Source organism: Acanthaster planci, linkage group LG07 (genome assembly GCF_054643075.1).
Source record: "Acanthaster planci isolate LZ-2023a linkage group LG07, COTS_SCS, whole genome shotgun sequence".
Classification (NCBI taxonomy): Eukaryota; Metazoa; Echinodermata; class Asteroidea; order Valvatida; family Acanthasteridae; genus Acanthaster; species Acanthaster planci.
Window position 1 is genome coordinate 1,536,027 of NC_141783.1, and position 1,129,883 is coordinate 2,665,909.

Consider the following 1,129,883-nt stretch of genomic DNA (forward strand, 5'->3'; position numbering starts at 1 on the left):
CCAAACAACGCATTGTTTTTTGTTTGAGAGGCCTCACGGACTTCAGTTGCCTGCCATGGGGCTCCAAACTTGGTTGATTTTACACTATTTTCAATGGAGCTTGAATTGGTTCGGTGCACCCCTAGAGGTTGAGGGTTGCCACTTGAAAAATGGCTGCAATCAGACTTCGGGGGGGGGGAATCAATTTGGGGGGGGGTGATTTTGTTTTGTGGGAATAATTAAAAATATAATTGGTTAACCCACAAAAAAAATGAAAAGAAATTGAAAGATTAGTGACCAGACAAGAATGTCATTTGTGTTTCAGAAATCTCAGGGATGTTGGCGTGCATGTTATTAGGTCCTGAATAGTGCTTATTTTACACTGTTTTCAATGGGGCTTGAATTAATGGCTGTACCCGTAAGGGTCCGCGCATTGTACCTCCACAACTGGGCCCCGACTCCAAAACGGGGAGCTCCACGCTGGGGTCCCGCTACTCATGTTAATACCGCGGCTGTACGCGTCGCAAGGTGGCGCTTCTGGCACATACCCATGATTGCGTACGTGTATATCTCGTGATCTCATCAACCATTATTAAATTGTCGGATTGTATTTTGTCATGGGTCACATTCCATTTGAAGTGTATAGAATTTTGCCATGGGTCACTGTCTGTTGGGCAAAATTAAGAGGAGGCCAGGCAGCATACATTTGCGCGTGAAATCCTATTTTCATTCAATTTAATTTTCCCCCCCTCGTTTCATGCTTTGGAAAATGGAAACAACTAGTTTATTTTCGACTAAGATGGAAAGCTTGCGGTAAACACCATGCAATATCTCTTTTTGAGTCTGTGTGGTTCTGATAAGAACCGGAGAGGCTCAACGTTTCGGACAGTGTGCTCTGTCCGAAACGTTGAGCCTCTCCGGTTCTTATCAGAACCACACAGACTCAAAAAGAGATATTGCATGGTGTTTACCGCAAGCTTTCCATCTTAGTCGTCTGTCACCATGAATAGCTTGAAATCCCATCTAGTTTATTTTCGTATTACAGGCACAGAATGGTTATGGTGGCATTATGTTATTCCCATGTTTTTTTTACATATTTACAATTTCTGAGTATCACATTTCCCAAACAGTGTACTTTTTATACTTAACAATTTTTGAGGACTACTTAGTAGCCAATTTAGAGGCAATAAAGTTCAGAGGAAATATAGCCACTGTTAGGACTCAGTTTTTTGGGCTAAGTTTTGAGAGTACTGTTGATTTTTTTTTTCAGAATTCTTTTTTCGAAGAATCTTTAACTTTTGTGATTTGTAGTGAGTGTGAGTAGGGAAGGGGCGTAGTCTCACAAGTCGCTTCTACAACGTCTAAGTCTGGTGGAGTGGAGTACGGCCGCCACCAATTTTGTTTTCTCCGGACTGGCCAGGGCTACGTGAAGGCGTTCTTTTATGGCCAAGAAAATAAGGGAAACCGGTGTGTGCAAGAAAGGTTTAAGGAATAATCGGTTGATTTTTATCCCTTTACTAATGGGGGGGGGAGTGGTTTGGTTCCCCAGGATTATTCCAAACAGATTGCTGCCGTGAATTAGTTTCTTTAAACGAGGAGTGGATGAGATTGGTTATCAGCATCAACAGGGCCACTGCATATTTTTTTCTTACTGTTTGATTCTATTCAGCGTCTTGGCCTTAAAAAAAAGCTTCACGTAGCCTTGAGAAACAGTCCGGAGAAAACAAAATTCAGTGGTGGCTGCCGTACTCCACTCCACTAAACTTGGACGGCACGGTAGTAGCGACTTGTATGGCTACGCCCCTTCCCTATACACACAAGTCGATCACCGTCATGATAATGAGGCGCCCTGAATATTCCCATTTCCAGTTCCACCATTGAAAGAAACTCTTCACTGCACACATGCAGTACTGTCTGCCCACTTAAGTGGCGTAACCGGGGCGGAGGGGGAACGTAACCCCTCCAAACAAATTCCTGGTGCCCCCCCCCCACTAACAAGAATTATGACTGGATATTGAACAAGGTTAACAAAAACTTGTCCCCCCCCAAAAAAAAACCCTCACTGAAAGCTGGTGCCCCCCCATAAGATGCTGGTACCCCCTTTGTGCCCCCCACGAGTAAAATCCGGCGAGCTGCACCACTGCCACTTACGATGGGGATACGTTAGAGTGTTTTGTCTCGTTGCCAAAAAACCGAAAAAGCCAATGAACTGATAAAAAACATGCATGATGGGTACGAATACTGCAAAAGTTGCCACGACGTAAAAAGTGTTGGGACCCATCGCGCCCGCATATTTTTAAAAAAAAAAACTTTTGCAGGCTTCATTGGTTTAAACTCCAAATTGCTTGATATTCGGGGATCTCCCGTTGATGCTAAATGTCCCAACGACATTTATTTGCCGACTTAACTGAATCGTAACACAATTTTTGAACCCATGTGTAGGCCTACATTCACGGACATCGCGGGGGCGTTCCAATCAGTTCCCTCACGGGTGGCATATGTACGGAGGCGTATATAGGACGTCGACATGACTGAAAAAACTTTGTGCCTGCGGGCGAAATACTAATCCGCCCGGGCGGATTAGTATTTCGCCCTATGTCATGTCCTACATACGCTTCCGTAATATGCGCCTTTCGTGAGTAAAAATCACGAAATATTGTATGGAGTAAAGTTTCTTTTTAATCGTTTTAGCACGATGAGAGTAAATGTAGATACACCTGCTGTGAATTATGGTGTACTATTTACGACAAACATTTCTCTCTCTTGCCTCCCTCCAGGCGACACAACTACACGACGCGATGGAACGACGGCTCCCTTGCGTCGAGCCGTTGGGTCGAACCGTCGCCTTCTTGCCATTTCGTTTGTACACACACAACGCGTCGCGTCGTGCGTTGCGTCGTGCCGTCGCCCGTCGCGCCGTGCTGTCTTGGATACTTCCCTTGTTGCTTTTTTTCTGCCTAAACGTCGCCCTTCCGTCGCCCGTCGCGTCGTGCTGTCGTGCGTCGTGTCGTGCATCGCGTCGGCTGAAGCACGACGCGACGCACGACGCCACGCGTCATGTGCTGTCGCCCTTTACTTCATGGTATTTACAGAGGGCGCCTTTACTGTTTTCTTCCTTTCCTTCCCCCTGCCCGTGCTTGCACAGTACATGCCATAGGTACCAGGACTTCACTTTCTGTTGTTCTTTTTCGTGGACTCTTTCTATCTTTGTGTTTTCATTAAATTAAGAGTGAGTTGTTGAGGAAAACTCTATTCCTTTTTTTTATTCAAATGTAATCAGAAAGAGCTTCGCGACTAAACAGCATTGTCTTTAGGAAATATATAACAGTAAAGTCATCCAGAACAATGGTTTAGCTTTCCTGATCTAATTCTGATTTGTCTAATAATTATTGTAAATCCATTCTAAGATACAATACATCACTCATTATTACGTGCTTGCAAAAATGTAACAGGCGGATATGATGAGAAATTAAGCGCGAGGCCAAACAGAGAGGAGGAAAAGACACCGTCACAGTGGTAGTAGGGTCTACAGTGTTTTATTGAGAAACACAGACTAATATCATTGAAAGTGTGGTGCTGATGAAGTTTACGGGGAAGACTAAACTGAAGGAAGGGTGAAAGCTGAATATTCCGAGGGTAATAATATAGTGCAGGCTGGGTGATAACTACCTAAGCCCGTGGTCAAACTTGCGGTCGCACAATTGTAGACAAATTGTCTTGAGGGGTGGGAGAAGTACTTGGAAACTGCTGGCATGGACCACAGAGAAATATTTTTAAGGTTACAAATCTACCACAAATGAGAACTTCATCAACGGTCTTAAAAAGAAATTGGACGGACATTCGAACAAGGATTAGCCGGGTAAATTAAAAAAGTGACGAATTCTGGGCTTACACTTATTATGCGAGAGCACCTACATAAGCGGATTTTCTTCTTGCTCATTTTCATTTTTTTGGATAAAATATGACAAAAATTATTTCAATTTGATGAATGGATGAAACACCCCCCCCCCCCCCAAAAAAAAGAATCAACGCCTGCGGCTCAGGGCATGTATTTTGCAAGCGCGATGGACGGAAATGAGAGAAAACAAAAGAAATCATTGGCTGGGAAATTAAGGAGTGACGAATTCTGAGCTTGCGGTTTCCACTTATTTTGAGAGAGCAGTTCCTACATATTCGGATTTATTTTCTTTTGCTCTTTTATCATTTTTTCAATAAAATATAGACAGAAATTAATCCCAATTAATGAATCGATGAGATAAAAACAATGAAAGATCAACACCAAAGAGCGAATAGCATGCACTTCGCAAGACAGGTGATAGAAAACAGTAAAAGCGCCCTCTATAAACACCATGAAGCAAAGGGCGACAGCACACGACGCGTCGCGTCGTGTCGTGCGTCGCGTCGTGCTTCAGGCGACGTTATAGGCGACATATAGGCGACACGATGCACGACACGACGTACGACGCAACGTACGACGGTGGAACGCAATGGGCGACGGAAGGGGTGACGTTTAGGCGGAAAAAATGCAACATGGAAAGGGCCTTAGGCAGCACAACGCGACAGGCGACGGCACGACGCGACGCACAACGCGACGCGTCGTGTGTGTACAAAAGTAATGGCAAGAAGGCGACGATGCGACCCGACGGCACGACGCAAGGGAGCCGTCGTGCCATCGCGTCGTGTAGTTGCGTCGCCTGGAGGGAGGCTATTGAGAGAGGGAAATGTGTGTCGTAAATAGTACACCATAGTGAATAAACATCACATTTAAAGGATCCAGGAAATGAAATTTTATTAGATGATCTTTTTTGGGGAACCCCGTGTACTCTTCTTCCATGTATGAAGACTGACATCTTTTTTGAGTTACGTGAACTGAGCGCTGCACTTTTTCAAATATTAAAAATTGACCAAGCATGTCTGGACAAGTGAGGGCGCTTTTGCTTTGATGAAAATCCAGGAAGACATGGTTCAGGTTGCATGTTTATGTTCAAATTGTGAACCCCAAATCTGCTATCAGGGGACATTTCTGTGAAAAGGATTTTTGCTGGATTATTGTCTTGAAACCTGCCATGGCAGTTGTAAAAAATATCTAGAGATTTTCAGTGCACAAATCAGTGCAACATTGAGATTCAGCATCTTTGATGAAATCATGGTTCTGCTCATGAATATGCAACTATGCATTAGCATAAAAACCAAAAAAGCATCAAAATATGGGTTAAAACTGCAAAACAAAAATTTAAAATCAGGTTAACTGAAACCCAAAGATGCAATTTCAAGGGTTTTTATTAAATTTATAAAAATATTTCCATTTCCTGGTTCCTTTAAAAGTAAATTTTAAAAAAGCCAATAGGAAACTGCACTGCATGTTTGACTCGACTCGCATCTCAAACGGCTTTTACAAGAGAAACATCTTTTCTTTAGTGGTCGTCCAGCTGATTACGGTCTAAGAGGAGAACAATATGCCCCCTCATTTTAGAAACGGGGGAAGAGATCCAACTATGGGTAGTGATGATTGGTCTCCCTTTAAGGTGTTCATTGTTACGGGAGGGAGGAGATTTTAGTTGGTGCAGTGGGATTGAGGGAGGAGGTTCATGGAGGGTAGTCTAACAGGGGAAGAATTTAGGGTAGAATTAATTTCTTTGAAATTGGACTCCCTAGAGAGGGGATCGTTTTGTTTGAATAGTAATTGTAAGTCGTGCTTAGCGGTTTGAATAAGTTTAGAAATTGAATAAGTGTGTCGAGTTTATTGAGGCAGTGGTACATATTGCAATTGATTTGTCGTTTGTTTTCGTTAATATACATGTACCATGATGTGTTGTTGAAGCATAGACCCAGGTTTTTGTCTGCTGAAATTCTGAGGATAACAGTGTTTTTTGTTTCTAGCGATGTTTTATTTGTTAGGTTGTTTAAAGTAATATTGTGGAGGAGGTTGTGATTGGTTTTAAGGGTGTGTTGAAGGGGGATATTTGTGGCTTCTTCTAATGTAGCATGGACGTAATTGAAGGGGTTTTGGAGAATGTTTGGATTTGAGATTAGTTCAGTGAAACGTTTGATTTTAGATCGATTTGTTAGTTTTAGCTTGGGTATAGGTTAGATCTTTTTTAGGAGAGATTTGGAGGTTAGAAGAATGGAATTACAAAGTTCGGCTTTTAGAGAGGAAGGACTTTCGGTGGGATCTGTGGGTATAAAGAAAGGCCCTTTATTAATGATTTTTTTAATGTGCTGGTGAATTCTTAGATTGGTGAAGTTCTGAAAATTAGATGAATGGTCGTCAGTTTCTTTGGCTAGGGCTAGATCTACATGTATTTCTTTGTTTTTTAAAAGAAATCAGTTTGCAAGTGAAGAATTGTCTTGTAATGACAATCTGCAGTTTATTAGGGATTTGGTGATTTTGTAGTGAAGTGATAATTTGTATTTGGTTCTTTCACAGTTGATGGGTTTGTTGAGAGTGATGTCGTTGATTAGGGTATGGAATTTGGTTGTCCAGTTCAGATATTGTATTTTGGAGGCTGTGTTTAGTGTTGCTGATGAGTTGTCGGAGGTTAGGAATACGTACCGATATGGAGATTGAGGTGGTGTCTGTTATGTTTGTTACTGTGCTCTTGGTTACATGGAATTCTTGGTAGCATTTATTTTCTAGTAAAAGGAGTTGGGGTTGTAGGTTTGTAGAATGGTGTAGTTTTTGTTTATGTCAGTGATATATTGTTTAAAGGAATTGTGTTTAGCTAATTTTTGCCAGGTGTAGATGTTGGAGCAAGTCTGTTTTCGAGAAGTTTTTTATTTAGGTTATGGGGCATTATTAGGTGATGGGGGATTATTAGGTGATGGGGGATTATTAGGTGATGGGGGATTATTAGGTGATGGGGGATTATTAGGTGATGGGGGGTTATAAAGAAGGGCGGGAGATGTAGTTTAGGGTGGGTAGTAAGGGAGGAAGATCATAATCATGGTTTAAATGGGTGGGGAGCATGTCTATGTCAATATGAGGAGGTTTTAGTGAATAGCAACTGAGGGATTAAAAGGAATTTTTTTTTTAAGTATATAAGGTTTTGACTAAATGGAATAAAAGAGAAGCGGGAAATCAAATGCATAAAATTTAATAAATATTTATTATTATGTAAGATTTATAACTAAATGGAATAACGGAAGAAAAGTAAGCATGTGTAATTATGAAATGTAAATAGAAATATAAAGAGTTGACAGTGACGGTAGATGTGACTTGTGCATTATAATTGAATAATTATGTAAACGTACAATTGGTTAAGAATAAAAAATTAATAATATAATTATATCAGTGTTGCATGAATTAGACTTAAATTGAAAGTAATAAGATTTGAGTTATTATTAAAATGGACTGTTAAGGTGTTGCAAAAGTGGGATAAAAGTATATTACGAGGGTTGGACAAACTAATAAACATTAAGTACCATTAAATTGAGTGTAGTATAACCATTATTAACGAAAATGAAGGCGCAGGTAATTGTTGTGATAGGCTGCGGAGGGAATAAAATGGTATTTGGTTACATTAATTATAAACAAAAGGATTTATAATAATTATTAGAAATTAGCATGGGTTGCACCAGAAGCATCTACTTGTGCAGAAGGCGGATCAGTCTAGTAGGCGGTTGAAAGTGGCCTCTTCAACGGAGTTGCAATCAGCCAAATGTTCAGTGAGCTTGCAGATTTCTTGTGGGGAGAGGTGGTAGTTGGGAGGAATTTCAAACATAAGACGAATAAGTGACTCCAGTGGGGTCATTCTTGGATGCAGTAAAGGAATTTGGGAAAAAAGAAATGCTGCTGAGTGAAATTCCCAGGGGAGAAGAGTAAAAAGTATTTTAGTCGTGGACTTTGGAGGAAAGGAAAGGCGAAATGGAACAAACCAAAAACAAGTAGAAAACAGTGTGTAGTCTAGAATCAATGTCTTAAATATTTTATGTCCAATCACCGTTCTCTTCAGATGTGGTCAGTGAGAGACAATTTTTTTAAAAATTGAGGCTTCTTCCTAAGATGACATCACAGTTTGGACATTTACTCACAAATATGGAAATATTCATTATTTCCATAATATATTCATATATCCAAATATTCATTAGCATAAAAACCAAAAAGGCGGTAAAATACCCTTTGAAGTACTGAAGCAAAAGATGAAAATCAGGTTAACTGAGACACAAAGGTGCATTTTGAAGGTCTGCATTTAAAGAAATTAATTGCAGCTTTTCTTTTTTCTTTTACCTGCAATCTACATACTGCACTTGTGTCATGTACGTAGGCAGGGGGCTCTCCTCGACGTAGAATGGCGCCAGCATATTCCTCATAGCTTTGCGGGAGCAGCACATGGCGATGTTGTACTGCTCTATGCAGGCCGTGCACTGTAGGTAGTTAGGCGTCAAGACTGTATAGGAAAATTACACAAAAATTGAAAATGACAAATTAAGATGGGCCTTAGAACAAATCATCTACAAGGGTCACAGGTCACATAAACTCTGAATTTTTTTAACCGTTGCTGGTTGTGAGCGTCAAATCAGAACAAATGTTGAGCATCTGAGCAACTCTATACAGGTGGTCATTGGGGTGGGGTTATTGTTGAGAAAATGTGGCCTTTAGAACAGGTTCATCTACAAGGGTCACTGTCAGATAAAAATCTGATTTCCTTTAACCATTACTGGTTGTGAGCGTCAAGTCAGAACAAACGTTTAGCATCTAAATAACTCTATATGAGTAGTCATTGGGGTGGGATAATTGTTGAAAAACTATGACCGATTTGTAAATTTTTTGCGAACAAAATTGTTTCGAACTGTCGGTGAGCTTTCACATTCTATACTTTAAATGGCCTAGGATTTTTTCATGCTTGGTTTATGATGACCGATTAAACTTCTTCTGAGTGATTTACTGGATGAGATTGATCATTTGTCCTTTTATTAAAGGGAAAGATGCAGGCCCTACATTTTGTGCGGGACGTATACATCTGAACATTCAAACAGGCAATTGTCGCATTTGCATTCATGTAAACTTGCATATTAGGTGCATCTAAACTTCCCTCATACTGGGTTAGACAGAACCACAAATTTGATCTCCCAACTTTTTTTCATGCCTGCTAACAAGGTTTCCTCTCATTTTCTTTCTTTTTTTTTGTTTTGAAAACCTGTCATTTCTTACCCAGGCTGTGATGACCCTAGCACTGTGCATCATGACGTCATCATTTGGCGGCTATGTCCAACTTGTTGGAGTGCAGTTTGTCAGTGATGAGGTCAACGACCTTTGTGTCATGCTGGCTGAAGGACAGGTAGACTTCAAAATCTATGGTGACTCTCTATGGTTTGCAGGGCACCAGGCAAATACACACACAGAACCCAAACAAAAATGTCAAATTAACCTTTTAAAAAAAATATCTGTACACTTCAGATAAACTTATTTCTAAAACTTAAATCTTTGTAAAAACACAACCAGCAAAATGCCAGAAAGTTATCTAACCAAAGAAAAGAGCTTTAAGTACACTGTCAATGATAGCGAGGTTTAAAAACATGCAAACTCTTCAAGACAATCAATGGTTATGAACCTAACAGGCAATTTTTAAGGCTTATGTTCTGCGGTCAGGGACGTATTTTCGCTTAAGTTCGGCATTCTAATAAATGTCGATCAATTTCAACTTTTCAGGGCAGTGACACAATTATTACTTCAAGGAAGGGACAACCAGAAAAGGGGGTGTAATGAATAACAAAGTTCTTTATTGTGGCAAGCTGGTTACTGTAATATATCTATATACATAATTCTCTCTCTCAATTGCTAGGGCAAGAAAAACTCTGATGTACATGTATCCTTAACATAAACAGCTCAATTAAAAACATTTTCATTTATTTATCAAAAGATGCAATTTATATTACATTATTCATGATTAGCCTCTCAAAACTAAAAGATCAAAAAATGGATATTGAAATGTCTGAATTTTTAAAATCTAAACAAAATTTTCAAAATTGATGCCATTTTGTTCACTCCCCTTTTCCCTCACAAAAAAGTAAAGGAAATCCGAGTCCACTTCTAGCGATTTCTCTTCAAAACTTTCATTCAATATTTCCTGTCAATATACACATGCACGCTTCCTTTCTTTTCTTAAAGACAAGTCTAAACCTATAATTAAATATATTCAAAGCTAGAAAACATATATGTATATAATTCAGTTAAGCAGTTCAACAGGCATCTTTTTGATGGAGAAGGCTTACAAATCTGTACTGACTGATTGTTTACTGACATGAATGCCATTTTACAAGCTTCTCTTCCAGGGCTGTAGATGAAAGTATCTTACAAGTCATATTTATATATATGTCAGAGTACAAGCGTTTTATTCAACAGGACTTTGAAAGTCATTGTAGCTTGTTGGAAACTGGTTGACAATTAATATTGGAGCTAAACTGCTCCTTTAAGGCAGCATATGGACTTTCAATTCAAACTTCTCGAGCAACTTCTAATTAGAAATCACTATTATCCTTTCAATCAAAAATTTACTATCCTCCATCCAAACCATGAGCATGCAAAAGAACCATCTCGGAAAATTAAACATTTCTAAAGTAGCTTGATTAAATTTCTCATACATTTCAAAGTTACATGTAGATTTTTTATAGCTAGAACATAGCAATCAAGTGGACCATGTCAGCATACATACAGTAACTACATGTACATGTACATCAAATGAAAGCATGGCTACATTTGCAAAATGGACACTCTTCCAGTTCACTCCAGGTAGGTCTGAATCGTAAAATGTTCAGCTTTATTAGTGGCCGCGGGTTGCAAGTGCAGCCTCTCTGTCAACCGACCGTGTCATGAGGGTTCTTCCACTTTACGATTAAACAGAAAGTTGGATGTTAAGCTCTTAAGAAGGAATCCATTCAAGAGGAAACAAGCCTGCCAGTGCTGCCTCTCTTTCGATCCAACTGTGAAGAAGGCTCTTTTGCTATCTGACCATGGTTGGTTGCTAAGCTCTTATAAAGGAATCATTTGAATGGAAAAAAGGTTGCCAGTTCAGCCTCTCTTTGAACCCCACTATGTAATGAATTAAGGTTCTTTCAGTTTGTTAAGTTACAAATTATGGGGTCAATTGCTGAGCTCTTATGAAGCAAACCATTCAAGTTGGAAAAAAAAGCTTGCCAGTTCAGTCTCTCTTTGAACCTTTCAGTGCAATGAATTAAGGTTCTTTTAGTATGTTAAGTGACAAAATATGGAGTCAGCTGCAAAGTTCATATGAGGGAATCCATTCAAGTTGGAAAAAAAAATTGCCAGTCCAGTCTCTCTTTCATTTCAACCACGCAAACAACCCAAAGTGTTATTGATTGAAGTCTGAATTGGCTTGTTCGGGTATGAGTTGTTCACTGCCCTGTTCCTGTGGACTCTCAGAATCCTGAGAACAAGCAACGTTCTGCTGTACCTTGGGGGTCAAGTCCTTCATCATGTAGCACTCCTTCAGGTCCTCAAAGCTCTTGAAAACTCTGGAATAGTCCCTCTCGGCGGCCTTTGCCATGGCCTCATCGTCCTTGCCTTGGCAGAACAGGACAATCTTCAGCATGCGCAGGGGCAGGCCGGCCTTTATCCAGTTGACAGCAGCCTCCACCATCCCCTTCAACATGACCACCTGGTCAAAGCCCTTCACAACAAAACATCAGAAGTAATTAGATTCAAGCCAAAAGGATTTCTAAAAATTTCTGGTAACAATGCTCCAAAACAAACAGACAGACATAAAAAATTGGAAGTTTTTAAATTAATTTTCAGCTTGCAACAAATTATGCACAAATGTACACGTATGTACATACATACCTTTCAATATCGGTATTTCTATACCCAAATTTTCAATTCATCTACAATTCTTCAGTGCAAAAAATTCCTTACTGAAAATATTGTTTTAAACATGAAACTGGGCAAGAAATTTGGTTGAAATTTATTTGATTTGATCATGATTTCCTGGACTGTTCGTCTTCATGTTGCCAACTTGCCACAGATAACCTTGACCCTAAAATGCCTCTGAAGCTGTTTTGAAGAGGGGAAAACATTGTGTGGACGTGTGCGAGTCCACACTACGCCATTGCACCCTGCATTATGAGGACTTCTTTTGTGCAGAGGTCCACACTATGTATGCCACGCCTGCACACCCATTTCTACACCCCTACACACACACAGTTGACTTTGCCAACCTGGTGCATGCATGTATGACACATCGGCAGTGGACTAGACAGTGGCGGTGAAATAATGCGTTGTGGTTTCAAAGTTTTGGGGGAATTAAATTGTTGAACACACACCAAAAATACATCATCCATTCGAATGACTGAAGCCAATATCCAAAAAGAAAATATTCATCTGTGAAAGCATTCATTGAACGCTTCAAGCCACTGGACATGAGTACTTTGAAAACCAGAGTGTCGGGTGCTCGGAAGCTCTTCATGCCAACGATCAGAGTTAGCGGTTCGCTAACTGAGGGAAAAACGCCGAACAAGCACCCCGCACTAGACCACCACAAGTCACGTCACAAAAGCTCTTGAAAGGCTATAATGCATTCCATGTTAATTTCAAATCTTGAAAATGAGCATTTTACCTGGTTCCCTGTATTGAGAAGGGGTGTGATAACTGTGCCATCCTTGTTGTTGAATAAGGGCACCAGGCAGCGGAACACATCGCTAACCATCTCCTGGGGGCGCCGAGACCCAAATCTGTTGAAACCGAAATGGAAGAGTTTATTAATCGAAAACGATGTTCACTGCTTCTTAGCTGGGCAAAAACTGCTAAAATCCTGAAATTTTGAACAATTAAGAAATTTTGGTTTGATGACAGTGTAATGTCACTCGTTACATGTACATAAAAATCGCATTTACTGTATTCAATATAAAGTTAACCAGAGTCAGTGACTTTCTGTATGGTCATTTTATTTCACTGCATCGACACTGAAGAAAATCCACCAACGTCTTTCCTTCAAAACTCTTGAGGTCAAGACTTAGGGCTCGAAATTAACGGGCGCAGGTAGCTAAAATGCATAAAGACGGGTGCAAGCACTTATGCCCGTTTGATTCCACGTACCTGAACATTTTTACCGTTCGTTTCAACTTTTGTCATGAAAAATACCTGAACTTTTTTACTTCACTTCAGATCAGCCTTGTCACGGAACAATAACACGGTACGAATTTTGTTTACGATGTCACCGAACGCATGCCGCAGTCTCGCATGTGATGCATGTACACACATGAACGTACACACGGGCACACCAGCGGCCAGTGTCACAATTGTATGGAAACTGACCCTCGTGTGTAAATTCAAGCCAAACGAGTGGATTCGGCTTAGACTTCAGTTTCGCTGGTTCCAATCATAGCTTAAACATGTGGTTTTGCACCATGCTCCTAAATAGCTGGAACCAGCGAAACCGAAGTTTCAAAAACGCTGGATTGCTGCAGTTAGCTTCCTTTTACGTCTGCACGCATATGCATGTTAGAAAGGCCCGGAGCCCGACTTTTTGCTTAGCAGCACTAAGCATGTTTGAGATTCCAGCTGGTTGTGTACTATACTCACTACTAGTTGTACGTCGCATGCTAGCCCGTAAAAATAACAACTCGATCAAGGCTTTAAAGCCGTGTAGTTATCAGTGTCATTAATTTAAACAAAAGCAACAGCAAGCAACGTGGTCTTTCCTTTTTTTCTTGAACATGTGTCTTTAATATTGTGTGGGAGCTACTTGTTCCCATGAAGTGACAAATTCAGCTGTCTAGGGATTAAGTACTTGTTCCCGTGACGATTAGCCCAATTTCGAGCCCCGAGACTACCACACCATCTGAAAAGTGCTTTCTTCGATTTGGATGTTCTAGATGAGTGAAACCTGTTGAGCCAATCATGCTAAAAACTGATCCCAGTCACTAAAAACGTATTGTAAATTTCAAATTTAACAAAATTCAGACTGAGGTTTCGGGAATTTTGATTGTCCCAAAGTTTATTTCCTTTTGCCCCTGACGTCAATCTCAGCTGCAGGTACATGTAGCATTGCAAACTCTTGGTGGCGCACTATGGTGAATCGCTCGTATTGAACAACACAACTACCAGAATACTCAGAGACAGTTCCACGACTACACTAGTTAGTTGTACCAATGTGTAAAATTGATAGACATATGAAATCTACAATTCCAGTTTTAGCTGAACTTTTGTAATTTGTAATATTTTTACTCGTATGTTGGAGTGAGAATTTATCATTTCACCAACTGTCCTGAATGAACTGTCTTCAAATTTTTAAAAAAATTTTTTCCCCCAGTTTGGTGAACGTAGATTTATAAGTTAATTTTTCACAATTTTTATTTTTACTTTTTTAATTAAGAATAATTTTCCATACTCTTATTTTATATTCCCTCCTACTGATATGTGATGCCTTTAGATTATTGTAAATAGGGTTTTATCAGCGACCCTGATGTGGCTGACTACCCTGTATATTTCAATTGAATAAACCAGAATAATACTAATAGTCTATTGCCAGTAGAGAAAGTATGCGATCAACGGTTAGAACACTAACATGTTCCAACCACTTCAGGCTGGGACATGTTCCCTGACCCTTATAAGAAGAACTTCCTCACACTTTGGTTTCAAAGCACAGGAGTCTGTTGTAGGGTTTGTCAGCGGGTAAGGGCCGGGACCACCAACAGCTGTAGAGCTTCCGCAAATCCTCCTCTTTGTCTCGCGCCAAAGTCTGCACGTTTATCTCCAGATTTCGCAGTAACGCCCCGATGACGGATGTCGGGGTGGGGGAGTAGTCACCTGAGGATGGGGCGCAACGATGGGCAAACACGGGGTTACACATTTTTGCAAGGGAGGGGGGGCTGGTTCATTCTTCTGCAGAAAAGCGAAGCAAGTTTCACAGCCTCTTCAACATCAACAATGCCAACCTTGCCATCGTTGTGTGGACCTATGAACACTTAGCGAATCCACAGCAGTGGATCCACATAATGCACAATGTGTGAACCTGGTGTGGATTATGCCAGGCCCACACACGATTTTTTTCCTATCTCTATAAAACAAGTTTAGAGGATTTCTGGGTTGAGGTTATTGGTAGCAAAAGGAAGAGGAATCGTCGAGGAAAACGTCAACCAATTTCAAGCTTGAAGGTGTTTGCAGTTCAAGAAAAATAAAACGTTTCACCAAGTTTTTAAAACTTAATTAAGAGAAAAGGAATGTCCACACTAGGAATGAATTCCTACCTGTAGTCTCAGTTATATAAAACTTTTGACCGTTTCATTTCTTTTCATTTGAGAAAAGTTTATTAAATATTTTCAGAATGGAACAAATTGCAACAAGCTAAATCAAAACCAAATTGGTTTGGAAGTTTTGTGGCTAAAATCAAACACAGAATAATCATACATGTATATGGAAGATTCACATTTTGCACTTCCTGAACAGGAAGTACACATTTTGGAACTAAATAGTTGTTGGAATGTCGTTTTTTTTAAAAACTTCCATCCATTCCATACATGTTCCTAATATCATTGCTCCAGGCCAGAGTTACTGATGAAAATTCACAGCTCAGAGCATGAATAAAGACTGGAAAAATCTTACAAAATACAAAAATGTATGTCTTTAGCTAAGCCCTTTTCAACAGTCAAAATAAAACGCACGCAGTTAAATCTGAATTGAAGTTATGCCCCAAAGAGAAAAATGAAAATGATTAGAATTATGATGAACGGCTTTTCACAAAGGCCATCATCTGACTTGGTCTAATACATGTACGTAAAACCTCAGACCGAACATCTGAGGACATAAAGACTAAGTACTGTGAAACACAACTTGACAACCACTGTGGTTAAGTCTGGCCACAGAAAAACCACTCCGAGGACCTTTTAACTGTTTAAAATGGACTCTGGTCAAGTGGTTAAAGTGTGAATTTTGAGAACTGCAATAGTTTACAATTGCAGCCAAGCAAGTCAGTGCATTCATGACTGTAACATATCTATCCCAAACTTCCACATGAAAAATAAAACATCTGACATTATTTCACCAAACTTTTATGCTGACAGCAGTGTGTATTACATCTAAGTATCATTCCCAATCCCTGATGATTATTTCAACTGTGAATCTAGCTATTATGTGAAATATTCTTATTTGTAAGTAGGGCTCAAAATCATGACTATCAGTACCTCAAGGATCACGCCACAATAGAACTCGTCAATTAAAAAAGCTGGCAAGAATCTCACATTTAGATTTTCAAGCAATGCCATCCACAAAATGACTTCTCAACCCTTCAGTTGGATACAAGGAGGACTAGGAATACTTTCAAAGGCTGCAAAGATAGTTTTGGATTGATACACATCTTGTGCAAAGTTTAAACATTGTGTGAAACAAAAATCTAGGTGTCCTATAAAAGTAAAGATTGCCACTATTATGAGTTCACTTATGCACAGAATTCATTAGTGGAATGTCTGCACTCGATTCTCCTGAAAAGAAAATCCTTTTTACCTTGGAAAGCTGATATGAGAATCACATCCACTTTGTCCTTGTGTTTCAGCTTGGTAATGTCGCCAAGACACAGTTGGATGGAGCACTCACCATTCTGCGTCAGCACTGTCAAGGAATCCTTGACCAAGAACCCCTCCATCTAAGTACGCCCGTCAGTTGTCTGTCCGACAATATCCACGGAAAAAAAAGGCAAAATTATTTGGGAGATCCAAAGTACCACTGATAGAGATCACACAAAAATTGCTTCTCGAAAATTACGGTAATGTGACGATGCACTTTCATATTTTTCAATAAAGATCGTTCCTCAGTAGCGATATTTTTGATATATATTTCAATATCGATGTTTAAGAAATTTCAGTATTTTTGATATTTCTCCAGAATCCAATATTTTCGATATACCGATATTACCAAATGAACTAACATCAGCGATATCGATAATATCGATATATCAACGGTGCTTAGTCAACTCGCATCCGAGTTAACTCGTACCCAGGTTGGCACGTACCCAAGTCAACTTATACCCCCCTGGCCCAATCAGCAGAGAATACGCAGAGCATACATAGATTATAATGCTTGCATTTATTGAATGATTTCCTTTTACCGGTCGGAATTTCATAGAAAACTCCCGACCGTGTTTAGGAAGTAGGAAATAATTGGCATCTGACTACCGGGTCTCTGAACACAAATGTTCTAGAAATCACACATTAAGTCCCTCTCCAGGCAGTGTCTTTGTCCATTTTTGGCCAACCCATCTTGAAAAAAGAGACAGATCGGCCTGCTCTTTGTTGATGATTAATATAAAAAACAGATGTTTTCCTTGTCGTTCTTTTTCTTTTCTGACCAATGACGGTGGCCTGGGATGGGATACATTTCTGTAATTTGGTCCCTGCACAATAAAACCAAATTATCTTTTCCTTTTGTTTTCCTGTCAGCCACAGATGAAAGCTGTGCTGTGATTGGTCCACTTTACTTCCATTCTAATGACTAATCACAGCTCAGCTTTCATTTGGATGGCGTCAGGAAAACAAAAGGAAAAGATAGGAGCTGTGTTGCGATTGGTCAAGCTATCACACAGCTGACAGTGATTGAGAGTACATGCTGCTGATAATCTGTTGTATGGATGGGCAAAATGCTCAAGAATTTTCTCTTTTAATGAGGATATAAGGTGAATAAACCTCCCCAGCAGACATTTAACTTCACCAAGAAGGCATGTATGAAATTTGGTTGCACAAGAAGCTGTGATGGCAGAATAAGTTGGAACAAGCTAAACGGCCAAAATGTGTTTATAGAAGTCTGTACATGGCTGTCTACAAGATTTGTGTAATAAACCTTACAGTTCTGGGAGTACACACGACTAACAGTGACTAAGAAATCAAACAAATTATTGTTCAAGTTAATCACAATAACAATAAGCTCGGAGTAATTGCAGCCTACCCCGCCACTCGAAAAAACAACCCCTGGAACGACTTGTTACGTGGGTACAAGGTGAAACTCCCTTGAGAAGAGTGTGACACTTTGACCTGTACCTGGCTATGAGGTTGATCATGTGGGGTGATGGCGGGGTATTCTGAAATGGAGCTATATTAAGCTCTGATTTCAGTGAAGGTACGAGTTGTCCAAGGTGTGACTCGGCAATGAATGGTACAAGTTGGTACAGTTATGTTGAGTTGATAGTACGGGTTGTTCACGGAACGAGTTGTCCAAGGTACAAGTTCAAGTTGACCTGTTCCCTGATGATAAACCATCATTTACCATGGCAGGGGAAAATTAACGATGTCTGTGGGGCCTACATGGAATTCTTTTCATGATCGTGCCAAGAAGGCAATGTGCTGTCATTTTGTCATGGCTGAGCATACCCCCACTGCCCCAGAACGTTGGGGTCCCACGTCCGCCACGTGGGTGGGGCTGAGCATGCAACCATAGCTCATAGTGCAGCAAGTTCGGCTTGCTCGTTCCAAAAAAGTCCAAGTGCAATCATCCCAATCATGATGCAAAGACGATCGCGTCAACACTTAAGAACTGAATCATTGACACTGTAAATTTAAACACACAACCTGTATCAACTGTACATCTTGATTTGCTGACACGATACTTACAAAACGGCCTTTTACTTCCGTCCTCCAGATTAACTCCACTGTTTGTTGTTGCATGCCTGGCGCTGGCGCTAATTAAATTGCAATAATGCAACCTGCGCAGATCAATCAAAGAGCGACCTCTGCACGTAGTGTAGCGCTTGCTTCACCCATTTACGATCACCGACCGCGCCGAGTTGGTCACCGTCATGATAATGAGGCGCCCTCAATAATCTTCCCATATCCAGTTCCACTCTTCAGCTGCACACATGCAGGACCATCTGCCCACTTCAGCGGCGTAGCCACGGGGGGACGTCCCCCCCCCCCACACACACACAAATTCCTGCCCACCCCTAAAAAAATTAATGAATGGATATTGAACAAGGCTAACAAAAACTTGCCCCCCCAAAAAACCCTCACGGAAAGCTGGTGCCCCCCACAAGATGCTGGTACCCCCTTTGTGCCCGGCCCCACTAGTAAAATCCTAGCTACGCCACTGCCACTTACGATAGGGATACGTTAGATAGTTTTTCTCTAGTTTCCAACAAACCGACACAGCCAATGAACTGATAAAGCATGCATGACATGGGTACAAATATTGCAAAAGTTGCCATGACGTAAAAAGTTTAGGGGCCCATCGCGCCCGCATATTTTTATAAACATTTGCGGACTTGATTGGTTTAAACTCCAAATGTTCGGGGATCTCCTGTTGGTGCCAAATGTCCCGACGGCATCTATTTGCAGACTTATTAACTGAGTTGTAATATGTCTAGGCTTACATTCACGGACATCATGGGGCGGGGCTTTCCAATCTTCCTCGGGCTGGCGGCATTTGCGCCATTCGTGAGTAAAACCACGAAAAGTTTTTGTTAAATCGTTTTAGCACAATGAGAGTAAAATAGATACACCTGCTGTGAATAAACATCACATTTAAAAGTAAATTTTAAAAAAAGAATAAGAAACTGCACTGCATGTTTGACTCGACTCGCATCTCAAACGGCTTTTACAAGTGAAACACTTTTTCTGTAGCGGCCGTTCAGCTGTTTACGGTCTCCGACGCGAAATATGCCCCCTCATTCAACCCCCCCCCCACGCCCCGCTCCATCCATCATAACCACCCTTGTACTAAGTCCAGTTTCCAGGAGGCGCCATACACAAATCAAATGTAGCAACACCTCTACCCCTGCCTCCATTGAATACTTTTAAAATAGATATTTTCAACTTAAAGTGGGATGCGTTTGTTCCAAAGAAAACCTCCCCGTCATTTTCCCCACTTATGTTTGTGAACACCGCCGACAAATTTCTAAAACTAAAGAAGAAAAAAGACACTTTGCACAATACTTTAGACAGGTTTAGCATCGCATAGCATATTTCAAAATGATGAGCTAGGTGACCTCTAAGTAAGTCATCTTTAAAATATCTCCTTTAATTTTGTTTGAAAATTGCGTATTTCCTGGATCAAGAGAATGATTAAAATGAAGACTTGAGTTTTCGGGTTCAAATGAATGCATGGATGCGATGAATAGTGCTGCCGCATATTCGCTGGTCCCAGGTATAATTACTCAAATTAGAAATGACCAAGAAGAGTGGGCACCAGCTATCAGGGAAGATGGCAGCGCACTGTTGATCCTGCGACAAATTCAAGCAAAAGCCGGCTGACACAGGACACAGTTTCGCAAAAATGGCGAGCCAAAATGGAGAAATTGTAAGTAAAATACCGTGAGGTTCAGTAGCTTGGTGGGAGTGTTAAGGGTCGACGCTTTCCGGCGTGATTGTGATGTGCATGAATGATGATGACTTTAGACATGTCGATGTCATTCAGAATTTCAGTCTAGGCGTATAATGTGTTGCAACTTTTTATGTGCTGTACCATTCGGCCTTTTGTGCCGTGAACTGCACAATGTGCAATTGTGGATGTTGAGTTTTAAGGAAATACACATCATACATTAAGGACCATTAATGAAATCTAAGATACATCCGTGGAAATGATGTCATTTTTATCAAATCACGTGATAACGATGTCATTTTCCCGCAAGATTTTGGCATAATAACAAGATACATGTATGCATAAAGTAACTTTGGCCAAGCTCTTTTCATCAGTAAAGTTGAACTCGTTTATCCTCTAAATTCAACACTTCCAGTGCAAGATTTAACCAAAAAATCTCCTTGATCAACTCTTAGAGATAGCAAATGAAAGGAAATTTTCATTTAGATGTGGTATAGGATGATTTTTGTAAATTTGATCAATCACAGCAATTTGTGTTGAAGTTTTTGGCCAATAAAGGGATCGATGTCATCTGCAAACCATGATCTAAAAATAGCTTTAAAATTATACCATCATAACACAATCGAGCGGTGTATGCATAGTCCGGCGTTGCCTCTAGATTGTGGTTGGGTCCAAGATCTGATCCAGTGGTAAAAGTTTAACATTTCAGTGCTAAATTTGCCTTTTTAGGAAATTTTGATGGCTAATGGGGCCCAAACAACTGCAAGGGGAAATTAGTTATGTCCGTATGAGGAACTCTTCCCTTCCACTCAATCTGAGAATTTTACATGTACATGACATCTTCCATAAATAGAACCATGGTGGAACTTATACAATAGGTCATGAGTGTAAAACGAAGGCGTTCTCCTGAGCTTCTCGCCTGTCTGGAATATGATTTATTTAACCAAGTGTTCTGTATTGAACTATAAGACTGAACATCTTTATGTTCCATCAGTTCATGCCTATTTGTCCTTGGTTCCTTTTATCCCATCATTTCCTGCCTCCATCTTTGTTTTGAGGCTTTTGGCAGTGTGTCATTGTTTTAAAGCTGTTCAGATTATTTAAGTGTGGTTCAATAATGGGATATCACATTCCTTTTGTTTTGGGAGTCACCGTCTGTCCTAACCACTGTGCTGTCCATAATTCATAAATCATTCTGTAATTTTGACATAGGTACATCATATGATTTTCACAATCGAGCTGTTCTTTCGAGAAGTTGTTAATGATTCTACACCACCTTAAGAAGGATGCATGTTGTTTGGCTTACAGTACTTAGTACTACAAAATACTAAGTAATAGCCTGAGCCTGAAGGACCTAGCTCTACGGATTACTACTTCTGGCTAGGTTACTTCCATTGTTACTCATACAGAGAACAATAAAGCCATGCATTCATAGTGCCACAGCACTGTATGGTACATTGTCTTTTCTAATGTACATTGTACATGTAGTTCATGGCTTCAGAGAACAATACGTTCATGTCCTCTTACAAGTGGCAGCACTGATTACTACATTTTACTGCAATTAGTAATTTGTAGTATTATGTAGGGTTAGGGTTAAAGTAAGAAAGTATTAAACGACTGTATAAACAGCAACAAATGTATTCAGTGTAGCCTTGTTAGGGTTTAGGGAGTCAGGTAAGCACAACGGTACGGGTACTTTCCTTTTGTCCGTCTTTATCCTACTTGTAAAGCTGAACATATCTTCATTGTTTTCTTCCCCAAGGCTGCCCTGGAGAACAGTTTATAGGCTTTACCCTAGTTGAACAAAGATAAACATGTGATAGTGTGAGTAGCTACAAGACGTGTCTGAATACATGTACATATCCACAGGTCCAAGTTACAATGTACATGTACTTGAACTAATTAATATTACCGAAAATGGGTCACTTAGGAGACATTCCCATAGGAACATGCACAAACTTTTTCAAACTTTACCGTCCCATAATTCAATATTCCCTAATCCGATCTTAACCAAACTTTGCATGTTTTCCTTTCAGACCCTAATCTATCATCTCTCAAGATTTGGACGGTAAAAATTTTCCTCCTTTTGGTAGTTGGAGCATTAGGGAGACATTGAAATGTCTCCCTAATGACCGATGTCCCCCTAATGTTGAAAAATTTACCTATTTGGAAATATTAAACAAAGGGTTTGATCACGTGATCACGGTCATGTGGTCCCATCATTCAAATGCCAATACCAAACCAAATATGTCACTTACTATGGTATATGTACTTTCTTGTCTTTGTACGTAAATTCATGTATTTTTCCTGCAAAAGTGTAGCTCAAACTTTCTGCCGTTGAAAAACACTGAAGCAGGAGATCTGAAAGTGTGTTGGAAAATAATGAAATAACTCTGTTAACTTAAGATTTAATATTTGAGATGAATTTAGATTTTATTTATATCTGTTCATCCAACAACGCATTTAGCATCAATTACAGGATGATAATGAAGAAATGTTCAGTGTCAGAAGTGGGAGGAAAACCCCTGATAAATATTGCGGGTAAAACCCACAAACTCCGGTAGGGACTGAAAACCCAATCCACATGAGGACCGAGCCAGATTCGAACCCGGACCACAGAGGTGGAAGGCGAGGAAAGAAACACTACACCAATCTGACTAACCGAGAATGTTAAGGATTAAAAAGTGGTTAACACGCTTTGCAAATCCGACAAGACAGAGGACCTGAAGGTTTGATCCCAGCACAACTTTTTGCAGAGGTAATAAGTTGACCCCTTTTGGCAATTGACAAAGATTGTACTAGGATAGTAATGCCAGGCACTCTGACGTTTTGAACTAAAAAAATACAAGTGTGATCGTGTAAAATTATCATAGAGAAGTGTTGGAAGACATAATAAATTTCTTATCGAACAGAAAAACGAAGTTGACACACAAATTATTAAAGTGGTAAGCAGTTTGTTTGTCTTTAGGTTTAAAATTTAGGCTTCTGGAAAATCGAGCTCCTTGTTCATATGGCAAATGTTTGTCAACATGTTCCAGCTTGTATAAAGAATGAGACCAGATTTCGTGCCAGCCTAGATATCTTATCTCTCACTGGGCGCTCTTGTGAAAAACAATGAGATTGAATTCCTTTCAACAATATGTGGGATGCATTTTAGTTGGCCCCCCCCCAACAAAAATAAATTGACCCACATGTGCGTGTATTTTGTAACGTAGGCTGGCCTGACTGCAGGTGGATGTTTGTGCCATATCAGGCCAGTAATCATATCGGTCAAACTTAGTCAGCTGATTGGTAGGATGACTGTGCACGCTCGGGTAACTGCAGCACGGCAGGGGTTTTGGGTGCGGTCACAACCCGGTGAGGTCAGAAATCAGTGTCTGGTAGAGGGATGTCCACCACACGTAGATCTCTACCCGTATCTTCACGAGTGCATTACGCAATTTGTGACCAAAACATGAAAGACAAGGGGTCTGTGGTACCGGTCAATGTACTTCTGCACTGTCTCGCCAGTTGGTTGGTGACAGTCTTCTGAAGATTTGAAATTTCCCATTTCACGGCACTGTGCACACAATCTGAAGGTTTACAGCCTTCAAGTACATCTGTGGATGTGGTGGTCCTCATCCAGTAAGTCAGCTTCACGTTACTGTACAAATTTTCATGCGGTTTTGTAAACATGCATGATGTACAGGTGATCTTTCTTCTCCAGCCCTGTGCATTCCACAAGCCAAAGGTGTGTTCCTGTCATGTAAATTGTGTACAGACATGTACATGTAGCTTCACTCTCTGATGTTTGAGCGTAAACCCTTTACTTACATGTACAGTACACACATGTACATGTACATGTGTATGTATCCATTGGAAGACCAGATATACAGAACAGTACTAGACACTTTAATACTGTTGTGAAATTACTCAACATGAACTGTTGATTGATTATTAGTTAATGATTATTGGTTATTTCTGGTATTATTACCTGACAGCGCGCTCTGCGATTATTAGTTCGCTTGCATCGCGTCTTCGCCATTTCAGAGTGCATTGACAGTGCACAGCTGATTTATCGCTGCGGCGCGTGCGCGCTATCAGAACTGCATGTAAACAGCGCGTACTTGCTTGCTTGGTCGCGCTAGCGCCCTCTTGCGGTGAGCGTGAGGCACTAATGTTCGCTAAGCGGCACGCTGTTTTGTTCCACCTTACGTGACTTATTAGTAAATGCTATGATGGAATGTTTTGTTCTTAATTCTCTGTAAAAACAAGCCCAACCTGTATAAATAGCCACGTTAGATTGTAGATAGAGAGTTCGTGTTCTGACCTTGGACCGTTCGGATCTGTGCCCGGAATTAAACCAGCTGTGAAGTATAGATCTGTGTGACTGCCCTTTAATTTGCCAGTTTCGACGGCGAACCCGCGACAATACAAATGTACATGTATACGTGTACAGAGATACATACATGTACAGTACATGTACAAATGTATTATGCAGTACTGTGCATTGCAGGGCTAGCATTTGCTGGTTGGATATGAAATGCCCAGAACCTCATCTCTGCCATGTTGCTATGGAAATATTTGAGGATTCATGTTGGCTTGAAAGGTTCGATATGTATGTGAAAGTGTAGGTACACGATGTGACCATACAAGAATGTTCAGTGTACACGTACATCAGTGGTGTTGGGTTGTTTACCGACTGTACTGTGCATGTACATCTGCAATACACATTACCTGGGGCTGTACGGGCTCGGTGCATTGGATGATTTTGTTTTGTCTGTTAATCGCCACCTGTTGATGAGTACCACTTTTTAAATGGAAATTTGCTTCCACGGTCTCAGTGTCAATGGTGCATGTGAAAGGGTGACCGTTGTTTATGTGTATACACATACAATGTACCGTAGAATATCTGTATCATTTGTACCATGTTTGCACATGTATTTGTTATGTACGTGTACATGTGCATGAAGCTTAACTGCCTTTTTTTTTTAGTGTGCTGGTTTTTGTATGCCGACTTCTTGTTTATTCTTTGTCTGGCATTCTTTAGACATGAAGTATATTCCCAGTGCCTCCTGGGAACTGGTGGTGCTGGCAGAAAGGTCAGGTCAGCCAGGCCTGTTGATGAGACAGGGAGCCCTCGTTTGGTGCTACTAAGCCAGTGAATATAAACACAATGTTTATGTGGACAGTATGTAGAGGTACATGTACATGGATGTTTATATACAGGAATCGGTTACTGCACATTGTGGGAACAGTGAATTGGCAGAACTACATGTAACTTATAGGGGTACATTATGTTTTAAAACTTGCATGGATGTGTCTTTAATGCCTTTGGTAGCAATTTTCACAGTTCAGCAGGTTGGATACGTTTTTGTGTACAAATATGTGTACATGAACGTGCAATGTACTGGCACAGCTCAAAATAACAGATTTATTATGAAATTGCTCAGTTATGCACAAAATCCTTACAGTGGCAAAACTGTGAACCCTGAGCTGGACCAAGAGAGAGGTCGCACACCTCCGACCAACGGAGGTTCCAATGGTAGGCACTGCACTTCGTTCGCTGGTTCAGAAAACGACTGCGGTATGAAAAGCGCGTTACGGGCAGGTCGCTACCAACAAAGCGAACACTTCGGACCAACATGGCTCTTTTCAACCGATGATGTTTGGGGGTGGTTCTACTCAAGGGGGATTAAGGGGCAGATACCCATGCCTCTGGTGCTTCCCTGCCCCCTCCCAGGCTAAAGCTTGGAATGAGCAAAAACAAGAATTGCAGTTTATTTGCTTTCCTATCAAAAATACTTGTTCACCTCCCCTTCTTCCTTCTCCCCCCCCTCCCCCGGTGCCCTCTTGAAGTTTCACGTCTGTTACGGCGCACCCCTATGGGCATCTAAAAAGGCAGTTGGGAAAGGACGTGTAAACTTACACTTTACATTAGAGAGGTTTAGTTGCATGTTCTACGTAAACGCGAAAAAAGTGTGGACTCCTGCTGACATCTTTGCTTCGTGCGTATCGTCTCTCACATAGGGGTAGTTTGCAGGGACGTCCAATATGTGAAACATGGGAAATTCATGTTGGATCAAACGTGAGAAACTGCAACTTTTTCGGAAGGTTTAAAATTGTGTGCACATTGAACATTCACTGATATGAAATGGACATCTTTAGAAAGTGCAAAAGGCTATGCAATTGGGATTTTTTCATGCTTGGTTTATGATGACCGATTACACTTCTTTTGAGAGATTTACCAGATGTGTTCTTTTATTCGAGCGTTCATCGGAAGATGTACATTTTGTGCGGAACGCGCATCTGAACATTCAAACAGGCATTTGACGTTCGTGTTCACATTTGCTTAATACCGGTACGTGCATCTAAACCTCCCTGCAGTATAAATGAACATCAAACAGAGCGGGGACATTCTGCTAGTACATACAGTATTCACACATTTGCTGGACTTGACCAAAAACGATTTAAGTGCCATTTCATGTGATGTGTGCACCTGTGGATAAAAAAAGACTGGCTTTTTCTAGTAATTTCCAAATATGGCTAAATGTCCATTTGTACAATATAGGCCTATGTAGGATATTTTTTTCCTGCAACCTCCAATGACTCAGAGGACCCTCAGGGAGGGGTCTGCGTACGATGTATTTGCTGCAACGTACATGGACAATGGTCTAATTCCAGTTCTGCACGCGGTCTGTCCCCACAGACAGACATCAGAGGTTCAGGGAGCGGCCGTCAGCCACCTCCAATGAGAGCCGCTCAGTTACCCCGTCAGTTCCTGGTTTCCAGCTTGCAAATCATAAACATCGTCCAAAGCCTCAGCTTAATATTCGTACTACGCACCAGCATACAAGTTTTTTTCGGACCACCTGTTGAGGATTATACATGTGGCTAATACAGTACCCGGTAGTTCGTGAAATTTAGACAGCACCGACAACCAACTGCTAGAACCCAGAGTACATTGCACATGTTTACATGGAAATTATGTATCATGTTTATATGCATAAACATGTTAGCTGAGCAGCTGATGGCAATGTTGTTGGTCAGCTTGTTGCAAGTACATGTACATGTACACGTTTACATGTATCAAGTAACTGCCATTTTCATAACTACCCCTCCCAATATGTACATACATGTACATGTATAGTACCAACATGTGTTTTTGTCAAATGGTGATGGATAAGTTGACTTAAGAGGAAAAGATTTCAAGGTCAAGAAGTATTTTTTTGATCTGCCATATGCACTTACAGTTTTTGCAGTGTCTGCGTGCTTCCTGTATTAGATGAAGGGAATAAATACATGTATGTGCTTGGCAGGTCTTAAACATGTGTTTAACCACTTGCTGCCGGGGACCCAGTTTAGGGTTGGTTTTTTTTTTAAACCTAATGCCGGGCTGCCCAAAACCGGACGAAAGAGTTGGGCCTTGTAACAAAAGACCGGACTTGGAACAAAAGACCCAGCTGCTGGGAGTTGCCACGCTTTTTTCAGTTGTCAATAGCGGAGGAAATCTGTCATATCATACCACTGTTTGTAGCATTCAGCACAAGCAGATTACAACCGGGGACAAAAGCACTTCAGTGATGAGCAATACAATACCGCTGCACGCTAATCTGGCCCCTATTGAAAAGACGCCAGCAGCACACTGTGCCGGTTCCGGGAACAAAAGAAAATTATGTAACACCGCACAATCTGGGCTCATTTTACAAGGTGGCAGGTCTGGCTGAAATACTCGGGCGTCAATAGATGTCTGTCAGGTTAGAGTAGCCACCAGACAGTCATTGGTGTGGGTGTAAATGTCTAGTAAATGAAGTTATGAATTTTTAACAGAATTTTGAAAACTGAAAATTAGAAAAATCACCCGGCCCAGCAGAATCAAATGGGCCCGGCATGAAGTGGTTAAGACCAGCTGAGGAGAATGGATGCGACTAATGCCCAAGCTGCAGGCGAGGGCATTAGCAGCGTTCAGTCACCTGAGCCGATCTTAAACGTTAGTTTAAGACCAACCAAGCACATTCAGTCTGGAGCATTACCGTATTTGGACGGCCTATACCATCACAAATCTCGCACAATCTGACCAATCATGAGGCTTGTTCTAGCAGCCTAGAATGGATTGTGTGGGTGTTTCAATGTCGGGGGGGGGGCTTTTCTTGAACGTTGTAGCATATGGAACAAAAACACTAACGAAAAATTTCACTTGCAAAAATTTGATTGGCTGTGCAAAGAGCCTGACAACAAACATAAGTTAGAAGTTCTAAAACCCATTTGTACCGACAGGATTTACAAGTCGTCTTTGCCAACTGGAGTATTTAAAGTTGAATTTGGACAAAAATGTGGGGAGAGGTCACTATGCCCATATATGGTAATACTCTAGACTGATATTTATTCCCATTCATTGATACCTTTTAGTCAGAGAGTCAAAAGAAGTCATTATGATGGATTTCCAGCAATTTTGTTCAAGAATTTTACTTTCAGTTTCCCGAACACCCCCATCCATTTTATGGAATATTCCTTTTCCAAATTGTCCACTTGGCGCACGCTTGGCGGGGCCGCACGCACAAAGACTCTTGACCAATCAGAATCGATTAAACTGTCTTGTATCCAGCTGCCAGCGCTTGATTTACGCAGCGGGCATTATCACTTCTCAGCGGGCGTTATCAAATGTTAATACACGGTCAAACTGCACGTTGTTGAAAAGGGAGACCGTCTGAGGTATTTATAAATTTAACCCGAATACCTGAATTATTTGAGTCAATCTCATTCAGTTGGCTTACAGTATCTTTACATGCTATTGTAACGGCCTGTACCATTAAATACCAGGTATTTTTAAATTATAGTGTAACTATATTAATACATTTATTAAATTTTGTAAATGCTGTCGAAAATAATTGGTGCGTTAATGCTACGGATATCGTGGATTAGGTGAGCAGTCTGTATAGATGTTTATTCCATTGGGGATCGTATTTGGAAATGTCCAGGCTCAGTTTCAAGTGGTATTGTTTGTTGGGATAAAATTGGAGGGTTGAGGTGCGCACCACAGCATCAAAATAACGCTCTTAGGTTCCATCCCCTCTGTCCATCACCTGAATGGGTCCCTCTTCTAAAAGTGGTTGGAGGGGGGATATTGTATGACGTTTTCCTGCAGCACAACTGCAAGTGAGAAGTTTCCGAACGTTGTTGTGTGTGTGCGTGCTGGCAAATGTGAAATTACATCTGCCGCTTCGGGGATAGTGTTGCAGCGAATCTTGTTGACGTCCGCCCCTGGAATGGCTTACCCAGCCCCTTGTGCCACAGCCCGGGTTACGTTGTTTGGTTTTGCTTTGTTCTGCTGGCCATGCAGGGTTTCATCATCGAGATTGTTTTTCCTGGCTTGTCAGGGGAATTATTGCGTCATTCACATCGCCCGAGGCAGGTTGTTTACCTGGTCATTAGACCTGGTCATTTCAGTCTGATAGAAATTGGCCAGCTGCACAATTGTTGCTCTCAGATGGGTTTGAAATTTGGTATTTATGAATGCGCCATTGGAAATGACCCGCTTTGTCTTCACAGGAACCACAGTGCGTAAAACATGCACAGGTACATGTACATATTTCATTTGTTCTTGCATGACCAGTTTACATGTGTCCCTGTCACATCTGTCGTATGATTTTTATAAGTTCAGGACACATTTTCTAATTTCCAAGAGTGATACATTAATTAATTAATGCCTTTTACCTGCCAAACAAATAGTAACACTTTTGAAATCAATTCTATTTCCATGTCAAATAACCAAGGTCAGATGTAACAGGGACACGAAAATGTCACACTTCTGGACCCCTAATTTCTGAAATTACCCATGTACATGTACATGTAGGCCCAATTTGGATTGATAGCCACCACTTGAGTGATACAATGTATTCACATCAGTACATACATGTACATGTACATGTATGTAGATTTTGTAGATCAGTACATGCACATACATGTACATGTACATGTACAGTAGGCCAACGTGATACCGTACATTAAAAAAAAACAACCCAGTAATACATGTACATGTAATGAATAATAATGTCCTGTGCATAGGGTACCAGTTTTCCCACAGTTTTCCCACAGTTTTCCCACATGGCACTTACATGCATGCACATGTACACATTTGTTAAGGAATTACAGTTGAACCTCGCTAATAAGAGGTCTTTCGGACTCGGCAAATAACCTCGTTATAACAGGAATCTTGTATTATCAGAAATGAAACCATTGAAAAACAAAGGATTGGGACCTCAAAATGTTCTTGTTATAAGCAGAATCTTGTATTAACAATGCTTGTATTAATGAAGTTTGACCGTGTACCCAGTACATGTACATGGATGTGCACTGCACTGTACATGTTTGTACTAGTCATGGTTCCAAGACATTGCGTTTTATTTGGTTCACAAACCTACATGTACCACCCTGAGAGGGCGTTTCATGCCCAGTGGTACTGCTCACACATACATATACATGTACACCAACTGGCTCTGTGTGTAGAGAGTGTTCCCTTTGGTGAGTCATTGTATAGTGCAATGACCGGCGCGCACCCACTGCTGAAACATCGCCCCACTGAGGACTTATCAGTATCTTACACCCAAGACTGTACATGTACATGGTATGACTGTGTGTGTGAAAGTTTGTGGTTGCAACTCGATCTTGTTTGGTTGTGAATTTTCTGGGCACTGCTTGAGTGAGGCTGACTCATTGTCCCACTGAAGCTCAGTTGAGGGAAAAAACAAAGCTATTCCATTCGGCGGTACTCGGAGAGGATGTGATACTGTAGCGTTACTCAGCGGCACATGTGCTGCCTCGCATGTGTTAACATCATCGGTGTGTTCATGTATTGTTCTGTAATTTAATGGGAAACCTGAAAATACATGTAAAGAGAGGGACTGTACTCAATAAATGCTCTCTGAGTGGTATGCTGTTGCTTGAAGTACATGTACATGTAACCAGAGCTCATCTGTCCGTTGGCCAACAGAATAGAGGGCTTTTTTGCATTCCTTTGTTAATTTGAACAACCAATTTACTGCACCTGATGACGTAATCATATCATCTTGACCATTTGAGTCCAAGGTTTCAACCCAATCAGGTACATGTGTGCGCTTCAGGAAATAACATGCTTTAAAGAGTGCATGTGTAATGTAATGTGACTCCTCATCTATGACCGTCATCACATCAAGTAAATTTTCGTCAAGAACACTTCCTTGTCTTGTTATCTGCAAAGTTTCAAATTGACGGAATGTGTACACTACTTTTGGTGATACAGGGCTTGAAACAATGGACCCTTAATGTCACATGACTTGTCTTCCCATGACATCATCACCACGTGAGTTCAATAATCTTCCGTATCACTACACTTTCTAGTTATCTTCAAATAAATGCCCTGACTATCTACCTACATGTACCTTGTTATAGGTTAAATGGCGTATACGGCAGTCTGGTGCCCTTAATGCCATTACCTAATACGGGAAAGCATAATACGTTAGAGAAGCAAATTAAACTCAGACAGTGGTAACAAGGATGCGTGAGAGCTTGCAGACAACAAAAAGGCAAAAAGACGAGACGACTAGCGACAGAAAAGACAGTAAAAGTGGTCTCGGTCAAGCATGGAGGCAGTAGTGGGAGAAGCGCCAATGATCCCCCAGACATGCAGTGTTGCTGGTGCCCTGCAAGGTCGGACCGTGTTTAAGGGCCCGGGCCCGCCGGGTTCTTTGCAGGTCCGGGATACCTTCATTTGTTTTTAAAGGGTCTGTGAAGTGTGCATGTACAAGTACATGCATGTACCGTAATTCTATATGAAATCCTTGAATATACACAACTGTGTTCCATTCATCCCTATTTTCAATTATCGTTTTGCCATTTGAAGGAGAACTTTCAAGCATTTTTGTTTTATGCTGATTGTATAGATTGGTGTATTCATGAGCAAAAGTATGATGTCATTCCAGGAAGAAATTGCAGTCATTCCAGCACCAAAAGTTTGTTTGCTGCCTTAAATTTTCTTGTCATTGGTGTTTTGTTCTTGAAGTGTGGGATGGTAGGCCAGTAAAACAAAGTGAAATGATTTTCAAAAATATTTTCGGTGTAGCAAATTTTGGGTTCAGGAAACTCCTTGTAATGAACGGTGTCCTGTTGCATTAGCATCTCGGTAGAGAGCCCTCATGCATCAGGAAAAGCCTGGAAATTTTGATATGCATGTGCATATAGCCAACAAGAAATGTCGCTCATTCATGTATGAGTAATTTCTTATAATAGAATAATTTCTTATAATAGAAATCAGAAGGAAGAGTACATTGTAAGTTGCGCAAAATATGGATCCAGACCTCCTCTGAGACCTCTTAATCTGTCAAATGCCATTATTAGTACAAAATATTGATAGCATGCATATTATTGTACACATGTACACACATGTACACACATGTACATGTACTTTACCTATACAGGTTTGTACATGTACAGCTACTGTCCTTGTTCTTGAACCTTAAAAGTAAAAAGCACAAAAGAATTTACCTGGAAAATATTGAACCCGAGCTCAATGTCCATATTTTTCCATGTGATACCCATTATCTCAGCATGTGCCGTACATAACATGTTTTGATTACGGGGCGGCGTGTATTGAGGAGAAATTTCATCATATTTCTTAACCTCACTGGCAAAATAACAGTGCTGTTATGAAAACAGTCACCTGCGCTCCATTATGCAGTAATAGGGACACCTAGGCCCCCCAAGCCTGATGGTGCAGGACCCAGATGTACTCGCACAACATGTACTCGTACACCTCCTGGTTGGTACGTGTACAATGTACAGTATGCCTCTGCATTTTTTTCTCCCAATCGACATTCGATAATCACAGAAACAAAACTGTTGTGAAACAGCCACCCACATGAGAAATCCCAGCACTGAGGTACATCCTTCCCCCCTTCCGGAATAATGGATCTTCCCAATGAGATTGCAGCTCGATTTTGTTGTAAACAAGCCCGCCTCGGCTCACATTCGTAGTGCATGTGGAGCTGACTCAACACTGTATATCATTCGCCGATCAGCTGGAGCCTATTGGAGGTCTGGAACAGAAGGGTGACTGAATTTTTTCTTTTTTTTTTTTCGTCTGGAGGGTGGTACCTATCAAGGGAAAATTGGGAACCCAGTTACAATATTTTTTTCTCTGGGCTGTGATTCATGACTCCATGAGCTCCGTTGACAGCCTGCAAAGAGCCGTTGAGCCTGCCGGCGCCCCGCAAAGCCCCAGCGCCCAGCTGGTCTGCACTGGCTCCCCCAGCTGTTTGTGTGGTCACTCAGAGCTTGCAGCCGTAAACAACGGACTTTGTAGCAGCGCCAACAGCAAGAAGAGTCGACTTGCCGTGTTGAGGTTTGCCAGGATGTTGGCTGTGGCTCTAAGGAGGTGGACCAGTAAAACAAAGAAGGTACTAGATGCATCATGGTGCTTTGTCAGCTGGGTTGTTTGTCTTAACAAATTTACAGACTCCTCGAGTATTTTCCACAGGAGAATTTGCAGCTGTATGAGATTTTCTTCCATGTTTGTCAAGGAAATGAATGAGATTTACATGTACTTTCACAGGCAAGAATTTACAATGGAAATGCCATTTTGTATTTGTTTTTGCAAATGTTGCTATGTAAATTTTTCTTTGTTGGGCATTTGTGCATGTATACAGGGAGATTTTTTTGTTTATTTTTCATTTGGTGCCTGTATGCACATGAACAAGATGCTTCAGAAGAACACACATGTACAGTATGTGAATTCATTAATTGCAGTACTTCACTGTAAACCGTTAGATTCAAAATATGGCCAAAAGTATCTGCGTATACAGTGTCATTGTTTAAATACTGAAGTTCTTTTGTTCTGAATAGCAACGTCCTTACCAGGGTTTCCCCCGGGGTACAAATGTGTGTGAGGTGGTCAGATGAATGTTGCCCAAATTCTAGTGCCTAAAACAAAAGCGAGAGCTTTCAAAAAGGCCTAAAATAAATTGTATATATGTAGTGTAATAGGACATTTATTCCAAATTTCCCCTCTGAAATAAATCGGTCTTTTATTTTGTCTCCCTCTTTTCCCACTCTGAACAATTTCAAATTGATCGGTTTCAAACTATCCAAGTTATTTTGCTTTTTCTTCACATCTTTGTCTATTTTAAGTGCGAGGTGGCTAAGCCCAACTGAAAAGCTTGAGGTGGTCACTTAAATCAGTGAGGTGGGCCCCTCACCCTTTAATAGGCAGGGGAAACCCTGGTTCTTACAAATAGTGTTACCCAACAAAATTTCAATGCCATTTGGAGTTTTGTTTATGACGATAAACATCTGTTGGTCGTTGTTTTTTTCAGAAGTCATTAAAAAAAATGCTTTGGGCTGTCCGATCCTATAAAATGCTGTTTGTTTTGTTTGCTCGGTTGTCTAATTTTCTGCAGATGCTGACCTTGTCTAAATTTGACCGTTCACTGGTACAGTGTAGCAAGTGTGCATGTCTGTGGAGGAAAGAGCTGTACACTTGAATACTCACAAGTGTACTGTACATGTATGCCCTTGGGAAGTCGGGTTGGCAAGGTACCGGTAGTTCTTTCCTCGCCTTCCACCTCTGTGGTCCCGGGTTGGATTCCCGGCCCAGTCCATAAGTGGATTGGGTTTTCAGTCCCTACCTGACTCCATGGGTTTTACACAGTCTGTTCCTCTGGGGTTTTCCTCCCACCTCTAAAAATTGTAACTGCTTCTTACTGTCTCCCCTTTACTGATGTTGGTGAATGTGGGTGGTTTGGCGGCTGCCCGAGGCGCCCTTGTATGCCATCGGCTCAACCATATTTAAATGTATTCATTATTCCACACTTAATGTCTTCATTGTACAGTGCATTTGAACATACTATACGAAATTTGTGCTTTATAAATGAATAAATTGTTATTAATATTGTTAACAGTTCACTTGTTGTACAGTGTTCAGGCAGTGAATCTTAGTCTTGACTGATATCCTGATGGTTTGTAAAATGCTCAAGTTTTTTTTCATTGCAGCCTGATAGGTGCACTGTTCTTGCGCCAACTGTGCGTGCTCAGAGCACGGCACTGGTGCTAAACACATTGGTGCTGTACCCACATACGGCTGGAACTCAACTTTCAAGAGATTTTCTCAGTGTGTGTCTTTAATCCGGGGGAACCTGATGTTTACGCCAAACATTTCGACAGTTGAGTGATCTGGATGTTATTGGAATTACGTGAAATTCTCAGAGGGCATGATTCAATCATTGTAGTTCCGTTTACCACTCTGCCTACCGTGTACACAGGTAGGAGTTGGTATATGACACGCTATTTCAAAACAAGCTACACTCAGGAACTAATGCTGTAAATTGAGCACTACATGTAGCTGTCTGCAAGTTGCCGGGATTGTTAACTTGACTTGTTTTTCTCCTCAGCTCAGTGAAATAGAACACATTGTCGCTATTATTATGCAGGCAAACACACATGGCTAATTGCTGTAAATGTACATGACGGACAATTTGTGTGTAGAAATTGGATGTACATGTAGCTGGTATTTACATAAACATGTTGTCAGCTACTACACCACATTGATGACAAACATGTCCTGTGATTAGCCTTGACAGCTCTCATGTTGTCCTTCACCTGTCTGAGGACTGGGGTCTGTTGTACACTTACCGGGTATTTTTATGCCACAGGGCTCAGGCCAACATGTTTTATTTGTAGGATTACAAACCGCCGAATATTGCAATTTTAGAAAAACAAAGGACAAAATTGACATTAATTTTCCCGCCCTTTTTTTAAGTGTTTTGAAAAAAAAATGGACTGAATTATTTTTTTCTCCTCTGACCCTGGACAAGTTAATTGTTGGGGAAGAATGGAACTTTAGAGTTTTATTTTATTTTATTTTCAGTCCCCTTACCTTCGTGTTCGTAATCCAATGAATAAAAATCTGGGCTTACCAACCTGTGTGCACTTTTAAGTACATGTAGCTACATGTACATGTGTCAATGTAACTGGGCATCATCATTTTCCTGTGTATTTTCTCTGTTGGTGAGGTGGTTGAAAGAAAAGGGTACGTTTTGTAGGCTCATAAAAATGATTGGAAAAGAAACTGGATGATTCCTGTAATGAGAAGGGTGCTAACACAATAAAATCACTCCAGACAACATGAACAATGATGGTGATAAGTGTACCTTTACATATGAATATACACCCCAAATTGCTAAGGTGTAAATCTAAGGAGGTTAGGTAACCTGAAAGGAGGTTAGTTAAGCTGAAAGGACGTTAGTTAAGCTGAAAGGACATTAGTTCACCTGAAAGGACGTCAGTTAACCTGAAAGGAGGTTAGTCAACCTACATTGAACCTGTTAACCTGAATGGAACCTGTTAGTTAACCTTAAAGGAAGTTAGTTAACGTGAAAGCAGGTTTGTTAATCTAAAGGAGGTTAGTTAACCTGCATGGAACCTGTTAAGTTGAATGGAGCCTATTAGTTGACCTGAAAGGAGGTGAGCTAACCAGGTCAAGCAGTTTGTATAGTCTTTTTGGCAATGTACTTGTACCAGTACATGTTACAATTGTATGAGGCTAGCAGTGTGAGCTGGTTGGCATGCACACTCTTGTACATGTACACTGTACATGTCTCACCCCAAAACACCCTTTGAGAAAACAAGCTTAAAACAAACTGCAAGACTAACTTTGTATGAAAAGGACTTTAAACTTGTGGTCAACACAGCTTAGAGAGGTAAATAACATAACCGATTTACTGTCACCTGAAAGATTAATCAAGCCTTATTTAACGGCCCAATCTAATTGTGGCGCGATTCCACGAGGTAGAGGACAGACTAATTAAATTCTGTGGCCGGCGAGCTCTTACACCGAACTCTGTTGTTTACAGCGCTACTCACCAGGTCCTCGGGATGACTGCGGGTAGCACGTCCAGTTAAACGAGGGTAATTACCGTATCTACGGTAGTGTTGGCACCTGCCCACCGTAGATTGGCGCTACAGCAAATTATGATGGACGCGCAGTGTATTTGTACACGTATGCGTGACATGTAGGCCTACATGTTTACTAACTCACTGTTCAGTACACGTATACTTGTACATGTTCTGCTATGGCCCCTGTGGCAAGAATTGCTCATTGTCAATTCAAAACACACGCTTACATCTGCAAATACCACAAATTCTGCTGTTGTGCTGCAATGTTTGATCACAAATATGTACACTGTGTAAGCAGTGCTTTCCCAATGTTTACTTTAATTTGCACGTCCATTTTTGCTTGCAGCAAACTACGGTACATGTAACGGGAAGATGTATACCCGCATTTACAGACTTTGCAGAGCTTTGCTTTGATCGTGCACATGCACAGTTCTGCACTAGACAGGTGCTCGTAGAATGGTAAGCTCGTGCCAAAGGTGCATGTGCACGCCTACACATCTTGTGCATTTGCTCAAAGTTGTATCAAACATAGGTCTGTGTTCCCGCCTCCTCTGTCGAGTAGACTACATGTACATCATGTAGTCAGGTTGACTGTGGGGGCGCAACACAAGACCTACTGTATCGACCAGCTCCTGCCATTCGGTGTTTTTTAATGTAAGCAGCTGTTTTTTGTATCTCGATATACATGTACAATATTCATGTACATGTACATCAGGTAGAGTTGTTTGTCTATTGACAGTACCAAAGTACCCAAATTTGTTTTGCCATATGGGGTTACCCACTCCCCCCTTAGTCCAAGGACAGTACCTGCTGGTGCCAGCGAAATGGTGACCACTCTGTGGAAAACAGGATCAAATTATGGAGAAGTAACAAATTTGCGTCAATTAAGCCCCCGGCCAAATAGCTAACGATCCGTTTCCTTGATTCCAAATACACCTGGTGAAAAACAATGACATCAAAAACTTCCCCCACATCACCAGCGACCCGTGAGGGATGTTTTTTTCGCTGTCAGTTGTGGCCCTCCAGTTGACTACTCAAACTTTTAAGGTTTCACCATCAGAGGCAGTTGCTGGGGAAGGCTTTAAAAAAAAAAAAGGCTGATGGATCTTACCCCTTGGAGCAGGATATTCTTTCTAAGCAATCCCGAAGTAGCTCATGGAATTGGACGAGTCCCTACGGGGAAAGAACATTGTCAATTTTCAAGCGTCCCAGTGGGACTATTATGCTCGCTGCAGCTTCCTAGCAACAGGAAAACTGCTATACTGTGTTCTTGGCAGCGGAACGAAAATCTTTGGCAAATACTCGGCATCAGTAGCACCCGCAAAATGCTGTGGGTCAAATCTTCCATCTGCTCCGTCTATGCCGTTTTTGAAATGATGGAAGCACTATTTCCTTGATAATTGCAGTTTGAATTATGAAACGACAAGGAGTGACCATTAGCCTCAAACTCTCAGAGGCTTTTTCCACTCAAAGAGACCCTACTAGTGAGTACTAAAACATGGATCATATTTCAAGGACTTCAGTTCGTCCTCAAGAATAAACTCTCATGCCACCACAGATTTCCCTGGTCGTGCACTGTGCGATACTAGAAGTGTTTTACCAAGAATTTGTTTGATTTCTTCCAAATCTTTCAGCCTGGGTATTGGACAAATTGTATTTTAGCTTGGGTATCAAGTAAACTCTTGTTCATGTAGTACATGTATGGGGCATACAGGTACTGTATGCTCACATTTCCATGTACATGTACAGTATGTACAGTGTTCACCTATCTAATACCAATGATGTGTGTACGAGGAGATACCTTACATGTCCATTTTGTAGATAGTCCTTTATCAGTCCTCTTGAGTCCTCAAAAACCTGTTGGATTTCATAGGATTAGGGAGGGTTGGGGGAGAATGTTTTATTGCATCTTCTGGTATCTTGCTGTGTTAATTGGAGAGATCCATGCATCCCTGTTTTAGAAACTAGGCCGTATTTTCTCACGCGAGGTTTGTTCCCAAGACAGCCACCAGAGATAATGAAAAAAATGAACTGGAAGTAAAGGTAAATTGATGTTTTGGACAGACACTCAGTGTTGTGGTTCATATTTTGTTTAAATCGCTTCATTAACGGATCACTTCCAGGTATTGTTTTCTTGCAACCCCACTGTCTATTTAATGAATTTTTTCCTCCTTAAGTCTGGACCCCCCCCCCCAAAAAAATCGCCCGAGACAAAAGCTGGAAAACAATCCCTACCCTGCTCTGAGAATTTATTTTTTTTCAATCAGTGGATGATTTAGAGGATCCTTCCCCCTTTGTCGGGATCAAAACACGAGGAAGTTTTTCATCAGTTGGCGTAATGTGGACAGGTTGTGCGCAATTATCTACATGTACACACTTGGAAAAAAAAACTGTTCCCATCTCCCACCCCCCATAAATATACCGTACACAGACTTGAAAACATTTACATGTAGCTCACATGACAACACATGGTTCAGCATTTTCTTGATACCTCCGAGGTCATGCATGTTCTCGGTAGATGGTGGTTAAATTGGGCAGTGCGGTATTCAACTGTTCAGATTCATCATTGTCAATATGTCAGCATGTACGTGTATGTACATGTACCTTACCTACCAACAGTTGTAGTTTGGACTAGTGAACAAAAATGTACACGTGATGCAGGAAGGGAAGACGTTCTGTGGACGTACCCATGTCCACAGGGGCATTGCCCTTTCTCTGAAAAAGAAGTTTGGAGGCGTTCTTGGGTTAGAGTTATTTGAAGTAAAAGAGAAACAGTCAAGGAAACATTTTTACAAAAATCGGGTTGAAAATAGTGTGCCCAGTTCCAGAGAAATGAGTATTTCACCAAGTTTTCTTAACTGCACAAAAACAAATGAATGCTCACTCTAGGTACATGTACATGTGTAAGTATCTTGTGGACGTCTTCAGACTGGACAAATGTAACACGGTCTAGTGTCTTTATTGTTGGCTGCCATGCCACTTGAGTGGTGGCATAACACAGCCGGCATTTCCTCAGTGTCGTCATCGCAACCAAAAACCGGTTTTACTGACAACAAAACCCGCTCGTGTTTCTGACCGTTTCAATAAAAGAAGCGGCAACTGCTCTTATGGAAAGGTGCATGATGCCACACCACCAAAACCTGTGACCCACTCTGTGAAAATGAGTCTTAAGTCGCCAGAGCCACTGTGGGGTACCGGTAAAAAGTCCTTTAGTATAATTTTGCACAGTGCAGATTAATAGGAACCCACAGCATTTTTCACCACGGAGTAACCACTTTCATCAGGATGCCAAACTGAGTGGTACATGTACATCAAAACAAAAACCTCAATTTGTTCTTTCCAATACAAATAAAAACTCCCAAAGTGGCTCTGGCAGCTTAATCATTTTTACAGAGTGGGTCGCATAATAACAATATGTGTGGATGCACGTACATTGTATACATGTACATGTACATGTAGGCACTGTACACACAGAGGGGTCAGGGAACCATTCTTTGCACGAGACACTTTACAGTGTTGTTTACAGTAGTTCTGCAGCGTGGTGCTGGGACAAATCCTATTGGATTAATTGGGGCTCTGTAAAACTACCTCAGTTCTGCACAAAGGCTGCATCTGAATCTCTTGTCTAGAGCTAGGTCTCGGTATTCACTCCATTGGAAATGCATGGAGATGCGCAGACAATGAACCTAGCCGTAGCTCTGGAAGCCCGTTTCTGACACGGCCAAAGTTTCTGAGACCATTTTTCAGCCAATTCAATGACTGTAGGCTAACTACCATAGCAGGGGCATCAACTCACCAGGCAATCTGATCCGTTTTATTTTTACTCGGCTGCGGTTGTTTTTACAAAAAAAAAAAATGTGTGATGGGAACGCAGGTGGACTGTACACTGTAAACTTGTACAGTATCCCTTGTGACTAAGCCATTTGCAAAAGTGACTACATTAGATATACATGTACGTGTACACCTGTATACCTTAACGTTTCACCTGTAATCTTACAATGCAGTAGCTGTTGTGCAGTATTCCCAACTGAATATGGCTCTGAACACAGGGTCTGTGGTTCGCCTCTAACCACATGGCCGTGTCTTCTACAGGGTACATGGAAATTCCTGAAGCCATACCTCCGGAATTAAGTTGTTTAAATTAACAGCTCGCCAAGAGGGTTGATACATGCATGGATTTTGTACTCGTGCATGTACATAATGTGTATTTAGGGCACTTTTTGTCGATATATTCACTCCAATTCCATGTATCTGATTGTGTAACATGAAGTCGATTATTAGGTGAATTTCCTGTAGTTACATGTACATGTAGGCAGGGTCCATTGGCCCATCGTCTCAAGACATTATCTTATTGGTACAGTACAAGTTACATGTACAGTATCTGCTTCCAGGTTCAAGCAGCCATGTGTTTGGCGTTCATGTACATTTAATCACATATATTTTCACTCAGTCTACAATGTACATGTAATTAGCTCAAACATTTCCAGGTGCCTCTTACAATGTTTTTCAAGGTCTAAAGTAACCGCCAGAATTAGATTTACTCGTACATACACTGTACATGTAGTCTTTATACACGCGTGTAATTCTATATCTCCACTGATATCAAATTTGAAAGGCTTAGCGGCTATTTAAAGCCATGAAGAGGTGGTGACAAACTTCAGGTCTGAGAAATAAATATTTGTGTGCTGAGTGGCATCTAGGTCTGTTATTTTCCGCAATTGTGTAATTGACATTTCCATGTGTGTTTTTGGAATTTTCTTGTTTGTGTCATTTCGGGCTGTTTTGCCTGGGCTCCAGGGGAATATTAAGTTCTTTGTATCCTCCGGAGTGTTGTATGGCTGCCTTCGGCCTTCACACTTCTTAACATAATCGCGCAGTGGGCTTGTTTGGTTATGAGTACCGTGCTCGGACTCCAGAGTACTTCTTTTTTTGACAGTCTAAGGAGCAAGCGAGGAAGCCAATGAGAGGTGGCGAGGGCGAGTCACGTGACCAGTCAGCAACCAACGGGCGCTCACAGTCGCAATGCATCAAGCCGCCAGCCAGTCGGACCGTCTCGGCGGGGACCAGTTGCCAGCGAGACTCGGCGTCGCCCTCCTCCTCGCCCGCCGCCGCCACTCCCACCTCGTCCTCCCTCCCTTCCACGAGCTCCGAGTACCTGCAGAGCCGGCCCTCAGCAGGGACGCCCGGGGCCAAAGACATGAACCAGTCAGGGCAGTCGGCCACAACAGCCCCAAGGAAGAAGCAGCGGCAAGATTTCAAGTTTGGCAAGATCTTGGGCGAGGGTTCATACTCAGAGGTGAGGAATCTTTAATCGTCTTTCACATTCTTGTCCTCAATCCATCTAGTTTTTCATTTTGTGCACTTTCTTTCCTTAAAATAATGCACAGGCACACAGATAAATGTTTTTGATGCATCACTCTCTAAAATTGTCCTCGTTGAAAGCTCTTCATTTTCCTGGCAAGCTTGAACCTTACAAGGTTAAACTGTCAACACTGGTGAACAGGAAGATGCGATATCAAATTCCAGGCAACCGATGTTCAAGGTTATAAGCCTGTATTGGTGCATTGAAGATTATCGTTTGGTCTTTTCAATTTATTAATCATCCAGTTGCAGGCTTGGTTAGTTGAATGGCAGACTGTTCTTTCCTTAGGCTATTTTTGACACAAGTTTAAATAAAAAGCAGACAAGCTCTAGTCGTCTGGCTGGAGCTCCTCAGAGGAAGATAGTGTTAGTGTACGTAAAAAGCATAAAAATCACTTTTTCCTGCTTGTATTCTGTGAGATTTCTTGTGGAAGACATTTATATCTATTCCCCGGTCCTTCTCAGTGGAAATCTGTGTTTTCACCAAGTGATTTTCAATTAATCAATGGAGAAAGTGAAATCAAATAATGGTGACATTGACTGGTTCATCAGGCAACAGAAATAGTACTAAAAGCCGTTTTCAGAGCAGGAATGTTTTTGGAAGGAAAAAAGCAGTCTTGATTTGAGGCTTCAAGCAAAAACTTTGAGATTCAAAGCAGAACGACTAAAACTTTGTAATTAAGAAATTAGAGATCTCTCTGTGATAGAGAGGTACATGTAGGCCTACATGTACATGTACGTGTAATGTGTGAAATTTGCCAGGAGAAGAAAAGAGTTTCATGGGTTGGTATCTGCATAAATTAAAATGGAGCAAAACTTTGACACCGTTGATACATTTCAGCTTGAAGCCACCGTGTTGTACAGGTTGGAGTTTAGGTAAGCAGGCATTTTGGCCTGGCCGTGTGCTCAAACCATCCAATGCAACATGTACTGTATGGTACCTCCCGGTATTTAATCCATTGATAAACGAGATCGACAGCTTATCGTGGGTGAAATTAGACTTCCTACAGATGTTATCATGTTTCTAAGAATCTGATGCTTGTTAAATTACATTGTTGGCAGATGTTTTTTCCATGTAAGGTTCTGTAAAAGTTTCAGACGCTGTAAAAACAGGTTTCGCATTTCAAATTTGGGTCATTTGGGCAAAGTTTGTAATTGGATTTTTTTGTTTGTTTAAAATTAAGTGTCATGTGTGTGATTAATTTGTACACCGGTACGGCAGTTTGTTAATGATGTTTTCCCCCCATTGGCTTGCCAATTTTATTGTGATTCCGTCCTGCATTTATCATGTGTCAGGCCCGGTCGTGACTTTGTCTCACAAAACAAGCCCATGCCCCTCAATATTACCTGAGCAATAAAAACGAGACAGCACAACTGCGGTCTTCACATAACGATCATAATTCAGGGCAATCTCGGATCACGAGCGTCCCCATTCTCAGAAACCCGGGCCTCCGGAGTGGGCTTGGCAAAACTCTGCACAACTGATCAATTAAGGCATCATTGAATTCCCGAGGGGCCGGGAAAAACACAACTGAGTAGCGGGCAGTCCTCGCCAGTACCTTGGGCAAAACATATGAGTGGAAGGTTTCTGTCCTTTGTTTGCAGGAATATCAGGTTGGATTGAGTCCCAAAAATATTGAGATTTTTGATTTGGACTTTAGACGTCTCAGGTCACTTGTCCAATGAAAACAAGTAGCCTCAGTTTTGTTTGTTCTTAATAAAATAGAAGTTAGACCCCGTTGAGGTGAAATTACTAAATTGGTCTCGATGAAAACACTAGTCTTAGTGGTTTGGGGAATATTTTTGTAACAATGGATCCAGACCCCCCCAAAAGATGTGGGCTTTTACTGCACTTTCACACTGAACACTTTGGACTCCCTTGTCCCTTGTCGCTTTGAGACACACTGCGTGGGCTTTGTTTGTCTGTTCAAAAATTAGAATTTTAATCCCGTTTGGGTCACACGTAAGATTTGTGCAGTGACAGTTTCCGAATGCTTAAAGTGTATTCAGTGTCTTTTTTCCACCCTGGCCGTGCCCTTGAGATCTGTTTTCTCTGCCTGATTTTGCCTTAAATGTGCGGACGAGTTCATGTAATCTCAGAATTCTAAATAGCAGTCCAGTTTGTCACCTTTGATTCCCCCCCCCACTAATGGCCCAATGTGGAAAATGTCCATTTTTCTTTGAACTTCAAGAGGCACGAATGACGACTACTGTACTGTAATGACGACTACAAGAACGAAACTGAGTAATTCCTGATCCGATATCAAACAAAAGATAAATGAACTAGCTTGGCTGCATGTAATGGACCGTTACTAAAGCAAATGAAATGGCAGGTTTTTTAGGGGGGAGGGGATATTTTTCTTTGCATTTTCTCCCATTTTGTCTTTTTCGGTTTTTCTGGGGGGTTGGAAGGCAATCCCTTTGTTCCCTCCCCCTACCCCCGATGTCCATTCATGGATGGACTACATTGTATTATCTCTATCGGAACAGATCAAGCCTAGTATTCGATTATCCATCTAAATGAAGTAAACTACAAGATATTAATCGAAGCAAATCTTCTGGAAAATGCTTCGGATGTCTATGTGCCAAGTGCATATGTTGTTAACCACAGCTCTTGGCTCATTCTATAAATTTAGGGTCCAAAGGGTGACATTTTTCCACCCCGACACCTCTGACATGTAGATGTATGCCATCTGAGATGTTTGACAAGGGATGTACTGTATTACAGAAATTGATTTCAAACTATTGTTATTTGTTTGGCAGGTCATTTGCTGTACATGTACATGTACTTATTCAATCTTGGAATTGCACAGTGAGTTCTAAACTCTGAAAAATCTCATGCCAGACATAACAGACGGAAAAAAAATGGGACCCCAAATTTATAGAATGACCTTATTACATTACAATGTCTGTGCTGAGAGACATATGCACATTTAATACACAAATATCTGACAGCTGTCTAGTTGTCCTTGGCAACAGGCTGTACATGTGCAGTATGGGTACTTTGGCTGATTATGATAAATATTTGAAAACTAATATTGTGATAGCCGTGGTAGTGTGGGCCACTGGGCTGTTGAAGTAAACAAGTTGATTGCACAATGATTGCTATGCGGAAAATGTTGTTTATCAGTTTGGGGCTTGGCACCAGATCAACAGTACGTTTGCAATAATGTGTGCTTTTTACATTATATGTGTCTAGAACCCTGTAGATATTTGTGTCATTCATGTCTCGTTGAAATTGAATGGGGCATTTTATTTTTTGGAGAAGAATTTATGTTGACATACCCATTTACAAGGCATGACAAATGTTTTTCCGCGTGCTTGAGAAGGCCCAAGTATCTTTTTCCCACAGTGGGAAAAGTTTTTTCACATTTTGAGAAATGAAAACTCATGACTTGAGTTCCCTGGGAAGAAATTCGCGGGTTACCGATAAATTTCAGTTACACTGTTGTGTACAAGTACTGTACCAAGACCTTAAAAGGCCAACTTGTACACGTACGGACGTTGGTACTTTTTATCAATTCACAGTGTTTCAGGTACATGTACACTGTAATAACAACCCGTAGAGTTTGAGTATGAGTACAAGTAATTTTATGCACCAGTGTGAGTACTATAGAGGCTTTGCTTGGTAGCCATCTTGCAGGGCGTTTCTTTTCGTCCACAGGGAAACCTCCTTTGCGCATACCCTGTGGAACAAAAGCACAGCCCTGCAAGATGGTTGCCATGCAAACCCCCTGTAGTCATGAAAATTTCACTGAGAACAATATTACCAAAATGGATGTCCATGAAGTGTTTGAGTCTGCGAATAAGGAGCGGTATTTGTGGACACTTTGATATCAAGTTGAAACCCCTAAGCTCTCGGGACACTTTCACCAGGAGTATTCTGCTCTATACATGAATAAGAGCAGAGAACATGTTGGAAATTGTCCAGCCAAAGCCAGTACTGCGGTCTAGCCCCCGACTCTTTTTTCAGAAACACAGAATACAGACCTCTGGCCCACAGCACCCATACTTTACAAGTACGTGGTGCTGTGGGGTTCATGGTTTTGTTTTTCAGGAATCCACGTATAATGTTGCAGAGCTACATGTACATGTATTCCGGTTATTGCCATTTTAGCGGTAGGCAGGATGAGTACAGTTGACCAAATGCAGAGAGGAACGAAAACCTGTCGGCTGAATTGTTCTTTGAAGAATTTTAATTACGGGTTTGCCCTAGCACCGACGTACATTTGTAACACTTACACATGTATACTCAGTGCGGCCTGTCCGAGAGCTTGCGAAAAAATTCACAAGCTTCCTAAAGAAGGCGTCTGTTCATGCTATTTTTTCCACGGCAAAATCTCAAGTGTCTGTGAAGCTTTCGTAATCTAAGAGCAGAGACGAGCCTCATCCCTGCTGCGTGATATCCCCCACTGCCCTCGCCACCGAGCAAGACAACAGCCGGAGTTAAAGGAAAAGGAACAAAAAAAGATCGCCGGATATTCTGTGCGGACCGAAATGTTGAAACCGATTGTCCTTCCCTGTGAGAGTCTTACCCCGGAGGCGTTGCACTTTGGCAAAAACAACATCGCGCTCTGATGCCTGCCGTGGAGCGGTGATAAACTTGAAGAAGAGAACTGAAATCCCCTTCTCAGCTTCCCCTTCCCCCCCCTCCTCTCTTTTTTTTTTTTCTCTCTTCAATCCACCGGCCATTAACGAACTGAGCACCAGAGTGCACGCTTCATTAATGGCATGCGACACCCCAGAAAGGTTTCCAATCTCACCATCTTGGTTGTTTTTCACTCTGTGGTTTAATGCAGGTTGTCCTTGCTACTGAAATTGCCACGGGCAACAAATATGCAAGTAAGTACACTTCCCGTCTTCTCCTTGTTTCAGCCTCCTTTGAACTGCTTTTTAAAGGCATGGTCCTGCTGTACATGTACATTTGCAGCTGTCCATAAAGTAACTGACAAAGTATTGGTGAAAAGTGCACTCAGTTTACTATTTGAGGCAATGTTGTATTTGAGTCCATCACAAGTCCTTTCACAAGTCCAGTCACAAGTCCCTTCATAAGGCCAGTCATAAGTAACAGGGTGACCAATGACAGAGGAATGCTTCCGTCACAGCTCATTTTAATAGCTTGTGAATTGGCTTAAGACTGAATGACTTGTGATGGACTTACAGGGACTTGCGATGGACTTAAATACAACACTAATTTCAGGGGACATTTATTTATGGCAAAGGAAGTGTTTTGCCTGGAAAGCGAGGGGACTTTTTAGTGCTTTAGCGGCAGCCAGTTTGATGTAAAAAGTAACAGGAAAATTTGAAGTCATTGATAAAACTTATAACAACAGTTCCACAAAGTGGACGTATCCTTTAGTTGTGTTGATTTTATGAGGAGTCATCAGGATTTTCATATTTTTGGGAATTTTCATGAAGGGAATAGATATGTGCTTGGCCGGTCTTAAACATGCGTTGAAGACCGGCTCAGGAGAATGGACACGACTGGGCGAGGGCATTATCAGCATTTGTTCCCCTGAGCAAGGTCTGAAACGTTCGTTTAAGGCTGGCCAAGCACATGCATGTATTTATTCCCGTTCATAGAATATACCTTTTTATTTAGCATGTTCAGACATTCTAAAAAGTCCACATATGACAGATTTCCAACAATTTTGTTCTAAAACTTTACTTTCGTTTTCCCGAACACCCCCGTCCATTTATAGAATGTTCCTTTTATAAGTTGTCCAATAGAATCCCCTGCAGTGAACTTGGTGCACACATGGCACATCGCATGCACACTCCTGACTCCATGACTCCTGACCAATCAGACTCGATTAAACTGTCTCGTATCCACGTGCCAGCGCGTGATTTACACAGCAGGCATTATCACTTCTCAGCGGGCATTATCAAATGTTAATACACAGTCACGTGACGCGTTTTGACCAACAAGAATAGAAAAACTGTCCCTGGTATTTATGAATGTGGTTTTCATTTTGAAAGCATCCCGATACTTTGTGTTCACGTATGCCAGAACTTTGCTGTGAAGTAAAATAGAAACCACAATATGTACAAGTTAGCCGCTCTAATTCACTGCTTAAATATTGCTTTACATACATAAACTGTTGTCTCGTTTGATGTGCTACGTTCAGTCAAAGTCTTAGTGAAGCGGCATATATTCCGGGAGAAGAAGGAGAAGTACGTCATGCGAGAGCGAGAAGTTTTGAGCAAACTTGACCACCCGTTCTTCGTGAAGTTGTACTTTACCTTTCAAGACAAGGAGAAGCTGTGTATCCTTTGGCTGGCTTTAACTGCCTAACTGAACGGCTTTCACGCTGTCCCTGTCCTTTTCACAAAGCACAGAGTGTCCCTTTTTTCTTTTTTTTCACATGAGGAGTTCACTTGAAACTGGGACTCAGCCCGGTTTTTGTGAAATATAACACTCTGGACGTTCTCAGCTGCAGGATGTGAACATTTTATTGCCCTCGCCAGTGACCAAGTTTATGTTTACCCCAATGCGTATGGTGTAAACTTGCCGAACTTCACAGTTTATGTGTTTGCGTCAGACGGCACTTGTGCTCAGAAGATCGTCCTGCACGTTCAGACTGAGCGTCTCTCCTGGTTACGGGCACTTCTTCGTTTTGTCGGCCACAACATAAGACAATAAGTACAGAGGGGTTCCCCATTTCAGATTGTGTAAAGAAATTGTGTGGAACAGGATTGGATGACCCATAATGGCACTCTCAAACTCAGCTCTACAGTTGCTTGTTGGCAGTGTTCCAGTTTTCCACTGTGCATGTATTTCCCAAAAGGGTGCTACTCAAAACTCAACACTCTTAGACAATGTAGAGGATTAGAAACCTGTTTCAGAGAAGCAAAGGATTTTCTGGTTTGGTTTACTGGGGCAGAAAGCAACAGAGATGAGTGATACAATGTGGCTGTATCCAGTTTTAAATGACACTTCCGCATTTTATTTTCTGGCCACTTCTACTAACAGTCCATGAGGGTATTTTTGCGCCAAACCCCAGCCCAGACCATGTTGTATGTACACGGGGCATAGTTTCAAGCGATCCAGAATCGACTGCGGGCAGGATGTTATTTCGCATATCTAGGTCAGGAATGTAGCCGCACATTCCTAGATTTACATTATTTACCTCAGTGTGCGCGCCCCACATGGGGGTTTATGCTCCTCACCACAAAGGCCTGTAGACCGGCCCGTGAAATACGACCTGCGCATGTTGCAAACTCCTGCAACAGTAAATCTCCAGAGGTGTTTTTCTTGGAGGGGGGTGTCAGTGGAAGCCAGAAAAACAACAGGCTCATTAAAAAGCATATCTAGGTTAAGAATGCAACCGGGTCTGGAAGTGCACAGAAGCATGGCTTCCAGCATAGCACCCTGACTGGGACCTAGCGTTTGGTGGATAGCCTCACCTGGTGGTGGGAGGGGGGTGCAGAGAATTGGACCTCAATAAATTCTGGGTTGTTTATAAATGTCCCCTTGTGGCCAGACTGTACCAGGCAGGAAAGGTCACCGGAGGTCAGCCCGAGCCTGTGGTGTCCTTATGCACTAGAGTGTGTTGATGTTATCCGCAGCTGTTTTTGTAGGCCCAGCCCAAGGCCTGTTTACAACATGCCCAGATTCTGCACAGAAGGTCGTCATTTTAATTATGTTGTTTACCTACACATTTTGACAATCCCTTTACTCTGCGTGGATATAATGCACTGAGCATGCCGAAGGGGTTAGCAGATTTCTGGGGCATGAAATCTCTACCCACACCATGGACTTTTGATAATGGACTTGTTTTCAAACAACTCCGAAACTTATTAAAGGGAATACAGAAATCACTGATACATGTTGACTAACCCCTGAAGGATGTAGCATTGGACATGATGGCTTTTCCAAGCCGCACAAAGCTACGTGTTCCTGCAATTGAACATATCGCAAACAATATGCATACTAGCTGTAATAATAGGTATTTCTGCCGCACTTGTAGCAAGGATCAACAGTGTTTTAATTACATGCATGATTACCCCCGCTCATCAGGCCGATCAAGGGTTTCTCAGCCTTCTTCAGTTCCCTCCCCCCCCCCGAAGTACATCTACATTGTACAGAACTTCCCCGTACATGTAGGCCCCCTACTCACTGAAATGTATGCTCGCATTTGCTGTTGCAGTGTACTGCGCTCACTCAAAGAAATTAACATTGGTTCAGCACAGACGAAGAATAAATTCACGAGATTAGATTTTTGCATCAGGTAGTTATAAAAAAACAGGAACAAAAATCTCTCTGATACCCAAAGGCCAACATGCAGTGTATACAGTTGGACTGTGTGAATAAGAGGTCCTTTGGACTTGCCAAATTACCTTGTTTATAACAGGAACCTTGTATTATCAGGGAATGAAAACAATGAAAAAGAAAGGATTGGGACCAAAAATTTCCTTGTTATAAGCAGAATTTTGTATCAACAATGCTCTTATTAACAAGGTTGAACTGTAGATATTATTATGGCCACACATCTCCTTCAAGGGACTGGACTATTGTAACAGGCCAAGCCGATGTGTTTGTTTGTGAAAAAGAGGTCTTGCTCCACACCTACAAATAAAGAATATGTCGGTCTTCAAAAGCAGCAGACTTGAATTTGACCCTTGACACTGGCATCGACAGATTTCGGCCTGAGTCTAGCTCAGCGGGGAGAGTTGCTCCCTTACATACAGAAGCTGGGCTCCTTTGATGAGAACGCGACCAGGTTCTATGCTGCCGAGGTGGTTCTAGCACTGGAATATCTTCACAACATGGGTATCATACACAGGTATTGTTGCTTGGTGCTTAGTCCCAAACTTGCCGTAGTGGGAGTTAGGGAGGGGACAGGAGAAGGATTTTTAGATTCTCAGGATTTTCCGGCCAGTTATGAGACCATCAGGTGTCGGCCATTAACCCTAACCCTCCTCAATCCTTCACCTGTTGGAGGATTGAGGAGGGTTAGGGTTAATGGACTGATCCCTAATCCCCCCTCCATTATAGACATGCAAAAAAGTTGGGGGCGGGGCATATCAAAAAAGTGGGAGACCGCCGGTCCTGGTCATGGAAGAATTAAACAGCCAACATTCGGCGATGAACAATCATGAAAGTTTACCGGCTGTCCACACCGGATTTATTTTTGTTCATTTGACAACAGTCGCTCTAAATTCCCCCCTCCCCCAAAAAAATCCACTGTCAAGACGGCTTTGGTCCTTCAGACAACACCTAACGCATGTGTGTATATCTCCTGTAAAAGATGTACTGCTGTTTATGAACTAATAAGGAAACCTATCCAGGAAGAAGATTGGATTCTCTCTGTATCTCTGGCTAGCTGCAAGATGAGTGATTGATAACTGTGCCCCATCCAGTTAGTTCCTAAACTTCCTTGGACAGCAGATGCTGTTTTCAAATTAAACAGGATAAGATAATCATCATGTTTTTCATGGATATCTTTGTGTTATTTTTTTGGATCTTGAAGGGATTTGAAACCAGAAAACATCCTGCTTAATGAGGACATGCATATACAGATCACGGACTTTGGAACGGTGAAGATTCTGGATGCAAACGCCAAAGAAGGTACGCAGCTGCTTTGCTCTGCATTTTTCCAAGCCTTTCCCCTCCCCTTCTACCAACGTATGTCACCTTAAACTACCTCCCCCCCCTCCCCCAAGGGGACCTTCCAGATTTGCCCCAAATCAGCCGCTGTGTCAAAAAAAACGAACAGCCTAACCTGTGTGCTTTTCATTCTCAAGGGGTGTCCAGTCTCATGTGGTGTAGTGATGGTCGAGCTTCCACCTTTGTCAGTCCTCCAGAAACTTTCCATGAACCACTTCCCGGATTTACAAGATTTTGGAGTGTCTTGGGGAAAATTCAGTCGGACGTCAGTTGGATAAAATCTCCAACTGGCTGTATGTGTGGCCTTGTTGCCTTGGGTGTACATGGACACGTATATGCAGAAGGAGGGTTTTATTGGGAAATGTCCTCAGAGAAAGAATAGTGAAAATCCGTTTGAAAATCCTGATGCACAATTTTTTTCGCACATGGTTGTATTTTCAGTCATCAGTTACATGTACATACCAACTGGAATCAAGACTTTAAGCATTAAATTTTGGCTGTTGGGGAATGATCCATTCCTCCAGAATTGGCTTTCATTGTTTACAGGGCTTTCTTCCTTTCAAATCTAACTCTATCAGTGGCGTTACTATTTTTCCGAAATCCTTCCTGAAGGTAAAAGAAGGAAGAATTTGCTGGCATTTCCTGTTTCCAGGGAAGTCAGTTTCTGCTGTCCGATGATTGAAAACAAGTGGCATCTTCAAAAGATCAATAAATTCGTTTGGGGAAGAAAGAAACACTCAAAACCTTGTGTTTTTGTGTCAGGTTAGTTTCAGGGCATTGGAGTCAACAGTGACTGGAGTGGGGAAGTCCCTTTTTTTTGCAGTTGGAAATTTAGTTTTGCCTTTTCCTTGTTCATGTTTAAAATGATTGCAGGGCCGGACTAGAGACTAAAGTAAGCTTACAATGTAGGCAGGTCACATAGAACAAACATGCGGATGTGCGTACAGTTTGGTCCAAAGGAGTGGAGGGCATTTAGTCTACCATTTAAGAATGTGGAAAAACGTGAATTGGCAGATTTCTTTTTTTATTTTCTGTATTTGCAGTACGGGCAAATTCTTTTGTCGGCACGGCTCAGTATGTCTCACCAGAATTACTAACAGAGAAGTGTGCCATGAAAAGGTGAGATAGGCAGAGAATAGCTAGTGTTGAAGACAGGGTTGTCAGAACATACGTGTATGGACGCAGGAATGCTACATTGTATTGTACTCAGTGGTGTAACTATGGGGGTACTTACTCCCCCCCCCCCAGCTGACGGGTCTGCCCCCTTAATGCCCCTCCCCCCATTTGACATGTTTAAAATGTGCACAACCTACGGTGTGTATACGCCGCATTTCATTTACTTTCAGTGACCCCTCTAAGAAAATGCCCCAAGAATTTTACCCCAGTCACCTTACTGACGGTTCCTTGATTTGGGGAGGGTCTGAATAGGAAGAAATTGGGAAGGGCTTACAAAGTGAGATGAATCCATTTAGAAAAGTGTTAATACCTGCTTTTTAATGCTATCAAAGGCCCACACCTATTGAGGCAATCCAATCAAATATTGTAGGGGCCTGTTTGTTTCTCACGGATCTGGATCTTGATCAGCGATCCTAACACTGGTTCCCACCATCCACGAGGCAAGTATTTGTGTTTGTAAACCAAGGACGGATCACTGATCGTAATCCAGATCTGTGTGAAACAAACACGGACTTCGACTCTTTGGTGAGAATTGGGTAAGAGTTGACATGATAGAGTCAAGAGTACGTAGATTCACAGATTATGGCCTAAAAGTTACCAGTGAAAAGTACATGTAGGTTTGAAAGCACAGCACGGGAACCATCACAAAATAGTCAGGTACCTTCCTTGTAAGCTGTGTAAGTAAGTTGTGTGGATTTGGGAGCATGATCGAGGTGGTCGCCGAAGAAGGCTTTTAGCCTCATGTACAGTTGTCTTAAATGTTACTGGATGCATTCAAACTCACTTTTATCCACAGCATGCTTACAAACTGAACATGAACAAGCTTGTTATGTTGTTAATGGGTGCCAGGCGTGAAATAAGCCATTTGCGAGTTAAATTTGAGTAAAATCTAGCACACTGAGTTATTTAAATTCACATTAACATAAAAAAACAGCTTAAATTCTCCTTACCAAAACCACTGTTGCTACATGTATACCTCGTGATTCGGGGCAAGCTTTTGCTTAGTTACATAAGAGACGCCTTGCACCAATACACTGTTTTCCATGGATAAGAAGGGCACAAAGGAGCCAGTCCATTCCAGAGATGGTGGTCGCTATGCGAAAGCTTGCCCCGAATCACAAGGTATAGAAACAGTGCCTTTAGTCTGGGGAATTTAAATTGTTATGTTTCTGTGCAGTGTACCAGATTTTATTCAAATTTAACTCGCAAGTGGCTTATTGCAGTATACATGTGCTATATACTTGCTTTCTGTCACCATTGGTGCATTATACCGATATTTGTGTTCAGATTAGCCAGTCAGATATCCAGGATCCTTGCATTGACACTGATTTTTATCAATTTCCGCTGTGTTTTTCCATCAGTTCTGACCTGTGGGCCCTCGGTTGTCTCGTTTATCAGCTCCTAGCGGGCTTGCCCCCATTCAGAGCAAGGTGAGAACGTATTTGTTGTTTCATAAGCCACAGTGCATATCTCATCCCCAAAATCTCTACGTTTTGGACTAGAATGTTTCCATTCCAGTACAGCAAATATGCAGAGCAATCAGTGAAATTAGACCTGTTAGCGAACACGTTCCTCATGAAATTGAGGCAAGTATGGATTACCTGAGGCTAGTTTTACTATACCACCCACAGCAGTCAATATTTGTATACTATTTACCATTTGGAGCAGTCAATATTTGTATACTATTTACCATTTGGAGCAGTCAATATTTGTATACTATTTACCATTTGGAGCAGTCAATATTTGTATACTATTTACCATCCGGAGCAGTCAATATTTGTATACTATTTATCATCCGGAGCAGTCAATATTTGTATACTATTTTACTGCCAAGCTCCAAGAGACTATACCAAAACCAAAGTAAAAGTATTGTACAATATCATCAGCAACCAGTAGTCTACGCTGTACATGCGTTTGTTCATACTTACAGCTCATATTTATTAGGAAACAATATATTTAATGGTCCTCTTTACAAGTATGAATTTGCACGTGGGGTTTAATATCCCAATATTGTCATCTTTTTTGATTATTGTATTGCAAAAGATTTTGGCAGATCAAGGAATGCTGAAAACCGTCCATTCATATTTTCCACCTATTGTTTTTTACAAACTTGTACATTAATTAGAGACTGCTGTCATATTAGGGAAGTAAGCACCCTGAAATTATTCCAAAACAGGAAAAATATGCGTTGGCATTAAGTGGCATTGTTTGTCAATAACAAATAGGAACAACTTGCATAGAAATTATTTTTGAAAATTCCAAGACAGAATTGAGCAAGTTTGTGGGGGGGTTTAGAGCAAATGGAAAACAGACAGACAGACACAAAAAAACAAAAAACAAAGAGGAAATGACATATTAATGATGAGAGAAGTCACCAAAGTGGCACAAGCCAGGCCGGAAATTGCATCCAATCTGGTTCAAGAATTGAACAACAGTTCCGTAGAGACCATTTGGCTCAGCCACTGAGGAATTGCATTCAAAGTACTTCCTGAACAAGCCTGCCATTTTTTTCTCCCAAAGGCTTTGCATTAAAGCCCACTCGTAGATCGTTATAAGTATTCGCACCCTCAACATGGCGTTGTTCGACTGGAGGTCATGTTCTTGGGATTACCTGCATTGACAGCAAATATCAGCACTGTCCTTCAGTAACGGAAGCTCATGACGACAATGATCAGGCTGTTTGGGTGTTTCAGGGACACCGGAGACAATCCCGACAAAGAGCCGAAGATGAAGTCTGATGTTCTTACGCCGTCATTTTTCTTCATTTTTTTTTTTCCAGCAATGAATACATGATATTTCAGAAGATCATCAAGCTAGAGTACGAATTTCCAGAGGGATTCCCCGAGAAAGCGAAAGACCTAGTATCAAGACTACTGGTGAGTAAGATGATGGCCGAGTAGGGTTAGGGAAAAATGGTAATTCATGTCCCCTTGTGAAGGATCTCTCTTTTTTCAGTTAAGTGAGCTTTGTCATGGAAATATTGTGTCGGAAAATTGGAAGGTTTTGTCCTTTTTTTTTCCCGTGTGCATAAATATTGACTGAAGTCTCAATTCAAACTGCCCAAATTCTTTGATTTTTAAAACTTCACTGAAATCCAAAACTCAAAATTACGGCTTCAGTTTACAACCTGAGTCTATTGGTCACATAGCACCAGACCCTCCTGGTAAGGAAGAAACAAAAAAAATGAGGTCGGTTTACATGCAAGTTGCAATAAAGGCTGATAACTTGAGGAACACTGGCCAAGAACTAGACATTAGTTGATCATTATTAGTTTATTAAATAACCTTTCACTTACAATTTTAATAATGCTCGAAAACAAAGAAAAGCAACATAGAGCCTGCGTATGAGCAACTGTACTTCTGTGTTAACCTTATGCTGCTGGGGAGCTTTGTACACAAAACCGGGGAGCCCGAAACCAGACAAAAGAGCTGGGCCTTGTAACAAAAGGCTGTACTCGGAATAAAAGACCGAGCTGCCGGGAATGGCCAACATTTTTTCAGTTGTCAATACTGGAGGAAATCTGTCATTATTTTGAGAGATTATACCACTGTGTGTGGAATTCAGCAGGAATGGATTACCACCGTGGACAAAAGTGCTCCAGCACTCCAGTGATGAGCGATACAGTACCGCTGCACGCTAATCTGGCCCCTATTGAAAAGCAGCCAGTGCAGTGTGCCAGTTTCGGGAACAAAAGAAAGTTACATAACACCGCACAAATCTGGGCTCTTTTTACAGGGACGCAAGCCTTGCTAAAATACTTGGGCGTCAGTAGATGTTGTCTGTCAGATTAGAGTAGCCACCAGATAGTCATTTGTGTGGATGTAAACATCCAGTAAATGAAGCTATGATTTTTTGAAGAATTTTGAAAATGGAAAATCTTGAAAATCACCCAGTTTTATGTCATGCAACTTAAAATTACACCCGGCAGCAAGTGGTTAAATGTAGACATGAAGCCATCACGACGGGACCTTGTCTTGGTCTGGTTTCAGGTGTTAGACCCCTTGAAGAGAATAGGGTGCGAAGACTGTGGAGGCTTCCCAGAGCTCAAGGACCACCCATTCTTTGAGGGCGTCAACTGGGACAACCTACCCAACGAGACTCCACCCACCCTCAAGCCGTGTATGGTGGTGGATGGCGAGGAGATTCATAGCGACCTCTATGTGAGTGAAAAATGGGGAACCAGACTCCTACGGCAGTCTTCCGCTGGCCGAATTTGGCAGGGTCCCCTGACTCCCCTTGTGGCATGACTTTGCTGGCCATTCTAATGGTCACTGCGTTGGAACTGTAGAGGGCGCTCTTTTTGCTTACTCGTTAGAGCTGCATTGGGGCACACAGATGCTTGCACAGGTTTCTCGAGCTCGTGCACCTGCAGACAAGTTACCGCCTGTGGGAAATTTTCAACAGATTGTGCACAAATTGGTACTGTATTCTCCCAAATGGGACTCATTGGATCCCAACAGAAATGCACTTCACCCGGGAATTGAACCGACTGGGCCTCAAGAAACAGCTATGTTAGAGCACCTTTACTTGGCCACTGCCTGTCAAGTCTATGAGAAAAGGCTGAATTGGCTAGCTAACAGTTTCCATGGGCACTTTGTGGTTTTATTTCTGGCTGTAATTAAATAATTTGATTAAATTCAGCAAACCAAGAATACCTTATCCACTTGGAGCAGGAACAAAAGAGGGCGTGTTTTGAAATGAAAATGACAGTCATTTGGTGTGCACTCACGGGATAGGCGTGCGTGGTTTATGCGCATTTGAAGCAGCACACTGAATACACGCAATACGCTTAGTCTGGAATACGTGGTCTTCGCATGTACACCAAAGGGTTGTAAGAACCCAGTTTGAAAACTTAGTACCATCTGTCTTTCTTTTGCCAGTGAGGGCGCACTTCAGCTCAGATCAGATAGGTTATTGCTATATCGTTTGCAATAACTGTTGAACGGAACTGAAAATGTTGTGCGTGAGAAAGCAAGGCCTCCCCAAAAAAAGAAACTTATCCCCCATATCTCGAACCAAATTACAGATTGACGAGTTTGACATGTCACCCCTGAGCGAGTTCCTGGGCCAGATCAAGACATACGAGAACAACCGGCAACAGACCAAAGATCGGTCGCAGCGCAAGCCCAAGTACGTTCTGCCCTACACGTCGGAGGAGCGAGCCGCCCTGCTAGAGAAACAGAGGCGAGAATGCAAGTGGCACCGATTTGTGGACGGCAACTTGATCCTGAAGATGGCTCCCATGGACAAGAGGAGGGTAAGTTTTTTGATGGGCGGAGTTTGAACGTTAACAGATTATTTAAAAAGACTTTGAAAGCCAAAACCAAGCCTTGATCTGAAGGGTTTTTTAACTGACCGGCTGGGCAAATTAACTTATTTTTCACCAGCCTACAGTAATTTTCACAATCCCACTAGATGTTGCTTTGCAAAACGTATTTTGACAGGCTTGTTTCAACTTTTATTATTTTCACCAAAAAATTTTATGTCAAATAAAAAAATTAAGAATTAAATTATTTTATTTTTCTACTGTGGCGTCTTGCTGTCAATTTCGAAAACAGTCTAAACGTGGAGGATTAAAATCTGTTGCAATTCATAATAAAGAACACGCACTGTGCAATCAAAATGCACATTGTGACCTAAGTTTTACTCAGACAGGTTGATGTTTCTTGACTAGCCCACCGAACAAATTACGGACTGCATTCTACTTGCCTGTAGAAGTTTTTTACTAGAATTTGAATGCTGATCGAGTGCTAAGGTTGAGGCCTGGCCAAAACACCAAACTGCAGCTTATTAACAACAAAAACCAGATTATTTTTAATGACTTGATAAAATCCTTGAAAGTTTCAAAAGGTGGGCACACTCTTTAGAGCTCCCAAATTGAGCCAAGTTTGCCAGCTTTACCCTCTTAGGTTTTTTTTTCAGGCATGTCCTATGGATTTTTGTTAAGTGCTTTGGTGACAAGCCACCAAAATTCCATTCCAGGAGTTTGTGGTAACAGTAGTGGGAATACTAAACCGCCCTGGACAAAGGAAAGTTCGTCCACTAACACTTGACTTGTTACTTCTTGGTATTAACGTGCCCAAGTCCTGTGATGACTTCTCAGCAAACGTTGTGTTTTTGTCTCCTTTTATTTCGGCAGGGTTTGTTTGCCAGGAGGAGGCAGTTCTTACTCACAGAAGGACCTCACCTGTACTACGTGGATCCTGAGAACATGGTCCTCAAGGGAGAAATTCCATGGTGGGTCAAAAATTCAAAATCTGGAGCCTCTGAAATTTGGGAATGCTCTGGTGGAAACTTGTTGCCGGACCTCTTGTCCAGAAAAAGGCTACACGAAGCAACGTAGCCAAACAATAAAATGATTCACATTGAAAAAACCTGGTATCATTGATGCACTCAAGTGCTAATGGTATAAAGTTAAGGTACTAAATCACATCAATAGCACTTGAGTCCTCTTTTACTGATTTAGACTCAGACCTCAGGTACTAAGCGAGTTTTGTCAAGCATGTGTGATCATTGACTTGGTGTATTCTGGAGATCAGAGTGCATGTGCTACACTGTAGCTAATTTCCCAGCATTTGATGTAACGTTGTGCCGCGAATAAGCTGTAAACCAGGAATTTGAAGTGCTGCAATGTGCTCGCATTAAATAGAATTCACTCTGTTTTTCAGGTCTCCTCATCTCCGCGTGGAGGTCAAGAACTTCAAGACATACTTTGTGCACACGGTGAGTAGACAAACAAAAACAAAAAAGCATGTTTTATGAGGAAGCTGTTGGCCTCGCACCCAAACAGACATTTACATTTTAAATTCAAATGACATCTCTTACCACACTGTGGCCTTTTGAAACTCCAAGAGAGCTTGTCACATGTTGTTTGCCATTTTTGCCATCTTTTCACAAGCAAAAGAATTTATACCCCTAGCAACCACAGTATTCTATCCCTAGCAACCACAGTATTCTACCCCTAGCAACCACAGAACCAGATGCAAAGCCACAATGGCATTGTGTACAAGTGCATACTTATATAGCGCACTGCACATTGCATGCATTAAGAACTGTTAGCACTGCGGAGCTAGGTTCAATCATTCTTTGTGAAGAGTAAGTTTTGAAGAGCCTTGGTAAATGTTCGACAGATTTCTTCATATTCAATCAATTAGCACACCTGCTACTGTATTCAGATCAAATTAATCCGTTTATGGTAAAATCGAGCAGGCTCTGTAGAAGAGATGTTATAAAACAAATATTGACTGCTTTATCACGTGGTGCAGTAAAACTAGCCTGCCTTGGTGATTTGTGGAGCATTCCGTTTTCCCGCAGCTAAACCTCAGGAAAAGTAGGATGTTTCATGGATCACATTTAGTTAGCTAGTTTTTCTATACCACTTGAAGCAGTTAATATTTTTATTCTACGACGTCTTCCATGTAACGACACAGGACATCCTTGTGTATTCAGACATCATCCAGCATGAAGTTTTTGAAAGACTGTCTAGAGCCGGCCAGTCGTGATATTTTTTCCCCCCGTTCTTTCATCCATACAGCCCAACCGGCTCTACTACCTAATCGACCCAGAGGGTCACGCGCTAGAGTGGTGCCGGGCCATCGAAGAGGTATATAGACACACCTACCAGACCAACGAGAAAAAGGACTAAGCGAGGCAGAGTCCGTGGCCAGCCTCCCAAGAAGAGAGACAAAGAAATATCGTCAGGCAGCCGTAACAATCTCTTGATAGTTTTTGCTTTCATGTGTGTGCAGAGGACGCAAGAAGATTACCGCATGCCAGGGTTTGTGCTGGGGGTAGATTGAAGTTTCATGATTCTATTCATCCATTTTTTCTGGTAAAGAATTCACTGGCCCCTACATGTAACAGCGCAGCCGTTACTTGCAAGCAGTTAGAAAATGGTTAACGCTTAGCTAAACAATCAGTAGCATAGAATTTTGGTATTGAAAGATGCTAAGCAGAAAGTTGGAAATTATTTGTATGTAAGCCCCTTTAACTCTTACATCGTACATGTCCAAATGAATTAGTTCCATTCACAACATCACCGTGAGTGTTGGAATCCTTGCAACATCAACAGAACTGAGCCCAGCGATGGTTGGAAGAGATCAGGATTGGTGTGAAATTTTACCGCTGCACCCTGGTCAAAGAGAAAGAAGTTGATGAAAGCACTGTACCCTGTCCCCGTTTGTGAAGTGGACATTTCTGGTTGAACGGGGTGAAAAAAATGAACTGCAAAGAGTCCTATTGGCTTTGCAATGATGCCTCTGTTCACGGTGTCAATTTATCTCGCTGACAGTTTCCATAGACTGAGAAGTCTCGAGTTCTGCATGCACGTATACATTACAGTCCTAGCTCTGGTTTAAACCCATAGATGCATGGTAATTGTCAATGTCTTCAAGATTCAAAATGAATGTACAGACTCCCAGCACAGACTCTTGGTATTGATGGTAGAAAAAGAAAAGTTGACCATGGAATTGTAATTGTAAATCCTAGATGTGATCCGGCCTGAAACCCCCAGAATTGAGTACCTTGATGTGCAGTGTATTAACCCTAACAGTCCCAAATGCTCCAATTTTAATACGAGTTTACATACACCCTAGGGGGTTAGGGATAATGGAACCAGAACTGATGGATACCAAATGACTATGGGACCCTTTTCACAACAACGTTGCACAGCTAAGGTCTTTGGTGAATTCAGGCAGTTGCCAAATCCAGGTAGCTTGGGCAAAAAACCAACCGCAAGAGTTGCTGAATCATTTACAAATGACATCGATTGCCGTTGTGTAGGTTATCCAACAGGAGGTATTTCAAAGCACAGTACGCTGCACTGGTCAGTCTCTAGACATCCAGTTTAGACACTGCATGTGAACAAACTGTCTTTGACCTTTGCTTACAGGCCATGTGAATATTCATAACAAACTGTCTTTGACCTTTGCTTACAGTCCATGTGAATATTCATAACAAACTGTCTTTGACCTTTGCTTACAGTCCATGTGAATATTCATAACAAACTGTCTTTGACCTTTGCTTACAGTCCATGTGAATATTCATAAGTAGTGCTCTGCCAAAAATCTAAAGTCGGTTAGATGTTCGGCCATGTATTTTACTTGTTAAAATTACGGGAATAATTCATAAGATAACTTGCCACGCCTAGATGCGGCACACCTTAAGATGCAGAACTCATCCTTGCTGAAACTCAATTCAGATACCTGGGTTGAATCGCAGTTTTCTGTCCTGTCTTTGACTTTCTTGTCTTACACCCTGTATCGCTTCACTGTGCTTGCCAATAACCACCATTGTGTTTCATATGCCCGATGCAGTCACTGGAAGTCGCGTTAGGTGTACATGTACGTATCTTCCATATTGCAGGATTCACAGGTACTTATCATTAACATAAATCTTGGCCTTGCATGTATCCCACTACCGTACATCTCAACGGAAACTAGCTCCCAAATCCTTTCAAAAACAGTAAGGCACGAAACATCTCAGACTCATGTCACGCTGTAATTTGTACATAATTTGTTTTTTAAGAGAATCGTCATAATTGTATGGTGTGTGTGTGTTGAAGAACATAATAGAATATGCAACTTTGCAATCAAGGAGGTAACAATAGCTGAATAAAATGAACACCGGAAAAGAAATAACTGGAATAAGTAACTTAAGTAGAAGAAAAACAGAGACAAAAAAAAGAAAGAAGAAAGCCATTATGCAAGTGTTTGCATGCTGCCACAGCTTGATAGAACTTTCTCTCATCAAACAGAATTGTTAGGAAATTGTTTAGATGAATCTCGGAGAGAAACCTGTACGTCCTTGTATAGTAATGCAAATCTAAAAAAAAAAACTTCTTAATGATGTAAGTTCTGCTGGAATGAAACCATCAGCCTGTCTGACTTTCTTTTTCAGTTTGGAACTGTATTGCTATTTTTAATTTTTCCAGAATGGTTAGAAAGAAAAAGTCTGATGCCCTTGACTTATTTTTAAAAATCTCCTGACTGTGGTGTACACTGCACAACCAGACCAAGATGGCCACCACACTGGCTTGGGTTCATGTATACTCCTGAACCTAGAACTCCAAGAGTACGGCCCATGGGTAATAAAGAACAAAATGTCAGTCAGACACATAGTATACTGCATCACTTGCTCATTTCAATATGGCCGAGATGTAAACGCTGACCAGTTGCAGGATGTGATCTGAGAGTAACTGCATACACAACACTTTTCCTGCCTCCAGAAGTGCCCGGAGTAGCATGCAAGAGTGGAGCCACTGTCTGGCAGAAACTCTTCATATCTCAAATATTTTATTCATTTCAAACAGTGGCCCACAGGCCAAATTGCTAGAGACGATTCCATGAAGATAGTAAATATCTTGAAGTGGAAGTATCGTGAATTTAAACAAAGTGAATGAGCTACAAGTGTAAGAGAGAGTGAGTAGTTTGTTGAGAGAACTGATCTCTTCCACTTTCTCATTGACGCCTCAATCTTCACTAGCAAGACTTGAGGAAAATCAAAGACAACCCCTTCACAGCACTTGATTTGAAATCATGAAGCATATTTCTTCTCCTGTCAGTTGTAGAACTGATGAAAGACAACCAAGACGACATACTTAGATACGCAGAAAAAGGAACTCACATATTTTTATTTATTATTGGCGGGATGAACCTGGGAGGCGGTCATTAAACTACATTCTTGCTTCTCGAGGTTCATGGCATTGTGGGTAATAGAGGAACTATTTGTCCTGGATGAAGGACGTTGTAGCTTGGAGCATACTGTTAATTAAAGAGGCATAAAAAAAAGCTAAATCCAAGAGCATGAACTCTGTTGGAGGTAAACTAAGACATAAACTATATCCTATGTGTTGTAGATAAAAACCTGAATTGGAGAATTGTATTTGATGTTGATTGAAACTTGTAAGGGTGTTGTAACTTTAAATACATGTACTTGCATATATGCACTGGAGGATTTGTTCATCATGATTACAAGTATATTACTAGCATACGGATAGGCCAACACAAAATTTGTACCCAGAATTTCACCGAGGATGTGATAATGTATTGTAGCCATGACGTAGCATCGTTTAAAGTTTCATTAAGATCTGAATGTGCATCGACATTCTAAATAGCAGACCCTTCCTCACCTATTTTCAATCATTTCTGACTTGTACATAAATCCAGTGGCAGTACTTGTACCTGTGTATGGCGATTGGTGGCCAATATGTAATATTCATCTCCACTGACGGAATTCTCAACACCCTTTCCCAGCGGCAAAATGCCCAATTTTTAGCAGAGAAAGTTGCAGTAATTTTTTTTTTCTATTTCTTTCCTTTTTCAGTTTTGTAAATAAGGAATTACACGTGGACAGGTTGTTACGCACTTATGAGTCTCTTGTAAAAAGAATATATGAATTATTGTGTTCATGTGATTTATATGATTATATATAAATATATAAATATATAATTGTTATTGGAATGTGTGTAGGTATGTTATGGAGAATGGGGGAATCGAGGTATCACTTGTCTATGTATAGGGTAGGAGTCTTCCTATGTGGTAAAACTTGGTGAAATAGAACCAATAAAAATTTTTATAGTGGCCACAGTGTGGATCCAAAACAAAGTTGGCACAAGTTTGGCTATTTTGTCGTCCCATGGATGCTTTTTGTCATGTTGCCGGTTCAACTGTACACCTGTGAAAGGAATTGTATTTTATTTTGTTCCATTTTTTAGTTTTTTTTTTTCTTGGAGAGGAGGGAGTTATATGAAAACTTTGGATACAGAAGTCCGACTCTTATTTTTCAAAACAATCAGAAACTTATTTGCATAATAAATATATTTTTCTGGATATTTCATCTATTCTTTTTAGAAAAATTTTAAAGAATTTCTGACGGGTCTTTTGGAAGTTTCAGACTGCTCAACATGGTGAAATAGAGTCAGAATTTGTGCACAAAATAAATGTCTCTGTCTTTCAGTTAACTTGATCCCGAGGTGAAAAATAGATCAGTTGTATCGCAAATGTTTCCTTGGAAAGAAAGAGTTCTGATCATAACATAACATCTAATTCAGTCTGAAACCTCACATCAGACTCTTAAAACTAGAATTTAAACCCCGCACTTGAGGGTTTCGTGCATCACTAGTAAGTACTCGTGGTGTGATGCCACTTACAATATTAACTGAAAGAGCGTTTGTATCTGGTAAAATTGTCATAAACAAGAGGGCGCTATTTATATTTTATTTAAGCAGGTTGTAGTAAGTAGAGGGCGCTATTCGTCTTACTGATGACGATGCTGTTTCTTTGATCAATAGAGGGCGCTGTTTCTTTGATCAATAGAGGGCGCTGTTTATTTTGTCAATAGAGGGCGCTATTTCTTTGATCAATAGAGGGCGCTGTTCGAAATATCAACAGAGGGCGCTATTCCTTGTTATGGCGCCTAATTGGAAAAGGCTCTGCTGAACTTGGGAAAAGATACAGATCTGATTTTAGCAAGAAACGAATGAATAACCATGGCATGGCTCCACAAATGTACTCTGTTCAGTCCATATTTAGGGCCCTTCTACTACGTTAATGTGTATGTCTTTTATCGGCCGAAAATTGTGAAAATTTCACGATAAAGTTAGGCCTAATCCCCAGTCAGCTTGTCTACGTGGCCGGGGCGACTGTCATGTAAGTAGGGACCTATACTGCTAACTACTACTAACCGTCCTACATCATGTACACATAGCTACATTGCCCCTTGAACTCATGGGACTCGTCGTCCACCCCTGCTGGGATGACAAACCCAAGAGTTCTCGGAGCATAGCTATGTTTGACATGTCTGAACTGGGAAAGAGTTCCACCGCAAGGCTTATTGCCAGTAGTACCACATGAGTGATTTTGCACAATGTTAGAAAGGCATTACGGGAGGGAAAAAGGAGCAAACATTGCCCCCTTTCCATTCCCACAATGCCTTATTACCATTGTGCCAAATCACCAATGCGGTATCAGCAGTACCAGGCTTGTGTTTGGACGTCTGGTCTGCTATAATCTTCCCTAGCCCTTACAGGTATTTAGTAGTCATCATAAAGTGATAACATGTCCTTAAAAGTCGAAATTTGTGGCGAAAATATCGACACAATAGCCTACGTAGAATTTCAGACCAGTCACTCAGGGTTTGTGCATAGGGCATCCAGGGTGTCATTAAATGACGTCCAGCTGGTCAGTTAATTTTTGAAGTGGACTGAAATAGTTAGAGTTATTTGGATGAGTGAGAGACTTTTATATGTTAGTTCCTATTATGCACACTATCGTGTCCTAGATCCACTATCTGGTGGTCAAAATAAAACTGCAGACATTTTGAAAATACAAAAAATATATTTGCAACGAAAATTGAATGATGAACAAGATAAACAAGACTTGGTCACAGAAATCCCACTTCTGGTTCACTTTAATGGATAGAGAGTCAAGCTTCCATTACTGCACATGGAGTGTGATGCTGTTGGGCAGACTGCACTGTTCTGGAATTTGGATTTTCCTGGCAAAATCCCACCGATATAGAGCTTCAGATTCAATGCTGCAGACTTTAGAAAAAAACTTCAACTCCATTTCTTCGTTTTCTTGTTTGACAGCCATTCACATTTGAGAAGACTTCTCAAGGGCCCAATTATCATGCCATGCTGCCAACTAGTCGTCCATAAGACTGCACATGGCAAGCCTTTCTGTCTACCAACCAGCCAGTAATCTTGAACCAAGACATGCTAGAAAAACCAGCAAATAGCCAGTCATCGGCAGGCTTTAAAGGGTGCACTAACCGTGCACTGGACTAGCACAGGTTGGTTCCATACCATAACTTGAAGGCAAAGGATGGTAAAACAGCAAAGTTCCATTTGAAGTTATTGCGCATCGATTGCACATTTTTAAGTTTGCAGTGTAAAGATCACAGGAGTTGCTAAAACCCCAACACGCTGTGGGTTAAGATGAGTCTCTACCTATTTGCTGCAGACTGTTTGGGGTAACATTGTTGACAAATTTGGCTCAAAATCATATCCAATTGTTAACATAGAAAAATGCCCATTGGTTGTTTTCAAATTACTGCTGATTGGTTTGTTAGACAGGTTGACCTTTGACCCCCTGAAGCGGGGCCTACAATTCCAACCTTCCAAGATGCACCTCCTTACAGAAGTTTGGAAGTTGCTTTGACGACTTTGTACATTGCAAGTCATCGGAATATTACCCAGTCAAAACACGTCAGCTCATATCATTTTGTCATGTCCGTTATGGACCTTTTTACACAGAATTTCACACAAGAACTTGGCTGCCCAAAAATTAGTGGGAAAATTGCTCTTTTGCCTGGTGTAGGCCAACTCGCACAATCCTTTAATCTCAGTTCATATATTGTCGTCTGATCTACAATGTTTTGTATTGGAATGGAATGCCAGGACCGGACTGCATGACTAGGGGCAATCAAGACGTTGAGTCTGTCTAATGGTAAACTGCTTCAATTTGAGATTGAGCTTGTACACGATGTTTTCAACAAATGTATCTCAACCAGAAAAGATGGTTAAATCGAGGGAAAACGCTTTGTTGCAGAGAAGATGTTCAAGAAAGAAATCCACATATTGCAGCGTGCCACACGAAGTTTCACTTTTTCAAACACGCTGAGGTGCCAGTAAAAAAGGAGTGGAATTTTCTCTCTGCACGTTGAATTTCTGTGCTGTCCTCTTTCACGGCAAAGGCAACACTAAAAGTACGTTCTCAACGTTTACATGCTAACGAGGTTCTGCGTGGCAGTCATTATTCTGGTAAGAACTCTTGTTCCGCAGCGTTAAAATTCGTCTCCCTCTTCTGTTTAGCAGGTCTCCATTTGACAGACAGTGACGTTCACCATTGCCATGGGAACAGCTCTCTTTCCAGAAATCTGTGGAAGTTCTCAGTCTTCCTCAAATTGTAAAATTAAAGAGTTGTTCATTTTCAATCGAAATATCTTGGTTCAGTCAGTCAGTGCCTTAAGTCTTAAGATTCCATTGGAGGGATCTAGTAAGATTTCTCTGCAGTTTGAATTAGTCTGTCAACTTGTCACTAAACCAGTGTTGGGATGCTCTCACTTTGCCCCTCCCCTGGTGTGGGGATGCTCTCACTTTGCCCCTCCCCTGGTGTGGGGATGCTCTCACTTTGCCCCTCCCCTGGTGTGGGGATGCTCTCACTTTGCCCCTCCCCTGGTGTAGGGATGCTCTCACTTTGCCCCTCCCCTGGTGTGGGGATGCTCTCACTTTGCCCCTCCCCTGGTGTAGGGATGCTCTCACTTTGCCCCTCCCCTGGTGTTGGGATGCTCTCACTTTGCCCCTCCCCTGGTGTAGGGATGCTCTCACTTTGCCCCTCCCCTGGTGTGGGGATGCTCTCACTTTGCCCCTCCCCTGGTGTAGGGATGCTCTCACTTTGCCCCTCCCCTGGTGTGGGGATGCTCTCACTTTGCCCCTCCCCTGGTGTGGGGATGCTCTCACTTTGCCCCTCCCCTGGTGTGGGGATGCTCTCACTTTGCCCCTCCCCTGGTGTGGGGATGCTCTCACTTTGCCCCTCCCCTGGTGTGGGGATGCTCTCACTTTGCCCCTCCCCTGGTGTGGGGATGCTCTCACTTTGCCCCTCCCCTGGTGTTGGGATTCTCTCACTTTGCCCCTCCCCTGGTGTGGGGATGCTCTCACTTTGCCCCTCCCCTGGTGTAGGGATGCTCCCACTTTGCCCCTCCCCTGGTGTGGGGATGCTCTCACTTTGCCCCTCCCCTGGTGTGGGGATGCTCTCACTTTGCCCCTCCCCTGGTGTGGGGATGCTCTCACTTTGCCCCTCCCCTGGTGTGGGGATGCTCTCACTTTGCCCCTCCCCTGGTGTGGGGATGCTCTCACTTCACTTGTCCCTTGTGTGGGGAGGTTCATGCTTTCCCCTCCCCCTGATGTACGCAGGCTGCTGTTGCTAGATATCCATGAAAAAATGCGTCTTTGCACAATTTCGAATGAGATTTGGACGTACATGCCCAAAATTACCAGCATTTTTAGAACAAGCACATGCGTTGCCACAATTGCTATCATCACAAGTTGAAAGTCTTCTTACAAATTCCATTATCAATGCCTTATTTTGCAGATTGTTATCAGCTTTTCTCAAGTTGTCCTTGTACTTTACACTTAGAGGAAACTCCACATAGAATGGTACGTGGAGACGTTCTCTTCTAGCATCTAGCTTTGGAGTTGCAGCTTTTATTAATTCAGGCTTAATATTCATCTGATAATTTCAGTGGATATTTGTCTCAGTACCGCATTTTTCACCTTTTCATACAGAAATAAAGAATAGAGACAGAAGCTCTTCTAAACCCCAGCAACAAGCACTAACAGATTAAGGTCACCAGGCAAGGTAAAATCTAATTTCTGATGAAAACTTCAACAGAAAACATAAAAGAATATTACGCATTGATTATTAACTTTTGACAATTTTATTCACAATTTCACTTCATGATGACAAAAGGAAAGCATCAGCCATTAAAATGTTGTTCACGTGATGTAAGAGTTGCTTTTTGGATGTTAAGATGTTTATCATGGTATAAGTGCATTGCCTGGTACTCCAAGACTTATTTGATCAGCAAAGCTTTGAGCTTGGGCAAAAACTTCATCAGGATGCTCAGGATTCATACCAACTGTTTCATCATTGAAATGCATGTTTGAAAATTGAAATGAATTTTCATCAAAGTTCCATGCGTGGGTGATTCAAACAAGTTGTCAGTGCAGTTAGAATTTAAAAATTTGTCATTAATTTTAAACTGTACTGAATAGCAACCAATAATCGAGGCCCTCTAACTTGTCAGTCTTTGGTGTGATTTTGAAGAGAAAGTTGAGATCTTCAAACAAAACAAAAAAAGTATTTTAGGAAGGATGGTATCCTTTTCTTGAGGTTTTGCCGATTTAAAATTGCTGCATTTCTGTTTTCCCCTTCACTAGGAAGCGTTTTCGGCCGGTTGGTTCGTGTCACTGAGACCTCTACATTGAACACAAGATGTCCCCAGTAGCTACGTCAGTGCCTGTTTGGGCCTTTCTGTTTGACGACAAGAAGCTTTCAGGTCATGCAGACATCTAGGAGGAGGATGGAGCAGGAAAGGACTCGAACTTAACTGCAACTCATTTCTAATTAAACAAAATGAACAAATTAATGTTACATTAGCTGAATCTTTCAATTTCTAATAATATCAGTTAAATAAGTCAAAGGGAATCATGAGACATACTTTTTCTGCACTATGCACAAGTATTGATTTTTCTTTTTAACGGAAAGAATTTAATATTATCAATTGTTGGTTTACATGTCAATCTTAAATCCTGGGAAAGGTAATCCGTGCCTAGCTTTAAATTTGAAAATTTGCTCGGAAAGAATTCCACACTTGCCTCTGTGAACATTTAGCCTCACCAACAATTTTTTTAAACGACGTCTGTTATTTTTAAGGTTTTAGAAGGGACAGGTTTTTTTAAGGTAATGAAACTCAGAAGTTGCAGAGATGGGATACTGGCGTCTTTCCATTTTCTTTAAACTCGAAACCATTTTACTGGCACTTGCAGCTCCATTGAATAAGGAGGGCAAACTCAATTTGAGATTAATTGGCCGAAATCAGAAAGCTTGTCAGGGAATGCCATTTATCTGCAGTAGTATTTCACAGGGGCCAAGTCCAGTGCAATTTTTGCTTCAGCAATAAAATGAGGCAAAGACTCAAAGATATGCAGCCTTCTTCCCTTTTTTGTAGCTTTTTGAGAATGGATGCAGTACACTGATTATTGAATGGGTCGGTCTGTTTGAGTAAACGGTAAATATTAAATTCCACACACGGACGCTGCTTGACACCCTGTACACGAAATTTGGTCAGAAAAATGTCAAATATTTTTAGAGTCAATGCTTCAGTGTTTTCTTTGCTAAATGTGACTTTTCAGGCACTTGTATAGGTCACAGCACATTCAGTGCCCTCTGTACATGGACTTCGTTTTGCAACAAAATCTGATGTACCTTGCAAGCAGCATGTGAATTCCTGGTAGCAGATGACCGAAGGAAACAGGATTTGATTACAGGGGACATTGGGAAGATTAGGGCGTTGGATTACAGGGGAAACAATTAGGCAAATACAAACGGCTGCAAAAGAGACCAGTTCCTTTTGATAGATTCCTTTGTTCTGCTTCCAGCCATGTCGAGGACACCGCTTTCGTCACACTCGAATGAACATTTTGGAGGATATACCAGAAAATGTCGCCTTTAGAAGCACTTTAGCCAAGAAAATAATGCTTTTTGAAGAGAAAATTACATACATCAGGCTATGGCTTCAAAATTCTAACTATAAAAGTTGGCTTCTTTGGAGTGTTTGGTGCAACAAATTTCCACTTTCGAACGAAGGTGGCGCCCTTTACAATGTATGGACTAAAGGGTCTGCAACTTTGGTATAAATGATAGACGGCTATGATCCAAAACGAGGCTCCCGCCTTCACATTGTTGAATAGCGAAGGCGATGGCCTCGTTATGGATTGTAATGTAGGTGGCGCTCTTTATAGTATACGGTCTAGGGGTCGGAAATATAGTATAAACAGTGGACTGTTACGATCCAAAACGAGGCTGCCGCCTTCGCCATTCAACAATGCGAAGGCGGCAGCCTCGTTTTGAATCTTAAAATCCACTGTTTATACCACATTTTCAGACCCCTAGACCGTATTCTTTGAAGAGCGCCGCCAACGTTACACCCCATAACGAGGCTACCACCTTCGCTATTCAACAATTAGAAGGCGGCAGCCTCGTTTTGAATCTTAAAATCCACTGTTTATACCACATTTTCAGACCCCTAGACCGTATTCTTTGAAGAGCGCCGCCAACGTTACACCCCATAACGAGGCTACCACCTTCGCTATTCAACAATGAGAAGGCGGCAGCCTCGTTTTGAATCTTAAAATCCACTGTTTATACCACATTTTCAGACCCCTAGACCGTATTCTTTGAAGAGCGCCGCCAACGTTACAAACCATAACGAGGCTACCACCTTCGCTATTCAACAATGCGAAGGCGGCAGCCTCGTTTTGGATCATGTGAGTCTACCGTTTAGAGCGCCACCTACGTTCGAAGATGGACAGTTTCATCAAAAAACACACTAGTCCAAGAAAGCTATTTTTTTATTCCGTGGAAATTTTCGATTTTTTAAACCATAGCCTGGTTTGTGAGGTAATTTCCTCTGCAAAAAGCATCATTTTGTTGGGTGAAATGCTTGTAAAGGTGAGATTTTCGAGATTTTGTGATATCTACTCCCAAGTGTTCATTCAAGCATAACAAATGCGGCGTCTTCCACATGGCTGGAAGCAGTTCATTGTTCGGGCAAGATTTTAACAAAGGAATCGAACAAAAAGACGTGGTCTCTTTTACAGCCGTCCATCTATGCGGCCCGCTTATACTGCTGGTTATGTTTTTAGGCTCGTCTCCAGCTGAGGAACATGTCCCTGTAGCCCTCAACTGAACTCCACAATACTTGCATTTCAACAAGGTACCGTGGTGTACTCGAACATGGTGATATTAAAGCTTGTGAATTGTCACTTTGTTTTTCTTCCTCAATTCCATTAAAGTGTCTCTTTTGTGCAACACTATTTACTCCAAGGGGATACTGACTTACGTTAGAAATACAGAAGTAATAATCACGAATCAAATAAGTTGGGCACAATTTCGAGCAGCCATTTTGGTCTGAAAGCATAGTTTGAATCATGATCCATTTCGAGTTTTGTTTTGCAGTCCTTAAAAACCATAAGTTCCTGACTCAGGCTAAGTTGACATTTTCAGAGGGCCGGGGTGTCGTTGAAGATGGAAATTGCTATTTTTTTCTCTAAAATTAAAACAAGTCTTCTCCTTCCGAATTTTGAAGTTGTTTCTTCTAAAATAACAAATCTGAAATGCAACCCTTGAACCTAAAAAATGTTCCTGTTACTGTGAAACCCATGACAGCATGAGATAAACCAACTGACGAGACAATGGACGTCAAACAGATCCTTTTTCCTCTTTTTATTTATCAATTATGCACGCTGGCCATATCCATCCGGGAGGAATCATCACTGTGGTTGCAAACTAATGCCACATTCTTAAGCACACCAAGAAATCAAATATCTGGCGGAAATCGAGTGACGACCCTACGCTGGAGCCAATTCTGTTAAGTGTTTAAAGAATGCTAACAAATCCGAGTTCGGATAAATTTTGGTCAAATGGTAATGCAAAAATTGTTTTCTTCCTCTTCGTTCAGCATGAGCTGTGGTTGGCGCCCTTCTAGGCATCGTTCAGTATGAGCTGTGGTTGGCGCCCCTCTTGGCATCGTTCAGCATGAGCTGTGGTTGGCGCCCCTCTAGGCATCGTTCAGCATGAGCTGTGGTTGGCGCCCCTCTAGGCATCGTTCAGCATGAGCTGTGGTTGGCGCCCCTCTAGGCATCGTTCAGCATGAGCTGTGGTTGGCGCCCTTCTAGGCATCGTTCAGCATGAGCTGTGGTTGGCGCCCCTCTTGGCATCGTTCAGCATGAGCTGTGGTTGGCGCCCCTCTAGGCATCGTTCAGCATGAGCTGTGGTTGGCGCCCCTCTAGGCATCGTTCAGCACGAGCTGTGGTTGGCGCCCCTCTAGGCATCGTTCAGCATGAGCTGTGGTTGGCGCCCCTCTAGGCATCGTTCCGCACGAGCTGTGGTTGGTGCCCCTCTGGGAATTGTTCAGCACGAGCTGTGGTTGGCGCCCCTCTAGGCATCGTTCAGCACGAGCTGTGGTTCGCGCCCCTCTAGGAATTGTTCAGCATGAGCTGTGGTTGGCGCCTATCTGGGCATCAGTATAATCTTGGCAACTGCCGTTTGAAGCTGTTGCGTCAACATGGACCACCCAGCTGACGCCGCTAACTGGTGAAGGAAAACCAAATGATGTAATTTAATTATCTTCACTGAATGAACAGGTAATGGACTTTATATCAAAATGTTTTAGTGAATTGTCTTGAATGAAGTGTCTCTCACTGAACGAAAGTAGTTTCGAATCAGCACAGCCTCTTGGATGGCACTATTTACAATTAATTTAAATTAATGTAGCAAAATTGGGTTGTCTGTGGCATTTCAAAAGGATGACCAAAATTATGAACTTTAAACTTAAAGATTCCCTCAAACCTAAGGCAACTGGTAACTGATTGCTATATGACTTGATAAAGAGAAACGTCTGCTCGTGCCCGGTGCAATTGTGGAGTGCCAAATCTTTACTTTAAAACCTACTGCGATTTCTGACCAAAATACATACATTGCTGTCGACTATTCCAAATTCTGACACTCCCTCAGAGGTATGTTTTCATATCTTGTTCTAAATTTCCTTAACTTATTATCATGAATATTGTTTCATGAGGCAGAAAGTCACGAATAAAGCCTGTTTTAATTTCAAACTAGTTCATAATTTATTTTTTGCTTCTACAATTATTAATACTGTACAATTTTTCTCCTGAAGTGATATGTCCAGTGACTCTTTGGGTGTCGTAAAGATGTACAGACTCCTGACCCTAACAATTGTTTTGTCTGAGTGGAATTGACCGATTGCATCCACTAAGTCAGGTGACCTATGGGTGTCAAACATCAACAAATATGGCATCCTCCCATAGCAAAGTGTGTTGTATTGTTCATCAAAATGAAGCTGCTTTTCGGTATAGCACTCAGCACATCAGTAGTCTGCGTATTGAACCGACTGTCAGCATTCTTTTGGGTAAATGACAATTATGACACACTTTGGAAGGACGCCATGTTTGTTGATGTTTGATACCCACTCTAGGTCATGTGACTTAGCAGGCTAAATCGGTCCATTGACACAGGAAGAGTCTTGGGCCTCCATCTGTTAAGCCATTACAACTACGTTGAGAATTTTGCCCATCGATTTTTCTTTAATCCTCAACAAATTTACACCTCAAGTCAGTAAACAGAGACAGAAACTGAAACTGCTGATCAGAAGTTGTGAGAAAATGAGACAGTCCAAAAAGCAGATGGAAAATACTTCATTAATTTCAACCTATCAATATGTGCTTTTGCAAATAATTTCTTGAGCTGCAGAAATTGTTTTGATATTGAAAAATAATTTATTCAGACTTCTTTAAAAGTAACCGGTTGCAAGATGAAGGGAATTATCTTTTACCTGCTGCAACCTTGGCTAGAGAGGAAGCTTCAAAATTCCTTTCTTCTTATAAAATGGTAACCATCAACCAATCTCCTGCGTGAAAGAAAGGAAAAGCATTCATTTGATTGCAAAAACCACCGACATTTGTGGAATGAAAGTCTAAAATTTAGTCACGTATTCTAGTAGTAAGCCTTCAATCTCTGGCTACAATTTCATTCCTAAATGCAGTTTATTAAAATGCTTTAAGGATCCACAATTTTAAGGTCTTGTCTTGGTTCTAAAGTCCCTGGTCAATGGCTACACTGTGAATGCTGAAATGCATCCGGTGACTGATCCCTTGAAGATATCCCTATGACCTTTGTGCTCAGTTAATTTAGACCTTGTATGCATTTCAGTTTTGTGAGGCCACATGCACTTTCAAATGCAACTTCCTAAAACGAAAAAGGAAACCCGGATGTTGGGGTGAAATTCAAACTGAACAAACTTTTTCTTAAAAGTGGATAGTTCCCATTTACCAGTCTCCACAAATTTATTCTAGGGAACACTAGGTCAGATTTGTAATGACTTGAGTCAATGACTTGACTCAAGTCACAATTTTTGTCGACTCGACTCAAGTCCCGATGGGTAAATGACTTGACTCGAGTCTCTGTGACCAAATGGCTCGACTCAACTTGAATCTGTCATGGAGACTTGACTCGAGTACAAGCTTTTAAGACTTGAGTCTCACAAAAATTAAAAGCAAAATTTTAGTTGGCTAGAAACATGTCACCCTGATTCATTTTCTGTAAGTCTATAAAGAAAATAAAAATACCAAAATATGACTGACCTGTAGTTGTGTTTATATTGTATTTTGTTCAAAAATTTTTGACTTAAATTGACTTGAGCTCGGTACTTGACTCAACTTGACTCCACAAATTAGTGACTCAACGTCTTGACTTACTGACTTGACTCGAGTCACAACATTTAAAATGACTCAAGTAACGAAATTCAGTGACTCTTTATAACATTACTTGAGATGAAAAATGATAAATAAGCCAAAATATGCTAACTTTATGCTGTGGGTTGACACTTTCTACCGCGCACGCTTAAGGTGTGTCGCATTCCTTGCTTATTTCATCAGCGACCTTCAAACATTTCAATATATCGAACCTCTTCGATCATTTTGGAATCACATTGTGGAATGAGGGAAGGCTTCAAAGTAACTTTGGACTGGCATGACCATTCGATCAATAAAATCCAGTCTAAAAGAACAAAATCTGACAAAGATTCTTTTTCCCAAAATGTGAACTACAATTGTGATACTTTGATAGTTCTGATGACCGACTTTTAGGTAAACCTAAAAAAAAAAAACCGTTTTCTTTACTTTAGGTTAGAAACTTTAGGAAGACGAGCTAGTTTCCACTGCACAGGCAATGCTGCTGATGGTCACACGCTGGCCTGCAGTGGAACCAAAGAGACAATTTATAAATATCATTCTGTTTCGGTTACTGCCAAATTGTTAGTATATAAATCAATGAATAAAGAAATAGGTTTTATGACCATATCCAGTGAAGAATCCACGTCCTCGCAGTCAGGGGGGTAAGGGTTGTCCCCCCTAAATATTACATCACTTGTTCATAGTTATTTGAAAAATGTTCACTGTTTGAAAAGTAATCCCAAAAGTGTCCGTATTATTACATGTGAAAGAAGTATCGAGTTACAAAACATTGAAATTCACATTTTGGAATCCCACAATCTCTCTGTCCATATGGCCAGTAAAGATGAGAGATTTACACATGTATGAAGGTGACATACCATGAAAAACAACTGAAAAGATGTCAAACCTTCCTTGTAATTTACACTAAATACTTTTTTCATTGGAATTACAAAAGATGTGTTTATGAACAGGTTTAATGGGAACAGGTTCTTCAAGGAGGCCCATCTGCCAAGGTTGGAAATACAATTGCACACACCTCATGAGGGTCAAAGGTGAACCTATCCAACAAAAGAATAAACAATACTAAAGCTATTTTCTTTATTGGACTTTCAGCATCAGAATGGATTAATCAAGTAAGTGGGCATTATATTTGGATGGCGGACCGGAAAGAATTCAGGTGGGCTATGGTAGTTTACGTATAGAAGGTTAGCACTGATGTAAACTTATCCTGTTGTGTTTTGAGCAAAAGAAAATTTCAAAAACACTAATAACAGGTTTTGATATGGCACTTTTAACCAAGATTAAAGTGCTTTCCATTATGATTACCCCTGCTCATTGGGCCTATGAAACATTCCGAATACCATCTCAGCTCCCTGGGGAGTACACAGCTCAGTGCTGCCATTTGGGCATAAAGCGGCTGAATCAATCACAACAACCATGTCTGCCCTCACAGGTACCCAAATACTCCTGGGTGGAGGGAGGCAATGAGTGATAAAGTGCCTTGCCCAAGGGCACACGCACCCTGACCCCAGGCTGGATTCGAACCCGCAACCTGTGGCTTTACCTGCCAACTACGAATCCCATGCTCTTAACCACGAGGCCACAGCATTCCAAAATAATGCTATACCGTTGACTGATCACCTGGTTGGATTTGAGTAAACTTATGCGGTTTTTCCATAATTACACGTACATTCTGGGGGCTAACCATTCTAAAATCAAGTTTGTTGAAAACAGAAATAATGTAATCCATGTAATGTAACAAAGGATTATCTGTTAGCCACTACGGAATTTGGCCTGAGGTCTGCCTGGGTACATCATCTCACATTGGCACAATTTGGCTATTAAAAAACAATAGCAATGAGGAAATGTCTCTGAGTTTGATGAAGGGCAGGCTAAATTCTGTATGCAGAAGTGTTCAAGTGTAACCCACCTCTGCCCTGTTAATCAAAAGCATGATTGGAACAAACTTGCAGTAAGAGGCCTGAAACCGGGCTGGATTTCTCGCATGATTGGCTCAAGATGACTAGCCAGTTGATGAGCAGATCGGTTTATGATCTTTCTGGATGACTAGTTTGCTAGATACGGTAGTCTGAGGCAAGTAAAGTACAAAAAGATAAAAGACAAAACAAGTGAAACCAAGTGCAGCTGATAAAATTGAATGTTCATTCTTAAGTCTACAATGAGTACAGTGGTTAACAAATTTTTATATATTTTTCCACTTCACACACTGCACATGTAAATGACTGTATGACCCAAGGTAACCATTTGTGTCCTTGTTAAATGAACTGACTGATATACAGATATACATATTGATACAATTGTCATCTTGAAGTCAAGTGGTGTCTTCTGAGCTATTAGGAGGGAAATTGCTCATATTATGATAAAAATGATTATCATTTTATGATCACAATCATTTTATGAATCATGTATTTAATTGCTGTCAAGTCTGAGGTAGTTCAAAACCACACATCTGTCAATTATTTTTCTGCCTCAACAGAGCTTATCAAAGCATTTCACCACACTAATGCCAGATGCTGGTAAGCCATAAAGCAGTGAAAACTCAATATTCTAACAATACTTTTTGGCCCTGGCCAACCAGTGATGACAACCCCCACCCCACACCTGCCCCGCAGACCTCCATGTTGACAGCATATGAAACAAGTTGATGGTATGGCACTACAGGAGGTGTCCCATCTGATAGCTTTGACAGATCACAGCCATGTCAGCTGACCTGGCCTGATCGTGAGGTCGGCAGTAAACTAATTACTTTTATTTTTTTTATTTCATTACACTTTTCCACTGGCTATTGTAAAACAAGACAAAAAATTAATACATTAAAAACATATACATAAAACATTTGACATGACACAACAATCAGAAGGGTGCTAAAAATCCAGTGAATGGCAAACTGGAACAGGTGACCAGGACCTCTATAGAGCCATCCTACCACATGACGACCCCCCCCCCAAAGAAGAAATAAGCATTTACTCGCTAGGTTTCACGGAAAGACTTCAATATATGGACAACCTAATCTTCCCTTAAAATGTTTGTAACAGACATCGGAAAGTGACAACATGTCCTAAAAAATGAATATAAATTTAGCTGAGAAAATTCTGAAGCGTTCACAAGTCTCATAACTTTGTGTACCGGGCATTTGTGTTGTCCGTATTTGGAACTCTTTCTGGTTTCACTTGCGTACTGAATTGAAGGACACCCCATGCAGGCACTGCAGGCTTAGCCCCTGGCGGCATGCAGAGAGATCCCAGGTGAGAACTGGTAGGAAGTTGTGAAATAAGTAGCCTAATTGGTACATTATGTCCGTCATGAGGAAAGGCTCCAGGTTGCTGGAACTACCCCCAGAACTGTCCTACGTCCGCCCCGCGCGCTCCATCCGGCCGGGCGGACGGCGGACCCACAGTTCTGGGGTATGCTACAACCACACCTGTCTTGAAGAACAGGGACCTAAATACAAGGACCGATTTGAAAAGTCTTAAATGATGTAAAAGGTCTATGAAAAATTGGCATCAGTTGGGTAAAATGTAAAAAATCTTACCTTAGAGTCAGATTCGGCTAGCGCTCAGACCGGGTCTGTACACTTGTTGACACTCAACCTGGCACCACTTTTAGCTGGAACGATTGGTGGCGCTCTTTGAATGTGCCTCCAGAAAAAAGTCCCAAAGTCGAAATTATTGTCACAAAATGAAAATGACGTGTTCACCTGCTAATATATTTTTACGCATTTATCTGGCAACGACTGATCATTAGTAGGGCTACTGGTGACGGTGAATCAACTTGCTACAACCGGGGGGGGGGCAGGGCAGGTTTTATTTTTACCAGGGAAACAGTTTTACCGTTTACACCGGGCGCTGTGGAGGTGAACTTGGTGCGGGATGCATGGACACTTTTGGGAATTATTTTGTTGGGGTGTTCCTGCAGGAAACAATTTAATACAATACACTTCTGCGTAGATCTATGTATGTAATCTGCCCTTCGAGGGCGCATAACGTCTATTCAACATTCAACATCCCGCTGAACAAACGGCTGGAAAACTTGTAACCAATTAGAGTAAATAAATTACGGAGTGCAATTAACCATGACCAATCAGATTTCAGCGTGCGTTAAAGCGCGTTTATGTACATGAAAGACACTTGATGTCACACTTGGTAATAAAAGAATGTTTATCATGTTTGCAAAGGAAAAAAAACCGGAAATTAATTGGAAAAAAATCCAATGATCGACATTCTGAACCAGTAGCATTAGAGCGTGTTGCTTACTGGTTACTGTTTTGAAGTTCTGTCGTCCTGGCCCAATCACAATTGTGGACGCGTATGCTCACCTGGACCCATACAGTTGAATAAGGCAACCTGCTCCAGAATCCTAGTAAAGTTGTGGACATCGAGACAGCAAATTAAAAACAGGCATGAAACTTGAACTTTGACCAAAATGAGGAAATTCCAGTCATTACAAGACTTTATGTTGTGTTTTGTAAAACGAGGAAAGCCGCTCATCCGAGGAAAAGTTGCATGCCTGTAAAAAAAAGTACTTTGTATTTTCTGTCCGAATGAAAGAAACTCCAGGTCAAAATGAAAAAAAGCAGGAAGTTCTGAAGAAAACAGGATTTCTACCTTAACTGTTGATGACGCCGGTAAGATCAATGCTCCAAATACTCGGCTCCTAAGGTCAAGAATGGAAAGATTTGCGCAATCATATTTCTGGCTAGTTATTGCGTTGCTCGTCTCGCTCCGTTTTTCAATCGTTTCCCCCCCCCAAGTTACTACTGGCTCCCGACTGCTTTTTTTGAATATATTTAAATCGATCAATCTTCACTTACTGGACTAGGACATAATTCTTGATGAAAGTTGATGTGCACAAAGGCTTGGCCTACTTTCACGATTTCTGTTACTGTTCATAAGCAGTTCACTTGCTCTCACAGTGAAATTAATGTTCAGGATAATGCTGCTTATTCCCGGGTAAGACTTGGAGTGGGGTTGTCAAAAACTGTATGCTATGATGTCCTGCAAAACCACCCAGAAGTTGACATGAATTTCTTTTCAGTGGTAACTTTTGATACTGTGTCATGTAGTTTACTTTTGAGTTGCCAAAATGTGGTCTGCAGTTCAAATGTCTTAAACAGTAGCATCATTCCTTTGTTCAAATGAACCGTTACAAAAGCAATCTTTTGTTACAATGTTCTTCTTACTTGAGAGCCAACCTCAACTCCACAAGGAATCCTTGTGTTCATGATCTGCTCCAAAGATGTTCTTCTCAGAACAATTGGGATATTCGTGATTTCTTGGAAATATTTCCTGAATTGTTTTTTTTTTTCACTCCTGATGGCATCATGAGCCTCCTTAATTTTTGCATTTTCAGCTGTCCTTTTCTTTCTGCACGTGGGATGCTAGCTACTCACTGCAGAAGCTGTATGACAATATAACTTCTTTTTGAATATTTGGAATCACGACCGGAGGCAATTTCGTATGAGGGATGAAAGGAGGAAACTTAACTGCACAAAAAATTCCAAACCTCTAAATGGGACTTTAGAAAGGACTGTTGCTAACTCGGCAAGTCAGACACCCAGGTTCTTTTGAAACCATCTTCCTGTTTTAATACATTTAGTTTGTTTTCATATCAAACTCCAAACTCCAATGCTGATTACATATAATTGGTATAAAATAATGAAATGGCACGTGAAATTGCATTACAAAATAAAGACATCGTACTAAAACCTAAATCCAGTTTCTAACTCAATTCTCAACAAGAAAATTATCCTTTTTAACAAAAGTGGGACAATTGAATTTTTCTTAACCTTGTGGGTGAAATTAAAGTTAACTATGCAAGACAATGTTTTGTTTTGGTTGGGGTGGGCACTTTAAAATAGCTGATAGTTATGAAAAATACACTACCACATCCTAAACAAATCATATTTACGCTCTATGCATACTGATGACAAGTTTTGAAAAAGGGCAAATTTGCTAAAGATCATTCTCCAATCGTATATGGCCTAATCGATCCAACCAACCATCCAGCCATCCAAACATGAAAGATACAATTCACACATTTTCCTGTGCAGTTCTTGTAGTTTTAAACTTTACAGTCACAATGTTATTGCCAAATTTTCAAATGATTGCATTCGAACCGTAATCGTAATCTTCACATCCTATGTACCACAGTGATGACAACAAAATCTGAACTGACGGACAACTGTAAAGGCTGGTTCACACCAGAGGTAAATGTGACAGTGAAACATATTTGACATCACGAAAGATTCGTAGCAAAGTTTTGCTCGACATGAAAAGTGTTCAACTTCAGCAAATTAGCAGCGTGAATATTTGATCTTATCACGACTTCACATTTCTGTTTGCTTTCTTACCAAGTATGAAGTGGCCTTAACTACATGTACGAACAGAGCTCTGTTGCCAGTACAAAATACATGTATCAGCGATGATGACATGTCCGTGATGAACACTACAAATGCTCATCTTCGACAAAGTATCACACCAGGGAATCGAATGATGCCCTTGGAAGTCCGAGTACATCTTTGTTTGCATTCCAGAGAGGGAAATGATTGTCCCTAGAAGCCTTGTGCCCGACAACTGAAATTTCAAGAGCTCTTTCCCTTTTCTGAATGCGCACACTGCCCAATTTTAACTGGCAGATGTGGTACATCTTTTCGCATGCTCCACACTAAAATATCAGCCCACTATGAGCACAGTAAACTTTGGTAAATTAAACACCTCAAAATTACACAATGTGGAACTGTCTAGGGGGAACAAATGACTTCTTTCTGGATATCTCTGTTTTCAAATGTCAGAAGGATAAAGAGTTCTGAACTCTCTTGATTCTGAACATTAGGGAGACATTTGTGTGTTTTCTACACATTATGTAGGGAATTAATGTATGGCCTGGCTACAAATTACGCTGTTATGATTGCTGTACATGTAAACTACAACGAGAAAATGAAGGAAAGCACTATACACTGTACAACGATGCAGCTTTTCTAGAAAAAAAAAATCTCAGTGTAGTGCAAAACTTGTTCAACGGACATGGTCGTGAATCAACGGTGCTACTCTACATAAGCTTGCACGCATCCGCTCTTGCCAGCGAGCAAATGCAAAAAGCTTGACGCTGATTGGTTGATAATAAACGTAGAAGCAAAGGGACCGGGGAATTCAAGCCCGCAGACTCAATCGTTACCACGCATTAACTCATGTCTATACCCAAGCAGACAAGGGGGCTTGACTGCAAATGCACAAGTTTTACGACCTTACGAAAAAAACTGGGGGGTGGGGGGAGGGGAGAACTTTGACACAAAAATCAGATTAACCAAGGTTAGAAACCAGTACACAGATGATCCTATACATGGACATTCATGTGTATAGCTTGTACAATAAAAGCACCATAGAGCTATATTAATTACTAGAGCACTAACTTTTCATTCTCGGCGCAGAGAAAATTTGACTCCGTCCTGGGTGCACACATTTTGAATCCGTGTGCCTGCTTATAAAATGTTCAAAATCAAATAGGACGAATATCAAATTATGTACTCTAAATGCAATGCGCATTGGGTACTGCGAAAGTCTGAGTGAAAAAATCACGACAAAATTATCTGCAGCTCACACGTGCATGTTTACGTTGTTTACGCAGAGCAAAATGAAACGTTGAATAACTGATTGTGCATTAGTTTGTTTGCGTAATGGCTTTGTTGATGTATCGTTTCAGAATGCAGATGCAAATATGCAAATAGTTGTACAAAAGCTGTCCAAAACTTGGAGTTTCCATAGGTTTGTGCACAAACATGGACGCACCCAGCAGGCAGCACTTTGTACATGAATCAGTGCTCTAGTTTTTATATTGCTTTACGGTAGGCACACACTCCAAGGAATACACCACCTCAAAGTTAAGAATGTGTGGGACATGCACGTGTATGAAAAGCACAGCATCATCTCTGCAATGCCTTATTTAAGTCACTGGCTTTGATAATGGGGTGTGTGTGTTGAAATGGAAATTATACCTGAACGTGTAACATTAACTTTTACATGAAACATCACTAAATATAAAAATTCTATCTAATAAACTATGTACATTCTGAACTTTTCAAAGGATACATTATAACTTATGGAATAATTGCATGAGTGTTATCAAACTTAAAGTATTTACATTCTGCAGTCTGAGAAGTGGTTTCAAAAATCACAGGGAAAAATCCTGGAATTTTGTTTTAATTACTAAATGCCCATGGCTGGTCCTCTCTGCAAATCCGACTCTCAGTGACTATCATAAAAGTTGCGCTAGAATTTTAAACTTCACTTAATTGCGCATGCACTGAGAATGCTGTTTAACAAAAAGATCTAAAACTTAGTCAGGTAACATTTCCTGTTCCCCGGCAAATGTATCTTCATGTCAAGCAACAAGTTCTTCCCAGTCGAGTCAATCTCTGGAAATACAAAGCTTATACAAACAAGCACTTAAATGTGAAACTTACTGTTGTTTCAAAAGAGAAAACTCAGCCCCGACTAACCTATGATGATGCACTTGAAAGCGAGGAATATTCTGATCTCATTTGTCTCAGGCAACCTGATCAGGCAATAAGACTTCTGGAGCGTTTACATTCAGAATGTCAGAAATTAAACAAAGCACAATAGTTGTGACTATTGGAGGCGAGAAAGAACAGAGCATGATGTGTGATGACGGATCACCTTTGAAAAACAGTGCAGCAAAATTTTATAGGCTCCATATGCAAGCAGCGGCACATGCTGACACGTACACAGAACCCTTGGTAAGATGACACCCCACTCCTTGTAAGTTCCCAGAGCACACAACTCAACAATGCAAGACCCATCATGTCTATCACTTCCAGGCCTCTCCATTCAATGACTTAATGGAAGGACTCAGAACCTGCCTGCATGTTCTTTACTCCTGTTAAGGAAAACAAGTACATGCGCACTGACTCCCACATGTGCACGAAATAGCAGTGCTCTTGGACTGTTTATCCGTAGCACTGTGCCTCTTGACTACAAGTACCAGCATGGAGCCTGCAATGTACAATACGGGCGATTCAAACATTCAAGTATTCTGTGCACAGCACAGTTAGTGAATGACACTTTGTTGACTACATGTATTTATCCCATAATGCACTGTGAAAAGGCCTCTCCATGATAACCTCTTGGTGGCGCACTGCATTGTGAATCACCCGTATTCCGATGCCTTTAAAGTATTTTGAAATTTGTAAACTTAGTCATTTGGCATGGCACTTTTGCGTACAACAATGAACACTACAAACAGACAAATCATAGACAGACCCAATGCTTATTCATCAACTGAAAAGGTAAAATACAAATTATTGGCTGCTTCATATCTAATGAAAAAGAATTTACAAAATGACTTAAAAACTGCCAGAGATAAAGCAAATGAAACCATCAAAACACTCCTTGAGACTTTTAAACAAAGTACATGAAAGTTATCCCAATAGGAAAATCCACATATCCACGTACTACCCTCTAAAAGCAAATTTCTTTCTCTGCTATTGCAAACAAGTACATGCATACTCAGGGAAAAAACACCCCAGCAATGGTGTGGTTGAGCCTTGGCCCTAGCCATAGCTAACAGCAGCTAAGCTGAAGTCTGTATAGTCCAGATCTACATGCAGCATCTGAAGTGCAAAGAACAAGTCAGCTTCAAACGAGCTGGGGCTTCTGGCTTACACTTGACCTGGAACTACAGCATACTTTTCCAAAGTCCAGCCCCTCCAAGATCTTTGAAAATCACCCAAAATTTGGAACATTTCATGTCAAAGCTGCTGGTCCTTAGGCTTAATACCTACTGGCAGTGGAAGTACAAAGAATCTGCCTGTAGCAATATTGTAGTGGAGACCACTTACGACCTTCACCAGACCACACAAAACCAGTACAAGACCAATACAAGACTTCCAGTCTGAATTCAAGCCACAAGCTATTCAAATGAACTGCAACAAAACCATTCCTTTGTCATTGTTCAGACTATAACTTGTGACTGGTCTTGTGACTGGTCTTGTGTATGGTCTTGTGACTGGTCTTGTGTATGGTCTTGTGATGGTTTCGACGACAGCACTGGCCTTTAGTTCCTAGACAGTGGTAAATGTGACCAGCTCTAGAAAAATGGGTAATAAGTCGCCAGATTCAGGTGATGAGTTTTTGATATGGTTGGATGTATCAAAAGCTACAATTGATAATAACCCCTGTAGTGCACTGCATTCCGGAGATATGTAGACATTTGCATATCCACATTTTCGTGGTCAATAAAAGCATGTTTCAAGAAAAAGCTTATAAAGTGTAGCGCTTGGAAACACAATGCTGTGTAGGATTTTTTTTAATGATCAATTTTTCATCTTTATTCATCAGTATCCATGTTTGTAGACACAAATTCTGAAAATATAAATATTATAGAAGCTATTAAAAGGAAAAAACACAAAATCACATTTTCAAAGAAATTTTGCCCTCTTCAAACGGAACAGGCCATTTCGTGTTTTGGCATGGCGCGACTTAGTACCCTTTTTTGCAGAGCGGGTCACAAATGTGCGAATAGAAGGATTAAGAAACACTGCGTAGGAAACCGAAACTCACATCTGTACTCTGCCAGTGTATGGGTCCAAGACCGCATCAACGGTTTAATGAAGTACTAATGAAGTACTTCAGTCTTCATACTCTCCCTTGTTTGTGCCATAACTGGCCCCATAGCTCAGGGGCTAAAATAGCTCTCAAGTCTAGTTTGTGGTATAACTGGGACTCAGATAAGAACGTGGCCGCAACAATGACAACATATTGGAAGAGTCAACCCTCGCAGACTGTTTCTCTTTTGAACCAAAATTTATATATATGTACACTCCCACATTCACTCCTTCTCTATTGACATAAAACAAAGTTTGAAAGAAAATTGCACCACAAATAAACACGTTATATCTTACTTTCTTACAGGTGGAAAAAAAAATATTCTTAAAGTCACAGAGAGGAGTTTTGATAAAAAACTAGAAATAATACAACAAAGTGAAATTTTTAATAGCTGTTGCCATGTTAATGCATGTACATTCGTTTAAAGACAGCTAAGTGATGAAAAAGATTGTCTTATATGCTTTGACAATTCCATCTGTCAAAAGCACCAGAGAATCAAACAGTAAAAAATGTCAAGAGAGAGGGGCGTTTTTCATCTCCGGGCTCTAAGACATTGTTTCTGGCTTCCAAATTCGGTCTTTTGATTGGCACAAAAACACTTGTACTGTACAGTAGAATCCACAGTCGCAATGTGTTGAAATTTTTCAGAAAATAACTTTCATTTTTATTGAGTTTATATACACCAAGTTCCAGTTTGAATATGCACAACTGCTTAACGGTCCTCTCTTCTGATCTTGAACAATTATCAAAACTACATGGACCTGTTGTAAAAACCAACCCCCCGTCCCCCCAAAAAATTTAAACTGGTCTAATACCGTACATGTTGGGGTTGGGGATGGTCGTGCAATGCATCGGCTGACCGAGTCCCCCTAGACAAATTACACGTACACTGAATCTGGCTGCAGTACCACACGGTTCCAAGGGGCTTATCCCCTGTTCAAAAAAAAAAAAAAAGCCATCTATTTCAAGGAACTTGAGTGCCATTTTCTATTACATTTCAGCATTCATTGCTTTCTGGTGCCTGCTACCTTTTTGTGCACATTCAGTTGCACTTCCAAACAGTTGATCCTCAGTACTCTGGCGTTCTTGCAGGTCCTTGACATTTAAATTATGGAAACTGGTATGCACATGTCATCCATGTCAAGCCCTCACTTGGCTGAGGAAATCACATACAAACAGTGCCCTCAAAGAAACTAGAGCAAGGCCCCAATCCACGCAAATTGGACCCAAAGCCTTTCCATACAATACCCACATAAATCCTGTGTCATCAGACTGGTGGATGGTTGATCACATGCCACGGAATTAGTCATTCTATTCCACGGGACCCGTTGAATAGAATTCCATTTCACTTGACTGGTTCCCAGCCCTATTTCATATATTTTCATTCCCAGTAAGAAAGAGGAAAATGCTGTAGGGATGGGAACCAGTCAAACTCTGCTCGGTACCACCAGTGGGTAGTGCTTTGGACTCGAATCTGTTTCACTAAATGGCCAACGTTAATACGTGTGGGTCGTTTTTCTGACAGTAGTGGATTTACGCAGGTATAGTATAAAATTGTTTCACATTCATACAGTGTTAAGAATAATTTTGTGAGGTGACAGATGAAATGAAATTCTAATTTCATCTGTCACCTCATGAAATTAATCTTACCATTGCACTCATAAACCTTCACTATATAATATCCGACTAATGAAAATTAATTTACTGCATGTGTTGAAGGACCAAGTGTGAGTTAGTTGACGCCCGTTCAAGGCAGATACACAGACAACATAATGTAAGTCCACCATACTGGCAAACACATGCACACAAAACACAGTCTTACCCAAAAAAATCTATGATCTACAAAAGTATGGCACAAAATTTGTTTACTGCATAGTAATGAAACAACATCGTTGACGGTAGTGAAGCCTCTCAGAATTCTATCCATTAGTAGCAGTCCAGCTACATTACATCATACGCGGGTCAGGCTGACAGAAGTTACATGTAAAACGACGCAAAGAAATCAAATGTATTTCCTGAACTGGCCAATGTGTCCAACAACCGTGTCCAACAAACATACCATACATTAATTTCAATCATGTTTCCTTTTTCTGTTTGTGCGCGCAGGGGGAAGACAAAACTGATTTCACTTCCCTTTCAATCTTGAGTCCAGTAAGATCACTGTAAGAGTGCCGTCAACAAACTGGAATGTGTGATATGTGTGTGTGTGGAGGTAATGGTGTGACTAGAATTCCAGCATTTTGTGCACGCGTACAGTGTGGTCCCTATGCAGATGATCTAGCTTGCAGCTGCATGGTTGGACAAGAGACTAATTAACGGGACACCCAGCAAGCTCAGTCAAAATATAAGCAATTAAATCTGACGGTGATTTGAGTTAAACTTTCTCTTCCAGGAAAATGAACACAGCTGTGGTATCCGTTACATGCACGTGTTTAGGCTTTTTCCCAATAGTTCCACATGAGGGCAAAAACCTCGTTTTGGAACACGCACTGTGTGACAGACGAGTCAACAATTCAAATAATGGATTTCGGAATAGTCACCTTTTTTTATCTGTGTCTCGCAAAGCTGAATGCAATTTGAGGGTTGCAAATGGATTAGACATTGGGGCAAACATCTGCAAGACTGAAGACTGACAAAACCAGCGCACTCATAGGTACTGTAGCTTGCCATGCACAGGGCAAAGTCTGACTTTGACAAAGTCTGAACAATGTACGAGTACATACATTGCTTTCCAGTTGTAAATGAGCAGGTCTTTTCAAAGAAATTTTCACAGGGTGGGCAAGTGTCATGCTGGCAAATTGTGGCACAGATGTAGTACGCTTCGTGGTACAGGTATCTTTGAATTTAAAGAGGTCAGATTGTACTGGCAAATGGCCTCCCTTGTCAGGAGTGCCCAAATGTTTGCCACGTTGGTTGTGCAGTCTGATAATATTTACTTGAATGTGTAGGCAAAGCCCAAACCCTCCAAGTACCGGTACTTTGCATGTTGAAATGCCTGTATGTACACCAGTGAAAAGAACACTACTAACTTACTTGGTAATCCGAATGATCAACTGAGCAGGGCTGTGTAACTCAATAGGACTTGTCAAATGTCCTGACTGCGTGCACCCAAAAAAAAACCCGGTCAACTTTGAAACTTTGGAGGATTTTTTCCCTTCTACATTTCCAACACCTTAGGCACTTGTTATCGATCCTGGCCAGCCAACTTGCAATGATAGATACAGATCAGCGTCTACAGGTTTCTTTATCGCCACAGACTGAGACAGGAGGCAGGAGAAAGTCCTGAAAAAATACGTGTCTTAGCCAGAAGTAACAGCCGATATGCTTACAGGCATGAGGGAAAGTAGAAGAAAAAGTATGCATGTAAATTTTTTTTTTTTAACTTTTTTGAACTTTTTGGAACTTTATTTGAGACAAGCCACACTTGAAAGAAGCAATTTATTCTGAGGAATACTGCATCCTAGTGAAAGAGGGCAAATGTCAGATGTGTGTTTGGAATTCATAAGACAGGAGCGAGGTTGCTGGTGCAGCACACATGCACATTTTCATTAACCCCAACCCCCAAGTTGGCCTGCAGGACTCTACAAAATGTAGTATTCTGAGCCTGAAGGACTTAGCCCTACAAATTACTACTTCTGGCTAGGGCACTTCCACTATTGCTTGTACAGAGAACAATAAAGTCATGTCCTCTTACAAGTGACAGTGCTGTGTGCTCCGTTCTACTACTAAGTAGTAATCTTAGTATTATGTACATGTTGGGTTAAAGTTCAAGAAATTCATAAACCTGTATATTCAGCAAAACCCAACATTTGGATTTGAAAGGTTTCTGATGACTTTATGGGCCTTGAGCTGGACCGAGAGAGGGTGCTTTTTTCTGAGCAACGGAGGCTCCTTTGGTCAGAACTGAACTTCGCAGGTTCACGAAAACTAGGAAATGCATGCGTTACGGTCTCATCGCTACCAACAATTTGAACACTCCTGACCAACATGGATCTTTTCAGCCAACTGAGGGGGGGCTTCTGCTCAAGGCGGATAGTGGCAGAACACACTACAGCATGTGGACTACATTTGTCACAAAAGCTACGGTTCGCATTCCGTTCCTGCTACAAAAAAGAGCGACCAATCTTATACTTTGTAAATACAATGTATATTTCATTAAAGAAACTAGGGCGAACAGGATTCGTTGGTGCTCCACCAAAAGAGCTCTTCAGCTGTCCACGTACGCATTGGTAAGAGCCCCAAGTTCTAAATATCCCTGGGTCTGAGGCAGTAGAAACAGTACATGCCACGTGGCTAGAAATCACACCCAATGCAGACTTAGGAAAAAGACAAGGCCACTCATAAAGATTTACAAATCTACTTAGCTAGTGAAGAAAAACATGAAGCTATTTGTGTGCTGTCTCCCATCCAAAGGAGAAAGAAAAATGCACGTGGCAAGCCACGTTGGAGTCCCCCAAGACCAAAACCAAAGAAAAAAAAAATGAAGGAGTTGCACATCTTAACTAAGGCTGAGTGAAGCTGACCTCTTGATCCCTGTCTGTTGTTCTATGATCTGTGGTCACGCAACCGGAATGCCCGTTCCTGAAGTATCTGCAAGAGGCAGAAAAAAGAAATCTATAAATGTAGCCACAGAGAAAAAAAGAAGACGGAAGACTTTTAGGAATAAGTCTTGAGTACTTGAGTGTGGATGAAGATGTGCATGCGTTGATATCTGAAGATGTACATGTACAGTACATGTGTTGAAATCGCTCACAGAGTTCAACATCAATGGGAGAACTCTTCCCTAACTGTCAATTAAACATTTAGAAGCAGCAATTACAATTTACATGTAGGCACATCCTGAATAGACAACCCTCGCCCTACAAAATCAGAAAAACGCTCAACCAACCTTTGCTTTGTCCGTGTGTTCTGCCATGTTGACCCCGTCTGTGTTATTTAGCTCCTTGGATACAACACACAGAAACTCGCCCTGGTCTTCGTTGCCATAGTTATAAGATGACCCAATGTTTATCAGCTAAAAATCACAAACGACAAGAATAGGAAACAGAGAGTAAAACATGATGACCATACTGAAACAAAAATGAAAGTGCCCACTCGTGTATATCTGGGTCAATGTAGGTCAGTTTCAGTTTGATCTGGGTTAATTATTCAATATGTCATTATGTGTGGTGCATGTCCTCTACATGTATATGCACATGTGAGGACATATGCACTAGCTTGTGTTGCAGTCAAGCTTGGTTTAGTCCCTTTGACTAATATCGGTCCCCTAAGGATCCTTTGTTTCATTTAGGAGGCACTAAGCCCACTGAGGGACAAAGTCATGCCGGGCAGAAGTTTTCAAACTAAAATATCCCTTGTCATGCACGTCATGTTCCTCTCCATACACACTAGCCAAAACAACCAATGAATGAAAGCACACTCGGACACATGTAAGTATACCACGTATGAGCGATTGAATAATTTACAGTGGACAGCGGTAATCGAGTCTTGTGGGTCAAAATGTGATGTGCTGTCCAACAGAACTCCTTGTTGCCATCCTGATGAGGCTGTCCCACAATCTCATGAGGTAGGCTCCAAACAGAGAAGGCAAAAGCATCTGTCCTACCGCAGGAAGAGCCAGTGACAAGGTCATCTCCTTCCAGAGAGGCTCTTCAAGACATGAGTGCCCATACTCTGGCTTCTCCTGTGGTTGTTAATGCCTGTTTTAGCTCAGCAGGTTGCACAGATTTCAAAAGAGACAGAGGCTAGAGGCAGGTCTATAGAGCCTGTATTCAGATTCTTTACGCCCGTCTTGTCTCTTCTGCCAAACAAAGAACCCATGCTTGGGGTGCTTTCATAAAACCTACAGTTCTCTTCTGGATCAGTAACCTCTCCCCAGCTCTATCGGTGGCAGACATTGAAGCCAAAAGAGAACACTCCCACAGAGTTTCTGCGGAGAGACTTCCACACGGCCACACTACCCCCTGGATCCAGATGGAAGACCACCATCTGAAAGGTACGAGCTCTCCACCCTACTTCCTTTGAGGTGGAGTTCACAAGAGAAGACAGAGGTGGGGTATCTTGAAGGATATCTGAGAGTCCATCGCTTTCTCTCAAGTCAAGCCCCCCCAGACTAAGATCAGGAGGCTGCGTTGGTCTCGTCTTTCTTCCACATGTGATCATCACACTGCACTGGAGTGAAGACTACATTCCATTTGAAGTCCTTGAGGTATTTTTTCACTTTTAGATTAAATTCCAGTATAAGGCAAGTGGCAGATTGATTTATTATTTAGGTCATTACACATATATCAATAGTAGCAGGGGTCGAAAGTAACCTTTTTTCCCTGGTAGCCAGCGGGATCAGTGCTTCCAAATTTTCACTGGTCCTGCTGAAAGTGTGGTGGTGCCACACCAGAACTGAACACGCAGCCGCATTGAGCAATCCTTGTTACGGGGCAGGCTGCGACAAATTGTTTTTTTTTAGTTTGCCCGATTGGGCAGGCCATGCCATAAATTTGTTTGCCCTAAATAGGATCACCACTTGCCCAAGATTTCTCAGAATCCATGATTATTATGATTTTAACTTAGGCCTACTGTAATACATGCAGTCCTTTATTAGGCCCCCGAACAGTTGTGCTTTGCCTCTCAAAAATAGAATCGGTGGGTAAGAATTTTTTTTGTTGGGAGGGCAATATTTGTGCTGATTGAATGGCATCAATGGTGATGATAGCTTCCAAAATTATCTTAAAAACTGATGAACACCTGTCTTAATCTATGTAAAAATTGCTAGAAGCAAAATATGCTAGAAGCAGTGATGACTGAGGCACACTGTACACGTACTGCCTACAGACAGCATATAGCTGGAGAGCACCTTTTCTTGAACTCCTCTACACTGGGATCAAGGTTGAGATAACTTCCCCATCTGCATGAACTCTGAGTTGAATACCAACATGAACATGTATTGCAATGATGCACCTTGAAGGGAAGTCCAGTTGACCTATGTTTCCCACAGTCAAGTACCGGTAATGATATCAAGAGGGCAGAGCTTCAGGAAGGAAATATGGGTTGTTTCTCCATGTATCTGAGGCTCAAAGTGGGCTTTGACACCAGTCAAGAAGTGTGAAAAGGGTGTCGACTATTGCTTTTAACCGTATCGGTTGCCATCTCAAACAGACCTAGTATTCAAAGACTACATGTACATGTAACTTACCCGTACATGTACTAGTACACACAGAGAGGCATACAGGATTTAAACATTCTGTACATTACACCAAATTTGACAACTCATTTTGAGTTTCCTGGAATGGTTGGGTGTTGGGTTTTCCAGATGGCTCTGTGCACCTTCCGCATTCCTATGCAAATGCCCAAGTACACATCTACATGTATGTGCATGCAGTAAATTGGTGGGAAACACTCAAGATTGGAAACTTGTACCAACTACTGTGATTGCAGTGTGAAGTTCTTCAGTAGATGTACGTTACATGTGCATGGAAGCATATGGCATTACTTTTTCCCTCTTCCCCGATGGACCAATACATGCCCATATGGTGCAGAGTGCCTGTTGTTTATGACACTGCAAGAAAGTTTCCTGTTTGATGACCGGGGCACGACAGGAAATTTACAGATTTTTGGGCTCAAACGATATGCCACTCGTGCCATGAAGTGCATAGGAACAGCGCGCAAGCACATGTGGCACACCGCACGCAAACTGTCAGCAACACTGCTACATGCACATTGTGCATGCTCTCCAACTTCCTGGCGGTTAAAAAAATCCTCATGTTAAGGGAAGCACTTCAAGCCAGGGGCACGATGTACATGTATAAGGCATGAAAGGGCTCTGAAGAGGTGGACAGGATGACCAAATGTACTACTTTCTTACTGTCCTAGCAGTACAGTTGTGCACTATACACTTAAGAATATGAACCCTAGTCACTCTGAATGCGTGGTAAATTACTTGAACTGTAGAATAATGATAGTAGGCTATGTTGGTTATTTACATGTAGTTCTGTGTGCCTGGTGCACCAAGAAAGTTAATTCTCGAAAGCACTGAATAAAAAAGGGACACAGTGCCCCCCTCCCAAAAATAAACAAACAACCAAATATCCTCTAAAAGTTCCGAATCAGTCTCTGACTTCAGTAGAACCCGTGTGTGAAACACGGGCAAATCTATCTCTACTTGCGACACTGTTTCCATCAAAAGTGATGAAATAATTTCTGAATTTGGTGGAGAAAAATATTACCATTTGCTCAGGTAATAACGAACAGTTGCCAAAAAATATTTCCAGAAATTCAGGACTGCATTCATATTGTCTGATAAGATCCAAGAGAATAGTCAGAGATAGATCACTTAACGTCTTGGCCGTGAATCATCCGTCCGCAATGATTCACGCTGGCTTCCTTTCAAATTCAAAGCACCTGTTCCCCGATTCTCTTTAGCTCTCAAAATCTGATGATCCAGACTTCTGTCCACCCTTTCAGCAATGCAATTCACACACCGTGCGAATGGTGCCTTTTAACCCTAACCGCCAAACATTTTGTTTGGCTTACACTAAACAGTACTACAAAATACTAAGCAATAGTCTGAGCCTGAAGGACCTAGCGCTACAGATTACTACTTCTGGCTAGGTTACTTCCATTGTTACTTGTACAGAGAACAATAAAGCCATGCATTCATAGTGCCACAGCACTGTATGGTACATTGTCTTTTCTATTTTAACTTATGGCTTCAGAGAACAATAAGGTCATGTCCTCTTACAAGCGACAGGACTGAATACTACATTTTATTACAACTAGTAATTCATAGTACTATGTAGGGTTAGGGTTAAATTGTAGAATGAAAGTCCTACCTGCTCAAACCTCCAGCCGTCAGACATTGTGGAGACCATCTGGGTTATTTCTTCCTCTTGGCATTGTAATACTCTGTACACGTGCTTTAATGAACCCTGTGCGAAGAGAACATTAAGAACAAAGTGACCGATACTTAGGGCTGTGCTGAATATCCGAATATTTGATCGATTGTCGAATATTTGAGTATCATTTTTCAAATTTGAATATTCGAATGCAAAATTCAAGAAAAGAAAAAGTTTTCTTTAGTTTTAAATGAGAAAAATTGCACTGTGGAAGCTTGTGTCAAGAAGATTCAAAGGAAGGTGTCAGAAATCTTATAACAATTTAAAAAGTAAATTATTCAATAACAATTTAAAGGAATAGAAATTTTCAACAGGGCAAGAAGTCTTTTTCATCTCTTAAATCTTGCTAAATCATGGTCGGAGATACTCCTAGATGTGAGAAGCTATTATATTAATCACAATGTACAATTATGCATGATATTGCAACTGATTTTGTATATGGTTTGTTCATCAACAATCTGCCGGTCCGTGTGACCACATATTTGGATATTTGATCAAATTGAAGGTCGAATATTTGAATAGTAAATTATTCAAATTGACTTAGCCCTACCAATACTGCACACGATATGATAGTGGGGGTGGGAGTCCAATGTGAGCTTACCTTACAGACTCCTCCCTAACAATTCCCTACATCAATGTTTATCAATGCACTAAATACATGTATATGTATGTAGACCCCTTCTCTCCTTCATGAATATTCATAAAATTCTAAATCCAGGCTGCTTATGGAGGTGTATGGAGGATTTTGGTGGATTGAGGATGAATGCTGATTTCAACATTGGAAGATTTTGGAGGATTGAGGATGAATGCAGTTTTTGAAGTTGAGCAATTGGAGGATTTTGGAGAATTTGAGGATGTGCCCTAGTAAAAAGGCCCTAGTGGTTTGGGGTTAAAGCAAGTACATGTACATGTGTATGTACATGTAATATCACTACATGTACATGTAGGTTTTGCAATGCATAAGCCATCTACGTGTATTAGGCCTACAAGTCAATGGGTTTTCAGGAACCTGTATCTTAACTCTCTGTACATACGTACAGTACAGTATGTGGATGACCACTGGTTTGATACATTTTGGTGGCAGTGCAAGAGCATTAGGTTAGATGCTGATACGTGTTCATGTATGTTCAATGCTGGTCCATTCACCTGTGCTGTGCGTGTGTCCCTGTCTCTTATTCTCTCCTTGACGGTCTTTATTAATGATGTAATGTTGTAAAATTCAGCTTCTTCTAAGACACCTGTTGAGAAAGAGGAGAAGTCATCGTTATGCATACATGTGCACGTAGCTATTTAATATTCAGAAATATCTCCGACGGTTTGACCGTGTCTTCACATTTGGTAATGCCCGCTGAGAAGTGATAATGCCGCTGCGTAAATCACGCCTTGGCGCCTGGATACGGGCGAGTTTAATTGATTCTAATTGGCCATGAGTCTGTGTGCACGAGGCTTGCCACGCGTCCGCCAAGTTCAAATGAGGAGATTCTTTTGGACAACTGTAAAATAAAATGAACTGGGGCATTCAGGAAGAATGAAAGTAAAATTCTACAACAAATCGTTGGAAATCCGTCAGACATCGACTTCTTTTGACACTCCGACTACACAAGGTACATGTATATTTATGAATGGGAACAAAATTGTACTTGGCCGGTATAAGACCAGCTCAGGAGAACGGACATGACTAATGCCCAAGCTGTAGGCGGGGGCATTATCAGTGTTCAGTCTCCTGAGCCGGTCTTAAACACTCATTTAAGAACGGGCAAGCAAATATTTATTCCCTTAACAGAAAGCTGAAAACGGCTTTTAAAATTCTCCTTAAACACGCGTTAAAAAATCACAAATTTCAAGTCAAAGTATGCACGTACACGTGTGTGCATGTACATAAAAATATCACCTGTGCATTAAGGAATAAAACACATGAAGTGAATCTACCCAGGGAATAACATACAAGCAGTGTGCAGCTGTTCACCATTCCTGGACAATAAGTGCCCTTAATGCAATACGTGCCTCGCGGCACCACAAACTTGCGTCTAATGGAGAACTTGTGAGTTCTTACCTTCCTCAGAGAGGTCTTTATTTAACACCAGCTTGCCGTGTCTCAGGTAGTTTAGGACAGGCCCAAAGTATGTCGGGTCACGGTCTATCAAATAGGCACCAGTGTCATCCTGCAACAAATGCGTGCCGGGAAGTTACTTTACCAATTTGCTCTTAATGTCAGTTTTGCCATTTAAACTTACAAGTAAATATTTCTTTTTTAAAAGTAGAGAGAATTAAGAAAAATTTCAGAGCCTGTGACATACAAGTGAGAGACAGTAATGACAGCAAACGTGATATGACAGAGGTTTGGGGTTTTTGCTTGTTGGGGGCACAGGTCCTGCAGCCACCGGTAGGGTTGGAGCAGGGTAAAGGCAGGGCCAAACAAGAGACGACAGTTGACGAAAAAGAGCACTTGGGCTGCTCTGCACCTTGTTAAAAAACTATAAAAATGAGTACGTTACCATGAACACATTTTCATCCAGCACATTTTCTACTGGACATGCACCGATACGCATGTTTGTATGCCTTATATGTACAGCTGTACAACCAAGACTTTCTAAACCACTTACAATTTCTTTTTTAATCTACGAAAATGAGCTCAAAATGGGTATCTGACACATGCTAAAATTTCTGATGGCACGACACAATATTATATCCTATATTCCAATGCACACCAATGACTGGATTTCTACTCATCTGAAAACCACTCATCCCCACATATTCTTAAATTATCAGAAATTTACTCTTCCGGTGTCTGGACATTTGGGACGCATCCCAGGCTCATCTGGCCGTTTGATTAGTTGTTTTAGACAACAGAAACGCAACAAAAAGAATGCAGCATGCATCGTAATGGAATTTCACACGTGGATTGACCTTCAAAGTCGACCAGCCCACACCATCAGCGCAATAAGTAGCGATTTTCATCAACAAAGCACAGTGTCTGTACATTGGCTTATTGTACTGGCTTCATGTATTTGTTTTCAAGTAACTTAGTCTATTAACAAGCGAGCTCTACACTGGTGTACAGTCTGTTTACATGTACCAGGTTCTGCTCGCACTTAACCTGAGATATTTTTTATCGTGCATGGTGGGGGCCGGGATAGAGAGTATTCATGGATGTTGTCAAGTTTCTAGTTTTTGGCTAAAGGAAGAACCTCTGTCAGTAATTGCTGACTGCCATCCCGCTTTGTACATCAGTATAGGCCTAACTTGTTCTTTGATTTGAAAAAGTGCCTAAAAGAATCATTTCTCTCTTTGCGGAGTCCGTAGCAATAGTGCTGAGGGAACAGTATCGGATATCTGGGAACTTGTTCAGGGACAGCACACAACTTTCTGCACTGTCCTTTGCACCCTTGCCCTTGTTTGTGCTAAGTTATTCAATTTGACTTTAAGTACACAGTATATACATGTATACACTTTTGGTGGGAGGGGGCAAATTTAAAAGCGAATGTGGCTTCAGGTTTATTTGACATGTTTATTTGGGGGAGAAAAAGTATCAATAGCCTTACTCATGGTCCCCAAATCCTAGCCCTTATTTCATGGTATTGTTTTCTCAGGGTTTGGGTACTAATATTTGATACATACATGAATATTCAAATAAAAATTTGATTAATATTAAAATGAAAATAAAACTGAAAAATCCATCGGGGAGAGGGAGGACAAGTTGTCCCCGTCCCCCGCTGGATACACCTCTGCATATGTAGAATGGTACATGTCCCCCGTTGCATAGACACCTACTCAATGTACTCATTAATGTGATGACCCCTTCCCTTCATTCCGTCTTTTCAACCAACTCCAACATTTTATGCATCTAAAGGTCCGTATGTGCATAATGAACAACCAGTTATTTCAAGGGGTCCGATATGATAAATACATGTATATAAAGCGCATTGCAAACAAGAACGTATCTACTTTCGGTCAGAATTTATGATACCTGTGATATTGGGGAGGGTGGTTTACCACTATACACTACGTACATGCTACGTGCATGTACCAATGCAAGTTTAAATCCAAAATATTTACATAAATGCCTCCATGTGGAAATCCGTGTACATGTACACATTTGTGCACATTAGGTACAATTTTGACAACAGTGGAGCAGGCACACACAAAACATGTAGACTGCAACCCGATAAAAATCAAATTGAGGTTGACATTTAAACACTGACTCCACCGTGTCCACCTGTCATGCCTGTCCGTGTGGGTGTACAGGCGGTCTTTGCTGGCGATGCTGAACTGATTGTTCTTACGCTCACGACCCGCAAAGAGACAGAAGCAAGCAGGAGTAAAAAAAGAAAATAAATTGTTGGTCACTATTGCTAAGGGCATGCTTTGACATTCTCTGTAAGCATGCGTCTCCGTGGTCCAAGCTCGAAGGAAAGGAAAACAAGAGAGTGTGTGGTCTTAACAGAGGGCTCAGAAGAAAAACTGTACACGGCACCTTGCATGAGACATGATGTACATGTACACGTGCATATACGACGCAGATTCACTGTGTGCTCTGAGGAAATAAGTACATGTACATGTATGTACATCAGTGGCCTAACTAGGGCTAAATGTCTGAAAGGGGGGGCCCAAAAGTGCACACATTTTTTTCAAGGGGGCACCACAAGAACGTATAGATGAACTCAACAGAGCTTATTCACAGATGTCAAATGGGGGCACCCAGGGGGGCATGAGCCCCCTAGTTAGGCCACTGAAGTGCATACAATACATGCTCATTGAGCATGTGTACATTGTACATATATACACATGGATAATAAGCCATTTGCGAGTTAAGTTTGAATAGAATCTGGTGCACTGTGTTATCTGATTGTACATAAACATAACAATTTGAATTCCCCAGACTAAGACCCTGTTTCTATACCTCGTGATTCGGGGCAGGCTTTCACATAGCGACCACCATCTCTGGAATGGACCGGTTTCATTGAGCCCTTCTTATCGATGGAAAACAGTGTATTGGTGTAAGGCGTCTCTTATGTAACTAAGCAAAAGCTTGCCCCGAATCACGAGGTATAGCAACAGTGGTTTTGGTAAGGAGAATTCAAGTTGTTATGTTCATGTGAATTTAAAGAACTTGGTGTATCAGATTTGGGTCAAAGTTAACTCATAAAAGGCTTATCGGATATTGCCTGATACATGCACTAAGGGCTGTGATCCTGTCATTCAGATCTTCAGTTCGTTTCGAACAGCATCAACATGTGTTCACAAGATCTGACATTGTAGGCGTTTCACAATAGTGCGCCTCCAAGAGTTTGCAATGCGCTGACTGATCACAGTGCGTGAAATCTGTCGACCCAATGCGCATTTGAATCGACAGATTTCACGCACTGTGATTGGTCAGCGCGTTGCAAACTCTTGGAGGCGCACTATCGTGAATCGCCCATATTGGTTGGCCTATTGGTTGTTGAAGACAGTACATGTACAAGTGCATGCCGGTGTACATACAGTAGGGATGTACATGTTCATGTGGATTATAGTACATGTACAATACTGTATGATAAAATCAAGCACAATGTGTTTCAGTGTGTGCACAAATGTGCTTCTGACCATGTTTGTACATTAAATGTACTGTGCACCGGCTAAAAATACATTTGATTTCATTCCAGATCTATGATTCAGCCTTCATGTAGTCACGATTACTGTGCTTTGCACTAGCCACAACGTCCCAACTTTACTTCCCAGGGAAAATGCATGGCACTGGATTTGGCTGAATCAGGATGTTTTGCCCTTGGAGTTGTATTGTGGTTAACCCTAACTTTCCTCAATCCTCCAAAATCCTTCGGGCGGTTTTGGAAGATTTTGGAGGATTAAGGGTGAATGGCAAAAGTGCATGGCTGATTGCGAAAGATGCCATATGTAAAGGTCGTGGATTAGACCTTGTGTTGTTTTGCTTAGTCAAGCACAAACTCAGCCCGATATTTCTTTTGAATCAACCGCACTGCTGAAGAATGCCTTTCGCACTGCCTCAACATAATGGCAGGAATTGCTGGAGGATTTTGAAGGATTGAGGCAGTAGGCACACCTCCAAAACAACATTTTCAAGAAATTTTGGAGGGATTGAGGCTGAATGCAATATGTTTGTGTTTGGAGGATTGAGGATGGTTCCTAGTAAAAAGACTAGGCAAGGAATGCTGGTCAAGAACGGTGCCCTGCTGAAAAGGAATGCTGGTCAAGAACGGTGCCCTGCTGACAAAGAATGCTGGTCAAGAACGGTGCCCTACTGACAAGGAATGCTGGTCAAGAACAGTGCCCTGCTGTTAAGGAATGCTGGTCAAGAACAGTGCCCTGCTGTCAACAAATGCTGGTCAAGAACAGTGCCCTGCTGTTAAGGAATGCTGGTCAAGAACGGTGCCCTGCTGACAAAGAATGCTGGTCAAGAACGGTGCCCTGCTGACAAAGAATGCTGGTCAAGAACAGTGCCCTGCTGTTAAGGAATGCTGGTCAAGAATGGTGCCCTGCCGACAAGGAATGCTGGTCAAGAACGGTGCCCTGCTGTCAACAAATGCTGGTCAAGAATGGTGCCCTGCCGACAAGGAATGCTGGTCAAGAACGGTGTCCTGGTGGCAAGGAATGCTGGTCAAGAACGGTGTCCTGGTGGCAAGGAATGCTGGTCAAGAACGGTGCCCTGCTGATAAGGAATGCTGGTCAAGAACGGTGCCCTGCTGAAAAGGAATGCTGGTCAAGAACAGTGCCCTACTGACAAGGAATGCTGGTCAAGAACAGTGCCCTGCTGTTGAGGAATGCTGGTCAAGAACAGTGCCCTACTGCCAGGGAATGCTGGTCAAGAACGGTTCTCTGCTAACAAGGAATGCTGGTCAAGAACAGGTCTCTGCTGACAAGGAATGCTGGTCAGGAACAGTGCCCTGCTGTTAAGGAATGCTGGTCAAGAACAGTGCCCTACTGACAAGGAATGCTGGTCAAGAACGGTGCCCTGCTGATAAGGAATGCTGGTCAAGAACGGTGCCCTGCTGTCAACAAATGCTGGTCAAGAACGGTTCTCTGCTAACAAGGAATGCTGGTCAAGAACAGGTCTCTGCTGACAAGGAATGCTGGTCAGGAACAGTGCCCTGCTGTTAAGGAATGCTGGTCAAGAACAGTGCCCTACTGACAAGGAATGCTGGTCAAGAACGGTGCCCTGCTGATAAGGAATGCTGGTCAAGAACGGTGCCCTACTGCCAGGGAATGCTGGTCAAGAACGGTGCCCTACTGCCAGGGAATGCTGGTCAAGAACGGTGCCCTACTGCCAGGGAATGCTGGTCAAGAACGGTGCCCTACTGACAAGGAATGCTGGTCAAGAACGGTGCCCTGCTGATAAGGAATGCTGGTCAAGAACGGTGCCCTACAGCCAGGGAATGCTGATCAACTCGTGCACATGCCAACTTGTACACGCCATGACTTGTACGATGACCATCTCGTACGGTGACCAACTTGTACGCCATCTAATGTTCATGCAAAATTGTACCATCACATGTAGTATGTACATGTACAACACCAGCAAGGATGTGCGCCATGGTGTTGCCCTTGCCTTCCATGTTGAATTGTCCCTCTAACTTGATACCAACCCAGTGTAGTAGAATATATCATGTGCTGCTGTATGTTACCAATACTATTTAATGATTCAACTTTCAACGACAAGCCACCATGGTAAAATATGTTGCTATGCCTAGGATTTATGTTTCTTGACTATTTGTATTTGTGAAATTCTAACTATCAACAGACATAAAAATTATGGTACTTTTCTTTGAAAATGGAGAAGTTCGTTTTCTAGAAAGAGACAGAGCAGCGTTTAATTCATCAGGCAAAAAGCACCTTCTTCTGATCTTGGACATCCTTAATGGCCGACTTCCAATTAAAATCTGGCAATGCGTCGAGTTGCAGCACTCAAGTTGGTTTGTGCAAGAGTTCATCAACGTACTGGGGCAAATGTGCAAGTTGGTCAGTATGTGAATGGGTTGATGTACAAGTGGAAAGAAATTCCTAACTCAGAGGCCACTAATTTTTCCCTGGAAAGTCAAACTGAGCAGTAAAAAACTGAGGAATTCGATGGGCTGTCAAGCGGTATCCGTATATTGCTCAAGTTGATCAAAACATGTTTGAGTGGGTCGGCATACAAGTTGGCATGCATGGGTACCAGTTGTCCTGTTCTAACGGGTGTCGGTCACTCGCCCCATTTCCAATTCACCCCAAACCACTTTGCCGTATTGTCACTTCACCCCATCCCCACAGTGCCCCGCCGCCATTCGCCCCATTTCCACTTTGCCCCAGCCATGGTTGATTGTGTACATGTATGGAAAATATGGCACAAACAAGGCACCTTTCTTGTGGCCCGGACCGGCACCACTTGACAATGGATTTCATCAGATTGGAATAATGAAAGAAACGATATCATTCCTTTTAATTTTTATCAAAAGTTTCCCCTGTATACCTAGTCCTCTATGGGTCCCTGCAAGTGTTCTTTTGCCATTACTTTTGTGAATCCATTTCCAAAGTTAACTTTTAACAACAAAAAGGTGGAAATGGGGTGAAGTGACAGTAACTTATTCTAACAAATGACACCTGAAGATTTGATAAACAACAGCATACGGTTAACCTCCCAAATCCCCACTCCTTTAATTTTGTACTGCCACGACTGGAGAAGCATTCCATATGCAGTCACCATGGCAACAATGTTGCCCTGCAATCCCTGCAGTGAGTTACTAGTCCTTCAAAGTCAAATCTAGGAGTGAACTATGGAGATATTCACTAAAAACAAAAGTTTTCAGACCTGTCTCATAGGGTTTGTGCATAGGGAATTCTTTTCTGATCCAGTTAGTGTACATGTAGGAACAGTGGGCAATCGTCGCACGGCCTCAATGCACAATTTACATACAGCCTCGTTTTCAGTTTTGTGCTGCAAGGGGACCCCTCCCCAAATCCATTCAGGTGATATATCATTTCTATTTTTACAAGCATGCAACCTATACGATGACTTAAAGCAGATGTCAGCCATCTTGGAAAAACGTTTCAAAGTTTGGAGAATATCCTGAGGTGCCCCTACAAAAATCACCACTATTTTTGCTGAAGGAAAGTATATTATCCATTTTTACCATAACTGTATCATTATTTGATTATTTGAAAGTTAACTCGTGAACAGTATTTTTTTAGGCCTACCATATTGCATGTCAACTGATGTTTCATGATTTCAATATGGATTGTGCATGTGTGAATGGGAAAATGACGAAAAAATATGATCTGGTTTTTCATCACAAATGATCAGTTTTATTATTTCAAACTGGATTTTACAGCCTAAGTATTATGTCTAGATATCAGAAAATATGATATTTGACGAAGATTGACATTGATATTGTCGATGATTTTGGATTGCTAAATGGTTCAACAGCATTCTAAAAAAGTTGTCTCCTACTTTGTTGCATACGTGACTGTAATGCCCCTTGTGATTGGCTGAAGGGCTGTATTTTGCTCGACAGTTTTTCTGTGACAGTTAAGCCTCGGTTGATTGTTATATTTTGGAAAACTTTAAGTTTGAAATGGAATTCATTAATACATGAAAAGTATAATTATTTAGTAGATAGAGAAATACTTTAAAGTAAATGATTATAAATTATAAATGATTATCAATTCCATACTCATGTACCATTGTTATGAGTATGAAAATACTTATTTTCTCCCTGGGTTCTGCCCAGGATGGTTTTAGTGCCGGCAGGACTATCTAAGTGGAGCGCCACCATCGTTTGGCGCGGAGCGTACCAGAAAATTTTTGGAATCTAAAAGCCCCCAGATGGCCGGAAACAGCACTTTCTGGGTGTTTTCAGCTGTGTATACACAGCCTAGAATTAGGGATCTCATGTCTGAAATTTCTGAAATTTAATAAAAAAATTGAAAATTTGTAATTTTAGTCAACTAGGACGAGGTGATAATTTTAGACGGGCAATTGAATTAGAAAAAAAGAGTAGAAATAAATATTGATTTTATTCTGTAAATCCCTTAAATATTGAATTACATGTAATTTCTATCTCTATGATGCCCATAATTTTTCATTGCTATTCAAATAATTTTTCATTTTTTGTGTGTTGAAAATAAGGCGAAACATGCAAAATCTTGGCGGAATATTTTCCTTATTTTCTTTGTACGAAAGTTCGTACAGTATGCATATGGGATAACGACATTCATAAATGTGTGCAGGGATTTTCTGAACAGTCATTTTAAAGTCTACATGAACATAATGTAGATTGGCCATTTGCTTTTCTGACACATCTGGCCATGTGTCACGTGCATACTGAACGCGTGTATCTTGCCATATGGAACTCGTTTACGGAAAAGGCAAAATCATGCTGTTACTTTTGAATAAAAAAATTGAGGAGTTAATATTTTCACCGTGGGATAAACAACAATTAACGAATGTGGTGCGATCGTTGGTTTAAAAAACGATCGCAGTGATCGTTTTATGCAACATCGAGCAGAAAATACATGCACCGAATGTTGCTAACCGTGGTCGGCGCGGCGAAAAACAGTCACGGTCGATTGTCAGTTTTGCAAGTACATGTAAAATTGTTTTTCTGCCAGATTTTTAAGTGTTTAAACGAAGTGTGAATGAGGTCATTTGCAATTTTGTCTTTCTGAAAGTTAAGCCAAATTTTCTTTTCAAGTTGTGGAACTGGGTAAAATGCGGAACTGGACAAACAACGCTGTACATCATGGAGAGGGGGTTTTCCGATCTTCGCGCACTGAGAGCGTTGCATATGCAAGCCTATGTGTGGCCTTCCAACCGATGGAAAGATTCGTTACCCACTGTACACGTGCATTGCGCGTAACAAAGCCTCCTATTGGTTCATGTTAATATTTGGTCCAAATATGTTGCATATGCACGTACGTGGGTGCGCAGACGATATGCATGGCAGTGCAAAGTGAAATTTACGAAGAAATTTCTTCACGATCTTCATATCTTCACGATCGATCCCTCGACCAAGATGCTATTTTATTTGGATTCTTATCGGGAATACGTGCCGGTCGGAAAAGTTGATTTGGCAGATTGTGGCGGTCGGCAATTCTGCGTGCCGGTCGGGCCCGACCGGCGCCGACCGGCAGCGGCAGATCCCTGTTCTCCATTGTAAGCATCTATCTTTTTATCTTTTAAAAAGGCCTTTGCCCCTAACCTTCCCCAACCACACAGAATTAAACAGTAATAAAGTGTTTAATTCCGTGGGGATAGGTCTGGTAGGGCCCAGACAGCTGCCTTTTGCATTGGGTTTGGCATACCTCAGAAAAACAAAGTCCAACAGCCTCTGCGCACAAAGTTCCATATGGGTGTTGAACTTTGTATGAATGGGGAAGGTTAGGGCTAGCAACCTTGGGGGGCTAGGGTTAACACTCGGGGAGAATATGCCACTATTGCTGTTTTAGTTCAGTTCCGAGGAAAAGTTGGATGCATTTCATTTGTAATCACACCCTACTTTTTTCCTTTTTAGTGTGTGAAAATTCAAATCATTACCATGCTAATTGTTATTGCTGGTCTTTTGGGGAATTTTCTGAGCTTTCCAATGACACCTCATTCATAAAAATTGATCATAAATCCGAAAATTACAAAATGTTTGGCGAGGCCCATTATTAGGTAGTTTTGGTCACAAAGCTGGATCTGTCAGTCTATTGCCTTAGTGTTAAGTCAGGTGAACAGAAATTAAGCCTAGGCTACTAGTTAGGCGTAATGAAAACTACCATAACTTTCATGTTTTTTGGTCCCATGGAGATGATCTTGTATCGGAAATAGCTTTTCGAGTGCTTTTTAGCAGTATCAGTTCGGTTGTTGTTCATTGATTTTTAATTTTTTGCCACATAGACCTCGGCCTAGCCTACCTACTTAAGTTAGGCCGCCGCCTGGAGAAAGGGATACATTTAGTACAATGTATACATGATGTAGGCCCTATGTAGTATGCTCCTGTATGTACAAAAGTAAGGTCTAATTTACTCGGACTACATGATACATGTAAATGGCCAATGGCGTGAAGTCAGGATGCTTCAGACTTTCCGTGATCCGGAACTTGCTGTCAATGTTGCTGTAGGCCTATCGAAATTAGACAAGCCTTGGACAAACGTGACGTACATGACGTAGGCTTGTCACAACAACAGTCATGACAGTGTACTCACCGTGTCTGAACTCAAGTCCGGGTCTTCTTGACACAATCTGCATAGAAAAGACTTGGGATCTCGACATAATGTCGTCCTCGTTGTCAGAAAATACGTCCCTCCAACATTTAACCGAACCCACTTCGCCTCAGCAGTGCTGGATTTCGGCATTTCTTGGACGCCGTTTAGCCGAGTCACTTCTGTTTCCATTTCGTGATTGTTCTCACAGCCTGTCCCTCCGGTAGCCATTTTGTAATTGTACGGGTTTGTTGTGTGCCGCCCTCTATTGTCTCTACGTAATGATGTCTGTGAGCGAGCGTGCATTAGGCCAGGTTCAACAAATATCTTTGGCACTTTGCAGTTGACATGGGAGCGGGGGCGGAATTGGGCTTTTTTGAACTATTATGCAGCTAGATATAACCATTATTATTGTTATTATCTTTGATTTACCAGGGAGACCCATTCACATATAACTGTGGTCTTCCATGATGGGGCCCTGGAAAATAAATTAAGTTGAAATAAATCAAAATAGGATAATTAATGCCACAGATACAATGTAAATAAATAAAATAGATAGAATTCCAAGTACTAGATAGAGTAAATATATACATGTAAACAAGAATAAGGACAAATCACACCTCACAAGGATTAAAATCATAAGGAACAAACTACACGTAGAATTAAATAGAATGTTTAGAAAATGCATTGGGAATAAAAATCAGAATGAAATCATCTTAAAATACTCCAAAGAGGTAAAATTACGAGCTGGAATAGTTGAATTACCAACATATTATACAAATAAAATCTAAACGACAGAAACAAAAATAATTAAAACCCAGAAGTTAAAAGGTTTGTTTTCAAAAGCAATTTAAAAATGTGACAAGGATGGCGCCGAACGATTTGTGGTACTCAAGGTATTCCATATTCTAGTGCATTCAATAATCGGGTTGTGTTTGTAACACTCAGATTTGCAAAGTGACATCGTGAAATTATTGGCTCTTCTAGTGTTGTAGCCATGTACCTCTGAGATTTTAGTTATATTACTGGTTAGGTACGGCGGTGTAAGATCATGAGTAGGCCTATATTTCAACATAAAAACTGCCTTTCAGTAAAAAAAAGGTCTTTAAAAAGTTCGCTTGATGAAGTATCAATACCCTTGGAAAAGATTGAACGTGCTGCATACTTTTGTGACTTGATAAGTTTATCGTTGTGCATTTGATATCTATCCGACCATATTTGTGAGCAATAGCCAAAGTGAGGTCAAACGAAAGCATTGTTTTTAATACATCCGGTGGAACACATGGTTTTGCGTGTCTCAGAATTGCAAGTTTTGACTGAACTATCTTTATAACATGATCGACATGATCAGTCCATTTTAACTCCTCGTCGATTATTTTATTTTATTTATTTTTATTTTATTTATATTTATTTTATTCCTCTTGACCCGTTTAATTAAATTCTGGTTAAAGCGATACTGTAATTTCATTTGAATTATTCAATTTTGCCTTGGTCCCTAAAATCATGAAATTAGTTTTTATCAGAATTCAACACAAGTCTGTTACTCTCTAGCCATCTGCTTATTTGGTCTATCGCAACATTTAAGTTATCAGCAATTATTAAAAATGCAGTTATTTGCATTTTTGCCTCAGACTGTAACAATGGTGTCATCGGCAAACATGTCCGCTATGCCATCAACGACTGCTGACGGCATGGTATTTATATATACGGAGAATAATAGCAGGCCCAGAATTGAGCTTTGTGGCACTCCACTAACAACCTTTAATCGATCAGAGCAAACTTCATTAAAGCACACCCTTCGAATCTGGTTTGACAAATAATTAGAAAACCAGTTCAGCGTGTGATTTGAGCAACCAAGGGAGTTCAGTTTAGAAAAGAGAGTGTTGTGGTCAATTGTATCAAATGCCTTCCTTAGGTCAATAAAAGCCCCTCCATTAAGTAAACCATTTTCAATGTTACTGCTCCACTGGTTAACTAATTTTGCTAAGACAGTTGATGTGGAGTGCAAAGGCCAAGAACCGGAGTGATTAGCACGCATAAGTTCCTTGTCATTAACATTACGCATAGAGCTGATCTTAGACAGATTTTTCCAAAATTTTACTGGTGACTGGGAGGACAGATATTGGTCGGTAATTGCCTACGTCAGACTTATCAACAGTTTCACATACCGGTGTGACCTTTGCACTTTTCATAGTTTGAGGCACTAAACCAGATTGTAATGACCGGTTAACAAGTTTAGTTAGCGACTCGAGAATCGCAGGCAGAGCAATTTTTCGTAGACGGCAACTGACATCGTCGTCCCCGGTGGCCTTGTTTATATCCATGTTTTTATAATCTCAGCAACATAACTTTCAGGGAAAGATTTGATACCCAAAGTGTTTTGAACCTTTTATCATTCTAATATGACGTACACGTCTTGTGATTGTGATTCTCTGGCAACTTCTCGGTCACTTTCTTTGCGCAGTTAATAAAACATTCGTTAACGACATTTGCGATATCGTCAGGCTTACCACATGTTTGACCTTCGTGATGGATCGAATTCGGTAAAGTGTGTTTTTTCCTCGAGATTACCTCATTACTTTCTTGCCATTTCCTCTGTTGGCACAAAGAATACCACGATAATAATCAGATTTTGTTTACGCATTAAACGAGCGATTTGTTTTCTTAGCCAGAGGTATGCACTCCATAATTCGGTATTATTTGATTTTACAGCGACTTCATGCATTTTTATCTCTCTTTCTTTCATCATGGCAACAATATCATGGGATATCCACGGACATGCATTTTTTTCCTCACAATATTTGTCGAAAAGTAACATGGGAATCGACAGTCATGAACATGTCAATCCGTTTTTCACGAGCCAAATCAATGTCTTCAATGGTGTCAAGATTTTCGAATTGTTGACTGGATAAATCATGGATATTCACTGTGAGCATTATTAACGAAGTTTCAATATAGTCGAAATAGGGCAACTTCATAGCCTCGTGCGCACCAGTGGAAAAGTGAATTGACTGACCTGTCTCAAACGAAAATGGGAGATTTGCGGGAACGGTACATCTCTAACTTTCATAACATTGGTGTCAAAATGTTTGTAATTATTACTGAAAAACTCCTGAAGGTTTGGCATGAGAAAAATAATACATCGCAACAATAGTGGAGAAAATGTCAAAGTGGCAAATTCTGCCCTCTGCTCAAATCTTCCAGTTTAAGTTTCTTGTTATAATTTCATCTTTGTATGATGACTTAAATATACTTGGAGGACGTATTCCTTTGCCTTCGGTTAGACCTTGCGCGGTTTAATATCTTTACTGCACAGCGTATGTCACCACTATTGTATGAAATTTGCACTGTTATAATGAATAAATTATCACCATTACAGTACTTCGATATTTAGTACCTTATAAATCTATAATAAATCTATAACAAAACTCTCAGATCACAGAGGGCAGCTTCAACCGCAATCTCAAGCAATTTTAAATTCGTATTAAGAGCTATGGAAATGCTGAACATTTTAAAAAGGAAACTAATGCACATTTTGTTCGTTTCCTCCGCGGGGAGGATAGCGATTTATAGGAAAGTACGCCAATCTGGTGTCATCTCTTTCGAAAATCACAATCCGTTAAACAAAAACAAGGGACCAAAATAAAAAATGGCTTCCTCATAAATAAAGGTCTATCATCCTTCGCGGCCGACTTCAGCAAAGTCATTGTAACTGAATTCCTTTTTTTTATGTGTTGGGGTTGTCCCCGCGCAGGTTCGAATCCTGCCGACTACGCCAAGTGTTACCGAGCGGATCCACTCAGAAAGGATGAAAGAACAGTTGGTTCTAATGTACAAATTTCATAACGGTGTAGTATAAGGGTGTTATATAAAACGAAAGTCCACGGAGATGATAAAGAACAATCTGAAAGATAAAGAAAATAAATAGCCAGTAACTTACATACAATTTTGTTTCCCTATTAATTGTTCCAGGACAGCGGTTCCCTTACTGTAATGTTTACCACATTACCCAAATTAGCAGGAATGGTCCTTGTGTTTATAAAAGAATATTACTTACAATTTGATTATAAATATAAAACACATTACCTACAAAGGAATATTTTACCAGACAATACACTTCTGGTTCTTTTATAAGAGGTATTCGACTGTTACTTTTATTTAAATTAAATTGTTTTTGTAATCTCACGAATTTCAACAAAGAAATGGAGCGGCCTTGGGAAAAATGATCATAGGTCTGGTATTACCCACTCTTGAAAGTCCGTACAATGATAAAAACTAGCCAAGGTAAATATTATGAAGGTTTCATTTCCCACTTTGTTTAATCATTATAGTTGTGACAGATCAGAATATGCTCGGTTGTTCCCTTCAACATTAAAGTTCGCTATAGGGTCAATTGTACATGATTCCTTTCACCATTATTGACATTAAAAATACAAGGTTATGTACACAAATAATCATCCACTGCCGTGACATAATTCTTCACGTTCATACAAGTAATGACATGTAACATGATTGAATGAGAAGCAGATCCCACAAAATTGTGTACCGGCACAGTATTAAAACATCATTTACCAAACAAAGTGTACTGCAAGTACATTATGTTTATTTTTAAAAACTGCAACTCACCATTTGAACTGCTTGCTCATGCCTCCCATAAGCTGCAGGCTGCCAACAACGGAAAGTTATCAGCAGAGCTAGGCTGGCTAAAAGGAAGATGTTAACTCTTGCCTAAGTTAGATCGAAATCAACAGCTCGAGCATTTTTCCTCGACAAGAAAACCCTGAAAATGCCAGAAAGAATGTCCGGTGTGCGAAAAGCACTGCAGCGAGGATGCAACATATTCTAAATCTGCGCGTAAAATCCGGGGCGAAACTGTGAGAACAAAAAACTGTATGGCCGCAAGAGGGCGCTAGTCTAAATTGTTTACGCCTGGTCACGTACAGCACACAATCATGTTCTCTGATACGGCCCAACTATAACATCTACCCCAACTATAGTTGGGCCCGTCCCACGTGAGTGATAGTTGGGCTGGCCCAACTACAACACAGAGGTCCAGTGTGCATGTGTTCAGCATGTGTCAAAGTCATATTCACTGTTTACAGTTTCGTGTCACAGATGAAATTCCAATTTGTTTTTTTTTTAAATTGTGTCAAGTGTAAGATGCATAAACTTCGACAAGGTTGAGAACATTTCTATCGGAAATTGGTCAACAATAATTGGGCCAGCCCAACTGCACCACTACAGTTGAGACTGTAGTTGGGGTGTAACAACTCAAAGGAAAATGAACCAGCGTCAGGTGAGAGTAGTAAGGCGAAAACTCGACCTGGTTACACTTGAGATGGTGGGAGCAAATTGAATTTGCAGTACTGGGTGACTGGTCGCATTCATCTCTGTAAGATAAAAGGGGTGGTGCCTCCGAATGAGGAAGTCTGCAGTTTTTATTCCTGCCCCACTTCCTGTTTAACTTCTGTTACATGTATAAAGGCCGCCGAGTTCGTAAATACGCTCATAAGCCAAGACACTGACTTTGAGACTGGGTATCATCAAGAACCAGCATGTCGTGCGTTACATGGGTATCCGTTTTCACAAAACTGATGGCCATTGCTGTGTTTACTACAGCAACATCAGCCAGCGTGCAGTTGGCTCTCACCGTGCAGGATAACTTCCCGCAGAGATACTCCTCCATCGATCTGACTTGTAGTTGCAACGGCCACTGTCACTTGGGCCAGCAAACACTCGTCTGGACGAAGAATGGGATGGGAGTTGCCGAGTGGACCGAAACCACTGGCTCAGAAACACCAGCCAAATACGAGCTGAGCTACATGTCACTCGGCACCGAAGGATTCTTTGCCTATATGAAAATTAGAATGATGGACACAGAAGACAACGGTGAGTACAGATGTCAGATTCAGCGAGATGGGACAGTCCGTGGTACCTCAAATTCTCAAGACCTGATGGTTGAACAGCCACCTTCACGTGAGTACCCAGAATGTTCGGTACGGCCCGTCCGGGACGGCAGAGCACTCATCTGCGACTCGGAGAAGGGTAGACCACCGGTCAGTCTTCAGTGGTTCAAAGACGGACAACCTCTCGAGCAGTCCACGCCCACTGACGACTTAGGGGACTTTGTCCAGGCGCGCTTACTGGTAGCAGAGGACGACGAGTCCAGTAGAGGAAAGTTTGAGTGCTCCCTGACATTTAGAGGAGAGGTTACCGGCTCTTGCTCCCTGGATCGACCTAACACAACAATTCCCACCATCACGAGCGGACTAAGCACGGGACAGGATTTAGTCGTCGTCTGTGTCACCTCTGGAAATCCCCCAGTGTCCTCCGTTGCCTGGGACTTCACACCTAGTCTCCATTCATCCTTCAGAGAAGACGGACATGTGCTCATGATCTCTAACATCAGCTCCAGCGACAACGGCACTCGGATAATTTGTGAAGGGCATAATGCACTTGGCAGCAATCAGGCAAGTAGAGTGATAACTCTGCGACCACTTGAAGCCACAGCGCAGCCGATAGCAGTTCAACTTGAACAAACCAAAGTGCCAACTTCAGTGGGTGAGTTAGCTGAATTCACATGCACCACAAGACCAACTCGGTCCCCTCTTCCTCCCTGCGCCTGGCACTACAATGGTCACTACGTGGATCCCTTCAATACGTCCGACAGATTTCTTGTAGAGGATCGCTCAGAACACGTGTTGTCGGTTTTATTAGTGTCAACCGCTGACGTAGGCGCCTTGGTTACTTGCCGCATCATGGTCAGTTTCCAGCCCAATGCAGAGACAACCGTCAGGGCGGATTTTCCATTGACCACTGAGGGTATGACGGTACCAATGATCCTCACACCACCCGCCCCGTTCACGCCAAAGCTGGACGACTCGTCAAACTCCTGGAATTTTGACATCAGGTCACGGTTTGGGTACATCATCGGAGGTCTGATGTGCTTGGTTTTGATCGGGATTTGTTGCTGGGTCTCTCTCAAGGCGAAATCTCTCCTATGTGGCAAGCGAGGTACCCAGATCGACAAGGACAATGGGACGGCCAAAGCGTCCTGCATCCGCCTCGAAGACAACAATTTCATGGTAGACCTTGACACGCCTTCTGCGGTGATCATGAACAACGCCCCAACCGTTCCCCCTTCGCGGTTGACCAAGCAGGCCTTACTGGAGCAAGAGTCGCCTTATCAGGATCTGGAGGATGTGTCTCGTCAACGGCAAGAAAACAGCTACCAGCGACTCATCAGTAACGTCTGGTTGCCGCCTCCAGTGTCGTCTTACACTTAGTGTGAACAAACATGTAGCCGGACTGTAGAATGACACTCGGTTACAAACTGCACACTTAGTTCTTGTCACCTAACTGAAATTGACGCTGTAAGAAAAGGCTACAAAAGGGGACCGAATACAAAGCTGAACATTTTGACTTTGGGAATGTCTCGTTACCACCATTGATCCAAATCCCTTTGGAGTTGTTAGGTGTTTGGTGAAAAGAACAGGATAGGGACACTGCTTCTGTTTGCGTCCTCGATAAAAAAAAAACACCAGTCGTATAGAAATATCTCTAAATGATTGGAAATGAAACTCGTAGCTCTATAAATATCGAATTAAAACACTTTCCAAAACGATGGTCTAAAACGTTTATCAGCATACATAATAAGCACGCAAAAGGCGCATGTAAGTTTCGCGTCATGTGTCCTAACAGTTGGCTTGTAATGTGTATCACGGCAAAAATTGCTGTTTATGCTAAGCATGTTAGTATTAATGAATAGTGTTGACTTGAACTTTTCCTTTAAGGAATTGGATGCGTGATGTTTCATGTCTACAATTGCTACAAGTGGATAACAAGATTTGAAGTTGCTAAACACAGTTTTTGTGTGATATTCTTTGAGCAGATGCGTATGTGTTGTTTGGATGTTTACAATGTTGTCATTATGCTTCGGGCTATAGCTTGAATTGGATTTAAGGTTGTACAGTTAAAAAGGAATAAATGAGTGGGTTCCAAAACAAGGTTGAAATGTTTCATCAAAACTTCGTGTACAGCTAGCACTGTCTTAAAACTATAACAATAAACCAAAGGACAAATTGTGGTAAGTCACATTTGATGAAACAGAATCCCCGGCTGATAAACAAGACGTAAAGGCGTAGTTGTTGCATAAACAGTGGCACCAACAAGAAACAAATAACCCTGTTTCCGGATCCAACGATAGGTGGGATTGAAAACATACTTCTGAAATAATCTTCCAGTGTTAAGTTAAAATAACTGTTAAGCTTGTGTTGTATCCAGAATGAAGCAGTCACTGATATATTTGTGGACATTCTTTGCTGGAGAGTTCGCATTGTGTGCATTGGCAAAAATATTTGTATTAGTCGGTATACTTTGATATTTAAAGAGAAAAGGTCAATTTGAAACTGTGTTATGATTAAAATTTGAAAGAGCGGTTTTTAATACGGGCGATTCACAATTGTGCGCCTCCGGGAGTGAGCAACGTGTTGAACAATCACAAGGCGCGAAAGCTGTCGACCCTTTCCAAACGCGCATTGGGTCGACAGATTTAGCGCACTGAGATTGATCAACGCGTTGCAAACTCTTGGAGGCGCACTATTGTGAAACGCCCGTATTGCAGTCTGTGTGGCATTATGTATCTATATCGAACCACGGAAAGTCCATGGTGCTGATATGTTGTAAATAATCTATGTATGTTTATATTAGACCGAACGGGAATACATTGCGAGTGCCGGACGTGGAAGTTTTATTTGACGGTACACATTGAAAGACAAACTTTAAACAAGACAAATATACAAACAAACTGGAAGTCAGACGGTCTTCCCGCCCGACAAATAGTATCTCCCTAGTGCAGACAGTCATTTTTATCTAATTTTATTTATTTTTATTCACTGTCTTATTTTAATAAATTACATACATTGTTAGTACCTGTATTTTTCCATGAGGAGGAAATAAATGTAATGAAATGAAATTGAATTGTAGTTAAGAAAATTCCGTAGTTACGGGCCTGTGAAATGATCGCACTGCACAGACACACGCAATGTAGTTACTGAGACACTCTATAAGGGACTGCACATAAATACAGGAAAGATGAGGACATTAAAAAATCGTGAATAAATGTCAGACTAAAAAAAACGATGATTTCTTTGAACTGATTTATTTGCATCATCGAGGTTTCATTCAACTAGTCCGCAGTACCTTTTCCAGCCGTCTTCTGTTTCAACCAACATTCCCGGACACTTGAGGGGGTGACTTTGTGCCCTGTCTCACCTCCGTCCAATTACTTTTATGACCGGCAGTGACCATGGCTGAATCCAGGCCCAATTTTGTTGGGGGGAGGCAAAACAAGTAGGTAGCGCACCCGCCGCACTTTTGCATTAACTGATTCGCACCAGTCAGAATTAAGCAGCTGCTCAGAATCAATTTCCTGAACAAAATGGCTCTGTCCATACAAAAAACCTCCATTTAAGACAATTAGCATCTTCATTATAATCGATTAAAAGAAATCCTCATGGTTTTTTTTGGGGGGGGGGAGGTGGGGTGGGGCATGGCCCCACTACGGCCCCCCCCCTCCATCACTTGGCGGTGCCGCAATCATGCTATATACTGAACTATTTGCAGTTTTGCCACTTAGCCTTTACGGACCCTCGGCTGTAACATAGTGAAAGTAAATTTCACGTTATTACACTTTATCAATTTTACAGAACTACTATTTCAGAATCATCACATCTGTGAAGAACAGCACCCCTTAAAGGGGGGTCGATATCCCTGGCGGATGCAAAAGTGATGCCAATCTGACGTCATGAATAATTTCAGTATCTATATCATTACTTTTCTTACTTCCTATAACAGAATTGAAAGCCCAAGATAAGCTAGATCGATGCCGGAAAAACAGAAATTCTCTTCAGTTTCGGTTGCAGGACTGCTGACTATATAAGCTGGCAGTGCCTTCTTAAAAGACAGTTTTGAAACACAGAACAGGAGGTACAGTGTCGGTACCTTGCAACATGGCATTCGGGATCGGTATTAATACCGTGCTCCTCAGGCTTGCTTCACTTGCCTTTGTGTTCATGGCAACACTGCACTTAGCAAAGTCATTGGAGCTGGAAGTGGAAGATGACAATCGATATCCAGTTGCTGAATCCGATGTCGTGCTGACATGCTACGGTGCGTATGACGGTATCTTGACCTTCAGCGGAAATCCACAAGGAAAAGTGGTTTGGATGAAGGACGGTCAGCCGATTGCTGAGTGGCCCAAACCAGCTGGAACGGAGACGCCCACTAGATACGATCTATCGGCAGACGCACCTGAGAACGGCGCGGTTTATGCGTATCTTACAATCCGGTCTATGGACACAACAGACAACGGTGCGTACAGATGTCAGCTTTTGAGAGGAGAAACGGTACTTGGCACGTCGTACGAGGTAAGGTTGACAGTCGAACAACGCCCAGCAAGTGAATACCCCAAATGCTCCGTCCTAACCCTCAGCAACGAGCAAGTGTTCCTCTGCGAGTCGGAGAGGGGAAGTCCGCCGGTCAGCCTCCAGTGGTGGAAAGGCGAACAACCTCTCAACAAGACCGATCTTGACGTGGATGGGTTTGTACAGGCTCGCTTTGCAGCTGGAGAAGAGGATGAATCCAACGCGGGAAGGTTCGAGTGCTCCCTGACATTCAGAGAACAACGCACTGGGTCTTGCGTCCTGGACCGACCCAGTGTGGCGATTCCGGCTCCCACCAGTGGACTACTCCTCGGACAAGACTTGATCGTCGTGTGTGTAACGTCTGGCAATCCACCAGTGTCTATCGTTGACTGGGACTTTAAACCTAGCCTTTTTTCGTCCTTCGGAAAAGATGGAAACACATTAACGATTTACAACATCAGTTCGCGTGACAACGGCACACAGATAATCTGTGAAGGGCACAATGCACTTGGCAGCAATCAGGCAAGTAGAGTGATAACTCTACGACCGCTTGAAGCCACAGTGCAGCCGATAACAGTGCAACTTGAACAAACCAAAGTACCAACATCACTCGACGAACAAGCTCAGTTCAAATGCGTTCCGACTCCCCCGCGCTCCCCTCCTCCACCTTGCATATGGCATTACAACGGTGAGTACGTAGACCCCGACAACACCTCGGACAGATTCCTCGTGGAGGACCGTTCAGAACATGTCTTGTCAGTTTCCAGTGTTACAACCATGGACGTAGGAGCCTCAGTAACCTGTCACATCGTGGTCAGTTACCGGCCAAATGCCGAGGTTTTCCTTCGGGCAACCTTCCCACAAACCACCAAGGCGGCACCAGTCCTCACAACCACACGGAGGCCCCCTAAATCTGGACCTTCGTTATCTGATAAGTCGTGGCCATTCAGCACACAGATGGGGTACATTATCGGAGGTCTGATGTGCTTGGTCTTGGTCGGGATTTGTTGCTGGGTCTCTCTCAAGGCAAAATCTCTTCTGTGCTCAAAGCCATCCACCAAGAACGACGAAAAGCCAAGGACGAGGACCAAAGCTTCATGCAACCGCCTCGACAATGATTTCATAGTGGACATTGGTATGCCCCCTGAACTGACCGCCCGTCCTTCGATTGTGACCAAGTTGGCCTTGGCCGAGGAAGAGTCCCCCTACCAGGATTTGGAAGACGTATCCCGTCAGCGGCAGATTAATGAGTACCAGCGTCTGATCAGCAATGACTGGGCCCCACCCGCACCGGAACCGTATTGAAAATGATGTAGAGATGGCGTAAGTGTTGTAGTTTATGAAGTTGAAAAATGAAGAATTGAGAAGGTAATCATCAACCGTAAGTCAGCTTATGGTGTGTTTCTCCAAAACTGGAACGGTTTCATGTCTTTCTGAATATGAGCCGGTTATTTTTTAACAAAGAAGCTATGTCTCTCTTTGTTACTTAAAGCGTACAGATGAACCTTGTGCCACTGGATTGACTCTAGACGAGATGTTTCATGTGGACAAACCATAAATCCTTTCCATTCTGTTACATGCGCTTCATCAGATCTTATGTCTAATTAGGGCCTATGTCAGATACATTCCCCAATTGTATAATGAAGAGCATGGGAATCGTCAGGATCTTTTCCAGGGGGCCAAACCACTTTTTAGGGGTGGGGGTTTTCCGGAGAAAGGCAAAGCAATAATCTGGGTAAAAAATTATAGTTAACTGCTGGAGGGGGTCAATTTTGTTTTTTGTTCAAGCATGTTGGTGATTTTCATCCCCTTTCGTCTGCTTTTTTCGCAATATCTTTCTCTCTTTTCCCTATTTTTTTTTTTTGGGGGGGACACCCCCTTGCCCCCACGATGACCATGTTTAAAGGTGTTGGTGTATCTTATCTGGTATGCAATGCTCTCTACTGATTAAAATTGCACTCACTGTGAAGGTAGTTGTTACACCGAAAACAACGTTCACATACATGTAGTTCTAAATCAAATACCTTAAAATATCGACATGCTGCGCGCTGTCTTCGCCTTTCCCACTTAAAATTGTTACGATATTCTAGGTATATCTCTTCTGGGGATTTATCACGTGACTTTATACTGGCTTTGGCTTAAAGGAATTAAATCCAATGCATTATTCTTGAACGTAAAACAAGCTTTTGTTGCAAGAAGTTTATGCGCCTACAATCGACTCCATGAGACATGCTACAATGTTCCAGCCTCACTGAATTGCTTCCGTACTGACATTTATGGGTGTCTTTCATCCTCTGCAAAATGATTGATTTTTATTGATTCTTGTTCTTTAGCCCTCTGTTTTTACATGATTCGGCAGTGGTAATTTTGATGTGGCATAACAGTGTCTATATTTAATTCTTTCTTTTTTTAATAGATATTTTAAGTTGATAAATGTTCCAATTTTAATGCTTCCACACCGACATTTGCAGGTGTCTTCTGTCCTCTGTAACTGATTGATTTTCATTGGTTCCTGTTAATTTTATCCGCTGTGTTTTTCTACATGATTCAGCAGTGGTAATTTTTATGTGTCATAACAGTGTCTGTATTATTTTTTTCCCAGATACTTCAAGTCATATTTAATATTTCGATTTTAAATTTTCTATAAATGAATCCTGTAAATGGCGGCTAACCGCCGATGGTTTCATTCATTAAATAAAATAAAAAAGAAAATATTCTCGTGGTTTGAAAAAAAAGGCAGAGGGTAATTTTTAATCAATTGTTGAAATTATACCCAATAAGTCATCTTGTCATATTTCTGCTGCATAAATATTACAAGGCATGGTATTGTATGCTGCAAACGATAAGTTTCTTCAACGTTTGCAAAATAGTCACATTTAGTGGTATAGTGTTGGTATCAGACCGTAACTTGCTTGTAAATTAGTTCGTAACCCCAGGGTTTGTTGACCAAAACTGTGTGTTTAATACAGCAGAGCTGAGAGGGAATTATTATAATATCATACTATAAGTATCACAATATTGTAGACTCAGCTCCAGTAATATTATATCGAATACCGCTGGAGGCAAGTCTAGGATGGGATTTCTGAGATACATTCAAACGTAAAACATTTAAAATGAATATCTGCATCACCAGAAAGAAAAATCTGGTGTCTGGTCTGTGGGCACATCACCGTAGACCTTTTCGTCAGCCAAATGGAAAAAAAAAATATATACTTAATGAAACGATGGCCCAAATCTGACTAACTGGCAGGATTGACTGGTTCATGCGCCTGGCCAGAAATCGGAACCTTTTGGGGCGAATGTTTACCTCTTGAGTGTTGCAGAAAATGGAGGCATTCTACACATCATTTTGTAAAATATTATACGTAAATAGCGCTAAATCTTTACTACACTCGTGCTACAATATATGTAAATCATTGTTTATCGTGTTTATCATTTAGAATTGCCGCTAATAATGTGCTTTATCCGAAGTCATGATATCTTAGATAGTTTCATTTTAATTACTGTGTGAAGTTTTATGTGTGAATGTCAGTACTTTTTTCCACCAAACTGAATAATTTTAATTGCTTAATTAAGGACAACTCCCAGTCAGACATGCAAAATGCAATTTGAGTCAAGCATTCGTCAAGTATCAGTTGAACATAGAGTTAACTTTGTGATAATACTTAAGCAGTTTCTTACTGTGCTTGATTATGGTTGGCCTAAAAATGTGGATCATTTCAAGAGGTATATTTTATAAAGAAATTAGGAGATTTCTATATGAAGACTTGAAAGAGATAAGACAGCTTAATAAAACAGATAAACACTTTATAAATTTGGTTATATTTTCTATTTGTGAAAATGTTTTGATGAAAAGAAAATCAAGATTATAGTAAAATGAAGATTTAAAAGTTGAAGAATATGTTTCACAAGAAAGACGAATCCTGAAATGTAATTAAATACGTATGGTGTTCAGGATAATTATGTGTAAATGTGTGTCAATAAATGCTCTACTTTACTGATAAGCATGATGAGGTGAACTGTTGAAAGCTGCAATTGATATTTTCAACGAGGATGCTGGCTGCAATCTTACTTTTAAAACGTTTGGAACCTTTTAAACGCAAGGTCAAACATCAACTCTCATTGGTTCCATTTCCGGATCAAAACGTATAAAACTCAAGTGGAATGAATTTTACTTTTCATCGCCAGAACGTAATTAAACCCCTTTTTTATATCTTCGTACAAACAAAAGTAAATGCGGGTTAAATGATTTTTTTCCCGGGAGAGATCATCGTGATTTGAATAATTCCAGTAGATTTGGTCAAAATAAATTCAGCAAATTGATGGCAGCAGACTACCTGGTTGATTTGGCCAAAAAAGCAGGAAAAACAAAAAAACAATAAACAAAAAAACAAAAAGAAATTTGAAAAACTTGTCTTTGGGACCGAATTTTTCACTTTGTGGAAACAACGACGACCTATTTCGGAGAAAAGACAATAGAACGAAAGTGCACAAGCTTGCATGCATGGTGCCCTGAGGCCTATTCTCGATAGCCAGTGAATTTCCTCCTTGCGGACTAGGCACGAACTTGGGAAATTCCTTCTGGGTTTCGCCACTTCAAAATTCTCAGAACTCGTTTTCGAAAAGGCTTGAATCGTCTTTTGAGTAAGGTCTGGTGTTTTTAAAGACAAAATGGGTTGTATTATAATGATATATTTGATTTCAAAATTTTCAAATTAAATCAAAGCTTTGTGAAAAGTCAATCTCTGGTGTTATGACTTACGTTGTTTTTCAGTGTCTTCCATTGCATCTGCAAGACCCGTTGGCTTTACTTCATCTAACTGACAAAGGATTGATCAGACGTCTACGGGGGTTTTAAAGGGACGTGGTAGGGAAAAAAATATATGTTGTCGGCGAACGCACTTTGTTGAGGGAACAACAAAATGTTGTTGAGGGCACAACGAACTTTGTTCAGCGACGACCGTTTGTTGAGCGTTTCCCGCGCTTTCTGGGTGCAGTCGACTAATTCAATTGAGAATTTCTGGTCAGCTCATTAGCCTACCCCCCCGAGTATCTTTTGAAAAGGGAGATTGTTTGGCCCCCTAGAGTGATGTGATTGTGTAAATTGTTGCCAGGATCAACTCCTTGGGTCTTTGAGCTTGTATATGAGTGCAGAATGGCTAAAAAATACGGTTGAAAATGGTCCTAAGTGCCCGTGAAAGTTGAAGGTTGCCACTTAAAAAATGGCTGCAAGCAGACTTCGGGGAAAAAATCACGGAGTGATTTTGTTTTGTAAGAATAACTACAAATGTTCCCCGTTAACCCACAAAAAATCGAAAAGAAATGGAAAGATTAGGGACCAGACAATCATTTAATTTGTGTTCCCTCAACAACAACGGTTATTCCCTCGACTAAATTGGTTGTTCACTCAACTAAAACTGGTTGTTCCCCCGTCAAAATTTGTTATTCCCTCAACAAAAATGGTTTTTCCTTCAACAAAATTTTGTTCCCTCAACAAAATCAGTTCTTCCCTCAAAAAAATGGTTGCACCCTAAACAAACTTTGTTGTTCCCTCAACAAAGTGCATTAGCCGACAATATATGTTTTTCTTACCACGTCCCTTTAAAACCACCGTAAACATCAATCTCACCGTGCGGGGAAATATGCAGGCGCGCCCATATTTTGGCACTGACTTCATGCTCACACCAGTACTAAAAAATAACTCGCTGTAATCACTGGGCATGACTGCGATGTTTCAGTTCACAGAATGAGGCTTGATTTTTACATTCAAAGACCCAATTTATTCAATGAAAATGCCTGAAGTATTAAGCCATTTCAACCCTTACACGCTTAATCGACCGAGTTTTCTGCTGACAGCATTTCTTTTTTTTAAACTGCTACCTTGCTCAAGAAAATTCCGCATTATTCTGTACAGCGGTTGATACACATTTGCATAACCAATCTAGTTTCATGGAACAAATAAGGCAAACAAAAATATTCTAGAATGGCTTAATCCTCAGCAATATGAATAAATCGGCTGTGGTTTGGTTTGAAAAGTCCGAAATATCAAAGACAAAGAATAAGACTGTATTTCTCCAAATGACTTTACAGTTTCACAATGGTTAGAATTTCGCTGTAGGTGAAACATGAGGCATAGGCAGGGTTAATTTTGGTTTCATAAATAGTGTATATAAGATGGTAGTGTTCACGCAGACCAATCACTTCATCCGAGTTTGAAAGGAAGGCTATCATGGCCATGCAACGGTTTACCGCACTTTGCAAGTTCATTGCAGTCGCTTTTGTTTTAACATCCTCAGCACAGTGGGCAAAGTCGTTGACACTTAACGCTGAAGATGACCGTCGGTACCCAGTGCGAAATTCAAACGTCCTGCTGACATGCCACGGCGTGTATGACGGCATCCTGACCTTCAGCGGAAATCCACGCGGCAGAGTCATCTGGACGAAGGACAACCAGCCAGTGGCCGAGTGGCCCAAACCAGCTGGGACGCAGACGCCCTCTAATTACGACCTATCAGCAGACCCACTCGAGGATTCCACGCTTTTTGCGTATCTCACAATTAAGTCTATGGACACAACAGACAACGGTGCATACAGATGTCAGCTTTTGAGAGGAGAAACGTTGCTCGAGACGTCGAACGAGGTAAGGTTGACTGTCGAACAACGCCCAGCAAGTGAATACCCAGAGTGCTCAGCTCGAACTCTTGGCAACAAGAAAGCGTTCATTTGTGAGTCGGAGAGGGGAAGTCCACCGGTCAGCCTCCAATGGTGGAGAGGCGAAGAGTCTCTCGAACAGTCAATTGTAGAGGTGGGGGGCTTCGTGCAGGCTCACTTGTTGGTAGCAGAAGACGACGAATCTGACGGGGAAAGACTCGAGTGCTCCCTTACATTCAGAGAAGAGCGTACTGGTTCTTGCGTCCTGGACCGGCCCAATGTGACGATTCCGACTCCCACGAGCGGACTAGGCACCGGGCAAGATTTGGTCGTCGTATGCATAACATCTGGCAATCCGCCGGTGTCTACTACTAACTGGGACTTTAAACCTGGCCTCCATTCGTCCTTCAGAAAAGATGGACACATACTAACGATCTATACCATCACCTCTCTTGATAACGGCACACAGATAATTTGTGAAGGGCGCAATGCACTTGGCAGCAATCAGGCAAGTAGAGTGATAACTCTGCGACCGCTTGAAGCCACAGCGCAGCCGATAACAGTGCAACTTGAACAAACCAAAATACCAACATCACTCGACGAACAAGCTCAGTTCAAATGTGTTACGACTCCCCCACGCTCCCCTCCCCCACCTTGCATATGGCATTACAACGGTGAGCACGTAGACCCCGACAACACTTCGGACAGATTCCTCGTAGAGGACCGTTCAGAACATGTCTTGTCAGTTTCCAACGTTTTAACCATAGATGTAGGGGCCTCGGTTGCCTGTCGCATGATGGTCAGTTACCAGCCAAATGCCGAAGTTTTCCTTCAGGCAAACTTCCCACTACCCACTGAGGCAGTAACTGTCTTGCCTAACCCAAGGCGTACTCCCAGATCAGGAACTTCGTCATCTGATAAGTCGTGGCCATTAAGCACACTGATGGTGTACATCGTCGGAGGTCTGATGTGCTTAGTCTTGATCGGGATTTGTTGCTGGGTCTCTCTCAAGGCAAAATCTCTTCTGTGCTCAAAGCCATCCACCGAGCACGACGGAAAGCCCAGGTCAAGGACCAAGGCTACTTGCAACCGCCTCGACGATGATTTCATAGTGGACATTGGGATGCCCCCTGAACTGACCGCCCGTCCTTCAATGGTGACCAAAATGGCTTTGGTTGAGGAGGAGTCCCCCTACCAGGATTTGGAAGACGTATCCCATCAGCGGCAGATAAATGAATACCAGCGTCTAATCAGCAATGACTGGACCCCACCCACACCGGAGTCGTCTGAAAAATGATCTTGATCGTGCAAATGTTCATTTTGTTTGTTTATTTCACGACGTTTATGAGAGGAAGATTCAAGCCATTTTTTAAAAACTGATTAATACATGTAAATGATGGAATAAATATACAGCTCAGGTTAGGGAGTATTACCTCAATCTTGACCAGATTCTAGTCTACTTGAAAAGTACCCAGGTATCATGCAGAAGAGGCTTAAGGTGGTGTTTACGGAATCTTTGATAATATATTAGACTAAGCCTAAACTATTAGCTCTGTTTTTAGAGAAGCTCTTCCTGCGAGTACATGGCAGGTGATCCTTGCCTTCGCTGACATTTTCTCTTTGAGACATTCAGAAATTTTCGGTTGGTAAGGGCAACGCACGCAATTTTATGGCTTTATAAAAGGCAGGGAAACAAACGAATGTGCTGAACAAAAAAGAACAGAGAAAACTAATTGTGAAACTCGATTAAAATCAAATTGATCGGGGTTTTTTGATTACGAATCATGCTAAGCCTGGTCCCAGTTATGCAAAAGAACAAAATATCACCCACTGTGTTCTTAATTAAGACTGCAGATGTAGAGTTCAAGAGGGATCCTTCACCAAATTAAGAAGGAGGAATCTTTTTGGGGGGAGGGCTGGAAGTTTTGGAACTATTTATGTGACCCACAATGGTCTTTCTGAGGATTGGAGATAAATAAATTGCCAAGTTTGTAAATGTGAATGTTGGTTACGGGCGGAATGTGTATAAATCTGCAACATTGTTAACTTTGTTAGCACCTTGTCAATTCCGACCTTTTAAGTTTAGGCTGCGACGAGAGCTTAAATATTTGCAGCATTTAAATCGCACTTTCGATATCTGAATGGTTTTTGCCGTCCCCTTTAATTAAGAAACCTTCATTGGCAAATGTTAAAGCTTTAATAAATAACAGTAACAAATGTCTGAAAAGGTCGTTCAGATGGAGAAAACAATGAAGTTTTACTGCAGCTAAACTATACCCCAACAAATACAACTTTACTCTCCTACAAATGGAAATTATTTGCCGGGGTGTATATCTTGAAAGTTTGAAAGCTTAAATGTGACTGAACATTTTAAAAACATTGCCGTAAATTGCGCAAATTATTATGCATTTACTCTTAACCGCATACATTATACTTGGCCGTTTAGAAGTACGTCATCTCTGTTAATCGCGATGTTTGTCAGTGATAGAGGTTAGAATGGACTGGATTATATTCACAGTTATACACTGCAAGTGTGCTGTTTCTATAAATTCATTAGTACGTTCTTCAGTTGAAGGTAATGTAGTAATGAGGAAATAAATATGTGCTTGGCTGTAGAATGGATGCGACTAATGCCCACGCCGCAGGTGAGGGCATTATCAACGTTCATTCTCCTGAGCCGGTCTTAAACGTTACTGTAGACGTAAGTTTATGAGCGACCAAGCACATATTAATTCCCATTCGTAAATGCCGTTTTAATTTTGGTCAGAGAGTCAAAAGAAGTCAAAATACGATAAATTTCCACGGATTTTGTTCAAGAATTTTACTTTATTTTCCTGAACGCCCCGTCCATTTTTATGGTATATTCCTCGTGCAAGTAGTCTGTAAGAATCTCCTTAGATGGACTTGTCGAGTTGCGCGCACTGTTTCGTATCCAGGTGACAGCGCGTTACGCAGCGAGTATTGTCAAATCGCAGTGGGCATTATCAGATGTTAAGACGAGGTCACGTTGCGCGTTGTTGAATAGGGAAGCTGTCCAATGTGGGCCGATTGACAGTTATTCGTGCAAGTGTGATTCGTGTCTTACTATTTTACTGTGAAAAATAGATTAAAGGTGTTGTATTGTAAAATTTGTGGTTAATATAATAATGTGCGCTTTAAGAACACACAGAGGCTTTATTTTCTCAGGACGTAGTTACATCAGTCATATCGTTTATTGACGGTAAAATAACTTTACGGTGGATTATTGGAAGAAGATCGATCGAATCACAAAAGCTGTCAAGAAAATGATTGGTCTCGAAGTAAAACAGGTGAACGAAATCATGGAAATTATGTTAAAGAATTATGTTAAAGAACATAATCCAAGATGTCAGTTTTCAGATATTTGTAATGAAATTTTACATTTCTTGTGAACATTGGGGAAGGTAAATATCACTTTTAATTGTTTTTAATTGCGCGGAAATAATTGAACTGAATTGGATTGTAGGTGTTGAAGTGCAGAATATATACCCGGGAATCACAGAGGTTACATATTAAAAACAATTAAACACATACAGTTTTATTATTTGTTGAAAGAAAAATTTCCGCTTTCGTTTTTCACTCAGGAAAAAATGGCTTTCCGCTCAATAATGGGGCGAGGGCTTTTTGAAATGATTTTATAACCTATTTCAAGGCTATATAAAAAGATTGATACATGTACACATTTTAAGACTCCTTTAATGCCTACACATGTACAGGTAGTTCTCACAGTATAAAGTTTCAGTTCATACGGGAGACGTTAGATATATTTTGAGATATAATATGCAACTTATGTTAGTTGTTCGTCAAATAAACTTTCTGCTTAATTAATAAACATATTTTTCGATACGCTGTCGACTGTTTTCTATCGTTGCTGTCACTGAACACGTGTTCCTCTCCAGCTTTTGGACATTTCCGTGCAGAACGCGTTGGTCAGGTATAAGTCTCCGCATCTCAGATCCTTCATCCCCGTCAGCACCCATCTGTATTCATGTTGTAGATTCCTGGCGTTTACATAATATTATGAGCACCTAATCGTGACTTTGCAGCAGAATTGCAAACAGTCATAAACAGTGCTGTGTGACTAGATGGCAGAATTCATAACCGTAGCTCAGCGCAATGTGGCATCACTGTACTTTACGAGACGCATTTTCATTCTACTGAAGGCTTTTTGACTTCTGCAAACTTTAAAACTATAGGCTTTAACAATTTCAATCACCCAGTTATTGCGTTACCTAAACTATCCCCTGTTCATCAAACTTTACTCCCTTGCATGTATGATGGCTAATCTGACTTAAGATTGCGCTCGGACACTGGAAAATCGAGCCAACCTCCCTGATTGATTTCGCTTTTTATTCGGGTAATTTGGACTGTGCCTTTCGACTAGAACACTCAGATCTAACTGGGTCAAGTAAAAATACATACAGTACACAATCACTGCCATTCTACCTGAGGAATTTGAATCAGCCATCGTTAAAAGATAATAGGTGAACAGGAAGTCAATCTTGTTCGTGATGGGATTTTAAAAAATGTACAAAAATGAATGAGTGAAGTTTTTACAGCTCTTCAAACGCAATGCGTCTCAGCTTTCCAATGAGTGATTTCAATTTTGTCCCGCTCCACGAAACGAAAAGTAACGCCTACTCTCCCAAGAGAAGGACAGAAACACACACAAAAATACGAACTGTTACACCAATCAGCAATTCATAACCACCAGAATGAAAATATACAGTTTCAAAGACGCTATAAACAATATGCAAGTGACCACGTGTTCAACACGTTAACGTTCGGCAGTGACTAAAATAAACACCTGGTGAAAAAAGTTTCGGTTTGGCTATGAATCCTTTATAAGTGTAGACTTCCAGGTAAAACAATCATTTCAAACGATCTGGGAAATATGGCCACAGGAAGCATTATCTCCCCTGTAATAATCATCACTTTGGCCGTCATTTTTCCATGTTCGGGGCAGACAGCCGAGTCGCTGGCGCTGGACGTGGAAGAAGATGATGGATTCCCTGCTCAAAACTCCTCAGTAGAGCTGACATGCTATGGTCACTATGAAGGCGTACTGACCTTCAACGGAAATCCTGAGACAGGGGGGAGAGTCCTTTGGACGAAGGACAGCCAGCATATTGCAGAGTGGCCCAAACCAGAAGGAGTAGAGACGTCTACTAGATACGAACTATCGGCAGACCCACCCCAGGATTTCACGGTTTTTGCGTACCTTACTATTAAGTCCATGGACAAAACAGACAACGGTGCATACAGATGCAAACTTTTTAGGGGAGGAACGGAACTGAGAAGGTCAAACGTGGTAAGGTTGACTGTCGAACAACGCCCAGCAAGTGAATACCCAAAGTGCTCAGCCCAAACCCTTAGCAACGAGAAAGCGTTCATTTGTGAGTCGGAGAGGGGAAGTCCACCGGTCAGCCTCCAATGGTGGCGAGGCGAAGAGTCTCTCGAGCAGTCAATTGTAGAAGTGGGGGGCTTCGTGCAGGCTCAATTGCTGGTAGCAGAAGACGACGAATCAAGTGGAGGTAGACTCGAGTGCTCCATTACTTTCAGAGAACAGCGTCTCGACTCTTGTGTCCTGGACCGACCCAATGTGACGATTCCGACTCCCACGAGCGGACTAGTCGCCGGACAAGATTTGGTCGTCATCTGCGTTACATCTGACGACCCACTGGTGTCATCCGTCGACTGGAACTTTAAACCTAGGCTCTATTCATCCTACCAAAAAGATGGACAAGTGCTCACGCTCTCTAACATCAGTTCGCGTGACAACGGCACACAGATAATCTGTGAAGGGCACAATGCACTTGGCAGCAATCAGGCAAGTAGAGTGATAACTCTACGACCGCTTGAAGCCACAGTGCAGCCGATAACAGTGCAACTTGAACAAACCAAAGTGCCAACATCACTCGACGAACAAGCTCAGTTCAAATGCGTTACGACTCCCCCGCGCTCCCCTCCTCCACCTTGCATATGGCATTACAACGGTGAGTACGTAGACCCCGACAACACCTCGGACAGATTCCTCGTGGAGGACCGTTCAGAACATGTCTTGTCAGTTTCCAGTGTTACAACCATGGACGTAGGAGCCTCAGTAACCTGTCACATCGTGGTCAGTTACCGGCCAAATGCCGAGGTTTTCCTTCGGGCAACTTTCCCACAAACCACCAAGGCGGGACCAGTCCTGACAACCACACGGAGGTCCCCTAAATCCCCTTCGTTACCTGGTAAGCCGTGGCCAGTCAGCACACTGATGGGGTACATTATCGGAGGTCTGATGTGCTTGGTCTTGGTCGGGATCTGTTGCTGGGTCTCTCTCAAGGCAAAATCTCTTTTGCGCTCAAAACGATACGCCTCGAACGACGGAAAACCAATGACGAGGACCAAAGCTTCATGCAACCGCCTCGACAATGATTTCATAGTGGACATTGGTATGCCCCCTGAACTGACCGCCCGTCCTTCGATGGTGACCAAGATGGCCTTGGCTGAGGAGGAATCCCCCTATCAGGATTTGGAGGATGTATCCCGTCAGCGGCAAACAAATGAGTACCAGCGTCTCATCAGCAATGACTGGACCCCGGATGCACCGGAATCGTCTCAGAAATGAAGTAGGTGATGGTGTCTGTTCATTTCCGAATTTGTTTGTTTGGGGAGTAGATGTTTTAAGCTGACAGAATAATGGAAAAGCGTCATAAATTCTAGTTCAAGTACGGTAGATCTTACTCTATACATACATCTGACCAGTTTAAGGTCGAGCCTCTAGTGGTGTCAGTGGCGAATTCGTTATTTCTGGACATGTTTGAGAGGTACCGGTAGGTTTAAACCATTTCCTTAATTGACCAAGTAAAAGATGATGCAGATAAGCACTAATCATGGGTTTTGGACTACTTCCTAGGAGCCGTTCTCAGAGGAGACTGCCGAATATATACAGTTGAGGGTGGTACTTCAACGTGATAATTGAAATGTAAAATAAAGAACATCTATGTAAACCCCTACCTGGAGAATGATACCTTATCTTGCAAAGTAGAATCCATGCTTGTTTCACTTGCAATGCTGAAAAGACACGTAGTTCCTTGAGAATCCGAGAAGAGCATTACAATATAACTTCATTTGAACACTCAGACCTAGCTTTAAAGCTTGACTTCTGGGCCTTGACCTTAAGGCTTGTGGGCAGAAACTTTGGTCTTAGTCTTGGGCCTAATGATCAGGATCATCGGATTTTTCAGTAAAGACCCTTTATCAAAGCCTAATGATTTTCAAATTTAAAAAATGTTTTTGAACTTTTGGTAATCCGATCTGTTTCATAGCCAACACATCATCAACCTCGAATCCCAGTTGTATTGTATGTATGGGTTGAATGAAAGCAGGCACGATTCAACCCCTTGCTTCTCAGTACAAACTCCAGATCCAACGGGTTAATGCCAGGTCTAGATAAGCATACCAAAGTCATGCTGAACCAAATAGCTCCCAAGACTCGCATTAACAACAGAAAAAGTTCGACGTATAAAACAACTGGTAGCAACTCTCTACCATGGACGTCGGAAAAGCCGCCTATTGCATCACTCCGAATGACTCTGGGACAGCTTGGTTTCATATTCGATATGCCGTTATGTTAAAAGGTTATATTATGTTATGTTCCCCATCGTACGCAACTTAGGTGCTCGATATAGGTTGGAAGAGTCAGCTTTTAACTAATGTACTCTTCCAATAGGTTTGATTTTACTAAAGCGGTTAATTGCTTAGACAGCGTTTAAGATGAGGGCATAATTTGAATGCATTTTCAACCCTTGAGGGATCTAAAAGCTACTTGATAGTCTGGACGGAATTTACTAGGTTCAGCAATGAGTTGGTTGGAATTAACAATCAAGATTTTATATGTTGTTATGGATGAATTTTAATAGCTCTCACAAGCAACTTATTGATGTTGTTAGCTTTCCTTTAAAAGCAACTGAAGGAGGAAACACTTCAAAACACTCTTCAAACTTCTTCAAACATTTCAGAAACACAGTAAAATCTAACAATGGGCAGCAGTCGCCATGTACTAATACATATGTGCACAACATGGTTCTAAGTTCAGATCAACAGTTCCTGTTTAAATACAGGCGATTCGTGATAATTGAACTTAGTCATTTTGGAAAGGGCTTTATGGGCATTGTCAAAGCCGTGAGGGTCAAGCAGTGGCCTTGAGGATCTGATGGCTAAAGCCCTGGCCATAGCCTTAAGTCTAAGTGATTAAGCCTTTTAGCGTTTTCGAAACGAGTGGATTCGGCTTGGACTTCGGTTTCGTTGGTTCCAGTCGGAGCTTGAACATGTAGTTTGGAACGCTGCTTCAAAATGGCTGGAACCAGCGAAACCAAAGTCTGAGCCGAATCCACTCGTTTCAAACTTCAACAATCCTCTGGTAGCAAATCAGTTGCGGGTTTCAATGGCTTAAGTCAAAAAGAGTTGCCTGATGCAACCAACAAGCTGAGATCTTGTTTTGTGCAGGACCAAAATGTAAACATTTATGCCGAACCATTAATAAAATCAGCCATAGCCAACAGTGATCACAACTCCATAGTCTGGTCTCCGACACATACTTATCATCGTTCCAAAAACACAACTAAATTACGCACAACCAGACCATTGCGTGATTCTGACATACGACGTTTTGGAACATGGATTTGTCAGTATGACTGGGATCCTGTCATGCTGGCTGATGATCCTAATGATCAGTGTGATGCTTTCTACAGAGCATTAAACTCGGCAATTGATCACCATTTCCCACAACACATTACTAAACTTCATGTTCGTGACAAACCATGGTTGACTCCAGAGGTCAAGAAACTCATTCAACAGAGACAAGTGGCATTCCACGCAAAGGATCATCGCACTTGAAAACATTTACGATACAAGGTTAAGATGGCCATAAGTAGCGCCAAAAGTAACCATGACAATAAAAGAGTTAGAAGCTTGAAAGCATCGGACCCTGCTGCATGGTGTCGTCAGATCAAACTTCTTACTAATGGTTATCAGGAGGACAAACCAATCAATGTACCAGGAGTTGACAAAGATGACATTGTGGGAATAGCAAATAGCGTTGATAATCATTTTGCTTCTGTAGCTGAAGATCTGCCAATCCTCGATACAGCCCAGTTACCAGCTTATTGTCCCTCCAAATCTCCCCTCTCATATGTCCAACCTTGGGATGTGTATCGTGAACTCAAACACATAAAGTGTGGCAAGTCTGGTGGTCCAGATAATATTCGAGTCCGTATCATTCGAGAATTTGCTTGTGAGTTGACCACCCCCTATCTCATATTTTCAATACTTCACTTCAACTTGGTTTTGTTCCTGATGTTTGGGAACGAGCTTTTATTGTCCCCATCCGCAAAGGCTCTCCTGCAGTGGTTGACAAGTTACGACCAATAGCGTGCACGGACCATTTTGCTAAACTCTTGAGGGTTTTGTTGCTAAATAGACTGAGGAAGACTTGAAACCTTATATGGATGACCAACAGTTCGAAAAAAGAAAAGGTTTATCTACTACATATTGTTTGCTAGATTTATTGAATACTTTGTACAAAAATGCCGAAATCGGGAAAGCAACATCCACTCTGGTTTTGACAGATTATAGTAAGGCATTCGACAGAATCGATCACAGCATTGCCATACAGAAACTGATCAACCTGACTGTGAACCCATCATTAATTAAATGGATTTCAAACTTCCTCACGAACCGCAAACTGTGTGGGCTACAGGGGTCTTACATCTGACCGGGTTACTATGTACGCCAGAGTTATTCAAGGGACAAAATTGGGCCCCACTGTGTTTTCGGCTGTTATCAACGATGCCTGCCAGGATTCCAATGACTGTATCCACCATAGGAAATATGTGGACGATTTAAGCTTGATTGAAACCCGCCACGTCCACGAACAACCTACTTTTCAAGAGGCTGTAAATGATTTCGTTCAGTGGTCACAAAATAGCAATATGTCTCTGAATCCCACAAAAGGCGCCACTATGGAAATTAATTTTATGAAGGAGCCTCTAGCATCAGCTGTAATATGCATCAATGATCAAGTCCTTGAACAATCACAGACTGTTAAATTGTTAGGGGTTCACATCCAGCATGATCTTAAATGGGAAACTCATATTAATACACTACTTCAACGGGCCAATAGCCATTTCATATGGTTCGTGCTTTAAAAGGCCACGGATTCCCAATTCAAGATATAATCACTGTCTATAAAGGGTACCTGTGCCCCCTGCTTGAGTATGCAGTCCCGGTGTGGAATGGTGCAATCTCAAATCGGCAACAAAATCAGTTGGAAAAATTCAAAAACGTGTCCTCAAATTAATTATAGGCACCGATTATAATGGTTACGATGATGCTTTACACTCAGTCAAATTAGAATCTTTGACTGACCTTCGTAGATCACTGTGCCTTAGATTTGCCAAACACTTAATGAATAATGAGCACATGTCGCATCTCATTCCGCAGCCTGAAACTAGTAGAATATTCCGTCGGTCTAAATTAGCATCCGCACCAAGAAACAAAACAAACAGAGTTAGGAACAGTGCAATTCCCTATTTATCTCGATTAATTAACTCTATGAATTGATCCATGTGATTGTGTAGAGGTTCTTTGCATTGTCGAATATGTGTGTATTTTAAATTGTGGTTATATGTATTGTCTCATATACATTTATATATATTTCTGTTGATTCAATTCCCATCCCATCCAACACTATAAACCCTACCCCACCCCACCCAATCCCACCCCAACCCTACTTACCTCGACTCCATCCCCCTCCCCGTATTTCTTACACCACGTCTCACAATACCCCAATATCAACCTTTTCAATCCCACCCTGTTTTGATTCCCTCACATGTATTATTTACCGTTTTTAAACCTTTTTGTGTATTAAACATACGTAATTGATGATTTATTTTTATCAAATATGTATTAATCTAACTTAATTATAATTTTTAGTTTAAGCGTAATTTTGTATCTTATTTTATAAAAGTATTTGTCAAGATTATTTTGTATATCCTTTTTAATCACATGTAATGTACTTTTATTTTTTGTCACAGTCTTACACAATTCCACTTTTGTGGCGAGAAGACTGATACAATAAAAGATTTAATAATAGTAAACAGAATTTCCACAGGTAGGCCTACTTATCTAAATGGTTACATATCTATATACATTTAATGGGTTTGTTTTATGCATTTTAAAGTTTATCATTGTATGTACCTATATACACTAAACATGCCTGTGTGCTTAGTATATAGGTTTCATTTTGATACCGCTGGGTCTCGGATTCGAGGACCCAGGGAGGGATGTTGATTGTTAGACGGTGGCCTTGACTGAATATACTTTCAATTTGAGGGCTTCAACTCAGGCTGCGAATCGACTACAAATTGACATGTATAAATCCCTTCCCATTTGATTTCTTACCACAAGTGAGAAGAAATGCTGTCTTGTGGAACTGTATTTAGTAACTTTGTCGATGTGCATTTTTTATGTGTATGCTCAAGTATGCACTTGTGAAATTTCGAAGGATTTCTTAAATTAATAGCTAGACTATTGTTATATCTGCTTGAGTAAATTGAGTATTTTGTTCACACAAAATGTTCACTCGAAGAGGCGTCTTCCGGTAGAAAAATTCTATCCATGCTAAATATTACTTTGGGAGCTTTTTAACTAAACGAAAGACCTAATAAATCTGTAATACTTAAAAGTTTAAGCCTTAAAAGGATAAAAGTAAAAAGCAAGCGAACAAACAAAAATTGTATAAAATGCTGAGTGGTAGTTGTTTATGCAGTCCATATCAAAACTTTGTTAGACAAAACCCCGAAGAGTTTGGAGTACAAGTAAATCTGTATTTATATGCAGGAACATGAAGCAACAGTGGTGCTGTGCACTTAATTGTTGAGAACGTGAAGGAAACAAAACGTAATGAATCATTTGGAGGTATTCGGGTTGCTGTCATAAGTCGTCACTGAACAACCGGTACATTATACCTCACCTTGGTGGGGGTCAGCTACATTGAATTTCGGGTCTGTATGAAGTGGCGCTACACTCTAAAAACTCCCTGGTCAGATGGACCCAGAATTGGGTCGCATTCGGCGTGACCCTTTTCCAGGTCAAATTATGACCCAGAAAGGGTCAAATACGACTCGAAAGAGGGTCTTTTTTTACCAGAAAGGGGTCAAGCCGAAGGGGACCCAATTCTGGGTCAATCTGACCCGGGAGTTTTGAGAGTGTATAGTGGGTGCCCACTGTATGAAAACAAGCCTAGCCGATAATCTAAAACTTTTTATTTCCACAGAAAACTACAATCCTTTGTTCCTGGGAAATTTGAAAACAAACAAACATTTGGACGCTTTGTGCGAAGCTCCCCCATCGATTCTATACGTTGCCAACTTTGGCAGCGTGCGGCCTGGTTAAAAAAGCGTTTTCCATCTGGTGGATGCTAAATAAATGCACAACTTTTCACGGGGAGCGTGCAAACTTGGGGAGTAGCGATTTAGGTGGACACCCACGACTCCAACGACGGAAAGATTCTGGTTAATATACTGCGACACCCACACGCAGTGCACGCAAAACAAATGTGCCGCCTAGAAACAGGGACAATTACAAAAGGCCACCGTTCCTGTGACAGGGAAAAATGGAATTCCATCCCAGCAACAGTCATCACAGCAACCTTGTGATACCAATTGGAACTAATTATCCGACTGTGCCTATTTTTATTTCCTGGTGTGAAGAGTATTATTAGTGCAACTTTTGTGAGATTTTTGGATCTTGGAGGAGGGCTCATCATACTGAAAATTTTGATGTCGTTTCAAAAGCAGTGGTGGGTGGCGCACCAACAATTCGTTCAGTTTACCGTATTAAAATAGAACCGGTCGTCTCGAAAAAGTACACATTTCTTTTATTAAACAATAATTTAGATTTTTTAAAGGAATTTCGAATTTTTAATTTTAAGAAAGGAGAGTATTTTGTAAGAGTACGGTTGAGTTGGGTAGCACTGTGGAATAGGGAGGGCGAGTGATATCTCGAGGGACTGAAATCCTACCAATATGACGGTCAAGGCTCCGGGAAGGAACTAGAAATCAGCCCCCCTAGGGCGGTTCCAGAATGAAAGTGTTTAGAGGGCAAGGGATATTTTTGGAAACTGGCTATTTTTAAGGATCTCGTTACATACACACCGGAAACATCGCAAATGTTCAATGCACTCTGTGGAGTCGTCTGCGGTTTGCTATCGTGGCGATTCTAGATTCCTTGTTTGTTTACTCTTCATTCTGGCAAGGGCTCGAATAAGTTAACGTGAAGAATAAGAATTATCATGAAAATTTAAGACACATACATGTACAATTACAGTTTGAAAATGCTTGATGTTACACATCATTACCGGTATATCAATTTTAAATGATCAAAATTAGATATGCACAAAATAGATTTACAATACGGGCGATTCACAATAGTGCGCCTCCAAGAGTTTGCAACGGGCTGACCAATCACAAGGCGCGAAATCTGTCGACCCTTTCCAAACACACATATCGCGCGCGCTGTGATTGGTCAACGCGCTGCGAACTCTTGGAAGCGCACTATTGTGAAACGCCCGTATTACATGCACATTATACATTTATAGGGTGCCACCTATAAAATTATTAAATTTTACCTTTTTATGAAAACGTACATTGCAAACACGCGATATACATGCCATGTGGGACAACGGTGCTGGTTTGAAAGGCAATCCAGCTGTTAAAAAGCTTATTATTTGCCTTTTTTCACGGTATCCTTTTCCAGATATCTAGAACAGAAAGCCCGCGCCAGAGGGGGAAATCTGCACAACGTGTGTTTAAAAACGTGCAAGTATTAAAGTGGAATCAAATGCATTCTTTTGTTGGAATTTAACAGAGAGGGGAAGAGTGTTTTTTTTTTTATTTTGTTTGTTTTTCATTAGGACTCTGTCTTAAAGAGCACTACACTTCTAAGGTCCCACGCATCTCTACGCTTGGCAAAGGAAGAGAATCACAGGCCGCCAACAGCCGAGGCTAACACGCACAAGGGGAGAATGTATGAATGTATGGTGTTCAACTCCCAACATCAATCAAACTTTTGGAATCAATCTACAACAATGGCCAAACGTCTATCAATTCCAAGTGACTTTGACAAGTCAGGCAATCTGAAAAACTAATTTGACAAAATAGCTATTAAGGATCTCATTTAGAGTGACCACAGTCAGCACCATTTGAAAAATGAAAACTTCTCTCATTCTAAACATAAGAATAAACTTCAATGAATCAAAAGCAAGAAAGCTTTACACAATTTGACGTAAATCCGACAAGGATTTGCCTTATTATTACAATGTATTACCAGCAAAGAGCATACCAAGGTCACAACCTGTAACAAAATGTTGCCCTCTTGATAGTCACTTAAAAACCCTAGAAGGTGGGAATTTAGTTGGACGGTTTCACGGTTTATATGACAAATTCAAATATTAGTTTCACACAGGAACTAAGAGCAGCAAATCCAAATAATTCCCGACTTGAATATTAACAGGTAAAGGTGAAAAAATCAAAGCCTTTGAAAGCTGGCAAAGTGTGTGTGGGTGGTTACAGGAACCAAGGTGGTTTGATAAAGAAAAGGAAGAAAGAAAACTTTTTTTGGGGGGGGGAATTTGTATACAAGGTATAACACTTCTCTTGACAACATTTTTGCAATACATTTTGCATAAACTTTCAGAAATCTCCCACATCAACTTCTTTAACGAGAAAAGTCAGCAAATTCCTTTGTGTTAATTAACCCATTTGCAAATTAACCAATTCCTGGAATTCAGGGGCATCTATGAAAATCGAGGGTTCAATAACAAAATGGAAGAAGGAAGCAAAAACATAAAAATAACACAAAAAACACGCCCTTTACGGAGAAAGAGCACCAGGACCCAATTCAATGGAGCTGCTTCGCAAAAAAATAAATGCTGCCCAGCAAATTCCTTAACCGCGTGTTTAAATCAGTTGGGAATTTGTTAAATCATGCACAGTTTATCTGTTCCTCTACACAACAGTCAGAAATAATTATGGCACAATCACGTGTTTTCAACAACTACTATGGAATGGTTACTGAGACAGCACACACTAGGCTTTGAGGATTTTTCTATATAACTTTTGAACTTGCAGAGTCAATCTTTTAATTATGGGTCTTTTGCCCCTACACCAACGTATATAAATAAAACCGAGTGTTCAGTTTTGTCCGAGAGCTCGAACAAAAAAAAAAGGGTTTGCATGGCTGCCATCTTGCAGGCCAGTTCTTTTGTTCCACAGGGTATCCACAGGGTGTAAGGACAAAAAAACGCATAATTAAAAATTATCATCTCCCCGACGCAAGTACGTCTTTGGAGACCTGCAGAGCATTTCACTGAAAACAAGTAACACACAAAGTTTTCTCAATGACAGACCGTCTTGTTCTTAATCAAAAGTGAAAAAAAAGAAACTGACCAAGGCAAAAATTCCCATATTCTGGCAAATTCTAAAGCTAAAAGAATCTGTATTCTGAAACGCTAACCTTTTTATCATAAGACACCAAAGATGACCCAAAGCATCCTTAACAGAGCAACATAAAGAATAAAATTAATTGGAACAAATTTTGAACACAAATGTGTTTCCTTGGGTTTGTGAAAAAAACACATATTTAGATATTCCTTGTAAGTTAAAAAAAAACCTCTACAAACGTCAAACGACTGGTTTTGCAGATTCTGACTGAAACACGACAGTTCTGTGCAAAGTCGGATTCAGGCAGATAAAGGTTTTTCATAAACACACCCTAGGTTTATCTATTTCAAATGCCAACTATCCTCTCCAATGCAGCTTTCTCAGGAGACTTATATGCTGCTCAAACAGGCAACTGATGTCAAAATCGCACAGAGGCAATTGCATGGGTGTACAATAAATCTTCCCCTACCATATTGAATCCATCACAAGTCAAGTTGCAAGAAAAACAAAGCAGGGCCCAAGGAATACTTTTACTTTCCTGTTCAATTGGATATCTTGTAATATGACTTGGGGGACTTGTAAAGGACTGTGAGGACTTGCAAGGACTTCTGATGACTTGTGAGGACTTGTGGGGGCTCATAAGCACTTGTGGGCACTTGAACTTGTGGGGACTAGTGACGATTTCTGAGTACTTGTAAAGACTTTTGAGGAGTTGTGGGGCATTGTGAGGACTTGTAAAGATGTGAGGATCTGACAGCATTATTGATTGGAAGTAATTGATAATCTCATAGCCTTGGAACCCAGAGAATGATGTATGGATGTGACCTGTGTTTTGTTCACAGCCTTGGCAACACTCTAAACAATCTTCTTGTGAGACATTTGAGCTGATCAACAAAATCAACACAATCACAATTTATTGTGAGATGAATTTTCAGATAAATAGGGCATTACTGGACACTCAATTCTTTGACAGAAATCGACAAACAGCCATGTTTTGGGGTAGAACTTTATTAATCAATCTCGGTGAGCCAGTGTGGTATTTCAGCAAGGTCAAACCATGCATGAGTGCCAATCGGTATATGGCTGAGAGGGCAGACCTTAGGTGTGCACGTACGAGGTGAATGACCTCGGACGCATGCCTTGTTGGAATACTGAACTGGCTCACTGAAATAGCTAAATATAAAACTCCAACAGGGTGGAATTCTCAAAAATACCTTTGAATGCCAATAACTGAATAAAAAGCTCTCACCTAGTTCAGCAAAATGATTTCTTTACAAGACTTTTCACTGATATTTCAAAGGACAAAATTTCAACATGGAATGAATCAATCTGGTCTTGGCAGTGAAAGTCAATGCATCAATGATGCCAGCAGGGAGGTCTAAAATTATTGGTCACAAGGTTGATGGAGGGTAACATGTAAACCTCAAGTTCAACGGATGTCAAATGCTCATGTGACTGTCTCACTAGGTCCGGCCACCTCAGCTGTCTGCTGTGCAGCTGCAGCAGCCCCTGCGGCTGCTGGCGCGGAGGTTGCCGCAAGCGCTGCGGCAGTGTCTGCCCCGGGGATCTTGACTGTGGACGGCATGACGTCATAGCCAAGCTTCTTCATGTCACGGGTGATGACGTTGAAAGTGACCTTGATGTGGCCCTGTGAGCGTACCCTGGTGACTGTTGGAGTGGATGTGTTGAAAATATAAATATTGAGTCTTAAAGATGATAGCTTTACCGTGATTATCTTCAGGTTAATGTGATAAGCACTGCATGCTCACTGTTTGTGACACTTCCAGGAATTTCACCTAGCTTGATAGACTTGGAAGGGTATCTATGGCTGTTTTCAAATACTCAACTTCGTCTCTGTCTCAGGCTTCATCTTTTTCTTCACCACCTGACTTTGAAGTTGTTAGCTCAATACTACTTCCAATAATGCCACAGAAACATTGTATTCGATGAAAAAGAGCAATATGTATATTACATTGAATGCTTCAGGTACACAATTCGAGATTGATTTTGAAGACGGAGCCTTGGACAGAGATGAAGTTGGATATATTGGAAAATGGACTATGACCCCACACCTTCCCACTTTTAATAATGCAGACATCTTAACACTTCACCACTGAGCTTCCTAGGATCAGTCGTCAGGTCAAAGTATATACAACCAATCACTTTTATATGACCTTAAAAATTTTTTTAATGATTTGTCTAGATGGGAAACTCAGAGGTTCTGGATAAATGCACACTTAACAGTGTTTTTTTTTATGCAAACCTTTGAGTACAGTGAGTAAGGCATTAATACAAGGCTCGAAACCACCAACGAGTTAGTTTATGCAAACGCTCTCAACACAAAGCTCCCACGAGCTGTTTCTTCAAAGCTATTTCAGTCATTTAGGCTTGATTTTTGGCCATTATTCCTGCTACCTGAAATTTAACTCTGGGCCTTGGACCTGGGCCCAATTTCATGGTGCTGCTTACCCTAGAATTCCACGCTTACGATCTCCATTCTGTGCTTACCAGGCTAGCAGAAAAATTCTGTGCTAACCTTTTAAGCACAGAATCCTTAGTTACGGGATGTACGCATGCGTACAAGCCAAACTTCCTCGCTAACCCATGAAAAACGTTGGCCGTAAGCACAGAATTTTCTGTTATGGTAAGCACTGATTTTAAGCTTACGGTAAGCAGCACGGTGAAATTGGGCCCTGCCCACACATGTATTGGAAAAGAAATGGGTTCTTGGCTTCTGATCTTTTTGTACATTCTACTGCCTTAAAAACGTCTAAAAGCTGAGTTGGCATTCGGCAGAAGGCCCGTCCAGAATTCACAGGGTCCTCGGTTGCATCATTCTCCAGACATCTTGTCTAACCGATGAGTCAACTTTTTAAACTTCACTGTTTGCCATTTTCTTTTCTGCTTTAAAAAGGCCTAATTTTACAAATTAAGGCCAAGTGAGGCATCTGTACACTAAAATCGAAACAACTTTTTTTCATCAGAAATATATGTAAAACAAAACAGAAATTGATATGTCATGTCATCCTGGAGGCGTGCCAAAGAGGGATACAATTTTGACTGACCTAGAAAGGAAACAAAATTGTGGCTTTTGAGTTCCTTTTAGGTGCCAATAACCTTTCACTTTGTTTCCAAATTAAAAGAAAATCAACGATACTACTTTCCTTTTCAAGGATATGTAAACCAAAAATTGGCGCTGACATGTATGTGATAACCAGCTATCTGGTATCAGTTTGGGTTCCACTTGCACATACATGTAGCTGAAGAAAGAGCTTAATATTACCTTGTTTGCCAAAAGCCGAAATCTCCACTTGTTTTATTTCAGAGAATCTCAACGTTCACTTCAACAGAGGTAGGAAACCAATTCACTCACAGTTGTTGCAACTTTGTGAGTGGATCTCACAAAATGAGTATTTCGGCTCTATCTTCAGAATTTCTTTTTTGGCTTAAGGACAAACAGCTCTTTGTTTTGGTTTTTTATACATGTACATTTCTCATGTCCTGACTTCTCTCACTGGACTGGATGTCCAGTACAGTTGGGGGGCTCCAAGTGATGGACATAACGCATGATTCTTTGAAAGTGCCTTCAACTCAGTGGTTCTCATCGTGTGAGACTTGTTTCGTTGGAATGCATGGGTCCTATATTTTACATGTACATGCAGATGGCACTTCTTAGGGACCTTTGGTTCATCCATTTCATCATATTTATAATTAACCCTGCCCTGGTAACTCCCAAGAGAACTTTTGCAAAGGACAGTGTATATTGAACATGCATCTCCATAGCACATTTTCTGTCTAAAGGAGTCACAAACATGCGATCTCAGGACCTTTGTGAAAGTGGGCATGTATTCAACTCTGCATGCATATGGTCCAAGACCCTTTGAAGCTATGCCAAGATCTACAGCGAATGCGGCCGTATATTATTGCAGGCTGCCACAGCAATCATACCTTGTGCATGTACATTCACACTCGTACACAGTCTTACCCCTCTTGGAACTTTGCCAAGATGGGCATCCAGTCACCCCAACATATGGATCCAGTGCGAATTCTTATTCTGCCAGGGAGCCCATATTTACAAAACTCATCACTCCCACTTGCAGCTGATGGGCTGACTCAGGAAGGATGCTGTGGCAGGACAGTCCGGCCAAAGGCATGTAAAGGTCACTTATACAGACAGACGACAAAAGCATCTGACCATGGATAACAGCCAGAGATCAAAAGTGTTGATTTTTGCAGTGTGAGGAAAAGCTGGAAAACCACAGAACCCGGAGAAGAAAACCTCAGAGAACAGTATAGAATCACCGAACAACTCTATTCAGATTTGTATATAATATGGCAAAGAGCCAGGAATCAAATCCCTGGCTATAGGTTTGCACAATGTACATTTTGTACCACAGGGCTTTACATGGGCATACAGTGCATGCCAGCAGTAGCCTAATATGACCATTTCAAGCTGAATTTCTACAGCCTCTGACAAAATCCTTGAAACCATGGCCAGTATTTCGCCAAGCGTTGTATGAAAGTTTACACAAGTGACAAATTGAGCAGACACCACATTCAAAAGAAGTTGTTTTTATCAATGGACTTTTGGATGTGATAAAGTCATAACAATTTCCACAGCTTTGCACTGAGTTTGGCTCATACTCGAGCAACATCTAAAAACCAACCCACTCCTGAATTGTTCTGAAGGTCTCCAATTGTCAATCTTTCCCCTGCTGGTAAACCTAGTTGCTCCTAATTGTTTCAGAAATGGAACCTCGTTCAAATCTGGCCTGTCATTCCGATTGGCATGCCTCTGGAATGCTCGTCTGAAACAGGTGTGACTTGACGAGAATTTCTTAAATTGAATAATGTTTTCTTGTTATGTATCTCTGTCAAAGAAATATTCATAAACCATTGAAACGAAAAGTAATGCCAAAGTTCAGTGTATAGATTTCATTAAAAGCGCTTGTCACGCAACTAAACTGAAGCTCCAAACAATGGCTAGGTTACTGGAAAATTCCAAGGTCCTTGTAAGTCTCAATGTCACATAAAAACTGAGCTCCATATTACTAAGTAATTAAGTATAAAGTTTCTCTCAACACAACAGCTTCACAAACCAGGGGGCCCCTGAGTGAGTACGTGCCCCTACGTGCGGAAAATAAAACTGGCAGAGGGGAGACTCTGATTGCTGGAGAAAATGCCCTGGAAAAATCCCAAACCTTTGCTGTCCTTCACAGCCAACTGACCTCATCTGCCAACTCTGCAGATATTGGAGTGCTTCCGAAGGTCCAGCAGGCAAAAAGGAACAGTTCTCAACCCAATTTCTGACACTGGCAGCACCAAGGGGGAGGAAGCGTCCCCTGAGACTTTTCTTGATATGACAGGAAGCTTTTTTTCAAACTATATCATTTCTTTCACTTTCTAAAGCCTGTAAAAAGGAAGCCCTTCAATTCATCCTTGAGCAGAAAGCTTGCAAATGGGACAAACAGAAATCCTCATTTTTTGTAACCTCCCCTACAGAATGGTTGGTCTCCCTCCAAAAAGAAGAAGACGATTCTGAATTTGATGCTGGATTTGGTGCATCTGCTTGGCACACAACACGATCACCAGGGGCCTACAAGGAAGTAACTCTCCAAAAAAAAAAAAAAAAAAACTAAGTAGACACTGATCCTGATAGTTTTTTTTTTAATGACAAGTTATGAGATTGTTTCCTGGTTGGGCCTGGTGGTATGCAACACAACTGGCTATGCATTTGATTTCCAACACAGGCTGTGAATATGAGGCTAAAACTTGGCAAGACCCCCTGGCCTACATTGTACAAATGTAATCAATCCACCAATCGAGGTGAGAAATGGAATCAAGTTAAAGCTGATGAGACTGCAGAGAGAGTGTGCCAGTTTGAAAACAAAAGAATAACAGGACTTGAAACTGCAGGCAGGGCACTCCACAGAAATCCAAGCCTGTACTAAACGTGTGGCACGCCCATCGGTTTTGTTATTAGGAATACAATTACCCTGATTAGTTTCTGTCCTCAATTGTTCTAACCAGAGAAATGAATCTGGAAAACGTACCACCAAACTGTGAACTTTTACAGGCCACAGCACAGCCCAAAGTAACCTCTCATACTTTCCCGTGAATACAAACGTCATGTTTTTCCCTGAGGTATGTAGACAGCTGCGCAAAGAACGTGCAATGTTATTCGACTTGTGTTCAACTTCAAAGTTTGGTCTCCAAGAGTCCTGTACAGTAGCAGTACGGATTTTCAGCAAAACAGTAATACTGTACATGTATTATGGTAGTTAAGTATCAAATTTGTGGATATTTTAAGGCCTTTTCACACTACAGCCTCTCAACCTGGACTGAACTCAGCCCTGGGCAAACCCATGACTGCTCTGGGTTGACATTTTTCAAGTGTGAATCATCGCCAGTTTTCAAACCTGCTTGAACCCTGCGTCAAGCCCGAGATTTTTCCAGTTTGAAAAGGCCTAAATTAGTTTCTACTGCACACTTACATGTACATGTACGGTGTACAATGTATTACACACACTTTCTGTTCTAATCAATTTTGTCTGTGCATTTTTCTGGTATTAAAGGTTCCTGTTCCAAGAAGAGATCGTGCGTGAATAAGACAAGAAATGGGAGCATTTTGAAAACAGCGTTTCCCGCCTGATTGTTGTAGTGCAAGAGAACAAAGTATAGTCTCCACAAGGATACAAAGTCCAGTGTGTGTGCTCTTAAACATGTACAAAGTTTTCTTTTGAACCCGTGGAAGAGCAAAAGAGAAATCTGTACATCAAAAAACTTTCCTGGAAGCGTGCCAAGAGAAACAAAGACTGACCTGGACAGGGAAACAAGTTTGTGACTTTGTAGTTCCTTGTTTGCATTGCTTTCAAACCTTCCACTTCATACTCAAATTAATGAAAACCAGTACAGACGGATATCTACAAGGTAAACCAGCTTGTATATATGGATTACACTTGAAAATGACACTGGCCTCAAATCTAATCGGCTGGTTCCTGTCCATGCACGTGCGCTCAGAGAATTCCTAGAAGTTGGAAAATTACTGTCACTTAATCATGTTTTCAACAAACTTGATGAGTACATCAACAAGAGAACAACATGGTGCAGAGTATAATCATTATGAGCTCCGAGCTGGACCAAGAGAGGGCGCAATTTTCACAGCAACAGAGGCTTGTTTGGTCAGAACTTCACTGTGCTGATTCAGAAATGACTATGGAATGCATGCGTTACGGTCAAATCGCTACCAGCAAAATGAACATGCCCGACCAATATGGCTCCCTTCAACTGATGATGGGCTACTGATGCAAATGCCTCCGTTCGGTTGTAATGACCACTCCAACTAACAGCAAATACCCCCATACTGAGTTATTAGAATTCACAGAATCCTCACGTGGAGATCCAGAGGACAAGTAAGCTGTACCTACCTTCCCTGCCCTCGCTCCTTGCCACCACGTTCACGTCCACGAACTCTGGTCGCCGACTCAAGAGCCAACTGTAGCAATGAAATCAATAAATTCACACTGGTGCAAATAAAATTATCGAGCACAAAATGGTGTCGTGTAAACATCTGTGTGTGAGTGTGTACATTCACATTTTTGGGAGAGGGGCCATTTGGAGCGAAAACTAGAAAATCTTTAAAGGCAATCACTGAGCAACATACAGCGCACTGTACACATGTAGGTTCTTGTGGATACAAGTAATCGGTGATCGCGATCCACTCCAACGTACACATTCAGGATAGTCCTCCCTTGTGCACCAGCTTGGGTACAGGATACCAGGAAGATGCCATCATGGGCAATACAACTGCTCCAAATTCATGAACTATTCTTCTCCATTCACTTTTTGAAACTTTCTCGGTACTTATCAGAGAAAAAAGCCCCTTTGGGTATTTAGTGTTTCCTATTTTTTTTTTGTAATCCTGTGTTTTTCAAGATGTTTGGGGAAGTGTTTATTTGGGTTTTGCATATGTGACCTGTCAAAATGAGCTGTAAGTCAGAGTTTTCAAAAACTGAGATATCGGTATATTTGAATTCAGCAGAAAAAGAGTTTTCCAGTGGTATGTAAATGGAAAAGTAAGGGTAAAAGTACAAGGTGACAGTGTGACATTATTATCGTACATGTACTTTTCTGTCTTTGTTCCCAACATTGTTTCATCATTTCTGACGAGGCACCAATGATGCTGTCATCAAAATTGCTGAGAAAATGACATTTTAAAATATATGACCCTGCAAAATATTTGAAATTAAATAGGAGACAGGTTTCTCTTTCCAAACATTACAAAACCCAAAATTTGCCCTCTACTTCAATATGACTTCGAACCCTCAATATAGGAAAGAGCGGCATACGACTTTCCTCTCCATTTGTCAAGACAGGTCACATATGTACATGTACATGTATTACTTTGTGATTATTTTTTCAACCTGTGAAAATATCTATACTGAAAGTTTTTCATATGGAATGAAAGGAAGGCTTCAAGAATGTTTAGGTTGGGGGAGCAATAATAAGGTGGGGTATGTTTTCTTTGTAAACTTTCAAAACTGTATGGCATTTTCTTTATTAGAGCAGCATCAACGAACGACTCTGTTGTGAACTTTGACCTAAAAGGGCAGGTCCAGGGCAGTGTTGTAGTCGAGACCACTTAAGAGCACACCAGACCAACACAAGACCTCCAGTCTGGATTCAAGTCATAAGCTATTCAAATGAACTGCAACAAAAAGCATTCCTTTGTCGTCGTTCACACTGCTACGTGTGACTGGTCTTATGTCTGGTCTTGTGTTGGTCTCCACTGCAACACTGGTCCAGGGGCTAATCCTCTTGTCTCTGTGGATCACACATTTCTGCTCAGCACAGACAAAAGTTACTGCTTGCGAAAATTTCATGTAATAGTGTGAGGCTCATCCCAGTCAGTGTTACTTGCCAAACGATCGTCAGAGAGCAGACACTTTCTTTTCCTCATCAGTTCCAAGAAAGTGGGGCACAGAGTTACATTGTGTACGTACATTCGCACGTGAACATCTTGGGCCATTGTTCTCAAAAATGAAAACAAAACCTCAGCCCTCAGGGAACTGTTTACGAAAGTTCAACCATTTATGAAAACCAGGAATTGATGAAACTCGATGTGAAACTGCAATACTATAGTGCTGACCAAAAATGCGATAACTGTAAGCCAGTGCGTAATATACATGTACCTTTGAATATACTTCAAAGAATATATATATATTTCAAAGGAATTCAGTGAGCTGATTTCTACGTCTCGTATAAAGCCTTCAGGCTTTTAACATTATTATGGACAAAATTACTTAATAAAATAGCTAATGGTGAGTTAGGTTTTAAAGACGTTGAATTGCAACCCAAACTATCTCTTAATGTATATATATATTTATATATATATATACATTAAGAATATATATATATTTCAAAGGAATTCAGTGAGCTGATTTCTACGTCTCGTATAAAGCCTTCAGACTTTTAACATTATTATGGACAAAATTACTTAATAAAATAGCTAATGGTGAGTTAGGTTTTAAAGACGTTGAATTGCAACCCAAACTATCTCTTAATGTACAGCACTTTTGCTATTGGGCCTTTCAAGAAATCATAGCTGTCAATTTATATTGCCTTTCCTTCCCCCTTTTCCAAATCCAGGAAAAGAATCCGTCTAGACGTTAAACTTGCAAAGGAAACAGGAAGTTTGCCAATTTAAAAAAAATTCATACCATACACCACAGACTTAAACCCAAATCACATGATTCCACAAATAAACGATAAATGAAGGAAAGTATAAAACCTATCCCTAATCTCAGGGGTGAGATTTGAGGAAATGAAAATATTTTAAAAAAAGAAAAGAAAAGCTGCACGGGAAAAGTACCCATAATCTCGGTAAGTTTGACCAAAAAAAGGTCCAGTGCTGACAGGGCTTTTGATGGGTAACCAATCAACATTGACCAACGATCAACAAACATTTCCGTGGGGTTTGATGCGCTCAAATTTGTCAGAAGTACATAACCACTGAGCACAGTGTTGGATTTTTACAGTTTGAGGAAGCTTTCTAGCAAAAGTGTACAGCACAACCAACAAGAGTTTTTGATGTTACAGGCAGAGGTGAGAAAATTTACAAACCTGGTAAATTTCTGGAATCTTGAAGATGACTCGGGGACAAACATTGGCAGGATTCTTTGGTGTCTGGAATTGAAAAAAGAGTTTTCGAAAATGAATACAATATAAACAAGAATTTCTTTTACTGATTTTTAATTGAAACAGGAGTCACAAAATTTGATGTATTCCTGATTCATTTTGAAAGCCCACCTCAAGAATAAAAATGACTAAAATAGGAAGAGGAACCAATTGGGCATGTACAGTGTATTCTGAGGAAAAATAAGACTTTATCAAAATTCAGCTTTGCCTCCGAATCATTTTTGGCCTCGCGTTTTAACAGTTTGTCTAGATAAAAAGACTTTATCTTTGGTTTCATATCGCAAGGTCTGACATCCCAGTAGCAAAAACTGACCAGCACTAAGCCACAAAATGTCTCAAATGAAGGACCTCTAGTGAGGAAGCCCAAAGCTAATGACAGAGCTGTGCAGTCCAAATGGCCATGGATCAGTGTTGCATTCGAGTCCATCACAAGTCCAGTCACAAGTCCAGTCACAACTCCCTTCACAAAGCCAGTAACAACTCCCTAAGTCCAGCCACAAGACCCTTCACAAGGTCTGTTACAACTCCCTAAGTCCAGCCACAAGACCCTTCACAAGGTCAGACACAACTCCCTAAGTCCAGCCACAAGACCCTTCACAAGTCCAGTCATAACTCTCTAAGCCCAGTCACAAGTCCCTTCACAAGGCCAGTCATAAGTAACAGGGTGAACAATGACAAAAGAATGTTTTTGTCACAACTCATTCGAAGAGCTTGTGAATTGGCTAAGACTGAATGACTTGTGATAGATTTGTGATGGACTTGTGATGGACTTGCAGAGGTTTGGAAGGACTTGTGATGGACTCAAATACAACACTTCCATGGATTAATTACAAATCATATGCTGTTAGGCTGTGTCTGAACAACCTGGCTGAGGCTCAAAATTACGCAGCATTCTATGGGAAGTAGTTGTAGCCACAATTACAGACTCACGCACATTTTTAAGCTGCTGCCAAATTATTCAGACTCGGCCATATTTTGTACAAGTTTTGTAGTTTAAAAAGCGCCCTCTTTTGTTCACATATGGAGTCTACTGCCTCAATGCCAACATGTTCCCAACTGGCCATAGTAACGTAAATGCATTTTTTGTAATTGACACTTTTTTTTGAGGGAACACAAAGCAAACATTCACCTGATGGCAGCAACAACGAATGTGTTGCCCCCAAGACATGAGGGACCCTGGTTAAAATAATCCGTAGATTTATACATACAGGTACGTGTAGGGCCCTAAATATATGCACTTGTCGTTTCAATTTTATAAAAAGGCATGGTACCGATGCATGTATGTCAATGCTTGGTTGCTTTTGTAACTTTGTATCTGATTTCTTACTGTGTGTAACATTTCTAAGAAGAAATTTATGAAATAACTTCCTGTGATGGTGTTGTCAGTGTCTTGCCTAACCTCTTGTCCTGCTGAGGACAGGCAAAACAAGTTTGGACAGGCAGCATTAAAAATCGACAAGCCATGATTCTGCACCTACGTGTATTTAAATCTTTAACACTACTGAGGGAGTCTTCACGTTTCCCACCAAGAATATGGCCTCCCATGACACCGAGAAGCAAAAATTTCAGACATTTTCCCCCAGGGTGAGGGCAGGCTGGTACATGTATTTCATTTCAATCTTAGATGAGAAACCTGAGTGGTGTACAGCACGTGCATGGAAAGTTGATATGTCACTTGTGCATCAGGCTTTGAAACTTTTCCGGGATGACCCCAGAGGAAAGCTGCCAAAAAAAACAAACTACGAAGTTGGACTTGAGAGAGTCCAGGCACGTTGTTGCCAGCACGGTTCCAAGGCCTTTCACTCACTGAATCATTCATACCTCAACGAAACACTGGCAGGTCTCAAAGACAATGGCTCCAGGGCACAGAAACGAGAATAGCAAAACGAGCCAACTTTCAAATTAATTTCGGTGTTTGCCCTTATGATCACATTTATGATTTACACTTCCTCCTTTCGGGAGGTGTGAAAGGAATAATCTTGTATGCTTCCCAGGGTAAGTCACAAACGAAAGTTTATGCAGACTAAAATTTACAACCGTTTCCATGTACCTTGTACATGTATTTTGTGACATTTTCAGACCATTATGCACGCCGCGCATCTTTGTAATTTTACTGAGGGCAACGCCAAGGTAAATGGGTAATGTTACACGCTAAGAGTACCAAGACAATGTTGGATTTGTATAAGAAGGTACTCGGTTGCGTGTAACTTGTGATTAAGGACATGCTATTGTTTTCGTTTTGTTTGGATTTAATTTTTTTTTCCTGAAGGGGTCCTGTACATCTAGAATTTGTTAATGATTTTTCTAATCAAGGTTTCTCACCCAATCAGGCATCTATTGTCTGTCCTCTATCTATTGTCTGTCATCTTTCTATTGTCTGTCCCCAATCTATTGTCCGTCCCCAATCTATTGTCTGTCCTCTATCTATTGTCTGTCCTCTATCTATTGTCTGTCCCCAATCTATTGTCTGTCCTCTATCTATTGTCTGTCCCCAATCTATTGTCTGTCCCCAATCTATTGTCTGTCCTCTATCTATTGTCTGTCCTCTATCTATTGTCTGTCCTCTATCTATTGTCTGTCCTCTATCTATTGTCTGTCCTCTATCTATTGTCTGTCCTCTATCTATTGTCTGTCCTCTATCTATTGTCTGTCCTCTATCTATTGTCTGTCCTCTATCTATTGTCTGTCCTCTATCTATTGTCGGTCCTCTATCTATTGGCTGTCCTCTATCTATTGGCTGTCCTCTATCTATTGGCTGTCCTCTATCTATTGTCTGTCCTCTATCTATTGTCTGTCATCTTTCTATTGTCTGTCCTCTATCTATTGTCTGTCCCCAATCTATTGTCTGTCATCTATCTATTGTCTGTCCTCTATCTATTGTCTGTCCTCTATCTATTGTCTGTCCTCTATCTATTGTCTGTCCTCTATCTATTGTCTGTCCCCAATCTATTGTCTGTCCCCAATCTATTGTCTGTCCTCTATCTATTGTCTGTCCTCTATCTATTGTCTGTCCTCTATCTATTGTCTGTCCTCTATTGTCTGTCCTCTATCTATTGTCTGTCCCCAATCTATTGTCCGTCCCCAATCTATTGTCTGTCCTCTATCTATTGTCTGTCCTCTATCTATTGTCTGTCCTCTATCTATTGTCTGTCCCCAATCTATTGTCTGTCCTCTATCTATTGTCTGTCCTCTATCTATTGTCTGTCCTCTATCTATTGTCTGTCCTCTATCTATTGTCTGTCCTCTATCTATTGTCTGTCCTCTATCTATTGTCTGTCCTCTATCTATTGTCTGTCCTCTATCTATTGTCTGTCCTCTATCTATTGTCTGTCCTCTATCTATTGTCTGTCCTCTATCTATTGTCTGTCCCCAATCTATTGTCTGTCCCCAATCTATTGTCTGTCCCCAATCTATTGTCTGTCCTCTATCTATTGTCTGTCCCCAATCTATTGTCCGTCCCCAATCTATTGTCTGTCCCCAATCTATTGTCTGTCCTCTATCTATTGTCTGTCATCTTTCTATTGTCTGTCCTCTATCTATTGTCTGTCCCCAATCTATTGTCTGTCATCTATCTATTGTCTGTCCTCTATCTATTGTCTGTCCTCTATCTATTGTCTGTCCTCTATCTATTGTCTGTCCCCAATCTATTGTCTGTCCTCTATCTATTGTCTGTCATCTTTCTATTGTCTGTCCCCAATCTATTGTCTGTCCCCAATCTATTGTCTGTCCTCTATTGTTTTGAGTCCATGACGGAATGTTCCAAAAATACTGAAACATGTCTATTATTACAGTACATGTACAAGACTGTAACATTAAATACATGTACATGGCCATGTATGTGGTGTAGATTGGTCATTCTAAAAATTCAGGGTCCAAAAGTGTGACATTTTTGTATCCCTGTTACACCTGACCCGTGTCATTTGACATGGAAATATCGCTGAAATTGATTTCAATCTCTTTCAATTTGTGTGGCAGGTAATTTGCATTAATTCATCGCTCTTGGAATTAGAAAATACGTTCTGACCTTACATGTACAAAATCCTATGTCAGGTGCAAGAGGGATATGAAACAAAATTGGACCCCTAATTTACAGAATGACCCAGGGGTTTTTTTCCCACATACTTACAGTTAAAAAACTCAAAGAAAAAAAAAAAATCTTCCCCAACTGTGAATACAATCTGCACTGGATTTTTACGGATGGCTTCCTTGATGTTTCTTCGGTATTTTGCTGAAAAATATTAGACCCTAATAAAAAGAAATCCACCTGAGAGTATAAAATATGGACCTGGCTAGGTCCACACAAGGCTCCGACAACCTGCATTATGTGGGCCCATTTTGTTTTCAAGACCACACAAGATATGCAAAGCCAGCTTCCAGAAACGTCTTAAAATCCCCCAAAGCCCTGTTTTCCACTTAAGACCCTCAAAATGATCAAGTCAGAGTTTGCAGTCTTTGCATTTGATCCGAACAGGGCAATGACACTGGAGCCAGAGATACGGCAGAAGCTAGACATGAAGCCACAATTAAAAAAAAATTGGACTAGGAACATGGACCATATCATCCTTTGCTGTGACCTTAACACAGGGTTAGGTTTAATCCAAGCAGACCTTGTTGAATCTGAAACGAGTTTCAGTCCACAGTCATGCAGGAAATGATGATCAATACGTGACAATTCCAAAATCAGAGGAGGCAAAACTGTTACAGAATGCAGATGGCCTTCCGAAAACAGGAAGAAAAAAAAAACCCCAAAACACGTGCAGACGTTCAAAACGTGAGATTTGTGCCACACGTAGGTAAATATGGTTTCATATTTCAGTATCATAATTGGCATAGCATTTGCATTTCCAAGCACAGAAACAAAATCACTACAGAAAAAAGGAAAAAACAATTCCTTTTCGACACATTTTAAGCACAATTCTAAAACACTTGGCATAGTTGTACAGAAGGTTTCATTTACTTTGAAGCTGCTTTTCTCTTTACCTTCCAGGGCAAATTGGGATGTGTACTGCCCCATATCCTCTAACAACAGCTGTGCCACTGAAGTCCAAGCCATAAACGCTGACTACAATCTGGGGCCCTGCCGGAATGCATCAAAAATCGAAACCGCTACTGAAAGTGATTCATATCAACATCCGATTGAGTTTAAGTGTGGGCACAAAAGACGATCCTGATCATTTAATACAGCAATGCCTTCGATCAACACAGCACCTTGTAACAAGTACGCGATACCATAAATGGTGCAGCCTGGTTTTGATGGGGGGAGGGAGGAGAACGGGAGAATTTTTCTCGAAAGAACAAATTCAACGAGATTGTTTTGCTTTGACATAGTTTTCATTGGCAGGAAGTGTGGGGGGGGGAACTGGAGGGTTGAATTACCTGTGCATTCCACTGAAAAACAGCAGTAAAACCAACCCCTCGATGTACGTAAAATGCACATGCAGACCTGCTAACCTGTCATACCCCTTCCTGAGGTCAGACAATAACACACAATATTTTAAAAGGTCATTAAATGAGCCCTCAGTTCATTTAAAATTCCAATCCATTATGTGGTGATGCCTGACCTCAGGAAGGAGTAAGACATGTTGGCAGGTACGTGTATGCACATGGTGTAAAGTTACCTGTACCTAGTAAAATGTGCAACAAAAGTTCCCATACTGTAATTAACATAGAAACTACATCGACTATTATTCGTAAAACCACCAAATTCAACACTTGTCAAATTCAACAATATACAAACTCAAAACCATTTCCCACTGAATTTTGTCATGATATTTTATTTGTTCTAACGGTAGGAGTCTACTGTTTCAGACATGTCAGAGGGACCAATCCCCGAGCAAGGTCGGGGCTGAAGTTGAAGCAGCAATGATAATTTGTCCACGAGGTTGTTATAAAAGCCCTGTGCAGTAAACCCGTGTGGGACACTTGTTGGCTAGTGCATGAGCTCAACACGACTGTGCCTCAAGCGACTGACTATGGCTCTGATTAACACACACTTCTATGGGATGTGCCTGCAGCCCTAGCCTGGGGCTTTGGGTTTGTGACATTGACAGCTGCAGCAACAACTTTTTGATCCAGCCTGCCTTCCTTGGGTGACAATCACAGCGCCCTCTAGTGTTCTTACCCAGAGCCCACAGATGAGACATGCTCTGAAACAAAGCTTTTGATGTCTTCTGGCCTGGGAGACAGGTTGACATGGTGATTCTTTCCAAAGAGCTTAATGTACATGTAATTATTAAATGGAGCACTAGATTGGAATGCTCTGGTTATTTTGATGTCTGAAACCTTGAAAATGGGGTCGGTTCTGATTGAATCGGAACGGTTAGCAGGTATGCTGAAGTAACAAATAATAACAACGGGTGAAACTGTGAAGTACATGTAGGTTGCTTACAGCCATGGGGATTGGTGCTCTTAAAGGTAACCTCCAACGGGAAATTCCAGACAAACAGCTGTCTCCCATCTTGGCTTTTCTTGCACACCTGAGATATGCCTTCCTCGAGACCCTACAATGACAACGCAGATGAAAACACACACATGGAATATATAGAAAGGAATTCATAAAGATTACAAGTAGCATTCGTTGCCGCGGTATATTTACAAGGTCCCTAATTTTGCCACCTGTTGTGGAGTCTGATTGGTGTTGACATTAAGTGGCAAAATAATGGACCTGGTAACGATCTGCACTGAGCTGAAGTGCACCCTCACTGGTGAAAGAAAGACAGATGGTACTAAGTTTTTCAGCCGGGTTCTAGCATGCGTTCGGTGTGCACCCGAAGACCACATATTCTAGACAAAAGCCGTTCCGCGTACTCAGCGTGCTCCGCGTCAAATGCCCATAAACTTGCGCACCTATGTGGTGCGTGAGTACCAAAAGAATGTTGATTTCATTTAAAAACATGCCCTCTTTTGTTCCTGCTCGGAGCGGATACGGTCACGACGACGTCAGATTTTGGTCAGTCCACAGTCTTGGCACTATTCAATTTGAAATTGAAATTGTTTCATTTAATCACTTAGCCAAACAAAGTTCACCTCCAAGTTCCACGAGAATATAGACAAAAACTGTGACAACTGAAAAACCAGCCACAGGACTCACAGTTGAGACACTTTTCAGAATTAAAATGCATGTAGTTGAATAACGCATTCTTTAAATCTCAATAGCTGTATTCATGACATGATGAAGGTTACTTGTAAAAGCCATAAATGTACCTACATGTAACTGGAATATGTAGCTCGTAAAATCACTGGCAATTAATGGAGAAAAAATTAATACAGAAACTGAATGTGGATGATTTCTGTTTAAGCCTGTTTTTCGTTTGGCTGTAGTGCATCTCAAATGATGGTTGTTGGGATCTACATGTATTTTCCCAAGGGCTCCCTGACAGATTTAGGATATGCAAAAGAGATTTGGTTTTCATACATTGAGCAAAATTAAATGACTAGAGTCCTTACTTCTTGTTCTCCGTGAAGAGAAACTTTGACTCTGTCCTGGGCGCAGACATTTCAAATCCACGTGTGTGCTTGTAGAACATTCGAAATCGGATAGAATGAATATCGAATTATGTACTCTAAATGCAACGCACATCATTTACCGCTAAAACCCGATTTAAAAAGTCACGGCAAAATTATCTGCAACGTATGCATGTACATGCACGCGTGCACAAGTTTGCAGTGTTCATGCAAAATAAAAAGCTCATTTTCTAATTGTGTATTAGGTTTTGTATATTTGTTTTGTGACATATCATTTTAGAATACAGATGCAGATGGAAATTACCGTACAAAAGCCGTACAAAATTTGGAGTTTTCCACAAGTTTGTGTTCAAACATGGATGAGCCCAGTAGGCACCACTTTGTACATGAATTAGCACTTTAGTTTTAATACATACAGCTCTATGGGTTCATACAATTTAAATTACAACAAAGTCACAAATTCGATCTGGCAACTCACCGATGTTATGACCCAATCCGGTCCGAAGACAAAATTGTACTTGACATAAAGATCGTCAAACTCTGGAAACTGGGATGAGAAAAGGGGAAAATGAAGGTATAATTTACAAATCAACTCATAAGACAAGGCTCAAATAGTGTGTTCAACTGCTTCCCTTAAGCTTACCCAGGATATTGTCATCATTTTAGCTGAGCATGCGTACTATGTGGATATCAACGAATGACCTTGGGTTACTCAAGGTACTCAACTCGGTCAAAAGGTCATGCAGATCTTACATTTGTAACATGAACAGGTGAAAACAATGAATATCCACAAAAGTATGTGTACCATATGCCTGACTTTTATTTCATATAATTTGGGGGCTACTTGACAAGGAGTAATTGCAGAATAGCCCATCACTTGAACATACATCCCTGAAATCACTGCTCATGTGCGTAAGAGGTGAAAATCCACATTAAAACAGTGTGACGTTTCAACCTCAAGTGTAGTTAAAATGTACTTTGCTAGGTTGGGCCAGCCAGCCGACCCTAGCAAACTGGGTGGACGAGTGGCTAAAACGTCTGCACTAGTAAGCAGGAGGTCATGGGTTCGAGTCCCACCCGAGCAAGCTTGTGAATTTTTTCGACAAGCACTGAGACAAGCACTGAGTATACAGTGTTTAGAAATGTATATGTCGGGTAAGGGCAAAACCCGTCATTAAAATTTACCTCAAGTGTAGCCAGCACTGAGGCTGATTATGCGGGGTGGCAGGGTATTCTGCAATTGAGCTCTTGACTTGAGGCAATTTGCCCGTATAGTACGATTTTGCTGACCTATTTACGTGGCATCAACTTTGCGTTACATCATTCAACTAAGGTGAAGGACAAATTTCTCTTTTCTTCCCACATGTACACTCAGTTCCTATATTATCATGGCAACTCTCTTATTGTGGTATCGGAAATTTTAAATTTTGCGTTGGCAGTGGTTTCCCTATCAGCAATATTCGCCAAGGTAATCAATAATTTATGACCTGAGGATAAGTTTTATTAACAAGAGAGGAAAAAGTCTGTATGCTTCTGTAAGTTTTTAACCCCTTCGTGGCGGGATTATTTTGAATGCAACAGCTGGGCTATGGTATGCCCTGAATGGACAGTTTTGTCCAGCAGCAGGCCCCATTGAACCAGCAGCTGCATGGTGAATAGACTGTATTTGTGGTATGCACTAATCCTCACACAACGGTGCAGTAGTAGTGGTCATCCATAGCGAAGGAATTAATAAAGGATATAATTTTTCCGAAATTTGTAAATTCTCCTCGACTGTGTTTGTCATTGCTCTCTGAGCCCGGGGCAATTAGGAAATAATTACCTTGGCATTGTTGTTGCAATTTTTTTGCTTTTCTTATACAATTTGAAGAATTGGCAATGGATATTTAAATTTTGAATACAATAGTTCAGGTCTAATGAGATGGTTATAATTCTCAGAGAATTAGAACACAGAAAGAAGACATTTTTAACAATTGTTTCAGACATAGACAAAAGAATGAGTCCACCCAAAAAATGAAATTCGCATTACCCACATTCCTTCGGCAAAACACAAATTTCAGTAATAAGATGAATGTCAAAAGTTATTGCTACATCTAAGATTGGGATAAAAAAGTTCCGGTGAAAAAATGATGTCATTCCTTTCCAGATTAATAAGCGTAAGGTGATGCAGTGCAATTCTTCCCCTCTCATTTCCTTGGTGTTTGGCATCTTTAACCCTAACACAATCCTTCACCTGTTGGATGACTGAGGAGTGTTAGGGTTAAGGAGGAGACTGGAAAGATGGAGTCAATTACAGGTAAAACGGAGCAGTATCACAAAATGAAGTGGTTTTGATTCCTCTGAAAACAAAATCATTCTTTTTATCTTTATTTATTCATAAACAAAGTGCTTTCAAGACCAGTGTTGAAACCATTTCTTGATACCACGATAATACTATAGAGACTCCACCTCCGCTTGCATACGGCGCACACACAGATTTTCTGAGCTATCATAGAGGAAAATAAATTGAACCAAAATAAAATTTTATGCATCAAGTTAAAACGTAAGAGTTAAACAACAGCAAGGATAGGTTAGGCCTAGTTCAGGAAGGTGAGCGAGCCATCTTTATTTCAATCGGGAAATGTGATAACTACCGCGATAATTGAGTGACCCATAATAAGTAGGCCTAGGCCTACATGTATGATGTAAACTTTACCACCATCATTGGAATCTCTGATTGCCACTGAATTCTAAAGTCAATGGGAGCATGAGACAGTTTAAGAACCGTTTTGGAGGTGAATTCTGAGATTTGATTCGGGGTATGACAATGCATGATAGATCCCTATTCCCAATCCCCCAAGGCTAAAATGCTGCATCCTGGCTCCACTTTTCTCATCATACATCATCTCAATAAAAGTCATTCATTACAGAAATGCTGGAAAGACATGAATTCTGGACTGAGAAACATTTACCGATGTTGTTGGGGAATACTTAGAAAATTCTGTTCACTCCCCATAGACTTCGTACACAACTGCTGAAGTGGAGTCAGGATGCAATATTTTTCCCTCCTCCCATTTCAATATGATACACCCTAGGCATGCTGGGGGTTAGGGTTCATGGAAGGGAATGTCAGGTCCGACTAACGTTAGTCTCTTCATTTGACTTTAAGGAAAATAACAAATTACAAAAGTCCTGTCGTTAAATCACAGAAAATAATAAATTTTCTTTAAGAATCTGATGTGTTGACTTACATCGCCGCTTTCAATTTGCCCACTTAACATCAACAAAAACACTGTAGGATTGCTCGCCATTTTCACTTAACTGTAACTACCGGGGAATTTACCGCTACAGTATTCGGGAATAGTGCCCTCAATAGTTTGGCATTTTGTTCTCTCGTTCGCTCGTCCCAAAAGTGGTACCGATTAATATCTGCAAGATCTCATTGGGTAGATATATTAGCATTATCCAACGGTAAACGCCGCATGCGCCAATGTTAAACAAGGCGCCAGTATACTACCCACAATGCCTAACACGTCTCAAAAGTGGCACAAATGAGATTAGCCGGTGCCATTGAAGCGCATGAAAGAGGGTGATCGGTCACGATTTTGGAGACAGGTCGTATACCCAGTGTCTTCCCATGCAAGATGTAGGAGACTTCAATACATGTTAAAGTTCTCCATACATTTGGTAAAAAACGAAAGTAACCATCTCGTCTGCTCGTCTAGTCTGCACGTACTTCCAGAACTGTAACTTATAACTTCTGGAAGTACTCTGCTCGAGGGGTGCCTGTGTTGCGGTGCTTTTGAGAAAAACTGTGCAATGAATTGGAACAGTGCATTCATAACAGGTTTGGAAAGTGAAGAACTGCACTATTTCTGTTTTCATTAGTGTAAATTACTTGGCCAACGACGAATGCAGGTGCATGGCGCGGGGAGCCGGGGGTGGGGAGGGGACTTGTACTTGTAGCGCAGGTAGGCCTACTAACTATCCACGGAAGACACTTGTCTCACATGTCTCAATTCAAGTCAACAGTCGTCTTCTGACACACCCTGCTAACTTGTCACTCAACCATGTCGACTTCTCTTGTTGGAAGAAGCCTCCATCCTGTCCATTCAATTACTAGGCCTAGGCATACATCATGTAATTACAATGTTTGGTTTTAGGCCCTAGGCCTAGGCCTATAGCATTTTAAAATGAATAGGCCTACAGGAACGTTATGACTTTTGGGGTAGGGGTAGGCCTGTCAAGAATTAGAACAATGAAAGCGAAGAATTATGACATTGAAATCAAGACATTGTGCAATGGGCTAGGTTTCATAGGGTTAAATTTCTGCCCATTCTGTCTCATGCAGTGTTAAAAGTCAGAAATCTGGAAACTTCAGTGCATTTCTGCATAGCATTGAATAGCGTGATTGGGCATTTTTCCCTTCGCGCAATAGTGACATCATGTTAACTGTGAAAATGTTCGTGCTATTCTCGCTGTTGAAGGTTGTTAAATTTATTGTGCATGTACATGTAAGTGGGCAAAGCCGAAGGAGCAACTCTCTGTTCACTTTGTACAGAGATTTTCATGTTTCCTCCTTTTTTGCTGCCACAGGATAAAAATAACTGTAAACTTTTCGGTTTAGTGTGGGAGATACAATGTATTCATGGCGTTTAAATAGTGAAATTTTGGGTATATTTGATGTAAAGGCTAAGACTAAGAGTTTAGATAATCAATAATTTAGATTTTCCCCATTGACCACAACACTATTTTTGCCCCTTTGAGTTTTGAGTGTGAAATATGCAGTAGCCACCAATGGCCAATCAGAAGAATCAAAACTCAGTGGTGTCATCCCGACTGTGAGATTCCATTTTGCCACCTCTTTTGATGGGATAGGATTGACTGTCCTCAAGACATACAGGTGGCTGAACAAGATACCAATGCGATTTTCATTTTTGAAGTTAAAAAATAATAATTTATTAACCACTGTTATTTTCACTTGTACTCCCAACTTTGTGTTAGTAAAACTATTTTGGGCAATTTTTGAAAATGGTTTTGATGTTCTTTCAGATAATCTTAGAAAATCGTGTCAATTAAGCTTTTGCAGGGGGCCCCTATATCTGAAAGCAGTGACGGAAGACTCTAGTCTGGACTCAAACTCGAGTTCAATTCTTTGGGACTCGTGACTCAGCTCGGACTCGGGGCATTTTTGACTCGGCTTGGCTCGGACTCGGCTAGTGGCTGACTGGGACTACTTACTGGACTCGAATCAAGTCCATTCAAAAACCTGTTTTTAAAATTCAGAAATTTCATTGGAAAAATGGTCGGCATCTGTTGTCCATAATTGTTTGGTTACGAACCATCATTTTCGGGGTCTAGGATAATGGCAAACGTGTAAAAAGCAGACAACTGATTCAACAGAGTTGCCTGTGCTGTGTAGCACAAAAACATTTCACAGGAAGGACTGACTTGCTCGTAGTTAGTTTTCCTCTTGTGACTTGTGCTCGTCATCATTGCACAACAGATTAAGAGTGACAGTAACACCATAAAACTCCTTGATGCAATTTTAGACATACATGTAGTCTATGCTTCATTAAGATAAATTTTTTTAATCTGTAAATACAGAATGTTTGGATTAAATTCAGGACACAAAAAGTTTGTTCATCATTTTGGAATCACTGGACAGGTAAAAAATTTGGATATGCTAAGACTGGTATAAAGTTTTTATGCGCCTGACTAAATGAAACCGTGTAAAGAAATATGCAAAGTTGACTGGTGTCCTGTCCACCTTTTTATATACAAGTTCACAGGTACATGTACATTACATTCTGCGTACATGCACGATCACGTTTAGTCATTTGCCTTGAGCGTTTTGCCCTCAGTTCATCAAAACATGCTCCTGTCACAGTCACAGATAATCCGTTTGGCTTTACAACAAGCCATCAAGAAGCAGCTGGCCTTCAGAAAGCCAAATGCAAATTCTGTGGCAAGGTGTGCACAGAGAAGTTGGAAACAACTTCGTGTGGCAACTTTGGAGGAATTCTTTTTTTTTTAAAGTAAACATTCACTTCTGACTTGTGGATACTTATTAATGTTAATTGTGCAAAACTTCCCATTGTCTTGGGCTTTGTGAGCCACAATTTTTTCGTGTGTTCTTGTAAAACCCTGGCGAGGTGGTGTGTGCATGTTTGATCCTGTTCTGAGAACTGTCCTCTTGGGTTGTGTTCCTGCTGTTTGAGCATGAGAACAAGAAACCTGTGTCAATAACAGGCTGCCCGAACTCGACCCAAGAGTTTAACTCAAGATTATTTCAGGAAAGGAATTTACCAGGATTTCTATTTCTGTTTAGTTTGGAAAAAGATACAAAATGTACCACATTAGAGGGCATGCCTTATTTAATGTATACACTGGTGGCAGCGTAAAGGGGTCTTCACTGATGGCATTGCATCATTCTATCTGACACCAGCTTTCCACTCTCGTGTAAAATTGTACCGACTCCTGCCACAACCTGTTTTCAAGACTGATGTGAGGACATATTTGTGTTAAGTTTAAAACATGATTCAGGCACGGGCCAAATTTCTGGTTGCTTCATTTATTTTTGCAGTGAGCCTGTGCGGGAGGCTAGCAAGCCAGTGCTTCAAGATCAGGTACGGCTTGGCTTATTGCTGCCTCCGCAGTTGTCAACGTGCCCCAATTGGCCAGAGGTACGCTAGCAGTGGGAAACCAGCTCCAAGGATATGCATTGTGGGTAGTGGCCCAGCGGGCTTCTACACTGCGAATGGGCTGCTGAAGGTGCATTTATGCATATTTTCTGAAAACTTTTCATTGCATTGGGCACGCTGGGGGCGTGATTTCTCATAATCAATTCCATATTTTAAAATGTTGACCTTAATTTGTGGAATCTCAGACTTTAAATCATTCAGGTTCGAATTTCTACCTCTGCACATGTACAAATAACTGAAAGCAGAAGTTACATAATCATGGCATTTTATGAGAGAACTCTGCCCTTATTAAAACCTGTAAATCACGGTATTCTGTGGTTATTGTTCCAGCCCTGATGGCTGGATATTTTTAGGACTTCTTTTCATCGCCCATTTCAAGTTGAGCTGAAAGTTGCATTCCTGTTGGATGTCTTTGGGAAAACTTGCAGAGACTGTTAATTTGACCAATTTAAATCGCACCATGGAAAGCCTCTTTTTTTTTTTTTGCCTTAGCAAGAAGTCAACAAAATGTTGAAATATTGTCCCCCCCCCAGAGAAATCAGCGAACAGTGTTTTTTGGTGCTCTATACACGGTCTCCTTGATTAACATTGTAATGTTGCACAACAAAGTCTGCTTGACTAAACAGAAAAATGTCAGTGCTACTGAAAGAGTTCATTTTGTTATTTAGTATATAAATGTTTGAAATTTACTCATTTGTTGAAGTCTTGACTGGTAAGGACTCCTACATATATGCTGTCCTTTATTTTACTCCTTTTGCAGGGTAATACAGAATGTAAAGTTGACATCTACGATAAGCTTCCTGTACCTTATGGTCTCGTTAGATATGGAGTAGCACCTGATCATCCAGAGGTTAAGGTAACAAATCAATAGAGTGCACGAATAGATTTGATTCACAAAACAACTTGAACCTGTTAGAACCAATATTTGTCTTTCAGTGGACACACAGGCACTTCCCGCTTTAGTCCATAGTGCTGAGTGGTAGGTGTTGCATGGAAAGTTGGCCATTGCCATGTCAAAATATGCAGCTGTCATCGCCAGGGAAACAGCTGTAGTTGGCAACACTGTTTGCTGCCCTCTGTTGTGCAAAGCCACAATTCTGAAGCTGCTAAGTGCACTGTTGTTGTTGAAATCATAACTATGCTGGGATACGTGTACATGTAGAAGTGCCAAAACTGACCTAAAAGTTTAGAAAAACAGGGTTTGGATCACACCAGAGGTTGCGTTTTAACTTTTTTAAATGAAGAAAGAAAACTTTTGCAGTAGGTAATGTTTAGGTTTAATCCTAAACTTTGGACCACTCAATATCATTTTCAAAGTTTAATGTTCTTTGTTCATGCTTTTCAACGATAACTGGAATGACTTTCACCTTGCCACGAATGAAGTTTCCTTGTTGTTTGTGAATTCAATCCTGTATTATGAACATGGTTTTCAGACTGCTATTAAGTTTAATGTTGAGTAACTCATTCTACAATAAACACCAGGTACAGTAGTCTATCATAAAATCGACAAGGATATAACATCAAATCAGTGCTCTGGAATACGTGATTGCCGAGCTTTCGATAACTGAGTACCTTCTTCAGGGCAAGCAGATTCAGTTCTGAATGAACGCAGAAAAATCGACGGTCATTCCCCCTGGATGCAGCGTTCCAAGTTCAAAAATGACGCACTGCTCCAGTTCCTTACGCTGTACATCAGATGACGCTTTCCGCAGGATGCAGACGCTTACGTCACCGAGAGTACATGAATGTGGCGGCGTGCAAAACATGCTGCTCAACAGTGAGACCAGGTGTTTGTTGGCGCACACTGCACAAGTGTTCCGGTGATAGCACCAACAATATCAGCGATGTATCGCCGGTACATTAACGGCTGCACGCCCTGATATTGGGTCACATATTCACATATTCCAGAGCACTGATTTTATATCATATTGTTGTCAATATTTGGATTCTGTCTTCCTCGTCATAAGTAACGTAAATTTATGAAAAGAAATCCTGACAAGTGTTGTATGGATTGTTTTTACTATATGTTAGCTCCTTTTTTTTTGGATAATACATGTTTTACTGTCACTGTATGACGGAATTTAGAGAAAAACTTTGATATTGGGATCCAAGATGTATGCGATGATTGCACAGTGCCTTCTGTGGTACAACAGCCAACTCACTTTGAATTTTAGCCACACAAAATTTTTCTCTCTGTGGCACTGAAGTTTGCCGGCTTTTATTGCTCAGTATGGCACAAATAATGATAAGTTTTGAAATTCAGGCAATGAGCTCCACAGAATCTAAGACCTCGGTGGCTAATTCTGTATCTTTGTTGTTCAAGAACTAGTCACATGGCTTTTGGTATGTTTTGTTTTCTTGCTGTGAGGATTCAAAAGATTTATGAATTATGGAAAATTTCTAGTGAATAGAAGTAAATTCATGATTTGGAGATGTGATTGATTGATTGATTGATAGATTGATTGATTAAAGCTTAAATTGAGCAGAATCTGTGGGAGAGTTCTTTTTCAAACAAATATTGACTGCTGCTTCTCACGGTGCAGTAAAACTAGCCTCCCTTGGTGATTTGTAAAGCATTCTATTTCCCCTTGGCTTCATGGAAAGCTTTGTGGGTCACCTTGGGAGGCTGGGTTCATTACACCGCTCAAATCTGTCAGTGCTTGAATAGCATTTTGGATTTACATGACTGAGCAGTATAACTGCTCAAGCTTAAACGTACATAGCCTTCCATGCAACAGTGGTCTCCAATTTCTGTCTTCCAAGAATCTTCATAAATCGTAAAAGCCCTTGATACTTCTGAGAAATTCTCCACAAATGTTGTCGTTCGCATTCCGTGGTCATGTGAAGACAGGTAGTCAGCTCAGGTCAAACGTTTGCATTTGGAGGATAAATATCTTTGTGAAAATCCCAGATTGGTAGCATTTCCATTTTACTTCTATCTCCATCCCAGCAAGCCCACTCATTCTGTTCCTTTCAATCACTCAATGAAGACACTTTTTTTCTGACTCACCCTCATTATCCCTCTTTCTCTAGTTTACCTCTCCGAGATTTTGCAGGACTTGGTCTACAGTAGTTTATAACATGCAGGATATCTTGTGACATCCTACAGTGCTTTGGCATGTACTAGTACAGTGTACTTATGTGAACATGTACACTGTACATCTTAGGTTTGGGGCTTGTAAATTTGGGGACCCTGTTCCTATAGTAGAAGGGTAAGCTACATTTTAACTCTTGAATTCACCTTGGGAGATGACTGTGACATCATGCTCAATAACTGTAGGGTTAATGTTGTCAAACAAGGGCAGGGCTTTGAGTTTTGAGGGAAGTTATGAGGGGAAACTGTGAGTGTTTTTAATACATGACACGTGGTGGATTCAAATTTGCATGGCTGGTCCATCAGTAAGGAAGAAAGTCACATTTTCTCACAATTTACAATTTGAATAAAGAGAGCGTTGCCTTTGTTTTTTTGGGGGGGACTTACCAGTTTTGCAAGATTAAAATGTCAAAAAACTGGGGGTCCCCAAGTATACAATCCCCTTTAGTTTTGTGTTTGGTTCAGAGCTGAGCCCCCAAACAATACAACTCATTTGGGAAGCAAGTGCAGTTTCTCCCTACACCTGATTAAGTGACAGACGCAGCGACTGCTAGGGATCAGCAATTCATACATGCTATGCAAAGGGGGCATCTGCAGTTCCTAGAATGTAATCATCATTGATTTCTGATATCTTGCATTACCACCGTCGGCATACCATCAGTACCATAAGGAACAGTTGGCACACATCCTGTGCAGGTACATTAACAATCCAGGTGCATCTTCTCTGATTCCAGGGATCTGTGGGGTGTCGGCTAGGATCATCTTTCCATTAATCACTCCCATCCAGCCTGTTCTCACCACACCCAAAGTGCTTAGCTTGCATCCAATTTCCGCGCTGTCCTCTTCTTTGAAAAGTTGTTTACGTTCTCTCATGGAAGTCATAAGATGCAGCTGTTCCCCCATCTCTGCTCGTGACACCGTATCAAAAATAGTTGTAAATAGTTATTTTTTCATTACCAGAAGTATGCAAGTAGGGGAATATATTTTTGTTTTGCTTGGGCCACATTTCTGTCCCGGTGGGTGCAGATGTTCTGTGTTAAGATTTCTGGTTATAAACAAATGATTCTAGCAATAATAACACATGCAAAGAATCCAGCGTGATACAGATCAACTTTTATTTTATGGTTCCGGTACATTCCAGACTTAGAAAAACATTTTTGTATAACTTAATTTTTTTCTGAACTTTACTTTACAGAATGTCATAAACCAGTTTTCAACACTAGCAGAGAATGAACGCTGTGAATACGTTGGCAATGTGGAAGTGGGCAAACACATCTCTGTCACTGAACTGCTTCAAGCTTATGATGTGGTTGTGTTGGTAAGCTGCTTAAATATTAAGGACAGGCTTTGCACTAAGAAAAACATTTGCACATCCCGGAGCAATTGCGAGGGGTTAATTTCTGAACCAAAAATGTCCAGGGAATTTGCATGGGTATTTCTGGAAAGGTAATGACTCAAGAGTATTCAGATTGGCTTGTCTGTGATTTCTTGGAAGTGGGCCACTATACCAGTAAGCAAATAGGTGATGTCACACAAGGAGATGAAAACCAAGGCTAACAATTAGCTATAAAAAACAAACATAAAACCTTGCCCATGGTGACATCGTTTCCTCTGACAAATTGTTTTAGTTACCTGAAGAAAGAACAAAGTGTTTAGTAATACTTCTGGGATATGCAACCTCTAGGATCCAATGACAATATTGAGCCAGTTGTTTGTTGCCTTACGACGAACGGCATCTTTTTACTGCAACAACAGCCTCTCGATCTGGAAAATGTACTTGAAGCACATTTAAGCCAGAAGAGTAGACCAGAATCACTATACACAACAACAAACTTTAATTTTTTCATAAGATTGCCTTTTAATTAGTAAAAGATGCCAAAAAAGTCCTCAGCAGGGGACTTGTGAAGTGATCAGATAAAACAGTGGTTCCAGAAGAGAAAAAAAATATTATTTAAAAAAAATCAAATTACAAAATGAAATTTTATTAAAAATAAGTTGTCTCACAAGGAGGGAAAATAGGCTAAAACACAACACTTTAACACCATTCCCTTTCTGACAATTGAAACAAGCCTCCATAGTGCAGTGTTTCTTATTTAAAACAAAAGAAAATTATCCCTTCCTGTTTATGAATTTTGCATTTGAATGTTCAAATTCGGAAAATAATAGCCCTTTCCTACATGGTACTTACGTCTGATAACCAGGTCATATGAGATACTCCATGCTTAGTAACCACAACATCCTCAGCAAGAATACTACTAACCATGTGAAGTTTACTTGGAGTTGGAGACACAAGTACCACTTCATGAGGAATAATAGTTACAATTAAATTTGATATTATATGTAATTTATAGGGTCAAGTGTAGTCAACATATGCATGATTAAACACTGTGTATTGTCAAGGTGATGCTTCATTCTTGCATGTACAGCATACATACACCTCCCTGATGAAGGTTTCTCTTCTTGACCCAGTAACTGACACCGTACTAAGAACATTGGAAAAGTGGAACAGTGGGATCACGTACCGTCTACTTCAGATCGACTTGTTTTCATGGATCTGTAACACACACATTGTCAATGTTTGCAAATCAGAATGAAAGAAATGCCAGCCAAGGTCAAGTGGATATATACCAGGGAATAGGTTGCACTTGGCACACTTGTGCATACTTTCCTTGGCATGCATCTTGTATGCTGAAAGCCCTCCACTGTCCATATTACCGAATCAATCATAAATTGGATTCCGAATTTGAGACGGCGAGCAAATCCCAGCAGGGGTAACTCAAGATTCATGTGCGGTGGGCTGGGACTGTCTGATTGGATTTACAGTTTCAGTAATACCGTTGTGAAGATTATTTGTGTTGTTTTTTTATCACTTTGACTGGTATGCCAGCTTTTCCACTTGACGAAACTGCTTCTTTTTTTCCAAAGTCTGGCAAAAAAAAGTTGATCCACTATTCCAGATCATAAGTTGGCAAACATCTTGCAAAAACCATATGCGCATATATACCGGTACATGCATGCATTTCAATGGAAAATGAAATCTGCTTCTCAGTCTTGAGTTTTGTACTAGGAATATTTCCATCATTTTTGTAATGTTTCCCAAATTCTTACTGTCAAAGCACAGAATTTTAAAAAGCCACTCAAAAGATCACCCCATTGGTTCTCCTTCCAGGTATCTCTGAATGCATGGTGATGCTCACCTGAGGATATTTAACCCATGCAATATTTGCGTTCACTTCAGATCAAATCCTATTCATGGCTGTTGAATGATTAAGTTCAAACCTGCATAAATTACCTTTGCCAAGTGGGCATTTAAATTGTAAAAGTCTCCTGTGTGAGTGTGGATTCCTCAAAAGGCATGCAGAGGTATGTACGTGTACGACAGTAAAGCTTGTGCTTTAGATACTCCTAAAGGTCACTTTTGAAGAGTTTTGTGAATTTATTGCATTAGGAATCCATCAGTTCTGTCTGTGGAGTTGATGCCTTTGAGTCGTTGCCCTACAAAAATGCACTCAATTTAGGAGAAAAAAAAAGCACCTGCAGGTTTCTTATGTCATGAACCTTTCCGCGTGGATTGAGCATAACCCCAGTTTAGAGAGAACAGCAAAGAATACATGTTTATTCACTGGCAAAAACTAAATGCACTGGCGCGTTGCTGTAATGTACATATACACGTAGGTGGCGTTCTCACATTTTGCAGGGCCAGGAAATTGTTGCTCCCCTCATCATATCGCATAAGTGGTCAACAAATTTGCATTTGGCATGCACATATTGGCTCATGAATATGCACAGGTTGAACTTGCCTAGCATGTTCAGCAATTTGTCTTTGATTTGACATTAGCATTCCACTTTAATATTTTATCCATGCTCTGTTCGGTTCTGTCGAGATCCAGCATGTTTTGAAATCTGCTATTACTTTGCAAGCATTGGTAGTAAAAGCAGACTTCACTCCAAAAAATTTTTCATCAATTTAAAGATGAGTTTGTGAATTAGAAATGTGAACACATTTCATATTTCCCTGTCTACAAGTGTACTGTATCTAACATAAAGATAAAATATGGGGGGGATGTGGCATAGTGGTTAGGGTTTGTAGCTTCCGCTCACAGGGTCAGGGGTTCGAATCCAGCTGGTGGCAGCATGTTGTGATCTTGGGCAGGTCATTTTACCCCTATGTGCCTCTCTCTACCCGGGAGTAAATGGATTCCAGACATAGTAATGTTTAGCCATTTGCACCGAGATGGTAGCATTGGGCTAGTATACTCCTTAGGGAGCTGAGATGGTTTCATGAATGTCCAGATGATGTGAGCCCAATGTGCAGGAATAATGATGATAAGCACATGGAGACATTCCATAATATGCGCTATATCAAAACTGACTAGTATTTTTATTAATATCCAATTGACGAATCTGGCTACCAGACTAATTTTGTATGCAGTGCTGTGGGGGAGGGGGAGGAGTTGCAGACTCTGGGCATTGCTTGCTCTTGACCTGAGAGTTGTTATTCTGGTGACTTTCAAAATAGCACACATCAGCTTGGAGACTACAAAGTCAATCTTCATTAAATGTAAGGTATTTTTGGTTTGAACAAACATCAGTTATCTTAAATAAAGAACAAATCTGACCCTTTGTTCACATCAGAGTGTTCTGTTAAGATAAGCCAGGGTACATTGATGTTAGTTTAACCTGCTTGTAGATGTAGATGTATGTTGTATTTTTGTTTTATGAAATCTTGGTAATGTCAGGATGGAGTAAGAGCTCAATCTTCCCTGATCTTCCCTGATAGATTGTTGTTTATCTTCCATCAGTTCCTTCTCTATGCAAACAGTCTTAAAAGGCAACATCATAGCATCCAATAAACTGCACTAGCTTCTGACTTGTGCCGATTGAAAGACACTGACAAATTGGATGGAAGGAGAGACCACCAATAATGCAGTGGGATATCTAGCTCAGTTGATCAAGTGCCAGTGTATAGTTCTTGAGATTGCAGGCTGAAATCCTGCCACACTCAGTTTTATCGTAGCAATCAAAAAGAGAATCAAACCATGAGCCACTCTATTTTTTTCCTTCGGTCTGTTATCTTTGAATGTTTCTCGACCCCTTTGACTGAATGGCGTGGTCTCGGCATGGTTCCCAATCAGCTACCACATGGTACATGCAGTTGCCAAGTATGTGGATGACTGTACTTTTTAATACAATTTGACTTGCCATATGTGCCTGCATTATAGCGGAAACTGGCTGTGTAATTTTGGAGATTCTTGAAAAATTTATTTTGAGAAGAGCGTATATATATACATTAAAATACAGTGCTGAATGATGAACCAGACTGTACACATACATGTACATGCAGAAGGTAATTGCTGATGATACTAAGTCAAGGCCAGTTGTGATAGTGACAATTATATGAGCCATGCCAGGCAGTGAAAAAATTAACGGCCCTGTGCAAGAAGTCTGTGCTGTTGTAAATAATGAAGCAAGCTGCCAATTGGATGTAATTACATCAGCTCTATTGAAGTGGTCTGATTTATAGCCAATTGACTGGGGACGATTGAAGCTGAACTCACTTGGCATTGATTTATATGTACACCAAGGCAACGGCTACAGCAGTATGAATCAGTGGCCAGACTGGCAGAAAGTATAATGATTATAGGTACACATAAGGGTTTGCACCTCATCAGGTGATTTGAGTAACAACAGATCAAGCATTAGAAGACATCCTAAAATTTGTTATCATTATTTAATACTCAGTATTTATGTAACCGAGTACCCAGTCATGCAGCAGGTGAAAGATGCGTTTCTGTTTCTACATGTACTGTGGAATGAATTCGAACATTTCTTGATATTACATAATATCCCCCTAAAGGAGGGTCATGTTATGTTACACCTTATTGTGATTATCAGAGATGACAGAAAATTATTTTTTAAAGTTAAACAATGTCGGGATTCTGTGCAAGGAGTTTGTAAGTGATGCGATACAGAGTTTTTGTCAGAAATGAAAGGAGTTAGTCACCTTACATTCTAGCTAGACTACTAGTACCAGTATAAATATAAAAAAAAAAATCCCGGGGGAAAATGATCTCTCTGTGAGATGTGGCATAGCACCCCTTCCACTGCGTGGGGACAGTTTTCCAAATGAGTCCAGCAGTGTGAGTCCAGAAAGGGAGGGAGGCAACCCTCATTCACAACGTAAGGGGGAACGATGCCCTAAGTGGAGGTGAGCCCAAACACGAGAGAGGAGACACTTCATTTTCTATAAAGTGATTAGATAACATGTTGAAAGCAAAAGAAAAAGCAGAAAAAGACAAGATTTCCCTCTGAAAAAAAAAATTCGCAAGGGGGCTTGCTTGGTGGGTGCTCTCCTCTGGATCCACCTCTGAGTTTAAAAATGGAATTTCAGAATGTTCTAGCCTCCTTTGTGACCACACCACACAGAATGAGGAAAGTTTAATCAGCAACAATTTATTGACCACGGATCAATTTTACCTGGTGCCTGGTGTATATTTCATGCATAGGTTACCGGTCAAAATTTACTGTCCACCTCAAGCAGAAGGACCCCCAAAAGAGCTGCGTTGGTCGGGAGCTTTCATTTTGTTGGTACATGTAGCAATGTGACCATGATGAGTGCATTTCATATCTGTTTTTGAACCAACAAAATGCAGTTTGTTTCTAAAGGAGCCTCTGTTGCTAAGAAAATAGTGCCCGATCTCTCGGTTCAGCTCGAGGCCCACTGGTTGACTATTCACTTGTCGGTGAACGAAACTTGCCTATAGTTGGCATGAATTTCTTACTGTTTCCCCCCCTGTTTCCAAACAGAGCTATGGTGCTGAAGCAGACAAGTGTCTGAATATACCAGGGGAGGAACTGACTGGTGTTTACTCAGCTCGCTCTTTTGTTGGATGGTACAATGGACTACCACAAGATACTCACGTAAGCCAGTAACTTGACCAGACCTACATGCACACGTTCCTTTTCTTCATGCATTCAGATATTTTGAATGCTGCATTCTGGTTGTGTTTACAACGATATTGACAGCTATAGTTCACATAATCTTGTGTTCGTACGACCAGTTACTCCATTTCAGCTCTGCCTGATGAATCAAGTGAAACAATACAATAGCACCACATAAAGGATTTACAGTATGAACCCCAATCTGTCAAAATCCCACGTCTGAATTTGCATAGTTTTAAAAGGTATGGTTTAATATTAAGCCCAGCCTCACTTGACACAAAGCCTGTGACATTGAGTTCAGCACTCGGCCATAAATTGTTGGCAGATATTTACCAGAAAAACCACTGTTATAATGCTCAGTCAGTTGGAGTGATGTTTTATCACAAATGCTGTAAGAGGAAAGCAGCATGCCGCCGGCAGTGAAAGAATTTCATGCATATTGTCGTGGTTTCTGTCTTTGCACAGCAGTAAATATGACTGTAAAAGCCCTTAGTACTGTAAGAATGAATGTACATCTACACCATAGTGGATGTTTTTCTTAGAAGGAAAGAGTATTTGTTTAAATAGAAGCCAATTACACCCAGCGTGCATGCACTTTTCAGGAGATTACACGACAATGAAAAAAAAAATACTGTCAACATTAATTGATAAAAAAAGAGCACACAGCTTTGTTCCTCTGCCGCTAATTGGCTAATTTCTGTACTGCAGTTCCTGAACCCACACATTAGTGTGTAGTCTTGTTGCATTAGTGGATAATTTATAATGGGAGAGGGCTGGTAGTAAGGAAGTGTCCATGTCCATCTGCATGAGTTGTACGACACGGAAACAGCGCCGCAGTGGAGTGGAGCAGAGTGGAGCTGGCATATGCTTCTAAAGCATCATTGCCTGCAGCAATAAGCTTTGAGGAATGTTCTCCGTAATGTAGTTTTCTAGAGATGAATTGATTTTAGTATTGTCGGCAGTGTTTGTTTAATTTGGGAAATTGACTGCTGGGTCAATATTGAAATTGATGGAGGACAGATCTTGGAGGGCTAACTTGACCCACAAAGGGAATGTGCCCCAGTGGACCTTGTTGGTAACTATTCAGGCAATGGCATGGCATGTATACCCTCCAGCTGCAAAAATGCAAACCCAATGTTCAGGTGTGAGCAGTTTATCACATTTTCAATCTCTGACAAGGGAAACAGGTGACGCTCGCTGTATGGCATATACTTACAATGTAGGAGAGTCACAATGTGAAGGGCTCATTTAGTGCAGGCTTTAGTTTGCAATGTGTACGGCTCATGTGCACAAGCAGTTTTCGCTGAAATGTGCACAAACCTGTGTCGTCTTTTCATCGGTGTTGTGTGCTTTTAGTTGAATACAGTATTGAAATTGTCATTAGCTCGAAACTTTATATCCACGTCACACTTCATTCCAGTCAAGAGAACGTATTAGATGTTTATGAACACATATACTGGTACCTCTGAAAATTGAAAGGCCCGCATAACTCCATTTAATGCAAAGTTTCATTGGCCGATACTAAAGAAACATCTGCCAAAACAATCACAAAACTTTACCATGAGGTAAATAACCCGAACGAGCTTCATCTTTTCAATTTGGGATGCAGGCACATTTGACTAAAAATGATTGGACACAGTCACAATAATCATCCTTAGTCCTCCTGGCCTCTAAGTTACATGTGCGTGTAGTCGGAATGCTACTGCCCACCCATATTGTAGTCTAAACACTGGCTCTTTTATGGAGGCCATATGCTCTTGGCTGCACTGGAAAACCTTTGGTTTTGAGCTATATGCACATGTATGTACTTGGAGTTCAGTTACTGTCACTGACCCAGTTGCTATGTGTACAAGACAGTGCATGCTCAAGCAGAAATAATGTTTTACAGCACACAATTTGACCGGCTTATGGCTACGTGTTTAGAAATAGAGCAAACGAATTATTCTTTTTTTTTTTGATTGAAAAAATACAGCATTAGGGTCAATAAAAAGAGAAGGAAAATTTGTCCATTTTGACCGTCCAGCTGGTCAGGGCAAAAACTGTAAGTGCTCATGTAGATTTGGGAAGTTTGCTCAACTCGGACTTGCAGTAACCCAGATGTTCTTTGTAGGGTGACTACATTTCTACAATCCTTCAAATTGTTCCAGATAAACCCTTTAGCAAACTTTGATGGATCTGGGAGTTCTGCCTGCACTGGATTTGTTCTGATGTCTCCTTACTCCCTTTGGGGGTAACCAAGTCAGCAGTGTGTAATACCAGTGCATTAGGGTTATTAAAGTTGATGTTCAATTCAGTTGCACACCGTGCATTGCTCCGACCTTGATTTTGGCTTGCCTTGGTTCATGTCCAATTACCAGACACATTTACCTGTAATTGTATACTTGTTGGGTAATTAAAACACTTAATACGGTTAGCGCAGTGAGAAGGTCCAAATGTTTCCAAAATAATAGCACTGTTGGTATGTTTTGTTTCAAGCTAAATCCAGATCTCAGTGGAGAGACAGCGGTTGTTATTGGCCACGGGAACGTTGCTCTAGATGTGGCTAGGATTCTCATTACACCAACAAGCATACTAAAGGTTGGTTTTGTACAATTTACATACAGTACATGTATAATAGTTACTGGAACCTTGTTCAGGCTACACGTAAAAAATGGAGTGTTGAATCTTACACTTTAGATAGTAGGTCAGTGATTATCTTTAAAAGGTGATTAGATTGGTTGTTGCATCTCACACCTTGTTGGTGTAAAAACTGACATATTAAACAGTTAATCACCAAGCGCATCAGGTACTGATTCAACACTTTCCAGCTGTATAAATACATTTAGACTGGGGCTGTGGAGAGGAAGATGTGTATACATTGTGTTATGCATCTTCAGGAATCCTGCACAATTAAGTTGAAGTGTGTTCCACATACATGTAAGGGGCCTATTGCATATAGTACCAAGTCTTACCAATTGGAGGAGTACAGTTTTGGTGAAACAAGATTCCTGTGTGATGGGCTCAGGCAGAGTGGGTTAAATTGGGTTAGTTTGGGATTGGCTTGTGAAAAGTCACTGAGGTGCATCTCTACTTTTCTAACATGCACAATTATGGATCATGCAGAGTCTTTCGGTGCCTTCCTTCCAAGAATGTTGGATGCTTTGGAGCATGCAAATTGAAAAGCTGCATGTCTTCACACTCAGTTTTTTTGAGGGGGCAACACTTGTTAGTTACATTTAACGCCTGCGTAGAATCACTGCTGCACTGTCCGTGATACATGTTTTTGTGGCTGCGGCAATCTTTTTGTACGCTTTCTCCTCGGTGCAGCGCACAGTCACCAAAAAGTGTCATTTTTACCAATCTGGATCATTCTATTGGTTAAGTATTGGGCTTGCGCAGAATTGCTGAAATGCGGACAGTAAATAAGCATGTGTCTGGCACGCCCCCATATCTTCGTGTCATAGTTAGTGCGGATTCCTTTCAAATTGCCTCCAAGAAAGTGCAGAGCCAACCTCCACCTACATTGTGTAAATGGGGGACACTGCATTTTCATTTCTGCCTGGAGGCTGGGTACATTCAAACGATGTCAGACCCAACACCAGTTAGTGGACGTTGGACTCCAGTCAGCATTCACTTCAGCACTGTCATAGAGAATCAGTTCCCTTCGCCCTCTCCGATACCTTGTTACCGAATTTGGGCTCTTTGTTTTGGATATTGATTGCCTCCTCTCTGATACCAGGAGTTTTGTTTGCCACTTTGCTGTTCACACACGCAGCAAAAGAAGACTTTCCTACCTGCACAGCATTCTATTGGCAGCTCATTTTCAATACCCTGTATTTACCCTTGCCACAGGGTAACACGCTACTACATTTGCTGTTAAATATCCAATTTGGTGTGGGGCAGAACAGCTGTGTTTGTGTGTTTTACATCACTTTGTTCATTAAAATTGTGTCTTGTAGTTGACACAGCTGAGGGGAAATATTTATAGCCCTTGACATGTTCACCCATTTGTTTTTTTTTTTTGGTCCATCTGAATACAAAGTTACGTGCCATTTAGCAGCCGAAGCGTCTAGAATGTTCATCTTGCCATGAGTTTTTATATTTGGGTAAAATGGCATATGTACTGTGTGTCTTGGCTGTGCAGAAAACGGATATAACTCAACATGCCTTGGACGCTTTGCTTAAGTCTTCATTGAAGAAGGTGTATATAATTGGTAGACGAGGCCCACTTCAGGTGGCTTTCACAATCAAGGAGCTGAGAGAAATGAGTAAGCTTCCAGGTTGCAGGTCAGAACTCAACCCACTGGACTTCGAAGGGCTTCAGGAGAAACTATCAGGTAAGGAAAAGGATCAGTTGTCCAAACATTAACTGTCCTAGATCCTTCACAAATCCTCTAGATGGTTTGGAGATGGAGAAGGATGTACGTGTAATGATGGTATCAGTAATGCATTGGTAACTTCATATTAGGCTTAACCCCCCCCCCCAATTTTTAAAAATTGTCCTGTACTGTTTGGATTTTAGAGATGTTAGGAGAGTTTCTTTCAAAATGCTGAATGAGTTTAGATTTTTGGTTTTAATTTTCAAATATGTTTGTAATATTCAGATTTGCTGTGAACACCTCTAGAAGTAGTTCAAGTTATGATTTGTCACTGTCATCTTTACAGTTATGGAGCTTGCTGGTAACATTTCTGAAGATGAAAGTATTTTACCTTGCCAAAAAATGGTTGTGGCAAGAATACGTGATCAGAAATGAATTCCTTTAAAACTGTGGGTTTTTTTTATTCAAGAAGTCACTGTAATCAATTCATACTTCAGAATACTTGCAGCAAAATTTGGTGGGAAAAACTTACCAAGTGGCATTCTGTGTAGCTTTGGAACTGACTCATGATATGGAGCACGTAATGCATTGAATGCCATATAAATAATTCATGGAGCAAGATATATAGCACACTTACATGTAGAGTAGGTGTGCTTTGGGTGGGAGGTGAATCATGCTTCTACAGTTCCACCGTGCATTATTTCCCCATAGTTTTCAATATTTATTTATTCGGACCAAATCTCTTGAGATCTAGTGCAACATTAATCATCTAGTAACCAAATCTGTCTAGCTACTAAAGCACAGTGGATTTGTTCAAATAGCAAACATGTCACCAGACAAAACGCCACTCACTGCAGATGCCTATTGCTACTGACTTACATGTTTACATACATGTACACGTCTGTTTGCTAAGTACCTACTAATTTCTGTTTGGGAGCTGTGCCGAGAAACTGGGCCAAATTATGCACATCCTACTCACTTCAGCATTTGATTTGCAAGTTGTGCCAACTGGTGTAGACTACAGCATCACTCTGTAATTGCAATATTTATGGGATCTTACACCTCTACTTTTACCATTGAGGCATTTTACACATATAAAAATTAGCCTGTGCATTTCACCAGCATTGCTTGTAGCTGCCGCGTCTACATTTCCTGTTTTTTTGTAATGGTATTTGCCAGGCTACCATTAGCATGCATAGATACACCGCAACAGCGCAGATTAAATTTAGGGATAATATGGAAATGCCTAGGATTCCTAGGCAAATCGATTCCTTGGGGAGAACGAGGCACAGATCAGTTTTCTTGTAGCGAGCAAGTGCGACAAGCAGTTGCTCTAAACTTGTTTCGAAGTCCCGGGCACAGAAATGTGAACCACGGCAAACAGTAGGCAGCTTTCGGGCAGGTAATTGGCACATTATGCAATTACACTGTGGTTGCAAAAGAGTGATCCTGACCTGATTGATTGAAATCTTCCACACAACTACAACCTCCCGGCTGTCAAAAAAAAAGGTAGCACTACAAGTGACAAACACACCGGGATTCACATTCAGAGTGCGTGCGTTATTGTACACGATGAAATCTACGAAATAATGTCAAATTTAACATAACATTTATGGACCAACAGATGTACATGTAGTCTCAATCTCAGTGGTGAGAATGCAAAACATTGCTGTTAGTAATAGACTTTAGAAGGACCCAGGCAATACAATGTTTGAATGTTTTTCTTTTACAGAGTCTTTTGGGTCCCTGTTCGACTTGAATTGCAATTTTTGGTGTATTATTTTAAGGGCATTATTTTACTTTTTTTATCTTATGCTAATGCAGATTTTTATATTTATGAGCAAAAGGGCATTCATCCAAGAAAGACACTTTGGTGTTATAGTTATTTCTGCACTAAAAGGTGCCCACATTTTGCTGAACTGTTGTAAATACACATGCATGATTAGTTTTATCAAATGTAGTCATTTCTACGTGAATTAAGCATAGTTTCACTGTAACGTGTTCATTTAGTGAAAATTGTGTGGAAAACAGTTCCACATAAAACGTTGGTCAAGCTGTACTGTAGTCAATGAGGGTAAAGCACATTGAAATTCTTGAGTGGTGTTTTTTTTTTCATTTCCTTTTATTTCACGTGTTAAAAATGTGAAAGCCACAATACGGGATACAACTAATTGTACTGGGAAGAACTAAATAGTATGGAGGAGTTTAAGCCAAGGCTTGCGCTAGGTCTGGTTCTGTTTCAGTATAGTTCAATTTTTAATTAAGAACTAGAGTAACCTAATATCCAACAGTGAGATAGGGTGAACAGAGAATTGTCACTTTGGAAACTGTCACTTTGCAAATTCTTTGTCTCCACATCTGTTTCTGAGCTGACAGCACAGAAAGATCGATTTCCACTCAGCTCAAGATCCTTGTCCAGTAGCGTTTTCTGCTCCAAAAAGGGCTTATAATTGGCCAACACACTTGATGGCCAGCACTCCATTAGAAGTAATTTATTTGATCAAGGGCCTTGTCAGAATAGATCTTTGGCGGCAGCTTACATTAGCAAGCAATGAGTTCACATTTGTGCATGGATTTTTCTTTTGGCCATGAAAATAGAATAGCAAGGTTTCTCAGCGAATAATGCCATGGGATTGAAGTTTTAGTGGCTGAGAAATAGCTAGCTTTTAAGAGGTGCTGTCGTTATTAATCATGCTAAAACTATCCAGTTTCTTCATCCCGGGCACAGCTATCAGAGTAGATATCTGTCATTTACTGCAGTGTTTGGCATCATGTTATCATCTGCAATTGCATGGAGGTGAACAAATCAGGGTTACACTTTCTTCAAAATCCAGAGGGATCAAGAAAAATACAAATTGATAAATATAGAAGAAATTACATATAAAATCAAGCTTTGAACCCTGACTTCTCGTTAATATGATCCTAATAGGCTTCTGAAATAGAGCATACCACCAAATAAGTGAGGCATTTTTTAATGTGTTAAACACTGCACCTTGTGCTGAAAAACAGTGTCTAAAGTTTGTTATTCCACAGCCAAACCCATGAAACTGTAACAGATCTCAAGTGTGGATGTACATACATGTAGGTGTTCCAGAGCAATAAGTATTTTTTCCGAACTTAAGAAAACAAAAACCTCTGAATACATTCGTGTAGTTCTCACACGCTCTTCGTTGCACGCGCTGCTTAAAAAATGCAACATAGAGTTGGATCTTGCCACAGACAGTCGTAAGTGCAGTGCAAAATTAACAATGGAACAGTCGAGTGCCTGATGTGCATTGTTCTTGTCATAGCATCACATTAAATGCGTGCTTGACATTGGCCTTTTATATTTCGCATAGTGTATGTCCTTTAAGTGAGTAGAGGTTACAAACTTGTACATAAATCTTGTGTTCAGTAAAGTTGTTCAACACCACGAACCCCTTTTTTATTGGTATCTAATTAATTGTACATGTTTGACAGTATTTAAAATAACTGATTAATATTGTTGGTGTAGTTATACCAACTTGTCAATATCATTTCAAAATTGGAAGCAAGACTGATTGTGAAATTATTTAACCCCTGAGCACTACAAGACTGCCCTAGCAGTCCCTAATCCTCAGATTTCAGTGTGATTTTACATACACCCTAGGGGGAATAGGGTTAATGTGTGATGTTGTTTAACATTCATGACTCACTCAAAGAAACAGCACTCAATTTTTGTTCCAAAGAAGTGTAGCAAACGTGGCATGTGCACGCAAGCTCCAACCATTCTTCCACAATGCTGCATTTCTTTAAGGACATTACCTACATACACCTGTGCCTGGGGCTTCCTTGATAGCTTTGCAATGTCCAAATGCAAATGCCCACACATACTAATGTAAACATGTAGACAGAAATCCTGGTCATATCATACAGTACTGGTTTCCGCAGCTCAGTTGTGTTTCTCTCTCAGATCTGCCACGTGCCAGAAAACGCCTGACAGAGCTGATGATTAACACCGCCCAGGAATCCCCATCAATGAGTGCAGACCTCTCCGGCAAGGCATGGGCTTTGAAATTCCTGTGTAGTCCAGTAGAGATTCTACCTTGTGAAAAAGATTCGGGCAGAGTTGGCGGCATTCGCCTGGCAGTCAACAAATTGAAGGTACATACGTGTATGCACATACAATTACTGTAATTAAGGTATAGTAAATGTTCTGGACTGGAAGTGATTCAGTTTCTGAACTTTTATGGATTGCAAGTCATTTTCAAATATTTATTATTTGAGAGTGGCCAATTATTCAATCAATTATAAATGTGTTTCATCTGATTCAACAAGATATTCATATGGTTACCCTGTACATTTTTGCTGGTTTCTGGGAAATTGTGTTGGACTGAAATTCATGCACTGCAGTGTTGAATCTTCTTTGATATTAAGGATTGAACATGTGATTATTAAACTAAATTTTCTATTTTTTATTGAAACATTTATAAAGAAAATAGAATTGCTCAACTTGTTGATAGTAGACTGTTCCTCAGTTTTGTTTGGATTTTTTCCTTTCATTTTTTTTTTTGGTTTTGTTTTGCTTTTGTTTTTTTACATTTTGATTTTTGTTTTTTAGCTGAAAATGTTCACTGCTTTCCGTAACATTAGTTGACATTAAAAGTGAAGGCTAGAATTATATTAATTAAACATACAGGCTTCGACATTTTCCTACTGCGGCTACTTTGTCTTTGTTGACACATTGTATCTATATGATAACTTCTAAATCTGTCAATTGAATTAACGATTTCTCCAAAGCTCTGTACCTGTTGCTTGCACACTGAGAGAAACGTGCGGAAAGAAGATAATAAGTGTTCAGTATGAGAGGAGGGATGAAAAACCTGGACAAATGTTCTGGGGGAAATCTGTGGAATCAGGTTGGGAAAGAAAAACAAATCCATACACCCCCATTGTAAGTAGGATGTGAAGGCAAAGAAAGTACATTGTTCCACTGCACCAACCTGACCCCCATGTGCTGATCCGAGTCGCTGGAAGCCAACCTGAAGACTCCCTTAAATAGAAGCAGTATTTAGCAATTATGGACTGCTGTGATGTGAGACGTGATGTTTTAACACCCAAGGGACTCATGTTGCCCCAAGGCGAATGTGTCCCTAAAGGTGATGAAACATCATGTCCCACTTTACAGCTGTCAATAATTGTTACACCTCTGTCTTGCCTTCTCTTCTAATATTTCCCTCACCTGAAGGTCTTGAATGCAATCAAAGTGACAAGTGCTTCTGTTGCTTCACAGAAAAATGTAGAATGCGCACACAGCTGTAACAGCACCATATCAGTTTGATTGTGTTGGTCACACATTTCTGGCGCGAAAGCAATATTTTCATGTCTTCAGAACCATTTTTTGAGAAAAGTCTGCACGTATCCTTTAGCTCAACAGACATTATGTCAAGGAACTTTCATAAAGAAATGAACTTCAAACAGCGTTCAGCTGTCAACCCCAAATTGCAGTGCTCCAACATCTAATGGTATCGCCAGAGCCAGTTTGCTGCTTTCATCAAAGTTTACCCTCTGTCTGGTGAAAGTAGAAGTGGTACCAATGAATAGTCTAGTTAGCGCTACACACGTTATGTTTGGACTGTGGAGTGCAGACTGTATAGTCCATTATATCACGTTATGGTGCCCGTTGGTGAGGCTGGCATGCATATTTGTCTCCTGGTCATGTGATCATTCTGGACCAATGAAAATACAATTTTCAAAAACAGGTATGAGAAATGGCTTTGCAACACACCATACATAAACGGTCAACTGTTCAATATAAAATTTAAGTATCCGAATGTAATGGAGTTATTCCACCCTGCTGTCATACATAGTTGGATTCTTTGAGTTGCGTACATCCACAGCTTCAATAAGATTACTTGTACCTTATATATTTAACCCGTTTAAAGCATTTGTGTAAAAAAAATTGTGTCACTGAAATCTTGTCATTGCAGGATTTCATGTGATTACATGTAATGGCTTGCCCTCGTTGCTCTTTTGTGTCACCACAAACATGTTTTCCATAAAAATGACTGAAAAGACACGTCAAAAATAGAGGGGTAAAACATGTTTGACCATTTATAACGAAGTGAGAAGAAGAAAAATCAGAAACATTTTGGAACACTGAAACATACATAATGAAAAAATTCCAAAAAATTCAAAAATAAATGAGCAATTCCTAATGTTGGTCCACAAGTTAATAATTCGTAGCTTTTAAATGATTTTTTTCATTTAAGGTTTCATCATTTATAAAAAGAAACAAATAGTAAATATATTGTGCAGACAGTTAGCAGCTCATGCTGTCCACCTGTACCTCTCTTAACCAAGTTGGGCTGTCTGCACGTGCTTACAACAGCCATCTAAAATGTTTCACGTGCGGAATGCTTAAAATTTTGAGTTCAGGATAAAAGCCTTTAATTTCATAAAGTGGTTTGTGATTAATTGAGTTGAAAACGTAACTGGATACATGTGATTGACTATGGATCGATTGATGGAGTAAGTGAATAATACACTGACAAACGTATGCAGGTAAAAGAACCCCAAACCAGTAGATGTTCATGGTGTTTGTGTGTTTGAGGACAGATTGGAGTTCATTGAAAGACAAGAAGAAAATGGACCACGCCAGGCCGTTGTTCCCTGTCTCTGCCTCCCTTTGTATTTCTGTATTTTAACCCACTTGTGTGTGTTAAAATAAAGCACGCTGAGTTTTGACATTAAAGTTTTGATTTTGAGAATGTGACCTTTTCTATCTCAGCATTTGCTGAAACAACCATTGCAGTGGCACTTTATTTTTCCCCTGACTTGTAAATCGTCTCCACTACAGCATTTCTGCATGAAATGACTGCTGCACTTTTGAAAAATCAATTTGATTTTTCGAAGTGCTAGGCACTTAATTTAGTTATGTCTTTGTGCCTTGTGCGGGCAGCGTGGCGTGATAACAACATATGCCCAGGAGTGCATTTTTCTCTGTGGTCAAAAAAGGGTCATTTACAACACAGAAATTCAAAACTTCCCTCTGGAATATTTTTGCCTTAATAAGCAGCTTTGTTCACAAGCCATGATTATGAGCCATTAATGACCAAGATTAATCACCCCTTCCTCATTTCTTGCAATTGTTTGCAAGAAAGTAAAGTGAAAGGTGACAACTGGACAGAATAAAAGTTGCTTTGAGTAGTAACGATACATGGGACAATTTTAAATCAAGTATTTAACTACCTTGCGTAAGACAAATGAGTTCATTTCTTCCTGTATTTTTTCTTAGATTATGATTTCAGAAAAATTAACGCTGGCTGGGCTAGGTTCTATGTATTATGAAGCTTGAGACTATTGGCAATGCTGAATCCTTGCTCAAAGCATAATGCAAGCATTGACATTGGTTTTGATTAGAATATTTATCAGTTGGTAATTAAACGCTACAGTCATTGTCTATACTCGTGTCGTTAAAGTTTTAGAAAATTCAAAATCTCATCCATTATCCAATAAATTTCTTGTATAAGGAGAAACAAATCCTCCTGTGTTGGGACTCCTCTAAATGTTCTACCTGCACTGTGTAAGTTTGCTTTAAGCAAGGAATTGCTTGTCTCCCCTTTTCCCTGGGGCTAGTCTTGAGCAGGTGGGCATTACCCTTCAGAGTTCGTGGGCAGTTATCAGAACCAGCAGTAAGAGATGTAAAGATCTTTAAAGGTATATACAGACGTATAAGTAGTAAGCATACCTTTTGTGCTGTTTTTGTTGATGTATTCTGGTTATAAGGGGGATTACTGCTCACTTTTACGTGAGGCTGGCATCGATGAGAGCGGATTCCCTGCAGGTTAGCTTGGATTTGGGGAAATTCCACCAAGTAAGATTGTACGTGTAATGCAATAGTTCAGAAGTTGGAGTGATGTAGAGAAGTACAGGAAAATCTTAATATGCTCGCAATAGTGCGTAATCCAGCTTAAAAGGCTCTAGGTGTCCATCACCACCTTACCTCCAACCTTTCAGAAAAAGCACTACTGTGGGACTGACATTTCTGCGTAGTTGAGTTCAAAGAAACAGAGCATCAGTATAGCGATCGTTCCATAATTTTTAAAAGGCGGTGCGCACAATTTCAAACATTAAAACCCCAGTATTTCAATGAACAAAGCATCGATGGTGCAAAAAAGCAAATAACTAGTTTGGAGCAGATCTAAAACAACTGCCCAAAAAAGGCACCAAAAAAAAAGCCCCCCAAATGGGGCGAATGCCGGTGGCCTCCCGCCCCCTGATCTGCAACTGTCAGTGCACATGTATCCCCAGGATATTAACATTTTCCCAAAGTTCCATCTGGTTCCAGCCATTGATAATCACAGAATTTTCATAGTTCCTGTTGAAACGTTTCTGTTGGTCACAAAACTCTTTTTGAAGGCAGGGGAAAACCATGATACATAGAATCACTTTTTGCAACTGACAGAAGCTGATGTACTATTTCGCACAGGTGTGAACTCTGTATGGCATCGCTTATGACAGCTATATGTCCATCGCATACACACGAAGGTAATTCTAATCCAAATCAATGCTCGGCGCTGTGCTTTACTCGGAAAAATCACGTAGTCTTGCTTCTGGGGTGTCCTTAAACTCGTGTTGGAAGGAAACCAAGCCGCAGTTGCTACTAAAACCCCGTGATCCAGATTCTCTGGTCTTTTTCATTGACGTTATTGTCAAATACGTACCTGTACACGCACATGGAGTACCCATGAATTTGCACCTCGTATATCTTGAGCTAATCGCTTTTACAAGGGAGACAATATTTGAGCGGCTTTAGTAATTGTTCAATGAGCTCTCATGCGATGGCAAACTGAAGACTTAAACCTAACCCTCCTCAATCCTTCACCTGTTGGAGGACTGAGGAGTGTTAGGGTTAATGCACTTATTACATTAAAAGGAGGGTCAGATGTCTGACTAATAAGCCTGTTTGCTTTAGAAAATGATATATGTCAAAACTGTTGGGAAATGTTATGACCGTTTACAGCACAGCTCATAAAATCGGCTCTTCGGTGTCCCTATCCATGGGCATCGCCAGGATTTCTTCCAAGGGGGAGGGCAAACCATATTTTGACCCACAATGGGAACAAATAAAACAAGCCTGCCGACAGATGAGAATTGATATTTCATGATAAACCCATTAAAGGGTGGAGGGGCGATATTTTTCAACCAAATCTGTGACATCCCATTTCCTCTCTTATTTCTTTTTACTTTTTTAAAACTGTATTTAACGTTTCCCCGTTATTTCAAGGGGGTAGCGCTCCCTCTTGCTCCCCCTCCCCCGCGAAGCCAATGTCCCAATCCCAATACGCACCAAATAAAGGACATGTTTTTTTTAGTACCAGTGAGCTTGGTGAACAATGTTCTTCCTGCAAAGACGTTAAAATTTAATCACAATGTAGATGCACGCGGCACTCTGCGTTGTCACTAATATCCCTCAGCAAAGTCACTCACAAATAATGTTGATGAAGCACCACAGAGCTACCACAGGCTTTATATAAAAATTGTATTCTTTCTGTCAGTATTTGTACGTTTTTGCGTCGTTCAACATAATTATGATGCATAATTCATTTAATTGTTTCCACAGAAATTGTTTGAATTTTCAGAGAAAAAATTCTACTTGGAATATCTGAAAAATACACATTTAAACCTCTGATAAACAACGGACAAAAACATTGTATTTATGTACATGTTGTCTTTGGAGTGAACTTGTAACTGGTACTCTGTGTGGGTATACTGCAGTAATGAATACCAAAACTGTTAAAGTACCTGGTACCATTTTTGCACGTTGCCAAGCAATAGTTTTACCTAAGTTCTTGTGTGCAGGTGGCCCGAAATAGCTTACACTCCGTCATCACACGATAATTGTTCATAAAGTTTAATAAAAGTGAAGAAAATGCGGCATAATTGGGTGACCATGGATATGCAAGTATTCAGTGGAGGCATCTTCCATGAAAAAGAATGAACGGGAAAAGTCATATAGAAAAAATCCACAGGAGTCTTGAGCTCAAATACGAAGGGACGGTTTACCTCCCATACTGTTTTAGTCAGCCTCTGAAGTCCCCTAGTTTAGTATGCTTTGCCTTTTTGTGAAAGTTTCCTTAAGAACTGTTTCTTAATGTGTTCGTTGATAGGTTTCACACACAAGTACGATTATCCTGTTGTTATATTAAAAAAAATGGCACTGGAAATCGTATAAAATTCAAGTGTCTTAAAATAAAGTCCGAAACTCACAAAGGCTTGTCCGGAAATTGGGCAGAAAAATCCAGCGCACTTTTAATTAACAAACCTTAGGAAATCGCCCAAATGATATACAAATACCATTTTAAAGTGGAAAGTATGATAAAAAAAATATTATCCTCATCCATACCCTCAGTTTAGTGATTGTGAAAAAAAGTACCCACCGACATTGTTTTGGAAAGGATGGTTACAGTTCCCCCGAGTACCACTTTCTGTACCTTAGGGAATTATTAATGTCCAAAATGCTGGAGGAAGAAAATAACCTGCCATAGTGGAGGACAGGTATCTTCAACAATTCAGAGTAAACAGTGCAGGGGCTGTTAGTGTTGTGGCACCACACTGGCCTATTTTCTCGAAATTTGAGGCATGTTTGCACTATGGCGAGCCAGTACTCCCAATTGGTCGAAGAGATATCCAACACATGTAGATCCCTTGCCCATGAGTATCGTGCCATTGCGGTAATGGCTTCTAATTCTGTTTCCCCGGATTAGTCTACCTCATGGGAGAGAAAATGGTGCCTCCGGCTTCAGGTATATGTGCACAAACAAATATGATATTCTGCCAAGACTTTTGACACTTTAAAACCCCAATATTAATATTGGTTATGAATATTGGTCATTAGAATAATATCAAAATTGGTTATTAGAATTAATATTAACATTGGTTATTAATATTAATATTGGTTATTAATCTTAAGATTGGTTATTAATGTAAATATTGAGAGGGGTTATTAATATTGGTTATTCAGCATAGGTGCATGTAAAAAAATTGTGGCCTATCAAGTTGATTTAGTTGGTTTAGTCTTTACTGTGCATGTACAAATAGTGCTAATATAGATACGTGTATATAGGCATCCTACATAAAATTAAGCACCTCAGAGAGTAGTCACCGAAACACTATACCAACTCCATCATCTACACATATTTCTTCAGTGTGCTTTGACTGTTTCATTTTCATTTGAATGATTTTTTTTATCTTATTAAATTATAGATCTATTTAAAGTAGGCATTCTAGAGTCACTCTGTATGTTGGAGAAGATGTAACCCACACAGCTTGTAGCTTTCTTACATTTGTTCTAAAAAATCAGAACACTTGAACATTAAAATTCTAGACTGTTTACTTTGGAATACCCTGACAATCTGTAATTTAGTATAAAGGCTAAAAGATTAAGTATTTTGCATACATGATTTGGGATGGCTTTAACTTGTGTGGTTGTGAAAGAAAAATTAGTAAAATCGTTTGATGTAAACAAGGAATCATTTGAAGATCTAAATGGTGAAAGACAGAGCTCCATCCTTTGATACATTGAGTTCCAAGAAAAAGTGTAAATGATGAATGACAGAATTCAGGAATCAGCTACAGTACCATTGAACAGAAGTTTCACAAAATATTCTTGCATTTTATACATCGAACATCTTTTGCTTTTATTTGAAAATTCTAATGGAAAAAAAAACTTGGGAGGAAATTCAGTGGTATCACTATGGGATTTCCTGTTTGCTTCTTGAAAGTGTGTGCAGATTTCATCCGAGTTAAAGTTATCTGGCTTAATTCTAATCATTTTTTGCAAGGATGAGGTCCTATAGCAACATCCAGGTACTTTTTAAATTATTCCCCAGTAGCCATCCCTTTTCCACTCCCATTTCTAATTTCAGTTCCCTAGTGACTGGTCAATTATCCCGAAACAAATTGTGTTTGTACAGTGGATGTCCTCCCACAGGATTTTCTGTGGAATTGGCAATGTTCACGAAGATGATGATGAATGTAAACATGAAAAGCCAAGGAAGATTCAGGATTCTCTTGTTTGTTTTTCCCCAAGTGTGCTTGTTAGCAGGTAATGATTTCATAACATGTGCTTGTTAATTTCCTCTGAGATGGACGAAAAAATCCAACCCATCTTTTCCAATGCATAGTAGGCCTTCTGGTAGTTATGAGCTGCTTTTTACCTGGTGTTCCCTTTAACCATTGATTCAGACATTTGTGATAATACGTTTTTAACTTGTCACATTTGTCCATGATTTGTTTTTGTACAGCAGTTTCGTAAATGTCTGACAAGAAAGTTACCAGAACTCATGTTGGTGTAACTGCCATTACCATGGTTGTATTTGCGAAGAATTTTGCATTTTGACCAAATGCACGATAAGATGGAAGCCATGGTGCAGGTGTGTGGTCGCGTTTGACAGGAGTATAAACAGAGATTCTTCTGATGTGTATACCTGTCAGACAGAGGAACAGACTTGCAAGGTGGCTGCCACAAAAAAGTTCAGTGGGACTTCGTCACTAGTTTGATATTTCAGTGCTAAATGAATGACTTGACCGCTCTGAGTGGTCCACGTGTTTATTTACAGTGCATAGTCCTATGGGTGGATAATTTACTGTATTCACTTACCAGCCACAAAGTGATATTTGATTGACAAGTACACCTTGAAAGAATTGCAGTAAGGATGGTGATAGGTATACAGAATTGAAAAAAATTAGCTGAGTCTTGAAAGAGTAGAGAACACGAGAAATAATATATATTTTTTTTCTCTTTTATCATGTGTAACCAAAGAATGACCCTCCAAAGTGACTACAAGTTATTGCCCAAAGGCACACGTGGAAATACCACATCAAAAATGAAGCACAAAATGCAATTCATTAAAGTGCACATGGTGTTATTCACATCTACATTTACCAAATTCAGCTGTCTTGTTCCCCAAGGCGTATGCATACACGTGCATGGAGACCATCCTAAATTTAATGAAAGGAAGTTGTCCCCGCAGGCTCTGCTAAATCAACATCATTTGTATTGTTGTGCCCAGTTAACTTATTTTTTTGTTCAATGATATTATAAACTTGCTTGCAGCTACAAGTATCAACTGCATTGACACTTGTGTACTAGGAGTCTGCCTCCACAGACACATGTGGCTACCGATTGTTACGTTGATGAAACTGGTCATAACGTGTACCCAGTCATGTAGATTTCTTTTCATGCTTTTGGATCACTCCTAACTTCCTGAGACAACAGTACATGTAGGTTACTCTTCCCTTTTTGACAGGATGTACATAGAAATCATTTACACTGGAAATTCATCAGGCTTGTGGTCACATGTATTTTGATATGTTGGTAAACTAGGGAGGAATTTTTCAACCTGCAACTGCGTAGTTCTGTAGACTAATTTATCAACCACTTGTGGGAGACATTACAAATCAAGGTTATATCTTCGTCAGGTACATGACGCATGCATCCTTTAATTTTAGTTGGCTTGCATGGATTGCTGTCAGTGTGATCAAAGAAGCACTGAGTATGCAACAGGTACTGTACAGTGTGGAACCACATCAGAAGGGTTTCAGTTGTCAGATTAGATAACCAGGTACAGGTTGTTCCATGGTCACACCTTTCATCCTTTGGAGTGGTTATATTTAGATATAGAGCTTGTGCACTCTAGGTAACTGCATATGGACAAAATTAACTTTCTTTTGCATTTGGTGTTTGAAAGACAGTTGTCACCGAGTTCATTACACTCTGTAAAAACTCATCATTACCTGCTCAATCATTCTACATTTTGTAAAATTTGACGTCTGTATTTGAGTATGGTGTGACGAAAAGAAATCAGGGCTTCCATAGTGAATTCTATGGTTCTCATATTTTGTTGACCTTGAGAGAGGGTAAGGCAGTGGAGGAAAAAAACTTATTACTTGCTTGTCCCCACAAACTCTTAAAATTAGAATTTTTCTTTCTCTCTTTGGTAGGAAATTCCAGACAGGCAGGTTGGCAGCCTAAAGAAAGTTTCTTTTCCCCTTGATTGGAGCCACCCTTATTGGAACAATAAACCTTTGTTATGTGATCTGTTGATTGTGTATGTGTGTGAATGGCATGGAGTGAGTAAGACCAACCTTCAGGTGCAGGGAGCTCACTCGAGCTGAGGTATACTTCATGTAGGGTCTCAAAAATGTAATGTCTTCCATTTTCACCCCTTCATCATCAAACACAGTTGCCCACAGAATCCACAAAGTTAAGAGTAAGTTTTTCTGCAAACAGGTGGTGAATGGTAAAGAGGAAGCCGTGCCTACAGGAGAGACAGAAGATATACCCTGTAGTCTGGTGCTGCGGAGTATTGGCTATAAGAGCCTCAGTCTTGATGCTTCAGTGCCATTTGATGAGCACCGTGGGGTAATACGCCACTCAGAGGGGAGGGTCACTGAAGTAAAAGGTTTGTACATGAAGCTGTGCTCAACTGAATGAAACGCGCACATGCTGTGATCTCCGCACATATCCGGGGAAACACCATTCCCATCATCAGTGCATATGGATCCGCTTATGTGAGAGAGCACTAAAAAGAGTTGACCTTACACAATGTGCACATAATTAGTGAACTTGCCATGTATGCATCTGTCCACTCGCTTTTAATCAAAACCCAAATTGCCCTCAGGCCTAATAGTAAGAAGGCAAATAACCAAAGGGTACAATGTAAGTTACCTAGAAACGCAAGCACTTGGGAAAAACACTTGAAATGCAAATGGTGCTCAAGTGAGTGTACGTTCACAAGAGACAGGAGTGTAATACAGCTATAAATGTACATATGTGTAATGCAAAGGCACATTTCCCCCATGGCACATCTATCGCCGTGCAGGATCTTTTGCTGAATCAGAATCATGTGTTTCATGATATACTCTGCAGCCAACTTAGGAAACCGAATGGAAATACAATTCGGAAAAAAATTTCTTGTACCTTAGCTGAAGGACCATCAGGTGCACGGAGTTACGCCTGCACGTGCACCAATTACTTTAGGTTACTGGACCTAAAGTGCAAAGTCTCCCCAGTATGAAAATGAATTTCAGGCCTAAACTTGCAGCCAACATATAGTTCAGGCCTTAATTGTATTCCAAAGCTTAGCACAACAGGTCGGTTTAAACTTCTTCCTTAAATCATACAGTTTTTAATATCCAGTATTTAAAAGTAGTTCTTGCAGTTGACCATTTTGCCATCATGTAAGTTGTCGAAAACCCCTTTATCAGAGTTTCAATTAAAGGATTATTGAGTAGGAAAATAGGATTTTCATACAAAAAGAGATTCCGATGCTCAAGTGACAGGTTTAAATTTATTTGTGGAGAAGTGGGCATACCCAGTATACTGCTGGACCACAGAGTCCACACAATAAAATAGGATTAGTGAATGATACTGCAGGCTGTCCAATGGTGCAATGAGAGTCGACGCCCACTGCCTGTTGCCTGTGGCGGTGGATTACAAAGTTAATCCGGTTGTTTGCGCAGTGTGAGGCAGCCCCTCCTACTGTCTTCCTCATGGAAAGCTACGCCTAAGGCACCGCCAGCTGCGCCACACGTGTACAGACATGTCAGGTAGCATTTGGGAGCCGCTTGCGCCTTTTGTTTTGCAACGCAGCTGCCAGCCGTGACTTGATGACCTAAAGCTGGACTTCCCGGTGCCATCGTCAGTGTACAGCAACCTTAGGATCTATCTGCACATTTAGACTATCTGATATTTAGGTTATTATGTAACATTGATTAGGTATCCGCCTTTTACTCAACACATCTTCATATATTCATTTTATCATGTCTCTCCCTAGTTTTATTGGCACATATACATCAACTGGTACCTTTTTTCCTAGTCTGGTATGTGTGTTACAGTACTTCATTATGCTCTTGTACAAATACATGTACCATTTCATGAATTTTGAATGATTTCAGAAGAAAATGTCCTTATTGCCTTAACCAACTCGCAGTATAAAAAGTGAGCCAGTTCAATATTCTGACAACGCATGCACAAAATAATGCACGTACGTCATGGGTCATTAGGATTTGCAATATAACGGTTTGCGAGGTCGGACACACCATCACGGTTATATGCTTGTCTTTCTGACTGAACACATCAGAGCTGATGTGATGTCAGGTACTTTTTATTTTGAATGTTTTTTCCTCCGTTATATACTTGGGCTGAACTGAATTGGGGCCTAGCAAACAATATTTAGTATTTTACTGGAGATAGAAGAGACAAAAGAAGAGATTACAAGTGTGCTGCCTTGTACTAAGATACAAAAGTCAATGACACTTGCAGAAATACACAGCTTTAATTTATACCATTTGGAATAAGAAGTGTCAAATTGGCAAAAGTATAAGTTCACCGCGACATCAAGAAAAAGTGCACAATATTCATAAATTCTTCTTTTCTCTCTTAATGTCAGAGAGCTTCTAATCCATTGCCAGATACTGTCACTGATAACAGGGCATCGAAAATCAGAAGAGACAGGGATTGTTGATAACACTTTGGTAACTGATCGTGATTACCTGTGTGAGATGTTAACCAGTTAAAAGTCGTCAAGTGCAGAGCAGTGGTATGACACGACCACTTCAGACTGTCAGACCCTCTGCAAACAATCAATCATGACTCAAGGGTGGCAGTTTGTTGGCTCTTCCAATCGGGCAGAGATTTCCACTCGGCCAAATACCTATTCGAGTAGTTTAGACAATCTGTTGTCAAAATGAGCGGCGCTTAATTAACCGTGAAAGTGAAAAAATGCCAGCGCCCTACAGTACAGCAAGGGACTTTAATCAGGCTTGTTGTTTGGGACTTGTTATGAATCTCGGCTGTCTTGTGCGGAATTTGTCAAGCAGCGCGTTCTCACGTCAGGTCATGTGCTCTCACACAAATGGTACATGCCACCTGATGACATACAGAGTGTACTGACAATTTTTGTGATTTTGGTGTGGCAGTTGGTGGTGATTGCTTGGTATGCAATGTATGTATGTACTTGTGGATGAGTGGAGAACTGATCTATTCCACACAGCTGTGTGTGGTGCAACTAGGAATCACCTCTCGTAAAACAGTACCAATGTTCTTCTGTCTATATAAGGGAGTTCAGGACGTTAAAGTCACCATAGCTTTGAACTTCCCAAAGATGACAGAGGGAAAGAACAGGCAAAAGGAAACATCAACATTGCAAAATGGGTGTAGATGTAACTAATGAGTGTAGGGCAAAATCCAGTGTAAAGATTTGTACATGTATACATTCACCTTCCGATCAATGCACTATTCTTGAGTTGTTATCAAAATTCACCAGTGTACAAGATAGTCAAAGCCGTTATTCATTGGCAACTTACAAAACGTCTTCACCTGATGAGTTTCACTCCTCCATATTTATCAGCGCAATATATGTGACTCTCAAGATTGGCCGGAAGTGCATTATACACTTGTGTCATGCATTCTGGCTTTGGAAAACAAATTGTTAGCTCAAAGGAGATTTGGGTGCGGTGGTGGTGCGTCCATGCTCCAGGGGTGAGGGAGTGTGACTGATTGGGCTGTGCATAGTGGCTTAGCTCAATTGCCATTTGAACGATTTAGAGTTCAAGCCCCCTCTGGCATTTCAGGCAATTGTGAGAAAATCAGGTTTTTGCTGTATCCTAGCATCTTCTCTGCTGGACTATCGCCGCGGGTGCAGGAGACAGTTTAGCCCACTTTTAGTAGCTGAATATATTATCTCTTTCCGTCAAGTGAGATTCTATACTGAGAGATTCTTTGAGACACGACAGGCCTACATATTTGTGCGTAAAATAATACACATTTGAAATGTAGTGTTTTTTTGTTGGATTTGTAGTGGAAAGAAGTCATCTTCAGTTGTCTTGCAGGTAAGATCTGTGAAATTTTTGAAATGGTAGCAGCAATTTCAGGAAGGGAAACGCTAGAAGATATGTAAGAGTTAAGGATCTTTTTGACTGTTGTTTGACATTGTGCAAAGGAGGTTCGTTTGTAGTCACTGGTATATCGTCCAAGTGTATCCTGTGGTGGTGCCCGCCTCATTGTCTCAAAATCAGACTGCACTATTTTTGGGATGGCTGTGGTGCAATTGACACTTCAGTTCCACTTTTTGAAAGTGAAAGACCTATAGGCATCGGAGCACAACTTGATACCCAAGGAGAGGCGGGAGAAATTTGGTGCACAAAACCTCAGCACGCGGCATGTTCCAAACATCTGGTTTGTCACAATTCAATGCGATCTGTGGTGGGAATGTTATTGGAAGTCATCCCTCTGCTATGAGAAATTCACTAGCACCACGCCTCCGGTGGGTCTAATTTCATCCTCGGATGAAATAAGGAAAGCGAGTTTGGAAACAATGAGGTGAAATTCAAGCATCCCCGTGGTAGGACTCGCCTGCATCGGTGGGATCAAGTTAATGGCGTCCCAAAGATGCATGAATAGTACCCTGTGTTATCATCTTGAAACGAAAACCTACGGCAAAGTTATTGGAGAAGAGTGTTAAAGCTGCGTCAATAAAGGTGCGGAAGAAACATGGGCTCTTAACAACAAATTGATGAACAATGCGCAGAGTTCTTTTTTATTTCCTTTGAAAAGTTTTGTTCGAAAGTCTGGTATATGCTTCAAAAAGTTTTGTTAGAATTTCTTAGGCTGTGTTGAAGTTCGTTTCCCCGAACCGCATGTATTTGTATTGTATGAGGCAAAAAGTTATTTGTGTTTCAACTTTCCAGGAACTAGTCTTCCAGAGAGGAAAGTTCAAACTTGATACGTGTTTGCTTCTTGCCAAAACTTGCTACAAAGGTTATACCACAAGTCAGTCATGTTACTACAGATCTGTAACTTTTTCGAAAAGTTACTGTTCAGAAGCTGTGTGAGGTGTTAAAACAATGCACCTTTAACTGGGATTCAGTTATGAGTCACTCTGGTGGAATGATATGGAGACACTGGCCAGGAACCTGGTGCATGATGACTGTTAACCCCCAAAAAGAACAGGGATGTGAAATAAGATTATAAAACTCCATTTTGAATTTGGCAGCTCTACTCGGGACTGCTACCAGCATGCTGAAGTGTAATTTTTTTTCAGTTGAGACCTCTCCCACATCATTTACAAATGTGAAAACAAAACCAAGCAGACCATTATTTTCTGCTTTTATCCAGTTTCTAAAGTGACTTCATCACAAAGGGGGACGTGCCACAATATGCAGGCTCCCATTGGACGATGGCTGAAGTTGTGCGTTAAATTCTGGTTCCATGGTACCATGTAAATGGCTATCAATGCATGTAACTCTGTATGCAGTGCAAGTGCAGTAGGTGTGGTTCAAACTGAAGTGACGTCACACTTATGAACTGGATATTGATGTTAAAGAGCTTTTTCTTTTTCAAAAATCCTTTCAAACACACTGCAGTTGTCAGTCCATGAAGTCTCCAAAGATCACATTTGCCCCCATACTATGTCCAGCCTTGCACTGATCAAAGATATTTGCTTCCTAGACACTGCTGTGGGCGATTTTGAGTGTACGGTATACCCGATGTTATCAACATAACATAATTCTTCCCTCCAAGCATCGGACATCCCCACGTAGGTCCAAGGACCTTTTCTGCCCAGGCAAGTACATGCAGGAGTGGGCAGAAAACGCTGTAGTTCTGCTAACCAACGATGCATGAAATGCAAGACTGCCCATAATCTCGGCGGCCAATTACGTATGCTCGTCAAGTGCATCTTTTCCAGCTTCTTATATTTTCACAGCTGAAGGAATGGGCATTCACACATTGTTCAGAGTGCCACCTACGCACATGAGCTCAAATCATCTGCCAAATGGTGGCAAACTTTTGACACCAAACTATGGCACCACCTGTGTTTTGTAGATTTCTTTATGCTGTTTCCACAAGCTCGTTGAAAAGCACATGAATGTTAAAATTAACCACCTGGATTTACAAGTCAAGGTTTAGGCTCAATTGACAAGAATTATTGTCTAAGCATGATTAATGAAAAAAAAACGGTGATATGTGTATGGAGTTTTGAAATAGACATATGGTCCACTGGATGCCTTTGTACATGCTATACTAATAAAATAGAAAGCCTTTTTTCCCAGAGTCTGAATAAGATGGCTGTGAAGGCTTGAGGCATTCGATTTGGGAGGTTTATAAATCAAAATGATATGAAATTGAGCACAAAATTACTCAATATTATCTGTTACAAGGATTCCGTCTTTGCAGAGTGCAACTATTTAAAATAAGAGTAATTTTAGGATTTTCCCAAATGTGGCATTTGCTCTCTGCTCTTACAAATTTAGAAAAAGGGCACTGCTGTTGAAGAGAGAAATAAGAACTACCTGACAGATTTGTGTTATGGTCATGTCAACCATGTACTTGGCTTGTCAGGGCAGCCTGCTAGTCCTTGAAACGGCCATGCTTGTGCATGGCTCCAGAGATGCTCTGGACTACAGTGAAACAAATACCTGAAACTAATCCCCAGTGGAAAGGGTTTTTTTGCTCTCCAAGCACGTAGATTGCCAGTTCAAAGACCACTCACAGAGAAAATAAATATGTTTTCAAGATTTGATTTCTCCTCACAAAGTAAGGTTGAAGTGTAGCCGCAATGGATTTTTCTTAGACAAAATATTTATGCAACTTTTGTACTCTTCCTCAATGTATGAAAACTCTTTACACTCCCATTTGGTTAAATGCACTGAAAAGTGCACTTTTTACACTCCCATTTGGTTAAATGCACTGAAAAGTGCACTTTTTTAAACAAGTGAACTTAGCTATGCTTTCCTGGACAACCGAGGGCGCTGTTGCTATGAAGTCATCTGGGGAAGACATAGTTCATTGCATTGTTTTTCTATTAAAACCGGGAATCCAGAATTTACTTACTGAAAACGTTTTTGAGAAAACCTTTGGTGCTCACTTATTGCTGTGCACATCAGCAACAATGAATCAGCAAAAGAAAAGAAAATTTAGTCCTGCAAAATCTACAAAAATGCATGACCTTTTGTGTACAAATCATTGTAACATTCAGGCTTTCTTCTTGGAATGACATGAAAGTTTTGCTCATGAATATGGAAATCTCATCAGCATAAAACAAAAAAACAGCAGGAGACCCTTTGAAATAGTGAAATAAAAGTCGGAAATAAGGTTAACGAAGGTGCATTTGAATGTAGAAAAAACAAATTGATTGCAGCTCTCCTCTGAGGATGAGCAAGTACATACCGTCCGTTGGTATGCGCTGTCTCCCAATGGAAATTTCACTTACAGACCTCTGAACTGTTCAGTTTTACTGAATATGGGGATGTGGGCCTCTAGCTGTGATGATGGAGAATACAGGTAGATCTGACCTTCATCCTTTACTTACCTATCAGCTGTGGACGGTTACAGATTGTCACAATGACGGTGCTACATGTACTTAAAAACAGATGCCGGTAATGCAAAGCCTAGCTTAATCTTTGTAGTGCAAGGCCCTCAAGGAACAAATCCCTCTTATTTTACTGCTTCCCCATTGATATTCGTATTGCACACTCCTGTCGTGGGCGGTCTAATCTGTGTTTTTCCCTGCATGATGCTATCTATTTGACGTTACTTTCCTGTTTTGCCTTATGGACACCAGTCAACCTGATAGATGCTTCTAAAGCCCACTTGCACTTGCACTTCAAACTGCAATGTACCTCCGTTTTAAAGTGCCCCAATTGAGCTATCCATAGATGCATGTAGTCCTGACAGGCTTGATGGCATCATTAGTCATTCATGCGCAATACCCTACTCTCCATGCCTCTTCACACTGCTCACAAACTTCGTTGTGCAAACAAGTTCCCACATGAGGCAGTGTGAATGTCAGTGCACAGAGCTTTAAAATGTGTAAAGACTCATCAAGTAAAAATCTGTATTAAATCAATATGCACAAAAGTGGATTAAGGGCAACTGAGTTTGTCTTGTTTTTACAGATTTTGGCCACATGCCAAGTGTGAGTAATTACCTACCATTACATAAGTACAATCAGGTTTGAAACTATTCCTTGTGTACACCCTCGTGGCTGTGAGGCATCGTGCGCAGCAAATGAAATTTCATTGAGTACACTCTGGACAAGTTTTGCTTGCTGACACATAGGATGCAGACAGTTTTCTAACTTGCTCATGAGCAATGATTAAAAAAAAGTGGCGTATCAAGTAGGAGGGGAGAGGGACAGGAAGCAACTTGCACCCCCAACGGAAATTTTTGCAAATTATTATTTTTTTTAACAAAGACTGGGCGAGTAGGAAAGAAAGTATTCTGTATATCCATTTATCAAATATTAGCACCAAATCCCTAAGAAAACAACACTATCAATAAAAGCAAGCATGTGGGAACTGTGAGTAAGGTTTTTTTACCTCCACAACATGTTGAAGAGCCCGAAGACCCAACCCGCAGGTTGCGGGTTCGAATCCAGTCTGGGGTCATGGTGTGTGTGCCCTTGGACAAGGCACTTTATCACTCATTGCCTCCCTCCACCCAGGAGTATTTGGGTACCTGTGAGGGCAGACATGGTTTTTGTGATTGATTCAGCCGCTTTACGCCCAAATGGCAGCACTGAGCTGTGTACTCCCCAGGGAGCTGAGATGGTTTTTGGAATGTTTCATAGGCCCAATGAGCAGGGGTAATAATAATGGAAAGCACTTTGATCTATGTTAAAGGGGCTTTATAAATACGATTATTATTGTTATTATTATTATTTGCTTTTGGATCTTCCCCTCAGACACCAAAAGCTGGATACGCCACTGTCAAAAAACATGCAGCAAAAGCTATAATTGGCTTAAAAATACTCACTATGTTGAGACCTTTTTTGCCTTAGGAATGCTATGTCAATATCAAAATATCCCACAGGTAAGTATGTAACCAAATTTTGAAGGCTGTCCATTTGGTTCCAAAATTAAATTATTACTATTATATATTATCAAAATGTGATTTCAGGGCTTCAGCCCAAGCTGAAACTGTTGAGACCAACGTCTGAAAACAGATTAAAACAACAATGTTCAATGGTCCGTTTTCAAAAGGCACCTGATTCTCTCTGCATTTACTTTTGTTTGTTTTCTTTTATAGAAAATTGATCCAAATATGCAGGGTCTGTTGGTGATACCCCTTTTATTTGGTTTGAAAAAACAACTTTTTCTTTTAAGTTCTGGCCCTGTCTGAATTTGCAATGATTACATTTATGCATTGTAGGGACAAACTTTTGCAGTACAAAAGAAAATCATTACTCAATTTCAAGTCATCGACCACATGTACATCCCACCTTAAGAGCACATGGCACAGTTCCAGTCACTTTATAAAAATTATGTAACCTCAGAGCTGGATATTTTTCCATTATGCATAGTCGTTTGGAGTTGTCTCATACTTTGGCTGTGGCAGTGTTATTAATATATTAGAGTCTGGAGTTAATTAGCCTATGAATTTACATTTACAAGAAGTCACAAATATTTACATAAAGAAGAGATTACTACTGATGCACATCTCTGTGAATGCAGTATGAAGTGTGGTATAGTGGCAAACCGTGCATAATTTCCTTGACAAGTGTATAGATTTTAAATATTTCACCATTTTATTGCCTGTGTACAATAAACTGACCATGGTACGTGATGGTAACAGTGCCACATGTTTGTTCAAGATGTGCAGTGCTGTGGAATGTAATCCTATCAGCTTTTTCCTTTTTTCCCCGGCACAAGGTTATTAGAGCATGACTGAATGTGCACCAATGTGGCAGCTCTTCTGCTTGTTTGTGTTTTACCGTCAATGCTAAATAAGAGGTATTAGACAGCCATGTTCAAACTCCCTTGTGGTTCTGTGGGCACAGGCAGAGATTGGCTTGGACTCTCCCAGATACGCACATACCCAGCCCCCTGTGGCGTCAGTAGTACTAGTGCATCGTGGAAAATAACTTTGGAGACCTTTTTTTATGTGCTTGATTTCACTTTCTGCCTAGTTGGCAGGAGGATGATGACTGTTTCTGTAGGCTAACCGAAGCAGGATTTCAAGTTTGCTGTAACTCCGTGGTCTGTCAACTGCAACCTAATTGCTTGTAAATTGACTTTGTCAAGTCCAGTCAGACAGGCATGCATCTCTACTAGATCACGGGGTGGTAGAGCTTGTTTTGACTCATTGCCTCAGTCACTTTCTGTATGACCTCGACCTCAGGGCTCTTTGATTTAAGGTATAAACTTTGAAGCCAGTTGCATCAGTAATTCTATGCGTCCTAACTTTGGTTTACTGTTTCAAATGAATTTTCTGCTTAATTTCATAAAGGCAGAGAGGAGAAGGGTGTATTACCTCTTTTGAGTACAGGCACCTGCACATGTGTGCGAGGTGTTTGCATGATGTCTGACACATACCATCATAGATCGTCATTATCACACTTGGACCAGCACAGTTTTCTTTTAAAGTGGCAGAAGTGATTGCTGTGAGGTGTGTTCATCGTGATATGCAAACACTGCAGTAACTCGAGCAGCTGTGTTGTCATGTGTGGATTCCGTGCACATAGCTTCTTCTTCAGTGCCATTTCTGCTGTGTTGTGGTACAGTGCCCAGACTAAGTGGGTACAGGTGCTGCTGACAAATGTGTGTACTTTATTAACCCAAGGAGAATTTTGTCTCCGGTCAACAAATTGCCCTCAGGTCTCTCATTCATGTATGGAGCCCTTACACTTTTATCAGGGATGCCTATTTTCCATCAGGCAAATGTACAATTGGGCCAGTTTGAGGTTTAGGTAAAGCTAGGTATGCTTAATGGGAACAATGAGCATGGTATTCATAGAACACAATTCAGGATGACATGGCATGCATGAATTGAAAGTTATACAATGTACATGTACTTCAGAGGGTGGCGAATCCGTCAAGGGAATTGAATTGGAATGGCAAGACAAACACCAAAACTGCACTGTGTCAGATTAGGTGTTCTTATTTTCAGGCTCTGGACGGTAACCAGACTAGCATGCCTGATAACTAGCGCACGTACAGAGGGCCCAGTTTGATCAGTTCAATCTCTTTTCTGGCCCAGTAATTGAACTTCAACGTCTGTACAATACAAGGTGACAGTGCAGAGTACAGTTCACAAGTTGTTATACTCTAAGAATTATATGCTTGCAAATGTAGCATGCTGAGTATGTAATAACACACTCTAAGTAATGTTGGTTTTCTCATTACGGACACGCTCATTTTGGAAATTGAAGAAGCTCCTCCTCTAACCTTGGAAATTTCAGATTTGTGTGATTCATGTATTTACAAGTATTATGCATCAAATTGGCCTGTTTATCAGTTGCTAAATCGGTATCAATGGCTGTATTCAATTCCCTGAGATGTCCTTGCGAGGCCAGCAGCAAGGCTCTACACTGATTTAATCACTCCTCCGTGTCTGAAGAGGGGAGAGTGGCTGAAGCTTGCCCTGTGTTTGTCTTCCCTCCAAAAATGATGAACCCACCGATAAGACGGCTCAGACTGTGGCGAAGACAGTCAGCAATTTTCAGACAGTTCACTGAGAATATGAAAAGGTGGGATTTGTGAAACTGGAAACACGTAGAAATTAAAAAGGCCTGGAGCGGTGCGCATCTGCTTTCTTCTTCTCTCTTCTTTTTTTTTAGTCTACGGTTGAGAGGAAACAAACTTGTGGCAATATCAGGTTGCCGTGTCTCAAGGCTGGTCGTTTTCATCAAGTTGTGGTGTCTCAGCCAATTTGACTCTTGACTCAAGTCTAGCGTGATAGGATAAAACAGAAACATAATGACGTTGATATTGGAAAGCCGTGGGCACAGTGTCTGTGATTGTTATTGAGTCCAAGCCTATCAACCTGATCTTCGAGTATAACTGAGAGTTACAGTTCACAATATTTGCATTGCTCAACCAACCCTTTTTCCATAGAAAGATACAGGGCAAATATAGATGGCGCGCCATCCCACATTGTATTGGCAGTCCAGAGTTTGTGTCCAACAGTTTCCAATGGGAAATTTTCACACTTATCGGCAGACCTTTGCGTAATTACATTTAAGACACAATGCCATTTTTACCTCGTCATTCCTGGTGTAGTGCTGTAAGCGTAACACTTTAATAATGTAGAACAATGCTTACCTTGTTGAGTCACAATTCACATTTTGTTTCATTTGCTGTAAAGCCTGGTTTCTACGTGGTCATTTGTAATGCAGACGAATCGCAAAACTTGAAGACGCAGACACGAACTGAACAGATGGTGTATGATGTCATTCCACCCAAAATTGAAAGAGAATGGCATCTGAAACTCCGTGATTTCTTCGGAAAATGTGCTTTTAGATTTACTGTACCGCCTCATGATGCCAAACCTGTACTCTGGTTTCATGCATTTAATTGATGATCAGCTATTCAGTTGATCGTAAGGGTGTTATATTAAAATTAAGGAGATAATGGGCAAAATTCATGGAAATAAGCAAGAGGGACATTGTTGCGCACCGGTCATGCCATCATGCATGTTTGTATGGGGATACCATGGCTACTCAATGCAGACAGTCGGCAAAGTTGAACCTGGCTCAACTGTGCCGATCATCATGGGCTGATTTGTGTTTGTCTGCATTGTCGGCGACACCTCCATTTGACATATGTCCAAGAGACATTTTGCGTCTTGATTGCATTGGTTTCTGCATTTCTTACATTGCTATGGAAAACAGGCTTAACTCGAGAAATGGTCAAGCAATTTCACAAGAACATAGGCTAAAGTTCTAGATAACTCACGATGTGTCAAGTTCCAAAATATGAAGATCACACCTGCCTCATGTCTTGAGATATAGCTGAAGTTAATTTAATACGAAGCAGTGATAAACTGGATGTCATCATGATGTCACACTGGTTCATACATCTGCGAATCAGGGTCAGTGTTTCAAGTGGAAACAATGACAAGTTGTACTCTCTTTGAGAAAAGAGAACTATTGTCATAGAGAACTATTGTCCAAAAAAAAAAAAGAACACATACAAAAGCAATACTGTAGCTGACTTGGGCTTAGTCTGGTTCCCTGCCCAACGGTTCCCTGATAAATCTTGATAAAAAAACTTAGGTCAGGCATCACCCACGGATTTAAATACATTTGATGCAAGGGCAAGGGGTCACAAGTTGAGAGCCTGGGCATTTTCACTTTCATTACAGTGGTACACCCTGTATGTGTATTTGTCAGTCATCGGCCTTATTCTTCCTCTCCTCTAGGGAGATTATACCTAGGACACCTTCAGGGCAGTGATATTTTATTCTCACGGCACTGAAGCTGTTGAAGTCAAATATTGCAGGATCAACAGCTGCCATTAGGTTACGGAAGTTTACGTTCAACAGCTAGCCTTCCTACCCGGCCGAGAATAACCGAATATGCCAAATATAGACTGGACGACTTTGGAATATTTCAGCTATTTCTGGAAAACTGGAGGAATCCCTCCAGTATTGGTCACGTGGACATTGGATGATATCGGACCCTGGATTCGTAGTCAGAATCATCGGGTCTGGTATCCAGACTGATTTGGGCTCATTCTGATCACAAAAAAAAAAATGGAAACAGATTGTTCAGTATCCAGTTGACTTTGAGTATGTACTTCCTTCAACGTCAAGATCTAACACAGATTTGACTCCCCCCCAAGCCAACATTTTGGTTTGGTTTTCAATCCCTACCCAGCTGTTTGGGTTTCCTTTGATTATAGATTTTTTGTGTTTTACTCCCACTTCTGTCGAACAAACATTCCACATTGTCATTTTTGTGAAGGGATTTCCATCAGGCCTCCAAGCTTTAGAGGCTGCACACTTGTGAAAACCCTTGGTTTCCTTGCCATCATCACTTGAAATGAAATATTTACGTGCACATGCACGTTTGGTCCTTTGAAATAGAACCATTCACTGTGGGTTCCACTCACTCACTAATGGGATCTACCCTCTTTTGTCTAGTCGGCTCAACTATTCTCTTTGTCATCGGCAGTGTGGTACTCATAGAGCCCATAACTGGATGCAGAGGATTCTTATTCAAATATTAGCACTAGTGCTGGTCTTTCTTTTTTGGGGGGGGTTCAAATATTCCTGTTTAAACCACTTTAACGGAGCAGTCAACTTCCCTGTAGTCCCCTTAACCTTTAGTTGTGGAGTTCTGCTGACGTGTCTCTTCTGTAGTGTCTCATCGATGGCAGTGTTTAATTCATCTTGATGGTCTTAACATCTCTATCACTGCTGTGGACATTGCCCTCCCATTTTGGTAAATACGCTGCTACCAGTTTTATCACCCTGGAACCCTTGTGAACAAAATAGATGTGTGAAATGCCTTTTTAATAATGTTTACCCGGCCCCTGCGAAAAGAGGTTGACCCCATTTTCCATTGTGCACTAGGCAGCATTCAAGTGTTCCCGGTTTCCCATTCAGTTTTTATACTAGAATTCTTGAACTCCTGCTCCCAAGAAGAAAATGGATCGTCTGTTGTCTTTATAGTTATAATATCCAAGGCCGGGCCTACCTCTTTTGCTGCCTGCATATATTGGTTGTTGACAGTAGTTGCTATGGAGATAGCTGTGGAGATACTCGGCCAAAGAAAGGTCGGCCAATTTAATGGTATCTTAATTGCTTATTGGAATTGGAAAGCCCTTGACTAAACCCCATTCCCCGTATATTGTGCACTTCGTGTCTCCTGCTAGGCAGTTTGTCTGACGTAAAATTTGCAGCTTGTTCAGTGGTAAGCGTAGTGTTCCATACAGTCGCTGTGAGAATACCTGTACATACGTGCATGGCTTCAGTTTTTGTTCTTTGCATCATAGGTTTTCTTGTTGCTGGGGTATGTCTCCCAGACAGCGTGATGTCCAGAACTATGCTCACCGCTCTTGCAACTTTATTTCACCCTGCACACAAGCAAAAACCCCACTAGATATAAGCCCAGATGGACTTAGTCACAGGGACGATCAGGAAGCAACCCGAGAAAAATATTAGTAGGAGTTTACATAGAAAACAGAGAAAAGGACATGTTTGTAGGGGGTCGGGAACTTTAACTGTGAAAGTGCCTGCACTCAGCACTGATGGGAGCCTTTTTTTCCCCCCCTATCATGATACTGAGATAATTTTTTGCGGAGGGTTGAGGGAAAGTGTGAGTGCGTAGGCATTGAGAAAGTGATGATTGGCAGTATACTTTCAGACACAAGTTTGTTGGCAGTATCAAGTAACGTACGGGCCATTGTTACTAAAAGCATCCATTTTCAGAAAGTGGAAACACGGCATATCCCTGCTGGTGGGTATGCACCGTTAGAGACAGGTTTGGGCGTGTGTAACATGCTTAAATGGGTATCAATTTGATGGTGATACACAGGACGTGCATGTCATGCATGTATTGTGGAGAAAGTGGCATTTTGTCGTTGAGTATACAGCACACACTGTATAGCTTCCTGCAAGGTTGTATCATCAGTGCCTGCCGAACACAGTGTGCATTCTACCAGTCCCTACCGCCTCCATTAGCCAAGTTGACATTTCTGAAAATCACAGTATCCGGTGAATGTAATCAACACATGATACTTGTAATGGAGCTTTATGCATGATAGAGAGCCCCCTGGTTGGATACCCTGCTGTCGCAGCATTAACAACATCACTGGTCATTAAACCTCTTCTGTCATATGGTTCACATCAAAGCTGTGCGTGCTTACAGCCATCATACTTTCTTTCCTTGGCACACATGGCGGCGTCGTAGAGTTTATATTTGAATTCCTGTACTGCCAAGCTGCTGAATAAATAGAAGTAAATTAGCGGAATGGTTCTTTTACTTGCTTTTGTGTTCCTGCATGTTTGCCTGTTTGCTCACAAGGCTGTGATATTAGAATGATGATCCGTATTGGATCTGCAAACGTTAATGTAAAATTCTGGGAGTAGCTCATTGATAACATCGGAATGTGAGGAATTGTTTTGAGCTCTTAATGTCTGAAGATGTCTATCTCTGACATCATGCCCGGGACCTCATATCTGGAACCTCTTGGTCCAAGTACAGGACACCTAGTGAACTGTTCATGTTAAAAATCTTATCACTAAGTACTCGGCAAGATGTTCATGCATTTATAGTTGGTGTGCACGAGAACTGGAGCTGTGATGGAGTTCTTTGCCAAATGAATTATTTACTGAAGTAAACGTGGTACTGTAGAAATGAAACTCGAAAAACAATGCAGCACGGTCGGAGTATATTCAAGTTACATGTAGATCTATTTTATTAGGTGAAAGGTATGTACAGATATGAAAGCATTTGCAAACATCCCAATAAGCCTTGTGCAAGTTAAATTTGAATAAAATCTGGTACACTGAGTTCTTTAAATTCATGTGAACATAACAATTTACATTCTCCAGACTGAAAACACTGTTGCTGTACCTCGTGATTTGAGGCAAGCTTTTGCTAAGTTAATGTACATAAGAGATGCCTTACAACAATGCACTGTTCTCAATGGATAAGAAGGGCACAAAGGAACCAGTCCATTCCAGAGATGGCAGCCGCTATGCAAAAGCTTGCCCCAAATCACGCGGTAAAGCAACAGTGTCTTTAGTCTGGGGAATTAAAGTTGTTAGTTTCTGTGCAATCAGATAACTCAGTGTACCAGATTTTATTCAAATTTAACTCAATAATGGCTTATTAGAGCCAATTCGTAAGTAGAGTTTTAACTTGTCTTTGGCAAGCTAATAAGTGGACCCACTCATTTTCCTCAGTTAAAGCTCTCATTCAATGAAGCCTAAGGCACCACCATATTTTTAGGATTACCGGTATTTCGTATCTCACTACTTGACTGCACCTATAATGTAGTTTACTGTCAAGTCCTTGCCATGGTTTCAAGAAGCCAACTTACTATTGGCACAGGGCAAGGAATGTAAAATTTATGAGGTTTTTTGATCGCTAAGCTTTCAAGCACGACTCCAAGCTTCTCTTCAAATTAAGCGAAATTCATAAATGCATATCCAGTTACAGTACATAAATAGCTAATGGATTTTGAAATAAGCTTGCAAATTTGATGAACAAACTCTTGTCCCATTTCTCTGGGCTTGTTGCTGAATGCTTCTATACATGTGCATCTTGGAATAGTTTGCAAAAGGTCAGATGTGAATATTTTATTATATTAGCTACAGAACAGATAGACATGTGCACGTTTGCAATGCCCGATTTGTAGGTTGGTGTGTGTTAAATAAACTTCACTCCAGTCGCATGTTTGTGCCAAGCTGGTCTACCATCAGGAGGGGCAGGTCATTGTGAATATCAGCTCTATGCACCTTGCCCTAATAGGTTAACATTTGCGGTGCGTGTTAAAATACCTTTCTCTACAAACTGAAATTTGGGTTTGCTGATTTGCTTTCAGGAGATACAGACTATTCAGAAATTCCTTGTGCTTAAACAGCCTTAAAACCAATTTAACCACAAGAATATAATATCAAATCAGTGCTCTGAAATATGTGTTTGCCGAGCTTTCGGTAACTGAGTACCTTCCTCAGGGCAAGCAGATTCTTGTCCTGAAGAAGGTACTAAGTTACCGAAAGCTCAGCAATCACATATTTCAGAGCACTGATTTGATATTATATTCTTGTCGTTATTCTGATCACGGTGCTACACAGCCCTTCCATATTTCTCTTAAAACCAATTTCATGTGTGTGCCTTATGTCTACATTTAAATTGTATAATTTTCTATCGTAGATGAACATGGGATATGTTTTTGCTAATCTGCCCTCATTAGGAGATACAAATTATTCAGACCGTAGTTGCCCTTATAAATAAATTGTGTTTTCAAAAAATCTGTTTAATGCATGTTTACAAGGTATCCAAATTTTATTGGTTCATCAGGGATTTCTTGGAAATTGTCAACTTTAATATAAAACAATTCAGTAGATAATATGAATCCATAAAATTTGTAATATAAATAATATAAGTTTAAAGTACCGTGCGTGACCGCCTCAAAATCTTATAATACGTATTAAGATTAAACTGCATATTGTCGTCTAAGTGGTCAAACATACATAAGGAATAACTTGTATTATAAATGTTGAAAGAAAGTTTACTTTCAGAGAAGGAGTTTACTTCTGATGGGATCTGTGATTACTAAATTACCTCGTTCAGAAGCAAAGTTGTCAGCACTTGTTTAGTGAAGAGCTTGAGAGGCACTTTCAAGCTTTGTCAGGTTGGATTCGAGCCCACGGCCGTCTGCTTGCAAAAACAAAGGCCAGCCAATTCAAATTCCACAAGACAGTGTGTGTACTGTAAGTACCTCAGACGGTGACATCTGATCAGATTGTTTCCACATGAGAGCTTCTGTAAAGCTAGGAAATGTACCATGCTTGACAACATTACACGTGCATGAGTGATGAAGGGAAGAACCTCATTATCGTAGATGTACATCGTCCAGAGGCAAACATTTCCATCAAATGTCACATCGACGTTCTTAGTAAACTGTACATGTATAAGAGGGACTTGAAACAGGAAGGCTGACATTGGAAGTCACAGCAAAGGAGAGTTGACTGAAGCATAAAATGTGCTTAGCGAAGTTGTTTTGTTAATCAGCATTCTTCACTTTTAAGGCTTCAGGCTGTGTTTAAAACTCAGATAAAGCAGAATATGCTCACACCGTGTCTTGGACTTTATTCAGTATCATCAACTGCAGTGCAGTTCAGTGTGATGCTTCTTGAAGCATTGACAGTGTGATTTACCAAACTGATTTCAATTGTTCGAACAGTACAAGAACAGTACGAGAGCACCTCAGTCGGTAGTGCTTGTATCCTACTAAAAGTACTCTTCAAGTGACACTAATAATTCTTTCACTCATAGGACGTTATTGGTCATTACAGAGACATTTCAACATCTCCTGAAGGTTTCAAGTCCTGGATTGAGGCAACATTTCTCAGTCGCAAATCAGACAGATCAATACTAGATCATGGTCCAGCACGTGAATATACCGAGTTTCATTAAGATAGGATACATGTACATGTATTGGAATATTGAGTATGGGGTCATCATAGTTGAAAAAGTTTGTGCACAATCCCATGGGAATGTCATTCTAAGGTAACGGTAAGGGCAATTATTATTAGTAGTATTATTTCTGGTTTATTGAAGCCACACCCCCAGCCCCTAGGGTTAAATTAAGTACAATAAATCAGTGGTGAATGATGAAAAATTTATTAAAAAGAAAGAAAAAAATATTTCTCACCCTATGAATTCGTAATGCTACCCATAAATTGATTGAATGATTTTGTTTTTCCAATGCATTTTAATGAGTTTAATAACTCATGACTCAAGGCTGTACAAGTGTGCGAGACCATCTTTTATTGATATTTTCATTTTCGTTTCTGTCCATTCCCTCTGAACAAGACGCCGTGTTCCTAAACTTGACAGAGACTCAAGATGCCAAAATCTTTTCTCCACATCTGTTTCCAGTGCCCGTAAAAATTTGCGGCGCTTAGTGAGCCTAAGACCGACTTGCCGAGCAGAGTGATTTCTTGATATCCCCACGGATCGCCCAATCTAGATTGCAATTTCCAGTGACAAATCCATCAGGAGCCTTTACACCTGTATCTGACGAAAGTAATCGGCCTGTTTACAGTGCTTCTAAAGCCCGTGTGTATGCATAATCAGACCGTCCCACCACAAAGCGAGAGGACTAATTTGCCGTGCAGTTAATTAGCTTCTGAACTAGTGCTTCATAGACGGTATTTTTTTGGTATGCTCCTGATCGTTTCTAACTTTTTATTAACTGAACCCACTAATTGCCCAATTATTTTTAATTGGACTCTCGTTCCAAATGGGGAAGGGTTAGTGCACCCCTGCAACCAATTAGGATCGGTATCTTTTAATGCCTTCAACAGGAAAAAAAAGAATGGTAACAGAAAGTATTTAGGCGCACGCTCTCTCAGGAGGTAACTTTTTGAAATCCCATGTAAGTGTATGTATTTGGATTTCTTAATTTCTTAACATCGGGCTTGAAGGGGGAGGGACCACTCAACTGCCTCGACCAAACCTCAATGGATCTTAACAAACTTGACATATTATGTTCATAAATACATGTCTTTCAGGAGCTTTCCTCAGTTGCCACAGAAACCAAGCATGGGGGAACAGATCCAAGCAAAACTGTTCATATATATGGGTCTCCAAACTTGGCACCTCTTGACTTTTTCAAGGTTGTTGCAACCAAAAATTTCTATTGTTGAACTTGAAACTTACTGCCTTGAATATTTTGGAGTACTGTTTTTAAATAGAACAAAAAACCTAAGATGTTTGATTAAACAAGAATGGTGTCGTGAATTCCAAGCAGTTTATATGCGGTTTTATCTTGATATTAAAAATTCTACAATACTGATCATTTTCCCGTAGTTTTAAGTTTCAAGGCCAGTAGGTAAAAAATACCACTGGCAATCAGTTCCAGGGAGGAGGGTGCAGTGAAACCCTTTACCGCCCCTCAGGCTAGAGCTTCGTAGAAGTCACAGTGAATCAGGTTTCCAACCCTGTCAATGTAGGTTAATTCAAACATGTACGTGACAAATCCAGGTTGGATTTTCATTTGGGGTGTTGTTAGGTCAGAAGGCACATGGGAAAATCACACAAAAATCACATCACACTGCAAAGACCAGAGCTATCAAAGTCATAGCATAGTATACATTTCCTGGGATCAGGTTGACATTGCATTGCTGCAGATTAATGCATTCCAGAGTCTCTTTGTAATTGGAATTTGCTGCAAAGAACACCTGTGCAGGTACACTTTCAAATGAGAAATTTTTCTGAGAAATGCATGCTGTAAGATGATATCAATTAATAACATTTTTGACTCCTTTCAAATTGTTTACTGCCAACACTCAAATCACATTTGTGTGTATAGTGTGAGTTTTGTGCACTTTCAGAAAAAGAAACAGTGAGTCAATGAACCTTCTTAACAGACATTGGCAGAGTTGACGATGACAAAGTCCAGTTGTGTCGGGCACAAAAGAAATACAGCGGAGAGGAAACTTCTGAGCCATTTTCACTTCGCGTGTGTTCATGTGGAAGTAAGATTTGCAAATGGTGCAAAGTGTGGGCGAGCGTTAAACCTTGTGTTGAGTGCACTCAGTGCTGGATCACTGCACATGCCATTGGAGCACTGTCAGTTGGCTCCCCTGAGTAGCGCCCTTGACAGCTCCTGTTGAGTAGGCCAGCCTATTCACTTGTTTGACTTTGTTAACGACATCGTGTTAGCAAAAGCCAGTGCGTGAATGTTTATACCACTCAGGCTACTTACAAGTTCATCTTTCACACTCAGGCTTGTACTGCAGTGGCTGGGTCAAGAGGGGTCCCACAGGTGTCATCTTGTCGTCCTTGAATGATGGCCGGGAGACTGCCAAGACGATCCTGAGAGACCTGTCGGATGGCTCCTTAGACATCAGGGGAGACAAGCAAGGGTGGGACCAAGTAGCACAAGTCTTGATAGATCGAGGTAAGACACTGCCCTGTCTACTTCTTGCAACTTTTCAGTGTTTTTTTTTTCCCCCTCTGGCTTTTCACCTCACTCTGACTTCAAATACTCTGGTGCTTTTTTTTCCTGACTCAAGAGCATCCCCCTTCACTCTGCAGAGTTTTCTCTGTGTAAATTTTGTACAACATGGATACAGGTTTTTTGTAGGAAATAACGTCTGGAGGTTGAGTGTCCTCTGTTAAATGATTTTTGTTTTTAATTTGTCAGTTTTGCCATTCAAATAAGGCATAATTGTCAAAGGATAGTGTTATTCGCAAACTCATACATCAGATTATCTCTTTTTTCAGCAAGTACTATTCATGGACAGTAACTTTAGTGTTGTTTCTGTTTTGTCCTCTCATTTGACACTGCAAGATGTCTTTAGATGTTTTAAACTATTATGAAATGGGTTCAGTTGTCTTCAAACTCTACCTGCTCCATTACCCTCTTGTAGTATACCCTGTGGGGAAGCATACCAGTATATTCTTTGAAAAGATTCAAGAACTTCAGAAATTTCCCTTTGAAAGGTTCCACAGTTTCACGAATGCTGTGTCCTTCAACAGAACCTTGTTTTGAACCTTGATAAGTCTCCCTAACAAACTGTTGACTAATGCACCTTACAAGTTAAGGATGATTTTGAAGAAAAAATTCATTTAGTTGCAAAATAATTTTTCAACATCATACCATTGAAAACTTGTTCCTGAAATTTGCAGCCTAAAGAGACAACTACATGGAACAGGTTTGTTACAGCCTGAAACAATTTCCGAACAAGAAACCTTTGATTTTTATCCAATACTAGAAGGGGCTGGCCTTACGTAGTCATTGTTGCATCATTCAGAAACGATATGGCAGGGGAGAAAAAAGCGAGGTGCCTGTATTATGTTTCAAGGCTTAATCATGAGGATTAATTCCAGGGCACTGTCATTCTTTGGATGCAATCATTTTGCCGTCCTGTGAGCATACAAGGTTACCATCTGATGACTGTTGCCACGAACAGGAACTCTATCATCTCTCTCAATTTTTATGAAGGCAACATAATGAACACCAGGGTTGTGATCGTGGAAATATTACTTTACATGTATGTGTTGACGCGTTTTTAACGACCTGGAGGATGGTTCGCATCGTTTCACATTGCCAAAGTAGAAATTGACAGCGTGGCTGAACAAGTATGCCTAACCAGTGGCATGTGTGAGTTTGGTGTGGGCTTTAGAATTGGTACAGAAGCAGAAACCTTTTTATTTTGCGTGGTACATGTGTGCCAGATTCCTCACAGTTATCCTCAGACATGATGTCGCATTCAAACTCCGTAGTCCTGCAGCAAAAATTCAGAGGTTGAGCAAATCTCACTCAGCTCTAGCAAATTTTGCTGGTTGTGTTTCTGGACATCACGTTCGCTTCCACATTTATTGCATTGTTTGAATAGGAGGCAGCCTTTACACAAGTGCCTTTTTTCAAAGATGAGTTCAACTTTGTAAAGACACATACACAGGACCATTCTCGTTATCCAACCAGCAGGCAGACTTGTATAAAAAAAACCTTTGACATTACTGTGTCTTTACTCTCCAGGTAGAAAATAGCATGCTCAATGGTTCCCAACTTTTGCAGTCGTTTGTTGCCTTAAGGGCAGAGATGTTTGCTCTTAATTAGAGCCCGTTTCTCCGGGTATCAGACAAGTATACTGCAGTGTAGCTGTGTCTTTGACAGTCACTACAGCACAGTATTTTTGGTTCAACAGTTGCCGCGCCGCGCAATGTACTTATTAATTAATTTCCAAACGTTTCTCCTGGTGCACACAGCCAGGTTTCTAATAATGCAGCATTCCCTTTGGGCCAGATTAGTCAGTACCAGTGACATGTCTAGCCATGTACCTCTGCTGTCACCGAATCCCCCATCAATTGTCAACTGTCGGAAGATACAATGCCCCCAATACAATCCACCAGTACCTGAGAGGACTTTCCATCAGATCCAGTACCAAGATATTTCCCCATTTGTAATTTTGTTCTCGGGACTGCGGGTGCCTGTCAAATTGTCAAGTGGGTGAAGACAACATACGCATGCACATGTGCAGCACTTTTATCAAATAGGGTTGTGCGATTTGTTTGAGTATTCAGATTTTCAATCCAGTACCAAGTATTTGAATATTTAATTTGAAAGTGAATATTGGAAGATGAAAAGTAATATAACAATAAAGAGGAAAATTCAATTACTTGGTCACAAAATTGCATTCAGAAAGCTAATTTCACAGTGTTACAAGTACTCTTTAAGGGACATATGCTCAGCAAATATGAAGCAGAAGTATTTTACCTTCAAGTTTTTTCTTTTTGACACATGGTAAAATCATGTTTAAGATTATTTTTCCTTTTTTGTGTGCTTTTTTAGGAATTCAGGGCATCAAATATTCAATCCATTGGACGGTGAAGGATTCAGATGTTCAGTTATTTGAATTGACCTAGCTTTATTTTTCATGGGTGCAAGCCAATTTTCCCCCCCTCATAAAGTACAACTGAAAAAAACTCCACCAATGTTTCCTCTTTCCTGTTTCCACACTTATTTAAACATCAAACCTTGTATGAGTAAAATACAGACACATAGTTTTTCTTTGTATGCATTTCATACCAAGTGTATTTAAGGAATTGGAAATGCAAAATTTATAGACGTCACAGGTAATGTTGAATTTGAGATGATGTGGGGCCTGAGCGGAATTTTTTAATATCGGAAGCCGCACTTAATGGTGCTGATGTGAGTTTTATGGCCACCAGCTTGCCAGCGCAACATTCATGAGTCGAATTCAACATAGCCTTGTCATGTTTTGCTGCCTTAAGCCCAGCATGGCATACATTACATGCAGTCTGTCCAGAGACTTCATAAGGGGCCCATTTCATAACGCAGCTTAAGTAAACAAATAAGTAAAAAAATTGTTTAAGCGTGAAGAAACCTTGCTTGACAAACCAGGTTACCAGCCAAAACCTCTTGTGATGTATATCGTCTTGGAATGGTATTTACCTGTCTTTTGGTTAGCATGACAATCCGTAGAGTTTAAGCTAATAACGTTTGTTTATTAAGCAAGGCTTTTTCATACTTAAGCAAATTCTGTGCTTATGCAGCTCTATGAATGGCCCCAGTTGAGTTACAAAATGTCCTCTCAAAGGAAGGTTTTACTCATTACTGTCATCAATGCATGTTGTCCACTTCAGTGTCTTTACTTGTACATTTGGTAAATCGTTTCTGCTGGGAAATAAGCCAAACAGGATTTCTTGTGGAATATTTCGTATGGCCGGCCTAAATTATTGGACAATCAAGTTGTTACCATGTGCCCAGTAATCAAAGTTGGGATAGAATATTTCTTTGTCTAACAACTCATACTTTTAAATAGATCTTCTGAAATCAGAAACAGGTACACGTTCACATCTTCTCCTGTTGTGTATGTTTGACATCATGGTTTGTAGATGCTACATGCATACTCTGTTAACTGTTTTTGGTTGTGTATATGTGCATTGCATCCCAGCTGTGTATTCACGTTGTACTTGTATTATATTCTTTGTAGTTGCTCTGTCAGTGAATGCGTGCTGTTGAATTTTGATACCAATACTATAATTGAATAAACGAATCCTTTATATATATATTTAAATTATTTCAGTCTACATGGGTGAGGTTATACGCATTCCTAATATCAAACCTGTAAATGAAGGGTTTATTTCCAAAATGAGATGTGTCCATTTGAAAAAACAGGTAATTTTTCCAAAAGAATGAAAGATGAAGAGCTTTAGCAGTGTACAATGTGTCTTTTAGCTTCTTTTTCGCAATTTTGACTCAGTAAAGTTGTGCTTAGCTGTCTTAAATCTGTAGAAACTGACTGCAGACAACTGAGCGAGGGTGGGATTCTGAAAGATTCCAAATGTTACGTATAGAATTTTGGAAATAAACTCTTCAAATGCACCTGCAGTGGCTTTGGGGTACCATGTGATGTTTGGGATTGTCTTCAGCATTGAAGCCACATGCTGTACTCTTGCTTTAATGGAAGGGAAAATGTGGTAATTGATTAAATCGGGTTCATCTTTTCTTAGTGAGGAAACCACCCTGATTGGAAATGCTCTAGATATTGAGTCAATAGTGGTTAATGCACATTATCACTGACCGCATTGTATTAATTGTGATCTATCACCGTGCTTGCTCAGTCTTAATATAATTTACCCCCTTAAATGTCCTATATGTACATGTACATCAAGCATTGGTCGTTTGGATGTACGGGGAAATCATATATTTGACCTACATGTGTCTAAAGATTGTCCAGGAAGACCTGTTATTCATTGCTGGGAGGTGCAACACAGATGCCCATTTAGTTGAATAAGACATCCAGCAGTGGCACATTTAAACTGATGACACACTCTAACTGTCCTGTACTGTGGGAACTCCATCAAAACCCTGCAAGACCAGCCAAAGGGGCTAAATTTATGTGTGTCAGTTAACCTCATAGTGCCTCTGTGTGTACTTTTTTATTTGTCATCAAATTCTACTTCTGGAAAGAAGTCTACATGTACATTATCTTTGCTCCAGTTTGCACCCATTCAAACTAATTCACACAATGGTTACACCAAGTGCATCAGCTCAAGCAAATTTTTATCATGCTAAATCATTATGTATGTACTCCAGTTCAAGCATGTTTCAATTTGTGCAGGCAAGTTTAGTTACACACTTTTTACACCAAGTTCACGCCAGGTATACCTACCAGATCAAGTTATGAGTAATGTTGCCTCAGTTTCAAGCAAGTGTGCGACATGTTTACACCAGTCTGAGGAATTTTATAATATTTGTACACAAATTCAAACAGGTTTAAATAATTATGTTGGTATGATGCCAATAAATGTTATACATGTAGCATCTTTACATTTATACAAATATATTTGTTCTAGTAATGATACAAACACATCAACTGCATCAGTCCCTGTGTGTAGCTTATGTTTAATTTATTTTCAATACTTTTTACGATTGTTGGCTGCATTGTATACAAAAAATAGCTTGAAAAGCCCCAGCACCACATTCTTAAAAGGTATGATGTGTTTGCTGTCTGTGCATGCATGTTTGTTTGAGAATTACCTACAAGGAAAAATTTAAGTCTCACTGAAAATTGATGTCTCTTACTTGTCACAGAGAGCCTGTATGTTGCATTGTGATGATGTAAACAGTGCATATTTCAATCCCCTGTTTATTCAGCCGTAATTTAGCATCAGGAGTATACAGTTTCTCACCAAAGTGTATAGATGCTCGCCTTGTTTCCCATAAATCAGACTTGAAATATCCCTCCTTGTCCCAGCATGGAGCGGCTTGTTTTACACTCATGCCATCTGCTTTCATACCAGATAACTGTAGCCAAGCAAAACATGGTTTTTCCATTTTGGTAATAAAAACTATTATAGTAATGTACATTGCAATGTGAACATTGCTTGTGTCTCATAATGCACAGGTAGGGGATTTTAAAAAGTAGGACACTGATCTACTTGACCTTCTGTGACTTTAGATATCAGGTAAATAATTGATTTAATAATCTATGCTGTGGTTTATGTATGTTTACAGTTTAAATGCATGCAAGGTACATGTCCCGTATTTGTGCGTTAACATGCATGTGGACAGATGCAATGTGGATAAAGTATTGCAGTATTGCAATGCAGTTGCAGCATTTGAAATTTACTGGAAGCAAGGAATTCTGTTTATTGCCAAATGTTGGCCAGCCCTGTTTGCATATGAATGACAACAAGATTATAACCTACGAAGATGTGTTGTTTTTTTTAAATGCTTGCTTTTACACAGTGTGATAGCGTACAGATTTTAATATTCATTGTACTATTTATAAATATGACAGGTCCTCCCTTTTTTTTTTCGTGCGTAAAACAAAATGCACGTCACAACTTGTGCTGGGTAAACGTCATCCATTTTGTTCATGTATGTATACCCCGAGTATATTTCCTCTCCTATTTTTTGTATGTCTTGAGTTTGGGTGAATTATAAAGTATATTAATTTTGAGTTTAGCGTAAAATGATACCTAAATGGGACAATGGTGTTTTTCCACTGACAGTGTAGGAGCCGAAATCCAATCTTGTAACCAAACACTTTTTCCCAAGGCCAGAAACTTACCTACACCATATTTTTGCCACCTTTAACGTCACTGGCTTTTATACCCTCACACATATGTGTGCGTGTTACCCAGGGGCGAAAAAGAGGCAGGAGATAGGGCTGATAAACTTCACAGAGACACATATTCCCTATCGTAGGTCAATTGGAACACTGGAAGACAGGGTACAGTGTACGTGTGGTCAAAATTGTACCAAAGAATTGCTGGTAAATGAAGCCCTAGGAATCATGCATGGGGCCTTCCTCTGGCCATGCCGGTATATTTTGTACATATTTGTCCTGCTGATTGACCTGCTTCCAACAGTGACACTTTCTCCTTTTTGTAAAGTTCACTAATTCGGCTGCAGCATTCTATTTACTTTCATTACACACCTGTCTTGAATATTGTATTTTTATTGACTCAGAATGATCACATGACTTGGCAATAAAACTGCATGTTACTCTCATCATTGGATATCACACATCAGTTATATCACAGCATAATATCATAGACTAGTCCTCACCTCACAGTCCAAACCATAATACAGAGACCACTGACCAGACAGTTCATTGGTACCTCAGCTTCTTTCACCCAGTGGTTGACGTTCATTTGAATGTTTGTTTTACAAATGTGTATATATGTGAGTTCCTAAAATTAATATATCTGTCGAGTTTGAAGACAAATTTAGATATCAAAGAAACAGTTACTTTAGAGTTGTTAAGACGTAAAGATGTCACTTTCAAACAAGACACTTGTGACCAACACATTTACCCACGTGGTGATGCATGGAGTCTGCATACATTGTAATACTTTCTGTGTAGCAACTCATTGTTTTGTTAAATTTGAGATCATCAGGTGAAAAAATATCAGAAATAATGCAAGACAAAGGTAAAACAAAATAAGTGACTTCTGTGATGTGTGAAATGGTGTTTTAACACCACAGGGGGTGCATAGCACCTAAGGCAGGTGTAATTTATGGAAGTGATTCACAAGCTTTAAAATCAATGCAATGCAAATACTTATGAATGCATTCAAATATAGGTCAACATCTGTGATGTGTTAGTGTCAATTAGCATAAACACTGTAAATTATACACTTGACCCGCAAGCTCTCTGTATACTCATCTGTGGATGTAATTGAACTACTAATTGGAAATGGTTCATTTTCCGCTTGGATGCTTTACATAGTATGACAGCTCTTTTCCAGTGAACCTGAAGCCACAATTTTAACCTGTACCAATAGGGTAGCTTATTGGTGAGGGTTTGTTTTTCATGATCAGAGAGTAATAAACTGTGGGGCAATCTATTGTGTTCTCGAGCAAGCTACTTTACACCCTTCTAGCCTCTCTTTGCCAAAGAGTCCACATGGGTTTGGTATCAGCAGTAAAGGTGTCATCACCAGCAATCGATGTGCACGATCCCATAAGGTGGGCAAATATTTTCTGCAAATAGTTTGCAGCACTTTGTAGTTTTACAATTCAGAGAGGTGTAGTGACTCTCAATGTTGAAATACTTTGAGAAAGTAGTGAGCATTCCACTAGTGAGGTAGTTTGAAGTATAAGTGTGTCTGTAGTGTAGTGTGATCAGTATCAATTTCAGGTACAGTGAGTCCTCGAGGTGTTAACTTGAGAAGCCCACTCTGCCTCATCAGTAGCAAAAAGGAAAACAGCCCAGCACTTCGCATCCATGTCTGGCTTCCTGATCAGTTAGATATGTACAATTTCAATTCCTCAGTGGGATTCAACTCCAGAGAGACTCCATAGTTGGCTCCATTCTGTGAACCTTTTCGTATGTCTGTTGAATAATTCCTAGCCATCACGAGCCTTTTTGTCCCCTCGCTGTCAATTGCAGGTTCAGGAATGGTGTGGGAAATGGCCCGAGATCGGGGAAGTGTATGCAGAGTATGGTCCTTTCATATATGATATATATGTACAACTAAAGAATTTTAAGAGGGATGCTTTATTTTGAAAGCCTTGATGGAGCTCTAAAATAAGTACATGTATTACCTGCATTTTTCTCATTATTTCTCCAGCAGAGCTTCTTTACAAGTTAAATCTTTCCTGGGCTAAAGTAATAATGCATTTACATGTACGCATGTGTCCCTGGTAACAATGGGGGGGATGTTGAGTTGAAACTTATTCTTAAAACTGCATTGGAGTGCAGGCTTATAAGGCCTTATCTGGCAGTCATTAATTATTGCGAAGTACTTGAATTGGTCGATTTCAAACATTTCTTTCAGTTGACTGATTAAGCCAAAGAATTAATGGTGCTTTAGATTACGTGCCAGTTTCAAAATAGGTTCAGGCAGAAACATTTTTGCCACCTTTCTTTAATGCTCATTAAATTTTGGTCATCTAAGATTGTTTCACATCCAGTAACGGCATGACTAAACATTTGGGCTTATGAAAACAAAAAGTTTCATGATAAATGGTAGCACTTATATTTATACACTTAGTACTAAAAATGTCTGTGCTCATGGAGGGAGATTACAAAGTACTTGTATTCTGGATATTTGGTACTTGTGGCAAGTGGATGAAAAAGACACAGGTTCAGCTACATGTGCCCTGACAGAAACTGTGACACTGTGTATCAACTTGCCAGGGACCTAGATGCCCCGGAGCAGAGGGGAAGATGTCATCATCAACCATCCTGAGACACGCACACATCTGCATCATGTGGAATTTAGCCGAAGGTCCATGGTTGTTTTAATAAATCACATGGTGTTACGGTTGTCTGAGTAAATGGACTGCGACTTCGGACCAAAAATGCCTTCCACCAATCAGGGAAGTTTTTCCACAGGGTTTTACATTGCAAACATGTATCTTTTTCTTTTTTGTTGTTGTAAAGATCTATTTCTCTTTCAATCACTGAAGTGTAATCCCATTTTTTAACCCATCGGAGTACTTCAATTTGCCATCCTCTCGGCTTCATTATCCTCTTTAAAACAATGAAGGGTAATACAGCAAGTAGTGCTGGTTTGTGTTTTTTTTATACAAAAAGAAAAAAGTCCACACAGCTTGGAGGGCAAAGGAGGCCAATGTCACTTGCAATGATTGCGTTTCTCAGGTTTCCAGTAACAAAAACTCTTGAGGTAGGAATCCTTCAAGGGGAAGTTACGCTTTGGAGGCACATTATTTGATTGGATTTCCCTCTTCGTGTGGTATTTTGATACTTCAGTGCAGCAGACTGACTACTTCCTGGGTTTCACTGTTTTGAAAGGGAGAGGTGGAACCGTGGCAACTCTTGCCTACAGGCCATCACCTAGTACAGTATTCTTGTCAAGAGTGAAAACGTGTTGACCTTCCCCCCCCCCCACTTTTCAAAGAAATGTCATTTGGCTATGAAAAGATCGTTATTTATGAGTGCTTTGTGCAAAGTGATACTTTTGGCATGACAGGGCGAGTTTGTTGCATCCTCAAGACATCTGCCCCGACCATTGGCTGGGAAGGAAAAAGTGTTAACGCTGGCATGTGAGTTTTACCACCTGGATTGCAGCTGGTGGCATCGTGCTTTGTTTGAAGTTTCACCTCATCTGTCTTCTTCTGAGGTGTGAAGAGCAGGGCAGCGTCCTTCATCAAGAATCCCATCATTTTTTACTATTAAGCCTTTCATGATGGCTAGCAGTGGTCTTGGGCCATTTAAAGTTTAAAAATGAAGCCAAACCAGCAATGAAAGCACTCACAGCTGTGGGTTTCAAAGCGCTAATGGTGTACATCCGTGCCACCAATCAATTTTACATTGCCTCCATGAATTGGATGTTTCATCTTGCAGTACCAAGGGACTATTTACCACAGTTTATGTTGCTTTTTGTCCTGGCCGTACGTGTCTGTCCCATTGTCAGTCTTTCTGGGATCATGGATTATGTTTCACTAACTAATCTAGTACATGGCCGGCACCTGAGAAAATATTGTCCAATTTCCCAATGGCAACTAATTTGGCAGCAGTTTTCTGGTTGTGGTTCCATGGCCAGCCTGCTGGGCTGATTACATTATGTCTGATTGCCTTATATTCCTAGATGGAAATTGAAGTTTAAAGAAATTATTTTATTACTAACTTGGGCGCAGGTGGTTCTGGCTGATTGCATATTCCACGCTCATTGTGTCCAATGAGTGAAGGAAGATTTGACAAATTCATCACTGAGGTTAGTGCTTCCTTTATATGTTTACATTGGAAGAAGATTAGTCTGACTTTTCATGTACTTGTGCAATGTGTATCTTGAGGATTGTTTGCAGTTGAAAAAGTCACTACTTCCCTCAACTTCAACATAAAAAGCTTTCTGTGTTCTGCATAGTCTCTGTCCTCGCATGCACTAATTGTATAGATGGGTCTGTCCACACTAACGGATACATTTGCACATAACCAAAATCATCTCTTTCTTTAACAGTGTTGAGAGTCAAGAAATGAACTTTAACAATTTTACTGATATTCGTATAATTGTAGAAATATAGTTTACACAGTTTATTAGGATTTGGTTGTGCATTGTTCATTAGAATAATCAGGATCTTGATGAAAATGTCCAGCTTAACATATTAGGGGTTCTGGTGGGACAGGCACATAACTGTGTCAGCTCATGTTTTTCAGGTAATCTAAAATTCCACTCTTATAGAGAAAAGCAATTCATCTGTTAAAACATGGGTGCTCCAGGTATAACATTTGAGAAATGTGTCAAAGTCTATGGCTTTTTATTTCTTTAAGTTATCTTAAACCGGAATTTAAGGAGTGCTAATTAAGGAATAATGTACATCACAGTGTCTGTCCACAAAGTGACAAACATGAAACAGGCTTATTTTGCCATTCCTTGAGCAGATAACCTGAACAAAAATATGTATATCTTTGTTGTAGTTATATTGAATGTCACGCTAATGTAGCTGTTACGATAAATCTTAAATAAAAAACAAATCAAAACACACTGGGGGGAAGGACTTGCGCAGAAGATCAAATACCTAAACATTGAACAATCATCCAACAGTCTGATTTTTTACTTTAAGTTCCATTGATTAAATGCATGTGTGTATGTCAAAGAAAAGCCTTTGTTAATGATTATTCTCTATCATTCCCTTAAGAATTGTCTGAATGTGGACGGGATGGTAATGCAGGTAGTTGATTTAGTGCACAAGATTAATGGCTTCTTACCAGCTACATACATTTCTAGGTTGGCAGCATTACAGTGTGGAAAGTGCACATGCAGTTAATCTCCCTTTGGAGAGCACCTGTCTGGTCTTGGCTATCAAGTAGACTATGGAACACTTGACAGGCCAGCCGGCCTTAGAAATTGATGTTCCATTTCAGACATGCACTCCCTCAGCTGAAGTTTGCCCAGAATAACGATCTCACCCAGGAACCCACAATGGCTAGTCCACCTGCTGGAAATCACTAGGTATTCATCTGGAGTGTTCCACTGTAAACTGCCACTAATTTTCCTGTCCGCTTCCCTCCTCATCCTTTTGTGGCTTTTGTCACAGTAACTTTTTTTTGCTGCCTACAAACTGACCCTCCCGGAAATTGACGCCAGAGCGATGATGCCTTTCGGGCTCTGCAGTCTAGTAAGGTGACCATGTGCTGGAGTAATTGACACAGAGTGCTGGGGTCTATTAGTCCAGCTGACTGTCTGCTTGATGTAGATAACTGTCTCTTGCTGTGGAAGTGAGGGTTTACCTTAATCTCAAGACTGGCCATTAGAATCCATGCCCGCATAAAAATTTTTCCAATCACCTCAAGATTGTTTTTGAGTAAAGTAGTGTACAAAAAAAACCGAGATGTAAGGCTTAAACTGCCCTGAGGTTGACCTTTCCCCAGACTAATACTGTGATGTAATCTTTACTGCTCTTGTATACAATACTCGTCCAAATTCCTAAAGTGGACTGAGAATTTGGGGGGGGTGGCCAAAAATCAGCTAAATTCCAAATACCAGCTAAATAGAAATATGCTGTTGCAACAGGCTTGGGCTACTGTCAACAGACTGATTGTTCAGGAGAGCCTCCTATTGGGAACTGATTTCACATCCGATCTGGACAGCTTGCTCTTTCAGACTGGAGAGTACCAGAGTTTAGGTTGAATGGCTTCAGTGACAGTGACAGTAGGAGGTGGCATGAATTCTATGTCTTCCCAGGTTGTTTGCTTCGAGGCAAGGACTCTTTGCTAGTGTTTTCCCGATATTAAATTAGGCGCATGAGTAGGCGCATGTATAAGCATCCATCTGAAATCTTTCTGGAAACTTTTAGATGTCTGTGAGGCTTAAATGAAAGGTAACATTGTTGACAACTTACATTTCAGATTCCCGTACGCGTTTTTGTCTCAGTAAGACTTGGCCATGTAGACGTTATACAGTAAGTACTTTGCCACACATCCCTGCTGCTTTTCTTCATTGGATTTCAGCACTTTCGCACTCTGTCAGTACAGTGTCACTTAGCCTACCCTCTTGGCCTTTCAGGGTGTTATATCTTGCAGTGGCTGAGGTGATGTGACCTGCTTGTCACGTTTCAAATGAATGAGAACCGGATCCTGGATCCCATAGCATGTGGTTTTTCTTAGTAGTTTGTGATTTTTTTTTAGGTATGAGTTACCACAACTGCATTACAGCAGCAAGATGGAAAGCTAAATACAGCATTTGCTCCTGAGTGGCATCGCTTTACAGGTCTGTTGGATCAAGCATAAACTACGAATGCTAATTGGTATGTGAACAGGCACAACAAAGTACACTTTAGCCATGTTGTGCAGACTGACGGAATCCAACTTCAGATAGTTTAGTTATTTCTCGAGAGAAAAAAATTTGCACCACATTGCTCAAAATTAATACAAGGCCCCAGCATTACCTGTCACTTAAAAATGTCATCATTTGGTTCCCCTTGACCACAGAAAAAGTTCAAGCATATTGACCCTGATGATGATCGTTGCAACAACATTTTTAGCGCTCTCTGCAAGATCTTTTCATTCCTGCGTAGTTCTTTGATGTTTTTTGAAATTAGGCGCCAGCTTTGGAGAGCCACAAATGCCATTAGGTGTGGTTCATACATTTCATCACCCACCAACTTCAGCCAGGGACCATGGGCCATCATTAGTGTAAGACAAATTATTTGAAGAATTTAATTACATGATCAAGTGGCAAAAACCTCCCTTTCATCCTGAGGGGCAAATTTCATAGAGCTGCTTAAGCACAAAATAGGCTTAAGCGGGAAGAACTTTGCTTAACAAACAAAGGTTACTAGCTCAAACTCTATCTGATTGTCATGCTAACCAGAAAGCAGCTAAATACAATCCCAAAACAGTATACATCACATGGAGTTTTGGCTAGTTACCTGATTTATCAAGTAAGATTTTTTCACGCATAAGCAAATTTTTTGCTTAAGTTCTATGAAATTGGCCCCTGCTTTTTAAAGCTGTCACTTCACAGTTTAATATTCTCTTAACAAGAAACTTTATCATAAGAATGGGGAGAAGCTGTAGAGCTGAGAGTGATGAAAGCCAGAGCAAGTAATGCTTTGAATCTCATTGTGCGCTCGCCCATCATCAGTCCTGTTTGGTATCATTATCCAGACCTTTGGACATGTAGGCGCTAAACCTGTTGTAAGATTTAGCGGCTGTTTAAATGAAGTGGAACTGTAGTTTAGACATGTCAATTGAGCATTTGATAATGCGTTAATGACAAACTGCAGGTTCATGATGAGATGCACACGAGTGTGCAGTATATGCATGCTTTTTTTTTCTCATAGTTCAAGTATAGCCCCGTTGGTACTTGCACCTGTAACTTGTCACTGGCAAAGAGCTGCATGGGATATCCAAGAGTAAAATTCGTAATATTTGAGCAACCCACACTTAATACAGATTGTATTTTGTAGCGATTGAATAGCTTGAAAAATTTTTTTGGTTCTTATATTACGCAATTTGTGTAGTAAGCAAAGGTCTACTCTACAACTATGTATGTTTACACATACACTTGAGTGCTGTAGATATACATGGTAAATGCAAGTAAAATATCTTAAAATATCTAGATAACAAATTTTTGCTGACCCTCAGAAATATTGAGATCAACTATTAGGATATGGCTCTATTGACATAATGAATTTTTTTTACTCTGATTTCCCAGGACATATTGCTAGCCTTTGTCCCCCATTCTTCTTTGCATCAAATCTCATCCGTAGAATCAATTATTCCTGTCAATATTCATACTCTTAAAACGCAAAAGTAAAGCCTGGGAGTACATTACAAAGCCTGGTTGCCACTGGGGGTCACATGTGGCAAGCCTCGTCTCCCTCCTGCATCCATAACTGCTGCTCAGCCGTCACTATCGATCCAGACAAATCAATGATACGATTACAGTATAAAAAAAAAGGAGGGGTGATGTAGGGGGGAAAAACAGCCTGTAGCAGACTCCAGAACTTGTTTGAATGTGCTTTAGGGTGAACAGATTGTGCAAACGGTCGAACTTGCACATGATCTGATATTTGAACTCGTACCTTTTCTTGTCCATGCGTACCACTTACCTGTTTGTCATTTGTCAACAGGCGAAGAGAAGGGTGTATTTCTGTGCCCTGTGCTGGCAGTAATCGGACTGCTTTCTTTTTTTTCCCCTGGTGTTGTGACTGACTTGTTTACTCAGTGTGGTATTTTTGTACTAGCGCCATTGATTGCCGGGCATCATGCTGGGAATAATGATTTACAGTGTAATTGGCTGCCAGTAGACCTTGCATCACAGAAGCGTATCAATACAAAAAGCAGTAGTTCTGCCTGTGTCTGAAGATTTCAAAAGGTTCAAAATTAGTGATATCAAGTTCTTGTGAGCTTTTAGTGATATTGGTTCATGCTGTAAAGATTTTTCTCTCTATCACAGTCGAAGATTTTTGCCAAGATACTGTGCAGAGAATCCATTCTTTGATGCACTAGTAATGTTACCTTGTGGCCCATCCTCGGTAAAAAAAGGACTTTCTCCTGTTTTGTTTCTGTTAGAACACTTTTGTTACCAGTGGTTTGGCCAATGTTTTTTGTCAGTTTGATTTAAGCTGTATATACTCTTGACAACATACATTGTGTTAGAATTTACTCGAATCTCCTGCCCAGGGAGTGCAACCTGAAGGAGTTGCCGGCAAAGTGGTACATGTCCTTTTCGTGTGTTTTACTTCTGTGACCTGGATTCAAATCCTGCCACCCAGTCTAACAAGCAGATTGATTCATAGTTTTTAATCATTAGCAGGGGACGGAGGAGAGACCCCCCACTGGCAAATAGTATCTTAATATATTCAATAAAAGCGGACAGTGACCAGATGGCCACGTGTTCTGAGTTCGAGGAGGATCAATTGTTCAAAGGTTGTTTAAATAACTGGGCTCCATTGAAAGCTTTGGAATAATGATGCACAGCTCGTCTCGGCCACGATGCTAAAACAGAACATGCCACTGCCTGTACGCATTAGTTTGTTCCTCGGTACTATCCCGTCTGCATTTGTTATAACAGACTATATCTGAATCAGTATTCCAGACTCGCTGAATGCAGTAATAGGAGTTGGGACTGATGTCACAGTTGAGTAACATTTGCAATTCCTGGGGAAAATGTAGCCACATCAAAGTCCTGCAGCATGTTGTAATCGAGCTTGCTACATGTGTAGCTGCTTTAGGTCCGCTTTTTGCAGTTAAAAGTAATGTGGGCGCATCGCCGGCAGCAGAATGATTTTCGGGCTTCGCTTCCACCACCAGTGGGGCACATGCTTGCAGGAGTTGTAGCTGTAGCGCAAGAAGCCCGTTTCAGACACGGCTGGATGTACAATTTTTCATGAAATCATGATGGTTTGATTAATGCCAAGCCTGTCGTACCACTACAGAGTAAAACTCTCACCACCAGCCATAAAATACAGTCCCTACGGCATGCTAACATGGTCTTGCATTTTTGCATGCATATGCAGCTGTGTAGTGCGTGTATACTGTACGTATACGTGTATTAAGTAAAACATGAGCGACTTACATGAAGTCTACAAGTACACCGCTTTTGATCAGGCATATCCATACTTTGCCTTTCAGGTGTTTTTGAGGATTGACTTGCATTTTTATACTCATTCTTGCTAAATCGCAGGGATTTCCCTTTACACAACGTACCTTCAAATCAAACATACCTTTATGATCGCTGTCAGTGATCTTTTCACCATAACCCTGTTGTTATTACTAAGAGAATTGAAATGACCAAAATATTTTCTTTCCAGAAGAGGTACCGTATTTCCTCACTGGAAATCATTTTATAAAGATTTGGTGTTCAGTATGAAGACTAATTGAAACAGGTCACTTGGTTATTTATGGAACATGAGCTTTTCTTCCTCGTGCCCAGTATCAGTCTTGTACATTTGGACTCTTTTTTGTAGTTCCTCATTAAGTGTTTACAATTCATCTTCAACACCCTGAATATTCAGTAGCATATACCTGTAGCTTTTGTGCACTCCCCAATATAGGTCAATAAAAAAAGTGTCAGAGCACTTTTGATCATAGGAATACATGAGTACACAGACAGGATCTCGCTGAATTCATTGAAAAAGACAGCTGCATAAGTAAGCAATTCATCAAAGTAAGACCTGTACATATTCTAATCCTCCTCAATTTTTTTTATGACTGACTGGATTTGTAAAATGTGTACACTTTATTAGTGCCATTTTCTGCATGGGATACCACAGAAATCCAGCAGTCTCCAACCTTGATCAGTCATGCTGTTTGTGAATTCAGCCACTACTGCAATGAAATGTTGATTATTGTAAAATTCTCAAAGGGCAGTAGCTGTACTTTCTTCTAATTGCGATATTGATTAGCAATTGCTATGGATAAAAGTGCACAGTACGAAGACAGACTTTTCCCTCACCAAGAGTACAGTGTTGTAACAACAGTGCATGCATGTTTGCATGGACAATTCCTCAGAGAGATAGGTGGATAGGAGTGACTACAAATCCTGATGGATAGGATGTCAAAATGTTGAAATACATAGAAAATGCCATTTTAAATCCACATTCGGAAGGCTGTCAGTTGCATGTCCCCATCCAGTCCCATCCGGTCCCAGGCAGCAACAACAGGGGGTTGCTTCTGATAATCTGTGGGGAACCTCCCCTCTTCCATGCTCAGGGTGCATTTTGTGCAGGACCCACTGAGCATGCATGACCAATTTTAGTTTGAATTCAGGTTGGAATGTACATGTACCGCCTTTACATGTATGTGGGGTGCATGCATGAGCCTGGTTGAAAAACTTCCCTCCATCTGCCATCTCTTTACTTGTCATGATCTGTGCCCTGTATGACATAATCCATCTAAACAACACAATGTTTTTGAAATTTCTGGGGCGGTTTTGGCTAAAAGCAGATTAAATCAATGTTAAAACAATCACACGTTAAAAAAAAAAGGGAAAATGAGATCCTAAAAAGTTACATGTATTTAGTTTAACAATTTATCGTTTGATCTGCCCCCCCCATAAAAAAAAAGAAAATTTGAGTTGCAAACCAAACCTGCTGCAGGAAAGCTGATGCCATCCCTGTAGTAAAGTGTGAAGATAGGTGAACCTTGACACCTTAGGCTTTTGTGTTCTCTCTTTCCTGTCTGACACGCTGGTGCTGTCATCCAACACCTCGCACACTCCATTTTTAGCTTGATATGAATTCTTCAGACTGATTGATAACTCACACACTTGACATTCAAGATAGATTTCCGAAACTGCACCCTTTTTGATGTGAAGGTTCCCTTTAGGAAGAACTTTGGGCAGATGGTTTGGGAGCGTGCAAACGGTGAAATATGTAATGGTTTATTGTGTTAATTTTCTTATCAAGCTTTTGAAAAATTCTTAAGCATCAGGACAATGTATTCATAATATATTCCACAGTTGACAGAAACAGTGCTTGTCGAAACCAGTGTGCCATAATTTCCATCTAAAGATTAGTATTGAAAATTAAGGATAGTCCAGCATCTCTGCCCAATGCTTGGATGTTTGTAAGTACAGTGAGAGAATTTGGTTTAAGGTGGTCTTAAGTGAACTGGGGACTGAGACACTTCCAAATTGTGCCCCTTCATGGACAGGCGGGCATAGCTTCCTTGTGCTTGGACTTGAGAGGGCTGTGTTTTGGGTAAGTATGTATCTGTAGATCTAAGTCTTAAATGCACCTCTTGGCTTGTTGTATATAGTGGTGGCGCAGTCGGAAGACGTGTAGTTTTGAATGGAGAAAAGACTAGAAACTGAGGTAATTCTGAATAAGAAAAACAAGAGTAGGAAAAAGAAGGAGGTCTCGGAAGGACTCTTACTATGGTGGGTCTTTGTTTGGCCTTTATTCAGGAAATCCGATGGCCATTTTCATACTTGTGCGGGGAGCTTGTTTCATTCATTCTGGAAGCAGAAAGGTTATTGATGAGGTTTCCAAGCAGCTGGTGCTCGATAGCCCTAATCAAATGATATTCCTTTTATATGTACTTGAAGTTTGTCTGTTCATATTAACCTTGGCCTCAATTAGGCTCATTTTCAAAATGGCCTTTGTGAGTAACACCAGTATCGATTACTCGAGTGCCACCTGAACAAAGACTAGGGACAGGTTATTTGGGGGATATTATCCTGCCCTTCGTGATACAGTGGCTGTTGTAGAGATGTAACGATGGGCACCATTTATTCATGTACCTTGGTTGAGTTTGCACAGAAAGATGTATCATCCCTTGTCTGCCTATCAGTGAAGTGTGATGATGTTTAGCTGTATAGGACGGATAGGTAAATGTGCAGTATTTGAACAGAGCCATGATATTTTTTAAAGGCACGGCTTGTTGGACTACCTCTGTTTTGAGTGTTATAAGTTTCAGTTGACTCCAGGAATGAGTTGGAAACTTGTGAAGTTGCATGAAAATGGAGGGTTTTTGTGGTTTTTTATTTGGAAGGTTGGAGCCACTTGATGTAAGTGCTGGAAAATTACTCTGTCAATTAACAAATGTTACAAAACATTGTTTATGAACGAGAAAAGGAATTGTTTTTAACTTTTCTGCAGTGAAACTTTGAATAAGCTGTGTTCCTCCATGGAATAAGCATCTCCTTACAGGGTGTGTTTAAACATGCACCCAGTTGGTCTGTATGGTTAATTTATTAGGGGCAAGGTACGTACCTCATACTCTTGTGACCTTACGAGGCCCATAATTCTGTGGACAGGTGTTGTCAGTAAATCATAGGCAATGTGTGATTTTAATTTCCTTGAGTTTTGAAATACAAGTTATTAGTAACTTTATTCCTTCAGTGTTATTGTGCCAGATTTGACAATAGCAGAGTGTTGACAGTGAAACTGTGCAAAAATCACTTTTGATTGACCAAAGCCTCACGTAAGGAACACATGATTTGGGAAGGTGTAGACCAGATGTTTTGGACTGGATGCCCCTGCAAATGAAATTCAAGGAATGCGTGTGTCATTGTGTGTCTCTTCACAAAATGGTTGAGTGGAGGATTTGAGACACTTCTGAACCAAAAACGCCTAGAATAGAGAATTGGAGTTAATGAGGGATTTCTTTGCACGTTTATTTCAAATATAAGGAGACTTTCACTTTTGGGAGTCCGGACTTTGATTCAAACTTTCTTTCCCCCAATTATTCTTTGTCAGGAGACCAGAGTTTGAAGTCAGCGTTGTGAGAATTCATTCAGTATAACAGTGGCTTTTTTGCATTATCTTTCTGCGTCCCCCTTGGTGTCTTTCTTCCAGCTCACCTATTCCGTTCAAGGCCGTAATCTCATTGGATATACAAATAGTGGAATGAGTAAGGGATGTTCAGGCAAGCGTGCACAAGCACCAAACCTTGCCACCATCAAACCATCAAAATCCAGCGCTTTGTATTTCATGATTTGTGATGGATTTAGTACAAGATTGAAATAGGCCACTATTACTCTGTGTAATGATTAAACTGCAGCCCAGTGTTTAGTTACAAAGAATTTGCTGTAGGGTACCTGGAATATGCTATATAGGTTTTGCGAATGAAGGGTCCAAGGAGTATTTCACAGTAAGAAAAAGAAGTCTCTCTTTCAAACGTTCGTGTAAGGATTCAATATGTGTTCAGTACCATTACTTTGTACAAGGTCTGGTGACATATGTTCAGTGTTTGATTTTGCATGTTTTGCATACAGGTACCAGACCAGTGTCCTATGCTGATTGGCTTAAGATTGATGCTGAGGAGAAGGCAAGAGGAGAGAAGAAAGGCAAACCACGGGAGAAGCTGACATCAGTGGAGGAGATGCTTCACTATGCTTTCAGATAGGGAGGAGGGATAGGCAAACTAAACAGGTACATTCATCTCAATAAAGCAGTGTCTATTCTGGTTTGAATGGCCCCAATTTAGCGGTACATTATCACAAGTACCCTGCTAGGTATGTGGATGGAGAGTTGTCTCCAAGTGCCCTGAGAGAGTGTCCAGCGTCAGTAGCTTCTTTGTCATTGCCTCATTAAATGTCTTGACTCAAACGAGACAAGATGGCTAACTAGGCCTTGGCTGCAAACTTTTAACCAGATAACTCAAACGTGAGGTAGATGATTTCCATGAACTGATCAACATTACCATGAACTGATCAACATTACCATGCTACTGGGAAGAGATCTGTACCTTTTTTTTATTCGTTTTAACAGGATTTCACTGTATTCTTATGTCCTGCTTGAAGTTTGTTTACGTTTACAAATGCAGAACTGATGAAGGGATTTTTTTGTTTGAACAAAAAGTTCAAAAACTGCCCTTTTCTGTGGAAATCATATAGATCATTGAAGCCTCACTACTTTATCTGAAGGGCAAAGATACTGAATTATTCAAAGGCCGTGCAAACATTCATACTATAGGCCATATTTCTAAATTTCGTGTGCTTCATTATTAATGCCAATAAACATTTAAAAGCATGTGTCCTCTTGCATGAACAAACAGCTATATCATGTGTGCTGGCATGTAATTTCACTCTGTGTGTATTATGAGGTGAGGTCATATTAGGTTCATAGTTTTTCCTGTGTACCATTTCTGGCAAGGTAGAAACTTACAAAGAACTACATGTATTTATCAACAGACTTTTCTCTTGGGTGTTGTCTGTGAGTTATTCCAAATTATCAAGTATATCTGGAGTATGTTATATTTTCGGTGCAGCTTCTACCGCTGTGTGTAATGTAGGGTTGAATCCTTCCATAGCTCGTTCAATTTAATTATTACAATGCTTGAGCAAACACTGGTTATATACATTACATGCCATGAGGAACATTGTCATTTTAAGATGTTATGAAAGCAGAAAGGAGCAGGTGTACAATAGTTTATTTCTAGTTTTATTTTCACAACTTTGTGTTTCTTTTTAAATTCCATCTGCTTTGAAATTGTTACCGAAAAAACCCTTTAGCATCTACATTATCTTGACAAGGATCATTGTTGTCAATATGAAACATTGTTATGTCTACTGACACTTAATAAAAATGGATGCCTTCCAAAATTGTTTTGGTTCCGTTTGTTCCTTTAATGAAATTGCTGCTGGTGGATGTTTTTGTTCCTGAGAGTAAAATACTACATTTCCTGTTTTTTTGAAAGTCTCAGTCTCAAATTGCAATCCATTTGTCCCTACTTTCAGAATCCAAAGTACAAAATCCTCCTACTCCTACGTAACGTTTCCATCGGAGCTGATCGTGCGCAAGTTTCAAATGTCAGTAACGTAAGTCAATAACTGAATTCCATCCATCTGAAGATTATTTTGATTTGTTCCAAAACTTTGTTCAATGCTTACATTGTTCTTGTTTTGTTTTATAATGAAGTTTAAAGTCAATGATTTATTAGTCAAGTTGTACATTGAGTTTGATGTCAACATTTCTTGTTGCAATCGACAGGATTTTATCAAAACTTGCCTAGCGCGTGAGTTGGGCTTCAAGACTGAAAAATTACAGGTGTGAATTTAATTGCATTCTCACAAATGAACGGCATTCAAATAAAAATAATTACTGTCTCTTACTGCACTTATCCTAACACTTGGAATAAGGGAAGAAAACCCTTATTGTAATGACTGCCTTCATTGGTGTCTTCCTCTGCCCCTCGCAGTAAGGGCTGCATCACTCACATCCCCTTTACACGGGTAAACCAGGCATTTTATAGTGTGTTTACCCTCCGAGAAATTGTTGTCCCAGCTGCCTGAAAGTAAAATGTCAGAGGAAAGGTTTGGTCGCTCGCTTCGGCATTGACAAATTGCCATTTCAAGAGGCTACTTTCCATTTTCGGGGGTTTTGCTTTAGTGGTTTACATATTTATCTGGATTTTCATCAGCGATTGCAACCTTTTCAAACTGAAGTTCAGTGAATGAAAATGAACTCTCTTATTCATATCTCAACTGTTGGTCACACGATATTCCTTGTTTCTCGCGATGTTGGCATTAGATGGGATTCTTGAGTCCGGTGAGCAGTTTTCATTTCTCAGCGGCGTCTAAAACGGCGAAAGTGATTGTGTTTGCTGAGAGACTATTTTTCCCGAATAAATTCTTAATAATAAATTGTTATTAGATCGTTGACTCGTATTTTCAATTCGGTTGTCAACAGGGCAGTGCATAAGCGTGGTGAGCAAAGTTATATTGTATTACTTTCTGCAATTAGTCATGGACTGCTTTTTGGGAGTCGGTGAGAACTATTTTTCAAAACACGATCAAAGCCCCATGTTTTCCTGTGTATTTCCTCAGAGGAATAGAAACATAGAATGGAATGGATTGAGGTACTCACCGTCAGTTTCCCCAGCAGTTCAACTATGTTTCTTTACCTATTTGAACCTGTGGTACTAGTTCCACTAGCTCTTTTCAGGCACTGTGACCACTACCAATTTTCTTGTGTGTCCCTATGCTTGATGCTGTTCTTTTCTTGTAATTACACCTGAAGTTTACCTGATAACCCAGCGAAGCATGGTTTGCTTTCCTGTTCCACTTTGAGCGGCTTAAGTTTGACATTGCCGTTGCAAATGACATTGTGGAGTTTCTGCGGCATATTGTTGGTCATTCAGCCTCCTAAACTACAAGACCAGGTTTTTTTTCCTTTCTGTCTCGCTCATAATCCCAGTGGCTTGAGTGTTTTCCTCTGCAGCATTCCCGCTGGAGGCCTTAAAAGTTTCCGGACCATGGCCGAGGGCTGTAATGTTTTTCAACATGTACAAAAAATTCCTTGAGAAAACAATTCAGGCTACAAAGAGGATAAGGACATTCATTAGGTAGATACGTTGCCGTAGAAGTCACTGTGAACTACATCTGAGTTGGAAAAGCCGATTGTTTGACCTGGTCCGTAATGTTTTTGAGACTTCCAGGCCCATGCAGGGGCTGGCAATTTTAATAAATTCAAGCTCAGAGTCTTATCGGGTAATCAAGGTTGGGTTGTAAAAGAATGTGACTTTTTCATCACTGAAGCGAAAATCTTTCTCACAGGCAAAATATTCTGCCATCGAAACGTCAAGCCTTTAAACATTTTTAATTTGTGTATTTTAGGTAACTGAAGTCAGCAAGCAGTTTGCCGCAGGTTTTGTAGAAGTCAAAGGTCACGATTTAGAATTCAAACAACAAATATTCTTTGACAGTCCTTGATATTGCATACATAAATTGTTTGCCACATCGAACGCCATCTGCGTTGGGTTGAAGTGTTGAAGTCATGGTTGGAGGTGTGTGTTCACATTCAGCCGTCGAACAACCAACCAACATTGATTTTCGTGGATTATATGGCTTTACAAAAACTCAGAAATTTCAGCAACCGGGGGAACGCGATACGTAAGGAAATCTTATCACCCTTCGCTTCCTGACCGTGTCGGGTTTTTTTTTTTTTTTGGAAAGTAAAGGTGATCTTCACTGTCTCCTTGTTGAAGAGTGATAGGCTGTTAAATTGTATGAAGCAATCTGCTGTAGTGGCACGTCATGCGCGGTCGGATTAGCTCTGATCACCGGAATCAAATCATCGTCGAGGAAATGCCCCAGGAGACCATACCACCATCAGTGCTGACACTGTCGCTCAAAAAGTTTCACCTGATTTTTTTTTTCCGAACTCCGACGATGACCTCATAAAGGTTATCTGCTTATAAACTTCTTTCCTCAGAGACTTGCCTGGCAGGTTTGGACAGGGAATGCGATTGAGAGAGGATACATCCCTTGACGAAGAGGCAACGCCTCTCTCTCTCCTCTCATGATTTTAGTGTGATGTAAGACGCCATGATTCAGGTAGGTGGGTGTTAATACTTACTTTAGGTATTGTTCGTGCACGTGCATTTTGTGGCTCTGGGTGAGGTCTAATTTCCAACATTGTTCAGGAATTAAAAGTGAACCTTTATTGCGATTGATTGGTAACTCAAAACACGGTCCCTTGATGGGACTGTATACAAAAGAGCGAACCCAACACTACAGTTTGTTAGTGGCTGTCTTATTATGACTGATGCATCGCTAGTATCACTGAAGTCTTTAGAGATGCGAAATCGATACACTTGACACATACCACGTCATCAGCTTTGGTTAATATTTTTTCTTTGCTTTCTTATATTCCATCTTCCCCATTGCATTGTTCGACATTCCTTTTACGAACAGTGAGTTTAATTTCACGCTTGTTATTTCGGCTCTTTAGCAAGCAGTGATGATGTTAGCTTTCTGGGACGTTTTGTCGTTTGATATGCTTCAAGATATTTTGGCGTTATCAGTTTTCAAGTGGATCAATTATAAAAATATAGTCACTTCTGCGAGATAATGAGTGGAGTATCTTTTAACCCTATGCATCTGTTCCACGGCATAGCAACAACGGAATCAATTCAAAGCAACGAGTATTGGAAAAATGAGCTGGCATTTTGCAGTAACAATTTTACTTGAAGGAGAAACGTGCTTGTCTGGCTTGTGGTCGTTCCGTCTTGTTAAAACTAAAGCTAAGTCAAGAATCAGTCACATTCGAACGAATACTGATAGATCACGTGTTCCTCAAAAATACACCAGCCAGTTGTTGAATGTTCGGTTTTGTGTAAATGAGACTCAGCATCATTTGCATGTTTCGTTAATAAAACCCTAATGTATTCAAAGATGTAATAGCGTTTGGGGATGTTTACTTTTATTTATGGAGTTTTACCCTTATATACATCGGTGTAAAGGCAAAAACTCATAATTAAAAATTAACCTAATGCATTTTTAAATTTGTTATCACGTTAGCATATGGAAGTGAGCTCTGGGGATCAATAAATTCTCCAAAATTAATAAAATGCATCTGTTTATGAAAGACACGATTTCACTTGCTAATATGAAACCAGCAATAATTCTTACAAGCCCATTTTCTTCTTATCCAAGAAAATGCATTTCGTGTCCGTCATTCAAGCTTAGTGCACTCAACATAATCATGTTGGCCAAGACATCCGGCTTGCTCTCTTATGCATGACTGCCGGTATCTCGCCTCAGAATCTATGCTTAAAAAACCGAGTGTGTATTCAGGCCGTGTGCGCAAATGATAAGATCACTTGAAGCGGAGTTGCTTTGTGCAACGAATTGCGGCCTATCAAGATGCGAAATTTGCAGCCAAGGGGTGTAAATGCCCGTCGGCGTAATGTGTCTAGATACAGGAGGTCCGGACTTGATAACACCGTATCTTCAAGCTTCAGTTCTGATATTAAATAGTGGAGATTGCAATCGTGGATACCCTCAGTGCAAACAATTTTAGTGCAGTCTCGACGCAAAGCCGCCACATGAATGAAAGCTGCATAAATTTGCATGCTTTTCCCTCAGGAAACCATGTTCACTGCTTACTTTTTCAAAGTTTTATTTTCTGTACAAGTTATCGGTCTGCTTTTATGCATTCAGTTGAAACGGCACCGATGTTCTGAACCCTCTGTCGTCGACTTCGAAAATGTTAAAAAAGAGGTTGTTTGATGGAAAAAAATATTCTTAATATTGAGAAGAGCATATCCCATTGACCTGCATGTGTGCTGTCGTAGTGTATAAAATCTCCTGCAGTGATACTGTGGCATTTATGCGAATGGGGATGCGTAAATAATGTGGTTTTTTTTTTTTTTAGCTTTGCTCGTATAAAGAGGACAGCAATTTGCGTTCCGTCCAAGGTTGAGAACTCGTACAATAATAATGGCGGAATTGTTGATAAATTAAATATCTTCTCTCAGGGTCTTGTTGCAAAAACATCTTATTCAAGCATTTTCACTCGAATTGTCGTTGGAATTTGTGGATGATATTGTATAGTATGACACTTTTTTATGTTTGCAGACTTGAAACTCGAACCCTATGCCATCCCTCATACAGATTAGTGTAATATAATGCAGTCTATTTGTTTTATTGGAGCATAAACGCATCCAGATCCAGCTGAAAACCCTTAATGAGATTATTTCCTAAGCGAATGACAATTCAGAATTATACCTTTATTTATAACTAGGGCTAGGTTTAGGCCTCCCTACATAATTATTGTTCACTATTTTAACCCCCCCACACCGGAGCTGAATGGGCACACTTTTTCCGTCGTACCCGTGTGTGTTTAATCCTTTTTGCTTGGGCTACAATATGCATTATATTTCTCGTGTGGATCTAAGAAAAAGAGATGTCCACACAATATAAAAACAGGTCTACAGACATTTGAGGGGTAGGGTTATTTACAGCATAAGGAAGACGATCAGGGCAGGAACTATCAACAACAAATGCTGAAAATTGTATTCACAGATCAAACAAATGAGTAGTTTCATGCAGATTTTTTCCAGCCGCACTGAAACAAGTATGAAACCTGTGTGTACATGTTGGTGTGTGCAAGTAATAAGTTTAAAGTTTTCCCGCCCAAACTCAAAAAGGACGGGGCGTGTAAAACTTGGTGTGCGGGTTGAACATGACGTGCTCCACAGGCCTGTTGGTTGGACCAAATCGCCCAAAGACCAAGGTCTTTATGGTTCACGAATCAGAATTTTTCTCAAGGATCGTGGTGATTTGTGAATGGAATTTTGTGTTCACGATCAGAAATTAATCATTGGCTTTTACGCATGACTTTATGATGTTTGCAAAGACATAATTTGTGTTCTTGGTGATGCGAAAACTGTGTGTATTTATTTCCATGAGAGGTTGCAGTAGTGGGTTTGAACGCTAATTAAGAGATTTCAAGTTTGAAGTTGCTGTTTTGACACGACGCATCACCAGCATCCTATTTCATTCGGACAAGAGGCCGCAAGCGTCTCACCTCCATTCCCCGATACAAGTCCCCTTGCCACCGGCCGTTTCTCCAATTACGGGGCGCAGTTCCAGGTTTTGCTGCCTAATTGATGACACGGCACAGGTATAGCCGAACGGTGCAGCTTTATCACACCCGCCGGCCAGATCACAGGGGCAGTGCATACCGGTTGCACCTGTACTGCCGCTGTGTCTCCCCTGTGGTGCTTGTCCCCGTTGCTGGCAAAACTGATATCGGTATCAACCATGGAAACATTGGTTATTATTCAGCTGCGCGTGCAACTTCGTCTTGTTCATGTACCGTTTTTCGTTATGGGGGCCCTGTTTAATACAGAGAATGTCGCTCGTACGTAGATCACCTTAAAGGCCGGTTCATACTTCAGGCAAATGCGAAAGCGACTCGAATTTGACGTCACGGCAACTTTCTGGTGAAAATTTGCTCGAGTTCAAATGTTTTCAACTTTTACGAATTTGCATTGCCGATATTTGATGTGACGTCGCAAATTCGCGTTCGTTTTTGCGCGAAGGATGAACCGGCCTGAGGGCAACAAATATCTGACTCAAACATGTATGGAGACCCATTTAAAGTCTGTCACTCTTGTTGCTGCTTGCTTCTATAGAAGGTTTGCATGGCCGCCATCGTGCAGGTCAATGCTTTTGTGTCACAGGGTACGCACAAAGGAGGTTTCCTTGCGGAACAAAAGAACTGCCCTGCAAGATGGCTACCGTGTAAAGCCTCTATAAGAAACTTGGGTGGACGTTTCTTAGTAGTCCCTTTTGATTTTACGGTCAAAATACGCCCTGCTACACTGGTGCCTTTCAGTTTGTGCGTTCTTGTCTTCTTTCGTTGTTATCCCTTATCTAAAGTGGCCTTGTCACAAGCGATTTTCATGCTTATATATAGGCTGCGTGTATCCCACTTTACTTTCCACAGCTTTCCTTCACTTCGTCCAATTCACATCAGAGGATTGCCCGGCGACTTCACTTGACTGACATTCAAAGACGCATTTAGAGTGCGCTTGGCGGTTTTCAAATTCAACCTCCATTTTGAGTGACAAACGTGTAATTCCGCAACCCCCTTACAATACCCTTCAGTGCTCTTGTAACTTTAAGATTGCTTTTGTGACGCATTTAAAAGATGACATTGGTATAAATCTGGTAGTTGTGCCCCATGAATCTGCAATTGGCACATCTACTCATATTTCATAAAATTTCTTGAAATTAATCCCAAAGTCCAGATCTTTCCAATATGCATTTCTAAAACTGGAAATTATTCCACTGCCGGATGTAAACTGAGAGATAAAAAACCTTAAAGCGAGTTTCCCCGGAGCCATGCCATCACTTGGTTCCCTAGATCTATCATTAAGGCTTGAGAAAGAGAAAAATCGATGTTATCAGTTTCTTTGCCTCCAAGAAATGGAGCTGTGGATGGAGGCGGCTCATACCGCGCTCCACTTAACCACCACAAGACGTGGAGCAGTGTCCTAGAGGGATGTCCGGCCAAATATTGACTACTTATATTGTACTCCTATTAAATCTGCTTTATCAGGCTGCATTAACTGCATGGCGAACCGTAGCATTTCAGATCCAGGGGCCAGCTTTTCTGCACGTGCTATACTGAGTGGGCCTGATCCTAAAAGAGTTGTTTCAAGTTCAAAGTTAGCTTTAATATATACGCGCATTTCGAGGTACCATTTCTGCTACTGAGATTAATGGTCGGAGCTTTTCATGCCCGAAAATGAAAGAATCTGTGAAAAATATACCTATTAATATAGCACTACTAGCCACTCTGCCCGCCAGTCATATGAAACTGTATTACAATATCTACACTCCAATAGGCATTCTCTGAATATATAGCGTGATGTAACAGTTATTCTTCAAGTGATGCATCATGTTTTTTTTTTCATTTTAATAGGTGTTTTGCGCTTGTTTACATTTGAGGGAGACAGTGTGCAATTTTCCGAGTGTACCCAAATATGTTTTAGGTATTATTTTGTCTATCTTCTCTGTTTTAAGATTCTTACAAAACAAAAATTGTTCACTTTTATTCTTTATTGGCAGCTAAAAACAGCCGTACCGTGCTTTATAACTGCATATAGAATAACGTGCTTGACTCGTAACATTACCTCGGTCTTGCTCTATGACAGCCGTGCGTACAGAAAGCCACTTTTAAGGACGCAGTATACGTTCTGTACAAAGCGAATGCATACGATTGAATGTCGAAAGAATGCAAAGAGGTGCCGGTATCCCGACACCGGCAAATTCATGGTACAATCGGCACGTACTGTGGGTAGAGTTTGCGCTGACGAGGTGTTGTTTTTCCACAAAGTAAGACCACTTCAGTAGACACTACCAATCTTCGTACGACTGTATACCGGTACGGAAGAATCGGTTGGCAGTCTGTGAGGTGGATGTGGGTTCTCCATACGTGAAGAAGAGGGAGATCATTACTTTTTTATTTCTGTTGGCAGGCTCTTTGGGCTAAGCGGTACGTCTTTGTCGGAGAGTATTCCAGATTCTGCCATCGGCCATTCCTGAAACCAAACCCACCTGCCGAAATGAAAGTGCGTGCCTTGACATAGAACCATGATTGAACGGATTGCGCCGGACCTGATTTGAGGATTTTCTGACGGTTGTCATAGCACGTAGTTTGATACATCTCAAAGGCCTGTTAGCTCCTTTTTTAAATCGCACTTTTATGATCTGTATCTCGTGTATTTTTTCACTTTGCCCTCGGCTGTTCCACATTGAGCTAAGACCCAGGCATAGCGTCGCCCCAAGCTCAGTGGTCGCAGCGTGCGCTCACTCCCTCTGACACGCATGTCGGTACATGTATAAGATGAAGCCACATGCACTCGAAGACTTGTCAACACGAAGCGCCCTTCCACTCGCGATCCATTTCAAAAACATGTCAGGGAAAGTTTGTATCGGTAGACGGGCACTTATACTGACCTAATAAGTGCTGCATTTAAAAGTGGTGAGTTCGTTTCCTTAGTTTTACTGTTGGTGCATTCATTCTAGTGCACTCTGTGCCATTGAAGTTGTTCTAAAAATAGAAATAACACAGGCTGCCTCTTGGTGCTTTTGTCGCTTAAACCTTAAACCTCGATCTCTAATGGTAATACGGGCGATTCACAATAGACCACCTCCAAGAGTTTGCAACGCGTTGGCCGGTCACAATGCGCGAATCTTGTCGACCCTTTCCAAACGCGCATTTGGTCGACAGATTTCGCGAATTGTGATTGGCCAACGCGTTGCAAACTCTTGGAAGCGGTCTATTGTGAAATGCCCGTATTGCCATAGTAGTCATGAATCTTGGGATAAACTCTTGTTCAAAACAATAAGAAATGAAGAGAAGCTTAATTAATATAGAGATAGCCATGCGTAAGATATGAACTGTCCGACATGTTTTGAATTGACGGCTGATCTTATCCAGGATTATCCAGGTTTCTTTCCCCCAGCGCCGTCATCCGACAGAATCACCAAGCCCTTGTTTGCATGAATTTCACTGTCATTGGGTCATTCTAAACGCTTCTGAGACTATTTAAATAGGACAGAAAGAGTCGTTGTGTGACAGGAAATTTGAAAGGCAGAGCACGAGGTGTATGATAGCTGCGATTGTTTCTTGCTGCTGCCCCTGCATTTTAATTGGTTGTATCAGTGCTGATAATGCTGTGTTTGTGGACATTTGCTTGTACATAATACGGAGTGTAAAGATTTTTGACAAAAATGCCATATCGAGTTCGAGTGTGTTTTGGTTTGGCTCATTGCTTGCATTGGCAGCTTGCTATTCGTTGCTAATGCGTATAGCAGAGATTTTCTCATTCCAGCGGCATCTGGCTGAATTAAAGTTAAAATCGAGCATTACTTCCATAATAAAACTATATGGACTGCTACTTTAAGATAGCTGTAATTATACCTCCTCGTGGAAGTATGAAGTGAGGGTCCGTGTAAGGTTGAACATGTTTTTGCTGATCTTTTTTATGCATGCGTTGGGACTGCTAGAAAACTGTTGACGGACATGCACGGTGCACTGATCGAGGCATGTCTAGGGCAAATAGATCTCGCAATGCATCCAGGTTGGCTTTTTCAAAATTCAGCTCGGAAATACGCAACTCCCCAGGTTAAATTCCTGACTTGATTTTGGTTTAAACCAAATCAACTTCCTCAAGGATTTGGAAGTGTTCCCATGAGTCAGCGAAGCATGTGATGAGCACTTAGCACGTACGGCTATACTGACAAAACCAGAGCCACGGCTATCTTGGCGTGCACTACTTGATTGTGTATTTGTTCTGGCTGTTTTCTTAAGTCGGTTCCAGGGAGAGAGATGTGTTTCCTCGACGCTCGTCCGTCACCGTGAAGCCCTTAATAAGCTCTAACCTTCCTTGTTAAACCAAGGCCTGGGACGTTCATAGACAAGAATATTTTGATTGTAGAAGAACAGTGGGGTACTGTCTGAGCTACTGTGATTATACTGACCAGTGAAGATTTTGGTGACAGTCTAAACTTGCAATTCATAATGACCAGGGAAGGGCGTCCACGGGCCTCGTTGATACTCTTGCTTGATTATCCTCTTTAGATTTAATGAGTCAAAGTATGTCGTGATGTAAGACAACGCATTTCTGTACAGTTTGTAAAAAAAAATACAAGACAGTGTATTTGTGCTGAAAACAGCTCTTTGGAGAATGTTGGCCTGTTCTTCTTGCTTTGTTACTGGTACGTTTCACCTTTAAATAAAAAAAGATTGAGGTTAAATTGCTTCTGATATTGACATTTACAAGGACCAACTCTTTGCCAAACGTGTGGAGCAATTTGTAGAAGGACTGGTCATTTAAGACATTTATGTTTCGAAAACGTTTCCAACATTTATGCAGCGAAACGAACGCGCTCATCCCTAAACTTGAACGCACCTTGGTCATGCACGATTTGCCAAGCCCAACATCCACCACCTCTGAGAATACGGGTAAGCATTACCAGGGAGAACGCTGACTGAATTGCGGGAAGTATTCGTGTACTTTGGTTGTTTTCCCGTATCTTCCCGTTGTTTGTGTTCTTAAACGGTTGTTAAACAAAAGGTAGTTGTTCTGTACGTGTTGTGTGTTTATGGTGATGGAGTGCACGAACTGCTGGCAATATGCGTTTACATCTTCAGTGGCCAAACATATAACACTATAAAGGTCAGTCGTGATACACTTATTTCTTGTACATTAATCTAATAAAGTATTAACCAGTTATTAAAGGCGACTCAATCTTTTTTGCTGTAGCTGTCCAAACCAGCACCGTTCGTGATTAATGAGACGGAAACCTGTAATGTTGCGCTAGCTTGAATTTCTGGGAGATTTAACCATGCGAAGGTCTCACCGATTGATCAGTGTCGGTCCGCAGCGGGGTCAGCCCGCCCAAGCCTCTCCCCCGTGCACGCTGGCAACGCCTTCAGGGCCGGTCATCCGTAGCAGCCGACGAGAGGATGAAACAGCTTTAGGGACCCTGTTCATGAAGTGGCCAGAAGAGAAAAAACAAAAAAAGATGGACTGTAAATGTCTTGTTGAAATTAGACTGATGATTAACAGAAGAGAACCTACGTACCTCGGCCATTCAACGCGTGGTGGTGCAGTTGCCACGTGATGATTATGGGCTACCCCACAATATTGATAATAGGGCAATTTCCCTCACGCACACCTTTGAATATTGGTCTGTCATTTGAGGGAGGTACCCTTCAGCCTACGTGTAGATTTTAATTTTTTTTAAATCAAATTTCGCGTTTTCATCTGTTGGTGTAAATTAGGTCCATTTCAAAATTGATAATTGCATTTGCTGATGTGACAGTGCAAGGTTTTGTAAGTGATTGCTTGAGTCTTTGTTCGATCATGCAGACGTCACAAACTTCCATTTTTGCTTGGGTGTCTGCAGTGTGTCGGTGGATGCCATTATTTTGTTCAGTTGGGGAGAGGGCAGGTACTTGTCATGCCTGGACATCTCTCGCACCCGTCATATCCATTTTTGTGTCTCGAACCGGCACTAACGGCTACGGAATAAAATTACTGTATGCAGGCTTGCTCGTGATGGTGTTATACTTATAGCATACATAAAATGCTTGGAGATTCCTGTTCATGGCTCTCTATGTGCAGCTATAGACGAAAATGTAATTTTCTTCTTCAACTAGGCTATTTCCACCAATATTCGGGCTGTTGTTGAGGACCCTGGGGTGAGGCATTACTGTCGCCAGAACATATCACTTGGCGTGCTTAGGAGTTTGGAGTGTTGATGTACGGTTTGATGTCTTAGAAATGAATGGCATGCTAACAACGTGGCTGACGACACATGATGCCGGCAGACAGTAATATGTTGCACCATGGAGGAACCAGGTAGAGACACCTGCGCACCTTAACCCCTTTGGGATGCTATCTTAAAGATTTTATTTTTTGATATGGATGATAAAGAAGTATTGACTCACACTTTGCCCTTACACTTACCCAGCACCTTGTTAGATAGCCGTAACAGAAGAGGCCTTGCACCTGTCTCGGTCAACAGTGAATACGTTAGGGATGGCAGTTGACAATATTCAGGCTCTGAGATCAGTTGGGTCGGTGAAAAAAATGAGTTGCTGTTATGATCGTGTGACTATTCAGTGCGGAGATTTTCGGTTGACTAAGTAACAATGCAAACATGACGTGCTAAGGCTCGGGGAGAGTGAAGTTTTACACCTGTGGAGATGAAGTTTGATCGGAAAAGCCCCAGTCCACTTCATTTCCATGTGACTTTGTTGAGATTTTCAGCTGTCATTGATGCCTTTTCCCAGGTGAGCATCATTTACAAATATAATCGCCATCGCAGAAGCCATAAAGATTTGCAAGCATATGAAAGTCCTTGAATTAACAACACCCTTGATAACACTCTGTGTGCCCAAAGAAGAGATGATTAGTTTGTGATGTGAATATTTCAATCCATCCATATGTTCATAACTTTTTGGAAGGAGTCCCCGTTCTCGGTCAGATATTATCCCATCTTTGAAGAATACTTCATTAATGCCGCAGATCAGCGCCCCAAAAGCTCGTTCACATAACTACAGTCCGAGCGCTTTTCAGCAGTAGCCTGTAGCGTTCTGATAGCCCCGGGAAAAAAGACATCACGTGGGACGTGGATTGAGAAGAAAATTTGTGGCTTTACTGAAGGAAACAGAATACCAACATGGTGGTGTCTATTTCAGTTACTTTTCAAATCTTGAACTTTTCCTTGATTACTGTTTAGAAACAAAGGTGAAAAAACTAGCACTGGCAAAGCAATTTTGTTCCCTTCGCAAATATGCATGCGATCTTAACATTGGTCTCAAATTTGCTTAGTTAACTCGCCCTCTAAAGTTAACACCACTAAACACGTTATTGCAAATTGGTTTTGTGAACTTTTTTATGTTTAACACGAATTCCTAATTTCAAAGAAAAAAGTGACATCTCAATCCTTTCCCCCAAATCGTTACTTAGCTATTGACATAACCTCAGTCACTATCTGGAACCACAGTCTTCGTGTTGGGTTCCGGCATTTAATAATGATAGAATGCAGCTTTTTCCCATTGAGGTGATTTCTTCAAAAAGCGCATGTTGATTTGTCGCATCGCAAAAGATTGACTCGTTCCTCCAAAAATTCTAGGGCATTCCCTAAACTTGCATTTAGATCGCTTTTGTCAAATCTGTGGAGCGCAGATTGTAGCATTATTGCACGTTGCCCGCTCGGTAAAATGAAATCTGCTCTTTGAAAGAAGCATTGGTAAGAACGTGGTCAAGGCGATGCTTCATTGTGAAGTATTTTTTTTGTGAGATCGATCGAAAGAATAATCGAAACATCAGTGGCAAAACGTCCAGTTTTCGTGCATCTCGTTCATTTGTGTCTGATGGTCCATAACTGGCGAAAAGATTTAGTCTAATAATTGCAGTGTTTAAGAATAGCGATGATGGGTAGCCAGGGAACTAGAAGTCACTTCACTAAGTTTCCCGATTGTTGATCCGTTTATAGGCTGTGCTTCACCTGAAATGAAGCTTTCGCCCCGTTGCTTAATCATCAGTGACGTTGTATCATATTTCCAATTTTCATATTTACATTCATTGTGTAAAAATAGAATATGCACATGGTAATGTGAACCGTTTTGGGTTTATTGATTAATTTTTGATATTAATAATACATGACCGCCAGACGTCAGCCTGCACGATGTAAGCACTAATGTAAAACAGGCTTCTGTGGGCAAAAAAAGTGTAAGGTTTAGACTGCTGGATCTCAGCAAGCATTCCTCCTTGTTTTGGTACAAATATCACATTTCTCTACATCTGTGTATGAGCCCTTGCCTGGGGCTGCAGAATCACCTGTAAGACTTAATGAGGAGAATAGTCGCTTGCGAAAACACCCTCGTTCAGCTCGCACAAAGACCAGGCAATATTAATGAAATCGTTGAGCTTACAAAACAAGTTGGAGACCAAACTGAAATAGTGTTATCTGTTATCTTGCAATGCCCCCATCTATTTAGATTTAGATTTGGATTGATTCAGTTGATTGGTGCTCTGTACATGGTTGAACCGCCTATCACATTGATCAAGCCTTTTCGGCGGTAGCTACGTGGAGATGGGTGTGTGTTGGTGGGGGTACATTGTTTAGAACTTCATTTTCTTTTTTGACTCTATAACAGGTTCTATGGGCTTTGAAGGTGACTGTCCCGCGTCCCTAATCATTTTTATACCACGTGTTGATACATTCGCAGCGTGAACAAGATGATGGGAACGTCTGTACATGCAGCTATGATGTCTCGCACTTTTCCCTTTGTCTCACGTTTCTACCGTCTGCGACACCTTTTTTGGCTGGCAGTGTTGTATTTTGTAATTCAATACAAATCGAGACAAACCAGCGCCTTTTTTGTAATAGGGCATGATTACGTACGTGTGGTCGCGCCTGTGCGCTATAGTATCTCCAATGTAATTGGCTTGGTTCCAGTGAATGCTCATGCTATAGCGATCCTCGCATTTTAAGCACGCTGTTTCCTGTGCATATCTCTCTCCTGCATCATTTTCAGCTTTAATCCAGGAATATGGTCATGTTGCAGAGCCCAAGGCTCTGAATCATTGTATCATCACCGCTAAAAAGTGCGTGAACCCTGTAGTAAGTGTCTGTAGTTCTGGTATCATAATGAAAATACTCCAAGCAGTTCCTTATGCGAACTCAGGTGTCATAGTTTGATATACTTCGAACGAAATTTATTTTGACATGTGGTCTTGTACGAATGACTGCCAGGCATTTCTGTCGAGGGGTGGATCTGTTTTGCTTTTTTTATTACAGAAAAGGGTGTACAGGAGATTGAAAGTACCTTTGGGTATTGTTGTGTTGTGATGCTTGTCATTAAGCCCACTTTCCCATCGGCACGAAATGTCGATTTTAATACGATAAGGTAATGTCACAAAAGCTTCGTCTCACGCTTCATACCTAAACTTGGCTTTCGTCTTCTTATCTGCAATCGTTTATTGCATAAAGGGACGTCTTTGTGATTTATATTTTTGGGAAGGGGTAGTTAGATTAAACGTCCTGTTAAGAAGTGCGCAGACTACTTTTGGAACCTTTCTGAAAGACCAAGTGCAATACTTAATCGTTTATGTTTCATCCGGCCATTCCCATTTTCTGTAATTTATTAACAGTTACTCAAAGCATAACCGGAGGCAGCCTGCGTGAAATGGCGGTCGATTTTAGTCGGCTTCGGCGACATCGAAGAGACGTGGCTTGTTGCACGTCTCGGAGCTACTGCGTTTAAGAATCGACCAAAATTAGTTGATAAATTCTCAGTGAAAATGTAGTTCCTATAGCCGGCCTCCGCATTGCTTTTCTGAAACCGTAGGACGGAGATGGCTCGCAAACTAAGACTCTTAATATCGTTGGTTGGTGCAGTTATTAAGTACCTGATCACAGTAACAAATGTGGCGTCCTCCAACCAATTTTTTGAAGACATGCACCGACAAAAGTTGTCGAGTACACCAGAAATGCCTCTGTACCCCTAGCTGTCATTGGCCTATAATGCCCTGCCTGTGTGCTGCTTGGGCAAAGAAGTTACATGGCTACAGCAAATCACTCTCCCAGGCTAATGGCCCGAAGTGCTGCTGCATTTTTACGCATACCTAATTGCCCTTGCCATCCTTTCTTCGGCTATTTGATGATATTTGGGATGATGCTTTGAGGTCGTTTGAGGGCTGATTTGATATGTCAAATTTGCCTATCTATTCACACCACCAGAGATGTCATAAGGGAACCAAATACGTTTTGATGCCAGTTCTGTGCCCTCAAAGATCTCTAACTCAAGAAGTATAGTTTTACCTAGCCTCTGACAGTCTGCTATTCTTTCATTTGAGATTAGGCTACCCTTTTTTTCGGAAGGTCAAGCCGAAACTTTGCAACATGTACATGTACTTACACTTTTAGGTTGCTAACTATTCCCTCCGTTGAACACACAGAAGGGTTTGAAAGATAATTGTGTTTAAACCATCCAATATCATGCATAGCTACGCTGCTTTTGTTTATATTATGTGATATGCCACCACCTGTACTTCAAGCAGGTAGATTGAAGACTGTTTTGTGAGCACTAAAGTCACATGTAGTGTGTGGCTTATGAGAATGATATCCCTGTCTTGTGAAGTACTATTTACTTCGACGTAGACTGAGGCTCCCAGTAGTCCCAACAGTCCTGCCATTTTTATTCAAATCCCCGTAGCTTAGGGCCTTTATCAACACAGAAAAATCCCAGTTGGTATCCAAAGTAGTGAGAGCATTGCCCACAAACCCTCGAGCTCGAGACTTGCATAGCTGCCATAGCCTGGTGACAACTCCCGATAGGCTGTCCCGCGGTACCGTAATGAATTAAGCCGCCATGAGTTCCCTCCCGTCTTGCCGTTGCTTGCAGCTTATCCTTCGCTCTAATCCCCCGATACGCCCTCATCAACTTGCACTTTGCTTCGTGTCCACTGATACGGCAACTTTGTGTGGAAAACATACGCTTGCCAGAACAGTGGTTTCAGGGAAAAGAGCATGCTGTAGGATGGGATAAAGGCCTGTTTACTTCAAAATTTCATGCTTGTCCCAAGGTGACTTCTTTAAAAAAACTGTATGAGCATGTTCCACCACAACGGCCTTAAAGCAATTCACTTTCCAAAATATATGTGCCTCCAAGTTGTATTTGAGACTCTTTCTTGCTGATTTACTGCGTTTTACGGTGTCACGTGTCTCAGAATCTCTTGCATGTCGGATTTGCAAAGGCATAAAAACAGTGAGTATGCCTACTATAAAAAAATAATCAGTGCGATTGCTTGCTAAAACCAATGAAATAAATCAGTTAAAAAAAATTAATGTACCTCGTGAATACTTCGTCGAAAACCCGCGGTGTGCCTTTCTTCTTCGTGACCAATACTTCTTGTGTAACGAACCCGAGAAAAGAAATTCTTGAATAAGATAATACAAATATTACGCAAAGGTGATTTTAAATGCTTATCACAAGACGACACCTTTACTTGGCAACAGAATCATGAAGTAACTAGACACACAAAAAAGCCGTTGCGTTGCTTTGGATTTTGTTTAAGCTGTGCGAGCATTTGACAGATGGTCATTGAATAGTCCGTGACTTTGCACTAGAGGTGTGTTCAATAACTGGGAAAATAAATTTGTTCAAGAACCCTCTCTCTGAGCAACCTGCCATAAAAAGGTGATCAGAATACGAAGTGTGAAAAGATTTTGTAGCCGTGCACTTGAATGGCAGGAGCCCAAGGTTCGTCCGTTTGTGCTGTATTTACATATGTATATATTTACTTTTGGTTGAAAACAGTTTTGGAATTATTTTACAGTGCTTTGTGCTACTCCATGAAGAACTGTAACTAATATTTCAGTAATCGAGGCAAACAATGTAGCGACTCAGATGGATGGAACTGCGAAGAAGGCGAATTCAAGAGACTGTCGAGAGGCTCCAAAAGTGCATTTTAGAATATTCATGGTGTTGCTCACTTGATATCTAGGGGATACAAGCAGACATCATTTATCCAAACATTTCAGTAGTTCTTGACCTTTGTTGCAACTAAGAACCCGGAATACTGAACTTAAGTTTTATAAGACCTGATGTTGAAATATGTTTTTACTTTTGTTTAATTTTCCAAAGAATAAAACAGTAGAAACACTGTCTGAGCAACCCTGTTCAGGCTGCAGAGTAACAGATTAATGTACCTGATGGTATTGAAACATGGTTTGCAATGTAGGGTTATCTGTTGGCAACTGTGTGTATTTTGGGGCTATACTTTCCTTCGTTGGTTCCTTAATCAGGAAGTTGCGACGCTTGTCGCCGTAATAAAATTAATGAAAGCGGCAAGTTGTGAATTGATTGTCGGTGCCTCGCTGCGGCGGCACCGACCTGACGTACATTGAGAGGGACCCTTCAGTGCGTCTTTGCTCGCAACGCGCGTGCTGATTGCCAACACTGGCTGAATGAGCACGTTCCGACCAATTTGCTCGCCCTATTCAACCACTCTCTCGCCCGCGAAGTCATTAGCGCTATATGGGAACGGAGGACGCCATGCCTGGTGCTTTTGTAGCGCTTTGAGTGGCGACGTACTATATTAGCGGGTGGTGGACTGATTAGGTGAACAATTTGGGCAGCAGGATGGGTGTGGGGGATTGAGCCAAAGGTATTGGCCCTTGAACGCCTAATTTTGCGCCTTATTAGTTCAGAAGAGCATGAATCCTTTTGCACTGATTTTTCTTGTGGTAGTCAAAATGTGAAGGCCACCGTGAAAAATAATCATCAAAACAAAATGTGGAGGATTACCCCCAAGAGTAAGATACAGTCACGGACGGTAAGCTCATTTGCTGACTTGTCCAGGTTTCGAGCTTTTACCAAAGCAACGAAGGCGATTCTAGATTTTTTTTTGCTGCGGGTTTCGAATTTTTTTGGGGGGGGGGGGCGTGGGGGTTCGCTGTATTCGTCGCGTTGTGGAATTTTTATGCCTTTTTTGTCCCCAACCAAACGCATAATAATCCTCCAACAGGATTTGTACTGTGCTGTTTTGGGGCTCGCAACCCTCAGACACAGGCCGGGTAAAAATCTCCTTTCCAGAATGGCCTTTTGATAATTGAATATTTGCATTGTGTATTAAGTTAACCAATCTGCTGTTGTTTTTCCTATGACAGGGGTTCCATTAAATGTGTGCTGTTATAGGGGGATGCCTATCGTTCATTTGCTGACCTTGTCTTCTGATAATGCTGTTTAAATCGCGAACGTAACTAGCCGGTACTTAGTGTTACGGTTCGTCGCAACAGTGAAACTTCATTTTAATTTTTTTCCCTTTGGATTGAAAAAGCAGCCATTTCAGAATTGATGTTTGGTTATCAGCCATAATACGTCACTCCAAACTAGTCACCTCTGCAGTATCCAGAGAGCACTACCAGTCTTTTCTCCGCCATGCAGCCCGCGTTTAATATAGTTTTCAAGAGCCTGTCATTTAATGCCGTATCAAGAGGACACTCCCCTGTACCGTTTGGATGGAACAGCCCACATCTCTGCTGTGACCGTGCGCACTGCACATTGTGCGGTCACGTTGAAAGCGCCGCCTTGTGTCCAGAGCCGCCGTATTGTTCCCGTATGCTTATTTTGTGCGGTTGGGTATGGACAGCCCGGTTTTCATAAATAAGCAGTGAATTAGCGCACCTTGTCAGATTCGGGCCGAGTCTTCTCGACCACATGTGATTTGATCAGTACTGTTGTCTGTGATTTCACAAGAAACGCCCGGCATCAGCCTCTGTGTGCCAAGGGAAATCAACTTAACTATTTTCGCCCCACCTTTCCACAGGTTGATAAGCGACATGGTGAAGGGGTTAATCAAAGGAAACTTCTGAGGTGATATGATCGCGCACGGAAGTGTGTTTCGAACAGTCAACGGCATTGGATTCCGCTGGTTAGTAGGATGAACTTTCAGCTATTATCTCGACCGTGACAATGGACTATTCATGAGTTTCCTACGTAGCTGCAAAGAATTGACTGAAAACAACATCTTGGCACAGGGAAGAACTGTCTCCCCTAACAAGCAAGGCAAGATCCACCGCGACGAGCCGTTTTTGTCAGGGGGCCGATACTTCCGCCGATCTGGCTGCTGGCGGTACGGCCGGCAGATCGGCCTTGATAATGGCCGGGACACGGTGGATTGTCTCCCTGACAGTTCTGTGGATCGTTACAGTCGAAACATTGGGCGTGGGTCCCACTCAAGAGACCGGCTCATCCAGCGATCTCCAAGAAGTACGCGTCGGATTACTAACATCTGCCAAGCCATCAAATGATAACCCGTCCACGTTCCGAGAGGGTCTCGTGGTGAGCGGGGCTGCTCTACTGGCGATAAATGACGTCAACAATAGGGAGGACTTGCTGCCAAATCATCGGTTGGTCCTGTCGCATCAGTATGATACCACCGGTGATGAGTTGGGTAGCATCAGACTGCTCACTTCTCAGTGGTTGGAAGGTGTGGCGGCATTCTTCGGGCCGGACCAAACATGTGCCACTGAAGCCCGTATAGCAACAGCGTGGAACCTCCCCATGATTTCATTCGTGAGTACCTTTTCTTATTAACTTCGTTGTATGAAGAACTTACCTTTATTTTGATATGTTTTGAAATGAAAAGGCAAATGAGTACTTTCTCATATTATCCCTTAATTCAAGAACTAATAAAGCGTTTGTGGCAGTCTCATTTATTTAACTTGCATGACATGTTTGTGTAATATTTAGCGGGACTTCCAATACATGAATCTAGCCCCATCAAAAGCGCACTTGTACTTAAAATGAGATTTGAGCCAAGGTCACCGAGCTGTATGGTGTAAAAAGTACCGCTACTCCCTCTGAAACAGACCGCGTGTCTTACAATTTTCTACTGACGTTAAACTTTTTCATTCATAAACTACGTGTCTTTGGTTGCATGGCATCATTTAAAGTCACATTAAATTGAGATCTTGCATCTGCCAGCATTAACTCTTTGGGATTTCCACTTTGGAAACAATATCGTCATGAATACTGTCTCTTATGCTACAAAAAGACTGAGGAATTCCCTTTGTGACAACTGAAGTCTTTCAGTTGCCATGATTTTTGTAAATCTCTGTGTTTTTGTTGATCGTCATGTCTGCCAGTAAGGGTGAAAATGTTGGATGCTTCGGCATTAATGTAGGTTGCACCATTGGTGAAATTACGAAAATGGGACTGCCGAATAATCCACGAAATTCTTGCATGGAGGAAAGTAAATACATGTAAAAGCCTCGGTCTCTGCCCAGGACGCTGTCGTTTTTTGAGAAAACAGATTTTTTGTTTTCTTTTCCATGATGGTCGACCGACCATCATTTAAACATTCATTTCGTTTTAAATATCATATCCGTTAATAGACACCGATATTTTTTGTGTGGTGTGTCAAATGTTGTAGGACTCATTATAAACGGGTAATACAACAACAGCAAAAGCACAATGGAGGGAATCCACAAAACGCATTGAAAACAGAAACGAGGAGTATAAATGTAAGGTAAAAAGTAAAAGAGTTATCGGATTAGTTCAAAGTTTTATCTGCGAAAAGGGATTAACTTAACGCGAAAATGTTGCGATCTCACTATTACCTTCGAAGCATAATGGTAAAGTCCAAACTGTAATATAGCTTCTATTTCGAGCTCAGTGCACAGCGAGCCGATTTCGTCAAAAAAACCATGTAACTTCCCATGTTTGCAGATATAATTTCCTCAGTGCCTACATTTATTGGTTAGTAATCTTAGAATGGATTTTAGACTTCTATTGACGTGTAATCTGACTCGAAAGCGTGGTCATAAAGTATAATCGCAAAAACTTTATGCATACAGTAAGGAAGCCCTAAAATTATTCTTTTACGTGAAACCTGTAGAAAGAATGAACAGAGTGATTAATTAGCCAAAATTAATTAGGAGGTGTGTGTTTCGCTTCGTGAAAACGAAAATTCACACTTACACCCTTCTGCTCAATGTATTTTTTCCATCAGAGGAAAGGGGCGTGCATGTTCGCGCGCGCATCTGTGAATGTAACAAAGATATTCAATTAAAACCGACATGGGAAAAAATCTTGTCGAAATCTCGGTATCTTTGTGAAAACGATAACGGTGTGTAGGAAGGTCAGATTCTGGATTATAGGCTACACGGTCACGTCCGAACGGGAGTGGAATCAGTATAGTGGCACATTTTCTACCATTTACGGGAACATTGCAAGTTGCTACCTCAAAAGGTCGTGATCTTCAAAAAAATTAGGGTTGCCGTTTTGTATATTGACTCAGTAAACATGTGCGGTGTTATGACCCGAGGTGTTAAAGAACACTGTGTCGCATACATGCTTTATGACACGTTTTGACGTTATACAAACATCAGTTGCCAGGGGACTTTTTATGTCGGTATGTAATGGGATTTGTGTTTTGGTACCTTACCGACCGCAACACCGTGCTGTGAAGCTGACATATAATGAACGAAATTTGGGTTTACGGTGGACAACCGTAAGTAGTTATAAAATATAGAATGCTGTAATTTGTCGTCTCCACGGAAGATGTGCTCACTTGTCTGGTTGATATGGGTAATGGAATGAAAATAAAGTTTACTGTGGGTGGCCAAGCGGTCATTGTACGCCCGTTACGGCTAGCCAGGTGTGCTTCTGAGACCGATATCGTTCAGCCAGTGAACCATCTCGTTTTCTCACGAACATAAAAACGCCAGTTAGCGGAGTAATTGCACTTGCAGATTCACCCAGTAGACTTCAGACTTTGCCTTCTGTAGCAATTCTTAGGGCTGTTGGCTGTTTTGTGTTATTAGAAATCGTTCAATATAAGCTGTTGCTTAATAAAAGCCACTTTACTTCCAGCACCACAAAATGGATTGCGCTGATTTCTTAAACTCAATATTACAATATGATCATGTCAACTAAAGTAATCCATCGGTTAATTAGTCAGAGTGATAACAGGAACTTCATATCAAGCACGTCTTACACTCCCTGAATCTAATTAAATGAGGGACAGAGCTGATCCAGATCAAAGATGAAATGGTAATCAGACCAGAACAAAAGCTTTTGTGGATATAAAACGGACACAGGGTGCATGGTGTTGATTTAATTCCTCTGAAACTGTAGTGTTTATAGTACCCCACTTTTTAAGTTGTCCTAAATATGAACTCAAAACCTTCGACTGAGCGGAAGGTGTTACAAGCATGATGCTTGGCGCAGGCACCTCTTTAACATCCCAAGTCCAAATATCATACACATGTTTGTGTGGAGACGAAAGTGGTGTCAGATTCCTCCTTAGGGGCGTAGCAGTGACACTTAACTTGGGATGCTAGAGTGGCTGGAGATTTCATCAATTTCGTCTTGTCATGCACCATGAAGAGAAAAAACAGTGCTTGGCGTCAGGGGGGCCGGACACTCAGAACACATTTGCAATCAATCCTGCTTTAATCCGACAACGAGGGGGTTTCAGATACCCATCAATGCAGGGGGTTCATGAAGTGCCAAACTCAACGTTCAGTTTATATGGGGGAAACTTAGTGGTTGTAGTTGACAAAAATATAGTGCGGTTTCTCGTTCATCCGAGATCTGCAAAAGCACGCTTGCATGCAATGATTATTTAAGTAATACAGGTGGCGTTGTGTTTCTTATTCACAAGAACATAACATCCTTAAATCGTTGAATAACTCAAACCTAATTTCTGATGTTCTTTTTAAACTTTCATAACAAGCTTTATTAGTTTACATTCCAACGTCCAAGGAGATTTCGCGTCATTTTCAATCATTATATCTTTATATGCCATGGATCTGCGATTGTTAAACAGTGAGTATAAATATCCATATTTTCCAAAAGAATGCACTTCCTTTTTCCGTGAGCATGTCAGTCGGTATAAAACACTGCAGCCTTATACGCAAAAATGACCTCAGTTAAATAATCCATATCAAATGTCATAAAATCATTGAAAGTCTGCCACATTGCCAATCCATTTGTACACTGTTATCCATCATCGACGTTCCTAGTACATAGCCTTCCGACATGAAAATTCCTTGCAGCGTTGCCACGGTGACGGAGGGTGAGGAGACAATTGAAGTTTCTGCTTAAGTGGCCAATTACCCCGATCAATGTTATGTACACGTTGCAAGGCGAGTGTTGTGTCCGAGGTCTGTCGTTCCTCTTCCCAAGGAAAACTGTTCCAGATGTTGCCCTCCTTGTTGTCATGTTGGTCTCGAACTTAAGGAAAGGGGTAGCCGTATAAACATTCATCACATGGGTGTTTTCAGTGCATGAGAAGCTCCCTGTTTGATTTGATAATCATAACTTAGACTCTCCCGTATATGACTTAAATCATGTTTAGTAGCCGTATGTCAGAACATCAATGTTAAGTCTATTGGAGATTAGATCAACCACTGCATAAATTATTCCTACTTATGTTTCTATCAGTTTGGGACGCCTTAAGCATAAACAAATTACGGTGACCGTTCATACATCTTTTATATCAATGGTGGTTACATGCGTGCTCATTTAGACTCCTTGAGTTCATCAAACCGATGAATAATGTAGTCACCGTTGAATAGTAAGAACCTGACATATATTTTATAATTGACATTATTAATGCAACTAACTGCCATATCATTTCGTTTGGACATTTAAAGCTTACGCTCTTCAATGCTAAATACTTCATATCTTGAACTGACTTTCTTTGTGCAAATTGAATGCACGCATCATCCAACAAATCATAATAACCAGTGGCCTGTCTCTCTCAGCATTTTGTGTTATTAGTAATGGACTTTCTAAAGGCAGCCTATTGTGAATCTTTGCTTAACCAAGCTCCGGTAGTGAAAAGCAGAGCTGACATAGAGTGTGTATATTTATTAAAGCAGTAGCGTTTGAGCGCTTCGTTGTTGGCGTTTTGACGTTGGTATCAGTAGTGTTGTAGTGGAATTATTTGAACCCTCTTCACATTAGCGTTAACTCTTGAATAGTTGCACGTCACAAGTTAAGTGCCACTCGTGTGAGTGATACAATAATGTTCGTTGCAAATGCAGCGCAGAGCGGGCTTTGAAACTGTTCGAAACACATTGTTTTGCTCTGGGTGGGTTGCAGTCATTCGTCTCAACTATCTGAGAAAGAAAATTACGCCTGCACGAGTTTCCTCTCTGCGTCTCCACTGGACGCATTATACCTGGAGCATTTGTTCAACGTTCATGTACTGGAACCACGCTCCGATGGTTTATCCCAGTCAGCTTCAGAATGGTAAGTTCGTCTCATCGCAAACTGTTTCCTACTCAGTCTGCCCATTCCGCCACGGTCTGAGATTTTTTTGCCTTGCTAATATTTTCATAATCTAAAGGGTGTTTTGCTTTGGTGGCAAATCTTGCCTCTTATTGATGGATGGATTTCGGGGGCGCCGGTAGATACGAACGGCGGAAATCAATCGGCTTCCTTAGCGCAAGCTGCGATGAGCTGCTTCGTTATATGCTCCAGCTACTTCATTTTTCGGTCCAATTGATGCTAAAATATTGGCGTTTATTTCTCATACAGCCAGGAATTTTGTGCTCGATTAAATTGTTTGCCATGCATGACAATAGCAAGCGTAACACGGTAATTGCATTTCGTAAAACTGACTTCCATGGTAACGTTTACGTAGAGCAGTTTTAGCGTAGGGGGCTGGAATTCGATTGCAGACTGCTGTCAAACTCCACTGACGTTTGCAGTAGTCAGAGTCCTACATTGCTTATTTAACATTTAAAATGCTTGACTTACCTTGGAATACAGGTTTAAGCTATATATGACATATTTCTGCAACTTCGAAAACTCAATGCAAAATCTTTCCCGAAGTTAATATACTTCCATTATCAACAACTATATGCATCAGAAAGTTGAATTTACTGTGTATGGCATTTGTATTAGAAAAGTAATTAAATTTATAAATGGCATTTTGGTGCTAATGCATAAATGACCAAAAGTGTGATGTCATCCAAGGCAGTAACCTAAGTATTACAACTGTTAATCTTTTAACACTAAAGCTTTGTTTACATTGGCGATCCATATTTGTTTCATTTCACAATAGTTTGTCAGCGAGCGAAGTTTTCTCACAAATATTTTCATAGCGCCAAAAATGACAATGTGCACGGAAAACCCCTAAACGGAGGAGTGTCTTCTGTTAATTATGTCACAGCAGCAGCCAAATTGAGCATGGGAATTTTTTAAAGTTTCAAAAGTGCACATTTAAAAAAATATATATTTTAATTTAAAAGAATACCTGGTTAGTTTCAAGAAGTGTATTACTGTTAGCAGGTCTACTCGTATGAAAAGGCCAGACTAATCGCTGCGGAAGGTGACGAAGGACAGATGTGCACATTTCGGGAAAACAACTTTCACATCTAGTGGCGGCTTTGCACTGCTGAGGCAGTGTTGAACAAAGCAGTCTGGCTGCATTCTCTTATTTTGTTCCTTATTTGACTTAACATCATATCAGAGGTGTGGAGGGTGTGGAATTGGTGCTCATACTTCAAACATTTTTCTTGTGATATCCGACCTATAAACTCAGTTTCTTGATTGGCTGACAGCAACATCATAAGGCATTCACAATAACACTTCACTTCTCTGTTGTGAACGCCCTGCAGTCTCCTTCCTGAAAAGTATCACAGGTATGCAACGGAGCAATGGGAGACTTTGAGACACTTGGTGGCGGCAAACATACCGGTCCTTTTTAGCAGTTCTGAGCATGTGTGCGTTGTTCTGAACATGCGTGCCTTGTTGTGAGCACGCGCACTAAAGGAGCGGTATATCTGCTTTCGCCAGCCTCTCAAAGTTTCCAATCTGTCTTTAGAGTAGCTATCATGCTATATATAGCAGTAAAACTCTACGAGGAGACAGGGTCGTTATATAAAAGGCCGAGAGAAGGACGTTCATCGTCCTTAAAACTTTGGAGCTCTTTAAACGTTGTTGCCATTATTACTAACCACCCAGACGTTTTGAATGCGTTATTTGTCAGACGTAGCATTCGACATTTATGGTTGTGAGCACCGTTTTGAGTATACATGTATTGTTAATGATTTTGTTTGAATGGGAAAATGTTTTTACCTGAGAAATCGGATAAATGAAAATCAGATTGAAATGTACGAGTTCAAGAACGCATTTAAGATTACATTTTTGGCCTCGAACTTGATTTTTTTTTAATTTCTTGGTTGGTTTTCTTTCCAAGTTCCAAATACTTGTATTCAAGGTACAAGTTTTAAAAAGTTCAAAGTTAGAAATATATCAGAAGCCTTCACAACGTACATACACACTTTCTGTCCATCTGTTTTAAACAGAGATTCTTCCACTCGAGAGAAGAAAAAATTAATAAAATAAAGTCTTCCAGTTACATATACCCTTGGCGACAGTGCATGTTTGGAAACCGGTCCCTCAAATCAATTTTCTTTTGATAAAAATGTTTGATTTATGAACGGCTGCAGGTTACCATGGGCTAGTGAGTGTTTGCTAATGTAATTTGGAGTAGCCACCCTCCAGCTGTGTTGCATCTGGAATTTGGACTGAGCTGAGAGCAAGATTCAGATTGCATGGGGAAACTGGGAAAATATGTTTACCGTTGCTGTTATATTATCAAGGGAGTTGAGAAAGGGTGCGACTATTCTTTGTATATAGAACTGGCTCCGAAGTGTGATCCATGTTAATCCAGAACCAACTGTCAGTACTTTAATTTCCAAATAAAATTGTTAATATTATGGGAAAACTTCAGATTGAAATCAATGTGTGTGATGTGTTGGGATTTTAAAAAGTGGGAAATGTTAACACCGCAGCGCCATTATGTGTGTCTGTTCCGAAATTGCTGGATATTAAACTTTGAAAATTGTATTTTAATCCGGTTACTCGTGTGAATTCAAAATGTCTGCATAGTTGTTTCTCTTAGTCAATATTTTCAGCGTTACAGTGTCGATTTAAACGTCTTCTTCAGCCATGAATTCTTTGTAATTTGTGGGGCCTATGCAGAATGTTTGTGGGCAATGTCCCTGTGTGTAATTTTCTCACAGTGGCAGCTAAATATCGAATTCAAAACGGATCGATTTCTTCGTTGGTTAAGACACGGTCATCTCGTTATTTTCTTGAGAGCTATGACGGTCAGTTAGTCAATTTAGTGGCTGAAGACCATATTCGCCGAAGAAAGAGAAAAGCTGTCTTTCCAATCGACATGCGTTTTCTGTTATCTTTGTAGGTTCATGAAAATGGAAACGCTTTGATAAAACTCTGCTTCGTTGTATAGTCTACCATTAATTGACCTGCTTTGCCCTGTAGAATCGCATATCCAAAATCGGCTCAGCATTTAATAACGTCGACCAACTCGGACCATGGAGCTATCAGCTTGGACAGGCAACAAGACCGATACGTGACTGATCCCTAATTCGCACTATTCCCGTGCAGTACTGCACCGGGCCCTTTAGGCAGTATAGCCCCGATGAGGCACTTAAGAGGCCACCCAATGTCACCTAGGTTTGCCCTAGAGAAATCGACCCAGTGGTCAAATGCACTCGAGCACCATCCGATGAAATGTCTGTGCCTTCATCAAGTATTGCATATGGTATATTGTACAATGCCGGCGCATTTTGCAGTGAAATGTTCAGCATTGGCGTTCTGTCATAGCTTCTGTTGCTTAGCCCTGCAGCTGGAAGTTCAAACTGATCGGGAGATTGGCATGGCACAGGCGACACTATTTTAGAAGCAAAATATGTGATTAATTTGATTTAATTTTAAAAATTCCACAGAACTACAACGGTTGCAGTTCGTTTCCTTGAGATAATCTCAATATTGTCGCAAGCCCGCACTTTTATATAGTCTCTGTTATAAAGCTAAAACCGCATTCCTTTCCTGTTTCAAAAGCACGGTTACAGTTCTCGACATCGCCTGATTACCTTGTCAGTCGTTGGTCACTTCACAAAATTGAGACTTTTTATATCTATTTCAACTGTCTCAATTAACGAGCCTAATCTTTTTCCTTCCGTATGAACATTTCATTTGTATCAGATTTATGCCGTTTCGTCTTTCGTTTGGTTTCGCTTTGTGTTGCTGCGTAGTGAATTTAGGACATATTTCCGTTTGTGTGTGGATTGCTCGCACGCAGCCTTATTTTCCTCAAATTACATCTTCGAGTCTATCACTTTGCCGTTGTTTTGAATCAGGTTTGGCAGTTCCGTAGTTATTGTATTTATTCTTAAAGTCTGTTCCTTGTAACAAAGTCCTTATAATATAAGGACTTATTTTATAACATTGAAGCTCTTAATTACATTATATAATTATTCCGTCCTCAAATATTATGCCCAGGTTATCTTATTAATTCGAGACAAAAGCCTGTCAATTTTTATTTCTTCTTTGCTCAGCAGAGTTAGCCACAGAAGCTGTTTAAATCTTAACATAATTAACCTATTGTCACCCACAAAATATTCAAGTTCACCGTTGCTTTCAATTTGATCAAAAATGAGCTAATGGTGCAGTATGTCTATAATTATGACAATCAAAGTGTTTTAGCGTACGTGCGGCTAACAAAATTGGCATTGATGCTGTTGTCATTGTTACTGATCAATTTATGAGCAGTAATACATTAACGTTTTTTTTTGTCCTGGTGGGAAATGTTTTGACACAGTTTGATTGCATTTATTAGTCTTTTTATTTTATTTTCTGAATGTGGGAAACACTTGATCAGCATTTCTATGTACGTGCACTGATTGACATCATTAATTCGCCAGGTGTAAGCATCCAAGATGCGCCCTAATCTTAAATCGTTCTGTTTCCGGTGCGGTTCACGCTCCATTATGCGTTTTCAAGCTTGAGGTCCAACGGTCTTTGATATTTCACACCACTGGCGTATCCAGAGGGCAGCGGGGAGCAAGTGACCACCCCTAGACGTGTTTGTTTGTTAATTTTCTCTTTTGGGGAAAAAACTTCCACTTTGCCTGTAGAACCAAGCCAACTTACACCATTGTTCTACATCATTAACGACTTAATCCTATTGTTTTTGGCTTTGCTCTTAGGTCAGATAGCAAATTGCGTAACGACTTCCAAGGGGAATTAGCAGAAAGCGAAAAATAGGCCTAAGCAAAGACATTCTTTCTGACATAGGCCCCCTATGTTTGGAGGCAATATATAGCTCTTTGCTATAAAACTGTCTACCGAGAAGCAGTTGTATTTAGTAACAGAAGATGCTCTCACGATTGATCAGATCGGACCCATATTAAAGCGTATGTTTTGATTTTACAGTATAACCTCTGTACCTTTTGTCCTTTTTCAACCTGAAGCCATACGTTGTCAAGTCCACATCAATTCGAAATCAAATGTCCGTGTAGCCTAGAGACTGCCAGCAATTAGGCCCAATTGTTCCTATCCTTATCGTGCCCATAGGGGACTTCACGTCTTCGAAATTCACTTCCTTTGTCAACTGCTGTATATAGGCCTGAGCGCTCATCGTGTCACAAGAACAAAATATTAATATTAACCCCACCAAAGCGCGCCCAAGATCTGGTGTTTGCTTTCGTGACTTTTTTCTTGTCATGGTTTGATATCAAGATCAATCACTTTTGTATATTCTCAGAATTGGGATAGATGAGTTACATCAGTTAAGAGATTGGCTTTGCGATGCAGAATTATGGGACCTGACTCTAACTGTACATTTCGCACGAGTTCAAAATACACAACGGTTGGGTATTTTTGGAACACTGTTAATTTAGCAAAATATTAAATATTTCATACCAACCAAACTAAGGAATTGTCTGTATTGTCAGTTGGATTTAGAAGCACGAGTGAGATGAGGTCAAGCGAGCTTAATTCATTCACGCACCTGTCATAGCACGGAGACGCTTTGAAAAAGTATTATAATCAACAAGAAATTGAACATCTCCTCTTTCCATTTGTCTGCAGTGCAATAAATAAGTAGCGAAAGAGAAAGAAAAGGAGAGCATATTGTCATTGCACTGTATAAAATGTAGCGCTCCTACCGAATTAATTTTTCACCCAGTAACCGAAATTAATGCGAAGTTCTGGATGGTTGCTTAGTTGTGAGGTAGCGAGTATCTGTTATACATGTATTTATGTTCATTATTCACTGACCCAAGTTATTTGCGTTCAATTCACACCCTCCCGATTAAAAAATAATGAGAACAGATATCAGAGTGGGAACCGTTCACAGACGAACACCGACAACAGTGAATGGAATAACCGCTTCCGCAACGGTTCCATCTTACCTAGAGAATTTGGTGAATAGTTTTTCTGAAAACAAACTCTGCGGCTGTGTTTCTTGACCTGTTTAATGTGAACTGTTTTGTTGATATTAACTTAATTCTAGTTGGTTAGCTTCTTATAGGTTGACAAATACTATCTTTCACGAAGAGCTTCAAAAGTGTGGGTGCATCCCAATGAGGCATATACATGTACATTTAGGTATAATTCAGAGCATGTGCTTACATTTTAAAATGTAAGTTGCTCTTGCCAATATAGTCTCAATTTACTTTAAATTATTTGGCTCAGCCGAATTAGGAAGCAAGTGCATTAATTATTGTGGAGTAATCGAATGAGTGGGCGAATCGGTAGGCTCATACATTGAGGTATATTTGATAATAGGAACTTGCGAGGATGAACCTAAAAAAAATTTGTAAATACATCGTTCTTCTTGACAGCAAATCTGGTCGCAAATACCTTAGGAGTTCGGCGTAAATTAAGTCTGATAGCCGATGTAAATTACTTGACCAATTTTATGCTCTAGATGGTTTCGTGTCCATCTCCATTGATGAACCGCGTGGCACGTTTTGAATGCCCTCTCAAGAGTACAAATCGTTGTTTCATCGACTTCAGGAATGGACTTAATTCCGTGCCAGACATGCTGGGTTGTGCTTGGAAACTGTGATGGATCGGTTTCCGGGAAGTGCCGTTCTCGTCCCGCAAATACTCGTTAAATATTAATTCCAGAATTTTATTATTGAAAATGATCTGTATGAAAGGTATAATCTAATTCTTCTCTAATGAAGAATATGGACGGGGAACATTGAGCAGAAGCCCCTTTTATTGATGTGCAGAGATGAATTAATTTGGCCGCGACATTTCTGCGCGTGATGGAAATGAAAAGCTCTATATTCGTGGGAAGATTTGTGGCTGTCCCCAAAATGCAGTGCGGAATTCAGATCAACTTGTTTCTGTGAGTATTACTATGTGCTACAATGCAAAAAAGATCCGAGTACTTGTTTCAATTGGAAGTGAAAAGGTGGTGGTTTCCCAATTGTTAGAAAACATTTTCATCAACATATGCATGAGTTCGTTATTCTGATGTCATGCAAGGCACTCCTTGTCAAAGGGTCATTGTAACATGTGTATAAAGCTGTGTATTCAAGTTACAAAAATCCTATTACATGCTTCCTTTAAAGTCTATATACCTCCCAACAAGAGTGCTATTGGTCGTCAAATTCTGTCATGTATCCCAGCACCCGTATGTTTGTGTCGCCACTATTGGGTTTTCATGTTTTTATACTCCCTGAAGCGTGACATTTTTCATTAGTTAGGATCAATCGAGTATAAAAAGCCATTAATTTTCCACGCGATTGTGTATCTAGTTCTGCTGTCACGCGGTCCAGGAAACGAAAAGATACAGAGAAATCGAAGGGGGGATATGACCTTTGATTGAGAACATCACTGTACTGGCGACATCTGCTATAATACATAAATATGCCATGCATAGACAAGATTATATGAAATGCATGGTTGGGGAAGTTGCAGTAGACTTTGTGTCTGCCAACAAAATGTCTCCCTGGCGAAGATAATTGTCTCCGCGATCCTCAGTTTCAGCATAGAAGACGCTGGAGTTACTTCATATACAAAAACATGAGTAGATAACCGGGATAAATGGTGGCAAAAATTAATCAAACAGTGTTCACATTTTCATCACGGAATTGTGCTACAGTAATGTTGTACGATAGTGGGAGACAAATTTTAGAAACCTGGATAATTACAACTGCAGGAATGTAAATCATACGGCACATCACGGCACATGATGTTACTTACCGGTATACTGCGTCTCCCATTCTGCTCCGATGATCGCCTGGATAAAATTGAAGGGTAGAAATTAAGAGCTGGGGCACTGATCTGGAGACAAAGTCTCATCTGATCAGTTCTGGGACTGTGCCACCTACAAATCCATGTTTGCGAGTGGGAACGGGGAATTTCACAATGAGGTCTAAGTTAGCTTTTGTGGATCATTTAATGCCAACTTCTTGTGATGAGATCTTTCTGTTTTAAAGGCGACTGTGTCTGTAATGGCGTTGACCGTAGGTCACTTATGGGTTTATGCACTACCCCATACCGAATGCACACACCTTGTGGGTTTGTTTTACACCTTGACACAATAGCTGTGCATTAATGACCAAAGGAAGACGTTTGGGCTTTTCAAAATCATACTGAGCATGCACTTGTTCCAAGATCGCAAATTCCTTACGGGGTGCTAGGCTGGCACTGATTGTGATGGTCGAAGTGCAGGGAACCATTTTTAGCAAACAATTCAGCGGCACTGTTTTGCTGCGTTACGTTGAGTGCAGTATGCTCAAATTTTATAATGTAGTTGAATTCAACACGTCGTATATTCTTTATATTGCTCCTTCAATAATGAATTGGGTGCTTTCCACTTTCTCCTTGGCAGTTATGCGCTGCGGAAGAGGTCAGCGACAAGGAAAAATATGGCACCTTCGCCCGCACCTTCCCCACCAATAAGCAGTTCTCCAAGTCGGTAGTGACTCTTCTTAATCACTTCAGCTGGCGCGTAGTGTCGATTGTAGCCGCTGACCTACCTAAACACCAGAGTGCCAAAGCCAGCCTTGAAGAGACGTTCTTGTTGCACGGCATCAACGTCATGCACAGTTGGGATTTCGAATCGCCATATTTTGGATTTGTGTGGCCTACCATGAAAAGTGCACGACTAGCTGACATCATAGAGCAAACATACAAAACGACTAGAAGTAAGTGATTTGTCTCAAACCAAACCACAAACACAACACAAGCAAATGCATACCTGTTTTACATACAAGGTGTGGAAATTCATTTGTTCTCCTGTGGTTAAGGAAACTTGTAGAAAATGCTCCCTTTTCTCCCACAAGGATAACTCCTTCGAGCTGAACTTTTCATGATTTCTTGGACTGTTCCTCTTCATTTTCCAACAGATAGATAAAAAATAAAAGAATATTCACAGAGCGCATTTATGGCTTTAGTTAACTCCCTACAGCCCCGAACAAGTTAAAAAAATATCTTCTTGTCAACACTCCTATATCCGAGAAATTTTGAAACAAAAATCGAAATTTTATTTTGGAGCCTACTTCTGAAACATGTACCCTCCTTTTTCTCCTTTGTAGTTTATATTTTCCTGGGCGAAGAATATGAACTACAGGCATTCATGGAGGACTTAGACGCCAAAGGTCTGCTCGATGATGGAGAATATCTTGTTGTCACCATATTCGAAGATTCTTTCAAGCCTGAAAAGAAAGATTCATTCTTGACAGGTAAAGACGAAATACGTCAGGTGTATGAATTAAAGTCATGGTTCGTTGGCATGTTTTGTTCGTTGCTTCATGTAGGCCCTAACGCAACTCTTGATGGGAACTTACCACAATCATTATTTCAGAGATCTTGCATCCGTGTGAGCTTTCGTCGTCGTCGTTAACGGGATTTTTGCCTAATGTGCTCCTTTTTTGGTTCATTACCTTAGCCTCTCTTTCCTTTTTTCAATATATAATCCCCGGTGCCTTTCAGGACGTTATCCTATCGGCATGAACTTCATTTGAAGGTTTTTTTTTTATTGGCGTCTGTCAGCACGCGTTGATAACCGAGTTCAAACGCTACCTACCGTTAAGTGCTGCGATGATAGATTTGGTGGCTTTTCTGAGTACATCATGTTCTCTAGTAAAGAGGCGTCGTTCGTTTCTTTTCGAAGACACAGATGTGTGCTTCGCTTTGTTTGAAACGAACACCTGCGGTTGTTTCTTAATGCGTCGATTTTTGAGCGCTTCATTCAACCGAACTTGACACATATGCAGCAAGGTATGAGACAGAGAGAACCCCCCCCCCGCTTTGTGTTGGTCATTGTCTCGCAGGAATCTGGGGAATTCCTTTCAGACATCTTGGGGGATGTGTTGAGTAAAAATAGTCTGGAATGTGTATAGGGATTGGACATGTTGGGGGGTACCCCTCGGTCTCATTTCTTGCTGGGTATAACTTGACGCCGTGTTTCCTCCAAAGGGCGCCATGTTGTCAGCGTTTTCATGGCGAGTTGCAAATAAGCATGGAGGCCTGTTAAACTTTCATTGGGGAGAATTTCAGGGGAAGAAAACATAAAAGTGAATCAGTAAACATCATATAATATTGTATGCTCGTGTGCCTTTTTTCAGCAAAAATGACACGGTTGAACGAGTCTATTACCCTCCCGGAGAGAGTAATATTAGCCAAGCTTTCCTGATATTGCACTTTTACGTTTCGATGCCCGATATGCCTGACCAATTCCAATTAGATAAAATGTGTATTGACCTGTATTGAAGTGAGGGCCGACTTGTCAATCGCACCTCTCCGTTTTCACAGACAAATATCCTATAATAATTGCTATCGGGGCCGAATTGATCTGTAGGTACAGTTGCACTTTAAACGGAGGGCATGCGTTCAGTGAAGTTATTTCAAAATATTCACTCGCATCGGCGTACACATCTCTTTACAAAACGATGACATGTCGAATTTGACGTGGTCTTCTTTTAAGAGAGGTTTGTATTGTCATCGGCGCCTCTGCATTAACAACTCTAATCTAAGCCACGATCTAATACTGCTCCACATTTGAAGTGCATCACATTACGTTAAGGAGAAAAAAGGGTCAGTTATATTGTACCTGTTCGCCTGGATCATGAAAGCACTTTACTCGGGCAAAATTGAGCTGGCTGTACACGCCACAAGACTACAGTTGCGGGTCAGATACGTTTTCGGGAAATGAGCTGTTTACTGTGGGATTGTTAACGGAAACGTGGGGACGGCCCACCCTCGGGAGTTGATGTGTCAGTCATGGAAAGCCAACGCTGAAAAGAGCCCAAGCCGCGTGTGCGCTCTTGAGTCATCGCCGGCTTCAAATTGGCAGGGTGAGGGATGCTGTCCAGAACTTAATGGCTGAGAATGCGTTGATGATATGGGTTGCATTCTCAATGATGCGAAGCTAGCTATTCCCTTTTCTGTGGTTGTGTATACAATAAGTACGTTGCAAGCCATTGACTGTGGGAAAGTGTCAAATTAAGGGCCTGCTGATCCTTAAAGGAAATGGGGAATCACGTTCTGATATGACTTTTGTAAGCCATTGAAACTTCAGAAATCAGTTGCTTAAGGGAGGATTGTTGTCGACGTGTGACATTCACTCAAAGTATGTGCTCAGGTATGGGTGTACATGTACATTCCAGGATAAGGTACGATCAAAATTTGTTGAGTCTGGCCTTTTATAAGGATATGTACCTACGTTCTAGCGACAAATATCGCCAGAAACCTTTGAAAGACAAAGACAGACGTTGACAAGGACGTTTTGGGGAAGCTTGGTGCAGCTAAAGTCGCTGTATTATTTTAATGTGTCATATAAGCTTCGCCATAAGAGAGTCTTACAGTGGGAGTAACTTACCACTCTCGAATCAGCCTGTGATAAGTAAAACTGACACGAAATCGACTGAGCAATAAATTAATTAAAGCATTTAATAAGAGCTGTACAACCGCAACAACAAAACTGGGAGATATTTCAAACCAAAAGGAATAGACGTAATAGGGGGAGAAACGTAGCCATGTTTATTTTGTCTATAAAAATATTCTTTCATTAATAGTCGGTTCATTCAATGTCAGACAGTGTTAATCAACAGTTGCTTTATGCGAATACGGCCGTTTCACGATAGGGCGCCTCCAAGAGTTTGCAACGCTTTGGCCAATCACAACGCTCGAAATTTGTCGACCCTTTCTAAACGCGCATTGGGTCGACAACTTTCGCCCATTGTGATTGGCCAACGTGTTGCAAACTCTTGGTGGCGCACTATTGTAAAACGGTCGTATTGTTTCATCACCATCAACCTTGGAGACACTATTCATACAGTACAAGTATAGAAAAAACTAGGATGCTTAATTAAAAACTTGAAATGTCAGTCTGTCTTATTTCAGGTGGGCTGTTCAACAAAGAAGGTTTCCAGCCGAAACGAGTCAAATACTTTCGGTCGGTGTTGATGCTGTACTACACCTCTGCTATGAACCCAAATTTCGAGAACTTCCAGCAGCAAGTCATGTACTATCAACAGCAGCCGCCTTTTAACATGAATTACTCTCTCCTGGATAATCTGCATTTGAAACCTATAGTAAGTATGGCCTCTCGGTTCAGTTATTTAAGACAAACTCTTCATGGACAAAACGTGGGCCGACATCAAGAAATGTTGGATGCGTTTGAGTGAATTACGTCGTGTTTTGAACTTTTTTATGATGTGTTCTGTGGCAAAAAGGTATGGAATGTTCGTATAGAACGTCAAACGAAGTGAACCATTTCCAGATGTCAAGTGGGCTTTGAAGCCCACTGTCATTTTACCTACAGTCTGTACAGGAAGCCAAATTTTTCAGAAAACTCACCTCTGGTGGCTTGTTTCGTTTTACCCGTAATCTGTTCAAAATGTACATTTGCCCCCTTAAATTTAATCTGAAAAGGGTCGTGTTTAGGTGCGGGATTTCAACACTTCGTGACCTATTCTTTTACGTATGAGCCGTCGCGACGGCCAGCCATTGTTTCTAGCAGCCACCTTTAGGGAAAAACAAGATTGTGTACTCAGATCACGATATGATCTCTACGGAATTCTCTGTTCAACTTTTCACCACCCTTACATGCATGGTCAAATATATTTAACTTCAATGCGTCCATGCAGTGCCAGGTCTGAAAGATTGTTAAGCTAGAAGCTCATTCCCGAAACTCATCTTTGTTTTCAAGATTTGACAAAAGAAATCGCGATCTCATACCCTTTCTTGTATCTCTAATCACCAATCGCGTCTCCAAACAATCTGTCTTAAATGGTCCATGCCTGCTACTAAAGAGTTCCGCGGATAGTGCCGTTAAGGCTGTTTCCGATCATTCACGTTCTGTGTAATGGACTCCTCTCTTTAGACTGCCGGTTATCCCGCATCTTTCACCGCCGGTCTCAAGAGCCTTCATGCGATTGCAGCAGTAGAATACCATTAGGCTACAAGCAAGACACTAACTCAAGACGCAAGAACACAACCCCTCTTTATTTGATTTGATGTGTTAAAAGACGTTGGTGGACGTCTGTCACTTTATTTACGTGCCCTACGGACCCAGCTTGCACCCCCGCATCGTTGAAGAGCTTCTGCACTCTAGGCGGCTCATGAGCCCCAAGTCCATCAAAAGCACCATCACAACTATTCTTACCCTCTCAGTATGTTGATGTCACACGGAGTGTCATCTCACCCTTCCGTTCAAAACATTCTGTGTGTATCGAAACTAAGAACAATGCGTTATTTGAACTTGTCCCCCAAAGTATCTTCTGTCACATGGAAGCAATTTTCCAGCGACAGAATACAAATTACGTAACATTCATCAAGGCCCTGGATAAATAATTTCGCTCTCCCAGATACGACGACTTTAACATTAACCTTTTGGTTGGTTTTGACCGAGAAAATTTTACCTTTAATTAAAATGCTGTAAAATTTAGGACAAAATAAAATTTTATTCCTGAAACCATTCGAGCACTTTGTTGAGTTTGTGATTCTCATTACTTTTAAATTAAAAAGCAGGATCCCACAAGTCGCCCACAAGTATCACTAAAGGGAATTATCCCCGATCCAAATCGGTTGTTCCTTTCGGACTCCTTTAGCTGAACCCGATGGATAAATATATGAAACGAGCATTTCTCCCTTGGGGGACCAGGGTGGGAACCGAGAAAAATTGTCGCTTTTGAACCAACGGGTCCCAGGTTCGATTCCCTGCCTGGAAACTGTTCCCCTTTTTATTTTCGGACTCCTTTAGCTGAACCTGATAGATAAATATATGAAACGAGCGTTTCTCCCTTGGGGGACCAGGGTGGGAACCGAGAAAAATTGTCGCTTTTGAACCAACGGGTCCCAGGTTCGATTCCCTGCCTGGAAACTGTTCCCCTTTTTATTTTCGGACTCCTTTAGCTGAACCCGATAGATAAATATATGAAACGAGCATTTCTCCCTTGGGGGACCAGGGTGGGAACCGAGAAAAATTGTCGCTTTTGAACCAACGGGTCCCAGGTTCGATTCCCTGCCTGGAAACTTGTTCCCCTTTTTATTTTCGGACTCCTTTAGCTGAACCCGATAGATAAATATATGAAACGAGCATTTCTCCCTTGGGGGACCAGGGTGGGAACCGAGAAAAATTGTCGCTTTTGAACCAACGGGTCCCAGGTTCGATTCCCTGCCTGGAAACTGTTCCCCTTTTTATTTTCGGACTCCTTTAGCTGAACCCGATAGATAAATATATGAAACGAGCATTTCTCCCTTGGGGGACCAGGGTGGGAACCAAGAAAAATTGTCGCTTTTGAACCAACGGGTCTCAGGTTCGATTCCCTATCTGGAATTTTTCCCTTTTTTTCCCCTTTTTTTTTCCTCAACACCCCTAGCAAACTACCCGAAATAAAATAGAATTTTACTCTGTCTTTTTTACATTTGTTACTATACGTAAAAAAGAAGTAAAAGACTCGGATGTGGGGTTCGAACCCACGACCTTACGGCTGAGCGCTGCAGTGCCTACCACTGAGCTAACATGCACTCCTTACTGTTTTAACATTCGGAAGATATATAAATATTCGGATTAAAAAAAACGCGAATAACAAAATCTACGCAGGCGACTGGCACACGACTGGCAGGGTTGACGGTAAATTCAGCAGTTTTGGCACTTTCTTACGCATACGTTCTGAAGTGATAGCCAAGTTCGCTTAGTTTTGAGCATTTTATTGCCTACTACCACTGAGCTAACATGCTCTCCCTACTTTTTTGGCATTCGGAAGATATACATAAATATTAGGATTAAAAACACGCGCATAAAAAAATCTACGTAGGCGACTGGCACACGACTGGCAGGGTTGATGGTAAATTCGGCAGTTTTTGCACTTTCTTACGCATACGTTCTGAACTGATAGCCCAAGTTGGATTAGTTTGAGCATTTTATTGCCTACTGCCCTATAACATACGAACATCCAGCATCTTCAGTGAACAACGTGGTTCAATACTGAAACCTGTTGCACCTTACATCTTAATGCATAGGTTATCCTGGATCTTTCAAGACTTTTTCATTAAATTTCACAGATTTGTATCTTCAGTTTTATTTACTTCCCAATCTCTTATTTGGTCACACGTCTTCGGCGAGCACTCGATTTCGTCTCATCTACGTCAGCCGTGTAAAAAGTTTTCCAAAAAAGATATACATGTATTAAAGGAACCAGGAAATAGAAATAGTTTTATAACTTTTACTAAAAACCCTTGAAATTGCATTTTTAGGTTTCAATGAACTTGATTTTAAATTTCTGTTTTGCAATTTCAATCAATATTTTGATGCTTTTTGATTTTTATGCTAATGTATACTTGCATATTTATGAGCAGAACTATGATTTCATCCAAGGCACTGAATCTCCATGTTGCACTGATTTGTGCACAGATAATTTCTAGATTTCTAGGTTTTTTAACCACTGCTATGGCAGATTTTATTTTCTTTGGCAATATAGTGCTGTGTACGTATATGGCAATGTTCCAGCAAAAATCCTTTTCACAGAAACGTTCCCAGATTGCCAATATTGGGTTCACAATTTGAACATGAAAACATGGAGCCTGAACCATGTCTCTCTGGATTTACATCAAAGCAAAAGCGCCCTCACTTGTCCAGAAATGCTTGGCCAATTTTTAATGTTGGAAAAAGTGCACCGTTAAGTTCACGTAATTCAAAAAAGATGTCAAACAGTCAGAAGGGTACAGAGATACACAAAAAGTGATTCTAAGAAAAATTCATTTCCTGGTTCCTTTAAATGTCTTAAAAGTTCATTCCGACATCCACATAAGAAAGTTTTAATTCTTCCCCCTTGGTATTCGGAACTGTACTGATTAACCTTCAAAATGAACCCTCTATTAATAAACGCAAATGTACACACGAAGAAATGGGTCATCGAAAGGGCTTACACATTTTTCTAGTAAGTTTAGTCGTCTCTTGTTTTTTTAAGTTGAAAGAACTTTTGGTTTTGCTTTTGTCTAAAATTGGGTACGTTTGTTCGGCAGCCACTTTTGGTTATTCTCTGAGTTTGATATAAATACTATGACCGACGAAGCTAATGGTGCTTCTATTTAACGACGTAACAGCACTGGCATAAGGAGATCTTGTTTACACTTGTTTTATGCTAAACATCCGTTTTGTGATAATGAAACTTTAGTAAGTACTTCATTTTTGAGTGCCCATGCTCAATGTAGACTTTGAACAGATTTAGCTTGCAGGCGAAGGCTTCAAAATCGTTTTTGATTTTGAGACCAAATTTGCAGAATATGGAATAATTTTCATTGATTAAAAAAAATACCAGTTTCGAGCTAGACCTATCATTGGACTTTCGATGAATCCAGAAGTAGAGGTCACGTGACCTTCACTTTCTATCATGACGGAAACTTCTCTTCAATGAGTTTTTTGTTTAACATGGAATTTTGTGTAAGGCACCTTAGTAGGTCATATAGCTGTTCGTTGCACTGTTCTTACTGCAGTTTCGAAGATAGTTCGTTTGAATATGAACTTGTATTAATATGTGAAATTCGCCACACTAAATTTCCGGTGCTTTGGTCAAAACGGTTGAAACTCGCAACTAAATGGCTCTATAAAAACTAAACTCCAGGAGAGTACTTTTTTAGCTCACCATGTAAGCTTATACCTGATGACGTCATCATGACGTCAGAAAATTGTTTCTAATTCAGGGTGGTTTCATACAAAACGTACGAAATTCGTGTTGATGGGGGAAAGTGAACGTATGGGCGGGATGTGCAAAAATGTCCAGCCTTGCTTGAAGAAATTTCATTCAAAAAACTGCTCTATGTGCACACGTTATACGCAACCACGAAAATGACGTCTGGAGTGTATGTTCTTCTTATGAGGAAACGAGGACTAAAATACGTGCAGTTTAATATGGGCTACTGAAATACCTGTGACGAGAAGAAATGTCCATTTCTGAGCAACATATACCAGTAAAGGTCTTTTCTGAGGATACGCTTCTTCAGTTGAGGCATCTACCCAAGTAGACTTTACTGTAGAGAAGATAAGCCAGTCGAAATTTCCGAAAAACCAAGCTATCCAGTCAGCAGTAGAGGTAGTGTTAGATGAAGTGGCAGTCTAATATCGTGCTTTTCCAACTTCGACGACTGAGGACTATGAAAGTATGATAGAAAGGGGCAAAATGTAGCCAAGTTATAAATGAGAATATATGAAATATAAAACTTGTTAGCAAATAGACTGCGAGCATGTTCGTTCTTGGCCTATGCACAGGATATACTCGAAATGAGGTGGTGTGTAACAAGTTGTCTACATTCAGCACGCACAGACGTTGGAATGTGTTATGCACTGGCTTTACATGCTGCAGTAAACCCGGGGCAAAACGCCTTTCGTCGTGTGCACAATAGGCATTTATGGCTGAAACAAATCGCTTCCATGAGATTTGCTCTATGGCAATAAGGAGCTCAGCAAGGGCGCCGCTGTTGAGCTCCACAAAGTTGTGTTGATTAAAACACGTTCATCCTTGTTTGTCCACATAACTTTACACATACTGGAGAGCTAATATTGTGTTAAGGCTGGAAGTATTATATAATTGAAATAGTATTCAGTTTTCAAGCACTACGTGTTGAAAGTATTCTTTAGATTTGAAACTGTAACTAATGTGCGATATCAAATAAAGTAAACCATCATTAATAAGCCTTTGCGTTTGTAAAAAAAAAAATATTTCATCCCATACACTGGTTACTTTCTTGCTTGTGATCACAGGCGAATAATCTTAAGTGTAGTGTAAACAGATTACAATGTTTCAGGCTATTCTTGCAGCCGTAGCTGCGGTTTTCATTTCAGAAATTAAGTCCCTGATTAATTAACATAAAGCCCTTTCTATCCATACTCCCTGAAGCAGAAGCCAGCGACAAAGTTTTGCTTCTTTCCTTTGTCTTTGTCTGTGTGGTTGGAAATGATGCAGCAGTGTCAAGGTCTTGGAAGGCTCCAACTCGGGCATCCTCGTATGCCAATCGTGTCTACCTGTAAACATGACAATGCGAGGAAGTACCGGTAAAGTACTCGTTGAAGAGTGAATCCTGACAAGAGCTTTAGACTTAACTTTAGATTTAACGTTTACAGCGGTGCTGGGGGATAAGGTATGCACAGTGGTTTCTTAGAACTAAAATACTAATCAATTACCAATCACTGTTTTGTTCGTCAAATAGGTCGTTTAACTAAGTCCCTATCGGCACTAGCCGCTATTTCCTGTTTCAAACTTTAACCAGCTTGTTATCAGAATGGAGATATACGCACAAATTTCTACAACAGACTGTCTACCCAACATTTCTAGCACCCTAAGCTTCAGGACAATTTCAGAATTTTTGTCTTCGTCATTGCTCCATTCGTTAACACAAATATACTACACCCTTATGATTGTGTACGCCCGACTCTACGATGTAGAGTCGGGCTTACGGGACCGATCTTCAAATGCCAAGAACCATGTACCCTTGACATTTCTGATGATGCACCTGCCTCGATACATTGTAGTTTATGAGTGATGGTCAGCGCGCGTATGGTTCGTCTCTTAATTGGACTGTGTTCGTTCAGTGATTTTTGTTTTCCTTTCCTCCAATTTAACTAAGACCTTTTTTGTTCATTTTAGACTTTTTCATTCATTTAGTCATGTAATGTGTCAAAGGCTTAATCTGATCCGCCCAACAAAGAAGGTGCCTTTCAGACGGGTTGAGTAAATCCAAGAATTTACGACTGTCTTATCTTTTTGAGCGATCGAAAATCTTTTGGACGGGATTTACTCTCCCCCGAAAGTACTTCCCTCCCCCCAAAGTATTCTCAAGTAAGTCAGGTCCAAACCATTTTGTTTGAGCTGTGGTTCAAATTATTCCACCATGCAGTGTCTCTGCAGAGAATTCAACCGACATTTCAGTCGAGTTTATTACTGTGTCAATAATTACGTAAAGGAAGACAATATTTTAAAAGGATTTTTACGATAAAAAGAAATCCAGAAATGTTTGTAGCTCGTAGTCAAAGGTCTGTACATCTTCTAACTATTATCGAACCAAACTTCATACACCCTTTCAAAACCTATCTGGTGAACAAAAATAATATTTCCAATGAGCACAATAATTCAAGTTTTACAATTATTTGAAGCTTTACCCTTTTCCCTTTTTTTCAACTTGATACTTTACTAATATGTGAAAGCTTGAAAATTCGTTCAAAATAACTTCATATTACACCAGGAATGTTGAGAGGTCGCTTTTACTTGAAGGTATGGGGGTGAAGGAGGTTGTTTTGTTTTTAACTATAAAGAAAAATCCAAACATAAATTTTTTTCATTAATTTTTCATTTATCTTCTTTTTTTTTTATTCGCAAAGATTGCTGAAAATGCTGCCAACCTGTATGACGCAGTTATGTTGTATGCTCATGCACTGAATAGCACTTTGACCGCTGGAGATGGCATCAGGAATGGCTCTTCGCTGATCAGCCACGTGGTCAGCAGAACGTACCAAAGTATGAATGCATTCCAATCAAGTATCTCGTAGCAGCGTTTTACTAGTTTGATGAATTACTGAAATGTTTCTGTGAGTGTGGAAGACACTCACACTTAATACATTTACGACAACAGTATCAAAATTATATTCAAAGTCACAAAGTGGAGAAAAGAAGAGCTGCTGGGGGACAAACATAACTAACTTCATACATTTATTTTGTTGACTTTCTCTTGTGCAGTTAGATATATTTTGTATACTAAATTTGTTAAATAGTCAACAATAAATAAAATCTTATGAAAATAATAAATGCCTATCTAATGTTCTGTCCAATTCCACAAATTAGCATACGAAAGTTAAACTATCTAAGATCTTTCGTTATCTGTCCATGTCCATGAAATAGGTATAACTGGTCTTGGGAGAACCATTGACGCCAACGGCGACGCCAATGCAAACGTGAGCGTCTTCACGATTCAGAAAGATGAAAACAGCACGTACGGACACATCATTGCTCCCGTGGCCATCTTCCAAGATTATAACGACATGCAGGTAAAGGGAACAACTCCACAAACGCCTATCACCTGAGGGAGATTGACTCCGTAGAAATAAGAGAAATTTACTAATACGGCTAGTAAAAATTGAATCATGGCGCGTGCGGCCTTTAAACATTTTATAATGTTGCAAACGCCTACACCTGAAGTTCCTGTGCCCGCAGATGTACCTGAAACAATTTATAAGGCAAAGCGTGATTTTTCACAAAGTTTGCCTTGCGCTGTCTGCCAAAACAGTTGCTGGAAAATTTATTTTGACAAATTTAAAACCATTAAATGTGTCCCTTTGTCAGACATTTCAAGGATTCATGGTTTTTATAGTGTGCCTGCCACACATCAAGCCATGTGTCAAACAAAAGAGTATTAGTCCTTTTTCAATGACCTCCGCAGGAAACATGGCCTTTTCCCTGGCAAAAGTCTGAGATATTCTAACGATCACAACGGAGAGTGGATGACAGGATATTTTAGTAAAATCTGTTAATGAATGCACTGAGACCACATGAGAGAGAGGGCGCAAACTCCCCTCGGCGGCGAGGTGGGGGAGAATAATATCTCTTACCAAACATTCTCTGGCTCATCCTACAGGTTTATGCATCTCACGCAAAGGCTAAAATAGACTGGGTTGGAGGTAAACCACCCCTTGCCGAGCCCAAATGCGGATTTTTCGGCAAGAAGTGTCCACCCCCAGAGGTCAACCACACTGGCAAGATCGTAGCCGGAGCTTTATCTGGTATTGGATTAATCATCATGGTTATTGTAGCGGTTTCGTACCGGTAAGCGACACACAGTATGGACTTAAAGCCTCTTGTTCACTTTTCCCAAGCACTGCAACATTATTGTGATTGCCATGGGCTTGTCAAAGAGCAACGGCGATCAGAAAACAGTTTAAGAATGATTTTCCGGTTTCACACACAAAAAGATTGAAGTTTTATGACTCCGTAGCGCGACATTTCCCTTACCATCCAATACGTCTGCATGTCTATTCCTTTCGGTGGTGATCTATCACAACAATCACTCGTAAGTTAGCTGGTTACCTATGGGAATCGCCCTCTAGAACTTCGACCAAATGTTTATGGTGTTTACTTAAAATTCACATACCACAAATAAGCAGCCACGTTAGTTTTTTTTTGTCCCTGAATCTTGCAATGGAATTAACCTGGTACAGCCATCTAGTCCCAGGAGCTATAACAATCCTGAAGACATTTTGACGTAAATACTTTCAAACTGGAAGCACAATTAAACGATTACAGCGTCACTTAAAACTAAATTGTCAGTGACGCTTCGCATTAAAAATACTAGTAAAAATACAATAAAAATGAGCAAAACATTACAACTACACGTAATATAGAATGAATAACAGGACCTGTTTTAAAAGGTTGTCCGTGCATTTAAAAAATATTGCGAAAGAAAGCTACGCTGAATGTAAGAGCACTAATGTGCACTTCTAATACAAGCGATTCACAAAAGCGCGCATCCAAAGGTTTGCAACGCGTTAATCAATCACAGTGTGAAATCTGTCTACCCTTTCAAAACGCGCAGTGGGTCGACAGATTTCGCGCACGTATGTTTCCTTCCTCAACTTAGTTTTGCTTATTGTTCACGGTCGTACACTGGAACGCCAATGAGCTTTCGTGATGGAAACTAGCCGTCTGATGAATTATTTTGTCAGTCGATGGTCTTGTGTAATCAAAATGCAGTAGCCTTTTTCGAGCAGTAAAACTTTGTTTATTTCCTCTCTTCCTGTGAAACAAATCAATATATTCTTGTCAACTGGGGTTTTCACAAGATTGTGAAACATACAAATATGAAGCCAGCGTTGAACTAAGGGTCATTAGCTTAGAAAAGTTTTTAAAGCCATATTTACGAAATTAAAATCTGGTTGACAGCGATTTGTTGCGTAACCGAAATTCTGGTTAATATTCGAATAGTGTACAATTCAATAGGGTTTAATAGTGTCGATAACAAAATCAGATGCTGGCTTCTAGGATGTCGCATAAAATTGCTCAATATCACTTTAAAAATTCTACTCTTGGCTTTATCGTGTATCATTACTAACGTCCATTGCAAATATAGCCCTATATTTGGTACCCCAAATATAGGGCTATATTTGCAATGGACGTTAGTAATGATACACGATAAAGCCAAGAGTAGAATTTTCATCTATCTTCAAGAAAACTTCAACAAAAATATTCTCAACGGTTTTATGATGCACTCTATGTCGGCAACAAGCGGTGCGGCGTCTCAATGTGAGACTACGGCATTTACAAGTATGGAACACTGGCTACGTCTCTCCACCGCTGCACCTCTTGATCAAAATTCGATCACGTAGTCGTAGGGGACAGGATGGGATTTTGGCTACCCCTATCATGTGCCGCCCCAAACAATCCCATGTATTAACTATTGACACACAGGCAGTGCTGGGGTGAACGTGCGCTCGGTGTGATTGGTGAATGCGTTGCAAGCTCTTGGAGGCGCACTATTGTGAATCGCCCGTATTAAAATGGCGCTTTCTATACCAGTGAAATTATGTAATTGCATGCATTTACGCCTAAAATAACTTTGATATAAACGGACTGAATGTTGAGCTCAACATGCATTTCAATGTGTATAAAACGTATTCATCCGTTCGGCTGAAAAACCTTATTCAAATGGCAAGAAAACCTTGTGTAGTCGAAACTTTACATTAACATTTAAGTTAAAAAAAATGACCTTTGTATGGTTTTGTCAAGAGGCACAGAGAACAACTCCAAATGATTCATATTTTGTCATCATTGCTAATTTTTGCTGAACCCATTCGCTTGACTTTAGAAATTGGCGCTATGAACAGGAATTGGCGAGTCTCATTTGGAAAATTGATTTTGAGGACATTAACATGCGGAAAAACGACCCATTTGGGAGTAGGGTAAGTAAATGAAGAGCGATTTTAGGCCAGGAATTGAATTTTTAGACATAATGTAGTTACATCACTTCGAGTCTAATTTATTGTCATTTTTATGTGTTTTACGACAACCAATCACCACGTCTGCCCTTTCAAGAGATGCATTTTTTTCTGAGTGTACTTTTCACCTGGGCACCTTCTATGTCGTTGCAACAAGGCGCCCTCTTTAGATCACGCACATAGCCTTTTATAAGAAATCCTAAAGAATGTCATTGACAAGTTCAAGCTACATAACGGTAAACATGCGCAGTGTGTAAGTCTTTTTACATTCTTTGTCAAATGATTAAAAACAGGTGCCCTTGTAAGTTACAAATAGGAAGCTTGAAGTCGGGCTCAAAACTTTGAATAACGCGTAATACACTTAATGTCTCAAGTCCTTAGTCACTATTACCTTGAACAGGCTATAACCATTACTACACCCATCACGTGAATTAGCTCGTTGTGGATTACTGTTTGAAATTTACACGAAGTTGCGATACACAAAAGAAATATAAATTAAATAGTGCGGCTGTTGAGCGCAGGCTGGGTTTCATTTGAGGGTTCGTGTTTGCTGTCCAGAGAACTACACCATTACGGTGACGCGATGCGTGTTCCCTGCGTTTCATTAAATTCTCTGTATAAGTGCAGATGACCAGCTCCAAACCAAAATTAAATTGTGTATCAAATTGTTTGGAACATTCATTCTCGTAATTATGACATGTACTTCAGGTTTTTTGACTGTATTCACTCGTGATCTTCCACGCAACGCTGAAACATAATTATTTTACGGTTTTTCTATTGTTTACGTTTTAATATCCCTGCATTTACAGAACAGTGGACCACCTGTTCACGTCACAATAACGTTACTTTTACAATATTTGGAGGAATGAATAACCACAGACAAGGTCAACGTCTGAATAACTTAGATAATTTGGAAGGATGGCGAAAATTGTTGATCGACTGAGGGCGCCTGACCCATTGCCCGGCTAGGCATTAAGATTATGTTTTTCAATCGGTATTCTTGGGCGGTACCAAATTATATTAGCGATGTACCCGTTGGTTTCCCTTGGAACGAGCAGCAATTGAAAGAAAATTATGACAGTACCTGAGAGTAAGGTCTGTTTACAGCGGGGTGATTTTTCCAATTTGTTAACTGCTGATCAAACGGGCAAATCGTCAGCGTTTTCCTGGATAAATCTCCCAAACAAATTGAGTCGAGAAATTAAGGGTTCGTTATTGGATACATTTTTATATTCCTGATCGTTATTCTTATGCGCATAATCTCCCCCGCAGAATAAAAAGCAGGGCCGAGCCTTGCAAGTGTAGTCTTTCTTTCAGCCCGACCGTGCTGAAGGTAGAGTGAAAAACCTCAGTATCCATCATTCTTATTAACTTGTAATTAGGCAGTTTAAACTGACACATCTGTTTCTTGCTAGAATCTACAGTCGGTCCTCTACGATTATCCTGCTTGAGTTTAGCTCGCATGCCGATTTTTACTGTCACAGCGAATTGTTAATATACGTCTTCCTTTTTCTGTTGTAATTTTCAGTTTAGCTTAGTCACGACAGACAGTCGTGGATCTTTGTTTAAGAGTCAGTTATACACAAAAGTTGGTGTGTACAAGGGCTCGGTTGTTGCCATCAAGACTTTGAATAAGAAGAGCGTTGATATCAACAGAAGTGTGCGCCTGGAACTGAAAATTGTGAGTTTTCAACGATTAATCAAACTTCAGTCATCAAACATTCTTGAAATTCCAAGTGCATTCATGGAGTCCCAGGCAAAAAGTAAACTATTATGAATTCATATTTATATTTGATATATGACTATGCCTATTTTTGGATCAGTTCTCAACACGTTGTAGAGTGATTGTACTGCTAGGATTCTATTGTTTATAATGGCTTGTATCTTTCTGCGGAGAACATGTCTTTGAGAACACGGTTGTAAATCGCGTTTATCACTTTTTCGTTCCAGATGAGGGATCTGTGTCATTCCAATCTCTGCTCTTTCGTTGGTGCATGTGCCGATCCTCCAAATATCTGCATCATTACCGAGTATTGCTCTCGCGGTAGTTTGCAGGTACCTTTGTACATATTCTTTGTGAACGATTCACGTGGTCGTACTATCATTGATCCTGGTTAATCATGAATTCATGGTTGAGTTGAATGGGTGCAAGGTAACAATCTTTTTTCCCTTCTCTCTCTCTCTTCATACCAGGATATTTTAGAGAATGACGATATTAAGCTGGACAACATGTTTATTGCTTCCCTGGTATCCGATATTATAAAGGTAATGTGCAAACATACTACGGTATTCGATGTTCCTACTTTGTGTTTGCTTTGTCTTCCCATTTCTTATTCTTTGTTTCCTGTCCGTTTTTGCAGGGAATGAGTCATCTCCACGTTAGCGTAATACATTCCCACGGTAACTTGAAGTCATCCAACTGTGTTGTGGATAGTCGATGGGTTCTCAAGATAACAGATTTTGGCCTGCATCACTTTAAAGCAGGTCATCAGAGGGACGACATGGGGGAACACGCGTTTTATCAGAGTGAGTCCGTCTTATGTTTTTAATGGATTCTTCAAGAAAAGCTTCGAGAAGTGTTCTCTTTTCAAGATCCTCCTCAGTGAGATCTAAATAAAAGCGCCAGTGAAAGAAACGTACGCAGCCCAGTGCCTAAATACTCTGCGATAAGTCTAGCTTAATTCTGGAAATAAAAAAGCTTAAGGGAGAAGCTACTCATCTTGTGTGTAAAGGTTGAAATACACACTTGCAGTGAATTCTCACAAACTCAGAATCTTAATGTCTTTCTTTGGTATATTCCGCCTTCTTTTGCACTTGCTTATAACCCGTCAAGGAATTGTGGGTACTTATTGACAGTCTCACCCTACTTTAAGTTTAATTATTTGAGCGCACTCCCAGGTTTTGTTCCGAGTTTCTTGGGTCTTGACAGAATTTCGAACAGGACTGTTTGAACATCAGGAACTGTGCTCGGCGCTAAGTGACCACTGATCTCAGCTTTGTGCGTATTACGTACCCCTTGCCCATACGGATTTTTACACCTGATTTTCAGTGTGATGCACAAACCAGTTGTCCTGTTGTGTGGCGTCTCAAATTGCATCGCATTGTAAAAGCTTTTTCGCATGTGCCAGATAATATTTCATAGGGATATTTCTGGATCCGAGTTTTAGTTGGTATTATAAATAAATAATATACATACAGTAACGCAACCATATTCAATTTAAAGTTACTTATAAATATGAAAAATAAATGACCAGTCATTAGAATTCTGCAGAGTATGTGCTGTTTGTCAAAGGATGCATTGAATTACCCTCCCTTCACATACTTTTATTATAACAAGGTTACTACTGAATCTATCAGCTAATTCACGAATATATGAATTGTCATTTGTTTTACAGACCTCTTATGGAAAGCCCCGGAGTTGTTGCGAAATACTCATGCACCACCAGAAGGCACGCAAAAAGGCGACATCTATTCGTTTGCAATTATTCTATACGAGTTAGTGCACAGAAATGGACCATTTGGAAACTGTGCCCTCACCCCAAAAGGTAGCGCAAAGTTCAAAGTCTTTACACAGCCCCGAAAGCAGTGCAAAGGAATCAAGCAATGTTTTTGCAATATTTCTTGACGTGGATGCTCTTCCGTGTTAAAAGAGAAAGCTCATTAACAGAGAAGGTAATTTTGCTTTGAAACTGACAAGTTTTGTCCAACTTCACCCAAAATGGGAAACCTGTGAAGCTTAACTTGTCTTTTTACGCAACGGCGTTACTAACAACCTTTCGTTTTGAACGGAATTTTATTCTATCCAATTTCGTTTGTTTTTATTCGTTTACGGAATTTCTTTCCAGAGTTTGTGTACATTGTCGCCAGAACCAAAGGTGCGTGTTTCTCACCATCAGAATTTCATAGAATCTGAGTTCGTAAATACGTGAAAGCAGATGCTTCTGACGACAGCACACCCGACAGCGTTATCATGTGATCTTGCTCCGTTAACTCAAATGAAATAATCCTTGCTCATAGCCTGAAACCAATGGGTTATCTGAACCGGTAGATAATGAAAGTTTATCAGTCATCTGAGGTTTTTATCTCGCTCCTACTCCCGTAGGGCCTTAACTGATACAGAAATTACGACAGTGGCCTGCAGTTCTATAGTTGCCTTAAAAACAACTTCTTTCTTCCTTATTAAGGGATGAATATTCATTTAACACCATCAACCACCTGCCACATAGTAGTAACTATTCGAATTTGCTCCATGTGCTTCTTCGTGTTTCCTGAATGGAACACTTTATTCTAAGTGAAGATGGTTTGGTACGGTAATCAAACCTTGTCTGTAAATGTCTGACATACGACCATGCTGTGTGACACGTCCCCAACCCGCATTCAACGTTTTATGTCATTTGAAGCCGTTCCCGAAAGCTGGATAAGACGTGCCCAAAGTAAAAAAAAAAACACTTGCAACCCTACAAAATGTTGACACGCACTTATGTCTGCGAAAGGTCGAAGAATTAGACAAGCTTGGCTTAACTTATTCGATTAAACTACATTAAAGTACATTTAAATGTACTCTGAATAGATATGATACAGGTAAACTCTGTCACTCAAAAATCCAAAATACAGGACTAGATATTTTTTCCCCAATCATGATTAAGTTCGCTCAGATTTGTGTCTTCTGCTACCAGCCAAGTCCAATTAATTTTAATAAAAGTTTAATTTCCGGCATTTACAAAATGTAAATGATACGGTATGATATTAGTCACTGGTTTAAGCGGTTAACAATTGCTCAACATGAAGATTACGACTCAAGATCATTCTCGGTTACTGTCCAATATTTTGAGGCTGTCTCGAGTACACGTATGGAATGTTCGAAATCATGTGGCACCATTAGAGTCAAAGAACAAGCGGGTGACATGTGAAACCTAGCTGATCTGTGAAATGAGCTTATATGGTATTCCAATCGTAATATCTCTTTACTATACACTCACAAGTACTGCACTTACTCCATCAGTCTGAAGTGGGCAGAGGCCAAATCGTCCGTCGTCTTCTCGGTGACAGGCTCTTCTTAAATGCAAATCCTCATGTTGACGTGCCTCTAAAGCTCACACCACGAACAGGTGTACCTTTCAGGCCGCTGAAGAAGCCCGTTTGTTTTTGCCCCAGTGTCCAATGGCAGGTACTCCAGTTGTTATTGTCATTTTGCGCGGATTCCTGGGTAGCATTAATCCGGCGCTCGTCCGACTTAATGGGACTCCGTTTTTTATGACTGCAGAGGCGATTGGAAAAGTGAAAGTACTCTGAAGTAAAGTTTAATATTATAAATAGGGTCAAGTTGTCTGGAATCAAAAGTTTAAGGATGAGACAAGTAATAGGTATTTCTACCACGATGCACCTCCGAGCAAAATGGTATAATCTGTCGCACGATCCTGGCCGCTTGCAGTACCATTAACCCCAGGGTTAAAACGGCACTCCGGGACTTTGACAAAGTGCTCCTCAGGTAAAATGTATGACTGATTGTAAGATGTTACACGTTATGGTAAACAATTCTTTCAAAGGAACTGTCTCACATCAGACCAATACTATGCTATCGCGTACCATCAGAGTTAAAACTGGCAAAACTTTACCTCACGTTTGAATGCAGAGATAATCGACAAGGTAACATATCCACTCGACCCGACGATGCCATTCCGACCAAACGTGATGGAGGTTGAGGACTGTCACGAGTGCCTTCTGACCACCATGCAGGAATGCTGGCAAGAGGTACCGGATCAGAGACCAGACTTCAAGACCATCAGAGTGAAACTCAAACCGCTCCACAGTGGCATGTGAGAAGTGTTGATTTTCTGTGAGAAGTTTTACAGTCCTGTGACATTTAGGAATAAATTGCCCTCTTGACTCAAATTCGGCAGTATGCAACAATATTGGCTTCTTGTTATAGAAACATCCCTGTGCTTTTTCGCTGTGGCACTGGGAAAATATTCATATTGAATTTTATTTTCTCGGGCATTTTCAATAAGTGGTATTTTTCTCATGGTGGCACTGCATCAGATCAAACTTAACTTAGGGATATTCTACTGACACAATATAAATTTGTATAATTTTATTACCACCGTTGAAAAATAACAGCAGGGTTTATGTGGATAGCCAAAAGACTACAAAATGTAACAATGTCCGCAGCTGGTGAAATGCATGAAATTGACCTTTAAAGTCATTTTGACCCCCCTGGTCTGCTGGAAGTTCAAAATGATAGAATATTTGTTAAAATGAAGAAGATATACCTTTTTGAGCAAAATTCTGTGCAGATGTCATGTTGTTCAGACTATTTCAACCACGGCGTAGCTTTGATTTGCAAGGTGCGCCCTCTTTTGGTGAAACTGGAAGACCCTTCCACACAGTGGGAGACTCAGGAACGATACTGGAGTTTTCATTCTTTTGACCTTAATTTGGCATTCGGCTCACTGCTTTGAGGCTGTTTGTTCGTTCATTGTTTTTTGCGCTGAAATACTTCACTCATAATTACTACGCACACAGAAATTTTGCTGCACCAACTAACATAATACGTAACCTATTTTCTTCACAAATTGAACGTATGGATATTGAATGTGACTACTTTTCGTGAACAGCGCCCCCAATGACATTCTTACCTCTAAGTGCAGCTGGCCTCTTGTCTTTGACGCGCACGGAATACTTGATAAATTGCCAAAAGAATTTCAATTTAGGCCGAGTTAATGTAGATTTTGTAGCTGACATCCTGGGTTGGTCTGAGCTGAAAGAGAGAGATTAAGCGTGTTGACACGACACACTGATAAATGAGTTTGATATCAAGACCTGTCAGGAAGGTTATCCGAATGGTATTTGGTTTACGTGCAGGAAGTCTGACATCCTAGATAATATGATGGCCATCATGGAGAAATATGCAAACAATCTGGAGGAGATAGTGGAGGACCGGACCCACCAGCTCGTGGAGGAGAAGAAAAAGACAGATAACCTGCTCCACAGGATGCTGCCAAAGTAAGAGACGGTTCAAGCTTTGATTCACAGTAAAGCAAGGCCCAAGATCTATAACTGAGATTTCTATTCAGCCAATTCTAAACTATAAGATTAAGGAAAAGGTAAATTTAGGCGTTCGTTTAATACCGCTCCATATGCATTTTGGAATATTGTTGTGAAACAATAAAAAAGCCGGGGAGATATGGAAAAATTGAATTGAGCAGAGGAAAAGCATGTGAGTGTAGGCCTACAACTAAATAGGATGTTTCAGAGTTAACGCAATATTTAAAAAACTAAATTTATGGTTAATCTAAGCTTGGTAATGGTAGTAAAATGCCAAATGTTTTGTTTTCCGAAGCGCTGGGTGTACAAGATGCCTATTTTAATAAGTTGAGAAGAAATCTTGTTTGATTCGTTTGTTTGCGTTTTTCCATTCAAGGCCGGTTGCTAATCAACTCAAGCGAGGTATGCAAGTTGTTCCGGAGTCTTTCGATAGTGTCACCATATTTTTCAGCGACATTGTCGGATTTACTGATCTCTCATCCAGAAGCTCCCCATTACAGGTAGGATTAACTACATGTATTCATCACCCCATCATTATTTACAGTCACAGTCCCCAATGTTGTTAACCTGTATCACAACAGGCTGAATTTTCATCAGAAAGTTCGTCCAACTTAGTTTTAGGATCATTTTTTCTGGAAGGTTTAACAGTAAGCCTTTGCAAGTTAAATTTGAATAGAATCTGGTACACTGAGGTCTTTAAAATTCACGTGGATATAATTTTAATTCTCTATCTGAAAACACTGTTTCTATACCTCGTGATTCGAGGCAACCTTTGCTTAGTTACGTAAGAAACACCCTGCAACAATACACTCTTCCCATCGATAAGAAGGGCACAAAGGAACCAATCCATTCCAGAGATGGTGGTCGCTATGAAAAGGCTTGCCCCTATTCACGAGGTATAGCAACAGTGTCTTTAGTCCGGGGAATACGAATTGCTACATTTATGTGCAATCTCATAACTCTGTGTACCAGATTTTATTCAAATTTAATTCACAAATGGCATATTTTGCCCCTCAAAGGAGATGGTGCCTTGAGGTATTAAGTCATCTTCCAGACATTCATCTTAAATGCATTTTCTTAAAAGACTTTCTCTTGATATTAGCCGAATGTCGTTTTCCACAAGGAGTCCTCATTGAGGTGCATTTTAATGAAACTGAAGATTACTCTGTGTTAAAAATCCTGTCATTCAATGTGAGGTGTTCCTCCCAATTATGACGATGTCATTATCGGCCTTAATAATATTTTTTCATAAATTGTTGGCATTTACTAAACATTTTGGAAGTTTGTTGGGCTTTTACTCAAAAGTTTTCGCGCTGAAGAGCACTTGTAAATATTCTAGAAGGCAGGATTTCATGCAAAGGACCGGCGGATGTTTTTTGTTCTCAACATTTGCAAGGAAAACTGGTTAAACCTTGAATTTGCAAGACATTATCGGAATTAAACTCGCGAGTGCCCGTGTCAACAATAAAACTGTGCCATTAATCTCTCAGATTTGGTTTTCCATAAAGCTTTCCAAACGTAAGCAAAACCTTAAAGCCATAGAAATAGAGCAATACACTCACCAAGGATTCTGTTAAACTGGGTTCCTCAAAAGTGCCAGACAATGCATTTCTTCAGCCTGACGAAACCTGGGGAGAGAAAGCGATGAGATATATTCAACTTACGACGTGCGAGAAACACACAGAATGCTACCTTAAAGAAAATTCATGTAATCAGACAAGAACCAGAATCCTATTCAGTTTGCTGACTTCATTTTTAGTCTCCTAACCTTGGCTGCAGAAACGATGGGGAAAATCAATTCAACTTTGGCAGGCCGCCATCTATGGCAGTGCCTGCCAATTAGGGGCACAGGACAGCATCCACGAAGCAGACGACAGTATTCCTTTCTCTCCATGAAGATATTCCGCAGTTTTCATGGCCCATGCACGTTGTTGCAGTTGCAAGAGGATTGCGCCCTGGTGTTTTGGCACTTACCTAAGTTTCCCGTGATGTTGCCTATTATTGTCACAGCGCCCCCTTGTGTTTGACCCTTTTATGCTGGACTTGACAATTCTGTCAATTCTAACAGCTGGGACGCTATTTTCCCCCTGCAACATTTTCTCCAATGTTGTCAAAGTGCGTTTTTTCCCGGTCCGAACATTTCAGGAGTGTTTCAAGTAATGTCTTACGGTCATTTTGACAATTTGGTGAAAAGGAGACTTACTGTTATCGCAAAACGCCTTTTCTGATACAGGTCAGCCAAAAAGTCAGCCATGTTGGATTGAATAAGATGTACATGTACTAATCAGGAGTGTCTTTACATGCGTGCCAAGTTTCATAAAGATCGGGTATGTAACAGCCGAGATGTTGGAGGCTGTGGATCCCATCCCCCTTCCTGGCAGTAAGACGGCCCGAAAACGCCAGGTATTTTTAGGGTTAGTAAGCATACTCGATGTAATCTGCAGAAGTGGTAGAAATCTAATAAGCAATATGAAAACGTGCCGAATTAAGATATTCCATTTACAAGACACGGTCAACTATAGAAATAAACGTCTACAACTGCAATTCGGAATACCGAGAGATTTTATCGAAAATTATGCGGAAGGTGAATGGTGCCAGTCGACCCTGTAAGACAAGAATGTAGCAGAAAAAGATTTATACTGATTTATACTCCTTTTATTGATAAAAGACATTTTATTTATAACTAATTTTTAAGTTTTACTTCAAGCTGTCACTGAAAAAGCATAAGTTATAAAGATAAATTGACGATAGATGGCGGTTTTTGTTTTTGTTACACTTCAGTCATAATTCTTCTGACAAATTCACCGATACATCACCTTGTGGAGAGCTGGAAAATTGCCAGATTGCTAAACAAAACATATTTTATTTTTACGTATGACAAAGGCACATGAAAGCCTAGCCTCGGAACTTCCGGTAGTAGCATTTATAAATTTTTATATTACTGTGGTCAAAATAAAAATAACAGTAAATTTGGCCCTTGTCTGGCCATTATTGGTTAGGGAAGAACGAACTTAAATTGGTAGTTTTTGAAGGAATGTCGAGAAGCTCCTATTGCCAGAGAGATTGAAATATCGCCGGTTTATTTTTGCACTTGGTACTTATGTTTTCTTGTTAACATTCGTATCCGAATGAATTTACAGTGGCGCATGCAGCTGTGCCAATTGTTTGAAAATATAATGCTCGGAAAATATTTGATGCATTTTTGGTACGTTGACATTTACCGAGGGGACTTGTCACCACGTGGACAAAAACGACTACATCTGACGACTTATACATTGAAAAGCTTTTAATTGCTTTTAGTAATGTCACTGTCTATTGTGTCCACCTCTTATTCGTGTTATTGTAATACATTTTATCTATTCATACAATTGTTCAATTTGACGTCGTCCATAAGTGAAGTATTGAATACTGCCCACGCACACACTGACCTTATTGTACATAATTCAATGAATGATTACGAAGTGCATAGTCCAGCCACAAAGACGCCAATGTATTCTGCTTCGTTAATACTCGGCTGATTACCTATCCATATCCCCCTTCGATGTATATAAGCTAATTTAACCTATCCAGGTTATTGTAGGATAAATGTTGAAGCCGCCGCTTCAGACAACAAATTGCAACATTTGCATGGCAGGCAATGCAGACTGGATGTGCACGAATGGCCATTGGTGTCAATAAGAATAAATGCAAATTACAATTTGCCATTATTGATTGGAAATGGCATTCAGTCTCACGTGGCAAATTTGTTAAAAAAGACACAATTTGGGGCAACGGGCCATTAGGGCAACACTACAAGCGCTTCTGTCATTGCCTATGAATGAGTAGTAAGATGATTTCCATGGTTTTTTAATTTAAGCATTTCCAGGTTGAATAGAATGAGATAATTCCATTTCAGCACGATTCTGTGTACATTACCCTAGCTTGATTGATGGGTCTTGTATGCAGATTTACTCAATCCATGGAATGCTTTTAACTCGAAGCTGCCTTGGATGCTTTCCAGTCTTGTGCAAACAGAAACAAAGGCCAACTCTTATTTTATGGTAGAGAGGAAAATTAAGTACTTCATAATTGCGAAGCCGGCCAGGATAGCTCTTCATCATGAAACGGCTCGAGAAACACGCCTACACAATCGTCGAGGCAATGTTTAGGCTGTACCGTTGTGAGCTAAACAAAAAACAGAGCCCGGTACGTGTTCAGCTAAGGAGTCATCGACATCGAAGTAGTGTATGCCTGGGATATTTATCACATCAGGTGTGGGAGAAATCATTACCAGTGAAGCTTGATGAACTGGTGCCGCAGATACGGATCTTTACGGCCCCTGATGGGATGTGGTAATGATGGTGTTTACCTTTGAAACGCCGCAGCGATCACTTTTCCATAAGCCCCTCAGCATTTTCCCTCCCATTTTCCCTTTCTAAGCTCCGCTGTTGCATGTTTCGCTTCGCTGCGACGCCCTTGGAGGTGTATTGAAGAGTTATCCCCCTCTATTTCTGAAATAAAAGAATGAGATCAGATCTGTAAGGTTGATCAGCTTGCGAATGAATTTTTCTTCGTGGGTAGTTGGTTGCCATGGCGTTTCCCTAATACAGCAATAATTGGTTCAGAAATGTGTCAGTGCGCCTTTTTGCTTTTGTATCACGTGAACAGTCATTTCCGTAAGGACAACCACATTGGTGCGCACTCCATCTTGGATCAAGATCATGTGGAGATTTTTGTACATACAGTAATTCTACTTTTCATCAGAACTTTCCTGCAGTAAATAACCAAGTCGATAAAAAGCGTTCGAGAACAAATGTTACAAACAGTGCAGCGTAAGAGATTAAAGGTCCAACAAGACTGCATCGATGAAACCTCTTTGGAAACGTTTACCCCGAATGAGTCTGCGGTCGTAAGTCAGTCGCAGAATCTTTTGTACCTTTTGCTCAGTTAAAATTTTTGTTTCATTTTAAAAGTTTTGAAAAAGAATGCCTGTTTTCATATTGTTTCATCTTTAACGACTGTCATGGTTATGCATAAATGTTTCGGGCATAAACTGACGCATTGGCGTGAAAAAAGCCACCTGTCATCTTGTTTATTCTGAATCCCTCTGCCTCAGGGGTCACAAAACTTTTCATTAAACAAATTCATATTTTCCACTGCGTCACTGACAAGAAAAGCCACTTTGAATTAAGAAAAATCCTCCCTGGAACGCATCGGTATACTCACGCAAGGTCGTATTACAGTGATTCATATCAATTTCTTATACGAGACAATCAGGTCATCAATTATTACCCATTCCTCAGAGCACAATGAACGTCCTTTTAGGGGATGTGCAACTGTAATTATTTATGTTAATGGTTTGCAGAAGTTATAAGACATTGACGGAATAAGCGCAATCATGTAATATATAATGAAGAAAATCGATCTAAAAATGCATTGCAGTCGAGCTCAAGTATACTCTTCGCGCCAGTCAGCAAATGTTTTTAAGTGATGTTCTTTACTGCGCAGGCATAGTTTCTGGAATACGAAAAAGCGATTGCCGAATGACAAACATGTGCATCTTGGCGACATGTCAAGCATGGTTGAGCTGTTGTCGCTATTCCGCACAAGACATGTAATTAATAAGACCACTCAAACGTGATACCCACAAATAGCTGGTATACATCTAAGGAAACATTACTCTCTCAATGATAATTATATGAATAATTTAATCGATTTGGAATTACGTTTGCAACATGTTCAGAATATTATGAGAAATTATCCTCAGTCGATTCAATCAAAGTGCACGTTTTAAGCAAGTAATGAATATAATTATTCATTCTTAACAGGTTTAAACTGGGCATTTTGGCTTTCGCCAAGTTATTTACAAATTGCTAAATATTAAACAGATTTTGCATGACAGCTATGTGTTACTTCATATCATTTTCTTGTGAACATATACATTGGTTCACTGTATGGTTCATGTTTTATGAGTTTAATTTCAGATCTCCATCATTCCACATATCCTCCAACGTTAGCCTCGTAGGACCTACTGAGTATTAACCAAAGATACTTGCACGCTCGTAAAAGAAAACCCGCGTATACTGAAAAAGTATACGACTCCATTTGTGAGCCACACACCCGACCATAATACGGTCCTCCATAGTTGAGCGTCATGGGCATTAGGTGCAGACAGAGTGACTGTTACGCCTCTACTGAAAGTGTGCGACTCTTTTATGATCCACAAAAGCGGTTCGTGTTACGCACTACATTACCTGAATTATTTCTTCTCTCATCGCATAATGAGTTTTACTGGCATTCTGTTTGTAAACAAGTGGTGTATTACTCAAGGTACTTATAATATACCAGGCAAGATATGGGACGGAGGGGTACCCCCCTTACCTGTCCAATCCCTATACACACGCTAGACTATTGTTACCTAACACATCCCCCCTAGAAGTCTGTAAAGAATTCCTGAAATTCCGACCAAGCAATGACCAACACAAAGGCGGGGGGGGTTCTCTCCGTCCCATATCTTGCTTCAAATTTCTTATAAGGTTTGAAGTATCCGACGCTAGCTCCCTTTTTATTCAGGCATCGTTATTGTCAATTCCTGGGAAGGTATCATCTCTAGTGAGATAAACATCATTATGTGCCCTCTGTTGATACCTCAGGGACCCTAGATGCTCAGCAAAACTAGTGACGGGAAAGTGGTTTAGACCCAATAAACACCAAATTAAATCTGTTTGATTTGCTTCGTCAGAGTTTTCGATTATTGAGGTATTGCACTCGTTTCCCTGAGGTAATCTTCGCAAAGCTACAAATCAAATGATTTTGATGCAAAGTGCATCAAACCTTTCTGTCCATCATAAATGTCCACATACATGTACCTGATATTTCTTGAACTCTCCGAAGTTGCCGGCTTATTGCGTAAACCACTGATAGTGCTGTGCTTGCTATTTCGGTTGTAATGTGCAGCTGGCTTCGCTGACCTACCATAAGTTAATTTGCAGAGTTGCTACTTCGTCATTGATTGAATGGGGGATGCAGGCTGTTCGTAAGATAGCGAGCCGAGGTTGCTAAACGATTTTACCATGCACAAAAAACAACTGGGATGACATTTTAATCAAAACGAGTAGCAATGTAAGGATAGCGTGAGTCAGCCATGCACTGAAATTCATCTGAAGGTAGAACTTAATTGTTTTACCTTCACAACGCATTAATTTTAAGTAATCACTACCTTTTATGGCGTGAGTACGATAAATTTCACATAACTAAACCAAATTTTTAAGTAAGTGAACAAAGAGCAATGAAAAACTCCATATTACCGATATGTAAAAAAAAAGAAAGAGACAAAACACATCAAACTCGGGCCGACTTAAAGGAGGTACAATGTATTGTCAACGACGTGTGTGTACCGTTTTAGCCATACTGCGTATAGAGATAGCCACTCATGGGCTCTATGGCCAATTAGTGTTGATCTTTAATTCCAAAGGTCATAAGCTCCGTAAATGACAAACAATGTTGTCATTAGGAAAAGTTTACTTGTATTGTTTCAGGGTAAACACTTGCAGTGAGTTCCTGTCTTCTGGATGCGAATAGAACAAAGTGATGTTTATCCAACAGTTTCTCTCAGAACCGATAAACTCTTGAATTTACGGAAAGTCGTCGTCCTGTTAGTTCTTATTTATTACAAGTTTTGAGCGTCTCTCGCTCCTCGTCAGGTAAGACTATCAGTAGGGTCAAGATTATCATAAATATGTCGACCTTTTTCCTACAACTCAAGGAAATAAACTCCCACGCACGCTTTTACAATATTCCGTTCTATCAACAAAACATCTAATAGATGAATTGCACAATTACTGTCTACATGTTATTTAGGTAGTAGACCTGCTGAACGATCTCTACACCTTGTTTGACGCCATCATAAGCTACTATGACGTGTACAAGGTAGAGACTATCGGGGATGCATACATGCTGGTCTCCGGTCTACCTATAAGGAACGGCATCCGACATGCTGGCGAGATCGCTTCTACAGCATTACACCTCTTGGCAGCCGTAAAAGAGTTCCACATTCGACACAAGCCAGATGAAATACTAAAACTCCGCATCGGAATCCATTCAGGTGGAAGATAAATTTTTATTTTTTTTTTGCTTTCAATATATAGACAAGGTCATGATTTTTATATATTTGAATAGAAAGTTACGATTATCAAAGTTCCATGGAACTGTGTAAAACGATTGCAGAGGACACAGTTAAGGAATGGATGGGTCTTGGATGTCAGATGAGGAGCGACCTTGTAATTAGTTGGGAATCCTACAAGACGAACATACCAACATTAATGCATAGGTGACTTACAATAGATCCAGCTCCATATGAAGTCCGTTACGACACTACTGGAAAGTAAATTTAATAACGCAAAACTTCAACTTTGCTATATGATTTACCCGCTCTGTTAAAATTATTGTGTATAAAACAAGTTCCTCATGCGGGAATAACGAAAATGAAGCAATTTCAGCAGTTTTCACCAGTACACTTTAGAACATTTGACCTTGCAGGCCCTGTAGTGGCGGGTGTTGTTGGACTCGCAATGCCTCGGTATTGCCTCTTCGGTGACACTGTAAACACCGCCTCCAGAATGGAATCGAATGGTCAACGTAAGTTAATGCTTTTTGTCTGAGAGTTGATGTCTCACCCAGAACGACCTGATCCATCAGTGTCTGATCGCTGATGCATTGATCTTTGCACAGTGACGTGTTCTCTGTCTGGAATACCAAGCCTGTATTACGTTTCCTATCGACTTCCCATCTTGTGGTTAAGACACCTAAGGTTTCTCACCAAATTTCCTTCCCGTGAAAACATTTCAGATTTTTCTGTAACTAAACAACGTAGAGTGTTCTTTGGTGTGAAACAAAGTTGCATGCACAGAACTTTTCTTCGCAGTTCACAAAGAGCACCAGCAGCATTTTTTTACGAAAGGATTACTTGGAAAGCCAAAAATAACCGTTAGACCTACTAGATCCTAAAATCAGACAAATCGCAGTTTGTGTACAATGTTAGCAGTGCCTTAGTCATTCATATCATCCTTGGAAATTACAATACTTCAATTGATCATGCTAATTCAGTCATAGATTACATCATTTCTTGTGGTCTATTTAACCTGGACAGCCCCATCAGTTATAGAGAACATTTTTCTTTCAATGATCTAGAGGAAATAATCAACATGCACATTTAACTATTTTAACCTTTAACTGGTTGGATTTTCAGCTCTGAGGATCCACTGTAGTGGTCAGTGCCGTGACAACTTAATCCAACTCGAAGGATACGAGCTAGAAGAGCGCGGACTAGTTGCTATGAAAGGCAAAGGAGAGCTTCTTACCTACTGGGTTGTCGGCCAAGACCCATCTTATCAAAGAACTGCTCCCTTGGAGGACCCTTCGGACATTGCTGACAATATAGGAACTCGGCAGTTGCAAAAGAGCCCTGGCCACGGCTCCAACGCCCTGGAGTTGTCCTGTTTCCCACCGTCCACCCCGGATAAACTCAGGTCTCGGAACAATAAGCAGATCTCATGTCCGGGATCTGAAACTTACGGCTCGTCACAGCATGTACTAAGCGTGTCGGACGCCGATTCCGATAAGGAGGGATGCTTCCTTTGTGATGGGTCCCAGAACAACAACCGACGGTCGTCGTTGACAGATACTCTGCAAAGAACAGACCCAGAAGGATTTATTATTGATGGGATGGAGGAAGAATCTGCCCCCAGTGACCCCTTGTTACCGAATATCACCGATAATCCCAAGATTGTGAATGACGCCGCAGGAAGACACGTGGGCTTTCAAAAGAACTCTGTCCTAAGATCAAGTAAAGAGAGGGATAGTGATGCCCTTGAGTTAGGAGAAGTCAACGGGGACCGAGTGAAGAAAACAAGCGTTGCCGATTCCGGAATCGGCAGCCATGGGACAAATTCACGAGATGATGCGTTGCAGCTTGAAGTCTACCTGTAATCAGCAGATTCTGTCCTACATCGAAGGTGAAAATAATGATTTGGTCGTTTTAAACATAAATAAATATCATTAAGCTACAGAATGTTATTTCCAAATTAACCGAAATGTTTCCAAAAGGACAAGAAAAATTAACGCATGGAACAAGATGGAGCCTCTGGTAAAACACCACGTATTTAGGTAGAAATACGTCAAATTAACAAGCTTAACCGCCCAGTTTCAAATAACTTTGGAAGAGGGATGCATCATAGCACGGCAAAGACTGTTTTATATTAGTTTTTGAAACAAATGTTTCAAAGCTCAGGTTGAGGGCATCTACGGATTTACCACCCCTTACTTTTCGGTAATTTAATAATATGCAAGAAAGCTGTCCATGTTTTTCAATCCAGTAAAAATACATACGCCAAAGTGTCCATCATAAATCACATTTGAGAAACGTTACGTATACCGTGATCCTGTCGTGTTGATTTTCCTGTTTTCGCCACTGTGTAGTCCGTACTTGTGGAAAGTTGTCAGGATGTTGTAAAACCTTTGGATGTTTGTCTCCCATCCTCTCACACTATCGGCCCTTTTGTTTGTAAGGACGTAATGACTCGACGTGACGTGACTGAATGAGGAATCGTAATGATTGCAAAGCACCCCGAAATGGCATGATAACGAACTGTTAACAGCACGAAAATGCATTTTTCACGATGCCTGTATATTCGATGCATCAGACCAATCTATTTGTGGCACACTGTAATGCCAACTAATTTCAACAAATAATTCTTAGCGGTAATTGTTGGTCATGACTCATGGTACAGTAAATCTTGGAGGTACTTTCGCGGTGTAATCCTTTTCAACTGAAGATCGCGCACGTTCACATAAAATAAATTTATGTAAGACATGATGTACACATTCCCCATAACCTCAGCGCTACAAAATTCCACCCCACATTGGAGCTGTGGATGACACTGTGTGGGTCATTTTAAGGAGTGCTGCGCAAAGATTCGTGTGCCCTACTGAGGCCGATGAACACAAATCTGTATCTGAGGGTGCAAAGAACTGCAGCAAACTAGTCTGTATATTTAACGCTGAGGACGTGGTGGTTAACGGACACCTTGCAGACGAACGAACAAAACATCGATCGATGACTTGCTGATATACAACTATTACCATATATACCAACCCTATCACGCTAGGACATTTTACAAACGTTTCATGTTTTTATTTGAATTACTTTCTTTTCGCGAACCCAATTGAAGGTCCGATTCTACTGCCATAAAGGTAATAAATCATGTACAACATAATCTTTTGTGGCATGAGAAAAAAAAATGAAAGCACGTTCTGTTTAGTCCACTAATGGTTCAAATCACATCCTACGTTTCCTAGTGAATGTAGGCTTTCGAGTATTATTTGAAGTGAATACCTGAAAATCATAAATTTAGTCATGCAAGATCAGAAAACCTATTTGTGTATTAATAATAAACTACGCATGGAATTGGAATTCTCCCTCTGTTGGGGATGGCAAAATCCTTTGACAAGATGCAAACACAAAACCATGAAGGCTGTGCCACAACAGACATCGGACCCGGTTTATTTTTGAAAACTGACGGACCTATTCGCGAATAGACAGTATACGGTATCTACAGTACGGAAGTGTAAAACGAGTTGGTAAAGCAATGAAAACGGACAGACAAGACCACATCACCGGTACGAACATTATTTTTTCGTGACCAACGAGTGGATGGTACGACTCAGTGTTAGTGGTGTTTGCACTGTTAGTGATAACGCTCCAGATCACGTTTCCGTAACGCCCCCCCAACAATGCATGTTAGTAGTTTAAACGTACATACTTGTACTTTCCTCTCTCCATCGGAATGTTACTTGTCCATCATCAATTTTGACTCGAAAATTGTTGATTTAGCGGGCGCAGAACCTTTTGTTTAAGGCTCTAATGTACATGTAGTTGGAAAACTCGTTCCATTGAATACTGGTCAGTTTTGAATGTTTTAGTTCCCTTTAAAGCAGCAAAATTGACATTTAGAAACTGCTATAATTGTCCTCTTGGGGCTTGATGGTAAAGGCCATTTGTTGGCATTATCAAGCTAAGATGTGGCGGAATTTTTTCAGAACGACTTCATGTCTACGTTATTCAATTAAATAAATTACTTCCAAATATGTTATTTAAGTTTACCCTTTAAACATGACTTTGTCATGAAGGTGCATTACTTTGAATTATTTTAATATACATGTACCTATACCGACTGTCAATCGGACTTGAACATCATGATATGTAATTAATTCCCTACTGGGCAGTGTCCAGTTTTACTGCCTTTTCATTAAAAGACTTGTTTTCATGTTTAATGTGTTTTCCATTATAACATTTTAAGTATAACGTTCTAAATTGTTTAACATAGTGACATCAGTAGCATGTGCTTTATGTACTTCTCAATGTTTTTGTACGCAATGAGCGAGCTTCTAACATTGCTAACAAAATGTTCAAATTCGAAGGATACGTTCAAATGCATTTTAGACAAGTTTCGCATAGTAATATACAAGAAACTGCTCAATATCAAGTTGTATAACTTGCAAGTGATCTAAACAAAATCTAGCGAATGGGGCTTGTAGTCGTTTGTTTTTAAATTTCAGCAACGGCACGTTTGTAAAAGTTTATGTTCATACAATGCGCTCTGCAACTTGAAAATGGAAGAACCAGGTTTTAATCATTTAAAACAGAACCTGTGTTTTGGGGTCTTAGTGTAAAAACAAAATAATCTGATCCTTGTTAATGAAAAAGTTCTCTTGCCGCCTATAATCATGATTTTTGCCAATGGTCATGTCAGGATCACAACTCTCAGTTTTTGGAGAAACAGAAACTTTTGCAACACCGTCCAAAGAACCTGCAATTTCTGGATGGCAGTGTGTGCAGAACTGCTGATTTGGTAGAGAGTCAAACCACGCTGAGAGTCAGAAATGGAAAGCATAAGTGTAATTATGCCGTAATTATGAGGGAAATCTCTAAGAGTGCGAAACGAAGTGGCACCTTCTCCTGAACGCGTTGATGGTCTCAATGTTAGTTCTTTCCCCAGAAGGGATATAAAATGTCAACAGATAGCCGATGCCAATTGAATGAAGACGAGTACTCTATTTTATTGAGGGCATTTTAGAGGTAGCAGGGCAAACATCACCTGCAAATACGACCTGCATTGAGACACGCAATGTTTAGTGGTAGACTTCAATTCTGTTAATGAAGAACCGAATCGAGTGATTGATTACAGTAAAGACAAGTAAAAAAAGCTTTCCAGGTGCTATAGCACTAGCTGCACAGTAACTCTGGGCCTCCGTTCGGTTTGTTAATTACAATGTGTGTGTTCCCTTTTTAATGGATATAATATGGAGATTCCATAGGTAAAGGTTAAGTTCAAGTCGATTTTGTAAAATAGTGTCTAACAGCTATTACAGCGACTTTAGGTGAAATATGAAAACTTTTATCGTCGAAGTATAAAAATAATGACTGTAAATGTATATATCGTGTAATACAACAATATGCTTGTACAATTTGATAACGTAATGAAGGAGCTGTTAACCAATTTCAGTTTCAATAGAAGTACATGACGTCATGTGTATTCCTTTTATGTGAATATTGACACCATACGTTCAAACCATACACCCATTCCTCTTGGTACACGGTAACTGATCAGTAGCAACCAACAATTGAAATCCAGTTTTTAAAAGTTGCTTCTTAAAATAAGATGTTGGAAATAAACGCATTATTAATCACTTGCCTTTTAAAGTGCGTTATTTCCAAGGAATTGGTATCAGGGCTTTATCATACAAAAATATCATAAGGAGAAAGGTTGTGTATTATGTCTGTCATACGTAAAGATATTGTAATCACTTGCGTAAAACTAGACTCATGCACATTTTTATGACTAAGGTTGAATCTGACAAGCAGTGTCACCAAAGCAAAATGATTCTTAATAATGTATAACAAGGTGGAAATAAAACGACGAATGAAATGATATCATACAAAAGGATATAACATCCACTTCACCATTACATTTTGTAGTTAAAGTGCTTCAAAGCCCCTTTTTGGCCGACAGCGAGGGCATGCGCATCTCCAAAAAAAGGAAGTTTCAACTTCATTCTTCAACAAGTACTTTCACACATACATGTAAGGAAACACTAAAACCGACTTCTTACGACTTCCATTACACATGTAAATCGGATTTGTGTACACATTCGTAATGCATCAGTCTATAATATAACTTTCATAAATTATATGTTTTGATGTTGTTGGTAATTTTGTCAAAAGCATTTCTAGCATTTGATTTCGATGGAAAAAGAGAATGACATGATCTAAATAAAACAGATCCGACTTTATCATTTTTTTGTTTTGCTAGAATTATTGAACCATCTCTGTTTATATGTAGACGGAATGTGAAGGCAGCAACACAACCCAGGCCCCAGTTTGTGACATGACTCTATAACAGATTACTCTTCAGAACTCTTCACAGAGATGGCTAAATTGATGTTTTGTAGATTGTTCACCTATAACTGTGTCTATGGAGACGGTCTATCCAAGACATTTTCTCCGTGTAAAGAATTGTTAGCACTTCTTGTTTGCAGTGGCCTAGCAAGGATTTACGAGGGGGCACAAAGGGGGCACCAGTATCTGGGGGGCCACCAGCTTTCAGTGGTACATTTTTTGTTTTGTTTTGTTTTTTGGGGGCCGTTTTTGTTAGCCTTGTTCAATATCCATTCATCCGTTTTTTAATTGGGGGGCCCACCGGGAATGTGTGAGGGGGGCATGTGCCCGCAGGCCCCCCGTGGCTACGCCAGTGCTTGTTTGGACGAACTGAGTTACCTAAATCATTACACAGATTTTTGTCCAGATTTTATCTCTCCAAATCACGGTGCCTTAAATCGGATATAAAACTGACATTGATTTCGGACAGGGCTGAAAAAGACCAAATATTATTGCAAGGTACGTATATATATACACTGAGACCTCTCGAGTGTGTTCCGCGATTGAATATTTAGGTATGATAGTATAGGAATCTTGGTAACTTCACGAAGAGAATCTGAGAATTAGAGCACTTAAAGCTTGCTACGTATTAAAATCAAAGGAAGATGGCCATTGTATCAAGAGCTTCTACTCAGTTCAGACAAGACGGAAATATTGGCCTGAGTTAACCAATCACTGTTGGGCTATTTACAGTTAAGAGGTTAAAAACATAAATATACTTCACCGTAAATCAACAATATGAAACGAAATCATAAAGTGATCTGGGCAAATACGTTACCTTTACACATTGGTAATAATGAAAATACGGTTTGGAATCTCTCTTTAGTCTTTGTTCTGACAAATATCGGTTGAAACTAAAGAAAATGAAAAAGATTGGTCTTTCCTAACCAAGCGCACTAAACAAAACTGGCGATAACAGTTACTGATGAACACTGGAATATCGCGTGCAGTTAATATAGACATTGGGGGAACAAATAAAATGTTTAAACATGGCTGAATTTGTGAAGCATGACAACGATCTCTCCAGGTGCGGCTTTCTCATATGCTTTAACTAGCACTATTCACTTCAAATTCATGCCAACGACTCCAGGCACAGACGAAATTTAACAGCTGAAAGAATATCTAGGAGTTTGACACCGTTTTACCCCTGCATGCCGATGAAGCAGCACAATCCTTGATGAATACTGTTATTACGTCGACAAACAGGGTGAAAATTGGTTACCCGTAGAAAAAGCTTGTCTTCTTTATCAAAAAAATGTGTGTTAAACGGAATCAGCAGCCAAGACTGATATCCCAGAGGTCAAAAGCAATGCAAGTGTGCCTATGCGATGATGCCAATTTTTCAATCTTAATCAATCAAGAATGGGGTCAGATAAACGACACCACATCTCAACTTAATTTTCTTTCGGTGGAACGACATGATCCAGACCTAGTTTAAGTAACAAACCAGCGAAAAGTGGGGCAATATATGATGGAGGCCCCTACGAAAAAACAAGTCTTCGTCTGACTATCCGAAAAAAGTAGTCTCACAAAAGTAAATGTGGGCAAAGTTCATCTTCATCGAAGTTAGGTTTCGTGTCAAGTTAAATGTGCGAAATGAAATATCGCATCGATATATGGTGTCAAATCAATAACCACCCCAGTGCAAAGTTTTCAGTCATCGATGACGACAGGTGAGAATTTTCACGTGCCAGACATTTTTTACGAGGTGTAACGCTATACAAGAGGCTGATGCAACGTTTTTCTGTCTATGTCTGAACCACATCAAATGGATCATCACATCATATCAAGGGTAATACTAATAGAAGGAAGCATTTACTAGGATACAAGAAGACGGTCACTATTAAACAATCCACAATGTTATTGAAAAACGGGCAGTTGTGGCGCTCAAAGACAATGAAATGGCACCAGTTTCATCAAATAATATTCTCCCGTGGTCTGAGTAATTGGGTGAAATGTCGGTTTATTTTGTGCAGCGCAAATGCTATATAAAGAGTGGTTCACTTCAAGTTGACCTGATTTGCGGAACCCAGAGATCCGCAGGGGTTACTCCAGCATCCATGTGTCAACACGTACAACTCTTGGGATGGGTTTGAACGTGACTGTTTGCCAGCTCGCCATACCATGCTCAACTCAATTGCAGGTGTTCCTGGCTTCCCTAAAAAGACAGCGGGAACTCCCAGTTGTGAAGGTGAACTATGATGAGGACCGGTTCTCACACTATTGTGAGAGTAGCCAGGCAGCGTGACATACGAGAAAGCCACAACCGTCACACCCTTTCTTTGATGAAAGAGCCCTTATACGGTGATGATTTGTTCCAAGATTTTCCAGGTCTCGTGAAATCAGTAATTGTGCTCTCCAACAAGACCCATTAATTTTTTTCTCCTTATTGAAGAAGGTGCACTTAGCTCTCCGCGAGAAAGCTGGTCAATAAAAACATTTTGAGCTTCAATGTTTGCACAGACTAGGGCTGCGCGTGTTTTAGACGTTTAGCCGTTTCATCTTTAATTGGAAAAGAGCAAATTGCACTGCACTGCGTTATTTGCTGCAAGCTGCCTGTTTTTCAGAAAACTAAAATGACCGACCTGAAAAGACTTTTTCGAGATAGTGAAAAGTGTATTGAATTTCAAAGGTACCGTGACCCCGAGAAAACGGTTAATTGAGATTGTCCAGGAACATAAGAATCGGCACTTTCGGCCATTTTTATCATGACTGCATTGCCTGCTGAGATCATTCGACCGGTATTGCATGTGATTTACATTAAGCCTGAAATAGCACCTGTAATGAAAGCAATTCGGTTTTTGTTACGTTGTAAATTGAGCTGTCATATAAGCCTCTAGTAATTTCTGGAGTGATCCGTTTCTAAGGATTTTCCTCTTTTTCTTCTAAACACACTAATGGTGACATGGTACAATTCCGATGTACGACCCCCGGCCACCTTTAACATGTAGATGAAAGCGTTTGTCACCTGCAGATTATCCCTAGCGTGTGCTTTGTTTTTTCATACACATTTTGCCGCAGGCTTGGATTCGTTTTTGACGAAAATTGCTTTGCGGAGAACGTGCCGGCTAGGGTACCCTTGCCATGTCCTCAAAAGAATGGCACATTGAGCCAAGGGAGACTCTTGCGACCGTACACTGCTTGACATTTCGGGATCTTGGCGGTTCGGGCATCTCCCCACGGCTGGCCCCGTAATTAGGACATCGTTGTTAAACGAATTCGGGACTCGTCGCCTGCCGGAATCGTACCGCCAAGTGACAAGGTGTAATACGCACTTAACAGCAGCGGTCGCATCACCTGAACCGAGGGGAGAAACATTCGTGCCGCTCACCTGGGAATTTAGACTAAATTCGGCACGGGGTTTGGCCTCACCGAAAGCAGGCCACAAATGCACCGTGAAGGACTGTCCTAGGGATGTTGTTTTTTTTCACCACACTTATTTGACAAATAGCCCTCCATTATGTGGGGTGGAGCTGACCTGAAGCAAAAAAATTAACCGACAACATATAGATTCTATAGCTCTTTGCTGCTTTTCCTCCGTGTTAACTTTTGATAACATTTGCTCTGGTGAATCAGATGATTAGGAATGCATTAAACTAACAGCACTGACATGCAATTTGCAGACCCAGCTATGACTTTGGCCATTAAGACAGGCATGTATGGCAATGTTCTGCCGCTACAGTTCGAGTTTTAGAGCAGGTTTTTACCATGAGAGAAGGTTACCTTAGCCATCAATAATATCTTCTTCTCTACTATGAAAATTGAAATTAAATTATACATGTTCTCGTTTTCATATACATTTACTTGTACTGGCATCAACATGTGTGGCATCCTGTCAAGAGCTAGGAATACATGGGATGCCGAAGCACACACTAATTCGGAATTGTGACAATTGATGCTGTGACCGTAGTTAATGATTAATTAAACAGGTGGCAAATCTTTTTCATCTTTTTCTCATGCGTCAAGGCATTGAAGGTAATGCCTATTAAATGTTAATTTATTTTGAGAACATTTACTTTTTTACTATAAAGGTAGGTCGGAATACTCGCGATCGTCATGATTGTTGATTGAAAACTTAGAATATGAAGAATTACACAAAAAAAAGAAACCGACCAGTTGCTAGCCTTTTCAAAAAGTATTTTTCTTGTTATAAATGGTATTACAGCAAGAAGTAATGGGCAAAGTGCTCCGCAGCTTTGTGTTTCATGTCCACTACTCGGTGGGCAGTGTTGAATATCTCCCCTAGTCTCGTTTCACGATTGAGTAGGTATCTCATTAAACGAACGGCTGACAGAGAACATTCACTCTCCGTCGCCGGCTTCGTTTGTAATTAGCTCGTCATGACTCAATGAAGCGCTGACACGTCCTGTCAAACAGGGGATTTGAAATCCAAAGTACAAGGCGGGCAAACAAAATAATTATTAGTACAAGCCATATTTCAGTGATATTGTACAGAAAAAAGTGTAATAGTATCTGGTGCTGGTGATATTATTTTTTTTCGTACTCGAATCTTTCCCCAGCGATATTGCAAATACGACGATAAAATTGCCCTCAAAGTATGTATGACTGAAAACATGACTGAAAGTATAATCTATGAACAATGTGGTGTGGCAAAATCGCTTTTTTTACCGACTACTATAGCTGGAACAGACGGATCATTTGTTTCGTTCCTTGCGTACCCGGATAAAAATGTCCGAAAGTGATTCTGACCAATGAACAATTATACGTATATAACCTGCGCGCAGCACTGTGAACCGCGTCGAAACGCATTGACCGGTAGATGACACGCCACAGAAAGGCAGGATTAGATATGTTTACGTGCGAAATTTTAAATCAGACAAGAATCAACACAGAAGTGTATTTCATAGTGAAAAGTGGGGTGCTTGATTCTGAATTCAACCGTCAGGTACAGGCGAATCTCGTAAACAAAGCTTAACTCTCCATTTGGTATTTTATTATTGTGACAGCTAAATACATACGGTATTAATTAGCGTCCTGTGCCACGCAAAAACAATGGTAAAGGCTATGCACGTATTTTACCAGAACACAACACTGGTAAGATTAAAAGGAAGACGTGGTCGTTCTTTAGATGTGGCCCATTGGAGTCTGGGTACGTTCACTGTTTGGTGTCATAAAAGCTGGCTTATCGTGGTGTGATGTTTCTGATGTCCTCGTTAGCAATTTTCTTTTTAGATTTAGCCTTGTAGGTTTTGACATCTTACGTACAGAACTGCAACAAAATGAGGTTAGTTTTGCTAAGTATGAGGAAATCAGTGAGATTTGAGGAAAACGAAACACCAACGATTTAATTTTGTATTTCGGAAAACTCGGTTGAGCAAAACGATCGCTGATATTAACGATATCGCCGATATCCCAATCTCCAATATTTTATCAAAAGATAGGCTATTCCATATTTAGACAATATCGTATCGTGTTGATAAAATCTTTCTTGAGGTAAAAATCATGACTTAATCACACTTGTGATATGGAAAACGTTAGTGGATTATTCAAGACTCCAGATACCCTTGAGGATATGAAACCCATCTTCACAACGTAAACAAGAACGACAACATGCTGACAACATTCACGTAGGGTGTACTTTAAACAGGGTCTCCCGAGGTATAATTAAAAGAAGATGCACTGCAGTCCGTGAGTTTTTACAGTTCTTCAGCTTGCCAACATCAAAAATGCATTACAAGCCACCTCTACAGGCGAGTAAATTTAATTTTCTACTCGATGGCAGAATGCGAGCTTCTCATGTCCGTAATAAATGTTTATGACAAAAAGGAGATTGCAGCGGCATAAGCCACCTTATGTGAAACATCAAAATGTGATACATTCGCGGCAGACTATTTCCATTCCCCCATACTGCTTTATCTTTTGTGACCCTATTGTCACTAAGATCTTGAGTGCCGGGTCTTGACGGCTCCCGTGCCTTCTTCTTTACCGTCACTCGCGCGCTATTACACTCCTGAACCCTTCTGTGAATTTTCCTTTTTTTCCCCTCCATCTTCCCCGTCTCTGTCAGGCGAGTTAAATACTTGCTCTGGTCCTAAGAGACAGGTGCGGCTAATTTTGGATCAATCACCATGCCAACAGAATCTGTGTCTTCTCTGAGAGCTAGAGCCCACAAAGACAATGTGAGGTGGCCGTCGTCAGACGAAGACGTCTGCGTGAAGCACTCGGGGCTAATTGACTCAGCTGGGACCCGCAACTGAAGGCATGGCCAAGTCCTGACTAGTAAAAAAGATGATTATAAAGGGGTCTTCGGAATCCCCTTCTAGAAATCAAACAAACTGGACAACAGTTTTGCCTTGTTTGTTTGTCTGTGCCATTTTCCTTACACTTTGTTAACTTCCTTTAAGATGTTGAAAGAGTACAGTGTCACAAGTGTGAGATATTTTGTGTTCTACTTTCAATCGTGCAAGGCTGCTTCACTAGACGTTGTAGTTTTCTTTCTTATCTTTAGTTATTACGCACGTCTTCAGAGGTTAAATGTTAATCAGGTTTGACAGCGGCTGCACACGCAGAAAGGTTAAAGAAGATGACAAGCAGCATTAGAATTAATTTGCCCAATCTGCAGTGGTATACTGGTGGTTAACACGTGCGACCAGAAACATTGTAACAAATTTATATATCTGTGTTCCACTAACTTTAATTATTGTCCATATATTGCCATTTTGTGTCGCTTTCGAGGCTTTTCTGGTTTGATGCGAATTTTAGTATGCATGGAGGAGGAAAATGGTGGAATCACTGGGATAAAGATAAAGTGCCAAGGCTTCTTTACCTAGGCTTGTAAAAATTTCTGTGACTGTTCTGTTCATGCTGCGGACAGTTTTGCTTGAGCGTTAGAGCTTAATTACCTCTTTTCCTAAACTAAACAGACATGCTGTACGGGTTTTAAACTTCACTACCGATGCGTTATCAAGTGAATCGTGAAGTTTGTGTTTTTCTGTGCGTGTAATCATCCGAGTCCAGTTTCAGTCGACAAGCAAAACTAAACCGACATGCTACAGGTTTTTGACTTCAATACCGATACGTTATCAAATGAATCATGGTCCGTGAGTGAATAAAAGGCCGACAGAAGCCTGCCACGGGGTCATCGGGTCACTTCGTCTACATATATATTTCTTTTTACTGCAACAAGCATGAGCATACGCCTTCCGCGACCATAGGAAGAGCGTGCCTGTCCATTAACCCTAATGAAACATCTTATACATGCACATGGAACCAAATCCAGTGTCTTGGAAGCGACGTGTTGCATAGGGAGATAAGGAGTTATTACCAGCACAGGCACGTAGAGAATGGACTGTGCAAACCGTGCTGCCCCTTCCCCAAACACCGACTGCTCTCAGATGGAGCCTACTCAATTTCGCCATGTTGAGTTGATGGGCAAACTCCTAAGCGCGGGAATACACGCATTTGCCACTGAAGTGCGCTGCCTGTCACTTCGCCGAAATTGAAAATTGGCGAGTTTGCCGGGTCGTGGCATGGCTTGAAAGGGGGTTGATTTCCCTAGGGCAATCCCCTTACCATTATATCAAGGCATGTGTACAGCCATAAAACTCCAAGGAGGGTTGTCCTGTGGGACCAGGTCCGCCTCCGTCTTTCTTTTTTTCCCCAAGAAGAAGTATGACAGCACGGTTTTTTATATCAGTATTAATCCGTAAAGGAATACCGGACTGTCACGTCAATGACTTTACTGTTGCAAACATTTGGATGGTATGCCCTTCCAGGGAGGCACTGTTCCATGACAAAGGAACTTGTCAATTGCATTACAAAGATAAATATTAATGAAAGTGCATACGTCGAGTTTGCTGCTCTTTATTTTTTGAACATCGTCCTCGAAATTCAGTTCTTAACGTACCGCCTTTTAGAGTGCCGGCTCAGTTTGCACTTTAATTAAATTTTTAAGTTAAGATGCACGTGACAATTCACTCTTCGTAATGGCCCATGAAGCCCACTGGATGATGCATGCAATGCGAAGACTCGTAGGACACCTGCACGGCTCTTGCGATGAGTCATGGTGGATAGTACATGATCGCAATGCTGGTGTAAACCAAGTGCATTATGCGGCAACCGACTCCTTGGCAGCTTAACCGGTGTTTTATTGCCTCCGTGTTCTCTTCTACTTCAAAAAGATTTTTTTTTCGCATTATGTGTCACATTCAATTGGGCTAAAGCTAAAATGTTTATGCCACTTATATACATGTAGAAGCGCCAGATGTATGCCAAAACCACACAGGATTAATGTGCGCACCGCCTTTAGGATGGTTATCAGGGAATGAGTTACTACAGGTAACCGAGTAAGCGGGTATTTCAAAAAAAATCGTCAAATAAAAAATATAAACATATGCTGCACTAGCTCCTTCACTGAAAATCGTCGCTCCCCACAATTTTCGTGAGATTTCATCGTTTGGAATTTATGTTCAACTTCTATACGACCTCGGGTTTGAATACCAAACCGATATGGATTTGTGTTCTGACCTGACAGCCTGAGTTTCCTGCTCCAGCAGCATCCTTCCAAAATTCTGAAACCGAACATGTTTTCGTTGTGGTTTCTCACTTTGATCCCTGGCTTCTGGGCTCCAGACATGCTGGTCCGACTTTTGAGGAACTCTTGGTTTCACTGTCAGGAAAAATGAAATAATTGGTAAACCATAAACCCTTTGTTTCACTCCGAAGTGTAATCAAATTGTTACATGCCAAGGCACAATGCAGTTTAAAAAAAGAAAAAAGGTCAATCTGCCGTACTCAGCAACAGGGTAATGAGCGTGTCCATGTACCTGCATGTCAACAGAATTCCCGAGATTCGGGGAGCAAGGTGAACACCATAACAGAGGCGATATACTGCCCAAATCATGCATTAAGCTGAGAGCAATAGGGATGAAAATGGCGTCGTGGGAATGTTTTCCATTTGGCTTAAAAAATGACATCCGACCGATTGGTGACTGGCCTACCACTACAACAATAGGGTTTACAGCTCATAGCCTTAAATATGATGCTAATGCTATTTGGGAGTCAAGAATCATATATTCATTTTGATGTAATAATTTAAACAAACATTTCACAACGTTATTTACTTAATGTTGCAATTCTCGTAATATAGTTTAGTAGGAATGCATTTCAAGTTGTTTCTTCATCAAAGTGTTTCTTCGTTGAATTGAACATTTGCTGAAACGTTCAAGATCATTTACTCATGAGTGAATTAGTTATTCACTGCTTACCTCAACTTTCGTTTTCAGTTGTCTTTGCTAACATTTGAGCCTACACTCCACATCATAAAGTCATGTGTCCATTTACCAAAATGACAGACGGATAATACTAGTAGGTGGAAGGGGCAAATGGAAACCTCGTTTTGCCTAGTGTGCCCAGCTGTATTGGAGAACAGTGACGACCAAATTTAGAATCCTCTGGTTCCAATCCCACTACGACGTTCGGTTATTTTGTTAAGACGCAGTGGACTGCAAACCTCATGACAAACTACACCTGTTTAAAAAATGTTGTTATGTAACCTTCTTTCAAATAGCTGGAGTATACTGTCCTAACTAAAAAGGAGTTGAGTTGTGCTCTGCCTTCCTTGATAATAACTACATGTCTCTAGACTGATTTCTTTCTGCCAAAAGGGTTAACGTTTCTTTTGAGAAGAAATGTGAGGGCGTTTGTGCTATGATTATCTTCAACCTCATATAATAAGCCTTTTGCGCGTTAAATTTGAATAAGATCTGGTACACTAAGTTCTTCAAATTTACGTGAACATACAATTTGTATTCTCCATACTTAAGACACTGTTACGTAAGAGACACCTTGCGCCAATACACTGTTTTCAATAGATAAGAACGGCACAAAGGAACTAGTCCATTCCAGAGATGGTGGTCGCTATGCAAACGCTTTCCCCGAATCACGAGGTGTAGCAATGTTGTCTTTAGTCTGGGGAATTCAAACTGTTATGTTTATGTGCGACCAGGTAACTCATTGTACCAGATTTTATTCAGATTTAACTCGTAAAGGCTTATTAAGTCTTAATGCAGCAACGCATGTTAGGTTATTGCCCAGAGCCTGAAACAGAGACCAGAGAAGCCCATTACACCTTGTTTAGGCCTTAAATTAGTCCAACATTTTACACAAGAAAGCCTGGAATCAGAATGTTGCCTGAAAACTGGCATCTCTTTCATGATAATGTCGACCAGAAATCAGCTACGTAAACGTACCTTATGTAAAATGATCTCCCCTTTTTAACATCCGATTTGATGACGACATTACTTGAAATATTCCTCAACCGTTACACTAATCTTTATGCCCTTTTTACATACTGTGCTCAACGGCGCAGTACAAGTTAACGCAAAAAAATAATTGATTTAAGAAATGAAGGGAGATGGATAAATGAACAAGGATAAATGAATGTCACCGCGCTAGTACCCAAACCGCAGTTATGGGATACGTCTGTCCCGCCAACAGGGAGAACCTAACCCCGCTGGCATCGGTGATGTCTCGATCTTTCCCGGGGACAGACGCCTCTAACCCTACTTACGATAAAAGAAAAGTAATTATACCAGACACGGTGACCCTCAAATAACCAATCACAGCTAGGCCAACGTTAAAATAAAAAACAATGATAACCCTACCAGATAAAAGAACGGTTCATCTTTATAAATTCAGGAAAACAAAGACACACCTCCATCCTGCTCGTGCTGTTGACAACGCACATCTAAAAGGGAAGCTACCTATAAAACGTTGTTTACACACTACATAAATACGTTCTATAGATGGTGTGATCGCAACAAATGGTAAACCTTTATTAAAGGGCAAGTGCTAAGACAACGAAAATTGGTAGTCATTTAAAAATTACAAAGTACAAAGCCGTGCATTTTTTTGGCAGAAGGCTTCTTAAGTGTCACTTTTCATGGCACGTCGTAGTAAGAGCAACAACGTCATACATCTCTTACACCTGCGCGCCCCGAATTGGAAGGATGACTACCAGCACTTTTAAGGCCGACTCGTACTTCAGGGAATGCGCAAGCTAAGAGAAATTCACGCCAAGAAGAATTTGTGGCAAAAAAATCGCTCAAGTTGAAACGTGTAGAACTTTTACACGTCCGCAGTGCCAATATTTGATCAGATGTCACAAATTCGTGTTCACGTTGGCTTTTACGCCAAGTAGATGAACCACCCTTTACTTTGTCCCTCTAAAAACGTGAAAACAGGAGACTCTTGCAAACTGGACCAAGGTAAGTACGATACTGCAAACAGGATATTGGGGGCACAAAATACCAATCACTGGCGGCGGCTTCACGCAAGACACTACAAAAAACATTGCCACCTCACAGGGACGTGGGATGTTGGAGGTCTGTACCACTAGGCAAGGAGTTTAACAGGTGTCGAAATTCATGACAACAGTCCTGCAGACCTTTTTCGGCCAGTAATCCAGAAACAAAGTGCCACGAGTTGACAAATGCTCGATATACTTCGCCCTCTATGTTCTACAAAGAGAGAGGGTTCAAAGTAAAACTGTAAAAGGCTCGCGTTCTACCACTGACCGGGTGCTCGTTTTCCTTTAGTAGATCAAGTGGAATTTTGTACGGGTATCAATACAAATGTATGAGAAAATAGATGACTTATAAATGAACATGTTTATGTAAAAAGTTGACAGGGTCAGAGAACAATGCGTTCTCTTTAACCACTTGGGGATTCACCACCAGCACTATTTTTTTTTGTATTTTCACAAGCCACTTGAAGTTCTGCATTTTTAGCTATTACTAAATGGGAAAAGATGCGAGACTATCTGAAAATGAATGCATAACTCATAAACATACACACAGCCAAATGTTGAATTGGTATTGCCAAGTTTAACTGCTGACTTTATCCAGCTGAGTAAAAAATAATAGTCTCCCAATCCTCCAACAGGTGAAGGAATGAGGACTGCTGGGGATAAAAAAAAATCATGTATATCACGGTACCTAAAAGTTATGGATAAATTACAAGTCTTGTACCGTAACTCGTGAAGTTATTTAGTCTGTTCAAGTTTATAACTAAAGAGTTGCATCAACTTTCAGTGACATCATAATGCAACGACTGTTTTCTTGCTGAAGCAGAGGGCACAAAAAGAAGCATGTCACTGATCGTGTTAAATTAGTTTTGATGAATGAATTTATTAAATGAGTTTACGGTACGCCACTCTGGAGAGAAAGTGAAGCGTACAGCCCAATTAAAAACCCCTCAACAATTATAAACAATGATCGATAGGAGAGCACTAAGATAAGCGAAGGTGGAATTAAATTGGCTCAAAAAAATATAATTTATCGCCGTAATTACAAAACGGCATCTACTTACCGTGCATTGTAGGTGTTGGGTGATACCGTGCTGTCCCCTTGCCTGTGGTCAGTCATACGCAACGTACATTCATTTTTGATGAGGAGCAGTGAAGGATGAAAAGGTACTGAGAGCAAAGCCATCTGAAGCGGCCATGTTGTTGCCCCGAGTGTGTAATTTGGTACTGTAAACTCCCCGGCGATTCAGACATGCAATGCGATATTCGGTAAATTAAATGCATATTAATTGAGCAATCGCGAGTCTTTGTGAAAAAAGGCTGCATGTAGGACCAGCAGAAGGCGTGGAATCATACGATCCCATCAACACCATGGTTAAATGGGGAAAAAAGCAAATTCATCCCCTGTAAAAAGGTAAATATCTTCACGTATTTTCAAATAAAAAATATTATACGTGTAATGAGTGACTAGTTCTAAAGCTAAGGGTTGATGTTTCAACCCGCAAAAATAATCAGGTCTATAACAATCAAGTCTCTTCCATTCTGCTGATATTTATTCTTTTAAGCTAGCCAAAAATTATAATATAAACAAAACCTATCGGGATCCCTACCACCACACATTGTTTGGCTAATCAATTTCGAAAACAGTACGTTCTAACCTATTTCTGTCGAATTGTCTCGGTTCATTTCATTTCGTATACTCCAATTTTCCGAGCCTTTTTTTCTATTTATACTTTAAATCTGAACCCTTTCGAACTGCGAGGTTCGAGTTCTTTTTCAAGAAAAAACAATAGCATTTAATACGGTGAGACTGTATGATTAACAGCACGTCCAGTTTAATGCAATTAGGCCTAGGTGCGGTGTTTGTAGAGGTTTCGAATGCACTGGATCTGTACGTGAGACGGATTAGATCAAACGCTGAGAGCAAACAATGCTGAAATGTACGCACTATCACGATTACTTTTGAGACAAATTAAAGGGCTTGACTAAAAGTGTTCTGTCCTAAATTACGTTGTCTATTTGGTGCTATTTCGCATTGTCGTTTTCAAAAAATACAAAAAGTTCATATTAGATTCATCCTGTAATTTGCGAATGACAGTTTGGTAAGACTGACTGAATTGTTTCTTATTCACTGGAACGGTTAAAGAAATTTAGCCGTTGAAACCGTTCAATCTTCGTTAACAGTAAAACAAACAATTTCAATCTTATAGATTTAAAAAACAAAGCTGGCTTTACATGGACGCTAGTCCACAGTCTTTTTTTTGGGGGGGGGCTGAAATTGCCCTGAGAAGTACTAAACTCGTGTCAGTGGGCATCATTTTAAAAAGCATATCAGCGTTCCTCATCCCATTACTGAGTGTAACAGTAGGCCTTTGTCGGAAATTTGGAACATCAGTAAACCTTCGCCCGTTTGTTGATCTTTCCCTTCCTACATCATAGATACGTCACTTCTAAAAAATATGTTAGTGAAACAATACATTTGAGGGGAAGGTGTTTGCCCAGTGTTTTAATTTCTAATAAGTGCTGAACAGCAGGTAAACAAACTTGGGGGGTAATGTTGATAAAGCGAATTTGTAACCCACATTTTAGTGTTTTTCTTTCGGTTGCGGTTCCAATGTTCGCCAACGAAATTACCCTCAAAACTGCGGGTCTGTTGGCTGACATGCAGAAGCATCTTGATAACCCTGAGCAACTCTGCTTTTTTTGTCTTCTGAGGCATGACAGCGGGCCTTGGGCAGGGTTACTGCAGATTGATCGCGCGCAATTTTCGGGTCACGATACACCACGCTTCTATGAAGGCATGATGAAAAGGAATACTTTAAGCACCGGGGATGGTGTAAAGTGTCCTCATTTATCAAGCGAAGCGAGAATCTCATCCATCATGGGGTGAGGGGGGGTCAGTAGAGCGATGGGTCCACCCTCCCTCGGAGTGATGGAACTTGGCTCTGAGGATGCCAGACCGATACAGTCTGCCGAGTGCAGATAAACACCGAAAACATTCACCGAGAGTCTACGCCTTGTGAAAACAAACTGGGCCCAAATGACCGGGGCGAGTAAACGTCCGACGTGACGTTGAGTTCTGCTAGACAGAACGGAAGGGCAGTCCACTGGTAATAACCGCCGCTTATGAAAATCCCACATCTTGTTTTTGTGGCAGTTAATTCAACTAAAATACAGCTAAACAAACTAAAAACGCATAGGCCTACGCTTGAAGCGGTTTTAAAGGGAGATAGTGTCTCTACTTGCTCAGTGATCTAGACTTTTTGAAAGATCCTGACTGGGAACATAGTTTGAACTGAATCAAAGTAGGCTCAACGGAAAGTATACTAGAAGCAGTAAGCTAAGCTAAGCAGTAAGCTAACAATAACCTCATTTTGTCACAACGATGACTATAACAACCGGGAACGACCGTTTTTAAGCACGTACCGTATAGTTCACATGTGCAATTGCCAGTGGCGTATCCAGGGGGGGAAGGAACTTGCCCCCTTACTTTTTCTTTTAATAATACTTCTTAGATGAGTAGGAAAGTAATTGGTATACTTATTTATCAAATATTAGCATTCAGACCATAAAAAACGCGAAATGAAAGCAAGGATATCGGGATCGTCTCCCCAACACCATGAGCCCGAAGCCGCATTTGCTTTTGACTCCCCCCCCCGAACACCAAACACTGACACTTGCTACAGTTTTCCACAACTATTTCCAACAACAAAACCCCACCATATAGACCGTACCGCCTGAGGTATATTTTGAATTTTCATTTACATAATGCGTTTAAGGTGGGGGAAAATGACTTGACAAAGTCGGCATGTGACGCACAGGCAGCGGCTTATCCTCTCAATAATTAAGCATCAACGATAAGTGTGTCATGTCAACAATTACATAGAAATGAGAATTTATGATGAACATTAGTAAATGCCACTGATGCGTTACAGCCTTTTTTGCGGATGAGAATTGACAGAAACAGAGCTCAATTGCAGGTCTTACTTCTGAAAGGTTGAATACCGTTGTTGGTTACAATAAAAAGCCCAGTTGTTGTTGGTACTTTGCTGTTTCTGCGTCACCCTGGTTTTGAACCCAAGCTATACAGGCAACGCGACAGCAGACGCTCTCCAAAAACGTTCCAAATGCCAACAGATAAGGCCGTTTCTATTAAAGCACACAGCATAATGCTTCGTGTAGTACGATGTACGGTAGTGTTGCTCTTCTAATACTATGTGCCATTTTTGATCTTGTGTGCAAACAACCTTATTTAACATTTAGTTTCTGCTTACACAAGGGAAAGAATGACATTCATCACACCAGGGCTTTACTTAACTAGCAAGTATGTATGTACAGTAAAGTTCATCCGCCGCTAGCAGCACTTCGCTTTTATTAAGGGTTTTCAAACAGAAACAAAATTGTGTAAGGTATTTATAAAAGGGCGACAGGTCCTACTAGTCTAAGGTAACGTATATACTGTTTCAATGCGGCAAGAAACGCATTGGACCTGTTTTTTATACTTCATTTCAATGATTTATAATGATTGAGTGTCGTGGAATTAGATTACTGTTATCAATAAGTCACGGTTTCACGGAACCACAACTATGTACAATTGAAAAGTCTGTATTATATGCAATCCTGATAACAAACGAATGTTGGACGGCACATCTGTTGCCCACAGGCTCCTTGCATTGTTCCGTCATTTTAATCTATTTTTTCTTTTTTGCCGTTCATCAACGGCTTCAGTTTTCAAATACACTCCTGCGCTCATTAATATCCTGTAAAAAGACTTTTATCAGAAGGTTATGGACGATTCAGTACTAATTTCTACAATACTCACTTCCAAAACCGGAGGAAGGAAATCAACCCTTTAATTCAATTATTTTCAATATTATATTCAATTATGGGCAACTGCATACATTTTTTACATATTCGCGCAAAAGTTTTGAGGAGAAATTACAACATTAAACCCTGTAGATAACTAAAAAAAATTGGGTATAATTTATGAGCTAATACTTGTTACATCAGCAAGATAACTTTGGTGTTCCCCATACAGTAGAACATCAAACCTTCCCTTAAGAAGAAACCTACAGAAGCATGTATCTCAATGATGAGTTTTTCATTTCCACTGATAAACAACTGAACCTATTCCCAACGGAGCGCTCCATTTCCGATGTATCTGACATCAGCTTTAATGTATCCACCACGACAGTCAGTGTCGCGAAAAACGGGGGAAAACAGAATTTCATTAAACAAGAACGTGCAAAGCTTGACCTTCAAGTCCAGAGAAGAATGTCGGAAAATTGAGCAAACGGAGAGTTGATTAGAAATCAATGCCGAGAAACCAAATTAAATGTTCCGCGCAGATTACGAACACTGGCAATTAATCTAGTGTCCTCCACGTTAGGCTGGCAATTCGTCTGGTTTAGCAATTAGTCTTTCAGCTTGGTCAACGGAGTTAGTGGCACGGGCACGTTTCAATTGAGTTCGACGGTCCACGTACGCATTCATTAGGTTAGAGCTCATTTTTGGTCATTATTTTGCCCAGTGCCACTCGCCCGTGTTGGCCTCTAGACTTGAAATCGGATCACCACTGTTTTCTGATTCATATGTAATGGCCATATCTACAAGGTCATTAAGGAATCATTTGGTAACTGGGATTCTGCGACACATTAGTACACATTCGTGGAAACCCATAAAGTAAATATTCAGACAGGCAACCCCCAAACCGGCGGAAAGTTTGTAAAAGGGGCACAATTATAAATGCATTTTAAAGAAAAATAATACCTGCAAAAAAACTATTATGTCTACAGCCTGACACAAAACTAAGATAAATAAGAGACGACCATCCATCACGATAACAAATCTTAAGTTTCAGTATGCTGTGCTTGTTCCATCCCGACTTAAAAATTTGATTTGTGCAAGTCCATAATCCAACCAGTGAATGAGATGACGTGTGCATTCCAACGTTGTGTTTTGTTATCAAGGCAGTGATAGCAGTTTTCCGCATTTTGGTCAGTTTGCGATCCTTGAGGAATCATATCTAGCTTAAATCGCTTTATTTTTGGCAGTTGGTGCCTGAAAAACAAATACTATAAGAAAATCTCAAAATGACAACGACGTTTGCAAGATAACGTTGGAAACATCACGACCCAACAACATGCATTGCAGTCGTGCGTACACAAATTTCCAAGTCTTGATCTTATGGGCTTTCGTGTTTTGGTACTAATTTATGGCAGAGACGAAGAGCCACGCATCATCTCAGGATAACATTGTACTCCAAATACACAATCTTATACCAATATACTGAAAAAAGCACGAGAATTTCACATACTGTCGAATGAAGAAAAGTAAGTATAATCGTTTCGGACACGAAGGTTTACACACAGAACAAATTATGCTAAATTACACATGAACCTGCCATTCTTTATTAAAATCTTCGAACCCAAAACGAGTGAAGACTTTACTTTCGAATGCCCTGAAGTTCCCCCCCCCCAGTTCTTCAATACGAGGCCTTCCACTGCAGATTAGTTAAAACGAGTTGGATTAATACCAATGAGCATCGAACCCTATGATTTCATCTGTAAGGTATGAGTTTCATTATCTTTGACATGCAAAAACCGTGCCCAAACCTCAATGCGGTAATTATTTGGAAGAGGCGGTCGTGACGCCGAATTCTCGGTTTTAATCAAGTGAGTATTAAATCTCCATGTTCGCTAATATTCCGTGCCGGTAAAATTATCAGCTCTTCTCCTTTTAGATCCGTCTTGTTTTCTGCTGTGTATTTCATTTATCAAGGGCTACAAGCTCCAAGGATCCATTACAGTCACGCTGTTTCTCCTTCTTTCCAGGAAAAAAAGTCTAAAACGCCGTGTCGACATTATACCATTTGCTAGACAGGTAAACACAAGCAAATTGTTTTACGCGCACAGTGTGAAGCCAAAGGAGACGCACAGAACCAAACTTCAACGTTTGGATGTTAACGTTCTGTTCTTACTGTGCCGAGGACTCTCAAAGTATCTTTAGGAAAACAAGCACTGTTTCGACCACATCGTTATCATTCAGTTTGAAACACTCATTCCTCGGCAATGACCTTTATAAAGGCACAATTTCATGAAACCATGCAGATTAAAATTACCTGTTTGATGCGACATTTTATTTGGATACTTTTTTACTCCTAATTTTAACGAGTGAAGAATGTTTCAGATTCTATAAGGTTATTCTCATTGAAACAATTGCACATTTTAGCCAAGAAAATTTCAATGCGTGCCTTTTCTGACAAATGAGAGCGCCGTCGCTGTGACGTCATTTTCAGGAAAATGCATCCTATTAAACAGAAGAGGTATACGAATACAAGCATGAATACCCAAAACGCACTCGAGTACGTTAGTTATTTAGTGAAATGACCAATGACTAAATAAAGTTTAGACAGAAAAAGTGTCCAAACTTCTGTCACATGTTGCTGCAAATATGTGTAACACTGAGGTTTCCCTTAAATGACATTCTCGTTTTACTCATGAATATGTAAATCTGCATTCGCATAAGAGCCCCTAATGCATAAAAATGCATTGAATATGTCAAAATGAACGTTTAAATGAAACTTTGTACATAAAGAGTGTATTATTTTAGTAAGACTATTTTTTTTACAGTTCGTCGGCCCTTCAAAGTCCTTAATTACATCACTTCAGCAAATGTCATCGGGGGACTTCAACGGACACATTTTACTAAGGAACAAGGTTTTTATACTTTCATTCATTTACCTCAGAGCAAAAAGAAGATCAGTTTGGGGGAGCGCATAAAAACGTTGCGTCTTATGAAATAAGTATACGAATTATTCAGGAAAACATTACGCTTGAGTCCTGCGACGAGATTTACGGATGAAACGAAGCTGATGTTGTTGTTTTTTCCGCTTGCTCTGCCATATGTTAAACATCTTCGAAGGAATGAAACAGTACTTTGACACTGACGTTTATGAGACTCTATCTTATCCTTGCATTCATACCGATGGTTGATAATGGTCATACCATCACTCCACTGAGCAATTAATGAGACGTTAAGATGAATGTAATGTGACATTGCAACAAACGAGGCATGCACCAACTTGGCACTGGTCGACACCGCTGGAGTCAGTAATCAATTTTGATGGTGATTTTGCAATTTTTTCAGCGAACTAAAACATACTCTCTCAAGAGCCTAACTCTTCCTTTTACCGGTATGTTCCTTACCATTTTTCAGGCTGTAATTGTGAATACATAACTCGTATCTAGGTTTCCTAGTCGAGATACAGTTTAACGTGACACCTGCAGTGTCACATAATGAACTGGGAAATGTAAAGCAATATTCCATGTTTTCTACGATCGTCGTCAATATTACAGGGAAAGAGACAGAGACGGTCATGCATTTACGTCCAATTGCGACAACTCTTGACAAGTGACTCTACTTTCCGTCCCGACCAGATGGGGGCTCACTGGCGCCGAATCGAACTAAAAGCAAGCGCAGGGAGTCCGCCGGTACCTACCGACTTTCAATTTATTTTTGCTTCCCGCCGCGTTGACCGTTTTTGCGGCGTTGATGAATAGCATTTTGGTATTTTGCTGGATATACCACTTGCATGGCTAGGAGGGAACAACAATTTGAAATTCAAACTACCGCCGGGAAATCAATACCTGCCGGATGAAAAGACCATCTGCGGTGCAAAGTACTTTTCGCGGCATGGCGGCTAGTCGATGAACTCCAAACTTTCAGACACTACGCGCTGTTGTCAATATTTTTTTTAATCTGCTCTGAATCCTTTTGTGCTGATTTTGGGGGCCTTTTGCACAAACGGGAAGTCGAAACAGGGCCGGAATGAAACCGAATATAGGCGAACAAATATTATTTCAGGAGCGGGAAATTAAATTCGTTTAAAATTTTGACGATTGAAAACCATTAATACGTTCCCGACCTCCGGTACCAAATTACATGAGGGAAAGATTTCTTCTGGAATGACGGAGAATAATGGATCCCTGTCAGCAGCCAGAGCCAACATACAGTTCAAACTGATTTTTTTTTCTAGCAGGTGTAATCCAGGATTAGGCTGAATACACTTTTTTGAGAGGTGAGGTTTATTCAGGCCCGTCAATTTTATTTATTGATAGGGCCACCCCCTGATTCACCGACGGAGAAAAGAAAATAAATCTACGAAAGCCGTGAAACGCGGTGGCGCACAGGCGGCAGAGGTAAGTCCACTTCAGCGGTGTTTGTTTGACATTTGATTCCACGTTGAAGTGAATCTTTAAGTTGCGCTCACAATCGTCTCCCGTGCGCTTGGAATGCTGCGCACCTTTCTAGGCGTAATGAAGAGGTATACAGACACAGCGAGGCTGATGATAAACAGTTGCATATTTTCCAACGGAAAGATCCATGGAGTGCAGGATGGAAGGATCCCCGTAATCATTAAAACATGAAGGCATTAGCTCAACAAACAGATTCTATTTCCATAGTTAAGAACCCTCGACAGACGCCGCGAATTCCGAGTAGCTGCTCGCAGCGGCTCTAGCCTTCCTAGCGACATGGACCGCAATGAGGAAGTGAGTGGAATAAGGGATGACTTTATCGCCACAAAAAATCCACCTGCCGCAGTCAATTTGAAATGTCCAAATCATCTCCTGAGGAAAGGGAGCAGGGAAGGAGATGATGCAGACCCGCCCCCCCCCAAAAAAAGACACAAAATCAGTCAGAACCAAACTAAAGAGAACTCCCTCGAACTAAAGCGAACTCCCTGTGCACGGTGCAAAGGTTCTTAACCAAGACTTAAGAGACATCCATAAACACTAGCCGCTCTCTGAAATGGACAACTAATGAGAAGAACCATTTCGTTTAGGAATTTTTCATTTAGGCTACAGGGCCTAATAATATCAGTTTGCTAATTTAACCCTTAACGGCAATGATATTGATTTATCTCAAACTGAAACTTCCTTTGTATATATCTAAACAGGTGAAGAGCCATCTTATTTTTAACCGATTGAAAATCATCGCTGCCTTCTCTGGCCTTTTTGTTGAAGGGAAGAACGTGTAAGAGCACTTCTACCGAAAAGAACTTGCTTCTTAACAAAAAGAAGAAAAGAAGCTTACAAAATGGCTCCTACTTTGTATTTGGAACTGGGAGGGAATGTGATCTAATTTTTCAAAAAAGCTGCAGGCAGATAATGCATTTCCAATTGACACACCGCTGGTAAGTCGAATGAGGCGGGTAGGTATCAGTCTCGATATCTCCATGCATACCTTGGGCAGTAAGCCATACTTGCGTTATCTTACAAGTCTCGCTGCAGAAGCGAGAAGGCGAACAATTATAGTTAAGTGTGCAACAGCATAAGTAAAAGCTTTTTCTCACATGTCCACACACGATACTCATCGCTGTCTTTTGGCTGTGGTTTTATTAAAGCTAGAAGCGCTATCGCGCTCTGATTACAGCCCCAAACGCTGAAAACCGTCGGTTTTAAACCAGGAATCACAATAATCGTTTGTGCTTCGGAGATTAAAGGTAGAAAGTAAATATTACATTCGTGTAAGCAGAACTGAACCAAGCTGCCAACGTAGTACTGAATTTCCCATAAATCAAATTAACTTTAAACAACCAAACATGTATAGATTTTCACTTAAGCCTAGGCCTACTCAACAGTAAGGGAGGTCTCGATGATGATTTCCTTGCAATTTTAGCATTCTCCAAGTTATACTATACGCCAACAGAATGCCAAAGAAACGATCAAAATCTCAATGCTTTTACGCGCTTGATTGAGCAAACAAAGCATGAAGCAGCTTAGAAACCTGGTCGTTTCTCGTTACTTTCCATTGGGATTTTGGTGTTCGTCCTTCAGGGACGACTTCTCCCTGGTCTCACCGGACACGCTGCAAATCGTGGGGGACTATCGTGGGATTTGCCCGGCCCGTCGCTTCGCTTGACGGGCAAGAATCCCGGGATTTAGGCCGGAATGACGGACATCGTCAGCGGTCCCCTCCGTACCGTATGGCCTGCAGTGCGGGATTGCGATAGTTGATTGGGGGAAACTTTGATTGAGGTGGGTACCGTGAAAGATCGTAAGCGTCGTCTTGCGGGCAGGTCGCAGTCCGGATAGCGAGTGCATGACCACCTGTCGCGTTACTCGGTTTTGACGTGGGATTACCGAGTGAGAGGCACAAGCTGCTGTGCCATGGGGAGAGAAATCTCCTAGTGTTATCGATCTGGCTTGATGTTTGCAGAGAAAATAAACAGATACAAATTAGGAATATGATACTGCCTACACACGTAAAGTAAATGTAGGAGAAATACGGGTTTGAGGCAATGTGCTTTGGAGCAAATTGATCTAGAGGGACCATAATGTATTAAATTCGGAAGTTCGTAACATGCAGCTAGTGTCACTGGGAATTTTTAGAATAATGGAATAACAGAAATCAATAAATACACTCTTTCAGTTTTAGTTATCAGGCTTACATAGATAAAGGTGAACCAGGGCATAGTCACTTTTAAACTTGGAACATTCACTTCATGTTGATATTTGCTCTCAACTACGCATCCATCAGGCGAGGACATTAGATATAATTGTGATCATGTGAATGCACTTCTTTCCGAGCAATTGTATATATCTTTTTGTATTGCATGTGTTTACTTTTGTGTTCTTAGCGACGGCGATGGATATATGCCGTTATTAGCAGCTTTTCGGATTATTCCTGGCTATGTAATTTAATGTGTTTAGGATACATGTGGTTCTTTGTTGATGTTGTTGTTTCCTTGTTTATTTTGCCAAAATCAATAAATGTATATAATGAACTCGGTGGAATTACCTATATTTTTTTGATCATCTATATAATGGACAAGCTGATTTCAAATGTGTATCTCTATGTCTCTGATATAGGCCAAATAAAAAAAACAGTTATTTCCAAAGAGATATACCAAATACATTCACTTCGATTAAATTATCTTTTCCGGCAGATGTCAATATCTTAAGTCATTTCCCTGTAGAAAATAGCGCTCCTTCAGCTTGAATCTACGAAACGACAGAGGCTAACAAAACGCTATCCTCGAACCAAATGGAGAGTATAAATTAACACCAAGCCAGGCAAAAATCACCTGCTCGACGATTACAGATAGCGCTCTATCCTGTATCTGTTTGTAGCTTGATAGTTTTAAAATTATCGTTTGTTTAAATTGTTCACAACATTATGGAACGGGTTTCTCAAGACAATTATTTGAAAAGGTTGCATTGATTTTAATGCTATTTAGAATGGCACACCCAAAATTTGGCAGAGTATATAATTCAACAGATAAAATTGGTATAAGCGGCAACGATTGGAAACATGGATTAGACAACTTGGCATCTGAATGTCTCACTCTCTTTCGAATTAAACGTGTCTTAGGATTTGTAGGCTCAAGGTTGTATATTACGTTCAATGTTGTTCCGCAGGATTTGTTTCTACATTTCTTAAATTTAATCATTGGGAGCATATTTGCGACACATGTGCAATATGCATTTATCTACTTGCTCTGCCGCCTGCTCGAATGTATTCATCCTTTACATCATGAACAGGAAAGCCATATTTGCGTAGTGTACGCACAAGATCGGCGTGCGACAGCTAAACATGAAACTATACGCTACCTTGCCACGCTGGTCATTAATGAAAATAAGGCCATTAAACAGGGGGCGGGGGTTCGTTTCTGTGGTAACGTAATTATGAAGGCAGTAATAATTAAAGGTTTTCACTTGGCCCTTGCTTTCTTGCTTGCTTACCTGTTTGTGTCTTGCAGATTCAGAAATTAAATTACAGGCGGTTGAGCACACTGCTTGGAGCTGATATTTCACGTTTGGTAAAGTTTATGACAGCACTGCAATGTTGTGCGAGACATGAATGATGCACTGACTTACATGCAATTACATGTACTGTTTGTTCAATTTCATATAAGCTGGGAACGACAATGGTAAAACGTAAATTTGAGAAAACAGCAGGCTATCTACCTGCGTGACTGAGCAATCGAATGAGATTCAAAAACGAGACGAGCATATAACCCGGTTCCATGTTGTCCCGTCCTGTTGGTGATTTGAATATTAAACTGCCTGAAATGACCGCTTGTAATGAGAAAACGTACGGATGCAAAATAAAAAAAGTTACCATGACACCCCCCCCCCGCCACTGCAGGTCCATGGGAACAAAAAAATTCTTTGGGAATTCTACCGTCGAACAACTACGTCTAAGATTATAATTCTGTCCTCTCAGAAATTGAACAAATAGTTTCTTCAAGTCCGATGAACCTCTGAAGTAGTTCAAGTCAACATTTACTCCAAGAAGCCTAAGACCATGATTAATTTGATGTGGACAGAATTTTTTTAGCAATGGCAATGCAATCTATCTTGCCATTATTCATATCGGGCTGGGGGATTTGTAAGTCCAAAGGACATCGTGGCGGTGGTCTGTTTCATTAAAATAGCAGCTTGCGCAGCTCCAGGAAAATCCATACAAAGATCCCTCGCGCTGATTAATGGATCTGTGGTACATTTTCGTTGGTAAAACTGATAATGACCGACGAGAAAACACGGCTTAACCCACTTTTATGTATAGAATTCTTTTTCTTGGGCAGCAAGTTAGTCTCTCTGTCGAAGAGAAATGGTTAAAAATGAGATTTCCTGCTTGCTGAAGGATTTTCTGAATGCTGATAATGTAGCAAAGCCGTCACTACTGCATAAACAAGAACAACCTTAATTTTACCATAGCTCCAAAAGGTCCTGGGGTGGATCAGCACCCCCCCCCCATTTATTCTAATTAGGTAGCACTGTACACTCTAAAAACACCCCGGTCAGACTGACGCAGAATTGGGTCCCATTTGACGTGACCCTTTTCTGGGTCAAAATGTGACCTCCCCCCCCCCTTTTGGTTCATATTTGACCCTTTATGGGTCATATTTGACCCTTTCTGGGTCATGATTTGACCAATTCTGGGACAATCTGACCTGGGAGTTTTTAGAGTGTATTTTCTCGCTGAGTCATCAGGACTTTTTAAAGAAAGTCTAGCGGTCACTTTGACGCCACACTTTCATGAAAATGTTCTTGCACAAAGCCCATATTGCCGAGACGATTCAGCCAAACGTAAAGTTTTTTCTCCACTGACGTGCTCAACAACTTAACATGGCAGATCGACGCGTGTGACCGTAAACTTCGCTTCTAAGGTTAAAAGGCACCAGCGAGTGACGAAAGCATGTACAAAGGAAACATCGAAACGTGTTCATTTTGAAATGGCATGGGCCAGATGCTTAAGGTAAACAGTGACCATTTGAGTGATAATGGCACCTTACAACCAAACACATAATTGTTGTAACAGGCACAAACAATACACGATTTGAATTCTGCAAAACAAGAAATGATAACTACATGTGGTATAGTTATAGCAGTCTCCAAGAAACGCGTATTTTTGGGTGTATAAGGCATTGTTGGTGCATGTAAAACCCAGTTTCCGTCGCTAGTTTCTGAACGTGAATAACGCACAAGGATAATTTTAAAACACAAGAAGTTTAAAAGGGTACTCTGAAATAACGATTAAGGCGTTGTCATATACGGATGTTCCTCGAACGACTTCCACACTCACTTAAAATCACCCGAGCCTACCTAAATATACTGATTAGCTGAAAACGGAAGTCTTGGGGCGCCCTCAAAAGATTATGAAATCCATTTGGACTCAATTTCATGGCGCTGCTTACCGCAAGCGAAATATCGGCGCTTACCGTAGCAGAAAATTCTGTGCATGCGGCAAACGTATTTCGCGGGTTAGCGAGGAATTTTGGCTTGTGCGTATGCGTACATTCCGTAACAAAGGATTCTGTGCTTAATTAAAAAGTTACCACCGAATTTTTCTGCTAGTGCGGTAAGCGCAGAATGGAGATCGCGCAATTCTGCGGTAAGCAGCGCCATGAAATCAGACCCTGGATTTGGGATGGCTTCCAGTTGGCATTAAATTAGAGCCAATTAATTTCCTATCGTACAATACCAAATTAACAATATTATAATAATTCACTATTTTTTGGGTCGTTACTTCTGAAACTGCATTGTTTTTCTTTGCGGTCACCTTGTATTACAATTTTGACAATATATTATTGTAATGATACTTTTGGCTTACGCGATTTTTCTGATCCCGAGAGTGCGTGTAAGATAAATTTAGTCATAAATGTTGTGAAAATTTTTTCTGCGAAAGATACATTTGATCCATTGGCTCAACAAGTTCATGTGCACAATACATGAATTAATTTTCGGATAAAACACGTATTCAACATTTTTCATACACTCTTTCGGGTCATCGCATATCACTGTAAGCAAAAAATTAGTCATGCTGACTGATAAAAGTTAGTCCAGCTCTTTGTCTTAAATGACCAATTTAAATTAGAAAGGCCAGTGACTAATTCAAATTAGTCAGAGGGGACAATGACTAACATTTAGTCGTCAAAGATAAGTCAAATATTTGTCAAATTTGACCAAAACTAGTCACTGTTGGCTAAACATTAGTCCTCTCTTGATTTAATAAGTCATCGCGACACGAATTACCTATATTAGTCATTTTGAGCACAAAATGACTAACATTTGTTTACAGTGCAGGCGTGAAAACAAATACAAAAGCTGCAATAGATCTTTTCAATGATACGGTCCAAAAACTAGCTTCAGAGATGGTGTCAAAAACAAGGGATAACTTACATTATGTACATTACATTTGCGTTTCATTTTATACCATTTTTAAAAGGTTTGACAGCAAAGAAATAAAACTACTGCATATCTCACACTGATGCAGAAGCTGGTTAGAAAAGTTCAAGGCTGAACGTATTTAGGATTTTGTTCACAACATTAAATCGGACTATATTTCGTCCCACCCTCAGGTGTTAATACACCTTTTATCTATTGATTTGCCTGTCAGTGTGTCCAGCTAATTAGCAAGTACATTAAAGCAAACATATTTATTAAAAGCAAAGCTCTTTTCGATATAGTAAGTTAGAAGTCTTTTTTCATTGGCCACAAGACTGCAACCTGCACAGCCGCAACGAGATTAGCACAGGAGTACTGAATTAAAAACCAAACGTGTTCGGATTTTGAATCAATACCAGCCTATACAGTTTCAGCTCAGCAACGAGGTATTGATACGAATTGCAAGTCTGAGACACAACCCCAACGCGGTTGACATTTGAGCACGCCAGGTCTTCTTCCTCTGTAAATAATTGACTCCATTAACTGGGAATGTATTCAGGTGCTCATGATAGAAACAAAACAGATACAATTTTGGCCGCGAAGAATTCGTCCAAGGTGACCCCACCAAAGGTAAGCAATGTTACTTTGTAACAAATAACGTTGTTTGCAAATACCAATATGGGTCCTTCCTGCTGAAATCGAAAATTGTAATTTGGTTGATTTATTTTTCAAATGGATCGAATGGCACATAAATGGAAAAATCGATATTGCTGGGCGAAGGCCAGTTGTGAATTTGTTTTTTACTCTGATGCTACATGGCCTGCTGTCAACTTTGATACTGTGTTACAAAGCAAGCTATCTTTTGTGCCTTGTGAAGATTCTTGATAATTACGCGCCGTGCAAGACAGGCAGTTGCTGAGTGTTCTGGGCGATTTCCATGTTTTATCCGTTCGTTGATTTCTTTTATTTTTTAACTTCAAATAAAATGATACACGAAGGTATATTTCAATATTCCTATGGATTTCCCAAGTCAACTTTTGTCAATCGAAGCGAAAACCTACAATTACATAACCTGTAATTAAACCAAGACCCCCAACCACCCACCCACCCCTTTCATGCTGACATCAGGACTATCTTTGAACTAAGTAAATATTAATTACAAAGTATGCAAATATTGGCCTACCGATCAGTCTCGCCTCATGTTAGTCAATGTCTGGCTTATAAAACCATGGAACAGATAACAAAACTTGCTATGTGTCTACGGTCCGTCACTTTTTTGTACGTCACAAAGGACTATCGGCCTGTATTGACAGCTGTATTTCCAACACCCCGCTGTGCTTTTGCGGTATAGATTCGAAAGATTATTTCAGTGTTGCATGGAAAGCAGAGAAAAGTGTCTTAGTGTTTGGGTCATTTGTTTGCTTCTAGATTCCAGATAAGCTCGTGAAACAGCGTTATTGCAATCTGCAGCACTTTATTAATTACCGTCGTTTTCATCGGCGATGGAAAATAAATGCAACAAAGAACTGTGTCCTTAAAACTGCATTTTCATATCAATAGTGATATTTGTATTTAACGCGGCAGGTCTTTGCTGTGTTCAAAAGTTACACTCGCAGTAAAAAAATGCACAAGCGACGGTGTACGTCCTTATTGTTATATATCATTATGATCGACAGGAATTCATAGCCACTAATCAACAAATGAGACGACACTCGGTCGATTATTGTTGATCACCGCCTAAGAAGAACATAGGGATCCGTGCACATACGCACACAAGTGTGTATTTGCCTGCAACTGGGGACCCCCTAATGTTCCTCTTTTGTTTGTACTTTTTTACAAGACCACCCATATGTTTTATACACAGTTGTCAATCGGGGACCTCCTGTCAATCGGGGACCTTATTGTCCTCTATTGTTCAGGGTCCCCAATTAAATGCAGAAACAAACTCACACCGATCCCGGCGGTCTTACATTTTGCATAAAGTTTCAAAAATGAGAATGTGTCGTGACTACTGGGAAATTACAGTCAGTTCTCATGATTCACGCTCCACCCCGGAGGCGTGACAGTCAACGTCGACTTGGGCAGCGTCGCAGTATTTTTGTCCCTAAACTGGTTCCCTTGAATACGACATGACCTTCGTGCGCAAGTGCGCCGCCAGCAGTACAGAGGCAAAGCAAATTTTGTAGACACTGCCGCCGTGTACGTCTCTTAGGCGTTGCTGGGATGTGAAGATATGTAAAAATTTCGCGCTAGAGCAGTCCACGCACGTGGAAATGTGAACAATTCCTTTAGACAGTCTAAACTGAGGATCACAGTTGTAACTCCTGTCAGTACTGGTAACCATCCCAATGACCATCGTCAAAATGAAACAAGACGTCTCTTGAAAACACCTGTCGGTTGTCTACGGTATTAGGACACAATTTCGAAAGTTTATTTCAGTTATTAGATCACAATCCCCAGGTCAAAATTAAGGTTTGTAATGTAACAAGTTCGAACACGATTTCAGTGAGGAACACGAGAATTGTTGTTTTCCTTTAATAGATTGTATCACTCCTTACCTAAAAGCACGACGCAAAAAGGAATAAGTACATGTGAATAAAATTAAATATTTCCACCTATCCCCAAGGCGATCTCTCCAGTGACCCATTCACCTCAATGATAATTAAAACTGACTCGACGCAGATGCTTAATTCAAGGAGGTTTGTCTGTCGTGTACATCCATGTACCCGCATCCTAGCTATAAATCTATTTAATTTGGCCGAGCAGTTGATGAACTGAGGCCACAGTAACTACTTGAGCGGCGGAATGATCAAGGCAGTTCGATATTAACTAGAAAAACACACACCCAGACAAGGGACTTGTGTCTGATGTACACGGTAACGCTATCGAGACTCTGTGTACATGAAACAGGCCTTCTTACTGTAAGTATGGGTTACTTAATGAGACAAAGATTATAGACAAGACTATATAGTATGTTTCCAACCAAAAAATAAAAAAATTTCACTCAGTAAAGACTGTTTCTAAACATGATACGATATTTTTCAAAATAAGTTACTTTTGATTCATACATGTTACCGCAATGAACCAATTTAACAGCTTGAAATTATATACACGCTTCATTGTAATTTCATATTTTTTTAAAGGCTTTGGTTGCCTAGGAACGTACGCATGGCCGACGAGGGCAAACACTCTGTCGGATGCTTCCTTGTAAAAAATAACAGAAAGATTAGTGTGTCGATATTAGCAATATTGCCCGAGGCGATTGGAATCACAATGCACTTGTACATGTACACGTACATGTAAATGTACATGTACAGTACATGTACAGTACATGTAAATGTACATGTACAGTACATGTACATTACAATGCGTGCAAGTGCATGCACGACTAGCGTTGCTAGGAATGTGGGCAGGTCTTGCCCATGCGCACTGGATCGGCCCTTGGGAAACGCACAGAGAGAGGGAGTCCTACTCTCATCAATGCGTTCATCATCTGCTTTCCCTTCCATGCGGGGCTTGGCCACAGAGCCATGTTCAATTCAACAGGACACACCACGCCGACGCACATATACACGTGCGGGACTGCAGTAACGCACGCACATCTAGCAGTGCTACGCTGACAACACTAAGGTGGCAAACCTTGGGAAACCTGTATGCCTCGGGACCAACAGCGCGGCAGGAAACTTTTGTCCGAGTTGATGAAGTATTGAACAAATATAATAACCATCGTGTAGGAGTGAGCCCCCCTGTGTTTGTCAGCGAGGTTGTTCCGTGCCGAGGCCCCTTCGGTTTGATTGGGGAAAAGTCACCGGAGCCCGATTCTCGAGTGTCGAAATCGTCTGTGTGGATCGATACACAACACGGAAACGCATCATGTCTGCACAATAAGTGAGGAAAGGACACACAACAGGGGCACGGCGTTTTGTCACGGAATCAACCACTCATATAGAAATTGCATTGATACGTCTGTGTCATACACTGGCACAATTTTTTTCTATCAGGCGTTTGCTTTGTGAAAGCGCACAAACGAAACTCTTCACGCACAAGTGACTCGAACTAGCCTGTTTTTCCCCGGTACATGCACTCAGAACATGCAGTACAAGAGGCCCGACGATGGCAGTTGGTTGAAGCAGTATCGACAGGGGAAAGTTGCCCTACACGTTGCTAAAGTGTAGCGCGTGCGTCTGACGGAATGGTGCAAGCCAGTCCGGCCACAATACTCTCATTTTGTATCGGTCATTACCAAGGTGTATAGACCTAGACTTCTGAGCTTCATCTGTGTCTGATAACAGTCCACCACCAAGAAGCATTTTGTAAGTTTACATTTTGTGACAGCTGTACGGCCAGTAGCCACCGTGTGCACCCAATATACAGTGAGGTTAACCCGTGAGAATCCACTCCAGTCTGACTACGGAGGCTTACAACTTGGGCTTGGCCACGAGTCTTTCCTCTGTTTCAGCTACATCAGTCTACCCAAAACACTAGACGGGGTCCTAGTCATAAAGAAAGCAACTTTCTACTACTAAACGTCCAAGTTCTCCCTCAAAAGGGGTTCGTCCACTATTGAGGCCATGGCATTTGAACTCCCACGGCGAACTTCCAATAGTGCTGTCTGTGTCGGACAGAAGACTGCTGTGGGCCAATGTAGGGTTCCTCGTTTTCGCAAAGGGTCATCGGTCACACCTGCGATGTGCAGCCTCATGAAACCTGTACTCTTTTTCTGCATCTGTTTTCTGCCTCTGAATTTGGCCAGTGCCAAGACCTACCAGAACGTCAAGGGGGCGCTGAGCCAAAAGAGGGACGAGGAGGGGAACCTAATTTTCTACCAGGGGATACCCACCAACGAGAGCACCGACAGTGGTATCTCGACCCTCAAACCGCTACGGCTGGGAATGTTGGGCATCTGGGAGTCGCATGCCACTCCAGATCGGTACGCCCGGGTTTCAGGAGGGGCCATGACAGCAGCCGTCAGGAAAGTCAACAGCAGGCCGGACTTGCTGGCGGAGTATAACCTCTCCTACACATTCTCCGACACTGAGGGCTCGGAGGACACGTCCATCAAGGAACTGGCCGAGCAGTGGAAGGGGGGAGTGCAGGCCTTTTTCGGCCCAGACTTCCACTGCGTGACTGAGGCCAGAATTGCAGCTGCCTTGAATTTACCCATGCTCTCAAATGTAAGTGTGTACTTTCTTCGTTCATGTAATGAGTTTCGTGACTTTACATAAATGATCTGTTTTCAATGAAAATCACAACATGAAGGAGGAAAGAGCTAAGTACAAAAGAACTGCAGCTGTAAGACAAAAATACGGCTACACTGAACAAATTTCGATTTTAAAAAACACACAAGTAGAAAATACGGGTTTGAAGGTAGCACAGGCTTGACCTGAAAGTAAAGCGATTCTTAAATCTCCTGCTCTGAATCTTTACTTAAAAGTATCTTTACAGTATCTTCCCTCACATCGATGAACTGTAAACTAAAGACACACCCAATCTTAATGACGTGCATTGTACTTAGTAATACGTGCACTGGTGATTCCGACACTCAGTAAGCGGAAAAGTCTGGCAGTTATGCTAGCAAATAAAAATTCTATATTGTAATATGAAGAGGGAAAAAAAAACTCGCTCTACTAGCAAATCAACTTGACTGAATGACGACTGTTATGTACCGCTAGGCCTACCTGTTGAGATTTAAAGAGACCATCTGCCCACAACTTCCAGTTTAATCACATGTAGTTTGATCTAAGCGCACTCGTAAAATCTCTTCGTTGGCATGGGCAATGATTTGGACTACGATGAACAAAAAGTCCACGCATGAACAAACGTCTACTTATTTGGGCCGGGGTTTATACAGAATGCCACCACGACACAGCTTACACATTGCACCAAGTTTTAGGGGCATTAGTATTTCTCCCACTCCGTTAAAAATCCATCGACGGTTTCTCGCCACCAAGATGGCGACCAGCGTATGTTGTTTGTCATATCTTTTTTTTTTAGAAGCGCCACATGGGATCGCACTGCAGTTCCTCGAACAAGCGCCAAGGTCAACTTTGGGGACTGCACCCTTGCAACTATATCCATGTAAACACGCGGTAAACACCGCCGGACGGTTGATTCAATTCTTGTTCTCCAGTCATCTGTGAAACGCAGAATTTTAACGACAATTTACTAGTTGTGTCAGCCCGGACATTTTTTTTTTACATTGCACCCTCTTCTGCTCTGAAAAAGGGGAAAACAACTATTTGTGTTTTTCCACTGTGTCATGAAGCTTGGAGGGACGTACTGCAGGGGTGACATTAAAGGAATATGAAATATTTACGAAATAATGAACAGAGGGACTGGTCATGGCCCCATAGCACTGAAGGGTCTGTGTGTGCTTAAAGGTATCCCTTACAATACCAATTTCTTGTGTTCGATATCAAAGTTTAAAAGTAAACTTTATTTTCGAGATTCTAAAACAGATTGCTTGAAAATTCCACAAATCTAGGCAATACCACCCCTTCGACTCTGTTGCATACTAGACGTGAGGTACTAGTTTCCACAATAAGAAATAAAGCCCAGAGTAACATTTAATGACAAATCACAGGGTTCGCAATTTCTGAAGGCAGAAGAGACTCCTTAAACTCACCGCCTGGGCTTGGCCACTTAATTATTATGACGACGAAAAAATGGAAATCGCTGCCATAGGTGAGGCGGATACAAGTCTTCAACGATTAAACAATAAAACTGGTATCAAATTTAACCACGGATAATCAGGCTTGGGTGGGAAATTCGGTCGTGTCACGTTTTATCTACGAGAATGCACGTGGTCACGCATTTAAACCGAAACTTGTGCTTGAAATATGCACGAGTTTGCATATTACGTTTTTGCGCGGGTAAAAAAGTATCCGAGAGGCCGAGGAACATCACTGATTTCTAAGATGAATTATGCATGATGGACGTCGACCTTCCTGATTCAAATAAATGAATCAGTGCGAAAAGGCGCCAAGAAATAATTACAAGAATACGCTTCGTGATTGGAAATACTCGCTGCCAGCGCAGAGTTAATTATTTTAAGGGCAGTGCGACATCAAATCAAAGAATCTTTAATTTTGACGGAGGGTGTATTTATGCAAGCATACTTGACATATGTACTGACCAGTTTCACAGAACAGCAAGATAGCTATAGCTAGCTACTGGTGGTCAGTATATTCAGTTTGAAATTTATTTATTAATTCTTTGTCAGGGTGTGTTTGTGTGAGTTTTATCACCGTATAGATATTTAATGGAGAAAGCTGGGGCCTTAAAAAACAGCGACAGCTCTAAAATAGCGACAAACTAAACCCTAGCTGTGTATATTTAAAGCCCGATCCACATTCTCCGTAAATATCCGAAACCCTGATGCCCTAAATATCCCTGAATTCATTACATAAAATAAATAAATATATTGATTCAGTGATGTGATTTGTCAATAAACATTTTGTTGCAATCGGGCTTCTGAGATTCAGAGTAGGCTAATACTTTGCCACGAATCTGATCTCATACATATCTGTAAAAGAGACTCAAATTATCATAATCAACGGATTATAAGATCTTCCTTTCATCCGATTTCTGTCCAGAAACTGATCATTTCTTCCCTAGAAAATTAAATCTTTACAACGCAGAGCTTTATCTAAGGGCTTACATAAAAATTCAATATTCATTTTACTCTGTAGAGAACGAGAACATCCGCGCACAACCTCAACGCTATTAGCATATATGTAGCCATTCCATAGTTCCCCGGCACGTTTGTCGGCTATATGGATTTCCCTTTCCGTTCTGCCGAAGTCTTTTGCATTTTTTTTGGCTAATGATATTGCGCGTCGCCATGGCAACAACCAGAGATGGACAGCAACAGAGCGCAAAATTTTACATTTTGGTTGTGTAACTTGCCTCGGTTGACCATGGGTTGCGATGTTTAAGCGTGCTCTGTGGGGGGTTTGTAATTTTGTTTTATTAGTTCATTTTCCGTTTTTTTTTTTAATATTTATGCGTAACACAGAATGAGCGGTACTTTACATACCAAGGTCTTGCTTTTGTCGATCTTCGTTACCCGTTCTTAGTCTTAAGTGTCGAGAGGTGTGTTCTGGCTCACCCAAATGATTTGCAGTTATTTTTTAATGCACAAAGCACCGTCCTTATTATTAAGTAATAGCAAGTGGCTCTGACTTTGATTTCACTCGCCATCAATGGTTTATCACTTATGGGAAAATTGAGTAGGGCCTTGTGTATCATTAGAAATTTTGACCAGTTTGAAAATCCCTGATCCAACGTCTCTGAATAGCCAATGGCTTCACGACCTTCAAATACAAACAAGCTCAGTACTTCAAGTTAATGGTTAATTCCTGCAAGCCTGTGACTGGTTGAAATCCCATTGTGGTTAAGAAACAGCCCGTATAAGTCGACCCTAAAAAGGCATCTATTTATACCCAGTCTTATTCCCCGGATAAAAGACGGTGTAAGTGGGAGCGAGATTCCATGGCATGACAATTCCGTTGTTTGACTGCCCCGTAAATCTGAAAAGATTCGCCCGGAGAATTTGCAGATGACCTTTTTCGCGCCAAGACAGTGCTCCTGAATTATTAAAGCGTATCCCTCATCATGGTTGTTTATTTTACAACAAACGCACTCAGCGCGACAATACATCAGTTCTTCGTTTAATTCTCAAACGACCGATTTCAACGGGTTCTTAGTAGATGCCTGTAAGGCTTTAAATGTGGATAATTCCTTTTTTTGTAGGGGAGGTAAAATTTTTTGCTAAAAATGTTGGAAATCCAAGTGACCAAGCTGTGTCCACATTTAATATAATAATATAAAAAATAACGAATATTTATAACGTCCTGGTATCTCCCTCCAGAGACGTTCATGGCGCAGTACAATCAGGAAAAAGGAAAACAAAAATAATTAAGATCTAATAACTGTTAACGAAGAAGTGGGATTTAGAGGCAACTTTTATCAACAAAATTTTGATGATGTTGATACTGTATTGTCAAAACAAAATGCATAATTCAGAGTACACTGAAAAGGATTCGGTAAGCTTTAAAATATCCATGGCTGGTGCAGAATGGTATATATGCATCTTACCTACGGCTATGAGCAGTTGTAACTACAACCGAGCAAAACTCTCAGGTATGAAACATGACATTCGCTCGTGTTTCCGACTTTACACTTTGCTTAGAGTAAAAAAAAAGAAATACCTGTCCTGAGTTCACATCGCTTAAGATGAACAGTGCCGACCCGGCATTGACGAGAATCAGTTTTTTCCGTCCCACAAGGCCTAATCAAATATAATACACTCAGTCAACTTCAACAATATCGGATACCGGCGTGCGATAATGTATACTACATGGACCATGAGTAACCTTGAGAGCAGAGCTGGCACGTTTTCCATCTATTTGCCGCCACATTATTCTCTATCCTACATGTAATCCCCATCTTGGACCAGGATGAACATTTCGACTATAACATGTATGTTCGCATGTTGTTGAGACTGAATTCAAACGCTGGAGAATCAGTGACAGACATTGAATACTGTGCCACTCGTGAAAGCGTTGAGGACTTCGACAGTGCTACAGTCAGTACTGTGAGGCCTGTGCTGTGACAGACTGATTAGGTTTTAGAGTGGAGTATGCTCTGCATCTTCAGTTACGTCAATATTAAATCTCATTATCTACTGAGATGTTCAGACTTTATAAAGAACTCTTCGTTCTATTTGTTAAGCTTATACTTACATAAATCTGGATCACAATAGATCGTTTTACGTTTTGGATTACCAATTTCGGGTATTCGCCCCTGGCCACAGTATCTAATGCGTCGCACCCATTCTACTCAAATCGAACTTTTAGCGCGGAGCATCTTGGATCACTTTACTGTCGGTTAGGCTTTCGTCGTCCAACAAGCACATTATACAGTTTTTTACAAACTTGACTTTTATGAAATTCATCCCACTGGCGTATATTTCAGAGACCGTAGGGACAGATTTTCCTCTTGTGCAGTGCCTCTTTTGGATATACATCGTCTGGGAAACATGACGTACTGCCAAAATGTCGAACTGCAGGTTTCTTTAAAAGTACATGCACCTAGCTGCGAGTAGTACTTTGCACCCAAAACAAAACGTCAAGATCTTTATACATATATACTGTTTTTTTCTAGTTTAATTCATTCCAAAAGTACAATGCATTGCCACTGGCGCCGAAGGACTCGAGGATGCGTCGAACATGGTAGGTCTTTCATTTTACAAGGGATCCGAACGGACCCTCAGCTCTTTTGCAACGGTGCTATTGGCGCCGTTCTATAGCGGGCCACGTGACTTTCAAACCTTCAACTTATTTTGCGATTAAAAGGAAAGAATACCCCATAGAGGGTACACGTTATTCACAAATCAAACAATAGCATATACGCATGCAAATAAATAACTTTAAGGTCGGAGTGTCGAATATCCTTGATCCAACTTTTCAACCAATTTTCTTTCCTCAGATATCAAAGCTATAGGTGGAATCTTGCAAATAAAATGGAATGCAAGAGTACATTTCCCTGTTAATCATTCATACCGAATTTGGTGTTGAAATCTGCACGCATTACATGTATTACAATTAACAGTAACCGATCACCCAGGTACAGACGCACGTCCTTCAATGAAATGTACAGCTCTTCATATCAGAACGGAGTGTAATCACTCAGGAATTCTGTCTCACGTTGTTTACAAAGTGCAAAATGAAATGTGCACTTAGCTATTGACGAAACACTCCTTTGTGCCGAAAGAAGCACTCCTTAAAGAGGTTTTGCCTTTGACCAAGACATTTCGATATTTCTTTTTACCATTAATGCTGGTCGCGTTACATGTTTATGTAATGTTTATTTCCCTTGGCCGACACGGCCCTTTTCTTTGGTTATCGATTGAGTGGAGAGTGGATTGCAGCCTCCAGACGAGACAGAAGTCGTGAGCCGTTCACCTGCGATTCTAGTCGGTATCGACCGCTGGGAAATCTTTGTTACAGCAAGTTGTCTTGCATGTGCCTTGGGATATAGGGAGTACCAATACTGCAAAGGTGTTTCACGAATGGTCGCGCTTAAGAGCCACAGGTTAATTATTTCCCGGGAACTTGCAGTACTTGGCCCAACGCTAGTTGTCAAGGCATGTTCAACTCCTGACAAATGTTACTGCCGAGGATGACAAGTCGTAGCTCATGTTAGTGGGGACAGAGGGCTCCCTTTAACATTTAAATTTAAAGACTAGTTAATTACAAATTATCATCATTTGTGACGAGATATTTACTCAGGTTTGCAGTGAAGTCAATTTAATATCTTGATGGGGGAATCAAACAAAATTTCTCCAACGATTTGATCATTAACTCGATATCATATAGGGCCTGTACATACATGTATTCAAAAAGAAAGTGAACACATTAGTGAGCTGCGTTCAGCATCACCACTGTTCTGCAAAGTAAAATATTAAAAGCATAATTTCCATTTTCAGTTGGCCTATTCATCAGTCACAAAAGCCCTTTCTTTCAGAGTTTTCAGCAGCTCGTCGGTTCGTTCAATGCTGATACTATTCAGCCCCTTTCAACAGCATTATCAGCATTTGCTATTAGCGCTGAATCATTTATGCCTCGAAAGAACACATGTGGAAATTGCAAGGGTGTTTTAACCTTATCTGTTGAGCATTCACCTACATGGAAGTCATTTGTTCAACATGTTAAAATGCAGTATAAACAGAAAAGGCTGAACACAGAAAAGGCCTAGGCCTATACAAAGTCATGAGGGTATACAATGATATAGATGTCATTTCTTTGCTACTGGGGAAGACTATTTTAGAATTCAATGTATACAGTGGCGCCCAGATTATTTTATGAGACAAAGTGGCACTGAAGCAACAATATCCAACACACATGCAAAGCCTAGGGGTACCAGCAACTCAATCTTCCGTAGCTTCGACTGTAAGCAAACACTCAATGGGGTGTGTATTGCATAACGTCAATTTTGAAACGAGGCGAGCTGGGCAAGATATCAAAGCCTGTAATCCTATATGTTTATGACATTTTCATGAAATTATCCAACGAGGTAAACGCGATGTGTGCCGGCTGCGCGTCGTACTTGCAGTGCTGTTACGGTGACCCGAGAGGCCCCTACAGCTGTACTTTTGCTGAGCTCAAGAGGTAGAACTACAATCACTGCAAATAACTATTCAAAAGAGAACTGTAAGGCAGTTTTTATCAGCGACTTTGTCAACCGCTCATCAGTCTTAACTGAATATGCAGCATCCTCTCCGGATGTGAACCTTATTAGTTGCTACTGCCGACAAGACAGCGGAATATAAGAGTCAGTTAAGGGCATCTTGAAATATTATAACATTCCAGTAGTACAGCATGTCGCAAAATTGCGCCCGCAATTGCCGAAGAATCTTTGCTGAAAGTCTTGCAAATTAATATGTAGTTGCTAGATGTAGCACCGTCGCCGTCCAATTAAAATAGAACGTAAACGTAGTGGGTGAAACAAACGATACTGGGAAATGAGTTTAATGAAAGGCTATAAGTATGAATAGTCTCGAAACTGGAATGGCGTTTCTTTAAATTTTAACACGCATAAACTAGTCCCCACATTATTTGTACCATTTAGATGTTGTAGAATATTTGTGAAGTACCCGAAGTCATACTTTTCCAGGGCTTTTTTTATAGATGGCACAAGTAATATGAAATATTTTTTTCCATAATCTGTCTCCTGCACGGAGCGTCGTGAAGTCATGCAGAGAAAACGTGATTTACCTGCCCGTGGGCCTTGACGCAGAGTTTCAAAAATGTATCCAATACATTTACTATTAAAAAGTAATTTCTTTTTACCTGGGCACTGCCTGAAGACGAATATGTCTTGCCATGTTTATTCAAGGCAGTGCGTGCCGATATTCCGTTAATGGTCTTGGCAACGCTTGTAAACACATCTTTCAAGAATAGATTCCAACCATCAAAATTGTCCCGTTTCACTAATACCTTTCATACATTTGTGTATCTGTCTATTTAAGGTAAGGAAAACAGGGATTTATGGATCGTGTCAATGACACTGGATGAAAGGTGCTGTTGTGGTTTCTTGTCTTTTTAGTCAGAAGTTTGAAACGTTGGAAAGCATTACGTTGGTACCGAACACGGAATCGGCATGATGAAGTGGAATTCCGCCCCAGGTCTCAGAGGTGATAATGATAGCCTAAGAATGAAGAACTTGGCCATTCCGCGGTCCAAACGACTCCTGGAATATGCAATCGAAAACACACGGTATCACTGGAAAGTCACATTTTGTTCGATTGGTTGACGGTCTTTTAACGCAGTTGTATAAAATACATCACACGACACTGCACTGCTGCTGGAAACCGGTTTATTGCGAACTTAAAATATAACAACTGTATGTGCTTATGGTTAAGTAGATGGTCTTTTAAGGTACCAAAGTTTATAAAAATCCACAATTGCCTCGTAATGTATGAAATACCGGTACATATAAACCCAATTTAATGCTGATGTACTTATTTCTTATTAATGAGATAGTAAAAAGAAAATTAATGATTTAGTCACCTTATAAGTACTTTAATTAGCCAATGCACACTGTCAATACGGATACAACACTCTAAGTGGGGGCATCAAAGGAGAACAGTTGTTCTTTTACTGGGATCAAGACAATCTGCCGACTGAAAAGCTTCGTCTTCACGGAGGGCCGATTAATGCCAAGTGCTAGAATGTGTGATTAATCACCGACCCAGGGAAAACCTACGCAATTTATCACTGTTATGACCACTCACTTTTGTCAAAGCGATATGATGCAGCGGCCTCATACTATCCACTTTAATGAAGTACGTTGCAATTTTTTTACATACACGTACATTCTGGAAAGCAGCCTGTATTTGAGGGGGGGGAAGTCTGTTCTTCAACCGTTATCGAATATATTTCACTGTGGACAGATATCGCTAAAATAACTTGCATTCATGTAACAAGAATTTTCACCACAGGTTGTGGCAATCTTGTAACTCTGTTATTAAACACACCTTCCACCTCTGCACGAACGACAACGTCCCATAGTGTACAAGGAACGAATGGGATTCTTTTTCTTCTAGATTTCAAGACTGAATTAATTCTCTTGTTAGGAACTTTGCAAGGGCCATGTTCAGCAGCTCCGCTGCGCACCTCAAATGCTGACGTCACGGCTTGATGTCTTATTCTTCCGGGCCTTACCCAACCATCGGTTTGGGACCTTTGTACACAAAGCGCACTTTTCTGTCATGAAATGCATTTATAAATACGATCCTGCTGTCCATCTAGTTCGACCCAGGGATTAACAGATGTTGATGTTACATGAAACTAATTTATTTTTCTGAATGGATTTTTGAACATAAAATAATTTTCCACAGAACGTGCCAAGTAGTTTCACAAAAAACTAAACCAGATAGGTCTCTTTGTGTGTCACGTTCTTTGCTTTGTTAGTTATGCAAATACTAATCTCCCCGCTTTTCGGCGAGTCAAATTGAGTTCACAAACAAGAGCAGTGTACACGTACATGTACATGTACTGTATGAACATAGTGGGATGAATGTCTGAGTTCACTGCACTTGTACATGTACACCAAGGCCAACTTGATGGCAGTTTATTATTCCTCACGTAAAAGTTTCCTCCCGCACAAAACGAGAAAACACTAATTGAGCACTAATTGAAAAAGAACCCGAATTGATTGTGAACGCTCTTGAAACTAATGAAAGCCTGTACAAAAAATGGGGGTGAAATTACAACGCTAATGGCTAAAGATCTATTGCTAAATTCTTCCTGAAGTGCATACGCATGCATGCCTACAGCCTGCAGACAAGGCTCAAGGTTGCAGTACTCGCAATGGAGAACACATCAGCAAAAGGCTGTACTGGGTTTCACATTGTGCCCTGACCTCTGACACGTAAAATCGTAGCAATCATTGCGTGATAAAGGAACAGTCCGAATAAAAAAAATCGCTAGTGCATGAAACACTGTTGCATGTGCACCCATATTATGCTAATACTGCACCGAGTAAAGATGTACGGTGTATACAGCTTTGTATATTCACATTCGAAAAAAAAATAGCCACTTCATGATTATTTCAACCATCGATTAAATGCCATAACTTCAAGGACCACGAAATCAATAAACTAACATCAATTTTTTTGTGCAATCTCATGCGCCATGGTTTGGAAGTTTAATGGAGACCTCGAAGGGCATTTCCTTATTTCCTGGTTGGCCAAAGTGTTATTGTGGGCTATTATGGAAACGACAAAGCATCCGTTTGCATGTGGTCGTTACAGTGCAGTCCTGATGTGGAACTCGCGCAATAGGCCTCCGAGTCCCCTACCAGCAGGCATTTGAAGAGGGTTGGTGCCTTGCGAATATGACACAGAATGTACCCGCCACCCATACAATCTGCGCTTAGAAAAGTACAACATACTATACATGTACGTCGTGTACATGTACATGAACATCGTGTACGTGTACATTTACATGTACATGTACTTGAGTTCCTACTGATACTTTTTACTTGCACTCCTACTTGCGCCCATGGTAGGTGTGACCTTACTCGGTCAAAGCACGCTGTGTGTCTACTGACTGCCACGAAGTAATTCCTAAGTTCGTACTTGAGGTCACGGCCCTCTGTCTGTAATATAGTGAGGTTTCGGCAGCGATGGCTGGGATTTGTTTCAGTGTAGAGGACGCGCTCAGAGTGAATCTCCAGAGATCTTTGATGCTATTTTGGTAAAATGTGACTCGGCTTGGCCGACAGCTCGGGGTGAATCACCTATGATTATGTAATTACGGGCAGTAGAGCCACAAGTGACGAGGCCTGATGCGGCACATTGCGTACTCCGGGGCATTCATTTGACCGTATCTGGTACTCGAGACAAATCATATCTAACATATCAAATATGACCCGACATCTGTCGAAGGTTACAATTAACATTATTTCTTTCTATCAAATCTTTATATTTTCAAATTAATCTGCCATTAATGTGCAAACGAAATACGTGTAGTGCAAAGGTAGGCCTTGGTTGGCCATTCAGATGAACACATTGCTCCTGAGAAGCATTTCAGACAAAACTTTGCAATTATCAGTTTCAATGTTACATTAACTGTGCCATGACACGTCAGTATTGTCATTTAGGAACACAATGGGCATATAAATGTAACTGTGAGCTATTCTTGGTTTAAATGGTGGCTAACTGAACCGTGCGATGTATGCATGATGTGATAACAATTTTGTGGGTTTTAACATTACTCACCTGCTCTTCTGCTAGACGCGCGTGTCGATGTTTCCTCCTCCGTTTAAAGAGCCCATTACGTCACTGAAATGAGAATGGAAACCAAAAGTGTAAATCACAATTAGATTTTACCTTTATACAGCATTAGCATATGTTATTTTTTCAACAAATGAATTCACATTGAGCGTGATCCACTGACAATGGGACTATATGTCCGGCCTAGTATACATGTTCATGTATGCGGCTTGGCTAAGCACCTGTTTCATTCATATCGGCTAACCCCATTATTTTCCAGGTGTGGCCCCCTGACTGTCAAGGCCAGTGGCAAGCACGCCAGGTTCAGGTTGCGCTGTATTGAAATCCACGGACTTCCTCGCAGTGAAAAGTGCGCATAATTGAAATCAAATGAGGCCAAACTTAACGAGTGTGGCGTCTGTGGAAGATTTTTTGTTAATGTGCTGCCGAGGTTTTCTTGTTTTCTTCACATAAAGTTAAAGAGAAAGTTTGAACTTCCGTACTAATCAAATATATGTGCCACGGGTTTTGCTCAATTTGTCTCGTTGAAATGTCGAAATATGGTGTCTTGATGAAAAAATGATGCTTGTCATGTTGGATGATGTTGAAACACCTGCCGTCTAAATTTTGAGGCTGGCTTCTTGGAATCATGAATGAAATTCACTGTGAGCTTGGAGATACCCGAGCTAACAAAAAACGAGGGAATTAACGAATTAGTATATAATTGGGAGTTCTCTGTTGGTCTTCATTCACTATGATACGATAACGAATACGTATTAAAACAGTGCGCCTTGAAAACAAGGCTTGGGGGTCCGTGTATCAACCAATTTGAGGGACTGGTTTTCTTAAAACTTTCACGTAGTCTAAATATTGAGTCCACAGCAAAAACAAACAGTTGGTCTGGTGTGATGTGTGGTACACTCGACCTCCTCAGGAAATGACCCTAGGCGCTAGGGAAATACATGCACGGTTCAGTCGCCCGATGGCAGGTCCGTGATCGTTACGCGCAGTAACTTGAGGGCAGGGGAAATCCCCTGAGACTAGGCCCAGACTGCCCTGGTCTCGAAACAGTACAAACATGTCAACTTTGGATACATTTCAATGGGCATGTTTACCCTGTGGCCTCGTGCTGAATACAAATTAAGACGGCTCTGTGGTGGCAGACTGTGCAACCGCACCGAGAGGTTTGGCCCACGGTGTATTTTTGCATTAAGCCCACGAAATCCATCAACATGGCAAGGTTTGGAAGTGTTTTATAAGAGCAGAACAAGCTAGATAAGGTTTCAGTTAATACCCCCGTGTCCACGCCTCATTTAAAACAGATGTAAGGAGGCTAATATTTGTGTTCTAACAGTTGCTCTTGCCAATGTAAATAAGCCGACAGCAGACACCATTCGGGGTTAAGATCAAAAGTTCTTGAGTGATTCAGCTGTGTTTGCAGCGACATTATGCAGACCATGCGAAGAATCTATTTCAAGAGCAAAAGACGTTACGCTTGAAACAAATTGTTAGCTGATCGGTTTGCCCAGAGGCTACGGATCATACTGCCTGGTGCTGGTGGACTGAGCTGTACCTGCAGGTTATTTGGAGATCATATGGCAATTCTAGGGTAGATTAGATCTACGCTTAGCACTAGCAGTCAATCTCTTTAAGCTGACAACATTTTGCCTTGGAGACACTAAGTGTTTTAATCTAAACATGTTCTGGATTTGAAATTGTTTCTAAGGTTTCCCATACACAGGTCCATTCACTGGTGTACGTGTTTGGGAGTTCAAACAGAAAAACACCCCAAGGGTGGAGAAAACAGGAGAATAGGAAAAATGAATCGTATAGTAAACAGCATGTATTGGCGAGGAACCATTCTATATGTAAATGTAGTGATCTCTTTTAAAGCAGAGGCAACGTCGGCTTGTAGGTGATTTTGGTTAAGAAATACTTCTCCGTGTGCTTCAGTTATAATGTGAAAAGAACACTGCATTTAATTTCACTCTCTATTATTAATTTGATGAATATTTAAGGTCTATCTGTCGGTGGTAAAACATTGTCGCTTGTTACGTGAGTCTTTTCTGCGCCGAAATTTTAAAAACTATTTGGCCGCCGAAGCCTCGAATCTTTGTTCCCAAAGGTCAAAAGGAGATCTGGTGGGCAACAGGCTGGTGTCTGCAAAATGACCATACTGCTTGCTTAATTATGTTAGATATTGTTTCGATAATCGATATCATACTACTGTGCACAAAACACCGCGGCTGCTATTCACAACCCAGTGAAGTAGAATCTACTCAAAAAAAGGAAAAACAAATTGATGTCACTTTGCTGATTTACAGTTTTCGGCTTTGCCAAATGTTGATAGACAGAAATAATTCACTTAAATTAAAGTTTAAGACCTGTGTTCATATTTTTGTTACAGTAATTGCCATGAGTTAAAAGGCCTGCTGCTCAGCGCTCAATTTACATAGAGTCCCTAAAGTGGTGCTTTTCAAACTTTTTCAGTCCAAATTAAGAGTGATTTTCACTCAAATCGCCTAGTCCCTTCTGTCAGATGACGGCTCATGACCCCCTAGGCGGTACGTAAGTCAGTACCAGGTTTGCCAGAAAATTTAGTTCTTATGTGGGATTAAAATGGTGTGTTCTAAAGCGTTCCCCCAAGAAGTGAAACAGCGGCGATAATTGTCTTTAGTGACAAGAAAATAAGTCACAAGATTGTTTTCACAGTAGGCACGCTTGCGCCGACACTTGTGACGGACATCAACGGTTATCTGTGTAATGCAGTTTTAACTCAACCTTTTAAAGCACCTTTATGTCTTATTTAGCTTCATTTGAAAATTTTGTTTGACTCTTTTAAAGGGTATTTTGGTGTCTATTTGGTTTTATGTTCATGCGACTTTCCATGTTGGTTAGCAAAACTGTGGCATAAAAACGTCGGTATTTTGCTGGACTAAATTTCTTGTAGTTTGGTTATTCACTGTTGTGTAAGAGCACGGTAATAAGTCAACGAGAAAGGTTTTTTCCATTGAAGTATTTGCAATGAGCAGCTTCCCGGTTTGCTATCTTAACAGCAACCTCAACATTTAACGGCGTCGCTCCTGAGTGACTTCAAAGCAATAGCACCTGACTTTTCTTAGAAAGCTTGGACAAGTTAAATGGTTCATACAACTGTACCTGGTTAATACAACTGTACCTGGTTAATACAAGTGTAACTGGTTAATACAAGTGTACCTGGTTAATACATATGTACCTGGTTAATACAAAGGTACCTGGTTAATGCAACTGTAGCTCGTAATTCACTTAGTAACTTGTGATGGAGCCCCCAACGGACGTCAGTTAGTTTTATACACTAAAGAGGAGTATACGGTAACGTTTCACAAACAAGTGATCCAAAGAAACATTTATCGCATGGCCCTTTAATCCTGAACCCCCCTCCCCGACAAAGCTGCCACTGACTCCATGTTGTTTTAAAATTAAACCACGAATTCCTCCAAAAAAATACTAGAACTTTAGCCTGCAAGCCTGAGGAAATACTTGCAGAAACGAAAGTTATAAGACGATGTATTGCAAGAGTTGGCACACGCGTAAACGAAATAAATATCTCGCGGAACCCATGAAAGCAAGTTGGGACTGTTAGTCGAAGTCGATTTGGTGGGATTCAATCGGAACATAAGGGGAGAGGAAAGAACCGCTGAGTCAACATGACTATTGAATGCTCGTGTTCTGCTCTTCTTCTCCTATTGAAAGTCATCTTACAAGGGAACCCTCAACTTTTAGAAGCCACTGGGAGTACCACATCGGATGGTTGGGGGCAAAGGAACGGGGTTAAACGCTATAAGAGCTGGACTCAAGGACCACACCTCGTTTGGCAATTATCGGCACAGCTGCCGTCCTCCTCGCAGGTGATAAGTTCATAACGCCTGCTTGGCAAATTGTGACCGGGCCCAGGCTTTCGATACTCATTTCCTGATGAAAATCGAATAGGCGTTAAAGGGATCGTGCCTCATTCATATCTTTCTTGATTACTTGTCACACATGGGTTCGCTTGGGTGATTCTGCCATTGACACAAAAACAGATCCTGCAATTATCGAAATATGAATCATTCATTGAACACCAAACGCATGAGATCTTATGGCATTATGATATTATTTTTTTTTTGTGAACGAGCAATGATATTCAGTCCGCCAACAGCTGTTCATGCACCAACAGGTCGCACGCTATCCATTGCTTTCAGTCAGAAAGACAGGTCATGTCTCTTGAGATTAATTTCCTTTTAAAAATAGGACAGTTTGCTGCCATCTCAGAACGCCAGACAGATCCACGTCTGCCTCATTCCATATCTGACTAATGAAAGGCTAACTGTATTTCGCGTTGCGAATGAAAGGGGAAGCCATTTCCATCCATCCGTGAATTCAAGAATTTAACGACTGCAATTCCGCCTCCGTGTTTTGTGATGGAGCTGAATGCAAAGATCCTTGCGCCCTTCCTAATTGCCATCACTAAGTTTAGGTCTTAATTAAAGTGGCTCCCAAAAAATGTTAATTTCAGAACTCTGGTGAGGACTGTGCTGCTCCTTTAACATTGGCGACAGGCTCCGCGAAGAACATAACGTCAGGATATTAAAGATCGATACAAATGCCTCGGGTTACCTGTTTTTGATAAGGAATATCATAACTGAATGAAATTAAAACGCACACAAATAACCAGACAACTGGACAGAAATATTGCGTTTTCACTTTATTATAGCCCGATTCTTTTGAACGTTGCCATTACCTCCCAAGCAACGTGGTTACCGTCATCGTGTTTTTTAAGTTTCACTGAAATGACTAGTACTTTGTAGTATATCCATATTCTACCCGTTTGTCCACAAGTCAAGTCACAACACATTTTGTACAAATCAGGTCACAAGTCAATCTTTTTCAATTCTACTAGTCTAACAATCCGCGGTATTCTGCTCTACTAGCCTGTTCGATTGTTAGATATACTATCGTAAATGTGAGTACAACTATCTTAAAATGGTTTGTAGAACACTGCAAGGGACCGTGCAATTTTGAGACAAAAGTACATGTACATGTACATTGTAGCACCAAAGTGACGCATAAGCAGAGATTCATGAGCTGTCCGCGTGCATTTGGTTAACAAATGGACATTGTCTGCTCCCTTGTTTTCGTATGTAGGCGAAACATTTCGTCATCGACAGGTTCTTGATTGTTAAAACATTGACGCTCAATGCTCGGTAAATGAGCATGGCGCGGTATAGTACCTTGTTATACCCAACTGCTGTGACTGTTGAAGCGCTGTAGCCTGCTGGGGGAAGGCTGAGGGCATATGTCCAAAGCCTGCCCGAGCGAGGCAATGCACAGGATAACAGTTACACTCTGTTGAAACCTAGAGCCTGGTCTATGGAAGTTGTTATGCAGGGGCAGCCCCACGCAAACTCCACTGGTCAGATCCCTCCGATTTGATTTTTGGAACATTTCCCCGTAGGCCTAATGATATCACGTGTCTGGATAAAAGTCACTTTTACTTTGAAGTTTGCATCTTTTTGTATCTGGACTAAAATTTATACAGAATTTCTACCGAGGCCGAGGACTTTAATTGCACGGCCTCTGAAATTTACTCCATGTACATGTATTTTGGGGGTTTGTTTCCCAAATTACAAAGTAAGCAGTCTGTCGCTGTCTGGTCAAGGGATCCTGTTGTAAAGTATATCGAGGTTATTAAAAGGCCACGATGGCTCTGACGCAGACCGCAATAAGAAATCCATTCGACAATGAATACCTCTTGCTTCCTCATGCCGCGGGTAAAAATCGACTTGATGTAGTTAGGATGTGCTCGCCATTTAGACCGAATACAGGGAATGCGGCCAGAACTTCATTTGCTAGATTACACGCCTTTTAAAGGAGAGGAGGTGGCCATCAGTGCATTTGCTCGAGACTGAACCCGACTCACAACCAATGTGACGGTTTAAAATTTAGTCGTGTGTAAAAGGTTTGGATGTTGTTTTTACCAAGGACTGTGGCAGAGCAGAATTTATCACCTGTTTCTCAGCCTGTTACACCAGGCAACAGATTTACGGAAATGAAAACAGTTAGTAAAACTTTTCGCCAAACCTTTATTCTAACTGTAACAATCTGCATGACTGTAATTTCGGTTGGTATTTCTCCAACTTTGGGCAATAACTCCATCAGTGTTTGTAGTTGATGTTTTGTTAGTTTGACCGAGGCCGGGCAACGTATCAACTTGTTGGGCCAAATTGCCCAGTTTGGTTAAAAGTCTATGTTAACAGCGATCTTTTTGTCCCCACCACCCTTAAGGGGACAAATTGTCCTGGCACAACACAAAGTTTAAATTGGGGTAACGCAAATGAGTTTTTAAAGGAACAAAATTTAGAATGCATGAGCCTTAGAGGTTACTAGAACAGGTTAATTTCATGATAGTTTCTTCAAGGCAAGTCCGACATTTCACAAGGAAAACCTGATTCTCTCAGGAATGCACAGTTTTTATGCCCAGTATTAATGTGACAATTCTTCAGACGCAAAATGGAACCTGACGTCGGGTCAGAGTTCATCTTGCAAGGAGTTTGCGAAAACGGGCGCTCCGTTCGTGATTATGTGGGAAGCCTTTTGCATATATCTACCATACATCCTGCCGACACGTATTCAACCTGATCCCGGTGCGTGTCGATCCCCCTTCCCCGGTGTTGTATTAGTTGAACTCCGAGGTTTTCCTCCGTCTGAATGGCTGCATTGCCCTGGGGACCCGGTGACGGTACGTGCAACAGCATACTTAATCGCAATTCCAAGTTGTATACGTCCGTACTATCAAGTCTGCGTTGATTTCCATTCGTTTTAGATTCAATCAACTTCAGCCGGGTAAGCAGCACTAAGCTGAACTATTCTGTGGTATTGTTTCCACATTAAATGTACATGTGCTATAGATACCCGCGCGAGTCTTTGACGTTTGAACTTACACGGCAGGCGTAGCAGTTCAAACCTGAAATGAATTATACCTATGAAAACCTATATAGAGGTGTAGGCCTACACAAAAGCTATACAGTTGTCGCAAGTGCGCGAAATTTACGGTCATTAATTTTGTTCAAGACCTTAACGGCGTACTCAAAGACTGTTGTGAATTCTTTTTGGGTAATATAAACATGCTCTTTCCAGGCTGTTGACTCTATACATTCTTCTCTCATATCACTAGGTTTTTGAGATGAAAACAAGTTTCGAAAGTCTCCCCTTTAATAAAAATGAAGGGCTCACGAAAGATGCTACAACGCACGTGGTATTACTTTTCTTGAGGAAGTTCATCCGTGGTTCATTGTGGACCATCGTGGTCTTTTTGCGGGCGGTATTAATGAAACGTTAGGTTTTTCATTACAGTTCCTGAAAATTGAAATAAAAGAAATACGTAAGCCCTGGTTGTGAGTTGCATCACTCCCATTAAATAACCTTTTTAATTTTTTTTTTTTTTGCCTCTTTAAAGTATACCTACATAAGAGTGGAACTGCATTGGAATAAAAGGTGGGCGTGACGGTGCGAGGTTGCTCTAAATGAAAATCAAGTGAAAAGATGCTGCTTTATATAACGAATGCCCCAAAGGGTTCTGATGACTTAAAAATTCCTTGGAAATATAGTTATAAACCCGACACAGTGAAGTCGACACGATAAGAAACAATAACACGACACGGCATATCCTTTCAAAGCCAAAAAGCATGCCTCAATATTTAACAAAATTTGATCCGAGCGACAGGTTTGCCAAACACGTGAAAGCAAATGCACCGCCGTGTTCTTGGAAAAGTGATAGCTGTCTCTATGGGAAGGAGGTTGAAACCAACATCTTTTCTTTCAAATCCCTGACAATCTATTTTGTCACTGCATATTAAGTTCGCGCAACATCGCTCCTCTGCTGCTGAAGATTGCACATCATAACGGGGAGGGGGCCGATTTAATTGGTTGCAGCAGCGTATCCAGCTTTTGATGTTATGAGGGGAATAAAAAGCGAATGTATGCGGCTTCGGGCTTATTCAACATGATGTTGGGGTAGAAAAAAATAACAAAAGCCTTACTCGCGGTCCCGACATCGTATTTCATGATGTTGTTTCCTCAAGGTTCTGGCGCTAACATTTCATTAAAAATATACCGATTAATTTCTTTCCTATAAAGTATTTTTTTTAAAGAAGACCCCCTCCCCTCCGCTGGATACGCCACTGATTGGTTGGGTGTATAAGTACTGCATAACTAGTTGTCGTAGTTGCCGTAGAGGAGGCGGCTTCAAGAGACGCACATCCACCCACGCTTAGTTAATTATTACTGGTGCTTACTCTGATTATGTGACCGGACATGCCTGCTCGCAGAGACGTTTATCAATCATTATTTTATTTGGGCCATGTACAGGACGGCCAATCAACCATCTACCGTTGCTTAAAAATCCTTTCAAGGCAGCCCTTGAGTGAAGCCTCAGTAGCACATGTACATGTAATAAGTCGCATATCGACTTTGCGATGTCTGATAACGGGTTGCTGCCCCACAAACAGCCATGCTGGGTATTTTTGAATGCAGACCAGGTATCAAAATAACAGTGCTCTGTTGCCTGTTGTCCTTTGGATTTGGCCAATTTGCATATTTATAAGCAAAAATGTGAGTTGTGTCATGTCAGGCAGAAACTCAAACTTTGGTGAAGGAGCAACTCAAAGGAAAACACGTTTTCTCTGATTTTATCTGTTTAAATAAACATGGAAGCACCCAAATTAAAAGCAGTGTCATTTGTCTTCAGAGCTCAACTATAACAAGCTAAAAAGTGCTTTTTTCCTATACATGCTAAGATGCGAATTCTGAACAAGCTGAATGTAGATTGCGGCATTCTGAGAAAAAAGAACTCTCGCCCTGTCTTTGTAGTGGATAAACCCTTGTGCATATCAAACAGCGCATGTAGCCATTATTTGTAGCCACTGTTTGACATGCACAAGGTTTATCCACCACGAACACAGGGCGAGGATTCCCCTTGTTTTCTCTGTTTTCTCAGAATGAGGCAATCTACGTTCGGAATTCGCATCTTTGCATGGACAGAAAAAAACCCTTTTAGCTTGTTATAGTTGAGATCTGAAGGCAAAAGACACTGCGGTTGATGTAGATGCTTTCATATTTATTTGAATTGATGAAAATCAGAGAAAACGTGTTTTCCTTAGAGTTGCTCTTTAGATTCTTCAAAACGAATAGCTGCTTTCAGAAATGATTTCACAGAAACAGCGCCCGAATTTTTCAGGAAAAAAATAACAACATGGAAACGTCCATTGAAACTGTGAACTTTTGTAATCAGGTTAACCAACATGGGATGTGAAACAGTTTTCGCACGTTGAAGGTGAGTAGAAAGTTGCCAAAATATGTTCCAATAAAAATTTCATGTCATGGGCACCTTTCAAGCACCATCTGGAATTATGATTTCCTTTTGAGATCTCGTGCGTGAAATGTGACCAAAGTCATGAACAGATCCGCATCACTACTATTTTGAGTTTGGACAAATGTAGATCAGCTAAACCCTGTTCATTTTCGTATCCCTTCATCAGCAGTAAATTTGTAGGCCTGATGTTGCGAATTCGCACATTTTTAACCAACTGCACTTGCTGAAAATCACAGATTCGACCAAAACTATCTGCCTTTGAGATAACTTACGCCATAAAGGCAACTTTTCAACGGTAAATACTCAGCGAGTGAAGATAAGACTGAATGTACCCGGCAGTGGATATTCCAGTCATAAAAAAAACACTGGATACCGAAACTCGACAGTTTCGACGGCGACAGATATAGCTGGAACCGCACAGAGAGTGAATCAAAAGGACTTGTCAAGCAAGTTATCTTTAGAAACTGTATTGTCTGCAGGCAAAAAACGCCTAATGCGTAAAAGTGGGGTGCTTATCACCCGATGCCATGTTGGCACCGTCAGTTCCTGCTTCTACATTCGTAGATCTGTTGAATTGATACCCTGCCTGGAAAAAAATCACCGGAGAGGGAATGGACAACTGAACTCATTGACAGGATTTTGACTCTGAGCAGTAATGACCATCTGTGAATTTTAATTTCGTATGCATATCAAATTGCCTTTCCCGTCTGTTCCGCCCTATACCTATCGCATCAACAGTTCAGAGAATATCCACCAAAGTAGATTAACACATGCTTCAAACAAGATTACTGCTGTCGAAAAAGAAAATAATGCACGGCTTGGTTATCAACAACAAAAGAGATTTTCAACACACGTATTAACGGTCATATGGATGAGCCAATGAAATACATGTAGTTGTAGCACTCTGTAAAACTATCCAAGAGTGTACTGAAGTGCATTCAGATTATTGAGTTGGTAACTGGTAAGTGAAAAAAAATTATCGAACTTTGGTTTGCGATTCATCACTCTGACCGCGTCGTGTGTCCCTCATTTATTTTCAAATTGGTAAACTGATCCGTGGAACGTCTCGTTTTGCACCCGAATCCCGGTGGTGCCCCTACCAGGAAGCCCGAAGGGGTCACACTATGGTGCACCGTTGACGTTATTACCAAGTGAAATTAGATGTGACGTCCCAACAGTACACTGGCAATTATTGCTCGGTTTCAAGATGGATATTTACGGTCTTAAATGCGACGGCACCCCTTACGGGCAGGGTGGTAGTTGGCAAGCGGCTGCATCGTGCCCACCGCCCCCCCCCCTCGCACGTTACAGCCAACCTTCCATCACCAGCTTCCTAAGCGGCCCGCTGTAGACTTATCAAGAATTCGAAGCACAATCATGAAGGATACGGATCAGAAGAGCTGCGGCCTCAGTTTCCTTTGCCGGTTTCCCCTGGTTTATTTGGCAGGTTGGTCGCGCGGAGACGTGTTTATTATTCGTAACGAAGCCAAGAAATTACTTTGAGAAATGTTATACTTCCCGGCGTTTTTTTTCCTCGAAGGCTAATTGAGCGCCAAATTTATTGGTAATTAACTTTGTGTGTGATGACAGGCGGACGTTACGATCTCGAAGCATACAAACGATTGTCGATTTTCATAATAACAGTCTCACAAATGCGCAGTGCGGCCACAATGAAGGCAGGCATGGTAAAGTGCATGCAGCCTCCCCTCTACTTAACCAATTTACTCTTCGTGTAACTCATCTCTTCCAAATGTCTCGTTCTTGCAGTCTTTTTAAATGGATACTTAGCTGGGACATCTGACGCCAGTGGCGTTTACAATGCCAGCCCTTGAGCATACGCCAATGGTGGAAAATAGATTAACCCACGTTTCCATTTTGGTGATTTATTTTTCTACTGGTAGGTTTGGATGAGAAGGGGGGGTAAATACCGGACGCAGACGCTCATGTTTCACATAATCTCCCTGTTTTGCATTCACCACATGCGTGTTCTACGCGTCCAATTTGCTTTCATCAGTTGCAATTAGGAACGTGTGCACTTCTTTGGACGTGTGCGCTTCTTTGAAGTGGTGCATCCAATTTCATGTCATGCTCATATAAAGGCAAAATTGCCTGGTTTGCATATGAAGTACATTAGCAACAGCGGGAGGTTCGCATAATGTGCGGTACGTGTGAGCGTTTGCGACGCCAAATATCACACAGTTGAAGAAAGCAGGCTGATGAGAGATCTCGTTACACTTTATACATCTACAGATATGATCCACAAATATGCAAAAAAATGAACAAACATGACGTTCTTTCAACTGTAGTATTAAAATGTACTTAGTGCGTTCTTCATCAGACGGCAAAGCGCCAATAAGCAATGCCAATATTTAACTCAATCTCACAACTTTCTGTCCATTTCAAATTCTGAGTCTGCAATCGCAATTTTTTTTTAATTTTTATCATCTCGTGGTATTGCCACTAAACAAATCTTCAAACGGTGGAGTAAACGTTTGTACGAAACTTGATCAATGCGAAGAAGTCCAAGCATGACGACGACTAAAACCTCCACGCACAGCGGAGGAATTTGAGGGTTTTTGTGTATCATTCGTCAGTTCTCAGCAGATGTAGTTGTGACCCGGCAATAATGATAGGTACGTGCTCCAGGCTGCTGAGAGCTTTACTGCCATGCCTTTGCACATTGAATTGGAATGTCAGCAAATGTGGGCTTGACTGCAGAAAATCAACATTGAAATAACTTCATCCAGGACACTGTTGTTAACCCTTGCTCTTGGGCTGGCTTTGATTGATGACGGATTTCAGTTTTATGACCATAAAGTTTACTATACCAAGTGTTCGTTCTACGTTTGTCCTATAAGTGTGACCCTGTTAATCTCTTGGAAACATAAAATGGTTATCCGGGTTGAAAACCAACGAAGCTGACAAGGGATACATTCTGCACTGGCCAGTACGGTTAACTAAAAACACATGTATTACGTATATCACTAAGCTAGAATAAGTGGAATGAAGAACATTCTTATTATAAATTCTAATTAAATATCCGACGTATGTAATAATCTGTGAGATGAAGGCTAAGATTAACACAGAAAATACCCCGATACACGTGCCACAACGGAGGATTAACACAGATTTGCACAAGCGTAAAGTAAAGACACGATTTGGATTCACTTCAGGCCATTCAACATTGATGAGCACGTGAAAGGCAGGTACACCAGATATGATTTCAAAGAAGATATTATCCGTCACCGGTTTTCCTGACCAGAAATTGAAACAGGTGTTTCTTGCAAGCAATACCAATTCCAGATCTGTGAACTTATGAGAGATACCGCAAGTGCGACATTGTGTGACCGAGTTGCTTTTTCATCGTTATATATCTAGGGAGCCCTAGTCGAAATCGTGGTTCACCTCGTGCTACTACCTGGCAGCTGCTATCAACTGTTAGCCGTTATCCTTGATTTCGGAGTGAAATTAAAGCAGATGCCAAAATGCCGATAGGTCTGTTATGACAGCCTGCGGGAGCATGGCCGTTTACCCTTCCACAGGCGTCATGCCTTTTGCCGAGATAATCCAGCACGACCTTTATGAGCACTTAACATTACCCGATTTAGCCCATTTTCTTCTTAGTCACTGAAGTACCAGGTGCAATGAAGATTCGCTGTCCCCTTCACTGATTAGTTAAAATCTTCACGGTATACATAAATGAACATTATAGTTAACCCCAAGACGAACATAACACACTGTTCAAAACGTCTCAGAGCCAACACTTCTTCCTTAGTTAAAGTGACTGCTTCAACGGCATACCCGCAAACATCATACCTCTCTGTAGGCCTATACTCCACCATGAAAAGCTTCCAATACCATTTATTGCTGAGTAGGCCTACTTTTTCTGCAAGTCTAAGGTATATACACAACTGAAATGATTACCTACTTTTATAAAAAAAGCCACGCGTACTATAGTACACAAGGTACGTAAGGCATTTTATCGTTACTTTGATTTTTTTCAAACTGCGCTCCTTTTAAGGAATCAAATCCTGCTTGAACGTGTTAAACCTGGACCGTTTATATAACGACGATGCGAGCAACCGAAATGTTCGTTTGACTTAAAACCATCAACGCATGACATTTGTCGTGACACAAATTATGCACTGTTTGGAAATGCTATACATATTGCTGGATCAAATTTACCTGTCAAGCCTTCCTACATTTCGGGTCCATTAGCCGGGCTCCAATCAATACAGTCTACTATTCGAAAGCTTTCTCCGCACTTCAGCATTTCCATTTCGTGTAAATGATTGATGTTTGGCGTGCCACGAAAAAATAGACATCAATTTCATCTTTGTAGTAGAAAGGTGTTTCCACTAAATAATTTACGTTGCTTCTGACACCAATTTCATGTTTTCCTGATGTTCCGTTTTCATTTTGGGTATTAAAGCATGTTATACTTCTTTCTTGGTGGGATTTAATCTGTGCGTCCATAGGAATATCTTTAATGAAATCAATGTGATCTTAACTGCAAAACAGTACTCGCCACTGAATGGTGACTAACGATTACAACCACGTTTGGACACTTTTTCCTGGTTAATTTCGGCTTTTTTGGCTTTTTCCTGGTTAATTTCGCACTTCTTTCATTTCTTTCTTTCTTTCAATTGCTTAAACGAAAATTCAATCTCGTCAAAGAAGGGTCGCTCGCCCTAAATGTTGATTTCATTTTCGAAATAACACCACTAGATTTCACTTTCATTGCATTGTAATTCACGAAAAAAAAACCACTTATTCATCCCATTTATCGTCATTTTCGTCTCACTCCGGGAGTGGCGCTGAATTGGAGAAGCTAATTCGGGTTTTTCTGCCATTCATTTAATCATTCAATTTCGTCAATGATATCAATATGTATACAAAGCGTTGGCCCTTAATCTAATTAACAAGAGAAAGTCAAAGAAAAAGTGAGTTATGGGAGCATAGCTAGTTTGCTGCACTTGTAAGTAGCAGTGGGTAGTCAGATCGGGTGACAAAAATGACGTCCTAATAACCGCTAATTTAAACCATCTTAACAATGCATTCTTATAGCCATGTGTTTGCACCTGAAACGTTTTAGCCGTGATCTCATTTTTGTTCTACATGTATTAACCTGTCCTCAATTCAGCCATCGGGATGCAACGAGAGAGGGAAATAAACCAAAAGATTAATTATTACAAAAACCTGCCATCATGGCACTTCGGCAGTGGTTTCCAAGTGTTTTGTCAAGCGCTTCAATCAAGGTAAAAAACTAGCTGCGTTAAATCCACACACCCGCTCAATGCAACGCAAAATATCACACACTGGAATGTCCTGCAAGATATGTTTTAAGTGATTTAAACTGTACAAGATCAATTATCTCGACAGACACTCAATAACAAAATGGTACTAACTCGCTACTCTACTGAGTCGACCCGCTTATCACCCGATTACTGTTTGGGCTGCACGTATGTTATACATCTATGCGAGTGACCGGTAATCAAATTACCTTTTATCACAGCAGCTTTAAAGACTCGATTTTCAAATACAAGTACGGTACGCTTCAAATCGGTGGCTATAAAATTCTGTTCAGAAAGTTATTGATACCAACGCCTTTTTATAGCTCCTAATTGACTTATTTTCGGCTGATCTCAAGAATTCACACAGTGTTTTCTTTCAAAAAGACACGTTCCGTTGTGACCTTTATCCTGACCGCCTCTCTTGTGCAGTGGCCATCATGCATTGAGTTTTATTCACCGAGCAGTTGTTTCCTAGTTGGTCTTTGTCAACTTCAAATGTTCAAATAAAAGGAAAAATACATTGTTTCCTGCAAAGTGCAGTACATGTATACATATGTGTTACGGTTACGCCGCACGTAGAATGACACTTCTAGATAGTTTTAATATTAAAAGGAGTGTACTTAATATATAATTTAAGCATGATCTTGGACTTTCAGTCTCCAGTTGTCCCTCTAGCGAATCGACCCAACGTGCTCCTGCGGTCGACAAGGGAAATGCGCAGATTTCTTTCTGTTTTAGCGTTCATGTACTCTACATGTACGTGTCGCTCGTTTCTTTCAGCTTGGCACCTTGGGAACGAGGTTGTTTTGGGGAAACCCAGCATACTTTGACTAGTTATGATTTAATACCTTACAGAGTTGTTTTTCGTGTTCCTTATTGTCTTGAGTCGCCACTGCGCGGAGGAACGCATGCCTTGCATTCTCTTTGCGTCACACATGTCCATTTCATAATTTTTCGACTGACACAGTTGTTTTCATTCTCCCAATGGCGACTATGACATATAGGACCCTTTCCCCAACATATCAAACAGAAACACCTCACGGTCCCTTTCTTTCGCGACATTTCTAGCTATTCGCAATGTCATAGGCAGACTGCATTTTTTTTCCGGGGGGGGAAATTAAGAGGACAAAAATTACGTGATTGCGATACACCTATAGCTCTACACGTTTTACTTTACTAAAGAACTTTTCTAAAGTATTCGAATCAAGTAAAGTAAACAAGAAATCCGTCACTTTGGCATCACCAGGTGTCACATGACAACAGACTGAAGGTACATATACATTTTTAAAGATCCGATTGGGATCAAACTTGGCATGCACCTAGGTTGGGACGTGTTGTAGATTAAAAATTGATGTCACATTATGATGGTGTCATCAGGTCATGTGACTTCATAGAAGTGCAATTTTCAATGCTCTAAATCTAAACAAGTACAGGTCTGATTAGGTTCAAACTTAATGTGCACCTAGACAGGGTCGTTTTACATTTTAACAGTCACTTCAGATGACGTCATGAAATGTCACGTGACGGCCTATAAAAGGCACATTTTTCTCATATGTGTATCTAAAGAACTGGAGAACCTCGTTCTCATGTAACTTGATGTTTTGTGTTATACATGTACATGAACTATTTTGACACAATACACGTCACAAGTCGCAGGATCACTTTAACAATAGCTGAAACATCTTGTGTTTGTCCACAAACATAAAGTATCTCTCCTTTCTAATTTAAATCACTCAACTCCTCATGAATGAAAATGAATGAAAAGTTTTGTTTTTCACTTTGAAGCTAAGCTTTAGTTTTGTGTGCATCATAGCCCTATCGTATCAGGTGCAAGCTGATTGTAGTCTACAGATTGGTAGTAACGATTTGTGGTCACTCCATACCGACACGGACCCTACCGGGCAGTTGATCGATGACTCCCACTGCTACAGCTAATTAAATAGCGCCAGTAATTGGACATGACGTTCTCGACATGCTCCGCTGTTACCGGGAGTGTTTTTGTTCTGTTTTACAGACACTGTGTACGGGTAGTAATTCAGAGGTACTCGCCCCGCGTGGCAAACCGGAGTTTCCGGGATACGTGCTGCCTTTATTAAAACGCAGCTAAAAGCGATGGGAATGTTGTCTGGACCGCTGATTCCGGGGTTCATATAATAGGTGCAAACGTGCACAAGCTCGGAAGCTGTGCCTTGCGTTAAATGATTCCCGTTAGTTTCTTCCTGCGATTTCTTTCTGTCACGTCAACGCATGCGTGAATGCATGCCGCGATGCTGCCTCTTGAACATAAAGTATTATTTGTCAACTTTCCCAAATTGAACTAAACGCAAAGCATATGAATCTGAGTTCTTCATTTTATTTTGTTTCTCAGATTAGTGTTATTCTCTTCTCTAGCTAACGATGACGGTCATCAGGATAATACGTGCACAGATACATTCTGTAATATGGGCTTTATACGAACTGACTATTGTTGTTATTTTTATCATAAAAGGAAATGTAACAGAACAAAGGCAGGCGACACAAAGTGCGGTCTCATTATGTAGAAGTCATGTTTGGCTGATACTCTTACGTCAGAGGAACAGTGCCTGGTGCTGACAAGATGTTGACGTGACGGTCGGGGCTCAGTTACTACGTATTCAAGACCGATGAATTGGCAGTTCGCTCTCCCGCAACAACCCTCAATTATCAACGCATGTCGAAGGCCGATGTCCATGCCGACGATTTTGTCTTGAGCCACCTCTAAAAACATGGACACTTCCCAGACAAGCCCAACAAAAATAACATGACGGACATGTGCAACAATCCCAAATCCAAAAAAATCGATATTTCGGCTTGTTGCCGGGCCCGATTTTGTGAAAATGATAGGCATCACCGCTTTTGTTTTCTTTAGAGTTGTGCTGGACACAATAGGGTTAGTTAGTGTAAAATTTGATATCCGCGGTTGATGCGTCCGCTTTTCAGGTTGTTGGAATCTTGAGCTCTGTCTGCATGACCCATTGAAAACAATATAATAGCTGTCTTCAAAGTGACTGAAAACCGCTGCTTCGTTTTACTGGGCGCTGCTTTGGGTATGGAACGCAATACATACTCACTTGTTAGAGTTCCATGCAATAGCACTTGATTGAATTTCACCTTTTGCGTGAGTCCTGAATGCAAGTTTTTATACACTGTACGCCTGTTGTGCAGTGCGAGGCGAGTCAGGCACGAGGAGTGGTTTGTCCGCGCCACGTTCGGAGCTAAAGTGGGTGCTATCTCCGGTATCAGATAACACGCAAGATATCCTCGTCGGCGCAGACGTCAGGTCGTGTTTGCGGGCCTCTCCAAGTCTTGATGTTCCCCTGTAATGAGCTATGCTCGGTCCCCGCCTGCTCGTGACTCAGTGTTTGGCAACCTCTCATTGTCACCCATGCATCTTGTACTTTGGATATTCTGCTCTTGGTCCCATGATAGCTCTGTCTGTTCCTTGCTCTATGGTTCGATCCTCGTTTCCCCCCACTGTTCCTTTTCTGTCTTTGTGACGAGTTCTCTTCGACCTGCTCTTTTCTTTAATTTGGTTTGTCAGTGAAGAATACATCCAGTCAGCTATACTGGTATCAACCCTGGTGGTCTAATAAAGTGGGACTGCGAAAGAAGTTCTGTTCCCCTGGTGATATATAATGTGATCGATTTAGAAAAGAAACCTAATAAAACGTAAAACGTGATCAAAAAGACATGGTAAAAAGGCCAACAGCATGAAAAGACTTTTTCATTTCAGTCTCTATGGCAAGGTTCTTCGTTTGAGGATGTCATGAAGTGTCTTGTTAGTGCAATCTGGTTGAGCAGCACTTGATCTGCATTACCTATGAATTTGATGGATTTATTACCGAATGTTTCTGGGATTATCAAAGTTAATAGAAGAGATAAACATAATCAAAGTTTCACCCAACCTTCTGCTCCAGAATCAAATACCGTGTTCTTTGTACGTTGTCGCAGTGAGCAGAGCAGCATATTTGTCGCTCAAACTGTAGACATTAGTGGTAATTTTCATGAATATCAAGGGCCCCGACTGAAGTATTTAATGAAATCAAACTGCTATTGTCTGGAACGGAGGAGTGATAAATTATTCTCGAGCTGCGGACCGCCCCGGCAGGTAAGAATGTTCATTACGAGCGGGCGGCACACGTCCTCGCGACGAGGTCACCTCGCTGGTCGAAGCCTGTCGAAGGGTGGTCGGCGTAAGATCGTTTCACGGCCTTCGACTTTTGACAGGCCAAGTAGTGGGGCAACTAATCGATGGAGCTTCATTATTATCCCAACGATACAGATTTCAGTTTCCCTTCTCAGGGTAATAAAAGCATGCCGGTGTGACCCCGGGCCTGCTCATATAATTCCTGTACTGTGTAATAAGCTGCTTATTATAAAATACCCAATTATAACATGACTGTGTTGTGAACGCACAGAGCAGGGGTCAATCCCATTAGTAAAATGCCCATTGTGTTGTCTCGTCAACTGATGTCCATTGGTAGGTTTATATTTACTAACAATATCACTCAAATCTGAACTCCTGAGAGCCTCAGTAGCCTTACTAAGTAAATTTTCAATGAGAAACTTGAGCTGCATGCTGCCCATGCTTTGGAATATCATTACGGCATATGACAACAGTTTAATACCAAAGATTTACTAAAGCGTAAGAATGTGTGAACCATATTCACAGCTGTAGGTTTACAAAATTTCACAGATGCATTTCATCTTCCTGTTGCACATGGATTTTCTGTGCATCGTTCGGCATTCAAACATCAAAGCAAACTGAATTAATTTTATTCCACGTTTGATATCAAACACCGGGCCATCGTCTATGTTGCAGAAGCCATTTCAATACAAGTATTCTGATTTTAACTCCAACCCATAACACAATACATTACAAGTGTTTCTTAGTCCTCCCAGGCAGTAAGATAACTCCTAAAATTTTGTCCATTTTCTCCCATCCGGGTTCGTTGTTTACATATCTTTTGACCTATACATAAATGCAGGTAGCTGTCAAGACTTATCCAACAGGCAAATCATAACAAACACAATTGAATATTTTAGCTTCAGATGAAACAACACTCGAGGCCAGCCAAAGCCGGGGGGCTACCCGCACATTTTCGAAATACGTCCGCGGACTGAGCACTTGATTGTCATATTCACATGCGCCATCGCCGAATCAAAACAGGCTAAAAACATTCGGTCAGATCTGTGAGTTTATCTGTTTATTCGTTAAGTTCAATCTGAAACAGAGCATCTGCATCTAGCTTATTATTTCATTCCACAGTTTACATGACATATTTTAAAACTGATTCAAAGGGACAGGTTGAGTCTAGACGGTCAAGTTTGATTTGTTTATCAGAGGTGATGTTTCGTGTAGAATGTTACCGGGGGCAATATTTCGGCCTTTGGCATTCGAATGGAAAATTCAGTCAATGGGGCCGTCAGTATCTCTTAGTCATATTACCGCAAACCTGGTTTGGTTTACTTGATTTCAGTCAGTTACTACAGAGGCGCTAATTGTTAAAGAATATATCACGCAAAATGGACCGATGTCATCAAATCGTTACAACATGAGACAGACAAGTAGGAGCTCACTGATTTAAAGGAAAACCGGTTGGCTCAGGATACACTAAGCAGTTACAATCGTAACAGCCACGGTTATCTACGTATCCGGATAACTGTCATGTTTGCCAGGCATAAACTGCAAATGCAGCATTCAGACTGGCCTACAACATTAATTGAATTTAACAACATTCATGCAATTATTATTTAGAATTGATGGCAACAGGGTTGTCTGCTAATCAGAGGCAAAACGTGTTGCTTATACTCCCTGTCCCTCACACCTAGCAAGCGTCACACCCAAAGCAGCATTTTGACAAAAACGGCTCTCAAGACAAACGCAGACGACATAGCCACAACGCAGTTAGTCACAACATTGCTAATCTTAAATTTAACTCATTGACAGTGACGGTCGTCCAATTATCCGACAGAATAACGTGTACAAATTTCGAAATCCTCAATTTGTCATTTTCCTAGTGCTGCATTAGCTGAGTTCCAATCATAGCCGATTTGTCCATGTCAACCACAGCGAAATTCTAACATCTGCTTTAAAAGTCAACAGGTAAACAATTTGTTGGAGCATGACAATTCCAAAACCTATAAAATGGTAGATTGTTTCTGCGTTCTTTCTCCGCAGTAAAGTTTTAAAGGCACTTGTCAAAAATTATGTTGATTATACTGCTTTCTGCATCGCAAGACCGATTCCGCACTGAGCGGAACCACCCCGCCCCCAATCGTTTAAAAAGAGCCATACTGGTCGGGAGTGTTCATTTTGTTGATAAGCAATGCGACTGCAACCTCTGCGTTTCATAGTCCTTCGTGGACCAGCGTAGCGCAGTCACTCCCAAAGGAACCCCGTTGCTATGAAAATTGCGCCTTCTCTTGGTCCAGCTCGGAGCCCAGAAATCGCATTGTTTTCGTTCTGATATGTACGTTGGTGCAATATTTATTATTGTGTATACATGTGATCTATATAATTTTGCAGTCAACAGACCAAATTAAAAGATATGATCTTATCTGCATGTACGAATAATGGACACCAGGTCACACAATGTTCTCACCCTGAGTAACTTCTGCAGAATGCAATTTTTTTCATCGTCCAATTTGAGGCCATTTTAATTTGGAACGATTTCAGTACTGGACTTTGGTCACTGATGAAAGAAAACTGGATTATCTCATTGCAACTTTGTTACTTAGCTTGTGCCTGATGAAAACCAATTTTTGCTAAGCATACTCTTTCTAGTGGGTCCCTACAGCGGAAATAGTTCCAACAGGCTGGCTTCTGCTTCCTATTGACGCTACGCTTTCACACGTAATGAATGATAAGAGCGAACAAGCTTTGATGGTCGCGCAATATTGTAAGCGATAATTATGCACATTCCATATAAACATATTTTTATTACCTAAGCAAGTGGGGTATTAGATCTGCCTATCTGACTTACTTTTAATATACAAGACTTCCTGAAGGCATTATGAAATATGCATCTCTGATATGCTATCAAATTTCATTTACCTTGGAAAAAAAGCTAGACGCTTTCTATATCAAATGACTATATTTTGAATATACATGTACATGGTATGCATGAATAGACTGAGTATCATGGTGAAATTATAAGTAGGCCTATCATCACTGAGTTTATTCCGGCCTTCAGTAAACAAATTAACATGAATCTTAGTTTCGTTGCCTCTCTCTGATTTACAGCATTATTTTTCATAAAGAAAATCGACTATGTTTTGAATAGATTCACATATGTTTTTCAAATTCTTTTGCATCTATTTGACTCATCTGGACGGTGTGTAAGTTTGCTGAAGAGGCACCCCCAGATATATATACACACATCTTTATATTTTTAATGTTACAGCAAATTAAGACGGACCCCGGGGATGGCTGACACGAGATAAGCTGTAACCCACACGAGAAGAAAAATTCGAACGCCCTTAAAGAAACAATGTTACATAGAAGCACTACTCTGTTGTCCGACTTATTCGACATCGGTGCTACCAATACAAATTTCCACTCTGGCTCAATGCAGTCTTTTGTACAATGTGTGGCTGCCTCGATGCGGCGAAATTAAAAGGGTGTCGCTGTACAGATGTGATATATAGTTGACTCTTATATAGGGAGGAAGATTGTTTGGTTTTGGAGGAAGGGCAGGCATAAATATTGTGTGGAGTGTTTGTCGTTGAGCTCTCTGATGGCGATATTAAACCTCATCTATCATGTTTTTGTTTGTTTTGTTTTTGTCCGACACGTTGGATAATTGGCAAGCCCCGCTGATTTTCTTTTCTTTTTTGGGCCAATTAGAAATGCTTGCTTGGTTTTCCAGAACAAATTTCTGGTTCATCTTACTTTTGTCACAAAATATGAATTGCGACCGCATCTATGTTGCAATTAAATAATAGCGACTTCACGAACATATGGAAGGGCATTTATGGTATCATTTTATGATGAAGGTCTACCGCACAAGTTGTGCTTCTTGGTATAGTTAAGGCAAGTCCACATTTGAAATTACGTGGCAAAAGACACATTAGCACTGGGCACGCCAATGATATTAATGACTTATTGATGATACTGTGGAAACTATTGATTAAACTGTTGGATTCAATAACGGATCCATTAAGCCAGCAATAATAGCCGCAGCAAAGCCTGCAGAGTGACTCTCGTTTCACTGGCCAGCCGGTAGCTATCTTTGGCCATTTGTTTAAATGGCAATTATAATAATTTAAGAACTGCGTAAACCATGGTAATCGAATCAGCGGGGTCGCTACAAAACTTTTTTCCCGCCAAGTCAATTACGCATTGAAGATGCCAGTGGATCCTGGCGTTAACAGGGCCTGACCCTCCTGTGAAAAGATCTATCGGTTTGTTTTGGTGAAGCACAGTTTGCAACTGGTTCATTTAGCAAGCATAGTTATCCCGATGAGCGCACAGTTGTTTTTGTTTGTGGGGTCCCATCATCCACCCCAGGTCTATCAGAAGTGAAGGTTATATTGTTCAAAAGCCCCATTCAGATATTCAGGGTATTTGGCACCCAAGGTCTATAGACAATGATCTCGGGACAAAGTTCGCATATTTCCCAAAAGTCCCATTATGAAGTATATTGTATTGTGCTGCGGCCAGGTGATGAGGGTCGCCAGTGCGCTTCGGGTGTCAATTAGTCAGAGGATTTGAGACCATATGCATAGACTTCATCGGACCTCGAAAATACTAATACAACCTGTTTCGTAGTAAGATAATTACTTCCTTGTCGATTCGGCTCCTTCAGCAACCTGAACTGAAGAATAGCTCATTAGCCAGACATAACGGGGAATGTCTGTGCTAAGATCGGCTGACATGATTGCGTGCCTTTTGCAATGGGAAAAAATGGTATTCCAAGCAAGATGCTTGTTGGTTATTCGTACCCGCTTTATACGAAAAGAATGTCTTTTTCCTATATACAATCAATCTTATCTGTTCTTTGTGTAGTTACTTAGATTTATTGAGTTGTTTAAAGCATGCGTTCATTAAATTGTTTCCAAACAATCCCTCTTCCATTCTAATTTCTTCTTTAGGACGTTAGTTTAACTGAAAAAACACATTCTGGTTTTCCCGTAACAAGAAGTTGACGCAGAAACCTACTATGCACAAATACCATTCGTGTGAACTGTTGGGGGCAAAATGAGACACCCTTTGTCCCGTGTAATTTTGGTTACAGGACACAAGTCTTGGCATTTCATATGGGTTCTGCTGCCCCTGAAAGCAGAGGGCGCTGTATCTTTGATGTCACTATGAGAACATAACATTTACATAGGGGTTTGCTGCTATAAAAATCACAAACAAAAGCTTTGCTCAGTCGAAACCGCATACCAAACTTTGCTTAAAGTTAACTGTCTGAAGTGGATCACCACTGAAACACCAAAAGCGAAAAAAAAGGAAAACTGACAGAAAAGTCACCGAATTCTGGCAAAAATTATGGTGAAGGTGCTATGTAACAATAGCAGTTCTCTTAAGATATCTCTGTTTTGCTCTTGAATCGGAAAATTTACATTAGCAAACGAAATTAGACTTTTAAAAACACACTTGAGCATGGGTAAACAAGCCCCCAAAGTATATTGTGACCTGCATAAAAATATTAAATGGAAGTGACGTACAGTCACATGTGTGTTCATCGACAAGTGGAAGCAATTACGTGGCGATAATGACAGACAGTCTATAATTGGCCGATTAGAGAAAGTGTCCAGTTGGCGCCTGGGCACATAGTTTTCATCGCTAGAAAGTCGCAAGTGAAATGTCATTTTCAACGATAAAAATGGGTGAAATTATCCAAAAGCAAGTTTCTGTCACTTGCTGTTGGGCTTCGGAGATATTTTTTCCATTCTCAATAGTACTTCGTTTTACTTCTGACGATAAATTCTTTGTGTGTACATGTACATACAATTAGTTTTAAAAAACGAGGAAGTCTCTGAAATGAGTTGTTTTCATGATTCTGTGAAAACAGGATTTAGGCTATACCTTACAGCAGTCATCTCGGAGATTGTGACAAAATGGGTCGTGCACAAACACATTCGGCTCATGAAATTTGGCACATTTCGGGATTTGTTTTGTTTTTGTTTTGTTTTGTTTTGGTTTGCTTTTTTTAGCTGCAGGGGCCACTGTTAAGCTTCATACTCGTTCAACCCACCCTACTGTTGACGCGCAGGGTTTCGATAAAAATAGATGTTCAGTTTATTCCTCCTTGGTTGTCTTTTTTTACCTCTTCGTGCCAGAGCAAATTAAGTCCTTCCCCATTTCCTGCCACGATTACGATAACTGAGTCGATCGTGACTCAAGCTCACTAGTAGAATGGCAGAATCTTGATTGATGTTGAAAACGAGAAAAGGGCGCCATCTCTGATAGCACAAGCGTATCGAAAGCAAGATAAATTGTTTTAATCTGAGACGGATGAATATCACACTTAACTTATCAACACATTTTCTTTTCTGGATAATCCTTTTACGCTCGTTACGTGTTCAACGTGTGTGGTGAAACCATCACCACTTTTATTTCTCATATAGAGACGTTTTTGCTATACTCCGTTTTGCACAAGAGGGTTTACAAAAGCCTTTGAATTTATGGCAGCTCCAGAATGACTGCCACACAGCGTCGACAGCTAAACGTCCGCTTATTTTATATCCACCTGCGGTTACCCCCTTTCGTTTAATACGTCAGCCGTCTCGGTTGATACTTTCTCGACGTGCATATTATCGGATATGATTGACTGTGAGAAATGTCAATCCTGTCCGCCGGGAACGTTGCCCGTTTGGCTGATAAAAGTCCGAGCAGCGGTTGACTGTGCCTGTTGTCCTTCTGGAATACGACTAAGGTGTTCTTGCTTCATTGTAGAAACCATATGCTGATCTTACTGAGAGATAAATGTCCCAGCTGCAAAGACGCAGCGTCGACTGACAGCAAATTTGAAATTAAGTGCATTTAAAAGCTACTAATTCATCAGGCTCCATTACCACAACCAAAAGACTGAAAACACCTGCATACTAAGACATAGTGTCTGCATCCTTTACCGGTACCTGTTTTGCTTGTAGTAATACTACAAACAAACAGGTTGCAACCTTTCGAGAATACGCTGTGCCACACACCTCAGACGCCATTGCCTTTTTATCACTACAGTTATGAAGGGTTTCTATTGCTTTTTAGCTGCAAATGTACGCACCCAGGTTTTCATCGTTTCACCGCCGATATCAGACAAGCTGTCGATAACACCCAAGACACATGAACGCGGCAATGTATTTTAATGGTTTTTACTTCACATGGTCACTTTAGATTTTGTAAATATTATTGTCGTTCTGTAAAGAAGCTATCATACAGGCCAAAATATCGATTGTTCGTAATCACCACCATCGATCAACATTGTGATCATCACTTGGCTGAGCCAATCCAGTGTAAGATGCAGCCCTCGAGTATGCAATAAGGCCTGTGCATCCCTGTTTCTTCCTGTTTTTTGTCTCCATCTTGTTCGTATAGGTCTGGTGTTGTTATTCTTCTTTGCCTAAAATTTCCTTCTTCCTACTCCTATCCATTGTTGTTGTCGATCATGCAGTCCATCTGCTTTTACAACTTGTTTGGATGACATCCCAGGGCGGTTTGTCAACATACAGCAAAATGAGGACTATTGCTGATGGACGCAGATCTTATCAAAACAGTAATTAAAATATCCCGATCGAACAGTTTAAAAATGTCTGTCATCAATGATATGCCTCGACATCGATAGCACAGTTCTTCCCACAAGGCTTTTCTTCTTTCGAGCCATATAATTTATATAGCTCTCAACATGCTCTGAGTGGCAGGTGTCAAGCAGTGAAGCATTGCCGCAGGTAGAGAGACGGCAAGAAAGTTGAGGGAAGCGGCACGGAAACTGAACTAATACGACTGCAATTCGCATTTTGGATTGAGTAGTCGTGGCAATCATCTCGGTAGAATTCAATCTACGTTAGGCGGTGTCAATCCTCGACATCCAGTGCAGTTCCCCGGTTTTTTTCGGGGCAGGGCTATGGTGAGATAGAGGAAACAGCCCCTCACGAGTCCCTCTCTCGCGGGTTGGTCTCGCGCTGGATGAGTTAATGGGTTTTTGTGATTCTAACCTAAAGCGAATCAATGGTACACGTGATGGGCGCACCACTATATCACAAGCAACTGATGGCTATTTATCACTAACGTGCTTCCTGCGCGTCCCCTATATCGGCCTTCCGGTTTTCTTACCAAACTAAAATGTTTTGTTGTAGACAGGACAAATTACATAATTAGGGAGATTTTTAGCTCAATTACAGAGGGTTGGGGGTAATGGTGTTTTAACAGATAGTCTGTGGGAAGGGGTAATTTTGAATGAAGCTGGTGTCGAATTCACTAGAGGGCAGCCCTTAACAGTTTTAAACTGGACTCCAAAACTTGAGGGAGGCGTATTTTTTATGAGGGAAAAAAAACTCGTGTATTGTATTAATTAAACGAAAGCGTATAACAACAAACACGCTTTCCAACTCGATGAATTGTGTTATTCGATATATTAGTAAATAATTACAATATGAGGTAGGGTTTTCCGGCAAGAAAACGTGTTATTCCCCCCCCCCCAAAAAAAAAATACTTCTGTGGAGTTTACATCATGATAAATTGGGGAAATCTGGGGCTTCGAGTGAATGCACGCACAGAGACGGACGTCGTTAAGGACGGGTCTTCAGGGTATATTACTAGCGCAAGGATAACGAGAAACCCCGAAGATGCTTCGCATCATGATTATTCCAACACATCCCGTATCCAACCTACGAGGGGTCAATGGTCTGACTGATTCATATCGGAAGACAGAGCCCACCATGTCCTGTCCATTCAATTCACCATGGAATGGACGAGAAATTACGATCTGCTCTGATCTTTCCTGCCATGACGCTATAGCTGCGGTTTCCTAGGCGTCTCCCGGCGTAGGCGTGTTGGTACATTAGTAATTTTCCTGACCGGTATAGGCCTAAAACATTATCAACCGTGACTGCACAATGGCAATCCGCCGTTTCTCGTTTCACTTTAATGGTCTCGAGACAACGATAGCAGCTTTCAGTTTCTATGGCGATATGTTGTAGCATCTCTATGATTCAAGCAAGTAGTAATGGTTCTGACAACTCACTGCATTCCCGCATGGACCAGTTCAAGTTCTTAACCTGTTACTTTATTACTTTGTTCTATTTCCTTGTATATTACTTTGTTCCATTTCCGTTTAATGCATAGGACCTTCATTGAGTGTGAGTATAGCAGAAGCGGTTTAGGTAATGGCTCTACATGTTTTTCTGTCGATTACCCCGAGATGGTAACTTGGTAAAGATAAGCCTTTCCTTCTAGCACGGCATTATTTTCTGCCGTGGACACGACTTCTCTGTCCCCGCTGGCTTGCACGACCGAAATGTACCTTCGAGGATTGATTTGTGTGGCATGAACAATAAGACACATAAGATTACAGGACGATTATCGGATTATGCGTGCAGCATGAAGCCGGGCAACCAGTAACCTTTTTTCACATGACTCTGTTGAGAACTGCAGTACGGAATATATGCACTAACATTTATTCCGTTCCCCAAAATTGGTATTTCAAATTTTAGTAATCAACTGAAAAATTATGGTGACAACGACTTCAAATGTAGGCCTTGTATTATTTTTGTATTTATGATCAAAGATTATACCACTTTAAACAAAAATCTGTCATTTTGACTAATAACAGTTAGTCCAGCTCTATGCCTAAAATGACCAATTTAAATTAGTCAGAAAGGCCAATGATTAATTTGAATTAGTCAGACAGGCCCCTGAGTAATATTTATACGTCAGAGATAAGTCAAATATACGTCAAAATTGGCCAAAAGTCAGTCACTGTTGAGTAAATTAATATGGCCGTGTCCGAATCACCTGGCTACGGCCAGAAATTACACACGACTGAATGTCAACTGGCCGCGGCCACTGCCATAGACTTGTGCGTAATTTCCAGCAGTCTTGTCATCGAGATCTGACTTACTTATATTACTCATTCTGAGCACAAAATGTCTAACTTTTGTTTGTTGATTGGTTGGTTGGTTGGTTGGTTGGTTGGTTGGTTGGTTGGTTGGTTGGTTGGTTGGTTGGTTGGTTGGTTGGTTGGTTGGTTGGTTGGTTGGTTGGTTAGTTGGTTGGTTGGTCGTTCGTTTGTTTGTTGCAAGTGTTAGCTCTTTGCTTGCAAGCTGAAATAAATTGTTGCTACAAAGTCTAAAATTTCCGCTCACTTCACGAACCTTGCACTTCTCCCAGCTGTTATTTATGTAACTGTGGGATCGATGTCGTTGTTTACACTGGGGTTCAATTTGAACATTCTGACTAAAATGTGAACTTTTTCCACATATTTTTTGTGTTATTCTTCTAGGTTTTTGAATAAATAAAACCGAATTCGGTCTCTCGTCTAACTAATAACTAATAAGTACTAACTGAAAATACATTCAGTCCGTTTCACAAAGTAACTTAGTTTTTTTCAGTTCAAACATTGATCACAAGATGCTCAGTTTTCAAGATGTATACCTTGCGTTGGGAGATGCTAATTTTAAATTACGGGTTTTGCCCATACCCGACGTATATTTTGTGCTTGTCCGAGAGCTTTCGAAAAAAATTCCACTTCTCATTAACTTTACTTTGTAAACAAATACGCACAGATTACTGTAAAAACGAAATGTAGTTCCTGATTGTCATTAGCAATGCCCTTTCCATTCCAGAAAAGACGCTGAACATACCAGAACGTCTAATGTAAGAATATCTTCCCCTTGAAGGATTCGCAATTACAAATGCTTTTTAAACAAGACGAATCTTAAGTCGTCTGGAACCATTAGGCTTTACCAGCAGAAATTAGACTTCACGCAGAAAATGATGTCAGGCATGCGTGTCTGCCATGCGTACTTTAGTCGCCTGTGAATTGGAGAGGGCTTAAGACATTGCTCCGACCCCTGTCTTGGGAATCATCTTGGAAATGACAAGATTGCATTCAGTTCGCCCGAAGCAGTCCTCACATAATTCCCCGATCCAGGTCAACATCCAACATGTAACTTGAATTTGACTTTACAACATGTTTTAACTATACAGTGACATTCCTTTTAAAAATTACATCGAAGGACTTCGTTACCACTGCTTGGAGGTGTAGTTAAGCAGAAGTATTGTTTGACGCAACAGTCAGATAAGCAAGTAATACTGTTTCCATCTGTCACATACAGGGCCCGGGGTATGAAAGAAATTTTCACAACCATGCCGTTGCCATTTCCATGAACATTAATCACGACAGATGATGACGATGTTGGTGATGATGACGTTGACCCTAAAGTACGGTCAAGCGCTTTTTTTTCAAGTCGGAGAGTTTGCAGAATTGTTCGTCCCAAGAGCTGTTTTGATTTGGTCTTTGTTTACAAACTCTTGGCCGCTTACTATTCTATTTCTTTTTGTCGATTTACGAACATCTTTCACTGGCCTTTGCAGGAAACATTAAACTTTAATGCGCTTACGGAGTCTTTACAACTATAGGGCTCCGAAAGAGATACATTGTCACCAGATGAAACAAAAAAGCTGCTTGAGGATAACTTTCCATGGACATTTATCTTGTTGTGACAAAGGATAAGATTGGTTATTACATCCGATCTGCTGTCATCGGCGCATCCCTTGGAAAATGAGTTTCATTTCACTTGGGAAATATGGGTTTTATTGCTGGGAGTGTGGAATTCTTGACGCATGACTGCAATTAAGATGGCAGTATTCCTTCGGGCTCTTCTACCGGAGTTAGCTGGCGACTAGTTCCAGGCTGGTAGTTAGTCGGTGCTTTAAAAAAAAAGACAGAAGAATTGCACCTGCCGCCGGCCGTGAAATTAAGCAACAAGATGAGTGGTGTCGCCCGGCTGGTTTGCGCATACTTAAGTCGGCTTAGCTGGTTATGACAGGTTGAAGTTCGTGATGGCTTTCATAATAAACGGCATTTTTTGGTTATTTATGTATATTTTATATTTTTCTTTTATTACTTTATATTTATGAGTTGCTTTGGTTTGCACAGCCAGTGATACCAACACTGTGATTTTGTTACACATTTTGGCATGTTGCGCTTGCAACTTAGTACACTTAAATTCTGAAAAATCCTGAAAACTATTTCGGTTAAGTTCTGTGAACGTAATTCTGCATTTTGTGAATGACCCCAGATGTCTGGTTTGCAAGTCAACGTCGGCCGGCAATAGTTAGAGTTAGAGTTTTATTCGGAAAATGCCTTCCTTTGTAAAGCCTGAGTTCTTGTTTGAAGAATATTTTTAAAATTATAGTTACCGGATACTATGGATGTATGAATGAGCATACAGAACTGCCAAACGAGAGCTGTTATACCGGTACAGTATCAAGGTCTTGGAATCAAGTGGAACTTTTGCGCGTCAACAACTCCCTAAATGTTATCCACTTAAATGTATAAGCACTTTTAGCCCGTTTCAACAAACTTGAATCGTGCTGCAAAAGTAGCAGCTCTCAATTTTCATGATTTCTTTTATAAGTGAACCGCATCGAAGCCAACAGATGGAAATGCTATCAAAATGACGGATACGAGCATTTTTGTCCCTCGTTTAACGTTCGAAACGCCAAACTGCATTACGAAGAACATTCTGCAAGGGGCACTCAGAGGCTACAAGCAAGACACTGCAAATAAAAGGAGTAGGCGTACTTGTATATACAGCACTCCGTTTTGACTGCCGCAGACATCATTAACGCGTCGTCAACACATCAGCCGTCTGCTTTCTACGTGACGGCGACGGCTGAGGCTCGGGCGGATTACCGGGACAGAAAATCTTAGCAATAATCTCCTTGAGCGGCAGTCGGTGGAAGCAATCGCACCACGCCTTCGGGAAACCCTCTCGGTTTACATTCGCAGGGGCGTTCGTGACATTTCTCCGATTTTTATTTGCACTGTTTTCCACTTGGATTTGGCGAACGCACCAGCAATTGAAAAAAAAACATGACGACGACGAAAGCAGGATGCGCCCAAAGGTTGGGACCCAGTTTAAGCTGATTTCTATACCGCTTCCACCGTTTAAAGGCTATATTTTCGGGGGCTCAATTCAGATTTAGACCGTCAACGAAGCGTCGCAGGGAAACAGCAGCCATCATCCACTACAAATATACAGCAGTCCAGTAGTATTTTAGGTCATGGAATTATTTTGAAAATATATGACAAGACAGCATGTTATCTTTAGCTGTAAATTTGGCGTAAATGACCGCTACTTTTTGTTAGTGGTTGTCAACATAGGTTGAAGGTTGCGTGAATTTAAATAAATGCAAACTGACAAGTTCAAACATCAAGAACGTGAGAAGAGGACTTTGAAATGTTGAACAGTAGGCCCTAAGCTCAGTTCAATTTTTTTTGTGCAAATGCACAACTTCAGTGCTAACTTATACTTCGTTGGAAATGTAATACGTATCGCTTTTCCGCTGAACAGGGCGTTGGTGGCAATCCCGAAACTCATCGACAATGTCATTTGTAAGTGTTTTCCGAGATACCAGCGTTTCCTCCGGTCGTATTTACGTTGGAGTCTCCTTTCTTATAAAGCACGACTATGTTTAAAAGGTGTTTTTACACGATCGAGGGTAGCCTGTGCCTGCTTTAGAAACTCTCAAGAAATAACAACCGACCGCAACTTCCCCAATAAAAAACACATCATCAACAAGACCCAATCAGGATCACGTGTTAATTACATCTTCGCCCACCGTCTCGACAGCCATCAGGGGGGTTATGCGGAGATTGCGTTCGCTCCTAGGAACTTCCTTCGTTCTTTATTATTGCTCATAAGCCGGGGACTTGCCGCTGTTTTCTTTAGAGATTCGTTTCCTCGACTGCAAAGCCTCACCGGGCTCTCGTCTTATGAGGTACTTTTTTTTTCGAGACAATTTTGATGTTTTGAAGAAACTGGTAATCAAGGCGGTGAAATGAGAAACAGCAACGGGAACAATTGCCATGCGTGCCTCGCACCAGGTGCCTATTCACAACAGGTGTTTATTAGCTGCATTCAATGAATCTCAAGAGAAATCTGAAGAACTTGGCCCTCCCAGCAATCACAGTCCAGACGACGACCGTCCCACCTTTTTCAGTGTGCATCCTCGTTTATTTCTTTGCTGAACTTAATGCGAGCTGAAAAAAAGGTCTCTCTCTCTCTCTCTTTCTCTGTTAATAAAGAGTCGTTCTGAATACACAATTTCGAAGTCTAATCCCAGTCGAGTCTGGTGGTGGGAGGATGCAATTAACGGGGACCTGGTCACTCGACGCTAGCCGTGGTTTAGCCGTAGGGAGCCTGAAAGCTCCTGGTGGGACTTCAATCAGCCAGGCGCAGTCCAAGTGTAATACAATAAGCACTTGAGCGTGACCCATTTAATACCGCAGCTAGCGTCTTCACTTTGTCATCTCATCCCTGGACTTTTTTTCACACTGACGATGATGGCAAGGGTTTTCTTTTTAGGAGTACATAATATTTGTGATTGAACTTTATTAACAGATCACGGATGACATCCGACGAGAAGCCAGCAAAGTGCCATCTCTTATTAGTGCGGCATCTCCATTCATCACTGCCAATTCAATAACTGCCATACTTTCACACTTCCTTGTTTTCGGCTTGATTCGCAAAACAGTTGCTCTGTATTTATGTTTTAATGCTAAGCTGTCGTCCAATCTATTTTGTTACCGCGGTTTTATATCTTGCGTTTTACGTTGTCGCGATATACAATGATTATCCTGTTGGCCCCCATCAAACAGTGCACTATTTAAATTTACCCCTCAACGGATCTACTTATGTTATTGTACATTTTTTACACGGTTTGCAGTGGACGTTTTGGGGATTCTTTTTTATTCTTTAACTGAGAGGTCCCCTGAGTGTGTAGCGCTGAAGTCTGCAACGTGAATGCTTCCCAAATGCTGTGCATAAACATAGATTGGCTGCTAGCCGACGGCCCAAGCACCCTCTTCATCACACTCATGATTTGAGGCACTTGGTGTCACATTGCCGATATTAACGCATGGTTTTAAAGACTGAATCTACCTCAAAGTCCCCTTTGAATTGCTAGTGAAGGGGTGACGTGTGCGCTCCTTGATATTCCTATTTATATGAACGCTCTAGTCCGTCCGCGGTGAGGCGTGCGCAATCAATATGAACAGATTCACTCCCTTACATGAATTATACTTGTGTCCTCCAAGGACAGGTGGAACATTACCGATGGCTTTTTGCGAGATTGAACAGCGGTCTTCCCTTGAACGGCGCGGACACCCTGGACTACCGACAAAAGAGGCCCCCACACTTGACCCTGGCAGAATTAATGGATTTCCGGGGGCCTGGAAAATTATCAAGAAGAGAATCGCCACGCGCGTTTCTATGGCGCTGCAGTTATTTGCAGAGTCTCCTACAGGTGGACACTGGACATGGGATTGATTGAATTGAACAAAAGAGCTTGCTGTCTGTCCTCCCGGATGATTCAGCGATAAAGGACCACATCTGAAGTTGCGGGGTCTGGAGGAGCAGACTATATTTCCCTGTTATACGCGTGGTTGATAATCTTGCCGCCTTGGTATCAGTTTTGTGTTCACACCCACTAGTCGTCTGGTGGATACAAATATTTTCCACCTTTGCTCATAACCTATAATACCAGTATAGAACTAAGCCAAATGCTTCTCTTGTATTAATATCGCCGAAGAAACCGTTTTGATCCATGGTGTTCAAATTACCTTTACAAACAAAAACTTCAAAGACTTCCCCCAACTTAACAAGCGCGAGATTATCAAAGTACTTTGAAATGAATAACGGGAAACGTCCTCACGTTTAGAACTCTTCTTTGGTTTGTCTACTTGCGATGTATCTATGGAGGGGAACAGCAAACACGTTCAACGCTTTCCACTCGACGACGGCTATAATGCTCGCGTCGTCTGTCCAAACTCGAGGACTTGCCATTCGCAATGTTTGACAATTACACGACCAAATAGGAATGGGAGTATCTGATGTTTACACCCGGCGGCACACTTGAAACACGATGATGATTTTGTCCACAGTTTTTGAAGGACTCATGAAGGCAACTGCATTTGTCTCTACGGCTTTCTCATCACGTCCATGAACAATTTACTTCATGGATCCGCTGAAGTAATTGAACTTTGCGTCAATGTTTAGTTGTTTTTATAGTCTGTTTACCAATGGTGAGTCCATGCACCCCAAGTTACATCAACTTGTGCGCTCTATTTCTTCGCCAATTCGGAGGATGTGTGGGCGGCTATGTTAGGCAGATACAAGTGAGAATCGATACAAAGCCCTTTTTCAGTGACTGCTTTCCTTACATGTGTTGTGAGGAATTCGTTGCCACAAAATCCCTTAAGTCATTAAAGCTATACTACATTCCGAACGCTTAGGTCTCCGTTGACCACTGAATATAACGGTGAAGACGTTGGATCTTCACCGTGAAAGGGAGTAGTGAACCCGCGATCACCGGCCTAAACATTTAAACTATGGACGTGCCATTGCGTCTTCGGGTCGCGTATCGTTGAGCCATTCATCCCCGCGGAGGCTTGCTTTTCAACTGTAACGTCGTAGAGGACACGAGCTGCACCGGCCCGACAAGTGTCCGTACCAAAGCATTGTGCCAACACCGCGATATCGTACGCAGTCTATTCACATCGAACCCCTGGCCTCAGGTATTGACCGGTGCTTCCCTGCCTTATGTTCCAGGCAGCGCTGATACTTCCTGATCGTGTCTAATTTGACAGGGCTGATCGTATATCGTTTCCCCGCCCGACTTTTCGTCGATATCAACCCGTTTCGCCTGGCTCCTTCGTGTCCCACGGAAGAGGCAATTTCCATTAAAGGTTGTTTTTCATTCTTAACGATAATTTTTTTTCTTGGTCCCTATTGGCAAGCTCAGTGTCCTGTTCCCTCGTGATTCCCTGTGCCGCTCCGGATAAAGTTTCATTCTTTATGGTTGTGATCTCATTAAAGGGCGGGAAGTTGTGGGTTTTGAACCTTGCTCCCCACCAGATAAGCGCCCGCTTCTGAGGTTTAACGGAGAGCGTACATGTTGATGCTGGACTTAATGGAGAAAATATTCAATCATTTCTGAATGAGTAATTGATACCGAGTTATAACTGACGTATAAATACGCTGTGAAATGGAAATGGAATTAATGCACATGTACTTAGTTGGATATACAACCCTTTTGAAAGTATATAAAAGTACAAAGATATCGTTTATGTCCGTCTTACGATTTGAAAGGGAGCTCTAAAAGCCCGGTAATGTGTCCTTAGAGTTAGTTTCATTCTCTGCCATAAATCGCAAAGCAAAGATGGTTTACAATCCTTATCCAAAAAGTTACATTATTCCCCACGGAATTAATTTACCCTTTAAACCCCCTGTTCGCCCAAGTTACATTATGCCCTATTTCACATTCCAGAATTCTTTTACCTACCCATTTACGTTTTGAAGCAGTCATAAATTCCGGCATTAAGGGCGCATCTCGCGGCCTTAAGACATTTCAGGATTCCCCGCACGGTTCATAAACACTGGTTAAACAATTAGACCCGACCCCGCGTTGCGTGCCGAATTGCATCAATACTTTGGAATACGGCCTGTTTTTGGAAGGGACGACAACCAGCTCGGCACGCCCGTGCAACTTTGATCTTCAGTGAGGGGTACCGCGGGGAATTTTAATCAAACAACGCCCGTCCATTAATGAACGTCAGAAAGCAAACAGCACCGACCAAGAGTATACACACACAGCTCTGCATGCCACATCGATATTATCGTTCCGGTATTTATCTCCAGAGATCTTCCATGTTCAACTGTTCATCTGGAAGATAAAGACTTTGGTGGATGAAAGAAACTTGAAGAGACACTAAACTATATATTTTTGTAACCTTGGATATCTATTCTACCCGTAGATTTCCAAGTAAGGCATTGTACAGACACACTTAACAGCACAAAAATCGTATGACAAATTCATTTGCTACCTGGAAAATCGCCACATACCACCTTTCCAATGCGCGCGATATGCACCACACTCGAGTTCTTAACTGATAAAGACTGACTCAGACGCATTAGAGAAGAAAACTGTACAGCTTGTAACACGTTAGAAAAGGTATAGTTTGACAAAATATGAAAATGATTTCGATTTGTCTTTTTAGATTGCTTCCTAAAAAGTCATTTTTCGGTCGCACCATGAAATTTATACACCCGTCATTTACTACTTCGATTTGTGTCACCAGCACATTACAAAAAAATTAAGGAAATGGAAATGACTCTTTTCCCTTCCTATATATATAATTCGATGGGTATCTTTCTTTTCCTTTCTCGGTTCTCCGCTTGACTTCCTACCACTTGACGTGAGCCTATCCTCTCATATGTTTGTATGGCTTATTACATTTTCGCGATGTTTTGACTTTTTTTCGACATCTGCACCGAAGATAAATAATAATTACCGCTAATGATTCATTAGGGAGACCTTGCCATAAGAACGTGCACAATTTTTTTCCAACTTTACTGTCCCATTATTCTATACTCCCTAATCTGATCTGAACCAAACTTTGTATGTTTTCATATTAGCCCCTAATCTATCATCTATCAAAAAATTCGGCCTCCTTCTGGTAGTTTGAAAATAGGGAAACACTGATATGTCCCCCTTAGAGCCGATGTCTCCCTAATGCTGAAAAAATTACCACAAAATGTCTCCTAAATGAGCTATTTGTAAATAGAGCTGCTACACTGATTTTTATAATTAATCTGGAACAGGTAACCCAATGCAGTTGCACTCTTCAATTTACTTTACATTCCAAATTGTGTTTTATTTTATATTTTATCGCTTTAATTATTACTGTATTTGATTAAATTAATTCTTTTTATATTTTTCTTTAGATCTTAATTCTATGCCACTGTTGGCGTTATTGGCACTAGAAAATCTAAACCCTGCGCCTTTCTCAATTGTTTTCAGCGACAGGGGCTCACGGTTCGCGGCACAAAATTAATCATTATGGACGCCAGGCAGTTAATGTATATCATCATAACAACAACTGTGCAGACTGGTACCCGAGTGCTGCCCACGAAATATGTTGATCGATATTAATATTCATAGAATGGGGACGAGCCAGATTGATTCCAAAGGTAGATGTTCAACAGGTATTATCAACAATGTTGTCATTACCATTAAGGACAAATGCATCGCGAGTGTTCACGTCAAATTCCACCACAAGCAAGAGCAGGCGGGGGGCGGCAAAATGACTAAGTGCTTTTAGCTGATGTTTGACGACGAATATGACTACTGGTTGCCGTGCATCCCCATATTAATGTTGAGTGACGATAATCAACATGCGTGAGCCTATTAGATTACAAACTTGGCTTTGCATTGCAAGGCATGACTAATGCTCACTACCTTAACCTTCCATGACCAGCCGCCTTTTTGCCGGGTTTCTTGCGCTGCAACTTTACCTCTGTCTTCAAATTACTCTTCAAATTTGAAGACAAAGTGCTCGATTTGTGCGCGATTGTAATACGTGACTGCTCGTTTGGGCAGAAGTCTGTAGTGAACAAAGTCGATACAACATGAACAATTGAAGAAGAAACGCATGATTCTAATTTACAAATTTACCATATTCACAAAGTCAACAGTAAAAGAGCCGTACGTTGCGGAAAAGCAAGCATTACCCTCACGATCGATACCAGGTGAAAGATAATCCGCCATGTTCATTCTGCTGACCAACGCAACGACAGTGGAATGACCAACGGAAGACACAATGACATACCAGCCCAAACCGAAAAAGAAACTTTAGGCTTAATGCACATTCACCACATCTTTAGAAAGCACAAAATATAGCCGTTTCCATTCGACGAATTAAATCCGTACGATAAGGCGACAATCGGTTCGTACAGACACAAAGGGAAAAATCACTGTATAGTTAAAGAATGTGGTTGTTCACTTGTGACCGTCAAGATTTTGAAGTCAGAAATGTAACGCTGTTCTAGACACTGAACTGACGAATGCAAAGTTTATATGAATTAAACACGGCACAAGAGGGCGTCCTACAGAATTAACATTCACCCCTGTACCTGACTTTCAGTGTGGCGTTACTGGAAGCAGGGGGGGGGGTTGAACTCATTCTCTTAAAGTGTAAACTTAGCTTCAAACATGACAAGTAAGTCTCACTTACTGTACATCCCTTTTTTCATCCTTGTGTCACAGAAATGCACAGCTTATGAGGTCAGCGACAAAGATGTTTACAAGACGTTCGTGAGGACCATCTCCACAGACACAGCAGTAACTATCTCCGTCATGCAGTTACTTCGTCACTTCAACTGGAGCGTGGTCTCCCTGGTCAGTTCTGACACGAACAAGGACCTATCCGTGATGGAGAATCTTAAGATGCGTCTTCCTAAGCTGAACATTAACGTGTCCCACAGTGAGCAGTACACGGCTAACTACTGGCGGGAGTATCTCGATGAGGACGATATGAGACTCTTGAAGATCGTCGAAAGGACGTACAAGGAAACGCGAGGTAATTTTCTTTCAGTGATTACAATTCTATATCGGTTTATGGTTGGGTTGAATACATTACTAATCGATGTTTCGTACAGCGATGTCGTAGCAAAATGGGTTTTACAATAATTATCACGAGAAATTTTGAAAACTTGCTTTTTCTTTGTGATGGAATTGAGAAAACTGAAATTCCATAGAAGAGTCGACAACACGCCCACCAACTGCCAAAAAAGTCAAAAAGCTCTTTTTCAAAGCATGGTTAGGTCAGATATTGCATCTAGACCTACTAGTTTTATGACACTGAAATATGTTTAACCGGTGTGACTTTTCTCTAACAGTTTATCTCTTCATGGGGAAACCATTTGAGCTGTACCACTTTTGCCAAGCGATGGATGAGTTTGGACTCTTAGACAATGGAGAGTACGTTATTGTTTACATCAACGTGAACATACCGACTGAATCTGACTTCCTGGCACTCGAAGGAGGTACGACAAATGTGTATTCAGTTTTCGGCTCCATCGAATCCTTGAAATTAATTCTTCAAGCAACACGTGTTCAAACGTTTTAACAAATTACATACATGGCATCGTGACCCTTTGGGAATTTTGTAGTATGAAATACATTTGGATGATGGTTGCCAAGATGAAAGTGTATCCAGCCTGAAGAAAGTTTGTTAGAAAATACTAGTAATAAATAGAAGCTGCCTTTGTGGAACAGGTATTTTTTATTTGTAGAAAGTTGCGTTTCAAACCATGGGTAAAGAAATTGAGCGCGATACTAAGTGAGCAGCAGGTGCTGGAGAAATCCCTCTGAAATACTACTTGAATCGCAACTGAATGAGTTATTACATATTAGGAGAACTGAGATGGGACTAGAAACAAACAACAGTTGTCACGATGAAAACGAATTCAATCAAATCGGATCCTCCCCAATTTTTGTCTTGATATCCAGATCCGTACTCGCGTTTTTTTAGTCCGGAGGTTCTGGCGTACTACAGGAACGTGTTGATATTGTTCCATACGCCGCCTGATGACGAAACGTACGATCAGTTTAAAGACGATATAATGACGTATCTACAGGAGCCCCCCTTCAACAGTAATCTCACCGACTTCAGCACTGAAGACATGGTGGTGAGTTCAAAAACCATAACAAAAAAGCACAATTTGTCGGTGTGAATACTGTGATTGCCCAGAAAATGATGATTGTGCCGATTTGCAGCAGGGTTGGCTGATTTAAATCACCGATTTATATCGCGATTTAAATCAAATGAATTTTTAATCACTGATTTAAATCAACAGTTTAATTTTTTGGAAAAAAAAAACTGTTTGTTTGTTGGGTTGTTGGGGTGTTTGTTTGTTTGTTTGTTTGTTTGTTGGTTGGTTGGTTGGTTGGTTGGTTGGTTGGTTGGTTGGTTGGTTGGTTGGTTGGTTGGTCGGTCGGTTGGTTGATCGGTCGGTTGGTTGGTTGTTGGTTGGTTGGTTGGTTGGTTGGTTGGTTGGTCGGTCGGTTGGTTGGTTGTTGGTTGGTTTTTCAACCAATTGGTAATTTTTTTCACATTTTAAACAGCAAATCCCTCTGCGAGGCTTTCAGTTCCTGGTTTTTTTAAGAAGTATGAATGCACGTGTCACACTTCAATTCTGGCCACTTGTTGCGATATAAATCAGATTTTTGGATTCAGTAAAAATCATGCAAAGGATTTATAACCACGATTTGTATAATTCGCTGAATCTAAAGTGTCCACTTCTGAGTGGTAAAGTATGTTCAAAATACTTTACCTGTATCGCATGTTAAATGAATACATGTACATGTGGTTGATGGCATGTTTTTCACTCATTGGCTATTAGGTGCGAGTACTTTGTTGACAAAATTCTTGTGAACTCTAGTTTTGTCAAAACTTAGAGTTCGGTTTAAAACCTGGCACACGTAAGCACTCTATGTGACTGTGTCTCCGAAGGGACTGTCTTCTGTACGGGTGTGTGCACCAACAGGTGCTATACTGCATGCATTTCACCCGAGCTTAGACAATATTTGAGGTGGTTTGTGATTTTAATCAAATTACTTGGTTTAAATTGCTAATTCCAACCCAAATTTGCTTCATTTTGTAACAAATTTAAGAAAAGAAAATTAACACACTTGCAGTTAATCTGCTTGCTTTGGAATGAATCATTCTAGCTGACTTGTGTCCAATTTTTAAAAAAATTAAAAAAGAAACGATTATATCAAAAAGTGTGATTTAAATCGTGAAAAATCTGATTTTTTAGAAAAAGTAAAATTACCAACCCTGATTCGCAGGTCTTAGTGCTTTTAGTTCCCCGAAAAAAAAACTTTGGGAGCAATCTGTATTTCAGAATTGTTTGACCTAAATAACGTAGGACACGCTTATGGACCTTGCTTGTGCTTAATTCCAATAAAACCTAAAGCAAAGAAGGTTTTGTGAAGAAGTTTTCATTTTACCGCTATCGTTAGTACGTTAATTTTCCCTTGCAGATTGGTGAAGAGGCACCATTTTTGTATGATGCCGTTATGCTGTATGCTTATGCTCTGAACTCTACATTGGCCAAAGGGGGTGAAGTTGACGACGGTGTCGAGATCATCCGAGAGATAATCGATCGCGGAACGTATCAAAGTGAGAATCATTTTCCCAGTCTGTGTGTATACGGAGTGATAGGACAAACACCAGTGTTAAACACTGCTTGATCAAATATACCAGGCAAGATATGGGACGCCTGTCCAATCCTATACACAATGTAGACAATTGTTACCTGACACATCCCCCCTAGAATTCTGTAAAGAATTCCTGAGATTCCGATCAAACAATGACGAACACAAAGGCCGGGGGGGTTCTCTCCGTCCCATATCTTGCTTCAAATGTGATCAAAACATCCAGCAAAATAATTGTGTGATTATTCTGCTTCCTTTACAACAGTTCGAAAATCATCACCGCAACACCATGCGTAGACTGGAGAGTACAATATTGTCATTGTGTCGATACTACTTGCACTTTCTGGATAAAAATTTGAACTTTTCTGTCGTTTCCATGCTAGGTATAATGGGAATGCAGCGTACCATTGACCAGAATGGAAACGCTCTCATGAATGTTTCTCTGTATGCACTGGAGCAAAACAAAACCGCGGGTAAAGGTGATTACTACTACAAGATACAGGGTGTTGGTAACTTCCAATACAATGCGTCAAACAACGAGACACATTTGGTGAGTAATATGGTCTGTGAAACCTGTCCTCTCTTGACTAAAATGTTTTTCTGCAGGATAAAAATAACCTATTTTAATGACGTGAATGTGGTGCACCTTACATGTACCAAGTGTGTTTGTTCACTATTATTTCCGTCCCGCGAAGACAAAATAAACCCGCATTTGTCCACTCCGTAGGCTACATCGAAATTAAACATTTCATCCAAAAGGAGCATAGACATGCGCGAACGCTTTTGTGGCTATGATCCTACTCAACCGGAAATCGCTAAACATCATTTTCCGTCAAAAATCATCTGTTCCGAAACAGGACAAATTTGCAACTACTAGGTCTATGCAGTTGCAAGCGGTTTACCGTCAACGCCCTTAACCATGCCTTTCTTGACTTCAAAAGCTACAGCTTGACCACGACCAGGAGTATGACAATTGACAAAAACAGATCCCAGGGTCGTATAGTTCTGTTACTGCAATTGTCGTCCATGTTGTAATTGGGCCAACCTCCCGATGAATTCATTTTAATATCTCACAGACTTTGAAGCTTCGGAAGGAAAGAGAGATTAGTTGGGTGAGCGGCAAGCCACCTCTAGACCGGCCAAGGTGTGGCTTTTTCCGTGAGTACTGTCAACCAAAGGACGAAGTCCTCCAGCCCGCACAAATAGCCGGGATTGTCTTGGGCAGCATGCTTTTGATAGCCATTGTCATTGCAGCCGCTATTCACAGGTAAATATGTAACTTTCCGACTGCTTAAAAGGGGAAAGCCCATTGTCATGGCCTTTCGTGACAGTGACCTTCAAAGATATTTCATCACACACATCACTTCACAACAGTAACCTGTGCATGCTTAGGACTGACAATTTATACCAAGGAAAAGGGCGGTTTACTCGCCGTACTTTTGAGTATTTAGTTAACAAACACAGTTATTTTAACTATTTTGGATCCTTAATACGTTTTGTAGCCTCCCTTAAGATTAGCTCTTGTGTCACTCAGATAACTGATTCTTTTTACCCTCCGGTGGAAACGTTAGATTTTCAAGCATATCAATATTTAAGTATTGACCGACTGACCACTGAGCATGGGATCTTTGGTCCACTTCAAAATTACTATACAAAAAGCGATTTTTGTAATAGCTAAATTTTTTAGAACCAATCACCGTACTCTGACAAAACAGTAGTTCGATTATTATTTCGTAGGAGATGCTATATACAAACGTTTACCCTGCACTTAAACTCTTCCAAGAAATCGCTGTATTTCAACAACTTTTTTAAGTCAGCTCAAATGTAAAGTCATGACTACAGCAGCGTAACTGATTCTCATGAAGAAGAGTAAAAGGCCCTTTAGAGGAAGCATTATAAAAATGTTTGCATGTGTCTCCAACAGAGTGTGGAAGTACGAGCAAGAGTTGGCAAGTCTCCTCTGGAGGATTGACTACAATGAGATCAAGTTCAAAGGTCAGGATGGTTCTACAACAACGATGGGAAGCCGGGTACGTAAAAAGGTCACATTTTTACCAATTACTTGACTTATTAGCTGTTCAAATTGAATTGTATAAGCTACCCATAAAAAATGTTTGCCCACTCTGTACACAAATAGTGCCCCAGACAAGCAACCCATTCACGCACGCCATTGAGAGTCAAGGGTGACACTCAGAATGATTTGTGGGATACATAATCTGCAAAGTTACCAGTGAGTACTTTAAGTTAATCAAGTGCATGTATCACCACAAGGAAAATCCATGTTCCCACTCTTGGCCTTAAAATGATGATCAGCAGAATAAAAGGTAGGGCTTACCTTAGGATTCACAGCTGTTTCATCGGTGTCATATCCATTACGCTGTAGATTCCTGTTTACCTCTTAAATTTACACGTTTGCCCTGCAGGAAAAAGTTCCGAACAAGGGTATCAGCAAAGGAATGGCCAGCTCAGAACTACAGCACTAACCATAGAAATTCTTTCTTGCTGTAGCCATCCACTGCAGTAATTATACATTTTAAGTTAACATTTCAACCCCGTAGCCGCCTTGTGCAGTACCTCCCCCTCATCGGTTGAAAAAGAGTCATGTTGGTGGGGGGCATTCATTTTGTTGGTAGCGTGCATTTCATAGCTACATGTACATGTAGTTGTGAATCAGCAAAGTGCAGCTCCAACCAAAGGAGCCTCTATTGCTGGGAAAGTTGCGCCCTCTCTTGGTCCCGCTTAAATTTCAAATCCCTTTAATTTGTTATTTATGACACTCCAGGTGAGCATCATGACAACAGAAAGCCGGGCATCCGGTGATGGCTTGAGGGGTCAGATTTTCACCAATGTTGGCAACTACAAGGGTGCTGTGGTAGCTGTCAAGAAGATATTTAAGCAGCACATTGACGTTAGTCGTTCCATGAAGAAAGAGCTGAAAATAGTAAGTTCTTATGTGGTAACTTCCCAGATTTATTCTAAGATTCATCTTCCTAATCCAAATGACCTGATACTTAACTGATACATAAAGATCAAGTATTTGTGAGCAATGGAATGCATAACTGGGGTTTACATGTAAGTTTCTAGAGCAACAAAGGACTGTGAAGAGTTTCCTGGAAATTTAGTTTTCATATGACATGGTTTGTGTTTTGCCTACTTCTGTTTACAATGCAAAGAATGCAAACTAGGTGTTCAAATATAATGCAATACATCAGTTGTAGAGCTATATTGCCTTTATCGTCTTATATTCTCAGATGCGGGATATTCGACATCCTCATTTGAATCAGTTCATCGGTGCCTGTATAGACTCACCTAACATTTGCATTATATCTGAATACTGTCAGAAAGGAAGTTTGCAGGTATGTATTTTTTTGTCCATTACCATTTAACCAATGAGATATCGAATGTCAGTACGGTTGAGCTTAATGTTTTTGCATGGAGCCCGGTTAGCCGCAGCAAAATTGAGCAGCATGCAGACCATAAGAAAGAGATGTATTTTGTTTCAGCCACTGTTATGTATTTGTAAATAAGGACAAAACATGGTTTCAAAGGTGACTGAATGGGCTTGATCTGAGTCTGTTCTCAGAATTTACACACAAGATTTCATGAGGGTTTCAATCCTCCCCAGGCTGACAAAGGGATTATCCTGCATCAAATTAACCTTCTCTACAGGTTTCTTCAAGCACAATTTCCAAGTTTCTTCCCACCTCAATTATAAATTGAACATTTATCTTTCATCTCTCCCTGGGTTTTCAGGCTTGTGAGTAACTGTGCTTTAAGTATGTTTCCTTTCTCAGAGTCCTGGCCAACGGCAGGAGAAGGAGCACTGGCGGTGATCCTGGATTTCATCAATGACACAAATTTCTATTAAAATGGAAAGTGTTCTTTCTCACCTAACCACAGTGATTATGCTATAACAGAAAGGTTCAGTTTCAGCAATTCAGGAAGTCAACAGGCACTGACGAGTTATCACCAATGTTGTCCTTTATCTTGTTATAATGGCTCCCCTAACCCAAATGCTATTAAATAGACTTTTCCTTCCAACAGGATATTCTTGCTAATGATGAGGTAAAACTAGACAACATGTTTGTGGCATCAATAGTAGGAGATATCATAAAGGTAAATAGAGCCATCCATAATTTCAGCAGAACCTTGGAACAGGCCTTTTAAAACTTCTAATCACACTGTGATTAGAATTTCAGACATCCATGTTTAGTTCATTTGCAGTTTCAATGAAATGTAACAAAGGGTTTTTATTTTACTGATATTGACATTTGAAATTCACTGTTCATACATAAGCTTTTCCAAAATTCTGCACAGCTTGAGTGTATTCACACTGGACACTGAGCAAGAATGATACTTGGTTGATATAAAATCCTGTCTCATAAATAACACGAGGAAGACTTCAACAAAACAAGTAATGAAGGCTCATGCAGCTCTACAAAAAGTGCTTCATAGTGATCCTTAAAAAGGGGGCTGATTCTCTCTTTCCCTCCCCATCCCTACTCTACTGAGAGTAGTTGGGTTTAGTGGAGTCGGAAATTGAAGACAAAAACCAGAGAAGACAGGGGGCAAGACAGATTCTCAGTTTAGCAGCCCCATCATGGGACATGCTGCTCTCAGTTCACCTGCTGAGCTTGCTGAGTAGTTGTTTGACTCATAGCACTAAAGTCTAAGAACTGCGGTTGTCTGTTGTACGATAATTTTAACTACTCCACAATGGCTCCACAGAAATTGTGACTGTGCTTTCATTTTTCACCTGTACTTTGGAAATACAGGGAATGCTGTACCTTCATTCCTCGGAAATCCACACACACGGTAACCTGAAGTCATCAAACTGCCTGGTGGACAGCAGATGGGTAGTCAAAATTTGTGACTTTGGACTGTGGCGTTTCAGGCCCAACCAGCAACTGACCGAATTGGGAGAGCATGCCTACTATGAAAGTATGCTTTGCTAGTTTGCCACTGTTTCTATGGAAGGATGTCCTTAGCTTTCATTTGTACATGTATAATGGTCGATTGCACTGAGGACACAATTTGTGTGAAGTAACTGTCAGCAAAAGAGGATACCATAAACAGTGCCAACTTGTGTCTGATGTATCCTGCCAATACACAGTAATATCTACCTGATGTCTCATTAACATGACCCCAGATGTCACATTCATGGATTACATCTCCTCAGCCCCCCCCCCACACACACACACCAAGCTACCCAAGCCACCAAGGTTGGTCACACTGTTGTCAGAGCAAAATAAGTTGCAATAGGAACTGGGACTCTGGCTTTGTGACAACACCGGGTCATTTTTAAGCAAACTAATGCGGTTTACAGAATAATAAATAACCCTCAGCTAACCAATGTTCCCTCGTCCATTTTGCTCATAGCTCCATCTTGTTTATTTGATGCAAATTTGACACAAAACTGCTTATGCACAGTGTCCACACTGGAAATGAAAAGTTGGCATTTTTTGGTCAAGGTTTTGCCCTAAATGGGTTTTAATAAAAACTTCCCTATTTCTGGTCATAAGGTGTCCAACCATTGGGTAAATCTTTAGGAACTGACAGTTGATCAACTTTTACACTAACAATTACCAACATCTGGTAAGTTAGCTTCGCCTATTTATTCCAGTGTTCCTTGTACACATATTTACACCCTGTATCGATGCGTTGTCAACAGGCTTACTATGGAAGTCACCTGAGCTGCTACGAGATCCATGTGCACCCCCATTTGGAACACAGAAGGCAGATGTCTATGCCTTTGGCATTCTTCTATTTGAGATCATTTTACGCAATGGGCCTTATGGAAATTGTCCACTCAGTCCAAGGGGTAAGATTCTTGGCTAGTGTATAAATATGAGAAAGACTAGCACTGCTTCAAATACATGTATAATTCTGATTCAAGGGACACCTGATGTTGAGGCCTTTGTGTGCTTTGGAATCAGTGATTAGCTTTGCACGGGCATATGATGTCTTCCATTTTCAGCGGAAATACTGCTCACACCTGGGTGAAAATTCATGACACTGTTCGACTGTTAATAGAAAATCCATGCTTACTATATAACAAAAAGTTGAGGGAATCATATAGCACTTCCCTGGGCATCAATCCGTTTTGAAAATTGGGGGGTATAGCCCTGATCAGAACAAATGTGAGCACAAAGCAGAAAGCCCTGAGCTGCATAGGGTCCAGGGCCCGCTGAAGGGCCCTGGAAAATTTTGGAGTATAGGTGCTTTGTGGTGTGATCTGAGACAAAGTCTGACTAGCCAGATTAGCCAGCCTCTTTAACAAATGCTTTTGCAAAGTATACATTTATATTTAGGTTTTGGAAGAAGGGGGGGCAATTGATATAGTGCCCCCCCCCTTGAAAAAAATGGGGGGACATGTCCCCCCGTCCCCCACCGGTAGATGCCCATGAGCACATCATATCAGCATTGGTGTGGTTGTGCTTGTGCACTCATAGAAGTTTCCACAGTTTTGTCACTGTGTTAAACAATTTTCTTTCCCTCCAGTAAGTGTGTCTTATGCTGTGCTTACTGCTTACGGTCTTCATGAAATTTGTACACGGAGCCTCTGTTTGTGTGAAATCACGTGCTTAGCAGCGCCATGAAATTGGGCTCTAGACTACGACCTCTATGCAGCACCCTCATCAGCAATAAAAACTGATAATAAAGAGACTTGCACACAACTGTCATGGTATGCGTGCCCTCACAGGGAACCATACATGTACATTTCTTATGGTGTTTAACATGCTGTCTCTCACGCAATGTATGTACAGAGATTGTAGACAGGGTGACCTACCCACTGGACATCACGCAGCCCTTCAGGCCTAATGTGAATGAGATAGAGGAGTGTTCCGACTGTGTCATTCATATCATGCAGGAGAGCTGGGATGAGGTCCCAGAGCGGAGACCAGACTTCAAGGCAGTCAGATCAAGACTAAAGCCACTCAATAAGGGCATGTAAGTCACAAGCATCCGAACATTATTTAAAGCTACACCTACCAGTTTAACTTCATACATTGTACCTTTCGAGACACAGACTTGTTAGATGTTTCAACCTGGACAAGAATTACACAAAAATTATTTTTAAATATTTGATTTTTACATGCAGTATGTTGCCCAAAATGACAAAAGAATGACAATTTTGGACCCATAAGCTATTTTAAAGTATTTCTCGCTGCTCTTTTCGAAATAGACTTTTGTGTCTCATTTTATTTTCAATCTTCATAATACGTCAGCATATTCAGGTTCTTTCAGGAGGTTTATGAACTCTATGCCAATGTATAATGAGCACAATAGTCATCTTAGGCTGAGGCTTCCGATCAGTAATACCAGTACTTACTTAAGCATCAAGTTACCAGAATTTCCCTTTTCATACTAATCACTTAATGGGAAATGAGATACGGTTCGGATTTGTAATTCTCATGAAAAACCTTTAAAGTGCGTAGCTAAAGTGACACCAAAGCAATGATTTTCTCACTTGTTGGAAACAGTTTTGGACATTTACCCAGCATTGGCAGAATGATTTTCCAAATGGGGAGCCAGTTGTGAGACCATTAGGCATCAGCCTATAATAGACCAATCCTTTATGCCATGCTGCATTATAGGAGCACTAAAAGTTGGGGCCTTGCCCTCAGTCAAAAAGTTGGGACCATCCCTCATTTCCACCAGCAGTGTTTTAACACCCAGAATTATACAGTGTGCACCTACAGTGACATCTTTGCAGCAATTCCTACAGTTATCACAAACACTTGGCATTTTAAAATGCCAAAAAAAAAAAAAAACATAAAACTGAAAGACTTCCCAACCAACAGTGCACAAAGTGCCTTGTAACTTTAAGTTACGGCTTATGGAAGTATATTGGCTGGTATTCATGAACCGTTAGTACAGCCTTCTTGTTTCATGATTATTGGTTAATTGTTACACCCATAGCAGAGTCCCCTGGGGGTGCACTCTTAGGACGGATGCTGGGATTATGTAATTAAACTCTACAATAGAACTGAAGATATTGGGTAGTTATGTTGTTTAATAAGAATTTATAACACTTATCAGGGATAATGGAAACAGAAATGTGTGAGTGCGACTACAGGTAAAGTTAAAAGTAAATGGGATTCAAGTAGTGGTTATTATAGTAACAAGAAGCGACCAACATCAATAACTGAAATGGACTGTCGTCACTCCCAAGGAAAGATTTTTAACGCCACTACTCAGGTATACTTTTGGATATTTGGACGTGATCTTTAGCAGCTAAATTGGGGCTCCGTCTTCTTTTGTTGTAATTCTCAGGAAGTCAAATATCTTAGATAACATGATAGCAATCATGGAGAAGTATGCCAATAACTTGGAGGGGATTGTGGAGGACCGAACCCAACAACTCATTGAGGAGAAGAAGAAGACTGATAACTTGCTGCACCAAATGCTGCCTATGTAAGTTTGTTGTGTGAAGATAATGGTAGGCCTTTGCTTACTGTGACTGCTACGTGATTTTGAAGTGGGGAGGGGGCCAGTTGTGAGACCCTCAGGCACCAGCCATTAATAGGCTGATCTATTAAGCCCCATCCCATTATTTGGCCTGTAAAAAGTGAGGAAGGTCCACTGGTCCTCTTTTCCTCACTTCCGCTGCCTGTAAATCACCTACATTGACGGAGGGATTTTTCTAACCCCCTCCCCCACCCAATGATTTGTACCACAGAGCTACTGCGGGAAGGAGTCTTGTCAAGAAGTCAGTAATCAACTGTAATTTCATGGCTGCAACTGGAAGTTGACACGTGTACACGAAAACCACATCATGGAAATTCTGCATGCAAACTTACCTTCATTCAGCCTCACAATGCAGCCAGTTACAATATGCACGGTTTTCCATGTGACCAATTCTTTAAAAAAAATGCAGTCATTATACTGTCCAAAAAGTAATTCAACACAACTGTGAAAGGAGAAAAGTCCAGCCTTAAATTTCGAATGTGATACTGCACTGATGCATGCCATATATCTCTGCAGTCCTCGATTCACAGCGCATTATATTAAGACATGAATGGTTTTATGCTGCAAAAGGAAACAAACAAAGAGTGCTGTAACACGTACTTTAACAAAGTAAGCCAGTTCAGTATTCAAGAGAACATTGTCATACTGACAAGGTATTGGCAAGAAATTCAGAGACTCACAGTGACAAAAGACAAGATTTTCACACTGACAGCAGTCGACCTGTTGGTTTTTTGGTCATAGTGACAAAAACTTAACACACTGACAACATGCTGACACCACTGAACTGTTAACCGCAATGCTAACTGTCATGTCACTGTAAACCAACAATGAGACCTTGACTAGCTCAGTGGTCGAGTGATAAGACGTTTGCACTACCAAGCAGAAGGTCGTTGTTTTTTTTTCTACAAGTGCTTGGAAAGCAGCTAAAGCTTTTCTTCTTGTAGGTGAATTCCTGTTGATACAGTCTCTCAGCCAAATTAAGTTTTATTTTGTCAACCTAACAAGGTTTTGCTTCATTTCTCTCATCAGTGTTGCCCCAAAATCCTGGTTGTTTACACTGCAGGTAGTTTGTACAGCCATCTTTGGCACATTTTGTAGTTCTAATGAACAAAAAAGCTCTACTACCAAAGAATAGGAACCTCACTCTTTGACTTTATGAGGAAAAAAATAAAATAACACTCATGGTGAGCATGTCAAAGCAAGGTTCCAAATGAGTACCAGAAATCCATGATTTAGCCTCCCCAAAACAGGTTTTTGACAAAAAAAACCACATTCAACTGAATTCACTCATTGACACACTACACAAGTGAAAGGTCTTGTTCTTTTAATTTGTCGTAGTGATGTTTGTAGTTCTAAAGACTCTGTTGGAACTTTTTCCACTTTTTCTTGGGACATTGCCCTTGTGCATACTCAGTGCCACATGCAGTGCCAACTTCTTGCTGAGACCACAATAACAGTAAAAAAAATCCATGTGAAATTTTTATCCACAGGCCTGTTGCAAATCAACTCAAGCGAGGTCGACAGGTCGTGCCTGAGTCATTTGACTCGGTCTCAATATTCTTCAGTGACATCGTCGGCTTCACTGCTCTGTCATCACAGAGCACCCCTTTCCAGGTGAGAGCGTGCAGTCATTTTGCAATACACTATATATAAACATAGCATTTGCAGGATATGAATGTCACCCACACTAATTTAAGATCACAAATTCACATCCTCCATAGTCACCTCCTACTGACACCACCCAACCTCGCTATGCAAAATCAGATCATGTGTATTTGTCGTATCAGCAGTCACAGACTACTGAGACCTGGTTTGGTATTTAAATTGATGGTTGTAACATTAAATGCAATGCCTTTTTAGAACTTTTAAGACCATCGCAATATTATGATTGATGGTGATTAGAAGTGAATGTAGCATATGACTTGCATACATCTATACATGTATATGAGCTGTACCCTCCATTTTCAATGGTTCCAGGCTAGAGAAGTTTGTGACTATCCCCCCTGAGCTTAAGTGCACACTCACTGGCAAAAGAAAAACAGATGGTACTAAGTTTTCCACCAGGTTCTTGCACGCGTTTAGTGTACAGGCAAAGACCATACATTCCAGGCTAAATTTGTTGCGCGTACTCAGCATGCTTCACATCAAATGTGCATAAACTCGCACGCCCATGCAGTGAGTGCATATCAAAGGACTGTCAATTTCATTTCAAAACACGCCCTGTTTTGTTCCCACTTGGAGTGGATAGACAAGGAGAAATCTCTCCCCCCACCCCTAATTCAAATGAACTAGCTATACTCATCTGCTTTCTTTGCATGGTAATAAATACTGGTACATGTAAACGTACATACATGTGCTTGTATTTTACTGAATCTTCATACTTTGTATTTTACTCTGCTGCAGATGTTGTCACTGTATTTCAATTCAATTTCAACACATTTCACATTTACATGTATTTGCATATTCATAAAATGATAACAAATGACACAACCATGTAAAGAATAAAAAAGTAGCAAATTATATGAAAGTACATGGAACTGAAACAGACAAAAAATAAGAATCGCTATGTTATCTATTAAGTTAAAAAATGAAACTTTTTTGCCCATTTTTCATTCCATCTCGCAGATTGTGGATATGCTGAATGACCTGTATTCACTATTTGATGCCATCGTCAGCTACTATGATGTGTACAAGGTTGAGACCATCGGAGATGCATACATGCTGGTGTCTGGCCTTCCCATTCACAATAGCAGGCACTCTGGAGAGATTGCCTCCACGGCCATCCACCTGCTGGATGCTGTACAGCATTTTGAGATTCGACACAGACCAGATGATCGGCTGAAGCTCAGGATAGGACTGCACTCTGGTAGGTTAAGATTGCTGTGGAAGTTTCGGTCGGATAGGAGTTTGACTTAATCTGTTGGAGTCCTGAGTCTTGACTTAGCCTGTGATCCTCATGCTGCAGCATATACATGTTGTATGAGCACAAGAACTGCGGGGTAGACATGCGCACTTGGAATGTTCACTGAAATAGCTAAAGGGGGTCGAGTCATCTGTTTTGTGTATTGGCGGAGCCGGAGGTGAGGGCCTTCATTCTCCCTTCTGGGTCCTCAATCGAGCCGTGGTAAATCCAATATGAGCAGCAAGTAAGTCACTTTGGTTCACACTAGGTGTTGAATTTTAAGGCATTCAGTAGGCTAGACTCCTATTGAGGTGCTATATGCATTGCTCAGGGTTGAAAACAGAGGTGTAAAAATAAAAGTTTATATGTAGCAGCACCCAATTCTGACATCCCGAAATCTTGCAAACCTTTAATCCTGCTTGTAAAAACACATCTAATGTATCAGCTTGGTTGCAGAAGAAAGAAAACCATGGACGTTTGTTGTATTTTTTCAGGTCCGGTAGTGGCAGGAGTGGTTGGCACTGCAATGCCTCGCTACTGTCTGTTTGGAGACACAGTAAACACAACATCAAGAATGGAGTCCAATGGTTTACGTAAGTTGAAAATTGTATATCTTATCTGCTCTAAAGTTGAACATGCACGCACTATTAACTCAAGCTGATTCTGTCAAGTTTCACGCACATGATGTGGGTGTAAAATAAGGTCAAATACTGTGCAGTTGTATTTTATTTCTGAAGAGTTTCATCTGTTCCTGTAATTATATTTCAGCTCTTAAGATTCACTGCAGTAAGGAAATTAAGGAGAACCTTGATAAAATTGGTGGCTACACAATAGAAGAAAGGGGCCTTGTGAGTATGAAGGGGAAAGGTGAGCTGCTGACCTACTGGTTGGTTGGGCAAGATGAGAATTACAGACGTGAAAAGCCCCTGAAGGTGAACTACGCAGATCAAGACGATGCTTATGAGCGAAGGACCTCAAAGTTTCTGAGTATGCAAGGTGTTAATGACCGAGACAGCTTCAGTGGCAGCGGCAAGAGAATCGATGCCATCCCTGAGACCCGATCTGCAGGAACGAAAAGCTGCTCCTCTCGTGTGACCGCCCTGAACAGACCACAGTCAGCCGTCAATCCTTCTGATCGTAAAAAGTTTGACAGCAACATGCAAAACTGTGTGTCTGAGAGTAAAATACCTGAGTCAACAGCTGAGCAGGAGATGATCCGATCAGAGTTGACGAACACCAATGGGCTGAAGTTTCAGACACATGAGACATGTGTGCACTTTGAAGAGCCAAATAAGAAGAGGTTTAGTGACACAGACATTACACTGAACAGGCCACTGAATGAATGTGAGACAGAAACCATTGTATGAGGCTCCAGCACTGAAATTTTCAATGTAACAACCAGCAACTGTATGTAAGCAAAGAGAAGCGTTTTTAGGGGGAAAAATTAAAGTTTCATTCTAAGCAGTGGTATTTTTTTACTATGTAGACCGACAAAGCAGACCTTTGGCCAACAAGGTGTGTTTCCAGACAAAAGTGCCCCTGACAGAGAAGTGTGCCTACAAATAAGAGGAACAAGTGGCCCATGATGTAGCAACTTCAGATTTTCCTATGAAGCACAGCGTGTAGTTTAATATTTTCCATCACAACTTGTTCCATCTGTGCTTTTCAGTTAATAACTGGAAGGCCAATTATCAGGGCTGGAATAAATCCCAGGAGACTCAATCATCCAATTTATGTTAAAAAGTGTTTTCAAAAATCTTATGACTTTATTTTCATTGAAATATACACGTATGGATCAAAAATTACGTCCTTTGGGAGAAATCCATTCTTGACATGATTGCAAAGACGATCTAACAGCATGGCAAGATTCATCACAGAAAGCATGCCAAACTTTTTTGCAAACCCCTCCCCCATGTATGCTCTAATATCAAGAATCCCCACAACTGGGTTTATGATTTGAGTGAACAGGCTGCAAATTAACCTAAGCATTAGGAGGACCTGCTCCAGAAGTGTTGAATATGAAAAGACATTCAAGATTATATTTAAACTAAGTTTTTGAAGGGCTGCACTCATACCAACTAAATCAAATGCTGCTGGCGGCTGCAATAAAACTATTCAAACCTCTCAGATCCATCAGCCTCCATACCAAGGTTAGTCAGAGTGATTCATGACATCCAGCAAATATAATCTGAGTAACACTTTTTTTTTTAACTCTGTTGGGTGAAAACAGCATCATGCTGCAGCACCTCACCTATTACAACGATTTACGAAGGAACGGTGGCAGTTATAAACAGGTTTGGTTCAACATGCTCTACTTCACATGTTAGGTATCATACGTTTGTATTTCATTTCTGTGTGTTTCATGTCACTGCATATCTACTGGCACTGTTTTACGTAAATACAGTAAATGACATGTTTTTGCTGTGCAAGCATTGTAATTTGTAGTCTTCCTGAAAAGGCACGCTTTGTCAATAATTTCTTGTTAATGGATTCACTTACTTGGCACAGTTTCTTAATAAGAACATGTACATTTACTTTGTCTTGGTACGAAAACAGCCTGTTTATTGATGGAACTCATCAGTCAGCTACAATACTTTTTCCCAACTATGAGAAAACTTTATGCAAAGTTTCTTTGCAATTTCATGCAAAGAACCCATCCTGTCCAATACATGAGTCTTTTTTTTTCTACCTTGTCAAAGACAAAGGAGGGATACTTTTCTGGCACCCAAAAGCTCCTACTTTCAATTCTCTTTTCTTTTCTTTTTTTTTACAATTTTAAGTGTAAAATTTTTCATTGTGTGGAAACCTTCAACAATCGGTGCGAGAAATCTCACCACCATTTTGCTGGATTTTGCTTGTCTGACAAGCTTCTTAACAATGGGATACCCTTGAAAAGTGTTACTATTTCCCAATAGACTGGGTTTTATAAGCAGATGTAAATAATGTGTAAAGTATCTTCTGTACAAAAAAATTAAATATTAAGAATTGATTTACATGTACTGCAAGCAGTATCATTCCTCTAGAAGGAACTGGAGGTCCACCATGCCATATTTGACTGTATAGGACTTGTTCAAAATCTGTATATATATATATTCACATAAATACGCCATAGGAATACCAGGGTAAGTCAGTGACAATCAGGCTTAGGAAAAGGAGACCATTTGTAGCAAATGTAGGAAATAACAATTCAACTTCTTTCCAAAAGAACCGTTAAGGTTTTACATGTACTACTGACCAGATTGGATTTCCCTGCCACCGATGTGGCCACTGTGGGATTTGTGATGTGATAATTCTGTTTCACCAACAGTCTCATATGTTCTCCTAAATATTTGAAGGATGCTATCGATTTCCAGACTCCATTTTGAATTGATATATTTCTTGAAGTTCTTATTCTTATCATTGTTACATTACATGCATTTTGGTCATTTTCTACACTTGCTGATTGCTTTTATGTGTATCTTTACTTTTACTGGTAATCTGCTGAACAGCGGAAAATTTCTCCAGTAGCAGTCCAACTTTGCAACAAAGCATAAATACTGTGGTCTCCTTTGACCATGGATAGTCTCTGCTGCCTGTAGACCTATGTGTGTCTTTATGGCGGTTGGTAATGACCAATGAGACTTGACATATATAATTCTAGAGGACCTCAAAATCCCACGTATTCTCCTAAGCAAGTGTAATGTACTAAGTACAGATTTTTGGTGCCTCATATGTAATTTGTATTTGGGTAAATTATTTGTACAATAAGGATCGACATCCTTGATGAGCAGACATGCTTAGTAAATGTTGTAAATTGAGTTTTGCTGCTGACTGCAGCGTTGAGTTACATGTAATTCACTGACAGGAAGCAGTTCAAGAAGAGGCTATTACTTCACATTCTATTGTAACAAAAAGCCTAACTGCAACAATACTTAACGCCACTATGTGCATCAATGCACATGTATACTTTGAATATTTCTTTGTTGTTACATCATCATATTTTAATTTTAAGTCTACTTTTTACAGGTGACTAACTGCCAAAGAGGGGTCAGATATGTGTTGATGGACCACACCTTAGAACAGACGTGAGATTATGATTATCTTAAGCTACCTTAAGCTATGTTTTTTCTCATATTCTACTTGGCTACTACACTGTCATGTACTGTTCTAACCAAATTTGGATTACAGGATGTTATGAACTAGTTTTTCACCGCTTTGGCCCCCCACAGTTATAGATTCACTTTGTCCTCTAAAATATCAGCCCTTTGTTTTTACTCCATTGTACCAAGAGAGTAATCAGATGTGTTTGACAGATTTCTTTGTGGTTTTTATGTGATTGTACACGATACTGACAATGTTCATCATTTGCATAATTAGCGTGCAGTTTCCTCTGTAAAACCTTTTAGCATACATGTAGGCCTTGGCTCGTCATGACCACAGATATACTTGTTAATGCATCATGGCTGTCATGCTGACAACACCGTAACACTGTAGTTTCTGTAGAGGATTGAGGTTGGTCTAACATGAAAACAGAGGCTGTTAAATTTAAACCACAGCCACGTTGCAAAAAAATGGACACACTTGGAAAAAATGCTGTAGCCATCCCACTACTCTCGAAACTATAGATCCAAAAATGGGCAGGCGCATGTACATGTACATTGTGCCTAGACCTACATATATTGGAGCCCTCCACTCCGTTTAGTGAGCTTCGGATACGACGACATTTGAACTTGAAGGGGCTGGAAAAAAGTTAGGCTAGGCTATTTTCTATGGAAATAATCATGATAAATTACACAAACGCGACTACTTTTGAACAGAAGTGAGAAATATATACCAAAAACCTGTTAGAAAATTCAACATTACGCAACTCCCTGCAGCTATAGACTCTGTATGCTACGACCTGGGAACGAAATTTTTCAAGTCTTTGTGTGCTAAAGTATCATTATTCTTGGAAGTAGCGTTCCCTTAACATTTCTTAAGTTTACACAGCTCGGAAATGAGCCCATCAGTCCATACCTCACTACGGAACACAATACAACGAAACGAAGTTGCTCTACTCACTGTTTTCACCGGAGTCTCCTACACATTATCTGTCCAAGTGCACAATATCAGGAACAACATTATGCGATAGAATTAGGTGTGTTTTTCCACTTTCACCACTCCTTTCCAGCTTGACGAAAGTTGCCGTTAGTCCGAAAGTTGTCTTGCACATTGTTGCGCCAAAAGTCGGCTGCTTTCTGTATAACTGACTAACATACTTATACAGTATACCTATGTGCGAACTTCTCATTAATTTTTCATTTCTATGGTAAATCTTAATAGTATTACTTGTGGCAGTATTAAACAACACATTCGTTTCAGATGGGCCACTTTTTAAACAAAAAAGATTCTTTCGAGAGTACTTTGGAAGACATTTTCAAGAAATACTCGGACCTATTTTCGCCTTGCGGAGGTGGATATATAAATTTGCAGGCGGCAAATACGCACGCGCATATCAGGAAGCCACTGGCTTGCGGCTAGCGGCAATTCCCATTGACGCGTGTGTTGTAGCCAGTCGCAGCCAAAGCCTGAAACAGCGTAGCGATGCACGCAAGATGGTTTAACACGAACGACTGTTTCATGAACAACTTTGGGTGGATGACGAAAATCGCTGTCAACGTTTTTGCTCAAAGTGTTGTTGGAATGTTTGCTGTTGTTGTTTGTTTGGTTTGTTAGTTTTAATAGACTGATTTTTTTGTCTTCTCTATAAATTGGATGACTTAAAGAATGTTGGACGCGCATGTATTGATATCGTTTTCGGGATAAACCCGGCCATACATGATGTGAACAATCCCAAAATAGGTCGACAGCTAGACCGCGAGACAACAGGACTGACGAACTGACACAACTGAGACGAATACCTGTCAGATTTAGGACTAAACATATGACACTCAGAGCACGAAAGAATGTAGACAAAAACAAAACGCAAAAACGCGCACGTTACTGACAAAAAGGAGGTAACCAAAGGACGGACGGACGGACGGATGGACGGATGGACAGACAAAAATCAGCATTACGCAAAATCCTTCATGATTGGTCCAACATGGGAGGAGGTACAAACGAATGACCTTCATGAGCAGCGACGTGACTTAAAGGCATGATCCCCAAAGCACGCAAGAATTAACGCTCACATTGACGGCTATGACTGCAACCATGTCGTGTTCATTTCTCAGCGGTCTGTTTGTTCGTCTCACTTTCTGTTTCTGTTTTGTCTATCAGGCCATATTATACCATAGCCATATTATAAATCATTTACCATTAGCTGTTTTCTTTTGACATATTCTCAACTGTACGTTCTGTTGCTTATTGACAGTTCATTTGTTTAGTTCTTGACGTACGCAGTGACAGACGAACATACTGACTGACAGAACAAACTTCATGTTGTGTTAAAACAGATATGTCGATTGAAGAGTTTTCTCTTGCCTAAATTTTGAGGCAAAAAAAACTCAATTGCTTGTGTATATCTCTAAACGTGTTTGTGCATCTTTTATGTTGAGTTTCAAAGTACTGACAAAATTATATTCATGTATATTTGTCTTTCATAATTAAGTCCTGTATAATGAGTCATAAGAATCTTTTAAAAAGTAGAGTATACAAATAAATATAAATATTACATACCTGTATATTACTGTTGGATATAATACTTAATGCTATTGTGTAAATAAAATGTACCACGTTTTGTTTGTATACAGAAGTGTATTTTGTGGTGAGGTCTGGTACTATCAAGATTATACTTTCTGCTTGGAGGTAGAACGGGCATTGGTTGTATGTTGTGAAGATTACCGTTGTTTGCTGTCATTGATTAAGTGAATTTGAAAAGCGTTTGACGTTTGTCGGAATTGATCATATACATGTATCACTTTGCACCTAATTTCTGTATGAGATGCTCAACATGCATTGAACCAATAAAATTGAAGTGTTGGTGCTGTATGGGGTCATGAATTCCGTGTTTGTGATTGGCTGGACTCGTTTACTGGGGCTTAAGTCATTCACTGAAGGCATGATGTCCCACATACCGTTCCCGTCTTTGTTTGTCCATGAAACATTCTTCTGAGCAACATTCCGTGTGTAACTGTGGAACAGTCATCCTGCATTTATTTGGTTTCTATCAAATATCAATCAAATAAAAATGTTCACGTTGTACACGTGATAGAATATGGGTCTATGCACATGGACAATTTGCATAAAAGCTGCATTCTGTATATTTTGTATAAGTTGGCGTTACTGTGTCCGGTCCACCCAATCTCTTCCTTTTATTTGTGTACAATTTTACAACTCGCAAATTGCGATATACGCTGTATTGTATTGCGCCCTCTATATTGTACCAAGCGTTTGTATAAAATTAAAAAAAATAATAAAAAAGCTTCCCGACACTTTGGATAAATATGATTGCAACAAAGATTGTCCAGGCAGAAATCGAACCACTAATCTACATTTTACAAAGTAACCTTCTCGAGCACTGAGCTGTGCAAACGGACGTCTTGATATATCTGGAAATTTGGTGCGAAAGTTTGGTTGGTTGAGGCCATAACTAAAGTTCAATTTCAAATCACTTCCATCCTCTATTTTCCACTGACATTTCGATTTCTTGATGTCCTAGTGTCTTGAAGTTTCAAATTCCTGTTGTCTTGGTGTCCTGAGGTTTCAATGTCTTGACGTCCAGACGACTTTGTGTTTCAGTATGTTGATGTTCCATCCTTACGTTTTGATGTCCCGATGTCCTGATGCCCTACAGTCCAAGGGGTGTCATTCTTTGCAAGCCGAAAGTGACAAGTTCTTCCTTGTAAGTTGCTTCCTTCACCCCTCGCACATTTCCACCTGTATCTTGATATCTGGACGTCTTGGAAAATTGGGTGCCGAGGTGTCGGTTGGGACTGACCTCCTTCCTCTGACGTTTCCCCCGATATCTCGATGCCCTGATGTCCAGTATCTTCATTCTTGATGTTCAATGTTCTGATGTCTTCATATCCGTATCTAGCTCGGTGTCTTGATGTCCTGATTTCCCGATGCCCCAATGTTATGATGTCCCGATGTCTTGATATCTCGATGTCTCGAGAAATTGGCGATGAGCATTCGTTGGTTGAGGCAGGTTAGAGTTCTCTCTTCCAAATCACTTCCCCAACATCATCTTGATGTCTTGATTTTTTCATTTCTGGATGTCTTGATGTGTCAGTCTTTGTCACGGTCAGACATATTGGCCATTTTTCATATTCAACAATTTTAGCGCAATGTGAATGACTTCAACAGAGCATACGATATTAAGTTTTATGTAAGAGATCGGGAACATACAGCAATTTAATTCTGAGCTACAGTCATTCAAACTGAAATTGCTAAGTGATCATTCACTTGCGCAAGTCCGATTCAGTCAAATGAATTCATCACTGAGCGAACATTTATCAGGGGACCAAAGCACAATCTAGCGACGACGCCAGACTATAATACGCCGCTCGACTGTGCAACGATGACGTAATTTTTAAACGTTCTTTAGATCACGGTTCGCAGATGACATCGATCTCTTTATCGGCTAAAAACTTCAATTAAAATCGCTCTGACTGATCAAATTTGCAGGAAACATGCTAACCAGGTCTACATGAAACTTCCCTTTCATATGGTACCTCTAAAAGCGGATCGAGGAGATTTTTGAACCAAATCTTGCACTGGATGTGTTGAATTTGGTGGGTAGGCGAGTCCAATTCTGCCGATGAACACGTTTACACGAAGTTTGCTTTATGCAGGAAAACGTTGCCATTAAAAATCTCCATCGATTCACCGTGGCAAATGTTATGGTTACCGTGGCGATTTTCCAAAATAGTGATCGGAAATAAGTTTCCCAAAATCTCGCGGGAAAATTACATCATTATCATTACCCTGATAAAAATGACGTTATTGCCACTTGAACAAGCGACATAATCAGAAACCAGGGACGTCGCTAGATTGTGGTTTGGTCCCTGACCTGCTTTATGGCAATGGCTTATCGACGAATTCGAAGTACTGTCTGAGATTAATCGGAGCTTTCAGGATACCTAGGAATCAAGCGGATCCACACAACGTTGAGTAGAACGAGAGTGTCGCGTTCCTCAGCAATGGTCCCATTTATTTCACAGAGGCGATCCAGAAAAGAGTGATCAAGAGGTTGTCACAGGAAGACCATATTTCAAGTTTATGGAAAACGAAAGCAGGGCCTCCTTGGGGTGATCTTCAAGTTCGATTCATGCGATATATTTTTGGTAGTTTGTTTTAATTAGTTTATAGTTTCAAGTTCGTTTGTATGAGTTATAAAATCAAACTTGGAAATAAATATTTCATGAAAATATAACTTACTTGGAAAAATATATATCAAAAAGACAAACTTAATCAAACGTATTTCTCAAAATACTATTTGTTTCCAAACTAGAAACGATATTTCTGAAAAAATAAATGTCATAAAAACGAATTGGAGAATTATCTTGTACTAGCAAACTTTGTACAAACATACACGTATCTCGTAAAACGAATTTTAAAAACTTACACTTCAAAAAGCGAACTTTTAAGAGATATGCTTCTTTGAAAATGGACACTTGGTGGCACTACGGGGTTTTCTCCCGGCCTGCTGCCAGGTGCTTCTTTGGAAGGAGCTCCGCTTAAGAGCCTGGCAGAGATAACTATCTGGAGCTAAAAATAAGAGGTTGGTGCATTTTGACATCGTGAAGAGAATGGTGCAGCTGTATCTGCCTCATATTTAAATCTAATAAACAATTGGGACTGGGATAAGTCGGGAAAATTACTAGTTAAGAGACGTACATGTACTTAAAAATACAGGCCCCAAGCAAGCACAGCTGATTCATTGGATTTCACTCGGAGAAGCCTTGAATTCTGGATCATCTATTGCCCAACCACGCTGACAGAAGCTCTCCAAAGTTCGATAGCCGATGGGTCCTTGCTCCCTTAATCTTTTAATATTATTTTCCTGACCCCTAAAAGTGCATTTTACGCGGGTCGGTCCGTTGCTATGATACGATTCAATGAAATATTTCACACCTCCGTCGTTGCAGAAGCCGGCCTTTACTTTTCATTACTCTCCCAATCCATCGCATCGGAATTTCATAAAAGCTCATAAGAACCACTTATCTGTGGGTCTCTCATCAGGCGGTATACGGCAAGACACCTGTGCCGTTCAGGGGCTCAAAAGTCGTCTGGGAAAGACGAAGGGACCTACAGCGTAGGTGCCCCAACGGGCATCGGCCAGAGCCGTTTCACCACGAGGACAGGCACCGCAGGGCCTGGAGCGAGATAAAGGGACGAGCCCGGACGGTGTCTGTGACCGGGAGTGCCCGGTTGAATCACCGGGTAAAGGCCGGTGTCCGCTGCCCGTCCAGCCCTTTATGCCCGTCCCCTGGCGCGAAATTCCTGATGAGATCTGACACGATGAAGTGCCCGTGTATTTGCCGATGTGTCATCATGTTTGACACGTTCCCAACGGTGATGGCAGGGTAGGTGGAGGATACGGTTACTTGGAGAGGTGTGAATGATGTATGGCACTATTTTTATCTCTTCGCACCACAGTCTGGACCATCTGTCTCTTCGTTCCCTACTGCTCTGCAGTCTCTGCTAAGACGATCATCCATTTTCCCCTTATTTTCTAGAATTCTCCTGTAAGATAATGCTGTCCGTGAGTACCGCACCTACTTACGTTGAGGGCGCCGTCAACGATCCATCAATATGATGATTCGCATACCAAAGATACACAGACGGGATTTAGACGAGTATAGCTTGAACATTATAAAGTTTTAGGTAACCGAAAATACCTTATACATGTACGTGTATCATCCCCTTGACCACGGGTGCATTTTACCGATTCCGAACTATAATCCCTGTCGATGCTCAGCTCCATAGAAATACGATACATCTTTGTTTGTGGAAGCAAGATCGCTTTGTGCTGTGTTTCGTCTCCTTTCCTCTCGACGAACTCAAGTCAAGTTAGATTTATGGTCTTGAGGTGAGGTGAAAAATGACCGCCACAGGTGACAATCTCTTCCCCGGTCGGTTTCTTGTTTCGATCGCCAGGAAATCTTTTGTGGTGGAGCATCTCACTTCCTCGTCTAGTCGGAAATTCCCAGGAGTCCCATCAAAAACACATCACGTAATAAAACGCCTAATCGGTCCAAGCAGGCAGAGGTGTCAGAAGTTACACGATCCGTCGATTACCAGCATCCGTGGTTCAAGACGACAGGCGTCAGACGTCATGTACAAAATACCGAGAGAGTCAGGTGGGGACTAAGCCAGTAACCACTCAAAACATATTTTAGAGCAACACACCCATGAACATTTTAATACATTAATGTTTTATAACTTTCATTCTATACTTGAGAACCACTTACTACCCGTATAAATAGCAACTTACGAGCGTTTCACAGCAAGGTTGAGAGGGAAGTTCGTTTTTTTCTCAAGGAACTTTTGCGATTTCGCGTCAATTATTAGGGTACATTGTTCCATAGTGAGCAAACATACTAGTCCTTTGCTACTTTGATCTTCATATACTTCTGTTACAAACATACAGCAAGGCTTCATAATTTTCAACTGTCACTGTTCTGTTACTAGTAGACTTATAACAAGCATCTGAGTGATTTTTGAGATAACAGAACTCGCTTAAATTGTTCGTGGAGGGCTCTTTATCGGATGTGATTTGGTGTCTTTGTACCTGTGATCCCGAAACTCGCACAAGGCATCTGAGAAACAGTGGTCAAGATGTGACTGTTGTACAAAAATGCTATCTGGCATTTCAAATGTCTAATTAAAGCCAAAGATATTAACCTCTGTTCGATCATCTGCCCTACATGGTTCAATTAACCACGAAGTCGCTCTTCTGATTGACATCCTTTAAAGGCCCTTTGGGGGAAAAATAAACCTTTTCATAATGGCTCTCTGGCTCTGTTTTACCATCGATCAGCGAGATCGGTGATAATATTGTGACAAGGTGTCCAAACAAGGTGTAAATCACAAGAGAATGCCAGTCTGCCATGGCTGCCGCGATCCCAGCCGGCCGCTCAAGGGTAGCAAAATACCGTCACACCTGGACGGGTGCTTACAGGCAAAACAGAGGGATCGTCGGCGGCTGGAAATCGAAACTCATCAAGGGCGTGCAGTGTTAGTTTACGGGGGCTAGCTTAGGGCTACCCCACCCCTCGTGTGTTGCAACTGATGGGAAGCCATCTTGGAAGTGTAGGCCTATGCGTTTGTCCACAGAGATTCTCATGCAACCCAAGAGTAGAAATTTGTTGCAATTAGTTTCACCCAATTAACTTGAGAAATATGACGTGGCTTCGGTATGCAAAAAGCCTTTTTAGGAATCCAGGATAGGTGCCTATTTAAATTGCCCAATTTAAGTACTGGTCTATCTTGAATTGAGAATGACTCTTTAACACTATTCAGTTACAACGTATGTCTTTTTGAGATGGATTTTTCATGAAAATGATGAAAATTTAAAATTTGCACACGTGTGTCTTCGAGGAATGCAGCAGATTTATGAACCGAGAAGGTGCCATCTACGTAAGCTATTCATGGATACTGCAATTTAGAAGAATTACTTGGAACACTGGGCCGCCGAAGACGCACGGCTGGGGGATAATTGATGCTAACTGGCCGCCAAATCTCGTGGGCACCATTGCGCCGACACGCGGGTAGTAAAAGAAGGCGCCAAAGCGGTGTGCCAACTCAACCCCCAGCCCGGGCCGCTGCAGACCGCTTGAACTTGAGGACGTGAAATTTCGCGGCAGTCGGAGTAAATTATCAGTGAGTCAAAACACCAGCTTGATCGATGTCATTAGCAAACAATTGTGGGTGGAATGGAATGTGACGATCGTGCACACGGGCGTTGTGTGCAATATGCTGACCAAACCTCCCTGGAGAAACGTTTAAACCGTTTTACTCTGTGGCCTCAGCCCGGTAGGGGTTTTTTCCGTCAGTATTCCAGTAGAGATTATTCACTCTAGCTCCCGTGAGTAAGCATTTATGCAGCTTTGCTTCAGTATTGGTCTCAACAAGACTCTGGATGGCATTTGATATTCACCGAAAACTTACTGGGTTACATTTTGAACCCAACAAGGGAGGTTGAAACCAGCAAGTATCCAAATTTGGGTTCTGTCAGCCCAAGTTTGGTGTACATGTACAGTGTTGAAATTAATTTCTGGTTTGTTTTAAGCAAAAAAAGAGGTTATCACTACCTCATTTTATGGGTGAAAAATGAACCAGAAAGTTATTCTAATCTACCAAACCGAATCAAGACAATCCCAATGGCTGAGCCACGCATTGGAATTGGGAATGATCCCCTTCCAACTTCGCATGTTTTATGTACGTTAATTTTGAAGGGATTGGTAAGGGGGCCTTTCTAATATATTCCTGTGCTTCAAATCTACACCCCGTGGACGGACACGTGTAATAAGAGCAGGGAGCAATGCTGTCAACACGGCCTGACTCATCTGGGCATTTTGGCGGGCGCCTTTTCAAAAATGTCAACGCCATCTTTCCACTGTGCCCGAGCTTCACTTATTTGAGCCCACAGACTGATTGAAGACACGGTGTGTCGCTACAGCTAGACACCCCCCCCCCCAAAAATGGGGTGGAGGTAACTAAATGTTTGCTTAAATGTGACCGCTACTGGTGCATAATTAGGCCTAAGTCTGTGTCGCATAGTAATGACAGCATTCCATCTTCCTACAACCTTTTTTATAAAGATAGATAACATGCATAACTGCAACCGTGTAACTAAATGTTTGCTTAAATGTGACCGCTACTGGTGCATAATTAGGCCTAAGTCTGTGTCGCATAGTAATGACAGCATTCCATCTTCCTACAACCTTTTTTATAAAGATAGATAACATGCATAACTGCAACCGTGGTAGGACAAAACAGGGACGGATTACACTACAGTGAAAGTTGCACTTTTTGTAGATTTTTATTTTTTTTGCGAGGACAGAAGCCGATCACGTTGCTGCATCTGCTCAAATCTGCGATGGTGCGGGGATGTACGTTGTCGGATCTGACTACACTTCCTGATGAACGTTTGTCTCAGTCTAGTTGGTCGCACTATGGCTCGTAGACAGGAATTCCTGCAAACTCTACACGGCAATCGCTAGGAACAGGTATGATATGTTGATGGTGGTGACTGTACTTGTTGATATCATCCCAGTCTGACCTGCAACGTGGTGGTCTAGAATGTACGTCACGTAGTAGGCCTTCCAACTCCTGACACAATACCAGTCCTACACTATTACCCAGAGAATTGGCCGTCGAGTTGGAAGCCAAGAAATATATGCTTCATTAAATATACTCTGACGGCAACAAGAATATTACAATTTGGACGGTGCCCCCGAGAAAGCACCAAGGTTCGTTCGACGGGAAAGATGGGTCATCGGTTTGGGGAGCAGAGCAGGATGCTTCAGGCACGAAAGTGTTCTACCCGAGGGATGGATATCACCAAGACAGGAAGAGCTACTCAGAGACGATTGAAGCTGAACAAGGAAAGTGACATGTAGGCCTCTTGTTATAATACTTTATGCTGGGTTCGCATCCTCTGTCTAGCCGGCCTATTTTTTTCTCGAGTTGAAATCCCCTGTCCATCAACGGACAGGTTGGATGACGCGGCGCTCTCTTGTGCGGAGTAGGACTACGTGCACCGGCTTGGCTACAAACGAAAGGGATCGCAACGATGGTGATGATAACGACGTCTGAATTTTGTCTCACTATCGCGTACAATTGCTCCGTTTCATTTGAGGAGCAGACCGAATAATTGATTGCCACCATTTTGCAAAATGTCATTGGCTCTTTAATGGTCGAAACAACAAAAATAAATAAATACTCGATGTCTCAAAATGAATCAGGTCATCAGCATTCATAAGCATCAAGTTTCTGTGCAGATTTTTTTTATTCAGTTCAGATTTGACTGACCTGACTGCCATTTTGACAATATTTCAGAGTGTTGTTTCAGATTATCAGGCAATGGACAGTGAGTGCGTGTCGGCTTACACACAATTTTTCACATAGGTAAAACAGTGGTTTTAAGACAAGTGACCTCTGCATGCTTGTAATAAATACCCTCGGTGACATTTACCCGGTCTGACAGATACTGTGATGACTGACCAATCCTGAAGAATGGCAAAAAGTCATGCAACAAAAGGGCCCGCTAGACTGCATTGTCTGACACGGACGTATTTGTAAGAGCGTGCATTGACGACAGTTTGGCTCGTCTCACACCCGCGTATCGCAGAACAGAAAGGCCGACACTGAATAGCTTAAAATCCAACATATCACAGCCTTGTTACGGGTGACATTAGACGGTATTTATGTAAAGAGACAGGCAAGAGAGGGTATTCTATTTCAACAAGATGAGTCTTCTACTTTTGGCAATAATATTCGATTTGTCGACCAATTTCTGGTTTTGAGAGCATACCAATTAGAGTACTTCATTACATGCATATCAAAGTAGGTCGAGACGGTAAAATGAAGTGTAAAGCACTGTGTCTTGCACCGCTGTTTTTGGAATCGTTGAGTATGAAACGTTACTCATGAGATATGCCTGTAGTTCATTTTAATGTTGATGTTTGATACATCTCAAAAGGAAAAAGCAAGAATAACGTCATTGTGATAAAAGAAGGTGGCCAAATCTTGGCCACGAGATACAGTAATAGGTGTTCCTTCGCATGCTGTGTGAGGGTATCAAATGAAACAGGCTTAACTCGGCCAGTTAGGTCCAAATCATTAAGCTGTCCGCTAGTGATCGCGCACGCTTGTTTGAAAGTTCAGAGACTGTGCTTTCTGTACGCGTTCTACCACAGGTCTCCCCCCGTGTACCTATTTTCCTCGTCAATAGGTCAAGCAGTCTGTGATGGCGCCTCCAACACGGCTTGTTTCTTGGATTCAGTGGGGAGTCCTCACCAGCACTAATTGTTCATTTGACGAGTACGACACTCGCATCTGACAGCTTGTAGGAATTATTTTTAAAAAATGAACAGGCCCGTAAAAACAATACGTTTTTCTCTCCCGATTGTTTCCTCGTCGAACTCGACCTTCAAATTCTTCAAGTTGCATGTGGAAGTCCGTAACGAAGAAGTCTTACTTTGTCAATCAGCCAAAGGTATAATGTATAAAATAGTTTTGTCCTCAATTTCCGGTCTGTTCAGAACATGAATACCAGCAGGTATTGTTCGTTGTGTGACTGGATGCACATGTACTGTATGTAGGCCCCTCAGTTTACAGGGCTAATGCAGCGTATCTGTGCTGCAGACGCATGCGTTTAGACGCACATGGAAGCTGCTATCAAATGATCATTCATAAATATGTAACATTTAGACATATCGAGAAAATGACCATTCTCCGTTTATTTGGATGATAATCCCCGACTGGATTCAGCCTATATGGGCCACTGAGGCATTTTTCTACCCAAGAAGCAGAATACATCTTTGGCGTCGACGGTATTTCTGTTTAGTACCTTTACTTTCAGAACCCGTTCCTAAGGGGGCAATCAAAAAGACGGTGTGACCTTCACCAGTCATTTGGAGGCCAATCGCGAAGTATGCCTTGCCAAGGGCAAAAAATTTACATGGTAGCGAAAAGAACCGCCAAAATTCTGACCGCGCGTCCTGCGCGAGCTTTTGCGGTCTGTGGTGTGCCCCGCTGTCAAAGAGGTGTGATCGTCGGCGACATGTGCATTGTTAGCCAGGCTACCGAGCGGGATGTCAAATCGCAGCGTTTAAAAGTGTGCTTTAAAGGTGGGGAACCAGCCAGTTTTGGGCGGAATGAATTACCTGCATTAGTGAAAAGTGGTGCAGGATCTGAAATGTCGCGGATGTACATGTACATCATCCCTTCGAGGCTGTGACATTGATTCAATTACCCCGTTCAGCTACAAATGAACCTTGTCACCAGCAGGGGGGATATGTCCAGATCGGTTCCCGTGGGGGAAGGGAAGGAAGGCTTACACTAAGTTCCCCTGATCCCAACAGATATGTTTAATTTCTACCTTAATTAAGTGATAATATTCCTTTCTGAAGTTCAGTCCATACGCATAATTTGAAACACTGTACATACTTGTACTTAAACAGGTGTAAGCCTAAGCCATGAGATTCCCATACAGAGCGTCTGGCACACCGTCAGACATTCCGGATACATATTTGCCTCGGGAGCCCGTCGCGAACATCATATATTTTATTATCGTCGCGGTGTGGGGCATATTTAAGCCGTGGCTTGGGCCACAGATAAAGTGTGAAAGTGGAGGGGACTCGTCGTACATCTCCATCCTGTCTTGCGTACTGGGGAATCAGTACAGCTGTCGATTATTATCCCTCAATTTTGATCACATTATCGGTGGGTCATTGACAGCCGAGTAACAGCGTTGCATGCAGCAGCTCTACGCTTTCATTTCCACGATTGAATTACTCCAACCATACAACTGACGGTACGTGAAACCGGTCTAATAATTGTGCACATGCACCTACGGTGCTGGGGCTCACGTTGAAATGAGTGAACGACAGACGTACCTTCTACCGTGGACACCCGTACCCCTAAAGTGAACTTACACACTTCCTACAATTCATGCTACACACGTTCTCCACTCGATACTGCGTGGAATGTCTGAATCCAGCGCACTTGTATCCAAACCGATTTGATTGGTCTGTTCAGGGCATGCGCATCGGTGCAGCGCACGATGAATGTGCAATGCTAAACTCATTGGGTTGAATTGGTGGTACTCTGTTTAACGGGGACCGCCCCGAAACACTTCTTAGCAAAGCGGGGTGATCGCGGAGCAACGCAACCGATTAGCAGCCAATGAGACATATCTAATCACAGCTTTTACGTAGTTCAGTGTATGTTCATCTCGTCTGCTGGTAACACGCCGGATTTTTTTCTGCCCGATCCCAACTCCCGACAGAACAACGCCACTCGATTCGTGGTTGACGAGCCAGTACTGCGGTGGACCTTAATACCAACAGGAAGTTGTAGGCGATCGTGTTCACTTGCGTGTAAAGGTTACACAGCTCACCCGTGGTGGCCCCGGATCGCTGGATTTGAATGGGGCGGCCAGGGATGGATTTGTTGGAGTTGAGAGCAAGACAAATATTAGCGTGAAAAGAGGAGGCGCAGGCAACATCTCGACGTGCCCTCATTCTGCCCTGTTTGACGGTGCGTGAAAGGGTTGGTCGACTCCACTCGAGAGCCTGCAGTGTTCGGTATACACACGTGTAGTTTACACAGAGCACCGCTGCCGTTGTCAAGTAGGAGAGCCGGATTCACACCTCTTGATCGGGTCTCGATGCCGGCGTTCTTTGTGATCAACACACTCTGAGGGAGCCGCATTCTCCAGAGTTTCCACTGTTGATAAACAGATTAACTACGGCTACTAAAGGTTAAATTTTCCTCGGATTTTCTGTGCCCTTATATTATAAATTATACCCAGGAATATTTTAGGAAGATGTATTTTGCTGTGAGATTTCGGTATCTGCTGGCAGTGTTGTTGTTGAATGGGATATGGTGCGCCAGATCGGCCGGACAGAATTTGAACATGTTCGCAGCGCAACAGAACCAGCCGGATCCCTGCTATAGCGAGCCGGGCGGCCAGCCACGGCGCTGCGTCCCCGACTTTGTCAACGCTGCGTTCGGCGTTCCCGTGGAGGCGTCCAGCACGTGCGGAACGCCGCCGAGTCGCTTCTGCGCCCTGTCCAGCGGCGACGAGGGGGAACGGCAGCGGAACTGCTTCGTGTGCGACGCCAACCAGCCCAAGAGGAGGCATCCACCCGAGTATCTGACCGACTTGCACAACCCTAACAACCTGACGTGTTGGCAGTCGGAGCCCTTCACCGCCAATCCTCACAACGTCAGCCTGCATCTTGCGCTGGGGAAGATGTACGAACTCACCTACATCTCCTTGGAGTTTTGCTCCCTGCGTCCAGACTCCATGTCCATCCTGAAATCGCAGGACTACGGCAAGACGTGGCAGCCGTACCATTACTACTCCAGCCAGTGCCGGAAGGTGTACGGGCAGACCAAGAACGCCCCGATCACCAAGCAGAACGAGCAGGAAGCGATCTGCACCGACATCCTGAGCACAGAGCTTGCGCCGGTGGCGGGTGCCGGCTCGCGCGTCGCGTTCAGCTCGCTTGAGGGACGCCCGTCTGCCTTTGATTTCGACAACAGCCCTGTGCTCCAGGACTGGGTCACGGCCACGGACGTCAAGGTGATCTTCAACCGCTTACCATCGCTGGGCGACGAGGAACTCGACGACTCCATCCGCGAGAGCTTCTACTACGCCGTGTCCGACTTCTCCGTGGGCGGGCGCTGCAAGTGCAACGGGCACGCGTCCCGCTGCATCAAAGACCGGGATGGCAATCCCGTCTGTGACTGTAAGCACAACACGGCGGGAGCGGAGTGCGAGATGTGCAAGCCGTTCCACTACGACAGACCCTGGGCGCGAGCAACCACCAAGGAAGCCAACGAGTGTGTCCGTAAGTATCCCTCAGGTTTCTGTTCGTTTTTACGGTCAATAACTGTTTCCTGGATATCAACCGGAAATGTCAGGGAGTTGAATCACTCCGTCGTACAAACACTGCACGAGTTTATTTAGGCCTGCATGGATAGGAACGTGTTTACCTTTTTGCGTACAGTTGAACAAGTCAAATTTCCTGCCAAATTAAAATCGTGCCAACTGCATATGCTGATGACCCAACGCACTTTTCATAAACTGGGTCATCTGGATAGAAAGCACACAAACTCTACACTGTCGATACCATCATTCCTTGTAAAATCGTCCCACAACGCTGCCCTTGCCGGTACTTTTAGGTCTGCACAGAGCAGTAATCGCCACTCGACTAAAGACCTTATTAAATTACATGCGTGAACATGTCCAATTTTTTAGTGTAAGCAAGTCTTCAAGTTTATGGGGAAGTGAGGCTGTTTTTTTTTAACAGAGTGTTCAGCCACATGCGACAACTTGTAAGATGTTTATAAACTTAAGACAGCTACCTGATGGATTGCTCGTGTCCCCCAGACAAAAACATGCCGAGGACACGCGCGTATAATGCCGACCAGATCCGCCCTGTAATTGCGCCCCTAATTAGATTGTCATAAACCGTTGTAACGGGCTGTCTGGCGACGTAACAGTGCGATGTACTTACGCTGCACGAGCTAGCTGCTCCCACTGCGCAACTACAAGTTACTCTAGGATGCTTTGCGCGGTAAATCGGTTTGTATACGATGGCGAATGGTGCAACCGAGTGTTTTTCTCGCTGTGATCAGACAATAATCTGACATTACTGGACTGCAATACAACTTGCTTTGTTTCACCCGAAATGGAAACAACACACCTTGAGTTTTGTTCACGGTCCAACTGTATACATGACCTACTAGGCCTGTCTTATATTCGAAAGTCTTAGAAATAAGACAAGGCCTCCCCGTGTATCCTGGACAGGATTCATAACCTGATTGCACTGCCTTATCTTCACCCATGAAGGGGACCTGTAGCGAGGAATCTGGACTAAGCCGTGCAAGCTTGGGGTTGTTTCCTCTGAGCCCGTTTGGCTCGACCTTTCTAGTGCCCGCTCTTCATTTCCCCTGACAGTCGTCTTTAAGTCGTTGCTTTCAAGTTCCTTTGCGCTGTCAATCCACTTTGTCTCACTGGTTTTCTGTTGTACCTTTTTTTCTCTAAACTGTCTTTGTGCTTACCTACTCACTTCACCATCCCATTCCATAAGATTACTTTGGGGGAAAAGTAGAGATTTTTGGTGTTTTTTTTTTTTTTGGAGATACCTGACAAAAAAATCTGCCGAGACTCTTTCCAAAATTTGATCTTGTAATAATGTGGAGAGCGGCCAAGAAAATGCGCACTTTGAAATTCGTGAGCAGTGCAGATGCGTTGGCCCTTGTATTTGAGTTTACGGGAAGCCCCTTCATGGTTATATATTTATCCAATATGTTAACTAGACGACTTGCCAACGTTCAAAAAATATCTTACAGAGAAAGGTGTAAGAGTGTTAAACTGTCCCAATATACTTCTACTTTTAAGTTTACGTCTGCGGTTTTCTTTGTAAATGCTCACGAACGACTTGTATCTAATTACAAGATGACTTCTTGAAGTTACTTCAGGCTTTCCGAGGAGAAGAAATGGAACTGGAGTTGAGTAAGGAAAATATCTGACATGTCAAAGTGGCGATTTGGCACTACGTCCAAAATAGAGGATCTGTCTTGCAAACTTTGTAACCCTCAACCAATCGCTCTTACTATACCGTGGGCGCATTTTGTCGCCCAATCTTGCTCCTAATCCAAAGGCAGCTTGCACCGAATAAGTTCCGCCAGCAATTAGCGCGAGTGCAGGGAAGTTTCCGCGCTCAAATTGGGTGGAGATGTCGGGCCGATCTATCAGATGTGAACAGGTATTCTTCTGGGAGCTGACGGGAAACCTGGAGTTCTGCACACTCGATACCTGTCGCTATGCACATTGTAGGTTTTGATTAACAAAATGTTACGACGTGACAAAAGAAAAAAAGCGCGGTAGTCCCCAAAAACAGAATTATGCCTAGCTGTGCCCTAGTAAAATTTTCATTAACAGGACCACAAAGCCTGCAAATAATTCACTGTAAAAACAACAAATGTCTGACCTTTGTGGAAACACGGAAACCGTGACCATTAGAGACTTGGCAAAGTCTAGACGAGGTCGAACAGGGCTTTAACATGCGGGTTGATTCATAGGTTAGCTGGTGCGCTCCAGGCTGATGGAAATCAGCGAGCCAGCAACGGCCAGAGAAAGAGGAGGGAAGATTGAAGATAGAGAGAGAAAAAATGCCGACCCTGCGCCATGTGCTCCACCGTGTATTGTGAGAGTGGTGCACTCAGGAAATTGGCCTGCTTCTAATGCGTCAAGACCCTCCGAGCAACCAGCAAAATAAAAGGCCACATCGGTCCCTGCCGGCCTAAGGATTAAGTCCATTTCTCGCAGTCATGAAAACAGCCAGATTTTCTTTGGAAAGATACTTAGATTTGTTTCTTTTCCCGCGATACACTTATAAAACATGGATTACTACAGTGTTGGTCTTTTCCTTAGGACAGATCTTATCTTGACATGTCAATTTTGTTTTCTATCGGGATTTCAAAAAACAATGCATTGACGCAGACAAAATGTGACAAGGATAACTGGAGAAGATTTCACTTTACGAATACGAGGAACAAAGTCAAGACTCCCTCCCCCCTTATGGTGTCAACCTAAGTATGTGCAAACAATTTATGCACACAGCCAAATCAGGGATATCGTATCATTCCCATCGCAAAATGCGCGCTTTAATCACGCTGAATTGGGATGGAACAAGCGCCATGTCAGTTTTAGAAGAAAAAAAAGTTCTATACTTTCACCCTTGTAAGAGCCATACATGTGTCTTTGGTCATGGACTCAGGAACGGTAGCGTGAAAATTTCGACGTGCATGCCGGCCATGTCCAGGCGCGATAACCGCAATCTGTCGTTTGCAAAGCCCGGTTTCGATCAAGAATGGAATATAATTGAAGTGAAGTGGTTATAGAAACAGCTATTCCGCAACTACAACGAACAGGCCAGCTGAGGCAACTTTAACCTTCTTAACCGCAAAGGTGGATTTTTTAAGTGGAACGCTTGTGCACTAGTGAAAGATCCTCCGCAACATTTCCGCAACTGATTCTCGTTTCCTACATATCCTGGCTACCGAGTTTGTCACCGGCGTGAGACACTGTTACCGGAAAAGCACCGCGTGCTTCGTATCACAAGTTGCCGAGGCTAATAAAAGTTGTCCAGTTGTCTATCACCAGCGGCAATTCTTGTTCCTCCACAAGCTGGAAGGAAGGAAGAGGGGACCCCAAAAATGAAAAACCTCGATTATACACGCAATAAATTATAAAGTGTTCTAAAGGCAAGATGGACAAGCTGGTGCTTAGTGCACTCGGGGATGTTTGACCTAGATGGCGTGACGCTTAAATCCGCAATGCTCCCATCTCAATCAGCACAGGTTGGCTGCAAACTCGCGGTAACATCACGCGATGTGCGACGGAAAGTGTACCGGTATCCAAGCGGAGGATAACACGCTAATCATTTTTCACGGCGAGATGATCTGGTACACTAACAACCCAGAGATGGATCAGGTTAACCGAAATCTGGTTCATTCGGACCATGCAGCCCTTCATTAAAAGAAAATATTAATTTCCCGATTTTTGAAAAGGAGTATCGATAATAATTATACTACGAAGCTCTTTAGATGTGTCTTCGCGCATTCTGGACTCCTTTTTTGCCGATTTTTGTCGATTATGTCATGAAAATCAAGTCATTTCCTGATTGCCATTTTATACGGTGACTTTTTAGCCTGAAAACCTTCAATTTTGCACGCCAGCTTGAATCTCGCACGTTTACAAATAAAAGTGAACTTCCAATATCCTTATAGAATGCCTCTGTCAATGCATACAGTGCGTGTCCCTTTGTTCTCGCCACAATACCTTTGACTTCACAAAACTGCTACTCATCTGTTTGCAAATGAACCGAGAAAAGGTAATTTGTATAACTGGTCGATGAAAATTGCATTCCCGATCAGATTCAATCATAATGCGGCGAGTTGCGGTTGATAGTTCAATTACTACCCGGACATTATTCACTTGTTTGCTGCGGATATTCATGAATATAGCCGACCAAAGGAGGTTGGTGTGACCTTTTCTGACAAGGGTTAAGTTGTGGGGCTATTTAAGCCCAAAGTTCACAGAAATCATTCAAAGGGGTTAAAAGAATTGAAAGGAATTGTCCCACGGGTTCGATCATTTTGGGCCAAGAAGGGGGCAGTTGAACCTTGCCGGTAGCACGGGCCAACAACCCCGGATATCACTTTGAAAAAAATGACATCCACGGGTCAAACGCGGTCAATTTCTCCCAAGATTCCAATTACATCGGTCAGTATTAAGCTTAATAGTCCGCCCATTATCTGAGGCAGCCATGGGAACCCACTGTATATTTTGGTACTACATGTAGTCGCAGCTTTAATTTGGGTCGATTCATTTTGATTTTATACACCGATGGTCCTCGGAATAGGAGCGGGATTTGGGCGGCCTTCCTCATGGGCAGTGACGGGGGCGTCTTATTTAAGAAACGGAGCGTATAGCTCCGGGCGAGTGCTCCATCACTCCAACTACCCGAAGTTGATAGTTGGGGTTTACAAGGGTTGGGGGAAAGAAGTCAGTTCGAAAGACGACGGAGTCGTGGGACCATGCAGAACTGTCCACTCCTAGAAGTTACGGTCGCAATCGAGCCCGCACGAAACATGTTACATTTAAAAATATTTACACGTACTGTTACGCCAACTAAAACACCCAAACTGAATTAAACCAACTCCAACTATACAAAACGAATGCAAAAACGTACGCAGACACTACCCTTATCTCCAGCAATAATACTGGGTAAAGACCTATGTTTCAATTGGTTCCTTTCTCAAAAGCTCATCACCAACGTGAATAAATCATTATTGGCAACACGACTGTTGTGTTTGAGTAGATACTTTGGCTCATTTTAAATAGCATGTTTGAGCTATTGTTTATTTAGATAAAAATCAAATGTCGGCTTAACACTTCTGTGTGTTTTTTTCCTGGCATCGAGCCTGATTTGCTTCGTTTTGATGTGTCCATTTTGGGCCACAGTATCCCGACTGACTTTTATTTTTTTAATTCGGAGGCATGTCACCTGAGTACGCGTGTCCATCCCCCCATTAAGTGGGGAACATTGTTTTGGATAATCCAGAAAACATATTTGGTCTGTCTCCAACAAACGGAAAAGGGCCCTAACTCCGTAGTTTTGCCCCTTGGACCCCCTTTGCATGCAAATATCCCTGCTGGGTTAATACTGTTTCAGTTTGTTGTCGCATATGGAATGCTTCTTCAGAACGTAATTGATCATTTAGTGGGTTGAAGTAAAATAAGACACGTGCAGTGAATCAGCCGAGCAACGCCATACCACAACTGTGAGGTACTAATTTTTGATGCGGCGACGTCAATGCGAATCCATGGGGGGAATGCGGCTTGCGCGTGCACTCCGCATGCGCGCCTGTCTGTTAATCGGCGGACCGTCTAGTCCGACGCTGGACCCCATAAGTTTTCAAACTAAAGAAAGAGAGACCCCATATCCCCGGAGGAAATGTGCCAGAAATCTTTTTCGCGGTGCTACATCAGCCTACTTTGCGAAGTACCAATGTTTTATTCATATTACTTGAGTGATGTTTAACAAGCGAATTTAACTTTCCTGTAGTAAGAAAGGTTTATGTTGGTTTTCTCCTCCTCAGAAATTCACTGATTGTTTTCACAGGATTTATCAATATTTCATTCGCACTGCAACAAACTGTTTATGCATGTGGGCTGATTTGTTTTTCTTTGATTAGAAATCGATAAGGGGATCTCAAACGCAACGAGGAAATGTTTCAATTCTCTTTAGACCCATCATGGCTGAACAGTCGAAGCTGTCATCTCACAAAATGTCTTTTACAATTGGCTTCTCTGCGGGCAACCCTGTCGGAAATTTGCGCAGCGCGTCTCCATCCATAATCCGATTTGTTGCAACTCATTCACGCAGTGCTGGTGAACTGTTGCTAGAATGTTGTGCATGAGAAGTGCGCACAAATCCCCCAAGCGCTTCAGGGTCGTTTTTTTTTTCTTTTCGCTCGACGGTTCCTGGGACTCTCATGAGAATCACACATTTTGTCCAGAGAACAAAAGACAAAGCCAGCCCTGTAATTTCTCCGTCAGGCAGGTGTTGCTGTCTTGTCATGAGGCCGTGCCGCGGGTAGCCTCAACTTAGGGCGTCAAGGGGCACGACACATCCGGTGATGACACGTTTTACCCGTGACATCGACGTCGCACGCAGGTACCAGACCATGCGAGGTAACGCTGTCTGTCAACAATTTATTTTCTCGGCTCTTTCACTTCGGTTGAGTAATCACAAGATGGTTTCACAACTCAGCATTCTGTTGTGACTTGCACACATCAAGAGTCCGAACTTAACTCTACTCTGTTTTTGTTGCTCTTAGCAATAAAGAATTCATGCGAGATAGTAATTATTGTTAGATTCATAAACTTCCTCAACTTGTAAATGAAATCAAGCGATTTCAAGGTCCTCCGTCTACTGAGCGGAAACTTTCTATGATCGTAGGTGTTGAGTGAGGCGATGCAGCTGCTGAGCTGTTAAAACCTCGTCCCCAAGGAAGACGAGGGGGACCCATGAAGGAAACACACAAGGCCGCGGTTATAACTCAGCAGGTTATACTCAGAGGAATTATCGTGGAGCTGAACGCGCCATCTCGGCTTCGTTTTGAGTGGAGGCGTTTTCAAAACCTCACGGTCCGCCATTTTGTCATAAAGTGTAGCACTGGTTATTTGGCCTAAGAACTTACAATGCTATACACCGCCAGCTGAAGACACACCTATATATAGGTTTATTGTAAATGCCAGAATAATGAACACCGCCTCAGATGTCCTTTTCGATTGTTGATATTAGTGATTTTGTTAGGGAATCACTATTTTCCTATATAGCTTTAAAAGAAATAAACCTTGACAGTGAATTATAAAAATATGGTTCCGGACGCTACACCCTATACCTCTGGATTCACACGGCTGTGAGATATCGTAAATTACCATCTCTGTCAACTTTGGTTCCTGGAATAATATTCACAGCCGGTAATAAGTGATTGCCTGTCACACGTGAATCTTAAGAATGCCTCTGTATGTACTATGCGGTCCTATAATAGCCCAGGTGAGACCGTGCGTATCACGCCGCCGCTGTCACAGCAAAATCGTTAATACTAACCAAAAAAAAAGTTTCTTCAGTGTTAATGGCGTCAATGAGATACATTACGCGTCTAGGATACTTCTGGAAGTCTCTGTATATAATGTATAATCGATACGCTGACCCAATGTCAACTGAAATTGACGAACTTTTGCTTGCGTGAGTCCCGTTGGAAAACTTCATTACCGAATATAATATCTGTCACGTCTCGGAGCGTGTGTTGTACTTAAGCCTACGCGCAGCTCCATTGTGCAAACACCGTTTTGGGGTGCAGGCATTTTTTTGTTTCTTATTTTCCCCTGTGCGTCAAGATGCCTGTGGGTGTTGACTGATATGCCGAGAGCGAGTGCCAAAAAGCACGGGGACCTTTTTCCAATTTAAAATCAATTTTCGGGCGAAATGACAGCGAGTGGGGTATGCGGCTCAGGTAATTTCCGCTGGGGGGAATGGAGATGGCCTACATCGTTGACAATATACCGAGCATTCCTTTTACGGTGAGTTCAAGTTTTAGACGGGGATAATAGATTTCTGTGCGCTGGATTTTTTTCCTCCATAGGGTCTCTCTCTCTCTCTCTCTCTCTCTCTCTCTCTCTCTCTCTCTCTCTGGGTCCATCTACTTCGAAGTCTTCTTGATTGCAAAATGCCAGCGACGATTCCGTGCACTGACTTTTGACTGACACTGATTCTACATTCAACAACCGATCCAATATTCCTCGGGAGTTTTAATCTGTCTCTCTGTTGGACAACCTGTGGGTGCAGAGTGTCCTCTGCCTAAGCAGGTTTTTTCCCCTTACTTTTTACAATGTATCTTATATATCTGATCGTTCTCCGTTGAATGTCAGTTGGAATCATGACGAGGCTTGCTTGAAAAGTTCGACCGCGGCCAAGTCATTGACATTCTAGAAACCGGGCCAATCCGGACCTCGGGCACGAGGTGGCAAACCATTGAAGACGGTGGCAAGGCAACACACACACAAAAAAGCTCTGGCTGAGCAGTGGCCGTCACGAAACACACCGAACTAGCCCCAGGCACTTTTGTCTTTTTTACCTGGGCGAAGTTCTGGAGCCCGTACTGGCTTTCTGTTTTTTAACCGAATCGCTGTGATCTTAACACCGGTAACATGATTGAAACCGTCCATTGTGTGCGGCTTGTGCCGCCGGGTTGGTGGTCCATGTTGAGGTTTGCAAGGGAAATTAAGGTGGCATTTGGTTAGATTGTGTTCAGATATAATGCACATTGTACATACTGCTCCATGTGTTTTGCAAACAATAAATAAAAACCATGTGGAAAAAAAAAACGGGTGATCGATGTTATTTTAGCCCGCACCGTCATCGAAGGCTGTATGTCTCTAGTTATAGTCGGCGTACGTTTTTTGTTACATCGTACGCTCGTACTGCTCCCTGGGAATTGTTAGCAATAAACCAGACCCTGCCTAAAACAAATACATACTTCAAGTTTAACAAAGTTGAAAAAGCCTTGTACAGACAAAATCTGTCTAGACGAAAACATTTTTAGCCTCATGTCATGGGAATTTGTGATATCATGAAGATTGCAATATGCAATGTAGGCCCTACGTAGTGACTAAGCCATACCGTTCAGGCAAAAAAAAGGCCAAACGTCAGTCCCTCATTCCGGAGTCAAAATGCATCTTAGTTTTATCATTACACATTCGTCTTTGTCATGAAATGGGTAAGTGTCGCGTCACTGCTAGAAACCGTGCTTGATTTTGATCTAGACCCCGTGAATGGTTCTCAATTAGGCTACGCCAATGATCAGGATGATCATAAACGTAAACCACGGAAGGTATTATTTGAGAAAACTGCGTTATTGATGTAGACAAATACTGAACCAAGGGACTGCCGGAAAGCCATGAGCCAATCTTTGTATTAGCAACAGCTGATATTTCTGGCCTGAAAATACGGCACTTATATGGACACCAGTCACCAATCAAAGCCGTCACTATCCTTCACAACCGTTAAATGTGAAATTCATTCTACAAACTTTTTAACTTCCAAAATTTGGGCGACACTTAGCTAACCTCGTTCATACAACTAATATTTTTTTTTATGTGCAAAGTGTTTCCTTCTAAGAAAAAGTATTTGTTAAAGTCAGAACTTTTAAGAAACAGTTTTTATATTTTTTTCATGACAAAGAAATGAAATTACTTCTAATTTAGGAGGAGGCAGTATTTACTAAAGTGACGTTTTTTGTAGCAGGATATCAGGATTTTATATGATGGCTGCCACTGTGTCGTTCATAGTGAGGTGAGTGAGGAAGCTTTATCTCATTGCTGGAAACTATTGACTGCAAATTACTACTCTGTAATAATAATTACAAGAATTTATCCTGATGTTACTTGATCCTCTAAGGTGACTCCTTTGCTTTAATGAGGCCGTTGTGGCTGCCTTTTTAGACAACTTTCCTTCTATCAAGATAGAAATTTGTATGCGCACAGGGGCTGATGCATGTCGGATTGCTTTTGAAACACCTCAAGTCAAACACGGCTGAAGGTTAGTCTTAAAGTTGGCGGGGAGACCCTGTCGACAACGGGGGTACGGTACTCCTTGAATTTCCTTCTGTGAACTCTGCACTGCATTCATTCACGTAATGTGAAATTGTGAAAGTAAGGATCATATCCTGTTCTGTGTTCATCATTTCCTGTACAAGGTTGGATGACATTCATGTTTGAAGTTAATTTTGGAGAGCTTTCCTCCCCTCTCAAAGACAGTAGGATTGTGATTTAGGCCTTTTGTTACATTGCGGACCCCTGCTTTTATGCAATATTATACAGTGTATTTACATCAATTCACAGTTAATCTGTTATTATTGTTAATTACCTGATAGCAATGGATAAATTCTTTTGATCCTCAAAAAGTTTGTATATATCTAGTGGGCTTAAATTCTGGTACCTATTAAATTTGGTGGCATATTAATACTTCATACATTATGCAAGAGCTTGTAGGTCTTGCAGTTTGCAGAAGAGATTGTTATGTGATGATTTATGGGACCCCTCAAGTTTTTGATGACTTGTAGTTTTTTCTTCAAACCATCATAAACTACTAACACTCTGTGTGAAGTACACCAATTCTGCCTTGAGAAACAGGCCGGTGGGCAGTTTTCTCCTTTTTTGTTTTTATATTGTTGCTCCATCTTTTTGATGGATTAGGGGTGGTGTTTTATCAAGAGTGGTGTGCTGAAAGAGAGAGGGCCTTAGCTGTGTTTTGGCAGGCCCCTTGGGGACCTGTAGCCCCTGTGACTGGAATCTGGACAAGATTAAAGTAACAGGGAAGTTCAAAAGTGCTTGGCTCAGGGGTTTTGATGAAAACTGTTTCTTTCCTTGACATGTACATTGTTATAATTTCATCATAGTTCTGTGGATTGGTTAACTTCTGTATTTTGGCTTGAGAAGTCCCTTTTAACATTCATACATGTACCTCACTGTATCTTTTGTACCTCATGACTTAAGCAAGGGCCTTTCCATTTTGAAATTCCTGTGTCATATACTTTTGACATGAGTGTTATCCAGAATTCCTGGTGTCACATGTTCATGAATAGGCAGCCATCATGATGAACTTGAATCTTAGAGAAAACGGTGGTTGTCTTGTGAACTCTTGCAAGTGTTGGTCAAGTAGCGTTTTGGGAAAAAAAGTCCAAGGTTGAGTTCATTTTTGTATTTCCATAGAAGTGACAGCCAAGAATTTAATTACAATTGTAAAGACAAGTTTGATGCTGCATTCCTTTGTAAGTATTAATAAAAATTACGCTCAGTATCAGTACTTGAAATGCAAAATGGAGCAGGTAATGCACATTGAAAAACCATGTGGCATTTTACCTGAACCCCCTGCTCTGGTGCTGACATGGAAAGTCTTTAGTTTGTGATCAGACTTGCTGATTGAGATGTGGGGAGGAAAGTGGGATACAGGTGTCCCTACAGACCTGAGGTAGGAAGCTATAATAGCATTGGTAGTGGTGCTGCTGTGTTAGCCATTTCCCAGAGATCTGGCCAATGTAAAAATGGAAAGCAGTGGTAGACCTTTAAAAATTCCAGAGTTAAGTTGTTGTGGAGTGCAGAAGAGGGAGATTTCCTCTCCAAGAAGAAGGAACAAAAAGACACAGAAGAGAGTGCAGGGACCTGCTAATCCAGCATTTTTCTGATCCGTTGTTTTCTCAGTCCAGCTTAGATGCAAGGCCCGTCGGAGTGCACTTGGGCTTGGTGATGGAAATGGCTCTGAGGCTGTCAGTGACACTGTGTGGGTTTTCTTACAGAGGGGGCCATCTTTGTTGTTTTTGGGGTTGAGGGTGATGTCCGCTTAAAGAGATGATTGTTGTTGGAGAGAGATCTGGTTAAAACGAAATGAATTCGATGAGGAGAAAGAGAAAGAAAGTATGATAAGGAGAAAAGTGACTTTCTCGAGGTTGTGATGCTCAGATGTTTGCCAAGCACACAGGAAAATATACTTTGCAAAACAGGTTACCAGCCAAAGTGTAACACAGTGTACATGTACGTGTACACTGATTGCGACTGGTACTGCACTGATTTTTGCTTAACAGCCATGTAGACTATGCTGTGCAGTGTTTTCTGCATGCAGTAGCAGCGCTGTGAAATTGTTGTTGAATGGCACAAACAGCATTAGTCCCTGCCCTCTGTGCCATGAACATAAATGCTTGAACTTGGACTGTGTGGTGTCTGTGAAATATTGGGCCCAGGAGACGACCAGCTTCAGGGGAGGATTTTGAAGGACCATTCCAGATTTTATGAGTTTTAACATCAGAATTATGTTTCTATCAAGGGTTTAATCGTTCAGGTTTTGTTACTTTTTGCACTTGAAACAAAAACCCAAGACCAGGATTCACATGGGGAAAAAAATTTCTTAGTGAAGATTTTTGGTGAGGGACTTTTAGGAGGAGATATCGATATCTGTCGCATTTTCAGGATATTTAGTTTTTGTTTTGCAGGTGTTCAATTTTAGTTAATGTTCATCTAACAGTGCAAGCCCCAATTATAGGATAAGTAAAAATGAAACGTTTAGTTTCAGAGGTGGGAGGAAAACCCGGACAAATGTTTCAGGGTGGGGACTGAAAACACAACCCAGTCCCCCAGACCGAGGGTAAATCTTTATCCATTGTAGGGTTGAAGCACCCATAATTGTCTTGGGCCAGTCAGTTGAAGACATCTGTGTTCTCTTTCTGTACTGCTCCAACTTCGACACACACCACTTCTCCTCTCAGGGGAAGAACTTTTCCTGCATCCGGCGTTCCTAAAAGTCACTCCAGATATGTCTCTCGCTAAACTTTTGGAGAGAGCGTCTTCATGCAGTGTTCCTGTCATCCATTAGTCTGAACCCAGTTGATACCCCTTGAAGCCCGAGTGTATCCCTTTCACAAGATTCCGATTTCACACCCGTCTCGCGATTAAGGTCAAATTACGCAGGACGTTATGAAAATACGTCTAAAGTTCCGTCGTGTGATTAATAAGAAAATCCGGGCCTGGCAGGCCTAGTATTAATAACTTAATCCAGCAGATGAGTGCTGGGTGTCAGGTGGGGGGGAGGATGTGCGTCCCCAGGGTGGAAAGACAAACAACTTGCAGGATATGCATCAGCGGTACTGCAATCATGCAATCAGATATTGAGCTCGTGTGTAATGCCTTGCCGGTGTATCCCGAGGAGTATCACAGGTCTTTGTGAAGTGTCTTCCCCGAATCTGAAGTTCCCTCTCCCGGTATGCCCGGGAGACTTGCAAGAGGTTTTACATCATCTCAAGTCATCTGGTGAAGCTATGCACATTGATCTTAGATTGATCAAGTTGTCAGTGTTTGGTTAGAAACGATTCAACTGTAAAATGAATTGTTAGGTTACAGCGTTTGGGAGTGTAGTTTGTTATAGCCGATTCAAGGATTTGCTTGTTGATGGTTGTTAGAGATCTAGCGATGCTAGCGCATCTCGGAACTTGGCTTTGTAATTTCCTGGTTGCTGGTTTTGATCGAGCGGAGATTAATTGGCCAAATTGGTGTCTAGACTGTGACGTAATTTTCTGAGTAAATATGCGACTTGCAGTTTCTTCACTGACATCTGTCGTATCAGTTGAATAAAAAAATATCCCACCTTGGTCAAATGCAATTTACACTTGCATTTCAAGGGAACCACGGAGGATCAACCTGTGGATTTTCAGCTTGATCTGTCAACCTTTGGCGAGAATTCGGCCCTTAGGTCAGAAGCACTCTGATTTGAATCGGGCAGTGCACTTGTCTGTGACTTGGAGGTCCGACAGTCCCACTCCCAGGGTGTGTAAGATAGCATCTCTTGGGAGATCTGACTGAGAATGCTGGTTGTTTGCTGTCGAAAGATCTGGGCTTGTGCCTCTTGGGTCTACAGTCAGATTTAATGAGAGGAAGCAGCATTAATGTGTACGTAGGACTTTCTTAAAGACACAGGAATAGATGCATCCACCAATTGGATGTTTAGTGTCATGTACTCTGCTCAGAAATATTAAAATGGCTCAGTTGATCTGTACAGGTACTCGTATGCATGTGTACAAACAATTTTATCAAGAATATCAGGGGCATTTTTTTAATCGTTGTTATGAAAATGTGTGTCTGGGAAAGAAGGATGAAATCATTAGTCATCATTCAAGTGAGTTCACCCAGGAGGGGAACGCGGAGAGAAAAAGAAATTGTCAATTGGCACTTGAGGATCATTGGGACTTGGGAGTGTCTGAATGAGGGGTGCTTGTATTGCCCCCCTGTGTCGCCCATTGTTGTCCATTGTTGCCCACCTACACCATCATCCTTGTGCGCCAAGGAACAGTTGTCAGCAGGGGGACCAGGGAACAATAGCAGCCCGAGTATGGTCGCTTTGTCCGGACAGTTTTTGTTCTCCTGCCCCCCCCCCCTTTTCAGGAGTTAACCCGCAAATGGTGTCCAATCTGTGTCTTTCGTAGCTTTGTCCAGGGTGGGCTTTTGTGTGAGCCGAATTGACAAGCGTTTTCCGTTGACGCCTCCGCTAATTACAAGTACGTGGATTGTGGGAGGATTGATTCTCTCACCTTTCAGGCCAGTCAGTGGTTGTGTTCTGGCCCACATGAAGGAAAAAATGCTTGTATTTATCCCACACCACAAACTGACCAAAGGGGGTTGGGAAAACGATTTTCGGGCACAATGGCACCCCTGCTGCATGGCCCGCAAACACCCCTTGTGGATTAAGTGCTCAGAGACTTACACACTGCCTTGGCCCCCTCCCCGGAGACCAAGAAACTGTCACTCGATTGGATGTGACAACTTAAATCCAAATCCGTAGCACTCTATTTAGCCTCATTTGACGTGTTTATCGCTATTTCCTAAATGCCTTTCCATTCGACAAATGATACATCTCTCAGTTCCTCTGTTGATCACAGATAGCGGTAACCAACAAGTTGGCTACTGCTAAGGACATTCACCCCCCTAATTACTGTAATAGATTTTGACTAGTTAGCATTTCAAACAGCTCAACTTGTTTTTGACAGGGTCCTGTAACTTGTGACTGAAGGCTGACTCTAGTTGCCTTTTTCCCAGACTCAGTCTTGCACTTTGGTGATAAAGGCTAAAAGCCGGCCTAACTACGTACATGTGAATTAAAGCGAATTTTGTATCAGGAAAGATTTGCAGTAAAATGTTGCTCGAGTTGGAATGCAGTCAACTTTTTTGAATTGGCAGCACAAATATTTAATCCGACATCGCAAATTCACGTCTGTGTTCTCTTTCCACACCAATTATATCCACATGGACCTTTAGACTTATCATTAACTTGTATGAATTCAAGCTTGATTGTGTAGAATGTAAGTCTGACTGTAGAATATGAACCTGCATTTGATTTACGGATCTGAATTTCTTGTGGAACTCTCAGGCCTACTAATTAAGCTGGTCATGTTTTTCTGCATCCAGGCACAGGTCCATTTGATTTCCATACTGGTAAATTTTGTGTATTACACATTGGTGGTACATTCTGTTGTTGGGGGGCGGATCCATTGGTGGGGTCACTAGCAGATTGAGGGATGCGTAACCCCTGGGCAGATACAAACCTAAAGAAGTTGGAACATTGAATTAATCAGTCGCTGCCCGCCCCCAAGCAAAGGTTGTCCATCCCCTCCCCCACACAGCTGCACTCTGGTCTCACCCTAGTGGACAAATTTATGTGGAAATGTTTGGTATGCACCTCAAGCGTTAGGTATTCCATGGAATGATGAGCTACTAGTGGAGTATTTATGGCGTCAGTTGCCACTTCTGAAGTCAACGAAATTGAGTACAAGTTGGCTATTGGATACCTCTCGTCCGATTAAGTCAGATAATGATGTGCTTAGAGTAAAAAGTTCACCATGAATAAGCAAACAGATGCCCGGGAATTCTAATTCTGCCTAATTGTCCGTTCGTATTTATTGGCTTTGTGATGCAGTGTTTGCACACAGGAATTCCTTGGAATGACCGATCAGTTTTGATCAAAAGAGAGCGGATGTTGACGGGGCAATAAAAATCGGACAAGACCTCACAGGATTAGAGACAGAAATTCCTTCTTTCGTTGTGGGATCCATAGTACCCCTGCATTGTGTTTCGCTCTCGCAGAGGTGGGCCTTTTCAGAAGAAAGAGGATGCTGCAGTTCCGATTGTCCAATCAGGAGACAAAAGAACCCATCTTCCTGGTTGAACGTAAAAAAAGAGAACCGTAGGCTGATAAGCATTCATGCCCGAGGAATTAGGAATTCGACTGTCTGACCACAAGAACTGCCCATCCTTTCCACAGAATGACATCGGGCTTTGAAGGCTGTGCTCGATTTAGCAACTGAGCACCTTTTCCCATAGCTGCTGTGTTCACTTTCTGCATGAAATCATCCGAAAAATTGACAGTTTCTTCCCCCGTGAGACAGTAGAAAAAGGCAGTAGAAAAAGCTACGTAGAAGGGCTCATCAGACCCTATAGTCCAGGAGACCCCTTAGTCCAAGAGAAGAAGACTTTTGTCTTTCAAGTACCTGCCGGGCCAGTAAGGAAAGCCACTTCAACAAAGTGGTTCTGAACCTTGAAGGGGGCTCAGGAGAGTTCTCCTAGCCACCACTGGAATGTCTGACCCTAATCACCATGGAATGAAAACACTAACGGGCTTAGAATCCATGGGACAGCAGTTGAATCAAGGTGAGGTGGTATTTGCAACAATACCCCCTCCCCTGCACATGGTTTGGGTTAGTACAGCACAGGAGCGTCTGTAACACTTACAGGGTGCACTGAACTAATTCAAGCTCCATTGAAAACAGTGCAAAATCAACCAAGTTCGGAGCCCCATTGTGTGCAACTGAAGTCCCTGAGGCCTCTCAAGCAAAAAGGAATGTGTTGTTTGGTCCTTCAGATTTCATTTGATTTTCAAATTTTAGTAGGTTAACCAATGAATTTTTTAATTATCCACCCGAAACAAACTCGCCTCCAAAAAGTGAACGTTCCCAAGTCTTCTCAGCAGCCATTTTTCAAATAGCATGGCTCCACTGACAATTTTTCAATAACATTTTTGTCTGCTTTGCCCCCAGATGGGATCCCCTGAATCATAGAGCAAGGAACTTGCTCTATGCCTGAATCTATAGAGGTGATCCTGGGCCATACTAACACAATCCCACAATTTCTTGGCCCACACAGACTCCTCTTTTCGAAAGAATCTACAGGGGTACTTTTTAAGCGCCTCGGCCTGGCAGAGAGTTTTTGTTGAATTGGGACTGTGCACCCTTACAGCCAGTTTTCTCTGACACATCGCACTCATTTGAACCCAGCCATTACGTGGCTTAATCATTACATTAACCAAGATGCAATTGTGGAATTTGCACTCAGGTGATGGGATTTCTTTCATGCATCCTGTAATTCATAAAGCCTGCCTTTTGAAAAAATCAGCTCCATGAATGTAAGCAGTGACCAATGATAGACCTTATTTACAGGGAAGCCATTTTTGATACATGTAGTATTCCCTAAACTACATGTATCTTATTTAATGTAATCTGTTAAATGTGGTGGTGCCAGACTATTTTGGGTTCCATGCCTCACATTCATTCTTTTTTAATGTTGCGTATAACATTTTAAATTATAGCATTGTGTAAATCACAAATATTTGAATATTTGTCATTATAAATGAAATTAATTGTAATGAACTTTAATTTTATTGATTTCATTTTTAGGTTTGCTTTCAATTCCATGTGGCTGACCTGTGAATATGTCAGTTGATAAAGATCATAATTGCCACATGATGTAACAAGGAATCGTGACATCAGTAGGTAACTCAAGGGTAGAGGTACTTACTTGCCAAGGTACATGTAATTATCAGGCTTGTTAATTTATGCAGGGACACTAAGCAGAAATAGTTAGCAGTCTGTTTTTCTAAAGGTCCTTATTAACGAAAAGGTTTGCATCTGCTTGTACCTGTAGCTTCCACTCCTCTGCCTCGGCCTAATTTTATCCATCGAGGGCTGTCTGGTCAGAAACATCCCACAGGGTTGCAAGGTATTGGCCATGAAGTAGTGGCTCCCCTCTGATCTCTCATTCACCTTGGAATACCTTCTGTTGCTTTTGCCACGCTTGTGGAGTATGCCCAAGTCAGTTCTGAAGGTTTTGAAATGAGTATCGTTTAGTGACGTGAGTAATGAAGCATCATAATTGGGGGAAAAATAGCCTGTGGACCAATGCCCAGCCGTGGCAGTTCGAAATTGGAAAGCCGTGCACAGGGATTTTTACGCTGTCAATTAAATTAGCCTTCCTGTTTGGCACTGTTTTGAGGTTTTTGCTTAATAAGCAATCATGATAGGCTTGCCCACTCGAATTTCTAAATACATGGAACCCTTATCACTTGTTGCTAAGTGTATTGAATACATAAATGTACATGTACGTGTTTACACCCAAGTTCTACATTTAGTTTTGTGCAGGGACATATGCAATAATTGCTCATGCACCCTTCCTGTGTGTCATACCTAGGCCCTATGTTGACTCTCCTTGATCAAGGACTGTTGTTTGGGTGTATCAGTCACCTTTTAAATTGGGACCCATTCAGTAGCCAGTGAAGCTAATTGAGTTTTCACACCAGAGGCCTGCCTGAGTGGGTGCCAATCAAGACAGTGGGACAGGAGGCCGGTGTAGGCTTGTGTCCAGACAGACCTGGGCTGAATTTCATTGCAGTATGGTGCAGGAGCTCAAGTGGAACGTTAAATTGCCCAGTTCACAGCCCAGCAAGCCCACTCCACAGGTGTGCCTTTTGTGTGGCACTTGTGGTCAGCCCCCCCCCATTCAACCAACCAGGTCTCCCCCTCCCCCAAACCACACAATAACTTAATTGGTTTCAAGATCATGTTGATAATGAATGACCTGTGTGTCAGCCAGATACCTCGCCAGATAATTGGGTGTGAAAAAAGTGGTCAGCTTCTTGCACCCTTGAGGTGAAGGTGATTGGGTGCTAAACAGCCTAACAGTCCTGCTTAACTGTAACACCTAAGACAGGGCACACCTGGATAGAGTCAGTTAGGTTCTTCTCCCCGAATACCAAACAAGCATAGCATACCAAACATTAATCCCAGCAGTAGATCAGGCACATACATGTACATGTACTTCAAGTACAAACTATACAGTCATATCCAATTTACAGTAAGATTGTCCAGCCAGGTGGTCCACCCATGTGGTACACTAATTAGAGAAAAAGTCCTAACCCTAACTGTCCTCAATCTTCCAATTTCAATATAATTTTTCATATACCCCAGGGAGTTAGGGTTATTGATAAGGAAATGGTTTTGTGCATATTTCTCATTCCATATGTGCCATTGTTCTGTTACATCTAAAAGTCACTTCGTGTGATTGGTTCCATACAATTTTAATTTTCCTTGCAAAAACTTCCATACTTCTCCAACAACAGAACCAGGAAAAATAATTTGTAAAATGTTAACACTGAATATAGTACTGTTTTTATTACCTGTGAAGCAAAACTTCATTTTGGAATCAGAGATAGTAAAACAGGCCATTATTAAATCGGTTCACATTAAAAAGGCCACTTTTAATAGCTTGAATAAACACTTTACGTCTGTTACTTGAAACATTTTTACTCGCTATCGTCACATTTGCAGGCTTTGATTTTTGGAATTCCTTGTGTAGCTGTACAAGTTTAAAGTCTCCTGATGCAGTGTAGGAACTGTGTTCTTGAAGGAGCAAGGTAATTTCTCCTTTGCAAAGGGCACTCGCTTTAGAAAAATCAACTTGTCCACGGGAACATTTCATTGGGCATCAAGGCAAAGATCAGGAACATCAAGGCATTAAAGCCCTTTGCAATTTAAACTTGAATGAAATCTGGTACACGGAATTCTTTAAATTCACATGAATATAAACATTTGAATTCTCCATACTAAAGACGCTGTTGCTATACCTTGGCCGTTTTCCAATACTCAACTTCGTCTCTGTCTCGGGCTTCGTTCCCAAAACCAGTCCCCAATTGTGGGCCTGAAGCGTTTAAATTAAATTGGATTACTGTAATTTTTGGCTCTCATGCATCTTGTTTGATGTTTTGTGGCACTATTAGACTTATTACTGTGCTTACAGCTTCAAAGGCAGCTAGTCAAAAAACAGTTGAAGCCTGAGACGAAGCCGAAGTTGAGTATCGGAAAACGGTCCTCGTGATTTGGGGCAAGCTTTTGCTTGGTTACATAAAATGCTCATTGCACTAATACACTGTTTTCAACGGATAAGGAGGTCACAAAGGATTCCACAGATGCTGGTCGCTATGCAAAAGCTTGCCTTGAATCATGAGGTATAGCAACAGTGTATTTAGTCTGGGGAGTTCGAATTGTTTTGCTCAGTGTACCAGATTTCGTTCAAATTTTAAATCGCAAACAGCTTATTGCCTCCAATACTTCCATGAAACTCCTGCCCTGCTTAGAGTTAAATTTCCTTTCACTAATAAAAATGTCAATGACATAAAAACATGAAACATTATCCCAGGGTTATCCAGGTTTCAGATAACATAAAAAAAGTGCCTGCACATTGGATCGGGTAATGTTACCCTATCACGCCCTCAGAGAAAACACTGATCGGATGACATCAAATATTGATGTTGTCAGCTTATGCGCCCGACTTGCAGCTGACTGACACTTTTGGGTGGATTTTCCCTTGTAATGTCTTCATATGCTGGCTCCTGGATACAATTTGTCACTGTTGGCTCATGTTTAGCAGTCTTTGCCTAGTGCCACCATGATAGCCACATCTTGAGCAGACCACACAGTCAGGGGTTATGCTACTGTAATGTGCATCCCATATGTGAGGGATTTACATTGTGATAGCACCCACGTTGTTATTGAACTTGTAAATATATCTAGTTGTGCAGGCCTGTGAAAATTAATTCCTCAGTAGCTGATGCCAAGACACACATTTTTTTATAACAATGTTAAGGTAATTCCCTTACATCCTGTTAGCCGAAACAGCCAGTGCACCTGAGGATATTTGTTTTGTCATGTCTTTTTTCCCGATATATCCCATCCTCTTCCCCCATCCCCCATTTGGTGTAGATGTAAGTTGGGAAGGGACGTTGAATGAAGGTTTTTCCAAAGCCCCAATCAAGAACATATCCAGAACCAATGGGGGGGGGGTTTGGAATTGGAACTCGGTAGCCTTCTTTCATTATTGTTCCTAATACTCGTGTTTCTTGCTCCTTTGCGGGAGCCATGACCCCTCCCCATTGCAATCTGCCCCTTGGATTTTGGCTTCATCATTTTGAAAGAACATACAAGAAACCCTACAATTTTAAGTAGAAGATAAATGGCATTGGAGAAGAGAATTCATCCGATGCAGGCATGATGTACCTAGAATTTGCCAAGACGCAAACTTCGATACATCCACCAGAGTGTTTGTACAGAAGCAGGTTTGCGGTGTGCGTATGAAGAGGAACAGTGGCCTCCATTACCCACTGAGTGGACTTCACACCAAACACTCAAATACCGCACCTGCCAATTATTGGCTGCAGTATTGAGTCCCACATCATGCCCTCCTTTGATGCACCCTCAACCCCGGTCACAATACGATGGGGGGGGGGAGGAAAGGAACATCGTTTCATAAATCCTCTTCTTTTTTTCCCCCGAAACACCTGAGCGGCCGATTGTTTTCCCACCGCATCGGCAATGGCAAATACCTTCCTCCCATCCCGTTGTTTGCCGAGAGATGCGAGTTTGAAGAGGGGAGGCAACTTTCTCCCAGATCTATACCTCTCCCAGAAACTTCCCAGGAATTCGCGGGGCCCTACACTTGAGTGGCTTGACAAAGAACGCAGGCCATCACATCCACAAACTGTTTGCGGAGCCATCTGCCGAAGTGGTCCGCACCACCTGCAAGATAAAGGAGGCACCCGCTCGCATCAATAAGTACCCCCTTCAAACTGGTCTGGAGAACAAATTACATAAGACCATCCCCCCCTCGACCACCCACTGACACGTACTCAATTAAATTAAGTCCAAACAACAGTAGTGGCCCATGAATACAGTGGACCCACTTCCAAGTTCTGAAAAGTTGCCCCGTCATGAATTTTCCATGAAGCTGAATCACAGTGTGACTCATGAATGAGACAACCATTACCAGTAGTTTGCCAAGTTGTAAATATGCATCCATAGTGACCTTTAATTGGGGATTTTTGTTGGGCTGCGACTGAAGTATATCTTGGGTAGGTGTAGATCTTCATTTCTCATTCTCGTAATGCTTTTTTTAAAGAAAATTGTATTTGCCTTCAGTTTTGAAAATAAAGTTATTTAGTTTATTAAGTTTATTATTTAATAAACTGAATAGATAAAAATGCTTTTAAAAAAAGCTACATGTATCTTTTCGGTCTCAAGATCTGCTGGGTTTGAATCTTAGTTCAAAGAAAGGATTAAGAAAAAAACAAGTGAGTACATAGACTTCTGAAAGAAAACATGTTGACTGCAACCGTGAAGATGCAACCTCTTAAAATCCCCCATTATGCAGCACTTAAATAGAGTGACATGCTGCTGCTGCCCGTCATTTGCACTTATCACGTGTCCTTTAGTGACCCTCAGACATCTATGCAAAAACCAAAGTTTGAAGAGAGATCTCCAAAACAGCACCCCTAAAAAGGACTTGCATATGAAAATATGCCCCCAAACTCTGTCAAAACATGGCAACACCCATCTAGGAGCACAAACTCAACCTTGTGAGACCCCTAGATGCCATGGAAAGTGTCAGGGAACTTTTTTCATTCTCGGGAATGAAACGGCAGCCTCCCTCCGTCTAAATCCCATCTCCCTTCAATAGGGGAGAAATGAAGATACCTCAAGGCGACGGTAACTTGACTCTCCTGCCGCCTAATCCCCTCCCGGCCCTGCTGCCACCGCTAAAAAGTGCAGCGGAGTTGGTTTCCTTTTTCGGCCCGCCTCAGACATTGTTACAGTCTGAAACACTTTTTTTTTTTTCGGAATTATGCTGGACCACAAAGAAGCACAAGGGCTCCCTTTTATGAATGCAGTTGAAAGGCTTGTCGTATTGAGATTGCCCGGTTTTATTGTTGTCTTATCCCCATGCTTGAGAGACATTTGGCCGGCTCTCAAGCTCTGAGGGAACTCTCTCTGCAAGTTTATTCCCAGGAGTGCATTTGAATTCCTGCTCCTTCATCCACCAACTGCCCATCTCTTGCAATGCCGTCCCATCCGGATTAGTGGCACTCAGCGCAAACAAGGCTGACGCATAAGAGAATAAAAGTGTCATAATCCTTTACTAATCGGGGGGCTTTGCCATCATGAAAATCCTTTTAAAAAAAGTGCTGGATTTTGGGAGTAAGCTGATTTCATCTCGTTGCACACATCAAAATCATGGGATGCTTGAGAGGGTAGTGCCCCTCAACTGTTTCAAGACGTTGTGTTGCACAATTTAAATGTTTGCCCTTTACTTTTTTGCTCGTAGTTTTGTTTGGGGAAAAAAAATCCAATTTTGTTTGGAAAAGGTACAATGCATCAAGTGTGTGAAGCTACCTGCCTTTTATAAAAACTTTGTTTCTTTTTAGCATACCGTCAAAATAGCACATCTGTGTTTCGGTCTTGAGTTTTCAGGCACTCTGAAGTTTACACTGTAATGCTGGACAAGTTTTTGCCCATTGTTAGGTGGCAGGTGAATTGTTTATAACTGTTGTGCGAAAAGATCAAAGCGCTGTGTAAAAACGGTGGTAGTACAAATAACATTGTCAACAACTGTTAGGTACAATGAGACAAGTTTGCTCATATTCTAGGAGAGAACCAACGCCATTGGGTAAATTTCTTTGCCCAACTATTATGCCATTTACCTGGTACCCAACCTTGGGCAAAAATTACCCAGCAATTTTACAGAGCAAGGTGGTGTGCCAAGGGTGCGCTGACTAAGTACTTCGAGAAATATAAGATTGCTGTAAAACTGGCCTTATTACTTATTTTGTCAGATACAAGTCGCATATTTTGTAGACTCGTAAAGTACAAATAAACATGTAGGCCTACTTTGAAAGGTCTAAAATACAGCCCTAGGAGTGCCTTTTATGAGTACCATTGGTCTGCCATTTTATAAGAAAGAGTGACTCACCTCTTCCTGGACAGAATTCACATTGAGCCCTTTCTCTTTCTGAGAATATCATACGGTGATGATTTCCCGTTCCCATTACAGCTCACCACAAGCCGCAGCCAGTCATGTCTTTTCACGCCCCTGGCCCAGTTGGACAAATCAAACATTGCATGAATTCATTTGTTCCAATAAAAATTGCCAGCGTGTGATTTTTATTTCAGTAACTGCATTGCTGTCAGTTTTGCCAAAAATAAACTTGATGTCCTCACAGGTCCTTTTTAAAGAGGTTTTTGAAAAAGGTGAATGCACTTAAAAACCTCTATTAAGCCCTTTGTCTGTTGTGAAATCTTATGTCATTCATAAAGTTCTAAAAACGAATGACTGACTTCATATGCTACACCTTTTCTCCTCAAGTGTATGAAGAATTTTGTTGAAATCGGGGACTGTTCAGGTTAAGGCTCTGGATCTAGTCTCAGGAGAATAGCTGTGCTGTATGGTAACTAAATGTGCACAAGTCAATTTTAAGCTGAATGTGCACAAACAATTTTCGAACGAATGTGCACAAATCAATTTTCGACTGAATATGCCCAAATCAATTCAGCAGAATGTGCACAAGCCCGTAGTACATTTACCTTCATAGAGGGATAAATGCACCTGAGCATGTACCGGTGCTAAAATATTCACCTTTTTTTCCCACCCGTCTCTTTAGCCTGCAACTGCAACCTCCACGCTCGGAAGTGTCGCTTCAACATGGAGCTGTACAAGCTGTCCGGGCGCAAGAGCGGCGGGGTGTGCCTGAACTGCCGACACAACACGGCGGGCCGCTACTGCCACTACTGCAAGGAAGGTTTCTACCGGGACGAAGCCAAGCCCATCACGCATCGCAAGGCCTGCAAAGGTAAGATATCGTCAAGCCAAATAATAATTTGCTTTTCCTACGTAATTAAGAAACCTCCTGTGTCTACTAATCGGACACAGTGCGGCTTTGGTGTTGTGCCGTTTCAATTCAGTTCCTTTGACTTGAGATCAGGGATTTCCCACCCTCTGAAATACATGTATAACTTTCAATTCACATAAGATGTGCCATGTCATCCTGAATTGTTTCCTATGAATTCCATGCTCATTGTTCCCAAGGATGCTTGGTGACCCTTGTAAGTCACAGTTTTTGTAAATTATGAGGCTGTGGGTAAGAATCTATAAGCCCCCTCCCCCCAGGTAAACTCTCAAATGCATCATTGATCCCTTCCAGCATTTGAACCTGCATCAAAAGGTAATGCCAGCACAAACCTTTCAAGAAAACCCACAAAGCAGAAAATGAAGTCCTGGTTTGTAGCCTGCTGTTAAAATTTTTTTTTAGTGTACACAAATTTAATGACAGGTGTTGTAAAAACAACTCTGAAACACTCCAGTGTGTAAAAACTTGTGGTTAAACAAGTTCACTCAGGTGTAAAATGCCCTTGCAGTATCAAGGATTGACCAGCGCTGACAGCTGCAGACAGTGGCCCCAACCTGTACATTTGACATCCCCAAAACCCAAATTTCGCAACTCTGGGATAATCCAGGCCAACCCCCCCAACTGGGTCTGTTTTGCGGGAGGGTGTGTACCTTGCTTGGCCCGCGACAGTTCCATCCCAGCAGGTTGGCGCACACAAGAGGCACACCAGCAAAAGTCGATCCTGACCTTGAACTTGCCGATGTAATTCCTTTTTTCAATCCCTCCTTTTTGGAAACAATTTTAGTGTGGCGATATCGGAAATCGCTCCTGTGACTTTTTTGTGAGGTAGTTGGGTGTCCCTGTCACACCAGCTTTGAGGGATTGAAATTAAACAGAATGTCAGTTTCTGTTTGAGTTGTTTGTCTCAGGCAAACGATGAATACATTCAAGACCAAATCCCCAGCCTTTTCCTGATTTAGTTCTTGTAACTCATTTAGCAGTTGTATTTGGTCCAAAAATTGGGCCACTGACCTAGTTTGTGTCATGATTGAACATGGGCCAAAGAGTTGGGGGGAAGCTCCATCGACTGTCACTAACTTAGCGACGGTCGGTAATGACAGATGACTGCAAATGTCTCTAGTTCTTCTGTTTATCTCCCTGCGGTTGATGTAATTTTTTTTTCCACTCTAAAACATCTGATAATGTTTCCCTACTTGTCAGAACATTTATGAGATTGTCACCCTGTATTAATGAATCCCACATTTGAGTCTGACACGCTTCCAAAAAAGAGGAACCGTGCTATTTTTATTTGTATATTGAAGTTAACAACATGAACATGTTGTAAACACTCGATCACGTCAGTCTAATCCCAGTTTGTCAAGGTCAGTCTAAACCAAAGGAAACTTTTATTACATTGCTTGTGGGAAAAAAAAGTTACTGTGATTTTTAGGCGCCAGAATGCGTGTATATCACAGGGGCTGGCATTAATCCGACTTCCATGAGGTGGCATTTGAAACAGGTTTGCAGAATCCATCCGTATGAATAACACCCCAAGGGAGGAAACTCATAAGCCATCAGCTGTCAGGAACATTGCATCACAACTGATAAATAAATCCCTCCAGGGAATCCACACAAAAAAGTATTTCTTTTGGAAAAACATGTCCTAGAAGTTGTATTGACATGATGGTGTGACATCATCGTTCCAACGTCTTCATAGACTCTCTAAGACTTAGGCCTGATTAAAATAAATTACAGGTTGAGCCTCAATGATTATTAGAACCCTAACCCTCATCAATCTTCCAAGTGGTTTTTTTTTGTTTTTTGGGGGGAGGATTTTGGAGGTTTCAGGCTGTATACGGCAAACACACATGTGGTAGATTGTGAAGAAATCATGGAATATTTTGGAAAACTGAGGTGGTATCCATTTTCGACCGGGAGGCAATCAGAGGCTTGCGAAGGATACTGAGGGTGCATCCTCGCAAAGTGGACCTACATGTTGCTCTTAGAGGGTTTTACATGCCTTTGAAAGGAAGGGAAATAGACTAGACACCCCCCACCAAAAAATCGCCTTTCATCATTTAAAAAGGCTCTCTTTCGGGGAGGGGGGTTGGAGATGGCATTTGTGGGTTGCCCCATGGCATGATGGATTTCAGGTGCTGTGTGCATGGAGGAGCTAGACTGAACTTTTCAAATTTAACTTCTTGTTTTGAGAAGGAAATAGTACAGTAGCTGCTGACCGCTTGAATTAGCACCAAACGCAGGAGAAACATGTTGGTACCCAGCACCATCTTGTTATCATTTCCTACACTCAGTTAGTGCACTTTGAAAGAGAGCTAAGCCATGTCACTCAGTTTTCACAAACAAGGAGGCACCGCAGGAACTAATTAACTGGCAGTACTCCAGAAAAGCCAAATGAGAATAAACCCAAGACATGTGTACATGGTTTCCCCAAACATTTTTAGTCAGGGATTTGACACGCGAGTTGTTACAAGAGAAATGTATTTGGAGCTGATTTTGAAATGTGATTCCAGAGAGAATGCACTTAACTTCTTGATGCTGAATCTTGTAATTGATGTGTGCAATGATATTAGGGTAATTCCAGGAGTTAGGGGTCCTTTTTTTTTTCGTGTCCCTGTCACATCTGACATATGATTTTGTAAGTTCGGATTACATTTTCTAATTTCCAAGAGTGGTGAATTAATGCAAATTACCTGCCAAACAAATAGTAATAATTTGAAATCAATTCCGGTGATATTTCCATGTCAAATAACAAAGGTCAGATGTAACAGGGGCACAAAAATGCCACACTTTGTGACCCCTAATTTCTGGAATTACCCTAATGTCATTGCACACGTCAATCACAGGATTCAGCGTCAAAAAGTGAAAAGAGAAATGTCTACTTTCCCAGTGGCATCGGAACGATTTCCATAGAGGGAGGGGCAATTAGTGAGACTGTCGGGTATCAACAATCAGTAGACTGACCCATTAGGCCCTCCCCATTTAAAACACCTACCAAAAGTGGGCAGGAACTATCCACCCCTCCCCCTCTCTTCCGCCATCAGGGGAAGAGTTCAAGGAAAAGTCCCCTTTTTTCTCCCTTACATGTATGTAATTCTTTCTGGATGTCTTCTTGGATCACAAATTCATCAAACAGACTAGAAGTGTAAAATCTCTCGTGGGTAATCTCTATCCAGATGCCCAATAGTTGAATGAAAAGTGCTGAAAATCCACTCATTGCTTCTTGGGTAAAATGCCTGTTAGTTGTGGGACATTCGATGTATGAAATCGTGCACAGTAAGCCCAATCTGCTCCGAGCGGAACAAAAGAGGCTGTGTTTTTTTTTTTTAATTGGTACTCACCACATAGGCGTGCCTTAAGGCGTGCAAGTATATGCGCGTTTGACGCGGAGCACGCTGAGTACGCGTAACTAATTTATGTCAGCGTGTATTGTCTGCGTACATACAGAACACGTGCAAGAACCCGCTTGCATTCGCTGGTCGGGGGTGTACTTCAGCTCGGGGTAGATAATAGGATGAGTGGGATTAGCCTAACTGGACAAAAAAATTTCAGGTATTGCTATTAAAGATGGTATGGCAAATCGGCACAGGTTTCCTATATTCTGCGTGCACTTCATCTTCAGGGATCCGTGCATGTTGGCAAGCATAGTCCCTGTTTGCAGAAAGAGCATAGATTGCGTACAGCCTACTTGTAAGCGTGCTACCTATCCTGTTAATACTTCAGTAGGTGTGTCAACCTCTGAATGAGCAAAACAATCTTCCATTGGCTGAAATTTGACACCTGAACTTGCCAGATTCATATAGCTGTGTGGATTTCCCGTGTGTCTGAAACACCAGAGCCCGAAGGAGCCCAAAGATATGAGATATCGCTGCCTGTGGGTTGGGAGCAGTTGTATTGCCCAAACAGTCTGACCTCCTAGACTACAGGACCTTAGCTGTGCCTTAGCTGTAATATAGCAAGCCCTTCTTTGAAGAGGCCGCACATGGCTGCCTCTGGGGTTTGCCTGCCTGAGAAATTACCCCAGGAAAGCCTCGAGAGGCCCCATATTTACCCTTCCAGGTCCTTGGGCAAAGACAGATGACGGAGATCACACAAGATGCGAATGTCATCACACCTCGGAGATGAGCGAAAGGGGGATTAGGGTTTGAAATTTTGTTTGAGAGAGAGCTAGATCGGAGTCCTCCATCATTTTTTCCCATTACCGGATTGGCAGCCTTTCAGCACCTTGGATCCGCATGTGCAGCATGAACCATATTCTAAAGGCAAAAATTTCATTTCAAGACATTGAGTCCCGTCTTCAGAAGCAAAGTCGGGGAATCAAGGGGTCCCGACCCGCCCTGCTGTTAAAGCAAGCACACATTAGGCTCAAATGTCTGAAAGAAATTGCAATCTAGTCAGGTTGCTGCTCATCAAAAACAGTGTCATGTTAACATTCTAAACCAGAAACCAGTAGTTGCTACTTTACATTGGCAGATTCAAGGGGTATGATATATGTCCCCCAGCAATTTTTTAATACCTGTTTTTATGGCACAGAATGCAATTTTACGAGACAGTGTCATTTATATCCCCACCAAGGCGTGTAAAGAACCCTAGAATTGAGTCTCACCCTTGAGAAATGTTGTGCAAGGTTACATCAAGAAACCCCCAATTTTTGCCCCCCCTACAAAAAAATACTCCTCCCTCCCTCCAAACCCCCGACGACTCTGGATTCATCCTTGACTTCTTTGGTGAAGAAGAATCCATTCCCCCTTGGCAAAAGTCCTGAGCCTGGCAGGTGTCAGTTCAGAGATTCAATGTTTAGGTATAGTTGGGAAATTTGTTGATGCTATTCTTACTCAACTTCTAATGCAGTCATAATTATACAAGCGCCGTCACATTTTTGTTTTGCTGTTTCCCTTTGAAAAAATTAGCAGGAAATTTTCATCTTCCCTTCCTCATGGAACAAATTATACTTCATACCACTCAAAACATCTACAGTTTAAGGTCAGAAGATGATGGATCTTTCCATCTCGTGGGATTCTTAATAGCTCTGCCCTTTCCTTCCTAAATATAATAACTATAATGATGAGGAAGGCCAGTTTAGATGTGATAAGGCTAACTTTTAGAATATCCTCAGATCCATTGACCGCCAGCCAAATCATATTATCTAATCTACATGTATAGCTCTTACAATTTTAGAAATTCACCATCATTTTTTGAACCAGATCATTTGGACAATTTCCTCTCCAATTCTCCAAAAAAAAAGCTGCGAGTGAGTTTTGAGCACTTTTTTAGTGAATCATTTCTGAAAACAAATGCCATTCACTCCAAGAAGAATTAATACCCCCACAGAACTGAGGACGAACTCCTGAAGTTTTTTAATTGTTTGGTTTTCACTCCCGCACAGCCTAATCGGTTTGGTTCCACTTCCACGCGGCATTCCAAAGATGGCTCGGTGTATTTGCACTTCTGCGACAATTGTTTGCACAGCAAACATATGAATTTCATGGTCGGGGGAGTTTCACAGGTTCCCTGGTTTGCTGGAACAGATGCTTCGTAGCTACATGTACTTGGCAGTCTGACTTTGGTTGACTCAGGCAGGGATTTTTCCGAGGTTCGTTGTCCCTGCGGGGGGGGCCCGACCGGTGCCAATCGGGGTACCACCCTCCAAGCACTGATGTTGAAATTGCCAGAAAGGGGCGTGAAACCTAAACAGATCTCATGGGGCGGGAATCACAAGGGGGCGTCGGTTCCACCAAAATTGCAAACAGAATGAGGCTTAAACAGTGGCTACTTAATGGTAAGAAGCAGTCTCTCTAAAACAAATCTTGCACTGTTTTCTGGTTAGTTTTTGTTTCCGGCGCACAATTCCAAGGCGAAACAAAAATGTGGGTAGAAAGTCATCCAGGTAATGTACTCTTACACATTTCTCTGTTAAACAAAACAAGCCACGTATCTCTAACTATGAACTTCCAACAAATGCTTTTTTTCTTAACAAACAAATCAAACACTGATGCCATTTTTTGGAGCTTTCAAATTTAAATTATATTTGAGACAGTGTGAACGTTAAACAAGGCCCCATGTGGTTAACTGTGCAGCATCAAAGGATCGGCAAGCACACACACACAAAATACAAGTTTGAGAGTTGATCAAGTTGAACATACAGCAGTTTGGGTTCCTGTTATGTGGTCAAGTTGTTTTCAATAATGCGATGTTTCCATTTGTTGAAACCTGCGTGGTACCATGTAGGGATTAGTCAAACAAAACGAAGTAGCCAGTTGACAAATTTGAAAAAAAGGAAACCAGAATAACAATCTTTTGACGATCGGATATTATGACTAGTGTGCATGTGTATACAAAGTGGTCTGGGCCACAGTCTGTGCTCAGTGAGTAGGGGGAAATTTGAACAAATCCGGTTTCTTCTACCAGTGAAGCACAGAGAAAGAGTTCCAACAGTTCGCCAAAGAAGAGAGACGTGTATTTGCCTTGACCTCCGTTGCCTGCCAACGAACTGCTCATTCTTCTGCTGACTGCAAGACTCACAGCCATTATGCACTTTTTCGAGATGAAAATCCCCGTGCATAACGTCGGGATAATGGCCGATTCTCCGACTGACACAAATCTGCTGTGTATTGTGGCACGAGAAGAAGTGAAAGACCGTATTTGCGACTCTGGTTTTCCACAATGAGTTAATATCAACAGTAGATTTAGCATACACAAAACCCGAACCACGGAATTTCTTCCAGAAAATGATTCCCTCCGGCCAAAAAGTCGGCCACCATTGTATCTTCCCTCCCTGAACTCAAAGTGCCTTTGGAGCAAACACCAGAAGAGACGAGTTGTCGATTAAAAAAAAATAAATCAATTTAGAATGACTAATTTGATGGAGTAGATGTCTTAGTAACATTTGTTAAAATATTTGTGATAAAATTTCTGCATGAGGCGTGATGATTTCTATATGGTTGACTGTCCTTATTAAATGCCACTCTGGAGGTGTACATGTATATAACCCCACTTTAGTGTCTCACGATAATCAAGTTTACTTGGTCACTCATTGACATAATTGAATAACACTCAAAAATCCATACCCCTGAGAGAAAAAAAGCACATTCCAAGAAATTGTGTTTTCCATATTTCATAAAATTGAATGAGCACTCGGGTAAATCTGCTTGCTTTTTCACTGATTAGATTTGGCCCTGTAAATGGACTTTGGAGAAATCCAATATTTGGCCTAATTTAATCATAGAAGTGTTCATGGAAAGTGGAAGACTGTTGAAAGTATTGGGTATTAAGAAAACAGGGTGTTTATCGGATTAGATGCAGCTTGAATGGAGTGAAAAAATGAAGTCTGTGCTGGACGTTATGTTCATAGCTCGTCAGCCTGAGAACTCATTGCTTGGAAATAATGGCACTTGCCCATATTTATGAGTATTATGCATCATTGAACAGCATATAAATGCTAATGAAGATGACATACACTGTACTATTATATCAGTGTGCTTTGTGTGACCTGAATGTTGTAGAATTTGGAGTTCTTGTTCGAGAATGAAAGGGAATTCTTATAAGACACGACACTGTGAAAAGGGTCCTGTTGTGTTGATTTTTTTTGGCCAAAAATGGCGCAAAACTACAGTCTTGCTTGTAAGGAGGCTTTTATTTCCATTTGCATAGGAAATGGATGGGATGAGTCAACGTGAAACGGGCTCGTGTAATGGTACTAGTATTTGCCCTAATTCCATTCCTGTAACTTGGCCTAGTCTCAGTAGGGTCCTACAAATCACCTTTGTAATTACCTGATCATGTCAGTGGCAGTGGAATTATTTTCAATGGGGGGAGGCATTTGTGAGCCCGCCAGGCATCGGCCATTATAGGACATGCTAATTTGTGGGGATGGGGGCATTACCCCAAGTCAAAAAAGGGAAGGGGGACCACTCCCCCCCAGCCCCGTCATTGCCACTGCCGATGGATCATGTCTAAATGTTAAAAAAGACAATAGTGAGTCCTCGTGATTTGGCCTTCTCTGTGACCTGGGTTTGAATCCCACCCAAGTTGACTCGTAGATTGGGTTTCCAGTCCCGACCTGATTCCAGAGTCTTCGTCCCAGCCTCTAACACTGGAAATTTCTCCTTTGGTCTCTTTGTTTCTGCAGGCTACAGAACCTTAGCTGTTTTGATGACCAGTTGTGATGATAACATTTAGGCCCTCTACATGTATGTCAAATTTTTGACTTAAAGTAGCAATCAGTGTTTTTGAAAATGCTCACAGTGACTGATTGTTTTCCCTTGAGTTACAGAGTACATTCTGATTTATAACTGGAACAGGTTACGGGGATATTTTTTTTGTCAAAAGTATTTTTACATGGACACTGTTAGAGAAAAGCATCTGATGTGAACTCAACACAGCTCTCGTCATGCCTAGTCTCATATCCAGGAAGAAGAGGTATTTCTGTACAAATCTGTGAATTGTCCTGCATGATAACATCGGAGGCTTAGAGGGGAGACATTCTAAAAATACTTGTATACAGACCAGGTTCTGTCTGCATCATACTTACACAAACTACATGTACATGAACGATCCTTCAGCAGTCATCAGAGAGCTGACATTACGCATGCATACGGTGGGTATCAGTGAGATCTGCCTAATGTCTTCCTCATTGGCTATTCCAAGCAGCATGTTTGGGCAGTGGTTCCTGCCCTGGCTGTTCAGAACTCAGGGAAGATTAGTAAGAGACAAAACAGGGAGGCCAGGCCGGGTTAGCAAGCGAACTGTGACTTGGCCACGCTTTATATATGTAGCTATTGTAGGAATGACTCCAATAATTTCCTACTCAGACGATGGAAGCTGATCTAATCGTTACAGAACTTCCCTTATACGTTTCGGCCTTCAATCAGTACCCATCTCACTCTCTATGCGTCCTAGCTGTCTCGTAGATTTTCTCATTGTTCTAACTCTGTATGATGAGTGATGAATTAATCTAAAAAATCCCATGTGTGCATCGCGCGTCACTTATTCATTGGCATGTTCTGAGATTTGCTCAAGTAGTGGTAGAATTGTAAGACAAACAACGCTTCCATGTTGGGAGCGCTATTGGATCTTCAGGGACAAAAGCCATCTTGAGAGGCTCGTCTTGTTATCTTTACATCGCTGAAAAAGGGCGTCTCTGTTATTGCAGAACAAAAGTACTGCTGTCTAATACAACAGGATATCAGGATGCCTGTGTCTGTGTCTCATACATGATGTAAAGACAAATAACTAATGCCCTCAGTTAGTTGACTGTCCTTAGATAGAAACATTTTCCTTTGTGCAAAATCACAAAATAATAGTGATACATGTATCAAAGTGTTACAAGGTGCACAGTATCTCAAAGTACCTCACAGTATCTCACAGTATCTCACAGAATCTCACAGTATCTCACAGTATCTCACAGAATCTCACAGTATCTCACAGAATCTCACAGTATCTCACAGAATCTCACAGTATCTCACAGTATCACACAGAATCTCACAGTATCTCACAGTATCACACAGAATCTCACAGTATCTCATAGTATCTGTAATTCAATGATAATCTAGGCTTGGATGACAATAATAACTTATGCTACGTGGACATTGCACAAAATGGTTACAAAGTTGGGAGTGAAGTTTTGAAAGGTATGGTCAAATTTTGCATAGAGTGGAAAGCGATTTTTTTCCCCCTGGTAAGCAGTTGGATGTGACAGTCAGTTATGATGTATGACACATCCAGTGCCCTGGGGTGCCAGGCATTGCTTAAAACGGTGTCTGCGGCTCCAGAGTGCTCCTGGGCAGTACTGCCAGTCGCTCTCATGAGAGTGCTAAAACGTCCAAGGTAGAATCCCCCAGGTGGGTCCTAGACTTGGTGAGCGGACACCTGTTTTATGGACTTGACATCCAATTTCAAAAACAGAAAATCAACTATGGTTCATTCCCCTGCAAATGAAGGGTTGATTTCCAAAATGAGATATATCCATTTGAAAAACATGCAAGTTCTTCCACAATTATGAAAGGTTGAGGAGCTTTTTGACTCATTAAAGTTGCGTTTAGCTGTCTTGAAATCCTAGAAACAGACTGCAGGCAATGGAGAAGAGGGTAGGGCTCTGAGAGATACCGAAATGGTGCTTATCGCAAATTTTGGAAATATACTCTTCAAATCTTCATTACGAAGCCGAACTTGTTTTTTTTTTCATGATAAGCAGGTATGGTGATACACCATGTATAAGAGTAGCATCCATTGTTCAAAGTGAGACATTTCCAAATCGGTGTGGGAGAACTTTTGCCCAAAATAGCACTCCCTGAACTTGAAAATGATTTTGCAACTTGACATGTACAAATAAACATCTAGGCTAATCTCTACACTCTCTAAATCTCTCTCAGCTGGGCACTGAAGGTTAAGATGTTGAAATTGCTGGCCTTAAATTGTGGCTAGTTATCTCCTCAAAACTACAACTTGCGTGGTATCAATCAAATGTGCAGTGGAACATGACATAAATCACTTCCTGTGGGTACTGGGACAAATGAACCGCTGAAAAGAAATCTTGAAAACTGAGTTGAATGAAATGATAGCCATTGTTTTGGAAAGATGGAGACTTTCTTCTTGGCATTTCTGTTGTGCAGCTGGTAACCATGCACAAACAGATGGAAACATGCTGAATACCGGGGAAATTATACCCTCAATTTAGTGTGTCACGCTCAAGGTGTTTTTCATGACCGTCCCCAGTGGAGAGAGGGAATATTTTAGCAAGTTCACAGGGCCTCGGCACGGGCCGAACAGCTGCGGCGTGACCAGAATTTACTGTCTGTACATTTGCCCCCCTTGACTGCATGCCTGGGCTTCCCCCGTGGGGGGGAGGGGGAACAGTGCGAACGCACGGCACGCACATCGGCCAACTGCTTCCTGCCAACTTCTCTCCCAAAAATGAATGTGATTTGATGTAAGCTGGGAACAATTCCAAGTGGCTTGTGAGCATGGAGCCGTGAACTTTGAGGTTAGAGTCTGTACTATCTAGTTTGGTTTTTATTAATTTTTTTTTTCAATGCATGTTGGGATTACAAGATTAACTCGGTTATCGCAGTTAACTGATCTTTGCATCAGTTGTTCCAATCGATGTTTCATTTGACTGCACTACAACACTTTGTAGAGCAAGAGCAAGATTTTTCACATGATTTCCAGCCAAGGATGTTTTGTCCTATTGTGGTCCATTATTCGAAATGGAAAAAGGCCTCGACTGTACGCCACACTCAGCCACACTTGAGTTTGGGTTGAACAGCGAGGACTTCTCTTGGCCCTTCTTATAGCTTTCTCTATTTGTCATGGAACTTTCGGTCTTTTGATAAACAATTTCAAACTGAGGACTATTTTTGTGGTGAGGACCTGTTGTCCTCAGACAGTGCTCATTCAGAATTGCTTCTAAATCCTGGATATGTAATTTGTAAGCACGCACCCCCCTTATACTTTTTCCTATTGCACACAAGTTCCTTGTGAAGGCGTCATGATATGTGGTGTTTAAACTTCCCCATGAACTTTGTCCCAAATTTCATTGAAAAAAAAGAAAGTCTTACCGCTCACCACTCCAGAACAGACTCACAAAGACTGTTACCAGGACTCCGTCTGCATTCCGTACCGGGGATCAGTCCCGGCATGTTTTGCCCCGGGGATGCCGGGGATATTTGATATTTCATTTCATCTGGGTACAAATAAATTTCCTTCTGGAGTGTTGTTGACGCCTCACATCTGTCTCGGGCGTGATACACAAAGTGGCATAATAAGACAGTGATACTGAACAGTGTTTTGCAGAGGAATCAGAGATATGTGCCGTTAGGTTAAAAAGGCATAAATGTCGTGTTTTTACTTCCTAAGGGTTCCTAATGGATTGAAATTCAGTTTTATTTTCAGTTTAATGTATGGTAGCATGAAACAGTATACCCAGCAAGAGACGGAGAGGTACCCCCCATGTGTCCAATCCCCTATACACACTCTACACTATTGTTATCTAGCATGCCCCCCCAGATGTCTGAACAGAATTCCCAAGATTCCAGTGAAGCAATGACCAACACAAAAGGGGGGTTCTCTATGTCTCATACCTTGCTTCAAATGTAAAACAGCGCTGCACCTTGTGAGCTGCCATTTTAATTTTGAGAGTTTCAACCGTGAAATCTGTGTATTAGGACGACTGGTTTAAACTTCCCATCCACAGTGTAAATTAGGATAAATCTTTAAATGCCAACGTTTGTTTTGCAGTGAGAAAGAGGGAAGCACATGTATTTAAACTTCTGCAAGCGCCAACTGATCATGGGAGGTTTATTGTAAAATCCCTAAATCTTTTTTGTCATTGTGCAAAGGACAATGAGCTCATTGGCCAATGGTATCACGAGTTATTAATAACTGCATTTACAAAATGCTCATCTCGGTTATTTTCAAACTTCACATACACAAAGCACAGGCTCTCTATGTACAGTACATTCATGTATATGAACATACCAAGTTTCAATATAATCTGCAGAGGCAGATCTGGCGGAGGGGGGTTGGAGTTGGAGGGTTGCTACCTTCCCGCTCAGCCGCGAACTACCAGTGAAATGACAGAAAATGAGTAGGCCTACCGAAGGTTGCACCGTCCATCTATCCATCTATAGTTTAACAATAACATCAATTTCCGGTGGATCCCCTTAGAGGGGCATCCCTTCAACTCCCCCCCCTTTCCTGAAAGCTACATGTACATGTAGATCCGTCCCTGATCTGTTCCTGTATGATAGTGATCTTGGACGGCTCTGAAAAAGTGGAAAAAAGGAGGCAAAACAAAACTCAGTCTTTAGAGTTGGAATCAAAACACAAAAATGCCATTAGATGACAGTTCTCTCATTAGATGACAGTGTTTGAGCTTATGCCATATCTTACAAGTAAGGTGACATTCTGGCTGACTAGAGGTTCCACTTGTTGATATATGCATACCTTCAGCTGCATTGTAGCAGTCTGCTTGCTAGCAGTAAGTTTGATTTCACCAAACTGTGTTTGAAATCCAGCAACCGCGAGCCTGTCATCGCACATCCAAGGGGAAAAAAATAGGACCAGTGTGAAGTGGTCGGTGAGTAGAGACAGGTGTCCCTGAGATGTTGTGGGGAAAAATATATTCCATGATTTGGAAGGGAAATTAGAAGATGCGGACGGGAAAATAAGCTTTCCTGGTTTGTCCTTTCGGTACTTCCTAAACTTTTCAGTGCAGTCCTCCCCTGCAGTGAGTAAATTGGGATTTCATTTTGTCTGAAATAGTAGTTGGACATTTTATTATGGCTATGCTCCTGCTTAGTATCAGAATATTATCAGGGTAGTAAGCAATGGTCATAAAACGATTGAGCTTTTTATCGCGGTCTCAGTGGTCTGATAAAATTAGTCAAATTGATACCCGCGAAAGCCCTGGAGGCTGGCAGTGGAGTGGCACCTTTCAACCGAGCAACAGTTCAGTGAATAACAACTAAGTGCCTGTTAGGATAAAATAAAGTTCATATGGGAGATCACCAACTGTCACTTTCTGTGCAAGAAACGGCATTGTATTTGGAAAGTAGCTGAGAAATGATCAAACTTGGTTTTAACCATTTTGCTTAATCAGGAGGTGAAGAGTGACAGATTTCATAGAATAGAGATTCTAAAATCAAAAGTGGGGTGTTATTTGAAGCAAACATTGAATCCAAACTGTAAAAAAAAACTCTGTACATATCTTAAAGGTAGGGTTACAGTATGGCTGGCGTGTATGCAAATCCAGGTTTTCATTACTCATAATGAAGAAATTTGCTAAGAAACAAAATGTCAGCTACAAGGTGGTGAACCTTGTTCTCTTAGAATCCTTAGAATGGAAGAAACTGAACACTGCTTGGCACAGCAGGTAGGATACCTCCCCACTGGGTCACCTGTGTCTCCCAGTATCTGATATGCCAATAACAATTTGGCAAGTCGTCTAACTGTCCCAGAGTGGCGGAGCAAAAACCTGGAAGTGATTGGGGCTCCTTCAATGAAGCAACAATAACCACCGCTTGAAAAAAAAGTGGAAAAGTCACTGTAGGGGGAGAGGGGATTCTCACCCGAAGTTCACAGCTCGGTGAACTGGTTTGTCGGTGAGACATCGCAGTGTGGTGTGGTCTTTATTTTCATCATTGTTTTAACTTTCATTTTCACTTAGGGGTCGTTTTGTGAGGAACATGTGTGATCATGTGTCACAGTGCCTTTATCTACATCTATGAATTCCACTTGATTTGATGAATACCTAAGATAATGTGTGTGGCCCAGTTTCACGGAAAATTTACTCGTAGGCATGCAAGAAGGTGTTCAGAATGGCACAGAGGAAAGACTCGGCTTGCTTTGTTGATTATATCCCTTCTCTTCATACATGTTGAACTCCCATGTCAGGGACAGGCCATGTGGGTGCACCTACTGGTCTCGCACGCACAAAGTATAGTCAACTGATTTTCGTGTGAATGTGCACAAAGCTGCTGCATCCTTATATGGAGCTCAGTGCACAGTGGTTGTTATATAGGCCGGATCTCTCTTTGTGGCGGTAACGTACAGGTATGCCTATAACACGCACTAAGCTAACTCCATTCCTACAGCGGCACTAACCCTTTTAATATAAATTGGAGGTGTACTTGTGTAGCAGGGCCCTTCCCAGGTCCACGTTACACAAAATTGTTAATGTTTATCATAAAGTTAATACTTGGTCCACCTTAGAAACAAAAGGCTAGATTACTGTAGTAAATTGTAAACAGAGGACACTCCGATTTCTTTAATTACTGCGGATAATTGACTCCTGAGTGTTTTGACTCTCTTCAGAGAGAAATGAGGAGTGTGCATCTTTGTAGATAAATCCTGTACTTTTTGTAAATAATCTGACAAGGTTTACCACATGAGGCCAGCTGTTCTCTCTGAAGCAGTGTGATGTTCCCTTTTGTATACCACGCAGTCCCCTTCCCCCCCACTCCTTTACTGTTTACCTATTCGCAAGTCTGGCTTTATAGGCTTTCAGTGACAAAGTCCCGTAAACATGTTTTTCCGATATCCCTTAAAAAGGCAGATATTCCTAAAAGAGAACCCCGTATGAACATGGGGGTCGCTTCAATGACGACAGGTTTGAAGAAAAAAATACACATACACCGACAAACGAAATTGTTGTGATGAAAGCAAGAATTGCTGAGTACAGTTGGGTGGAACATAATGCAGGCTTGAGTGCTATTTCTACTTCGGGTTTCAATGGATGAATTCAAAACGCTTAGAGACCTCGCTTGGAAATCTTGGTAGGGGCATTGTTCAGATCTTGGGAGCTTGTGATGCCAATGTGGAAACCCATGAAGCATTTTCTTTTAGCTACGCACTGTCACAACCAACGTATTGAGGATGAACAGCAAAACACCAGAGAGTTGTGTCATGCTTTAATATGGAGCAGTTGTACAGGCTTTTCCTGGAAGCTCAATGTCCGTGCAAGTCAGACAGGAGTCTTCCTGAGAATTTATAGTTAACAAAGCTCAGAGTGGAGACAAAGGGCTCATTGATTTGCCTGCAGATTATCAGTCTCTTCAGACAATCCCCCAGTGTCAAAAACATTTGCAAAATATCGTCACCGTCATTCACAACATGCATCTGGCGGCAGACTCTGACATATAAACAAGCCGCCGATGTATTCTGTAGGTGAAGAGACGTCGCCCATCCTCTCTTGTGCCGTGATTCATGGCCAGCTCAAAATCCTACCCGTCAAAGGAGCTGCTTGTGTACAGGGGAGATAAGATGGCATCGACACCGCCGTATTTCTTCGAGTGCTCTTCACTTGCTGTCAAAAAAAACAAAATTAAATGGCAAATTAGAGCTCCCTAGAGGTGGAGCATCCATGTGACACTGAAATCTGTTTTTCCGGGTAAGGTGTATAACATCATCATGTGTTTCCCTCAACCCTAACACTCCCAAATCCTACAATTTCAATACGATTTTACATACACCCTAGAGGGTTCCAGGATGCAGATTAGACCCAGTCTAATAAAGTTCTTTTCAGACACTGTTTATCTATTTATGAATTTCTTATGGTTAACGTTGAGATCTCCTGATCATAGGGTCGGGGGTTCGAATCCAGCAGCCGGTTACGTGTTGTGACCTCGGGCAAGTCACTTTACTCCCTCTGGCCTGTCTCCACCCAGGAGGATAAATGGGTTTTTGTGATGAGGGCACAGATGGTTGGTTTGGCCGGTTGCTCTCAAAACGCCTGTATGCTGATAACTGAGACGGCTCTTGGCTTGTGTATTGCCTGGTGAGCAACTTACAAAGCACATTGAAAACTGTTGGTATTGAAATGCACTATATAAGTATGGAATAAAGTTATTATTTAGGCCTGTTTCACATCCTTTGAGAAAAAAAAAGTAACAGAATTTAAGAAAAATGATGAAGCCTACCAGAACCCGAAGAATATCCAAAACGAGGTAAATACATTTTTTGGTACTTTTCTGGGGTCGTTCCTTTGTGGCTTGCATGAAGTACACATAGTGGTAAGAAGAAAGCACTTGAAAAAAGAGTCAAAGACCCCCCCCGCTGGAAGTCTTGAGCAAAACCGTTTGCACTGATTAAAGCGGAACTTTTCAGAAACTGATCTTTTTTTTCCAATTTGACCAAGTCAGGACTTTTTTCTATTTACCGTCTCAGATATTCCATCTAATGTGATAATATCCTTTCCAAATCCCCAACTTCCCAGCCTAATCACTGTACTTCCTATTGATATGTGAAGCTCACGTCCTGTAATGTATAATTAATAGCAGACTTCAACTAGTAGCGATAATGTCACTGGCAGGTGTCTTTCTCAGATGTCAGGCAGTAACATGACATCCTTAACATTAAGACGCAAGGTTTAAAATAAGACCTTAGAGATCTTGAAGAAGATTCACATTTTATTAAGGGTTTTTAGTCAGTGGATTGTGTCTGTGTTATTCGTCAAAGATGTTGCTTACAGTTTGAAGATACATAACAATGAAATTAGAAAGTAAACTACATCTACTGATTAGAAAAAAAGCTCACAGTTTTCCCTCAGAACCTTTACACACTCTTATCAGATCGTAAATCCGCCTAGAAAAGTGTACTTCGTGAATTTGAAGATCTGTTTTTGGACAGTTCTAGACAGGCAGTGGACCCATGGAGCAGGTCAACCCACAAACGGAAAGCTCTTCATGAGCACCGCCAAACTGGCAAGCAGCTAAATTCTCAAGATGGTGAATAACACGGCACTGATCAAAACAAAATGGCTGCATTTCACCCCGTCTTGTCTGTTGGACTAATGAGGGATTGCCCTGTTCAACGGAAAGCTGCTGTCGTCCAAAATCTCACCAGTGGCCCGTCAGGAACAAGCCTTGTTTCTTTATTTAAACCCGTGCGGATTGCATAGAAAGCTTTTTTGCTGCACTGACGTGCCATTAGCTCCATAGAAGTAGTATGGCTTCAGGTAATGAGTTTAGTACATTGTGGGGAGCAGCCAAATGGCCAAAAGTGCCCCAGGTGGGTTGTGGGAAGCAGTCTGCCTGTCTCGCTGCCCATTCTGTAGGTAGTCATTATTTCAACCAAATGAAAGGGGGAAAAAATAAGCTTTATTTTAAAAGCTGCATCCAAGGAATGCGAGTGTTAAGGCAGGGTCGCGTAGGAGGACCAAACGTGCAAAGTTCACTGTGGAGGTAACCCTATTTTTGGCAACATCAGTAGATTTGTACTAATGTTTCTGGGTGGAAAGGAACATTCCCGTCATCGCCACTCAGAGAAATGAGGTTTGACACTGCCGAAAACATCAGGGGGAAGTTGGGATCACGGTGACATGTTGATAAGGCATGGGTGTTCACTCACTGAAAAGAAAGCCATGTGCGTGCAGCGTACAAAGTAGCCAGGGTGAATATGTTAAATGTGAGAGGTGTGACATAGAGACTTGCTCATGGCATGGCTGTCAACATTGAGTTAGAGGTCGGGATTTCTCATGGCCTCCGCTTATGGAACACCGTTGATAATGATATCAGAACAGTACCATCCATGGACCCTGCCTCTCCTCAGCCATTTTCTCAGTTTCTCTCTTTACATTGTTTTTAAATATTGTGCTTTCACTCAATGCATCATCCTTTTAATTAAATTGCTTCATAGAATCTGTTCACTTTGTCCTGTCCTGTGCCCCGTCTCCAGCATGTATGTTTCCATTTGTTCTAGTGTTTGTTATCATGCTTATTTCCCTCCTGTATTGCATGTGTACAGTTCATGCGGGCTGTCCTCTCTAAGCCTTGACCTTTATGACTAGCCCCATGCTCTTTCAGCCTCTTTCAGCATCATTCTTTGTTTACATTTTCAGACATGCTCTATTACTATTGGCTTATAATCACCTTTTTTTGATCTGGATTTTATTTATTTTTCATGTAATTGTGAAAAGTCTAGCATTTGCGAGGAATGCTGCTTTTGAATTGAATTGAAGAGAAAGTTGGCCAGTGTTAGGGGGGATGCACTCACTATGCACTCGCCTCGTGGTGTTTCATTGCATGATGCGATTGTTCGTGTTGGTGTTCCGGCTTGGTAGTCGTTGCTAGCTTAATCCACAGTGAACTCGAGGACTGCCATTTACTGATGTCCTGACGAAGTGAGTCCACCTCGTATAGCAAGGGTGTTGCCAGGAATTTTGGGGGTTTTTTTGGGGGGGGGAGAATTTCCAGGGGAAGGAATTTCTGAGGGGAAGACTCATCAGCAATAACCTAACAAAAAAAGTAAACCATTAAGGGTTGAAGAGGTTCATTTGTTAGGTTTGTCAAACATTTTAAACATTTCTTTTGTCTTTTTCTAATCACATTTTTCCCTTTAAAATTTTTTCCAGGGGCAAATGCCCCTCCCTCCATCCTCCTCTCATTATGCCCATGCTTCATAACCAGTTCATGGTAGAGGAAAGACAAAGAATATGGCAGTCTGTAATTACCAAAGATCGTATAGCGTCAAAGGCGCAAGATGGATAACTCTGCCCAAAAGGTGTAATTACCATGGGCGCCATTTGAGCAAGCGATACGCCTGTGCAGTTTACGATAATACTTGGGCGCAGGCTCACCAGGTGCACGTGCCTGCTGCGGCACCTGCACCTGTGCATTAATGGGCATTGCGCAGGCGTTTCTCTTGCTCAAATGGCGCCCATGCAATTACAACGTTTTACGTGTATTCACGACGAAGTTCGCCATCTTGCGCCGCTATGTGGCGCTATATGATCTTTGGTAATTACAGGGACTGTAACTGAGCAGCCAGCAGAGGGCAGCAGAAATTTGCGTGTACAGGCCTGTGTGTCATTGTCTCTTCTCCAGGTCTCTTCAGACTTGTGAGCCGCTGTGTCTGGTTTTTTTTTTTCAGGAATCTTTTTGTCCTTACCAGAAATATTATAAAAATAATGATAATAATAATCTCCCGTTGTTTTGTACTTGTGCTCAAAATCCAGGAATTCTTTGGAGGAGAGGTTAATCCGTTGTAGCTTTTGGAAAGTGTGATTGTATTCCATGAATCTTACGTGTTTATTTTGCTCTTGTCTGTTTCACAGCTTGTAACTGCCATCCCGTCGGCTCATCTGGCACGGTCTGCAACCAGACCACTGGCCAATGCCCCTGCAAGGACGGCGTGACCGGAATGACTTGTAACCGGTGTGCCAAGGGCTACCAGCAGAGCCGCTCCACCATTGCACCCTGCATAAGTAAGCCGTCTGGAAACCAGACTCTTTTTTTTTTACATAGCCCTTACCATGTTAAGAGTTGCACTGCATGAATAAGTACTAATATATGAAGTTACTTTTGTTTTGCACCCATTTATCCATTCTAACCACCTCAACATTCTTGTAAGCATCGACATTTTTCTCTCCTAGATCACATACCCTCATGAAACTCATGCACCATCAAAGGAAACGCCAGTTACCATAGTACAATCCTCCATCATGCGTTATTTCATTGGACTGAAAATGTTTGACCAATCAGTTTACCATATCAAACCGTCAATGAAGGTTCTTTTATCTCTAGTCGTTTATCATTGTAATTTTCAAGTAGTTCAAGGTGATAGTAGTGTCAAAGTTTCACCCGTGGATTTGTTTCATGAAACACTTCACGATCTTTTCAGGACCTGTGTTTTTATTTCAACAGTTCTTTCATTGACATTGCAGAATTAGTTTGTCGTGTACAATCAAGCTCACCGCGTATCATCGCCAGTTCACCGCACATTGCATGGCCGTCCACTCACCAAACATATTTTAATGTGCATGTCCAACCCTCGGCCCCCGATGAGTGTTTCACATCGGTGTACCGATTCAACATTATCGATACCACATGACATGAAAGGGAAATCTTGCTGCGAAGTTAAAAATCGCGTAGAAATTAGCAAAAGAAGACAATCGCGTGTCAAGATCCTTGAGCTGAAAAGGATGTCCCGATATAAAGGTGGTCCATGGCCACTGAGAAAGTCTATGATATTTACATGTAACATGTTGAAGCTGTGAACTTTCAAAAATTTCCCGATCTAAACATTGCGTAATCGATGGAAGGAAAATGGTTCTTCGTCAAATGATGCGTGACTAATGTCCCAAGCAGAGAAATTTGAAGAACGTCATGAAGGGGTTTAATGTTGAATCTTGTGAATCACTGTTTTGCCCAAGCAGCCTAAGCCCTGCCCCCCCTCCCCCCACAAAGCAGCCTTAGCCGTCCCCAGCTGTGCCGTTCTCTTATTTCCGTTGAGTGAAGTTTCACCTTACACTTTTCTGAAACTAGGGACTTTGTGCTTTTGCAAAAATGCAAGATTTGAAAAAACAAACCCAGGTTACAGATACCCAGTTTTATTTCACCTTGCCCCTAGTTCAATAGGTGATACTAGAAGGAAATTTCACTCCTTGTAAATAAGAGTACGCACTCTTTTAATACGAACTCAAATAATGCCTTTAAAACTAGTAATTTTCATATTCATTTCATAGAATTGTTTTTAAAATGTTAGTGTGGCAGGGCAGATCAGTGTGTTTTATTACTGTCAGTTTTCTTCATTTATATGTTTTCTACTTCAGTTTTTTGTTTTTTTTCACGATGCCTTTTGAATTTATCTGCTGTGTGCTCATTTTTTTTTTATTTTGAAATCATCAGCTACTGTTGTGCCCAACTTAGATGGACAGGACCTTGAATGGGGTGATTCTGGTAAACCGGGAATTTTTTTTGTCCGTTTTTTTGCCTTGCTCTCTCTGAGCATGGATCGATATCTTCTGACCAAGAATGACCTTTTCCTTTTTTCAGTTGCTCAAGTTCTGTTAGACTGTAGCCGTTTTTCCCTTCTTCCTATCTTTTGCAAGAGAGAAACCAGAAAGATAGCTTTTAGTTTAACTGCCTGAAGATTGGTACATGTTTTGAAACATTTGCTTCCTGCTAGATCAATGTTTTGTCCTTTTTTGGTGATTTTTGTCTGCATCACACTTCGCTCAGGGGCTTGTGTGTTGTATTAGTGTATATTTGGGTAGTGCATCCGGTAACAGGGTCCATGTATGTTTCATTCATTCATTTTTCTTTTTTTTTTCAAAACGGAATGCAAAAATTGACAAATTGCCGTGTTCTTCATTTTCACATTTAAAAATGAAAGAATAGAAACGATAGCTTTGAGTTTGAAATATGAAAAATGAGAACAACTTGTTTCTCTTTTTTATTTGGCATTTTGAAGTAGACAAACGAAAACCATTTAATTGTTTTGCCCATACACTGACATGTATTTAGTACATGTTGAACAATTGTTAGATAACTTGTTTTCAGTTTTTGTTTTCAAATTTAAAAAGAAGGGAAACAATCCTTTTTTTCTGCTTTTGGTTTTTCATGAACAAAAAGTACATGGACCTATCCAATCTGTAGTATTTGATACCGGTAGCCCACAAAGCTTGGTCTCATTCTGCAACCTGGGGCTTTAAACTGTAGGCAGGGTACCGGCAACTCCCGGTTTCTTTTCTAATGAACTGTAAAAGGTTTGGTGTATATGGGAGCGTTAGGGATTTTAACCAATCGAGTTGTACCGCTGGTGTTCTCTGCTTTGACACATTGTAGCCATCACATGTCACAAGATTGTTGGAAAAGATGGAGAGATGCATATTGTTCCTATTTTCCAAATCAAATCAGCCATTGAGTTCAAAACAAGCCTCTTGATGTTTAAAGAATTTCCCAGATTTCTGTCTTTTTTTCTCGTTACGCACTTCCTTGCTCGATTTTAGATTTTATACGTTGTAATTTTTTCATGCAGATCTGTGTGGTTATCCTTCGTAAGATTGGCTCAACAATCAACATTGTCTCATTATGTTTTGTTCATTCAGTCCCGCTATGAAGTGTCGCACTTTATGCACAAACCTATGCGAGAAAGTCACTTCTAGCTCCTGCCTACAAGTTGTTGTGCCATTTCATTGTGAAATTTGTGGGGAAACTCCTGACTTGACACAACATTTAACCTAATCTATTGGAGGAACTCTAAACAAGGTGACAAGATGGCTGCAATGTTGAAAAATACTCACAGAAAGGAATACTAGTGTTTGAATTAAATTCTGATTACCTCTCAAAGCTTTGTCACTTTGAATAGAAAAGTTTCTTTCACGTAAAGTTTTGAAATGAGTACTCTTCGTAAATTTCTAGGACTTTTTTTTCTGAAATCATGTTGGTGCAGAAATGGGGGGTTTTGGGGGTTCAAAGACCAATGAACATTTACGAAATTTAGAAAAAAAAAATTTATTTAAAATGCCAAAATCCAAACTAACTTGCTCATTATTTCTGCATAAATATGTTCACTTAACACGTTTAACCCAATATAACAGAGCATGGCAATGCAGGCATACATTGTAGCTTAGAAAAAAAATAACCAGCTTTAATTGATATTAATGCCAGATTAATCCTGCTGCCTTCCCAAGTAAAAAGCGTATGAATTCAGTATTTGCAACAAAAAAGTAGAGCAAAGGAATTGACTTAGCAGGATTTGAACCCTGGACTTCTGGGACACCGCTCCATATCTCTATCAACTGATCAATCCTTCTAACGGTCTCTGTGCATGAACAAGCAAGGGACCAATTAGACCCTTCTGTGAAGTCCTCTCCCATGATGCTTTGAACAGTCTCGGCCGTGAGTGGTCGAAACATTGAACCCCCGACGGAAGTCGGACTTGTGTGCACTTTGTGTACGACGTGCACGCACCTGGAGCCTGCATGGGAGAAGTGCGTGCGTGTTGCCCAGTTGTCAGTTGCACAGAGTTACAGTGATCAGTTTTCCTACCGAAGGCTCAATTTTACTGTTGGTAGTTGTGTTCAGTGGTTGCAGGTTCATATCCCGCTCTAGTCATTTTGTCTGTCAAACCTCACAAATTTAACATAAAATAAAGTCAACTTAGTCTCCCTCCATGTGGTTTATGTGGCAGTTACTTGCATACTTAAAAAAAACCAAACATGATATACAAGTAGTTGGCACTGGTGTAGTCCGTCGGTGGGAGATTTTGAGACACTGGTGGCAGAAGACATACCGGTCCGTTTTCAAAGTATAGCTCATGCTCAGAACTCCGCAGGCATGCTCAGAGCAGCGTGCACATGCTCAGAACCGGTAAAAAGGACCGGTATGTTTGTCGCCACCAAGCGTCTCAAAGTCTCCCGTTGCTTACAAATCTTATAGAACCACATAAATACTCATGGCAGTTGCATGGGCAGAAATCAAATAGTTGTGTGTCAACAAAAGGAGGTTTAACAAATCCTAAATTAGAAAGGTTTGGTTTGTCTTGGCATGGGGACTGTTTGCATGAGTGCTGCATGCTTGGTGACTAAAACTGAAGATAAGTCTTGAAGGTTTGCATGGTGAAGAGGTATAATAGAAAGTAGGTTTGCGGTAGCACCATGGACGTATCTCTTTTGTGAGTATTTGTGGTTAAAAGACCCACAAATACTCACAAAAGAGATACGTCCATGGTGCTACCGCAAACCTACTTTCTATTATAAAACTGAAGAATCGCATTCGCTTTGGTTGTTGGGTCATTCCATGAGGTTGGGGCACAATTTGTGACGGTGTCCATTGTTACGTGGGTTCTGTAAAAATGAACAGCTATTTCTCTGCATGCGGATTCCAAATTGACACTGTTTTACATGCCCCAACCTCATGGAATGACCCTGTTCAAGAAAATCACGTATGATTCTCTTGGGGGAGGGGGCTATAAGTGAATTCTCCACACTTTCAGAACTTTTCGGCAGTGTGTTGACCATTTCATTCAAGCGGTTTAACCCGGACAGTGCCCAAGTGGAAAACGTGTGCCGTGTCGGAGAATTCCGCTGGCAAGTAGCACCGAATCAGTGCAAAACGGAAATGGAAAGTTCCAAGATATCTAGCCACAGTCTTTACACTTGTCATGTACATGTGCCTGTGTAGGAATGGTCCACTGCGGACGAAACTGCACCGCAAAATTTCATTTACAATTATTTACGCCAGAGTGAAAACCACAGAATGTATATCGATCTTCTGCTTCACTTCCAATTCTCATCTTATGACCCCTGAAGTCATCCAAAATATTTCTCCCAATCCCTTTAATAAGGAAACAGCCTTTTGGGTGGCCACCTGTGCAGGCCAACTCTTCTCAGAAATGAGAAATAGGATCAGATTAGGAAGATCCTACCGCCTGCATTGCAAACCAAACCTCAAATGACAGGCAACATTTGAAGACTCAAGTGTTGCCATCCCTGAGGGTCCTTGTAGCCCTCTAAAAGTTCTCTTCATCCCTCAAATCACTTTGTTATTTCAGAATCTTCGATAAGCATTTATGGAAATCACCAAATGTTATTATTTTCAATTCATGAACAGACAAGCTTTGTTTTGTTGGCATTGAGACATATTTGATCATTCCTGGGCACTGCTGAGGTTAAAATGCATGTGAAAAAAGCAAAAATGAAATGTTTCCGTTGAAAAACATGTGACAGTCATGTTTCTTTGTGGGTCTGTTCTGGACAGTATGTTGCATGCATATGCAACCCTGATTTTGGCGATAAAACTGTACACAAGGCCCCTCTGCGAGCAGTTTTGTTCTCGTTTTTCCAGTGACCATCATTCCACGATCCAAGCATGCCATCAGTTGAGGAAATGGTCACTAACCTCTTGAAATGGAGGGGTGTTTGCATGCAAAGCTTGTTGCCTGACCTGCTTTTTTTTTAGTCAGAAACATAGGTTTTGCATGACCAGAGTTTTAGCACTGTTAGGCCTGTGTTTTGGCCTTGCCGCGTAAGTTACCAGTGCTGACAACCTTGATGCAATCCCACAAATCAATCAACACCCACAAATAAATCCATAAATGCCGGATTTATGCGTGTACATTTCTCCGTATATCCATTTTAAGGTCCGGAGGTACTGTTCATAAATTTGGCTATTAGGCATAACAAGTTTTAAGTGCATGTTTTATTGAAAAAAAAAAAAATCTTTTTTGAAGGGGGGGGATTTTGCAAAAATGGTGTTCTTCAAAGTGGTTTTGGCCAAAGGGTTGAGAAGAAAATGCGAATTGCAATTTTTTTTTTCGCTGACAAAAAATCAAAGATATTTCCCTCTGCATTATGTCACTCCATGAAAATTTGAAATCTGATGTCAGATGTCTTGATTGAGCAATAAACTAAGGAAGAAAGATGCACTGAAAATGAGTGCAAAGCACAACTTAAGCATTTGAATAGTTTCATGGATAATGTGGAGGACCAAAACAAGTGACTTTTATCGGTCATTGACCAATGATTATATGTTTCTGCTAACTGCTGTATTTTTCTTAATGTTTTCTTTTCCTTTCCATGTGCACATTTTGTCCATCTGCACTGGTCACCGCACTTGTAGAGATCACAGGTATGCACCACATAGACTTGTAAAAAAATAGGACTGTTGTTTAACAAGGTACCGGTTTTTGTCCGGAGCCATTCACAGCATCCCATTCTTGCAGCAATGCTTAACCAAAAGGAAAAGTCTTTGTTAATTGGCTGAAGACAGGATGCAAGTTGCCAGTGTTGATTTTGATGCGGAGGCCACAGATTGAAATATCAGTCACGCTGACACAAGTTGCAACACTGTGAATGTCTCTTGGCAAAAGTCGTTCTACTCCTGCCATTATAGTCGGCAGAGCAGTTTTCACTTGCCTTGTTATTTTGCACCTAGCTCTTCACATTTCAGTAATATATAATCACACCACCAAAGTTATTGAGCACAAAGATGTGTAGATACCTTCACCCGCCATCATTTGTGCACAGCAAGTCCACCATCCTTTTGCACAAGTGCACCCCTGTTTCATAAACACTCACAAGTAAGTACAAATCTTCACTGCCTATGACCATACCAAGTTTCACTTTGTTTCGTCAGATGAGGTTTGAGGACCTTAAGGCCATTCGTCAAAATTTTGTCTCGAAAAGTGATTATGTGTGGGTTATCCAATAGAGTGTGAAAGTGTTTAGCTGCTGTCAGGTAGCAGTCATTTTGTCTCACGTTGGAGGCTTTTTTAATTGCGGATTTTCCCCATGCGACGTCTTCAAGAGTTCCAAGATGTTATTGCAGCTGACATTAGAATGACCTTGGTCCGAGGATATTGCAACGGAGACCAACTCTAGAAGGAGAGCTTACTTCAGTTATGATGCAGTGGATTTTTTGTGAAATTGAAATTACATTTCTTGTTTTGACAACCAAGAGTGGCTGTCTGGCCGCTGAAACTTTATAGGTTTTGAAAAACTGATTTAACATTCCAATCCAAACTGATTTGATATAACGTCAAGTTTCAATGTAACGTTGTTGTTTTTATACTTCTAGTGTGTGGTATTAGTTGAATTGTTCACAAGAAGGCTTGTTAATTTATAATAAAAAGGCATTTTGGCACTGCACATTTGGGCAATGAATCCATCAAAGCAACAGCCAAGAAACCAAAGGAAACGCAATCGCATGATTAACAGCCACTTGACAACAGTCAAGTAGACAGACTACTCTTTTGAAATACACATTACTGTGAGAAAAAGTTCATTGTACCGAACTCAGGCTCAACAAACATGTAAGACACAGTACACTGCACACACAAGAACATTTGTACGTGATTTGCCACTTAGCAACAGAAATGATTTACAACAGTGTGCAGTTTCTAAAGATTACTACACACAAGCCACAGCTTCCAACATGCCTCGGGAAAGCAATCGTCATCTGGTACTCCTGCATGTAGGACTGGTGTTAGTGAAAGATGCTGTTTTATAACACGAAGTTTAGAGCAGAGAAGCAATTTCAATTCAAAGCCGTGTTTCTTTACACCAGACCTCTGCAGAGCAATTCCAACATAGCCCCAAGCCTTCCACGGAAGAATGACGTTTGAGGCCGAGTAAATTACTGTGAATGCTCATGGGCACCTTGAAACGTGCAAAAAAGCTCAATTTCAGATGATCGTCCACTGCTTTTGAAAATTTAAAATCACTTCCATTGATCTTCTGAAAGGGTTTTTGGCAGGGCAAAGATTAGGTGTTGGGCCTTCTTTTGTCAAAAGAATATGAAAGCAGCTCAGAAGAGATGGCTGTTAGATTCTAGAATTCCTGAGTAAACTGAACCGGGCTTTTTGTGTCAAATCCTGCATCTAGAATAAAAGAAAAAGTTGCAAAAGATGCCTAAAAGTGGTTGCAATATGCAAAGCAAATGTTGCAATGAGCACTGTGACATGCCATGAGACTAAACTGACTTGTGGCTGATTTGTGAGAACTTGACCAGACTGCTGCCAATCCACATGCTGGCCACAGTGGGATTTGAACCTAGGTCCCAGACTTACAAGGCGAAGAAAGATCCAGCCCAGCTCCTAGATCATATGGAACGCATGGAGTCCTGCAAGGAAAAACTGAAAAGTAACTCTTTCAAAGTGTTTAGGACCATTGTGGTGATGTTCTTTTGTTGCCACCTTGAAATAGGCCTCCCTGAACTCTGTTTTGGTTCATAACAAAGATCTCAGATCTGGGTTTGTTTTTTCTTCCCCGAAGCCTAACACTGTCAGCACCATTGCAGGAGATTTCTTGAGTGTAGCTAAACCAAAGCCATACAACCGCTTCCTCCTTATTTTCCCCGAGCAAGCAGGAGGGGCATTTCAATAGCTGAATTGTTAACTATGAAAACAGAACAGCGGTCCCTCTAATCCCCTCCCTTAGCTATGATAAATATCTCCCCCTTCAAAAAATGCCAAGGCTCGCATTGGAGCAATTTGGGTTATAAAATATGTTATTTTTTCCCCGTTTGTGTTCACCATTGTGTCAGCTTTTTTTTTTTTTTCCACCCTTAAAAGTGCCCAAGGCCAATAGCGTGGATTAAAACCAAAAGTAAAGAGCATGAAAAATACTTGGTTCTGGTTTGGCAGGTCTCAAAAGGCAGCTGCATTTGCCAGGAGAAAAAAAAAATGGATGGCTCCTTTTTGGCGATAATGCAGTCATCACAGTGGAGAATCTCTTGTTGGTGGTTCATCACAATAAAAGTTAAGCAAAACAGCAAGTGTTGGGTTAAGACAGTCGGTAGAGTGCAGGCAGAAGATATCACATGCTGTGTGGTTCATCCATCCACATGCTTTTAAGACTGTGGTCATTGTTGAACACCAAAGCAATACCCCCATTGAAAAACTTTGGCTCCACCCACTGGCCAAGTCATAGTAAGTAAGACGTTAGATTCCTGGCTTGTCCTTTTCCGCCTGGTCATTGCCCTGTATGTCTCCAACCAACTCCCCCCCCCATCCCACCCCGACACTCAAAAGTCTAGAAATAGGCGTTTTATCGGTCACCATCACACTACCTACTGCAGAAACTCTGCCAGATCCTATTTAACTTGCCCTTGCATATCTGTCGACACTCTGCGAGTGGTCTCCTCCAGGCTCAATCATCCTCAGTGGCAAAACCTCTAATGAGTTTCTTTGGAAGAATTCTCTCTGGAGGCTTTCCTCCCCTCCTGCCCAAAGAGTTTTGAAAAAAAGTACAAGTACCTGCTGAACTTTTTCTTCTTCGACCTCAGAAGTTCAAAGCACACCGGTGGTTTACCAAGTGTGATTAAGATCGTGCGCAAATGTATAGAAAGCAAGCGTTGAAGTGAAGGTTAGACAGACAACTTGGTTTGATAGACCTTTTTACACTTATACGGTTTTGTCTCATTCCTGAATGGTTTCAAAATTCCCTGAAGGTATTCCGTTGGACCAGAGAAGGGGGAAGGACAGAAATTCTCTCTGGAAAGAGATTTGCATTTGGGATGTGTCAGTTTGTATAAAGAGACAAATACTTTCCAAAGGACATTACATTCACTCATTCTCTCTAGTATCACACATCAGTGGAACACACTATTAGAATCGACTTCACTAAGTTTTCAAGAAGCAACCCTTATCTTTATGTCCATCGGGCCATCTACAAAATTGGATTCAATGTTACACACTCTTCTTGTCATTTATGATCTTTCAAACTGTCTTTGACATTTATATTTCCTGCAACATTTTCCTTGCTTTTTTTGTCCACTCTCTTTCCTTCTTTTTCTTTCACCTTGTACTAGTTTCTTCTTTTCCTCTCCATCTGTTTATCTCATCTGCCCCAGTATTAAGCACTTCCCTCCGAGGCGTCCTTTATCTCTCTCGGGGGAGAGCCAATGGCTCTCTCACCAAACCGAGGTGTTAAAACACTGAGACCCAGCTTCAGTCAAGAGGTTTCCGCCCGCCCTTTGAAGTGTCGGCCAACGTGTTTCCGCAATCTCTTTCCATCCGATACTATCACCCGATTTTCTCCCTCTGAATAAGTTGCCTTTTTGTCGACGCTCACCTACATCCAAACGGTCATTTTCCTATGGCAGCGTTGTTGTCCGTGTTGAATAATAACTGAAATTCTTTGTGTGATTTGTCGACTAACAAAAGTGAGAATACCAGATGTGATCAGATCTCACAAAATGAGTTTTGAGCGCATTTCTCTTGATGTCTGTTTGTGTACGAAACGGGCTTAGGATACTCAGTTTGCCACATTTGATATATGACTCATTTTGACATCCTAATCAATTATAATGGGCGAGACTGATGACAGTTCCTATTTATTTCTTATGTGCACAATTTTATTTAAAGCTGCTATCAATGGTATCCCTATGAGCTCGTGACTCATTTGCTTTGATTGGGTCAAAAATAGGAAATTTCTTTTGGGGGTTCCTTATTTGATTAATATTTTCTGTGAATTGCACCGGAATGAGAACTCTGTTCATAATTTTTGGAAAATTTGAGGCCAAAATTTTGTGCATATTCCACCTTACAGACTGATCTGAGAAAATGCTACTTGGCATATCATGCCATGCCATTCCCTTGGTCGAAGAGGAATGCAACGTGCATGCATACCATCTGCCCATTAGCCACCTTAGTTACGGCTTTTAATTCTAGTCGGCAAAGTTGCGCAAAACTCAGTGAGAATGGAGACTTTCAAGGGATGTTTAAAATGTTACTCGCGTGAATACTCAAATATTTTGTGAGTACATCTCATTTGTCAGCTTTCTGAGCAGAAGCAACGAGGTATAACTTGACAAATATCATATTTCAGTCGGCCTATTTGCCACCGGAATGAAGTTGGCTCCTAATCTGAAAAAGCCAACAGGGTCAACAACATGAAGGTTAGCATACTTTCTAAAAAAAAAGCGACAAAATTACACTGGTAATATGATCGGCATGCAACAAGTCACTGTCTTGTCAGCTCTGAGTCATGGTTTAAAAAAGGGGAAAAATCAATTCCCTGGAATGAATTCTAGCACGATTCCATTAGTGCGGAGATGTCTTATCCGCAAAAAAGAGACTCGAGTCTCGATAAGTTGTCTCCTGATTTAATCTGTGCATAGCGAGCTGCCGAAGTGGCTCTTTTTTTTTTTAGCTCAGACTCCAGATTCTGGGTTCCAAAAAAGGATGTCGGGCAAAGTGGCCAAGCGAATATGCTAACTGTCCGAAAGTGCTGCGGGACGCATGGAGCGATTGTCGTGCCAAATGCTGTCACCGCGGAGTGGCTGTTTTCCTCTTGTCGTACTGACAGACAGCCGAGTCGATGTGCACAGGCCCACACTCTTGAAAGCAGAGAGGTCACAGAGGATGGAAACTGGAGTCACAGGAGACTTCACCTTTAAAGAAACAACAGCCACAGATGCCTTTAGTGTGAAAAGTGCTCCAGGACATCCAACCCTCTCTCTTCGTGGCTGAAAGGCTATCACTGCGCAGCAGATGTTTTTCCCTTCCCTGGGTCAACTTTTTCTTTGTTCCCTCCCCCCTCCCTTGCCTCTCACCAGGCTGGTCATTACCCCCCTCCCATTCAGGGAACCGGTTTTTGCAAAGCCGGTCCCTTAAAGTACGGCCAGTGCATGCAGGGCTCCTGAAGAATAACACATGATTCATGGCCCCAACAGGGTTTGGATTTTGTGTAAACGGAAATCAGAAATTGTCACTTTCATGCCCGGCTGGGCCTGTGTTGGAAGGGTTTTTCCCCCTAGGGAAACGATGCATGGAACATGTACATCAAGATGAATTCCACGAGACTTGTAGTTAAAAAACATACATACATATGTCACACAAGGCAATTCCAACATGCAATAACTGACAACTGAAAATACAGCTTACAGTTTTGGAAATTGAAATTTGGATTACGTTCACATGAAGTGCTTATTTTCTGAAAGCAGAGCCAATGGTGTTAAGAGTAGTTTGCAAATAAGACTCCTAGCTCTCAGTTAAATTTTTTTGCGTCCTTATTATTCACATCAGTGTGTTGATTTCAACAGAAAAATTGCGTTCATTGTCCAAAAATACAAATCCTTAGTTTGAGAGTTTATTTTCAAATGTAATGATGGTCCTTTTGGTACATGTTGGAACCCCACGCACCCTCTTCTGTTTACCTGAAGTCAGTCTCAACAGGTTTTATGTAGTTAACCACAACTGAATCAATCAATGAAGTGAAACACCGAGTTTAGGGACACACCAAGTATGTCATATTTGCATAGAATGTTGGGTATGTTTCGTCTTGGAGATAAACCCTTTAGTTGTTGGTAGGTGATATTTTTGTGAAACTAAGTCTTCTTTTTTCACTTATTTTGCAGGAATTCCTCCTCCGGAGCACTCAATCACTAACAGCCCACCTCCTGAAGAGCCTCCTCCAGGTCAGTATCAGACTTGTTTGCAAGATGACAGTAAAACTTTCTGGCTGTATTGCATTAACTGTTACTGCTCGGTACCCCTCAGGCAATTTTCTGGAGATTTTTGCCCTAATTTTTTTGTGCCGAGATTACCAGTGCTCTTTATTGCCTCGTAGCAATGTGTGTCGTTGAACACTGCAGCACGTAGCAATGTTCGTATCGTTGAACACTACAGCATGTAGCAATGTTCGTATCGTTGAACACTACAGCACGTATTCCATTCCAAGATTCTGCAGTTTGTCAAGTCACCAGATGTGCAGATGGGAGGTGGTGAAGGGGTACATTCCTCACTTTGATTCAGTGACATGAGGTTTATTCCATTACAAGCCAATCTTGGCATGTGGCCGCAGAACATCCGGAAGGTCCCTGTGGCCAGAGCAATGTGCCATTTGGCGTACAAAGTCATAAGCCTTTTGCGAGTTAAGTTTGAATAGAATCTAGTGCACTGAGTTATCTGAGTGCACATAAACATAACGATTTGAATTCCCCAGACTAAAGACACTGTTGGTATACCTCGTGATTCGGGGCAAGCTTTTGCACTGCGACCACCATCTCTGGAATAGACTGGTTCCTTTGTGCCCTTCTTATCCATTGAAAACAGTGTATTGGTGCAAGGCGTCTCTTGTATAACTAAGCAAGAGCTTGCCCCAGATCACAAGGTGTAGCAACAATGTCTTAAGCATGGAGAATTCAAATTGTTATGTTCACGTGATTTTAAAGAAGTCAGTGTACCAGATTTTATTCAAATTTAACTCGCAAAAGGCTTATTGGCCCTTGATTTTTGTAAGAGTAAGCAAAGTTCTCTCGTTACTGTGCGTACGGTGGTCGTACACTGACCTGACTTTGTGTATACAGAATAGCACAAGTTTACAAATATGGAATGCAAAGATATTGACATCACAAACGTGCGTAGCCCAAAACTTTTGCCGACACTTTCAATATTAGCTCTCTGATGAGAATAATGCAGCACCTGACTTTGATGGAGAATTGTTTGTCCAAGGGCATGTTTATCAGAAAGTGAACAAAGCCAGTGGAATGTGGGTTATTTTTTTGGGGGGGCAGAAAATTCCATGGAGTCAGAAATTGATGACTCTGATGAAATGTGTTCAAAAGAGCATTATTTGCAATTTTTTAAAGTTTCCTCTGAATAGGTCCCTGGCATTTTACAAGTTTTTCATTTTTGGGACACCCACGAGAATCCATAGGTTTCTCCATTGGTACTTCAATTAATGGAAAATATTGAGAATATTTTATGTTGTCATTTTATAGCTGAAATTAATATTTTGAAATACATTCATTACATAGTTTGCAACTTAGTTGTTTCATAGTTTTCCCTGAAGAAAGGTTGGGTCCTAATTTGCATGGATTTCTTCCCCTGAATCTGGTCGAACAATTAAAACAAAGAAGGCACTCCAGTCTTGACAGGTTGTTCTCAGACTTGAAAGAAAAATCACAAATCAGTCACGTTTTCTTCTCTTTTTTTCTCTCCAAAAATCATCGCCTTCCAAAATGATTTTGACCATCCCATTTAATCCAAAACCCTACTGGTAGCAATCATGTAGAAATCCATTTACTTTCTTGTTAGAGGGCAACTAAATATGGATCTATTAAAATAGCCCTGAACTCTTTCCTCCAAAAAAATTGGAAAAAAACTGAGAAATGACAGGGTGGGGAACAGGCCAGCTGCATGGTGGGTGCAGCCCTGACCAAGGGGGGGTTTTCACAGCAGTGATTGGTACATGAACAGGCCCAGCCTTGGTGTAGAGACACCTGCAGGAATGACAGATTTAAGAGTGTGGATTATGGAACATAATTGCCTGACCTTCCTGTGGGTTTTGTTTTTCTACTGAGTTTTATTTAGTTGAGGCACAAAATTGCCACAACAAATGATATCAAATCGGAGTATACAAAGTTGGCTCATTGAAAGTGATGGGCCCATTGTGTATTGATATTTAACAGATGTGACTGGATTCCTCAAAATGAGTCTTAATGCCATTTTTTTTGCTCTTAATGTTTGTTAGTTTGCATTTGAATGACCTAACTTGGCTCTGTGTTTTGATGTATTGCTCATTTTGGTATCCTGATGAACTGGACATTAAGTTGGTGAAAAAGTTTGACGCTTCTTACTATTTGAAATTTTGCAACATAAGTTTATAAGATTGCTCATTTAAAAAAGTGTCTCTGGTGACTTTGACTCATTTTGATATGTTGGGTCACATGCAGTTGTCCCGTGTATGTAATCTATGTGATGTGATTCAGAGGTTGATCCCAGTTGAATAGTCTGTAATGAATTAGTTAAAGCAGGACCATGGTTACAGAAGGCCCAAAGTTTTGGACCATTTGGTCTCTGAAGAATCAATTACAAAGCACAGTGTCATTTAATTTCAGAAGCGGAATGTTAATCATAGATAGGGAATTTGTTATAAGGAGCTATTTTGTGTAAGACTTCAGACACTCAGATTTGTAAAAATTTAATTTGAAGGGAAAAATACTCAGAAAGTACTCAGCCGAGTACTTTCAAGTACTTTTGTCTTGAAAACTTAACAGTGATCGTCTGAAGTCATGCACCATCAAATACCCATGTACTTTGCTTTGTTCCCTCCTAACTAGTTAAAACATTTGGCAGAGAACCTTGGTACTTGGAAAGTACTGACCACAACACTGATATGAAGTTGGCATAATGAAGCGAGAGTGTTGCTTTGGAAGCATCCAATTTTGTTGTGATCTGTTAAATGACAATGCCCAACCCTTATTGAAAGTTTCACTTGGTAAAGATATTGTTTCCCTTGCACCCCGCAAATCATATTGGAGAACTGGCTCTCAGGCCAGTTGAATCAATTAAGGTGTCAGTGTGGCATAAATCTCTCAGGCGGCAGAGTTTGGACCCCAACACAGAAAAGAGAGGGGTCTTTGGCAAGGTCGGCCCGATAATGCCAGCAAATTAACCCTGCCAAGAAGCTAGAGGGTCTCCACTGCCAGGGTGTAAAGGGAGGATTGGTGTGAGGACAGGTGTAAAGGCAAGAAATCATTGTTCAATTTGTTGTGTTGGGGGATGGTGGTGATCGGCAGTGATTGGTCTGAGCTGGATTTTGTCTGATTCCAGACTGAATCAAATGATATCTCTGGGATTTAAGGGGGATGGATCTAATGATTTCAGTGACTAGTCTGAGCTTGCAAGCTTGGTTGCTTCAGCTGGACTGAACCTGGGCTGGATCAAATGGATCTCAATGATTTATTTGAGTTGGATCTGATGATCTCAGTGATTTGTCTGTGCTGGATCATTTAAACTGTGGCTGGTTCTGATGATTTCAATGATTTGACTGCATTTGATTCAGTAGTCTAAGTGATATGTCTGTGCTGAATCATTTAAAGCAGGGCTTGATGCAATCAAGTACTCCCATGCATATGTAGGCTTAAGTGTTGGATTTTTTTCCATCCATTCTGAAAGGAGAAAGGGAAAGGCTCTCCCTAAATTGAAAATGCAGAATCTCACAAGATGGAACTTTAGAAGGCCTAGTGTTGCAGTTTCTTTTGTCTGAAAAAACTAGAAGACCATGAAATGCCTTTAAACCTGCTGTCAACACTGGTTACAACCTCATCTCATCGCCCATGTTTCTCCAATTCGGGTCCACATCCGCTCATGTTTATCCTACTGGTGAAAGCTATCCCGAAGCACCTGGGGGTCAGGGAAGGGCCGGTGCTTACATCAGACCCCCAAGCTGTTTTCATTTCCTCGGTTTGGACCGCATATCAAAAGTGGTTACATGGGCTGATCAGGCCACTGTCGTCCTCAATAGTTTCACAAATTTAGTCTGAATATCCCTCCAGCAAAGACCCCAACAAGAGAAGGGAAGATGTCTTCTGAGAAAGCCATTCTTTTCTACCAGAATCTCATGAATAAATTCGCAAAAAAATTAACGGGACTCAGAGACCAATCTTGGGAAATGTCACAACTCAAAATAATCTTCAGAAATCTTGTAAAGGATGATGAACAGCTGGACAAGTAAGAAATAAGAAGTGGATTAAACATCCTATTGCGATCTTGTGTGCGTCGGATTCTGGAAATTAACCTGTCCCTATTTTCTGTGATACTTCAATTACAATATTACTGGCAATTTCTTAAGACCCTTTGTAAGACACTATGATTCAGATTTCCTAAAACTGAATTCCTCTGGTGAAATAAGTTTTCATGCCTTATCCTTGTAGAAATATTTTTTGACCTCTTTACGGCTCAAATCCTAACCAGAATGCAAATTACGGTATAAACATCCCAGTCATTGTGGTCAAATCTCCTTTGAGACTGTTCCCGAGCAAGCTACTCACGATTCTTGAAGATCATGAGGAACAGAAAGATACCAAGGAAAAAAAGCAAGTGAAAGAAGAGACAAAAAAAATCTTCAGCAACAACATTTGCTTTATCTGGCCTGGCCTGAGCCAGAGTTAGGAAGCAGGGTGGCGGTGGTGGTTTCGCAAGGTGGTTGATGTTTGGAAAAGGGAAGGAAGATGTGGGGGTCAGACTAGTTGCCCGGATTAGGGTGGAAGGTGCTGACAGACTGCTGTGGGTAGCTCCTACCCCTTCCCCCTTCTCCAAACTATCCGTCAAAGGGGTCAGTGAATGGGCCACCAGGTTTTTGGATAAGGTCATAGACGAGGGCTGTTTCTGAAAACACAAGCTTTCTGAAAATGTGACTCACTCTTGTAAAACCAGGCTGAAGGCTTCCGAGCTATAATCTGGAAAAATGACACCAATGAACACATTGACAATGCAAATTCCACAACTCCCACTGCTCATAAGTACCAAAGCTTTCAGGAGACCAAATCTGCACTAGGGGTCACTTTGAAGAGCGAAAATTAACGGCACTATGAGGAATTGTCTAAGATTAAAATGACCAACTTCAGCCTGGTTTGGAATGGTGGGCCACAAATATCAGACTGAAGCTTCCGTGTCTACGAAACTGTAAGCCATTAAAATTGGGATCCGATGGCTTCTTTTTCCATGTGGTTAACACTTCCCCGGTGCAAGGAATGAGGTTGAAGTTTTATGTTCCTCTTGCTAAATCCGACCCAGACGAAGCAAGATTCACAAAAGTGAACACAATCATTACAAGAAATTTCAAAGATGTAGGAGACACAGCTGTAGCCCAGGTTTGAAAATAGCCACCACAGATGTTGCAACACTAAGATGTAGAGATGAGATATACTGTAAATCAACTAATATTTATCAGTGAAAAACAGTATTTTTTAACAAAAGACAGTTATGCTAAGTGCATAACACCAGTATGAAAATAAAATATTTTCACATACCCCAAATGCTTTCATAGTAAATAAATTGCTGTTTACAGGTATATGCAACATTTTACCAGATAGAGACAGTCACATGATGTGAGGTTCAGTCCCATATTAATGTTTATCTCTGAAATTTTTTAAGATGGCGTGGTTAGAGTGGTAGGCATATAGGACTAAATTGGTTTGCAGACGTCTGAAAATGTTGCACTAAGATCTTTACCTACCTCGGAATAGTTTTCTATCCATAAAAAAATATTATATGGGAAGTTTTTGGGATGATGTAACAATAAAGTTATGTGTCTGTTCGTTCGGTGACTTTTGACTGTCTGTAGATGGAGTTCCATCTCAAATTGGTGTCTGAAAAGTTCATTCAGAAACTAATACCTAATCTCGGTGATGCAGTCAGTTTGAGTGGAATGTGTTCCATTGGTCGTAGGTTGTAACAGTTGGGAATATGATGGATATTTTAGTTTTGCTCAATCATTCTTCAGACTGGGATACCAGGAACACCAGTTTTGTTGACGTGCACAAGATGATAAGTCGGATGTGCCGTGAAATTCCAAAACAAATTTTTCCCACACGGTGCGCATAATGTAAACAAAATATTGTTTAAGTTGACCCCTCTGACCTTTCAACCCCTGACTCTCAGAGACGGGGAAGGTGTGGTAGATTAAAGTATACACATTACACCTGAGCTGAATTGCCAAGAGGCGCGTGCAGGTGTTCAGCCATGGAAGGTGTTTAAAGTTCAAGACAAAGACAGATGTGTCAAATTGATGGAGGAAAACCTGAAAGAAAAAAATATGGTCCCCCGAACAGGAAGCCGTTCAGGTTGCCCCCTGTGACCTCTGTGGCCTATGACCCAAGGTGGGGTGCACCTGGAACAGCCGAGCTTTGTCCATTTGAGGGAATGTGTTACTAAATAGGAGCCTAAAGATGTGTCTTTGTGTTGATTTGTTTGACTCTGTGCCACGCACCGCGAGGGTCGGCCAGCAGAAGCCAGAAACCTGTAATATACAACTCATTTTTTACTCCCTTCAAAATAAACAGTGCTTTCTTGTGGGAAAGAAAGAAAGAAAAAGCTCTTACTTCAGGGCAGACCGCCGATGATTCACTACATGAGAACAAACTCTCTGAAGTTTATGAAAGCAGAACAAGTCGAGCTTATTGTTGGTGATGTGCACGTTGGCGGTGGAAGCGGGGGGGGGACGAGGGAGCTTGTGCCACCCTCCCACCTTTTCAAGGGGTAGAATACCCCCCACTTTTTGCAGTTCTCACAACGGGATAGGCCTTAATGGGTCAGCCTGTTAATGGCTGATGCCTGATGGTCTCACAACACCCTCCCCAATTCAAAAATCATTCTGCTGCCGTTGTGATGTTTTTCCTGGAAGGAGAGATTATGTTATATCCATGCATGTTTACTGAATTGGCAAACTGTCAAGTTCTGTTTTTCTGAATGTTCTTCAGATGCTATCCCTCTTTCTAGGGCATTTGTTTTTGATTTTGAGAGTGTTTTGATTGACTTGGAATAATTTTGGTAAGTGCAATTTAATGACCTAGAAAGATACTGAAAATTGATTCTTCTGTTGAAACCTTTTTTTTACAACACTGAAATAACTGCCTTTGTGAATTTTCTCACAAATGCTGTCAAGTGGTAGATTTCATTGGACAAATTGTCGATTTTGGTTCCCAAGCCAAGTTGTTGCTCGGAAGTACGCAAGTCAGTGTAAATGCCTGCCTATTCAGAAACTAGGGTTGCACATTGTAGTCGTTGAAAAATAGTATCAAGAAAAGGAGACATTTTTAAGGGGTGTAGGGTAGAAAACCCTCTGCACATTACACTCTAATGTCATCAGGAGAGCAAAAGAAAATAATGTGACTATTGTTTTGGGGCATTGAGGAATGCTTACAATGTTGATGCACTACACTGGCGCAATTAAGAAGATTTACGACTTCCATGCACGCAACATGAGTAATGACATTAAATTCGGGCGTGTTGCTTTCGCAACGTTCCAGGGAACTACCGGTCACCACAAACTGGGCCATTGGAGAAACTCGTAAATTTGTGCAGGTGTGCGGAGCGAGCAGTGCAGCAGGGGTACGTGGATTAATTGGCTGTGGGTTGCTGGGATTGGTCGACCATTTCCAATCCTACCAGACCAACTCTAAGTAGTCACTACCTGAAAGAAATCTGAGAAATCTTTTTTGGAAATCTACACTCTTCATTATGGAGCCACACAGAGGCAGGGCTCTAGTAACCTCCCCTTCCCCTTTTCAGATTTTTGTTTAAAGGACAGGTCTTGTTTCCTTAGCTGCAAACTGGTTACATTTCTTTAAAAACTGAATTTCATACCCAGATTAACAAATTGTTCCCCCATCATACTCATTCAAGTATTGCATCCATTTTGAGCAACCCCCCATTTGTAAATTCGGAACCCTTTAAATATGGATACTGAGAGATTTTTTTCCTCCGTAGATGTTGAAATTATCACTTTCCTAAATTCCCCTCCAATATAAAATTCAAACTTCAACACGTTAGCCGTGACCCTTTGAAAAATGCTACATCCATCATTTATTTTTGGGGGGCTAATGTCTTTGACAAAAGTTAAAAGAATCTACCTCCTTAGCCATTGAGAATCTACCTCCTTAGCTAGTGAGAATCTACCCCCTTAGCTAGTGAGAATCTACCTCCTTAGCTAGTGAGAATCCACCTCCTTAGCTGGTGAGAATCTACCTCTTTAGCTGGTGAGAATCTACCTCCTTAGCTGGCGAGAATATACCTCCTCTGCTAGTCAGAACTACCTTCTTAGCTATTCAGAATCTACCTCCTTAGCTAGTCAGAATCTACCCCCTCAGCTAGTCAGAATCTACCTCCTCAGCTAGTCAGAATCTACCTCCTCAGCTAGTCAGAATCTACCTCCTTAGCTAGTCAGAATCTACCTCCTTAGCTAGTCAGAATCTAACTCCTTAGCTAGTCAGAATCTACCTCCTCAGCTAGTCAGAATCTACCTCCTCAGCTAGTCAGAATCTACCTCCTTAGCTAGTCAGAATCTACCTCCTTAGCTAGTCAGAATCTACCTCCTCAGCTAGTCAGAATCTACCTCCTGAGCTAATCAGAATCTACCTCCTTAGCTGGTGAGAATCTACCTCCTTAGCTGGTGAGAATCTACCTCCTTAGCTAGTGAGAATCCACCCCCTTAGCTAGTGACTGGCCTTTTAAAAGTTTTTCTGTCTCCAAACTTTCAGAAGTTTCAAAAGTCCCTACATCTATCTGCTTATAAACCAGTCACACCACAAAACGAGTTGGCGGAGAGCCAATTTGTCACACTAGCCCTTGTTTAAAGATTCAAATCATAACCTGGTATGCAACAAAATATGACAGACCATATCAGAAAGAAAATATTAGTCCAACTTTTCCCGTAATCATATATCAACTCCACGAAGTTCCAAACATACACCCCTTTGAGACAGATCCCGCGTAACCTGACAACACGGAATGGAATAAATTACAAAATCTTCAAAGCCACCATTGTCCTTGAAGGATGTAACCAAAGATGACACCAAACTACAAGTTATTCGGTAATATGAGAAGGGAAAGACGGAGGAGTTTTACATTTAGAAAATATGTCATTCGTGACCCTACTTCAAAACAAACTCTGAATTTGAGTGACCTACTTCGAACAAATTTACAAGTGGGTCAGAACTTTTTTTATAGCCAGGAAAAGGCGTAACATTGAGATTCGATAGTTCTACACTTTTGCCCCGTGTCGGCTATTTTTCCTCCGAGTTGTAAATTATGAAGATAATAGTGTCTTTATCACACCGGAAAAACGTGCAAGTTTGGTTTGCCAAGGTTGTGTTAAAAGCTGTTCACATCCAGGGACGTCTTATTGAAATTTGTAAGAACCTGGAGGTTATTAAAGCTGACTGCTATCTGCTCCGAGCAGAACCAAAGAGGGCAGTTTTTTCGGGTACTCACCGTATAGGTGCACCATAAGGCGCGCAAGTATATGCGCGTTTGACGTGGAGCTGAGTACGCGTAACTAATTTACTCCGATATGTAGGGTCTTCGCGTACACGCAGAACACGTGCAAGAACCTGCTTGTAACCACCTGTCTGTCTCTTCGTCGATTGGGGATGCACTTCAGATTATGCAACAGTACAGCCTACAATGTATGTAAAAGTAATAATCCAATAATGCAGCAGTTAACATCAGGTTTAACTACTGAAATAAATAACTGCGAGTTTTTTAAATACAACATGGGTTGAAAGTCCTATTCAGTGTTTGCTGCACTAATGTGTTGCAGGAGAGAGTTCCAGATTGCAGGAAATAACCTAATTGCAGGATAAACTGGAGCAGTTTCTAGTTTGGGTTTTTGGTTTTCATCTTTTGCCAAAAACTGATAGAATTTAGAAAATTTATATTGATGATCAAAAACTGTTACTGTAACTTGTGCAGTAAGATTTGAAGCTTTGCATGGTGGAAGTTACGTGAGCTGTAGGTTTGCGGGTACACCATGGAAACTATCTTTTCAGAAGAGGTGTGGTTCTGAAAAGAACTGGCGAGTATGAACTCAACGTTTTGGCCAGGATGCTCTGGCCGTCCTCAGTAGACACTCTTTTGCTTGTTTTACTGTGGTTGCTAATTATTTTTTAAAAAGTTGTGGGATGAACACAAGTAGCGATCACTTTGGTCATGGAAAACAGATTCAAAATGCCTGTCTACACACATGAAAAGGTTTGAAACTGATTTCCCCCGGTGCTGTCTGAGTCAGTGGTTCCTTTGTGTCCTTTGGCGAGAAGTATGCCCATTTGTTCACCGTGGTTTAAAGATTTATGGTGTAACAGAGGGTGGTGTAGATTTGGCCTGAGCAAAACCTGCTTGTCTGGAATTGTTTTGAGCTGTCCTTGGGAGAGGCAGATAGGTGGCTTGAGAAGATAATGCCAGTGATGCTGGTCTTCGTCTCTTGCCGTGCCCTAGTCATGGATCCAAGATGCCTTTCGCGGTGGTGCGATTCGATATGCATGCCGTGTGTACCATTACTGTGGCACATGACTTACGTGATTCATTGTGACAGCGTCCTCTTTTTATACGTACCAGCCCGTTTTGCGTTTCCTGTGGTAGCCGTTTGTCTAGCGATGGTTCGTGTTGCCATGGTGTTGCTGATAGTGATTCGTCTTGTGATGGTTTGTGTCATGGAATTAACAACAGGAAGGTCTTGGAACCCGAAGACTAGCCATGCCTCAAAGTTAGAACTGAGTCTGGTAACAACAGACAAGCCTGTGGAAGCCACTGGCTTAGCGGCTGGAACTACATTGGTGGATCTAGAAGTCATGAAATGGGGGATACGCCCGACTTTATGAATGAACCAGAACATACGAGTGTGGTGGGTGCGGTTCTACAGGGGGCTCCCCCCCCCGTAAAATGCCAAAAAATTAAGAAATAGAAAAAATAAAACTGACAGAGCAGTAGCAAAAGTATAGATGTGATGTCACATACAAAGAGTCCCACCCTCCCCCCCCGAAAAAATATTTGGGACCTCCAATAATAAAAATCAGCTTCACAAAATCGACTTTCAGAGCTGAGATTAGCTTAAAGCCATTAATTGTGTAACTGAGCATATAATATTCAGGTAGTGTTTCTCAGTTGCCAGTGGAGCCCTCCAAGGTAACACTGTTGCATGTCACAAATTCACATTTGCACTGACACTGAAGTCCCAACAGATGGTGAAAGAGGGAGCTTAGATTTATATACTAGAGAGTGGGAGAATCTGAAAGTAATCAAACCACCCCCCCAAATAAATATCTGAAATTACAGAAAAAATGCACACGAAGTCCCTTTAGAGGGTTTGGAAATCAAATCTGCAAAAAATTCTTGACAAGGTAGAAAAGTCATATAGGCCTATGCAATTTTAGCTGTCTGGGTGTTGTTTTCATAGCACCTTTGGGGAAAAAAAGAAAGAAAAGCCGCCCATTTTTCATACTTTCTTTGGCGCTGGGCAGTTTATTTGCACTTGAGAGTGATTGATGCCCTGGCTATTGTGTGCATGACACCTGCCAGAATCTTTAGCTTTGAAGAAGTCATTTTCATTGGTTTAGAGGAGCCTTTGAATCCAGAATAGACCATTTTTGATGTGTGCATTTCTTCATTTGAAGTGACAAAATAGCTTAAATCACTATGCGTGGAATTTTCTCACCATTTTGGAAAACTTTCAGCATTTGTGGTCTTGTTGGAGATACAAATGCAACGAAAGTTCTAGATACATGTAGGAAAAACTACTTCCTAAGAAACAGTGTAGAGATTTATTCAGTAAAGTCACCCTTTTCCTTCTTTGTTATTGACACTATGCAAAGCTGAGAGACAGATTTTCTGTGCAGAATGGTTGAGAGCTTTTAACTTGCAGTGATTTTCTAAACATGGCTTCCTCTGCCAGGATGATGAATATTTGAAGTCGTTCTGTTTTTCCCCTTGCAGGTGAGTGTCCAGATTGCACGAAGAGCACCAAAATCAGCCACAAGCGCTACTGCAAGACAGACTATGGTAAGTCACAGATTCCAATCGAGTAGAAAAAGGATACAGACAGTGGCAGGTGTAGGGGTTTCTGAGGATGATGTTGTTGCTAGGCAACGAACATCAAATATACTGTTGTCATGGCACCCTGGGGATGAATAACCTAGCTGAGTGAATTTGAAAATCTGTATCATAATTTATCTAATGACTTGAGGTTGTAGTGAGGGATAAGCCTGAGTCTTTGCAATGGTCGCTGTTCTCATCAGAGTTATAAATTAGCCTAAGTGCTCCTCATTTCCTTGTGTGATGTCCTACAAATGGCCCTAGTGTCTTGATATCCACCACCAGAGAAACTGGAGACTAGGAAAGTCAGATATCCTAAGCGACAGAGAAATATGGAAGGGCAGCGTAGCACCGTGATCAGAATATAATTTCAAATCAGTGCTCTGAAATATGTGATTGCCGAGCTTTCGGTAACTGAGTACCTTCTTCAGGACAATCTCAAACAGGCAAATTCCTCCTTCAGAGATCCAATCAGAATGGCAAAATATTACAGACTTGGCCATTAGCAATGTATGTTGGATCCGGGGGCAACTGAATCTGCTTGCCCTGAAGACGGTACTCAGTTACTGAAAGCTCTGCAATCACATATATCAGAGCACTGATTTGACATTATATCCTAAGTGATAGTTCCCCAGAAATACGTACCAAACTTTTGGTCCTCTCCAGTAAAGAAATGAACTTTGCCTCATAGACTTTTCCACAGGTCAAGAATTCATTCTCAGCATTATAAAATGTTGCTGAATCCAGAGGCCAACCTAATGAGAGCCAGGCTTGGGCCCCGCAGATCCCACATACATTGCTATTGGCCAAGTCTGTAATATTTTGCCATTCTGATTGGATGACTGGGTGACATTGAATCTTTCATAATGTACAGCGACCCTTAAATTTTCCCAGAGGTGGTGAAAACGACATCTCTGAAGGAGGAATTTGCCTGTTTGAGACTTCAGGAAATCATGATCGATGGCAGTTTGGTTTAGGAGGGATACGAAAGGATCCAAACATGAACCGTTATATCCCACCCCACCTGTCAGAAACATGCGTGTCGACCTTGAACTCTTGCCTTGATGTTCCACGCTACACATGGAATGTTTCCCGCGGAAACGCTGTTGCTGTGCTGGTTAAGATCCCTCTCATTTTGTGGCAGCCGGGTAATAAACGGTTGATAGATGTCCACCCTCTCTCGGACCACACCCCCCCCTTGTATAACGAAGTTAATCATCTGATATCTGAGTAGGTTTCCTCTCGTAAATGATCGCGTGTTAACAAATTTGGTTGGTTAAAAAACACCATGAAAGTATCTGCAGTTGGCTTGGATGACTTCCACATCTTTTCGAATCACTTTGATCTCGACCAAGAGCCATAATTCTTTCCTGGTCCAACTTCTTATTTATGGGAAGACGTCAGTGAATTTGACTTGTGAACTTGCAGCAAGGTCGCTAAGACTTAATATCACTGAGAATGATAGCTTCAGTTAGACAGATTCTTTGTTTATGCTGCGCACAGATGGGCGTGATTTTGGATTTCCCACTGAGGGATGGGCTCCATCCTTGAATAAGAGAGGGCGCTCTGCCTCCTAGAAACAACATCCTTTGTCTAACACTCAGTGAAATGTGCTGGTTCATGCAGGCTGCTCAGTGTCTGTACAGTTTGCTATGGGCATGTTAAAGAGGGTAGGCCATGCCAAATTTCTTTTTCACTGTTGAATTACTTGAGGGGATGTTGTTGTACATGAAACCAATAGCAGCTATAGAGACGTATAAAAACAGAGCATTCAGGGGTATTTTGGGATATCTTTGATAGACTAATATGTACATGGTATTTCAAATTCCCATCAAAATAAAGTGTATACAAGCAATGACTGTGTGTACCATAAACACACGCACTTTTATCCTATTTTCTCCTTTTTTAATGATATTTATAGCTTGCCTTGAGCGAATAACGCGTTTAGACACTGAGATGCTATCAATGTTTCCTTCGATCAATATCTGGCCAAAAAAACGTGCCCGTTTGCTGTATAAACCAAACAGCCCTTGGCTGGCGGGAGAGGGGGAAGGGAGATTGTCGGAATCCAATATGTGGGGGGGGAGAATCCAAGAGGGTAGCTTGAAGTCAGAACATATTTTTAGCTGTTCGGCTTGGAATATTAATCATGAAGTCTATAATTGTCAGGTTCGTAGTACTGTTTTGCTCCAAAGTTGTGCCCCAAATGGTGGAGTTTTCAGTATTAGGGTGAGTGTATATATGCGTCACACGGAAGACAAACAGGAAAAGGACATTGGTGATGCCAGCACATGTAGTTTACTGCACCTGCGGTCATTTTAAACATGCTGGAGTTTCACCCTGTTGAGTGTCACTTTCACTCTCTGCAATTTGTACCAAACAGCAATTGATATTGTTTTAAAGTGGCCTCGTTGAAACATTGCTGCTGCGGTGAACATTAAATCCTGACAAATTCTCCTCTTTCCATATCCTGGCCAGAGATTCAGCATCCAACTACAATGTTTTTGCCAGTCTCATTGAAGTTGGCATATGACTTGTCCAATTTTTAGGCGGTGGTTGGCTTTTAAATTAACCCTAAAGATGTCGGAATGCGGCCTCCCCAAATTGTCACAAACTCTCAGCGTCAACTCTCGCCCCGAACAAAAGCCCACCAAAAAAAGTAGCACAGTGGCCCACCGCAAAATGTGCCACCGGTCATGGGGAGTGTCTGCAAAACCTTCGGTGAAATCCACTTTGCTACTGTGTTTTTCTTCTCTCTTTTTTTCCTGGGATCAGACAAAGAAAAGAAAAAGAGACCTTTGAAGTTTAAAGTGCCGGTATTTTAATCCAGTTTTCCCTGGACTGGATCACAACCTGCTTTTGTTGTCACCACAAAAGACTTGCAAATGCAGCGCATGCTTGCAGATCTGACCACTGTTTTTTACCCAGAGGTGTTGGGGGGGGGAGGAACTTCCACGGAGACCTGAACAAGTCTAGGAGACAAATATGGATGAAGCTCATGCGAGTTGACAACAGAAAAGGGGCTTTTTTTCTGTCAGTGTTTGCCAACTGGTTGCAGGGGGATTTTGATGAATGTGCAGGGTGGAATAGCTGACATCACAAGGATTCCATACACATAGCTTGTTTTCACAGTAGATGGGAGGGCCACTTGAAACAGAGATTTGGTAAATTGTGGTTTATCCTGTTACAAAGATTTTGAAATTACACTGCTACTCTTTGTGGGGATGAGGACAGAGGCAAGGAAAAAAATTGTGTTTCTGTCAAATGGTGTACATGTAGATGTATAAACATTTTACTTCAACATAAATATTTTCCCTACCTGAATTTTATTTAAAACTCCATTCTTTATCAGTAGGTTAACATGTATAGCATTTCGAATCGTGACCTTAACTGTGACTATCTGATTCCAGAAGAAAAACACAGAATCTTTGAATTGTTTATCGAATATTCAAATAGTTACTTTGTTTATTCTGAGATGAAAATCATTATAATAAAACAGAAAAAAATAAAACTATTTGAGTACAAATGGCATTCTAAAGCATATTTCAAGATGTAACTTAACCCTTACTCCCCAGGGTGATTTACTGGCAAACTTCATCTTTGCAAATATCAACACCACAGTAAATTGTGCACCTTAACAGTTGGACTCTATTTGTGGTATGCCTAATCCCACACAAACCACAGCCGGTATACCAGTGCACTACTCATCCTAACAGATTCCAACAAACCCTGGTGTTAGAGTTTGATTGGTTTGGGATCTTTAGGGTTTTCAAGGCAGCTAAATCACAGGACTGACAATCAGGCCCAAAGTCCTTGTTTTAAGTTGTTCGTTTTTTAGCTCATGGTACAAAAAATGTATGTTTTGTTTCTACTTTGGTGGGCATTGGGTACAACCAAATAAATGAATATTTGATTGAATGGGAGGTCAAATATTCAATTATTCAAAGTGACTCAGGGAAAAGTGCATATTTGAGGTTATTTTTAACTCTCTAGCAGCCAAAATGGACAACAAACATTAAACCTGCACTGTTTAGGCATGTAAGCTTACAAGTATACATAGATGTACATCTGTGTTATGAAAAGTGCCCCCAAGGTAACAACGAAGGTCTCCAATACTCTAGCACTCCTTGTCTAAAATCTCTATGTGTTCAGTAGCTGTAGGAATTTGGTTTATCTCCCAACCCCTACCAGAGTCACAGATTTATAGGATCGCAAATTGCAATGCAACTGCTAAAGATTGATTGCTTGTACACTGATTGGATGATCCACCTGATTGCTGGCACAGCGATTGGGTGATCCACCTGATTGCTGGCACAGTGATTGGATGATCCACCTGATTGCTGGCACAGTGATTGGATGATCCACCTGATTGCTGGCACAGCGATTGGGTGATCCACCTGATTGCTGGCACAGTGATTGGGTAAACCACCTGATCCAGTGTACATGTTGATGTGTTCAAACTTTCATTTGAAGTCGTGTAGATCTTGTTCTACCATTCGTTTGAAAGGGTCGACTTATTAAAAAAAACATGTTTTGGGGCCAGTTTTTAATTGGGATTTGAAAATTTGAAGGAAAAGGTAGTGACAACCCAAAGCTTGGTAATTTGTCAAAAAAGAGGGTTACTGTTATGATACATCCACTGGGATCAAGTAGAGTTTAAACAATTACGAATCAGCGTCAGAATGGATGTTTTCAGTCAGAGAAATGGTAAGCCGCGGACGGAAGTTGCGGGTCGCAGTTAATGAACACCTCAAGAAAAAGCAAAATTAAATGGATCGTCCCCAAGGAAAAAATAAATCAGTGATGCGGGAGATCTGTCTCCAACAAACATGCAGTTTGGACGTTTTAGTCAACAAATAAGAAACTCCGAAATGTCCGGGTTAAGTTTTCAAAGTCAATTGAGCACGGTTTTCATGAAAATGGTGCTGTTTCCTTCTGACCCCGTAAACAATTTGGGGCGAAATTACCAAGGCAGTGTTTATTCAAGGAAAGGCTATAAAAAATCCAGAGCAGCGGCCCCCCCCCAGTACTGGGACAATTTACTAGAAACGCTGATTGACAGAAGTGTGTTTTTTAAGCATGCAGAATGATACTAAGGCCTAGATGGAGTTCATTCCCCTCTGGGTTGGTTGGGGGGGAACCCAGAACCCACCCAATGAAAGGAGTGCATTGCCCCTGTCAGCCTCAAGCAACCAATCAGCTGGGGCCTTACTGCCCATCTGGACTGACCTCCTCCAGCTAGTGATTGGAGTGTACAGTCACCCATGCCCCCCCCCTTCCCCCAGCTGCCAACTGCAAAACCTGCAAGCCTCCAGCTGGGACTCGACTCCCTCAAGACTTTCCACGTGCCCTGTTTTAATAACCTGCCTTCAGATTGGAGCAGTCCGGCTCGGAGACCCACCACTGTCCAATCAAGACTGTTGTAAGGAATTCACTAACCCAAATCCAGCATCTCTGTCTTGTCTAAAATGCATATGGTCATTAACCCCAAGAGAGTGTGCGGTTATTCTCATTCACAGCCCTTCGGGATACAGCAGATATTTTTCACCAGATTAACAACTATGTATTTGCCGGCAGACCACCAGCAGTTGCTTATAAGCTGGTCATCTAATTTAGAAGCGATCATCAATAACACTTCTACATGACTGAGTTCAGTGCTGTCATGGATACTTCCCATGCACATACTAGGGGGTGAAACAGTAAATATATTACATAGAATATTCCTGGGGCAAAATAGAGGCATTTTTAATAAATAATAAATAAATTCCTCCAAGGTGCTGCTGTGGTGAGTTTGGGCTATTCAGCGGGTTCTTTAATGAAATGCCGATTTGAGTTCTGCGAGTCAGAAAATCCAATTTGGCTGTTGTGGTGGTCGACCGTGTACCCCCATGTAGGGTTGATATTGTAGGACTTCCCTACCCGGGTCGGCGATTTTTTTTTCTTTACAGAACTGCCGAGGGTGTTTTCCACCGGAGAATGTTGTGCAGTTGTAAAGATTCATCAGCAGGCAGTGAACGGTCTGCACTCGTGCATACAACCATGCCTCAGATCTGTGACCACTCTGTAGTTTTTTTCGCCATTAAACCCTTGTCTCAACTAAAGGGCTTTCTCTGTGTTTGATATTTCAGCAGTGAGCATTCCCAAGAGCGGTAGTTCAATCCTTTTGCTTGCAATGATACTGTAAATTTCGAACGACACAACTCGTTTGCAAACAGGCGGATTTTTGATGGATTGGTCCATAGTTATGCACTCGGTAAACAGAGTGGAGGTAGATAGGGAGGGTGAAGCAAAGTGTGGACGGATGCCCAACCAGGAGCTGGAGACAATATTTCTTGGAGACAATTATTGTTGAGGTGTGGGCATATTTAGGGGGTACAGAGAAGAAAAAGAAGGTCAAGAAAAGAAAACCAAAAGAGGAAAGGGGGCAAGATTGACCCCCCTATCGATTGTCTGCTACCTATGAGTGCTTTACCCCCTCCCCTTCGGAAAGGGCCATGCCCACTTCCTGGCAACGCCCACTTGTGCAGGATTTCCCACACCAAGGCACACCAAACTATATAGTTCCAGCCAGCACGTCAACAAATGCTGGCAACATCAATTCCCTCGGGAATGGCACATAAATCTGAGATGCACGTGTAGGAGCAAAACAGCCTAGGCTCCTCAAGGAAAATTTGGTCGGACACATTAATCAGGATATGTGTGTTGGTACTGGGACATTAACCGGCGAATTTGTTCATTTCCCGACTTAGCATCCTTGCACCTGAATCAATTTCTCTGGGCCCCGCCCTCTCCGTTAAGGTTATACCCATCGGCACAAAGCCTCAGGGGTTGGGAGGGGCAGTGAAATAAGGGAGGCAAAGGGAGTAACGGTAGAACCATGAGACATAATGCACGCAAGGCTGACATGACGAAGTCCATATTGGCCCCTGTGGATCTGTAGGCTTGCATTATGGGGATTTGAGATTTGGAGCGGAGACCATGTTGGATCTTAGTCACTCGCTTTCCAATTTGCCGTGAGTGGTTCGAGGGCCCACTCATCATCCTCTGGACCTGTCCCTCCGCTCGGCTCACTGATAAAGCCTCTTACATTCAATCCCCACGAGTACCCCCCCTCCCCCTTGCATGTCAGCTTTGCCTAAATGGGGTCTACGTGTTCAAACTTCAATTTGGACCGTCTGGTTGTGGATTGAGTCATACATGCAAAAACAGGAGGCTAACATGCATCTAAGCTTTCAGTAATGAAGTGCTGCAGTTGAACCCTTGCCGAATCTCAACTATCGTAAAAAATCAGATAGTAACCTAGGACTGATGCCAAAAATACAAAAGCTGCATCTGCTGACTAATTTGAAGGAGTTGGAATAGGAGCACCAGGACAGTGCTGTTAATTGCCTTAAATCACACTAACGTAAGCATGCTGATATATTTACAAATAGTCTGACTCAAGTCGGAGCCCTCAGTCCTGCAAATGCCTCCACACTTTCAGCATGCCTCTGTATCCCATTCCTCAGCCTTCTGTCCAAGATGAAAATCTTAGGTTCTCATCCTGTGGATAATATATAGCTTAATTTCCACAGTTTCTTGCTAAACTGCATTGTTCAAACTCAGAAAAGGATTTGGCTGAAGCAGCAGGACTTGAGTTTTAAATCCTTGCGCAAATATATATACAGTTATTTTGTAGTTAAAAAATGTTGAGGATTCCTCCTGGTTTTCCTCATGCAAGGTTTTTTTCATTGGCCTTTAATGCCAAAGCAGCTCTGGCTCTAGGGACTTTCAACCATTTTGTTGGGCTGGGTTGCATATGTAAACTACCATCGGAGGGATGAACTACCAGCCCAGCAGGCATTCTTACATTTGCCGCACCTTGGGATTGATTGTGAAGAGAAACCCCACACGATGAGTTTGCAAGCCGATCGATGCCAGAGAGATGCTAGAGGGAGGCACTTCATTTTCTCCTGTATCACGCTGGTGACTCTTTGCCAGTTGGCCCCGGAGCACCATTTCCCCGCTCGTTGCAAAATGCCAGCACAGATCGTTCCACCACGGCACATGAAATATGGAGGCTGCGAAGCGACGCGTCCGCGGGCTGAAAACTGATGAGTCATACTTGGATCAGTAGTCCCAAGTGCCTCATTCTGTTCAGATTGAAAGAATGGGCAATCAATTAAATGGGAACTGGGCCAGTGTTCATGAATTGCACAGCAAGCAAACACAGCGTAATCTGCTTATTATAAGGACCTTATCACGAGAGAAATTGAGATATTTTTTGCGGTATAATTAGAAAGTCTGCATCAAGTGATCTGTTCACCAACCAATTTTAAGAAATTAAGAATTTTCCAGAAATTAGGTTTCTCCTATGCAAAATCTTTAAACTACCAAAACTGTTTTCTGTCACGTCAGATCAGACTTACAGCCAAAACTTTGCTGCTTGAACAGATATTTTGTTTCAGTATCAATAATTCAAAGTATGTTACCATAATTGTCGTGAGTCAACTGATATGTACGGCTTTTCTCGCATCCAAGTGGGTTAAGTAAGTTCACCCTTTTCAGGTGACACAAGTGAAGCTTGACAAAGTTCATTCTAAGAATGTGAAATGGCACGTCATACCTTCTTCAGGGTGGGGGGCATTACTCAAAGAAGAAAGGGTGCCAACAACGAGCAAATTAATTGACCTCTCTGTGACTTCACGCTGGGTACCCTTCCAATATATATTTTGTAACAGGGCTGAACATCAGATTTATAGACTCGACCCTTAAGAGAGCTGTGTTTATTTTCCCAAGTTTTTAAATCAGATTTGGACTGTACCAACTTCTGAGCTTGTGGCTTAAAAAATGGTGTAAAATGTTAATGCCCAAAACCTGTCCGGTTAGCCAGCGAGGAGAAGTTGTTTACGGGGGACAATTCTGTTTGCCCAGCCATCAAAGCAGATTGTGAATGAAGGGGGGGGGAATTCTGCCATCGTTCTAGTCAGTTGAGGGGAAAATAGTTTACAGGATCAGGGACGGGGAGAAGCGGGCGAGAGCTTGAACAATGGGAGCGGTTATGGATATGTGTGGGAAAGGAACCCAAGTGGCTGGAAATCCAGCAGAATGACCAGGGGCTGTTGCCAAACGGTCTTAGGCCCTACGCCCCGACAAAAAAGGGAGAGGGCCGGGGTTCTTAAACACTGAGCTTGTATTTGAAGAGCATTTATCAACAACCGTAATCCGTCACGGCATCGAGTTATTCCGTCAAAACGTATAGCATTAAAAAAGAAGGATTGTGGCAACGGCTTTGGAAGTAAATTGAGGGTGAAAAAATGTATTTCAAGAACAGTTCAAATGGCTCGATTGTGTGTCTTTTTTTTTAGTTCAGTTAGTTTCAATCCTGCAGGCAAATCCTTTTTTTTCTCTTCCATTCTTTCATTGAAACTTGTTCCCTAAATTGCAGCTGCCACATTTGTTAGTTCTGCTGTCCCCTCTGACCTCAGGTGTGTGACTCTCCTCGTCAAAACAGCTCCCACTAGACAGACACATCACTTGATTATTTCTCACCGCTCTAAGAGACACTGAGTCAACAGCTTTCTAAGGTCAACGCCAATTGGTCATTTGAGCAGTTATTGAATCAATAGCTATCTAAGGTTGATGCTTATTGGTGAGTTTGAACAGTAATGCCTTCAGAGACCATTCCATGGAGTTTTTGGTAGCCTAGTGACTTTAAGTTTCACTTTGCTAACAGATGCCCGACATGCTCAATTTTTCCCACTATTCTGTTTTTTTATTGGCCAAAAAATTGTTGCTTCTATCAGATCTTGTGTTATTTTTACAAACCAGAGAGGAAAAAAGTCTGCAGCATACTCATCAGGTTTTGTAAAAAACATCACCCAACCTGCACCCACAGCCTCCCAAGGAAACAAATGATGTTGCCCCCAATTAATCTTTGCAGGTTAACCTTTTAAGAAAACAGAGGTAATGAGCTTTTTTGATATATATATGGGAGGTCGGAGGTCGGCACAATTACATTCAAGGACAGGCCCATAGCTGTTAGATTATGGCACGAATGGGCCGAGTAGGGAAAATGCTATGTGAAAGTGTGAAGTGACCTATTCATTTTTCGTAGCTCTTGTGTAAACTCTGTATCCAGGGGCAAATTTTTGAGTCTTCGAGACCACATTATGCAAAGAACTGTCATACACTTCTTAATCAACTTAATTGCCTCTTACATGATTTTCAGTCTTAATGGAATAATTTTTCTGGAGTACCATGCAATTCAGCTGTCGGACTTCTTTGTGGAGGAAATAAGCCAGTAATAACAAACCTAGCTAGGCTTTATAGACAAGCTTTGCACAGCAAGAGAGCTTACCATCCCAAATATCATACTTGATCTTCACATTAGTTTTTTCAAAAAAGTGCCATTTAGTTACTGCACAGTGTCAGTGGATTCAGTAAAGAGGCTTTGGATGGTAGCCATCTTGCAGGGCAGTTCCTTTGTTCCACCGGGAAGCCTCCTTTGTGCATCCGTGTAGAACAAAAGCACTGGCCTGCAAGATGGCAGCCATTCAAACCTTCTATAGGTCTCTAGTACCATTACATGTAAATTGCTATGAATTCACAAGAACCAAAAGCAGGTTGATGGAGTTTTGGCGGATAGATTTGTTAAATCTTTATATGACAAAAAAGTTGGACGGTTACATTTCTTCCTCCTTTAAGTTCTTCCAAAAGAATTGAAGTCAAGTATATATAGCAATAATGGCAAAATGAAACATTTGCAGTGAAATTTGCTCTCGTTGAAATGTGATCAACTCTCGTGAATTTGCAGCAATAATGTTTGATCTGGCGGCGTTCATGCTCACTTCTGCACCAAGTGTAAACCAGCCTCTAAGGAATGTGTCATTACTAACTGCTCTTATTGTCTTCTTCCTGTTTGAAACTTGCAGTCATCCAGGCCCACGTTCTGTCCAGGGAGATGGGGGAGGAATTTGTCAAGTTCACCATCAACGTGATGTCGGTCTTCAAGAGGGGCAGCCAGCGCATCCGGCGGGGTGACCAGTTCCTCTTTGTCCCCCGGCAGGACTTGACCTGCAAGTGTCCCAAGCTGCGACTGGGGAAGAAGTACCTGATCCTGGGGGCCAACAACGAGAACCCCGACCAGGACGGGCTGTACGCCGACAGCAAGAGCATCGTGCTGCAGTGGCGGGACGACTGGAACCGGCGCATGCGCAAGATCCGACGGAAGGCACGTGACTGCTAGCTTTGGCAACGAGGTCAAGCGTTTGCGGTCCATCGAGGCGGTTCTTAGCTTTGGCACACCTTGTCCCGCCATTCAAGGCAGAATTTTGGGGGAGGCTGATTTCCAAATCTTGACGGTGACTTTGATGCCCTGGTTTTTTGTGGATTGGTTTCAGGAGGCAATTGTCTTTTTTTTCTGTAAATCTTTTTTTTTAAACATTGGTGTCGGTGGACCCAAATTTGATGAGGCTTGTGTTTTGACAAGTAGGCTGGTACCTCTCACAGTATCTGTTTTTCTTCAACGTATCCCCAGGAACCAGCAGAACACAAAATGCTTATCGTTTGTTTGTAACCTGTAGTAAGACGGTAAAATAAAAGTACATGCATAATAATATCTTGGCAGATATTGATCAGCTGGAGCCACATCACCAACACTGACTGGTATTGAAGAAAATGCAGTATGTTTCAGATTTCCAGAGGCAGGAACCCCTTGTATATTTTATCAGATGTCACTGTAATAGACCTTTTACTTGCACTTAGCCGTCAGGAATGTTTCTGCTTATGTCTTGCAGTCATTTCAACACCATTTTTATGAACATCTGATCTACCGTTATTCCATGTTTCAGAGCCTTCAAAATTTTGACTCTTTCCTTGATGACCTGTGCTCAGTGTATCGACCAATACACGCGAGAGCAAGAACTTTAAATGACCACACTTACAAAACCCTTTGTCAGATGAATTTGAAGCTTTCAAGATATGCTGACAATGAGTGTATCTTTAAGTTTAAGAAAGATTGGTCATTAGACAGCTGAACTCCTGCAGGAGTTGGTGCTGTTGGAATATACCTCAAACCAAAAACTACTCCCCCCAAAAATTGGCTCGTTTAAGGTTAAACCTTTGCTATATCTCAAGTTTAACACATAATTTTTTTTTGCTGTAATCTTGATAAAAATGCAGTCAAATCTGAAAAATCTGTGTTATATCTTCATATAATATTTTACTCCCTTCTTTTTCCCAGAATACCTTAAGGAGATATTACATATTCTGGTCATATTACTGAAACATAAAGTTTCTCCAAATTGTTTAAATTGAACCATTGGAGACATCTCTGTTATTTCGTTTCAAATCTTTCGGCTGGGGTTAAACATGTTTCAAAAACTTGTGTCCTACTAATTTTGTTATGTTTCAAAGCAGTACAGAATATTGTGTGAACCCGGACAAGGCTGATTTTACGATATGTGAATAGTATTTGAATGAGAAATTGTTTAAAAGAGATATTTTAGAGAATAACAGTTTGAAGGGCAATGTATAAAGGCAGCACAATTGTATCATATAAAATGCATAGCTGTATACTATTTTGTGCGTTGTTTAATATTACTGTTGTAGAAACTGACACAGGTGGTTTTGTTCCTTTTTCTTTTCAGCATTATGCCTCTAAGATACATGCTTCCAGACTTGTGTTTTCACTCGAAAACAACAGGCGTGTAGTCTGGTGCACTGCTTTCGAGTTTCTGCGCCTTAATCACAGACATTTAATTGATTTGTTTTTTTTATGAACGAAAAAGTTTCATTTATCATATCCAGTATCTATTTAAAAACTCTACTTTTCAGTTTGTACATAGATTTTTCTGTTTATTTAATCTTACATATCTTACGTTTAAATTTTGTTGGGGTCTTTTCTATGTTGCTAATTGGATAAGTGTTACAGGAAAGCTGTGTACATGTCGTATTGACGTTTCAATAGCAGAAATTTACCTCCATTTTTTCTTCATTTTTTAAAAGAGAATTTAAGACAGAGCTACTCTGCACATTTCTAGTCGACTTTTGATAAAATGTAATTTGAGCTTCAAGCAAACTGGGCTGCAATGACGGCTTGCTTGCATCACAGTGACCAAAATTTGTGTGCGTAATCTGTGCACGCTTCCAGCTGAACTCAGTTCACAGCGTTCAATTATCAGTCCCAAATATGAGTTTCATAAGAATCTAATCTTTCTAAGTGGATAGCGTATTTATCAAAGATAGCTTTTGCACAGTTTCCATAAGTTGGAGGTAAATTGTTCACTCGTTTAGACATTTTTTAGAATGCCTGCTCATCCTACTTGATGTACGGACAGGTGCAGACATCCATGAACTTTATAATCATCTGGTGGTGTTATCTAAGAATTGGTGACTTTTCGGTTTAAATCACTGACAAGTTACAAGTGAATTTAAAACTTGACTTGGCCTTGAATTATTCATCTACTGACGAGACCCCCACCTTTACCTACAACTCAAACAGTCCATATTTTTGATGGATACTGGAACATATTTGATTTTTTTTAATGAGTCACTTGTCAAAACCCTGATAAGTTGAGATGTACATGCACAAAACTATCCTTTTTAGTTTCTGTGGTATAAACAGGATATCGTGTTTTACAGAATCGATAAAATTATAAAAACACATCCACATGTTTCATTCACACCGACAGTAAGATTGTAAGATGTGTCATTTTGTAAAAAAAGCCTTCGAAAAGGCAGAACTTGTAAAATTCATATTTGGGACATTCACTGTATTCACAACATTTTCAGTTTTTGCCTTCAGTGTAACTGCTCAGTATTAGCGCTTCAATCAAAAAAAAAATGTAAAACTCCCACCAATTGAACATATATATTAATAAAACTGTACATTAAAATAACCAACTCCATATGATGGCATTATGTGTTTTTAAGTTTAAGCATTACAGTTGGCAGGATACAGGAGTTGGTGAAACATTTTTTCTTTCCTCAGGAAGAAATTGCAGAGTATATTCCAATTCGAGCGCTGATCCCACGGTATTTTGTTGGTGTTGGTGGCATTTCTGCCCTTAAAAGAAGAACCAAAAAAAAAAAAAAAATCATGGAGAAAAGTCGTCGGATTGAAGGCTTCTAATTTTAGACTTATTACCAAGTTTAAACTTACAACCAACTACGATTCAGTGTCGTCCAGAACCTCCCAAAACTCAAATCCGAAGATCGCGATTTTGATTCCGGTCGAACATTGCCGAAGGTTCTTTTCCATAAACCTGCACACACAGAATGATACTAGACGTATTTCCAATTCCCTTGCAAACCCCGAATTTTGTAAAGTTGGCGGCGCAATACATTTTCCCGTATCAAGTCCAATGATCGCAGGTCGAAAATCGATGCCTTTATATCCATAATTCCAATGACGATCTAAGACGTGCCCGTGGCCTGGTTGGTTGGGCAGCCAGGGCTGTAGTTGAACGTCTGTTCCCAAGACTCGTGGGTTCGAATCCAAGTGGGTGGATTTTCTTTTTCGGTCGGCCTTCGCCTAACCTTTTAGATAAATATATAGAACGAGCATTTCTCCCTGGGGGACCAGGGTGGGAACCAAGAAAAAGTGTCGCTTTGGAAGCGAAGGGTCCTGGGTTCGAGCCCCAGCCTCGGCAAAATAAATAATATTTTCTTTTTTTTTTAATACCCGTTACAACATGTAAAAAGAAGTAAAAAGGCCCAACAAGGTCCAAAGTGGGGATCGAACCCACAACGTGTAGACTGAGCGCTCAAGTGCTTACCGTTAAGCCAACACACTCTTTCTATTTGATAAGTGTTCGGATGTTATATATAAATATTCGGTACAAAAATCCGCGTACAAAAAAAAAATTAAGTCCGCGCGCATGCGCTTTTTTCCCTTGACAACGCTCGATGGTAACGATTCTGCGCGCGAGACTTCTCCCTTTTTTCTTTAGGAGCGTTCTGTGTACATTTCCAAGGGCCTTTGCCTTCAAATTTAATTTCTTTTGGGTGGGGAGAAAATACTTGATGGTGCTTAAAAATATGGAAAGCCTACGACCAAGGTTTAGTTTAGTTGGCCCAATACGTTCTTAGCTTAAGAAAATGTTTCACCATTTTGTTCCATATCTATTTGTTCAAGTAGGCCCTAATAGATGAAACGAAGCTAACAGAGATTTCACCTCATCAAAAATCCAAAAATGTTCGGTTATTCTATACGAATTATACAGTTAGTATTTCTGTACTATATTTTTGAACAAAAAAGCGCACTTTCTGTGACACTCAATAGATTTTAATGACGTGTTGTCCGCAAGAACTGATTTTCAAACTCATTTACTTGTGTGAACGTAATACACAAACCTTTGGTGAAATATCTCACGCCAGCGCAAATAATTAAAGTTCCCAATTTATTGCTTAAAATGCAACAACACTGGACGTTTTGGATGCACACGTTAGCAGTTTTTATTGCCGTCATATATAATTTGACGTTGCGCAAAGAATCTGAAAGCCGTCAAGAATTTTAATTTCCAAATACAATTTGGAAATTAAGGAAGACTGATGATCAACTAGAAAATAATATAAAGTTCGGGGAAAATAGGCTTATCAAACTTTCCTCGAGCAATGCAAACGCAAAGCGAATTGTTATTACGTTGAAGAATATAGTTCAGCAAAAATGTTTTATTGTATACGACCAAGTAACAAGAAAAAATTAAAAATGTTTCATGTTCAGCTCGTCACTCGAAAAGGTAAAAAAAAAAAAACAGCGGAATTTACATCGCTTCGACTAAAAATTGCATTTTCCTCCAAACTGAAATTCTTAGCTTACGGAAGCGAAACCGTAGCTCTAACGAATGAAGAATTCCCAAGTTGGACTAACAATTGTGAGGCTGCCAGAATAAATTATTCGCCATATTTCCAGTCAGATTTCGAATATTCTCAAGTTTTCCTGTAACTGTCACGAAGACGCATACGGGTCTTTGACGCAAGTTCCTGTGTTTAGGCTCACGAAACATCACGTCTCTGTCTCTGAAACAGAGGCGTCGCGGAAAGAAATTGTAAGTTCAGTATCATTCACGCTCTTCGGCTTGGTATCACTTCGTTGAAACTTATTTTTTACGCAAATGCTTACTGTTGATGAACAAAAAAATGCTATTGGGAGGAATCGACAAGACAGAAATGTTCTGCTGAAAGAAAAACTGGGAAAATGATGACATGGTTCTCTAGCTATTTCACCAAGACACTTAAAAACTTTACATAATACACGTAGTCATGCACATCAAAGCTCTTGGAAGATTTTGCCCCCAAATTTCGAGCCAAGTTTTAAACTTCGAATTTGCTTTTGGTCCCTGATTCCTGAGAGTCCAGATCATGGAGGATTCTTTTTCCATTAAGTCATTAAAATACATAAATATGAATTTAAAAATATATCAAACGATAATGTTCCATGTTTCCATGTGAATCGCACCTTAAAAATAAATAGACCCTCCCAGAGTCGATGCCAAAGTGAAGGGAAACCGAAGGTTAGTTGGAAGAAAAGGGAAAATTTAGTGAAGAGATCGAAGACGGCAAATCATACCCGAAAAGACAAGCATGGGAACATAGGGAAGACGACCGAGACAAAATACAGAAAAACACAGAAAACGGGGGGGGGGAGGTGACACGGAAAGGGAGTTAATATAGGCGGGAAAAGACAGACAACGGAGGAGAGGGAAAGATCGAGAATGAAGGGAAATGGGGAAAAACAGGGGAGAACCTGGCGGAAAAGGACGTAGAGATATGGGTAAAATACAGACAGGGCCTGAAAAACGTTTAAAAGAGCTGGGAAAGACGGGTAAAGCTGGTAAAGAAAAACAAGGAAAATGTCTGGAAGTGGTATAAAAAAGCGGGGAAATGAGGAAAGGAAAACCAAGGAACAGTAGTGAACAGGGAAAACGATCGAAAGAGAATGAGGGGCGAAGAGACACGTAAAAACTAAAGGGTGGCGGAAAAAGGGGGCAAAGTGGCAGGACAGTGGCGCTACGGGGAGAGGCATGCAGGGAAAACGTCAGTTAAAGGAGACGAAAAGGGAAAGTGTAGGCAAGGTGATGTGTAAAAGTCATGGAAAGACAAGGAAAGAGGTGCAAAGAAACATGAAAGAGGAAGAGATGGACGGGGAAAGAGAGGGGGATGCAGGTCAAACGAACTTAGGGAAGAGTCAGGGGATAGAACAAAAACCAGGAAAGAGCAAAGACTGAAGGGAAAGAAATTAAGCCAAAGAGGAAAATGGAAAACTCAGGGAGTTGAGCTGGATGAATAAAATGTTCAAACGGTGAAGAGTAAACAAAAAAGAGGCAAAATGAGCAAACAGAAAAAGAAAAGAAACGATGTCATTCGGCATTTTCATTTATTGAGACATTTTACTGTTACCAACTGCTAATTAATAAGAAGCAAATCTCTGTTTTCCATAAAGTACAAAATATCTGATTGGTACTGCGATAAAAAGGAAGGTAGCTTTCTTTTCTAATCTCAAGGTATCTTTTCGATTTCTAAAGAAATAAAAGAAATTCCGACAAACTGCACTAGAAATGGATTCAGCTGGTATAAAAAGATAAAAAGAAAACAATTTGAAAACCTGGCCCATCAAAGTTTAATGTCAATTTGAGGGCAAGTTCTACTTCTGGGTTGTGTTTTCCTGAATTTACCTGTGCACAGATCTGGGGGAAAAATAGAGAGATATCTGTAAACTTACGTCTCTCCAATTTTTTATATACATAGATATTTTCTCGTATTTACAAATCATGAGTGCATATTAACGCATACGTACAAGTAATTTTTACAACAGATGTTGGTTGGTGCCAGGTATGATGCGTTAAGACCATTTTTTTTTCTGAGTAAGTTTCTGTCATTTTCTGCGACATAAGCTCTGCAAACGGGTGAATATCAACTTCTGTAATATCGGGAATCATATTGTCATATCGTCTGAATATTGACAGGGCTTGGTACTGAATGACAATCTAGCCTGTATAACAAGTAAGGATCTGTATTTTTGGAACATGGAAGGGTCCAGACCCACCTGTTTCCTTCACACTATCACCACTGGTGGTGATAACGTGTATGCCTTGGGTATGCCCTTGGAACACCTTACTGCACCTCTGGATTTCTTTCACCGTGAGAAAGCATCCTCAAATACTCTGGAATTGTACGTTGCCATCTTCGCTGATTGGCTTAGATCTTAATTGTGTCAGACGTCATAAGGTTAAGATTGCGATGAAGATACTGGGACAGTGTTCAAACTACGGTTCAAACCCCACATATGACAGAACTCAGAGTGCAGAATCACCGAGAGATAGTGGACGATTTGTTTATTCTGCATAATAGAAAACATCGTCTAGCTATTCCCCCCAAAAAAGTCTGAGAGTTTCAAAGGTTCAAGTATTGGTTAAAACAGCTTTAACAAGAATGTGGCTATGTTGAACTTATCCCCTCGGCACGTGCCCAGCGACATCATTTTATTTCTCAATTATGACTCATAAACAATGAGGATTTTATTATTATACCTCCCAGGGCAGGCATTGCCATGATTAAAGAGCTGTGTGCGGGTCACTTGTAAGTTGTCATGGCTCTGTGCAAATCTGCCAAGAAATGTAGAGACTATTACCTTTTAAACCATGAGGTCCCACAAATGAGCACACTGCTTAATATCGCATGAAAGTGTACCATTCTTCACTGTCCCCCTTGGGCATCTTCGCTCTTTCCCCTATGTTTTGTCCCACCTGATTACACATTTCTGGTTGCTACGGTAGCAGTGCTGGATGAGGATGAGCAGTCGCCATAGCGATAAAGGGCAGTCTGCTGCTGTAGGAGGCTATGATGGTCTGGGGACGGCAGCAATGACAACAATGGCAATCAGGAGAAGAATGATGACGACGTAGAATGCTGCAATGGAAACAACAAATGCAGATGTCCCTGTGAAGACATACGTATACCATCATCTCATTTATTCCCCTAAATCTTAGTTGGGTTTTTATTCCTACATTTTTTTCACATGAAACTTTCCGTAGGGATGTGAAAGTACGAGAAAAACATGAAATGCGTGAGGCCCACGCTCATGGCGAGAGAAGTCAGTTGAGGCCTTGGGTTTGATGCCGTGGCTTTGTGCACATTCAGCTGAAATCTCTATCCTCTGCTCAAGCAGAGCTTGTACACTCGCACTTTAAGGAGTAGTCACAGCACCATCAATATACAGTTCCTCCAGTCTTGGGCCATAGTCTTTACCACAGTCTTTGCCATAGCCTTTACCACAGTCTTTGCCATAGTCTTTGCCACAGTCTTTGCCACAGTCTTTGCCATAGTCTTTGCCACAGTCTTTACCACAGTCTTTACCACAGTCTTTACCACAGTCTTTGCCACAGTCTTTACCATAGTCTTTGCCATAGTCTCTCCCCTAAAAAAGCATTCAGTATTTCACAATCTAAATACACGCACAGATGTTTTCTCTGCTGAGTCACTATAGGGATGACTGTGCGTACCAAATTAAGTCTCACCCTAAAAACGGTAATTTGGGATTTAACGATGATTGGGGATTTAACAAGATTGTCTCACAAGAACAATGGATCACTACAACAATGCAATGGATGGAACCAGCGCAGAACCTGGCCCTACGCCAAGCCACAGAGTGGCATGTTTTCCAGTGATGTGACTTGATGGAAAGGCCCATTTACAAAGAAATCTGTTACTCATTTGGGAGTGAGGAATCACATGTACAAAGGAAGCCATTAAGAATGTACACAGATAGATTCTAATCTTCCTACATGTGGTCATTTAACCTTGTTACTACTTATAACCCAGAACACGGGCCGGATGTTGAAGCTTCGTTGGAACCAGAGTAATATTTCTGATCACTTTCTGTACTCTACGGTACATGAGGCAGGTCGAAGATTCACACTTTTTTTTTGCCAGGATCTCGACAACCATCTAACCTTCAGACACACGTATATGTACTGGCATTACATGAAATGTCAAAGTTTTAAACAAAAGCAGAAATGCATCTTTTTACGCTGACCTTGTACGTGGTTAACTAATGATCATTATACACTTTTTGGCACAATCGCATAAAACTTTACAAATCCTAACAAAACCCTCGCTGTGTACTTATAGAAAGAAAGCAATTTGTTGAGATTTGAAGGAACCAAATCTGCTTCATACACCTGCCTTAGCTTAAGTTAGAGACAATATTCAATTAAGCTTTAGAGCCTATAAATATTCCTTTGGCCTCCAAGGATAATGAGGGACAGATGGACCACAAATACTGGCTATGAGATGTCCAAAATTCCTGTATGATGATATATGACATTAACAAATTCTCAGCGCTGAGATATATTATCATAATGCATACAATGACCAAAAACATTCCTGTAATTTGACTGCATTGGATGAGGAAAGGGCTATTGATGACAGGACTGAAGAAAGTGGAAGTGGGAGGGAACAACAAACAAAATTTAATTCTGATGAGGCCCCGTATGACAAGGACTTGATGATGGTCAAGACAGATGAGGGTTGTCATCCAGAGTGACTCCTGGTAATAATTACAATGGATTAGGCCCTTGGTTTATCATCCCCCAAAAGAAATGGATGGTGATCAAGACATTTTCTGTCCGGATTCAATTCAGCCACTCGGAGGCCGTGTACACAATCTCCATCGAATCCTCCAGGGAGCCCAACCTGGCCCCTCCCCAAGTTCCGTCCACAACCAAAGTGGTTGCAGGTGTCTGGTGAAGGGAAGGGGAAAGTTGAGGCTTAGTCAAAACGGTCGGGAACATTTAAGGACGAATCACCGCCCTTTGTTTTGTAAGGGAAATTAGGCTTTAGTAAAACTAGGTCATGGGTGCTCCAGACTTGACCAGCTACTTGTACCCCACAACGTCAATTTCCCAATTTTTATTTTTACTTTGAATGAAAGCTCAAAGAGTCAAACATTAAGAAACCCCCTCAGAAGCCGACATTTTGAGGAAACAATTTACAGGCATATGCCTAGGATTTCTAACAATTTTCTGTGAGGCATTTCTCTGCCTCTTTTAACTTAAAGATACACGACTTTAATAAAACAAAACATCGCACGAAGAAGTGTACCTTGCTGTTTTCAGCAAATACATGCATGAGTATTTTCTAGATTTCATAGGTGCAACTGCCGTGCAAGAAAAAAGGCAAACAGCGTTCTCCTTGGACAGAAGCATGACGATTGTTGATATGAATTTACAGTTTGTCTCTATCCAGATTGTTGTCTCAGCGGACAACTTTCTAGGAAAGGTTAAATTGATATCTAAGGGTAATTTTACAGTTGTACATTGGAAGGTTCTCAAATGATCCCAAAAGATGTTATTTGGACGTATGTATTGGCATATTATTTCAGCAAATTTATAAAATATCCCCAGATAGCATACACTGTAAAAGTACATCGACACAGATGTGTGATATGCAGGTCATTTCGGCCCCAAGGTTTTTAAAGTGTAGCTGCAATGAATTTTTCCTTGACACAATTTCTCTGTATCTCTTCATTTTTCTCCAGTGTATGAGAACTCTAACGCACTCTCGTTCGGTTAAATGCATTGAGAAGTGCACACTTTCAAACAACCAAAATCATCCATGTTTTCCCGGACAAATGAGGGCGCTGTTGCTGTGAAGTCATCTAGGGAAGACATGGTTCAGTGCATGCTAAGTATTTATTTTAAAATTGTGTACCCAGAATTTGCTAACTGAAAATATTTCTGAGAGAGAAAGCCGTGATTTCTTATTGCTATGCACATAAACAACAATGAATCATCAAAGAGAAAAATTGGTCCAGAAAAATCCACAAAATTCAGGCTTTTTTGTGCACAAACCAATGTAATGTTGAGGCTTCTTCCTGAGATGACATCATAATTTTATTTATGAATATGGAAATACCATAAGCATAAAACCAACAAGGCATTAAAATACCCCTTTATATAGTGAAACCAAAGTTGAAAATAAGATTTACATACGCACAAAGGTGCATTTTATGATTTGTAATCAAAAACATTGATTGCAGCTACCCTTAAAGCTTTGAGGATCAGCCCTTTTCACTATAATATCTAAGACTTTTGTTAAATTAAATGAAATTCAGCGACAGGTTGCTTGCCCAAGGTTTATTTTTTGGGGGGGAGGAGAATCGTGAGTCAAACTTTAATCAGACTTAAATCAAATTTGTTGACAATATCAGTTTAGGGTCTTTCTCTATGATTTATTAAAATCTCCTGGCAATATAAGTTTATTATGATCTCAAACCAAAAGATTACTCAAGAAACTGTCCCCCAAAAGTTAAACTGACTGAGATATTGCCCCCCGTCAAGATCAAGAAGTTTGTTATTAAAGAGTTTCTCTGAAGTGTGAGCTCGTCTGCGACCTCCAGCTCCTAGGAAATGCCAATAAGTAACAGACACCTGACTGATTGCAACTGAGGACAACATGAAGGACCACTGAATGGCGTGACTTCCGGAGGGATGATTCTGCCCTCCATCTATGCCAAAAAAGTCGGCTGAGGGTGCCTTCCCTCAGGAATCCAATTCTTTTAAAAAAAAGCTTCCGTGTGGTTGTTAACAATGACTGGGACAGGAAGCTGTGCAAAGGGAGGGAGGGATGTTGGCATAATTCACACACATGTTCGTCATCCCCAATCGGGTGGATTTCCCGCGATTTACGCTTGTTCTTGATCGTTACTGAGCACTGCGCCACCCGAGTCTGTCATGTTTGGCAAACAAGGGGAAGTCCTTTCAACAGAGTGTGGGTACAAAGCACACAGCTGTAAAATTACAGCTGTGTGCTTTAAAGAGCAACTCAAAGGAAACATTTTTCTTTGATTTTATCCGTTCAAATAAATATGGAAGCATCCAAATCAAACGTAGTGTCATTTGTCTTCAGAGCTCAACTACAACCAGCTAAAAAGGGCTTTTTTTCTGTTCATGCCAAGATTTATTTTTTTTATTTGAACAGATAAAATCAGAGAAAACATGTTTTCCTTTGGGTTGCTCTTTAAATGTTGACCTACAATTGACAGCGGGGCTCAGAGGACAGTCTTCCAAACGAGCTTGGGTGAGTTGATGCAGGATTGAATGAGTCTGACTTCAGAGTCAACTAAATGTGGGATTAGAATCAAGAAGTCTTCATATGCTCACCAGCATTTGACACACTGAAGAGGCTTACAACAAATAACGTTTCTTTTTTGTTTCAAAAAATACAAAAATACAACTGTGTGTATAAATTTAAATCTGTGCTTAAACTCAAGAAATGTGTGTCACTCTTGCACACTGTTCCAGAGACGTCCTAGTTAGATTTACAGCTTATCAACATAGTCTGATGTGACTAGATAAGATATCCAGTTCAGATAACACCTGGCCAAATTCACTGATTGCGTTGGATACTTACAGCAATCTTTAGCTTTCTGGCTGACGGTCCGAATGTGTTTGGTCTCCCGGACAATTTTGGAGTCTGTCTTGGTGACGTGCCTTGACAAATCGTCTAGTATCTCTGTAAATGGATGAAAACACCTAAGTGATAACACTATTCGATTTGGATCACAATATGACCCAAAAAAATCTGCCCGCCAAAAAAGCAACAATGCCCTGAACAACCAAGCTAATATTTGTACGTGTACTGTAGGCATTATAAGCTATTATGGCATACATGAGCACCCCCCCATATGCTGGACATCACATGGCCCCTCCCCCTGAGAGGCTATGGAAGTTTTGCCTTTCTCCAACACACCCACTTGGGAATTTCAATGCTGAGAGTAGCCCACACAAACTACTTCAGGTAAATGTGAGTTACCAACATGTACAACCCACATCTTTAATTGATTTTGCAGTATTTTGTTTGAGTCACTACTTTGAGTCAGGACAAACTAAACCAGTCACATGCTGATCCACGCATCACCCCTGGATCCCCATGGAGGCTAGGTTGGCTTTAAGCACTCAAAGCAGTCGATATCTCTGGACCGCAGGATGTGATTGGCCGACTCATTTAGAGTGAAGAGTCTGCAGAAGTACCTACAATAACCGACACTCTGTAGAAAAATGTGCGAGCTGCGACTCCGTCTGGCTGCAGGCACTGCATCAGACAAATTGCGTAAATACCAAAATATACAAGCGCGGCCTGCGCGGGCGGAGACAGGCAAAGCTGTGAAGGGAAGGTCCGCAAGGTCAGGGCTGATATGATGATACACGTCCTTCCTGTCATCGCACGAGAAATTGAGTTTATTTGGATTGCAGGCAATCTCCTGTCGGCTGCGCACACCCTGGACTCTTCTCACCACCGGTGATATGCATGACTGTAATTGTCATGGTCCACTGACTTTCTACATTCCAATATATGCTCACTACGCTCTGTGATATCAGTTCATGCACGAACAGGGATAAGAAATGGCAAAGTCAGATTCGGATTTTGACTTCTCAAGCAGGCCTGGACCCAACCACATGTTGAATAAAGTGCACATACACTGAAGATTTCTTGGATACTTCTGTTTAAAAATGGGCATTGGGCACGCATGTAAAATATTGCACTCCTTTACCAATCCAGGTGAGTTTAAATCCAGAAATTATATTGAAATGCTGGCACGTCCATATCCAATGCAGTTGAATAACATACCGAACTGGGATTGTTACTAAAAACCCGGAAGTAAGACATAACATTTTGCAACTAGGTCATTCCTACTAAATATCCCTTCTGCCACACTGCAACTCTACCAAAAAAAAAAAAACAGGACCGACGGTATTGAGAAGCATTCTTTGGACACACAAAACAAGAATGTTTCTAGTTAATTTTCACTGATGCTCGATCCACAAAAACCCTGAGCTTTCATTTCAGAAAGGTATTTTCAAAGTTGTGTAAATGTTTTTAACAAAAACCATGAATATGGTTCCAAGCAGAAACCCATCGTGTTAAGGTACATGTATGCCAGTGTTGGTTATGATCCAAACTCATTTTACATAGAACAAATACACTTCTCTGAAACAAAAAGTTGAATGAAAAAAGGCAAACAAGGTTTTTTTTGATGCACTCCTCACTCCTCAAGTTTTTTTTTATGGGTGACCAAGAAATTTACAAAAACATGCAGAGTTTGATTACACTCTGGAGCAAAACCAAACTCTTCTGATGTTCTCACTGACCCAAATCAGCGCACCCTTTCGCAACATACAAAAAAAATATCAGTGTACGAAAAGGTTTAGGTGTACTACTATTTATCCCACACCATCATCACGTCTGTCAAAAGAAGGCATGTTTGCTTGTTTGACGAACACCGCCTGTAACTGATTTCCTGCCGCTTCACGCTTTGTTCCCCTCTCACAGTAAACGGCGGCTGTGCCTTTAAAGCAAGGCCGTCCAATGCCCCTTGCATGCCTACCTTGTCAGCCGCTGTTTACTGTATCAGTCAGCGGTGCGGCCAAATGAGGTGTGAAATATAGCGCCCATCATAACAGCACCTGATACTGCAGCTCACTGTTGGGGCCCTTGTGACAAACTATTAAGATCCATCAAGCCAAACAGCTCCAAACAAATATTCCTCTAAATAAATACTACAGCCGACAAGTGTGAAAAATGATCCAGAGGAATGTTCCTTGCACATATAAACTCATCACTGCTTTCGACATACAGAGGTTTTAAATTTCTGGGAAAGAATCTGCACACCATCACCATGAGCTTGTAAAATTTACAAGACCCAAGTCTTGTAAAATCTTCAGAGAGCACAAATGGAAGAAAAAAGTAAAGTACAGATTTCACTCTCCGATCATTTTGAGGAAATTTCTGTGGGTAGCCTGTTGTTTGAATAAATTCTAATCCTTTTTCCAGAGAAGATGATTCCAAAAACAAAGAAAAATTTATTAAATTTATTATGATGCCTGGAAAAGCCAAGTGGGGCTTCTGTTGATAAGCTCGCCCAAGCACTAAAATTAATAAAGCAATGCCGTTAGAATTGAGACTTAATTTCATTTGAAGAATAAATGGCTTAGCAAAATGTAGGAGGGCATTATTTCCATAAAGAAAAGTGAACTAAATTTCTCTTTGTCCTGGTTAGCTGAGAACATCAGACAATCGATGCACTAAAAATCAGTTTAAAATTGGTGCAGAGAAAGCCAACTTACATCAAGAGGGAATTGAGGGACTCTTTTGTCTGTTTGAGGTCACTGCCCCTGAAGCTGGGTTACGTTTCCTCTCCAGATTAGACCTTTAACTTGCACCACTGTCCGACAACCCGTTATTAGGTATCAGCATTGGATATAACTTCAAGTTGTCATCTCCGAGTACATCTGACATCGGACAAGAGTGACACAAATTGAAGCTGATCTGAATTTGTCTAGAAAAGACCAGCCCAGTTCAACAACATCCTGCATGATCAGAGCTATTGTGCGCACTTCTGACATGAGGTTTTGGGAACAGACAAAAATGGAGCACATGTAATGGATTGCCAGCTATGCGAGCACTTCCGATCCCGAGGGAGCGGGGAGGGGAGACTGGCGGTAAATTAAGTCAGAAAGCAAAAAGGAATTAACGACTCCTCTCTTCAGTTGTGACAGTCAGAATTGCCCGTGTATTCCATATATGAAGCTTATGATCCCTCATGCACCCATTTTTGTTATGATGTTTGATCGCATTTTGATTGTCGTTATTAAGCAATATGAACAAAGCTTCCCTCGGGATGAGATGCAGTCTGAATTTCTATGAACAGTAAATGAAACAATCTTCAGAGTGCCCCATGTGCGACACACCGAGACGGTCAAATACTGTAACGTTAGACCTTGCATGGATTAATGCTGTCATCGGGGCATTCCTAGCACATGTGCCTCTAACATTTGTGACAGGAACGGCATATATATATACATAATCCTGAAGACAGAGCTTAAGGCACTGTTCGACTTTGCGTTATTGGACTCTGATGCTTCGTTTATGCAATGCAATATATGGAGAATTAAATCAGTTGAGAAAAAACAAAAAGACGAATGCCTACATTTGGCTGAAAAGAAGGATGGGACGCATTGGGGGGGGTCCCAAGACGCAGGATTTTTGTAGATGAGACGCCCATAATTTGAATATGTATCAGGCATACATAAATACAGAATTACACTCTTCTTTGTTTTAATAAATACAATCTTTGGTTACTCATTTGAAAAGTGAATGTATCTCCACTTTCTAAGGCTTTGAGAAAAAAAGGCATCCTTTTTTCTTGAAAGAGGTGGGTTATTCCAGAAATTAGGGATCCAAGAGGGAGGCATTTTTGTGTCCCTGTTACATCTGACCTTTGTTATTTGACATGGAAATATCACCGGAATTGATTTCAAACTATTGCTATCTGTTTGGCAGGTGATTTGCATTAATTCATCACTCTTGGAAATTAAAATATGTGTTCTGAACTTACAAAATCATATGTCAGACGTGACAGGGACACGAAAAAAACATGGACCCCTAATTTCTGGAATAACTCGGGTATCTTTTCAACTTCCAGTAGACACCCTTCATGTATAACACTACACTTAATTGTCCATCCTTTGGGTGCATTACCACACATGATGTATTCAGAAATCTCAACATTAGCCACTAAAAAAAACCTACAAGAAAAATCCGGCATCAACAACTCAAACTTTTTCCCATGATGCACCACAAACAATTTCAACCTGCGCTGACAGCTTTCTTGGTAAATTGTAAACAGTTCAAATTGTCAACTACCACTTGAAAAATTGATCCAATGACCGATCAATGATGCATTCAAACTACCCACGTGTGTACGTGACCAGAAACTGATGTCTCGGGCCCCACACTAAGCTTTTCCCCGACCAGTTCACACTTTGACGTCGGCGGCGACCCGCAAGAGATCATTCGCTGATAAAAATGTTTGCATTCTTGGAGCGCGCGGCAATCCATTTTGCGAGAATTCTTGGGCTACCGATGGGTGACACCTTCGTACCAACAGAGCGCTCCCTCCCCGACGCAATACATCAGCCGGTTCTATTTCTGTAATAGTGACTCTAGCCGTGGGAACAAATCCTCACAGGAAAGGTTGAAATAGCTCAGTCATCATTCAGTTTGTCTAATGCCAAAAGGTACATGTACATGTATGTTCAAGTGCAGATTCCTCAAAATTTTTCAACTCTGAAATAATCACATTTTTCGACCCTCTCATGGCTCAAGACAGAATGGAAAGAATTTGCCCTTCTTCCCAAGATCTTGGCTGGCTGACGCTCAGCATGCCACGCTCCATCCAAAACACAGACGGCAAAGGCTTGGGTAGAATTCTGTATCCCAGCAATCACAGCTTGGCCACTGACCGACTCTGCACAATCACAATGGAAACCAAGGCAAACACAGCCCTACCAGTCAGTCCTTCACAACAGACTGCTCACTGGTCAGAAAGCAGTTGTCTTAGCACAACATCTTTGAATGCATAAAAATCAGTTTTCTATTAAAACTTGGCAGTTCATTGTCCTGTTGTATAGTCTTTCTGTTCCAAGTGTCAACAGTATTCAACATTTGTTATGAAGTGAAATGCTTTTAAATGCTCATGCCAAAATTACCAACATTCAACAACAGACAGCAAGGGTACACTAAAGTGTACTTTCCTGAATATTGGGCATAACTTGCATAAATCCCAACTCCAAAGAAGGTGGGGGTGTTGCAAACATGGCACAATGTTTTCGCAGCCATGTACCGGTATATTATTGAATGAACGTCATATAGGTCAACGTAACTCTCTCACAGAGCCAATGCTAAAATGGCAGTATCTGGGCCAAAGACTGGCATCAGGAGTGCACCTCACTGGCCGCCGAGCAAAGTTGATTAGTGTCAGGTATCTTGAGAGTGTGTGTTTTCCTTCACTTCTGGGCAAATTATATATTGCCATACAGAAGGACCCAGGTAGCTACGCAGGGTGACCTTGCCTGCTTAGTGCAGTCTTAGCTCCAGGGCAGGCCATGGATTGAATTTTTGGCAGGGAAATTAGTTTGTTTGTCAGGTGCAAATACTGTCCCCCATGGCCTGGAAAAAGGAGGGACAGGGTTGTAAAACTGGAGTTGTTGTGGGTTGTTTAGTATGCTTTGGGCCCATGGGCAAAGTTTCTGGGTGGGCTTGCTCATATCATCCTGGTATAGACATCAAAATTGTAGTTGTCTCTAAAGAAAAAAACAGGTCCAGAGTAAATGCTGAAATCATTTTCTGATATTTTGGATGACACAAAATGACCTTTAATATGTAGGAATTTGAAAAGTTCCAAAGAGTTTAATGACCCCCCCATTTCGTAAAAGTTCTCCTTTCTCAAACATGGGCACTTTACATGCATTGGGAATATTATACCACAAGCGATTTGTTCACATTGAGGAAACCTTGATGAAACGACAAGTCCAATGTTCCTATTGAACACATTTCCTGCTTTAGAATCTTCTTGAGGATCAAATTAATGGACTTTTCTGATGGGAGAAATGGTGAATTTGTGAGGAACCATTTTTCGGTGAAGCTCACGGCGTGAACCCGAAAGAGGACTTACAATCCCCAAACCCTCATCTCAGAATCAATTTCAAACCTAATCCTCTACTTTCCGAGGTTCCCTGCCACTTTACAGAAAGAAATCTCCACTAGTTCCTATCCCGGATGACTTCATTACGACACAGGGCAATTACACGGCTGGTGGGGCCTGGCCACGAATTCGGAAACCAAGCAATATCCAGCAATGGTCTTTACGAGTGTTTGCTCTTAAGCTTTTCTGTCGTCGGGATGTAATTGGAGGCGCGCCTGACTGGCGCGAGGTGTGGAGTTGGCAAGAAATGCTAGTTTCGAGCAGTAATACAAAGTGTCAAAGTAAATTGGCAATAACAGGTCAACTAATGGGAGCGGGGTTATGGTAGCAATAAAGACACCAGGTTCATGGAACAGTAAAAAGAACCAAAAGTTCCAAGACAGGCTGGTCCAGGTACAAGTACATCTGAACTGCTTCAAATAAACCGTGCTGAGTAATGTGCAGAAACTCTGCTCTAGTTTTGAAAGAAGCTAATCTCATACCAAGATTTATTGATTTATTCACTTTGGGTTGAGGAGTCTCTTTCCCGTCTGCGCCGAGTTACAAGATTGCAGACTGTACCATTTTTAAGACAGCAAGTAGAATGTCTTGACCTATTTGGGTTTATGTTTTATCACCATTTTTAATCCATGAGAAAACTGATCAACTGCAAAACGTAAAGTGTAACTCGACTAAGGTAACCTATAGATGGGTAAGGCTTACTGAAATTCTGCACGATGAATGCCCTCCCACTAACCTATCCTGCAGCCCCTCCCCCTTCTACCCATGACCTGTGGTGTACATCCCACGTGGTCCAGGATGAGATCTCAGGGGCAGGTACATGTATGAATGTGGGTGGTACTACACTAGATAAGCTGGGTGCAATTCCTAAGGATGGTTGGCATAGACGTGTGTGAATTTGTAGGGCATGACAAAGTTGATCTACAAAATTGCTAAATCCTCTTTCACAAACCGGGAATAATATGGAGCTACTTTCTGCAGTTCTGTACCAGATCACAGATAATTTAACTCAATAGACTGATTGTTGTGAGATTGTTGCCTGAAGCAACAAAGTCTGCTGCAATGAAGATTTGGTGGGTAAGACACCTGCACTAGAAGTTGCACGTTGTGGGTTCGAATCCCACCTGATTTTTCCTGGGTTCTTGTGGTAAATACATGTAGCAATGTAGGACAAGATTCTGTACCACTCACTGGGTATACAATGTGCATAAGCACAACTGGTGGTGACAACGGTGAGGCATCTGTACTGGACGTGGACAACACAGGTTGCAATCCCGCCTTGGTTTGTTGTATATGTTTGTGCAACGTGGAGGCAAAGAAGGCACACGCACATATTTTAATGCTACTTATGAGTAAAAAGTAAAGTTGACACTCAAGAGGGTAGAACACATGCAACTGCACTTGGACATGGACGTCACCTGGTTCGAATCCCACATGGGTTGTGCATGTTTATGCAGTAAACCACAAACAATAAGAATAAATTCTGCAGAACCCACCGGTACTGTGTACAACAGGCAAACACGGTGATTACATACTGTGATTAAAATTGAAATATCACAGGTTCCAACTCCTCAGTTTACATACATTCGTGTACAGTGGTAATACCATACGAGAGGTAACATTTCCATCAGAGTGGTACAGGCTCTTCCACTGTTCTCTCTAGCAATGCGCGCACACTATTTTCCAAAAGGTGTGATTGTAGCGTTTTTGGACAACTGCATGGTAAAAAAATCTTGTGAACAAAAACCAGACCTCTTTCAGCAAGTCAGGAGTCCAGCTTTTCATCTGGAACTAATAATAGACAACCTTTCCTGGTGGTGTTGGCACTTGTAACACTACATGCCTACTTCCCTTGATCTAAGTATTGCCCTCCCTGGTCATATTTTTGGCACGGGTTAGCAGGAACCTAACATTCGCACTCTTGTCACTTAACCAGACAAGCACTACGTGGGACCATGGTGTTAACAACTTCTATGTGAGTCTTTATCCGCAAGACTGCTTTATCTCGGGCAACATTGTTTCGATCCATCCTTGCTGTGTAAGCAATGCGGCCAGCCAGGCCGACCAAATTTCTCATTTCCTTGACTGCATACCTTGAGGAGAGACACACAAAGCTCAATGTAAAGAGATAGACCTGGCTGGCCTAAAAAAGTAGTTACAGCAGGTTTCGTGAGGGCCTTGCCCCCAACCAGTCTGCGACTCTGCAAAGAAACTCCCGAAGGATTAGACTGAGGTTTTGCAGCATCACTGGACCATTCACCCCGAGACAATTGCCCTAACGTAAACCTTTCTCTCCTACTCTCCAGGAAAAAAGTGCTAATTTTGAACTCAAACTCAAAGAGCTCAATTTGAAATTGAAACCTGGCATCATCCCACCGGGTACAGTTTGTAGAAATTAAGTGATCACACTAATCAACCAAAACAAGAAGCAAGAGTTATGTTTTAAATCCATAGAGGTTTTAAATTTCCTGTTTAGATATTCGTCTGGCGCTTCAGCAAACCTTTACAACAAAGCCAGACAGATTTCAGATAGTGTTCAGATGAGCTAAAAAGATTCCAATGGAATTTTTTTCATTTAATAAAAATGAAAATTTGACACAAGCTTCTCAATGAGTGTGGTTTGGCTCTCAAACTTTCTTTGACGCTGTCAACCTTAAAAAAAGTTATCACTGGTTCAAACAGCTGAAACCGGCTCGTCGCATGTGACTCTTTCTGCAATGGCAACCCAAATTTTTAGACTGAGGGTGCTCGTAGCTTGCATAAAGCATAGAATTCCTTTAGAAAAAAATAAAGCCAAGCCAACAAACTGAAAGAAAAAATAACAAGCTTACAAAGAAGGACCAGGACTGTCACCTGTGCAGTCTAATCAGTGGTGGGTGGTTGCTAGGCTCGTGCGCCGGGGACAGACATGAACTACCAGGGCAAGTCTGCGGTGGTGGAGGCGAGCCAGGGATAAACAAGTAGGCTCCAGCTATGGCCAGAGGCGATGGTGGGGCAGGGGAAATTGAGAGTTTCTCTTTTCGCACGGGATGTGCCCTGTTTTTGTTCAGAGGTGAGAGTTCGGGGGGGGGATGGTTTCTATGTGGTCCCCCCAATGCAACTTGTTGTCAGGTGTTGAAAACTTGTTGGGTAAGCGGCAATTTTTCTTGGCCAAAGCCTTATTTGGAGAGTTAAGATATGGGGTAAAAAGTTGAATGACACTCTTCCAAGAAATGATGAGACACACTATTCCAAGTAAGATCCCCCTAAAATTCTAAATTTGAAGCCATAAAATTTGGGAAAACTTCCGGAACAAAAGTCAGCCTACCAAGCACATTTTGCATGGTCATTTGCAAATACTGAAGTCACTTTCGTCACACAAAGGAGCCATCAGTCATTAGTTGACAATTTTTTTTCCATAGTGACTAGAAGACAATACATCTAAATCGAGTGTCAACTTTAGGAAAAGTTCATGTTGGGGAAAATGCGTGGCTTGTGGGTCACTCAAATCTGAGCCATCAGAATCGTAATTAAGATTGGCTTGAATTGATACCTGTATCACTATATAGGTATTTGCGCCCATTAGGTTTACCTTGTATGGGTTTTCTACAGAACTTGAGACAGCATGCCAACTGGTTCTGTGCAGAAACACTTGGCATCTTTTGATGTTTTAAAAATGGCTCAGGAAGCAAGTGGGTCAACTCTAAACCCTGTCTCCGGGACCTCATTCGGTACACTTGCCCTCTCTAAAGGGGGGTGAGTGGGAGGCATTTTTGTAGGGGGTTACATTGTGTGACTGGAGAGGGTAGGCTTAGGGAACTGGCCCTGCCCTACAGGGGGTATGAAGAACTTGATTTTGACCCTGAGGGAAGATCATGACCACGCACAGGGTGCTGTGACCAGGCTGTGTGTACACTGCGTTGCCCAGGGGCTAGTCAAAGGGGCACCATGGGAATTAAATGGGTGCCAATTAGTGCTGGGCAATGCACATGCCATTATCAATTCAATATTGACAAGAAGCTTTTGAAACTCGAGATAGTCAGCAAATCTGGAGACAATTTGCAAAATGAGTTAACTCCCGAAGAATGCGGGATTGTACAAGCAGCTTGAAAGACGGCTTCAGAGGGGTACACCTTGAGCTAGAGAGAACTTTGAAGCGCTGATTGTTTCATTTCAAAAGGGATTAGGTTGACGCAATAAAGATTTTAGTTACCTGCTCTTGCGAAACTATATCAAATAATCAATAAGCGTTTGCCAAAGTGCCGCTGCAGCTGCCGATGAGTTCTCCAGTAATCTGTAACTGGCCTGTTTTGCAGGGGATAGGGTTACGCAGTGATGGAGCATTTTCGATTTGGAGACATGCCATCACCTGCATGCAAATTATGCAGGTTAGGGAAAAGCTTTCTCGGGCACTGTGCCAGCCCCACAGATTTCAGAGTTATCGTTTTGCAGGTAACTGAATCTCTCGTTTTCCTTTTTCCCTACAAGGGAGTGTTCAGTACTCTAATACACATTCCATTCTTCACCCATAGGATTGGCTGTACCAGCTGCATCTTGCATTACTACCTGTCCATATGCATGCTCCAGGTCAAAGCATTTTTCGGTTTCTATGAGAAGTAAACCAACTGTCTTGTAACATGTGCATGTTCAGTCCGTACATGTTTACAAGCTCTCCGTGCACCATCACGGAAAATTGTTGCAGGGTTACAGGCTCTCCGGTATGAGCATGTCAGAAGCAGGCCTCGACAACTGATGTCCTAATTTTATTTCCGTTCAGTGAATGTTCCACCAATATACGTCCAGAGTGACAAGCTGTTGAAAGCTTCAGGAAACTTACTGGCAGGAACGAGATCCAAATTTCAGTTAAACAGCAAATTCACAATCAATCACACTTGGGAAACTTCAGAGTGCAACGATTAAAACCGAAGTTGACCCCACCCACAGGAGAACAATAAAATTCCCAACCATGCCCAACTCCAACTGTAAGCAATTTCTGCCGAAGACAGACATTACTTTCATGCCTCCGTGCACAAAAAGTGCACGAGTGAGTCACCGTTTCCCTGTTTTGGTGAGAGTTCATTATTTGCCAAAAAAAAGTGAACATGGCATTTATGGAAATTTTTCGTAAATACCAGAATTCTTTACAAAGAGTATACTTCTTAGGGAGAGATATTAATTTTTCCTTCTTTTTGATTCTGTTCATAATTATCTTTGTTATCCCAGAGTGATGAATCTCCTATCTGTTCAGTCAATTTGTCGACTCAAACAGGCACGGCTTGAGACGAGCACAATGCCAGACATTCCACTTGTCCTCCCTGTTACCACAGTCTCTTAATCAGTTCTTCGACAAAACAAAATGGTGCCTTCCAACTTTTACATCCTAATGACTCATTTTATGAGCAATAGATAGAACTGTACATGCAGAAGGGAGCTTTTGCGCATGGGTGACACACTGCATGCTTGCACAGGTTTGCTTATTGTGAGCACAGCCAATTTTCAGTTGAATGTGCACAAATCCTCTTGCGTCTTGCCCTGGCCACAAAGTGCACAGCTCCGATGGCATTCAAAAATCTGTCATATCGCTCCAGCAAAATGAAGACCCACTGAATTTCCCATAGAGGTGTGGGGTTGTGACACGTCGTCAATACTAGCCTACTGAGCATGTTCGTGTCCTCTGAAAATACTCTCGATACCAGCAGAAGCCTGTTTAAAAAATGGGCTTCACGCTATCAGAGATGCACTAAAGCATTAGTGAATGCACCGTTGCACACTTTCAGTGTTAACCCTTTGCCTGTTCTGCACCGTTTCCATGTTCATGTGTCCTAGACAGATCATAGTCATGAAGAGCTCCTAAGCCATTCACAGTTGGCAATCACAGCAACCACCTATACCGAGTCTATCCCTTAACACCAAGGATTAGTCACAATCCGTTCATTTTACATGCATGAGGGAGTTCCCTCATGCATGTAAATCCTCCAGCACATGAAAGGGTAAATTTTGAGTCCAGCAAAGTGAAATTAAAACGAGTGCTTCAATGACCACACACTAGCGGTTTTGTTTTGAAAACAATTCAAAAGTCTGTGCGACTTGATATCGTATTTTTTAAAGATTTAAAGAACACTTATTCCAAACCAAAGTGTTCCAAGCTTCAAGAACTATCTTGCGTGACACATGTTCCATCGATGAGGAAAAGGCCACGTTTTTCCTCCATCAGAGATCAGTCTGCGGCAAAGAGCCTTGAATTCTCACCTTCTGAATTCTTCCGAGGAACATACCAATGGATGGACTCTGCAACAAAACCTTTATGGTGCAAAATTTCAGTACTTCATGCTGAACTGCGTTCCAAGCTCTATAGTTTAACGCAACAGAAATCTACCATTTCAACACAAATGCAGTGGTTGTCACCACAGACGAGGGTGGAAACATAAATTTATGCGCTGGTCACAAACTGAAAGTGCACTCAGAATTTTTCCAACACCCAACAATAACATGCATTGGTTTATAATTGCCTCCTTAATTCTCTCTTAATTTGCAGATCATATTTTGTCAATACTGAGCATGTCAAGGACATAGGACACAGTATTTAAGTCACTGCTTTTTACGATATAAGCATTCTTGAACGAAACCAAAAGGAACGTCTTTCCTTCGAAGGATTTTAATTTCCTTGTATATTTTGAAATTTTTTTTGCAAGCGAAACCCTTGGCAAATTAAAATGAAATATTGCGGGTAAACAATACCCTCTAATGGGTAAAAAGTATGGCCGGTTGACCTGAGAGAAGCTTACAATTGGCCATAACTCAGTTTCAAGGGCCGTCGTCTGACAACCAATAACACTGATACCGTTTCGGTTTCATTAGCAATTACCACAGTAAAATGTAAACAGATTTTAGATGCAATCACGTGAAAATTATGAAGAACAATTTAACTTGTCACTGTTCATGCCGTTTGTGTATTGTTTTCAAGAAATCAGCAGTGACTGAAGAATGCAGTGACTGGGCTCACGTTTTCAACACTTGGGCTGGAGCCTGTCAACTACAGTAATATCTACGGTGAGCTTTCATGTCAAAGCATGGCCAAAGTTTTACGACTTTCGTGCACCTGGCCTCTGCTGTTGGTAGCGTCTGGCCAAAGGGGTAACCCTTCCTTATCAGTAGGATAAGCTAATTGATGTTACTTGTGATGTGGAAAGGTGTGATGTTCAGATGCTGATTGCACATTCTGTTTGCACTAGTAGTACATGTAAGTGTATATCTGTAGTAGATTGTGCACATTTGCTATTGGCCAACCTTGAGCACTTTCCCCCCAAATTACAGCCAGTGGACAATTGAGGTTCTTGATACATTCTCAACCACTGAGCACTGTCTGTGTCAGACAGTGAAAAGGGGGGTGTATGTAAAGGGTGCACTGTCCCAATTCAAGGAAAATTCTCTACCAGGTCGAGGCGCTTCCAAAGAACCCCTACAGATTCTATCAATAAGAGGAGTCTGTGTGGGCCAGGAAATTGAGGGATTGGGTTAGTATGGCCTAAGATCATCTCTATAGATTTACAGGCTCCCATTTGGGGGCAAAGCAGACAAAAATGTTATTGAAAAATTGTCAGAAGAGCCTAAGAAGGTGGAGGGATGCCATTTGAAAAATGGGTGCTGAGAAGACTTGGGAACGTTCACTTTTTGGGGAGAGATTGTTTTTGGCAGATAATTAAAAAATTCATTGGTTGGCCTACTAAAATTTGAAAATCAAACAAAATCTGAAGGACCGAACAGCACATCGTTTTTTGTTTAAAAGGCCACCGGGACTTTGATTGTCCACAATGGGGCTCCCAACTTTGTTGTGTTCAATGGAACTTGAATAAGTTCAGTGCACCCCTATGATTCTGTCACTACACCACTTTCCTTGCATTCTTCTGTCACATGAGGGCAGCAAACACTGTATTCTACAGAAGTTTCTTTCGTTTACAATGACTGCTATTTTTGAACGGGTCACAAAAATTTGTAGGAATTTCACCTTTGTTTGGTAACGTTTGCCTCAACATGCACGGTGTACTTCATCAGTTTCAGCGTAGGAAACATCTTCTTTTAGTATTTCATAGAAAAATTGGTTATTTAGTGTTTTAATGATAACATGAGATACCTGTGTATTATACATGTTGTGGTTTTATTTCTTAGGTTTTGCAATCAAGGCCAGCTATGGTTTTGCCAACCAGTTGTTTGCAAAACCGTGCTGGTAAAGTAGGCAAATGAAAGGTCTATAACATCTAGAACAGAACAAAACCCAGCCTTGTTTCTGCCCTAAGCATGCTACATTGTCCCAGTTCCAAAACCAAACCGCAATCCCGTCCACAACCCAGCCTGCTTCACGAGGGTCGGTCCACATGTGGCCAAAACTATTGAAAGCCCATTTGCAATGCATCTCAGGGTACCATGCGGTGACAAGAGAGTGTTGTCAAGTGTTAAGGAAGTAATTAAAGAAGTCTGTGGTCCAATCTTACCGTTGTGCTCGTCGAGCTCCGTGCCTATTGTCTGCCCCATCTGTTTCTGTCGTGCTATGACAGTGCCCAATGCTTCCAAGCTTTCATCTTGCTCTGAATTGGCACAATATTAATGAGAAAAGAAAACAAGTTTCACTTTGAAGGGGTTTATATAAATAATAAACGAATGTATTATTCGCTAATCTCAGAAGTCTCTGAGATGCAATGGAGCATTTTATATGAGGTGCATCCCACACACGCTAAACTGTATCTGGGAAGCTTGTAAACACAAACCATCGACGACTAAGGAAAAACAATCAAACCAAAATGCAATAACATCAAAATAAGAGACAAACAGCACCAACTGACAAGGACAAATCAATGTTATAAAACATTTGTTTCAAAACCACAGAGGTTGTGCACGGCAGCCATCTTCCAGGTCAGTGCTTTTGTTAAGGGGAATATGCACAAAAGGTCTGCTCACGTGTATCCCTGCGGAATAATATCATTGTACGGGAAGATAGCTGCCGTGCATTACCTCTATTGCTAAACTATAACCATCTGTTATCCTTACTCCTTAGACTGCTTTGCTATTTTGATTTAATCCGAGTTAAGTATTAGTGAACTGTAAGAATTGATTTATTGTAACTTAACTATATTCCCCATCCCCTCAAAAACCACACAAATCCAAACTTAAACACACATTGTAACACTAACAACCCTTTGTCGAGTTTCGCTAATGGGGATTTTCCCACGATGCAGCCTGGAAGATGGCAACCTCTTGGTGGCAGGTGTTGCGAATCGCTTCAAATACTCACGCTGAATAACTTGATGCTGTTGGTCTTGTATTTCATTTATCGACAGACTCCGGATTTCATCCGGTTCATTGTAGTAGTCTTGACCAAAGCCAGCTGTGTTGGGCGCCAATAGCCGGGTCCTGCAAAGGGCACATCAGCAACTATTAAGTCACAAACCTGCCTTAAGAATGTCGGTATGCAGTTCTCTCTAAACTGTTTGCCTCCAAAATCTGCCTCTTGCATAAGAAACCAATAGCACACTCAGTTTTTTATCTTTCAAGAGGCACCAAGTCTTGTGCAAAGTAAAAGTGACTGTGCTCTACCTTCCTCAATCTAACAAAATCTTTTGAAAAGGGAATCTGGGAGGATTAATAAGTGACAGAGTCTGGATTCTACATTCCTTCATCCTATAAAACCTTCTGTAGGATTCTGTAGGATGCTGGAGGGTATTTCAATCTTGGAAGCTCATGCCATACCTCTCAGGAGCTGTGTAGGTGATGTCTTTCCGGAAGGCTTCGTTGAGGAGTTTATCCTTGGCAGTCAGGCTGTCCAAGAGGCCTTGCCTCCTGTCGACTTCTCGCTGTGTGCTTAGACAATGTTAAGGCAGTATAAACACAACCCAACCCCTCCCTGGGAGAAAGTTTCATAAATTTGACGGACACCCAAATTGAACAATATGTTATTGAATTTTCGCATTTTCCTTCCAAATGAAAAACAGTAAACTCCGTCTAAGTCGGCATCGCGTTACCCGTCATATCATCCACATCGGCCGTTTGACAAAAGTCCCGATCATCTGTAATGAATTTCCATTGAAAATTCCATTTCTAAGTTGACATTCGTAAGTCGTCATTTCATATATGTCGGCATGTTTATCTTGGTCCTTTTTCCACAAAACCACAAATATTCCTTTGTGTAAGTCGGCATTTTAAAAAAGTCGTGCTTCGGTATCGGTTTCCTTCGCCGCGGTTGCCAAGAAGTGTCAAGGGACAAGTCCTGTGCGCACGCGGCCAGCATGAGTACATCAATACCAGTAACCCTTCTAATGCCACACACATGTGCTCTGTCAATTTTGGGGGGTCGCCTTATTGAACGTAGTCTGGTTCCCTGCCCAAAGATTCCTGGACGACCCTTGATGATGATTCGTCAGGTAGTCAGAATCATCGGGTCTGGTATCCAGACTATATGGAACGAAATTAACAAATGCGTGTGTGTGGATGAGTGTATGTTTTCTGTACCGTAACTGTATCACGTACATACGTTCTGCACTGTCAAGTCGTGATGTGATATGCAAGTGGCTTGCCGTCCTTGCTTCCTCCTTAGGGGGCACATGATCAGTTATTGAATTTGCATTATAATAATGGAGAACGAATTTGGTGGGATCAACCATGGAGGTAGAAATAAACCAGGGTAAATCAAAGCCGTTGAATTAGTGCAAGGAATCATAATGTACATAGGCAACACATGTGTGCGAGTTAGTTGGCAAAATGACAAATTACAACACAAGCCGGCATTCGCGTAAGTCGTCGTAATTTCTTGAGTGCCGACTTAGCTGGAGTTTACTGTCCATGAAATTTTAAGGAAAGCCATATTGAAGGTTAGCCTATCAAAGTTCATCGCTCTCTAGAAATAAAACTGTCCGCTGGCAAATGGTGAAATACGGACAGTTCAAATCCTAGTTTTCGAATCCCATATATGCACCAAGTCAGTCAATGGTCGTGTAATAGTTTCAGACAAGCCCAATGAAGTTAGGAAAGTCAAAGCGAGGATACAGATGGTAATTGCCTGACGCCTTTAAGAGTTGTCCCTTCAGGACCTCAATGCTTTTTGCAAACTTCCTCAGCGCCAGCCTAATCTCTGCTTCAATCTATCCAGGGAGAAAGAGACAGTAAAAAGGAGTTTCACACTACAGGGGAAATAAGCGTTTTCAAATATCAAAACCCGGCTCTTTAAAGGCACCATACTGTGATGATGACAGAACCTCTGGAGATAGAGCCGTAACTCTCTATCTTCTTCAGTTACTGCTGCCGCAAACAATCCCCTCAGAGCAGAACAAAAGAGGGCGTAATTTTATACTCACCGCATAAGCGCACAAGTATATGCACATATGACATGGAACACGCCGAGTATGCGTAACTAATTTACTCCGGCATGTATGGTCTTTGCGTACCCGCAAAAAGTGTGCAAGAACCCGCTTGTAACCACCTGTCTTTTTTTTTTGCCGATTGGGGGTGCACTTCAGCTCGGGGCGGATAGTCAACTACTGTTAGGCTTGAGTTGAGTTCAAGTCCATCACGAGTCCTTTCACACGTCCAGTCATAAGTAACAAGGTGAACTACGACAAAAGAATGCTTTTGTCATAGCTGATTTGATAGGTTGTGATATGGCTGAAAGACTGGACGGGTCGTGATGGGCTAGTGATGGACTTACAGGGACTTGTGATGGACTTACAGGGACTTGTGATGGACTTACAGGGACTTGTGATGGACTTACAGGGACTTGTGATGGACTTACAGGGACTTGTGATGGACTTACAGGGACTTGTGATGGACTTACAGGGACTTGTGATGGACTTACAGGGACTTGTAATGGACTTGAAACAACATTGCTGTAAGGTGAGCATGTGTCTTTACTAAAAAATAGCTTCGGCTTGTTTCCCATGCATCCCAAAGGATTTTAAAAATGCTGTGACCCACATCAACACAGTCTACATCCATGAACTATATGAAAAGAGACTGGATAGCTTATACGTCATGCATAGGTGTACATGCAAACTGGTAAAAATTCAGGGAGGGGACCAGTCTACAATCGCTTCTGTCATTCCAAAAAATCTTTGTGCCTTCAAATCAATCGCCTCTTGTAGAGTGGAATGTCGCTATAATGAACACTGCTATACCGATTGTTAAGGTATACCAAACATTCCTCTTGGCGCCCAAATTTTCTGTGTACTTTTACCGAAAATTTAAACTTCGCTTCACATGTAAATAAAAGAACATATTTAGAACTGATTTTTCTTTTTTCAATGTGGATATCAGTGGTCCAAACGGTGAAGAATGCATCGCTCAATGTGCAAGTGCTGAGCTACTGGTCAGTCCCAGACTCTTCCCCAGAAAATCACTGGTCTGCAATAGACCGATCCAATAGGCCCGCCCACTGTGCATATGGGTACTTTCTCCTATGCAGTGCCTCATGTTCCAGCCGCATGCATCATACGCGAATGTGCGACCGTCTGACTTCATAAATCATGGCTTTGATTGGTCAGAACACAATGGGACGGGGCTTAATTGATTGGTTTATAGTTCAGCATGCATCGTTCATGTTTCTGCCAACCTTTGAGTGGCTGGATCCTTTCCTCTGTAGGTCGTTCCTCTGATTAATCTTCTCCATGATTGACTGACCTGTCCGCTGACAGGTCTCGTACTCTGTCAGCCTGATGAGACCATAAAGAAAACAGGAATAACTTTCAATTGTGCCAGAAACGGCTCTGCATTTGTTTCCTTTTGAAGGCCAGCATGACATACACATGGTGCAGCACCCTCAACTATGCAATCTCACACATACCACTACTATATAATACACCAAATTCCCCTTTCATATGGGGCAGCGCGGACATCCGGGATTATCGCAAAATAACAGGTACTGTGCCGGTGAAAACAGCGACCTTGGCGACGTACGCATGCACCAGCCAGTCTGAGGATCAGGTTATACAATCTTTTCTTTGACCTATACGTACGCGCGCACTCGTTGAAGTTGTTTTCACCGGCCGCGGTGTAGTTGCTACCCGTATTTTTGTGAAAAACCCGGATGTCCGCTCTTTGTTTAAGCATTAAACCTACATTTGCATGTGTGATTGCAGATGTTTAGGTCCTTTTTTCTGATCCGTAGCCCTGACAGAGTTTTTTCAAAAGGGCAAAATAAGTCTCCATTTCTCTGAAATTGCATCAGGTCTGAATCCCACATGTCCCATATCGCGAATATTAACAATACCATTCAATTTTTCCGTCTCAAAACCAAGTGAATCATGAATTGTAACTTGTGTTGTTACATGCAGCAAACTTTGGGTTTTGTTCAGAAAAGTCAAATGCCAACCATTTCCAGGGTCAGGTAATTGTTTATATGTTATTACAAGGCCTAGGCCTAACACCTGTTTTTCATGTCACTCTGTCGACTAAGTTAAAATGGCATTTACGAACCAAAAACCTAAATTTTAAGGAAATCCAGGCATGGTAAGGGATACCCATATATCAAAGGTTATCCTGTTACTGATTCTGCAGGCACTAAAGTGAATGTAACATTATTTTCAGGACGTATTCTTACCATGGGTCGGTTCCAAATGAAGCCATTGCGACTTTTTCTCGTGACATATTAAATTCGACTGGCACCCGTAATTATTTGTCCCCACTTAACAATCGCATTGATTAGGTTACCAGACAAGAACCTGCGAAGTCCAACTGACGGCTGTTTTATGATGTACACCTTGGCTAAAAGATGCAAACACAAAGCAGCCGTCAGTCGGCATTGAATTCGGGAGGGGCGGGGCCAATGTGCACAGAATATGAAATGCATTATTGCCTTTTTGTGGAGCCAGAGGTGGATTCAGAAATTTTTCCGGGGAGGGGGGTCATGCCGGAAATTTTTTGAATGTCTCCTTTTGCCAACAAGCGGAAATGATGATAAAACACTACATGACATACATTATTACTTTAGTTATATTTGTTATTTTCCCCATTTTTTACCTTTGAGCTGGGGGACGGGGGGTTTGGAAGGAGCAACTATTCAAACAGCAAGGCAGGAACATCAAATTGGTCATTTATTTCAAAACGTTAAGAAATTAAAAACAAAAGGAAGGAAAGAATCAAGAATCAAACTAATATAAACTAACAAATTATCAAATAAACAAAAAAGAATTCCAAACAGAATACAAACGAAACAAATGGTGGAGATATTGCAATCATACATAAAACACAGAATCAACTTGAACTTGAACAAAATGTTACAATTGGGGAGCTTGGATGAGTCCAATGCATTTCACGTTATTTTACCCTGTATGTAAATCATTGCATTGTAATACTAGGTATATCATAGTGAAAGGAAGTCAGTGAAACGCGCAATACAACTGACAAGCCAAATTAACTTTGTTACAATACGAACTATTACTGGCTGTGACTAAAAATAAATGAAAATATACTTGTAACTGATGACTACTTTTACTATTGACCATTTTTTTCATTGCAGTGCGAAGGGCTTTTTAGAAAAAAACTCCGGCATGAAAACCAGTTGAATATGGTATGCATACTTAGTGCTCATAAATACATGAACTTCAATTCAGCCATTGGCAGATTTGGGGTTGGGCCATCATGATGCATTTTAGTGACATTTTTAAATATTAAAAGAACAGGATTTGAATTTTGGGCAAAAAAAGCCGGGTGTAAAAAACCTCATGAAAAATCCATGAACCACCAGAGAGCATCAATAAATAACTCCACTGCAAGAATCTTCACATGTGCTCAATTTCAAGGCGCTGCTAGGCACACAATTTTTGGCGAACACTGCCTCCACGTATTATATTGAGACAGTAAGCAATAAGCACTGCAAACGGCACACTTACCTTGGAGGAAAGATTTGCTTAAAATAATGACAAACAATGGATATCTCTTGCCCCTACAACCTTAAGACCACCAATGCAAAATACTGCAATGAAATAGTGCTTATGGTAAGCAAAATTTTCTGCTATGGTAAGCACAAATTTTCTGCCAACTGTTGTAACGCCATGAAATTGGGCCCTGGTCAGAGACTCCACAAAGAGCTTAACCCTCAACTTACACGCTGGGGACCCAGCACTCCAAAAATTCTTGTGATGCCCAGAAACCAGAAAACCAGAAAGAGTTCCATATACTGGCAACACTTGAGGCTCTGTGCATAAACCTGATATTTGTCTGAAAGAGTGTTTTCTAAGCAAATGCTTTGGAATTCACTTCTTAGGTCACGTTATCACTTTCTGACGGATGTTATAACATTTTAAAGGAACATTAGTCTTGTCTGTATATGGAACTCTTTCCAAAAAACAAACTAGGTTTTATCACTGTGGGAGACTTCTGAGCATGGGAGTCCCCGGGATTTCTTGCATGGGGGGGAACAAACCAGTTTTTCCCAGAAGAGGCGCAGAATTTCCAGCCGGAGCAAAGCACTTCTCAGCTATGAAATGATAAACCATTCATAGTGGAAAGGGGTTGATATTGAGGTTTTCTTCAAGCAAAGTAGTGATTTTCATCCCCTTTAATCTCGTTTTATTTCAATCACTTTTCCCCCTCTTTTTTATTTTTCAATCTCTTTCCACACAGGGCAAGTGCCCCTCACTACACCCATGTTCTGGAGCATTGGGGTATGGCGGAACTAACAGAATCTGACTGCCATGATGGCTTCCACTGGCTTTGCGTACAGTGCAGGAGAACAGTAAGTCTTTTAACCTTTCAACTCCCCTCTATGAATATGCATGTAGATGGCCTGATAATGTTTACACATGCTCTGTTGCAAACTACCATTCAAACTGGCAACTTGCCAGTATTAAAAATAACCAATTGCATAGTATGTACAATTGTAAGTGACTGTTGGCATTGAGCAATGCTACCGATGGAGGACATCTTCCCTCTGCATCCGGGCAAAGTTCAGAAAGACCTGCTCCAAGGTGGTCTGGCTGACCGAATAGTCCTCGATGTCGTACTGCGACTTGGCTCTCTCCATGGCGCCAAAGATCTGGGCCCAGGTCAGCTGGGCATTGGTGATGTGGTAATGCACCATACCCTGGTGTTCGTCCTTCAGTTGGCTGCCTGCAAAATCAAATTCAACAATTGAGACAACAAAATAAATCACGGAGTGATCTTCCATTGGTGAGTGTTCTGTTACCATTTTGAAATCAGTTGCTCAGTAGTTCGACCAGAATATAAGTTTCAATCAAGCTGTGTTGTTTGCGCTGGCAATATCACTGAGTTTGACTTTTACTTACGTTGAGGTCATGTGCTACGTACCGCTGTGACAAAACATATACTGCAGTTCATGCTTACATTGCTCCTACAACTAATATGCTGACTGGCCGTCCTATGTCATTAAACGATCTATGATTTGGACGTAAACACACAAATTACTTAAAACAAGCTGGACAAGGTCATTGGTATAGCTACTACTAATTCACACAACTCGTGACTTTAGGTTTACTAAAATATATCGCACATCACGGCTGACATTTTTTGGTCCCTTCCTTTCTCCTATTTCAGGACTTACTACAATTACTTCTCTGACTATTGACTATATGCATGGATTAATTTACAAACGCTACTAGGTAACAGACAGATATGTCAGAACACAATTCAATTTTGTGCACATTAAGATGAAAAGTGGGAGTGAACTATATGCCATACATGCACCAATAATCACAAGCATGACCCTGACACACAGGACCTGTTTGAGTGAGCCATGCAGTGCCATTAATAAATGTATGACATAATGACATCACGCTTTGTTTATACGTTTGCTTTCCTATTGCAGTGAGGTGGGTGAGCATGACATCATTATGTTTTAAGTCCAATGTTCATGCATACAGTTCATTTGCCTCTTTCGAAATCTCAACTTCACATCCATAGTCTGCTTGATCTTGAGCTCAACACTTTCCACTGTTCAAAAGACCAATTCCAACGATGCTAACTTTTCCCATATTGCAATACACGTTTTTGTGTTAATAAAAGAAGGTTCTTGTACCCATTTTTCCTGTGAGTCCGGTCCGGTACTGTAAAAATGGACGTGTCATCATGACTCATTAGCATCTAATAAATATTGATTTTTGTGATGTATTACGGTGGAGAGGAAATACCACAGTGTGTGTTCTTTAAGCATGCATAGCACGCTTATAGCAGCGGACGACAGCAAAAAATTGAAGAATGCTCTCATTCTTTGGAAATTCGAAGAATTTCAATCCTGGTTCTTTCGCAGAATTCATACATCCACCAATGATGCACGATTTCAGCATTTTTGTAAATTATGAAGAAAGGAGCACAAAATCTCGACAGAAAAGAGATAATGCGGCACAGCAAACCCGGCACACAGATATGGTATGCGATGCGCGCACATGTAGCTCCATGTTCATGTATATGTACCAGTCCTGCCATGGATACCAGTTTCAATGTCTTCTCCGGTATTAATCACACAAATTTCTCAACAGCGCCGCCAGCAGTCAGATTATGGAAATTTTTCATAAAACTCAAAGACAATGTTCAAAAGTTTCAGCAAAATTTTAAAAATACAAACGCAATACAGACATGATTAAGCAATGAATATATTATTTATTTACACACTAAACACAATCATAGTCTATTTTCAAACCTTTTGAAACCGTTGGAGTTGGTCTTTAACCAAACAAAAACACACAAGGAATCAGACCTGACAATGCAATATTATGTATGGCAGAAAACGGTTCTGCATTGAGTTTAAGAGTCTTAAGTTAGACAAGATTCATAAAAGTAGAAATGCAACTGCAATGGGGATGAGGGTGAGATTTGGGAAAACCACCCATATTTCACTTGACAGTCGACAAACTATCACTGATGATAATTTTTAAGCTTGATTTTTTGGACGATCAGAGAGAGCAGCACACAAAGCCTGACTTTGAAGTGATAAATAAAATAGATTTGAATGAGCGTACCAGGGAACTGTTCCTCCATGAGCCGTTTGAACCCGTTCAGATTCTGCCCATGCTTGGCCTTGGCCAGCACCGTGTAGCCCTGGCCGAACCGATGCTTGAGATGCTGCACACTGCCCAAGCATTTGAACTGACCGTTGACCATGATGGCCAGCCGGGTGCACAGCGCTTCACACTCTTCCATACTACAATGCAATCAGACCATTAATGCTGATTAATGCATTCTTTCACTGCATTTCTTGAAAACACCTGCTTTACAATTAGGGCCTGTGTGTTTTACATGGATCTTGATCTTGATCAGTGATCCCAATGCTGGTTCATGCCATACATTACACTGGATCTGGTGTCAGTGGACCAACAGCGGATCACTGATCTCGATCCAGTTCCATGTGAAACGAACAGGCCTTGACCTTCTTAATTAGCAGATTAATTCTTAAAGCGTCTAGAGCCCTCCGCTTTCCCAAGTACAAATGCATGTTCACATCAGCATTCTCCAGGTTATAATGCTGTGGCCATTTCATGCAACTTGAGGAAAGATCTTGCAGAGTTAAGTTAGGGAAATCGGAAACTAGTCCCCTGCTCTTCATTATAGTTTAAATGGCAAAAAAGAACACCAGGCCACATAGTAGCAGGTTGCCTGCCTAAAGCTTGTCCCAAATCACGAGATGGTAAAAGAGTAAAATCTTCCCAAAAAAATTAGAGAAAGAACATTTTCGGTCTATTTCATTTCCCTTCCTCGGACAAGTGTGTAAAAAAGTCAACAAAATGTAGCCTCACCCCTCAGAAAGGCTGTAAAAGGATGTATGAAAAAACTTCCACTTGTTTCCCGTTACTGAAAACAAGTCCGACCCCGACAGAATTTTGATCTGGATCCGTCTTTGAGTTTGTTTACCTGTGTGATGTGAGAATGATGCACTTGCCGCTGGCCCGAATCTGTGACAAGGTATCCCATAATAGTCTCCGGGCAACGGGGTCCATGCCTGTCGTCGGCTCGTCGAGGAAGACGATGGGAGGGTCGCCCATCAGGGCAATGGCTGTGCTGAGCTTGCGCTTGTTACCTCCACTGATCAAAACGGAGATGAAAAAGCACAAAGATGAAATGAGTCAGTGATCAAGTAAGCCTGCACGCCGTAGATCTTTTTCTTGTCTGTACAATGGGCATAGCCAGGAAGGAGGCAGAGATCTTTCCAAGGGCAGTGGGCAACACACTCATCGGAAAACTGACAAACCATTGACAGTGACAGGGTGCCAGTTCCCAAGTATTTCCAAGCAAATTGCTGATTTTTATCTCCTTTCCTTCACGTTTCTTCCCTTTCTTCTTTTCTTCTCTATTCTTTGCTCTATTTTGTGAAAGAAACAACATTTACAAACCTATCCAATGGTGATCATCGATCTCTTAAAAATGATTTTAAAAATCATAAACGAGGTCAGAAACAAAATCTGATTCATTTTACCTGTATGTCTTGGTCAGCTTGTCGGCATGTGGTTCTATGGTGAGGATCTTGAGCAGTCGGTTGACTTCGCCAGAGATATGAGCCTCAGGTACGCCTCGCAGGCGACCGTACATGGTCAGCGTCTCCCTGCCTGTCATTTGGTCAATGAGGGCGTCAAATTGCGGGCAGTATCCCATCCTCTGTTGAACCTGGGTAAAAAAAACACAAGGAAAAAACTACAGGCAGGTTCATACTCGGTCTGAAAGCCAACAAAAACATGACTTTGTGATATCATATCAAATAATCGTGTTGTGAACTTGCAAAAGTTGAACACATTTCAGCTTAAGTGAATTTACCAACAATTGTTTCATGATGTCAAATTCGCTTCACATTCACCTGAAGTGTGAACCGACCTCAAGACAGAGGCTTAATAAACCTGCTTATGCATGCAAGTAAACCACGTTTCACAATGACTTGATAGAGTTTTAATCTCAGCCCTATAAGTCAGGCAATTTCATTCGATGAAGAATGAACAGGCTAGTTATGCTGGAATGTAGAAATGTGTTTCACACTGACTTGATTGAGGTTTAATCTTAGCTCTACGTGCCTGAGAAATTTGACTAGAACAAAGTCACAGTTCCAGCAGTCAGTCCATTTAGAAAGATTGTATTTAGCACTGCAATAAATAAGTGGTCGCAAACAGTGTGCATTAAATTACAACTTCGGCAACTGTTCAAAATTTGTCGGCTGCAACCTCGACGATTCTGCAATGAGAAGTCAACAAAAAGTGTTCCATCTTTGAAACTTGAAATCTACACTGGAGACATTGCTGTAAATGTTTTGTTTTGTTTTGTTTTATTGTATTAGGTAGTAATTTTTCATTATATTTGCTTAAATGAAGGTGACCTCAGGAGTGATAACCATTTTGTCATCATCTGAAATTAGAGCAACTAGAGGAAAATTCAAAACTGAAAAAGGATGGAAAAAGCCGTGAAATAACCTGCAAATTGTCTGATGTTCCTATAGTCAACAGTACCCAGCCACGTACCCATTTCCCTTTACCAACTTAAAACTAGGAGGGAAAAACCTACAGACAACAAAATTTTCAGTTTCTTACTAGTTTGATATCAGATTTGATGCTGTATCCATCTAGGAAGGCAGTGCCGGAGGTTACTGACTCATCTCCAGTCAACATTTTAAAAGTTGTGGTCTTCCCTGCTCCGTTAACGCCTGATCAAAATATAAAGACAATTACAGAGATAATTGAAAAAGACTGATGGATCACAACAGAGTACTTGTTAGGCAGTCCTCTTAGAGGGATATGTACAAGATCTAAGAAGTGAAATTTTTTATGAGGCAAAGTCTTTTGCCAATTAACAAAACTATCAACAGAGATAGGAACTGAAACACAGGTAATTATGACTCAAATTTAAAACCTGAGAATACAAACGAATGTGAAAAATAAAAGTTCACCATATATTTGATGCCATTTTGTTGATGAACAATTTTAAAATTGTGACTAATTATATCCATATATATTTCAACCCACATTAAAAAAAAATGAAACTGAGGCATGGAACCCAAAATAGTCTGGCACCACCCCATTTAACAGATTACAATGAATACCAGGGATTCTAGGCACACAATCAAAAATGGCTTCCCCTGAACTAGGCCGAACGGAAAACCAAGGGTTCCTAACGAATGACTTGCTTGCTGCTATCAGCTCTGATCTTTTGAGAGTTCCTTACCGAGAAGGCCAAAACACTCGCCGAGGGGCACCCCCACCGAGATACCATCGACGGCCACCAGCCCCTGGCCTCCCCGCAGGGAGTAGACCTTCTTCAGGTTTCTGATGAGCAGGGTATCGGTCTGGCAGAGCTTGGTGAGGGGCGTGTCTGAGATGCGGGACTTCTCCATGGCAACATCTTCATCGTCCTGTTTGTTTTTTTAAAAAAAGAAAAAAGCAGGCAAGATTTACAGTCAAATCTGGACAAAACAAAAACATCAACACAGTGGAACAATAACAGATTATGGCTTATGACAAAAACCTAAAACGAATAAAACTGACCATCTGGAATGTCATTAATATACAAGCAGTGGTGGCTTTTTATAGAACTGAGGTCATAGTTATCTTTGACATACATGCCACTTCCTCCACCACTGATTGAAAGTTTAAATATTCTCTTTGACTGGATAAAAGACTGCCACATGTGGTTTGTCTGTGGATCATAAAATGGCGTATACTTCTCCACTTTGTTTATCCTGAAATTGACATTGCCAAAATTGTTGCACTCAGGCGCGCAGTCAGGAAAACAGACTGCGGTGTGGCAGTTAAAACCATCACAAGGCCAGACAAAAGCCCAGTCACGAGACTTGTCTCAAGACCAGACACAAGGCCAGACAAAAACCCAGTCACAAGACTTGTCTCAAGACCACATGCAAGACCAGACATGACATGAAAGACAAGAGCTCTAGTACCTCCAATTTGGTCACTTTATGTGTCTCGCTGTAGACCAGTGCCTTACGTCGGCAGCAGGCATTACGGAGTGGAGGTGCCACTTTCTTGAAGAGGCTGGAGTCTACAAGAAACACCAGGGCCATGTACACCAGACCTTCAATGGCAAGGAAGACCAGGTATCGACCAATCCCCTTCCCACCCCACGTCAAGTACTCAGACTCGTAAGAAATGCCTGTCAGTAAAAAAAAAAAGGGTAAATAAACAATCATGAATAGTAAAATGAATCGGAAGTCAGCAGAGCCACTTTTGAGTTGTGAACCTTGAAAACAATCAATCCCATGGCAGTCAGTAGGAATCCTCAAAACTGTCCACCTAATTAATGTCCATTTTTATCAGAATTGCTGTTAATGCTGTGAACTGAAGCAAAATTAGTTGGGGAAAAAGCACCTCGGGACCCGTTTGTGGGATCAAGCCACTATTTACCTGAGACTCATCAGGCTGAGTGTGCAGGGCAAAGCAGATATTTTAAGTGTCCACAAAATATTTGCCTAGGTAAAACCCTACCTTCCCTTAGTTTGAATTGAATTCTTCACAAATATCCAAAACTGCGCAGAAACCTCATTACATGTTCGTTGCTCCTTAACCTCTGGGGATGTATCGACCAACACGTTTCGATGGAACTTTCTAATATAATTTAACAATTGGAAGTTTGGTTGGCTCTGTCTTGATGTCACGAGATATACAGATTTGTACACATGTTGCAACTTGCATCTCTGAGAAGGATTATAGGGTGTATGTAAAATTATATTGAAATTGAAGGATTCAGGACTGTTAGGGTTGTGTTAGATAGTTCAAAATGTGGATGGGGATCTTACCCTGTGCGTCACAGTACTGTTGGCTGAACGGTGGGAATGACAGGCAGATCTTAATGTGGGAGAAATGGAGGTAATATGCCTCCAGAGCAGCACCAAGGCTGTACAGGGGCATCAGCATGAACACCCAGTCCAGGATTTCGGCGATGTGCTTCAACCCCAGCTCTGGGATGGAGAGGACTTCGAAGGTGAAGTACATGACCATGGACAGAGCGATGTTGATGATGAGGATGCGGACATAGCCTGAGGCGGGCTCCTTGAAGGAGAAGGAGAGGAGGTAGCTGAAGGGGATGATGGCCCAACCGTGAAGGAAGAGAAGAAGGTAGAGGTCCCAGACGCGTCCCTCCAGGGCGTAGGACTCCACCCGGCAGGCTAGCATGAGGATCCCGATCAAGCAGCAGGGGATCATGTAGTTGATGAGGTCCCAGAGGAGTTTGGCAAGCCAGAAGGTGGTGGCGTGCACCCCGCTGACGATCTGCAGGTGCTTGGCCTTGGTGGACGACTCCATGATGAGGAAGACGCCAAAGGAGGAGGCCAGGAATGCCATGCCGAACATCATGACAAATGCGATCATGCTCCCCATGCCGAAGGCATCCGACTCCTGGGCGAACTGCTCCTGGACCGTCGGGGGCAGGGGTTCATTGATCACCGTCACGCGGTGGTCCTCAGTAAGGTAGTGCATCAAGTAGGCATTGTTGATAGCGTTGAGGGCAAGTGGGGACGCATGATAGGGTTGGTTGTTGTAGAGTGCCGTTCCAACGAGGAGAGAGATATTACCCAAGGAAATGTTTCCTATGATGACTGGTCTGTTATCAAAATATTCGAAAGTCGCCGATACCAGATTCCTGGAGTTGAATGCGCTAATGGAAGTCTCGCCTTGTGATACCAGGTACTCCCGCATGCTGTGCGGGAGAGGTGTGATTGCATCGATATCTATGACTCGAGTAGCCGTGCCGTCGAAGTGGCGGGTATACATGTTGCCTAGACTCTCGGTCACGGGGTAAGACAAGTTCTGGCCTTTGGAGAACTGGGCGATGCTGTTCTGGTAGGGCTTGGCACTGATGACAAGGGGTGGGGAGGCCTCCAGCTGGGGTGCGATGAGAATCAGGACGACAGCCACGCTGGTGTTCAGGAGCGGAACGGCTAGCTGCACGGCTGCTAGGATGAAGTTGCGCATGCTGTGCAAGACATGCTTGACCAGCATGGCCCAGAACTGCTGGGCGTAGAGTTGCAGACCCTTGTTGCGGCGTTCGGTTAACGGCAGTTTGCTGGTGCTGGAAAACTTGTCACCTACGCAGAAGAATAAAACACAACAGAGGCAGTCAGCCATAGGGCATGCAACCAGAAAGCATTGGACCTGAAGCTCAAACTTACAGCAAGGCTTCAGAAGACAAAGGCATGGATTTGTCTGTAAATTTGGAACATCTATTTGTAAGTTCAGCCTCAGTTAGAATACCTCGTGTTCTCATCAAAGTGGTGTTATGTATCTAAGTACAAGAACTGTCACACCAGAGACATGACCCGTTACTGGAATTTCCCAACTTCTTTTATTCCAAAGACCAGAGGGTGCTGTCACAATGACTATGGAGTATACACACAGTATACTACAAGCGGCTTGGATACTTTTATGACACAGGTTATTTATGGTGAGACATATCACACAGACATGGCACACAAGCAGATAGCTTAGCTGGGGTGCGGAGTTGTAGATTGGGATGGGATGGAGGTTCTAAAAGCCAAATTGTAGTGCTAAAGAAGCAAAATTGAGTAGCTTGTGAAGCAAATTGGAACACTGATGAAACTACATCAGGATGGGGAAAATGGGTTGAATGAGGGAAAGATTTTTTTTTCAGCAACGAGCAAAAACACAGACGCTGATGAAAGCAACACTGGAAAAGTCAAAACAATTAAATGGAATCCCCCCAAAAAGGGACTATTTTCCTACTACCAAACAAACTCCTAGCTACGGCCTGAGACAAGGCCGCGTCGAAACCAGGCTTCGAGAGCTATGGTTGCATGTATTGTTAGCACATCTCTGTGTATTTCCAATGGAGCGAAGACCCAGACCTAGCTCTGAATGACGGACTTGGATGCTGAAATACACATGGGTAATTCCAGAAATTAGGGATCCATTTTTTTGTGTCCCTCTCACATCTGACATATGATTTTGTAAGTTCAGAACACATTTTCTAATTCCCAAGAGTGATAAATTAATGCAAATTACCTGCCAAACAAATAGCAATAATTTGAAAATCAATTTCAGTGATATTTCCATGTCAAATAACAAAGGTCAGGAGTAACAGGGACACAAAAATGTCACACTTATGGACCCCAAATTTCTGGAATTCCCCATATATTAAGCATACTATGCACATACTTAAGTTGCCGTCACTGCTGCTGCCTCTGGACATGTCAACGAGTGTAGAGTCCCCAAGCAGAGATCCTTGATGTACGTTCAAGTTGTCCATGGAGCCATAACGGGGCCGTTTGGGTGAGCTAGGGCTCGGTGGCACCGTGCCATTGGAGTGCACTTTACCGTTGGGGACCAGGCCATTCGGTGCTTTCAACGGCAGCAGAGTGCTGGTTTCCTGGTGGTGGTTGTCCGTCTCTGGTGCTTGGTGTAGTCTGTCTCTGAGGGTGCTGTCCGAGTTCTCGCCAACCCTCAAAAGTAATTGAATATGAGTTTTGCCAGAATTAAATGCCAGTCCTGTGGTAGCCCCATGCTAGCGATTGGGTGGCACCACACACTGGTGTTGCTTCTGTTATACTGAGGTAAAATTTGGGGGGGAAGGCACATTTTATTCAAGGAAACCCCGTCAGCATAGAATCTATGGCTTGTATTTAAAGGTTTGCTTATTGCAAGATTTTAAGTGGGGGGGGCCTGGGCACAGGGAGGGGGATAAAGATACCTAAGGGGTACCCACCCCCCTTTGTGACACCCATCGATACACACAAACCTGTTTTAAATGCAAAATGAGGACTTTCCTTGGTTCTCCTGTGGTTAAGGAAACTTGAGAAAAACGCTCATTTTTCTCTAACTAGAATAACTCCTTCGAGTTGGATTTTTGATGGTGATTCCCTGGACTGTTCCTCTTCAAACTCTGAAACTGTTTTTCAGAGAGGGGGGAACATTGTGTGGACGTGTGCGAGTCCACACTACGCCACCGCACCCTACATTATGTGGACTTGTTTTGTGCAGAGGTCCACACTATGTGTGGCACACCTGCACACCCATGTTCACACGTTAAATGCCTCTTTACCCAACACGCAGTGATTGACTGACCAAAACAGAAAACATGAAGGAGCACCTCATGTTTGAGAATTCCGGCATGAGTGTGGTGTCATTCCAGTAAATGGTGTCTTTCAACATACAACACACAAATATTACTAAAAAGCACACCATGAAGATATTTTATAAAAAAAACAGATTATCTGCGAAACAATTTTTTGTTTTTCAATATTCTGTATGAATGCACAGATTTTAATATTCTCAATAATTCTGCAGCAGAGTTACCGGTATGCGGACAGCTAATTTTTTTTGTCGAAAGATGAAAATGTTTCTCACTTGATGAAAACTTCTTCCAACGTAGTGAGCGATGCGCCGTAACTGCTGATACCCAACTGGTCTTTGCTCTCTTCCAACTCGGTGAAAAGACCTTCGAATTTGTCTGAAGCCTCATTGGGCAGGATGAAAGACAGCTCTGCTCCGACGTCGCTCTCCAGTGCGGCACTCGGGATGTAGGAATGAATCAGGTTGGAGACCTTTGCGACATCACATTGCGGAGATTTGACCATGACCATGTGATAACCAACACCTTGGACACAAAAAGAGAAAAAAAATCACTCGTTATCAAAATCCAACAGAAGTTTTTACAGTCATCTCAAAGAGATTCCTGATTGCTAGAAAATACCTGCATCATTACGTAATCACATGTAGCTTGTGATGCACATCAATAGAAAAGGCAAAAATTTCTGCCATGAAATATCATAAATCTTGCAACTTATGAAAGTTATTCAGGTGCTGCATAAAACTTTTAAATACTTCACTTGCGGGCAATGGGAAGAATCACTTTATCAATGTTGGAGTCAAGTCCACAACCTTTGAGGCCAAGGCCAAGACCGGATCACAGCCATTGGAGGCCAAGGCCGAAGTCATAGTTTGCGAGGCCAAGGCCAGTTACTACACACATACATGTACCAGTATAACATGATCATCTACATCACAGGTAACTTTTCTCTAAAATACTTTTGGCACTGTTGGCAGGCACACACGATTCACAAAAAACTGTTGTACGTGACACAATATCCCTTCTTATTTTTGTCTGAGAAAAATAACCAAGTATTGTGTTTCACTGATTAGTTATTTTCGGTTTAATATTGTAAATAACCTGGTAAACAAAATCGAATGGGCATAATGACCTCTTGTTGGCAGGTGTTGCAAAGCTCAGTTTTTATATTTCTTTCAAACAAAGTGAGAGTACCGAGTCTCCCCACCATTACAAAAGAGGAAAATATAAAATATTTTAATTGCTCTCAGTACATACAATTCCTCACAAAATGATTTCTCAAAATTTTCAATTATAAAAACAAGATCGCGAGAAAGCAAGGCTTAAATTTTGAGTGAATGTAACCACATTTCAATAAAAAAGAAATGAAAGAAAAAAGTCGGGAGTGCTTCCAAAAATTATGAAACAAGTAATTTCTCTTGAAAACCACTAAAAATGGCACTTTATGCTAACCATGAATACATGGCATATAAAAAGGCAGTCCTTGTCGACACGACATGTCCACCCCACACCATGCACGATGGCACATGCGAAGCGATCACATGCAAATGTTGACCGGCTATTGTACATGCATGCCCAATGCTGGACAGTTCGGAAAATCACGATGAGCTTTCAATGAATAAATGTAGCCTAATTCACCAACACAAAAGCTATCCTTTTCGTGCAACAATCAATGAAAACAAGTATGGTTCCTGGGGATAAAAATTTATTTAGCTGCATCGCGTCATTAGGGAGTCAAGGTACTGTAGCGTAGACCTTCGTGGGTTTTTCTTCACAGAACACAACACATTTATTCGGCCTTCCTTCTTCACGACTTTTTCCAGACTACCCTATATGTACAGTACATTCGTCATCAGCACAATTACATTCCCTAGATTTTGGCAGTGGCCCAATTGATTTTTCCCGGGCGCGCCAATCCTTATTGTTCTGCACCCGGCCGCAACCGCAAAATAGGTGTCCAATTACAGGCGTGTTTCCGGAGCCACAGCGCGACCCCAAAACACAATAGAGTTCACAGAGTTCGTGATTCACAGTCAATAGAGGGCTCCGGCGGTGCATGCTCCGGCGGAGTCCTCAGGCACCGGAGGCGTTTGTTACAGTACTGTACCACGTGTTTGTACACAAAAATGATCCATGTCCACAGCATATCCACATTACGGTAAAATTATAAATTTGGGGGGGGGAAGTAAAAGCTGAGAACACTCACTCAAAACGGGTCTGCCTCGAACTGGCCTCAACTGATTCTTTGAGTCTAGAGGGTGACTCAGCCAAGGCCAAGACCAAGTCATTACGTAGTGAGGCCAAGGCTTTCAAAAATTGGCCTTGAGACCTCTGACACTGCATTTCATTCACAGACAAATGGACTGTTCCATTTCTATCTTATGGAATAGAACATTCCATATGTCACCTCTGGAGATTATTCTCACCTCTGCACTCCTAAATAGTCACTAAGCGAATACACTGTCCTCACCATATTTCTTCTTGAGGAAGAGCGATGTGCCACAGCATTGCAGCTCCCCGTGGTCCATGATGGCGATGCGGTCACCCAGCAGATCAGCCTCGTCCATGTGGTGGGTGGTCAGCAGGATAGTCCGGTCAGCCTTGTGGGTCTCCAGCAGGTCCCAGGTTGATCGACGGGCATCTGGGTCCATGCCGGATGTCGGCTCGTCCAGCATCACCACCTTTGGGAGAAACAGTGAATTTTCTACATCCCACCAACTATAGTTCAACCACTGACCAGTTTTTTTTATCCACTGACCTTTGACCTTCTGCATGTTTTCTCACAGCACGTTCTCCAAATGCAACAAAAACCATGATGGTTGCAATGAAAGCTTTAGTAAAATGCAACAGAATGCAACAAACTATAAGTCTGGACCTTGCCGTCTTCAATACCCCCTCACTGGTGATGCACCAGAGTTCAATTTCATGGAGCTGCTTAGCAGTTAGCAGAAAAGTTGTGCTTACAAAAGCAGACAAATTTGCTACTCTTGAGCACTATTTCATTGTGGTTCATAGCCTGGTTGTGGTTACGGTCGCCTGCTTTAAAGAGATTAAATTGTTTTGTCACTATGTTAAGCAAATGTTTTCCCTGTGGTGAGCATGCTTTATACCAAGCTGACTGCTTATGGTCTCAATGAAATACCCAGAGCCTCCATTAGCATATAATCATGTGCTTAGTAGAGCCGAGAAATTGGGCCCATGACTATGAGCCTACCTTGTATGGCTTGCCCCTTATTCTTTATTGAAACAGATCCCATGATGCATCCACCTTTGAACCACTTTCAAACAACACCAAATCTAGGCCATGTCCGAAACGGGCTTCAAGAGCTACGGCTTGGTCTATTGTCTGTGAGTCTCCGCGTATTTCTGAAGGAGTAAAGACCTAGACCCAGCTATAAACAACGGATTCGGATGCAGCCCTAGAAAGGTCGGTTGTAAGCTCATTAAAAACATCCTACCTTGGAGTCTGCGATCAGAGCAATGGCAACCGACAGTTTGCGCCTCATTCCTCCAGACAGCGATTTGGCGTACTGTTTCCTCTTGTCTTGCAGGCCGGTTGCCTCAATGTAGTGATCTGATTCTTTCTTGACTTCGGAGGATGTCAGACCTTTCAGCTTGAATCAAAAGTACAGTGTAATTATAAAAATGTCATTAGTTTTAAAGCTATACTAAACAGTTGAATAACTCAACAGTAAACAAATTCAGACATGTTAATATGCAAGAGTACATTGAAGAAAATTGGACAAATACATAGCTGCATTAAAAAAATGAAAATAAAAGAGATCTGGCATTGTCTGAAAAGTTTTTCAATATCAAGGAGAAATTTTCACAATGGTACACAAATAAAACCATTTAACTTCTCATAACTTTGCTGAGAGTCTCTATCGGGGACAAAACACAAGTATCCCTGTCTTGACATGTCCAACATTAATGAACGCATTTTATTCAAAGAAGAGTATTTTATTATTTCTGTTTCACTGGAGTCTAATATTTGGTAAACAGGGAAGTGACGCTTGAGTATAGTACAATATACGTAAGTTTGATTGAAACTTAAACCAGTATTTTGGCTTCATTAGACAATATGGACCCACATTTCATAAAGCTTCTAAGCAGAAATGATTTGCTAGGAAACTTTACTTGCAGAGCAAAACTCAGTTGGGAACCGCTTGAGAGCAATGTACATTGCCTACAATTTTTCATACAGACAATGTCCAACATGTGAAATTTTGGCCAATAATAAAATATGCATGCAAATGCATTCCCCCCAACATGAAAGTATTTCAGCTAATACATGTGCATACATAATTTTGACCAATGATAATAAAGTATAATAAACTCATACAGTAGATATGTATATTTTAGGCCAATGATGTTAAAGTATGAGTACATAAATATGTATGCCGCTAAGTGTGAAATTCTGGCCAATGAGACAAAGAGTATCAGCTCATTAATATGCATCACTCACTTTCCCAAAGAAGTACAGGTGTTCCTCCACGGTCAGATCGTCAAATAAGACATCATGCTGTGGGCAGAGTCCAAGGCTAGACCGGACACCTTCCAAGTTACCCCTGATGCTGCAGCCATTGAGGAAGGCAGTGCCTGCCGAGGGCGGGATGAAGCCGGTCAGCATGGACATGGTGGTGGTCTTGCCCGCCCCGTTGTGGCCCAGCAGGACCGTGATCTGGCCCTTGTACATGTTCAGGGAGATGCCGTTGACAGCCGCTTTGTTCTTGGAGAATATCTGTAGAGAAATTCTATGGTGATATTTTTTATGTTTGTACAATGTGAGATTGTTTGTTTTTGATTCACTGGCAAGATCCAGGGGGCCATGGCTACCCAAAAGGAGCAAACTTTCTGGGGGGCCGAAACACATGTATGTCTCAAGTTGAGAATCTATGCAACACATATCTGAGTGACGTGTCACCATGGTAATTGGATTTCCTCAGAGTTGTCTAAATTTCAAGTTTGAAGGGGTGGGGCCTGAGGTGGTCAAATATCTGTATGACCTAAATGGTTGTCTGATTGGAGATATTTATTTAATCATCTGAATTTTTCTTATTTTTGGTTTGAACATTTGGCAATGTATTTAACATATTTTTCCCGTGGAATGCTCAGAGGATCTGTGCATGTCATACCTTGGTCAGGTTTCTAATTTGCAACCCGGCTTGCATGCCTGACGGTTCCTCCTCAAAAAACCCTTCATTGGCTGACCGGACCTCCATCGGAAAACTGTCGGTGTTGATTGCCTCTGTGACGACGGGTGTCCCGCACCAATAGGACGGCTAAAGGAAAAGGTCGAATGATTGTGCTATTGGGTAGACATTGATATGCTGGGCTGATTGTGTTGGCTGGGCGACTGGCACAAGAACACGCTTCAGGCTGGTTCAAATTTCAGGCAAACGTGGAAACTAAGTGAATTTGACGCCGCAGAACATTTTTTGTGCATTTGTTGGAATACATTGAACTTTTGCAAAATTGAACTTTTGCAATTTTCCAAATTTCCAGGAATATTTAATCTGAAAACACAAAGTCACAAGCCGACGTTTCATTTTCCCACCAAGTACGCACACTGCTTCAGCTGGTATATCTCAATGAAAACAAGTTTGGTATTTCAACAGGGCACGCTCAAAATGAGGCATGTTGTAGGTCATTCATAAATATGTGTGTATAAAGTCAGCCCTATTAGCGTGGCCGTACGCCAACCCACAAGCAATGAACGTGTTCTAGCAGGTGCAGAGTCAGGTGCCTTACTCTTGAAAGACCTGTCGATATAAAAACATGCTCCTTTTGATTGCGCTGTAAATAATTGGTAGTAGCCAATACAATTCCTCAAATTACCTTTAAGAAGAAGTTCCATCCTTGCGGAACGCCGTACTCTCCCGGAAACACAGCTTCCACATACCACGTGAAGATGCCATAGATTATAATATCCGCTACCATCATCAGCATAACGTGTAGCACTGTGAAGTCATCGTCCACCGACACTGGTCTGTGGACATTACTCCACTGGACGCCTTCCCCTTTTGAGAAAAAAATTGTTGACGCGGGACTTCTAATAATGCACAACTAGATTTCACAAAATGAATTTGGAGGCCATTTCCTGTTATTCTGCATTAGAAAGAGCACTTGAGCTCATTGTTTGATGTATCACTCAGTTTGCCATCTTTGCGGAAAACTGACAATATGAGGGTGAAAAATGTTGGAGGTTCCAATTGAATATATTGCGAAGGATTCTGTTTAATTTATTGAATGGGTCATACATGCACCATTGTTTGCAAGGTGAAAATGTAACACAAATAAAAAAGATACATCTTAAAAGCTAGTTAATTTGAAATCTTTCCAAAGAAAGCAGAAAGCACCAATAAGATTGCAGTTTCAAGATGAAAAAAACTTTTCTCTTTAACATGGAATAGAGGTTTGCTTGGTAGCCATCATGCAGGGTGGTTCTTTTGTTCCGCAGGGAAAGCTCCTTTGTGCATACCCTGTGGAACAAAAGCACTGGTGCAAGATGGCAGCCATGCAAACCCTCTATAGATTACTGAACCTATGCTGGATGATGGTAGAATCAACCATTTCCTATTTAATAGTTTCACATCAGGCAAAAGTGGTTTAGTTTTTGATACATGATGCATGCCTCACAGAATCAAAGCACTAAACCATAAATACACATATGACTAACACATTTATTAGCAGACCAGTGGAGACACCCATTCGTTTTATTCACAGTAAGGCCCAGTGAAATAGTTGTGGCTTTGACTGCAAATAACTTATAACCCAATGGAAGCCACTAGGCAAGCAGCTTCAACCATTCCCCACAGACTAGCACAATGCACCAAGCCACAGCCGGTCAATTCAGACACGAACCAGAGAGCGTCCAGGATCCAGCATACCTGTGCCTTCAAAGATTGCGATGAGCTGCGTTCCCAGCCCCATGGCAGTGTTGGACAGCAGGCAGGAGGCTATCTTGCCTGGCAGCGTCATCCTCTGGTAGAACAGCATGATGAAGTAGTAAGGCATGTAGGTGATAAACCATGACACGCCGGCCGCAACAGCTGCAGAGTTAGCTGGCCAGAAGAGCGGACAAATATAAATATAAAGGTAAATATAAAATTACTTGACTTTGAGATATAACAAACCTGTAGACCAAATAGAGGAAACACAGTCAATGTGGTAGAAACTCACTAGAAGGGCCTCTGCATGCCACATGCGTTCTTAAACTTGAGGTAATTTGCACAATTACAAACATCACAATGAATAATGGGCTGGTAGTCTTGAGCAAGCCACTTTACCCTAACTTGCCTCCCTTTATTACAGACTTTAAATGGGTACCGGCATTACCTAAGGAGTAACCTGTGAGGGAGTGGCATCCCATCCAGGACAGAACAGAAATATTCTGAGTGATTTTTATGCCAAAGACGCTGGAGATCAACAATGCAATGACGGGCCTCATTGGTGTGGAAAGATTTTGTTCTGATTTTGCATTGGTCAACTAAACCTTTATTGTGTAACGCTGAATGTGCGTTCCCACAATGCTTTGCAACATCTGTGCTTCCTCAGCCAAATTTCGCAAAAGAGAACATTTCATGTTCGTGTTGCCTTTTGTGCCAAGAACGAATCAGTTTCCAGAAGGTACGACGTTCCGTCTATTCAAAATACCTTTGGAGAACAGAGCACTGGCTGCAAAGCTATACATGATGCTGACCATTGCGTAGAGCATCAGGAAGACGAAGATGACCGAGGGGTCACTGTGGGTCACCACCGCAGCGTGGAGGTTGCCGACCTTGACGCAAAACATCAGCGTCATGAGCGAGATGGTGATAGTGAGGTAGATGAAGTATTTGACAAACCAGGCCAGCCAGTGCACCCAGTTGGCCAGGCCCATCATCTTCATGGCTTCCTGGAGAGGGAACCAAATTGCAAAGCATCAGGCGCTGTTCTTACGTTACGCATGACGAGTGATCTGTTGTACTCAGCAGTGTAGACTTGAATCAAGTCGGACTTACCTTCCCCAGACAGCACCAGCCATCCCTTCACATAATGTACAGTACACGGTCGTCGCGCTTGGCCGCCAACATAACTTCTTAGAAGGCACCCTCTCTTGATAACTTTTTTGTGATATCTGGCGTCATCGTCAAAGATTGTGTGTGTCACCAGTCAGTAAGTCTGACTTGGCGGATAAGCCAATCAGACCCCCAGTCGGTGGTATGTAGTTATTCATAATTGCATATGAATGACATGATCTTGCATAATGTATATGGGATTTCCACCAATGAAAGTAGTCAGACTTGTAGACTTGTTCATTATAATATAGGTATGAACAATGTAAAAACAAGCCCAGCAATTTGATTGGCTGCTACCTTTTTTGGTACATGAGCTGATTTGCTGCGTACAAACAGCTGGCAGGTTCATCAAGTCGGGATTTCTGAACTCACAGTAATAAGAGGGCCCCGAAGCCAATAACGACGTGCGGCCTCCATATCCAAAGCATAAAGGCAGACAATGCCACAGAAGATCCCAACTTGAATCAGGGCTATCCATCACAAGTCCTTTCGCAAGGCCAGTCACAAGTCCCTTCCCAGGACCCTTCACAAATCCCTTCCCAGGACCCTTCACAAGTCCAGTCACAAGTCCCTTCACATATCCAGTCACAAGTCCCTTCACAAATCCCTTTACAGGACCCTTCACAAGTGCAGTCACAAGTCCCTTCACAAGGCCAGTCACAAGTCCCTTCACAAATCCCTTTACAGGACCCTTCACAAGTGTAGTCACGAGTCCCTTCACAAGGCCAGTCACGAGTCCCTTCCTAGGACCCTTCATAAGACCCTTCACAAGTCCCTTCACAGGACCCGTCACAAGACCAGTCACAAGTCCCGTCACAAGTCCCTTTACAGGACCCGTCACAAGTCCATTCACAAATCCCGTCACAAGTCCCTTCACACGGCCAGTCACAAGTATCTTCACAAGCCCTTCACAAAGCCAGTCACAAGTCCCTTCACAAGACAAGTCAGAAGTCCCTTCACAAGGCCAGTCACAAGTCCCATCACAATGACAACAGAATGCTTTTGTCACAGCTCACTTGATTAGCTTGTGAATTGGCTAAAGACTGGATAACTTGTGATGGACTTACAGGGACTTGCAAAGGACTCAAATACCACACTGGTACTGAGTGCCACTGATCATTTGCCTCAAGAGAAGCAAAGCCCATAGCCCAATGTCATAGAAAAATTATGGCCAAGTTAAAGCACTGATCAATGTTGCCTGTTACCCAGGATATATTTTGTATCATAGTTCATCAGGAAAATTCGACCAATGGTTGTGTTGAAGTCGAGACCCTTTAAGACTTCCACAAGATCTCATAAGACCGACACCACATCTTCAGTCTGAATTCACATCACAAGCTATGTGATGAACTGCAACAAAAGCATTCCTGTTACGGTCCACCCTGTTACTTGACAGTGGTCTTGTCTGGTCTTGTGACTGGTCTAATGAATGGTCTTTTGAATGGTCTCATGATCGGTCTTGTGACTGGTCATGTGTCTGGTCTTGTGTCTGGTCTTGTGACTGGCCCTATGAGTGGTCTTGGAACTAGTCTTATGAATGGTTTTGTGCCTCACTATTGGTCTGGTCTTGTGACTGGCTTTGTGACTGGTTTTGTATCAGCCTTGACTACAACATGGACCACTTTTCCACAAATTGACCTTACCTTCAGTCGTTTCTCCTTTTCATAGGCCACATTCTTGGCAATGCCCAGGGCCACCAGCACCAGGCTGACCATGATCAGGTCAGGCAAGGTGGTCTGCAGCACAGCCACGTAAGTGTCATCGAAGTACGGAGGGTAGGGGTAGCGTTGCATCAGGGTCACATGGTTAGGGGTCACTCCGTTGGCTCGAAGTATGGCCATGTCTACGGCATACTGCAGTGCTAAGAATCCCTCGCGGTAGTAACCTGTTGATGACACACAACTCTAAGCCTGCAGTGCTCCTTTAAGCGACTAACTTTATACTCTCTCTTTTCCATGTGGAATCAGCTTCTTTTTGTTCTCGCTACTCACATGCAAGGAGCACCTTTCTGCTCTGCCAATCCACATCTCACTTATTCTTCCATTCAATCTGTTATGATTACCAGGTCAGACTTTTTAAATTTGAGCTTTGAATACCTCAGGGACCAACTTCAAGGATCTGCTTACTGTCAAAAGAATATTGCTAACAATAAGATTTGTGCTTGAGTGCTGAGCACAAGCGGTAATGCTTTTTTCACATAAGGGGCTAACCACAATGCTATCACTACCAAAATACGTCATTTGGATCCTGTTATCAAAACTGACCATCTGTGTCAATTTTATACAGCTAGACAGAAAATTCTACTTAGGAATTTTTGGTGCTAGCCAATAATCAGCTAGGAGCAAGTCTCAAAAAAGTATATTGCATGGCAGTTTAACCGGTGACCAACTTTTACTACGAAGGCATTTTTAGGGCTTGATAAGTCACTGTGCTTGGTTCTGCAACATCGGCCTCTGATAGAGCTTTTCAAGACTCAGACTTGCCTGGTACTCCACCATACATGTCATCTTTGTTCCTGGGCCCCGGCAGCTGGTAGAACGGGAACAGTGACTGTGTCTGCCACTGGGTCATGAAGCTACTCTGCTTCTCCATGTTCCTCATCGAGTTCCTCATGCGGATGCTGTAGGTCAAGTTGGCCGGGATGCCCTCACCGTTGTCAGGGAAACCGCTCTTGAAGATGATGCCGCCGAGGATGTTCTCGGAGGAGGCGAGCTTCATGACTGCAAGAAGGTCCTCTTCAGTGTCAAAGCCGATTGCTGGGCAGAAGAGAGGAAGAAATTTGTTAATTTTTACATTATCAAAAAAAATCTTGAAAATTTACTCAACAACTCGGACCATTTTATGTAATCAAAGCTACCTTGGAATTTCACACAGTTGCGTCAGATACCAACATGTATAGCAATGGATGGGTGATCATTACTTTAACAACTTGACACTGGATGACGTGTAAACACACATAATTTTCCTTATTTGTTCCACGAAGGACGTGTACACTCGTTTTAGAATTCGTTTTTTCATTTCTGCGGTTAACATATTAATGTGCCGTGCTTGGTTGGGTCAAAGTGCAATTGCAAGGTTGAAGAATTTACGGGGAAAAAAACGACCCTAGCAGTTTTTCAGGTAAGAAAATATGACGTTAACTGGTTAAAGAAAATGAAATATTTGAGATGAAGATAACTAAAACTCGTTTGTGCTGATGAAAACTACTTTTTGCAAAAGGGATGAGGAGTCAAAGAGTTTTGTTTCTAAAAAACAAAGGCCCAAAACTTATCAAGTCTTACTTACCTTTCTCTAATTGCACAGGTCGTAATGTGGGAAAATCATTTGTCAAGCTCTCAACGACCTTGTCCATGATATCATCAGCCGCTTTTCCTCTAGGCGCATAGGCGATCTTCCAATAGTATGGCGGCAGGGTGGAGTTTGTCACATTCGGTGGCAGAAGCGTCGAGGGAAGAGAGTCCACGCTAAAGGAGCCGTACACAATCGGGGACTCGTATTGCGTGAATTCCACGTACGAGCGTATGATGAGCAAAAGAGCGGCAAAGATCAATGGGATCAGGATCTCGAAGATAGTCAGGATGACCTTGCGTGACTGAAGAGTCCAGTTCTTCCAGAACAGTAGCAGGAACTGGTTCCAAGTTCTGCCCATCTTGTACTGATATTTCTTGGGTTCTTCCGAACAATTTCAAACTACGCTACATCAATGGCGAACTGTTTACAAGTATATATATTATCTATATCAAACAGGAAATACCTGCGGTGTGTAAAACATAAATTGGTGTTGAATTCTGTGGTTTTTAAACAAGGTAGTTTATGGCCTGTTTAGTTCACCGTGCAGAATGTAGCATCTGAGCTGTCAACGTACTGTGCAGTAAGTCACATTTTGTGAATAGCGTCTGTAAGGAAAAGAATCAAAATATTATGATTTTTTTCTTTTTTTTTTAATAAGTTTTGCCATTTCTAAGGTTATTTGAGATAATCATAACGCTAGTCTAACAGGGAGGATTTTAATATGAAATGATTGCACACGTCCAAATGGTAAAAAGGAGTTACCATCGGCAAATTCAATTTATCATTCATTGACAGGCCACATGGCCATGCCACTTATTCTTGCTGTTTTTTTGTTTTTGTTTTGTTTTGCCTTCAGCTTTTCTGCTATCTGAATTACTTGTAAAATGAAACGACTTTTGACCAGGGATTTAGGCCAAAATCCTATCATTTTGACCTCCCCTTTCAGTGGTTTTTGCCACAAAACAAACTGCTAGATTTTCTACAAGTGTGCAAGATAAGAGGTCAAAAATTTGTTATTTTTTTCTGTCTCGACAATCTTTACTTGCTTTTTTGTGCAAGACTTCAGAAACCGCAGAGAATACAGAGCTTATCAAATCTACATCGGAGAAGGATAACTGCAGTACATTTCAATCAGCTGTGAATAACTATTCATTGTAAAAACGAATACGATGCTGAAAATATTTACAGACTCCTCGACCAACAGCACTTTGTAATGATTAAGGTGATTAATTCTGGTAGCTGTAACCGTGCGGCTTTCCGAGTCATATCTCACCATATCTCAGTTTCCAAACAACTACTAAGTATCATGTCTAGAAGTACATGTACACAGTATTAAGGGCATGAGAAATGATAGCCATGAATAGAGGCATGATGCAATTTGGCCGTGCCATTAGATGCACTAATGAGACAAATGCAAACAGCTTTTGGAAAGTCTAGGAAGGACTGAAGGAAAGGGGTATTAGTGTACACAAAATGAGCCTTCATTGTGGTGGGGTCCTCCTCAGTCACATATGCAGATTTTTAAGGTGTATACATAGGTTTATAGTTGAAATTGAGCCTGGAAAACTGCACATACATTTATGTGGGAGAAAATGGAATACCTGGACAGAACATATGAACAAAAGCCTACAGGTAAACTTAATCAAGGTGTTATTCAAGGTAATTGTATATACATTTTGAAAGTACATTTTTTATTTTTTTGTTTTCTACTGTGCACCTTAAACAATGTTTGAGTACAATAAAAGAGAGAGAAAGAAAAAAAAGGAAAAGGTCTCTTTTGGAATACTGTTGTAAAAAGCCTTACCCAAATTTCCATCTCACTAAATCTCACCAAATTCCGATGACAAATTCCAGCAAAACTACACTTTCTTCTAATCACTCATGAAACGATCACTTGCGAAATGCAAATCGGACCTCTGGCATTTTGGAAAGTTATTTGGTGGCAACCGGTGACAGAAATAGCATTTGTTGTAATAAGGATAAATTCAAATTATTTATATGTCCAGAGTTTGTCTTGGTTTCAAAACCTAAGTCACAGGCAGCTTATGCAGCAATGCGATAATTTGAGATCTACGGAGATTTTTCCATTGCTGATAAAGATGATGCTCGTCTGTGTTGTAAAACACATTGCTTGTGTATGTATGCGGGTAAATAAACCTCCACTGGGCAATGTTTGCACAACTCCTTCAAAAAATGACAAAGGTAAACAGCAACAAGAGGGCTGTTGACTCATAAGTGCTATCTATTCAGTATTCAAATTCCCTGATGATGAACAACTGCACTTTGAACATTCCGGTCATTTTACCAATCACTAATGCGTCATGTAACTTGCAAAAGGTCGCAAGTGTACTTACACCCTTTTGCTGGGAAGCATGATCACAGCAGAAAAAATGCTCCCGGCAAATTTAAAAGGGTGTAAAAAAACACACTCTCTTTATTTAGTAAAAACAGAAAAAAATTTACTTCAAAATCAACATAGGCTGTACAAAAAGCAACCTTTGAACATCTTATCAAATGATTTGAGAAATTTTTAAAACTTTTTGCAAAGAAATCTTTATTTTCATTAAAATAACACAGTTGCATACGTAGGTCATTTTGCCAGAAAAAAAGTTTTTTGCAGTGATCATGCTTCCCGGCAAAAGGGCATAAGCACTTACACCCTTCTCCCAGGTACACGACGAATGGTTCAGTGGAAGAGGCCAATAAACTTTGGGATTTGTTTACTTTCAGTTCAAGCAAAGTTTGACCCAGACCGCTAATTATAGGGAAGTTCACCAAACTTTGGGTTGTATTTTGTTTCAAACCTCAATCACACGCACAGCGCGTGAGCCTTGAAATCCCATTTTTAAACTCAAGTCCTCTAATCTGTGAGGGAAATTTGACCAGCATCGCTCAGGGCATATTGGTTGCATCAGTGATTATGAGTAGCCTTTTCAGTAATTCAGTAAAGAGGAAGTTAATGACATGAATGTAACTATGTAAGAAACAGTGGCAGAGACCATTAAAGCACCAAACAGTGCAACCAGCAGAAAATAGGGGTGGTAATGGGATGTTTACAAAATAGTTTGATCACAAAGGTGAGTGCAAGTTGGTGAGAAGTAATCGACCGACAGCCTAACCTCAACTCAAACTCTGCCTTTGACAGTCAGTGAAAGGGAACAAGCCCTACAAGTTCCTTTAAAACGGCAGATTTTCAAGCCCTATTCACTGACAAAGTTATAATCAAGCTATTGGTTTATACCCCCCTGACTGGATTTTTTGTCACACAGATAGGGAGCCTCACTTGCTTCCCTTTAATTCCTCCAGGCCTAACTACCCGCTGAATAAAATGCATTTATATTTCTCCTCAGTCTAAAAGAGAGGGCATAAATTTGAAATGTTGAACGCAAATGTTAAAAGGTTAAGAAGTTCTAAAAATGTGCATTCAATACTCACCAACTACAGAGACGTAACACGCACCGTCATAACTTGTCCTCCTGTGTCTGCGTCGTAAAGCAGCATCACTACATCTACCATTTACAGTTTGACCACTGGGGTACCTCAGGCGAAGGGCCTGGCCCCAGCCCATGTGACGTTATCACGGATTGCATCTTAATCTTCACCAAAAGTCTAACTGCCTTGAATAATATTTAACTAGGCCAGATTGAAAGGACCACGTAAATGAACGGATATGTTGATGCAATTGCCACAATAGACATGTCCGAGAGATTACAGAGAGCAAAGGTCGAGATAATTGGAACGATGATTGGCTCACACTGAGGCCAGGAGTGTCTTCTTATCACGCATGGCTCTTATGGTCATATTGCGCACATGACTGCAAACGTGCCAACTAGAGCAAGCGGCCATATCGGTGGAAGAACTTGTAACATTTTCCTTCAGATTTCATTCTCAAACCACTTTTTTGTTGTGATGCATTTCAAGTGGAAAGTGAAAGGTGATCCAAAAATTCAAGTGATTCTAATTTTGTTCAAATGGACCAAAACAAAAGTTGTACGTCCCCATTCTGAATTTGCACACAAGGATGTTTGTCAGAGCTTCTCCTCCAACAGTAGCACACCGAAACTTGCAAATTTTTCATACTTATAAAAAAGATTTACTATGTAACAACTTGTAGTCATAAGTACCAACAATACGCAAAGTGGAGGATTTTGGAGGGTTGGTTTGGAAAGGTTCCAACAAAAATTAGTTATGATAAGGATGTTTTGAAAATGTTTTCATGCAGTTGTCTGAGTATCACAGTCCGCCGTCCTACTCTGCTATGTGCTCCATATTTTATGCAACACAGTGTGTATCAACCAATAAGAGCCATTTCAAAGTCACTTTCCTTAAAACGTTGTCTTGCACGAGTAATCATGGGTTTGCAAGAATGTAACAGATGTCAGTCTGCAAGCAAGCGTCTCTTAACCCCTTCGCGCTGGTAGTTCCTTTGACCGTGACTGCTTGGCTGTGGTATGCCCCGAATGGAGGGCTTTGTCCAGCAGCAGGCCCCATTGAACCAGCAGCTGCGTGGTGAATAGACTGTATGTGTGAGATGCACTAATCCTCACACAAAGCCGCGTCTCTTGCCATCTCCCGAAGCGAAGGGGTTAAAACACAGACTACAGACAGTGCTTGGAAAGAAAACATAATGCACTATTAATGCAACAGAATGTTGACTATGTCACTGAATCAACAACAGCTTATCTTTTGACCGAGTTAACTTTCGGGGTTCCACGTCTCATTACAGTCAATTCTACAAAAGCAAAACAAGTGAACAAACTTTAGGGAGCGGCAAACTTTTGGAGAAAATAATGAATGGATACTGATACCAGCTCAATCCTAAAAGTTCCAGGGTGGAGGTACCCTGATTCGGCAGAAACAATCTCGTTCGTGTCGCAATCCCTCCTCACGCAGCCAAAATAAACGGTGAAAGTCCACCTGCGTTGTCGCCAGTTTTCATTGACTGAATTGGCATGCAGCCAGGTTCAAAGTTTGATCACGCAGAAAAAAACTTATCCCTTGTCGGACAATGCCATTTGTATAGAAAAAAAATTCCTTACCACTACTAAAATTACTAAATTTACATGCCTAAAACTGCTCAGCAATGATTACTGTGTTTTAAAGATTGTTACATTTAATTCAATTAATTGAAAACATCAAAAGAAAACGGCAACAAAAATTCAGAAATTTCAGTCGGCTTGTTTTATTGCAAAAGCTACAAGACCCTCCTCAAAGCTGTGGCACAGTGATGTCATTTTTTCCAATCTAAATGTTTGAGAAATAAACCAGAAACCACTTGTTAATCTTAATATTGACTTTTGTCCCCCAAGCTACATGTCAATTGGAACCATTTGCGTGCATATACTTTGATTGCATTTCAAAGACTACGTACATTTGTATTTTGAAGGAACACAGACTGGTATTTAAGGAGAAAAAACTGTGAACAAAGTCACATATTATGACTTGTCGCCATGGTGACTGTTTTACATAGTTTACATGGTACCTCCAAAAACATTGTAACCGAAGAAAACTCAAAACCAACCTTTTTTCAAAAAATTAAACCCACTGTTTTTATTTTCATCAAAGTTGACGGTTTGCTGGACAAAACTGTTTTGGGCTCTTTGAAATCATTTCAATTTCTGAACCGAAAATGCTTTTCATTTGAAACAAAGCCTTAATGGTATGCTTTTGTTCTAAATAATAAAAATTGGGAAAATAAATCAGGCTTGACAAGACTTAGATGTAAATGTATGCAAAGAGTGCTATGCTCAGTTTAGTGATTGACAGGTCTGCAGTGGTGCCGGTACATCTGTGGTTTCAAACTCCGACAGGAGTCATGGGCTTATGTTCATGAGCAAGATACTTTACAACAATCACCTGTTTCCATCGGCATGAAGTTCAAAGATTGCACTGATGGAAGTCTGCAGAACAAAACTGAACATACGGTTGTATGAACAGTTGTAAGATAATAATCTTTAGACACTGCATACCAACAGCACATATTATCTATCAAACAAACGGTTTGTTTGCATCAATTGATACTTAGTGAATGATACCATTTATTTAAATAATAGACGATCATAATTTGTACTTATTCCATCTGAGATGAAGCACACATGAGTCTTTCACCTTTTCCCTGTTTAAAGAAGAGCAAATGAGAAAAGCCCATTTTCAATTTGTTGTCGACCGTCACAACGGTGACGCGCCGTCATCATCAAGAGTGGCAGACGTAACTTGCAATGGATACAGTAGAATCATTTGGCATCTGCCAATTACATGGAATGGCTTGGCACAGATATTTGCTAGGTCAATGACAACAGTTGCTAAGCAGCGATGGGTTAACAGCCAAAGGGGGGGTTGTTAGTTCATTCCCCACCTTCTTGTGGTGAGAGAAGCATGAGTATTTTGTGGTACTTATCCAAATTCTCAATAATAAAACTGTACTCAGCAGAATAAAAAGAGATTAAAAGCATATAAAAGCTTCAAACATGCGGCTAGTGATGTAAGGCTTAGGGGCGTAAGTATACATAAGATGTCTGTATGGAAAACAGCATCCCTTGGTGTCACATGGTGTTCAGCAATTCTCCTCCCCCCAGCATGTCAAATTTTCCATAGCTTCAATTTATTTTTACTGAAATCAACCTCCATCCCCTAGTCCCCGGCTCAGATTTATGCCACAGAATTTGCATGCACAGCCATGCAAACACATTGAATTATTCAAAGGTTTTTAGACAAGACATGGTGAACGCCTGGTTCTGGGCAAATTTGCTTACCCACTGATGCACACCGTTTTACATTAGCGTTTGTTAAAGGAGGCAATCCACTGTATTTTCTTTTGTTACTTTGATACAGAGTTTACGAAGTGCTGTCAGGGAGTTGTGTGTGACCAGTACATAAAAGTGCATGCTAACGGGATGTCAAAGTGTGTCCACATCCTTTACAAACCACACATCGCCCTCAATGGGGAATGCACAGAGCTAATAGATTGACTTATTTGACTTACCCATTTTGAACCACTTGGGTATCTTCTTGGAGTTGGCGGCTGCCTCTCCGCTAGCCTGTCTCTTGCTGGGCCCGGGAGGTTCTGCCTTGCCTGGGGCAGAGGCTTTAGATGTCGATGCCCCACCTATTGATGAAGGAGACACCAAAGCATCGGGAATGAAATACCAAATGCTTGTTTTGTTTCAGAGAGTAAAGCTTGTGCCAAAGAATTCTGAGGCCAAAAACATCTCAAGTTCCACAACCTTCTGAGAAGATGCCACAAAACCTGTCTTTCCCACAGTTTTGGAAAAAATCTCAGAAAGAAAATCCACTTACAAATCATCAAACTTTCATCTTGATAACTCCCTTCTCCAATTAATAATCCTTCAATATACTAGAAAAAGATTATGACCACAACATAACCCTAAATAAAGGCTTTGCGTGATAGAGATCTTGGGAAATCTTCTTTGTGCTTACTCCATGGAACAAAAGCAGTGGCCTGCAAAATGGCAGCCATGCAAACCCTCTATATCAGAGATTTACATTTAGAGGATAATTCAGCGACCGCTATTGAACAGAGGGTAGCAATGAGTGGTACCAAATTCTTTTTCAAAATGTACACGTGCACTCAATGTGAAAATCAACCAAATGTTTATAGCTTGCCAAATGTACACCCATGTCAAATTTAAGAAGTCCCGCACACAACATGCACATGGGTGACAAGCTATCTCAGTGACATCTCATAATTACCATTTTACTCCACAAAACGCTAAGGACTGACTCTAAAGACTGACTAATCGTAGGAGATGCCATACTTGGGTGGTACCACACTTACTTGAATTCTGAAATGGTTGAAGTGGCATATAAGTATGAGCATGAATATGGTACACCTATATGGAGCTACGTATGAAGTTTATTTGGAGCAACTTTCTGGAACTATGCCTGAGATTTATGCGGTACATCTCTTGAGCACCGAGCTGGACCGAGAGAGGGCGCAATTTTCCTAGCAACGCAGGCTCCTTTGGTGGGCACTGCACTTCGCTGATACACAAATGACTATGAAATGCATGCGTTAGGGTCACGTACGTCGCTACCAACAAACTGAATACTCCCCACCAATCTGGCTCTTATTAACCAATGAAGGAGTGATTCTGCTCAAGGTAGATTAAGCTACTTATGCCATTTGTGTGTGGTACGAGTGACACACCAAAACCCCTTTCATACTCACTTGATGGGCCCAGCTGCACACTTTGGTTTATGCTTGAGTGAGTAATTGCTGGAGCCTCATCCTGTGAGATGCTTCTTTGAATGACTGACGTGGCTTCTTCTGTAGCTCTGCGAAAAGACGTCAACTGGCTCAAGAGATCTTCCCGTAGGTAATGATCGCGGCCCATCTCGGACCCAAAGTGGACCACGGCAGCCGGGAACAGCTCGGCCTTGAAGAGCGACAGGGAATTGTCCTTGAGGATGCGACGGGGCGGAGTGGTGTACAGGTAGAATGCGGTTTGGGGATCCTGTAGATGATCTCGGACGAAGTCTCCGAGGGCTTTGACGAGCTCCAGAGGTCGGAAGAACCCCTGCAGGATGTAGCGGTCAGGGAAGTGGACACGTACGGCCACCTTGGAGTACTCCTTGGCCTTCTTGAAGGCATTTGCTTCCCGCATCGCCCGGGTCTGTAGATGCTGCTCATCCATACGGCTCCTGAGTTAACACGATCAAAACATAGCTTTAGGTTATAAACAAACAGGCAAAGGATAAACAGATAAACAAAATCTCAGCAAAGCCATGAAAATGCTTGTGAGCTACAAAGGAACTTACAGATGGTGCTTAACTTTTTAATAGAGGACAGACACATGGAGTTTCCTATCCTCAGTGGTCAGTCCTTTGCCAAATTACCGTCCTCTACTTTGCCAATGGGGGATTGATACAGGAAAAATGGGAAACGAGACACCTTGTCCTCTGTGGTGTTGTCCAACTCAACTGAGTGTATACCGTGCGATTTAATCTCCAAAACTTCGAGGCAAGTGGCCATATTGCACGAGATAAATGTGACCAGGTCCAATATTCTGTGAACATGTTTCAAGAAATACTTGGATTTTTATGTTACCGATTTTGCTTGGTGTTTCTTTGGTTCAAACTATCCTAATTAATCTCCCAAACAAAATTTTCTGTTCTTGTTTTGTTGCCACAAATTTTGGTTTAACTGTTTTTACTGATGCAATACCATACAAAAAAATTTTGCAGTGACAATAGACAACAGAAAGCTTATCTTTAATTCATCATAATGATAGATCTTCGGGTTTGAAAAAGCTCATTTTAAGAAATTGAATGTTGACAACTTATTTAAAAAAAGTAATGCGGTGAATTTGGGTTTACCAGAAACTCTGACATATCTAAAGATGCCGCATAATTTGACATGGTAAAAGGCACACAAAGTACAGTAAACACAAACAAGATTCATAAAAATAGGAGAAAGAGCATGGGAGATTCACAATACAGTGTGCCGCCAAGCGTTTGCTGCTGACAGGCCACTTTTCGAGTTTTGATCAACACACTGCCGCGATTGAGCGCACTTTGGTATGAAACTTGGGGATATTTGATTGATTGAGGCATAACCTGCACCACACAAAAAACATCATTTGGCAACCTAACACCCATATTTGCAATAAGCAATTTAGAGATTTCAAACGTGATAAACAAACACTCAGAAAAATTGAAGTTTCCCGTGCACAGCGCAGTTAGTGAACGAGACTTTGTGGAATATTTGTCCCACAATGCACTACCAAAAAGGCCTCTCCATGACCTCTTGGTGGCGCACTGCATTGTGAATCACCCTCATTAAGTTTTACTCACAGCTGCAATTGCTGGTCAGCCATCATTCTCTGCACATCCTCCACAGTCACCTCAAAAAATTCGTCCGGCAGGTCATGACCGGTAACCGGCTTGTCCCCCGTAACCTGGTCCAGACTAAACACGAGCGGATGCCTCTCGCAGGGCTCTGGGGGCTGGCTAGACGTCTGCTTGAGACCCAATGGCGGCGGATGGCCACTGGGCTTCTCTGGAAACTGAAGATCACAAATATTTTCAAGACACAAAGCCAATTATAAAAGCTAGTCAACATTGATCATTGTTTCAAATGCACAGAGTACTTTGCAAGGTTTATCCCCATTTGAAAGAGGTAATTTTTTTCCATTAGGGAGATTTTATCAACGTATATTTTTAAATATTGTACACTTATTGTTGTCCCAGGGCTTACTGTATAAAAAATTCACAAATTTTAATAATTTCAGATTTTTTCCAGCAAAACAACAATTAAAAGTTTCATACAGTTTGGGGTTAATTATTGAAACTTAATCACTTCATGACAGTAACTGGTACTCATGAATAACTGGTACTCATAATATACCTTAATTTCCGTTAGTCAAGAGCCTGCCCTGTGAATGGTTTCAGACGGGTGATAAAAACTCCTGTTTGTTGGGCATGAGAATACTTTCATGCAATAGCTTTGAACTTAAAAAAGTTTTTAAAATGTCTCTGACTTTATTTACACTCCACAAATCCTACATGATCCTAGTTGATTAGAAAGTGGTATGCTTGGTGGGAAAGCATGGCAGACCAGATTTCACGTAAGCTTACCTTGAATTCTGCAAATGCTGGCCTGCTCTGCAGCTGAGCCGACCAAGACTGCTTGAGCTGGGCTAGCTGTTGCTCAGTACGGTGTTTCAGAATAGCTTCAGCGAGAGCCGCACCCATTAAATTAGCTTTCTGCACGGGGGAAAAATATTACCGTACTACTACCAACACTGCCAAAAATTGAATCAGCTTAGTGTGCATAGACAGGGGAACTATAACAATGATTAAAGCGTTTAATAATTAAAGAGTTTAGCTCATAAAATTGCACGGCTGAGAACCATCCAAAAGATGCTGTAAACATGTTCTTGCAGTAAGTTTTCCTTTTTTAACCCTAACCCTACATAGTTCTACGAATTACTAGTTGCAGTAAAATGTAGTATTCAGTCCTGTCGTTTGTAAGTGGACGTGATCTCATTATTCTCTGAAGCCATAAGGTAAAATAGAAAAGACAATGTACCATACAGTGCTGTGGCACTATGAATGCATGGCTTTATTGTTCTCTGTACAAGTAACAATGGAAGTAACCTAGCCAGAAGTAGTGATCTGTAGCGCTAGGTACTTCAGGCTCAGACTATTACTTAGTATTTACTTAGTATTTTGTAGTACTGTGTAGTGTAAGCCAAACAATACGCTTGGCAGTTAGGGTTCATAAGCAGACATATCTATTTCTAAGGAGTAGGACTGAATAAATTTCTCCATGAAACTGTTCATTATTTTACCTGTTCCATTTCTGGGGTGAGCTGCGAGCTGGGCATCTGTTGTGGCGCAGCATCCCCCCGTCTCGACTGTGTTTGCTTAGGGCGCGCCCCTGCATTTCCTTCAAGATTTCTGCTTGGAACAGGAGCCGCTTGACTTGCTTTTGGAGTTTCTTCAACGTCCATGGGTTGAGGGGAATCGGGGAGAGCAGAATCTAGTGATTTAATCTCTGATTGAATAACGTTAGGTTTTGGTTTGGTACTTTTGTTCCGAGCGTCGGCTTCGAATGCTTTTAAATTCATCTCCTTCATGTCACTGTCCTCTTGGGAACTTGCTTGACTAGTTCCAGGTTCTGTGTCCATTTTCTGCAGCTCCATAGCTTCCATGCTGGTATCAACCCCAGATGCTGAAGTGGACTGTCCCTGAGGCACAGGAGGTGATGGATGAGTGGACTGCTGCATCTGAGTTGCGGGGGTAGCCTTTCCCGCCTGTGCAGGTGGAACTGGAAGATCGACCGCTCTGTGGATTAGCCTGGGAAGATACATGTAATTGTGCACAGAGTAGTGAAGCTTCCACAAGTTCATGCAGAATTAATTGAGTAAAGCATTGGTGATAGAATTCAAGGGCACTCATGATGATGCAATTTTCCTCTCATATTCCCGATGGCAAAATGCTGCAACTGCTTGTGTGACTCGCAGAGATCATATGTGGAACTAGAGGGGACGCAGGGTATGTAAAATTGTTCCATAACGGACAAACAACTTGGAACTTTGCAGACGCCTGCACATGCATGCAAAATGGGCACAAGTGCCCTGAAATGTGGTGCACATCTGAAATGATGACGTCAGGAAAATTTTGTTAAAAAGCTTTATGTGCGTAGAAGACTGCGGACACGACACATGAGCACATAAGAGTGTATGCGTTAACACGGTAGCGTAATTGAATAACATGTCGCCCTGTCCTGGGGCCAAAAGAATAGGCCTGTCACCTCTAGCTTCACTCTCTGGCAGGGAAGTCCCTTGATACCAACTGCATGTACAGCACAATGCTTGAAACATTGCCAAACAAATCTACGCATTGAGCAAACAACCAGCAGAGTACCACTCAGGAGCAATATGAATATCACAGAATTTTTAATGGTTACCAACTGTACACTAGGCAAAATATTTCATTGCTAAGTAAGTTTTTGTAACTAGAGGTTCCTCAAAGATCTGTACTTTAAAGGTACATTACTTATGCTTTTAATGAAGTAGGAGGGAAATTAGAGTGTTTGAATTGAGTGATCAGAGAGGGTTTCTTGGTAGAGCTGGAGTTGAGTGAAATCTGAGGCCAAATGACAAGTCTGGTCAAAAATCCAGTAACAAATTTTTGTCCCAAAGTACACAAGAGAGAGCAATGACAAAGGAATGCCACTCTCACAAATTATTTAAAAAGCTTGTGACTTCAGACTTGATTCGTGACAGGCTTTTGATGCAGTTGTTAGGATTTGTGAGAACTTATATCTGTCATCTGTGAGAAGGTTTAAAGGTACCTCGTCTAAAAATTTAAATAAGATTTATTCTTTAACAAAGTTGTGGACACATAGTCCTCTGCTTTAATTTTCAATGTATTTTAGCTTTCATCTACCCCGACACAAGAAGGCTTGTGAGGACTTACACCTGTCCTCTATGAGACAGTTTGAAGGTGCCTCATCTTCAAATTCAAATAGGGTTTATTCACAAATAGCCAAAGTGAGGACACACTGGCCTCCATTTTAATTTCCTTTTTATTTTTGCTTTCATATACCCTGACACAACAAGGCTTAGGCTGGAGTTTTACCTGATGATTGCTTTTCCGCTTGTCAGTCCAAGAGATTTCAATGTCGTTTCTCTGAGCCAGGTTTCTCCGACAATCTATTGCGAGGAAATGAAATAAGCAATGGCTGTGCAAAACCAATATTGACAACCTAAATTCTAAATTCACAAATGCAGAAATTCCATTTTCAGAGAACAATTATGCCTCAGTTCTTGACTGTTGAGAAGGGATCTGATATAACATATTCTCTGCACGATCTGCTTTGAAGGTTTTCGTGTAACAGTTTGGCTGTTCAACTTAAGGAATACACAGGAGCGAAAAGCTGCTGTGGGTGGTGCAAATCCTAACACCAGCAGTGCATTATGGGACAGAAAAATTGAAATTTGCATCTAAAACAGAACTCGCTTTGCAAGAGGTGCACGAGGTGACATTTTCCACACAGGAACTCTCAATTCATTTTGATTGACTGGTAAACAATTTATTTCAGAATGTTCCAGATGGTGTTTCTGTGTGGAATACTTGCATGCAAGCAATAAAAGACAGATGATTAGACTGGAAGACAACGCAAGCGGAAATCGACGGAAATCGAGTTGACAAATGATCCTTGTAAACTTCTTAACTTTGACCAGTCCAATGCACCACATGTCCAAGGCAATCTCTTGGTAAAGTATTAATCTTCCCATCCCAATAAGTTTATATAGGATTCCGACACTTTTAGTGGCAGATGTTTTGGGTGCTAAGAAAGCCGAAAAAAGGGAAATTTCTGCTGGCGCACCCAATTTACAGTATTCATGTTGATTTTTACATTCAGAGAATACTTTTGAGGAAATGTACCAGCACACTGTGGTTTGCACTACGCACGGAATTTCCCGGTTGAAAGTGGTCTGCCATGCTCAGTCATGCATAATTCAAGAGTCATCAACACAATAGCGCTCAACCTGGGGCTGCCTCATTAACTTTCTTTGCATGAGTGAGTTTTCATGCCATTGTGGCGGTCCCTAGCAACAGGGCCAAACCGCGGCGACATTTTGGACAAGCTCCCGTAATAGTCTCACCTCTTGCCTCAAGTAGATACAAACAGGATGGACGGATTTGCCTGAATCTGCTTCTTGGGAAGATGCAGTCAACTTGCCAGCCATGCTGTAACCACAAGAAACAGAGCTTACAATTTGATGAAATGAAACCGCAATGGTTGGAACTACTGGGTGGTCTACCGAGTTGACTCTCATGAAAAGGGAATCAGCTACCAGCCTAACACATAGGGTAAATTACTAAAAAAGGTGGAATCAAAAGTCTGACTGGGTAATTTATTTGTTTGTGTGTGGCTTGGAGTATTGTTGGATGCAATGTCTTCCCCTCTTCCTGCCACCTTTTGAGCTTATTGGATCTAATTGGTTTCTTTGGATTTAAATCTAGAACATTTACATTTGTAATCATTTTATGTATTTTGATTTAAAGTCTGGAATTCTTGAATTATGTTTTGGGAAACAATTCTAATCTCATTTATCGACACGATGGTCAAACAACAAATTAAAACAGCTTGCTGGTATTTACTTATCTATGTTTTTGGCTGTAAACTACATTGAACTCAAGACTAGTATTCACATGAACTCAAGACTAGTAATCACATGAACTCAAGACTAGTATTCACATGAACTCAAGACTAGTATTCACATGAACTCAAGACTAGTATTCACATGAACTCAAGACTAGTAATCACATGAACTCAAGACTAGTATTCACATGAACCCAAGACTAGTATTCACATGAACTCAAGACTAGTATTCACATGAACTCAAGACTAGTATTCACATGAACTCAAGACTAGTATTCACATGAACTCAAGACTAGTATTCACATGAACTCAAGACTAGTATTCACATGAACTCAAGACTAGTATTCACATGAACTCAAGACTAGTAATCACATGAACTCAAGACTAGTATTCACATGAAGCTAATAATTATTCATGGGATAATTAAGTCCATTGTAAGTCCTCAAGTCAAGTAAAAGGGTGAACAATGACAAAAGGAATGCTTTAGTCCGATTTCATTTGTATCAGCTTGGGACTTGGCTTCTTAAAACTGGACAATTTGTGGTGGACTTATGATGGACTTTAAAACAATACTGGGGTAGGCCTTCAGTACGGCTCAGTGTGAATGAAATGGCTGTGGCTATGGCATACAAGTCCATAGGAGGTGGCTACCAGGGGCTGCCATAGGCTTGCACACTATTCCTAGCTGCAGCCAAAACATTTGGACGCAGCCCACCTTTCATTTTGTGTCTCCCAGTGCAGCAGCACGTCCCAGAGGCTGGTTGCCGGAGGGAATTCCCGCTGAAGTCGCTCCCCGGACTCCGTCTGCAGGGCGAGGCAGATGGCCGACTCAGTCCGGGGCCGGTCAGCCTTGACAAGCTCCAGCTTGCAGTTGTTGGGCAGGTTGGCATAGCGGACCGAAAGCTGGGGGTCCAGGATACTGCGCTGGTGTCTGCCAATCAGAGCATATCTAGCTATTAAGGGTCTGTGATGTGAACTGTACTATGGAACATACTTCGTGGGACTTTCTACTTCTGTTACATGTTTTAAAACTACTGCACTTGACATCCCTTTTTAGGTTAATGTCACTGCACTTTTTTAAACATTTAGAATTTTCCATTCATTTCCTGGACAAATGAAGACCCTGTTGCTCTGACTTCATACCTGGGACTGTTCATTATTGGGTTTTTTCGCTTGAAATTACGAACTCAAACATTTGCTCACTGAAAACATTCCTCGGAGATCTTCCCACACAATGGAAGCCCCAAGTAAAAAATTCTTCTGGAGACAGGATTAATATACCAGAGAATCAAATGTCCTTTTGGTAATACTTGGGGAGGTCAAAATTGCACTGTTAAGTGATTGTCTAATCTATTCCTTCTTAATTGGGGTTAAGACACTCACTTCAAGTTATATTCTTCAGGATTGTATCCCACTTTACTGCAGACATTTTCAATGACCTTTGGATACAAAAAATGGATATACAGTGTATAAGGAACGTGAAATGCAACCAAATCTTTTAAATAACTACTTTTTACTGTAAATGTGACGGAAAAGAGAACGTACACCCAGTATAGCAGTATGCTACAGCATAAGTTTATTCCTCAACAAGGTAAAAGAAATCAACAATTTCATCCAATAAGCTGTTTTTGTATAATATGAAACAGGTTGCACAGTAGTTGATTTTTTTGGTACTTGTCCAACCAACAACACTCGGACATTAGCTAGTAAATAGCCTTAAAGGGTAACATTATCAGCAAAATCATGAAAAAAATGTACAGTAAACAGGTAACTTGATGCACAAAGTACTCTGAAATAACTAAAAGTTTAGTGATGGTAGTAATAATAATTATTTATTCATTTATAAAGCGCAAATTTCATATAGATATATTCAAATTCGCTGTACAATGAAGCCATTAAGTGTGGAACAATGAATACATCTAAACATGGTTGAGCCGATGGCATACAAGGGTGCCTCGGGCACATTCACCAACATCAGTAAAGGGAAACAGTAAGAAGCATTACCCATGGTAGCTGCAACATAGCTCATTTATTTTTATCAAATAGTTCTTTTCTTGATTCTTTAAACTATGAAACGAAAGTTAATTCTACAAACTGAGAAAAAACTGCTGCAAAATTAGCTTTTGTTAAAGTTAAAATTTGTTACCCTATCCACAAACTGTGGTTAGGCCCTATCTGTGGGCCTACTGAGAACACCACGATGAGGAGTTCAGGCAACTCAAACCCTATTCAAAAATCAATGACGATAGTGTGGTCCCTGGGGCTAGAAATCAATTTGACTGCATCCTGTCTACAGGGAGTCAGGTGACCACGTTTTTGTACACAAAAATGATCCATGCAGATCATGCACACGACGGCCCATGTAAAAGACTTGATATTTTTCCTCTTAAAATTGAATTTTTCTAGAGATGTTTTTTGCTATCAAATGGCTAATAGGTCACTGTAGGGCGTAATTCCTGGCGTCCGTATATGGAACTCTTTCCCCACCCTAAGGCTTAGCCCAACCCCCTTGCCCTTTTCGGTCATAGGCTGTTGTTAATTGTCATAACATGGACGGTTTAACAGGAAAAACATCATGACTTGGCATGAAAATAATTCTAAGTTACAAGACTGTGAACGAAAAAAATAAACGGAAAGAATCATCCATTAAATTGAAAAACATGTTAGTTTTACTGAGGACTGGATATAATACCTGCAAAATGCGCGTATTGGCGGTTACTTTCACATTTTGTCTACGACCATTTGGAAGTAAAACGTTCACGGTGGCTGCCATATTGGATGTTCACTGGCTTGGTCTATCAATAAATGTTTTGATTTCTACTTTAAAATAAATGTCATTTTTATTTTCATATAAATATTGTAATATTCATATTTACTAAAGTAGTTAGTTAACTTAATTCTTAGTTTCCCTCAAATTAAATTTAACCTATGTAAATCTTGGAGTAAATTATTATTGTAAATAATAATATTGATTGAGGATACCCGGGAAACTTGGTAACCTGTACGTCGACTGCTTTGATTTCAGTACAGAGGTACATGTACTATGAAGGCCGAGGTAAGTAAGTGCAGACATTTTTGGTATCCATAAAAGTAAAACACATGCTTTTGACAAGAATTCAGCAGAGATCTGCCTGTTGTTTGAATTTCTTTCATTTTGAAGGACAGTTATGTGATTGGGTTAAAATTAGCTCTACTGAGTGGAGCGTTAGTATTTCTCTCTTTCGATTTTGGACGGGATCGGTCATGTTAAATTATAAATTCTAACATGTTTAAGTTGACCAAAGTCATGAAACCTTTTGAGTTTTGAATTTACTCCAGCCACTTGCCGCATGCTTGCGCTTAGGCCTAACAGTAACAGGCCCAAGCATCATTTCATTCCTTGGTGATTCAGTATGATGGCTGGAAGTGTCAAAGCCATCGACAGGCAGTCAGTGCATCGGATCTGCTCTGGACAGGTTGTCCTCAATCTAGCCACTGCCATTAAGGAGCTGGTGGAGAATGCACTGGACGCTGGTGCCACAAACATAGGTAGGCCTACCTTTATGATATAACATTATCGACTTTCCTGCCACATTTGCAGATCTAGGATATTGATAGTTGTCATGTCTTTACATTGAACTCCACATGTGACAATGTGAGGGAGGTTTGGCAGCTAGCAGCGACATCCCTTTTGGCTGAACGCTTTCTCTTATTGCTACATAGGCCTAGTACATGTACTATATATGGATGTTGTTTTGGATGAATGTGCTACTGTCAACCACAGTCGCACTGTGCCATCAGCCAGTCCTGTACAAAAACTCTGACTTTGCTTTCCCGTTTTAAAGCGATGAATTAGAAAAGGCAGTCAACTGCTTGTGACAGGATTGCCAGATTTCCTAAATCAAGCAATTACACAGATCCACATGTGTCCAGCATGTAATATGGGTAATTCCAGAAATTAAGGGTCCATTTTTTTGTGTCCCAGTCACATCTCACAAATGATTTTATAAGTTCAGAACACATTTTCTAATTTCAAAGAGTGATGAATTAATGCAAATTACCTGCCAAACAAATAGTAGTAGTTCAAATTCAATTCAGGTGATATTTCCATGTCAAATAACAAAGGTCACATGTAACAGGTACACAAAAATGTCACACTTTTGGACCCCTAGTTTCTGGAATTACCCCTATGCAAATCAAATGGAGTCTTTGCAAGGGCACTGTACATTCTGGGGTAATGGCCATCAAGTGTGGATCCCAGTATCAAAGGACTTCGAGTCCATCACAGATCATCCAGTCTGGTTTCCAGTCACACAGCTGTTCAAATGAACTTGGACAAAAACATTCGTTTGTCGTTGTCCACGCTGTTACTTATGACTAGTCTTGTGAGAGGACTTTAGAGGGACTTGTGAAAGGAGTTGTGATGGAATTAACCACAACACTGATTCTCATGTCCTTATTTTCTTCAACTTCATTGAACTTGTAGACATCCGTCTGAAGGAACATGGCTCAGATATCGTTGAGGTTACAGACAATGGCTCGGGAGTAGAGGAGAGCAACTTCCAGGGACTAAGTAAGATACTGCTCTGTATAACAAGTTAATTTATTTATTTTGTCATTGATGCGTTTGATGTCTGCCAATAAAAACCGAGGATTCTTGGAACTGCTTCCCAGCCCTACAAGCTTGAGGAAGCCTGTGAAATGATTGAGGTCTGTTCTGTTTTATAGGTGGAAGAAAAATTCAAGGTATATTCAAGGTGGAAAACCACATAGTCAGGCTGGCAATGAAAAAAAATCTCAAATAGCATGTCAACTGGGGTGGGAGTCGAACCTGGGCCACAGAATTAGAAGGCGAGAAGTGTACTGCTTGTCTGCGGAATGAAAATAAATGATTGTCCTTAATGCCAAGCCTTGCGTTCTCTTGTCTGCTTTCTCACTTCATCATTGAATGTCCTTTATGATTTCTACTCTTAATCTGGTACCTTCATAGCACTCATGTACTTACTTTAGCTACTGTACAAACACTCTATGTGTAACAACACGCATACGATGGTTGTCAAAGTGAGAAATCTGATTATCGTCGCAAGATCCGACAGGTCAACTCTCTCCAAGGTTAAGCAGCCTCAGTGTCTTAGCCTACCAGCCACCACAGGATCTGAAAGTCCCATACTTCAATTGGACTAACTTTCCTTGTCTCGGAATTGCCGTGGATTCTCCTGTTGGCTGCTCGTTGCAACAAAATCATTGATTTGATTTAACAAAATTAAATTTGTACACCCATTGTAAACTTGGTGCATTCAGCAGGGTTGGGTTTGATGCACAGTTTTTCGGTCTTGCTCCATTACAGCCCTGAAGCACCATACCTCCAAACTGAGGGATTTCTCAGACCTCACCAGCGTCGACACATTTGGATTCCGTGGGGAAGCTTTGAGCTCCCTGTGTGCCCTGAGGTAATTAACAAAGCAGAAAGTTGAATATAATTGAAGGGACGCTGAACAACCAGGTTGGTTCAGTTCAGGGGAAAAAGGGCCTCAACATGCTATGGGCTCTGCATGGTTGTTTCAAAGTGAGGCTAGTCTGGTATCAAAGTGAGGCTACACTGGCAAGCCTTGGCCGCCTGTACAGATTCTTACATAACAGCTAAACAACAAAACTTGTCACCATTAAATTCTCTGTTTTGGAGTTTTTTAATTACTTGTTTTGCACTTACTTTCTACAGCCCATATGTAAATTGTATAGTTCAATATGTTTTAACTTCTTCACGCAGAAAGGACATAGACACAGTAATATTTACCGTTGGCCTAACAGATTGGAATTTCTTTTTCGGTTGTGATATTCCAAAGTGAGAATGGTTAAGCCTGGATGACTACACGGACAGTTGAATGACTGAGCTTGCTCGTTGTACTGTATTCTTTTGCGCACTAGTGATATGACCATCGTTACCTGCCACAAGTCGGCAAGTGTGGGTAGCAGGTTGGAGTACGACCACAACGGCAGGCTGATCAAGCAGACGCTTTGTCCAAGACAGGTATTTAAAACAGTTCAATTCTCACCCAAAATGTCGTTGTTTGTGGAACTTGCCACTATGTCAGACTTGAACCGGCCAAGCTTCCAAGCATATATGCTGAGCTCAAACAGGGCTTTTCTGAGGTTTTTTCTCACTAACTCTTGAAAAGTGCTAAGTATACAGAAACATTTAACTGATATCGGCAAAGGGCAAAACTTTTTGCCTGTAGCATTTCATAGGCATGATGTAGGGCCTCCTGAAGGAATCCTCGATGTTACTGTGCAGCATAACTAGGCATTATTACCGAATATGGCTCAGAATAAAAGTAGTTGTTGAAAAGTTTGCTCTGTCTTCAAACTATTGACGATCCAGGTAGCCTTTCATGTATGTCAAACATGTTGATGTTGAGAGATACATGTAGAAGTATCAGTGTTGTAGTAAGACCATCACAAGACCAGACACAAGACCAGCCACAAGACTAGATACAAGACCAGGCACAAGACCAGACACAAGACTAGATACAAGACCAGGCACAAGACCAGACACAAGACCAGCCACAAGACCAGCCACAAGACCAGCCACAAGACCAGCCACAAGACTAGATACAAGACCAGGCACACGACCAGACACAAGACCAGCCACAAGACTAGGGCCGTTTTCCAGTACTCGACTTGGGCTCCGTCTCAGGCTTCAACTGTTTTTTACTACCCGGCTTTGAGGTTGTAAGTGCAGTAATAAATCTGATAGTGCCACAAAATATCAAGTAAGATGCAAAAGAGCCAAACATTACAGTATTTCAATTTAATTGAAACGCTTCAGGCCCACAATCGAGGATTGGTTTCCTACACAAAGCCCGAGACGGAGACGAAGTTGAGTATTGGAAAACGGCCTAGATACAAGACCAGATACCAGACCAGACACAAGACCAGACACAAGACTAAATACAAGACCAGACACAAGACCAGACACAAGACCAGTCACAAGACCAGACACAAGACTAAATACAAGACCAGACACAAGACCAGACACAAGACCAGACACAAGACCAGCCACAAGACCAGACACAAGACCAGACACAAGACCAGCCACAAGACCAGACACAAGACCAGTCACAAGACCAGACACAAGACCAGACACAAGACCAGACACAAGACCAGCCACAAGACCAGACACAAGACCAGACACAAGACCAGCCACAAGACCAGACACAAGACCAGTCACAAGACCAGACACAAGACCGGTCACAAGCAGCAGTGTGAACAATGACAAAGGAATGCATTTGTTGCAGTTCATTTGAATAGCTTGTGGCTTGAATTCAGACTGGAGGTCTTGTATTGTTCTTGTGCCAGTCATGTGTGGTCTTGTGAAGGTCTTAAGTGGTCTTGACTACTTCACTGAGAACTATTTGATGCTTTCTCGTTTGTTTCTGTACCAGCCTGGAACGACGGTCACGCTACAGAATCTTTTCTCCACCCTGCCTGTCAGACACAAGGAATTCCTCCGGCATTTGAAGAAGGTTGGTCCTTCCTACTCTGAGTTGGGGAGTATACCAAAAGCATTTAATCCATTGATTTGTCAAGGAAGTTTGATATCAATAAAAATTGAGACACGAAAATACAAGAATATAGTTTTATGATATATATCCTTCCAATTCTAAGTGGTGGGAGTATTATAATACCTGAAGTCTTTAATCCATCATTTTATCGATAAATATCACCAATATGACACAACTATTCAGCGATACAGCACTGTGCTATGCAAATCTGTATTGTAATACAGTGACACTGTTTTGTGTAACCAAAGTCCAGATTTCTGGACAACAAATTTTTTTTAAATATCAGCAAACAATTAAATGTTTGAAATTGTAGCTTCAAAATGAATATGAAGTTTTTTGGTTTCTTTAGTTATTTGTTATTATTCATTTCACTGTGTTTTATTTTTAGGAGTTTACGAAGATGGTTCAATTGCTGCAGGCCTACGGTATCATCAGCTCAGGTGTCAAGCTGACATGCACCAACCAAGTTGGGAAAGGGTGAGTGCTTGGAGGGTAGCACTAGAGAAGAGATCCCTGCTCTGTCAATGAGGCTGTGGTTGAGTTCTCATCAGTCCCTTCATAAGTCCAGTCGCGAGTCCTTTTACAAGACCAGTCACAAGTTATAGTGAGCTGTGATATTGGAATGCTTTTGTCACAGCTCACATGAAGAGCTGTTGACTCGACTTGAGACTGGATGACTTGTAATGGACTTTTAGGAGCTTGTGATAATCTGAACTACAACACAGTCTGACAGTGTAATCAATATCCTTAGCAAGATGGTTGCACAGTCCTGCTGAGTTTGATATCGCTTAGCATTTTCAAAAGGAGCTGTCTGTCTGACAGTGTTATCAATATCCTTAGTAACATGGTTGTACGGTCCTGCTGAGTTGAAATGCCATCGCTTAGCATTTTTAAAAGGAGCTGTCAGTCTGACAGTGTAATCAATATCCTTCGCAAGATGGTTGCACAGTCCTGCTGAGTTTGATATCGCTTAGCATTTTCAAAAGGAGCTGTCAGTCTGACAGTGTAATCAATATCCTTCGCAAGATGCTTATACAGTCCTGCTGAGTTTGATATCGCTTAGCATTTTCAAAGGAGCTGTCTGTCTGACAGTGTTATCAATATCCTTAGCAAGATGGTTGTACTGTACCGCTGAGTTGATATGCTATCGCTTAGCATTTTTCAAGCAGCTTGAGAGTCATTCTTGTCGATGAAGTGGTTGGTAGTTCGTTGTCACTATCATCAGGTTGATGTGAATCATCAGGTTGATGTGAATCATCAGATAAGAATTGCTGTCTAACTTTTATCAGGGGTAAGTTTGATCAAGATCTGTGGCTGAATGCCGTCAGTTGCTTACAAATAAAGTTTAATCTGTTGCGTCAAATTTACGTGATTCTGTATCATTCTTTGTTCCTGTATGCAGAAAACGCTCTCCGGTTCTGTCAACAAGCGGCAACGCACTGTTGAAAGAGAACATAGCCAATGTTTTTGGACCAAAGCAGGTAAGTAGGAGAAAGATTACACACGGTTTCTCTTGTCTAGCATGTTCACTGAGACATAAGGCATAGTTGAACCCAAATACTTTCCTGTATTCGTTGGGACCTCGCATGTGTTACACGAGAGTAGTTAGGGGGACCAAAAACGTTCCGAGGACATTGAAAGTCCTCACATCTCAGTACAAAATTGCCCAAACAGCAATTAAATGTCCCAGTTCTTGGAGTTTGGATGTTGACAATGCAATTTTGAATTTGCAGCTTGTCAAAGTTTGAATTCTTTAGCAATCACAACTTACAAGAATGAAAAAGGTTCACATGTTCTTGCTTTTCTTTACAGCTTCAAAGTTTGCTGGAATTTTCCCAAACATCTCCAAATGCTGAACAGTGTGAAGAATACGGAATAACAGAGCACCAACTCCAAGACAAGCTCTTCAAGTGAGGACATTAGTTTCCCTGTTAAAACCCTCCTACTTTCAATCAGGTTGTCTGAAGATATTTGAAAAGGGATTCATATTGTCATGTTAATGCTAGGGCCCCATGTTATGGCCCTCTTTATCATAAGCGTCAAATCACTACTGTGACACAGAATCATGTGCTAGTAGCAAGCGCATTTTGTAGTTCAGCAGTAGCTAAGCCATGATCTTTACAGTGAAGCTACTACCAACTTTGTTGTTACACGGAGAATAAGCCAACCGTTAACCAGCATTGTTAATTGTAACGATTGTGGTAAAGATCTGTGAAAATGTTGTGATGATGATCTTTCTAGCTGAAATTATATGCCAATGTTATCATAGGTCCCATTCGTAAGTTTTTTTGACCTTCATTGCAAGTTATCATAATTAAACAGAATCAGAAAGTAGATTTCACAAAAGTTACAATGGGCTGAAAAGTGGATCCAACTTGTGCTGAATATTCATATTTTCAAATATTTGACCCCAAATCCGTTTATTTCCCCTGCTGGTTTGGGCAATCAGAAGAAGGACGGCTGCTTGCCAAATTGCCTCTGTTGGCAACTTATTGTCATGTGATCGTTCAGACTTACAGGCTACATTTCCAAGAGTGACCACGGACAAGGACGGAGTAGTTCTGACAGACAGTACTACTATATCAACAAGAGACCATGCGACTTTGCAAAGGTAAAGATAACCATGGAAACATCCCAAGGAGTAACCAACCAACAGTTGTGACTATAACATAACCAGGAGACAGGGCAACTTCTCCAAAGTAAAGAGCACGATGAGCGGGGGTAGTAATAATGTAAAGTACTCTGTATCTTATTGAAAGGGGCCCAGGAATACCCATTATTGTGTTACCCATCGTGGGTTAGAGTTGCCGCAGACGTAAATGGCATAAACCAATCTGAGCACTCATTGACTACACTCATGGTTTGCGTATGATGTCATGGTCCCCATGTCTGCCATCTTGGTGGTTTAGACTGCCGCTTCCAATCACCGCAAAGTTTATTTCTCTCATTTGTCCATTTTTTTCCATTGACAAATTAAGTGTTGTGTCCACACCTTCAGGTCTCCAAGCTTGTGAACGAGGTGTATCACATGTACAACCGTCATCAGTACCCATTTGTGGTTCTGGATATCTCCCTCGCCAAAGGTACTGAGCTTTCTAGCTAAAAGTAGCACTACTTATAGAAATGACTATGTCAGATTGTCAGTAGCAAGTTCATGTGGTATGTATGTGGAGAGACCCCATTGATGGAGGGACTCCACCAAGCCGCAGATCATTTGCATAAGAATTCTGTCCAGATGCTCTGGCAAATAAATGCAGCGCAGTCTGCATCAGTCACACTTTCTCGTTGTCCTCACTGACTTTGGACGTGGTGGTTGTCGGTTGTTGCATGCTCCTTCGTGTATCTACAGTGTGCTGATATTGTCATGATGCCGTGGTGGTCCATTTGGCAGGAGTACACAGCTAAGGATAAGCCACGGAGACGTGGCCCATCAGTGCAGTGACTTGTATCCTCTTGATAATAATCATTTATTTTAATTGATTTGATAAAGAAAGCGGAACAGCATAGAATCTCAGGTGGATCTTCTCTTTTTTCTCCTTTGTTTTCATATTGCTTTCGGCATAAGTCTGCCAAAATTTAACCTTCCCTATTCTGGGCAAAGCAGCCCTCAGGGGATACAAACATTGTGGTTTAAGGCTAGGCCATCTAAAAGTAGTTCGACTACATATGGATTTTTGTCAATATCCTTAACAGTCCCAAATCCTCTGATTTCAATATGATGTTACATACATCTCAGGGGAGCTAGAGTTAATAGATCTGACAGGAATTATAAGAGAAAGAAAAAGATGCTCAGAATTAAGAAAAAGTTGGTCGGAAACTTGTTGGAAATCTTAAATTGTTTAAAATGTATTCATTTTTGTTTATTGCTGAAGTATATTCCTCTTCTATTCTAGGGTGAAAATTTGAAGTAATCTTTGTTGTGTCTTGTTGCAGAGTCTGTGGATGTGAATGTAACACCAGACAAACGGAAGATTTTTGTTCTTGAAGAAAAGAGCTTGTTAGCTATGCTGAAGGTAAAAACAATGTATGAATTGAGTCCCGTATCTTCTTTGGGAAAACGGACATTGTCATCATTTGTCAGTTGCAGGAGATTGAAATAGTCAGGTCAAAATAACTGACGATAAGTTCTTATGACGATAAAAAATCTTCTGGGAAAAAAGTTGAGGAAAATTCACCAATTTTGTTATACCTTATAAAAATGCTGGTGAATTTTAAATGGGCCTTTGTGTAATCTGTACAGGTATCAGTGATGTCACATTTCTTATGGTGATCTCTGCTATTGTGCTCAAGGAACTTGACTTGCAAGGCCGCATAGTTTCTCTTCTCCTTTTTCTTATCTCTTGCCTGTTTAGGCTTCGTTACAGCTGATGTTTGAGCCGCGGTCTGCCCTCTATGACCTGAACTCTCAGATCAAGTCCTCATTAGGGACCAACCGTGGAAAGACTGAGACAGGAGGAGTGTCCAGCCCGATCATTAGACCATCACTAAGCACAGGAGCAACAGCTGAAGGATGTCAACCAGACTACAGAGGCCTCAAAGGGACACTTGCTGGATTAAAAAGGTGGGCCTCTTCAGCAGGAGGTCATGCTTTAAAATATTTTACGCCTGGGCTTATCTCACCTCTTCACTGTTGGAGAGGTACTTGATCACAAAGGTACAGTTTGTCTACTTCCTTCTGCTTTTATTGTCTGGGAATCAGATGAGCACAGAGCTTTTTAATAACTCGGGTGAGCTAGCGTCAATTCCTGGCAGAACTGGTCAATATAGACTGACTTGCTAGTCATAGTTTGTCTCAGGACAAGTGTCCATTCAGTGATGTGATGAATCTTTGCCTGGTCAATGTAGACAGACTTGCCAGTCATAGTTTGTCTCAGAACAAGCGTCCATTCAGTGATGTGATAAATCTTTGCCTGGTCAATGTAGACAGACTTGCTAGTCATAGTTTGTCTCAGAACAAGCGTCCATTCAGTGATGTGATGAATCTTTGCCTGGTCAATGTAGACGGACTTGCTAGTCATAGTTTGTCTCAGAACAAGCGTCCATTCAGTGATGTGATGAATCTTTGCCTGGTCAATGTAGACAGACTTGCTAGTCATAGTTTGTCTCAGAACAAGCGTCCATTCAGTGATGTGATAAATCTTTGCCTGGTCAATGTAGACAGACTTGCTAGTCATAGTTTGTCTCAGAACAAGCGTCCATTCAGTGATGTGATAAATCTTTGCCTGGTCAATGTAGACAGACTTGCTAGTCATAGTTTGTCTCAGAACAAGCGTCCATTCAGTGATGTGATGAATCTTTGCCTGGTCAATGTAGACAGACTTGCTAGTCATAGTTTGTCTCAGAACAAGCGTCCATTCAGTGATGCGATAAATCTTTGCCTGGTCAATGTAGACAGACTTGCTAGTCATAGTTTGTCTCAGAACAAGCGTCCATTCAGTGATGTGATGAATCTTTGCACATTTTCTCATGTTATTTTCAGGTCTTTTTCACATGCAGGCAGCAGCGCTGATAGTAGTTGCAAAGAAGCAGAACCAAGACCATCCAAACGTGAGTTCCAAAGAAGAACCTCATTTTTAGAACCATTGAAAACACTGGCATGTAATATTATTATCATTATTATTAATCATCTCTGGTAAGGACACCAAGGATTCCTCAAGAGCACCCTAGCTCACATGTAACATTTTCTAACACAATTTTCTAGTGCAACAGCTTTACAAGTGTAAGTTAGAATGCAGTACTGCCCACTGGTCGAAACGTCAAGTTCACACTCAACAGTTCTTATCAAAACCGTACCTCGTCCAAAAGAGATCTTTCCACATGCTGTTATTGCAAGCCTTCTCTTCAGTCTATCTCTACCATGCACAGTTTCAAGTCTTACCCAGAACAAAATAGTTTGAAGCTAAGTTGAGAATTCTCCCTGTTTTATCCAATCAGACCTGTTAATTTTGGCTAGAAAAAAATCTAGACAAGTTGAATTATAAGAATGGACTCAACAGCTCTGCAACTGATTTTTGTCCTTCATTCCTTTTTTCAGAACCGAGGTTGGATGCCTTCCTGTTGAAAAGGTCAGTCACGGCACCAGCTAGAACATCGCAAAGTCTTCCCTCTACGCTACAAAATCACACCAGTGAAACTCATCAGCTTACCAGGACTAGTGAAGATAATTCTTCTCAGTGTGAAGAGAATTTTACAGAAGTTACGACTGATGAAGACACTTGTGTTGGAAAGGTTGCGCAAACTGACAAAAAATACGACTCAGATGGTGACCCAAATGAGTCAATAAATGAGCAACTGAGTACTGACCACAGGAGTCGCATTGAAACCAACACAAAAGGATTCTCAGATCCCACAAAGTGTGAAGAAATTAGTCTAACCTTGCCAACGACCAACAGCCTGTCTGAAGAAATCTCTCCTGACAGTGACCTCAAACAAGATGGCAGCCCAACTCTTGACAGCAACTTGGAAAAGGTTTCAGAGAAACACGTTGACAGAATCCAGACAGCCAGCTCTGACACAAAACATGACGAGTTACAAGGCAATCATATAGGTGCCATTTTGCAAAATGAAACATCAAGTCCAAGATCTGGTGAAGAAAATGTAGGACTTCCTGTGAAAACAGAAGATGAAAGGACTACATCTGATGAAACAAGAAGTCAGCAGAGAGTAATTGTAATGGTGAGAATCTACCGAATATCTCTCGAACATTAACTGCTAATTAATTTTCTTGTTGAGTTTTTAAACATGTTACGACTAAATAAGTCAGACATGCAACTTTTCCTCGGATCCGCTGATTTCCTTGTTTTTCACTTCAGACATGGGCCATTGAAAATTGAAAAATACTACACAAATTGTTGCAAAAATTGGAGTTTCCTCATTTTTTGTTTCTTCCAAGTTGCATGCCTGTTAAGTACAGTTAACTGTCATGATCAAGAGGCTTTTGTTTTTGTCAAGATGTGGATTGTTCACCTCTAGCTTTTTTATTGTGCTCTGAAGAGTGAGAGATTTTAAAGAACATTTGATATTACAGTTGTTAAGAATTTTCAGTGCATGGTTGAACTCATTTGCTGAGTTCGGGCGACTTGTTCTCGTTTGTTCACGAACAGCTCGATTTGTTGTTCGTGGGTCAGCCGCTCAAATGCCGGGAACACACAACCAGTTATTATCACTGGTAATTATTTGTTACAAGCAACATGCAACATGGCAGCATCCTTGTGCAGTCTTCAAGAGTTAATGTCGGATAACTGGGTAACTTCTTTTCCATTAAAAAAAAAATTCATTTCTGTCATGGAAAATTATTAATGTTAATTTTGCAAAACTTTCCATTGTCTCCAGCTTTGTAAGCCATCTCAATAGTTTTTGCAGCTTTTCAAAAATCAAATCTCACGAGTTTTTCCACGTGTTCCTGTAAAATCCTGACGAGGAGGGGGTGCGTGAACCTGTTCCAGGAACAGTGTTCTTGGGTCGTGTTCCCACCATTGGAGTGCAAGAACGCGAAACCCGTGTTGAGTCAAGAACAGGCCACCCGAACTCGACCATTCAGTAGCAAGAGATCATTTTGCTACTTGCACGACATCTTTCAACTTTGTGCATTAACAAGAGAGAGGATGTTGTTATTTGCCTGTTCTAAGGACGACTCCAGTTTTCAGGCTACCACATCAAGGAGGGAAGTCAGGGTGCCATTTTCAATGGACATGCTGTCCTGCAGGCTTAAAGAGAAACAAGGTATAGTCCATACGCACACGATGCCCCTCTCTGCTGTATTGCAGATTTGATTTTTATTTCGTAGCATTACAAAAAATTAACCATTGCTGACAGTTTTGAGCTGATGATTAGGGTATTTCTTAGAGTAGCAAGGAGAATCGTGTAACTAAGGATTCCGATTTTGTTTGGTCAGCAAAAAATTTCTACCCTAGCACTGTATAAATTAAAGTGCTGATCATAATGGCAGAATTCCGCAGTTGATTAGCAGAGCTACGGAGAGGGTCCAATCATGCAAAGTTGCTCAGTGCTCTTTCTCATTCCCACGATAAGTAACACTGTGAAGTTGGCTCATGTTGTTTTGCTTGTCTGTTTACCTGTATACTGCGGGACAGACCTTTTTCCTGTGATGTCACATTCGTGCTGGACCGCGATGTGTTGTGATGGTTATCTACTTATTCAAGATAAACTAGTCAAGCATGCAGCATTCGCATGTGTGCTTGCACTTGGTTGAAGCTGCCCGTAGGAATATATGCGATCACCGTGGCCACGGCATTCCACACGTGATGGTATTGTCTACATTTAGCACAGTCCCCTCACATGGGGTGAAAAAAGATCTGTACATCCGGTTGTTTCTGAATAGACTGGCTACGGCTTACAGTATCACACATGTCAATGGGCAGTAGCTGCAGCCGCTAAAAAAGCCAGTGGCTTCCATATCAGCATACGTTATTTCCAGTCATAGTCCTCTCTTAAGAACATAGCCACAGTACCAGTCAGTCAGACATTCATACTTTGTTTGGTCTCATCATGGTATTCCTAGATTCTCAGGGCAGTCCCCGAGCTTTGAATCGCACCTTCAAGGCAGTTATAACCCCTGCGGACAACAGCACCGCAGAGGAGGAACTCAAGAAACATGTCAGGTAGTGGGTGTGTCTGAAACATTTGAGAGATGTTTGCATACAAGCAGTTGTACATGCAGTTTACTATCTTTAGCCATAGTCAACCGTCCTTGTTTGCTTCAAGCAGATTGATGTATATATGCCGACAGCTTCTCATACCCTTTAATTGTAGTCGGATTGATGAAGGTTTATGTTTTTCTCACAGCAAAGACATGTTCCCACGCATGGAGATATTAGGCCAATTCAACCTGGGATTCATCATAGCCAAGTATGATAGAGACTTGTTCATCATTGATCAGGCAAGTGTACAGCCACTGCTGCATGGTCAGTGCGTGATACAGAACACGATGCACGTATCGGTCAAGATCAAATCCAGCCTCCTGAGCGTGGACACAGCACAAGAACATTACATGTTGTTGCTTAACCACCCACGACAGCTTCAGTGAGTGAGGCAAACAGGTGTCCATGCTGGTTTGTGTGCTTACAGCACAGTACACACGCAGCTCATTTTCATCGGGATGCGCACAAAATCATTTGATCTGTTGAGGGGGGCACTTGTGCAAGGATTCCATATCCGCATTGAGCTGAGATGGTTTGAGGAAGAATTGTGGGGAAAAAAGATGGAGCCTCCTGAGAGCCGGTATAGGCTGGTGAACGCACTTTGCAGCAGTCTTGAAAATTACATGCACTGCCATTATTTTTATGGGGTTGTTTTTTGTTTGTACCTAGCATGCCACGGATGAGAAATACAACTTTGAGATGTTGCAGAGACACACAGTACTACAAGGACAGAAACTTATCCGGTGCGTACATTCAGTTTATGTTTGTATTTCAGTATTTCAAGTTCCTGAAATAAAAAGACCTGTAAATTGCTACTTTACTCGAGCAAACTGAAATATATAAACTGAAGGGGGGGGGAATTTTTGTAAGGGGAATTGATTAGGTTCAATGATAATCCTCATGAGGGATTTGAAGTTATGGCCTGTGGAACACTGTACATGCTTTGTAGCCAGTTTTGTCAATTTTTCATGTAAGTTTTCAATGTTCTGTTCACTAAGCTCGCGTGCTGCATAGAGAACAAGTCTTTATGTATCTCGTACAGTCTGAAGATCTATCAGAGCCAATGCAGTTTTTCCCAAATAATTTTAAGCCAATTTTTGTTCATACAAAAAATTACGTACACTTTGCAATTATCAGTGCGCTTGTTTGCAAGGTTTTTTGTGACAGCATTTAGAATACGGTACCTGTTTATATTCTGTGGTTTTCTTGTGTTTTCTAGACCAATGGCATTGGAGCTGACTGCTGTGAGCGAGTCCGTTCTGATTGACAACTTGGAAATCTTCAGGAAGAATGGATTTGATTTCAACGTCGACCCAGAAGGTGATTGTTACTTTTACAAGAAATATCATGAGAGTAGAGGCTTTGCATGGCAGCCATCTTGCAAGGCAGTTCTTCCAGGGGAACCTCCTTTGTGCACCTCCTTTGCCTCTGTGGAACAAAAAGATTGGCCTGTAGGATGGCAGCCATGCAAATCCTGTATTCTGTCCAAAAAAGTGGACTGGCTGATTAGTGTTTGCACAAGCAGTTTGTGACCTCTTTTCTGAGACCTGTGCTGTGAAATTTGCAACACCAGCTTTTGTAAATATTATTCTCCATGAACTGCTGGTTTAAGAGACTACAAAGTCACACCTGATAAGAATGGTGATAATTTTGACTTCTCGCTTCGTAAGTGTTACTCTTAATTTGTCTTTCAGCCACACCCACCCAAAGGGTCAAGTTGACATCTTTGCCCATGAGCAAGAATTGGACATTTGGCAAGGAGGACATCGATGAAGTCATCTTCATGCTCAGTGATTCCCCGGTTAGTAATCAATTTTTGTTATTGATATGCTTAAGCCCATGTTTGCTTTAGACTGGGCTGTTTAGGCATCCGGAAGCAGGGGCCATAATTCTGGTGGTTCCACATGTTTACATTGATTTGTGTCGATGTTCCTCTTTTCAGGAAGTTTGAAAAAGATGAATTTACTCACACTGTGAACAGTTTTTCAATCCAATTTTTGATGACATCCTTGACTGTTCTCCATTGTGCACCATTGTGCAACACAACCTGACCCCCAAATTCCTCTCAAACCGTTGTTTTCTTTAGAAGGGAGAAACATTCAGTGGACCTTAGTGAGTATATACAACGGCCTCGCCTCGGGCACTGTGAGGACCTCTTTCGTTCTCAGGTCCAAACAAGGAGTATTATATTTGTCCATGTTATCGTACGAGTTGTGCACACGTATGAAATGTCTCTGTGATCAATACGGTGTTGTTCTGAATCGCAAGAAATGCTTACCTCAAGTTGAAGGGCAACTCTACATGTATGTGCTTGGAGGATATGGGAAACGTCCATGTTTTTGTGGGACGTAGTCAGAGCACAGTTGCCGCGGTGGCCATTCTGGTATTCAGATATACACAAGCCACCTCAGGGTTTAAATTTACCTTATCAGTTGTCGGTCTTGTCCCCCACCTCACATCTCCTTTATGTCCATAGGGAGTGATGTGCCGGCCGAGCAGAGTACGTCAGATGTTTGCCTCACGGGCCTGCCGCAAGTCCATCATGATCGGAACGGCACTCGACAAACGAGAGATGAGAAAGGTTGGTGTATGTGATTTTGTTTCCTCTCCAATTATATCTAGGTTACATTTTCAGGTTTGCAAAACAGGGAATGTTCCTCACGTTAAAACTGTGAAGAGAACGAAAGACCATAGCTGTTGGTGACAGCAATTCCATGTAATCGGCCTTATTAACAAGTCGGCCATATTGAATTGAAAGCGAGGTTAACTTACATTTTTGCATGTGTAAGTAAGTTAAAAAATGAAAGCAGTGGAATTAAACTTCATTACACATTAATGTCATTTACGCAGATGAAGAATTAAAAATTTGTGATTAATTCTATCGAAACTTTTGAAGTTTCATTTTATAAAAATATACTTGAGGCATGGAACCCCAAATAGTCTGGCACCACCCTATTTAAAAGATTACATTAAATGAAGTAGATTCTAGAAGCACAATAAAACATGACTTCCTTGTGAATAAATTCCCAACTACTGAGCAGTAACTGTGGTAGTGACTAGTTACGACTGACAAAATGCACATCAAAATACTTTGGGACTAGCAGAGATTAAATGACAAAGCAATATTTGGCTCTTTGGGCAATTGGGTTGAAGGAGACGCTACACTGGCACTTCATCTTCTTGAATGAATTTATGTGCAGTAATAGCTTAGCAACTGATCCAGTAACCATGTGGAGAGTCTTTATCTATGTCCTAATGAATGGCTCTGGCTGGGAATAGCACATGTCTATGGAAAGTGTCTGCAGCCGCTAAGCCAGTGGCTTCCATAGCTGCTGGTGTTATTTTAAGTCCAAGCCACACTTTTCGGACATGCTATATGTTTTCAAGCCTCACTGTTAATCTAATGGGGCCACTCTGTTTAAGGAGACAATGGAATAGTCATCTAGGTTATGTCAGATCTTGTAGCAAAATGATGTAATTTTGCCCATGTAAGTGAACATTACTCTTGCATTGTTGGCAGTGGGATTAAAGCAGTCCTTGACAGACAAAAATAGGAAATGTTTGAAGTCAGCATACTTAGCTGCCTTTTATTTAGTTCCTGTAACAAGAAATTAGCTAATAATGTCCAATTGTTTTGTGCACATTCTGTTGCTAACAGACTGTAAAAACATCCCACAAAGCTAAATTTTCTGCCTCGTGTAAGAATGTGTTTGCAAAGATGCCATTTACTTTCTTTTTACAGTTGGTGAATCATATGGCAGAAATTGAACAACCATGGGTGAGTATTTCTTGATGGCTTGAGTATTTTAATCAAGAACATTGATTGCGGACCATTCAGTCTAGTCACTGCTGTTTTTCCATGGGGACTGATGTCGCAATTTTCCTTGAATGACAAAAAAATCTACCATAGGGTTCCAACACAATGGGAATTTGGGAAGACTTCTGGAGGCTCAACCAAAACTACCTTGAGGGTAAAGGTTTGAGAAATCAACAAAATTGCTTCTGCTTTCAAAGTAACTCTTCAGAGTGTTTATCTCTTTGTCTTTTTTTCCCTGTAAGGTCTATGCAAAGCTCTCCCTGTCCATTGAAATACATGTAGCTTTTCATCCAATCTCTGGTGACACTCAGAACGATTCTGCATAATGTCAAGCTCTCCTAAGCTCTACCCCCCATCTTGGTTTCACTGTGCTTAATGTTTTATTCTTCCCTAGAATTGCCCACATGGGCGGCCCACAATGAGACACCTCTTTAATCTGGACATGCTACCCGACTGAACCCTGCGATATAGAAGATAGGATCTCCTGTGTTTTTTAGCCATGCAAGAAGCAAATACAGAGAGCTATCAATAGCAGATTCATGTGTAACATTAGAGGGCTTAAATGCCCAATATGGAGGGTTTGCATGACTGCCATGTTGCAGGCTAATGCTTTTGTTCCACAGGTGATGCACAAAGGAAGTTTCCTTGTAGAACAAAAGAACTACCCTGCATGATGGCTACCACGCAAAGCCTCTGTAACAGACTGGTGGTCATTCTTTTCTGAAGCATCGATAGGCACAGAGTAATCACAGATTTCATTTCCTACTTTTTTACTGCACTGAAGCCATTTTGTTAAGAATCTGCCGGTGGATTATCGTCCATGGCTACACTTGTTTCCCATTTTTAATATCATGCACGGTTGTCTTAAATTGACCAATCTCTTCTTTTGTTGGGACCTTGTACATGTGCGCCACCTCTTTCGAGTCTTATTTTCTCCATGCTATGCCTTTTGTCCTGCTCTGCGATTCAAATTCACAGGGACCAAAATCCTACAAATGCAGGGTTTAAGGCTTTTTTGAAAAAGAGAGTTTTCATGTTTGCAGATGCCAGCATGGAATCCCATTTTCTGCTGTTTTGTGAGAGCCCGTGCACATGTACATCCCTTAAGAGAGTATCATTTGCTGTAATGATTTTTAGATGTTTTTATGTCCTGATTTTTTTAAAATCAAAAACACAGATTAATTAAGTAGCCTGCTTTAGTAGTCTTACATTTGCATCAACGGGCTGCATTCTGTATTGTTAAAGGAAAATCACACCCATACAAATTGGAACACTTGGCCAGGCCATTTGTCTTTTTCTAGAAATTTAATATTTTTACATGCGATATTTAATTAAAAATTAGATGAGACAGACTCTTAATATTTTTCATCACTGCATCAGGTGTTCAATAAATGTGACTTTAAAAAAGATTGCATTCAAAATAAATAGTTCACTACAGTAAAACTACACGTTAAGCAATTTCACGTCCACGCAGGTACCCTGGAAAGTTACCACTTCAAAGGACTAGCCATGTTGACTTGGTGAAAAAAAGGTCTAAGGTTAGAAGCTGGATGGATGTCATTGGTTGCCATGGGCCGCGGAAAGGCCAATTCCTGCATCTGATAGGCTGAGCTATGGGAACATCTACAAATCTGAAAATGTTTCCCCAAACATCCAAGAACCATGTCACAGATTAGATCCTCCAAGAAGAAATTCACAACTGTTATAGACAATTATAGAATAGACGATTTGTACTCTGAGAAATGCCCTGCAAACTGTCTGCTTTAAATATTCGCTAATGTACTGAATTATTGAAACAAAAGTGGAATTACGGTAATGAGTGGGTTGTCTACAGAAAAGTTGTGGTTCTGCTGTGTTGAATCAAATACACTAAGAATACTTTCATACATTTTAATACATAATTTTGATATTGCAAAAATGTGTATGCAACTTTGAAATTTAAATAGTCTATCATACACAGCACTATGCCTCTTTCTCAAATCTCAACTTCATCTCAGTTGTGGCTTTGGCTTTATTTTTAGGTCCCTGAGGATGTAATGCCAATTCAATATGATTTAGTGTTTTGCTTCCGAAATGCAGACACCACAATATAATATGCCATGCCTTTTCAACGGGCTCAAATACTGAAGGCCTACAAAACGGTTCTCGAACGAGAGCCAAAATTTGAAATGGAGGTGAGTTCTGAGAAAACCATAATGCCTGGTACTCCGCGTGCAGGGGGCCCTGCCCTGCACAGAGCCCTGGGTCACCAGTCGCAGGAGCCATCCTTCCATCCATCTCGCCATCGCTCGTCCACCTTGCTGCAGTCAAACTCGGGCTTGCCTATCCTGCGGCTGACATCATTGTGCAGCCTGCAGAACCACTGGGAGAGGGCGTGGCGGCTGCTGGTATCCGGCTGGTTGGTCTTTAACCTACGCGAAAAGTATGGACAGGAAGCTGTGTCAACCTTGGGAATCGTTTAACAAAACTGTCACAGACCATTTCAAGTTTTAATAATCAAGTCGCACATAGGAAATGTACTTAATCCAAACTGGAGCCTGAGTAAAAACTTTATGGCCCGGTTTGTTTCACGTGGATTTGGATCACAATCAGTGATCCGTCCTTGGTTTACAGACACCAAAAGTCACTTAATGGATGGCGTGAACCAGCGCTAGGATCGCTGATCGTTATCTAAATGCATGTGAAACAAACAGGCCCAACATTTGAACCTATTTGGGTGGGACTCGCACCCACAACCTCCTGCTCACCGGATTAGCTTACTTTTCTCTGAGATCCTCGGCGCACTCATCGCAGGGGAAGAACTTGGAGAAGAGGTTGATGAACTGTCCCATCTCGCTCTGCTGCATCTCTGTCGGCCGGTCCGGGTAGTACGCCGCCATGGTGTGCAGAAATGACCAGGTGTTCCGCCCAAGCTCTTCCCGATCCAATGGGCACTCAGGATCACTGGCAGGCTCTTTGCCGTCACTTGCTGATTTCTGTGAATGAATCTAGCTTTAAAATCCTCATAAACCATGTGTTTATCGAATGACCCTAATTTCTTTTGTTTATTTTTGAATCTTCAATCCATCTCTTCCACAAAACTCTTAAAAACCATCAATGCAGAAATGAATGTGTGAATGGATCTGAATGCATGCATTACCATATAAAGATTTTCTGAAAGCCATTTTAGTATGGTGGCTAAAAAAGACCCTCAAAACATGGGTCTGAAGATTTTGAGATGATGTATTATCCACTTCGGAAGAATGCAAATTTAGAAAAACACTGCATACAGTCATGTAGGCTGTCCCATAAATGGTTGATTCACTATCGTGATTAAAGCACAATATAGAAAGTATATCGTGTGCAGTGACAACTTGGAAGACTCCGGTGAGTGAAATTTCCTACTTTAAGTTCCCTCCAAGTCGCCTTGGAAGTGAGTCTTACTAAGAATGTATGTTGTTTCAATTTCAGCAATAATTGTCTCGTTTCGACCATTCTCTTACATTTATTTTTATTTATTTTTTTATTATTTTTTTTGGAAGTAGGCTTGGTCCTCCAATTACACTCGGATTAAGTTCTGTTAAACGACAATTTTTTAACCAATGGTCAATTTTCCCTGGTGCCTGGCATATATTGAATGCACATGTTACCGGTGAAAACTGACCACCGGTTGACTATTTGTCGCTGATCGAACTTGCCCTTGGCTGTTGGTCTTCTTCGCCGGGCCTTTTCATGGTTTCCCCATCATGACTATTGTCATACATCAATGGTTTCCTAATCCTAGGTCTCATTCCCCCTGTATGGTATAGTCGATAAAGTATCCAGAGGACGCATTACACCTTCATCACCCTCTTTTAAGTCCTAGGAAAGAATCCCATAGTACACAGCCGCTGCTTGACATCCTGTGCACAAACCCTATGAGACTGTGAAAACTTTGAGATGTGTGTTGGTTTCTTAATGATGGAAAAAATATGTTAAAAATTATTGACTCCCCAATATTCTAATCAAATATTGATATGTTATGGCTCTGAAAGTAAACAGAGTCATACCAAAGCAAAACGAAACCTTCTCGGGTATTGCATCAGAATTGGTTGACGCTTGAGTTATCAGGGTTAGGCCTATGCTCCGTGCCCAACGAAATTCCCCGACCATGCCGACTGGCAACTAGTCTCACAAAATACTTACATTATTATGCAGTCCAGGTGGCATGACTAATCCTTGTGACTTTGCAAACGATTTGAAGTCCGTGCAAGCCCTGCAAGGTTTTCCAGCGGCCGTTTTAGCAGTTGTTTTGTAATTCACATTTTCCTCTCTGGAGGCTGCCATATTGAAATACGCCCTCTAACTTAGGTTTGTTTTTCACTGTTATTGAAGGTAGCACCCCTGACTTCACTGTATACTTTTACACGTGATTGCTACCCACTGACTACTTTTCTGCTGCACCATCGTTGATCGGTAAACTTAGTTGTAACTTGTACACAAACAGGAAGCACATCGCGGTAAAGTGTAAGTTCTTTTATCTTCGAGCAGCTGTGTTTAATTTTTCTCTATGTAAGATCTTCTTATCTGTGCTATTCAGTAGGTAATTTGTGGTCAAACTGTTGTGTTGTCAAGTTCAAAAACTGTTGAGTGTTGTGAAAGTCACCAGTCATGAAAGTCAAGTGAGATTTTAAGTTCTACTACTACGCCTACATGTAATTGCGTGGTAGAAGAGACATGAGAAATGGGTTTGCTGGTATACCATGGAATCAATCTCTTTTGGGCGATGTGTGGTTCCTAAAAGAACCAGTGAGTGTTAACTTGACGTTTCAGCCAGTGTGCTCTGGCCGTCCTCAGGAGAGTGTGCCGGATTGTTGTTGTTTTGTTTTAATGGCTCTTTTAGCAACTCAGGCTATTTGTGCCAATAACTGTACGTTTATTCATACACTTCATTAATCAGCATCACATTACGGAGTTAGGAAGAAGGTCCAGTTTTAGACGCAGGAGGAAACCGGAGTACCCGGAGAAAACCTGCGAGAGCGAGTATGGACTGGAAACCAAAATCACTTAAAGCCTGGGCAAAGCCGGAACTCGAACCCGGGCCTCATTGGTGCAAAGCGAGGAAAGAACTGCTATGCTAACGCAATTCCCCAGTGTGTGCCGGGTTGGAGTGGATAGCTGGTTGTAAAGGTAATCCCGAAGCAGTGGAGCGTGGATTGTGATTCACGGGTTGAGTGACTCGGTGTGTGCACTGTTGCCTGAAGGTGTTGGATCCTGGAATTGGCGAGAAACCTTGGGTTCGGGTATAAGGGGACCCTTATGCCGGGGGAGGGGACGGAGATGGCTTTGGGTAGAGAAGACCCTAACTCCTGGGGGGGCATGGGCTTCGGGTATAGAGGCCCCTACTGCCCGGGAGTGGGTATCTGCTCGGGTGCTAGTAGTGGGTGCCTCAGTGGCTTCTCGGATTCTCCTTAGGAGCCAGTTCTGGATGGGGGCGATGAGTTCTGCTTTGTCCCATTCGATGCGGTGGTTCATGGAGTGTGCATAGCTGATGATAGCCGAGTTGTATTCTCCTCGTCGGCCATGCAAGCAGTGTTCTTGGAGTCTGGTGGGGAGGTTCCTTCCGGTTTCCCCGATGTATACTCGGCCGCATTCACATGGAATGCGATATACACTGGGGCGACTACTGGATGGGTGCTTGAGATTGATTCGATGGTGTACCTGCAAAGTGAAAGTCATTTTTTTTTAATTCTTATGTTTCAATAATTTATCCGCTCCTGTTCTCTATAATAGGCCTATACAGCTGTAGGGGGATTGTGAATTCGGGGACCCCTCAAGTTTTTTGTCATTTCAGTCTGTGCAAAACTGGTCATTCCCCCCAAAACCAAAGGCAACACTGTCTGAATTGCCCTGACGCTGGTTTTTGGAAACTTCAAATTGTAAGTTGTGAGAAAATGTGACTTTCCTACTGATAAACCAGCCATGCAAATTTGACTCCACCATGTGTTGTGTTAAAACACCCACAGGTTCCCGTCATATATTCCCTCAAAACTCTGCCCTTTTTTCACAACATCAACCGTACAGTTATTGAGCACAATGTCACAGTCATCTACCTATGGTAAGCCAAAAGTTAAAAGGTAGATCTCCCTTCTATTACAGGAACAGGGTCCCCAAATTCACAATCCCTGTAATTAGAGTGTTATGAATCACCACTTAACAGTTGATGGTCTGACCATGTCCAAATGTTTTATAGGGTCCAAGTTACTCGGACAAATTCCATACCATGTTTGGTCCTGCTGTGCTATGAGTGTTTGCGACCATCACACACCTGTAGGCCAATGAATCATTTTCACCCCAGTTTACAATCCACTTTTTATTGGTTGCACATAGGTTTTGTCTGATTTTATGCCAACCTAAGACTACACCATAAGCATGATCTGGTGATTTTAGGCCTGGGATCAGATGATGGGAACTGATTTTTAAGCAGGCATGACAGGGCACAGGCTGATTAATTTTGCCTCTACTCCTTTGGCTGGGAAACCGTTCCATTTGATTGCTGTTTCTTCCTGCAATTCAAACCCAACGGCTGGCCTGAATAATTTCAAGCCATGACCTCTAATCTGATTAGGTTTCTCATGAAAAGTTTGCCTTCTTCGATGCCTTTCAGCCCACTGTGTGCGTATATATTTGGAAACTAGAAGTTTCATGGTGCACTAGTAGAAGACACCCCCAGCCCAGGTTGGACGTTGTCTTCATTTACAATATAACTGACGTCCAAGGTATATAGTCCTTTTTCTGTAGCAAGATTTTTTTAACAGTTTTACCTCACATTATACCTGGCAGAAGCAGCTGAAATCTCACTCACAACGGCCTTGTATCCCAGATTCCATAAATGCTATGTTGCACATTTTGCAGGAGATTCAGCACAACTCCACTTTTTCTGTTGTGATTCATGAGTGATCTACGTTCGTCTAGTAGTACGCATATGCATGCATGAAATGGCCTTCATTGCTATTTATAAAGGTTAGCCCACATTCTTTCAGTTATGTTGTCTAGAGCTACAGTACGGCTAGGTCTTCGCTCCGTTGGAAATGCATGGAAACATGCAGACAACAGACCTAGCCATAGTTCTTGAAGCTGATTTCAGACGCAGCCTTATTCTTCTTCATGCCCACGGCTCTTCCATGCATACGTAATCGGCGGTCGGTTGCTATTCATTTCGTGCATGCCATAACGCATATTACAAGATGAAGATAGATGGTTCATGACAGAAGTGTGGAGTTGCACTGCATGGAATCCTGGAAAATACATGAGCGTATTTAGTCATTTCAACACAGTATTTTTTTGGAATTCGGGATACAAGGCACTTGTGAATGTCATTTGAGCTGCCTCCACCAGGTAAAAATGTGAGAAAAAACTACTGAGAAAAATGTCGCTATGGCAGGAGAACTTTATATCCTGGATGTTAGTTGCAGTGCAATGTAGACAATGTCCACTAGGCTAAAGACAAAGCCACTGGGCTAAAGACATTGTCTACTGGGCTAAAGGCAAAGCCACTGGGCTAAAGACATTGTCCACTGGGCTAACACCCTTGACCCCTGTGAGCATGTCTTCTCAGAAGCCAGCAGTAAGCAGTACCACAGGTTGCACTTTTACTTTTTTAGAGGTCGTCGCACTATGGGATTTGAATCCAGCTTTGATAGCGAAATACAATATAACTTGCATCTTGATTTTCACTTCCTTAAACAAAGTCTGAATTTCACCAAGTCTCATTCAGGAACCAGATAAAGGTTTGTCAGTTTATCAGCTGATCACCTCTTCTTTCTGTGATTACGGTATGCTGGTGGAAGACACTTCGGCAAGGGGACAGTGACACACTGTCACTGACACTGTCAGGTTAAACTGATATTAGGACAATGCAGTCAACCCATTGTGCAGATCAACCATTGACATACAACATTATCTTGTGACATCCCCCAGGTACAGATTTGTTGTTGGCCTCTCTGATGCATCATGGGTAATCTCTTCGGGAAGAAGAAGAGCCGAGTCACAGAGCAAGACAAGGCAGTTCTGGTTGGTTGACAAAATTCTAGGCTTTTTTGTGTATATTGACATGCTTTTTTAACTTTTTCATCCAACAGCGCACTTTTTCAGCCAACAGCGCATTTAGTGCCAATTACCGAATTGAATGACAATTCATAAGACAGTGCAGAAATGTTCGGTTTTAGAGGTGGGAGGTAAAACCCTGGATAAACATTCCCGGGAAAACCCATGGAATCAAACAGGGACTGAAAACCTAGTCCACATGCTGAGTCGGGTGGGATTCGAACCCGGGTTGCAGAGGTGGAAGGCAAGGAAAGAGCCTCTATAAAGCCAACCTGACTCCCCAAATAAAGAACTGGCTCATTGTAAGAAAGCTGGGGCATTCACCAGGTTTGAAACATTGCACTCACAAATCATCATTCACTTTCATTACAGCAACTGAAGGAACAAAGAGATAAGTTGAAGCAATACCAAAGGAAGATTGAAGCGAATTTGGCCCGTGAAAGAGAGGTCGCCAAGACGCTACTACGCGATGGAAAGAAGGAGTAAGTTGCATGACCTCCAAGAATCTGTGTAACTGTCAACATGGAATCTCCTCGATCGTTCTAAATCCTTTGGGCGATTTTGAAGGATTTTGGAGGATTGAGGGTGAATGGCAAAAGTGCATGGCTGATTGCGAAGGATGTCATGCGTGAAGGTCGTGGATTAGACCTTGTGTTGTTCTTGCTTAGTCAAGCACAAATTCAGCCCGATTTTTCTTTTGACTCAACCGTACTGCTCAAGAATGCCCTTCGCACTGCCTCAACATAATGACAGGAATTGACAGAGGATTTTGAAGGATTGAGGCAGTAGGCAGACCTCCACAAACAATTTTCAAAAAATTTTGGAGGATTTTGGAGGATTGAGGCAGAATGCAATTTTTTCATGTCGAAAATCAGAGGATTTTGGAGGATTGAGGATGGTTCCTAGTAAAAAGGCGTAGGGGGTTAGGGTTACAGGAAAGGTGTCGGGAATCTTGTTACATGGGTGTGTTTGCTTCTTGGTGGGAGATGTATTTTCGGTAAAGTGGCTTGCATAAGGACTTGAGCACTGTAGTACCTGGCACATGACCAGGTTGCATGGACCAACAGTTATGACCTCTATGTGTGAGCAAAACAAATGATATTTACCCACATGTAGCAATGACAACCATTTGTTGGGACGGGCCACCTGCATGTGTATGTTCGCATGCGCTCAGAGTGGAACTCATGTAACCAATTTTTATTGACATGTATGATCGTCAGGTGTCCAGTTTAGAAAGTCTCTTTCTGGCCTCTCATTAGGGGACACTTGGGTACAACACAGAAGCAACTCTGGCCCAACACACAAATTCCATGAGGCGGCTTTGAAACACATAGCTTAACAGTACTCATAAGATTTGGCTAGTTCAAAGCAAACCCCTCTATTTAGACTTACCCACGCCACACAGAAAATCTCCATATGTAACAAACAAATGGGTTATCCCTGATGCTTGTCCCAGGAAAGCTAAGCTTTTGCTCAAGAAGAAACGATATCAGGAGCAGGTGCTGACCAAGACCGACAACCAGCTGAGCAATCTGGAGCACCTGGTCCAGGAGATCGAGTTTGCCCAGATTGAGGCACGGGTTGTGGAAGGACTCAAGACGGGCAACGAGTGCCTCAAGAAGATGCACCAGGTGATAGCCTTTGGCCGTGTCCGAAACGGGCTTCCAGAGTTACGGCTAGGTCTCCGCGCATTTCTAATGGAGTGAAGACCTAGACCTAGCTCTAGACAAGAGATTCGGATGCAGCCTTTGACTCATTTTTTTTCTTTCCCTGGCCTTAAGGCTTTCATGGCTGATCTTGGCCAGGTGCAAGAGACATAGTTGGCCCAGTTGAGGACTTGATTGTCGGGGGACTTTCTGGAAGGATAAGTAACCTTACCAATTTTTCTCGATATCGCAGAGTGCATTGTTTTGCGTGCCGAGCCTTCAGGAATTCTTCGGTAATATCTTACAGTCATTTTGACTCAAATTTTGTGAGAATCAGACATGCCGTCCTTGCACAGCACTCATTTTTCCGATTCAGGTCAGCCAAAAAGTTATACTTTCTCCGTGATGTTTATGATGCATGGAGGCCAAAACTTCAAACGGCCAGAACAAATCATAAATCAGATTGAGTTTACTTCGATTTTGTATTGATGAGGAGTGTTTGTACATGTATGCCGAGTTTCAAAAAGATGGGCGTGGGACAGTCAGTCAAGTTTCAAGGGGGCAGGAATCCACCCCTACTAACTGTGAGGATGGTCCAATAAACCCGGCTATATTAAGGTTATGGAGATGCACAAGATAACAATCACTGGTTGTATTGTCAGGCATGGGACTTTACCTCGGATCAGCTGATTGCCTCGTTTTTCACTTTACACTCATGTCATTGGAAATTGAAAAAAACACTTTACAAAGTCTCGTAAAGATTGAAATTTTTAGAACCTCAGTCACATGCAAAAGAGATTAATATGGTGCTAGTGCAGACCATTCCAGCGTTCCTGTTCCATGACAGGAATTCCTTGTGCCATTGTTCACCTTCTTTTAATAGTATCAGCCTTTATGCCTTGTGAGCCAACTTGTGCTGGACAAAGAAGCTGTGTTTGCATTCATTAGAAAGATTGCCGGTACACTTTACATATCATTTGCTGGCACAAACCCCTTTACACTTGTTGTGGGCCTTCTTTTGCTGGCATGACAGGCATACAACAATGTTCCTCTCGCTTAGTACAACCCGTTTTGTCCATTTCTCCTCATTACTAATACTAAGATATGCAGCCCCAATTGTCAACCAAAAAGCTGACCATAAACAAATTACATCAAGCGAGACTACATTTCTACCTATGAAGGCATTTTATGCGAATATTTTCTGAGTTTTGGACGCCATTTTGTTTAATTATTTTGGTGGAATGACATCACGCAGTGTGTCTTCCACGACTGTCTGCATGTCTTGCATGCTCTCGTTGTTGGTTATGACCACATGGAAAGTAGGCTTAACTTGTGATCGTAAGCTCTTTAGAATAGGGCACACAGGCACACGTAAAGGTTCATTTGTGGAGTACAGAGCCTAAGTAACTGTCCTGAATAAAAAAGTGAAATGTTTCAGTGAATTTTCTTTTTTTTGTCACAGATGATGTCACTAGAAGACGTTGAGCGAATCATGGAAGAAACACAAGAGGGCATTGAGTATCAGAGAGTAAGTAGCAATCTTAGGCTCAGGAGGTACGCTGCTCCTTTACTATCGCACAGCTGCCACCAAAATTGCAGCATGCAGTCCTCTGCATTTGTAATGTCCACAAACAACAGAGGCAAAGTGTGCGCACTATATTGTCGATCATTCCATGGAGTTCAAGTTGCATCTTCATCGTCAGCAGACAAGAAGGTCATCGTTGAATTTTTGCTTTGGGCATTCATAACCCTCCAAGGGTGTTTGCACAGTACAAACCAGAAGTAAATAACCTCATCAAAATCCTTCATTGGTTGCTGGGAGGAAGGTAAACTTGACTTGACAGTTTCCTTGCGTATCTTTAGCAGTGTAGCTATTTCAATGAAAGACTGGTTGGTCTCTAAGAATCTAACTCTTTTACTGGAAGTGGCAGTAAGACAGCGGATTGTGAGATCCAAGTAGCTGGTCGTGATGTTTTGATGAAGGGTCAGGGGAACAGACTGTTCTGTGTCCTTCCTTCATCATTACTGAGACAGGAACCAGGCAGTTGGCCCAACTTCTGTTTTTACACTTGTGTACCAATCCCACAGAATGTTGCCATTCAGACTGGGAATTGTGGGGGAAAAAAGAAGAAAAAACCTTCCTCATGGCAAAGAAATAAAAGTAACCCTCACTTTACTAAGGAAAGTCTAAGAGCTAATCTGTACTGTAACACCTCACCCAAGGCCAAGTTTAAGCGACGACAAAAGTTTGACTAACACCACCCAAACGATGAATGGTTTGGACTATCTAGTTGACCATTTTGGACCAGGCCCAGGGATATGGTCGCACCGCTGATTATCAGGGGCCAATATCATTTATCATTACAGAGGGAACCATTCACATGAAAATAACGCTTCCAGATTTCAATAGCAATGTATGCTGCCAGAATTGCAGCCAGTGGTGAAATGTTAGTAACGGGGAGATTTAAAAAAAAAAGACCGATGTTGGTCATTCAAGTGTAAGAGAATTGTGCATGTGCATTGTTGAAAAGCAATTTACTACTGTTTGAACTATCGTTTGTACCCAAACCGAACCAACCAAAAGGTTGGGTGGCAGCTATCAATCAATCTTCAGGCACTTTTGAGTAAGTAATCATCTCAAATCTCATTCTGGGAAAAGTTGAGGATAAACTGCAGAAGAGTGTTGCGGTGGAATGTTCCCTGGAATGAAGTTATCAGTATTTGTATATACACGTACATTCTCCCCTACCCCCTCCCACTTTGAGGATTTGTCCAGGCAGGCCACTCAAGAACACCTGTGGTTTTGGTGACGGAAGAGCCACAGGCAAAGGACTTTTTGAAACTTCTCTAACCGTATCATTTGGAATAAATAAACCGGTTGACTCTTTCATAAAATACGATGCTTCTTTAGGTTTTTCTCCTTCGGGAAAGGTGTGGTCTTACTTCAGGTAAATGCAACTTTATTTGTATTTAATCTGGCAATGTTACTGCACAAAAGGACATTAACAAGAGAACCTGTACAGGCAGTGTATCTCAAATAACCTTGCTGTAATATCTCTTTTATTAGCCAAAAAATATCATGGCATAATATATTGAAAGTTAAGCATATTGTTGCTTTGCATTTATTATCTCTTGATGTGAAATACTGAAAACTTGTTACCACAATCATTATCAGACAATTCTTGCTAGGGAACCTTTCAAAAATATCAAAGTTAATACTTCCAGTTTTGAATTCAGAACTGAATGGATATGGAGGTAGAACAACGGGCAGAGGTAACACAGTTACCTTTGACAAGCAAATGAAGCAAAATATACATATACATGTACTTGTCTATAAGCAGAGGGACTGACGAAGTCTGTAAGTTTTTTTCCAAGCACCCAGCTGATTCAGTCTTCAACACTGAACTTATCACCACAGAGAAAGTCTTAGTGTTTTGAGTGATCCAAGGTCAGTCTCTGGAAACCACAATTCACTTGAAATACTGACCACCTATTACAAGTCCACTGGTAATGCAAACAGTCCTTCACAGTAAGTGATGATGTACTAATGCAAATTCCCCCAGAACTTCCCCTCAATAAATGTACAGCTACTTGCAGGGAAATTGTGGGGAAAGTATTCACTCTCCCCTCAATTTTACCGTAACTTGGATTTGATGTGACTCCTAATGCCTTCCTCCATGGTTTCATTACCATAATTAATAATAATAGTTCGGGCCCAGATGGCATCTAAATTAATAACCTTGGCTTTTATTGGCAGGTAATACGGTTGCAGAGAATGCACACAGCACATATTGTTCCCTTTAAGACACTTGAGTCAACGCATTAGTGGGTCACAGCACAGCACATTAATGTGTCTAGCTGTCTGCCCTCAGGCTACATGTAAAGCTTTGCCTGGTGTATTCTGGCAAGCTGACTGTAACACGATACTTAAATATTGCATTCAAAGGAAGAAATCAGTAAATGCTTCAGTAGGATGTGATGTACATGTACGAGTTTCATCTTCTTTCCTGATGTTGGATCACTGCTGGATGGAATACTCGTTAGCAGTCTTACGAGGGTAAAGCTCTCCAAATTCACCAGACATGAATGCGACCGATAGCCCATGTATTGATGACAGCGGCACCATTCTTAATGCGCTATATGTCCTGGTAGGATTCATCGGAAATGCTCGTTTGCTTGACCGTATGTTGCACAAAGGCCCTGCACAACTTTTTCATTCTGAATCTGGCAGTGGCAGATGCATTGTCTTCAGTGACTCATATTTCATCCCACTTTGTGGTCAAGCAGTTGTTACTTATAGATTGTCCTCACAATGAGACATGGTTCCCAGAGTTGATGTACTGGCGCAAATGTCGAGAGCTTGTAGTTTTCTTGGCCCGATGCTTTTTGGCCCACTCTGTGCTCAGTCTCACACTGATAACATTTGAGCGATTCATCGGGATCACCAGACCGTTGCACTACAGTCGCTACCTCAGTAGAGGGAAGATTGTTGCAATGCTGCTGGCTGTATGGGTAACACCTGTAGTTGTAGAGTTGCCTCATTTTGTGTTAGCTGTCCTACGTTCTGAGTATGACCCAAATGGCATAGGGTATTACCCTATGTTTCATGTGTTGTCAACAATTCTGCTTGTCCTAGCCATGGTGACAGAGTCATAGTTGACTGTCTGCTCAGTACATGTGCCATTTTCTGAGAGCCCTGCCTCTGAATCCATGCAGCCAGCTACAAGGTAGTCCATTTGGACGGAGTATTTGTTGTCCCGAACTCCTCTTTATGAGCCCCGAGCTGGACCAAGAGAGGGCACAATTTTCTAAGCAACGGAGGCTCCTTTGATTGGAACTGAATTTCATAGGTTCACAAACAACTATGAAATACACGCATTACGGTCGCATCGCTACCAACAAAATGAACACTCTTGACTAAAATGGCTCCTTTCAACTGACGAGGGGTTCTTCTGCTTGAGATATTTGCAACTGTCTTCGTTCGCAAAACTGCCAACACCAATCTGTCAGCTCTCATCCATAGCCACACAGCATGACCCAACTGCCACCTACAGAATACATGTCTTCAATTCCACCTCATAGCCAGTGATTCTAATACGTGTAAGTACTGGTATATTTTAAGTGGCGAGGTGTTCTGCAATAAATCCAAGTGACTACCATCTGAAATTCAAGCAGAGTGATATTATTTTGGTTTTGCATTTGTGATGTTATTTTATTCACATTGTATTCTCCACGTGTTTCGAGAGTTGCACAAAATGCATGTAGGATGTGAACCCATAACTTCTTAATTTCTGGTGCAAGAAGAAAGCTTTGTCATTGGGCATATAAGAGCAGAAAAAAATGGAACGGGAAGAAAAATCAGACAAGACGTTGGTGAACTAGATTAGCCCAATTCTTCAAATGCAGTTTTAAGTTGCAATTCTGCAGCCTCAGAAATGGACAAGACTTTGTTATTGATGGGCGGCATGCAAGGGAGTGTTACCATAGTAACAAGGCTCTTTGGCTCTGGTCGTGTTTATTCCCGTCATTTACCATTGTATACTCAGCCTTGATGTAAATTGCTTCTGGGAGCATTGAATCAATATGAAAGAGTCAGGACTGTTGATGTCATAGTGAGAGGCTGGCATTTGGTTGAGTAACTTCAACTACCAATTGGAGGAAGGGGAATTGAGAAAACATCTGATTAAGGTTTTTTGTTGGGGCAATATTGCTGGAGTGTTCATTTCAAACTTGCCTTTGTCAGTCCTTGGCAATTATCAGGGTAAAAATTGACGGAGGATTTGGTACAAACCTGCCTTTGTCAGTCCTCGGCAATTATCTGGGTAAAAATTGATGGAAGATTTGGTACAAACCTGCCTTTGTCAGTCCTCGGCAATTATCTGGGTAACATTGATGAAGGATTTATTACAAACCTGCGTTCGTCAGTCTTCGGCAATTATAAGGGTTACATTGATGAAGGATTTATTCCAAACCTGCCTTTGTCCGTCTTCGGCAATTATCAGGGTAACATTGATGAAGGATTTATTACAAATTTGCATTCTCAGTCTTCGGCAATTATCAGAGTAACATTGATGACGGATTTATTACAAACCTGCATTTGTCTGTCTTCGGCAATTATCAAGGTAACATTGATGACGGATTTATTACAAAGCTGCCTTCGTCAGTCCTCGGCAATTATCAGGGTAACGTTGACGTAGAATTTATTACAAACCTGCATTTGTCTGTCTTCGGCAATTATCAGGGTAACATTGGTGACGGATTTATTACAAAGCTGTCTTTGTCAGTCCTCCGGAATTATCAGTGTAACATTGATGTAGAATTTATTACAAACCTGCCTGCGTCAGCCTCAGCAATTATTAGAGTAACATTGATTAAGGATCTATTATTAACCTGTGTTTGTGAGTCCTCATATTATGAGTGTAAAATTGGTGGAGGATTTGTTACAAACCTACCTTTGTTATTCTTTTGCATCTATCTAGGAAACAACATTGATGGAGGAAATACAAAACTGTCTTTGTCAGTCATCAGAACAAACTCAAAACCTTTTTTGACGTTCAATTGCAGTTTCTACCTGAAAAACTTCATCCAGGCATGGTTTGGTCATATTTTGGGTAGAATTTTGCAATTTTAGAATGTGTGTGTTGTTCGGAGAAACACCAGCAGCCCCACCCTGCATCTGAACCTGGACGCGAAACTCCATCACCCTACGTGTCCAGGAGTGGGTGCATCAGTAAACCAGCCAAATGGCTAGACCAATATATTGATTTTGTAAACCTTCACTGTCAAATTGTCCAATTATTATGCCTCTTTTTGTTCACTCAACCCCTGAAGGAAAGGAAAACTGAATTCAACCTGCAGTTTCCTAGGAAGACTTTTTGTATTCAGGATAACTGCTACTAAACAGGTCAGACCAACCTTTTGAATATTCTAGTATAATTCTTTTGGCCTTATAGAAACAGAGAAAGAACCACTTTGTACACATGCTTCTTTCTTTTTTTGCATAGAGCACAATAAGGAGTACAGCCAATTCATGTATTTTGGTTTTGGGTTAAAAACAGAGAAAAGAAAGATAAAATTCTGTCTTTTTTTTTTCTTGCCTAAGTATCGTTAAAAATACTTGCTGAATCAGACTCGTTTACTTGTTAGATATTATACGCCATTATTCCAGAACGACTTGACTTTGTGAGTTTTGTAAGCATGCAACCTCAAACTTAAAGAAAAAAAAGCAGACGTCACATTCGGTGCACTGTACAGACACAAGCGTAGACTCCAGTCAGCAAGCATTACTTGTGTGCGTTGAACAGAATGTACATGTCACACATTGTTGCCTGCACAGCGCATAGAGTCAGCACATCAGTGGGACACAAGTTAACGTGTCTAGCTGTCTGTGAACGAAATTGCTAGTCTCCCCTCAAGCTGCTGTAAAGCACTGCTTGGTAAATTCTGGCAAGCTGACTGTAAGGACTCGAGTCAAATGTTGCATTCAAAAGATGAAACCAGATAATGCCTAGGCTCAGTAGGATATGATGTACATGTACATATTGTCGTTTCATCTTTCCTGACATTTATTCTCTGGCTCATTGATGGATCGAAGACTAGTTTGCATTTCGAAAGTGTAAAGCGCTATAAATATCATAGATGAATGTGACCGATAGCCCATTTATTGATGGCAGCAGTGGACCCCAGCCTGTCTGCTTTGTGCACGGCCAAGGAGAGGATGCCTTGCTACCTGGCAACAAATTCATTTTGACTTAGATGAAGCATGCTGTTCATCATTAAATGTGCTTTTTTTTTACATTCATGTACCTTGGGCAGGGGAACAGACTGTTCTGTGTCCTTCCATTGTCATTACTGAGGCAGGAACCGGGCAGTTCGCCCAACTTCTGTTTTGTTCACTTTACCAATCCCACAGAATGTTGCCATTCAGACTGGGAATTGTGGGGTAAAAAGAAGAAAAAACCTTCCTCATGGCAAAGAAATAAAAGTAACCCTCATTTTCTAAGGAAAGTCTAAGAGCGATTGTAACACCTCACCCAAGGCCAAGTTTAAGCGACTACTATAGTTGGACTAACACTAACCAAATGATGAATGGTTTGGGCTATCTGGTCGACCATTTTGGACCAGGCCCAGGGGTATGGTTGCACTGCTGGTTCTCAGTAGCCGATTTCATTTATCATTACAGAGGGACCTATTCACATGAAACTAATACTTCCAGATTTCAGTAGCAATGTACGCTGTGAGAATCGCAACCAATGGTGAAATATGAATAATGGGGAGATTTTAAAAAAATGGCCAATTTTGGTCATTCAAGTGTAATAGAATTGTGCATGCACATTGTTCAAAGCCAATTTACTACTGGTTGAATTATTGTTTGCACCCAAACTTTGTCCAAGATTCAGTGTCTCTATTGACTCATAGTGCATCATGAGACATCCAAAGACGGTTTGTAGAAAACAATATTGCTGTTGCCAGTTTTGTGAGACATCATCGAATTTTGAGAAACTGAAACTGTCAGCCACTGTTATAAAAGATTTAACTTTGAAGCTACCATAATCATTGTTGACCAGGTGTCAGTAGTGACGTGATTGACATGTGCATCTGTTGTAAATTGATGTTAACCATTTTCCTTAATAATGGGAACATATCCCCTGAGTCTATGAAATAGTTATCTGGCTTTTATGAATTTCTTTCAAATCTGACAATCATGATAGACAATCCAGATATTGACCAGTCAGTAGTCTTCTATCACCATGCGTTCTACAAACCAATTGTGGGCTCTCCAGACTCTGCTGTCGCTGACAAGCACTTTATGGCAAATGCCTTTCCTGCAGTCAGATTGAACCTGAAAAAACAAGTAACTCTTTGTACTTCCATCATTGCTAAAATTTGTACATCAAGGATTGACAACAAGGCATTCGAAGGTATGAATCATTCACTGTAAGTTACTATCGTGGTTGCCAAAGTGTTTAATAAAGAAGGTTGGGTGACTGCTACCAATCAATCAATCTTCAGGCACTTTTGAATTAAATGCTTGGTGTCATTACCAGAAATAATAATAGTTTGGGCCAAGGCAGCGTCTAAATTGATAAATTTGACTTGGATTGACAGGCACTACTATTGCAGAGAATGCACACAGCACATATTGTTGCCTTTACAGCACCTGAGTCAACGTATCAGTGAGACAGGACACTTTATCCTGTCTAGCTGTCTGCCCTCAGGCTACATGTAAAGCACTGCCTGGTGTATTCTGGCAAGCTGACTGTAACACGATACTTAAATGTTGCATTCAAAGGAAGAAATCAGTAAATGCCTCAGTAGGATGTGATGTACATGTACGAGTTTCATCTTCTTTCCTGATGTTGGCTCACTGCTGGATGGAATACTCGCTAGCAGTCTTACGAGGGTAACGTTCTCCAAATTCACCAGACATGAATGCGACCGATAGCCCATGTATTGATGACAGCATCACCATTTTTGATGCACTGTATGTCCTGGTAGGGTTTCTCGGATTCATCGGAAATGCTCTTGTTTGCTTGACCGTATGTTGCACAAAGGCCCTGCACAGCATCACCAACTTTTTCATTCTGAATCTGGCAGTGGCAGACACATTGTCTTCAGTGGCTCATGTTTCATCCCACTTTGTGATCAAGCAGTTGTTACTTGTAGATTGTCCTCACAATGAGACATGGTTCCCAGAGTTGATGTACTGGCGCAAATGTCGAGAGCTTGTAGTTTTCTTGGCCCGATGCTTTTTGGCCCACTCTGTGCTCAGTCTCACACTGATAACATTTGAGCGATTCATCGGGATCACCAGACCGTTGCACTACAGTCGCTACCTCAGTAGAGGGAAGATTGTTGCAATGCTGCTGGCTGTATGGGTAACACCTGTAGTTGTAGACTTGCCTCGTTTTGTGTTAGCTGTCCTAAGTTCTGAGTATGACCCAAATGGCATAGGGTATTACCCTGTGTTTCATGTGTTGTCAACAATTCTGCTTGTCCTAGCCATGGCAGCCATGCTGTGGATGTACGTGAGGATTCTAAGCAACCTGAAACAAAGTGTCAAGAACTTGGAGGAGTTGGGAGTCCAGGGATCAGTGCAAGAGCTGCTTGCGGCCCACAAGAAGGTTACTGGAGCAATGGCCCTCGTCACAGCAGCTTTCTTTATCCTTGTGTCTCCGGTAAAAATATGGGAGGTCGTGATCGACATAAGCTTATTGAATAAACCCAAATTTTTGAAGCCATGGCTTGTGCTCATGATTGTGTTAAACTCAGCCATCAACCCACTCTTGTATGGCTTCAAGTACAAGCAGCTGAGGCAATCATTCTTGGCTCTGTTGAGGGGTAGTTGCAAGAAATGCAAGCGATCAAATCGAGTTCAGTAAGCCTCACATGTGCAGGTGACTCAATGAATCTGTTCTGCTGTTGTGCATACTTTTGCAAGCTGAGCTCTTTATGATTTTTACATTGTCCAAATTTGCACATAGATCTGCTTTAATCTCCAAAAGGTTGTCAAAGTTTGGATCTGCTTCTCTTGCCATTGTTAGGATTGTGTTTGTGCTTTTCAGGAAAACTATATAGAAAAAACATGGACATGGAATACCCCTACAGCACTGAATGACTAGGAGAAGTGCAGAATATTGGCCACTCACATATCCCACCTCATAGATGGCTACAGACTCACAGAGTCACAGCCGATTGCCTACTCACAATCAACATGCAATTCTCAGAGCTCTCTGATTCCGTATCTGTGTCGCCGGTGACAGGGTAGTCTGTTTCCACTTCGATGTTTTCGTTAAGAACTCCTGTTTGCCCTTGTGAATTGTGAATTCCTTTGTTCTCAAAAGTGCCAACTCCAACCCTATTAACTCATGTCCACATTGCCACAGAGCATTGCCCCATTGCTACATATATCTACAGAGTACATGTACATACATGTATTCAATTCCACTTCAAGGCCAGTGATTCTAATGGGTACCTGTATATTTCAAGTGGCTGGGTTTTCTGGCTGTGTTTGCATCCTGTCCTTAACCAATTTGTACTCAGCCTTGATATAAATTGCTTCTGGGAGCATTGAATCATGATGAAAGAGTCAGGATTGATGACATCCTAGTGGGAGAGTGGCATTTGGTAGAGTAGCTTACTGCCAAATAGAGTAAGAGGAATTGAGAAAACAACTGATTAAGTCAACTGATTAAGTTGTTTTTGTTCCAGCAATATTGACGGAAGATTTATTACAAACCTGCCTCCTGTCAGTCCTCGGCAATTATCAGGGTAATATTGGTAGAGGATTTATTGCAAAACTGCCTTTGTCAGTCATTAGAACAAACTCAATAGCTTTTTTTTTCTTTTTTTTTTTGCAATTTCTTCCTCAAAAGCCCCATCTGGATAAAGTTTGGTTCTGTTTCAGTACAACTTTGCAACACCATAAAAGCAAAAGCTTTCCAACTTTGTGTTTGAGTGTACATGCAGCTGTCAACCGAGATGCTCTGGTTGATAATAAACTGGAGGCAACTTTGTTTTCACTAAGTGGCTGGCAGTCATTGAATGCCATTAATAAAACTGGCTAGGAGAGGGCTTTGTTTAAGAACCATTAATCATGTCGACCGACGCGTATGTAATTGCCTTTGCAAGCACGCGCACAGCTCACTTTACGGACTTAATGTACTTGAAATTGTACAGCAGGTTCAAGTGTGTTGTTTGGGGGGCTTAATTCCTGCCTCAGGGAGTTTGCTGATATGATGGCACTGGTTGATACCTGCGACGGCCAACAGTATCATGTCTGCTGAGCCAAGCGTTGGAAACATTTCTTACAGTCCAGAAGCTGCTATTTGCTTGAGGGGGATTTAAATGATCTGCTGTCATCTAGTTCATGGCTGCTTCATGATTTCATTGTTGCCAACTAATCTACAACAACTGCTCAAGGCATCTGTCCTCTACTGGACAAAGCTGAGCACAGGGCCCTACTACTGTTAATTGTCAGGATTACCGTGCTTTCATGTGACAGTGGTTACACAAAGAGCACATATACCTGGCTGTATACAGCACCTGGCCATCAGACAACAGGAGTCCATTGACAGCTGGCTGTTAAGAGCCTTTGGAAATGCAACACAGTGCATGTATCTCGTGACTTCGGGGCACAAGCTTTGCTCAGACTAAGCCACGAGAATCGCCAAACATGGCCGATCTGTCATATGATCAACTCTCCCTTTTGTGCTTTATTTTGAACAAAGTTGTTGGGGTTTTGGGAATGATTGGAAATGTGCTGGTCTGTGCGACTATATGGCACACAAAGACACTGCACACTGTTACCAACCTGTTCATACTGAATCTTGCTCTTGCAGATGCATTGACATCTCTGTGTAGCACTTTGGAAGCATGGACATGGAGCATGTACCCAGAATATATTCGCCAACATTACAGTGGAAATAACACAGTGTGTACCTCCGACTTGATCTTGGAGCACCACTGCAAGTGGGCCCATTACTTTTTTCTCAATTCTTTCTTGGCCCACTCCGTGCTGGGCCTGGGATTGATGTTGGTTGAGCGTTACATCGGCATCATCCGCCCTCTACACTACGCGAGTTTCTTCAGACGGAGGAGAATCATCCTGATGCTTGCCCTGGCTTGGACCGTTCCATTTGCCATGGAGTTGCCCCGCTTGATTTACACTGTGATTATTTTCCGTCACAATAACTGCAACCTAGAGGATTCCAGTCACAGGACATTCGCATTTTCCTGCTTGACAATGACGCTGTTCTTCATACCAGTCAGTGCCATGATAGCGATTTACATCAGGATTCTGGCCAACCTCAAACAAGGAGCCAAGAACCTGCGGAATCTGGGCATTGGTGGTTCCGCAGAGCAGCTGCTTCATGCGCACAAGAAGGTCACCGGCTCACTGGTGGTTGTCACCCTGGCCTTCTTTCTTCTGGTGTTCCCCGTGCGGATTTTCAAGTTGTTGTTGGAAATTGATTCTGACTGTTGCGTGCTCATTCTACTCAAACCTTTCACTGTCATGGCTCTCTTGAATTCGGCCATCAACCCGGTCATGTATGGCTTTAAGTACAGACAGTTAAGGCAAGCATTTAAAGCCATGATCTGTAAAAGACCACTCGGAAGTTCTAAAGGCTCGAGTGCACAGACAATCCAGTCAGTAACCTAAGTATCTGTGACTTGCCCAACCTGCAGCTCGTCCTCACTAGTCATTGCATTTAAATACAGATAAACACACACGCTCACACTGGAGAACAAAGCTGTGATAGAAAACTCTAAGGAGTTACAGTTTGAGCCCCAAATTTGTCTTGGGAGTAGAGCTTTGAATTCTCACATGGAAAGAGTTCAGTATAGCTTAATCCAGTTGTCAGCCTTTACCATCGCAATAAATGCACAATGGCAAACGTTCCAGTGAGTAAACACAGAGCCAATCAACCTGACATCAAGAAGCACTGTCATTTACTAAAACAGGGAAGTACATGCCACTGTGATTTATTAGAGCGTCAGTGTTGTGACAAGCTAGATGAAACTGCTGATAATCTTCGTCATTAAGCAGGGGAAATTTCCCCTTTAGACACTTGAGATGTACCGTTTCATCAAGATGGTACATACGTGTGCAGGAACAGTACTTGCTGTAGAGCTTTTCAGTGGACGTTCATCGGTTGTTGGACATTCTTTGTAGAACTCTGTCAGCAGTATTTTGTCCAGTAGCTGTCCTTAACCCTCAAGGTTTAGTGTAAATAATCTGTGTAGAACCTTGCTGGAAAGCCGTGGTTAGCTTGGATGCAGAATTCGGTCCGTTTGTGTGAGAGACTCTGAACACTAGAAGGCCTGGATAAGAAAGGAACTGGACTGGGCAAGATGGCCACTGGCCAAAGCGACTTGAACACCGCCATCTCTGTTTTGCGGGTGCTGCTTTGCACTTTTGGTTTCACAGGAAATGCTCTTGTCTGCATTACCATAGGTAACACAAAGTCCCTGCACAATGTGACCAATCTCATGATTCTGAACCTAGCGGTGGCAGATGCATTGGCTTGCTTCTGTGCCATTCATCAACCGTGGATCATTGATTTGTACACACTGTACCCACCCCAGAATGCTACTGAGTGTTCCCCAGAGCTGTTCTTTCAGCACGACAGCATTTTTGTCTACTATTATGTCAAAAACTGCTTCTACAGTCACTCTGTGCTGGGTCTGATGCTGGCAACAGTTGAGCGATTTGTAGGCATTATCCGACCGCTGCACCACCGCAGTTTCTTCAGCAGGCGGAAGATTGTCCTCTTGCTGGTGGCTATGTGGGTTGTGCCATTTGTTGTAGAACTGCCCCAAATCTTATTTGTCATCATTCATTTCCGAGAAAGCTGTCCATATACTGAACCTGAGTCAGGCCTTTTACTGTGTGCCTCGTCGGTGCTTTTGCTTGCTATACCAGCAGGGGCAATTTTCCTGATGTACACCAGAATCCTCTATAACCTGAAGCGGGGTGCCAGGACACTGGTGGCCCAAGGGATACCGCAGCCAGCCCAGCAATTGCTCCATGCACACAAGAAAGTCAGCGGTGCCTTGAGTGTCATTACTGCAGCTTTTTTCCTGTTCATTTTCCCCTGTCGCATCTGGCGGATCGTGCTGAGCATGAGCACGGGCGACATCAATGATGGCGTCACCCTGCGGAGGGCTGTGGAGCTGTTGACCGTATTGAATTCCGTCATCAACCCGGTGGTGTATGGCTTCAAATACGGTCAGCTGCAGCAAGCCTTCAGAACCATGGTGTGCCCACATGATAAGCCAAAGAGCAGCTTGCGAATATTCCATGTTCAGTCACTTCAGACCTCACAGTAACACATATGCCGGTGATGTAGTGTGCTGTGGATGGATGTTGGTTGAGTGCTACATCTGCATGATCCACCCTCTACACTACGTGAGCTTCTTTGGACGGAGGAGAATCATCCTGATGCTTGCCCTGGCTTGGACCATTCCATTTGCCATGGAGTTGCCCCGCTTGATTTACACTGTGATTATTTTCCGTCACAATAACTGCAACCTAGAGGATTCCAGTCACAGGACATTCGCATTTTCCTGCTTGACAATGACACTGTTCTTCATACCAGTCAGTGCCATGATAGCGATTTACATCAGGATTCTGGCCAACCTCAAACAAGGAGCCAAGAACCTGCGGAATCTGGGCATTGGTGGTTCCGCAGAGCAGCTGCTTCATGCGCACAAGAAGGTCACCGGCTCACTGGTGGTTGTCACCCTGGCCTTCTTTCTTCTGGTTTCCCCCGTGCGGATTTTCAAGTTGTTGTTCGAAATCGATTCTGACTGTTGCGTGTTCATTCTACTCAAACCTGTCTTTGTCTTGGCTCTCTTGAATTCGGCCATCAACCCGGTCATGTATGGCTTTAAGTACAGACAGTTAAGGCAAGCATTTAAGGCCATGATCTGTAAAAGACCCCTTAAGAGCCCAAAGGCTCAAGTGCACAGATATTCCAGTCAGTGCCCTAACGTATTTGTGACTTTCCTAATCTGTTGCTTGCCCTTACAAGTCAGTGCATGATACAGGTGCATGCTCACCTTGGAGAACAAATCTCTGGTGAAAGATTCGAAGGAGCCCCAGTTTGAGCCCCAAAATTTGTCTTGTGAGTGGCGCTTCAAATTCCCACATAAAAAGAGTTTGGCACATCTTATTCCAGTTGTTAGCCTTTACCATTGCAATGAATGCATAGTGGCAAACTTTGACAGTGAGTAAACACGGAGCCAATAAACCTGACTTTAATAAGCTCTGTCATTTACTGAAAAAAGCGAATGACATGTAATAGTGACCTAATAGTGGATTAGTGTTTGGACAAGCTAGAGGAAAATACCAGTGATCTTCCTTATTTAGCAAGGAAAATTCCCTCTGTAAATACTTAAGATGTACAATGTCATCAGGACAGTACATGTTCATACATGTATGTGCGCAGAAATAGTGCTTGCAGAAGAGCATCTAAGTGCATGCTTGTTGATTGTTGGACAATATATGATTGTCAAACTGTGGCAACAGTAGTCTGTCAAGTAGCAAGCCTAACCCTTGGGGTTTAGTGTAAGTAATCTTTGTAGAGCCTTTGATAGCCAAACCATTTGGATGCAGATTTCAGTCTGTGTACCTCAGTGACACTGTACGCTAGAAGGCTTGCAAAAGATGGCCGAGGGCCAAAGTGACTTGAACACTATGATCACTGTTCTGCGGGTGCTGCTTTGCAGTTTTGGTTTCACAGGAAATGCTCTTTTCTGCATTACCATAGGTAACACAAAGTCCCTGCACAATGTGACCAATCTCATGATTCTGAACCTAGCGGTGGCAGATGCATTGGCTTGCTTCTGTGCCATTCATCAACCGTGGATCATTGATTTGTACACACTGTACCCGCCCCAGAATGCTACTGAGTGTTCCCCAGAGCTGTTCTTTCAGCACGACAGCATTTTTGTCTACTATTATGTCAAAAACTGCTTCTACAGTCACTCTGTGCTGGGTCTGATGCTGGCAACAGTTGAGCGATTTGTAGGCATTGTCCGACCGCTGCACCACCGCAGTTTCTTCAGCAGGCGGAAGATTGTCCTCTTGCTGGTGGCTATGTGGGTTGTGCCATTTGTTGTAGAACTGCCCCAAATTTTATTTGTCATCATTCATTTCCGCAAAAGCTGTCCATATACTGAACCTGAGTCAGGCCTTTTACTGTGTGCCTCGTCGGTGCTTTTGCTTGCTATACCAGCAGGGGCAATTTTCCTGATGTACGCCAGAATCCTCTGCAATCTGAAGCGGGGCGCCAGGACACTGGTGGCCCAAGGGATACCGCAGCCAGCCCAGCAATTGCTCCATGCATACAAGAAAGTCAGCGGTGCCCTGAGTGACATTACTGCAGCTTTCTTCCTGTTCATTTTCCCTTGTCGCATCTGGCGGATCGTGCTAAGCACGGGGACTGGTGACATCAATGACAGCATTGTCCTGCTGAGTGCTGTGGAGCTGTTGACCATGTTGAATTCCGTCATCAACCCGGTGGTGTACGGCTTCAAATATGATCAGCTGCGGCAAGCCTTCAAAGCCATTGTATGCCCATGTGACAACAACAAAAAGCCCTTGCCATGGACCATGAGGAAATTGGTGAGAATGTGAGCCCTTGCCATGGACCATGAGGAAATTGGTGAGAATGTGAACCCTTGCCATGGACCATGAGGAAATTGGTGAGAATGTGAACCCTTGCCATGGACCATGAGGAAATTGGTGAGAATGTGAACCCTTGCCATGGACCATGAGGAAATTGGTGAGAATGTGAACCCTTGCCATGGACCATGAGGAAATTGGTGAGAATGTGAACCCTTGCCATGGACCATGAGGAAATTGGTGAGAATATCACATGGATGTGTTCAAACTTTGTGGGAAAAAAGCGGTATTTAATGAGCTGTGCATCAAACTGTAGAAGCTGTGTTGACTCAGTTTATCTCAAGCAGCAAACATTTGCAGGAATCTGTGATTCAACAGAGGAGATGTTGTATAGTAAGATTGCTGCCAGGTATCTGGTGAAAATTTGTCTGCATAGAATTTGAGGCATTAACACTGCCGAAACCAGTCTCCTTTGTACTTGTTCTGCATCCAGCTAGTCAGATATATGTTCGGCAGCCAGCATTCTAACCAGTATGTACATGTAGCTACACTCGGAGTGTCGTTGGCATTAGAAAAATACTGGGCTGGATGTTGAATTCTCTGCTTAGCAAAGGAGAACCATTTGAATATTGCAACAGACTTTGAGTTCAATCAAATAATCGTACGTGCAATTTGTTGGCATGGGCTTGATACTGTATATAATCATAATGTGTGAGGAGTGTGCCTATGAAGGCATGTACATATGCATAGGCATACCGTACTTTTGGTGGACATGTCTTCAGCAACTTGACTTAAATTGCGAACACTTTAAAAATACATATAGAATGTGCATAATGTACATGCGCCATACCTGTTTTATAGCTACAGTGTGAACCAGCTGTGAATTTGTCAAGAGTTGACTGGCTTCTACTCTGTACATGTAATTCATGTGGAACGACGGCACTGTTGCACCGTGTTCTCCAACTTCTTTCCTTCTTTTCTGCATGTACCTGCACCAGCTGTGAAATTTGATGTCATTAGAATTAAGAAAATACAATGTTACTATGGTGAAGCGAAAGGAGTGACAATAGAATTGTGCGAAACTCCAGCAGCGTACAGACTTTGTTCCTCTACAAGAAATGTGGCCGTTTTGGCCAAGTTTGCCATCAGCTTTCAGTTCACAAGCCTGTATATCTTAGTGATGAAGAAAATGACAGGCTAGAAAAAGTTCTTGGTTGAAACATTTGGTTCAACTCGCAAGATCTTCTCTCAACCAACCTCTCAACCAGAGGGAAATTTGTGCACGTACTTCAGAGCAATTTTTTTCAGGTAATTACCAGTTCTTTGCTCTTAAGTTATGTTTCATGAATTTTCATCATTTTCAGTGAGTCACAACATCTTGTGTAACTTTCCACACCGTCGTTTTCTGTGTGCTCTGGCTGCCGTATTTTGATGTGAAGTCAAAGTTTACAAAAGCCAGTAAAAAGAAGCTTTTTTTTGTTTTTTTAAAGTGGACTCACTTGATATACATGTAAATGTTCTATTTGAGACCAAACCTAACAAAGTGAATCACAAGTTACCAAAGCTACTGTTACAATGCAGTTCTTTTTCCAAATTTTGCTCCAAAGAAGTAAAAAACCAGCATCACTTACATGTACATGTGTATTTATAATAATATTTTGTATTAGGGTGAAGAACTGAATCGTGGCTTATATCAAGACTAGAACCTGATTATGTTTTCTGTAGTAAATTCTCAGGAAAAATCACTCAAGATTTATTTTACTGCATCCCGTCCACTTTGTCGCATACATGTAATTTGTGTAACAAGTCACAACACGGGATGGAGGTTAAACACTTCTTGAGTCTCATATACACCAGATTATTACCATTTTACGTTGGCAGCACACATTCATGCCTACGCATTCATGCAAACAAGCCTAGATGCCCACTGATTGAGATGGGTCAAACTCATTTTGTATATATTGAAGTTTTGAATGACTTCTTGACATGGTTTGGTTGCTGCAGCTCTTAGGTCCTTAGTAAACTAAAATCACGTTTACAGACTGTGCACATGTATGACTATAATCAAGGTGAAAGTGTGCTTGAGACCAAGAAAGCAATCAAATGCGCCCACTTACGAGTATTGCTGTTGTTACAAGCCCTCAATTAGGTGTCCCTCACTTCTGAAATTTCTGATAGGCAGCATATTGAAAACATCAGTTTCAAGTTGTGTAAATATCATACATGGACTGGCTTAGCAACACAGATATGCATCAGTCACTGGACGATATGTGTAAATTAAACTTGCTGAGATGTTATCAAATACTGAGCTCCCTCAAATACCTTTTAAATGAAAGAGTTTGAGAGACATTGTTTGTTCTGTGTAAATGAAGATGTACATGTGAGTCACTCGGCTATGGCTTGAAATTACACGAGTCAATGGCAGTGGCTTGTCTGCAGACATTTCCAATGGAGTCATGCGTTATTGAAAGCCACAGCCAAGCAATTTTGCCACAGTCTTAACCTGGAGGGAAACTTGAAGGGCGCAAAAGACTCATTTTGTTAAACCCAACACTTACATTATAAGTGATTGTTATAATATCGGAGGAATAGTGTCGATTTTGTTATGAGTTATCTTTTCTTTGCCATTCTCCTCCAGGAAATTGACGAGCTCTTAGCGGGTGGTTTGACCGAGGATGATGAGGCAGCCGTTCTGGAGGAGCTAGCACAGCTAACAGGAGTGCAGGAGGCAGGACCCCAGATTGATCAACTACCAGACGTGCCGACTGACAAACTTCCCGATATTGGTGAGTGGACAGAAGCCAGGGCCTGCCCATTTTGATCTGCCATGGATTGAAGTGCACCCTCACTGGCAAAGGAGAGAGAGTCTGGTTGGAAGTTTCTTCATCTGGGCTCCTGCACATGCCTGGCAAACATGCGATGATTGTACATTCAAATACAAATTGGTGGCAAAAGGACTTTGTTTTCTATGTAAAAACATGCAGATAGAGCTTCTAAGCACAAAATAATGCCTAACAAAACATTTGTGCTGAGCCAAAATGACTGGAAAACCAGTCTAAAATAATAAACTTTGCATGGGGCTTCGGCTGGTAGCCTGTTTTTCCTGAGCATATGCAACCTATGCCTGCCAAATTCTGTAATTAGCAACTCTGTGAAATTTGCCCCTGAATGTCAGAAATTGACATAAGCAATATATGGTAGAGAGACTGTTTCATTCGAAACATTTCTCAGAGGGCCACCAATTCTTTTGACATGAACCTCCGAAACTCACTTTGCATGGAAAATGGTGAGCAGAATTTAGAGGTTGTGCGTGGGAGCCACGTTTCCTACAAGAGTTTTTTGTTCCACAAGAATACAAGAGTCAACCTTTGGCACAATCTCTTCGCAACAAAAGCGGTTGCCGGAAAGATGGCTGCCACGCACAACTTCTGTAACTGGAACAAAGGCACTGGCAATCTGCTTGATTGAGAGAGAGCACCCTGTAACCTAGCAACAATTCCGGGGGGGGTTCGATGTGCCACACGAACACTTGTTCACACTTGGATTACACAGAGCACATACAGGCACGATTTTTCATTCGAAAGTGCACACGTGCAAATGCAAAGTGTCTTTTTGTGGTAGCTTTTAAGTGCATGGGAACAACTTTCTTCACACGTATTGGTACAACCCATGGACCATCAAGCCAGCTTTGCCATCAGTACCTCATTTTTGCAATCAAAAAGGCACAGAAGATAAAGGTTTTCCTTCTGTTTTCTTTTGACTGAAAATGATGAATATAAGAACCAAATCCATTTCATTTACAGATTGCATGTAAAATGTTACTATTCAATGAAATCATCAAATATAACAGTGACTAATTAGCAATCTTTACTTCAGTTCTGTGGTCAGTAAACCTGCACATATGTAATCTGTTTTTGGTGTTACGAAAATGAACCGAAGGTAATCTTTTTTATTCTCCTTTACCCAGAAGACGAGAAGAGGAGGAAAGAAAGAACGGAAGAACGGGAGATGGTTCTTGCCTCCTGAGAAGCTTCACCGTGCAGGGCTAAGTATTACACTACCCTGGAGCATTTTGTGACAAAGAAGCACAAGTGCATTAGGTGTACATAAAAATTGTAGAAGCAGCAAAGCATTGTGGGTTTTTTTCTGCCTGATCCCTTGACAGAGTTTCATTCACTGTGCACAGGCAAGAGTTGTTCCTTGGTCAATTATGCAAAGTATTCGCAATGCTGTCCAATGAGAAATGAAAGAAATTAGTGGGTACTGGGATGGGTATACTCATGGAACCTGGATTTTTCAAGGGGGAGGAGGTAGCTGAGGTGTTGAATTCAACATTCTTGAAGACCAGAGAAGTGTTTGGAATTTGCGAAGGGTAGGACACTACAAAATCAATGATTTTCTTAAGCAGCCAGCTCACCATCCAGACTGAATGAGTGCAGAATGGGACTGACAGGATGATTGATAAACATAATTTTTATGCTTGACGTTGAACACGGAGTACGAGTTGAAAATTAATAGTGCTGAGAATAGACTGCAAATTCGTCAAGGCAATCAGTCACTACAGGAAGAAAGTGTTTAACCCTCCAAGCTTTGCTGTCGTGATAGAGATGAAACAAAGTTGGACATAGGGCTCTATCACTGACCCCAGGGTCATGAAACACATCTGCCATTGTGATCTACGCATAGACCACAACAACATGCACTGTCTTCAGATGGTAGGCAGGCCTTCACTGCTTAAATGAATGGCAAAAATACAAGAAAAATGTGGAGCCAACTGGGCATGGCACCTATGATGCACTTCGCCAGGCAATCGAGAATGCATTGCAATATTACATGAAATTAAACCTGTCTACTGTACAACATTTGGCATACCGTTGCTAACCAAGCACTTGCGCTTACTGCAGTAGTTACCAATCTTAGGAACCGTGTGATCACATGGTACTCAGATGTCATGTGATCAGACCCCGTTTGAATGCAAATTAACAAAACTAAGGTCTTTTTCATCAGAAGAAAATCATAACGGGATAGATTTCACTTGTGTACGTAATTGTTTTTATTAACAATTTACAGGGGAAAAACAGATGAAAATGAGAGTATGTCACAAGAGCAGTAGTCATCAACTATTTTTCAGCAATCTGGCATAGCAGGACCCAAGTGCATTTGAAAAGATACAAGTAAATGTAAAATTTTCGTTGACCTGCAAGTCATCAGCAACATCATGATTTCAACCCATGTGACAAAACTCAAAATCCAAGTGTTTGACGAGTTAAATTTAAGAGCTCTGACAACCATATTTATATATAGCTATGAGACCTTGAGTAGTTGCTTGGCAATACCCTTTCCACCAAAAATCATTTACTTGCAAATAAATTCAGAAGTGGTTTATATTAACATTGTGTATATTATATATCTCTGTACAAATTACTATTTTGAAAATATTATTGGCAGAAGTATCCATTCTAACCGATGTAGACCCAGTATTTTTTGAAAAATGTTAAATTGTGTTTTAAACACTTGGTGGACGTAATTCCGGGATTCATAGAAAGAGTGTGTCATTAAGCATTTGTCCTGATGAGGTTACATGTACTTCCAAGGTGAACTTTGCTTCATTTTTTCATGAACACTTCCACACGGAAACAATCAATGCAAAAAAATGTAGACCGCAAATTTGGGTTTAGAAGACGAGACTTTCGTCAGCATGTCTTGAACAATTTGTACAACATACAAAATGCGGGGCTTAAAACTTATTGCATTATAAAAATAGAATAAATCCGCATTAACGACAAATGCAGTTCTTCACCTAATATACAAAGACGAAGTCACAAAGCTGAAACCAATATCACTATTAAACATCAATAAACACTGATTTCTACTGTCTGACCTCTTTCCACAAAACCCAAAGTCAGGTTTGATTTGTACACAGATCTTGCTTAGAAAAACCATTGGTGGACGTACATGTAATTCTGGAATTCATAGAAAAAGTGTCATTAAGTATTTGTCCTGATGAGGTAACATGTACCTCAACGGTTAGTTTTCCTTCATTTTTCCATGAACACTTCCACACAAAAACATAAGTTTGTTCAAAAGACCTCCATCAATACGAAACAACTTTTTTCACAGCAAAACATCCTACTTGAATAGAAAACTTTTTTAAAAAAAGGTGAATCTTTACCACCAGTGCTGACAAAGACAGTTGTTCACATTGCCAAAAACGGACTGTCAAACCTTTCCCATGATGCATTGCAGCTAAAGCAGCCTTGATGCATCCTACATGTATGTGCCTGTTGGGCATTGTAAACTGCGCAATCTGGCAAAGCAATAATCTGCTTTTAGCAACCAACATGGAAAGCTAATTAATAGCAAGTCACACTGTAATATGTTTAGGTGTTTTTCGTTGCGCCCTTAAAAACCATTTACAATAAACCTAAACCAGGAACTCGTATATATACATGAATGCACACTGTAAACTCGTCAATAGTCTTTAGATGTATTCCATGTTTGTGGTACTTGTAGTGGTTTTAAAAGTCATAAGCTAATGTGAAGTATTCCAAACTATGTTGCATGCTGTAACCAAAAACAAATAAAAACTTCTCTCAGATGACAAATGCTAAGAAAATGTCGTTTGTTTCTGTTGAAATGGTAGCATTTGGTTCCCTGTATGACTAATGGGGGAGGGGATTGCATGTAGCATTTTATGCATACTAATGTGTCTTACATCTGGGGCAGGACACACTTAGCACTTGCAAAGTTAAGCACACGCTTAGTTTTGCCAATGCAGGTTTGAATAATGAGCATCCAGGGAAATGCTCCCAAAAAGTTTGAATTGACAAACATTCCAGGGTTTGATTATTAGAAGGATATGAATCACTGTTTGATGTGGCAGGATTTGAGTCTTTTTTAATTTTGGGAAAATCAAGATGTATACTCAATCTCGGAATTTTTTAAGAACATGTACAAAAACATGCGTACTTCCTGTTTTTGTGGTTTTTTTCAATAAATGAAAAATATGCAGACTGCAAATTTGGGTTAAGAAGACAAAACTTTCATCAGCATGTCTTGAACAATTTGTACAACATATCAAATGTGGGACCTGAAACTTATTGCATTATAAAAATAGAATAAATCTGCATTAACAACAAATGCAGTTCTTCACCTAATATACAAAGACGAAGTCACAAAGCTGAAACCAATATCACTATTAAAAATCAATAAACACTGATTTCTACTGTCTGACCCCTTTCCACAAAACCCAAAGTTAGGTCTAATTTGTACACAAATCTTACTTTGAAAACCCATGGAGCTCTTAAAAACCCAGCTCTATGGCTGAAAATGAAATGAAATTTACAGCTCTCCCCATGCTATGAGCCACAAAGCTTGGTTTCCCCATGATCCACATCCCTAACAGATTTTTTTTTTGTATTTATATGAGAGTAGAGTCCGATTTCCTGCCTGATCAACTGATCAGGTGCATTTCTGCACAACTGACCGATAGCACAAATTCATCATTTATGATGCTCATCACAGAATTATATATGTGATGGAATGTTGACAACAACATTTACTCAAACATTTTTGAATTTGCGGTCTGTGGAAATAAGTCAAATATGGTTAAGATTTAGTAAGCGCCAAGACAAAAATAATATGCCTTTCGGAAAAAAGAGACATTACGTAATCAACATTTTTTGGTTTGCTTTTATTGCGTAATTTGTGCACTTTCTCTGTGGGCTCTGTAATAAAGACACAGTGAGTGTGAACATTTTGGTCGCACCTTTTTTTGTTTTGACTTTCTCATCTGTGATTTTGTTCATATGTTCAGCCGTTTGTCATTTTCACCATGTTGGACAAGGAGTTGCAGCTCTCATAAAAGTGTGAAATAAACTTTTGCATCAAAACTGGGCGTAAAAGACAGGGTTTGCAAATGTAGTTTCACAACATATTTTGAGTAATTCACAAATCTGTATGGTAGATTTACGGTTCTAAGTTGGTTGCAGGTGCCAGACTACTACACGACTGCAGGTAGTATACATGTTTTCTTTACTCTGGGGAACAGAACACAAAGGGAATAAAAGATGTTGCCTTGTCCTCGGTGGTATTATACTGTAGGAGCCATAGCAAACACATAGCTTTCTCATAAATGGTATCAGCTCTGAGCGAAACAAAACGGGGGTTTTTAACTCACTGCATAGGCGCACCACGACGTGTGCAAGTATATGCAAGGAGCACGCTAAGTACGCGTAACTAATTTACTCCGACATGTATGGTCTTTGCGTACATGCCAAACGTGTGCAAGAACCTGCTTGTAACCACCTGTCTTTCTTTTGGCCGATTGGGGGCGCACTTCAGCCCGGGGCGGACATTAAAACAAGACCATGATTAGGCCTTCCCCGTGTTAAAGAGGACAGTTGCTTTTGCAAGCAAAGCCAAAACCACACTGGGGGACAAAATTGGTCCTCAACATTTTTGGTCCCCATGTGAGAAGGTGCACCGCTACCAAACATCAGTCTCGTGCAGGGTCAACATACCACTTACATGGGTACGAAATAGTTGATTTTCATCGGAATGTGCACAAACCATAGGGACATCTATGTACATGTAGGTGCGCACACTGAGGCTCAAACTAGTCGATGGAGGTTGAGCACGAGTGCAGCCATCAAGCGGCTGTAGGCAAAGGACGGGCGTTGTGGCAAATATTTTTGAGCAACACTGTCTCGAAATTCAAAAAAAGCAACAGTGTGGGAAGAGACATCGCTTAAATCTTGAAGTCCAACTTTTGGAAGGACTGCGGCATTGGCATCTTGCTGTACAAAGTCGTTAAATTTTTTAGAGAGAAATTAATGCCAGTCATGGGGCATGTTGATTGTGAATAATACCATTGCCAAGTTTGCAATTTCATTTTACTAAAACAAAAAATATCAGCAGTTGATATGTACCAAAACCTATTAAATTAGAAAAATAAACTCAAGTATGAAATTCAATTACAAAATCAATCTCTCGACTTGAATACAAATATAAAAATGCTTTAGTCTGTACAAAGATATATAAATCTATCTCTAGCTATTTTATAAAAGATTTGATATTTGTTACACAAAGCACATTTGTACATTTTGTATAGTAACAGTTTGAAGCAAATGTGACAGACTTTAAAATCTTTAATAGATAGACAAGATCTTTATAGTCGTGAGGGTATTTTCCAAACTTCGGCCTTGTCTCCAGCTGTGGCTTCCCAGCTTCAGTTTGACTTGATGGATTCAATCTTCAGAGTGGAGAGCCTCAAGACAACTGCATTTACATCCTCAAAGGAAGACCACAATTCTGAGTGTTTTCTACTGTACAAATATTAACATTTTTATTTCAGTAATTTCCCTTTTGCTCTGGAGCCTAATATCAAGTCAATCCAGAAGTAATGAGCAGAAACAGATTGGGCCAAACCCACCTGTCATAACCACCACCACCACTAAGCAATCACATGGTACATGTACATGTGCATTGGCAAGCAGACAACCCAGAAGTTCTACTCTTCTCTCTTGCAAGCTCCGTGGCTGATCAAGAGGTCTTGGGTTCAACTCAAAATATAAACTTGTGAATTTCTTTTGGCACAAGATCTCAAACAGCATTGAGTAAGTAATTCTCATAAAAGTAACATAAGTGAAGAGCAAATGCTCTTTGTTAAAATTGACATCCAAAGGTACAACCCATCTCCTGGTGAACACAGTGCAATATGGAGTGTTGCATTTACTAAGTACTTCATATACATGTACAGTCACTTTTGCTTCACAGATAATCATAAGGCTTTGCAAGTGGTGATATATTCCCCAGTCTAAATGTGGCACACAGAATTTTCAGACAGGTAATGTAACATGGCCAATCTGTTAGTGTTCATCCACCATTGGTAATGAAAGTACTTGTGGCAGCACTCAAAGATATGACCTTTTAACACATCACAAGATTGAACCAGACCAACAGGAACTCGAGCCTGAACTCAAGCCACCCACTATGCACACAAAATGTAACAAATGCATTCCTTTGCTACTTGGCCTGTTTGGCCTTCTGAACGGTCTTCTGATGGTTTTGGCAAAACAACACCTGTGGTTGCTGATTTATGAAAAAAAGTCAAGTACTAGTGAGGCACTCAAGTAGAACTCTGGATGAGCAGGCAATGTTCAATGGCCTCTTTATTTGGTGCCTGTGTACTTCTCCCGTTGGATGACAATGTCCAGGAGGTCTTGTCGTTCCAGCTCGTGCAGCATGGAGATGAGCTCCGTCTTGTTGAAGGGCCGCAGTGGGTTGGCTTGCCGTTCCCAGTAAGACAGGATGACCTGCGTGGGCTTCTTGCTGTATCGGCGGCTGTAGTCATCAATCAGGATGATGTCTGAGCTGGAGAGACCTGGGGAATGGAAACGGGCAGCAAGATTAAAGGTCAGTTTAAATCTGTGCCAATCCCAAAAAATTGGGGGGGGCCAATTGAAGGAGATTACATTTCTGTGGAAGCACTGGCCAAGCTAGAGGGTGTTCAGTGCCATGTTTGTTATGTCTTTGTTTTGATGGAACCATGGACTACATAACAGCATGAGGCCATTATCACACCCACATGATCTCGTACTAACCATGTTTATGCATGGTTATTACATGTATCTTTAGTGTGCACTTTAGTCCTATGCAAAGATACATTCTTGACACAGTTGTCATATCAGTCAAAATCAGTCAAATTTCCCATATGGGTCTGTGACTGGGGCAAATCAACTGGAAGGAATTTTTGACTGTTTTTGACAGTTACAGCAGAAGGAGGGTTAGTGTGCACTTTGATGGCACAGTTGCCACTGACCTAAAGGGGAACATAGTCTTCTCTTTTTGGGGGTGATCATCTCCTGGTTTTATTTTTGTAAAACTACAAAAAAAATGAAGGAAGCGGGTTCAATCTAGGTTTGCGCGTGTATGTGAGAGTGTGCATGCAGGGAAGTGGAGTAGCCTGACCAAGCCTGAACGAGGGGGATTTTTGTAAGGAAAGTCGGCGAGAACAAAAATTTCCCCGGAGTGAATTTTTCCCCACAGTAACTATCACTGAACATGTGTGAAGTCCCTACAACTATGGTGCAAGCTTGTGTGCTGCATGCACAGTGGTTCACTTTAATTCAATGCACAGTGTAAACAATTTAGATTATACTGGTTACTTGGACCCCACCAATGGCGGTAAGCATTGTGATAACTATTGCACAGCTCTACTGTTCTGTGACAGTTACTCCATACAAACCCTAGCAACAAGCCTTCTCCCTTTTAAGGGGTCCATGGGAAATGTCTAATGATATGTTACAGCATTTGTCCATAAATGCATGGCCGCTTTCCATCTTAATAGAGACACTACATTATGGCTCTATGTGGACATGCATTACGCCAAATGGCAGTGACTTTAAGCGTCCTCTGTCACATTTCTTTCATAAATGAGGGAGTTCCCTCGTACAGAAAGTCGACAGTGGCAAACTTCCAACATCTAAGCTAGTCAGAAATCTCAGACCCATACAGACAGGAAGCACACCACAATACGATCGGGCAAACAGCGGCATGGAGATTTCTGGGGGACGGGCTGGGGTTGGCCTGAATAAGAGCAGCAGGAAGTTGTAGATTATGGCCTCACATGAATAACCCCAAAATTGTTGGTGCACTTTTTGATGAGTGCTCTGGTGTTTCAACTGACTAGCCACTATATCCTGAATCGACATGAGCAGCAATATAGTCACTATATGATCAAAACTTCAATGCATTGTCTTTAAATACTCTCTTACTACCATGCTAATCCCAGGCACCCAATATATGTGTCAGCGTACATGTATATGCATAAGCCTCATTATGGGACTCTTGGCCACATGATGTATACCCTAACACAAAGAGGAAATGCTAATTTTCTTTCTGTAAGGTATAAAAATGTACAGTTATTATTTTATCACCAAGTTCAAATACTGACACACGAAATGTGATTTTTTTTTTTTTTGGTCAGTCAAAGTAGAATGGATGCGCAACAATGTTTCCTTAAACTCTTGAAACAAAATTGTCTCTTTTTCATGAAACTAAAATCACATGTACATTTCTTCAATCATTTGTAGTGCAGGTCAGTAGCAATGTAAGTGCCAACAAAATTCCTGTCTTTCCTTCGACTTTCTCTTTTAATTTTCAACTTTTAAGTCAAACAGCTGGGAAGGGGCCTGTTCAACCTAAAATGGACTGTACCAAAATATAAAATGTGGCTAACCACCTTAAACCGTTCATTAAGTTTGACACCTCCACAATAGTTGCTATCAAGAACTACTGCTTTTAATTGTTGGTGTAAAATTTTACCCATGGTCTGACGGCACGTGCAGACTACCAGTTCGAAGTGGGCATCCTTACATGTAGGTTAAAAAAGCACACACTTAGTTTTGCAAAGCTAAATCTGCTCTAAGCGGGAACAAAAGAGGGCGCCTTTTTACATGGAAAGGATACCGGTAGTCCTTTGGTGGGAACTCATTGCGTGAGCATGCAGATGTATTCAAGCTTGGCATGGCGCCACACTGAGTCTTTGCAACCAATTTATGTTTGTATAATGTATGAAGTCTTTGCCTGTGTGCCGGGCACGTGCACAAGCTCATTTCCCACCGGCCTGTCTGTCATTTGCCAGTGAGGGTGCACTTCAATTCAAGATGGATAAAGCATGGCACATGTTGCTCACATGTTCATTTTCATAATCGGAAGTCAGAGTTGTCAGAACCAACCCATCCCAGCTCCTTGGCCAACACACTAGGCCTTGCCCTCTCTTCCCTGATAGAACCATAAAAGCGCACATCACACTAAGCTGTGGTAGTTACTTTCAGGACTGCAGGACAAAATTTACTGACCATTTGGCATAGGGCTGATTTGAAAGTTGCCCCTACACCTTCCTTAGGGACCTCCTAGTGTGGTCAAAGTTTACTTCACTGTGTGCATACATGCATGCTTAGCCATCCAATTTCCCACCCCCAACCCGGTCCACATAATCAACCATTTAACACAGACTTTTCTTCTGAAAAACCATGAGTCAGAACCAAAAATGACATGATGTCAAGAAATTTGATTCCCTCAAGGAACAAGAGGAGGGTAAAATGGTGTATAGGTGAAGGTCTATGTACACGTATTTACAAATCCGGATGTGTAGAATGTAGAGGCCATATTGCCACAGCTGACGATTTTTTTTAATCAGCATAATTTGTTATTTCCCTACGACCTTTGACGAAGCAAATCCAGTACATCCCTCGATGGCTGGTTAAAGGAACTTTCAACCTTCTAGCGAAGGGGATGGGCAGGGGGGTGGGGCACGCTGTAGCCGACAGCATAACACCAATTTGTTCTCGGTCATGTAGAAGTTATCAAAATAATGACTAAGTCTATGAGTATGTGCGGCATCCCTCCTCGAGTATTTGTCATACCCTGTATAGAGGGGACGCATATTCCAATAACATGTAGGTCAAGTTGAAGGAAAGTGCACACAGGTAACCTTTTGCCCTCAGTCGCCATCTTAGTCGGCACGGTGATGAAAGTCAAAGAACGAGGATGGTAGTCCATATTTTGCTCCTGCTACAAGTGCATCATCCCTCCCACACATACCGTATAAAGTTTTTAGAAAATATTTACAGCCATCACCTCACCTTCAAATCAATATGGCTGACTTGTGAATACCACCAATAAGACAGTCCAAATCATTGGGAAAACAGTCTCTTCACCTCACTGAGATTGCATTGAGTGCATCAAGCCTATTGATACTAACACACTTGAACACAGACCCCTTTACAAAATGCACGGGTGCTTTTGCAGCTACATGCAGATGCTTGCCCCAGACAGGCAAGCAAAAAATGGGGGGAAAAGGAGAGCTGGCAAACTTTGGAATTAACGACCACAGGACATTGTGAAAGGAGGGCAATGTCGGTCATGTGCCAAGGCTAGGGGAAGAAGAAATTTACCTACTTTTTTTTTAAAGTGAACCTTATTTTTTGCATCCAATCAACTTCAACAGACGTCGTGAAGCTCTCACGTCAGTTCTTGATTTTGGGGGAAGTAAAACAGAAACTGAGGAAAACCACATTTCACTTGTTATGCCCTTTATCAGGAACTGACTTTTGAGTAAACAAGTACACCTAATCAGAAAGGTTAACTTCACCTTGTTTTTTTTTTATTCTAGTTTTGCTATGCTCAGATTCCATGGTGCGTGCCAGCTTGATTCTGGTGACATACATGTACATTTAGGGCAGACATAAACATGTTGACACATTTAAGTGGGAATTCGTGACCCTACCACAAATATTTGTACAGCCAATTTGCCGGAGTCAAACTCTGGGGAACATCCATGTGCAAGTTTTGTGACACGAATTTGGTCTGAATTCACCCTCGCCTTAGTGTGAACCTCTCAACACTTGCTATGTTGGTGTGTTGTACAGTATTTTGCCACCTGTTGTCAAATGTAATTGGTTTTCACTGTAAGTGGCAAAATGAGGGACCTGGCTACTATACATGTACGTTCATGAATGGACGTTAACAGAAGAATATCAGAAGCCATTATCAGTTGTTGGTTCATAGGTCACTCAGTTTATTCGTCAATGAGATACTTTGTCAATCTCCTTGATATATAAAGTCAGACAACAGCCAACATGCTGTTGTCCTTACAACCTCTAATGCAGAGTCTAGCAATTTCATCCTTAATTAACCTCTAACAAAAATATTTAATTAGGTGCGAATCAAGGATGCTGTAAAACAATGTTTAACACTGCATTCGATCTCACGAATACCACGTACCATACTAGTCATGTCCCTCTACTTGGGTATAACTGAAAATGACACACATTCCTGGGAAAGACACGAAGTAGGGGCTGTGGCTATTTCCCATAGGCTTGCGTGCTAGTACTAGCCCTAGCCATTTGATTTGGACATGGACAGGAAATGGCACTCGGGGCATTGAAAGTATTCTGACGTATACAGCAGATTATTCAGCTTGTTGACAATTGTGTCATTTATGTGCTGAAAATAGAAAGTACCTAGTCACGGATTCAACATATCCTACACGTAAGTAGCACCCTGCGTGCCTAGAGAGAAAACAAGGCAAAAATTTGGAGGAAGTAATGCACATGTATTTTAGGCATGTTCATTTGAGCTTAATATGAGGAACTACCTTTTTCGGAAATTTAGAGAAAACCTCATCCCATGGTTCAACGATTTTGAATTTTTTGGACAAAACTGACCAGGACAGGATTGTTGCATGGAACAATTATCTTGAAGGAAGTAAATTTCACGGAAACTTCCCCTTTTTTTCAACTTGAATTGTCAAGACATCAGGGCACACCGGGATGTCAGCAAGTGATACCCACAGCCTCCAGCTTGGGTGAAAAGACCACAAGAACTGAGTCGGCTCTAGGAAAAAAATATGTTATGCCAAGAACTGGTTGTTGACATATTTCATGCATGGCCTCCCAATCTATTCTCAAATACAAGGCATTTGTGGGATGGAGCGTGACTATGATGGCGCACCTGACTGGAGCACGAAACCTTCATTATGTACATGTATAAAGCAAAGTGACTTTCACAAGTGACTGTCTTAGGTTTGGATTATAAAGGTCACACGCAGGGATTTGGCAGGCACCCCTTTGCAATTAGGAAGTTGGCATCAAGGAACAAGAAACGACCACGCTACCGTACAGACCCACCGCGTACTTGGGACTGCCGTCATTGGATTATTGAATCCTTCCCCTCAATTGGAAACGAGCACGTGCTGACACTCTTTTGTGCCGGGGGAAGGATTGCAAAAATTAGACTGTGAGGCTTGGAGAAACTGGAATATGTAATACAGGCATTTTTTGTATGGTACACATGTACATTCTATATATGTGTTTGCTCATTCCTCCAGATTTGGGTTTTGAGGTGCTTCTCTACAGGACATGTTCAAAGCAAATCTGCCACAAAAGTCTTGCTTTTGTTTTCAGAAAAGAAAGCATCAACTACTTATCTGCAGAGACTCAATGTACAATGAACATTGTACACTCGTCTAATTTATCATGCACAAATGTGCATGTGTTGCCTCGTGTTGGCTTTGCCATAGCAAATAGACATGCGAAGAGAATAAAGCATTTTCCTGTCCTCGAGAGTGTTTTGTTTACAAACCAATCCCTGGAAGTGTATGTGCTTACCCACTGGGTGAGCACGATATTATAGGAGCAAATGACTTGTTCTATGAATGAAAGTTGGCTCCATTTATCTCTTTTGTGAGTGGGGCTCTGAAAAGAACCAGCAGTGCGTCTACACTTGATCCGGCGAGGACGATCAGATCCAGTGAGGGGGATCAGATCTAGATAAAAAATGTGTGTAAATGCAACGCAGGATCAGATCCTGATCCCAGGATCTGATCCTCCTCTCGGGAAGGATCAGTTCAGATCCCGTGTGCAGGATAAATTTAGTCAAGTCGTGGATAAGTTTGTAATGACCGTTTTCTAGTGGCTCCACACCGCGGCCGGTTGAGTTGAGTTTTGAGACAACATCTCAACGATGACGTGAGAAAAGTACAAGACGTACATGTACATGTATACAGTGCAAAGTACACCAATATGCAAGCTCAAGTTTTGTGCCTAATGGCTGCCGTTTTTCTCCAGTGCGCATGATCAGTGACCTGTTCAAATGACCTTTGCCCCGAGGTTGCATCGCTCTATCGATGCCACACAGGATAAGGATCCAGTGTAAATGCGGCACGGATCTGATTCCCCTTGCTTGATTGCTCTCGCCGGATCTGATCCTCCTTGCAGGATCAAGTGTAAATGTGGCGCAGGGGACTCAATGTTGCAAACAGTTCGCCCTGTCCATCATCAAGTTCTTGTTGACAAAGGAAGCTTGTTGATAAAATGGTTTCCATGTCCCCCCCCAAAAAAAATAGGTGCTGGGCCTCACCTAGCTGTTCGGCCAGCCCTTTCCAATTGTTGGCACCGTAGTTGCTACGATCCATGTCGCAGTTGAGGCAGAACTTGAGCCAGACGCTCAGGGGGAGACCCATGGTACTTCCCTGCTCATCTCCCTGAAGCATAGCATCTAAGAGCTCATGCAACTCCTGTTTCAAATAATACAAAAAGAGATTAATCTAGAAAATTAGTTACCATGGTAAATGGAAGCTGAATGGGAATTCCAAGTCTCCCAAGTGGGTTTCTATCCATCCCTAAATTGGCACGTATAACAGGAATGTTTACACTTTCGTATATATATGGACTAAGAGTAAATACATGTACATATATACTCGTCAGTTTTTACTTATTTTTAATGAATTAATTTGCAATGTATGCAGGACCCAACATTTTAAATAGGAACAGGTAAGTATAAAACAAACAAATGCTGGAGCAAAAAAGTCTTTTTAATGCCTCTCAGTGCAGGGGAAGTTGGGGAGAATTGTAAGTGAAAATGAATTCATTGTTAGAAAAACTGGCACCAATATGTGGGAATCTATAGGGTACCGAAGAGTGACGTCATTTTGAACCAGGAAGTGTAATGCAAATGGATGGATCCTAAAGAAATTAGCACCTCATGCCAACAACTCGTAAGAGCAGCAGAGGTTAAGCCCCGGGATCATTGCTAATTCCTACAGCATCTTTTAATTTGCCCACACAATCATGCAGTATGTGCATGGTCAATTTATCCAGGACAAAGAAGTGCATTAATGAGTCATTTGCACATAAACAATGAGTTGTGTGCGTATCATCAGTAACAAAACATTCTCTCTATGTGGCTTGAATTTTAAAGCGCTCTCTGTAGTTCATGCCTGCAGTCCAATAACATTCAGTTTCCACACAAGATCCTTCGTGAATATTCATGATGACCGATCTCAATTGACAAAGGGAAGTGCAGTACTGCTCCACACTGTTGCCTCAACGGCTTGTTGACCAGGTTGCCACACTTCTGTCCCAGTTAATACACACAATGCACAAGCCAGGCCCCCTTGTCGTTATCTTGGCTGAACACTGCTGACCGATGGGAAGGGGTGGACCCTTCCTCTGACACTTCCTCCAAACACCGGCCTTGGCGTGTTACATGCTCCATCAAAAGAGGGGGGGAGGTGCCGGGGGAGAGCAGATAGAGTCCAGTTGTGCATGTAAATACAGTGAGACGCAGGTCCACTTGAAAGGGCATGTTGTAAGGGCATTGGTGCAATGGAAGTTTTCAAAACAAATTTCCAAAATGTACCTTTGTATCTCAGTTTTGACCTCATGTTTATTTTTTGTTTCAATATTTCAAAGGGCACTTTGCTGCATTTGTTTGTTTTTATGCTCTTGAGTATTTCTGTATTCATGAACAAAACTCTGACATCATCCCAGGAAGACAACCTCATTGTTACACTGCTTTGTATCCAAAACAGCACTTTGAAAGATTTTGTTGGCCTCAAGTTTCTCTTCTCTGCGGATTCATTCCTGATTATTAATACAATGCATAGCAATATACAAGCATTTAACCCTTGTCTCAAAATGCTTTCAGTGAGTAAATTCTGGGTTCACAGTTGGAATGAAAACTGTTGTACATCGAACCATGTCTTCCCTGGATGACATCATCAAGAGTGCCCTCATTTGGACAATTTCAAAGGTTTAAACAATTTTCCTTTTCAATGCAGTTAACCTAGATGGGGTGTAAAACGCTGGAAGTTTCTGTACTCTGGAAGACCATGCAGTTGCAGAAAAATTCTGTCCGAGGAAAATTCATTGCACCCACACTTTGAACACAAATGTCAATCGGCACTAATTGTAACTAAGACGGCTTTAAAGAGGATGCTCTTGGCTTGATGATGCATACCAGCAATTCCCAGCTCAGACTGGAGACTGATAATGGTCGGTAATCCACAGATCTAGGGACCATTATGACTAGCTGGATTCTTACCCTGTTGATTCTCAGATTTCTGATCAAATATCTCCCCCCCCCACGGAAACCACAAGGCCAATTTAAAACAAGTGGTGTATGTAGTGCTTTCCGTTCAATAGACTTAGATAAGGCAGTGGCCATAGGGGTATATCTTCTGTAGCCAAGTTCAAGGTCATGTCTGCAATCTACCTGTGCCTTAAAAAAGCAAACCTACCAGTAATTGACTGGGGTTGCCACCAGGGCCAGGTTTTCCTCTAGCCACAGGATGCACTATGCCCAGGGTTTGAAATATTCCAGGGCCAACAAAAAGGTTGAGGTACATGTACATGAAATTTGTGTAGGTGTGAAATAAAAAGATAAACAGTATCACGCACACACAAGGAAAGTTTTGGCATCTCTCTTTGGATTTTCAATTTTGTGAAAGCTTCAAACTAGCTTGCTCACAGCTTAGTCCAACTTAGCATCGGACTCAAAATGAAAGGCTCGAGGGCTATCGAACACTATGAAATGGTGCTTTTACATGTACATGTACCTTGGGTTGAGCACAAAACCTACAGAATTTTAGTCTAGGGCCTATGGAACACTGCTTAGGGCCTATTTGTATTGGCACTAAGCAGTGATGTCTGGAGACCGGCAACAGTGAGTTATGAAAATTGGTAACGAGGATCGCTGTGCAGATGGTCGGACTGACCCTCTTTATTCCTTCCTGAATAGTAAACATGAACCCTGGGCCTCAAAAAATGTAGTACCAAAACAACCCACGGAACAGACCCAACTGACCATGAACTCAGAAACTTGTCTGTAAAGATAAATTAAGGAGGCAACAATGGATGCACACCTTTAAGGCCTGTTTCTTTGAGGAGGCAATGGTAGCGAGTGATTAGCGGTTTGTATATAGGTTGTGTACATTAAAAAAATTTCAAATGGGGGTCACGGGGGGAGGGGAAGAGAGACAGTCAATAGGAGGGGGATAGACTGCCACTGGAAGGGCGTGTGGTTGCAACACTTCCAACCAGACTCAGACGAGACTTCAGGTACCAGTAAATAACAAACTTCTCTGGTAATGACTGGACAGCTTCTGGATACTCTCTTTTGATCTTACAATCAAGCACCAAAGTCCAAACCATGATCAAATTTCTGAAACTTGAATTTCACAGTACCACGTAATATTTCAATACACTTTTTAATAAATGCACATGTACTTGGGAAAGAACTTCACCACAACAATGTTTGTTTGCCTTCACCTCTGACCTCACAAGGCACACAGAGAGAAGGTGACATGTTCTTTATCAAACTGATAATACCACAACCGCTCAGAATCACTGGCCTCTTAAAATTGGACCAGAAAAACAAAAGCGGAACAGGATGCAGAATGCCGAACAGTGATTTCTGCACTTCCCGTCTGCCAAGGTTTCAATACCGCCCTCTCTTCCCATGAGCTGTACCTGAGCAAACAGAAACTAAAAACCTTCTCCAATTCTCCTGATCGACAGTATCAAACCCCATGGGTACATGCCATTACATGACTCTTGTCTTCCTCCTTTAGAAGCTGCTTTGAATTCAAAACACGTCAATTGGCGTTCCAACGAGAGGAAGTTGGAAGGCAACGTGCAGGCATTCTGTGAAGTCCCGGGGTAGCTTCGGGGCACCGCGGGCATGCCATTCTAACTCATGCCCGCCTGGCCTGCATCCTCATTTACAGGAACGGGCCCTCGTTGGAATGGCTTCCCCCTTGCGGAAGCTCAGTAGCTTAGCTTGGGGAAATTAGAGAGAGGAAGCTGATTAGCAGATGCAACCTGGTGTCAACACAGCTCGGTAAAACCACAAGACTTGGGGAGGGGGGGTCGGCAGCTCAGATCTGACCAGCCACAGCAAGTTTTTAAACCCTTCTTGTTGTCTAGACAATGTTGATACATGGTCCCTCTCCTAAGACTGCAGCTTTAAGTGTTTTAAGCCCCAAACTCTGCAATAAGCTGGGCGTGTATGTGTGAACAGCCACTCATTTATTCCTATTAAGACCAAAGACCTGGATCTTTCGAGGGACTTATCCACAATGGCAGTATATACAAACCAACCATGGTAAATGCTGACTTCTGGCATTTGCATGGCAACAAATATTTTTCCCATAAAACCTTCCTCCAGCCATTTCATAAGGATTGTATGTCAGTAGTTAGTATGGTGAATCACTTAAAAAGTAGACTTTGGTTTGAAAATGGTGACGCAATATTACAGGAATTTAAACAAAACTGGTACGTATGCTTAGGACTCGAGAATTAGCATATCTAGTACCAGGTCAGGAAATGGAAGGTTTACACAGTTTTTAGTACATTTTTATAGGGAAGTAGTACCCAGAAATTGGGTCAAGGTAGGAGTGGAATGTCACGGAACTGAAAAAGAAATATCTATCTTCACATAGGTGAAAGTAATGGATTTTCAAGATATTGTAGTCAGAAACAGGAATATAGTATAAAACGGCTGTTGCTACAGTTTATCTCTTTTGGTCAAGTTGAAGGAGAGAAAGCCCTTGGACTGGTGGGAGCTTTCAACCAAAATGCCATCCAAGGAAGAATTAAACCTGGCGGGAAACCATTTACTCCGAGTAACATTATTACATGTTACACAGGGAGTAAATGGTTTCCCGCCACGTGTGTACATGTACATGTGTACACTTTTGTAGACATAGAAACACTCTGCTGCTGTTTTCAACTTGCACAAGGCACTGGATATCCTTACGGGAAGTCCAATTTACAACATATCCATTGCATGTGATTCCAAACATGTGTTTTGCAGTCATGCCTTGGTGTGCCTTCAGACATACATGTACACATAAGAGGACACAACACACACCTGGAAAAAGTGTCAATTCACCCATTAACTCCAACCCCATGTATGTACATGTGCCTATATAACATACATGTATATGTACATGTATATTCAAGTACAGAGAGCAGAAATTTTTGTCATCTATAAGTACAAGTCGTCCAGTAGATTTGTAGCACATCAGCTGTACAGTGTCTGCCAAAGATTTTGCAACAATTGGTGGAACATCCTCATTTTGTCTGATTCAAGAAACCTGGTGCAACGATGCATTTTTTCAATATTTGCAAACAGATCTCTGTCTGCCTGCGCGTACCTTGACATCTGGCCATCAATCAAAACAAACAGGAAAACAAATACGCTGCAGCAAACGTAAGGGACTGTGTGAGAGGTGAATTATTACAAAAAGTAAGTACTCCAAAGTGGTCAAATACGAAGACCGGGGTCATGTGCAAATTAGAAGGGCTGGTACCAGGTACTGCGACAATAACCCAAGCATTTGTAAAAGGGACCCTGTATTTTTGGAATTTACATGTATTTAAGGCTTCCCGGAAACGTGTAAAAAGTTTGCATAAGATGACCTTGCGTACAAGCAAGTACTGCCTTTGTTGACACAAAAGCTTGCAGGAAAAGTTGTCATAAATCTGGGTTGCATGTGACTAGCACCCCCGCCCCTGCCATGTAATTTTTACGGGTACATCTCAGAATTGCATCACTGTATTTATTCCTTATTTTCTAAATTCCTGATGATTCCAAATCTCTCATCACAACTCTGCCAAATCCTCAGAAATTCCAAAGAGGTCCTTGAGGAATTTATTTTACTGGATTGAGGACAGTAGAACAATTATGACTGATATTGCATGTAACGCAGGGCTTCGTGTCTCTTAGAAATTGAACGGTACAAAGTACATGTACAGTGTAGTTGCATTCATTGAATACAGAACAGTCTTGTGCTGTGAGGTTGAAGGTCGACCTTAATTTTTTTCTGGTTTAGATGCGAGTGAAACTCTGCGCAGCCAAAATGTACATGTACCTGTTCCTCTCTGGCACGGAACAAATTGTTTGCCGTTCATGTGTCAGACCCAAAGCAAAAAAAAAAAAAAAATGAGTACAAATCATGTGGTATTGAAAAAATCTCCCCTCCTTCCCTCCCTCCCCTCCTTGGGAGAAAAAGTAATTGGTGAAAGTGCAAGCAAACCACAGTAAAAATTGAATCAGGGTTTGCGCCTGGGGTGCCCGCCTAGAAAGAATGATCGGGAGTTAATGTATTAGTCACCACATTCATATTAACTACCATGCACATGTGTTCACATGCGTGTACATTCATGTACTTGTGTTTTTGATGGATGAATGACTCCATGGGTTATTTTGGGATGCTGGCACAATTTTGCAGTTAAAAAAAAAAGGTCACTCAAAGGTGACTGCATCAAGACACTTTCATAACAGCAGAGCAAAGTTCAGGTGTAGAAGACTGTATGTACATGTATGCATATACACTTATGTGTATAAATATAGCTGAGTCATGTTCATTTTGTACTATACTGGTAGTGCAAGGGCTCATGGGCCCATGGACTATTTGCATGTAATATTTGCCTATGTGTTAAACAAAAATGGAATGTAGGTAATTTCAACTGAATGTACACAGTCTACGGTATGTCAACTTTGCATACATGCACCCTGCAAGCAAAGAATGGTTCAAATGGTTCCAGACATCAAGGGAAACACGTCAAACAGGAAATCAAATTCATGTGTTCAGACATCAAATTAGAATGACTAGTTATTTTGGGAGGAGACCAAACGCTGCATAATGTAACAGTAATACCACACCCCTCCCCCCCAAAAATGAGTAAAAAATGAACTAACGGTATATGCACATGCATACCAATGATGCCTGACAGGAACAATTTAGAAAAAAGTCCAAACCAGTCTTATGTGTATAACGTACACAGTACGTGCAGGTACTCATATGTAGCACGATCTTCAACAATACTCAGTTGGGCATTCGATGCGGCTAAGAACACTTACAGTGTAGTTTCCATTTATTTCCACTGTGCAAGATTTGCTTAAGGGCTTCAGTGTCCACAAAATGGTACCGTCAACTTGCAGCCTATTTTTTTAAAATTTAGTCCTGCACTGTCTTCACATCTTCCAGGTAAATTTATCCAAAGCTCATTAACGGAGAGTACATTTCTTTGATATCCTCAATCCTCAGATTAGCTTTTGACAGGAATGTTTACTTCCCCCATTGACAATACATGAGGGAACACAGAAGATCCTTTGTTGTAAACGTTTCACGTTGAAGTCAGTGTGTCCTGACCAAATCTTTTTTTTTTTCGTAGAAACACCTCCTTCCAAAGTTATGAAACGTCTGGTTTTGGACTCGGCTGCCACAATTGCACATCTGCATAGACTTTGAATGGCCTATGTAACAGTCTGCTGAGGGGAAGTACCTTCATACCACCGATGTATAGATTTTTTTGAGGGGGGGTTGTTGTTTAGTTATAAAAGATGGTGAACGACTTTCACACAAAGGTTTATGAACAACAAATGGAAACTGGGAATGCTTTATAAAAACACAGAATACACAGGACCATCCTTTCAAAGCGATCTATTACTTAAGAACAGCAAACCCTTTTCACATCTGAAAACTCTGTTCTACATGTACATGTAGCTACCTAAATACTCCTTCAAAATTGTAAGGGGAACCATTCTGAAACAAATGACAATATGTAAACCAAAACCGGATAGGCTGCCAAACCTTGAAACCCCCCTCCTCCCATTGAAAAAAGGGGATAGATAATGCTTAAGTGCATTTGGATACATTGGGAATTAGGATGTAAATTAAAATAAATGGCATACATGTGTTAACGTTTGCCGCTGGGTTTTTTGGGGGGGGGATAACTGATTTTGTTGTCAAGAACAAACTGGTCAAATATTAATCTGACATGCAAAACCAGTGAACGTTGGGTCCATAACCAACAAGTTTTCCCTTTTTCTCTCTGTATTGCCAACACTTTTTGAGTATGATTCAACTTACCATGGAATCACAGCTTTTGGGAGAACTGTACTCTGGTCTGCTGGTTCTGGTCAGAGAAAAGAACAGGGGTATTAGCCAAAAAAAACCAAACTAAAACAAAAATTGATGATCTATGAAAACAAAAATACAGTACATGTACATGAATGAAAAGAGTAATTCTTGACAAATCAAAGCTATCACTCTAGCCCAATAACAGATGTACAGACTTTGGCTACCATCCAGAAAAGTTGGCGAGAAAACTGTACATGTAGTTGGCACTGCATTAACCTCTCGCTGCCGGGGAACCCCGTTTTGAGCATCATGGGTTTATACGAAGAGCCGGGGTGCCCAAAATGGGACAAAAGAGCTGGTCCGTGTAACAAAAGACCAAACTCGGAACAAAAGACCTGGTGCTGGGACTTGCCATCACTTTTCGGCTTGCATTTTTCGAAGGTAAACCATCACTGTTTTTAAACAGCATACCACTGTTTTGGGCATAGCGCGCCAGTGGATTAGCACCGTGGACAAAAGTGCTCCAGGGCCCCACTTATGAACGACACAGCACCACTGTATGCTAATCCAGCTTAGAGTAGCCACCAAACAGTCATTCGTGTGGGTGTAAACATCCATTAAACGAAATGATGAATTTTTGAAGAATTTTGAAAACTGAAACTGTTGAAAATCACCCGTACCAGTATGTGTGCACTGCATTTTAAAAGCACCCGGCAGCATGTGGTTAAAAAAGTTTGTTGCTGCAAAAATATGCATTCAGCTCAAACTTTGGCAACAGTAGATAAGTTACAAGCTGGAACCCTGGTACACATTTACATGTACATGTACAGTGTACTTTCATTGAAGAGAAACTTGGAAAGTTTTGTTTTGTTTCCAATTTACTTTACTTGTGGCTTCTTTTGGCATGACTTCTGTTTGTTATAACTACTGTTTGGTCTTATATTGTAACAATATACTTGTCTTGAAAATTATCTCACATTAAAAAAATTGTTGCATCAAAAAAGAGCTTTAGGAAAATATAGAAAATAAAAAATAGAAACAATAAAAAGCAAGGTTTGGCACACGTTTAGAATATTCCTTTCATATACTACCGGTAGCAAATGTACATTGTGATTGTTCATTCATCAATAGTTATGTGAAAACATAATTCATGGCTTTCGTTTTGAAAAGTTTTGCAGAAATTTGCTGACCCTTTCCAAGCTCTTCCACTGCTGAACATGAATACCATAAAACGAGCATTATTGGAAAAATGGAAAACAGAAAGAAAAAACAGTGCAAACACATGTAAGCTTTGCTCAATTTGTTATGACAACTGGGGAAGTTCCACATTGACATCTTGGATGACTGTTTGTTTGGATGAACTGCATCATGTCATAAATGTTTGCAGTTGTTCTTGGCACAATTTCAACAGCAAATTGTGGTTGACCACACTCCCCGTAATTCTAAGTACATGTACATGTATGTATGCTCGTTGACAGTTATTGAACTAGATAGTGGGCTAAACACAGGTCAGATGTAACCCCACGTGGCTATTAAAAGCAACTTATATCGAGAAACACATTTTCATATCAATGGGTAGGCACAAGGCACACTGACCAACCACAGGTCTTGGTCAACCTTGCCCTTGGATTTCCGCTTTCTAGGGCCACATTTCTAGGTCACTCATGTCTAGACTTCCTGAGCTGAGGAATACTGTAAGGCTGATAAGACTTGACTTACCTGGATGTTGAAGGAGGCTGTGGGTGACGAGGGGGAATAGGTATGGGGTTGACCGAAGGATTCAGTGAGGGATTGACGTAGATACTTTTGTCATGGGCAACGTTAAGGTACAAATTTTCTCCATCGTCATCGTCATCATCAATGACTTTCGGGCTGGTCAAGCTATCCTTGGACACATTAATATACTCCTGTTCCATTGATTTGTAGTCTGGGTCTATTCTGCCTGTGTCAACAAAGTGGTGATTGTGCGGGAGTTCCGTGGGCACCGAGAACGAGCGGCTGTAGCCAGGTACTTTGGCCTGAGTGCTTGAGCAGCCATTGAGTGATATGACACTTGTTCGGATCGGGCTCTTCTTCCGGGACTCAGTAGAGGAGCTCCGGCCCCGCTCCTCATCTGAGGAAAGTGAGGAGGAACTCTGAGTGATGTCCATGGAAATGAGCTCGCTGCTGGCGATGCTCGACATGGAGTCGCCAATGGAGTCAAAGTCGTCCTGCCTGGGCCAGCCGGGCTTGTCGTTGGTGGTAGGCGACGTCGGTACCGGCGGCTTGGGCAGGGGGAGCTGCACTGCCGAGGTGACACGCACTCCGTTTTCGGGGACTTTCCTCCGGGGAGTTGGAACAGGTGGTCCCTTTTCCGCAACAGAGGGGTCCTCCCAGGCATGATCCCCTTCAAGCACATGGAGTTTGCCCGTTGAGGCAGATATGCCCTTCTGCAGTTTACTGCTGCTAACTGCACAGTCCGTCCAGCTGGCATCTGATCGGACAGCCGGCCCTGTGCTGTTGGCGCACGATGTAGTCCTAGGGGGGATGACGGGGAGTGCATTCTGGCCTCGCCCCGTCTCTGGCTTGCTGTCTTCTGCAACCACACCCACCGGTATGATCTTGATCATTGGGACGGTCATCCCTTTTGAGTCTGAGGCTTTACCCAGTGCTATGGGACAGCTGCCGGCCACTGGTGACTTGAGCTGGCAGATTATCTGGTTCTTGTTCATCAAGGAGTTGATGTCCATGTGGATGTTCTCTCCTGTCGTGTTGTCGATTGGAGAGATGGAGGCTGGCCGCTCCTGAGGAGAGACTGAGATTGGCAAGACACAATTAGTGAATTTCTCCACTGGGTCCGGTTTCATAGATCTGGGCCCAATATCACAGTACTGCTTAACATCCAATTTTGTGCTAACAGAGCCTCATTCTAGTTCATAGAGGCCGTTAAGCAGCAAGTACACGGACATCACAAGCAAGCTTAACACCATAGAAAAAAGTGCTTATATCAGTGATGTAACAACACAAATCTCCAAGGGTGTACTACTATTAGCACATCGACTCCATGAAACAGTGATTCAGCACCAACATTGTTTTCTGTTAAAGCAAGTAAAATTTTGTGTTGTTAAGTGGTACTGTGAAATCGGGCTCTGCTAATCACAGATATGCTCTAGGCACAGAATTATTTGCTTAGCAAAATTGTGCTAACAGCCCAAATGCCATATAAATGTACATGTATTCTATGCTTCTTGCCAACGGTACCCTCTGCTGATGTTTGCTTGAGCCAGTAAAATAGTTATGCTTCCTATTTCCCTACTTACCCTATTTTGCCGTCCAATTTTTAGGGGGCGATTTTGGCAAAATGTGAAATTGGAAATGGAGAAAAACTAGGCGGCTATTGTAGTTTGAGTGTTGAGCAAAAGTTTTCCCACTCCTCCAAAATCCTCTGAAACTTTCCCGTGAAGTTTGCAAGTTCTGGATGGGTTCTACAGTCTACATGAGCTTAAAGAGTGTGCTGAAACATGTCAGTCTACATATTTTGCTGTTCTGATCACAAGCCTGTATTATATGCAAATATCTGCACAGCCACTTCTAACTGGTACCTGCCACCGTACACCAGTGCACTTTCAGTCTTTTTGTTACATTCCCGACCCTCGTTTTTCAACAATTCCAACTACACATTCATAAAAAGTCACGTTGAAACCTATTTTTAAAACACACTTGTCTACACAGCACCAAGAGGCCCTTACCAAGTTTCTTGAGAATTTATGTGAAAACTTAGTTTTAACCCACAAGAAGACTTACCAGTTTTGATGGGGTTTGAGGATACTATGCCAAGACACTGAGTACGGAGATTCTCAATGCCTTCTTTGATCCTGCATGCAAAGCGTTCCCTTTCTGTTTTAACCTCATAGTAGTCTGCAGATGAGAAACAAAATCTTGCTTGGTCTTGGTAGTAGCATACGGATCATCAATTTAAGTACTTATACGTCAAACTTAGAGTCAAGACCACATTTTGCAAGCTTCTCAGATCTATTATAACTATAAACTATGGTTGCTTCAAATGGCAAAGTTTTGATGACAATGAAAATTGCTGAAGCATTCGGTTTTTCATTTCTCGATTGATGTTTATCTTCAAAAGATTGGTACTGAAATGGTTGAATACTGCCAAGTAGGGTCGGGTCAGATCTGATTGGGTCAAGTCTGACTGAACTGTTAGGTTAGGTCGGGTTGGGTTAGGATACTTGGGCTGGGTTGATTCAGGAGGTAGTTGGGTTGTGTTGGGTTTGAGTTGGGCTGTATTGGTGGAAACATGTTGGGTTAAATAAGGTTAGTTCAAGTTAGGTAGGTCTGAGTTACGTTGAATCCAGCCGGGTCAGGTCAGGACAGCTCCAACCACATTTGGCAAAGCTACATGTAGGTAACATGATACATGGTCGGCTGGCATACAGTTAGTTTTAGATATTACATGTAGTGAGATGAATACAGTATGTTCCATGATCCTTTTTTGTACCAAAGTCTGGGTGCACATGCCCAGCTTAGAGAGTTCAGCTCCTGATGGCCATGTGCTACAAACCTCCATTGCTGGTGTCTTTTGTCACATTGAAGCAGAGCCTGGTGCCGTCGTAAAACACCTGCTCTATGGTGTCCAGGTACAATCGGCAGTAATGCCTAGGTGGGTTGAGGTAGGCAAAGCAAACGCTGGCCCTGTTGAGATGGAGCGTCAGTCCGCGCTCCTTGACAAAGCTGTTGGGACCCTTCAAGGGCGTGACCATCCAGCTCTCTGTAAACCGGGAGAAAAAATAATATCCAATACATTCACCTCTAGTTTGCTTTTCTCTTGCAGAAACCTTGCAGAAATCCATGAACTGTTCCTCTGTACAGCACACCACTGGCCATTCTACATACATGTACCTCAACTTTCACAGGGCACAAAGCCTCACGTAAAATTAATAACTACTGGGCTCTACCTTTCTCAAGCCTGAAAAATCCCCTAAAACCTCCTGATGGATTCAGCAAGATCCGGGAAGGTTAAGAAAATTGTGCTCATGACTGAAACCTCAAGGTACACGGTAGGAAGAGGTCTTTCACACAATCCAACATCATGATGGAAGAGAAGGGTTTGTACATGAATAGGGTAGTCGAAGGAGAGGCCATTAGTGCAGTGGCTTTAACCAGCAGTGAAACTGCATTCATGCACTCATGCTTGAGCTTGATGCATGCACAAATTTGGGCAAGTTCTGAGATTCTGTTGATTGAAGAGACATAAATGGCGTGCATACCAACTACCCCCACAAACACCGCACCACCGCAGTCACGGCTTCTTAATCTGGTTGACAAATCAGTCTGTACACTTGCCTGCTGAACTTATGTTATAACACAAAATACTTTGCGGCGCAATGAAAAAGTTCATCTCAAACCCTATATGTACATTTAATCCCACTTTTCTTCCAAGCCCACCAATAACCCTGCAAAGGTAACCAACTTACGATGATTCCAGAAATCCTTGAGTATTTTGTCCCACTTCTCAAAGGTAGAGACGGTCTTGTTGCTGTTATGGCTGTCTTGGAAGAGCAGGGTCTGGTCGTGGACTGTGATGATGGCCCAGTAGAGGGCTGGCGTCTTCTTGTTGTACTGCTTGACCGAGCCCCGCTCTGTGCCGATGAAGTTCTCCCGGCCCAAGGTGTAGGCCTGCTTCTCGCAAGCCTCTTTCTCACTCCGGAAGAGCCGCAGTGTGACAGACTCTGCAAGACAAATGGATGAGGATCTCATTTCACAAACTACTGGGCACATTTTGTCCACGCAGGATTACCACGCTAACTACATATTTATCCTACATGCACGGAAATGAACATCATGCTTTAAGCTTACAGCGACAGATGTCGTGTGTTAAGCACAAAATTGCATGTTACAGAATCTAGCCTCAAGCCCACAAGCTAAACTTCTTTGCTAACTCTGGACAAATATGTTGTTCTAGTTGGCAAATGTTCTTTAGAATATCCACAATTTGAGGAAAGTCCTGCAGTTTCAGCATTTGGGTACAATGACATTGTTGGCAAGGTTTTTAAGATACCACATTGTCTCACTGGGTGCATGCCCCTCCCCCCAAAAAAAACCCAAATTGGCATTGCTGTTTCCCAAGTTTAATTTTGGTAGTTTAAGTAGTTATTCCTCAAAACCTTAAAAGTGGAGTAGCAGTGAACATTTCAAATCCACGGTAAAATCTACACAAACATTAGAAGTTAGCAATGCATACATACCACGGTCTGCTGACTGTTCAAGAACTGCCCATCTCTGAAAACAGTTATAAAAAATAAATGATTTACTTTTGATAGTCCATTAATATCTTTACAGTATATATAAGTCTGTAGATCCCTTTTCGAATGCATGTAGTTTGTGTGAAATTTTTTATTGTACAAGAAAAACGTAATACCGGTATGCCATTGCTTTTAAACAGTCCCCTTGTGATTTGAATACTCAGGGTACTGGTACATTTTATGTGTTTATTCTGCTAGATAAAAAACAAGCTGCCCTTAAAAAAATTTTTTAAAAACACCTGTTGCAATGCAAGCTTTCAGTCTTTAAAGTTCTACTTTTCTTTTCATGCATGGAAATATGCATGTGTATTGTATGTACTGGAGTGCACAGTACTGTATTAACCACAATGGCGCATGCTGTCCATACAATTATTGCTGGTATGCCATAACCACAAGACGTGTATTATTTTGCCCTGTGTTCATGTTACTGCTTGAAATACATGTAGATGGCACGAAGGAACCATACACCGCTTGTACACATATGTGTACATGTACTGCACAGTACACGTACATACATGTATGTACTAATGTGCCAACGAAAGGGCTTCTTAATTTACGGCTTCCTCTCACAAAATAACCTCATGTGCATTCATGTACACATACACGTACATACATGATACAACACCACTTTTTCAACAAGACAGAGAATTTTCTAAAAATGACAGATTTCCAATCTGGACCATCAGATTACAACATGGGTTTCAAGTTTAATTGACTGAGCCTGCTGGGTAATATTAATGACGCATCACCATGACAGCATTCAAGGATTTCTGAGTAGGCCTAGATTTGTAGTATTCATTACGACAAGAACCCATAAATAGAACTGAACACTATCAACAAGTTTGGATAACGATACACCATCCTCATTTTTGTTGGAAACCACCCACCCGTCAATTACATGTACCTCTATGTACAGTATGGGCTGTAACTCTACAGGTATCTTCACTGTTAAGGTAATAATGCAGTCCGCATTTCCCACTTTTCCCTCCCACCTATAATTAAAAAAGGAAGTGAAGATCGCATCCAGCTTTTATTTAATGTACAGTTAGTTCATCGGGTCATGCAGTGTCCCAAAGTCTCCCACATTACAGATTATTAGGTTTTAAAGAGTGAGATCCGACTCCCCTCCCCCCCTACACACACACGAGATGGCTAGGGGCACACCCTTACTCGCTGTGCAAGTTAGGAAGGGAGGTATAGCTATAATCAGCAGGGTGCGCGGCTGTGCTTTGCTAATGGGATATCCTGTCATGTCACTTTCTGATGACTGCCTGGCTATCTGAAGGATGCTGCATGTGAGCATAGCCCAAATGTTCATCATGTCTATGCAGAATATTACTGCCTACATGTTTCTAATTACTGTACATTCAAGCACACTGTGGGTGTGCACTGTTCCGTGTATGTGCATGTCTAGGCAGACCTTGACTTTTGCATAATTTTGTACATGGACATGCTAAATGTGCCTACACGTTGAATTAAACAGGATTCAGGAAACAGGTACGGTGCTCCTGCCTCAACCTAAATTTCAGAACACTCATAAAACTTGTTGCCTATTTGAATGTGCATGTATACATACACAAAAGTTTTTGTGCCACTTTTTTGTTGCTTGGCCTGAGCGACTTTTACTTTGGATAATAGCTACCAGTAGTTCACCACCAAGGACAAGGCACCAACTTTTCAGGGCAACTGTGCCACACTGAATAACTTCCTGTACAATGTACATTTTCCATCCATTTGTATTGAACTAGTCTACTTTGAGAATTGTAAAGCAGTCGTACAACTCTTGTTGTTAAATACCTTCAACACAACGGCGGGGTTTACAGGTTTTTTTGTCTGTCATTTGAGCAAAGGTAAACTGGGTGGGTTGCACAGGACTGGCACAGTGTCTGATGAGAAGCAATAAGAAAAAACTGCTACGGTGTGTATTTATCTATTTACACTATGCATCAGCTGGTTTTAAAGTTTTTCTGGGAAACATTTTCACGGGCAGTACATGTAGCTTCTGTAGTTTTCACATAAGGTCCCTGTGTTGATCCAGTTTTTCTGTCTTTGGTATATCTTACTGTTCTTTGGATGTTTTTCATTTTACTTTAAACTTTGGAGAGGTGACAACAGGCAGCTTTCAATTTTTAGATCTGATAAAGTTAATCTAATCCAATCTAATCTAATCTAATCTAATCTAATCTTGAAATTGCAGAACTGCACTTATTACATGTTATTACATACAGTGGACAGGACAGGATTGTTTACACTGAATTATTTAATACCTTTAAAATGACCAACATGAGGAAATCAATTTGATAATTTAAGCTTAACTAAACTTCACCTTCTTCTTTTGAAGGTCCTTTTAGGGTCCTCAAATATCATTAAAACTGATTTTATGGCTATCATCTAAATTTGACATAGTGCAAATAAATGTTAGAAATTTAAAACCTGAAAAACGGTTGTAAACACACACTGAAACAGTTCACTTTGCCAAACAACCACCATGAGGGAATATTCCTCAAGTATGTGTCTGTGTACACGTACATGTACTTCCTTCAAATTCACAAAGGACCATTCAAAACCAAAACAGGAAGTATGTCTTGACATCTCTAGGTATACAAACTCCATAACCTTCAAATGCACAGATTCTTTAAAGTCTCTGTCTGTCAATAATGCAAGATAACAATGTTAAACCATATTATAAAAACTAGCCAGTAGCAAGTTCTGGTTTAATTTCAACAGCAGAAAAGAGTTCTATTGTGTGGAATTTTTAAAGTTTTTAAAATCTAAGTTCGGATTTGTTGAGTGTGCTCTTTACACCTTAGAAAAAAATGCCTTCATCTCATCAAGTGGTTTTCAACTAATCTGAACTGGAAAACACAGCACAATAACTGACATGGGTAACGACCGATTATCTGATTGACTGGATAAACTTTGCAGCATAAATTGATCATGTTTTTACATACTTGCTTACCATCACAAGGGGTGACGGGCAACAAGAGGTCTATCCTCCCACTGGTACACACAGAACATTGATAGGTAAAAGCTAAATCCACGCTGTACTGATTTCACAAGGCACATAGGAACGCTGCCCAGGTGAATATGCGTTTTTGCAATATATTCTTTCTGACAACACACCCCTGCACTCCCCATACAATACTAGTATGTACATGTCTAACCTTTACAAATTGCACCATAATTGCATTTCCACCAAACTCTCTTGTTATAATCCCCGCCAGGCACCGCACAACTTTCGATCAACCATTTGTGGACCTCCTAGCAAGTGCAATAGCCCGTCCCCCTTTCCACAAGAAATCCTTCCCCTTCCCATCCTTTTGACATAAATCAGAGGAAAGGGTGTATCTTCTCAGGCTTTAGTGAGATTAGGAGGCAATCAGCTGAAGGGGGGGGCTTGCATCATTATCAAAGAGCTTCATGAGAGTTCCCTGAACTAGTCGCGGGCGTTGGGTGTCTCAAAGGATAAAGTTAAGCTGCAGAAAGTGAGCAATTTCGTGTTTTTTTGTTTTTTTTTTACTGTCAGTGCTTCTTAACCTCAACAGTAATACTAAAAAAATGACTGTAGAACTAGATAACTGTGTGCAAAAAATCTTTCTGAGTTCAGTCCTTTGTTCAGTTGAATTGATAGAGAGGCTAGACTTGCAACCAGGGGACAGGCAAGAGTATCAAATGTGCAAAAAGGAATGTCTTTCTACAGTTCATCTGAACAACGTGAACTTGAAATGCGAATCATGTCTAGAGGTGAACGGGTGAGGACTCAACACTACATGTACATCCTGAATCCTAAAATAAGCCAACATACCAACCAACAAATAAACATCACTGAGTAAGAACATTCCTTGTACAATGCAACAGGGGTTCATCCAACCCCGAGTAAAGTTACAATGGTTCTAATGTTCCTAAGCTTGTAATGCACATGTACATGTACATCCTACAAAATCCTACTAAACCTCCAGCAGATTTTGACAGAACTAGGCCTATCTGGGAAGGTTTGAGGACGAGGGTACAGAATTGATTTATACTGTAGGATTAATCCTAATAGTCCTCAATATTCCAATTTTAATATGACATTACATAAACCCTAGAGAATAGTTTGAACTCAAATAATGCAAAGTTTAAGACGACAGCAGCGTAGACAAACACACTACACAAGTAGAAGGCAAACTCCTCTCTTTAGAATCTCCATAGCTACACGTGCAACGGATGATTTTTCTTTTTTGAAGTTAACAACCTGTATTTGTACATTAGCTATGGTAAAAAGAAGTTAGGCACAAATTTGACATTCCGACTTTTCTGTCTTTCTGATGTGAAGATTTCGCCAACTTTCATCTTTTTGAAGATTACCCAAATGTTTACTTGGACAATACGGGACAGAGCGATCCCTAGGAAGAGAATTCCCACGTAATGTTTATCAAGACCGGGCAACCACACTGTGACAAAAAGGTCTCCAAATAAAAAATCCCTTCCTTTCCCGTCTGACGCGATGACAGAGTATGCTCGTATCATGATCATTGCAACATGGTAATAGATGTCACTGGTAATTTCCACACTGGTGATCACACAATTTTTTCTCTCTCTTTTTTTTCTTTTTAATTAGAAAGCTCCATGTACATTTAACTTGGACCTGGTGCCTGACTGAAATAGGGCAGTTCAAAGGGATCTTTCCTCCTGGTCCAAATGCAGGCCTGCCTACCATGTTTGAGATAAGAGAGCAATAATGAACTAATTATGTAACACTTTATAGAACTTGAGCAAACAAGAAACTAAACCGGGCAAACAAGCTACATGTATTGGAATACATTTGATGCTGTGTGCACAAGTCACTACAGGGTAGTCTGGGCTGTTTTGGCAGGCACGAGGAACCAACTGGGGGCATCCCCAATGTGCTTGGAATACATGCGCACGTGTATCAAATGTCCAGAGTCTTTAGTTGTGTGACATGCGTACATTGCATGTGCAACTGGCCTGTGATTTGATTGACTCCTTCAAAATGCTGCACAAAATGTGCACTCTTATCACTGTGTTGCATTGTTGGTATGTCATTTCAGCCAGTCTTATTGTTACTGTGTTTCCAGCATTCAATTTCAGGATACCTCCTCCCTTTTCCTAAATTATCTGCTCCGAGCGGAACAAAAGAGGGCTTGCCGCTTGGGGGCGCACTTCAACTCGGGGAGGATAAGGCTTACCGTTGCATCCTTAACCAACAGCTCAAGCACATAGGCCCCTTGCCCTTTTTTGTGGGCCTCATTTCTACATGTAGTAGAATAGTGGGTATAGACTATGCTACAGAGACACCATTAATGCAGTGGTACCATATCTATACCGGAACACGTATGTACGTGCATCCTGGAACTTAAAAATACATACACTTTGGCATATCACAACGTCCTATAGAGGCTTTGCGTGATAGCCATCTTGCAGGGCAGTTGTTTTGTTCCACGGGAAACCTCCTTGCATCCCCTTGTGAACAAAGACCTGTCTGGGTACCACGCAAAGCCACAATAGGTTGAAGAGAAACATAATGCCACCTGTGTGCGAGTGCATACCCTTGTGGTAACGGCGTCTAATTCTGGCTGTGGGATTACTCCTCCGCCCTTCATGCACATGTATTTATACTTGGCCGACATAAAAAAAGATTCAGCTAAAAAAAAAACGGTAAAACCGAAACCACTTCCAGGATGCACCAACAGCACACACAATTGTGCACTTACAATGCAATGACTGCAAGAGAGGATATGACAGTCCCAAAAAAAACATGAACACCGCAACAGTCATGTTACAAGGTACAAAGTGTACACGGCAAACTGTAGATGATATCAGCATTGTGCCATGTTGACCTTGGTATACAAGTACAATATGTGCTTTCAATGTGAATATTTCACTGGACATCATTTCACAGTGAATGCATGATTCCAATAAGAGAACAGTCACTACAACATTCTCTATGATTGTACATGTATGTACATGTACATGTAAGATAAGCAGAGTATGTGGAAGTACACTGTAATGCTGTACTAAGATGTGATTTGGTGCAATGTATCAAGCGGATCTCGGCATATATCCAAATGATTAAGATGGAGTGGGGTAATTTTCCTGGAAGGGGGATCATGATGATGCCCAAACCTTATACATTTGGGGACATTTGGGGCATATAAAGAGGTGTGCAATGAGGCCGGAATGGCTTGGTTTACAATTTGGAGGTAACATGCAGCCCAATGTTTGAATCTTTGAATTTGGAAGAAAACTGTGCCATAATGCATCCCAACTTTCCTCAGAAAAAAATTGCCCCCTTTACCACAGTGAAGACCTGAACATCATTCACACACACTGAAAACAATGACCAAACTTATTTATTGCCTACTCAGTTGCAAATATTGACAAAAGATAATATAAAACAGCATTTGTAAGGTGTTCAGTTTCTGATGGCACGCAGTCTGACACTGCTGTTTGAGACACAAGCGGCAAAACACAATAACCATATCTGCCCTTATATATGCAGGTCCCCACTTACTCCTGGTTGGAGAGTGGCAGGTGGGAGTAAAGTGACTTGCTCAAGGTCATAACATTTAACCATTTATGAGGATTCAAACCCCTCAACCCTATGATTGGGAGCTATAAAGCTTAATCTGTAATCACAAGGCCGCACGCCCCTACATTACATGACAACGTGCGCCGTTCATCCACCTAGCTTGATTCTGGAAACACGTGCTTGTATGCAGAAGCATGTGTGCCTGCCTACGAGTTTCAGTCAACACCGTGCAATGTCCCAGCTACATTGTAGCTACCTTATACTGCAGGCCAGTTCCAGACCCTTGAGGGAACAGCGACTCACCGTTGCTATTTTGCCGTCGATCACATGGTCCAGCCAGCCCGTGATCAGGCGCTTCTTTCCCCCGTCAGCCGTGGCCGCCATGGTCCCTAACATCCACAGACTGTGTCAAGTGACTCCCCAAAGAGGCCCTTCTCTCTTACCCCTCTGCCGCAAGACTTAGTCCAGCACACTCTGGCACGGGGGGCAAGCCGACTACATCAGCCGGAGCCGCGGCTTCTATTAATAACTTCCGTCTGTCTGTAGATGTTGACGCTCCTGTGGGCGCAAGAGAGAGAATCTGTCTAGGGTTAGCACTCGCGCCACCACACCTACACACACACAAAGGACCTGGACAATTCTGAATGACCCACAGAGATCAACGTTGCCCTTGGCAAAGCTCAAGGTGAATCTCTTTCAAAAGACAGGCACCAGTATCCAGCACTGGTAACCATGACTGCCTGATGTAAATGGTTGACACTAAGCAAGGTGGGGGGGGGAAAGAAATTTCAGTGTGTCTGTTTACCAGCAATTATCACTGGTCACCCACAGCACTGTCTAACGATGATTAAGCAATCCTGGAGGAAAAAAAAGAGAACTTCCTGGTAGTTCGTGGTCTATGAATAGCAGCGGACGAAGCATCATTAGTTGGGCATGCTTAACTGCCATAGAGAGGCTTCGGCAAAAAAAAGAAAATTGTAGGAAGCACTCACTTTCTTGACAAATTGATTTTGTGGAAGAGGATGCTCGCACACTGTATCTTGAATGCCCATGTAACGCACATACCTACACGCACATCCTCTGCATGATGAAGTTAACTCTACAGAACCGTTTTTCTCCACGATAACCAAAAGTTTAAAGGATGGCACTTGTAATTTGTGTATCCTTTGGACCAGTCCACATCCAGTTTCAGCAGCTTTAAAGTGCTGTGCAATTGCAGCGTACTTAAATCAAGTCTTTTAGTGCAGAAAACCTACCAAACAAAATTGGACCAATTTGACTCTCAATTCAAATTTATTTCTAAATTTCACTGTATTTGAAGCATACATGTGGGACTACCATTAGTTTGTCGGAAGGACAATTCTTTAGTGTGACTGCATGACTGTGGAGAGAGAAATACAACACAGGCCACAGAGAAATCTTTCAACTGAGCATCAAGCTAAAGACAGCATTTACCGAGGCCAGTTCAAATATACACTATCAAAGTGAACGTTCATTAATTAAATGATTGGGCTTGACACAATCAACCATCTGAAATTATACAAAAATTTCCACCTTTATCCCCTTTTTATTAGTAATTATCCGGGGCTTCTTCCAACCTAGTATAACACATGACTTTGAAAAGTAGTATGAATATCAACCCCTTCCTGGGTTGCGTCTATAAAGATGACATCACGATGATGTCACGTTACAGGCAATTAAGGTATGCCATCTACAAATTTAAGTGAGAATTTCTGGCCAGCTCATTAGCATTAAAAGTGGCCCCACAGTTTCTTTTAGAAAAGGAGATTGTACAGCCCCCAAAATGGTGAGATTGTGTAGGTCGTTGCCAGGATCAAATCCCCGGGTCTCTAAGCTTTCATCTGATAGCACAATGGCCACAAAATACGGTTAGAAAATGGTCCTAAGAGGCTGAGGAACTTGACTTTGCATGCAGACTTTGGACAAATCACTTTTTTAGGGGGGTGATTTTGTTTGGTGGAAATAACTAAAAATGTAATCGGTTAACCCACAGAAAATTGAAAAGAAATTGAAAGATCAGGGACCAGACAATAATTCAATTTGTGTTTCAGAAATCTCAGGGATGTTGGTATACATGTACATGTTACTGGGCCCTGAACATGCTGAGTTTTACACTGTTTTCAATGGGGCTTGAATTCGTGGACTACACCCTATAAACTTTAACATATTATTTGATCTTTGAAAAATCCACATGAAATGGACTGTGAGAGTCCTTATTTCATGGAGTAAATGTATGCTCAACCCTTTCTTCCAGCTGAAACCAGCAGGGCGTTATCATCTTAAATTCATAAACAAGGCAACTTGCTCTCAGCAATGTTAATCTCCACCAAGAAAGTGACGACATCCAATACTCAATCGCCCTCTAACAGTAGGTTGAAAACTCAAGCTGATGTCATCAGACTAGAAGGTACAATAAAAGAGACCTTCTTAAATGGTTTTAAAACTGCTGTTAACCAATTAGGAGTGATATACATGCAATCTTGCAATTTGTGTACTATATGATAGAATAAAAATAGTTTTCTTATAGTGGCCTTATGATGGTGCCATCAGATATCAAATAAAAAGCAGCAAAAAAACTTTAATCTTTGGAAATCAATTTAAAAAAATGACCATGTAAAGACTTTGTCTCTTTTAACAGAAATCGACTGAGTAATACCAGATCTTTAGAACATGTAATTCATGACATTTAGTAGTACATGTATTAGTGCCTCATAATGTAAAATTGATAAACTTGTCAACTCTTTTGGAATGATCCTGCAAAAAAGCATGTTTTAATATATTTTTGAATCTCTCTAAATTTTTGTCAATTACATGTACTTGATGAATAGGCATAATTTTGTGCAGTTGCCCAAAAGGAACTCCCACAAAAACAGACAAACACCTCAACAAACCCCAGAACACACAACCTTTCAGAGACTTATTTTCCTGTTGCACTAAATTTTTCAACAAGTGAAACAAACTTCAATTCTCTCCTTTAGTTCAACTGCACTACCTTAAGTACAATATCTTGAAGGATTTTAAGACACCTCCCATTTGCTCGAATGCTTCCCTCTTGTCCTAAGTTGATTGTTTTCATGTTAAAGTTAATATCAACACATGGCAAATGATAACAAGGCTTGGTAGGTTGATTCTAGATGTCTTCTGCTAAAAGGGCTGAGTGGGTATCATTCATACAGTCAGGATTTGATCATCAAGCCCCGAGTAGAGGTTCTGATCACTCATGACCATTTTACCATGGAAACATACATGTAGGCTGAAAAGGCATTTAATTTATCACGAATGTCATATCTCTTGGAAACACATTTCAATATTGCAGCAAATCTTGGCAAAATAGGCCCTGATTTCCCACCTGCATAACTTGACTCTAACATGTATGCCTAACAAATGATAGTATTTGGTATACATGTACAAGTATGGGGGAATTTGTCACTTCAAAGGTGAAATTCCCCACATCTTGGGTAGGGAAACCTTGAGGCTGTGAGAGGGGTGGGGACTGCAACTAATAGCTGGAAAGGGGAAGTGCTTATCTTACCCAGCCTCAATGATGCCTGGATGAGACGAGCATAACCTCTCCAGCTATTTCTTCCAGTACTTGTATTACAGGTCAAACTTAACGATCACATTGTCATCAATCCATACTTTTAACCTAACGTTAGTTACAGAAGTGGCCTGTTTTTAGCTTACCAAGCTTCAACTGCCAATGAAGAAGGGATGAGTGTGAGTGTTTTTAACTTTATCATTTAATTTATAATATAGGCCTACCTTGTACACTGAAAACAAGTCCACACAGTTTTGGGAAAACTAAATTGTCTCAGGAAAAGCTGTGTTAGAACAGGTGACTCTGGCGCGGCCTTAATGCTCACCACATTGGGAAATTCACGATGTAATCATAAACTACGCTTAGGTAACGACGCATTCCACGAACATGCACGCGTGACAACTTTTAAGTACGGGACACTCGACCCGGAAGTTGCGGACAGTTACTCAGCCGTGCACGCCGGAACGAGGCGATCGTGAGCCGGCTGAGGTCATTGACGTCAATGCATACTTCAAATATCAGCGATCGATCCTTGCTAGTCCCAAAAGAACTTCACCATGTAAATTCCTTCAGTAACACAATTCTGAAAACAAAAAGTCATATAACACCTACCATGCTCATATTACTGCAGCAAAATTTGGTGCCGTTTACGCATACAAACTTGTTCAGCAGTCCGCTGGATACCTGGAACGATCAGCGATTACTTCGATATCTGCGCAAAAAGTTTGAGGTTGCAGCAAATGCTTTTTTGAAATCTCGGTTTCGTATCGACGGAAGTTTCGCTCAATTTTCACCCCTCCCCAAGTTTTGACGCATTTATCTTATTAAAGATTCACACTGTTTCAAGAGAACTATAAAAGTATATCCTTGCAATCCAACATTGTTTTCACTTGGATAGAGATCAGTGGTCCAAACACAGCTGTTGGTGTCGAAGACAGCGTTTAGACGGAACCCTTAGTTCCTAAACAGCTCACTACTTCAACGCTGGTGCCCTACACCGCAGAAAACTAACGCGAACCAGTGATGGCAAAGTTGCCGGTTGGCGGCGCTGCATTGTCGTTTTGCGTTCGGAAATCGTGAACGTTGGAAGTAGAAGCGTGATCCCTGTTGGAATCAATGAAATTAGAATGATTTTTCAACCTTTTCTTCCCCGTTCTACACTGTAAATATCTACAAAATACACTGCGTCAGTTTTTAACACCAAGTCTTTCATCCAACTCGCCATGGGGCGGAAGAAGAAGAAGCCTATGAAACCTTGGTGCTGGTATCCTTTTTCTTCGGTTTGTCATGTTTGTGCAAATCTCGTGTCTTTGTCATTGTGTGTTCCTTGTGGCAAAGAATATATTTCCGACACTTTGCCTTCAAAGTCATCTCGTGCGAGACTAAATATTTCACAGTGATTTAATTTAACTCAACAGCCCTAAATAAGGTACCTGCAATTGCTCCCAAAGTACTAAATGTAGTATTAACATAAGTGCTGTTGCTTGTAAAAGGACATGACCAGCTCATTGTTCTCTAATGTGTCCGAAGCCACGAAATACAATAGGCCTAGACATGATAGATAAGGCATTCATTATCATTACCAATACCATAATATATTATAATGAGGAAACAAAGTCTACCTTTTCGAAACAACATCTGCCTTTTCGAAACAACTAACCTAGATAAGTTGGTGATGTCGTCTTTCATGTCTGAAAGAAAAGAGGGAAGGACTTTCAAGGGTTTTTGAGAGATAGTGTGGGGTGAAATGGCAGCATAACTGATCAATCAGCGCATGTGGTCTCGATCCTTGACGTGGAACCATAGAGGTTTCTTCAGTATTTCACAGTGGCTGGGTCGGGAAACAAGCCATGAAACAAAATGGCGTGATGAGCTTGTCTTTCGCCAAACTCGGGTAACAAATAATTCCAACCACTCCTGCTAAGATTATGTATAGAGACGTCTAGGAAATTTATGGTCTGGTAACCACACTAAATGTTGAGTGATAGCATCCAAAATATAGAAACAGTTCCACAGACCGATGTAAAAACTGAACTGTCACGCACAAGGCGCTATTTTCCTGAGCCAGGTTTGCAATCAGGTACTGCAACCGAGAATTTGAAGATGAGAAGATCCTCATCCAGCACCAGAAGGCGAAACACTTCAAATGTCATATTTGCCACAAGAAGCTGTACACAGGCCCGGGACTGGCTATACACTGCATGCAGGTGAGTGGCGTAAGCTGGCTATCCGCTCCGAGTGGGAACGGAAGAGGGCGTGTTTTCAAATGATATTGACAGTCCTTTGGTACGAACCCACCGCTTAAGCGGACACATTTATGCATGTTTGATGCGGGAAACACTTGACTACGCGCAACAAATTTGTTCCGGAATGTATGATCTTCATTTGCACACCAATGTGTGCAAGAACCTTGTTGGAAAACTATGTGCCAGGTTGTCTTTCTTTCATCGGTGAGGGTGCATTTCAACTCGGGCGCATACACTGCATGTACTCGGGTGGCTTAGGCCAAAGAAATAATTTTTAAAAATGCATCACAGAGCATCTACATTTCAAATTTTTCCTGAGGTCATCCCACACCGTATCACGTTTGCAATTTCAGCTAGTTTGATGCTCCACTCACACCCCTGTATAAAAATCTGGACTTCCCCGGAGTGATACTGTTCTGCCCATTTCACAATTTGAAGCCACTCAATAGAGTCGAACACAAATATGAAGACAATGTAAGGTCCAAAGGTTTTGTTTGTGAATTTCAAAAATGCTCATAAACGGTGGATTCTTAAAGGGTGCGGAAGGTGAAGGGTGCGGGAAGGTGAAGGGTGATGCCAGTGCAAATGTCAGGCAAATATTGCAGTGCAATCAACGTACACAACAGAAGCCTTCAGTGGGGCTGGAGGTAGTTAAACCCCCAACTTGTGTAGTGTGTTCTTGCAATGTTATCTTCTCAATTCCTTGTGCAATTGGCAGGTTCACAAAGAGAACATTGACAAGGTGCCCAATGCCATCCCAGGCAGGTACGACATTGAGGTGGAGATCTACGGCATGGAGGGCATACCGGAGAAAGATCTGCTGGCGCATGCTGCCAAGACAAACCAAAAAGGTTGGCAAACCATTCTGAACCCGTCAAAAAAAGCATTCATTTATGGCTCAAGTCTGTTGTTTAATCTTGATGCATGTCAGAAATCCTCATTGGCAACTAATTTTTCGGAATTTTGTTTCGCTCAAAGTGTCGAAATTTATCAACTCTTTAACGGGATCACTCTGAGCAGATGCCCACACTGTAGAAATAGTTACAAGCAACCTGAATTCCAAGCTGAGTCAAATAGGTCGAGCATACAGGTGACTTGCAGAGTAGTAAGTACCAAACTTGACAAAATCAAGCACAGCCCATTTCAACACACGGTACCACTAGCCAGTCACTCCATGGAGCAACCGCTGTGTGTTCCCACTCAAAATCAACACCATCAACGTGGGCCTTTGTTCCTCGATCCAACAAAGTTGAACAATGAGTTCATAATGTATGGCCAACACTTGACAAAACCTACAGTTGGAGTTGGAGGGACTTGGGCTTGACTGGAATTCTTCCAATTGACAGTTTGAACCTCAAGCTTGAATGGAACAAGCTTATGGAGATTAACCCTAACCCTAAAGCCAGTGCATCAGGTGGAAAAGTCGGATCTGACGCACTTTGATTCACGTGGCAATCAAGAGCAGCCAAACAAAGTGGCCATGTTAAGACAATGGGAGCTAGTCCCATTGTTCACTGCCACTGTTGGATCTTGTGGTGACGAGCAACCACAGACTCCCGGGCTGTTTGGCCTTGGGGAGAGTTGACCTGTTGGATCTTGTTACACTTGGTGGACAAGCCACTTTGACAAACAATGCAGTCTGATGGGTCTGACAGGGTTTCTAGCCAAAGTACCCTTGGAGGGTTAGGGTTGAAGATGTATTTGATCACATGACTTTTTTGATGTGATTGCATTTGCTAGAAAAAGGTGATGCAGAGGACGAACCCACAAAACCGAAGCAGTCGGCCCAGTCCACGTCTCAGAACATACCCCCGCCTCCGATGATGCCTGGAATGATGCCGGGACATATGCCGGGACAGATGCCGGGCCAGATGCCGGGCCCAATGCCAGGGCAGATGCCGGGCCCAATGCCAGGGCAGATGCCCGGCATGATGCCGGGTCAAATGAGGGGTCCCATGCCCCCGGGCATGCCGCCGATGCCACCCATGCCACCACGGATGCCAGGCATGCCAGAGATGCCTGGTATGCCTCCCTTCATGCCGGGGTAAGTCCCCCTGAGTTTGTTCACAAGCAGTGCCTTTTAACGTTTTAAAATGCAGAAGGGTACGTCCTCAAGCAATTAAAAAGAATTATTTTGTGGTCAAACAGGAAAACCTCGGCCCAGCCGGCCACGGCCAAACAAGGACTGAGAGCACATTGCGTGCCACCTTGTCCATCAAACAAAAGAATTGTCACAAAAGAGTCCGCAATTTGGGTGGTTTTGTTTTATTTATTAGTAGAATAGAAAATTCTACGGAATAAAACATGAAGTCTCAGCAAACTGATGAGTTCAGAAGAACTTCATTGTTGGATTACAAGGAAATAACCACTTGTAACATCTCCAATAGACCTTTTTGACTCACGTGACTACATGTAAACAATACAACCACGTGTGGACCGCCTTGGCCACGGTGATCACATGTATACCTATGGGCAGCTTCAACCATGTGCAAGTGCACGTGCAAACGCTGCATGCTTAACTAGTTTAGCTTGAATAGGTAGATTACCATCACAACACTATGCGCTCATTACCATCACAACACATCAGAGGTCCATCAGGATCGTGACATCACCGGAAAAAGGTCAATAGCCACCATGGGGGGGCAAGCAGGGTTGCTTGTGCACTGTGCATGGATGTGTGGGCAAGGCGTGGGAACGTTTGTCAAATTTTTTGTCTATTCTCCTGAGATTCAAGTTATCCAGAGATCACTGTAAATCCTATATTTCTTTTTTCAATTTGCAATAAATTGTCATTTTTTTTTTTACCTTGGGCAGTATGCCGATGCCACCCATGCCGCCGGGGTTCCGACCTCCCATGGGCGGGCCAGGGGGTATGATGCCACCCCGCGGCCTACCCGGCATGCCACCAGTTTCCCTGGAAGCCCCAGCCTCGTCTACCTCCAGCAATCAGCCGGCGACCGCTGCCCAGGCAGGGCCCAGCCTGGGCCCCATGGGCGGGGGCCAGCATCAGCAACCGCCCAAGCCGCTCTTCCCGAGTGCAGCAGCCGCTGTGAGTATGCATCAAAAGTGGGTGGTACTTGGCTCAATGCCAAAGTGGGAGGGGGAAGGGAGACTCCTGACATTTTTCCCTAAAATCATTGGAGAACCTTTCATTGTATTGTATGAGAAACACACTCTCACAAAAAGTGGGTGTTTTTGAGTCTATGGGTAAAGCCCAGTTCCTTGGGAAAAAGTCACAGGGCCACAGTGCCCATGCAATCAAAATTAAACACCAGATAGTAAGCTACCAGTACTGGATGCCATAAGCTCACACACTATACTGGTGTGAATTCTGTGTGGTGAGGGAAGGTTGGGGTCAATACGAGCTTGGGTGATACGAGATTTCGGTTAAGATGAGTGCTTTTTCCCGTCCGGTCGAGTGCACATGTATTGTTGTTTGTCTATTTAGCACAAGTATTGTAAAAGCAATTCATCAATTAACGAACCCGTTTAATGTTGTACTAGGCACGATGATAAATGCTGGCTAATCCATGACTGCGGTTTCAGGGCATTCTAGATTCCTGAGTGATCAGAGCGTTTTCTTTGTGGGGGCTTTTGTGCCACGCCACCTGATCAGAATGAACACGACGGACAATGGGCATTTGCGATTCCCCACCAGAGGGCCCGACCAGAACAATTTCATTTCAAACTCCCCGCCAAAACATGAAAAAGAGAAAGAAAAATGCCCCTACCCAATCTATAAACTAACATGAATTCAATTGTCATTTAAAAGTGCATTGTTCTCTTACCAGTAAATGCCTCTTTGGGAGTCAGATTTACGACTTTTAAATCTGAACGCTTGAAAAAAAAGGAACCTTAATTTCCCACTATTAACCAGGCCGTGACCTATGCCTTCAACTATCTTCACAAAACTTCACTGGTTTCCTTCACTTTGTTCATGTATAAAATTGCATCCCTGTTGTCGGTCACCAATTAAATTATTAATGTACTTGGGTCATTCCAAGAAGTTCGGGCACAGTTTGTGATGGCGTCCCTTGTTACATCGGTAACTTTTGTTGCCCATTATTTTCACATTACAACTGATTAAGTCATTATTATTCGGCAAAGATGAAGCACACCACTACAAGAACCTAGCAAGATTTAGAACAATGTCAATTTAGAATCCGCATGCAGGAAAAAACAGATGTTTATTTTCACTGATGTAACAAGGGACGCCGTCACAAACTGTGCCCGAACTTCGTGGAATGACCCACTCATGTGCGTGGTCTCTCGTGATATTGACCAGAACGGTGCACGTTACATCACTTCAACGATGATTGCCGATGCCCCATTGTTACATTTTATTAATTTGTTTGTTCTTCTCAATCATCATACAAGTTTTATCGTAACAGTTCTTTGTTGATTATACACGCACAGTCCGCTTTCATAAAGAACTGAACTGAATCTGCTTGCCCTGAAGAAGGTACTCACTTGCCGAAAGCTTGGCAATCACATTTCAGAGCACTGATTTCGTATTATATTCTTTTCGATATTCTGATCACAGTGCTACGCAGCCTTCCACATTCATAAAGAACATGTTTGAAGTGTTTTGAAAGCAAATTACCTATCAACAGAAGTACAATCAGCAGATGACGTATACAAGCGAGAAAATAGTTTCTGCTCAAGATGAGGTTCCAGATAATATGAGATAATTAAAACCCCCTAGGGTGTAAAACTCACATTGAAATTGGAGGATTTGGGACTGTTAGGGTTAAAGTAAGTCCCAAGGCCAGACAGATGGCTAGGTGAGACACTGCCCTGGACAGCCTAACTCTTAAGGAGGACTTTAAGGAGATTTAAGATTCATGTTTCTGAAACTAACGTTTCCTCAGACAACGGCGTCAGTCACGGGCCCTGGTAATTCTACCTCGGCATCCACCATTGGCCCCGTCAAACCCACATTCCCAGCTTACGCCAACCCGGCTCCGGAACCGGCCAAGAGCGTGCCGATCCCCAGCCCTAACACGGCGACGGTCACGGCGGCCGCGCCCAAGCTCAACACCCCCGCCTCGATGATGGCAGCAGAGAAGACACCCTCTAGCGGCAAAGGCATGACCACAGGTACCAGTAAGATAGTGCACCCAGACGATGAGCTCTCCCTGGTAAGTTTGGCGGTATTACAATTCTTCATGAAGAGGAAACTTTGCTTGTTTTAAATGCAAGTGAAACAGGTGTTTTGAGATTGTAGGTGATGATGCTCAGAGATCCATAAACCCTGTTGCAATTACAGACTTTCTACTTTGTACTTGGACTTTTGTTAGAATGGCAGTTTCCAATTTAACGATTTCTGAGACAAAAAGTCTATTGAAAAAAAGTTTCTCACCAGAATGGTACCTGTCCAAAGAGTTTCTCACCAGAATGGTTCCAGTCCATGTTGTTCACATGTTCTGTTTCTTGTTTTAGTTCTGTTGTTTTGTTTTTTACATTTTCATTCCTTAACCCTCTTTGGTTTTACAGCACAAATGTGCACAAGTGCCCACAGTCACTGGTGAGCATGTAGTTTCTGTATGGAACTCAAACATGCACAGGTTCAGTGTGTACACAGTAGATTGCCAGCACAAAATGACCCAGGGTCTTTTGTGCAGTCCTCTTCACTGCATTTGGTTTACTGCACAATGATGCATATGAAACAGTGAAGCACAGTTGTTGGGCAGCACAAAAGTGCAATCTGATATTCCTGTGAGGGACAGTTGGTGCAGTGCACAACACAACACAGCTGTGCTTCCTTGAGGTGTTCACCAAATGACCCAAAGAGTGACTTCAGCATAGGAGGGTTAAAGAAACTGTCAGAGAAAAGCGGTGTGAATGATAATTATGGAAAGTAGTTGAACTGCGCAAAGGGGGTATTTTGCAGCAAAGATTTCTTGAAAATTTGGTATAAAAATGTGGATAATGTGGATGTTCACAGTGGCCAAAATCTTTGTTGTCAGTGCGTTTCTTTCATTTTATGATGATAACAGAAATGTGAAGGGGAAATGATCACGTTATGTTGTCATCTTTCATACTCTGCATGTCAAAATGTTTATTGAATACCCGTTTGTGATCCATTGCAGGAAGAGTTCCGAGCCAATTTACCTAAGTACAAGAAGACAATCGCCCCCTCAGCCTCTTCAGTACCCGTCAGCGCCCCTGCCATGCCTCCTCGGCCCCCGCACATAATGCCTGGCGTGTCCAGTATGCCTCAGCCACCCATCAGACCCCAAGGTAAACGGGCGTAACATTTTTGACATCAATCCTTCCTGCAACCTCTTCACTGCATAGGGCATGTGGCATTGGAAAAAATACTTTCAAAATATACCTTCAAAACGATATCCATTGTCAGACTAAGTAGACGCACAAAAATACGTGTAATGAATGACTTCACGCCAAGGCTTTAAATAGCGGCTAAATCAGTCGCAAATGCAACCGAAGGTTTGCCAGTGCGATTCTATTTTTACCAGACAGTTGCCATTTGCGACTTAAGACAGCTTAAAAACTACATACAAAATGCCCTTGAACAATTTTGAGTATGCTTAAAAAATCAAAAAGCAATGAAAGGGCGGCGCAAGATCGTATCGTGAATTTTAACCACTTCCTGCCGGGGCAGTTATCAATGTTGATGATGCTGGGCCGGGATATTTATCGTTTTTTTCTGTTTTTCAAAATTCTTTAACAATTCCTACCTTCATTGACTGGACACTTACAAACACGTGAAGGACTGTCTGGTGGCCCCTCTAGCCTGACGGACAAAATCTACTAATGCCCGAGTATTTCAGCTAGGCCTGCAGCCTTGTAAAAAGAGCCCAGATTGTGCGGTATTATATAATTTTCTTTTGTTCACGAACCTGGCTCAGAGCACTGCTGACCTCTTTTCAATAGGGGTCAGATTAGCGTGCAGCGGTGCTGTGTGGCTCATCGCTGCGGTGTTGGAGCACTTTTGTCCCCAGTGGTAATCCGCTCGCTCTAAATGCCCCAAACCCTGGTACACGGTTTCAAAACAAGGCTGGATTATCTCCACTTTTGAGAGTGAAAAAATGTCGGCAATTCCCAGCAGCCTGGTCTTTTGTTCCGAGTACGGTCTTTTGTTTTTTTGTTCCCTTTGTCGGAGTTTGGAGACCGCAACCACGCATATAAAGCATACGTGTCCAGATCCGGAATGCCCGGCCCTGCACATGTGTCCCGATCACACGTGCATTGGATGGTTCCCTATCTAAACATATGTCATTGTTGCACTGTATATAGACACCAGGGCCATTTTTACAAACCACGGCTTGGGCTCCATTTTTTGCTGCTTTTTTTGCTGCAAGGAAAATGAGGCCTGAAACCGAGCTCATGCCGGGATTAAAGGGTGTCGCTGTGATTTAAAGTGTCGGAAATAGTGGGATTCATACAGCAGGGTGTCCCGCGACACGCTGAAACTACGGGCGTCATGACGTCCGAGGCTGAACCCCTTGGTGAGCAGGAGAACCCCGATTTCGTGGATTGACCTCATCGGCACTCGTGTACATACAGACATATAAACGTTGTGTGGTACGTGTGTCGGGCCGGTTGACGATTCAACGGCATGGACGATGTAAACACAGGGTATTCATACTACGTGTGCACGTGTGTTCATGAATATTCAGAGCATGTGATTACTAAACTTTCACAAAAGCGCTAGCGCCTAGATATTTCCCCATTAGGAGCCAATGGCTACCAAACACTTTTTTTTTGTTTAAAGAGTTGCTTAAAAGATTGGTCCTTGGTTGTAAGGTTAAGTTATGCAATGATTTTGTGACATTCTTTTGTAGGTGGGATGACCATGCCTCCCCAGCCCCCAAACCCACCAATGGGAATGATGCCTACACCTCCTGGTAAGAAGTAGATCACATCTCAAAGTTGCAGCTTTGGCTAGGAATGTAATGCAGTCCTATGGAAACCAAATATGCTAGCGGCTACAACTACTTCGCATAAAACCCTTGTTAATTGTCAGCCCCAGCCAAAACTTTTCGACAGACTTGCATGCACATATAATCCAGTGTTTTGAATATTCCAGTGGTTTGGTGCTGTTGATAAGTGTTTGTATTGTTGATATCTAGGCTTCAAAGATGGAAATTTGACCCTTGCTGTGGCACAGGGAAAAACCTGCAGGCTTACTCTCTCTCTTTAGATGAAAATGACTGTTTTGGTTGCAAGCCAACATGCACATGCTGGAAGTCTGCCCAAAGGGACATTGTAAAGGCAGGGCAGGTAGCTGGGTTGACTCCCTGTACACTCAGTGAGAGATACGACACATATCAGCGTAGTTTTGTGCGCATTCTGAAGAAAATTGGTAGTGTAAACTACATCCCACATGCATGCATACCAGTTTACTTCTGCCCATCTTCATTCATGAAGTCAGGTCACCAGCCAGCTGTTTTGAATGTTACATTTATAGCAGACTTTGGTTTTCCATCTATCTTGGCTCTCATTTTGTTTTTTTTCTGTCCACTTCACCAGGTGGTCTGATGCAAGGTATGCCCCCCATGGGCCAAATGCCACAGATGCCCCCTCGCATGGGCGGAATGCCCAACCAGCAGGGAGGGATGTTCGGCGGTCAACCCATGATTCCCGGCATGAGCCCGATGACTTCAGCCGGGCCTCAACACCCCAGCATGCAGCAAGGTCCACGGAGATACTGAGCTCAAAGGTTGGCCCCCTGAAGAAAAAAACACTTCAACACTTAACTGTTTTCAAATGTATATCTCAAAGTCACAGTAAAAAGCATTTTATTATAGCTGAATTAACTTTGTGTACATAGTTGATTACTTGTGGCATTTCCTGAACAATTTTAACTTCTCAAATTTTTTCAACGTGGAATGCTAGTTAAAGAGATGCAACAGCATGCGAAAGGTTTCAGGCTAAAATGGAACCAACATAGTTGGATTCGAAAGTCAGTTTTCATTCGTTATAGAAAGTTTGAAATGTTAGATTTAAGTTTTCCAAGGTCATTGGGGCCATTTCAGCACTATCTCACATTTTCTCAATTTAGTTAGAATAATACATGCTTAAAACTGCTGTTCAGAGGAAAAAATTTGGCCAGTTAAAATTTCACGGAAAATTTAAATTGTGGGAACTACCCAAGACAAGCTCAATAGTAATGTAGCATTTTTTTTAATTTCATGGGTTAGAAAGAAAAACGCAGAACCCTTTTTGCATTTTCACAGGAACTGTTGTGGCTTTCTGTCAGCATTCATGAATAGACTTTACTTCAGTCGCCCATTACGTTTTCAAGGCAAGTCCTCCACATGTCTACAGTAATGCTGTCGTAAAGTGTGCATGGACAGGATGGATGAATTATTTGGACGATTTGTCTTCAGTTCAAAACCTTGGGTTGGCGAAAACTGTTGATTCCTTTTATTTTTTCATAAATGTGTACCGTTTAAAAAAAAAGCAACCTTTTTTTTTATCGTGATTCTTTCAAATTACAGTACCAAACCGTACTCGATACTTCAGCCATAAAAAGAATAGATTTGCAATGTGTGAGCAGGGTTTGATGGGTTGATTGTTGGAGAAAAAGGCTGTGTATTGCTCGGACAACTTGTTGCATGTAACACAAGCTATTGTTCAGATTATGCAATATCCATTTAAGAAAACTTGGTAAGTACAGGTCCCAGTTGTCAGCGTTCTGTTGTAAGTTTCCCGTTGGTGTATCGTTAAAAAGTTTGGTGCGTACCTGTACATGAGACAATCAATCACATCTCGGCAATGGTAACGCTGAGATCATACCTACCTTTTGCCGTGCCCCTTTCCTTTGTTGTGACTTCTATCAATGGTAGGTCGAATACTCGTGTGTCGGATAACTTTTCAATCTTGGCCCTTTTTTGTCCCAGTTCAAAGTCCACCGTTCAAACTTAAGCTCAAAAGTTCAATGCCAGTTTTGAGCGATTCACAATGTAGGAACACGTTGCTGTATAAGAAGGGAAAGGTCGGCTTTATCTGCAATGCATCGTGGGAACAGTTCATTTGGTTATTGAGAATCAAGTCAAAAGGATTAATCATGACCAGAATGTTGGGTCCCCTCCCTTTTTAAGTTTTCCTACTTGGAAGTTAACGTCCTTGGGAAAGTTGCGGCACGGTAGTCATTTTACACAAAGCAGGAAGGACTCTACTGTTAGCAATTCATGTTTTGTTGTGCCCATTAACTGGGACTTTTTTCCATTTATTTCAATTTTTACTTCCTTTGGCTCTCAGACCTTAAATTAGAGTAAAGACTGGTACATGTACTAGACAGCTTCTTCAGGGACGTGTTGATTATCTTTAAGCAAGCATGGATAGTTTTTTACGTGTACGTCTAATATCTCAATGGAAAATTGTACATCGCTGCGCCTCTGAATACAAAAGGTAAAGTTGATGCTTGCCCCCGGGCAAAATCGACAAAGTAAGTATCAGAAAAAATGTGAGTACTGCGGCTCAGTTTTAACCACCATGATTGACTTTAAAAAGTTGCTCAAATTGCCAAATTCACCCAAAACTGTACAGAGAAGTCATGCTGTGGTGATTTTTTTTTTTTTTTTTTTATCACTTATTCCCAAGCTGTCGAAAGAAAATTGAGGTTTTAAACTTCGCACAATTTAAGTTTTGGGTCCGATTTCCCAGTTGTAAATGAAAAATGGCAGATGAGGGTTTTGCTGAATTCAAATTTTGATGTGATGGTTTGATTGTCATTTAGCTCCTGAGTCCAACAATGTAAGTTGTGTGGTAGGTGCGTTATGTTCTCTGTGAGGTGCATGTGCAAAAGATTGCATCGGCATTTTGGAAGCTGTCATGAATCCTGAACACTTCTCTAACAGTCACAGGAGGCGCGATTGAGGTGGGTCTGTATTTCAACACATGTAGTGTGCGTCAAACTGCAGGGTGATCTCAATTTTTTGATCTCCTGCGCCAGTACATCGGATTGAGAGGATGCGTACGAGTATGGTATACCTTTGGTGACGCCTTCAATTGGATCGCCCAACTTGTCATTTAAGACCCGTCCTCTTAGTTCAGCTAATGAAATTATACTTCACCCAAACCTACAAGCAAAAAAGCTGATCATTGGAGTGTGTCAGTGCATTTGAAGACACGCCCTGGGTGTTCCTGTATGACAGCTTTCAAGATGGCACCCAGTGAAAGTCATTGTCAACATGAGTTTTTATGAAAGACGCCAGCTGAGTGATTGTAAAATTTGTCAAGCAACCTCTTTTTCTGGAAAAATTGTTCATTCACATGTATTTTAGCATATGTGTGATTTTCTCCGGAGATGGTTTCCAACGGAAAGACAAGGTAACCTTTGTTAGCAGTTAAGAATGTTAAAACACATGTACACTGTGTATGAGCCAAATGCTTTTCAGTCCAGAAAGTATTATGTAGGCAAGGAACCAGACTTTGATCCAGTGTCATTGCAGTCTGATGTTAGTCAGATCCCTCTGTTCTCTAGATTCCAAAGTTTCCAAATTTGAATTGCAGAAGACTACAGACTCATTTTAAGTGTGAATTCTACAAGTATTTGTTGGAAATTCCTTGAGGAAATTGTTTTGCTTCCCTTTGTCTTGAGGGCTAAGGTTTGTAATTGTCCTTTTTAATTTGAATCGTGATTAGATAATAATAAAATTTAGTTTTGGAAGTTGCATTGATGGGTGTGCTTTGAGTTCCTGGTTCTCAGAAAAGGTGAGGAATATGGCCTTCATCGCTTCCCCTGGTTGCCAACAAATTTTCTAATAAAAAAAAAGAACTGTTTCTTAGTTGTGTGCCTTTTAATGTGACCGGTCATGTTACATTACTGTATACCTTAATCCAAGCTGTATTGTCTGAGTGAACTTACTGGATTTTTGATAAAGGTATGTTGTTGAAATTTCTACTGGCTATTATGGCCTCCATGGTGGTCACTTTGGCTGCCATGCTGGCCACAGTCACTGCTACAATGGCCTTTGTGGCTGCCATGCTGGTCATTGCAGCTGCCATGCTGGCCACTGCAACCGCCATGCTAGCCAGTGCGGCCACCATGCTGGCCACTGAAGCCCTATGTTAGTCACTACGGCCTTCATACTGGCCACCGTGACCACCATGCTGGCCACTGTGGCTGCCATGATGGCCACTGTGACCACCATGCTGGCCACTGCGGCCTCCATCCTAAAGAGTTCAGTGACACACACATCCATGGGGAATGTTTTCATGCATGCATGTTTAATTTCTACGCTCAGAGAAATGAAGCTCTCCGGCACGTACACATAAATTAAAATAAATAACTTCAGACATGTCATATCAAGTGTGTAAAATGTAATTGTAGGGTGCATGCATGTGCAGTAATCAAAATTCCAACTTCCAGCAAATTCCAACGTTTGTAAGACCCTTCACTTTTCTTCATTGTAGCCAGCCCTGCTGCCCTCAGGGGGGATCTTTGGCTCTGACGGCAGGCAAACTCCGTGCAAAAATCATTGAATTTTGTCTCAGGCAAGTCACACGACATTAATTTAAAACTTGCTTGCCAAGAAAATTTCACAGTGACTGCAGAAGTAGATTTTCCTCACTGTCATTTGGACGGGATTTGTAGACTGGCGGGAGAGGAGCATTAAGCACAGTGATGTGGTGTGGAATTTGGGGTACCATACATCGTTTTTGACCGATCAAGAAACTTGTTATAAGATGGTGAGAAGAAATGGGTACTTTTGATAAAATTGTGGACTTCGTTGGCAGTATCATTAAGACTGGTAACATCTGTACAAATGGAAGCACACACCTGGTTTTCAGAAAGATTGAGGAAAATCTTCTCAAGCATTGCTGTTGGACTCTCGTCCCCTATATGCCAAAGGCATATAAGGCGAAATGTGGCGGTTTTTTCATAAGTATAAATCAAAATGAATAAATTAAAATAAGTACCTTTTTTGTGATAATTGGCATGTATAATGTTGGACAGCAAGAATTGCAGTGTGCATGTGGTTGCCCATATGTAAACCCCAAAATAGTTCATTCCAATGCTTGCATGAATATTTATATTACAAAAGACTTCTCATTTGTTTCCAAACCGGCTGGGCCCTTTTAGATTTATTCAACACATGAACTATAGAGCATTAGATACAGAGGTTGACATCTGAGGAGGTTCAACGTGGGACTTCGTTTATGGGATCTTGCTAACAATTTTGCCCATGGTTTCAGCAAATCTGATTTACAGCCTGGAGACTGCCAGTCGATGTTTTAGTGGAGTCCACCTCAAATCTCTTCAAGTCCTTGCAAGTTGATCAGAAGCCGTCCAGTCTCAAGCCAAGTTACAACATCTTGTGAACTGTGACACAAGAACTTGGATGTCTTTGTTCACCTTTGTACTGATGACTGGACTTGTGAAGAGAGTTGTGGTGGACGTGACTACAACATTGTCACCGGTCAGCGTGTTTATGCACAGACCAATCTGCTCTATCACTGGTTCCCCTCTGTCATGTTTAATACTGGTTCCCTTCACTGCCTTCACTGGTTCCCCTGCATCTGAGTGCCTAATTTGCATATTGCTACTTCATAAAACTAAGCCCAGAATCTTCTCTTGTGTCCTGTGTACTTTCTCTCCTGACTCCAGCCCCTCCTGTGTGTGCAGTGTGCTCCCTAGGGGGTCAAAGTTCACAGGTCAAAGGAGCGAAAATGTGTAGGCTGTGTAACCCAGGCAAGTCCTTTCCCCCCAAAAATGGTTTTTCAGTAGAATCAAACTTGCCGGTTCAATTTCACAGCATATCTGCTGTTGGACAAATATGTCCCCAATATGCCTGGGTTTTTGCCTCTTGTCTCCTGTTTGTTTCCTTCCCCAAACTCATGGCATATTTGGCGAAAAAAGGCATTTTAAAGTACATGTATGGGGGTTTTTGGGGGGGGCGGTATATAAGAATTTTTGCTTTGTTGAGTTTGGGCTTTTTTGGGGGGTTTCTTTCATTTTGGGGAAAGCGTATTTTCTTTTTATGGGGTGTTTACAGATTTTTGTGTCAGCAGCTATTTATGCATTGTTAAGACCTAGAGTAAACCATTTTTGATCTCAAATGTTTATCTTGTTAAAAGTAAATTGTGGAAAGGCTTTGAAATGCACTTCAAATTCTGTGTGCCTTTGTGCATGTGCGGAGTACTTCTGAGCACCAAGATGAAAAGATTTGTATCTTATGAAAGAAAATATACATACAATTTGCCTTATTCGTAGACTGTTTTTTAACCTTTTACTCTCAACCCAGCAGCATTTTTTGTCTTCAATTGCAAGGAAGCTGTGTATTCGAAAGTATGTTATCCATTTAATATGCCTGAACAGTGAGAGGTGTCCCATGTTATGGCATTGAATCCGGAGCAAAACGAGGAAATCAACCAAAAGCTAACAGGTTAGATTTTGTACTCAAAGATGAGTGGACGGACTTGGAATATGATGTCAAGGTATGGGCTTTAACTTTGCTATCATTGACTAAAAAAATGGATTTGCAACATTGGAAATAATCAAGACAACAGGAGTAGAGGTGCTTCTGACGAGAAGAGAAGGCGGCAGTCAACAGAGGCCCTGGACTTGCATGAAATAAACCCGGTTGACGTTCTCTTTGCATCGTTGGATTGGATAACAAAGAAGCCATGCATTTGTACATGAACCTATGTATGTGGGAAGTGAACCAGCTCATGAAGACTCGGATGTATGCTTAGTATATGAGAAATGTTTAAGGCAGAAGAATCATATTCCATAAGCTTATCTTGAGGAGAAAACGCCTTTGGATTTTTTTGGGAAAGGCTGCCAGTTGTCGCAGTCTGTGAAAATGAACATGATTGGTCAGTGCAGGATAAACTGCGCATCCTTATTCTCTGATTGGCCAATACTGGCGCATTACATTCATGATTAAGTTCAAGACACAAGGTGATGTTTGTGGGTTTGCATTAATTTTCTTTTGCTGGAAAGCTTTAAATTCAGTTTGGGTAACTGACTTAACACTGTGTCAAAAGAGGAAGCTTGATTTTGAGTATTTAGTGAGGTGGAAACTGATTGTTTTTCACACCATTCCTCAATAGGTTCCTGCATAGAATGCACTGCTTCTTTCTCTTCCAATCCCATGATGCATTGCAAATGAGTAAAGCTTGCTTACTGACTGTGATGTCCGAGCCCTTTATGTTAAAAAAAAGTTTGACCTCGCGTTTTCTTCTGTCCAGTGAAAACACATCCAACCTGTTGGTGGATTTGGAAGATATGTAATAGTTTTCTTCAAGGAAAGGGGAGAGTTGAGGGTTGACTGGTGCTAGGAAATGTGTTTTGACCACAACTCCAAAACTAGCATGAAGCTGAGGATTGCTCATCAGTTGTGCTTCGAGTGATGCCAGTTCTGAAATCACACAGTCACTTGAGATGCCGAAACCCGCAAAGCTGACAGTACTATTTGTAATTGACACCAAATGAAAATCTCTGTAAAGTGAAGTCGGCTTACAATTATTAGTGCTTGCTTTGTATCAACTTTTAGTGAAAGATGAGCGGACATTTCATTAAATTGACATTTTACATTAAATGTGTTGTGAAAGGTTTGTTCCTTTTGATGTCTGATATTTAGCGGAGTCCGGCTCAACCCCAAGAACTCACTTCGAAAGCATCAACCTTGATTTCAGTTAAAATTTGCCCTTCGCTTATTAAATTCCTTCAAACTAGCAAAGCAATTGTACCAACAGCTTACTTCAGAAGGGATGAAAAAGTGATTACTGCCAAATTTATGTCAAAACCCTGAGCTAAATTTAAAAAAACTTAAACTAGTGCATCAAACATTCGGATGTGAAGTTAAAGTTAACTTATCACTATCAGCAAATAGCGGTTCTTCAACAGATGTTGCTAGAGGGCGGCATTCATGATTTTTAAATTAATGCACTTTTAGAAAGAGGACGCTATCACTCATAATCAGTGGGAAAGGTGTAAAAAAGAGGGCGCTGTTGCTCATTTTGTTGAGGTTTACAGTATATGGAGAGGGCGCTATACTTACGAAAAAGCTAAACTTATCCAACACTAAACTAGAGAGGGCGCAATTGCCTTTATTTCTTTTTGAAACCTCGAATTCACTTGGGATCGATGAAGTCAGAATGGGAGCTCCATCGGAAACAAAACCTCAATTTGAGAAATGGCTCTATTCAAGACAAGCCTAGAGGGCGCTGTAAGTTTTCTCTCTCCAATAGTTATTTTGACAGAGGGCGCCCTGTAGTTATTACTCTCAAATTTTTCAATAGAGGGCGCTTTGTATTGAATCAGTAGAGGGCGCTGTTCCTTTTTTCACAAGAGGGCGCTGTTTATCGAAAGTGTACGTGCTTCCTTGGTACGTGCATATGCATTGTGGAAGAGTTCGTTCAATTTTGCTTCAAAAAAACTGCTTATTCCTGGAATTGTTTGTGGGGTTAGACAGCCTTTTGTGTGAGTGGAGAGGTAGCCAAATGATGGTAAGAAAGATGTACAAATGGATTGTTAAAAATTCATTTTCTGCTTAACCACTTCGTGCCGGGGCATTTTTCAATGTTGATGATGCTGGGCCGGCATGACTATCATTTTTTCCGTTTTCAAAGTCCTTCAAAAATTCGCCATTTCATTTAACGGTCGTTTATAGCCGCACGAAGTAATCTTCAGGCACTACTCTAAGTTGATAGGTGACCTTCATTGACGCCCGAGTATTTCAGCCAGGCCTGCAGCCTTGAAAACAGAGCCCAGATTGTGCGGTGTTATATAACTGTAAAAGTTTTGTTCACGGACCTGGCTCAGTGCACTGCTGACCTCTTTTCAATAGGGGCCAGATTAACGTGCAGCGGTGCTGTGTGGCTCATTGCTGCGGTAGTGGAGCGCTTTTGTCCCCGGTGGTAATCCGCTCGCTCTCAATGCCCCAAACCCTGGTATAGGGTTTCAAAACAAGGCTTGATTATCACCACGTTTGAGAGTGAAAAATGCCAGTAATGCCCAGCAGCCTGGTCTTTTGTTCAAAGTATGGTCTTTTGTTACATGGCCCTGTTTCTTTTGTCGGAGTTCGGAGACCCCGGCCACCCATATAAACCATACGTCTCCGATCCCGGAGTCCCCGGCAGGAAGTGGTTAAAAAGTAAGCAGGCCTGACTGAGCCCCTAGTGTGGCCGGACCCTCGTTCCTGCTCCATCCATGGAGGTAGAAATAGATTTTAGCCACACATCCGTAAACGCAATTTGTTGTCGGCGTGGTCAATTCTTCGGCACACCCTCTTATAATCGTTGGCACAAATTTCTTTGCGTACACAAAAGTTTTTTTAGTCTCTCCGCTTTATGACACATTATTTGAATGATTTCACTCACGTTCTGGTATTTTCCAGTCTTTTTGCCTTTACCCATTCAATCTCACGGTCACTCTTGCATGCCATATTTTAATTAAAATGAGTCTATTGAACTTTACGTCACTTGATCCCAGCCTGCAGACGGCTGTTTCCATGTCAAGAACTCACCTGCACATAGAGTTTCAGTCCACCAGACTGTAGCTGTATATTAGATATGTCTTGACATGGAACAGCCATCTGCGAGCCGCGGTCAAGTGACACAAAGTTCAACAGAACAGAAAATAACATAAATGACATATCTGTGGTAAGGACACCAGTGAAGAAAACAACCAGCAATGGCCCATCTTGGTTACTCTGTATTAGTAAGCAGTAGTACTTAATAAAAAGAAATTGTCTTTGTGTCTTTTTTTTGGATTGCCAAGAATTTGTAGGGTGCCCTACAAAGATAATTTCAGACAAAATGAAAAGTTTCTGTTTTTTTTTTCCACACACTGAATGAACTACCCAAGCTGTATGAAGAAAAAGGTTCAATAGAGCAGCCCACAAAGGACAGGACCCAGGAACTAGTAAAGTCTTGGGAGGTCACAGCAAGGGTTTATGGTGTCTCACTTGTTCGCGTAGTTCTAGTAAAACCTTTTGAGTCAGTTTGTTTCCTCTGCCCAGAAGGCTAAATTTCATGAATGTGCAAACCATTACCTGAGGCTGATTGTGTTTCATAGTTCCATTAAACCTCTCTCCCAACACAAGGTGACACATGCAGAGTCACATGCAAATGCCTCCGACTGCATCGTTAGACGCGGTTCAAGTATTCACTGATTGGGAAGCCAATTAAGGGTCAATTTTCTGCACTGCGCTGGAAGTGAAATTTTAGAGAAATGTGCCCACATTTCAAAATGTTTCACCCTATCAATTTCATCAGTTTTTTATTTCTTTTGCACAGGATTGAGGTCGATGATCGCCATTTGATGTCATAACGAAGGAATGTTTTGGCTCCGTTGGCAAGAAGGGGTCACATGACAAGGTGTTCAAAAGGTAATTCCCCATAAATGTTGGCGTGTAACTTGTAACTTTTCAATCATTGGTGCACCAAAAGGGTACCCTTGGGGGGTTGAACCCCGTCCCCAAAGGTATTCATAACTTTTTTTCCTGAAACATGAAGATACAGCACACACCGACATGTTCAACCATGAGCTCTGATATAGCCGTCCATCCCAGTCACCTGTCTTTTCAAAGTGATTTTTTTTCGGACGCAAACTGGAAAAAGGCAATGTGTTTTCTCATGTAGTAATTTCCCAAATGATTATAGGTTTCAGCATCTGACATATCAACAAACTGGCGAGACTGATTGAATTTGAGTTTTAAGGTTTGTGTCGAAGAACATTCAATGGCCAGGTTCTTATTCTCACAATCACGTTCTGAGGCAAATGTTTCAGGTTGGGATCTGACAATGGAGTAGGTTTATGGACCTCATTAGAGAAATTTTCAATATACCACAATGCACGGGGCACTCAAAGAAGTTTTGTTTTTTAATTATTTATTTCATTCACTTCAAAACTTGAATTCATGTATAAATCTTGAAGTTTATAGGTCCTATAAGTGACAATAGCAAAACCTATAAAGTGCAGTAGACACAGAAAAATCCACTTAAACACTCACTACAGACCACCTGTTGTTTTCAGCTTCAAAGAAATTCCACAGAAAAACTTACTAGAAGGTAGTGATTTTAAACATTTGTAGAATTTGCTCAAATCAAATCCTGCAGATAATTATATCCTAGCGTAGATATAATCTTTTGAAAAAGGTCACTTCTTAGTGTTGCAGCGGACATATTGTTGCAAATGTTAAGATACAAAATAGTTTCCAGCCAGTTTCTGAATGCATTCAAAAGACCGCAAATTATTGGAGTTCTTAAACTTAATATTGTTGCATATTCTGTCTTCAATGGAGAATATGTAACAATCCTTTGATTGGGTCCGTCTGTCATTGAACAGGCTGATTGTGCCTACTAAGTCACATGACCTATAGACGTTTTTCACCCACGTCACTGGATTGCCCTTGATGTAAACAATACCCCCACGTGTGGACCGCCTTGGCCACGGTGACCGCATACATTCCTACGGGCAGCTTCACTTACATACAAACGCACGTGCGAATGCTGCATGCTTGATTAGTTTATCTTGAATAAGTAGAATACCATCACAACACTATCCACTGATTACCATCACAACACATAGCGGTCCAGCACAATTGTGACATCATAGGAAAAGGTCTATAGTGGGTATAAATGTCAATGACCGTGGTGTCCTCCCAGAGCAATGTGTGGTTTGAGTTTTGTTTACCAAAAATGAAGCCAATTTTCGGTATAGCACTCAACACATCCGTGGGCTGAGAACGTTACTGACCGTCAGTTTTATTGTGGTAAATGGCATTTATGACACACTTTGCTATGGGGGACACCCATGTTTGTTGATGTTTGATATCTACTATAGGCAGTGTTCTAGCTACGACCATTTTAGTGCCGGGTAAATTTTGGATTACAAAGCATAGTGAGTGCAGTTTTTAATGCTTTCTGATGCTTGAAATACGATCCAATCGGTACATTTACATTTTCAGTAATATTTCAGTTCATTTTTTGGAAAATCCGTGCTGGGTGGCACAGCCAATTTTAACCCTGATTGCCGGGCAGAAATTTGCAGTACTGGATTGTGCCCGGCGCCGCCCACCGCGGCTAGAACCCTGACTATAGGTCATGTGATGTACTGGGCGAAATCGGTCTACATGTATTACATAGTTTCAAACTGCTTCTGCATTTATGACAGTTCACAATTAACATGTCGTCATTCGGTTTCCATCATCAGGTAGTGGTGTTGCTGGTGGGTTGATGTCACGGTTGTCGTCTTTCAAATATGCATGATGTCACCCACATCGGTTGGTCACAGCTGGCTGAAGGCAAGAGTCGATCGCACAGATGTCCAGAAGGGTCAGGGAAGAACTCAAACTGGAACCCACCTTGAATGGAGAAAAAAAAGAAAACAGTTTCTCATTCACTAAAAACTGCGATCTCTGTAAACCAACTGTGATTTCATAAAGAGCTTTGAACACTCAACATATGCAGCTGTAGCTTACAGTCTTTGAAATTTGGGGAGTTGTATTTCTTGGATAGGTAAGATACCTCATATGTTTTAGATGATCATGAGCCAGTTTTTTTCATTGGTAATTCACCAACACCAGGATCATCCATATGTACGTGTAGGCCTATGCAGTGTTGACTGTACACTTGATCTTAACTGCCACATGCTGGATAGGCAAGTAGGAAAAAGGATCGCGACACACTTTAAATTTGCTAGTGGGTGTTTGCCCGAATTTAGAGATGCCTTGCATAATATAAGTAATACTAATTAAATGTAGCATTTATTTTTGGTTGATATTTAACATTTATTTTTGGTCTTCTCCGTATTGGAAGTCGGTAAACAAGTTCCTGAAGGAAGGCATTGTCAACTTGCAATACCTAGGGAAGTTGATACATGTACTGACAAAATGATGTGAATTTGTAGGACACGACACTTGAATCCATAGTAATGTTTTTTGATCAGTGTGTTTGAATTAAAGAAATAAAACGAGGAACAACAATCGCGTTGACGTCCAGTGTTTTCTTACTTCAGATATACATTTTGTCTCCCCTTCCACCTCCTTTAAAAGAGATTACTGCATCCTGACGCCACATTTTCCTCATATTTTATTTCAGAAGGGTTATTAATGCTAAAGACCTGTACGCAGCTTTAACTGAAAAGTATTCCCAATTGTGTATGAAATAATTTGAAAATGTTGGCACTCCATATGGACTGTGTACAAAAACGAGGACGTGGCGGGGTGCAACATTCTGCTCGAAAGCATTAAAATGGCGACTGCAGTGTACTGCAAACAATTTCATACAAATGGCAGCAAATGCACCCTTGAGACCATCAATATAATTAAACCAAGATGGCAAATAGAGGAGAGAGTTCCATACTGACGTCACTTGAAACCCAGTGCACAAACTCGATGAGACTGGTCTGAAAAATTCTACGTTTTCTAAGTAAAGGACTTGGTGTTTTCCCTCCTAAATTGAACTTTTCTGGACATGCTTTTCTTTCTGATGGCGTACAGGTCACTGTAAGGAATAATCACTGACGCCCGTATATGGAACTCTTCCCCAAATAGGTGGACATGGGTTTGCAAATAGAATTCGAATTGGACTGTTGATAATGTCTTTACATTATCAACAGTCCAATTCAAATTCTATATGCAAAACTGAGCAAACATCCAAACTGAGCCTTAAGTCTGAGGAACTGAGCTCCAAAAAAAGAGTTGGATCAAATTTCACTTAATTTTGGCTTACCTTCACCTCGACGACTGTTAGAGTGCAGCTGCCAGAGCGCCTGACTGTTAACACGATGTTCCTTGTCTGGAGACCAGTCCACAAATGACCGGAAATCATTCTGTAACCTAAACAGACCACGTGACAGGTAACGGGAACCAATAATAAGAGAGGAGGGAAGGGGTGTGGCGTGGCAAGGAATGGGGGGAGGGCAGAAAGGAAACGCGCTGCACAATTCCCTTTCGAGTACTGGCCACTTAGAGGCGAATACAAGACGTTTTTAGGTTGTGCCCCAATTGCGCACACGTTAACTGAATGGGTCAAACGGCTGCAAGGAAGACCAATTCTTTTATTGGATTCCTTTGTTCCGCCTTGCACGAACAATAAAATGTTTCGAGGCTTACAGCGGATTAAACGCCGCTATCTTTCGTTACGCTTGAGTGAACAACAATGGGGAGAATTGAAGCAGAAAATCTCGAAAAACTCGCCTTTAAAAGCATTTCAGCCAACAAAATGATGCTTTTTACAGAGGAAATTACATAATAAACCAGACTATAGTTTCGAAATTCGAAAATTCCCACGGAATAAAAAGTTAGCTTTTTTTGACTGGTGGGTTCCACTGTAAAACTTTCCACCCGCGAACGTAGGTGGCGCTGTTTTCTTCTCGGCAAACGTTACGGTACCGCAAAGCGGTCGGTACGGGTTGTGCGTGTACTGTGGGTGCACGATCTTCAGCACAGAACGCAAACCGTTTCCTACATGAAACAGCGCCACCTACGTTCGCGGGTGGAAAGTTTTACAGTGGAACCCACCAGTCAAAAAAAGCTAACTTTTTATTCCGTGGGAATTTTCGAATTTCGAAACTATAGTCTGGTTTATTATGTAATTTCCTCTGTAAAAAGCATCATTTTGTTGGCTGAAATGCTTTTAAAGGCGAGTTTTTCGAGATTTTCTGCTTCAATTCTCCCCATTGTTGTTCACTCAAGCGTAACGAAAGATAGCGGCGTTTAATCCGCTGTAAGCCTCGAAACATTTTATTGTTCGGGTAAGACGGAACAAAAGAAACCAATAAAAGAATTAGCCTTCCTTGCAGCCGTTTGACCCATTCAGTTTACGTGTGTGCAAAGGGAGCATAACCTAAAAACGTCTTGTATTCGCCTCTAGTTTCCCGGTACTTGAAAAGGGAATTGTGCAATGCGTTTGCCTTCCAGCTTTTCGATTTTTACCACGCCACACCACTCCCTCTTCTTTTGTTATTGGTTCCCGGTACCTGTCACGTGATCTGCTTCGGTTACAGTGCATTCTGGTTGTTAGTAGACTTCTATCCAGACGTAGAAGCTGAATAATAAACGACCTCCTGCTGCTGCTACTAAAACTTGCATTTGGATGAAGCATGGATGAAGTAGTTACCACAGGCATCGCAAAGTAAAGCAAAAATCTAACTGAAATTAAACTCGACGTTTTTTCTGAATTCTGAAATCTGTCCATTTCGAGCAAAGAACTTTATTAGGAGGAAGCATATTATTTTTAGGTGAATTTCTATGGGAAATATCCATCCTTTACCATGGAGGTAGGAAACCTACCTCCATGCCTTTACCGAGTCATTTGCTGCAAATGGTCGTACAAAGATTACACAGAGTCAACATTTTTCGAAGTGTTTTACACAAAACCGAAAAAGCCTTTTCAGTCTCAGTTTCATGTCGTTCAAATTTTCAGGGGGCAATAATAGATTTCCAGAAATGATGCGATGCCGCAAGGATGATTCTTTCCAACAAAAAGATGCAAAACGAGACAAAATCAGTGAGGCAAAATAAGCCAAGCAATGGACGTTAACAAGGGTTCCCTTTCCTCATTTTATTTTTTACCTGAAGCACACTGATCAAATTCAAGTGTCTTATACAACTATAACAAGATTTGACTGTTGCTAGGAGATATCTTGCAAGGCATATTGTTTCCTGACTTGGAGGAACTAATATAGAGTATCTACCCAAAATAAGCCATGGAGTATTTATGTACTAACATAAAGATAGTGGTACAGTAGCATAGTATACTTTGCATGATCACTTATAGAGCCTTGCATGCGTGGTTCATTGACCAATGAGAAATTGGCACTCGACTATGAATATGAATGAGATACCGTCAATTTACATATCCTGAAAAAACATCTTTACAAAATTCAAATCCTGTAAGCTGCAGCTAGAATGCGTGTTTAAGAGCTAGATTTAAGTTCAGCAGGGGTATAGTTCATTAATGAAAAAGAAAGTCCCGTTTTCTCTATGCAAAGTGAGTTCCCAATCAAGTCCTTCCCTAAACTCCTCTGGACATCTGTCTGATTGACTCCTTCCTTTGGAGCTGCTGGTGACATCGTGCATCTTGGAAGGACCAGGCATTGGTGACAAGTACCAACCAGCTGGTGCCGCTACCTGGCAAAGGAAAACCAAATGACCTGTGTAAATATTAACAGCCTACAGAAATTTGCCAAGTTTTTGTTGGAGTAAACCTCAAAGTTTTACTCCAGTATCTATAACATGAAAACAAAAACTCTTTTCCAACAGGCTTTCATTTCATTGTCTATTGCGATGATGAATATCAACACTTCAACTGTGAGCAATTTTTTGAAATGTACATTTCTTCCTGGCATGCTTTTCCTTCAAATACATTTTAATCTTTTTCAGAGTGATGCATTATGGTGTGTTGGATGTATCCTTAAAGAGTTCTCAAAAGGCAATCTATTTTCAGATCCCGGCAAAATCGGCCTTTTCTGTTATATTTATTTAAGTTCAAAATTGCTCTCGATTACTTTCAACTTTGCTATACAATTGCCAAATGTCTACCAAATTTGGGTTATTTTTTCGCAATTATGGAAAGGATGAGAACCTTGCAACCTGATTTTTTTATCTGCTGCACAAACTCTGAAATTGAAATAACCATTTTGCTAGTGGTCACACTATGTGTAAAACGGGGATATTAAAATTCATAAACTCTTGGCTGTAAATGTGAGATGCACATAATACTATCCACCAATTGGAAATAGGTTAAACTGCAAAATTGAAGGGAATCACCTTTCACCTTTGACCTCTAATTACAGATGGAGCTCAAACATACCTGTGTTATGACATCAAATGGCCATTTTCAACCACTAACCTGCAGAAAATAAATAAAGCATTATTATACGTTTGCAAAACAAAAATGAAACTGACGGGATAAAACTTTGAAAAGATTGGCACAAATTTTCTGTCTAAAATTTCTTTCCAAATGGATAGAGTGAAAAAATAAGGTCTTCTCATGAAATGTCACCAAACAACTGCAGAGAGTTTGGAGTGCGGGGGAGGGGGGGGTAACTGGATAGGGGTGGATCTCATGTGCACTTTCATACTGTCAGTTATGTGTAGTCTTTTGGGAAGGAGTTAAGCTGACTCCTAGGTTTGTTTGACAGGAGAACCAAGACGGTTCTGTGGTTGAACTATCAACACACCACAAACCATCAGTTTTCCCTTTTCAAGACTGTAATAGTTTTTGACTCTTCCCTGAAGATTATCATTAACTGACAGCTTTCTTTTCCTTATCGGCAGGGGTGGCCCGTTTAATTATTTGAGAAATAGGACAAGGAGAAATGTTTAACTTGTCTGCTTCAAAATTTGGAGGGAAGCCTTCTTAATTTTTGGTGGAACAAAAATGAATGGCTGGTCAGTGCCCTATACGCTCCGAGGTGGGAATCGTTCTGGCTCAACCTCCTGTTCCCAATACAATAATTAGGATGTGTCACTATGATTGCTGGTTGTTTGCTTCACTGGGGTCCTTCCCTAAGTTCCTTAATAAGGGGTGTAAGTGGCCACTTAAAATTAAAGCTGAAAACAGCTAGCAAAAAGCTCCCATACTTTTGTACAGACCCATAGTACACAAAAGCTGAAAATTCAGGGTCATCATCTGAACAAAAAAAAAAGCTGAATTCTTACACCCCTGCTTAATTTATGTGACTTTCACTTATTTGCAAGAGGGGACAAAATGGCCTGAACAAAGAGCAGAAAGGATTCACTGTCAACTTAATCTTTGCCAATTTCTGTATGGGATCAGTTGCTCATGACTAGAACTTGACCGGTATTGTACTGATGGTCATTCCTCCTTGTTGGATCAAGGCTAGTGGCATGTAACCCCTGTTGATAGGAACTTCAAAATGAACACTAATTCAATCAGCATGCAGCAAAAATCCATCCTCCACTTCCTCAGAATTAGTCTCTTTTCCAACATTTATTTTGAAACTGGAATATTTACCATACATGTAGTTACATGACAACAGTGCATATGGGTATTTAACCTGAACTCAAACAGGTGACTTAATAACAAGGGGTGAAGGTCCCTGGGTGGAGGTAGTCAAAAGTGGAAAATGCTAAACTCCATGAAATAACAATGGAGATAACTCTGGACCCTTCTTAGTGCTGTGATGTGGTTTAAGCCCCTAATTCAGCAAGTGAAACTGTGGTGGGTTCCAACTATTAGCTTCAAGGTGACAACATAACATTGGCAATGAAAGACAGCAAAAGACTTGTTTCAAAGAATTCCCCTAAAATGGAGTAAGCAATTTTCTGAAGAATGCGGTATTGTGAATACTGGGTATTGTGAATGAAGAAAGCAATGGTTAAACATGACCTTTAAACTTCAAGAGGCCACACAAAAAGTGAGCCCTCTGCCCGATTTTGCTCCCGAATTGTAGGCGCAATTATTTTGACTTTCTGGACTGAATTTCAGACACTTTAATTTTTCACTACAATTTTCAGTGCCAGTATTAAGATACCATGCAGAGGGTAATCCGTACTTTGGGACCTCTTAAAATGGACTTGTCTAAGGTATTGTAATTGTATCCTTAATAAATGAATGATGAAACTTGACAAATAATGCATTTCAGCAAGACTTCTTGAGGAAAATCTGAAAAAAAAATTTCCAAGAGTAAAAACGTTGTTACTACAGATTCTAGCAAGACATTATCATCAATCTGACTTCTTCCCTTAAGCTTAACTGTAGCGTCATAGGTTGAGGCAGCTATATACAATATGTGGTAATAGCATGGCTGTCTGTCGGTGTGGGGATGAGGGGGAAATAGTCCCCCACTTTTGAAGAGGAGGAACGTCATATCATTTGTCCGCTCCACTTTTGTTTGCACTCTCAATAAAAAATGTAGGGGGAGGGAGTAGGCCTACATTTTATTCATATTTCAGATAGAAATTATTTGAAAAAAAATGAAATAAATCTTGCCAAAGCATTTGCCAAAAAAATGTAGTTAAAGTGGTCACCGTGAAATTGCCTAAGGTCACACCAAAAAGTGCTGGAATCCAAAATTTCCTGGAACCTTCAGCGGGTCTGCTGTTTTAGGGCTTTGCACTTTGTGAGCTTGCATTATAGTTTTAATCAAAGTTATGTCCCTTTCCCCACAGTGAAATGTGATGAAATCCATGAATGTAACGTCTTGTTTTTTTTTTCACATAGATCTGGTTAAGTTGATTTATGGTCCCAGCACTGTTTGCTCCATCCATTATAGGTGGGTTCTTGTGCCAGTGGACCCATCACAAATTACTTATCAATATCTGGGATAGGAATTCCATATGCAAACAGCACTTTCTACCCTGTCCACAAACCCAATGAGACTGATCTGATCTCCTGTTTTCTAAGACATCAATGTTGCTAAATTCGATTTTGAAGGACATAGGCCTAGATGCTAACAGGTCACTGGAAGGAAAATTATTGGCACTTTAGTGGGAAGAGTTCCACATATCAGACACCAGTAGGCCTAATTCCCTACTGTAACCTGTTAGTGTAAGAAGTCAGAAAGCAAAAACATGTCCAGAATAGTTCCATTTAGGAGGGAAAAAACCAAGTCAGTTACTTAGAAAACACTTAAAATTTTCAGACCAGCCTCGTAGGGTTCGTGCACAGGATGTCAAGCGGCGCCCATATGGAACTGAGCAGGTTAGCGTAGCAGTTCTTTCCTCACTTTGCACGAAGGAGGCCCGGGTTCGAATCCAAGCTTGGCCCAGGCGGGAAGAATTCCATATACGAAGTTCACTGTAATATTGCGTAATTACTACAAATCTATCCCCCAAAAATAAATGTCGCCCCTTTTTAAATCTGTCCTGGAGCAAAAATTTCTCCTAAAAAGTGAACTTCGTATATGGAATTCTTTCCGCCCAGGCTTTAAGTGCATTTGATTTCCACTCCATACCCACTCTCGTAGGTTTTCTCCGGGTACTCCGGTTTCCAAACTGGACCTTCTTCTAAACTCCAAATTGCTGATCAATAAAATGTTTGATGATGAATAATAAAGTTGATGTGACGTTTCCTGATGGAGGCTTTGCCGACTATACGATTCAGATTCAGAACTTTTTTCATGGCATACACTCAGATACTTGTCCGGTCATCCGACCTTTTTGCATTGCCTTGCTGTGTCTTATCATGCAATGCCCGTTGGTTCATAGCCCCACTAGTGTGGCACGGATCACTCGATTTATCTTTCGGGAGTGATCCGTGCCACACTAGTGGGGCTAGTTGGTTCAGTGCTCGTTTCTGTTGTCATGCACAGATTTGACCCGCCCTTTGGGCGGGCCTTACATGCCTTACGAATTCTGACAGTCTCCTGTCTCTCTCAAGATGCAGGACTAATTTCCTCCAAGATCTTAAAAACTTTCAAAACACACTAATATCATAAACACTGAACCACTTACCGTGTAGAAGGCGCATGTCCGACTTTCTTGCCATCGTGAAGGCGGGAAATTACAACCAAATGAGGGCGGTATTTACTTCAGCGGGAGGTCACGCATGTGCATGACAGTCTCAGGATATCAAGTCATTCATGAGCGTACTTTTTTCTTGAGAACAGTTGTTTTTCATGTAAGTCCTCCTATTCACTGAGTCCTCAGTAATTCAGTCGGCGCCTGTCCTTTGCAACGTCTGCTAGGCGCTATCAGTCGTGTGTTTTTCCTGTTGGCATAGAGCTTTAGCTTGGCTAGCACCCCTATCATGCCTACCCCTTGAACATCATTAGTAAGTATGAATGTGATCGCTGGGGGGGGTCGACCCAGTTTAGCTCCTTCTGCCTACTTTTTGTAAAAACTTGTTAGTTGTAGGCCTAGTTGAAGTACTTAAATTATAAAGAACTTGTAACTTAGGACAAGGCCTGCTTATATCTTTATGGACTTTATTTCACTAAACGTTCAATGTATGATGTTTTGCCTTTTTCTTTCACTCAGAATTGACTTTGAAGTTTGGCCTAGTTCTGTAAGATGGCAGATAAGAGAAGAGGCAAGAAGCGATCCAAGGCCTTCTACATCCAGAGTAGCCTGCCTTCTGGCAAGAAGATGCGAAGGGACAGGTTCTTGGACGTGGGTATGAGAGGCTTTCTCCTGACCTGTAACCGCATGGAGCTGCTCTGCCTCCGCGAGGCCTACTCCCTGCTGAGCGAGTACGCCGACAAGCTGTATGGTCCAGAGAAAATGGGAGGGGATAACGATGCTAGCTCTGGAAGTGGTGAGTAGGATAACTGTTGATGTGAGGTTTATTTGCTACAGAGCTTTGTAGACAAAGAAAAGTTAAACTAAGAGAGTGTAACGAGATGGCTAGGTCTAGGTGTCAAATGTTCACCATTCAGGGTCCATTTCTTCTTGTGCCCATGTTATTTTTAACTGAAATCCCCAAAATAAAAGACAAAAGCTGTACATCTGCAATATGGAAGTTCACTGTTGAATGATCAGTACTGATTATTTCTAGAAAGTTTATATCCTCTCTGTTGGTTTGATAATTATAAGCGTCACAAGAAATGGGTGTCAGTCACCATCCAGCTTTGACTCCCCAAGAACAGATAATTCCTGACCATTTTCTGATTTTGTCCTGAAGTTTTTTGTTGATGTCCACTAACAGCAGAAAAGAAAAAAGCAGCGATGCCCCCCGCCACTCAAATTAGCGTTTTAGAGCCTGTGACACAACTATAGACCTTTCTGAGCTCTTCACTGTAAATTTGTCATCTCGTTGACCACACTCTAACCTAGCCAACTGGACTGCCTATTTTTCAGAATCGGAATCTGAGCCTGAAGATATAGAGGCCTCGCTGCGCAGGGAAGTAGCCGAGATGAAACAGAAACGAGAACAGAAGGAGATGAGGTTTGAGGCAATCAACAGTGGTGCCAAGAATGTCATCTTCATCAGAACCCAGGTACATGTACTAAACTGAAACCAATTTTTTATTCATTGCTTTGGCAACAGCATTCTCCATGTTCGTAATGGGCTATGAACAAAAACAGTTGATGTGTGTTCAAAAGGTCACTCTTAGTTCTAGCACAGATGGGCATACTGTGTGCATGCTAGTCTGTGCACGTATAGTACAAAGCATGCTCATTTGATTTTCACCAGAATGTGCACAAACCCATCGTGGCTTCTCATGAGCATGAAGTGCACAACAGAACGTGCATTCAAGTTTCATAACACTATCTTAATTACCCTTTGGAGAGACTATTGGACAGGAAGTTTTCTTCAACCTTTGATACCACATAATGAAAGCAAGTAGTTTTAACTACAAGCAATGACAAAGACTGGCATATTTCAACTGTTTAACCCTAACCCCCTCGGCCGTTTTACTAGGAACCATCCTGAATCCTCTGAATTCCTCCGATTTTCAACATGAAAAAATTGCATTCAGCCCAAATCCTAACAGTCCCGAATGCTACAAAGTACTACTTAGTAAAATGTAGTACTCAGCCCTGTCGCATGGAAGAGGACATGACATTATTATTCTCTGAAGCCATAAAATACAATCGAGAAAACAATGTACCGTACAGTGCTGTGGCACTATGAATGCATAGTTTCATTGTTCTCTGTACCAGTAACAATGGAATAAACCTAGCCAGAAATAGTAATTTGTAGCGCTAGATCCTTCAGGCTCAGAGTGTTACATAGTATTTTGTAGTACTGAGTACTCTAAGCCATACAATGCCCGGTACTGTTAGGGTTAACTTCACCTTCATGAGTTATCACAGTGTCTTACCATTGCAATTTGTTTCAGTTGGTGGATCCTACGGAGTTGGTGCACCACATAATGACTGATATAGCCAACACCCAGACGTGCAAATCCTGCCATATCATGCGCATGCTGCCAGTCAGTGTCACCTGTCGTGCCAGCATCGAAGATATCTCAAAGCACGCCCCAGAATTCCTCTACCCGTACTTCCACACGGATGGCGTCACGCCGGCTACGTTCGCCGTCAGGATCAAGATCCGAAACAACGGCACCCTCAAGCGAGACGACATCATCAAGTTGTTGGCTACTGAGGTAACGTGCAAAGGCCCGAAGCATAAAGTCGATCTGGACAACCCGGATTTGTCTGTGGTTGTCGAAATCATCAAGCACGTCTGTTGTCTCAGTGTCCTGAGGGACTTTAACAAGTTCAAGCGGTACAACTTGCAAGAGATCGTTGGGGATGGAGATGCTGCCCGGAAAGCCTCCCCTGGCCGAAGTGCCAAGGCAACCCCCAAAATCCTAGAAACGAAGGACGCCTCTACGACAGCACAGGATCAAAAAAATAACACGGAAGAGATAACTGAAAAGCCGACAAACGAGGAAAATGTAGATTTACCTCAAGGTCAGGATAATACGCTGGACAACGCTGATCAAAAAGAGAAAGATCCTGAGCGTGAAAACGCCCAGCAGAAACAGAAATGTGACCAGGGGATATCGGCGCAGGACAGTAAGGAACAGTTGGTTGTAGATCCGGAGAAACAAGTCAGTAGTTGGAGTGACAATGGGTGAAGTAAATGGCAGCCAAATCATCACCCCAGTGTGGTGGTCATAATTTCAAACTTAATGGCCTCATGCTGCTTACCGATAAGCACTTTGGGGCCAATGAAACATGCATCAACCCTGCATTATTTCCAGTTTCCATTGTTGTATTCGAGTCCATCACAAGTCCCTGTAAGTCCATCACAGGTCCCTGTAAGTCCATCACAGGTCCCTGTAAGTCCATCACAAGTCCCTGTAAGTCCATCACAAGTCCCTGTAAGTCCATCACAAGTCCCTGTAAGTCCATCACAAGTCCCTGTAAGTCCATCACAGGTCCCTGTAAGTCCATCACAGGTCCCTGTAAGTCCATCACAGGTCCCTGTAAGTCCATCACAAGTCCCTGTAAGTCCATCACAAGTCCTTGTAAGTCCATCACAGGTCCCTGTAAGTCCATCACAAGTCCCTGTAAGTCCATCACAGGTCCCTGTAAGTCCATCACAAGTCCCTGTAAGTCCATCACAAGTCCTTGTAAGTCCATCACAGGTCCCTGTAAGTCCATCACAAGTCCCTGTAAGTCCATCACAGGTCCCTGTAAGTCCATCACAAGTCCCTGTAAGTCCATCACAGGTCCATTGCAAGTCATTCAGTCTTAAGCCAATTCACAAGCTATTCAAATGAGCTGTGACAGAAGCATTCTTTGATCATTATTCACCCTGTTACTTCTGACTGGCCTTGTGAAGGGACTTGTGACTGGACTCGGATACAACACTGCCATTTTGGGATATTTGGCAGCCAGGTGCAATGCGTGAAGGAAACGGGTGAGAATGGAAAATCTGACACAACCCTCTCACAAACAGGCAGACTCTATAGCCCATTGTTAGTCGTGTTAAAAGGACACTTCAGGTGCGAGATTTGAAGGTGTCAAGAATAAACCAAAGATCACCTGGGATACTTCAGGTGAATGGATGAAAGGTTGAACACATATCTTTTGCGACTTACAGAAATTAGATGGATCACATGAAATTAATTTCTTTAATTTTGATTCAACACAGTACATATAAATTTGAAGTTTCAAAAATGAACAAAGTGAACGATTACTTGTACAATATATGTCATAGAAATATGAAATTAGTTTAAAACACAAGTTTAAATGTAAAAGAACACATGTTTATTATTTAGTACAAGAATGGTCTCTGTGTAAACAGTAAAGTACTTGTCTGTGGCAATCGTTTGGACACTTTAAACTGGTATGTGTCTACCTCTATTGGAAACTTCTAATGGCAATGCAGGAAGTTACCTGCAGCTGACAACATAACCAGGAAGAAATGTCACTTCTTTCCTTTTCCATGAAGGAAATCACTGTATCCAATAGTCACTTTTTTAAATGTAATATATATGTACAAACACACTATAGTTTCAATTGTTTTTAATGGAAAAGCACAAAATTGTGGTTGCGTACCCTTGATCAAATCTACCGTGTGTCTGGACAGACAAGTAACTTACACATACATAGAACACCAAAGACTTGATGGTTTTACATTGTGATTAGAGTTACATGACAAAAACCACAAGATATTTAATGGTATATTTTGACATAAAACATGACACATACAAGTCATTCTTTAAATTCAATTTTTTGTTTGTCCCAGTCACATCTTACATATGATTTGGTGAGTTTAGAACGCATTCCTAAGTCCCAAGAATGTTTAAGAAATGCAACTTACCAGCAAAGCAAGTAAAGATAGTTTGACATTAATCTCAATGTATTTCCATATCCAATTTTGCCGGTTGGGTGTATGAGGGACATAAAACTGTCCCACATTTGGACCCTGAATGTACAGAATGACACAAATACATGTACACACCTAAATACTGTTTCTGTATCCTTGAAAGCACCCATACACCAGTAAATCTGACATTAGCCTTAAAACTTTCTTCTCTGCTGCATTTTGAAGGAGAGTTTGTAAAAATCGCTCAATTTACCGAGGCACATAACCAAGCCTGTGCACAAAAATACAAACAGCTTTTATGTCAACTCTAGAAGGAACCATTTTAAAAATAAAAAGGTCTAAGCACACCAAATTTTGCTGTGACCTGTCACACGTATTTCAGTGTTCACCTTGACATAAAAATTTAATATCTCCTCCATCAATATATTTTTTCAAAATGCAAGATAGTTTACACAATGCCTTCTCCTTGTGCAAATATACACTATTCCTTATGCACTGGTCAAATATATTTTAATAGAAGGACAAGTGTACCAAAAATAAATTGAGTAGAATTATAATACTTCCCCTGAAGTTGTCACTTCAAGTTTGAATATTTGCACATGGATCTGGGTACTGTGGATCAAAAAGTCTGGAAGTCACCCGTCAAAAAATATCCAAACAATCTCGATTCAAGGTTTGAAAACTAAACCAAAAGTGCCATAGCACACTCCCAATATGCAATAGAAATGCTAAAATAACAAGACTTTAAAGAGTTCGAATCCTGAGGCTTTTTCTACAACCCTTTTCAAATTTGGTTTTTTTGTACGTGTCCTCTAAACAGTTGAACGCCGTGACGTCAAATTATGTTGTTGCTGTTGGTTTAAGAAAGGATACGGCCGTGGGTTGGCACGGCAGGGCCTGTACGTGCATCAGTTCTCTGGCCTTCCCGATGCTGGGCTTTAACCTGAGGACTTCATTGGCTGGCCAATACGGTGCCATGGAAACCCACTGCCATATTTCCGACAGAGACATGGATCTACGCATATGTGACAAGTTTTCGCATGATCAAAATTCAGCCCTAGATGCTTTCGTCAAAAGTCCTTCTCTACCCAGAAGACAGAATGCGCATTTGAATAGATTAAAAAGCAAAATAAATCACCAAAACAAAATAGGTAAAACAAACTACACTCAACTGCTGTCAAAAGTGAGTTTTTGCACAGTTCATAAGTTATAACAGACACACAGCCTGTGTACAGTTCTGCTTGGTTTTACACGAACAATGCACAATGACATCACAAACAGAACCAGAACAGAATCAGATTGGAGTGCACAGCTACATCTTGACATCCATCTTGCCACAAACTGAAAACCCTCAATAGAAGAGCATTTGACCTCAGGGACATTTTGCCACCTATATAATGAATCTCAAGCAGTCAGATTTGCAGAATTAGACACCATGATTGATTGATAGCTCGGAGCAGGCAAACAATGCCCCTCGGAACTTGAAGAATGGCAGCAGAAGTTACTTTCCAATCATGCAGCAAGGTACCTTCCTACATCCTCCCAAATCCATCACTCCAAGAAAAAGAGGCCAAATTCTCAAAAAAAACTCCTGGTGGATTTTTAAGGATCTGGGAAAGTTGAAAGATTAGACATGGCTCAATATCATTAGGTTGTCCACTCCGACCAAATTCAGTGTGTCTGCCAATGTTATTTTAAAAATTTCAATAAAATGTCAAAATGTGCTGCACAAGAAAACTGAAGTTCAACTGCATGTCACTTATTTCAGTAATGACTGAAATAAATAAATATATAAAATAAATAAATAATTAAACCCAAAGAGCTGTTACATTAATTCACGTAGTTCATGTCTATGAGTGTCGTAGTCCCATGTCTCTGAATTGGGGTGGTTTACTGCAGCCTACTTCTTGGCTACTCCAGTCTTCTCTGTAGAGAAAGTGTACAAATTTGGACAAATGGTGGCGCTTTGTGGTTACTTCAACACATGGAAATTCTAAAATGTAAAACACTGTCACCGTAACACCATATAATAAGTATTTCAACACAATATTATTGTTACTTCTACATAAAGAGTTGTGTTACACGCTGTTATTATTCAAACTTGGATGCTTTTCCTTTTCTTTTTTGTTTCCACAGAGGAAGAATTCACTACGTGCAATTGTCTCGGCCAATGAATATTTGGCACGCAAATCCTGCCACTGGTGCAGACTACACAACGTACATGTACATTGAAATTCAAACACTGAACTGCATGACACCCTGACCTACACACCCCTCCCTATTTTTACCACAACAATTTTCTAGATTATCCTACATCTCCCACTGAGCAGGAAACCAATGATACATTCTCCGCACAGAACCACTATATACTGTTCTATGAGTGTGTTTCTCCCAAAACACTTCAGCATTAAAGAGCAACTCAAAGGACAACATGTTTTCTCTGAATTTTTCTGTTCAAATAAATATGAAAGTGTCCAAATCGAACGCGGTGTCATTTGTCTTCAGAGCTCAACTACAACAAGCTAAAAAGGGCTTTTTTTCTGTTCATGCCAAGATACGAATTCTAAACATGCTGAATGTAGATTGCGTCATTCTGAGAAAACAGAGAAAACATGGGGAACCCTTGCCCAGTGTTCGTAGTGGATAAACCCTTGTGCATGTCAAACAGCGCATGTAGCCACTATTTGTAGCCATTGTTTGGCATGCACAACGCTTATCCACTACGAACACTGGGCGAGGATTTCCCTCGTTTTCTCAGAATGATGCAATCTACATTCAGCATGTTTAGAATTCGTATCTTGGCATGAACAGAAAAAAAAGCCCTTTTTATCTTGTTATACTTGAGCTGTAAAGACAAATGACGCAACGTTCAATTTGGATGCTGCCATATTTATTTGAACGGATAAAATCAGAGAAAACATGTTTTCCTTTGAGTTGCTCTTTAAAGTACTGGCCTTTCATGGATTAAAGGCTACACTTTCAGTGCCTATCAAGCCCCTTGTAAAGTAACAGTGGCTGGGTTCTATTTCCTCAATCCAACAAAATCCTCCAAAACCTTCCTGGTGGATTTTGCATGATTTGGGAGGGTTAGGGTCAAGAGTGTTACTTCTGTTCTTATAGGCTTACCTTTCTTGCCCTTTTTAAACTCAAGGGCAGAGGAGAATATTCAGAAACGTGATTTCCCATCGGGACCATCTTTCAAGAACTCGTGCCCAAGACCATTGCCACATTTGGAACAGGAAACCTTTGAAACATAAGAAATAAGCATATTGTACAAGTCAACATTTGCGCTGATATGGGTTCGTTTCTTGTAACATATGCCAAAGTTCCAAGTGACAGATTGCAGCAGTACTGCAATTTTTTACCCAAAAAAAATGGGACAAATTTTAAACAAACTGGTCACGGGCATCCACTTAGAAAACAGACTCACAAAAAACAGGAAAAAGGAAACAAAAAGGGAGAAAACAAAAGGACAGAGGAAAATGAAAACTAGCCATTGGTATTGGAGTAATAATAGAAGACTGTATTGTTCCCAACAGCACTAAGGCCTCCCGATAAACAGTACTCAAGATCTAACATATCCAGACGAGGTCTCGGATACATGTAAACTGTATCGCGTTTCATAATCTTTGACAATTATTTGTCATATTTCTCCCGGTGGTTGATAAGATAAGATGAGCTGATGTTCTCACTGAAGTGGAACCGAAAGATGATACAGCGAAATGCTAGGAATAACGATAGCACTAAAACTAGTCAGTATCATATGGAACAATTAAAAATCCCACAGTGCTGGTGTAGTGACGCACATGTAACTCACCTTGTATGCGTGAGAGCCCTCGGGTCTCTTGGAGACACTGTCTGGGTAGACAGTGTCCGTAAATGCTGGCCATGGAGAGGAATGCTTGAACTTTGACACGCTGTTGAATAATTCATGACCACAGCTTGAGCAGACATAGATACCTACATGCGGGTCACGGAACAGAAAACAACATTTAAAGGGAGCAATTGGTCACTTACGATAGGTCTATCTTCACTTCACTGAATCTGATTTGTGACAGAATCCAACAAAATAAGTCTTGTGATTTTATTTCAGTTGCAAGTTTATTCATTACGACCTGCATTCAAGAGAGATTATCTAATTCTCCTTTTTGACATATCAGTCACTAAGTGTTTTTATTATTGTCATTATTATGCTGTTTCATTGTCACCTCCTTGCAAAATACATTTTGCTTTTGTGTGTCTAAAATTGTTTTTAAAAACCATTAAAATATCACAATAAAAAATACAGACAAAAATATGTACAACATTGTTTAAACAAAAACTCCAACCATTCAGAAAGATACACAACATAAATTAAAATCTAAAAAACAACAGCATTTGAGCTTTTAAACATTCTTTAATGCAATTGTTAAGGATGCAAACTGCTGTGGGATAAATGCTTAATAACGTGCCATTAGAATCAGACTTTATTGAATGATATTGGTTTTTTGACGCATGAGCTGGAATGATTGTGAACCGGAGTTGGCAGTTCCAATTAATATTTATTGTCACAAAAGTCTCTTTATAAGTATTTATGGCTGTGTCACCCAAAAATAATTTTGATAACCACAGACTTGTTCACCCCCCCCGAGTTCTAGGGTAGGACTGATTTTATTGGGATGAATTCCATGATTTAATCCATATTCATAGTCTAGCAACTTGAGCATTATTATGATTCAAAGTGGAGTTGTAAAGCACAGGATATATCACATGATAATTTGTTGCAAATCAACAAATATTTGTAGCCTCTTGTATGGAGTACCTTTGAATTTAAAAAAACAAGCCGGGAGGACCAACATCAGACTTAGCCTAGTAAAAAAAAGTAAGTTTACTTTAATACATTTTAAAAAGGCAGAAACTACAGGATCAACAAAAAGTTTGTTGGACTGATAATTGCAATGTCATGCACTAATGATGGTACTGTCTTTTTTTTTATCCTTTTGTATTTTAAGAATCCTGGATCGCAGACCATCACAACTCAAGTTTCCCGTGTAATTGAACATCATGGTTCACAACCTTTCCCCCATGTGACCATAAGTCCTGAACCCCATTTCAAAACTTGTTGGAGTTTAACTTCTTCTGTGACACTCGAACATGGTGCTGACCTGATATTCATATAGAAAAGAAAACAAAACATATAGGCACTCGTTCCGACACACCAGCACACGGTAACATGAGTAACTAAATGTACGTGTAAACACGCTAAACCATTACGTAAGGCCTGGCCGGCCTACACGAACGGGAGCCACGGACGGACGCATTTTCTTACCCGCGTCAAAGTGGTTTTTGTATTTTTCACCTCCCCACGAGCAGAAAGACATCTTGGCGATTGTTTGTCAGCACAGATCACGATTAAGTCAACTTCCACCTTCCAAACCCAACACCAAACGCAGCATGAGTGACTTGCAGAATTCAACTTCCGCCAGCAAACTCCCCTGGCAAAGGATGACGTTTACATTACTAGTGTTTAATTATGTTCTGTTCTAAAATCATCACTAGAGGGCGCTTTGCTCTCTTTGATAAAAACAAACATGTGCAACATTGGAAAACCTTAGGGGTCCAGTCCACTAATTCAAGCCCCATTGAAAACAGTTAAAAATCAGCACTGTTCAGGGCCCAATAGCATGCACGCCAACATCCCTGCATTTCTGAAACACAAATTGAATTCTTGTCTGGTCACTTATCTTTCAAATTCTTTTCAATTTTTTGTGGGTTAACCAATTACATTTTTAATTATTCCCACAAAACAAAATCACCCCCCAAAAAGTGATTTTCCCGAAGTCTGATTGCAGCCATTTTTCAAGTTGCAACCCTCAACTTTCTCAAGCACTTAGGACCATTTTCCAACCGTAGTTTTTAGCCCTTCTGCTCTCATATGAAAGCGCAAAGACCCAAGGAGTTGATCCCGGCAACTATTTACACAATTTCGTCATTTTGGGGGCCATACAATCTCCTTTTTCAAAAGATACTGTGGGGGGCACTTTTAATGCTAATGAGCTGGCCAGAAATTCTCACTTGAATTAGTGGTCTACACCCTTAGTCATTTAAACAAAAAGGTTGATCGCAGAGTAATAGCCTTGGGGAAAAGGTGACCTAAAGATAATGGATAAATAAATGTTCCTTTCCATCATGTCAATATCATAGAAGGATGTACCATTTCAATAAAATGCAGCTAATTACTACACCCCAAAAATTCAAACTCAAACAATGCTCAGTGCATTACATGCTACAATTTTTATTTTTTTCACGTTGCATTTCATGTTGCATTTTCTTGATTAAAACCCATGCAACCTGTGAAAACAAAATCATGTATTTCATCCAATCGATAAGCAAGCGAGACGCTAACTATACAGCCTTGCAATTCAACTGTCTGCTAAAAATGCAATCAGTTTTCACCAAAGGACCTGAGCCAATGCATACAGCGTGCTTCTCATGTCGATCTGATCAAATGTTACTGTACACATCATGTATTTATCTATTGTCCATCCAACTTGCGTCCATCTTCCGTGTATAGCTTATATACATACAATACATCTTGTTTTCCATGCATGATTTCCAGCTTTTGTCCACATAAATTTAAAAAGAAAAGAGAATTTGTTGGCTAACTAGCTGTGAATTGGTTGTGTATGTTGCACCTGAAAGTTAATAACAAAAGCATGAAAATCTTTCGTTAAAAAAAAAAAAAACAGGAAACCTCAATGTCCAAGTCAGGGGTGGACTAAGGTTGGGGGGGTCCCCAACAATTTCTCGTTAACTGTGTATGTGTGAGCTTTGTTCCTAATACTTTTCACCCACGTGAGTTAACCACTCACATTTCACCAGAACAAGTGCACTGCATATAAGAAGCCTACGTACATATCCATGGTTACATTTATATGCTTGCAACGGGTGTCACAAGGGGCACAGCAAGGGACGGCACCACCCCCCCCCCAGAAATAAAAACAAAAATGGGAAACGGGAACAGAAACTAAAGGAAAGATTCCAGGGGCTGGAATTCATTGATTTGCCTGAAAAGAGCGGAGTACTGACCCCCTTCCATTGTTGATGGTCTGTCAGGTTATTGCCGATGACTGGTTCCCCCTCCCACACAAAGAGCCTTGCCCCTTCCTGGCGACTGCTGGTATGCAGTTTGATCAATTTTGTTTATTATCCTAGAAACCATGCAAAACGGCTCTCATGACGTACTCCTGACATCTGCAGACTTTGAAACCCTCTAGATAAGATCCACTTGTTCCCTTGCTGACAATCATTGAAGACTTTGCTGTCCTTATTGTCAAACATCATAGCAATATTTTGACATGCGAAACAAACACACCAGAACGAAAGTGATGTCAGTGTAAAAGTCATAAAGTTTGCAATAAAATCTCCACATTACACATACATATTTACAATCACAAGCATTATGGCATTTTCAAACGTGTTATTGCGGCCACTTGAACATAAGTAACCGGCCCAATACGGCCGGTCATGGACCTCTACAGTTTTCCAAATAAACACCTTTCTGCAGTTGAGCCTACATGAATGCATACATGGGGTTCACAATTGTGGACGTCATGAAACAAGTAAACAAGAACAGTTTTGCATTTTTGCCTGGGATTTTGTGAAACCTGGGGCCAGAGGTTTACCCAGTGTGCCAAATACTAATTGAGCAAATGGTGGAAGGTTTGGGTTGAGGTTCAGTAAACAAGGGAATTCAGCCGTGAATTAGTTACTCGAAAGTGCCTAACGATACAAATTAAAAAAAAAAAGTCAATTAAAAAAAAAAAAAGTTGTTGACATAGAGGGCGTCTGACTAAATGACTTCTAACACATCAATGCCTTTTTAGTTGCATTCCATTAACCGATCACAAAGTTGTCTTCTGAACAGTAAATCTATGACAAGAAAACACATTCATGTTAAACAGGGGCGCTTAACTCTACAAAATATGGGATTAAAAACGATTTACAATCTGAAGGAACAAAGAGTCACTCCAAATAGATGAATTAGGAAATGTGTAATAGGCGGGTCATACTAATTACATTTCTTTGTCAACAAACTCCCAAATAATTCTCCAGCAACAATCGCAACTAAATTAAAGAGGCGAAGAAAATTGTTTCTCAACCTTAACATAAATCCGTTGATTTGTTTTTCCTGAACAAAAGAGGATTTTTCATTGCGATTTGTGAAGTGCCCACATTTGAGTGCTAACATGTTAAAATGCGACCCAAACTCGTCACAACTCACCGAAGGCCTTTCGACTTATCTTGATTGATGAAAATTCAGAGGACCACGCAACATTTTCACCCATACACCTTTGTTAACAATGATGCCTGTAACTGACAACAAAGGGGAACTTGGAATTTTCTTTCTACCGCATATAAAAAACAAAAGTGACAAAATGTACTCAAGACTCATTTCGCTGGATGTGGAGCATTCTCCTTTCACCATATTTTAAACACACCTCCCCTTTATTATGGCATTTTTGGATCCGCCCACATGAAAACCCCCCAAATATTACCTACCAAATTTTAGAGTTATGTACAAGAAACGTCTTACTGGCAGAGTTGAGGAGAATGAAGTGTCTGACAAGAAGGAGAATGTTGCTGAGGATAGGGGATGTGGGATGGAGGAAGCAGTTGATGACGGCGAAGTAGGCGTGCCTTCTGCCGATCGTCAGAAGTACTGCCACTTGAAGAGGATTGCATCTTTGATGGCGTTGGTGTACTGCGTGGGAACCCAGTACAGCCAATACCGCGACTGCTCCGTCGGTCCCAGCTGGATGGCCTGTGCACAATTCATGACGAAAAATAAGTCACGAGTCATCACAAAAGTTATCTGGCTGTGCCTCCCCAGCTATCTGGCTGTGCCTCCCCAGCTACCAGGCTGTGCCTCCCCAGCTATCTGGCTGTGCCTCCCCAGCTACCAGGCTGTGCCTCCCCAGCTATCTGGCTGTGCCTCCCCAGCTATCAGGCTGTGCCTCCCCAGCTATCTGACTGTGCCTGCCCAGCTATCTGACTGTGCCTCCCCAGCTATCTGGCTGTGCCTCCCCAGCTATCTGGCTGTGCCTCCCCAGCTATCAGGCTGTGCCTCCCCAGCCATCTGGCTGTGCCTCCCCAGCTATCAGGCTGTGCCTCCCCAGCCATCTGGCTGTGCCTCCCCAGCCATCTGGCTGTGCCTCCCCAGCCATCTGGCTGTGCTTCCACAGCTATCTGACTGTGCCTGCCCAGCTATCAGGCTGTGCCTCCCCAGCCATCTGGCTGTGCCTCCCCAGCTATCTGGCTGTGCCTCCCCAGCTATCAGGCTGTGCCTCCCCAGCCATCTGGCTGTGCCTCCCCAGCTATCAGGCTGTGCCTCCCCAGCTATCTGACTGTGCCTGCCCAGCTATCTGGCTGTGCCTCCACAGCTATCTGACTGTGCCTCCCCAGCTATCTGGCTGTGCCTGCCCAGCTATCTGACTGTGCCTCCCCAGCTATCTGACTGTGCCTGCCCAGCTATCTGACTGTGCCTGCCCAGCTATCTGGCTGTGCCTGCCCAGCTATCTGACTGTGCCTGCCCAGCTATCTGACTGTGCCTGCCCAGCTATCTGGCTGTGCCTCCACAGCTATCTGACTGTGCCTGCCCAGCTATCTGACTGTGCCTGCCCAGCTATCTGGCTGTGCCTGCCCAGCTATCTGACTGTGCCTCCCCAGCTATCTGACTGTGCCTGCCCAGCTATCTGACTGTGCCTCCCCAGCTATCTGGCTGTGCCTCCCCAGCTATCTGGCTGTGCCTGCCCAGCTACCTGACTGTGCCTGCCCAGCTATCTGACTGTGCCTGCCCAGCTATCTGACTGTGCTTCCACAGCTATCTGACTGTGCCTCCACAGCTATCTGGCTATGCCTGCCCAGCTGTCTGGCTGTGCCTGCCCAGCTACCTGACTGTGCCTGCCCAGCTATCTGACTGTGCCTGCCCAGCTATCTGACTGTGCCTGCCCAGCTATCTGACTGTGCCTCCCCAGCTATCTGACTGTGCCTCCCCAGCCATCTGGCTGTGCCTCCACAGCTATCAGGCTGTGCCTGCCCAGCTATCTGGCTGTGCCTGCCCAGCTATCTGACTGTGCCTACCCAGCTATCTGACTGTGCCTCCCCAGCTATCTGGCTGTGCCTGCCCAGCTATCTGGCTGTGCCTGCCCAGCTATCTGGCTATGCCTGCCCAGCTGTCTGGCTGTGCCTGCCCAGCTACCTGACTGTGCCTGCCCAGCTATCTGACTGTGCCTGCCCAGCTATCTGACTGTGCCTGCCCAGCTATCTGACTGTGCCTCCCCAGTTATATTAGGAGATACCCTTTCTCGGTTCACTATGCCTCTAAGAAGCCAATACTCACCATGATGTGATATTCCTCGTGCCCTTCTATAGGTTCACTGATTACGTTCTTGATGGAGCTCATAGGAAGCTTTTCCGTCCTCTCTGTGAAATAGAATCCACAAAAGTTACTGGTTAGTATATCAACATCTCAAAAACAAACAATGGGCACAATGGATCCTTCTTCAGTTGTATTAACCACAGACAGTCAACACTCAATTTACTTCCCTCGCTATACTTTACACAGGCCAATCACAAACAGTCAGATCGTAATTCAGGTCGGTACTTCGTAATTCACTCAACAGACAAACGCAGGCAACTGCTAGACAAAGCTGGCTTATCAAAGATGCATCAAGTAACATCAACAGTCAGAGCCATTCACTTCTGCATTATCTAGACGGGGGACTCCTACCAGCTCAAAGTGCAGCTACTTGATTGACAGGACAGCATTTTGCCAAATACATGTTTGCATAGGAGGGTTTAGAAGATCACGCTTTACTGGTTCACAAAACCACACAACTTTCACACATGACATAAAAGCTGCTAGACAGAGAGCTGGTTATTTGGTATTTTACCTTTTGTTCCAATCCAGAGTTGATCGATCTCCAGTTTGAATGTGAGTCGTACCTTACCTCCTGCCTTGTTGTACATCCCCGAGATGGGCACTGATGGTAACGACTCCTGTCCAGGGAGGGCCAAAGGTCAAAAATGTTACTCATGGGTCAGACAACAGTACTGTGTCAGGAAGCCTGCCTGAGTAACCTTAATGAAGTTAAGCCTCTGTTCAACAAGCTTGAAAACTTACAAGCTTTCCTCAAGTATGTTGTGACAATAAACTCTTCACGCATGCATGTACAAATGACAAACCTTCAGTTACATTAGCTAAACTTGCAAATGTCCTCTGAAAACCTCACAGTGGAGTTTACAGAAGGTGAATTAAGAAGGATTGGGGTTCGGAGTAAATTTTTCAATGCCAAGTACCTGTCTGTTCTTTAATCCAGGCATGACGTCCTCCGGCATGCCTTTGTCCAGGATCTTCTTGTGCATTTTTTGTTTGCACAGTGGCTCCTTTGCCGGTGCTTTGGGAGAAGGAAACAAATAACAGTACCCACTATCAAAGCGTGTCTCATGCAAGTTCCTCAAAAGTACTGATACCAATGCAATAGTTCATAGTTTTCTGGAACCTGAGAACTCTGGAACCTTGGATAAGGAACTTTCATTCCTAGCAGAGAGGGAAGACGACTATTCAATTTACTGTTCTCAAATAGGCCGAGTAGGTTTGTGATCTCAGGATTTAAAAAATTAGTTGGATGGCAAAATGAGAGTTTTATCTCTTCTGTAAAATTACGCTGGTGAAAGATATAAGTAATTGTGATATCTCTGTCTTGGATACTTGGCCCAGAACCATCACATGACAGGGCGACATATCTGCATATCACATATCACTGGGAGACGTTTTCTTTCTGCCGTTAATGCATGCACGTGCATGCACATGAGACAGAAGAGCTTTGGGAAGTTTTAGAGCGAACATTTCTGCTTCGTCTATTGTCATTCATAAATGATGCAAGAAAGCAAAATGAGCAGGACTCGGAAATGTCCATTTCAAGTGAACATCTTGAAATCAAATGTTACATCTTTCAAAACTTTGATTGCTACAACAGTTGAACCAAAGGTGTACGAACATGGGCTTTCACGGCAAATAAATATTGATTTATTTATTTTATTGATAAAATTGATACTGTGTTCTTTTTCAAATCAATAAAATGCACAAATTGAAAAAGGTTGACAAAAGACTGGTATTGCTTGATCGCACCAGATATTCTCTACCAGGGTTGTCACTTGCTTGAAAGGCAAAATGCACACACCAAGACGTTAAAAAAAAGGTATTGTAGATGAAAGACACTTGTGTTTTGCAATCACTTGGGCATCAGAAATGTTGTTATAACTGTCTTCGAAGTGCTCTCCAGTGTTATAATAACACCCATTTCACCTGTTTCCTCTTTGACCTTGGTGGCTCCCTTGGGGACGGGCTTGTTGACCTCCATGACATCATTCATCGTGGAGCCAATCAGCATCAGCTTGACCCCTTTGCTGACGTTCAGCTCTCGCAGGGTTTTGTCGTCCTTCATCAAGCCTCGGTACATCAGCTTCTGCATCTCTGCGGGAACGCCTGCCATAGAATCGCATCAATGCAGCTTGTGAAATGTTGTCCAATTACAAAATATGCAAAATGGACACGGGACGTGCATAACCTGAGACAAACCAAACTCAACGTGCCAAGTTCTGTAGGATTGTTTCACAGAGCTGGCAAAAGCACATGTTAGGTCAAAAATTAGCTAAGCCGTGAGATCACTCGCTGAGCAACAACCGATTATCACCTTAAAAGTCACTGTATGTGTATTGTTGGTCCCTGGTGCTCTGCCAATGTTAGCTGACTACATAAATTAGCTTAGCAAGATGTCCGGGGAAGCATTTTTTTTAGACCATGCTAGTCAACAGCGGTTGGTCCAGTGTAGTCTGCTTCTCAGAACCAGCCTACTGAAGTTGGTCTCTGGTTACCAACGGCCATGTGTAAAATAAAAAAACATTACAGAGCAGGGAACAGCAGGACCGTGGCCATAGGTCAACTGGAGATGTTTTAACTTTGACACCACTGCACAGATTGTAAGGCAAGTCAAAACAAATCACTAGTCAGTCAGTGGTCCTGGACTGAATGGATTCACTGCTAGCAACCAACAGGTGGGTTGTGAGCTGAATGTCAAAGACTTACCCTAACTCCCGCCAATGATTTACGAGGAACCTACCTCATCCTTGCTAATCCCAACACCATAGTGCAAAATGCGCACATGAATTCTGTTCATTTGTGATATGCCTAATCCCACATGAAACAGTCAGTATACTAGAGTCAGTACTCATCCTAACAGATGCCGACAGGCCTTGGTGTTGGAGTCTGGCTGGTTGAGGGTCATTAGGACTAAAAACCAATGAACTCACTTGTTATCGTCTGTACGTGTGTTTTGAGAGTTGCAACGGTCCCGTCCAGATCAAAGCTGACGTCATATTTCTGTTTGTTATACATGACTTTGAAGTCCACCATTTCTTTGGGTTTTAACACTTCCGGTGTCGTCTCCTCCGCAGAATTACTCGATTTGGCTTCAGCCGAAACGTCCATAGCAACCTCAGCACCGTTTCCAGTGTCCTTTTGTCTGTCCTCAGTTTCCATGGCGGCGGACGAGTCAACCGGCTCACCGGCACTGTTTGTCTGACTTTGAGAGTTTGAGGTTGGGCTCGGCTGGCAGGCAGACTCCATGTTGGCTTCGCTGGAACCATTCGTCCCCCCGGTTTCCTGAATCGGGGTCTTCAGTGTCGGGTCTGAAGGTGAACACCTCGGCTTCTTTGCATTGTCATCGCTCATGTCAGGATCGCTGCCTAATTACAAATACCAAACAGAAAGTTGGGGACAAAAAAAAGGCACGAAGTAAGGCACTTTACATGCAGACGGGCAACCGGAAACTGTGCACTTTGCATGCAAACACACTGTGCATGAGTCAGGGTTGACAGCCTGCCTTCATATAAATCAGCTCAAACATTTCGGGAGGTGGAGGGGTGGGCTCTTGTTTACATTAACCATCCTGTGTGACTGATATTGGAAGGGCTCCCACTACAGGCTGCATTTTGAAGCTGTGGAGGGAAACCCCCGTACGTTCCACAGATTTTTAAATGTGTAAATTATACATTTTTGAATGAAAAAACTGACTTCAAAAACTGATATTGCTTATTTCATCAGGTGAATATCACCCTGACGGAGGAACACAGGAAGTAAATAAATATACTAAGCAAAACGCTAGGGAAGGCATGCTGAACTGCAGTTCCATGGGATGACACACCATTTCATTTGCAAACGCAGACCACTGTCCGTGCTTGTCCCTTGTTTCCAAACAAGTTCACTTAAGACTATCCAATGTTGATTGAAACAACTGAATGTGTTCGCCTAACGTGTCTTGTCAGGTTGTCTGTCTAAAATATGCTGAACGAGTCATGTGAGGGGAAGGGCAGGGTTCAACGGGAGGGGGGGGGAGATTGTAAATTTGGGGACCCTGTTCCTATAATAGAAGAGAGAGCTACATTTTAACTTTTGAATTCACCTTGGTAAATGAGTGTGACATCATGCTCACTAACTGTCTGTAGGGTTGACTTTTTCAAAAAAGGGCATTTTGAGTTTGAGGGTAATTATGACGGGATTCTGCAAGTGTTTTAACACTACACATGGTGGATTCAAATTGACGTGGCTGGTATCAGTAAGAAAGTCACATTTTCTCACAATTTGAAATTTCCAAAAAATAGGGTCAGTGCAATTAAGGAGCGTTGCCTTTGTTTTTTGGGAGAACTTGCTCGTTTTGCAAGATTAATATGACAAACAACTAGGGGGTCCCCAAGTATACAATCCCCGACAAGGGAATGGGCATCTTAAAATAAAAACTCTTGGTTGGTCCAGCCTCTTTCTTTTCAATGACACTGGGGTGCTGGTACATGGAGCCTGTGGTTGGAGGTACTAGGTAAATAGTATGAAATGATGAATAGAAATTCGCCGAATATGCCATAATTTGCAGCCATAGGCCGAGGCCCACGGTACAATTTAGGATAAAACCCCCAACATGCCCAAACCTAGGTCATGATGTAGATCTAGACCTAACGTTAGGCATGTTAGGTGAGCAGGTGAGCGAGCAGTGACTGACACGAGCGGAGTGAGCATGGTGAGCAGGTGAGGGTCGCTTGCCTTGCTTTCGGACATTTCAAATATGTCAAAGTGCAACTGCTCGTTGAATGTTGAATGAACATTCAAATTGGCAAAAATATAATACTTTTCAAAATCACAATTATTTTCATTGAAATTGCATCAGGGCAAGATTATGACGAGTTAAACTAATGTTTTTGATGACAAGTTTTACCTCTGTCGCCGCTGTTCGTCGCCATCTTTGCTTGATGTTGCAACAGTAATGGCAATTATGATCCGCTGGAGGGCGCTACTCTGCAGAACAGCTGTTTAGGTCTGTCTGAAGGGTGAAGTGTCCCAATTCAAGGAAAATTCAGGACGAGGCGCATAAAAAGTACCCCCCAGAGATTGTTTCGAAAAGAGGGGTCCGTATGTGCCATGAAATGGTGGGAGTGTGTCAGTATAGCCCAGGATCATCTCTGTAGATTCAGGGGCACCCATCTTGGGGCAAAGCAGACAAAAATGGGATTGAAAATTAGTCAGAAGAGGCTGGTAAGGTGAGGGATGTCATTTGAAAAATGGCCGCTGGGAGGGCTTGGCAACATTCACTTTTTGGGGGGTGAGTTTGTTTTGGGCGGATAATTAAAAAATTCATCGGTTAACCTACTAAAAATTGAAAATCAAATAAAATCTGAAGGACCAAACAACACACTGTTTTTGTTTGAGAGGCTTCAGGGACTTAAGTTGCCTGCCATGGGGCTCCAAACTTGGTTGATTTTACACTATTTTCAATGGAGCTTGAATTGGTTCAGTGCACTATGAAACAAAAAGCACGAGCCCGCACGCGCGCACGTACGTACGCAAACGCGTTGGTTTTGCCGATCTCGATGAAAAACCGCGGCCGGCCGCAGGCAGCACTAGTGATCAGACATTGTCTTCTGGTGAAGCGTGCCGAGCAGGTTTGATTATGTGCGGTTGATGGCAAAAGAAATCCGCTTGTAGAAAACCAGCGCAGAACTTCAACATTTGTTCTGGGTATGGCGAGCGATGCATCTACCTCCACGTGGAAAGGGTTTTGTGGAAATTCTGGTTTCTGGGTAAGTAGGCCATCCCCTGGCCTGGCCATGTACATGGGCCTGTTAACTTATAATTGGGTAAATAACACCATAACAGGGTAAATAAATCTTTTCGAATCGTGTTTCATCCTGTGCCCGTGATTGATTTTTAGCGGATCAGCTTTTGCGGCCCCCCTGCTCATTTTCTAGTAGAAATAATGTAGGCCTTCTTTATGAAATTATGGGATGGATGGGAAAAAAATCCAACTTAATACAGGCTTTGTTCCAGTCCATTGATGTGGGTTTTGCGGTATTCATACCTGCTAGAGATTTTAAGATTTTAGTGGAGTTGAATTATGATCTTTTGTATAAACTTGCAACACATTTATGATATTGCTGTGTGTATAATGTACATATATAGGATTATGGTGTGCTTATGTTTTATTTCATGAATGATATGGATGTTACGTCCCAACTATAGTATAAGTCCCAACTATAGTTGGGACAGTCCCAACTTTAGTGCTGCAGTTGGGGTTGCCCAACTATTGTTTACCAGTGTCTGTGGGAAATGTCTCATCATTATCCAAGTCAATATGTGTCACACTTGACACAATTCATCTAAAACGTGGCACTTCATCGCTTTATCTAGCCGTATGACCAATGACATGACATTTGTGAACAATATGACTTTGGTACATGCTGGGCTCATCATGCACACAGGACCTATCTGCTGTAGTTGGGTGGGCCCAACTCTAGCACTCTAGTTGGGACGGACCCAACTATAGTTGGTACAGGTCCAACTATAGTTGGGACTGATGCTATAGTTGGGGCGTGACATCGATAAGCCTGAAGAAACAATCTTCCAATTAGATGAGATCAAACATATTTATTATAGCATGTTTAACCATGTAGGACGGACACAAACCGTCCTCTGTGATGTAACCATGGACTCATCAGCATGACTTTCAGATATACACGTTTGTTTATAAATGTATGTACATGAGTGTCAATACCCCAGTCTTGAGATCAATTCCACTCCAGTTTTAATTATATTCAGAAGAACTTCAAGGAGTTTCAAGGGTTGGATGGGGGATCCCAGCCAGTTTGATAAGGTATAGTGCTTAAAATGGGCTACCTTCGCATGCAGTGCCAAGACCAAAGTTTTCTGGTCCTCATCTATTCGTCGATTTTCCTCGAGACTGATCTCTACCATCCTGATACTGTATCTCTTTTTTCCACTTCAGGAGCCATCTCTCCTGAACTCCACCCACCCAGATCTGTCGCCCTGCTTCCAAGAGACAGTGTTATCATGGGTGCCTCTCCTCTTTCTCTGGTTGGTGGCGCCGTTCTACCTCTGGTACATGTGGAAGCACGACCGTGGAAGAATTCCCGTCTCCCGCTTGCACCGGGCAAAAACGGTAAATCCAAACTACTGTTACTTTGAATATGATCACCTTTGTCACAATCCTCTTTGCCAGATGCGTGGCCCCACCCAACAAAATGAAGTACAAGCCTTTGAAACTGCTAAAATGTTTCAGCTTCATTTTCATGTCTGCTTGTACAGACCGGCTCAAAAGATGGGCATAAACGTCTCTCAAACACATTCCCTTGTTTTTGTACATACATTTACAGTGTGTACATAGGCGTTATCTGTGGCACATTTGCAGACTGGATCTACATGCAAGTTTCAGTTGAATGAAAGCGGTATGTTTCTGCCTCTGGAAAATTGTTTATTATTTACACATATTGTGCTAGTCATTAAACAGTCCAGGACAGGTTCACGTTATCTGGGCCCTATAGTTTTTCAAGGGCTCTAGTGCAGGGTCTGCGGGTCAAGGAATAAGCCAAGGTGTCTGCTAAATGCACATTTCTGCAACCTTTACTTTTTAATGCAGAGCTAAAAACAAGTTATTAAACCTTAACCCCTAGGCCCCTCCTTAATCCTCCAGAATCCTCCAATTGGGGGGGTGTGAAGAAATTGAGTTCTCCCTCAATCCTGCGAAATCCTCCAAAATTTCTTGAAAATGTTCTTTGGAGGTGTGCCTATTGCCACATTCCTTAAAAATTCTCCGGCAATTCCTGTCATTATGTTGAGGCAGTGCAAATGACATTCTTGAGCAGTGCGGTTGATAAAAAAAAATCAGGCTGAATTTATGCATGACTAAGCAAAACGACACATGGCATGGCATCCTTCACAATCAGCCATGCACTTTTGCCATTTACCCTCAATCCTCCAAGACTGCCTGAAGGATTTTGGAGGATGGAGGAGGGTTAGGGTTAAGATTTGTAAAACTTCCTCATTAGCTTACGCATTAGTCCTATCATTGCTCATAATGTAGCTCATGATGTAGTTCTGTATATCTGCACAAACAGTGATCTCTCCCCTGGAAACATCTGTAACAAGAAGATTACGCTGGGTCATCCCACAGAGCATGCAGGACAAAAACTAAATCCTTTCAGCTTAGATTCAAAAAATACTTGGGGCTAGCTCAGAGCAGAGGATTGGCAGAGAAAAAGCTACTAAAAAGGAGTATAACTATGGTACATGCACATCCCATCCAACAGGGTACAGGGTAGTGTTTGTGTGGGGTCACTAAAGGTCACCTGGCAATGACGGCTCTGCTGTTTAGTGAACGTGTTTGTTTGCCATAGTAACTACTCTTTCCAGTCCCTCCCTATGATAGCATACAATTTAGTTCTGCTGATGTAGTCTATCTGAATAAACAGTGATCTGTCCCCTTAATATTGAACTTTCAACAAAAAGATTCTACTGGACGATTACTCCAAAATATCGGGCATAGTGCAAAAACTGATCAATTGAGGTTACATGTTCAAACCATCCAGGCTACATGCATGGCTGCAGTTCAGAGAAGATTAACCCTAACCTTCCCCAACCACACAGAATTAAACAGTAGTAAAGTGTTTAATTCTGTGGAGATAGGTCTGGTAGGCCCATAACAGCTGGCTTTTGCATTGGGTTTGGCATATCTCAGAAAAACAAAGTCCAACAGCCTCTGTGCACCAAGTCCCATATGGGTTAGGGCCAGCAACCCTTGTGGGGTTAGGGTTAACTAACTGAAAGACTTTGGCTACTTTCCTTTGCCACAGGGCACAGAGCATTGTACATGAAGAGCCGTTACAATGCTAAAATCTTTCCCCATTTGAATGTTAAAATCCTTAACCGGGTCTTTGTAAGCTTCTACCTGTGGTTTCCATAGGGTGGCTTTTTGTACCTTCTCAGCTGTCAGAATGATATCGATAAAAAGATATTTAAATGTTTGCAAAACTGGCTGAGCTTGTGTTGTGAATGATAGGGTCATTTTGTTTTTTCTTGTTTTCTTTGTTTTTGGGTTGGTTTTTTTTTCAGTTTAGTGTGATGTGCGAGGCTGTGTTTGGCATGAGTGTTTGCGTACGCCCTATTGATCCATCGAAGCGTGTCAGAGTTAAAAATCACAACCATGACTACAACAAAAAATAAGCTGATATCAATGCAGACTAACACCCCAACTCGAAGGGGGGGCATATTTGTTGCATTGCAGATATTTTGAAAACGGTAGTGGTTATTTTTGTTTTTTTAGGGATGAAAATTCAATACAGTAAGGTCATATCATGCATTCACTTCCTGATTTGGCAGTGAAAAAATACTGAAACAAAAATTAAGGGTTTGTTTTATTTTCTAAAACCCCAAGGCCAGTACAACTTTAAGTCATGGCTTCATATATTGAAACTTCAGTGCTTCAAAAATTATATTATAATGCATGTGTTCAGAGAACTGTTGAGGTCTCAACATTACATGAATGTTTCGCACGCTAAAAATGTGACTTATTTTGATTCTTGCCTGCATATTTATATCTTTTATTTCAGGTTTTGGGTGGGCTGTTGATCATTCTTTTCCTGGCTGAGGTAGGCTTTGCCCTAGCACAGATCATCATGCCCAACCGTCAGATAGCAGGCGTGTATTTGCTCACTCCAACGCTTACTGCACTGACCATGGTAAGGTCACGTACCCGTTCTGTAACTTAAGTCCATGAAATGTTTTACAAATCAGTGAGAAATGGATGAAATTCATTTATGGTGCTTCATTCAGAAAGTATTAAAGTTGTTGGAAACTCGTAGTGCATAAATTGTGTAAATAAGGAGGGCTGGACATTACAGTCCCGGCACAAGCATTCTCAAGATTCGCCAGAGACTCTGTCGCCAAAGCAAAGTGTAGTGCAGACCTTTTTTCCTTCTAAATTTGTGATTTTTCAAAGTTTACCAGAGAAACACTAAAGCACGTAATTACTGATGAACTGGCAAGGAAGTGAGCACTTTCAGTTTAGAGCTACTATCTTAATAATGCAGCTTTCAAAATAACACTGGGCTTGGGGTACGCTGCAAAGAAATGTGTTGTGTCAGGGAAGAATGTCGCTTCATCACCTGCTGACCTTGGGGTTTGCAGAAGTGGATTAAATTTCATTGTAGTTCCAAAGCATTTTTGCAAACACAACATGAATGCTTTCCTTCATGTACATGTATAGTGTGCACACCATGGCACAGGTCATGCTGATCCAGCATACATGTTGGAGCTATTCTCTATTTCCCGGAATTAATACACAACTGATCATATGAAATGACTGATTCATTGTGTTCGGGTCACAGGAAATGAGATGTCTATTGTTCTATAGTGGGAGGAAGCAGTTAAACTTGCTGCAGGATGTTGGAATCAGCCTGATCAATGTTGAAATACTCTGTCTTTATATCTTTCTTTCTATATGATTCTTTGACAGTGACCCACGGATCAAAATTAAGTCCATGATTACTGCTTCCTGAAAAAAAATAGAGGGACATTTTCAATTCTAAACGTTTGGACTGTATCTGTCCTGTTGTTGCTTGGAAGAAATCAAGCCTTATTATGAATTATGCTTGATTCTGTTGTATTCATATTCAGTGCTTTGTACAAATTTTGCTGTTTCTACCATCAGATTTTAGCATTCGCGATCATCCAGATCCAACGAATCAAGGGGGTGGAAACATCGTGGGTGCTCTTCATGTTTTGGCTGCTGGTAGCAACCTGTGGCATTGTTGAGTTCATATCCAGAATATACTCGATACTGCATACAGATCGGGTATGCCAAAGAAATTAGTCAATACCAAAAATACAAACCCCAAGATTTGAAATTTTAACGATGAGTTGCAATCAGAATATTTTACCGTATATTGTCATTTTTTAGTCTTTTCTCTTTGGTGTAAGCAATTGCTGTTGTATGCTAGTAAAATGTATGTTGTCATGACAAGACTTGAAGATACATGCACTTGTCCACATGAACAGCGCATACATGTACAGTGTATGTGCCCAAAATGCAAACAGCTTTTTTTCCCCTGAATGTGCACCAAACTTGTAGCTTTCTTCTTAAGAACACACCGAGATGTTGGTAGAGATTGACGTTTGCAATTGCACCCAGTTGTTCACAGTTTTTTTGGTTGTCGCACTGAGGATATACACAGTTGAACATGGAGGCTTCACGTGTACATCTGCAAGCCCGATCATCAATTTGGGTGAAGTTTGAGCGACAACCATTTGTAGACTAGTGGTCAATTTTTTGTTAACCTGTGCACAAATTGTATGTATATCCTGGGTACCAGGCAAAATGGACCAGTGCTTGGCCTGTGGTTATCCCTCAAACTCCCCTCAGCTGTTATGGTTAAGTGTGTTCTTCCCAAAGTCAATTACCACAGTTGCCCCATTAAATAGTACATGCATTTCACGAAAGAACAGCACCAGGCAAGTTCAAGTACAAACTATGTCAGCGGTTCCCCGTTATTTTATTGCAAGAAAGGTCATTGATAATCAGTGATGCAAATATGCTTCGGGGTTCAAAACATCCATTGTTCGGGGGGGACTTTGGTGGAACCACACTAATTGTTTTTTTTTCTAACTTTGCCGTCCTGTTCTGCTTTGCACAGGTGAACTTTGACCTTTTCCACTTTGTGACCTTCTACATTTATTACGCTCTGGTGCTGGCCCAGCTTGTCTGTTCTTCAATGGTAGACAGAATGCCCTACTCATCGACAGATGAAGTAAGCAGTGCTGTGTTCAGTTTAACATTATCTGTCATGGTGGAATTCCTCAGCTTTTCAAGAAAGATTCAAGTTTCTTGTCTCTCGAGCGTCCTTTACCTATAGGGTTTTGAAGCAGAAAGTTTAGACATGGATCAGGTTCTGCAGCAGTATTTCTGATAATAATGTGTAGGTTGAGACTTGACAGAAATATTGCATTTACCTTTTTGTGTTTAAGCTATTGCTTGACAACATGCTACACCATTGCAAGACTTTAAAGCAATCAAAACAAGATCTACTCAGAATATGAGCAGTGAGAAAGTCTCAGATACATACAGGGAATTCACAGTGTACCGAAATTTTTTTCCCATGGAATAGGAAGGGGGAACCGTCCAGCTGAAACAAAGAAAATGATATTCCCTAATCCCTATCAAAAAAGTTCCAGGGGCTCCTGGAGTTGACTCCTGCATAAAATATTTTCATGAAACACCGGCATAAAAATAAACGAACGTGCAAATGTACACCGAACCGACATTGACTTACTGTTGAGTTTAAATCAAATCCAAGTTCAAAGTCATGAAACTGCAGAGACATCCCCGCCAAATCAGGTCTCCCAAGAACTACATGATGCCTTTTCCAGTGGTCAACTAGTCATGCTCTAGATATATCAGTTTGTTATCAATCGGCTGCCAGTGGTGAAGGACATAGATGCATATGTGTATACTAGATATCGTGATCTTTTCAATGTCAAACTGTTGACCTTTTTCAGAATCCTTGTCCAGAAGCCTCAGTCTCATTCCTGTCAAGGCAGACATTCTGGTGGTTCTCAAGGTGACAAACGTTTCTGTGCCAGTCATTTTTTCCGTGTTATCTTTTTTCATGTTATTTTGTGCACTAGAATATTGCCAAGAAAGTACCAGTTTTTTCTAGCTTGTATTTGATGTCTCTGAGGAATGTGGTATTTTTATATGTTTAGTTTAGGAAACTGGAAATTGTTTTAAGGAGGATGATATCAGATGGCTTTCTTATAACCTTTTGAAACACGTCATGCATTAAAATGTGCTGAGTTTGATCCCTCCGTGAATATGTTGTACAACGTTTTTGAAATCTCTCAGCATGGTTTTGAAAGGCTACAAGAAGTCACTGACCGCAGATGACCTTTGGTCACTGATGGAGAGGGACAAGGCAGCCACAGTCATGCCCAGGTTCCTGAAGGCTTGGAAAAAGGAGAAACTCAGGTAGGCCATCTGGAGTCAAGTCTGTGTGTCTCCTAACGGGAATGAAAGTAAAAAGTAGACAGATTCCTCATGATATTGCAGATATTGTTTTTCTTTATACCAGTATTTCCTGTGATAGAGTACCTGAATATAAATTCCTGTCTTACTGATGTAATTGAAGTTCCATTCCATCAATAAATGGAAGTACTATTTTTGCACTCGCACTGAATTTCTGAACTCCTCGTTGATTCCAGGATTCATTCAGGATTTCTTTGGGTGATGCAGGGATTTATTCAGGCCTTACATGAAAGGCATCTATGCATTGCATAAAAGACATTCATGCATTGGAAAGAATAATATTATTCACCTTATGGAATGAAACATTCCATCTGTCACTTTTATTAACCACTTGATGCTGGGGGCAGTTATCAATATTGATGATGCTGGTCCGGGATAATTATCTTTTTTTTTTTCTGTTTTCAAAATTCTTTAACAATTCCTATCTTCATTTACTTGACACTTACAAACACGTGAAGGACTGTCTGGTGTCCACTCTAGCCTGACAGACAAAATCTATTGATGTCTGAGTATTTCAGCCAGGCCTGCAGCCTTGTAAAAAGAGCCCAGATTGTGCGGTATTATATAACTTTCTTTTGTTCACGAACCTGACTCAGTGTGCTGCTGACCTCTTTTCAATAGGGGCCAGATTAGCATGCATTGGTAGTGTGTGGCTCATCGCTGCAGTGGTGGAGCGCTTTGGTCCCCGGTGGTAATCCGCTCACTCTAAATGCCCCAAACCGTGGTATACTGTTTCAAAACAAGGCTGGATTATCTCCACTTTTGAGAGTGAAAAAATGTCGGTAATGCCCAACAGCCTGGTCTTTTGTTCCGAGTAGGATCTTTTGTTACAAGGCCCTGTTCTCTTTGTCTGAGTTCGGAGACCCCGGCCATGCATATAAAGCATACGTGTCCAGATCCGGAATCCCCGGCAGGAAGTGGTTGAACTTATTCTTGCCATTGCATTCCATTCATGAATATTCATTATGTGCAGAATTCATATTGATTGCTTTATACTTGGAATAGATAATCACATTCTCCATCAGTTACATGTATATGCTATTTTTAGTCTGACATGCTTTGTCAGTAACTATAATTAGTGCCTCATTAGTTATGCAGGTTTAGATATTATGACCGTCAATTCATAGTCAGTCTGTTAATGATTAAAAGTGCACAGAGTCAGTTCTGATGTTTCTTAGAAAAGTTTGATGCTTCTTTGAAAGGTATTTAAATGTTGTCTAACCTCAACGTCTATTCCAGATCAGACCTGTCTGTGCATTCACCGACCCCAAAACAAAAGAAGATGGGCAACCAGGTACCCGTGCAAAAGCTGGACGAAGACGGTGACACTCCCCACAACAACGAGGTCAAGTTCTCGGGACCAAACTTGCAGAATGGCAAAGGAGCCGATCATTCAGCCACGGAAGCCGAAAGTACCACGAGGAGCTACAAGGCGTCTCTCTTCAAGGCGATCGTCCGGACGTTTGGCCGCGTTTTCCTTGTAGGGTGCTTCCTGAAACTTCTCCACGACATCTTGCTGTTTGTCAGCCCAGAATTACTCAGGTTAGTCCGAAATATTCACTGTATTCAGCAATGAAATCAGTGTCAAAGGGGAAAAAAAATGAAATGTGGATCATTGGTCACCTTAGGGGCCTCATCAAGTACACCGCCGACAAAGATGTCTACCCGTGGGAAGGCTACATGTATGCTTGTCTGCTCCTGGCCTCTACTGTCCTCCAGTCATTCTTGCTTCATCAGTACTTCCACATCTGCATGCTGACAGGGATGCACATGCGAACAGCGCTCATTGGTGCTCTGTACAGGAAGGTAGGTCTCCATGATGACACACTAGACGTGTGGCTAACCTTTTGTACCTGGTAAATATTAGAAATATAGTCAGTGTTGAGCCCCTATCCAAATGAGAAAAGAGAAGTTCGAGCCAACACTCGAATGGCCTCAGCACTGCATGCCTCCCTCCCACATCAACATCCAGCAGGCTTGTACACATTCAGGCGAAAAATGGCGCTGTGTATGCTTTGACATAAAGGATGCCATTGCCACTTGTTGGTATAGGGCACAAAGCATCTTATCATGTTTATTACTAAACACCGGCCACTCCAGATCATCACCCTGTACATTTAATAATTTATTTATGGCTTCTTTTAGAGAGAGAAGTTTAATTCATTTGTAAAATGGAACACTGAAGATGCCACTCATATCTGTCTGGGTAACCAATTTTTCATATTTGGTTATTTAATTCAGTTCAGAAAACCGAGGTTCACCCTGTCAGCACAGAGCCTTTGGTTCACAGGATGTGCGCATGCACACTTGCCAAACTCCATCTTAAATCCAAGATACACTCAAACCACTGTACTGGCAAATCATTTTCATTGCACTGGTGCAAGTGGACTTGCTTGAAGTACCATCCTTAGCTACCCATTTTGGACCAGACAGCTTGCTTTCGCTGTCAAAACTTGTCGTCTAGTAACCCTTTCTCAGTTTACAGTTTTGCTCAAATGTACAACTTCTGCTTGTTCGTTAATCTCTGGACACACCAAGGCCTTGATACTCTCCAACTCCGCCCGAAAGGATGCCACGACCGGCGAGATCGTCAACCTGATGTCTGTGGATGCCCAGCGGCTGATGGATCTGTGTACCTTCGTGAACACCCTCTGGTCATCGCCGTTCCAGATCCTGGTGGCGTTGTTTTTCCTGTGGCGCACCCTGGGCCCCTCGGTCCTAGCCGGATATGGTGCAATGGCTCTCTTGATTCCGCTCAACGCTTACGTCGCCGTCAAGATCCGGAGTATCCAGGTACAGAAGTAGTTTGAATCTCTGGCTATGGCTATGGGAGTGGCTTATGTTATTTCCTTGGACTTTTGAGATAAAAAATCAGAGTTTCCCTGCTCAAAGAGGCCGTACTAGTGTTGGAAAAGGTGGTTCATGCTTGGCATGTTTGCAAACAAGAATGTGGGCGTGTAGCAGGGGGAAAATGCTTCAATGTGATTTCTCGGAGTTCATCACCAGTCATTTAGACTTAAGTCAAGCTTTCCTGTTGTAATATGTGATTACGCTGGTGAATGAGTATTCCAACAGCACTTGTCCAAAATGAAGCATATCAAAGGTCATTCAGGAACAGCAGTACATGTGCGCAAAGTCTGCCAGAGTTGCCACATGCCAACTTTCACACACGGTTAATTCTAGGATAACCTTGCTTTTTTGAAACACTGAACGGTTTTACTGTCACCGGTTTTACTGTAGGCTAATCCTGTAAACCGAACTAGAAGCCGCTGCTGCAATGCTTTTTACGTGCGCATGCAGACCACTGGCGGCAGAAGCAGGGGGGTCAGGGGGCCAGTGCCCCCCCCCCCACTTTTTCGACTGGAAGGGGCCTGGCCCCCCCCTTAACTTTTTGCAGGTCCTGTAATTGGGTGGGGCTTAATGGATCAACCTATTAATGACTGATGCCTGATGGTCTAACAACTGGCCCCCCACTTTGAAAATCGTTGCGCCGCCGCTGATGCGGGCAGTACGCACAAGTCACATGCCGTCTTGACAAGCTGGTGTTGTGACTTGCCAATGTGCACAAACATTCAAAAACGTGCATGTTTTGCTCTACAGTAGAAGACACAGAGCACAGAGGAAACAAACGATGGTGTCTTGTCCTCAGTAAGTGAGAGGGAACAAACGATGGTGTCTTGTCCTCAGTAAGTGCCTGTGCGTAGCCTATGGATCGATGGTATGTTACAGCAACAATATAAAACACAATTCCCTCTCCTCAGTGTCATAGTGAAACACTACAGGTCTGTTTGTTTCACATGGATCCAGATCTCGATCTGTGATCTGTCGTTGGTTCACTGACACCAGAACCCGCCTGATGGATAATGTGAACCAGCTGTGAGATCACGATCCAGATCCATGTGAAACAAACATGCTCTAAGTGAGCATAAATGTGGTGTCTTCCCACATCTCATCATCTCCTCTGATGAGTCTACAGTTGCTATGTCGCGTGTGCAAAATGAATTTTTCTGGCTTTACAGGCAAGGCAGATGAAGGAGAAAGATGCCCGTCTCAAACTGATGAACGAGGTGCTGAACGGCATCAGAGTGCTGAAGCTGTACGCGTGGGAGATGTCCTTCCGGGACAAGGTCATGGAAATCCGCAATCGAGAGGTGCGACTGCTGCGCATGTCATCCTACCTGCAGGCCACCATGACTTTCCTCTGGACGAGCGCCCCGTTTATTGTAAGTAAGCCGCATTAGGTCTGCACGTGACCTGTTGAGGGGGAGATTGTTCATGTTTCCGGGTTGATCGTATTTGGCAAATATTATTTATTTATTCCAATCATGTGAACATTAGCATGAACTTAACTAGTCCAGAGTGACATGAGAAACATTGAAAGCAACAACCTTCAAAATTGTAGTGCCTAGAGTTACACCTTACAAGTACCACTATGCAGAAAAGAACATCTAAAATTCTCACATTAACGTCGACTGAACTCGGATTTCATCTTCGATCTCTGAAAGTATTGTGTTAATTTTGAAGCAGAAAGGTCAGATTTTGGGCCCGACTGAAACTGGATGTTTTGAGTTGGCCGTCGCGGAAGATATCAATGGAGACCCGTAAAGATTCTTCACCGTGGTTACTAACACTCACCACATGTTGTTCACCTGTGTTGCCAGCTGCCATTCCTCTATTGGCAGGCTCTGCCTGTTGCTAACATTCACACAGTCAGTCCCTCTGCATCACTTTGCAATTGATTGTGGAATTTTAGTCGTTTCACTTTTTTATATTTTCTTCAAGGTGGCACTGCTAAGTTTTGCTGTCTATGTCTTAGTGGATGAGGAGAACGTATTAGATGCTGAAAAGGTCTTTGTCTCAATCTCGCTCTTCAACATCCTCAAGTTTCCCTTCTCTATGCTACCCAGTATGATATCACGCACAATGGTGGTAAGAACTATTACCCTCTGAAGCAGTCAATATAAAGCTGATATTGACTGATGAATGAATGGTAGTCAGTTTATAGTTAACCTGTGATGGTTGTGCTCTCTTGACCAAGTTGTCCTTTTTTCTGCTACTTCTTCTGCTTCTACTACTATTGCCACACTTGGCCATTATACGGGTTGTAGTGACTTCAATCCTCCAGTGTTGTAATCAAGACCCTCCGCAAGACCATCCACAAGACCAGTTACAAGTAAAACTGTGTGGACAGTGACTAAAGGAGCCTTTTGTTGCAATTCATTTGAATAGCTTGTGACTTGAATTTAGACTGGAGGTCTTGTGTTGGTCTTGTGGGGTCTTGGGATGGTCTTAAAGAGGTCTCGACTACAACACTGCAATCCGCCCTGGTCAAGGACAAGAGACCAGCACTCATTTAGTGTCAACTACATAGCATCTGTGATCTTTTGCATTAAAGCACAGAGCCTAATTTTATATGCCATGAAAACATAACAGTGCTAATGCCCAACACCAAATGTAACACACCCCTTACCTATAGAGTACTGAAGCGTGATGTCATTTTGAACCAGGAAGTGTAATGTAAACGAATGGAGTACACGCACATGTTGTTTCACGCGCTGGTTCTGGTGCTAATTGCCTTTTACACACATAGTTGTGCTTGTGACATATTCCCTCTGGCACCTTATGAGTTCAGGGGTGAATTAAAACAGTTCAGTTACAAAACCCTGATGTTTTTTTTCTATTTTACATTTTGGACAAAGGCGTGTCACGAAACACAAATGGGCTGGCATAATTTAGTCACTTTTGCATATATGCCCCCATGCGTGACCAGAAGAGGGTCCTATTTTCCCTTGACCTTCAGCCTCAGGAAATACAACCCTCATCTGGTCACTCACAGTTCTTTGGGGTTCATAGACCTGCACTAGTGACTGCATGGCCAGTCCATATATGTATATTAACTGAATATTTGTGTACTATTATTGTTTCTGATTAAAAACCACCTGTAATTTCTGATGGTTGGAACAAGAATGAATTAACTGGTTACTAATAAGAATTCTTCTTGCTTTAAAATCTTGTTAATATTCCTGTGATCACGTGAAGCATTTTATTCTCTTGTATAGGGCCATGTTTCCCTGAAACGCATCGAAAATTTCCTCATGAAGGATGAATTGGACAGCGAGAATGTTGAGAGATCTGTCGGAGGTAAATTTAATTTGAAGAAAAGATTGACGTGGAGATGACATTTTCAAATGCCGTCATTTAGTTTCAATTTTACATCAATGTATGTTTGCCTTCTATTTTGACAGCGGTTCTTAGATAAACTTACGCGTTCCAAACGCACCGCAAATTATCACAAACTGCACTGCAGAAATATCACATCACTTCGGTTCTTTTTGTTCAAATAATGTACAAACAAGCCAGGGCAGCTAGTACATTAACTTTCATTGTCTTATTTAACTTCTCATTTGTTCGGATGATTTTTGTTCCGTGCCGTTTCATTTTCCATTTATCTTTTACCAGCATTAAGTCCCTTTTTCTTTTGTGTTTTGTATTGATTTTCAGATCATGCCCTCCACATCCACGATGGGGACTTTGCCTGGTCAAAAGATGGCAACTTAATTTTGAAGAAGTAGGCTTCCTCTTTGGAGTTTTGTTGATTTCCCCTTTAAGCAGACAGATATATGTACATCCTCATTGAAAACTATGTCAGTCCTGTACACAAGGTATTCCGTGCTGCTTGCACATAGCCAGATCACATGCAGCACAATGTGACATCTTTAAGCCATGCTAGCAGAAACAACATAAGGCATGGTTCCCTCATTCCACTCCAGCATGGCTTTTCAACCACATTACTGTAACTTTGATATTGTGCAAATAACTCACCACACTAGTAATAAGCCTTTTTAACACAATAGCATTGCATTGTCGGTGTGGATAAGAAAGCAAACCAGGCGGTTTATGCACAAACCTGTGGCAATGTGAAATTGTTAATACATTTCTAATATATCTGAGTTGACAGATATGTCATATGTATTACAAAGGCGGAGGTGCCTTGAACTAATTACAGGACTAGCTCTATTCTTACGCCAACCATTACATTTTAATCATGAAATAATCAGAAGTATAGCACCGCTATTCAGGAGGTCTGTGAAAATTGTTAACATGAATAACGGAAGTATGAAAGTTGTATCTGTACCTTGAGGTGCTTTCGTGTCTCTCTCCAGCATCAATGTGGACATCCAGCCAGGCTCGTTGGTGGCAGTGGTGGGTCAGGTTGGGTGTGGCAAGTCCTCTCTCCTGTCCGCCCTGCTGGGAGAAATGGAGAAGACCAGAGGAGCGGTCAACGTTAATGTGAGCCTCACACCTAACAACTCTTGAACACTACTCATTAAAGTGCAACCCGTGATCATAAGTCATGATCCCACTGCTCACTTACAACACCCACATTTCATGATCACTCATAATCGTGACTCATTATTCAACTTAAAATTTACAACTCACAGTTGTAACTCCTTATTACAACAAATCTTGATTGCAACTTGTAACCACAACTCCTTTTTCAAAACTTATAAATGCAGCCCATAATTCCATTTGCTCACATTTACAATTGCAACTCAAAATCGCAGGAACTCAGCAGTCCCAAGAAATCCTTTACACAACACAATCACGACAATTTGTTATCACAACTCCAAAGGTACTTATTGTCACAACCATGAATATGTATGTTTGAACTGAGTTGACCTACATCTGAAGTTATACAGACAATCTTGTACTGGGTGTTTTCTCAGTAGAATTGGGTATGATGGGGATATTTAAAGTACACCTGTCGACCATCACTGGTGCTCCAGGCTCTACATTATTATTATGTCAGCTTTCTTGGTCTGTACAACATTCCTCAAACCATCTCAGCTACCTGGAAGTATACAGCTTGATGCCATTTTGGGTGTAGACGGCTTGTTAAACAGCCATTTCTGCCCTCACAGGTACCCAGTTGTACCCCTGTTAGGCTGTATCGGGAGAGACGAAGGAGATTTACCCAACATTTATAACCAATGGCTGGACTTGAACCCGTGACCCTATGTTTGGGAGTTGCAAACCCTACGCACTGAGCCATATGCCTCTGGTTGAGATCTTTTCACAGTAATTAGACTGATCCCATTCACATCTGTGACCAGGTGAAATGAAGTCTGTGTCCTAATTTCTCACTTTCAGGGCTCCGTGGCCTATGTCCCTCAGCAAGCCTGGATCCAGAATGCCACTCTTAGGGGCAACGTCTTGTTTGGGGCACCAATGCAGGAGACGGAGTACCAGCGGGTCATCGAAAGGTGTGCCTTGGCACCAGACCTGGAAATACTGCCGGCCGGGGATCTGACTGAAATTGGCGAAAAGGTTTTTACAAAATTTATGAATTGCAAAAAATGGTAAAGTAGTTGAAAACCTTTGTAAAAAGGCTGTCTGAAACATTTTTCAATGTCAAAGGAAAACTAGATTATATACTACTTTCATTGTAACTTTTTTTTTTCACATCAAAATCATGTTGTATGCACTAGCCTGTAGATTTGTCATCAAGTCTTGTGTTAAAAAGTATCGTAAATATCTCATTTTCCTGCAAGTCTTGTTCTGATGTACTAGATTTGAGCGTAGCTGACATTAAATTTGGTATCAACATACATCTACTGTTACCAGGGTATCAACCTCAGTGGAGGTCAGAAACAAAGGGTCAGCCTGGCTCGAGCCGTCTACAACAATGCCGACATCTATCTCCTGGACGACCCGCTCAGTGCCGTGGACTCGCATGTGGGTAAGCACATCTTCGAGCAGGTAATCGGGCCGGAGGGTCTCCTCAAGCGGAAGACACGAGTTCTGGTCACTCATGGCATCAGCTTCCTGCCTCAAGTGGATCGCATCATCGTCTTGGTCGACGGGGAAATCACCGAGGCAGGCTCGTACACCGAGCTGCTCTCGCGCAACCAGGCATTCGCGGAATTCCTGCGTAACTATAGCACTGAGGCTGATGAGATTGAAGATCAAGCAGGTAGTGAAACTGATCTATCCAGCATAATTTCTAATTGATTAGACTGAATGATTGATTTTGTTTACAAATCAATTTTGCCGAGAGTGTGCAGTTTATTATTTCTTCTTTGACAAATGCTTTATCTTATGTAGTAGTGCTCCAACTTGTTCAAAATGAGTCACAAGTCCTCCGAGCCACTTTTGAATTAAGGTCCTTAAAAGAATCTTACACAGTGTAAATCAGTGGGAGCCTTAAGCAGTTTTTACCCTCGGGTTTATTGAGTCAGGCTGCCTGAGTACTGAGTACACCAAAACAAACAGCTTAGCATGCTCTTTTTTAATTCAGATAACAGAAATTGCTAGAAAATGACCTAAAGACTCATTTTGTGGGATCTGATCACTGTCTCGTGTTCATGTTCATTTCAGACTTTACAATTTTTCCCGCTTTTTCAGGAGAGGATACAGAAACAAAAGCTGTGGAAGGTTCGCCTACTCAGAGAGAAGTGAACCCAAACAAGTGAGTCTTTTCCTGGTTTGCTTATTTAGAGATGCATCCTTTGTGAGAAATATTTCCCTTTTTTGTTTTACGAAGAGATAACTAGGTTGTGCGATTCAATTAGTCGTGTCAGCAGTTCACATCCTGGTGTTGAAACTCTTTACCATGATGTCCTAGCAGAGGTGGTGCATGCGTTTGTGGTTAGGATTCGTAACTCCCGATCAGAGGTCACTGGTTCGCATCCAGCCACTAGCAACATGTTGTGACCTTGGTGCAAATCACTCTCGCCATCCAGTTGTATGATTGGGCACCTGAGGCCAGAGCTTGTACATGCGCTAAACTTGGCCAGTAATTGGTTTTGCAAGACAAATTGGACAATTGTCAACCACTTTGAGATAGTTGATCGAACTGGACAATTGTCAAGCACTTTGAGATAGTTGATCGAATTGGACGATTGTCAAGCACTTTAAGATAGTTGATCGAATGAAAAGCACTTTATAAGCATTATAGTCATTTATTAGTTGCAGCAGTGGTACTGCTTTGTAATATTTTTCATTAAGATACAGCATTTTCCTTCTGGACCAAAATCTGTCCACTTTAATAATAAATAATAACTTCTTACTTGTGTGCTCTGTCAATGGTCTGAGGAGGAACAGTCTTGGTGCTGCTCCAAGGAACATAGCCCGAGCTATACACGTATTTCTATTTTTGGGGGTTAGAATATCAACAGCAATGAAATCCCACCAAGAAGAGGAGGCCTTGAAGAAGCAGATATCCCGGGACCAGCTGAAGAAGCAGCGAGAGCAGGATGCGACCAAGGCAGCCCTGGCCAAAGAGGGCGACACACTCATCAAGAAAGAGACAACTGAGACGGGCATGGTGAGGAACTATGAGTTTGCCAGGGTCATAGTCATTGAGGGGGGGTATATGTAAGAAGCGCCCTTTTGCTGCAGTGGTCTTTGTGAATATCATGTGTAACCCTGAAGAGTGCCACCTATGGGCCTCGAGCTTAACAAAGAGAGGGCGCTATTTGCTTAGCAACGGAGGCTCCCTTTGTCAGAACTGAACTTCGGCGGTTTCCGAATGACTATGACATGCACACGTCACATTCACATCACTACAAAGAGGTTGAATGCTCCTGACCAATGCAACTCTTTTCAACCAATGAGGGGGTACTTCTGCTTGAGGCATATTATCCTAGGTATTGTTGCTTTGATCAATTATGTTCAATAGCTCAATTTTTACAGAGATGGGGTAACCAATGAAAAAACCTGTCTACCATTCAGCATGTACGCTGAGTGCTGTTTTCACATTTTCAACTTTAGTAAAACATTCTTGCTACATGATTGCACTGTAACAAGGCCTTTATTTTGTTATTGCTTTGTCTGTCGTGAAAGTGCTTGTGAACACAACATGGCTCCCAATTAACCTTTTCTCTGAGTCAGTTTTCGTTTGGAATTAATTTGGACAGACTAGCCTTCGAGTGTTCCTCCTGTACATCCGTTCCCTTGGCAACCTTCTGTTCCTGCTCATCTTCCTCCTGTTTGCCCTCTTCAACGCCGACGCCGTCTTCATCAATGTCTGGCTGAGCCGTTGGAGCAGCCAGGAACCCGTCAACGGGACCAGCCCTGAGGAGATTCGGGACAGATACCTTGGGATTTATGGCATGCTGGTCTTCCTGCAAGGTAAGCAACACCAAAAAGAAAAAAAAATTCAGTGGTAGACAAAAGACTTGTCTCGTGAATGTCATTTCAACAGAAATTGATCACTTAAGCTCAGCGCACTCCATGAGTGTGATTATACCAAAAATGTATGCTGAGACGTGCGGTGAGAGGGATTCAGTCATGGGATCAGTCACCGCTTGTGGGTAAACTTTTAGGACATGTGATGGTGTGCGATGGTGATCGCACGCCTCAAATGAGAAAGACTGCTTAGAGAGTGTCAAATGAACGTTGCTGAATTTGTCTGATATTTTACTATTATTCATGCATGGACAATGACATCATTTGCCGTGAAGATCTCAGCCATTGGTGTTTGGTACAAAAAGGAAGGACAGAGATTATGCCATTTAGTTAGGTTTTGGAAAATCAGAAGGGAGATGGGTGAAGGGATAGGCTTGTGTGTATGGGTCATGGCACTGACCAGGACGTGGCGCACTAACAGTGCGGCACCATGCCGATATGTTATAACATCATCTGACCCTTAAATGATCGTATAATTGTACGTAGGTATACTGCTGCTATTTGCATCCTTGCTTCTGGCTGCTGGCGTGCTCAGAGCCTCGCGCTCTCTCTACCGACGCCTCCTGACAAACATCCTGCGCGCTCCCATGATGTTTTTCGACACCACGCCCACCGGCCGCATCCTGAACCGTTTCAGCAAGGACACGTACTCCATTGACGAGAACATCCCGTTTGCGGTGGCCTCCTTCCTGCGCATGTTCATGCTGGTGGTGGCCACGTTTATCGTCATCACTTGGAGCACGCCGCTATTCGGCATTGTTATCCTACCGGTCATCATAGCCTTTGCGCTGTTACAGGTGTGTTTTTCTTAACTGCCATACTACCTTTAAAGCTGTTCTTGTATTATTGTCAAGAACAAAAACACTACAGTCATTTACAAAAGTTTCGAACCACCCATAGAAAATGTATTAACCTGACGGAAAACCAAACTGAAACCAATCAATCATGGCAACTTAAGTTTATTTTCAGGTACCTTGGTTGAACATTTTTGACTACATTTCCATGATTTGACATGTTAACAGTCTAATAATCAGTGTTCCCTCCTTTATTTCTGATTGCTTAGACTGGCTTTTTTTTTCCCAAGCTGCCTTACAGACAAAATGTCATACAAGACCTGCCTCTGCAAACAATGTCATTCAAATGGGTATACAGCACTACACTGATGCTATGCACCACTATAAAATCATGTTAAGTAATCATTCAGTGAGACAGTGTAATGCAGGCCAAGTGACAGAAATACCAATAAAATTCAACGTGGTCTTAAACTTTTGCAAAGGACTGTATTGTATTTTTGACCAGATGATAGTCATGTTAAGGTTAGTACTGGGTCCAAACTCTTTCTGGAATAATTGCATGTAACCTAGTCTTGCTAGATACAACAAATTTGTACGTCATTATGAACGGTTTGTGTTTTCCCAGCTTTTCAACTACTTATCGTGTATATGGCTTGATATTTTTGTCAAGCTGAAGGATCCTAGAAAGTATTCCAGACATGCAGTACAAGCAGATTTCTTAATACACTTATTTCACCGAGGAAGATTCAATGTCATGAAGTCTCATCCGTGTCCTCAAAAAAAATACCCTTGACTTGTCCTTGGTTGGAGCACTGATGTCAGACAGACGTAGCCGAAGTCATGGGTACTTCCAACCAGTGATACAAACACATTCATTTTTAGTCATGGAAATGCACCCCACGTAACACAAGGGTGTAAAGTGCCCATTTCTGTGCGGTCAACACAGCTTCTACTCAAGTCCTCTTTGATCGCACAGAGATTCTACATAGCCACTTCCCGTCAGCTGAACCGGATTGTGTCGGTGGCACGCTCGCCAATCTATGCACACTTCTCCGAGTCCATAGCCGGGGCTACTTCCATCCGAGCCTACAACAGCTTGGAGCGATTCATAGAAGAGAACCAGAGCCTGGTGGACAAGGATCAGACAGCCTACTACCCGAACATCATTTCCAACAGGTTAGAGGTTTGATGAAGGCTTTCAATAATTTTCAATATTTTCACGAGTGCACAAGAGCACTCTTTCCAAAAGAGATTACAAAGTGAAAACAAAGGTAATTTCTGTACTGGATATTGTCATCAATTGTTAAGATATTTTGTGACTCGAACATGGCCCCTGACTATAATCCAGCGTACACTTTGTATTTTCATGAAAACGATGAAAAGAACTTGAATGTTGAAAAAGGGTTTGTGGAAAAGTGTGATACATTCATTCTTTTTCTTCCAATCCTTCAAGACACTTCACTGTTTGCCACAAGGAAATGCGTTATTGTTATTGCAAGGGCATAACTGCAGAGTTGAGTTGCTTTGTACTGCAAGAAAAGCCTTGAAGATGACTCTCTGAAAAGCAAATAAGTGTAAGTGCATATCATCTTATGCTCTCACCATCCACCAACCAATCACCAACTCGCCCTGTTTCAAGTCCTCACCGATCAGCTTTTGCCCATAATGCTTGAATTGTGGCTGTAGACATTCAAATACTCCGTACTTCAAGCGAAACCAAGAAAACAAGTCTGTCTGCAGAAAATAAAGCATCCCCTCTTTAGTATTGAATTCAATTTTCACCTTGTTTTCTTGCATAGATGGCTTGGAATACGCTTAGAGTTTCTTGGTAGTACTGTTGTGTTTTTTGCCTCCATCTTTGCCGTGATTGGTCGGGACCACCTGAGTTCAGGAACAGTGGGCCTCTCCATTTCGTACGCCTTGGAGGTTAGTACGTTCCATTTTGGTCAGTCAGGACCATTCGTTAACCAGCCGGTTAATTATTGGAGAGCTTTGTTCTTGCAGAGCTGTTGATAACGGTCATCAGTCATCTCACTAAACACCAAATCGTATCTAGGTGAATGGGTGAACTAGACAATTCTAACCATTTGCAGTGTTGGAGATCTCGAGGCTGGCCTCGAGGCCAGTTTTTCAAAGCGTTGGCCTTGGCCTCGGCCTCGAATGGCAATGACTCGGCCTTGGCCTTGGAGACCCTGGCCTTGGCCGCAAAGGTTGTGGACTTGACTCCAACACTGACCATATGGTGTTTTTTAAATCTCTATGAAGTCTTTTTTTTCTTTGCCTAATTGAATTAATGTGCAACATATTACCCACACTTGCTGCTCTGTTATTCCTTCACTCTGTTTTATGTTGAACTGAAGTTTGAAAGTTGGCATAATCAAAATAAAAGCAATAGTTAACAATACTTTTCAGCTAAAGTTGCTCGTTTGTGCTGTTTGACCTGAGTGACCTTGAATTACTGCATTTTAGTCTGTGGTGCACAGATTACTTTTTCGACGAAGAATTAAAATTTCAGCGAAAAAAATCCAAACGTGTTTGATATTTCAGGTGACTAGCATCATGACTATGCTTGTCCGAGCTACTTGCAACTTAGAAAACAACGTGGTCGCTGTGGAACGAGTTGAAGAGTACTGCACAACACCCACAGAGGTAGGATTGCAAATACTGCTGTTGATCCAGTGCTTCTCATTAGCGTCAGTGGATCAACTTAAATTAAAATGCATATACATTGAAAATTCTGCGGGAAATTCAACCCCTGGTCTATGAGCCCCAAGCCGAAGCAAGAGAGGGCGCAATTTTTCTAGCAGCAGAGGCTCCTTCAGTTGGAGTTGCACTTTGCTGGCTCACGAATGACTATGAAATGCATACACTTGGTCGCGTCGCTACCAACAAAAATGAACACTCCCCACCAACATGGCTCTTTTCAAACCATGAGGGGGCTGCTTCTGCTCGAGGCAGATTGGAGATTTAACCCGCACATTATTATCAATTTTTTTCTTCAAGGCACCAGAGGTTATTGAAAGCAATCGCCCTTCCTCTTCCTGGCCAGACAGTGGCAAAGTCGAGGTTGATCAGTACAGCGTGCGTTATCGCGAAGATCTGGATCTGGTGTTGAAGGAAATCTCCTGCCACATTGAGCCAGGAGAGAAGGTGGGCCGTCTGCCTTTCATTGGTTCATGGTTTCCACGGTCATGGAAACTCCTGGAAAAAGTTGTCTTGGAAAGTCTTGGAAAAGTCAAGGAAAATTTTTTAAAATAGGGTGTCCAAGAATCATATGATCAGAAGACAAAAGGTTATGGAAAACTCATGGAATCATAGAAATCCAGATCATGCAAGGGTTATTTTTGACAGGCCACTTTTGAGGTGGTAAAAGGAATAATAATAAGTTACAGGCAATCCTTGTAGGTAAGTAGTAGTTGCTGTCGCAGTCTTGAAAATCATATAATATCAAAATTTTGTTGCTTTCCAAAGGTTTCCCAGTTATTCATTATTTAATGCCAAAAGTTTCTAAGTTTGGTTTGGCAAGGAAAATTAATGAAGGTGTCACTGGAATGATACCAAAAAAATTATCGAGTCTAGGTTTTGCCGAAAAGTTGATATGGTGGAAATTTTTCACATACTTGGAAATTATTCAGAGGGACTTATCATTGAATGTTAATTGTTTCAGACTTTGTTCCAATTTTTTTCGGCATCGCAGTTGGGCATTGTTGGACGCACAGGAGCGGGGAAGTCATCTCTCTCCATGGCACTGTTCCGTATCCTAGAGGCCGCGGCCGGCTCCATCAAGATCGACAACATTAACATCTCTACCATCGGCCTCCATGATCTAAGATCTCGCATCACCATCATTCCCCAGGTGAGTGAATAACCCTAGATAGACCTTGCACCTGGCATCACATCTTTGCTTATTTCCCCATGTCAGTTTCATGTCCTCCCTGTGTTCATATTGAAATCTGCAGTCGATTTCGAGCATTAAGTATTGAAACCAAACCAAAATACTCCAGACTTGGACCTCTTGTAGACGATTGATTTAGCAGACAAGTGGATCTCAGTTGGGCCACTTTTAAATTAGACTAAATTCATGAAATTTAAGCCTTAAGTGAGATACAGAAATAAGAATGAAATTGGAAAAACTATATATATCTGTTTCTCTGCAATGGACATGAGTCGGTATCTTGCACTTTCTTTGTCATTGGATTTAAAGGACCCGGTGTTGTTTGCTGGTACTCTGCGCATGAACCTTGACCCCTTTGATCAGTACCCCGACGATCGCCTGTGGGATGTGCTGAAACATTCTCACCTGCACTCCTTCGTGTCAGAGTCTGCGGAGAAGCTGCAGTTCAACTGCACCGAGGGAGGCAAAAACCTAAGGTGAGACTGGTACCCTGTCATCCGGAATAGGGCATTTACTCAAGTCTAAAGTATTTCTTCTTGAACTGGGAAGTCAGTGTTAATGGTTTTCTCTGATAACTTCTTCCATTTTTGTACACTCACTGAGCATTCCAGATTAATTGCATTGAACTCTCAGGTTTGCTCATCACAAAGTTTCATAAACCTACTCAGCTGACAACTAATTTGCAGTGTATTTTTGTTAAGCGTGATATTTTGCTAAGCATTTTTTTGGCGTAGTCAATCCGTACACTATGTGGAACGTGTACAGCTTCATTTATGAAAATGGAACAATTCAGTAACATAGTTACCTAGTCCTTTTTTTACTCCCCTCTTTTGTCCAGTCTTGGTCAGCGACAGTTGATATGCCTGGCCCGCGCCCTCCTCCGCAAGACCAAGATCTTAGTCCTGGATGAGGCCACGGCCGCCGTGGATCTGGAAACAGACGATCTGATCCAAGCTACGATACGCACGGAGTTTGCCGACTGCACAGTCATCACCATAGCACACAGACTGAACACAATCATGGACAGCTCTAGGTAAGTTTATGTGGAATCTCAATCACCCAGTTGACGCGGTATTGTTTCATAGCAAACTTGTCCAAGGTGCAGAATTTTTTTTTGCTTAAAATTCTAACCTCTTAAAATGATAAGTTACCAAAACCAGAGCCTGATACTATGTTGGACTTCATAAATAATGAGCTTTGGAAGTTACAGGTGTACAAACCCTCTGGCATGAACCTATTACAGAAGTTTTTGTTTAGCAGAGAAATTGAATTGATTCCTATAACAGAAAACCTTCTTTTATAGAGTCTTATAAGAACAAGTCAATGTCCCGAACAGTTCTGCTAGTCTCACTAGAATTGCTGGTCCCTCTCGAACTGCTAGTCTCACTAGAACTGCTAGTCTCACTAGAACTGCTAGTCTCACTAGAACTGCTAGTCTCACTAGAACTGCTAGTCTCACTAGAACTGCTAGTCTCACTAGAACTGCTAGTCTCACTAGAACTGCTAGTCTCACTGGAACTGCTAGTCCCACAAGAACTGCTCGTCTCACTGGAATTGCTAGTCTCACTAGAAATGCTAGTCTCACTGGAACTGCTAGTCTCACTAGAACTGCTAGTCTCACTAGAACTGCTAGTCTCACTGGAACTGCTAGTCTCACTTGAACTGCTAGTCTCACTGGAACTGCTAGTCTCACTAGAACTGCTAGTCTCACTAGAACTGCTAGTCTCACTTGAACTGCTAGTTTAACTAGAACTGCTAGTCTCACTGGAACTGCTAGTCTCACTTGAACTGCTAGTCTCACTGGAACGGCTAGTCTCACTGGAACTGCTAGTCTCACTGGAACTGCTAGTCTCACTGGAACTGCTAGTCTCACTGGAACTGCTAGTCTCACTGGAATTGCTAGTCTCACTGGAACTGCTAGTCTCACTGGAACTGCTAGTCTCACTAGAACTGCTAGTCTCACTGGAACTGCTAGTCTCACTGGAATTGCTAGTCTCACTGGAACTGCTAGTCTCACTGGAACTGCTAGTCTCACTGGAACTGCTAGTCTCACTGGAATTGCTAGTCTCACTGGAACTGCTAGTCTCACTGGAACTGCTAGTCTCACTAGAACTGCTAGTCTCGCTAGAACTGCTTTTTTATGTATACATAATTAAATAATTGGCAATTTTTTTACGTTTAAATACAGTTTGGGGTGAATGATATTCTAAGCATTCAAATGAAAAATGATGCAACCGTTGGATCCTGATGGCAAAAATCATTGCACTTGAAGCTTTGAAATGTCCCCAACTTCCATGTGAAGATACAGGGTATTGGCCGAGTCATCCACATTCCTGCGAAATCCTTCCAAACCTCTGGTTAGATTTTGATTGATCTGGGGGGGAGGTTCAAGGCATACTCTCAGATTTTATGAATTCACAGACAGGGGAAAACACTGTGGATGTGTGCGAGTCCACACAATGCCATCATATCCTACATTATGTGGACGTCTTTTGTGCAGTCCACACTATGTATGACACGCCTGTACACCAGGGAGTTAGGGTTTAATTGAAAAGTACCACCATTTAAGAAATGGTCCTACCACTTTTTGAGGGGTGGGGGTTTGAAGCTTCTGTAACGGATGGGAGAAATTGGACAGACCTTTTTTTTTTCTTTTTAAAGTTCTGTATTGCCCCTCTCCTCAAACCCACAACCAGAATTCAGCACTGCATTTAAATGCAGTTTATTCCAGTACATTTACGGGGGAAGAGGTTGCAGTGAAAATGATTGATCCGTACAATTCCTTGCATTTTTGTTTTTCAGAATCCTGGTCTTGGATGCGGGTGAGATTGCAGAGTTTGACACGCCCAGCGAGTTGCTGAGGCGAGGAGGCATCTTCCAATGCATGGCGAGGGATGCAGGACTGATCTGAGAAGGGAAAATGAAGGGTATCACTTTGGGACAGCATCTTCCAATGCATGGCGAGGGATGCAGGACTGATCTGAGAAGGGAGAATGAAGGGTATCACTTTGGGACAGCACCCCCGTGGCCCCATTATCATGGAGCTGCTGAGCAGGAAATATTGCGCATAGAATATCACAGCTAAGCTGGAAACCGGTCACGTGCCATATACTTTCCACAACATTTTTTGGCAGGTTACCTGCCCTTGCTAGGCAAATATTTTTCCATGCTTAACACTTACGTGGAAATTATCCTTACTTATAATAACACAGACAGTCTCCCTATTCAACAAGGTGCAACTTGACCATGTACTTACACTTAATAATGCCTGCAGAAAAGTGATAATGCCCACTGCATGTTCAAATCATGGGGTGGTACCTGGATGCCAAAAAGTTTAATTGATTTTTGATTGGCCAAGAGTTCGTGTACACATGGCTCACCACATGTGTGGCAAGTCCATATAAGGACATCCTTTGGACAACTTTCACAAAGAATAGACTCTAAATCGGACATGGGTGTTTGGGATGAAAGTAAAATTCTAGATCTAAATCGTTGGAAATCCATCATGTATTTACTTCTTTTGACTAAAAATGTATTTATGAATGGGAATGTAAATATGTGCTTGGCCAGTCTTGAATGTATTTATTCCCTTAAAAATTGCCGTTGCCTTTGTCATTTCTCCATTTGAAGATGGCGAATGTGAAATCTTGGAAGTCTAGAATATCCTCATAAACTTATTTGTACTTTGAACTTAAACAGCATTGTACTCTATAAATAGCCCTGATTCACTAAGAAGCTTTCAGTTGTGTTCCCTAATCTGTTACACATATTGTAAACTGCTGATTGGAATGATACCAGACTGTTTTATGATTAACATGCATTCCAAGCCTCTCCTTCACCATTTGTCACAAACTTGCTCAAAACGCGAAGGTACGTTTAATCCCAAATTTTAAAAGTATTCCTCAGAGTAGATATGCTGTAATTCATCATGCTTTCATATCTGCTCTCAAATTCCAAAAATTCACATCAGTTTCAATGTTAAGGCAGCTGACTTATGAATAAAATCTGTAATAAGCCACATTATTAAAGGCACCAAGAAATGAATTTTTCTTAGAATCACTTTTTGTGTATCTCTGTACTGTTCTTCCATCTATGAAGACTGTTTGACATCTTTTTTGAGTTACGTGAACTGGAGGGTGCACTTTTTTCCCAACATTAAATATGAGCAAAGCTGTGGAGGGTATCTTTGTCCAAATTACACAAAAGCTTATGCCTTTTGCCTTGCCTTTGAAGTATTTTTTTATATTTTCCAGTGGAATGTGTGAACCATATTTCTATCTGTATTCTGAAACAAATCAAGATTGCCAATTACGGAAGACGGCTGTTGTCAAAGTTCAAATTGTCAAATGCTGATGTGGTCAGACTTAGTTGGAAAATATTCAGAGTGGAAAGGTGATATTTTACTAGACATAAATTGTAAGACTTTTTGGGGGGGAATCCAGCCATTGTGAGCAGTGAAATATTAGTTTTTGCGTAAATTTCATCCATTTGTAAATAAGGTTTTTTCAGTCTCTTTAACTGAGGATTGCATATATTTGTGAGATCCAAATGTTGTTAGTTTTGTTTGATATTTGCTTGACAGTCAGTGCAAATTTATATTAAGCAGAAACTTAATAGTATTTTAAAAGTTTCAAACTTACAACCCCAAGTATTTTCAATGCCATGTTACGTGCCTAATACATAACTGTTTATGTTTGACAAGCAGTGGTTATTTTACTCAATGCGTCCGTACTTCTATGCTCAAATTGCGTTGACATGTTTTCTGTGATGGTTAAATTCTGAGCATCCCAAACAGAACTTACAATAAAATCTAATTTAAAAGATTGAATAAGTTTTGCATCTATAATCAGACATGTGCGACCACTATTAAATTCACACTGTATAATTCAAATCAGTCTGTGTGTGTGAATAATGAGGATATAGATATTGAAGATAGAATTTAGTGAAGGAATTTTCATTCAAAAATAAAGTTTTTGTTTCCTAATTCATTCGCAGAGAGAAAACCACGTTATGATGATTCAAGCAGACCGCAGGCATGGCAATTTTTAAACTTTGTCTCAAAAAGACGAATGTGTATGTAATTTACTTATGTCTCACCAGCAGTGAAATGGCTTACTCAAAGATGGTGTCTCGATACATGTGTAATGGTATTCGCTACTCTTTTTCTGAATTTTCGTCATTCAGTTCGACCATGAAAACCTGCTGTACATGAGTAGATAATACATTTTAATTCTGCTGAGTAGATGATCCTTTTTAGTTCTGCTGAGTAGATGATCCAATTTAGTTCTGCTGAGTAGATGATCCATTTTAGTTCTGCCAAGTAGGTGATCCATTTCAGTTCTGCAGAGTAGATGATCTATTTTAGTTCTGCTGAGTAGGTGATCCATTTTAGTTCTGCTGAGTAGATGATCCATTTTAGTTCTGCTGAGTAGATGATCCATTTTAGTTCTGCTGTAACAATGATTTCACTGTAAGGGTTTTAGTTCTGCTGAGTAGGTGATCCATTTTAGTTCTGCTGAGTAGATGATCCATTTTAGTTCTGCTGAGTAGATGATCCATTTTAGTTCTGCTGAGTAGACGATCCATTTTAGTTCTGCTGAGTAGGTGATCCATTTTAGTTCTGCTGAGTAGATGATCCATTTTAGTTCTGCTGAGTAGATGATGCATTTTAGTTCTGCTGAGTAGGTGATCCATTTTAGTTCTGCTGAGTAGGTGATCCATTTTATTTCTGCTGAGTAGATGATCCATTTTAGGTCTGCTGAGTAGATGATCTATTTTAGTTCTGCTGAGTAGGCTAGATGATCCATTTTAGTTCTGCAGTAAAAATGATTTCACTGTTTGGGTTCAGAAGAAGCAAAATAGGGTCTGCTCTGTCGACGTCACAATCGTGTTTGTCGTACAAATGGCTGCTAAAGCTGTGGTTGGCCGTCGGTACAAAAGTAAAAAATAATTCGCAAAGTGTTAAAAATCCCACGCTGATACCAATACACACTAGATACACCAGATTATAAGAAATGTACTGTTTACCGAAAATGGGTCACTGAGGAGACATTCCCATAAGAACGTGCACAAACTTTACTGTCCCGTAATTCAATATTCCCTAATCTGATCTGAACCAAACTTTGTATGTTTTCAATTTAGACCCTAATCTATCATATCTCAAAATTTGGACGGTAAAATTCGGCCCCCTTCTGGTAGCTGGGGCAGTAGGGAGACATTGAAATGTCTAAGATTAAAATTTTGAATGAACTAAAGGCTCATTTAATTGCTTTTCCACAAACGCGAATGCAAGTAAAAAAAGGCCTATTCAAGTCGACTTTAAAGTGTCACATGAACAAGTTCTTTTCGCATGTATTTCAATGTCAAATTTATGCACATAAGCCTGTTAAGTTTGATGCGACGGTGTGCATGCTTACAAAATAAAGTTCAAGTACGAGCAACAAATGCAGGAAGGTTAGCACTGTGGATGTTGTCTGTTGAGGTCTTGAAAAATTACCAGAAAATTGGGAACAAAATATAGGACCTAGTTCCACACACATTGGTTTATGCAGACCTGCCAACATGCCGTACTCAGTTTTCCCGAGGTCAGGTATTACTGCACAATAGATTAAAATTTTGAATGAACTGAAGGCTCATTTAAAGACCTTTATATCTATCGTGCGATAATGCCTGACCCCAGGAAGGAGTACGGCAAGGTTGGCAGGTCTGTAATTTAATGTTCTGGGTTGGAAAAGATTGGAGAAAAGTTCTTCATATGTATAGATCTGTCAAACCTTTTTCAGGCAACAAAGTGAATATCCAATGGTACTCTTTTTTGATCGTTTTTTAATGGAGGGGGCAGAGCTCACTCATTAGGCATGAGATGATTAAATATTCATTTAATGCAAGCTACGTACGGCAGAATACTCTGCCTGGGGGGCTGACAAAGCTGAATAAAAAATTATTCATTTTTTCAGTATTATTTTCATAGGTTTACCATGGAAGTAGGATTTACAGACAAACTGGCTATGTGAACAACGAAGGAATAAACTGTTGCCTATAACAAACCCATCCTGGTTTAATTAGACCATCTCACAGCTAGCCAGGGGGCCGGATAATAATACATGTCTTATATAACAACACCGTGACATTACCTAAATTTATAGTGCGCATGTTCACATGCGCATTACAGAATGTTAATGTTTGATGTTACAGGCATTTCCGGTTCAAGGCCCCACACGTGCCTGCAACGTTCGCACGGCATTCGATCGGGATTCTTTCTCATTCGTATACTTACTTCTGCCTCTGTATTACTTATAGGACATTTCCTCAAACTCCCACTCATCGCGCTTAAAGATAAAAACAGCTCTGCCACGCATGCGCACCAGTGTTTCTTTAAGCATCTTCCCACTCATTCGTGTTTTTTCTCGTGTCCCAAAAAACTACGAAGCTCGAAGGAATTTACGGGTAAAGGCGCACATCAGGGGTGAGTAAGTGTAATTTGTACACCTTTGTTAGGTGTAGACTAGTATTATAGTTTGCTCTGTTGCAGTAGGTGGCAACTTAAAGCAAAAATTTTAGCCCGTCTGCGGATCTTTCGTGGGGAGTTCCCGTCATGGCGGCTACCGAGTGTACGGAGCGGGAAAATATGGCTGACAGCCCGCATCCTACCGTAATGACGAAACCGTGTTCTAGCGGAACATGTCGTAGGGTTCTGGGGGTGGATGACCCACGCTCACTGTGCTTTAAATGCCGTTTTGGTTCTAATGGGCATACCTGTGATCTGTGTCTGAAGATGGGCAGTTTATCCTCAGAATTATGGTCTTCCTCTGTGAATGAGGCTAAGGAAAAGAACAAACAGAGATTGGCAGATAAGGCAGCGGCTTTGTAATCGCCAGGGGCTTAGTGCAGCCCCACTAATGCCCCCGTGGGGTGGTTTGTTGACAGGGCAGAGTTCCAACAAAGTCTCAATGACTTTGAAAAACGCATGCAACATATGATGCAGAGTATGATGCAAGGTTTGGCCCAGGAGTTGGGCCCTTCAAGAGGAGTTACCCCCCATACTGTTTCCTGTTTGGGTGATGAGGCCCCTCCCCTTGGCCAGTCGGCTTCCGTTGAAGGTCTGGGTATGAGGCATATTCAGCCAGGGACTCCCGTGCAGGGCTCCGTTGGCTCTGAGTCTGTCGCAACTAGAGGTTCTGAGTTGCCACGTGGGGGCAACCACGACAGCAACCTTACACGTGATGACGGTGGTGATTCATTGTTACTTCACCCAAGGCATGATGAATTGTTTGAGAATTCTGTGTCTCAGATGTACAGGCAAGCGTACAAGCCCAAGTCCACCAATGTCCTCCGTCGAAAACCTTCCTCCTCTCAGAGGGAAACCTTTAACCATGGTTTCCAAGGGGGTCCACCCAAGAAACCTCGGCTGGATGGGAGTAATTCTCGGAGCCCAAAGGCCAACTTCCAAAGGGGTCGTCAGGAAAGAGGGACTTTTCGGCGTAGTACCCATGGTGGAGGTACCTCTTCCTTGAAATCACAATAGGATAATGCGGGCCCTTCCCGTTCAACCAGAGGATCCGGTGGGGGGTTGAATTCAAAAAAAGGAGGATTTTTGGCAACACATTACAAGTGACCAATGGGTTCTCGAGATCGTGCGATCCGGTCATCTTTTGGAATTACAGGAAGTGCCCTATTTCAACAGAATCAAAAAAACTTCTGTCGGCTCACTGGCAACAGGTTCTTCTGTTATGTTCGACGAGGTCAACGCCTTATTAGGCAAAAACGCCATCAAGCCTGTGCCTCAGATCAATCAAAACGAGGGGTTGTATTCAACGTTTTTATTGGTGCCGAAGAAACCCTCAGGGTTAAGACCAATCCTCAACCTACGACCTCTGAACAAGTCTATAAAGAAGCAGAAATTCAAGATGGAATCCCTCCGGTCAATAAAGAAAGCAGTAAAACCCTTCGATTGGCTTTGCTCAATAGATCTGAAGGATGCCTACATGCACGTTCCAGTGAGGGAATGTCACAGGAAGTTTTTGCGGTTCCATATCTGGAGGAAGACTTTTCAATTTCGGGTTCTTCCCTTCGGTCTCACGTCAGCACCGAGAGTGTTCACGGAAATCCTGGCACCTGTTGTGGCCAAGGCGAGAATGAAAGGGGCCCATGTGTTTCCGTATTTAGACAATTTGTTGATAAGGGCTCCGAGCAAGGTTCTAGCTCAAGAAGGAGTCAACACAAATTTTGTTCTTTTAGAAAGTTGTGGTTTTTTAGTCAACAAGGGGAAGTCCAGTTTGACTCCCAGCCAGAATCTTGTATATATAGGCGGTCACTTCAAGACCAATCTGAATGTAGTTTGTCTTCTCCAGGAGAGGAAGGTAGAGTTGTTACAGTTTGTAAATCAGTTTATAGATCGGAGTCAGGCTGCCGCTCAGGAGTTCTTGCAGCTCCTTGGGATGATGGCAGCCTGTATAGAAGTAGTTTGGCTTGCCAGGCTTCACGTGACTCCAGTTCAGTTGTACCTGCTCCATTTTTGGCGGCCGGCCTCGAGGAATCTGGAGGCTTTGATTCCAGTCAACGACCATCTTCTGCATCACCTGCAGTGGTGGAGGGTAGAGAAGAATTTGCTGCAGGAGGCCCCGAGGGGGGTTGCCCCAGAGATCACTCTAACGACGGATTCGAGCGACTATGGTTGGGGAGCCCACGCGGAGAGTCAGTTTGTCCAGGGCCTGTGGTCGCAAATCTAAGTTCAATCCTGGCATATCAACATGAAGGAGTTAATGTCAGTGATGAAAGATTCTCACCACTTTTGCCCCTTTCTGAAGGGCAAACGGGTCCTAATAAAGTCAGACAATTCCACGGTGGTGTCACAGATAAACAACTAGGGGAGAACAAGATCTCCCAGCCTTTGTACGGCGGTTTGGAGACTTTGGCTATGGTGTGTTCAGAATCAGATCGTCTAGTCTGCAGTGCACATTCAAGGATCCCAGAACAACCTAGCCGACAAGCTGTCCTGGCAGACGTTGATGAATTCCCAGTGGAGCCTGTCTCGTTCAGTTGTGAAGTCTCTTTTCCGGAAAATGGGCGAGCCAGTGATCGACCTTTTTGCAACAGCCAGCAACAGACAGCTCCCAGTGTTTTTCTCGCGGGACCCGTGAAGCGAGGCATTTCACGTGGATGCCTTAACTCTGAATTGGGACGGGTTGACAGCATATGCTTTTCCCCCTATCGCAATGATTCATTTGGTTCTGGATCGCATAGAGCGTTACAAATGTGTGGTGATCCTCATAGCCCCGAATTGGCCTTGGTGCTCATGGTTGCCGAGAATGTTAGACCTCCTAGTGGATGTTCCCATTCAGCTTCCATCTCATCCCGATCTTCTGCAACAGTGGTTGGGCAGCGTATGCCATCCCAGACCGGAAGATTTCCCTCTCACGGCATGGAAACTGAGCGCAGACTGCTCTGCCAGGCAGGCCTTTCAAAAGAGGTTATTGACACAATCCAGTGACGTCCGCTCATCCACAGGAGAGGTGTATAATAGGCAATGGTCAGTGTTTCGAGATTGATGTGCTTCACGGGGTACAGATCCATGCTCAGCATCTGTAGGGGAAATATGCACCTTCCTGCAGTCCTTGCTTGAGAAGGGATTAGCTTACCGGACGCTAGGTGTTTTCCGATCCTCCATCACAAAGTTCTATAATGGTCTCCGTGGAAGGCCTATTGGTCAGCATGAAACTATTTGCAGGTTTCTGAAAGGAGCTTTTCACAAGAACACCCCCCTCGGATGTTACTTCCTGGGTGGAGTTTGGATGTGGTTTTACGGGCTCTGCAGCAGACTCCTTTTGAACCCTTAGCAGAGACATCTTTGCATTATTGTACCCTTAAGACTATTTTCCTGGTGGCTATCGCATCAGCGAAACGATGTTCCGAGCTTCAGGCTATGGGTCGTGAAACCCCTTACCCGCGTTTTGAAGCTGGTGGGTTAAGGGTACGTTTTGTTCCAGGTTTCCTCCCTAAGACTGCCACTCCACTCCATTTGGGCCAGGATATTTTCCTTCCAGAATTTGGAGATGCCAATTTAGGCCTTTGTGTTAAACGGGCTTTATCCATTTATATCAGTCGAACATCCTCCCTGGTGGCTGTTCGGGAGCAGGACCTGTTTGTTGCTTTTGGTGGCAAGCAACGAGGGCACCCTGTGTCCAAGCGTACCATCTCAGGTTTGTTGGTAAAGGCAATTGAGGAAAGTTACCAACTTGCTGGCATCCCTTTGACAAACTCAGTCCAAGCTCATTCTACCCTTGCCATGGCCACATCCTAGGCAATGTTTAATGGAGCCTCTATTAATAATGTCATGAAAGCAGCAGACTGGAGAAGTTCGTCGACCTTTGCACAACACTATGGTCTTAACCTGTGGAAACGAGCTGAGGGCCATTTTGGCAGAACAGTTTTGCTTCATCAGGATTAGAAGGAACCGGTGAGAACCATATCTTTTTAGCGTTGTCTGTGTACAGTGTTCTTTGGTTCAGGTTTTCTTCTTTTTTGGTTTTTTTTGTATGCTGGGTGAGCAGGAGGAGCAGTTAATTTAGGAAGGCTGGCTCCCTCCTCCTTTATACTGCTTTGGGAATCTGTCCCATAAGTAATACGGAGGCAGAAGTAAGTATACGAATGAGAAAGAATGTACATTTCGAAGAAATTATGATTCTTGAATTGAATACACTTACTTCTGCATCGCTCCCACCCTCCGTCCCGGCCTCTCTACATTGATTTTTCTCCCCTGGCATGTTTCAGATGCTGAAAGAAGCACTGGTGCACATGCGTTGTGAGGATAGTGAAGGGACCCGGATGTGGACACGTGACAGAGATGTTTTTATCTTTAAGCACGATGAGTGGGGGTTTGAGGAAATGTTCTATAAGTAATACAGAGGAAGAAGTAAGTATACTCATTTCAAGAATCATAATTTCTTCGAAATTTTACATTACGACAAGTGGATTAGTATTTGGCAGCCCGATGTTTCGCTCTGGCGCCCCCTGTTGCTAGTCGGTAGTTATTTGGGGTCTGTGGTGTCGCCAAACCTGACCAACGTTATGACAGCTCCAAAAAAAAACTGACGCCGAAAGCCGAAGCCATACTTGATGGAAATAAAATAAATCTATTGAAGTATGGATAGTAATTGATTTGAGAAAAAGATATTGATGGAAAAGGAGATGTGGAAATTTTACATCTAAGAGTAGCCCTGTGTGTGTGCGTTTTATTCCGTTTATATGACAATCCTACTGAATAATAATAATTTTTTATATAAAAATTCAATTTTTGGGTTGTAATGTTTTGTTGCGAAAATAATAACCCTGCCTCCTACTTCATTTTTCCATAGGATGAGTAAAAAGGGGTTTGCGTCTGTTTTTAAATTCCTTTTTTTTCCTTTTTTTTTTTTTTTTGAATTTCCACTTTTCTCTCTCTCCAAGACGACTGGATTTTCTTGTCTCCAATGTGTGCCATTCTTTGTGTTTAGGGGAGCTTTTGCCCTTCTAAACATAGCCTCATATTTTGTTTAAAACAAGTGAAAAGGCCAATTTCATAGCCAAAAATGATTATTACACTGGAGGCAGATGAGAGACTTGGTAAGTGTGTGTTTGGTGTATAATTTCAACGTGTATTTCGTGTTTTCACGTCTGCTGTGAATTAATGTCTTCGATATTTCGCTGGAAAAAGATGAAAATCATTGAGACGGAACTTCGACCGAATTTCATCTAAACTAACATTCTTTATTCACAAAATAGCATCGTATATAAATATATCTATATATCTCGATCGAACACAACCAAAACGTTTCAAGTTCTGTGCTTTTTCGAAACAAAACGCAGCAAAATTCACAAATCAGTGCAACGAGTTTTTTTTTCTAAATTAGCACTATGTCCAAAGTAGGCTTTTATTAAAGTCAAACAATGCCTGAAATTTAGCCCAACACTGTGGCTTTTTATTGTTTTATTGTAAGCAGAAGGAAATGTCAAGATCTGATGTGACGAAACTTTAAATTCTGGGTTTACACAGTTAAAAAGCGCACTATATGCCTCATAATTATGTCAACTGTACAAATCAGCTCCTGCGTCCAACACAGTCGAGGAAAAGACCAGATATTCTGAGTTTTTAGAATGTTGATAAAAGGATGAATTCCAAGATTTCAAGTGTGTTTGTTGAACAAACTGGAACTAAAACACTTTTTTTTCTTCTCAAGGAACAGAATTCTCAGTAAGCATCATAAGAAAATATATTGATCCCGTATTTGCTGTTGTTGGGATAAGGTAATACATAAGTAATTGAGCCGCCTTTATTTCTTCCAACGACCTCCACAACAGATGTAAACATCAAGATCAAAGCGTCATTCATGCTGATGTTCTACAGTTCAGAACTATGAGCTCAAAGGTCGAGGATAAACGATAAATGTTCAACTTGGCAATGTACATATAGCAACGGTCTATTTTTTTAGTGTAGGAAAAACCTTATTGCTGATGATAAACTCAATTCGGTTTAGGAATCAGAAAACTTCTTGACACTTATAGACCACGAATAGTGATGATTATTTCCATTAATTTTTGTATCATTAGAAAATTAATATTTTTGTATAGACATGGTCAGTGTTCTGCAAAATAACAAAAAAAAGTGGAATGCGTATTTTTCATGTCAAAGAAACTACCTGAGAATGGTTTCGTCCTAAATCACGTGATTTCATGCCCACGTCGAAGTCGCTAAGTCGCATTTCGACGCCATTTTTACCAACAGTAACAGACGCCATCTTTACCAAAACGAAAAACCGGATGAGATTTCCATTTCATTGTTTCTGATTTTAAGCCCAGTGTACCCAAGGTTATACATCACACCTGTCTATATCCAGAAATCAACATGCATATCAGAGACCTGATATGAGACCTGCCCCAGGACTTACTCACATACCAGACGCACAGGTAGGCCTTAGATTGAATTACCTGACACATATACAAATAGGCTGACTAGTTGTTCGAGAAAAATCACAGTAGAGGTAACGGCGCAAATGCTCCAACCGCGCAATTGAACTTCAGGACTGGTGCCAGCTTCCTTAATGATTTATTCCTTCTCACGGATCTAAGTGTCTTTTACTCCAAAGGGCGCAGAATGGATGAAGCTTCGGCGAATGAATCTGGGGTTGCGAGCAGTGAAGGACGGGCTCCACTAAAGGGAAATGAAGAAGGTCCTTCCAGTCGGCCGTCTGTGAGTGGACTTCAGGTTGCACAAACGCCTGAAGGTACATTCTGAGGCAGTACATCGCCGTAATAATCCACTTTCTCTGGGTGGGATCACTAATCCTGAGAGTTTTCACGAAGATACAAATTGGCCCCTAATCATGATGTTTTCCATTAAGTTTTTGTTTGTTGGGGGAGGGGGGGGCAAATTCAGCTAGGCTATGCAATGCCTACAACTTGATGTAACCATTTGAAATCACCCAAACCACGATGATTTATTTAAGGCAAAATTCAACTCTGCCTCATTTATCGTTGTCACGAAGAGACAAATTCATCTTCTCTAGACATAACGTTGGCAAAACGAGCAAAACCATAGGCAAAACTCAATTTGTAGTTTTCACGAAGAGACAAATTTTTGACTCCAGAAATATATACAAACGTGACAATGACTTTCTCTGGGTGGGATCACTAATCCTGAGAGTTTTCACGAAGAGACAAATTGGCCCCTAATCATGATGTTTTCCATTAAGTTTTTGTTTGTTGGGGGAGGGGGGGCAAATTCAGCTAGGCTATGCAATGCCTACAACTTGATGTAACCATTTGAAATCACCCAAACCACGATGATTTATTTAAGGCAAAATTCAACTCTGCCTCATTTATCGTTGTCACGAAGAGACAAATTCATCTTCTCTAGACATAACGTTGGCAAAACGAGCAAAACCATAGGCAAAACTCAATTTGTAGTTTTCACGAAGAGACAAATTTTTGACTCCAGAAATATATACAAACGTGACAATGTTGCAACTGGCACGCGCTATGGCGAAAGCGTGTACTGTGTGTGTGCCGTTTCCACGAAGAGACCAAAAGTCACACGTATTTTAGTGTTTCACGAACAGATAAAATTGTTTGTTTAGATAATTAACAATTCTAATTAGCTTCTATAAATATTACTTTGTAGTTTTGTGTCATGTAAAATCTCCTCGTTTTTGAATTCGAAGGAATGCAAAATACTAGGAAATTAAGCGTTTGAAAAAGAGACCAACTTTAAATGCAATTTTCCATAAACCTACGTTTTACTCCCCAGTGAGAAATTTGTCTCTTCGTGAAACTGCGACCACTTGGGTGGGTCAGAAATAAGTTCCGAGTCACAGGGCTCTTTCATTTCGTGGGTTTGCTTGCACTCGCTCAATGTCATTGTTTATCACTGAAGTGCTGTGAACAGAAAGCGACATTCGGCATCATCAAAATTAAGAGGTCACTGTTGGTGTTGTCCTTGCGCTCCATCCGTAATTTCTGTTGGCATTTCTGTTTGAACTTTTACATTGTTGCAGACCGTTTTATTCAGAGTTCAGAGCACTTAATGTGTACCACATAATTACTCTTACAGAGCAATGCGTAAACGAAACAATTCTACACAAGATGGCTGAAAAGCTTGGTCGGAATTGGAAAGCATTGGCCATTTATCTCGGCATTACCAGCTCAGAGGTTGACGCTATCGTGGGTGATATCCCGAATGACACTGTACATCAAGGTTTCAACATGCTCGTGAAATGGACACAGTCTCAGTCCCTCAGCGTCAAAGACCAGATGACCAAATTATGCACAGCGCTGACAGACATCAAAAGAGTCGACATTGCCAACATGGTGCAAGGTAATTATGAGTACTCTTTGAGCATTTTATGTGTCCAGCAAATATCTAGGTATTAATATAGACAAATGATGGTCACGTATAAATTAATTTCTTATGAAAACACCCCTCAATCTCTTTTTTTTTCTCTAAATTAAATATGTACATATATTTGAAAAATACTGAATATCATGTGAAAAATATTGTAAAGGCGCAATGTTTATTACGTTTTATGTTTTGTTCATTAGGTATACAGACAAGCGCTCTATCGGGTAAGTGTTGGTGAATTCTCGAGTCTTAAAATTTTCTCCAAAGGAAGAAAATAGAATTGATTTTTTTAATCAAAAAGGTAGAACGTATTGGATTTACGTTGAGCTAAACACGCAAAGCACATTTACATGCTGAATCTGTCAGAAAAAATCAGTAACAAACTCAAACTGAAATGAAAAACTGAAATGCAGTTAACAGTAAAATCTCCCAAAAATAGAGGGGAAAACTTCTTAATGTACAACTTTACTGTGTTATTCACTTTCCAATAACTGATGCATCTTTTTCAACAACAGGCCCCGATCAACTGGAGATTTGCCAAGATCTGTTGTTCACTTTCTACGATCAGCACAAGGCTTTTATCCCAAAGTTTATATCCTCGTCTATGCTGCCAGTTTTAAGTATTGATGACTTCTACATCCCTTTACAGTTACTTAAGAGTGGGCAGCATGTAACACGTAAAGATGTTAGGATGAAACGGACGACTAGAATCTTGAATAGACCCACAACTGAACCATTACACACGTGGGAAGAATTTTATGACGAGAAAGGGGTAGGAAAGAAAATGATTCTTCTCTCAGGCGGGGCTGGATATGGCAAGTCGACCATTTTGGTCAAAATAGTAAGGACCTGGAAAAAAGGCGAGGGGTCAACAGTAGGCAAATTCAAGCTCATGTTCTTGTTAAGGTTGGACAAGATGGCAACAGGCTGTGTCCTAGATGCTATTTATGATCAGCTGTTACTGCGCACTGACAAGCTCAAAAAGTCCGATTTGAAAAGAGTTATCAGTGACAACGAAGCCGATATCGCATTCTTGCTCGACGGGTTAGACGAAATACCATCCAGTGCTTTAAAGTCGAAAGAGGGTGAATACCCAATCGGTGATTTACTGGGAAACAAGGTTTTGCTGAAAAGTTGTGTGTTGGTGACAACTCGCCCACACATGGTTGAGCGTGTCATCAAGGGCTTCCCAGATTATGCGAGGGTAGAAACGGTAGGATTCACTGTCAAAAATAGAAACAAGTACATTGAAACCCACTTTCCAAACGACCTCACCATCGCTAGAGATTTAATCTCGTGGTTGGATTCCAACCAATCTCTCCAGGAACTGTCACAATGTCCGATCATTGCACGCATGCTATGTTTGCTTTGGCTGAACAGACCCGACGCGTCGAAACCGTTGCCAGACAAATTAACGACAGTGTACAAAGAGTTTGTAGAAGCTCTAATTAAGCGCTGCCACAGTGCAAGTGACACTGGTGAAAATAAAAGTGGCGTTCAGCAACTGATGAGAACAATCCTCGAGGGGCTAGGAGAAGTCTCCTTACAGGGCCTTCTAGAAGAAGACACAGTATATTTTAACCCAAAAGATTTCGCTGGGCGTGATGTAGTTTTGAAGAATGGCCGGGAAACAGGTCTCTTGCAAAAAGAAAAGGTCGCAAGTGGCTTGAGTGATGTTGAGGTGGTTACTTTTCTCCACAAGTCCTTCCAAGAATACTGTGCAGCATACCATCTTACAAGCCTGCTCACTAAGGACGGAGAACAGCGGGAGGGTTTCCGCCAGAATCTGCAAAATATTATTTCAGTTGGTGTCATGAAAATGCAGTATGTGTTACGGTTTTGTTGTGGCTTGTCAGAGGAGGCTGCTGGTCTCATTCTGAGCCAGATGAGAAGGAAGGGAAGTGACGACGTAGATCAGCAATCGTTGGCACGCTTGTTGTTATTTGAGTCTGGGTCAACAAGGTTGGCGTTCAAACTGGAGCGCCCCAATTGGTTGAGTTGCTGGGGCCAAGAGCAAATGGCGGCGCTGCACTTCTACCTCGAGTCCGGTATTAAGCCGCTAAAAGGCACGTCCTTCGTCATCTACTGCAGATCGTGTGTGGACGTAAAAATGCTTGGAGATATCTTCCGGAGTTGCAAAAGTAAGCTATGGACTTTGATCGTTGAATGTGTCTTGTCAGATCAAGGAGTTGATATGTTGCAGACGCTTGAGAAGGTACTTAGAACAGCAGATAAGGTGTTGCTAAGCAGGAAGTTGATGTGTATAAAGGTCAAGATTTTTGCAGAGTCAGATTACGGAGCTCAGAACCTTCTAAAGTGTATCTCCCATGTGCCTAGTCAAGTATGGAATATCTGTGTATCAAAAAGATCCCCAGAAGATGTGTACGCATTACTGGATGCGCTAAAAGATCATGCCTTACAGAGCTTCTCTGTAGACAGTGTCAACATGCATGGTCGTGTGCCTGCCTTGGGTCTTCTTGTTAGTTCCTCTCTAAAATCACTGGGGATAACTGACTGTGAACTGGATGATGATGATGCCAAAGACTTGATGGGCATTCTCCCTGCTGGCCATGGTTTGACAGATCTTTACCTGGATGACAACGTTTTCAGTATGGATGCGGTGGAGGCTCTTGCGAGTCATTTTCAGCATCTTCCCGAGCTGTGTGACTTGTCGCTGGATAACGTCGGTAATGAAGACCGCGTTGAGCAAGTGCTTAAGCAAAACATTCCTCAACTGGAAGCAAACGCGACGAAGGCATCTCAGTGGTTTCCATGTAGCTCGTATGAAGATGCAGAGCAACTGAAGCAAAGTTTTTCGACGAGTGGCAGGGTTGCCTCCAGTGGATGGATAGTCATCTATTATATCATGTCTGAGCGAGGGAATGAGGAGATGGAATTGTTTGAGAAAACACTCAGTACGCTTGACGAACGGCTCCTTGGGAGGTTGGAATTCTCGCTCACTGTTGTGGAAGGGAGTGTCTACGATGTTGAGCAACTCACAAAATTCAGTTGCCGTTTGTCCTCTCTGGTGGAGAGATTCAAACTCTTCATGCGTGAACGACCAGCAGCAGATGTTATTCGCCTGCTGGACTCAGTACCCGGGGAGTGTTGTTTGACGAATCTCGAGATAACTGGCACCAACATGCAGGGCAACGTGATTCATCTTGCTCCCCTCATTGGTCCATCCTTGGAGAAGTTGAAACTAGCCGAATGTGGACTGAATGACGATGACGTCGGATACTTGAAATACCTACTCCCAGCTGGGCAGGATGGCTTGGAAGAGCTCGATCTTTCTTACAACGAGTTCAGTCTGGAGGCAGTGAGGGCTCTGACTAAACATCTCCAAAGCTTCCGGTACCTAACCGAGGTGTGGCTCTGGAGCAAATGTGTTGATGACGCTGTCGTTAAGCAGGTTATTCGAGAATTTCTTCCCAATCTGTTGGCATGAATATGACCACTGCAATCAAAGCACACAGTTGAAGCCACAGTCCATGGTATGCGTGCAGACTGGACTCGCAGTTATACAAGACATTGGCCTTAGACATTAGCGGATGAGAATGGGGGGGCAAGAAGGCAAAGCTAAATTAATTATTAAATTATATTTCTATTTTTTATATAGACTATATATAAGACTACTTCATGCCCATTCCTACTGAAAGCTTTCAAAATGCCTGCAATTTTAGCCTCATAACAAGAAAGGCTATTGGATATTACATTAAAAAGTCCCCCCGCCCATTTGATTCGGGATCCGCCCTAGCCCCAAGACCGTAACAAATTATATAGCGGAAAATGAATTAGTTTACTCAAAAGTAATCGTTACGTGACGAAAGAACAGGTTATGGGCAAGTAAATAGGACATAATGCCATCCTTAAGCCAGTGATATAGTCGAGTACTTTTTGAGATCCAAGTTCTCTACCAAATATTTAACTAGTTAGAAGGGAACAAAGCTGAAGTACATCGGCATTTGATGGTGCATACAGAAAGGTAAGATTACAAAGCAACGAAATGACTTCAGACCATCGCTGTTTGATTAAAATTAACTTTTTAGGACAAAAGTACTCGGAAAGTACTCCGCCGAGTACTTTCCGAGTACTTTTCTCCTCAAAACTTAAATTCTACACAACAGGGAGTGTCTGAAGTCTAACATTTATTTTGTAATCTTACATTTGCACATTTACCATCAAATGCCTGAGCACTCTGGCTTTATTCCCTCTTACCCAGTTCAGTATTTTGCAGAGAACATTGGTACTCGGAAAGTACTCGACTACAACACTGCCTTAAGCTCGACTCAGGACGGCACTATCGTTCTTGTTTATATCAAGGTGAGAGGTTCAACCTCGTACACAAGCTTGGTCAGTACAATGGTTTCTGTATTTAGGGCGCACATAGTGACCGAATGTTTTGAACCGCAAAATATCCACAAGATTAACAACTTGTACATAAATGACATGTATGATAAGATCTGTCTCATAATCATGGAGCAGTATAATATAATCAGTTAAATAATGCAAATATTTCCAAATAGGTCACTTGGGAGACATTTTGTGGTAAATTTTTCAACATTAGGGAGACATCGGTCATTAGGGAGACATTTCAATGTCTCCCTAATGCTCCAACTACCAAAAAGAGGAAAAATTTATTTTCCACATTTTGAGAGATGATAGATTAGGGTCTGAAAGGAAAACATGCAAAGTTTGGTTAAGATCGGATAAGGGAATATTGAATTATGGGACGGTAAAGTTTGAAAAATTTTCTGCACGTTCCTATGGGAATGTCTCCCAAGTGACCCATTTTCGGTAAATAAAATAAATGTAATTATCTTTTAGCTGAGACTAAAGAAAGTATCTACTTGCGAACTAAAGTGCTTTTTTAATTATGAGTATCAATGTTATGCAATGGCTGGTTTTCTGTAAATGTAGTGTAAACAAAATGTTTCCTAACACGGAGATCTGTTAAATTGCAACTGAACTTGACTTTGTGTGTTGTAAGTTGTCCAATGTTCACCAATTCTTTGCAATGCATGTGTGTGATTCTGTTTAGCTTTTGTTTATCACCGGTCGAAAGATTCTATTAGAAGCATTGTACATGTAGGCCTCACACTTTGGAGCGGAAGTGCAAACAGTTAGTCGTGTCAGTGTTATGTTTCATCCCAAACTAAAAATATGTGTCTTTTTTGTACTGAAATTAACCGATTCATTTTTAGTTTGTAAGCTTAATTTTGGTTTGAGCACCAACTGCTTTCGTACTTTGTGTGTGTTGTGTGGATCAAAATTCTGCATTGTGCTTCAGCAGAGCCACTTGATCGAGTTAGTAAATGATTCACTTTGTATTTACAAGCCTAACTTTAGTTACAGAGGTCATCGAAGCCAGCGATGATAAAAGTTTTCTACAGGTCGACACTGTATACGGGACAGGAAGGCTTGTACCGGCATCAGTACAAACATTGCTGAATGTGTCAGTTCTGTTTACATTATTATGAGAATCATGGAAGAATGCAATGGAACAAACAGGAGAATGTACATGATAGTAATTATGAAGCACAATGTAAGCTGGCTCTAAAGCATTTCAAGAGAGGTATAAGCCGGTACCTGTGAATAATGTATTAATTTTAAGTGTTATATAAAAATCAACCAAAGCATTACACACGCAGTTCGGTGTTGTGTTGATTTAAGACTCGGTTGTCGTTCAAAGAATGGTTTTACCACTTCAAAAATGACTGTAATGATGTCCAAAGAAACGTCCAAACTGTCCAAAAAAAGTCCAAAAACGATGTGAGTTACATACCGAGAGAGAGAGAGAGAGAGGCGACGAGTTTGCGACGCGTTGGCCAATCACAATGCGCAAAGTCTGTCAACCCAATGAGCGTTTGGAATGGGTCATTTCGCGCGTTGTGATTGGCCAACGCTTTGCAAACTCTTGGAGGCCCACTATTGTGAATCGCCCGTATTCATAACAGTGGGCAACTGAGCATGCAACTATTTTATGTTCAGGAAACCGTGGGCTCACTATTCCAACAGAACCCTTACATTACCTTCCTGGAAATGAAAACGCAGTAACAGTGCCCTCATTTGTCGGAAAAGTATGCATAGAAAAGTAGCACAAAGAAAGTTACTTCACATCCCGATTCCTTGAAGTTTATTTTTGACATGGTGTCAATAGCTTTGCTGTTAGTTCAGCGCATGAATGCGGATACATAAGACACCTGGCTTGAAAACAAGAAAACCACTGCAATTAATCAAGTGGCTTGGCAGAAAATCGAAACGAATGTTGCGAATCGTTTGTCTATTTTATGTTCCGTTCTATTTACAGACAAATGTCAATGTACCTCAGGAAGAAGTAGTGAACCTACTTCTGAACCAATACCAACAAAAACATATCTAAAGCAGCGACTGAAAATTTGAAATGCAAAAGAGAAATGGAGGGATACAGCCAGCTTGAAATTCAATTCCGATAATGATTTATCGTTAAACAAAGTAAACTCTCAATTAGGTAATATTATATACATTTAGTTGTAGTTGTAGCCGATCGATCAAAATGGTTCGAACGCGTTTATCATTAATACCACGTCAGAGGTTTTGCGGAGGAAATCTTGGTTTCTGCTTTTCGCAGCGGCCTGCAGCTGTCCCAGGCAAACCTATTTTATCTAACGGTACAAAACCTTCGTCAGCCTCGAGTAGTCCGTGGTTTGCCCCTTGTCCCCAAAAGAGAACTGTTTACACGGATGCCGATGCTATAATGGCTGGGAGATGGGGAATTATGGGGAGGGGGGTTGACTTGCACGGCCGTGGAAATTTGAAAAGCGGGGGGGGGGCGCTGACACCGCAGGCTCCAGGGGACGATCGTTCATGTCACATCTGTACATCTTATTAAATAATTGATATGTGTTACATTCCTGCAGAACCTAACCTTAAAGCGGCGTATTTGCAGCATTGAAATAATTGTTATCCCTTTCTGAGTGCTATAGAATACAGTTTGGTTGTTGGAAAGTCCGAACAATTCTTCACAATCCGCCTTTCTTTTCTCACCACAAAAAACAGTTTGTGCATGATTCAATAGCCCACCTCCCTGGCCCAAAACGTGTCGGGCGATATACAACCCCCGGTCCCCCCACCATCGGAACTTATTACGCCTATGGCCAATGTCAATTTATGACGTCATTCCCATTACGTCAGAATGGGACATCAACTCACGAAGGCCTGTTTTGAAGAAAAACCTTTGGTGACATCACATGCAGGCCACCTTACTGGCTTTTCTTAATTACGTAACACGTTAAATTACGTACCACCGACCATCACCAAACCAACAGGGCCGATTAATACTTCATGTGAAAGCCTTTTAACTGTCCACGGAATTTTTCTTCGGTTTCACAACAAAAAGACATGCAAGGTTAAACATAAACATGTCTCTCCAAAAGGCATATTTTAGGATCAGTACAATATTTAAAAATCTAGTCTACGTGCATTGGGATGCAAACACAGCCCAGGGGGCATTGAATTCGGTTGTCTCTAACGTGACGAGAAAACTAATTCTCAAATCGAAGTGAAGCTATAACGACCAATGATTCAAACTGCACATTCACTGATTTACTTTCACAATTTTTGGTAACATCTGTCGAATCTAAGGACGCTGTCAGGTGTCTGATAATCAATAAGCAAGATGGGCCACTTTATATAAATGAGCCTCCGCAAACCGATTGGGTCCTGACAAGTACTCTAGGCAGCAAAAAAGCTGAGTCCAACACTCCAATGACTCTCCAACATCTTCCCTGCATCAGCGTGGTGGCTCTACGTGTACCGCAAGGTATGTCAGTGACTGTAACATTGTTATTTGTCCCAATCATTCCTTTAGACAATTAAGCATTCACATTATGCTCTACCAACTGAAGCACTGTTTAAAACTTGCCAGTTAATTGAGGGTTTACATTAGGCGTAACTATTCGACAAACAATGTCTCATTTTCATCCCGAATTTTGTCAGGTTTAATTGCAGAATCCTATATCTGATTTACATCAGCATATTGTAAATTCATTTTGTTTCCAGTTATAAATTCTCAGTGCAAGGTTTAAATTGTTCTACTTTGAGGAATTTTCATGATTGCATCTCAGCCTTTCAGGCTACTATAGGAGGAAAACAAATAATTTTTAGTGTCTTGGTCATTAAGTTAAAACGTTTATAAGACAACATTGCCTTTGATCTTCCTGATTTCAAATTCCACTAATAAAACATACTTGAAACTGAATGCTTCTCTTCAATTGAATAAAAAGTAATCTTCGGAGTTTACTTAATATGAAAATCATGGTAAAACAAAAATATCCTTTTATTTTCTACCAATTATGCAATGTTATGATGAACGCATAAATCACGCGTGAAAATGGACACTGCCAATGCTAGGTGAGCAACTTTCTTACACGAAAATGAAAAACAAATTATACGGCGAAATTATTGGTTTTTAAGAATATTTCTGAAAATTTATTAAATACCCCCAGAGGTTTGTTACTGTTTTTGTTAGCTTTTAAAATCAAACAAAAATAAAACAACAAAGAGAAAACTAACTCAGCTTATGCCACAGCTTCAAATAATGTTTTACTCATCGGGATACGAGATTTAGGCATACTGGCTGTCCTATTATTAGTAGATTATGGGTACACCAGGCCCAACCCATTATTGGCCAACACCAGGCCCCCCGGACAACACCAGCCCCCTGGCCAACACCAGGCCTAACAAGTATGGGCAATACCACCTACTCAAAGCTACATGTACACGCGGGCGTCGATGAGGGGTATTTGGGGTGTCACGCCCCCATTGGTTATTTTTGTCGGCAAAATCATGGTATGTCGGCAAAATCAAAAAACCCCGAAGAACAGAGAAAGAAGGAAGGGGGAGAAAACGGAGGTACGTGTTGGGCTAGGGAACCAGACTACAGTACACTCGTTTTGCGTGACGGTCCGTTGGCAACGGCAGATTTCATGTGGCATCCCCCCTTCCCCATTCAAAATGGTCTAGCAACGCCCATGCATGTACATGAGCCACTCCATGGTTCGCACATAGATTGTCCGTTGCGATCACTTCCCACTGATCCTACATTCAGTTGGAAAAGTTATAGGCGCGGGACACTTTTGAGCGCTGTTTGAGATTTACTTCAAATGCTATGAAAATCACAGAACTCACACATGGATTGATCCTTTATAGTTTCCCATTGATGTTACATTCAGTCGGGAAAACATAGGTTCGTGACCATTTGAGCGCTATGCAAACCAATTCAATTTTCACACTGATTAGATATAAAACTTAAGTAATTTAACCACCCAAAATATGACAACAGGCTTACTGGCTGTCTCCATTGCTGGACAAACCAAACAGAGTCGAACAAAGTACAAATTAACCCGAAGAAATTCCTAATAAAAGACAAATTTAGTCTCATGCATGATACGAGCCAACACTTCATTGTAATCAAACTGAATTTGCTGTGTAGGAGGAGTTACGGGGGCAGAGGTTGGTGAAAATCGAATGCAGGAGTATTAAAATTAACATATGCACTCAGATGGCTGTGACAGGACCGTACAGCCAGCTGCACTCCAAGTGGCCCTACGTGCGCGCACCCCGGGGGAACCTGATTGATTATAAAGTTTTCCAGCGTAATTTGCATGCCTGTAACCTTTCACACTGTGCATAATTACCTTTATTAGGCCAATATCTGACCCGGCCTGTAATTCGCGCTCAGTGTGCAACACAAATGCGACAAAGTTCGATGACTGAAATAATTTTATCCCCCGGCCTGTTGACGAGCTGGTTACATAAACCGTCTGCGCATCGGGATAAAGAAGCTTCGCTGAGTATAACTCGCTTTACTTAGCAGAGTAAACGAAAATAAGTTTACACAGAGTTTCTTCAATTTTAGACTGATCTATACGTGCACGAGTTGTTAGTAAAATAACCGAAAGTCGAACTCTTCAAACAATCGCTAAGAACTGAACTGAGCAAGCACTTTGAGTATGGCGTGCGCCCTCTGCCTCCTACTATGACAAAGACCTAATACGTAGTTCGTGTCCATATTTTCCCATTGGTCCAAACATTCAGGACACAAGATGGCGAGATTTACTGTGATCCTGATGCTGTCTTTGCTGTTTCAGCTTGAAGTTGTTGAGTCGTGCGAAATCGTCCCTAATGGTAAGTTATTAGATTCTCACACACAAAAAAAAAGATTTTGTCTTTTCCAGTCGCACAAACCAAACGACAACCAAAATCAACTGCACACAGAGAATGAGGTACTAGCTATCGAAAAGCACAGCGTCACCTCCTCAAGACGCTACGCGACTGCATGACTGACTTTATGCAACGAACCTACACAACGCAACTGCACAACTATGTTGTTATTGTTCTTTTCTCATTTTCATCCATTCTTTGTGTTTTTATCGACAATAAAACTTAGTCTCTGTCAATTTGCATAAAACTTTTTTTTTCAAACGGGTCAAATAAGTGACAGATCGTGAGCACGGGGCAACGGGCTAGTTTTTCCTTTCTGTTCTCACAGCTTGAACATCATAAACAGTAAATGGTTCCTTTTTTTCTGTACACAAATTTAACTCGGTAACTGATTGGTCGGTATGCACACAGACTCTGCGGGTATTTACACAAGTGTTGCAAGCACAGGGGATGAAGCTGACAGAAAACATTAAAGGCGCCCTCTATGAGTACAAGGGCGAAGTACACAACGGCACACACGTTACGACGCGACGTTTGACAATGCAACGCGACTGGTGACGCAAAAGGACAAGAAGACAGCCCGACGCAACGGCCCGATGCAGGGGAACCGCCATGCCGTCGCGTTGTATGGTTGTGTCGCCCGTGGAAAAAGCGTCATTTTTTTTTAACTTTGGCATCAGAATGCTATTGTTTAGGCAGTTTCGGTTAGAAAGTTAGGACCAGACAGGATGATGTCCAATTCTGAAAAGGTCAGCTATCTAGTCTTCAAGAATCAACTGTGAATTCTCTGTGTACTTTTTTCATGCTGAAGTTGAGTGTACGGTAGGCGAGTCCTTGACGGAGCGCTTATTGGATACTCTGTCACACGCCTGCGTCACGTGCCTTTGCATCGAGTACAAGGAGGCTACTGCTGCCCAATGCTGTTCCAGGTGAGTGTAATGAATTGCGTTCAAACATGATATGCGATGTTGCCTCAACAAGCGCTGTGACCACCAGGCGCGATGCCATGGCGGCTATGACGAGTCCTGTCGCGCTGTGTCATCGTACCATAGGCAATGCACTTCCTGACGAAACCGTGAGGTCAGGTACATAGCCGTTGGCACACAAGACGATCCGTGGAGATCGTTCCTTTCCAGGTCACGATATCGTCAACGCACCGGAAACTATGGTCGGCATTCGCGATAGCTTTTCCGTGTATGGTGTGGGCCGTATAGTTGACAACAAAATCGGATCAGGGACATATTTTACGGCACATTATCCTTTACAATTTGTTACGACAGCTCGGCACTAAGGTGTAGTTCAAATCTTTTCCATATCAAAAATTTACAGATCGTAACTTAAACATGATTTTGTTGAAATAGATGTTAACCCCATTAATTATCATTTCAATGGTCCAGTTGCGATTAGGTAAAACGGGTGTGAAGTTTTTATTACACGTCTTGGGTACCAGAGTTTCCTGGATTTATTTAGCTCATTCTTGGGTCTATCGTTTAATAACCGTATCAACACCCTAAACCAAACCAAACCAAACCAAAAAATGTCTGTTTTGTTTGGTTTTGCTTGTTTGTTTGCTTTACAGTGCCCCGGTACCAACAGGCTACGACGGAGCGACGTGTGAAATTAAACTGGACGAAGAGGAGTGCATCTACGTAGTGAGGGAGATCGAACCACCGCACAAGCTGTGTGACTTCAAGGGATACGTGATGAAATAGGCAAATGGAGGGCGCTGTTGCGATGATTCATTTCCAGCACAATCTCCATCGTGTCCATAACCCGATTTATGAGCCCAGCTGCAGAAACTGATTGTTATGCAGTGAATTGAGCAGAAACAAAAATCCCAGTTCTGGCAGCCTTTGATTCCTCTTCCAAAAACGCCTTCAATAATGGCATTGTAAAATGCTGTATTTAAACAGAGGTGAGGGGAATACGAAAGAACATTTTCATTTAAATCATTAAATTCTATTTAAATAGGCCTACGAAATTCGCACTGATAACACATTCAATAACAAAATGACAGTATAGGCAATGATATGAATGATATATATTTTGCCTATACGGGTTCTACAGAAACTTATATTATCTGATATTTTGAGAAGCCCGCGTAAGGTGATGCTTAATTTCAACAGGACGACGAAAATTATAACGACATTCAAATTATATCAACACGTGACAGCCGAAATGGCAATAGTAACATGCTGCTATAAAGCAGTAGTGTGCGAACAATGCATTTCTTTTCAAATGACAACACACGACATTCGATTCATGGTTGTCTCTATTTCGTAGATTGACAAAATTATGAAGGCCTATGTTCTACTTAAAATATAGTATAGAAATCGTTCCCAATGTGTTGCGTAATTCCGGCACCTTGGGTAATTTAAAAAGGTTTCTCTTGTAATACGATCGTGCATTTTCCCTAGTATTTTGACACGTATGCTCTAATAGGTTATCGGAATTGAATAAAACAGATATAAACACGTATACGTGTAACTTGTATATTTGTAACCTTGGAAGCATTTCTCACGTAAATGGCTTATATGAGATAAAAATGTTATTACAAAATGGTCATTAATGTAAAGCAATAATACCGCGGGGAGGCAAGGATGGGTCCAGATTTTTTTCGGGGGGGGGGAATTTGAATTCTTTCTAGGTAACCTTTAATTGTAACATTTTTGTCAACGTTAAGTTTTTTCACAAGCTTTTCGGACAAAGTGAAATGAATCGCGCTAATTTTGCCCTCGATTTGCCACCACGGGGAATGAAGTAATGATTATGCCAAAGTTACGCCTCTGCCAGCCTGCCTGCAAGCCGGTAAGCCAGCCGGCTAGGCAAATAAGTAAACACGCATCTTAACGAGCACGCATTACACCAAAGCGTACATATTAGGTATGATGATGAGGTTGTAACCCACGTTATACAACTGTAAACAGTGTCTGGCGTGCAATCCAGTTGTCGTCTCCGACAAGATTACTAATTCCCCAAATCAATTTTTTTAGTGAACTATTAATGAATGAAATTGTAAATTTGCCGATTCGAATGTCGGAATTTTGTACCCTCTGTGGGAGAACACTGTCATGTTGCTACAAATCAATAAGAGAGATGAGCCACCTTATATAAATGAGCTCCCCGTTGGGTTGAGGCAGTGAGCAAAACAGCGAAACAACTGAGACGGACATTCAGCGGCGCTCCTCAACATCTCATCTTCGCCAACACAGTCAGACCACCGTAAGGTATGTCCGTGAGCACGTCCCCGTTGCCGAGAGCACGTCATGGCAGAAATACCATAACTCGCTGTGCACAAATCGACATGGAATTTCATTGGGTTACAGCAAATTCAGAACCAGTATAAAATTTCCGCGGTCACTAATTATACTCTCAGCAAGGATACTTCAGTTTTGTCAGGCTGAATGTTCTTAAGTTGCAACACCGGATATATCTCTTTAGCACTGTGTAATTCAACATTACAGTGTTCTTGTTTTGTGTTCAACAGTCTTGCGGTTTTTCAGATGTACACTGGTTTGGTTAAAAAGACATGGTTAAAACTGAACCGAGCTAGCACATTCAACTTTATCTTTATCTTTTGATTTATTCCACAGGTGTATTCAAGACACAAGATGGTGGCGTTTACACAAATCGTGACAGTCGCCTTATTCTTTTTAGTAGGAGCTGATGCATTGTGCGACATCGTTTCTGAAGGTAAGCCATAGAACGTAAAGAAAACGTGTCTTTTTTCAGCACTGGGTTGTCGTATACTAACACATTTTCCCTACTCTTTTTAAGACGCATCATAACAGCACGACGCGACGGTACGACGGCTTCGTGACGCGAGCCGTTGCTCCCTTTCCACTACATTATAGAGTACCGAAGTGAATACGTCATGCGCAGAATTAGTGTGTAAAAGGCATTAGCGCGAGAACCAGCGCGTGAACCAACACGCGCACGTACTCCATTCGTTTGCACTGCACTTTCTGGTTCACAGTGACGTCACACTTCGGTACTCTATATTTTGGGGCGTCGCGTCATATTGTGGCTCATTGCATGCATCGTACAATAATGTCTGTACCTAACCGTTTACCGTCGCGTCGGACCCTCGCTGATCGTCCTGATTCAGGTGGTGCGGTCCTGTTACTTCGTACTAAACTTCTCTCGGGCAACACATGTTTTTATGGCAAAAGTAATTCTAATTTTAAAAGACCTCTTAATCAATCTGGTAAAGTTCTGTTAATTGGGGTTGTTTTGCTTGGTTTTGTTTATCGGGAACTGCGTCGTACTTATTCTCAACATCGTTGCGCGCGATTTGATGCCAAATAGACAGGGCAGAACCGGGTCCACGACCAAGACAATTATTTTCACTAGAAGTAAAAGTTTGATATTTTCCGTAGGTCCGTGTTGATCCCGGTTTGATATACTTTATAACTCCCTCCTTGGCAGAATAATATAATCAAAGGACTTGCCTGTGGTGGGCATGAGGGATTTTTTTCCTTCATAAAATACGTAAGAAAGAAAGAACTGCAATGAAGGAATTATTTCTGAAAAGTTCTGGCTTTGTATTAACTTTTTTTTCCTTTTTCAATCTGGCTTCAGTTGCATTCAACCTCTAAGCCAACAATTTTAGCCTACCCTGCGAGATCAGAGATTTTTCTGATCGGGCCGAAAATGATTCGAAAGCTGTTATTCCATAATGCCTTCACACCTAAAATTCGTTAGATGTCTCATTCAGGTGAAAGTGGAAACGGGTAGAACTTTTTTATTTTGTGAGAGCGCACACTCGACGCACCGCTCGACACGACGATAGTCTGCTCACAGAAGCAGTGGAAAACTGGCGAAGGAACCACGCGACGGTACGAAGCAACCGAGCCGTCCTGCCGCCGTCGCGTCCCGTTGAAGAGATGACGCGGTGTTTCTCCTATTCGATATGCATTCTTACTGGGTTCGATTTACGCTCTTAAATTGTGAACATAAACGTCATAATAGATTGTCACCGTTTTCACGACAGGACACGCGTGTCAAATGTTTTATTTTTTTACCTAACTGGACCAGTCATTCGTGAAAAGGGTAACAAAATAAAACAGAGATTTAAGAAAGTATATACTCAACAAAAAGGGACTAAAACTTCAAAAAAGTTCAAAAAAGTAACGTGTGGAGAGATATCAGTTTCAAGTTTGACTGCCTTGGTAAGCTTTTTTGTATTACCGGTAATTCATATTATTCATTCGAGTGATGCTAAAGCATGGACCGGAAAGACATCATTTTTTCTGCAACGATGAAGTCTCTCAGAGGTTTTATCTGTGTTTATTTCACATAGACGTGGAGTGCATGGTTGGTGAGATGATTGAGAAGGATCTGCGTATACCCGCTCACGTGTCAACCACATGCATGAAGTGCATGTGCATCCAGTACAAACGAAGCACTGCGGTCCAGTGCTGCTCTATGTAAGAATAATTTATTGATCTGATACATACGGTGTTCTATTCAGGCCACATTACACTGGGCGATGGAAGTTGTTGCACTGCACGATGAGAGTTGCTGCACTGCGCGATGAGATTTGTTGCACTACGATGAGAGTTGTTTAACTACGCGATGAGAGTTGTTGCACTGCACGATGAGAGTTGTTGCACTACGCAATGAGAGTTGTTGCACTGCGCGATGAGAGTTGTTTCACTACGCGATGAGAGTGGCTGCACTGCGCAATGAGAGTTGTAGCACTGCGCGAAAAAAAATTGTCCTAGTGGTCATAATTTTTAATTTCCAGTAAAACGACGAGGCCATAATCGTTCCAGGCGTCACCTGAACAGCACTCTCACCGCGCAGTGAAATAACTCTAACCGCGCAACGAAACTACTCTCATCGCGCAGTACAACAACTTTCATCACGCAGTGCAACAACTCTAACCGCGCAGCGTAGTGTTGCCTGAATAGAACATCGTTACACGATGAACGTGGCGTGACGCGTTGTTGTATTTTGAGAACCTCAAAGCGGTGTTGGTCTGGTTCGTGAGCCTGCGATCTTGAGGAAACAGAGGAAAGCCATTCATTAGTAAATTCCGAGACGAATCCCAACTGATTCCGAAAAATGTAAGAAATCCTCCGAGTGAGTTGTTTAGTTAACATTCAACATAAATCGGTGAGATCCCACGATGATTGGATGCTTCCTCGTTAAAAATGGGTTGCGCTTATTACGCGTGTTCGCTTTCTTTTAAATAAAATCGGAACGTTTGCATCAGCAAACATCTGCTGATACATGTCGTCGCTAGGTGTTCTACAACTGATAGCAAGAGTAGATGGATTTGTTAAGTCAGGGAAACATGGAATTTAGAAAAATTCTGGAAATGACAGAATGAGCCAGTTCGTATTTCGAAAAGCCGAGAACTCTCAGGGACAAAGCGCACTCGAGTCAGGCTACGTACGACAGCTGTTAATTTCCAAATAGCCTTGTGCCGAGCATGTGCTTTTGGATTAGCAAACTGGCTCGTTCAGTAACGACTCCAACTTTTTTCTGTCTATATAGTGCTCTGAAGCCTACGGGGTACGACGAACTGAGGTGCGAGATGGTCTTGGACACGGAGAAGTGCATTTACACCGTGAGAAAGATCGACCGACCAAACGAGAGGTGTCGCTTCAGCGGATTTATTATGGAATAGGCTGCCTCCTCGGGCCGTGTGTCTAAGGCAGAGGTTGCTTGGAGGGCAGTTTGCAAACAAACAACCCAACAACCCAACAAACAAACAAACAAAAAGCATTCGCCTTATCATGATACTATTTCATTTTTACTGACCCTGACATTTAGACCGAATCATAGCTGATTATCAATAATGCCAGTGAGACACCGATTTTTGGTTAATATTAATTTTTTTTTACACAAATGAAGAAGCGTGCTGAAAATTGAGGGCGCTGTTGCTGTGATCCACTTCAACCACAAACCTGACATAGAAAGACGGGTCTGTATAAATGATTAAACAAAAAATGCACATTATTTGAGTACCCGGGTTAAGAGAGTTTGCCTTGAATGGCGCCCCATTTTTCTCGCGAATACGGAACTTCGTATAAACGGTAACAAAACGGGTGCCAAAAGAGCTGTAATTAAAATGGCAATATGTGCAGGGGACAATAAAGAGTTTCAAAAGTCTTTACCAGGACCCTTTAACATTATTGAGTTTGGGAATTATTTTCAACAAGGTATGAAGATGAAAGATTACGCTGTGTTCAACCGTGTTGCTCTACGAGCTTGAGGGTGTAAAGCGTTGCGGGCGCATTATTTTCGGATCACACGGTCAAGATTTTTTCGGGGGGGGGAGGCAAACTTGCTTGCGGGTAAACATTTGAAATTTTGTTTTTATTAATGTCTTTCTGTGATGAAACCAAGTATTCCTCAAAAGTACCCTAGGAACTGTAGCTCAAAAGCCTGAAGAGACCTGTAGCGAGGAGACAATGAGAAGAAGTCACAGTTTTAGTGGTGGGAGGAAAACCCCAGAAGAATATTTAGGGTAAAACCCACAAAATCAGGTAGGGACTGAAAACCCTATCAATTTGTGTACCGGGCCGGGAATCAAACCCAGGACCACAAAGGTGAAAGACGAGGAAAGAACAATTCGCAAGCCTGACCCCTTCAGGACTTCTGAGGGGCTAAACTATATTTAGAGGCCTTTTTACAAGCTCTTTGAGGGATCGGAAATAAAATCACCTTTCTTTCATTATTTGTTGAAAAAAATAACTAGAGGACTCTTGTTTGGGGGGTCACAGCCTTCGTCGCCCCCACCCCCGTCCGCCAGGCCTAAAAGGAAAACGACACCGCAATTTCTTTCTTTGATTTTCGTTTCACTGTAATGAATGTGGGTGTACCTGACCACGTTTCTGAAATTTCTCTAAAATGTCCTTCATGGCCATACATAAGGTCCCTCGCTCATAATCAAAAGTTCACTCCAGAGGCCGGGAAAATAGACAGTTTGCATTGGAAAGGATACTTACCTTTCTGCCACTTCGAAATGACCACTTGGTCACAAGCACAAATCCCCAGGCGCAATAGTGTGTTCCAGCTCCTCGAAAGAGTACACTTACGCTTACTAGCACGTCATACTCCCGACATTCAGTGTTCGAGAGAATACTCGCGTCGGGGGAAATCAAAGGCACCTTTCCATAATATTATGCCCGTCAAAAACTCTTCAGCGCCAAGCGTTGCGTGTCCGTCAAAATCGCTCCCAGGGCAATTTTGACGGCCGAATGCAACGCATACTTGTGTTATGTGAATGGATCGATTTTGTGTCCGTGAAAGTGAAATGCACCGTGTACGCAACGCACAAATAAGCCGCCTTAACACGCTTGGACGCAGCCAGTGTTAATATCACCTTACATGTTACCATTCTGATCTGGAATATGAATACTTTAGGACTGGCGCCACTTCAGCACGAACTTCCAATTAAAACACTAAATGCAATTTCATGATTAAACAGGGACGTAAAATCAGGATAATGTATGACAAACACAATGGTAAATTAGTGCATCAAACGTTAATAAATACAATATAATGTCAAGAGCTGATATTGTCTGCTACACACTTTGTTGTTTTTCTGTGTAGGTCGACAAAAAAGCTGAAGCATTTTACTCAAGGTAGCCCTGGCATATTCCTCGCTGTTCCTGCATATTAATAACGGCCAAAGTTTGAACAACCGAACAAGCAAGCAAACAATCGAGCAAAGTTATTCCTCGATCCAAAGCAAGCAAGCTATAGCAAGCATCATCACAACCTGCAGTCTCTATCAAATGGTAAATACATAAGCCCGACATGCTTTACAAATGCAGCCTGCTTTACGTTACAAAAATTGCAAACAATGATTTGAGGGGATAACTTATTCTTCAATCAATTTGTAGTAAACGATTAATGACGGAAACCGTGCATCTATTGATTCGAGTGTCAGCAATTCTGTATCCTTAGCGGAGTGCCACTGCCAAGTTACTGCTGATCAATACGCCAGATGAGCCACTTCATATAAATTAGTTCCAGATTATATGTTGTCACTGCACTCTAAGCATCGCAACAACTGCGGTGATCATTCCCAGGACTCTTTCAACATTTTTATCTCCATCAACACAGCTGGTCAGCTAAAAGGTATGTTTGTGAGTGCGTCATTATAAGATGTTGAAATTACATTAAAAACAAATTTTGTTTTTTACTTTACCAACAATACCATGTATTTAAGCTCATAAAGTACAACTATTATTATGTGTTCCGTATGTCAACAGAAAAAGGACCCCAATAAAAAATCAAATTATAAGCAGGATTAATAATAACAGGAAATTTTTTTTTAAATATCTTACACATTTTCTGCACCTGGCACCTTTTTTTCACCTGGTATTTTTGTGCATTGGTTGCAGATAAATCGGGTATCACTTCGTGAACATCAAAGACAGCGCACAGACAATTGAGCGTGTATACTTTATCTGTACATCAGCAGCTGGCCACGTATCTGTAGATAATACTTTTTCATGTGCATTATATTTGTCGATATTCAGCAGGAAAGATGGGCAACTTTACTCCTGTCTTGGGGCTGGGTTTGCTGTTCTTGGTAGGAATTGATGCATCGTGCGAAATCATCCCTGACGGTAAGCCACTGAGTGCACGAGATGAAACTGAAACTCGTGCTGTTCGCACTAAGGCAAACCAAACGGTAGTGAATGTTTGGCAGGTTACAGAGCCGCGCGCATTTTGACCCATCAGCAGATCCTGAGATAAGGGGCAGAAAAAATCCGTGTGGTAGGAAAATTCGTTTTTGTATTTGCAGAGGAACTTTGTTGTTAGCTTTGGCTCTCGCTAAACAGTGAGTGAAGAAAATGCTTCGAATGCCAAAAATCTAGGGTTCGAATCCTGGATGGAATTTTTTCCCCTGGGAAAATACCAGTTATGAGAGGTTATTTATTATCACTAAATTTAATCTTTGTTGCCGAAATTTAAAACATTAAAGAGGTTGTTTAATTGAAGGGAAATATACTCACTTTAAAGGGTGTTATCGACGTGAGATTATGAACTTATGCTATGACTAGCTTATCAACGTGACACATGCCTTTGACCCGTAATATCTGGAATTCTTAGGTTTTTCCTTTGTTTCTTTCCTTTTGTAACAAAGCCTTAGTAACAACAAAGTAACGTTTCTGGTCCCTGCAACTTTGTTATAACGAAAGTTGACTGTATTACATAATGTAGTAATATATTACTGCCATGTTTACATAGTGGCATTTATTATACATAAAGCCTCGCTTGTTGACGGTTGTTGGAAGACACCATTCCTTTGCCTACGACACAAGCGCAGTTTTACCAATCAGTTGGCAAAACTATGGCTAGCTGTGAGTTAGAATCAAAAGAACGATTCACAAATTTTAAAATCTTTTGTAAATATACATGTATATAATTATGTTAAATCACTAAGTAATGAGTACTGCCACGAACTACTAACAGAAAATGTGTTTCGTGTAAACACCGATGAAACAAAATGTTCATTTTGAGGCAAAAGTTGTTGCCTACCAATGGAGAACTCTCTGCAAACTAAGGGCGTCTTTAACGGCATTTTATGTAGGCCAGTGTATTCAAAGGAAAGGTATGTAGTCGGAGTGGATACGCAAGCGGTGAGCTGAACACAGATTCTCGGGAGCGTGAATCCACACCTCCGACACTTGTTGCATGTTTATTTTCAGTTATGAAAATCTCAAAATTGACACACAGAGAGAGACCTTAATACGTAATTATGAGGACTCCCCCACAGACTTATATCTTTCGAGTTCAAAATAACCCCAAAAAGTAGTTACCACGCACCCAAATTTATCTGTAGTCCAGCAATACAAGACAACGTGTATATTGTTAGTCTGTTTGTTTTTATTATAAGTGGAGTGCATGGTAGGTGGGTCCATCAAGGAGAATCTACCTAATCGTGTTTCAACCACGTGCACGAAGTGTATTTGCATCGAGTACAAACAAGCCACTGCTGTCCAGTGCTGTTCCATGTAAGAATTATTCATCGAGCTATAAAATTAGGCGTCAAGCGCCCAACTGTACTGTAAGACTGGTTCCCAGACTTCACACCTTTAGCAAAATTGGGAGGCCAGGTGTCCTTCAGTGCCCAGTGACCCATCTTTATGGAAATTCTGTCTGTTCCCAAGAAATATTCGAAAGCGATTTGATCGATAAATGCGAATATCGTCGGTATTTTGAAAAGACATGGTGTTTGGGGTCAAACGGTTTGTACTGAACCAAGGGCAGGTGGGGGGGATGAGGGCGATGCCTCCCCGCGAAAAAGAAACCCAATGAGGATTTTGAATCAATCAGAGTGAAGATATTGAGGGCTGAAATGGAGGTTGGTTTGTGGAGCCATTTTGTTCAGGAAATTCTTTCTGAGCTTAATCGTGACTGGTACAGTCAAGCCATGCAAAAGTGCACTGTTCCCTTGGATCTGAATCCGGCCTTGCACTGAACAACAAATCCACTGTCTTGGAACTCATGCGTCTTCAGTTTCTGGATAGACCCTGCATCATATATTAATAGTAAACACGACTGCTAACTGACCTGCAGTCAAGGTTGTCAGAAACACTACGCCAGCCTAACTTTTCAATGTTTAGACAGTTTAAACTTGAATCTTTGCAAGAATTCAAAAGGCGCATTAATGTTCATACGCTGACGAAGCACTACTCATTGTTATATTCACAAAGAATCAGTGACAAAATTGAAGACAACTTTACGACATGATGATTCTAATATCGACAATATCAAATCACGTATTTCAGAGCACTGATTTGATATTATATATACTGATTTGACAATATAATATCAAATCAGAGCACTGATTTGATATTATATTCTTGTCGATATTCTGATCACGGTGCTACGCAGCCCTTCCATATTTCTATGATGATTCTAAGCTATTTTAAGGGATGAATGGGAATGATGTGATAATTTTCCCCTCCTTTTCCTCTCCCCAACAGTGCTCTGGTACCAACGGGCTACGATAAACTCAGATGTGAGGTCAAGCTGAACGACAGGAAGTGCATCTACACCGTCAGGGAGATCGAACCACCGCACAAGCCGTGTCGCTTTTCTGGCTACATCATGTAGCCCGACACTTCGAGCCGGATGTGTGTCGAATGGTTGCTCGGTGGGCGGTGTAAAAACTTTAAACCAGATCTTCTTAAGTAATAAAAAATGGTTTTCTATCACAGAGACCCCAGTGGACTGCCTGGTAAAACAATGCAAATTATTACGACTTAATCTTTGGCGGGCTAATCAGCTTCAAGGAAAGTGCATACGATCCTTTCTTTCTTTAAGATTCCGTTTACAAGAAAATTCCTATTATATAAAATATCCCCTAATATAAATTCGTGTGAAGAAAGAAAAATGTTAATTAGAAAATGATTTCCCGTCCCTTCTCCCTGCTTCTTTCCCTAGGTTAAACTCGCTGTCCCCGATTTCTCACTGAAATGCGTAATCTTTAATTCCTCCATCAATAATTTCGAGAAATCATATTAATATCAAACCTTCTTTAATTGATTCAAACAGGGGGGAAATAGTGAGTTTACATGCTAACCGCTTTGCTGTTGGCTGGCCAAAACGTACACCTGACATGCAATGCAAGGACATTGATTTTTTCCCCGGTGTTTTTGCCGTCTGGAGAAACAACAGATGGGGTAACTATATGTGAAGTAGCCGTGCATGGTGGCGACGGGGACGCACGCCCACGCTCCATCTCTACTCCGCCATGTTAGAGTTAGGACCGAAAATATAGATTAGTGTATGTACTTATTTGAACTTACATGTAGATCGGAAGGATCCGACCACCCACCTGTAAAGCTTTCCAGAACTTGGAAGTTGGAAACAATAAAGTATATTACAATCTGGTGTGGTGTTCCAAGAATTCCTTATTTTCGTGTTAGTGGTGGAGGAATACGTACATGTGATATGTCGCCGGCGTCTCACTCAAGATATCTCCAATAAAACCTCTGCTCAACCCCTTTGATATCGACCCTTACGACACCCTCATTGTAGGCCCCAATGTGATCGCGAATAGGCCACCAGATCAGATAGATCACCACGTGAGCGAGCAGCCTTTTGGAGCTCCTCTCATGAAAAACAGAGCCTTAAAACAGAACGCGTGTTCTAGAGGCCCCAATGAACGCTAGTAATGGCATGGGTCGGCCATATTGAAAGTGAGGTTAACTCTTCATTTCTTTAAAGTTGAGAGTAGAAAAGAAAGCAATGAAATGAAATTTCCACTTGAATGAGGTCTGTATAAAGTGTTTTTTAGGGGGAAATACTCGTTTCTTTGCGAATTGCTTAACTAGCGGAGCTATAGTTGATAAATGAAATCGAACATGTTCAGTCTGGTCTTTCTTATCTACAGAAGAAAAGAAATAAAGAAAGATAATGCTTTGGTGTATCTTTGGTCCAAGACAAAGAATTTCCCACCTACCAAAGTGAGGAGGAGTGCACAATAAACAAACCTCGTCCCCATAGTATTAGATGCAACAATGTGGCAACACAGCCCTAAGAACTACCACTTGAGGGCGCTATGTACTTTTTACAAAAATTAACACCTTACGGCCCAAGATGCGGCCCGACCGCAAAGAAAAAGCCTCCATCCCCCAATGGCATTGTTATCAGCCGGCTGATAACTTCACAGTACGTTTCCTATATATTACTGGGTTTAGTGGAATCCCAAGAGATCCTCGTTAGCGAAGAGGCGTGTCCAGATATAGAGTCTGCAGCAATTTATTTTGTACTCATTATAATGTTGCGCACATTTCTGCATGCAATGTGTTCAGAAGGTCTCGCCATCAACCGATCAATGACACTCAGACACATTTTCTGCCCCAGTATACACAAACACATCAAAACAGAACAGACCCATCTGCATCTCATAAATAAAGTACAGCTCGATATGGGGTAAGAGTTCCACATACGGACATCACTCATTTTCCCTTGCGGTGGTTTATAAAAAGCCATCAGAAAATGGTAACATTTATGTTTTAAATAGTCAAATTTAGCAGGGAAGAAATTTGCACATTTACTTTAAAAAATTCAGACTAGTCTCATGAAGTTTGTCCACAGGGTATCAAGTGTTGTTCGGATAAGGAATTCTTTCCAGATATGGTTATAACATTTAACTTTTCGTGGAGACCTTTAAAACAAAAAGGTTAAAGTAAATTACCTGAAAATGGCACCATCATGTTTCCAGTTCCTGTGGGAGCACGATACTTGTCTTCATTGGTTTCACACTGATTAGCAATGGACATTTCCTGCAAGCCAGATAGAAAAGAGGGTTTGCACGGCTGCCATCTTGCAGGCCAGGCCAGTGCTTTTTATTCCACAGGGTGTGCACAAAGGAGTTTTCCCTATGGAAAAAAAGAAAGATGGCTGCAAGATGGCTGCCGGGCAAATGATACAATCACCTCGCACAGTCACACAGTTTGCATACCGTGCGTGGGAAAGTCTCTGATAACATTAACGAGTTGCTTCTTAAAGAGAAGCAGCAATACGGGCACTTCACAATCGTGTGCTTCTAAGAGTTTGCAACGCGTTGACCAATCACAGCGCGCGAAATCTGTCGACCGGATGTGCGTGTGGAAAGGGTTGACAGATTTCGCACATTGTGATTGGTCAACACGTTGCAAACTCCTGGGGGCGCACTATTGTGAATCGCCCGCATTATTGCCATTCGCTCATAGCCAAGTGCCCGAAAGGGCGCTGGAAAGGGCTAATGGCCTTGCACAGATTTTAGTGAAGGAAATACGTCACACGGGGTCACAGCTTACGATGCGAAGAGCATTGTGGGTAAATTTCTGTCAGGCGCGCGAGCTCGCTCAATGTGGCGGTTATCAATTTGATATTTTTAATTTTCTTCCTCATTGCTGAATGTTGATAACAAATTTTTGTTCAGTTTCTTTGTTTGAATAGTTTCCTTGTAAATGTTGACACTGTTATTAACTCGTTCAAATCTACAAGGCCACGTGGAATTTATACCGTTGGGACTAATAAAGTTGATTTTACAAGAATTGAATTAAGTCTGTTAAGTCAAATTTTAGGCAAAATTTAAGCACACCTCTCTTTTTTACTTCACTGTAGTAGTTTTTGTATACACGTTATTTGTGACCTGTCCCTGACCGTCAGTACAATAACAAAGAAAGAATTGGGGGGAAACTCTTTCTATCTAGTTATCAAAGGAAAACCCACAGCAATCAAAACGGTTAATAATACTATGAATTACTACATGAAACTACATTCTTACATTCATTGTCCTTCATTGCAAAAGTTTATTATAAAAGCCTCAAAGTTTACTTTTATGTTTCAAAAAGTTCATAATAGGTTATGTGAAAAAATTAAAATAATCAATTTAGCCCTCCACATATTTGGTTCTGGAGCTGCCATTGGCTCCCCTTCGATTTCCAACTTACGACGAACGGGTTTTTCTCATTAGCCGTACTGGGATAGATAAGGTGACCGGAAAAGTATGTTATCAAGTATTTCTGTTTGGAGAGTTCTGAACAGAAGGAGCGCCCCGAGTGCAGTGTTCATGCAAATAGCCGTCCGCAGTCGCAGACGGAGCCAAGTAATTTGGACATGGCCTGAGCTGATCAGGACTCATTGAACTCAGCTGATCGGACTTGATCTGAATAAAATAATTCCAAAGGTTTCCATACCATCGCGTAGGGTCGCTATCACACAAGCCAATTATACATTAGCAACATTTTTTAAATGCTAATTTTTACTTTGTTCTTATGACAAAAAAAAACCACGTCGCAGTGTCTTACATGAAATCACAACATTTTGAGGGATGGTTATCTCATCTGCATGAACCATCATTTCAAGCCATCTGTAACGGTCAAAGGTCATGTTGACGGAAGTGAAGCAGTGTACTCGCGGGAATACGTGCTTATATTGGCACAGCTGTTCACTGTCGACCATCATGCTGGGAATACTAATTTTTCGTTTTCGTTTTTTTTTTAGTTTTCGTTCTAATACGTTCGAAACTCGATCAACCTTTCAAGACTTGTAAATAAGATAGTCGTTTGATGGTCTCTTTAATTACACAATTGCCCAACAGAGCTCGTATCACTGATTTCACCGTCTTCATTATTCAGAACAGTCATGAGTAGAACTTTTGTTTTGTTTGCCTCAGTTGAATCATTTAAAAGAAAAAGATATCTGTCGTGCATGAGATCCGTTAGAGGTTCAGCGTATTATTTAAGTCTTCTGGTACAACTTCGTTCGTAATTGGCGTTCTTTTTCGGATAGGACTTGTCAGTGTATTTATCAGCCTTGGCACCTGGCCGGTACACTATTCTCTCCAAGAAGTCGCTCAAGTACACGCTGTTTTACGGGCTTGCAATGATCGTGTGTGGCGCTATATTTATCGACCGGAGCAACGCGGCAAAAGCCAGGGAGTCAAGCGACCAATGCGTGCGATACCTCAAAGAGAAAAGGGTAGTGTTTTGACAGCATTTTTGTATACTTTTCCTGTTTACGGAGCTGATTTGAAATTAAAAAATGATCACTAAATAACTTCAAAGTCAAGTTGTTGACAATAACAGTCTTTTTATTTGAGCCAGGCCCCGCATGCAGAAGCACTGCTTGACATCGTGAACTTTGGATAACCTTGAATTGATAAAAGTTGTACTTTGAATCGTCATTGTAAAAGCTGATTCAGGTTACCATGTTATGAAAAATCCTATATGATAAACGTTGTGCTAAAATAACGATAACTATAGCCAAGGGTGGCTTGTCCATTGAAATTACATCACATGTTACGTGGGAAATGTACACAACTTTATGCCCAGTTACTGATCTTTATATTTTCTTGAAAATAACACTTCGAGGGGGATCCAAAAAGGATACATAAAAATTATTTGTTCAACGTTTGGTTGTCAGCATAACGAGATACACGTAGGGCCTATAGCTTTATTAAATCCCTCATTAAATATAATCCCAAAGTTCACAATCTGACTGGCACATTTTAAATTGATTTAAAATAACCACATGAGCCTCTGATTTGTCAAATTCAAAATTAATTAGAGAGAACATTCAATTGAGTTTTTCGAATAAGCGATCGGAAAAATATGTCAAATTTATATATACGCTCATTTAACTTGAAATTGCTCGCGAAAAGCATTTCAATCCACCCAAGCCATAAACCAAGAACATTTATTAAATTGGCAAATGTTTCCAACGATTTCACGTTTGAATTCAAATGCATCACCAGATAACATACTGGCACATTACTGGCAAAAAAATTCAAAATAATGGAAAGAAATGAATAAGATATCTATATTCAGGTCAGAGGGAATGTTGTGTAGTATTGTGATTCTGCTTGTGGTCTACATGTAGGCCTAATGTGTATGTAATTGTTTTTAATGTGTTAAATGTGTCAACTTGCGCAAAGGCCTAGTAAAGAGCGGTAAACCTCGGATGAAGAAGTTAGAGGCTCCAGGAAATGAATTTTTCTTAGGATCTTTTTTGTGTATCTCTGTACTCTTCTTCCATGTATGAAGACGGTTTGACATCTTTTTTGAGTTACGTGAACTGAACAGTGCACTTTTTCAAATATTAAAAATTGACCAAGCATTTCTGGACAAGTGCGGGCGCTTTTGCTTGGATGTAAATTCAGGAAGACATGGTTCAGGTTGCATGTTTTCATGTTCAAATTAAGAACCCCGAATTTGCTATCTGGGAACATTTCTGTGAAAAGGATTTTTACAAGGAGATATGCTTACGCAGCAACACGCGAGAAATTTTCTGTGCACAAGTCAATGCAACATTGAGATTCAGTGCCTTGGATGACGTTATAGTTCTACTCATAAATATGCAAATTCCTTTAGCATAAAAACCAAAACAGCATCAAAATATGGGTTAAAATTGCAAAACAACAATTTTAAATGAGGTTAACTGAAACCCAAAGATGTAATTTCAAGGGTATTTAGTAAAATTAATACAAATATTTCTATTTCTTCGTTCCTTTCAGGGGCACCAATCGGCTGTCAACAATAAACTGCAGGCTTTCCACATCCTTCAATGACGCTATTCGCCCGGTGTCCACGTGAAATCACCTCAAATTTCCAAATTACTCGAGCTAGCTCTGCATCAAACGCGCACGGAAGATATTTGTGTTGACAAATGCGCCCTCTCGTCTTTACGTGCAGAAGCCATACCAAATACACACATTATGTTAAGGCAGAATTTCGATTTCGACAAAGATGTAAATTTGACAGTACATGATCACAAAAGTCGAACGATTAAGCCTCTCTGTGAGAGACTTACTACTTTTGCATCGGTTCATTTCTCTTACCAGACAATTTCAAGGATCATCTTGTCGAGTTTTGAATACATGAATTCTGTGATTTTGCTGTTCCGTGTCTACAGGGAAAATTGTGGATATACCCAGAGGGTACCAGGTCTCACACCAGTGAAATTGACATGCTTCCCTTCAAGAGAGGCGCCTTCCACATTGCTGTGCAGGCACAGGTACAACTTTATGCAAATAATACCACTGCCATTGGAATAATAACAAGTGTTTCTAAAAATGTCACTTTCTCTTCGGACAGTTTAAAGGTCCAACTCAAAGAAGCAAGCAAAAAAAACAAAAAACAGTAACTAAAAATGTTTTTCATAATAGCCAGTGGGTTGCTTTAATCGCCAAATGGCTAGATCAACGATTTCTTTCAAAGATTTAACTACATATACGTCTGAAACTTCTATGCAGTTGCTAGAAAAAGATCAGGGAAAGTAAATACATTATGTCTGCATGTAGTTCCTATGTATTTCCAAAGCATACAACTGGTATTATAATACTTATACACTACATTTGACATTGGATCTTAAATACGGGCGATTCACAAGAGTGCGCCTCCCAGAGTTTGCAACGCGTTGGCTAATCACAACGCGCGAAATTTGTCGACCATTTCCAAACGCGCATTGGGTCGACAGGTTTCGCGTATTGTGATTGGCCAACGCGTTGGTGCGTTGATATTTTCCGATAATTCTCTACTCTTTGCAGGTTCCAATAGTGCCTGTTGTTGCGTCTTCGTACAAACACATGTTTGATTCTTCGAAGTACCGCTTTGATAAAGGTGCACTCTTTAAACTTTTTGAAGTAAATTTGACAAAGATGACTTTCCTTTTACTAGGTTTAAATGCAAACATGAGCCGAAGATGAAATCACTTTATTTCGATGAACCTTAAAAAAATAAAAGAAGCTCCTATGGTTTGTGTCTACATGCTGTCTGAAAAGAAATGCATGAATCCATTTGCGTAAAAAGAAATTAGGAATTAAAGAAATTTCAAAAACGAAATCGCTGATGTAAACATGTAATTGGATATAATTTCAAAAGAAGCAAAACAGAAAGACGCAGTGTCTATAGACCTTTCCGAGTCCGATAACAATTCACAGACTTTTAAAAGTTAAGAGACTGTGAATCATGCGCTCCAAAGTAGCAACCAGAGTGCGCACTTGTCAGCAACTGCTTCAAACTTGCCACAAATGAGAATAAGCATGTGTATGTAAATGAATGCCGTTCACTGAGTATTTTGGTGTCTCCTTCATCTATCGGTTGCTATCGTGCTGGACACCTTGCCCAATGTTCCCACCGAAGGCCAGACGGCAGACAACGTCTCTGCACTGACGGAGGGAGTCCATGACATGATGCTGAAGAGATTTCGCGAAATCTCCGAACTCAGACAAAACCACCGCGACGGCACCCAGCATCCAATCGATCAGAAGCCTCCCAATCGACTCGCTAACCTCCACATTTTTCTCATTGAAGGATGCTGAATTGTTAAATAAACAAATTCTGTAACCGTTACATACCTGTTTATCTATTACTATGAAAACTGCTGGATGATTGGGCAACGCCTTATCTTGGAAAACGTGTTCGGCATGCTATTGAGTATTTATTACAGCCCTGAATAAACATACCGTACACATTATTGGCCCAAGGGAATAAAAATGTGCTTGACCGGTCCTCTTATTTGTACCGTCTGGACTTTGGCAGCTGAAAATGACCCAAGCCAAAAGTCATTATTTCCTTCCCCCCAAAAAAGCATTTATAGATATCTTCTTGAATAATTCATCAGAGGTTCCCGGATTTTTCGCACAATAAACTTTTCCACATCGGCCCACTCTTGAATGACTTGTTTCCGCCTCTACCACTCTCCGCAATATGGCAGGTTAAATCACGGCATCCAGACTGTCGACCGGACTAAAACAGTCGTTATTGCCTATGGTGATCCAGATTGCTTTGCAAGAGAGAGCAGTTTGAAATTTGTTTACACCTGAATGTTGTATCTCTTTATAACCCCCCAAAAATTGCAAATGGATACGCAATCGAATTTAATAGGGCAATAACTGTGAGCGTTAGAAACAATACTTAGATATTGGGTGTAATTTTTTTTTTCAACCAGAAGGCACATCAAACAGCCGTACGGTGTATACACTATATGGATAACTATTTCTGTGTAGGCTTTACAACTATTGAGGCTTGGTCAAGATATTATTCATTATGTAATAATTTATGATATAATTCATATTACAAAGGCTAAAACATAAAAAATATTACCTGGAGCTTCAAAACCCACCCAATTACAGTGCAACAATTTTAAAGCTTCTTTAATGAAAATAACATTTCAAAATTGTGGCTTCATCCCAGGTACAGAATGTGAGGCGGCGTAGAAGAAATACATTTTCGTGTACATGTAAATGTATGTAGGTCACTTGGCCACTTTTGTTGCGGGCTACATTTCATCAACTGCTTAATCAACCATGTGCAGGGCTCACAGAGGAATGGAAAAACTCTCCTACCCATTTACGATAAAGGAACACCACCCTAATTTATCACCTCATCTGTGTGTATTTCAGTTTTATGCGGTAGAAGTCAAATGATTTCTTAACTGTTCAGAAAAGAGCTAAAAACAAAGAAAGCAAGCGCAAGGAAAGAAAAAAATCATCTAGAATTTGAACACTTTACCTCGTACGGGACGAGCACAGTGTATGTACAACTTTGTTGGTTTTATCCAACAAATTCCTCATTAATGCGTCACTTAACATAAGTTTGATTAATGGTACAGAGGTTTTACAACAGGCCAGTAAGTCATAATGTAATGAAGGTGCGTGTATATCGTTCATGAGAAAAATTAGGCAGCCTAGTTAGGAGTGCATACCCATAAATCTGTTTTGGTTAAATGCCCGTCAGCTCATATCTGCGGTTCTTGTAGTTGAGCGGGTCTTCATTTCTCCAGTGTGCACAGTCGACATAAAGCTCTTCAAAGATGGGTTTGGTGGCATCATCTTCGTCTACGTTGGCCAACCGTAGCAGTTCCTTGCAGTATTCCCATTGCATATCACCCAGTTTGTGGGCGTAGTGATGGGGCATTTTCAGCACTTTGCAGCGATAGTCGTAGTCCTTCTGGGTGTCTGCGTCCATTTCCTCCTTGCTTGGGAGAGTCATTCTCTCCTCCAAGGCAGAAATGACGAACCGCACCTGGCAGCTCATCAGCAGGAATGGGCAGACCCGCCAAACCAGCCCGACGAACGACAAGGAGGGGAACTTCGTGTGGATGACGTGTTTGTAGAGCGGGCTGACGCGCTTCCTGTCCACCGTGACCTCGCACTCGGGCGTCAAGAAAGGGAAGTTGTACAGGTAACCTGTGCACAGGATCAGCGCATCGGCCTCCACGCTCCGACCATCCGAGAAGTCAACACTGCTGCCCCGCACCGCTTTGATGCCCGAAACCTGCTGCATATTGCCTGGGAGAACCCCCTGGACTGGTGGGTGTAGATGGCTGAGGTACACCCTCTTCGCGTGCACATGGAGATCAAGTGAAATATCCACGCCGGAGTTGCCAGCACCAAGTAACACCACCGTCTGGCCTTGGAAATGCTCCGGATGTCGATAGTCATGACTGTGGATCACTTTCCCAGTGAAGGTCTCCAAACCCGGTATGATTGGCCAGTTGGGGACAGCATATTGTCTGTTGGAGAAACCAGTGCACATTTTCAATTCCACAACCATGCACAAGTTTGGTCTAAACATGATTTTATTACATTTGGTCTTCACTGATCCTGTCTTGTAATTTTGCAGCCCTTACCCATTGCAAACCATGACGGCATCAAACTGGTTGACGGATGGAGAAGAGTCAGGGTCCACTGCACTCCTTGCCGTTACTTCCCAAGTAGTTTTGCCACTTTTCGTGACCGGCTTGACCGACTCAACTCGCGTCAGAAGCTATATAAACAAAAAGGAAAATTCAGCAAAGCAAAGGAAAAAGTATATTTAATCCTCATAAAAGCACATCAACATTTTACTTCAAATGATTTTTCTGCTTCAGTGACTATCTTCATGACAGTGCACGCCTGACAGTGATGTCAATAAGCCTTCTGAAAATGTAAAGAAACTGTGGAAAAAAGCTCCCATGCCTTTACCTGGATACACTTGTGCAAGTCAAATGTCGTAACATATCGGTTGAGGTACTGTAAGACTTCCGAGTGTTTTATGAAGGATGTTTTGTCGCCCTCTACTATTGGCAAATCCGGAAACAGCATGACTTCCTTGGGAAGATTAGTCCTGAAAGCAAGTACCAATTCTTTCTGAGAGTGGCAACTTAAAATTACATGGTACAAATGATGAGCATTGGGGTCCATGTCATGGAGCTTTTTCAATAGAATATTTAATCGCACGGCTACTCGCTTCTGGGCTTTCCACGTTTCAAAAAGAAGTAACAATCTAATGAAGTAATTAAGTTGTTGTGTGTGGGTGTGCGCTAACCTTACATACTTCGTGTGGACCTGTGAACAAAAGACATCAACACGATGCAGGAAAGAAAGACGTTCTGTGGACTTAAACACGTCCACAGGACGTTTCCCTTTCTCTGAAAAAATTTAGAGGCATTTTGGGGTAGGGGTCATTTGCCATAAAAGGCAGAGGAATAGTCAAGGAAACTTTGTACAAAAACCAGCTGAAAATCGTGTTCCCAGTTCAAGAAAATAAGGTCCCCGATTGACAGAGGGTCCCAAATTGACAACTGTGTACAAAACATACGGGTGGTCTCCTAAAAAGTTGAAGTACAAACAAAAGAGGAACACTAGGGGGTCCACAGTTGCAGGCAAATACACACTGTAGTGTGTGTGTGTGTGTGAGTTGTATGCTCATTAAAAAGAAAGTCGTTTAAAGATGTTTCATTTCCACTTCTGGGAAGAATTCATGATATCTTCGATCCGCTCCAAACGGAACAAAAGAGGGCATGTTTTTAGGTACTTGCTGCATGGGTGCGCGTTTATAATGGAGATCAATAGCGCTTTTGACGCAGATCATGCTGAGTATGCGTATGGTCGTTGCATACATGCAGAACGCGTGCAAGAACCTGTTTGGAAAACTTACAACCATCTGTCTTTTTTTTGCCGTTTGGGGGCGCACTTCAACTTGGGGCGGAGAGTGTCACAAAGTACCGATAAATTTAACAAAACTATTCAAATGGAGGTATGGGTGATGCTGTTCACAGTTAACTCTTGCTACATGTGTAACAAAGTTGCAAGGACCAGACTAACTACATTGTGCTTTGTTATAACCAGGACGTTGTTTTAAAAGAATGGAGAAACAAAGTAAAACGTAATCCTTCAAGAAATTGGAATTTGCAAACTTCACTCTTTATAACAGTAGAGTTGACTGTACACGAATGACCTTCATAGTGCAACTTCAAAATTAAAAAAAAGTCTATCCTAATTCCAGTTGTGCAGTTATCATAAATTGCGACTTGTTTCACATCATACTTTATGGGCCTCAAGCTGGACCAAGAAAAAGCACTATTTTCTTCACATCGGAGGCTCCTTTGGTCGGATCTGAACTGCGCTGATGCACGAATGACTAGGACATGCACGCGTCACGGTTGCATCGCTACCAAGAGAATGAACACTCCAGACCAACCTGGCTCTTTTCAATCAATGAGGGGGTGCTTCTGCCCGAGGTGGATTGACAAGAAACCTGACTTGATTCTATGGCCTGAACACCTGTGGCCTATAAATCTGTCCAGCTTCCACTGGTCACTTACCTGAGCCGACTGTACATGCTTGAGTGAATAGGCTGGCCATACTTATCCGTGCCTACATCATCCCTGTACACCCAGGTGCCTCCGACCTGATCCGACTGCTCGTAAACGGTCGCCTGGAACAAACTGGGCTTGGCGCTGAGGTACCTCGCCGCGCACAGCCCCGCTGCGCCGCCGCCAATGACTGCAACTTTCATCATTTTCACGTCCGTTGAGTTCTTACATGTACGTTGATCAGTCTTGATGGGGAATTCACCGTATTGCTGTCAATGTCAAAACACTCGGTGTTTTGAAGTCACATCTATTGTCTGAAATGTAAACATGTTATATGTTACAACAGCTCACTGCAAATGGTATAATTGTGACAATCCACTCTAAAATCACTAAACAGCTTTGTAATTTTTTTTTATTCTGGTATGCACATCAAGGCCAGGAAATATGTCATTGCAGGTTAGAGAAGAGCCTAGGGCTACACGACAAGAGCTGCCCGCAGCAAATTCCCAACAGAGGGTAAAAACAAGCTTTGGTGCACTACGATGAGACAGGAGAAGGGAATAATCAACAGAGGGTCCTTGAGGTAAAGTAAGGCAGGCAGTGGCACTGAGAACGGAGGATAGAAAAGTAAGAGACTACGGCAAAGCAGACAATGTATCAGTTTAACGTCAGCCAAGGGATATTTTAATCCAGCTAATGCTGGGGCATGGGGAGGGATGTAGAGAAATAATAAGGATAAGAAGACAGTACGACAGATTTGTAAGGTTATTAGCTTTTCATAAGTGGCTCCACATTTGAGACAAAGTATTGAATTTTAGGAACAATAACAAGCTATCATCGTTTATCTCCAAATATAATGGAACAAAATATCAGGTTGTTCTTGATTCAGAACACCAGTTTACGTTTTGCAAAAAAATGAAATGCATGTTGATCCCAGAGAGTGACTGAAGACTAATTTTGCTGCTTAGTTGATCGGAAGGGGAGAAATATGTGACTTTTGAGATGATGGTACAATCTCTGTACTAACTGCAGGTCATTTCATTTACGTGCCCCTTGAAACAATGCCGGATTGGCACCTCGCAAGTTACTGTCGTTTGTGCCATTGACACATCTGAATGCTGGTGTCAAATCCACGTTTGATCACAAAGGGGTAAGATTTCCAAATACGGACATGCACTTAGCTTTCCCTTGAACTGGCGACTATACGGTCACATGCGTCAACTACTTCAAGTAGTTGACGTGTGTGACCATATAGTCGCCAGGTCGCCACTTTTTGTCAAGTCTGATTGGTTTTCAAAGCAAGTCACTTACTAACACGACTAAGTGATGAAGTAAAAGACCTGGTGACTATGGTCACGCACGAGTCTGGATATGGAACTCTTTCCCAAACGGTAGGCCTTCGTGTACATGTACATAGGATGACTAGGCCTACCTCTGTCATGTCAGTATGATGGTATTCTACGGAATGGTGTGACTTACCTTACACCTTGTCGATGATCACAGCATAATTATTCACAGCTGTGTGGTTCAAACAAGGACAGCACTGAACTGGTGTGAGATACGGTGCATGCATAAAAATGCACATCACGTAAAGCATATCTGATCATGATGTAACATGCCCTTTGAACATGGTACGAGTGGCCGTCATGTCATTGTTTTAGAGCCGCTGTTTACGAAGAGCGCCCTCTGGGGCACGATGACTGTACGAAAAAAAATAGGCTGCAGTTACCCAGCTGAACCGGCAACGTAAAGACGTAAATTTATTCAGGCTTTTTTCCTCCACGAACTGATTTCTTGTTCTGGAATTTTGCTTTCTAGGGGTTTTGTAATAGACCGTTGGGTTTCAGGATCCGTCTTACTTAGGGATCTGACCTTTAGGGGGGGGAGATAGGATGGGGGTGTCATTCCAGCATTAATTGACAAAATACGTCCTGCAGTGAAAATGGGGCACACGATCTTGATGTTTGCTGTGCGATATGGCGTTGTCGGCACAGTAACCAGAAAGGATCATTCGACACTGTCTTATTTGGTATCATGAACAAGCCATTTTGACGTCGACGATTTTTATGGCCCAACCGACTCAGCTGGGTACCACCACGAATCACCATATCTCACGCCTCCGACCTGTCTGTCCGAAATGCAAATGAGATTTGCAATGTCCATTCAGGGTCACCATGGAACAGGTTGGGTTCGGTTGCTAAGGATCGCGCCTCAACAACCTTTTTAACCCATTCAGTGGTCCGGTCAGGCTTTTGTGGCCCATCATTGTGCGTTGTCATTGGGCTATTCGCTTGACTGCTCAAGGAGGTTCCGCTCTATGAAAAAGACCACTATTCATAACTGTTTACCGAAAGACGAATGCATGTGATGCACGATCGTACGCGACGGGTTTATTGTAGTGCGTTTATTATTAGTAGTAGATGTCGTGCGCACTGGAAGACCTCGATGTTGACCCCTACAGAGAGGAAATTAGTCACCCATCAGAAACAGCCACCTAACTTACAACTCTTGAGACTTTTAAGAGAAGTTCTTCGTTGTTTTACCAATCATGCATGGATACCGGCTACGTTAAAACAGAGTGGAAGGTATCCTGACACTCGACCAAGTCTCGAAGTGCATCAAACGGATACAATTGGACGTGCTGTCCCATCAAGGCATCATCGGTACATTACATAACAGATCGAAAGTTGAGTTGAGAGGACACTTCCACAGCAGGTATTTGCTGTTACATTAAGAAAGGCTGACACAAAGAAAAGTCAGAAGATCGCATTCAATAATTATACTCACATTAACAGTTCGGACGCACAGCTTTCATAGATGTAAGTAAGTTTAAGTTTGGCATAAACGGACAAGACAGTTTTGTTGGCAAAGCTACATGTACCAAATTGAAAAATGTTATCAAAGAAACGATCGTCTGTCTGCGTGTTCTTGTCAATGTGTCAGATAAATCATAATATGACCGGCACTGAAAAGTTTACATAAATGAAAACATTTCTTTGCGTTGTCTCTGGACGTATGCTTAACGTATTCAAACGAAATTTGAACTACTTCTCGCTCGGGTTCCCGAATCAACAGTCTTTCGATAAAACTGGACCATCGTCGTTTGTTTTTAGAAACGTTCGACAAACTATGTTCAACACTTTCCCCGCGAAGTGTTTACATCAAACTTCATCTACACACGGTGAGAAAAAGGAAGAAAGTCTGCACTTTTTTGAATTATTGTAAAGGGTTAAGGTAAATGTCCGTCGTTACCTCGACCGTACCATATCTAACAGCAGAGGACGGGGCACACGATCCATAGATAAATGTAGCTGATCACAATAACACATATCATTCGTCATTATGAGCACAAAAGCTGAACTGAACCTATCGGACCGGGATGTTGCTTAGGGCTATGTGCATTTTCTTTGATTTTGAGAAAAGGAAAGTGTATCAGTCATCTTTGCTTGGAAGCCGAAGAGGTGGTGTAATAATGCTTTGTCGAATTTCAAACATATTCATGAGAAACAGTTTGAGGAAAGACTGGTTGGGGGAATCGAGCCTCGCCGAATAGGGTTCAGTTTTTAGCAAGGTCATATTTGAACACTGGACGGGTGAAATTCACTTCACCATTTTTTAAACCAGAAGTCCATTGATTTCTTATTATGTAACTCAATTATTAAGCTTTTGTAATGACCATGGATAAAATGAACATGTGACCACTGTGACTTCTAATTGTAACAGAGCGTCTTCTTAAAATACCACTGGAAAAGGTACAACCCCCAAAAAATTACACATTTCATACTTTTTGTCGTTGTCCATATAATGATGTTATAATGGATCAGTTTAAAAGACCAGACGCTATAGTTTTTTGGGCCCATCACAAAGCTACTTGACTTTTTTTGCAATGTAAAAAGGAGAAATTGACCATACCTTCTGTCACCTAAATCCATGTTTGTGACCCGTTTTAGTACCGTTCTGACAGACTTTGGGGATTTTCAGTCCCTGCCTGAATCCATTCGTTTTCCCAACAGTCTCATTCCGAGGTTATACATGTAACAAGTGGTACTAAACCATGAACATGTTTTTCCCCAGGTTACTTGGGCAATTGAGCGATACTGCTTCTGTATGGGACCCTGTCCTTGGATTTAAATGCAGTAACATCATTCACGGAAGCCACTATGACTAGTTTGCCGGAGAACTCGGACAAATTGAATGGCGCAATGCCGCCGCTCCAAGAAGACGAAAAATCGAACACAGGGAGTCCTCGCGAGCCGCAACCCGTCTTAGACGGTACCGACAAGCGCTCGCCGACTGCGATGGCGAACCGGCGTCGTATGAAGGACCCTTACCGGCACATCCTGCCCCACAGGATGTCCTTTCACACCACGGGCGTCCTGGCAACCTTTCTCCGCCCTTCCAGCGGCTTGAGGAGGGGCGCTACCGTCTCCCCGTCGGTTGATCCCGCTTCTCGGGGAGGGACCCCGAAGAGAGGGAGGAGAAAATCCTCCAATCTTGCTCAGCCCCGGAAGCTTGGGAAGGACGTGCAAAATGAGCCTCGCCCGATCGTTCCCATTTCAGCTCGTGAACACATTTCCTTCAAGACTGGAAAACGGCATTCGCATGGACCAGATTTAGGGGTCAGTACGACATTTTGTCTAGAAAAATAACGGACAGATTTCTAAGGACTATCGATACTTGAGTGCCTAAGTAAGGGTGGCACGACCTAGTATAATCTTGGTCCCCACAAACGAGTGACAATGGGTGTTTTCTTCACAGGCCATACGGTATAGAACGTCAAGCAAAGATCCTTCGAACAGCATACTTTCCTTCTTGTCCCATCACTTTATCATCTTTCAAAATTGAAGCTCCACGCAACACTAAGATTGACTTTCCCCCACATACAGAGCGACTGGGGTAGAAAATTTATTACAAGCACAAAATTATAATACTTTTTCTTAAAATGTATTTATTTATTCATTTTTTAATAGTAAATTTCGATCATTCCAAATTCGTCGTCCTGGGTCTGCCGCAGGGGAAAGAAATCAATTGTCTTCTCATCATTGTTATTTCAATGACAACCACAGAAAAACTACAGGAAAAAAAACAGCACTGATTACAATGATGTGAACAGCTACAACGCCGAAGGTTACGCGGCCCTGCATATAGCGGCCCAAAGCAATCATCTTGGATGGATGGGAGAACTTTTGAAGAACAATGCAGGTTAGTAGCTCAACTAGACGCTACAGAATGTGTAAGTTTGACACGTCCATAGAAGCACGCTAACGAGCTCCTTGCGTGAACGAGACCACGCAGGCGACCCGCAACGTCACAAAATGCGAGAAGGTTTGTTGCAAGCACGAGTAATTCTTTGTAGTATTTTCGCGCCGGCACCGGACCCGGTGAACAGCGTTGGTGGCGATAGGTCTCTCAAATGACGTCATTCCCTACAGATTGCCACGTGCATTGACATTTTTTATTTCAATTTTCGTGACGTGCATCGCGCGGCGCCGTATTTCGAAGATGTTTGGATCAGTAAGCGCGCTATTTTAGAACATTTTGCACACCGCACGCGATACCGGCTCGTAAATGATGTCACTTCAGTTTAAACCACGCCCAACCATGGAACCGGGAGGTAGCGCGCAACTTAAGTGTTCGTCCAATGGGAGCGAGGCTGCAATCAGTGGTACGTCTACGTGTATGACGAAGTCACTTACGCACCGGATACGCATTTGATATTTTCCTACAAAGATGGCGTTAATGAGAGAGATCTATCAATTGTAGCCTTATTCTATGTGGTATTTTTACACTGTACAATTTTGTTTGTTTGGTTTGTTTTTATCTCCTGCTACTCTCGGCTTTGCAGAGAAAATGTGACACGAACTTAGATGCCGTTTGCCCTTCATACATAATACAAACTTCAACCCGAATCAAAGCATTTCGTAATTTGCACTGACAGTCATTGGTATTTATCCATAGTGCTATAACACTAAAGCACTTTGTGCAGGTTTTTGGCACGTTGAGTTGAAAATGTGACGAGTCCAACATGTCCCACTTTGTGTAACAATGTGCGCACTGTCATGTCATTATAAATGTTCTTAAAAAGGCAAGGTGACAAATTAAAGTTCAAGTTAAATGATCTACATTAGTAACCACGGTAACTACATGTACTTAACATGACTTGGCAAAACTTAAAGACGTCCATTCGGGGCCGCCGTATAGATCTTGCATCCATACCATAGGCCTACACTACGGCATAAAATTTAGGCATTTGGCGTAAGGTATCAAGACTCAAGAGTGTCATGAAACTGCTAAGCTTTAGCCCCTTACAGTTTTGTTTTTCTCAACGTGCATGCACGGTCCGTAGCACGCTTGAGCAGTTTCGGTTTTATCATATCAACACCCTCAGTTTTTGCTTTAAAAGTAACGTAATCAAAGGTAACGCAATGGAAAGACCCAACTTACCATGTTCAGCAGTTCAGTCCGTGCTGTCGTGTCGACTTAAATTCCACTGCTGTAATGTTAGCTAAGCATTAATTTCAAGAACCCTCACGTCGAGATGGAATTTCAGACTCGGCTTTTCAGACGTGTCGTTGATTTTCTGAGCAGAAAAATCGATTTACGCTGAACTTATCGCAACTATATATCACAAGGTAGACAGATCTCTTGTAACTAGACTAGTCGGAAGTGAACTTTTCAATTCGCGGTTTTTGTGGGTCGCGTTAACTATATGATATAAATGCATGACAACAAGTCTTTACTAGATCAATATCTCATCATTTTGATCTGTCAAAATATTTCATGATAATAATGAAATAAAATGAGTTAAATTGTCGATAATTTGAGTGAATTACTCGCTTGCAGGTATTTTGTTTTAGCTAGTAATTAGTACCACCCCGAATAACGAAATGGATTGACCCAATAGTTTCTGCATCGTAAATAGTTGGTGTCAAGAGATCTCAGACCAGATATGCACTAAGGGGTGCAGTCCATTGCATCGTAATCTACAAGTTGTAAAACGGTTACCACGTGAATGCAATGTGTTTACATCCGGCAAAAGTATAAGTTTTTAAAGCTCATGGTAAAGATCGTATTGCGTCGAATGACAGTTACCGCATAGACTTGGACCTGATTTCGATGTAAGGCTTTCGCTTAAAATAAAGAGAACTTTGTTCGAGTTTTCAGGCATAGATGTATCATATATGTGAAGGATTTTGATCTGACGATCGAAGGGTGAGTCATTTTACTCTTGCGTAGATTTAGGAACGATTAAGACTTAAAGTTATTACAACTATTTATTTTGTCAAGTTTGCCCTCAGTTGCTGACTTATCGGCATGCTTAGAAATTATGTTTGGTTTGATCATGCTGCATTGACTGCAGAGATTGTAGCTTTGTGTGGTCATCAAATTGCTGTGTCACGTACACTTCAGTGTAAAATGCTCTGATTGGTGTACATTTAATAACTGTTACTTGTTTGTTTTGACCTTCACCTTTACCAGGTTTTAACTTGGGCGCGATCGGCCGATCCGTGCGATAGCCTAATCGCTTTGCACGAGGTTGATTTTGCATGAAATCTCCACTTTCGCTTAACTTTTTTGAAAAATACTTTCACAACCGTGAATTAGAAAAACAAGACAATCGGCTGTGGATGGTGGGAACATCCATGAATTGGGCATATAAACGGGGTGGCAATTAAGTGACGTCCCTGCATCACTTGATACATGTTATTGATGAGTGGAGGTACTTTTTCCCCTTTTGGCCTATTTCAGATGTGGACCTCCCTGCGGTCAGTACGGGCTTCACTCCTCTTCACCTGGCAGCCCGGTACGGCTGGCTGGAGGCCGCCATGCTGCTGTTGAAAAATGGCGCCAGCTGTGATGCATCCACCCACCTTGGCCAGAGGCCCATCCACCTGGCTGCACGGAGGGGACATGCAGACATCATCAGGGTGGGTAGTCTCACAGGCTCTAACCCTGGGGTAGATTAGAGTAGCTGTCTCCAAATAATAATAATGTATTTGTGCTAATTTTGTACTATTTGGGATTATTATTACATGCAATCATTTCGGGGGATGACACCAAGGATTGCTCAAAAGCACCCTAAGCACTGTAGCTCGCAAGCCTGAAGAAACCTCTTGAGAAGAGACAATGAAAAGTAGTTACAGTTTTAGAGGTGGGAATCACGTAGGAACTGAAAACCCAATCCACACTGTGGACCAAGACGGGAATTGAAACCGGACCACAGATCTAGAGGTGGAAGGCGAGAAAAGACCCACTACACCAACCTGACTCCATTGAGATTAAATGCACTGTGGAAGCAATAGGGTAAATCTTCTGGTAAAAGACTGTGATATCTGATTGATGGAACTAAAGTTTGTGATGGCTTCATGGTAATTCTGCACCTGTTCTATATTTGGACACACTGGGGCAAGTTCAATCAAAGACCACTATAGTTAGCTAATGCTTGGTTCGTGATAGTGCATGTGAAATAAACAATCCTAGCCAACCACTGTCAGTGCTCTAGGCAGAAGGGGAAAAGGGTTGGCTGCAGGAAGAGCAAAATAGCAACAACAAAAGTGAAACTGGTCGTTCACTAGTGACATAACTGTTTTTCTGGCATTTCTCTTATAACTAGTCCTCTCTGCACTGTGCTATGAAAACCAATTTATGGCAACGAATGATGCGGCCAACGTCGATAGGCTGGTTGTGAATAGTTGACTAGACTAGTCAAACCATTGTAGACTAATGTGAGTTCAATGAGAGAGGGTTGAACCATGGTTAACTGTGGTCCTCGTTCAAACTTGCCCTTGGCTGATGATTCAACAAGAGTCTTCAGTGATTGTAAATGATTCTTCACTTTTTTTGAAGGTTTTATTAGAATATGACAAAGACCAGGTGAAGGCATTCGACAAAGATTTGATGACGCCCCTGCACATGGCTGCCATCAGCGGTGACATAGATGTGTGCCAGTTGCTGGTAAGTCCAACCTTTGGGATGGGACTCTCTACGGTGTTCCATATCTGCCATCTTGCATTTTGCTTCTCTGATCACCCATTTAAAAAACTGCCAAATTTTATAAATTCTCAGAAGATGTTTCCAAAAAGTGAGAATTTTCAAGCTCCTTTTGCCGCATATGTTGCAGGTTTGATTATTGCTGTGCATTAAACCCCCAAAGCTGGGTTGTTTTGAATCAATTCATCACAGCTGATCCTGAATTAAATGCTGAAAATCTTTCCGAGGACAAACAACATACAACTCCGTGGGATATACCAGTTGTCAGTGTACATTTCATAAGAATTAGAAACTCTCAAATTCATATTTTTTTATGTTCAATAATAGATTAACAATGGTGTTGATATTGGAGCCAGAGAAGTAAGTAACATGACGGCAGTAATGATGGCATGCGCAGTGGGGCATCAGAGCTTCATCCACTGTGTATTACAATCAGGTATTCTGTTTTGTTGTTGTTGTGGATGTGATGGTTGTGGTGCTGGTGGTAGTTATTGGCACTGTGGTGGTTAAGGTTATGGTGGTTGTTTTGGTTGTGGTGGTTGTTGTGGTTGTTTTGGTTGTGGTGGTGGTGGTTGTTGTGGTTGTTACTGTGGTTGTGGTTATTGTTGCCGTTTTGGTGGTTGTGGTGGTTGTTGTTAAGGTGATGGTGGTGGCTGGTGGTGGTGGTGGTGGTTGTGGTTGTTACAGTGATTGTGGTTATTGTTATGGTCGTGGTGGTTGTTGATAAGGTGATGGTGGTGGCTGGTGGTGGTGGTTGTTGTGGTTGTTACAGTGATTGTGGTTATTGTTATGGTTGTGGTGGTTGTTGATAAGGTGATGGTGGTGGCTGGTGGTGGTGGTTGTTATGGTTGTTACAGTGGCTATGGTTATTGTTGACATTGTGGTGGTGGTGGTTGTGGTTGTGGTGGTTGTTCAGTTGCAAAACAGCACTGGCTAAATATTTGCAACAAAACAAACAGTAGTGGCAATTTGACATCCAACTTTGAAATCAGGCTGCTCAAAAGTTTGAAGAAATGTACATGTATCAGGAACAAGCAACATTTTGGGGCATGCACATGTTTTGGATTATTTGAGGTTCATTTATGGAGACAAGATTTGGTACAATTTTGATTATCCTATTCTGACAGCACCCAGTCAAGGCTTGAAGGCATGTGACTTGTTGCTGCATACCGATAATGAAATGAAGACCGTGCTGCACATTGCCATCAGTAACGGCTGCAAAGAGGTAGGCATTTTTAGACAGCTATTCTTATCATTTTGAGGCTGCTTTTTGTGAAACTTTGGTTTTTTTTTTAATTTTAACAGTAAATTCTGACCATTGTTTCAGAAATTGGTGACATTTTATCAGCATTATTACAAACTGAAATGCCAACTACAGTCATTTGCAAAAGACCACCCAGTATTTTGTTGGTTTTTCTGTCATTTGGCCTGCATTACATTGTTTTATTGAATGTTTACATAATATAAGATAGTTTTTACAGTGGTGATAACATCAGAGTCATACTATGAGCCCATTTGCATCAATTGCTTTGCAAAGGCAGATCTTGTACGACATTCTGTCTGTAAGGCAGCATGGGTAAAAAAGCTAGTCTAAGTAATCACACACTAAATATTAGACTGTTAACATGTCAAATCATGGAAATGTAATCAAATAGCTGTTTAACCAAAATACTAAGGTTACACTTTGAAATCAACATAAGTTGCCATAATTGATTGGTTTCAGTTTGGTTTTTCTTCAGGTTAATGCATTTTGTATGGGCGGTCCTAAACTTCTGCAAATGACTGTAACGAACTATCACTTAAAAGAAGAGCTTGAAAGATGGAAAGTTTAGTGTGCTCAGCCACACCGTACTTGAACCACCGAAACCTGTCCTATGAGTCAGTTAGCTCACGAGCCACAAAACAACTACGGGAAGTCATTGGGCTTTTTTCGTATCGTTACATTTTTATACTTGTTTTCTGCCAAAATAGAAAAGTTATGGTCCACTTGTACCTTAAAATGGATGTCAGCTTTTATTCCCCCAACCAATAATACTTGTTTGTCTCAAGATAAAATGTTAAGGTGCATACGGTAGAACGGGTTTTCTTAACTGGAGAGATGACTAAAATTCCTGACAATCAAAGAAAAACTGCTTCCGTAATACACTGTAATAACTACACATACTGTCTTTCCTCATCACAATATGGGTCTTTCAAATGAATTCTTATTTCCAGTTGGTGAAATTTCTCCTGGATAGTGGGGCAGATGTGAATGCACAGTGTGGAATGGGCCACACACCTCTTCACCTCATAGCTGTGGTTGGCAACACGGACATTGCTAATTTACTTTTAGACTTTGGAGCTACCATCGAAAAGGGGGACAACGAACTCATGACACCACTCCACCGGTAGGAAGTAGCCCTCACTTCATTCAAATGATTACTTCACAGTTAGGTTGTTTATCCGTCCTGGTCACGGTTGATTGGAAGATTGGAAAGTCTCAAAACGTTACCTCTTGTTGTGCTGGCCTGACACAACCATTGTTTTTTTTCAACTTCGCAACCTTTAGGCAACAAGACTGCATCTGCTGACCAAGTGTAACTCATTTAAGGCTGTACTCTTGGTTTCTTGATAAATTGAACCTCAATAAAATCTTACCCTTTTTAATCACTCAAGTTCTTTGAATAGTTCATTGAACAATTAATCTTGAGTTGGTTATTAAGTTTAAATGATGCTTTGTACTGAATACTGTATCACGTTTTGGTTAAGACACACCTTACAACCAACTGAAAATTGTTTAGTAATTAATCAAATTGAATGGAATCAAAGGTTTCATTGTTCATACCTTTCTCGCAGTCCAACTGAATTGCAGTGGCATGACAGAAATCATTTTAAGAAGATTTCTTGTACTGACATTAAAAGTGAAAATGCTCTACATCATGCCAAGCAAAACAAAGAAAAAATTCCTTAAGAACTTAACTATCTAAATTAATATTCCTGTTTCCTCTTGATCCTAATTGGAGTTGACATTTATTCCAATGAAAATGGTTGCCATCCAGGGCTCGTACCAAAAAACTTTCACTTATTAATTGATGTGCTTTAAACATCTTGTGTGTGTATTTCAGAGCTGCAATGTACAACCGTCTCGCCATGGTTGGGCTTCTCTTAGACAAAGTGAGTACAACCTGATTTTTTTATAATGCAAAATTGGCAATGGCAAATTCCTTTTTACAGCGTAAGATGGTGCTGTGTGATATCCTATGGGATCTGTTCTGAAGGTTCACAATGAGGTATTGCACTGGTTCACATACAGCACGGAGTTTAATCAAATTATACTTGACTAGTTTACGTTTGAATGTGCACAATTCTGTTTTGTCTTTGCATGGGCTTAGTGCACTCTGGCACTGTATTTCAAAGGTGTTTTGCAGATTCCTTATAACAACACTGAATTTGCAACACTGAGCGTAATTCCCTCAAAACATGACATTTGGAGAATGACCAAAAAAATTGGTTCATCAGGGTGCTGATATTAATGCCCGGGAAAAGGACCATTTCACCCCCCTACTCTGTGCCTGCTGGCGAGGGCACGTTGAGATAGTCAAGCTTCTGATACAACGGGGAGCAGACCTCAACCTGCGTGACTGCGAGCGGAAAACCTGCCTCCACTGGTCCGTAGAGATGGGGCACTCAGAGATTGTGAGCGTGCTCTTTGAAGCAACAGGATTGGGCTTGTTGGAGTCTGAAGACAGGATGGATCAAACGGTGCTTCACTACACAGCTGAGACCGCTAACGTGGCGGTAAGTCCAGAGTTTTAAGCAAGTCTGGGTGTAAATCCTAAGAGGATCGTGCGAGAAAAAAGAGGATTTTTGAGGTACATGTATTTTTTAACTTAACAACAATCACCACTGAACTCACCACTGATTTAACCACTGAAACGAGCCATCACATATCGGTGCATGCCGATAATGAGCCCATCACAGTGAATGGAATCTTAAGTCTCAAGATTTTAAGATATTACTGTTATAAAGTCACTCTTTTGTCACATTTTGTTCCCTAAGAATTCATTATTTGTGCCCTGACTGGCCTTGCATTGAAAGGACGGCTTCTTTTGTATGGAAATTCTGGACCGAATCGTAGGGACAAAGAAAACAAAGAATTCATCCCCATTATAACTATCATTTTCCCCAAAACTATGGTACATGTGTGCGTGGCATGTGGTTTGAGTTGTAACTGACTCCTAATTTACTGCATAACAAACCAAGGGGGTGTTACACCTCAAACATTACTCAATGTGTTTTAACACCAATGCCACCCTCAGATGCCTTTGTCCAATGTTAATGACTTCTGTATATGGTTACTTCAAGTTTGGAGTAACCATCACACCCCTTTTACCCATTCATTTCTGTGATTTGGAAAAATCATTTAAGAAATAAAATTCAGCTATTTATCATGGCATATTGTTCAAAAAAATTGTAATTTTAAAAGAGTAAATTCAGAAACTGTACCATTTCTATATCTCTTTGACAGCTATTGAATTTGTTGCTAGTCAAAGGTGCCAAAGTAGACACCAGAGACAATGAGGAGAAGACACCCCTTCATATTGCCTGTCAGTAAGTACTGCAAGGCCTACAAGTACAGGTGTATGTGCCGGATTTTTTGATATGTATCAATCAGTGTTTTATATTAATCAAATGGCCATTTTTTGCTTTGTTATATTTATTTTCTTCATGTTATTTTGCATGTTTGCCCTGTTCAGCTACATACATTAAGGTAGGTTCATCTTGGCGTTCACATTATTGGATAAGGTTTGTGCAGAGAGTGCTTCCTATTTTTTTTCTGGCAGAGAAGGCTGATTTTATTGAAAAATAATTTATCACTGACTTGTGTGTGTTATTCTTAATCTTTGGGACAGTAGTTCAGTTTGGCAGTCTGAACAAGGTAGTGTAAGGCTCAAATATCTCAAGCCCACACAACTTGAATGTTGCCATTTCAGAAAGAACAATCAGGTACATGCCTGTAAATGGTACAGGGAAGCTGTGAAACTGAAGAACTTTAGATCTGATTGTGAAGACTTTGTGGGACTTTGCATTCATGTCCGCCTCTGTGCTTCTGCTGTGGATTACCTGAAAGTAAAGTGTTTGCTGACCATTGCCTCTGTTTGTGCAAATATCACGAAAAGAATCTCTTTTCTTCATTTTTTTAATATTTAAATCAGAAAAACAAAATAGAGCTGTTTGGATGCAACACTCAGATTGGCATCCCAATGCCAATAAGCCTTTTGCGAGTTAACTTTGACCCAAATCTGGTACACTGAGTTCCTTAAATTCAAGTAAACATAACAATTTGAATTCTCCTTACTAAAACCACTGTTGCTATACCTCATGATTCAGGGCAAGCTTTTGCTTAGTTACATAAGAGACACCTTGCAACAATACACTGTTCTTAATGGATAAGAAGGGCACAAAGGAACCAGTCCAATCCAAGGTGGTCGCTGTGCAAAAGCTTGCCCCGAATCACAAGGTATACCAACAATGTCTTTAGTCTGGGGAATTCAAATTGTTATGTTTATGTGAAGTCAGATAACTCAGTGCACCAGATTTTATTCAAATTTAACTCACAAATGGCTTATTGACAGTACAATGGTGAAAAACAGAGGGATCAAGTGCCATTGAAGGTTTGCATAATGCAAGATTCTCTCAAAGGCCTTCAACTCAAAAGTGGCTCAAGTGACTTGCAACTCTAGATGCTAGGTGGAGTGACACGTATGAGTGAGCATTGGTGTCCACCTTTCCGTTACCAGGTTCGGTCACCTTGCCTGTGTCAAGATCCTTCTACAGCACTCCCCCAATCTCCTGAATACGGACGACATGGACGGAATGACGCCACTCCTGTTGGCGAGTCACAATGGTCATCCAAGTATCGTTCGATTCCTGTTGGACACAGGTGCTGATATTGCCAGCAAGTACGCAGCACCAGACATTGTCAGAATGCAGATTTCTGTGGGAAATTGAACAAACTCAGAACTTAAAAAAAAAGCATTCGTCTACATTTCAAGTTCCACACAAACCTACTTGCACATTTTCTCTCCTGTCAAAAATATTGTTGTTAATTTGAAAACACTGTCAAATTGCATCCTTGAAATTCAAATTACTTTCCTATTTGCTGGATGTGGCTGGCTGAAAAATTATTTTCAAATAGAATTCTTCGTTTTTGTTGTATAACTTATTAAAGGTACAACTTTTGTCGTTGCCATACATGACAAAAACTGAACTCCAGTGTCGGCCCAACTTCTCTCCTTTTCACCACTGAGGGAGCAATTGTTCACAGAGACCATATATAAATATTGACTGCATTCGTGAATCCTTTATGCTGGCATTCCAGCCATGTCCCGTAGGTCTAAATCTCACTTGATTAACCTCAAGTCGTTGTCTTACCTTTGCTCTTAGAAATGATGAGTGGAAGACGGCATTAGCTCTCGCTGCGAGCAAGAATCATGTGCACACTGTAACCGTCCTGATTGAAAACAATGCGGACATCAATGCTCTCGACAAAGAAAAGGTTAGAGTTAGATGTGTTTTTCATAGCATTAGAATCACTTAGACCATGGTCCTTAGTTTTCTCCTCTTTTAAAAATGTATAGCACATACTGCAAGATGAAGTCCTCAGGTCCTCCGTAAGGAACTAAGATTTATGGTTACGTTTCAAGAATTAGGCCGTTTTCCAGTACTCAACTTCGTCTCCCTCTCAGGCTTTGGGTAGGAAACCAATCCTCAATTGTGGGCCTGAAGCGTTTAACTTGTAAATTGAAATACTGTAATGTTTGGCTCTTTTGCATCTCACTGGATGTTTTGTGGCACTATCAGACTTACTCTTGCGCTTATAACCTCAAAGTCAGGAAATTAAAAAAAAAAACAGTTGAAGCCTGAGACGGAGCCCAAGTCGAGTATTGGAAAATGGCCTGAGATCCGGAACATTACTGAATTGGCTACATATTCTCAGTCGAGTTTTCCCAGCACGTCCCCAAAATAAACAAGTCGGTGACAAGTTCTTCCACTAGACCAGTGACTGGTAACAGAGCGAACTGTGACATAGATTATGCCAGGGCCCATTTGGAAAGCTTGTGACTTGACCTGTCACTGGATGACTTGTGATGGACTTACAGGGACTTGTCACCGACTAAACTACAGCGCTGATCCTCGATTTGAAGTCAGCAACTTTTAAAAGTGGTCTAGGTCCCTTCTGCCAAGCAATTAAGAAAACAATAGAGATTTGTGCTGTGATCTATTGGAGACTTTGTTTCCAAAACTAATTCAGATTGTAAGCCGCCCACAAGGAGGGTTAATCCAGAATGTTCTAGTTGGGAGGAGGGGGTAAAAAGGTGAAATTTCTTCATGTAACCTTTGACCTCTTTTTGTGAGGGGATTATGCCCTTCCCTCTTTCCAATCCACCAAAGACCACAAGGACAGAATAAAATGGCTATGACCGGGAAGACGAAGCGGTTTCTCAATTAGGGTCATCCTCTAGCATTCTCAGAATTGTATTTCTTTCCAGAACACCCCCTTGCACCTGGTCTGTCAGGCCGGACATCAGCTGGTCGCCAAACTTCTCTTGGCAGCTAGAGCAGAGCTGACCCACTGCAACCGGGCGGGGCTGTATGCTCTTGACTATGCCATCGAGAATCAGCATCTAGAGATAGCCAAGGCCATTGTCACCAGCAAGGAGTGAGAACTTTTATCCTTTCAACTTTCATTTCTGGATATCGTTTAAATGTTTTTGGTGTTCCACTTTTTGATTTGGCAAAAAAATAGGTCATGCAATTGAACCAATTAACAAAACATCAGTCAGCAACAGAACTTCCGCATTTTCTGTTTAACTAAAACAAATCTCCAGTTTACCATTGAAAGATGGTCTAGGGTATTTTTTGTAATCATTTTTTTTGCAAATTTGCAGGCCTAAGTGTGTCAAAAATATTCTTCAAACACACTAGACTTTTGCCGTCCATCTCCGAAGATTTTATGTTGAAACTTAGAAAATGGCTAAGATATGAGCTAAATATGTTCTTAACAGCCAAGTTTTCTTTGTTCAGCTGTTCACGGACCATTTACCCATTTCTGCTTGCCATCACACCGTTTCGATATCATTTTAAATGGGTATATTTTACCAATGAATGTTCATTTAAAGAATGAAAACACCTGCAGAGAAAAAGATATTTAAAAAAAAACACTGGCTACGCAGAAGAGTTTGTTTTTGACAGACCACACATCATAATCAAGAGCCCTCCCCTCAAACCACTCAAACCTGAAATTTCTACCTTGATGATGGGTCTGTATTTTCAAACAACTTTGTGTGGACACTTGCCATATTGTCTTTGTCTCTATTATGAAAGTTGGGAGTCGGCTCTTAGCAATCGTAATGACAAAGGCCTGTCGCCCATGAAGAAGTTGATTAAGAAGATGCCAGACGCCGCACTGTTAGTGCTTGACCACTGCTCCAAGAAATCGCACAGCGACCCGAACCATCCAGATTTAGAGGTATAATCTTACTTTCATACATTGATTTTAGTACCTTTCTTAAATTCATGCGACCTTGCAGCAACAAGGTTGGATTATGAAGAATGCATGTATAACATGGTTGAACTGAAGGGCGTGAAGGCGAATTATAATGGTGCCTTTGGGAGCTGCAAAATGACACATCTGATCATGGAGCACAGCAAGAGATTGAACGTTATGATTTCTGGCAGAGTTTTGCTTTCCATGTGCTGTTTTGACTTCCCAATATTGTTCTGTTTGTTGTTAACAGCGATAAAAAAGTGGACTTGGAGAGGGTGAACATTTCATTGATAATCCAAAACAATTTTACTTGGGACTTTGGATACATAAAAGTGGAACTTTGTAATAGGGTCTGCTCTTTGAATGTCACAGTCACATTTTTGTTACAAGTGGCGGCTAAAAGTGTGGTTGGCCGTCCCCAGATGTAGGGATTAGCTCCCACTGCAAACCCCAACTGACACACTTGAGTAAGCACACACTCAGATCAGCAGTACCAGGATCCAGAGCAGCATCCGTTGTTCCCGCCTAAACGCTTCACCGAGCTAATCCCTACATCTGGATCCCTTTCTACACCATATAAGCTCCACTCCCAGTCAGAATCCTGCAGTCTCCTGAAGACGGACAGAGTACACTGTTCGAAACGTCGAGTTATTCCCCGGTTCTTCTCAGAACCACAAATACTCAAGAAAGAGATTGATCCATGGTGTAACCGCATCGTAATCGTTTTACTCAATAATTCAAAAGTATCAAAAATCCCATGTAGCTATCAGACCACCAGATAAGGATGCATACTGCAAAGTACTAAATGAAAACACAACCCTTTAAAATGAATGAGTCAAATGTCCATTTTCAACGAATTTTAGGTGATATTGAAAACTAACTGAAAGGTGATATTTCTACAAATTTTGGCCCCTAGATAAACTTCTAGGCAAAATGAGAGTGGTCTGTTAAACTTTACGACACAGCACTCAACTATTGTGTGAGCGCCTTCTGAAAATGTTTGCCTTGATTGAAATTGGACATACTGAAGTGTAACTGTGATCTATTGCAACCATCAAGGGCATGTTCCTTTGCATAAACATGAAAGTATGTGGCAACCCAAGATGATAAGAGGCATGTGTTTTACATCAGAGCTTCACAGAAAACTTAAAGTGGACATTTGTCTGTCTCTCTTACAGATCACCTGTGACTTCAGTTATCTCGATCCAGGGCCAGACGACCACTTAACTGGAGAAAACAATATCATTGACAAGAAAAAGAGATTCTTTGCACTCAAGGTATGTTTTTCTATTTCATTCCAAACCAATTTATAAATAATGAAGTTTATGAGTCTCAGTGGTTAGAGTATTTTCATGAGGTGACAGGCAGAATGTTCCATTGCATGAGGCAAAGCTGACTGGAATGGAACATTCCATTCATCACAGAATGGAAGTTCACTGTGACAGTATTTTAGTGTATCGTTCATTTATATCACTGTGGAGTTACATCTATCTTTCAGACGATGCTCAAATACAATCGCCAGAAACTTCTGTGCCACGAGCTTCCTCAGTGCATCTTGTCTCGAAAATGGTAGGTGCGCAGTGACTTAGGAGAAGAATGTTACAATCATTTTACTCAAAGTTCCAGAACACAGTTTGCTACAAATTGTACCAAATCCTCAAATATATCATTCTTGCTCTGAAAACATTGAGTGCATTCTTCGTACCAACTTACAAGAGCCCCTAGTTGGTTTCATGAAAAGTTAAGGTGGCTTAATGTTGCAAAATATTCCAAAAACCTTGTGGCGGATTCAAAGAATCTTGGGGGGTAATGGTTAACCCCCTAGGGACCATTGAAATCCTGCATAACCTTGTTGGGTTCAGCATGGTTAGGGTTGTAATGAGTCAGTTTTCTGGTCAGTTAATGTAGAAATATAGTCCCCAAACCATATACCTCTCCAAATGTGCAATTTTGATAAGACAAAAGTTTAACATGCCTGTTGTTATAAGGACCGTATTGTTCAAGAGCGTTAATCCATTAAAGACTAGAACTAATATGGGACCCGCTCCAGGAAAAGGTGATGTAAGTCACACCATGCATTTACAAGCAATGACTGCTCAACGTTGGATTCAAAAATTCCTTTTTTTCTGACAAAATCATTGAAAATACTAATTCCTTAGTCCTTGCGCGAAGTTTGAAGGTGGTTGTGACACAAGAACATGTTGGTTGCTAAGTAGGATTTAAATGCCTACAACTGACATCAGAGCCACATATTTCAAAGCGTGTTTTCTCAGTTTTGCAATTTCAATTGCCAGGAACTAATTAATATGCAAATATGTCATAACTCCAGAACGGGAAAGGGTACGGAGCTCTTTCATATACCAAACGAAAGCTTACAATGTGGGCTTTCCAGTCATGTATATAACTTGAATTTTTTTTTTTGCAACTTATATCACCTTTTCCTGGAGCGGGTCACATATATTCAATCATTGATTCAGATATAGGAGAATGAAGAGCAGTGCAGTAGTTTGGAAGTCTGTAGTTAAGGACTTATCAGGCAAATCTTGTTTACAGGGCTAATGTTTTTTAAGTGACCAGCTTTAGAACAAACTGAAATGACTTTAATTATCAAGAACAATAGGCTTGTTAAAACCTTTGATGTAGCTGAAGGGGAAGAACTACTTTTTTCTGGTCTGCAGGTCAAAATTCGCTGGTATTTTCTTCATGTTAGACTTCTTCTTCTATCTCATCTTTCTCGGCTGTTTGACCCACTACACAAGTTCCAGCCAGCTCATAACGTCCGAGATGCAACTGAACAGTATGGGTTGTGTGGAAGTAGACGCCAACGACACTGCTTACATCTTCAATGAAGTGAGTTCAGCATTTGAATCCGGTACTCACATAAAACTCAAGCCCGTGTCACATCTTTCCAATATGATTGGTTCAACAGACATTTTTGTTGTCCAATGAGATTCAGCAAGAATATCACATGATCTAAGCCAGAAGCCTTCAGAGGAATACATCATATGATTGGCTACCACGTGACTGATCATTGAGCCAATTCAGTCTTTTCAAAAGGCAATGTCACTCGGGAACAAGTCATATGTGTGAGTTGGTGTAAGGCCTTGCTGATGGGGCAGGCCCGTTGGTACCCGGTATTCCTGAATGCCTACAAACACGCTTCTTTTTGGGTGTGCATTGTTTGAATACTGAACTGGCTCATTCAGAACAATAAGCATAGGACACAAGCCTCAAGACTTGATGAAAGTTGAAGGTTACTATGCAAAAATCATTTATTAGCTGTTATTTTGATTGAGAAGCAAAATTCTGTGATAATATTTCATCTTGTCCATTTTTCCATATTTTGGCTTTTGGGATTCATAGGAAGGCATTGTCATCCGAATTGCTGATCCCTGGCTGTGGGTAAGCCAGAGTTTGATTAGCATCTACTGCTTGTTTCTTCTCGTGATGAAGTTTCTGCATCTTTTACAATTGGTAGGCATTGCTGAGCATCTGTGGTTGGCTGTTTGTTGCTAGGCTGTAAAGTCACCCCTGCCCTTACAGGGGAGATCCCGGAATTTTTCATTGGGGGGGTTGTCAGGCCGGAGATTTTTGTGTCTCATTTCTTTCGGAGAAGAAACAATGATGAAACTTTACATGACATACAGTGAGACTGGTGCTGTTACTTTAGTTATTTTTCAACATTTTTCCCAATTTAAAAAACCTCGGTTTTGTCTCAGACTGTTTGGGGGGTCAGCAGCGTTACAATCCATTTTCTCTGCAGCTATTGACAATTCTGGTAATTCCTTCTTTAGGTCATGAAACTTGACTCAAACTCTGACCTTAAACTTTTACAAGTTTAGTTTGGACAAAGCTTGAAGTTAAACTGCATTTACAGATAACACAAGGTAGAATTTCCAAGATATGTAATACAAAACTGCTGCAAACTGCTTGCTGACTACAGTGACCAAAAATACAATTCTCAAAATATGGAGGGCCTGACTTTCTCAAAAAGAAAGAAAGATTCTTCTAGGATCGAAGGTAGAATTTCAGTTGAAAAACAATTTGGTGGTGTTATGATACGAGCAGCTTTCTGCAGAGGTTTCATCCTACCTTTTATATTTCTTTTCTAGAGGGTTGCCTTCTTTTTGGCCATTTCAAACTACGTGGCCATCTTGCTGTGCGCGAGCTCTCTTATATTCACTTATCCACCTTTCTACCCGCCTTGCTCGTTGGCATGGAATGCTGGCGCCATTGCAAACTTCCTAGCCGGGATCCATTTCCTCCTCTACCTACAACCGTAAGATGATTAACATCCTGTTGTATTAACAAATTATTTAATTCGAATCAATTGATCAGCAGTGTGTGTTCCAACCCAAAGATGAATCCAGAATTCATTTTTCAGGGGAGAGATCAAAATTTGGGGGGGTTCTTTCTGAGGAGCAAGGCTACATTTTGGGGAAGTTTTACAGAGGAAAGTGAAATGTAATAGTGCAACATAATCTTCTTACTCACATTTCCCACAAAATCTAACAATTCTTTGGGGGGGGGCTTGGCTATATCTGCCAATATAATAATCTTAACCATCTGCTGCATTGTCTTCCATAGAATAAATGTACAAATCACATCACACACGATGTCCCCATTTTTTTGCAACTTTTTGCAAATTTTTCTCGCTGCTGAAATTTTAAAAATAAGATTCCTTCATTTTCCAAACAAGAAGAGTAGGGCTGCAACAATTACCAAGTTATTTGATAGAGCGAATGTTAGGTCAGCCACCTAGTTCCTTTGTGGCTCCATAAACCAGAAACAAATTTGTGACAATTTAGATTTCTCCTAATTTTTGGAGCTAAAAAGGTAAAAAAAACGGAGGGCCTTTCGAATATACTTTAGCTGCCTTAATCTCCTGTGTGCTTTTGTTAATGCTGGGGACTATGCAGATAAAATGCATTTGTACATCAAGGGAATTCCATCTTTCTAACATTTTGTTTTGGGAGAAACACACACACTCATGCAACTGGCGTTAAATAAAAATGACATTGTGAGGGCTTTCTGGCATTTCAGGGGGCAAAAATTCAAAATTAAAAAAAAAATGACAAACAGACCAACAAATAAAAATCAACTAAAATAAAGTAGCATTAATGAGGTTGAAAGCAACGTGATCTCATGACTCCTTGGTGAATTAGTTAATTTTTTTTATGTTCTCTTCTTTCATAGAATCAGATACTTTGGTATCTATGTTGGGATGTTTCTCACAACCTCCAGTTCCCTTCTAAAGGTAGGTACAGAATTTAGCAAGTGACATATTGGCTGAATAAATAGTGCAAACATTACTCAGAATCTCGGATCACTTTTGAATAGCCTATTTTTTTGCATGTTTTTCCCCCGAAGAAATTCAACTAATTTCTCTTGTTCTTTTTCCACATTTTTATCGTCTGCTTTTCATGTGTACCTTCCTGAGAAATTCTGGTATTTTTATTTTCGGGCAGGCCATGGTTGTGTACGTGTTTTTCTTCTTATCCTTTGGTCTCTGCTTCTACATTTGTTTTTCCCGCTTGGTGAGTACTCAAATATTTCCCATGTCATTTATTCTGCAAGTTTCATAAACCTTCAAGAAAAACTGTTATATTAGAAAATTATAAGAGCAAGTGACATGTTATCGTGAGTATATTTAACCTTCTACACTGCATGAAATAATGTTGAAAATAGGGTAGTGGAAATTTTGACTTAAAAAATAAAATCACACGATTGGCGAGTATTTATTGCCCTTCCCACAAGAAACAGTTTTGTAGGCCTGAGTTAATTTTATTGGACTGAGCCTGTTTACTTTATTCTATGAAAAGTATCTTCCGCTGTTCTCACCATCTTCAGCTGTACCGAGTTCCAGCAGCCTTTATCAATACTTTTTTCCCCCATCTCCAGGATGCCTTCCGCAGTCCTGGTGATGCACTCTTGACTACCTTCGTCATGACTTTAGGAGAAATCAACAAGTCGGACATCTTTGATGCCGGCATTTCCCTCAGCCCGTTTGAGCATGCCGGACACATCCTCTTTATTCTCTTCCTGTTCATGATGCCCATGGTTCTGATGAACCTGACGGTGAGTGGCGACCAGCAAGGATGGATTCAGAACATGTGTTGTGGGAATTTCTTGGAGTAACTTCTTTTGGCCATTTTGCGGGATGATTCTAAATTTTGGGGATTTTCAGGGAAGGAAGGACAATGATTAGTCCCTCAGAGTTGCCTTTCTGTCGTTACAGTTTTTGTTCCTTTTGGGGCCATTCCCCTGTTTCACTCCAAGACACTGATGACAACCAGTGACAATGACAGAGACAAACTGACTGAACTGTCAGGAATCTAATGACAGCAACGAAAACTATGGCTGATCTAGCTCTGTATCTTATGGTGGGGGAGTGCACCAGTGGCACTGACAAATGACAGCTACAAATCAATTTTCAAGAAAGAATGACAAGAAAAGGAAAGACAAGAAAAAGACTAGGGGAAAACAGCATTGAAATCACCCATTTCCTTGAAAATTCCTCCAAATTGGCAACCCTCATCTATTTATTGTTGGCAAGTCTGATGAATGCCGCCCCCCCCCCCGAAAGAGACATGGCCCCTTCCTGATGACATCCATGAGCAGTTGCAAAAAAATGTAATCAAAGACAAAAGCAGGAAGTATAAAAGCTTGACCTTTGATGGGGACACCAGATCTCTTTCATGTGGAATCCTTTTTGTAGGAAAATTTCAAGTGCGTATGTGCCATCATGAGTATGTGGCTAGGCATTCACTGTGTTAAGGGGGTGTGTTATTGCGTTAAGGGGACAAGTTTTTGGTTAGGCAAATTTGGACTGAGTTGTGGGGACATTTTCTTTGTCATCAGAAAATAAGTGAAATATGAAGCGTATGTCCCCATAACTACAGAGCAGGAGTATGTGTGCGCAGTGTTCAAATGTCCCACACATGCGCATTGATCAAAGTATCTCTAAAATATAGCACAGCCAATAACAGTTGACATTGACAGTGACAAATGGACCATGACCCCGAAATAAGCAAAGACGATCTGACTACCAGAAACTTATGTTTCCATTATGCATGAAAAGTTTCACTGTGTATTTATGCCGTCAACGAAGAACATGAACTGATTTTTACATGCATGTTTCTGCAGATTGGTATAGCGGTGGGTGATATCGAAGCAATCTTCAAATCTGCCTATCTGAAACAGCAGCAGATTTTGGTAAGTCAAAAATGGTTGATTGCGGTTTCATCAGCAAATTATATCATTATGTAAATTATAAATCCCTAAGAGAATGGGCTCCATCAGAACTCTTTCAAAGCATCATGGTCCTTTAAACAAAGGCCTTTTTACGCTTCTTTTATCCATTCATCTCCAATCTTTTCCCAGTTTCGATTTTATCTTTCTCTGGTTAAAATTGAGAGAAATCTACTGCTTTCTTTTGACCTCAATTCAGGTGGACCTGATTTGGGGCTATGAGACTAAACTGCCAAAGTTTCTGCAGCGAAGAATCTACGAGTCCAAAGTGACAATGAGACCCAACAAAGCAAACAAGAGGACATGGACTAAGGTGGGTATAAACTGTAACATTATTTTTTTTTTCGGGAGGGGGGATTTTTTGCCCTGCCCCGCGTGTATTTTAACACTGTATGCACAATGTATGCCCCCGAAGGCTTGTGAAAAACCACAAGCGTACTCGTGTGGGACTCGAACGCACGACCTCCTGCTTACTAGTGCAAACGTCTTAACCACTCGACCACGGAGGTTGCCGGTTTCGGCCGGTTGGTTCGAATCAGATGTAGCAGCGGGTACCACGAACAACTATTTCAAGGATGGATTTGCGCCGGGGAGATGTAAAACGGGCAAGGCCAAAAAAAAAACAATCCAAAATTAATTTACATCTCCCCAACACAAATCTATCCTTGAAATAACTGTAACAAGCAATGATAAAATAGGATTCAAATTCAAGTATCGAAAATGTGTGGTAAGAATAATTAAAATGGTTCGCACTAAATTTCATACACTGCTGTGTTGTCATACTCACAATACTTGTGACTCACCTCAAGGACTTTTTTGCATCCTTACTCATGGTAAAGCACTCATACTCAAACTCAAAGAGGAATATTGCCTTTTACTTTTACTCACGCTTTTTTTAAATACGTGTACTCAAAGTGGAAAAAAATGTACTCAACTTAAGCACTGCTAGGAAACATTGTACAATTTGCAGGACACGCTACCGAGTCTTTGTTCAGAAATTTTTTGGAAAACATTCTTTCTGAATGTTCTTAAGCTTCATTATCTGCGAGAATAACACAAGTAGCTAAGCGGTAAAAATAAAAATGCTATCTTTCATTTTTATTCTGCTTACTTCTCGCAGGCAAAACGTTTTTTGTTTGGTGGTGCATTTGTCACCAAGGATGACCAATCGAAAAATAGCGAGCCTTCCACAGAGGAGATCGTCACTGAACTCCACCGCAATCGTATGATGTAAGAATTTGCAATGAAGTTAGCTGAATAGTCGGGGTAGGAGGCCTAATCTATGTGGAACACCCAACCACAGGGCCACTCGCAAAACACTGGCTAGTTGAGAGAGAAAAAATGCTCAATTCATCAAATAAAATGGACTGTTTGATTTGCCTTGTTAAATTTTTATTCAAGGGTACACAACACTGACAGTGAAGCTAAGGATGCTGTGCTACCTAGGGTTGACAAACGTGTGTCCTATAGGGTGGACAAACATGTGTCCTATACCACATTCATCAGTATTATGTCATGCACGTCACCAAGAAACAAAGGTTGTGATTTGCTGATAGACCGCAGATGTGACCAATGACATCTGTGCCCTTGCCTGCTTGATAATAGATGAAGAAGTTGTACAGATTGCCAAAGTGAATACGCTAGGCGTTCAAGTGTGTGTAAAAAGGCATCAGCGTGAGAATCAGCTCGTAAACCAACACGTGTGCGCTTACTCCATTTGTTTGCATTTGGGGGTTCAAAATGACGTCACAAAATGACGTACTTAGTATTCTGGTATGGAATGCTCACCCTACTAATAATACACTTTACATGTGTCGGCCCTGGTAATAGATATGCAAGGTCATGAACCATGTAATTGTAAACTGGACATTTGACAACAGTCTTCCAATATCTGGGGTCACAAACTAACAATTTGAATAGGTTGATGACTTAACTTGGAAGTGCAAGATCTTAAAATGTGGACAAATGCATTATAGATCTGTCTGCTGTGAAAGAACTATACATATAAATCATACACACATGGTTTTGATGTTTTTGGTCGGACAGGATTTCCATGTTGGATGAAGTCCTCAAGCGGCACACAGACACCTTGCGGAAAATTGCTGACAAGTTCGACATCAGCAATGAACTGGAGGAACTGTCCATCTTCAGAGAATCTGTGTCTAGCCTCCACTCCAATACATGATCAGCAGGCCCCGGGGGTGGGGGAAGTTACTACCCCTCCCGACGTTTTCATTTAGCCCCTCCCCCTTGATACCATTTGAAGTGAATGTTCCCTGAGACTTGATCACCAGTTTTACCACTAACAGTTTCACTGAAGTGAAGTCTTCACTACAGCACTGAACCTTTCGGAATGTAGGAGGGGCGGGGAAAACGTGGGGGTATACGTGTCTCCATCATGTTGGATTTAAAAGTGGGGGAGTGAAGCCGTGTTTTCTATAGAATGGGCAGATACACACAAGCCACTCCCACCTCTACTTCCACTGGCCGTGCTTGCAACAGGTTGTCAACCCCACCCGTTATTGAAACAAAACACACATCCACTAATGAACCCTAAAAACCTTCTTATCTGGATAAACCTCAAGAAGGAGGGGCATTGGTTATCACAGTATTTCCATTCATGCATGCTCACATCTATACAAATAACACAAGCTAAAAACATTCACATGATTCCAATGAACAACTTTTACACTTCTTGAATGTCTTTATTTTACATACCTTGTATGATCCATGCTGTTTTTGCACCTGTGTTCAGATTTTGAAAAGATATATGCTTTTTATAAATGTTTATATTATGTTTTTATTTTAACAGAATGTGATGGCAGCTTTATAATTTATATTAAATTCAATCCTGAATCTAAACTCTATGTAATCACTATGAATCATTCATTTAGTTGTTATCATTAACCACTTGATGCCGGGACTTTTTTCTGAAAGCCGGCTCCAAGAATTCCAGCCTAGCTTGGCCACAAAGGCCACCTGCCACCCTGCAAATTCTCGGTTTGTGGCCCTGCATGCTCTGCACGCTTTGATTTACACGGTGAAAAGGCTCATTGTTCATCGAACCCATGTACCCTTTGTGTACATATTGCTCCCCACCCATCGAACTTATGTACCCTGTGTGTACATATTGCTCTCCGTCCATCTAACCCATGTACCCTGTGTGTACATATTGCTCTCCGTCCATCTAACCCATGTACCCTGTGTGTACATATTGCTCCCCGCCCATCTAACCCATGTACCCTGTGTGTACATATTGCTCTCCGTCCATCGAACCCATGTACCCTTTGTGTACATATTGCTCTCCATCCATCTAACCCATGTACCCTGTGTGTACATATTGCTCTCCGTCCATCTAACCCATGTACCCTGTGTGTACATATTGCTCTCCGTCCGTATTGTTATGTTTACATATAAGGATACATACATGTATGTCTGTAAGAACAGTCACATGCATTATTCGGTAAAATTAAAACTTTGTACCTGAACAGTGTCTGAGGAGTGTTGTTCATGTGTTGTGTATTCCAAAAACTTGTTTTAACCCCTTCGCTCTGGGAGACGGCGAGAGCCACGGCTTTGTGTGAGGATTAGTGCCTACCACACATACACCATGCAGCTGCTGGATCAATGGGACCTGCTGCTGGACAAAGCCCTCCATTCAGGGCATACCACAGCCAAGCAGTCACGGTCAAAAGAATCCCGGCGTGAAGGGGTTAAATGATGTAATCATTTTAGCGTAAACCCGTATGCATGTCAACACTCGTCAACAAAATACTATACAGTTTGTCTTATTCCAAGGAGTACAAAAGTGCCACTTCAAATACATAATGCTTCAGGCTGACTTTGTATTTACCCGTTACAGTATTAATCTGCATACTTTGACAAAATTCATGTCACAACCACGTCTTGCACAATCTGGAACCATTTAAGAGAAAATTCATGTTTAACGTTGATGCAGTGTGCAGAGCGTGGGGTTGGAAGAAAAATAAAATATCCATGAAATAATCATGAAAGGGTTTGGTCATGGCCTCACAGCAGTGAAGGGTCTCTCTTTGCATCCTTTAAAGCTCATTTCTTGCGTTCTATATCAGCTGTCATGCATGGAAATGCCATAAGATGAACTCGGATTTCCAGATTTCTGAACAGATAGTTTGAGAGATCTTGAAATCAGGAAAAATCCTAATAAATCTCCCCCTAACTGGAAATAAAGAAATCCAGAAAAATCCTATAGGTACTTAAAACCAAACTCAACGTCATGCATTTAAATAAGCTGACAGCAAGGTTGATCTGAAAAGCCATGAATTTGGTCATATGCCTTTCATTCACTTGGAATCCACTGCATTTTTTCAACTGGCCAAATCTATCATTCATTTTGGAAGTCCTGTAACTGTTAACAGCTCCCTCATTTCTCCATTTCAGTTGGTGTGAGAACATCCAAGCATCAATTTGAAATATTTACTAGAAGGGGGTGCAAGTGGGAAGAACAACACTATTCATTACTTGTATATTCTGAATTGAGAAACAACAGGAAAATAAAACACTGAAGAAGCCAAATTGCAGCATTTAAGTTAAAGTGAAACTTTTGCGTGGGTTGCTTAATGCTTTGCATGAATTGATCATTAAATAGAAACTTGTCCACTATGCTATGAACAATGCATTGTTTTAAAGCCTAAATGCCTAAAATTCTCTGGGACCTCGTCATCCCTCCTGGTGGACTTTAAAATGTCACACTTGGAGCATTTCAGTGAAAGCATTTAAGACACCCTGTTTTTTATTTTAATTCAAACAACAATACGGACACCTAATTCTCCAATATGCCGCCTAATACCCTGTAATACATTACGTGTGACAATCTTCCAGCAAATCACAATTATCATACATGTAGTTGTTACATATTTTACTTTCATATTTTGTGCACGAGACGTGACAGTTCCTAATCCCGCATCAGTCCCCGAGGGTTTCCCGGATCATTTTCTGCTGTGCTGCAAGCTCTTCCATCCTGAGTCCAATCGACCTGGTCACAGTCTGCCTCTGTGCTTCGTCAAGCTGAGACAGCAGGTGCTTGTACTCGGCCAGTGTCTCCTCCACTGCCCTGTCGGCATCTTGGAGATCTTCGTTGAAGTAAACTGAACCCATCGAATCACGCTGTTGACAGGATGTGGATAATTATGAAAGATGGCTCACTCACTTTACTTTTCTAGCAACACAACATTTGGGCCTTTGGTATTGGCTTCATCTTTAGAATCATTGGTACATGTCAGCCTTTAGTGCTTTCTGGGGGGGGTGATGGTAAGCTGAACAATGGAGGCCTAATGCAAGTTAAGATGGTACGTGCATTAATTGCATTTAGGGCACTGTCAATAAACAGGAAATGACTGTCAAAGCTGTGCACTCACTTAAGCAGTGGATGGAATAAGTGACACCGTAAGATCGATGGAACTCTGACTTTTTTTTTTGACACATCCATCATGTCCTTATAGCATGTACACAACTAACAGTAATACCTGTACCAAACTAAATATCTGCAGAATTTAGGGTTTGGTTTTTTGATAGGAGCCTTTGTGGATTTGATCCAACTTGAAAAGAAAAGAGTTCCATATATGAATGCCACTTAACACCCCGTGCACAAACCCTAAGAGACTGGTCTGAAAATTCTAAGTGTTTTCTAAGTAAACAACTCGGTATTTTCCCTCCTAAATGGAACTTTTCTGGACATGTTTTTGCTTTCTGACGGCTAATAGGTCACTGTGTAGGGAATCATGTATGGAACTCTTCCCTAAACATGCTAAATTAAACCAGATGAATGAAACTCCATGAACTCACTGCATCATCTAGGAGTTCTTTTGCCTCCATAAACTTGTCAGTCAACTTGTCCATCTCTTTTCTTAGCATGTCATCTGTTAGACCGGTTGTCATCCATCTCTTAAAAAACATCAACTGGGCTGTTTTGCACGTCGTGGACAAAGAGCGCACATCAGCGCACAAACCCTGTCTAGGCCTGCGTCCATATGATTGACCATGTTGATGATGCGATGACCACGTCCATGTTGTTAGCTGCATCGTCGCTAGGCGTATGTTCGATTTTGTCTGGGAATGTGTCGTGTTTCCACACCAACGGAAATTAAACTGTCTTAAATACCTCAAACGAAAAGATAATTGTTCTTTACATACATTCACTGTGGAAACTGAACACGAAAACAATGTGTAACTTCCTTGGATAAAGAGTCTCGTGGGCGCAGCCATTTTTGTTGCTGAGATAAGCATTTTAGTCTCGTTCAAATAAATTTCGTCCAACCTCATTTTGTTTTTTTCTCGTATCTTTTAAATTTCACTTTAATAAACTTAGAATCTATTTTAATTGTTTATCATTTATTTTATTCAGTGTAATGGATTTTTAATATGTTTTCCTTTAATTAAGACTACCTTTCGATTTTCATTTCTGTTATAGTATTATAACCATTTTTAAATTCAAGTGCCCGGATGTACTATGTCTTTCCTCGTGCAGTTGGTGCGGTTATTTTTTCTGAATTCAAGTGGAAAGTGCCGGTACATTGTGTGTTTAATCAAGGAGAAGAATGCCTGAAGGTCAGAATTCAAGAAACAAGTAAGGTAAATTTGCATGATTAATCTTCTCACTTTTTGCAGTGGTTAAATTTGCACGTGTTACAAAATCACAAATGTCATCAGCGCGAAGGTGCCCAGTTTCCGGACCGTGGATCTTAACGATAGGCCTACCTCATGGACGTTGAAATTGTTGGGTGCGCGTCGGTGAATATTCGCTCTTACCAGCAGTGGTTCATCACTCTGTGCTGTCAATTGAGATAGAGTTGTATGTGCGGTCACCAAGTACTTGCCATTTAACACAACACATTTCTTGGGAAGGAGTTCCACATGCTGGCATCACTTGACACCCTGTCCCTCCAGGCATAAACTTAAGCGCCAGGCTAGGCTGTGGCTGTGCACAAGCTGTCTGTATGTATGTTTGAGACTGGTCTGGAAAACTCTGTGTTTTCTTAGTAAACACTTAAATACTTTCACTGCTAACTTTGACGTTTAAGGACATGTCATCACTTTCTGATATAGCTAATGTAAACTTAGGCCTACCCTAATTCTGTAGGTGAGAAAACCTTTCAAAATCCTTCATTCTGCAGTAAATATGTGAAATACACGTACATGTATTCTGTGTACATACATCTACTTTTTAAAGCTCTCAAGGGGCTGCAAAGTCTCTGTAAAATATGAGTTGCTTTGCTCTTAAATTGTCTGAATCCTACAAAACTTCCAAAACATTAGGGTAGATTTTGAAGGATCCGAGAAGGTTACAGTTAAACAGGTTTTAGGTATCAAACCCAATAGGTCTGAATCTCCCACAAACCTTGAAAACCTGGTGTTCGTTTCTGAGGTTTGGGTAGGTTAGGGCTGATGTTATCCAATAGGCCCGAAGTGATTCAAATGCTGGCGTGTATTACCATTAGCACCCTGTTCCTGTAATGAGCAAAATGAAGTCCACTTTTCAAACTAACTAAAATTCAGACCTTGAAGATGCATTCCTTAATCCTAGTAGCTCTAGTTTAGGTAAATTTTGATAATATTTCAACAAGAAAACCAGAATTATTTACCCAAGTTCAGCAAAAGACGACCGCATCACACCATTTTGTTTCATGTCTTATTACCCAACCCAGCCATTGTGGATATACTGAATTTCATAAAAGAAACTTTACGGTTCCAGATCAAGGAATAAGACTACATGCGCTGATTCGTCTTCGTTCACAGCTCTTTATCGCATCATTTACATTGCCGTTTTGCCCATAATCTCTCTCTCTCAAAAAAACCACGTTCCTCTTTTCTTTCTGATATGAAAGAGGACATCATTGCCAACTCATTTAGGTGAGTTGTTTTGAAAAGGTAGACTTTGGATTATGGGAACAGGGTGCTAATGGCAATGAATGCCCAAACACTGCCTTTCCCAACAGGTTCCCGTCCAGTGATGACGATTGACCAAACCCTTAAAAGGGGCCTTCTGAAAACCTGCATCCCTGGTAGTGGTACAGCCGCGGACCCGCAGCCTAGGGAGGCTGCAGAACAGCAGTCTGGTACCGAGCTGGACCTAGACCAGCACCTGGTGGCCTCCTCCAAGCAGGTGCTGCACAAGAGCATCGACTTCCACCAGGCCGAGAGGGACGTCTCTTTCCAGCTGCAGAACCTCCGCGTGAAGTATGTGGCACTGAACCCCAGCCAGCCAGAGGCAGAAGAGTCGAGGTCCGCATCCAGCAACAACCACAGTAAGTCCATACTTGTTTCAGAAGCGTTTGCAGGGGGAATTTCCTCTGCAACCATTGAACTAGTTCCACATAGGTATCATCATTTTGTTCCTATGCATGCAATCTGCTTTGAGCAAAAGCACCTCCTCGTTGGTTGGTGGGAAGTGTTGGTGCTGTTGGTAGCGATGGGTCCTTAACCCTAACCCCCAAGGGGTATTTGCCAAGGACCCTGCTAAAGGCACCAGAATGCATACCACCAGAAGACTTGTGTTGCCTGCTAAATGCACCAACTTGCAACAACTTTTTACCTCTGGTGCATTCTGCTGCTTTTAGCAGGGTTAGAGTTAAGGCTTGCATTTCATAGTTGTTTGCAAACCAGCAAAGTGTAGTTCCCACCAAAGGAGCCTCCATTACCAGGAAAATTGTGCCTTCCCTTGGTCCCACTTGGGGGCCATTATAACTTTTTTTTCTTCAAACTGACAAACTTTGAAGGAGTGTTGAAATTTCTTACCACGAGGCATCTGTTTTGCCAAGTATGATTATGCTTACTTTAGTAGTACACTTGTCACTGTCACGGCTTTTTAGCTGATTTCAGCCTTTTTGTTTTCTCTGAATTTCAGATTTTTATAGAATATGGGAACTTTTTAAATTCATTTTTTTTTTGCTAGCTGTTTTAGAGTTTTTTGCATGTGGCCCCTCACTTTCCAGTACAATATTTCTACTTGTCTCAAATTGCTTTATGGGCTTTGAAACATAAAGCAAGATGAGGGGATACCGCTGACTCCCTAGACTGTACGCAAACCATATCAAAAGTGGAAGACTTTAAGCTGTTCAGCGAATATACCATGTGTTTCAATTTTATATTCCTCCCGCCCCCCCAGGTCAAATGAATGGTCAAGTTGAGATGAGACATGATGGCATCCCAGCCCCCAAGAAGATCCTTTACCCGTCGGATAAGATCATGCTGGCCTGGCAGCGTTGTCAGCGGGTGGGGCCGGGCCTCATTAACATGGGCAACACCTGTTTCCTGAATGCAACGCTGCAGTGCCTGACCTACACACCACCGCTGACCAATTACCTCCTTACACATCAGCACAAGAATGAGTGTAAGTCCAGAAAGTCATTTCTTTGTCACATTTATGCCACATGTGATAGCAGAGTGTCTCTCTTGTGAACGATACCCAGACTCTGTCACTTCTAACCTGAACCGTTGACCTCAACAGGTCGTGAGCTTGGGTTCTGCATCATGTGTGAGCTGTGTAACCACGTCCATCGGACCTTCAACCACCAACAAAACGGTCAGGCCATCCGGCCGATGGTCATACTCCATAAACTCAAACGTGAGTCCAGAACCTAGCCTTGGCCACTTCTCAAACCTCAGATTCATCTGTGGCCCTTGCATCCAGCCCAACTCCCCAATCTAATGTATGTAATTCTCCTGTTTATGTACAATTGTGGGCTATGTTTCCATTCAAAAAAGAAGAAAATGTTGCAGAATTGCCTCACACAAGAAATGCTGCGAGCACACAGCATTGTGTGCCACAGAAGTCTTCCCGAAGCTGAAATAAGGAATTCAGTCACGAGTATTTGAAAATGCCTCCTTCAAATTGACCTTCAGTTTTCATAGATGCTGTTGAAGGTACCCACCAGTAGCTTGTTGGTGCGAGACTGAATGCATTCATGCCCATTGCATTTCCCTATCACAGACTTTGCCAAGCACATGCACATAGGCAGACAGGAGGACGCCCACGAGTTCCTGCGCTTGCTCATCGAGGCCATGCAGAAATCCTGCATTAACGGATTTGACAAGTGAGTGTTCAGCCAGATAGGCCTGTCAGTACGATCAGATGTCAGACTTACAAATACCATTTCATGATCTGGTGCATCCCTTTATGTCAAAGATGTTGTGGCTCTGTGCACATTCCGTTGAAAATATTGTTTGTGCTATCTCTGCCAGTACTATGCCCATATCAGTGCATGCACGCAACACGTCCTTTAGCAGTGCCCAAGATTAATCCTCACAGCACTGCTGTATTTCCAACATAGTGAGAAGTTGCTATGAAACACCTCAAGTTGTAAATATGTCAATGAAAATCAAACCCACTTTGGTTTCCAGGTTGGATAAGTACAGCAAGGAGACCAGTCTGGTGTATCAAATCTTCAGTGGCTACTACAGGAGTCGAGGTAAGGTTCCCTTAATGGAGGAGGAGACTAGACTTTGAGGGGCAGCTTTTGTGCAAAGTAAGGCTGCATCCGAATCTGTTGTTCTAGGGCTAGGTCAAGGTCGTTGCTCCATTGAAAATATGCAGAGGTGCGCTGACAGTAGACATAGCCATAGCTCTGGAAGCATATTTCGGAAACAGCCTAAGATTCTCGGCCTTTTTGCTAGGGACCCTCCTCAATCCTCCAGAATCCTCCAATTCGGGGGAGTGAAAAAATTGAATTCTCCCTTAGTCCTTCAAAATCCTCCAACATTTCTTGAAAATGTCACTTGGAGGTCTGCCTACTGCCTCAATCCTTCAAAATCCTCTGGCAATTCCTGCCATTATGTTGAGGCAGTGCCAAGGGCATTCTTGAGCAGTGTGGTTGATTCAAGAGAAATATCGGGCCGAATTTACGCAGGACTGACCAAGAACAACACAAGGTCTAACCCACGACCTTCACTCATGGCATCCTTCGACATCAACCGTGCACTTAGCCATTCACCCTCAATCCTCCAAAATCCTCCGAAACCGCCCAAAGGATTTTGGAGGACTAAGGAGAGTTACTGTTAAAGCTCAGTGGAAACAGACTATTATCTGGGGGAACAGACAAATATTACAATTACATGAAGTACCGTTTCTCTCATAAAGATTTTTTTTCACAAACAATTCATTTCACGGCTACCAGATGTTACCTTGTTAAAATGTTCATGTTGTGTAATATTAAACTCAAGCCATTTCATTTGTCTCCCCGAGCATAAACTGTATTTTATTTGATGGTGTATTGAATTTGAAAGCTTCTTTTCCCCCCGGCAGTAATATGTTCAGTCTGTCAAACCAAGTCGGACACATTTGACCCTTTCCTGGATATCGGATTGGATATAAAGGTAAGATTCTTCGCACAGTTGTAGAGACCTAACACATTTGGAGTGAGTCGTATGTTTTCTGTCTGTTTTTGTGACCTTTCCTCCCAGATCCTTCAAATCCCACCAAGTTTTGTAAGATTTCATAGGATTGAGGAAAATACAGGCCAGCCACTGTTTCTTTATGACTTGATGCCCCTAGAAATTCAAGTATTGTTCAAGCAATGTTCATTAGTATCTTGCTTGCTGTCAGATTTAGGAGCTTTCAGAAGGGTTCCTTTCCAAAATTTTAATACATCCAAGAGTGGATCAGTGACCCATTAAGTCTTGAATATTCCAAAAGTGACAAATCTGTCTGTGGATCCTACAACCCATTTATCAGAATTGGGGGTCAAACCAGTGTAGTGTTTCTTTCCTTATCTTTCATGTCAGCGACCTGGCTCAGTCCACTTGTGGATTGGCTTTTCAGTCCCTACCTGATTTCATGGGTTCTACCCAGAACATTCTTCTGGGGTTTTCCTCTCACCCTTAAAACTGTAACTGCTTCTCATTATCTCCTCTCTACAGGTTTCTTTGGGCTTATGGGTGTTTTCGAGGAATCCTGCTTTTTCATCAACAATAATTAATAATAATGAAAATAAAACTGCCTGACACAGAAGGCCTGTAATTGCAAAGTCTTTAATTTGCATTCTTTTCAATTGCTTTCCAGAAAGCCTTAAAAGTTTAAGACTAGCTTTCAAGGAATCTTCTTTCATTTCACAAACTGTTTGGTATTTGGAATACTTCTTATGTTCCATGTCCTTCCTTAGCACTTGACTCTTTTGCATCATTTCTCGACCTCTCTACAGCAAGCGCCATCAGTGACCAAGGCCCTGGAGAGACTGATCCGGCCAGAGATGCTGGACGGAGAGAATCTCTATCACTGCAAGAAGTAAGTGAGCACCCAGACCATACGAGCATCGATCAGCTTGTGCGTATGGTCAACCACAGTTTGCACATCGTAGCATTTAGTGTGAGTTACTGAATACAAACCAAGTGTCACATTTTCGTCGATATGGTATATACTCTTTTTGATCCTGTCATTTGTAGGTGTAATCGCAAAGTCAAAGCCCAGAAGAGGTTTACCATTCAGCGAGTCCCAGCCGTGCTCACTCTCTGTCTAAAGAGGTACGGAAGCAGCCATCTAATGCCGTCAAACTGCCAATTTTCTTTTTATTTTTGAGAGAAGCTAGCCACTTGCGATGTGGGCTTTGTTCATTAATTATGCAGTTAGAAGTAAAAAGTAAATGCGTTTTCAATTTTTGCCAGAATGTGCACAAGCCTGGAGTGCCTTTCAAACAGAAGAATGCACCTGCATGCAGGAAATGGCAAACCTATGTGCATGAAGACTGCACCTACGTGTACAGACGAATGCACCTTTATGCATAAAAAAGCACCTACATGCTATTGGATCTGTTCTTCTGTCATAGACACTACATGATTGTGTACATTATGTTGAAAATTGGTAATGTGCCCAGCCCCAAATTGGCCAGTTGTAATGCAGAATTGATTTTTTTCTCAGGTTTGAGTTCAACCGATTCAGTATGGGGAAGATCAACAAAGATCTAAGCTATCCAGAGCACCTCAATCTGAGGCCCTACATGAGTGACCCAAAGGTGAGAATACTCAAAACTCAGATAATACTCAGTATGGGGAAGATCAACAAAGATCTAAGCTATCCAGAGCACCTCAATCTGAGGCCCTACATGAGTGACCCAAAGGTGAGTATACTCAAAACTCAGATAATACTCAGTATGGGGAAGATCAACAAAGATCTAAGCTATCCAGAGCACCTCAATCTGAGGCCCTACATGAGTGACCCAAAGGTGAGAATACTCAAAACTCAGATAATACTCAGTATGGGGAAGATCAATAAAAATCTAACATACCCAGAGTGCCTCAATCTGATGTCTAACATGAGGGACATAAAGGTGAGTATACTCAAAACTCTGATAATACTCAGTATGGGGAAGATCAATGAAGATCTAACATACCCAAAGCACCTTACCATGAGGTCCTACATAAGTGACCCAAAGGTGAGCATACTCAAAACTCTGATAATACTCAGTATGGGGAAGATCAATGAAGATCTAACATACCCAAAGCACCTTACCATGAGGTCCTACATAAGTGACCCAAAGGTGAGTATACTCAAAACTCAGATAATACTCAGTATGGGGAAGATCAATGAAGATCTAACATACCCAAAGCACCTTACCATGAGGTCCTACATAAGTGACCCAAAGGTGAGCATACTCAAAACTCAGATAATACTCGGTATGGGGAAGATCAAAAAAGATCTAACATACCCAGAGCACCTCAATCTAAGGTCTTACATGAGTGACCCAAAGGTGAGAATAGTCTGAACTCAGTTAACATTCGGGCTGCTCATTATCCACTCATGTGTCATCTGGATCAAGAAACTCAAAATCTCGTGGCAAATTCTGCAGATCAGCAGTTCAAGCCCTAATAGTGGGATTGCAATTTGTCTTTCTTCGGGCAAGGTACCTCGTCACTATTTATTTTATTTTATTACACTTTTCCACTGGCCTTTAAACCAAAAATATTAATTACATTAAAAACATAAACATAAAACAATTGACATGGCACTACAGCAAACAGGTGACGGCTTTAAAAAAATAATATGCTCCAAAAAGCCAGTGAATGGCAAGATGGAACAATGACCAGCACCTCTACAGAGCCATCCTACAAAGCACCATCCTACCACAGAAATTTATACTGTTAATTGCTTCTCCCCAGTAAGGAGTAAAATAAACACTTGTGAAGACGGAGACAGTTGGTGTTTTTGAACTTCTTGTTGGGTTAAAAGTGGGCTAAAAATAGCAGCAAAGAGAACTATTAAAGTATTGTCTTTTTTTGCTCCTGGGAACAAGGGTCAAAGGTCGTTATAGTGAAACACATACATGAGCTTTATCTGGTTCGTAAGTGACTTCGTCGCAAAGGCTGATGCGCCACGATTCGCAGACTCCCATTGGACGATGGCAGAAGTTGCGAGTTAACTTCCGGTTCCATGTGAACGGCGATCAATGCATGTAACCCGATGTGCAGTGCATGTGTGCAGTGGGCGTGGTTTAAACTGAAGTGACATCACTCTTATGAACTGGATAAATACCTGTCTGGTGAATTAACTTTTTGTCCCATTGTTTATCATTAAGCTGCTCTTTTAACAAAATTGTTCTTAAAAAGCTTTTCCAGGAGTTAGGAACAAAACTGTATACGTGTGTTATGATTGCGACAGTTGCACTGAGGAAGAGAGTGTGCTTTTTCGTGTTGACTGCTCAGTTTTGTAATATTTTATGTCATATTTTATGGCATTAAAGTGCCATACGCTCAGGGTTTCCTGCAGTGGACCATCGTGTATTACAGAACTTGGTTTATTTTTACACTTCATGGGTCATTCGTATTTGACCCTCAGGGTGAGCCAATCATGTACGAGCTGTACGCAGTCCTGAAGCACGAGGGCGCCTCCTGCAACTCGGGCCACTACTACTGCTTTGTCAAGGCGGCCAACCAGAGCTGGTACTGCATGAACGATGCCTTTGTCAGCCAGGTCAGCCTACAGCGGGTCCTGAACCAGAACGCCTACCTCCTCTTCTACATCCGCAAGGGCGGCTTCAAGTCACCCATGAACGGGAGCGAGGTGGGTGGCGCTGGGCACTGCTAGGAAAATGAAGATTTTTATTGGCCCTTCTTATCAATGTAACGGCAAGAACATCTGAGGGATCAGTGTTTCACCTACTAAACACTTAGGCCACTCTTCCAAAGTTGCACTGCCTTCTTGAAATTGTATCCCTTTCTCTCTTGTTACATTTACCTTGCCCTCTTGACAGTTTTATCAACTGCCAAGGAGACCAGATGACTTAATCAATTCCTGCCAGCCAAGAAGTAGACAAGAATTGCCCTTGTGTAATTTGATCTGTGCTCTATACTTCTTTAAATTATCCAACTGCATCTGCAGACGTGAACAAGTATTTTGACAAATCTAGACTGTTGGGTGAGAACGAAGAACTGCTTTAGGTTTTTACTTGCCCACGTCTGGTTTACATCTGAATTGATTTTTCTCACGGTAGACCAAACGGGATGTGATGCAGACTAACAGCCCCAAGCCAGCCACAACGATGAGCAGGCCCCAGTCACTCTTCAACGGCCCCGTCGGCACGCCCGTGCCGAGACCCTCAACCAGCACCACACCCATGCAGCTTCATAACGCCGGATTCAAGCCGACGGTTATCAGTGAGGACAAGCAGAAGCGACCGCATCAGACATTCCGGCCGCAGCAATCGGAGCAGACACCGCAGCAACAACCGCAGCAGGAGGCAAGGCATCACCTTCCCAAGATGGTCCCTCCGTCCAACCAGCGGCCGAAACTCTCTTTCCAGTTCCGGCCCAAAGCGTCTGGGCCGGCCACCGCAGGTTCACAGGGACAGTCCATGACAGTCGCGAAAAAGCAGTCCCCTACTGCTGCACCTGGGGGACCGGCCACCAAGACCCCCGTCGTAGCCGGGTCAGGGGATGCCACTAGGCAAGCCCAATCGGACCAGCCGGCTGCCACAACGGTCTTCTCGCCCAACAGACCTAGCCCCACTTCGCCACCCGCGCTCAGCTCACCAACAACCCCCGCCAAGGACTCGCTGAAACACCTGGCAGGGCTGGTTAGACCCAAGGCCAGACCGACCCAGGACGCTTCCAACACCAACGGCATCTGCAAAGCACCGAGTGGGTCTGGTCTTGTCCCATACACGGCCGAGGATTCCAATTCTTCAAGTGATTCGGACACCAATTACGACCAGGTCGTGGCGGAGTTGTCAATGACACCAGCTGGAGATGCTGGGACAGTAAAAACTCCCGATAAATCCACCAAGGATTCATCGGGACCGAGGACCAAAGAGATTCCGGGAGATAGCACTCCGAGCAAACTCAAGGAGAACTCAGTGGACATCATGCCCATGAAACCCCCAGCAGCTGCAAAAACGCCGTCCGACGGCTCGCATTTCTCGCCCACCCACCTAAAGAAGGCCGGCCTGGCCAACAGCATGAACCTGACGGCCATCCGCAAGCCGGACTCCCCGCTCAAGCTGACCATTACCACCAGCAATGGCCAGGCCCAGCGTCTCAAGTCCACCACTCATTGGCGGGCAGTGGACTCGGACGCCCAGATCTCACCCTCCCCAGCCTCCGACTGCAGCCTGCACAGCAACGTTTCCACCAACTCCACCAGCGAGTGGAGTATCCTGGAGAAGAAAGACGCCCCGCAAACCCCTGAAGAGATCAAAAAAGAAGCTGCTGTCTTTGGCTGGAATATCACCCCTTCTAAATCTGTAAACTCAGACAAATCCACGAGCGACACAGAACAGTGCAGAACTACATTCGTAGGGCCCAAAGCAGCCCTCAAATTCGACAATATCCAGGACCAACCACCAGAAGAGAAAGACCTGAAAAAGAACCTCTCACTTATCAAAGAGGAAAAGAAAGTATCAACGAGTATGCGAGATACTGTGATAAAATCATCAAGTGTTTCAGTGGAGTCACTAGATAACTCAACAGGCGACGAGAAAGTGCAACCTCAAGGTAGATCAGCGAACCGAAATGGTAAAGTTTCAGGACAAGTTTCAGGGCCAAATGAAACATCACCGGAGAGAGACACTGGAGATGCGACTCAGGTGAAGAAGAAAAAGAAGAAGAAAAAGCAACATCTTTCCAGCCCAACTGATGACAGCCTCCCTGGCAGATCGGAACTCTTGTTGGAAAGCAGCACGGACAAGGAAACGGCAGAGGGTTTGGAGAGAGAGACCGAACCGGTGTCCGACGACTTGCTGAAATCTGCCAAAAAGCACAAGAAGAAGAAGAAGAAAAAGAAGGAGAAACTCGAGGTGGAGGATGAAATGGAGTTGGAAGAAGAGTGGGTGGAACGAGTTGTGGAGCCGCAGGTAAACGCTCACGAGGAACCATTACTGAATGACAACGCAACAGCTGGTGATAAACACAAACACAAAAAGGGCGTGCATGGCCGCGACAAATACAAACCCTCCAGACATCTGGACAGCCAATCAGAGGATGAGGAGTCCAGCCACAAACATTCAAACTCGCACAAGGACTGGAAGGACAAGGAGAGGCACTCGCTGATCCGACGGACGCTGGAGAAGAAAATGAAGCACTGCCGAAATCGCCATTCCAGCAGCGACGAGGGCCGGGAAGCCTCGTCCAGACACGACGGGCACAGGCGTGTCTTCAACGCCGACGACCTCCACAAGAGACCCTCAAGCCACAAATGGACTCAAGGTGAACGTGGCTCCTCCCATGAACGTTCAAAACACCACAAGGAATCAAGGAAACGACACAGTTCTGAGGACCGCAGCAGTTCGGACCGCCCTTTGAAAGTCCGACGTCTGGAAGATGATTCCCCCACAAGTCTGCACCAAGAGAAGAGGAAAAAGAAACGCATTAATTCCCACCGACACAGACATACCTCAGACAGCAAACATTCAAAATCCCACAAAGAACACAGGCACAGAGACTCAAATAAGGACAGCAAATATCCAGAGAGCTCGCCGCGACTAAACGGGGACGACACGTCAAGCGGTCACCGGCGAGAGAAAAAGAAGAACCGGAAACACAGAGACAAGGACGATGACGAAGAAGCCTTGCTCCATTACTCCAGCGGAGACGAGGAATACCGACTGGAAAAGAAAAAGCAGAAGAAGAAGAAACAGAAACACAGATCACTGGACAAAGGAGAGGAAAGAACGAGAGATTATGAGGATATCACCACAAAGCACAAATACGAAGGTGAGGATCACTTATTTCTAATACATGTACATGGGTACAAATTTCACTGCAGTGTTTGAAGGTGCTCCTTATAACTTAGACTGCAGTGGTTCATTTCATTGTGACAAATTAAGCATTGAGCTGATAGGTGAACTTGAAGCTATCTGTCAGTGTTAAAGGCCACTTATTTGAGATAGGGATTCAAATTTAATACACCTCATAAATATTCACGAACATGTTGGAGTGCGTCATTGGCCGATTCCGCTGTGCGACTGGGAAGAAGAAACGATGCGCACCCGGACGGCATCATCCCAGTGAGATACCAAAAAATTATTTTAGACCTAACTGATTTTGAGTTTTATTGTGTGTCCCCGACTGCATAACTTTTGCAGGTTGCTGGGAAAAAGGCCAAGAGCTGATCCACGGCCCATGCAGGACGGTCATCTAACCCTGCAAAAATGATTACATTCCAAGACTTGAACCACTTCCTGCCTGGGCAGTTATCAATGTTGATGATGCTGAGCCCGGATATTTATCATTTTTTTTTCTGTTTTCAAAATTCTTTAAATATTCCTATCTTCATTAATTACTGGACACTTACAAACACGTGAAGGACTGTCTGGTGTCCACTCTAGCCTGACAGACAAAATCTGTTGACGCCTGAATATTTCAGCCAGGCCTGCAGCCTTGTAAAAAGAGCCCAGATTGTACGGTGTTATATAACTTTCCTTTGTTCACGAACCTGGCTCATTGTGCTGCTGACCTCTTTTTAATAGGGGCCAGATTAGCATGCAGTGGTACTGTGTGGCTCATCGCTGCGGTGGTGGAGCGCTTTTGTCCCCGGGGGTAATCCGCTCGCTCTAAATGCCCCAAACCGTGGTATACTGTTTCAAAACAAGGCTGGATTATCTTCACTTTTGAGAGTGAAAAAAATGTCGGTAATGCCCAGCAGCCTGGTCTTTTGTTCCGATTACGGTCTTTTGTTACAGGGCTCTGTTCCCTTTGTCCGAGTTCGGAGACCCCGGCCACACGTATAAAGCATACGTGTCGGGATCCGGAATCCCCAGCAGGAAGTGGTTAAAATTCACTTTATAGTGACACTTGTTCGCACTTTTCTTAAAGTTATTGGGAGTCTGCCTATAGTGGAACCATTACTAGTGCTTCAGCATGCAGCACCTTCATGGCTAGATCACCAGCGCTGCGGTGCGGCTTATATGCCGACTTTAAATCTTAATTTGCGGATTTTTAAGCGTCCTGCGGCTTACACACCGGGTGGCTTATATTCCGAAAATTACGGTAGTAAAACTCATACAGCATGGCTTATTTGAGTTTTTCGTCGGGAGGTAGTCAAGCTGACTGCACCTTGCTACCCGTAATTCTCACTGATTCCCCTTCAACCATTCTGTATTTGTATAATCCTAATTGAGCAACATTTCAGGAAATAATTTGCTAGAACTTCCAGTCTGAAAAAAAATAAATGGTAACGGCTTAAAAGCATTTTCAGGAAGTCTAAGGGATGTTCGCACCTTGCGTGCCTTCATCTGCGCTAACATCTCTCCTTACCTGCTCCTGTTTACACAAAGTACCCATACAGCAGTGGGACCATCACACGCGAGATGGTCACAGGAGCAGCAGTAAGTCCTCCAAGATGCACGTCGTGTGGGACGGCACCCACTCATCCTCAGGGGTCGTTGAGGAGCTGGGCAAGTCGTCTTTGATGGCCTACGGACCCTCCAGTAAGTGTAGGCTAGTGGAAATTTCATTAGGCCCAAAAAGAAGACAGTTTTTCTTTGTATCACAAAGCATCGGAAAAGAGGTGGGAAAGTGGGAAACTGATTTAGTACGCCGGCATTATGTTTTGACTGTTTAAAAACAACGTTAAATGGAATGAACAACACGTCATGGGGTACTAGTTGCGTGCATAGCACTGTTAAACTTCTTTCACACTTCATTCGAATTTTTTAAGTTCAAATTTCACATTTTCCACCCCCACTTCCAGTCAAAATGGGGTACATAGGGAGGCAGGAAGCATGCCAATTTTATTTTGCCCTAGTTGCGGACCTTTCCAGGGGAAGGACATCAGAGTTTTTTTGGTCTGGAAAGGTGTGTATTCTGAAGAAAATATTGACCGATTTCACTGCAGTGACAGCTTTTAACCCCTTCTCTACGGAGGACTGCTACTACCGCACCGTTGTGTGAGGATTAGTGCATACCACACATACAGTCTATTCACCATGCAGCTGCTGGTTCAATGGGGCCTGCTGCTGGACAAAGCCCTCCATTCAGGGCATACCACAGCCCAGCACTCGCGGTCAAAATAATCCTGCCTTGAAGGGGTTAAGGTCTTTCTATTCCATAAAACTGCTCTGTCTGGGAAAAGGAAATTTTGACCTTACCTTCCCAAATGGACCAAAATCCACTTGCGACAGATTGAAAACATTGAACATGATTTAAGTGCCTCCGAAAAGCACCCTTTGTGTTTGCCGAAGGGCATCCTTTTTTGGCCAGTTTTTCCACCCTGCCCAATTTTTCCTCTGCGAAAATGTTGCTTCTTCGTTTAATTGAATCCAGTTCTCTGTCATAAACTTTATATCCCTATGGAAAACACGAGCGTCTGCATTAACTGTTGACAATCCATTCGGTCGGTATGTTGAGAAAAAAAGCTTGTTGGACTCATTCCCGGAATTCTAATATTTTCATGAGTGTTTCATCTGTTTTTTTTTAGTCAAATCCTGGGATGGAGGTCGCAGTGCCCTGGATGATGAAGTTGAGCAAGATTTAAGGAAAGACTGGCAGCGAGATTCCTACGAAGAAGAGTTGGACAGAGGCAAGGTAGGGATGAGGGATTCGAATACGTCCAAACATTGCAACTATTACTTTAAATAATACGCACGCACAAGGAAGCCCAAATGGTACATACGAAACTACTGTGGTTGTCCGTTCCATATACACAGTCCCTGCAGTGGCGAAGCAGCCTTTTCTCCACCCTTACATGGTTGAAATTTTGCTGCAATATCAGTATTTTGTAGTCATATCTTACAAGTGGGACGTTTGTTATTTTTTCAGTCTCCTGGGGTGTTTTGATGTGAATTTAGGGTTTCTTTGTTTGTTTGTTTGTTTGTTTGTTGGTTGGTTGGTTTGTTTGTTTGTTTTTTCAGATTTCTCCTTTTTTTTATTTTGTGCTTTTGGTAAGCCATGCCCAAGACCGTAGGCACGGCACTTCCACTGGTCCATCTAAAATCAACCATCTTTAACATTTCCAACGAGATGTAGGGTTCATGCAGCAAACATGCAGCACCGTAAAACAAGAATTTGTTCGTGTCCATTTCCACTTGGCGTAGAGGCAACACCATCACGCCTCCTGCATCTGGAAAACAGTCACCGAGTTCCCCTTGTGAAAAAGGCTTATTTCTGTCACTCTTTGACCAGGTCAAGAAAGTCAAAAAGCGCTATGACGACAGCCGGCACAAGGCTTTTGGCGGATGGCACAATCCCTTCCAAACAGTGCAAAACATGAGGAACAAACTCACACTTGACAAGGTAACGTGTCACCGCCACAAGATGAAACCTCAGTAATTGTTTTTTTTTTCCTTATTCCCAGATTTAAATGTATTGGCCAGAAAAGACACGACATGGAGAGGTGAAAAAAAGGAAAAGAAACAAATTTTTTTTTCCCACCCCAATCTAGCGTGTGTCTTGTTCTGGCGTTGATTTCAGACCGCTCAATTTCATGGAGGCTCTCCGGCTTTCTGTTTAAATGTGAAAATGTTTTCATTCCCAGCTGAAAATGGATGCTGCATTTTTCTAGAAATAATTCTTGGATTGTGCAAGTCATTCAGAAAAATTTATAATCATTAATACAGAAACACCACAATTATGCTTGACCCCCGTTACCATATTTTGCCCTAAACTCTTGCTTTTGACTCGGATTATTAGTAACCAGACTCCAAGCTAGTTTTCAACCAACGATCTCCCCGTACTGGAAAGTACAAAAACTTAGGACCCTCTTCCTGTTATGCAATGCATCAACACCAAATCCAGAATTCCCACCACATTCCACTGACCGTGTCCCGTTGTCCCTGTTTTACAGGATCACCATGGTTACAGTCGGTTCTCGCACCACCCCCACGGAGAGCGCCCTCGGTGACAACAGAAAAGACGAGTACATTTGATATTTATACATTTAAGGGTACGACATACCTGTATATTATGCTGTAGATCAGATCTATTTTTTATCGTTTTATCCGGATCATTTTTGGGGGCAGGTATTTCTTTTTTCTTTATTTTTTCATGCCCCTCTATCAGACTTTATGTGGTTGGCATGGTTTTTGACAAATGGCGGTCGGCAAGGTGTTCTCTCTGAAATCGGTGCCTGATTTTGACTTAAGGGCTGGCTCAGCTAATTTTTCTGTTAGCATGAAATCTACTTAACTGCAGTTGTAAGAGATTCTACCATTTTTATTGTCTTATCGTTAGGATGACTTCCACATGTTCTTTTTGCCCAGTGTTAGCCCAGCAATTGCCGCGCGTTCAGTTTTAAACTAGTCCACAAGTCAGGCAGACAAATTACTCATAGGCAACATGAGGCAGTTTTTCTCTCGAATCAAAACCAATCACTAAAGCCACGATGAGAGCCTTAATGGGCTTTGTGCGTTGACCGGTGGGGGCGCTTTGCTACCTAGCAACAACTTCCAACTGCAGTGACTCTGGTGGGTGGAATTTTCACTGCACCGGCTGGCGTAGGCTATTTCTTTGTGAAATGTGTGCATATGGGGAGAGACAAGTAGTCTGCTGCCCATCTTTCCATTGATGTTACAGCTCTAAGTATGGAGGCAGGAACCAACCTGTTTGCTCGGCTTTCCTACCATTTGTCGGTAAAGAGGTGTACGAGGCCAGTGTGTGGCGAAAAATGTCACGAGCACCGTATTCGCACATTGCACCACTCAGGGCTAAAGGCAGGGGTAAAGTGGCAGCCATTACAAAGTCTTGACGTGGAAGTGAATTTACCTTGGAGATCCATGAATGTGTTTCAGTCTTCAGTCTCCTGAAGACGGACAAAGTACACTGTTCGAAATGTCGAGTTATTCCGCGGTTCTTCTCAGAACCACACATACTCAAGAAAGAGATTGATCCATGGTGTAACCGCAATCATTTTACTCGTATGAATGTATTTGTCGTATATTCTTGACACTATTTATGAAAATACTTGGTCAAAGAGGAGTGAAGAAGCAAGAGACAGTAAGACAGTGTGACACTGGAAAGGTTCCGTGATGTGTACTCTTCCATCATCTCGAATATTCCTCCAATTCTATGCACTTCGTGCACAAGTCACACCACCAGACTAACGGATGATTCACTTCTTATAAAAGTTCAATGTGTTCCCCTCTTCTCTTTTAGCACATAGTTCAAATCGCTTGATTTCTTTGATGCAAACGCAAAAACAACACTGGAGTTTCTTGTTTTTTATCTCATCTTGATTTGGAATGAGAAGCCTGTTGGTTAGAGCGCAGTTACAGTTGGACCGGGTGTTCTTTGCCAGCTGGTCTGCTTTCTAGAGTTTCAGTGCCCACGCGGCACAGAAATCGTAACCATGACAACACATCCAGCCCTGAAACGACGTGGACAAACATTTGTACATTACTTTTGAACACAAAGTTGTCTATATTGTGTACAGTTTACACTGTCAGAGTATTCAATTTATTCAGAATTTCAAACCGTCGGCCGAGAATTAATTTCTGAAGCTGTAGATTAAAAGTGGAACTGAAAAAAACAAACAAAAAATGTTCTTTGATGAGTATATGAAAAAAAAAGATGAGTAGGCTTTGGTACGTATGTGTATGGAGGCATTGGCAATGTTTCTTACCAAAATACGTGTAGCGAGATGGTTAACATGTCAAGGCAGTACCTTGTTGCCATGGCATGTAAGGCGATGTAACCCAGACAAGTTTATTCGCAACCATCACATTGATTTGTTGGAAGATTTGGCAATATTAATTGTAAGATAAGGCCCAAGTATGGCTGCATCCGAATCTCTTGTCTAGAGCTAGGGCTAGGTCTTTGCTCCATTGGAAATGCGTGGAGACGCGCAGACAATAGACCTAGCCGTAGCTCTGGAAGCCCGTTTTGGACACGGCCTATGTGAAACATCTTCAGCGTTGTAACTCTGCATTGAACCAAGTGAGGAATGAAAGTCTTTTTTTTTTAAATTCCTTTAAATCGTCAGCTGCTTTTAAAATTACTTAAGGGAAGCAGGAGAGAAGAACTTTAATGTTTTGTTTTGTTTTAAGCTCGCACCTTTAATTAAGTTCCTTGGGAATCTTTAAATTCGGCCCTCTAGGGGGTCCAGCTCATGGTCCATTGCTTTAACTACTTCATGCCGGGGCATTTTTCAATGTTGATGATGCTGGTCCGGCATGACTATCATTTTTTCTGTTTTCAAAATCCTTCAAAAATTCATCATTTAATTTAACGGTCGTTTATAGCCGCATGAAGTAATCTTTAGGCACTACTCTAAGTTGACAGGTGACCTTCATTGACACCCAAGTATTTCAGCCAGGTCTGCAGCTTTGTAAACAGAGCCCAGATTGTGCGGTGTTGTATAACTGTCTTTTGTTCACGAACCTGGCTCAGTGCACTGCTGACCTCTTTTCAATAGGGGCCTAGATTAGCATGCAGCGGTGCTGTGTGGCTCATCGCTGCGGTGTTGGAGCGCTTTTGTCCCCGGTGGTAATCCGCTCGCTCTCAATGCCCCAAACCCTGATAAATGGTTTCAAAACAAGGCTGGATTATCATTTTGAGAGTGAAAAATGTTGGTAATGCCCAGCAGCCTGGTCTTTTGTTCGGAGTACGGTCTTTTGTTACAGGGCCCTGTTTCCTTTGTTCGAGTTCGGAGACCCGGCCACCCATATAAACCATACGTCTCCGATTTCGGAGTCCCCGGCAGGAAGTGGTTAATAGGCTGACAGCATCAAAAGGAGCGTGAAGCCTGCCAACTGGTTCTAAAGTGTCTTTAATCCTTAAAAAATTTTTGTAACAGGCTGGTACCTAGTTTTTTTCCTGTGAATGCCATTAAAAACTGGAAAAACCACTCAAAATCTTGTACAGCTTGGAATGGGTTCGTTTTGCCCTTTTGCAATGACACACCGCTGTACCAAGCCATCACATTTTGGAATTCATTCATTCACCCCTGATTTTCTAGTTCTTGGCTGTTAAAACCTCAGCAAGTGTAAAACCTGCTGAATCGAACAGATCTACAAGAGCTTAGAAAAAAAAGGTCTTTTGTTCACAAATTAACAGCGCCCTGTACTAGTGGGCCACTGTAGCGTTAGGTTGCATCTGGCATGGCTAGGGGTTAACATATGCCTGTTCACATGTGACCAGGTTATAGGGACAACGCATGTTGAAATATAGAAGTGACAGGGTCAAAAATGTTACGAGGGGGAAGTTTTTGTTGCTGCAAGGTTTTTCTGAATTTTCTCCTGAAAGAAACGGTTCCCTTGTACCAAGGCAATCTTGTCAGTTTAGGAAAGGTTCAGCATCCAAGGGCTACACTAACACTGTTTTCTTGGCTGCTTGTGAAGTTGTAATGATGGCGTCAGCGACCTATGCGAAACACAAGTTAAAAGGTTCAGAATCTTTGAGAAACAAAACATCCTGTAATGCTGGCCTTCAACTTCGCATTAGCTGATGTCGTCAATATTTTTCTCCGTTAGTGACAATTTCAATTAAACACAACTATAGGAAGTCTTGTTACGCAATGTATTTGTCCTTTGTTTATTTATGATGCATATTTACTCCACATGTGAATGGAAATCTAACTACATATCCATCTTCAAGAATGCAATACCTCTGTGTAAGTTTTCCATCCACCAGTAAAAGGAAAAAAAAAGATACAAAAATTACCATGTAACAACCATGAAATCTGATTATCTTTAACTTGCTCACTTAATTCACGTACATTTGCCAGTATTGGGAAATGATGTACCCACAATGAAATTTGGTTAAATTTGTAAACATATCATATTAAATTAATTTAACTGCTGTTGGCATTGACACTAATTCGGTGGTTCTGTATTAACTTATAGAAGGAAAGAAATGGTGTTACAAAATGATACCAGCCACGAGCATAAACTCCAGTCTGTGAAGATGCAGCACACTGTCTCGTCTCTAGTTGAGTCCGGTATCATCGCCTCATGCCGAGCACTTAACTGTGCGGAGTCATGTATCATGTTGTAATTGTAATCTCAGAGATTAGTCAATGCTTGGAAGACAAGTTTATGAAATAAATTTTGAGGAGACAAGTTTTTAACGTACCATGCATGTGTGAGGTGTTTGGATGTGTTCCATGGTGAGATTAATGTGTCGTGATGTGCAACTTGACAGATTCTAGAGACCAATTCAATTACATTCATTTCCTTCTCATGGCAAAATATATTAAAGTACTAACAATGTATGAGATGATAGGCCCCGAAAGGTGGCAAAACCTTAAAAAGAAAGCTTGTGTCAGGCATTACAAGAAACAAGACAAACGTCTCAAAAATGTAATGGCTGATTTGAGGAAAGAATGCAGAGTCGTAACGAACAATTAAAATTAGTCAAATCCTTGCAGTTCATCACACGAAGAAATTACTTTACTAAGATCTTGCTGATTGCTATGTTTGCACTGATTGGAATCCCTCTGTAGCTTGTATTGTTAACCAATTTCACTGTGCTATCGGGATAAAACATTCGTTCCCACGTGTAGCATTTTTAAACTTGACTCCTTTGTTACTTCCTAAATTACTGATAGATCTGTTATAGTGACACTGCATTGTTATACTTTCCTAAATACAGTTCATAAATTAACCCAGTAAACCAGTGAGATTCCGAGTAGCTCCCTTCCACAGAAAGAAACATCTCTGACAATCCACCCTAGTCCTGAGTCTCTGGTTTCAGACCATGTGGCTGCGACTAAATTATGCTGGTCAGAAGTATGAGAGGGCTGATAGCCACAGCCTGTAACAATGCCATTTCCAAAGGCCCAATGAAAATACATGTAACAAACTTTGGTCTCACCTTTCTATCATTTGTGCATACTGCTCTTTGCAGAAGACAAAAAAGGAATAACTGTATAAAACTGAAATATGTGCAGCTAAAATTTTACAATCATATAGTCTTTCCATCATTTTTCCTCTATCCATTGTGCTTGTGAACAACTAACTACGCAGAATCTTGAGACAATTTTCTCCGTTTTCTACTTCGCGTCACTTTCCTGTGGTAGCCCTTCCCGAACCAGCCTGGCTTTGCCAGCACAGCTGCTGAGTGACCCTGCTCACTGTGAACAGGCAATTCTTCATGTTCATCTCTCTTCGCATTGGCAGCTAGTTCTGCCTTGACAGTCCCAGCATCAGAAGACTGCGCGGTTACCAGTGAATCACTGGTATTCACACTGACATGGCTGGGACCAGTTGTAACCGGTTCCTTCTGTCCTGAACTGGTTTGAACTGGTTCCTGCAGGACTGGTCCGGTAGCCGGCAGAGGTTGCAATAATTTGGTGCTGAACGTGTCCAGTTCCTGTTTCCGAAGAGGAGTCGCCATGGTGAAAATTGGATCATGTGACCTACAGCACAAAAAAGAGAGCATACTACAATGCAGGGAAGTTACAACTCTGTGAATTATATTTCGGAAACAACTTTAATCGAAACACCACGGTTGCATGTACAGGTTTGCTAGAATTTCAACTGCCTGAATGATCAAGATTTAAAAATGTTTAACTTTAGAAAAAAGAGTCCTCTGTATGCATGGAAGATCGTTATGGATGGAACAAACAAAACGTATACCTTTTATACTTGGGTATCTTCAATTCCAACTTGGCCATAACTTTTTCCATCACACTGTCACATTTACCATGGACTTTCAGCACCGCCATCTTGTCCTTCGGTGTCCACTAAAAAAAAAGAGAATATACTAATCATTTTTGGGGGGGTTTTGATCATAGCTTGACCACTGACACTCCCAACTCTCATATTGGCGCGCAGGTGCATAGTACATCAAGATTGAACCACCAGTTACCAACAGTGGTTCTGCATGGCAGCCATTTTTCTGGTAAGAGCTTTATTCCACAAGGATACACATGAGTAGACCTTTTGTACTATCCCTCTGCGACAAAAGCACTTACTGGAAAGATGGCTGACATGTGGAACCTCTATAAGATGCTCTCTCTAACTCACACGACCAAAAGTACCTCTGCCGTTGTCATAGGCAAAGACCCTGATACTGTGCAAAAGGAGTGTTCGGCAAACCTTGAAAAAGCTTTGGAATGTTCGCCTATTGCAACGATGGCCAATATTTCGCAGGAACCATGTAATCACACGGTACATTAGTATCTTTCCATCACACCCTGTGGTCCTCGACGCAACTTTCAATTTAGTTTCAACAATAAACAGGAAATATCACCTGTAAGTTAACGATGTACAGTCTCGGTTGCTTGGACTTCACTCTGCTTGTTCCCCACAGACAGGTGTATCGCTTCAGGACCTACACGAAACACAACCAATATGTCGCTCAGATTAAATTTCACCAGCATGTGCACAAACTCACAGCGAGAGAACCATACCACACGATCCATACATTAAGTTGATGGGAAAGGCGTTATTCCGTGCAAATATTCACATCCTTTTCTTCAGTGCTTCAGAAAAGAGATGGAACTCTGGTTTCAAATGGCATAATACTGTAGTTGGTGTGTGTCTAGCATATAAAAAGAATAATAGCCACTTACGTGTGACACCCTCTCAGCCAATCAAGAAACAAAATCTGTGGGGGAGGGTAATGCCTTAACCAGAGCTGGATTTTTCAAGGGCCAACCAAAAAATGCCCCAAACACAACAGAAGTTTCTCTACACATTTTCTGAACAGGAGAAGCTTCGAACTAGCTCGTACATGGCTTAGTACAAGCACAAAAATGTAGAGATGCACTAAACCAGTGCGATGAAACTGTGCTGGAACCTAAGACGGAGTAAGGTCTACCAAACAATCTGGTCCTAGTTATAACATAAAATAATTCTGACAGTTAAGCTGGCAAAGACCGTAATACCTTAAGTGAGGAACCCAGACACAATATCATGTCTGTTTCCTTGGCAGCGGTGATGGCACCAGACCAGTTCAATGGCTGCTGGACAGCTCCCTTCTCCCCAAAGTGAACAATGGAATCCCTGAGCGGTCCCCCGCAGGTATGACAGAAGCGACCGGTGAAATGCCGTCTGCAAGCCGTTCTCTCCGTCACGTCAAACAGACGAATGTACTCTACTTCGGGCTTGCATTCTGTACATACCTGTTATGACAAACATAAGATAATAACAGGTTATCAGAAACATTACGTGCCTGAGGCAGTACTTTTTGGTCTCTTGATACGTCTATGCTAGAATTCAAAAACAGTGAAAAAAGTACATGAAAATTTGGCAGACTGTTTAGGGTACGCTTCTCAGTTGTTCCTTGTTGGTTTTGTCGTTCAAAAAACTTGTAAATGGATTGGGTTCAACAAAGTGCTATTTTGAAATGCTAGTTTGCTAAGTTTTTAAGATTTCACCTTATCTTGTTGGCTGGTTATTAGGAAAGATTTTTCCCCACAAAGTGTGAGAACCACGGTCAGTGGAGTGGGCTACATGGAATGGGCGTTGCTAGGCTACAGGGGGATGGGTGGGGGTGATTCACCTCTATGAACATGTTGCCATGGACCTCGGACAGTGCCCTCTGTGGCAGACCACTGCGTAGATGCAGACCGTCACAGTTTTGAGAAACGACATGTTGGACCTGCATTTCAATTAACGAAAGGAAACATTAGAAAAATCAAAGAGGGCAAGCATCATTTCCAACCAAATCACCCCGGATATTTTATTGGTCACAATACTCTTATGTACATCCAATTATTCAAACTCAAAAATGTAAACTTGTTCAATTTTAGATAATACGGGAGATTCACAATAGTGCGCCTATACCTTGGCCAATCACAACCCACGAAATCTGTCTATCCAAATGCACATTGGGTCAACAGATTACGTGCACTGTGATTGGCCAATGCATTGCAAACTCTTGGAGGCGCACTATTGTGAAATGCCTGTATTTTAAATTCTATTTCAATATCAAAAGCAGTGCACCACATCTGTTCACATCACCAACAGTGTCTGGAAATAGCAATAATGCAGGTAAATGTTAAAAACAAGAGTTGTGCAATTTCCAATGTATCATCTCTATATAGACAATCACTATACAGACTCTCTGAAGGTGACGTCCACATCAAGAAGCGAATTCTGTCAATTCCACTGTCTGAATCTTTTCTACCGAGGCCTAAAAATCATTCACTTTTGTTCCTCCACTTACCACACCTTGTCGCTGCAGTTCTGTAATTGCCATGTGTGTCAAGGTCGGGTCTGCATCAACCAGGGACTTAGTCCTAAAAAAAGAAATGATTGAAACTTACGAAGAGCATCGGGCATAAATTTGGCATATCATGAATGGGTGAAAAACCCAATTCCCTGAGTATCATTCACAGCGAACCTTCCTGAAACACAACAAAGCACATTCTTCAAATTTGTCCTTTCAAGGCATAATGGAAGCGACAGCTGGACTGATTCCACGCTTCTTTCCCTGATATTTATCCATGTTACCTGACTTCTTGCCCCTTCTGTAGGAGGGTCCACACCCCACTTGGCCCCCTGTAATCTGGTATGGAAGCTGCCTGAACAAAACAAAATGAAAAAAAAAAGAAAATACAAAAATCAACAATGAAAGGGAAAAAAGCAAATATTTAGACCTTTGACAGCAAATGTGATTTAAAATGTGACCCGTCATTCCAACCAGGGCTGAAGAAGGTAGCCTTGTTGCTTGATCATTCCTCTCCAAGGTTTATAATATTCACTCTTCCAAAAAATGCTTGCAGAAAATGTTGGTATTCCCAAGGGATGAAGGATGTAGAGTTTGTAGTGTTCAAGTGTAACAAGGTATTATTTTCCAGATGATCGCTTGTAATTATTTCTGCAACCTGGTTTAGAAATGGTGGTTAAAAGGGATAACAACAACTCTCCTTACAGTGCAAGTTGTGGACCAAAGTCTAAACCTGCCGACACAAGTGTTATACAATTTGAGTCTGCACTCAATTCCCACATTTTGCTAGACTCTCGGACTCATTTCTTTGGACTCTGACTCGGGCCAAAAGGCTCGAGGACTCGCTTCGAGTCTGGCACAAGTCAAGCCAAACAAGAACATTTCGTTATCCTAAGCACAGAGTGGTCAACTTAACTACAACTCTGGCCGCCACTGACCGTGCTGATTCCTGCCCCGGTGTAGACCACTGGGTGCTTCGACCGCTTGATGGCCGACACCAGCTCCTCCACTTTGGCCTCCAGGACATCACTGCTGTCTTCAACCTGGCAGAAAACCACATCATATCAATCTGGGTTGTTTTTTTTAAACAAATATAACTGAAGACTGCAGAATGCGGAGGGTAGTTTAAGACCAAAATTTGTTTAAAAAAAATTTTTTAAACGGATAAATGGAAGAAGCACCATGCTAATTGCTCTGCTGGCTTGCTCTTATATCAAATTTCCTTTATATTTATATGACATTTATTTATTTACTGTTAGCAAAATGGTAACTGTTTTCTTTCGCGGGTTATAATTCTTGGACGAGGTAACATAAAAAGTTTTTAGGCGATATTAACCCAAAAATATTACTGCCAGCTTCAACCTTTTTATTCAGGGTATAAAAAATGTTTGTGCTTCACTATATTCAGATCCTAAATGAGATTTGCTGAAATCTGGCATTCAAACTCCAAGATAATTTAGTCCAGAGTAGCATGTCACATGACTCTGTTCAGCCAATCACCTCCAGTGTCTTCCTCTTGACCATCTCCTTGAGTCGCGCCCGACGTTCTAGCTCCTTGGCTACATCCTTGCACTCCCGCAGCAGCCTTCTGTCATCTTTGGTCCGGAGCTTGGCCGGCTTGGCAAGAACCTCTCTGACCTTAAAACAAGATTGAAAGGTGGAAGTAATGACATTCAAGCCAAAGCGAATTACATCACAGAGCTACTTTCAGACAATCTGTGTGATTGGTCAATCAATGCTTAGTGGTACATCTCGCAACGAGATCCATTGATAATCCTACCACCAGCCTTTTCTTTCCAATTTATGGTCGGGGAAGACTGTTTTGACATGGGAGTAAAAGGTAAACTAAATTTGAAAGTAAAAGCCGAGATTTCAAACAGGATTGACTGACAGCACAGCACAATAGACCAATCAGGCACATGGCTGTTCGCGCCCGACACTAGGCCCTATGCTAACAAATGACATGTTTCCACTTGTTGTGATTGGTCAATATGCATGATTGATCAATCTCAACATGATTAGCATATCTTAGTGCATGATTTGTTAATGGTTCTGGAATCGGCCACTTGCTGTTTCTTGTTCACGACAGTGAAAGATGGTTTCAAAAAGGGAAATAAAATTAGAGATTTCATGCAGAATTGACTAACTGTACAGAGTGATTAGGTGATCATGCAGATTGGCTGATCACACCCAACAATTAATATAATGTACGGGTGCGGTTGACTGATCTACATACATGGTCACATTCTTGCGCAATCCTGTAGTAAATCTCCAAATTAACCTCCCTTTCCCCAAACAATCATATAGAACTGCGAATTAGCTTGAAAAGGCGATCGGCCGATCGCACGAAAATCGACCGATCGCTCAGCGACCAATCATATCCAAGAGACCTGATCACCGTAGGTATTCATTTTCAATGGTGATGGTAGGGGTTGCTGTGTCGTGTGTCGGCCCACCTATGCCCTACACAATTTTATATAGGCCCACAAGTAGAGGCCTACAATTCATCAGTACGAAGCATCTCTGACAAGCTCATCACAGCATGATCTGACACATCAACCGGAACAAAAAACACTGAATAAAGTTCCTCACCTTTCTCTCTTTTTCTTTAACCTCCTGTTTCTTCAGAATCGCCGAGCGGTCAGTCTTTTTTGCACAATTTCTTGAAGGTCGCACCCTCTCCCGCACTTGCAAACTCGTCGCCATGTTTATGTTTTTAAATAGGCGGGTCCCGTCCTTTCTAGTATGTTAGAAATGCGCTTTTCAACGGTTGGGAATCGCTCATTTTTCAGCCGAAATTGGTCGCAGTCTGGTGAGTCTCGTAAGTTGGGTAATTTCCTCCAAATATCGGCACAGTTTAGTTCTGTGTTTAAATACAAGCGTGAATGTAGATGGCTTCTTACTAAATAAGTATAAAGTGTGTGACAGACAAGAGACAATAAGGGGAATTAGATGTTTTTACGTCAACTTGCCTGGCACCAAATTTAACTTGTTTAGTTGTAGAAGTTTGTATGGCCAGCCCACTTCAACTTCAGCTTTGCCTTAGTACTCGTGCATGCTTTGTACATGTAATGCTTGATAGAGGCAAAATAGAGGAAGTGGCTACTTCAGGTTCCAGCCACTCGCCTGTGGCTGCACTCCATTCCAATCTCACCTGAGCATTATGATTCTAGATATAGGCCCTACACAAGTCTGTAAACAATTTCTATTTTTATTTAATCTTCTGTTAAAATGCAATGTTTCTCCCACCAAGTAACAAGCTCGTTAATTTTGTGTGTGTCTTATTTATTACTGGGTCCAGATGTTTTCTTTTAATCTTCCAACATGGTTGCAGTGACCCAGGACCAGGCGGAGTAACTACAGAATGCACCGCCACTCTAAAAAAACGACCCCTAGAATGACTGGTCACATGGGTACAAGGTGAAACTCCCTTGAGAAGAATGTGACACTTTGACCTGTACCTGGCTATGAGGTTGATCATGCGGGTTGGCAGGGTATTCTGCAGTTGAGCTGACCTGGCTGACATGTTATTTTATGAAAACAATAGCATTACCTGGATATTCCATTCTCCCCCTCCAAAAAATAAAGCCTCCTGATGCATTAGTGGTGAAGTGTCTCTGTAACTATGGCAACCACATCCTTGAATTAAAAAACTTCTGAAAATTGAGTTTTAGGTTTGCCTCCCTGCCTGACTGCATGTCACGCACGGCAGCTTTTTTGTTTTTGTTTTCTGATAGGGAGGTACTTTTTACCCTCCAAAAGTTATTTTTGTCAGTGAAACTTCTCACTAAATCCACAGTACCATTAACCTGTGATTCTCATCCCAAAAAAAATTTATCTCTTTTTTTTTTTTTTTTTCCCATTGTTATTTATCAATACATTTTTTCTTCGGGGGAGGGGGAACTCCCCCTCCCACAGAGCATAATGTCGCTTCGTGTACGGTTGCGTCACGTACGTGTGCCTCATCAATCTGTCATGTTTCTGAAATATTCACATATTTAATAGAATGTTAATTCATTTGCAAACTGTCTTAAACCAGGCCATAAAAAATATGATGCCATAAAATGGCTGAATGGTATGCATTATATTGTAGGTTTCATGTTCATTTTGTCCGCTACGAGATTTTGCACCATATGTCAGACTCTGTTCTTTGATTAACTTCAGATGTGAAGAAATGGAAGTCATAACAAATGAAACATAAATTCCCCGCCCTGCTAGTTTTTTCCAATCTGAGTAATGTACGTGTAAGTTTACCTTGAAACCTAATTTAACAAACACGTTTACATAATCCCATCTTAAATGCAAATTTCACACTCTTTGTCCATCTGATTCAGTTTGTGATGAGTGGGCCAATCCTCGGACTCCTTAGACATGATCTGAGAGTTCATTTGTCTTCGTCTAAAGTTGGAACCTGGAAAAACAGAACTAACTCACTGTCATTTTTCAGGTGCGTATGGGTGGTCTTCTAAAAAAGTTAAAGTACAAACAAAAGAGGAACAATAGGGGGTCCCCAGTTGCAGGCAAATACACACTTGTGTGTGTGTGTTGAAACGACAAATGCCTACACAAATTTGAAACAGTCTCATTCTTGTCTTAGACTGTTCATCCAAGTTGAAAATGATGCTTCGATTAATGCTGTCTGGAAGAGCGGTGTGACTGTCAAAAATCTTTACTGATTTCAATATTTTTTATCAGGATTTTCTGACTTTTGTAAATTTTTATTTAATAATGATAAATAATAAACAAACACTTGCAAAGCGCCATCTATCTAGAAGACTAATCTGAGGCGCTAGGACAGAATGTGAAACCAGATTGATGTCACTTGTGAACTACCAAAATAAGAATGCTTGAACAATTCCATTAAAAATCCAGAGTTTACCATTTAGGTGTTTCTTTTTTACATATAAAAGTTGATACAGAACAAAAGAAGTGGGTATTTTAAAAGGTGTCCCAAGGCAAACCCAGATGTATACCAGTGATGCGACTGGCCCTGAACTGGGTTTGACTGGACTTTAGATGACTTCCTAATAAACCCTGATGGACTCAGCATGAAAGCAATGATGGATCCATGGGGGGCCTATGAGGGCCATGTCAGCCCCCTCCCCAGGGTTTTTTTAATTTGTAATAAGAAAACAAGGTGATTTAACAGGACCGTGTTCGTTCCATTCCTTCCTGAAGCATGTACAAAGCCCAAAGAGGATCAAATATTGCAGTTCTCGACAAAAAAATTCTCAACATTTTTTGCCACCCTGAAGAAAATTTACACCCTTCCAAACTTTCGTGCCGGATTCAGCATTGTGTGAAAGTACCCGTCAGAGGTGAATTTGGTTATGTGACTTATGGATTTGTAGAGTTAAGAGATGACATTACCCTTAGTTATCATTTTGCACTAACATTGATACCAAAACCATTAATGGTTCACACAAACATCATTCAATCACACAGCCACACTTTGTTATCATTTGTAAATGGAGTTCATAATGTTCACATTGCATTTATTAGCCCGTAGCCCTAACCCTACCAGATCTTTCAAAATCTACCAGGGAGTTAAAGAACCTTTTGGAGGATTGAAAATTGTTGAGCCCAGCCACAGCTGGGCTTTACAACCTCTCAGAAGTTCAAAGATACAAAAAATGTGCCATTGACTTCTTATACACAATGGCAGATTTTGGTGGATTCAGAAAGTATCCTGGCAAAGCACCTAGTGAGTTGCTGCTAATTTACCTTGATGCCAGACCTAAGTAGCCCAAATCTGTAATGTGCTTACTTTTGGACGCAGGACAGTTTTGAGGAAAATGGCCACCGGAGGCTCATCAGCTACAAAACAGCACAGGAATCGACTGGCCAATGAGAAGTCTCCATACCTCTTGCAACATGCCAGCAACCCTGTTGATTGGTGGGTCATGGCTGTCATTACGCAGACAAAAAACATGTCATTCTATAAAATTCAGGGTCCAAAAATGGGACATTTTTGTATCCCTGGTACGTCCAACCTGTGTAATTTGGCATGGATCATTGAAGTTGACTTCAAACTATTTTTACTTGTTTGGCAAGTAATTTGCATTCCTCAATCACTGCTGGTAATTGAAGAATGTGTTCTAGACATGCAAAATATTATGTCATGTCATAGGTAACAGAGACACAAAAAATTGTACTCCAGATTCACAAAATAACCCATACAGGAGTTACGTAATAGTCTCAGTTGCTCTTAGAAGGAAGGGTCAGTTTAAATACATGTGAAAATAATAATATTAAAAAATAAGTTTTTTTTTTCCACTGTTGTACCATTAAATGACTAGGCAACCCAAACAGTTGAGCATCTTTTGCATGTTATGTGGCTTACATAAAGGAATACTCTGTCTAAATATTCAAAGTGAGGGGCACACTTTCAATGCAAATGAGAACCCGTTTGCTAAATGTCACATGCTCCGTCCTCGTGTTCCTTTCAAAATTTACTTCATGTTGGCTTATATGGCGTGTTTGAAAAAAAAAACAAACAAACACCAGAGCCCCATTTTACAGAGTTGAAGCAAAATTCTTTCTCAGCAAAAATCACATGAGATCAGTTACAAGCAAACTACGCAAAGGTCGTAGAAAGTTTCGGCTGGTAACCCACCTTTGCTAAGAAGATGTGTGCACTTCATCAGCAGATATCTTTTGTATTTTCTGTAGGTATCCATGGGGACCGGAGGCATTTGAGAAGGCCAAGAGAGAAAACAAGCTCATATTCCTCTCAGGTTTACATTTCATTTTTTGTTTGTATTTCTGTGCCTTTTTTTATACATTCTAGCACCTCAAATATGTTGTAAGTTTCTTAGGTAGAGGATGGACCCACTTCCTATTGCCATCAGAGTGCAGACTTCTTTTTGGCTATTCTGAGGTTTTTACAAATCTGATTGTGGTGTTGTAAGTGGATGCCAACATCTGATCTAATTTTTATTTGTGGCTTGGTGTCAAGTTTTTCATCCAGACGTCTTTAATATTGAAAGACACTTGAGTTTGTGTTTTAGCGTGCTCAAGTGCAGCGGCATTCCTCTACATGCAACCATTCTGTGCACATTCTGACGAAAATAGATGGCACTCGCATACAAGTATACTTTATCCACATGCAAACCGGTGCACACTCACAATACTTTCTTCACTGGCTTGGTAAGAGGCGACGCAGTTACTGTGCAAACTTGTCCCATGTTTCGCTTGATACTGCAGTCGGGTACTCCACATGTCATTGGTGCCACGTGATGGAACGGGAGAGCTTTGAAAATGAAGAGATTGGAGCGCTGATGAACAAGCACTTGGTCAGCATCAAGGTGGACCGAGAGGAGCGGCCGGATGTTGATCGGGTGTACATGACCTTCATTCAGGTGAGCGGGTGGCCAATCCACAGGGCTTTCAGCTTTCAGCAGGGCGTTCATTGTAACCGACCCGTGTACTTCCTGAGATGAGTATGGTACCTGAGATGATTGGAGACACTGTGTACAAAGTAAAAAGGATGCTGTGTTGCCCAGCAGTGAGGGTAAATGAAGGATATCCATATTTTCAGCCATGTCCCTATTACTTAGCAGTGGCTTGAAATCAGAAGGTGTCTATGGTAGTGGATGAAGCCAGTTCCCATAGAATCGTATATAATTTCAAGCCATAGCCAGGTGATACGGACATGGCCATGTGATCCCTGTGTTCGTGCATTGCTACACAAACTGAAGGGGGCGTCATGTCAGTTAGCGGTGCAAGGCAGGTGAAGTTTACTTATCCATGCAGAGTACTCGTGGAATGGTCAATTGTTCTGTGTTGTTCTCTTTACAGGCATCTAGTGGGGGCGGTGGCTGGCCAATGAGCGTCTGGTTGACCCCTGACCTGAAGCCCATCGTCGGGGGGACATACTTCCCACCAACTGACCACTTTGGCCGTCCAGGGTTTGGCACCATTGTCCAGAGCATTGCCAATCAGGTAAGCTTGCAGTTTAAGCGTCTGGTTGACCCCTGACCTAAAGCCCATGATCAGGGGGGACATACTTCCCACCAACTGACCCCTTTGGCCGTCCAGAGTTTGGCACCATTGTCCAGAGCATTGCCCATCAGGTAAGGTTGCAATTTAAGCTTTTAATGCCTAGTACTGTCATGTCAATTTTAATCTTTCTTGACAACTCCCAAACATGCAAAACAATGTGTGCACACTTCCTCAATGAACAAAATACCTTTAGTGTTGGGATTTTTCATTTTTTAAAGTCTATCAAATGAGAAAATGTGAAACGTAAGAAAGTTTTCTGATTGCATTATTGCTCGGTAGTTTTGTGAACTGTTCTGTGAACCTAGCCATTTCTCAAGCCTGTGCTTTGCCTCAAGCTTTTGCCAGTTCTATGATTATAGGCTTTGACTTTAGAGTCCATATTTCCTGAAGAGAAACATCAGTATTTACAATATGACGTTCAAAGCTTGTGACCTTTATGCGGTCTGAATCATTAACGTAACAGGCCTCCAATTTCAGTATGATTTTACATACATGCTAGGGGGTTAGGGTGAATAACAAATGTTGCACATACTGGGTTTGAGAAGTGTCTTGTTGTTTCAAAGAGAGTAGACTTTCCACCAACTTACCATCCAATATGGGTATCTTGTGGTTTTTTTTTCCAACCAGTGGCGCCAAGACCCAGACAAGATGAGCCAACAAGCCAGCGAGATCCTAGATGCCCTTCAGAGGGCAACCGTCACCAAGGCGCCATCGGATGGAGGGGCCCTGGCCGTAGACGCTAGCATCAGCACCTGCTATCGACAGCTAGCACGGAGCTTTGAGCCTCAGTATGGGGGTTTTGGTGGAGCTCCCAAATTCCCACAGCCAGGTACTTCCTCTCCCTACAAGCATTCAACTGTTCCGTCAATCTGCAGATTTCCGCATTTTCAAAACATCCAGCCATTAAAAAAGCCAAATAAATTCTGCGTTTTCGGCACTTGTTTCAGTCTGTGGCGGCTGCAGAAATGCACAGGTAACCACTTCGCTGCTGGCACACCACAATAAATGAAGAATAAAATGTGGCAGGACACAGGCTCCATACTGTGCATATTAAAACCATAGAAAATGGAGTTGTTGCTAGAGCGCCCTCTGTTGACTACAAGCTATGGTTTCATTTTTTTCCCTCATGTTATTGAATATGTAGGAATACGAATACTATACCATGCACATGCGTGAAAAACACGTTGGAAAAAGGTGGTTGGACATATATACAGGGCCTACATTGATCGAAGTACACTACTCAAAACAAGTGAAGGACCACTGGTTAGTTTGTCATTTGACTTTTCCCTGAAGCTGTCCATTTTGAGAAAATGTGCATTTGATGTTTTGAAACATTTTTTTTTTGTCCAATGAGAATGCCATCTAGAAAAACAAAAAAAAGAACTAGACCCCTCTTATTGCTTGGAAAAAAATTACAAGTTAAGAAAAAAAGTGGTCCTTAACTTTTTTTGAGTAGTATATCAAATGTGTAGGCACGTGTCTTTAGTCCCATAAACGGGGCCGTGTGTGTACTCCGTCACCAACGAAGGAGCATACAAAGGGGCCTGTTTCTGGGTCTAGTTTCAAAATGACTTCAAAAAGGAAGGACATTATCCAACGAATACAGGGTCCTGAGTGTATCAAAACTGTTGATAGAGGCATCCAAAATGATTGGAAGTGGGACTGGTTGGGAAAAGAAGTCAAAGGAGGTCAAAAAAATTCAACTTGAAGCATTTTGTGAAAAAAAAGCTTGAAATGTGTCACTTAGTTTTTATCACAAGTGGTCAACAGCTGCTCTGCATGCACCACAGAGCATCTAGAACTCATGCTGGCAGTTTTATTTGCAGATTTTTTTCTTTTTTTTTACAACTGAAGGATTGCATGCCTGCTCCCTAGATATTAAGAATGTGTATATTTTGTTCATATTTCTTGAGGAATAATGTAGTTTTATGGGAACTTTTTGTACCTCAGGTGGAAGGTACTCATTTCCAAAGCTGAGAAGCATACCTTAAAATTCTCTCACAGCCAAACAAGTTTTTCATTACCTCTAAAGAACTTACTTGAGCACTTCGTTGAAACACCTTGACAAGTGGAGAAATGATGATCCTTACCGTCAATATGATTCGTTTTTAAAATTGTCCTTTTCTAATTTTTTCAGCACAGCTACGCCACCTAAAACATAAGTTTAGCCACCATTTGTGGTACAATTTGTTGGCTTATGTGTCTTAATTTAATGTGCAGCTTAAGGTATAAAATGGTTCTTAAATCATGTTATGCAGTTGCAATTGGCTCAAGGTAACACTCATTTTATATCCGCACAAAGTTAGTAGTTAGCCAGTACTAGTGAAACGTAGGTGGACATGTGTACTGTTAAATCGTTCCAGAGTACAGCGGACGAAGACCTCGACTTAGCTCCAGACACATAACTCAGACGGGGCCCATTTCCTCTGCATTTTCCTCTACCCCAAACCTGCCATACTCCAACAGCAGGTTTTGTGAGGTTTTGGCAGGTTTGGTACCGTACCTGGTGAACTTCCTGATGAATTTTGTTGGACTTGGTATCAATGGTCCAGGGTGATGGTAATGGATTTTGTGTGAGTTGGGACACGCAGGGTTCATTGTGTGCAGTGTCTGGCTTGCCGTACTAGTTGTTGGACTATGCTTGATTTTGTCAGGTTTGGTACTCTTAAGTGCAAGTCATTCTATACTGCATAGACCCATCCATACCATATCACTCAAACTCCAACGGGCTCATTCTGTTCGAGTTTATCAGGTTTGGTACAGTGACCTGCATGTACAAGTACATAGACAAGTACATAAACCTGTTGGATTTTGTGAGGTTCAGTATGCTTTCTATTGCAAGAGCCTAGGGGGTTAGGGTTAATCAAGGAAAATGGCCTCCCGGCCAGTTGTGCATTGAGCCAACAGGTGCGCATCACATGATTGATGAGCTTTTCCATTTTTCTCTCTCCGCTCCGTAGTCAACTTCAACTTCATGTTCCGACATTACGCCAGCAAGCCGGAGACCTCAGAAGGGAAAGAAGGTTTGGAAATGTGCCTGAAGACATTGCGGTTCATGGCCAAAGGAGGAATGCACGACCATATAGCACAGGTAAAGTTACATATTCATTGGTACATATTCACTCATTTGCTATGAACTTCATGCATATTCATAGGTGTGGATCATCAGCGGTCAGTGGTTATGTCTTGACGGGGTGTGGTTCCCTGACCAGGATGAATGAAGCGGGCAGTTCTTAGGCTTTTGTTGGCCTATGGGGTGGGCAGTGCGGACCCTAAATAGGGCTGCTCAGTCGTGCAGGTAGCTGCCTCTGGGGATGTACTGCTTCAGTCCTAGTCTCCTGAGACCGTCTCACCTGCACCACCATACATGCAGGAGACTAGAGGCTTCCAGCTCCATCAAAAACCTGCCCCTGTCCCCTGCCAACCTGTCGCCGTAAGACTTAGTAGGAGAAGATCATGGAGGAATTAATCTGAGGAGACATGGGCAAGGAAGAGATTAACGTGAAGGGGGAGGTGCCCCTTCCACCAACCTAACAAGTCTTGGCCCCGAGGAAATAGATCCGATGGCATGAGAACCTGAGACGACCAGCAGTTCCGGGGGGGCTGCAACGTCAAGCCAAACTCCAGTCACTGATCGGAGATTGTCCAAGCCATGATGTCCGGCTTGGTGGACTGCAGACTAAAGTTGCTAACGAGCTCCACCTGCCCCAGGTTTGAGGTCACAGTTGTCCTTCTCCTAGGCGGGCTGCCTCCCGTGGCCGACGAGCCCCAGCTACCCGCAGCGGTCTGGTTCAAGGCACCAGAAGCTCGCCTTTCACACCTCTGCAATCGGATGTAAACAGAGGCCGGCGCAAGAAGCCAAGCAGTAGCAGTTTGGTTAGGGGAGGCTGTTGGGGATGCAGGTCGTGTGGGATATTTCCTGGGTAGAGAGCTGCTCTTTTTTTCTCCAGTCCCAACCATCTTAACCCTTTGACCCCCATTCATTTTATATATTACATTTATATTTACTGATTTACTGTGTACCTTATACATATTCATTCGCAGCTGTGGATCATCAATGGTCCTTTGATTGTGATGCCTACAGAAGGTTGTTGTCATTCAGATGTAGAGCACTTTACACGTTACAGTCTTTTGTGCCATCCACTTGCAGGAGAGTTGCTAATGCCACCCCTTTGCAGAAATGCCTTTGCTTTCACATTCCAGTGGGATATCAATAAGTAAGCCCCTCACCCGTTTCCTGTGTGCAGGGCTTCCACCGCTACTCCACGGACGAGTTCTGGCACGTGCCTCACTTTGAGAAGATGTTGTATGACCAGGGTCAACTCACTGTGTCCTATCTGGATGCCTACCAGGTAATGCATGTGTGAAAGGAATAAAACAGTCCAGTATAGACTTTCTGCATATATGCTCATCAGATTTCTTTCACCTCAGGAGAAATAACTTCCCTATGCATGCAGAATTGTTGGTACCCGTGAAACCATTGGAGAAAAGGTCATGTTCTAAATTATGTACAAATTTCCCCAAATTTTGTTTGTCCATATATGCTCCAATTGACAGGCGGGTAAATATTTCCATTCTTTCTTTGAATCGATGATAAATTGCATAATACAGGCTTCAGGCCTAGGCCGTTTTAGCTAGGATACGCCCTCGGTCCTTCAAAATTCTCCAACAGCCCCCATGAAAAAAATGGATACAGCCTCAGTCCTCTAAAATCCTCCGATATTTCTTGAAGTTGTTCTGTGGAGGGGTGTCCACTGCCTTAATCTTTCAAAATTCTCCGGCTATTCCTCTCATGATGTCAAGGCAGCATGAATGATACCCTGGAGCAGTATGGAGGATTTCACATATAATGTGGGCATGAATTTATGCATGGCTGAACATAAACAACACATGGTCTAACCCACATCCTTGAGACAATGCATCCTTCACAATCAGCAATGCAATTTTGCCATGCAGTCTCAATCCTCCAAAATCCTCCAAAACCGCCTGCAGGATTTTGAAGGATTGAGGATGGTTAGGGTTAAGTAAAGTCAAGTAATCTTGAAGTAATCCTCAAACCTTAGCTTTCTCAGATGGATAGAAAATACCGCACTAGCTTTTCGTTGACTGCTGGGACACGGGGAGGAGCTGTTTTTTAACCTCTTTTCCGTTTACAGTGTGAATATTTATCATGTTTCCAAAACAGATCACAAAGGATGAGACGTTCTCAAATGTTGCCCGCGACATTTTGCAGTATGTTTCCAGGGATTTAAGTAGCAAGGTATTTTGTTTATAAATAGACCGATTGCGCCCGCTAAGTCACGTGACCTATAGAGTACCGAAGTGAATACATCTTGCGCACAATTAGTGTGTAAAAGGCATGAACGCGTGAACCAGCGCGTGAACCAACACGGGCGTGTACTCCATTCGTTTGCACTGCACTTTCTGGTTCACAGTGATGTCACACTTCGGTACTCCATAGTGGGTATTAAATATCAACAAACACGACGTCCAGCAAAGCAAAGTGTTTCTTAAGTATCATTTACCAAACATAATGCGGACGGTAGGTACCGTACGCAGACTACAGATGTACCGGGTACTAAACCATAACCTGGTTGTATTGTTTGTAAATGACACTCAAAAGACACGTTGCTATGGGGTTGATACCCACTATAGGTTACGTGATTTAGCAGCCGCAATCGGTCGATTACCTTTGTTTTCTCCCTTTGCACCGTATCACAGTTGCTACTGAACTTTCTTCATGCAATCACACCCTTCTAGTAACTAATACCACATACTTTAGGTTGAAAAAAACAACAACATCAAGGACTGTAGAAATACTTGCAGACAGAATTCTGCAGAAGAACTCACGGGGCTCTTGCAGCCTAGAAAAAAATTGGAGAAAGTCTTTGAAATCAGTTTTAATTTTCAGACTCGGAAAGTCATGGACAATAATAAAGATTGAAAAAGTCAACAACTTTCATAGGTAGGTTCATATTTTCAGGATGGAAACCATGTTTGCATTTCTGTTTGCTGTTTTGACGGAACAAATTTCTACAGTTTCGATCCCCATTTTGATGAACTAGGTCATTGTTTTTTACCATTCAGTCGCAGAAAAGCCGTGACAAAAATTCAGGGAATTTCATGTTGCTTAATCTTTAAAATAACAAATGCACCTGCTAGTTGTCATCAAAATGTTACCCGGCTTTAATCACTCGTTGACAGGCTGGTGGTTTCTTCAGCGCAGAAGATGCGGATTCCTACCCCACCGATGGTGCCGAGCACAAGAAGGAAGGCGCATTCTGTGTCTGGGAGGAAGAAGAGATCCGTCAGCTGCTCTGCGACACCGTAGAAGGTAGCGACAGTGTCTCGTTGGCCGACGTGTTCTGCAAGCACTACGACGTCCGCAAGGGAGGCAATGTCAACTTTGAGCAGGTCATGAAAATGCCGTTGTGAATGTCTAGGAAACACATTATTGGTGTCTGATAAGCAATAACTTTATCTTAATATCTCTGCTAAATTGGGCCCTGGAACTGTAGAAAGCACTCTATGGCCTACTCACAGAAGCCCAGGCAAGATACATTGCTCTCTGGTTGATCACGTTGTATCACACAGAATGAGCACGCCCAATTTTCGACTGAATGTGCACACTCTCATATGGTTTTCTTATGAGCAAGTATTTGAGAATGTACCCAGGCTAGGGCATGTGTCATCAATTGCATTGAATTGTCCTCCATTAAGGCCATTTTTTTTACTCTGAAAGTGAAAGCAAATATATTCACATATGCACGTGCAAATCGGAGGTCACAGAGCTGTCAGAGACATTTTCTGCAATATTAGCTGGCAGTCACACACCACCGTCATGTATTTAAGAATTCCTACGTGCCATTGAATTGTAAGACAGTATGAGGCATCTTATTTTCTCCTTTAAAATGGTACATTTGATAAATATCTTGGTGATGTAAGCGTATTCTCTCGTCTAACATGATATCCCCTCAATCAGTTTAGTGTGTGCTTTAGAATTTTCTTGGGAGAAAATCTGACGTCTGTTTCCTGTGTACCTCCAACAGTCATGCCAAATACAGTTCGTGAAACTCATCAGAGATCATGGGCACGAGTGATTGCAACACAGTTAACGATTATAATTCAGACCTTTTTCTGTGCACATCCAAAGCTGAATAGGCTCTGGTTTGTTTTTTTTAATCACATGCTGAAGGACATTTTTGGAAATTTCTTCCTGTAAATCATTTAATAGGATCCTCACGGTGAACTCAAACAGAAGAACGTCCTGATAGTGCGCCGTTCAGTGGCCGTAACTGCAAACAGCTTCAACCTGGATGAGGCTTCGACAGAGAGGGCGCTGTCCAAGGCACGGGGGATCCTGTACGATGAGCGATTGAAGAGGCCTAAGCCACACCTGGATGACAAAGTCCTCACCAGTTGGAATGGTATTAACAGAAACACCCTCAATAACATCACTACCTGGGTCACAATTTCACAGCGCTGCTTAACCGCCAAAGTTGCGTCAGCAGAAAGCCTTCATTTACTTCACAGAAACCGTTAGGCAGTAAGCACAGCAAAAGCAGACTAAACCCCAGCGGGAAAAGTCAGAAAAGAAATCTGTATGTGCATATTGTTCACTCCAAATTTACCCACTTCAAATAGCGCCCTCCTGTTGTTTCCGCCATGCTTTAAAAAAAAAAAAGGGCTTGTCTGGTGGCAGCGTTATTTTCCGCTATGATTTTGCCCTCTGGCCTTTTCTCCAAGACATTTTTCCCTACCTTCTAAAGTCTTTCACAATCTGCCAGAAGGTTTTAGAAATTTCGAAATTGAGGAGTTACGAGCCCAGCCACCTGTAGATGGACTTGATGCTTTTTGAAAGTTGAAATGCGAATAATTTGCTTACACTTTAAAAAAAACAATTTAAACATGTACTTACTAATCAAGGCTTTCAGAATTAAAAATAAATTATTGGCCCCAAGATGGAAACTGATTTTTGATTCTCAGATAGCACCCTTGGTACCTAGAATCTTTCAGGGTTTGGGGGGTTTTTATATACAGTGGAACGCTGCTATAACGAACACGACGGGGTCCATGCTAAATGTTCGGTACAGCAGTAGTTCGGTTTAGCGAAATTTACTGCCAAATGTTTCATTGCCGTATTGAATAGGGCCCTCTCTTGTCTAACTGAAGTGCACCCTCTTGTGATACTATGGTTTGCTGTTGCATTCACGTTTAAGGTTTCTAAAAATGTATCTGTCAATTATTTTTGTTTTTTATTAAATCTTAAGTTGCAAAATTGATTTCAAGTTTATCCTAAAAGTCGTGAAGCTACCACTGCGGATCGATCTCTGATGCATACTGTGACGAATCCTGGTGGCTTGTGTATCAGCGGCGCCCTCTTTAGACTAATGTCAGTGCAATGCCACGATGCGTGTGTGGTTTTCTTCCGCCCCCAATCATGCGGAATCGCAAAACCAGTGTCTATTCAATACCGTTGGCAGATTAACCGTGCATACCCTGGCCGTCACTAGAAGATGACTTTGAACAAGTGCAGACCCATGTACCCAGTTTGTCAGCTAGTTAATTACAATTAACTCTTCAACAACTAGTGGCTGCCCCTTCAAATCCTTGGGGAAATAATGGCCACTTTTCACTTTCCAACATAAAAAACGCCTGTTTTATCAAGTTGACATTTGGGAATTACAAACGGCAACTGCATAGTGTTTGGTAGGTTTTGTGCACAAAATATTGGGAGCCAAGGACGATGTTCGGTACAGCCAAATGTTCGGTATAGCGGTGTTCGGTATAGCGGCGTTTCACTGCATGCGCTAGAGAGAGGAAAAAAAGCTAGAGAAAACGAAGGAAGCTAATTCTTGAACATATCAACATGGCAAACTGCGGGCTGCGATACGGGCAATTCACAATAGTGCGCCTCCAAGAGTTTGCAACACGTTGGCCAATCACAACACGCGAAATCTGTTGACCCTTTACAAACGTACATTGGGTCGACATATTTCGCGCATTGTGATTGGCCAGCACATTCTAAACTCTTGGAAGTGCACTTTTGTGAAATGCCCGTATTGAATTGATGAATGGATCTCCGATGCTTGATGCATGTTGCTTACTCTACCCCAATTATACTTCAATGTTATACTAAAACTTCTGGTGTACAGAGAGGTTTTTGCATCAATTTCAGTGCACCTTCCATTTGTGTTGCAGGCCTGATGATTTCTGGCTTTGCCAAAGGGGGCCAAGTGCTGGGCGACCCAGCCTACACCACAAGGGCCGTCCAAGCTGCCTCCTTCATCAAGGAGAACCTGTTCAACACCCAGACGGGCTGCCTGGTCCGGAGCTGCTACACAGACGAGCAAGGCGAGGTCGCACAGATGTAGGTAACTTTGTCTTAGAACTCTCAAACCTCTGAGAACCGAACCATTCCACTGGTTTCACTGACTGTTTGAGTGGCAGATGACCTCTTTTAGCATCATGAGCAGCCTGGTACTCCCAAATGGGAATGTTATGCACTTGCAAACTAAGGTTACCAGTGTTTGAGTCTGAAAGATCTGCATCCAAGTCAAAAATCTGAGTCAGTATACAAAAAAATGAGTCCTAGTCTGTCGAAAACTGGACTCAAGTCCGGGTTTGAGTCCTACAACAACCTGAAAGTTACATTTACGTGACTTGGTCACTACCACCTTTATCACATGTATCCATTGAAGTCATTGGCTAGTGGCTACAATCACTTCCATAGACATTTATACATTCTAGCTAGCCGTAGCCACATAATTTTGTACAGCCTAACCCATTTGACCTTGGAGTGTGCGTATCCGCTCTGAGCAGAAGCACCCCCTCTTCAATTAAAAATATAGCTGTGTTGGTTGGGAGTGTTCATTTTGTTGGTAGCGATGCGACTACAACGCTTGCGTTTCATTGTCATTTGTGAACCTGCTGTGTGCAGTAAGTACCAAAGAAACCTCCATCGCTAAGGAAAAAGCACTCTCTCTTGGTCCAGCTTGGAGCCCATAGCTTGAACCAACCCCAGTACCTTACACTTAGATTTTGAGTCTGAAACCAGCCAGCGCGTCATTTCTTTAAACTTAGGGATCATCAAGAATCCGCACATGCACGAAAAGGATACTACGTCAAAAATTACCAGCAATTTTAACCACTTCAATTAAACTGGTTCTCTTGCTGTAACAATTACTTGAACGTTGAGTTGGATTTTAACTACCAGTAGTTTGGCGGAGGAGTCCGTGACCAGTCTCTGCAAGTCCATCACAAGTCATACAGTTGCAAGTTAAGTCTATACCAGGCAAGATATGGGACGGAGGGGTACCCCCTTACCTGTCCAATCCCCATACACACTCTAGACTCTTGCTACCTAACACATCCCCCCTAGAAGTCTGTAAAGAATTCCTGAGATTCTGATCAAACAATGACCAACACAAAGGTGGGGGGGGTTCTCTCTGTCCCATATCTTGCTTCAAATGGTCAAGTCAGAAGCTACTCAAAAGGAAACTGGGACAAGCATTCCTTTACTTAGCCCGTCACCCATAACAGGTCCTGTGGTAGAATTGCAACTGGACTCGTTGAGGGGCTCGTGAAGAGACGTGTGACAGATGATCAACTACAGCACAAATTCCAACGGTTGCCTTCCCAACCATGAATGTGACAAGGGCTGCATTCAGAGAGACATCGACAAATTGAAAGAGCATCAACTCAGGAACAGAAAGCTGAGAGGATGGAGCACTGACCCTGAGCTTAATTTATTGGTGCTGCTTACCATTAATCAATTTTTTTTTCTTGCTAAACATAGCACAAAAATTGGCCTAATGGTTATTGTATTTCACAGTGAACATTTTGCAGTTGCTGTGCTTAGCACAAAAATTACATTTGCGCGCATGAAGATTTCCACTTTAAGGTCACTAAGTTAAGCACATTTTTCCTCCAAGGTGAGCATGCCTTTTGCTCTGCTTACTACTTACCGTCCTCATGAAATATACGGAGCCTCAGTCAGCGTAAAATTGTGTGCTTGGCAGCATTGTGAAATTGGGCCAGGTTTCAGTGGTCACAGGTTCATACCCCGTTCCAGCCCAATTCCTCATCCAGCTGAGTATCATTTTGACCTTTGCCCCAGAGCTGACCCAATCGAGGGCTTCGTGGACGACTATAGCAACCTGATTCGCGGCCTGCTGGACCTGTACGAAGCCAGCTTTGACCAGTCCTGGCTGGAATGGGCCAGTTCCCTCCAGGCCAAACAGGATGAGCTCTTTTGGGACGCAGACAACGGCGGCTACTATGGGGCATCCAGCAAGGACCCATCCATCAAGCTGAGACTGAAAGAAGGTAGGATTCTGTTGTTTGTGGGTAGGCCTTTTCTGCGTCAAAGGGACAATTTCGTGGGTTTGAGAAGTCAAAACTGCATAGTTTTGACAAAAATGTGTCCCCATTAGATTTTGGTCCTCATATTGTCAATTTGTATGACCCACTCTGCAAAATGAGTCACATGTCCCTTTTGAATGAATCCCGCGCACTGTTATCTGCAACATTTGAACATCTACACAACGTCCATTTTCATCATACCAAACTGAGTAACACCTTAAAACAAAGAACTCAGTTTCCTTTATCAAACACAAAGTCAAACTCAAAAAGTGGCTCCAGTGACTTGTGATAAATTTTTACACAGTGAGTCACATATTTCAACACCTGTGTGTTCCCCATAACCCAGTTAAAAGTACATGTGGCAGGTCTTCATTGCGTTAATTAGACAATTTCTTTTATTAGGCAAATTAGCACTGAGTAGTGGGGACATTTCTCTGTCCCCACAATGTTTTTGGTCCACACAAAATCGCCGTAATGACAAGTGTTTGTCCCCACAGTTACGGCACAAGTATGTGTGTAAGTGAACATGTTTCCGTGTTCACACTGTGAGCCTCGAACAGCAGGTAAACTAGGGTCTTTGGTTGGCTTCTTGATGGAGGAACTGTTACAAATCTGATGGGTGGTCTTTGTAGAAAGATGAAGTAGGAACAAGAAGACAACAATATGAGGTCCATAAAATGTAGGGATTCCCAAGACAGTGGTACTCCAGGGAATGGCTTTAACTTTTGGCCCTGGAGTTTGATTGGTTGAAAAGTGTGAGTTAATTAAAATTGATGAAGACGGCTAATGATGGTGAATGGGCATTGCTTTCCTTTCTCCATTCTTCGTGTATATCTTGGATTTGTCAAATCATGCCAACAGAAGCCCAAATCTTGTCTACATTGTATTTGCCAGTGCTCTCTGTCAAAATTCTGTTTGTGTACTATGAGACATAAAATGACAAAAATTAATTTGATTTAAAAAAAGAAAGAATTTAAACATGTATAAATCTATATAAATGTGGTATGGTTGAACATGCCAAAAGAGTTACCTTTCCTTCAGTGTTTTGTACATGTATCTTACCATTATTTGTGACCAGCTCTTTAAAAAGAAATCACTGGAGCCATTTTTGAGTTTTGCTTTGTATTAGAATGAGGAATATGAGCTCCTAGTTTAGATGTGTCGCTCAGTTTGGTATGATTAAAATGGACGGTGTGTAGATGTTAAAATGTTGAGGATTCCCGTTTAAACACTGTGCAAGACTGTTTCCAGGACCTTCAACTCAAAAGTGGCTCTGGCGACAGGACTCGTTTTTTACAGAGTAGGTCCCATTTATTGTACTTTATATCATTGCTTTTCACTGTCACTGTAGCTTTCATCGCCTGATGAACACCCGTGATTTATCGTGCATGTTGCCTGTATCATAGTCTGCTTGTTGCGCTTGTTTTTACCGTGTACTTCTCTACAGGTTGTCTTCCCACATACTGTGAATTCTTGATTTATAGTCTATTTGACATGTGTAACACAGACAGGTGCCAGGAAACCAGACCACAGCATGACAAAATGGGACAGTCTAAACTTATTCTTTGGTCACACAACGGAAAAAAAAGTACTTCCCCAGGACTTCAATAGAGGGATTGCATAGCTGCTATCTTGCAAGCTGGAACATTTTTTCTAAGGGTATACAGAGTTGCGGTGGAACGATTTTCAAAGTGGGGGGGGGCAGTTGTTAGACCATCAGGAATCAGCCATGAATAGGCCGATCCGTTAAGCCCCACCCCACTATAAGCCCTGCAAAAGGTGGGGACCATAGCCACCCCTCGAAATAGTAGGGGGGGAGGCCACTGGCCCCCCTGGCCCCCCCTGCCTCCGCCGCCAGTGGGTATACACAAAGGAGACTTGGAACAAAACAACCACCCTGCAAGATGGCTACCGTACAAAGCCTCCATAGTAGACAGGACATACTGTCAAATGAGTGTTTGCCTCAAAGAGACTTCTTTTCAACTTCACAGTCATCTTTCTACAGGCTATATCTTGCATTCAATGAATGCATCCATCCTTACGCATGTCCAGCGTGCACGCAAAATGTATCCACAATACTTGTGACCAAAAACCCTCATTATATCACAGAAACATTGCTTAATGAAAGTACATGTATACATTAAAAAACAAGTGCTGTCCTTGGCCCACTTGTGTGGCTCTTTGAGAGTATTTGGTATCCAAATAGCAAACAATTCTGCACAATGTTTAGGATCTTCCACTGATTAGTAATGCTCATACATATACAAATCAAATAGCGTAGGATTCTGTTGTTATGTTTTTTGGATAATTTAGGAAAATCTACAAAAAAATACATGTGTATCTTAGTAATGCCAATAGCATCAACATGAAATTCAAGACTTCCTTGCTGATCAGTGCTGTATTATTATATTAGTGATGGTGCCTACGGAACACTGATCAGTGCTGTATTATTATATTAGTGATGGTGCCTACGGAACACTGGTGCCTAGGGCCTGTGGAATACTGGTGCCTAGGAAGAACTGAACACTGACACCCTGGGCTTACAGAACACTGGTGCCTAGGCCTATGAAACACTGGTGCCTAGGGCCTACAAAACACTGGTGCCTAGGGTCTACAAAACACTGGTGCCTAGGAGCAACTGAACACTGACACCCTGGGCTTACAGAACACTGGTGCCTAGGGTCTACAAAACACTGGTGCCTAGGGCCTACAAAACACTGGTGCCTTGGAGCAACTGGACACTGACACCCTGGGCTTACAGCACACTGGTGCCCAGGGCCTGTGGAATACTGGTGCCTAGGCCTATGAAACACTGGTGCCTAGGGCCTACAAAACACTGGTGCCTAGGGCCTACAAAACACTGGTGCCTAGGAGCAACTGAACACTGACACCCTGGGCTTACAGAACACAGGCTTGTTGAACAAAAAGTACATGTAAACCTAATTTGCACAGGCCCGCATTAAATTAACCCCTTCATGCTGGGAATTTCTTCCCGAAAGCCGACTCCAAGATTTCCGGCCTCACTTGGCCATGAAGGCCACCTGCCAAACCGCAAATTGTCGGTTTGTGGCCCAGCGTGCTCTGCACGCTTTGAATTACACGGTGAAAAGGCTGATTGTTCGGTGGCATGCGGCGCTACTCACGCTTCCACATTCCCGTTGCCTCTTTTCAAAGTGAGGACTATTGTGAAGCTGGTTATTATGATGCAAATTCGGTCTTTTCATTTCTGGGCTACACAATAAGGCCAATTACCATATATACAAAAGCCAGGATCTGCCTTCTTTCATGGTGTTCGCTCGAGCGTGGGCCGAGAATAATAGCTGAAAAGCGGGCTGAGGATCTCAATTTTTACGGCGTGTCTAGCCGCGTCCCGGCGCAAAGGGGTTAACAAAGCGCCCGCTCAAAAAGACCAACCAAACACAACTGGCAACTTTTGATACTGGAGCAGCTGTGAAATGTAAGCTTACATCTAAGGTGGCATCACTGCTTTGTCATGAATATGGAAATTAGAATTTTCATAAGAGCCTTTCTGTTAATCACCCTGATGGCATTCTGTAGATGGGCAATTCAGTTACGTTGGAAAAGAAGTGCACCTCAAGGATTCCATTTACAGATGGCTGTTGCATTCAGAGAAGTCTCTGCAAGCATACGTGGCCAGCCTCTATTTTCCCCGGGCCTCTTGGTAGCTTGCGATTGAATTATAAGCTGCTTTTATCCAGCACACGGCCCTTGTCACCGGCAGAAATGTTGGAATGCGACATCTGTCACCGTTGGAGAGAGATATGGCATCGGATGGAATTCAGCTTCACTCAGTTTTCCTCTAAGTCTTTGGCCTGTTTTTCTCTCGCTTCCTTTTGTGCATCTGATGGTTATTCTCTCTCGGGTCTTGTAACCTTGTAAGTTGACGTGTTGGCTCCCGTAACCCCACCAGCACCGTAATCAATCTGGCGTTGTGTCAGTCCAAACTGTGGGCGTGCAGGGATCGTATTATTTCTGGGCCCCTAGGGTACACATCACATTCCTGGGCAACTCCACTCTATTCACAGGCACGGGGTGAGGACGTGCCCCAATTCCTGGTCCTCGAATGTTTAATTGCTTTGGAAATGTTTCCTTTGTAGCATATTGAGCAATTAAGTACTCTGTATCCAGCCAGTCCAGGAAGTGGGAGTGATTTCCAATTAGGAGCAGGAAAGGTAGAACTCACAACCAGTTAATCAAAGTCACCATGGAGCTGAATTTCATCCCTGATTGTCCAACCCGAGCCATGTCCAATTAGCTTGGAATTTCTGACCGAAAACACTACAAAGGCAGTTAGGACTATTCAGACCTGGCTCTGAAGTGAATGATGAAAGTGGTATACTTAGGACAATTCAGTCTATTCAAGTGGAAATTCGGTTCCTCCAACTGAAACAAGGGAGAAGATGAATTCTAATGAAATCTACTGACTTGAACAGATGGAGATTTCTCTTATATTTTCCTTGGAAATTTTGGGTTGCTTTTAAAAACTACCGGGGAGCGTCAGCACTGCGGTGCGGCTTAAACGCCAACTTTATGTTTTGATTTGTTGATTTTTGTGTGCTGTGACTTGTACACCGGATGGTTTATGTTCCGAAAATTACGACATTTGAATTTGAATGTGGAGTGATTTTTTTTTCCGTTCAAATCATCTAGTACTTAGTTTTACTTGTTGGAAACAAGAAAAAAAAAGTCATGCTGCAAGTTTACAAGTCAACTTTCTGAGAAGACTGTAGAAATTTTTTGAAACAATTTGGTCTTGGTATTTTTCACATCACCTTTTAACATATATCTCAGGGAAATAAGATTAAATCTAGTGGGCAAAACCTTGCCATAGGGTATTTGCATTCTGGGTCCGTCACGTGTATAATGTCACTTTGGAGAAGTGTTGCTGGTGTGCTGTCGTTTTCATTTTGAACCAAGAAATTTCAGGTTTCGTTACGTTTACAATTCCATTTGAAGCACCCAAAAACATGATATTTCATGCTCCATTTTTTAATTTTTGGGGTACATTTTTTCAAATTTAATGTGACGATGACAATGACAAGATCCCTTTCCAACAAATTAAGACTTTGGACAGCTTAAGTAGTCTCCTTCAAGTTTTCTAGGCCACATGTAAATTATTCTTATTGTTTTATTATGGCATTTTCATATCCCAAACCCAGCGCCTGTTGTCCTAACCACATCGGTCCTCTCTGAGAAATCTGCTCTGGATTATTACTCCCACGTTTGAAATGAAAGCTTCATCAATTCCTGGATCCAGTTGTACTTAAGTGCTCTGGTGCCAGGATTCATATACTACACAAATACACATCATATCACATCATATCTGTGATGTATTGCAGGCTTACTGCATAGGTACACATGTACATGTAGCTATTTATAAGTCTTGTCTATGATGTGTTTAGTCCTGTAAATCTTTTAAAGAGAAACTTAAGAGATGCTGTTTGCAAATGTTTGCAGTAGCACTTTCTGGAACATTTATTTGAGTGGGTAGGGGAGGAACAGAGAAAGCAGTTCTGAGAAAAAGTTGGAGGGTGAACTGTCCACGTTTCAGTCAGTGTAAACTGATTATCCTTAACGGGGGTTGATGTTGATCTGAGCAAATTACGCTGGTGTTGAAGATGTCCCCTCTGAGCATGATTTTTCTACATACAACCCTCCTAGATCTTTCAAAGTCCATGAGGAGAATTTTGGAAGATTTTGCAGGACTGAGGAATATAAAGCCCAACCACTGTCCCTTTCCCTGGAGCTCAGTGCTCCCTGAGAATGGAGGTAAAGTGCATGGAACATGCCACCGTGTTCCTGTACAGTGGAGGATTTTTGTAGGAATCGTTGAGGTTCTCCACAAAAAAAAATCATAAATGCCACTTTGCTTCTGTTATGGTCCGGTTTTCCTCGCTCAAATGTAGTGTGACTTACCTCAAGCACAATGTGCTCAACCTCATAGTTGCTTAGTACAGAAGAGGCTGGCTTGGTTAGGCCACATTTAGATGGTTGTATTGCTTTGGTTATTGGTCATTGGTTGGGAACCTCAGTGGTTTGTTTCTGCCAGTAGCTTCGGTCTCTGGTGCTGTTCACAGTTTTGACGTCTACTTATTAGGGGGATATAAATGTCGGAGCACCCCCGGCTGCCAACCAACATCTCATGCGATGTGCATCATTTTTGATTTGCACCAGGCCAATTTTTTTTTCACTCTGAGTATTTGCAGGCAGGATTTACTCCGGGAAGATATTTATCCACCGATCATTCAACAAAATTAGCTTGACGCGGGCCCCACAGCTGCCACGGCCTTGCTCATCTTCTCTCCTGGAACTCGTCACACCAAAACAATCAGCCTCCAAAGATGTCAAACAAATGTCTCGCCCCCTGCCAAGCCGTCACAGCAGTGTGATATGGCACAAACCCAATAACGTTCATCATAGTTGATTTCATCTTGTTGAGATGCCATTCTCCCCCCCCCCCAAAAAAAGAATGTTGGGGGAGGTGTAGGCCACCCCATTTCCCTGACCTAAAAGAGCCTTCCCAGGGGCCGCTGTTAACTTCAAGTTTGACTTCATGCCTTCAGAGTGGAAGTGTTTCATCTTTTATCACCTAGGGACTTCAAGTAGAGATCATTCTCTCACTCTCTCTTGAAAGTGAGAAATACGCACGTACACACCAACACTGTCACCTCCATGCTTCCTACGTACATGTAGATTGAAATGTTTCTTACCACTTTGACATCCTTTGTAACAAAGCATATTCTGCACCGTCCATTTGCTCTGATGTCACTTCAGTACACAACTTTCACAGCATTTCAGGGTACGCACTTTCATGAGTTTTTCCACTGATGTTATGAGCACATTCGGCCACCAGTTTTGTGCAAACTTAGCGTACTATTCATGTGAAAAGTAATAAACTTTGGGCAAGTAGGGTGACAGAAAAATTCAACTTTTTTTTTTCCAGTGACCAGGTTAAGTAACATCCTCATTAACAGATAATGATGCAGATTATATTGTACGTGGCTTCACATGGAACAGCGAAAGCAAAAACTTGTCAATTTGGGATAAAACTTGGCTGATCCCAGTGCCTAGATATGTCTACACGCATACCAAATTTCCCCCTCAAAAGTTATCGGATTGCTGGTGGGGGGTCGCAGAATTCCCAATTAACTTTGGCTGCGAGAAAAGCACTTCAAAATGAACATTCTCCTAGTGGCACCACATGCAGAATACAATAACAACTGCATCAATCATGCACATGCACTTGACAGTAGAAGTGTTTACAAGTAAAATCACTTATCACAAACCATCTATCATGGTTCTGAGAAAGGGAGTCCTGTCTCACAAACAGCTTTAAGGAATTCACATTTCGCAGAGGTAATTAGCCCGGAAGATGGGATCAAACTGGCAACAGTTGTAGCTGGCTTTACACGGTGTATATAAAAGCATCAGGGGACGCTTTGAGTGGCGGATCATTACCTTGGCACCTGTCCCATTGCGCAAGTAAACCCACATACCTGCCATATATAGTGACGATGCATCAGACACGGCCCCGAGCCCACCTAGTCCCACGCGGCCGAGATGGAAGCGTTTGACAGGTTGGGCCCACATCAGTGATTCTGAGTTTGGGTTAGCAGACTTCACTGATGTTGCAGGCATCTTGACTTTGGGTGTCATGGCGTGATGGCAAATGGCATGTGTGGGTTTCATGGCTTTCCGCCTGCAACCCCAAAATACATGCAATACATCCAGTCCAGCCTCCTCTGTTATCTGCAGGTATTGAGTGGTTGTGAACTTGGAAAGTTGTTTGTTTTTTTTAAGTCTGACAGTTGGATTGTATGCATTGTCTCCATGCATGAACAACAGAGGGCACTATTCAATGTAACAAGAGCACACGAAGCACCATTATTGTAACTAGCATCTGACAAATTGGCTGTCCCGATTTGCGTCAAATCAAAAAACTGTGTTTCCAGGTTGTTAAGACTTATGCTGTTACATTCGCTTGCATTTACAATGAAATAGAATTTCCAAAATTACCCATAAAAGAATAAAAAAACACGATGCAACGTGCCATTTTCAGTACTACCAGGGTAACCATCCACAGTAACCTCCCTCTTCCCCTTACAGGTACCCATTTGTTCTCCTGGGTGGAGAGAGGCAAGTGAGGGTCAAGTGACTTGCCCAAGGTCACATTGTATGCCCCATCGTAGGATTCAAACCCTGACCCTGCAATACAGAACTGCAAACCCTACCTCACTTTGCCACAGGTCCCCCAAAATGGTGATCCTTCAGTATATGCTACAGATTCTATCAGAAAATTAGTCCACGGCCATTTCAATTAATCTAAAAGGCTTCAGGCGTTGGAAACATTTTGCATGGCTGGCTGCTCAGAATTCGTTATAGTTGCTGAGTGTCAAATGGGCTTCAAGGAAATAGCCTCAAAGCTGCAAGGGCACAAGCGCTAGGGTAGGATTCATCGCAACTGATACATCTTATCGTTGGTTGCATGTACATGTACTTCATACATATTCACGATCAAGAGCCAAGTTTTTACTGGTCCATTCACCATCACATCAGCAGCTTTTCTTGCTGTTTATGAGGCTTGCATGCGAGGATCTACGCCCCGGTCAAAGCACGGGCGACAGAATGATTTTCAAAGTGGGAGGGTGGTTGTCAAACCATCAGGCATCAGCCATTAGTCGCTCGATCCACCGGGCCCCACCCAATTATAAGACCCGCAACCTGGGGGTGGGGGCAGGCCCCCCCCAGTCAAAAAGTGGGAGGGGGCAGTACCCCCCCTTCTGCAGCCAGTGGGTCAAAGATACCAGCTGGCGCACCTGGATGGTCGTCATGCACTTTATGGAACAAAAGTGGAAGTGTAACAGGAGGGTGGCGTGCATATACAAAGTCACTTTAACTTATGAAAAGACACTACGAACATCTAACAAAAGAAACCCAGTGCACAACGAGCGTCCATTGTTAATGCACCGTGCTTCTTTTGTTTGAAGTTCATAGTGAGATGGTGGCACGTGTAGTTGTTAATGAATGTTTTCCTATGCAGATCAATGGCATGTCACATGTATCAGGGATAAGCAAAGATGGCTTACAGTTTGCCAACTTCCATTACCCAAGATATCTGACATTGACCATTACAAAATTCATTCATTTGCACTTTCTCTATAAACCATTCCAAGTGATTACGTGTAAGGAAAATCCTCAGCTGTTGGAAAAAAATGGGAACATGTGATATTTTCCATATCTCATATCCATATTTTCCATATATCATGTGATATTTTTCCATGTCAACCGTTGGAAAAAAAATGGGAACATGTGATATTTTCCATATCTCTGCGCTTGTGTTCCAAAGCTAAAGTGCAATATTGAAAAAGGTAAAAGGGGAGATGGGGGGAGGGAGGTTGAACAGAGACTGCAAGACAAAATGAAGCCTGCAACATTACCCTCAGCAGGTCAAGTGGGTGCCGTTAGCCAACAGTCCTTTAACATTTCTACACAGTTTGCTCAGCACCAGATCGCAGAAATTCCAGGCTGAATTTACGACCAGATCCCATGAGATAGGTCTCAACATTTTTCCCGTACTCGTTGTCAGTTTGCTCTAGTCAAGAGCTCACTGAGTGATTCGTCTAGATGGATCACATACTGTGACATTCTGATGGGAATCGACATTACGTGGGCAAAAAGTGACAGGTCTTATTGGTTTGTGTCTCTGGCAGCGTCTAAAGAAGCCATGTAAGTAGTGTCACTTATGGTGATTACAGCATCTTGCCACACAATTTTTTTTAAAATTGTATTAAATTGTTAACACATTGACCGCCGAATATGAGCATGCTTGTAGTAACAGGTGCACCGGATTCTGCCATTATGAGTATACTCGTAGGAAATGAAAGGCTTTTGCAGTGTAAACTGAATACACTGGCATCACCAAAGAACACATTAACCCTAACCCTCCTGAATCCTTCACCTGTTGGAGGATTGAGGAGGGTTAGGGTTAATGTGTTCTTTCGTTTTGTTTTTAACCTAAGTTTTTCATATTGTACTTTGGCACAAATTTATCCCCCGAGCCAAATCACATCTTTTTTGATTCCATTTAAGAACAGTTCCAAACTAATGCCAAGAAGTTCTCATAACTTATTCAGTGCATTTTGTCCAAGCTTTTTTTGTCTTTTGTGTGTGTATGTGTGTTTTTTTGGGGGGGCGAACAAACTTAACTTGTTCTCATGTACGTCGTACATTGCTTAGATATCGGGATGTGGTGGATATAGCAGGGATTTTTTTTGCCTTATATCTGGATGCAGCATAAAAATTCAGCCTTGACCACACCATTGGCCCAAAGTATCCCTCATAAACAGCTTTACTCCAAAGGAATATAAAGAATATCTCCAGCAAGTCCACCGTAACGATGATTTATCTCAGGCACTCAGCATCAAAAATCTGCAATCCTAAATGTGTTCCCCATCTGTTGGACGAAGCTGGCACATCCTGCACCATTGAAAAGCACCGGTCCCCCGATCCAGTTTTTGCCTTGTGCCTTCAAAAATTGATTCAACCCTATAAAGATCTTGTCAACAACTCCCCTTGTTGAAATATGCAATCGCAGCCTTTCCAAGTCGGAACTGGGTCAGTATCCAAAGTGGCCAACTACGCCGTTTATTTTAGGTTTGGCACAAGGCTCTAGACAACACTCCTTGGTATATACATATATATACCTCACGGCAGTTGGCATACGACGTGCATACCGTTCTCGACTCAGCTGAGAAGGACGATGTGATGGAGAGCATAGGAGATTGATTGTCATTGGTCCTTTTTTTATTGCAGCAGGGTGTAAGTACACCGCATTGATTTCAAAGTGTAGAACGGCAGCAGTTGCATTGATTGGGGGAAAGATGACCGTGCAGATCGGCCGCAACCCGGTCAAAATTGTCACCATCTTGGGTCGTGAGTGATCGCGTACTCCCATTATCCAGATGGAAACATCCTGTTTGCACAGGAGCCCACCTAAGTGACAAACCATACCCAACCATCATTATTCAGGCTTCATTGTATCCACTCTTTCCGTTCATGTCCCGCCATCCTGTTAATAACTGTAATTAATTTTTGTACTTCACGCACTCCTTGATACCGGCAGAGATGCATTGAAGTACGGTCTAAAATTTCCCCCCCCAATGGCTGTAGCAAAACTACATGAACTGAATTAAGATAAAAGTGAATTCAGTAAATGTTTAGTGAAACTTTCACATTCTGTTTTAGCATGTGACTCAAGAAAATGAGTCCTAAGTCACAGAGACACTCTGCAGTAAATGTCTTTCATGGATTCTCTCACAATATAAAAGCATCAGGAACCCTCAGCATGTGTCACTCACATACAATAGCCCTAAAACTCATTTTGTTGGATCTCAGGCACACATGGAAAGGAATGCAGTGAGTAGAAATCGTCATCAAACTACACCGCGTGTCTGGTTAACAACCCGCATGTGAGCCAGCCATTAAATTTCCTTTGGTGTGATCACATGCTTAGGTGCCTCCTATGTTTTGTAAATAAACAAGTTTGGCAGGTGAAAGCCTATCACATGTATTTATGTGAAGTAACGCTGGAGTGTAAAATACAGGCTTCAAATGTGGAAATATAGGCTCTGTTTCGACATCAGGGACAGTTTATGAAATGGAAATAGAACGTGTTTCATGAGTGAAACTATTTGTATAAACTTGCTTTCCTCCCAGTCATAATTTTTTTCCGCTGTGTTTCACTCTGGTTTTTCGGTTTCTTAATGCTAAAAGTGCCTAAGGACACAGAATTTGTGATATTCAGGCATATGTAAATTTCCGTATTTCTACAGATTTACAGTTGAGTGCATCACAAGTAGTCTTATCACAAAATAACAAAGGACAAAAGTGACAGCTAAATACTTGTAATTTGATTGGATGTTTTGTGAGGATCTGAGTGCAGCACTGCACACATAATGGCGAACATTCCAGTGCCCCTTCATATTCCCAGAATTCTCGCAGAGCTTGCGTATCATCATCAATATAGATTGACTACACACCTATAAATAGCCAGAGAGTTAGCACAGATTTTCACCTCTGGTCTGAATACAAATGCACTGCGTCATTCTCAAAAAACTAACTCCATGAGAAACGCACATGTGTACATTCGCCGCTCCCGGAACTGCTGGATATGAAACATAGCCCAGCAGGAGGGACGTGTGGCCCCCTGTCCCTCTACTTGTATATCTGTCACTCAGTGATCTACAGACCTTGATCCATGCCCTAATCTGAAGCCTCAGGCACTGACTATCTCAGCTGAGGTTGCAGGAATGTTATCAATCTCAGTACCTTCTGCACAATGAGGAAACCATGTGACAATATAAGACCCGCCCCTTACCCAGATAGAACTTTCGCTCTCTGCAGAAGAGAGACATCTGTTTTCTTCTTTTCATTTCACTTACATTATACTAGATACCTATTTTGCCTTAGCCATAAATGTGACGTGGTCTAAAAATAAACCAAGTCTGACGTGTCAACATGAACTTCATAAGTTCACTACATGCACAGTGTATATGAGTGGAAAGTAAATGTAATATTTTTTTCTGATACATACCATGCACCTGTTGTAGGTGTTTTGTCACTCCCTTGTGTTTCATACTGCAGAATTCTTATCAAGTTACGAAAAGTGTCTATTGGCAAGATCAGTTTTGAGAAATGTATTGCCACAAATCAATCAAAGCACTCAAAACTTTTGAATGTTCAGTCTTTGAATTCTTTGCATTGCAACATTCAAATGACAAACAATGATTTTTTACATACTTGTAAAAAATATGCAAACATCCTTATTGCTGTATCATAAATAAGTTTGCAACTGGGAACTTTAAACTCAAATTTGAGGGCATATTTACTTATCTTTTGGCACGACCCTCCGTCCCCTGGGTTCCCAAGCAAAGGATTTACTTCAGAATTTTAATGGAAGGCCAGCTTTTTATCTTGGTATGCGCCCTGAATATCTCCTTCATGCACACAGCTGCCTTGTGAGTTTTACTTTTATTACCCTGTGCCTTATACTGTTTCACCCTGATAGTATCTTGATTTCTAGAATGTCATCTTAGATCACGTTACACCTTCCTGACATGGATCAGCAGGGTTTTGTTGATATTAGTGAAGAAGGTGTAAGTATAATGCTTTTTGGAAGAGTAAAAGCTCAACTTGAAGATTGGGTGACAGTGGACCCTAAGCAGAAACCTAGCAGTGTGTGGAGTACTCATCAGAACCCAATAGGCATATCTTACCAACATTTCTCACAGCACAAATTGAAATGTGCTGAGCAAAATTGATTGAAGCACCAGGCATAAGCAGTGTATTAATATACTGAGGCTTACCAAATCTTGAGCAATATCGTAGTTGAGTAATTTTCGAGTGCCAAGTTTTCTGTCACATATTGAACCGGTTTGGAGCAAACAAAGATGCAGAACATGAGCATTGGACGGTAAATGCACAGAGGTTCAGACTACAAAAGCAAAAGACAACTTCAGACTGTCACTGCTTGATAGAAACAAAGTGTTTATGAGAAAAGTACTCAAACAGTACTTGGCCAATTACTTTTTGAATTCCCTTCTTCCTCAAATTTGATTTTTCTAAAACTAGGAGTAACTGAGATCTTACACTTTTTATGTAAACTTACTTTTGTGCATTGGCCATCAGTGTCCAATTCCCCCAGCTTTGTTCCCTCCTAACCAGTTCAATGTACATGTATGTATTTGACAGTGAACTTGGTAATTGATTGAGGTGCTCAACAACACTGCTTTTGAGCATGAAAATTACTTGTATTGTTATATTTGTATTAAATTTATGTATGTGAGGCAACATTATCAGAAGTTGATAAGATTAGAAATAGTATTTTAAATACTTGGTACCTCGCACTAATGCATGTTGTCAAGGGGTTGTACATGCATATCATATAAGACTGATTAACTGGTAATCAGTAACTAATTATTTGATATGAGCCATCCCAATTAAAAGCTGAACCACATGTTGACCTACATGTACATGTATGTGTATGGGTGGCTTCATTCTACAGTTGTAATTTGGAATTGTTTTCTGAACCTCGATGCTCAATTTGTGTTCTGTAATCAAACATGACGAGATGAGAAAAAGATTATACCAACAAACTATGCACAGATATAAGGATTGTCTCTAAATTTCGCTTCAACTGCTGAATTACAAGTCATTGCTTGTGACTTCCTTCAAAGGTGCACTGAAGAAAAGAGGGTGATTACATGCTTCAACATTGTCCGCAAGTTGTGATCAGATGACTTCAGGGTCTCTGTATTGACAATCCTCTTAGACTGGTTGTATGTCCTCTTAGCCTGTTATGTATACAACCCCATTCATTGATCCACACTTGCAACTTTGTTGTGTAAGTCTCACCCTGGGCTTTTGGGGCTTCATTGCTCCTTGATGTTGTGGATTCATCCCTTGTAGCAAATCAATCAGATACACCAGAAGTGTTTGTGCAACAACAGGTATTGGGCAAATAGGGATTGGACCTAATCCTTTAAGTAGGATTATCCCCTCTCCCAACAAGCCCTTCAATTGATTATTGAAAGCTTAGCGCCAGTGATTTTAGCCAACTAGTGGTTTTGTCAGTCTGGACTTTGTTTAAATATTCAACTTGCAGTTATTTGGTAATTGGAAATTAATCAGCTTGTCACAAAGGCACATGACAAAAGATTTTTGGGGCTGAGGTCTGTGAAACAGTTACTCTGAAAAAATTGTTTCATCACTAGGCAACAGAAAGTTTGCAGTCCAACAACTTGAAAAATGACATGCCGTATCCGGTTCGTAAGTGACTTTGTCACAAAGGCGGACGCGCCACAATTTGCGGGCTCCCACTGGACAATCGCAGAAGTTGCGCTTCCGGCTCCATGGTTCCATGTGAACGGCGATCAATGAATGTAGCTTAAATGTAGCTTAAATTGAAGTGACGTCACACTTACCAACTGGATAGACAGTAGCTCCCAGAAACTAGGTTGTGATAATTGTGTTATTCTGACCGTCTGTCCCTTGCTCTGTGTTCTGACAAAGTAAAATTACCAGTTCCTGTTCTTCAATCTGAAGCATAGGTGAACTTCCTTGGCTAAAGTTGAAAACATAACCAACAAATTCTTATCAGGTGTTGAAATTTGAATGTATGAAATTGTCCTTTGTAGAAAGAATTACATACATTACCAGGATAATCTACATAGTTCCAAAGCATTTTGTTTCAGTGAGCCAGTTCGGTATTTAAAAAACCTAAGGTCTCTTTGGGAACAAAGCGTGCACGTGAGTCAGCGTATGGCTTCTCTGATAGGACAGACTATCGCAGGCAAGTGTAGCTGTTCCTGAATAGCCTCGGATTGGGCACGCGCTGTTGGAGTACTAAACTTGCTCATCCTAAACTTATGGGTGCCTTATTTTGTCACTATTGAGGGGGAACTTCTGCACCCATGGGGAGCTCGGTCTAGAAGTACATCTGTTTTGATGGTAGTTACATGTATCTCCTTCAATCTACTCATTGGGAAACATGTGGCCTGGTAAGGGGTTATAGCTCCCAATTATAAGGTCACTGGTTCACATCCAGGAGCTGGTAACATGTTGCAACCTCGGGCAAGTCACTCCCCCCCCCACTTGCCTCTTTCCACCTAGGAGTGAATGAGCACCTATGAGGTCGGTGTGGTTGATCAGCAAGGTAGCACCTGAAATAGCTTCATCAAGCTGTATGCTCCCCAGGGTGCTGGGATGGTTTCAGGAATGATTACATGCTCGATTAGCTGGGATGATAACAGTGTCAGTGCAGGCCTAATGAGAAGTGTCAATTATCTTTATCGTCACGGAGAGTCTTTGCCTTTATCCCCAGATCAAGATGGAGCAGAGCCGAGTGCCAACTCGGTGTCGGCCCTCAACCTCCTCAGGCTTGCTCAGATGACAGGGAACCAGGAGTGGGAGACAAGGGCGGACCAGCTCTTTGCGGTCTTCTCTGACAGACTGACTAAGATCCCAATAGCACTGCCGGAGATGGTGTCTGCCTTGGTCCTCAAGCACAGCACCCCAAAGCAGGTGAGTTGGTGAGCAGGTGAAATAAGCATGGTTACATTTGTGTGGACCCGAGAGTAAAAGATGTCCTCAGATGGGTAAGTAAAACATAACGAAGACTTGCCCAGGTCCACATATCATTTCCCCCTCTCTACTAAAAACACTTTCGAGGTATTTTTAGTAGAACTTTCAGTGGAATCATCCTAGAAAGTCCAGGTTGAAAGAGTGTTCACAGTTCTTCTAAAAGTACATCTTACCCTGGTTTATCTTAACACAAGCAATCCTCAATTAAGGACTGAGGCCTATTAAGGTGAATAACAGAAATATGTTTGTAAAAGTAAAATCAAACATCCCGTTTTTTCAAAGACATATCAGAGATTGCTCCAGAATGCTATTCGACCTTTCACCATGCAACAATCAAGGTTTTTATCAACCTATCAAATCCAGGGCCAATATATCTATGCTGTTCACCATGGGGCAATATATCACTATTGCCCGTTGAATTAGTAACAATTTGTTGCAGTGCTCAACAGTGCTGTGTGGCAGTGCATCGTATATTATTGGACAGGTGTTTGAGTCATTTGACCCAGTGGAATGCACAACCCAACAGGACCAATTGTTCCTGCTAAGTCGCCTGCTCTCTAGATGTAGAAGAGTGGCAAAAATAATACTCTTTTTCAGTTAATCTTCCTCTCCCTTAGTATGAAGTTTGCTTTAAGAGTGATTTCTGACTCTGGCTCAGAGTGAACTGAAAAAAAAAAAAGCTCTAAAAGAAGTGAAAAAAAAAACCAAACGCTCTTTTTAGAGTGGCAAACCAGGGACCACCTATGATGTAACAAAATGGTGTTTTTCGCTCTTACATTTAGAGAGCAGCAGGGCACAGACCTCACTCTCCGTACTACTCCCTCCTTCCTCCGCCCCCACAGACACCCCACTTTTTCACTGAACACTGAGATGCTGCCTTAAAGAGAAGGTAGACCATTTCAACGACCCCCAAATTTAAAACTGTCATTCCAAGCATGAAGCGCCCAGTTCCCTTGAAAAGCCTCTCTTAAGAAGACCACTCTTAATTCAGAGGGCATCCTCCGTGACCCAGCTGTCCTGACAGAAGTTATAAATTTTCTCCCGACCAAAAAAAAAAAGCAGGCCACGGCATGCCCCGTTCGGCAGAGCTCAGCTCAGGTCAAACACCGTCTGACAACCCTGCGACTGCCCAGGTTCACTTACCTCGTTGAGTCTTCCTTCACAGGTATCTAATCACTCACGATACGTCAATTCCCGTGACACGCGCGTTATCGGGAATGCAATGCATCATCTTCCTGTTCTCCACGAAAGACTGTCCGCTGATATGTGCACCCACTGGCTCTTCATCGTTAGAGCCGGACCGTTTTTTTTTTTTTTTTTTTTATGGGCCATAGCCCGCAAGATTTTAACATTGTTTTCATTCAAGCCATAAAGAAAGGAATCTGTAAACATCTGTATCTTTATTTTTGGTGGGCGCACTTTATTACCAGCTGCATGGCCGCTAATGGATTTTATTGTGACACCCTGCGGTTGCACGACCTTCCTTGAATTGTAGTTCATTGTTCCTGTGACCAACTCTTTCTTGCATCACAACGTCGGTCTTTGCACAACGTTTATTGCTTAAATACGTTAAGTTTCTTGGTTTGCTCTTATCCACCAGCCAATTGACGGGCGCAGATGAAGTTTTATAGATCTCATTGAAATATGTGTTCAGGAAGTGGTGGCATTGCAGAGCATTGTGGGTTAACTCACTGTCAGAATCAATATATATATGTTCCAAACAGTTCTGTCCAATGAGAACAAGAGGAGATTACATCATGTATCTCAATGAACTAAGACACTACCAGCACCCTGTATCGGATAGCGAGTAGAAGTAAAATATCTCAGTTTTGTGATTAAGAGAATAATGAGCAGCCAGATGATGGATGACACTGGATAAACTAAGTTAACCTGCAGGTGTAGAATAGCACAGATTGCTGCCAATTAACAAATCCCAATGACACATTCATTTTAATTGAGTGTTCAGTGCAGGGGCAATTGGATTCTACATGAATCAAAGGCTGAACACTCCCTTGACCTCTGAGATATGTAGTTTGAAGAATATCCTACACGACACTGGCCTTATTTTCAAAATTCTACCGAGTGAAAATTCATTCTATTCATTGGAAAGTTCTCTCCTTCCAACTGAAACTAGGGAAAATACAACTCTGAGTTGGAATTTTTAATTCTCAAATAGATGGAGAGATTTCATGCAAGTTTCCTCTGGACTGGTCCTCTTTCAATCTAAATTTTCAGTTTCATTCTAATTAGATATGTTTTCACGCTAAATGGTTTAGTTCCTAGTTTCCCTCTCTGGTAATAAGGTAGTAGTTTTGCACGCAGTGCATGATTTAATTTTTTGTTTACAAATTTTAGGATTCAGGAGGTATTTAGGGAGATGTTTTGAGAATTAGGATTAATGTGCATTAAATTTCTCTCTAAATTCCAAAGAGTGAAAATTCACTCCATTTGAGTGAAAATTCAATCCCTCAGACTGAAATTAAGGACCAGACGAATTGGAGTGAAATTTTTTTCTCTCCAAAAGACTGAAATTTCACTGGAGCTTCCACTGAAAGGGGCTATATTCAGCCTTTATCAGTCTAAATTCAGAGTGATTTTCACTCTCAAACGTCTTGTCCCTAATTTCACTCTTTTTGATTTAGAGAATTTAAACTCAGGGAAGACACTACTAGGAAAACAAAAAGTATGCATCCTTTTTAAAACCACAGAAATGCAGTCAAAATTACATTTCCTGCAGTGAATAGATTTGAAGTGTCACATATTGCTTGCTTGTAATATAAAGGTTGTGATATTCAGTGTCACATTTGTTGAGCAGTTTTGGAATGACTCTTTAACTTCCACAAAGTATCCATGCCTGAATGGCACACACCTGCTGCATTATATCAGGGTGTGTTTTCAGGGTACTTGTATTTCCCCGGCACACAAGGAACAAGGATTTATGTTACCTTAAAACTCACCAGTTTGAAATTCTGCTTGAAATTTGGTCAATCCTCACCATAATCATGTGCATCTTTAATTTGCTCCCCTCTTTTGTTCAAATTCAGTCGTTTTGTAATGTAGAAATCAATTGTTCTGTTTTGTCAGAAGATGAGCAATAAATGAGGCCTGATGGCTTCCAGAGAGAGACATTTAAAAGAAAAAAAATTAAAATGTTTAGCAAATGGGGAAAATCCCACCTGCCAAAATGTTCTATTTTTAATATAGTTTTAACAGTTGGTTCTCTGCTAATTTGTCGTTAGAGACGGGTGGAGCCCAAATCAATCCTTATTATTGTATTGAGTCTTGACTTTTTAAAATTTGAATCTACATTTCATTTTAGGGAAGGTAAAGACAGGAAATCCTCACTGAAACTCCATGCATGAGTGATTCTGTGAACGTTGCATTATTCTTGGAAGTAGTTTATCACTTTTATTCTTATCACAGAGGAAATAAATCTGCTTTCTCAGTGATGCATCAAATGACATCAACAAAAAACTTTGTGGAATCTATTTCTTCCAAGAATTGCCCCATTTTTAAACTCATATCAGAGTATAAAGCCCATTTTCAAAATGCCATGACCTGGTTGGAATTGATTCTCAGGCAACTAAAATTACTCTCTAAATTCCATTGAGTGGAATTTCACTCTTTTTGACTGAAAATTCACTCCCTCCAACTGGGCAAAATGACTTTGAGTGAATTTTACTCAACTGAATAAATTGAGATTTCACTCAAGCTTCTACTGCACTGGAGTGGTTCTTTTTTAGACTGTGCCACGACTATTTTAGACTGTGCAGTCCCTGGTTTTGACTCTTTGGAAATAAGAAATTGGAGATTAGAGAGTGGTTACTATAGAGAGTTCATTCCTTGAAAAGTGGACTTATGGGTCAAGAGTTCTGAATCAGTTCTATTTTGGTTCTGAAGCAAAACGTAATTAAGCACATTTGGTCAGACTGCCAACACCCACATATACCTCTGAATAGTACAAATTTCCCCACAGAGCAGTAAACAACCAATAGCCAGCCACTAGCAATACCAAACTATATCGTGTGACATTTGAGTCTGTATATCACTGTGCTGTTTCACAGTCAGGACAATAGTTGCTCTTACTGTAGCAAACAAGTAATTATGGTCCTTAAGCACAATTTCATGGCTTGGAAGTGCTGATTGGTGTATGCATGGAGATTTGTATTGTCATGTTATTGACGTAAGCTGTTCTTCTGGGGGTTAAACTTGCCTTAATGTGCTTAATGGTCTCTGTGAAGTAGATAGAGGTCCCGTGTCAGCACAAAATATGTAAAAGCAAGCAATACCTCCCCACTTTTTCCCACTGAATTTAGAGTGCTTGTGTTTACTGGGGCACATCTCTTAACCACCAGAAGCAAATAAGATGAAATAATAAGCATTATCAAATTAAGAGTGTCTTCTGTAGAACTGTTCAGTTATGAATACTATCAGTTGATATTTTGCCAACACCATGAAGTAACACCCAACTGGACTTCAGTGCACGCTCTGTCCCGAGTATTTTACAGAACCGAGTCATTTCTGTTGTCACAGAGTAGTACCAAGGCACAGTGGTACATCACTCGGTACATTTTTGCTTTCTCAAAGTAGCACCCAACTCTATGTCACCAGTTTATTGTTAGATGTTAATTTATCCAAATTGTACAAAAGTACCTTAACAGTGTTGTAACTTTGTGAAAATGAAAACTGTTCCCACCAATCTCTAATGTGCATGTGCATACTTGGATAATGCTTTATGAAACCAAAATTTGTAATCCAAGTATAGTTGATTTGGGTGTTACTTTCTGGTGTTGGTGACCATTCTGTGTTTAAGATAGACTGCAAATGCTTACCCCATTTTTTAGGGGACCTCACTGTTTATCACTAGCCTAATGAAATAATATTTCACCTTTCCTGTCTGCAGATCATCATCCGTGGGGAGCCGGACGCCGCAGACACCCAGGCCCTCATACGGTGCGCCTACTCCCGCTTCCTCCCCAACAAGATTCTCCTCCTGGCCAATGGCAATAAGGACTCTTTCCTTTATGCCAAGCTGAGTCTTCTGCCCACCCTGGAGAAGTTGGACGGGAAAGCTACGGCTTACGTCTGTGAGAACTACCAGTGTCAGTTGCCTGTGACCTCCGTCGAAGAACTGGACAAGTTACTCTAGAAACCTTGTCCAAAACATTTTGTGGATGAGATTGGGTGTAAGACAAATTTATAATTAAATTAATATAAATCAGATATTAATTTAGTATTATTCCATTTTTAAGTTGAATGATACATTTTTGGTAATCGTTTATGGAAATAACCTAAGCAGAGGGTACTCAAAGGGGTGCTGCTAGTTTTTTTGTTGGTGGGGAATCATCATCTATTGGCAAGAGCTGCACACCTCCATTAAGAGTGTTACTTGATGTCACATTATGTCATTTTTGCAGTCGTTAAATGGGGGGGGGGTTCAGACTATCTGTAATTTCCCATTAAGGTCATTTGGCAACTTTATGGTCACATCCCTGCCTCTCACACATTGGTCTAGCAATATCCCTGTATGCAATTAAACTCAGTATACTTTACTTTTCAAAGTTGCGTACTTCTTTTGCCAGATTTAGGCTGACTTTAATGTGTATGGGTATCAGGATTAATCCACTGCTTCTAAATTCAAGAAGACAGACATAAACTCTATCTGAAAATATTTTGTATAACTTAATGTAACCCACCAAGTGAGGGTGCTTAAAAGCAATGGTCCATATGAAGCATGTGTGAAGTATGCTTTAAATAGTAAAATGCAAGTATTTCCCCTCAACTGCATTTGGAACGGGCCGTCATGTCTTGGAAAGAATACAGACTAAAATCAAATACCTTCATTTCCAAAGCTTGTACAAAATGATTAAATGCATATACAGATGATGTTTCACGTACCGATCAAATCCTACCCTCTAGTTTTTAACTTTCCTGTGACCGCCCCAAGCTGCACTATGTACTCACTCAAACACAATTTAAACAGTGTCCCATAGTATCACAGGATGCAACCCCAAACTTCACTCACTCGCCCATCTTCCCCTGTAGTTCTGTTAAATTTCCATGGCCAATGAGTTCCAAAACACAAAAGAAAAGAAAGAACATCTAGCACCTTTATAATGAAAATATATTCACAGTGCTACTAAACCTTATATTAAACAAAAATTGCATTACTTGGTTTCTATCAAATTTACATGGTTCATATCATCTGATGTGGATGTTAAACTTATAAGAAGTGTTCGTGTAATGGAGAAAGGATAAATTTACTATTTTCTCTGACCTACCTGGATTCTTTTACACAGGTTAGTGGCCCCCACAAATGTCATGTGGACAGAAAACCCTTTTCCAATATTAAAGAAAGTCTATTTTTGTATTAGACTTTTCATCAAAAGGAAAGCTAACCAGATTAATGAGAGTATAGAAACCCGAGTTAGGCCAACATTTTAGGGGCAAGAAAGACCATTGATCAAATTAAAATTCTGTTGTCAAAAGGTTGGTTCCAGTTTGTATGCCATGAAATAAAGCAATGACACGGATAAGAACTCTGCATATACAAAGATTTTGCTTACCTTCTAAGGAGTTATGAAAGTAGCTATTTTTACAAATACATTTTACTTTAATAATGCAAACCATTATACATTACCAAAACTGAATTCACAGTAACTACAAAATACATAATGCAAATTGCTTTGGACTGGGCAATATTATAGCATCCAAAGAACCTGTCCACTCAGAAACAAAATTATGGGCATTTGATAAAGAATAAACTATTTATGAAGTATTCTAAATGTATACACAGCCTTCCAGCTATTTGTCATCCTTGTATGATTCGAAATGAACACAAACAAGTGGCTGATAGAACTGGATAGATACCATGGAGTAGAGGTCATAAGGTCAGCGAACCACTGAACCTACATACTTCAGGGGTGCTTCCTTGCAAAATATCCTGACTTCCTAACAGATAAACTTGCAAGTATTTTGTCAGTCATTCTTTAACTTTTCTTCTGTGAGTTAGGGATTGAATTATAAACTTTACACCAAGGTTTTTTTCTGGTTCACCAGTTTGTAATTGCCTGTTAATTGAATTTTCACCCTCTTTTAAAAGCTACCTGGTGCAGATCCCCATGACATAGAAATAAATATTTCAAATGAGGAAAAAAGAGCATTATTGAGGCTATTCTGTGAAACCAGTGAAAAGCGCCCATGTCTGTTCATGTTGCCTTGTTTCCTTCTAATTTGCTGGATTGAAAATAAAACAAATGAATGATCAAGAAAATTGCATATGTATCGTAACAAGAACTGGGTTCAAGGGATTTTTACCATTGAACAACTTTACCTTGGACAACTTGTACAGGAAAAGAGATCTGGTTTGCAAAACTCAATTTAGATTGTCAAACAAAAGTATAAATCATGATAAATATCTTCTTTGCAAATACTGTAGGAGTAAACATTAACAACCCTTGTCTTTTCTAAATTTGATGCATTCTAGTGCCTATGTCTTCAGTTTTTCCTTTATCTTTTCATTTGTCTGTACAGTGGGTTGTTGGAACTTTATACTTACTGCTTTCAGATAGCTTATGGGGAAAAATGAATAAATTATGAGCATAATCGTAATAATAAAAATATCATGTTATGTTAATTGATTTGTTTTTGTTAGTTTTAAAAACCCAAACATTAAAAACGGAAATAAGTAGAATTCATTGAGAATCAGACAAAAAATACCAAACTCTGGGAATAACTGTCGAGACCGTACTGGGAATTCATTTTCCTTTTATTTTTAATGGCAGGTTTTAAGATGATCTATATTTGGTATCAGATTTCAGGATCCATAATGTATACAACTTACCTTTTCCGGAAATCCGATGTTAGATACATTGTAACATTTTGTATATACATGTATTTCAGTGTAATCACCTGTGGTTTTTACAGTCCAACGATCTCATTACGGTACGTTAAGCCGAACGGGATGTTGGGGGATAGGGTCAAAGAAAGTCTGAACGATTTGTTAAACTTCCAAGAATCAGATCCAGCCTATTTCAAACATAGTATCGAAATAGCCCCTTAAAAAATTTGTTTGCCTCACATTGTTTCAACCACCCAGCGATACTGTGGTCGGGATGGGCGTGAAATTTGCTGGTCTTTCATGGATGCTTCTCAAATTTTGTCTATTCAGAGCTCTAAAAATTTTTGAAAATGGAATATAAGATCGTTTCCCCGTGAGTCACCCAAAAATAAATTTTTCCTAGTCTTAGAGTTTGATCCAAAATTTTCTGCCATTTTGCTTTCTGAACAACAGACGAGCAGACGTAGACTATAAGCGGACGACACCGTGAACTGAATGTTTTGTTGGTGCCCCTAACCCTCTGGAATTATGTAAATAAAACACGAAGGGAACCAGTCAACCAAAGTTTTATTCAGCTGCAGACAAAAGATGATTGGCTTCCCGTATCCTAAATTGTCCAATCAAATATAAGCTTGTCTTTTACAGAATGCGAGCCTTTGCATTGTTTTATGAAGGATGCCTTTGAAGTATTATCTGGAAAAAGGACGTCAACAACCGACAATTCTCGTTTTGGAGGACTCGTTCGTGATTCACACAATGTATACTATTCCGGAAGGTTCACACACTGCTGTTGCAAGAGCAAAAAGCGGGGATTTTCGTTAGATAATGGATTTAATTCGCAATTGCGGTACTCGGGTCTAATGACCTTTACAGCTGATGAATCTGGCAAGGTAGGTTTCTTTTTTGAAATAATGATTAAACTATTAATAGAAATCATTAATTTTGCAAGCATCGCCAGGAAGTGCATTAGCTTATAGTTATAATATGCGCCAGTTGCTTTTCTGTGTTAGATTTATCACTTCCTTTAATAAAGTCCAGAACCTTGCATGTATAAATTCATTCGAAGCGCTCCTTAAATATTCAGAAGTACATGTATCTCTGCCGCTCAGACTTTGTGGCCGTCTTTGACTACAAGTAATAATGTTAGGATGTCGTGGCACATGTCATAGGCCTTAATTACAGAATTAAGGTTTATCTTGCAATAGAAACCTGTGCTCCGTTCACCTCTCGGTTGACAATTCATTCTGTTGAGAATCGAATATTCTGAATTTTGGCCGAGACGGTTGAGTAATTCCTTTCCCATAAAATGTTAATTACTATCCTTTCCCAAATGGCTTTGTGTTATTCTGAAATTAGTGAAATGGAAAAATACAAAAACTGCTGCGATATGCTTTTGTGACTACAGTGACCTTGGTTACTTAATGTCTACATACTTTAAAAAGTTAGATGGCCTGACATTAGCTTGTAAATTTTTTTTCTATTTCTGTGAACAATTAACTGGCCCGGGCTGGTATGGCATTCAGAAAGCTCATCAAGGCAAGCACGGGCTTTCACAGAAGTGTGGCCTTGTTAGGTGAAAAAGCTGCCCTCATCCGTGGTCGCCCGGCAACTGCGCGCTGATGGTGCGGTTGCGGCGCGACGACCGTGTGAGTGCACCGCATGTACGTAGACTGCATCACAGCAAGTCATCCATATCACGCACGCCGGCATAATACAACCCAGCCACACGGTAGTAAATGACACGGATGACGATGCTCCAAACAGCATAATTGCGACACGGCCCGGCCAGCCAGTACGGCGAAATCTGACAAGCAGGTAATTTTCACAATAAAAGTCGCGCTCGATATTTTTCCGAACCACTGCAAGCAGGCCGAACAGAATTCACCCAGGATATTTTTTTTCTGTTACTTGGTGAAACGAACCGCAATAGCACGATACTTTAATGTCGCAGATTTGGGATGCAAACCAGATGCTGTTGTGAACCTGGGAGAAATCAAGTGACCGCTGCGTGGAGATGATGACTGTGTAAAATTGTGAACGCACGCAAACCGGGATCCCACACAATGCGGCTATTCGGTGGATAATTTGATCGCTGCAGTGGAAAAGGGCGTGAGTTGCCATTGTGTCCAAATGTATTCAGTTAAGGTAAGCGGATCCTAAACAATGTCCCGTGGATGATCTCAATGGAAGAAAACATTGGATTTATAGATGTGTGTCTGTGCACGTGGTTCATCAACGCAAAACCGGTAAAATCACGGCGTGTCATTCAATGACCTCCCCGTCTGCTTTTTGATTTGCACCCAGCACGAATGGTTGATGATTTTACATGTCCTCTCGCGGTGATAGTTTTTATTCCCGAAAACTCACAGCTACGAGTGTATTGAGAGACGTAGCCTTGTCAAGCCCACGGAGTTATTATGGCGGAGGAGGATCGGGAAGCGCAGAGACTACCCCGAGTTCGGGGCGGCTCGGTCCGGATCCGGGCGCCGGGGGAACAATCCATGGGACGGCGAAGTTCACCGCCCCCATCACGGTCGCCGTCGTCGTCACAGGGCGACATGGGTGATCATGATGCGGAGCAGCCCAGCCCCACCGGTGAAGGCTCGGTTGGGTTCGCATCCAGGGATGGTGTGGACGAGGATGGCATGTCAACTGGAAGTTGTGAGGAAGAGTTACCCTTTCCTGGGCTAAATGACAAGGTGTTCTACTGCCTAAGCCAGACATCCAAACCCAGAGTGTGGTGCATTCAGCTTGTGTGCTGGCCATATCCTTTTCAGTTTGAATGAATTTTCAAAATTTGTATTCCAATATCGTATTCTGTGCCATTTTACCCCACAAATGTCATAAATTACTCTTCTTTCAGTGGTCATATTTTGATATACATGTCTTTTTGATTGGATTTTATCATTTTTACCACCTTATTTGGTAATATCCGCCTTTCAGTGAATAAAATGGAGTGCCATCTGGACATAATTCAATACTGTGATATTATAAATGCAATATTGACCTTGGCATTTTCTGGAAAAGGAAACTAACATGTTTTTCCCTGCAACATTTCAAATGGACAATTTACAATGTATTGTATTCTCTTCATCCATGAGGACAGTTTTCTGGTTTGAAATATTATATGAGAGGCTTAGTGTTTGTGCCAAGGCACCATGTGAATAAAATCATCATAAAGCTTAATGGTACTTTTAAGAGTCCGATTAACGAACAGGTCAGTGGTAAGTTTTAATATCTTGTGCACAGATTATGTTTGCACTGTTCTTGCACAAAATAATTGCATGTTGTGGTCCAGTGCCGTTCCAATCCATTGACAAAGTAGACCATGCCGTTAACACTCAGTGTGCCTCCTTCCTTATTTCAACCTTTTTTTGAAGTTTCCACTTGGCCTTAGGTAGAATTAGCATGATTAGGAGTGTGAATTATGTTTCAAGGTTTTGTGCCGAAGTACATTCCTCAACTTTTTAGTTTGGGCCACAGTTGAAGTTTGCCAAGGTTGAATGAACGTTTGAGAGCTTAGAAAGTGAATGTACGTGTAACTGCCAAAAAAGCTTACTCTTAAAGAACACATTGCGACCCTTGCCAAATTGAAATACCAGCATCAATTGTGCCATGTTTCTGCTACCATAGATATCCTGAGTAGGCTATGGTTTTTCATCTTTAAATTCTGCTTGTATGAGTTCTGAGCTGAACTGACAGTATATGTGGCGTTGGTTAGACTGCAACGAATATGGATCCGAAAAGTCAAATAGGTTTTGTCATTTCTTTCCCAATAACAGTAGATGGTTCCCTCCCTGTTTGCGTAAACCTTATCGTTAAGTGTTTGCTGGCATACAACCTTATCTTAATATGACCATCATTTAGACATCCTCTTTGTTGAAGATTTACTCTGTAGGTGTTTTCTTAGGATATCATATATTGTGACATTTTTTAATGGGAGAAGGTACAGGTATAAATGATCCATGTACAATTACATGTACACGTATGTACGTGTAGAAGTCACTAACATCTGTATATGCTTACATTAGAGCAAGGTCACAGGACACATGTACAGAGGCTCTACATTACTTCATGTACATACATTTTGGCCGACTTCGTCTATACATTTAAGAGACTTTTTTTACCTGATTAGCATACAGGTATTCCTGATACCCAAAAGCTAATACAAAGAAGTGAATCTGATACCCCTGTCCCTGTGTGTGGCTGGAAGCTTCTTTACTCGTATGGATTTGCAAAATTTGTCTTTTTCTAGAGATTTTCGGGTTTGCTTTAGTGAATGCTGTTGACATGTTTTATGTCCCCTTCTAATCTGTTTTTTTTTTAGCAATTTTTTGTTAGGGGGATGTGTGCCAGATCTTTCAGAAAACTTTCAGAGTATGACCTTGAATTTCTTTTCACTTCATACTATGACAACACTCGGGGACAGAATAATGCACTTTGTTCATTTTCACATAACATGTCGTAGCACATAGTGCGCTCAAGTATGTACGTGTGCACGTATACATGTACAGGTGTGTGAATACTTTTCATTAGAAAGTGTGGTAATCCATGTCATATCCATTAGGCTTTATGTAGGCATCAGGTCCACAGCTGCAATGACACTGATGTGTCAGCCAAGCCTCTCCCTTTGTCACCAGTGAGGGGGTAGTTGTGCATGGAATCTCTCACGACACCCTATGGGTCAAACAGGCATGTAACGTGCGTGTACCACCTGTCCACAAGTGAACTTCTCTGTGACATGAATGTGTTATAGTCTAAACAGACTAAAGTTACTTTGTGGTCGAAAGCAAAAACCTGTGTTTTAATACTGAAAAGCATGTCCTTGATGGATTACCAAATAAAATGATTGTGGGAAAAAACTCATGATCATTGGAAACATTTTATTGAGAATAACTCAAAGACACAATTGAGAGCAATCTCTGCCAGACTTCTTTCATAATGTACTGCCTGAATTATTTTTGATAGCAAAATCAGATAAAGAACGGTGCATGCCATTTGATTTGGAGTATGTATCTAAACTTTGAATTACATGGACATATATGCCCCTCTCAAACACAGGAACGCATGTAATTTTGTATTTTTCACTCCCATTCCTGTGTAAATATGCCCTCTGTTAGACCACACACACCCTGTAGGAGGTGTGCACTGTCAGCCATTCAAATCTATATAATTGAAAGGATGGTTGTGTTGTTGCTTTCACTGCACATTGTGAACCCTTCATGTTTGGATGATCTTTATGCAAGAGTGAGCAATTCATAATCTATTCAAGGTGCACAGCAGGATTCCTGTTGGATGGGTCATGGTGCAAAAGGGGATGCAAAAAGAAGAAGAACATTATTCAAAATGATCAGCAGTTTACATGAGACTGTGCAAAGTGCCGTACGCGTACATGGTATGATTTTGTCTCTGAAAGCAAGTACATGTACAAAACACTGTCAACTCAGTGATGAAAAAGGTTAATGTTTCTTAACAGGTTTGGTTTGGGGGAAAACTCTTTCTCCCACAATTTTCATACAAATCGCGTCAGTTCTGTGAATTTATCAAAACAACTCAGTTAGTTACATACAAGAATATCATTTATTCCTCAGAAGGCTTTTATTTTTCAATCTACTTGAAATACCTAATTTTAACCCTAGTTTTTTTGATAAACTTTTCCTTGAAGACATTATAGTATAATGTGATATTTAAAGCACTTATACAATTGTATGATTCATTTGATATGAACCCAGTGGTAAAACATACAAATTGTTGCAAATGAAATTTTAATTTATAATCATTGGTACATTACAGATGGGCGCATGTACATGTATGTGTGTACATGTTGCAGCCTGTGTACTTTTGGCTAAGAATTTAATGTCTCAACATTCGACTTGTGGTAATTGAGTTACATGGACGTGTGTTCTTAGGGCGGGACGTTTACACGTTTAAACATTTAAACAAAATAAGTGCCAAATCCGTTTACAGATTGTCCCAAATATTTAAACTGAACTGCCGCTTTTAGACGTTTTGACTGGGGCATAGTGGCAGTCATTTTTATTGCAAACGATGCCAGTAAAATGTAATCTGATTTACGAAACACTTTACTGCTCGGTCATATCAAAGGAATACCATGAAATCATCACCCCAACTTTGTGGCGACTATTTACATGTACACAATTTATTCTAAAGTTTTCAATGACACTGTAATAAGGGTGGGGCATTTAAATGGTATGAGAAAGTTTTCTAAACATTGTCAAATGAAATGTAAATACCCAACCTTAATGTGTTCCAGAAACATGTAACCTACAGGAATAAGTAAACTTGTGGATGAATTGCTAGAGCGAATTTGGCTAAATATTCTGCCTTCAAGTTTGCACATTTTACACAGTGAGCTTTTTCAGTTTTGAATGAAAATGCTTTGAACTACATGTAAATAATGATTTTTATGAATAATAGGTAATAAGTACTGTAAGTTTTTCAATCGTTTTAGTGTAAGAAAAGCAAAGACATTTCGTACCCCATTGTTGTGCATATATCCGTTGCCCATAACCAAGGAAAATGAAAATCAGGGTTATTCATGCAGTCCCATCAAGAGCTAGACATGCTAATGTTCAGACTGAGACTGTTGCCAAGTTCTGCTAGCCTCGAGACGAGCCTCATTACTTATTCTCTGCACCTTAATGGTTGGCACGCGCGGTACCTGCCCCTGTATTTGCATCACATGTAGATGCATACATGTCTAAGATGTGCTGATGAAAAATAATATACCATGGATGCTGCAGTGTAGACCTATGTACATGTATGTACTGTCTGTTTAAAAGCCAAAAATAGCTTTTAAAAATGAGAGACCTCTGTATAATGTAATAATTGTCTGGTAAAACAACTTCAAAATCACAGTCATTTATGCTTATCCTCAATGCTTGAGATGGTGAGCATGTACATTGTAAATTGCTTTTGATCATCAAATACCTGTACACAAACAGTTTTAGTAAATGTTCACTGAAAAAAATTAGGGTCGAAAACAAAGAGAAAGTTTTGATTTATGTTTGTTTCTTATTAAAATGTACTAGGCTTCCTGTAAATCTATTTTTAAAATTGCAAATATATCTTGTTTACCAAGGTACACATAGGTGTTTCATTTTACATTTGTTGCACTTTGTAAACCGGGATTGCGTTGAATTTTCAGTTAAAAACGTACAAGATTCACAATGCAATCCAAGTTTAATTAAAAACCTAACAATTGCCACCGGAACACAAGATGATGCAAACTGATAACTTTGAGGTGCTCAGCCAGCTGCAAACTCACTGTAAATTGGTAATGATTTGCCCAGTGCTACCCTGACTGCCTGCACCACCTTGTGCTGAGCACAGATACACAAATTATTTCCCATTTTATTCCGTCTCCCTGTCCCTTTCTTCTGCATTGTTGGCGATGTTTGTACAACACAGACATTTAATGCTTCCCAGAATAAAACGTGTGCTGCCCAATGACACCCATGTACACAAATGTCTCCCTGTGCCAGTGCATCACCACAGCCTTTGGCATTATCATTTTCTTCCCCCCAGTTTGAAAGAAAATACCATATTTGGTGAAGTCAGAAACAGCGCATGTCCTGGGTCAGTGGTTAAAGGAAACCACTCATTCACTGGGCTTACATGTAATTGCAGCCAGGGCAACCATAGCCAGGCGCACATACCTATCCTACATACAGCATCTGATCTCCGGCCGGCATTCCATTGTCCCGTTGCCTAGTCCCCCATTGGTTATTCCCCTCTTTCTCCCTCTGCACGGTAGCCCATTTTAGTCAGGTGTTTTGCCTTTCCTGATCCACGTCACAGGAGCCCAGCCAACTTTACGTTAATACATTCATTATTCATGGCAATGTTGCGCACATCAGAGCATGTCTGTAGAAATTGCTCTGCTGTCTGACAGCTGTCTATTTTCCCAGGCAGTGATATTGAATTGGGGGTCGCTAAAATTATTCTGATTAGTACAGCCCTGCAGTATTCGGGAAAAAAAAGTCAGCAAATTGTCTTTTTTACCGTTTAGTGTCAGTAAATCATGCACAAGTATCTGAACTGCTCATGGGAAATTAGAGTGTCATTCATGATGTACACATACATCAATCTAATAAGGTAACTTAACTGTAAATGTGTAAATCTAATGTCCCCCACATGTGCTGAAATGTGAGCAACTGTTTTTGAGTGTGCATGCACAAGTACATGAATGTTACATCCGACATGCATGTTCATGTTTGTGAATACCAGCCAGTAATGCAAGGGATCAGGTATCGTCAGGATATTGATATGAGATGCAGCAGTTTTTGTCTTGTTTTTTAAAAAAAATTGTCAGCCATAAAGCTCCAGCAAGAGATTTGCATTTTAAAGAATCATCATTTGGTTGGACATTATTCCAGTTGCTTAAGTATGCTGACACTTTTCTAGTATAATTCCTCATCATAGCACTGTCCACCACTGATGTGTAAACTGTGAGTACGTAAATTAATATGTGTGGGCATGCACGCGCTAGGTGGTGTTTACTCAGTTCTGTGTAAGTTGATTGGAAATATTCTGCCACAGACAAAGGAAACACGTCAGGCATGACATACATGTACATCTGTAAGTGTCATTTCCATCGTGGCTGAAATGGGAGGACATTTTATAGTGTACATGTTGCTTGCTCCGAGAGTATAAACACAGGGGAATGGTTTTTGACAACTTTGTGAAATTCGCGAGTACTGCTCTCATCAAGGGAGATCAAAGGAGGAAAGTTACTTCTCCTTTTAATGTTTAAACGTTGACATGAGTCTGCTGTTTTTCTCTTTTCTTCATTTCAAGAAATTCTGGAAGGAAAGTGTGTACATGTATGCACACATATAGGTACATGTACTTGTTCTGTAGTTGTGGGAACATACATGTGCGTTTCTTCACCTTTTTCCGTGGGGGAGGAAATGTTGTGGGGATGGAGAAATGTCCAAACAAGTCATTCCTAATTTGGGTAACAAAAGAAATTGTCCCTTGAATGCAGTGAAAACCTGTCCACTTCCACTTTTAAATCTAATCTAAAATATACAGTACATGCCATTGCTAAATCTTTGTTACTTTTGAAGATGCCCAATTTAAGCACAGCCATCATACCAGTGAGCGTTTACACATGAGGAATGTGAGATGATTATTTTGGTCATGTCTTCAGCAATGCTGCTTGTGATCAAAACTCATATTTAATCCAGTCATAGTTGAATGCAGTGAAAATATCCCCCATCTTGTTTTCCCAATCAAATTGATGTAGGCCGTTGTGTGCGTAAGCGCGCTGCCCGGGCACGGGCTAAAGGCTGTGCAGGCAATTGTGGGAGTGAACAGTTACTAGTTTCCATGGCAACACAACAATAGGATGACGTTCTCTTGACGCAGTGGAAATCATTTGATAGTCAAATTGCAAGTTTCAATTGTGTTTCTCCTTATCTAAAGCACTCAGAATTGAAAGGGAAAAAAATTGATTTTAAAGATGCAGGCTTCAAAGTGAATCATGGATATGCTGATGAATTCTTTAATTGGAGAAGAAGCTGCACAAAGGAAGGAAAAGTAGAGAAAGAGCCAAACATCTGTGATCGAGGGTGGCACACAACACCTGCAGGTATTGCCTCCCACAAAGATGAACTGCTTGATTGTAGCACATTAATTCCCAAGCCTCTCACTGCAAAAGATCACATGTACTGTCAATTGTCTCTGGGGGCCAGGCTATTTGTGCATCAGGACCTCTCACAGCTTTGTGTAGGCCTACATGTATTTGCCAGCAGTCTGAAATACTATCCAAAACACATTGCACATTCGTGTTTAATGTAGGTGAGGGTCTGTTTCCACAATGGCAAATAAGCATATCCCAGAAAGGTTTAGGCCTATCTTGGATTAGTTCATGCTTCAGTGAATCCGTAATCAGTTGGTACCTGTAGCAGTGAACAATGTCTTTTCTGTCACTGTAGTAATGCAAAAAATAGAAAAGAAGTGTCCGTTTTATGTGGAACCCTGTACTTTTCCAAATACCATTTGCTGAAATATTATTCCCGAAACAAACTTGTGCGCATATATTCATGTACTTTTTGTACAAGTTGTCTTGCCACTGATTGTTTAATTTGGGGCCAAAGTGTTCCCACATACCATGGCATCCAGATACAATTTCAAATTTACACCGCAAACCGCATCCACCTTCAGCATCTGGATGCTGAGTGTGCAAGAAGATAATACTCTTTGTCCTTCACTTCTCATTCGGTGCAATTTATAACACTTGAAGCAAGGTGTGGATACCTCTGACATTTACAGGACGACTAGCTGGACACAAATAGAATCCACGGCATATATGCAGGGTTTGGGAGTGTTATTAGTGAAACCTCATCCAACTTCAAGGCTTGAAGATTGCAGTGTTTACCGGAGGGGTGTCTGATGACTGTCAGGCACATGTGTCAGACTGACCTGCCTCCAATAAAGACATCCTATCTTGGGTTCATTAATACAAAGGCAGATTAATGAGTCTTTAATGTGAATGTAAAATGGATACATTGCCGGGTCATTTCACTTGCCCTTTTTTGTCTTAAAGAAAGTTCTAACTCATATATTAATATGCTGTAGAGGACAATGTCTTGTGTTCATGTTGTTCCTATAGTTCCTATGATACTTATATTAAATGCTCTCCCATTGACCATAGCAAAGACACTTAATAATAGAGGACAGAATTGATTAATAATTAGGGAATGACCACAGAGGACACCTTCTTAGCATAGCAGATCAAAATCAATTTCTTTCATTGGAATTTCACTGGAATTCAATGATTTTTTTTCTTGCAGAAATGTAATCAACTGTTACCATACGGATCAAGTCCATTAATGGGCTTTCAAATCTGTGCTAACAATTTTGAGTTTTTCTTCACGCTAGAATAATAAGAATGTTTGGAACTATAATCAAAGTGAGGGCATTATTGCCTGCAGTACATGTTTGCACAGTCTTCTTTTTTTCCCCCTCGTTTTTTTGTGTGTGTGTGAGGTATAGTGTGTGTAGGAGTAATGAGAGAACAGGCCTTGCTCAAAACACCTTGGCAATTTCCCGAACGGACAGGTGTACGTGGCACGCTCGGCTTGCCCTCATGTCCAAATATGCCCACTGTGCGTGTGTTTACTTGCAGACAGCATGCCTGGTGCTGTCCACAGTAATCATACATGTTAACTTGGTATGGATATTATCTGGACTTGCTCTGCCCACCTCATGTACCATTCATCCCGGTAATTTTTGTTTTTTTCCCAATGTGGTATTTGTTCACCTGTCTCTATCATTCCGTGCGATTTACTTGACCAGGACGATTGTTGCCATTATTGTTTCCATCATCCGTGGCAGTAAACAGATTTGGAAAGGTCCTTTCTTCCCGTTGTCTCCCACCATCTTCTGAGGTGTGGTTTTCCTTAAAGGGCCAACTGGTCCTCGTTACCAGTGCTCTCAGTTTGATTGAGCTTGATGGATGTGCATGTGATAATCTTGAAGATTAAGGAAGTTATTGAGATATTTGAAAGAATCCTCCAGGCCTGTCCATGAATACTTTGATCCCATTGTACACACCCTATCATTGTACATATGGTACACCTGGGCCATATTGAACTATCAAAATTTGCACTTAATTCAAGCAAGTCACAATAGTGCACCTCCAAGAGTTTCCAATGCGTTGGCCAATGGCAACACATGAAATTTGTCAACCCTTTCTTGGAGGCGCACTTTTGTGAATCCCCGTATTGACCTGTACCAAGTTGCGACTGATGTCTGCTCTAGTAGGTCCACCTGGTCGATATAATTGCAGTGCATTGTTTACATTCATTACTGCATAATTGATTGGATTATCTCACATTAATTAATTACCGCATTGCCCTAGGTGGGATTTACATATTAGATTACTTGCATTCCCCTGCCTGTCTTTGTTTAATTGGAGAGTCTTTTAGCTGGTAATGGTTTATTAAGATAGAGTGAAGTTGACCTATCACTGTGACAGATTGCTGGATTTAGGGATGTTCTGAACCTTTCCTGGAGATTCCTTTCTCTGTACACAAGAGAATGTCTGTCTTGTTCAATTTTGCAAATGGAAAATTTGGGATTTACTTCTTGTTTTCTCAATCATGACGATGTTCATCAAATGCACTGCACAAGGTTTTTTTTTCCCTCAGGCTGTACGCATATCCAAACAGTGAACTGTGTCACCATTTGTGCGTGTTTTTTGGGGGGGATTGGCTATCCATGACCGGAGTGCAATCCCATGAAAATAATTTGAATATCACTGGACTGCAGCATTTCTCAAGCGTGAATCTAACTGTACTTGTTGCCTGCTCGGAAGGGTGAACAGTCATTCAGCCTGGAATAAACACCGCACCCGTAAATTTGTATTATGTTTGTTCGTTCCTGTTTGGTTGAAAAGGAAGAGCTTGGACTTCAGTAGGCTGGCGAAATGAATTTGATGGTCCAAGCACTGTTCTATACAAGTTGTGGATAGTTTTGGCATTGGTATTAGATTCACTCAATTTACTGCCATAGTTGAACTTTCACATTTGTAAAACAGTGTCATTTGGCATTAATGATGCTGTACGGTACATGTACAAGATTATGCCAACATTTCAGTTCATACAGAGAAAGTCCTCTGCCAACAAGGGTATCACTGTATTCGTTCAACTTGTCGACCAATTTGGAATGGATGGATGTGGGTCAGTCCAGTGCAGTGCAACAGTTAACAGCCACTGCAAGTGACGTCATGAATCATCCCATGGTCTATTCTATTTTGTAGTGGGGAGGGGGGGTAGGGGGATGTGCTCCCATTTCTCCTGTCTCACCAGTTGTTGGGCTCGGTTTGTCACTGTCAACAGCACCTTTCACATGTCATCGCCACCGTCTGTCCCACGGGCATCAAAATACATCGCAAACACATGAACAGCGTTGTGCAAGAAGACACACCCCCCTGATTGAAGTCCCAGTCGTTGTCAGAAAGTTCCCCTCTTTACACAGCACAGAGGAGATGCAGAAGAACTGCACACGAGAGGCCTCTGAATACGTCATGTCTTTCCCAGTGTTTACTCATGAGAGGGATGTGGATTTACCTTCTCCAGACAGTTTGCGCTTCTTGGGTTGGATTTATGTGAACCAGAAATGTCTGCTACCGGTATTTTGTTCAGGTTGTGCCACAGTCTTATCCTCAAGCTGATGACAGAATGAAGAAAAACAACCTTTCTTATCAGAAAGAACGATGAATACCTGTATTGGGCTTTTAAAAACAACATCATCATCTGGGATTTATAGTGTAAATGTTGCCGTTTTTCTGGTGAAATTACTGTTTGGGACTGAAATCCTGTTGGGCTCAAGTATCTTTAGTTCTACCAACAGTTTTTTTTTTCATGAACTGAGCAGACAGTACTTTTTCCTCCAAGATGTCCTTCGTTGTCATGTCACCGTGCCATAGGAGGAAGAATCAAGTCTAGAATTAAACAAAGTGAGAAATGTAAAAAAAAAGAAAAAATTGTAAAAAATAAATAAATAATGATAAGTGCATGCTTTTGGACAAAATCAAATGTTGCTGTCAATGAACTCGTGATCAGCTTCTATGTGGGTGAATCTTCAGGGTGATAATTATTTTGCTGTGATGGAAACACTTCAGACTGGACCCCCAGGCGAGTGTGTGGACATGTCTTGTCTTGATCGATTTTGTCCTCTTGCGGTTAATGAAGAGCGGTCTGGAAACCCTTCCGCCTGATTGAACCCCAGCCTGGGCTGGCCACTGTGATGGTCCGTGCGCGGTTCACTCTCACTGATTATATTAAATGGTGGCCTTTTTTTTTTCTTTTCTTGTTATTTATCGGCTCGGCCATGGTCAGCCTGGATCAATTGCACCAACAGCTTGAGCTCCGGCCCCAGACAATTTGCTGCTGATGATCCCACCCCAGTAGGCGCGATGAGTGTCAAAGGAGGAGAGAATTTGCCACACATTTATCTTATGGATTATTGACGGGTTGGCGGACTGGCCTGCCAGAAAAGTTTAAATCGTTATTGAATGAGGGGCCTGATGAAAGGTGGTCATGGTCTTTCGGCCTTTAGATCCAGGGAAGCGATTTTGATCAAGATCATCAATTTCAGTTCATAAATTCATTGTGCATACGTTTATGCATGTACACTTTGTCTCAGTTAATTTGTTTAGTAATCCTTTAACAGGTGCAGATGCATAAAGCCGTGTAACATTTATATGATCATAATAGGCTTAGTAGTATATTTTTTATTGAAGTCCGTTTTGTCACTCACAAGGAAGATCCTCTCTGTATCAAATTACCAATTAAAAGGACAATCGGATCAGATAGTGTTTTCATCTGAATGCCAAGCTTTTGTAGTCTTGGTAAATAAAAAAGTCCAGCTGACCAAGTGTTTTCATCACGTTAGTGTTTTGTCATCATTCCAGTGTTCTGTTCTTCTACCCACTCAGGTCACACATTGACACACTCCATCCACTGCAGCTTTACCCTCCATTTTCTGTCAGTAGGAGTTTCTAGTCACACATGACCACCTGCACACGTGCCCTGTTTGTTTTGCCGCAAGATTCTTGTTAAATGGATACTGCCGCTTTGTTGTCACAACACAAGTATAGATTTTTTTTGGCAGAAAGATTAAACGAGGGAGGTGTTTGTTTTTGTTATTCAGTGAAGTGTACCACACTAGGGTGGAAAATTTAAGGTTATTTTGTGTACATGGGACAGACAGTAACATCTTTTCTATCAACACACAATTTGGTTTGGATTTGAGTGGGATGTCAAGTGAAAACCGAATGAGAGCTATCTTGGTCTTGTATGTATTAGGCAGTTTGCCAGGATGCTTTTAATAATGAAATTAATGTTGCTTCTTACTCACACAAATAGATTGGTGACTATTTTCCGTTTGGTTCGAGTGAAAAAGGCAACGCTGTAAAAACATGAAATGCTCTTGAAAACAAATGTGGCCGGAGGACCGCTGTGGTTGCTGTTGCCTCTGAATGTTGCAATCCCAGTGTGCCCGAAACGTGACGAAAATTCATCCAATTATTTATTTGAAAATAACTGGATTCTTCACTAAGATGATATCAAACTGCTGTGAGCCGATCGGCACTGGGAATAGTCTTCTGCGTCACTAAACACATGCTAGTAACACAATGAAAATAAATTTATATCCATACACTGTACCTTGAATGAAATACAGAGTTGATTTTAAATGAAACTGAGCCTATGTATAAAACGTGTGGGGATGCTCAGGACTGCATTCATTCACATGTTTACATTAGCAGCTGTCAGCACACTTGCACTGAATTTCTCTGCCTATTGATTTTTGGGAGAGGAGGTTACAAGAGAAATGCAGCAAACTAGATTTATTGCCAGTGATCAAATGAAATCCTACAAGGTGTATTGAGACGTGGAGTGTGTAAAAAACCAAACAAAACAAGTTTCATGTTTGGCTCTGGTGAGTTTATCGATCGCAGAAGAGAGATTTGTTGCTTATCATTCATCTTGCATTTCAGTAAATGCGAAAGACTTGCTCAGTTAATAGTCCTTCGTTAATTAATATCTCAAATGAGAGGAGCTGGCTACCCAAATTGAAGGTGAATGTACTGCTTTTTTTGCTGATATAAAGTACCTGCATTCTGCAATTAGCCTAACCTTCATGACTATAGTAATTTTTAGGAACTGTAGCTACAATTGTGTATACTTCCTATTTCACATTTAACAATTAAGCTAAAGCGTAATGAATAAGCCCACTTTAACCAAAGTATTTTCTTTATTATCTGCCTTCGCATATTCTCTAAACACTTGTCCAATCAACAGGAGCTTATAATAAACAATAAAATAATAAATTAACTGATTTAATTGGTGCAAACCAAAGCTCACTTAGACACCATCACTGGAGCTCAAGAAGTGCTATAATTGTTAAGTAAATTAAATTAACACTGAGAACATCTGTTGTGGTCTCCTAAGGCATGCTTAGTGTAGACTATGCTGAAATTAAAAAATAATAATTTACATACCTGGGCTTACGATTCCCTGCCACTGTTCCACATTCTTGTAACAGTCAAAAGGGGGTCAGCTGTGCTTGAAAAAAAGCTGTAAAAAAGAGGTTCCCTGTGATTGAGGTACACTGTATACACAAAGGAGAGCAATCAGTTGTAAGTATCCTCCTATTATGTAAACATTGACATTTTCATGATCGAGACATCAGTGTGGTCAACAGACTTTAGCCTCCTGCTGCCACTTCACATGAACTAAAGAAGCAAAAAGCAAGGGATGCTTAAATGGCGCACCTCAGAAAAAAAATCCAACTCCTGAATCTTCCACGTCTCTAGATGAGCCCTACAATGTACATGTACACCAGAAGAGTTGACGTCATACCAGTAAGCCATTACGCTTCAATATTGCCCTGGCTTGAGACTGATCTCCTCCATCATCACTGTAAAGACTTCTTCCTCTAATGATTGTCAAATAGTTCCATTTCAGACTCCCCAAACCCTTTTTTGATCACATTTGTAATAAAATTCTTGAACAAACCAGTGGCGTAACTAGGGCTAAATGTTTGGGGGGACAAGGGATGCACACATTTTTTCAAGGGGGCACCACAAGAAAATCAGCTGCAGCTGCATAGCTATATAAACTTAACAGAGATTTCAAATGGTGGTGGGGGGGCATGTGGCCCCCCTTATAGTTACGCCACCGCAAACAAACCAGAAAAGTTCAAAGGAATGTTGTATATGTGTAGGCATGAAGCACATGTATCTACAGCTATTCATGTTTATGTTTGGTATTCTTGGATTCGTGGTCTCACTTCGACATTTGCTTTTACCAAAACTCAAAAAGATAGAGAAGTAATGATTTATGTCACTTTGGATGTGTTTGAACAGTTAAGCTCAGCTCGTGATCTCCCCCCCCCCACCGCCTTTCATGTAAATACTGCTGCATTTTTGGCTTGTAGTTCTCCAGGCAATTACTTCTGTAGGAGATATACAAATGTACATTCCGCATAAGTTGCCGACTTTACAGATATAATTTATGGAATCTAGACGGCCTTTGGAACTTAATGTCACATGCACGTACAGAGAAGGCGGCTAGACATTGTTGATAGTCTGCCAAGGAAGTCGGAGTGTAAAAAATGAGGACTATTTTTGGGATGATGGACAGATTTGGAGCTTCTAAATTCAGAGAAGAGTAATTTTTAATATTTTTTTAAACTGCAGATTCACCCCTAAACAATCAAAGGGTGAGTAGAGTCTTAGAATTTGGGCACTCTTCAAACGTTTGTACATACTTGTACATGTACATGTATGTACATGTACAGATTTTACGTTTGTAGCAATTGACGTTGTGGAAGCCAGGACCTAGCTTTGTAAATTGCTGACAGCACTGCCAGTTAACGGTCTTGCTTAGGGACTAAAGAACCTTTGTTGTTTTCAAGGAGAGTCCTCTTAGTCCTGAAATACATGACAGTGGCTAATGATGTATGTGATGTAAGACTTGATTCTTCATTCTGCACAAAGAATCCTTTCGACACATGGTTTGTGACGCAGTTGTTCTCTCAAGGAGAGTTTCAAGGTTATTGAATGCGTGGCATATGGCTGCATTGTAGCCACATTGGGCACACTTGAACATGAAACATTAAATTGTATGCACAGCGGCAGTGTGACTGTGTTACATGTACATGTAATTTCACCAGTTCTACCAGACGTGCATCTCTGAAGATTCTCATAATTGAGACACGGCGTGGCATACTCACTTATTAAGTTGCAACCCCATCCGGTAGTCGAGGCAAACATACATTCATCTGCACCCCCGTGCCCCTTCTGAGGTCCTCCTAGAATTGTTGACAGTCTCCTTCCGTGGTCCCTGCGGTTTGCCATTAGAATTCAATTCATCCAGAGAACGGAAGGCCATCTACTGGCATACCTATTGGAATAGCACGTCTGCAGCAGTTGTGGCCCAGATTACTATTTATAGCTGAGGACCCCGGGATGCTGTTTTCTTCTTTACACCGAATGGATTCTAAAAATAACAGCTTCGTGTGAAAAGTAGGCGAGACGTGATAAGTCAGGTTACTGGTAACAGTTTCCTTTCCATCAGGAGGGGCCTGTGAAATTTCTCATCTGTATGAACTCACATCAAACAAACTTTCTTTCTTCCTGAATTTGTATGGACTACATAGTTGCATATTCGTTCAATTGCAAAGATATGATAATGTAATTCTTGATTTTTATTTTGCATTTTAACCCCACGTTAGCACAGTAAAACTGAATTCTGGAATGTTGTAGAAAGTACTGGTTAGGCAGTAATTATCCTTGCCATTTAATGTTTGTGCTGGTACCAGGGCCGCTGTGTCTCTGCATGGCTGGCTTTGATGACCTTCTCTGGATCATGAAAAGTGCACTTTCTGAACATGAAACATGCAGAGCGCGTGCTACTCCTCCCAGCAAAGACGAAAACAGGCAAACTTGCATGTAGTCTAGGTATTCAGTCGGGCCATTTTGTGCAAGGCATTATAAATAAAGTAATCACTCTTCTTGGGTTCTTTCAAAGCACTGCAGATGACTGCCGAAACAAAATGTATCCACAAAGTTATGATTCTCTTCCATCTAATTAGTGTCATAGGATTTGTGCATCATACACCCAAGCCATATTACCCATGTTTAGAAAAAAATGCTGGCATGGTCCTGAAGAAATTGCTGAAAGTATATGGATGAAATTAGGCATCATAATTCCAGTCCTTCTAGATAATGGACTTCTTATCCATCAGGTTTTGTTTTTTTTTCGAGGCATATGCCAGAACAGCGACTTTCATTCACGAATGCAAATGTACGTAATGGCCTGGCTAGTAAAGCAAAAGTTTGTATAAATGCTAACAGAAAGTCGGGTGAAGTACAAATGTGCAAAGTGCTAGAAACCCATTATCTGTAAACCCCTGGCAAGTAATGAATGTTGAGAGATGCAGTTGTGAGAATGAGATGCCCAGTGAAATGGACTGTTCATCTGTTGGACTCAAAGGCTTCTTTACTTTGTGTAAATGTGAAACAGCCATTAGTTGGTTTATAGAATGTCTGAGTAAATCCTGATTAAATCCTCCGTGTGTGATGAATGACCCACCAATTGGATGATGGGAAATTGTCTGTAGGTATTGCATAGGAGACATTGTGAAAGAGTAGTAACTTCAAATCTTGTCCATATAATACAAAAGCGACATAAAGGAACAATTATAAAGTACGTTTGGCAATTGCTGTGGTTTTTTGTCTGAAAACATTCAGGTTTAATTGTACTTAATTGACCAGATGATGTTTTTAAGTCTTTCCAATGGCGCCACTGATTTATAAATCATTCTAAAGATAACTCTTGATATAATAAGAGACTTTCATTTTGCCCACGGTATAATATTATGGGTTGGTGTTCATTGGCAGAGCATGTCACTCCACTGCACAAAAGGGTTTGCACCTGTCTAATTTTGCCCATTGTTTACACATCTACACGTAACTTCTTTTGTTCCCTGACTCCATTACGTCCAATTCCATCACTGTAGATTGTTCCGAGCGGCCACTGGCTACACCCATAGAACTCAGGCCTCAGTGATAATCTGTAGTGTACTGCAGAAAAATATGTGTCCATGTAATCTGTTTGGCCTCGTCTGAGCAGTATTCCTCCTGGGCCCATCCAGGACAGCCTTAAAAAAGGAGTAAGGAAAAAGTCCATGGCAGCCATTCATTGTGCATCTCGGAGCATCTGGCTCCAAGATATTGGAGAATGGATGCATTCCCAGGTAAACGCACCGCTTCTCCATCACATTCAGACCCTGCATCACTCACCCCATCTCATCACCCCGCCGCGCAGCAGCCGGCCACTCTTGTTCTTGGGGGTTGGCTGACGCAAAAAACAGCTTCCCGGCCGGTTTGACGTCATTCCTTCGCCGCTCCGGTTTCCAGGGCCATGAGGATCCAGACAACGAGATTGCAAACAGGGAGTGGAGAAGAGAACAAGAGAAGGAAAAAAAAAAAGCTGAGAATATTATAACTCAGATCATGCGTAGACTACATGCTGCAACAGCAGGAGTAGTGCCAGCCCACACCTGGGTTGTCTAAATCACATTATCAGAGAACAAGACACCTTGGGCAAATCAGCTTCAAAAATCTCTGTTTTTGTTACGGTAGAACTCACATCGCAGGTCCCACAGAGGCTGCTATTTTTAACCTCAAAGTTTCTTTTGATAAACTCTGTCTTATCTCGGAATCATCAGATTGGTGATTTTTTTTTTTCCCACATAACTCAGACCCAGCAGGTGCCATCGCATATGAAGCGCAAGGGTCTTGATGCCACATCCTCCGGAGTCAGTATTGATTTTTCTGCACTGAGGAAATTTCAATCTGTTCATTCTTCAAAGCCACTCAGGCTTCCTGTTTTTTGGAGTTTGTATCTCAATGTTCCTTTGTCAGTGATTCAAAGCACACATAACAGCATACAGGAAATTGCTAAACATGAGTACATGTAATTGCATCAATTTTGCTGTAAGCAAAAGGCCTTTTATTCATGTCCCCTTTTCTAAATGATCAATGGAAAACACAACTCTATTTATCTTTACAGATTGGCTGTAAAGAATTAATTTTAACACCCCCCCACCAATCTGAAAATTTGCTGGGGGGGGGAGAATTGTTTCATTTCATTATCACCAAGGGTTTCATTAGGCATGGGTAGATTCATCTGCACTGGGCGTAAACATGTTCTTCAGCAGAAAGGAAGATAATAATGTACATGTTCTCCAGGGTACCGTGGCATTTAACGTCACAGTGACGTCTTTCTCTTGTCAAAGATCAATACAGACACAAATTAGATATGCTCATCATTTAGATTGTGACGTTAGATATGAGCACTTGTTTTGTGGTGGCATATCCTTACAGCGATAATTACGACTCATCAAGCGAGTAATCTTTTCAAGTGATTTGAGGCATTTTTTTTCCTGCATTGATTGATGAGATTGACTTTTTTTTTTCTTTTTCTTTTCTTATAAATTACCTTTTTCTTTCAGTGTTATATTTGTAGCCTGACTAGTTTGACTGCATGTTGTTTGTGCACGTTCCAACAGCGTCAGAAAGGAGCTTTGGTCAGTATTGTCCTGCGTGCTGTGTACACAGAAATGCGCATATGTGCAAGTATTCTGTTCACGTAGTTCACTGGAGGGCTTGCGGGTTGGTTTTGCGCAGGGTGAAAGGCAATCCCACTGTTTGCTAGTACACTGCTTCTGGACCGGCACACACATGCGTGCTTGTTTCATGATATTCCTACGCGGACCATTTTGTTTGTGAAGTGTGGCTTTTTTTCTACTGTTTAGTAATTTTGAAGTGAGCCTATTTATTATCCGTGCATTAGGAGATTTGTTGAGTGCTGAAAGTTACTGTTCTTCATTTTGAAGAGCAAATATTCTTCAGAAATCTATCTTGCCAATTAATGCATTAGTGAACGGCTTTTGTGCCCTGTGGATCGAAATTCTTTTCATCTCTGTTTAATCTTTCTTTACTCAAGCCTCGCCAAAAAGAGAAATTCTATGCAAGTATTTTTAGGTATTCCCATGCAAGACGTATTCCCCTGGGGTAATTTGATAAGTCATTGAATTTCAGAGAGCTAGTTTTACATCCATGCACTTTCCCCATAGACATGTTAAATTCTGTTTCGAAATGTCACAGTTGCACTCTATAGCCATTTGTATCTTGTCTTTGTCCTGAACATTGCTAGAAAAACAAAAAGCACTTGTGCAAGAGGCATCAACCGTTTACACTAAAATGGCAATATGAGACCTTTCCAAACCATTCTGGCAACATTTTTAAGGAAGAAACTTACAAGTAATTCATTGAGGTTGGTTTCCCCATGGATATTTTGGATTTCTATTTTACTAAAAAAGTCAAGGATACATTGAGTCTGATGGTCCTTGTGTAATATTTGCTACAGTACTTGTTTACATGCCTCTGAAAGTCGGACGGATCATTTGCAGCTGTCCAAAGATAGACCAAATTTTAATATGGGTAACAGCCGGGTATTGCTTCTAAAGTTCTCCTAGTGAAGATTTTCTGTCTTGCATGCTGTCATTTTGAAGAAAGCAATGGAAGACTGTCACTTTAAAAGATGTGTTCAGCAGACATTTCAATGAATCAGAGGATTATAAAGGTGTTATCAACTCAAAGGACATGTAAGCATTTTGACAAGTGAACACTCTGTGTCAAAGAATCATGCATGCACACGACTTGTGTTCTAATTTGTAGTTGGTTGGGCACAATTAGGAACACAACTTTGGTATTGAGACCCAGAAATATTGTATATTTTCTTATAATGCCCATGAGTTAAACCTTTATTAGATTATATTTAAGCACTCGTTCTAAGATTTAGAGTAATAGACCGTCATTCTTGAACATATTGTATACATTTGAAACCCTTAATTTGATGGGACCAGGTGATGGGGGGGATGAAGTCGTACAATGGAGTCTGGTTCTGTAATTTTAACATTTTCAAATGCGTTGGGGAATCTGACTGAGTCTGGGTACACTACCCAGCAAATACATGTATGATCTGTTGCATTGTTCCAAATAAAAACACGCATAAAGACAAATGATCTATTCTTGATGAACATGATCTTCAAGGACATCTCCTTATGTATCATGCGTACTCAAAAAAATACATAAGCACAAGTTACGATTCTTGTCAAGACACTGCAGTGCCAAAGTGCGTGCCATACTTGGGATTTGAACATCTGCTGTCTTTTCACAGACCATTTCTAACATTCAATTATTCCAGGAATTTGAAAATGATTGCCATAATAGGAGAGCACCCCTTCCTCCCAGATTCCTGCCCCGGGTTGAATAGTCCAATTTGTGGTTGGGCATTTCCTGTGGGGCATCCCTGGTGCCTAATAACACGAATAATGGGTCGGCTGATCCTTTTAATAAAATCACGATGCTCACATTTCCTTGGAAAAAAAAAGAGACCAGAGTGCTGGATTATTGAATAATTATGCTGTTTCCCAGAAAGGTGGCCCTAAACAGCTGTTATTCTCTTGGCAATTTTTGCAGCACTTTGATGTGCAGTTGTTTGGACATAAAATTGCTTTAATTACAGGAGTATTGAACTGTTCAGTTGAGGTGTAATTTCCTCATTATTTTTGGTGTGCAAACTGCCTATAGGTTTTCAAGGAGCTGTCTCTAATTGAAAATTGTTAAGTTCATCGCGTAACGGGTTTGTTATTTTACCTTCAAATCTAAGTTGCTTCTCTCATCCACGTACAAAATTTGTTGTATTCATTACCATGTTTGGGTCAAATTGGAGAAGCTCCAACTTGTATGTATTGCCAGTGGCCTGCTAGTCTCCATCACATTTGAATATTCGAATGCAAAATTCATGAGAATGAAAGGACAATTTTCTTTTGCTTTTCAATGAGAAAAATTGCATATGGAGAATTGTTTCAAGCAGATTCAAATGAAAAGCGACAGAAATCTTACAATGATTCAAAAGGTAAATTATTCATTAAACTATTTAAAAGGAATAGAAATTTACAACAGGACAAGAAGTATTGTTCATCTCTTAAATCTAGCTAAATCATGGCCGGAGATACTCCTAGATGTGAGAAGCTATTATATTGATCATAATGTACAATTGTGTGCATTATTGCAACTGATTTTGTATATGGTTTGTTCATCAACAATCTGCCGGTCGGTACGACCGAATATTCAGATATTCAATCAAATTGAAGGTAGAATATTCAAATAGTGAATTATTCAACTTGACTCAGCCCTACTTTGGAACTCTTCCATCAATTACCACATCAGAGGGATCCCATCTCCTGCTGGAACTGCGTGTGTACAGTGTATATAAATGTAAAACATTATTGCTTCTCATTAAAAATACTGTAGTTGGTTTTTTTTAAGCCAATTCAGGCTCAAAAAAGAGGCTTTTAATATCTGAAGTCAGGTTTTGGTCTTCTGCGCATTCCTTGCGATTGGTTAAATTTTCAAGAAGCACCCTGTTGTAGAAATCTGCAAATCGGGCCATGTTCTGACTCGCATATTCTGACAGACAAGAAGATATGATTGGCAAGCTGTAAGTGGATGTGTTGGACTGAATCTGTTCTGATATTAATGAGTCATTTAGTTTCATGAAGATCGATCAGGGCAGATTGTCCTGCCAATCTTGTCAACATTCGATGCACGGGGCCATTTTTCACATATAAGCCACAGGAAGTGACCTGATTGTTGGCTTGGAACTACATCCGAATTCATCAGCGAACACCTGCTACAATTTTTTTCCCCTGAAAATTTACATGTGTGCCTTTCGTTTTCCTTGTACTGTCTGATATTTCGTGGAGCAAAGATGACAAAAAAATCATACATTTTCCAAGTCCTGCTCAGTGTAAAGTGATTTTTGTTTGGTGGGACGATTAAGTATTGGACAAAGTTTTTTGTGGCTTTGGAAGAGAATTAAATTCAAGTAGGTCAAAACTGTTGGGTATCCTTCTACAATTTAGAAAGACACACACATAGCTGATCTGTGAGGTATACCCCCCCCAAAAAAATTGTAAGCCTCTCCCACCATTGCTTACTTTCTAATCTTCAGAATGGTGGTAGTTTGCATGTAAAATAAAAAGAACATTAATTTCTCTCAGAAGTGTATCGTCTTCTCAGATTTCATGACTTGAAATCAACACATGACCACCGCCCTCAAGTAAGAGGCTATCCGTATTTTGCCTTCATTTGCCTGTTTTTGCTTTTCTAATTGGTTGCCATATTTGGTCAGCTGGTAATAAATGATTCAAGTCAGTCAGCGCATTTTCTCTCCCCCTGAATGCTGATGGCTGCAGAGTCTATTAGGGCCAGAGCAAAGCAAATATCCGCCGTCTTGCCCCCTCATTTGTGATGCAGTTTGTCTGAAGCGGGCAGAATTGGGCACATTTTGAAGTAGAGAAGCAGTTGAAAACTGACATTGAGGCTGATTTGGATAAGTTGTGAGATTTTTGACAATTTGTGATGCCCTTCATATTAGACATGTTCAGTGAAAGTCTCAAACTGAAATTTCATTGACCAAATTTGTGTCACTAAAACTCAAACTTTAAAGGCCTACTTTGGATTTCTCCGTTTTGACATTTCAAACTCCATTTCTGACTCAAGAGTGATGACTTCAATATGGAATATTCAATTAAACAACAAACAAACAAATAATAACACAGAGCAGCTGTTGAAATAGCAAGAGCTGCAATTGACTAATATTGTAATAAGTTACTTATCATTGACTTACCCTCATGTGCCATATTTTGACATACTTTGGCACATCTGTGCAGCCTGTATGTACTACCTTCACTTCCTCAGAACCAAGTCTTTTTTTTTCTTCCTGCCATTACATTCTGCATTACATTGCTTTCTGCGGACAGAAACAATAGATATCCATAATAAAATTAGTGTACATGTTTTGGACTCCATGCAGGAGTGTGCCCTCGGCATTGATGACCAGAGAACTTAGGCCGACCCTTAAATGCCAGATGGCACCTTGCGTGGCTCGCTCTTGCACCTGCTGTACACCCTTGGTTTCAACACATTCTCATGAAAATGACTCACAAAGGTGGATGCATATGCAGCTGTGCACCCATGTGTTGAATCGGCAGACTGGGGTGTTGTTCCTGGGTGGAAAAAAATTCTCTTGCTCTCACTGAACCATGCAAAATAAAGCTTGTTTAACTGGTGAAAGCATCATTCTCATACTTTCATAGCTGAATTGTTGTGGTCAGTAATTATGGAAGAGTCAAGAACTAAGTTGGTTCAAGCAGCCTTCCAAGCACAAAACGAAACCTGTTCCTGGCCAACTACTTTTTCCATTGCCAGTTCACCATTACATCATCATGCCAAGAATGCACGAGGGGAGCAACAAAATCACTGCGTCACTTCCACTCCATTCATCATCAAACCTGCCTCCACAGCTCAGTGATGCGACGCTTGGATGGACGGTGGGACCACAAACAGCAAGGGGTCCTTAGACGCATAAAAAGATATGTCAGGTCTCATTAAATTGCCATTTCTTCCATTGCAAAGACCAGACGTTGCTGACCAGAATCGCTCAGAGTAATTTACTGGTGAAGCCGTGTGTGGTTTCAATCTCCAATTTTTCTCACAACTCGCCTTAATTTCAGCATCTTCATCTCATCTTATTTTCACATTGGCAAAATGATGTTGACAAATTGTGACTGTCGGAGAGAAGTCATGGAGATTGCAGAGAATGCCATTAAGTTAATATTAACTTTATTGATTGATGAAAAAATCAACCAAACAAAGGGAAACATCTTTTCCAGTTGTTGGCAGAATGGATTCTTTTAAAATTTGGTAAAAAAAAATTTTTTATACTTAAACAAAATTTCACAGGAAACGTTTTATAAAAGCACTTAGTTGACATTTTTTACTTCAAACTACTATTTGGATCTATTTAAGTTCATTATATTTTGATTGTTTTTAATTTGTAATTCTTGTTTCATCGGGTGTTGTCTTTTTCATGTCAGTAGAGGGCACAACACACTTGCAGGCCTATGATTTTAGTTTGACCTTACAATTGATGAGGTGGAGTTGATTTTTCTCAAGGGCATTATAAGAACACAGGTCTTGACGAATGACTTCCTAATTGCTTTAGAGCCCCCACTCAACAGACACTTGACACAAGAGCCACAAGATGGCCGCTGCGGGACCTGTGTCACATTCTATGTGGGATGCATCCCGAAATTAGATCTGAGAAAAAAAATTGTGAACATTTACCCGCAGCAAATGCGCTCATGCCGATCAGATTTAATACAAAATAGATGGCTGATTTTTTTCAGTGATAAATTTCAGATTCAACTTTCAGTCATTCATTATTACGGCCCGTTATTACGGTAGTCAATGGTGAACCAGCCAAGTTTGGTTCCGACCAAAGGAGCCTCTGTTGCTAAAATAATTACACTCTTATCTTGGTCCAGCTCAAGGCTCACAGGCCGACATGCTGTATGTGTTTTTCCTGCTTTGGCCATCCCGTAGTTACAGTCGGGCACAAACCCCAGTGCCAAAGAAGATCCATGACTCTCCTTACTGCCATGTTCTTCTGTGCCACCGATGGGTATCCATTATGTATAAATATCACCAGACAAAGCCCACATGGCTGCGTGAATTTTTATTCACGGCAACACATCCAGGGGTGTTTTCGCAAGACACTGCAGGCAGTTTAGGAGAATTGATGCTGTGGATCTTTCCGTCAGCTGTAAATGTAGATTTTAACATTTGTGTGCATATCTCATTGACTTTGTCACATGTTTTTTTTGTTTTTGTTTGTTTTTTTGTTTTTACTGTACATGTTTTGTATTACAGGCATGAATGGAAAGTTTATTTTTAGCACAGTTTTAGGAATGCTGAAAACATGGTATTGTTAACAGACACAGAACGGCTTGCTTTCTTTAGTTTTTGTTTTTAGCATAGGGTGGAATAGCGCTATGCCCTGTTGTAGACAGCCGTAGAATGTCTTCCTTTTTTTTTTTGAGGGGGTGTTAAAAATTTTCTGTCCGACTGAACGGTGTTTGTTAATGAGCTCATTACCACGGAACAGAACTAGCACATGTAATTATGAGTTTCCACATTCATCTGCGGCATTTGATGACAAGTTTAATGCTCGAGCATACAGCCAGTATGCCCACTGGCACAGCTAGAATGCAAAGCAAGAACATTAGCATAACAGAGGGATCGAAATTCAGCATTGCCCTATGAATAATGGCCGAAAAACCCTACCGTGCTCTGGTGTAGTTTGGCTTTGTGTTCTTCACCTTCCAGCATCGAGTTATGGCTGGCATCTACCTCTGCTTGATTTCACCGGCGGATTTTGGCCTATGAGCTGACCTCGCTGAAAATCCATACTAATGAATCACACGTGCTCAGCCAATCTTCTTGACTATAGTACTTACATGCACAGTACATGTCAGTACAGGATCTTTTCAGTTTCTTCCTTGGTGTGACAGATGATTAATGTATCATTTAGTGTAAGTGCACCTCATATACGGTGTATCGCTTTTGATTATTGTAACCATGAAATAAAATATATAGCTAATCTATATACATTGTACTTTGAGTAAGGGAATATCACTCAGAGAATTTTCACAAGTCGGCTGTATGAATTGAATTGAGGTTAACATTTTTTATTTTGGGAACATAAGTTTACAAATGAAATCAATGAGCAAAATTTCATCACAGATTAATTTCATTTATGATGACGAATACAAGTGCAGAGGCTTGGAACCCAAAATAGTCTGGTACCACCCAGTTTGACAAATTGTATTGCATAAGATAGATTCAGGGAACATGGTCAACATTGGCTTCCATAAGGTCTGTGTAGTAGTAAAACATGAAGTTTGATACAATCATGTGTAACTTTGTATTTTGTGAAGTGTCTTCCCAATGAAGGCCAGTTGTTGTGTTCATGAATTTTCATCCCAAAGACCATTGAGGTGTAAACAAATGCTGTACCTGTCACTTTAGAGTTATTTTGATATTGGGATTTTGACCATTATCAACTGTTGTAGCTTAAAAGCCCTTGCGTACTTTGTGCTGTCTGCCTTAGACTGCTGAGATGGGACTCGAACCTTCTGCCCTCAGCTCACTCATGCTTTAACCCATTAAAACGTGTACATGTGTCTCTGGTTGGAAAATTCTGTCAACAGTGATTGTTCTACACACCTCATGCCGTGCAGGCATAATGGCTTATCCACACCTCCAGGCCCAGTTGAAGGTCAAGGCTGCGCCGTGGTACACTTTCAGCTTGTGTCAGCTAGCTGTTGTCTGTGAACTGCCAAGAAGGAATGTCCCACCCTCAGTGGCAGGAGACAAGGAGGAGGAAGACAAGGAGAAGCCAGCATACCTCCAGGAAGTAGTACGCACCTTCCAAGCATTCCGCCCAGGAGCAGTTGGCCTGGGCCTCCCTCCCTGGCAAAGGATGCAATCTGTTATCAGCAGACAAGGACAACAGCTGAAGCAAGGCCAAGATTCATGTTATGCCTTTTACAGCTGATTCCAAAAACAACCCAAGGACGATGATTCAAACTGCTGCACTTTCTTCAGGAACTTTCTTATCGACTCGCTCTCTCAGTCTCCGTCCAATCTCATTTGCTGAGGACTGACAAAATCACATGTAGTGGCATATCCGAATAAAGGCTAGGATTTGGTCCAATCATGTCAAGTAAGCCTGAAGCTACATTCGCTTTTGAATTTGCCCCCCTTCCCCCCCCCGATACCAAAAGCTGGATAGGTTACTGATCACACATACCATATCCTCTGTATCTCCAGTTGGCAACTCATTACGCAGAAATGCTGCAGAGGCCTTAAATATGCATAAGAAGGTGGGGGGGTTAGATTGATATGGAAATTGGTAGACATTATTAATTTCAAAAATTATAGCGATGCTTACAGCCCGATGGTGGTTTCTCCCTCACCCTCCCCCCCGGTACTAAGCAAGTCTGAACAAAAGTAAGCTTCAACAATAATGACTCTACGCTTCCCTTGATGCGTGATGCCAAAGGAATGTCTCGTCATTCTCTCCCCAATCAATAACTTTTGTGCAAGATGTCCGTCGGCATCTCTGCATTCGGCAGGAAGTTAGCTGTTTTATGCAGAACTGTTCACATGCCTTACTTAAAAAAAACAACAGGTGCTGTACCATTGTTTTAAAGTGCACAACACTGTGATGTAGGATAGGTTTTTATCAAATGATAGAGAATTATTCAATTCTTAATGTGCTCTTTGATGTGTTGAAACGTGAGATGAGGTTGAGGTCTTGAATACATTAAGAAATATACATTAAGAATACATTAAGAAATTTGAACATGAAAGGCACAAATGAATGAATACAAATCATTTATTGGTATTCACTGCTCTGGATAATGGAGGGAAAAAGTGGCGATGAAAAATTTAATGGGCAGCATTTAGAGTTAATGACTAAAGCCTGACTTGTCCTTGGATTTCTAATGAGTGAAATGCCATCTATCCAAAGAATGGTGGAGATTGAAATGCAAGATGCCAGGCTTCTGTGAAGGATCAGGTTTAAGCTGGCAAACTTTGACCAAGTCATCATACATCCAAGTCCTCTGGAATTAGTCAAGATGCGCCTGATTGGGAAGATGTGCTAAAAGCAGGCAGTCACATGAAACGTGATATATGCCAAGTTCATGACTTTCACAGAAATCAAGTTATTTTGCATGAAAGAGCTTACCCTCTGTCATTCCTTATTGATTTTGTAAAGTTGAAGTTGCAAGGCACAGGGTTAAACAGAAGAGCTGTCCATAGATCTGTGACGGGCAGTCCTCTTTGTTTTCGTTTTTCTAATCTTATGGTAGATGACCAAGACACCAAGCGATTGCCTCTTCTCGGGAAACAGTTATTTGAAACATTTTCCCCTTGAATTTCAACTGAAATTACTTATTTAAACTAATTTGTTTTGTGCCATGTTACATTCTCTTTTTTGCTGTCAAAAATCTGATGGAAAGAATAATGCTTGACACCTGACCGTCTGAATCCTGAACTCCATGAGTACTGAATTACGTAGAAAGGGGATAAGTTTACATAAGCACATGCGTATGCCGATTTGCCTTTAAGGTATCGTGTGTGTACTGTATATTGAATTTTTTTTTTTCTGGACGTGCTTGAAGTCAGGAATTGCACATGAGCCAGAAGCAGGTGACAAGTAATCAAGGCAGTCACATCAATACTTGGTGCACGCAGCGCTGGAGAATTGCACTGCGTAGCAGGGAGCAAGTCTGGGGCGCAAGGCCCAGCCAATAGGCTGAGCCTAGGAATAATGTGGACATTTTTCAGGAAATAGATTTGTTACTTGACCATGAGCAATGGGCTCTTGTCTTCATCATGTTCATGTCTTCTCATGCCAATCTGGGCAGTGAGGAAAAAAAGAAGAAATGTTACTTTGCGTCTGACTACATTTCATAATCCTGGCCACAGCCGCCCGCCTAAAGAATCCAGTTATTTTTGTGTGGTTAATTAACATAGAAACTGCATCAATATCAGAATGCTGTGCGCAAAATTCAATTTGTAAGGGGTTATGCTGGTATGATTGTGGTAAGTGCACCTACCAGATATTACAGTGAGTAAACTACAGTGTCCAACCAACAAAGACTAAATTTAATGTGTCATTTTTAAAGTCCGGGCAGTGTGTATCATTGATGCAGAATATAAACCTTACAAAAATAGTAACCAATGAAAAGTATTTCCATTTAGCAACAGAATTTCAAAAATAACATTAATTTGGTGCAAACTCCAAAAATCGTTCATTGTGCTGTAAGCCCCACGGTGTCTCCTACCCCTAGAGCTGCCAAATGATTTCAACTGCATTTTGATGGATCCAGAAGAACGCACAGACTGTACTCTCTTCTTTCACTTGACCGCTATTGGCATCAACCTCCACTGACCACTAACTTCTGCACACTGTGAAAATTTATGGCACATTTATTACTACCGTGAATGTCTGCGTATTTGTTCTCAAACAAACTGTACAATAACTGCTTGGTGGAATGCAATGAAACTGAGGAAATGCTTGTTATGTTTATGTCGCGACTTATTTGTAATATGAATGTTCACTGGACTTTTATGCTTTGCTCTGAAAGCAGAAAATTGCCAGAAGTGTGAGATTCACTAAGAAGGAAGCTATCAGTCATCATTCAGTATAGTGGTTAAAGGCATGGTACATGTTTTCATCAGTCAAATGCAAAACGTGTGCATGTATTACGAGTCCAATTATAGTGAAAATGTCAATTAATTTTAGTTTACAATAGCTTTTTATCCTGAGGATTTGGCTTTCTTTTACTTTTGTTGTTTCGTATTTTTGAATTTTTTTGTTGTTGTTTGTTTTCGTTTTGCTGTAGTTGCTTCATAGTCAGTCAACGCCAGATTTTTTTTACCCGAAGAAGCCGCTGGAGTGTTTTTCCCCATTCAAATTCTTCCACCTTGCAATCGCGCTTTGACCCAACCAAGCATAACGCGTGAATACGTCAACCGCGGAAATGAAAAAAGAATTCTTATACAAGTCACGATTGATTCCACTTTAGTAACGGTTTGCGGTTTGCCATTCTGGTCATTTTAATGAAGCAGATACATGGTATGTTGTTTTTGACACCATGCTATTTTCAGAAATGTTTCTAGGAACATCGAGAATACCAGTCGTTAGTTTTCCGTTTAATGTACAAGCGGATGTGGTGAATTATACACTTGAATTTTGCAAGTTTTTCTTTCATAATTCCCTATCTCAGTTGTTTACTTGCCACATCATGCATTCAAATTCTCGAAATGCCGTAAATTCCAGAATGTTGCATCGGGGTGACGAGGCAGTCCTTGTGTACATCAGTCACTTCCGCACTGGCGAGCTCGCGCCAACATTCGATACGCCCCATGCCGTGAACTTGGGCAGATAATTCTCCGTGGTTTGGCAGCAGTGTATTCCATCTGCATTGCATGGGCGTGACGTGTCTATTCGTGGCATCCCAGTAGGAAATATATCTGTCATCCACGGAAGGCATGATACATAAACAATGCCGGGCAAATTTTCAACACTCCACAGGGAGTGCATGGAAAATTGCCATCTTTAGAAGTCCGCTGATTTGGTCTTAAGGGGCCTTAGTAAGCCTAAAAACCTTGGAACTATGCACGCACACACTGCTGTTTGGGCGGCTCATTTCTCTTCTAATTGAACCAACCTCAGAATGCGTTGGCAGGTATTGTACTGAGGCACTGCTGTACATGTGTCCAGAAAAATAGTCTGTGCGTGTATGTGTGGTACCCTAAATCACTGTATGCACATTGTGCAGTAGGGATTCCCTGTAGAGTCTTGTCCAATTTTATCTGTGTTTTGCATGCCTGGAAATGACGTTTTTATTAGGATGGGAGAACAAAAAGAAATGTTTATTTGTTTATGGCATAAACATGGAAAAGACGATTTGGAGAGTGGAGACATTAATTCAGTTATAAAAATATTGATATATGTACGTATCTATGCATCTACTTCTTGAACGAGATGTCTTATCACGTACCTTGCATGATTTTTAGTACACAGATAATAAATATAAATAAGCACAGCTATCTTGGTAATTACATGCATTATTATTATTGACCATAAGTTGTTGCCGACAATACAGAGAGCATCAGAGACAAAGTCTATTTCCTTCGCACACGTTTGGTATATTTTCATAATTTGGCCCAGTTTAGATGTTTATTAAACTAACAATTCTTGAGCTTTTGGTAATGATTCATGCGATCTCCCCGTGTGCATCCTGTATGTTGAGATACCAAACCCTGTCAATAATAACAATAACAGGTAACAGGTGCATATCCACCATTACTGGAGCTCAAGTCACAACATGCTTAATACCCCTGCTCACTGGGATATAACACAACAACCATCTTTGCTCTCACATGTACCCATGTATACTTCCAGTTGGAAAGAGGCAAGTGGGACTAAAATGACTTGCCTAAGGTCACAACATGTAACCAGCCGCTGGATTCGAACACCGGACACTAACGTCCATAGTGACCAGACTCTGCAGCCCCCTACTGAAACATTTCAACATGAAGATTACAATTGATTATGTGTTGGCAGTCTGCAAAGTAACTGTTAAATTGGCCCATTTTAATAGAATGAATCATATATTTGTTATTCTCATCATTTTATGCATGGGCTATCTCTCAACCCTTTAAGCAGAAAGTTAGCTTTGCTTGCTTATTTGTCATTCTGTTCTTTAGAAATAGTTGTTTTGGCTCATTTGTTTGTTGTTTGTCGCTGTCCGATGAATACCATTGTGTTACAGTGCCTAGTGTCAATTCATGCTTCAGTTCATTAAGTTCATTTTATGAAGCACATCCCCCAACCAGACTCACATTGTTTTGCCCCTGCCGGGGTACATGTGCACTTATTTCACCTGGGAGTTCCCAGCCCTGCAGGAGTTAATGGTAATCATGGTCAATGTGTTTACTGCATCATGACGTCAGTTAAGCCGACAGAACCCGAAGGCATTTTGGCTTATTTCCTTGGAACAGTTCAACCCGAGACCCCTCCCCCCACATTTGTGTGCAAATCAATGAAATTGGGGTGGATAAAAATAGTTAGTTTTTAAAGGGGACATGATTGAAACTTCACATTAAACATGTTTGTACAAATGTTCGTGGCTCAGAAAAATGATACATGAAATTAAGTTGCACTTTTCTGACTGTTTTTTTCTCACAATTTCCATCTTGCTCCTAGTTGCTGGACGCAATTTTGCTGTTACTTTAAACACCTACATGTAATTATAATGCAAGATTTCTGTACTGATTACTTGGCCTCTAATCCAGCACTTTGTCTAATTGAGAATGTTACTCATGGACTATCTGACATGTACTTTACCAGTGGAGAACACACTCAATACAAAAGAAACATTTATAGATCTATCAACATTCCATGATTTGGCAGGCAATGTCTCAGCCTCTGCCTTAACTGACATCGCTGTCTTCTTTGTGAATAAGTAAAATCCCTCTCCCTGGATCACCAATAGAAGTGTTTCTTTGCTTAAGCTGAGAGGCATATTTTGAGCATGTCATTGAAAAATTCCTTTGCCTGTAGCCTAGTCAAGTTCCCACTACAAATTGGATGCAGGGCTTGAGAGGAGAAGTTATTGCACACAGTTCAGCAGTGAAAGAGCATGGCAAGTTTTTGTCATAGGTTCATTCAATTTAAAAGAAAAAGAGAGCATCTTAAAAACAATCTCATACATGGCAGAAATTTGCTCTTAACCATTCTCTTGTGTCATATTATCTGAGACGTGATGGTTACTTGTGGCAACAACGCAAGTGCAGTTCCTACTTGTAATCAGTATTTTGTTATGTGGTCTGGTATCCAGATGTTCAAGTCCACATGCAGTGGTCACCGATGTCAACAACTCATCAGGATATTTGTTGAAGCATTTTATTTTGACTTTAAAAAGCATCTCTGTCATGAAATTGAAAACTATATATAGTCTGCTCCAGAGCTCCATGTTGACTTTCTTATGTAAGGGGGGTTTGCCCAGGATTAATTAGCACACGAGCTCGCCCTCAAAATTAGAACTGACAAAATTGCCTTCTTTGCTGATATGTTGCTATTTTAAGAAACTGGGCCATCTTCAGATGTCACTTCTCGTAAACAGCAAACAGCAGGGATTCAACATAAATCGAGCCATCTATTTTTGTTCAGCAAATAAATTGTTGGAGAAAATATTTTTAGTCAGAAAGTCAGCGTGCTTTTTTTTAACAGGAGTTTATCATTGATGACAGCACACAGTACTTTTGTTTGCCTTTTTTCCCCAGTTCCATGTAATTTGTCGGATCTTCTTACCTGTTTGTTTCATAAAGGCTTGTCTTTTTTACATCTGTCTACATGTATAGTCATTATACAACATTTCTCATCTGAAAAATGATTAATATTTATACCAAACTGCAAGACATTGACCTGCAGTGTATATATGTGTTTACCATCCAGATATATGACCAATATCAATATGTACATAGTTATGCATATATGCATTAGCATAGTTGGGTGTGATCGTCTTAATTTCTGTATTGTCTGCCAATAGGACAGAGTTTAATTAAGCGTTGCATCCCACAGTGGGTCTCCACCACACACAAATCAGTTCAAGAATGTAATTTCTCAGCCGTGCCTTATCTCGGGTGTCGCGCAACCACTGCCGACACGAAGGGGCTCCTTGTGAGAGGCTTTTTTTTTTTTCTTCTTCATCTTCTTTTTAGTGGAGGGTCGTGTTTGATTTCATATCAAACCGCCGGGCCATTTCTCGGAAGGCAAAAAAACAAAAAAAAAACCTCACCGATTTGGAGAGGATGTGCCGTGGGACGGTTGCCACGACCCCATTGTGAGTCGCCAATCGAGTGTAAAGTCTTATTTCCCACTCCATGTAGGCATACCTCTCCTACATGAGCCAGTCATGTTGTTAATCATTGGCCAGGAGCACCTGTCTTGAGCCACAAGCTAGTCTCCCTCTCTCTGTCAATGTTTATTTGTCCTCAATTCAGATTATTTGATTGCAGTTGTCTCTCTTTGAAAAACATGCCTTCACTTAGCCCCTACATAGATGTATTAAAACAAATCAATTTAACAAAAATGAATGAATCGTACTAACAACGAGATCACGAAGCAGAAGAAGTCACTTCACTGTGCACTGTATTTGGCAGAGTTGTTTGGATTTGTCTTGATTCTGGATTTTGGACTGCAACAATTAGGGCCAATTTTATTGCACCCCCTAAGCAAATAATTTGTTTAAGCATGAAACAATCTTGCTTGACAAATCAGGTTACCAGCCAAAACTTGTTGTGATGTGTATTGTTTTGGAATGGTATTTAGCTGTCCTTGGTTAGCATGACAATCACATAGAGTTTGAGCTGGTAACCTTTGTTTATTAAGCAAGGTTTTTTTGCGCTTAAGCAAATTCTGTGCTTAAGCAGTTCTAAGAAATTGGAAGAGATCATTCTGAGGGGCTAATTTCATAGAGCTGCTTAAGCAAAAAATTGTCTTAAGCACAAAAAACCTTGATTAAAAAACAAAGGTTAACAGCTCAAATTCTTTGTGACTGTCATGCTCACCAAAAGACAGGTGAATACCATTCCAAACCAATATACATCACGTGGAGTTTTGGCTGGTAACCTGATTTGTCAAGCAAGGTTTTTTCGCGCTTAAGCAAATTTTGTGCTTAAGCAGCTCTATGAAATTGGCCCATGGCATTGTGCTACCTTTTGCAAATGCCATTGATTCGCTTAAGCCAAAGCATTTGGATGATAACTCTTGCTTCGTCAGCTGTTACTCCCGGTATTCTGTTGTCATTGTTATATGCTGAATGTTTCATTGACTTGTTTTCTTCAGTCCCCTCAACCCTGGCCAGTAGTACCGCTTCAACGGGTTTAAGTCTATAGGCTTGCTCTTTTGATGTCTCAGGTGTGCTTTTCCTACAAGTGGCTGCTAAACCTATAGTCACCATCGGTACAAAAGTAAAAGAATGATTCACAGCGAGTCCAAAATCCCTCGCTGCTCTCAGAACACCAGACGATAATACATGTACTACTAAAAACGAAATGAAAATTTAACGGTATTTAAAATCAATGGGACAGAACAAATTTAAGGTAAAATTGAAAACCAACCAAATGTGACCCACTCTGCGAAAATGAGTCGTAAATTGCCAGAGCCACTTTGGAGTAAAAGTCCTTTAGAATAATTGTGCACAGTGTAAATCAATAGGAACCCGCAACATTTTTCACCATGGAGTATCCACTTTCACCAGGATGCCAAAATGAGTGATACATCAAAACAAAAAACTCAATTTGCTTTTTCCAATACAAATGAAAACTCAAAAAGTGGCGCTGGTGACTAAAAACTCATTTTCACAGAGTGGATCACACATTCTTTATCGAGAGGTATGGAAATCAGTGAAATCAAAGTGAAAATGGAAAAAAAGACCTGATCAAATGTGAGCATCACTTTTTAAAAATGAATTCAATTATCTTGACCAGTGTCAACTTCTCATGGATTTATCTAGCGGCTAATTTTGTATTGAACCTACGCTACATCAAATCTGATCTTAATACCTGGCTGCTCTTGTAAAAAAAATCGTAATCAAAGAAAACATTGCTTTGTATTCAGAAACAATGCTGACTCCTCAATAATGCTCCCCCCACGGGAAAAAAAATCTTTTACATTTGAGGCCAGCAGTAGAAGTGTATGTAGGGGGGTGCTCCTTTGTGATATGGAGTTACAGTGGCAGAACTGATCTGATTCAAATGAAATTTTAATTGGATGATGCCAGCCTGCCTGGGATATTGTGTTGAACATGAACACAGGCAGCATCCGTAATAAGGCAAGCTGTAGTGTCAGGAAGAGAAGTCTTGCGTTGTCCTCAGGATAAACTGAATAACTTTAACTTTCACAGTAGTTGAACATTTACCCATCTCTGATCCTCCAAATTTCCCTGGAGGTTTTGGGAGGATTTTGAATGATTGAAATGGATGTCCATTAAAAATAATTCAAATGCATTGACTGTAGAATGTTTTTCTCACACGGTTGAAGGATATCCATGAAGGAATGTTCCAACAGACCCGAGAGTGAAGGCTGTTAGCAGTCAACTTAAACTTCAGGTAGATGTGTCCTTTATTGGTATAGATGAATCGATTTGGGCAATGTCAATATGGTCATGCTAATGTTGAACTGCATGAAAGATGGAGCCTCATCCATTTTGATTACCGCAGACTCTGAAAGGTCATATACACAGTGGTGTTGAAAACCCCTTTAATTCACAATTTCATAATGGTGTGTGGGTGGGTGGGGGGGATGTGTACACCCCCCACCACTCATAAACCCTTCCCTCCTCCAGACAGCAACATCTGCTGTATTCCTGCCAGTTTGCCCGTCATTGAATCAACACCTCCCTGTTCCAAACACAGGTTGGAGCCTCAAGATCTGACATACTTCTCAAGTGGTTACAGAATGGCCGACAGTGCAATTGAAAGGCCCTGCATAAACATCTCCATCGCCACTGTCCGCGTCGAGAGATGACACTCCCTACTTGGGCAGTCAGTGTGCTGCTACAGTCTCAAGAATTTAAATGGACAGCAGATTTGGAATAAAGAGCCATTCTCCATACATGCCAAATACTTTTGGCATTTGAAGCTTTTGACTCTGTTTTAACTTTTGTAAAATAATTTCAAAAAGCAAGCGCACGTTTGTGTTGTAAATAGAAGAAAACTTTAGAATATAGGTTTTTTCTCTTATGCATTCAGCTGTTAAATGAAATCTGGTCTTTAATTTGAATTTATAAATAGCTGAGACAGTTTCCCTTTCAACAATGTGCAACCTGACTGTGTTTTAACATTTTATAATGCCCGCTGAGATCTGATAATGCCCAATGCGTAAAAAAATGCTCTGGCACCTGGATACGAGACAGTTTGATCCTTCCTGTTGGTCAAGAGTCTGCGTGGGATGGGGCATACAGAACATGCCACGTGCACGCTAAGTCCATGATTTAATTGCAGATTCTGCTGGACAACTTGTACAGGGAATATATTGGCAATATGTTTCGGAAAATGAAAGTAAATTTCTAGAAAAAAAAATTGCTGGAAATCTATCCAACCAAGCACACATTTATTCCCTTATCAAATGCTTTATATGAGAGAATGCGTATTGCTTGTTTAACCACCAGCTTTGCATATGCAGACAAACATGCTTCCCGGGAGAAGACTGAAGTCATTATGAAGATAAACAAGATACGCCAAGGAAACGCTTCTTAACAAGGCACTGCCTACGCATGCTGTCAAGGACTTTCCAAACGAATGGAAAAAGATGTGCTTCCTTTTGTTGGGCCAAAACCTTGTTTGGTTAGTTGGACAGTCCTTTCCGTCGGATGCATTTTCCCTTCGGTGAACCGGTAGTTGAAACTCTAGTAGAATAAGTTAGTCGTGCCATGACGCATGAGCAATTCTGCCATGTTTTCCTTTTTACAGGCGATGACGTGTGTAGCGACTCTCCCTTCCAGTTGAATTTTCCTATTAATCTCTATGGTGCTGAGAAAATGCAGAAAAAAAAGATCAAGGGCTTCAAGGGCAGTCTTCTCATTTCTAGAGAATTTCCTTGGCAGCACTTCACTGCATTTTGGGGGGGTCCCACTGAGCCCGTTTGTACCAAGCGTGGATGGTTTTTATTTGCTTGTTTAGCATGCAAGAAAGCTAGTGCAGCCTGGAAGTCCCCAAAACGCTGTTTTGGAATGCAAGTTCAGCCACCCGCAGAGAGAATACCTCCCTGGTGTCTCTTCACCGTACAAACAATGCAGCCTACCTGCGCTAATGACCAAATGCGTCAGTAGGTTCCATCACGCAACAAGATTCAACATCATAGCCAATTCAAGTTACACATAAGCATTTACGAGTCAGCTTCTGCCATTCCTAGAAGGAACATTCCTCTTTTCTCCTTCCCTGGACTCAAGGGTAGGCAATCTCAGCATGCATTATCACAAGCCAAACACTGACCTTGACACTTGGCAATAGCTGGGAAATCCTTACAATAGCCAAGTACACACCAATGCCCGCAGTGGGTTTCTTGAATGGACAACGTCAATCAGTCACATGTCGTGCAGCGGCACAGCTTATTGTCAGTTCTGACAAATTTATCAGAGTGCGGCGCATATGTGCAACCAAACAGGGATGGACAGCTGCCATATTGGTTTCAAAGAAATGCAAATGTACAGTACAAATTACGTCTGGTGTAATTCAGCAAACCAGAATTAGAATCCATTACTTCAGCGGCGCTACGCTCTTGCACAGGTGGTATGCATGCATTAAACAGGATATTGCAAGATGCCAAATGCAACCATGTGTCAAGGTCATGAATGCGCCTGTGAGTGCAGTACTACTGCAGTTTTGATGTTTTCTCGGATGAGTCTATACAAGAAAATCAGTTATGAGTGCCAAAATAAAGTGTTTTGAAACGGGAATATAAAAGCAGTGACTGAAACTTTGAAACAAGGTGTAGTCATTTCTTCACAGTATTGAGGCTTACTGTATCTCAGAGAAATTAAAAGGTAAAACGAACTGGTATGGAAAAACATCTCCAAAAAATAGCGTCGTGCCCAAGAACACAGATTTGGGTCCCTGTTGGGGTTTTACCCTCTATTTCATTGCAGTGAATTGGACGCCATAACAATTGGATCGTGGTGTTTTTCTGTCCAGAAGGTGTCAGCAATACATCCCTGTTGAGCAAGAGTTATCGTGTCATATTTGTCTTGTACGTTTTATGCACAGGGTCACGCCATACTTTATATTTTATCATTGTAGATCACTGATTGACTCTGGAAGAGATCAGATATCGCTCTAATACAGCGATAAAATCAAGTAAACCAGTTCGAAGCATATTTGTCCTGACATCCTGCATGCGTCTCCTCACTTGGATTGAGCAGATCACTAGGGTGCTGATTATCATTCTTTGTTAATAATAGGTCACTGGTAACTTGTCAGATATCACCTTTGTTTAGCAGTGTTGTATTCAAGTCCATCACAAGTCCCCGTAAGTCCATCACAAGTCATTCAGTGGTAAGCCAATTAATGAGCTATTCAAATGAGTCATTACGAAAGCATTCTTTTGTCGTTGTTCTCCTTGATACTTATGACTGGCCTTGTGAAGGGATTTGTGAAGGGATTTGTGATGGACTCGAATACAACACTGTTTAGTCCTTTCTCAAACCGTTGTTCTTGTCATTGATATCCTTAACTCACTTCCTTACGTGGTTTGAGCGGATCAGCATGGCCGTCATCATACTTAACTGCATCACCCTGGGCATGTACGAACCCTGCGAGAAGGAGTGCACCAGCACGCGCTGCGTGGTCTTGGAGGGCTTTGACCACTTCATCTTTGCCTTCTTTGCCGCTGAGATGGTGGTCAAGATCCTGGCACTCGGGGTCCGGGGCAAGTCGGGTTACTTCTTTGAGACGTGGAACCGCCTGGACTGCTTCATTGTTGTGGCCGGGTAAGTAGGCTTTTATGTGCGCATTGGTGTTGCACCATCTGTAGCTACTGCATGACACCACCGTCTGAAACCCTCAAGATTCTGTGGGCGTTCATTTTGTTTGACTTGTTTATTGAGGAAAGAGAAAGACAAATTTAAAATGTACAGAATTTGTGTTGTTTAGAGTGATATGATTGAAGCCAAAGCTACTTGTGATTTCTCACAGTACAAGCACGTTGTACTTAATACTTGATTCTTCCCCTGAATAATATAACTCCCAGATCCAGTTTTGGAATAATGTGTTTACTTGGTGCTGCAACAAATGATGCAGGTGTATGTAAGGTTGCTGGTTGGCAAATGTGAGGCACTGGCCTGTATACTGATTTGCAGTATGCAAGGAAAGATCCCTATCACTGCGTCTAGCAGAACAAGAAAACCAAATGGTTTTTGTCATTGCGGGATCCTACTGTACCTTCTGACATTCATTCATTCCTTGTAGAGGTTTTATGCCGTCTAAAATCTTACTTTGCCAAACTGTTACCCAAGTTTTGGGCTATGCTGAGAGTGGCAGTGATCAGGCCAGGAAGAGCTTTTTGTCGCTAAAATGACATTGCAAAGTTTTAAAATATTTTTTTAATTTGACCGAAAAAAGGTTTAACAGTGTAGGTATTAAACACAGTCATGCTGAAGCCAGTCAGCCATGTGAATGCTGCCAATATAATGTAGGAAACCTTTTTGTAATCAATAACAAGCAGAATTGATAATATATTTACTTAACGCAACTTGTCTTTGAGCAACTTGAGGAGAAAAGCGTACGCAGGCCTGACTTCATTTTTACATTTTTTGACAGGTTTCTGCAAAGTCATTCTCTTGGATTTTTATTTAGTTTTGTACAGCACAACCCACAGATTAAAAAAGGAAGAAAAGTGGAATAAGACATGCATTGTCATGGTCACACTTGTTGTTGAGATCTGTGCCCGATTTAATATTCCTGCGTTCCTAACAACTACTGCATTCATAATTATCACTGAATGCATCCCTGGCTAAGTGCAAAGACACTAGGGCACTGTCAGCCTCTTGGTGGCAGCATATATTTTCTTGGTTTTCATTCACAGACACTACCAGGATTGTCTGCGGTTGCTTCACAATACTCACTGTTGTACATTCGCCAATCACATGTATACCGCACAGAAGTGTACATTACACTAGTGCATTTATTGCTCAAGTACATGTATTAGCAAGTAGCATTAAGTTGTCACATTGTGCTCATTTTCATTGAAAAGGTGATTTGACTTGCAAGGATAGCATGCATACTGATCCTCACATTTGAGAGGTCCTTCTAATGGTGGATAAAACCACATACCATTTGTTACATCATGGTATCCGATTGTGGAGTTTCGTTGGTTGAGAGCTGTTCTTAAAATTTGTATGTGACCACAAATGGACTTGACTGACTACATGTATGTTACTCGCATATGCCCAGTTTTAATGAGTTGATTGTGCTCAAGACATGGGTATTATTTTGTCCACTGCAGTCAATACTGTCAAAAGAGAAAGACCCTTCGCACAAGGTTGCTGATGCACCCTTGGACTTGTGCTGTTTAGACATCCAGATCTTTGACCTTGATGAAAATGCACATAGGTCTGGGGTGAGATTTGTCAGGAATTTTTTTCTGACTTCAGGATTTTTGTTTAATCAGGATTTTCTTGGTTTTCAGGATTTTTCAAACAATTAGGAAATGATGAGATGTCCATTAAGGAATGTTCTCTGTTAAAAGTTGGTACCGAGCACAAAAACGGGTATTTTAAGGGGTATCTTTAGGCGGATGCAATTGCGTACAGTACCATAGACCCTATGCTGCTGTGGGGCCCTCAAACCTCTGATTGTTTCTTGAAAATTTTGTTTTCCTCCAGAAGAAATGTTAAAATGAGAGAAAAAAATCTTATTGCCAAACTCTACTCAAGTCATTCCAATGAATATTTCTGTTTTTAAAAAATCACACCATGGTATAACAATGCAGTTGTCACCTGCTGTCAAGTGGTCCATGGGTTTTGTACACTTTTGTGTATCAGCCAAACAGCTCATTCCCCCCCGCAATTGTACAAAAGCCATAGATCAGATTTAAGGAGACAATCATGTAAGTTTCACCATATCTATGAAAAGATGTTTAAATACCATACCTAGAATGTATTTAAATATACTATAAAAAGTTGACATACTTAAGATGTAATCAAATTGCTGGGTCTGGTGTTAATTTAACTGACCTGCTGTGTGTCATATTTTACACACTATACACAACAAAGTCAGAAATACTCTGTGGATGTGCGTGCATTGTGTTTTAGCAGTGCTTGACGCTGCCTTAAAAGATCTTGATCATAGGCCTATATTACAGTGCATATAGATCATCCTAGCTGGAGCAAGTTTTCCAAATTTGAGTGGATCTCTTTAAAACTGGCAGAGGAGAGAAGGAGCTGCTACAGGCAAGGTTTGCTGGGAATCGATTTTTCCTAGTATCTTTTTGCCTCTCTGAAAGGATCAAGTCTTCAGGAGTGACCTGCGCTCGGGTGTCGGGCAGACAGCACGACGGACTGGAAGGAGATGGGAAACTCCGCTGAGAATAAGCAACTGCACTCGCTCAGATCTATTTTTAGCTTTTAGACGGTAGTTTGGGCCTTGAAAACCATGCAGATGACATTTATTTTTCATGCACATCCTGATTCTTTCCCCTTTGTTTTATTTGCGGTCTCTTTCTTGTTTTATTACGTTAGTTATTACATGGCCGTTCGTGCATGATACAGCATCAGGGTAGAGCGGTATTTGCATCAGGGTTTATGGTTGGTCATCCTGAATTGAAAGGCCAACAATGGTCATTTTTGGCAGGCTGTTGCTGACACCTACAGCTTGGGAAAAATATACACATGTAATTATTTCATGAACAGTCTTGAGGGCATTTTCCATTGCACTTGCATTTTTCATTGAGAGGAATGAAAGTGTAAAATGCTGATCAAAATAAAACCTCAATTTTTTATTGATTTGTTGTTTGTGAAGGGCCCCAACTTCAGAAGTAGCCCCAGAATCTCGGCATGCCTTTTTGTTATTCAGGGCACATTGGCGTTCAGTGTCATCTCATTACGCCGTGATTCTTATGCAATTCGTTCTTCAAGACTTCTGTAGGTTTCAGATATTTGACAGATTAAATTGATGTGCCGTTTTGCTCTCCCATTGGTCTTTTAATTGAATGTTTCTCTATGAAAACTCCCTTCCTGAAAATCCAACTATTGTTTGTTTGTTTTTTTAAATGGTGACTTTTTTGTTTCTTAATGAAATCCTTCCTTTCTTTTCTCTGCTGTTTGGTGAAAAAGAATTACAGACTATACCATGCAGTAAGTTGTTCCTGTGTCCATTTACCATGTTTGTGTCAAGAACTGTACTTTAATATTGTAGCTGTCATATATACATGTGCACCTTAATTCGGCTCGAGATTTGTCAGGGTGGCACTGACGCGCACGTTTGCAATCCACATGTCTGGCACAGCCCCTGCGTCTTGATTTCGCTGCTTAAAAATGCAAAGGCGGCAGGGGTGAGCACTCGACAGTAGGCAGCAGATGCCTGTGCTGAAATTGTGTGGGTCCTGAGTGTTTACCAGGATGCTAAAGTGCCGGAGCGGGTATTCCGTCGGCTGCCAAGCATGAGCTCTGAAGATTTCATCAGGGCCGATATTGCGCACGTGCGCAGTGCCCCTTTAACCTCCTGTACGATTGAAGAAGAAATCTAACACCTTCAGAGTAACACTGATGTATGCGACCGACTTTAGCTGGAGGAAGGTCTCGCCTGTGAGAAAGCATGATTAAAATGACTCTCCAGTGACCCGTCGAGTTTCTCGGCTCAGTAACCCCATCCTCTGGTGCTATCGCAGAAGTCTTCAAACGCCACTCCAACAGCTGGTTGAGGGGCATCAATCAGCCCAATATTTTCCTCCTCCGACGATGCATCTAAGCTCTTTTTCTTTTGAAAGAGATATGCCATCTTATCCCTCAGGGGATCAAACCAAAATGTATCTCACGCGAGACTCATTGTGGACACGCTTCGACACCATGCATGCGCCATAGTATGTGAATATTCAAATGTCGACATGGAGTTCTTTTTGTGTTTAAGAGGATGGGTGGTGTCTGGATAGGTAATGAGAGAGCTCATGGGGAGTACGGGGCCCATGTTTCAAAGCTCAGGGTCACTGGAGATCACGATGCAGGAATTAATAAAACTTATTCAAATATTGTAGTCACGCCCACATGCCCAGCACTCACTCATTAATCACAGTCAAGTGAAAAATCACATTGGTTTTCAGTCATCTTACCCTTTTTTTTAATCCTTTTTTTTGAGATCCCATTTTGGGCGCCATTATGAATGTGTCCATGTTGTGAGATGACTGCAACATGCTGTATGTGGAACATGTCCAGTAAAGCATGCAGAGCCCCTCTGTGACTGACGCTTCGATCGCCAGCATGGCCTGAAATTGGTAGCCTTTGCAAGTTTGGTTGTGTGCACATGGGCCTCCAGGGAATGGCACAGTCTGTCCGCAGGTCACTACTTTCATCTGCACAACCGCACTGATGATTTGCATGCATGTTGCATCACCACCAGAAAAACATGAATCGCGAAGAACAATTGCTCAACCGTGGTGTCTTTTTTGTTTCTGCTGACAAAAACTTACCTCATTGTGTTCAGTTCTGAATTATTTCAGGAATTCTAGCGTTACGGTGATAGATGAAATTCTAAATTTGGGCAAAGTTAATCAAGTGAATAATTTAAATTTGAAATGCAGTAAAGGATATGTTTTTATTTTCTATTTTGACCACTCCCCAAAAATCAACAATGTGAAGGAATGTTTGATCCAAGCACATTTATCTTCACTTCTGCTTCAAAGCATTTGCTTTGTCCGAGTGCAGTCCATTATCCATTGCTAGCATCTGCCTTTCATGGGAGACGTGTTACTGCATCTGCATGGAGGGTGGCTGCTACCATGGCAACACCGCACCAAGTAATCAGATAACACGCCTTTTTTTTAAGAAAACTCCTTTTTTCCGATCATCTTTTTGGTGGACAGTAGAAAATTTAATCAGTCGAACTCTGGGCATTTTTAGCTTCTGTTAGATATACAGCAAGCACGTTCTAATAGGATAAATGTGGCCTCTGTGCATGCTTTCACTACGAATCTGAAAATATTACGTACTGCATTACCTACAAATGACATGACATTGCATCCAGTAATATTGTTTGTAGATTTGTAATCGTCAATTCCAAAATGCAGTGGAAGAGTATGCTAGTTTAAAATGTATACAAACTACAAGTGTTTATATCCGAATAGCTGAAATTACCAGACAACTGTAATTGAGTGATAACCAAACCTGTAGTCCTTGACAAAACCCTGCATCTATCCAAATATTGAAATAGCTGCATTGCTCACAGTCATATTAAAGTGTACATAAACCTGTAAATTAAACCAAAATGAAAGTCAATATTCCAGCAGTAAGCATGTCTGACAAAGACAATAGTTGTCTGTTTTTAATCATTAATTTCATATAAATAATGACTAAACTCACTATTCGTAAGAGCACCATAAAAAATAGTTTTGCAATTGATATTTCTAGATGGTTGAAATTCCCTTAGGTTATACTCCTGGTTGTTGAAAGATCACGTGTGTCTCCACATCACAGTCTGCATGCATCACAAATTCAGATATTATGCAAAGTCTGTAATATTTTGCCTCCCATTATTGCACATTGAATATGATACATGTACATGTATGTCCATCACAGTTTGTGGGAGAGCAGAGTTATTGGCAATGCATTAAATTACATGCTTAGTTACATGCAGCCCAAAATCCAAGTTGTATCACTTCAGATGCCTACACGTACATACACACATAAATGTTGAAGACAAAAAATAGCTCTACAACTGGTTAAAGCATGTGTAGTGCAATATATTTGGATTTATTTTATTATAATAGTCGGAAATAGGAAGCAATAGGTCCTAGTAACATCGTCGTGTTTGCAGGTGTATGTCAAAATCATAAGAAATTTCTCAAGGCTACTTTCAAAGTGACACATTGAAAGTTCATTAACAATTTAAGTTTATTTATTTGGGGGTCAAATAAATATGTTTTCATTATCAAGATTATTGTTATTACATGCTTTTCTAAGCTTTTCTAATACTTACAAATCCTAAGTCTGTTTTTGCTGTAAGTTGACTCGGCCCTTAATGTAGACAAAAAACGCAGCTAGTTCAGCTTTGATGCCTCAGTGTCGTGCAGGGCCTGATCAGTGATAACAACAGCATGCATGATCACATTTTCTCTGACATGAATCAAATTTAATATGACTGCATGCAAAGCAACCGTGCTGAAAGAAAAAAAAATTGAATTGAAGTTCTAATGGCATTGTAATCAGTCGTGTGAAAAATCCAGGGAAAAAAAATTACATAGTCAAAGGGCACCCTCTTCCGCTAACGCCTCTCATCGTATACACATAGATAACTAACTGAATCATTAATAATTCATCGTTCCATTATAATCTGTAGTTTCAAGAACTGAAACACACTAAAGCATTCCATGAATCGTTCATTACTGCCATAGTGTTTGAAGTATGTGATGAATAGACAGCATGTTGATATACTGTATGTCGCACTGATCTGTTGCCATCATGATGATATTTGTCTTTTGCTCTTCCAAGAGGTCACGTTGCACAACTCTGTAATGTAATCATCCCCCCTCCCACTGCATTCACATTGTGTCCATGGTAACTCTGTACATGTATAATGCATTTGTGTCCATGATCATGCTTACCGAGCACTGCCACAGTGTAAAATTCGTGATCATCTGCCAATTCCTTCATCCTCTGCCTTCTCGGCCGTCGAAATTTCAGCGGTATGTGTACAAAGTGTCAAAATGGTCACCTTGTTGAAATTCGATTCAGGTAAATGCATTGTAGTCATTACCATTCCAGTGAAAATAACTAGCTCAGCCAAGATACCAAAGATTCCAATGCGAATTCATTCACCACCATCTTGAAATCTAGAGCGAATGAGATAATTGAGCGCTGAAATGATTTTACAGCCAGCAGAGATGATTTTCAGAAATCAGTCTTTGTATATATGTCTCATAACCAGTGGTAGCGTGCACTGAAGGAGTTGTGTATACTCTTACCAAACTGTGAAAGAGGTGAGAAAATTGGCTGATGATGATGATGATGATGATGTCTATTCAAAAATATTCCTTATTTCATGAAAAGAAAAATGGACACAGAAAGATCTTTCTCTTCCGAGGTACATGAAGTCCGTGGGTTTTAATCTCTTTATTAATCCTATATTTTTTTTCTTCTTCTTGACTTTGTCATCCACGTTGCCTCTTTTCTCATTTCTGGCCACCAATGTTTCTTTTCTTCTTTTTTAACTACATATAATTTAAAACCAAAGCGTCAGTAACCATCTGCGTAACATGCAGACTTCCAACGTTATAATACCAAGACACCTGTCAAGCCAGTGAGAACCGCATCATTCTATGTGGTGAACAGAAAATACAATAGCAAACGTAGGATATAAAACAAACCCAGAGAAAACACATGGCTGTATCCCTCAAAATGGAGCAAGATTTGTGGGGAGATTGCATAGGACTTCAGTGGATACCAAAAGGAGACAGTTCTTTCTTGTTCATTTTGACTTGTCTGTGATATTATGTTATGGTTCTTTTTTTTTTCCTGAAAGTTCACTCTTTGGTTGTAACCTCAAGCATCATTTTTTTTTTTTGAGTTTCTGAGGGTTGGGGTTTATTCCGATGAGGCTTGCCTGAAAATTTTTTTTCCAGCATCACATAGAGGAAGTATTCTCACTGGCATTCATTGATGATATATCGTTAAATGTGGAATCGGGAGTAGTAATTGTGTCTACCTTAATTTTAATCAAACTAACTTTTCTCTTTCAACTCGATTACTTAAAACATATGTGTACATGTATATCAATTCGTTTTACATCTAGGTCAGCGGCAGCAGGTAGATAACATGCATCTGGGGGTACTAATCAACATGTACGTGTATCTAAGATGCTGTCATAAAATGTTATTGTCAGCATTGCCCATTTTCCCGAGTATCTCGGACAAGTTTGCTCTTAAATGCTGCGTGAAAATATCACGGGTGTTTCAAAATAAGGGCATTCACAAGTGCCTTACTAGATGATGTGCAGTGTAACACATAAAAATGGACTGTAAACATGGAACACTCTCCTTCTAACAGCATTCGTGTGTCACTTGTTCCAGGTCCCCAGGGTAATAGTCTCTGTGTGTTAAAAAGCACACATAGGAAAAAGGAAAGAAGGACAAATTTCCACCAATGGTATGCCTCATTCAGGACTAAACGCCTACCGTTAGAAATCCTCATGACTGTACATGTATACCATTGTGCCTTGCTTTAATTTTGTACCTTCCCAGATGTGTTGAGCCAGAATGTATGTACATGTATGCTCAAGTTGTTTAGTCACACATTTATATATTTTTAATCTCTATTGATTTTTTTCCAGACATTACCTGTCATGTGTGAAATTTTCATGTACAAAACGCATTTATTAATTCAACTAACTTTCATGTATGCATATTCATAAATCTGTATTATCTAGCAAAACAGTGCTTGACTACGGATATTTTATTTGAAAAAATTGTTTCTTAAGACAGAAACAAAAAAAAAAGGCAGCTGCTTTCATTTGACACAGCAGCAAAGAAAGTTCCAATTACTCTCTGAAGACAGACATTGTTTTTACATGCCGCCCTTAACAAGGAACTGTGTGTTTGGTTTCAGGGCATTGGAATACTCACTGCAGTTAGAAAACATGAATCTTACAGCTATTCGTACGATTCGAGTTCTCCGACCATTGCGTGCCATCAACAGAATCCCAAGTGAGTGTGACAGTAGGATCTGGGGTCTACTTGATTTGTGGGAATATGTATATAAATAAACATCACTTTTGGGAAGCTCTTTGCTCGTGAGTTTGGACGGAATGGCAAATTAAATGTACATTTAGTGCATTGCAGTCGATACCCACACAAGACCAGAATCAAGGCCCGATCACATGATCAGTCACAAGACCAGTCACAAATAAACAGTGACAAAGGAATGGTTACGTTGCAGAGCCTTATGACATGAATTTAGACCTGAGGTCTGTGATGGTCTTGTGAAGGTCTTAAACTTTACCACAAATTGTGCTGTGTTTAGTTTGTAAGCACTGCTACTGTAAATAAAGGGCTTAGGGATTTCTAAGATAAACCTTGTTTACTTATGGATGGTACTGTTTCACAATGAACTGGCCCCACATGCAGAATAATATTTGTTCACAAATCTCTAATTTTTACAGAGCAGCATGCCATGGTCTCTTCTCAAATCGAAACAGGACACTACAATCAGCTAGTTCGGTATTTCGAAAAGCCAGGGTCTTTTAGAAACATAGCTTGTGCACGTGAGTCAGCATATGGCTGTGCTGATAGGACTGTTCTCAAATACCCTCATACTGAGCCCGGGCTGTCAGAATCACCAAACTGGCTCATTGGTTGTGGGTGTATAGCTCCATTGACATGAGCCCGTTAAAGATTTGAGATATGCTGTCCATTAGACAAGTGTGCTGATTCATCATTTTCATGGGCCCTTGTCATTTCTGTCATCTGTCTGTTGACGTCTTCCGTTTCCTCCTCTGCTCCAGGTTTACGGATCTTGGTCATGCTCCTGCTAGACACGCTGCCCATGCTGGGCAATGTGCTCATGCTGTGCTTCTTTGTCTTCTTCATCTTTGGGATCATCGGCGTACAGCTGTGGAAGGGCCTGCTGCGAAACAGGTGCTTCTTGGACTTGCCCGATAACACCTCCATTGGAGCAGGGTAAGATCAGGTGGAATGCATTATTATCACCCCTGTAGCCCACATTTGTGAGCAAAATATGTTTACCTAGATTGTCAGAAGATACATTTACAGCTCACACACAAATGCAGTTAAAGCCACTTTCCATAGGTGTGCAGCAGACTGGAAATTTAAATCCTGCAAGAAAACTGTCCACGGAGTGAAGCAACAGTTGAATGTCAATTGCCTAGAAGGGAAGAAACAGTAAAAACAGACCACCAAACTAAACCAAAGTAATTGGTGATAAGGAAATTCAGACTTCGTCGTGAACTTACTCATTAACTTTTTACTCGGCACAAGAGGGGACAGCATGCGGGTTCAAGTGAAGAAATCTGGATTCTGACCCACAGGCCTGCAGCTGATTTCATGAAACCTGGCATAACTTTGCACCATTCATTAGTCTTACTCTCATGAATTTGTGGCATAGCTGCGAAGGATAATTACAATCAATTTCCCAAAACCTTTGCTGCTCAACATTTTAATTACATTACATTTCTCGGACAAGGACGATCGCAATTTTTACAATGGCTACTCCTTGTTACTATTACGGCCGTCGTTAAACAGTCATTGAATTACCCGCCGCCTGCCATTTTGAACAGGTTTCATCTTTCTTTGTTGGAACCAGACAAAAGATCTGAAAGTTCTCTCACAGCCAAACAAGTTTTCCATCACCGCCCAAGACAAACTTGTACATTTCCCATATAAACCATGTTAGTTTGAGCAATGATGAGCTTTAATCAAACCTGACGTGGCAGTAATAGGCCCCCTATTGTTCCTTTCAGATATGCCACTTAAAATTATTGCATAGGTGGCACCATAATTTGTTGTGCGAGTCGCAGACATACGCAGTCTGTAACTTTTGTGAAGTGTGTCATAATTTTTTGTTCCATCTTGGCATTAGTTAAGTTACGCCATTGCGTAAAGTTTCATGAAATAGGCTGCTGCGGAAATTTCTCAAGATGCTTGAACATTTCTTACTTCCACTCACTTATTTCCAAAGAGCTTGGATTCCTTTCGTCCGACTGAAACCAAGAATGATACGATTCAGGAGTTGAATTCAGTCAGTAGGCATTTCAATCAACTTCACGCTGGGGGGGATATTCTTAATGCTTCGCCAGTCCAACATTACACAAATTTTCCACTCAATTTCACAATTTTCACTCCAAGTCCTCCAGTCACTACTTGTGGAGAGAGAAATGTAATTCTTGAAGGAAGAGAACATAGGTTCTATGTGGATAATTGCATGTTTCCAGTCACTCAGCTCTTCACTCTTTTCGTGCTGTTTTTCCGTAGGTACGATGTTACAACATTTTACACACTGCCAGACATGTACCAGGATTATGTATGCAGTTTTAAAACGGATGCGGGAGATCTGCATTGCGACAGCGACCATAAAGATCCATTTCTTATAGGAGAACAAGAGTGCAACTCTACTGCCTTGCCCTACATAAACAATTCGTACGACAGCAATTTGACAGACTGTGTCAATTGGAACCAGTACTATACCATGTGTAAAACTAGCGACGTGAATCCATTTCTTGGGTCCATTTCTTTTGATAATATACTGTATGCGTGGGTCGCCATATTCCAGGTGAGTTCTTTTTCTGTGTTCTTGGCTTTCCTTATCCTTTGTCGTTCTAGTTCCTTTTTCTTTCACATTGTAAAGTTGGGCTCTTTGCAGGTGATTCCATGATGACAGTCACCACATACTGAAAAGTTATCAAGAATGCCAATCTAGAGTGTTCATTCAACAGATGGCACTGTTTGCTCAGTATCAAATTGTGTCAAAAGTTGCTGTGCACGTGTAGGCCCTTTCCACGAGCGCTGAAAACAGGGGTTCCTGGCGATAAAATCACATTGATGTCACGATTGCAGAGATATTGTGTCATGTGCAAGTGTATCCCTGTCACTAAATTGCCAGGGTCCCTGTGTGTTCATCGCACGGATCCATACTTACTCCAAAAATTGCGCGTGGATGAGAAATCAATGTGATTATCATCGAGATTGGTCTTGTGAATGTAACGTGTGTGATTTTTGCAAGGGCACTGTGCGTTGGAGTCCATTATGCGTGTATGCCATTTCCATGGTTCAAAATGGCGGTTCACAAAAATATGCTGCCTGCTAGTGATAGTCTTGCTGCCATCTGGTCCTGGACATGCCTTAGTACCCCGTTTTTACATAAGAGGGGCGGGAACCAGATCTATGAAGTTCTGGCCTTACTTTTCTATGCAAAGAATAGCCATGAATGTCAAAAAGAAATTGGACTTGATTTTCTTTACCCCATTTCTATTGATCAAGCTAGATATCCTTTGTTTATAAATCAGACACCTATCCCATGTCTAGCATGTTATAAAGCCCCAAAGTGAGTGCTGGCAACAAGGCTATCACTAACCAGCACTGGAAATCATGCCGATAATGTGTCTGAGACCAATGGGCAAAAACATCCAGGACTGTCATGAAATCTCAGAAACAGAAGTGCACAGCTAGGGCAGCCTCTAATGGGCAATTAGTGTTTCATTGTCACTGAATTCCTACACATATGTTTGTGAAAGCTTGTAAAAAAAAAAAAGGATGCGCACATATGGCAGGAAAATTAGCTCGTACCCTGTAGTTCCGCCGTTCAAAGAATACCACAGTACCAGTGATACAAATGTAAATGCTGCAAAACAAGCAATGTTCGCTAACTTGATTTGATCAAATTGCACACGACCCTTGTGACACACTCGGCACCAACTATCACAGATGTGTGTTTTGTAGCGTTCGTGCGAAAGGGCCTTATGCAGTATATTTTGCCATGTCATATACGAGCCATGTAACTTTGGTGGGCTTATCAGTTGAATGTTCAGACAGTTTCACTAGTACACAAAACACCCCCCCTAAAAAGGTTACATGCCAGTGCTCTATGCAAAGTATAAAACCTGGGACTGGTTTCCCCGCTCATTTTTTGCTCAATGCAAAAATCTTGTAGGCAATATTTTCTGCTTAATAACTCTGTGAAATGGAACCTTACATGTCATAAGCTTTATCCCGCCAACGATACTCTTGGGAGGCACTGAGCTTACTGTGCCTAATCATGTTGCTTTCATGAAAGGCAAAACCTGACACTTAATACAAATCAGACTGATGCAATAAACAACCCTTCAAAAAGATGGGTTCTCTGACACTCCGGTACTTGACCTCATGTGAAGTTTGTGCCTCGGCCGACATCCATCACTTCCAGTACCCGGGACTGAAATCAAAAACCTAATTACACCCAGCCTTTATATACATGGGACTTAAGTTTCAGCTTGGATTTGAACAGTTTGGACACGAAATGAATGTGGACTTGAGACTTACAAATGTTTTCCTTACCATGTCATGCCAAGTGACTAAAACCATCCTTGGAGTAAATCTTTAATGAAAAGGAGAATAATTAATTTTGATTGCAGGGTGGTGTGGGTGCCTCTTGAATGGATATATCTACTATTATTGGGAAAAAAAATCTCATAAATGTGTGCAGAAAGAATCTGATTGCATTTGTTATGATACCTCCCATTGTGCTCAAACCCAGTACAACATGCTGCTCAAATATCAAAAGTCATTGGCCAGCTATAAAGAGAAGAATTTACAGAAAAAGGGGACCCCCGTACCTTTGACACTTTCAGGTAGTTTGTGTACACTCTCTGAATCCTAATCTACCGCTTTGCAATATTCTTTTCTGACTTGGGCTTCAGCATTGGACCCAGACCCTTAATCCTTAGCTACATGTATAAACCTCTGCTACCAGCCTTACACTGTCTGTCTGGACTTAATCACAAATATGACATTTGTTAGTGCAAATTAGCATACGAGCAATGAGTTGCCATGGTGAGGATATAATCTCTTTCATGCATCATTGGTTGTGCATATATGCATGCACCCACTGCATACAGTTGTGCACACTGCACAAATGTGCAAAGTTCAGGGTTAGAAAAATTTCAGAAAACCTCACCAACCAGCTGGGGCCAATTTCTTAGAGCTGCTTAAGCACAAAATTTGCTTAAGCGTGAAAAACCTTACTTGATAAATCAGGTAACTAGCCAAAATTCCATGTGATGTATACTGTTTTGGGATCGTATTTAGCTGCATTCTGGTTAGCATGACAATCAGATAGAGTTTGAGCTGGTAACCTTTGTTTATTAAGCAAAATTTTTTTCCCGCTTAAGCAAATTTTGTGCTTAAGCAGCTCTATGACATTGGCCCCAGCTGACCCCAAGTCGCTTACAGTCTGCATGTGTATAAAGACATTAGGAGCTTAGTGTTTTTCTGTATGTACAACTACATGTACATGTTTGATCTCTGCATTTATTTTCTAGACGTAATGAGACATTATTGGATATGAATATGTGTATAATCTCAGTTTGGTCGCCAAGTTCTTGTGCGTATACAATTTAAAAAATTCTTCTCCAAATGATTTCAATTGCCTAATACTCTCATGGGGAACATCTGTTCTTGGTGGCCAAATTTTACAAAAGTCGTTTGAGTGGGAAAGTGCTTAATACATAAAGCTCGCAAAATGTGGGCCTAAATAATGCAGTATTTTGTAGAATTATTATAATAAGGTACCGAAGAAGTGATCTCATGATATGGACTCTTCTTAATTGAATAGTGCGCAAAGAATTTGGAGGGACGAAGTTATGATAATTTAATTGCAAGGAATAACACACACAACGACTGGATCAGACCCACTCTCTGTGAAGTCAGACCAGGTGTTTCATTTACGTGGGGAGACAATCTAAATGGGAGTGAGTGCCAAAGAAGACGCCTTGGGATAATTACCCTGTGTCATGGACAAAGTAGTCTTTGCAGCGTAATGTATTATGGAGAATCGTTGGACTTTGTCGTGACCTTAACGACTGACCGATTAAGCCAATCAGAGACCAGCTAGCATACAGCTGGCAAACGCTCCATTCCCATCCATAAAGACCATGTTGGCATTCATTGGGTCTGCCACTGGCTACAATCAATAATGCTAATTATTGAGCCGTGATTTCAATTGGTCGCAACGTGAGAAAACATTTGTAAGTCCACTGTCCACATCCAAGCTCTACCATGAAATGATTGGGAATTAAAGTTCGTCCTGGAAAGGGTGAAATGCAATAACTGAATTTGTAATTTCATGAAGAGATTTAAAGAATACAAACTGAGGAGAATTTAACTCCTTAATTCCATAAGGAGGGATTAAATTCAAAGAGAAAATTGCATTGATTCGGGAGAAGAAGTCTTTACCACTTTCTGAACTGACAAATTTAATTTGACTTCACAAGAAATGGACAGAAAGGCAAGAGAAAAGTGGAAACTTTACTGATATCAGTCACTTTTCTTTCTTTCTTTTTTTTTTCTTCTTTAGCATTACCGTCTTCAATCATTTTTCACAGGAGTTGTTGAAATTAGTCACACTTCAATCCGAAATTCACATTGTTTAACCAGAATGAACGTGATTCATTTTAGTCCCATTTCTATTATACAGAAGTTGTTATTGTGGATTTCCTGATCATACTTTTCTTTTTATGAATCCCTGTGGACCTTTGTCCAAATGAATCTCTTTTTTTGAGCACCAGTATCCATATTGTGTATGTCTTTTGAATCTCTTAAGTTAAAATTTTGTTTGTGCCCTAATCCACTCCAAGCGGAACAAAAGTAGGTGTATGTTTTTGGTACTCATCGCATAGGCGTCTATGAGGCACGCGTGTACATGCGCATTTGACGCGGAGCACGCTGAGTACGCAGAACTAATTTATTACGGCATGTATGGTCTTTGCGTAAACACAACGCATGCAAGAACCCGCTTGTAACCACCTGTCTTTCTTTCGCCAAATGGGGGCGCACTTCAGCTCGGGATGGATACATGTACTTTCCCTGTACTCTCTGTTTTATAAGAATGGATAAGGTCGAATGTTTATTTTATTGTCTGAACATTTTCAGGTCAAAAGTCATTTGCAGAACTTTGGTTTTTGAATTCAACATGACACCTGAGAAAGTGAAATCAACTCTTCAATGCAATCATTTTCACACATGTTTACTTTGAAGTTGAATCACTCCAGTAATGTTTATTTCATTTTAATCTCTGAACTTGAATATGTTGATTTGTATTTGCCTTTCTTTTATTTTGTGCTTAAAACTTCTCTGTGTATCTTTAGATTTGTGTCCCATCCCTATTTGGTTTTGGGTTACAGTGTGCTTTTATGTGTTTGTATTTGTCTTGTCATTGATAAAAAAAAAGTGGGGCAAGAAATCTGAAGTTTTCCAGCGTTTAACTCGGGGTTTTTTTTGGCCGGTTCAAAAGCAGAATTTTTGATCATGAATTGCTGAAAGAGGATAGTCAGATATGTGTAAAAATAGTAACATAAGCTCTGAATGGGAATATTTTAACCATCCCAGTTTTGCATTTGTGATCCATTCTATCACTCTGTATCCACCCCCCCTTGGGCTGTGCTATATTAGGCATTTTGCTAAAGGTCCAGGAAATTTTCTCAAACTCTTAACAAGAGGACGTTCTGAAAAGTCCTGACATGGTGGAGCTGTTTCAGGACCATAAAAATGTGGTTCCTCCTTGTTTGCTTAAGTCATTACTTGTTCCCCTTGTCCCATCTGTTTGTTTTTGTTTGTTTGTTTTTTGGTTGGATGTTTCTTGGTGTTCTCTATCAAGCTGTCTGCTTCTCTCACTCTCAGGTTATCACTTTAGAAAGCTGGGTAGAAATACAGTATTATCTGCAAGACGTTCACTCCCAGTGGGTGTGGATCTATTTTATGTTGTTGATTGTTGTAAGTAGATTGACACTTTTCCCCCTTTGGAATGTGGACCGCCTCCCATTTTCTCCCCCCCCCACCCTCCTTCCACTCTCTCGACATCTCATGCATGCCTCAACCAGATTTATAAAAACCAGAAGCTGGTGCCCGGCCTGCATGAGCCTTCATTTGTGTGTGTAACCGGGGAGGGGACCGGCGTACGTAAAACCGAGCTCTGTTCTGAGCTCGGCAGCACCCCGATAATCACATCAGACCCACCATTGTGAAAGCATGCCATTTTGGAGCTCGCTGTCGTCTCTTAACCATACATCATCGGTATTTTTGTATTTTGTTCACATTCCTTTCTGATACCACCCTCTCCCTACGGATTCCCCGTTAATGCCGGCCAGGTCATCACCTTAGAGGGCTGGACGGATATCATGTATCATATCCAAGATGTGCATAGTTTTTGGAGTTGGGCGTATTTTTTCGTACTCATTGTAGTAAGTATACATCAACCACCATTCTCTGGGCCTCTCCCAATGATTTTTCATCCGACTTTTTGGACTTTTCTGTTACTCGCTGTTTGCCTCTTTTTTTTTCTTGCTGTACTTGGTAGAGTTTCTTCAAAGTCGCCATATGTCTCCTGCTCCTTGCTGGTTCCCACCAAAGTTCAATTCTGCATATCATTTGCTTTGCTACTTTTACATACAGTGTACATGTCTTCTTTTTTTATGTGTAGATATTTAGGTGTTTTACATCCATCCAGTTCTTTGTTAGTTGTTCTAGAGAATTTCATTCACACATTTCAAATTTGTATTCAGTTGTGTACTTTCAAATTATGTTGCTCTTTCTTGGGGGAGGGCTTCAGGTGTATATCTTCTGTTCCATTAAACTTTTCCTTTAGATAAAATCTATAACCTGCGGTTTGCTACTTGGTCTTGTCAAATTCTGTTGTAAGTATGGGCACTCTACTTAGTGTAAAGATTTTGGGGGGGGTTGGAAGTGCTAAAACACATCGAAATTATTTACATGGACAATACATGCTTGTAGTTTTCTTTGGTGCCTTGGCCTAGTCAAATCAAAGTCCCTGCTTTGCACAAATATTTTTGTATTGGATAGCGATCATGTATGGCGAATGTCATGCAGTGCCCATAATGCCAAAAGGCTGTGTAATCCAAAGCCAAGTTTGTGCCCTAATTTTTCTTTGACTGTTCAACATCACACGTCCATCTTGTCCCCCTCCGTCTTGGTGTATTGCAAACTTTAACACACTCTGCACTTTCCACATCTTGACACTTGCTTTCCCTTTTGCAGCACCGCTCACATTAAATTGGGAATGCCATTGGCACAATTAAAAGAAGACTGTTCATAAATCGACACCATCTTCCACAGTGGTCATTCCAGTCACCAAGTACCAAGCCTCCTGTGGCACTTTTCAAAATTGGATTTTATCATTCAACCATTCCTGCGCCTGATCTTGAAATTGTTGTTTGAAAAAAGGGGGGGGCAGTTTCTTAACATCTGCCTGCTGTTTGCGGGGCTTTGAGGCCTCTGCTTTTCATGTAACAAGTTCTAACTTCTTCGATCTCGGCTTCTCAGAGAATGGGGCACCAGGGTAGCAAGAACTATGTGCATATTTGCTCCTTACACCTATCACATGTAGCACACTTCCCTTTCATGCAGAAATGGGCTAAGGGCAGTAGCAGATTGTGGGTGACTGCCTTGCTTAGGGACATAGGCCTTGGCATATCTTTAGTCTACACCATGCTTACAAAAAGTCATAGAGAGGTTTTGACACTCTGGTAGATTCTTGGCACAATAGCCCAAACGGCTCTGCTGCTTGCATGCTGGTACGCATTCAGCTGGGTAACATAAGACAAGATTAATGTAACCTACCAAGACGGGTAACAGTGGCCAGAAGACCATTATTTCAGGAAAAGAACCCCGTTCAAAAACAAAGGGAAAACTAGCCCCTCATCCCGGTGGGCTAAGTGTTTTGGGTGCACTGCTGGACACCACGGAAATGAAGTTGGGGCAAACTGTGGCCAACTTGTCTGTCAAACACACACAGTTTGTGTAGCATCCCAAGCTATCCCCCTAGCAATAATGGCGTCATTATTGAAGATCAAACTGCTCAGAAGGTCAAAGTATAACTTCCAAATATCCGTGTTTTCTGATGACCATTTACCCCACAAATGAAATAAAATTAATCCGATATTACACAATTTCTTGAGTGCTGAGAGCTGTTATCAAAATTTTTCAAAAATCAGCAAAATCCTGTAATCACCTTAATATTGGTCGTCATCTCAGTTCAAAATGAAATTGCATAATATCCTTGTTATGTGTTTAGGCTCCTTCTATAGTTGTCCAAGTATGTGGACAACAATAGAAGTGTGTTCTTAGCTCCAGTTTGCTAAGAAGACCTTTATATTTGGCCAATATCAATCAAAATACAACTTTGGCTTAAAATACCTACAGACCAACAGTACCTACTGAAACCAACCTAGTTTTAATGGCACCTAACTCAACCCTGAAACTGTGGGCAGAAGTCATTATACAGTGTGCAAGAGTAGAGTCATAATGCATGAACAGTGGCTGACATGATGCATTGCGTTTACTATTTAACCACTTGCTGCTGGGTAGTTTGAAAAATGCAGTGCACACAAAGGGGACATTTTCAAGATTTTCAGTTTTCAAAGTTCTTCAGAAATTCATTATTTCAATTAATGGACATTTATACCCACACAAATGACTGTCTGGTGGCTACTCTAATCTGACAGACAAAATCTATTGATGCCCAAGTATTTCAGCCAGGCCTGCAGCCTTCAAAAAAGAGCCCAGATTGTGCGATGTTGCGTAACATTGCGCTGCTGACTTCTTTTCAATTGGAGCCAGATTAGTGTGCAGTGGTACATGTACTGTGTGGCTCATCGCTGCGGTGGTGGAGCACTTTTGTCCCCATTGGTAATCCACTCATGCTAAATCCCCCAAACCGTGGTAAACTGTTTCAAAACAAGGCTGGATTATCTCCACTATTGAGAGTGAAAAAATGTTGGTAAATCTCAGCAGCCTGGTCTTTTGTTCCAAGTATGGTCTTTTGTTACAGGGCCCAGTTCTCTTTGTCAGATTTCAGAGACCCTGGCCACGCATATAAAGCATATGTGTCTGGTACCGGAAACCCCGGCAGCAAGTGGTTAACCCCTTCTTTCTGGGGAGCCTGGTTTCGGGCACCGTGCGTTTGTACGGAGAGCCGGGGTGCCCGGTTTTGGACAAAAGAGCCGGTCTGTGTAATAAACCAGACTGTACTCGGAACAAAGGACCTGCTGCTGGGAATTGCCATCATTTTTCAACTTCCATTTTTCGATGGTAATCCGGCACTGTTTTGAAACAGTATACCATTGTTTTGGGCATAGTGCCCCCATGGATTGGCACCGCAGACAAAGGTGCTCCAGGGCCCCATTGATGAGTGACACAGCGCCGCTGCTCGCTAATCCAGTTGCGTATGAAAAGACGCTACTGGCATTCACCGGAACAAAGGAAATTATGCAACATCACACAATTCTGGGCTCTCTTTTACAGGGCTGCAGGCCTGGGCTGAATACTCGGGCATCAAAGAAGGTTGCCTGACAGATTAGAGTATCTACCAGAGAGTCATTCGTATGGGTGTCCACATCCAGTAAATGAACACATGAATTTTTGAAGAATTTTGAAAACTGAAAATCTTGAAAAGGTCCCGCCATTACATCCCACTCAAGAGAAATCCACCCGGCAGATAGTAGTTAAGTCTGTAACATGAACCAGCTGTCCTGTTAAGTTACGCAGTGCCCTCTCTTGTCCATACACGGAGGTTGCAACTCTACTGCATGCATTACTCTCTCACTTGACTTGTGATCTCTCTCACTCATTTGTCACTTATTTCCTGGCTTCCTTTCCTTGTCTCTTCCTTGTATTCAATTTCTCTAACCCTTCTGCTCAATTTAACTACCATGTTGAGAAAACGATGGAAGAGCTTTATCATTGAACGATGTATTTAGTTGTCAAAGAAAACCTTAAATGTGATATTTTGGCATTCTGGAAGAAGATAAATATGAATGAAATGAAACATAGATGGAAACTGTATTGATTTTTGGCATATGCACTGTTGTGAATAATACAAACAATTGAGAATCAATTTATCAAAGGAGTTTAGTTTATGGTAAACTTTGTGTTGCATCTTGGCTTTGCCTTAAAGCAGGAGTTATAAAGACATTTTCCCAGTTACAGTGGAACTTGTACTCTAGAGCATGCTTTGTTCTCTGTTTGCTTTTACAAATTTTATTAGAACAGATCATGACAAATAACCCCTCCCCCCCTGTTTGCTTGCAGATTGGTGCCTTCTTCCTGATAAATTTGTGTCTAGTAGTCATAGCAACTCAATTTTCCGAGACAAAGCAAAGAGAGAGCAAGTTGATGGCGGAGCAGCGGAAGCGATTCCGCTCTACCAGCACGCTGGCCAGCAACAGCGAGCCAGGCAGCTGCTACGATGAGATCCTGAAATACATCGGCCACCTGGTGCGGAAGGTCAAGCGGAAGGTCCGGCGCTGGCACAAAGGTATCCGGGGGAAGCGGCAACGCAAAGTGATGCCTGCCATTTCGTTACGCCGCAAAAAGCGCCGGACCAAGTCCGTGCATGTGCACTGCCACCACCACCACCACCACCACCATTACCACTTTGGGAGCAACAGCCCGCAGGCGCCCAGGGCCAGTCCCGAAAACAGTGATATCGGCTCCTCGCCCACCCGACAGAACCGGCTCGTAGTGCCGTCAGCCAATGGTAGCTTAGGACCCAGTGTCGATTCGCTGCACTCTATCACCTATTGCACTGAGAACCTCTCCCGCTTAGAACCCTTACCCAGCCGGTCTCGCTGTAAGTCGTCCCCCCACCACCACGTAGTGACCACCCTGTCCATCCACCGGGCCTCCTCCATCAATTATCCCACCACAAATTCTAAGGATGCCAGGCCCAGCTCCGCCTTGGCCAAACTGACTGCCGAGACAGCATTGAATAGCATGACGGACGTGCCTCCCAATAAGCTCCAAGAACGCTGGAAGGACGTATGTCTGGGTGAAACACTGAATAAATACAGTAAACTACCCCCAGTCAAGAACGGCAATAAAATCAGTGGTAAGTCTCGCCGAAGAAAAAGGCAAATGAAAAAAAAAAGGAAACTTGTAGGAAGACTGCCGAGTCTTCAGAAATTTCACCCGGCATTCCTGGTGAACAAAAGTGCAACTGAAGCCACATTGACTCCTATTGAGACAAATGCGGAAGTTTGTTTCATGTTTAATCATGCTGCTGATGAGTTGGTAACAACAGGCTTCCAGTTGTCTAGTTCCTGCTTGCATCGTCCGGTTTAGTGATAAGTGATGATCATTTTTACAAATGAAAACAAACCAAATTGATACTTTCCCCCTTGAGCGGGCGAGCTGGTGTAAGGACAATCAGTCGAACCTTCCAGTGATTGCATGAGGTAAAATGGCCTGCCCACAGCTTGGCTTCTTATGATTTCATTTTTAGTTTGGCCTCTACCTGTACACTTTGGTGCACACTCAAATGAGAAGAGATATGTAGGATGTAAGATATGTTTCCCGTGCCTGCACTTTCAATTTGGCTGAAGTTGTTCTTTGAATTCTGCATGATGTCTGTTATGCTTTTCAAGACATTGATGTGATCATAGTTTTTGCCTATTTCCCTGAATTCCACAGTGTGCCCAGTAGGCTTGCCAGAACCTCTGTATTTTTCAGTTCAATGGTTCACATGCTCTTTTCACTCCAGGGGATGGCCTTGCTCCTGCAGGCGCTCACCCACCTTTAGCGCAGCGGCTGTCAGCCCCACCCCTCACCCATCCTCCTTCTTCTTACCCCGGGGGCCACCCGCACCTTGCCCCGCCCTCTCCGTGTCTTTCCATCCACTCGGCTGGCTGCCCCGTCCACCAGCCCTGCCCGGTCCACACGCCATGCCGTCCGTCCACCCCATGTCCCTCCCACTCCTCCTGCCCTACCCACTCCCCATGCCCATCCCGCGGGTCGCACACCTGCCCCCACACCTGCCCAGAAGGCCACAACGATTACGACTGGACAGAGTCAGACTTGGAAAGCGATGAAGACTCCGACGCTGACGATTCCGACTACGAGGAAGAGCAGAAAGGAAACCTCAAGTTTGGTGGATCGGGTTGCAAATCCTTCTACCGCAAGGTGTCCGATAAGATTGGGGAGATCGTGGAGAGTAAATACTTCATGCGCAGTATCCTCATCTGCATCCTCGTCAACACCCTCAGCATGGGTATTGAATTTCACAATCAGGTAAGCACATCATCAGTTTCCCCCACATTCTCCCATAGTGCTCACTGTTTACCTTAGCTTTCCTCCTACATTTCTCTGACATGTATGTAAGTAAGATACTCCTCACAAGCGATACGTACACATACTGGAACTGTACCAAGTCAGAGTATTCTGCTGAAAAATCGAAGGATTTATCCAAAATGTTCCAGCTTTAGCCAGGAGTACTGTGCATGAATTTCAGTTGTATAGAACACGGCTGAAGGTAATATGAATAACAGCTTCATGTTTTGCTCTGCTATGAAATTAACACATCTACATTTGAACTTACGAAAAACAAATTATTATAACTGACCATTATAATAAGACTGTGGTGTTTAATTCTGTTAAATCAAAAATGAAGTTGTCTGTGGGGTTACATGTATTTATTTTTACTTAGCTCTACAAATACAAGCTTAAAGTTAAGAACTTTCTTATTTGAATGCCACAAACGGGCCTTCCATCTCAGTCACAATATTGATCTGAAAATTATCGGTAAACTAACTACGGGAGCACCAGCACCCAAAGGATGTGTGTGGGGGGGGGAGCAATCGATATCCATTGATGGAAAGAGCGGCGATTCTGATGTCTTGAAAGGGCAGCGCACATGTATGGAAATGTTTGCACTGAGAGCAGGCAGCCTGAGTGAGCACTTCTCTCCTCAAATGGAGACGCGGAGGCAGCGAGTGCAATTGAAATTTAATTGGCTCACGACATGGCTACACATGTGCATGTTCTACCATTAGGGTGTGTAACGGGTGTGTTTATTCGTTCTGGTTATGGCTGATTGGGCCATCTGCAATTCCTATTGTGCTTGTTTCCTGTCGGATGAAAGCAATATGGATAGGTCATCAGTTTGTGTGGTTATCTTTACATACATGTACTTCAGGGTGCATGGTCATCTATATTTCATAGCCAGGTGTACATACTGGGCATACATATGTTTAAAAAAGCCAGCCCACTCTGTCTGTCACCTCGTAAGCAGATTGTTGCTAGTTCGAAAAGTAGGCTCCTTTCTCATTCACTGACGGAGAACGGGAAGTTACTGGATGACAGTTATCAGGGACCATGGAGGAAATTATCCCAATGTCATGTGCGTGTCATGAATATGCATGATTTACTTTTGCTTCAACCAATCCAAGCGCATTCTCAATCCTGCCCTCCAATCTCAGCAGTGTCTTCTGAATGTGATGGATCAGTTGGCAGTGCTGTCAATCCATCATTGAATGTTAAACATTCAACTTGTTTCGAATTTTCTATACGGGGAAATCCCAGGGTCTGTTCCTCATCAGCAATTCAGTTTGACAGGTGGCAGCCACGGTGCTACTGACAATGCATCATGTTCCTCGTGTTACGACGATACAGCACTTGTTTGTATTGTCTCTCGAAACACGTGAAAAAATGCATTCGTTTATAATGGCTGTACTCTGTGACCTTGCAAGAAAAGACTGCACTTGCAGATGGATGTGACATCGCTTCCGTCTTGATCTCTTTAGCGAGAGTGAACTTCAAATTGCCTCCAAATGACAGTATGTCAGATGTAGCACTGGGTGTTTTGGAAAAGACCTCTTGTTGTTTGCACTGAGTTCTTTCCCTGTGTTACATGCACAAGTCCGTTTTCTGGTAAATAGAGTCTTCTTGGGTTTCATCGCTCATATAGATACCTGTTTGTCAAGAAGTGTGAATTCCTACAATGGCATCCCACGAAGGCAAGATGTAATAACATGCTTTCTAGTGTGTTTGCCAACACTCAGTCCATATAAAATGGTGCACAAGTTAGTCCATTCTTAATTGCGTTGGAAACTTGTGAATATCTTGTGCAGTGCCCTGGGCCATTAGGGTGATTTGAAAGTACATGGATGTTTTGTTGAAATTTTAGCATTTGAATGTTATACTTTCAGGAACACAACGCATTTCTGCGCATAATTTGTCGCATGAAACCTGTCGCACGAATGGGCAAGTTCAGGTGCGAACTATCCGCTCCGAGTGGAACAAAAGAGGTTGTGGTTTTTTGGTACTAACCGCATAACCGCGCGTTTATGATGGAGGAGAGATCAGTGGTGCATTTGCCACGGAGTACACACGACAGATTTATTCCAGAATGTAGGGTCTTTATATACGACCCGCTTGGAAAACTTACCACCATCTGTCTTTCTTTTGCTACTTTGGGGTGCGCTTCAATTTGGAGCGGATGGTCCGACCAGTTGTCGATTGCTTATTAACAATGCGCATGTGCAATTCAATTACGCTCGAATGACCCTCGTTGTTGCTCACATTTCACCATTAGTGTACATGGTAATTGAAATCTCATACAGTTATTTTCATGTGAATGGTTCCTTCTGCAATGATAAATGAAATAGGCTATTGATCACCAGCCGTGCAACCAGAGCCTGGTCCGATAGTTGGTCCCATCCATCCATCGTTCAGGCAGTATTAGTCAAACTATAGTTAAGTATAGTCATCACTCGAACTTGCTATATAAATGTACTGTAATGAAAACCAGTGACATAACCGGTATTATCACTTCATATTCACAACAGTTGAATGCAAGTCAACTCTGTTCATGCCAAATGTGAATTGACTTTCAAATTAGCACTACATAGTCTGCTTCTCATGAGGATTACTGTGCTAATACTTTTTTTACCGGAAAGAGCTTTGGTTCCTTGAACAGGGATACACATGAATGAAGAATGAATGAAACATTTATTTCAATGCTGTCATTCTTTACAATAAGCAAACATGATTCACAAGTACTGAGTACATGGCCATTTACTTGAGCAACATTACATAATGTATCATTTTTATATCAAATAAATATGATTTAAGAATATGAGCCCAGCAACTGAGTTGTTAGATTTCTAGCAAACACAGATAAAGAAGTAATGATTTGAGAGAGCCCATTCCAGTACAATGTACCTTGATGAATAACATCGTTCTTGGCCAGTGACGTTCTGTTCAATTCGACAAACGAGTTTCCCTTTATGCTGCTATGAGTATTATAATTATGGATGTTAGACGCTAAATTAAAACAAGAGTTCAAACTAGAAGGGAGTAAATTGTGCATAACTTTGTACATGAATTTTCCCAGATTAAGTTTGTATAAATGGTTACATTGCAACAGGTTTAGTTTAGCAAATAACGGAGCAGAATGGTCGCGATAGCCAGCATGCAAAATGATGCAGACAGCTCGTTTTTGTAAAGTAAGTACATGGGTAGACCTTTTGTACTATCCCTCCATAACAAAAGCAGTTACCTGAAAGGTGGCTGACATCAACAATCTCTTTACTCCTTATACCACACAAACCTGCCTGTCCCCTTCCATGCTTATCGAAAATCTAGTCATCAATTATGGCTCGGTAGCCTAGACAACAGAACACTGTTGCTAAACGCACACAACTACCATCCGCAGCCCCATTGCTCTTCCGCCGGCGTGCACCCCTGAAGCGGTTGTCTATTCTACTTGACCTCCTACCTGCGTTAATTGGAGCGCATCATTATTGCAGACTCGATGTTTGCTTTCGCCAGCCGCGCATCCCGCACGTTGATCTTTGATCTGAGGCAAGGCTACGCAACCCGTGATTACGCTCGTGTGGAGCAAGATTGTCTGGACATGGAAGATTACCAAGCTCCCAGGGATACAAGCACATCATTTCATGTTGCATGTATATTTAAATAATTGTTTTATCCAGCAGGATCCAGGGACTACATTTTGCTTTCCCTCCTTTAAAAAAAAAGGAATTACAAAAAAGGTCTGCTTTTCACAGACCAAAGCTACTTAAAAAGTCCCAAAGCCTCCGATTTCAATATGATTTTTATGTTCTCCCAGGGGTTTTTGCGTTCCTGCCTGGATACAAGTCTTGATACATGTACTTTAATATTTCGAACGAGCCAAGCCAAGATTTCACATCAATTTCAGTAGAGCAGTTGAATGAAAATACCAGAAGAGTAACATATGGACAGAGCACTTGTATCATATGATATTGGCTCCGTGCTTGAACAATGCAAAACAATTTCTGTGCCTTTTTTTCTTTTAATTAAGTACTGATTTCATTGAGAGGACACACTCCATGTGCCTGACTAGTGTCTCAGCATGCACACACTGCTCAGACATGAATCAGGCCCATGAACTATGCAATTTTGAGTAACTTCACTAATCTGTAACATAGTTGTGTTAAAGGTTCAGTCCATCATTTGTCCTTTGTGCATCATTTTTCTTTGAGGCAACAAAATTACTCAAAATCTAAAGAGGGATGCATAAGAACAAACCTGATAAAGTCTGAGCACAGTGGATACTGTGTATTTCGAGCAAAACAATATTCTAGGGTTTCAATTTCAGATCAATAGTTGCCGATTCATGTTTTGACTTGCATCTAAATTTAGTATCTGGGACATTCTCTTTTGTCTTAGTAAGAAGCAGCCACGTGATTTCCCGCACTGAACCAACAAGTCCAAGTAACCCCGTTGTGTGTCGTGGCAATGCTTGCACCTGCTTCCAGCGGCAATTTTCCAAAATGCATCTTTAGACGCATCTTTAAAATGACCCTTTCTCATTTTCTTTTCAAAATAACAGCTTATCAGAGTTAAAATTTCATGGGGAGTTTAGTTCCAAAACTATCTTGTATGCATTTCCAACAATAGTTTTGTTTTCAGTGTTTTTGTTTTGATAACTGCAAATGATGGAAAGTACCTTTATTATTTCGCACATGGATCACATGGAATTCAGTTGTCCTTCCAGTCTCTCTGTCATCAGTGACGGGGCACTTGTACACTAAGTTGAAGGAGTATTATACCGGAGGGAAAAAAATACTGGCACTGTGGACAATTCAAGGGCTGCATTAACAGAAGACCTTCAAATTGGTTACTCGATGAATATTTCTAGGACTGTCGATGGTACGAGCCAGTAAGAATGTCAACCAGGTTTGTTTTAATCATTCATTCTACCGTTGGCGGTGCAGATGTCTGCCATGTATCATTGAAGTATTTAGTCATCAATTATCCTCAGCGAACACTTTTTAGTACAAGTTCTTCATTGAATAATTTTTACTTAACTAATGACATAATGGTTATTCTTGCAGCTATTCGAGCCATATGGCTCCATAATCCAACAGTACAACGTAGCCGTGATATGTCCCTTGCGGATAGATTTAATGAGTTACAAATCCATTCAGTTGTACTTTGGTTAAGAGTCTTCTTTTTTTATGAGTGTGTTACATAAATGTTGAAAGCATCGTTACTGTGATACAGATCCCTCGGAATCTAGGACAAGGTAATTGGCTTGCACAATTGAAGTTTGTAGAAATTGTAGTTGGCACTTTTGGTTATAAAAGAACGCTGTTAGTTTAATCCGCACTTCGTTGTGTTTTTGTTTGTCTATTTTTGGATTACTAGTTTTGTTTTTCTATATAAGTTGATATGGCAACATCTTTAAAGCTACTCTTGTCAACTGACTTTCCTACAAGAAAAAAAAAAGCAGTGAGGAGTTGTGTCGCAAAAGTATTTTCCATTTCAGGTCTCACTAAATTCAGTCTCAGTGCTGTTTTACATTTGTCTCGTGTATTAGTTGTTACAATAATTTTACTGACAGTACATGGAGAGGTGTTTCTGTCAGTTCCAGCCTTTCTCGCAGAGCTTACTCGAGGAAGTTAGAAGACACCGGCTGAAAATTACATAAGACATTTACAAAGTTTGAATCAGTTTTTAGTTTGTTGCCAATGTTGCTCATCCCTACAGCAAACACCTATAAATACTGTAAGATTTCTGTCCAAGACTGGATTCTGCCTTGAAAGGTATCTGTTTTTCCCATTCTGACTTGAAAGGTATCTGTTTTTCCTGTTAAATGTAAACTCATTAACAGTAGAATGGTTGACAGAAGGGGCAAGAAAAGTTATTTTAAGGTTTTACTGACCTTGCTGTGTGGGCTTGGCATTGCTGGGAAAAAAAGGAGAAAAAACTTCTTGTTTAAAATTGCTTCTGAGCCAAAAACTCATTATTTCAACATCTAGTAGAAAATATGAGTCTAAGTGTCAAATTGGCGTAAGTTAATGGATTCCTGCTTTTTACATTTACATTAAATTGATTTCAGCATTGTTCGGGAATTATGGCAAAATGAAATTTGATCCCCCAAAATAACTTTCAGAGTATCTCTCTAATTTTTTTTAACTGTTTCACTCACCTTGGGTCTTTTTTGTCCTATGTGTGAAATATCTCATCGGAAAGCTCTGAACTTCTGTACTGCTTGTAGATTTGCATTTCCATGTGAAAATTGAGCTATCAGCCAAGAAGCGAAGGCAGCCATGAACTTTCAGTTTGTACTCAAGATTAAGAACTTCCAGTTTGTACTCAAGATTAAGAAAATCTGACCCCAAACATACAAATTGTATTAGTCAGTCTAAATGCTTAGTAAACAATGAAATTAACGTTTTTAACAGATCAGTTAAAAGGATTGAGTACTTTTGTGACTTGAAACTAATTATTATTAATAATTTATCACAACAGAGATTTCTATTAGATTTTATGTCTTAGGAGAGTGGATTATGTGTCTTTGATTTCAGTGGTAATATGAGAAATGCCTTGGATAGTGCTTCTACTTTTTAGCCACCTGTCAATCGGATGGTTGTTTGTTTCCTCTGTCTGAGTGAGTGATTGTATTCTTCTTTGCAAGCTCTCAACGCTTCGGCAGCACTGAGGCCCTTAATGCCAGGCCTGTCTGATCGAGCATTCATGCCCCAGGCTGGCGAGAGTCTTTCCTGTCGCGCCGCTTTCAGTGGCCGAGAGTGCCCTATTAGGTGACGTGAGCCTCTCGCGTGGCACACTTTAGCGTGTTGTGATGCTCGAGTTGCCCACCCTCCCAGACCAAAAAAAACAGAACAACTTATCAACAACTTATGCAATCATCATTCGGTCAATTACATCAGTTCTACTTCCCATTTTTGTAAACATCTTTGTGTGATGCAGTGACAAAAGCATTTGTATGCACTGAGGAGAGAAATTTTGGTTTCCCTTTAAAGTAGATTTCATTGAGCGTAATTGGACATCAAGATGGGTTCACCTTAAAAGTCAAGTGTTCTAAAACATTCTCTCCATCAATGTCTAGAATAAAGTTTGATGAAAGACAGGTTTGAAACGATTCTCAACAAATTACATTTTCCCAGACAGTATTTATTAATCCGTTGCACCCTAGACATACTGCAACAAACAACCTAAACATTTTTTTTTTGGATAGAGGATGTTTAACAATGTGCACTTATCCATCAGTACGAGTGCTCAAGGTGCTGCATATTTTAGCAGTAGGGCCTGTGGTGTGACGAGTGTACAGGCTCATACTGCTCCAGGGGTCAATTTCATAGAGCTGCTTAAAGCACAAAATTTGCTCAAATGTAAAAAAAACCTTGCTCAACAAATCAGGTTACCAGCCAAAACTCCATGTGATGCAAACTGTTTTGGAATGGAATTCACCTGTCTTTTAGTTAGCATGACAATCACACATTTTGAACGGGTAACCTTTGTTTATTGAGCAAGTTTGTTTGTGCTTAAGCAAATTCTGTGCTTAAGCAGCTCTGTTAAATTGGCCCGAGGTTGTGATTGTCTTTAAATCCCGGGAGAGATGTTTCTGTTGTCGCCAGTTTGACACACCTGACTTGTAGTCTTTTACACTTCAATTATTCAGAAATGGCCTGTGGGTCAGGCGCAATGAAGGGACTGCACTTCTCCTTTTTATGATGGTTCCTTGCCATGTTAATAGAACTCTTAGCCCTACATAGTACTAGCTGCAAGGGGTCTATAGGTTTTCAGGGTTGCATTCATGCAAAGAAATGTAACTGTCGGAGGCTATCCAATAATGTGGCTTGAAGAATACACAAGAGACATCAACTAGAGTAAGACAGCATCTCCATGTTATGGCTGTGGCTTGATATAACATGGTCACCTATGCGAGCCAGTGGCCACTTCTCATAGAGGCATGTGCTACTTTTAGCCATAGTCAGTTGATGCAGACACTCACTCAACTCTGGATCGTCACCCCCTGGTCCCCTATCACTATATGGTGGATAGGGTCACTGTGGTACAAGCTTTAACATGCGACACATGATTTCACCCACTTTGCTAAAAAGCTCCAGGTTGTTTACTCCTGTTTATTTGTCTCCACACTCCTGCAGCCGGATGAGTTGACAGAAGCCCTGGAGATCAGCAATCGCATCTTCACCAGCCTGTTCGCCCTCGAGATGCTGCTGAAGCTGATGGCCTATGGCTTTGTAGGTTACATCCGGAATGGGTTCAACGTCTTTGATGGGATCATTGTCATTGTGAGGTGAGAGAACCCAGTCAGTTGTTGATGTATAATTAATATCATTTCCGTATTACATGTCCTTCATATTGTCACCTTAGCCCAGTGTACCAGTACATCAGCTCTGTTTTCACCAAGAGACTAGCATGCCCGAGTTCAATTCACATCCTGCCTCTCAAGTTTAACACACTTGTCCCTCTGTTCAACTGTGCTACTTCTTTGATAATGAGCAGACTGGAGCACAGATGAAACTTGTGACATCATTGACATAAACGTTGCAGACACATTAAGGCTCAGGTGATGTTTCTTGCATCTTGCAAGGTGTAAAATTTCACACTGAAGTTGGGTTTGTAGAAGGGCGAACTGATTGAGCACAGAGCTAGGGTTTGAGCATCTAATGATCTTTCAGAGCAGTAGCTTACCGTGTACCTAACAAAAATTTCACATTGTCTTGTCAGCAAATAAAACATGTAGAAAGTTTCAGAAGGATTGAAAAGAAAAGACAAAGGCTCAAACGCAAAGATAAAGTTAAGTCATAAAGAGCAGTATCCCCTTGAGCAGAAGCACCCCCTCGTCGGTTGAAAAGAGCCATGTTGGTGGGGAGTATTCATTTTGTTTGTAGTGACACGACCGCAACACATGCATTTCATAGTTGTTGATGAACCAGTGGAGTGCATTTCCCACCGAGGGAGCCTCTGTTGCACGGAAAATTGCATCCTCTCTTGGTCCTGCTCGAGGTCACATATACCACCCTATAACCTCGGTGTCTTCTATTTTGCAGTGTGGTTGAGATAGTACAACAGGGCGGTGGGGGTCTGTCGGTGCTGCGAACGTTCCGCCTGCTGCGGATCCTCAAGCTGGTACGCTTCATGCCGGCCTTACGACGTCAGCTGCTGATCATGCTCAAGACCATGGACAATGTTGCCACGTTCTTCTCTCTTCTCTCACTGTTTATTTTCATCTTCAGGTAAACAGAAAGTGAAAGTTTCCAATGCAGTGTGAAACTATTTTAATTTTGGATGATTTTGTTGAAGGTTATTGTCACTTAGTGGTGATGCTGTCAGTTCTGAGCTATCTCCATTCTCTTTGGTTGACTTTTGAACTACAATGTACCTTGATGTAATTTCTCTGCAGAAATGGAAAGGTGACTTGTCTAGATGTGATTTTGGTCAGGATTATCCAATATCTCATCCACACAACCAAAATCACATCCGTATCAGAAATAACATCCAGGATTTTGTCATTAGAGTCAAACATTACATCCTGTGTGAGCGCCTTTTCAAAATCACATCCACTGTCTTGCCGTTTAACCAAAATCACATCTATCCTGGTTGTGACATATCCGGCCAAGACTGGATTTTAGATTATGTCTGCCAGTGTCATTCCATGCGGTGGAAATGTTTCCAACACTTGCCTGGTTACAGCATCCAAAACACTTAAAAATTCCAAAGAGTTCGGTGCCCCATTCACCATCATTTTCTGTCTGTAATACTACCATGCCTGGTGGTGTGTCGGAGCCTTGTTGGTGATTGCACCAACACAAATTCCGATGTTTGTGACTTACTTGGAAAATTTATACAGCCCTGAAGTGGTCCTCGTGTTTCTGTTTGTTCATTGATTATAATATAAAAAGCAGCCGTCAGTGACATTTTTGCATAGATCATGTAAACATTTACATAGGAGCTACATTCGGGGTCATAATTTTAACAGAAAATCTCCTTACCGCAAATGCACCCCCATCAGGTGTCAGAAAATGACACAGACATTGTAAAATGTAGAAATAAGATGCTTTCAAGACATACCACTAACCACAAGATCCCAATTTATGACGTGCTTGAAATGTGTTGAAGCACAGAATTGATTTCATGACCCCTTTAAAGTTGACAGGATGCCAGCTAGTATCTCTTAATGCATTAGTGCTGATTGTTGACAGCAGCCTGCTGAAGACCTAAGTGTACTTTTTCATCAGTTTCCCAATTCACACTTGGACAACAGCATCATCAAAGTGGTAACACATTTCTGTTCCCCTGGTACCCGAGCGGTTACATGCGTCGGTAACATGAGACACACGGCTTCCTGTGTGATGTCTGTGTCCCTGTGACGCATGTTACCATGTGCTGAACAGCATTATTGATCAGGTTTTCTCCTGAAGACAGTTCCAGGCCGCCACTAAGCAGGAAAAAGTTAACTAAGCAAATTTCTGCATTAACCGCCAAACAGCTGGCGTCAGCCACAAGCAGTACACGCTGCATTACATTTTGGCTGTCAGGCCAAAATCTGTACTCCGTGCACTTTATGATTGAAATTGGCCCTAAAATGATCAGGGCAAACCAACATAAAGTTGTTCTTCCCCCTAGATCTTCTCACAACCAACCTTTTCACCTCAACACAGACATTCACTTGATACCAACTGCAGTTGTACCATAGTGTTGTGATCACTGTGGGAATCATGAGAGAGAATCAAAGAGCCATGTTGGTGGGGACTGTTCATTTTGTTGGTAGTGATGCGACTGTGTTACTTGTATTGCATAGCCATTCGTTAACCAGCAAAGTGCAGTTCCCACCAAAACCGGGAACTTCCATTGCTAGGAAAATTGCGCCCTCTCTTGGTCCCATCCGGGGTCCATACATGCAGTTTGACCCCTTTTACTGTGCTTACGTATGTGAATTCTCTTATTCTCACAGCATTCTGGGCATGCATTTGTTTGGCTGCAACTTCTGTAGATATGTGGACGGTGTGAAGGTGTGCGACAGGAAGAACTTTGACAATCTGCTCTGGGCGCTTGTCACAGTGTTCCAAGTAAGTTCAATACTAACTTAACCAGGTGTCCTCTCCTGTTGTCAGTTATCAGCACATCAATACCCCAGAATTTCAGTGCCATTTTCAGCAAATGTGTCGATGTAGGGCACACTTCAAAAGTCATGGCATCAGACAGAGGATGCATTTGAGAAGTAGCTTTTAATTTCCACAATTTCTTTAACTTCTGCTTGCAGCAATATTGGTGGGGGAAACACCAGTGACTGCGAATGTATGAATTCATTTTATTGGCTCTCTCCGAGAGAGAGAGTCCCTCTTAATTTACCTTTATGACGTTTTCAGTGTGCACATGAGCTGTGATCATTTGGTTTAACCATAAGCATTACCCGGAGGAACAGTGCTTTGTCCATAAACTCAATATTGAAGGAAGTCTGGGCTAGCTAAGATGAGTTTGTGAATGCGTCTACCTGTATTGCTAATTGTCTCAATGAGTCATGTATATCAGCCTGTTTAAGCGCTGCTTTGCCTATTAAACTGTGGTGCTTTAGGTGTGGTTTGTAATGTGCAAAATTCAATCAAATTAGATCGCAGTCACGAGCAGTCTGATTGTACCTAACATGGAAAGAGGCTCTAAACGCCTGAGTTGGGTTCTTAAAGCTGACTACTACAAGTTAAGCTGCCTCTATATGCAGTAAGCAGTAAAGCATGACACAGGAAAAAAACCAACACTGAACATGTTTGTGTTGGAGCCCGAACAGTATCATTCCATAAGCTCACTGTGCAGCACCGGGGCACACATGAGGCTGTTGATGACTAGCCGCGCAGGATGTGACATCATGTAACCTCCCCCAGTTGCCACAGCAACAGAGCAGCATCTGAGTCAAATGCCAACCTGATGGGAGCAATTGCCTCTCCCCGATGTTCAGCTGACGGCAGAGTAGATGTTCATTATTCCTGCATTTGTAGAATTCCGCCCGGGGGCCACTCTCACTAAATAGAGTGTTTTTAAGCAGATTTTGCCAAATGATTTGAGAAGTGTTTTTAGCAGGAACATTTAAAGGAAACATTCAGCGGACCTCCAGCTCAGTTTTGTTTTTATGAGCATTACTGTGTGTGACAACAATACAAACAAGATATTAAAGCTTCTTTTTATTTAAGAAGGTGGTTGCTTTTCATTCTCAAAAAACCCTTTCATCGGTAAATATTTAGAGGGTGCTATTTTTCCTTGTCAGACAAGGCACTACTTGTCAAAAGAGCTTATAAAGAAGTCCCTCAGAATTACCTCCCAACAAAGTTTTGAAGAAACATTGGCCATTACTATTGTCAAATCAAGGTACCTAACTCTACAATCAAGTAAAAAATCAAACTTACTCCAAGAAAATGTATTATTTTCACACAGAGCTATGGAGCCATTTTTACTCTTGCCTCAGATGACATCACTGCTTTTGCTCATGAATGTGGGAATGTTTGTTAGCAATTTAAAGTTTTTCCCTTTGACTGCCGCAAAGGAGATGCAAGAAAGCTTCCCTACATGTATTCAAATCACAAAAATCCTATTTTTTGTCTCCTTTTAGTAGAAATGGAGGGAGAGACTCATTTTGTACACTTCTTTAAAGTTGAAGTAACACGTTTTTCCTTCCTCCAGTTTTGGCTTTTTCATTATCAGCATCAGATATCTGTTTAATCTAGTGTCTGTTTAAATGCCTAGCTAATCATGGTAGTTTCTATAATTGTTGGAGGGGGATGGGTAAAGATGCTCTTCCTGCGTGATATGTTTCTACATCAGAGTAAAGCACTTCCACAGTTATTGATGAAGTAATTGTCGGCTATGAAAACATGTAAGGCCCTCTTCTTGATCAAGGGAGGATCCCAGGGGGCATGGGGTGATGCACGCCCCCCTTTTTTCCACCCCAAAAAAGAAGTGAATAAATGAAAAGAGAAGAAAATGAGGGAGGGGAAAGAAATGAAGAGGGCGGGACCAAGCTCCATAAATGTAATGTGTCAGAGGCGTAAAAACAACAGTTCTGCTTCGGGTTACCCAACCTCCCCAATTTTACGGCAGTGAACCCTGAAATGTTTAGTTCGCACCTCCCCTTTTGGAAAATCCTGGATCCGTCCCTGCTGATGGGCTGCCCAATGTTTCATGTGAAATTCCACTCAAACTGCATTGAATGTGCACCTCAGCCACCTGAATGCACCTGTGTGGTTGGGAGAGACTTTTGTTTGCTTGGAAGGCATGGCTAAGGAAAACAAACCGATGTCCATTGATATATAATGCAGGGAGTGATTGTCTTAAAGTTGTACTGATTATTATCACCAGTAGACAAGGATGAATCGGGGACAGGAGGAGGGCAACAGGGGCCACGCCCCCTTCCCCTCCCCCCCAAAATTTTGTTTTCTTTTGAAAATGATCAAAGGGAGACACATTTTTGGTCTGTTTCATTTCCCTTCCTTGAAAAAGCATGTCAAAACCCCAAAGTGCAGCATTACTTCTCAGAAAGGCCATAAAAAGTTACTTGGACAAATTTCCCAATTGTCCCCCACCCCAAAAAAAGGGTTTGCTCCCCCTTCCCCTTAAAAGGTTGGTTTTGGATTTGTCCTTGTTAGTAGAACCGGTCTCAACATACATATAGCCTGCCACAGATGGATATGTTCACCAGTCCCTATTATGAGAAGAAGAGTGCCACTTTTGAACGATTACCGTGATCTGGCAATTTCCTTCCCTCAGATTCTCACGCAGGAAGATTGGAACATTGTCCTGTACAACGGCATGCACAACAACTCGGCCTGGGCGGCCCTGTACTTCATCGCCCTGATGACGTTTGGTAACTATGTGCTCTTCAACCTCCTGGTGGCCATCCTAGTGGAGGGCTTTGCGGCAGAGGTGAGATAGCAGTCTTGCGTTTTTTTTTAACAAGATGTTTCATCCTTCCTTAAGCACCCTCCGCAAATAAGTAGTAATATAAAACAACACTTAATGACCGCTTCATGAAAAGTAAATCTAATGCTCAGGATAGGTTGTGTGCGTGTCAAGAGTAATAGTTTGACCCTTTCCCTGAAGCTGTCGTTCGGACTGAAATAGTTTGACATTGCAACGATATACTACCTTGGCAAAAATCATCAAACGTAGAGGTAGTGCTGCGTCAGTGTCATTTCCTAAGGGAAATATGATAGCGTTCTGGTGATAAACCCCTTTGCATACTATTGACCTTTGACACGTTCCATCCAGTCTTCGTGACACCTTTTGTAACGTGGGAAAACTGCAGGTGCGCACCTTATACTGAAATCTAAAAATGGCACACTCATTGAGGGATTAGAGTAGGGGCATGTTTGTTCACGCAACGGCAAGATCCGGCTCAAGCAGAACCGACGAAAAAATGAACTGAACAAATTGTTTGGTCTTTCCCAAAGCTTGCTTTGTTTGAGGACATCAATGGCACAAACCATGCACACAATTAGTTGGTGTGATCTGCCGACAGTTTTAGGGAAAATGGTATTTCTGTAACTTTTTCCACTTTTAGTTCAGCAGTTTTTCAACTAACATGCTACGGAAAAAAAGTAGATATTATTTATTGTTCAAAATTGAATGGGAAAAGGTGGTGACAATTTTACAAACTCCCGCAATGGCATCTTATGCCCAGAGTAACATATCAAACTGATCGTGCTGGATTTCTAGTTGCCTCATTTTATTTTTTATGGCATCTTGTCATCACTTGAAAACATGACAGTGATTACAGCAATAGGCATTGTAAATAAATTTACAGTGTAACAAGTCTTCTTCATTCCAAAAAAAAGTTAAAAAATATTCCTGTTTTTTTATTTGAAATCAGAACTTTCATCACTCGGTGTCTGTAAATTTTATCTTGAACACCACATCACTACATCTTTTCAAATGAAAAAAAAATGCTCAGGTCAATCCTGTAGACAGACTGGTGAAAGTAAAGCATGTCTTATCATATAATCTGCCCTGAGCAAAAGCACCCCCTCATTGATTGAAAAGAGTTATGTTGGTCGGTAGTGGTCATTTTATTGGTAGCGATGCCACTGCAACCCTTGTGCTTCATAGTCCTTTGTGAACCAGTGATGCACAGTTCCTACCTAAGGAGCCTCCATTGCTAAGAAAATAGTGCCCTCTCTTGGTCCAGCTCAGGTCTCATACAGGGAATAGACCAAGAAATGTTCATTTGTGAACATCCTTCCCAACATTATTTGACTGACAGATTTCAGTTCTAGAGCTTTACCTTGATTTGGAAGAGCATGTTCTACACCAGTAGGAAAGTTCAGTTCTTTGAGCTAGGTCAACAAAAGCTCTTTAAAAGTTTCTCTTTCCACATACATGTAAGGAATCAATCAAGATAAAACAACACAAGCCTAACCATTTCCTTCAGAACAATACATTTTTGCGGTGCTGTTCCAGCCTAATATAGCCATACTTCAGCCCTCATCAAGTCACGTCTGGACTGTGAAGGAGTGTGCATTCAAGATCCTTTGAAAGCACAAATAACTGTCTTTATTCCCCTCCTTGATTGCACAAATCCTCCCTTGACTTCAAAAATAGAAGTCCCAAACAGGAAGATTAGGCACAGCTTTAGCTCAATTTGGCCATTTCAAAAGCAATTGTCTCTTGAAATCCTCCCCCACGTTTTCCCCGGAGCATCAACATGGAGAAATATTTGCTCAGACTTTGTAAATGTTAAGCTCTGTATTAATTGAGGTGGTTATTTTTTAAATCTTGTTTTTATCTCCTGATTTCTACCCACATGTTCATTTTATTCCTTTGAAGGTGGGGGATTAGTTTTTAGAGTTCAAGTTTAGTAATATTTGTAAAAAAAAAATTTTTTTAAAGTGAAGTTGTAACTGTCTTGATCAAACATGAATTACACACTAGTTCAAACGAGATTATTCACATAACTTCAGCTAGGAATTTCTCAGCAGGCCACATTTTCATGTGGTTTCTTTGATTTCCCGTTGGAGAGACCTTTACATAGAACATCCAATAAATTCGCCCACATGCACAAGAATAAGGCACATATTGAAATTCAATACTTCATATTTCTAATCCTGCTTTTCTCCAGCATGTTAGTCGCATATTTGCCCAAACAATTTCAAATTCCTACCCAGAGCTATAGGAACACGGAGCACTCCCCTCCCTTCCCCCCCACCTTGGCTGAGCCAGTCTCCATCAAAGCCCCACTGTGCCAAGCCTCAAGTCTGAGCAAACACATCCTTCCATCCAGCACTCGAGAAAATCCAGCTCCTCTACCTTTTCAATAATGCAAAAAGTGCAAGCCACTAAACCAATGCGTGGTAATTACTCCAGGGAGCAGTGAAGACATCCCTCTCAAATCTTTCATGTTTCTCAAGCTCATATTTTTTTTTACCTTGTCTTTCTCTCTCAATTTTTTTTTTATATTTTTGTTACTGTCTTTTTATAATCCTTTCATTTTCTGATTTGACTTGCCCATTCATATTTCAAGGCTGTGTGGGGATGCAGAGTGCCGTTTCAGAAAGTAAAATGTCAGGTGTCAGCCATATTTTTACACAGCCCCAAGGATGTTCATTTTCTCATTATCATGCCGACAAAAGCTTACGCATTTAAGACTGCACATCAGCACCAATTAGAATTCCTAGTTATGCAAGCCCAGACATTTCTCCAAGCAGCATGACCACAACACCACATTTATTGTTGTTGTTTTTGTTTTGTTAACCAGCTCCTTGAAAACTTTCTAAGGTATAAGCAAAATGTTATGTTTGAGACGAACAACTTGTAAATTTGCATTTCTAGTTGAAGATAGCCTGAGCACACTGATTAAAATCCAAAGCGAAAGAATCAGATTTTTTTTCAGTATCCTGGGTTCCTTTTAGAGCCATATCACTGTAAAAGAAGAGATTATTTTATTGTGCCGCAACCAATTTCTCATTAATTTAATAACATAAACCCTTCCTGACCTGAATTACATGTAAAATACTTACTTCAGGATACTTTGTCAGGGATTTATTTATTTCATTAATTATTACCATCTTCACTATGATTCACTACGTTAGGAAACTTTTATGCTTATTTTTGCAGTCACCCTGTGAAATTGTCTTGATTAAATTTCAAAGGGAATCAGATGTATTTGATGTGTTTTTGTTTGAAGAGATTTACCCACGTATGTTTAATCAGACCCAATATTAACTCGTTTTGTAGCCCCAACCACCAAAATGGTGCCCGTGCAGGGGAGGGTTTCAAGATTGAGAGTAAATATTGATATATAGATAGTTGACTGCCAAATATTCAGAAGTGGATGTTGAATGAAACATTTTGGCACAACTCCACCCGTATGCAAGTTGTCATATCATGCCCGTAAACAAGTGTTTGACAAGAGAGCAACATTGTCAATCGGCCAGGTACATGCATCTTTAATGAGCATAGAGTGTGCAGAGTGCCGGTTTGGTAATCCTACAGCCTCCAAGGAAAAACACCTGCCAGGCTGTGCACCTTTTCACACTGGCTCCCCGCGTTGCCATGGTTACCGGCATCCCTCTTACACATTTGACATTTTCATTCTTTGTCATCCTGCCAATGCTGCGTCATTCTATCTGGCCACTTCCATTTTTGTCTTGGTAAGTAAAAGAGCTACTTTTTTCCCCTGTCTGCTTTTTGTGTCATTACATACAAAGTTAGTGTGATAGTGACAGTATAGTGATCCCCTCTGTAACCAAAAAAGCAATCCGTGATGTTGCAGAAATGAAGTGCTGAAAGCATGAAGAAGCCGCATCTAACCAGCTGAGCCCATCTTAGTTCTTTTTGTGTTTCTCGTTTGATTTGTCTAGTCGTAGAGGGAGTCACTGTGAGAAACATATGTTCCCTTCTCCATCAGAAAGAGGCTTTTGGAATGCTTGGTTGAAATTAAACTTGACATCCAAGTCCTTTCTTTTACTATTTTTTGTTGCCCTATACTGCATTAAGATTTTGGTTATTTATCCACGAACATTTGGAATCTCATTTTTGGATCACACAAACAACATGCAGGGAGATTATGGAAGTCAGTCACATTGGACACATTCAGTGCCGCTTGAATAATCAGTTTTGCTTCGTATACCTCATTTGTCCAGAGCAGGTCTCCACAGAGCACAGACATACAGCAAGGGCTTGATCGCATGTGTAGATCACGACAGGCAATAGTGTCTATGTCTGGACACTGCAAGTTTTGTGCACAGTCTGTCGAAAATTTGCCATTGGTAGTACTGCACTACATGCTCGTGAAGCTGTCCACACATGTAATGTGTCCTGCAGTGGCTCCTGAAGATGGATGACACAGTGCCATCTACATGCATCTAAGCTGCATGTCTGTTATTGAGTCCGTGTCTGAACTGGTCTCAGTGTCAAGACTGAAGTTTGTAGTTTCACCAAGCATGCCAAAGATCTGCTCAATTCAAACCATAGAGTTAATTACAGCTGGAAACTAGAAGGTGCATCGTTCATGTTAAATGGACATGTATGCTCTGACTCTGGTAACCACCGTTATGCTTACTTGTAATATTCAACCATAGTGATATGCCTGGATGTATCCACCTGAAAGTACATTTAAGCATGGAGATGTAGATTTAATTGTGTTGAAGAATCAACAAGCAAATAAGCAGAGTGAAAAATGAACACAAACAGAGCATGTTGTCCACGTACAAAATTGTGCCTTGCCCTCTAGTTTCAACAATATAACTCTATGATTCATACAGTTCTTCACCCACTCACTACCTGACGTGTATTCACTGCAGTCCTTTGTATACGTTTACATGAGTATTAGAAGCCATCAACATTGAAGGATAAAGTATCATTGGTTCGCGTCCGCTGGTTTGCATGAATTTTAATCAGTTGTGTTTTGTAACTTTTTTCATGCCGTAGTTTCTTTCCGTGTCACTGCGTTCAGTGTTGAAAAGTTTTGTCTGCATATAAGTCCTTCTGTGTTGAAGTCTTTACTAGAAGTTTGAATTAAAGAGTAGATTTTGACAAGTTGTTGCGACGGCTATAAATATAGCAGGGTTAAGTAACCCAGACATATTTTCTGAATACGTTGTTATAATATCCATTGTCCTGTGTATAGACGCTTTGCTTGGTAGCCATCTCGCAGGGCAGTTCTTTTGTTCCACAGGGAAATCTTCTTGGTGCATACCCTGTGGAACAAAAGTGCTGGCCTACGAGATGGCAGCCATGCAAACCCTCTACTTAACAACGCTAGGGGCAAGTCAGCAGGTCCCACCCCCGTTTGTCTGATAATGTGTGGTACATTTTAGATATGTGCAACATTCACATTAACCCTAAGAGTCCTCAGTCCTCGAAGAGGTTATGGCTTGAGGACTTACAGGGTTAAGTGTGAATTGTGGTACTACAACATGAGCAAATAATGGAAGCTGAACCCGGAAAACTTAACCTTTACATTACAGATACTTTCTCTCGTTTATGTGCAATAAATATGGGGGGGGGAGTGTGTCTTAGAGCAAACAAGAGGTCCTGGTTAATTCTATAGTCCCCCAACTTAGGCCATGTTGTTTGTGCACGGTGTGACATTTCAGGTAATCTGTGTTTGCCTTGCAGACCTGCAAATGTGCCTGAGTGCTGTTTGATATTCCCAAATGGATGCGCACATACGTCACAATGTTGTTTCCCTCCTCTAACTCAATCAGGAGTGTTTTATGATTGCAAGATCATGGATTTGTGATCGTTTTGAACCAGCGAATGCTGGATGAGAATGCAGCAATTTTCCCTTAGCTTTGTAGTCGTGCTGAGTTCCGGGGTTGTAATCAGATAAGTCGGCATTGAGAGTCTCTCACACAGCATCCTTGGTTCATTTTTTAGGGCCCTTGCTAGCCGTAGCCCCTAGCATGTTAATGACAGGTCTTTAGGTCTGCTGAACCAAGGATAAATGATGCTCTAGAGCTCTTTTGCTCACAGTATTTGGAAGAAACTAACTTCCTGTAGAGAGAGAGGCTAGTTCTTGTCAGCTAAATGCTCTTTCCCTCTAGCTCATTTTTTTTTTGTTATCACACGAAAGTCAGGTTTTGACCTTTTTTTTTCCAAATTTACTCAAGAGCAAGAAATTACAATTTTAGTTTAGACTTTTCATTTCTAGTATTTTTTCCTCAAATCCGATGTACATTTAAATCTGTCATCTGATTACTTACAGTTTAAGGGCACCATAAAAAGAGGTTTACAGATACTGGACATTGTAATCATCAACTTGCCATTTTGCCCCCTGTGAATTCAGTTTCTTACATTTCTCATTTGCCCAATAAATCAGTCCGAGGGACGCCACATTTCAATATACATAAATCCTTACGCAGTCACTGGCGTGATATAACAAAGATGGGCAGATGGGTATTACAAGGGACAAAACCTTGGACCTTGGACTGTCAATATTAATCACATTACGATGCCCGACAATGGGTAGGAATAATGCCAGTTGAAAGACTATTGCTTGATGGTGCATCTTTAATGCACACTTTCTGTAAATATGTGACCTTGGAACTCAATCATACCTTGTGTCTTTCAAAAGCATGCTGCATCGAAAATTGAATCAGATAGGTTGCAAATATACTTCTGAAAGGTGCACCCCTTTTTTTTTTCCTTTTTTGATGTGGACATTTACACGTACGTAGGGCTTTGAACTCGAGCTAATAGTTAGTAAATAGATAGTGGTCAGAGTTCAGATTTAAATGGTCAATCCATGGAAGGAATGTTCTAATAAAATATGTTTGGGGCCAATGCCCATTCCTCTGATGTTGATGATAATGAAGACTTCATTAAGCTCTTAAATGTCCTTAACATAAAAGGAAGGCTAGAAAATTGACTTATATTCATGGGTGATTGTTAAAGAAAAATTATTTCAAAGTATTATTACAATTGATTAAAACTTCATGTTTCTAACTACCCAGATTGCAGTTCTCAGAATAGTATCATCCTGATTGCACGTTTCTATTGACTTTCATTTATGTTAAGTAAACAAGTGAAATAACCAAGCATAATAAAATCTAAAATAATATCTACACAAAGAGGAGATAGTTACTTAGCTTTCAACTGTTACTTTCCCGTCTGTCTCCAAATGCCAAAGGCAGAATTTTTTTTAAACTGCTGATATTTCAGTTCCTTTGTTTAATGTTGCTGTTAACTGCTCAATATGTCTGGCATGTATCAGAGGGAGATTCCATAAGGTTTCATAGAAGTGGTAATCTATATGCCATGTACATTACCTGTTGAGGGCGACATTCACTGAAGACTCATGATGCTAAATTTAGGCAGTGTATATTCGCATGATTATTGGGTCCCAGAGTGGATGCCCTTACATGTATTTGCAGTGTATACCCACAAACTTTTCAACCTTACCCAGTTGTTTGTTTGTGCCCCCAGTGATATCAAGCAATGCACCGCATGCTAAGTTGTGTGTTCAAACCCCATGCTCATTTGATTCCCGTTGGTATCCCTGCTCATCTCCAGCCCTACGAACAGAAAGAGTCCAGTCTTGCTGCAGCCAGCCGCGAGAGCCTGGAGGAAGATGAGGGTTACTCAGGGGAGGAGCATGAGAAGAAGGAGGAGGGAAACGATGTACAGTCTGTCACATCGGGTAAAGACACCTCAGGTGACTCAGCCTGCTCATTTCAGTAATGTAGATATCTCACTCATTTTTTTTTCTAACATGGCGCTTACCTTGCTGGAGGAGTAATTATGGAAGTGCATACAGTGCCATCTGTGTCTGCTACGTCATATCTCTCACATTTGTGTACGGAAAATGTCTGAAGTCTCCAGAATCTATACTGTGCAAGAACCCTGTGGCGTATGACTTCCACTGAGACTCCCTGACCGTGGAAGTGGGGGTGTCGATGGCTCCTTCAACCTTTTGCAGGTCCTTAAATGGGGTGGGGCTGAATGGGTCAGCCTATCAATGGCTGATGCCTGATGGTCTGCTGCCCCCTCCCTTCCACACTTTGAAAATCATTCCAAGGGCATCAGTCCCCCGAGTATTGTCTGCACCTTCCTCAATCCTGCAAAACCCTCCAAAATCTCCTGATAGACTAAAGAATCAATAGCCTTAAACTCGAATGAAATTTCCAATACAGACACCTCATGATGATTAATGCATCACTTTACCTCCTTGCCAACACACAGATGAGAAGCAGCTAGCCCTGCCTCCTCCCGAGAGCACCCAGTCTCCGCCCCCAGCCAGCCTGATGAGCCCGCCCATCATCACCCGCACTGCAGCCACGCCTCAGGGCTCCCCCATGTGTGAGCAACCCAAGGGCTTCAAGGGACCGTTCCTGGACAACCAGTCCATCGACTCAGACACTCAGTCACTGGTCAGTTGCTTTTATAATGCCGTAAACAGTTTTCAACATTTCAAGCAGAGCATGCATTGACTTGACATTGCTCTACTTTCATCATATGCAGAAAATGTAACCGGTAGGGCTTTAAATTTTTATTTTGATTGATTTTTGTCACTGAAATATTCGATGTTGTGTTTAATGGCATATTTTGAGGGCATAAACAAATGATTCATACAAGACAACACATGCTCTAAATTTCTAAACAACCTTATGTGGAAATGGCATAAAGATTAATTGAGAACAGTTGCAAGCAGTGTAACTACAAACGAAACAAGCTGTTTAATAAAATAAGGGGTTATCATCGGTGTGCAGAATAAACAAAGCTTTGTGGGCTTTCATAGATCTGCACTCTGAGAATAGGAGCACCGAAAAACCACAGATGATTCATTCATATCCTTTGGGCGATTTTTTGTTTATACAGACCTTGAATATACCAGAATATGCTCAAGAGAATGTCATTTTGAAGGACATAACATGAATGCCTTCTCCTCTAATGAAATGCTAATAATCCATTGTTTGCAGTGAGAGAGATTTGGCTGACAGTACTTGGTGGTGTTCTTTTTGTGAGAAGACAATGCATGTTAAGTGGAAACGTCTCCAGGTCTGAATTCAAGTCCTATGTGTGTGTAGCTAATGGGTAACAGCCTCTCTGCCCATTGCGTTATTCAAGTATAAGTTACCCAATCAAAGCACACCGATTGTAATTGCTTCTGTCCCATCTCTCTTCTAACCATTACCCCTCTCCAGTCCTCTTTCCACATCCCCGGATCGCCCCGTCTCCCACGCAGTAATCTCTCCCGGAACGGCTCGGGCCGCAACCGCAACGTGCTGTCGGCCAACCTGCCCCACGTCCGGGACCGGAATTACCTGCGCCCCTTCCAGCCGCCCGAGGCCGACCACGGAGCCGACAGCGACAGCCACTCCAACATCAGCAGTCGCATCAGCAGTCGCAGGTAAAGACGTAAACTACATGTACTCAGGGAGGATGTGTCCAAGTTGTCATGGCCTTGGCAGACTTGGAAACCTTCCCCGATCTCCTTAACTTAATCCCTACCTCATGACAAGATTCATTTGGTGTTCCATGTGCCTTGCCAAGACATGCATTGCATTGCTTTTAAGCTTTGCTTTATTCAAACAACACGATTTGTGACTGCCTGACCTCAAAGCTCTTCCTCACACACTTCGCTTTGTGCTATATGACTCCTTCAAAGTACATTTGTTTGTTATTAGAGCCTAGTGTATCTAAATGCTCAATCTTTGTGGTTGATCATTTTTTTTTACCTTTTCTTGAAGCAAGATGCTAATGATAGTCACAGGATATTTAACATATTTCACCAACCGCACTTTGTGCGTAAAATTGCTGTTCCAATCTGAGAATGAAGAATCGATTGGGAACTTGCAAGGAAGTTGGGTTTGGACCCACAGCCACCAGAATGAGAGTGTTTCCTTTTCACACAACACTTTTGTACCCAGATGTTGTACATTATCAGGGGCTCTAAGTGATTATTTCAATTTCTTGATGTTTGCCTTCCGGTACGTATGAAAAGTCTTTATTAAAAAAAGCCATATTAAGCTTTTTATTAAATGTGTGTTTGTCCCTCTCTGAGTGCTTTGTTGACATTCTACGTCTGGACCCCCGTACACATTCTTGGTAAATGGCTAGATGGCGTGCCAAACTAATGGCAAGAAAGATCTTTGATTGAATATTCGTCCAAGACTTGCATGAGAAGAAACAATAAAGGGGTCACACAGAAGAAATGCAGATAGGATTCGACTTTTATGTCCGGCTCAACAGGATAAAAGGATTTCTAAGCACAAAGTGCTCAGTAGGTGTGCAGTCTGATCTGCATGTTGAAAATCTCCCTGTCGTCTCCTAGGAGTTCGTCTGACCACAATGGGTACGTTCCAGACAGCGACAGTCGCCGAACATCGGTGGCAAGCTGCAATGGTGACAGCCGCCGCACCTCCTACATCTCCTGCAACGGGGGCTCCTTCACCGCCCAGCTGGAGAAGCACAGTCTGGAGGCGGAGAAACGGAGCAGTCGGGGGTCGGTTGGGAGGAGGAGCAGCCGTCACGAGGACGAGGAGAGCATTGAGGATCCGGATCAAGTTGACGAGGCAGTAAGTTCAGCACACTTTCACTTTCCAGTTAGTTTTGTGTTTGTCCAGCAAACTTGGAATCATTCATTTCTTGTGCGTGTTTTTTGTCTGTTTCATCAGGATTGAAATTAAACCAAGCATAATTGGAACAAGCATTTTCAATCATCCGTAAATAGATTACCTTGATGTAGATAGAAATCTGCTTTGATTTACCTTAATTGTATCACCCAAGACTGTTAAATGCCACAGTCTTCTAACATCTGGCTAAACACACACATAAAACAAATTATTGCTAATTGTGGAGTTTTTCTTTAGTCACTCAATTAACTTGGTCACTCAGTGTGTTAATGATTTGGTTGCATTTTTCTGCTTGATTAATTAAAAACCACTTGGTGGAAATGCAGGTTTCCTTGCAAGGATGCAAGAGAATTGCTGAAAAAATCCGAAACACAAAATCTCTAACATTTGATGCACAAAACATTTCCAGTAAAGGACACGTGGTTGACACGCATAACATGTAGAGGGGAGGACACTGATTCCCTTGGCAGATCTCAAGATGGACCACTGAGCTGTTTGCTGTTGTTGGTTGAATCAATCCTGCTTAAAAATAGATGTATAGAATTGGCTATTCAGTAATTTAAACCTATTAAAAAAGTGCTTTGTCGGTTGAAAATATAATTGTAACGTTGTAGTCCTAGTGGCCAGAAACCTTTTTTCAGGGGTCCATTTAACCTGTTATGGTACTTGATGTACAGTCCACTTCATGATGTAACATCATTTCCAAGCACTTCCATTGAAGCGGATTTACCCTAATGCAGTGTGCTGTTCTGGGGCCATTTCCCAACTTTGTTTGTCTGACTTATAGCCTACTCCACTGTCAAAACAGGCAGAAGCCCTATTAGTCTAGTATGGCCGTTTTGTTTGTCTATTTTTTGGCTTGAAGAACAAACATCAAGCCACTCCAGTGTTATCCTTTGCTAGCCGCAGCCGCACAGGCACTTAAAATCTTCAACTAGGTAAACTATGACGGGACAATATTCAGTAGATCTCAGTCACAGAAATGGAATTGTTTTCCACGGGGGTTTCTCTTATGAGAAATTTTAAACAGTTTGAAAGGAAGCTCTTCTGTCCATTGTGGATGAGAATTGCGTGGTTGATATAACATGAATAAAGTACATGTGTAACATTGGAATTGCACAGTGCCGAAAGATCATTTGTAGGCCTGGATACTTTTACTTTTTGACCTTCAGAACTGCATCGTTACAACCAGAAATCCATGCAGGCAAACGTGAATTAATGTCTTAGCTAAAAACTTAAACAAAACTTTCAAAAACGGATGTGAAGCTTTGTACTATTTTGTGGATAGGTTAGCCAAGCCAACCACATTGCACAGGGGGCATTTACACAATGTATGAATGTTGATACTGCTGGGACAGGATCTTTGTCATTTTTTTCTGTTTTCAAAATCCTTTAAAAATTCATATCTTCATTTACTGGACACTTATACCCACACAAAGGACTGTCTGGTTTCTACTCTAATCTGAAAGACAATATCTATTGACGCCTGAGTATTTCAGCCAGGCCTGACGCCTTGTATGAAGAGCCCAGACTATGCAGTGTTACGTAATTTTCTTTTCACGAAACTGGCACTGTGCACCACTGACCTCTTTTCAATAGGGGCCAGATTAGCATGCAGTGGTACTGTGTGGCTCATCACTGCAGTGGTGGAGCGCTTTTGACCCCGTTGGTAATCTGCTCGCACTAAATCCCCAAAACCATGGTATACTGTTTCAAAAAAATGCAGGATTTTCTGCACCATTGAGAGTAAAAAAATGTTGGTAATGCCCAGCAGCCTGGTCTTTTGTTACGAGTACAGTCTTTTATTACAGGGCCCAGTTCCATTTGTCCGATTTCGGAGACCCTGGCTATGCATATATAAAATACATGCCCCAAACCGGGCTCTCCAGCCGCAATCGGTTAAGTCTCTGTGTGCCTATTTTAAAAAGTGCTACCTTAAATCATTGATATTTGTGATGAAAATGTATAATACTTTCAAAACTTAGCTTCCCACAAACATGTTAAGGTTCAATATTCAATTCTCAAACCTGTAAGGAAACTAAAAGGACTCTGAAATGTACATGTAGGCATGAAAGTATTCCCTTCTGTGTAGAAAAGATCTTATAAAATTCTGATTTCAAACATCAGCAAACTGATGATTACAAATGTAAAAGTTTCCCTTTGGGCATTGTGGATGTCAGGGTGTAGCTGTTTTACCCTCCGACATTTTAGGAAAGTATTTTTTTCTGCATCTACTGCATTATGTTAAATGTATGATTTTACAGTTCACTTCAACTTTAACATTTACATGTGCTTCGAGGTACATGTTCTGTTTGTTACATGTTGAATAATTGTGAAGCAAGATATTGTAAGCCATCCCTGCCAACGCAAGCATTGTGGTCAAACCCATCACAAGTCAATCAAAAATTAACTCACAAGGTTTGATTGCACGCAACAGGGATGAACAGTGACAGGGGAATGCCTTTGTCAATGTTCATTTGGATCTGGATGGCTTGTGATGGTCTTGTGATGGAGCGGAGCCCAGCTCCTGTTGACGTGCCACGTGGAGGCAATTTCTTTTCTCGCATTTCACTGTCCCAATTAAGCATGCTCCTTATCCCGGATACAAGGAAGCTTTTTTTTTTTTCCGTTCTTCATCATGACATTTGTTGCACCTCACTTTGGAAACCACTTGGCTCTATTAGGGTCATGTGTGATTTCTCGACTGGTTTGAAGTACGGCTGGGGAAAAAAGTCAGAGGGGGTGATTCCCGAGCAGAGTTTTCAATTTGTTCCATCTTGCAGCTGAACAGCAAGCAGTTGCTGTAAATTCCTGTGGACTTAAGTGTGACTGTTGGCTCGGTGAAGTGAGTCGAGTGTCACTTTTGCTCGGGTGCAGTGGGTAACACAGATTGCTTGGAGTTTTCCCATGAATGCCCGGTCAAAAGTGGAGATGAAAGAGATTCAAAGCAGTGTTTGCTGCAAAGAGACTAGAGTTTTGATTGATTGTTATTAAACATTCATCAGCTGTCCATCATTGTGCACTTGCACCTGGTAAATGCAAAACACAAACAACAGAAGCCTCATAAATGATAGTAGTTGTTCCACAGCACTGACAGTCGAAGTTTTAAACAAGCGAAACCTCCAAGTTCGTGTTTGCCAGTGCAAAATATGTATCGTGTTGCGGTGGCTATAATTTTGTTAAGGTGTTCTTTGGGTTGAGCAAAATTTCTACAATGGCAGCATGCTGTTCATGGTTTGAATCACTCTTATGATGTCTCCTGTGCTTGGGAAAAAAACAACAGTTTCCAAGTAGCTGTTTGGTGGGGGGTCCTAATTGCTTTTCCAGATTAGACTTCTCTACCCCAGCCACACTTCCACTGGCCTGATTCATTCATTGTCATTCATCCGTCCATCTGGTTTAATCCATCCATCTTTAACCATTCATCCATGCCATCACCACTCTCACCTTCACCACCACCACCGTCATCATCATCACCACTGTGCTTCCATCCACCCCTCCTCTCAGAAGAAGCAAAGCGCAGAGCTGGGCAGGAAGTGTTTCTGCTTACCTGGGGTAAATCTTGCTGTTTGTGAGCTAGTTTCTTGGAACACCTAATCAAGAGGAATGTAGTGGTATAGTTGGTAGCTGAAACTGATTTCATGCAAAATTATGAGCTTTGTGGCAATTTCTGTCTTGGCGCCGGTTCATAATTACCACATCTGTGAGAGTGAAGTTGATGAACTTTCCTGAAGCAAAATCCAAATTCATCTTTTGCAAATGTACAGGGAGAAAATTACCAAGATGTCAGAAATTTGTATTCAATTTCACATTTGGTATGAACCGGCCTTTTGCAGTTTTTTCCTTGTTTTGGTTTTCTTTTCCAAATAAATTTGACATTTTTCTGAAAAAATCTTCCTGCATGTTTTGTCAAACTGCATGCTATGAATCCCAACATCTGTGCGTCATTCACTCCCCGGATATGCTACTCTATTGAGAAAATAAACATGATGTCCACGTGCTGGATCACCGTAACACCAACAGTGCATTTCACGACAGTGTTGTCTTCATGTGGAATATTTGTCTGATGACATGTTGAATTTGAGTTTAATTTGACATCCCTTTTTCCTTGCCTCCCGCATCCTTGCTGCTTCCCATCACCATCCTGCACAATCATTCTCTGCCTGAATATACCCTGTGTGTGGATGTGCTGTGGTCACGCCCGGCCACACCCTCATTGGTTTTTCTCCTACTACCACGCCTAAGGCGAAGCAGCCCAAACCCAGTACCCTTTCACCAGCCAGTGGCTCACCAGATCCCAGCATAGAGGGCTGGGAAGAGGTGACCCACCAGTATTCTGACCCAAAGCCGGCATGCTCGGAGGCCCTGTGGAACATCACGGTCAATATCTGCAATGAAAATACCCAAGTTGAGAGTGCCGAGCCCACAGACAGCAGTTCAAATGGCAGACTGCAGGAAATTGTAGATCAGGGTTCAAATGTGGGTAAATGCTACCGGCATGGCTCTCACCGATGGCCAGCTTTTGGGACTGTTCCCAAAGCCTATGTAACCTGGGCTGAAAATCACGACAGGCACGTCCTCAAATTTAAGGACTCTTGGAAAACCAAGCACAGCCATTCGGCCTCTCGCACCGAAAACCTGCAGAATGTTCACTTGCTCAACGTGAAATGCATTCCCCAGGACTGTGGGTGTGCCAGCAGCACAAGTGGGCGGGCGGGGGCTGGCAGAATGTCTATGAGCAAAACACACATTGAAGTGAGTGACGTGGAGGATATACATGTATCGTTGCGGGTCGACAACGACAATGACGATGATGCTGCATGCAACTCCACCTGTTGTGGTCGGGTAATTTGTGATTTGACCTGAATGCCAGAAATGATAGTCGTTGCCCTTCCACTTTGTTTTTTTATACCATTAAGTTGTGGGCCCAATTTTATGGCTCTGTTAATTGCAAAGAATCTTGACTATAACCACTTAAACATCTGCACCGCAGTATTAAGTGCAAATTACAGGACAGCAAATAAGGGTTCTACACATAACATGTACACGAATCCCATCGTGTAGAATTTCCAGGCAGCACTGTCAATGCAGAGTGCTGATCATAAACAGAGACTTGTGGTTGGCAGAGCCATCAAATTGGGTGAAGAGTAGTCCTGTCAATTAGCACTAGTCAACAGCAGCAGCCTGGTGTGTTTGCCCACTAATCCTGCTACAGTGTTGACCGTACACCATCCTTACATGCATGGTTCTCTTGTGGCATTTGTGCTTTCCTTTTTTTTTATAGCTTTATACATGTAGCTTTGCATGTACACTCTGATCCAGTTTGCTTCTAAATCCATTTGCCCAAACAGCATCATTCACCTTTCTTGCCTGAATTTCAAAACTCCGTCTGATAATTATATTTTCAGGAATTTCTTCACTTGGTACTTTCATAATCTCTTTCTTATTATGTTAGATTGAATTTTTTTACTAATTTACTTGTTCTCTCTGGTTATTTTTATCTGTAGTGGAGAACTAACTTTACTTTATCTAGTCTTTGTTTTTGTTTTTCATGAATGAGTACCAAACACTTTGCCAAGTAAAGCTTGTGTATACTATTGAAATATCCTATTGCAAATTATTTGTGATAGAGTCTTCTGCTCATATGTCTACTGTATCTGCTCATATTTCCCCAGCAAGTTAACTGCCGTCTGTTATTTATCCTTGATGAGTCCAGCAGTGTATTTTAAGTACTTTTCCCGCCTCAGAGTCGCTGCATTCAATTCTTATTCAAAATGGTCTTGAAATTTCATGCGGCATTCGTGCACGTTCAGACTTCTTTCATTGGGGTCACTTTTGTTTTTATGTTTATGGTGTTTTGTCAATCTCATCCTGTATCTTCACTTTTATAGGAAGAAACTCTTTTATGGGTATAAGAAATGAAGTAGTGTGTTTATGTAGCAGTGTTTTTCCCCCTATATCTACACCTATATGCAGGCGATGATGCATTGTATACATCTTGGTGGAGATTGACGTTAGAAATAGTGTCTTGCTTTGTTACACAGAGCTCTGCCACTTTATTCTCTTTTGTGGTATAGTGTTTATTGAAACTGCATAGACTTTTTATCATATTACCTATGTTTTGTAGAAGGAAATGCTTTTAAAAATCCACTTTGAAAGATCTATGTGGAAATTTTACGATGTCCTTTTTTCTCTAGGATTGCAATTGCACCAAGTGCTGTCCTGAGCCCAAGGGATGCTTCAAGACAAGAATAGAGTATTCCCTCTACCTGCTGTCACCACACAACAGGTTTGTCCTCAAAATGTTGTTATCATTCAAGTGGCAGACGAGAGATTTGTTAAGAGAGGGGTAAGAAGGGATTGGGGGAGGGTCATTTTCACTGATGAAGACTTTTACAAACCGAAAACAAAAGATAAGACATACAAGTTGTTATATTGATGGAGTTTGTACTTAATCAGCATTCAGTGATTCTTATCTTAGCCTTGATATCAACGCAAGTCAGTCAATTTTTATACAATCTTCACGCTTTGTAATACATAGGTAACCAACTATTTTGACCTGACTGCAATGAGGACACACAGAACAGATTCTTTTGATGATGAAACTGGTTGGTGCTTTCACTGTTCCTGATGTGTGGATATTTATTTCTTCAGATTTCGGCGGAGATTACAAAGTCTGATTGCTCACCGGTGGTTCGACTATGTCATCCTGCTCATTATCATGATCAACTGTATCACCTTGGCCATGGAGAGACCAGACATTAGGGACGATAGCGTGGTAAGGAACTAGTCTAATGTCAATATACCCCTGTTGACTGGCAGTGAGGGTACAAGTGATATATGTACACTGGCTGCGTACAAGGGCAATAGTCCGTGTGTTTGTGCTGGCAGTGAGGGCACTGGTGCATAGTTACATGCTTCAGCAGGCTGGGCACTAGGGCACATATATATATATATATATTCCACCTTCACCTTTGACCTTCCAGGAGCGAACATTCCTCAGCATCTCCAACTACATCTTCACGGGCATCTTCACCTTTGAGATGGTGGTCAAGGTGCTGGCCAAAGGGCTATTCATTGGCGAGCACGCCTATCTCTACAGCGGCTGGAACATAATGGACGGCAGTCTGGTGGTCATCTCCTGGATCGACATCACCATCAGCCTCGTCTCCTCCAACAGCCCCGAGATCTTTGGTATCCTCAGGGTCTTTAGGCTGCTACGGACTCTCAGGCCATTGAGGTATTTGCCAGAGTTGAAATTCTGTCAGTCAGTAGTCAAGTCATGAGTGAATACTGTAATAATATCTCCCCATGCAGGGACAATAATTTGCCAGGAACAATATTTTTCGACCGCTTTTTCCTTTTGATTCCACTTTGCATTTGGAGAGTTCAAAATAGATGTTTATTGGACTTAACATTGAATTAAGTTTTTGTGAGGACCTTGCATGTTTATTTAGGCACCTTTTGAGGAATCTGAGCATCTTTGCCAGTAACCTGTTCATTTTTGCTGGAAATCTGCCCAATCTCAGTGGTATATGTAAGGTGCTCTCCTTTCAAAAACACTCTGACCTTTGACCTCAACCGTGTTCTTGTTATAGTTGCATGGGTACAGTAGCACATTATTTAACCCTTGCTTTTTTTAAAGAACAATACAATGGATTTTCCTTTTTCTTAGAAACACTTTCTTAGCATGTTTAACTTTTTGCTCAAGGTATTGGGGATTTAATTACAGTTCTGCTCATGAATTTGCAAATTCACATTTACATAAAAGCCAGAAAAGGCCACAAATACAGATTTAAAAAGCAAAATAAGAATTTAAAGTAAGCTTAGTTGAAAAACAAGGTACAGTTTTAGGGAGGTTTTAGTGAGAAATTTCTATTACACAGCCACTTTTAAAGGCCAAGACTTTACACTGTCCTTTTTCTTTCTCTTTTCCCCCTTCTCATATTAGAGTCATCAGCAGAGCACCTGGTCTGAAGCTTGTGGTCCAGACGTTGCTGTCTTCACTACGCCCCATCGGTAACATTGTCATCATCTGCTGCACTTTTTTTGTCATCTTCGGAATCCTGGGCATTCAGGTGAGAAGTTTCACAATTAAAAAAAAAAAATTGAAAATGATGAAATAGAATGGCATATCTCTTCGGTGCCAGAAGGTGTACAAAGAGAGCAATTTTCAAATAATACAATTTGAGCTTTGTCACCATCACTGCATCACTCAGTCGTTGGAATCAGTTCTCTAACACTTGCACTCAAGTACCTTTTCCATATTAATACTCATGGAAATGTTCTCAAATACACCTATAGAGGATTAGCATGGCTACCATCTTGCAGCCAGTGCTTTTGTTTGACAGGTTATGCACAAAAGAAGTTTCCCTGTGAAGCAAAAGAACTGCCCTGCAAGATGGCTACCATGCAAAGCCTCTATACAGTGCTGAAGTATTTGTTCTGTTACTCACACTTCTATTCCTACTCAGCCACTTGTTGACCCAATCATGACGGTGTCCACAGTTAATTCTGTGGTTCTCATATTTTTCACTTTGAGGAAGTGTGTGTCATTTGGGAGAAATAGGGGTTGAGAAAACGTACTTGCTTGTCCCCGGATATTGTCCAGATGGTCATTTTTTCTTTGGCTCAAAAAATTTCTTTTGTTTTGCTCAATTAGAGCCCAAAATTATGGTCAGTGAGAAATGTGAACCATGGAATTAACTACAGATGTCCCCGTCATACTCACAGTCATACCTTTGGAATTTCAAATGTCATATTTGTGTCTTTAAATAGCTATTCAAGGGAACATTCTACTATTGCACTGGTCCTTCAGTCAAGAACGTCATGAACAAGACTCACTGCTTACAGGCTCACCCCAACAACCAGTGGGTGAATCAGCAGTATAACTTTGACAACTTGGGCCAGGTAGGTTGCCTCTTTACTGCCACAATTTGCTGAATGGGAGAGCAACGAGTCAACTCTAATAGTTGGGCATTGTTGATTGCATGCAGCTGCCAAGAAGAGGGAAATCATATTGTGTTGCAGTCTGCATTGCTGGATAGCATTGATGCACAGTACATGTAGTCTAGGGCACAACAGACTCTCTGCTGTGGCTCACGAGAGTTCTCGCATATTTTTTTTGTGAAGAACTGCAGATGGTGTTGCAAAGCACTGTGGTTAGGCTACACCACACTTGGTGCATATTCACCTTATGCGGGAGATATTATGCACATATGGCAGTGCAGGCCCTGGGCCATCGTAAATGAAATCAACCAACGTGAGTTTGGAGGAATTGCTGGTCACCTGTTGCCTCGTGTCTATGGGTACCAGTGAAACACACTGCCTAAGGGAATGGTGCACAGTGTACGCTGTGGCTTGTGCACATTTTATGAAAACTCAGTCGTGAGCATGGTCTACACTTTTCGACTGTGAGACGCTGTGGTTGAAACGGAATTGTTTAGGGCACAGAGATTACATTTCTGTGCCCTATCACATTATGCAATGCTTACACAAAATTCAGTTGGAATATCTCGTACAGTGCTGCTTATACATGTAGTTTTCCATTCTGTGATGAATAATGTAACACCTGTCTCCGTGCATTTGTATGTTTTCCAGGCTTTGATGGCGCTGTTTGTTTTGGCCTCCAAAGATGGGTGGGTGGAGATCATGTACAATGGCATCGATGCCGTTGGTGTTGACAAACAGGTACTAACAGTTTTCTGTAAATAAAACATATATAATGAGTATTCAGTTGGAAATTTCTCATGCACCATACAACTGCCACTTGTGCTCACACAAGCTTCCTCAGTTCATATCAATGGAGTGGTGCTAATGCAAAAGGCAGGGTAGACCGTAGTTTGATAGACATCATACAGATTCTGAAATTTGGCATTTGTTTTCATCGATCCAATAGCCGAAGGAAAACAACAACGAGTGGCTGATCCTCTTCTTCATCTCCTTCATCCTGATCGTTGGCTTCTTCGTGCTGAACATGTTTGTGGGCGTGGTGGTGGAGAACTTCCACAAGTGTCGGGAGCAGCAAGCTGCGGAGGAGACAGCCCGTCGGCAGGCCAAGCGGCTGCGCAAAATGGAGAAAGCCCGGCAGAGTATGTCCCGGGTCCGAGAGGGGGATGGTTTGTATCCACATTGCTGATCCCACCGCTGCCACCGATTTCCGTGGCAGGGTTTTTTTTGTTGGAAACTCGGTCCTGCTGTCTCTACTCTGTCTCTAACTTCAGGGGAGGTCTGTTCTTGTTTGCCAGCACCTCCCCGATGGTGGATTTCACTGGCCTTGGTCTATCTAGCTTCGATCTGAACATTGCAAGATTCTTTCTGGAAAGTTCCCATTTTTCTTTGCTTGAATCAGAAGGAAAAAACAGTTTGTCAGTGACAGATCTTTCTAAACTTTGCAAAATAATTTAAGCTGGAAACCGCATATCTGATTTCCATTTAAAATTTAATCAAACAAAACCTGTTAAATTTTGTGTTGTCAGCCCTAATATTCGGTTTTACCCATCCCTGATGGAATTGTGTTTGGGAGAGCCTATAAAAAATGTTATACAGGCTCGCTTGGGTTGAACTCAGACTTATGAGGTCTGCTTTATCATGCTATGCCACACTGCATAACTACTGACCTTGCAAGGAAAGTCCAAATTTGACAGCCTTGGATTGCACAGTCAAAGACTTTGAATGGAAAAACAATACTGTTCTGTAATCATTTTTGTTTTGGGAGTAGACTGAAAGAGACAGCCCAGGGGCGAAAAAATTAAAAACCAAAAAAAAGACAACACAGTTCACAGAATTGTTTCTCTAGATGGAAGGAACCTTGCAAGCTTCTGTCTCTGTTCAGTTCAGTCCAAGTGCATGAAAAGGGCACTCCATTTGACTCCATTCTCTCATGACCACGAGCATTGCGACCATTGCCTGTTTGCTTCTTACTCTTTGCCTCTTTACCACGTTGCCTGCTGTCTACTTCACTGTATGTTATTCCCACACTGTCTGCTTTGTTTGTGTTTGTTGCATGATACCTCGTTAGTTGAATTCTTCAGATAACCTTGTGTGCCTCTGTGTATGTGAAGTGCATGTGTACAGTTGACCAGTTGATGTCTGTCCAAGTTGTGCATGTTGGAATTGTACATTCTGTGTTGGGCACCTTTCGTGCAAATGTGAAGTATAGAGATTTTGCTGTACTTGTAATAATGAATTATCAGAAATGCCTGAATCATACCCCTGGAGTATGAATGTTTTCACACTTCTCATTCTGTCATCTTAATGTGTCTGTGCTTCTATCGCATCCTATAATCCATTCAACAGAGGAAGGCTTTGTTAACAATTTCATCATCAGGGCCCAATTCTATGGTGCTGCTTACCTCAAGCGAAAAATCGGCGCTCACCTAATAGCAAAAAATTCTGTGCTTACGGCGAACGTATTTAATGGGTTAGCGAGGAATTTTGGCATGTGCGCATGCATACATCCTGTAACTAAGGATTCTGTGCTTAAAAGGTTAGCGCAGAATTTTTTCTGCTAGCGTGGTTAGCCCAGAATGGAAATCGTAAGTGCAGAATTCTTCGGTAAGCATCACCATGAAATTGGGCCCTGAACAGTTGCAACTGTCCTGCTAACACTGCTGTTTTGAGAATGTTATTCTCTCAATGCACAAAAAATCCATATTTCAAAAGGACAAAGTATGAGTAGGAGTATTTGAAGATGTGGGTATTCTCAGCAGCCTCTTTTGAATGGTTTTCCTTTTGGAGCTTGCATTTCCCCTTGTGTAAACCTGTATTTGGTGTTGAAATTTAATTGATAATCTCCATCAAGTGGAAGATTTCTCTTGATATGTTTCCATCTGTGGATGTTGTGTTGTCTCTGTTGTCATCTTCAATCACTTTTTCCTTATTATTAATTAAGTTGTCTTAAGGTGGCCCAATCATGCTGTTTAGTATGTAGTCATATTCATGCTTGATTATTTCATTCCTTTTGATAGAAATCATTTCAAATCCAAAAAAAAGACAAGCCAGTAAGTTTTCCTTTTCCAGTGCTTCAGTTAAGATATATCAAATACTCTTTACTATTTAGCCACGTAACAGTCTGTGAGAAGAGAAATAACTGTGACGTTGAAGGTTGATAGGACTTAGTTACTACCGGAATAGAATGCATGCATCACACAGTTTTATTTCAGTGCTAGACTTTAACCATCACTGACATTTATCCAAGCAGCATGACATGATTAAGGCAGACTGAGACTTAGCTTGATCAGGGAAAATGCTCGATCTCTGCTCAGGTAGGACTCGAGCCCCACAACTTGCTTGCTAGCGGCGATGCAGAAGCAGATGCAGTGTAGCTTTGTATGTCCCAGTTATTTCTCTGCTCAAATTTTGCTTTCCTGCTAAGATACCAGTGCTTAATCTTTTGGCAGACTAGCACACAAGTAACTCACAAAATCTACTCAAAAAATGCGTATCATGTTCCTGCTTTCCCTTTTTTCTTTTAAGTCCATTTTGACACCTTTGAAGCAAATCTCTGTACTAAGCTAACATGGTGACTAGAGGCCTGTTTGTTTCATGCGGATCCAAATCGCAATCAGTGATCTGTGGTTGGTTCACTGACATCAGAACCCACCTAATGGATGGCGAGAACCAGCTCTGGGATCACTGATCACAATCCAGATCTGTGTGAAACAAACTGGCCCTTGATTTTCAACATGCTCAAGGTTTCACGACAGGGTTTATTTCCATGGTTTTGGGTCACTTTTATTTTTGGGGGGGATGGGTGGGTGGTGGATTTCCTCCACAAGATGGATTTAAACACAACTACAACTCCAAAGAACAATAACATCATTTCATCAGCAATATCTGTTCATTTTCATTTTACACCATATATGCATGATGACATCCTCAGACATGCCTACCACAGCATTGGTATATTGCCTGAGCTCGTCAGTACCATTTGCATGACATGTACATGGGAGGTGCCAATGTGTCAGTGAATACGGCTGATGCACAATAGTGCACCATCAAGAGTTTGCAACACGTTGGCCAATCATAATGCGCGAAATTTGTCGACCCTTTCCAAACGCACATTGGGTCGACAAATTTCGCGCATTGTGATTGGCCAACGTGTTGCAAACTCTTGGTGGCGCACTATTGTGAAACGGCGGATTCATTGTGTAAATGCCATCAGTTTTTAGGTGTATGATCTTAAGTTTTCACTTTGAAATGAGACACAACTTTGAAATGAATTCTAACAAGTATATTTTATATTTCAATGACGGAAGAAGTAATTTCTCTGAACGAAGGTGCTGAAAGAATTTCTGAATAGCCACTAAAAATGGCTGTGGAAAGTGCATCAAAGATCATACTCTTTTCTGACAGTATCTTGGAGTGCAGATGTTGCAGCACCGCAGACTGAAAATTTAGGTCTGCAAAAAAGTGGGCAAAACTAGAGAACAGAACATTCCAGCCAATGTGCCAAATTTCCATAAACCTGAACTAGAAAAAATTTGAAACTTGAAAAGTTTGAAACTGAGGACTTTTGAAACCAGACTCGACTGTAGTACTGATGCAGTTGGCCTGTTCCCAAGTCACAAAGCATGCTGTCCTGGTCGATACTGGTCGTTTCTGTTTTTGTTTTTTATTTTATTTTATTTTTTTTTCAACTTGGTGAAATGAATACAGACAATTTAGCTGTCTACTTTGCCGCATGTCGGGAATGTTAGAGCATGCAGCATGTGCGGTAAAACATGTTGGATCCGTAAAAATTCACTTATCACAGAAGGGAGGTTTTCAGCACTTTTTAAAAGATGTAGGTATCTTGCACCCCTTACTAAGTATCTACATTGTCATCCAAAAAGTGACACAAAGATGTCAAGTTTCTAGAAAAGGAGGTGGTGAAGAGTTGGCTGTAATCAAGGGCTTTTTAAGTGTCACACGCAACGTGAATTGAAATGTGATTGAACTCACCCATAAGATGCTTTTACCTATGCTCAAGGTCTAACGTACTGAGATCTCATGATCCTAAATTGCTCACACGTATGTAAGAATCTGGGCTTAACCTGCAGGCCTCACCGACGCTGTTCATTCATTTTCTATTTTGGGCCTCTTTCATCTGGTTTTTTTCCAAATGGTATTCTAATATGGACTTCAATATGATGCACAGGTGTGAGCAGTTGCCTGTAAAATGGAATAACCTTTTCCTGTTCCGATCGTTTTTATGTGCCCATGAAAGCAAGAAAAATGATTTGTTGATGTAAATTGGTAACATCACAGCTGTGTGCATATCTGATGTTTGTCAATGAGGCTAAATTAGTTTTTTTATGATAAAAGGACACATGACAGTTGCACTTGGTGATGTCTAAACTAATAGTGTTGGTTAAAATCAAGGTAACAGCATCAGTCGGTGAGTACTTGAGGATTTTGGAAGGAATGCGAATGAATCTGCATGCTAGAAATGCCCCTTCTGTGTACCTAAAACGCACCCCCCCGTATCCTTGGGTTTCCTGGTAGTCCTCTTTCATTACACCCTCATTTAACCATGGCTTCCTTGGTCACCTAACCACTTGACTCCCACCCGTGTCCCTCTGCACCTACACTGCACAAGCTGGACTGAACTGGATTGAACCAGACTGAACTGGATTGGATCAGGTCAGCCTGAAAAATGGGCCAGCACACTAACGAGTGAGACAGAGGCCCTCCATGAAAACTCAGTGTTGTGAACCGACATTTGAAATTTCTGAAAAAGGGGGAAAAAAGTCTCTCTGAACAGATAGAAATTCTCATGCTTTGGTGAAAGCAATCAGTACCGTGTCATTCAAAATGTGATGAGTTTTCTGTACAGCAATTTGGATACACATGTAGAGAAACCATACCCCCAGGTTTGGGAGATCAAATTTTATAATGTTCCATTCACCCGTTCATGTATTTCATAGTGAAGTAACATTATTGTAAAATAACTTCACTTAATGCTTTAAATGGCAAGATAGAATAACACTGCACCTTTTGCATCATGGTAAAAGTACCTAATTAACCTCTTAGCTAGCAGCACCAAACACAATGACACTGAGCTCAGACACATTAGTCTAGCTAATAGATATATCATTCCAGCAATAGGCAAATACCAAAACACTGACGGATGTCATTAACCACACTTGAACATTCCTACCAGACACCATCAAATCCACTTGATATTTAGCCGGTGCGTCTCTCAAACGGTTGACCGCCAACTAAAACCACTCAACACCTGGATTTATTCACCGTGAAGTGGGTGATTTCCTCCCTGTGCTTTTCTCTTACCTTTGTCTGCCTCTCTGTGCAATCAGGAGCAAGGGAGCGCCCTTATTACATTGACTACTCGCGCTCACGGCGCTTCATCCACAACTGCGTCATCAACAAGTACTTTGATTTAGGCGTGGCAGCCGTTATATTCATCAATGTCATCTCGATGGCACTTGAGCATTACGGAATGTCAAAGGTAGGTATGAATGCCATCCTCAGTTTCAAGAAGTGAAACTTCTTATATATCTGATGTGCCTTAAGCCCTATGGCGACTTCTCATTTCTCATTGTATCAAAACACAAATGCCATCAATCACTTCCAAGAGTTTGTAAAATGTTGGCCACCTGCAGTCACCACCGGTTCGAGCCATTTTGACAGTTCTTTGGCTTTGGTAAAGTTGTGAAATTTTGAAATCCGACTGAAAGTTTTTGAGTTTAGTGAGAGCAAACACTCAGTCGATAAAATTTCCATTTGAAACTTGGAAATCAGTTTGTGTGTATTTTATTTTTTTTTTGTTTTTTTTTTGGCTGTTTCTTCATTCTTGTAGCCACATCCAACTCGGCCTGGTTTTTGGCAACCACCTCTTTTGTGGCTGGTTTCTGTATGACTTTGACGTTCCTTTTCCTCTGCTTTTCTCCCAGACTTTGCAGGACATTCTGAGGTATTTAAACTATTTCTTCACGGTGGTGTTCATCCTGGAGGCTGTGCTGAAGATTGCGGCCCTGGGATTTAAAAGATACATCAAAGACAGGTGTGGCAAGCCTTTCACCAAGTACCACAATCAAAGCTCACTGAAGTTTGAAGCTTAACCACTTCGTGCCGGGGCATTTTGCAATGTTGAGGATGCTGGGCCGGCATGACTATCATTTTTTCCGTTTTCAAAATCCTTCAACAGTTCATCATTCCATTTAACAGTCATTTATAGCCACACAGAGTAATCTTCAGGCACTACTCTAAGTTGACAGGTGACCTTCATTGACGCCCGAATATTTCAGCCAGGCCTGCAGCCTTGTAAACAGAGCCCAGATAGTGCGGTGTTATACAACTGTCTTTTGTTCACAAACCTGGCTCAGTGCACTGCTGACCTCTTTTCAATAGGGGCCAGATTAGCATGCAGTGGTGCTGTGTGGCTCATCACTGCGGTGGTGGAGAGCTTTTGTCCCCGGTGGTAATCCGCTTGCTCTAAATACCCCAAACCCTGGTATACGGTTTCAAAATAACGCTGGATTATCACCACTTTTGAGAGTGAAAAATGCCGGTAATGCCCAGCACCCTGGTCTTTTGTTCGAAGTACGGTCTTTTGTTACAGGGCCCTGTTTCCTTTGTCCGAGTTCGGAGACCCCGGCCACACATATAAACCATACGGCTCCGATTTCGGAGTCCCCGGCCGGTAGTGGTTAAGATATATTTCCAACTCTTGGGGAAATTTTGCAGAAGGTAGAAGTACACGAGGACCCTTTACCACAAGTTCTGTGGGTATGGCTCTCATCTCCCCTTTTATAAAATTCTCCATGGGAAATGAAAGTTACCAAAGTATTAGTACAAAACTCAAATTTCTGACTTGGAATAAGAAGTTGTCATACTATTTTCATTTTGTTAAATACTCCTATCTGGCTTACCATTTCATAAAGGACAGGAAACCGACACCCTTTTTTGCAGACAAAAAACACAGATTTTGGAGTGTATAAGTGACTTGAGATTTAAGATTGTCTTCTTTCTGGATTGTGTCTAGTCTGGCAGTGCTTCAACCTCACATTGAAAGTTGGGAGAAACTTTCAGTTCAAACAATTTTTCTGGAAATTCATAGCTGTGGACATCATATGTGGCTGCTTTGCCTACGGTGATCAATATGTTTTCTCTAAAAGCCATTGAGTAAGACTGTTTCCAAGAGTTGTGGCCATGGCTAGATATACGGTGTACTTCTGTCAAAGTAGACATAGCCAATTCTCAAAGATGCGTCTCACTTTCGGTAATAGTCAATTCAATTGGACACGGCTCAAGGTTGCCAAAATAGAACCAGAGAGTTCAGTTGGTAGAGCACCGTTACCGTGCTCCATTGGTCGTAGAGTCAAATCCCATTTGAGTCGTTTTCTTTTGCCGTGTGTTGCGGCATGCAGATGGAACCAGCTGGACATGATCATCATCATTCTGTCCATTGTCGGCATCTTTCTGGAAGAGCTCCAGACGGACATCATTCCCATCAACCCCACCATCATCAGAATCATGAGAGTCCTCAGAATAGCCAGAGGTTAGTTGCAACCGCAGCCTAGATTTTCCCTACTGTTTGAATATAGGCGTTTCACAATAGTGCGCCTCCAAGAGTTCACAACGCATTGACCAATCACAACGTGCAAAATCTATCGACCCTTTCCAATTGGCAGATTTTGCACACTGTGATTGGTCAACGTGTTGCAAACTCTTGGAAGTGTACTATTGCGAATCGCTCGTATTGTTTTTTTTTTTTTGGCTCAGGACACTTTTAGTTAAGCCAAGGTTCGCACGGTCATGGAAAATCCTGGGGAAAAAAAGTTGTCCCGGAATGTCATGGAAAAGTCATATAAAATTGGGAGGAAAATAGGGTATCCTGGAATTCTGTTGTCCAAGGAAAAAAAGTCTTTGAAAAGTCATGGAAATCAGGATCATCCTTGGGTTGTTTTTTGATGGGCCAATTTTTAATGTGATAAGGGAACAATGATAAATGTACAGACTATATACTTGTCAGTCTACAAGAAGTCACATGGCGCTATTGTCGTCCATAATACTAAACAACTGTTCTCTGCAAAATGGTGTTTAATGTCACGGAAATTGTCATCTTTTAGTCCTGGAGTTCCTGAAAAAGTCATGGAATATGATTATCAGATTTGTGAGGGAACCCTGTTAAGCATGTTCCAAGCCAGTATGTGTTCCAATCTGAAAAAAAAAATGGAGTCAAAAGTCACCGGAACCATTTCTGAGATAAAGATCCTTAAAATAATATCACACTTTGTGAACTCATAGGAACCCCCCCCCAATTATTTTCCCAAATAATTGTCCATATTTGTCATGATGTCAAACTAAGTGATACGCTAAAACAAACAGCTTAGTTTGTTCTTTCTGATGCATATTAAAATAGAAATTATCTCTCAAAATGTCCTTCGGAGAGCAGCCACCTTAATCTCTCGTAGAGTCTTTTTCCCCTTATTTTGCCTTGTGATAGAACCAAGTATTTTCTGACCAGTGGTAATTATATTGCCAAAAACTTGTTAGAGTTCTTCGCTGGCACCAAACCTGCAAAACTCTCTGATTGCGAAAATCTAGGTCGATCAACAAAAAGAGGACTATGAAAGCAATTTCAGTGTTTTTGTAGGTATTACACAGGACAGAGTTACCCCTTCACATCACCATGATGGGCCTCTACTCCTACATCCACGATGGTCAGGAATAAGATGGTTTCATACAGTACAATTAAGAAGCAGTGGACCCTTTTCCCTCCTTTTCCTTGTTTCACTGTTGTATATACCCACTGATGCCTCGTTCAAATTACTTCAGTCCCGCCCTTCTAACAGTTATATATTCTTCCGCAAATAAATCAAACCTATTACTCTCTTTGGCTGTTTTCAAAGCTGCTTTGAAAACATTGGTTTTGTCAGTTCTGGTTAAACATTATCCTCTAATCTTGCACATCTTTTTTTTTTTCCTCTCGTTCTAAAAGCACGTCATTTTTTGAATCATCAATCATTCCTTGCTTCTCACTTCGTGCTTTGTATCAATCCTTGTTTGACTAACTTTTCACTAATAATTGTCCATTTACCCCAACAGTCCTGAATCTCAAATTTCAGTGTAATTTTTCAGACATTCCTTGGGGAAAATGATACAAAAGTGCATGTGGCACTAACATAAGACAGTAAAAGATATTTTTCAAACCTACTAAACAATGAGAAATAAAGCCAGGTTTTTTTTTATCAACATGTGATTGTGTATTCACTGTTGAGCTCTAAAGTTGCAACTAATCAATGCATGCTTGCTTGAAATGCATGATGCATGGGCTGTGAATTTCAAATATTTCAAGGAACGAAAAATGCCATTTTAAATGAAGGTTTGTCTTCACAATTCAAAGAGGCAAAAGATTTGCCACTTAGAATTGTGGTTTCCAATTTGCTCGGGGAGGAAAAGATGCTGAAATTTTGACAACAGATTCCAGCGTATCATTTCTAAGACTTGAAAATTCAAGTGAGTTTCTTTTGAGTTTTAAGATCAGCTGACAGTGGGCAACAGTTCATCAAGTTGCAATACAAAGATAATCTTAGAAGACCACTTGAGACTCAAAAGTCCGCAGTGGTGGATTATTGCTCATTTTGAAGCCTTTCAGATATATGACATACTAATGAAAGCTGAAAAAGGAATAAGCTACTGCAAGATCGATGTCACTCGCTCGCTTGGCATTGGAAAAAGATGATTTATATATGGACTCAGTTCAAATCATTTGGAATCTCTTATATTGAATATTGATTTTTTTTGCTGAAGTCGTGCATGGACTGATGTTGATTTTGCTTGTGCATTGGGCATGGTGTGTCGTTGTGTGTTCATTTCTGCTATGTCTCCTTCCTCCCTTCACTCCCAGTCTTGCGCTTCAAATTTCTTGCCTTTCAATGACTTTGCCGCTTTCTGTAATGGGATGTACATGTCCCTTGAGGCACATCATTCATGCATTCATTACACTTGTTATGAAGACATTGAAAGGTCGTCAAATCCGTTTTGGTAAAAAAAATTGCTCATGGGTTTGTAAGTGTAACAAGTTTGTGATGAAATAAGTAGAATGGTTAATGGTTATGCATTGCCCACAGCCCTATCCAGCGATACAGAAGTCATATGGATGCACAGTGTAAAGAATCTTATATCTGTGTGAAATCTTTGAAAAAAAATTGCAAAAAATGAAAAGAATATAAATCCAGTTGGTGGTCAGCCTGAAACTTCTAAGGCACCCTTCTTTAGAATTTGAATGATTCTGATGCCTCAAAGGAACATAATGCACAAATGACAAGTGATGGACTGTTCCTTTAGTTGTGTGGGTGACAGCCACTGCACTAACATGTCTTGCTCAGCCATTTCTGCCCAGCACTGTCACTAACTTTAAAGCACACACACCAGCTCATTTTACCACCAATGTGCCTTTCTAACGACACTGCCTTATTCTTTCACAAACGTCAGTCGTATTTCCTTCTCTCTCGCTTTCTTCTCGCATACAGCTCTTACTCTTCTTCTCACAACAAAAATTGTGTGTGTGTGTGTTTTTTTCTTTTTGAGACTTATTTTGTTGTGTCAAAATGGAAAGATTTTTTCTGCCATGTTAAGTTTCTTTAACATGTAGCATTTACTTTTCATTTAACAAATAGGCCCCCATCGTGTCATTTTTATTGAAAAAACTACTGGTATTGGATTTTGGGAGTTGTCAGATAATTAGTGGTTCCTGTGTAGAATTCATGTACGTGTAGGTAAAAGCAAGGGAGACACTGAATTATTTTCTCAATGGAAATCACATGGGGAACTCATAAGTAAGCAAGGTTCATTGAAATGGTGTCATTCCGTGCTGCCCATATACCAGAGACCTGTTGTGAAGGTTGATAGTGATGTCTGCAATTGATGCTTCATTGCCACATTTGCTGCAAAGGAATGTACCTCCCTGGCTTGTTGAAGTTTATGTGATTAGATTAGAAAGGTATTGTATAAAAAAAATGGTTAAGATACACAAGTCAACATGGAGTATCTACCCCCTGCTGGTACCCTGCGCAGCAACATCGGCATACTTCACCGATCGAACAAATCATTGTAGTTTTACCCATGGCTCCCCGTCTATGACCCCCTGTGACCTGACTCTTTCCCTGCTCGTTGCCATCCCCCGTGTCCAAACAGTGCTGAAAATCATGAAGACCATGAAAGGCCTGCGAGAGCTGCTGGCTGTCCTAATGGGCGCCATCCCACAGGTAATGTGTCTCCACGTCGTCTGCATGGTGTTCCCTTCCCAAAGCATGCCGTCAGACTTCAGTTCTCTTTATTTGTCTCATTTGTGGGTGTCTTGCATGACCAGGGCACAGTGGACTGTACATCACTGCATATCAATACATGTATAATTGAGTGCATGTCTGAAAGATGTTGTTGAATATTTGTTTATCATTTCATGTTTTGTTAAAATGTTTTAATTTTTTTCTTTGTTTTTGACAGGGCTGCTTCCTTTTGTTTTGAAATCCAAGAAAGAAATCCAAACTTTCATCCAAGGTTTTGGAGGGGAGCCTTTTGTGAGAAAGGTTTCTGAGAATTGTTGACTTTCCAAAACCTTGGTGATTATTTGGATGTCGTCCTTAAACTTGTTTGCCACAAGTTTGCTCTAACCATTATGCCCAGTCATGTCTTGCCTTTGCAGTGTATATTAAAAACCACTACATATGCATGAGCAGCTTTTGTTTGTCAGTGCCTTATTGGCCGCTCCTTGTTGCTAACTGGATTTCCATTGGTACATTGTTCCTGTATGTGATTATGACATGGTTGTTGTTTTTTTGTTTTTTGTTATTTTGGTTTTGACCAGCACCGTTTGCATGATGACATTGGTTGATGGTTTTTCTCTCTTGCACTTTGTATGTTCTCTTTTTTCCCCCCCGTTGTCTCTCTCACCGTGTGTGCAGTGCTCAAGTTGTTAAGAATTGCCAGAGGTATTCGCTCACTGTTGGATACAATATCCCAGGCCTTACCACAGGTAATGTGTCATGTTGCTTGTGAAGGGAAAAAACAGTCAGCTTGGTTGTTGCCCTACAGAGATTGTTATGTGTATTACCAAAAGACCATAACTGGTGATCTGTACCACATTACATGGCTCGGCACTTGATGTTATTTTTAATCTGCCTGCCAATTTTCTCGTACAAAATTGAAAAAGATGATCTGGTTATTAGCGACTTCGAGGACGTTGCTTCTTTTGAAAATGCCAAGGGACAAATGTTGTTCAGTGCTTCATACTCGCTGAATACAGATCATCGTTTTGAGAAATGTTCCCCCGCTCATTGAATCGTTTGTCAACGGACTAGAAATGGGTTCCCGGTATTACCTAGGTCACCCATGGTAATTTTCGTTGCATAAATTTCTTCAGGACGACCCAAAAATTATCTATTGGTATGCCCAACCTCAATATGGTAACATCCAATTTGAACTGTAGATATGCTTATGACAGTTGCACAAACTTTAATTTCTTAAAAATAAATATCACTTAGATGTAGTGCCATATTGTAACATGCATGTTGATTTGTACCTGTTTGTTGTAAGTAAAGATTAAATTCAATAGAAAATACCTCACTTTTTGTGAATATTGACTTCAGACTGGGTAAGTAAAATGATCTACTTTGCGCATTTAAACAAAAAAGGCTGCAAAATGACTTGGAGAAAGATGATTGTTCAGTGTCAATCAAAGAGACGAAAAGGGCACAATAGTTATCATCAGGTTTATGTGAATTTTTGTATAAAATGAGCGATAAAGTAAGGAATTTCACCAGATGCCCACAGTATTCCTGAAAAAAAAAATTTAGAACTTCACTTATTTATTCTTATGTAGTAAAATGAAATTTGCCTTGATAATGTTCCAGAGGGACTAACATGAATCTTGAGAATTTGTATTAATGAAGCTCGTTCTGGGCTGCAGGTTGGCAATCTGGGTCTTCTGTTTTTCCTGCTGTTCTTCATATTTGCTGCCCTCGGAGTGGAGCTATTTGGCAGGCTGGGTGAGTTCAATCATTGAATGTAGGAAATCTCCACCACTGAAAAATTCGTAGGGTGGAATGACAGTGACGTTGTTTGTCCATTCCTAGCTATTCATCAGAAGAACAAGAATTTGTACTTACCTTTTCACGGGTGCAGCCACTGTCGGTGAAAAGTTAAAGTTCCTTTCAATTCTGTTGCTCATGATTATCGCCATATTTGAATGGGCCATTACGTCACTCACCTAGCTCATCCTGGTACGTGTTTCTGGCTGTGTGTTTCAGTGTGGTGGCAAAATGAACCCCATCTTTATCCAAGACTCCGTGCTTCTGGTGGCTTTTTGCATCCTCACATACCTTAAAACAGACATGATCAGTCGCACCGTTTGTTTTGCCTAGCATAAGTCGGAGCAAAACGCAGCAATTTCTGTCATTTCTGACGAATGCAGAGATGTAATCTGCACCCCTATTTTTTTTTTTTCACAGCCAATCAAATTTTTGCGAAAGGAACAAACTCACACTCAGAAACCTAGGTGGGCACCGGTCAAATCTTTCTCTTTCTTTGTCCTGTAGACTGCACGAAGGAGAACCCTTGCCAGGGCCTCGGGAGACACGCCTCCTTCAAGAACTTCTTCATTGCTTTCCTCACCCTCTTCAGAATAGCCACAGCGGACAACTGGAACGGCATCATGAAGGTAGCATCTTGCATTGAAACCAAGCACTCCACAATGGCAACTGTATTATTAAAGTTACTTGTAGGCACATTGCAGATATCCCAGTCGTCATAAAAGCCATCATGAATCTATTACCCCACAAAAATTGTTTACTGATTGTTACTTATTGTTAACTGTGACTTTGCTTGTCATTAGTGCAAAATACATGTGAAGTGCTGGTGGAGTTCTTGACCACAACACTAGTATTGTCAAAGCATATTAGAATTCCAATGTCAGATTTCATTGCATATTGCAAGGCAGTGTGATGAATCTGGTAGTAATAATCAGCATAGTAAACCAGCACTACTGCTGCAAACCAACTTTGCGATAATTTGTTGCAAGAATTCTGACATGAAGTGTGGAGGGATATCTGCCGATGAGGTGTTTTGCAGGTACTGGCAAATCATGAAATTGTATAACCAGCAGCATAGCCTGCCAGGAGTAAAAGAACCAAGTGCTTCATGATACTAACACCTTTCTGGTGTTTAGTCCCTCTCAAATAAAAACAGAGTATTTCTCATGGAAAAACCTCCTCAAATCAAAGTTTTCCTGCCTAAAATTGCCTCCTGAATTTTTCATTTTTTGGGGGGGATCCCCTCCAGGACACACTGCGGCAGGAGAAGTGCAACAAGAGCTCCGATTGCACCTACAACTGCTGCGCTAGCAGCATCCTGGCCCCCATCTACTTTGTCTGCTTTGTGCTGATGGCCCAGTTTGTCCTGGTCAACGTGGTGGTGGCCGTGCTGATGAAGCACCTGGAGGAGTCCCACAAGATGGAGCAGGACGAGGAGGACGACCAGCTGGCCCTGGAGGAAGAGATGCGGGAGGAGGGGCGGGAGGCAGCCCGGAGGGAGGAGGAAGCAGTGGAGCAACAGCAGCAGGGGCAGGAGGCCGCCGAGCAGGCCAACAGCTCCGACGACAACGTGAGTTGCCATCTCTAGCTGCTGTGCCCTTGACAAAAACTTATCACTACTTCTTTAACTCAGTAGAATTTTACTACAAATCTTCCCAAATCCTCCAAAACACTTTAGTGTCTATTTTGTAGCCGTGTACATTTGTAAGGCCCCCCAAAAAAGTTGGTCTCTGGTCAGCGCGCGCATCGATTTTGAACGTGCGTGTCAATGTTTTGTTTTTTCCATTTTTTTCTCAAATTTTCAAAACTGCGCCCTCTATTTCCGCACCGCCTGAATGTTCGCGAGTTGACTGATTCCCGGCCACAAGTCCACAAGTCCGAAGGGCAATTTATTCAATGAACCAGACTAATTCGTGGGTAGCTCGTAGATAGATCCATTAAGACGGCGTAATGTTGATGGCAAACACAAACAGTAGACCATGGGTAGGTTACAAAGTTGCAGCCAGCTGATCATCAACAATGGCGGCATGACGTGCAACGTACTACTACTAGCCTTTGCTCTTTGATTAAATATGCCACTCATTTCCGTGTCCATTGCAAGTCTTAAAAAGCCAACCCCATCCATCCCCCGCCCCCCAAGAAACCTGCATCGCAGCATGAATTCTGGAACTTCAGTCTGACCAGAGACCAAGTATTTTTTGGTGGGGGGCCTAAGACTGATAAATGGCACCAACTCTCTTGGCATTTTCGACGGACTTTCCATATTTCGTCAGAAATCAGCATCGTGTGGAACCAAGTGGAAAGTTACAGTAGCTGAGTTCTACCTTCCTTGTAGCTCGAAATCTCCCAGGGTCTGCAACACCCACCTGGCGGTTTTAGAAAAATTTGCAGGATTGGGAAAAGTGGAACGTCAAGCACTCTTTACTTTGTGTGGAGCTTTCTACTCCGTCAAAATTTGAAGTACAAAAAAATATGCCAATCGTTTGCTGCACAGTTCAGGGTTATGGAAGATTTGGGAAGGTAAATGCTAGTAATCCTGCTAAAGGCTTCCAGACCTTCTGTTGGATTTTGAAGGATGTAGGACAGTTACGTTTGATATTGCATTATGGTGTTTCTTGCTCTGTTTATAACTAGTGCGTGATTGCTTGCATTTGGTTCAGTGAATGTCAGACAATGTCATAGGTATTTTTTATGCATTGCCAATTTTTGGTGTCATAAACTTTCAGAACTCTCTCTAGATGGGTGGTGTTGGGATTAGAGATTTTAAAAGAATAACTTAAAAATCACTGTGGTCTTCTGGGTCGGGTTGCTTTCACTTCACAATTCTACTGGAATGCTTGAGGTTCTGTTTTAGTTTCGAGTCTGATAAAGTCACTTGTCTGATCCTTGGACAAACATCTTTGGTTGGGATGTGGGTAGTCTAGCCAAGGCACCTCTTCAAAGCTGTGGCCGGAACCGTCCTTATTCAACCCAATCAGATCTTTGGGCAAATGTTTTATCTCGATGCAAACGGAAGCACGAGTAATCAAAAAAAAGGAAATCCCAAACAAGTTTCTGTACATCTTTTGGATGTTACAGTATACGATACCACGCACAATGCCAGTCATTCAGAATTCAATTGAATTTATTGAGGGCACTGCAGCTTCCAAATTTTTCCAATTTTTTTTTTTTCATATTCATTGCTTGGGGATTGTTTCCTGATGGTTGGGCTGACTTAAACTCATAAACTCACCCTCAATTAATGAACTAACGTGTAACACTGGTACACTTTTCCTAACCCACATTTAATTTTCGTTCTACAGTATGCAGCTTCCAAATTCCTTTTGTCATATTCATTTCTTGGGGATTGTTTCCTAATGGGTGGACTGACTTCTAGTCATAAACTCACCCTGAATTAATAAACCAACGTGTGTAACACTGACATCCTTATCCTAACCCACATTTAATTTTCTTTCTATAGTATGCAAAGATTATGATCAAAGTTGCCATTCATTTCAACGCATGCGAAAGCAGAAGTTCGTTATTGGATACTTCACTGTGCCCACCTCTGTCTTGAGCCATTTAGTCACACAGCATGTCTGACTTCCCCAAAATGCTTTTAGTTTGTCCGTGGAGAAGAAGGAAACAAAGTGCTGAGATGTTAACCAGCCTTTACTCTGCTCAAGACCGAGGTCACATTGGCCTTCACACACAGAGAAATAGGCATGCAGGCTTTTTGCTCTGGCAGTAAGTAAAAGATCAGAAGATGCGCCATGCCCATATGTAATCTGACCCTGTGTAATCCTAGGTACAGGGTTGAAAGATGTGATATCTAGGCTGCAGACTTTAAATGGGTACATGAAGCACTTTTTAATCCATCGTTGTAAAATGCACGTGTAGAGGTTGCAAGAATTAACCATGTCATTTTACTGACACTTACGAAATGACTTTTTTGGCATACAATTTTTCGATCACTCACATGTGTTATCAAAAGATCCTCTTGCCTATGCATTGTCTCACGTCACAAATGAACCATCTTTTTTTTTTCTTGAAAACCTAGCCTTTCTTTCCAAGCCCCTGCCAAGAAACAGATAACACAAAAACAACAAGCATGTACGAAATCAGTTTAGAAAGAATGCTGAGAGTGTTACGTTTGTGGCCTTTCCGTATACCGAATGAAATGATTCCTTCACCACAGAGTAGAGAAGCTAGGCGTCAGCTCTGTTAAATGTGGGCTATTCACAATAGTGCGCCTCCAAGAGTTTGCAACGCATTGGCCAATCACTATGTGCTAAACATGTCCGCCCAATGCACGTTAGGAAAGGGTTGACAGATTTGGCTCGTTGTGACTGGCCAACGCTTTGCAAACTCTTGGAGGCGCATTATTGTGAATCACCCATATTATAGAGGTTGGACCTTGTCCATGCTTTTGTTTGATACCTTGTAAAACAAAGCCTATTGGTAAATTTTGAGATGGCTAACCAGTCCAGCAAGCCATAGTAGACTGGGTATATATGCATGTATGACTAAAGTTAGAAGCTGCATTGAATGTATTAGTGTATGAAACCCTTTTAGGGAAGTAGTCAAATTACCAGGTCTTAATTTGCTCAAAGTGCTAAATGCCCATTTCCTCCATCCAGTAAGCTCTTCACTCCTTAAGTTTGACCCCATCTGTTGCCACTGTAAGTGTTCCCTGCTGCTTCATCAAAGCGAAAGTGAGGATTCAAGTCACTCCATTGTTAAGGCCTGAAATGTTGTTGTTTTTTTTTCAAAATACCTATTCTCTTGGATTTCATTTGAAGACAATCAGCCAATGCTACGATGTACATCATTCAATGGTACAAACAAATTGAAAGCTGCAACTGTAAAGGGTCATTTTTGTCCCGCAATCACTTCATGCAATTTCGACATCACAGAAGGTTTCCGTAAATCCTCCTTTCTTTGGTATGAAAACCGTACAAAAGTGCATGGTAGGCCTGATGGATCCAGCCTAACCCTGAGACTGCCCACCAAAGGTGAAGCACAGCTCTTCTGTCCCAAGTTTTTATTCCTCTTGTCACCTGCATCAGTTCATCTTTTCATTTCATGTTCATGTTATGTTGATCATTCTAGTGGATTTTTGTTTTGTTTTGTTTTTATATTTACTTTGCTTTGCTTGTTGCTTTTTGCACATTTAGACTTTCCAGTCCTGTCTGTGCCTTTTGTTGCAAGACTTCTGAATTCTTTCCTCTCGCCAACTTCATTTTGCTGTATTGCCCACAGCAGACTTAACAGTGACAACTGTTTGAGCTCCAAAATATAGCTTAGTATGCAAGAAGATGCCCATTAAAAGCTTTGATAGTTGTATATTAATATTCAAAGTAATCACATATCTTGACGAGTCACAAAGTGTCTAGATTAGGGTACCGTATCTCAGAAAATTTGTCAGTCAGTGCTTTGCATGTCCAAGTGGCCCAAGTTACTACTGATTAATCACTGCATTATTCAACAGCGACATTAGATTACTAACCACTGACCTGCTTTAAGTGGATGCCGATAGTTCTGTAGAAAAGAAATCATGTTGAGAATTCAATTTAGTATTCTTGAATTTAGAACTATCTTAAGTTTAGACTTTATAACTGTGAAAATTTCGTTTTGCATTGGAAAGAAACACCTTTTTGTTGCAGATGTCATGATAATTTCACTAAGGTTATCGTGTAAAAGTTCTGTAGCATTTACAACCTGCAATGTTCATTACATTAGGCCTTAAGCATGTGGAGACACGCTTAATGAAAGAAGGATATAGTAGGACATGTACACGTATGCCACATGCTTCTGCAGGGTATTTTTACTTACCCCCGTATGCCTCAGTTGAGAGCACATGGGAATTGCCGTTTGAAATGGCGATTGCCCACTTTGATTTTGATTTTTACAAAAAACGAAGGAGAAAATGACAAACTCGAGAGATCAGAACAAAGATGAAGGCCAATCTGGTCCTTGAATCAAACACCCTCGGGTCTGGCATTGACATTTTCCTTTTTTTTTCTTGTTTGTTCTCTCTCCTTTTTTGTTTTTTCTTTCTCCTCTGCTTCTATTTTCACTGTTTGTTCCGTCGTAGGATCCAGAGACACCGCTCACACCGCTGCTTAAGGTAGCTATCTTTCTTTTACGTCACACTGTTGTGTCACTGTATACTGTCCGCTCTTTGTCGAGTCACTGTGGAGTCTCATTGATATCAGTCAGCAGAGTGTTGTACTTTTGTTGCACTGTTTGTCTACCAGTTGTATGATTCTCACTAGTTCAACACTCCAGTGTGGTTATGATATGGACCTCAGGGTTGTAATTTTTCCCCTGTATGTCCTTCTCACTGTTAGCCATTCTAATGACGTAAATCCAAACTGATGCACATACATGTGTGTGTAAAAATGTACTTCAAACCTGTGTATAAAACAGCTCCCCACTTTGGTAAATAGACCTGACATGCAGGGGCGTAGCAACCGAGGGGAGGGGGATGCGGCACCCCCCAATAATTAATTCCAGTCGGCAAATGCAGCTTTGTCTATAGTAAAGATTGCGGTAACACCATGTATTTATCTCTTCTTTGAGTATGTGTGGTTCTGAGAAGAACCGGGGAATAACTCGACGTTTCGAACAGTGTACTCTGTCCGTCTTCAGGAGACTGAGAAGAGACTGAAAAGAAGAGATAAATACATGGTGTTACCGCAATCTTTACTATAGATCTAGTTTCTTTCACCATGAAAACCTTTAAGTCTTATAAATGCAGCTTTGGTCAACAAACGAATCCAAATATGCTTCATAAACGATATATGTTGGTCGTCGACATTTCCCGTGAAGCATTAAATGTAGCATACCAGGGATTTCCATTTTACATGACATGAGGTTGGTGAACAAGTTACAAATCAGCAAATTGACTCTGGCACCCCCCCCTGGAAATTCCTTTGCTACGCCACTGCTGACATGGTTAACCCTTAGGGTTAAGGTGACGATTTAATTTGCTGTGTTACTTTGAAGGCCAATCACACAAAACAGACTTAACCTTTTGTCCCTTGCAAGGAGGTGTAGGTAGAGAGGGGCAAACCCAGTAGGTATCTTGTGAGAACATGTGTGGTTGTTTTTGCCCTTCCGCCTTCCCCCTTACAACCCAGCAAACTTCACACTGTCTTTCATCTGTGTTTGTGAAGCCGACAGCATTTCTGGGAGGTACATGTACGTGTACATATGTCGGGGCCTACATTGCTGAGTTTGTAATTGTGCTGCTGCGATGTAATTGGCAAATGTGGGAGCTGAAATTTGATAATTTGAGGGTAGATTCTAGACGATCTCGGTAAATTGTGGGTCTACAAAATGAAGCTGTGATGAAGTAGACCCTTGCCTTGACTTTGTACTGTAGACATTCCCCACAGCTCTTACTGTCTACGTAAGAACTACAACAGTTGAAGAGCGCAACTTAAACACTGTCGGCAGCCCCTGTTGTTGTGATATCTTGTTTCAACCACTCAGGGACTGTGTCCATACAACTTGCTTTCCCAGGTGGCCTAGTTTTAATGACCCAGCTAGAAGACCGTTTTATGGCTTGTTCCTAAAACCGGCAAATCAGTAGGATAAAATGAAAGCAATGTTTGTATGCTGTGTATATTAACGTCATGTTGACTTGCAGGTGTTACATTTCTGGGTATTAGGAGGTGTTCCTTTATTTCAAGTGAAACCAAAGAGCCCTTTAAAATGCTCAGGTACTGTGGTTCAGAAACTGACGATATCTTCAGAGAGAAGATGGCAGTACTGAAGCACTGCTTGCCGAGCCGTTTTTAACAGATTTGAAATACTTAAAAACATGTATGACTCTATTGTCAACTTTGACAACATGCAATATGTTTGTTGCTCGAGTGTTTCTAACTTCCAGTCGTCCTGGACCATGGAAAAATTTGGCACAACTGTCACCGCTATGCACCTGTAATCGCAATTATCATTTCAAATTTGTTTGTGTTCCTCTCACCTCTCCAACCAGCCTCTGCAATCCTCCGATATTGTAATTGCGATGCCGTCGTCCCAAGACTCTGTCAGGGTAATTCAGGATGAAGCTTGTTATAACCCTCTCCAGCATGCCCTGTGTAGGGAAGGAATGACCGAGAGACCTGCATGGCATTAACCGTTAATCTCACTATGTCGCATATCCACAGCACAGAATGGAGTCAATTGCCAGCATTTCCTTGAGTGATCAAGTATTTCATTTTTGATGTGAAGTTGTTACTGTACTATTTCCCCAGATTTAAATTTTGACAGTGGAAATTAATGTTCAACTAAAAGAGCATAAAAATAACTCTCTGTAGAGGAAATTATCGTTTGTTCCTTTAAATGCATCTTGTTCCCTCCCGATGGATTATAACACTTTGAAAATAAATAAGCAAGCCATCATTACATTTAATAACAATTGATGGCAAAGTTACCCACAGATAATGATAAACAAAATTGGTTTGGCCCCATCGAGATTCGGAATATATTCAAATGGCCACAAAAGTGAATACTTCACGGCCATATGAGTGATTTTAGTGTCATTAACCACTTGCCGCCGGGTGCTTTTAAAAATGCAGTGCACACATACAGGAGGTTTTCAAGATTTTCAGTTTTCAAAATTCTTCAAAAATTCATCATTTCATTTAATGGACGTTTACACCCACACAAATAACTGTCTAGTGGCTACTCTAAGCTGACGGGCAACCTTCATTGACTCCTGAGTATTTCAGCCAGAATTGTGAGGTGTTGCATAATTTCCTTTGTCCCCGGTGAATGCGAGTGGCGTCTTTTCAAACCCGACTGGATAAGCATGCAGCGGTGCTGTGTCACTCATCAATGGGGCCCTGGAGCACTATACCCCAAACAGCGGTATACTGTTTAAAAACAGTGACAGATTACCTTTGAAAAATGCAAGCCGAAAAAGTGATGGCAATTTCCCAGCAGCAGGTCTTTTGTCCCGAGTACTGTCTTTTGTTACACGGCCCAGCCCTTTTGTCCCATTTCGGGCACCCTGGCTCTGCGTATAAACCCATGGTGCTTGAAACGGGCTTCCCCGGCAGCAAGTGGTTAATAACCCCTGCTCCGACCCCCCCCACAAAAAATCTTCCCGTTAATAGATCTCTCTGTTAGGACACAGTGTTCAAAGATAAAAAATACAACTGCATATTCAATGTCATCAGGCGCGTGTGAGCGCGCATGTGTGCAAATGTATTGATCAACTTGTCCTCAAAATACAGCGCAGCCAATGCATATCATGGAAATTTGACATCCAAGAGACAAATGCACATGGCAATCTGTCAAAAGTGCTACGGCGGTGGAACAAGTTTCAAAGGGGGGTGCTAGTTGTGAGACCATCAGGCATCAGCCATTAATAAGCCAATCCATTTAGCCCCACCCCATTATAGGACCTGCAAAAAGTGGTGGACTTCCCCCCCCCCCATTCAAAAAGTGAGGGGGTGTCCACTGGCACCCCTCGCATCCGCCGCCACTGAGGTAGTGATGTCATTTGAGAGAGACAGGTACTCTTAACACAAAATTTTGAAGTTTTTGAAGGGGAAAAATATCTAGAGAACTCATTTTATGTTAATGTAATCATTTTCGGAACAGTATTTGCTCATGTTTCAGTACTGATATGCATGTAGATTTTTAAAAAGTTAAAATATGCATCCTCTATGAAAACGCATCCCTTACATCTGTGTGGCTGATTGGTTGTTACAGCTGTGAATGGTTGAAGATAAGTCTAGTCAGCCTCTTGGCCCAACTCCGTCCGTATTCTAACTTGCATGTTAGACTAAAGGCCAGTTCATACTTCACATGAATAGGAGTGTAGGGAACTTTTGACGTTGTGGAACTTTTTTTGCAAAATTGCCAGAGTCGAAATGCGTTCAGGGTAACTTTGGCACGTATTTGCTGCGAGGTCACAAAGTTGTGGCCACATTTGCTTTCATGCTGAAGATGAGCTGGCTTTAGCCTCGTGTTGATCAAGAAATCTCCCCTCAAGCAGGTAATCGAGCGAATAGTCTATCTGTTTGCATGTTGGAGAGAGTACGCCTAAGCATGAACCACTCTTGCTTAATTCTTAATGTGGCTTTTCTTTAACTAATCTTTATTGAGACTGTTGTTTAGGATTTGATATGAAATAATGCCGAAGTGAAAAACCAACAGAATTGCCAAGTTCATCAAAGTGTGGATAATTATTCTGTTATTGAGAATGAAGCAGAACACTGCTTTCATATATTCCATCCCACGTTCTGTATGTAACTGTTGGATACTTTACCCAACCTGAGCAGCGGATCTATTTCATTTTTTTTTTTTTTGAGGGTTAAAAAAAGACTGAAACTTGACGGTTCCATCGATGTTCCAATGCAAAGAAGAATCTGTGCAGCCTTCCAGGCAGGGGTGGCACAGAAGTGATTTTTAACCCCCCAAGTTTTTAAATGGCGGGAATTTTGGCCAGATCAGCGGACACTTGTCATTAATTTTGGAAATCATCCTATGTGTATACATGGATATGAATGGTGATCCTATAGTTTCCATAGAAGTTTGCTTCAAAGAGTAGGAAAGTGTACGGGAAGCAAAGTTCATAAAATGAGCAGAGTTGGGAAGGGGGATAATTTCTGCTACTCCCAGTCCACTGTCCATGTTTGTAGAGAAAGCTTTTAAAAGTAGGCCTTGGAAGCAAGAAAAGAAGACAAGCAAAGTGTTAACTGTCAGCTTTTCACCCTTTTTTTGTAAATTGAATTTGCCTGCCCTTGAAAGTTTACAGCCATGGCACTTCATGAGTGCCTGGCATTCTGAACAGTTTCTCACTTGGATTGCCTCCAATATTTTATTTTATGTGTCATGAGCATGAATCTCCCTATGGATTGTTTGCTATCTAGCCTGGGAAGTTACCCATCTCCTTTCTGCTTGCTTTTTATGATATTCTATGTGGTACTAACGGTTGACAGTGTTGGTTGTGAATTTTGTATGAAGACTCCTAATGCTTCATTTCATCCATCACGCTATCAAAGTCACGGGTGATCTGTAATTTCTTTTTTAGGGAATATCCTACAAAGTATGTGCATTATTCTTCTGCACTGATTCTCTACTCATAATGTCATCTCTTTCAACTCTCATTGGATAGACGGAGAATGTGTTTGTCCAATGAGCCCAGGGTTAACCCTTATACACGCACATGACATGTGGGTGCATTTATACAGGCAATGTAGGCCTCCCCCACACACGCACACACTTTGAGAGATTGTCAGTCACAAGTGCTCTTTGATAGATGTGGTGGATATGAGCAAGTTGGATTTTTTCGTTGAATCTGTGTTTGTCAGTACCGGGAAATGTGCTGAGAAATTTGACAGGATGACATGGTCACCATAGGAATGCAGTGCCATAGCTGATATACATGGGGCACTCAGTGCTCTCATTTTCTGGGAGGGGGTTATATCTCATTCTCGTGGAGTGACAGGTTAAACACTGACCAAGGCAGATTGTCACCAGATTTGTTTTTTGTGTGGAATCTCTGAGCGGGGTTGGGGTGGTGGGGCACAGGCTTCGACTCTGGGAGGGGGCTGTACCTCCGTGTCCCCCCTCTCTACCAGTTACACCACTGCTTGTATGTGGTTACTGGAATTGCAAGTGTCTTCACAGTTTGCACTATTTTCCTGCCCAGGTGGAAAGAGAAACCAATCTAGACATGGGGAAGTCCTTAGTGCCGCCCACCTCTTTGCAACTGTCGCCGTACAAGGTGCCGGTAGATAGAGTCCAGTCCGTGCCAGGCAGCTTTCACTCACAGAAAGACTCGGCAGTGGAGGTGCCAGAAGATGGAGGTAGGAGAACAGATAAGTCAGTTATTCCATTGGTTAGAAGAATCTGTCGACTCACTCTGGGTGATCGGTGTAGGGCTGTGCTTGGACTGGTATTATTAGACATGCTTACCTGTTTCCCACATAGTTTGCTACCTGTGGAGCTGGGGTTACCATTCAAAAGCTTGGATGACTGAGCGGTTCCCTCTAAGGTGCTATGCCCTTGTTCCATGGCACTTCCCAGTATTTACTCTCTTTGAAAGGAAGTATATCGGAGGCATCTTTGGATGTTAACAAATTATGTGGCTTCCAATGAAATTTCATTTCATTGGAAGCCACATAATGAAAAGTTGCGTTTTGTCTTCCGAAAGGTGTTTTTGGAATTGGCAGATAAGGTTTCAGGTTATTAAAACCAGAAAAAGTAAACAAGTCACCAAACAGTTTAAGTTTTGTGCACAAACTGAAGGAGCACTTTGTAAGTTACAGCAGTGACACCATGCGAGTTGTCTGAATCTCTTTGGGCACCCTGCTCGTCACGGACATCATGTAGGATAAACAAGTATGGTTTGAGTATGAGTATGGTTGTAATCAGGGAAAATTGGCTTTTGTCAGAGGAGATTTTCTTGTATTATCACGTTCAATATTTATGATGGGGGTATTTTTTAAAACATATTGTTTAACAGGAGAACCATCACAGCAAACAGCGAGTACAGAGAGAAAGCAGCAATTGCCGTGTCAGGTCCCCCATATACAGCTGCCGTCGGACAATGAGCATTCATCATCGACGTCCTCCTCATCCCATCATCTTGCTGGAGACAGACCCAGGATCTCTTCCGTGAGCCTGGAATCTGAGATTGGCAGCGGCCAACAGAGCCCCGCTTCCAGGAGCTCCTTCTCCACCGCCTCCCCGAGATCGGACAGTCAGGCCAAGTTGGACAGCGACCCAGACAGGACTGGGCCCAGCAGCAAAGATGCCGCCAGGCATCTCAGTCTGCCCACGGGGCCTACCCACCCCGACCGGGACATGAGCTCAGACCTGGCTTTTAGGACTGGGGAAGCAGAGAGCAACGCCAAGCCCGAGGAGGTACCCCTGCAGCAGTGGCCCAGGAAAAGCAGTGACTCCTCCACTGGGGATGCTGCCAAGCAGCCACCATCCAAGTCATTCGTCGATGATGTTGTCAGGCAGAAATCCCGGGATTTGGACCCAAGAGCGCATCCCAGGGTGCGCAGGGGAGCCCGCCCTGCTGGCCCAAGCAACCTCAACAATCTTGCCTCGTCCAACAAGCCTCACCAGGCCCACCGCAGGGCCTCCAAGAGCAGTGTCGCCACCAGCTCCAGCGATAGCGACAGCAGCTCACCACCCAACCGTAAGAGGACTCGAAGGAGGCAGAGGCACTCACCGAGCAAAACCTTGCCCCAGAAGAGAGAAGACGGCCCATCCTTGCCCAGCAGCAGAGAGCCGTCGGTGTCCGGCGAGATCCCTGAAATACAGGTGAAACAACCCAAGGAAATTTTACAGGACTGTGAACTGCAAAATGATGGGACTGATAGTGGCAGTCATCCAGGAAAGACGGATCAAGACTGTACTCCCAACAAACCTGAAAAAACCAAGGGTAACTACAGCTGTGACCCAGCCGAGAAAGTATGACGCTTGGGGTTATGGGCAACTTTTTTATACACTAACCTAATATAGTAGATTTCAGCCACACATTGAAAAGAAGACATTCGTAATCAACAAGTGCAACATATCGGTATGTTGCATACAGCATGTAAAGTTAAGTGGTCAATTTTTTTTTTTCACAAGATGGGAAAAAAGGGGGACCTGTCAACCAAAGAATGGGCTAAAAGTAAATAATTTGTACATGGCACAGTTTGTTGGTCCCCTAAAAGTGCATGAGAATTCATATGTGGGGCGTGTTGTATGCATTTACGTTTTTGGTTTGTAAAGCTCACACAAGTGTTCCTTTCACGACTTGATGTATGCATTCCCAAAGTTTCCTCCACACTGTTTATAACGGAATTTTTTGTACATAGGACAAGGAGACAGGATGTAGAATGATAACCACATTGTTTCCTTTGCTTGCAGTAAAGCATTAATTGTGTTTGTATAATAAGTGACAAAAAAAAGTTCCTTTTTCCAAGCACGTGAGCCACTGGGTAAAACTACCCAATCCACTTGAGTCCCCAAACTGTGTACAAATCTGTACAAAATAGAAAGTCTGGTGTAATTCATTTTGTAGAGGAAAAGCCTGGTTTCTGTGCATTATTGAAACTGATGTGCATAATTAAGCAGGTTATTTTATCCAATGACCAGGGCTCATTCTACTCCAGGGGAGTGTATTTTGTAGCGCCGACATTTTGTATTCATCAAAGTCTGATATTTTTGGATACGTATTTATTTACCGTTGTAAAATTGTTTAACTGTCATTTACGTTGTCAGAATGGTAAAGGTTCCTGTGCTTTGTGCTTTTGACTTTGATTTTTTCTTGAAATTGTGCAGCTTATTAACAAAATTCAAAAGCAGAATCGGATGAAAATCATGACAATCAATATACGTGTATATTAGGCCTGTGTTCAGTATTTGCATAATGGGGCAGTTTTATGATATACCTCTGTATCCTTCTTTAAACAAATTGTGTTACTTGATGATTCAGCAGTTAAACTTTTTCACCAAAGCAAGTCAGGCTTGGAATTTGTTGAATTCACATTTATGCATACTATTATCTAAGATATCCAAGATTCAGAATTAGACAGCAGCTTGTCCCACACTGCAGTCGACCTTGGTACTTTGGTTTAGTAGGGTACAAACACAGTAGTCTTGGTTCAAGATCTTCATGTTAATTTGTAAAGGTGGTGTCCTATGCTGTTTCGCTGGCTGAACTTGAAAACCTCGCCACGGTCAAAATCTAGCCATCGGCTATCCTGACCAATGACTGACCCAGTTTCCAGTCAAACACCTGTAGCCAACTTAAGTAGTGGTCAAATGCTGAGCTTGATCAGGTGCCAAGCTTGATCAAGAGCCAAATGTGGCCACGAGACAGACTTGACAAGCAGCCAAACTTAGCCAGTGGTCAACCTTGAGCAGTCAACCTTTGCTGGCAGAATAGTCACTACCCTGTGGCGCCATCTACCAAACGTTGCCATCTCATGACTGCCTAGTGCCAAACTCGGTATCTTTCAAGCACATCAATTTGAACTTACACAAAGTGATCATTTGCCCAAATTGATTGGGTAAGCTCCATTCTGTAGCTCGGCAAAGTTTCAATACAGCCTATGTACCGCACCGCAGCACGACATGAAAACTGTGTTCACTTTGCAACAGATGATGTTCCAGTAGTCAGTTTTTCACACAGGTAGAAACATTTGCACACCTCTGCATGCTTTATTTGTCGTGAAACTGTCAAGTTTTCACTCTTGTATTAATAACAGACATTACAGAAGATGTGACATGGAGGTAGCTGTTAAACATACACATGGCACTCTAGTAGGCCTACTTAACCCGTAGACAAAGTTGACACAGTGTGGTAACTTCCTAGCTAAAGATGAGAAAGAATTTTTTGAAGTGTCTGATATATACCTTCACCCATTAACACCTACACTACATGATATTCTTTTTTTTAAACGTCAATCCAGACAGCAAGATTGCTTAGGGGCTGGGGGTGGTTTGGACCAGATGGTAGCACAGTGACTAATGACTTAATATGAAAGGTTGTGTTACACGGAGGGATTAAGAAAACAAGCCAAATTGGCTCAAGGATAGAGGGCCTCAGTTTCCTGAACAACCCAGCGTTTCTTGTAACACAAATGCATGCAAAAGTCACAGCGGTCACCTTGTTTTTGGCTGATCACAAGCATGCCAGTGGCACTTTGTCATGCAATGGGTTCTCAGCTCAGTTCATGTAACCCTTAATACCCAGCTCCTAAGGTATTTTGCCAGGACTTCCTCCTGAATCCTCCACTGCAGAAATCCAACGGCACATTTTTGTAACACTCAAGGAGCATCAAGGCCTACGTAGGCCTATTAAAAGTGACAGTGGCTGGGGTGCACCATCCTTAATCTTATATAATTCTCAAAATCCTGTGGATTTTGGAGTATCTGTCTTGACCAAATGACCTTTTTTTCAGCTTACATACACATTGACTTACACAACACACAGAATATCTGATATCTTCTGGTGATGCTATGCCAAACTGAAAAGGTATCTTTCACTGAAGCACAAAATTTACACTTAGCATAGATCTGCCAAACTTTTGTGGCATTTGTGTATCATGCATTGTTCTTTCCCCGTGTGGTTTCACTGATTTCATTTTGTTCCCTGTTAGTTCTGGCACTGTGATCCTGTATGTCTAACTATCAAAATCATCCCTCTCCTCATGTGCTTCGTTGTGCGTTTTTTCTTCTTCTGTCATAACCTTGGTTTGTTGATTTTGTTGGTAGCGTATTTTGCATTGATAAAGCAGTCAATGAGCTCACTATGAAAACTTTCCAGGTTTGTTTTAGGTGTGATATTTTGTGCTGGCACAACTAGACTTGGGTTTTTTTTTGTTTTTGTTTTGCTTTTTTTTGGCAACTGTGCAAGAATATGTTAGTGCACAGGACAGATCTGAGTTTTCTTTGATTTTGAATGTAACCTTTATTTCGTCAGCTTCTGTAATACCTAACTGTGTGTGTTGTTCAGCCGATAAACCTAGTAATCTTGTAATGTATGTATCTATTCACTACTTTGTGGCTCAGTTTGGCCATTGTCTTGGTTTATTCATTGGCTGGACCATGAAGACATTGTTGTAAATCTTCAAGAGAAGCCTGTACAATAAGTGATTTAGTTTGCAAAGCAATATACATTTATATACCACATCTGTATCATGCACATGATCATTAATTTGCTTATATCTAAAGATTCAGTTAATAATATATATTAATGCATGATAGTAATGGAAGCATTTGGTGCCAGGTATGAGTTTTCTAAGAATGACAATACATGACCTTCAAAATCCTCCACTCCCAATGAAATGAAATAACACTGCAGTGACTTAAGCCCACTCGCATCAATCTTAACAATTATCACCAAAAAAACCCACAAAGATTTGAATAACCTACACCTTGAAGTTTGACATTGAGTTTCTCTGTTGGGTATAATAAAGCACCGATTCCTCCTTCCACTTCCTGTGAGTTCCAACCGTTATGTCTTCTCCACATCTCGCCTCAACTTGTCTCAACTCCGAGTAAAAAGTACAGTTCACTTCCTTTTATGACAGACTTTTATGTAATCCACCTCCTCTGCCGTTCCAATATTCCTACATCCAAGTGGACTTCATTGGGCATCCTTCTCATATCTTTTAAATAAATCATTAATCTTTGCTTCACAAAGTAACTTCCCTCTCTTATGTCAGCTATGAGTTTACAATAACCTTGTCAGCAAACGTAAGCAATTGCATAAAGTTCTGTTCTCACCAAGCAAGTAAAATGCTGTTAAAGTTTATGCCCTTGTATTGCATAATGTACATGTTGTATCTTACTTTGTACAATGCAGAACTTTACAGAATCTGTTATCAGAAGAACTTAGTTACATTTTGCATAGAAGCAAAAATGGAATATCACCCCGCTTATTGTCATACAAAGTCACACATGTAGTCTTAAAAATTGGGTGTTGACGAAGAATTACTTCACACTGCATTGTCTGTGGGTATGGTCCCTTCTGATTCTGTGCCGTGTAACGCATTTGCCAGGACATACGACAGTGGTGTAAAGTAGGTGTATCAATGCAATTAAGTGGTGATTTATGTGCTTGGTGACCCAAGGTCAAAGGTGATCCCTAGAATTAGACTTGCCTCAAGTTGTTTCTTGTGCTTTTCAACTTTTCAACAGTTGAGTTTGTTTTGGACATCATTACCCAGGTTGACGTGAATAAGCAGTCAGTGAAGCTATTGTTGCCTGTACCAATGCATGTGTATAGATGCCACACACTATGAGGAATGTGCCATACATTTTGACAATATAAAACTGTATTTTCAAGAAAATGTGACCTAGGTAAAAAATGTATCCTACCTCTAAAGTCAACTGACTTCACACTTACAAATTAATTGTGAAGTCTTTGTAAATGCCTCTTTTGTGGGATAATGTTTGGACACCAAGTGTGAAATCTGTACAATAGAACTCCAGTTCATTCCATGTACTCCAAAGTGTTCCTCTGAAATTATTGCCAGCAGTGTTATTTGATACTTGAAACATTTGCACCGATCCAGGACACAGATGCATTCTTAAAGGAACAAAGCTGTGCTTTACCCAGATAAGATCCATTCCTCACGTTTGCGAAACACATGAACAAAATCTCAAAATTCATCTGGAAGTCCTGCCTAGTTTAGATCATTTACTCTGCAACTACACATTTTTAGGAAAGACGTGATTGATGCTTCCAAATTGGTCTCCCTTTTCAGAATAGATGTCCAGAATAGCAAAATAGTTTTAGAAATGAAATCTTGAGATAAACACAGCCAATTCCATGAAGCAGCCAACAAAATTTCTGCTTAGCAAATTCACATACTGGGCAGAAACCTGTTGAAAACTAGTCTCACATAATGACACCACAATACGTCAAAGCTGGTCACCATTTTTTCCTAACCAAGTAATCATCTATGCTAAGCTGATCTCTGTACTCAACTGTTCCATGAAGTTGGCTCTCATAATTGTCAAAGCACAACAAACAACTTCCTCATGGCAAGACCCATTTGTAGAGATTTATACTTCATAATGTCAAACTGACCGCCCTTTCCCAAACCCTGTTCAACAACTTTGTAATAAAAAGCAACTTAAAAAAAAAACAAAAACAAAGATGGGTACATGTGATGAATAATTTAATGTCTGCAACTGCCTTTTGTGACAACAAATAAAAAATAGCTTTTATACAAAACACCTGATGTTCAGCTGCTTACTTTCTATTTTAAAATTTCAAACACTGCTTATGGTGTTGTAGTTGGGTCTCTTTCCAAGTCAGACCTGACACCTTCGGTTGGATGATTGCATAACAGTGATAAGTCTTCATGCAGTTGTGTGTGTGCAGTGAAAAAAAGGTGACATGAATGTATGGATGGAAAGACTCTAACGTTACACAGCACACATTGTGGGCTTTGCCAATTCCAACTTGTTCAATCTCAACTGCATTCTGTGCATTAACACGTTCACTTTCTCCCCAGGCCGTAGGCCAGTGAGTTGGTTATCGTTCTCGTCTGCTGCTTGAGCTGTTCTGCCTTCCGCCGCTCAAAGTCTGACTCCACCACGGAGGACCTCCCATCTGCCTTGAGATATCTGGTCGACGGGTCTGGGTACTGCTCCAATGAATTTCGCTGTAAAAGAGAAATGTGACCACACGGCTGCGTGAACTTACTAGAGTGCTAACCCGCAGCTGAAAGTGAAGCCCCCTTAACACGAAGCCCCCTCAACACATCCATATTTGTGCACAAACCTAAAGGAAAAGGTGAAATTCTGTACAGGTTTTGTAGGGCTTTTTGAATATCTCTGTATTATCAGGTGATGCGTCGAGGCCAATACACCTACAACTAAGTGCACAATCAGTTAATGAGCATTTTCAGTTTGCTTTGTCTATTAAAATAACTCAAATGCAGGCACATGCACTGTGCACTGTAGATGAATTTTGCTGAGGCTTTTAATAGGCAACCCTGCAATGAAAAAAAAATGTACGTAGGGGATGTTTGGCAAGGATTTACTTACCAATTTATCTGCCATGTTAGCAATTTGGCTTTGAACATCGCACTTCCAATACTGTTGGAATAAATGGAAAGGACAATAAAAGGAAACCAAGCCGTTTTAAATTTGAGAAGACAGTAAACAACGCATTTTCACAAAGTGTCAGCAGATCTATGCTGAATTTTATATCCAGGCTAGCTCTACTAATTGGAGCATTAGTACTCCTCTTTTTTGATTTTGGATTACGATCCCGTCCAAAATCGAAAAAGAGGAATACGAATGTTGCACTTGGTACTTTAGGAGAGCTACATCCAAGCAAAGTTCGTTAAAATGTAAAGAAACCGTTTAGGCCTAGTAGCTCAATGAAATTTCCACCATATGACATGAGTTATGCAAATATCTAGATCCATATCAAGTTTCCATTGATACATGAATGCCCTATAGAGAAATTCTTGCACACAAAAGTGATACATAGGCCCATATGCATGAGTAGTGCAGGATTCCATGCAAACATTGCCTGATTGGGGAAAACGTTGTGCCTCTTCCAGATTCGCAATATCACCTTTCTAGCAAACTCGATATTTTGATTCAGAATAACTTACCTCAAATGGATCGATTTCCTTCTGCTGCCTGAGTGACATGTTGTACTCGGGCACCACCGTCCAGGACTGGGAGTGAGGCAGATTGCCTCTCAGGCTGATGTGTGGCAGACCCACCGAGCTAGACGAACAGGACTCCGGCAAGTCATACTCCACATGCCGCTGCTGGCCGCCCGCTGGAAGCCGAGACATCCTGACCTGTATTGCAATGGTTAACAGCACTTGATAAAAAACTATGTTCTCTGATACGCGGGCAAAATTGTTCTCTGAAATGCATGAGAAATATCCCCAGGATCAATTACAGCGCACCATGGTTTCCGTAAACAAAATGCTCAGAGTGAACAAGAGAGGGCGCTTTGAAATAAACTAAAAAAAAAATCAAAGACAGGCTGTTCCGCTTTTACGCAAATTTTCCACGGGAAAACAACACTATACCACACACTGTTAATGATCATACTGCCAAGCAACCTGATTAAATCCTGAATTACAATACGTTAAATGCATTGGGGGGGTGGCTACCATAGAAATAAATAACCCATTATTTATGTCTGTGGTGGCTACTACTCCTAAAAAGTAGGGCGCTGTCATAATTTTGACAGAGGGCGCTATGCTGTGCCAAAAACAAAATTCGCTGCGCACGTGCTCGTGCACAGCCAGCTAACCATGCGCATTCAAATTTGGGCATGAGCACATGCGCGGCAAAGAGTCGTTGCTAAGTTCGAAACGAGAAAAACGTGGCATATCACGACCTGCCAGCGTGGATTTAAAAAAGTGACAGAAGAGAAAAGATAAGGTATACTATATATTTCAACATTTTTTGACAATTTTTTGCGCTAGTGCTTAATAGGTTAATTTTGGACAGTTGTTGAAAGTAAAGCTTTTTTCCCAACGATTACGAAGACAAGTGAGAAGCTTGAGAGTGCCTAGTTCTAAAAGGGCAGTGCTCGTGGTACGGTACGGAGGTAAGCTATACAAGTTTCTGCGTTTGAACTATTGTAGTGTCACCACACAAATTTGTCCATTTTCATTTATCGGTTTTCCATAAATGTCATAGTCAGTGCAGTAAAATAAACCCCACTGTGAATAGAAAACAAAAATATTCTTATACATGTAAATGGTAATGTTTTTGAGGGAAGTCAATTTAAGTTAATAGTCACGCACTGAAAGAAGACAACTCTCACATGAAGGACGCCATCTTGATTTGTGCACGTGATTAGTTTGCATTTAACCTCAAAATCTCAGGACAATGGAAAATGATGTCAGTGATGCAAATAATTTTCGCTGAGTCCCCACTTATTTAATGGACCGCTGTGGGGCCGAGGATACGGAGGGAGTCCAGTAGACTGGCCCCTGCCCCCAGTCTGGGGCTACCTTCCAGAGGGTGTCGGTCACTTCGCCCCATTTCCACTTCGCCTCATTGATTATCGTTCATTCTGTTCTTCAGTAACAGAGGCCTAGATGCAACAAGTAAAAACATCAACATCTGAGTACCCAAATAATGATCGGATAATCCAACTTTCAAAGGTCTAAACAGTGATTCCAACTTCCCAACCACCGGACCCAAATTTTTGTGTGTTTCGTTGTCGCTGTGGTAAAAACACGAGCGCAAAGCACTGGTTCCCGCCGCACCGCATCCGTGTAAGAGAATGCGTGATGGAGTGTGGCGACCAGTCTATTTATGCCGCGGCGACCATTAATGTACGTGATCCGTCTCGCATTGAAAAAAATTGATGTTTGCAAGATTTCTTCACGTTAATGCTTAGTATCTAGTCTGTGTGTGTATTTATTTATTTCATCAATTTAATTTTAGGTTTTGCTGATACTTGAAGCGAACATGAAGCTTTATCCAATCGCCCGGGTACAGCTGTCTGGATGCGTCGACAATTACCAGAACAATGTGAACAAAATTGTGTGTGTCGCTTTGAAATAAACTTGAAGAGGATGAGAAATAACCCCAATGCTAGTCCAACCATATGCATTAATTCACCAACATGGACAATGCAGGTGACATTAATTTAATGCCGTAGAGTTTTCCGAATAACTACATGTCGTTTGTGGAACTCGTCAACCATTTTTTGAAGAGGCTTGTAACACACTCAAAATAGATGGCAAAGTGGAAATGGGGCGAAGTGGAGATGGGGGGGATGTGGGAATGGGGCGATGTGAGGATGGGGCGAAGTGGTTAGGGGCAACGTGGAAATGGGGCAAAGTGACTGTAAACCCCTTCCATATAGCCATGTACAAACTCTCATAAATACATTTTGGCTGTTTTGATAGTGTCAACTTACTCTTCCATCACAGCTATTTGTGCAACCAACTTTAATGCATGCCTTCTTTGTGAAGTAAGATGTCACAGGGGGAGGTTTATTTACCTTATCCTTATTAAAATGGTGAAATTCATGAGCATTTTGCCCATCCACAATACAGAAAGTCAGCAGCATGTACTTGTACTCTCAATAACTGTCAGCAGTGTGATAGCTTGACCAATCTCAACACAGCTCTTATCTTATCCTTTTGTTTTCCTGACCCCATCCAAATGAAAGCTGAGCTGTGATTGGTCATTTGAATGGAAGCAAATTGGACCAATCACAGTGCAGCTTTCATCTGTGGGTGTCAAAACCTCTCTGGTGAAAAACTGGAAATACATTTAGATTGTTGATTTACCCCAACATGATGTGGCCCCGAATGTGACACATGTTCAATTTCTTGCTTCTGGTGCCTCATTAAAGCAACATTTGTACCTCAGATTTCATAAGTTATGTTTTATCAATTTTTTCCCCAATATACCCATTCATGAATGTTGGGTTTTGCGTAGAAAGTTCCAATTTTCTATTGTGGCCCAATTTTCACATTTCTTTTTTTTTGCCGAAGTACACATTGATCTCTTTTAAAATGCACCCCCAAATAAGAAAATAATGTTTTTACAACTAGTTTCAGTTGGATATATGAATTGGGGTACAAAATGATGATTAATCAGAATCTGTCATTGTTGACAAATATATTTCCATGTGGAATTTTCGAAGATTTGTTCAAGTGTGCCATGTATGGTGACACTCAGCTTAATTTGTGCCCAATTTCTAGATTCCATAGATTTTGGGAAAGCGTGTTGCATCCTAACTCCACTTCAGCGGTTGTGTACAGAGCAAATAAGGGAGTAAAGAATGTTTTAAAAGTTTTTTCTAATAAAATGTTTTCTTAGTCCCGGATTCACAATGATTCATGGCTTTTTAGCACTTCTGAATGATGGACCTTTGTTTAGATGATATAGGCCTACGATTAAAAAAGTAGAGGCAGAATGCAACACCCTTCCCATTTTTCAATTTTTGACTTAATTTCATGACAGAAATTGTTCACAAAGGTTCAACAGAATGCATAAATAAATTTATTTATCATTAAATAAACAAAAGACCAAAGAAATGATATTTGATTTCCGGAAATCAACAAGTGTTAAAGAAGCTGATGAAATCAACAAAATGCCTGTTGAAGTCGTTCACGAGTTTAAGTACTTTGGAACTCTTGTACATGATAAACTAAACTGGAATGCAAACACAACTAGAATCTGTAAAAAATCAAACTCAAGGCTCTATTTTTAAAGAAAAGTTTGATCTTTAATAATGTTAGTGATCGGATTTTGAAACTTTTTTATCAGAGCAGTGTACTGTCGACAATATTTTTATGCTGCATAAGTTGGTTTGACTCCCTTACTTTGGGCAACTGTAACAAACTTCAACGTGTTGACAAACAAGCTAAAAGAATTATTGGTGCTGACTTTCAGAACCTGCAGGAAATACATCAGGTCCGCATTTTGTTGTATCCAAGTTTAATGAAATTATGTCTGACGTTACCCATCCTCTCAACTCTTTTATTATTTGAAACCGATCTGGTAGAGTGCGCCAACTGAATTGCAAAACAAATAGAATGAAAAAGTCTAAATTATCTTTTTTATTACTAAATGATCTATCTGTAATGTAACGTAATGTAATTGAATTCAATATTTTTGAAACTGGATTTGAAAAATTCTTTTAAACTTAGTAATTCTAATTTCATTTTTATATTTATGTAATATACTGTAATGTTATTTCCTGCAACACTGGGAGAGAAAATGTCATTTGAAACTTTTTTTTTTACTCTACAATAAAATATCTTGAATAGTGAATGTAATTGGCCAACAAACTGCCGTGAATACCACTGTACATGTGTGTATTGTATTCCCCTTATTTTCGTTTTTGTAGGGATGAGGTCACCTTCAAAGTTCTATGCAAAAATGAGCTAATACCTTTGTCAAAAGTTTAAATACATAGATTCATCAATAAAATGATTTTAGAGATGATAGGCTGATCTTTCTGAACATGTGTTTTAGGAGGTGATTGATAAGTTTTCAAAAATCAAGAAATCTTCATTCTTGTGTTGAAAACAATGTACAATCACAGCACGTTGTCCACCAGACAATGGGGAGCACTACTCATCAATCAGAATAATTCTCTCTTGTTCTGTCCTCAGTCCTTGACAACGGAGGAAATTAACCCTCATCAGTGCATCACCAGACTCATCACGGGCATCGGAATTGGAAAATTAGGTATGTATAGCTTTGCAAAAAATTTAGAAAGTATTGTGGAGCACTACTAAGCACGGCCCCATCACCATTCTATTCTCAAGAGTGCCACGCCCTGTACTGTTGTCCAGTGGGATCATTATATAGTAAAGGCACATAACTGCACATGTCACACAGGGTAACTATACACTCACTGTGTACACGCTATCAGCCATGCATTACCTTCACTCGATTAGCCATACAGAGACTTCTGTGCCATTTTGACTGGTACCCATTATTGTTTTGTGCGTATACATGTATAGGATATGAACATCAGTGTTGGAGTTGAGTCCTCAAATCCGAGTACAGAGTACTCTGAGTACTTTAGGGGCCGAGTCCTGGGCCGAGTCCAAGTACACTGGTGACGAGTCCAAGTCCAAATCTCCGAGTCCGGACAAATAAGTAAATAATTAAAACTGAATTACGCAGGCACATGGTCTTCTTGCAACACAAATCTGCATTACCATGTGGATATTCACACCTTTTATTCTGTGAAAAAGTCGATGTGGCTTATGAATACTTGTGCAGAAACCTTTATCAAAGACTTAAGTATTAAGGAAACCCTGAGATATCAAAACTGAGCACAAAAGCAAGACTGTATATTAATATAAACCTAAATAAAGACATGTACTGAAATAGAAGCCTTACCCAGTCACCTTATAACCTGCTGTTAAAACCCCAATGACAAGGACAGAGACCCAAACCTTAACCATATCTGATGCCAAGACTGAGACCAGACTAAAATCTTGTAGCGGAATCACAAAACAAAAAACATGAGCGTTTAAGAAAAGGCTTGAAAGAAATCTGAATGCACCTCAGGTTTAATTATAAACCATGAACTCTAGTTGTACTTGAGTACAAGTACTCCAACACTGATGAACATCACACCAGAGCTTTATAATGAGCGCTACCACTGGGCCTTAAATTAAGCGTTAAACTGTACTGGAGTCTACATTCCACCTTCCCATTTTGTTCCTTTTTTTTCTGAGTTTGATTGAGCTTTTTTTAATATTTAGTAGTGACTTATCAGTAAACATGTAAAGATTAAAAAAGGAAAGGAGGGGGCACATGACATTTACATGGTTGTGGATCGCTTGATTACTGGTACACACTACTACTTATGTAGACATTATTTCTGTGGGTGTCTGGGGCTGGCAAGTACTTTATTGGACCAGCTGCAAACTGTTATACGAGTTTGCTGGTGCAATTATAGGAAAAATTAGCCTAAAGTTTAGGGCAAAATTAGCAGTTCCTTGTTGAGCAACTGAAATAAAATTTGGGTAATCAGATTTCCAACATCCCTGCCCAAAGGGCAACAACATTTTTCAAGTTTTTGTGAGCCCTGAAATTCAACAACAGTAAACATTAAGAAAATGTGAATTTCACAATTGTACGTGAGCTTAGCTCTCCAAAACATTTACATTTTCCATCATTGGTGAATTCCTTTTTTTGTTATTATTATTACTGGTTTATTTTAACTGTACTCCTCGCCGCCAGTGGTAGATTTGTGAATACAATTTACATGCACATTAAAAACAGATAAATATAGATTTATGTGTACATTTACAAGGGAGAAATTGAAAGAAATCTGAAGGCCTTTAATACCTTCAATACCCTGCAATAAAAAGCACATTGATATCAGTTAATATGTACAAAAAGGGTAAAATTGAAAAACAAAAAAAATACAAATTGACGGAAAACAAAGTCGTTTACAAAACGTTATACATGTAATTAAATGAAGATAAGGGGGAAAGGGCAGGAGGGAGAAGGGGACATAAATATTGGATTTGGTCAATAAGGGGTCAAAGGGAGGGGGAGGGAGGGGGTGAAGGGTGAGCTGTTTTGGGGGAGGGGTCACAAGGAGGGAAGGAGTTGATACACAAACAAGCAGGAAGCTTGATTTAAAAATATCAACCAGTGGAGTGAAAGAAGATCCAATATACAGTTAGCGGAACAAGCTGGACAGGGAGCTGATGAGTTTAGTTAGACACACTGTTAAGCAACTTAATCAATCCTACAAGAGGGCTGTTCTGATACCTTCTTGTGTGACAGAAAGGCGCTGTAATAGTTGTAGAATTTCTTAACTGACGACCGAGTGACTGATGACGAGTCAGAGGAATCCAAGTACTAAAATGTCTTGAGGTTACTAGAGATTGTTCAAACTTAATACACAACTGATTTCGCCTCTGACTGAAGGTAAGCCATAAGAAACAAGTGCATCATCATAAACCATTGTATTCATCGCTAAGGATGGTTTTACAGACCCTCTTCTGGAAATTCTCCAGACATGTTTCAGCGTGAGGCTAAAATTCCATACTGGTGTGGCTTGTTCTAACAATGGCCAAGTGTAGGCAAGGTAGATGGAGACCAAATCATTTACAGGTAAGCAAAACCGTGTCAATGTTTTGACGATATACAGTTTTTTGTTAGCCAAAGATATCCTATTCTGGCCGTGGGCATCCCATTTAAGGTCCGCCTGAGCTGCCCTATAACACCCAGGATGCGGTGGAATGTATTTTCCTGTAGAACATTGTCTGAGATGTGAAGTTGTTCCAGTCCATGTGATTGTCTTGTGAAGTTGACAGTCATCACGCTGCATTTGCTGGGGTTGGGTTTCATACAATTGGCTGGTGACCAATGATGGATGTGATCAAGGTCCTCTTGCATGTGGCCTCGTTGATTTTTGGTCAGCATTCTACCAGCGTGAGGTCATCAACATACTGCCAATGGTTTGGCGACACACCATTAGCAACATCATTGACCAACGCCATGAAAATAACTGGGCCAAGTCGGGTGCCCTGTGGGACACCAGCGTTTACTGCAAGCCAGGTAGAAGTTGTGCTGTGGTAGCGGACACACTGCTGCTGATCCCGAAGGAAGCTGCAGACCCATGAGATGATGGATGCACGTACGTCTAGCTTTAGTAATTTCTCAATTGCCACATTGTGGTCGACTCTTGTCAAATGCCTTACTGTAGTCGGTAAGGACAATTCTTGAGGTCGAATAGCTCACATCTGAATGCTTATACAGCAGATTCATCAGGTCAACTAGGCAGTGTGTTGTTGGCAGTGATTTCCTGTTTCCAAATTATTGCGTGTTGATGTTGGGCTCTATATCAGACAGTACCCACTTTGATACAAACAATTCTGCAAGCTTTGCAAAATTGTCAGCAAAATTGGTCGCAGTTTCTGATTGGATTTTGGGACCGGAACCACAACTGCTCTCTTCCATTGACGTGGCGTAGTCCCTTCATTAAGACGTATTCAGGATGTCAGCAAGAGGTGTGCTCAGTTCAAGTGCAAAGTTCTTGATAATTGGCGGAGGGATGCCATCTGGTCCACTGCTCAATTCTTTGTAGATATCCCACGGTTGCACAACTGGGCAAGGATGAAGTGTTGGATGGAAAGCCGGCAAGTTGGATATCGCTAAATCGGGAAGATCACTGGCAACAGTGATGAAGTGTTTATTGATGATTTCTGCCTTGAAGAGTGTTGCAGTATTTGTGAATAAATAAAATTTATTGCAATATTCAAGCCCTATTTACAAATTTAACATGTTATTATTCAAGTTTTATTGTTTTCCTCTCAGTGTTTTCATTATCTAAGAGAGTAAGCATTCTTCATAAAGAATCAAGAACTCAAGAGCAACAAGCTTTCTTCCTTTTCCACGTTTTATTTCCATTTTCTCTTTTTTGTGGGAGGCGGGGGGGTGGAGGTAGCTGCCCCATGAAGCTATGATGATGTCTCGGCAGCACAGAAAAAGGTTTTGGTTGTTTGTGTATGCTTAGATGTTGTTTACCTCCTTGTCGATTGTCTTATTTTATAACACTTACTTTTCTCATGTACGTCCGACACCAAAATGACATACTTTTTTCCCCTCGGTGCACCCTTTAGCAAAAGACTGACAAATTTACAATACAAAGCACAATGAGTTCCTTCTTTCTAGACATCAGCTTAACTTCCCCAATTATTTTTTCAAATACAAATTGTGGAATCAGATGGGTACGTCCGACTACTCATTTAGCTTCTTTTGGGATTTTACATGTGTACTATAACCTGTCAAGTGTGAAGTGGAAATCTTTAAAATTGCAGTACACAGGCAGCATACAAAAATGTTTAATTTCATGTTCTAAGACCAAAAGATCTTACAGGTACATGTATGCAGTAGTCTTTTAATATGATTTATTTATCTAAAGGATTGTCAACTGTAGAAAACTTTTTTTTTTAGTTTGAATGTTTGACAGTACATGACTTGTTTAGATGAGCAAAATTTGCATAAATACTTCTAGACAATATTTTCCTTCATACTGTTTCATTGAATGCCCCATCATCCAACTCCCTTTTTTGTAAGGCTTGGTATTTTCTTTTGGTTTGGAAAGTTTACTAAAAGTCTTCATGAAGCTTGGTAGAAAAACGAGACAAGCTTGGGTTTGAACTGATTACCTTCTTTTCTGAAAAGTCAGTTTGGACGTGTACGTCCGACACCAAAAAATGTATGTCAGACACCAATATAATAAATTCTTTATCCGAAAGTCACAACAAGATAAAAATGTGTCTAGCCTTGAAGTTTATTAACAAGGGTCTGCTAAAACTAAGCACAGGAAAACTACTTCTTCAAGTCCTAGCATTGCACAGAGTTTGTGATACAAAAATGGAAACTCAAAAAATTAACTTTCTCTGAGTACGTCCCACACCATGGTGTTATGAGTCAGTTTCTACAAGAATAATAATTCTGGGTGAGGAATGTTGTTATTAAATGAATGTACCAACTAACTAGCTGATGTCTTTTATCAAAATATGCTTCAGGATTATAAGAATAATACACACTGAAGTGTCCAAAATGCACGTCCGACACCGTGGAATTGCCCTATAGCAGTCAAGATGCTATGTTCAACACATGAGATCATTGCAAAGGATACTGAACTGAATAAGGTTCTATAATGTTAACACCTCTTTTACTTTCCACCGACAAACGGGATCCTGGAATGGTTCAAAGTGTTAAATGTCACAGAAGTTAACAAGATTGGCAACTTGTTACAAATTGACAGGGCAATTGCACAGGCTCAGCTGAAGCTGCTTTCTCTGAAAAAAACTCAGGGAACTATGAAACTGCACAATTATTAGGAACTGTTGCCTTCTCAAGTAAGCATTAGTTTTGAGTTTAGAGCTAGAAAGAATTTGAAAGAACCAACAAACCCAAACAGTTGAGTGATAATCTTGGGTTTTGAGTCCAGTGACTGCTTCAGCTTGCAAGGTACATGTAAACTACGTGACTTCATTAAAACGTTTCTGCAGTGCATCATCGGAATTAAATGAAATCCAACATCCCAAACTTCAATTTCATACTAAAACCAAAAATTCCTCACAATTTACTTTGGAAGAAAATCAATTTTGTTTTGGGGTTGTGTTTTGGGGGGAGTCGCCCTTTTTATCCCTGTAAAAGTATCCATACATGTATTGGGGGTTCGAATCCAGCTGGTGGCAGCATGTTGTGATTTTGGGCAAGTCACTGTACCCCAAAATGCCTCTCTCCACCCAGGAGTACATGGAGAGTGAGGTGAAGACATGGTTGATATCGGGCCACTCGGTGAATTGTTGCAGTCCGTAAAAGTTAAACACGTGTTGTACTCTAACTGCTGTCGCATTTGGAATTTTGTTTGTACATTTCCTCAGGTTGGGGCAAAATGGAGAACGGTGCAGGCAAACACTTGCCTAGTCTGCTGAAGTGGCATGACGTGATCACATGACAGTGTACAGTGCATCAAACTTGGTCTTCCCAACCCTGACAACCCACCAGAGGATGTTAGAGTCATGGTAGACCATACCCTGCCCCACCAAAAACTGCCCTCTCCAACCCTGCCCCGCTTGACCCACTGTAACCTGGTGTATTCAGTTTCATTCTTCAGTGCCCACCCCTGCCTTGCCCCACCCAAATCTGCCCTGTCTAACCCTGTCCTGCTCAACCTGTGCTACCCTTATGTATTCTGTCCCATTTTCAAGGCCCAACCTTGCCCTGCGCCCCACCCAAATCTGTCCTATCCAACCCTATCCTGTCCACTCTACAGCAGCGTTTTCCATCCCCTTCTGTAATGCCCCAACACACCCCGGCCCACTCCAATCTATCTTGCACCGCCCTGCTTAGTCCATCCTACTCTTGGCCCACTCTGTCCCACTTTACCGTGACCCACCCCCTTGCCGTGCCGTCTATCCTGTTCCATTATTCCCGATGTGCTTTGTCCCTCTCCCTACCATGCTACCAACTTCCTCTGCAGTGAACATGTACACAGGTCCACTTGAGGGAACAATTCTGTCTGTCCTGCTGTCCTCTTTGCAGATTGGAGAGACTCAAATGCTGCACCACTTCTCCTGGGGAGATGATGGTGTGTCATCTACACCAGACACAATGCTGACAACCCACCAGAGGATGTAATAGAGTCCCAGAGATTCCAAGAGATGCAGACAGGGATTGCTGGTCATGTCGTAGCCCACTGCAGGTAAGAACCAAAGTCAGCACTCTTCTGGGCAAAAGTTCACCAAAACAGCTGAAACACTGCTGCACAGTTTGGTGGCAAAAATCACCAAAATTTCAGGCGTTTCATTTGATTTGGAATTCGAAATGGTTTATTATTGTTTGACCATGGCAGCCAAAAGCAGAACTGAGTGACAAATGACAAACCAACAATGTACATTAAGTAGATCAAAACAGGCAGTGTAAGAGATAAACGTACATGAATTACATTGAAATAATGAAGTGACACTAAAATTAAGTGACTTTCTAGTGGTAAATTTTGAAGGTTTTGACATATGGGTAATTTCACCAAGTTGGTTGTTTCTGGAATAAAAGGGCCGGAGTGCACTGTACATTTTTTAAAAATAAAATTTACTGCCAACTTGAACTGGCATTGAATTCTGCAACAATCAATTTGAGGGCAACGAATAACCATCTCTCCAATTTTAAACCGTGTCATTTTAATTACCTGTTTTCACTTTTTTTCTGAGTAATTTGATGTAATTGTGTTTTCTCCTTGGTTCACGTGCTAAAAAAAAAAACAAATTCTGATAAAATAGATTCTAAAATCACTGAGTATCACTGTTAACAAGTACAAGAAAATGAAAGTAGAAGTAAAAGAAAGTTTGTTAAAAGCACATCTGGAATTTAGAAAACTCAAACCAGTTTGGTTGAAATCCCTTCTAAATTGTAGGATATTCATGTCTGAATGAAATCAAAATTTGCCAACTTAAATACTTGCCAAAAGCTTGAGGCACTCAGCACTGATCTAAAATCTCCCCACTTTTCTCTGTCCCGTTTCACAATGCTGGATCGGACCTTTGTCACCTTCAACATCTTGCTGCACATTTTGGTCCAAGGAGATCAGTTCCTGGTTCATGCATACACAGCACTGTGGATAACATGAGATAGATGCTGTGTTACATCGAGGAGAGAGGTAGGTCTTACCCCTAACCATGCACTCCTTCGTGAATGGGTCACTCAGAGGCAAAAAACGGCAGCGCATTTATTCCAACTGATAATGTTGTAACCAACGGATAATGTATCACAAACTGACCGATACTGTAGTATAATTTCTAACAAATAGTGTATCCCACATTGACTGATAGTTTTGTTGACATTCAAGCCAATAATGTATTACCTTTATAATGCATCAACCAAGGGTGTATTAAAAATTGATCAATATTGATCACAACAGGGGAAAGGTATGTAAAAAATTATTCTGTTCCAATGAAGAATAGTGTCATTTTGAGCCTGCGCACATTAGCTCAAGTGTCTAAAAGTCTCTCAGTGGGTGGGGATGGCTAGCAGGCATTGATAGTGGGACAGGCACTTGAAGTACCTTAAATATTCTTGTCATTTTCTCTTCCATGTTGGCAGAAGAACATCGGGTAGTCAAGCAGGGCAACGTGGTTTCTGTCTGCTGAGGTAGATGGAGGGGCTCCACTGCACAAACTTAGCCAGCATAAACAGGGTGCGACAAAGCTCAAAGATTAGATTTGCAAACAACTTTGCAGCACTGTAACATGGTAATTAATGAGCATCTTAGGCTTTTGGTTGAAACACAGAAAAGATTGTTTTAATTAAAGATAACCCAAATTTTGTAGGACTGCTTCGGTATCAATTGTTTATTTTTGTCTCTGAAAAAAGCATGCGTATTTTAAGTTGCATTTGCAAACTGTCCTTAACTGAACAAATGGCTTAATCCTAACAATTACTGCTATGCATTCTGTATGTAGATGCACGTAATGATTGTGCGATAAATGTGTGATTGTGTAACAGCGATAAATGGCCGTATGGGGAGAATCGTGGTTCAAAATGTGTATGGGATGATCTGCTTTTAGAGCTGGGAAAAAGGAAAAAGATAGACCAAGACAAAATAGACTTCATCAGAATAACAAAGAAAACCAGATTAGAGACAAATAGTGATTAATTCACCTTAAAAAAACACAGGAGAAAACTTTGGTCAGGGATCTTGACTTCTTAGATGAATGGTCGCTGATATTTTGAAAAAGAAAACAACTTGCTTAAAATAGAAAAAAAAGTTTCACAAGGGAATCACAGAAAAAAACACAAATTCTAAATTTCTCTAAGAATAACAGGTATCACTTTAACAAACATGATGCAACGTCGAAAAGTAAGGAAAACAAATTCGCAATTGACTTCAGTGAAAACTGTGGCTCTGACAGACGGCCCTGTCTGTCTACAAAGACAGTGGAATGCACCAAGACGAAGTCAATGTTTGCCTCTGTTGAGTTCAGAGCATCCATGGCCATGGCTTAACCCTTTGACAACGGGAACTTTTTTCTGAAAGCCGACTCCAAGAATTCCAGCCTCGCTTGGCCACAAAGGCCACCTGCCAAACTGCAATTCTCGGTTTGTGGCCCTGCATGCTCTGCATGCTTTGAATTACACAGTGAAAAGGCTCATTGTTCGGTGGCATGCGGCTCTACTCACGCTTCCACATTCCCGTTGCCTCTTTTCAAAGTGGGGACTATTGTGAAGCTGGTGATTATGATGCAAATTCGGTCTTTTCATTTCTGGGCTACACACAAAGGCGAATCACTATATATACAAGAGCCAGGGTCTGCCTTCTTTCACCGTGTTCGCTCGTGCGTGGGCTGAGAATGATAGCTGAAAAGCGGGCTGAGGATCTCAATTTTTACGACAGCTTTTACCGTCATCTGTCGGGAAGGGGTTAACAAGCCAATGTGTGAGCAGTAGTCCTTTGCACAGTTGCCACACACACAAAGCCTGTTTGGTGGGGCAAAGCAGTCGCCATGTTCACTTTTCTCCTCTCTTGGTCCATAGCTATATTCTCCAACCTTCAGTGGCACTGAGTTCTGGGCAGATGGTGCAATAACAGGTGCTGCAGTTGGATGCTGTTGCCTCCCTTGACTTGGCACTGATGTTAGCGAACTTTGTGTCATGTTTGCAGACATCCTTGTAGTGCAGCACCATGCACCCTGCCTGTTTGGACCCTGAGGTGCGCGCCGAAGAGGGCATCCTGCATGCTGCACTGATATAGCCAAGCCAGCACAGGTATCCCTGTGTGAGGAGGGCGACTATGCTAAGCATGCTGGCCTGTTCCTGGACATCTTCAGGCATGCAGCTGTCCTGCATGTGATGGACCAATGCCAGAGCAGCATATCTGTGAGAGGAGGCTGAACATGCTTAGCACGCCGGCCTGTTCCAGGACTTCTGGGTATGCAGCCGGCCTGCGTGCACTGGCTGAGCCAGTACAGGTATCGATCGCTGTGTGAGTATGGTGAACATGTTTTGCATGCTGGCCTTTTTCAAGACATTTCGGTACAGCACACAGTCTCTCCACAAGATGCCAGAGACCCGGCACAGGCAGTGAAGGTGAGCTGTTGAGGCGGTGCTCGTGACGGGAGTAGGTGGTTAATCAGCTCTTACTGCCTTAGAGGAGGTTACTTGGGCTCTGTATACTGAGACCTTGGTGGTTGTGGTGAGCTTGCTGGTCTCCCACTGTCTCTTTGACAGCTTGGCCCTGGCAGCAGTGGCTTTCCCTACCTGCTTGTGCAGGCTAGCTCTGGGGTCGAGAGACTGTTTTTGACGCAATAACTGATCTCAACTAAGTAAAATTCTTTACCACTTTCAATGAATATGCTGGGGACATCACTACATACTAGTACCTGTGCATGATATTTGTCTTCTTCAGGCTTGCGGGATTGCTAATGAATTGACAGGCCTCTGGAGACCAGCTCTGGTCAGGCCAATATTGATGTAGAGTTTCCCCCGGATCAGCATCTGATGTACATATACTTTGGTTTTTTCCCTCTGTAATGAGATGATCTGAAGGTGTGCAATAGTACAAGGGAGAAGAAAATCTTGAGAAGTGTTGGGATGAGAACACAGCCCAGCTTCACTCCACTGTGGATTGGGAATGGGTCTGAATATGGGCCATCAAATTGCACTGTTCCTTGCATGGTCTTGCACAGGTCCTGGCATGGCAATAAACTCAGCAGCTTTGGGGGGCATCTGATCTTCCCCAGCGGTCTGAAGAGGCCCCTCCTCAGTACTAACCAGGCCAGAAGCCATTGGCAGATCGACAAAGGCAATGCAGAGGAGCTGCCTCTGTTCTGGACCCTTTTCTTGCAGCTGCCCGAGTGAAATCTTATCATTAACAGATCTTCCTGCCCCGAAGCTGCACTGGAACTAGGGGTAGCCTCTTCAGGACCACATGGGCAAATGCCTTGCCAATGGTGCCGTGCTGGGATATACCTCCGTAGCTGTTGCAGTCACTGTGTTTGCCCTCGTTCTTCTATAGCATGATTATATATTGGTATCATCATGCATGTCTGCAGAGCTCATCCTCTGTAGGGAGAAGGACCAGCTCTTCACAGACAGGGCACAGATGCTGGGAGCTGTGTCAGAGACCATAATCTTTGTGGCGTAGAGGTTCTGGTAGTGCTTGGCCAACTGCTCCACCTGCTTGCTGCAGTCAGCGCCAACATTGCCAGCCTTAGATTTGAGCATGATTTTCTTGGTGAAATTGGGCCAAGAGGCCTGCTGTTATATATGCCTTTCACACTGCCACTGTCATCACAGAACAGATGTTCTAACACAGTGTAGCACAGGGGCCAGTTGGCTGGTGGGTGGTGCCAGCACGGATCTACTAGTGCTGGGAGCCATTGAATAAGTTGTAATATTTGCCGCGCTGTGGGAAGATGGCCACGTTTGAGGAAAGTGCGGAGAATAAATGGCCAAGTATCCCAGAGACCTAGAAAAGAGGTGTCTGTGAGTCCTTTACTAGCTTATGTAACACTGGTGACAGTAGTGGCATGCTGACAGAGGGAAGCAAATGAAATTCCTAGTGCCTTTTTCACCACTGGGTTAAGTCTGACATCTGATTCACAAAATGGCAGGGATGCAGATTGGAGGGTAGGCCAACTTCGTACTGGCCATGATGGAGAACTGTCCCACGTTGTAGGCGACGGTGCAACAGACAGTTGGGCATTCCATTCTTAACCTGCCGAGTTGTGCTTGTCAATACAGCAGGGGCTGGGATTTATCCCAAGATATAACCCATGTTGCCTACATCAACACAGCACATACCAGGCACCACAGGGAACTGCCCTGCACTATAGCAAGCAGTACAACAGAGGCATCCGCATTCCGTTTGGAACATTGCCCAGTTGTGCCTGTAAATGCAGCAGGAACAGGGCTTAGTCTTTAGATGGCCCATGTTTTCTACACAGCTCCGCACATACCAGGTGCCACTGGGAACTGCCTCACACTGTAAGCAAATGCTCAAAAGATGTTCCATTCAGAACACTGCCGAGTTGTAGCTGTCAATACAGGGAACCCACATTTTGTACATCAAATCTGCTTTGATAATACAAGGTACCAAGGAAAACTGGCCTGTGCTGTAGGCAGCAGCAAAACAGATGCTTCAGCATTTCCATTTGGAATTGTGCCAAATTGTGCCAATCGATGGTGGGGCTTTGTTGTGATTACCCTAAAATTTCAACATCAACACAATAAGTCCCAGCCTTCAGTTGGAGCAGGTCCACTCTGTGCAAGAGTCAGTGGAGCAGAGCAAAACAGTTGCTCCTCATATGAGTAGATGGAGCAGAGTTTCTCTGTGCACTAGTGGATGAAGTGGAGCCAACAGACCTGCTCTGTTCAGCAATCAGTGGAGCAGAGCTGACTGAACTGTGCTGTGCACAAGTCTATGAAGTGGAGTCAATTCTGCTCCATGCAATATAGGTCAAGGGGGCCAAGCCAATACAGTGATCCTCACTACAAGAAATTGGGATGGAACCCACAGAGCTAGAATTTGAGAAGAACCCTTGTGATGCTCATAGAGAACCTCTGCTGATTTCTCTTCATTGCTCTCTTTGATTTTTGTGTGTGTGTTATAGGCGCCATCTGTACCGGAGTCCCCATGGGCACTGGACGTTGATGCACAATGAACACAGGTCCTTGGAGGGGGCATTGTAGAACTGGTGCTTTTTGGCTGGTTGGGGCCGCCAGCACAGATGTATGGTGAAGCCGTAACACTGGAGCCTCTGCTGTTCAGTTAGGGAGCTGTTCTTTGGGCATTCTCGCTTGCTGTTCTGAGGGCAGCAAGTTTCTTCAGCGAGGGGTTCTTTTTGTAGTTGACCGAGGCTTCTCTCTTGGCATTAATGGCAAGTTCCATCTCAGAGAGATAAGCCTTAAACTGGTTTTTTTGTCTCTCCTGGTCCTCAAAGAACGACGTGGCTAGGATGCAGTTTGTGTTCGGAGTAATTTACAAATTCTCTCTGGTCACTGCTGTGCTCTGGCTTGCTTCAAAGGCCAGTTCTGTGGAGTGTAGGAACTGGTCCCCGAGCTCTGGATTAGCTGCCCTGGTAGCAATGATGCACAAGCATCTCATTTGCTTGGACTTGTAGGTCTTCCTCAGCTGCAAGCAGGCTTTTCTTCACACTAGAAAGTGGTTGTTGTCACTGTCTGCACTATTGAAGCTGCATGTTAGAAGCAAGTTATCGAGGGCTGCTTCTCTGGTGACAGCTAAATCTAGCTGGTGCTAGTGGCTGGATCACAGGTGCCTACAGGAGACTCTAGCATGGCTTGATCTCAAAGAATTTGTTGCAGAGCTCCAGCAACCACTGACCATTTTCATTCATCTAGCCTATGCCAAAGTGGCCATATGATTTGAGCCCACCCTGGCATTGAAGTTCCCAAGCAGGAAAATGTGCTCCGACTCTGGGATCCTTTTAGGAGGGATCTTGGAGAGAGCACTCAGGGTGCACGCCTTGCTTCTGAAAAGAAGAGGGAGAGGACACACTCTGAGTCATCAGTAGCAAGTTCAATCATAGACAGTTGGCCATTTTTGCATGCAAAGCCACCGCCATACAGGCGTGACCAATCTGCAGGTCTTCCTTGCCAGAAGACGTATAGTCCTCCCACAACTTGCTGTCTGCAGCAAGCCTTATTTCTTGCAAAGCAGCATTGTCCATATTGAACCTCCTGAGCTCAGTTGATATAGGCAGGTTTCCTTCAGTCATTGATCTGCTGTAGGTCACCAGAAAGGCTAGGACACATGGTCCTGACATTCCAGCTCTATGGCCAGTAGTTTTTGTCCTTATATTATTGTGCCTTGTGCAGTAATGCCCGTGTGTTTGTTGAGTATCACTCTAACCTCCAAGCACCAACTGAAGCAGGCATATTATGGGCAGGTCTGCATCCTATTGACCTGGGGCTGCCTGGCATAAGGCCAGTAGTAGCTGACAAGAAAGTGAGATACAAGGATCTCTCCCACCGTTGGAGGCAGTTCATAGCATCCGTATCTTATGCCAATCATAACTCATAACTGCTGCCCCTGGAGCTGGTTCTGCTACTTTCCAGCAGCACCAGAATGACCTCTCTGTGGTGGAGACCAGGGTAGATCCCTCTCTCAGCCTCACTGATGCTCTAGAGAAGTACATTTTGTATCAGCTTGGCTGCAGGAGGTGCCAGATGGCAATGTGGTGCATCAGCCCACCACCCTCAGGGGCTCCACTCCAGATCTTCCATAGGAGTTTATACTCCATAGCCTTCTGTCCTCCTGGAGATCAACAAGAAGGCAGTGTGGTCACTTTTCCATGGCTGGATTTGCATACAGTTTTCCCCTCTGGGTCGGCTGGCTTCCATGCCTTACAAGCCCCTCCTGCCCAGAGTGATCTGTTTTAAAGGCATCAGAAACTCGCCCTTCACACCTCTGCAATCAGTTTGCATTTGGATATGTCACTATTAAGTATAGTAGTAATGAATTCAAATGAAATACAAACGGTGACAGTTGGGAGGGGGTAACAGGAAGAAGCCTAAGCTTACTCAAAGCCAAGCCTCATTTGTGAAACATTTGTGTTTACAAATTGAAACAATTTCGTTAGATTAATTAAGTACAGCAAAGCAAAACAGAACGAATGGAAGGAAAAGTTGAGTGGCCCAAAAATTACATAATAATAAAAATAATAATTTATTACATTTTTTGTGCGCGCGCCCTCTCCGTCTGGGAATGTTTGAAGGCGCATTTAAAAAGTTACGTAAAAATTACAATAAGAATTCATTACAATGACAGTTAAGTTCAAAATCATAAGTCGTCTAAAAGATATAAGAAAAATAGGACTAAGCAAAGAAGTGAGTTCACACAGTACACACATGGAAGCTTGAAATCACACAGCAAAGAAAATTATGGCCCAGGGCTCATTGCAACAAAGAGAACCCTTCAACTGGACACAGAAAAACTAAACTCTAAATAGACACTAGCAGAAAACACAATTAAAAATAAACGGGGTAAAACTTTGTCTTGTAAAAATGCCTCTTTGAAGAAGTGGGTCTTTAGTTGTTTTTTTAAATTACCCAACGATTCAACCCTGTACTACAGGCGGTAGCACATTCCACAAATCTGGGGCAGCTGAAGCAAAAGCACGATCACCAAAAGAATGTAGCATTCTACCCCCAGGATACTCAAGTAATATTTTACCTGTTGACTTCAAAATATCACGATGTTGGTTTCTAACAGTAAAAAGGTCACACAGATAATCAGGTGCTGAGGAAAGAATACATTTAAAAACGAGCAGTAAAATTATAAACATGACATGAAATTTGACCGGTGACCAGTGCAAATCTTTAATTATAGGGTTAATGTGACAACGTCTATTTACATTTGCAGCCAGTCTTGCCTCAGCATTTTGGACTCTTTGTAATTTGGCAAGTTGAACGTGTGGCAAACCATAAAACAGGCTATTACAAAAATCCAGCTGGCTAGTGATGAAGGCATGAATTCAAATAATAAGAGAATTACGAGATATTAATTTGCTGATAATGTTTTATAGTTTTTGGTATGGAGATGATAAAAGCTAGTGGAGCACACATGTACTTGAGTAAAAGACCTTAACATAAAGTAGGGACGTATGTAACAGATTTAATGTAAAACCAGAAATCAGTACATTGTGGATCTAGCCTCTGAATGTACATGTTACCCAAATTGGAAGATGGGTATGGGGGGTAAATTCATTCTAGATTGAAAGGGGTTAGCACAAGAAGCCAGGCAGGAGGTTGATTTGGAGAGGTTGTTGGAAAAAATGACCATGTGGGATATTTTATTAGAGAGTAGTGTTGCTTGATTCTTCTCATCTCTGCAGTCTCCTGACCCTTTGACCTCACACGTACACTATTAATTCCAGGGAGTTCAATGTAAATGTATCCCATATCTGTTAATATGTGTCTAAATGCATGAAGACATATGGAAAGAAGAGGCAAAAAAGAAATAGATCAAACCCAGTGTTGGAGCAAAGCAGGAACTAACATACATGACGTTTGAATACTGTCAACTGTAGTCTCTAAAATGTAAAATTCAAACTTACTCCTACAGAACTTATGACAAACTTTACCTGACTGATGGAAGAGAGTTGCTTCCTAACATACTAAAACTGAAAAAAAAATAGGTTTAAACAACTGCAAAACACAGCCTAACAATCACCAGAGACTCAAATCTCTTAGAATTAAAATAAATTTAGAAATACAGAAAAGTACAGAAAACTGAAATATGAGAAGAAAAGTGTTGACTACAGAAAAGGCTAAAACCTAAAGAAATGACTTAAATAGTGAAATTAATGACATTTGTTCTTCATTTGGTGTAATTTTTAAAGTTTTTTAATGCTAAGTGCCAAGGAGTATTTACATTTTAATGGACTGGTGCTTCATAGATGCATCATTACTTTCATTGCTTTTTTAATATTGTTATTAATTGTATGTATAGTACAAGGAGCTGGGCTGGTACGTGCATGTCCACTTTCTAAGCTGTGGGTCTTCTGAAGAAGCTAATGTCTTTGATTTACCATCCATTCACTAGACAACAGTAAAAATAGGGCCAAGTGGGGACCAATAGGGGGTCTAATTTCTATTGCAGGCAGTGGGAAAACCATGACAAAGGCAGGGAAGGTGCTACTCATCAAGGAAGGACTCAAATTGAGCAAAAATATGAAATGATTTAAAACTCCTTTATAGTTGCACAAAGAATTCCTAACTTCCCCCAATATCATATGGTATATCAATGGTATATCCAATATTAGTTTGGTTATTACTTTTTTAAGTCTCAAAGAAACTAGAAAAAAATGAATTTCAGGTCTTTCTAGTTTACTGCTTTCCATTTTTTCCACCTTAATTGTTTTGTACTTAATGTTTCAACTCGTATAAATTTCCTTTTTTGGAAAAAAAAAGCACTTACTGCAATGCTCATATTTTTAGCTAGCTAGAAACAAGAGGCTTGTTTCCTCCTAACATTCCAAAACGTGCTCCTCGCATTCTAAAATGCTTCCAAGTGGAAAATGTTTCAGGACTTCAAGTTTTTGATCCAAACATTAACTGAATTCTTTATGACTGGCACATGATAAAAAAGAAAAAAAATTCAAAGAATAATTTATAGAAAGGTCTGGGTATATATTTGACTCCCAATTTAAAATAAATGCAAGGGTCTGTTTTTTGTGGTAGATTCGTGTCTGCTCTATTTTTCATCTACATGTATTTACCGGTCTGCTGTGTTTATTTACATATTCAAATTTCTGGTTTATTTAAATAATATGTATATTAGCTATGCCCTCTGACCTTTTTTAAATTGCGCAATCCAACCTTTAAATATAAGTTCCGAAGTATATTTTTCGAAGAGGCCTGTGGCCTGGTGGTCTAGCTTGCTGACTGCCAGGCCAAGGGACCCTGGTTCAATTCTGGCCGGGGTCCCAGAAAAGGAGGTTTTTTTTTTTTTTTTTTTTATATACTAAGTTTTTTAGCAAAATTGTGCATGCCCACCTGGGTTTGAACCCAGGTCCTTGTGCATAGCAGTCCGTCTCCTTAACCGCTATGCCACGGCTCTTTCTTGAAAAAGTATGCTCGTTTCTAAATGTTAAACCTTCCATTGTTTGGACTTAGAATATATTTCAGCAAAAGTCAGTGTTGGAGATAGCATAGGGCAAGGGACTATTGGTATTGGTCAGGGTTTATAGGACCACATGGGATGAAGGGCACTGCTTCTTAATGTTGAGAGTGGGTTTTAAGAAACTAGATGAGCTAAGAAGACTGTTTAAAAGTGGCAGAGCTTGGTACATGTGTAAGTCAGAAATGTAAAATCTTAAGAATTAGGGGAAAATACAAACCAGGAAGTGTTGAGATTAGGGAAAAGGTTAGTGGCAAAGTACTGCATTTTCAGAAACAGAAATGAAAACAGAAGTTGCTCTGGAATAAAATTTAAGGTACATGTAATAGGCATTTATTTCATAACCAAAATGACCTTATCAATACACGACATGGTTATTTTGTCGCATAAACCAAGAGGTGTTTTAGCAAGTTGATATATTAAACAAACAAATGTCTGATCTCCAAATTGTAGTAACTATGATAGTAGAAGCCAGAGATAAAGTTCTTGTACAACTGGACATAACAAATGCTCAGAGAAGCTTGGAATGGCCACTGGGTGTGCTAAAAAGTGTACATGTATATCTTTTACAGGTATTTTGATGTCTGAATGGATACATCTGGCATGAACAATACAACGTTAAATCAACTGGCATACATTTAAAATTGTTACGTTAGTCATTTAGCTTAGTGATATTTACAACATCAAAAGACCCCCCCTATTTTTAAAAACATTTTCCCATTTGAAAGCATCTGGAATACTTACAAAAAGGACACAAAAGTTAAATACTGTACAAGAAAAAAGTTATAAAACAGGATAAAACCAGCATATTAAAACCAGGAAATCAAGCAGGATTTAAATAAACTAGGGATAAACAGTACACAAGTCAGCATGCCTGCATGCATTTATGTGCCTTCTTATTGGTTTTTCGTTGCGACAAGAATGCATTTCAAAAAATGTGAAATATTGAAGCATCTCATTACTATTTGAATATGAACGTATCTAAATACATACATGCACTGAAGTTTCTGATTATTACTTGTAAATGACGTCATAATACACTTTAATGGAAATGCTTTCAAGCTTAAACAGTGAATACAGGGCTAGACACATGCAGGTTCTTCCTGAAGAACTTGTATTTTTTTGTTAATGTGTTCATAACAATGGGCTGTATGGGCCTCATTACATGTAGCACTTACTATATATTTGTGCAGAATCAATCTACCTCACTACTACATGAGCCAGATATACTTGCCAACATGGACGTAAATTACCTTCTACATGCATCTCTTAATCACAACTACTGGAAGGTACTTATATCCTGTTTTGTTTGTGGCCTGTTTTACTCTAGATGTGTATGGAATATGCATCGGATGTTTCACTCTGAATAAGGATGGACGGTTGAATCGACATATTTTCAGGTGAGTCTGTGACAAATTACTGTCATGGTCTACCTCCTCAGTGACACTTTTGTACATTTATGTATTGTCTTTTCCTGCAAATGTTGCTAATAAGATTCAGCAGTGCATTGAACCATTCTTCCTTCCACTAGGAAGCCATCTCAATGCATTGATTAGTCTAAACATGCTTGCACAGGCCAACAGGTACTGTGTATGCCTTTGATTGCCAGCATAAATCCACAAAACCACCTGTTAAAGGTACCGTCTGTCACTTGCAGTATCCAAAAATTAACCAAGGAGATCACTGTATACTTGGGCTTAAGGTCATGGGACTTAATTCCATGTGAAAATGATTCTTTCCGCTATTAAGCTGCAGTATTGAACAACGAAACATGGTTATTAAAAAAAAGGAAATTGCCCCAAGTAGTTTGTTTTACTTCAGTGAAGTGTGTTCAAGCGACGAGATGACGGTGATTGGAAACTATAAATTCTTGATTCAGTGCATGACGTCTGACATCAGCTGAATAAAAACTTGTCCCAGATGCTGAATTTGGGCACAATTCATAACGAGGCTCACCACATTTTCGAATATAAAAAGCCCACCAAGCTGCAACTTCATTAGTTTAGTTGTTTGGCACTTTTCTTTTTGGGGGAGGGGGGGCCATGTTTAATGCTTCAAAGGAACAAAATGCACAAATGATGGACTGTACCTTTAAGCGATCACACTATAAATATACTTATACTCTACAACTCTTAATATACGTACACTATGCATCCTTAAGTATCCCAGATAAATGCGCATTAGGTCAACAGATTTCACGTATTGTGACTGGCCAACCCATTGCAAAGTCTTGGAGGTCCACTATTACAAATCACTCGTATTATCACAGGGATGGCAACCATGTACAAGCTGTCCTAATCGTATTGCAGTGATTCAAACTTTAACAGATATACAATTTTCATACAGTCCCCAAAGTCAGTAAGAGGTTCAAGGATGTACAGTAAATCTGCCATTAGGTCAACCCCCCCCAAAAATGCAATAAAACAGGATGACAGTCTTTGGACAAATTGAACATCGGGGGAAAAAAAGAAAATGGCAGCAGGGTTTAACAATTTCGCATATATGCTGCTTCAGCAATTGAATCGTCGAGGTAGCACAACTCGGCACGATTTCCTAGAGGAACTAATCATGGATCTAATGCTACCCCACAGACAGACATCCAAAGGCAGCATCCTGAACAGCTCTGCCAACGTACCTCTGAGGCCTTCGCTTAAGTTGGCAGGAAAGTGGCCTATCAGCAGCCCAGACAAGATCCCACAAGCCCTGCACAAACTGAAAGTGGCAGGCTATGTTCTTCCCAAAGAGCAAAAGAGAACAAGAGTTTGCATCGACTGCCACAGATTTGTCTGCATGCAGCACTCCCATGTCAGTTATGCATCATCCCCTTGATCAGTCTTTGTGTCTGAACTGTTGTTTTTTTGTATGGTAATCACATTTTTGTTCCATAGTCAAATCAATGACAAATTAATTTCGATCTTTATTCCAGAATCGTGTTCTTTATTCCTGTTTATCACTAATTCACTTTTTTTTTTTTTACTTTCCTGATGGCTTTTTTTTTAGTTTGCATTTTTTCAAATCACGAAAGCAATGACAGTGTTTTATGCCTTTGATTTTTCTCATTTGTAGTTAGCTTTTTCAGATTTCCAAATTAACAAAATGATTGTTGTCTATATTCCCCAATTGTGTTCTTTATGCGTGATTAACTTGATTTTATTGGTGTTTTCTTTTTTCACTTTTGTGCTTGTTATAAATTTACTTCACATTTATTGCATTTGTTTCTAAATTGTTTTCTTTTAGTTTGATGATTTGTTTGAGTGTGTTTGAACAATACAATACCAATGCACTCATTTCCTGTCTTTGTTATTCTGTTCTCTTGCCACAGTTGGAAAAGAAATTCGGCTATTTTCTTACAATCAAATGAAAAAACTCAGTTCTGAATAAACCCATTATAGAAAAACGGACATAAAAGGACATTTAAAATCAAAGATAACATAAAAATGTCATGCAAGTGTTTCCTGGAACTCAAATTAACCATTTAGAGGGATTAAAAGAGCTTTAGGCTTCCCCAGGGGGTTGTTTACAAACAAAACAGACTGTCATAAAAAAAACCATGTTGCTCCATTGCATTACTTTTTCATGCAAGCTGATCACAGCTTAGCACAAAACTAGATTTCTGCAGTGTACAGTTTTCCAAATGGTGAATATTTTCTGGCCTCCATGTTACACAACTTGAACCATTCTGCCTCTACATGCAGTGATTCTTCATTGTTTTTCCAGTGATATCAACTCTGTCGTTAAAAAAGAAGCTGTATTGTTTTTGCAGTGTATTGTGGGATAGTTCCCCAAGTGACTGACTTGCAGCTCAGTTAGGTGCGCAAGACCCATGCAAGCATGAAGTCACAATTACGGTAGCGTTCATGCCTTGTTGATAACTCAGGCATGCTCAACACATGAATGCTGTTCAATGCAAGAAATACATGTATGCTCATGACAGTAAATGTATCAAAAAGTGCATGGACACATAAAGGAGAGTAGTAATTCCTTAAAAAGCAAACAGAAAAACTGTATTTCATTTACAAAGCTACCTTTTCAGTCATACCCAATGTTCTGCCCAAAGCTCCATTCTTGGGACGTATATACAATGTAGTTCAACCCCCTCAATTTCATGCAGATCAGCAGTTTTTCTTACTTTCCATGCTTCTGTGTCATCCCTGTTATTTTGCTCAAATGCCAGTGTTCCGTCTTCAAAACCACTGTATGTTTGCCCTAGAAGGAAAGTTTTTCTGGGTGTCTGTATTTTGTAGTCCTTTGCAGTGTGTGTATGCCAGTGTATGCAGACTTTTGCTCTGTCACTACGGCGTAAGCGAGGAACCGAATCGCTGGGAAGACCGAGTCCTTTCCTTGCCTCTGTTAGCAGCTGCTGACGAACACCTCTCATGATATCTTGGAAACTGTTCCTCCTCAGCTATCCTCATCTCTCCTCGGCCCAGTAGGCTCCCCCTTGCTTTACTAGTCTTTGTCGAAGGAGGTGAGGGCTTGCTCCTACTCCCGACTGCAGATCTGCTCCTCCGTGTGCATGTGTTCAGCTTCCACCTGATGATGTCTGTGGAACAAAAATAAGCTAAGAATGAAACGGAGCAGGAAAAAAGACATTCCTGAAACTTCCACAATTCTTGCATGGTCTCATGTTTACACCTTATTTCATACAAAGCTGCTAGTGCTGTAGATGGGCCTGACTGACCCCAAATCCCTGAAACTCAATCACAAGTCAACCTGAAATTGAGTTCTGACAAAAGGATTCCTTTATCATTGTTCACCCTATTACTTGCGAAAGGACTCGATATAGACCGAACTGGCATTGCCCATAGTAAATTGTGTTTGATTTGTAAGTCACTCCTTAAAAACTATTTGATATCCTTTATAGTGGTATTCATAACAACGGACCTTTTCTCAACCTTTGGTAGAGTAGATTGCCCTTCTGAACAACTGAGGGCGTACTGCCAGCGAGATCAATCAGACCACGGACCTAAAATTCCAATAAACTGACAGTACCCATAGAAATCAACGTCTGCGCCTGAAAACTAGCTCCATGGATGTCACAGTTTTGATGGCACCCAACTAAACGTACAACCATGGGTGGAAGTATTTCTACAATGTGTGCAAGTCTACGGAGTGATGTTGCGTTGCGATGCAAATGGGCCATTTGGGATAATAACGCATGGATGGTTCAAAATGAACTTTCACTGGTGTACACATCAAGAGTGTCTGTACATGTCAGCCGAGTTTTAGAAAAGTCAAGTATGGGGCAGCTTTGTGATGGTCCCCAAAAAAGCCTGGCTCTTTAAACCAACCAAAAAGTATCAGATCTGTTAAGAAGTGGACTTACCTTACATATGGTGGTGGGTGTTGAGGATACGCAACACCAGGATGGCCGGAGGCAATGTGGATGGGTGCTAGGTGGTGAAAGCTGTCCAAGGCAGGTCTGGAAGACGGTGATGTCCTGTACCTGGAGGAATTGTACACCACAGAAATGAATTAATGGGATAAGGTTGGCCGTAAAGATGGTGCTTGCTTCGAGGACTCATGCCCCTGGTTCAAATCCAGCTCGGCTTTGGCTGTCTAACCTCAGCACTCATGAAAGTCATCAGTTGAATCAAAGGTCCCTTGACTGCAATTTCCACATAGCTGGTATCTGAGTTACAAGCCCATATAAGGAGATTCTTCTGGACTACATCCACAAGGAATATACCACAGAATGGACGGGGGGTTCCCAAATATGAAAGTAAGCTTCTTGAACAAAAACGGTATTTTTTGTACATTGACTTCCTTTCACAGACTGAAAAGGTATTTATGGATGGCAATAAAAAGGTCCTTGGTCCAGCACACATTCCCATATTACAGACTTAAGCTATACTTAAATTTCTCTCACCATCTGGTCAAGTTCTCAGTGTTGAGACCATTGGAAGACCCTCCTGTCCATCAACCAGGGCAGTAACTGATACCGCAAAGGTTTCATGGGATGTGATGTCGAGTGGGTTGGTCAACGCTGACGCCGTAGTCGTAATGGCCAAGAAGGAGCCTGCAGTTGTTCCCACACCAACAGAAAGTGCTGTTTGACACCGAGCGACGGTGGCGTGATGTCCCTGGCAGCTAGCCTGTAACAAGGATAAAAACGGCAGATAGGTATTTTCATCAGGTGAGCACAAATGTGAATTTGATGTTGCAAACACTTGAATGCGAAATATGCCAAGGTTAAAATGCGTTTAACTGTTTTTGTACCAAGTATGAACCATCCTCGGTAGATGTCTCATGCCTCAGCACACAGCCCTCCATTGATAAATACAGCTCTAACCTGTATGTACATTACATGTATCATTCTTTAAAACACATATGGGCCTATGCAGGTTTCCTGATTGTCAAAAAGCTTTGACAATGTACGTATCACTGTGAAACCATTCAAAGAAATGAGCACGAATGTAATTTACAGACAGATCAAATTTTAATGCTGCAAATTTTGCAAATGATGAACACATTTCAACTAAAGCAATTTCTGAAACTTCTAACGACATGGAATTTGCAGCAATTTCACATTTGCCTAAAGTTAAAAACAGACTTACGTGGGGGAAAAAATGATTCTTTCGTGACTCACATTATTGTCATTCAATGCTTGGACTCAAGGTACTTTAACATCTCAACTTACTTAAATTTCTTTTCGGTTTCAATTTGTGACTCACCTGTTCGATACTGGCAACTACCCCGCTCTCTCAATCTTCAAAGTCCACCTCTACCACTGTAAGGATGACCTGACGGCTAGCAGTTTTGATGGTGAATGTGTAGTCAGTATTCAGGCTTTGCCCTGTGATGGCAGTCAAGGGCTGGTGGTGTGGGCATGTAGTAAGGGTGTGACAGCCAGTGTTGATGGGCACCACCACGTACATGTAGTTGAGTACACGTAGAGATGACCTTCCCTGGGGATGAAGTCCAGGCCAAAGTGAGTTGTATGGCTTCGATGTCAGGGAGCAGAAAAAGACCAATGTAGGTTCTAAAAGACTTCAGGGAGGAGGAAGAATAGCAGAATGATACACGAGTACGAGAAATGTAAAGGAACTTGGTCCAACAGATTGGGAAAGCAGGAATACAACACATCTAATGAAAGGTGGAGAGATGAAAGACAACTTTAATAAACACCAGCAGTGAAATAACCCTTTCAGCCCCAGAAGTGCCAGCCGGGCTCAAAGTGGCATGCGGGTTCTTTAACAATGTGCCATCTCAATGCAGAGTAACTAGTCATGGTTTCCCAGCAGAAGTTAAACATGTTAAAAGATCACCCTCAATTAACTTGCATATGGTACGGAAAACAGAACACGTTTTTTTGGCAGAATGCCACTTTGAGAGGGTTAGTGTATATAACCAAACGTGAGGTGAATCAAGATTTAGTTTACAGGCAGTGTGTGTGAATAGGCATTTTAGTCCAACCCAAAACAGGGCAGCCCCATCTATCACCACTTCAATGAACAGCTGAATAAAACCTACCTACGTAATTCCTAGTTTTTTTTCATGTACAGTGCTTTGATGTTTGGTGTAAACACTTTATAAATATTGTTCTTATCAGTCCTGATATTATTCTTGAATAATGCAGGCCTGGATGGCAAGCAACTTCCTGTGATGATTCACACAGATAAAGGCAGTGAATTCAACAAACATCCATTCCAAGACTTGTAAATGAAGCATTGGTATCATTACGACAGAAACAGGTTTTTTTATTTATCAATCAATCTATTTTTAGGGTTGATGTCACGATGCCACGATGATGTCATTGTTTTCCATTGATATTGTGCAACATGTTGAAATACCCCCCTCTCCCCCACCCTTCAAAAAATGGGACATCATTCCAAAAGGACATCAGTCTGGTTTGAAGTAGTCAGGAAAGATGGCTTGTCCCAAAAAAACCAAAGCAGTGCAGTGCGTTACATACTTTATGTAAAATCAAAAGAACTACAGTACTCACATAATCGAACCCCTACCTTTACCCATCCCAAATGTTACATGTATGACAAAGTTGTGTCACTATTGAGGACACTATGTGTTTTTGAAGCATATCTTCATGTGTATAATATTTCAATTCAAGTCATTATTAACTTCTGTAGCATATATGCTACATATGTTGATTTAAAAAAACAATAATTAAAAAAAATTATGTTCGTTTTATTTTAATTTTAATCCAAAAAGGTTGTAAAAAAATGTGTACTCAATTTTTTCTCAACTTCTGTATGGTCTGGGATATACCGGGTTAACTCCCTTTAATTTGTATTTTCACTCAAACAGAACCTAAGAGGTTTCAGAAAAATAGCAGTTCCTCCCCCCAGCTCCAAGGGAAAAATGCCGAGAGACCGGGCAGTGTCTACCAATGTCCGGAGTGCGAAAAGAAGTTTACCCGACGAAATTCTATGCGGCATCACGCCAACCTGCACGACACTACAAAGGGATTTTCCTGTCACGTGTGCGATGCAACATTCAAGCGACGGGATAACATGTGGCACCATCTGCGTCAGCATCACCATAGTGCCAAACCCGAGCCCAAGAATATGGCAACGGCTGACCTGATCCAACATCCCCGTTCCGTCGCCATCGTGGATGAAGACCAGCCCGGCTGCAGCCACTGGCATGCTCCTGCACTTTGAGCTCTCCCTTCCACCAGGGACGGCAGAAAAGAGCACCGATGTCCTGTGTGTGGAAAGGCATTCACCCGTACTGATTCAGTGAGAAGTCACGTCACCACGGCGCACTTTGAGCCAACTCCCCAAAGGTATGACGTTGGACAATCTGGCCATGGCGGAAGACCTGCTCGAGGTAAAAATCCAGGTGTACAGCCTCTCGACACCGACTTCGGTGCCACGCGTGAACCAAAGTCCTAAGGCGATGTTAAAGCGCACCGTTCATTTCAGAAGTACTCGACCACGCTACACGTAAACCTGTATGGTAACCACTTCTCGTACATTGCCGATATGAACGCGTATAGCCGGGTGTTCGAGTGTCAGAAATGTAGGATAATGTTTACTAAAACCTTCAACCTCCAATGCCAGGAGCCCAAGTGCGATGCCAATGTAAGGCACAAGTTTCTGGGTGGTGTTTACGCCCTGTGCAAGTCAGTCTTTGACAAACTGGCTGAAATGGGTATTGACATTGAAAAGTGTTATTTTGAGCAGTTGCCTGGAGACGGAGACCACGACGGAAAGCTTACCTGGTGTGACCGCCACGAACTGGTCAGCGTCAGTGTAGCCAGCAATGTTCCCGGTTTCGAGGACATGAAATGCTTCGTGACGGATGGCAACCCGGCCGAACTTGTGAAGAACATGCTGGTCTACATGTACAAGATCGGTGAAGAGGCCTACGAACGCAGGTTGTACCTGTTTGAGGGTGCATTCATCCGCATCCACTAACTGGAAGATGACCACTACCTAGACGACAAGTCCCTTCCCAGATAGGCTACATGGAAAACCTGCGTCAGGAGTTGAACGACTACCTGCGCGAAATGCCCGCCATCGGATTCAACTCCAGTAAGTACGACGTCAATGTCATAAAGAAACACTTGTACAGATGGTTACTGGCTGCTGATGACGAGATCCAAATGAAACCAAGCGAGCCGGGTCTTTGTGTTTGGGCGTACCACATGGTACTTTCAGCAAAGAAAACAATATGCTCCTTTCACCAAATTTGGTGGTCCTTTCACCGAATACATTAACACCTTCCTAAAAATTAAAAAGAGTTCTGCTCTGCCTCAATGTGACACCAAAGAAGACATTGACACAAAGATGCATTATGAAAGAGACGGGATCGCCCTGGATAAAACTAATAACAAATGCACCTATAAGCAGTTGAATCCTCGCAGCAGAACGACATGACGTGATTTCCCTGAGGAACTTACCGCGTCTCTTACAATGCCACAAATAGACATCTGACGGCCACACCCAGAAATGCTCCAGGCAACATACCATTGATGCCTTCCTTTAAGTGGGCAAGGAGGTGGCCATGTGAGCGCCTGCAGCCCCGGTGCAGACCGGAGGATGCAGACTGCGTCTACCGGTATAGAGGAGGAGGACCCCAAGATTTTGCAACGGCTGGCACAAATACGTTTGTATTGACTACTTCCGTGTCAAGACAGAGGGGCACTGAATGTATGGACTGCCATGTGGCACTGTAGAGAAGTAGTCAATGCCCATGTGTTCCAAGCATTTTCCAAGAAATACACATAGATCTTTTTTTTTTTGGTCTGAATTGTGTTGTGTTACGCCTTTGATCAGTTGTAGCTAAAAAAAAAATAAACTCCAGAGTCAAGTCACTGAAATAAAAAATGGGTAAAAGATGGGCCAAGAGTGTGAACCACTGTTGTTTAAAGATCGGGCTCCAGTGAGCCAAGTGATGAAAGAAAATTTGGGAGCAGTCTTCTAAGGCATAAGGCAGCTACAGTGAACCTTGGACAATTTTGAGGACAAAAGACTAACAATGTGACTATGAACTCAAAACGTACGTAGGTCAGAGCTGACATACCAGTGTACATGTCCATGTATGTACAAACCTCATACAGTAATACAAGTCACCACTGACAAGAAAATTTGAGTACCAGATTGTGATCTACCAGAATGACTTAAGTATTCATTTTTAAACTTTAAAATTGTCAATTAAGGTCTAATTGAAATAAATGAGGGCAACTTTCTGTGTGCATACCGGTATATGTGAACTGATGCCATTCAGGGATGGGGTTTCACTGTATGCGCTAGCTATCCAATGATACACGTACATGTACAAGGTAGTGTTTGTTGGCCACCTGAGTCATAATCAGACTTTTTGTCATCAGGCTTTCCATACACAAAATATCAAGGGACAAAAGCTCAAAACTACATGTACATTGTTTGAAATACATACTTTAAGTGCAGAATATGAGATTTTTAATTCTTACAGTGAGAGTGATGCGAATACTACATGTCGTCTGACAATGTAGCCTAAAATTGCATCAAAGGTGATGGGGCCAGTGTGGCCATGATGGAGCATGGTGTTGAGCCGTATCCATACCGACCACATGCCCCACACCACCAAGCTGACGATGTAGCACACCACACTGCTGAGGGGGGTGCAGGATCAGACAATGAGATGGAAAATACGGACTGGTATTAAGTTGTACAGTTCATAACGGTTTTACTTCATTCACTTCCAAACTGTGCAATTAAGTTGCTCTATCAGTTACACTTTCAGGTCATCCTCGATGGCAAGGACTTTGTGGTCTGCACTAGTTCATTGGTTTTTTTAAATGTACTAGAACGGAAAGGGGTATCGTTCCTGTTTTTACATTGTGCACGTGTTTATTCTTGTGAAACACATCTGTACTTATAATCACCCCTTTTCTGTAAAGTAACAACTATGTAATACATATGGGTACATAATTATACATGTATACAGTCACTACTTTTTTAAAGGAGTACTTGAGGCCGATGTGTCTTGGAGGGTGTAGTGGCCTCCTAATACTGTGCCAAAGAGATGGTCAAACAAAATGGCCGAGACCGATGCAGGTTAACTTCATGTAGTCTGCTTCACGTTAGCACCCTTTATGCTTGAGAGAGCACCCATACCGCAGTGTGGGGTTATGCCTTCTCCGTCACACCACATCAAGGCAGCGCCTGGAGTGGCATGACACCCTGAAGTTGGGTCATTCCAAGGATCGGGCACCTCCTTCAAGTCCTTCTTGAATCAAACATAGACCATCCAATCTAGTTTTTCTTCCAATTAAGTGCGATGCCGAGTAGGTACTCAAGCACTAAGGAAAAACCCCACAACTTTTCTATGTCCACTGGTGGGACATCTCGGAAACATTGCAATTTCCCTGGATGAAATTTTGTCCAGTGGAGACAATTTCAATTCATTTGCTCCATCTGACATAACATTTTCTAAATCTGTTATTTAAACCAAATACTTTCCAATACGCATCTGTTGGGCCACTCAATGGTTATCTTGAAATGACCTAAATAACAAAACATTGAATGGGAAGAGTAAGAAAAGTTTCTTCCCCCATTTCCATTATTTCTTGAGTTGAGCAAAGACACATCAACTCAATACTGTCCACTTCTTGGCAAATGTTCATGTGGAATGCATATTAAAAGTGATTAAGACCTGTGCCACAACAGATCTTACATCTTGTATACAAGTCTCAAGGAAGATCTTTATAAAGCCCCACTTATTGAATTTGCAGCCTGTTATTAAAACTCTGTTTCAATACTGCTACAAAAATGGTATTCTCAACAAAAACGTCAGCTCATGCCACCATAGTCGGCTTATTAAGTTTTTTTTACTGACAAAAGGCAAGGCTGCTAACGTAGCATCTTACTTCAGTTCTGCCACCTGCATTTATAACAGAAGTGACTTTGGAGAAGTCAGGGCACATGACCAGCAGCCCAGAAACCAGTCACCAGTATGGCCTCCCACCTGACAACTGATTACCAAAAGCACTGCTTGCAAGGAGTGTGCCAAGTGTGTGCCATATTACAAAGTGTGGCAATATGGGGGGGGGCTGGGCAATGTACAAGTTACAAGTTACTTCCAAGTAGATTTGTAGTGGAGAAATCATGTAAACTGCACGATTAGTTCTTGGTAGAGTTTCCAATCCAAGTAAGCAAACTCACAATGCAAATAATTAAAAGCGGGAAATCCAGCCTGAACATTTGCCAATTGTGTAATTGGGTTCCTTTCTTTACAATCTTGAAATTGAAAGTACATTAAAACGAGAATATACTGTGTACTTGATTTGGTTGCCCAATGCTCGTTATCTTTGCCCACTCAAATGGACTTACTAAAGCATGAAGGAGCAAAAACCTTTTCATACTTGGTTGCTACCACTGAAGATGTTAAGTTAACTTCAAAAACAAATCCAATTACATTCTTCCAGAAGTGCCAGTGGTTACGTACTTGTAATAAGCCGTTTGCATGTTAAATTTGAATTAAATCTGGTGCACTCAGGTATCTGACTGCACATAAACATAACGATTTGAATTCCCCAGACTAAAGACACTGTTGCTATACCTCGTGATTCGGGGTAAACTTTCGCAAAGGGACCACCATCTCTGGAATGGACTGGTTCCCTTGTGCCCTTCTCATTCATTGAGAACAGTGTATGTAACTAAGCAAATGCTTGCCCCGAATCATGAGGTTTTAAAGCAGAATTTAGGTTGTTACATGTATGTTCACTTGAATTTAAAGAACTTAGTGTACCAGATTTTGGTCAAAGTTAACTCGCAAAATGCTTCTTAGGTGGCTTAGACAGTCAAAGCCCGAGACACTACAAATGACACTTGTCTGTTTGAGCAGCTAAATCAGTTGATAAACAAGGTGGTACATTGGAGAAATCCGTGTAATTTATCCCTGGACTGGTCCAAATATTCCCATGCATTTTTGACTGGTGGTGCATGACCCAAATGGCAACAAACATACAAGGCTGTGCGGCCTAGCATAATCACTATCCTAGTACATGTACATGTACATTCAAAATCTAAATTTCATTTCCAACTTTTTGGAGAGGAAAGGGTCGAGTCCATCACATGCATATGTATTCTAGGTCAGACCAAAGATAATGTTCTGTTTTTCTTGTAGCCTTGGATTTTTCATCTTGTAGTCCACTGTACATACACATTCTGGTACCAGTACATTTTAGACAGAAGTCTGCTATATTCACAGGGTAAGGTGATTTACATACATGTACATTATATTACACTGGAATGATTTACAAGTAGGATGCCTGGCCCAGACTTGGCTTGGTTTTTTGGGTGAAAATATAACCAATGTCACACTGTAGCTAAATGCTGCCCAAAGACTGCAACACATGAAAAAGGAGAAGGGAAGAGGAGCTTTGCGTCAAGAATGCGACTGGCAGCTGCAGTAACAGCGTCTGCCAAAATGGGGAGTGAACTGATCACTGCATCGTGAAATCTGCCCATAAATGGTGAGGGATTCTCTATACAAGATGTAGATCTTGTATATTGTGATGAGGTTGTTGCCAATATGAAACGGCAGGTTCACCACAGGTGGATCAGAAAGTTTTTGAGAGTCGGACACTGTTGGGAAAGTAAAGTAAAACAGATATGTATTATTTCCTTTTATAGGAAGATGACGACAAGGTGTTTGATGGTCGTATCCCCCCCTCCGTCACTGACTCCACACCATCTCCACCCAGCCTGGCTCCCACTATGATTGTGACTCCCCTGCCTAGCCCTGCTACTGTGGTGCTGACTCCTCCAACCAGCCCCGCCCCCGTTCCCATTGCCCCGCCATTGAAACCACTCGCGCTCGATGACAACCTCTTTGCAGAGGTGACCATTTTGTTATTTGCCCTTGTAGCCATGTACATCAATGGAATATTCAGAGGGTTTGTTGGGAGCAGATGCAAGGGGTGCATCACCGATCACCCCTTGCAAACTCCCGGGGGAAGAAGTTAATGAGTCGCGGGGAGACATGCAACAACCCGTCCGTGGGGTAAACACTAAAAAATAAAATTCGGGGTTGAGAGAAAAAGTTTAAGGCAATGATTTTGACGCTGTAGTTCAAATGAATATTTGATTCGAAAGGTAGCAGATCGAGAGATAAATATGGAGAGCAAAATCCCAAACTGTCGGCCTACACGATTAATGTATCTGGCCTCCGAAGTAACGGAGCGACAGCTAGCTGAACTGGCTGGTAATCTCGTCAAAGAACAGGACGAATCAAAGACGAAACCGTGGGAAGAACTTTTGATGTCTCTCGGTCTTTCCAGCGCCGATTTATTTAGGCATAAAGAAGAAAACAGATTTAATTTGTGGGGGCAATGTTTTTACGCCTTGGTGCAGTGGAAACGGCGTTATTATAAAGAAGCCACGATTGAAAGACTTCTCCAGAGTGTCAACGATGTAATATTTCGATTGGAGCCTATGAATTTTTATACCCGAAGTAAAGTTTTAAGGGGTAAAATCGTTTAAGGTCGATCAAAAGGAACAGAATCTATGTGATTTATTTTTTAGAATTTGACGTCATGCTATGTCATGTCAATAGAATGATAATCTTTTTGTTGAAAAATGATGAGTCATCCTCTTAAGAATGACATCACGCGATATTACGGGCTATTGCGCAATATCTCACTCAAGAAAATGAAATAATAAAAGCGAGTGGAACATCGTGAAAGTGGTATTTTCTGGAAGACGTTCAATCGCGAAAGATGGCCGGTCATCAAACACACGCCCCTTGGTCCCCCCAATGCAACGCATTGCCGTCGTGTAGACCCACGCATAGTTGGGATATGGCCGGCAGCCTTAATACTGTCTCTGAATTTCGTCAAGAAATGGAACAGGCCCCCATGGCTCACGTGCCTTTGGAAGAGGGATCGAGGAAAAGAGCGTTGCTTGAACAAAGAATGACTGCACCACTAAAACCTCCAAAAATATTAGAGCCCAGCCATGGCCCCCGCGCAGGAGCCACCAGTCGCCCCTCTACATAACCTGGCCCCCGTTCCCGTCGCCCACCCAACGAGGACCTCTTCACGGAGGCTACGATCTGTCTGTATACACATGTAGCAATGTTCATTAATTTAATGTTTCCTAGTTTTATTGCAAGCAGATTTGGGGGGTGTGCCATCGACCACCCCTCACAAACCCAACACATATGTATCATGGAGGAAAAAGAAACTCTGCTAGACTGGTTTTTAAGGGACATGTTGGAGGAGCTGTGTGACGATAGATTTGAAGAGTGTATTGATACATGGGTATACGAAGTGCAACAAAATCAGGAATTATCTTTACACTACGCGCATTTGGACATGGCCATTCTTGACCTTTCCACATTTTTATGTTTTGAGTTGCAGCAGGCGGAAAAATTAGAAGCGTTGAGACAATTTATTTTATAGAACTGGGGGTTTCTTCAGGGCTGTCGACACAGGGTTCCTCCTTTTTAACTTCTTTTTTTGCTTTGTTTTTTCAAGTAATGTATAGTTAATGGTTTGAAATGTGTAATGTAATTTGTGTTTGAAATAAAATGGTTGTTATTGGGAATAGTTTGCGTCGCTTGTTTGTATTTTGGTTTGGGTCAAATAAGAAAAATAATTAATAAATAAAATTAGGCAAAGAAATAGATAAATAAATCAAAACAGAAAATAATTAATGAAGGAAATAGTCAAGAAATAGGTAAATAAATCAAAACAGAAAATAATTAATGAAGGAAATAGTCAAGAAATAGATAAATAGATCAAAACAGAAAATAATTTTAAAAATTAGGCAAAGAAATAGATAAATAAATGTGTTTTGAACTGCGGCAGGCAGAAAAATTCGAAGTACTGAGAGAATTCATTTTAGTCCAAACCCGGCAAGCCCGGCACCTGCAGCTTCACAGAGCCCGGCAGTCAGCCCAGCATCGGTCAGCCCTCCGCCACACAGCCCCGCTCCGGCATCTCAGGACCCACCCGCTGCAGCTGAACCCGACGCTGATAATGTATATGCGGAGGTGATGATTCTCATGTTTGCTCACGTGGCGAGATGTATTAATGTCATTTTTAGGGATTTCGTACAACGTAGATGTGGGGGGTGTGAAATCGATCACCCCTCACAAACCCAACACATTTGCATAATGGAAGGCAAAGAGTCGCTACTCGACATGTTTTTAATTGATATGTTGGAGGAACTCTGTGTCAACAGGCTTGAGGAGTGTATTGATAGCTGGGTTTTCGAGGTAGAACAAAATCAGGAACTTTCGTTGTATTTTAGGCATCCAGACATGGCGATTCTTGACCTTTCGACATTTTCATGTTTTGAGTTACAGCAGCCACAAAAATTAGAAGTACTGAAAGAATTCATTTTACATGATTAGGGTTCTTCAGGGCTGTTTTTCACAGGGTTTCTCCAATTTTACTATGGTGGTGGTTTTTATTTATTTGGTTTGTTTTTTCCTCTTCTTGAAGTTGCCTTTATAAAGTTCTTTTTTTTTCAAATCAACCGATGTATGGGTAAAGTTCAAATGTAAGTGTAATGTTTGCGTTTAAATGATTTTGTTTGCAATAAATTGGTTGTGGTTGTACTGTGGAATTCTTGACCCTGCTGCGTTGTTTTATAAGTGTTTGTATAGTTAGGGTTTAATTTTGAAACTTAAATAGAGAAAACAGACAAATAAATTCTGATTAATAATAAAGATACATCAAGGAAATAGACAAATAAGTTATATCAGCATCGCCATCTTCTGTATCAACATTATCAGCATACCATCATCTATCATCATGGCCCAGAAGTTTTTTCGCCCCAACTTTGACACTGAGGAGGAGTGGGCGAGACTGGAGGCCCCATGGCTGACGAGGACCCTATGTGGGGACAGGTTGTTCCTCAGCCCGCACCTCACGCATCACCCGTATATCCTCCCAGTTGGGAAATGGGTAAGTTACGTTCGTTATCGATGCAACACTCTCGTACGACCGTCTGTCATAAACCTCGCGGCTACCTACGTTCCTTCCGTACGTTTATGACTTTATTCATTTCTTGTCACATGCAGATATTGAACAAGCCGATTTGGTTGGAATGGAGGAGGCGGAAGTCGTCGATCTGACCTCCTCCGATGACGGTAAGTTTCGTTCGATGTACATGTGCGTGTATTTAGTCATCTTTGTCTCTGTAATGCCAGTGATGTTTCGGAGAAATACAAACAGATTTTTATTATTTGGCTTTATTCATTTCTTGTCCCACGCAGATATGGAACATGTCGAATTGATCGGAATGGAGGAGGCGAAAGTCATCAATCTGACCTCGTCCGATGACGGTAAGTTTCGTTCGATGTACATAATGCCAGCGAAGTTTCAGAGAAATAACAACAGATTTGTGTTATTTTCTTTTCTACGCAGACGACGACGTATTTCTGCCGCCGTCTCCACCCGTCGCCCCGGCAAGCCCAGCCATGGCCCTCGCACAGGTGCCACCAGTCGCCCCTCTACATAAACTGGCCCCCGTTCCCGTCGCCCCGCCCAACGAGGACCTCTTCACGGAGGCTATGATCTGTCTATATACGCATGTAGCAATGTTCATTAATTTAATGTTTCCTAGTTTTATAGCAGGCAGATGTGGGGGGTGTGCCATCGACCACCCCTCACAAACCCAACACATATGTATCATGGAGGAAAAAGAAACTCTGCTAGACTGGTTTTTAAGGGACATGTTGGAGGAGCTGTGTGACGATAGATTTGAAGAGTGTATTGATACATGGGTATACGAAGTACAACACAATCAAGAGTTATCATTGCACTACACACACTCGGACATGGCTATACTCGATCTTTCAACGTTTTTGTGTTTTGAACTGCGGCAGGCAGAAAAATTAGAAGTACTGAGAGAATTCATTTTAGTCCAAACCCGGCAAGCCCGGCACCTGCAGCTTCACAGAGCCCGGCAGTCAGCCCAGCATCGGTCAGCCCTCCGCCACACAGCCCCGCTCCCGCACCTCAGGACCCACCCGCTGCAGCTGAACCCGACGCTGATAATGTATATGCGGAGGTGATGATTCTCATGTTTGCTCACGTGGCGAGATGTATTAATGTCATTTTTAGGGATTTCGTACAACATAGATGTGGGGGGTGTGAAATCGATCACCCCTCACAAACCCAACACATTTGCATAATGGAAGGCAAAGAGTCGTTACTTGATATGTTTTTAATTGATATGTTGGAGGAACTCTGTGTCAACAGGCTTGAGGAGTGTATTGATAGCTGGGTTTTCGAGGTAGAACAAAATCAGGAACTTTCGTTGTATTTTAGGCATCCAGACATGGCGATTCTTGACCTTTCGACATTTTCATGTTTTGAGTTACAGCAGCCACAAAAATTAGAAGTACTGAAAGAATTCATTTTACATGATTAGGTCAGCCCATTTCTGGACAGCCCGGCTCCGTTGCTTATAATAAAAAATAGTGGATGAGTCATACAGGGTGTGATGGTATACTGACTGGCCCACCAGGCAATCCTAAGGTAATCAAGGAGTAGGAAGCTATAATCCCTAGACAATCGGACGTAATGGGTCTGGGGCGATGCTGGCTCGGACAATAGATGTTGGCCGACCCGGGCTAAAAGCCTGTTTGTGTATTTTTTAAATGGATACACGCCGATAATGAAAGCGATACGACGCACTTCTCTTACAATCCTCGCCATGGCTGTTTGTTTCGCGGATTTTATAATTCTAGAATAAGGATGGTCGCATGAGCGTCATCAAAGGGGTGGTATGACCAAAGATGAGGGTAGGGGGAAGAAGTTAATGCGTCGCGGGGAGACATGTAACGACCGTCCGTGGGGTAAACACGAAAAAAAATAAAATTTGGGGTTGAGAGGAAAGTTTGAAGGCAATGACGTCGTAGTTCAAATGAATATTTGAATCGAAAGGTAGCAGATCGAGAGATAAATATGGAGAGCGAAATCCCAAACTGTAAGGACGATCCAGCACAATTTGACCGTGGACCTCAACAGAGGAAAAGGTCACATAAATATGTATAGAAATACATATGTATAAAAATATAAATAATAATGAGATGAATAGTCATAAAGCGATGGAAGGAGGCGTAGGGTGAAAAAAGGTGGATTGACCTTTCGTATAGTATAATATAGTGTACAAATAGAGTGATACAGAGGGAATATAGGGTAAAAATATGAAATGGGAAGGTGGTAATCCCTACACAATGGACGGCATGGCCAGCCGGACTGACAGCGAGATAATCCCTAGACAATGGACCGCCAAACTGGCAGCGAGATAATCCCTAGACAATGGAACGTAATGGGTCTGGGGCGAGGCTAGCTCGGACAATGGACGGCTCGGGGCGCCAAAGGATGGAGCCTTGGATAATAGTCGGGGTAATTCGGAAGACGACGCGCTTGGACCGCGGCTTTTTGTTCGGACGGGTTTAATGGGATGAGCGTCATGAAAGGGGTGGTATGACCAAAGATGACAGTAGGGGGAGAAGTTAATGCGTCGCGGGGAGACATGTAACGACCCGTCCGTGGGGTAAACACGAAAAAATAAAATTCGGGGTTGAGAGAAAACGCTTAAGGCGATGATTTTGACGCCCTAGTTCAAATGAATATTTGATTCGAAAGGTAGGAGATCGAGATAAATATGGAGAGCGAAATCCCAAACTGTCGGCCTACCCACGCATAGTTGGGATATGGCCGGCAGCCTTAATACGGTCTCTGAATTTCGTCAAGAAACGGAACAGGCCCCCATGGCTCAAGTGCCTTTGGAAGAGGGATCGAGGAAAAGAGCGTTGCTTGAACAAAGAATGACCGTGCCACTAAAGACCCCGAAAGTATTAGGGCCAGCGGATTTACTGTCTTACGCCAGATTTAAATTGACGGAGGGACGCCATGTTGTAAGTTGCCTTACGTAAAAATAAGGGATGATCACCAAGTCAAAAAGAAGGGCTTTCCATTGGTTCCCGGTCGAGGGATTAATCTTACCGTGACGGAGTGGGAGTGCCTTAAGACAATGATTCCCGAAATTGACGCGGCCATCGAGAAAATTCGATCGTAAGTTGGCGGGAAATTTCCTTGCTACGAACAAAGAAGAGAAAAATGGATAAAAGGGGGGGCAGAGCTGGGCCTCCAGATTCATCTTGCTTCAACGCCAACGTCAGCACCATCAGCACCACCAGCGCCATCAGCTTCAACAGCAATAGCGCCGCCAGCTTCATCAACATCATCACCTCTCTGCTTTCTCAGCACCATCTATCTTATACGCCATGGCCCAACAGTTTTTCGGACCCAAGTTTAACGCCAAGGAGGAGTGGCAGCAGTTGGACGGGGCCCGCTCAATGGGAAATGGGTAAGTTACGTTCCTTATCGATGCAACACTCTCGTACGACGGTCCTAACATTCAATTTGGAATACGTTTCTTCCAGTTTCTTATGGCTTTATTTCTTGTCACACGCAGATGTCGAACACGTCGATCGGGTCGAAGACGGAGTGATCGATTTGACCATGTCAGACGATGGTAAGTTTCGGCGTTCGATGTACATGTGCGTGTATTTTGTCGTCTTTGTTACTGTAATGCCAGCGATGTTTTAATACAAACAGATTTGTATTTGTATTTCATACGCAGACGACGACGTGTTTTTGCCGGCAAGCCCGGCTCCTGCTTCAACAAGCCCGGCACCCGCTCCACCCAGCCCGGCACCCGCTCCACCAAGCCCGGCACCCGCTCCACCAAGCCCAACGAGGACCTCTTCACTGAGGCTACGGTCTACCTCTACACACACGTGGCAATGTTTATTAATTTAATTTTTCCTCATTTTATAGCAAGCAGATGTGGGGGGTGTGAAATCGATCACCCCTCACAAACGCAACACATATGTGTCATGGAAGACAAGGAAACGTTACTAAATTGGTTTTTGAGGGACATGTTGGAGGAGCTGTGTGACGATAGATTTGAAGAGTGTATTGATACATGGGTATACGAAGTGCAACAAAATCAGGAATTATCTTTACACTACGCGCATTTGGACATGGCGATTCTTGACCTTTCCACATTTTTATGTTTTGAGTTGCAGCAGGCGGAAAAATTAGAAGCGTTGAGACAATTTATTTTATAGAACGGGGGTTTCTTCAGGGCTGTCCAAAAACGTCTGTATGCGCCGCCCAATCCACCCTCTAAATTTCGGTTTAAAGTGGGAGATACGGTTCGAGTCAGTAAACGGCGGCTGACCTTTGAAAAGTCCTACCTCCCATCCTGGTCCGAGGAGATATTTACAATAGCCAAACGCAGTGGGCGGCAAACAAGACCCGTGTACGCATTAAAAGATTATAACGGTGAAGCTATTCGCGGTTCGTTTTACGAGGAAGAATTGCACTCCGGGTGACTCCGGTACAGAACTTTTCAAACGTAAAGCTATAAATAATTATATCAGTGACTTAGTCAGGTTATAAATGTTTTAAATTCAAAATTAATTTCAAAATGTGAAGAAGGCCACTTACCTGGGAATTTTGCTTAACTTACCACATGATGAGGCGCTCCCCAGGCAAAAGTAACCAAAAAAGTAGAACTGAAGTCTTTGTGGAATTATAATGGAAACCGACTAATTTGAAATAAATTGACAAGACTAGAACAATCTCCATTCCAGACAAAACATGATATTAAAATCAAAGAATTGTGACATTATATTAATCTGTGCCTCCACTGACACATCAAGTCTTTGTTTCGATTCTAAAACCATCAGATGTTGGAGCGCGCCCAGTCTGGTACCCAACTCCACAGGAAAGTTGAAAACTGGAAACTACATGCTCATGTACATGTATGTCTACCATTTTCCAGCTCTGAACTTAAGATTTTTGGATGCGTTCAGATCTACTTTTTTGGCTGTTTTGACCCATAACACAGGAAGGAACTGACTGAAGCACTACACTGCCATCAAGCTTGGAGAAGGCAGGGAAAGGCTGCAATATGTGGTGCCAACTGCATGGGGGGTCTGTCTCTGGGTGGACCATCTGGGAGGAATGAACTTTGACCCGACCTCCAACACCCTGGTAGTCCAAGGGTCACTTCTTCATGGCCAATGCCATGCACAGACCTCTCCACTCATGGGAAGCATCTACATACGTGTGCAAGGCAAGAAAATGCAATGAAACTTTGAGTAAGACTTTCGAGAAGTTTGAACACAACTCCTGGAGTAAAACAAAACTTCAGATGTGAAGATTAAGAAATGCTGAAAGCCTGTCAATCAGGTGAAAGAACCCTGCCACACACTATGTAATGCCAAGTACCAGAGACCAAATATAAGTTCTGGGTAATTCCAGAAATTAGGGGTCCAAAAGTGCGACACTTTTGTGTCCCTGTTACATCTGACCTATGTCATCTGACATGGAAACATCACCGGCATTGATTTCAAACTATTACTATTTTGGGGTAGGTAATTTGCATTAATTCATCACTCTTGAGAATTGAAAATGTGTTCAGAATGTACAAAACTATGTTAGATGTACATGTAACAAGAATATGAAAAAAATGGAACCCTAATTTCTTGAATTACCCCTCTTTCAGTTACATGGGATCTGGTCCAACAGGATTGGTAAAAAACTTGGGGCACTTTTTTTAAACATGTCAATGTGATTCAGTATGCCACCATGCCAATAAGTAGATACAGTAAAATCGCGATACCTCAAATCTCTGGGGAATGGACAATCCGAAATTGGTCAGAGTTTACTGTACATTGGTGGCCAATATTGGATTTCAAGTTGAAAAGGCGTTCGGGTTTGGTGAAAAATTATTAACGAGGGATGTACTTTTTTTCTCAAAACTGGTGGATGTTCTTTTCTTTGGACTGAAAACCAAGGCTTAGTAATGATTTTCTGAAATCGAAAATTTCCAAATTGGGGACAGTTGGGAGCAGGTAACAATTCTTTTGATGGGACGGGCATTTTTTGGGGCCGGGTGTTTGGTTAAAGAACACAATTTTTATTAGCTTCCTGAGGGACTTAGGTCTTGGGAATTTTTAGGGGATCAAACAAAAGATTTCTTTTGTTCACCACTGTCCTAAATATCGCGAGCTGCCACAAAGACTTTCTAGTATGTGAACCAGAAACACCCACTGTACGTCTCTCTTGTGGCATGATACACAAACGGCTTGATTTGATGAGGGAGAACCACAGCGCTGTACTACTTTACACGAACAAATTACAGAAGCAAATTTCAAAATTGAATGGACTGATTGATGGACAGGCTGCCTTCAAAGAAGCTTCAACTAAATAGATTACAACAGATTTGCAGTTGGCGCGCAAAAATTGTTCGTATTATGCACCTTTTTCTGTCATACAAATAGGAATGTGCACATTCCCAATTCACTCAGGGCTGGCACAATATGCTTGTCTAAATTGAAGTCTCGTCTTACCCGAGCTCATATTACCGGATGTCAGACAACTCGACCTTTTGCCAACTCGACTTCAAAGTTCAAACAACTCGACCATTGAGACAACTTGACTTTGACAGTGAGACAACTCGACCAGTGAAATCTCTTCACATAATACAGACGTTACCCAACTTAAGATTGCAACTCTACCGGTACATAAATCTTCAAATTCCAGTGGTCGCCGTCCACCTTGTGTGATAGAGATAACCATCAAAGCATATTTTCTAATGAAAATTTTCCCAGTTTAGAAAAACTTGATTCATAAATAAAAATTCCAATGAATTAAAAAAATAGGATCTTGTGAAAATTTGTTCAGTTTTCGGCCAGTTTTAATAAAATGCACTTTTTAAAGTCATTTTGATTAAACAGACATTAGATGTAAAAGTTATATGACTGTTGAGTATGAAAAAAGTATTCGGGATCAATCGTAGTGAGTGACATACATCGCCCCATGACTTATATGTCATTTTTTCCCATGCTACCCACCGAAATGTCAAAGTGTGAATCAGAATTCTGGCCAAAATTCCTTTTACAGAAATTTTCCAAGAGCAAGTTTTGTTGAACAAGAAGTTTACATTTCACTTTAACCCTAACCCTACATAATACTACAAATTACTGCTTGTAGTAAAATGTAGTACTGAGCGCTGTCGCTTGTAAGAGGACATGACTTTATTGTTCTGTGAAGCCATAAGATACAATAGATAAGACAATGTATCATATAGTGCTGTGGCACTATGAATGCATGGCTTTATTGTTCTATGTACAAGTAACAATGGAAGTAACCTAGTCAGAAGTAGTAATTTGTAGCGCTTGGTCCTTCAGGCTCAGACTATTACTTAGTATTTTGTAGTACTGTGCAGTGTAAGCCAAGCAATATGCTTGGCGGTTGGGGTTAAACCAAAACCTGTCTGAGAATAAAGAACTGAAGGACAACACCGAGGAGATAGGTTTTTATTTTGGTCTATATGTGACGCACTCCTGGAAAAGTTGATATAAGTCACACCATGCATTTACGAGCAATGACCCGCTCAACGTTGGATTAAAAAAACCCTTTTTTTCTGACAAAATCATTGAAAATACTTTTAGTCCTTGTGCGAATTTTGAAGGTGGTTGTGACACAAGAACATGTTGGTTGCTGAGATTTAAATGCCTACAACCCACATCAGAGCCACATATTTCAAAGCCTGTTTTCTCAGTTTTGCAATTTCAATTGCCTGGAACTAATTAATATGCAAATATGTCATAACTCGAGAACGAGAAAGGCTACGGAGCTCTATCATATACAAAACAAAAGCTTACAATGTGGGCTTTCCAGTCATGTAAATAAGTTTATTTTGTTTTTGCAACTTATATCACCTTTTCCTGGAGCGGGTCACATATGTAGTACATGAAATTCCATCCCAACATTAAGGCATACATGTACATGTAGAGGTATATTATTTTCAGCGTGGCCTCAGTAGACGACTGCGCTGAGCGGACAGCGTCCCAATGGATGAATTGTCTCAATGGTCGACTTGTCTCTCAGTTTTACGCAGACGGTTGAGTTGTCTCAACAGTCGAGTAGTCCGAAGTCGAGTTGGCAAACGGTTGAGTTGTCCTGACCCAGTATTACCGACACTGGACTGTATTTCACCGTTATTTCTTTGCTGTTATTTTTACTCTCAGGTACCAAAAACGATAAGTTTTACCTAACTGGTCATGCGTTCAAATCCCTCCCAAAGTCAATCTCTTTGTTCATCTTGACAAGGTATTTATCAGAGACTTACCTATATCAAATGTGACTGATGCATCTCTCCTCAGACAACTATCTCCCATGGTAGGCAGCTACCAAGGAACATCATGCCTAAACGCCGACTCCAAACTTGGAAGGAATTCCTCCATGCCCCAAGCTGCTCTAACCTTCCTTCCAGATGGACTCCGAGCCAGCCGCTCTTCACCGCTCCATCCTTACTTGTGCAGCTGGCCTTTCAAGAGCCGACGATCCACTGCCAGGGCAAAACTCTGCAAGAGATGATATGAATAGATCCTCCTGAGCTTCCAATAGCAAGATGCGAATCAATTCTGGGAAAAAGAACTACTTGGCTGGCATTGAATAGAAGCCCGGAGGACCGAACAGAGCCTGGGTTCCATTCTCTTAACGAGGAACAGCTGATGGTAGTCTGCTTTTTGGAAAGCAAGGATTAGGAAGACAATGGAGAAGGCTGGGCGTCAAGATGAAGGTGCCTGAAGGCTGAAGGGACTCAGGGGAAGGAATGTGGAGAGAACTGGGCCAAGGAAATTGATTGGAGGGTTGGAAGGGAACAATAGCTGCGCTGTGACCAGAGAGTGGACCAATCAGCTTGTCTAGCACATTAATTAGGCAGCCTCAGAAGCAGGGAGATAATAAACATTTGGTGCATTCCTTGTCACTACATGTAAATTAACATAACAAAAGCAGCCTCTGCCTTGGCAGGAAGCAAAGGCTAACCTCTACTGGCACTAAGGATAGCACAAAAGGTTTACCCTGCTTTATCCCAGGAGTACAAAGCTTTTGCCCTCTGATGTCCAGTTGGAGAACATACATAGGGATCACAAGGCAGATTATCATAAAAATGGACTTGGAGAACTCCATGTGCTAAAAGGAGCTTAATTGAAAGTTATCACAGGATTAGATACATGCACAATATGGGGTAGATGGGTACCCCCCCCAAATGTCCAATCCCTATACACACTCTAGACTACTGTTACCTACTGTAACACATCCCCCCAAGAAGTCTGTTAGGAACTCCTGAGATTGGGATCAAACAATGACCAACACAAAGGCGGGGAGGGGGTTCTCTGGGCCCCCTTTCTTGCATCATATGGAGGATTAGCTTAAGATTCATGGAAGGCTGATCAACCCCAAGTGCCCTAGTGAAAATAAAGCCGCCGACCAGTACACTCTTTTAACAACCCATGAAGTTCAATGATAAAAAAACACGTCCTTATGCTTACTTGCACCCATTTGATGCACCATAAGTGGCAAGAGCGCCCCCTCTATTGTGTCTTTTTTGTGTCACCTCATGCACATTATTTTCAGTATTGTTTTTTGGGAAAGTTGTACAGATTGGCTGCAGTTACTTTACACAGGGTCTTCACAAAACAATTTGCTGCAGTTACCTGGCACCAGGATCTCCCTTGTTTGGATTCAAAGTTACATATTTCCATTTTTAGTCAATAAAACATGGGAGAAAGTGGTAAAAAGCGCACAAGACTTTCCATTTGACACATTCATCACACTTTCTGTGATCTATACCGAACATCCAAATGTTGGTTAGTCTGTACTGTGCCGTCAAGTGAGAGTTTCTGAAAACGTGTCAGAAACGCTGTGCATATAACCATACCTAGGTAATTATAGCCATTGGTAAAACTCAAAACCCTTTGGTTTGAAGCACTTTCCAGAAATTTCTTTATACTTTTTAACCCTCCTTCAGTTGCAATAGTCAGAAACAGTCAAAAATGCCTTCCACTTGATTTGCCCCAGTAGCAGTACACAGACACTATGGGAATTTTGACTGATTTTGAGTAATAGGATGACTGTGTCAAGAATGCATCTTTGCATAGGAGGGTTAATAAAGAAGCAACGTGTTCAAACTTGTGAAAAGTACAACGTGCACTATGTATACTTCTCGAATATTCCATTTTGGTATCCATAATGTAGTCATGTACCTGTAGATGTACGTGTACTCATATGAAAAATATTCTGTCTACTTGTACTCACGGAAATGCACTCTACGACGACAATACATGTACTTATAGAGCCTCATTGCTGTCCGCATTTCATAAAATTTCATATACATGTACAATCGAATCAAAGCTTCTAACGTTCTGGATTTGCAAACCTGAGTTCATTGGCCACAAGAGGCACGGAAAAACCGGAACTTCGTGGGGAGGAAAAAAAAAAGCAGGACAGAAATTGAAATAAGGTAAATTGAAAAACACAGGTGCAATGTCAAGGCTTTGAGTAAAATCTTTCTATTACATGGTCCCTTTCAAACACACACCACCAGCATTTTAGATGTAGCCACTTGAACCCTAACCCTAAATAGTACTACAAATTACTAGTTGTAGTAAAATGTAAAATTCAGTCCCGTCGCTTATTGTTCTCTGAAGCCATAAGGTAAAAAAGAAAAGACAATGTACCATAGAGACTTACAGTGCTCTGGCACTATGAATGCATGGCTTTGTCGTTCTCTGTACAAGTAACAATGGAAGTAACTTAGCCAGAAGTACATGTACATGTAGTAATCTGTAGCGCTAGGTCCTTCAGGCTCAGACTACTACTTAGTATTTTGTAGTACTGTGTAGTTTAAGCCAAACAATATGCTTGACGGTTAGGGTTAAACCTTGCATGACGGGTCTATGCAGCACAATTACATTGCTAAAGACCTTTTGTGGTTTTCCTGCTCCATCTGAATTTCCATCTTCGCGAACACCTCAACGTAGCGTTGAGCAATAACACTGCCAGCATTTTTTTTTTCAAAGATTTTGTTGCCAACACCCTCAGTCGTAGACCTGGACGATTCTAATTGTTTTCAAAACAGTATGTTCCTCTTCAATTAACTAAAACCCCAAATACAGTACATGTACAGGTTGCATGCATTGAAGAATATTGACATGAACAAAAAAGTTTGTCAGAGAAAAATTCACCACATTGGCAAGAACAACTTATCCCCAAGACCGAACAGCCCCGGGATGCTATGGTTGCAGCACTGCATATTCCTGTAGCTCAAACCAATCCCCTGTCTAACTTGCCCACTCACTAAAGAAGTGCTTTAGCAGCTTTTTGTTCAACCCTAACGACCCCAAACCTGCCACACTCCAACAGCAGGTTTTGTGAGGTTTGGGACCGAATCTGATGAACTTCTTGTTGAATCTTGTGAGAATTGGGATGAAAGGCCCAGGGAGATGGTGTTGGATTCTGTGCGAGTTGGGACACCCAGGGTTCATTGTGTGCAGTGTCTGGCTTGCTGTACCAATTGCTGGACTATGCTTGATTTTGTCAGGTTTGGTACTGTTCAGTGCAAGTCATCCTATACTGCATAGACCCATCCAGACCGTATCACTCAAATCCAACGGGCTCATTCTGTTCGAGTTTATCTGGTTTCGTACAGTAACCTGCATGTACATGTACAAGAACATTGACAGGTACATGAACCTATTGGATTTTGTGAGGTTCAGTCTGCCATCTGGTGCAGGAGCCTAGGGGGGTAGGGTTAAGGAAAATCTGGCTCTAGACGTTCAAGCACTTCCCACGTAACAATAAATGGCCCTCATTGGGTTATGTAACTTTTCATAACCAACAGTGGGGATTATGATCCCACTGGGCATTATGTGATATTTCATGGAAACTGTCCACAAAAAAACATGTATAAACACTACATGTATCTTGAAAGCGATAAGGGATTTCTTTCATTTTTGGAACATTTGTAGAGGGCAGCCAGTTTTCTCACCTCATAAATCTTTTGACTATCTACATGTACCACTGAGGATCATGCTTGCAGAAATATGATTGAAGCCTTATATTAACTCACAGTTTCATACATGTACCTTATGCGGCCAAGAACGGTTGTAGGTCAACTCGATCGTTTACCAACTCGACTCCTGACCAACTCGACCATTGAACCAACTCGTCCGTTGACCAACTCAACTTCAAAGTCGAGTCAACTCCACCATTTACCAATCTATTAAACAAACTCTTTCCTTGAAAAATAGATATTAAAAGGGAAAAAATAAAGATCGGATCGGTTCCAGATCGCAAAAATTATGGATGCTAATTTGGGCTCAATGAACCCCTGAAATCAACTGAAATGCAATCAATAATTGAACTTGTGCCAATGAGATACATGTACTCCAAAATAATTTTCCCAATTTGAGAAGCACGCACGCACGAACCCCCGAAATCTGTCACCACACTGTGCGCATGCACAGATCACATCACGCACAGTAAAACGAATTACATGCGCGATCCAGAACTAGGAAAAATGCATTCCTTCTATGCCCTGTCCCTGTTGCACCGTTTGCATGGTCGAGTTGGTCGAGAGTCGAGTTGACGCGAGTCAAGTTGGTGAACAGTCGAGTCGACCTGACACCCCAAAAACTCACCACGCATTGCATGCAGGCTTGGCAGCCTCGTTTTCAGGGAGCCCCGAAGAGCCCTCCTTATGCAAAATGAAGGGGCAGGAAGCTGCACATTTATGTTGTGCAGGCAGTGCAAACTTTAAACAAAATGGGACATTAAATATTGTACTTTATTTTTATTAAGTTGCTGTTAGTTTTACTCTCAGGTTCCAAAAGTGAAAAAGTTTTATCGACAGGTAAACTGGTCATCGATTCAAATCCCGCTCTAGACAATCTCTTTGTTCATCTTGATGAAGTATTTATCAGAGACTTACCTATATCAAATGTGACGGATGCATCTCTCCTCAAGCAACAATCTCCCGAGCAGCTACCAAGGAACATCATGCCTAAATGCCGACTCCAAAACTTGGAATTTCTCCATGCCCCAAGCCGCTCCAATCTAACCTTCCAGATGGACTCCGAGCCAGTCGCTCTTCACCGCTCCATCCTTACTTGTGCAGCTGGCCTTTCAAGAGCCGACGATCCACTGCCAGGGCAAAACTCTGCAAGAGATGATATGAATAGATCCTCCTGAGCTTCCAATAGCAAGATGCAAATCAATTCTGGGAAAAAGAACTTCAAGCACAATGCATGTAAACAGCTGGTGTTAAATCATGGAGGTGGTAATAGCTCCGTGGTTAAATAGAAGCTGGAAGGATCAAACAAGGGTGGGCTCCATTTCGTTAACGAGGTACAGCTTATGGTAGTCTGCTTTTTAAAAAGCAAGGATTGTGAAGACAATGGAGGAGGCTAGGGATGCTGGGTGTAAAGATGAAGGCGCTCAATGGGAGTCAGGGGAACAGATGTGTGAAAGGAGCAGGCTGAGGCAATGCACAAGAGGATATGAAAGGAACAATAGCTGCACTGTTACCAGAGAGCCAGCTTGCCTAACACATTTTTATAACACATCCTCACAGGGCAAGAGCTTTGGATCATATTGGTATTGAGTTAACCATTCAAAAAATCAAACAAACTACATATATACATGTCTATAAGGAAACTGACTAGGTGCTCATAAATGATTAGAAATATGAACAAAGAAATAGACTGGAGCGGGATTTGAACCTGCGACTTCTGGAATATCGTACTGGTGCTCTGCCAACTGAGCTATTGAGCCCCATATTGTTTTTGCAACAATACACTCTTCAATACATGTATACCATAACCCCAAAGGGTGTTAAATACAGTAAGCTCCGTACATTGAGGAGGTGAACAAAAAGTTTTGTCTGAGAAAAATTCACTACTTAAACCCTAGAATATGTCAAATGACAAGAACACTTATCTCCAAAACCAAACAGCCTCGGATTCGATGGCTGCAACATAGTTAACCTACAGCTATGTACTAGTCTCACAAATCTCACTCACTCACTGAAGCTGGCAGCTCTTTGTTTAAGGAAAATCCTCTCTAGGGCATTCAGGCACTTTCAACCTAACAATAAACCTACCACTACCAGTAGATGGTCCTCCATGGTTATGTAACTTTACATAACCATGGCTGAGATTATGGTCCCTCTGGGCATTATGTGATATAAGGAAAGTGTCCATAAAAAAAATGCATCTTTAAAGCAGTAGGTGAAAATATTATTACACCCCAACTAAAATGTTTGTCCAAACTACAGTTGGGACAGTCCCAACTGCAGTGCCGCTGGCCCAACTATTGTTGACCAATTTCTGTAGAAAATTTCCCAAGCTTTTCTAAGTTAATAGCATTTTTATGCATCTCACACTTGACACAATTCATCTAATATCGCACTTATTTTGTGACATGACACTTTAAACAATATGACTTCGGCACATGCTGGGCACATGCACACTGGACCTCTGTGCTGTAGTTGGGCCGGCCCGACTACAGCACTACAGTTGGGACGGGCCTATAGTTGGGGCTGATGCTATAGTTGGGGCATAACAAAAATAAACTGATGCACTCCCATCTGTGTCTTCTTTTGGTCCTTTCTTTCAAGCCAGCAGGGGGAAAAAGGAAAATTCGGAATTTCGGGGAAAAGTGGCATCTCTTAATATACTTAACCTTGATAAATTGTGGCCAGAAATAGTCCAAAAAGTTAGAAGCTGAGTTTGTGCACCGTTTGTTTAACAATCTGCCGGCCGGTCTGACCAAATGTTCGATCAATTTGAAGGTCAAATATTCAGAGTAAATTATTCAATTTTACTCAGCCCTAGAACTTTTCATACATGTGCCCTCTTTGGTCATTGCAGGTAGAACAAAGAAAGCGAAAACATACAAGTCCATAAATCATCATTTCCACTAACTACAGGGTGTAGTCCACGAATTCAAGCCTCGTTGAAAACAGTGTAAAATCAACATTCTTCAGGGCTCAATAAAATGCAAGCCAACATCCCTGAGGTTTGTCAAACAAAAATGGAATTATTCTTTGGTCCCTAAACTTTCAATTTTTTTCAGTTTTTGAGGGGGTTAACCCATGAAATTTTTAATTATTAACACACGCAAAACAACCCCCCCAAAAGAAGACGTTCCAAAGTCTGTGTTTAGCCATTTTTCAAGCAGGCTTGGGCGAATCCATGCTGGAATCGGGTAGAATCTATTCAAAATTGAGAATCGGAGTCGTGATCATAGGAGCGTACTTCATTGAAGCTCACCATAAATGGTGTGCTTCTATGAAGTTAAAATGTCCAATTTAAACATCTGTAATGATAATAAATCTTTTGTGTTTCTGATGCAATAAAAGAGGATAAGTTTTAATGACACGTACGAGTGTTTAGGTACCAACTTACAAGTGCATTGTGCATGTAATCTCGGGTATGCTCAACATGGCATTCGCACACATTATGTAAAAATTGGAATCGATTCCCAGTGGAATCACGATTCCTGGACAGAATCAGCATCAATGCCAAAAATGCTGGAATTGCCCAACACGCCAGCGCAGCCGAAAGCGTGGCACTTGTTCGGCATTTTACAAACGAGGAGCCTCTTCTGCGCAATCGACGTGCCCGGCTATGGCAGGCTGGGAACCACCGGCGGTCAACTCAACCTGTGATACCTCTGCCCCGGTTACTGTTCCTCACCGCGTTCTGCCCGCGCCCGTGTTTTGAGTAGTACGCCTAGAGAGATTCCGTTTGACTAAGCAACATCATGCAAGCCTTTATTTCTACAGCGAGCCCGAGACATGCTTTGGTCATAGCAACCTGCCTCTCTAAAATGACTTTACCCTTGGCTTGCTAACTTTAAATGAACAAAAACAGGCCTAAATATGAGCCCATTCACAAAGCAGGCTACTCACCGAGTTAACAAGCGCCAAAACGTGTTCATACTTAGTACAGTGTACATGCACAAGCAGTCAGCTTCGTACGTGCACGAGGAGTCCTGTGGCTTGAAATCACGCGCTACCACTGGCACAGTACTCGAAAGCAGTGGCTGTAACCACAGCCGTGTTCTAGAAGGCAGTGGCTGCGACCGCAGCCGTACTCTAATGAGTTCTTGCAAGCCGCAGCCAGCAGGTCATTCGGGTAATGTTCGGATGAGACTGGTTCCAGCCTTATCAGGCCTAAATACGTGTAAATGTACATGTACAAGCTTTACGGAAGCCAGGGCCGTTTTCCAATACTCAACTTCGTCTCCGTTCCGGCTTCGTGTAGGAAACTAATCCCCGATCGTGGGCTTGAAGCGCTTAAATTAAATTGAAATGCTGTAATGTTTGGCTCTTTTGCATCTTACTTGATATTCTGTGGCACTATCAGACTTACTTTTGCGCTTACAACCTCAAATTCAGGAAGTAAAAACGGAGCCAATCGAGTATTAGAAAACGGCCCAGGATTTGAGCACTGCACTGGAGCTACAGACGCAATAGAGGGCGTACTTAATTGTAAAGATGGCGACTCGAGTGTTGTCTCCTGCGAAGCAGGCTTGGAAAAAAGGTCTGTGTTTTCCAACTTCTCTTCAACTCTTGATATGTAGAAGCATATTGTAAATATATGTATGTATCGATGAAAAATATGAATTTCGAAATGCGGCGAAAGATTTATCGGCACAGCTGTCACACGACGGTCTAAATGTTGCAATCTTGAAATCGAAGTAAACAGGTGAAGTTTTACCATGTTTACCCCCGAGCCGTGGAGCTTTATAACTTAGCAATCACACATATGAAGCCAAAGCACATTTCACAACCATGCATAATGCATGACATCTATGATGCGCAACTAACCATAAAAACTTCACGTGTGAAATTTGGCTCCTATAACATTTGGGCTTTATTTTCCTTAAAAACAAAAAAACCTCCCTCACATCTGTCCACAATTTTGACCCAGGATTCGAACCCACACCCTATTCATCACAAACCAGGCATTATGCTGTAACCGCTTGACCACAGCAATTCACACAAATTGGCAGTATTTTTACTGTTGATATACCGATGAACGGATGCAACTCTAGTCTAATACACATTGGACATGCGCAATACCATGAATACAAACACAACCACCGTGGTTTGGCTTCATACTTATGATTGCATATATATCTCAACTGTGGGTCGAACGTCCGCCCCACTCCTACGAACCCTGCAGAAAATGAGCCTTTTTCGCCCTATGCTCTGCATGATGTTTAACAGGGCATGAACAGGGATTTTATTCTAGTTGTGTATCCATAGAAATGCTGCTCCATTTCCCCCAAGAGTTCTATGTAAGATAGCTTACATACCTTCGTTCTGAGTACCAGGAAAATAAAACAGGCCAAAACCTAGACCCGTAAACAGGGCCCGACGAATACTCCTCTGTTGTATACTGGGCCCTGTCCCTATTCATAGGGATTTCTTTCGAAAAATTTATCCGGGGGCATAACTAAACATCCGCTTGATTTTATGAACTGAAAGTGCACCGGTATGTTCACTACTTATGGTGTAAACTATCCGCTAGGTTGCTAATTGTAGAAAACTTGCCTTTTCCTCGTTTTGAGGAAAAAAGTTGCCTTGTTTTGCCGTTTGCCCACTCCGGACAAATTTAGTCCCACTTGCACAAAACTAATGGCTGTTTCGTCACTTTCATGTCACGTCACAGAGAGCGAGCCACACTGCCAATGATTTGCCACAAACACTGTGTGACTGCACAGGGAACCAGCCAAGGGCCTTGCATATTAGCTGCGACACAAAACAGCCGTAATTTTCTACGACTACTTAGATCGACACATATTCCTGTCGCGGCGCCTGCGCCTGTGCATTAACATGCACTGTGCAGGCGTAGTCCAACCAGAATGGCGCCCATGTGATAACAACGTTTTATGCGTATTCACAGTGAGTACGCATAAATTACGCGTATTCACAGCTACACGATCTTTGGTGTTGACCGCGCTCGTGTGCATTTCATTTTTTGAACAGGTTGGGTACCGTTTCTGAAGTATGCGTGGGACAATGAGCCTGTCTTGGTAGCATCGTCAGTCCTTGGATTTGCACGTAGGTTTTTTTTTCTCCTCTCCCTTGACAAGATTTGGTTTGAAAGTTTGAGACTCTCATTCTGAAAACTGCATAATAGAATCTAAAAACTCTGAGGCTGCGTCCTCCTAGAGCTAGGTCTAAGACTTCGCTCCATAGGAAATGCACGGAACCACGCAGACAGTAGACCTAGCTGTAGCTCTGGAAATCTGTTTTGGACACGGCCTAACTTACGTCTAAACATTAAAATAGACTGGTGCACCGAACATGAAGCTCAACACTTGTTTAATGCTGCAGAAATGAAGTGTGTTAACCCCAAAAGAGCCATTTTGGGGGGGGGGGTAGAGGAGGAGATTCTGCCCCCGAAGAACTCAGCTGTCCTATGTCTGATGGTCTTTTTAAGCTTGGCATGTATGTCAGGAAACTGTGAAGTTCTAACTCAGTCCCACGTATGATATGACGGGGAATCAGGCTGGCCGTGTTTCTTTCCTCGCCTTCCACCACTGGGGGCCTGGGTTCGAATCCGGCTCGGTCCACATGTGGATTGGGTTTTCAGTCCCTACCGTGAGTCCGTGGGTTCCCCTGAAACATTTATCCGAGATTTTCCTCCCATCTCCTAAGCTGAACATTTCTTCGTTGTCTTTTTCATTCATTATCATCCTGTAATTGGTGCTAAATGCTCTGTTGGATGATCAAATATACGTAGATAAAGAAATAGACTATGTTGGTACTGTCATTTATTGACTTTCAAGGTGACATGAGCATCAGCCAGAAGGCATTGAGCACTTCATTGGAAAAGTCCATATTTTGGACTGACTTCTCTTGGAAAAATGGACGAGGGGTGAGAATGGTGTGTCAGATTTGGTATCAAAATTGATATCAAAATGACCGCAAGATATTGCTGGGGAAAAAATCCTCCCCGAGGCTCAATGCTTCAAAAAAGGGACTGCGACAGGTGTGCAAAAAGTGTTCAGGTCCCCCCCCCGGATCTTGAAGGGTTAACTTAAAGGAATGTCTAGTGCCTGCCTCAGTCACTGAGTGAAAGGCAAATATACTATGTACATGTAAGTGATAGATTGTATGGTGCATTGTGCAGAAAGTGCAATCCCACTGATACACGTATTTGTGCAGTGCCCCTTAACCCTTTTTTTTTTGGTGGTTCGAATGATAAGGTTTTCTCACGCACTGACTACCATTTCCGCCCCTGTTTCTATGTTGCAGCACCTATTTTGTACCTCTTCTGGCCCTGGAAGAACTGGGCTGAAGAGACCAACAAACTCATGCCCACCAAGTACCCTAGTAAGTGTCAAGCAACAGTGTAACTTCTAGTGTCTAAGTTGGATACAGTTTGATTGTTTAACCCCTTGACGACGGGAATTTCTTCCCGAAAGCCGACTCCAAGAATTCCAGCCTCGCTTGGCCACAAAGGCCACCTGCCAAATCGCAAATTCTCGGTTTGTGGCCCTGCGTGCTCTGCACGCTTTGAATTACACGGTGAAAGGGCTGATTGTTCATGTGGCTCTACTCACCCTTCCACATTCCCGTTGCCTCTTTTCAAAGTGGGGACTATTGTGAAGCTGGTGATTATGATGCAAAATCGGTCTTTTCATTTCTGGGCTACGCACAAAGACCAATTACCATATATACAAGAGCCAGGGTCTGCCTTCTTTCACCGTGTTCGCTCGAGCGTGGGCCGAGAATAATAGCTGAAAAGCGGGCTGAGGATCTCAATTTTTACGGCGGCTATAGCTGCTTCCTGGCGCGAAGGGGTTAAGCAGCATACATGTACACCGCACTAAGGGTGGGACGTTTAAACTTTAAATGAAAAAACTTCCAAGTCCATTCTCAGATTTTCCCAAGCATTTAAAGGGAACCACCCCTTTGGAGGTTCAGCATTTTGATTAATACAATCTGGCATTCATTTTTACTGTCCATGATGCCTGTAAAATGTAATCTGATTTCAAAACACTTTTTCCTTTCTGCATTCATGTACTTTTTGAGAAAAAAGTGGATTCTAAACATTTAAACAATGCTTGTTTTAAATGCCCCAACATCAATCGACATGTTGAACTATATAATTATGCATACTGTACATGAAAACATCAAGGTAGGCGGCAGCCTCTGTAAAGTGTTTAAAATTTTCTGAAATATCCCACCCTTACACCACACTATGTCACTCCTTTTCCACCCCTTTTCTTTCTTGGTGGCTTCTAATTATCTTATTTTGGTTGTGAACCTCGGATACTTGAGAGCCAACGCTGCACATTCATTGTACTATGTTAACTCTTCACCTGCCCAATTCCTTCAAAATCTACCATGGGATTTTGGAGGATTTTGAAGGATTAAGGAAGGGGATACGCTGCCGCCGTTAATATCTGTGGAATTTGATTCTCCTTGAAAGTTGACATACAAATATCATGATGTGATAGATGTTAGACTGAGAAAGTTTCCTTGGACAAATGGCTTGGGGAGTATGATTACAGGCCTGCAACTTTTCCTCAGATTAACTGATTTCCTTGTTTGTTTTTTATCCATTGAACATTTTTTAAAAAGTACAAAGTCTTGTACAAATGAGAATTTGTTGTTTTTTGACAAAGTTCAACCTGCAATTGTGTAGTTCCAGGTTTTTTGCCAAATCAACCATGCTATCTAATTCCGACATCATAGTGAAATCATTCCAATCAGGAAAATCACAGTGATCTCTGAGGGGCAAAAATCCACATTTTTTGTTTTCACACAGGAGCAAAGTGTATGCTTCATGGAGATTATACTGAGCTGTGAAGAGCGAAATTGGTTTCGCTGTTTCACAAAGAGGCAAATTTAACCACTGGAACCACATGCATATACAATGTGTTAACAATTTTGAATGCAATGGCAACAGCGCATGCCTTGCCAATAGTATTTCCTTAGTTTTTGAGATTTTAAAAAGGGGAAAATTCTAGGTTAATAAATAATCCTGAATTGCAGTTAAACTGAGGATTACACAGGACCATTCTCTATTTTATAATAAATTAAGGCATGTGCATTTGCATAGTGTATTAAATAAATCAACTCATAAGGTTAAAATGTACAAATTCTCTGTTGAAAAAGTCAGGTTTCAGGCTTATTTCCAAACCAAATGTAAGTTAAATAATTATAGGGGTTTGCAAATCTACATTCATTATTAGTAAATTATAAAAGCAATTAACTTCAAACAGGATTTTTCTTTAAGTTTACTTTTGCACATTTTTCTTTAAGTTTACTTTTACTCATCACAGAGAAATGTGCCTCTTCAAGAAAATGGTTCTCCACAGGTAGTGTGAAGAGAATTAATTATTGACTGAGCACTTCTGTTTTGCCTTGCCATTCACAGCTCCCATAAGATACGTAGAAGGAAAGACAGGACCTCCAACGTCAATATGACGATCACCGAGTGCTACGCCATGCAACATGGGCTACTCCACTTTACTTTGGCCACCATTGCATTCAGGAATATTTATTTCATAAGAGCAGAATCATTTTTTTTTCTTTCGTTGAAATGACAGCAAATCATTGCACCCGTAGGTTCTGTGAAGCATCTTTCAACTCTGGATGCTTGGACAAAAATTTCATCAAGAATTCCGGCCAGCTTAATGAGGAAACGTCTCTAAGTCTGGGTTAGAACCTTCTTGTAGTCGCGGGAATGTTTGCCAGCGTATTGAAACAGGCTGTTTTTTGGGGGGGGCGGGAGGAATGAAGTATTGGTTGTGTGATAAAATATAATATACTTAAAGATTTTGAAGACTTTTATGGATGTTTAAAGTTGGAGATAAACTAAAATTTCAGCATCCGACAACTTTTTTTCTCAAGAGTAAATGTACATTACAACAAAAGTGAAAAAACATTCATCAACAATTTCGTAGAGGATTGAAATGCCATCAAGTAATTTTGCTCCTACGTTTTTAAATGAAACAAGTTGTAACTTGAAGAACTTTACCGGTATACTTTATCAATGTAATTTTGTGATTTTTGCAAAATGGAAATTAAAAAAAAACATTTTCAATTAAAGAGCACCTCTAAGGAAAACACGTTGGCTACATGCATTATTTGGCATGCACAGGGTTTATCCACAACAAACACAGGGTGAGGGTTCACCTCTTTCTCTCTGTTTTCTCAAAATGACGCAATCTAAATTCAGAATTCACATCTTGGCATGAACAGAAAAAAAGCCCTTTTAAGCTTTTTATAGTTCAGCTCTGAAGACAAATGACACTGCATTTGATTTGGATGCTTCCAAAGTTATTTGACCAGATAAAACCGGAGAAAACGTGTTTTCCTTGGAGGTGCTCTTTAATAGAAATAATACATTTCAGGTTATTCCTTTTGGCTTAGTCTGTACCACGTTCTTGGAATGCAGTGTTGTTATCTTTCCCTGAAAAATATTTTTTCGGGGCTTAATTTTTGGCAGTCATCCAGTGTTATGTTTATTTTAGTCAAGGAAAAAAATGCTGAATAAAATGGTTTGTGTTAAAACTTATGTTCGTTTTGAAATTCTATGAACTTGTACACACAGTTGTTGATCCTCCCACATATACTGCATGTAATTCGCTAACAGTCTGAAATTCTCCATCTCACTTTTTCACATTTGTAATGCCTACGATCTGAACGCTAGAGTTTGACAACTCGGGACATTGTGGAACCGGCTAGTAGCCTAGTTAAGATCCAGTTTGCCTGGCGTTTCATTTTCTGGAGGAAGCGATGAGTTGGTTTAATAGTTGTTGGGAAGGAACACAAGCCCGAGCTAGGAACGGACCCAAATTTATGACCCATCTCAAAACATGCGCTCTACGCAAGAACGGGTATGTCCGATTTTCACAAAATTGGTGTCCAATGACTGTGAAGAATAACTCTAAAAACTCCTAAAGCTCAACTCTTGAAAAAAATACACTGCAGCGATATCACTGCTGATCAAACAATGGTAGACTACTCATAATCAGCCGCTGACGGGATACATCCTGCTAACCCAGGTAGAGGGACTCCTCAGCCAAAGTCATCTTGGTCACCATCGAAGGATGGGCGGTCAGTTCAGGGAGCATCCCAATGTCCACTTTGAAATCATCGTCGAGGCGGTTGCAAGAAGCCTTGGTCCTCGTTCCGGGCTTTCCGTCGTTATTGGTGGATCGCTTTGAGCACAGAAGAGATTTTGCCTTGAGAGAGACCCCGCCTCAAATGCCACGACCACGAGAGTTTTTATGAAACCTCCTGATGTCCTCCTGATGTGCTGAAAGTCCAAGAGTTTTCAGCGGGCGGAGTCTCCGATTTGGGAGTACTCTCTGTGGTCGTCAGGACAGCCATTGCCGTGGTGGTTTGTGGAGAGCTTGCATGGAGAAAAACCTCAGCATTTGGCCGGTAACAGACCGCGATGTGACAGGTTAATACCGAATGCTCCTACGTCCATGGTTGAAACACTGGAAACCGACAAGACAAGACATGTTCTGAACGGTCCTCCACGAGGAATCTGTCCGAGGTGTTGTCAGGGTCTACGGAGCGCGGGGGAGTCGTATTTGAACTGGGCTTGTTCGTCGAGTTATATTAGCACTTTGGGGATGGGGGCCCCCCCAAAAAGATGAAGATTTCTTTAATCAATCATAGTGAAGATATTAAGTGTCTTAAATGGAGGTTTTTTGTATGGACAGAGCCATTTTGTTCAGGAAATTGTTTCTGAGCAGCTGCTTAATTCTGACTGGTGCGATCAGTTAATGCAAAAGTGCGGTGGGTGCGCCGCCTACTAGTTCCCCCCCCCCCGAAAAACATTTGGGCCTGGATCCGGCCTTGGTCACTGCCGGTCATAAAAGTAATTAAATGGAGGTGAGACAGGGCACAACGTCACCCCCTCGGGGGGGGGGCTCAAATGTCCGAGAATGTTTGTTGAAACAGTAGACCGCTGGAAAATGTACTGCGGACTAGTTGAATGGGACCTCGATGGTGCAAATAAAGTAAGTTCAAAGACGTTATCGTTTTTGGAGTCTTACATTTATTTACGATTTTCAAATGTCCTCATCTTTCCAGTATTTATGTGAAGTTCCCTTCTGAGTGTCTCAGTCGCTACGAGGGGTGAACGACTAAAAGGTCCGCTATTGAGACAAGAAAAGATTTGGAGCTTTAGGATAAGGTTTAGTAATTGCCGCTCGCTTCGGTATTTTTCTCCTTGGTCAATCCCCTCTTCGAGAGCTTAACCCCCCTAAACCAGATATGCTTGGTCCGCTTTGTTGAGAATTCGCAACCCCTCCCCAAAAAGTCTTCATTGTGAGTGTGCCCGCTTTAAAATGTCGGTTTGTACCCTAGAATATTTGGCACAGACTTGCATGCCGCGTACAACTTCTTTAAGACGGTGTAGAACAGAGAATGGAACCGTGTTCAAAAGGAACAGGAACAGTTGAGAAAACTATAAACAATTAAAATCTGGACTGAACAGTTCCAATGTAACATGGGTATTTTTTCGAGGAATTTTCTTAACTACAATTCAGTTCCATTTCATTACATTTATTTCCTCCTCGTAGCAAAATACAGGCACTAACAATGTATATAATGTATTAAAATAAGACAGTAAATAAAAATAAATAAAAAGAGATAAAAATGACTGTCTGCACTAGGGAGATACTATTTGTCGGGCGGGAAGACCGTCTGTCTTCCAGTTTGTTTGTATATGTCTTTTTAAAGTTTGTCTTTCAATGTGTACCGTCAAATAAAACTTCCACGTCCGGCACTCGCAATGTATTCCCGTTCGGTCCAATATGAACATACATAGATTATATACAAGATATCAGCACCATGGACTTTCCGAGGTTCGATATAGATACATAATGCCACACAGACTGCAATACAGGCGTTTCACAATAGTGCGCCTCCAAGAGTTTGCAACGCGTTGATCAATCACAGTGCGTGAAATCTGTCGACCCAATGCGCGTTTGGAAAGGGTCGACAGCTTTTGCGCATTCTGATTGTTCAACACGTTGCTTACTCCCGGAGGCGCACAATTGTGAATCACCCGTATTAAAAACCGCTCTTTCAAATTTGAATCATAACACAGTTTCAAATTGACTTGTTCTCTTTAAATATCAAAGTATACCGACTAATACAAATATCTTTGCCGATGCACACAATGCGAACTCTCCAGCAAAAAATGTCCACAAAAATATCAATGACTGATACATTCTGGATACAGCACAAGCTTAACAGTTATTTTAACTTAACACTGGAACATTATTTCCGAAGTATGTTTTCAATCCCGCCTGTTGTTGGAAACAGGGTCATTTGTTTCTTGTTGGTGCCACTGTTTATGCAATAACTACACCTTTACGTCTTATTTATTAGCCGGTGGTTCTGTTTCACCAAATGTAACTGACCACGGTTTGTCCTTTGGTTTATTGTTTTAAGACAGGTCAGCTGTACATGTGGTTTTGATTAAACATTTCAACCTTGTTTCAGATTCCTTTTTAACTGTACAACCTTAAATCCAATTCAAGCTATAGGCTGAAGCATAATGACAACATTGCAAACATCCAAACAACACATATGCATCTGCTCAAAGAATATCACGCGAAAACTGTGTTTAGCAACCTAAAATCTTGTTATCCACTTGTAGCAATTGTAGACATGAAACATCACGCATCCAATTCCTTAAAGGGAAAGTTCAAGTCAACACTATTCATCAATACTAAACATGCTCAGCATAACTGCGATTTTTGCCGTGATACACATTACAAGCCAACTGTTAGGACACATGACGCGAAACTTATATGCGCCTTTTGCGCGCTTATAATGTATGCCGATACCTGTTTTAGACCATCGTTTTGGAGAGTGTTTTAATTCGACATTTGTAGAGCCACGAGTTTCATTTCCAATCGTTTAGAGATATTTCTATACGACTGGAGGCTTTCCATGAGGACGCAAACAACTCCAAAAGGATTTTTTCCAACGGTGGTAACGAGACATTCCGAAAGTCAAAATGTTCAGCTTTGTGTTCGTTCGGTCCCCTTTTGTAGCCTTTTCTTACAGCGTCAATTTCAGTTAGGTGACAAGAACTAAGTGTGCAGTTTGTAACTAAGTGTCATTCTACAGTCCGGCTACAAGTTTGTTCACACTAACTGTAAGACGACACTGGAGGCGGCAACCAGACGTTACTGATGAGTCGCTGGTAGTCGTTTTCTTGTCGTTGACGAGACACATCCTCCAGATCCTGATAGGGCGACTCTTGCTCCAGTAAGGCCTGCTTGGTCAACCGCGAAGAGGGAACGGTTAAGGCGTTATTCACGATCCCCGCAGAAGACGTGTCAAGGCCTACCGTGAAATTGTTGTCTTCGAGGCGGATGCAGGACGCCTTGGCCGTCCCATTGTCCTTGTCGATCTGGGTGCCTCGCTTGCCACACAGGAGAGATTTCGCCTTGAGAGAGACCCAGCAACAAATCCCGATCAAGACCAAGCACATCAGACCTCCGATGATGTACCCAAACCGTGACCTGATGTCAAAATTCCAGGAGTTTGACGAATCGTCCAGCTTTGACGTGAACGGGGCGGGTGGTGTTCGGATCATTGGTACCCTCAAAGCCTCAGTGGTCAGTGGGAAATCCGCCCTGATAGTTGTCTCGGCTGGACACTGACCACGATGCGGCACGTAACCAAAGCGCCCATGTCAGCGGTTGACACTAATAAAACCGACTACACGTGTTCTGAGCGGTCCTGTCAGAAGAAGGGATCTGCCGGTAGTGCCAGGCGCAGGGAGGAAGAGGTGACCGAGTTGGCCTTGTGGTGCATGTGAATTCGACTACCTCACCCACCGAGGCTGGCACTTTGGTTTGTTCAAGTTGCATTGTTTTCGGCTGCACTGTGGCTTCAAGTGGTCGCAGAGTTATCACTCTACTTGCCTGATTGCTGCCAAGTGCATTATGCCCTTCACAAATTATCCGAGTGCCGTTGTCGCTGGAGCTGATGTTAGAGATCATGAGCACGTGTCCATCTTCTCTGAAGGACGAACGGAGACTAGGTTTTGAAGTCCAAGACAACGGAGGACACTGGGGGATTTCCAGAGGTGACACAGACGACTAATCTTGTCCAATGCTTAATGTGATCGTGATGCTCGAAATTGTAGCGTTAGACCGACCCAGGAAGCAGGAGCTGGTAACCTCTCCTCTGAATGTCAGGGAGCATTCAAACTTTCCTCTACTGGACTCGTCGTCCTCTGCTACCAGCAAGCGCACCTGGACAAAGTCCCCTAAGTTGTCACTGGGCGTGAACTGCTCGAGAGGTTGTCCATCTTTGAACCACTGAAGACTGACCGATGGTCTACCCTTCTCCGAGTCGCAGATGAGTGCTCTGCCGTCCCGGACGGGCCGTACGGAACATTCTGAATACTCACTTAAAGGTGGTTGTTTTACCGTCAGGTCTTGAGGATTTGAGGTACTACGGACTGTCCGATCTTGCATAAGCTGACATCTGTACATACCGTACAGATGTCCGTGTCCATCATTTTTATTCTCATACAAGCAAAGAATCCTTCGGTGCCGATGGCTCAGCTTGTATTTGGCTGGTGTTTCTGAGCCAGCGGTTTCGGTCCACTCGGCTACTGCCATCCCATCCTTCGTCCAGACGAGATCCATGTAACGCACGACATCCTGCTTCTTGATGGTACCTCCTCTCAAATTCATTGTCTTGGCTTAATTAAGGCGTATTTACGAACTCAGCGTCTTTTATAACAGAAGTTAAACAGGAAGTGGGACAGGAATAAAACTGCAGACTTCCTCATTCGACACTCTGGGAGACACCACCTTTTTGATATGGTAGACAAAATGCGACCAGTCACCATACTGCAAATTAAATTTGCTACAACCATCTCAACATATTCAGTGACAATGACTTTACTCAAGCCAGCCACAAATAATGGACCATTATTTATGAGGAAGCCATTCTTGGGTCTGGTCCCCTCTTCTGTTTTACAGATTGTAACTCCTGAAGGAGATGACTGCGAATTGGCGTACGTAGTGAATTCGCTGAGGATTCCCCGCCTTCGCGGCAGGGACGAGCAAATGTGTGTATAGGTCCCACCACCTTTTTAACAGTCCAGCGCATTTGAATAGAACCAATACTGACCCCGACCGGGGAGTTTCAAGGGCTCTTTGACTGCCGGTTCGTATGAATAGATAGTCACATGTCATAATGGACGGACTTTGCTCGGTTCACGAAGTTCATAGAAGGCTGTTATTGTGATATATTGTGGCATTTGTACCCTAAACACAAACCCATTTCAATACATTATTCATAGCTGAAGGATACAGATATCTGTGATCATTAAGTTGTGTGAAAGCAAAACAAACATGTTTCGATTAACCCAGATTGCACTGTGTTTAGTTATAGTTTCACTGACTTTCAGTCATTTTGAAAGCATGTATGTTGCCTCTTCCGGGGACCCTGACATCACCGGCACAATAAAGGAACTGAACCGACGAATCGCCGATCTTCAGGTTCAGCACAGCCGCCACTATATCCCGCCGCTAATCTGGGCCAAAGACCGGGGTGTCTACGAGAGCAACATCCGGATCAACACGTACGGCAAGCCCCTGCTGGCTGATTTCCGGCGGGTCGGCGTTTTCGACAACAACGCCTTCGCCACCGCCTGGGTAACGATCTGCCTGTTGGAGGCGGGGCGGTACGGGACGGGCGCCCCGACGCCCGTTGACGAACAGATGAAGATGGCCCTGGAGCTCCTGAACTCGCACCACGACAAAAACCGTCCGCCGGGAACAGGGGCAGTCGACTTCTGGTCGCAGGTACATAATGAACAAATATCAGTTCTGAATCAGTGAAACCGTAGAACATAATGTCACCAGCTTGACTGGAACGTTTTCTTTGTGGGGCTGGGAACGGTAGTCGCTGGGAGAGTGGGCCTGGTTTACTATCTACTGATTGCTGTTCACGACAGAAAATTGTCATTTAGTACCTGACTGTAAATGCTTCCTGCGTTATATACCCCTTCCACTGTCATACGAAACGTGGAATGTGGATTCCTTTACGATGCGACCACAATCCCCATGCTTGCCCGCGTTTTCACTGTCCCTAAGCATACTGTTGAAAGTTATGCGGGATTTCATCAGTGAGTCTATTTTTTACTGGAACTTCAAGTCCCCTCCCTTGCCTCAGAGTCCTTTTCTGGTTTTTCAACAAAATTTCGTTATTAGTATTACTTAACAGTACGTACGGATACCAAACCGTACGTACGGATGACTTAGCAGTGCGTACCGAGTACTGATTAGTACCCAGATGTATGGAAGTGTATTTAGGACATGCTAAGAAAAAATCGGATGTATACGAATTACTGTTTCGTACTTACGCTTTCGTATTTTGTACGTACGAATCACTAAATCGTACTATAGACTACTCAACCGTACGCACGGACTACTAAAACTACATGTACTGACTAAACAGTACATAGGGATAAGAAATGCCTGTGTTGCGGTGCATGACTGTACTTCAGTTCATTGAGCCCCGCGCAGGACCAAGAGAGGCACGACCTTTTTTAGTAATGGTGGCTCTAGTGGTAGGAACTCCACTTCGCGGTTCACGAACAACTATGGGGTTTCATCCCCCACTTTTCCATGGTGAGTCAAAAATAAGGTGGATTGTGAAGAATTTTTCAGACTTTCAAAAACTAAAATGCATTCAATATCACTCAAAAAGAGCAATATTTTAAGAGCCGCAAATATACCATTTTGAATACATACATTACAGATGTACATTAATATCATGAACATCGACCTCTATACAGAGTCATAATTGTGTCCTCTCCCCTTTCACACTTCTCATGTCATCCTTCCCCATTTCCGGCAAACTTGACCCCACTGCCCCCACTGCACACTCATCTACAAGTGAGCAGTGTCTATTTTGACAAAACCAATTTCCAGTGTCACTCTGAATGATGATCTCGCATTTTTCCTCTGCACAGGCCTTCAACCAGTCCAGCGGACTTTGGATGAGTCAACCGACCAACATCCTTTCCATCATCACCCTCATGGATGACGCTTTACCCTGGGACTTGATGGAGGAGATATGCAAGAAGCTCGGCCCATCATTTACTGAAGTTTGCGAATTGCTGGACTTCCTCAAAGGCGCCAAGTACGGATACGCTGTGATCACACCAAGTCAAATATGACTTCTGTTGCACAGAAATCGTTGACCGAGCCGAACGTTACGCAGTTTGGCGACGGTTTAAAAGTTAACAAAAATATCATGCAAATCTGGGTTGAATTAAAATACACATTCGCAAAAAGAGGCCTCACTTCAATAATCAAAACACCTAGAAACCAAAATTGTAACGGTGTGGTTTGAAGTTTCTAAGATAAAGATGATGTAAATATTGTCCGCATGGAACTTTGCCGCGACATACAACTCAAAACAGCTTCAAAGCAGTTAGAATGCCAATACAATGAATGAAAGCGGAGGTTACAAATTTGAAATATGAATTTCAATTAAAACCTCTATTTGCGAGAAACATCACAGGGAAGACTCTATAACTGTCCCTCTACCACACTTCAATACTTCCGTTTCACAAAAGTGCGCCACCAAGAGTTTGCAACGCGTTGGCTTATTACAATGAGTGAAATTTGTCGATCCAATATGCGTTTGGAAAGGGTCGACAAAGTTTGCGCGTTATGATTGGCGAACGTGTTGCAAACTCTTGGTGGCGCACTATTGAGAAACAGCCGTATTGTACCTGGTATGTACTCTCATGATCACCCAGTGAATTTCAGGCAGCCATAAGAATCGAAGATGGTATGCCACTGCAATAGCATAGTTTGGAAAATTTAAATCTGACTAGCCGAAATTCTGGCTCCATACTTTGTTTCAAATGCACCATTCATGATGTTTGACTTCTCAGACACCAGCTTCTTCCCGCCTTCAAGATTCCGGCAGATTTTGACGACACCTTCGTTAACATTGGTCTCGGGTGTCTCCTGAAGCAGCTCGGCTCCCGCTCGCCCTCCCTCTACCAGCTGTGGGAGTCCGGCAACACCGAGGCAAACACCGTCTTCCAGCTGCTCAAGACATATGCATACCGCCCTCTGTCGGCAAGCTTGGCCAACCTGATCGATCCCCGGACTTACTACTTCGCGCGGGGGTTTCTTGAGAAGGCGGAGGAGGAAGGGAAGCCGGTATCCTTGGCGACAACATGGGTGAGACGTGAAAGTTGTGCTTGTTCATTTTATTTATGTGGATTACTTTAAGGCTGTGTCCGAAACAGGCTTCCAGAACTACGACAAGGTCATTAACTGTGCATCTCTGCGTATTTCAAATGGAGTGAATACCTAGACTTAGCCTGAGTCTGCCATACGAAGTAAAGTCAGCAGGTTGGTAAGACGGACTCGGGGCCAGGGCGATGTTGCACCTTGGTGACATCAGTGAAAACGTCATGTATGGACTAACGGGTAAAGCTATTTACCAATAACCAGTGCTCGCAAAAAATTCAACAAAGTCTTCTTGCCCTATCAATTTTTGGCGGCAGATCCAAAACTTGACGGAGCAGCGCGTGCGGTTTGACAGAGGTGTCAGCATGCCGTTCAACATGAACAATGTGGATTCTACGGTGGCCGCGAATGTCGTCTACGGCGTCACTGCCGCCTTGCTGGAGGACATGTTCGAGCCTGGAACCTGGTTTGACAACGACACTATGGTTAGATTAGAAACAGTGTAGATGGATTTATTTTTATTTTTTTTTGGTGCTGAAAAAGCCCGTCGTTTCTCATACGTGTATTCTCAATAGTGCAACACCAATTCCTCATCAGCGAAGAAAAGCCGTGTTAAGGCGCATTTCCATATGTACGGTTTTGGGTGCATTGCGTACACGATGCATCCGTGCGTTTCACTTTCACAGACACAAAAATCGAGTCCATTCTCATAACACACATGTGCGTTGCGTTCGGCCGTCAAACTCGACCCGGGAGTGATTTTGACGGATACGCCCCGCTTGGCACAAGTTTTGACGCGAATGGGAAGGCGCCTTTAAGAAACTCAAAACAAAAGAAGTCTATTTCAGTACATATATACACAGTCAATTTTTTAAATTCGATTAAATTTTATTTATTTGCAACCATAACACAAGGAAATTACAGTGTGCAAAACCTGGATATTGTTGAATTCTTTACAAGTAATAAAAATTACCACAATTAACATGATTTTACAGTCCATTTTTACATTAAGGACGATGTTTGAAGTTATATTTACAAGACCAGTTACATCACACTTTCCTTTGACTACAACCTACATGATCAGACCTTTTAAATGACAAAAGCCGTAGCGTGTAGGTTTCACTAAATATTCCTCGTTTTCAAATGATCAATTTTAGATGGTGTACGAGAATACGACTAGTTTTATTGAGTGGGTTATCGACAGTGGAACTGTGACCAGCCGGCCCGACCTGGCGCTGACTTACTACCCTTCCCGCTACAACTTCTACTGGTTCGTGGCTCGTACCAGGTTCCTCATAGCCAACCGCCTTGCCGGCCGAGCCTTACCACCGTTCCCGTCACTCAGGTAATCCGGCAAATTGATTTTGGATTTTTGCCCTGCCCGACGTGTATTTTAACAATGTGTACTCAGTGTATGCCCCTGACGTCCTCCTGCTCACTAATGCAGACGTCGTAACCACTCGACCACCGAGTTTGCCGGTGTCGGCTAGCCGGTTCCATCTTTGAAATAATTCAAAGTTGTCTTCGTCGCGGTATGGCACAAGTCTCCACTCAGCGATGAACACACTACCATTGCTGTCGGGGGAGGGCGTTGGCAATCATTCATAACTAATGATAATTGTTTTTCATAATCAAACCAGCAAAATCAGGCAACTTGCATCTTGCCTCGATCTTGCGTCCCCTTTCGAAGTTATGGTATCGCCCGAACCGGCTTAGATTTCTGCGTCACATCTCTTCATAAAAACGAAAATTTGCATCAGGTTAAAATCTAAAAAGTACCTCAATATCCTTCGAATAAAAATTATAAATTGGGTAAACGTAAACATTTAAGAGTGTTTGAAGAAAGATAATTAAAATTACATTGCTCGGGCTCTTAAGCACCATACCACAAGTCGACGACCAAAATCTAAACCCTTAACTATTTTTCCTGCATTAAGGTTCGTGTATGAGCATTTAAATAGAGCCCTTCAGTCGCGAGTGACCAGCGACATACTGGCAGAAGCCAAGACGGAAGGAGGGAAGTGGGCCTACTTCGACGACTTCCTGGGTGGAGCTGACGAAACTTGGACAGGAAAGCCGAAGGTACCTGTGGATGCTCGTAACTTTTGACATGGGGGGGCTTGAAACGCAACGTTTTGGACTTGGAACGCTGTCCATCTCTCCCGCTTGACGCCAGCTCAGCCTCTGAGATCTTCTGATTTTCAGCCAATCGCATGGGGCCACAGTTTAACTGTGTTTCTGTTTCCCTGGGACGTATGCGCAGTAAACGCTAGACTTTTAAATCCGTACCGAGAATTTATTTCTGGACATGTTGAAGGGACAACAGGTGAAATTCTGTTGTCTGATCGGCTTCTATTATGAAAAGCCACACCCCCTTTTGACGTTGGCTACAATATATCATGGCATATCGTACGAGTTCGAGGAACCAAAACGGGGGGAAAACTACTCTGCTTCCGTCAAAACATGGGCCAATCAAATGATTCAGCCATTTAGCAGAGAGCCTATGGGTCGAAACTCATCATCTGTTTTCCACGGAATGTGCACAAATACGTAAGACATGCATAGAGCATGCAGTGCATGAGACAAATGACATTGAACCGTCCAATTCTGATGGCCATTATTTTGTGCGCGATCCCACAATGGATCGTTGCTTGACGCTGGAACGGAACTCGGTGTAGAATACTGGATATGTCTTGATATGCGAACACAAATAACCTGTAACGCATTTTTTATTTTATCTTTTCGTTACCAGAACAACGCCGAAGATCGCCTCTTTACTACATCCATGGCTGTGAATGCACTGATTGCCACGTGGACAACTCAAGACAAAGCGACAAGACGGCTCTCATGGGAAAAAGGTTTGTTGCCAATCGTTGCTTAGACGTATGGTCTCTATCCCCGGTCGTCTTTTCCAGTGCGACTACAAACTGCTTCGTTTTACTTTACACAAGGAGACGAAATTTTAAAGATGGGGTATTTACATCTCTTCAATACGTTCGTTAGATGGTTGGCTACGTCTAGCTATATAGCATTACGGCAAGCTGGCTTCTCATTATGGTATTAATATGCATACATTTTCCCCCCACGATGAAAACGAGACAGAGTACTACCTGTTGGTATACGCAGAGGAGAAAAATATGCTGAGTAGAACCAGGGAAACAGAAACATACGTCCTACTCTAATTCACTGGACAGGACAGTTCGGATGAAGCTGACTGCCTGTTTGCTGGTTGGCTGCATTAGTCCATCAGGCTCACTTAATGCCGGGTGCTGCAACAGAGGGTTTGCGTGGGTGCCATCTTGCAGGTCCGTGCTTTTGTTCCGCAGGGTATGCACAAAGGTGTCCCTGTGGATCAAAAGAACTGCCCTGCAAGATGGCTACCATGCAAACCCTCTAATGCTTTACGAGAGCTGACGCCTTTAAAACTAGTTCACGCACCAGCTGTAGCCTTGTCTTCCACAGAGACTCCAGTTGGCGTGATGCACGTGGTCCAGCAAGCAGTGTCGTGGCTGAACGAGTTTGTCCTGCGTGACGAATACAAACCCCTCAATGCGTTCTTCTCTGGTTCGGTAAAGGGCACCAGTGTAAGTTAGCGGGTATACCGAGCTCCAGAGATGCTATATGCATTGTTCATTTCCTTTGATCCAAAGATGACAACACTTCACGTGCAAAATAATGACCGTTAATATCCTTAGACAGACTAACGACCATCTTGGAAATTGGGGGTCTTACGCCATCTTCGACAGTTTTGCAACAAGTATCACACCTTTACAAATTCTATTGCATAATTGAATTCCCAATGGTACATGTACACAGCACGACGACGATGTGTTCGTGAAAAAGCCCTTTATATGAATGTGTTTATTTGTAATGAACAGGACGGATTTTTCGATCTATAAAAAACTGCAATTAAACGAGAAAATTACCACATTACTAAGTAAATAAAATCGTCAATGTAAGGCTAATCGGTGCTGAAGCAGGGGTTTTCACCCTTAGTCCTTAAGAATAACGATTACTCCGTAATACAATTCTCTGGCTCTGCAGACACTGCCTTTCTACTATCCCGTCAATTTCATGGAGTACATCAACGGCACCAAGATCCCACTGAACGACACCCACGTGACCATCGACGAAAGTCTGGTGCTGGCCATGTCTGGTGTGGTGTCTGAGGACCAGTACGATAAGATGGTCAAGGAGCCGCACTTTGGGCACCGGACGCCCACCAAGTTCCAGGGCTACAACAAGAGCATGTTCCCCTTCTGGTCTTCGGCCGCCTACACGTACGCCTCAAATCTTCTGGCGCTGTCGCAATTTCTCAACTTGGCAACTTAGAACTTTAGAACAAACTTTACGTACACGATACTGTGTTCTGCGTGCACCGTATGAGACCTTTAATACACAATAGTTGTCGCCCATTACGTACACGATACAGGACACAATTCTTTGTATGGTGTAGATGTATAAATAGAAATATCCAGTCATAGGCACACGAAAGTAATTAAGGTGTACGTATAAAGCGTGCCCGTACACGAAAGAATGGAAAAAATGTCATAGAGGTATCCACAGATTGACTGTAAGGTTATTGAGAATGACAGTATTAAGTGGATAGTTGAAAAGGCTACACTTGATGTGAACATTTTAGCTGGTACAATATTTCATTTATATGAATCATCGGCGAACGGCTTTTTATATCATCAAAAACTTTCAGTGTGATTTTACATTAAATATGGCAATCAACAATGCAATCCTAAAGGAATAATTATGCACCGTTTTAGCTTACAAATAATGGACAATGGTTTACAATTTTAATAGATATACGCATACAAACATCTTGACATCTAACTCTGAAGAACAAAGATCTTCTAGTTAATGTTAGACCAATGAGGACCTTTGTCAAGCTTATGCACTGTATTTTGTCTCCGGAATTAATTTCCTCGAAATTCAGTATTCTTGCGTTGTTTTCTTGCCTCGTTTCTTTTCCGGCCTTAATTTTGTTGATTCCTTTTGCCCTGCCTTTATTTTTTACGATGGGAATTGGAATAAACCAATGCAGTATTTGAAATAAGAAAGACACCCTTCGTGCTACTGTCTTGGCTGCGATTCAGCTGTTATTTTGTCCATCTTTGGTACGGATTGCCAACACCCTTGGACAATTCTTCCCCAAACCGTGATCAACAGTTTCACATGACTTCACGAAGAATGACTTTCTTTTACGCCAATCGTCTAACAAACAACAATGCCCAACACTTTGGTAGCCGACTTCTCCCACAATGTGCCAGCGTCCAAAACCTGCTCTAATACTATCTCGGTCTCGAGGGCCGTGGTAGCTAAGGATACGCCGCAGAGCCCGCCCGCTTGGGACCTGGTCGATGTTTAGCCTCCAATTTGTTGTCCCGAGCTTATCGATTGCAGGACAGTCAAGGAGTGAGATCGATAACAGTTACAATCCGAGAACAACAGTTGTCGCAGCGTCGGACAATGTCCTGGTCCTCGACAACTTTGTCCTCTTTGTGCCGACACTCGGATAATTATGTGTACAAATCGACGTCCATCATGTATGCCAATCTTGTTAAGTGGAAAAGGTTATTAGAGTGGACTGCGATATCATTCATTTCAATATTTCTGCCTCGAATCTGATTAAAAACTCGTCAAGAAGAACAACAAAAGCTCTGTTGGGTACAGCGTGTTCCTTCGATCTTTTTTCCCGCGTTGAATCAAATAGACGCGGTCCATGCAGGGATTCCTTTATTCTTGTCAATATTTCAGTTCATTCAAACTATGTGCTGTGCTGAAAAAAATCAATGGCTTATTGCAGAAAAAATTGTAATGAAGTACTGAATATGTCTTCATAGTTGCATGCATTGGTTGGGAATGATGGGTTGAATACTAAGTCTTGTCCTTGAAGCAGAATTACACGGTTAATACGACTATAATTTGTTGCAATTTCTGACATGGGACTTACTTCTGACTTACACTAACCATAATTAAAACAGGGGCTTAAAGCCATATTTTGTATAAACCCTGCCTTATCGAAAGTGTGCAGATCGGAGGATGCTTGCATGCCGTTGAGATTGAAAAACATCATTGTTTTGCTCGTGAATGTAGAATTCAAATCAGCCAACCCCCCCAAAAAAATCATCAAACACCCTTTGACCAACAGTAACACCATGAAGGCAAACCGAAACCAAGGATGTATTTTAAAGATTCTAGTTTTCTATGATTTTACTGAATGATCGCTGCCAAAAATTATTAATCAATCGTAAGGGCGAATTGATTTCACACAAGGCCAGATTCTCCCGTCTTTTTTCCTCGAGTACGCACCTGGGCGCAATCAAGTGAGAAAAACGGCAGGTGAGTCGGCGATTTGAAGGCGAGACTGCGGCTCGTCAAAGCGGGTGGGTGCAAATCAGCTTGCCGGAAACTGCACCAGGCAAAAATAAAAAACCGATAATTGGAAATCTGTTGACCAGCAAAGTCTACAAGGAGGCTTTTAGCAGGTGTCATTTGAGCTTAATTTCCTCCAAGTGTAAAGTCGATCTTTAAACATCACTGCGTAAACAATTTACAGTATACGGTACAAATATTGCAGTGTCACCGAGAAGATGCATGAGGATTGTGCAGGTACATGGCTGTGAATTTTAATGATCAGAAAAAGAGGATAATGTGGGTCATTAGTTCTCATGTAATGACGAATCTCATAGAATCAGCTAGGAACGAACGTTGCTTCCAAAAGTACCCAAAAAAACTGCTCCTGTGGCAGAATCTTGTATGAGAGCCTCAGCAGTTCCTCTCCTGGGACGGAGGGTTAGGCCACTCCAACTCTTACCGGTCGAACCAAGGGCAGAAACAGAACTTTAGGGGATGGAAAAAAAATGGATGATTTCTTTGTGTAGGCCTAGTCTCTCTGGTACGTGAGGCTGAATGTCTGGGGAAAGGAACATTTAAAAAAAGGCAAATGCTGGGGCTCCAGAAATTTGCTGGTTACTTTTGGGACACGCGATCTGAATTTTATCTTGTCAGTGGGTTTGGGGATTATATCGTGCCTCTCTGCTCTTGAGGGGTGTGTTATTCTGTTGTTGTTCTGCTGCGTCTTGCCGTGCGCCCATCGCTCGAGCTTGAGGGTCGAAGCTACCGTAAACTCGCACGAACATTATTGATAAGTGTGATAGAGGGCGCACTCTGAAACATATTTGACACTAAAACCTGTAATATGAGATTATAACCTTTCGCAAGTCCCGGATCCCCGTAAGAGGGTTTTGTTTGCAAACAGAATGTGGAAGGCACTGTTATAGGTTGATTCGGCTGGGCGACCCGCACTTGGTGGGTTTCTCCTAAGCTTAGCCGATTACAAGGCCAACGAAGCCTAAACACGTCGGCGGCAAATTGGAAGGGGGCAACCGGGGCGCCTTTTCGCGCGATACTGTCCAGCGGCGGGACTTCTTGTCACAAGTTAACGAGGGACACCTAGAAATAACAAATAAACACTGCTATTAAAAAGTCCAAATCCTAAGCTTTTCTACAGCATATATTTAGTCATATTATGTCTGCAGGGATGTTACAAAGCTGCAGCCTGTCTGGACTGCTGCATAGTGCGCGCTCAATGGCGAACGGCGCTGCCTGTGGCGACGGTGGCCATGCCTGCCCGCCAAAATAGGATCCAGGTTTTGTCCCCCCCCCCAATGTGGGTTTGGATCCGCCCCTGTGCGTACTCATTTCGCGCACTAAAACTGCCGGCCACGTATTGAATTAGGGCGCTGGAAGCGGATTGGTTTCACCCATTACACAATAAAAGGTGTAGGAAGAACGTGAGGTCAAAGAGGTTGCGCATGACAACCGTCTTTCCGGTGACTGCTTTTGATATGGAGAGATACCACAAAAGGTCTACTCAGGGGTGTCGCTGGGGAGCAAAGGCTACCGGTAAAATGCTTGTCACTACGGTATTGGGCCTGTGTGTTCACTTTAGTGGGGAACGTTTTACCGCCAAATTTCCACTGCCATAGTTCAGTCAATTCTTATTTGACATCAAGAAGAAAGGTTGCTGTGAAATGTTTCCATGTTATTATCTACTCTTTTATTTCAACCTTTACTTTTCCTTTTGAGGAATCTCAAACTGGGGAAGGAATGGTGGACGAGGGGGGAAATTTGGTCAAGATCCCAGGAAGTACACACACGATGCATGTAGATGAGTACACGAATCCACAGAAATACAAAAACTTATGTTTGGTAATTGCATCGATATCAACGAAAACAGCATCTCTTAAGCTAGGGTGTTCGAGAGAAAACACATAAAAATCAATGACTGCCGAGTTGTGTTTACACCCTACTCGGCCGCGGCCCAGGTGCTAGCGGGGACGACCTTGAAACATCATCCCGGCTCTGTGGAAGCTATCACGGCCCACCTCTTGCACATGAAAGATTGAGGAGCTCTGTAAATATTTGACGAGGAACAAGCTTCACTGAAAGAGGGCTTTACAAGAATAAATCAGGAGCGAACCATTTGTGTAGGCTCTCAATTCACAGCTATGCGTTGGCGAATGTGCAAAGGGAAAAGCAAAGCCCTGTCATATTTCTTGTAAACAGCTGATAGTGGGTGAGAAGAACTTGAATCATTACGCAGGCTAAAGAGGCTTGATGACCCGTGTCAAATAGCTGTGGGATATTGGCAGCGTTCCCATGGACACGCCATTCATTCAACCACCTGCCACGCCTGCGTATATGTACACTGTACATGAACATCTATACTGTGCACGTGTCGGTGAAAATGTACATGTACAGAGCATCTATACAAATACATGTACACGTACATGTGTATATAATTTAATTACATGCACCTACAGAAAGTGGACGTGTACATGTACTATCCATAGACTTATTTTATGGCTTTGTATAACGTTTACACGTTTGATTTTTTGTCTATAGAAAACACAATCACGCTACCGTAAAGATTGTCATAGTGCGAAAGATTGGCACTGGAGTTTTCTCAAACAAAATATTCCGAAACATATTTCAAAAACTATGGAGTTAATCTCCATATTCTCAAATAAGGAGTTTTTAAAATCACTTTGTATGGGAACAAATCGTCAATGGGCGACAAAATCGGTTGCATATATCTGTTTATGTATGTTACAATGGAATAAACTTTCATTCCTGGTATACGGTTAAAATGGATGTTTTCTAATTTGACACAGCCTGCATGGAAACAAATGAACAACCCAAGGAGACGTTAAGGTAACTTCAAACAAGGTAACCTTTTCTCATCGATTACATTTTATCAAAACTTGTGACCAATGGCAAGTTTTGTATATAACTCCACAATAAATTACAATAGTAAGATATAAACAAATTTAAACGCATAATTAATGACACTAAACATTTGGTGAATATCTGACATACATTTGACATTGTAAATATACGCATACTTCATTTGGCTTTAAACTGGACGGTAAAATAAGTTTGTTCATGCAAACCAGAATACATTTTCAAAAATATAAGGGAACTACACAGAAAATCCCTTCAAAATGCTCAGTCGTTTTCTCCAATCAAAACCACTCTTAAAAAATAGAGTCTACAATTCAATTTGTAACATTACGCCAGGTCACAAAACACACGTAAATAAAACAACGAACTATCAAGAAAAAAAAATAGTACCCACTATATGGGGTAAATCTTAAAAAAAAAACACACAACAAAATGGGGCATAACGCCTTTTACATTTTCCATACAGTTCTGTATTCATGTAAAAAGTGGAAAGATAGCCTACTCCGCCTGGGCATGTTGAGCAAATGAAATGTTGTTGGAAGCAAGTAGTGAAAGAAGCTGGGGTACACTTTATCAATATTCTCTTGACCCCTGTGTCCAATGTTTTCTTGTAAAAAAAGGGATGCATTTTACATCAATTAATATAACATTTATATCTGCGAGACAGCGGTTACGTAATACACAGTTTCATTTCCGATAAAGGAACAAAGTAATGGACGGAATTCGGGCATATCGGTAAATGCGGGTGTTATGTTGTAAAGGCTGCTATGACAATACATGTATGCAAAAAGATCATCACACACATAGGTTAATACACGGAATTGCACCTGACATTTTCTACAACACAGACCTACCTTATGAGCAGCCTCGGGAGAAAAGTAGCAGTCAAAACACATTTCAGTATTTTCTACATAATTACATACTTCAAATTTTTCTCGCAGACTGAAAATTTTTGTCTGGGGAATAACGCATGCATGGTAAACGATACACGACTCCACTGTAAAAGCTGTGGTGTTAATTTAACACCCTGGGTATTATCAAACCACAACAACAGTCCTCTGATAACACCAGGGAGTTAAATAACCACCAATGTAACACCCAAGTTTTTGGTCACTGCACCCAATGTCAAAATCTTTTGATACATGACACTATACATGTATCATATCGAGATTTTCGTCGCCATAACAAGGCACAAGTAGTCTGCTGACTTTCAGCCCGACCCTTGAACCATTTCGCGAGGAAAAATGAGTACTCGTCAAGGTGACAAGACATGTTTTTGGTCATTCTAGCAAGGAATGGAATATACTGTTTTGTCAGGGTTTTTATTTCTGTTTTTTAACGCATCTTGACAGAACCACTTCGCCTAATCGTAATGTTTTGCTCTACGTATGATTTCATCCTCGGGTATTTTCATTCTGACAACTGAAAACCCAGCTCCTTGAACATCATAATTATTCCACAAAAATATCAGTTTGTCTTTTCTTTTTTGGGCCGTTCCAGTGACGTACTCACAGGAGGCCTGGGGGCAAGTCCCCCCCCCCCACAAATTCCCAGTGCCCCCAGGTGCCACCCCTGAAAAAGAAGGAATGGATATTGAACAAGGCTAACAAAAACTTGCCCCAAAACCACACTACTGAAAGCTGGTGTCCCCCATAAGATGCTGGTGCCCCTTTGCCCCCCCTCAGTAAAATCCTAGCTACGCCACTGGTTCAATCTTCTTTGTACAGATCCTACGTCTACACATTCATTTACAACCTCAGTTGGCTGTAAATTGCAAGTTGCGGTGCCGAACTTTGAATGAGTATTCCCACTAGCCATGGCGATCCGCCGAAAGCATATGCATATATGGACATTAAATTTCAATGAAGTTTTGAACTCAACTTGCCAACATAGATTATCAAAAGTTAACCTCGTTTCAAGTATCAAAGCTTTCCTGACAAACAAGCCAGAAACATACTTGTGTACCTCTAACATAAATTTATTTACGCAAAACAATCCGGAATATAGACCAGTGCCCAGGGGACAAAGTCCAAAATGTTACAGACGGTAGCCCAGATTCTGCGTTTATGAAACCGTACGCACCAAGGTTTAATCGCAGATAATTAAATAGGCTATCGCTGTCCAAATGATAGGTGACCAAATATTTGAATGTCAGTTTTGACAAAAGGGACAATTGACGGGTTAATTGGCCCTGGAGCTTTGAAGTGAGATACGAATGTCAGGGTTTCAAACCACACGTAAATTTAGCAGGGGTTTGTCTGACGTTAGGGCGTCTTGGATTTCTTTTCGGATGTTTTGTACTAGTTTACGGATATTTAAATGACGGTTTGTTGCATGTTTGGTCTCGTGGCTGAGAGGAGGTCTCTAACGGGGCAAAGTTCATTCAGAGCCCGTCAACAATATCAGCGAGATCGAGGCTAGTAGCGGACTTCACTGAATGAAAGGCATTTACGAGCTGAAAACTTGGGCAAAAGAATTAGCCTGGGCTTTACAGTGAGAAAGGAGACTGCTTCGAGCTGTAACATCCAACGAAGACATGAGTGGAAACAAGCTTCGTGTTAACCGTCAATGGCCAAAACAAATAGTTCGAACTTGGTAATTTGACAATTTATATCAATTGTCTTTGGCCAGTTTGTTCAAACTGTAATGATTATGTTCAAAAACATGCACGATTCAGGATTGTAGCTTTTGAACTAACTGCATGACTTCACAAGTCTAACTCAAGCACGGTCGAACAACATGGTTCAGCAGTGCCATTAGAGAAATATGTCCACGTTTAAACTTAGGAAGGGACGTGCTTAAAAATACCCGTATCATTTTTGAATTAAATCGTAAAATATACAAATGTTCCAAAGCAGGATCACAATACTTTAATACTTTAGTTATTGAAGGAGAGGATCCTTCAATCTATTATGAAATCAACACTTGTGATTTTAGTCACACTTCACATAATGCCCCATGCTTGTCCTTATTTTCCGTACAAACATGGCGGGAGAGGCCAGAAAGTTCAGCCTGAAATGCGATGGATTGAGAAAGAAGAAAAGGAAACTTACACAGGCAAAAAAATCGCTCCCTGTCTTGCTCTCTCCCTGTTTAAATCCACCTGTTTCATGCTCCCATTTCCCTGATGCACTAATAGTTAAATTGTAAAGAAAGGTTAAATCAACTAGTATTTTAGTCACGTCCATCAAAAGTCAATCACAACTTTGTCATTTCATTTGAATAACTTTTGAAGTGAATGACTTGTGAGGGACTTGTGAGGATATGACTACAACCATTAACACATTATACTTTCTGAATTGGTATTTTACGTGGTATACAGGCTTTGCGTCGTAGCCATCTTGCAGGGCAGTTCTTTTGTTCCACAGGGAAACCTTGGGGAACACCCTGTGGAATAAATGCACTGGCCTGCAAGATGGCAGCCATGCAAACCTTCTACTTGTATTATAAGGGGTTTATTTCAGGGGGGATGGTTGTTGGCGCACGGCTGCCTGGTGTGCCAAAGAAGACAAAGCCTGCCGGGGCTGTAATTCCTTAGCACTGCTCCTGAGTACGTAGTCTAAACTCGGCTCCCATATCCTCAGCGGGATGGACCCGAGGGGTTGCTTCCGTAACCGGCCCCGCTTGTGTCCCGTGGTCTCCTGGGCTGGGGGAGGCGGGGAGTTCGGAGGAGGGTCCGGCACGGGGAAGGTGGTGGACGAGGTAGGCAAGGCGTTAGTGGTGGAGGGCCGGCGGCGATCGACGGACTGGCTCTCCAAGGAATACATCTGGATGTCGTTTTGTATCATCTGTTTCATGCGGTTCAAAGTCAGCGGAGGGAACCGCGTTTCACCCGGACTCTCACCGGGGCTGAGATTGGAGTTTCTCGACTCCAGCTTGGCGTTCCCGTTGTGGTCTCGTTTTCCTGGGACCGGGAGTTGGTCCACCAGGCTACCTAGAGTGATACCGTCCAGGTTATAGCCGCCTGACCCCCCGCGCCTACGGGCCCTCTGGGTGGCCAGCTTGGCCCGCCGCCTCTCGATGTAGATGTCAGTCTTGGAGCGGTGCAGCCAGCTCGGGACGGCGTCCATCTCCTCCCGGGGATCGGTCTGGGGGAGCTGCCTCAGGTCCTGCTTGCTCCTGGCGTAGCCGTGGAAGCTCCGCTGCCGGATCACCATGTACTTGTCCAGCTCTTCGTTCACGGAGCGGTGGTTGGCCGGATCGCGGTGGTGGTGATGGGACGCCGAGTATCCCTGCGAAGGCTCACGGGCGCTGCTCGGCACTGCGGACGGCAGATCTGCCTTGATCTCTGGCCGGAGCCGGATGTGGGCCACCACAACGTTTTGGTTATGTCGGTCTCTTTCCTTCGGGGACCAACTGGTGGTCGGGGACTCACCAGCTGAGTCCATGCAGGGCGAAGGCTGCTGCGGGCTCATGATCTCCGCACTTGCCCCACCACTGCCTCGGTACAACCCACGATGAGTGCACAGACGAGGAGTACTGGCGGTCGAGCCTAAACTTCCCGTCGAAGCTCCAAGACTCCAGTTCGAATCCACTGCATGAGCCATAACTCCAATCAATCACACAGTCATTTTTATACCCTCGGTATCCGACTACATGATTCGAGACAATCGCCGAGAGACAACCGAGAAACTCTCCATGTCTGCTCCAGAAATCCTCCGGTGTAACGCACGGGTTTTTCGTTAGCAACGCAGAATGGCGTACTTGTTTGTTCGACGTCACTGCACTCCAAGCGGGGTCACCCCGTGACCCTCGTCATGCTGACACACGCTTCACAACCAGATTACATATCCCTAACAGAGACTCTCCGTAGATCGTCTGTAAGTCACCATATAGATCTTGCATCTACGTCCGTTTGGAATTGTTTCAAGTGGGCATGTTTACGAGGATCCATGCAATAAAACGATGCGCCTCGAGGGTAAAAACTTCAGTTTGCCCCACAAAACTTTCCAACCGTGTGTATCCATAATAAACAGCGCTGTTGAGCGGTCCGTGCAAATTGGTTGTGTGCCGTGGCAGGCCACTTGATCACCCCCATTCAAGGCTCGAGTGCCCGAGGCATTGGCAGGGCTATTGTCCTCCGTATCGATTGGAGGCGTACAATCCTGCACATCTCACCCACTAAGCCCTGCTGCAGAGGTGCTCGCATGCACCCTGCCTGGCACCCAATCGACCCTGCTGTGATGTAATCGATTCCTCGAAAATGCTTTGAAAGCTCTCCATGTTAAAAGTGAGTGTGGATGTTGAGAGAGGGCGCTGTTGCCCATCGAAAAGGACGTATTTTCTTGCGCCCACAATGAACCGTCTCCAAACAAACTAAGCAACCATTCTCGTAAAAAATGTCAGATCATTTCATTCAATGGAATAAGTTAGTCGGGACGATTTTTAAAGTGGTTGTTCGACGTTCACATCACAAATGCATATTTCTAGCTGAATTTTGTTTGAGGCAAGTGCTATTATGACTTGAGTTCTGACAATGTTTGCCGATCATCATCTAACGACAACCTTATCTTTGGCTGCATCCGAATCTCTTGTCTAGAGCTAGGTCTAGACGCGTAGACAATAGACCTAGCCGTAGCTCTGGAAGCCCGTTTCGGACACGGCCTTTTTTGATTGCACAAGTAATTAATGCGGGCGATTCACAATAGTGCGCCTCCAAGAGATTGTAACGCGTTGGCCAATCACAAAGCGCGAAATCTATCGAACCTTTCCAAACGCGCAATGGGTCGACAGATTTCGCGCATTGTGATTGGTCAACGCGTTTCAAACTCTTGGCGGCGTGCTACAGTGAATCGCCCATATTCCGGGTTAACCGAATGAATGTCTATTTCCAAGTTTTCTTTTGTTAGAATTCAGTGAACTATGATTTTAAAACTGTTTTGAGTTGATATATATATATAGATTTCTAGGGAAAGTCCCCAAAGCCGTTATTATTTCGATCAAGTGGCTTCAGCTCCTCCATAAGCACCCGTTTACATCTAGTCGTAGCCACAACATTCCAACAAAGCCTATTTTGTGTTACACGATAAGCGTCCACCCCCCCTTCCTTCATTGCAGCCCCGTCTTCCACTCCTGTTTATTTGGCTCTTCGTGACCACAGAAATACGAAGAAAACACCGACAAGTCTGCTTTAGCACTTAACAGCAGCCTGGCCTGCTTAAGCACAAACAAAATTGCTTAATAAACAAAGGTAACCAGCTCAAACTCTATATGATTGTCATGCTAACCAAAAGACAGCTAAATACGATCCCAAAACAATATACATCACATGGAGTTTTGGCTGGTAACCTGATTTGTCAAGCATTTTTTTTACGCTTAAACAAATTTTTCGCTTAGGCCTAAGCAGCGCTATGAAATTGGCCCCATAATGCATATACATCGGCTTACCCAGCATGTTCTAATTCCCCTCAGTTGGTGCGTTTGTTTTGAATCTTACATTTCTAAGTTTCGATTAAGGTTACTGACATGCCATTAGCATTATTTTAGAATCACTTTGTTGATAGTTTAAGCAAGCGAGTGTTGTCAAAGCAACAGTTTCCTTAATCTCCAATAATCCTGGGCTAATCTCCGAGGGCAATGCTGCAGACCGTTTGGTGAAGCTGATAAATCTGATTTGCTTTCCTGAGTCGCCATTCGTGTGTGCCGCCCACTTAGTGGGGCACTTTGGGCTCACAGTTTCCCCTGTCTTTTCCGAGTAGTCACTTGCTGTTATGTGTTTAACTTCTCGGGTTAACAATAGAGAGGTACAATATTTGTCTTATCAAACACGACAGAAACCATGCAGCTTCGCGCTGGGAATTCTGTAATACTGTTTAAGCTCGGTAAGCATCAGGCCAGGGTTGCAAGTTAAAAACCAACAAACTTTGGCTACTGAACCGACGTGTTAAAAGCGAGGGGTAAATAACCCTCTCGATAAAGCCCTCCGGTAAATACGCCTAAGCATTTTGCTCCATGGAGAGATTCGACAGCGCTATCAGGTGGGATCTTGGAAACCACGCTTGTCAGCCATTCACGTTCAACTTAGTAAAGCTGACTGGCTAAGCTACGGGTCTTCACGACGGTAAATGCCTATACGGGAAGCCGGCCAATTCGCACACTTTAGCTGACCGAGCCTGGTTCATCTCTTCAGACACTGAAAAGAAGCCGACATCTACACATTAACCGGATTCAACGCGAACGTCTGTGACGATGCCGAATATAGCTTCTCTTCACCACGGTCCATACCGATGAACTGATCAAGCATCCGTGGAAATCTAATGAGGTATGTTATACTTGTCAATCAAACAATTATATCCAAACATGTATGAATATCGACCATGTATCCCTATACAGAGATACGTACATCTTAACCTCATACCGAGCATGTCATTCACAACTGTCTGATGACGGTGATTCCAATCAAATGCATATCTAAGCACTCTGAAGCCTGCAAATATTGGTATTGAATTATGTTGTGAAGAGGGACACGTTGCTAGGAGACGCATGGGTTGATAGACGAAGCCTTTTTATCTCTCGGTGAAACTGTTAATTACAACATCAGTACGCGTTTGACTTGTTGAATAGGCGTTCGTGTGTACATTTACTGCGCCATGACACCTATTAGATGACATGGATCATGAAATGATTATTATATGTGTTCATATGTTGTGGACTTTAGAGTTGATCGTTGACAAAAATGTATTGTGTTGCTGGTGTAGCCGTATCTGTCATGTTGTCGTGACGTCTGGGTTTGGTATGTTTCATTCAGCACCCCGGTGTTTAACCTTCGTTTGCTATGTGTTTCGATTCCATGTAGGCCATGTGAAGTTACATTCGAACTTAAGATGCAAGGTGCGGATTCTTCTTTGAAGTTGGACTGGTGATGAAAGTTGATGGTTCCGTTATTTTGCAAGGATCACGCCGATCTGGGCAGCCAATTCCGGCGAGTGTTGATGGAGTAGGGTGCCGTGTCCGCTGTCATGAGTGCCCGGCCGGCACGACCTGTGGTGCAGGTGAGGCACCGCTACCTGGCCGGGGACAAGCCGCAGTTTCTCATCGAAAATGCTTCCAAAAGACCCGAGGCTAGAGTAGGGGGAACATCCACGGAACCCAGACGCGCGCCGAAGAAAAAGGACGTGAAGCTGACGGTGAGCAGGAGTGCCGACGTCCACACCGCGCGACGTGGACCGGGCTCGGCTGAGAATCGCTTACTGGGGAAAATACGAGGGGAACTTTCCTCCAAAAGGAACATTTCAGGAGCAAATCCGACACCGATAATCATCGGTGATCTATGGAAACCAATGCAAATCCGGCACTCAACAACTCAGGAAAAGGTTGATTTTACTAATAACGCAACCGCTGGAAGCCACAGCCAGCGGGTTCTGGCTTACGACTGTTATAACACTAGACGAGAAGCTACGAAATTGCTCCACAACTCCCAGTCTGGCATTAACCAGCTCCTGAGAAATCAGAGAGAGAGAGTGAGTGGTTCCAGGTACCACGCACAAAGCGCCGGGCCCTCAACCACTCGCACGCGCAACCACAGGATCGGGGAGGTCGCTGGATACCAGATCTTCGGCGGGGAACTGCCGAGGACGAGCGTGTACAATTTGAATGAGCGCATCGTGTCGTCTGTCTCGGACTTGTCCAGTGTGTCCTTCGGCTCAGTTGAGCTCGACGCGACAGACAATGGTATCGCTGCGGGCTTGGAACGCTTGTCTGGATCAAAGGATTGGATCCAAGATGTTCCCAAAAATGAGGATCAGTCTTTTCCTTGTGTTGTCGAAGACGGGGACCCTGTTTTGTCGGGCAAAATGTTGTCGAATAACCCTACTCCGTCATCAGGTGCAATCACTGCGCGTAATATTGAGAGGATCGAACATAAAGTGAACTTGAAGAAGACTGGAAGTGAAGGTAAAAATGGGTCTGTGCCATTTAGTCGTTTGCCTGTCGACAACACAAGTCGACAACGCACAGTGGGTAACACTGTCGAATCAGGTCTTGTGGCTGGTGACACATTTCGGTTCTACGCTCCCTCAGAGGGCCAGGTGATGAGAAATGGAGCCTTGCCGAAATCGATGGATGAAAGCAGAATCGTAGGTCGGGAGAACGGTACTAAGGAGTTACCGGACTGCTCGATGTGCCCCATGTGCCGAGCTGAGGCCGCTCTGCAGGCGGCAGGCTTAGAGGAAGTCACCCTGGGAAACTCGGAGAAACTTGGTGAAGGAGAATTGGGTTTCCTGAGTGCTCCTCGCGTGGAGTCGAACATTTTTCATCGCGTCGGCGAAAAATCGCTTCAAGAAAGTGAGGTACCAGTTTTAGATTTGGTTGCAAAGGAGATAACTGATCAGACCTTGGAGCGAAGAAGTCGCTCCAGTATACAACTGTTTTCTGAAGTTCCCCGACCCCCGTCATTCGTTGAACACAACATGATTGATTCTTACGGCAAAAACGGCATTTCAGCCAGACAACCTCACACTGGTTTGAAAACTTTTAATCAGCGTAGTGTCGCTCAAGCAGTGATGTTAGATGTTGATTTCAAAGCAAAACACAAGAGTGCTGAAACTGCAGGTGCCCGAAGTCCGAAAAGAGATTTGGACCCGAGACCTGGGAATGGCGCCATTGTTGTGATGGGGAACAGGCTAGCTCGAGGGGATAGGTTTGAGCAACACCGCCCCAGCCCTCCTAATGTTACCAAGTGGCAGCACGTGGACCCTGTCCTGCCTTCCCGCCAGACTAGCCCCCGTGGCACCGTGACAGGGACTGGGAAAGGGGGGACACCTGACCTGTCGCCGAATACCAGGTATCCACCGGCTTCGTCGGCGATGGACCACCGGATTCCGCTCATCATTTGGAAAAAACTGCAACAACTAGAGAGTCCACCGCAACATGACAACAGAAAGACGGACCACGGGTACGGTTCCCAATTGGCGGTGCCTGTCGGCTCTTACGGGAGCCGCTCAGCACGTTTTGCCCCTCGCCAAGTGCGAGGCGGTCTCGGTGAGGAATTTACCCCGAGGTCGTCATCTACCACATCCTCGATAGTCGTTCACATCCCAACAGCTGGCGTGACGTCCGACGACATCGACTGCCCACCTAATAGCCCTACAGCAGATTGACCAGAGTGAAGATGTATGAACTGTGACTACCGTAACTGCAGCCTAAGTGGAGAAAATATTCGTAACCCTTTTCACTGAGGCAATTACTGAACGTCCGCACTTGTAACATCCTGACTGTGACGTCCTAAATTGCCATTATGCTGTGATATACACGTACACAAACTACAAACCTTCTTCACACCATTTTTTCCCAAAGAAGCAAGAACTCAATGTCCATGCTAAAAACTGGTCCACAACAATATTTGTTTTCCGTCTTAATGATAAGACACAAGTAAATGTGCATAAAATAAATGGATACGATGCACTGTTTTGACCGCATGTAAAGAATTAGATCAATTCGTAATTTTTCTTGTTTTATTTTAAGGACAGAGAACATTGGTTTCCCGCATCCAGACCGATTCAGAACTGAAGAATGCACATTTTGGTAGGGTTGGTGTTAGTCACATTGAGTGTACTGAAATAAAATGCACTTTGTAAAATTTTAAATCGTCCAATGCTGGCACAACTAAGGGTATACTGTTGATGTCAACCAGGGAAGACAATTATTCATGGTGTATTTTTTTTCCATTTTAATTGTTAAACCCATTGGAAATATTCTTGAAAAAGATATGCTTACTGCTTGACTGCCATGTACTTGAACGAAGATGGGTCACCAAAGGAAAGGACAGTCGGGTCAGCGAAATATGGAACACTCCATGCTTTAATTTCTTGCAAAAATCAATGTATAAACACCGAGGTTTTCCTCCCAAGATGACATCACAATTTCCCTCATGAATATGGAAATACTCAAGAACGTAAAGAGTGAAAATACCCTCATTTACAGTGAAACAAAACTTGAAAAGAACGCCCGTGGATACTTACAGGTGCATTTTCCAAGGGTCGCACACTGCTTGAATTACATTGGCTTTTCCAACCATCAGGCGTTTCTCAAACCCATTCCGCACTTGAATTTATTTCCATTGTCATGACAGGGTATTCAGTGGCGAATCCGCGGGAAGGGGACCAGTCCCCCCCGGAACATACTTCCATTTTTACCGAAAATGCCAGCGCTATAAACGGTACTCGCACCTTCCTGGGGAGGGGAAGATTCTTTAGAGATATTAACAAGGATAAAATAGTCTGTTGTTCAGAAAGTTAACGGACGGTATCTTTTTCAAAGGAAAAAGATGTCATAGGAATGTCCATATTGCTCTTTGGAATAGAATCAGTGGGTCGGTCACTAAAAGAAATGCGTTGTCGACAACCGTTCCCTACACACTTGGCGTTGCTAAGCAAAACTATCAAATCAAATCTAAGTGGGCACTTCGGTTACAATAGACGGTATTTTTTTCACATGTGCAAATTAGTACTGTGAAGTCTGTTGACACGGATCAGCGCCCACACTATTTTGATGGTAAACAAAAACCCACTTCGGAACAAATGTCGGTCTTGTCCGGAACTATTTAACGCATAACCTGATCCATTAGAGTGCCTTGGAGAGATATTTGAAACATTTGTTATGCGTAGAAGTGGGTGTATGCATTTCACGAATTTGCCAGCTCTATTGTCGTCTGCTGTCAAACATGATTGCTTGTAACAAGGATTAAAGTGGTGGCTGTCAGGCGTCTGACATGATCTGATTAATTAACGAAACAGGCTATCCGCCTCGAGCAGAAGCACCCTCTCCTCGATTGGCTGAAAAGAGCCAGGGAGTGTTCACTTTGTTGCTAGCGACGCACACGCAACGCATGCATCTCATAGTCGTCCGTGAACCGGCGAAGTTCAGCTCCGATCAATGGAGTCTCTGTTGCCAGGAAAATGGCGCCCTCACTTGGTCTCGCTAGGGGCCCATTGGACACAGTAACAGCAGGGATGTGAATGTTTAAGATGAATTCATTAGCGTAGATGTTATACTAGTACTGTGTAGTTCGTTTTCAGTGTAAGTTCATGTCAGAAAAGTAAGAACAAACCTGGCTCACAACTGTTTTCATGTCTTCTGGGTTCCTAATTTGAACAGAAAATGTCTTCAACTGAACAGTGTCTTCCAAGAATGGCACCACGGTAAAAGCGCTCCCGGTTTGTCCGAAAAGCATGAGGTTTTTATTTCCATATTTTAAAATGATGCAATTTACCTTTAAGAGAATGAGAATCTTGCGCAAAACGCATATCTAAGAAAAACGCAAGGCATAAAGACAACTCAACGTCCATCTAAAGAATAATCGACAGAGGGCGCTATTAATGAGCTTCCCAACCCACACTCACCCTGTCGATTTACCAAACCAAAAAATCAGGAATACAAATAATCAAGCTGCAAAATGGCGGATTCTATCTTGTTGAACCGTTCGTTTTAAAATGACTGAGGTACTCGAAACTCACTGAAACAAACGAAAACTGCTGTTAAATACTGGGATCACTTACGGTAGTGTTGAAGAAATAATTTACTGAAACGTTTACTTGTACATGTACATAGGAGCTAAAGGGCAAAGCACTGCAAGACTGGGAGAAAAATACGCGAAATGTCAGTATCTCACACACTAAAGGGAGGCTCTCCCGATAGGCAGAATGCCTGAAAACGTACTCACTGATGCTACGTAGTTATGTCCATGTACACGAAATGAACAAAGTGTTTCTCTTAAACGTGCATGTTTATAAAAGGCACTACGTAAAACGAGGATTTCATCAATATTTCTAAACCCCTTTGCAATCCCACAGGTCTTGCTTGTACAACAAAGATGAGAAAACAGTACACGTGTTTTCAATGGTCAACGCACAGAAAGGACGCTTTCCGCACACTGAACCTTTTCTACGCATCAAATTAAAAACAACCCACAGTTTTAAGTAACGAGCGATTTGTGATGAGTGCAAGTGGAAATTTTTCCAGTCGATGAAGTGAAATCTCCTCGTACTAGAATGAATCTAGCGGTAACAGTGGTTATGTAGGCCATTCAGTCCTGAATATCTCCCCACTGTAACATTTCATGTCACTCTGCCTCTTTTAGATCATTTGTACAAGAAAATAGAATCCAAAATCTGGTCATAAACAAGAACCGTCAGAAAACGTGTGTTGTATTAGTTCTGTGTTGTGAGCATGCGCTGAAAGCGCTGTTTACATGTTCGTTGGCCTTAAAACAGATCTGACTGATTTACAGATGACAACGATATTTCTATGAGTTAACGTGTCACAAATAAATATGGAAGACTTTGATCTGTCATCATTCAAATGACAAAAATAATCAGGTTTTATGCAACACAGTTGGCACACGTTTTCCTCGGCATTCGTGCCTTCAACTTCATCAGGCAACTCAATTTTAAGGCCAGCAGGAAGTATGTCGCGATAGTCATGGCACCTCGTCGTTTCTATCGAGTTGTTTGAGAGGTGTGTTTGGGGGGCAAACGTGTCCGAACCTGGACGGTTCATACAGGTGGCACATTGGGCAGTCCACGCTGTGCACCACGCTAGAGCCGTCAGACGTTCCGCTGGACCCCCCTCTTTCACCGGGTGTGCTTCGCCTTGTCTTATCCAAGATGTCCCCGACGAAGTCGTCAACCCCAGACCTGGAGCGCAGTTCTCGGGCCATGTCGTGCGGGCTCACGTAGGTGAGGTGGAAGTCAAAGTCATCCCAGTGAGTTGATCCACCGCGTTTGTATTTCCTGCTGACCATTCCGAGTCGTGAGCGGGTGTCCTCCAGGCTGTGGCATCGTCTGTCCCTCAGCGAGGCGCGCTGCTGGAGTCGCTCGCTACTCCGTCGACCGCGGTCCGTGGATAAGGACATCAAGTCTTGGCTGGCACTCACGGTCTCGGACCTCTTGGCGGCGAGGCGCCGTATGACGACCCGTTCCCTGGAGGAGACAGCCCCTATGCTGACGGCACGCCGGCTCTGGAAAGTGTCGACGGCGTCACCGATGCTGCGGCTCAGGGGCGCTCCTTTGGAGTAGCGCATCCGTGGGACGGGCCGGGGCTCAATCGGGCCGGGGAGCGCTTGGCCCCGCGTCAGAGCGTGACCGTCAGCTTTGCCAATTCGAAGCGAATCCACAAACTCCGTGGAGAACCTCCTCTCCGAAACCACTGTCTGCCCGTTCGGGCCATCCTTCCCCTCCGCAAACCGCCGCTCTCGGAGACAAGCTGTGGGCCCTTCGTCTTGGTTTTTTTCACTATTGGCACCAGCTCTGAACGGCGAAGTAGTCTTTGAAGTCTTACCATCCAACTGATCTCTGGCCTTGCTCTGTCTGCTCTGTCCATCTCGCCTCTTCCTCATGTCTACAGTGAGGCCACATTCCTCCACTCGTATCCTAGGCAACGGGTCGGGGTTCCTCTTTTCCTTGGCAACCCCTCCTCTCGCACTTGCTTCCTCCGACTCTTTTTCGCCGAGCCTCTCGTTCGCCTTGCTGGAGAGAAACACAGGCGTGGTTTTGTAATACATGCCGAATGTCAGGTTCAGCGTGTTCACTATTTCACACCAATCAACCGGTCTGCAGATAACTTGTATAGACTAGCTAATGAACAGCTTATCAATGCAACTAATAAAAATCAATTGAATTGTTATCATAGCGATAACAATTACAAACTGGTTCAATATGTCCGAGTTCTGAGCAAACACGGTGGATCGAAATGAACTTTGCACTTCGCCTTGCAGTTCGCCATCCAGTTCCTGAGGACAAGAACTGGATTACGAGCAGCTACGCGTGTCTCCTCTTATTAGATAAAACAGCTGCGGGAGTGCTTCAATAATCCTGGTAATTCCAGAAGACTAATGGAATAACATCGAGCGCTAGTTAATCATTCCAAGGCTGATCAGGACCTTAGGATTTATGCAGACACTCGATTTGTTTTGACGCTGGGCCTAGCCTGCCTGTCGATTATTTGACTGAAAAACTCACCAGCTGTGAGGGGCACGATGTGTTTGCTGACGCATCGCGACATATTTGTCCTGCATGCTGCTAGTACACCCGAAGAAAAAAATTTCTGCTAGCACTGCGGGCTTGATAGGCCACCCTCATCGGATACGTCCACGTAGCTTATATAAAATACCATGCTGACAGCCATTCCTCTTCCATCCCTGTCCTCGCAGGTCGCTGTCATAATCTACATTACTTGGAGCTGTGGTATTGCTGCTCATCCTGTATGGCACTGCACTGCAAGCACATATTTCAACGTTGCGTAGGTCCTGTGCATATAATATTAAGTTCATAATCAGCTTTTCCCGCTGCTGTTCAAATGAATTGCTCCTCCATTCAGCACCACAATGTCCTTAGGCGGAAGAAATCCCTGGTATTGTTGCCTTACGGTGCCCGGCGCGAAGCTTCTGTCCAATTCCAAGCACAGTGCACGAACGATCTTGTTAATGTTATGACTCGTCCTCACGAGGCGCAGCACTGTTTACTCTGTAGCTTCGTGTTTCCATCTTGCACTTGGCCTTGCGATCGGAACACGACTTTCGTTCGGCACGTCTTTCCCCCGCGGGCCTCTGTAACATGAATGACCGGGTTGACCCGAGAACAAGCACGACCTCGCCGCCTGGAGCACACTCGTGATAACCGGCACCCAAGCAAGTATATTTTCGGTACAATTTAAACCCTGCTACGTCACCGCGAACACAAGAAGGCAAAACACAGCATAGTGCAAATACGTATCGATTGCACATCAATTATTGTAGTGTTTAATCAAGCCCAGAGTCTCTGATATCAAATACGGCGTTGTATGAGACAGCCCGACGATGGTAAATATGTTTGTGTAAGTGGAGTTGAGAGTATCCGTTAACCGACAGAGGAATTTTCAATTAAAAGTCCCAGCGTTGTTACAAGGGAAATTCTCTGATGCATGAAGACGAGTGTGCCACAAGAAACAAATACATCTAAATTTTCTACTCGGTCGGATTCTTTTCTTGTCCTTTTTTCAGTACTAAGATATCAAGATATCAGGATTCTTTATTAGTTCATGCAAAGAAAAAAAAACAAACGTTGAGATATTTGCCTCCCACTGCTGGCGCATCGAGAAAAAAAACAAGGGGATAGGCCGGTGTTCTGAAGTTGGAAGATAAGAGTCAAAAGAAAAAAAGGTCAGGGGTGTAATTAAAAAAAATCCCGTCAGCCCCCAAAAAAGTTGAAAAAAAAGACAAGTTGTTGGGGAAGAAAGCTTCGACAGTTCTGGCCCCTTCCATTTACTCAGCAACAAAATTTTGTAGACAGGATTCACACAAGTACAGCACGAAAACGTCCGCCTCTAATTTCCGGTCCTTGACCGGAGGGAGCCCCCTCCCATCACTGCGATAAATCAATACTGACTGTTCACTAGCCGTCCTCCATGAAAACCAGCTTATTTAAACTATACGCCCCAACAACAACTCACAAGTTCTACTGCGTGACTTTGGACAGTCCCCGTAGCTACACAAATCAAAAGCTAAGCACTGATCCTCTGAGTGAGGCATCACCACTTACAAATCATCGCGGGGGCATCGTGTGTATTTAACAACTCCAGACCACCGCCTGGCAGTCGGTGAGAGTATACCTTTTTACGTCCCCCTCCCCCAGAACACTTTGGCACGAGTCGATATTGAACCTGCAAACCCATTTAGCCTTGGTGAGGTTACGTTAAAGGTGATTCACATTTACCATTTGGTGATCAAACAGAAAGCAGAACAAACGCAGTGATAAATTTGAGTCCTCAGATGGCACGCTCTCGATGACTATTTTCTTTTCTGTTTGCGGACACCCTTCTCGTTAATGGCGTTACAAAAAAACAAACACTTTGGTAGAGTAAATGCAACTTTGCAAACACACGGTGACAAGATGAAACAGTCATCTATCCATTGGTATCTGGCCTATGTTAATATTGACGAAGTGTTCGCGTCGATTACTGACAAGCGAAGGATTAAAAGCTTGCTTCGATTTATGCCAAAGCGCCCTCGCTCGGTAAGAAACTTTAAGTGTCCTTTAAGGGCGCACCCCTGAAAATAAATTTCCATGGACATCAATGAAAAATCCTTATATTTCAAAATTGTTTTAGAAATACAACTCTCACAGGTGTCCAGACTTCACAGAAAAATGATGTTTCATGTGTCCTCTTTCATTTTCCTTTCAATTTTCAGTAGGTTGACAGATGACTTTTTGAGAAATTCTTACCCAAAGCAGACCACCCCTAAAATGAAGGAAAATTCACTGTCCGGAAAAGTAGCCATTTTAGAAAATGCATCCCTCTGCAAAACGCCTAAATAGTGCCACTTTCGGACCCGACTGCACCCAAATTGCTCAGAATTGGAAGCCCTGAGTCCGGACCATAGGTTCAGTGTCATGTTTCTTCGACTCCCCAATGCCGTGGCTCTCAGGACTCTCTTACATAGAATACTTTGGGTGTAAAGCTTAAATCAATGAGCTGGGTGCACCCTCAAAGTTCATTTCGTGACACTGTACTGGCACTGCTGTGTTCAGGCCCTCTTGTGGTTACAACTTGTTCCATGTTATACTTTCCCATTACTGACTACTATTGTGCCTAGGGGTGCAGTGGCCCAATTCAAGGAAAATTCTCCTCCTGGCGGGTCTGTTTGGGCCAAGAAATGGTGGGATTGTGCCAGTATGGCCCGGGATCTATGTAGATTCAGGGGCACCCATCTGGGGGCAAAGCAGACAAAAATGTGATTGAAAATTTGTCAGAGGAGCCCCGGGAAGGTGAGGGATGTCATTTGAAAAATGACCGCTGAGAAGACTTGGAAACATTGACTTTTGGGGGGGAGAGTTTGTTTTTGGCGGATAATTAAAAAATTAATTGGTTAACCTACTAAAAATTGAAAATCAAATGAAATCTGAAGGACCAAACAACACATTGTTTTTTGTTTGAGAGGCCTCAGGGACTTCAGTTGCTTGCCATGGGGCTCCAAACTTGGTTGATTTTACACTATTTTCAATTCAATTTCAATGCAGACCACGAATTCACGTGAGGATTTCTGGCCAGCTCATTAGCATTAAAGTGCCATTCACAGTATCTTTTGAAAAAGGAGATTGTTTGGCCCCCAAAATGGTGAGGTTGTGTAAACCCTTGCCAGAATCAACTCCCTGGGTCTTTGAGCTTTCATACGAGAGCAGAATGGCTAAAAACTACAGTTGAAAAATGGTCGTCAGTGCCCGAGAAAGTAGAGGGCTGCCACTTGAAAAATGGCTGCAATCAGACTTCAGAAAAATCACTTTTTGGGGGGTGATTTTGTTTTGTGGAAATAACTAAAAATGTAATTGGTTAACCCACAACAAATTCAAAAGAAATTGAAAGATTAGTGACCAGACAAGAATTTCATATGTGTTTCAGAAATCTCAGGGATGTTGGCGTGCATGTTATTTGGCCCTGAACAGTGCTGCTTTTACACTGTTTTCAATGGGGCTTGAATTAGTGGACTGTACCCTTCTTCCCAGTTGCTAATGTTCACAGCGCCCTCAAGGACTGCTCAAGTCTGGTATCCGGCATTGCACTTTTACATTTTCTTTTGAAACTTTTTGATTATATCATCATAATTGTACAAAGGTCGATTTAACTGTTACTGTTCAGTGCGATTAAAGGGGGAAACAAAATAACGACAAACACTTTTAACTGTGTAGTGTGCATGTGCATTGGGACTGAAAAAAAAAACAACTTGTTACTGCTCTAACCGGCGAGTCTTTCTAACTGGAATGTTTCTGTAGCACTATCGCCGCGGCTATCTTCGCTTGGAATCAATACTGCAATATTCCGCATGCAAACGGGACTGGCACCATTCGACAAGTGGTTTCGGTTCAAGAACCAGTTTTGAAAACAATTTTAAGCAGTCTGAGTCTGTATACTTCTTTTGCTGTTCTCTAAAACTTGACGCACTAAATGTTCAACTTAAATCCTGTCCCATTTTTTAATGCAGCAAGAGCAGATTTTACTTTCGTAAATGGCATGTGTCTACATTTTGGGCACAGATCCGATTCATGAGTATTAAGCCTATTAGGAAACACGTCTGCATACACAAGCCATTATTCTCAACTGGCTACAACTGGCTTCATATGGACACAAGACGCCCTCAAGTTTATCGACGGCGCCAGTGTTCACACGCAACGAGAACTATTGCATGCGTCGCTGCAATGAACGTCCATTTTGGGCCCAGATATAGCCTGAACTGCTTGTCACCCCAAAATCAACACTGTCCGTTCATCTATCACGAAGACATCAGTGTTTTCATGACAGTCTCTGTATACTGAGCGAACGCCTCGAACGGCTACATTTGAATTACCACCCACCATTTCATCAGCTGGTTTTTATTGGAAGCAGTACTTGGCTAAACTTACTGTATTGTATAGTATAGTTATGTAATTTAAAAGTTAATAATGTCTTGAAGGTGCTTTTAGTGCGTGTGATATTCTCTTATTTTTAATGTATTGTATATCTAACCACTTTCGGCCTCTGGAAAGTGAGAGTTTAATAAAATGAAATACAAAACATTTTTACAACAAGCCGTAAAAATTCATAGCAATATAGCGTATCTGCATAACAATTGATTCTGTAGATACTCTATAGGTATATGTAGTCACTGTCATTTTATTTACATATGGAAATGCTTAATAAAGTGAAAAATAATAAATGTACATACGATTTCTGCACAGCACACTTTAATTCGAAATGCAAATAAATTATGTGCAAAATACGAAATAAAACGCTAATGATTTTTACACCTTTAGTAAAAAGCTTTGATGCATTAAATTATGAACTCAGAGTTTGGCGTATACATTGCCATGTCCGCGCTAGAACAAGTGCACGGTAACGATGAATGAATCAAAGTCTGAGTTCGTCGATAGGCCTATTCCAAACTTAAGGCGTGAACAATGCTGGTTGCGATAAGCACAGGTCGGGTGGCGAAGTTATGATTTTCCGCTCGACCGGTGTTGTCCAGGATACTGGTGTGAAGAAACGTAGCGGCGCAAGATGGAGAACTTCACCGTGAATACACGTAAAACGTTGTAATCGCAGAAGCGCCATTTGAGCAAAAGATACGCCTGCGCAATGCACATTAATGCACAAGCGCAGGCGCTGCGGCAGGCACCTACACCGTGCGCCTGCGCCTCTGCATTACCGTGAACTGCGCAGGCGTAATGCTTGCTCAATTGAGCCTGCGGCGCTATATGATATTTGGTTTAAACCACGGTATCAGAAGGGAATCTAGCATCTGTGTCAACATCTCAGTGCAAACAGCAATTATGGCTTATTTCCAAAAATATCGCTTGATCACAACGCTAGCTAACACGTGGACATCAAAGACGGTGTCTGTTGGACGTTTTCATGCACACTGCCGCCCTGATTCTAAACGTTGAAGGCTAAAAATATCGATATGGTCATGTCAGACTAACAAAGAAGGACCAAAATATAACAAAAGACCTTGTCAAAGTAACCGTTTTTAAAGAACCACTGCTTGGTCTAACGTATTTCCCAATTATGTTGCGCGATATTTGAATTATTTAATATTTCTAAATGCAAAAGAGTGAAAAACTCAATCTCTAAATCAATGAGTCCCTTACAAAACCACCCAAAATGAATAAAATCTAAAAACCACTAAAAAAAGGGTGAAAATCCTCCAAAGGAGAAGCCATATAAGGGTAACTCTTTTTTACTCTTTGGAGAGTGAGGTTTTCACTTTTTGCATTTACGAACTACCTGGACAGGCTATGGATTATGACTGATTCGTAGGAATTTTAGGGAATGTACAATAAAATGACTACGAGTGTCATGAAGCGTGCAAATTCCAAGGCACAATTATTTTGACGGGCTGGAGTAAACCCAGAAGACCAAAAAAACACAACCCTCTTTAAGCCACTTCAAAGAAACTATCAAATCTTAAAAAGAGATAGCCTTTTATACAGCTCTGCTGGCGTTGAAACTCCAGGCTAACAGAAATCAAGTTAGTGAGTCAAGTGTGACCGTTCAGGGATCATGAAGAACAGGTCCTAGTCTCTCGTAAGTTGTCTAAATTTATTAATCAGTAAGTCCATCTTCACCTTGAGGTTGAAAGCTTCAAAATCGTCCAGGTATTCTAGGCTGTCGGTTTCGCTGACGGGAGGAGTGACCGTGCCTGGTAACGACAGCCTGTTACAGTTGTAGACCGAGTTGATAGCGGCTAGATTCAGATGGGGGTGTGACGGTCCGATGAGCATCCCGTTGGACTGGAGTCCGGTTTTGTTCAAGGTGTGCCGGGGAGCGTGGGGGGTCAGTGCGATCGGTCGGGCGGGCTCGAAGCGGCGCTGAGTCGGTGTGACCATCCAGGGGTCTCGGAACTGATCCGGGCAGCCGCTGAGGTCCTTGAGATGAGGAGAGGGTACCCGCGGAGGGAAGGAACGGATGTGCTGGAGATGACGACTACATAACCGCACCCTCTCTTGCGGCTTCCTTCTCGGCCAGCGGGAATGGTTTCTCCGCAGGACGAACGGCCGTGGGACGTGCAGAGTTCTGGCGAACTCGATGCGGGTGTTCTTGGCCGTGTAAGCGTTTGAGTCCCAGGTACCCTCGCCGATGGATGACTCGGTGCTTTCGCTGAGCTCCTCCCGCTCGACATAGATATCGGGATTGACGGGTCTGACAAGCTGATCATTAGAACCCAGGGAAACGGAATCTTTACTTCCGAACGATGGGTGCTTGGTCAATTGCCTGTTGACTGGGCGCCTTCTCTTCGGCAGCATTGCTTTTGTCCCGTGGTCCTCTTCACCGCTCTCCGCCGAGTTCGGTAAGGGTTTGAAGAGAATGTCAACCCTCGTCACGTGCGGATGCATGCAGTTGCTATGGATATCCTCAAGTTCTCTTTCCTCCTTCCCGCCCATGGTATGGATTTGAGTGAATGATTTCGAGGTCCGCTCTTCGCTGCCTTGTTGGGTTTCTCCGTTAGTTGAAGCTTCATGGTGATAAATTTCAGCCACAGAACCCGTCTTCCGGAGGCCTGATCTCTTTGTAGACACTTTGGGACGGCTCCTGATGCAATCGTCTGGGCTGTCCTGATCGTCTGGACTTCCGGGGAAGACAACTTTTACCGTGGTGGCAGTGGTGCCGTTTCTCTTGACTCTTTTCCCCATCTCAAACGTCAACTTCTTGTCCGATGTCTTTGGGCGGTCCTTCTTCTTGGCTGAGGCCAACGGGCGATGTTTGCCATCGAGGCCGACCGGGGCGTCCGCGGCTTTCTCGGCCTCGATGGTGGGCAGCGGGGTGAGCGGTTTTTGCGTTACGACAAACAGGCGTTCATTGGAGCCGCCGAGTAACTTGGGCTGCTGGCTGGTGCCCAGCAACGTGTACATCGTCTCCATCATAAAGTCAAAAACTTACTTCAGATAATGAAAAGAAGTGCTTGGAGATCCCTTGGACTTCTTACGATCTGCTATCGCTTTGGGATTAGAAAATGATTTTTGTAGTTTAGCTTGTGCAAATTTCATGCTGCCAACAGCTCCTTATATTCGAACCGATCCGTGTCGAGGTCCTCTCTTGTCATAGTTTCCCCACACAAAACGCTAACAATAGAGGTTTACATTCCGCGGAAAATTGAGAGGTGTTTACGACAATGCCGCCCCAGCGGGACGGTGACATGCCCGGCATTGTCTGTCCGCACACCAATTTTGAAGTCGACAATCAGGGAGGGCTGCAAAGTGCCAAGAGTGTCCTATTGGCCATTTCACGGGGTGTCAAATTCAATTTGCGGAGTGGTTTTCACCCCTGCGTCGGTTACACTGCAGGACGGTGTCAAATGCATTGTCAGGACTATACACATGTCGTGAGCGCATCAACGTTAGCAACGGAAACATCCCTGGTTCATCTCCACAACATGCACGCCGACCCGGTCCGTGATCTGTGCCGGAACGGCAGAGCAGTCCGCTCCACTCCGCATCGGCTCTGCCGAAACGTACGAGTGCACAGGCGGCGGGCCCCTTCAGCGGCAATTAATTTGGAATCCAATTCAACCTTTATTCCCCGACGAAGAGCCTGCCCCGGCGGCATTATCTCCTGCACTAATTGCGCGCATTATCGCGCCGACCATCTGTGGGCAAAGAGTATTTTGGCCTTTCTGCCCTTCCGGCCTCAGAGACAGTCATAAAAACCTGCCCGTTGTGTTTAGCTATTGTCCCCTCACTATCGTCTTCCGCTTGCACCAGCTTGCCACCCCATCACCCACCCATGCAGGTCTTTATGTCAGCCACTGGGGCTCTGTAAGCCAGTCGGGTGGCGACTAATGGGACAAATGCCCTTAAAACTATCGTTGGGAGACAGAGCAAACATGGTCGTGGGTGAGCGATCCGCGTGGATTCTGACGCTATTTGCCATAACGACATGGAAAGATTGGTTGTCAAGCGACTGGAAAACCATGTTTACAGACTCGCGACAGGACCCAATACAGACAACTTCAGGCACTTTTTTTTACCCGTTTCCGTTTAGGCAGACTTCAGCTCACTTTGTAATATAATTTTATAAACAAGAGAACCCTATCATGAAATGAAGCAGTCGTTTGTCTTGTGAGTTTCAACCCCGCACTCTTGCCGCCACAAGATTCTTTTGTTTTGAATTACCCGCTTCGGTTCATACTACAGGCCAATGAGAGAGCGGAACGAATCTGACGTCACGAGACCTTAACAGCAAAATTTCGCTCGACTTGATAAGTGTTCAACTTTTGCGAAGGCAGCGCAAATTATGATTTGGCGCTTTCAAATTCGCGTTTGTGTTCAACTTTCGCGTGAAGTATGAACCGGCCTTGAGTTCCCAGAAGCGCAAAGAAACAGAGAAGAACACCAATGGTAAACGTTGCGACCATTTTGTCGATTTTGACTTTTTTAAAATTTTACTAATACGCGGCTCGCTAAACTATAACTGTCCAAAGCAAAGTAACCTAAGACCCAAGACAAAGGTATACAGAAACCTTTCAAGTCTCACCCGCATGCCTAACCGGTGGTTGGGGAAAGAAACGAACCCTCCCGGCAAAAAGTCCCCCCAAAATAAGTGGAGTTCTACGATCGACAAAGGAAGGGGGAAAGGGGCAAAACCGAAGCCAGAGAAATGGGTGAACCAAAAACAACGGTTGCACAATGAAGGGTATACTTGTGGTCATTTGAAATAACAAACTGATTATTGTTAGAGAATTAAAGCATGGGCGAAACCTCTAGAAATAGCTACTTAAGGCTGCTTTGGCGTGGACAAAGAAAACACCGGGATGTTATTTAGCGAGAGGAATAACCAAAGGATCAGTGTACATTTGTGCAAGGTAGGGATAATTGAGTGTTGTTTAGCGGTGTTTCGAACTGACAACTATCATTCAAACACCAAGGGAAAAAAATGACTGGCACAGTTTCCATGTACCGGCTCTCAAGTTCCATTGCAGCGCGCGAGGGGATATGGGAAAACTTCAATCTAAAACAAAGTACTACATTTTTCACATGGCGATGAGAGTGGCTCCAACCAGAAGTCTGCAACAGTAAGAACATGTGATTTGAATTCCGATTACCTCCATTGGACAAATACTTTATCTTCAGTACGTTTCTTACCAAACTGTGGTTACACGGTACCTGAAGTAATTACATTGCCCGTTAGAATCCCGTCTCTTTCAATAGCATTTTTTTAACACACGGACGGGATTATGCTACAAGAAATACCGAAACTCACTCATCTTTTTGAAATAAAGAAGTAATCTTGATGCGGGTGGCAAAGGCAACCGCTCTGGCGCCTTGACTTGCATTTTACAAACTCTGGAGGAAACCCAGGGATGCAATGGCCGCCACCGCCAAGGACGTGCGGCGACTCCGTCTCGGCCGGGATATTCTGTCAGTCACGCATGATCTAATCTGTGTTTTCACCACTTCAAGGGAAATCCCACTTCACACGATGACGAGACACCCTAAGCCGCTTAACCAGTCGACGGTAGGATGAAGATCGGGGTTTTTCTGTTGATATCCTCCCCAACACAAATATAAAGTGCTTGGAGGAGGTCACGATGGAGCCTTTACTGGATAAACACAAGATGAAGACATCGAGGGAGATCTTCAGCAGCAACCTGACAGGAACAGCGTGGTGACGCCCAACAAGTCAGAGTAGATCGGCTTAATAAGCTTGTAGAGTTTTCCAGTTTAGCTGAAATTCTGGACATTTGTGCTGGCCGAAATCAACAATCAATCAACAAAATAAACAAAATACATGAGCGTGAGACATGTAAAATGTTTATGCTTAGCGAATTTATTCTGGCTAAACGGATTTTTAAAGTAAATCTGGCCATCGCTGGCATAAATGCATAATCACTTGGAAACACAAAATCAGAAAAATGTCGTGAATAGCAACCATGATGTATGTAGAACTTCTCAGAAAACTTATGGCATTTATCACATGAATTATGGGTCAATCTATAAACTTGGTGTCCAAAGTGTGCCATTTTTTCGTCCCTGTTACCTCTGACATGTATACCATTTGACAAGTTTGACAAGGGATGTATCACTGAAATTGATTTCAAACTATTTTTATTTGTCTGGCAGGTAATTCGCAGTACTTATTCAGTCTTGGAAATTAAACAATGAGCTCTATACATTAAAAATCAAATGCCTGACGTCACAGGGACGGGGAAAAAGTGACCCCAAATAGAATGACCCTTATAAAAGTGTTTCTTTGCAAATGCAGGGGACTAGTACTAGTAGTCTCTGTCCTTTTCGTTGACCATAATATTATTAATTATAAATGATGTACACGTGAGACAGGAGGATGGGAACAGTTCTGCACTGGCTTATTTCGCTCAGAAAACCTTTTTAGACAAACCCGATTGACTAAGTGGCTATCTTCAATTTTGTGGAAACACCACACTTTTCCGGTAGGTATATAGTAAAAAAAATACACCAAAGGACTGACTCGGGGACGATAAATGCCATTCGGAATGACACTTTGTCAACTGCAAGCCTTAATTTGACCAAGAATGGTTCCCGCAAAATGAGCGGAGTGAGTCGTTATTACACCTCTCGAAGTAGGCCTATTTGATCCCCAAATGCAAGAAAACAAGCACAGACAACCAGGTCCTTTTACTGTATTACTTGGTCGGGTATTTAATAAATAGATGAAAACAAATAACTTTTTTTTGAACATGGGTCTGGACAAACACATCGCAAAGATGACAGTTTTATACTTTTGTTTGTCCTTGACAGCCCTTGTCCATTTGATTTACTCTTTTAATGTCAAAAGATGTAAAATAAAATAAATAACTAAATACATAGACGTTTCATATTTTCTAATGTCACAAATTAGGCCTGTTGCTCGAGCAGCTCTGCAAACGGGATGACTGTGGATGGAAGCGTGCAGACTGTAGACCGGGATCGGGTGCACAGACGACAAAGAAGACGACAAAACTATACTCAAGACTGCCGAGATGTTGGACTCTTCGCAGGGTAACAATACCAACATGGAAGCTCGGATAACAATGTGATACCATTACAAGCCTAGCTCCCTGACTACAGGGCGTGCTATAACACGCCATCGAGAAGCCTGCTCACGAGGGCCTTTCTAACACCTGCAAGTCGTTCGCGTCCAGCGTGCATTCATATTTAATAGCATGCTTTTGCTAATTTATGAATATCGATATACACCTGTCTGCTAGCTAGCTCACGGTAACAGCGTTTTAATATCTCGTTTACATGATTGATGAGGCTGCCGACAACAGACTTTGACACCATTCAAACTATACCCTCGAAAAGCAAGAACACGCTAGAAGAAGACTTTGTCATCAAAATGGAGGGCCGTTTTCAGCATGGTTAGGCATTACTAATATTAGAATGCCACCTTGCGACTGTGGTACTTAAGGCTTGTGTGTAGGCACTGCAAGACGTTCCTCCACCACCAAAAAATCTCCTTAAACGGCCACAAATGTCCAAATCAAATAGGAGGTGTGCAATGTGAAACATTGTGTCATCTGGTTGCCATAGCAACGAAATAAACAATGTCAGTTCGTGTCATCACTGGGATACAAAAATGGATGTTTTAATGGCACATTAGTGGCCGGCATGCAAATAAACCAAGGTTCACGCTCATATTTACGATGTGCTCGTTGAACGACAAAAAACGGTGGTAAACATTTCTCTGAAAGCTATATTTGAGTGAGGTTGTTCGTAGACTCCTCACCAGGCGCACAACTGAAAACACCGACGGCACTGACAACATTAACAGCGCCTTTCTCTCTCACCAATTTCGTCAGTGGGGCGGTCGTGACCAGAATCGTGAGTCAAGGGGAATTTTACAGTTGTGCAGCGCGGTGTCTTTGATCGATCGAGGTCCTCGCTGAGATCTAAAATAAGCCCCTCATTAGTTGTCGTGGAGGGTTGTTTTAACCTCGGATTATACGTTTAACGATCGCTTAAATACCCACCAGGAAAACGTTTAAGAGAAAATGGAGAAAAGATTCTTATGTCACAGCTAATTTCCTGACAACCAGTGAACTGATACAACGTCCAGCGTTTTGATGGAATTCGGCACCGAGAAGGAGTGTTTTAAGATGTCTGATCCAGATTTGCGTGTTTTCTGAAGTTTCTTTTGGTGTAGTATAATGTTGTAACGTTTTGTTTCGAGCGCTGTGTGGTTGGCGATAAATATTTTGATCAAGAGGTGGGATCATGGGTTGCACGATGTATGGGTGGGGGAGACTTTGGTTGAATTGCTGGTCCCTTGGTACGATTCACTAGTTTTAAGGAATAACCTTAGCCTCGTGCGTGGTACAATATGCATTTGGGTAACAAGTGTGCGCTCATCTCGCTGGAGGATTGTCCACAGGTTGTTGACTGTTTGAAGTATCTTCTTTTCACTGACCGCGGGCTTTGTTTTCTCACAACAGTGTATCCGGCGCAAGAGCTTGGAAATCCCTTAATCCAGACGGGCATTTTATGGGGGAATGATTGTTCACCGTTTTGATTTTGCTAGCGTGTTTCTCTATTCATAAAAACTGCTGCGCGAGTCCGTGATGCGATTTCATTGCACGGGCATTGTCTAAACGGCGGTTAATTTTCCTCGCAGGCCATTTGATAGCCAACCACCCTTTCTTCAAAAGTTAATGAAAGCTTCGGGGAACCCAAGCCACCCATACATTTTAAGATCGCCCAGGCAACAAAGACCGCTTCTCTGTTCCACCTTTCTTCGTCGGCATCCTTTCACGCACTGAAGGGAGGCGCCACTCTCCCTCTATATTTCTCCGTCCTTGCTCTGCTGCAGATCAAGTGGACACACAACCCCCACGACCCTCTGTCACACGGTCACGAAAATAAAAGACCGGCATCCCTTTTGTGGCTGGTAACCATCTGCGAGGGATCGCTGGCTGTGAATGGACGCAGCGCTCCGGGAGAGGCCGAGAGCCAAGAACCTACCTCATCGATTTTCTATTTTTCCCACCGAGGGGAAATTGGGAGAACACGGCCAGGCCTATTCATGGCTATTCAGAGGAGTTTACTGCGCGCGCGGTTAGCAACAACAGGTAACATGGACCGTGCTTCGATCTGAGCAGCTTGGGTACGTGCCGGGGAGTGTGAACGACAACCAAGTACAAAGTGTGCTCTGATATTGTGACTGGACATAGATCGGTGCTGTTGTGATCATATTCATAATGCGTGGGGATAACAGCTTTGTGAAGGATCAACATTACCATGCTTTGTGTGAAGACCAAACTAGGCCGGCTTGTATCCACTGGTAGTTTATCGTGTGCGATTATGGCATTTTCACGATACGAGGAGCAGGTACTCTTAAAATAATTTCCTTTACGGAATTACGGTGTAATAATTAATGAATTCCTTTAGGGTTGAATAGTCTGCCTGTGAACGCCGACATCTCGACGAGACTTCAAAAATTGCCGGCCGACCACTTGTGGGCGAGAACTCACTGCGCGTTTTGCAGCTGCTGCTCTCCGAGTGCCGATCGCCAAGGCAACGCCGGCCTTGCGTCTCCCCCCCCCCTCTTCCCTTGCCTGCCGTGCGAGTCCGGGAATGATTCAAGAGGAACCCAGCAGAACTACTGAATGGTGACGTGAGGTTTGAAGGTGAATTGCGCACACCCTTCTCTCAGACCTGGCCAAGGAGGGGTCGTCGATCATCAGTCAACCCCGGTAGAGAGACGATTCGCCTGGGAGAAATGCCAGCCATTTACCCCGTGGCCTCCGTACACGGCTTGTAGCTGTTTATCTCAGGTGGGTCCGATCGATTGGACTAAAAGCCATCTTGCTCCTCTTGTAGAAAATCTCATTATGATCGTGTCAGATAAATGCTCGGTGACGCTTTCAGGTGGCATGTCTAATCTCCCGGCTTATAACGGAAATTTTCTGCAAGCAACCGAATATTAGGGTTTGAGTTATGGACAACAGCAAGTTAGGCAGGAAAAAAACTGGTACAAGCAGAACCGCAGGATCTGGGTACTTTAAACACGACTTGTATAAGTAATTCATTGTTGTGAAGGTTTTTTTCTCGTCCTTCGCCTCATGTATAAAAATTATTGCACACCGACGATTACCGACAGATTTACATGTACTTCTCGGTTTTTTTTACGGGGGATTTGAACCCAAATTCTGGTCATTTTGTGTAACCGAGTGCGAGTACTTCGATAGAGATATCATGTAACGGTGTTAAATTTATGTTGAGGATTAAAACGACAGCCACTCGATTATATCATAACCATTTGGGGGGGGGGTACCTCGCAAACCGGCGTGGCAGAGGACCAAGAGCAATGTTAGGGGTGTTCAGCACTGAAATTTGCTGAGCAACGAAAATAATCTCTGAGCAAGTCCAGGACTCAACAACATGGGCCATTTGTCCTCCATTGGTCTCGGTTTATTTATTTGTCTCTGATCACATAGAATTGGCCATGTGCATGTAGCTTTGTGAAGTTGTACCAAAAGAACAGCAAAGGTATTCTCGCAAACGTAAACATTTCGCTTTTTTCTTTCCTCTCCCTTTATTTGACTATTTTATTTCATTTATTATTTTTTTCAGATGAAAGATGTGGACTATGAACGTCTGTGTCTGAGAGCGCTTCGTGTTTATTATGCCGGTCAAACTTCTCGCCACTAACCCGTTTGCCGAGCCGGCCCGCTTAGAGTACGAGCCATCACCCTCACCGGCCATGCGGGCCTACCGCTGGAAGAGACCCCTTGGGGTTCTCCCGCAGTACCTCCGACCGACCGCCACCGGGCACGATGTCCCCCGCCTATCCGGGCACGCGGGGCGGCCGCACACCCAGGGCAGGCCTTCCGATGCCCGGCAGCTGTTCAGCCTGACCCAGGCGGCTACGGAGCACCTCCGAGCGGCAACTCAAATGGGCTACCGGGAAGAAACCAAGAGCTGTGACCCAGACCTCTACCGGATCGGCGGGCCTCCATTCGGGGCCAACAACAACAACAATGGTGGTAACACAAACAACACCGGCAGTCCGAAAAGCAAGACTCAGCTGCCAAATATAAAACAAGAGGAGGGCTCCAGGCCTGGGTTTGAGCACAGACTGGGCAAGCAGACCTACAGCAGGACCGAGGTCCTGCTGAAACTCCAGAAGGGACGGAAGCCTCATGGGAAGCAAGGGCCGACGGCGAGCACTGGGGAAGGAGCAGGGGTACAAGGCCAAGATTTTCCCGTGATCAACGCCAGAGAGACAAAGCCTTGCACGTGTGGGGCTACCTACCTCGCCAAGGAGGCGAAATACAATGGATCTGAGTCTGGGTACCACAGCAAAGAATCGTCGGGCGCCAAAAGCCAGAACTCGTCTTTGAAATGCAGACGGATTAGCAGTACACCTGTCACAGTGGCCAAGGTGGACAGAGATGGACACAGAACTAACGCGTCCTCCCCTGATTCATCAGGACAAGGAAACACGGGGCAACCGAAACTAATGACCATCAAATCTCAATCTGGTCAGCCGAATGATGAGCCTTCTAACAGAAGGATCGGCTTCGTCGAAGTGGCTACTCCTCTGTTCCGGGAGCCATGCGCCGGTAGCCCAGAGAGCGACGTCCGGGAACGATCAGCCGGGACCTCCAGCCCCGTGGTGTCCAATGACGCCGACAGCGTCTGCGAGGAACTCCAGAAGATAGTCCTCCGCCGGGCCAAGCACGACCCAACTTGCGCCACTCCCTTCGGAATCCGCTGGCGGGAGGATATGGACGACAGCCCGCTCTCGGACGCGTCAGAGAAGAACCGCTTCGATCGGGCCATGCAGGCGCTCCAGCCGCCAGTCCCTCATGTCATCTGGCCAGAGAACAAGTATTTCTCGCCGCACACGGTGTTCGTATACGCCAGTCCGTCTAGGCTGGCCCCCATGGTCATACCGTCTCACAGCGTGGACTGCCCCCAGTGCAAGTTCTACCAAGCCTCATCCAAGGGGGATGTTTGCCCACCGAACAGTCCCACCCCATGGATGCACAAGGAGTACGGATTCTATCCCGTGGAAAGACATTTCGGATCAAAAGCCGAACAATGAACTACATGTCTAGCTTAAACTTAAAGGAGTACAGAGGCTTTGCATGGTAGCCATCTTGCGGGGCAATTCTTGTTTTCAACAGAAAAACCTCCCTTGTGCATGCCCTGTGGAACAAAAACATTAGCCTACATCATGGCAGCCATGCAAACCCTCTGTTTGCACTTTTTCAAAGCGATGCCATATCTGATTTGCGACAGACCATATTTACGGATAGATTCCAGTGCCTGTGTATTATTTTTAATAAATTTCTGCGTACTGGCTTAAATTTCCACCCACAACAAATTAAAGATATAGAAAGTCGTGCGTGCATGTAATTCAAAAATTAATACCAAGTGAAGGAGCTGAAAAGAAGGCAGTTTCGACAATGAAAAGTTGTACTTTTGTAGTTTAGTATAATTTGAGACTTTAACTTATGCCTTAACAGTAAAGGGGTGCAGGTAATTTGATCAGTGTATTGCCTTACAAGTTCAAGTGACTAGTAGTTTGACCAACGTAGGGAAAAATATTATCTACGGTGAACAAGAACCGACAGTTTTTATTTGTAGTGTCGAAATTTCAAGAACTTAGAGACGAATTGAATCATGTTGCTGGCTTGGATACAACCACTTAGTCGAAATGCAATCGCTTTTTTCTTCTTTTTATTTTTTTTCACAAGGACTGGGAGTATCGGCTTATAGACTCCGTAAAAATTCTATGTTTGGACAGACTTTTAGCCGAGGAGAAAATAATGTTGCCTCGTGAGCGCGGGTGGACACAAGCTGGTGCTCTCACGCGGGCTACCTGCGCCCACGAACCGAGGAACTGGCGGCGAGACAATAATTTACAAGGTCAGAACAAAAAGTCTTTACAAGATGGCAACTCCTGACGTCTAACTTCCAAGGTAGATTTCCAGCGTTTATTTGCATTTCTGTTTAAAACCCTTGTCAGAAAATGCATCAGCACAATCAATACCAAATTTCAGCAGAGCATCGTTTCACATCCATATCGTAATTGTATCTCTCAGATGCCGCCGGCTTATTAAATAAATGATGCTGCAAATTAGTTACTTGGTTGAAATATGTCGTTTTATCAAAAAACTAAATGGAGTTTTTGTTTACAAGGAAGATTAATACACGTAATCACAACTGGCCCCATTTTTGGTCCTTGTGCACCGATTCGTAGCACTGAAGACAACGAGGTTTCCTATTCCACAGTCCAAACAAATCACTTGCTTTTTATTTCGATTTTCGGGGTTAAGAAGGGGATCTTATTTTAAGTGATTTCTGAACTCTGATTTTTGTCTGGGTTTTCTGAGTGCACTTTTTGTATCACGTACATAATTGTCCACACTACTGTATTTCCTGACACCCGAGGGCGCTGTTGCTCTAATATTGTGGAACGCGAGAAACGTCCGCAAATGCGTCATTTTCGCCAGAGTCCAAACACGAAACTAACAGTAGCAAAGGGGGTTTGAAAGTGCATGTGCATGTAAATATCTCTGTTTTGTGACAAAGGCTGGCTCTGTCATAGGTGGGTGCAAGAGTAGATGGTCTCGACCATTCGAACAGCATGCTCACTGCCAAGGATGCATTACCAGTACCTCTGAGATGGCGGTTGGATATTAACCGCACAATCCAGGGGTGGTCCGGTAATTAGGTCTGGTATGATAAACGGCTTGACGGGACACCCGCCCTCACGTACGTCATCCATACATAAGAGCGTTTGACTGACGTAAACATGAATGGGCGGGCAGTGACTGGCAGGTCTCCAACCTGTACTTAACAAGGAGCGCTTAACTGTGTTAACAGTGCATGAAACAATATGCTACCTCATGGGGTGACAAAACAGGGGAGGGGAAGTCGTGATAGATTCAAGTCAACAAGACTGGTTGCTTTTTCCAGGGAAAGAACCGGAAAGAAATTAAGAACAGTTAAAACGGAAGATGATCGTTCTTTTGTTAGACTGTGTTGGTTGATAACAGCTACGGATCAGCGGGGGAGACACGTTGCTCCAGTGTGACTCCGGGTTTTAATTGTTGCAATTCTCCGAAGGATTCGGTCTGTTCATCAGCTAATGAGGTGCCCAGGTAGCTTGTCATTTAAGTCGACGGGCCCCACTCGCTCAGGACCCTTGTGTAAACGTAGTCTGAAGCTATTGCAGGTCAAGGTATGTTGAGTCTCGACGGAGGAGTTCAAGAAGATAAGGAAAGCAGTGTAGCCTGCAACTTTCTAACTTCCAACATTTAAAATTCATCTGAGAACCTTTTGACGCAGTACCTGACCGACTTTCAACAGTTATCGGCAAAGTTTGCCAATTGTTTTTGGTCACAAACTATAACATGGCTCCGTCTAATCCTCCACTCATCACCCTAGCGCCACCGGAGAGCTCTCCGCGTAGGCGCAGTACCAGAAGGGACTCCCCTTCGTCCTGTTTCACAGACACGAGAAGCTACCCCGAGGTGGGTGGAGAATCGGGCTTCCCCTCCCCGTCTGGGCGGTGCGGCGAGGCCCTCAGCGCTCGGAATCACAGAAAGTCCGCCTTCGCCAGGTCCTGTACGAATCTGAGCGACGACATCTTGCCCGTTCCCTACGGGCAGGACAGCAAGATGAAGAGGGTCTTGATGACCAGGAACGCCAACTCCCACAAGAGATTAGAGATGGAGCTCCACAAGCTGTCGGTGGAGCAGGCGAAGAGG

The 1,129,883-nt window shown here is 41.6% G+C and overlaps 40 protein-coding genes, 10 long non-coding RNA genes and 2 pseudogenes across 101 annotated transcripts; 30 read left to right on the top strand and 22 right to left on the bottom strand.

The window, feature by feature from the left end:
• Window positions 1-7,120: 7,120 nt before the first annotated feature.
• Window positions 7,121-18,686, bottom strand: LOC110979700 (uncharacterized). 3 transcript variants are annotated; one of them, XM_087139405.1, is made up of 8 exons: window positions 18,529-18,686; window positions 16,433-16,592; window positions 14,560-14,740; window positions 12,549-12,663; window positions 11,391-11,606; window positions 9,131-9,284; window positions 8,207-8,366; window positions 7,141-7,731 (listed from the first exon to the last, which is right to left on the bottom strand). In XM_087139405.1, the coding sequence occupies exons 2-6, from the start codon at window positions 16,569-16,571 to the stop codon at window positions 9,171-9,173; spliced, it is 765 nt and encodes a 254-aa protein (XP_086995531.1). In that variant the 5' UTR covers window positions 16,572-16,592; window positions 18,529-18,686; the 3' UTR covers window positions 7,141-7,731; window positions 8,207-8,366; window positions 9,131-9,170. The 3 variants fall into 3 exon arrangements, with proteins under 3 accessions (XP_086995533.1, XP_086995531.1, XP_086995532.1); XM_087139406.1 differs by having other exon boundaries at window positions 7,144-7,660; XM_087139407.1 differs by lacking the exon at window positions 18,529-18,686 and having other exon boundaries at window positions 7,121-7,731; window positions 14,560-14,815; window positions 16,433-16,572.
• Window positions 18,687-20,082: 1,396 nt separating this feature from the next.
• pdpk1 (3-phosphoinositide dependent protein kinase 1) lies at window positions 20,083-64,882 on the top strand. 2 transcript variants are annotated; one of them, XM_022235758.2, is made up of 14 exons: window positions 20,083-20,209; window positions 42,069-42,428; window positions 47,293-47,335; window positions 48,622-48,759; window positions 51,135-51,279; window positions 51,967-52,064; window positions 53,147-53,222; window positions 54,641-54,709; window positions 56,059-56,155; window positions 57,269-57,439; window positions 58,306-58,536; window positions 59,419-59,516; window positions 59,948-60,002; window positions 60,814-64,882. In XM_022235758.2, the coding sequence occupies exons 1-14, from the start codon at window positions 20,186-20,188 to the stop codon at window positions 60,922-60,924; spliced, it is 1,716 nt and encodes a 571-aa protein (XP_022091450.1). In that variant the 5' UTR covers window positions 20,083-20,185; the 3' UTR covers window positions 60,925-64,882. The 2 variants fall into 2 exon arrangements, with proteins under 2 accessions (XP_022091450.1, XP_022091449.1); XM_022235757.2 differs by lacking the exon at window positions 20,083-20,209 and adding an exon at window positions 33,198-33,639.
• A 779-nt stretch (window positions 64,883-65,661) lies between these two features.
• On the top strand, window positions 65,662-71,120 carry LOC110979671 (uncharacterized). 3 transcript variants are annotated; one of them, XR_002598219.2, is made up of 6 exons: window positions 65,662-65,926; window positions 66,868-67,070; window positions 67,829-68,040; window positions 69,371-69,435; window positions 69,565-69,637; window positions 70,219-71,120. It is a non-coding gene; the product is annotated as an uncharacterized LOC110979671 (long non-coding RNA). The 3 variants fall into 3 exon arrangements; XR_002598221.2 differs by having other exon boundaries at window positions 67,834-68,040; XR_002598220.2 differs by lacking the exon at window positions 67,829-68,040.
• A 2,150-nt stretch (window positions 71,121-73,270) lies between these two features.
• On the bottom strand, window positions 73,271-80,025 carry LOC110979749 (uncharacterized). 2 transcript variants are annotated; one of them, XR_015426040.1, is made up of 5 exons: window positions 79,865-80,025; window positions 78,242-78,400; window positions 76,759-76,832; window positions 75,414-75,488; window positions 73,271-74,152 (listed from the first exon to the last, which is right to left on the bottom strand). It is a non-coding gene; the product is annotated as an uncharacterized LOC110979749 (long non-coding RNA). The 2 variants fall into 2 exon arrangements; XR_002598238.2 differs by having other exon boundaries at window positions 78,279-78,400; window positions 79,865-80,009.
• Window positions 80,026-81,890: 1,865 nt separating this feature from the next.
• On the bottom strand, window positions 81,891-108,281 carry LOC110979729 (BTB/POZ domain-containing protein KCTD5-like). Its single transcript, XM_022235774.2, has 6 exons — window positions 108,017-108,281; window positions 97,893-98,001; window positions 96,986-97,077; window positions 95,777-95,872; window positions 91,840-91,965; window positions 81,891-91,541 (listed from the first exon to the last, which is right to left on the bottom strand). The coding sequence occupies exons 1-6, from the start codon at window positions 108,242-108,244 to the stop codon at window positions 91,497-91,499; spliced, it is 696 nt and encodes a 231-aa protein (XP_022091466.1). The 5' UTR covers window positions 108,245-108,281; the 3' UTR covers window positions 81,891-91,496.
• A 4,810-nt stretch (window positions 108,282-113,091) lies between these two features.
• LOC147798516 (synaptogenesis protein syg-2-like) lies at window positions 113,092-116,027 on the top strand. Its single transcript, XM_087138914.1, has one exon. It carries the CDS (start codon window positions 113,569-113,571, stop codon window positions 115,297-115,299), a length of 1,731 nt encoding a protein of 576 aa, XP_086995040.1. The 5' UTR covers window positions 113,092-113,568; the 3' UTR covers window positions 115,300-116,027.
• Window positions 116,028-117,962: 1,935 nt separating this feature from the next.
• Window positions 117,963-123,179, top strand: LOC147798517 (peroxidasin homolog). Its single transcript, XM_022235789.2, has one exon. The coding sequence runs from the start codon at window positions 118,024-118,026 to the stop codon at window positions 119,740-119,742; it is 1,719 nt and encodes a 572-aa protein (XP_022091481.2). The 5' UTR covers window positions 117,963-118,023; the 3' UTR covers window positions 119,743-123,179.
• Window positions 123,180-124,638: 1,459 nt separating this feature from the next.
• LOC147798518 (uncharacterized) lies at window positions 124,639-128,942 on the top strand. The gene has a single exon (XM_087139483.1). It carries the CDS (start codon window positions 124,667-124,669, stop codon window positions 126,383-126,385), a length of 1,719 nt encoding a protein of 572 aa, XP_086995609.1. The 5' UTR covers window positions 124,639-124,666; the 3' UTR covers window positions 126,386-128,942.
• A 1,019-nt stretch (window positions 128,943-129,961) lies between these two features.
• On the top strand, window positions 129,962-137,004 carry LOC110979740 (titin-like). Its single transcript, XM_087139243.1, has 2 exons — window positions 129,962-131,723; window positions 132,011-137,004. The coding sequence occupies exon 1, from the start codon at window positions 130,001-130,003 to the stop codon at window positions 131,720-131,722; it is 1,722 nt and encodes a 573-aa protein (XP_086995369.1). The 5' UTR covers window positions 129,962-130,000; the 3' UTR covers window position 131,723; window positions 132,011-137,004.
• A 2,430-nt stretch (window positions 137,005-139,434) lies between these two features.
• On the bottom strand, window positions 139,435-161,639 carry b9d1 (B9 domain containing 1). The gene is made up of 7 exons (XM_022235791.2): window positions 161,489-161,639; window positions 158,737-158,805; window positions 157,183-157,294; window positions 155,775-155,871; window positions 150,720-150,782; window positions 148,025-148,092; window positions 139,435-142,265 (listed from the first exon to the last, which is right to left on the bottom strand). The coding sequence occupies exons 1-7, from the start codon at window positions 161,546-161,548 to the stop codon at window positions 142,045-142,047; spliced, it is 690 nt and encodes a 229-aa protein (XP_022091483.1). The 5' UTR covers window positions 161,549-161,639; the 3' UTR covers window positions 139,435-142,044.
• Window positions 161,640-161,921: 282 nt separating this feature from the next.
• On the top strand, window positions 161,922-236,208 carry LOC110979675 (NADPH:adrenodoxin oxidoreductase, mitochondrial-like). Its single transcript, XM_022235687.2, has 11 exons — window positions 161,922-162,084; window positions 164,824-165,011; window positions 165,702-165,797; window positions 169,231-169,353; window positions 174,843-174,956; window positions 177,453-177,554; window positions 179,101-179,293; window positions 183,207-183,397; window positions 193,530-193,701; window positions 214,490-214,663; window positions 234,880-236,208. The coding sequence occupies exons 1-11, from the start codon at window positions 162,057-162,059 to the stop codon at window positions 235,008-235,010; spliced, it is 1,512 nt and encodes a 503-aa protein (XP_022091379.2). The 5' UTR covers window positions 161,922-162,056; the 3' UTR covers window positions 235,011-236,208.
• Window positions 236,209-236,340: 132 nt separating this feature from the next.
• On the top strand, window positions 236,341-305,576 carry LOC110979674 (guanylate cyclase 32E-like). Of its 3 annotated transcripts, none has more exons than XM_022235684.2 (21): window positions 236,341-236,424; window positions 238,820-238,941; window positions 255,756-256,504; window positions 269,613-269,928; window positions 270,319-270,465; window positions 273,128-273,318; window positions 280,602-280,737; window positions 281,119-281,264; window positions 281,852-282,039; window positions 284,075-284,168; window positions 285,733-285,885; window positions 286,155-286,259; window positions 286,398-286,469; window positions 286,565-286,730; window positions 287,600-287,749; window positions 289,837-290,020; window positions 291,066-291,206; window positions 291,625-291,748; window positions 299,088-299,331; window positions 299,766-299,864; window positions 300,475-305,576. In XM_022235684.2, exons 3-21 carry the CDS (start codon window positions 256,088-256,090, stop codon window positions 301,212-301,214), a joined length of 3,813 nt encoding a protein of 1,270 aa, XP_022091376.1. In that variant the 5' UTR covers window positions 236,341-236,424; window positions 238,820-238,941; window positions 255,756-256,087; the 3' UTR covers window positions 301,215-305,576. The 3 variants fall into 3 exon arrangements, with proteins under 3 accessions (XP_022091376.1, XP_022091377.1, XP_022091378.1); XM_022235685.2 differs by having other exon boundaries at window positions 236,349-236,415; XM_022235686.2 differs by lacking the exons at window positions 236,341-236,424; window positions 238,820-238,941 and adding an exon at window positions 247,853-248,707.
• Window positions 276,950-300,727, bottom strand: LOC110979678 (uncharacterized). Of its 3 annotated transcripts, none has more exons than XR_002598226.2 (7): window positions 300,587-300,727; window positions 295,597-295,738; window positions 292,811-292,876; window positions 290,840-290,961; window positions 289,820-290,038; window positions 289,199-289,461; window positions 276,950-279,248 (listed from the first exon to the last, which is right to left on the bottom strand). It is a non-coding gene; the product is annotated as an uncharacterized LOC110979678 (long non-coding RNA). The 3 variants fall into 3 exon arrangements; XR_002598225.2 differs by having other exon boundaries at window positions 289,820-290,058; XR_015425984.1 differs by lacking the exon at window positions 295,597-295,738 and having other exon boundaries at window positions 289,820-290,058; window positions 300,587-300,715.
• Window positions 305,577-314,214: 8,638 nt separating the features above from the next.
• Window positions 314,215-393,292, bottom strand: LOC110979679 (uncharacterized). Its single transcript, XR_015425865.1, has 3 exons — window positions 393,211-393,292; window positions 348,950-349,012; window positions 314,215-314,350 (listed from the first exon to the last, which is right to left on the bottom strand). It is a non-coding gene; the product is annotated as an uncharacterized LOC110979679 (long non-coding RNA).
• LOC110979673 (speract receptor-like) lies at window positions 336,158-409,197 on the top strand. The gene is made up of 19 exons (XM_022235683.2): window positions 336,158-337,835; window positions 387,921-388,233; window positions 388,553-388,699; window positions 389,166-389,344; window positions 390,702-390,840; window positions 391,259-391,425; window positions 391,952-392,142; window positions 392,800-392,905; window positions 393,658-393,816; window positions 394,127-394,231; window positions 394,920-394,991; window positions 395,651-395,816; window positions 396,547-396,696; window positions 397,643-397,826; window positions 399,153-399,293; window positions 400,838-400,961; window positions 401,973-402,213; window positions 402,744-402,842; window positions 403,018-409,197. Exons 1-19 carry the CDS (start codon window positions 337,233-337,235, stop codon window positions 403,614-403,616), a joined length of 3,885 nt encoding a protein of 1,294 aa, XP_022091375.2. The 5' UTR covers window positions 336,158-337,232; the 3' UTR covers window positions 403,617-409,197.
• Window positions 409,198-419,968: 10,771 nt separating this feature from the next.
• LOC110979695 (netrin-1-like) lies at window positions 419,969-504,485 on the top strand. Of its 3 annotated transcripts, XM_022235719.2 has the most exons (8): window positions 419,969-421,739; window positions 446,325-446,513; window positions 466,117-466,266; window positions 467,690-467,740; window positions 472,406-472,414; window positions 478,646-478,705; window positions 490,503-490,568; window positions 501,515-504,485. In XM_022235719.2, the coding sequence occupies exons 1-8, from the start codon at window positions 420,710-420,712 to the stop codon at window positions 501,826-501,828; spliced, it is 1,869 nt and encodes a 622-aa protein (XP_022091411.1). In that variant the 5' UTR covers window positions 419,969-420,709; the 3' UTR covers window positions 501,829-504,485. The 3 variants fall into 3 exon arrangements, with proteins under 3 accessions (XP_022091411.1, XP_022091412.1, XP_022091413.1); XM_022235720.2 differs by lacking the exon at window positions 467,690-467,740 and having other exon boundaries at window positions 419,970-421,739; XM_022235721.2 differs by lacking the exons at window positions 467,690-467,740; window positions 472,406-472,414 and having other exon boundaries at window positions 419,971-421,739.
• Window positions 504,486-507,943: 3,458 nt separating this feature from the next.
• On the bottom strand, window positions 507,944-533,806 carry stx8 (syntaxin 8). Its single transcript, XM_022235769.2, has 8 exons — window positions 533,687-533,806; window positions 532,700-532,799; window positions 531,142-531,236; window positions 529,849-529,959; window positions 529,394-529,512; window positions 528,597-528,689; window positions 513,996-514,097; window positions 507,944-509,492 (listed from the first exon to the last, which is right to left on the bottom strand). Exons 1-8 carry the CDS (start codon window positions 533,731-533,733, stop codon window positions 509,422-509,424), a joined length of 738 nt encoding a protein of 245 aa, XP_022091461.1. The 5' UTR covers window positions 533,734-533,806; the 3' UTR covers window positions 507,944-509,421.
• A 351-nt stretch (window positions 533,807-534,157) lies between these two features.
• Window positions 534,158-562,317, bottom strand: LOC110979744 (phospholipid-transporting ATPase ABCA3-like). Its single transcript, XM_022235795.2, has 21 exons — window positions 560,895-562,317; window positions 557,454-558,064; window positions 556,652-556,924; window positions 555,812-556,053; window positions 553,765-554,005; window positions 552,999-553,172; window positions 551,947-552,128; window positions 551,244-551,390; window positions 550,574-550,849; window positions 549,567-549,722; window positions 548,579-548,789; window positions 546,387-546,636; window positions 545,199-545,482; window positions 542,825-544,111; window positions 541,970-542,181; window positions 541,240-541,426; window positions 540,609-540,721; window positions 539,513-539,700; window positions 538,951-539,121; window positions 538,062-538,243; window positions 534,158-536,196 (listed from the first exon to the last, which is right to left on the bottom strand). Exons 2-21 carry the CDS (start codon window positions 557,815-557,817, stop codon window positions 535,994-535,996), a joined length of 5,343 nt encoding a protein of 1,780 aa, XP_022091487.2. The 5' UTR covers window positions 557,818-558,064; window positions 560,895-562,317; the 3' UTR covers window positions 534,158-535,993.
• A 308-nt stretch (window positions 562,318-562,625) lies between these two features.
• Window positions 562,626-574,883, bottom strand: LOC110979742 (tether containing UBX domain for GLUT4-like). The gene is made up of 11 exons (XM_022235793.2): window positions 574,790-574,883; window positions 573,481-573,536; window positions 572,813-573,028; window positions 571,598-571,682; window positions 570,567-570,640; window positions 568,772-569,279; window positions 568,056-568,184; window positions 567,273-567,484; window positions 565,648-566,120; window positions 564,442-564,564; window positions 562,626-563,574 (listed from the first exon to the last, which is right to left on the bottom strand). Exons 1-11 carry the CDS (start codon window positions 574,868-574,870, stop codon window positions 563,564-563,566), a joined length of 1,968 nt encoding a protein of 655 aa, XP_022091485.2. The 5' UTR covers window positions 574,871-574,883; the 3' UTR covers window positions 562,626-563,563.
• A 180-nt stretch (window positions 574,884-575,063) lies between these two features.
• pms2 (PMS1 homolog 2, mismatch repair system component) lies at window positions 575,064-593,301 on the top strand. Of its 2 annotated transcripts, XM_022235782.2 has the most exons (24): window positions 575,064-575,152; window positions 575,489-575,625; window positions 576,563-576,649; window positions 577,424-577,526; window positions 578,002-578,104; window positions 579,519-579,599; window positions 580,027-580,115; window positions 581,041-581,119; window positions 581,451-581,548; window positions 582,150-582,249; window positions 582,637-582,721; window positions 583,572-583,651; window positions 583,991-584,199; window positions 585,118-585,185; window positions 585,673-586,313; window positions 587,267-587,360; window positions 588,160-588,259; window positions 588,444-588,537; window positions 588,968-589,041; window positions 589,518-589,618; window positions 589,993-590,099; window positions 590,775-590,879; window positions 592,041-592,076; window positions 592,510-593,301. In XM_022235782.2, exons 2-24 carry the CDS (start codon window positions 575,490-575,492, stop codon window positions 592,570-592,572), a joined length of 2,733 nt encoding a protein of 910 aa, XP_022091474.2. In that variant the 5' UTR covers window positions 575,064-575,152; window position 575,489; the 3' UTR covers window positions 592,573-593,301. The 2 variants fall into 2 exon arrangements, with proteins under 2 accessions (XP_022091474.2, XP_022091476.2); XM_022235784.2 differs by lacking the exon at window positions 575,064-575,152 and having other exon boundaries at window positions 575,168-575,625.
• Window positions 593,302-593,401: 100 nt separating this feature from the next.
• gfer (growth factor, augmenter of liver regeneration) lies at window positions 593,402-596,445 on the bottom strand. The gene is made up of 3 exons (XM_022235785.2): window positions 596,280-596,445; window positions 594,876-595,090; window positions 593,402-594,526 (listed from the first exon to the last, which is right to left on the bottom strand). The coding sequence occupies exons 1-3, from the start codon at window positions 596,418-596,420 to the stop codon at window positions 594,361-594,363; spliced, it is 522 nt and encodes a 173-aa protein (XP_022091477.1). The 5' UTR covers window positions 596,421-596,445; the 3' UTR covers window positions 593,402-594,360.
• A 53-nt stretch (window positions 596,446-596,498) lies between these two features.
• On the top strand, window positions 596,499-626,710 carry chmp6 (charged multivesicular body protein 6). Of its 6 annotated transcripts, none has more exons than XM_022235701.2 (7): window positions 596,499-596,600; window positions 600,054-600,146; window positions 600,552-600,661; window positions 601,636-601,810; window positions 603,288-603,353; window positions 621,595-621,742; window positions 622,924-626,710. In XM_022235701.2, the coding sequence occupies exons 2-7, from the start codon at window positions 600,087-600,089 to the stop codon at window positions 622,980-622,982; spliced, it is 618 nt and encodes a 205-aa protein (XP_022091393.1). In that variant the 5' UTR covers window positions 596,499-596,600; window positions 600,054-600,086; the 3' UTR covers window positions 622,983-626,710. The 6 variants fall into 6 exon arrangements, 5 of the variants coding, with proteins under 5 accessions (XP_022091393.1, XP_022091395.1, XP_022091394.1 ...); XM_022235703.2 differs by having other exon boundaries at window positions 622,927-626,710; XM_022235702.2 differs by having other exon boundaries at window positions 596,542-596,600; window positions 600,060-600,146.
• Window positions 606,948-612,234, top strand: LOC147798519 (melanopsin-like; annotated as a pseudogene).
• On the bottom strand, window positions 623,982-661,022 carry LOC110979683 (uncharacterized). Of its 2 annotated transcripts, none has more exons than XM_022235696.2 (10): window positions 660,674-661,022; window positions 656,806-657,060; window positions 649,914-649,947; window positions 649,143-649,397; window positions 648,230-648,436; window positions 647,458-647,571; window positions 645,394-646,468; window positions 643,684-643,729; window positions 635,883-636,039; window positions 623,982-629,340 (listed from the first exon to the last, which is right to left on the bottom strand). In XM_022235696.2, exons 2-10 carry the CDS (start codon window positions 656,896-656,898, stop codon window positions 629,129-629,131), a joined length of 2,193 nt encoding a protein of 730 aa, XP_022091388.2. In that variant the 5' UTR covers window positions 656,899-657,060; window positions 660,674-661,022; the 3' UTR covers window positions 623,982-629,128. The 2 variants fall into 2 exon arrangements, with proteins under 2 accessions (XP_022091388.2, XP_022091389.2); XM_022235697.2 differs by lacking the exon at window positions 660,674-661,022 and adding an exon at window positions 660,286-660,574.
• Window positions 661,023-661,098: 76 nt separating this feature from the next.
• On the top strand, window positions 661,099-677,825 carry znf207 (zinc finger protein 207). Of its 2 annotated transcripts, XR_015426059.1 has the most exons (11): window positions 661,099-661,325; window positions 662,142-662,268; window positions 663,026-663,158; window positions 664,048-664,351; window positions 665,122-665,356; window positions 667,179-667,448; window positions 668,400-668,550; window positions 670,116-670,178; window positions 670,804-670,993; window positions 671,511-674,775; window positions 675,890-677,825. XR_015426059.1 is itself a non-coding variant. In XM_022235759.2 (10 exons), exons 1-9 carry the CDS (start codon window positions 661,285-661,287, stop codon window positions 670,983-670,985), a joined length of 1,506 nt encoding a protein of 501 aa, XP_022091451.2. In that variant the 5' UTR covers window positions 661,099-661,284; the 3' UTR covers window positions 670,986-670,993; window positions 671,511-677,825. The 2 variants fall into 2 exon arrangements, 1 of the variants encoding a protein (XP_022091451.2); XM_022235759.2 differs by having other exon boundaries at window positions 671,511-677,825.
• A 745-nt stretch (window positions 677,826-678,570) lies between these two features.
• On the top strand, window positions 678,571-683,216 carry LOC110979750 (uncharacterized). The gene is made up of 3 exons (XR_002598239.2): window positions 678,571-678,735; window positions 680,527-680,618; window positions 682,445-683,216. It is a non-coding gene; the product is annotated as an uncharacterized LOC110979750 (long non-coding RNA).
• Window positions 681,243-684,208, bottom strand: LOC147798520 (uncharacterized). The gene is made up of 2 exons (XR_015426053.1): window positions 683,965-684,208; window positions 681,243-682,595 (listed from the first exon to the last, which is right to left on the bottom strand). It is a non-coding gene; the product is annotated as an uncharacterized LOC147798520 (long non-coding RNA).
• Window positions 684,209-685,768: 1,560 nt separating this feature from the next.
• On the bottom strand, window positions 685,769-690,711 carry LOC110979747 (uncharacterized). The gene is made up of 3 exons (XR_002598237.2): window positions 690,657-690,711; window positions 687,049-687,087; window positions 685,769-686,366 (listed from the first exon to the last, which is right to left on the bottom strand). It is a non-coding gene; the product is annotated as an uncharacterized LOC110979747 (long non-coding RNA).
• A 19-nt stretch (window positions 690,712-690,730) lies between these two features.
• On the top strand, window positions 690,731-697,123 carry thumpd1 (THUMP domain containing 1). Of its 3 annotated transcripts, none has more exons than XR_015426048.1 (5): window positions 690,731-690,822; window positions 691,182-691,458; window positions 692,001-692,140; window positions 692,987-693,907; window positions 694,328-697,123. XR_015426048.1 is itself a non-coding variant. In XM_022235797.2 (4 exons), exons 2-4 carry the CDS (start codon window positions 691,215-691,217, stop codon window positions 693,728-693,730), a joined length of 1,128 nt encoding a protein of 375 aa, XP_022091489.2. In that variant the 5' UTR covers window positions 690,785-690,975; window positions 691,182-691,214; the 3' UTR covers window positions 693,731-697,123. The 3 variants fall into 3 exon arrangements, 1 of the variants encoding a protein (XP_022091489.2); XR_015426049.1 differs by having other exon boundaries at window positions 692,987-693,886; XM_022235797.2 differs by having other exon boundaries at window positions 690,785-690,975; window positions 692,987-697,123.
• Window positions 694,705-700,933, bottom strand: msrb1 (methionine sulfoxide reductase B1). Its single transcript, XM_022235786.2, has 4 exons — window positions 700,739-700,933; window positions 699,248-699,390; window positions 698,557-698,674; window positions 694,705-697,356 (listed from the first exon to the last, which is right to left on the bottom strand). The coding sequence occupies exons 1-4, from the start codon at window positions 700,788-700,790 to the stop codon at window positions 697,331-697,333; spliced, it is 339 nt and encodes a 112-aa protein (XP_022091478.1). The 5' UTR covers window positions 700,791-700,933; the 3' UTR covers window positions 694,705-697,330.
• Window positions 700,934-701,684: 751 nt separating this feature from the next.
• On the bottom strand, window positions 701,685-726,134 carry LOC110979708 (ubiquitin domain-containing protein UBFD1-like). 2 transcript variants are annotated; one of them, XM_087139468.1, is made up of 8 exons: window positions 726,028-726,134; window positions 710,739-711,004; window positions 708,784-709,218; window positions 707,780-707,959; window positions 706,771-706,868; window positions 706,365-706,470; window positions 705,812-705,894; window positions 701,685-704,233 (listed from the first exon to the last, which is right to left on the bottom strand). In XM_087139468.1, the coding sequence occupies exons 2-8, from the start codon at window positions 710,761-710,763 to the stop codon at window positions 704,123-704,125; spliced, it is 1,038 nt and encodes a 345-aa protein (XP_086995594.1). In that variant the 5' UTR covers window positions 710,764-711,004; window positions 726,028-726,134; the 3' UTR covers window positions 701,685-704,122. The 2 variants fall into 2 exon arrangements, with proteins under 2 accessions (XP_086995594.1, XP_086995593.1); XM_087139467.1 differs by lacking the exon at window positions 726,028-726,134 and adding an exon at window positions 718,746-718,860.
• LOC110979719 (multidrug resistance-associated protein 1-like) lies at window positions 711,037-739,759 on the top strand. 2 transcript variants are annotated; one of them, XM_022235760.2, is made up of 29 exons: window positions 711,044-711,600; window positions 712,803-712,976; window positions 715,423-715,551; window positions 716,523-716,666; window positions 717,505-717,618; window positions 718,367-718,428; window positions 718,713-718,835; window positions 720,132-720,434; window positions 720,521-720,698; window positions 721,431-721,685; window positions 722,912-723,115; window positions 723,675-723,821; window positions 724,952-725,033; window positions 725,394-725,460; window positions 726,056-726,182; window positions 727,044-727,220; window positions 727,518-727,866; window positions 728,298-728,361; window positions 729,060-729,219; window positions 729,812-730,025; window positions 730,569-730,879; window positions 731,853-732,052; window positions 732,676-732,802; window positions 733,424-733,525; window positions 733,880-734,026; window positions 734,574-734,732; window positions 735,081-735,247; window positions 735,610-735,804; window positions 737,574-739,759. In XM_022235760.2, the coding sequence occupies exons 1-29, from the start codon at window positions 711,541-711,543 to the stop codon at window positions 737,680-737,682; spliced, it is 4,650 nt and encodes a 1,549-aa protein (XP_022091452.2). In that variant the 5' UTR covers window positions 711,044-711,540; the 3' UTR covers window positions 737,683-739,759. The 2 variants fall into 2 exon arrangements, with proteins under 2 accessions (XP_022091453.2, XP_022091452.2); XM_022235761.2 differs by lacking the exons at window positions 733,424-733,525; window positions 733,880-734,026; window positions 734,574-734,732; ... (1 more) ...; window positions 735,610-735,804; window positions 737,574-739,759 and adding an exon at window positions 732,330-732,450 and having other exon boundaries at window positions 711,037-711,600; window positions 732,676-732,804.
• An 8,736-nt stretch (window positions 739,760-748,495) lies between these two features.
• On the top strand, window positions 748,496-756,284 carry LOC110979690 (NACHT, LRR and PYD domains-containing protein 3-like). The gene is made up of 5 exons (XM_022235713.2): window positions 748,496-748,712; window positions 748,892-749,029; window positions 750,355-750,618; window positions 750,843-750,866; window positions 751,158-756,284. The coding sequence occupies exons 2-5, from the start codon at window positions 748,900-748,902 to the stop codon at window positions 754,088-754,090; spliced, it is 3,351 nt and encodes a 1,116-aa protein (XP_022091405.2). The 5' UTR covers window positions 748,496-748,712; window positions 748,892-748,899; the 3' UTR covers window positions 754,091-756,284.
• Window positions 756,285-758,353: 2,069 nt separating this feature from the next.
• On the top strand, window positions 758,354-773,715 carry LOC110979694 (beta-microseminoprotein-like). Of its 5 annotated transcripts, XM_087139402.1 has the most exons (8): window positions 763,991-764,072; window positions 764,439-764,538; window positions 766,148-766,274; window positions 767,350-769,601; window positions 769,834-769,944; window positions 770,349-770,438; window positions 771,713-771,830; window positions 772,806-773,715. In XM_087139402.1, exons 5-8 carry the CDS (start codon window positions 769,845-769,847, stop codon window positions 772,933-772,935), a joined length of 438 nt encoding a protein of 145 aa, XP_086995528.1. In that variant the 5' UTR covers window positions 763,991-764,072; window positions 764,439-764,538; window positions 766,148-766,274; window positions 767,350-769,601; window positions 769,834-769,844; the 3' UTR covers window positions 772,936-773,715. The 5 variants fall into 5 exon arrangements, with proteins under 5 accessions (XP_022091408.2, XP_086995528.1, XP_086995527.1 ...); XM_022235716.2 differs by lacking the exons at window positions 769,834-769,944; window positions 770,349-770,438; window positions 771,713-771,830; window positions 772,806-773,715 and adding exons at window positions 758,354-758,443; window positions 760,720-760,809; window positions 761,657-761,774 and having other exon boundaries at window positions 762,425-764,072; window positions 767,350-769,376; XM_087139401.1 differs by having other exon boundaries at window positions 767,350-769,944.
• Window positions 773,716-779,469: 5,754 nt separating this feature from the next.
• LOC110979691 (uncharacterized) lies at window positions 779,470-786,714 on the bottom strand. The gene is made up of 5 exons (XM_022235714.2): window positions 786,376-786,714; window positions 784,906-785,210; window positions 783,284-783,425; window positions 782,950-783,086; window positions 779,470-782,832 (listed from the first exon to the last, which is right to left on the bottom strand). The coding sequence occupies exons 2-5, from the start codon at window positions 785,100-785,102 to the stop codon at window positions 782,040-782,042; spliced, it is 1,269 nt and encodes a 422-aa protein (XP_022091406.1). The 5' UTR covers window positions 785,103-785,210; window positions 786,376-786,714; the 3' UTR covers window positions 779,470-782,039.
• A 2,480-nt stretch (window positions 786,715-789,194) lies between these two features.
• Window positions 789,195-814,619, top strand: LOC110979688 (transient receptor potential cation channel subfamily A member 1-like). The gene is made up of 26 exons (XM_087139224.1): window positions 789,195-789,515; window positions 789,963-790,098; window positions 792,646-792,824; window positions 793,744-793,851; window positions 794,215-794,323; window positions 795,015-795,112; window positions 796,102-796,274; window positions 796,992-797,040; window positions 797,386-797,664; window positions 798,395-798,477; window positions 799,668-799,829; window positions 800,314-800,425; window positions 801,420-801,589; window positions 802,255-802,399; window positions 803,596-803,694; window positions 803,916-803,986; window positions 805,096-805,267; window positions 805,781-805,891; window positions 806,530-806,696; window positions 807,614-807,674; window positions 807,886-807,954; window positions 808,319-808,495; window positions 809,564-809,632; window positions 809,868-809,981; window positions 810,789-810,898; window positions 811,715-814,619. The coding sequence occupies exons 1-26, from the start codon at window positions 789,195-789,197 to the stop codon at window positions 811,851-811,853; spliced, it is 3,483 nt and encodes a 1,160-aa protein (XP_086995350.1). The 3' UTR covers window positions 811,854-814,619.
• A 1,521-nt stretch (window positions 814,620-816,140) lies between these two features.
• On the top strand, window positions 816,141-836,130 carry LOC110979725 (uncharacterized). Of its 2 annotated transcripts, none has more exons than XM_087138749.1 (16): window positions 816,141-816,277; window positions 817,642-817,950; window positions 818,811-819,035; window positions 819,153-819,269; window positions 819,636-819,738; window positions 820,046-820,113; window positions 820,947-821,017; window positions 821,842-821,924; window positions 822,083-822,160; window positions 822,555-822,648; window positions 824,469-824,693; window positions 825,124-827,839; window positions 829,402-829,554; window positions 830,544-830,650; window positions 831,248-831,358; window positions 831,909-836,130. In XM_087138749.1, exons 2-16 carry the CDS (start codon window positions 817,656-817,658, stop codon window positions 831,963-831,965), a joined length of 4,503 nt encoding a protein of 1,500 aa, XP_086994875.1. In that variant the 5' UTR covers window positions 816,141-816,277; window positions 817,642-817,655; the 3' UTR covers window positions 831,966-836,130. The 2 variants fall into 2 exon arrangements, with proteins under 2 accessions (XP_086994875.1, XP_086994874.1); XM_087138748.1 differs by having other exon boundaries at window positions 816,141-816,272.
• Window positions 835,563-842,947, bottom strand: LOC110979698 (NAD-dependent protein deacetylase sirtuin-7-like). 2 transcript variants are annotated; one of them, XR_015425813.1, is made up of 11 exons: window positions 842,768-842,947; window positions 841,676-841,813; window positions 841,114-841,218; window positions 840,460-840,530; window positions 840,173-840,245; window positions 839,507-839,605; window positions 838,890-839,126; window positions 838,253-838,333; window positions 837,637-837,743; window positions 836,673-837,416; window positions 835,563-836,608 (listed from the first exon to the last, which is right to left on the bottom strand). XR_015425813.1 is itself a non-coding variant. In XM_022235725.2 (10 exons), the coding sequence occupies exons 1-10, from the start codon at window positions 842,879-842,881 to the stop codon at window positions 837,017-837,019; spliced, it is 1,425 nt and encodes a 474-aa protein (XP_022091417.2). In that variant the 5' UTR covers window positions 842,882-842,947; the 3' UTR covers window positions 835,563-837,016. The 2 variants fall into 2 exon arrangements, 1 of the variants encoding a protein (XP_022091417.2); XM_022235725.2 differs by having other exon boundaries at window positions 835,563-837,416.
• LOC110979696 (spermatogenesis-associated protein 20-like) lies at window positions 842,853-883,324 on the top strand. Of its 4 annotated transcripts, none has more exons than XM_022235722.2 (16): window positions 842,853-842,987; window positions 844,510-844,622; window positions 845,955-846,071; window positions 846,848-846,912; window positions 847,382-847,536; window positions 847,976-848,119; window positions 848,807-849,008; window positions 851,140-851,270; window positions 852,427-852,531; window positions 853,365-853,439; window positions 854,384-854,593; window positions 855,414-855,606; window positions 857,381-857,549; window positions 859,299-859,507; window positions 875,445-875,644; window positions 880,608-883,324. In XM_022235722.2, the coding sequence occupies exons 2-16, from the start codon at window positions 844,516-844,518 to the stop codon at window positions 880,851-880,853; spliced, it is 2,328 nt and encodes a 775-aa protein (XP_022091414.2). In that variant the 5' UTR covers window positions 842,853-842,987; window positions 844,510-844,515; the 3' UTR covers window positions 880,854-883,324. The 4 variants fall into 4 exon arrangements, with proteins under 4 accessions (XP_022091414.2, XP_086994876.1, XP_022091415.2 ...); XM_087138750.1 differs by having other exon boundaries at window positions 846,848-846,907; window positions 847,377-847,536; XM_022235723.2 differs by having other exon boundaries at window positions 842,925-842,996.
• A 1,841-nt stretch (window positions 883,325-885,165) lies between these two features.
• Window positions 885,166-1,014,450, top strand: cacna1g (calcium voltage-gated channel subunit alpha1 G). 13 transcript variants are annotated; one of them, XM_087139448.1, is made up of 37 exons: window positions 885,166-886,307; window positions 924,890-925,133; window positions 928,476-928,496; window positions 933,954-934,051; window positions 934,849-935,023; window positions 936,335-936,632; window positions 941,732-941,824; window positions 946,157-946,955; window positions 947,607-948,133; window positions 956,302-956,453; window positions 957,211-957,396; window positions 959,115-959,229; window positions 961,916-962,071; window positions 969,659-969,800; window positions 970,328-970,515; window positions 971,290-971,495; window positions 972,420-972,663; window positions 976,228-976,275; window positions 978,918-979,009; window positions 979,375-979,498; window positions 979,707-979,960; window positions 980,672-980,798; window positions 981,499-981,630; window positions 982,321-982,410; window positions 982,619-982,838; window positions 984,690-984,722; window positions 988,020-988,171; window positions 988,617-988,726; window positions 990,093-990,223; window positions 994,632-994,702; window positions 995,636-995,714; window positions 996,264-996,385; window positions 997,006-997,326; window positions 1,001,833-1,001,865; window positions 1,003,741-1,003,797; window positions 1,007,410-1,007,566; window positions 1,008,226-1,014,450. In XM_087139448.1, exons 1-37 carry the CDS (start codon window positions 885,962-885,964, stop codon window positions 1,009,188-1,009,190), a joined length of 7,308 nt encoding a protein of 2,435 aa, XP_086995574.1. In that variant the 5' UTR covers window positions 885,166-885,961; the 3' UTR covers window positions 1,009,191-1,014,450. The 13 variants fall into 13 exon arrangements, with proteins under 13 accessions (XP_086995574.1, XP_086995572.1, XP_086995571.1 ...); XM_087139446.1 differs by lacking the exons at window positions 941,732-941,824; window positions 994,632-994,702 and adding exons at window positions 942,199-942,291; window positions 993,865-993,935; XM_087139445.1 differs by lacking the exon at window positions 941,732-941,824 and adding an exon at window positions 942,199-942,291.
• Window positions 896,162-901,705, bottom strand: LOC147798521 (uncharacterized). 2 transcript variants are annotated; one of them, XR_015426044.1, is made up of 3 exons: window positions 901,317-901,705; window positions 899,581-899,656; window positions 896,162-896,744 (listed from the first exon to the last, which is right to left on the bottom strand). It is a non-coding gene; the product is annotated as an uncharacterized LOC147798521 (long non-coding RNA). The 2 variants fall into 2 exon arrangements; XR_015426045.1 differs by having other exon boundaries at window positions 898,437-899,656.
• Window positions 1,012,264-1,016,167, bottom strand: LOC110979704 (uncharacterized). Its single transcript, XM_022235746.2, has 3 exons — window positions 1,015,847-1,016,167; window positions 1,015,269-1,015,319; window positions 1,012,264-1,014,883 (listed from the first exon to the last, which is right to left on the bottom strand). Exons 1-3 carry the CDS (start codon window positions 1,016,033-1,016,035, stop codon window positions 1,014,719-1,014,721), a joined length of 405 nt encoding a protein of 134 aa, XP_022091438.2. The 5' UTR covers window positions 1,016,036-1,016,167; the 3' UTR covers window positions 1,012,264-1,014,718.
• Window positions 1,016,168-1,016,470: 303 nt separating this feature from the next.
• LOC110979751 (uncharacterized) lies at window positions 1,016,471-1,037,419 on the top strand. 3 transcript variants are annotated; one of them, XR_015425802.1, is made up of 5 exons: window positions 1,016,471-1,016,636; window positions 1,020,344-1,020,419; window positions 1,026,768-1,026,927; window positions 1,027,810-1,027,878; window positions 1,028,322-1,037,419. It is a non-coding gene; the product is annotated as an uncharacterized LOC110979751 (long non-coding RNA). The 3 variants fall into 3 exon arrangements; XR_015425801.1 differs by having other exon boundaries at window positions 1,016,472-1,016,636; window positions 1,027,802-1,027,878; XR_015425800.1 differs by having other exon boundaries at window positions 1,016,473-1,016,636; window positions 1,027,805-1,027,878.
• Window positions 1,037,420-1,048,942: 11,523 nt separating this feature from the next.
• On the top strand, window positions 1,048,943-1,054,970 carry LOC147798522 (uncharacterized). The gene is made up of 2 exons (XR_015425803.1): window positions 1,048,943-1,051,783; window positions 1,051,944-1,054,970. It is a non-coding gene; the product is annotated as an uncharacterized LOC147798522 (long non-coding RNA).
• A 2,987-nt stretch (window positions 1,054,971-1,057,957) lies between these two features.
• LOC147798523 (uncharacterized) lies at window positions 1,057,958-1,059,618 on the top strand. The gene is made up of 3 exons (XM_087138659.1): window positions 1,057,958-1,058,642; window positions 1,058,751-1,058,810; window positions 1,058,919-1,059,618. Exons 1-3 carry the CDS (start codon window positions 1,058,393-1,058,395, stop codon window positions 1,059,095-1,059,097), a joined length of 489 nt encoding a protein of 162 aa, XP_086994785.1. The 5' UTR covers window positions 1,057,958-1,058,392; the 3' UTR covers window positions 1,059,098-1,059,618.
• Window positions 1,059,619-1,071,456: 11,838 nt separating this feature from the next.
• Window positions 1,071,457-1,077,747, top strand: LOC110979721 (NADH dehydrogenase [ubiquinone] 1 alpha subcomplex subunit 3-like). The gene is made up of 4 exons (XM_022235762.2): window positions 1,071,457-1,071,747; window positions 1,073,199-1,073,273; window positions 1,074,474-1,074,551; window positions 1,076,605-1,077,747. Exons 1-4 carry the CDS (start codon window positions 1,071,702-1,071,704, stop codon window positions 1,076,652-1,076,654), a joined length of 249 nt encoding a protein of 82 aa, XP_022091454.1. The 5' UTR covers window positions 1,071,457-1,071,701; the 3' UTR covers window positions 1,076,655-1,077,747.
• Window positions 1,077,748-1,079,886: 2,139 nt separating this feature from the next.
• Window positions 1,079,887-1,083,339, bottom strand: LOC147798524 (uncharacterized; annotated as a pseudogene). Its single transcript, XR_015426052.1, has 2 exons — window positions 1,080,259-1,083,339; window positions 1,079,887-1,080,115 (listed from the first exon to the last, which is right to left on the bottom strand). The product of XR_015426052.1 is annotated as an uncharacterized LOC147798524 (transcript).
• A 102-nt stretch (window positions 1,083,340-1,083,441) lies between these two features.
• On the top strand, window positions 1,083,442-1,091,518 carry LOC110979682 (uncharacterized). 3 transcript variants are annotated; one of them, XM_087139480.1, is made up of 9 exons: window positions 1,083,447-1,084,033; window positions 1,085,206-1,085,375; window positions 1,086,139-1,086,433; window positions 1,086,763-1,086,930; window positions 1,087,603-1,087,715; window positions 1,088,383-1,088,527; window positions 1,089,198-1,089,303; window positions 1,089,908-1,090,029; window positions 1,090,490-1,091,518. In XM_087139480.1, the coding sequence occupies exons 1-9, from the start codon at window positions 1,083,581-1,083,583 to the stop codon at window positions 1,090,775-1,090,777; spliced, it is 1,860 nt and encodes a 619-aa protein (XP_086995606.1). In that variant the 5' UTR covers window positions 1,083,447-1,083,580; the 3' UTR covers window positions 1,090,778-1,091,518. The 3 variants fall into 3 exon arrangements, with proteins under 3 accessions (XP_086995607.1, XP_086995606.1, XP_086995605.1); XM_087139479.1 differs by having other exon boundaries at window positions 1,083,450-1,084,033; window positions 1,087,603-1,087,790; XM_087139481.1 differs by lacking the exon at window positions 1,089,908-1,090,029 and having other exon boundaries at window positions 1,083,442-1,084,033; window positions 1,087,603-1,087,790; window positions 1,090,490-1,090,757.
• Window positions 1,091,519-1,095,542: 4,024 nt separating this feature from the next.
• On the bottom strand, window positions 1,095,543-1,101,185 carry LOC110979748 (uncharacterized). Its single transcript, XM_022235798.2, has one exon. The coding sequence runs from the start codon at window positions 1,100,248-1,100,250 to the stop codon at window positions 1,099,159-1,099,161; it is 1,092 nt and encodes a 363-aa protein (XP_022091490.1). The 5' UTR covers window positions 1,100,251-1,101,185; the 3' UTR covers window positions 1,095,543-1,099,158.
• Window positions 1,101,186-1,102,614: 1,429 nt separating this feature from the next.
• Window positions 1,102,615-1,106,407, top strand: LOC110979672 (uncharacterized). The gene is made up of 2 exons (XM_022235682.2): window positions 1,102,615-1,102,964; window positions 1,103,499-1,106,407. The coding sequence occupies exon 2, from the start codon at window positions 1,103,662-1,103,664 to the stop codon at window positions 1,105,798-1,105,800; it is 2,139 nt and encodes a 712-aa protein (XP_022091374.2). The 5' UTR covers window positions 1,102,615-1,102,964; window positions 1,103,499-1,103,661; the 3' UTR covers window positions 1,105,801-1,106,407.
• A 567-nt stretch (window positions 1,106,408-1,106,974) lies between these two features.
• On the bottom strand, window positions 1,106,975-1,111,799 carry LOC110979670 (uncharacterized). The gene is made up of 2 exons (XM_022235680.2): window positions 1,110,658-1,111,799; window positions 1,106,975-1,110,165 (listed from the first exon to the last, which is right to left on the bottom strand). The coding sequence occupies exons 1-2, from the start codon at window positions 1,110,711-1,110,713 to the stop codon at window positions 1,109,118-1,109,120; spliced, it is 1,104 nt and encodes a 367-aa protein (XP_022091372.2). The 5' UTR covers window positions 1,110,714-1,111,799; the 3' UTR covers window positions 1,106,975-1,109,117.
• A 10,985-nt stretch (window positions 1,111,800-1,122,784) lies between these two features.
• Window positions 1,122,785-1,128,250, top strand: LOC110979669 (uncharacterized). Its single transcript, XM_022235679.2, has 2 exons — window positions 1,122,785-1,124,933; window positions 1,125,733-1,128,250. Exon 2 carries the CDS (start codon window positions 1,125,785-1,125,787, stop codon window positions 1,127,207-1,127,209), a length of 1,425 nt encoding a protein of 474 aa, XP_022091371.2. The 5' UTR covers window positions 1,122,785-1,124,933; window positions 1,125,733-1,125,784; the 3' UTR covers window positions 1,127,210-1,128,250.
• The last annotated feature ends 1,633 nt before the right edge of the window (window positions 1,128,251-1,129,883 follow it).

Coding starts and splice junctions, on each gene's coding strand:
- LOC110979700 (XM_087139405.1), bottom strand. CDS start 16,571: ATGGAGGGGTTCTTGGTCAAGGATTCCTTGACAGTGCTGACGCAGAAT. Junction 14,741..16,432: donor TCTCATATCAGCTTTCCAAG/GTAAAAAGGATT, acceptor CCCCATCCTCAG/GTGACTACTCCCCCACCCCG. Junction 11,607..12,548: donor TTCTCAATACAGGGAACCAG/GTAAAATGCTCA, acceptor TTTGTTGTGAAG/GGCTTTGACCAGGTGGTCAT.
- LOC110979691 (XM_022235714.2), bottom strand. CDS start 785,102: ATGATGAAAGTTGCAGTCATTGGCGGCGGCGCAGCGGGGCTGTGCGCG. Junction 783,426..784,905: donor AGCATGTACAGTCGGCTCAG/GTAAGTGACCAG, acceptor ACTTGCTTTCAG/GACTAATCTTCCCAAGGAAG. Junction 783,087..783,283: donor ACTTGCACAAGTGTATCCAG/GTAAAGGCATGG, acceptor TTGTTTATATAG/CTTCTGACGCGAGTTGAGTC.
- LOC110979695 (XM_022235719.2), top strand. CDS start 420,710: ATGTATTTTGCTGTGAGATTTCGGTATCTGCTGGCAGTGTTGTTGTTG. Junction 421,740..446,324: donor GGAAGCCAACGAGTGTGTCC/GTAAGTATCCCT, acceptor CCGTCTCTTTAG/CCTGCAACTGCAACCTCCAC. Junction 446,514..466,116: donor GCATCGCAAGGCCTGCAAAG/GTAAGATATCGT, acceptor TCTGTTTCACAG/CTTGTAACTGCCATCCCGTC.
- LOC110979683 (XM_022235696.2), bottom strand. CDS start 656,898: ATGTTAGGGACCATGGCGGCCACGGCTGACGGGGGAAAGAAGCGCCTG. Junction 649,398..649,913: donor TGAACAGTCAGCAGACCGTG/GTATGTATGCAT, acceptor TTTGTCTTGCAG/AGTCTGTCACACTGCGGCTC. Junction 647,572..648,229: donor AAAAGACACCAGCAATGGAG/GTTTGTAGCACA, acceptor TCTCATCTGCAG/ACTACTATGAGGTTAAAACA.
- stx8 (XM_022235769.2), bottom strand. CDS start 533,733: ATGTCACGAGAAAAAGTCGCAATGGCTTCATTTGGAACCGACCCATG. Junction 532,800..533,686: donor TCATTTGGAACCGACCCATG/GTAAGAATACGT, acceptor TGGTCTCATCAG/GCTGACAGAGTACGAGACCT. Junction 529,960..531,141: donor GCGTCAGGCAATTACCATCT/GTATCCTCGCTT, acceptor ACATTGTCTAAG/CACACAGCGAGAAGTCGACA.
- pms2 (XM_022235782.2), top strand. CDS start 575,490: ATGATGGCTGGAAGTGTCAAAGCCATCGACAGGCAGTCAGTGCATCGG. Junction 582,250..582,636: donor GACCATGCGACTTTGCAAAG/GTAAAGATAACC, acceptor CCACACCTTCAG/GTCTCCAAGCTTGTGAACGA. Junction 582,722..583,571: donor GGATATCTCCCTCGCCAAAG/GTACTGAGCTTT, acceptor GTCTTGTTGCAG/AGTCTGTGGATGTGAATGTA.
- LOC110979672 (XM_022235682.2), top strand. CDS start 1,103,662: ATGAGTGCCCGGCCGGCACGACCTGTGGTGCAGGTGAGGCACCGCTAC.
- LOC110979698 (XM_022235725.2), bottom strand. CDS start 842,881: ATGGCGACGAGTTTGCAAGTGCGGGAGAGGGTGCGACCTTCAAGAAAT. Junction 841,814..842,767: donor TTAAAGAAAAAGAGAGAAAG/GTGAGGAACTTT, acceptor TCTTGTTTTAAG/GTCAGAGAGGTTCTTGCCAA. Junction 839,127..839,506: donor ATGGCAACATGTTCATAGAG/GTGAATCACCCC, acceptor TTGTCATAACAG/GTATGTACAGAATGCAAGCC.
- LOC110979744 (XM_022235795.2), bottom strand. CDS start 557,817: ATGGGCAGAACTTGGAACCAGTTCCTGCTACTGTTCTGGAAGAACTGG. Junction 544,112..545,198: donor CAGCAGTGACGGCAACTTAA/GTATGTGCATAG, acceptor TCTTCTGCGTAG/GTGACAAGTTTTCCAGCACC. Junction 540,722..541,239: donor CGAGTGTTTTGGCCTTCTCG/GTAAGGAACTCT, acceptor TATTTTGATCAG/GCGTTAACGGAGCAGGGAAG.
- gfer (XM_022235785.2), bottom strand. CDS start 596,420: ATGGCAGCCTCCAGAGAGGAAAATGTGAATTACAAAACAACTGCTAAA. Junction 595,091..596,279: donor CACCTGGACTGCATAATAAT/GTAAGTATTTTG, acceptor ATTCATTCACAG/AAATCAGCAAGTGACGGCAA. Junction 594,527..594,875: donor GCCGAGGATCTCAGAGAAAA/GTAAGCTAATCC, acceptor CTTTTCGCGTAG/GTTAAAGACCAACCAGCCGG.
- LOC110979694 (XM_087139401.1), top strand. CDS start 769,845: ATGTTGTCACTGCACTCTAAGCATCGCAACAACTGCGGTGATCATTCC. Junction 769,945..770,348: donor CACAGCTGGTCAGCTAAAAG/GTATGTTTGTGA, acceptor GTCGATATTCAG/CAGGAAAGATGGGCAACTTT. Junction 771,831..772,805: donor GCTGTCCAGTGCTGTTCCAT/GTAAGAATTATT, acceptor TCTCCCCAACAG/TGCTCTGGTACCAACGGGCT.
- chmp6 (XM_022235701.2), top strand. CDS start 600,087: ATGGGTAATCTCTTCGGGAAGAAGAAGAGCCGAGTCACAGAGCAAGAC. Junction 600,147..600,551: donor AGCAAGACAAGGCAGTTCTG/GTTGGTTGACAA, acceptor CTTTCATTACAG/CAACTGAAGGAACAAAGAGA. Junction 603,354..621,594: donor AGGGCATTGAGTATCAGAGA/GTAAGTAGCAAT, acceptor ATTCTCCTCCAG/GAAATTGACGAGCTCTTAGC.
- LOC110979704 (XM_022235746.2), bottom strand. CDS start 1,016,035: ATGTCTCGGCTTCCAGCGGGCGGCCAGCAGCGGCATGTGGAGTATGAC. Junction 1,015,320..1,015,846: donor AGGAAATCGATCCATTTGAG/GTAAGTTATTCT, acceptor TTATTCCAACAG/TATTGGAAGTGCGATGTTCA. Junction 1,014,884..1,015,268: donor CTAACATGGCAGATAAATTG/GTAAGTAAATCC, acceptor TCTCTTTTACAG/CGAAATTCATTGGAGCAGTA.
- LOC110979673 (XM_022235683.2), top strand. CDS start 337,233: ATGGCATTTGAACTCCCACGGCGAACTTCCAATAGTGCTGTCTGTGTC. Junction 391,426..391,951: donor CAAACAACGAGACACATTTG/GTGAGTAATATG, acceptor AATATCTCACAG/ACTTTGAAGCTTCGGAAGGA. Junction 394,232..394,919: donor GTCAGAAAGGAAGTTTGCAG/GTATGTATTTTT, acceptor TCCTTCCAACAG/GATATTCTTGCTAATGATGA.
- LOC110979729 (XM_022235774.2), bottom strand. CDS start 108,244: ATGGCTACCGGAGGGACAGGCTGTGAGAACAATCACGAAATGGAAACA. Junction 98,002..108,016: donor CGGACTTGAGTTCAGACACG/GTGAGTACACTG, acceptor CATTTGTTGCAG/GATGACACTGGTGCCTATTT. Junction 95,873..96,985: donor GGGACACACGCACAGCACAG/GTGAATGGACCA, acceptor CTCTTCGCACAG/GGTTCATTAAAGCACGTGTA.
- LOC110979721 (XM_022235762.2), top strand. CDS start 1,071,702: ATGGCGACTCGAGTGTTGTCTCCTGCGAAGCAGGCTTGGAAAAAAG. Junction 1,071,748..1,073,198: donor GAAGCAGGCTTGGAAAAAAG/GTCTGTGTTTTC, acceptor TTTTTTGAACAG/GTTGGGTACCGTTTCTGAAG. Junction 1,074,552..1,076,604: donor CATGCCCACCAAGTACCCTA/GTAAGTGTCAAG, acceptor TGCCATTCACAG/CTCCCATAAGATACGTAGAA.
- LOC110979742 (XM_022235793.2), bottom strand. CDS start 574,870: ATGGCAGCCACCGTGAACGTTTTACTTCCAAATGGTCGTAGACAAAAT. Junction 570,641..571,597: donor GTATCTACTTGAGGCAAGAG/GTGAGACTATTA, acceptor TCCTCGCAATAG/ATTGTCGGAGAAACCTGGCT. Junction 569,280..570,566: donor AGCGGAAAAGCAATCATCAG/GTAAAACTCCAG, acceptor GTATCTTCCCAG/GCTAATCCACAGAGCGGTCG.
- znf207 (XM_022235759.2), top strand. CDS start 661,285: ATGGGGCGGAAGAAGAAGAAGCCTATGAAACCTTGGTGCTG. Junction 663,159..664,047: donor TGCCAAGACAAACCAAAAAG/GTTGGCAAACCA, acceptor TGCATTTGCTAG/AAAAAGGTGATGCAGAGGAC. Junction 664,352..665,121: donor ATGCCTCCCTTCATGCCGGG/GTAAGTCCCCCT, acceptor TACCTTGGGCAG/TATGCCGATGCCACCCATGC.
- LOC110979675 (XM_022235687.2), top strand. CDS start 162,057: ATGAATTGGAACAGTGCATTCATAACAG. Junction 177,555..179,100: donor CACCAACAAGCATACTAAAG/GTTGGTTTTGTA, acceptor TTGGCTGTGCAG/AAAACGGATATAACTCAACA. Junction 183,398..193,529: donor TGGCAGTCAACAAATTGAAG/GTACATACGTGT, acceptor TTCTGCAAACAG/GTGGTGAATGGTAAAGAGGA.
- LOC110979748 (XM_022235798.2), bottom strand. CDS start 1,100,250: ATGGCTCATGCAGTGGATTCGAACTGGAGTCTTGGAGCTTCGACGGGA.
- LOC110979690 (XM_022235713.2), top strand. CDS start 748,900: ATGGATGAAGCTTCGGCGAATGAATCTGGGGTTGCGAGCAGTGAAGGA. Junction 749,030..750,354: donor GGTTGCACAAACGCCTGAAG/GTACATTCTGAG, acceptor TTACTCTTACAG/AGCAATGCGTAAACGAAACA. Junction 750,619..750,842: donor CATTGCCAACATGGTGCAAG/GTAATTATGAGT, acceptor TTTGTTCATTAG/GTATACAGACAAGCGCTCTA.
- pdpk1 (XM_022235757.2), top strand. CDS start 33,403: ATGAGCTCCGTTGACAGCCTGCAAAGAGCCGTTGAGCCTGCCGGCGCC. Junction 52,065..53,146: donor GGATGCAAACGCCAAAGAAG/GTACGCAGCTGC, acceptor CTGTATTTGCAG/TACGGGCAAATTCTTTTGTC. Junction 53,223..54,640: donor GAGAAGTGTGCCATGAAAAG/GTGAGATAGGCA, acceptor TTTTTCCATCAG/TTCTGACCTGTGGGCCCTCG.
- LOC110979682 (XM_087139479.1), top strand. CDS start 1,083,581: ATGTTTCGATTAACCCAGATTGCACTGTGTTTAGTTATAGTTTCACTG. Junction 1,088,528..1,089,197: donor CTTGGACAGGAAAGCCGAAG/GTACCTGTGGAT, acceptor TTTCGTTACCAG/AACAACGCCGAAGATCGCCT. Junction 1,090,030..1,090,489: donor GTTCGGTAAAGGGCACCAGT/GTAAGTTAGCGG, acceptor CTGGCTCTGCAG/ACACTGCCTTTCTACTATCC.
- cacna1g (XM_087139448.1), top strand. CDS start 885,962: ATGGCGGAGGAGGATCGGGAAGCGCAGAGACTACCCCGAGTTCGGGGC. Junction 925,134..928,475: donor TGCTTCATTGTTGTGGCCGG/GTAAGTAGGCTT, acceptor TTGGTGAAAAAG/AATTACAGACTATACCATGC. Junction 970,516..971,289: donor ACTCAGACACTCAGTCACTG/GTCAGTTGCTTT, acceptor ACCCCTCTCCAG/TCCTCTTTCCACATCCCCGG.
- LOC147798523 (XM_087138659.1), top strand. CDS start 1,058,393: ATGGATAAAAGGGGGGGCAGAGCTGGGCCTCCAGATTCATCTTGCTTC. Junction 1,058,643..1,058,750: donor GCCCGCTCAATGGGAAATGG/GTAAGTTACGTT, acceptor TGTCACACGCAG/ATGTCGAACACGTCGATCGG. Junction 1,058,811..1,058,918: donor TTTGACCATGTCAGACGATG/GTAAGTTTCGGC, acceptor TTTCATACGCAG/ACGACGACGTGTTTTTGCCG.
- LOC110979719 (XM_022235760.2), top strand. CDS start 711,541: ATGGCGAGCGATGCATCTACCTCCACGTGGAAAGGGTTTTGTGGAAAT. Junction 723,116..723,674: donor GGACGAGCGCCCCGTTTATT/GTAAGTAAGCCG, acceptor ATTTTCTTCAAG/GTGGCACTGCTAAGTTTTGC. Junction 726,183..727,043: donor GAGGAGCGGTCAACGTTAAT/GTGAGCCTCACA, acceptor TCTCACTTTCAG/GGCTCCGTGGCCTATGTCCC.
- LOC110979725 (XM_087138748.1), top strand. CDS start 816,149: ATGTACTATGTCTTTCCTCGTGCAGTTGGTGCGGTTATTTTTTCTGAA. Junction 816,273..817,641: donor GGTCAGAATTCAAGAAACAA/GTAAGGTAAATT, acceptor CTTTCCCAACAG/GTTCCCGTCCAGTGATGACG. Junction 819,270..819,635: donor CATACTCCATAAACTCAAAC/GTGAGTCCAGAA, acceptor TCCCTATCACAG/ACTTTGCCAAGCACATGCAC.
- LOC110979708 (XM_087139468.1), bottom strand. CDS start 710,763: ATGGCGACGAACAGCGGCGACAGAG. Junction 706,471..706,770: donor CTGGATTAAAGAACAGACAG/GTACTTGGCATT, acceptor CTCCCTGGACAG/GAGTCGTTACCATCAGTGCC. Junction 705,895..706,364: donor ACTCTGGATTGGAACAAAAG/GTAAAATACCAA, acceptor TCTATTTCACAG/AGAGGACGGAAAAGCTTCCT.
- LOC110979670 (XM_022235680.2), bottom strand. CDS start 1,110,713: ATGCAGGACAAATATGTCGCGATGCGTCAGCAAACACATCGTGCCCCT. Junction 1,110,166..1,110,657: donor CATCGTGCCCCTCACAGCTG/GTGAGTTTTTCA, acceptor GTTTCTCTCCAG/CAAGGCGAACGAGAGGCTCG.
- LOC147798517 (XM_022235789.2), top strand. CDS start 118,024: ATGGCATTCGGGATCGGTATTAATACCGTGCTCCTCAGGCTTGCTTCA.
- b9d1 (XM_022235791.2), bottom strand. CDS start 161,548: ATGGCGAGCAATCCTACAGTGTTTTTGTTGATGTTAAGTGGGCAAATT. Junction 157,295..158,736: donor CGGATTGGGTCATAACATCG/GTGAGTTGCCAG, acceptor TTGTCATTGTAG/GGTCTCGAGGAAGGCATATC. Junction 155,872..157,182: donor GAGCACCAATCCCCATGGCT/GTAAGCAACCTA, acceptor GCATTCCGGCAG/GGCCCCAGATTGTAGTCAGC.
- LOC110979740 (XM_087139243.1), top strand. CDS start 130,001: ATGGCCACAGGAAGCATTATCTCCCCTGTAATAATCATCACTTTGGCC.
- LOC147798516 (XM_087138914.1), top strand. CDS start 113,569: ATGTCGTGCGTTACATGGGTATCCGTTTTCACAAAACTGATGGCCATT.
- thumpd1 (XM_022235797.2), top strand. CDS start 691,215: ATGGCAGATAAGAGAAGAGGCAAGAAGCGATCCAAGGCCTTCTACATC. Junction 691,459..692,000: donor CGATGCTAGCTCTGGAAGTG/GTGAGTAGGATA, acceptor CCTATTTTTCAG/AATCGGAATCTGAGCCTGAA. Junction 692,141..692,986: donor TCATCTTCATCAGAACCCAG/GTACATGTACTA, acceptor AATTTGTTTCAG/TTGGTGGATCCTACGGAGTT.
- LOC110979688 (XM_087139224.1), top strand. CDS start 789,195: ATGGCGAACCGGCGTCGTATGAAGGACCCTTACCGGCACATCCTGCCC. Junction 789,516..789,962: donor CGCATGGACCAGATTTAGGG/GTCAGTACGACA, acceptor TGACAACCACAG/AAAAACTACAGGAAAAAAAA. Junction 794,324..795,014: donor CCACTGTGTATTACAATCAG/GTATTCTGTTTT, acceptor CTATTCTGACAG/CACCCAGTCAAGGCTTGAAG.
- LOC110979669 (XM_022235679.2), top strand. CDS start 1,125,785: ATGCCGGTCAAACTTCTCGCCACTAACCCGTTTGCCGAGCCGGCCCGC.
- LOC147798518 (XM_087139483.1), top strand. CDS start 124,667: ATGGCCATGCAACGGTTTACCGCACTTTGCAAGTTCATTGCAGTCGCT.
- LOC110979674 (XM_022235684.2), top strand. CDS start 256,088: ATGGCCGGGACACGGTGGATTGTCTCCCTGACAGTTCTGTGGATCGTT. Junction 281,265..281,851: donor AAGATTATAACGACATGCAG/GTAAAGGGAACA, acceptor CTCATCCTACAG/GTTTATGCATCTCACGCAAA. Junction 290,021..291,065: donor AAACCGCTCCACAGTGGCAT/GTGAGAAGTGTT, acceptor GTTTACGTGCAG/GAAGTCTGACATCCTAGATA.
- LOC110979696 (XM_022235722.2), top strand. CDS start 844,516: ATGAGTGGGCCAATCCTCGGACTCCTTAGACATGATCTGAGAGTTCAT. Junction 852,532..853,364: donor CCTATCTGGATGCCTACCAG/GTAATGCATGTG, acceptor TTTCCAAAACAG/ATCACAAAGGATGAGACGTT. Junction 853,440..854,383: donor CCAGGGATTTAAGTAGCAAG/GTATTTTGTTTA, acceptor ACTCGTTGACAG/GCTGGTGGTTTCTTCAGCGC.